Source organism: Melospiza melodia, chromosome 4 (assembly GCF_035770615.1).
Source record: "Melospiza melodia melodia isolate bMelMel2 chromosome 4, bMelMel2.pri, whole genome shotgun sequence".
Classification (NCBI taxonomy): Eukaryota; Metazoa; Chordata; class Aves; order Passeriformes; family Passerellidae; genus Melospiza; species Melospiza melodia.
In genome coordinates this window covers 47,118,722-48,261,653 of record NC_086197.1, presented here as the reverse complement: position 1 = coordinate 48,261,653, position 1,142,932 = coordinate 47,118,722, and positions in this window count along the sequence as shown.

Below are 1,142,932 nucleotides of genomic sequence, written 5' to 3'. Positions count from 1 at the left end.
TGGCACTGGTGCCACCTTGGGTCTGGATACCATGCTGCGTATCGTGGATTCTAAGGAGCCAGCCGGCCACTCCCAGCCACAGGCCCCCAAACACAAACAACGGCGCTTTTCCCTGGGAAACAAAACTCTCCTGCCAACTTTTTGATGGGAGATTGCAGGAGCCACTTGGTTTAATCAAATCAGACCAACTTGGCACTGGTGCCACCATGGGTCTGGTCACCATCCTGCCTATCGTAGCTTTTCAGGAGCCAGCCGGTCACTCCCAGCCATAGGCCCCCAGACACAAACCTCGGCCCGTTTCCCTGACAAACAAAAGTAAGTTATCCCGCTTCTGGATGGCAGATTGCCGGAGCCACTTGGTACTATCAAACCAGCCCAACTTGGCACTGGTGCCACCATGGGTCTGGTCACCATCCTGCCTATCGTGGATTCTAATTAGCCATCCGTCCAGTCCCAGCCACAGGCCCCCAAACAAAAACAACGGCGCTTTTCCCTGGAAAACAAAACTCGTCTGCCAACTTTTTGATGGCAGATTGCCAGAGCCACTTGGTACTATCAAACCAGCCCAACTTGGCACTGGTGCCACCTTGGGTCTGGGAACCATGCTGCGTATCGTGGATTATAACGAGCCAGCCGGCCACTCCCAGCCACAGGCCCCCAAACACAAACCACAGCGCTTTTCCCTGGAAAACAAAATTCGCCGGCCAACTTTTTGATGGCAGATTGCAGGAGCCACTTGGTACTATCAAATCAGCCCAACTTGGCACTGGTGCCACCATGGGTCTGGTCACCATCCTGCCTATCGTAGCTTTAGGAGCCAGCCGGTCACTCCCAGCCATAGGCGCCCAGACACAATGCTCTGCCCTTTTCCCTGGCAAACCAAAGTAAGCTGCCCCGCTTCTGGATGGCAGATTGCAGGAACCACTTGGTACTATAAAACCAGCCCGACTTGGCACTGGTGCCACCTCTGGTCTGGGAACCATGCTGCGTATCGTGGATTCTAAGGAGCCAGCCGGCCACTCCCAGCCACAGGCCCCCAAACAAAAACAACGGCGCTTTTCCCTGGAAAACAAAACTCGCCTGCCAAATTTTTGATGGCAGATTGCAGGAGCCACTTGGTACTATCAAACCAGCCCAACTTGACACTGGTGCCACCATGGGTCTGGTCACCATCCTGCCTATCGTAGCTTTTCAGGAGCCAGGCGGTCACTCCCAGCCATAGGCCCCCAGACACAAAGCTCGGCCCGTTTCCCTGGCAAACAAAAGTAAGCTGCCCCGCTTCTGGATGGCAGATTGCAGGAGCCACTTGGTACTATCAAACCAGCCCAACTTGGCACTGGTGCCACCTTGGGTCTGGGAACCATCCTGCGTATCGTGGATTCTAAGGAGCCAGCCGGTCACTCCCAGCCACAGGCCCCCAAACACAAACAACGGCGCTTTTCCCTGGAAAACAAACCCGCCTGCCGACATTTTGATGGCAGATTGCAGGAGCCACTTGCTGCTATCAAATCAGCCCAACTTGGCACTGGTGCCACCATGGGTCTGGTCACCATCCTGCCTATCGTAGCTTTTCAGGAGCCAGCCGGTCACTCCCAGTCATAGGCCCCCAGACACAAAGCTCGGCCCGTTTCCCTGGCAAACAAAAGTAAGCTGCCCCGCTTCTGGATGGCAGATTTTAGGACGCACTTGGTACTATCAAACCAGGCCGACTTGGCACTGGTGCCACCTCTGGTCTGGGAACTATGGTGCGTATCGTGGATTCTAAGGAGCCAGCCGGCCACTCCCAGCCATAGGCACCCAAACACAAACAACGGCACTTTTCCCTGGAAAACAAAACTCGCCTGCCAACTTTTTGATGGCAGATTGCAGGAGCCACTTGGTACTATCAAACCAGCTCAACTTGGCACTGGTGCCACCATGGGTCTGGTCACCATCCTGCCTATCGTAGCTTTTCAGGAGCCAGACGGTCACTCGCAGCCATAGGCCCCCAGACAAAAACCTCGGCCCGTTTCCCTGGCAAACAAAAGTAAGCTGCCCCGCTTCTGCATGGCATATTGCAGGAGCTATTTAGTACTATCAAACCAGCCCGACTTGGCACTGGTGCCACCTTGGGTCTGGATACCATGCTGCGTATCGTAGCTTTTCAGGAGCCAGCCGGCCACTCCCAGCCACAGGCCCCCAAACACAAACAACGGCGCTTTTCCCTGGAAAACAAAACTCTCCTGCCAATTTTTGATGGGAGATTGCAGGAGCCACTTGGTTTTATCAAATCAGACCAACTTGGCACTGGTGCCACCATGGGTCTGGTCACCATCCTGCCTATCGTAGCTTTTCAGGAGCCAGCCGGTCACTCCCAGCCATAGGCCCCCAGACACAAACCTCGGCCCGTTTCCCTGACAAACAAAAGTAAGTTATCCCGCTTCTGGATGGCAGATTCCAGGAGCCACTTGGTACTATCAAACCAGCCCGACTTGGCACTGGTGCCACCATGGGTCTGGTCACCATCCTGCGTATCGTGGATTCTAATTAGCCATCCGTCCACTCCATGCCACAGGCCCCCAAACAAAAACAACGGCGCTTTTCCCTGGAAAACAAAACTCGTCTGCCAACTTTTTGATGGCAGATTGCCAGAGCCACTTGGTACTATCAAACCAGCCCAACTTGGCACTGGTGCCACCTTGGGTCTGGGAACCATGCTGCGTATCGTGGATTATAAGGAGCCAGCCGGCCACTCCCAGCCACAGGCCCCCACACACAAACCACAGCGCTGTTCCCTGGAAAACAAAATTCGCCGGCCAACTTTTTGATGGCAGATTGCAGGAGCCACTTGGTACTATCAAACCAGCCCAACTTGACACTGGTGCCACCATGGGTCTGGTCACCATCCTGCCTATCTTAGCTTTTCAGGAGCCAGCCGGTCACTCCCAGCCATAGGCCCCCAGACACAAAGCTCGGCCCGTTTCCCTGGCAAACAAAAGTAAGCTGCCCCGCTTCTGGATGGCAGATTGCAGGAGCCACTTGGTACTATCAAACCAGCCCAACTTGGCACTGGTGCCACCTTGGGTCTGGGAACCATCCTGCGTATCGTGGATTCTAAGGAGCCAGCCGGTCACTCCCAGCCACAGGCCCCCAAACACAAACCACAGCGCTTTTCCCTGGAAAACAAACCCGCCTGCCGACATTTTGATGGCAGATTGCAGGAGCCACTTGCTGCTATCAAATCAGCCCAACTTGGCACTGGTGCCACCATGGGTCTGGTCACCATCCTGCCTATCGTAGCTTTTCAGGAGCCAGCCGGTCACTCCCAGTCATAGGCCCCCAGACACAAAGCTCGGCCCGTTTCCCTGGCAAACAAAAGTAAGCTGCCCCGCTTCTGGATGGCAGATTTTAGGACGCACTTGGTACTATCAAACCAGCCCGACTTGGCACTGGTGCCACCTCTGGTCTGGGAACTATGGTGCGTATCGTGGATTCTAAGGAGCCAGCCGGCCACTCCCAGCCATAGGCACCCAAACACAAACAACGGCGCTTTTCCCTGGAAAACAAAACTCGCCTGCCAACTTTTTGATGGCAGATTGCAGGAGCCACTTGGTACTATCAAACCAGCTCAACTTGGCACTGGTGCCACCATGGGTCTGCTCACCATCCTGCCTATCGTAGCTTTTCAGGAGCCAGCCGGTCACTCCCAGCCATAGACCCCCAGACAAAAACCTCGGCCCGTTTCCCTGGCAAACAAAAGTAAGCTGCCCCGCTTCTGCATGGCAGATTGCAGGAGCTATTTAGTACTATCAAACCAGCCCGACTTGGCACTGGTGCCACCTCTGGTCTGGGAACCATCCTGCGTATCGTGGATTCTAAGGAGCCAGCCGGCCACTCCCAGCCACAGGCCCCCAGACACAAACCACAGCGCTTTTCCCTGGAAAACAAAACTCGCCTGCCAACTTTTTGATGGCAGATTGCAGGAGCCACTTGGTACTATCAAATCAGCCCAACTTGGCACTGGTGCCACCATGGATCTGGTCACCATCCTGCCTATCGTACCTTTTCAGGACCTAGCCGGTCACTCCAAGCCATAGGCCCCCAGACACAAAACTCGGCCCGTTTCCCTGGCAAACAAAAGTAAGCTACCCCGCTTCTGGATGGCAGATTGCAGGAGCCACTTTGCACCATCAAACTGGCCCGACTTGGCACTGGTGCGACCTCTGGTCTGGGAACCATCCTGCGTATCGTGGATTCTAAGGAGCCAGCCGGTCACTCCCACCCACAGGCCCCCAAACACAAACAACGGCACTTTTCCCTGGAAAACAAAACTCGCCTGCCAACATTTTGATGGCAGATTGCAGGAGCCACTTGGTACTATCAAACCAGCCCAACTTGGCACTGGTGCCACCATGGGTCTGGTCACCATCCTGCCTATCGTAGCTTTTCAGGAGCCAGCCGGTCACTCCCAGCCATAGGCGCCCAGACAAAAACCTCGGCCCGTTTCCCTGGCAAACAAAAGTAAGTTATCCCGCTTCTGGATGGCAGATTGCAGGAGCCACTTTTCACCATCAAACCAGCCCGACTTGGCACTGGTGCCACCTCTGGTCTGGGAACCATCCTGCGTATCGTGGATTCTAAGCAGCCAGCCGGCCACTCCCAGCCACAGGCCCCCAAACACAAACAACGGCGCTTTTCCCTGGATAACAAACTCGCCTGCCAACATTTTGATGGCAGATTGCAGGAGCCACTTGGTACTATCAAACCAGCCCAACTTGGCACTGGTGCCACCATGGGTCTGGGAACCATCCTGCCTATCGTAGCTTTTCAGGAGCCAGGCGGTCACTCCCAGCCATAGGCCCCCAGACACAAACCTCGGCCCGTTTCCCTGGCAAACAAAAGTAAGCTGCCCCGCTTCTGGATGGCAGATTGCAGGACGCACTTGGTACTATCAAACCACCCCAACTTGGCACTGGTGCCACCTCTGGTCTGGGAACCATGCCGCGTATCGTGGATTCTAAGGAGCCAGCCGGCCACTCCCAGCCACAGGCCCCCAAACAGAAACAACGGCGCTTTACCCTGGAAAACAAAACTCGCCTGCCAACTTTTTCATGGCAGATTGCAGGAGCCACTTGGTACTATCAAATCAGCCCAACTTGGCACTGGTGCCACCATGGGTCTGGTCACCATCCTGCCTATCGTAGCTTTTCAGGAGCCAGCCGGTCACTCCCAGCCATAGGCCCCCAGACACAAACCTCGGCCCGTTTCCCTGGCAAACAAAAGTAAGCTACCCCGCTTCTGGATGGCAGATTGCAGGAACCACTTTGCACCATCAAACTAGCCCGACTTGGCACTGGTGCCACCTCTGGTCTGGGAACCATGCTGCGTATCGTGGATTCTAAGGAGCCATCCGTCCACTCCCAGCCACAGGCCCCCAAACACAAACAACGGCGCTTTTCCCTGGAAAACAAAACTCGCCTGCCAACTTTTTGATGGCAGATTGCAGGAGCCACTTGGTACTATCAAACCAGCCCAACTTGGCACTGGTGCCACCATGGATCTGGTCACCATCCTGCCTATCGTAGCTTTTCAGGACCTAGCCGGTCACTCCAAGCCAAAGGCGCCCAGACAAAATCTCGGCCCGTTTCCCTGGCAAACAAAGTAAGCTGCCCCGCTTCTGGATGGCAGATTGCAGGAACCACTTGGTACTATCAAACCAGCCCGACTTGGCACTGGTGCCACCTTGGGTCTGGGAACCATCCTGCGTATCGTGGATTCTAAGGAGCCAGCCGGTCACTCCCAGCCACAGGCCCCCAAACACAAACAACGGCGCTTTTCCCTGGAAAACAAAACTCGCCTGCCAATATTTTGATGGCAGATTGCAGGAGCCACTTGCTACTATCAAATCAGCCCAACTTGGCACTGGTGCCACCATGGGTCTGGTCACCATCCTGCCTATCGTAGCTTTTCAGGAGCCAGCCGGTCCCTCCCTGCCATAGGCCCCCAGAGAAAAACCTCGGCCCGTTTCCCTGGCAAACAAAAGTAAGCTACCCCGCTTCTGGATGGCAGATTGCAGGAGCCACTTTGCACCATCAAACTAGCCCGACTTGGCACTGGTGCCACCTCAGGTCTGGGAACCATCCTGCGTATCGTGGATTCTAAGCAGCCAGCCGGCCACTCCCAGCCACAGGCCCCCAAACACAAACAACGGCGCTTTTCCCTGGAAAACAAAACTCGCCTGCCAACATTTTGATGGCAGATTGCAGGAGCCACTTGGTACTATCAAACCAGCCCAACTTGGCACTGGTGCCACCATGGGTCTGGTCACCATCCTGCCTATCGTAGCTTTTCAGGAGCCAGCCGGTCACTCCCAGCCATAGGCCCCCAGACAAAAACCTCGGCCCGTTTCCCTGGCAAACAAAAGTAAGTTATCCCGCTTCTGGATGGCAGATTGCAGGAGCCACTTTTCACCATCAAACCAGCCCGACTTGGCACTGGTGCCACCTCTGGTCTGGGAACCATCCTGCGTATCGTGGATTCTAAGCAGCCAGCCGGCCACTCCCAGCCACAGGCCCCCAAACACAAACAACGGCGCTTTTCCCTGGATAACAAACTCGCCTGCCAACATTTTGATGGCAGATTGCAGGAGCCACTTGGTACTATCAAACCAGCCCAACTTGGCACTGGTGCCACCATGGGTCTGGGAACCATCCTGCCTATCGTAGCTTTTCAGGAGCCAGGCGGTCACTCCCAGCCATAGGCCCCCAGACACAAACCTCGGCCCGTTTCCCTGGCAAACAAAAGTAAGCTGCCCCGCTTCTGGATGGCAGATTGCAGGACGCACTTGGTACTATCAAACCACCCCAACTTGGCACTGGTGCCACCTCTGGTCTGGGAACCATGCCGCGTATCGTGGATTCTAAGGAGCCAGCCGGCCACTCCCAGCCACAGGCCCCCAAACAGAAACAACGGCGCTTTACCCTGGAAAACAAAACTCGCCTGCCAACTTTTTGATGGCAGATTGCAGGAGCCACTTGCTACTATCAAATCAGCCCAACTTGGCACTGGTGCCACCATGGGTCTGGTCACCATCCTGCCTATCGTAGCTTTTCAGGAGCCAGCCGGTCACTCCCAGCCATAGGCCCCCAGACACAAACCTCGGCCCGTTTCCCTGGCAAACAAAAGTAAGCTACCCCGCTTCTGGATGGCAGATTGCAGGAACCACTTTGCACCATCAAACTAGCCCGACTTGGCACTGGTGCCACCTCTGGTCTGGGAACCATGCTGCGTATCGTGGATTCTAAGGAGCCATCCGTCCACTCCCAGACACAGGCCCCCAAACACAAACAACGGCGCTTTTCCCTGGAAAACAAAACTCGCCTGCCAACTTTTTGATGGCAGATTGCAGGAGCCACTTGGTACTATCAAACCAGCCCAACTTGGCACTGGTGCCACCATGGATCTGGTCACCATCCTGCCTATCGTAGCTTTTCAGGACCTAGCCGGTCACTCCAAGCCAAAGGCGCCCAGACAAAATCTCGGCCCGTTTCCCTGGCAAACAAAGTAAGCTGCCCCGCTTCTGGATGGCAGATTGCAGGAACCACTTGGTACTATCAAACCAGCCGACTTGGCACTGGTGCCACCTTGGGTCTGGGAACCATCCTGCGTATCGTGGATTCTAAGGAGCCAGCCGGTCACTCCCAGCCACAGGCCCCCAAACACAAACAACGGCGCTTTTCCCTGGAAAACAAAACTCGCCTGCCAATATTTTGATGGCAGATTGCAGGAGCCACTTGCTACTATCAAATCAGCCCAACTTGGCACTGGTGCCACCATGGGTCTGGTCACCATCCTGCCTATCGTAGCTTTTCAGGAGCCAGCCGGTCCCTCCCTGCCATAGGCCCCCAGAGAAAAACCTCGGCCCGTTTCCCTGGCAAACAAAAGTAAGCTACCCCGCTTCTGGATGGCAGATTGCAGGAGCCACTTTGCACCATCAAACTAGCCCGACTTGGCACTGGTGCCACCTCAGGTCTGGGAACCATCCTGCGTATCGTGGATTCTAAGCAGCCAGCCGGCCACTCCCAGCCACAGGCCCCCAAACAGAAACAACGGCGCTTTACCCTGGAAAACAAAACTCGCCTGCCAACATTTTGATGGCAGATTGCAGGAGCCACTTGGTACTATCAAACCAGCCGAACTTGGCACTGGTGCCACCATGGGTCTGGTCACCATCCTGCCTATTGTAGCTTTTCAGGAGCCAGCCGGTCACTCCCAGCCATAGGCCCCCAGACAAAAACCTCGGCCCGTTTCCCTGGCAAAGAAAAATAAGCTGCCCCGCTTCTGGATGGCACATTGCAGGAGCCACTTTGCACCATCAAACCAGCCCGACTTGGCACTGGTGCCACCTCTGGTCTGGGAACCATCCTGCGTATCGTGGATTCTAATTAGCCATCCGTCCACTCCCAGACACAGGCCCCCAAACACAAACAACGGCGCTTTTCCCTGGAAAACAAAACTCGCCTGCCAAATTTTTGATGGCAGATTGCAGGAGCCACTTGGTACTATCAAACCAGCCCAACTTGGCACTGGTGCCACCATGGGTCTGGTCACCATCCTGCCTATCGTAGCTTTTCAGGAGCCAGCCGGTCACTCGCAGCCATAGGCCCCCAGACACAAAGCTCGGCCCGTTTCCCTGGCAAACAAAAGTAAGCTGCCCCGCTTCTGGATGGCAGATTGCAGGACGCACTTGGTAGTATCAAACCAGCCCGACTTGGCACAGGTGCCACCTCTGGTCTGGGAACCATCCTGCGTATCGTGGATTCTAAGCAGCCAGCCGGCCACTCCCAGCCACAGGCCCCCAAACACAAACAACGGCGCTTTTCCCTGGAAAACAAAACTCGCCTGCCAACATTTTGATGGCAGATTGCAGGAGCCACTTGGAACTATCAAATCAGCCCAACTTGGCACTGGTGCCACCATGCGTTTGGTCACCATCCTGCCTATCGTAGCTTTTCAGGAGCCAGACGGTCACTCCCAGCTATAGGCCCCCAGACAAAAACCTCGGCCCGTTTCCCTGGCATACAAAAGTAAGCTGCCCCGCTTCTGGATGGCAGATTGCAGGAACAACTTGGTACTATCAAACCAGCCCGACTTGGCACTGGTGCCACCTCTGGTCTGGGAACCATCCTGCGTATCGTGGTTCTAAGGAGCCATCCGTCCACTCCCAGCCACAGGCCCCCAAACACAAACAACGGCGCTTTTCCCTGGAAATAAAAAATCGCCTGCCAACATTTTGATGGCAGATTGCAGGAGCCACTTGGTACTATCAAACCAGCCCAACTTGGCACTGGTGCCACCATGGATCTGGTCACCATCCTGCCTATCGTAGCTTTTCAGGACCTAGCCGGTCACTCCAAGCCAAAGGCGCCCAGACAAAATCTCGGCCCGTTTCCCTGGCAAACAAAGTAAGCTGCCCCGCTTCTGGATGGCAGATTGCAGGAACCACTTGGTACTATCAAACCAGCCCGACTTGGCACTGGTGCCACCTTGGGTCTGGGAACCATCCTGCGTATCGTGGATTCTAAGGAGCCAGCCGGTCACTCCCAGCCACAGGCCCCCAAACACAAACAACGGCGCTTTTCCCTGGAAAACAAAACTCGCCTGCCAATATTTTGATGGCAGATTGCAGGAGCCACTTGCTACTATCAAATCAGCCCAACTTGGCACTGGTGCCACCATGGGTCTGGTCACCATCCTGCCTATCGTAGCTTTTCAGGAGCCAGCCGGTCCCTCCCTGCCATAGGCCCCCAGAGAAAAACCTCGGCCCGTTTCCCTGGCAAACAAAAGTAAGCTACCCCGCTTCTGGATGGCAGATTGCAGGAGCCACTTTGCACCATCAAACTAGCCCGACTTGGCACTGGTGCCACCTCAGGTCTGGGAACCATCCTGCGTATCGTGGATTCTAAGCAGCCAGCCGGCCACTCCCAGCCACAGGCCCCCAAACACAAACAACGGCGCTTTTCCCTGGAAAACAAAACTCGCCTGCCAACATTTTGATGGCAGATTGCAGGAGCCACTTGGTACTATCAAACCAGCCCAACTTGGCACTGGTGCCACCATGGGTCTGGTCACCATCCTGCCTATCGTAGCTTTTCAGGAGCCAGCCGGTCACTCCCAGCCATAGGCCCCCAGACAAAAACCTCGGCCCGTTTCCCTGGCAAACAAAAGTAAGTTATCCCGCTTCTGGATGGCAGATTGCAGGAGCCACTTTTCACCATCAAACCAGCCCGACTTGGCACTGGTGCCACCTCTGGTCTGGGAACCATCCTGCGTATCGTGGATTCTAAGAAGCCAGCCGGCCACTCCCAGCCACAGGCCCCCAAACACAAACAACGGCGCTTTTCCCTGGATAACAAACTCGCCTGCCAACATTTTGATGGCAGATTGCAGGAGCCACTTGGTACTATCAAACCAGCCCAACTTGGCACTGGTGCCACCATGGGTCTGGGAACCATCCTGCCTATCGTAGCTTTTCAGGAGCCAGCCGGTCACTCCCAGCCATAGGCCCCCAGACACAAACCTCGGCCCGTTTCCCTGGCAAACAAAAGTAAGCTGCCCCGCTTCTGGATGGCAGATTGCAGGACGCACTTGGTACTATCAAACCACCCCAACTTGGCACTGGTGCCACCTCTGGTCTGGGAACCATGCCGCGTATCGTGGATTCTAAGGAGCCAGCCGGCCACTCCCAGCCACAGGCCCCCAAACAGAAACAACGGCGCTTTACCCTGGAAAACAAAACTCGCCTGCCAACTTTTTGATGGCAGATTGCAGGAGCCACTTGCTACTATCAAATCAGCCCAACTTGGCACTGGTGCCACCATGGGTCTGGTCACCATCCTGCCTATCGTAGCTTTTCAGGAGCCAGCCGGTCACTCCCAGCCATAGGCCCCCAGACACAAACCTCGGCCCGTTTCCCTGGCAAACAAAAGTAAGCTACCCCGCTTCTGGATGGCAGATTGCAGGAACCACTTTGCACCATCAAACTAGCCCGACTTGGCACTGGTGCCACCTCTGGTCTGGGAACCATGCTGCGTATCGTGGATTCTAAGGAGCCATCCGTCCACTCCCAGACACAGGCCCCCAAACACAAACAACGGCGCTTTTCCCTGGAAAACAAAACTCGCCTGCCAACTTTTTGATGGCAGATTGCAGGAGCCACTTGGTACTATCAAACCAGCCCAACTTGGCACTGGTGCCACCATGGGTCTGGTCACCATCCTGCCTATCGTAGCTTTTCAGGAGCCAGCCGGTCACTCCCAGCCATAGGCCCCCAGACACAAAGCTCGGCCCGTTTCCCTGGCAAACAAAAGTAAGCTGCCCCGCTTCTGGATGGCAGATTGCAGGACGCACTTGGTAGTATCAAACCAGCCCGACTTGGCACTGGTGCCACCTCTGGTCTGGGAACCATCCTGCGTATCGTGGATTCTAAGCAGCCAGCCGGCCACTCCCAGCCACAGGCCCCCAAACACAAACAACGGCGCTTTTCCCTGGAAAACAAAACTCGCCTGCCAACATTTTGATGGCAGATTGCAGGAGCCACTTGGAACTATCAAATCAGCCCAACTTGGCACTGGTGCCACCATACGTTTGGTCACCATCCTGCCTATCGTAGCTTTTCAGGAGCCAGACGGTCACTCCCAGCTATAGGCCCCCAGACAAAAACCTCGGCCCGTTTCCCTGGCATACAAAAGTAAGCTGCCCCGCTTCTGGATGGCAGATTGCAGGAACAACTTGGTACTATCAAACCAGCCCGACTTGGCACTGGTGCCACCTCTGGTCTGGGAACCATCCTGCGTATCGTGGTTCTAAGGAGCCATCCGTCCACTCCCAGCCACAGGCCCCCAAACACAAACAACGGCGCTTTTCCCTGGAAATAAAAAATCGCCTGCCAACATTTTGATGGCAGATTGCAGGAGCCACTTGGTACTATCAAACCAGCCCAACTTGGCACTGGTGCCACCATGGATCTGGTCACCATCCTGCCTATCGTAGCTTTTCAGGACCTAGCCGGTCACTCCAAGCCAAAGGCGCCCAGACAAAATCTCGGCCCGTTTCCCTGGCAAACAAAGTAAGCTGCCCCGCTTCTGGATGGCAGATTGCAGGAACCACTTGGTACTATCAAACCAGCCGACTTGGCACTGGTGCCACCTTGGGTCTGGGAACCATCCTGCGTATCGTGGATTCTAAGGAGCCAGCCGGTCACTCCCAGCCACAGGCCCCCAAACACAAACAACGGCGCTTTTCCCTGGAAAACAAAACTCGCCTGCCAATATTTTGATGGCAGGTTGCAGGAGCCACTTGCTACTATCAAATCAGCCCAACTTGGCACTGGTGCCACCATGGGTCTGGTCACCATCCTGCCTATCGTAGCTTTTCAGGAGCCAGCCGGTCCCTCCCTGCCATAGGCCCCCAGAGAAAAACCTCGGCCCGTTTCCCTGGCAAACAAAAGTAAGCTACCCCGCTTCTGGATGGCAGATTGCAGGAGCCACTTTGCACCATCAAACTAGCCCGACTTGGCACTGGTGCCACCTCAGGTCTGGGAACCATCCTGCGTATCGTGGATTCTAAGCAGCCAGCCGGCCACTCCCAGCCACAGGCCCCCAAACACAAACAACGGCGCTTTTCCCTGGAAAACAAAACTCGCCTGCCAACATTTTGATGGCAGATTGCAGGAGCCACTTGGTACTATCAAACCAGCCGAACTTGGCACTGGTGCCACCATGGGTCTGGTCACCATCCTGCCTATTGTAGCTTTTCAGGAGCCAGCCGGTCACTCCCAGCCATAGGCCCCCAGACAAAAACCTCGGCCCGTTTCCCTGGCAAAGAAAAATAAGCTGCCCCGCTTCTGGATGGCACATTGCAGGAGCCACTTTGCACCATCAAACCAGCCCGACTTGGCACTGGTGCCACCTCTGGTCTGGGAACCATCCTGCGTATCGTGGATTCTAATTAGCCATCCGTCCACTCCCAGCCACAGGCCCCCAAACAACAACAACGACGCTTTTCCCTGGAAAACAAAACTCGCCTGCCAAATTTTGATGGCATATTGCCGGAGGCACTGGGTACTATCAAACCAGCCCAACTTGACACTGGTGCCACCATGGGTCTGGTCACCATCCTGCCTATCGTAGCATTTCAGGAGCCAGCCGGTCACTCCCAGCCATAGGCCCCCAGACAAAAACCTTGGCCCGTTTCCCTGGCAAACAAAAGTAAGTTATTCCGCTACTGGATGGCAGATTGCAGGAGCCACTTTTCACCATCAAACCAGCCCGACTTGGCACTGGTGCCACCTCTGGTCTGGGAACCATGCTGCGTATCGTGGATTCTAAGGAGCCAGCCGGCCACTCCCAGCCACAGGCCCCCAAACACAAACAACGGCGCATTTCCCTGGATAACAAACTCGCCTGCCAACTTTTTGATGGCAGATTGCAGGAGCCACTTGGTACTATCAAACCAGCCCAACTTGGCACTGGTGCCACCATGGGTCTGGTCACCATCCTGCCTATCGTAGCTTTTCAGGAGCCAGCCGGTCACTCCCAGCCATAGGCCCCGAGACACAAACCTCGGCCCGTTTCCCTGGCAAACAAAAGTAAGCTACCCCGCTTCTGGATGGCAGATTGCAGGACGCACTTGGTACTATCAAACCAGCCCAACTTGGCACTGGTGCCACCTCTGGTCTGGGAACCATGCTGCGTATCGTGGATTCTAAGGAGCCAGCCGGCCACTCCCAGCCACAGGCCCCCAAACACAAACAACGGCGCTTTTCCCTGGAAAACAAAACTCGCCTGCCAACATTTGGATGGCAGATTGCAGGAGCCACTTGGTACTATCAAACCAGCCTAACTTGACACTGGTGCCACCATGGGTCTGGTCACCATCCTGCCTATCTTAGCTTTTCAGGAGCCAGCCGGTCACTCCCAGCCATAGGCCCCCAGACACAAACCTCGGCCCGTTTCCCTGGCAAACAAAAGTAAGCTGCCCCGCTTCTGGATGGCAGATTGCAGGAGCCACTTGGTACTATCAAACCAGCCCAACTTGGCACTGGTGCCACCTTGGGTCTGGGAACCATCCTGCGTATCGTGGATTGTAAGGAGCCATCCGTCGACTCCCAGCCACTGGCCCCCAAACACAAACCACAGCGCTTTTCCCTGGAAAACAAAACCCGCCTGCCGACATTTTGATGGCAGATTGCAGGAGCCACTTGCTACTATCAAATCAGCCCAACTTGGCACTGGTGCCACCATGGGTCTGGTCACCATCCTGCCTATCGTAGCTTTTCAGGAGCCAGCCGGTCACTCCCAGCCATAGGCCCCCAGACACAAAGCTCGGCCCGTTTCCCTGGCAAACAAAAGTAAGCTGCCCCGCTTCTGGATGGCAGATTGTAGGACGCACTTGGTACTATCAAACCAGCCCGACTTGGCACTGGTGCCACCTCTGGTCTGGGAACCATGGTGCGTATCGTGGATTCTAAGGAGCCAGCCGGCCACTCCCAGCCATAGGCACCCAAACACAAACAACGGCGCTTTTCCCTGGAAAACAAAACTCGCCTGCCAACATTTTGATGGCAGATTGCAGGAGCCACTTGGTACTATCAAACCAGCTCAACTTGGCACTGGTGCCACCATGGGTCTGCTCACCATCCTGCCTATCGTAGCTTTTCAGGAGCCAGACGGTCACTCGCAGCCATAGGCCCCCAGACACAAACCTCGGCCCGTTTCCCTGGCAAACAAAAGTAAGCTGCCCCGCTTCTGCATGGCAGATTGCAGGAGCTATTTAGTACTATCAAACCAGCCCGACTTGGCACTGGTGCCACCTCAGGTCTGGGAACCATCCTGCGTATCGTGGATTCTAAGGAGCCAGCCGGCCACTCCCAGCCACAGGCCCCCAAACACAAACAACGGCGCTTTTCCCTGGAAAACAAAACTCGCCTGCCAAATTTTGACGGCAGATTGCAGGAGCCACTTGGTACTATCAAATCAGCCCAACTTGGGACTGGTGCCACCATGGGTCTGGTCACCATCCTGCCTATCGTAGCTTTTCAGGAGCCAGCCGGTCACTCCCAGCCATAGGCCCCCAGACAAAAACCTCGGCCCGTTTCCCTGGCAAACAAAAGTAAGCTGCCCCGCTTCTGGATGGCAGATTTTAGGACGCACTTGGTACTATCAAACCAGCCCAACTTGGCACTGGTGCCACCTTGGGTCTGGGAACCATGCTGCGTATCGTGGATTATAAGGAGCCAGCCGGCCACTCCCAGCCACAGGCCCCCAAACACAAACCACAGCGCTTTTCCCTGGAAAACAAAACTTGCCTGCCAAATTTTTGATGGCAGATTGCAGGAGCCACTTGGTACTATCAAACCAGCTCAACTTGGCACTGGTGCCACCATGGGTCTGGTCACCATCCTGCCTATCTTAGCTTTTCAGGAGCCAGCCGGTCACTCCCAGCCATAGGCCCCCAGACACAAACCTCGGCCCGTTTCCCTGGCAAACAAAAGTAAGCTGCCCCGCTTCTGGATGGCAGATTGCAGGAGCCACTTGGTACTATCAAACCAGCCCAACTTGGCACTGGTGCCACCTTGGGTCTGGGAACCATCCTGCGTATCGTGGATTCTAAGGAGCCAGCCGGTCACTCCCAGCCACAGGCCCCCAAACACAAACCACAGCGCTTTTCCCTGGAAAACAAACCCGCCTGCCGACATTTTGATGGCAGATTGCAGGAGCCACTTGCTGCTATCAAATCAGCCCAACTTGGCACTGGTGCCACCATGGGTCTGGTCACCATCCTGCCTATCGTAGCTTTTCAGGAGCCAGCCGGTCACTCCCAGTCATAGGCCCCCAGACACAAACCTCGGCCCGTTTCCCTGACAAACAAAAGTAAGTTATCCCGCTTCTGGATGGCAGATTCCAGGAGCCACTTGGTACTATCAAACCAGCCTGACTTGGCACTGGTGCCACCATGGGTCTGGTCACCATCCTGCGTATCGTGGATTCTAATTAGCCATCCGTCCACTCCCAGCCACAGGCCCCCAAACAAAAACAACGGCGCTTTTCCCTGGAAAACAAAACTCGTCTGCCAACTTTTTGATGGCAGATTGCCAGAGCCACTTGGTACTATCAAACCAGCCCAACTTGGCACTGGTGCCACCTTGGGTCTGGGAACCATGCTGCGTATCGTGGATTATAAGGAGCCAGCCGGCCACTCCCAGCCACAGGCCCCCACACACAAACCACAGCGCTTTTCCCTGGAAAACAAAATTCGCCGGCCAACTTTTTGATGGCAGATTGCATCAGCCACTTGGTACTATCAAATCAGCCCAACTTGGCACTGGTGCCACCATGGGTCTGGTCACCATCCTGCTTATCGTAGCTTTTCAGGAGCCAGCCGGTCACTCCCAGCCATAGGCGCCCAGACACAATGCTCTGCCCTTTTCCCTGGCAAACCAAAGTAAGCTGCCCCGCTTCTGGATGGCAGATTGCAGGAACCACTTTTCACCATCATATAGCCCGACTTGGAACTGGAGCCACCTCTGGTCTGGGAACCATGCTGCGTATCGTGGATTCTAAGGAGCCAGCCGGCCACTCCCAGCCAAAGGCCCCCAAACACAAACAACGGCGCTTTTCCCTGGAAAACAAAACTCGCCTGCCAACTTTTGATGGGAGATTGCAGGAGCCACTTGGTACTATCAAACCAGCCCAACTTGGCACTGGTGCCACCATGGGTCTGGTCACCATCCTGCCTACCTTAGCTTTTCAGGACCTAGCCGGTCACTCCCAGCCATAGGCCCCCAGACACAATACTCGGACCGTTTCCCTGGCAAACAAAAGTAAGCTGTCCCGCTTCTGAATGGCAGATTGTAGGACCCACTCGGTACTATCAAACCAGCCCGACTTGGCACTGGTGCCACCTCTGGTCTGGGAACCATGCTGCGTATCGTGGATTCTAAGGAGCCAGCCGGCCACTCCCAGCCACAGGCCCCCAAACACAAACAACGGCGCTTTTCCCTGGAAAACAAAACTCGCCTGCCAAATTTTTGATGGCAGATTGCCGGAGCCACTTGGTACTATCAAACCAGCCCAACTTGACACTGGTGCCACCATGGGTCTGGTCACCATCCTGCCTATCTTAGCTTTTCAGGAGCCAGCCGGTCACTCCCAGCCATAGGCCCCCAGACACAAAGCTCTACCCGTTTCCCTGGCAAACAAAAGTAAGCTGCCCCGCTTCTGGATGGCAGATTGCAGGAGCCACTTGGTACTATCAAACCAGCCCAACTTGGCACTGGTGCCACCTTGGGTCTGGGAACCATCCTGCGTATCGTGGATTCTAAGGAGCCAGCCGGTCACTCCCAGCCACAGGCCCCCAAACACAAACCACAGCGCTTTTCCCTGGAAAACAAACCCGCCTGCCGACATTTTGATGGCAGATTGCAGGAGCCACTTGCTGCTATCAAATCAGCCCAACTTGGCACTGGTGCCACCATGGGTCTGGTCACCATCCTGCCTATCGTAGCTTTTCAGGAGCCAGCCGGTCACTCCCAGTCATAGGCCCCCAGACACAAACCTCGGCCCGTTTCCCTGGCAAACAAAAGTAAGCTGCCCCGCTTCTGGATGGCAGATTGTAGGACGCACTTGGTACTATCAAACCAGCCCGACTTGGCACTGGTGCCACCTCTGGTCTGGGAACTATGGTGCGTATCGTGGATTCTAAGGAGCCAGCCGGCCACTCCCAGCCATAGGCACCCAAACACAAACAACGGCGCTTTTCCCTGGAAAACAAAACTCGCCTGCCAACTTTTTGATGGCAGATTGCAGGAGCCACTTGGTACTATCAAACCAGCTCAACTTGGCACTGGTGCCACCATGGGTCTGCTCACCATCCTGCCTATCGTAGCTTTTCAGGAGCCACACGGTCACTCGCAGCCATAGGCCCCCAGACAAAAACCTCGGCCCGTTTCCCTGGCAAACAAAAGTAAGCTGCCCCGCTTCTGCATGGCAGATTGCAGGAGCTATTTAGTACTATCAAACCAGCCCGACTTGGCACTGGTGCCACCTTGGGTCTGGATACCATGCTGCGTATCGTGGATTCTAAGGAGCCAGCCGGCCACTCCCAGCCACAAGCCCCCAAACACAAACAACGGCGCTTTTCCCTGGAAAACAAAACTCTCCTGCCAATTTTTGATGGGAGATTGCAGGAGCCACTTGGTTTTATCAAATCAGACCAACTTGGCACTGGTGCCACCATGGGTCTGGTCACCATCCTGCCTATCGTAGCTTTTCAGGAGCCAGCCGGTCACTCCCAGCCATAGGCCCCCAGACACAAACCTCGGCCCGTTTCCCTGACAAACAAAAGTAAGTTATCCCGCTTCTGGATGGCAGATTGCAGGAGCCACTTGGTACTATCAAACCAGCCCGACTTGGCACTGGTGCCACCATGGGTCTGGTCACCATCCTGCGTATCGTGGATTCTAATTAGCCATCCGTCCACTCCCAGCCACAGGCCCCCAAACACAAACAACGGCGCTTTTCCCTGGAAAACAAAACTCGTCTGCCAACTTTTTGATGGCAGATTGCCAGAGCCACTTGGTACTATCAAACCAGCCCAACTTGTCACTGGTGCCACCTTGGGTCTGGGAACCATGCTGCGTATCGTGGATTATAAGGAGCCAGCCGGCCACTCCAAGCCACAGGCCCCCAAACACAAACCACAGCGCTTTTCCCTGGAAAACAAAATTCGCCGGCCAACATTTTGATGGCAGATTGCAGGAGCCACTTGGTACTATCAAATCAGCCCAACTTGGCACTGGTGCCACCATGGGTCTGGTCACCATCCTGCTTATCATAGCTTTTCAGGAGCCAGCCGGTCACTCCCAGCCATAGGCGCCCAGACACAATGCTCTGCCCTTTTCCCTGGCAAACCAAAGTAAGCTGCCCCGCTTCTGGATGGCAGATTGCAGGAACCACTTTTCACCATCAAATAGCCCGACTTGGAAATGGAGCCACCTCTGGTCTGGGAACCATGCTGCGTATCGTGGATTCTAAGGAGCCAGCCGGCCACTCCCAGCCACAGGCCCCCAAACACAAACAACGGCGCTTTTCCCTGGAAAACAAAACTCGCCTGACAACTTTTTGATGGGAGATTGCAGGAGCCACTTGGTAGTATCAAACCAGCCCAACTTGGCACTGGTGCCACCATGGGTCTGGTCACCATCCTGCCTATCGTAGCTTTTCAGGAGCCAGCCGGTCACTCCCAGCCATAGGCTCCCAGACACAAAGCTCTACCCGTTTCCCTGGCAAACATAAGTAAGCTACCCCGCTTCTGGATGGCAGATTGCAGGAGTCACTTTGCACCATCAAACCAGCCCGACTTGGCACTGGTGCCACCTCTGGTCTGGGACCCATCCTGCGTATCGTGGATTCTAAGGAGACAGCTGGCCACTCCGAGCCACCGGCCCCCAAACACAAACAACGGCGCTTTTCCCTGGAAAACAAAACGCGCTTGCCAACTTTTTGATGGCAGATTGCAGGAGCCACTTGGTACTATCAAACCACCCCAACTTGGCAACAAGTGGTTCCTGCAATCTGACATCCAGAAGCGGGGCAGCTTACTTTTGTTTGCCAGGGAAATGGACCGTTGTTTGTGTTTGGAGGCGTATGGCTGGGAGTGGCCGACTGGCTCCTTAAAATCCACGATACGCAGCATGGTTCCCAGACCAGAGGTGGCACCAGTGCCAAGTCGGGCTGGTTTGATAGTACAAAGTGGCTCCTGCAATCTGCCATCCAGAAGCGGGGCAGCTTACTTTTGTTTGCCAGGGAAACGGGCCGGGCTTTCTGTCTCGGGGCCTATGGCAGGGAGTGACCGGCTGGCTCCTGAAAAGCTACGATAGGCAGGATGGTGACCAGACCCATGGTGGCACCAGTGCCAAGTTGGGCTGGTTTGATAGTACCAAGTGGCTCCTGCAATCTGCCATCAAAAAGTTGGCAGGCGAGTTTTGTTTTCCAGGGAAAAGCGCCATTGTTTGTGTTTGGGGACCTGTGGTTGGGAGTGCCCGGCTGGCTCCTTAGAAACCACGATACGCAGCATGGTTACCAGACAAGAGGTGCCACCAGTGCCAAGTTGTGCTGGTTTGATACTACCAAGTGGTTCCTGCAATCTGCCATCCAGAAGCGGGGCAGCTTACTTTTGTTTGCCACGGAAACGGGCCGTTGTTTGTGTTTGGGGGCCTGTGGCTGGGAGTGGCCGACTGGCTCCTTAGAATCCACGATACGCAGGATGGGTCCCAGACCAGAGGTGGCACCAGTGCCAAGTCGGGCTGGTTTGATAGTACCAAGTGGCTCCTGCAATCTGCCATCCAGAAGCGGGGCAGCTTACTTTTGTTTGCCAGGGAAACGGGCCGAGGTTTGTGACTGGGGGCCTATGGCTGGGAGTGACCGGCTGGCTCCTGAAAAGCTACGATAGGCAGGATGGTGACCAGACCCATGGTGGCACCAGTGCCAAGTTGGGCTGGTTTGATAGTACCAAGTGGCTCCTGTAATCTGCCATCAAATAGTTGGTAGGCGAGTTTTGTTTTCCAGGGAAAAGCGCCGTTGTTTGTGTTTGGGGGCCTGTGGTAGGGAGTGGCCGGCTGGCTAATTAGAATCCACGATACGCAGGATGGTTCCCAGACCAGAGGTGGCACCAGTACCAAGACGGGCTAGTTTGATGGTGCAAAGTGGCTCCTGCAATCTGCCATCCAGAAGCGGGGTAGCTTACTTTTGTTTGCCAGGGAAACGGGCCGAGCTTTTTGTCTGGGGGCCTATGGCGGGGAGTGACCGGCTGGCTCCTGAAAAGCTAAGATAGGCAGGATGGTGACCAGACCCATGGTGGCACCAGTGCCAAGTTGGGCTGATTTGATAAAACCAAGTGGCTCCTGCAATCTGCCATCAAAAAGTTGGCAGGAGAGTTTTGTTTTCCAGGGAAAAGCGCCGTTGTTTGTGTTTGGGGGCCTGTGGCAGGGAGTGGCCGGCTGGCTCCTTAGAATCCACGATACGCAGGATGGTTCCCAGACCTGACGTGGCACCAGTGCCAAGTCGGGCTGGTTTTATAGTACCAAGTGCGTCCTGCAATCTGCCATCCAGAAGCGGGGCAGCTTACTTTTGTTTGCCAGGGAAACGGGCCGAGCTTTGTGTCAGGGGGCCTATGGCTGGGAGTGACCGGCTGGCTCCTGAAAAGCTACGATAGGCAGGATGGTGACCAGACCCATGGTGGCACCAGTGCCATGTTCGGCTGATTTCATAGTACCAAGTGGCTCCTGCAATCTGCCATCAAAATGTCGGCAGGCGAGTTTTGTTTTCCAGGGAAAAGCGCCGTTGTTTGTGTCTGCGGGCCTGTGGCTGGCGTGACCGGCTGGCTCCTTAGAATCCACGATACGCAGCATGGTTCCCAGACCCAAGGTGGCACCAGTGCCAAGTCGGGCTGGTTTGATAGTACCAAGTGGTTCCTGCAATCTGCCATCAAAAAGTTGGCAGGCGAGTTTTGTTTTCCAGGGAAAAGCGTCGTTGTTTGTGTTTGGGGGCCTGTGGCTGGGAGTGGCCGGCTGGCTCCTTAGAATCCACGATACGCAGGATGGTTCCCAGACCCAAGGTGGCACCAGTCCCAAGTTGGGCTGGTTTGATAGTACCAAGTGGTTCCAGCAATCTGCCATCCAGAAGCGGGGCAGCTTACTTTTGTTTGCCATGGAAACTGGCCGAGGTTTGTGTCTGGGGGCCTATGGCTGGGAGTGACCGGCTGGCTCCTGAAAGGCTACGATAGGCAGGATGGTGACCAGACCCATGGTGGCACCAGTGCCAAGTTGGGCTGGTTTGATAGTACCAAGTGGCTCCTGCAATCTGCCATCAAAAAGTTGGCAGGCGAGTTTTGTTTCCCAGGGAAAAGCGCCGTTGTTTGTGTTTGGGGGCCTGTGGCTGGGAGTGGCCGGCTGGCTAATTAGAATCCACGACAGGCAGGATGGTTCCCAGACCAGAGGTGACACCAGTGCCAAGTCGGGCTAGTTTGATGGTGAAAAGTGGCTCCTGCAATCTGCCATCCAGAAGCGGGTTAACTTACTTTTGTTTGCCAGGGAAAAGGGCCGAGGTTTTTGTCTGGGGGCCTATGGCTGGGAGTGACCGGCTGTCTCCTGAAAAGCTACGATAGGCAGGATGGTGACCAGACCCATGGTGGCACCAGTGCCAAGTTGGGCTGGTTTGATAGTACCAAGTGGCTCCTGCAATCTGCCATCAAATAGTTGGCAGGCGAGTTTTTTATCCAGGGAAAAGCGCCGTTGTTTTTGTTTGGGGGCCTGTGGCTGGGAGTGGCCGGATGGCTAATTAGAATCCACGATACGCAGCATGGTTCCCAGACCTGAGGTGGCACCAGTGCCAAGTTGGGCTGGTTTGATACTACCACGTGCGTCCTGCAATCTGCCATCCAGAAGCGGGGCAGCTTACTTTTGTTTGCCAGGGAAACGGGCCGAGCTTTGTGTCTGGGGGCCTATGGCTGGGAGTGACCGGCTGGCTCCTGAAAAGCTACGATAGGCAGGATGGTGACCAGACCCATGGTGGCACCAGTGCCATGTTCGGCTGATTTCATAGTACCAAGTGGCTCCTGCAATCTGCCATCAAAATGTTGGCAGGCGAGTTTTGTTTTCCAGGGAAAAGCGCCGTTGTTTGTGTCTGCGGGCCTGTGGCTGGAGTGGCCGGCTGGCTCCTTAGAATCCACAATACGCAGCATGGTTCCCAGACCCAAGGTGGCACCAGTGCCAAGTTGGGCTGGTTTGATAGTACCAAGTGGTTCCTGCAATCTGCCATCAAAAAGTTGTCAGGCGAGTTTTGTTTTCCAGGGAAAAGCGCCGTTGTTTTTGTTTGGGGGCCTATGGCTGGGAGTGGCCGGCTGGCTCCTTAGGATCCACGATACCCAGGATGGTTCCCAGACCAGAGGTGGCACCAGTACCAAGTCGGGCTGGTTTGATAATAACAAGTGGATCCTGCAATCTGCCATCCAGAAGCGGGGCAGCTTACTTTTGTTTGCCAGGGAAACGGGCCGAGCTTTGTGTCTGGGGGCCTATGGCTGGGAGTGACCGGCTGGCTCCTGAAAAGCTACGATAGGCAGGATGGTGACCAGACCCATGGTGGCACCAGTGCCAAGTTGGGCTGGTTTGATAGTACCAAGTGGCTCCTGCAATCTGCCATCAAAAAGTTGGCAGGCGAGTTTTGTTTTCCAGGGAAAAGCGCCGTTGTGTGTGTTTTGGGGCCTGTGGCTGGGAGTGTCCAGCTGGCTCCTTAGAATCCACGATACGCAGGATGGTTCCCAGACCCAAGGTGGCACCAGTGCCAAGTCGGGCTGGTTTGTTAGTACCAAGTGGTTCCTGCAATCTGCCATCCAGAAGCGGGGCAGCTGAATTTTGTTTGCCAGAGAAAAAGGCTGTTGTTTGTTTTTCGGGGCCTGTGGCTGGCAGTGGACGGCTGGCTCCTGAAAATCCATGATACGCAGCATGGTTCCCAGACCCAAGGTGGCACCAGTGCCAAGTCGGGCTGGTTTCATAGTACCCAGTGGCTCCTGCAATCTGCCATCCAGAAGAGGGGCAGTTGAATTTTGTTTTCCAGAGAAAAGGGCCGTGGTTTGTGTTTGGGGCCTATGGCTGGGAGTGACCGGCTGGCTCCTGAAAAGCTACGATAGGCAGGATGGTGACCAGACCGATGGTGGCACCAGTGCCAAGTCGGGCTGGTTTGATAATACTAAATAGCTCCTGCAATCTGCCATCCAGACGCGGGGCAGCGGATTTTTGCTTGCTGGAGAAAAGTTCCGTGGGTTTTTTTTGGGGGTATATGGCTGGACGTTGCCGGCTGACTCCTTAAAAACATCGATACGCAGGATGGTTCCCTGACCCAAGGTGGCATCACTGCCAAGTCGGGCTGTTTTCGTAGTACCAAGTGGCTCCTGCAATTTGCCATCCAGAAGAGGGGCAGTTGAGTTTTGTTTACCAGAGAAAAGGGCCGTGGTTTGTGTTTCGGGGCATATGGCTGAGAGTGGCCGGCTGGCGCCTGAAAATCCACGATAGGCAGGATGGTTCCCAGAGCCAAGGTGGCACCAGTGCCATGTTGGCCTGGTTTGATAGTACCATGTGGCTCCTGCAATCTGCCATCCAGAAGCAAGGCAGCTTACTTTTGTTTGCCAGGGAAACGGGCCGAGGTATTTGTCTGGGGGCCTATGGCTGGGAGTGACCGGCTGGCTCCTGAAAAGCTACGATAGGCAGGATGGTGACCAGACCCATGGTGGCACCAGTGCCAAGTTGGGCTGGTTTGATAGTACCAAGTGGCTCCTGCAATCTGCCATCAAAAATTTGGCAGGCGAGTTTTGTTTTCCAGGGTAACGCGCCGTTGTTTTTGTTTAGAGGCCTGTGGCTGGGAGTGTCCGCCTGTCCTCTTAGAATCTACGTTACGCAGCATGGTTCCCAGAGCCAAGGTGGCACCAGTGCCAAGTTGGGCTGGTTTGATAGTAGCAAGTGGTTCCTGCAATCTGCCATCCAGAAGAGGGGCAGCTTACTTTTGTTTGCCAGGGAAACGGGCCGAGGTATTTCTCTGGGGGCCTATGGCAGGGAGTGACCGGCCGGCTCCTGAAAAGCTAAGATAGGCAGGATGTTTACCAGACCCATGGTGGCACCAGTGCCAAGTTGGGCTAATTTGATACTACCAAGTGGCTCCTGCAATCTGCCATCCAGAATCGAGGGTGCTTACTTTTGTTTTCCAGGGAAACGGGCCGAGGTTTGTGTCTGGGGGTTTATGGCTGGGAGTGACCGGCTGGCTCCTGAAAAGCTACGATAGGCAGGATGGTGACCAGACCCATAGTGGCACCAGTGCCAAGTTGGGCTGGTTTGATAGTACCAAGTGGCTCCTGCAATCTGCCATCAAAATGTTGGCAGGCGAGTTTTGTTTTCCAGGGAAAAGCGCCGTTGTTTGTGTTTGGGCGCCTGTGGCACGGAGTGGCCGGGTGGCTGCTTAGAATCCACGATACGCAGGATGGTTCCCAGACCCAAGGTGGCACCAGTGCCAAGTCGGGCTGTTTTGACACTACCAAGTGGCTCCTGCAATCTGCCATCCAGAATCGGGGCAGCTTAATTTTGTTTGCCAGGGAAAAGGTCCGAGGTTTGTGATGGGGGCCTATGGCTGGGAGTGACCGGCTGGCTCCTGAAATGGTACATTTGGCAGGATGGTTCCCAGACCCATAGTGGCACCAGTGCCAAGTTGGGATGATTTGATAGTACCAAGTGGCTCCTGCAATCTGCCATCAAAAAGCTGGCAGGCGAGTTTTGTTTTCCAGGGAAAAGCGCCGTTGTTTGTATTTGGGGGCCTGTGGCTGGGAGTGGCCGCCTGGCGCCTTAGAATCTACGTTACGCAGCATGGTTCCCAGACCCAAAGTGGCACCAGTGTCAAGTTGGGCTGGTTTGATAGTACCAAGTGGCTCCTGCAATCTGCCATCCAGAAGCGGGGTAGCTTACTTTTGTTTGCCAGGGAAACGGGCAGAGTTTTCTGTCTGGGGGCCTATGGTTGGGAGTAACCGGCTGTCTCCTGAAAAGCTACGATAGGCAGGATGGTTCCCAGATCCAAGATGGCACCAGTGCCAAGTCGGGGTGGTTTGATGGTGCAACGTGGCTCCTGTAATCTGCCATCCTGACGCGGGGCAGCGTATTTTTGTTTCCAAGAGAAATGGTCCGTGGTTTGTTTTTGGGGCTATATGGCTGGGCGTGGCCTGCTGGCTCCTTAAAAAGCTACGATAGGCAGGATGGTTCCCTGACCCAAGGTGGCACCAGTGCCAAGTCGGGCGGTTTTCGTAGTACAAAGTGCGTCCTAAAATTTGCCATCCAGAAGAGGGGCAGTTGAGTTTTGTTTACCAGAGAAAAGGGCCGTGGTTTGTTTTTGGGGGCATATGGCTGATAGTGGCCGTCTGGCGCCTGAAAATCCACGATAGGCAGGATGGTTCCCAGACCAGAGGTGGCACCAGTGCCAAGTCGGGCTGGTTTGATAGTACTAAATAGCACCTGCAATCTGCCATGCAGAAGCGGGGCAGCTTACTTTTGTTTGCCAGGGAAACGGGCCGAGGTTTGTGTCTGGGGGCCTATGGCTGGGAGTGACCGCCTGGCTCCTGAAAAGCTACGATAGGCAGGATGGTTACCAGACCCATGGTGGCACCAGTGCCAAGTTGGGCTGGTTTGATAGTACCAAGTGGCTCCTGCAATCTGCCATCAAAAAGTTGTCAGGCGAGTTTTGTTTTCCAGGGAAAAGCGCCGTTGTTTGTGTTTGGGGGACTGTTGGTGGGAGTGGCCGGCTGGCTCCTTAGAACACACGATACGCAGGATGGTTCCCAGACCCAAGGTGGCAGCAGTGCCACGTCGGGCTGGTTTGATGGTGAAAAGTGGCTCCTGCAATCTGCCATCCTGAAGCGGGGTAGCTTACTTTTGTGTGCCAGGGAAACGGGCCGAGGTTTATGACTGGGGGCCTAGGGCTAGGAGTGACCGGCTGGCTCCTGAAAAGCAACAATAGGCAGGATGGTTCCCAGACCCAAGGTGGCACCAGTGCCAAGTTGGGCTGGTTTGATGGTACCAACTGGCTCCTGCAATCTGCCATCTAAAAGTTGTCAGGCGAGTTTTGTTTTCCAGGGAAAAGCGCCTTGATTTTGTTTGGAGGCCTGTGGCTGGCAGTGGCTGCCTGTCGTCTTAGAATCCGGGTTACGCAGCATGGTTCCCAGACCCAAGGTGGCACCAGTGCCAAGTTGGGCTGGTTTGATGGTGCAAAGTGGCTCCTGCAATCTGCCATCCAGAAGTGCGGTAGCTTACTTTTGTGTGCCAGGGAAACAGGCCGAGCTTTGTGTCTGGGGGCCTATGGCTGGGAGTGACCGGCTGGCTCCTGAAAAGCTACGATAGGCAGGATGGTGACCAGACCCATGGTGGCACCAGTGCCAAGTTGGGCTGGTTTGATAGTACCAAGTGGCTCCTGCAATCTGCCATCAAAAAGTTGGCAGGCGAGTTTTGTTTTCCAGGGAAAAGCGCCGTTGTGTGTGTTTTGGGGCCTGTGGCTGGGAGTGGCCAGCTGGCTCCTTAGAATCCACGATACGCAGGATGGTTCCCAGACCCAAGGTGGCACCAGTGCCAAGTCGGGCTGGTTTGTTAGTACCAAGTGGTTCCTGCAATCTGCCATCCAGAAGCGGGGCAGCTGAATTTTGTTTGCCAGAGAAAAAGGCTGTTGTTTGTGTTTCGGGGCCTGTGGCTGGCAGTGGACGGCTGGCTCCTGAAAATCCATGATACGCAGCATGGTTCCCAGACCCAAGGTGGCACCAGTGCCAAGTAGGGCTGGTTTGATAGTACCCAGTGGCTCCTGCAATCTGCCATCCAGAAGAGGGGCAGTTGAGTTTTGTTTTCCAGAGAAAAGGGCCGTGGTTTGTGTTTGGGGCCTATGGCTGAGAGTGACCGTCTGGCTCCTGAAAAGCTACGATAGGCAGGATGGTGACCAGACCCATGGTGGCACCAGTGCCAAGTCGGGCTGGTTTGATAATACTAAATAGCTCCTGCAATCTGCCATCCAGACGCGGGGCAGCGGATTTTTGCTTGCTGGAGAAAAGTTCCGTGGGTTTTTTTTGGGGGTTTATGGCTGGACGTTGCCGGCTGACTCCTTAAAAACATCGATACGCAGGATGGTTCCCTGACCCAAGGTGGCATCACTGCCAAGTCGGGCTGTTTTCGTAGTACCAAGTGCGTCCTGCAATTTGCCATCCAGAAGAGGGGCAGTTGAGTTTTGTTTACCAGAGAAAAGGGCCGTGGTTTGTGTTTGGGGGCATATGGCTGAGAGTGGCCGGCTGGCGCCTGAAAATCCACGATAGGCAGGATGGTTCCCAGAGCCAAGGTGGCACCAGTGCCATGTTGGCCTGGTTTGATAGTACCATGTGGCTCCTGCAATCTGCCATCCAGGAGCGGGGCAGCTTACATTTGTTTGCCAGGGAAACGGGCCGAGGTATTTGTCTGGGGGCCTATGGCTGGGAGTGACCGCCTGGCTCCTGAAAAGCTACGATAGGCAGGATGGTGACCAGACCCATGGTGGCACCAGTGCCAAGTTGGGCTGGTTTGATAGTACCAAGTGGCTCCTGCAATCTGCCATCCAGAAGCGGGGTAGCTTACTTTTGTTTGCCAGGGAAACGGGCAGAGCTTTCTGTCTGGGGGCCTATGGTTGGGAGTAACCGGCTGGCTCCTGAAAAGCTACGATAGGCAGGATGGTTCCCAGATCCAAGATGGCACCAGTGCCAAGTCGGGGTGGTTTGATGGTGCAAAGTGGCTCCTGCAATCTGCCATCCTGACGCGGGGCAGCGGATTTTTGTTTCCAAGAGAAATGGTCAGTGGTTTGTTTTTGGGGCTATATGGCTGGGCTTGGCCTGCTGGCTCCTTAAAAAGCTACGATAGGCAGGATGGTTCCCTGACCCAAGGTGGCACCAGTGCCAAGTCGGGCAGTATTCGTAGTACAAAGTGCGTCCTAAAATTTGCCATCCAGAAGAGGGGCAGTTGAGTTTTGTTTACCAGAGAAAATGGCCGTGGTTTGTTTTTGGGGGCATATGGCTGATAGTGGCTGTCTGGCCCCTGAAAATCCACGATAGGCAGGATGGTTCCCAGACCTGAGGTGGCACCAGTGCCAAGTCGGGCTGGTTTGATAGTACTAAATAGCACCTGCAATCTGCCATGCAGAAGCGGGGCAGCTTACTTTTGTTTGCCAGGGAAACGGGCCGAGGTTTGTGTCTGGGGGCCTATGGCTGGGAGTGACCGCCTGGCTCCTGAAAAGCTACGATAGGCAGGATGGTGACCAGACCCATGGTGGCACCAGTGCCAAGTTGGGCTGGTTTGATAGTACCAAGTGGCTCCTGCAATCTGCCATCAAAAAGTTGGCAGGCCAGTTTTGTTTTCCAGGGAAAAGCACCGTTGTTTGTGTTTGGGGGACTGTGGCTGGGAGTGGCCGGCTGGCTCCTTAGAACACACGATACGCAGGATGGTTCCCAGACCCAAGGTGGCACCAGTGCCACGTAGGGCTGGTTTGATGGTGAAAAGTGGCTCCTGCAATCTGCCATCCTGAAGCGGGGTAGCTTACATTTGTGTGCCAGGGAAACGGGCCGAGGTTTATGACTGGGGGCCTAGGGCTAGAAGTGACCGGCTGGCTCCTGAAAAGCAACAATAGGCAGGATGGTTCCCAGACCCAAGGTGGCACCAGTGCCAAGTTGGGCTGGTTTGATGGTACCAACTGGCTCCTGCAATCTGCCATCTAAAAGTTGTCAGGCGAGTTTTGTTTTCCAGGGAAAAGCGCCGTTGATTTTGTTTGGAGGCCTGTGGCTGGCAGTGGCTGCCTGTCGTCTTAGAATCCGGGTTACACAGGATGGTTCCCAGAGCCAAGGTGGCACAAGTGTCAAGTTGGGCTGTTTTGATAGTACCAAGTGGCTCCTGCAATCTGCCATCCAGAAGCGGGGCAGCTTACTTTTGTTTGCCAGGGAAATGGGCCGAGGTATTTGTCTGGGGACCTAAGGCTGGGAGTGACCGGCTGGCTCCTGAAAAGCTACGATAGGCAGGATGGTTCCCTGACCCAAGGTGGCACCAGTGCCAAGTCGGGCGGTTTTCGTAGTACAAAGTGCGTCCTAAAATTTGCCATCCAGAAGAGGGGCAGTTGAGTTTTGTTTACCAGAGAAAAGGGCCGTGGTTTGTTTTTGGGGGCATATGGCTGATAGTGGCCGTCTGGCCCCTGAAAATCCACGATAGGCAGGATGGTTCCCAGACCAGAGGTGGCACCAGTGCCAAGTCGGGCTGGTTTGATAGTACTAAATAGCACCTGCAATCTGCCATGCAGAAGCGGGGCAGCTTACTTTTGTTTGCCAGGGAAACTGGCCGAGGTTTGTGTCTGGGGGCCTATGGCTGGGAGTGACCGCCTGGCTCCTGAAAAGCTACGATAGGCAGGATGGTGACCAGACCCATGGTGGCACCAGTGCCAAGTTGGGCTGGTTTGATAGTACCAAGTGGCTCCTGCAATCTGCCATCAAAAAGTTGGCAGGCCAGTTTTGTTTTCCAGGGAAAAGCGCTGTTGTTTTTGTTTGGGGGACTGTGGCTGGGAGTGGCCGGCTGGCTCCTTAGAACACACGATACGCAGGATGGTTCCCAGACCCAAGGTGGCACCAGTGCCAAGTCGGGCTGGTTTGATGGTGAAAAGTGGCTCCTGCAGTCTGCCATCCTGAAGCGGGGTAGCTTACATTTGTGTCCCAGGGAAACGGGCCGAGGTTTATGACTGGGGGCCTAGGGCTAGAAGTGACCGGCTGGCTCCTGAAAAGCAACAATAGGCAGGATGGTTCCCAGACCCAAGGTGGCACCAGTGCCAAGTTGGGCTGGTTTGATGGTACCAACTGGCTCCTGCAATCTGCCATCTAAAAGTTGTCAGGCGAGTTTTGTTTTCCAGGGAAAAGCGCCGTTGATTTTGTTTGGAGGCCTGTGGATGGCAGTGGCTGCCTGTCGTCTTAGAATCCGGGTTACGCAGCATGGTTCCCAGAGCCAAGGTGGCACCAGTGTCAAGTTGGGCTGGTTTGATTGTACCAAGTGGCTCCTGCAATCTGCCATCCAGAAGCGGGGCAGCTTACTTTTGTTTGCCAGGGAAACGGGCCGAGGTATTTGTCTGGGGGCCTATGGCTGGGAGTGACCGGCTGGCTCCTGAAAAGCTACGATAGGCAGGATGGTGACCAGACCCATGGTGGCACCAGTGCCAAGTTGGGCTGGTTTGATAGTACCAAGTGGCTCCTGCAATCTGCCATCAAAAAGTTGGCAGGTCAGTTTTGTTTTCCAGGGAAAAGCGCCGTTGTTTGTGTTTGGGGGACTGTGGCTGGGAGGGGCCGGCTGGCTCCTTAGAACACAGGATACGCAGGATGGTTCCCAGACCCAAGGTGGCACCAGTGCCAAGTCGGGCTGGTTTGATAGTACTAAATAGCACCTGCAATCTGCCATCCAGAAGCAGGGCAGCTTACTTTTGTTTGCCAGGGAAACGGACCGAGGTTTTTTTCTGGGGGCCTATGGCTGGGAGTGACCGGCTGGCTCCTGAAAAGCTACGATAGGCAGGATGGTTCCCAGACCCATGGTGGCACCAGTGCCAAGTTGGGCTGGTTTGATAGTACCAAGTGGCTCCTGCAATCTGCCATCAAAAAGTTGGCAGGCGAGTTTTGTTTTCCAGGGAAAAGCGCCGTTGTGTGTATTTTGGGGCCTGTGGCTGGGAGTGGCCAGCTGGCTCCTTAGAATCCACGATACGCAGGATGGTTCCCAGACCCAAGGTGGCACCAGTGCCAAGTCGGGCTGGTTTGTTAGTACCAAGTGGTTCCTGCAATCTGCCATCCAGAAGCGGGGCAGCTGAATTTTGTTTGCCAGAGAAAAAGGCTGTTGTTTGTGTTTCGGGGCCTGTGGCTGGCAGTGGACGGCTGGCTCCTGAAAATCCATGATACGCAGCATGGTTCCCAGACCCAAGGTGGCACCAGTGCCAAGTAGGGCTAGTTTCATAGTACCCAGTGGCTCCTGCAATCTGCCATCCAGAAGAGGGGCAGTTGAGTTTTGTTTTCCAGAGAAAAGGGCCGTGGTTTGTGTTTGGGGCCTATGGCTGAGAGTGACCGGCTGGCCCCTGAAAATCCACGATAGGAAGGATGGTTCCCAGATCCAAGGTGGCAGCAGTGCCATGTTGTGCTGGTGTGATAGTCCCAAGTGGCTCCTGCAATCTGCCATCCAGAAGTGGGGCAGCTGAATTTTGTTTGCCAGAGAAAAAGGCTGTGGTTTTTGTTTGGGGGCCTATGGCTGGGAGTGGCCGGCTGGCTCCTGAAAATCCATGATACGCAGCATGGTTCCCAGACCCAAGGTGGCACCAGTGCCAAGTGGGGCTGGTTTCACAGTGTCAAGTGCCTCCTGCAATCTCCCATCCAGAAGCGGGGCAGCTGAGTTTTGTTTGCCTGTGAAACGGGCCGTTGTTTTTGATTGGGGTCTGTGGCCGAGAATGTTCAGCTGGCTCCTGACAATCCACAATGCGCAGGATGGTTCCCAGACCCAAGGTGGCACCAGTGCCAAGTCTTGCTGGTTTGATAGTACCAAGTGGCTCCTGCAATCTGCCATCCAGAAGCGGTGCAGCTGAGTTTTGTTTGCCAGAGGAAAGGGCCGTGGGTTGTGTTTGGGGGCATATGGCTGGGAGTGGCCGGCTGTCTCATTAAAAAGATCGATACGCAGGATGGTTCCCAGACCCAAGGTGGCACCAGTGCCAAGTCGGGCTGTTTTTATAGTACCAAGTGCGTCCTGAAATTTGCCATCCAGAAGAGGGGCAGTTGAGTTTTGTTTGCCAGAGAAAAGCGCCGTTGTTTGTGTTTGGGGGCTTGTGGCTGGGAGTGGCCGACTGGCGCCTTAGAATCTGCGATACGCAGCATGCTTCCCAGACCCAAGGTGGCACCAGTTCCAAGTTGGGCTGGTTTGATAGTACCAAGTGGCTCCTGCAATCTGCCATCCAGAAGCGGGGCAGCTTACTTTTGTTTGCCAGGGAAACGGGCCGAGGTTTGTGTTTGGGGGCCTATGGCTGGGAGTGACCGGCTGGCTCCTGGAAAGCTACAATAGGCAGGATGGTGACCAGACCCATGGTGGCACCAGTGCCAAGTTGGGCTGGTTTGATAGTACCAAGTGGCTCCTGCAATCTGCCATCAAAAAGTTGGCAGGCGAGTTTTGTTTTCCAGGGAAAAGCGCCGTTGTTTGTGTTTGGGGGCCTGTGGGTGGGAGTGGCCGGCTGGCTCCTTAGAATCCACGATACGCAGGATGGTTCCCAGACCCAAGGTGGCACCAGTGCCAAGTCGGGCTGGTTTGATACTACCAAGTGCGTCCTGCAATCTGCCATCCAGAAGCAGGGGAGCTTACTTTTGTTTGCCAGGGAAACGGGCCGTGGGTTTTGTTTGGGGGCATATAGCTGAGAGTGGCCCGCTGGCCCCTGAAAATCCACGCTAGGCAGCATGGTTCCCAGATGCAAGGTGGCACCAGTGCCAAGTCGGGCTGGTTTGATGGTGCAAAGTGGCTCCTGCAATCTGCCATCCAGAAGCGGGGCAGCTGATTTTTGTTTGCCAGAGAAAAATTCCGTGGATTGTTTTTGGGGGCATATTGCTGGGAGTGGCCGGCTGGCTCCTTAAAATGCTCGATACGCATGATGGTTCCCAGGCCCAAGGTGTCACCACTACCAAGTCGGCCTGCGGTTTTAGTATCAAGTTCATCCTGCAATTTGCCATCCAGAAGAGGGGCAGTTGAGTTTTGTTTGCCAGAGAAACGGGCCGAGGTTTCTGTTTGGGGACATATGGCTGAGAGTGGCCGGCTGGCCCCTGAAAATCCACGATACACAACATGGTTCCCAGATCCAAGGTGGCACCAGTGCCAAGTTGGGCTGGTTTGATAGTCCCAAGTGTCTCCTGCAATCTGCCATCCAGAAGCGGGGCAGCTTACTTTTGTTTGCCAGAGAAATAGGCCTAGGTTTTTGTTTGGGGGCCTGTGGCTAGGAGTGGCCTGCTGGCTCCAAAGAATCCACGATACGCAGGATGTTTACCAGACCCATGGTGGCACCAGTGCCAAGTTGGGCTGGTTTGATAGTACCAAGTGGCTCCTGCAAACTCCATCAAAAAGTTGGCAGGCGTGTTTTGTTTTCCAGGGAACAGCGCCGTTGATTTTGTTTGGGGGCCTGTGGCTGGGAGTGGCCGGCTGGCTCCTTAGAATCCACGATACGCAGGATGGTTCCCAGACCCAAGGTGACACCAGTGCCAAGTCGGGCTGGTTTGATTACACCAAGTGGCTCCTGCAATCTGCCATCCATAAGTGAGGCAGCTAAGTTTTGTTTGCCAGAAAAAAGGGCCGTGGTTTTTGTTGGGGGCCTGTGGCTGGGAGTAGCCGGCTGGCTCCTTAAAATCCACGATAGGCAGGATGGTTCCCAGACCCAAGGTGGTACCAGTGCCAAGTCGGGCTGGTTTGATAGTACCAAGTGGCTCCTGCAATCTGCCATCCAGAAGCGGGGCAGCTTACTTTTGTTTGCCAGGGAAACGGGCCGAGGTTTTTGTCTGGGGGCCTATGGCTGCGAGTGACCGTCTGGCTCCTGAAAAGCTACGATAGGCAGGATGGTGACCAGACCCATGGTGGCGCCAGTGGCAAGTTTGGCTGGTTTGATAGTACCAAGTGGCTCCTGCAATCTGCCATCAAAAAGTTGGCAGGCGAGGTTGTTTTCCAGGGAAAAGCGCCGTTGTGTGTGTTTTGGGGCCTGTGGCTGGGAGTGGCCAGCTGGCTCCTTAGAATCCACGATACGCAGGATGGTTCCCAGACCCAAGGTGGCACCAGTGCCAAGTCGGGCTGGTTTGATAGCACCAAGTGGCTCCTGCAATCTGCCATCCAGAAGCGGGGCAGCTTACTTTTGTTTTCCAGGGAAACGGACCGAGGTTTTTTTCTGGGGGCCTATGGCTGGGAGTGACCGGCTGGCTCCTGAAAAGCTACGATAGGCAGGATGGTGACCAGACCCATGGTGGCACCAGTGCCAAGTTGGGCTGGTTTGATAGTACCAAGTGGCTCCTGCAATCTGCCATCAAAAAGTTGGCAGGCGAGTTTTGTTTTCCAGGGAAAAGCGCCGTTGTGTGTATTTTGGGGCCTGTGGCTGGGAGTGGCCAGCTGGCTCCTTAGAATCCACGATACGCAGGATGGTTCCCAGACCCAAGGTGGCACCAGTGCCAAGTTGGGCTGGTTTGTTAGTACCCAGTGGCTCCTGCAATCTGCCATCCAGAAGCGGGGCAGCTGAATTTTGTTTGCCAGAGAAAAAGGCTGTTGTTTGTGTTTCGGGGCCTGTGGCTGGCAGTGGACGGCTGGCTCCTGAAAATCCATGATACGCTGCATGGTTCCCAGACCCAAGGTGGCACCAGTGCCAAGTAGGGCTGGTTTCATAGTACCCAGTGGCTCCTGCAATCTGCCATCCAGAAGAGGGGCAGTTGAGTTTTGTTTTCCAGAGAAAAGGGCCGTGGTTTGTGTTTGGGGCCTATGGCTGAGAGTGACCGGCTGGCCCCTGAAAATCCACGATAGGAAGGATGATTCCCAGATCCAAGGTGGCACCAGTGCCATGTTGTGCTGGTGTGATAGTCCCAAGTGGCTCCTGCAATCTGCCATCCAGAAGCGGGGCAGCTGAATTTTGTTTGCCAGAGAAAAAGGCTGTGGTTTTTGTTTGGGGGCCTATGGCTGGGAGTGGCCGGCTGGCTCCTGAAAATCCATGATACGCAGCATGGTTCCCAGACCCAAGGTGGCACCAGTGCCAAGTGGGGCTGGTTTCACAGTGTCAAGTGCCTCCTGCAATCTCCCATCCAGAAGCGGGGCAGCTGAGTTTTGTTTGCCTGTGAAACGGGCCGTTGTTTTTGATTGGGGTCTGTGGCCGAGAGTGTCCAGCTGGCTCCTGACAATCCACAATACGCAGGATGGTTCCCAGACCCAAGGTGGCACCAGTGCCAAGTCGGGCTGGTTTGATAGTACCAAGTGGCTCCTGCAATCTGCCATCCAGAAGCGGGGCAGCTTACTTTTGTTTGCCAGGGAAACGGGCCGTGGGTTTTGTTTGGGGGCATATAGCTGAGAGTGGCCCGCTGGCCCCTGAAAATCCACGCTAGGCAGCATGGTTCCCAGATGCAAGGTGGCACCAGTGCCAAGTCGGGCTGGTTTGATGGTGCAAAGTGGCTCCTGCAATCTGCCATCCAGAAGCGGGGCAGCTGATTTTTGTTTGCCAGAGAAAAATTCCGTGGATTGTTTTTGGGGGCATATTGCTGGGAGTGGCCGGCTGGCTCCTTAAAATGCTCGATACGCATGATGGTTCCCAGGCCCAAGGTGTCACCACTACCAAGTCGGCCTGCGGTTTTAGTATCAAGTTCATCTTGCAATTTGCCATCCAGAAGAGGGGCAGTTGAGTTTTGTTTGCCAGAGAAACGGGCCGAGGTTTCTGTTTGGGGGCATATGGCTGAGAGTGGCCGGCTGGCCCCTGAAAATCCATGATACACAGCATGGTTCCCAGATCCAAGGTGGCACCAGTGCCAAGTTGGGCTGGTTTGATAGTCCCAAGTGTCTCCTGCAATCTGCCATCCAGAAGCGGGGCAGCTTACTTTTGTTTGCCAGAGAAATAGGCCTAGGTTTTTGTTTGGGGGCCTGTGGCTAGGAGTGGCCGGCTGGCTCCTAAGAATCCACGATACGCAGGATGTTTACCAGACCCATGGTGGCACCAGTGCCAAGTTGGGCTGGTTTGATAGTACCAAGTGGCTCCTGCAAACTCCATCAAAAAGTTGGCAGGCGTGTTTTGTTTTCCAGGGAACAGCGCCGTTGATTTTGTTTGGGGGCCTGTGGCTGGGAGTGGCCGGCTGGCTCCTTAGAATCCACGATACGCAGGATGGTTCCCAGACCCAAGGTGGCACCAGTGCCAAGTCGGGCTGGTTTGATTACACCAAGTGACTCCTGCAATCTGCCATCCAGAAGTGAGGCAGCTAAGTTTTGTTTGCGAGAAAAAAGGGCCGTGGTTTTTGTTGGGGGCCTGTGGCTGGGAGTAGCCGGCTGGCTCCTTAAAATCCACGATAGGCAGGATGGTTCCCAGACCCAAGGTGGCACCAGTGCCAAGTCGGGCTGGTTTGATAGTACCAAGTGGCTCCTGCAATCTGCCATCCAGAAGCGGGGCAGCTGAGTTTTGTTTGCCAGAGAAAAAGGCTGTGGTTTTTGTTTGAGGGCCTGTGGCTGGCAGTGGCCGGCTGGCTCCTGAAAATCCACGATACGCAGCATGGTTCCCAGACCCAAGGTGGCACCAGTACAAAGTGGGGCTCGTTTGACAGTGTCAAGTGCCTCCTGCAATCTCCCATCCAGAAGCGGGGCAGCTGAGTTTTTTTTGCCAGGGAAACGGACCTTTGTTTTTGATTGGGGTCTGTGGCCGAGAGTGGTCGGCTGTCTCCTGACAATCCACAATACGCAGGATGGTTCCCAGACCAAAGGTGGCACCAGTGCCAAGTCGGGCTGGTTTGATAGTACCAAGTGTCTCCTGCACTCTGCCATCCAGAAGCGGGGCAGCTGAGTTTTGTTTGCCAGAGAAAAGGGCCGTGGGTTGTGTTTGGGGGCATATGGCTGGGAGTGGCCACCTGGCTCCTTAAAATGCACGATACGCCGCATGGTAACCAGACGCAAGGTGGCACCAGTGCCAAGTCGGGCTGTTTTTGTAGTACCCAGTGGCTCCTGCAATTTGCCATCCAGAAGCGGGGCAGCTAAATTTTGTTTGCTAGAGAAAAGGGCTGTGGTTTGTGTTTGGGGGCCTATGGCCGAGAGTGGTAGGCTGGCCCCTGAAAATCAACGATAGGCAGGATGGTTCCCAGATACAAGGTGGCACCAGTGCCAAGTAAGGCTGGTTGTATGGTTCAAAGTGACTCCTGCAATCTGCCATCCAGAAGCGGGACAGCTGAGTTTTTTTTGCCAGAGAAAAGGTCCGTGGTTTCTTTTTGGGGCATACGGCTGGGAATTGCCGGCTGGCTCCTTAAAATGCTCGATACGCAGGATGGTTCCCAGAGCCAAGGTGGCACCACTGCCAAGTCGGGCTCTTTTTGTAGTACCAAGTGCGTCCTGCAATTTGCCATCCAGAAGAGGGGCAGTTGAGTTTTGTTTGCCAGAGAAAAGGGCCGAGGTTTGTGTTTGGGAGCATATGGCTGGGAATGACCGGCTGGCCCCTGAAAATCCACGATACGCCGGATGGTTCCCAGATCCAAGATGGTACCATTACCAAGTCGGGCTGCTTTGATAGTCCCAAGTGGCTCCTGCAAACTGCCATCCAGAAGCGGGGCAGCTGAGTTTTGTTTGCCAGGGAAATGGGCCGTTGTTTGTGTTTGGGGGCCTGTGGCTGGGAGTGTTCGGCTGGTTCCTGAATATGTACGATACGCAGGATTGTTCCCAGATCCAAGGTGGCACCTGTGCCAAGTCGGGCTGATTTGATAGTACTAAGTAGCTCCTGCAATCTGCCATCCAGAAGCGGGGCAGCTTACTTTTGTTTGCCAGGGAAACGGGCCGAGGTTTCTGTTTGGGGGCCTATGGCTGGGAGTGACCGGCTGGCTCCTGAAAAGCTACAATAGGCAGGATGGTTCCCAGAGCCAAGGTGGCACCAGTGCCAAGTTGGGCTGGTTTGATAGTACCAAGTGGCTCCTGCAATCTGCCATCCAGAGGCAGGGCAGCTGAGTTTTGTTTGCCAGAGAAAAGGGCTTGGTTTGTGTTTGGGGGCATATGGCTGTGTGTGGCCAGCTGGCTCCTTAAAATGCACGATATGCAACATGGCTCCCAGACCCATAGTGGCACCAGTGCCAAGTCGGGCTGGTTTGATAGTACCAAGTGGCTCCTGCAATCTTCCATGATCACGTGGAGAAATACTTTCTGGTTTCAGCCATATGCTCTTTCTTCTCTCCCTCAACTTCTCTATCACCTCTCATCTGGTTCACATGCGCTGTCTTCAAGGTCCACAGGCTACTTTTCACAGAATCTTCTGGCCTGATGAAGTAAGAATGATGAATAGAACAGAGCTGGGATCTATTTTCCAGTTTGGATAAAATGCATTCTGCACACAAATCCAAGGAGAACGGGCTGCCCCGATGCCCAGAAAATCTTTCACTCCTGCTAGTGTTCTACGTCAACCGCAACTTAGTCTGAAAGAAAAGCTTTTTCTCTGAGAGCATCTGAGAGGTTTGCATGAAGCACTGATATCTGACATATGCAATTTTGAATAGGAGAGGAAAAAGAAAATGGCAAGGAGTTTTTAATTGTAGTGGTTTCAATTTTAATTTCCGTGCACTTTTTCAAAACTTGTCAGCTCAAATGCCCATCAACATCTTTTAGTCATCTGTAAGTCAGTATTCATATAAAATGTGCTTCAAATCCAAAGAATTTCAAATTTGCACTCCAAGCTTCTATGCCTAGATTTATGATTTCCTACACATATTAGATGAAAGGAAGGCCTTTTTTACTGTGGGAGTGCTGGAACACTGGAACAGGTTGCCCAGAGAAGTTGTGGGTGTCCCATCCCTGAAAGTATTCAAGGTCACCTTGGACGGGGCTTGGAGCAGCAACAAAGGAGAAGCTTGATGGTAGAGAAACAAAGTTGGACTATAGAAGAAACTCGGATTGAAGTATAGGATCAAGTTTTCTCTCAGCTCTTGGGGTAAATTCAAAGTTGTACAAAATGACATTTATCTGTGCTATTCACTACTGTAACAGAAAGTTTCATGAAAACTGTACAGAAGATAGTAAATTTTAAAAGAGATAAGAATTACAGCATAAAATCCATGGGATAGGTTACAACATGAGACACTCTCTAAGAGAAAATCTCTGTGTTTCAGCACTTCATCGGGGTAAGATTTCATGAAGTGCCAAAGAAGGCGGCAAAATATCATTCGGGACATTATTTACTGGAATTCAGCCTGGCCATTAGTAGGAACTGCCTTTGAACATATCATGTAGATATACCACACACGCTTTCCCTTCACTGAAAAATTACTGTTTACAACAAATAAGCAATTGACGATCAAAATTGATTGAAAGCATCTTAAACATGTCAAGTATTTCATTGTAGATGATCTGTGATCCAAATGCTTCTTCCACCTTCGAGAGGGACAGAAGAATTCTTCCATATCATGATGGTTTAAAATTGTATCAACCAATGTTTTCTGCTGAAAAGATATCATCTATTTTTTTCTATTTTTGGAAGAAAATATTCCTAGACATACAACAGGTGAGAACTAAGTAATTTTAAAGAAACAAATGAAATGAAAATATTCTGTAAATAGAATGAAATGAAAAGCTGTGTTTTAAATAGGAGCTAAATATTAAACAGAATTTTTGTACCAGGCATTTGAATTACTGCACCAGCTCTTTTGCCCATCAAGAGAGGCATTTAGCATTTCAGTCTTTTCCAAGGTGTTCATGATCTGCTATGCTGATCTCTGTGTGTGCCTAGGTGTGTGTGGAGGGGGGGGCATATGAAGGGGAGTGTGTATGTTTGCTTTACAATTGTTGTAGCAGATTCATGCCTCAGCTCCACATTTTGTTTTAAAAAGGTCACACCGAGTGGATATGAAGTTTACTATCAACAAGAGATCGATTCCCAAATCATCCATTTGACTCTCCCTTATAAATCATGTGCTTTGTTGCATATTTTATCAAATACTTTCAAGCCAGATGGAGGAAGGAGGATGTGGGAATCCCTCCACCATCTTGCAACTTTTATGTAAGTAGGTTTTCAAGAAAATCATCATTTCTCTTTTAAATATGTCTGGAACAGGCATGATGGTAGTGTCAACCTGTTGGAGTTTTTGTTGCTGGAAGAAGTTGTACAAAAGGATTGGTTTTTACATTGACCAGTTACTGAATCAAGCGCAGGAATACATTGGAAATTTAGCTGGGGGTTCCTTTTCCCAGCAGACTACTTCTAGAACGAGCTTGTACACTGAAGCTGACTCTTTTGCTCTCTTTTTGTTTCTTTCCCATTTTCTTGGCTTCTTTGCCACTATCTAGACAATTTTGGAACTTTGTTCCCAACTAAAATGGTTTCAATAGTCTGATTGTGATCATACATTTTTACAAGGAATTTTTAAAATCTTTCCTCGAGTCCAGAAAGTCAAGGACTTAGATCTTTTTCTTCCCTTATCAATATTGCCATGAAATTGATAAATAAAGACCAACTCTTTATTTTTGTTTTTAACCCACGTAGATAATTCCCATCCATTAATCCATTTTGTGGACCAATAGCTGCCATTCTGATGGAAGCTGTCACTTCTTAACAATAGGCATTCTGTGACTATGTTGACTGCACTTTGGGTGAAGATCCTAACTGGTCTTAGATATACATAGGGAGAAATTTGCTCAGCCAGTGTCAGTCTTAAGCATGCGTATCAGAAGATCTTTCTAGAGCTGGGAATTTTCCCATGAAAGGGATTCAGTTAGGGAAGAGACACTTGTGCCAGAGTTTTACATTCTTCTTGAACACTGCTTAAGGAACTTAGATGCCATGTCCATTTGGATCTCTGTCTGCACAGAACTTTGTCATGCCAGTGCTTTGAAATGCATCTTGAAGAGAATTCACTAGCACAGAATGAAAGAGAGTGGAAGGGGTTGGTGGGGCTAACCAGGCCCAACTCCCCTGCCTAAACCAGGATACCTAGAGCCTCTTGCCCAGGATTCTATCTGGGTGTACTTTTAATGTCTTCAAAGATCCAGGCTCCACAATCTTTCTGGGCAGTCTGTGCCGTGGTTCAGTCACCCTGACAGTAAAGAAACATTTACTGATGTTCAAAGGCAATCTCCTGTATTTCAGTGTGTGCCCACTGCCTCTTGTCTTTTCCCTCAGCATCACTGAAAAGACACTGATTCCCTCCCCTTTGCACTATTGCTTCCATATGTATGTGTGATGCCATGTAGAGGTATGTCAAAAACCTCCCTGAAGCCCAGGCAGATAATATTCCCTTCATCTACCAGTCAAGTTGATTCATCAGAGGAGTTTAAAGTGATGTTCAGCATGAAATTCCCCTGAAAAATCATGCTAACTACATTATTTGGTCATCTGTCATGTGCCTGGCAAGGATTTCCAGGAAGAGCTGCTTCATCAACTTCCTGGGGATAAAAAAGAGGCTGGCTGGTTTGTACTATGGCGAGTCCTCTTAATTGCCTTTTTTGAAGATGGGTGTCATTTGCTAACATCCACTCTTTAGCCTCTGTTGTCGTCTACACCTCGGCAAAAAGCTTTTCCACTATGTCTGGCTAGGAAAAACTGTGCCAGCACAGAAAACATCTCCCATCGTGTTCTAGAAGTTGCACGGATGTCTGCCAAGTGTTTGGCAGGAAGAAAAGAAAAGTTGTCCAAAACAGCTTCCAATCGAATGTTCCTGTGATTGGAAAAGTCAGGAGAGTGCAAAGGTACTGTTTTCTATCAGTTGGCAAGGTGCGCACACAATCCCAGTGTTGTACAGCTTGCTTCTTCACCTTCCCGAAGCTGCCGCTCTCGCCGGCTGCCGGAGCCCAAGAAGCGGCTTCTTCGCGCAAAGACGATTGTGCCGCTCACAGGGCTCTCCTTAGCGCGGCTTCTGCCGAAAGACGCCCGGCAGCGGCTCTTACCTCCGGAGAGCATCCTACCTTCGTCTTTCGCGTCTTTTGTAGTCTACACCTCGGCAAAAAGCTTTTCCACTATGTCTGGCTAGGAAAAACTGTGCCAGCACAGAAAACATCTCCCATCGTGTTCTAGAAGTTGCACGGATGTCTGCCAAGTGTTTGGCAGGAAGAAAAGAAAAGTTGTCCAAAACAGCTTCCAATCGAATGTTCCTGTGATTGGAAAAGTCAGGAGAGTGCAAAGGTACTGTTTTCTATCAGTTGGCAAGGTGCGCACACAATCCCAGTGTTGTACAGCTTGCTTCTTCACCTTCCCGAAGCTGCCGCTCTCGCCGGCTGCCGGAGCCCAAGAAGCGGCTTCTTCGCGCAAAGACGATTGTGCCGCTCACAGTGCTCTCCTTAGCGCGGCTTCTGCCGAAAGACGCCCGGCAGCGGCTCTTACCTCCGGAGAGCATCCTACCTTCGTCTTTCGCGTCTTTTGTAGTCTACATCTTAGCAAAACGCTTTTCCACTATGTCTGGCTAGGAAAAACTGTGCCAGCACAGAAAACATCTCCCATCGTGTTCTAGAAGTTGCACGGATGTCTGCCAAGTGTTTGGCAGGAAGAAAAGAAAAGTTGTCCAAAACAGCTTCCAATCGAATGTTCCTGTGATTGGAAAAGTCAGGAGAGTGCAAAGGTACTGTTTTCTATCAGTTGGCAAGGTGCGCACACAATCCCAGTGTTGTACAGCTTGCTTCTTCACCTTCCCGAAGCTGCCGCTCTCGCCGGCTGCCGGAGCCCAAGAAGCGGCTTCTTCGCGCAAAGACGATTGTGCCGCTCACAGGGCTCTCCTTAGCGCGGCTTCTGCCGAAAGACGCCCGGCAGCGGCTCTTACCTCCGGAGAGCATCCTACCTTCGTCTTTAGCTCCTCTTCTCATCTACACCTCGGCAAAACGCTTTTCCACTATGTCTGGCTAGGAAAAACTGTGCCAGCACAGAAAACATCTCCCATCGTGTTCTAGAAGTTGCACGGATGTCTGCCAAGTGTTTGGCAGGAAGAAAAGAAAAGTTGTCCAAAACAGCTTCCAATCGAATGTTCCTGTGATTGGAAAAGTCAGGAGAGTGCAAAGGTACTGTTTTCTATCAGTTGGCAAGGTGCGCACACAATCCCAGTGTTGTACAGCTTGCTTCTTCACCTTCCCGAAGCTGCCGCTCTCGCCGGCTGCCGGAGCCCAAGAAGCGGCTTCTTCGCGCAAAGACGATTGTGCCGCTCACAGTGCTCTCCTTAGCGCGGCTTCTGCCGAAAGACGCCCGGCAGCGGCTCTTACCTCCGGAGAGCATCCTACCTTCGTCTTTCGCGTCTTTTGTAGTCTACATCTTAGCAAAACGCTTTTCCACTATGTCTGGCTAGGAAAAACTGTGCCAGCACAGAAAACATCTCCCATCGTGTTCTAGAAGTTGCACGGATGTCTGCCAAGTGTTTGGCAGGAAGAAAAGAAAAGTTGTCCAAAACAGCTTCCAATCGAATGTTCCTGTGATTGGAAAAGTCAGGAGAGTGCAAAGGTACTGTTTTCTATCAGTTGGCAAGGTGCGCACACAATCCCAGTGTTGTACAGCTTGCTTCTTCACCTTCCCGAAGCTGCCGCTCTCGCCGGCTGCCGGAGCCCAAGAAGCGGCTTCTTCGCGCAAAGACGATTGTGCCGCTCACAGTGCTCTCCTTAGCGCGGCTTCTGCCGAAAGACGCCCGGCAGCGGCTCTTACCTCCGGAGAGCATCCTACCTTCGTCTTTCGCGTCTTATGTAGTCTACACCTCGGCAAAAGGCTTTTCCACTATGTCTGGCTAGGAAAAACTGTGCCAGCACAGAAAACATCTCCCATCGTGTTCTAGAAGTTGCACGGATGTCTGCCAAGTGTTTGGCAGGAAGAAAAGAAAAGTTGTCCAAAACAGCTTCCAATCGAATGTTCCTGTGATTGGAAAAGTCAGGAGAGTGCAAAGGTACTGTTTTCTATCAGTTGGCAAGGTGCGCACACAATCCCAGTGTTGTACAGCTTGCTTCTTCACCTTCCCGAAGCTGCCGCTCTCGCCGGCTGCCGGAGCCCAAGAAGCGGCTTCTTCGCGCAAAGACGATTGTGCCGCTCACAGTGCTCTCCTTAGCGCGGCTTCTGCCGAAAGACGCCCGGCAGCGGCTCTTACCTCCGGAGAGCATCCTACCTTCGTCTTTCGCGTCTTTTGTAGTCTACACCTCGGCAAAACGCTTTTCCACTATGTCTGGCTAGGAAAAACTGTGCCAGCACAGAAAACATCTCCCATCGTGTTCTAGAAGTTGCACGGATGTCTGCCAAGTGTTTGGCAAGAAGAAAAGAAAAGTCGTTCAAAACAGCTTCCAATCGAATGTTCATGTGATTGGAAAAGTCAGGAGAGTGCAAAGGTACTGTTTTCTATCAGTTGGCAAGGTGCGCACACAATCCCAGTGTTGTACAGCATGCTTCTTCACCTTCCCGAAGCTGCCACTCTCAGGAGGTAAGAGCCGCTGCCGGGCGTCTTTCGGCAGAAGCCGCGCTAAGGGGAGCACTGTGAGCGGCACAATCGTCTTTGCGCGAAGAAGCCGCTTCTTGGGCTCCGGCAGCCGGCGAGAGCGGCAGCTTCGGGAAGGTGAAGAAGCAAGCTGTACAACACTGGGATTGTGTGCGCACCTTGCCAACTGATAGAAAACAGTACCTTTGCACTCTCCTGACTTTTCCAATCACAGGAACATTCGATTGGAAGCTGTTTTGGACAACTTTTCTTTTCTTCCTGCCAAACACTTGGCAGACATCCGTGCAACTTCTAGAACACGATGGGAGATGTTTTCTGTGCTGGCACAGTTTTTCCTAGCCAGACATAGTGGAAAAGCGTTTTGCCGAGGTGTAGACTACATAAGACGCGAAAGACGAAGGTAGGATGCTCTCCGGAGGTAAGAGCCGCTGCCGGGCGTCTTTCGGCAGAAGCCGCGCTAAGGAGAGCACTGTGAGCGGCACAATCGTCTTTGCGCGAAGAAGCCGCTTCTTGGGCTCCGGCAGCCGGCGAGAGCGGCAGCTTCGGGAAGGTGAAGAAGCAAGCTGTACAACACTGGGATTGTGTGCGCACCTTGCCAACTGATAGAAAACAGTACCTTTGCACTCTCCTGACTTTTCCAATCACAGGAACATTCGATTGGAATCTGTTTTGGACAACTTTTCTTTTCTTCCTGCCAAACACTTGGCAGACATCCGTGCAACTTCTAGAACACGATGGGAGATGTTTTCTGTGCTGGCACAGTTTTTCCTAGCCAGACATAGTGGAAAAGCGTTTTGCTAAGATGTAGACTACAAAAGACGCGAAAGACGAAGGTAGGATGCTCTCCGGAGGTAAGAGCCGCTGCCGGGCGTCTTTCGGCAGAAGCCGCGCTAAGGAGAGCCCTGTGAGCGGCACAATCGTCTTTGCGCGAAGAAGCCGCTTCTTGGGCTCCGGCAGCCGGCGAGAGCGGCAGCTTCGGGAAGGTGAAGAAGCAAGCTGTACAACACTGGGATTGTGTGCGCACCTTGCCAACTGATAGAAAACAGTACCTTTGCACTCTCCTGACTTTTCCAATCACAGGAACATTCGATTGGAAGCTGTTTTGGACAACTTTTCTTTTCTTCCTGCCAAACACTTGGCAGACATCCGTGCAACTTCTAGAACACGATGGGAGATGTTTTCTGTGCTGGCACAGTTTTTCCTAGCCAGACATAGTGGAAAAGCGTTTTGCTAAGATGTAGACTACAAAAGACGCGAAAGACGAAGGTAGGATGCTCTCCGGAGGTAAGAGCCGCTGCCGGGCGTCTTTCGGCAGAAGCCGCGCTAAGGAGAGCCCTGTGAGCGGCACAATCGTCTTTGCGCGAAGAAGCCGCTTCTTGGGCTCCGGCAGCCGGCGAGAGCGGCAGCTTCGGGAAGGTGAAGAAGCAAGCTGTACAACACTGGGATTGTGTGCGCACCTTGCCAACTGATAGAAAACAGTACCTTTGCACTCTCCTGACTTTTCCAATCACAGGAACATTCGATTGGAAGCTGTTTTGGACAACTTTTCTTTTCTTCCTGCCAAACACTTGGCAGACATCCGTGCAACTTCTAGAACACGATGGGAGATGTTTTCTGTGCTGGCACAGTTTTTCCTAGCCAGACATAGTGGAAAAGCGTTTTGCTAAGATGTAGACTACAAAAGACGCGAAAGACGAAGGTAGGATGCTCTCCGGAGGTAAGAGCCGCTGCCGGGCGTCTTTCGGCAGAAGCCGCGCTAAGGAGAGCACTGTGAGCGGCACAATCGTCTTTGCGCGAAGAAGCCGCTTCTTGGGCTCCGGCAGCCGGCGAGAGCGGCAGCTTCGGGAAGGTGAAGAAGCAAGCTGTACAACACTGGGATTGTGTGCGCACCTTGCCAACTGATAGAAAACAGTACCTTTGCACTCTCCTGACTTTTCCAATCACAGGAACATTCGATTGGAAGCTGTTTTGGACAACTTTTCTTTTCTTCCTGCCAAACACTTGGCAGACATCCGTGCAACTTCTAGAACACGATGGGAGATGTTTTCTGTGCTGGCACAGTTTTTCCTAGCCAGACATAGTGGAAAAGCGTTTTGCTAAGATGTAGACTACAAAAGACGCGAAAGACGAAGGTAGGATGCTCTCCGGAGGTAAGAGCCGCTGCCGGGCGTCTTTCGGCAGAAGCCGCGCTAAGGAGAGCACTGTGAGCGGCACAATCGTCTTTGCGCGAAGAAGCCGCTTCTTGGGCTCCGGCAGCCGGCGAGAGCGGCAGCTTCGGGAAGGTGAAGAAGCAAGCTGTACAACACTGGGATTGTGTGCGCACCTTGCCAACTGATAGAAAACAGTACCTTTGCACTCTCCTGACTTTTCCAATCACAGGAACATTCGATTGGAATCTGTTTTGGACAACTTTTCTTTTCTTCCTGCCAAACACTTGGCAGACATCCGTGCAACTTCTAGAACACGATGGGAGATGTTTTCTGTGCTGGCACAGTTTTTCCTAGCCAGACATAGTGGAAAAGCGTTTTGCTAAGATGTAGACTACAAAAGACGCGAAAGACGAAGGTAGGATGCTCTCCGGAGGTAAGAGCCGCTGCCGGGCGTCTTTCGGCAGAAGCCGCGCTAAGGAGAGCCCTGTGAGCGGCACAATCGTCTTTGCGCGAAGAAGCCGCTTCTTGGGCTCCGGCAGCCGGCGAGAGCGGCAGCTTCGGGAAGGTGAAGAAGCAAGCTGTACAACACTGGGATTGTGTGCGCACCTTGCCAACTGATAGAAAACAGTACCTTTGCACTCTCCTGACTTTTCCAATCACAGGAACATTCGATTGGAAGCTGTTTTGGACAACTTTTCTTTTCTTCCTGCCAAACACTTGGCAGACATCCGTGCAACTTCTAGAACACGATGGGAGATGTTTTCTGTGCTGGCACAGTTTTTCCTAGCCAGACATAGTGGAAAAGCGTTTTGCTAAGATGTAGACTACAAAAGACGCGAAAGACGAAGGTAGGATGCTCTCCGGAGGTAAGAGCCGCTGCCGGGCGTCTTTCGGCAGAAGCCGCGCTAAGGAGAGCACTGTGAGCGGCACAATCGTCTTTGCGCGAAGAAGCCGCTTCTTGGGCTCCGGCAGCCGGCGAGAGCGGCAGCTTCGGGAAGGTGAAGAAGCAAGCTGTACAACACTGGGATTGTGTGCGCACCTTGCCAACTGATAGAAAACAGTACCTTTGCACTCTCCTGACTTTTCCAATCACAGGAACATTCGATTGGAATCTGTTTTGGACAACTTTTCTTTTCTTCCTGCCAAACACTTGGCAGACATCCGTGCAACTTCTAGAACACGATGGGAGATGTTTTCTGTGCTGGCACAGTTTTTCCTAGCCAGACATAGTGGAAAAGCGTTTTGCTAAGATGTAGACTACAAAAGACGCGAAAGACGAAGGTAGGATGCTCTCCGGAGGTAAGAGCCGCTGCCGGGCGTCTTTCGGCAGAAGCCGCGCTAAGGAGAGCACTGTGAGCGGCACAATCGTCTTTGCGCGAAGAAGCCGCTTCTTGGGCTCCGGCAGCCGGCGAGAGCGGCAGCTTCGGGAAGGTGAAGAAGCAAGCTGTACAACACTGGGATTGTGTGCGCACCTTGCCAACTGATAGAAAACAGTACCTTTGCACTCTCCTGACTTTTCCAATCACAGGAACATTCGATTGGAAGCTGTTTTGGACAACTTTTCTTTTCTTCCTGCCAAACACTTGGCAGACATCCGTGCAACTTCTAGAACACGATGGGAGATGTTTTCTGTGCTGGCACAGTTTTTCCTAGCCAGACATAGTGGAGAACCGTTTTGCTAAGATGTAGACTACAAAAGACGCGAAAGACGAAGGTAGGATGCTCTCCGGAGGTAAGAGCCGCTGCCGGGCGTCTTTCGGCAGAAGCCGCGCTAAGGGGAGCACTGTGAGCGGCACAATCGTCTTTGCGCGAAGAAGCCGCTTCTTGGGCTCCGGCAGCCGGCGAGAGCGGCAGCTTCGGGAAGGTGAAGAAGCAAGCTGTACAACACTGGGATTGTGTGCGCACCTTGCCAACTGATAGAAAACAGTACCTTTGCACTCTCCTGACTCTTCCAATCACAGGAACATTCGATTGGAAGCTGTTTTGGACAACTTTTCTTTTCTTCCTGCCAAACACTTGGCAGACATCCGTGCAACTTCTAGAACACGATGGGAGATGTTTTCTGTGCTGGCACAGTTTTTCCTAGCCAGACATAGTGGAAAAGCTTTTTGCCGAGGTGTAGACTACATAAGACGCGAAAGACGAAGGTAGGATGCTCTCCGGAGGTAAGAGCCGCTGCCGGGCGTCTTTCGGCAGAAGCCGCGCTAAGGAGAGCACTGTGAGCGGCACAATCGTCTTTGCGCGAAGAAGCCGCTTCTTGGGCTCCGGCAGCCGGCGAGAGCGGCAGCTTCGGGAAGGTGAAGAAGCAAGCTGTACAACACTGGGATTGTGTGCGCACCTTGCCAACTGATAGAAAACAGTACCTTTGCACTCTCCTGACTTTTCCAATCACAGGAACATTCGATTGGAAGCTGTTTTGGACAACTTTTCTTTTCTTCCTGCCAAACACTTGGCAGACATCCGTGCAACTTCTAGAACACGATGGGAGATGTTTTCTGTGCTGGCACAGTTTTTCCTAGCCAGACATAGTGGAAAAGCGTTTTGCTAAGATGTAGACTACAAAAGACGCGAAAGACGAAGGTAGGATGCTCTCCGGAGGTAAGAGCCGCTGCCGGGCGTCTTTCGGCAGAAGCCGCGCTAAGGAGAGCCCTGTGAGCGGCACAATCGTCTTTGCGCGAAGAAGCCGCTTCTTGGGCTCCGGCAGCCGGCGAGAGCGGCAGCTTCGGGAAGGTGAAGAAGCAAGCTGTACAACACTGGGATTGTGTGCGCACCTTGCCAACTGATAGAAAACAGTACCTTTGCACTCTCCTGACTTTTCCAATCACAGGAACATTCGATTGGAAGCTGTTTTGGACAACTTTTCTTTTCTTCCTGCCAAACACTTGGCAGACATCCGTGCAACTTCTAGAACACGATGGGAGATGTTTTCTGTGCTGGCACAGTTTTTCCTAGCCAGACATAGTGGAAAAGCGTTTTGCTAAGATGTAGACTACAAAAGACGCGAAAGACGAAGGTAGGATGCTCTCCGGAGGTAAGAGCCGCTGCCGGGCGTCTTTCGGCAGAAGCCGCGCTAAGGAGAGCACTGTGAGCGGCACAATCGTCTTTGCGCGAAGAAGCCGCTTCTTGGGCTCCGGCAGCCGGCGAGAGCGGCAGCTTCGGGAAGGTGAAGAAGCAAGCTGTACAACACTGGGATTGTGTGCGCACCTTGCCAACTGATAGAAAACAGTACCTTTGCACTCTCCTGACTTTTCCAATCACAGGAACATTCGATTGGAAGCTGTTTTGGACAACTTTTCTTTTCTTCCTGCCAAACACTTGGCAGACATCCGTGCAACTTCTAGAACACGATGGGAGATGTTTTCTGTGCTGGCACAGTTTTTCCTAGCCAGACATAGTGGAAAAGCGTTTTGCTAAGATGTAGACTACAAAAGACGCGAAAGACGAAGGTAGGATGCTCTCCGGAGGTAAGAGCCGCTGCCGGGCGTCTTTCGGCAGAAGCCGCGCTAAGGAGAGCACTGTGAGCGGCACAATCGTCTTTGCGCGAAGAAGCCGCTTCTTGGGCTCCGGCAGCCGGCGAGAGCGGCAGCTTCGGGAAGGTGAAGAAGCAAGCTGTACAACACTGGGATTGTGTGCGCACCTTGCCAACTGATAGAAAACAGTACCTTTGCACTCTCCTGACTTTTCCAATCACAGGAACATTCGATTGGAAGCTGTTTTGGACAACTTTTCTTTTCTTCCTGCCAAACACTTGGCAGACATCCGTGCAACTTCTAGAACACGATGGGAGATGTTTTCTGTGCTGGCACAGTTTTTCCTAGCCAGACATAGTGGAAAAGCGTTTTGCTAAGATGTAGACTACAAAAGACGCGAAAGACGAAGGTAGGATGCTCTCCGGAGGTAAGAGCCGCTGCCGGGCGTCTTTCGGCAGAAGCCGCGCTAAGGAGAGCACTGTGAGCGGCACAATCGTCTTTGCGCGAAGAAGCCGCTTCTTGGGCTCCGGCAGCCGGCGAGAGCGGCAGCTTCGGGAAGGTGAAGAAGCAAGCTGTACAACACTGGGATTGTGTGCGCACCTTGCCAACTGATAGAAAACAGTACCTTTGCACTCTCCTGACTCTTCCAATCACAGGAACATTCGATTGGAAGCTGTTTTGGACAACTTTTCTTTTCTTCCTGCCAAACACTTGGCAGACATCCGTGCAACTTCTAGAACACGATGGGAGATGTTTTCTGTGCTGGCACAGTTTTTCCTAGCCAGACATAGTGGAAAAGCGTTTTGCTAAGATGTAGACTACAAAAGACGCGAAAGACGAAGGTAGGATGCTCTCCGGAGGTAAGAGCCGCTGCCGGGCGTCTTTCGGCAGAAGCCGCGCTAAGGAGAGCACTGTGAGCGGCACAATCGTCTTTGCGCGAAGAAGCCGCTTCTTGGGCTCCGGCAGCCGGCGAGAGCGGCAGCTTCGGGAAGGTGAAGAAGCAAGCTGTACAACACTGGGATTGTGTGCGCACCTTGCCAACTGATAGAAAACAGTACCTTTGCACTCTCCTGACTTTTCCAATCACAGGAACATTCGATTGGAAGCTGTTTTGGACAACTTTTCTTTTCTTCCTGCCAAACACTTGGCAGACATCCGTGCAACTTCTAGAACACGATGGGAGATGTTTTCTGTGCTGGCACAGTTTTTCCTAGCCAGACATAGTGGAAAAGCGTTTTGCTAAGATGTAGACTACAAAAGACGCGAAAGACGAAGGTAGGATGCTCTCCGGAGGTAAGAGCCGCTGCCGGGCGTCTTTCGGCAGAAGCCGCGCTAAGGAGAGCACTGTGAGCGGCACAATCGTCTTTGCGCGAAGAAGCCGCTTCTTGGGCTCCGGCAGCCGGCGAGAGCGGCAGCTTCGGGAAGGTGAAGAAGCAAGCTGTACAACACTGGGATTGTGTGCGCACCTTGCTAACTGATAGAAAACAGTACCTTTGCACTCTCCTGACTCTTCCAATCACAGGAACATTCGATTGGAAGCTGTTTTGGACAACTTTTCTTTTCTTCCTGCCAAACACTTGGCAGACATCCGTGCAACTTCTAGAACACGATGGGAGATGTTTTCTGTGCTGGCACAGTTTTTCCTAGCCAGACATAGTGGAAAAGCGTTTTGCTAAGATGTAGACTACAAAAGACGCGAAAGACGAAGGTAGGATGCTCTCCGGAGGTAAGAGCCGCTGCCGGGCGTCTTTCGGCAGAAGCCGCGCTAAGGGGAGCACTGTGAGCGGCACAATCGTCTTTGCGCGAAGAAGCCGCTTCTTGGGCTCCGGCAGCCGGCGAGAGCGGCAGCTTCGGGAAGGTGAAGAAGCAAGCTGTACAACACTGGGATTGTGTGCGCACCTTGCCAACTGATAGAAAACAGTACCTTTGCACTCTCCTGACTTTTCCAATCACAGGAACATTCGATTGGAAGCTGTTTTGGACAACTTTTCTTTTCTTCCTGCCAAACACTTGGCAGACATCCGTGCAACTTCTAGAACACGATGGGAGATGTTTTCTGTGCTGGCACAGTTTTTCCTAGCCAGACATAGTGGAAAAGCTTTTTGCCGAGGTGTAGACTACATAAGACGCGAAAGACGAAGGTAGGATGCTCTCCGGAGGTAAGAGCCGCTGCCGGGCGTCTTTCGGCAGAAGCCGCGCTAAGGAGAGCACTGTGAGCGGCACAATCGTCTTTGCGCGAAGAAGCCGCTTCTTGGGCTCCGGCAGCCGGCGAGAGCGGCAGCTTCGGGAAGGTGAAGAAGCAAGCTGTACAACACTGGGATTGTGTGCGCACCTTGCCAACTGATAGAAAACAGTACCTTTGCACTCTCCTGACTTTTCCAATCACAGGAACATTCGATTGGAAGCTGTTTTGGACAACTTTTCTTTTCTTCCTGCCAAACACTTGGCAGACATCCGTGCAACTTCTAGAACACGATGGGAGATGTTTTCTGTGCTGGCACAGTTTTTCCTAGCCAGACATAGTGGAAAAGCGTTTTGCTAAGATGTAGACTACAAAAGACGCGAAAGACGAAGGTAGGATGCTCTCCGGAGGTAAGAGCCGCTGCCGGGCGTCTTTCGGCAGAAGCCGCGCTAAGGAGAGCACTGTGAGCGGCACAATCGTCTTTGCGCGAAGAAGCCGCTTCTTGGGCTCCGGCAGCCGGCGAGAGCGGCAGCTTCGGGAAGGTGAAGAAGCAAGCTGTACAACACTGGGATTGTGTGCGCACCTTGCCAACTGATAGAAAACAGTACCTTTGCACTCTCCTGACTTTTCCAATCACAGGAACATTCGATTGGAAGCTGTTTTGGACAACTTTTCTTTTCTTCCTGCCAAACACTTGGCAGACATCCGTGCAACTTCTAGAACACGATGGGAGATGTTTTCTGTGCTGGCACAGTTTTTCCTAGCCAGACATAGTGGAAAAGCGTTTTGCTAAGATGTAGACTACAAAAGACGCGAAAGACGAAGGTAGGATGCTCTCCGGAGGTAAGAGCCGCTGCCGGGCGTCTTTCGGCAGAAGCCGCGCTAAGGAGAGCACTGTGAGCGGCACAATCGTCTTTGCGCGAAGAAGCCGCTTCTTGGGCTCCGGCAGCCGGCGAGAGCGGCAGCTTCGGGAAGGTGAAGAAGCAAGCTGTACAACACTGGGATTGTGTGCGCACCTTGCCAACTGATAGAAAACAGTACCTTTGCACTCTCCTGACTCTTCCAATCACAGGAACATTCGATTGGAAGCTGTTTTGGACAACTTTTCTTTTCTTCCTGCCAAACACTTGGCAGACATCCGTGCAACTTCTAGAACACGATGGGAGATGTTTTCTGTGCTGGCACAGTTTTTCCTAGCCAGACATAGTGGAAAAGCTTTTTGCCGAGGTGTAGACTACATAAGACGCGAAAGACGAAGGTAGGATGCTCTCCGGAGGTAAGAGCCGCTGCCGGGCGTCTTTCGGCAGAAGCCGCGCTAAGGAGGGCACTGTGAGCGGCACAATCGTCTTTGCGCGAAGAAGCCGCTTCTTGGGCTCCGGCAGCCGGCGAGAGCGGCAGCTTCGGGAAGGTGAAGAAGCAAGCTGTACAACACTGGGATTGTGTGCGCACCTTGCCAACTGATAGAAAACAGTACCTTTGCACTCTCCTGACTTTTCCAATCACAGGAACATTCGATTGGAAGCTGTTTTGGACAACTTTTCTTTTCTTCCTGCCAAACACTTGGCAGACATCCGTGCAACTTCTAGAACACGATGGGAGATGTTTTCTGTGCTGGCACAGTTTTTCCTAGCCAGACATAGTGGAAAAGCGTTTTGCTAAGATGTAGACTACAAAAGACGCGAAAGACGAAGGTAGGATGCTCTCCGGAGGTAAGAGCCGCTGCCGGGCGTCTTTCGGCAGAAGCCGCGCTAAGGAGAGCCCTGTGAGCGGCACAATCGTCTTTGCGCGAAGAAGCCGCTTCTTGGGCTCCGGCAGCCGGCGAGAGCGGCAGCTTCGGGAAGGTGAAGAAGCAAGCTGTACAACACTGGGATTGTGTGCGCACCTTGCTAACTGATAGAAAACAGTACCTTTGCACTCTCCTGACTCTTCCAATCACAGGAACATTCGATTGGAAGCTGTTTTGGACAACTTTTCTTTTCTTCCTGCCAAACACTTGGCAGACATCCGTGCAACTTCTAGAACACGATGGGAGATGTTTTCTGTGCTGGCACAGTTTTTCCTAGCCAGACATAGTGGAAAAGCGTTTTGCTAAGATGTAGACTACAAAAGACGCGAAAGACGAAGGTAGGATGCTCTCCGGAGGTAAGAGCCGCTGCCGGGCGTCTTTCGGCAGAAGCCGCGCTAAGGGGAGCACTGTGAGCGGCACAATCGTCTTTGCGCGAAGAAGCCGCTTCTTGGGCTCCGGCAGCCGGCGAGAGCGGCAGCTTCGGGAAGGTGAAGAAGCAAGCTGTACAACACTGGGATTGTGTGCGCACCTTGCCAACTGATAGAAAACAGTACCTTTGCACTCTCCTGACTTTTCCAATCACAGGAACATTCGATTGGAAGCTGTTTTGGACAACTTTTCTTTTCTTCCTGCCAAACACTTGGCAGACATCCGTGCAACTTCTAGAACACGATGGGAGATGTTTTCTGTGCTGGCACAGTTTTTCCTAGCCAGACATAGTGGAAAAGCTTTTTGCCGAGGTGTAGACTACATAAGACGCGAAAGACGAAGGTAGGATGCTCTCCGGAGGTAAGAGCCGCTGCCGGGCGTCTTTCGGCAGAAGCCGCGCTAAGGAGAGCACTGTGAGCGGCACAATCGTCTTTGCGCGAAGAAGCCGCTTCTTGGGCTCCGGCAGCCGGCGAGAGCGGCAGCTTCGGGAAGGTGAAGAAGCAAGCTGTACAACACTGGGATTGTGTGCGCACCTTGCCAACTGATAGAAAACAGTACCTTTGCACTCTCCTGACTTTTCCAATCACAGGAACATTCGATTGGAAGCTGTTTTGGACAACTTTTCTTTTCTTCCTGCCAAACACTTGGCAGACATCCGTGCAACTTCTAGAACACGATGGGAGATGTTTTCTGTGCTGGCACAGTTTTTCCTAGCCAGACATAGTGGAAAAGCTTTTTGCCGAGGTGTAGATGAGAAGAGGAGCTAAAGAGTGGATGTTAGCAAATGACACCCATCTTCAAAAAAGGCAATTAAGAGGACTCGCCATAGTACAAACCAGCCAGCCTCTTTTTTATCCCCAGGAAGTTGATGAAGCAGCTCTTCCTGGAAATCCTTGCCAGGCACATGACAGATGACCAAATAATGTAGTTAGCATGATTTTTCAGGGGAATTTCATGCTGAACATCACTTTAAACTCCTCTGATGAATCAACTTGACTGGTAGATGAAGGGAATATTATCTGCCTGGGCTTCAGGGAGGTTTTTGACATACCTCTACATGGCATCACACATACATATGGAAGCAATAGTGCAAAGGGGAGGGAATCAGTGTCTTTTCAGTGATGCTGAGGGAAAAGACAAGAGGCAGTGGGCACACACTGAAATACAGGAGATTGCCTTTGAACATCAGTAAATGTTTCTTTACTGTCAGGGTGACTGAACCACGGCACAGACTGCCCAGAAAGATTGTGGAGCCTGGATCTTTGAAGACATTAAAAGTACACCCAGATAGAATCCTGGGCAAGAGGCTCTAGGTATCCTGGTTTAGGCAGGGGGGTTGGGCCTGGTTAGCCCCACCAACCCCTTCCACTCTCTTTCATTCTGTGCTAGTGAATTCTCTTCAAGATGCATTTCAAAGCGCTGGCATGACAAAGTTCTGTGCAGACAGAGATCCAAATGGACATGGCATCTAAGTTCCTTAAGCAGTGTTCAAGAAGAATGTAAAACTCTGGCACAAGTGTCTCTTCCCTAACTGAATCCCTTTCATGGGAAAATTCCCAGCTCTAGAAAGATCTTCTGATACGCATGCTTAAGACTGACACTGGCTGAGCAAATTTCTCCCTATGTATATCTAAGACCAGTTAGGATCTTCACCCAAAGTGCAGTCAACATAGTCACAGAATGCCTATTGTTAAGAAGTGACAGCTTCCATCAGAATGGCAGCTATTGGTCCACAAAATGGATTAATGGATGGGAATTATCTACGTGGGTTAAAAACAAAAATAAAGAGTTGGTCTTTATTTATCAATTTCATGGCAATATTGATAAGGGAAGAAAAAGATCTAAGTCCTTGACTTTCTGGACTCGAGGAAAGATTTTAAAAATTCCTTGTAAAAATGTATGATCACAATCAGACTATTGAAACCATTTTAGTTGGGAACAAAGTTCCAAAATTGTCTAGATAGTGGCAAAGAAGCCAAGAAAATAGGAAAGAAACAAAAAGAGAGCAAAAGAGTCAGCTTCAGTGTACAAGCTCGTTCTAGAAGTAGTCTGCTGGGAAAAGGAACCCCCAGCTAAATTTCCAATGTATTCCTGCGCTTGATTCAGTAACTGGTCAATGTAAAAACCAATCCTTTTGTACAACTTCTTCCAGCAACAAAAACTCCAACAGGTTGACACTACCATCATGCCTGTTCCAGACATATTTAAAAGAGAAATGATGATTTTCTTGAAAACCTACTTACATAAAAGTTGCAAGATGGTGGAGGGATTCCCACATCCTCCTTCCTCCATCTGGCTTGAAAGTATATTTGATAAAATATGCAACAAAGCACATGATTTATAAGGGAGAGTCAAATGGATGATTTGGGAATCGATCTCTTGTTGATAGTAAACTTCATATCCACTCGGTGTGACCTTTTTAAAACAAAATGTGGAGCTGAGGCATGAATCTGCCACAACAATTGTAAAGCAAACATACACACTCCCCTTCATATGCCCCCCCCTCCACACACACCTAGGCACACACAGAGATCAGCATAGCAGATCATGAACACCTTGGAAAAGACTGAAATGCTAAATGCCTCTCTTGATGGGCAAAAGAGCTGGTGCAGTAATTCAAATGCCTGGTACAAAAATTCTGTTTAATATTTAGCTCCTATTTAAAACACAGCTTTTCATTTCATTCTATTTACAGAATATTTTCATTTCATTTGTTTCTTTAAAATTACTTAGTTCTCACCTGTTGTATGTCTAGGAATATTTTCTTCCAAAAATAGAAAAAAATAGATGATATCTTTTCAGCAGAAAACATTGGTTGATACAATTTTAAACCATCATGATATGGAAGAATTCTTCTGTCCCTCTCGAAGGTGGAAGAAGCATTTGGATCACAGATCATCTACAATGAAATACTTGACATGTTTAAGATGCTTTCAATCAATTTTGATCGTCAATTGCTTATTTGTTGTAAACAGTAATTTTTCAGTGAAGGGAAAGTGTGTGTGGTATATCTACATGATATGTTCAAAGGCAGTTCCTACTAATGGCCAGGCTGAATTCCAGTAAATAATGTCCCGAATGATATTTTGCCGCCTTCTTTGGCACTTCATGAAATCTTACCCCGATGAAGTGCTGAAACAAAGAGATTTTCTCTTAGAGAGTGTCTCATGTTGTAACCTATCCCATGGATTTTATGCTGTAATTCTTATCTCTTTTAAAATTTACTATCTTCTGTACAGTTTTCATGAAACTTTCTGTTACAGTAGTGAATAGCACAGATAAATGTCATTTTGTACAACTTTGAATTTACCCCAAGAGCTGAGAGAAAACTTGATCCTATACTTCAATCCGAGTTTCTTCTATAGTCCGACTTTGTTTCTCTACCATCAAGCTTCTCCTTTGTTGCTGCTCCAAGCCCCGTCCAAGGTGACCTTGAATACTTTCAGGGATGGGACACCCACAACTTCTCTGGGCAACCTGTTCCAGTGTTCCAGCACTCCCACAGTAAAAAAGGCCTTCCTTTCATCTAATATGTGTAGGAAATCATAAATCTAGGCATAGAAGCTTGGAGTGCAAATTTGAAATTCTTTGGATTTGAAGCACATTTTATATGAATACTGACTTACAGATGACTAAAAGATGTTGATGGGCATTTGAGCTGACAAGTTTTGAAAAAGTGCATGGAAATTAAAATTGAAACCACTAAAATTAAAAACTCCTTGCCATTTTCTTTTTCCTCTCCTATTCAAAATTGCATATGTCAGATATCAGTGCTTCATGCAAACCTCTCAGATGCTCTCAGAGAAAAAGCTTTTCTTTCAGACTAAGTTGCGGTTGACGTAGAACACTAGCAGGAGTGAAAGATTTTCTGGGCATCGGGGCAGCCCGTTCTCCTTGGATTTGTGTGCAGAATGCATTTTATCCAAACTGGAAAATAGATCCCAGCTCTGTTCTATTCATCATTCTTACTTCATCAGGCCAGAAGATTCTGTGAAAAGTAGCCTGTGGACCTTGAAGACAGCGCATGTGAACCAGATGAGAGGTGATAGAGAAGTTGAGGGAGAGAAGAAAGAGCATGAGGCTGAAACCAGAAAGTATTTCTCCACGTGATCATGGAAGATTGCAGGAGCCACTTGGTACTATCAAACCAGCCCAACTTGGCACTGGTGCCACCTTGGGTCTGGGAGCCATGTTGCATATCGTGCATTTTAAGGAGCCAGCTGGCCACACCCAGCCATATGCCCCCAAACACAAACCGAGGCCCTTTTCTCTGGCAAACAAAACTCAGCTGCCCTGCTTCTGGATGGCAGATTGCAGGAACCACTTGGTACTATCAAACCAGCCCAACTTGGCACTGGTGCCACCATGGGTCTGGTCACCATCCTGCCTATTGTAGCTTTTCAGGAGCCAGCCGGTCACTCTCAGCCATAGGCCCCCAAACACAAACCTCGGCCCGTTTCCCTGGCAAACAAAAGTAAGCTGCCCCGCTTCTGGATGGCAGATTGCAGGAGCTACTTAGTACTATCAAATCAGCCCGACTTGGCACAGGTGCCACCTTGGATCTGGGAACCATCCTGTGTATCGTGGATTTTCAGGGGCCAGACAGCCACTCTCAGCCATATGCCCCCAAAAACAAACCACGGACCTTTTCTCTGGCAAACAAAACTCAACTGCCCCTCTTCTGGATGGCAAATTTTAGGACGCACTTTGTACTACGAAAACCGCCCGACGTGGCACTGGTGCCACCTTGTGTCAGGGAACCATCCTGCATATCGAGCTTTTTAAGGAGCCAGCCGGCCAGGCCCAGCCATATACCCCCAAAAACAAACCACGGACCATTTCTCATGGAAACAAAAATCCGCTGCCCCGCGTCTGGATGGCAGATTGCAGGAGCCACTTTGCACCATCAAACCAGCCCGACTTGGCACTGGTGCCACCTTGGGTCTGGGAACAATCCTGCGTATCGTACATATTCAGGAACCAGCCGAACACTCCCAGCCACAGGCCCCCAAACACAAACAACGGCCCATTTCCCTGGCAAACAAAACTCAGCTGCCCCGCTTCTGGATGGCAGTTTGCAGGAGCCACTTGGGACTATCAAACCAGCCCGACTTGGCACTGGTGCCACCTTGGGTCTGGGAACCATCCTGCGTATGGTGGATTCTAAGGAGCCAGCCGGCCACTCCCAGCCACAGGCCCCCAACAAAAACCACGGCCCTTTTTCTGGCAAACAAAACTTAGCTGCCTCACTTCTGGATGGCAGATTGCAGGAGCCACTTGGTGTAATCAAACCAGCCCGACTTGGCACTGGTGCCACCTTGGGTCTGGGAACCATCCTGTGTATCGTGGATTCTAAGGAGCCAGCCGGCCACTCCCAGCCACAGGTCCCCAAACAAAATCAACGGCGCTTTTCCCTGGAAAACAAAACACGCCTGCCAACTTTTTGATGGAGTTTGCAGGAGCCACTTGGTACTATCAAACCAGCCCGACTTGGCACTGGTGCCACCTTGGGTCTGGGAAACATCCTGCGTATCGTGGATTCTTAGGAGCCAGCCGGCCACTCCTAGCCACAGGCCCCCAGACAAAAACCTAGGCCTATTTCTCTGGCAAACAAAAGTAAGCTGCCCCGCTTCTGGATGGCAGATTGCAGGAGACACTTGGTACTATCAAACCAGCCCAACTTGGCACTGGTGCCACCTTGGATCTGGGAACCATGCTGTGTATCGTGGATATTCAGGGGCCAGCCGGCCACTCTCAGCCATATGTCCCCAAACAGAAACCTCGGCCCGTTTCTCTGGCAAACAAAACTCAACTGCCCCTCTTCTGGATGGCAAATTGCAGGATGAACTTGATACTAAAACCGCAGGCCGACTTGGTAGTGGTGACACCTTGGACCTGGGAACCATCATGCGTATCGAGCATTTTAAGGAGCCAGCCGGCCACTCCCAGCAATATGCCCCCAAAAACAATCCACGGAATTTTTCTCTGGCAAACAAAAATCAGCTGCCCCGCTTCTGGATGGCAGATTGCAGGAGCCACTTTGCACCATCAAACCAGCCCGACTTGGCACTGGTGCCACCTTGCATCTGGGAACCATGCTGCCTAGCGTGGATTTTCAGGAGCCAGCCGGCCACTCTCAGCCATAGGCCCCCAAACAAAACCCACGGCCCGTTTCCCTGGCAAACAAAATTAAGCTGCCCCGCTTCTGGATGGCAGATTGCAGGACGCACTTGGTAGTATCAAACCAGCCCGACTTGGCACTGGTGCCACCTTGGGTCTGGGAACCATCCTGCGTATTGTGGGTTCAAAGGAGCCAGCCGGCCACTCCCAGCCACAGGCCCCCAAATACAAACAACGGCGCTTTTCCCTGGAAAACAAAACTCGCCTGACAACTTTTTGATGGCAGATTGCAGGAGCCACTTGGTACTATCAAACCAGCCCAACTTGGCACTGGTGCCACCATGGGTCTGGTCACCATCCTGCCTATCGTAGCTTTTCAGGAGCCAGCCGGTCACTCCCAGCCATAGGTCCCCAGTCACAAACCTCGGCCCGTTTCCCTGGCAAACAAAAGTAAGCTGCCCCGCTTCTGGATGGCAGATTGCAGGAGCCACTTGGTACTATCAAACCAGCCCAACTTGGCACTGGTGCCACCTCTGGTCTGGGAACCATGCTGCGTAACACAGATTCTACGGCGCCAGTCGGCCACTCCCAGCCACAAGCTCCCAAACACAAACAACGGCGCTATTCTCTGGCAAACAAAACTCCACTGCCCCTCTTCTGGATGGCAAATTGCAGGACGCACTTGGTACTATAAAAACAGCCCAACTTGGCACTGGTGCCACCTTGGGTCTGGGAACCATCCTGCGTATCGATCTTTTTAATGAGACAGCCGGCCACTCCCAGCCATATGCCCCCAAACACAACCCACGGCCCTTTTCTCTGGCAAACAAAACTCAACTGCACCGCTTCTGGATGGCAGATTGCAGGAGCCACTTGGTACTATCAAACCAGCCCGACTTGGCACTGGTGCCACCTTGGGTCTGGGAACCATCCTGCGTATGGTGGATTCTAAGGAGCCAGCCGGCCACTCCCAGCCACAGGCCCCCAACAAAAACCACGGCCCTTTTTTCTGGCAAACAAAACTTAGCTGCCTCACTTCTGGATGGCAGATTGCAGGAGCCACTTGGTGTAATCAAACCAGCCCGACTTGGCACTGGTGCCACCTTGGGTCTGGGAACCATCCTGCGTATCGTGGATTCTAAGGAGCCAGCCGGCCACTCCCAGCCACAGGCCCCCAAACAAAATAAACGGCGCTGTTCCCTGGAAAACAAAACACGCCTGCCAACTTTTTGATGGAGTTTGCAGGAGCCACTTGGTACTATCAAACCAGCCCGACTTGGCACTGGTGCCACCTTGGGTCTGGGAAACATCCTGCGTATCGTGGATTCTTAGGAGCCAGCCGGCCACTCCTAGCCACAGGCCCCCAGACAAAAACCTAGGCCTATTTCTCTGGCAAACAAAAGTAAGCTGCCCCGCTTCTGGATGGCAGATTGCAGGAGACACTTGGTACTATCAAACCAGCCCAACTTGGCACTGGTGCCACCTTGGATCTGGGAACCATGCTGTGTATCATGGATATTCAGGGGCCAGCCGGCCACTCTCAGCCATATGTCCCCAAACAGAAACCTCGGCCCGTTTCTCTGGCAAACAAAACTCAACTGCCCCTCTTCTGGATGGCAAATTGCAGGATGAACTTGATACTAAAACCGCAGGCCGACTTGGTAGTGGTGACACCTTGGGCCTGGGAACCATCATGCGTATCGAGCATTTTAAGGAGCCAGCCGGCCACTCCCAGCAATATGCCCCCAAAAACAATCCACGGAATTTTTCTCTGGCAAACAAAAATCAGCTGCCCCGCTTCTGGATGGCAGATTGCAGGAGCCACTTTGCACCATCAAACCAGCCCGACTTGGCACTGGTGCCACCTTGCATCTGGGAACCATGCTGCCTAGCGTGGATTTTCAGGAGCCAGCCGGCCACTCTCAGCCATAGGCCCCCATACAAAACCCACGGCCCGTTTCCCTGGCAAACAAAATTAAGCTGCCTCGCTTCTGGATGGGAGATTGCAGGACGCACTTGGTAGTATCAAACCAGCCCGACTTGGCACTGGTGCCACCTTGGGTCTGGGAACCATGCTGCGTATCATGGATTTTCAGGAGCCAGCCGTCCACTGCCAGCCACAGGCCCCGAAACACAAACAACAGCCTTTTTCTCTGGCAAACAAAATTCAGCGGCCCCGCTTCTGGATGGCAGATTGCAGGAACCACTTGGTACTAACAACCCAGCCCGACTTGGCACTGGTGCCACCTTGGGTCTGGGACCATCCTGCGTATCGTGGATTCTAAGGAGCCAGCTGGCCACTCCCAGCCACAGGCCCCAAAACACACACAACGGTGCTTTTCCCTGGAAAACAAAACTCGCCTGCCAAACATTTGATGGCAGATTGCAGGAGCCACTTGGTACTATCAAACCAGCAAAACTTGGCACTGGTGCCACCATGGGTCTGGTCACCATCCTGCCTATCGTAGCTTTTCAGGTTCCAGCCAGCCACCCCCAGCCAGAGGCCCCTAGACAAATATTTCGGCCCGTTTCCCTGGCAAACAAAAGTAAGCTACCCCGCTTCTGGATGGCAGATTGCAGGAGCCACTTTGCACCATCAAACCAGCCCAACTTGGCACTGGTGCCACCTCTGGTCTGGGAACCATCCTGCGTATCGTGGGTTCTAAGGAGCCAGCTCGCCACTCCCAGCCACAGGCCCCCAAACACAAACAACGGCGCTTTTCCCTGGAAAACAAAACTCGCCTGCCAACTTTTTGATGGCAGATTGCCGGAGCCACTTGGTACTATCAAACCAGCCCAACTTGGCACTGGTGCCACCATGGGTCTGGTCACCATCCTGCCTATCGTAGCTTTTCAGGAGCCAGCCGGTCACTCCCAGCCATAGGCCCCCAGACACAAACCTCGGCCCGTTTCCCTGGCAAACAAAAGTAAGCTGCCCCGCTTCGGCATGGCAGATTGCAGGAGCTATTTAGTACTATCAAACCAGCCCGACTTGGCACTGGTGACACCTCTGGTCTGGGAACCATCCTGCCTATCGTGGATTTTCAGGGGCCAGCCGGCCACTCTCAGCCATATGCCCCCAAAAACAAACCACGGCCCTTTTCTCTGGCAAACAAAACTCAACTGCCCCTCTTCTGGATGGCAAATTTTAGGACGCACTTTGTACTACGAAAACCGCCCGACGTGGCACTGGTGCCACCTTGTGTCAGGGAACCATCCTGCATATCGAGCTTTTTAAGGAGCCAGCCGGCCAGGCCCAGCCATATACCCCCAAAAACAAACCACGGACCATTTCTCATGGAAACAAAAATCCGCTGCCCCGCGTCTGGATGGCAGATTGCAGGAGCCACTTTGCACCATCAAACCAGCCCGACTTGGCACTGGTGCCACCTTGGGTCTGGGAACAATCCTGCGTATCGTACATATTCAGGAACCAGCCGAACACTCCCAGCCACAGGCCCCCAAACACAAACAACGGCCCATTTCCCTGGCAAACAAAACTCAGCTGCCCCGCTTCTGGATGGCAGTTTGCAGGAGCCACTTGGGACTATCAAACCAGCCCGACTTGGCACTGGTGCCACCTTGGGTCTGGGAACCATCCTGCGTATGGTGGATTCTAAGGAGCCAGCCGGCCACTCCCAGCCACAGGCCCCCAACAAAAACCACGGCCCTTTTTCTGGCAAACAAAACTTAGCTGCCTCACTTCTGGATGGCAGATTGCAGGAGCCACTTGGTGTAATCAAACCAGCCCGACTTGGCACTGGTGCCACCTTGGGTCTGGGAACCATCCTGCGTATCGTGGATTCTAAGGAGCCAGCCGGCCACTCCCAGCCACAGGTCCCCAAACAAAATCAACGGCGCTTTTCCCTGGAAAACAAAACACGCCTGCCAACTTTTTGATGGAGTTTGCAGGAGCCACTTGGTACTATCAAACCAGCCCGACTTGGCACTGGTGCCACCTTGGGTCTGGGAAACATCCTGCGTATCGTGGATTCTTAGGAGCCAGCCGGCCACTCCTAGCCACAGGCCCCCAGACAAAAACCTAGGCCTATTTCTCTGGCAAACAAAAGTAAGCTGCCCCGCTTCTGGATGGCAGATTGCAGGAGACACTTGGTACTATCAAACCAGCCCAACTTGGCACTGGTGCCACCTTGGATCTGGGAACCATGCTGTGTATCGTGGATATTCAGGGGCCAGCCGGCCACTCTCAGCCATATGTCCCCAAACAGAAACCTCGGCCCGTTTCTCTGGCAAACAAAACTCAACTGCCCCTCTTCTGGATGGCAAATTGCAGGATGAACTTGATACTAAAACCGCAGGCCGACTTGGTAGTGGTGACACCTTGGGCCTGGGAACCATCATGCGTATCGAGCATTTTAAGGAGCCAGCCGGCCACTCCCAGCAATATGCCCCCAAAAACAATCCACGGAATTTTTCTCTGGCAAACAAAAATCAGCTGCCCCGCTTCTGGATGGCAGATTGCAGGAGCCACTTTGCACCATCAAACCAGCCCGACTTGGCACTGGTGCCACCTTGCATCTGGGAACCATGCTGCCTAGCGTGGATTTTCAGGAGCCAGCCGGCCACTCTCAGCCATAGGCCCCCAAACAAAACCCACGGCCCGTTTCCCTGGCAAACAAAATTAAGCTGCCCCGCTTCTGGATGGCAGATTGCAGGACGCACTTGGTAGTATCAAACCAGCCTGACTTGGCACTGGTGCCACCTTGGGTCTGGGAACCATCCTGCGTATTGTGGGTTCAAAGGAGCCAGCCGGCCACTCCCAGCCACAGGCCCCCAAATACAAACAACGGCGCTTTTCCCTTGAAAACAAAACTCGCCTGACAACTTTTTGATGGCAGATTGCAGGAGCCACTTGGTACTATCAAACCAGCCCAACTTGGCACTGGTGCCACCATGGGTCTGGTCACCATCCTGCCTATCGTAGCTTTTCAGGAGCCAGCCGGTCACTCCCAGCCCTAGGTCCCCAGTCACAAACCTCGGCCCGTTTCCCTGGCAAACAAAAGTAAGCTGCCCCGCTTCTGGATGGCAGATTGCAGGAGCCACTTGGTGTAATCAAACCAGCCCGACTTGGCACTGGTGCCACCTTGGGTCTGGGAACCATCCTGCGTATCGTGGATTCTAAGGAGCCAGCCGGCCACTCCCAGCCACAGGTCCCCAAACAAAATCAACGGCGCTTTTCCCTGGAAAACAAAACACGCCTGCCAACTTTTTGATGGAGTTTGCAGGAGCCACTTGGTACTATCAAACCAGCCCGACTTGGCACTGGTGCCACCTTGGGTCTGGGAAACATCCTGCGTATCGTGGATTCTTAGGAGCCAGCCGGCCACTCCTAGCCACAGGCCCCCAGACAAAAACCTAGGCCTATTTCTCTGGCAAACAAAAGTAAGCTGCCCCGCTTCTGGATGGCAGATTGCAGGAGACACTTGGTACTATCAAACCAGCCCAACTTGGCACTGGTGCCACCTTGGATCTGGGAACCATGCTGTGTATCGTGGATATTCAGGGGCCAGCCGGCCACTCTCAGCCATATGTCCCCAAACAGAAACCTCGGCCCGTTTCTCTGGCAAACAAAACTCAACTGCCCCTCTTCTGGATGGCAAATTGCAGGATGAACTTGATACTAAAACCGCAGGCCGACTTGGTAGTGGTGACACCTTGGGCCTGGGAACCATCATGCGTATCGAGCATTTTAAGGAGCCAGCCGGCCACTCCCAGCAATATGCCCCCAAAAACAATCCACGGAATTTTTCTCTGGCAAACAAAAATCAGCTGCCCCGCTTCTGGATGGCAGATTGCAGGAGCCACTTTGCACCATCAAACCAGCCCGACTTGGCACTGGTGCCACCTTGCATCTGGGAACCATGCTGCCTAGCGTGGATTTTCAGGAGCCAGCCGGCCACTCTCAGCCATAGGCCCCCAAACAAAACCCACGGCCCGTTTCCCTGGCAAACAAAATTAAGCTGCCCCGCTTCTGGATGGCAGATTGCAGGACGCACTTGGTAGTATCAAACCAGCCTGACTTGGCACTGGTGCCACCTTGGGTCTGGGAACCATCCTGCGTATTGTGGGTTCAAAGGAGCCAGCCGGCCACTCCCAGCCACAGGCCCCCAAATACAAACAACGGCGCTTTTCCCTTGAAAACAAAACTCGCCTGACAACTTTTTGATGGCAGATTGCAGGAGCCACTTGGTACTATCAAACCAGCCCAACTTGGCACTGGTGCCACCATGGGTCTGGTCACCATCCTGCCTATCGTAGCTTTTCAGGAGCCAGCCGGTCACTCCCAGCCCTAGGTCCCCAGTCACAAACCTCGGCCCGTTTCCCTGGCAAACAAAAGTAAGCTGCCCCGCTTCTGGATGGCAGATTGCAGGAGCCACTTGGTACTATCAAACCAGCCCAACTTGGCACTGGTGCCACCTCTGGTCTGGGAACCATGCTGCGTAACACAGATTCTACGGCGCCAGTCGGCCACTCCCAGCCACAAGCTCCCAAACACAAACAACGGCGCTATTCTCTGGCAAACAAAACTCCACTGCCCCTCTTCTGGATGGCAAATTGCAGGACGCACTTGGTACTATAAAAACAGCCCGACTTGGCACTGGTGCCACCTTGGGTCTGGGAACCATCCTGCGTATCGATCTTTTTAATGAGACAGCCGGCCACTCCCAGCCATATGCCCCCAAACACAACCCACGGCCCTTTTCTCTGGCAAACAAAACTCAACTGCACCGCTTCTGGATGGCAGATTGCAGGAGCCACTTGGTACTATCAAACCAGCCCGACTTGGCACTGGTGCCACCTTGGGTCTGGGAACCATCCTGCGTATGGTGGATTCTAAGGAGCCAGCCGGCCACTCCCAGCCACAGGCCCCCAACAAAAACCACGGCCCTTTTTTCTGGCAAACAAAACTTAGCTGCCTCACTTCTGGATGGCAGATTGCAGGAGCCACTTGGTGTAATCAAACCAGCCCGACTTGGCACTGGTGCCACCTTGGGTCTGGGAACCATCCTGCGTATCGTGGATTCTAAGGAGCCAGCCGGCCACTCCCAGCCACAGGCCCCCAAACAAAATCAACGGCGCTGTTCCCTGGAAAACAAAACACGCCTGCCAACTTTTTGATGGAGTTTGCAGGAGCCACTTGGTACTATCAAACCAGCCCGACTTGGCACTGGTGCCACCTTGGGTCTGGGAAACATCCTGCGTATCGTGGATTCTTAGGAGCCAGCCGGCCACTCCTAGCCACAGGCCCCCAGACAAAAACCTAGGCCTATTTCTCTGGCAAACAAAAGTAAGCTGCCCCGCTTCTGGATGGCAGATTGCAGGAGACACTTGGTACTATCAAACCAGCCCAACTTGGCACTGGTGCCACCTTGGATCTGGGAACCATGCTGTGTATCGTGGATATTCAGGGGCCAGCCGGCCACTCTCAGCCATATGTCCCCAAAGAGAAACCTCGGCCCGTTTCTCTGGCAAACAAAACTCAACTGCCCCTCTTCTGGATGGCAAATTGCAGGATGAACTTGATACTAAAACCGCAGGCCGACTTGGTAGTGGTGACACCTTGGGCCTGGGAACCATCATGCGTATCGAGCATTTTAAGGAGCCAGCCGGCCACTCCCAGCAATATGCCCCCAAAAACAATCCACGGAATTTTTCTCTGGCAAACAAAAATCAGCTGCCCCGCTTCTGGATGGCAGATTGCAGGAGCCACTTTGCACCATCAAACCAGCCCGACTTGGCACTGGTGCCACCTTGCATCTGGGAACCATGCTGCCTAGCGTGGATTTTCAGGAGCCAGCCGGCCACTCTCAGCCACAGGCCCCCATACAAAACCCACGGCCCGTTTCCCTGGCAAACAAAATTAAGCTGCCTCGCTTCTGGATGGCAGATTGCAGGACGCACTTGGTAGTATCAAACCAGCCCGACTTGGCACTGGTGCCACCTTGGGTCTGGGAACCATGCTGCGTATCATGGATTTTCAGGAGCCAGCCGTCCACTGCCAGCCACAGGCCCCGAAACACAAACAACAGCCTTTTTCTCTGGCAAACAAAATTCAGCGGCCCCGCTTCTGGATGGCAGATTGCAGGAACCACTTGGTACTAACAACCCAGCCCGACTTGGCACTGGTGCCACCTTGGGTCTGGGAACCATCCTGCGTATCGTGGATTCTAAGGAGCCAGCTGGCCACTCCCAGCCACAGGCCCCAAAACACACACAACGGTGCTTTTCCCTGGAAAACAAAACTCGCCTGCCAAACATTTGATGGCAGATTGCAGGAGCCACTTGGTACTATCAAACCAGCAAAACTTGGCACTGGTGCCACCATGGGTCTGGTCACCATCCTGCCTATTGTAGCTTTTCAGGTGCCAGCCAGCCACCCCCAGCCAGAGGCCCCTAGACAAATATTTCGGCCCGTTTCCCTGGCAAACAAAAGTAAGCTACCCCGCTTCTGGATGGCAGATTGCAGGAGCCACTTTGCACCATCAAACCAGCCCAACTTGGCACTGGTGCCACCTCTGGTCTGGGAACCATCCTGCGTATCGTGGGTTCTAAGGAGCCAGCTCGCCACTCCCAGCCACAGGCCCCCAAACACAAACAACGGCGCTTTTCCCTGGAAAACAAAACTCGCCTGCCAACTTTTTGATGGCAGATTGCCGGAGACACTTGGTACTATCAAACCAGCCCAACTTGGCACTGGTGCCACCATGGGTCTGGTCACCATCCTGCCTATCGTAGCTTTTCAGGAGCCAGCCGGTCACTCCCAGCCATAGGCCCCCAGACACAAACCTCGGCCCGTTTCCCTGGCAAACAAAAGTAAGCTGCCCCGCTTCGGCATGGCAGATTGCAGGAGCTATTTAGTACTATCAAACCAGCCCGACTTGGCACTGGTGACACCTCTGGTCTGGGAACCATCCTGCCTATCGTGGATTTTCAGGGGCCAGCCGGCCACTCTCAGCCATATGCCCCCAAAAACAAACCACGGCCCTTTTCTCTGGCAAACAAAACTCAACTGCCCCTCTTCTGGATGGCAAATTTTAGGACGCACTTTGTACTACGAAAACCGCCCAACGTGGCACTGGTGCCACCTTGTGTCAGGGAACCATCCTGCATATCGAGCTTTTTAAGGAGCCAGCCGGCCACGCCGAGCCATATACCCCCAAAAACAAACCACGGATCATTTCTCATGGAAACAAAAATCCGCTGCCCCGCGTCTGGATGGCAGATTGCAGGAGCCACTTTGCACCATCAAAGCAGCCCGACTTGGCACTGGTGCCACCTTGGGTCTGGGAACAATCCTGCATATCGTGGATTCTAAGGAGCCAGCCGGCCACTCCCAGCCACAGGCCCCCAAACACAAACAACGGCGCTTTTCCCTGGAAAACAAAACTCGCCTGCCAGCTTTTTGATGGCAGATTGCAGGAGCCACTTGGTACTATCAAATCATCCCAACTTGGCACTGGTGCCACTATGGGTCTGGGAACCATCCTGCCTATTGTAGCATTTCAGGAGCCAGCCGGTCACTCCCAGCCATAGGCCCCCAGACACAAACCTCGGACCGTTTCCCTGGCAAACAAAATTAAGCTGCCCCGATTCTGGATGGCAGATTGCAGGAGCCACTTGGTAGTGTCAAACCAGCCCGACTTGGCACTGGTGCCACCTTGGGTCTGGGAACCATCCTGCGTATCGTGGATTCTAAGCAGCCACCCGGCCACTCTGAGCCACAGGCCCCCAAACACAAACAACGGCGCGTTACCCTGGAAAACAAAACTCGCCTGCCAACTTTTTGATGGCAGATTGCAGGAGCCACTTGGTACTATCAAACCAGCCCAACTTGGCACTGGTGCCACCATGGGTCTGGTCACCATCCTGCCTATCGTAGCTTTTCAGGAGCCAGCCGGTCACTCCCAGCCATAGGCCCCCAGACAAATACCTCGGCCCGTTTCCCTGGCAAACAAAAGTAAGCTGCCCCGCTTCTGGATGGCAGATTGCAGGAGCCACATGGTACTATCAAACCAGGCCAACATGGCACTGGTGCCACCTTGGCTCTGGGAACCATCCTGCCTATCGTGGATTTTCAGGCGCCAGCCGGCCACTCTCAGCCATATGCCCCAAAACACAAACCACGGCCCTTTTCTCTGGTAAACAAAACTCAACTGCCCCTCTTCTGGATGGCAAATTGCAGGAGCCACTTGGTACTACGAAAACAGCCCGACTTGGCAGTGATGCCACCTTGGGTCAGGGAACCATCCTGCGTATCGATGTTTTTAAGGAGTCAGCCGGCAACGTCCAGCCATATACCCCCAAAAAAAACCCACGGAACTTTTCTCCAGCAAGCAAAAATCCGCTGCCCCGCGTCTGGATGGCAGATTGCAGGAGCTATTTAGTATTATCAAACCAGCCCGACTTGGCACTGGTGCCACCATCGGTCTGGTCACCATCCTGCCTATCGTAGCTTTTCAGGAGCCAGCCGGTCACTCTCAGCCATAGGCCCCAAAACACAAACCACGGCCCTTTTCTCTGGAAAACAAAATTCAACTGCCCCTCTTCTGGATGGCAGATTGCAGGAGCCACTGGGTACTATGAAACCAGCCCGACTTGGCACTGGTGCCACCTTGGGTCTGGGAACCATGCTGCGTATCATGGATTTTCAGGAGCCAGCCATCCACTGCCAGCCACAGGCCCCGAAACACAAACAACAGCCTTTTTCTCTGGCAAACAAAATTCAGCTGCCCCGCTTCTGGATGGCAGATTGCAGGAACCACTTGGTACTAACAAACCAGCCCGACTTGGCACTGGTGCCACCTTGGGTCTGGGAACCATCCTGCGTATCGTGGATTCTAAGGAGCCAGCTGGCCACTCCCAGCCACAGGCCCCAAAAACACACACAACGGCGCTTTTCCCTGGAAAACAAAACTCGCCTGCCAACTTTTTGATGGCAGATTGCAGGAGCCACTTGGTACTATCAAACCAGCCCAACTTGGCACTGGTGCCACCATGGGTCTGGTCACCATCCTGCCTATCGTAGCTTTTCAGGAGCCAGCCGGTCACTCCCAGCCATAGGCCCCCAGACACAAAGCTCGGCCCGTTTCCCTGGCAAACAAAAGTAAGCTGCCCCGCTTCTGGATGGCAGATTGCAGGATCCACTTGTTATTATCAAACCAGCCCGACTTGGTACTGGTGCCACCTCTGGTCTGGGAACCATCCTGGGTATCGTGGATCCTAAGGAGCCAGCCGGCCACTCCCAGCCACAGGCCCCCAAACAAAAACAACGGCGATTTTCCCTGGAAAACAAAACTCGCCTGACAACTTTTTGATGGCAGATTGCAGGAACCACTTGGTACTATCAAACCAGCCCAACTTGGCACTGGTGCCACCTTGGGTCTGGGAACCATGCTGCGTATTGTGGATTCTAAGGAGCCAGCCGGCCACTCCAGCCACAGGCCCGCAGACAAAAACAACGGCGCTTTTCCCTGGAAAACAAAACTCGCCTGCCAACATTTTGATGGCAGATTGCAGGAGCCACTTGGTACTATGAAATCAGCCGAACATGGCACTGGTGCCACCATGGATATGGTCACCATCCTGCCTATCGTAGCTTTTCAGGAGCCAGCCGGTCACTCCCTGCCATAGGCCCCCAGACACAAAGCTCGGCCCGTTTCCCTGGCAAACAAAAGTAAGCTGCCCCGCTTCTGGATGGCAGATTGCAGGACGCACTTGGTAGTATCAAACCAGCCCAACTTGGCACTGGTGCCACCTCAGGTCTGGGAACCATGCTGCGTATCGTGGATTCTAATTAGCCATCCGGCCACTCCCAGCCACAGGCCCCCAAACAAAAACAACGGCGCTTTTCCCTGGATAACAAACTCGCCTGCCAAATTTTGATGGCAGATTGCAGGAGCCACTTGGTACTATCAAACCAGCCCAACTTGGCACTGGTGCCACCATGGGTCTGGTCACCATCCTGCCTATCGTAGCTTTTCAGGAGACAGCCGGTCACTCCCAGCCATAGGCCCCCAGACAAAAACCTCGGCCCTTTTCCCTGGCAAACAAAAGTAAGTTAACCCGCTTCTGGATGGCAGATTGCAGGAGCCACTTTTCACCATCAAACTAGCCCGACTTGGCACTGGTGCCACCTCTGGTCTGGGAACCATCCTGCCTGTCGTGGATTCTAATTAGCCAGCCGGCCACTCCCAGCCACAGGCCCCCAAACACAAACAACGGCGCTTTTCCCTGGGAAACAAAACTCGCCTGCCAAGTTTTTGATGGCAGATTGCAGGAGCCACTTGGTACTATCAAACCAGCCCAACTTGGCACTGGTGCCACCATGGGTCTGGTCACCATCCTGCCTATCGTAGCCTTTCAGGAGCCAGCCGGTCACTCCCAGCCATAGGCCCCCAGACACAAACCTCGGCCCGTTTCCCTGGCAAACAAAAGTAAGCTGCCCCGCTTCTGGATGGCAGATTGCAGGAACCACTTTGTACTATCAAACCAGCCCAACTTGGGACTGGTGCCACCTTGGGTCTGGGAACCATCCTGCGTATCGTGGATTCTAAGGAGCCAGCCGGCCACTCCCAGCCACAGGCCCCCAAACACAAACAACGACGCTTTTCCCTGGAAAACGAAACTCGCCTGCCATCTTTTTGATGGCAGATTGCAGGAACCACTTGGTACTATCAAACCAGCCCGACTTGGCACTGGTGCCACCTTGGGTCTGGGAACCATGCTGCGTATCGTGGATTCTAAGGAGCCAGCCGGTCACTCCAGCCACAGGCCCGCAGACACAAACAACGGCGCTTTTCCCTGGAAAACAAAACTCGCCTGCCGACTTTTTGATGGCAGATTGCAGGAGCCACTTGGTACTATGAAATCAGCCGAACATGGCACTGGTGCCACCATGGGTCTGGTCACCATCCTGCCTATCGTAGCTTTTCAGGAGCCAGCCGGTCACTCCCAGCCATAGGCCCCCTGACACAAAGCTCGGCCCGTTTCCCTGGCAAACAAAAGTAAGCTGCCCCGCTTCTGGATGGCAGATTGCAGGGCGCACTTGGTACTATAAAACCAGCCCGACTTGGCACTGGTGCCACCTCAGGTCTGGGAACCATCCTGCGTATCGTGGATTCTAAGGAGCCAGCCGGCCACTCCCAGCCACAGGCCCCCAAACACAAACAACGGCGCTTTTCCCTGGAAAACAAAACTCGCCTGCCAACTTTTTGATGGCAGATTGCAGGAGCCACTTGGTACTATCAAACCAGCCCAACTTGGCACTGGTGCCACCATGGGTCTGGTCACCATCCTGCCTATCGTAGCTTTTCAGGAGCCAGCCGGTCACTCCCAGCCATAGGCCCCGAGACACAAAGCTCGGACCGTTTCCCTGGCAAACAAAAGTAAGCTGCCCCGCTTCTGGATGGCAGATTGCAGGAGCCACTTTGCACCATCATACTAGCCCGACTTGGCACTGGTGCCACCTTGGGTCTGGGAACCATCCTGCGTATCGTGGATTCTAAGCAGCCAGCCGGCCACTCCCAGCCACAGGCCCCCAAACACAAACAACGGCGCTTTTCCCTGGAAAATAAAAACTCGCCTGCCAAATTTTGACGGCAGATTGCAGGAGCCACTTGGTACTATCAAATCAGCCCAACTTGGGACTGGTGCCACCATGGGTCTGGTCACCATCCTGCCTATCGTAGCTTTTCAGGAGCCAGCCGGTCACTCCCAGCCATAGGCCCCCAGACAAAAACCTCGGCCCGTTTCCCTGGCAAACAAAAGTAAGCTGCCCTGCTTCTGGATGGCAGATTGCAGGAACCACTTGGTACTATCAAACCAGCAAAACTTGGCACTGGTGCCGCCTTGGGTCTGGATACCATGCTGCGTATCGTGGATTCTAAGGAGCCAGCCGGCCACTCCCAGCCACAGGCCCCCAAACACAAACAACGGCGCTTTTCCCTGGAAAACAAAACTCGCCTGCCAACTTTTTGATGGCAGATTGCAGGAGCCACTTGGTACTATCAAATCAGCCCAACTTGGCACTGGTGCCACCATGGGTCTGGTCACCATCCTGCCTATCTTATCTTTTCAGGAGCCAGCCGGTCACTCCCAGCCATAGGCCCCCAGAGAAAAACCTCGGCCCGTTTCCCTGGCAAACAAAAGTAAGCTACCCCGCTTCTGGATGGCAGATTGCAGGAGCCACTTTGCACCATCAAACTAGCCCGTCTTGGCACTGGTGCCACCTCTGGTCTGGGAACCATCCTGCGTATCGTGGATTCTAATTAGCCAGCCGGCCACTCCCTACCACAGGCCCCCAAACACAAACAACGGCGCTTTTCCCTGGAAAACAAAACTCGCCTACCAACTATTTGATGGCAGATTACAGGAGCCACTTGGTACTATCAAACCAGCCCAACTTGGCACTGGTGCCACCATGGGTCTGGTCACAATCCTGCCTATCGTAACTTTTCAGGAGCCAGCCGGTCACTCCCAGCCATAGGTCCCCAGTCACAAACCTCGGCCCGTTTCCCTGGCAAACAAAACTCAGCTGCCCCGCTTCTGGATGGCAGATTGCAGGAGCCACTTGGTACTATCAAACCAGCCCGACTTGGCACTGGTGCCACCTCTGGTCTGGGACCCATCCTGCGTATCATGGATTCTAAGGAGCCAGTCGGCCACTCCCAGCCACAGGCCCCCAAACACAAACAACGGCCCGTTTCCGTGGCAAACAAAAGTAAGCTGCCCCGCTTCTGGATGGCAGATTGCAGGAACCACTTGGTAGTATCAAACCAGCACAACTTGGCACTGGTGGCACCTCTTGTCTGGTAACCATGCTGCGTATCGTGGTTTCTAAGGAGCCAGCCGGGCACTCCCAACCACAGGTCCCCAAACACAAACAATGGCGCTTTTCCCCGGAAAACAAAACTCGCCTGCCAACTTTTTGATGGCAGATTGCAGGAGCCACTTGGTACTATCAAACCAGCCCAACTTGGCACTGGTGCCACCATGGGTCTGGTCACCATCCTGCCTATCGTAGCTTTTCAGGAGCCAGCCGGTCACTCCCTGCCATAGGCCCCGAGACAGAAAGCCCGGCCCGTTTCCCTGGCAAACAAAAGTAAGCTGCCCCGCTTCTGGATGGCAGATTGCAGGAGCCACTTTGTACTATCAAACCAGCCCGACTTGGCACTGGTGCCACCTCTGGTCTGGGAACCATGCTGCGTATCGTGGATTTTAAGGAGCCAGTCGGCCACTCCCAGCCATACGCCTCCAAACACAAACAACGGTCCATTTCCCTGGCAAACAAAAGTAAGCTGCCCCGCTTCTGGATGTCAGATTGCAGGAACCACTTGTTGCCAAGTTGGGGTGGTTTGATAGTACCAAGTGGCTCCTGCAATCTGCCATCAAAAAGTTGGCAAGCGAGTTTTGTTTTCCAGGGAAAAGCGCCGTTGTTTGTGTTTGGGGGCCTGTGGCTGGGAGTGGCCAGCTGTCTCCTTAGAATCCACGATACGCAGGATGGGTCCCAGACCAGAGGTGGCACCAGTGCCAAGTCGGGCTGGTTTGATGGTGCAAAGTGACTCCTGCAATCTGCCATCCAGAAGCGGGGTAGCTTACTTTTGTTTGCCAGGGAAACGGGTAGAGCTTTGTGTCTGGGGGCCTATGGCTGGGAGTGACCGGCTGGCTCCTGAAAAGCTACGATAGGCAGGATGGTGACCAGACCCATGGTGGCACCAGTGCCAAGTTGGGCTGGTTTGATAGTACCAAGTGGCTCCTGCAATCTGCCATCAAAAAGTTGGCCGGTTAGTTTTGTTTTCCAGGGAAAAGCACCGTTGTTTTGTTTGGGGGCCTGTGGCTGGGAGTGGCCAGCTGGCTCCTTAGAATCCACGATACGCAGGATGGGTCCCAGACCAGAGGTGGCACCAGTGCCATGTTGGCCTGGTTTTATAGTACCATGTGGCTCCTGCAATCTGCCATCCAGAAGCGGGGCTGCTTACTTTTGTTTGCCAGGGAAACGGGCCGAGATATTTGTCTGGGGGCCTATGGCTGGGAGTGAGCGGCTGGCTCCTGAAAAGCTACGATAGGCAGGATGGTGACCAGACCCATGGTGGCACCAGTGCCAAGTTGGGCTGGTTTGATAGTACCAAGTGGCTCCTGCAATCTGCCATCAAAAAGTTGTCAGGCGACTTTTGTTTTCCAGGGAAAAGCGCCGTTGTTCTTGTTTAGAGGCCTGTGGCTGGGAGTGGCCGGCTGCCTCCTTTGAACCCAGGATACGCAGGATGGTTCCCAGAGCCAAGGTGGCACCAGTGCCAAGTTGGGCTGGTTTGATAGTACCAAGTGGCTCCTGCAATCTGCCATCCAGAAGCGGGTCAGCTTACTTTTGTTTCCCAGGGAAACGGGTCGAGCTTTGTGTCTGGGGGCCTATGGCTGGGAGTGACCGGCTGGCTACTGAAAAGCTACGATAGGCAGGATGGTTACCAGACTCATGGTGGCACCAGTGCCAAGTCGGGCTGGTTTGATAATACTAAATAGCTCCTGAAATCTGCCATTCAGACGCGGGGCAGCGGATTTTTGTTTGCTGGAGAAAAGTTCCGTGGTTTGTTTTTGGGGGTATATGGCTGGACGTGGCCGGCTGGCTCCTTAAAAAGATCGATACGCAGGATTGTTCCCTGACCCAAGGTGGCATCACTGCCAAGTCGGGCTGTTTTCGTAGTACCAAGTGCGTCCTGCAATTTGCCATCCAGAAGAGGGGCAGTTGAGTTTTGTTTGCCAGAGCAAAGGGCCGTGGTATGTGTTTGGGGGCATATGGCTGAGAGTGGCCGGCTGGCCCCTGAAAATCCACGATAGGCAGGATGGTTCCCAGAGCCAAGGTGGCACCAGTGCCATGTTGGCCTGGTTTGATAGTACCATGTGGCTGCTGTAATCTGCCATCCAGAAGCGGGGCAGCTTACTTTTGTTTGCCAGGGAAACGGGCCGAGATATTTGTCTGGGGGCCTATGGGTGGGAGTGACCGGCTGGCTCCTGAAAAGCTACGATAGGCAGGATGGTTACCAGACCCATGGTGGCACCAGTACCAAGTTGGGCTGGTTTGATAGTACCAAGTGGCTCCTGCAATCTGCCATCAAAAATTTGGCAGGCGAGTTTTGTTTTCCAGGGAAAAGCGCCGTTGTTTTTGTTTAGAGGCCTGTGGCTGGGAGTGGCCGCCTGTCCTCGTAGAATCTACGTTACGCAGCATGGTTCCCAGAGCCAAGGTTGCACGAGGGCCAAGTCGGGCAGGTTTGATAGTACCAAATGCATCCTGCAATCTGCCATCCAAAAGCGGGGCAGTTTACTTTTGTTTGCCAGGGAAACGGGCCGAGGTTTGTGTCTGGGGGCCTATGGCAGGGAGTGACCGGCTGGCTCCTGAAAAGCTACGATAGGCAGGATGTTTACCAGACCCATGGTGGCACCAGTGCCAAGTTGGGCTGATTTGATAGTACCAAGTGGCTCCTGCAATCTGCCATCCAGAATCGGGGCAGCTTACTTTTGTTTTCCAGGGAAACGGGCCGAGGTTTGTGTCTGGGGGTCTATGGCTGGGAGTGACCGGCTGGCTCCTGAAAAGCTACGATAGGCAGGATGGTGACCAGACCCATGGTGGCACCAGTGCCAAGTTGGGCTGGTTTGATAGCACCAAGTGGCTCCTGCAATCTGCCATCAAAATGTTGGCAAGCGAGTTTTGTTTTCCAGGGAAAAGCGCCGTTGTTTGTGTTTGGGCGCCTGTGGCTCAGAGTGGCCGGGTGGCTGCTTAGAATCCACGATACGCAGGATGGTTCCCAGACCCAAGGTGGCACCAGTGCCAAGTCGGGCTGGTTTGACACTACCATGTGGCTCCTGCAATCTGCCATCCAGAATCGGGGCAGCCAAATTTTGTTTGCCAGGGAAACGGTCCGAGGTTTGTGTCTGGGGGACTATGGCTGGGAGTGACCAGCTGGCTCCTGAAATGCTACAATAGGCAGGATGGTTCCCAGACCCATAGTGGCACCAGTGCCAAGTTGGGATGATTTGATAGTACCAAGTGGCTCCTGCAATCTGCCATCAAAAAGCTGGCAGGCGAGTTTTGTTTTCCAGGGAAAAGCGCCGTTGTTTGTGTTTGGGGGCCTGTGGCTGGGAGTGGCCGGCTGGCTCCTTAGAATCCACGATATGCAGGATTGTTCCCAGACCCAAGGTGGCACCAGTGCCAAGTCGGGCTGGTTTGATGGTGCAAAGTGGCTCCTGCAATCTGCCATCCAGACGCGGGGCAGCGGATTTTTGTTTCCATGAGAAATGGTCCGTGGTTTGTTTTTGGGGGTATATGGCTGGGCGTGGCCGGCTGGCCCCTTAAAAAGCTCGATATGCAGGATGGTTCCCTGACACAAGGTGGCACCAGTGCCACGTCGGGCGGTTTTCGTAGTATCAAGTTCATCCTGCAATTTGCCATCCAGAAGAGGGGCAGTTGAGTTTTGTTTGCCAGAGAAAAGGGCCGTGGTTTGTTTTTGGGGGCATATGGCTGAGAGTGGCCGGCTGGCTCCTGAAAATCCACGCTAGGCAGCATGGTTCCCAGATGCAAGGTGGCACCAGTGCCAAGTCGGGCTGGTTTGATGGTGCAAAGTGGCTCCTGCAATCTGCCATCCAGAAGCGGGGCAGCTGATTTTTGTTTGCCAGAGAAAAATTCCGTGGATTGTTTTTGGGGGCATATTGCTGGGAGTGGCCGGCTGGCTCCTTAAAATGCTCGATACGCATGATGGTTCCCAGGCCCAAGGTGTCACCACTACCAAGTCGGCCTGCGGTTTTAGTATCAAGTTCATCCTGCAATTTGCCATCCAGAAGAGGGGCAGTTGAGTTTTGTTTGCCAGAGAAACGGGCCGAGGTTTCTGTTTGGGGACATATGGCTGAGAGTGGCCGGGTAGCCCCTGAATATCCACGATACACAGCATGGTTCCCAGATCCAAGGTGGCACCAGTGCCAAGTTGGGCTGGTTTGATAGTCCCAAGTGTCTCCTGCAATCTGCCATCCAGAAGCGGGGCAGCTTACTTTTGTTTGCCAGAGAAATAGGCCTAGGTTTTTGTCTGGGGGCCTGTGGCTAGGAGTGGCCGGCTGGCTCCTTAGAATCCACGATACGCAGGATGTTTCCCAGACCCAAGGTGGCACCAGTGCCAAGTCGGGCTGGTTTGATAGTACCAAGTGGCTCCTGCAAACTCCATCAAAATGTTGGCAGACGTGTTTTGTTTTCCAGGGAACAGCGCCGTTGATTTTGTTTGGGGACCTGTGGCTGGGAGTGGCCGGCTGGCTCCTTAGAATCCACGATACGCAGGATGGTTCCCAGACCCAAGGTGGCACCAGTGCCAAGTCGGGCTGGTTTGATTACACCAAGTGGCTCCTGCAATCTGCCATCCAGAAGTGAGGCAGCTAAGTTTTGTTTGCCAGAAAAAAGGGCCGTGGTTTTTGTTGTGGGCCTGTGGCTGGGAGTAGCCGGCTGGCTCCTTAAAATCCACGATAGGCTGGATGGTTCCCAGACCCAAGGTGGCACCAGTGCCAAGTCGGGCTGGTTTGATAGTACCAAGTGGCTCCTGCAATCTGCCATCCAGAAGCGGTGCAGTTGAGTTTTGTTTGCCAGAGAAAAGGGCCGTGGGTTGTGTTTGGGGGCATATGGCTGGGAGTGGCCGGCTGTCTCATTAAAAAGATCGATACGCAGGATGGTTCCCAGACCCAAGGTGGCACCAGTGCCAAGTCGGGCTGTTTTTATAGTACCAAGTGCGTCCTGCAATTTGCCATCCAGAAGAGGGGCAGTGGAGTTTTGTTTGCCAGAGAATAGCGCCGTTGTTTGTGTTTGGGGGCTTGTGGCTGGGAGTGGCCGACTGGCGCCTTAGAATCTGTGTTACGCAGCATGGTTCCCAGACCAGAGGTGGCACCAGTGCCAAGTTGGGCTGGTTTGATAGTACCAAGTGGCTCCTGCAATCTGCCATCCAGAAGCGGGGCAGCTTACTTTTGTTTGCCAGAGAAATAGGCCTAGGTTTTTGTCTGGGGGCCTGTGGCTAGGAGTGGCCGGCTGGCTCCTAAGAATCCACGATACGCAGGATGTTTCCCAGACCCAAGGTGGCACCAGTGCCAAGTCGGGCTGGTTTGATAGTACCAAGTGGCTCCTGCAAACTCCATCAAAAAGTTGGCAGGCGTGTTTTGTTTTCCAGGGAACAGCGCCGTTGATTTTGTTTGGGGGCCTGTGGCTGGGAGTGGCCGGCTGGCTCCTTAGAATCCACGATACGCAGGATGGTTCCCAGACCCAAGGTGGCACCAGTGCCAAGTCGGGCTGGTTTGATTACACCAAGTGGCTCCTGCAATCTGCCATCCAGAAGTGAGGCAGCTAAGTTTTGTTTGCCAGAAAAAAGGGCCGTGGTTTTTGTTGGGGGCCTGTGGCTGGGAGTGGCCGGCTGGCTCCTTAGAATCCACCATACGCAGGATGGTTCCCAGACCCAAGGTGGCACCAGTGCCAAGTCGGGCTGGTTTGATAGTACCAAGTGGCTCCTGCAATCTGCCATCCAGAAGCGGTGCAGTTGAGTTTTGTTTGCCAGAGAAAAGGGCCGTGGGTTGTGTTTGGGGGCATATGGCTGGGAGTGGCCGGCTGTCTCATTAAAAAGATCGATACGCAGGATGGTTCCCAGACCCAAGGTGGCACCAGTGCCAAGTCGGGCTGTTTTTATAGTACCAAGTGCGTCCTGCAATTTGCCATCCAGAAGAGGGGCAGTGGAGTTTTGTTTGCCAGAGAATAGCGCCGTTGTTTGTGTTTGGGAGCTTGTGGCTGGGAGTGGCCGACTGGCGCCGTAGAATCTGTGTTACGCAGCATGGTTCCCAGACCAGAGGTGGCACCAGTGCCAAGTTGGGCTGGTTTGATAGTACCAAGTGGCTCCTGCAATCTGCCATCCAGAAGCGGGGCAGCTTACTTTTGTTTGCCAGGGAAACGGGCCGAGGTTTGTGACTGGGGACCTATGGCTGGGAGTGACCGGCTGGCTCCTGAAAAGCTACGATAGGCAGGATGGTGACCAGACCCATGGTGGCACCAGTGCCAAGTTGGGCTGGTTTGATAGTACCAAGTGGCTCCTGCAATCTGCCATCAAAAAGTTGTCAGGCGAGTTTTGTTTTCCAGGGAAAAGCGCCGTTGTTTGTATTTGGGGGCCTGTGGCTGGGAGTGGCCGGCTGGCTCCTTTGAACCCACAATACGCAGGATGGTTCCCAGACCCAAGGTGGCACCAGTGCCAAGTCGGGCTGGTTTGATACTCCCAAGTGCGTCCTGCAATCTGCCATCCAGAAGCGGGGCAGCTTAATTTTGTTTGCCAGGGAAACGGGCCGTGGGTTTTGTTTGGGGGCCTATGGCTGAGAGTGGCCGGCTGGCTCCTGAAAATCCACGCTAGGCAGCATGGTTCCCAGATGCAAGGTGGCACCAGTGCCAAGTCGGGCTGGTTTGATGGTGCAAAGTGGCTCCTGCAATCTGCCATCCAGAAGCGGGGCAGCTGATTTTTGTTTGCCAGAGAAAAATTCCGTGGATTGTTTTTGGGGGCATATTGCTGGGAGTGGCCGGCTGGCTCCTTAAAATGCTCGATACGCATGATGGTTCCCAGGTCCAAGGTGTCACCACTACCAAGTCGGCCTGCGGTTTTAGTATCAAGTTCATCCTGCAATTTGCCATCCAGAAGAGGGGCAGTTGAGTTTTGTTTGCCAGAGAAACGGGCCGAGGTTTCTGTTTGGGGACATATGGCTGAGAGTGGCCGGCTGGCCCCTGAATATCCACGATACACAGCATGGTTCCCAGATCCAAGGTGGCACCAGTGCCAAGTTGGGCTGGTTTGATAGTACCAAGTGTCTCCTGCAATCTGCCATCCAGAAGCGGGGCAGCTTACTTTTGTTTGCCAGAGAAATAGGCCTAGGTTTTTGTCTGGGGTCCTGTGGCTAGGAGTGGCCGGCTGGCTCCTAAGAATCCACGATACGCAGGATGTTTCCCAGACCCAAGGTGGCACCAGTGCCAAGTCGGGCTGGTTTGATAGTACCAAGTGGCTCCTGCAAACTCCATCAAAAAGTTGGCAGGCGTGTTTTGTTTTCCAGGGAACAGCGCCGTTGATTTTGTTTGGGGGCCTGTGGCTGGGAGTGGCCGGCTGGCTCCTTAGAATCCACGATACGCAGGATGGTTCCCAGACCCAAGGTGGCACCAGTGCCAAGTCGGGCTGGTTTGATTACACCAAGTGGCTCCTGCAATCTGCCATCCAGAAGTGAGGCAGCTAAGTTTTGTTTGCCAGAAAAAAGGGCCGTGGTTTTTGTTGGGGGCCTGTGGCTGGGAGTGGCCGGCTGGCTCCTTAGAATCCACCATACGCAGGATGGTTCCCAGACCCAAGGTGGCACCAGTGCCAAGTCGGGCTGGTTTGATAGTCCCAAGTGGCTCCTGCAAACTGCCATCCAGAAGCGGGGCAGCTGAGTTTTGTTTGCCAGGGAAATGGGCCGTTGTTTGTGTTTGGGGGCCTGTGGCTGGGAGTGTTCGGCTGGTTCCTGAATATGTACGATACGCAGGATTGTTCCCAGACCCAAGGTGGCACCAGTGCCAAGTCGGGCTGGTTTGATGGTGCAAAGTGGCTCCTGCAATCTGCCATCCAGACGCGGGGCAGCGGATTTTTGTTTCCATGAGAAATGGTCCGTGGTTTGTTTTTGGGGGTATATGGCTGGGCCTGGCCGGCTGGCTCCTTAAAAAGCTCGATATGCAGGATGGTTCCCTGACACAAGGTGGCACCAGTGCCACGTCGGGCGGTTTTCGTAGTACAAAGTGCGTCCTGCAATTTGCCATCCAGAAGAGGGGCAGTTGAGTTTTGTTTGCCAGAGAAAAGGTCCGTGGTTTGTTTTTGGGGGCATATGGCTGAGAGTGGCTGGGTGGCCCCTGAAAATCCACGATACACAGGATGGTTCCCAGATCCAAGGTGGCACCTGTGCCAAGTCGGGCTGATTTGATAGTACTAAGTAGCTCCTGCAATCTGCCATCCAGAAGCGGGGCAGCTTACTTTTGTTTGCCAGGGAAACGGGCCGAGGTTTGTGTTTGGGGGCCTATGGCTGAGAGTGACCGGCTGGCTCCTGAAAAGCTACAATAGGCAGGATGGTGACCAGACCCATGGTGGCACCAGTGCCAAGTTGGGCTGGTTTGATAGTACCAAGTGGTTCCTGCAATCTGCCATCCAGAAGCAGGGCAGCTGAGTTTTGTTTGCCAGAGAAAAGGGCCTTGGTTTGTGTTTGGGGGCATATGGCTGGGTGTGGCCAGCTGGCTCCTTAAAATGCACGATATGCAACATGGCTCCCAGACCCAAGGTGGCACCAGTGCCAAGTTGGGCTGGTTTGATAGTACCAAGTGGCTCCTGCAATCTTCCATGATCACGTGGAGAAATACTTTCTGGTTTCAGCCTCATGCTCTTTCTTCTCTCCCTCAACTTCTCTATCACCTCTCATCTGGTTCACATGCGCTGTCTTCAAGGTCCACAGGCTACTTTTCACAGAATCTTCTGGCCTGATGAAGTAAGAATGATGAATAGAACAGAGCTGGGATCTATTTTCCAGTTTGGATAAAATGCATTCTGCACACAAATCCAAGGAGAACGGGCTGCCCCGATGCCCAGAAAATCTTTCACTCCTGCTAGTGTTCTACGTCAACCGCAACTTAGTCTGAAAGAAAAGCTTTTTCTCTGAGAGCATCTGAGAGGTTTGCATGAAGCACTGATATCTGACATATGCAATTTTGAATAGGAGAGGAAAAAGAAAATGGCAAGGAGTTTTTAATTTTAGTGGTTTCAATTTTAATTTCCGTGCACTTTTTCAAAACTTGTCAGCTCAAATGCCCATCAACATCTTTTAGTCATCTGTAAGTCAGTATTCATATAAAATGTGCTTCAAATCCAAAGAATTTCAAATTTGCACTCCAAGCTTCTATGCCTAGATTTATGATTTCCTACACATATTAGATGAAAGGAAGGCCTTTTTTACTGTGGGAGTGCTGGAACACTGGAACAGGTTGCCCAGAGAAGTTGTGGGTGTCCCATCCCTGAAAGTATTCAAGGTCACCTTGGACGGGGCTTGGAGCAGCAACAAAGGAGAAGCTTGATGGTAGAGAAACAAAGTCGGACTATAGAAGAAACTCGGATTGAAGTATAGGATCAAGTTTTCTCTCAGCTCTTGGGGTAAATTCAAAGTTGTACAAAATGACATTTATCTGTGCTATTCACTACTGTAACAGAAAGTTTCATGAAAACTGTACAGAAGATAGTAAATTTTAAAAGAGATAAGAATTACAGCATAAAATCCATGGGATAGGTTACAACATGAGACACTCTCTAAGAGAAAATCTCTTTGTTTCAGCACTTCATCGGGGTAAGATTTCATGAAGTGCCAAAGAAGGCGGCAAAATATCATTCGGGACATTATTTACTGGAATTCAGCCTGGCCATTAGTAGGAACTGCCTTTGAACATATCATGTAGATATACCACACACACTTTCCCTTCACTGAAAAATTACTGTTTACAACAAATAAGCAATTGACGATCAAAATTGATTGAAAGCATCTTAAACATGTCAAGTATTTCATTGTAGATGATCTGTGATCCAAATGCTTCTTCCACCTTCGAGAGGGACAGAAGAATTCTTCCATATCATGATGGTTTAAAATTGTATCAACCAATGTTTTCTGCTGAAAAGATATCATCTATTTTTTTCTATTTTTGGAAGAAAATATTCCTAGACATACAACAGGTGAGAACTAAGTAATTTTAAAGAAACAAATGAAATGAAAATATTCTGTAAATAGAATGAAATGAAAAGCTGTGTTTTAAATAGGAGCTAAATATTAAACAGAATTTTTGTACCAGGCATTTGAATTACTGCACCAGCTCTTTTGCCCATCAAGAGAGGCATTTAGCATTTCAGTCTTTTCCAAGGTGTTCATGATCTGCTATGCTGATCTCTGTGTGTGCCTAGGTGTGTGTGGAGGGGGGGGCATATGAAGGGGAGTGTGTATGTTTGCTTTACAATTGTTGTGGCAGATTCATGCCTCAGCTCCACATTTTGTTTTAAAAAGGTCACACCGAGTGGATATGAAGTTTACTATCAACAAGAGATCGATTCCCAAATCATCCATTTGACTCTCCCTTATAAATCATGTGCTTTGTTGCATATTTTATCAAATATACTTTCAAGCCAGATGGAGGAAGGAGGATGTGGGAATCCCTCCACCATCTTGCAACTTTTATGTAAGTAGGTTTTCAAGAAAATCATCATTTCTCTTTTAAATATGTCTGGAACAGGCATGATGGTAGTGTCAACCTGTTGGAGTTTTTGTTGCTGGAAGAAGTTGTACAAAAGGATTGGTTTTTACATTGACCAGTTACTGAATCAAGCGCAGGAATACATTGGAAATTTAGCTGGGGGTTCCTTTTCCCAGCAGACTACTTCTAGAACGAGCTTGTACACTGAAGCTGACTCTTTTGCTCTCTTTTTGTTTCTTTCCTATTTTCTTGGCTTCTTTGCCACTATCTAGACAATTTTGGAACTTTGTTCCCAACTAAAATGGTTTCAATAGTCTGATTGTGATCATACATTTTTACAAGGAATTTTTAAAATCTTTCCTCGAGTCCAGAAAGTCAAGGACTTAGATCTTTTTCTTCCCTTATCAATATTGCCATGAAATTGATAAATAAAGACCAACTCTTTATTTTTGTTTTTAACCCACGTAGATAATTCCCATCCATTAATCCATTTTGTGGACCAATAGCTGCCATTCTGATGGAAGCTGTCACTTCTTAACAATAGGCATTCTGTGACTATGTTGACTGCACTTTGGGTGAAGATCCTAACTGGTCTTAGATATACATAGGGAGAAATTTGCTCAGCCAGTGTCAGTCTTAAGCATGCGTATCAGAAGATCTTTCTAGAGCTGGGAATTTTCCCATGAAAGGGATTCAGTTAGGGAAGAGACACTTGTGCCAGAGTTTTACATTCTTCTTGAACACTGCTTAAGGAACTTAGATGCCATGTCCATTTGGATCTCTGTCTGCACAGAACTTTGTCATGCCAGCGCTTTGAAATGCATCTTGAAGAGAATTCACTAGCACAGAATGAAAGAGAGTGGAAGGGGTTGGTGGGGCTAACCAGGCCCAACCCCCCTGCCTAAACCAGGATACCTAGAGCCTCTTGCCCAGGATTCTATCTGGGTGTACTTTTAATGTCTTCAAAGATCCAGGCTCCACAATCTTTCTGGGCAGTCTGTGCCGTGGTTCAGTCACCCTGACAGTAAAGAAACATTTACTGATGTTCAAAGGCAATCTCCTGTATTTCAGTGTGTGCCCACTGCCTCTTGTCTTTTCCCTCAGCATCACTGAAAAGACACTGATTCCCTCCCCTTTGCACTATTGCTTCCATATGTATGTGTGATGCCATGTAGAGGTATGTCAAAAACCTCCCTGAAGCCCAGGCAGATAATATTCCCTTCATCTACCAGTCAAGTTGATTCATCAGAGGAGTTTAAAGTGATGTTCAGCATGAAATTCCCCTGAAAAATCATGCTAACTACATTATTTGGTCATCTGTCATGTACCTGGCAAGGATTTCCAGGAAGAGCTGCTTCATCAACTTCCTGGGGATAAAAAAGAGGCTGGCTGGTTTGTACTATGGCGAGTCCTCTTAATTGCCTTTTTTGAAGATGGGTGTCATTTGCTAACATCCACTCTTTAGCTCCTCTTCTCATCTACACCTCGGCAAAAAGCTTTTCCACTATGTCTGGCTAGGAAAAACTGTGCCAGCACAGAAAACATCTCCCATCGTGTTCTCGAAGTTGCACGGATGTCTGCCAAGTGTTTGGCAGGAAGAAAAGAAAAGTTGTCCAAAACAGCTTCCAATCGAATGTTCCTGTGATTGGAAAAGTCAGGAGAGTGCAAAGGTACTGTTTTCTATCAGTTGGCAAGGTGCGCACACAATCCCAGTGTTGTACAGCTTGCTTCTTCACCTTCCCGAAGCTGCCGCTCTCGCCGGCTGCCGGAGCCCAAGAAGCGGCTTCTTCGCGCAAAGACGATTGTGCCGCTCACAGGGCTCTCCTTAGCGCGGCTTCTGCCGAAAGACGCCCGGCAGCGGCTCTTACCTCCGGAGAGCATCCTACCTTCGTCTTTAGCTCCTCTTCTCATCTACACCTCGGCAAAACGCTTTTCCACTATGTCTGGCTAGGAAAAACTGTGCCAGCACAGAAAACATCTCCCATCGTGTTCTAGAAGTTGCACGGATGTCTGCCAAGTGTTTGGCAGGAAGAAAAGAAAAGTTGTCCAAAACAGCTTCCAATCGAATGTTCATGTGATTGGAAAAGTCAGGAGAGTGCAAAGGTACTGTTTTCTATCAGTTGGCAAAGTGCGCACACAATCCCAGTGTTGTACAGCTTGCTTCTTCACCTTCCCGAAGCTGCCGCTCTCGCCGGCTGCCGGAGCCCAAGAAGCGGCTTCTTCGCGCAAAGACGATTGTGCCGCTCACAGGGCTCTCCTTAGCGCGGCTTCTGCCGAAAGACGCCCGGCAGCGGCTCTTACCTCCGGAGAGCATCCTACCTTCGTCTTTCGCGTCTTTTGTAGTCTACATCTTGGCAAAACGCTTTTCCACTATGTCTGGCTAGGAAAAACTGTGCCAGCACAGAAAACATCTCCCATCGTGTTCTAGAAGTTGCACGGATGTCTGCCAAGTGTTTGGCAGGAAGAAAAGAAAAGTTGTCCAAAACAGCTTCCAATCGAATGTTCCTGTGATTGGAAAAGTCAGGAGAGTGCAAAGGTACTGTTTTCTATCAGTTGGCAAGGTGCGCACACAATCCCAGTGTTGTACAGCTTGCTTCTTCACCTTCCCGAAGCTGCCGCTCTCGCCGGCTCCCGGAACCGAAGAAGCGGCTTCTTCGCGCAAAGACGATTGTGCCGCTCACAGTGCTCCCCTTAGCGCGGCTTCTGCCGAAAGACGCCCGGCAGCGGCTCTTACCTCCGGAGAGCATCCTACCTTCGTCTTTCGCGTCTTTTGTAGTCTACACCTCGGCAAAACGCTTTTCCACTATGTCTGGCTAGGAAAAACTGTGCCAGCACAGAAAACATCTCCCATCGTGTTCTAGAAGTTGCACGGATGTCTGCCAAGTGTTTGGCAGGAAGAAAAGAAAAGTTGTCCAAAACAGCTTCCAATCGAATGTTCCTGTGATTGGAAAAGTCAGGAGAGTGCAAAGGTACTGTTTTCTATCAGTTGGCAAGGTGCGCACACAATCCCAGTGTTGTACAGCTTGCTTCTTCACCTTCCCGAAGCTGCCGCTCTCGCCGGCTCCCGGAACCGAAGAAGCGGCTTCTTCGCGCAAAGACGATTGTGCCGCTCACAGTGCTCCCCTTAGCGCGGCTTCTGCCGAAAGACGCCCGGCAGCGGCTCTTAACTCCGGAGAGCATCCTACCTTCGTCTTTCGCGTCTTTTGTAGTCTACATCTTAGCAAAACGCTTTTCCACTATGTCTGGCTAGGAAAAACTGTGCCAGCACAGAAAACATCTCCCATCGTGTTCTAGAAGTTGCACGGATGTCTGCCAAGTGTTTGGCAGGAAGAAAAGAAAAGTTGTCCAAAACAGCTTCCAATCGAATGTTCCTGTGATTGGAAAAGTCAGGAGAGTGCAAAGGTACTGTTTTCTATCAGTTGGCAAGGTGCGCACACAATCCCAGTGTTGTACAGCTTGCTTCTTCACCTTCCCGAAGCTGCCGCTCTCGCCGGCTCCCGGAGCCCAAGAAGCGGCTTCTTCGCGCAAAGACGATTGTGCCGCTCACAGTGCTCTCCTTAGCGCGGCTTCTGCCGAAAGACGCCCGGCAGCGGCTCTTACCTCCGGAGAGCATCCTACCTTCGTCTTTCGCGTCTTATGTAGTCTACACCTCGGCAAAAAGCTTTTCCACTATGTCTGGCTAGGAAAAACTGTGCCAGCACAGAAAACATCTCCCATCGTGTTCTCGAAGTTGCACGGATGTCTGCCAAGTGTTTGGCAGGAAGAAAAGAAAAGTTGTCCAAAACAGCTTCCAATCGAATGTTCCTGTGATTGGAAAAGTCAGGAGAGTGCAAAGGTACTGTTTTCTATCAGTTGGCAAGGTGCGCACACAATCCCAGTGTTGTACAGCTTGCTTCTTCACCTTCCCGAAGCTGCCGCTCTCGCCGGCTGCCGGAGCCCAAGAAGCGGCTTCTTCGCGCAAAGACGATTGTGCCGCTCACAGGGCTCTCCTTAGCGCGGCTTCTGCCGAAAGACGCCCGGCAGCGGCTCTTACCTCCGGAGAGCATCCTACCTTCGTCTTTCGCGTCTTTTGTAGTCTACATCTTAGCAAAACGCTTTTCCACTATGTCTGGCTAGGAAAAACTGTGCCAGCACAGAAAACATCTCCCATCGTGTTCTAGAAGTTGCACGGATGTCTGCCAAGTGTTTGGCAGGAAGAAAAGAAAAGTTGTCCAAAACAGCTTCCAATCGAATGTTCCTGTGATTGGAAAAGTCAGGAGAGTGCAAAGGTACTGTTTTCTATCAGTTGGCAAGGTGCGCACACAATCCCAGTGTTGTACAGCTTGCTTCTTCACCTTCCCGAAGCTGCCGCTCTCGCCGGCTGCCGGAGCCCAAGAAGCGGCTTCTTCGCGCAAAGACGATTGTGCCGCTCACAGTGCCCTCCTTAGCGCGGCTTCTGCCGAAAGACGCCCGGCAGCGGCTCTTACCTCCGGAGAGCATCCTACCTTCGTCTTTCGCGTCTTATGTAGTCTACACCTCGGCAAAAAGCTTTTCCACTATGTCTGGCTAGGAAAAACTGTGCCAGCACAGAAAACATCTCCCATCGTGTTCTAGAAGTTGCACGGATGTCTGCCAAGTGTTTGGCAGGAAGAAAAGAAAAGTTGTCCAAAACAGCTTCCAATCGAATGTTCCTGTGATTGGAAAAGTCAGGAGAGTGCAAAGGTACTGTTTTCTATCAGTTGGCAAGGTGCGCACACAATCCCAGTGTTGTACAGCTTGCTTCTTCACCTTCCCGAAGCTGCCGCTCTCGCCGGCTGCCGGAGCCCAAGAAGCGGCTTCTTCGCGCAAAGACGATTGTGCCGCTCACAGTGCTCTCCTTAGCGCGGCTTCTGCCGAAAGACGCCCGGCAGCGGCTCTTACCTCCGGAGAGCATCCTACCTTCGTCTTTCGCGTCTTATGTAGTCTACACCTCGGCAAAACGCTTTTCCACTATGTCTGGCTAGGAAAAACTGTGCCAGCACAGAAAACATCTCCCATCGTGTTCTAGAAGTTGCACGGATGTCTGCCAAGTGTTTGGCAGGAAGAAAAGAAAAGTTGTCCAAAACAGCTTCCAATCGAATGTTCCTGTGATTGGAAAAGTCAGGAGAGTGCAAAGGTACTGTTTTCTATCAGTTGGCAAGGTGCGCACACAATCCCAGTGTTGTACAGCTTGCTTCTTCACCTTCCCGAAGCTGCCGCTCTCGCCGGCTGCCGGAGCCCAAGAAGCGGCTTCTTCGCGCAAAGACGATTGTGCCGCTCACAGTGCTCCCCTTAGCGCGGCTTCTGCCGAAAGACGCCCGGCAGCGGCTCTTACCTCCTGAGAGTGGCAGCTTCGGGAAGGTGAAGAAGCAAGCTGTACAACACTGGGATTGTGTGCGCACCTTGCCAACTGATAGAAAACAGTACCTTTGCACTCTCCTGACTCTTCCAATCACAGGAACATTCGATTGGAAGCTGTTTTGGACAACTTTTCTTTTCTTCCTCCCAAACACTTGGCAGACATATCTGCAACTTCTAGAAAACGATGGGAGATGTTTTCTGGGCTGGCACGGTTTTTCCTAGCCAGACATAGTGGAAAAGCGTTTTGCTAAGATGTAGACTACATAAGACGCGAAAGACGAAGGTAGGATGCTCTCCGGAGTTAAGAGCCGCTGCCGGGCGTCTTTCGGCAGAAGCCGCGCTAAGGAGAGCCCTGTGAGCGGCACAATCGTCTTTGCGCGAAGAAGCCGATTCTTCGGTTCCGGGAGCCGGCGAGAGCGGCAGCTTCGGGAAGGTGAAGAAGCAAGCTGTACAACACTGGGATTGTGTGCGCACCTTGCCAACTGATAGAAAACAGTACCTTTGCACTCTCCTGACTTTTCCAATCACAGGAACATTCGATTGGAAGCTGTTTTGGACAACTTTTCTTTTCTTCCTGCCAAACACTTGGCAGACATCCGTGCAACTTCTAGAACACGATGGGAGATGTTTTCTGTGCTGGCACAGTTTTTCCTAGCCAGACATAGTGGAAAAGCGTTTTGCTAAGATGTAGACTACAAAAGACGCGAAAGACGAAGGTAGGATGCTCTCCGGAGGTAAGAGCCGCTGCCGGGCGTCTTTCGGCAGAAGCCGCGCTAAGGAGAGCACTGTGAGCGGCACAATCGTCTTTGCGCGAAGAAGCCGCTTCTTGGGCTCCGGCAGCCGGCGAGAGCGGCAGCTTCGGGAAGGTGAAGAAGCAAGCTGTACAACACTGGGATTGTGTGCGCACCTTGCCAACTGATAGAAAACAGTACCTTTGCACTCTCCTGACTTTTCCAATCACAGGAACATTCGATTGGAAGCTGTTTTGGACAACTTTTCTTTTCTTCCTGCCAAACACTTGGCAGACATCCGTGCAACTTCGAGAACACGATGGGAGATGTTTTCTGTGCTGGCACAGTTTTTCCTAGCCAGACATAGTGGAAAAGCTTTTTGCCGAGGTGTAGACTACATAAGACGCGAAAGACGAAGGTAGGATGCTCTCCGGAGGTAAGAGCCGCTGCCGGGCGTCTTTCGGCAGAAGCCGCGCTAAGGAGAGCACTGTGAGCGGCACAATCGTCTTTGCGCGAAGAAGCCGCTTCTTGGGCTCCGGCAGCCGGCGAGAGCGGCAGCTTCGGGAAGGTGAAGAAGCAAGCTGTACAACACTGGGATTGTGTGCGCACCTTGCCAACTGATAGAAAACAGTACCTTTGCACTCTCCTGACTTTTCCAATCACAGGAACATTCGATTGGAAGCTGTTTTGGACAACTTTTCTTTTCTTCCTGCCAAACACTTGGCAGACATCCGTGCAACTTCTAGAACACGATGGGAGATGTTTTCTGTGCTGGCACAGTTTTTCCTAGCCAGACATAGTGGAAAAGCGTTTTGCTAAGATGTAGACTACAAAAGACGCGAAAGACGAAGGTAGGATGCTCTCCGGAGGTAAGAGCCGCTGCCGGGCGTCTTTCGGCAGAAGCCGCGCTAAGGAGAGCCCTGTGAGCGGCACAATCGTCTTTGCGCGAAGAAGCCGCTTCTTGGGCTCCGGCAGCCGGCGAGAGCGGCAGCTTCGGGAAGGTGAAGAAGCAAGCTGTACAACACTGGGATTGTGTGCGCACCTTGCCAACTGATAGAAAACAGTACCTTTGCACTCTCCTGACTTTTCCAATCACATGAACATTCGATTGGAAGCTGTTTTGGACAACTTTTCTTTTCTTCCTGCCAAACACTTGGCAGACATCCGTGCAACTTCGAGAACACGATGGGAGATGTTTTCTGTGCTGGCACAGTTTTTCCTAGCCAGACATAGTGGAAAAGCGTTTTGCCGAGGTGTAGATGAGAAGAGGAGCTAAAGACGAAGGTAGGATGCTCTCCGGAGGTAAGAGCCGCTGCCGGGCGTCTTTCGGCAGAAGCCGCGCTAAGGAGAGCACTGTGAGCGGCACAATCGTCTTTGCGCGAAGAAGCCGCTTCTTGGGCTCCGGCAGCCGGCGAGAGCGGCAGCTTCGGGAAGGTGAAGAAGCAAGCTGTACAACACTGGGATTGTGTGCGCACCTTGCCAACTGATAGAAAACAGTACCTTTGCACTCTCCTGACTTTTCCAATCACAGGAACATTCGATTGGAAGCTGTTTTGGACAACTTTTCTTTTCTTCCTGCCAAACACTTGGCAGACATCCGTGCAACTTCTAGAACACGATGGGAGATGTTTTCTGTGCTGGCACAGTTTTTCCTAGCCAGACATAGTGGAAAAGCTTTTTGCCGAGGTGTAGATGAGAAGAGGAGCTAAAGAGTGGATGTTAGCAAATGACACCCATCTTCAAAAAAGGCAATTAAGAGGACTCGCCATAGTACAAACCAGCCAGCCTCTTTTTTATCCCCAGGAAGTTGATGAAGCAGCTCTTCCTGGAAATCCTTGCCAGGCACATGACAGATGACCAAATAATGTAGTTAGCATGATTTTTCAGGGGAATTTCATGCTGAACATCACTTTAAACTCCTCTGATGAATCAACTTGACTGGTAGATGAAGGGAATATTATCTGCCTGGGCTTCAGGGAGGTTTTTGACATACCTCTACATGGCATCACACATACATATGGAAGCAATAGTGCAAAGGGGAGGGAATCAGTGTCTTTTCAGTGATGCTGAGGGAAAAGACAAGAGGCAGTGGGCACACACTGAAATACAGGAGATTGCCTTTGAACATCAGTAAATGTTTCTTTACTGTCAGGGTGACTGAACCACGGCACAGACTGCCCAGAAAGATTGTGGAGCCTGGATCTTTGAAGACATTAAAAGTACACCCAGATAGAATCCTGGGCAAGAGGCTCTAGGTATCCTGGTTTAGGCAGGGGGGTTGGGCCTGGTTAGCCCCACCAACCCCTTCCACTCTCTTTCATTCTGTGCTAGTGAATTCTCTTCAAGATGCATTTCAAAGCGCTGGCATGACAAAGTTCTGTGCAGACAGAGATCCAAATGGACATGGCATCTAAGTTCCTTAAGCAGTGTTCAAGAAGAATGTAAAACTCTGGCACAAGTGTCTCTTCCCTAACTGAATCCCTTTCATGGGAAAATTCCCAGCTCTAGAAAGATCTTCTGATACGCATGCTTAAGACTGACACTGGCTGAGCAAATTTCTCCCTATGTATATCTAAGACCAGTTAGGATCTTCACCCAAAGTGCAGTCAACATAGTCACAGAATGCCTATTGTTAAGAAGTGACAGCTTCCATCAGAATGGCAGCTATTGGTCCACAAAATGGATTAATGGATGGGAATTATCTACGTGGGTTAAAAACAAAAATAAAGAGTTGGTCTTTATTTATCAATTTCATGGCAATATTGATAAGGGAAGAAAAAGATCTAAGTCCTTGACTTTCTGGACTCGAGGAAAGATTTTAAAAATTCCTTGTAAAAATGTATGATCACAATCAGACTATTGAAACCATTTTAGTTGGGAACAAAGTTCCAAAATTGTCTAGATAGTGGCAAAGAAGCCAAGAAAATAGGAAAGAAACAAAAAGAGAGCAAAAGAGTCAGCTTCAGTGTACAAGCTCGTTCTAGAAGTAGTCTGCTGGGAAAAGGAACCCCCAGCTAAATTTCCAATGTATTCCTGCGCTTGATTCAGTAACTGGTCAATGTAAAAACCAATCCTTTTGTACAACTTCTTCCAGCAACAAAAACTCCAACAGGTTGACACTACCATCATGCCTGTTCCAGACATATTTAAAAGAGAAATGATGATTTTCTTGAAAACCTACTTACATAAAAGTTGCAAGATGGTGGAGGGATTCCCACATCCTCCTTCCTCCATCTGGCTTGAAAGTATATTTGATAAAATATGCAACAAAGCACATGATTTATAAGGGAGAGTCAAATGGATGATTTGGGAATCGATCTCTTGTTGATAGTAAACTTCATATCCACTCGGTGTGACCTTTTTAAAACAAAATGTGGAGCTGAGGCATGAATCTGCCACAACAATTGTAAAGCAAACATACACACTCCCCTTCATATGCCCCCCCCTCCACACACACCTAGGCACACACAGAGATCAGCATAGCAGATCATGAACACCTTGGAAAAGACTGAAATGCTAAATGCCTCTCTTGATGGGCAAAAGAGCTGGTGCAGTAATTCAAATGCCTGGTACAAAAATTCTGTTTAATATTTAGCTCCTATTTAAAACACAGCTTTTCATTTCATTCTATTTACAGAATATTTTCATTTCATTTGTTTCTTTAAAATTACTTAGTTCTCACCTGTTGTATGTCTAGGAATATTTTCTTCCAAAAATAGAAAAAAATAGATGATATCTTTTCAGCAGAAAACATTGGTTGATACAATTTTAAACCATCATGATATGGAAGAATTCTTCTGTCCCTCTCGAAGGTGGAAGAAGCATTTGGATCACAGATCATCTACAATGAAATACTTGACATGTTTAAGATGCTTTCAATCAATTTTGATCGTCAATTGCTTATTTGTTGTAAACAGTAATTTTTCAGTGAAGGGAAAGTGTGTGTGGTATATCTACATGATATGTTCAAAGGCAGTTCCTACTAATGGCCAGGCTGAATTCCAGTAAATAATGTCCCGAATGATATTTTGCCGCCTTCTTTGGCACTTCATGAAATCTTACCCCGATGAAGTGCTGAAACAAAGAGATTTTCTCTTAGAGAGTGTCTCATGTTGTAACCTATCCCATGGATTTTATGCTGTAATTCTTATCTCTTTTAAAATTTACTATCTTCTGTACAGTTTTCATGAAACTTTCTGTTACAGTAGTGAATAGCACAGATAAATGTCATTTTGTACAACTTTGAATTTACCCCAAGAGCTGAGAGAAAACTTGATCCTATACTTCAATCCGAGTTTCTTCTATAGTCCGACTTTGTTTCTCTACCATCAAGCTTCTCCTTTGTTGCTGCTCCAAGCCCCGTCCAAGGTGACCTTGAATACTTTCAGGGATGGGACACCCACAACTTCTCTGGGCAACCTGTTCCAGTGTTCCAGCACTCCCACAGTAAAAAAGGCCTTCCTTTCATCTAATATGTGTAGGAAATCATAAATCTAGGCATAGAAGCTTGGAGTGCAAATTTGAAATTCTTTGGATTTGAAGCACATTTTATATGAATACTGACTTACAGATGACTAAAAGATGTTGATGGGCATTTGAGCTGACAAGTTTTGAAAAAGTGCACGGAAATTAAAATTGAAACCACTAAAATTAAAAACTCCTTGCCATTTTCTTTTTCCTCTCCTATTCAAAATTGCATATGTCAGATATCAGTGCTTCATGCAAACCTCTCAGATGCTCTCAGAGAAAAAGCTTTTCTTTCAGACTAAGTTGCGGTTGACGTAGAACACTAGCAGGAGTGAAAGATTTTCTGGGCATCGGGGCAGCCCGTTCTCCTTGGATTTGTGTGCAGAATGCATTTTATCCAAACTGGAAAATAGATCCCAGCTCTGTTCTATTCATCATTCTTACTTCATCAGGCCAGAAGATTCTGTGAAAAGTAGCCTGTGGACCTTGAAGACAGCGCATGTGAACCAGATGAGAGGTGATAGAGAAGTTGAGGGAGAGAAGAAAGAGCATGAGGCTGAAACCAGAAAGTATTTCTCCACGTGATCATGGAAGATTGCAGGAGCCACTTGGTACTATCAAACCAGCCCAACTTGGCACTGGTGCCACCTTGGGTCTGGGAGCCATGTTGCATATCGTGCATTTTAAGGAGCCAGCTGGCCACACCCAGCCATATGCCCCCAAACACAAACCAAGGCCCTTTTCTCTGGCAAACAAAACTCAGCTGCCCTGCTTCTGGATGGCAGATTGCAGGAACCACTTGGTACTATCAAACCAGCCCAACTTGGCACTGGTGCCACCATGGGTCTGGTCACCATCCTGCCTATTGTAGCTTTTCAGGAGCCAGCCGGTCACTCTCAGCCATAGGCCCCCAAACACAAACCTCGGCCCGTTTCCCTGGCAAACAAAAGTAAGCTGCCCCGCTTCTGGATGGCAGATTGCAGGAGCTACTTAGTACTATCAAATCAGCCCGACTTGGCACAGGTGCCACCTTGGATCTGGGAACCATCCTGTGTATCGTGGATTTTCAGGGGCCACCCAGCCACTCTCAGCCATATGCCCCCAAAAACAAACCACGGACCTTTCCTCTGGCAAACAAAACTCAACTGCCCCTCTTCTGGATGGCAAATTTTAGGACGCACTTTGTACTACGAAAACCGCCCGACGTGGCACTGGTGCCACCTTGTGTCAGGGAACCATCCTGCATATCGAGCTTTTTAAGGAGCCAGCCGGCCAGGCCCAGCCATATACCCCCAAAAACAAACCACGGACCATTTCTCATGGAAACAAAAATCCGCTGCCCCGCGTCTGGATGGCAGATTGCAGGAGCCACTTTGCACCATCAAACCAGCCCGACTTGGCACTGGTGCCACCTTGGGTCTGGGAACAATCCTGCGTATCGTACATATTCAGGAACCAGCCGAACACTCCCAGCCACAGGCCCCCAAACACAAACAACGGCCCATTTCCCTGGCAAACAAAACTCAGCTGCCCCGCTTCTGGATGGCAGTTTGCAGGAGCCACTTGGGACTATCAAACCAGCCCGACTTGGCACTGGTGCCACCTTGGGTCTGGGAACCATCCTGCGTATGGTGGATTCTAAGGAGCCAGCCGGCCACTCCCAGCCACAGGCCCCCAACAAAAACCACGGCCCTTTTTTCTGGCAAACAAAACTTAGCTGCCTCACTTCTGGATGGCAGATTGCAGGAGCCACTTGGTGTAATCAAACCAGCCCGACTTGGCACTGGTGCCACCTTGGGTCTGGGAACCATCCTGCGTATCGTGGATTCTAAGGAGCCAGCCGGCCACTCCCAGCCACAGGCCCCCAAACAAAATCAACGGCGCTGTTCCCTGGAAAACAAAACACGCCTGCCAACATTTTGATGGAGTTTGCAGGAGCCACTTGGTACTATCAAACCAGCCCGACTTGGCACTGGTGCCACCTTGGGTCTGGGAAACATCCTGCGTATCGTGGATTCTTAGGAGCCAGCCGGCCACTCCTAGCCACAGGCCCCCAGACAAAAACCTAGGCCTATTTCTCTGGCAAACAAAAGTAAGCTGCCCCGCTTCTGGATGGCAGATTGCAGGAGACACTTGGTACTATCAAACCAGCCCAACTTGGCACTGGTGCCACCTTGGATCTGGGAACCATGCTGTGTATCGTGGATATTCAGGGGCCAGCCGGCCACTCTCAGCCATATGTCCCCAAACAGAAACCTCGGCCCGTTTCTCTGGCAAACAAAACTCAACTGCCCCTCTTCTGGATGGCAAATTGCAGGATGAACTTGATACTAAAACCGCAGGCCGACTTGGTAGTGGTGACACCTTGGACCTGGGAACCATCATGCGTATCGAGCATTTTAAGGAGCCAGCCGGCCACTCCCAGCAATATGCCCCCAAAAACAATCCACGGAATTTTTCTCTGGCAAACAAAAATCAGCTGCCCCGCTTCTGGATGGCAGATTGCAGGAGCCACTTTGCACCATCAAACCAGCCCGACTTGGCACTGGTGCCACCTTGCATCTGGGAACCATGCTGCCTAGCGTGGATTTTCAGGAGCCAGCCGGCCACTCTCAGCCATAGGCCCCCAAACAAAACCCACGGCCCGTTTCCCTGGCAAACAAAATTAAGCTGCCCCGCTTCTGGATGGCAGATTGCAGGACGCACTTGGGAGTATCAAACCAGCCCGACTTGGCACTGGTGCCACCTTGGGTCTGGGAACCATCCTGCGTATTGTGGGTTCAAAGGAGCCAGCCGGCCACTCCCAGCCACAGGCCCCCAAATACAAACAACGGCGCTTTTCCCTGGAAAACAAAACTCGCCTGACAACTTTTTGATGGCAGATTGCAGGAGCCACTTGGTACTATCAAACCAGCCCAACTTGGCACTGGTGCCACCATGGGTCTGGTCACCATCCTGCCTATCGTAGCTTTTCAGGAGCCAGCCGGTCACTCCCAGCCCTAGGTCCCCAGTCACAAACCTCGGCCCGTTTCCCTGGCAAACAAAAGTAAGCTGCCCCGCTTCTGGATGGCAGATTGCAGGAGCCACTTGGTACTATCAAACCAGCCCAACTTGGCACTGGTGCCACCTCTGGTCTGGGAACCATGCTGCGTAACACAGATTCTACGGCGCCAGTCGGCCACTCCCAGCCACAAGCTCCCAAACACAAACAACGGCGCTATTCTCTGGCAAACAAAACTCCACTGCCCCTCTTCTGGATGGCAAATTGCAGGACGCACTTGGTACTATAAAAACAGCCTGACTTGGCACTGGTGCCACCTTGGGTCTGGGAACCATCCTGCGTATCGATCTTTTTAATGAGACAGCCGGCCACTCCCAGCCATATGCCCCCAAACACAACCCACGGCCCTTTTCTCTGGCAAACAAAACTCAACTGCACCGCTTCTGGATGGCAGATTGCAGGAGCCACTTGGTACTATCAAACCAGCCCGACTTGGCACTGGTGCCACCTTGGGTCTGGGAACCATCCTGCGTATGGTGGATTCTAAGGAGCCAGCCGGCCACTCCCAGCCACAGGCCCCCAACAAAAACCACGGCCCTTTTTTCTGGCAAACAAAACTTAGCTGCCTCACTTCTGGATGGCAGATTGCAGGAGCCACTTGGTGTAATCAAACCAGCCCGACTTGGCACTGGTGCCACCTTGGGTCTGGGAACCATCCTGCGTATCGTGGATTCTAAGGAGCCAGCCGGCCACTCCCAGCCACAGGCCCCCAAACAAAATCAACGGCGCTGTTCCCTGGAAAACAAAACACGCCTGCCAACTTTTTGATGGAGTTTGCAGGAGCCACTTGGTACTATCAAACCAGCCCGACTTGGCACTGGTGCCACCTTGGGTCTGGGAAACATCCTGCGTATCGTGGATTCTTAGGAGCCAGCCGGCCACTCCTAGCCACAGGCCCCCAGACAAAAACCTAGGCCTATTTCTCTGGCAAACAAAAGTAAGCTGCCCCGCTTCTGGATGGCAGATTGCAGGAGACACTTGGGACTATCAAACCAGCCCAACTTGGCACTGGTGCCACCTTGGATCTGGGAACCATGCTGTGTATCGTGGATATTCAGGGGCCAGCCGGCCACTCTCAGCCATATGTCCCCAAACAGAAACCTCGGCCCATTTCTCTGGCAAACAAAACTCAACTGCCCCTCTTCTGGATGGCAAATTGCAGGATGAACTTGATACTAAAACCGCAGGCCGACTTGGTAGTGGTGACACCTTGGACCTGGGAACCATCATGCGTATCGAGCATTTTAAGGAGCCAGCCGGCCACTCCCAGCAATATGCCCCCAAAAACAATCCACGGAATTTTTCTCTGGCAAACAAAAATCAGCTGCCCCGCTTCTGGATGGCAGATTGCAGGAGCCACTTTGCACCATCAAACCAGCCCGACTTGGCACTGGTGCCACCTTGCATCTGGGAACCATGCTGCCTAGCGTGGATTTTCAGGAGCCAGCCGGCCACTCTCAGCCATAGGCCCCCAAACAAAACCCACGGCCCGTTTCCCTGGCAAACAAAATTAAGCTGCCCCGCTTCTGGATGGCAGATTGCAGGACGCACTTGGTAGTATCAAACCAGCCCGACTTGGCACTGGTGCCACCTTGGGTCTGGGAACCATCCTGCGTATCGTGGGTTCAAAGGAGCCAGCCGGCCACTCCCAGCCACAGGCCCCCAAATACAAACAACGGCGCTTTTCCCTGGAAAACAAAACTCGCCTGCCAACTTTTTGATGGCAGATTGCAGGAGCCACTTGGTACTATCAAACCAGCCCAACTTGGAACTGGTGCCACCTCTGGTCTGGGAACCATGCTGCGTAACACAGATTCTAAGGCGCCAGTCGGCCACTCCCAGCCACAAGCCCCCAGACACAAACAACGGCGCTATTCTCTGGCAAACAAAACTCCACTGCCCCTCTTCTGGATGGCAAATTGCAGGACGCACTTGGTACTATAAAAACAGCCCGACTTGGCACTGGTGCCACCTTGGGTCTGGGAACCATCCTGCGTATCGATCTTTTTAATGAGACAGCCGGCCACTCCCAGCCATATGCCCCCAAACACAACCCACGGCCCTTTTCTCTGGCAAACAAAACTCAACTGCACCGCTTCTGGATGGCAGATTGCAGGAGCCACTTGGTGCTATCAAACCAGCCCGACTTGGCACTGGTGCCACCTTGGGTCTGGGAACCATCCAGCCTATCGTGGATTTTAAGGAGCCAGCCGGCTACTCCCAGCCACAGGCCCCCAACAAAAACCACGGCCCTTTTTTCTGGCAAACAAAACTTAGCTGCCTCACTTCTGGATGGCAGATTGCAGGAGCCACTTGGTGTAATCAAACCAGCCCGACTTGGCACTGGTGCCACCTTGGGTCTGGGAACCATCCTGCGTATCGTGGATTCTAAGGAGCCAGCCGGCCACTCCCAGCCACAGGTCCCCAAACAAAATCAACGGCGCTGTTCCCTGGAAAACAAAACACGTCTGCCAACATTTTGATGGAGTTTGCAGGAGCCACTTGGTACTATCAAACCAGCCCGACTTGGCACTGGTGCCACCTTGGGTCTGGGAAACATCCTGCGTATCGTGGATTCTAAGGAGCCAGCCGGCCACTCCTAGCCACAGGCCCCCAGACAAAAACCTAGGCCTATTTCTCTGGCAAACAAAAGTAAGCTGCCCCGCTTCTGGATGGCAGATTGCAGGAGACACTTGGGACTATCAAACCAGCCCAACTTGGCACTGGTGCCATCTTGGATCTGGGAACCATGCTGTGTATCGTGGATATTCAGGGGCCAGCCGGCCACTCTCAGCCATATGTCCCCAAACAGAAACCTCGGCCCGTTTCTCTGGCAAACAAAACTCAACTGCCCCTCTTCTGGATGGCAAATTGCAGGATGAACTTGATACTAAAACCGCAGGCCGACTTGGTAGTGGTGACACCTTGGGCCTGGGAACCATCATGCGTATCGAGCATTTTAAGGAGCCAGCCGGCCACTCCCAGCAATATGCCCCCAAAAACAATCCACGGAATTTTTCTCTGGCAAACAAAAATCAGCTGCCCCGCTTCTGGATGGCAGATTGCAGGAGCCACTTTGCACCATCAAACCAGCCCGACTTGGCACTGGTGCCACCTTGCATCTGGGAACCATGCTGCCTAGCGTGGATTTTCAGGAGCCAGCCGGCCACTCTCAGCCATAGGCCCCCATACAAAACCCACGGCCCGTTTCCCTGGCAAACAAAATTAAGCTGCCCCGCTTCTGGATGGCAGATTGCAGGACGCACTTGGTAGTATCAAACCAGCCCGACTTGGCACTGGTGCCACCTTGGGTCTGGGAACCATGCTGCGTATCATGGATTTTCAGGAGCCAGCCGTCCACTGCCAGCCACAGGCCCCGAAACACAAACAACAGCCTTTTTCTCTGGCAAACAAAATTCAGCTGCCCCGCTTCTGGATGGCAGATTGCAGGAACCACTTGGTACTAACAAACCAGCCCGACTTGGCACTGGTGCCACCTTGGGTCTGGGAACCATCCTGCGTATCGTGGATTCTAAGGAGCCAGCTGGCCACTCCCAGCCACAGGCCCCAAAAGACACACAACGGTGCTTTTCCCTGGAAAACAAAACTCGCCTGCCAAACATTTGATGGCAGATTGCAGGAGCCACTTGGTACTATCAAACCAGCCCAACTTGGCACTGGTGCCACCATGGGTCTGGTCACCATCCTGCCTATCGTAGCTTTTCAGGTGCCAGCCAGCCACCCCCAGCCAGAGGCCCCTAGACAAATATTTCGGCCCGTTTCCCTGGCAAACAAAAGTAAGCTACCCCGCTTCTGGATGGCAGATTGCAGGAGCCACTTTGCACCATCAAACCAGCCCAACTTGGCACTGGTGCCACCTCTGGTCTGGGAACCATCCTGCGTATCGTGGGTTCTAAGGAGCCAGCTGGCCACTCCCAGCCACAGGCCCCCAAACACAAACAACTGCGCTTTTCCCTGGAAAACAAAACTCGCCTGCCAACTTTTTGATGGCAGATTGCCGGAGCCACTTGCTACTATCAAACCAGCCCAACTTGGCACTGGTGCCACCATGGGTCTGGTCACCATCCTGCCTATCGTAGCTTTTCAGGAGCCAGCCGGTCACTCCCAGCCATAGGCCCCCAGACACAAACCTCGGCCCGTTTCCCTGGCAAACAAAATAAGCCGCCCCGCTTCGGCATGGCAGATTGCAGGAGCTATTTAGTACTATCAAACCAGCCCGACTTGGCACTGGTGACACCTCTGGTCTGGGAACCATCCTGCCTATCGTGGATTTTCAGGGGCCAGCCGGCCACTCTCAGCCATATGCCCCCAAAAACAAACCACGGCCCTTTTCTCTGGCAAACAAAACTCAACTGCCCCTCTTCTGGATGGCAAATTTTAGGACGCACTTTGTACTACGAAAACCGCCCGACGTGGCACTGGTGCCACCTTGTGTCAGGGAACCATCCTGCATATCGAGCTTTTTAAGGAGCCAGCCGGCCAGGCCCAGCCATATACCCCCAAAAACAAACCACGGACCATTTCTCATGGAAACAAAAATCCGCTGCCCCGCGTCTGGATGGCAGATTGCAGGAGCCACTTTGCACCATCAAACCGGCCCGACTTGGCACTGGTGCCACCTTGGGTCTGGGAACAATCCTGCATATCGTGGATTCTAAGGAGCCAGCCGGGCACTCCCAGCCACAGGCCCCCAAACACCAACAACGGCGCTTTTCCCTGGAAAACAAAACTCGCCTGCCAGCTTTTTGATGGCAGATTGCAGGAGCCACTTGGTACTATCAAATCATCCCAACTTGGCACTGGTGCCACTATGGGTCTGGGAACCATCCTGCCTATTGTAGCATTTCAGGAGCCAGCCGGTCACTCCCAGCCATAGGCCCCCAGACACAAACCTCGGACCGTTTCTCTGGCAAACAAAATTAAGCTGCCCCAATTCTGGATGGCAGATTGCAGGAACCACTTGGTAGTGTCAAACCAGACCGACTTGGCACTGGTGCCACCTTGGGTCTGGGAACCATCCTGCGTATCGTGGATTCTAAGCAGCCACCCGGCCACTCTGAGCCACAGGCGCCCAAACACAAACAACGGCGCTTTTCCCTGGAAAACAAAACTCGCCTGCCAAATTTTTGATGGCAGATTGCAGGAGCCACTTGGTACTATCAAACCAGCCCAACTTGGTACTGGTGCCACCATGGGTCTGGTCACCATCCTGCCTATCGTAGCTTTTCAGGAGCCAGCCGGTCACTCCCAGCCATAGGCCCCCAGACAAATATCTCGGCCCGTTTCCCTGGCAAACAAAATAAGCTGCCCCGCTTCTGCATGGCAGATTACAGCAGCCACATGGTACTATCAAACCAGGCCAACATGGCACTGGTGCCACCTTGGCTCTGGGAACCATCCTGCCTATCGTGGATTTTCAGGGGCCAGCCGGCCACTCTCAGCCATATGCCCCCAAACACATACCACGGCCCTTTGCTCTGGCAAACAAAACTCAACTGCCCCTCTTCTGGATGGCAAATTGCAGGACGCACTTGGTACTACGAAAACAGCCCGACTTGGCAGTGATGCCACCTTGGGTCAGGGAACAATCCTGCGTATCGATCTTTTTAAGGAGCCAGCCGGCCACGTCCAGCCATATACCCCCAAAAAAAAACCACGGAACTTTTCTCCAGCAAACAAAAATCCGCTGCCCCGCGTCTGAATGGCAGATTTCAGGAGCTATTTAGTATTATCAAACCAGCCCGACTTGGCACTGGTGCCACCATGAGTCTGGTAACCATCCTGCCTATCGTAGCTTTTCAGTAGCCAGCCGGTCACTCCCAGCCATAGGCCCCCAGACACAAACCTCGGCCCGTTTCCCTGGGAAACAAAAGTAAGCTGACCCGCTTCTGGATGCCAGATTGCAGGAGCCACTTGGTACTATCAAACCAGCCCAACTTGGCACTGGTGCCACCTTGGCTCTGGGAACCATCCTGCGTATCCTGGGTTCAAAGGAGGCAGCCGGCCACTCCCAGCCACAGGCCTCTAAACAAGAACAACGGCGCTTTTCCCTGGAAAACAAAACTCGCCTACCAACTATTTGATGGCAGATTGCAGGAGCCACTTGGTACTATCAAACCAGCCCAACTTGGCACTGGTGCCACCATGGGTCTGGTCACCATCCTGCCTATCGTAGCTTTTCAGGAGCCAGCCGCTCACTCCCAGCCATAGGCCCCCAGACAAATATCTCGGCCCGTTTCCCTGGCAAACAAAAGTAAGCAGCCCCGCTTCTGGATGGCAGATTGCAGGAGCCACATGGTACTATCAAACCAGGCCAACATGGCACTGGTGCCACCTCTGGTCTGGGAACCATCCTGCGTATCGTGGATTCTAAGGAGCCAGCTGGCCACTCCCAGCCACAGGCCCCCAAACAGAAACAACGGTGCTTTTCCCTGGAAAACAAAAGTCACCTGCCAACTTTTTGATGGCAGATTGCAGGAGCCACTTGGTACTATCAAACCAGCCCAACTTGGCACTGGTGCCACCATGGGTCTGGTCACCATCCTGCCTATCGTAGCTTTTCAGGAGCCAGCCGGTCACTCCCAGCCATAGGCCCCCAGACACAAAGCTCTACCCGTTTCCCTGGCAAACAAAAGTAAGCTACCCCGCTTCTGGATGGCAGATTGCAGGACTCACTTTGCACCATCAAACCAGCCCGACTTGGCACTGGTGCCACCTCTGGTCTGGGACCCATCCTGCGTATCGTGGATTCTAAGGAGACAGCTGGCCACTCCCAGCCACAGGCCCCCAAACACAAACAACGGCGCTTTTCCCTGGAAAACAAAACTCGCTTGCCAACTATTTGATGGCAGATTGCAGGAGCCACTTGGTACTATCAAACCACCCCAACTTGGCAACAAGTGGTTCCTGCAATCTGACATCCAGAAGCGGGGCAGCTTACTTTTGTTTGCCAGGGAAATGGACCGTTGTTTGTGTTTGGAGGCGTATGGCTGGGAGTGGCCGACTGGCTCCTTAAAATCCACGATACGCAGCATGGTTCCCAGACAAGAGGTGGCACCAGTGCCAAGTCGGGCTGGTTTGATAGTACAAAGTGGCTCCTGCAATCTGCCATCCAGAAGCGGGGCAGCTTACTTTTGTTTGCCAGGGAAACGGGCCGGGCTTTCTGTCTCGGGGCCTATGGCTGGGAGTGACCGGCTGGCTCCTGAAAAGCTACGATAGGCAGGATGGTGACCAGACCCATGGTGGCACCAGTGCCAAGTTGGGCTGGTTTGATAGTACCAAGTGGCTCCTGCAATCTGCCATCAAATAGTTGGTAGGCGAGTTTTGTTTTCCAGGGAAAAGCGCCGTTGTTTGTGTTTGGGGGCCTGTGGTAGGGAGTGGCCGGCTGGCTAATTAGAATCCACGATACGCAGGATGGTTCCCAGACCAGAGGTGGCACCAGCGCCAAGACGGGCTAGTTTGATGGTGCAAAGTGGCTCCTGCAATCTGCCATCCAGAAGCGGGGTAGCTTACTTTTGTTTGCCAGGGAAACGGGCCGAGGTTTTTCTCTGGGGGCCTATGGCGGGGAGTGACCGGCTGGCTCCTGAAAAGCTAAGATAGGCAGGATGGTGACCAGACCCATGGTGGCACCAGTGCCAAGTTGGGCTGATTTGATAAAACCAAGTGGCTCCTGCAATCTGCCATCAAAAAGTTGGCAGGAGAGTTTTGTTTTCCAGGGAAAAGCGCCGTTGTTTGTGTTTGGGGGCCTGTGGCTGGGAGTGGCCAGCTGGCTCCTTAGAATCCACGATACGCAGCATGGTGTCCAGACCCAAGGTGGCACCAGTGCCAAGTTTTGCTGGTTTGATAGTACCAAGTGGTTCCTGCAATCTGCCATCCAGAAGCAGGGCAGCTTACTTTTGTTTGCCAGGGAAACGGGCCGAGGTTTTTGTCTGGGGGCCTATGGCTGGGAGTGACCGGCTGGCTCCTGAAAAGCTACGATAGGCAGGATGGTGACCAGACCCATGGTGGCACCAGTCCCAAGTTGGGCTGATTTGATAGTACCAAGTGGCTCCTGCAATCTGCCGTCAAAATTTGGCAGGCGAGTTTTTATTTTCCAGGGAAAAGCGCCGTTGTTTGTGTTTGGGGGCGTGTGGCTGGGAGTGGCCGGCTGGCTGCTTAGAATCCACGATACGCAGGATGGTTCCCAGACCCAAGGTGGCACCAGTGCCAAGTCGGGCTAGTATGATGGTGCAAAGTGGCTCCTGCAATCTGCCATCCAGAAGTGGGGCAGCTTACTTTTGTTTGCCAGGGAAACGGTCCGAGTTTGTGTCTCGGGGCCTATGGCTGGGAGTGACCGGCTGGCTCCTGAAAAGCTACGATAGGCAGGATGGTGTCCAGACCCAAGGTGGCACCAGTCCCAAGTTGGGCTGGTTTGATAGTACCAAGTGTTTCCTGCAATCTGCCATCCAGAAGCGGGGCAGCTTACTTTTGTTTGCCAGGGAAACGGGCCGAGGTATTTGTCTGGGGGCCTATGGCAGGGAGTGACCGGCTGGCTCCTGAAAGGCTACGATAGGCAGGATTGTGACCAGACCCATGGTGGCACCAGTGCCAAGTTGGGCTGGTTTGATAGTACCAAGTGGCTCCTGCAATCTGCCATCAAAAACTTGGCAGGTGAGTTTTGTTTCCCAGGGAAAAGCGCCGTTGTTTGTGTTTGGGGGCCTGTGGCTGGGAGTGGCCGGCTGGCTAATTAGAATCCACGACAGGCAGGATGGTTCCCAGACCAGAGGTGACACCAGTGCCAAGTCGGGCTAGTTTGATGGTGAAAAGTGGCTCCTGCAATCTGCCATCCAGAAGCGGGTTAACTTACTTTTGTTTGCCAGGGAAAAGGGCCGAGGTTTTTGTCTGGGGGCCTATGGCTGGGAGTGACCGGCTGTCTCCTGAAAAGCTACGATAGGCAGGATGGTGACCAGACCCATGGTGGCACCAGTGCCAAGTTGGGCTGGTTTGATAGTACCAAGTGGCTCCTGCAATCTGCCATCAAAAAGTTGGCAGGCGAGTTTTGTTTTCCAGGGAAAAGCGCCGTTGTTTTTGTTTGGGGGCCTGTGGCTGGGAGTGGCCGGATGGCTAATTAGAATCCACGATACGCAGCATGGTTCCCAGACCTGAGGTGGCACCAGTGCCAAGTCGGGCTGGTTTGATACTACCAAGTGCGTCCTGCAATCTGCCATCCAGAAGCGGGGCAGCTTACTTTTGTTTGCCAGGGAAACGGGCCGAGGTTTTGTCTGGGGGCCTATGGCAGGGAGTGACCGGCTGGCTCCTGAGAAACTACGATAGGCAGGATGGTGACCAGACCCATGGTGGCACCAGTGCCAAGTTGGGCTGGTTTGATAGTACCAAGTGGCTCCTGCAATCTGCCATCAAAATGTTGGCAGGCGAGTTTTGTTTTCCAGGGAAAAGCGCCGTTGTTTGTGTTTGGGGGCCTGTGGCTGGGAGTGGCCGGCTGGCTCCTTAGAATCCAAAATACGCAGGATGGTTCCCAGACCTGAGGTGGCACCAGTGCCAAGTTGGGCTGGTGTGATTGTAGCAAATGGTTCCTGCCATCTACCATCCAGAAGCGGGGCAGCTTACTTTTGTTTGCCAGGGAAACGGGCCGAGATTTGTGTCTGGGGGCCTATGGCTGGGAGTGACCGGCTGGCTCCTGAAAAGCTACGATAGGCAGGATGGTGACCAGACCCATGGTGGCACCAGTGCCATGTTCGGCTGATTTCATAGTACCAAGTGGCTCCTGCAATCTGCCATCAAAATGTTGGCAGGCGAGTTTTGTTTTCCAGGGAAAAGCGCCGTTGTTTGTGTCTGCGGGCCTGTGGCTGGAGTGGCCGGCTGGCTCCTTAGAATCCACAATACGCAGCATGGTTCCCAGACCCAAGGTGGCACCAGTGCCAAGTTGGGCTGGTTTGATAGTACCAAGTGGTTCCTGTAATCTGCCATCAAAAAGTTGTCAGGCGAGTTTTGTTTTCCAGGGAAAATCGCCGTTGTTTTTGTTTGGGGGCCTGTGGCTGGGAGTGGCCGGCTGGCTCCTTAGGATCCACGATACCCAGGATGGTACCCAGACCAGAGGTGGCACCAGTACCAAGTCGGGCTGGTTTGATAATAACAAGTGGATCCTGCAATCTGCCATCCAGAAGCGGGGCAGCTTACTTTTGTTTGCCAGGGAAACGGTCCGAGCTTTGTGTCTGGGGGCCTATGGCTGGGAGTGACCGGCTGGCTCCTGAAAAGCTACGATAGGCAGGATGGTGACCAGACCCATGGTGGCACCAGTGCCAAGTTGGGCTGGTTTGATAGTACCAAGTGGCTCCTGCAATCTGCCATCAAAAAGTTGGCAGGCGAGTTTTGTTTTCCAGTGAAAAGCGCCGTTGTGTGTGTTTTGGGGCCTGTGGCTGGGAGTGGCCAGCTGGCTCCTTAGAATCCACGATACGCAGGATGGTTCCCAGACCCAAGGTGGCACCAGTGCCAAGTCGGGCTGGTTTGTTAGTACCAAGTGGTTCCTGCAATCTGCCATCCAGAAGCGGGGCAGCTGAATTTTGTTTGCCAGAGAAAAAGGCTGTTGTTTGTGTTTCGGGGCCTGTGGCTGGCAGTGGACGGCTGGCTCCTGAAAATCCATGATACGCAGCATGGTTCCGAGACCCAAGGTGGCACCAGTGCCAAGTCGGGCTGGTTTCATAGTACCCAGTGGCTCCTGCAATCTGCCATCCAGAAGAGGGGCAGTTGAATTTTGTTTTCCAGAGAAAAGGGCCGTGGTTTGTGTTTGGGGCCTATGGCTGAGAGTGACCGGCTGGCTCCTGAAAAGCTACGATAGGCAGGATGGTGACCAGACCGATGGTGGCACCAGTGCCAAGTCGGGCTGGTTTGATAATACTAAATATCTCCTGCAATCTGCCATCCAGACGCGGGGCAGCGGATTTTTGCTTGCTGGAGAAAAGTTCCGTGGGTTTTTTTTGGGGGTATATGGCTGGACGTTGCCGGCTGACTCCTTAAAAACATCGATACGCAGGATGGTTCCCTGACCCAAGGTGGCATCACTGCCAAGTCGGGCTGTTTTCGTAGTACCAAGTGCGTCCTGCAATTTGCCATCCAGAAGAGGGGCAGTTGAGTTTTGTTTACCAGAGAAAAGGGCCGTGGTTTGTGTTTGGGGGCATATGGCTGAGAGTGGCCGGCTGGCGCCTGAAAATCCACGATAGGCAGGATGGTTCCCAGAGCCAAGGTGGCACCAGTGCCATGTTGGCCTGGTTTGATAGTACCATGTGGCTCCTGCAATCTGCCATCCAGAAGCGGGGCAGCTTACTTTTGTTTGCCAGGGAAACGGGCCGAGGTATTTGTCTGGGGGCCTATGGCTGGGAGTGACCGGCTGGCTCCTGAAAAGCTACGATAGGCAGGATGGTGACCAGACCCATGGTGGCACCAGTGCCAAGTTGGGCTGGTTTGATAGTACCAAGTGGCTCCTGCAATCTGCCATCCAGAAGCGGGGTAGCTTACTTTTGTTTGCCAGGGAAACGGGCAGAGCTTTCTGTCTGGGGGCCTATGGTTGGGAGTAACCGGCTGGCTCCTGAAAAGCTACGATAGGCAGGATGGTTCCCAGATCCAAGATGGCACCAGTGCCAAGTCGGGGTGGTTTGATGGTGCAAAGTGGCTCCTGCAATCTGCCATCCTGACGCGGGGCAGCGGATTTTTGTTTCCAAGAGAAATAATCCGTGGTTTGTTTTTGGGGCTATATGGCTGGGCGTGGCCTGCTGGCTCCTTAAAAAGCTACGATAGGCAGGATGGTTCCCTGACCCAAGGTGGCACCAGTGCCAAGTCGGGCGGTATTCGTAGTACAAAGTGCGTCCTAAAATTTGCCATCCAGAAGAGGGGCAGTTGAGTTTTGTTTACCAGAGAAAAGGGCCGTTGTTTGTTTTTGGGGGCATATGGCTGATAGTGGCCGTCTGGCGCCTGAAAATCCACGATAGGCAGGATGGTTCCCAGACCAGAGGTGGCACCAGTGCCAAGTCGGGCTGGTTTGATAGTACTAAATAGCACCTGCAATCTGCCATGCAGAAGCGGGGCAGCTTACTTTTGTTTGCCAGGGAAACAGGCCGAGGTTTGTGTCTGGGGGCCTATGGCTGGGAGTGACCGCCTGGCTCCTGAAAAGCTACGATAGGCAGGATGGTTACCAGACCCATGGTGGCACCAGTGCCAAGTTGGGCTGGTTTGATAGTACCAAGTGGCTCCTGCAATCTGCCATCAAAAAGTTGGCAGGCCAGTTTTGTTTTCCAGGGAAAAGCGCCGTTGTTTGTGTTTGGGGGACTGTGGCTGGGAGTGGCCGGCTGGCTCCTTAGAACACACGATACGCAGGATGGTTCCCAGACCCAAGGTGGCACCAGTGCCACGTCGGGCTGGTTTGATGGTGAAAAGTGGCTCCTGCAATCTGCCATCCTGAAGCGGGGTAGCTTACATTTGTGTGCCAGGGAAACGGGCCGAGGTTTATGACTGGGGGCCTAGGGCTAGAAGTGACCGGCTGGCTCCTGAAAAGCAACAATAGGCAGGATGGTTCCCAGACCCAAGGTGGCACCAGTGCCAAGTTGGGCTGGTTTGATGGTACCAACTGGCTCCTGCAATCTGCCATCTAAAAGTTGTCAGGCGAGTTTTGTTTTCCAGGGAAAAGCGCCGTTGATTTTGTTTGGAGGCCTGTGGCTGGCAGTGGCTGCCTGTCGTCTTAGAATCCGGGTTACGCAGCATGGTTCCCAGAGCCAAGGTGGCACCAGTGTCAAGTTGGGCTGGTTTGATAGTACCAAGTGGCTCCTGCAATCTGCCATCCAGAAGTGGGGCAGCTTACTTTTGTTTGCCAGGGAAACGGGCCGAGGTATTTGTCTGGGGACCTATGGCTGGGAGTGACCGGCTGGCTCCTGAAAAGCTACGATAGGCAGGATGGTTCCCTGACCCAAGGTGGCACCAGTGCCAAGTCGGGCGGTTTTCGTAGTACAAAGTGCGTCCTAAAATTTGCCATCCAGAAGAGGGGCAGTTGAGTTTTGTTTACCAGAGAAAAGGGCCGTGGTTTGTTTTTGGGGGCATATGGCTGATAGTGGCCGTCTGGCCCCTGAAAATCCACGATAGGCAGGATGGTTCCCAGACCAGAGGTGGCACCAGTGCCAAGTCGGGCTGGTTTGATAGTACTAAATAGCACCTGCAATCTGCCATGCAGAAGCGGGGCAGCTTATTTTGTTTGCCAGGGAAACGGGCCGAGGTTTGTGTCTGGGGGCCTATGGCTGGGAGTGACCGGCTGGCTCCTGAAAAGCTACGATAGGCAGGATGGTGACCAGACCCATGGTGGCACCAGTGCCAAGTTGGGCTGGTTTGATAGTACCAAGTGGCTCCTGCAATCTGCCATCAAAAAGTTGGCAGGCCAGTTTTGTTTTCCAGGGAAAAGCGCCGTTGTTTGTGTTTGGGGGACTGTGGCTGGGAGTGGCCGGCTGGCTCCTTAGAACACACGATACGCAGGATGGTTCCCAGACCCAAGGTGGCACCAGTGCCACGTCGGGCTGATTTGATGGTGCAAAGTGGCTCCTGCAATCTGCCATCCTGAAGCGGGGTAGCTTACATTTGTGTGCCAGGGAAACGGGCCGAGGTTTATGACTGGGGGCCTAGGGCTAGAAGTGACCGGCTGGCTCCTGAAAAGCAACAATAGGCAGGATGGTTCCCAGACCCAAGGTGGCACCAGTGCCAAGTTGGGCTGGTTTGATGGTACCAACTGGCTCCTGCAATCTGCCATCTAAAAGTTGTCAGGCGAGTTTTGTTTTCCAGGGAAAAGCGCCGTTGATTTTGTTTGGAGGCCTGTGGCTGGCAGTGGCTGCCTGTCGTCTTAGAATCCAGGTTACGCAGCATGGTTCCCAGAGCCAAGGTGGCACCAGTGTCAAGTTGGGCTGGTTTGATTGTACCAAGTGGCTCCTGCAATCTGCCATCCAGAAGCGGGGCAGCTTACTTTTGTTTTCCAGGGAAACGGGCCGAGGTATTTTTCTGGGGACCTATGGCTGGGAGTGACCGGCTGGCTCCTGAAAAGCTACGATAGGCAGGATGGTGACCAGACCCATGGTGGAACCAGTGCCAAGTTGGGCTGGTTTGATAGTACCAAGTGGCTCCTGCAATCTGCCATCAAAAAGTTGGCAGGTCAGTTTTGTTTTCCAGGGAAAAGCGCCGTTGTTTCTGTTTGGGGGACTGTGGCTGGGAGTGGCCGGCTGGCTCCTTAGAACACAGGATACGCAGGATGGTTCCCAGACCCAAGGTGGCACCAGTGCCAAGTCGGGCTGGTTTGATAGCACCAAGTGGCTCCTGCAATCTGCCATCCAGAAGCGGGGCAGCTTACTTTTGTTTTCCAGGGAAACGGACCGAGGTTTTTTTCTGGGGGCCTATGGCTGGGAGTGACCGGCTGGCTCCTGAAAAGCTACGATAGGCAGGATGGTGACCAGACCCATGGTGGCACCAGTGCCAAGTTGGGCTGGTTTGATAGTACCAAGTGGCTCCTGCAATCTGCCATCAAAAAGTTGGCAGGCGAGTTTTGTTTTCCAGGGAAAAGCGCCGTTGTGTGTATTTTGGGGCCTGTGGCTGGGAGTGGCCAGCTGGCTCCTTAGAATCCACGATACGCAGGATGGTTCCCAGACCTGAGGTGGCACCAGTGCCAAGTCGGGCTGGTTTGATGGTGCAAAGTGGCTCCTGCAATCTGCCATCCAGAAGCGGGGCAGCTTACTTTTGTTTGCCAGGGAAACGGGCCGAGCTTTGTGTCAGGGGGCCTATGGCTGGGAGTGACCGGCTGGCTCCTGAAAAGCTACGATAGGCAGGATGGTGACCAGACCCATGGTGGCACCAGTGCCATGTTCGGCTGATTTCATAGTACCAAGTGGCTCCTGCAATCTGCCATCAAAAAGTCGGCAGGCGAGTTTTGTTTTCCAGGGAAAAGCGCCGTTGTTTTTGTCTGCGGGCCTGTGGCTGGAGTGGCCAGCTGGCTCCTTAGAATCCACGATACGCAGCATGGTTCCCAGACCCAAGGTGGCACCAGTGCCAAGTTTTGCTGGTTTGATAGTACCAAGTGGTTCCTGCAATCTGCCATCAAAAAGTTGGCAGGCGAGTTTTGTTTTCCAGGGAAAAGCGTCGTTGTTTGTGTTTGGGGGCCTGTGGCTGGGAGTGGCCGGCTGGCTCCTTAGAATCCACGATACGCAGGATGGTTCCCAGACCCAAGGTGGCACCAGTCCCAAGTTGGGCTGGTTTGATAGTACCAAGTGTTTCCTGCAATCTGCCATCCAGAAGCGGGGCAGCTTACTTTTGTTTGCCAGGGAAACGGGCCGAGGTATTTGTCTGGGGGCCTATGGCTGGGAGTGACCGGCTGGCTCCTGAAAGGCTACGATAGGCAGGATTGTGACCAGACCCATGGTGGCACCAGTGCCAAGTTGGGCTGGTTTGATAGTACCAAGTGGCTCCTGCAATCTGCCATCAAAAACTTGGCAGGCGAGTTTTGTTTCCCAGGGAAAAGCGCCGTTGTTTGTGTTTGGGGGCCTGTGGCTGGGAGTGGCCGGCTGGCTAATTAGAATCCACGACAGGCAGGATGGTTCCCAGACCAGAGGTGACACCAGTGCCAAGTCGGGCTAGTTTGATGGTGAAAAGTGGCTCCTGCAATCTGCCATCCAGAAGCGGGTTAACTTACTTTTGTTTGCCAGGGAAAAGGGCCGAGGTTTTTGTCTGGGGGCCTATGGCTGGGAGTGACCGGCTGTCTCCTGAAAAGCTACGATAGGCAGGATGGTGACCAGACCCATGGTGGCACCAGTGCCAAGTTGGGCTGGTTTGATAGTACCAAGTGGCTCCTGCAATCTGCCATCAAAAAGTTGGCAGGCGAGTTTTGTTTTCCAGGGAAAACCGCCGTTGTTTTTGTTTGGGGGCCTGTGGCTGGGAGTGGCCGGATGGCTAATTAGAATCCACGATACGCAGCATGGTTCCCAGACCTGAGGTGGCACCAGTGCCAAGTTGGGCTGGTTTGATACTACCAAGTGCGTCCTGCAATCTGCCATCCAGAAGCGGGGCAGCTTACTTTTGTTTGCCAGGGAAACGGGCCGAGGTTTTGTCTGGGGGCCTATGGCAGGGAGTGACCGGCTGGCTCCTGAGAAACTACGATAGGCAGGATGGTGACCAGACCCATGGTGGCACCAGTGCCAAGTTGGGCTGGTTTGATAGTACCAAGTGGCTCCTGCAATCTGCCATCAAAATGTTGGCAGGCGAGTTTTGTTTTCCAGGGAAAAGCGCCGTTGTTTGTGTTTGGGGGCCTGTGGCTGGGAGTGGCCGGCTGGCTCCTTAGAATCCAAAATACGCAGGATGGTTCCCAGACCTGAGGTGGCACCAGTGCCAAGTCGAGCTGGTTTGATTGTAGCAAATGGTTCCTGCAATCTACCATCCAGAAGCGGGGCAGCTTACTTTTGTTTGCCAGGGAAACGGGCCGAGCTTTGTGTCTGGGGGCCTATGGCTGGGAGTGACCGGCTGGCTCCTGAAAAGCTACGATAGGCAGGATGGTGACCAGACCCATGGTGGCACCAGTGCCATGTTCGGCTAATTTCATAGTACCAAGTGGCTCCTGCAATCTGCCATCAAAATGTTGGCAGGCGAGTTTTGTTTTCCAGGGAAAAGCGCCGTTGTTTGTGTCTGCGGGCCTGTGGCTGGAGTGGCCGGCTGGCTCCTTAGAATCCACAATACGCAGCATGGTTCCCAGACCCAAGGTGGCACCAGTGCCAAGTTGGGCTGGTTTGATAGTACCAAGTGGTTCCTGCAATCTGCCATCAAAAAGTTGTCAGGCGAGTTTTGTTTTCCAGGGAAAATCGCCGTTGTTTTTGTTTGGGGGCCTGTGGCTGGGAGTGGCCGGCTGGCTCCTTAGGATCCACGATACCCAGGATGGTACCCAGACCAGAGGTGGCACCAGTACCAAGTCGGGCTGGTTTGATAATAACAAGTGGATCCTGCAATCTGCCATCCAGAAGCGGGGCAGCTTACTTTTGTTTGCCAGGGAAACGGTCCGAGCTTTGTGTCTGGGGGCCTATGGCTGGGAGTGACCGGCTGGCTCCTGAAAAGCTACGATAGGCAGGATGGTGACCAGACCCATGGTGGCACCAGTGCCAAGTTGGGCTGGTTTGATAGTACCAAGTGGCTCCTGCAATCTGCCATCAAAAAGTTGGCAGGCGAGTTTTGTTTTCCAGGGAAAAGCGCCGTTGTGTGTGTTTTGGGGCCTGTGGCTGGGAGTGGCCAGCTGGCTCCTTAGAATCCACGATACGCAGGATGGTTCCCAGACCCAAGGTGGCACCAGTGCCAAGTCGGGCTGGTTTGTTAGTACCAAGTGGTTCCTGCAATCTGCCATCCAGAAGCGGGGCAGCTGAATTTTGTTTGCCAGAGAAAAAGGCTGTTGTTTGTGTTTCGGGGCCTGTGGCTGGCAGTGGACGGCTGGCTCCTGAAAATCCATGATACGCAGCATGGTTCCGAGACCCAAGGTGGCACCAGTGCCAAGTCGGGCTGGTTTCATAGTACCCAGTGGCTCCTGCAATCTGCCATCCAGAAGAGGGGCAGTTGAATTTTGTTTTCCAGAGAAAAGGGCCGTGGTTTGTGTTTGGGGCCTATGGCTGAGAGTGACCGGCTGGCTCCTGAAAAGCTACGATAGGCAGGATGGTGACCAGACCGATGGTGGCACCAGTGCCAAGTCGGGCTGGTTTGATAATACGAAATAGCTCCTGCAATCTGCCATCCAGACGCGGGGCAGCGGATTTTTGCTTGCTGCAGAAAAGTTCCGTGGGTTTTTTTTGGGGGTATATGGCTGGACGTTGCCGGCTGACTCCTTAAAAACATCGATACGCAGGATGGTTCCCTGACCCAAGGTGGCATCACTGCCAAGTCGGGCTGTTTTCGTAGTACCAAGTGCGTCCTGCAATTTGCCATCCAGAAGAGGGGCAGTTGAGTTTTGTTTACCAGAGAAAAGGGCCGTGGTTTGTGTTTGGGGGCATATGGCTGAGAGTGGCCGGCTGGCGCCTGAAAATCCACGATAGGCAGGATGGTTCCCAGAGCCAAGGTGGCACCAGTGCCATGTTGGCCTGGTTTGATAGTACCATGTGGCTCCTGCAATCTGCCATCCAGAAGCGGGGCAGCTTACTTTTGTTTGCCAGGGAAACGGGCCGAGGTATTTGTCTGGGGGCCTATGGCTGGGAGTGACCGGCTGGCTCCTGAAAAGCTACGATAGGCAGGATGGTGACCAGACCCATGGTGGCACCAGTGCCAAGTTGGGCTGGTTTGATAGTACCAAGTGGCTCCTGCAATCTGCCATCCAGAAGCGGGGTAGCTTACTTTTGTTTGCCAGGGAAACGGGCAGAGCTTTCTGTCTGGGGGCCTATGGTTGGGAGTAACCGGCTGGCTCCTGAAAAGCTACGATAGGCAGGATGGTTCCCAGATCCAAGATGGCACCAGTGCCAAGTCGGGGTGGTTTGATGGTGCAAAGTGGCTCCTGCAATCTGCCATCCTGACGCGGGGCAGCGGATTTTTGTTTCCAAGAGAAATGGTCAGTGGTTTGTTTTTGGGGCTATATGGCTGGGCTTGGCCTGCTGGCTCCTTAAAAAGTTACGATAGGCAGGATGGTTCCCTGACCCAAGGTGGCACCAGTGCCAAGTCGGGCGGTATTCGTAGTACAAAGTGCGTCCTAAAATTTGCCATCCAGAAGAGGGGCAGTTGAGTTTTGTTTACCAGAGAAAAGGGCCGTGGTTTGTTTTTGGGGGCATATGGCTGATAGTGGCCGTCTGGCGCCTGAAAATCCACGATAGGCAGGATGGTTCCCAGACCAGAGGTGGCACCAGTGCCAAGTCGGGCTGGTTTGATAGTACTAAATAGCACCTGCAATCTGCCATGCAGAAGCGGGGCAGCTTACTTTTGTTTGCCAGGGAAACGGGCCGAGGTTTGTGTCTGGGGGCCTATGGCTGGGAGTGACCGCCTGGCTCCTGAAAAGCTACGATAGGCAGGATGGTTACCAGACCCATGGTGGCACCAGTGCCAAGTTGGGCTGGTTTGATAGTACCAAGTGGCTCCTGCAATCTGCCATCAAAAAGTTGGCAGGCCAGTTTTGTTTTCCAGGGAAAAGCGCCGTTGTTTGTGTTTGGGGGACTGTGGCTGGGAGTGGCCGGCTGGCTCCTTAGAACACACGATACGCAGGATGGTTCCCAGACCCAAGGTGGCACCAGTGCCACGTCGGGCTGGTTTGATGGTGAAAAGTGGCTCCTGCAATCTGCCATCCTGAAGCGGGGTAGCTTACATTTGTGTGCCAGGGAAACGGGCCGAGGTTTATGACTGGGGGCCTAGGGCTAGAAGTGACCGGCTGGCTCCTGAAAAGCAACAATAGGCAGGATGGTTCCCAGACCCAAGGTGGCACCAGTGCCAAGTTGGGCTGGTTTGATGGTACCAACTGGCTCCTGCAATCTGCCATCTAAAAGTTGTCAGGCGAGTTTTGTTTTCCAGGGAAAAGCGCCGTTGATTTTGTTTGGAGGCCTGTGGCTGGCAGTGGCTGCCTGTCGTCTTAGAATCCGGGTTACGCAGCATGGTTCCCAGAGCCAAGGTGGCACCAGTGTCAAGTTGGGCTGGTTTGATAGTACCAAGTGGCTCCTGCAATCTGCCATCCAGAAGTGGGGCAGCTTACTTTTGTTTGCCAGGGAAACGGGCCGAGGTATTTGTCTGGGGACCTATGGCTGGGAGTGACCGGCTGGCTCCTGAAAAGCTACGATAGGCAGGATGGTTCCCTGACCCAAGGTGGCACCAGTGCCAAGTCGGGCGGTTTTCGTAGTACAAAGTGCGTCCTAAAATTTGCCATCCAGAAGAGGGGCAGTTGAGTTTTGTTTACCAGAGAAAAGGGCCGTGGTTTGTTTTTGGGGGCATATGGCTGATAGTGGCCGTCTGGCCCCTGAAAATCCACGATAGGCAGGATGGTTCCCAGACCAGAGGTGGCACCAGTGCCAAGTCGGGCTGGTTTGATAGTACTAAATAGCACCTGCAATCTGCCATGCAGAAGCGGGGCGGCTTATTTTGTTTGCCAGGGAAACGGGCCGAGGTTTGTGTCTGGGGGCCTATGGCTGGGAGTGACCGCCTGGCTCCTGAAAAGCTACGATAGGCAGGATGGTGACCAGACCCATGGTGGCACCAGTGCCAAGTTGGGCTGGTTTGATAGTACCAAGTGGCTCCTGCAATCTGCCATCAAAAAGTTGGCAGGCCAGTTTTGTTTTCCAGGGAAAAGCGCCGTTGTTTGTGTTTGGGGGACTGTGGCTGGGAGTGGCCGGCTGGCTCCTTAGAACACACGATATGCAGGATGGTTCCCAGACCCAAGGTGGCACCAGTGCCACGTCGGGCTGATTTGATGGTGAAAAGTGGCTCCTGCAATCTGCCATCCTGAAGCGGGGTAGCTTACATTTGTGTGCCAGGGAAACGGGCCGAGGTTTATGACTGGGGGCCTAGGGCTAGAAGTGACCGGCTGGCTCCTGAAAAGCAACAATAGGCAGGATGGTTCCCAGACCCAAGGTGGCACCAGTGCCAAGTCGGGCGGTATTCGTAGTACAAAGTGCGTCCTAAAATTTGCCATCCAGAAGAGGGGCAGTTGAGTTTTGTTTACCAGAGAAATGGTCAGTGGTTTGTTTTTGGGGCTATATGGCTGGGCTTGGCCTGCTGGCTCCTTAAAAAGTTACGATAGGCAGGATGGTTCCCTGACCCAAGGTGGCACCAGTGCCAAGTCGGGCGGTATTCGTAGTACAAAGTGCGTCCTAAAATTTGCCATCCAGAAGAGGGGCAGTTGAGTTTTGTTTACCAGAGAAAAGGGCCGTGGTTTGTTTTTGGGGGCATATGGCTGATAGTGGCCGTCTGGCGCCTGAAAATCCACGATAGGCAGGATGGTTCCCAGACCAGAGGTGGCACCAGTGCCAAGTCGGGCTGGTTTGATAGTACTAAATAGCACCTGCAATCTGCCATGCAGAAGCGGGGCAGCTTACTTTTGTTTGCCAGGGAAACGGGCCGAGGTTTGTGTCTGGGGGCCTATGGCTGGGAGTGACCGCCTGGCTCCTGAAAAGCTACGATAGGCAGGATGGTTACCAGACCCATGGTGGCACCAGTGCCAAGTTGGGCTGGTTTGATAGTACCAAGTGGCTCCTGCAATCTGCCATCAAAAAGTTGGCAGGCCAGTTTTGTTTTCCAGGGAAAAGCGCCGTTGTTTGTGTTTGGGGGACTGTGGCTGGGAGTGGCCGGCTGGCTCCTTAGAACACACGATACGCAGGATGGTTCCCAGACCCAAGGTGGCACCAGTGCCACGTCGGGCTGGTTTGATGGTGAAAAGTGGCTCCTGCAATCTGCCATCCTGAAGCGGGGTAGCTTACATTTGTGTGCCAGGGAAACGGGCCGAGGTTTATGACTGGGGGCCTAGGGCTAGAAGTGACCGGCTGGCTCCTGAAAAGCAACAATAGGCAGGATGGTTCCCAGACCCAAGGTGGCACCAGTGCCAAGTTGGGCTGGTTTGATGGTACCAACTGGCTCCTGCAATCTGCCATCTAAAAGTTGTCAGGCGAGTTTTGTTTTCCAGGGAAAAGCGCCGTTGATTTTGTTTGGAGGCCTGTGGCTGGCAGTGGCTGCCTGTCGTCTTAGAATCCGGGTTACGCAGCATGGTTCCCAGAGCCAAGGTGGCACCAGTGTCAAGTTGGGCTGGTTTGATAGTACCAAGTGGCTCCTGCAATCTGCCATCCAGAAGTGGGGCAGCTTACTTTTGTTTGCCAGGGAAACGGGCCGAGGTATTTGTCTGGGGACCTATGGCTGGGAGTGACCGGCTGGCTCCTGAAAAGCTACGATAGGCAGGATGGTTCCCTGACCCAAGGTGGCACCAGTGCCAAGTCGGGCGGTTTTCGTATTACAAAGTGCGTCCTAAAATTTGCCATCCAGAAGAGGGGCAGTTGAGTTTTGTTTACCAGAGAAAAGGGCCGTTGTTTGTTTTTGGGGGCATATGGCTGATAGTGGCCGTCTGGCGCCTGAAAATCCACGATAGGCAGGATGGTTCCCAGACCAGAGGTGGCACCAGTGCCAAGTCGGGCTGGTTTGATAGTACTAAATAGCACCTGCAATCTGCCATGCAGAAGCGGGGCGGCTTATTTTGTTTGCCAGGGAAACGGGCCGAGGTTTGTGTCTGGGGGCCTATGGCTGGGAGTGACCGCCTGGCTCCTGAAAAGCTACGATAGGCAGGATGGTGACCAGACCCATGGTGGCACCAGTGCCAAGTTGGGCTGGTTTGATAGTACCAAGTGGCTCCTGCAATCTGCCATCAAAAAGTTGGCAGGCCAGTTTTGTTTTCCAGGGAAAAGCGCCGTTGTTTGTGTTTGGGGGACTGTGGCTGGGAGTGGCCGGCTGGCTCCTTAGAACACACGATACGCAGGATGGTTCCCAGACCCAAGGTGGCACCAGTGCCACGTCGGGCTGATTTGATGGTGCAAAGTGGCTCCTGCAATCTGCCATCCTGAAGCGGGGTAGCTTACATTTGTGTGCCAGGGAAACGGGCCGAGGTTTATGACTGGGGGCCTAGGGCTAGAAGTGACCGGCTGGCTCCTGAAAAGCAACAATAGGCAGGATGGTTCCCAGACCCAAGGTGGCACCAGTGCCAAGTTGGGCTGGTTTGATGGTACCAACTGGCTCCTGCAATCTGCCATCTAAAAGTTGTCAGGCGAGTTTTGTTTTCCAGGGAAAAGCGCCGTTGATTTTGTTTGGAGGCCTGTGGCTGGCAGTGGCTGCCTGTCGTCTTAGAATCCGGGTTACGCAGCATGGTTCCCAGAGCCAAGGTGGCACCAGTGTAGAGTTGGGCTGGTTGGATTGTACCAAGTGGCTCCTGCAATCTGCCATCCAGAAGCGGGGCAGCTTACTTTTGTTTGCCAGGGAAACGGGCCGAGGTATTTTTCTGGGGACCTATGGCTGGGAGTGACCGCCTGGCTCCTGAAAAGCTACGATAGGCAGGATGGTGACCAGACCCATGGTGGAACCAGTGCCAAGTTGGGCTGGTTTGATAGTACCAAGTGGCTCCTGCAATCTGCCATCAAAAAGTTGGCAGGTCAGTTTTGTTTTCCAGGGAAAAGCGCCGTTGTTTCTGTTTGGGGGACTGTGGCTGGGAGTGGCCGGCTGGCTCCTTAGAACACAGGATACGCAGGATGGTTCCCAGACCCAAGGTGGCACCAGTGCCAAGTCGGGCTGGTTTGATAGCACCAAGTGGCTCCTGCAATCTGCCATCCAGAAGCGGGGCAGCTTACTTTTGTTTTCCAGGGAAACAGACCGAGGTTTTTTTCTGGGGGCCTATGGCTGGGAGTGACCGGCTGGCTCCTGAAAAGCTACGATAGGCAGGATGGTGACCAGACCCATGGTGGCACCAGTGCCAAGTTGGGCTGGTTTGATAGTACCAAGTGGCTCCTGCAATCTGCCATCAAAAAGTTGGCAGGCGAGTTTTGTTTTCCAGGGAAAAGCGCCGTTGTGTGTATTTTGGGGCCTGTGGCTGGGAGTGGCCAGCTGGCTCCTTAGAATCCACGATACGCAGGATGGTTCCCAGACCCAAGGTGGCACCAGTGCCAAGTCGGGCTGGTTTGTTAGTACCAAGTGGTTCCTGCAATCTGCCATCCAGAAGCGGGGCAGCTGAATTTTGTTTGCCAGAGAAAAAGGCTGTTGTTTGTGTTTCGGGGCCTGTGGCTGGCAGTGGACGGCTGGCTCCTGAAAATCCATGATACGCAGCATGGTTCCCAGACCCAAGGTGGCACCAGTGCCAAGTAGGGCTGGTTTCATAGTACCCAGTGGCTCCTGCAATCTGCCATCCAGAAGAGGGGCAGTTGAGTTTTGTTTTCCAGAGAAAAGGGCCGTGGTTTGTGTTTGGGGCCTATGGCTGAGAGTGACCGGCTGGCCCCTGAAAATCCACGATAGGAAGGATGGTTCCCAGATCCAAGGTGGCAGCAGTGCCAAGTTGTGCTGGTGTGATAGTCCCAAGTGGCTCCTGCAATCTGCCATCCAGAAGTGGGGCAGCTGAATTTTGTTTGCCAGAGAAAAAGGCTGTGGTTTTTGTTTGGGGGCCTATGGCTGGGAGTGGCCGGCTGGCTCCTGAAAATCCATGATACGCAGCATGGTTCCCAGACCCAAGGTGGCACCAGTGCCAAGTGGGGCTGGTTTCACAGTGTCAAGTGCCTCCTGCAATCTCCCATCCAGAAGCGGGGCAGCTGAGTTTTGTTTGCCTGTGAAACGGGCCGTTGTTTTTGATTGGGGTCTGTGGCCGAGAATGTTCAGCTGGCTCCTGACAATCCACAATATGCAGGATGGTTCCCAGACCCAAGGTGGCACCAGTGCCAAGTCTTGCTGGTTTGATAGTACCAAGTGGCTCCTGCAATCTGCCATCCAGAAGCGGTGCAGCTGAGTTTTGTTTGCCAGAGGAAAGGGCCGTGGGTTGTGTTTGGGGGCATATGGCTGGGAGTGGCCGGCTGTCTCATTAAAAAGATCGATACGCAGGATGGTTCCCAGACCCAAGGTGGCACCAGTGCCAAGTCGGGCTGTTTTTATAGTACCAAGTGCGTCCTGCAATTTGCCATCCAGAAGAGGGGCAGTTGAGTTTTGTTTGCCAGAGAAAGCGCCGTTGTTTGTGTTTGGGGGCTTGTGGCTGTGAGTGGCCGACTGGCGCCTTAGAATCTGCGATACGCGGCATGGTTCCCAGACCCAAGGTGGCACCATTTCCAAGTTGGGCTGGTTTGATAGTACCAAGTGGCTCCTGCAATCTGCCATCCAGAAGCGGGGCAGCTTACTTTTGTTTGCCAGGGAAACGGGCCGAGGTTTTTGTTTGGGGCCCTATGGCTGGGAGTGACCGGCTGGCTCCTGGAAAGCTACAATAGGCAGGATGGTGACCAGACCCATGGTGGCACCAGTGCCAAGTTGGGCTGGTTTGATAGTACCAAGTTGCTCCTGCAATCTGCCATCAAAAAGTTGGCAGGCGAGTTTTGTTTTCCAGGGAAAAGCGCCGTTGTTTTTGTTTGGGGGCCTGTGGCTGGGAGTGGCCGGCTGGCTCCTTAGAATCCACGATACGCAGGATGGTTCCCAGACCCAAGGTGGCACCAGTGCCAAGTCGGGCTGGTTTGATACTACCAAGTGGTTCCTGCAATCTGCCATCCAGAAGCAGGGCAGCTTACTTTTGTTTGCCAGGGAAACGGGCCGTGGGTTTTGTTTGGGGGCATATAGCTGAGAGTGGCCCGCTGGCCCCTGAAAATCCACGCTAGGCAGCATGGTTCCCAGATGCAAGGTGGCACCAGTGCCAAGTCGGGCTGGTTTGATGGTGCAAAGTGGCTCCTGCAATCTGCCATCCAGAAGCGGGGCAGCTGATTTTTGTTTGCCAGAGAAAAATTCCGTGGATTGTTTTTGGGGGCATATTGCTGGGAGTGGCCGGCTGGCTCCTTAAAGTGCTCGATACGCATGATGGTTCCCAGGCCCAAGGTGTCACCACTACCAAGTCGGCCTGCGGTTTTAGTATCAAGTTCATCCTGCAATTTGCCATCCAGAAGAGGGGCAGTTGAGTTTTGTTTGCCAGAGAAACGGGCCGAGGTTTCTGTTTGGGGACATATGGCTGAGAGTGGCCGGCTGGCCCCTGAAAATCCACGATACACAACATGGTTCCCAGATCCAAGGTGGCACCAGTGCCAAGTTGGGCTGGTTTGATAGTCCCAAGTGTCTCCTGCAATCTGCCATCCAGAAGCGGGGCAGCTTACTTTTGTTTGCCAGAGAAATAGGCCTAGGTTTTTGTTTGGGGGCCTGTGGCTAGGAGTGGCCTGCTGGCGCCTAAGAATCCACGATACGCAGGATGTTTACCAGACCCAAGGTGGCACCAGTGCCAAGTTGGGCTGGTTTGATAGTCCCAAGTGGCTCCTGCAAACTGCCATCCAGAAGCGGGGCAGCTGAGTTTTGTTTGCCAGGGAAATGGGCCGTTGTTTGTGTTTGGGGGCCTGTGGCTGGGAGTGTTCGGCTGGTTCCTGAATATGTACGATACGCAGGATTGTTCCCAGACCCAAGGTGGCACCAGTGCCAAGTCGGGCTGGTTTGATGGTGCAAAGTGGCTCCTGCAATCTGCCATCCAGACGCGGGGAAGCGGATTTTTGTTTCCATGAGAAATGGTCCGTGGTTTGTTTTTGGGGGTATATGGCTGGGCCTGGCCGGCTGGCTCCTTAAAAAGCTCGATATGCAGGATGGTTCCCTGACACAAGGTGGCACCAGTGCCACGTCGGGCGGTTTTCGTAGTACAAAGTGCGTCCTAAAATTTGCCATCCAGAAGAGGGGCAGTTGAGTTTTGTTTGCCAGAGAAAAGGTCCGTGGTTTGTTTTTGGGGGCATATGGCTGAGAGTGGCTGGGTGGCCCCTGAAAATCCACGATACACAGGATGGTTCCCAGATCCAAGGTGGCACCTGTGCCAAGTCGGGCTGATTTGATAGTACTAAGTAGCTCCTGCAATCTGCCATCCAGAAGCGGGGCAGCTTACTTTTGTTTGCCAGGGAAACGGGCCGAGGTTTGTGTCTCGGGGCCTATGGCTGAGAGTGACCGGCTGGCTCCTGAAAAGCTACAATAGGCAGGATGGTGACCAGACCCATGGTGGCACCAGTGCCAAGTTGGGCTGGTTTGATAGTACCAAGTGGTTCCTGCAATCTGCCATCCAGAAGCAGGGCAGCTGAGTTTTGTTTGCCAGAGAAAAGGGCCTTGGTTTGTGTTTGGGGGCATATGGCTGGGTGTGGCCAGCTGGCTCCTTAAAATGCACGATATGCAACATGGCTCCCAGACCCAAGGTGGCACCAGTGCCAAGTTCGGCTGGTTTGATAGTACCAAGTGGCTCCTGCAATCTTCCATGATCACGTGGAGAAATACTTTCTGGTTTCAGCCTCATGCTCTTTCTTCTCTCCCTCAACTTCTCTATCACCTCTCATCTGGTTCACATGCGCTGTCTTCAAGGTCCACAGGCTACTTTTCACAGAATCTTCTGGCCTGATGAAGTAAGAATGATGAATAGAACAGAGCTGGGATCTATTTTCCAGTTTGGATAAAATGCATTCTGCACACAAATCCAAGGAGAACGGGCTGCCCCGATGCCCAGAAAATCTTTCACTCCTGCTAGTGTTCTACGTCAACCGCAACTTAGTCTGAAAGAAAAGCTTTTTCTCTGAGAGCATCTGAGAGGTTTGCATGAAGCACTGATATCTGACATATGCAATTTTGAATAGGAGAGGAAAAAGAAAATGGCAAGGAGTTTTTAATTTTAGTGGTTTCAATTTTAATTTCCGTGCACTTTTTCAAAACTTGTCAGCTCAAATGCCCATCAACATCTTTTAGTCATCTGTAAGTCAGTATTCATATAAAATGTGCTTCAAATCCAAAGAATTTCAAATTTGCACTCCAAGCTTCTATGCCTAGATTTATGATTTCCTACACATATTAGATGAAAGGAAGGCCTTTTTTACTGTGGGAGTGCTGGAACACTGGAACAGGTTGCCCAGAGAAGTTGTGGGTGTCCCATCCCTGAAAGTATTCAAGGTCACCTTGGACGGGGCTTGGAGCAGCAACAAAGGAGAAGCTTGATGGTAGAGAAACAAAGTCGGACTATAGAAGAAACTCGGATTGAAGTATAGGATCAAGTTTTCTCTCAGCTCTTGGGGTAAATTCAAAGTTGTACAAAATGACATTTATCTGTGCTATTCACTACTGTAACAGAAAGTTTCATGAAAACTGTACAGAAGATAGTAAATTTTAAAAGAGATAAGAATTACAGCATAAAATCCATGGGATAGGTTACAACATGAGACACTCTCTAAGAGAAAATCTCTTTGTTTCAGCACTTCATCGGGGTAAGATTTCATGAAGTGCCAAAGAAGGCGGCAAAATATCATTCGGGACATTATTTACTGGAATTCAGCCTGGCCATTAGTAGGAACTGCCTTTGAACATATCATGTAGATATACCACACACACTTTCCCTTCACTGAAAAATTACTGTTTACAACAAATAAGCAATTGACGATCAAAATTGATTGAAAGCATCTTAAACATGTCAAGTATTTCATTGTAGATGATCTGTGATCCAAATGCTTCTTCCACCTTCGAGAGGGACAGAAGAATTCTTCCATATCATGATGGTTTAAAATTGTATCAACCAATGTTTTCTGCTGAAAAGATATCATCTATTTTTTTCTATTTTTGGAAGAAAATATTCCTAGACATACAACAGGTGAGAACTAAGTAATTTTAAAGAAACAAATGAAATGAAAATATTCTGTAAATAGAATGAAATGAAAAGCTGTGTTTTAAATAGGAGCTAAATATTAAACAGAATTTTTGTACCAGGCATTTGAATTACTGCACCAGCTCTTTTGCCCATCAAGAGAGGCATTTAGCATTTCAGTCTTTTCCAAGGTGTTCATGATCTGCTATGCTGATCTCTGTGTGTGCCTAGGTGTGTGTGGAGGGGGGGGCATATGAAGGGGAGTGTGTATGTTTGCTTTACAATTGTTGTGGCAGATTCATGCCTCAGCTCCACATTTTGTTTTAAAAAGGTCACACCGAGTGGATATGAAGTTTACTATCAACAAGAGATCGATTCCCAAATCATCCATTTGACTCTCCCTTATAAATCATGTGCTTTGTTGCATATTTTATCAAATATACTTTCAAGCCAGATGGAGGAAGGAGGATGTGGGAATCCCTCCACCATCTTGCAACTTTTATGTAAGTAGGTTTTCAAGAAAATCATCATTTCTCTTTTAAATATGTCTGGAACAGGCATGATGGTAGTGTCAACCTGTTGGAGTTTTTGTTGCTGGAAGAAGTTGTACAAAAGGATTGGTTTTTACATTGACCAGTTACTGAATCAAGCGCAGGAATACATTGGAAATTTAGCTGGGGGTTCCTTTTCCCAGCAGACTACTTCTAGAACGAGCTTGTACACTGAAGCTGACTCTTTTGCTCTCTTTTTGTTTCTTTCCTATTTTCTTGGCTTCTTTGCCACTATCTAGACAATTTTGGAACTTTGTTCCCAACTAAAATGGTTTCAATAGTCTGATTGTGATCATACATTTTTACAAGGAATTTTTAAAATCTTTCCTCGAGTCCAGAAAGTCAAGGACTTAGATCTTTTTCTTCCCTTATCAATATTGCCATGAAATTGATAAATAAAGACCAACTCTTTATTTTTGTTTTTAACCCACGTAGATAATTCCCATCCATTAATCCATTTTGTGGACCAATAGCTGCCATTCTGATGGAAGCTGTCACTTCTTAACAATAGGCATTCTGTGACTATGTTGACTGCACTTTGGGTGAAGATCCTAACTGGTCTTAGATATACATAGGGAGAAATTTGCTCAGCCAGTGTCAGTCTTAAGCATGCGTATCAGAAGATCTTTCTAGAGCTGGGAATTTTCCCATGAAAGGGATTCAGTTAGGGAAGAGACACTTGTGCCAGAGTTTTACATTCTTCTTGAACACTGCTTAAGGAACTTAGATGCCATGTCCATTTGGATCTCTGTCTGCACAGAACTTTGTCATGCCAGCGCTTTGAAATGCATCTTGAAGAGAATTCACTAGCACAGAATGAAAGAGAGTGGAAGGGGTTGGTGGGGCTAACCAGGCCCAACCCCCCTGCCTAAACCAGGATACCTAGAGCCTCTTGCCCAGGATTCTATCTGGGTGTACTTTTAATGTCTTCAAAGATCCAGGCTCCACAATCTTTCTGGGCAGTCTGTGCCGTGGTTCAGTCACCCTGACAGTAAAGAAACATTTACTGATGTTCAAAGGCAATCTCCTGTATTTCAGTGTGTGCCCACTGCCTCTTGTCTTTTCCCTCAGCATCACTGAAAAGACACTGATTCCCTCCCCTTTGCACTATTGCTTCCATATGTATGTGTGATGCCATGTAGAGGTATGTCAAAAACCTCCCTGAAGCCCAGGCAGATAATATTCCCTTCATCTACCAGTCAAGTTGATTCATCAGAGGAGTTTAAAGTGATGTTCAGCATGAAATTCCCCTGAAAAATCATGCTAACTACATTATTTGGTCATCTGTCATGTGCCTGGCAAGGATTTCCAGGAAGAGCTGCTTCATCAACTTCCTGGGGATAAAAAAGAGGCTGGCTGGTTTGTACTATGGCGAGTCCTCTTAATTGCCTTTTTTGAAGATGGGTGTCATTTGCTAACATCCACTCTTTAGCCTCTGTTGTCATCTACATCTTAGCAAAACGCTTTTCCACTATGTCTGGCTAGGAAAAACTGTGCCAGCACAGAAAACATCTCCCATCGTGTTCTAGAAGTTGCACGGATGTCTGCCAAGTGTTTGGCAGGAAGAAAAGAAAAGTTGTCCAAAACAGCTTCCAATCGAATGTTCCTGTGATTGGAAAAGTCAGGAGAGTGCAAAGGTACTGTTTTCTATCAGTTGGCAAGGTGCGCACACAATCCCAGTGTTGTACAGCTTGCTTCTTCACCTTCCCGAAGCTGCCGCTCTCGCCGGCTGCCGGAGCCCAAGAAGCGGCTTCTTCGCGCAAAGACGATTGTGCCGCTCACAGGGCTCTCCTTAGCGCGGCTTCTGCCGAAAGACGCCCGGCAGCGGCTCTTACCTCCGGAGAGCATCCTACCTTCGTCTTTAGCTCCTCTTCTCATCTACACCTCGGCAAAACGCTTTTCCACTATGTCTGGCTAGGAAAAACTGTGCCAGCACAGAAAACATCTCCCATCGTGTTCTAGAAGTTGCACGGATGTCTGCCAAGTGTTTGGCAGGAAGAAAAGAAAAGTTGTCCAAAACAGCTTCCAATCGAATGTTCCTGTGATTGGAAAAGTCAGGAGAGTGCAAAGGTACTGTTTTCTATCAGTTGGCAAGGTGCGCACACAATCCCAGTGTTGTACAGCTTGCTTCTTCACCTTCCCGAAGCTGCCGCTCTCGCCGGCTCCCGGAGCCCAAGAAGCGGCTTCTTCGCGCAAAGACGATTGTGCCGCTCACAGTGCTCTCCTTAGCGCGGCTTCTGCCGAAAGACGCCCGGCAGCGGCTCTTACCTCCGGAGAGCATCCTACCTTCGTCTTTCGCGTCTTTTGTAGTCTACATCTTAGCAAAACGCTTTTCCACTATGTCTGGCTAGGAAAAACTGTGCCAGCACAGAAAACATCTCCCATCGTGTTCTAGAAGTTGCACGGATGTCTGCCAAGTGTTTGGCAGGAAGAAAAGAAAAGTTGTCCAAAACAGCTTCCAATCGAATGTTCCTGTGATTGGAAAAGTCAGGAGAGTGCAAAGGTACTGTTTTCTATCAGTTGGCAAGGTGCGCACACAATCCCAGTGTTGTACAGCTTGCTTCTTCACCTTCCCGAAGCTGCCGCTCTCGCCGGCTGCCGGAGCCCAAGAAGCGGCTTCTTCGCGCAAAGACGATTGTGCCGCTCACAGGGCTCTCCTTAGCGCGGCTTCTGCCGAAAGACGCCCGGCAGCGGCTCTTACCTCCGGAGAGCATCCTACCTTCGTCTTTAGCTCCTCTTCTCATCTACACCTCGGCAAAACGCTTTTCCACTATGTCTGGCTAGGAAAAACTGTGCCAGCACAGAAAACATCTCCCATCGTGTTCTAGAAGTTGCACGGATGTCTGCCAAGTGTTTGGCAGGAAGAAAAGAAAAGTTGTCCAAAACAGCTTCCAATCGAATGTTCCTGTGATTGGAAAAGTCAGGAGAGTGCAAAGGTACTGTTTTCTATCAGTTGGCAAGGTGCGCACACAATCCCAGTGTTGTACAGCTTGCTTCTTCACCTTCCCGAAGCTGCCGCTCTCGCCGGCTGCCGGAGCCCAAGAAGCGGCTTCTTCGCGCAAAGACGATTGTGCCGCTCACAGGGCTCTCCTTAGCGCGGCTTCTGCCGAAAGACGCCCGGCAGCGGCTCTTACCTCCGGAGAGCATCCTACCTTCGTCTTTCGCGTCTTTTGTAGTCTACATCTTAGCAAAACGCTTTTCCACTATGTCTGGCTAGGAAAAACTGTGCCAGCACAGAAAACATCTCCCATCGTGTTCTAGAAGTTGCACGGATGTCTGCCAAGTGTTTGGCAGGAAGAAAAGAAAAGTTGTCCAAAACAGCTTCCAATCGAATGTTCCTGTGATTGGAAAAGTCAGGAGAGTGCAAAGGTACTGTTTTCTATCAGTTGGCAAGGTGCGCACACAATCCCAGTGTTGTACAGCTTGCTTCTTCACCTTCCCGAAGCTGCCGCTCTCGCCGGCTCCCGGAACCGAAGAATCGGCTTGTTCGCGCAAAGACGATTGTGCCGCTCACAGGGCTCTCCTTAGCGCGGCTTCTGCCGAAAGACGCCCGGCAGCGGCTCTTAACTCCGGAGAGCATCCTACCTTCGTCTTTCGCGTCTTATGTAGTCTACATCTTAGCAAAACGCTTTTCCACTATGTCTGGCTAGGAAAAACCGTGCCAGCCCAGAAAACATCTCCCATCGTTTTCTAGAAGTTGCAGATATGTCTGCCAAGTGTTTGGCAGGAAGAAAAGAAAAGTTGTCCAAAACAGCTTCCAATCGAATGTTCCTGTGATTGGAAAAGTCAGGAGAGTGCAAAGGTACTGTTTTCTATCAGTTGGCAAGGTGCGCACACAATCCCAGTGTTGTACAGCTTGCTTCTTCACCTTCCCGAAGCTGCCACTCTCAGGAGGTAAGAGCCGCTGCCGGGCGTCTTTCGGCAGAAGCCGCGCTAAGGGGAGCACTGTGAGCGGCACAATCGTCTTTGCGCGAAGAACCCGCTTCTTGGGCTCCGGCAGCCGGCGAGAGCGGCAGCTTCGGGAAGGTGAAGAAGCAAGCTGTACAACACTGGGATTGTGTGCGCACCTTGCCAACTGATAGAAAACAGTACCTTTGCACTCTCCTGACTTTTCCAATCACAGGAACATTCGATTGGAAGCTGTTTTGGACAACTTTTCTTTTCTTCCTGCCAAACACTTGGCAGACATCCGTGCAACTTCTAGAACACGATGGGAGATGTTTTCTGTGCTGGCACAGTTTTTCCTAGCCAGACATAGTGGAAAAGCTTTTTGCCGAGGTGTAGACTACATAAGACGCGAAAGACGAAGGTAGGATGCTCTCCGGAGGTAAGAGCCGCTGCCGGGCGTCTTTCGGCAGAAGCCGCGCTAAGGAGGGCACTGTGAGCGGCACAATCGTCTTTGCGCGAAGAAGCCGCTTCTTGGGCTCCGGCAGCCGGCGAGAGCGGCAGCTTCGGGAAGGTGAAGAAGCAAGCTGTACAACACTGGGATTGTGTGCGCACCTTGCCAACTGATAGAAAACAGTACCTTTGCACTCTCCTGACTTTTCCAATCACAGGAACATTCGATTGGAAGCTGTTTTGGACAACTTTTCTTTTCTTCCTGCCAAACACTTGGCAGACATCCGTGCAACTTCTAGAACACGATGGGAGATGTTTTCTGTGCTGGCACAGTTTTTCCTAGCCAGACATAGTGGAAAAGCGTTTTGCTAAGATGTAGACTACAAAAGACGCGAAAGACGAAGGTAGGATGCTCTCCGGAGGTAAGAGCCGCTGCCGGGCGTCTTTCGGCAGAAGCCGCGCTAAGGAGAGCACTGTGAGCGGCACAATCGTCTTTGCGCGAAGAAGCCGCTTCTTGGGCTCCGGCAGCCGGCGAGAGCGGCAGCTTCGGGAAGGTGAAGAAGCAAGCTGTACAACACTGGGATTGTGTGCGCACCTTGCCAACTGATAGAAAACAGTACCTTTGCACTCTCCTGACTTTTCCAATCACAGGAACATTCGATTGGAAGCTGTTTTGGACAACTTTTCTTTTCTTCCTGCCAAACACTTGGCAGACATCCGTGCAACTTCTAGAACACGATGGGAGATGTTTTCTGTGCTGGCACAGTTTTTCCTAGCCAGACATAGTGGAAAAGCGTTTTGCCGAGGTGTAGACTACATAAGACGCGAAAGACGAAGGTAGGATGCTCTCCGGAGGTAAGAGCCGCTGCCGGGCGTCTTTCGGCAGAAGCCGCGCTAAGGAGAGCACTGTGAGCGGCACAATCGTCTTTGCGCGAAGAAGCCGCTTCTTCGGTTCCGGGAGCCGGCGAGAGCGGCAGCTTCGGGAAGGTGAAGAAGCAAGCTGTACAACACTGGGATTGTGTGCGCACCTTGCCAACTGATAGAAAACAGTACCTTTGCACTCTCCTGACTTTTCCAATCACAGGAACATTCGATTGGAAGCTGTTTTGGACAACTTTTCTTTTCTTCCTGCCAAACACTTGGCAGACATCCGTGCAACTTCTAGAACACGATGGGAGATGTTTTCTGTGCTGGCACAGTTTTTCCTAGCCAGACATAGTGGAAAAGCTTTTTGCCGAGGTGTAGACTACATAAGACGCGAAAGACGAAGGTAGGATGCTCTCCGGAGGTAAGAGCCGCTGCCGGGCGTCTTTCGGCAGAAGCCGCGCTAAGGAGAGCACTGTGAGCGGCACAATCGTCTTTGCGCGAAGAAGCCGCTTCTTGGGCTCCGGCAGCCGGCGAGAGCGGCAGCTTCGGGAAGGTGAAGAAGCAAGCTGTACAACACTGGGATTGTGTGCACACCTTGCCAACTGATAGAAAACAGTACCTTTGCACTCTCCTGACTTTTCCAATCACAGGAACATTCGATTGGAAGCTGTTTTGGACAACTTTTCTTTTCTTCCTGCCAAACACTTGGCAGACATCCGTGCAACTTCTAGAACACGATGGGAGATGTTTTCTGTGCTGGCACAGTTTTTCCTAGCCAGACATAGTGGAAAAGCGTTTTGCTAAGATGTAGACTACAAAAGACGCGAAAGACGAAGGTAGGATGCTCTCCGGAGGTAAGAGCCGCTGCCGGGCGTCTTTCGGCAGAAGCCGCGCTAAGGAGAGCCCTGTGAGCGGCACAATTGTCTTTGCGCGAAGAAGCCGCTTCTTGGGCTCCGGGAGCCGGCGAGAGCGGCAGCTTCGGGAAGGTGAAGAAGCAAGCTGTACAACACTGGGATTGTGTGCGCACCTTGCCAACTGATAGAAAACAGTACCTTTGCACTCTCCTGACTTTTCCAATCACAGGAACATTCGATTGGAAGCTGTTTTGGACAACTTTTCTTTTCTTCCTGCCAAACACTTGGCAGACATCCGTGCAACTTCTAGAACACGATGGGAGATGTTTTCTGTGCTGGCACAGTTTTTCCTAGCCAGACATAGTGGAAAAGCGTTTTGCTAAGATGTAGACTACAAAAGACGCGAAAGACGAAGGTAGGATGCTCTCCGGAGGTAAGAGCCGCTGCCGGGCGTCTTTCGGCAGAAGCCGCGCTAAGGAGAGCACTGTGAGCGGCACAATCGTCTTTGCGCGAAGAAGCCGCTTCTTCGGTTCCGGGAGCCGGCGAGAGCGGCAGCTTCGGGAAGGTGAAGAAGCAAGCTGTACAACACTGGGATTGTGTGCGCACCTTGCCAACTGATAGAAAACAGTACCTTTGCACTCTCCTGACTTTTCCAATCACATGAACATTCGATTGGAAGCTGTTTTGGACAACTTTTCTTTTCTTCCTGCCAAACACTTGGCAGACATCCGTGCAACTTCGAGAACACGATGGGAGATGTTTTCTGTGCTGGCACAGTTTTTCCTAGCCAGACATAGTGGAAAAGCGTTTTGCCGAGGTGTAGATGAGAAGAGGAGCTAAAGACGAAGGTAGGATGCTCTCCGGAGGTAAGAGCCGCTGCCGGGCGTCTTTCGGCAGAAGCCGCGCTAAGGAGAGCACTGTGAGCGGCACAATCGTCTTTGCGCGAAGAAGCCGCTTCTTGGGCTCCGGCAGCCGGCGAGAGCGGCAGCTTCGGGAAGGTGAAGAAGCAAGCTGTACAACACTGGGATTGTGTGCGCACCTTGCCAACTGATAGAAAACAGTACCTTTGCACTCTCCTGACTTTTCCAATCACAGGAACATTCGATTGGAAGCTGTTTTGGACAACTTTTCTTTTCTTCCTGCCAAACACTTGGCAGACATCCGTGCAACTTCTAGAACACGATGGGAGATGTTTTCTGTGCTGGCACAGTTTTTCCTAGCCAGACATAGTGGAAAAGCTTTTTGCCGAGGTGTAGATGAGAAGAGGAGCAAAAGAGTGGATGTTAGCAAATGACACCCATCTTCAAAAAAGGCAATTAAGAGGACTCGCCATAGTACAAACCAGCCAGCCTCTTTTTTATCCCCAGGAAGTTGATGAAGCAGCTCTTCCTGGAAATCCTTGCCAGGCACATGACAGATGACCAAATAATGTAGTTAGCATGATTTTTCAGGGGAATTTCATGCTGAACATCACTTTAAACTCCTCTGATGAATCAACTTGACTGGTAGATGAAGGGAATATTATCTGCCTGGGCTTCAGGGAGGTTTTTGACATACCTCTACATGGCATCACACATACATATGGAAGCAATAGTGCAAAGGGGAGGGAATCAGTGTCTTTTCAGTGATGCTGAGGGAAAAGACAAGAGGCAGTGGGCACACACTGAAATACAGGAGATTGCCTTTGAACATCAGTAAATGTTTCTTTACTGTCAGGGTGACTGAACCACGGCACAGACTGCCCAGAAAGATTGTGGAGCCTGGATCTTTGAAGACATTAAAAGTACACCCAGATAGAATCCTGGGCAAGAGGCTCTAGGTATCCTGGTTTAGGCAGGGGGGTTGGGCCTGGTTAGCCCCACCAACCCCTTCCACTCTCTTTCATTCTGTGCTAGTGAATTCTCTTCAAGATGCATTTCAAAGCGCTGGCATGACAAAGTTCTGTGCAGACAGAGATCCAAATGGACATGGCATCTAAGTTCCTTAAGCAGTGTTCAAGAAGAATGTAAAACTCTGGCACAAGTGTCTCTTCCCTAACTGAATCCCTTTCATGGGAAAATTCCCAGCTCTAGAAAGATCTTCTGATACGCATGCTTAAGACTGACACTGGCTGAGCAAATTTCTCCCTATGTATATCTAAGACCAGTTAGGATCTTCACCCAAAGTGCAGTCAACATAGTCACAGAATGCCTATTGTTAAGAAGTGACAGCTTCCATCAGAATGGCAGCTATTGGTCCACAAAATGGATTAATGGATGGGAATTATCTACGTGGGTTAAAAACAAAAATAAAGAGTTGGTCTTTATTTATCAATTTCATGGCAATATTGATAAGGGAAGAAAAAGATCTAAGTCCTTGACTTTCTGGACTCGAGGAAAGATTTTAAAAATTCCTTGTAAAAATGTATGATCACAATCAGACTATTGAAACCATTTTAGTTGGGAACAAAGTTCCAAAATTGTCTAGATAGTGGCAAAGAAGCCAAGAAAATAGGAAAGAAACAAAAAGAGAGCAAAAGAGTCAGCTTCAGTGTACAAGCTCGTTCTAGAAGTAGTCTGCTGGGAAAAGGAACCCCCAGCTAAATTTCCAATGTATTCCTGCGCTTGATTCAGTAACTGGTCAATGTAAAAACCAATCCTTTTGTACAACTTCTTCCAGCAACAAAAACTCCAACAGGTTGACACTACCATCATGCCTGTTCCAGACATATTTAAAAGAGAAATGATGATTTTCTTGAAAACCTACTTACATAAAAGTTGCAAGATGGTGGAGGGATTCCCACATCCTCCTTCCTCCATCTGGCTTGAAAGTATATTTGATAAAATATGCAACAAAGCACATGATTTATAAGGGAGAGTCAAATGGATGATTTGGGAATCGATCTCTTGTTGATAGTAAACTTCATATCCACTCGGTGTGACCTTTTTAAAACAAAATGTGGAGCTGAGGCATGAATCTGCCACAACAATTGTAAAGCAAACATACACACTCCCCTTCATATGCCCCCCCCTCCACACACACCTAGGCACACACAGAGATCAGCATAGCAGATCATGAACACCTTGGAAAAGACTGAAATGCTAAATGCCTCTCTTGATGGGCAAAAGAGCTGGTGCAGTAATTCAAATGCCTGGTACAAAAATTCTGTTTAATATTTAGCTCCTATTTAAAACACAGCTTTTCATTTCATTCTATTTACAGAATATTTTCATTTCATTTGTTTCTTTAAAATTACTTAGTTCTCACCTGTTGTATGTCTAGGAATATTTTCTTCCAAAAATAGAAAAAAATAGATGATATCTTTTCAGCAGAAAACATTGGTTGATACAATTTTAAACCATCATGATATGGAAGAATTCTTCTGTCCCTCTCGAAGGTGGAAGAAGCATTTGGATCACAGATCATCTACAATGAAATACTTGACATGTTTAAGATGCTTTCAATCAATTTTGATCGTCAATTGCTTATTTGTTGTAAACAGTAATTTTTCAGTGAAGGGAAAGTGTGTGTGGTATATCTACATGATATGTTCAAAGGCAGTTCCTACTAATGGCCAGGCTGAATTCCAGTAAATAATGTCCCGAATGATATTTTGCCGCCTTCTTTGGCACTTCATGAAATCTTACCCCGATGAAGTGCTGAAACAAAGAGATTTTCTCTTAGAGAGTGTCTCATGTTGTAACCTATCCCATGGATTTTATGCTGTAATTCTTATCTCTTTTAAAATTTACTATCTTCTGTACAGTTTTCATGAAACTTTCTGTTACAGTAGTGAATAGCACAGATAAATGTCATTTTGTACAACTTTGAATTTACCCCAAGAGCTGAGAGAAAACTTGATCCTATACTTCAATCCGAGTTTCTTCTATAGTCCGACTTTGTTTCTCTACCATCAAGCTTCTCCTTTGTTGCTGCTCCAAGCCCCGTCCAAGGTGACCTTGAATACTTTCAGGGATGGGACACCCACAACTTCTCTGGGCAACCTGTTCCAGTGTTCCAGCACTCCCACAGTAAAAAAGGCCTTCCTTTCATCTAATATGTGTAGGAAATCATAAATCTAGGCATAGAAGCTTGGAGTGCAAATTTGAAATTCTTTGGATTTGAAGCACATTTTATATGAATACTGACTTACAGATGACTAAAAGATGTTGATGGGCATTTGAGCTGACAAGTTTTGAAAAAGTGCACGGAAATTAAAATTGAAACCACTAAAATTAAAAACTCCTTGCCATTTTCTTTTTCCTCTCCTATTCAAAATTGCATATGTCAGATATCAGTGCTTCATGCAAACCTCTCAGATGCTCTCAGAGAAAAAGCTTTTCTTTCAGACTAAGTTGCGGTTGACGTAGAACACTAGCAGGAGTGAAAGATTTTCTGGGCATTGGGGCAGCACGTTCTCCTTGGATTTGTGTGCAGAATGCATTTTATCCAAACTGGAAAATAGATCCCAGCTCTGTTCTATTCATCATTCTTACTTCATCAGGCCAGAAGATTCTGTGAAAAGTAGCCTGTGGACCTTGAAGACAGCGCATGTGAACCAGATGAGAGGTGACAGAGAAGTTGAGGGAGAGAAGAAAGAGCATATGGCTGAAACCAGAAAGTATTTCTCCACGTGATCATGGAAGATTGCAGGAGCCACTTGGTACTATCAAACCAGCCCGACTTGGCACTGGTGCCACTATGGGTCTGGGAGCCATGTTGCATATCGTGCATTTTAAGGAGCCAGCTGGCCACACACAGCCATATGCCCCCAAACACAAACCAAGCCCTTTTCTCTGGCAAACAAAACTCAGCTGCCCTGCTTCTGGATGGCAGATTGCAGGAGCCACTTGGTACTATCAAACCAGCCCAACTTGGCACTGGTGCCACCTTGGCTCTGGGAACCATCCTGCCTATTGTAGCTTTTCAGGAGCCAGCCGGTCACTCCCAGCCATAGGCCCCCAAACAGAAACCTCGGCCCGTTTCCCTGGCAAACAAAAGTAAGCTGCCCCGCTTCTGGATGGCAGATTGCAGGAGCTACTTAGTACTATCAAATCAGCCCGACTTGGCACAGGTGCCACCTTGGATCTGGGAACCATCCTGTGTATCGTGGATTTTCAGGGGCCAGCCGGCCACTCTCAGCCATATGCCCCCAAACACAAACCACGGACCTTTTCTCTGGCAAACAAAAATCAGCTGCCCCACTTCTGGATGGCAGATTGCAGGAGCCACTTGGGACTATCACACCAGCACAACATGGCACTGCTGCCACCTTGGATCTGGGAACAATCCTGCGTATCGTACATATTCAGGAACCAGCCGAACACTCCCAGCCACAGGCCCCCAAACACAAACAACGGCCCATTTCCCTGGCAAACAAAACTCAGCTGCCCCGCTTCTGGATGGCAGTTTGCAGGAGCCACTTGGGACTATCAAAGCAGCCCGACTTGGTAATGGTACCATCTTGGATCTGGGAACCATCCGGCGTATCGTGGATTTTCAGGGGCCAGCCGGTCATTCCCAGCCATATGCTCCCAAACACAAACCTCGGCCCTTTTCTCTGGCAAACAAAACTCAACTGCCCCTCTTCTGGATGGCAAATTGCAGGACGCACTTGGTACTACAAAAAGAGCCCGACTTGGCAGTGGTGCCACCTTGGCTCTGGGAACCATCCTGCGTATCGAGCATTTTAAGGAGCCAGCCGGCAATTCCCAGCCGTATGCCCCAAAAAGAAACCACGGACCTTTTCTCTGGCAAAAAAAACTCAGCTGTCCCGCTTCTGGATGGCAGATTGCAGGAGTCACTTTGAACCATACAACCAGCCTTACTTGGCACTGGTGCCACCTTGTATCTGGGAACCATCCTGCCTATCGTTGATTTTCAGGGGCCAGCCTACCACTCTCGGCCATAGGCCCCCAAACACAAACCACAGCCCTTTTCTCTAGCAAACAAAATTTAGCTGCCCCGCTTCTGGATGGCAAATTGCAGGAGCCACTGGGTACTACAAAAACAGCCCGACTTGGCACTGGTGCCACCTTGCGTCTGGTTACCATGCGGCGTATCGTGCATTTTAAGGAGCCAGGTGGCCACTCCCAGCCATATGCCCCCAAACACAACCCACGGCCCTTTTCTCTGGCAAACAAAACTCAGCTGCCCCGCTTCTGGATGGCAGAGTGCAGGAGACACTTGGTACTATCAAACCAGCCCGACTTGGCACTGGTGCCACCTTTGGTCTGGGAACCATCCTGCGTATTGTGGATTGTCAGGAGACAGCCGACCACTCTCGGCCACAGACCCCAATCAAAAACAAAGGTCCGTTTCCCTGGCAAAAAAAACTCAGCTGCCCCGCTTCTGGATGGGAGATTGCAGGAGGCACTTGACACTGTCAAAAGAGCCCCACTTTGTACTGGTGCCACCTTGGGTCTGGGAACCATGCTGCGTATCGTGGATTTTCAGGAGCCAGCCGGCCACTGCCAGCCACAGGCCCCCAAACAAAAACCACAGCCTTTTTCTCTGGCAAACAAAACTCAGCTGCCCTGCTTCTGGATGGCAGATTGCAGGAGCCACTTGGTACTATCAAACCAGCCCGACTTGGCACTGGTGCCACCTTGGGTCTGGGAACCATCCTGCCTATCGTGGATTTTAAGGAGCCAGCCGGCTACTCCCAGCCACAGGCCCCCAACAAAAACCACGGCCCTTTTTTCTCGCAAACAAAACTTAGCTGCCTCACTTCTGGATGGCAGATTGCAGGAGCCACTTGGTGTAATCAAACCAGCCCGACTTGGCACTGGTGCCACCTTGGGTCTGGGAACCATCCTGCGTATCGTGGATTCTAAGGAGCCAGCCGGCCACTCCCAGCCACAGGCCCCCAAACAAAATCAACGGCGCTGTTCCCTGGAAAACAAAACACGCCTGCCAACTTTTTGATGGAGTTTGCAGGAGCCACTTGGTACTATCAAACCAGCCCAACTTGGCACTGGTGCCACCATGGGTCTGGTAAACATCCTGCGAATCGTGGATTCTTAGGAGCCAGCCGGCCACTCCTAGCCACAGGCCCCCAGACAAAAACCTAGGCCTATTTCTCTGGCAAACAAAAGTAAGCTGCCCCGCTTCTGGATGGCAGATTGCAGGAGACACTTGGGACTATCAAACCAGCCCAACTTGGCACTGGTGCCACCTTGGATCTGGGAACCATGCTGTGTATCGTGGCTTTTCAGGGGCCAGCCGGCCACTCTCAGCCATATGCCCCCAAACAGAAACCTCGGCCCGTTTCTCTGGCAAACAAAACTCAACTGCCCCTCTTCTGGATGGCAAATTGCAAGATGAACTTGATACTAAAACCGCAGGCCGACTTGGTAGTGGTGACACCTTGGGCCTGGGAACCATCATGCGTATCGAGCATTTTAAGGAGCCAGCCGGCCACTCCCAGCAATATGCCCCCAAAAACAATCCACGGAATTTTTCTCTGGCAAACAAAAATCAGCTGCCCCGCTTCTGGATGGCAGATTGCAGGAGCCACTTTGACCCATCAAACCAGCCCGACTTGGCACTGGTGCCACCTTGCATCCTGGAACCATGCTGCCTAGCGTGGATTTTCAGGGGCCAGCCGGCCACTCTCAGCTATATGCCCCCATACAAAACCCACGGCCCGTTTCCCTGGCAAACAAAAGTAAGCTGCCCCGCTTCTGGATGGCAGATTGCAGGAACCACTTGGTAGTACCAAACCAGCCCGACTTGGCACTGGTGCCACCTTGGGTCTGGGAACCATCCTGCGTATCGTGGATTCTAAGGAGCCAGCCGGCCACTCCCAGCCACAGGCCTCTAAACAAAAACAACGGCGCGTTACCCTGGAAAACAAAACTCGCCTGCCAACTTTTTGATGGCAGATTGCAGGAGCCACTTGGTACTATCAAATCAGCCCAACTTGGCACTGGTGCCACCATGGGTCTGGTCACCATCCTGCCTATCGTAGCTTTTCAGGAGCCAGCCGGTCACTCCCAGCCATAGGCCCCCAGACAAATACCTCGGCCCGTTTCCCTGGCAAACAAAAGTAAGCTGCCCCGCTTCTGGATGGCAGATTGCAGGAGCCACATGGTACTATCAAACCAGGCCAACATGGCACTGGTGCCACCTTGGCTCTGGGAACCATCCTGCCTATCGTGGATTTTCAGGCGCCAGCCGGCCACTCTCAGCCATATGCCCCAAAACACAAACCACGGCCCTTTTCTCTGGTAAACAAAACTCAACTGCCCCTCTTCTGGATGGCAAATTGCAGGAGCCACTTGGTACTACGAAAACAGCCCGACTTGGCAGTGATGCCACCTTGGGTCAGGGAACCATCCGGCGTATCGATGTTTTTAAGGAGTCAGCCGGCAACGTCCAGCCATATACCCCCAAAAAAAACCCACGGAACTTTTCTCCAGCAAGCAAAAATCCGCTGCCCCGCGTCTGGATGGCAGATTGCAGGAGATATTTAGTATTATCAAACCAGCCCGACTTGGCACTGGTGCCACCATCGGTCTGGTCACCATCCTGCCTATCGTAGCTTTTCAGGAGCCAGCCGGTCACTCTCAGCCATAGGCCCCAAACACAAACCACGGCCCTTTTCTCTGGAAAACAAAATTCAACTGCCCCTCTTCTGGATGGCAGATTGCAGGAGCCACTGGGTACTATGAAACCAGCCCGACTTGGCACTGGTGCCACCTTGGGTCTGGGAACCATGCTGCGTATCATGGATTTTCAGGAGCCAGCCATCCACTGCCAGCCACAGGCCCCGAAACACAAACAACAGCCTTTTTCTCTGGCAAACAAAATTCAGCTGCCCCGCTTCTGGATGGCAGATTGCAGGAACCACTTGGTACTAACAAACCAGCCCGACTTGGCACTGGTGCCACCTTGGGTCTGGGAACCATCCTGCGTATCGTGGATTCTAAGGAGCCAGCTGGCCACTCCCAGCCACAGGCCCCAAAACACACACAACGGCGCTTTTCCCTGGAAAACAAAACTCGCCTGCCAACTTTTTGATGGCAGATTGCAGGAGCCACTTGGTACTATCAAACCAGCCCAACTTGGCACTGGTGCCACCATGGGTCTGGTCACCATCCTGCCTATCGTAGCTTTTCAGGAGCCAGCCGGTCACTCCCAGCCATAGGCCCCCAGACACAAAGCTCGGCCCGTTTCCCTGGAAAACAAAAGTAAGCTGCCCCGCTTCTGGATGGCAGATTGCAGGATCCACTTGTTATTATCAAACCAGCCCGACTTGGTACTGGTGCCACCTCTGGTCTGGGAACCATCCTGGGTATCGTGGATCCTAAGGAGCCAGCCGGCCACTCCCAGCCACAGGCCCCCAAACAAAAACAACGGCGATTTTCCCTGGAAAACAAAACTCGCCTGACAACTTTTTGATGGCAGATTGCAGGAACCACTTGGTACTATCAAACCAGCCCAACTTGGCACTGGTGCCACCTTGGGTCTGGGAACCATGCTGCGTATTGTGGATTCTAAGGAGCCAGCCGGCCACTCCAGCCACAGGCCCGCAGACACAAACAACGGCGCTTTTCCCTGGAAAACAAAACTCGCCTGCCAACATTTTGATGGCAGATTGCAGGAGCCACTTGGTACTATGAAATTAGCCGAACATGGCACTGGTGCCACCATGGGTCTGGTCACCATCCTGCCTATCGCAGCTTTTCAGGAGCCAGCCGGTCACTCCCAGCCATAGGCCCCCAGACACAAAGCTCGGCCTGTTTCCCTGGCAAACAAAAGTAAGCTGCCCCGCTTCCGGATGGTAGATTGCAGGAACCATTTGCTACAATCAAACCAGCCCGACTTGGCACTGGTGCCACCTCAGGTCTGGGAACCATCCTGCGTATTTTGGATTCTAAGGAGCCAGCCGGCCACTCCCAGCCACAGGCCCCCAAACACAAACAACGGCGCTTTTCCATGGAAAACAAAACTCGCCTGCCAACATTTTGATGGCAGATTGCAGGAGCCACTTGGTACTATCAAACCAGCCCAACTTGGCACTGGTGCCACCATGGGTCTGGTCACCATCCTGCCTATCGTAGTTTTTCAGGAGCCAGGCGGTCACTCCCTGCCATAGGCCCCCAGACAAAACCTCGGCCCGTTTCCCTGGCAAACAAAAGTAAGCTGCCCCGCTTCTGGATGGCAGATTGCAGGACGCACTTGGTAGTATCAAACCAGCCCAACTTGGCACTGGTGCCACCTCAGGTCTGGGAACCATGCTGCGTATCGTGGATTCTAATTAGCCATCCGGCCACTCCCAGCCACAGGCCCCCAAACAAAAACAACGGCGCTTTTCCCTGGATAACAAACTCGCCTGCCAACTTTTTGATGGCAGATTGCAGGAGCCACTTGGTACTATCAAACCAGCCCAACTTGGCACTGGTGCCACCATGGGTCTGGTCACCATCCTGCCTATCGTAGCTTTTCAGGAGACAGACGGTCACTCCCAGCCATAGGCCCCCAGACAAAAACCTCGGCCCTTTTCCCTGGCAAACAAAAGTAAGTTAACCCGCTTCTGGATGGCAGATTGCAGGAGCCACTTTTCACCATCAAACTAGCCCGACTTGGCACTGGTGTCACCTCTGGTCTGGGAACCATCCTGCCTGTTGTGGATTCTAATTAGCCTGCCGGCCACTCCCAGCCACAGGCCCCCAAACACAAACAACGGCGCTTTTCCCTGGGAAACAAAACTCGCCTGCCAAGTTTTTGATGGCAGATTGCAGGAGCCACTTGGTACTATCAAACCAGCCCAACTTGGCACTGGTGCCACCATGGGTCTGGTCACCATCCTGCCTATCGTAGCCTTTCAGGAGCCAGCCGGTCACTCCCAGCCATAGGCCCCCAGACACAAACCTCGGCCCGTTTCCCTGGCAAACAAAAGTAAGCTGCCCCGCTTCTGGATGGCAGATTGCAGGAACCACTTGGTACTATCAAACCAGCCCAACTTGGTACTGGTGCCACCTTGGGTCTGGGAACCATCCTGCGTATCGTGGATTCTAAGGAGCCAGCCGGCCACTCCCAGCCACAGGCCCCAAAACACAAACAACGACGCTTTTCCCTGGAAAACAAAACTCGCCTGCCAACTTTTTGATGGCAGATTGCAGGAACCACTTGGTACTATCAAACCAGCCCGACTTGGCACTGGTGCCACCTTGGGTCTGGGAACCATGCTGCGTATCGTGGATTCTAAGGAGCCAGCCGGTCACTCCAGCCACAGGCCCGCAGACACAAACAACGGCGCTTTTCCCTGGAAAACAAAACTCGCCTGCCGACTTTTTGATGGCAGATTGCAGGAGCCACTTGGTACTATGAAATCAGCCGAACATGGCACTGGTGCCACCATGGGTCTGGTCACCATCCTGCCTATCGTAGCTTTTCAGGAGCCAGCCGGTCACTCCCAGCCATAGGCCCCCTGACACAAAGCTCGGCCCGTTTCCCTGGCAAACAAAAGTAAGCTGCCCCGCTTCTGGATGGCAGATTGCAGGAGCCACTTGGTACTATAAAACCAGCCCGACTTGGCACTGGTGCCACCTCAGGTCTGGGAACCATCCTGCGTATCGTGGATTCTAAGGAGCCAGCCGGCCACTCCCAGCCGCAGGCCCCCAAACACAAACAACGGCGCTTTTCCCTGGAAAACAAAACTCGCCTGCCGACATTTTGATGGCAGATTGCAGGAGCCACTTGGTACTATCAAACCAGCCCAACTTGGCACTGGTGCCACCATGGGTCTGGTCACCATCCTGCCTATCGTAGCTTTTCAGGAGCCAGCCGGTCACTCCCAGCCATAGGCCCCGAGACACAAAGCTCGGACCGTTTCCCTGGCAAACAAAAGTAAGCTGCCCCGCTTCTGGATGGCAGATTGCAGGAGCCACTTTGCACCATCATACTAGCCCGACTTGGCACTGGTGCCACCTTGGGTCTGGGAACCATCCTGCGTATCGTGGATTCTAAGCAGCCAGCCGGCCAATCCCAGCCACAGGCCCCCAAACACAAACAACGGCGCTTTTCCCTGGAAAATAAAAACTCGCCTGCCAAATTTTGACGGCAGATTGCAGGAGCCACTTGGTACTATCAAATCAGCCCAACTTGGGACTGGTGCCACCATGGGTCTGGTCACCATCCTGCCTATCGTAGCTTTTCAGGAGCCAGCCGGTCACTCCCAGCCATAGGCCCCCAGACAAAAACCTTGGCCCGTTTCCCTGGCAAACAAAAGTAAGCTGCCCTGCTTCTGGATGGCAGATTGCAGGAACCACTTGGTACTATCAAACCAGCAAAACTTGGCACTGGTGCCACCTTGGGTCTGGATACCATGCTGCGTATCGTGGATTCTAAGGAGCCAGCCGGCCACTCCCAGCCACAGGCCCCCAAACACAAACAACGGCGCTTTTCCCTGGAAAACAAAACTCTCCTGCCAACTTTTTGATGGCAGATTGCAGGAGCCACTTGGTTTTATCAAATCAGCCCAACTTGGCACTGGTGCCACCATGGGTCTGGTCACCATCCTGCCTATCTTATCTTTTCAGGAGCCAGCCGGTCACTCCCCGCCATAGGCCCCCAGACAAAAAGCTCGGCCCGTTTCCCTGGCAAACAAAAGTAAGCTACCCCGCTTCTGGATGGCAGATTGCAGGAGCCACTTTGCACCATCAAACTAGCCCGTCTTGGCACTGGTGCCACCTCTGGTCTGGGAACCATCCTGCGTATCGTGGATTCTAATTAGCCAGCCGGCCACTCCCTACCACAGGCCCCCAAACACAAACAACGGCGCTTTTCCCTGGAAAACAAAACTCGCCTACCAACTATTTGATGGCAGATTACAGGAGCCACTTGGTACTATCAAACCAGCCCAACTTGGCACTGGTGCCACCATGGGTCTGGTCACCATCCTGCCTATCGTAACTTTTCAGGAGCCAGCCGGTCACTCCCAGCCATAGGTCCCCAGTCACAAACCTCGGCCCGTTTCCCTGGCAAACAAAAGTAAGCTGCCCCGCTTCTGGATGGCAGATTGCAGGAGCCACTTGGTACTATCAAACCAGCCCGACTTGGCACTGGTGCCACCTCTGGTCTGGGACCCATCCTGCGTATCATGGATTCTAAGGAGCCAGTCGGCCACTCCCAGCCACAGGCCCCCAAACACAAACAACGGCCCGTTTCCGTGGCAAACAAAAGTAAGCTGCCCCGCTTCTGGATGGCAGATTGCAGGAACCACTTGGTAGTATCAAACCAGCACAACTTGGCACTGGTGGCACCTCTTGTCTGGTAACCATGCTGCGTATCGTGGTTTCTAAGGAGCCAGCCGGGCACTCCCAACCACAGGTCCCCAAACACAAACAATGGCGCTTTTCCCTGGAAAACAAAACTCGCCTGCCAACTTTTTGATGGCAGATTGCAGGAGCCACTTGGTACTATCAAACCAGCCCAACTTGGCACTGGTGCCACCATGGGTCTGGTCACCATCCTGCCTATCGTAGCTTTTCAGGAGCCAGCCGGTCACTCCCAGCCATAGGCCCCCAGACACAAACCTCGGCCCGTTTCCCTGGCAAACAAAAGTAAGCTGCCCCGCTTCTGGATGGCAGATTGCAGGAGCCACTTTGTACTATCAAACCAGCCCGACTTGGCACTGGTGCCACCTCTGGTCTGGGAACCATGCTGCGTATCGTGGATTTTAAGGAGCCAGTCGGCCACTCCCAGCCATACGCCTCCAAACACAAACAAAGGTCCATTTCCCTGGCAAACAAAAGTAAGCTACCCCGCTTCTGGATGTCAGATTGCAGGAACCACTTGTTGCCAAGTTGGGGTGGTTTGATAGTACCAAGTGGCTCCTGCAATCTGCCATCAAAAAGTTGGCAAGCGAGTTTTGTTTTCCAGGGAAAAGCGCCGTTGTTTGTGTTTGGGGGCCTGTGGCTGGGAGTGGCCAGCTGTCTCCTTAGAATCCACGATACGCAGGATGGGTCCCAGACCAGAGGTGGCACCAGTGCCAAGTCGGGCTGGTTTGATGGTGCAAAGTGACTCCTGCAATCTGCCATGCAGAAGCGGGGTAGCTTACTTTTGTTTGCCAGGGAAACGGGTAGAGCTTTGTGTCTGGGGGCCTATGGCTGGGAGTGACCGGCTGGCTCCTGAAAAGCTACGATAGGCAGGATGGTGACCAGACCCATGGTGGCACCAGTGCCAAGTTGGGCTGGTTTGATAGTACCAAGTGGCTCCTGCAATCTGCCATCAAAAAGTTGGCAGGTGAGTTTTGTTTTCCAGGGAAAAGCACCGTTGTTTGTGTTTGGGGGCCTGTGGCTGGGAGTGGCCAGCTGGCTCCTTAGAATCCACGATACGCAGGATGGTTCCCAGACCAGAGGTGGCACCAGTGCCATGTTGGCCTGGTTTGATAGTACCATGTGGCTCCTGCAATCTGCCATCCAGAAGCGGGGCTGCTTACTTTTGTTTGCCAGGGAAACGGGCCGAGATATTTGTCTGGGGGCCTATGGCTGGGAGTGAGTGGCTGGCTCCTGAAAAGCTACGATAGGCAGGATGGTGACCAGACCCATGGTGGCACCAGTGCCAAGTTGGGCTGGTTTGATAGTACCAAGTGGCTCCTGCAATCTGCCATCAAAAAGTTGTCAGGCGACTTTTGTTTTCCAGGGAAAAGCGCCGTTGTTCTTGTTTAGAGGCCTGTGGCTGGGAGTGGCCGGCTGCCTCCTTTGAACCCAGGATACGCAGGATGGTTCCCAGAGCCAAGGTGGCACCAGTGCCAAGTTGGGCTGGTTTGATAGTACCAATTGGCTCCTGCAATCTGGCATCCAGAAGCGGGTCAGCTTACTTTTGTTTCCCAGGGAAACGGGCCGAGGTTTGTGTCTGGGGGCCTATGGCTGGGAGTGACCGGCTGGCTACTGAAAAGCTACGATAGGCAGGATGGTTACCAGACTCATGGTGGCACCAGTGCCAAGTCGGGCTGGTTTGATAATACTAAATAGCTCCTGAAATCTGCCATTCAGACGCGGGGCAGCGGATTTTTGTTTGCTGGAGAAAAGTTCCGTGGTTTTTTTTTGGGGGTATATGGCTGGACGTGGCCGGCTGGCTCCTTAAAAAGATCGATACGCAGGATTGTTCCCTGACCCAAGGTGGCATCACTGCCAAGTCGGGCTGTTTTCGTAGTACCAAGTGCATCCTGCAATTTGCCATCCAGAAGAGGGGCAGTTGAGTTTTGTTTGCCAGAGCAAAGGGCCGTGGTATGTGTTTGGGGGCATATGGCTGAGAGTGGCCGGCTGGCCCCTGAAAATCCACGATAGGCAGGATGGTTCCCAGAGCCAAGGTGGCACCAGTGCCATGTTGGCCTGGTTTGATAGTACCATGTGGCTGCTGTAATCTGCCATCCAGAAGCGGGGCACCTTACTTTTGTTTGCCAGGGCAACGGGCCGAGATATTTGTCTGGGGGCCTATGGCTGGGAGTGACCGGCTGGCTCCTGAAAAGCTACGATAGGCAGGATGGTTACCAGACCCATGGTGGCACCAGTACCAAGTTGGGCTGGTTTGATAGTACCAAGTGGCTCCTGCAATCTGCCATCAAAAATTTGGCAGGCGAGTTTGGTTTTCCAGGGAAAAGCGCCGTTGTTTTTGTTTAGAGGCCTGTGGCTGGTAGTGGCCGCCTGTCCTCGTAGAATCTACGTTACGCAGCATGGTTCCCAGAGCCAAGGTGGCACGAGGGCCAAGTCGGGCAGGTTTGATAGTACCAAATGCATCCTGCAATCTGCCATCCAAAAGCGGGGCAGTTTACTTTTGTTTGCCAGAGAAACGGGCCGAGGTTTGTGTCTGGGGGCCTATGGCAGGGAGTGACCGGCTGGCTCCTGAAAAGCTACGATAGGCAGGATGTTTACCAGACCCATGGTGGCACCAGTGCCAAGTTGGGCTGATTTGATAGTACCAAGTGGCTCCTGCAATCTGCCATCCAGAATCGGGGCAGCTTACTTTTGTTTTCCAGGGAAACGGGCCGAGGTTTGTGTCTGGGGGTCTATGGCTGGGAGTGACCGGCTGGCTCCTGAAAAGCTACGATAGGCAGGATGGTGACCAGACCCATGGTGGCACCAGTGCCAAGTTGGGCTGGTTTGATAGTACCAAGTGGCTCCTGCAATCTGCCATCAAAATGTTGGCAGGCGAGTTTTGTTTTCCAGGGAAAAGCGCCGTTGTTTGTGTTTGGGCGCCTGTGGCTCAGAGTGGCCGGGTGGCTGCTTAGAATCCACGATACGCAGGATGGTTCCCAGACCCAAGGTGGCACCAGTGCCAAGTCGGGCTGGTTTGACACTACCAAGTGGCTCCTGCAATCTGCCATCCAGAATCGGGGTAGCCAAATTTTGTTTGCCAGGGAAACGGTCCGAGGTTTGTGTCTGGGGGACTATGGCTGGGAGTGACCGGCTGGCTCCTGAAATGCTACAATAGGCAGGATGGTTCCCAGACCCATAGTGGCACCAGTGCCAAGTTGGGATGATTTGATAGTACCAAGTGGCTCCTGCAATCTGCCATCAAAAAGCTGGCAGGCGAGTTTTGTTTTCCAGGGAAAAGCGCCGTTGTTTGTGTTTGGGGGCCTGTGGCTGGGAGTGGCCGGCTGGCTCCTTAGAATCCACGATATGCAGGATTGTTCCCAGACCCAAGGTGGCACCAGTGCCAAGTCGGGCTGGTTTGATGGTGCAAAGTGGCTCCTGCAATCTGCCATCCAGACGCGGGGCAGCGGATTTTTGTTTCCATGAGAAATGGTCCGTGGTTTGTTTTTGGGGGTATATGGCTGGGCGTGGCCGGCTGGCCCCTTAAAAAGCTCGATATGCAGGATGGTTCCCTGACACAAGGTGGCACCAGTGCCACGTCGGGCGGTTTTCGTAGTACAAAGTGCGTCCTAAAATTTGCCATCCAGAAGAGGGGCAGTTGAGTTTTGTTTGCCAGATAAAAGGGGCGTGGTTTGTTTTTGGGGGCATATGGCTGAGAGTGGCCGGCTGGCCCCTGAAAATCCACGATAGGCAGGATGGTTCCCAGACCAGAGGTGTCACCAGTGCCAAGTCGGGCTGGTTTGATAGTACTAAATAGCTCCTGCAATCTGCCATGCAGAAGCGGGGCAGCTTACTTTTGTTTGCCAGGGAAACGGGCCGAGGTTTGTGTCTGGGGGCCTATGGCTGGGAGTGACCGACTGGCTCCTGAAAAGCTACGATAGGCAGGATGGTGACCAGACCCATGGTGGCACCAGTGCCAAGTTGGGCTGGTTTGATAGTACCAAGTGGCTCCGGCAATCTGCCATCAAAAAGTTGGCAGGCGAGTTTTGTTTTCCAGGGAAAAGCGCCGTTGTTTGTGTTTGGGGGCCTGTGGCTGGGAGTGGCCAGCTGGCTCCTTAGAACCCACGATACGCAGGATGGTTCCCAGACCAGAGGTGGCACCAGTGCCAAGTTGGGCTGGTTTGATGGTGCAAAGTGGCTCCTGCAATCTGCCATCAAATGTTTGGCAGGCGAATTTTGTTTTCCAGGGAAAAGCACCGTTGTGTGTGTTTGGGGGCCTGTGGCTGGGAGTGGCCAGCTGGCTCCTTAGAATCCACGATACGCAGGATGGTTCCCAGATCCAAGGTGGCACCAGTGCCAAGTCGGGCTGGTTTGTTAGTACCAAGTGGTTCCTGCAATCTGCCATCCAGATGCGGGGCAGCTGAATTTTGTTTGCCAGAGAAAAAGGCTGTTGTTTGTGTTTCGGGGCCTGTGGCTGGCAGTGGACGGCTGGCTCCTGAAAATCCATGATACGCAGCATGGTTCCCAGACCCAAGGTGGCACCAGTGCCAAGTCGGGCTGGTTTGATACTACCAAGTGCGTCCTGCAATCTGCCATCCAGAAGCGGGGCAGCTTAATTTTGTTTGCCAGGGAAACGGGCCGTGGGTTTTGTTTGGGGGCCTATGGCTGAGAGTGGCCGGCTGGCTCCTGAAAATCCACGCTAGGCAGCATGGTTCCCAGATGCAAGGTGGCACCAGTGCCAAGTCGGGCTGGTTTGATGGTGCAAAGTGGCTCCTGCAATCTGCCATCCAGAAGCGGGGCAGCTGATTTTTGTTTGCCAGAGAAAAATTCCGTGGATTGTTTTTGGGGGCATATTGCTGGGAGTGGCCGGCTGGCTCCTTAAAATGCTCGATACGCATGATGGTTCCCAGGCCCAAGGTGTCACCACTACCAAGTCGGCCTGCGGTTTTAGTATCAAGTTCATCCTGCAATTTGCCATCCAGAAGAGGGGCAGTTGAGTTTTGTTTGCCAGAGAAACGGGCCGAGGTTTCTGTTTGGGGACATATGGCTGAGAGTGGCCGGCTGGCCCCTGAATATCCACGATACACAGCATGGTTCCCAGATCCAAGGTGGCACCAGTGCCAAGTTCGGCTGGTTTGATAGTCCCAAGTGTCTCCTGCAATCTGCCATCCAGAAGCGGGGCAGCTTACTTTTGTTTGCCAGAGAAATAGGCCTAGGTTTTTGTCTGGGGGCCTGTGGCTAGGAGTGGCCGGCTGGCTCCTTAGAATCCACGATACGCAGGATGTTTCCCAGACCCAAGGTGGCACCAGTGCCAAGTCGGGCTGGTTTGATAGTACCAAGTGGCTCCTGCAAACTCCATCAAAATGTTGGCAGACGTGTTTTGTTTTCCAGGGAACAGCGCCGTTGATTTTGTTTGGGGACCTGTGGCTGGGAGTGGCCGGCTGGCTCCTTAGAATCCACGATACGCAGGATGGTTCCCAGACCCAAGGTGGCACCAGTGCCAAGTCGGGCTGGTTTGATTACACCAAGTGGCTCCTGCAATCTGCCATCCAGAAGTGAGGCAGCTAAGTTTTGTTTGCCAGAAAAAAGGGCCGTGGTTTTTGTTGGGGGCCTGTGGCTGGGAGTAGCCGGCTGGCTCCTTAAAATCCACGATATGCTGGATGGTTCCCAGATCCAAGGTGGCACCAGTGCCAAGTCGGGCTGGTTTGATAGTACCAAGTGGCTCCTGCAATCTGCCATCCAGAAGCGGTGCAGTTGAGTTTTGTTTGCCAGAGAAAAGGGCCGTGGGTTGTGTTTGGGGGCATATGGCTGGGAGTGGCCGGCTGTCTCATTAAAAAGATCGATACGCAGGATGGTTCCCAGACCCAAGGTGGCACCAGTGCCAAGTCGGGCTGTTTTTATAGTACCAAGTGCGTCCTGCAATTTGCCATCCAGAAGAGGGGCAGTGGAGTTTTGTTTGCCAGAGAATAGCGCCGTTGTTTGTGTTTGGGGGCTTGTGGCTGGGAGTGGCCGACTGGCGCCTTAGAATCTGTGTTACGCAGCATGGTTCCCAGACCAGAGGTGGCACCAGTGCCAAGTTGGGCTGGTTTGATAGTACCAAGTGGCTCCTGCAATCTGCCATCCAGAAGTGGGGCAGCTTACTTTTGTTTGCCAGGGAAACGGGCCGAGGTTTGTGACTGGGGACCTATGGCTGGGAGTGACCGGCTGGCTCCTGAAAAGCTACGATAGGCAGGATGGTGACCAGACCCATGGTGGCACCAGTGCCAAGTTGGGCTGGTTTGATAGTACCAAGTGTCTCCTGCAATCTGCCATCCAGAAGCGGGGCAGCTTACTTTTGTTTGCCAGAGAAATAGGCCTAGGTTTTTGTCTGGGGGCCTGTGGCTAGGAGTGGCCGGCTGGCTCCTAAGAATCCACGATACGCAGGATGTTTCCCAGACCCAAGGTGGCACCAGTGCCAAGTCGGGCTGGTTTGATAGTACCAAGTGGCTCCTGCAAACTCCATCAAAAAGTTGGCAGGCGTGTTTTGTTTTCCAGGGAACAGCGCCGTTGATTTTGTTTGGGGGCCTGTGGCTGGGAGTGGCCGGCTGGCTCCTTAGAATCCACGATACGCAGGATGGTTCCCAGACCCAAGGTGGCACCAGTGCCAAGTCGGGCTGGTTTGATGGTACGAAGTGGCTCCTGCAATCTGCCATCCAGAAGCGGTGCAGTTGAGTTTTGTTTGCCAGAGAAAAGGGCCGTGGGTTGTGTTTGGGGGCATATGGCTGGGAGTGGCCGGCTGTCTCATTAAAAAGATCGATACGCAGGATGGTTCCCAGACCCAAGGTGGCACCAGTGCCAAGTCGGGCTGTTTTTATAGTACCAAGTGCGTCCTGCAATTTGCCATCCAGAAGAGGGGCAGTGGAGTTTTGTTTGCCAGAGAATAGCGCCGTTGTTTGTGTTTGGGGGCTTGTGGCTGGGAGTGGCCGACTGGCGCCTTAGAATCTGTGTTACGCAGCATGGTACCCAGACCTGAGGTGGCACCAGTGCCAAGTTGGGCTGGTTTGATAGTACCAAGTGGCTCCTGCAATCTGCCATCCAGAAGCGGGGCAGCTTACTTTTGTTTGCCAGGGAAACGGGCCGAGGTTTGTGACTGGGGACCTATGGCTGGGAGTGACCGGCTGGCTCCTGAAAAGCTACGATAGGCAGGATGGTGACCAGACCCATGGTGGCACCAGTGCCAAGTTGGGCTGATTTGATAGTGCCAAGTGGCTCCTGCAATCTGCCATCAAAAAGTTGTCAGGCGAGTTTTGTTTTCCAGGGAAAAGCGCCGTTGTTTGTATTTGGGGGCCTGTGGCTGGGAGTGGCCGGCTGGCTCCTTTGAACCCACAATACGCAGGATGGTTCCCAGACCCAAGGTGGCACCAGTGCCAAGTCGGGCTGGTTTGATACTACCAAGTGCGTCCTGCAATCTGCCATCCAGAAGCGGGGCAGCTTAATTTTGTTTGCCAGGGAAACGGGCCGTGGGTTTTGTTTGGGGGCCTATGGCTGAGAGTGGCCGGCTGGCTCCTGAAAATCCACGCTAGGCAGCATGGTTCCCAGATGCAAGGTGGCACCAGTGCCAAGTCGGGCTGGTTTGATGGTGCAAAGTGGCTCCTGCAATCTGCCATCCAGAAGCGGGGCAGCTGATTTTTGTTTGCCAGAGAAAAATTCCGTGGATTGTTTTTGGGGGCATATTGCTGGGAGTGGCCGGCTGGCTCCTTAAAATGCTCGATACGCATGATGGTTCCCAGGTCCAAGGTGTCACCACTACCAAGTCGGCCTGCGGTTTTAGTATCAAGTTCATCCTGCAATTTGCCATCCAGAAGAGGGTCAGTTGAGTTTTGTTTGCCAGAGAAACGGGCCGAGGTTTCTGTTTGGGGACATATGGCTGAGAGTGGCCGGCTGGCCCCTGAATATCCACGATACACAGCATGGTTCCCAGATCCAAGGTGGCACCAGTGCCAAGTTGGGCTGGTTTGATAGTACCAAGTGTCTCCTGCAATCTGCCATCCAGAAGCGGGGCAGCTTACTTTTGTTTGCCAGAGAAATAGGCCTAGGTTTTTGTCTGGGGGCCTGTGGCTAGGAGTGGCCGGCTGGCTCCTAAGAATCCACGATACGCAGGATGTTTCCCAGACCCAAGGTGGCACCAGTGCCAAGTCGGGCTGGTTTGATAGTACCAAGTGGCTCCTGCAAACTCCATCAAAAAGTTGGCAGGCGTGTTTTGTTTTCCAGGGAACAGCGCCGTTGATTTTGTTTGGGGGCCTGTGGCTGGGAGTGGCCGGCTGGCTCCTTAGAATCCACGATACGCAGGATGGTTCCCAGACCCAAGGTGGCACCAGTGCCAAGTCGGGCTGGTTTGATTACACCAAGTGGCTCCTGCAATCTGCCATCCAGAAGTGAGGCAGCTAAGTTTTGTTTTCCAGAAAAAAGGGCCGTGGTTTTTGTTGGGGGCCTGTGGCTGGGAGTGGCCGGCTGGTTCCTGAATATGTACGATACGCAGGATTGTTCCCAGACCCAAGGTGGCACCAGTGCCAAGTCGGGCTGGTTTGATGGTGCAAAGTGGCTCCTGCAATCTGCCATCCAGACGCGGGGCAGCGGATTTTTGTTTCCATGAGAAATGGTCCGTGGTTTGTTTTTGGGGGTATATGGCTGGGCCTGGCCGGCTGGCTCCTTAAAAAGCTCGATATGCAGGATGGTTCCCTGACACAAGGTGGCACCAGTGCCACGTCGGGCGGTTTTCGTAGTACAAAGTGCGTCCTAAAATTTGCCATCCAGAAGAGGGGCAGTTGAGTTTTGTTTGCCAGAGAAAAGGTCCGTGGTTTGTCTTTGGGGGCATATGGCTGAGAGTGGCTGGGTGGCCCCTGAAAATCCACGATACACAGGATGGTTCCCAGATCCAAGGTGGCACCTGTGCCAAGTCGGGCTGATTTGATAGTACTAAGTAGCTCCTGCAATCTGCCATCCAGAAGCGGGGCAGCTTACTTTTGTTTGCCAGGGAAACGGGCCGAGGTTTCTGTTTGGGGGCCTATGGCTGAGAGTGACCGGCTGGCTCCTGAAAAGCTACGATAGGCAGGATGGTGACCAGACCCATGGTGGCACCAGTGCCAAGTTGGGCTGATTTGATAGTACCAAGTGGCTCCTGCAATCTGCCATCAAAAAGTTGTCAGGCGAGTTTTGTTTTCCAGGGAAAAGCGCCGTTGTTTGTATTTGGGGGCCTGTGGCTGGGAGTGGCCGGCTGGCTCCTTTGAACCCACAATACGCAGGATGGTTCCCAGACCCAAGGTGGCACCAGTGCCATGTCGGGCTGGTTTGATACTACCAAGTGCGTCCTGCAATCTGCCATCCAGAAGCGGGGCAGCTTAATTTTGTTTGCCAGGGAAACGGGCCGTGGGTTTTGTTTGGGGGCCTATGGCTGAGAGTGGCCGGCTGGCTCCTGAAAATCCACGCTAGGCAGCATGGTTCCCAGATGCAAGGTGGCACCAGTGCCAAGTCGGGCTGGTTTGATGGTGCAAAGTGGCTCCTGCAATCTGCCATCCAGAAGCGGGGCAGCTGATTTTTGTTTGCCAGAGAAAAATTCCGTGGATTGTTTTTGGGGGCATATTGCTGGGAGTGGCCGGCTGGCTCCTTAAAATGCTCGATACGCATGATGGTTCCCAGGTCCAAGGTGTCACCACTACCAAGTCGGCCTGCGGTTTTAGTATCAAGTTCATCCTGCAATTTGCCATCCAGAAGAGGGGCAGTTGAGTTTTGTTTGCCAGAGAAACGGGCCGAGGTTTCTGTTTGGGGACATATGGCTGAGAGTGGCCGGCTGGCCCCTGAATATCCACGATACACAGCATGGTTCCCAGATCCAAGGTGGCACCAGTGCCAAGTTGGGCTGGTTTGATAGTACCAAGTGTCTCCTGCAATCTGCCATCCAGAAGCGGGGCAGCTTACTTTTGTTTGCCAGAGAAATAGGCCTAGGTTTTTGTCTGGGGGCCTGTGGCTAGGAGTGGCCGGCTGGCTCCTAAGAATCCACGATACGCAGGATGTTTCCCAGACCCAAGGTGGCACCAGTGCCAAGTCGGGCTGGTTTGATAGTACCAAGTGGCTCCTGCAAACTCCATCAAAAAGTTGGCAGGCGTGTTTTGTTTTCCAGGGAACAGCGCCGTTGATTTTGTTTGGGGGCCTGTGGCTGGGAGTGGCCGGCTGGCTCCTTAGAATCCACGATACGCAGGATGGTTCCCAGACCCAAGGTGGCACCAGTGCCAAGTCGGGCTGGTTTGATTACACCAAGTGACTCCTGCAATCTGCCATCCAGAAGTGAGGCAGCTAAGTTTTGTTTGCCAGAAAAAAGGGCCGTGGTTTTTGTTGGGGGCCTGTGGCTGGGAGTGGCCGGCTGGCTCCTTAGAATCCACCATACGCAGGATGGTTCCCAGACCCAAGGTGGCACCAGTGCCAAGTCGGGCTGGTTTGATAGTCCCAAGTGGCTCCTGCAAACTGCCATCCAGAAGCGGGGCAGCTGAGTTTTGTTTGCCAGGGAAATGGGCCGTTGTTTGTGTTTGGGGGCCTGTGGCTGGGAGTGTTCGGCTGGTTCCTGAATATGTACGATACGCAGGATTGTTCCCAGACCCAAGGTGGCACCAGTGCCAAGTCGGGCTGGTTTGATGGTGCAAAGTGGCTCCTGCAATCTGCCATCCAGACGCGGGGCAGCGGATTTTTGTTTCCATGAGAAATGGTCCGTGGTTTGTTTTTGGGGGTATATGGCTGGGCCTGGCCGGCTGGCTCCTTAAAAAGCTCGATATGCAGGATGGTTCCCTGACACAAGGTGGCACCAGTGCCACGTCGGGCGGTTTTCGTAGTACAAAGTGCGTCCTAAAATTTGCCATCCAGAAGAGGGGCAGTTGAGTTTTGTTTGCCAGAGAAAAGGTCCGTGGTTTGTTTTTGGGGGCATATGGCTGAGAGTGGCTGGGTGGCCCCTGAAAATCCACGATACACAGGATGGTTCCCAGATCCAAGGTGGCACCTGTGCCAAGTCGGGCTGATTTGATAGTACTAAGTAGCTCCTGCAATCTGCCATCCAGAAGCGGGGCAGCTTACTTTTGTTTGCCAGGGAAACGGGCCGAGGTTTGTGTTTGGGGGCCTATGGCTGAGAGTGACCGGCTGGCTCCTGAAAAGCTACAATAGGCAGGATGGTGACCAGACCCATGGTGGCACCAGTGCCAAGTTGGGCTGGTTTGATAGTACCAAGTGGTTCCTGCAATCTGCCATCCAGAAGCAGGGCAGCTGAGTTTTGTTTGCCAGAGAAAAGGGCCTTGGTTTGTGTTTGGGGGCATATGGCTGGGTGTGGCCAGCTGGCTCCTTAAAATGCACGATATGCAACATGACTCCCAGACCCAAGGTGGCACCAGTGCCAAGTTGGGCTGGTTTGATAGTACCAAGTGGCTCCTGCAATCTTCCATGATCACGTGGAGAAATACTTTCTGGTTTCAGCCTCATGCTCTTTCTTCTCTCCCTCAACTTCTCTATCACCTCTCATCTGGTTCACATGCGCTGTCTTCAAGGTCCACAGGCTACTTTTCACAGAATCTTCTGGCCTGATGAAGTAAGAATGATGAATAGAACAGAGCTGGGATCTATTTTCCAGTTTGGATAAAATGCATTCTGCACACAAATCCAAGGAGAACGGGCTGTCCCGATGCCCAGAAAATCTTTCACTCCTGCTAGTGTTCTACGTCAACCGCAACTTAGTCTGAAAGAAAAGCTTTTTCTCTGAGAGCATCTGAGAGGTTTGCATGAAGCACTGATATCTGACATATGCAATTTTGAATAGGAGAGGAAAAAGAAAATGGCAAGGAGTTTTTAATTTTAGTGGTTTCAATTTTAATTTCCGTGCACTTTTTCAAAACTTGTCAGCTCAAATGCCCATCAACATCTTTTAGTCATCTGTAAGTCAGTATTCATATAAAATGTGCTTCAAATCCAAAGAATTTCAAATTTGCACTCCAAGCTTCTATGCCTAGATTTATGATTTCCTACACATATTAGATGAAAGGAAGGCCTTTTTTACTGTGGGAGTGCTGGAACACTGGAACAGGTTGCCCAGAGAAGTTGTGGGTGTCCCATCCCTGAAAGTATTCAAGGTCACCTTGGACGGGGCTTGGAGCAGCAACAAAGGAGAAGCTTGATGGTAGAGAAACAAAGTCGGACTATAGAAGAAACTCGGATTGAAGTATAGGATCAAGTTTTCTCTCAGCTCTTGGGGTAAATTCAAAGTTGTACAAAATGACATTTATCTGTGCTATTCACTACTGTAACAGAAAGTTTCATGAAAACTGTACAGAAGATAGTAAATTTTAAAAGAGATAAGAATTACAGCATAAAATCCATGGGATAGGTTACAACATGAGACACTCTCTAAGAGAAAATCTCTTTGTTTCAGCACTTCATCGGGGTAAGATTTCATGAAGTGCCAAAGAAGGCGGCAAAATATCATTCGGGACATTATTTACTGGAATTCAGCCTGGCCATTAGTAGGAACTGCCTTTGAACATATCATGTAGATATACCACACACACTTTCCCTTCACTGAAAAATTACTGTTTACAACAAATAAGCAATTGACGATCAAAATTGATTGAAAGCATCTTAAACATGTCAAGTATTTCATTGTAGATGATCTGTGATCCAAATGCTTCTTCCACCTTCGAGAGGGACAGAAGAATTCTTCCATATCATGATGGTTTAAAATTGTATCAACCAATGTTTTCTGCTGAAAAGATATCATCTATTTTTTTCTATTTTTGGAAGAAAATATTCCTAGACATACAACAGGTGAGAACTAAGTAATTTTAAAGAAACAAATGAAATGAAAATATTCTGTAAATAGAATGAAATGAAAAGCTGTGTTTTAAATAGGAGCTAAATATTAAACAGAATTTTTGTACCAGGCATTTGAATTACTGCACCAGCTCTTTTGCCCATCAAGAGAGGCATTTAGCATTTCAGTCTTTTCCAAGGTGTTCATGATCTGCTATGCTGATCTCTGTGTGTGCCTAGGTGTGTGTGGAGGGGGGGGCATATGAAGGGGAGTGTGTATGTTTGCTTTACAATTGTTGTGGCAGATTCATGCCTCAGCTCCACATTTTGTTTTAAAAAGGTCACACCGAGTGGATATGAAGTTTACTATCAACAAGAGATCGATTCCCAAATCATCCATTTGACTCTCCCTTATAAATCATGTGCTTTGTTGCATATTTTATCAAATATACTTTCAAGCCAGATGGAGGAAGGAGGATGTGGGAATCCCTCCACCATCTTGCAACTTTTATGTAAGTAGGTTTTCAAGAAAATCATCATTTCTCTTTTAAATATGTCTGGAACAGGCATGATGGTAGTGTCAACCTGTTGGAGTTTTTGTTGCTGGAAGAAGTTGTACAAAAGGATTGGTTTTTACATTGACCAGTTACTGAATCAAGCGCAGGAATACATTGGAAATTTAGCTGGGGGTTCCTTTTCCCAGCAGACTACTTCTAGAACGAGCTTGTACACTGAAGCTGACTCTTTTGCTCTCTTTTTGTTTCTTTCCTATTTTCTTGGCTTCTTTGCCACTATCTAGACAATTTTGGAACTTTGTTCCCAACTAAAATGGTTTCAATAGTCTGATTGTGATCATACATTTTTACAAGGAATTTTTAAAATCTTTCCTCGAGTCCAGAAAGTCAAGGACTTAGATCTTTTTCTTCCCTTATCAATATTGCCATGAAATTGATAAATAAAGACCAACTCTTTATTTTTGTTTTTAACCCACGTAGATAATTCCCATCCATTAATCCATTTTGTGGACCAATAGCTGCCATTCTGATGGAAGCTGTCACTTCTTAACAATAGGCATTCTGTGACTATGTTGACTGCACTTTGGGTGAAGATCCTAACTGGTCTTAGATATACATAGGGAGAAATTTGCTCAGCCAGTGTCAGTCTTAAGCATGCGTATCAGAAGATCTTTCTAGAGCTGGGAATTTTCCCATGAAAGGGATTCAGTTAGGGAAGAGACACTTGTGCCAGAGTTTTACATTCTTCTTGAACACTGCTTAAGGAACTTAGATGCCATGTCCATTTGGATCTCTGTCTGCACAGAACTTTGTCATGCCAGCGCTTTGAAATGCATCTTGAAGAGAATTCACTAGCACAGAATGAAAGAGAGTGGAAGGGGTTGGTGGGGCTAACCAGGCCCAACCCCCCTGCCTAAACCAGGATACCTAGAGCCTCTTGCCCAGGATTCTATCTGGGTGTACTTTTAATGTCTTCAAAGATCCAGGCTCCACAATCTTTCTGGGCAGTCTGTGCCGTGGTTCAGTCACCCTGACAGTAAAGAAACATTTACTGATGTTCAAAGGCAATCTCCTGTATTTCAGTGTGTGCCCACTGCCTCTTGTCTTTTCCCTCAGCATCACTGAAAAGACACTGATTCCCTCCCCTTTGCACTATTGCTTCCATATGTATGTGTGATGCCATGTAGAGGTATGTCAAAAACCTCCCTGAAGCCCAGGCAGATAATATTCCCTTCATCTACCAGTCAAGTTGATTCATCAGAGGAGTTTAAAGTGATGTTCAGCATGAAATTCCCCTGAAAAATCATGCTAACTACATTATTTGGTCATCTGTCATGTGCCTGGCAAGGATTTCCAGGAAGAGCTGCTTCATCAACTTCCTGGGGATAAAAAAGAGGCTGGCTGGTTTGTACTATGGCGAGTCCTCTTAATTGCCTTTTTTGAAGATGGGTGTCATTTGCTAACATCCACACTTTAGCTCCTCTTCTCATCTACACCTCGGCAAAAAGCTTTTCCACTATGTCTGGCTAGGAAAAACTGTGCCAGCACAGAAAACATCTCCCATCGTGTTCTAGAAGTTGCACGGATGTCTGCCAAGTGTTTGGCAGGAAGAAAAGAAAAGTTGTCCAAAACAGCTTCCAATCGAATGTTCCTGTGATTGGAAAAGTCAGGAGAGTGCAAAGGTACTGTTTTCTATCAGTTGGCAAGGTGCGCACACAATCCCAGTGTTGTACAGCTTGCTTCTTCACCTTCCCGAAGCTGCCGCTCTCGCCGGCTGCCGGAGCCCAAGAAGCGGCTTCTTCGCGCAAAGACGATTGTGCCGCTCACAGTGCTCTCCTTAGCGCGGCTTCTGCCGAAAGACGCCCGGCAGCGGCTCTTACCTCCGGAGAGCATCCTACCTTCGTCTTTAGCTCCTCTTCTCATCTACACCTCGGCAAAACGCTTTTCCACTATGTCTGGCTAGGAAAAACTGTGCCAGCACAGAAAACATCTCCCATCGTGTTCTCGAAGTTGCACGGATGTCTGCCAAGTGTTTGGCAGGAAGAAAAGAAAAGTTGTCCAAAACAGCTTCCAATCGAATGTTCATGTGATTGGAAAAGTCAGGAGAGTGCAAAGGTACTGTTTTCTATCAGTTGGCAAGGTGCGCACACAATCCCAGTGTTGTACAGCTTGCTTCTTCACCTTCCCGAAGCTGCCGCTCTCGCCGGCTGCCGGAGCCCAAGAAGCGGCTTCTTCGCGCAAAGACGATTGTGCCGCTCACAGGGCTCTCCTTAGCGCGGCTTCTGCCGAAAGACGCCCGGCAGCGGCTCTTACCTCCGGAGAGCATCCTACCTTCGTCTTTCGCGTCTTTTGTAGTCTACATCTTAGCAAAACGCTTTTCCACTATGTCTGGCTAGGAAAAACTGTGCCAGCACAGAAAACATCTCCCATCGTGTTCTAGAAGTTGCACGGATGTCTGCCAAGTGTTTGGCAGGAAGAAAAGAAAAGTTGTCCAAAACAGCTTCCAATCGAATGTTCCTGTGATTGGAAAAGTCAGGAGAGTGCAAAGGTACTGTTTTCTATCAGTTGGCAAGGTGCGCACACAATCCCAGTGTTGTACAGCTTGCTTCTTCACCTTCCCGAAGCTGCCGCTCTCGCCGGCTCCCGGAACCGAAGAAGCGGCTTCTTCGCGCAAAGACGATTGTGCCGCTCACAGGGCTCTCCTTAGCGCGGCTTCTGCCGAAAGACGCCCGGCAGCGGCTCTTACCTCCGGAGAGCATCCTACCTTCGTCTTTCGCGTCTTTTGTAGTCTACATCTTAGCAAAACGCTTTTCCACTATGTCTGGCTAGGAAAAACTGTGCCAGCACAGAAAACATCTCCCATCGTGTTCTAGAAGTTGCACGGATGTCTGCCAAGTGTTTGGCAGGAAGAAAAGAAAAGTTGTCCAAAACAGCTTCCAATCGAATGTTCCTGTGATTGGAAAAGTCAGGAGAGTGCAAAGGTACTGTTTTCTATCAGTTGGCAAGGTGCGCACACAATCCCAGTGTTGTACAGCTTGCTTCTTCACCTTCCCGAAGCTGCCGCTCTCGCCGGCTCCCGGAACCGAAGAAGCGGCTTCTTCGCGCAAAGACGATTGTGCCGCTCACAGGGCTCTCCTTAGCGCGGCTTCTGCCGAAAGACGCCCGGCAGCGGCTCTTACCTCCGGAGAGCATCCTACCTTCGTCTTTCGCGTCTTATGTAGTCTACACCTCGGCAAAAAGCTTTTCCACTATGTCTGGCTAGGAAAAACTGTGCCAGCACAGAAAACATCTCCCATCGTGTTCTAGAAGTTGCACGGATGTCTGCCAAGTGTTTGGCAGGAAGAAAAGAAAAGTTGTCCAAAACAGCTTCCAATCGAATGTTCCTGTGATTGGAAAAGTCAGGAGAGTGCAAAGGTACTGTTTTCTATCAGTTGGCAAGGTGCGCACACAATCCCAGTGTTGTACAGCTTGCTTCTTCACCTTCCCGAAGCTGCCGCTCTCGCCGGCTGCCGGAGCCCAAGAAGCGGCTTCTTCGCGCAAAGACGATTGTGCCGCTCACAGGGCTCTCCTTAGCGCGGCTTCTGCCGAAAGACGCCCGGCAGCGGCTCTTACCTCCGGAGAGCATCCTACCTTCGTCTTTCGCGTCTTTTGTAGTCTACACCTCGGCAAAAAGCTTTTCCACTATGTCTGGCTAGGAAAAACTGTGCCAGCACAGAAAACATCTCCCATCGTGTTCTAGAAGTTGCACGGATGTCTGCCAAGTGTTTGGCAGGAAGAAAAGAAAAGTTGTCCAAAACAGCTTCCAATCGAATGTTCCTGTGATTGGAAAAGTCAGGAGAGTGCAAAGGTACTGTTTTCTATCAGTTGGCAAGGTGCGCACACAATCCCAGTGTTGTACAGCTTGCTTCTTCACCTTCCCGAAGCTGCCGCTCTCGCCGGCTCCCGGAACCGAAGAAGCGGCTTCTTCGCGCAAAGACGATTGTGCCGCTCACAGGGCTCTCCTTAGCGCGGCTTCTGCCGAAAGACGCCCGGCAGCGGCTCTTACCTCCGGAGAGCATCCTACCTTCGTCTTTCGCGTCTTTTGTAGTCTACATCTTAGCAAAACGCTTTTCCACTATGTCTGGCTAGGAAAAACTGTGCCAGCACAGAAAACATCTCCCATCGTGTTCTCGAAGTTGCACGGATGTCTGCCAAGTGTTTGGCAGGAAGAAAAGAAAAGTTGTCCAAAACAGCTTCCAATCGAATGTTCCTGTGATTGGAAAAGTCAGGAGAGTGCAAAGGTACTGTTTTCTATCAGTTGGCAAGGTGCGCACACAATCCCAGTGTTGTACAGCTTGCTTCTTCACCTTCCCGAAGCTGCCGCTCTCGCCGGCTCCCGGAACCGAAGAAGCGGCTTCTTCGCGCAAAGACGATTGTGCCGCTCACAGGGCTCTCCTTAGCGCGGCTTCTGCCGAAAGACGCCCGGCAGCGGCTCTTACCTCCGGAGAGCATCCTACCTTCGTCTTTCGCGTCTTATGTAGTCTACACCTCGGCAAAAAGCTTTTCCACTATGTCTGGCTAGGAAAAACTGTGCCAGCACAGAAAACATCTCCCATCGTGTTCTAGAAGTTGCACGGATGTCTGCCAAGTGTTTGGCAGGAAGAAAAGAAAAGTTGTCCAAAACAGCTTCCAATCGAATGTTCCTGTGATTGGAAAAGTCAGGAGAGTGCAAAGGTACTGTTTTCTATCAGTTGGCAAGGTGCGCACACAATCCCAGTGTTGTACAGCTTGCTTCTTCACCTTCCCGAAGCTGCCGCTCTCGCCGGCTGCCGGAGCCCAAGAAGCGGCTTCTTCGCGCAAAGACGATTGTGCCGCTCACAGTGCTCTCCTTAGCGCGGCTTCTGCCGAAAGACGCCCGGCAGCGGCTCTTACCTCCGGAGAGCATCCTACCTTCGTCTTTCGCGTCTTTTGTAGTCTACACCTCGGCAAAAAGCTTTTCCACTATGTCTGGCTAGGAAAAACTGTGCCAGCACAGAAAACATCTCCCATCGTGTTCTAGAAGTTGCACGGATGTCTGCCAAGTGTTTGGCAGGAAGAAAAGAAAAGTTGTCCAAAACAGCTTCCAATCGAATGTTCCTGTGATTGGAAAAGTCAGGAGAGTGCAAAGGTACTGTTTTCTATCAGTTGGCAAGGTGCGCACACAATCCCAGTGTTGTACAGCTTGCTTCTTCACCTTCCCGAAGCTGCCGCTCTCGCCGGCTGCCGGAGCCCAAGAAGCGGCTTCTTCGCGCAAAGACGATTGTGCCGCTCACAGGGCTCTCCTTAGCGCGGCTTCTGCCGAAAGACGCCCGGCAGCGGCTCTTACCTCCGGAGAGCATCCTACCTTCGTCTTTCGCGTCTTTTGTAGTCTACACCTCGGCAAAACGCTTTTCCACTATGTCTGGCTAGGAAAAACTGTGCCAGCACAGAAAACATCTCCCATCGTGTTCTAGAAGTTGCACGGATGTCTGCCAAGTGTTTGGCAGGAAGAAAAGAAAAGTTGTCCAAAACAGCTTCCAATCGAATGTTCCTGTGATTGGAAAAGTCAGGAGAGTGCAAAGGTACTGTTTTCTATCAGTTGGCAAGGTGCGCACACAATCCCAGTGTTGTACAGCTTGCTTCTTCACCTTCCCGAAGCTGCCGCTCTCGCCGGCTGCCGGAGCCCAAGAAGCGGCTTCTTCGCGCAAAGACGATTGTGCCGCTCACAGTGCTCTCCTTAGCGCGGCTTCTGCCGAAAGACGCCCGGCAGCGGCTCTTACCTCCGGAGAGCATCCTACCTTCGTCTTTCGCGTCTTTTGTAGTCTACACCTCGGCAAAACGCTTTTCCACTATGTCTGGCTAGGAAAAACTGTGCCAGCACAGAAAACATCTCCCATCGTGTTCTCGAAGTTGCACGGATGTCTGCCAAGTGTTTGGCAGGAAGAAAAGAAAAGTTGTCCAAAACAGCTTCCAATCGAATGTTCCTGTGATTGGAAAAGTCAGGAGAGTGCAAAGGTACTGTTTTCTATCAGTTGGCAAGGTGCGCACACAATCCCAGTGTTGTACAGCTTGCTTCTTCACCTTCCCGAAGCTGCCGCTCTCGCCGGCTCCCGGAACCGAAGAATCGGCTTCTTCGCGCAAAGACGATTGTGCCGCTCACAGGGCTCTCCTTAGCGCGGCTTCTGCCGAAAGACGCCCGGCAGCGGCTCTTAACTCCGGAGAGCATCCTACCTTCGTCTTTCGCGTCTTATGTAGTCTACATCTTAGCAAAACGCTTTTCCACTATGTCTGGCTAGGAAAAACCGTGCCAGCCCAGAAAACATCTCCCATCGTTTTCTAGAAGTTGCAGATATGTCTGCCAAGTGTTTGGGAGGAAGAAAAGAAAAGTTGTCCAAAACAGCTTCCAATCGAATGTTCCTGTGATTGGAAGAGTCAGGAGAGTGCAAAGGTACTGTTTTCTATCAGTTGGCAAGGTGCGCACACAATCCCAGTGTTGTACAGCTTGCTTCTTCACCTTCCCGAAGCTGCCACTCTCAGTAGGTAAGAGCCGCTGCCGGGCGTCTTTCGTCAGAAGCCTCGCTAAGGGGAGCACTGTGAGCGGCACAATCGTCTTTGCGCGAAGAAGCCGCTTCTTGGGCTCCGGCAGCCGGCGAGAGCGGCAGCTTCGGGAAGGTGAAGAAGCAAGCTGTACAACACTGGGATTGTGTGCGCACCTTGCCAACTGATAGAAAACAGTACCTTTGCACTCTCCTGACTTTTCCAATCACAGGAACATTCGATTGGAATCTGTTTTGGACAACTTTTCTTTTCTTCCTGCCAAACACTTGGCAGACATCCGTGCAACTTCTAGAACACGATGGGAGATGTTTTCTGTGCTGGCACAGTTTTTCCTAGCCAGACATAGTGGAAAAGCTTTTTGCCGAGGTGTAGACTACATAAGACGCGAAAGACGAAGGTAGGATGCTCTCCGGAGGTAAGAGCCGCTGCCGGGCGTCTTTCGGCAGAAGCCGCGCTAAGGAGAGCACTGTGAGCGGCACAATCGTCTTTGCGCGAAGAAGCCGCTTCTTGGGCTCCGGCAGCCGGCGAGAGCGGCAGCTTCGGGAAGGTGAAGAAGCAAGCTGTACAACACTGGGATTGTGTGCGCACCTTGCCAACTGATAGAAAACAGTACCTTTGCACTCTCCTGACTTTTCCAATCACAGGAACATTCGATTGGAAGCTGTTTTGGACAACTTTTCTTTTCTTCCTGCCAAACACTTGGCAGACATCCGTGCAACTTCGAGAACACGATGGGAGATGTTTTCTGTGCTGGCACAGTTTTTCCTAGCCAGACATAGTGGAAAAGCGTTTTGCTAAGATGTAGACTACAAAAGACGCGAAAGACGAAGGTAGGATGCTCTCCGGAGGTAAGAGCCGCTGCCGGGCGTCTTTCGGCAGAAGCCGCGCTAAGGAGAGCACTGTGAGCGGCACAATCGTCTTTGCGCGAAGAAGCCGCTTCTTCGGTTCCGGGAGCCGGCGAGAGCGGCAGCTTCGGGAAGGTGAAGAAGCAAGCTGTACAACACTGGGATTGTGTGCGCACCTTGCCAACTGATAGAAAACAGTACCTTTGCACTCTCCTGACTTTTCCAATCACAGGAACATTCGATTGGAAGCTGTTTTGGACAACTTTTCTTTTCTTCCTGCCAAACACTTGGCAGACATCCGTGCAACTTCTAGAACACGATGGGAGATGTTTTCTGTGCTGGCACAGTTTTTCCTAGCCAGACATAGTGGAGAAGCGTTTTGCTAAGATGTAGACTACAAAAGACGCGAAAGACGAAGGTAGGATGCTCTCCGGAGGTAAGAGCCGCTGCCGGGCGTCTTTCGGCAGAAGCCGCGCTAAGGAGAGCCCTGTGAGCGGCACAATCGTCTTTGCGCGAAGAAGCCGCTTCTTCGGTTCCGGGAGCCGGCGAGAGCGGCAGCTTCGGGAAGGTGAAGAAGCAAGCTGTACAACACTGGGATTGTGTGCGCACCTTGCCAACTGATAGAAAACAGTACCTTTGCACTCTCCTGACTTTTCCAATCACAGGAACATTCGATTGGAAGCTGTTTTGGACAACTTTTCTTTTCTTCCTGCCAAACACTTGGCAGACATCCGTGCAACTTCTAGAACACGATGGGAGATGTTTTCTGTGCTGGCACAGTTTTTCCTAGCCAGACATAGTGGAAAAGCTTTTTGCCGAGGTGTAGACTACATAAGACGCGAAAGACGAAGGTAGGATGCTCTCCGGAGGTAAGAGCCGCTGCCGGGCGTCTTTCGGCAGAAGCCGCGCTAAGGAGAGCACTGTGAGCGGCACAATCGTCTTTGCGCGAAGAAGCCGCTTCTTGGGCTCCGGCAGCCGGCGAGAGCGGCAGCTTCGGGAAGGTGAAGAAGCAAGCTGTACAACACTGGGATTGTGTGCGCACCTTGCCAACTGATAGAAAACAGTACCTTTGCACTCTCCTGACTTTTCCAATCACAGGAACATTCGATTGGAATCTGTTTTGGACAACTTTTCTTTTCTTCCTGCCAAACACTTGGCAGACATCCGTGCAACTTCTAGAACACGATGGGAGATGTTTTCTGTGCTGGCACAGTTTTTCCTAGCCAGACATAGTGGAAAAGCGTTTTGCTAAGATGTAGACTACAAAAGACGCGAAAGACGAAGGTAGGATGCTCTCCGGAGGTAAGAGCCGCTGCCGGGCGTCTTTCGGCAGAAGCCGCGCTAAGGAGAGCCCTGTGAGCGGCACAATCGTCTTTGCGCGAAGAAGCCGCTTCTTCGGTTCCGGGAGCCGGCGAGAGCGGCAGCTTCGGGAAGGTGAAGAAGCAAGCTGTACAACACTGGGATTGTGTGCGCACCTTGCCAACTGATAGAAAACAGTACCTTTGCACTCTCCTGACTTTTCCAATCACAGGAACATTCGATTGGAATCTGTTTTGGACAACTTTTCTTTTCTTCCTGCCAAACACTTGGCAGACATCCGTGCAACTTCTAGAACACGATGGGAGATGTTTTCTGTGCTGGCACAGTTTTTCCTAGCCAGACATAGTGGAAAAGCGTTTTGCTAAGATGTAGACTACAAAAGACGCGAAAGACGAAGGTAGGATGCTCTCCGGAGGTAAGAGCCGCTGCCGGGCGTCTTTCGGCAGAAGCCGCGCTAAGGAGAGCCCTGTGAGCGGCACAATCGTCTTTGCGCGAAGAAGCCGCTTCTTGGGCTCCGGCAGCCGGCGAGAGCGGCAGCTTCGGGAAGGTGAAGAAGCAAGCTGTACAACACTGGGATTGTGTGCGCACCTTGCCAACTGATAGAAAACAGTACCTTTGCACTCTCCTGACTTTTCCAATCACATGAACATTCGATTGGAAGCTGTTTTGGACAACTTTTCTTTTCTTCCTGCCAAACACTTGGCAGACATCCGTGCAACTTCGAGAACACGATGGGAGATGTTTTCTGTGCTGGCACAGTTTTTCCTAGCCAGACATAGTGGAAAAGCGTTTTGCCGAGGTGTAGATGAGAAGAGGAGCTAAAGACGAAGGTAGGATGCTCTCCGGAGGTAAGAGCCGCTGCCGGGCGTCTTTCGGCAGAAGCCGCGCTAAGGAGGGCACTGTGAGCGGCACAATCGTCTTTGCGCGAAGAAGCCGCTTCTTGGGCTCCGGCAGCCGGCGAGAGCGGCAGCTTCGGGAAGGTGAAGAAGCAAGCTGTACAACACTGGGATTGTGTGCGCACCTTGCCAACTGATAGAAAACAGTACCTTTGCACTCTCCTGACTTTTCCAATCACAGGAACATTCGATTGGAAGCTGTTTTGGACAACTTTTCTTTTCTTCCTGCCAAACACTTGGCAGACATCCGTGCAACTTCTAGAACACGATGGGAGATGTTTTCTGTGCTGGCACAGTTTTTCCTAGCCAGACATAGTGGAAAAGCTTTTTGCCGAGGTGTAGATGAGAAGAGGAGCTAAAGAGTGGATGTTAGCAAATGACACCCATCTTCAAAAAAGGCAATTAAGAGGACTCGCCATAGTACAAACCAGCCAGCCTCTTTTTTATCCCCAGGAAGTTGATGAAGCAGCTCTTCCTGGAAATCCTTGCCAGGCACATGACAGATGACCAAATAATGTAGTTAGCATGATTTTTCAGGGGAATTTCATGCTGAACATCACTTTAAACTCCTCTGATGAATCAACTTGACTGGTAGATGAAGGGAATATTATCTGCCTGGGCTTCAGGGAGGTTTTTGACATACCTCTACATGGCATCACACATACATATGGAAGCAATAGTGCAAAGGGGAGGGAATCAGTGTCTTTTCAGTGATGCTGAGGGAAAAGACAAGAGGCAGTGGGCACACACTGAAATACAGGAGATTGCCTTTGAACATCAGTAAATGTTTCTTTACTGTCAGGGTGACTGAACCACGGCACAGACTGCCCAGAAAGATTGTGGAGCCTGGATCTTTGAAGACATTAAAAGTACACCCAGATAGAATCCTGGGCAAGAGGCTCTAGGTATCCTGGTTTAGGCAGGGGGGTTGGGCCTGGTTAGCCCCACCAACCCCTTCCACTCTCTTTCATTCTGTGCTAGTGAATTCTCTTCAAGATGCATTTCAAAGCGCTGGCATGACAAAGTTCTGTGCAGACAGAGATCCAAATGGACATGGCATCTAAGTTCCTTAAGCAGTGTTCAAGAAGAATGTAAAACTCTGGCACAAGTGTCTCTTCCCTAACTGAATCCCTTTCATGGGAAAATTCCCAGCTCTAGAAAGATCTTCTGATACGCATGCTTAAGACTGACACTGGCTGAGCAAATTTCTCCCTATGTATATCTAAGACCAGTTAGGATCTTCACCCAAAGTGCAGTCAACATAGTCACAGAATGCCTATTGTTAAGAAGTGACAGCTTCCATCAGAATGGCAGCTATTGGTCCACAAAATGGATTAATGGATGGGAATTATCTACGTGGGTTAAAAACAAAAATAAAGAGTTGGTCTTTATTTATCAATTTCATGGCAATATTGATAAGGGAAGAAAAAGATCTAAGTCCTTGACTTTCTGGACTCGAGGAAAGATTTTAAAAATTCCTTGTAAAAATGTATGATCACAATCAGACTATTGAAACCATTTTAGTTGGGAACAAAGTTCCAAAATTGTCTAGATAGTGGCAAAGAAGCCAAGAAAATAGGAAAGAAACAAAAAGAGAGCAAAAGAGTCAGCTTCAGTGTACAAGCTCGTTCTAGAAGTAGTCTGCTGGGAAAAGGAACCCCCAGCTAAATTTCCAATGTATTCCTGCGCTTGATTCAGTAACTGGTCAATGTAAAAACCAATCCTTTTGTACAACTTCTTCCAGCAACAAAAACTCCAACAGGTTGACACTACCATCATGCCTGTTCCAGACATATTTAAAAGAGAAATGATGATTTTCTTGAAAACCTACTTACATAAAAGTTGCAAGATGGTGGAGGGATTCCCACATCCTCCTTCCTCCATCTGGCTTGAAAGTATATTTGATAAAATATGCAACAAAGCACATGATTTATAAGGGAGAGTCAAATGGATGATTTGGGAATCGATCTCTTGTTGATAGTAAACTTCATATCCACTCGGTGTGACCTTTTTAAAACAAAATGTGGAGCTGAGGCATGAATCTGCCACAACAATTGTAAAGCAAACATACACACTCCCCTTCATATGCCCCCCCCTCCACACACACCTAGGCACACACAGAGATCAGCATAGCAGATCATGAACACCTTGGAAAAGACTGAAATGCTAAATGCCTCTCTTGATGGGCAAAAGAGCTGGTGCAGTAATTCAAATGCCTGGTACAAAAATTCTGTTTAATATTTAGCTCCTATTTAAAACACAGCTTTTCATTTCATTCTATTTACAGAATATTTTCATTTCATTTGTTTCTTTAAAATTACTTAGTTCTCACCTGTTGTATGTCTAGGAATATTTTCTTCCAAAAATAGAAAAAAATAGATGATATCTTTTCAGCAGAAAACATTGGTTGATACAATTTTAAACCATCATGATATGGAAGAATTCTTCTGTCCCTCTCGAAGGTGGAAGAAGCATTTGGATCACAGATCATCTACAATGAAATACTTGACATGTTTAAGATGCTTTCAATCAATTTTGATCGTCAATTGCTTATTTGTTGTAAACAGTAATTTTTCAGTGAAGGGAAAGTGTGTGTGGTATATCTACATGATATGTTCAAAGGCAGTTCCTACTAATGGCCAGGCTGAATTCCAGTAAATAATGTCCCGAATGATATTTTGCCGCCTTCTTTGGCACTTCATGAAATCTTACCCCGATGAAGTGCTGAAACAAAGAGATTTTCTCTTAGAGAGTGTCTCATGTTGTAACCTATCCCATGGATTTTATGCTGTAATTCTTATCTCTTTTAAAATTTACTATCTTCTGTACAGTTTTCATGAAACTTTCTGTTACAGTAGTGAATAGCACAGATAAATGTCATTTTGTACAACTTTGAATTTACCCCAAGAGCTGAGAGAAAACTTGATCCTATACTTCAATCCGAGTTTCTTCTATAGTCCAACTTTGTTTCTCTACCATCAAGCTTCTCCTTTGTTGCTGCTCCAAGCCCCGTCCAAGGTGACCTTGAATACTTTCAGGGATGGGACACCCACAACTTCTCTGGGCAACCTGTTCCAGTGTTCCAGCACTCCCACAGTAAAAAAGGCCTTCCTTTCATCTAATATGTGTAGGAAATCATAAATCTAGGCATAGAAGCTTGGAGTGCAAATTTGAAATTCTTTGGATTTGAAGCACATTTTATATGAATACTGACTTACAGATGACTAAAAGATGTTGATGGGCATTTGAGCTGACAAGTTTTGAAAAAGTGCACGGAAATTAAAATTGAAACCACTAAAATTAAAAACTCCTTGCCATTTTCTTTTTCCTCTCCTATTCAAAATTGCATATGTCAGATATCAGTGCTTCATGCAAACCTCTCAGATGCTCTCAGAGAAAAAGCTTTTCTTTCAGACTAAGTTGCGGTTGACGTAGAACACTAGCAGGAGTGAAAGATTTTCTGGGCATCGGGGCAGCCCGTTCTCCTTGGATTTGTGTGCAGAATGCATTTTATCCAAACTGGAAAATAGATCCCAGCTCTGTTCTATTCATCATCCTTACTTCATCAGGCCAGAAGATTCTGTGAAAAGTAGCCTGTGGACCTTGAAGACAGCGCATGTGAACCAGATGAGAGGTGATAGAGAAGTTGAGGGAGAGAAGAAAGAGCATGAGGCTGAAACCAGAAAGTATTTCTCCACGTGATCATGGAAGATTGCAGGAGCCACTTGGTACTATCAAACCAGCCCAACTTGGCACTGGTGCCACCTTGGGTCTGGGAGCCATGTTGCATATCGTGCATTTTAAGGAGCCAGCTGGCCACACCCAGCCATATGCCCCCAAACACAAACCAAGGCCCTTTTCTCTGGCAAACAAAACTCAGCTGCCCTGCTTCTGGATGGCAGATTGCAGGAACCACTTGGTACTATCAAACCAGCCCAACTTGGCACTGGTGCCACCATGGGTCTGGTCACCATCCTGCCTATTGTAGCTTTTCAGGAGCCAGCCGGTCACTCTCAGCCATAGGCCCCCAAACACAAACCTCGGCCCGTTTCCCTGGCAAACAAAAGTAAGCTGCCCCGCTTCTGGATGGCAGATTGCAGGAGCTACTTAGTACTATCAAATCAGCCCGACTTGGCACAGGTGCCACCTTGGATCTGGGAACCATCCTGTGTATCGTGGATTTTCAGGGGCCACCCAGCCACTCTCAGCCATATGCCCCCAAAAACAAACCACGGACCTTTTCTCTGGCAAACAAAACTCAACTGCCCCTCTTCTGGATGGCAAATTTTAGGACGCACTTTGTACTACGAAAACCGCCCGACGTGGCACTGGTGCCACCTTGTGTCAGGGAACCATCCTGCATATCGAGCTTTTTAAGGAGCCAGCCGGCCAGGCCCAGCCATATACCCCCAAAAACAAACCACGGACCATTTCTCATGGAAACAAAAATCCGCTGCCCCGCGTCTGGATGGCAGATTGCAGGAGCCACTTTGCACCATCAAACCAGCCCGACTTGGCACTGGTGCCACCTTGGGTCTGGGAACAATCCTGCGTATCGTACATATTCAGGAACCAGCCGAACACTCCCAGCCACAGGCCCCCAAACACAAACAACGGCCCATTTCCCTGGCAAACAAAACTCAGCTGCCCCGCTTCTGGATGGCAGTTAGCAGGAGCCACTTTGCACCATCAAACCAGCCCGACTTGGCACTGGTGCCACCTTGGGTCTGGGAACCATCCTGCGTATGGTGGATTCTAAGGAGCCAGCCGGCCACTCCCAGCCACAGGCCCCCAACAAAAACCACGGCCCTTTTTTCTGGCAAACAAAACTTAGCTGCCTCACTTCTGGATGGCAGATTGTAGGAGCCACTTGGTGTAATCAAACCAGCCCGACTTGGCACTGGTGCCACCTTGGGTCTGGGAACCATCCTGCGTATCGTGGATTCTAAGGAGCCAGCCGGCCACTCCCAGCCACAGGCCCCCAAACAAAATCAACGGCGCTGTTCCCTGGAAAACAAAACACGCCTGCCAACTTTTTGATGGAGTTTGCAGGAGCCACTTGGTACTATCAAACCAGCCCGACTTGGCACTGGTGCCACCTTGGGTCTGGGAAACATCCTGCGTATCGTGGATTCTTAGGAGCCAGCCGGCCACTCCTAGCCACAGGCCCCCAGACAAAAACCTAGGCCTATTTCTCTGGCAAACAAAAGTAAGCTGCCCCGCTTCTGGATGGCAGATTGCAGGAGACACTTGGTACTATCAAACCAGCCCAACTTGGCACTGGTGCCACCTTGGATCTGGGAACCATGCTGTGTATCGTGGATATTCAGGGGCCAGCCGGCCACTCTCAGCCATATGTCCCCAAACAGAAACCTCGGCCCGTTTCTCTGGCAAACAAAACTCAACTGCCCCTCTTCTGGATGGCAAATTGCAGGATGAACTTGATACTAAAACCGCAGGCCGACTTGGTAGTGGTGACACCTTGGACCTGGGAACCATCATGCGTATCGAGCATTTTAAGGAGCCAGCCGGCCACTCCCAGCAATATGCCCCCAAAAACAATCCACGGAATTTTTCTCTGGCAAACAAAAATCAGCTGCCCCGCTTCTGGATGGCAGATTGCAGGAGCCACTTTGCACCATCAAACCAGCCCGACTTGGCACTGGTGCCACCTTGCATCTGGGAACCATGCTGCCTAGCGTGGATTTTCAGGAGCCAGCCGGCCACTCTCAGCCATAGGCCCCCAAACAAAACCCACGGCCCGTTTCCCTGGCAAACAAAATTAAGCTGCCCCGCTTCTGGATGGCAGATTGCAGGACGCACTTGGTAGTATCAAACCAGCCCGACTTGGCACTGGTGCCACCTTGGGTCTGGGAACCATCCTGCGTATTGTGGGTTCAAAGGAGCCAGCCGGCCACTCCCAGCCACAGGCCCCCAAATACAAACAACGGCGCTTTTCCCTGGAAAACAAAACTCGCCTGACAACTTTTTGATGGCAGATTGCAGGAGCCACTTGGTACTATCAAACCAGCCCAACTTGGCACTGGTGCCACCATGGGTCTGGTCACCATCCTGCCTATCGTAGCTTTTCAGGAGCCAGCCGGTCACTCCCAGCCATAGGTCCCCAGTAACAAACCTCGGCCCGTTTCCCTGGCAAACAAAAGTAAGCTGCCCCGCTTCTGGATGGCAGATTGCAGGAGCCACTTGGTACTATCAAACCAGCCCAACTTGGCACTGGTGCCACCTCTGGTCTGGGAACCATGCTGCGTAACACAGATTCTACGGCGCCAGTCGGCCACTCCCAGCCACAAGCTCCCAAACACAAACAACGGCGCTATTCTCTGGCAAACAAAACTCCACTGCCCCTCTTCTGGATGGCAAATTGCAGGACGCACTTGGTACTATAAAAACAGCCCGACTTGGCACTGGTGCCACCTTGGGTCTGGGAACCATCCTGCGTATCGATCTTTTTAATGAGACAGCCGGCCACTCCCAGCCATATGCCCCCAAACACAACCCACGGCCCTTTTCTCTGGCAAACAAAACTCAACTGCACCGCTTCTGGATGGCAGATTGCAGGAGCCACTTGGTACTATCAAACCAGCCCGACTTGGCACTGGTGCCACCTTGGGTCTGGGAACCATCCTGCGTATGGTGGATTCTAAGGAGCCAGCCGGCCACTCCCAGCCACAGGCCCCCAACAAAAACCACGGCCCTTTTTTCTGGCAAACAAAACTTAGCTGCCTCACTTCTGGATGGCAGATTGCAGGAGCCACTTGGTGTAATCAAACCAGCCCGACTTGGCACTGGTGCCACCTTGGGTCTGGGAACCATCCTGCGTATCGTGGATTCTAAGGAGCCAGCCGGCCACTCCCAGCCACAGGCCCCCAAACAAAATCAACGGCGCTGTTCCCTGGAAAACAAAACACGCCTGCCAACTTTTTGATGGAGTTTGCAGGAGCCACTTGGTACTATCAAACCAGCCCGACTTGGCACTGGTGCCACCATGGGTCTGGGAAACATCCTGCGTATCGTGGATTCTTAGGAGCCAGCCGGCCACTCCTAGCCACAGGCCCCCAGACAAAAACCTAGGCCTATTTCTCTGGCAAACAAAAGTAAGCTGCCCCGCTTCTGGATGGCAGATTGCAGGAGACACTTGGTACTATCAAACCAGCCCAACTTGGCACTGGTGCCACCTTGGATCTGGGAACCATGCTGTGTATCGTGGATATTCAGGGGCCAGCCGGCCACTCTCAGCCATATGTCCCCAAACAGAAACCTCGGCCCGTTTCTCTGGCAAACAAAACTCAACTGCCCCTCTTCTGGATGGCAAATTGCAGGATGAACTTGATACTAAAACCGCAGGCCGACTTGGTAGTGGTGACACCTTGGACCTGGGAACCATCATGCGTATCGAGCATTTTAAGGAGCCAGCCGGCCACTCCCAGCAATATGCCCCCAAAAACAATCCACGGAATTTTTCTCTGGCAAACAAAAATCAGCTGCCCCGCTTCTGGATGGCAGATTGCAGGAGCCACTTTGCACCATCAAACCAGCCCGACTTGGCACTGGTGCCACCTTGCATCTGGGAACCATGCTGCCTAGCGTGGATTTTCAGGAGCCAGCCGGCCACTCTCAGCCATAGGCCCCCAAACAAAACCCACGGCCCGTTTCCCTGGCAAACAAAATTAAGCTGCCCCGCTTCTGGATGGCAGATTGCAGGACGCACTTGGTAGTATCAAACCAGCCCGACTTGGCACTGGTGCCACCTTGGGTCTGGGAACCATCCTGCGTATTGTGGGTTCAAAGGAGCCAGCCGGCCACTCCCAGCCACAGGCCCCCAAATACAAACAACGGCGCTTTTCCCTGGAAAACAAAACTCGCCTGACAACTTTTTGATGGCAGATTGCAGGAGCCACTTGGTACTATCAAACCAGCCCAACTTGGCACTGGTGCCACCATGGGTCTGGTCACCATCCTGCCTATCGTAGCTTTTCAGGAGCCAGCCGGTCACTCCCAGCCATAGGTCCCCAGTCACAAACCTCGGCCCGTTTCCCTGGCAAACAAAAGTAAGCTGCCCCACTTCTGGATGGCAGATTGCAGGAGCCACTTGGTACTATCAAACCAGCCCAACTTGGCACTGGTGCCACCTCTGGTCTGGGAACCATGCTGCGTAACACAGATTCTAAGGCGCCAGTCGGCCACTCCCAGCCACAAGCTCCCAAACACAAACAACGGCGCTATTCTCTGGCAAACAAAACTCCACTGCCCCTCTTCTGGATGGCAAATTGCAGGACGCACTTGGTACTATAAAAACAGCCCGACTTGGCACTGGTGCCACCTTGGGTCTGGGAACCATCCTGCGTATCGATCTTTTTAATGAGACAGCCGGCCACTCCCAGCCATATGCCCCCAAACACAACCCACGGCCCTTTTCTCTGGCAAACAAAACTCAACTGCACCGCTTCTGGATGGCAGATTGCAGGAGCCACTTGGTACTATCAAACCAGCCCGACTTGGCACTGGTGCCACCTTGGGTCTGGGAACCATCCAGCCTATCGTGGATTTTAAGGAGCCAGCCGGCTACTCCCAGCAACAGGCCCCCAACAAAAACCACGGCCCTTTTTTCTGGCAAACAAAACTTAGCTGCCTCACTTCTGGATGGCAGATTGCAGGAGCCACTTGGTGTAATCAAACCAGCCCGACTTGGCACTGGTGCCACCTTGGGTCTGGGAACCATCCTGCGTATCGTGGATTCTAAGGAGCCAGCCGGCCACTCCCAGCCACAGGTCCCCAAACAAAATCAACGGCGCTGTTCCCTGGAAAACAAAACACGTCTGCCAACATTTTGATGGAGTTTGCAGGAGCCACTTGGTACTATCAAACCAGCCCGACTTGGCACTGGTGCCACCTTGGGTCTGGGAAACATCCTGCGTATCGTGGATTCTAAGGAGCCAGCCGGCCACTCCTAGCCACAGGCCCCCAGACAAAAACCTAGGCCTATTTCTCTGGCAAACAAAAGTAAGCTGCCCCGCTTCTGGATGGCAGATTGCAGGAGACACTTGGGACTATCAAACCAGCCCAACTTGGCACTGGTGCCACCTTGGATCTGGGAACCATGCTGTGTATCGTGGATATTCAGGGGCCAGCCGGCCACTCTCAGCCATATGTCCCCAAACAGAAACCTCGGCCCGTTTCTCTGGCAAACAAAACTCAACTGCCCCTCTTCTGGATGGCAAATTGCAGGATGAACTTGATACTAAAACCGCAGGCCGACTTGGTAGTGGTGACACCTTGGGCCTGGGAACCATCATGCGTATCGAGCATTTTAAGGAGCCAGCCGGCCACTCCCAGCAATATGCCCCCAAAAACAATCCACGGAATTTTTCTCTGGCAAACAAAAATCAGCTGCCCCGCTTCTGGATGGCAGATTGCAGGAGCCACTTTGCACCATCAAACCAGCCCGACTTGGCACTGGTGCCACCTTGCATCTGGGAACCATGCTGCCTAGCGTGGATTTTCAGGAGCCAGCCGGCCACTCTCAGCCATAGGCCCCCATACAAAACCCACGGCCCGTTTCCCTGGCAAACAAAATTAAGCTGCCCCGCTTCTGGATGGCAGATTGCAGGACGCACTTGGTAGTATCAAACCAGCCCGACTTGGCACTGGTGCCACCTTGGGTCTGGGAACCATGCTGCGTATCATGGATTTTCAGGAGCCAGCCGTCCACTCCCAGCCACAGGCCCCGAAACACAAACAACAGCCTTTTTCTCTGGCAAACAAAATTCAGCTGCCCCGCTTCTGGATGGCAGATTGCAGGAACCACTTGGTACTAACAAACCAGCCCGACTTGGCACTGGTGCCACCTTGGGTCTGGGAACCATCCTGCGTATCGTGGATTCTAAGGAGCCAGCTGGCCACTCCCAGCCACAGGCCCCCAAACACACACAACGGTGCTTTTCCCTGGAAAACAAAACTCGCCTGCCAAACATTTGATGGCAGATTGCAGGAGCCACTTGGTACTATCAAACCAGCCCAACTTGGCACTGGTGCCACCATGGGTCTGGTCACCATCCTGCCTATCGTAGCTTTTCAGGTGCCAGCCAGCCACCCCCAGCCAGAGGCCCCTAGACAAATATTTCGGCCCGTTTCCCTGGCAAACAAAAGTAAGCTACCCCGCTTCTGGATGGCAGATTGCAGGAGCCACTTTGCACCATCAAACCAGCCCAACTTGGCACTGGTGCCACCTCTGGTCTGGGAACCATCCTGCGTATCGTGGGTTCTAAGCAGCCAGCTGGCCACTCCCAGCCACAGGCCCCCAAACACAAACAACGGCGCTGTTCCGTGGAAAACAAAACTCGCCTGCCAACTTTTTGAGGGCAGATTGCCGGAGCCACTTGGTACTATCAAACCAGCCCAACTTGGCACTGGTGCCACCATGGGTCTGGTCACCATCCTGCCTATCGTAGCTTTTCAGGAGCCAGTCGGTCACTGCCAGCCATAGGCCCCCAGACACAAACCTCGGCCCGTTTCCCTGGCAAACAAAAGTAAGCTGCCCCGCGTCTGCATGGCAGATTGCAGGAGCTATTTAGTACTATCAAACCAGCCCGACTTGGCACTGGTGACACCTCTGGTCTGGGAACCATCCTGCCTATCGTGGATTTTCAGTGGCCAGCCGGCCACTCTCAGCCATATGCCCCCAAAAACAAACCACGGCCCTTTTCTCTGGCAAACAAAACTCAACTGCCCCTCTTCTGGATGGCAAATTTTAGGACGCACTTTGTACTACGAAAACCGCCCGACGTGGCACTGGTGCCACCTTGCGTCAGGGAACCATCCTGCATATCGAGCTTTTTAAGGGGCCAGCCAGCCACGCCCAGCCATATACTCCCAAAAACAAACCACGGACCATTTCTCATGGAAACAAAAATCCGCTGCCCCGCGTCTGGATGGCAGATTGCAGGAGCCACTTTGCACCATCAAACCAGCCCGACTTGGCACTGGTGCCACCTTGGGTCTGGGAACAATCCTGCATATCGTGGATTCTAAGGAGCCAGCCGGCCACTCCCAGCCACAGGCCCCCAAACACAAACAACGGCGCTTTTCCCTGGAAAACAAAACTCGCCTGCCGACATTTTGATGGCAGATTGCAGGAGCCACTTGGTACTATCAAATCATCCCAACTTGGCACTGGTGCCACTATGGGTCTGGGAACCATCCTGCCTATTGTAGCATTTCAGGAGCCAGCCGGTCACTCCCAGCCATAGTCCCCCAGACACAAACCTCGGACCGTTTCCCTGGCAAACAAAATTTGGCTGCCCCGCTTCTGGATGGCAGATTGCAGGAGCCACTTGGTAGTGTCAAACCAGCCCGACTTGGCACTGGTGCCACCTTGGGTCTGGGAACCATCCTGCGTATCGTGGATTCTAAGCAGCCACCCGGCCACTCTGAGCCACAGGCGCCCAAACACAAACAACGGCGCTTTTCCCTGGAAAACAAAACTCGCCTGCCAACATTTTGATGGCAGATTGCAGGAGCCACTTGGTGCTATCAAACCAGCCCAACTTGGCACTGGTGCCACCATGGGTCTGGTCACCATCCTGCCTATCGTAGCTTTTCAGGAGCCAGCCGGTCACTCCCAGCCATAGATCCCCAGACACAAACCTCGGCCCGTTTCCCTGGAAAACAAAAGTAAGCTGCCCCGATTCTGGATGGCAGATTGCAGGAGCCACTTGGTACTATCAAATCAGCCCAACTTGGCACTGGTGCCACCATGGGTCTGGTAAACATCCTGCCTATCGTAGCTTTTCAGGAGCCAGCCGGTCACTCCCTGCCATAGGCCCCCAGACACAAACCTCGGCCCGTTTCCCTGGCAAACAAAAGTAAACTGCCCCGCTTTTGGATGGCAGATTGCAGGATGCATTTGGTACTATCAAACCTGCCCGACTTGGCCCTCGTGCCACCTTGGCTCTGGGAACCATGCTGCGTAACGTAGATTCTACGAGGACAGGCGGCCACTCCCAGCCACAGGCCTCTAAACAAAAACAACGGCGCTTTTCCCTGGAAAACAAAACTCGCCTGCCAAATTTTTGATGGCAGATTGCAGGAGCCACTTGGTACTATCAAACCAGCCCAACTTGGCACTGGTGCCACCATGGGTCTGGTAACCATCCTGCCTATCGTAGCTTTTCAGGAGCCAGCCGGTCACTCCCAGCCATGGACCCCCAGACAAATATCTCGGCCCGTTTCCCTGGCAAACAAAAGTAAGCTGCCCCGCTTCTGGATGGCAGATTACAGCAGCCACATGGTACTATCAAACCAGGCCAACATGGCACTGGTGCCACCTTGGCTCTGGGAACCATCCTGCCTATCGTGGATTTTCAGGGGCCAGCCGGCCACTCTCAGCCATATGCCCCCAAACACATACCACGGCCCTTTGCTCTGGCAAACAAAACTCAACTGCCCCTCTTCTGGATGGCAAATTGCAGGACGCACTTGGTACTACGAAAACAGCCCGACTTGGCAGTGATGCCACCTTGGGTCAGGGAACAATCCTGCGTATCGATCTTTTTAAGGAGCCAGCCGGCCACGTCCAGCCATATACCCCCAAAAACAAACCACGGAACTTTTCTCCAGCAAACAAAAATCCGCTGCCCCGCGTCTGAATGGCAGATTTCAGGAGCTATTTAGTATTATCAAACCAGCCCGACTTGGCACTGGTGCCACCATGAGTCTGGTAACCATCCTGCCTATCGTAGCTTTTCAGTAGCCAGCCGGTCACTCTCAGCCATAGGCCCCCAGACACAAACCTCGGCCCGTTTCCCTGGGAAACAAAAGTAAGCTGACCCGCTTCTGGATGGCAGATTGCAGGAGCCACTTGGTACTATCAAACCAGCCCAACTTGGCACTGGTGCCACCTTGGCTCTGGGAACCATCCTGCGTATCCTGGGTTCAAAGGAGGCAGCCGGCCACTCCCAGCCACAGGCCTCTAAACAAGAACAACGGCGCTTTTCCCTGGAAAACAAAAGTCGCCTGACAACTTTTTGATGGCAGATTGCAGGAGCCACTTGGTACTATCAAACCAGCCCAACTTGGCACTGGTGCCACCATGGGTCTGGTCACCATCCTGCCTATCGTAGCTTTTCAGGAGCCAGCCGCTCACTCCCAGCCATAGGCCCCCAGACAAATATCTCGGCCCGTTTCCCTGCAAAGAAAAGTAAGCAGCCCCGCTTCTGGATGGCAGATTGCAGGAGCCACATGGTACTATCAAACCAGGCCAACATGGCACTGGTGCCACCTCTGGTCTGGGAACCATCCTGCGTATCGTGGATTCTAAGGAGCCAGCTGGCCACTCCCAGCCACAGGCCCCCAAACACACACAACGGCGCTTTTCCCTGGAAAACAAAACTCGCTTGCCAACTATTTGATGGCAGATTGCAGGAGCCACTTGGTACTATCAAACCACCCCAACTTGGCAACAAGTTGTTCCTGCAATCTGACATCCAGAAGCGGGGCAGCTTACTTTTGTTTGCCAGGGAAATGGACCGTTGTTTGTGTTTGGAGGCGTATGGCTGGGAGTGGCCGACTGGCTCCTTAAAATCCACGATACGCAGCAGGGTTCCCAGACCAGAGGTGGCACCAGTGCCAAGTCGGGCTGGTTTGATAGTACAAAGTGGCTCCTGCAATCTGCCATCCAGAAGCGGGGCAGCTTACTTTTGTTTGCCAGGGAAACGGGCCGGGCTTTCTGTCTCGGGGCCTATGGCAGGGAGTGACCGGCTGGCTCCTGAAAAGCTACGATAGGCAGGATGGTGACCAGACCCATGGTGGCACCAGTGCCAAGTTGGGCTGGTTTGATAGTACCAAGTGGCTCCTGCAATCTGCCATCAAAAAGTTGGCAGGCGAGTTTTGTTTTCCAGGGAAAAGCGCCATTGTTTGTGTTTGGGGACCTGTGGTTGGGAGTGCCCGGCTGGCTCCTTAGAAACCACGATACGCAGCATGGTTACCAGACAAGAGGTGCCACCAGTGCCAAGTGGTGCTGGTTTGATACTACCAAGTGGTTCCTGCAATCTGCCATCCAGAAGCGGGGCAGCTTACTTTTGTTTGCCACGGAAACGGGCCGTTGTTTGTGTTTGGGGGCCTGTGGCTGGGAGTGGCCGACTGGCTCCTTAGAATCCATTATACGCAGGATGGGTCCCAGACCAGAGGTGGCACCAGTGCCAAGTCGGGCTGGTTTGATAGTACCAAGTGGCTCCTGCAATCTGCCATCCAGAAGCGGGGCAGCTTACTTTTGTTTGCCAGGGAAACGGGCCGAGGTTTGTGACTGGGGACCTATGGCTGGGAGTGACCGGCTGGCTCCTGAAAAGTTACGATAGGCAGGATTGTGACCAGACCCATGGTGGCACCAGTGCCAAGTTGGGCTGGTTTGATAGTACCAAGTGGCTCCTGTAATCTGCCATCAAATAGTTGGTAGGCGAGTTTTGTTTTCCAGGGAAAAGCGCCGTTGTTTGTGTTTGGGGGCCTGTGGTAGGGAGTGGCCGGCTGGCTAATTAGAATCCACGATACGCAGGATGGTTCCCAGACCAGAGGTGGCACCAGTGCCAAGACGGGCTAGTTTGATGGTGCAAAGTGGCTCCTGCAATCTGCCATCCAGAAGCGGGGTAGCTTACTTTTGTTTGCCAGGGAAACGGGCCGAGGTTTTTCTCTGGGGGCCTATGGCGGGGAGTGACCGGCTGGCTCCTGAAAAGATAAGATAGGCAGGATGGTGACCAGACCCATGGTGGCACCAGTGCCAAGTTGGGCTGATTTGATAAAACCAAGTGGCTCCTGCAATCTGCCATCAAAAAGTTGGCAGGAGAGTTTTGTTTTCCAGGGAAAAGCGCCGTTGTTTGTGTTTGGGGTCCTGTGGCTGGGAGTGGCCGGCTGGCTCCTTAGAATCCACGATACGCAGCATGGTATCCAGACCCAAGGTGGCACCAGTGCCAAGTTTTGCTGGTTTGATAGTACCAAGTGGTTCCTGCAATCTGCCATCCAGAAGCAGGGCAGCTTACTTTTGTTTGCCAGGGAAACGGGCCGAGGTTTGTGTCTGGGGGCCTATGGCTGGGAGTGACCGGCTGGCTCCTGAAAAGCTACGATAGGCAGGATGGTGACCAGACCCATGGTGGCACCAGTCCCAAGTTGGGCTGATTTGATAGTACCAAGTGGCTCCTGCAATCTGCCGTCAAAATTTGGCAGGCGAGTTTTTATTTTCCAGGGAAAAGCGCCGTTGTTTGTGTTTGGGGGCCTGTGGCTGGGAGTGGCCGGCTGGCTGCTTAGAATCCACGATACGCAGGATGGTTCCCAGACCCAAGGTGGCACCAGTGCCAAGTCGGGCTAGTATGATGGTGCAAAGTGGCTCCTGCAATCTGCCATCCAGAAGCGGGGCAGCTTACTTTTGTTTGCCAGGGAAACGGTCCGAGCTTTGTGTCTCGGGGCCTATGGCTGGGAGTGACCGGCTGGCTCCTGAAAAGCTACGATAGGCAGGATGGTGACCAGACCCATGGTGGCACCAGTGCCAAGTTGGGCTGGTTTGATAGTACCAAGTGGCTCCTGCAATCTGCCATCAAAATGTCGGCAGGCGAGTTTTGTTTTCCAGGGAAAAGCGTCGTTGTTTGTGTTTGGGGGCCTGTGGCTGGGAGTGGCCGGCTGGCTCCTTAGAATCCACGATACGCAGGATGGTTCCCAGACCCATGGTGGCACCAGTCCCAAGTTGGGCTGGTTTGATAGTACCAAGTGGTTCCTGCAATCTGCCATCCAGAAGCGGGGCAGCTTACTTTTGTTTGCCAGGGAAACGGGCCGAGGTTTGTGTCTGGGGGCCTATGGCTGGGAGTGACCGGCTGGCTCCTGAAAGGCTACGATAGGCAGGATGGTGACCAGACCCATGGTGGCACCAGTGCCAAGTTGGGCTGGTTTGATAGTACCAAGTGGCTCCTGCAATCTGCCATCAAAAACTTGCAGGCGAGTTTTGTTTCCCAGGGAAAAGCGCCGTTGTTTGTGTTTGGGGGCCTGTGGCTGGGAGTGGCCGGCTGGCTAATTAGAATCCACGACAGGCAGGATGGTTCCCAGACCAGAGGTGACACCAGTGCCAAGTCGGGCTAGTTTGATGGTGAAAAGTGGCTCCTGCAATCTGCCATCCAGAAGCGGGTTAACTTACTTTTGTTTGCAAGGGAAAAGGGCCGAGGTTTTTGTCTGGGGGCCTATGGCTGGGAGTGACCGGCTGTCTCCTGAAAAGCTACGATAGGCAGGATGGTGACCAGACCCATGGTGGCACCAGTGCCAAGTTGGGCTGGTTTGATAGTACCAAGTGGCTCCTGCAATCTGCCATCAAAAAGTTGGCACGCGAGTTTGTTATCCAGGGAAAAGCGCCGTTGTTTTTGTTTGGGGGCCTGTGGCTGGGAGTGGCCGGCTGGCTCCTTAGAATCCACGATACGCAGCATGGTATCCAGACCCAAGGTGGCACCAGTGCCAAGTTTTGCTGGTTTGATAGTACCAAGTGGTTCCTGCAATCTGCCATCCAGAAGCAGGGCAGCTTACTTTTGTTTGCCAGGGAAACGGGCCGAGGTTTTTGTCTGGGGGCCTATGGCTGGGAGTGACCGGCTGGCTCCTGAAAAGCTACGATAGGCAGGATGGTGACCAGACCCATGGTGGCACCAGTCCCAAGTTGGGCTGATTTGATAGTACCAAGTGGCTCCTGCAATCTGCCGTCAAAATTTGGCAGGCGAGTTTTTATTTTCCAGGGAAAAGCGCCGTTGTTTGTGTTTGGGGGCCTGTGGCTGGGAGTGGCCGGCTGGCTGCTTAGAATCCACGATACGCAGGATGGTTCCCAGACCCAAGGTGGCACCAGTGCCAAGTCGGGCTAGTATGATGGTGCAAAGTGGCTCCTGCAATCTGCCATCCAGAAGCGGGGCAGCTTACTTTTGTTTGCCAGGGAAACGGTCCGAGCTTTGTGTCTGGGGGCCTATGGCTGGGAGTGACCGGCTGGCTCCTGAAAAGCTACGATAGGCAGGATGGTGACCAGACCCATGGTGGCACCAGTGCCAAGTTGGGCTGGTTTGATAGTACCAAGTGGCTCCTGCAATCTGCCATCAAAATGTCGGCAGGCGAGTTTTGTTTTCCAGGGAAAAGCGTCGTTGTTTGTGTTTGGGGGCCTGTGGCTGGGAGTGGCCGGCTGGCTCCTTAGAATCCACGATACGCAGGATGGTTCCCAGACCCATGGTGGCACCAGTCCCAAGTTGGGCTGGTTTGATAGTACCAAGTGGTTCCTGCAATCTGCCATCCAGAAGCGGGGCAGCTTACTTTTGTTTGCCAGGGAAACGGGCCGAGGTTTGTGTCTGGGGGCCTAAGGCTGGGAGTGACCGGCTGGCTCCTGAAAGGCTACGATAGGCAGGATGGTGACCAGACCCATGGTGGCACCAGTGCCAAGTTGGGCTGGTTTGATAGTACCAAGTGGCTCCTGCAATCTGCCATCAAAAACTTGCAGGCGAGTTTTGTTTCCCAGGGAAAAGCGCCGTTGTTTGTGTTTGGGGGCCTGTGGCTGGGAGTGGCCGGCTGGCTAATTAGAATCCACGACAGGCAGGATGGTTCCCAGACCAGAGGTGACACCAGTGCCAAGTCGGGCTAGTTTGATGGTGAAAAGTGGCTCCTGCAATCTGCCATCCAGAAGCGGGTTAACTTACTTTTGTTTGCAAGGGAAAAGGGCCGAGGTTTTTGTCTGGGGGCCTATGGCTGGGAGTGACCGGCTGTCTCCTGAAAAGCTACGATAGGCAGGATGGTGACCAGACCCATGGTGGCACCAGTGCCAAGTTGGGCTGGTTTGATAGTACCAAGTGGCTCCTGCAATCTGCCATCAAAAAGTTGGCACGCGAGTTTGTTATCCAGGGAAAAGCGCCGTTGTTTTTGTTTGGGGGCCTGTGGCTGGGAGTGGCCGGATGGCTAATTAGAATCCACGATACGCAGCATGGTTCCCAGACCTGAGGTGGCACCAGTGCCAAGTTGGGCTGGTTTGATACTACCAAGTGCGTCCTGCAATCTGCCATCCAGAAGCGGGGCAGCTTACTTTTGTTTGCCAGGGAAACGGGCCGAGGTTTTGTCTGGGGGCCTATGGCAGGGAGTGACCGGCTGGCTCCTGAAAAACTACGATAGGCAGGATGGTGACCAGACCCATGGTGGCACCAGTGCCAAGTTGGGCTGGTTTGATAGTACCAAGTGGCTCCTGCAATCTGCCATCAAAATGTTGGCAGGCGAGTTTTGTTTTCCATGGAAAAGCGCCGTTGTTTGTGTTTGGGGGCCTGTGGCTGGGAGTGGCCGGCTGGCTCCTTAGAATCCAAAATACGCAGGATGGTTCCCAGACCTGAGGTGGCACCAGTGCCAAGTTGGGCTGGTTTGATTGTAGCAAATGGTTCCTGCAATCTGCCATCCAGAAGCGGGGCAGCTTACTTTTGTTTGCCAGGGAAACGGGCCGAGCTTTGTGTCTGGGGGCCTATGGCTGGGAGTGACCGGCTGGCTCCTGAAAAGCTACGATAGGCAGGATGGTGACCAGACCCATGGTGGCACCAGTGCCATGTTCGGCTGATTTCATAGTACCAAGTGGCTCCTGCAATCTGCCATCAAAATGTTGGCAGGCGAGTTTTGTTTTCCAGGGAAAAGCGCCGTTGTTTGTGTCTGCGGGCCTGTGGCTGGAGTGGCCGGCTGGCTCCTTAGAATCCACAATACGCAGCATGGTTCCCAGACCCAAGGTGGCACCAGTGCCAAGTTGGGCTGGTTTGATAGTACCAAGTGGTTCCTGCAATCTGCCATCAAAAAGTTGTCAGGCGAGTTTTGTTTTCCAGGGAAAATCGCCGTTGTTTTTGTTTGGGGGCCTGTGGCTGGGAGTGGCCGGCTGGCTCCTTAGGATCCACGATACCCAGGATGGTTCCCAGACCAGAGGTGGCACCAGTACCAAGTTGGGCTGGTTTGATAATAACAAGTGGATCCTGCAATCTGCCATCCAGAAGCGGGGCAGCTTACTTTTGTTTGCCAGGGAAACGGGCCGAGCTTTGTGTCTGGGGGCCTATGGCTGGGAGTGACCGGCTGGCTCCTGAAAAGCTACGATAGGCAGGATGGTGACCAGACCCATGGTGGCACCAGTGCCAAGTTGGGCTGGTTTGATAGTACCAAGTGGCTCCTGCAATCTGCCATCAAAAAGTTGGCAGGCGAGTTTTGTTTTCCAGGGAAAAGCGCCGTTGTGTGTGTTTTGGGGCCTGTGGCTGGGAGTGGCCAGCTGGCTCCTTAGAATCCACGATACGCAGGATGGTTCCCAGACCCAAGGTGGCACCAGTGCCAAGTCGGGCTGGTTTGTTAGTACCAAGTGGTTCCTGCAATCTGCCATCCAGAAGCGGGGCAGCTGAATTTTGTTTGCCAGAGAAAAAGGCTGTTGTTTGTGTTTCGGGGCCTGTGGCTGGCAGTGGATGGCTGGCTCCTGAAAATCCATGATACGCAGCATGGTTCCCAGACCCAAGGTGGCACCAGTGCCAAGTCGGGCTGGTTTCATAGTACCCAGTGGCTCCTGCAATCTGCCATCCAGAAGAGGGGCAGTTGAATTTTTTTTTCCAGAGAAAAGGGCCGTGGTTTGTGTTTGGGGCCTATGGCTGAGAGTGACCGGCTGGCTCCTGAAAAGCTACGATAGGCAAGATGGTGACCAGACCGATGGTGGCACCAGTGCCAAGTCGGGCTGGTTTGATAATACTAAATAGCTCCTGCAATCTGCCATCCAGACGCGGGGCAGCGGATTTTTGCTTGCTGGAGAAAAGTTCCGTGGGTTTTTTTTGGGGGTATATGGCTGGACGTTGCCGGCTGACTCCTTAAAAACATCGATACGCAGGATGGTTCCCTGACCCAAGGTGGCATCACTGCCAAGTCGGGCTGTTTTCGTAGTACCAAGTGGCTCCTGCAATTTGCCATCCAGAAGAGGGGCAGTTGAGTTTTGTTTACCAGAGAAAAGGGCCGTGGTATGTGTTTGGGGGCATATGGTTGAGAGTGGCCGGCTGGCCCCTGAAAATCCACGATAGGCAGGATGGTTCCCAGAGCCAAGGTGGCACCAGTGCCATGTTGGCCTGGTTTGATAGTACCATGTGGCTCCTGCAATCTGCCATCCAGAAGCGGGGCAGCTTACTTTTGTTTGCCAGGGAAACGGGCCGAGGTATTTGTCTGGGGGCCTATGGCTGGGAGTGACCGGCTGGCTCCTGAAAAGCTACGATAGGCAGGATGGTGACCAGACCCATGGTGGCACCAGTGCCAAGTTGGGCTGGTTTGATAGTAGCAAGTGGCTCCTGCAATCTGCCATCAAAAAGTTGGCAGGCGAGTTTTGTTTTCCAGGGTAACGCGCCGTTGTTTTTGTTTAGAGGCCTGTGGCTGGGAGTGTCCGCCTGTCCTCTTAGAATCTACGTTACGCAGCATGGTTCCCAGAGCCAAGGTGGCACCAGTGCCAAGTTGGGCTGGTTTGATAGTAGCAAGTGGTTCCTGCAATCTGCCATCCAGAAGCGGGGCAGCTTACTTTTGTTTGCCAGGGAAACGGGCCGAGGTATTTCTCTGGGGGCCTATGGCAGGGAGTGACCGGCCGGCTCCTGAAAAGCTAAGATAGGCAGGATGGTTACCAGACCCATGATGGCACCAGTGCCAAGTTGGGCTAATTTGATACTACCAAGTGGCTCCTGCAATCTGCCATCCAGAATCGGGGGTGCTTACTTTTGTTTTCCAGGGAAACGGGCCGAGGTTTGTGTCTGGGGGTTTATGGCTGGGAGTGACCTGCTGGCTCCTGAAAAGCTACGATAGGCAGGATGGTGACCAGACCCATGGTGGCACCAGTGCCAAGTTGGGCTGGTTTGATAGTACCAAGTGGCTCCTGCAATCTGCCATCAAAATGTTGGCAGGCGAATTTTGTTTTCCAGGGAAAAGCGCCGTTGTTTGTGTTTGGGCGCCTGTGGCACGGAGTGGCCGGGTGGCTGCTTAGAATCCACGATACTCAGGATGGTTCCCAGACCCAAGGTGGCACCAGTGCCAAGTCGGGCTGTTTTGACACTACCAAGTGGCTCCTGCAATCTGCCATCCAGAATCGGGGCAGCTTAATTTTGTTTGCCAGGGAAACGGTCCGAGGTTTGTGATGGGGGCCTATGGCTGGGAGTGACCGGCTGGCTCCTGAAATGGTACAATTGGCAGGATGGTTCCCAGACCCATAGTGGCACCAGTGCCAAGTTGGGATGATTTGATAGTACCAAGTGGCTCCTGCAATCTGCCATCAAAAAGCTGGCAGGCGAGTTTTGTTTTCCAGGGAAAAGCGCCGTTGTTTGTATTTGGGGGCCTGTGGCTGGGAGTGGCCGCCTGGCGCCTTAGAATCTACGTTACGCAGCATGGTTCCCAGACTCAAAGTGGAACCAGTGTCAAGTTGGGCTGGTTTGATAGTACCAAGTGGCTCCTGCAATCTGCCATCCAGAAGCGGGGTAGCTTACTTTTGTTTGCCAGGGAAACGGGCAGAGCTTTCTGTCTGGGGGCCTATGGTTGGGAGTAACCGGCTGGCTCCTGAAAAGCTACGATAGGCAGGATGTTTCCCAGATCCAAGATGGCACCAGTGCCAAGTCGGGGTGGTTTGATTGTGCAACGTGGCTCCTGCAATCTGCCATCCTGACGCGGGGCAGCGGATTTTTGTTTCCAAGAGAAATGGTCCGTGGTTTGTTTTTGGGGCTATATGGCTGGGCGTGGCCTGCTGGCTCCTTAAAAAGCTACGATAGGCAGGATGGTTCCCTGACCCAAGGTGGCACCAGTGCCAAGTCGGGCGGTTTTCGTAGTACAAAGTGCGTCCTAAAATTTGCCATCCAGAAGAGGGGCAGTTGAGTTTTGTTTACCAGAGAAAAGGGCCGTGGTTTGTTTTTGGGGGCATATGGCTGATAGTGGCCGTCTGGCGCCTGAAAATCCACGATAGGCAGGATGGTTCCCAGACCAGAGGTGGCACCAGTGCCAAGTCGGGCTGGTTTGATAGTACTAAATAGCACCTGCAATCTGCCATGCAGAAGCGGGGCAGCTTACTTTTGTTTGCCAGGGAAACGGGCCGAGGTTTGTGTCTGGGGGCCTATGGCTGGGAGTGACCGCCTGGCTCCTGAAAAGCTACGATAGGCAGGATGGTGACCAGACCCATGGTGGCACCAGTGCCAAGTTGGGCTGGTTTGATAGTACCAAGTGGCTCCTGCAATCTGCCATCAAAAAGTTGTCAGGCGAGTTTTGTTTTCCAGGGAAAAGCGCCGTTGTTTGTGTTTGGGGGACTGTTGGTGGGAGTGGCCGGCTGGCTCCTTAGAACACACGATACGCAGGATGGTTCCCAGACCCAAGGTGGCACCAGTGCCAAGTCGGGCTGGTTTGATGGTGAAAAGTGGCTCCTGCAATCTGCCATCCTGAAGCGGGGTAGCTTACTTTTGTGTGCCAGGGAAACGGGCCGAGGTTTATGACTGGGGGCCTAGGGCTAGGAGTGACCGGCTGGCTCCTGAAAAGCAACAATAGGCAGGATGGTTCCCAGACCCAAGGTGGCACCAGTGCCAAGTTGGGCTGGTTTGATGGTACCAACTGGCTCCTGCAATCTGCCATCTAAAAGTTGTCAGGCGAGTTTTGTTTTCCAGGGAAAAGCGCCGTTGATTTTGTTTGGAGGCCTGTGGCTGGCAGTGGCTGCCTGTCGTCTTAGAATCCGGGTTACGCAGCATGGTTCCCAGAGCCAAGGTGGCACCAGTGCCAAGTTGGGCTGATTTGATGGTGCAAAGTGGCTCCTGCAATCTGCCATCCAGAAGTGCGGTAGCTTACTTTTCTGTGCCAGGGAAAGAGGCCGAGCTTTGTGTCTGGGGGCCTATGGCTGGGAGTGACCGGCTGGCTCCTGAAAAGCTACGATAGGCAGGATGGTGACCAGACCCATGGTGGCACCAGTGCCAAGTTGGGCTGGTTTGATAGTACCAAGTGGCTCCTGCAATCTGCCATCAAAAAGTTGGCAGGCGAGTTTTGTTTTCCAGGGAAAAGCGCCGTTGTGTGTGTTTTGGGGCCTGTGGCTGGGAGTGGCCAGCTGGCTCCTTAGAATCCACGATACGCAGGATGGTTCCCAGACCCAAGGTGGCACCAGTGCCAAGTCGGGCTGGTTTGTTAGTACCATGTGGTTCCTGCAATCTGCCATCCAGAAGCGGGGCAGCTGAATTTTGTTTGCCAGAGAAAAAGGCTGTTGTTTGTGTTTCGGGGCCTGTGGCTGGCAGTGGACGGCTGGCTCCTGAAAATCCATGATACGCAGCATGGTTCCCAGACCCAAGGTGGCACCAGTGCCAAGTAGGGCTGGTTTCATAGTACCCACTGGCTCCTGCAATCTGCCATCCAGAAGAGGGGCAGTTGAGTTTTGTTTTCCAGAGAAAAGGGCCGTGGTTTGTGTTTGGGGCCTATGGCTGAGAGTGACCGGCTGGCTCCTGAAAAGCTACGATAGGAAGGATGGTGACCAGACCCATGGTGGCACCAGTGCCAAGTCGGGCTGGTTTGATAATACTAAATAGCTCCTGCAATCTGCCATCCAGACGCGGGGCAGCGGATTTTTGCTTGCTGGAGAAAAGTTCCGTGGGTTTTTTTTGGGGGTATATGGCTGGACGTTGCCGGCTGACTCCTTAAAAACATCGATACGCAGGATGGTTCCCTGACCCAAGGTGGCATCACTGCCAAGTCGGGCTGTTTTCGTAGTACCAAGTGCGTCCTGCAATTTGCCATCCAGAAGAGGGGCAGTTGAGTTTTGTTTACCAGAGAAAAGGGCCGTGGTTTGTGTTTGGGGCATATGGCTGAGAGTGGCCGGCTGGCGCCTGAAAATCCACGATAGGCAGGATGGTTCCCAGAGCCAAGGTGGCACCAGTGCCATGTTGGCCTGGTTTGATAGTACCATGTGGCTCCTGCAATCTGCCATCCAGAAGCGGGGCAGCTTACTTTTGTTTGCCAGGGAAACGGGCCGAGGTATTTGTCTGGGGGCCTATGGCTGGGAGTGACCGCCTGGCTCCTGAAAAGCTACGATAGGCAGGATGGTGACCAGACCCATGGTGGCACCAGTGCCAAGTTGGGCTGGTTTGATAGTACCAAGTGGCTCCTGCAATCTGCCATCAAAAATTTGGCAGGCCAGTTTTGTTTTCCAGGGAAAAGCGCCGTTGTTTGTGTTTGGGGGACTGTGGCTGGGAGTGGCCGGCTGGCTCCTTAGAACACACGATACGCAGGATGGTTCCCAGACCCAAGGTGGCACCAGTGCCACGTCGGGCTGGTTTGATGGTGAAAAGTGGCTCCTGCAATCTGCCATCCTGAAGCGGGGTAGCTTACATTTGTGTGCCAGGGAAACGGGCCGAGGTTTATGACTGGGGGACTAGGGCTAGAAGTGACCGGCTGGCTCCTGAAAAGCAACAATAGGCAGGATGGTTCCCAGACCCAAGGTGGCACCAGTGCCAAGTTGGGCTGGTTTGATGGTACCAACTGGCTCCTGCAATCTGCCATCTAAAAGTTGTCAGGCGAGTTTTGTTTTCCAGGGAAAAGCGCCGTTGATTTTGTTTGGAGGCCTGTGGCTGGCAGTGGCTGCCTGTCGTCTTAGAATCCGGGTTACGCAGCATGGTTCCCAGAGCCAAGGTGGCACCAGTGTCAAGTTGGACTGGTTTGATTGTACAAAGTGGCTCCTGCAATCTGCCATCCAGAAGCGGGGCAGCTTACTTTTGTTTGCCAGGGAAACGGGCCGAGGAATTTGTCTGGGGGCCTATGGCTGGGAGTGACCGGCTGGCTCCTGAAAAGCTACGATAGGCAGGATGGTGACCAGACCCATGGTGGCACCAGTGCCAAGTTGGGCTGGTTTGATAGTACCAAGTGGCTCCTGCAATCTGCCATCAAAAAGTTGGCAGGTCAGTTTTGTTTTCCAGGGAAAAGCGCCGTTGTTTGTGTTTGGGGGACTGTGGCTGGGAGTGGCCGGCTGGCTCCTTAGAACACAGGATACGCAGGATGGTTCCCAGACCCAAGGTGGCACCAGTGCCAAGTCGGGCTGGTTTGATAGCACCAAGTGGCTCCTGCAATCTGCCATCCAGAAGCGGGGCAGCTTACTTTTGTTTTCCAGGGAAACGGACCGAGGTTTTTTTCTGGGGGCCTATGGCTGGGAGTGACCGGCTGGCTCCTGAAAAGCTACGATAGGCAGGATGGTGACCAGACCCATGGTGGCACCAGTGCCAAGTTGGGCTGGTTTGATAGTACCAAGTGGCTCCTGCAATCTGCCATCAAAAAGTTGGCAGGCGAGTTTTGTTTTCCAGGGAAAAGCGCCGTTGTGTGTATTTTGGGGCCTGTGGCTGGGAGTGGCCAGCTGGCTCCTTAGAATCCACGATACGCAGGATGGTTCCCAGACCCAAGGTGGCACCAGTGCCAAGTCGGGCTGGTTTGTTAGTACCAAGTGGTTCCTGCAATCTGCCATCCAGAAGCGGGGCAGCTGAATTTTGTTTGCCAGAGAAAAAGGCTGTTGTTTGTGTTTCGGGGCCTGTGGCTGGCAGTGGACGGCTGGCTCCTGAAAATCCATGATACGCAGCATGGTTCCCAGACCCAAGGTGGCACCAGTGCCAAGTAGGGCTAGTTTCATAGTACCCACTGGCTCCTGCAATCTGCCATCCAGAAGAGGGGCAGTTGAGTTTTGTTTTCCAGAGAAAAGGGCCGTGGTTTGTGTTTGGGGCCTATGGCTGAGAGTGACCGGCTGGCCCCTGAAAATCCACGATAGGAAGGATGGTTCCCAGATCCAAGGTGGCAGCAGTGCCATGTTGTGCTGGTGTGATAGTCCCAAGTGGCTCCTGCAATCTGCCATCCAGAAGTGGGGCAGCTGAATTTTGTTTGCCAGAGAAAAAGGCTGTGGTTTTTGTTTGGGGGCCTATGGCTGGGAGTGGCCGGCTGGCTCCTGAAAATCCATGATACGCAGCATGGTTCCCAGACCCAAGGTGGCACCAGTGCCAAGTGGGGCTGGTTTCACAGTGTCAAGTGCCTCCTGCAATCTCCCATCCAGAAGCGGGGCAGCTGAGTTTTGTTTGCCTGTGAAACGGGCCGTTGTTTTTGATTGGGGTCTGTGGCCGAGAATGTTCAGCTGGCTCCTGACAATCCACAATACGCAGGATGGTTCCCAGACCCAAGGTGGCACCAGTGCCAAGTCTTGCTGGTTTGATAGTACCAAGTGGCTCCTGCAATCTGCCATCCAGAAGCGGTGCAGCTGAGTTTTGTTTGCCAGAGGAAAGGGCCGTGGGTTGTGTTTGGGGGCATATGGCTGGGAGTGGCTGGCTGTCTCATTAAAAAGATCGATACGCAGGATGGTTCCCAGACCCAAGGTGGCACCAGTGCCAAGTCGGGCTGTTTTTATAGTACCAAGTGCGTCCTGCAATTTGCCATCCAGAAGAGGGGCAGTGGAGTTTTGTTTGCCAGAGAAAAGCGCCGTTGTTTGTGTTTGGGGGCTTGTGGCTGGGAGTGGCCGACTGGCGCCTTAGAATCTGCGATACGCAGCATGGTTCCCAGACCCAAGGTGGCACCAGTTCCAAGTTGGGCTGGTTTGATAGTACCAAGTGGCTCCTGCAATCTGCCATCCAGAAGCGGGGCAGCTTACTTTTGTTTGCCAGGGAAACGGGCCGAGGTTTGTGTTTGGGGGCCTATGGCTGGGAGTGACCGGCTGGCTCCTGGAAAGCTACAATAGGCAGGATGGTGACCAGACCCATGGTGGCACCAGTGCCAAGTTGGGCTGGTTTGATAGTACCAAGTTGCTCCTGCAATCTGCCATCAAAAAGTTGGCAGGCGAGTTTTGTTTTCCAGGGAAAAGCGCCGTTGTTTGTGTTTGGGGGCCTGTGGCTGGGAGTGGCCGGCTGGCTCCTTAGAATCCACGATACGCAGGATGGTTCCCAGACCCAAGGTGGCACCAGTGCCAAGTCGGGCTGGTTTGATACTACCAAGTGGTTCCTGCAATCTGCCATCCAGAAGCAGGGCAGCTTACTTTTGTTTGCCAGGGAAACGGGCCGTGGGTTTTGTTTGGGGGCATATAGCTGAGAGTGGCCCGCTGGCCCCTGAAAATCCACGCTAGGCAGCATGGTTCCCAGATGCAAGGTGGCACCAGTGCCAAGTCGGGCTGGTTTGATGGTGCAAAGTGGCTCCTGCAATCTGCCATCCAGAAGCGGGGCAGCTGATTTTTTTTTGCCAGAGAAAAATTCCGTGGATTGTTTTTGGGGGCATATTGCTGGGAGTGGCCGGCTGGCTCCTTAAAATGCTCGATACGCATGATGGTTCCCAGGCCCAAGGTGTCACCACTACCAAGTCGGCCTGCGGTTTTAGTATCAAGTTCATCCTGCAATTTGCCATCCAGAAGAGGGGCAGTTGAGTTTTGTTTGCCAGAGAAACGGGCCGAGGTTTCTGTTTGGGGACATATGGCTGAGAGTGGCCGGGTGGCCCCTGAAAATCCACGATACACAACATGGTTCCCAGATCCAAGGTGGCACCAGTGCCAAGTTGGGCTGGTTTGATAGTCCCAAGTGTCTCCTGCAATCTGCCATCCAGAAGCGGGGCAGCTTACTTTTGTTTGCCAGAGAAATAGGCCTAGGTTTTTGTTTGGGGGCCTGTGGCTAGGAGTGGCCTGCTGGCTCCTAAGAATCCACGATACGCAGGATGTTTACCAGAACCATGGTGGCACCAGTGCCAAGTTGGGCTGGTTTGATAGTACCAAGTGGCTCCTGCAAACTCCATCAAAAAGTTGGCAGGCGTGTTTTGTTTTCCAGGGAACAGCGCCGTTGATTTTGTTTGGGGGCCTGTGGCTGGGAGTGGCCGGCTGGCTCCTTAGAATCCACGATACGCAGGATGGTTCCCAGACCCAAGGTGACACCAGTGCCAAGTCGGGCTGGTTTGATTACACCAAGTGGCTCCTGCAATCTGCCATCCATAAGTGAGGCAGCTAAGTTTTGTTTGCCAGAAAAAAGGGCCGTGGTTTTTGTTGGGGGCCTGTGGCTGGGAGTAGCCGGCTGGCTCCTTAAAATCCACGATAGGCAGGATGGTTCCCAGACCCAAGGTGGTACCAGTGCCAAGTCGGGCTGGTTTGATAGTACCAAGTGGCTCCTGCAATCTGCCATCCAGAAGCGGGGCAGCTTACTTTTGTTTTCCAGGGAAACGGGCCGAGCTTTGTGTCTCGGGGCCTATGGCAGGGAGTGACCGGCTGGCTCCTGAAAAGCTACGATAGGCAGGATGGTGACCAGACCCATGGTGGCACCAGTGCCAAGTTGGGCTGGTTTGATAGTACCAAGTGGCTCCTGCAATCTGCCATCAAAAAGTTGGCAGGCGAGTTTTGTTTTCCAGGGAAAAGCGCCGTTGTGTGTATTTTGGGGCCTGTGGCTGGGAGTGGCCAGCTGGCTCCTTAGAATCCACGATACGCAGGATGGTTCCCAGACCCAAGGTGGCACCAGTGCCAAGTCGGGCTGGTTTGTTAGTACCAAGTGGTTCCTGCAATCTGCCATCCAGAAGCGGGGCAGCTGAATTTTGTTTGCCAGAGAAAAAGGCTGTTGTTTGTGTTTCGGGGCCTGTGGCTGGCAGTGGACGGCTGGCTCCTGAAAATCCATGATACGCAGCATGGTTCCCAGACCCAAGGTGGCACCAGTGCCAAGTAGGGCTGGTTTCATAGTACCCAGTGGCTCCTGCAATCTGCCATCCAGAAGAGGGGCAGTTGAGTTTTGTTTTCCAGAGAAAAGGGCCGTGGTTTGTGTTTGGGGCCTATGGCTGAGAGTGACCGGCTGGCCCCTGAAAATCCACGATAGGAAGGATGATTCCCAGATCCAAGGTGGCAGCAGTGCCATGTTGTGCTGGTGTGATAGTCCCAAGTGGCTCCTGCAATCTGCCATCCAGAAGCGGGGCAGCTGAATTTTGTTTGCCAGAGAAAAAGGCTGTGGTTTCTGTTTGGGGGCCTATGGCTGGGAGTGGCCGGCTGGCTCCTGACAATCCACAATACGCAGGATGGTTCCCAGACCCAAGGTGGCACCAGTGCCAAGTCGTGCTGGTTTGATAGTACCAAGTGCGTCCTGCAATTTGCCATCCAGAAGAGGGGCAGTTGAGTTTTGTTTGCCAGAGAAAAGCGCCGTTGTTTGTGTTTGGGGTCTTGTGGCTGGGAGTGGCCGACTGGCGCCTTAGAATCTGCGATACGCAGCATGGTTCCCAGACCCAAGGTGGCACCAGTGCCAAGTCGGGCTGGTTTGATAGTACCAAGTGGCTCCTGCAATCTGCCATCCAGAAGCGGGGCAGCTTACTTTTGTTTGCCAGGGAAACGGGCCGAGGTTTGTGACTGGGGGCCTATGGCTGGGAATGACCGGCTGGCTCCTGGAAAGCTACAATAGGCAGGATGCTTACCAGACCCATGGTGGCACCAGTGCCAAGTTGGGCTGGTTTGATAGTACCAAGTTGCTCCTGCAATCTGCCATCAAAATTTGACAGGCGAGTTTTGTTTTCCAGGGAAAAGCGCCGTTGTTTGTATTTGGGGGCCTGTGGCTGGGAGTGGCCGGCTGGCTCCTTAGAATCCACGATACGCAGGATGGTTCCCAGACCCAAGGTGGCACCAGTGCCAAGTCGGGCTGGTTTGATTACACCAAGTGACTCCTGCAATCTGCCATCCAGAAGTGAGGCAGCTAAGTTTTGTTTGCGAGAAAAAAGGGCCGTGGTTTTTGTTGGGGGCCTGTGGCTGGGAGTAGCCGGCTGGCTCCTTAAAATCCACGATAGGCAGGATGGTTCCCAGACCCAAGGTGGCACCAGTGCCAAGTCGGGCTGGTTTGATAGTACCAAGTGGCTCCTGCAATCTGCCATCCAGAAGCAGGGCAGCTGAGTTTTGTTTGCCAGAGAAAAAGGCTGTGGATTTTGTTTGGGGGCCCGTGGCTGGCTGTGGCCGGCTGGCTCCTGAAAATCCACGATACGCAGCATGGTTCCCAGACCCAAGGTGGCACCAGTACAAAGTGGGGCTCTTTTGACAGTGTCAAGTGCCTCCTGCAATCTCCCATCCAGAAGCGGGGCAGCTGAGTTTTTTTTGCCAGGGAAACGGACCTTTGTTTTTGATTGGGGTCTGTGGCCGAGTGTGGTCGGCTGTCTCCACACAATCCACAATACGCAGGATGGTTCCCAGACCAAAGGTGGCACCAGTGCCAAGTCGGGCTGGTTTGATAGTACCAAGTGTCTCCTGCACTCTGCCATCCAGAAGCGGGGCAGCTGAGTTTTGTTTGCCAGAGAAAAGGGCCGTGGGTTGTGTTTGGGGGCATATGGCTGGGAGTGGCCACCTGGCTCCTTAAAATGCACGATACGCCGCATGGTAACCAGACGCAAGGTGGCACCAGTGCCAAGTCGGGCTGTTTTTGTAGTACCCAGTGGCTCCTGCAATTTGCCATCCAGAAGCGGGGCAGCTAAATTTTGTTTGCTAGAGAAAAGGGCTGTGGTTTGTGTTTGGGGGCCTATGGCCGAGAGTGGTAGGCTGGCCCCTGAAAATCAACGATAGGCAGGATGGTTCCCAGATACAAGGTGGCACCAGTGCCAAGTAAGGCTGGTTGTATGGTTCAAAGTGACTCCTGCAATCTGCCATCCAGAAGCGGGACAGCTGAGTTTTTTTTGCCAGAGAAAAGGTCCGTGGTTTCTTTTTGGGGCATACGGCTGGGAATTGCCGGCTGGCTCCTTAAAATGCTCGATACGCAGGATGGTTCCCAGAGCCAAGGTGGCACCACTGCCAAGTCGGGCTCTTTTTGTAGTACCAAGTGCGTCCTGCAATTTGCCATCCAGAAGAGGGGCAGTTGAGTTTTGTTTGCCAGAGAAAAGGGCCGAGGTTTGTGTTTGGGAGCATATGGCTGGGAATGACCGGCTGGCCCCTGAAAATCCACGATACGCCGGATGGTTCCCAGATCCAAGATGGTACCATTACCAAGTCGGGCTGCTTTGATAGTCCCAAGTGGCTCCTGCAAACTGCCATCCAGAAGCGGGGCAGCTGAGTTTTGTTTGCCAGGGAAATGGGCCGTTGTTTGTGTTTGGGGGCCTGTGGCTGGGAGTGTTCGGCTGGTTCCTGAATATGTACGATACGCAGGATTGTTCCCAGATCCAAGGTGGCAGCAGTGCCATGTTGTGCTGGTGTGATAGTCCCAAGTGGCTCCTGCAATCTGCCATCCAGAAGTGGGGCAGCTGATTTTTGTTTGCCAGAGAAAAGGTCCGTGGTTTGTGTTTGGGGGCATATGGCTGAGAGTGGCCGGCTGGCCCCTGAAAATCCACGATACACAGGATGGTTCCCAGATCCAAGGTGGCACCTGTGCCAAGTCGGGCTGATTTGATAGTACTAAGTAGCTCCTGCAATCTGCCATCCAGAAGCGGGGCAGCTTACTTTTGTTTGCCAGGGAAACGGGCCGAGGTTTCTGTTTGGGGGCCTATGGCTGGGAGTGACCGGCTGGCTCCTGAAAAGCTACAATAGGCAGGATGGTTCCCAGAGCCAAGGTGGCACCAGTGCCAAGTTGGGCTGGTTTGATAGTACCAAGTGGCTCCTGCAATCTGCCATCCAGAAGCAGGGCAGCTGAGTTTTGTTTGCCAGAGAAAAGGGCTTGGTTTGTGTTTGGGGGCATATGGCTGTGTGTGGCCAGCTGGCTCCTTAAAATGCACGATATGCAACATGGCTCCCAGACCCATAGTGGCACCAGTGCCAAGTCGGGCTGGTTTGATAGTACCAAGTGGCTCCTGCAATCTTCCATGATCACGTGGAGAAATACTTTCTGGTTTCAGCCATATGCTCTTTCTTCTCTCCCTCAACTTCTCTATCACCTCTCATCTGGTTCACATGCGCTGTCTTCAAGGTCCACAGGCTACTTTTCACAGAATCTTCTGGCCTGATGAAGTAAGAATGATGAATAGAACAGAGCTGGGATCTATTTTCCAGTTTGGATAAAATGCATTCTGCACACAAATCCAAGGAGAACGTGCTGCCCCAATGCCCAGAAAATCTTTCACTCCTGCTAGTGTTCTACGTCAACCGCAACTTAGTCTGAAAGAAAAGCTTTTTCTCTGAGAGCATCTGAGAGGTTTGCATGAAGCACTGATATCTGACATATGCAATTTTGAATAGGAGAGGAAAAAGAAAATGGCAAGGAGTTTTTAATTTTAGTGGTTTCAATTTTAATTTCCGTGCACTTTTTCAAAACTTGTCAGCTCAAATGCCCATCAACATCTTTTAGTCATCTGTAAGTCAGTATTCATATAAAATGTGCTTCAAATCCAAAGAATTTCAAATTTGCACTCCAAGCTTCTATGCCTAGATTTATGATTTCCTACACATATTAGATGAAAGGAAGGCCTTTTTTACTGTGGGAGTGCTGGAACACTGGAACAGGTTGCCCAGAGAAGTTGTGGGTGTCCCATCCCTGAAAGTATTCAAGGTCACCTTGGACGGGGCTTGGAGCAGCAACAAAGGAGAAGCTTGATGGTAGAGAAACAAAGTCGGACTATAGAAGAAACTCGGATTGAAGTATAGGATCAAGTTTTCTCTCAGCTCTTGGGGTAAATTCAAAGTTGTACAAAATGACATTTATCTGTGCTATTCACTACTGTAACAGAAAGTTTCATGAAAACTGTACAGAAGATAGTAAATTTTAAAAGAGATAAGAATTACAGCATAAAATCCATGGGATAGGTTACAACATGAGACACTCTCTAAGAGAAAATCTCTTTGTTTCAGCACTTCATCGGGGTAAGATTTCATGAAGTGCCAAAGAAGGCGGCAAAATATCATTCGGGACATTATTTACTGGAATTCAGCCTGGCCATTAGTAGGAACTGCCTTTGAACATATCATGTAGATATACCACACACACTTTCCCTTCACTGAAAAATTACTGTTTACAACAAATAAGCAATTGACGATCAAAATTGATTGAAAGCATCTTAAACATGTCAAGTATTTCATTGTAGATGATCTGTGATCCAAATTCTTCTTCCACCTTCGAGAGGGACAGAAGAATTCTTCCATATCATGATGGTTTAAAATTGTATCAACCAATGTTTTCTGCTGAAAAGATATCATCTATTTTTTTCTATTTTTGGAAGAAAATATTCCTAGACATACAACAGGTGAGAACTAAGTAATTTTAAAGAAACAAATGAAATGAAAATATTCTGTAAATAGAATGAAATGAAAAGCTGTGTTTTAAATAGGAGCTAAATATTAAACAGAATTTTTGTACCAGGCATTTGAATTACTGCACCAGCTCTTTTGCCCATCAAGAGAGGCATTTAGCATTTCAGTCTTTTCCAAGGTGTTCATGATCTGCTATGCTGATCTCTGTGTGTGCCTAGGTGTGTGTGGAGGGGGGGGCATATGAAGGGGAGTGTGTATGTTTGCTTTACAATTGTTGTGGCAGATTCATGCCTCAGCTCCACATTTTGTTTTAAAAAGGTCACACCGAGTGGATATGAAGTTTACTATCAACAAGAGATCGATTCCCAAATCATCCATTTGACTCTCCCTTATAAATCATGTGCTTTGTTGCATATTTTATCAAATATACTTTCAAGCCAGATGGAGGAAGGAGGATGTGGGAATCCCTCCACCATCTTGCAACTTTTATGTAAGTAGGTTTTCAAGAAAATCATCATTTCTCTTTTAAATATGTCTGGAACAGGCATGATGGTAGTGTCAACCTGTTGGAGTTTTTGTTGCTGGAAGAAGTTGTACAAAAGGATTGGTTTTTACATTGACCAGTTACTGAATCAAGCGCAGGAATACATTGGAAATTTAGCTGGGGGTTCCTTTTCCCAGCAGACTACTTCTAGAACGAGCTTGTACACTGAAGCTGACTCTTTTGCTCTCTTTTTGTTTCTTTCCTATTTTCTTGGCTTCTTTGCCACTATCTAGACAATTTTGGAACTTTGTTCCCAACTAAAATGGTTTCAATAGTCTGATTGTGATCATACATTTTTACAAGGAATTTTTAAAATCTTTCCTCGAGTCCAGAAAGTCAAGGACTTAGATCTTTTTCTTCCCTTATCAATATTGCCATGAAATTGATAAATAAAGACCAACTCTTTATTTTTGTTTTTAACCCACGTAGATAATTCCCATCCATTAATCCATTTTGTGGACCAATAGCTGCCATTCTGATGGAAGCTGTCACTTCTTAACAATAGGCATTCTGTGACTATGTTGACTGCACTTTGGGTGAAGATCCTAACTGGTCTTAGATATACATAGGGAGAAATTTGCTCAGCCAGTGTCAGTCTTAAGCATGCGTATCAGAAGATCTTTCTAGAGCTGGGAATTTTCCCATGAAAGGGATTCAGTTAGGGAAGAGACACTTGTGCCAGAGTTTTACATTCTTCTTGAACACTGCTTAAGGAACTTAGATGCCATGTCCATTTGGATCTCTGTCTGCACAGAACTTTGTCATGCCAGCGCTTTGAAATGCATCTTGAAGAGAATTCACTAGCACAGAATGAAAGAGAGTGGAAGGGGTTGGTGGGGCTAACCAGGCCCAACCCCCCTGCCTAAACCAGGATACCTAGAGCCTCTTGCCCAGGATTCTATCTGGGTGTACTTTTAATGTCTTCAAAGATCCAGGCTCCACAATCTTTCTGGGCAGTCTGTGCCGTGGTTCAGTCACCCTGACAGTAAAGAAACATTTACTGATGTTCAAAGGCAATCTCCTGTATTTCAGTGTGTGCCCACTGCCTCTTGTCTTTTCCCTCAGCATCACTGAAAAGACACTGATTCCCTCCCCTTTGCACTATTGCTTCCATATGTATGTGTGATGCCATGTAGAGGTATGTCAAAAACCTCCCTGAAGCCCAGGCAGATAATATTCCCTTCATCTACCAGTCAAGTTGATTCATCAGAGGAGTTTAAAGTGATGTTCAGCATGAAATTCCCCTGAAAAATCATGCTAACTACATTATTTGGTCATCTGTCATGTGCCTGGCAAGGATTTCCAGGAAGAGCTGCTTCATCAACTTCCTGGGGATAAAAAAGAGGCTGGCTGGTTTGTACTATGGCGAGTCCTCTTAATTGCCTTTTTTGAAGATGGGTGTCATTTGCTAACATCCACTCTTTAGCTCCTCTTCTCATCTACACCTCGGCAAAAAGCTTTTCCACTATGTCTGGCTAGGAAAAACTGTGCCAGCACAGAAAACATCTCCCATCGTGTTCTAGAAGTTGCACGGATGTCTGCCAAGTGTTTGGCAGGAAGAAAAGAAAAGTTGTCCAAAACAGCTTCCAATCGAATGTTCCTGTGATTGGAAAAGTCAGGAGAGTGCAAAGGTACTGTTTTCTATCAGTTGGCAAGGTGCGCACACAATCCCAGTGTTGTACAGCTTGCTTCTTCACCTTCCCGAAGCTGCCGCTCTCGCCGGCTGCCGGAGCCCAAGAAGCGGCTTCTTCGCGCAAAGACGATTGTGCCGCTCACAGTGCTCTCCTTAGCGCGGCTTCTGCCGAAAGACGCCCGGCAGCGGCTCTTACCTCCGGAGAGCATCCTACCTTCGTCTTTAGCTCCTCTTCTCATCTACACCTCGGCAAAACGCTTTTCCACTATGTCTGGCTAGGAAAAACTGTGCCAGCACAGAAAACATCTCCCATCGTGTTCTCGAAGTTGCACGGATGTCTGCCAAGTGTTTGGCAGGAAGAAAAGAAAAGTTGTCCAAAACAGCTTCCAATCGAATGTTCATGTGATTGGAAAAGTCAGGAGAGTGCAAAGGTACTGTTTTCTATCAGTTGGCAAGGTGCGCACACAATCCCAGTGTTGTACAGCTTGCTTCTTCACCTTCCCGAAGCTGCCGCTCTCGCCGGCTCCCGGAACCGAAGAAGCGGCTTCTTCGCGCAAAGACGATTGTGCCGCTCACAGTGCTCTCCTTAGCGCGGCTTCTGCCGAAAGACGCCCGGCAGCGGCTCTTACCTCCGGAGAGCATCCTACCTTCGTCTTTCGCGTCTTTTGTAGTCTACATCTTAGCAAAACGCTTTTCCACTATGTCTGGCTAGGAAAAACTGTGCCAGCACAGAAAACATCTCCCATCGTGTTCTAGAAGTTGCACGGATGTCTGCCAAGTGTTTGGCAGGAAGAAAAGAAAAGTTGTCCAAAACAGCTTCCAATCGAATGTTCCTGTGATTGGAAAAGTCAGGAGAGTGCAAAGGTACTGTTTTCTATCAGTTGGCAAGGTGCGCACACAATCCCAGTGTTGTACAGCTTGCTTCTTCACCTTCCCGAAGCTGCCGCTCTCGCCGGCTCCCGGAACCGAAGAAGCGGCTTCTTCGCGCAAAGACGATTGTGCCGCTCACAGTGCTCTCCTTAGCGCGGCTTCTGCCGAAAGACGCCCGGCAGCGGCTCTTACCTCCGGAGAGCATCCTACCTTCGTCTTTCGCGTCTTATGTAGTCTACATCTTAGCAAAACGCTTCTCCACTATGTCTGGCTAGGAAAAACTGTGCCAGCACAGAAAACATCTCCCATCGGGTTCTAGAAGTTGCACGGATGTCTGCCAAGTGTTTGGCAGGAAGAAAAGAAAAGTTGTCCAAAACAGCTTCCAATCGAATGTTCCTGTGATTGGAAAAGTCAGGAGAGTGCAAAGGTACTGTTTTCTATCAGTTGGCAAGGTGCGCACACAATCCCAGTGTTGTACAGCTTGCTTCTTCACCTTCCCGAAGCTGCCGCTCTCGCCGGCTGCCGGAGCCCAAGAAGCGGCTTCTTCGCGCAAAGACGATTGTGCCGCTCACAGTGCTCTCCTTAGCGCGGCTTCTGCCGAAAGACGCCCGGCAGCGGCTCTTACCTCCGGAGAGCATCCTACCTTCGTCTTTCGCGTCTTTTGTAGTCTACATCTTAGCAAAACGCTTTTCCACTATGTCTGGCTAGGAAAAACTGTGCCAGCACAGAAAACATCTCCCATCGTGTTCTAGAAGTTGCAGATATGTCTGCCAAGTGTTTGGCAGGAAGAAAAGAAAAGTTGTCCAAAACAGCTTCCAATCGAATGTTCCTGTGATTGGAAAAGTCAGGAGAGTGCAAAGGTACTGTTTTCTATCAGTTGGCAAGGTGCGCACACAATCCCAGTGTTGTACAGCTTGCTTCTTCACCTTCCCGAAGCTGCCGCTCTCGCCGGCTGCCGGAGCCCAAGAAGCGGCTTCTTCGCGCAAAGACGATTGTGCCGCTCACAGGGCTCTCCTTAGCGCGGCTTCTGCCGAAAGACGCCCGGCAGCGGCTCTTACCTCCGGAGAGCATCCTACCTTTGTCTTTCGCGTCTTTTGTAGTCTACATCTTAGCAAAACGCTTTTCCACTATGTCTGGCTAGGAAAAACTGTGCCAGCACAGAAAACATCTCCCATCGTGTTCTAGAAGTTGCACGGATGTCTGCCAAGTGTTTGGCAGGAAGAAAAGAAAAGTTGTCCAAAACAGCTTCCAATCGAATGTTCCTGTGATTGGAAAAGTCAGGAGAGTGCAAAGGTACTGTTTTCTATCAGTTGGCAAGGTGCGCACACAATCCCAGTGTTGTACAGCTTGCTTCTTCACCTTCCCGAAGCTGCCGCTCTCGCCGGCTCCCGGAACCGAAGAAGCGGCTTCTTCGCGCAAAGACGATTGTGCCGCTCACAGTGCTCTCCTTAGCGCGGCTTCTGCCAAAAGACGCCCGGCAGCGGCTCTTACCTCCGGAGAGCATCCTACCTTCGTCTTTCGCGTCTTATGTAGTCTACACCTCGGCAAAACGCTTTTCCACTATGTCTGGCTAGGAAAAACTGTGCCAGCACAGAAAACATCTCCCATCGTTTTCTAGAAGTTGCACGGATGTCTGCCAAGTGTTTGGCAGGAAGAAAAGAAAAGTTGTCCAAAACAGCTTCCAATCGAATGTTCCTGTGATTGGAAAAGTCAGGAGAGTGCAAAGGTACTGTTTTCTATCAGTTGGCAAGGTGCGCACACAATCCCAGTGTTGTACAGCTTGCTTCTTCACCTTCCCGAAGCTGCCGCTCTCGCCGGCTGCCGGAGCCCAAGAAGCGGCTTCTTCGCGCAAAGACGATTGTGCCGCTCACAGTGCCCTCCTTAGCGCGGCTTCTGCCGAAAGACGCCCGGCAGCGGCTCTTACCTCCTGAGAGTGACAGCTTCGGGAAGGTGAAGAAGCAAGCTGTACAACACTGGGATTGTGTGCGCACCTTGCCAACTGATAGAAAACAGTACCTTTGCACTCTCCTGACTTTTCCAATCACAGGAACATTCGATTGGAAGCTGTTTTGGACAACTTTTCTTTTCTTCCTGCCAAACACTTGGCAGACATATCTGCAACTTCTAGAAAACGATGGGAGATGTTTTCTGGGCTGGCACGGTTTTTCCTAGCCAGACATAGTGGAAAAGCGTTTTGCTAAGATGTAGACTACATAAGACGCGAAAGACGAAGGTAGGATGCTCTCCGGAGTTAAGAGCCGCTGCCGGGCGTCTTTCGGTAGAAGCCGCGCTAAGGAGAGCCCTGTGAGCGGCACAATCGTCTTTGCGCGAACAAGCCGATTCTTCGGTTCCGGGAGCCGGCGAGAGCGGCAGCTTCGGGAAGGTGAAGAAGCAAGCTGTACAACACTGGGATTGTGTGCGCACCTTGCCAACTGATAGAAAACAGTACCTTTGCACTCTCCTGACTTTTCCAATCACAGGAACATTCGATTGGAAGCTGTTTTGGACAACTTTTCTTTTCTTCCTGCCAAACACTTGGCAGACATCCGTGCAACTTCTAGAACACGATGGGAGATGTTTTCTGTGCTGGCACAGTTTTTCCTAGCCAGACATAGTGGAAAAGTGTTTTGCTAAGATGTAGACTACAAAAGACGCGAAAGACGAAGGTAGGATGCTCTCCGGAGGTAAGAGCCGCTGCCGGGCGTCTTTCGGCAGAAGCCGCGCTAAGGAGAGCCCTGTGAGCGGCACAATCGTCTTTGCGCGAAGAAGCCGCTTCTTGGGCTCCGGCAGCCGGCGAGAGCGGCAGCTTCGGGAAGGTGAAGAAGCAAGCTGTACAACACTGGGATTGTGTGCGCACCTTGCCAACTGATAGAAAACAGTACCTTTGCACTCTCCTGACTTTTCCAATCACAGGAACATTCGATTGGAAGCTGTTTTGGACAACTTTTCTTTTCTTCCTGCCAAACACTTGGCAGACATCCGTGCAACTTCTAGAACACGATGGGAGATGTTTTCTGTGCTGGCACAGTTTTTCCTAGCCAGACATAGTGGAAAAGCGTTTTGCCGAGGTGTAGACTACAAAAGACGCGAAAGACGAAGGTAGGATGCTCTCCGGAGGTAAGAGCCGCTGCCGGGCGTCTTTCGGCAGAAGCCGCGCTAAGGAGAGCCCTGTGAGCGGCACAATCGTCTTTGCGCGAAGAAGCCGCTTCTTGGGCTCCGGCAGCCGGCGAGAGCGGCAGCTTCGGGAAGGTGAAGAAGCAAGCTGTACAACACTGGGATTGTGTGCGCACCTTGCCAACTGATAGAAAACAGTACCTTTGCACTCTCCTGACTTTTCCAATCACAGGAACATTCGATTGGAAGCTGTTTTGGACAACTTTTCTTTTCTTCCTGCCAAACACTTGGCAGACATCCGTGCAACTTCTAGAACACGATGGGAGATGTTTTCTGTGCTGGCACAGTTTTTCCTAGCCAGACATAGTGGAAAAGCGTTTTGCCGAGGTGTAGACTACATAAGACGCGAAAGACGAAGGTAGGATGCTCTCCGGAGGTAAGAGCCGCTGCCGGGCGTCTTTCGGCAGAAGCCGCGCTAAGGAGAGCACTGTGAGCGGCACAATCGTCTTTGCGCGAAGAAGCCGCTTCTTGGGCTCCGGCAGCCGGCGAGAGCGGCAGCTTCGGGAAGGTGAAGAAGCAAGCTGTACAACACTGGGATTGTGTGCGCACCTTGCCAACTGATAGAAAACAGTACCTTTGCACTCTCCTGACTTTTCCAATCACAGGAACATTCGATTGGAAGCTGTTTTGGACAACTTTTCTTTTCTTCCTGCCAAACACTTGGCAGACATCCGTGCAACTTCTAGAACACGATGGGAGATGTTTTCTGTGCTGGCACAGTTTTTCCTAGCCAGACATAGTGGAAAAGCTTTTTGCCGAGGTGTAGACTACAAAAGACGCGAAAGACGAAGGTAGGATGCTCTCCGGAGGTAAGAGCCGCTGCCGGGCGTCTTTCGGCAGAAGCCGCGCTAAGGAGAGCACTGTGAGCGGCACAATCGTCTTTGCGCGAAGAAGCCGCTTCTTGGGCTCCGGCAGCCGGCGAGAGCGGCAGCTTCGGGAAGGTGAAGAAGCAAGCTGTACAACACTGGGATTGTGTGCGCACCTTGCCAACTGATAGAAAACAGTACCTTTGCACTCTCCTGACTTTTCCAATCACAGGAACATTCGATTGGAAGCTGTTTTGGACAACTTTTCTTTTCTTCCTGCCAAACACTTGGCAGACATCCGTGCAACTTCTAGAACACGATGGGAGATGTTTTCTGTGCTGGCACAGTTTTTCCTAGCCAGACATAGTGGAAAAGCGTTTTGCTAAGATGTAGACTACAAAAGACGCGAAAGACGAAGGTAGGATGCTCTCCGGAGGTAAGAGCCGCTGCCGGGCGTCTTTCGGCAGAAGCCGCGCTAAGGAGAGCACTGTGAGCGGCACAATCGTCTTTGCGCGAAGAAGCCGCTTCTTGGGCTCCGGCAGCCGGCGAGAGCGGCAGCTTCGGGAAGGTGAAGAAGCAAGCTGTACAACACTGGGATTGTGTGCGCACCTTGCCAACTGATAGAAAACAGTACCTTTGCACTCTCCTGACTTTTCCAATCACAGGAACATTCGATTGGAAGCTGTTTTGGACAACTTTTCTTTTCTTCCTGCCAAACACTTGGCAGACATCCGTGCAACTTCTAGAACACGATGGGAGATGTTTTCTGTGCTGGCACAGTATTTCCTAGCCTGACATAGTGGAAAAGCGTTTTGCCGAGGTGTAGATGAGAAGAGGAGCTAAAGACGAAGGTAGGATGCTCTCCGGAGGTAAGAGCCGCTGCCGGGCGTCTTTCGGCAGAAGCCGCGCTAAGGAGAGCCCTGTGAGCGGCACAATCGTCTTTGCGCGAAGAAGCCGCTTCTTGGGCTCCGGCAGCCGGCGAGAGCGGCAGCTTCGGGAAGGTGAAGAAGCAAGCTGTACAACACTGGGATTGTGTGCGCACCTTGCCAACTGATAGAAAACAGTACCTTTGCACTCTCCTGACTTTTCCAATCACAGGAACATTCGATTGGAAGCTGTTTTGGACAACTTTTCTTTTCTTCCTGCCAAACACTTGGCAGACATCCGTGCAACTTCTAGAACAAGATGGGAGATGTTTTCTGTGCTGGCACAGTTTTTCCTAGCCAGACATAGTGGAAAAGCGTTTTGCTAAGATGTAGACGACAACAGAGGCTAAAGAGTGGATGTTAGCAAATGACACCCATCTTCAAAAAAGGCAATTAAGAGGACTCGCCATAGTACAAACCAGCCAGCCTCTTTTTTATCCCCAGGAAGTTGATGAAGCAGCTCTTCCTGGAAATCCTTGCCAGGCACATGACAGATGACCAAATAATGTAGTTAGCATGATTTTTCAGGGGAATTTCATGCTGAACATCACTTTAAACTCCTCTGATGAATCAACTTGACTGGTAGATGAAGGGAATATTATCTGCCTGGGCTTCAGGGAGGTTTTTGACATACCTCTACATGGCATCACACATACATATGGAAGCAATAGTGCAAAGGGGAGGGAATCAGTGTCTTTTCAGTGATGCTGAGGGAAAAGACAAGAGGCAGTGGGCACACACTGAAATACAGGAGATTGCCTTTGAACATCAGTAAATGTTTCTTTACTGTCAGGGTGACTGAACCACGGCACAGACTGCCCAGAAAGATTGTGGAGCCTGGATCTTTGAAGACATTAAAAGTACACCCAGATAGAATCCTGGGCAAGAGGCTCTAGGTATCCTGGTTTAGGCAGGGGGGTTGGGCCTGGTTAGCCCCACCAACCCCTTCCACTCTCTTTCATTCTGTGCTAGTGAATTCTCTTCAAGATGCATTTCAAAGCGCTGGCATGACAAAGTTCTGTGCAGACAGAGATCCAAATGGACATGGCATCTAAGTTCCTTAAGCAGTGTTCAAGAAGAATGTAAAACTCTGGCACAAGTGTCTCTTCCCTAACTGAATCCCTTTCATGGGAAAATTCCCAGCTCTAGAAAGATCTTCTGATACGCATGCTTAAGACTGACACTGGCTGAGCAAATTTCTCCCTATGTATATCTAAGACCAGTTAGGATCTTCACCCAAAGTGCAGTCAACATAGTCACAGAATGCCTATTGTTAAGAAGTGACAGCTTCCATCAGAATGGCAGCTATTGGTCCACAAAATGGATTAATGGATGGGAATTATCTACGTGGGTTAAAAACAAAAATAAAGAGTTGGTCTTTATTTATCAATTTCATGGCAATATTGATAAGGGAAGAAAAAGATCTAAGTCCTTGACTTTCTGGACTCGAGGAAAGATTTTAAAAATTCCTTGTAAAAATGTATGATCACAATCAGACTATTGAAACCATTTTAGTTGGGAACAAAGTTCCAAAATTGTCTAGATAGTGGCAAAGAAGCCAAGAAAATAGGAAAGAAACAAAAAGAGAGCAAAAGAGTCAGCTTCAGTGTACAAGCTCGTTCTAGAAGTAGTCTGCTGGGAAAAGGAACCCCCAGCTAAATTTCCAATGTATTCCTGCGCTTGATTCAGTAACTGGTCAATGTAAAAACCAATCCTTTTGTACAACTTCTTCCAGCAACAAAAACTCCAACAGGTTGACACTACCATCATGCCTGTTCCAGACATATTTAAAAGAGAAATGATGATTTTCTTGAAAACCTACTTACATAAAAGTTGCAAGATGGTGGAGGGATTCCCACATCCTCCTTCCTCCATCTGGCTTGAAAGTATATTTGATAAAATATGCAACAAAGCACATGATTTATAAGGGAGAGTCAAATGGATGATTTGGGAATCGATCTCTTGTTGATAGTAAACTTCATATCCACTCGGTGTGACCTTTTTAAAACAAAATGTGGAGCTGAGGCATGAATCTGCCACAACAATTGTAAAGCAAACATACACACTCCCCTTCATATGCCCCCCCCTCCACACACACCTAGGCACACACAGAGATCAGCATAGCAGATCATGAACACCTTGGAAAAGACTGAAATGCTAAATGCCTCTCTTGATGGGCAAAAGAGCTGGTGCAGTAATTCAAATGCCTGGTACAAAAATTCTGTTTAATATTTAGCTCCTATTTAAAACACAGCTTTTCATTTCATTCTATTTACAGAATATTTTCATTTCATTTGTTTCTTTAAAATTACTTAGTTCTCACCTGTTGTATGTCTAGGAATATTTTCTTCCAAAAATAGAAAAAAATAGATGATATCTTTTCAGCAGAAAACATTGGTTGATACAATTTTAAACCATCATGATATGGAAGAATTCTTCTGTCCCTCTCGAAGGTGGAAGAAGCATTTGGATCACAGATCATCTACAATGAAATACTTGACATGTTTAAGATGCTTTCAATCAATTTTGATCGTCAATTGCTTATTTGTTGTAAACAGTAATTTTTCAGTGAAGGGAAAGTGTGTGTGGTATATCTACATGATATGTTCAAAGGCAGTTCCTACTAATGGCCAGGCTGAATTCCAGTAAATAATGTCCCGAATGATATTTTGCCGCCTTCTTTGGCACTTCATGAAATCTTACCCCGATGAAGTGCTGAAACAAAGAGATTTTCTCTTAGAGAGTGTCTCATGTTGTAACCTATCCCATGGATTTTATGCTGTAATTCTTATCTCTTTTAAAATTTACTATCTTCTGTACAGTTTTCATGAAACTTTCTGTTACAGTAGTGAATAGCACAGATAAATGTCATTTTGTACAACTTTGAATTTACCCCAAGAGCTGAGAGAAAACTTGATCCTATACTTCAATCCGAGTTTCTTCTATAGTCCAACTTTGTTTCTCTACCATCAAGCTTCTCCTTTGTTGCTGCTCCAAGCCCCGTCCAAGGTGACCTTGAATACTTTCAGGGATGGGACACCCACAACTTCTCTGGGCAACCTGTTCCAGTGTTCCAGCACTCCCACAGTAAAAAAGGCCTTCCTTTCATCTAATATGTGTAGGAAATCATAAATCTAGGCATAGAAGCTTGGAGTGCAAATTTGAAATTCTTTGGATTTGAAGCACATTTTATATGAATACTGACTTACAGATGACTAAAAGATGTTGATGGGCATTTGAGCTGACAAGTTTTGAAAAAGTGCACGGAAATTAAAATTGAAACCACTAAAATTAAAAACTCCTTGCCATTTTCTTTTTCCTCTCCTATTCAAAATTGCATATGTCAGATATCAGTGCTTCATGCAAACCTCTCAGATGCTCTCAGAGAAAAAGCTTTTCTTTCAGACTAAGTTGCGGTTGACGTAGAACACTAGCAGGAGTGAAAGATTTTCTGGGCATCGGGGCAGCCCGTTCTCCTTGGATTTGTGTGCAGAATGCATTTTATCCAAACTGGAAAATAGATCCCAGCTCTGTTCTATTCATCATTCTTACTTCATCAGGCCAGAAGATTCTGTGAAAAGTAGCCTGTGGACCTTGAAGACAGCGCATGTGAACCAGATGAGAGGTGATAGAGAAGTTGAGGGAGAGAAGAAAGAGCATATGGCTGAAACCAGAAAGTATTTCTCCACGTGATCATGGAAGATTGCAGGAGCCACTTGGTACTATCAAACCAGCCCAACTTGGCACTGGTGCCACCATGGGTCTGGTCACCATCCTGCCTATTGTAGCTTTTCAGGAGCCAGCCGGTCACTCTCAGCCATAGGCCCCCAAACACAAACCTCGGCCCGTTTCCCTGGCAAACAAAACTCAGCTTCCCCGCTTCTGGATGGCAGATTGCAGGAGCTACTTAGTACTATCAAATCAGCCCGACTTGGCACAGGTGCCACCTTGGATCTGGGAACCATCCTGTGTATCGTGGATTTTCAGGGGCCAGCCAGCCACTCTCAGCCATATGCCCCCAAAAACAAACCACGGACCTTTTCTCTGGCAAACAAAACTCAACTGCCCCTCTTCTGGATGGCAAATTTTAGGACGCACTATGTACTACGAAAACCGCCCGACGTGGCACTGGTGCCACCTTGTGTCAGGGAACCATCCTGCATATCGAGCTTTTTAAGGAGCCAGCCGGCCAGGCCCAGCCATATACACCCAAAAACAAACCACGGACCATTTCTCATGGAAACAAAAATCCGCTGCCCCGCGTCTGGATGGCAGATTGCAGGAGCCACTTTGCACCATCAAACCAGCCCGACTTGGCACTGGTGCCACCTTGGGTCTGGGAACAATCCTGCGTATCGTACATATTCAGGAACCAGCCGGCCACTCCCAGCCACAGGCCCCCAACAAAAACCACGGCCCTTTTTTCTGGCAAACAAAACTTAGCTGCCTCACTTCTGGATGGCAGATTGCAGGAGCCACTTGGTGTAATCAAACCAGCCCGACTTGGCACTGGTGCCACCTTGGGTCTGGGAACCATCCTGCGTATCGTGGATTCTAAGGAGCCAGCCGGCCACTCCCAGCCACAGGCCCCCAAACAAAATCAACGGCGCTGTTCCCTGGAAAACAAAACACGCCTGCCAACTTTTTGATGGAGTTTGCAGGAGCCACTTGGTACTATCAAACCAGCCCGACTTGGCACTGGTGTCACCTTGGGTCTGGGAAACATCCTGCGTATCGTGGATTCTTAGGAGCCAGCCGGCCACTCCTAGCCACAGGCCCCCAGACAAAAACCTAGGCCTATTTCTCTGGCAAACAAAAGTAAGCTGCCCTGCTTCTGGATGGCAGATTGCAGGAGCCACTTGGTACTATCAAACCAGCCCAACTTGGCACTGGTGCCACCTTGGATCTGGGAACCATCCTGCCTATTGTAGCTTTTCAGGAGCCAGCCGGTCACTCCCAGCCATAGGCCCCCAAACAGAAACCTCGGCCCGTTTCCCTGGCAAACAAAACTCAGCTTCCCCGCTTCTGGATGGCAGATTGCAGGAGCTACTTAGTACTATCAAATCAGCCCGACTTGGCACAGGTGCCACCTTGGATCTGGGAACCATCCTGTGTATCGTGGATTTTCAGGGGCCAGCCAGCCACTCTCAGCCATATGCCCCCAAAAACAAACCACGGACCTTTTCTCTGGCAAACAAAACTCAACTGCCCCTGTTCTGGATGGCAAATTTTAGGACGCACTATGTACTACGAAAACCGCCCGACGTGGCACTGGTGCCACCTTGTGTCAGGGAACCATCCTGCATATCGAGCTTTTTAAGGAGCCAGCCGGCCAGGCCCAGCCATATACACCCAAAAACAAACCACGGACCATTTCTCATGGAAACAAAAATCCGCTGCCCCGCGTCTGGATGGCAGATTGCAGGAGCCACTTTGCACCATCAAACCAGCCCGACTTGGCACTGGTGCCACCTTGGGTCTGGGAACAATCCTGCGTATCGTACATATTCAGGAACCAGCCGGCCACTCCCAGCCACAGGCCCCCAACAAAAACCACGGCCCTTTTTTCTGGCAAACAAAACTTAGCTGCCTCACTTCTGGATGGCAGATTGCAGGAGCCACTTGGTGTAATCAAACCAGCCCGACTTGGCACTGGTGCCACCTTGGGTCTGGGAACCATCCTGCGTATCGTGGATTCTAAGGAGCCAGCCGGCCACTCCCAGCCACAGGCCCCCAAACAAAATCAACGGCGCTGTTCCCTGGAAAACAAAACACGCCTGCCAACTTTTTGATGGAGTTTGCAGGAGCCACTTGGTACTATCAAACCAGCCCGACTTGGCACTGGTGTCACCTTGGGTCTGGGAAACATCCTGCGTATCGTGGATTCTTAGGAGCCAGCCGGCCACTCCTAGCCACAGGCCCCCAGACAAAAACCTAGGCCTATTTCTCTGGCAAACAAAAGTAAGCTGCCCTGCTTCTGGATGGCAGATTGCAGGAGCCACTTGGTACTATCAAACCAGCCCAACTTGGCACTGGTGCCACCTTGGATCTGGGAACCATCCTGCCTATTGTAGCTTTTCAGGAGCCAGCCGGTCACTCCCAGCCATAGGCCCCCAAACAGAAACCTCGGCCCGTTTCCCTGGCAAACAAAAGTAAGCTGCCCCGCTTCTGCATGGCAGATTGCAGGAGCTACTTAGTACTATCAAATCAGCCCGACTTGGCACAGGTGCCACCTTGGATCTGGGAACCATCCTGTGTATCGTGGATTTTCAGGGGCCAGCCGGCCACTCTCAGCCATATGCCCCCAAACACAAACCACGGACCTTTTCTCTGGCAAACAAAAATCAGCTGCCCCACTTCTGGATGGCAGATTGCAGGAGCCACTTGGGACTATCACACCAGCACAACATGGCACTGCTGCCACCTTGGATCTGGGAACAATCCTGCGTATCGTACATATTCAGGAACCAGCCGAACACTCCCAGCCACAGGCCCCCAAACACAAACAACGGCCCATTTCCCTGGCAAACAAAACTCAGCTGCCCCGCTTCTGGTGTGGCAGTTTGCAGGAGCCACTTGGGACTATCAAAGCAGCCCGACTTGGTAATGGTACCATCTTGGATCTGGGAACCATCCGGCGTATCGTGGATTTTCAGGGGCCAGCCGGTCATTCCCAGCCATATGCTCCCAAACACAAACCTCGGCCCTTTTCTCTGGCAAACAAAACTCAACTGCCCCTCTTCTGGATGGCAAATTGCAGGACGCACTTGGTACTACAAAAAGAGCCCGACTTGGCAGTGGTGCCACCTTGGCTCTGGGAACCATCCTGCGTATCGTGCATTTTAAGGAGCCAGCCGGCAATTCCCAGCCGTATGCCCCAAAAAGAAACCACGGACCTTTTCTCTGGCAAAAAAAACTCAGCTGTCCCGCTTCTGGATGGCAGATTGCAGGAGTCACTTTGAACCATACAACCAGCCTTACTTGGCACTGGTGCCACCTTGTATCTGGGAACCATCCTGCCTATCGTTGATTTTCAGGGGCCAGCCTACCACTCTCGGCCATAGGCCCCCAAACACAAACCACAGCCCTTTTCTCTAGCAAACAAAATTTAGCTGCCCCGCTTCTGGATGGCAAATTGCAGGAGCCACTGGGTACTACAAAAACAGCCCGACTTGGCACTGGTGCCACCTTGCGTCTGGTTACCATGCGGCGTATCGTGCATTTTAAGGAGCCAGGTGGCCACTCCCAGCCATATGCCCCCAAACACAACCCACGGCCCTTTTCTCTGGCAAACAAAACTCAGCTGCCCCGCTTCTGGATGGCAGATTGCAGGAGACACTTGGTACTATCAAACCAGCCCAACTTGGCACTGGTGCCACCTTTGGTCTGGGAACCATCCTGCGTATTGTGGATTGTCAGGAGACAGCCGACCACTCTCGGCCACAGACCCCAATGAAAAACAAAGGTCCGTTTCCCTGGCAAAAAAAACTCAGCTGCCCCGCTTCTGGATGGGAGATTGCAGGAGGCACTTGACACTGTCAAACGAGCCCCACTTTGTACTGGTGCCACCTTGGGTCTGGGAACCATGCTGCGTATCGTGGATTTTCAGGAGCCAGCCGGCCACTGCCAGCCACAGGCCCCCAAACAAAAACCACAGCCTTTTTCTCTGGCAATAAAAACTCAGCTGCCCCGCTTCTGGATGGCAGATTGCAGGAGCCACTTGGTACTATCAAACCAGCCCAACTTGGCACTGGTGCCACCTTGGGTCTGGGAACCATCCTGCCTATCGTGGATTTTAAGGAGCCAGCCGGCTACTCCCAGCCACAGGCCCCCAACAAAAACCACGGCCCTTTTTTCTCGCAAACAAAACTTAGCTGCCTCACTTCTGGATGGCAGATTGCAGGAGTCACTTGGTGTAATCAAACCAGCCCGACTTGGCACTGGTGCCACCTTGGGTCTGGGAACCATCCTGCGTATCGTGGATTCTAAGGAGCCAGCCGGCCACTCCCAGCCACAGGCCCCCAAACAAAATCAACGGCGCTGTTCCCTGGAAAACAAAACACGCCTGCCAACTTTTTGATGGAGTTTGCAGGAGCCACTTGGTACTATCAAACCAGCCCAACTTGGCACTGGTGCCACCATGGGTCTGGTAAACATCCTGCGTATCGTGGATTCTTAGGAGCCAGCCGGCCACTCCTAGCCACAGGCCCCCAAACAAAAACCTAGGCCTATTTCTCTGGCAAACAAAAGTAAGCTGCCCCGCTTCTGGATGGCAGATTGCAGGAGACACTTGGGACTATCAAACCAGCCCAACTTGGCACTGGTGCCACCTTGGATCTGGGAACCATGCTGTGTATCGTGGATTTTCAGGGGCCAGCCGGCCACTCTCAGCCATATGCCCCCAAACAGAAACCTCGGCCCGTTTCTCTGGCAAACAAAACTCAACTGCCCCTCTTCTGGATGGCAAATTGCAAGATGAACTTGATACTAAAACCGCAGGCCGACTTGGTAGTGGTGACACCTTGGGCCTGGGAACCATCATGCGTATCGAGCATTTTAAGGAGCCAGCCGGCCACTCCCAGCAATATGCCCCCAAAAACAATCCACGGAATTTTTCTCTGGCAAACAAAAATCAGCTGCCCCGCTTCTGGATGGCAGATTGCAGGAGCCACTTTGACCCATCAAACCAGCCCGACTTGGCACTGGTGCCACCTTGCATCCTGGAACCATGCTGCCTAGCGTGGATTTTCAGGGGCCAGCCGGCCACTCTCAGCTATATGCCCCCAAACAAAACCCACGGCCCGTATCCCTGGCAAACAAAAGTAAGCTGCCCCGCTTCTGGATGGCAGATTGCAGGAACCACTTGGTAGTATCAAACCAGCCCGACTTGGCACTGGTGCCACCTTGGGTCTGGGAACCATCCTGCGTATCGTGGATTCTAAGGAGCCAGCTGGCCACTCCCAGCCACAGGCCCCCAAATACAAACAACGGCGCTTTTCCCTGGAAAACAAAACTCGCCTGCCAACTTTTTGATGGCAGATTGCAGGAGCAACTTGGTACTATCAAACCAGCCCAACTTGGCACTGGTGCCACCATGGGTCTGGTAACCATCCTGCCTATTGTAGCTTTCCAGGAGCCAGCCGGTCACTCCCAGCCATAGGCCCCCAGTCACAAACCTCGGCCCGTTTCCCTGGCAAACAAAAGTAAGCTGCCCCGCTTCTGGATGGCAGATTGCAGGAGCCACTTGGTACTATCAAACCAGCCCGACTTGGCACTGGTGCCACCTTGGGTCTGGGAACCATGCTGCGTATCGCAGATTCTAAGGCGCCAGTCGGCCACTCCCAGCCACAAGACCCCAAACACAAACAACGGCGCTTTTCTCTGGTAAACAAAACTCAACTGCCCCTGTTCTGGATGGCAAATTGCAGGACGCACTTGGTACTATCAAACCAGCACGACTTGGCACTGGTGCCACCTTGGGTCTGGGAACCATCCTGCGTATTGTGGATTGTCAGGAGCCAGCTGGACACTCTCGGCCACAGACCCCAATCAAAAACAACGGCCCGTTTCACAGGCAAACAAAACTCAGCTGCCCCGCTTCTGGATGGGAGATTGCAGGAGGCACTTGACACTGTGAAACCAGCCCCACTTGGCACTGGTGCCACCTTGGGTCTGGGAACCATGCTGCGTATCATGGATTTTCAGGAGCCAGCCGGCCACTCCCAGCCATAGGCCCCCAAACAAAAACCACAGCCTTTTTCTCTGGCAAACAAAATTCAGCTGCCCCACTTCTGGATGGCAGATTGCAGGAGCCACTTGGGACTATCACACCAGCACAACATGGCACTGCTGCCACCTTGGATCTGGGAATCATCCTTCCTATCGTGGATTTTCAGGGGCCAGCCGGTCACTCTCAGCCATAGGCCCCAAACACAAACCACGGCCCTTTTCTCTGGAAAACAAAACTCAACTGCCCCTCTTCTGGATGGCAGATTGCAGGAGCCACTGGGTACTATGAAACCAGCCCTACTTGGCACTGGTGCCACCTTGGGTCTGGGAACCATGCTGCGTATCATGGATTTTCAGGAGCCAGCCGTCCACTGCAAGCCACAGGCCCCGAAACACAAACAACAGCCTTTTTCTCTGGCAAACAAAATTCAGCTGCCCCGCTTCTGGATGGCAGATTGCAGGAACCACTTGGTACTAACAAACCAGCCCGACTTGGCACTGGTGCCACCTTGGGTCTGGGAACCATCCTGCGTGTCGTGGATTCTAAGGAGCCAGCTGGCCACTCCCAGCCACAGGCCCCAAAACACACACAACGGCGCTTTTCCCTGGAAAACAAAACTCGCCTGCCAACTTTTTGATGGCAGATTGCAGGAGCCACTTGGTACTATCAAACCAGCCCAACTTGGCACTGGTGCCACCATGGGTCTGGTCACCATCCTGCCTATCGTAGCTTTTCAGGAGCCAGCCGGTCACTCCCTGCCATAGGCCCCGAGACACAAACCACGGCCCTTTTCTCTGGAAAACAAAACTCAACTGCCCCTCTTCTGGATGGCAGATTGCAGGAGCCACTGGGTACTATCAAACCAGCCCGACTTGGCACTGGTACCACCTTGGGTCTGGGAACCATCCTGCCTATCGTGGATTTTAAGGAGCCAGCCGGCTACTCCCCGCCACAGGCCCCCAACAAAAACCACGGCCCTTTTTTCTGGCAAACAAAACTTAGCTGCCTCACTTATGGATGGCAGATTGCAGGAGCCACTTGGTGTAATCAAACCAGCCCGACTTGGCACTGGTGTCACCTTGGGTCTGGGAACCATCCTGCGTATCGTGGATTCTAAGGAGCCAGCCGGCCACTCCCAGCCACAGGCCCCCAAACAAAATCAACGGCGCTGTTCCCTGGAAAACAAAACACGCCTGCCAACTTTTTGATGGAGTTTGCAGGAGCCACTTGGTACTATCAAACCAGCCCAACTTGGCACTGGTGCCACCATGGGTCTGGTAAACATCCTGCGTATCGTGGATTCTTAGGAGCCAGCAGGCCACTCCTAGCCACAGGCCCCCAAACAAAAACCTAGGCCTATTTCTCTGGCAAACAAAAGTAAGCTGCCCCGCTTCTGGATGGCAGATTGCAGGAGACACTTGGGACTATCAAACCAGCCCAACTTGGCACTGGTGCCACCTTGGATCTGGGAACCATGTTGTGTATCGTGGATTTTCAGAGGCCAGCCGGCCACTCTCAGCCATATGTCCCCAAACAGAAACCTCGGCCCGTTTCTCTGGCAAACAAAACTCAACTGCCCCTCTTCTGGATGGCAAATTGCAGGATGAACTTGATACTAAAACCGCAGGCCGACTTGGTAGTGGTGACACCTTGGGCCTGGGAACCATCATGCGTATCGAGCATTTTAAGGAGCCAGCCGGCCACTCCCAGCAATATGCCCCCAAAAACAATCCACGGAATTTTTCTCTGGCAAACAAAAATCAGCTGCCCCGCTTCTGGATGGCAGATTGCAGGAGCCACTTTGCACCATCAAACCAGCCCGACTTGGCACTGGTGCCACCTTGCATCTGGGAACCATGCTGCCTAGCGTGGATTTTCAGGGGCCAGCGGGCCACTCTCAGCTATATGCCCCCAAACAAAACCCACGGCCCGTTTCCCTGGCAAACAAAAGTAAGCTGCCCTGCTTCTGGATGGCAGATTGCAGGAACCACTTGGTAGTATCAAACCAGCCCGACTTGGCACTGGTGCCACCTTGGGTCTGGGAACCATCCTGCGTATCGTGGATTCTAAGGAGTCAGCCGGCCACTCCCAGCCACAGGCCCCCAAACACAAACAACGGCGCTTTTCCCTGGAAAACAAAACTCGCCTGCCAACTTTTTGATGGCAGATTGCAGGAGCAACTTGGTACTATCAAACCAGCCCAACTTGGCACTGGTGCCACCATGGGTCTGGTCACCATCCTGCCTATTGTAGCTTTCCAGGAGCCAGCCGGTCACTCCCAGCCATAGGCCCCCAGTCACAAACCTCGGCCCGTTTCCCTGGCAAACAAAAGTAAGCTGCCCCGCTTCTGGATGGCAGATTGCAGGTGCTATTTAGTACTATCAAACCAGCCCAACTTGGCACTGGTGCCACCTTGGGTCTGGGAACCATGCTGCGTATCGCAGATTCTAAGGCGGCAGTCGGCCACTCCCAGCCACAAGCCCCCAAACACAAACAACGGCGCTTTTCTCTGGCAAACAAAACTCAACTGCCCCTCTTCTGGATGGCAAATATCAGGACGCACTTGGTACTATAAAAACAGCCCGACTTGGCACTGGTGCCACCTTGGGTCTGGGAACCATCCTGCGTATCGATCTTTTTAATGAGACAGCCGGCCACTCCCAGCCATATGCCCCCAAACACAATCCACGGCCCTTTCCTCTGGCAAACAAAACTCAGCTGCACCGCTTCTGGATGGCAGATTGCAGGAGCCACTTGGTACTATCAAACCAGCAAGACTTGGCACTGGTGCCACCTTGGGTCTGGGAACCATCCTGCATATTGTGGATTGTCAGGAGCCAGCTGAACATTCTCGGCCACAGACCCCAATCAAAAACAACGGCCCGTTTCACAGGCAAACAAAACTCAGCTGCCCCGCTTCTGGATGGGAGATTGCAGGAGGCACTTGACACTGTGAAACCAGCCCCACTTGGCACTGGTGCCACCTTGGGTCTGGGAACCATGCTGCGTATCATGGATTTTCAGGAGCCAGCCGGCCACTGCCAGCCATAGGCCCCGAAACACAAACAACAGCCTTTTTCTCTGGCAAACAAAATTCAGCTGCCCCGCTTCTGGATGGCAGATTGCAGGAGCCACTTGGGACTATCACACCAGCACAACATGGCACTGCTGCCACCTTGGATCTGGGAACCATCCTTCCTATCGTGGATTTTCAGGGGCCAGCCGGTCACTCTCAGCCATAGGCCCCAAACACAAACCACGGCCCTTTTCTCTGGAAAACAAAACTCAACTGCCCCTCTTCTGGATGGCAGATTGCAGGAGCCACTGGGTACTATGAAACTAGCCCTACTTGGCACTGGTGCCACCTTGGGTCTGGGAACCATGCTGCGTATCATGGATTTTCAGGAGCCAGCCGTCCACTGCCAGCCACAGGCCCCGAAACACAAACAACAGCCTTTTTCTCTGGCAAACAAAATTCAGCTGCCCCGCTTCTGGATGGCAGATTGCAGGAACCACTTGGTACTAACAAACCAGCCCAACTTGACACTGGTGCCACCTTGGCTCTGGGAACCATGCTGCGGAACCCGGATTCTAAGACGACAGGCAGCCACTGCCAGCCACAGGCCTCCAAACAATATCAACGGCGCTTTTCCCTGGAAAACAAAACTCACCTGACAACTTTTAGATGGCAGATTGCAGGAGCCAGTTGGTACCATCAAACCAGCCCAACTTGGCACTGGTGCCACCTTGGGTCTGGGAACCATCCTGCCTATTGTTGCTTTTCAGGAGCCAGCCGGTCACTTCTAGCCCTAGGCCCCCAGTCATAAACCTCGGCCCGTTTCCCTGGCACACAAATGTAAGCTACCCCGCTTCAGGATGGCAGATTGCAGGAGCCACTTTTCACCATCAAACCAGCCCGACGTGGCACTGGTGCCACCTTGGGTCTGGGAACCATCCTGCGTATCGTGTGTTCTAAGGAGCCAGCCGGCCACTCCCAGCCACAGTCCCCCAAACACAAACAACGGCGCTTTTCCCTGGAAAACAAAACTGGCCTGCCAACTTTTTGATGGCAGATTGCAGGAGCCACTTGGTACTATCAAACCAGCCCAACTTGGCACTGGTGCCACCATGGGTCTGGTCACCATCCTGCCTATCGTAGCTTTTCAGGAGCCAGGCGGTCACTCCCAGCCATAGGCCCCCAGACACAAACCTCGGCCCGTTTCCCTGGCAAACAAAAGTAAGCTGCCCCGCTTCTGCATGGCAGATTGCAGGTGCTATTTAGTACTATCAAACCAGCCCGACTTGGCACTGGTGCCACATCTGGTCTGGGAACCATCCTGCCTATCGTGGATTTTCAGGGGCCAGACGGCCACTATCAGCAATATGCCCCCAAAAACAAACCACGGCCCTTTTCTCTGGTAAACAAAACTCAACTGCCCCTCTTCTGGATGGCAAATTTTAGGACGCACTTTGTACTACGAAAACCGCCCGACTTGGCACTGGTGCCACCTTGGGTCAGGGAACCATCCTGCCTATCGTAGCTTTTCAGGAGCCAGCCGGTCACTCCCAGCCATAGGTCCCCAGACAAATACCTCGGCCCGTTTCCCTGGCAAACAAAAGTAAGCTGCCCCGCTTCTGGATGGCAGATTGCAGGAGCCACTTGGTACTATCAAACCAGCCCAACTTGGCACTGGTGCCACCTTGGCTCTGGGAACCATGCTGCGTAACCCGGATTCTAAGACGACAGGCAGCCACTGCCAGCCACAGGCCTCCAAACAAAATCAACGGCGCTTTTCCCTGGAAAACAAAACTCGCCTGACAACTTTTAGATGGCAGATTGCAGGAGCCAGTTGGTACCATCAAACCAGCCCAACTTGGCACTGGTGCCACCTTGGGTCTGGGAACCATCCTGCCTATTGTTGCTTTTCAGGAGCCAGCCGGTCACTTCTAGCCCTCGGCCCCCAGTCATAAACCTCGGCCCGTTTCCCTGGCACACAAATGTAAGCTACCCCGCTTCAGGATGGCAGATTGCAGGAGCCACTTTTCACCATCAAACCAGCCCGACGTGGCACTGGTGCCACCTTGGGTCTGGGAACCATCCTGCGTATCGTGTGTTCTAAGGAGCCATCCGTCCACTCCCAGCCACAGTCCCCCAAACACAAACAACGGCGCTTTTCCCTGGAAAACAAAACTGGCCTGCCAACTTTTTGATGGCAGATTGCAGGAGCCACTTGGTACTATCAAACCAGCCCAACTTGGCACTGGTGCCACCATGGGTCTGGTAACCATCCTGCCTATCGTAGCTTTTCAGGAGCCAGGCGGTCACTCCCAGCCATAGGCCCCCAGACACAAACCTCGGCCCGTTTCCCTGGCAAACAAAAGTAAGCTGCCCCGCTTCTGCATGGCAGATTGCAGGTGCTATTTAGTACTATCAAACCAGCCCGACTTGGCACTGGTGCCACCTCTGGTCTGGGAACCATCCTGCCTATCGTGGATTTTCAGGCGCCAGACGGCCACTATCAGCCATATGCCCCCAAAAACAAACCACGGCCCTTTTCTCTGGTAAACAAAACTCAACTGCCCCTCTTCTGGATGGCAAATTTTAGGACGCACTTTTTACTACGAATACCGCCCGACTTGGCACTGGTGCCACCTTGGGTCAGGGAACCATCCTGCCTATCGTAGCTTTTTAAGGAGCCAGCAGGCCACGCCCAGCCATATAGCCCCAAAAACAAACCACTGACCATATCTCTTGGAAAGAAAAATCCGCTGCCCCGCATCAGGATGTCAGATTGCAGGAGCCACTTTGCACCATCAAACCACCCCGACTTGGCAGTGGTGCCATCTTGGATCTGGGAACCATCCTGCCTATCGTAGCTTTTCAGGAGCCAGCCGGTTACTCCCAACCATAGGCCCCCAGACAGAAAGCTCTGCCCGTTTCCCTGGCAAACAAAAGTAAGCTACCCCGCTTCTGGATGGCAGATTGCAGGAGCCACTTGGTACTATCAAACCAGCCCAACTTGGCACTGGTGCCACCATGGGTCTGGTCACCATCCTGCCTATCGTAGCTTTTCAGGAGCCAGCCGGTCACTCCCAGCCATAGGCCCCCAGACAAATACCTCGGCCCGTTTCCCTGGCAAACAAATGTAAGCTGCCCCGCTTCTGGATGGCAGATTGCAGGAGCCACTTGGGACTATCAAACCAGGCCAACATGGCACTGGTGCCACCTTGGCTCTGGGAACCATCCTGCCTATCGTGGATTTTCAGGCGCCAGCCGGCCACTCTCAGCCATATGCCCCCAAACAAAAACCACGGCCCTTTTCTCTGGTAAACAAAACTCAACTGCCCCTCTTCTGGATGGCAAATTGCAGGAGCCACTTGGTACTACGAAAACAGCCCGACTTGGCAGTGATGCCACCTTGGGTCCGGGAACCATCCTGCGTATCGATGTTTTTAAGGAGTCAGCCGGCAACGTCCAGCCATATACCCCCAAAAAAAACCCACGGAACTTTTCTCCAGCAAGCAAAAATCCGCTGCCCCGCGTCTGGATGGCAGATTGCAGGAGCTATTTAGTATTATCAAACCAGCCCGACTTGGCACTGGTGCCACCATGGGTCTGGTCACCATCCTGCCTATCGTAGCTTTTCAGGAGCCAGCCGGTCACTCTCAGCCATAGGCCCCAAACACAAACCACGGCCCTTTTCTCTGGAAAACAAAACTCAACTGCCCCTCTTCTGGATGGCAGATTGCAGGAGCCACTGGGTACTATGAAACCAGCCCTACTTGGCACTGGTGCCACCTTGGGTCTGGGAACCATGCTGCGTATCATGGATTTTCAGGAGCCAGCCGTCCACTGCCAGCCACAGGCCCCGAAACACAAACAACAGCCTTTTTCTCTGGCAAACAAAATTCAGCTGCCCCGCTTCTGGATGGCAGATTGCAGGAACCACTTGGTACTAACAAACCAGCCCGACTTGGCACTGGTGCCACCTTGGGTCTGGGAACCATCCTGCGTGTCGTGGATTCTAAGGAGCCAGCTGGCCACTCCCAGCCACAGGCCCCAAAACACACACAACGGCGCTTTTCCCTGGAAAACAAAACTCGCCTGCCAACTTTTTGATGGCAGATTGCAGGAGCCACTTGGTACTATCAAACCAGCCCAACTTGGCACTGGTGCCACCATGGGTCTGGTCACCATCCTGCCTATCGTAGCTTTTCAGGAGCCAGCCGGTCACTCCCAGCCATAGGCCCCCAGACACAAACCTCGGCCTGTTTCCCTGGCACACAAAAGTAAGCTACCGCACTTCTGGATGGCAGATTGCAGGAGCCACTTTGCACCATCAAACCAGCCCAACTTGGCACTGGTGCCACCTTGGCTCTGGGAACCATGCTGCGTAACCCGGATTCTAAGACGACAGGCAGCCACTGCCAGCCACAGGCCTCCAAACAAAATCAACGGCGCTTTTCCCTGGAAAACAAAACTCGCCTGACAACTTTTAGATGGCAGATTGCAGGAGCCAGTTGGTACCATCAAACCAGCCCAACTTGGCACTGGTGCCACCTTGGGTCTGGGAACCATCCTGCCTATTGTTGCTTTTCAGGAGCCAGCCGGTCACTCCTAGCCCTAGGCCCCCAGTCATAAACCTCGGCCCGTTTCCCTGGCACACAAAAGTAAGCTGCCCCGCTTCAGGATGGCAGATTGCAGGAGCCACTTTTCACCATCAAACCAGCCCGACGTGGCACTGGTGCCACCTTGGGTCTGGGAACCATCCTGCGTATCGTGTGTTCTAAGGAGCCAGCCGGCCACTCCCACCAACAGTCCCCCAAACACAAACAACGGCGCTTTTCCCGGGGAAACAAAACTCGCCTGACAATTTTTGATGGCAGATTGCAGGAGCCACTTGGTACTATCAAACCAGCCCAACTTGGCACTGGTGCCACCATGGGTCTGGTCACCATCCTGCCTATCGTAGCTTTTCAGGAGCCAGCCGGTCACTCCCAGCCATAGGCCCCCAGACACAAACCTCGGCCCGTTTCCCTGGCAAACAAAAGTAAGCTGCCCCGCTTCTGCATGGCAGATTGCAGGTGCTATTTAGTACTATCAAACCAGCCCGACTTGGCACTGGTGCCACCTCTGGTCTGGGAACCATCCTGCCTATCGTGGATTTTCAGGCGCCAGACGGCCACTATCAGCCATATGCCCCCAAAAACAAACCACGGCCCTTTTCTCTGGTAAACAAAACTCAACTGCCCCTCTTCTGGATGGCAAATTTTAGGACGCACTTTGTACTACGAAAACCGCCCGACTTGGCACTGGTGCCACCTTGGGTCAGGGAACCATCCTGCCTATCGTAGCTTTTTAAGGAGCCAGCAGGCCACGCCCAGCCATATAGCCCCAAAAACAAACCACGGACCATTTCTCTTGGAAACAAAAATACGCTGCCCCGCGTCAGGATGGCAGATTGGAGGAGCCACGTTGCACCATCAAACCACCCCGACTTGGCACTGGTGCCATCTTGGATCTGGGAACCATCCTGCCTATCGTAGCTTTTCAGGAGACAGCCGGTTACTCCCAGCCATAGGCCCCCAGACAGAAAGCTCTGCCCGTTTCCCTGGCAAACAAAAGTAAGCTACCCCGCTTCTGGATGGCAGATTGCAGGAGCCACTTGGTACTATCAAACCAGCCCAACTTGACACTGGTGCCACTTTGGGTCTGGGAACCATGCTGCGTAACGTAGATTCTAAGGCGCCAGGCGGCCACTCCCAGCCACAGGCCCCCAAACACAAACAACGGCGCTTTTCCCTGGAAAACAAAACTCGCCTGCCAGCTTTTTGATGGCAGATTGCAGGAGCCACTTGGTACTATCAAATCATCCCAACTTGGCACTGGTGCCACTATGGGTCTGGGAACCATCCTGCCAATTGTACCATTTCAGGAGCCAGCCGGTCACTCCCAGCCATTGGCTCCCATCACAAACCTCGGACCGTTTCCCTGGCAAACAAAATTATGCTGCCCCGATTCTGGATGGCAGATTGCAGGAGCCACTTGGTAGTGTCAAAACAGCCCGACTTGGCACTGGTGCCACCTTGGGTCTGGGAACCATGCTGCGTATCGTGGATTCTAAGCAGCCACCCGGCCACTCCGTGCCACAGGCGCCCAAACACAAACAACGGCGCTTTTCCCTGGAAAACAAAACTCGCCTGCCAACATTTTGATGGCAGATTGCAGGAGCCACTTGGTACTATCAAACCAGCCCAACTTGGCACTGGTGCCACCATGGGTCTGGTCACCATCCTGCCTATCGTAGCTTTTCAGGAGCCAGCCGGTCACTCCCAGCCATAAACCCCCAGACACAAACCTCGGCCCGTTTCCCTGGAAAACAAAAGTAAGCACCCCCGATTCTGGATGGCAGATTGCAGGAGCCACTTGGTAGTATCAAATTAGCCCAACTTGGCACTGGTGCCATCATGGGTCTGGTAAACATCATGCCTATTTTAGCTTTTCAGGAGCCGGCCGGTCACTCCCTGCCATAGGCCCCCAGAGAAATACCTCGGCCCGTTTCCCTGGCAAACAAAAGTAAGCTGCCCCTCTTCTGGATGGCAGATTGCAGGAACCACTTGCTACTATCAAACCAGCCCAACTTGGCACTGGTGCCACCTTGGCTCTGGGAACCATGCTGCGTAACGTAGATTCTAAGAGGACAGGCGGACACTCCCAGCCACAGGCCTCTAAACAAAAACAACGGCGCGTTACCCTGGAAAACAAAACTCGCCTGCCAACTTTTTGATGGCAGATTGCAGGAGCCACTTGGTACTATCAAACCAGCCCAACTTGGCACTGGTGCCACCATGGGTCTGGTCACCATCCTGCCTATCGTAGCTTTTCAGGAGCCAGCCGGTCACTCCCAGCCATAGGCCCCCAGACAAATACCTCGGCCCGTTTCCCTGGCAAACAAATGTAAGCTGCCCCGCTTCTGGATGGCAGATTGCAGGAGCCACTTGGGACTATCAAACCAGGCCAACATGGCACTGGTGCCACCTTGGCTCTGGGAACCATCCTGCCTATCGTGGATTTTCAGGGGCCAGCCGGCCACTCTCAGCCATATGCCCCCAAACACAAACCACGGCCCTTTTCTCTGGTAAACAAAACTCAACTGCCCCTCTTCTGGATGGCAAATTGCAGGAGCCACTTGGTACTACGAAAACAGCCCGACTTGGCAGTGATGCCACCTTGGGTCAGGGAACCATCCTGCGTATCGATGTTTTTAAGGAGTCAGCCGGCAACGTCCAGCCATATACCCCCAAAAAAAACCCACGGAACTTTTCTCCAGCAAGCAAAAATCCGCTGCCCCGCGTCTGGATGGCAGATTGCAGGAGCTATTTAGTATTATCAAACCAGCCCGACTTGGCACTGGTGCCACCATCGGTCTGGTCACCATCCTGCCTATCGTAGCTTTTCAGGAGCCAGCCGGTCACTCTCAGCCATAGGCCCCAAACACAAACCACGGCCCTTTTCTCTGGAAAACAAAATTCAACTGCCCCTCTTCTGGATGGCAGATTGCAGGAGCCACTGGGTACTATGAAACCAGCCCGACTTGGCACTGGTGCCACCTTGGGTCTCGGAACCATGCTGCGTATCATGGATTTTCAGGAGCCAGCCGTCCACTGCCAGCCACAGGCCCCGAAACACAAACAACAGCCTTTTTCTCTGGCAAACAAAATTCAGCTGCCCCGCTTCTGGATGGCAGATTGCAGGAACCACTTGGTACTAACAAACCAGCCCGACTTGGCACTGGTGCCACCTTGGGTCTGGGAACCATCCTGCGTATCGTGGATTCTAAGGAGCCAGCTGGCCACTCCCAGCCACAGGCCCCAAAACACACACAACGGCGCTTTTCACTGGAAAACAAAACTCGCCTGCCAACTTTTTGATGGCAGATTGCAGGAGCCACTTGGTACTATCAAACCAGCCCAACTTGGCACTGGTGCCACCATGGGTCTGGTCAACATCCTGCCTATCGTAGCTTTTCAGGAGCCAGCCGGTCACTCCCAGCCATAGGCCCCCAGACACAAAGCTCGGACCGTTTCCCTGGCAAACAAAAGTAAGCTGCCCCGCTTCTGGATGGCAGATTGCAGGATCCACTTGTTATTATCAAACCAGCCCGACTTGGTACTGGTGCCACCTCTGGTCTGGGTACCATCCTGGGTATCGTGGATCCTAAGGAGCCAGCCGGCCACTCCCAGCCACAGGCCCCCAAACAAAAACAACGGCGATTTTCCCTGGAAAACAAAACTCGCCTGACAACTTTTTGATGGCAGATTGCAGGAACCACTTGGTACTATCAAACCAGCCCAACTTTGCACTGGTGCCACCTTGGGTCTGGGAACCATGCTGAGTATTGTGGATTCTAAGGAGCCAGCCGGCCACTCCAGCCACAGGCCCGCAGACACAAACAACGGCGCTTTTCCCTGGAAAACAAAACTCGCCTGCCAACATTTTGATGGCAGATTGCAGGAGCCACTTGGTACTATGAAATCAGCCGAACATGGCACTGGTGCCACCATGGGTCTGGTCACCATCCTGCCTATCGTAGCTTTTCAGGAGCCAGCCGGTCACTCCCAGCCATAGGCCCCCAGACACAAAGCTCGGCCCGTTTCCCTGGCAAACAAAAGTAAGCTGCCCCGCTTCTGGATGGTAGATTGCAGGAACCATTTGCTACAATCAAACCAGCCCAACTTGGCACTGGTGCCACCTCAGGTCTGGGAACCATCCTGCGTATTTTGGATTCTAAGGAGCCAGCCGGCCACTCCCAGCCACAGGCCCCCAAACACAAACAACGGCGCTTTTCCCTGGAAAACAAAACTCGCCTGCCAACATTTTGATGGCAGATTGCAGGAGCCACTTGGTACTATCAAACCAGCCCAACTTGGCACTGGTGCCACCATGGGTCTGGTCACCATCCTGCCTATCGTAGTTTCTCAGGAGCCAGCCGGTCACTCCCTGCCATAGGCCCCCAGACAAAACCTCGGCCCGTTTCCCTGGCAAACAAAAGTAAGCTGCCCCGCTTCTGGATGGCAGATTGCAGGACGCACTTGGTAGTATCAAACCAGCCCAACTTGGCACTGGTGCCACCTCAGGTCTGGGAACCATGCTGCGTATCGTGGATTCTAATTAGCCATCCGGCCACTCCCAGCCACAGGCCCCCAAAAAAAACAACGGCGCTTTTCCCTGGATAACAAACTCGCCTGCCAACTTTTTGATGGCAGATTGCAGGAGCCACTTGGTACTATCAAACCAGCCCAACTTGGCACTGGTGCCACCATGGGTCTGGTCACCATCCTGCCTATCGTAGCTTTTCAGGAGACAGCCGGTCACTCCCACCCATAGGCCCCCAGACAAAAACCTCGGCCCTTTTCCCTGGCAAACAAAAGTAAGTTAACCCGCTTCTGGATGGCAGATTGCAGGAGCCACTTTTCACCATCAAACTAGCCCGACTTGGCACTGGTGTCACCTCTAGTCTGGGAACCAATCTGCCTGTCGTGGATTCTAATTAGCCAGCCGGCCACTCCCAGCCACAGGCCCCCAAACACAAACAACGGCGCTTTTCCCTGGGAAACAAAACTCGCCTGCCAACTTTTTGATGGCAGATTGCAGGAGCCACTTGGTACTATCAAACCAGCCCAACTTGGCACTGGTGCCACCATGGGTCTGGTCACAATCCTGCCTATCGTAGCCTTTCAGGAGCCAGCCGGTCACTCCCAGCCATAGGCCCCCAGACACAAACCTCGGCCCGTTTCCCTGGCAAACAAAAGTAAGCTGCCCCGCTTCTGGATGGCAGATTGCAGGAAACACTTGGTACTATCAAACCAGCCCAACTTGGGACTGGTGCCACCTTGGGTCTGGGAACCATCCTGCGTATCGTGGATTCTAAGGAGCCAGCCGGCCACTCCCAGCCACAGGCCCCCAAACACAAACAACGACGCTTTTCCCTGGAAAACAAAACTCGCCTGCCAACTTTTTGATGGCAGATTGCAGGAACCACTTGGTACTATCAAACCAGCCCGACTTGGCACTGGTGCCACCTTGGGTCTGGGAACCATGCTGAGTATTGTGGATTCTAAGGAGCCAGCCGGCCACTCCAGCCACAGGCCCGCAGACACAAACAACGGCGCTTTTCCCTGGAAAACAAAACTCGCCTGCCAACATTTTGATGGCAGATTGCAGGAGCCACTTGGTACTATGAAATCAGCCGAACATGGCACTGGTGCCACCATGGGTCTGGTCACCATCCTGCCTATCGTAGCTTTTCAGGAGCCAGCCGGTCACTCCCAGCCATAGGCCCCCAGACACAAAGCTCGGCCCGTTTCCCTGGCAAACAAAAGTAAGCTGCCCCGCTTCTGGATGGTAGATTGCAGGAACCATTTGCTACAATCAAACCAGCCCAACTTGGCACTGGTGCCACCTCAGGTCTGGGAACCATCCTGCGTATTTTGGATTCTAAGGAGCCAGCCGGCCACTCCCAGCCACAGGCCCCCAAACACAAACAACGGCGCTTTTCCCTGGAAAACAAAACTCGCCTGCCAACATTTTGATGGCAGATTGCAGGAGCCACTTGGTACTATCAAACCAGCCCAACTTGGCACTGGTGCCACCATGGGTCTGGTCACCATCCTGCCTATCGTAGTTTCTCAGGAGCCAGCCGGTCACTCCCTGCCATAGGCCCCCAGACAAAACCTCGGCCCGTTTCCCTGGCAAACAAAAGTAAGCTGCCCCGCTTCTGGATGGCAGATTGCAGGACGCACTTGGTAGTATCAAACCAGCCCAACTTGGCACTGGTGCCACCTCAGGTCTGGGAACCATGCTGCGTATCGTGGATTCTAATTAGCCATCCGGCCACTCCCAGCCACAGGCCCCCAAAAAAAAACAACGGCGCTTTTCCCTGGATAACAAACTCGCCTGCCAACTTTTTGATGGCAGATTGCAGGAGCCACTTGGTACTATCAAACCAGCCCAACTTGGCACTGGTGCCACCATGGGTCTGGTCACCATCCTGCCTATCGTAGCTTTTCAGGAGACAGCCGGTCACTCCCACCCATAGGCCCCCAGACAAAAACCTCGGCCCTTTTCCCTGGCAAACAAAAGTAAGTTAACCCGCTTCTGGATGGCAGATTGCAGGAGCCACTTTTCACCATCAAACTAGCCCGACTTGGCACTGGTGTCACCTCTAGTCTGGGAACCATCCTGCCTGTCGTGGATTCTAATTAGCCAGCCGGCCACTCCCAGCCACAGGCCCCCAAACACAAACAACGGCGCTTTTCCCTGGGAAACAAAACTCGCCTGCCAACTTTTTGATGGCAGATTGCAGGAGCCACTTGGTACTATCAAACCAGCCCAACTTGGCACTGGTGCCACCATGGGTCTGGTCACAATCCTGCCTATCGTAGCCTTTCAGGAGCCAGCCGGTCACTCCCAGCCATAGGCCCCCAGACACAAACCTCGGCCCGTTTCCCTGGCAAACAAAAGTAAGCTGCCCCGCTTCTGGATGGCAGATTGCAGGAAACACTTGCTACTATCAAACCAGCCCAACTTGGGACTGGTGCCACCTTGGGTCTGGGAACCATCCTGCGTATCGTGGATTCTAAGGAGCCAGCCGGCCACTCCCAGCCACAGGCCCCCAAACACAAACAACGACGCTTTTCCCTGGAAAACAAAACTCGCCTGCCAACTTTTTGATGGCAGATTGCAGGAACCACTTGGTACTATCAAACCAGCCCGACTTGGCACTGGTGCCACCTTGGGTCTGGGAACCATGCTGCGTATCGTGGATTCTAAGGAGCCAGCCGGCCACTCCAGCCACAGGCCCGCAGACAAAAACAACGGCGCTTTTCCCTGGAAAACAAAACTCGCCTGCCGACTATTTGATGGCAGATTGCAGGAGCCACTTGGTACTATGAAATCAGCCGAACATGGCACTGGTGCCACCATGGGTCTGGTCACCATCCTGCCTATCGTAGCTTTTCAGGAGCCAGCCGGTCACTCCCAGCCATAGGCCCCCTGACACAAAGCTCGGCCCGTTTCCCTGGCAAACAAAAGTAAGCTGCCCCGCTTCTGGATGGAAGATTGCAGGACGCACTTGGTACTATAAAACCAGCCCGACTTGGCACTGGTGCCACCTCAGGTCTGGGAACCATCCTGCGTATCGTGGATTCTAAGGAGCCAGCCGGCCACTCCCAGCCACAGGCCCCCAAACACAAACAACGGCGCTTTTCCCTGGAAAACAAAACTCGCCTGCCGACATTTTGATGGCAGATTGCAGGAGCCACTTGGTACTATCAAACCAGCCCAACTTGGCACTGGTGCCACCATGGGTCTGGTCACCATCCTGCCTATCGTAGCTTTTCAGGAGCCAGCCGGTCACTCCCAGCCATAGGCCCCGAGACACAAAACTCGGACCGTTTCCCTTGCAAACAAAAGTAAGCTGCCCCGCTTCTGGATGGCAGATTGCAGGAGCCACTTTGCACCATCATACTAGCCCGACTTGGCATTGGTGCCACCTTGGGTCTGGGAACCATCCTGCGTATCGTGGATTCTAAGCAGCCAGCCGGCCACTCCCAGCCACAGGCCCCCAAACACAAACAACGGCGCTTTTCCCTGGAAAATAAAAACTCGCCTGCCAAATTTTGACGGCAGATTGCAGGAGCCACTTGGTACTATCAAATCAGCCCAACTTGGGACTGGTGCCACCTTGGGTCTGGGAACCATCCTGCGTATCGTGGATTCTAAGGAGCCAGCCGGCCACTCCCAGCCACAGGCCCCCAAACACAAACAACGACGCTTTTCCCTGGAAAACAAAACTCGCCTGCCAACTTTTTGATGGCAGATTGCAGGAACCACTTGGTACTATCAAACCAGCCCAACTTGGCACTGGTGCCACCTTGGGTCTGGGAACCATCCTGCGTATCGTGGATTCTAAGGAGCCAGCCGGCCACTCCAGCCACAGGCCCGCAGACAAAAACAACGGCGCTTTTCCCTGGAAAACAAAACTCGCCTGCCGACTTTTTGATGGCAGATTGCAGGAGCCACTTGGTACTATGAAATCAGCCGAACATGGCACTGGTGCCACCATGGGTCTGGTCACCATCCTGCCTATCGTAGCTTTTCAGGAGCCAGCCGGTCACTCCCAGCCATAGGCCCCCTGACACAAAGCTCGGCCCGTTTCCCTGGCAAACAAAAGTAAGCTGCCCCGCTTCTGGATGGCAGATTGCAGGACGCACTTGGTACTATAAAACCAGCCCGACTTGGCACTGGTGCCACCTCAGGTCTGGGAACCATCCTGCGTATCGTGGATTCTAAGGAGCCAGCCGGCCACTCCCAGCCACAGGCCCCCAAACACAAACAACGGCGCTTTTCCCTGGAAAACAAAACTCGCCTGCCGACATTTTGATGGCAGATTGCAGGAGCCACTTGGTACTATCAAACCAGCCCAACTTGGCACTGGTGCCACCATGGGTCTGGTCACCATCCTGCCTATCGTAGCTTTTCAGGAGCCAGCCGGTCACTCCCAGCCATAGGCCCCGAGACACAAAACTCGGACCGTTTCCCTTGCAAACAAAAGTAAGCTGCCCCGCTTCTGGATGGCAGATTGCAGGAGCCACTTTGCACCATCATACTAGCCCGACTTGGCATTGGTGCCACCTTGGGTCTGGGAACCATCCTGCGTATCGTGGATTCTAAGCAGCCAGCCGGCCACTCCCAGCCACAGGCCCCCAAACACAAACAACGGCGCTTTTCCCTGGAAAATAAAAACTCGCCTGCCAAATTTTGACGGCAGATTGCAGGAGCCACTTGGTACTATCAAATCAGCCCAACTTGGGACTGGTGCCACCTTGGGTCTGGGAACCATCCTGCGTATCGTGGATTCTAAGGAGCCAGCCGGCCACTCCCAGCCACAGGCCCCCAAACACAAACAACGACGCTTTTCCCTGGAAAACAAAACTCGCCTGCCAACTTTTTGATGGCAGATTGCAGGAACCACTTGGTACTATCAAACCAGCCCAACTTGGCACTGGTGCCACCTTGGGTCTGGGAACCATCCTGCGTATCGTAGCTTTTCAGGAGCCAGCCGGTCACTCCCAGCCATAGGCCCCGAGACACAAAACTCGGACCGTTTCCCTTGCAAACAAAAGTAAGCTGCCCCGCTTCTGGATGGCAGATTGCAGGAGCCACTTTGCACCATCATACTAGCCCGACTTGGCATTGGTGCCACCTTGGGTCTGGGAACCATCCTGCGTATCGTGGATTCTAAGCAGCCAGCCGGCCACTCCCAGCCACAGGCCCCCAAACACAAACAACGGCGCTTTTCCCTGGAAAATAAAAACTCGCCTGCCAAATTTTGACGGCAGATTGCAGGAGCCACTTGGTACTATCAAATCAGCCCAACCTGGGACTGGTGCCACCTTGGGTCTGGGAACCATCCTGCGTATCGTGGATTCTAAGGAGCCAGCCGGCCACTCCCAGCCACAGGCCCCCAAACACAAACAACGACGCTTTTCCCTGGAAAACAAAACTCGCCTGCCAACTTTTTGATGGCAGATTGCAGGAACCACTTGGTACTATCAAACCAGCCCAACTTGGCACTGGTGCCACCTTGGGTCTGGGAACCATCCTGCGTATCGTGGATTCTAAGGAGCCAGCCGGCCACTCCAGCCACAGGCCCGCAGACAAAAACAACGGCGCTTTTCCCTGGAAAACAAAACTCGCCTGCCGACTTTTTGATGGCAGATTGCAGGAGCCACTTGGTACTATGAAATCAGCCGAACATGGCACTGGTGCCACCATGGGTCTGGTCACCATCCTGCCTATCGTAGCTTTTCAGGAGCCAGCCGGTCACTCCCAGCCATAGGCCCCCTGACACAAAGCTCGGCCCGTTTCCCTGGCAAACAAAAGTAAGCTGCCCCGCTTCTGGATGGCAGATTGCAGGAGCCACTTTGCACCATCATACTAGCCCGACTTGGCATTGGTGCCACCTTGGGTCTGGGAACCATCCTGCGTATCGTGGATTCTAAGCAGCCAGCCGGCCACTCCCAGCCACAGGCCCCCAAACACAAACAACGGCGCTTTTCCCTGGAAAATAAAAACTCGCCTGCCAAATTTTGACGGCAGATTGCAGGAGCCACTTGGTACTATCAAATCAGCCCAACTTGGGACTGGTGCCACCTTGGGTCTGGGAACCATCCTGCGTATCGTGGATTCTAAGGAGCCAGCCGGCCACTCCCAGCCACAGGCCCCCAAACACAAACAACGACGCTTTTCCCTGGAAAACAAAACTCGCCTGCCAACTTTTTGATGGCAGATTGCAGGAACCACTTGGTACTATCAAACCAGCCCAACTTGGCACTGGTGCCACCTTGGGTCTGGGAACCATCCTGCGTATCGTGGATTCTAAGGAGCCAGCCGGCCACTCCAGCCACAGGCCCGCAGACAAAAACAACGGCGCTTTTCCCTGGAAAACAAAACTCGCCTGCCGACTTTTTGATGGCAGATTGCAGGAGCCACTTGGTACTATGAAATCAGCCGAACATGGCACTGGTGCCACCATGGGTCTGGTCACCATCCTGCCTATCGTAGCTTTTCAGGAGCCAGCCGGTCACTCCCAGCCATAGGCCCCCTGACACAAAGCTCGGCCCGTTTCCCTGGCAAACAAAAGTAAGCTGCCCCGCTTCTGGATGGCAGATTGCAGGACGCACTTGGTACTATAAAACCAGCCCGACTTGGCACTGGTGCCACCTCAGGTCTGGGAACCATCCTGCGTATCGTGGATTCTAAGGAGCCAGCCGGCCACTCCCAGCCACAGTCCCCCAAACACAAACAACGGCGCTTTTCCCTGGAAAACAAAACTCGCCTGCCGACATTTTGATGGCAGATTGCAGGAGCCACTTGGTACTATCAAACCAGCCCAACTTGGCACTGGTGCCACCATGGGTCTGGTCACCATCCTGCCTATCGTAGCTTTTCAGGAGCCAGCCGGTCACTCCCAGCCATAGGCCCCGAGACACAAAGCTCGGACCGTTTCCCTGGCAAACAAAAGTAAGCTGCCCCGCTTCTGGATGGCAGATTGCAGGAGCCACTTTGCACAATCATACTAGCCCGACTTGGCATTGGTGCCACCTTGGGTCTGGGAACCATCCTGCGTATCGTGGATTCTAAGCAGCCAGCCGGCCACTCCCAGCCACAGGCCCCCAAACACAAACAACGGCGCTTTTCCCTGGAAAATAAAAACTCGCCTGCCAAATTTTGACGGCAGATTGCAGGAGCCACTTGGTACTATCAAATCAGCCCAACTTGGGACTGGTGCCACCATGGGTCTGGTCACCATCCTGCCTATCGTAGCTTTTCAGGAGCCAGCCGGTCACTCCCAGCCATAGGCCCCCAGACAAAAACCTCGGCCCGTTTCCCTGGCAAACAAAAGTAAGCTGCCCTGCTTCTGGATGGCAGATTGCAGGAACCACTTGGTACTATCAAACCAGCAAAACTTGGCACTGGTGCCACCTTGGGTCTGGATACCATGCTGCGTATCGTGGATTCTAAGGAGCCAGCCGGCCACTCCCAGCCACAGGCCCCCAAACACAAACAACGGCGCTTTTCCCTGGAAAACAAAACTCTCCTGCCAACTTTTTGATGGCAGATTGCAGGAGCCACTTGGTTTTATCAAATCAGCCCAACTTGGCACTGGTGCCACCATGGGTCTGGTCACCATCCTGCCTATCTTAGCTTTTCAGGAGCCAGCCGGTCACTCCCAGCCATAGGCCCCCAGACAAAAAGCTCGGCCCGTTTCCCTGGCAAACAAAAGTAAGCTACCCCGCTTCTGGATGGCAGATTGCAGGAGCCACTTTGCACCATCAAACTAGCCCGTCTTGGCACTGGTGCCACCTCTGGTCTGGGAACCATCCTGCGTATCGTGGATTCTAATTAGCCAGCCGGCCACTCCCTACCACAGGCCCCCAAACACAAACAACGGCGCTTTTCCCTGGAAAACAAAACTCGCCTACCAAATATTTGATGGCAGATTACAGGAGCCACTTGGTACTATCAAACCAGCCCAACTTGGCACTTGTGCCACCATGGGTCTGGTCACAATCCTGCCTATCGTAACTTTTCAGGAGCCAGCCGGTCACTCCCAGCCATAGGTCCCCAGTCACAAACCTCGGCCCGTTTCCCTGGCAAACAAAAGTAAGCTGCCCCGCTTCTGGATGGCAGATTGCAGGAGCCACTTGGTACTATCAAACCAGCCCGACTTGGCACTGGTGCCACCTCTGGTCTGGGACCCATCCTGCGTATCGTAGATTCTAAGGAGCCAGTCGGCCACTCCCAGCCACAGGCCCCCAAACACAAACAACGGCCCGTTTCCGTGGCAAACAAAAGTAAGCTGCCCCGTTTCTGGATGGCAGATTGCAGGAACCACTTGGCAGTATCAAACCAGCACAACTTGGCACTGGTGGCACCTCTTGTCTGGTAACCATGCTGCGTATCGTGGTTTCTAAGGAGCCAGCCGGGCACTCCCAACCACAGGTCCCCAAACACAAACAATGGCGCTTTTCCCTGGAAAACAAAACTCGCCTGCCAACTTTTTGATGGCAGATTGCAGGAGCCACTTGGTACTATCAAACCAGCCCAACTTGGCACTGGTGCCACCATGGGTCTGGTCACCATCCTGCCTATCGTAGCTTTTCAGGAGCCAGCCGGTCACTCCCAGCCATAGGCCCCGAGACAGAAATCCCGGCCCGTTTCCCTGGCAAACAAAAGTAAGCTGCCCCGCTTCTGGATGGCAGATTGCAGGAGCCACTTTTCACCATCAAACTAGCCCGACTTGGCACTGGTGCCACCTTGGGTCTGGGAACCATCCTGCGTATCGTGGATTCTAAGGAGACAGCTGGCCACTCCCAGCCACAGGCCCCAAAACACACACAACGGTGCTTTTCCCTGGAAAACAAAACTCGCCTGCCAAATTTTTGATGGCAGATTGCCGGAGCCACTTGGTACTATCAAACCAGCCCAACTTGGCACTGGTGCCACCATGGGTCTGGTCACCATCCTGCCTATTGTAGCTTTCCAGGAGCCAGCCGGTCACTCCCAGCCATAGGCCCCCAAACACAAACCTCGGCCCGTTTCCCTGGCAAACAAAAGTAAGCTGCCCCGCTTCTGGATGGCAGATTGCAGGAGCCACTTGGTACTATCAAACCAGCCCAACTTGGAACTGGTGCCACCTCTGGTCTGGGACCCATCCTGCGTATCGTGGATTCTAAGGAGACAGCTGGCCACTCCCAGCCACAGGCCCCCAAACACAAACAACGGCGCTTTTCCCTGGAAAACAAAACTCGCTTGCCAACTTTTTGATGGAAGATTGCAGGAGCCACTTGGTACTATCAAACCACCCCAACTTGGCAACAAGTGGTTCCTGCAATCTGACATCCAGAAGCGGGGCAGCTTACTTTTCTTTGCCAGGGAAACGGACCGTTGTTTGTGTTTGGAGGCGTATGGCTGGGAGTGGCCGACTGGCTCCTTAAAATCCACGATACGCAGGATGGTTCCCAGACCAGAGGTGGCACCAGTGCCAAGACGGGCTAGTTTGATGGTGCAAAGTGGCTCCTGCAATCTGCCATCCAGAAGCGGGGTAGCTTACTTTTGTTTGCCAGGGAAACGGGTCGAGCTTTTTGTCTGGGGGCCTATGGCTGCGAGTGACCGGCTGGCTCCTGAAAAGCTACGATAGGCAGGATGGTGACCAGACCCATGGTGGCACCAGTGCCAAGTTGGGCTGATTTGATAAAACCAAGTGGCTCCTGCAATCTGCCATCAAAAATTGGCAGGAGAGTTTTGTTTTCCAGGGAAAAGCGCCGTTTTTTGTGTTTGGGGGCCTGTGGCTGGGAGTGGCCGGCTGGCTCCTTAGAATCCACGATACGCAGCATGGTATCCAGACCCAAGGTGGCACCAGTGCCAAGTTTTGCTGGTTTGATAGTACCAAGTGGTTCCTGCAATCTGCCATCCAGAAGCAGGGCAGCTTACTTTTGTTTGCCAGGGAAACGGGCCGAGGTTTTTGTCTGGGGGCCTATGGCTGGGAGTGACCGGCTAGGTCCTGAAAAGCTAAGGTAGGCAGGATGGTGACCAGACCCATGGTGGCACAAGTGCCAAGTTGGGCTGGTTTGATAGTACCAAGTGGCTCTGGCAATCTGCCATCAAAAATTTAGCAGACGAGTTTTGTTTTCCAGGGAAAAGCGCCGTTGTTTTTGTTTGGGGGCCTGTGGCTGGGAGTGGACGGATGGCTAATTAGAATCCACGATACGCAGGATGGTGACCAGACCCATGGTGGCACCAGTGCCAAGTCGGGCTGGTTTGATAGTACCAAGTGGCTCCTGGAATCTGCCATCCAGAAGCGGGATAACTTACTTTTGTTTGTCAGGGAAACGGGCCGAGGTTTGTGTCTGGGGGCCTATGGCTGGGAGTGACCGGCTGGCTCCTGAAAAGCTACGATAGGCAGGATGGTGACCAGACCCATGGTGGCACCAATGCCAAGTTGGTCTGATTTGATAAAACCAAGTGGCTCCTGCAATCTCCCATCAAAAAGTTGGCAGGAGAGTTTTGTTTTCCAGGGAAAAGCGCCGTTGTTTGTGTTTGGGGGCCTGTGGCTGGGAGTGGCCGGCTGGCTCCTTAGAATCCACGATACGCAGCATGGTATCCAGACCCAAGGTGGCACCAGTGCCAAGTTTTGCTGGTTTGATAGTACCAAGTGGTTCCTGCAATCTGCCATCCAGAAGCGGGGCAGCTTACTTTTGTTTGCCAGGGAAACGGGCCGAGGTTTTTGTCTGGGGGCCTATGGCTGGGAGTGACCGGCTGGCTCCTGAAAAGCTACGATAGGCAGGATGGTGACCAGACCCATGGTGGCACCAGTGCCAAGTTGGGCTGGTTTGATAGTACCAAGTGGCTCCTGCAATCTGCCGTCAAAATTTGGCAGGCGAGTTTTGTTTTCCAGGGAAAAGCGCCGTTGTTTGTGTTTGGGGGCCTGTGGCTGGGAATGGCCGGCTGGCTCCTTAGAATCCACGATACGCAGGATGGTTCCCAGACCTGAGGTGGCACCAGTGCCAAGTCGGGCTGGTTTGATACTACTAAATAGCTCCTGCAATCTGACATGCAGAAGCGGGGCAGCTTAATTTTGTTTGCCAGGGAAACGGGCCGAGGTTTTTGTCTGGGGGCCTATGGCTGCGAGTGACCGTCTGGCTCCTGAAAAGCTACGATAGGCAGGATGGTGAGCAGACCCATGGTGGCACCAGTGCCAAGTTGAGCTGGTTTGATAGTACCAAGTGGCTCCTGCAATCTGCCATCAAAAAGTTGGCAGGCGAGTTTTGTTTTCCAGGGAAAAGCGCCGTTGTTTGTGTTTGGGTGCCTATGGCTGGGAGTGGCCGGCTGGCTCCTTAGAATCCACGATACGCACCATAGTTCCCAGACCAGAGGTGGCACCAGTGCCAAGTCGGGCTGGTTTGATAGTACCAAGTGCGTCCTACAATCTGCCATCCAGAAGCCGGGCAGCTTACTTTTGTTTGCCAGGGAAACGGGCCGAGCTTTGTGTCTGGGGGCCTATGACTGGGAGTGACCGGCTGGCTCCTGAAAAGCTACGATAGGCAGGATGGTGACCAGACCCATGGTGGCACCAGTGCCAAGTTGGGCTGATTTGATAGCAGCAAGTGGCTCCTGCAATCTGCCATCAAAATGTCGGCAGGCGGGTTTTGTTTTCCAGGGAAAAGCGCTGTGGTTTGTGTTTGGGGGCCTGTGGCTGGGAGTGACCGGCTGGCTCCTTAGAATCCACGATACGCAGGATGGTTCCCAGACCCAAGGTGGCACCAGTGCCAAGTTGGGCTGGTTTGATAGTACCAAGTGGCTCCTGCAATCTGCCATCCAGAAGCGGGGCAGCTTACTTTTGTTTGCCAGGGAAACGGGCCGAGGTTTGTGTCTGGGGGCCTATGGCTGGGAGTGACCGGCTGGCTCCTGAAAAGCTACGATAGGCAGGATGGTGACCAGACCCATGGTGGCACCAGTGCCAAGTTGGTCTGATTTGATAAAACCAAGTGGCTCCTGCAATCTCCCATCAAAAAGTTGGCAGGAGAGTTTTGTTTCCCAGGGAAAAGCGCCGTTGTTTGTGTTTGGGGGCCTGTGGCTGGGAGTGGCCGGCTGGCTCCTTAGAATCCACGATACGCAGCATGGAATCCAGACCCAAGGTGGCACCAGTGCCAAGTTTTGCTGGTTTGATAGTACCAAGTGGTTCCTGCAATCTGCCATCCAGAAGCAGGGCAGCTTACTTTTGTTTGCCAGGGAAACGGGCCGAGGTTTTTGTCTGGGGGCCTATGGGTGGGAGTGACCGGCTGCCTCCTGAAAAGCTACGATAGGCAGGATGGTGACCAGACCCATGGTGGCACCAGTCCCAAGTTGGGCTGATTTGATAGTACCAAGTGGCTCCTGCAATCTGCCGTCAAAATTTGGCAGGCGAGTTTTGTTTTCCAGGGAAAAGCGCCGTTGTTTGTGTTTGGGGGCCTGTGGCTGGGAGTGGCCGGCTGGCTCCTTAGAATCCACGATACGCAGGATGGTTCCCAGACCTGAGGTGGCACCAGTGCCAAGTTGGGCTGGTTTGATAGTACTAAATAGCTCCTGCAATCTGCCATGCAGAAGCGGGGCAGCTTACTTTTGTTTGCCAGGGAAACGGGCCGAGGTTTGTGACTGGGGGCCTATGGCTGGGAGTGACCGTCTGGCTCCTGAAAAGCTACGATAGGCAGGATGGTGAGCAGACCCATGGTGGCACCAGTGCCAAGTTGAGTTGGTTTGATAGTACCAAGTGGCTCCTGCAATCTGCCATCAAAAAGTTGGCAGGCGAGTTTTGTTTTCCAGGGAAAAGCGCCGTTGTTTGTGTTTGGGTGCCTATGGCTGGGAGTGGCCGGCTGGCTCCTTAGAATCCACGATACGCACCATGGTTCCCAGACCAGAGGTGGCACCAGTGCCAAGTCGGGCTGGTTTGATAGTACCAAGTGCGTCCTAAAATCTGCCATCCAGAAGCGGGGCAGCTTACTTTTGTTTGCCAGGGAAACGGGCCGAGGTTTGTGTCTGGGGGCCTATGGCTGGGAGTGACCGGCTGGCTCCTGAAAAGCTACGATAGGCAGGATGGTGACCAGACCCATGGTGGCACCAGTGCCAAGTTGGGCTGGTTTGATAGTACCAAGTGGCTCCTGCAATCTGCCGTCAAAATTTGGCAGGCGAGTTTTGTTTTCCAGGGAAAAGCGCCGTTGTTTGTGTTTGGGGGCCTGTGGCTGGGAATGGCCGGCTGGCTCCTTAGAATCCACGATACGCAGGATGGTTCCCAGACCTGAGGTGGCACCAGTGCCAAGTCGGGCTGGTTTGATACTACTAAATAGCTCCTGCAATCTGACATGCAGAAGCGGGGCAGCTTAATTTTGTTTGCCAGGGAAACGGGCCGAGGTTTTTGTCTGGGGGCCTATGGCTGCGAGTGACCGTCTGGCTCCTGAAAAGCTACGATAGGCAGGATGGTGAGCAGACCCATGGTGGCACCAGTGCCAAGTTGAGCTGGTTTGATAGTACCAAGTGGCTCCTGCAATCTGCCATCAAAAAGTTGGCAGGCGAGTTTTGTTTTCCAGGGAAAAGCGCCGTTGTTTGTGTTTGGGTGCCTATGGCTGGGAGTGGCCGGCTGGCTCCTTAGAATCCACGATACGCACCATAGTTCCCAGACCAGAGGTGGCACCAGTGCCAAGTCGGGCTGGTTTGATAGTACCAAGTGCGTCCTACAATCTGCCATCCAGAAGCCGGGCAGCTTACTTTTGTTTGCCAGGGAAACGGGCCGAGCTTTGTGTCTGGGGGCCTATGACTGGGAGTGACCGGCTGGCTCCTGAAAAGCTACGATAGGCAGGATGGTGACCAGACCCATGGTGGCACCAGTGCCAAGTTGGGCTGATTTGATAGCAGCAAGTGGCTCCTGCAATCTGCCATCAAAATGTCGGCAGGCGGGTTTTGTTTTCCAGGGAAAAGCGCTGTGGTTTGTGTTTGGGGGCCTGTGGCTGGGAGTGACCGGCTGGCTCCTTAGAATCCACGATACGCAGGATGGTTCCCAGACCCAAGGTGGCACCAGTGCCAAGTTGGGCTGGTTTGATAGTACCAAGTGGCTCCTGCAATCTGCCATCCAGAAGCGGGGCAGCTTACTTTTGTTTGCCAGGGAAACGGGCCGAGGTTTGTGTCTGGGGGCCTATGGCTGGGAGTGACCGGCTGGCTCCTGAAAAGCTACGATAGGCAGGATGGTGACCAGACCCATGGTGGCACCAGTGCCAAGTTGGTCTGATTTGATAAAACCAAGTGGCTCCTGCAATCTCCCATCAAAAAGTTGGCAGGAGAGTTTTGTTTCCCAGGGAAAAGCGCCGTTGTTTGTGTTTGGGGGCCTGTGGCTGGGAGTGGCCGGCTGGCTCCTTAGAATCCACGATACGCAGCATGGAATCCAGACCCAAGGTGGCACCAGTGCCAAGTTTTGCTGGTTTGATAGTACCAAGTGGTTCCTGCAATCTGCCATCCAGAAGCAGGGCAGCTTACTTTTGTTTGCCAGGGAAACGGGCCGAGGTTTTTGTCTGGGGGCCTATGGGTGGGAGTGACCGGCTGCCTCCTGAAAAGCTACGATAGGCAGGATGGTGACCAGACCCATGGTGGCACCAGTCCCAAGTTGGGCTGATTTGATAGTACCAAGTGGCTCCTGCAATCTGCCGTCAAAATTTGGCAGGCGAGTTTTGTTTTCCAGGGAAAAGCGCCGTTGTTTGTGTTTGGGGGCCTGTGGCTGGGAGTGGCCGGCTGGCTCCTTAGAATCCACGATACGCAGGATGGTTCCCAGACCTGAGGTGGCACCAGTGCCAAGTTGGGCTGGTTTGATAGTACTAAATAGCTCCTGCAATCTGCCATGCAGAAGCGGGGCAGCTTACTTTTGTTTGCCAGGGAAACGGGCCGAGGTTTGTGACTGGGGGCCTATGGCTGCGAGTGACCGTCTGGCTCCTGAAAAGCTACGATAGGCAGGATGGTGAGCAGACCCATGGTGGCACCAGTGCCAAGTTGAGTTGGTTTGATAGTACCAAGTGGCTCCTGCAATCTGCCATCAAAAAGTTGGCAGGCGAGTTTTGTTTTCCAGGGAAAAGCGCCGTTGTTTGTGTTTGGGTGCCTATGGCTGGGAGTGGCCGGCTGGCTCCTTAGAATCCACGATACGCACCATGGTTCCCAGACCAGAGGTGGCACCAGTGCCAAGTCGGGCTGGTTTGATAGTACCAAGTGCGTCCTAAAATCTGCCATCCAGAAGCGGGGCAGCTTACTTTTGTTTGCCAGGGAAACGGGCCGAGCTTTGTGTCTGGGGGCCTATGGCTGGGAGTGACCGGCTGGCTCCTGAAAAGCTACGATAGGCAGGATGGTGACCAGACCCATGGTGGCACCAGTGCCAAGTTGGGCTGATTTGATAGTAGCAAGTGGCTCCTGCAATCTGCCATCAAAATGTCGGCAGGCGGGTTTTGTTTTCCAGGGAAAAGCGCTGTGGTTTGTGTTTGGGGGCCTGTGGCTGGGAGTGACCGGCTGGCTCCTTAGAATCCACGATACGCAGGATGGTTCCCAGACCCAAGGTGGCACCAGTGCCAAGTTGGGCTGGTTTGATAGTACCAAGTGCGTCCTGCAATCTGCCATCCAGAAGCGGGGTAGCTTACTTTTGTTTGCCAGGGAAACGGGCCGAGGTTTGTGTCTCTGGGCCTATGGCTGGGAGTGACCGGCTGGCTCCTGAAAAGCTACGATAGGCAGGATGGTGACCAGACCCATGGTGGCACCAGTGCCAAGTTGGGCTGGTTTGATAGTACCAAGTGGCTCCTGCAATCTGCCATCAAAAAGTTGGCAGGCGAGTTTGTTATCCAGGGAAATGCGCCGTTGTTTGTGTTTGGGGGCCTGTGGCTGGGAGTGGCCGGCTGGCTCCTTAGAATCCACGATACGCAGCATGGTTCCCAGACCTGAGGTGGCACCAGTGCCAAGTCGGGCTGGTTTGATGGTGAAAAGTGGCTCCTGCAATCTGCCATCCAGAAGCGGGGCAGCTTATTTTTATTTGCCAGGGAAACGGGCCAAGGTTTTGTCTGGGGGCCGATGGCTGGGAGTGACCGGCTGGCTCCTGAAATGCTACGATAGGCAGGATGGTGACCAGACCCATGGTGGCACCAGTGTCAAGTTGGGCTGGTTTGATAGTACCCAGTGGCTCCGGCAATCTGCCATCAAAATTTGGCAGGCGAGTTTTGTTTTCCAGGGAAAAGCGCCGTTGTTTTTGTTTGGGGGCCTGTGGCTGGGAGTGGCCGGCTGGCTAATTAGAATCCACGATACGCAGGATGGTTCCCAGACCAGAGGTGGCACCAGTGCCAAGTCGGGCTGGTTTGATGGTGCAAAGTGGCTCCTGCAATCTGCCATCCAGAAGCGGGGCAGCTTATTTTTATTTGCCAGGGAAACGGGCCGAGGTTTTTGTCTGGGGGCCTATGGCTTGGAGTGACCGGCTGGCTCCTGAAAAGCTACGATAGGCAGGATGGTGACCAGACCCATGGTGGCACCAGTCCCAAGTTGGGCTGGTTTGATAGTACCAAGTGGCTCCTGCAATCTGCCGTCAAAATTTGGCAGGCGAGTTTTGTTTTCCAGGGAAAAGCGCCGTTGTTTGTGTTTGGGGGCCTGTGGCTGGGAGTGGCCGGCTGGCTCCTTAGAATCCACGATACGCAGGATGGTTCCCAGACCTGAGGTGGCACCAGTGCCAAGTTGGGCTGGTTTGATAGTACTAAATAGCTCCTGCAATCTGCCATGCAGAAGCGGGGCAGCTTACTTTTGTTTGCCAGGGAAACGGGCCGAGGTTTGTGACTGGGGGCCTATGGCTGCGAGTGACCGTCTGTCTCCTGAAAAGCTACGATAGGCAGGATGGTGAGCAGACCCATGGTGGCACCAGTGCCAAGTTGAGTTGGTTTGATAGTACCAAGTGGCTCCTGCAATCTGCCATCAAAAAGTTGGCAGGCGAGTTTTGTTTTCCAGGGAAAAGCGCCGTTGTTTGTGTTTGGGTGCCTATGGCTGGGAGTGGCCGGCTGGCTCCTTAGAATCCACGATACGCACCATGGTTCCCAGACCAGAGGTGGCACCAGTGCCAAGTCGGGCTGGTTTGATAGTACCAAGTGCGTCCTAAAATCTGCCATCCAGAAGCGGGGCAGCTTACTTTTGTTTGCCAGGGAAACGGGCCGAGCTTTGTGTCTGGGGGCCTATGGCTGGGAGTGACCGGCTGGCTCCTGAAAAGCTACGATAGGCAGGATGGTGACCAGACCCATGGTGGCACCAGTGCCAAGTTGGGCTGGTTTGATAGTACCAAGTGGCTCCTGCAATCTGCCGTCAAAATTTGGCAGGCGAGTTTTGTTTTCCAGGGAAAAGCGCCGTTGTTTGTGTTTGGGGGCCTGTGGCTGGGAATGGCCGGCTGGCTCCTTAGAATCCACGATACGCAGGATGGTTCCCAGACCTGAGGTGGCACCAGTGCCAAGTCGGGCTGGTTTGATACTACTAAATAGCTCCTGCAATCTGACATGCAGAAGCGGGGCAGCTTAATTTTGTTTGCCAGGGAAACGGGCCGAGGTTTTTGTCTGGGGGCCTATGGCTGCGAGTGACCGTCTGGCTCCTGAAAAGCTACGATAGGCAGGATGGTGAGCAGACCCATGGTGGCACCAGTGCCAAGTTGAGCTGGTTTGATAGTACCAAGTGGCTCCTGCAATCTGCCATCAAAAAGTTGGCAGGCGAGTTTTGTTTTCCAGGGAAAAGCGCCGTTGTTTGTGTTTGGGTGCCTATGGCTGGGAGTGGCCGGCTGGCTCCTTAGAATCCACGATACGCACCATAGTTCCCAGACCAGAGGTGGCACCAGTGCCAAGTCGGGCTGGTTTGATAGTACCAAGTGCGTCCTACAATCTGCCATCCAGAAGCCGGGCAGCTTACTTTTGTTTGCCAGGGAAACGGGCCGAGCTTTGTGTCTGGGGGCCTATGACTGGGAGTGACCGGCTGGCTCCTGAAAAGCTACGATAGGCAGGATGGTGACCAGACCCATGGTGGCACCAGTGCCAAGTTGGGCTGATTTGATAGCAGCAAGTGGCTCCTGCAATCTGCCATCAAAATGTCGGCAGGCGGGTTTTGTTTTCCAGGGAAAAGCGCTGTGGTTTGTGTTTGGGGGCCTGTGGCTGGGAGTGACCGGCTGGCTCCTTAGAATCCACGATACGCAGGATGGTTCCCAGACCCAAGGTGGCACCAGTGCCAAGTTGGGCTGGTTTGATAGTACCAAGTGGCTCCTGCAATCTGCCATCCAGAAGCGGGGCAGCTTACTTTTGTTTGCCAGGGAAACGGGCCGAGGTTTGTGTCTGGGGGCCTATGGCTGGGAGTGACCGGCTGGCTCCTGAAAAGCTACGATAGGCAGGATGGTGACCAGACCCATGGTGGCACCAGTGCCAAGTTGGTCTGATTTGATAAAACCAAGTGGCTCCTGCAATCTCCCATCAAAAAGTTGGCAGGAGAGTTTTGTTTCCCAGGGAAAAGCGCCGTTGTTTGTGTTTGGGGGCCTGTGGCTGGGAGTGGCCGGCTGGCTCCTTAGAATCCACGATACGCAGCATGGAATCCAGACCCAAGGTGGCACCAGTGCCAAGTTTTGCTGGTTTGATAGTACCAAGTGGTTCCTGCAATCTGCCATCCAGAAGCAGGGCAGCTTACTTTTGTTTGCCAGGGAAACGGGCCGAGGTTTTTGTCTGGGGGCCTATGGGTGGGAGTGACCGGCTGCCTCCTGAAAAGCTACGATAGGCAGGATGGTGACCAGACCCATGGTGGCACCAGTCCCAAGTTGGGCTGATTTGATAGTACCAAGTGGCTCCTGCAATCTGCCGTCAAAATTTGGCAGGCGAGTTTTGTTTTCCAGGGAAAAGCGCCGTTGTTTGTGTTTGGGGGCCTGTGGCTGGGAGTGGCCGGCTGGCTCCTTAGAATCCACGATACGCAGGATGGTTCCCAGACCTGAGGTGGCACCAGTGCCAAGTTGGGCTGGTTTGATAGTACTAAATAGCTCCTGCAATCTGCCATGCAGAAGCGGGGCAGCTTACTTTTGTTTGCCAGGGAAACGGGCCGAGGTTTGTGACTGGGGGCCTATGGCTGCGAGTGACCGTCTGGCTCCTGAAAAGCTACGATAGGCAGGATGGTGAGCAGACCCATGGTGGCACCAGTGCCAAGTTGAGTTGGTTTGATAGTACCAAGTGGCTCCTGCAATCTGCCATCAAAAAGTTGGCAGGCGAGTTTTGTTTTCCAGGGAAAAGCGCCGTTGTTTGTGTTTGGGTGCCTATGGCTGGGAGTGGCCGGCTGGCTCCTTAGAATCCACGATACGCACCATGGTTCCCAGACCAGAGGTGGCACCAGTGCCAAGTCGGGCTGGTTTGATAGTACCAAGTGCGTCCTAAAATCTGCCATCCAGAAGCGGGGCAGCTTACTTTTGTTTGCCAGGGAAACGGGCCGAGCTTTGTGTCTGGGGGCCTATGGCTGGGAGTGACCGGCTGGCTCCTGAAAAGCTACGATAGGCAGGATGGTGACCAGACCCATGGTGGCACCAGTGCCAAGTTGGGCTGATTTGATAGTAGCAAGTGGCTCCTGCAATCTGCCATCAAAATGTCGGCAGGCGGGTTTTGTTTTCCAGGGAAAAGCGCTGTGGTTTGTGTTTGGGGGCCTGTGGCTGGGAGTGACCGGCTGGCTCCTTAGAATCCACGATACGCAGGATGGTTCCCAGACCCAAGGTGGCACCAGTGCCAAGTTGGGCTGGTTTGATAGTACCAAGTGCGTCCTGCAATCTGCCATCCAGAAGCGGGGTAGCTTACTTTTGTTTGCCAGGGAAACGGGCCGAGGTTTGTGTCTCTGGGCCTATGGCTGGGAGTGACCGGCTGGCTCCTGAAAAGCTACGATAGGCAGGATGGTGACCAGACCCATGGTGGCACCAGTGCCAAGTTGGGCTGGTTTGATAGTACCAAGTGGCTCCTGCAATCTGCCATCAAAAAGTTGGCAGGCGAGTTTGTTATCCAGGGAAATGCGCCGTTGTTTGTGTTTGGGGGCCTGTGGCTGGGAGTGGCCGGCTGGCTCCTTAGAATCCACGATACGCAGCATGGTTCCCAGACCTGAGGTGGCACCAGTGCCAAGTCGGGCTGGTTTGATGGTGAAAAGTGGCTCCTGCAATCTGCCATCCAGAAGCGGGGCAGCTTATTTTTATTTGCCAGGGAAACGGGCCAAGGTTTTGTCTGGGGGCCGATGGCTGGGAGTGACCGGCTGGCTCCTGAAATGCTACGATAGGCAGGATGGTGACCAGACCCATGGTGGCACCAGTGTCAAGTTGGGCTGGTTTGATAGTACCCAGTGGCTCCGGCAATCTGCCATCAAAATTTGGCAGGCGAGTTTTGTTTTCCAGGGAAAAGCGCCGTTGTTTTTGTTTGGGGGCCTGTGGCTGGGAGTGGCCGGCTGGCTAATTAGAATCCACGATACGCAGGATGGTTCCCAGACCAGAGGTGGCACCAGTGCCAAGTCGGGCTGGTTTGATGGTGCAAAGTGGCTCCTGCAATCTGCCATCCAGAAGCGGGGCAGCTTATTTTTATTTGCCAGGGAAACGGGCCGAGGTTTTTGTCTGGGGGCCTATGGCTTGGAGTGACCGGCTGGCTCCTGAAAAGCTACGATAGGCAGGATGGTGACCAGACCCATGGTGGCACCAGTGCCAAGTTGGGCTGGTTTGATAGTACCAAGTGGCTCCTGCAATCTGCCATCAAAATGTCGGCAGGCGAGTTTTGTTTTCCAGGGAAAAGCGCCGTTGTTTGTGTTTTGGGGCCTGTGGCTGGGAGTGGCCGGCTGGCTGCTTAGAATCCACGATACGCAGGATGGTTCCCAGACCAGAGGTGGCACCAGTGCCAAGTCGGGCTGGTTTGATACTACAAAGTGCGTCCTGCAATCTGCCATCCAGAAGCGGGACAGCTTACTTTTGTTTGCCAGGGAAACGGGCCGAGCTTTGTGTCACGGGGCCTATGGCTGGGAGTGACCGTCTAGGTCCTGAAAAGCTACGATAGGCAGGATGGTGACCAGACCCATGGTGGCACCAGTGCCAAGTTGGGCTGGTTTGATAGTACCAAGTGGCTCCTGCAATCTGCCATCAAAAAGTTGGCAGGCGAGTTTTGTTTTCCAGGGAAAAGCGCCGTTGTTTGTGTTTGGAGGCCTGTGGCTGGGAGTGGCCGGCTTGCTAATTGGAATCCACGATACGCAGCATGGTTCCCAGACCAGAGGTGGCACCAGTGCCAAGTTGGGCTGGTTTGATGGTGCAAAGTGGCTCCTGCAATCTGCCATCCAGAAGCGGGGCAGCTTACTTTTGTTTGCCAGGGAAACGGGCCGAGGTTTTACTCTGGGGGCCTATGGCTGGGAGTGACCGGCTGGCGCCTGAACAGCTACGATAGGCAGGATGGTGACCAGACCCATGGTGGCACCTGTGCCAAGATGGGCTGATTTGATAGTAGCAAGTGGCTCCTGCAATCTGCCATCAAAATGTTGGCAGGCGAGTTTTGTTTTCCAGGGAAAAGCGCCGTTGTTTGTGTTTGGGGGCCTGTGGCTGGGAGTGGCCGGCTGGCTCCTTAGAATCCACGATACGCAGCATGGTTCCCAGACCAGAGGTGGCACCAGTGCCAAGTCGGGCTGGTTTGATAGTACCAAGTGGCTCCGGAAATCTGCCATCCAGAAGCGGGACAGCTTACTTTTGTTTGCCAGGGAAACGGGCCGAGCTTTGTGTCTGGGCGCCTATGGCTGGGAGTGACCTGCTAGGTCCTGAAAAGCTACGATAGGCAGGATGGTGACCAGACCCATGGTGGCACCAGTGCCAAGTTGGGCTGATTTGATAGTACCAAGTGGCTCCTGCAATCTGCCATCAAAATGTTGGCAGGCGAGTTTTGTTTTCCAGGGAAAAGCGCCGTTGTTTTTGTTTGGGGGCCTGTGGCTGGGAGTGGCCGGCTGGCTCCTTAGAATCCACGATACGCAGGATGGTTCCCAGACCAGAGGTGGCACCAGTGCCAAGTTGGGCTGGTTTGATAGTACCAAGTGCGTCCTGCAATCTGCCATCCAGAAGCGGGGTAGCTTACTTTTGTTTGCCAGGGAAACGGGCCGAGGTTTGTGTCTCGGGGCCTATGGCTGGGAGTGACCGGCTGGCTCCTGAAAAGCTACGATAGGCAGGATGGTGACCAGACCCATGGTGGCACCAGTGCCAAATTGGGCTGGTTTGATAGTACCAAGTGGCTCCTGCAATCTGCCATCAAAAAGTTGGCAGGCGAGTTTGTTATCCAGGGAAATGCGCCGTTGTTTGTGTTTGGGGGCCTGTGGCTGGGAGTGGCCGGCTGGCTCCTTAGAATCCACGATACGCAGCATGGTTCCCAGACCTGAGGTGGCACCAGTGCCAAGTCGGGCTGGTTTGATGGTGAAAAGTGGCTCCTGCAATCTGCCATCCAGTAGCGGGATAACTTATTTTGTTTGCCAGGGAAACGGGCCAAGGTTTTTGTCTGGGGGCCGATGGCTGGGAGTGACCGGCTGGCTCCTGAAATGCTACGATAGGCAGGATGGTGACCAGACCCATGGTGGCACCAGTGTCAAGTTGGGCTGGTTTGATAGTACCCAGTGGCTCCGGCAATCTGCCATCAAAATTTGGCAGGCGAGTTTTGTTTTCCAGGGAAAAGCGCCGTTGTTTTTTTTGGGGGCCTGTGGCTGGGAGTGGACGGATGGCTAATTAGAATCCACGATACGCAGGATGGTTCCCAGACCAGAGGTGGCACCAGTGCCAAGTCGGGCTGGTTTGATGGTGCAAAGTGGCTCCTGCAATCTGCCATCCAGAAGCGGGGCAGCTTATTTTTATTTGCCAGGGAAACGGGCCGAGGTTTTTGTCTGGGGGCCTATGGCTTGGAGTGACCGGCTGGCTCCTGAAAAGCTACGATAGGCAGGATGGTGACCAGACCCATGGTGGCAGCAGTGCCAAGTTGGGCTGGTTTGATAGTACCAAGTGGCTCCTGCAATCTGCCATCAAAATGTTGGCAGGCGAGTTTTGTTTTCCAGGGAAAAGCGCCGTTGTTTGTGTTTTGGGGCCTGTGGCTGGGAGTGGCCGGCTGGCTGCTTAGAATCCACGATACGCAGGATGGTTCCCAGACCAGAGGTGGCACCAGCGCCAAGTCGGGCTGGTTTGATACTACCAAGTGCGTCCTGCAATCTGCCATCCAGAAGCGGGACAGCTTACTTTTGTTTGCCAGGGAAACGGGCCGAGCTTTGTGTCTGGGCGCCTATGGCTGGGAGTGACCGTCTAGGTCCTGAAAAGCTACGATAGGCAGGATGGTGACCAGACCCATGGTGGCACCAATGTCAAGTTGGGCTGGTTTGATAGTACCAAGTGGCTCCTGCAATCTGCCATCTAAAATTTGGCAGGCGAGTTTTGTTTTCCAGGGAAAAGCGCCGTTGTTTGTGTCTGGGGGCCTGTGGCAGGAGTGGCCGGCCGGCTCCTTAGAATGAACGATACGCAGGATGGTTCCCAGACCTGAGGTGGCACCAGTGCCAAGTCGGGCTAGTTTGATGGTGCAAAGTGGCTCCTGCAATCTGCCATCCAGAAGCGGGGTAGCTTACTTTTGTTTGCCAGGGAAACGGGCCGAGGTTTTTCTCTGGGGGCCTATGGCAGGGAGGGACCGGCTGGCTCCTGAAAAGCTACGATAGGCAGAATGGTGACCAGACCCATGGTGGCACCAGTGCCAAGTTGGGCTGATTTGATAGTAGCAAGTGGCTCCTGCAATCTGCCATCAAAATGTTGGCAGGCGAGTTTTGTTTTCCAGGGAAAAGCGCCGTTGTTTGTGTTTGGGGGCCTGTGGCTGGGAGTGACCGGCTGGCTCCTTAGAATCCACGATACGCAGGATGGTTCCCAGACCCAAGGTGGCACCAGTGCCAAGTCGGTCTGGTTTGATAGTACCAAGTGGTTCCTGCAATCTGCCATCCAGAAGCGGGGCAGCTTACTTTGTTTGCCAGGGAAACGGGCCGAGCTTTTTGTCTGGGCGCCTATGGTTTGGAGTGACCGGCTAGGTCCTGAAAAGCTACGATAGGCAGGATGGTGACCAGATCCATGGTGGCACCAGTGCCAAGTTGGGCTGGTTTGATAGTACCAAGTGGCTCCTGCAATCTGCCATCAAAATGTTGACAGGCGAGTTTTGTTTTCCAGGGAAAAGCGCCGTTGTTTGTGTTTGGGGGCCTGTGGCTGGGAGTGGACGGATGGCTCCTTAGAATCCACGATACGCAGGATGGTTCCCAGACCAGAGGTGGCACCAGGGCCAAGTCGGGTTGGTTTGATAGTACCAAGTTGTTCCTGCAATCTGCCATCCAGAAGCGGGGCAGCTTAGTTTGGTATGCCAGGGAAACGGGCCGAGGTTTTTGTCTGGGGGCCTATGGCTGGGAGTGACCGTCTGGCTCCTGAAAAGCTACGATAGGCAGGATGGTGACCAAACGCATGGTGGCACCAGTGCCAAGTTGGGCTGATTTGATAGTACCAAGTGGCTCCTGCAATCTGCCATCAAAATGTTGGCAGGCGAGTTTTGTTTTCCAGGGAAAAGCGCCGTTGTTTGTGTTTGGGGGCCTGTGGCTGGGAGTGGCCGGCTGGCTGCTTAGAATCCACGATACGCAGGATGGTTCCCAGACCAGAGGTGGCACCAGTGCCAAGTCGGGCTGGTTTGATACTACCAAGTGCGTCCTGCAATCTGCCATCCAGAAGCGGGGCAGCTTACTTTTGTTTGCCAGGGAAACGGGCCGAGGTTTGTGTCTGGGGGCCTATGGCTGGGAGTGACCGGCTGGCTCCTGAAAAGCTACGATAGGCAGGATGGTGACCAGACCCATGGTGGCACCAGTGTCAAGTTGGGCTGGTTTGATAGTACCAAGTCGCTCCTGCAATCTGCCATCAAAATGTTGGCAGGCGAGTTTTGTTTTCCAGGGAAAAGCGCCGTTGTTTGTGTTTGGGGGCCTGTGTCTGGGAGTGGACGGATGGCTCCTTAGAATCCACGATACGCAGCATGGTTCCCAGACCAGAGGTGGCACCAGTGCCAAGTCGGGCTAGTTTGATGGTGCAAAGTGGTTCCTGCAATCTGCCATCCAGAAGCGGGGTAGGTTACTTTTGTTTGCCAGGGAAACGGGCCGAGGTTTGTGTCTGGGGGCCTATGGCTGGGAGTGACCGGCTGGCTCCTGAAAAGCTACGATAGGCAGGATGGTGACCAGACCCATGGTGGCACCAGTGCCAAGTTGGGCTGATTTGATAGTACCAAGTGGCTCCTGCAATCTGCCATCAAAAAGTTGGCAGGCGAGTTTTGTTTTCCAGGGAAAAGCGCCGTTGTTTCTGTTTGGGGGCCTGTGGCTGGGAGTGGCCGGCTGGCTCCTTAGAATCCACGATACGCCGGATGGTTCCCAGACCAGAGGTGGCACCAGTGCCAAGTTGGGCTGGTTTGATAGTACCAAGTGCGTCCTGCAATCTGCCATCCACAAGCGGGGCAGCTTACTTTTGTTTGCCAGGGAAACGGGCCGAGGTTTGTGTCTCAGGGCCTATGGCTGGGAGTGACCGCCTGGCTCCTGAAAAGCTACGATAGGCAGGATGGTTCCCAGACCCATGGTGGCACCAGTGCCAAGTTGGGCTGGTTTGATAGTACCAAGTGGCTCCTGCAATCTGCCATCAAAAAGTTGGCAGGCGAGTTTGTTTTCCAGGGAAAAGCGCCGTTGTTTTTGTTTGGGGGCCTGTGGCTGGGAGTGGCCGGCTGGCTCCTTAGAATCCACGATACGCAGGATGGTTCCCAGACCAGAGGTGGCACCAGTGCCAAGTCGGGCTGGTTTGATGGTGAAAAGTGGCTCCTGCAATCTGCCATCCAGAAGCGGGATAACTTACTTTTGTTTGCCAGGGAAACGGGCCGAGGTTTTTGTCTGGGGGCCTATGGCTGGGAGTGACCGGCTGGCTCCTGAAAAGCTACGATAGGCAGGAGGGTGACCAGACCCATGGTGGCACCAGTGCCAAGTTGGGCTGGTTTGATAGTACCAAGTGGCTCCTGCAATCTGCCAACAAAATGTTGGCAGGCGAGTTTTGTTTTCCAGGGAAAAGTGCCGTTGTTTGTGTTTGGGGGCCTGTGGCTGGGAGTGACCGGCTGGCTCCTTAGAATCCACGATACGCAGGATGGTTCCCAGACCAGAGGTCGCACCAGTGCCAAGTCGGGCCAGTTTGATGGTGCAAAGTGGCTCCTGCAATCTGCCATCCAGAAGCGGGGCAGCTTACTTTTGTTTCCCAGGGAAACGCGCCGAGTTTTGTGTCTGGGGGCCTATGTCTGCGAGTGACCGGCTGGCTCCTGCAAAGCTACGATAGGCAGGATGGTGACCAGACCCATGGTGGCACCAGTGCCAAGTTGGGCTGATTTGATAGTACCAAGTGGCTCCTGCAATCTGCCATCAAAAAGTTGGCAGGCGAGTTTTGTTTTCCAGGGAAAAGCGCCGTTGTTTGTGTCTGGGGGCCTGTGGCTGGGAGTGGCCGGCTGGCTCCTTACAATGAACGATACGCAGGATGGTTCCCAGACCTGAGGTGGCACCAGTGCCAAGTCGGGCTAGTTTGATGGTGCAAAGTGGCTCCTGCAATCTGCCATCCAGAAGCGGGGTAGCTTACTTTTGTTTGCCAGGGAAACGGGCCGAGGTTTTTCTCTGGGGGCCTATGGCAGGGAGGGACCGGCTGGCTCCTGAAAAGCTACGATAGGCAGGATGGTGACCAGACCCATGGTGGCGCCAGTGCCAAGTTGGGCTGATTTGATAGTAGCAAGTGGCTCCTGCAATCTGCCATCAAAAAGTTGGCAGGCGAGTTTTGTTTTCCAGGGAAAAGCGCCGTTGTTTGTGTTTGGTGGCCTGTGGCTGGGAGTGACCGGCTGGCTCCTTAGAATCCACGATACGCAGGATGGTTCCCAGACCCAAGCTGGCACCAGTGCCAAGTTGGGCTGGTTTGATAGTACCAAGTGGTTCCTGCAATCTGCCATCCAGAAGCGGGACAGCTTACTTTAGTTTGCCAGGGAAACGGGCCGAGGTTTTTGTCTGGGGGCCTATGGCTTGGAGTGACCGGCTAGGTCCTGAAAAGCTACGATAGGCAGGATGGTGACCAGATCCATGGTGGCACCAGTGCCAAGTTGGGCTGGTTTGATAGTACCAAGTAGCTCCTGCAATCTGCCATCAAAAAGTTGGCAGGCGAGTTTTGTTTTCCAGGGAAAAGCGCTGTGGTTTGTGTTTGGGGGCCTGTGGCTGGGAGTGGCCGGCTGGCTCCTTAGAATCCACGATACGCAGGATGGTTCCCAGACCAGAGGTGGCACCAGTGCCAAGTCAGGCTGGTTTGATGGTGAAAAGTGGCTCCTGCAATCTGCCATCCAGAAGCGGGATAACTTACTTTTGTTTGCCAGGGAAACGGGCCAAGGTTTTTGTCTGGGGGCCTATGGCTGGGAGTGACCGGCTGGCTCCTGAAAAGCTACGATAGGCAGGATGGTGACCAGACCCATGGTGGCACCAGTGTCAAGTTGGGCTGGTTTGATAGTACCAAGTGGATCCTGCAATCTGCCATCAAAATGTTGACAGGCGAGTTTTGTTTTCCAGGGAAAAGCGCCGTTGTTTGTGTTTGGGGGCCTGTGGCTGGGAGTGGACGGATGGCTCCTTAGAATCCACGATACGCAGGATGGTTCCCAGACCAGAGGTGGCACCAGGGCCAAGTCGGGTTGGTTTGATAGTACCAAGTTGTTCCTGCAATCTGCCATCCAGAAGCGGGGCAGCTTAGTTTGGTATGCCAGGGAAACGGGCCGAGGTTTTTGTCTGGGGGCCTATGGCTGGGAGTGACCGTCTGGCTCCTGAAAAGCTACGATAGGCAGGATGGTGACCAAACGCATGGTGGCACCAGTGCCAAGTTGGGCTGATTTGATAGTACCAAGTGGCTCCTGCAATCTGCCATCAAAATGTTGGCAGGCGAGTTTTGTTTTCCAGGGAAAAGCGCCGTTGTTTGTGTTTGGGGGCCTGTGGCTGGGAGTGGCTGGCTGGCTGCTTAGAATCCACGATACGCAGGATGGTTCCCAGACCAGAGGTGGCACCAGTGCCAAGTCGGGCTGGTTTGATACTACCAAGTGCGTCCTGCAATCTGCCATCCAGAAGCGGGGCAGCTTACTTTTGTTTGCCAGGGAAACGGGCCGAGGTTTGTGTCTGGGGGCCTATGGCTGGGAGTGACCGGCTGGCTCCTTAGAATCCACGATACGCAGGATGGTTCCCAGACCCAAGGTGGCACCAGTGCCAAGTTGGGCTGGTTTGATAGTACCAAGTGGCTCCTGCAATCTGCCATCAAAAAGTTGGCAGGAGAGTTTTGTTTCCCAGGGAAAAGCGCCGTTGTTTGTGTTTGGGGGCCTGTGGCTGGGAGTGGCCGGCTGGCTCCTTAGAATCCACGATACGCAGCATGGAATCCAGACCCAAGGTGGCACCAGTGCCAAGTTTTGCTGGTTTGATAGTACCAAGTGGTTCCTGCAATCTGCCATCCAGAAGCAGGGCAGCTTACTTTTGTTTGCCAGGGAAACGGGCCGAGGTTTTTGTCTGGGGGCCTATGGGTGGGAGTGACCGGCTGCCTCCTGAAAAGCTACGATAGGCAGGATGGTGACCAGACCCATGGTGGCACCAGTCCCAAGTTGGGCTGATTTGATAGTACCAAGTGGCTCCTGCAATCTGCCGTCAAAATTTGGCAGGCGAGTTTTGTTTTCCAGGGAAAAGCGCCGTTGTTTGTGTTTGGGGGCCTGTGGCTGGGAGTGGCCGGCTGGCTCCTTAGAATCCACGATACGCAGGATGGTTCCCAGACCTGAGGTGGCACCAGTGCCAAGTTGGGCTGGTTTGATAGTACTAAATAGCTCCTGCAATCTGCCATGCAGAAGCGGGGCAGCTTACTTTTGTTTGCCAGGGAAACGGGCCGAGGTTTGTGACTGGGGGCCTATGGCTGCGAGTGACCGTCTGGCTCCTGAAAAGCTACGATAGGCAGGATGGTGAGCAGACCCATGGTGGCACCAGTGCCAAGTTGAGTTGGTTTGATAGTACCAAGTGGCTCCTGCAATCTGCCATCAAAAAGTTGGCAGGCGAGTTTTGTTTTCCAGGGAAAAGCGCCGTTGTTTGTGTTTGGGTGCCTATGGCTGGGAGTGGCCGGCTGGCTCCTTAGAATCCACGATACGCACCATGGTTCCCAGACCAGAGGTGGCACCAGTGCCAAGTCGGGCTGGTTTGATAGTACCAAGTGCGTCCTAAAATCTGCCATCCAGAAGCGGGGCAGCTTACTTTTGTTTGCCAGGGAAACGGGCCGAGCTTTGTGTCTGGGGGCCTATGGCTGGGAGTGACCGGCTGGCTCCTGAAAAGCTACGATAGGCAGGATGGTGACCAGACCCATGGTGGCACCAGTGCCAAGTTGGGCTGATTTGATAGTAGCAAGTGGCTCCTGCAATCTGCCATCAAAATGTCGGCAGGCGGGTTTTGTTTTCCAGGGAAAAGCGCTGTGGTTTGTGTTTGGGGGCCTGTGGCTGGGAGTGACCGGCTGGCTCCTTAGAATCCACGATACGCAGGATGGTTCCCAGACCCAAGGTGGCACCAGTGCCAAGTTGGGCTGGTTTGATAGTACCAAGTGCGTCCTGCAATCTGCCATCCAGAAGCGGGGTAGCTTACTTTTGTTTGCCAGGGAAACGGGCCGAGGTTTGTGTCTCGGGGCCTATGGCTGGGAGTGACCGGCTGGCTCCTGAAAAGCTACGATAGGCAGGATGGTGACCAGACCCATGGTGGCACCAGTGCCAAGTTGGGCTGGTTTGATAGTACCAAGTGGCTCCTGCAATCTGCCATCAAAAAGTTGGCAGGCGAGTTTGTTATCCAGGGAAATGCGCCGTTGTTTGTGTTTGGGGGCCTGTGGCTGGGAGTGGCCGGCTGGCTCCTTAGAATCCACGATACGCAGCATGGTTCCCAGACCTGAGGTGGCACCAGTGCCAAGTCGGGCTGGTTTGATGGTGAAAAGTGGCTCCTGCAATCTGCCATCCAGTAGCGGGATAACTTATTTTGTTTGCCAGGGAAACGGGCCAAGGTTTTGTCTGGGGGCCGATGGCTGGGAGTGACCGGCTGGCTCCTGAAATGCTACGATAGGCAGGATGGTGACCAGACCCATGGTGGCACCAGTGTCAAGTTGGGCTGGTTTGATAGTACCCAGTGGCTCCGGCAATCTGCCATCAAAATTTGGCAGGCGAGTTTTGTTTTCCAGGGAAAAGCGCCGTTGTTTTTGTTTGGGGGCCTGTGGCTGGGAGTGGCCGGCTGGCTAATTAGAATCCACGATACGCAGGATGGTTCCCAGACCAGAGGTGGCACCAGTGCCAAGTCGGGCTGGTTTGATGGTGCAAAGTGGCTCCTGCAATCTGCCATCCAGAAGCGGGGCAGCTTATTTTTATTTGCCAGGGAAACGGGCCGAGGTTTTTGTCTGGGGGCCTATGGCTTGGAGTGACCGGCTGGCTCCTGAAAAGCTACGATAGGCAGGATGGTGACCAGACCCATGGTGGCACCAGTGCCAAGTTGGGCTGGTTTGATAGTACCAAGTGGCTCCTGCAATCTGCCATCAAAATGTCGGCAGGCGAGTTTTGTTTTCCAGGGAAAAGCGCCGTTGTTTGTGTTTTGGGGCCTGTGGCTGGGAGTGGCCGGCTGGCTGCTTAGAATCCACGATACGCAGGATGGTTCCCAGACCAGAGGTGGCACCAGTGCCAAGTCGGGCTGGTTTGATACTACAAAGTGCGTCCTGCAATCTGCCATCCAGAAGCGGGACAGCTTACTTTTGTTTGCCAGGGAAACGGGCCGAGCTTTGTGTCACGGGGCCTATGGCTGGGAGTGACCGTCTAGGTCCTGAAAAGCTACGATAGGCAGGATGGTGACCAGACCCATGGTGGCACCAGTGCCAAGTTGGGCTGGTTTGATAGTACCAAGTGGCTCCTGCAATCTGCCATCAAAAAGTTGGCAGGCGAGTTTTGTTTTCCAGGGAAAAGCGCCGTTGTTTGTGTTTGGAGGCCTGTGGCTGGGAGTGGCCGGCTTGCTAATTGGAATCCACGATACGCAGCATGGTTCCCAGACCAGAGGTGGCACCAGTGCCAAGTTGGGCTGGTTTGATGGTGCAAAGTGGCTCCTGCAATCTGCCATCCAGAAGCGGGGCAGCTTACTTTTGTTTGCCAGGGAAACGGGCCGAGGTTTTACTCTGGGGGCCTATGGCTGGGAGTGACCGGCTGGCGCCTGAACAGCTACGATAGGCAGGATGGTGACCAGACCCATGGTGGCACCTGTGCCAAGATGGGCTGATTTGATAGTAGCAAGTGGCTCCTGCAATCTGCCATCAAAATGTTGGCAGGCGAGTTTTGTTTTCCAGGGAAAAGCGCCGTTGTTTGTGTTTGGGGGCCTGTGGCTGGGAGTGGCCGGCTGGCTCCTTAGAATCCACGATACGCAGCATGGTTCCCAGACCAGAGGTGGCACCAGTGCCAAGTCGGGCTGGTTTGATAGTACCAAGTGGCTCCGGAAATCTGCCATCCAGAAGCGGGACAGCTTACTTTTGTTTGCCAGGGAAACGGGCCGAGCTTTGTGTCTGGGCGCCTATGGCTGGGAGTGACCTGCTAGGTCCTGAAAAGCTACGATAGGCAGGATGGTGACCAGACCCATGGTGGCACCAGTGCCAAGTTGGGCTGATTTGATAGTACCAAGTGGCTCCTGCAATCTGCCATCAAAATGTTGGCAGGCGAGTTTTGTTTTCCAGGGAAAAGCGCCGTTGTTTTTGTTTGGGGGCCTGTGGCTGGGAGTGGCCGGCTGGCTCCTTAGAATCCACGATACGCAGGATGGTTCCCAGACCAGAGGTGGCACCAGTGCCAAGTTGGGCTGGTTTGATAGTACCAAGTGCGTCCTGCAATCTGCCATCCAGAAGCGGGGTAGCTTACTTTTGTTTGCCAGGGAAACGGGCCGAGGTTTGTGTCTCGGGGCCTATGGCTGGGAGTGACCGGCTGGCTCCTGAAAAGCTACGATAGGCAGGATGGTGACCAGACCCATGGTGGCACCAGTGCCAAATTGGGCTGGTTTGATAGTACCAAGTGGCTCCTGCAATCTGCCATCAAAAAGTTGGCAGGCGAGTTTGTTATCCAGGGAAATGCGCCGTTGTTTGTGTTTGGGGGCCTGTGGCTGGGAGTGGCCGGCTGGCTCCTTAGAATCCACGATACGCAGCATGGTTCCCAGACCTGAGGTGGCACCAGTGCCAAGTCGGGCTGGTTTGATGGTGAAAAGTGGCTCCTGCAATCTGCCATCCAGTAGCGGGATAACTTATTTTGTTTGCCAGGGAAACGGGCCAAGGTTTTTGTCTGGGGGCCGATGGCTGGGAGTGACCGGCTGGCTCCTGAAATGCTACGATAGGCAGGATGGTGACCAGACCCATGGTGGCACCAGTGTCAAGTTGGGCTGGTTTGATAGTACCCAGTGGCTCCGGCAATCTGCCATCAAAATTTGGCAGGCGAGTTTTGTTTTCCAGGGAAAAGCGCCGTTGTTTTTTTTGGGGGCCTGTGGCTGGGAGTGGACGGATGGCTAATTAGAATCCACGATACGCAGGATGGTTCCCAGACCAGAGGTGGCACCAGTGCCAAGTCGGGCTGGTTTGATGGTGCAAAGTGGCTCCTGCAATCTGCCATCCAGAAGCGGGGCAGCTTATTTTTATTTGCCAGGGAAACGGGCCGAGGTTTTTGTCTGGGGGCCTATGGCTTGGAGTGACCGGCTGGCTCCTGAAAAGCTACGATAGGCAGGATGGTGACCAGACCCATGGTGGCAGCAGTGCCAAGTTGGGCTGGTTTGATAGTACCAAGTGGCTCCTGCAATCTGCCATCAAAATGTTGGCAGGCGAGTTTTGTTTTCCAGGGAAAAGCGCCGTTGTTTGTGTTTTGGGGCCTGTGGGTGGGAGTGGCCGGCTGGCTGCTTAGAATCCACGATACGCAGGATGGTTCCCAGACCAGAGGTGGCACCAGCGCCAAGTCGGGCTGGTTTGATACTACCAAGTGCGTCCTGCAATCTGCCATCCAGAAGCGGGACAGCTTACTTTTGTTTGCCAGGGAAACGGGCCGAGCTTTGTGTCACGGGGCCTATGGCTGGGAGTGACCGTCTAGGTCCTGAAAAGCTACGATAGGCAGGATGGTGACCAGACCCATGGTGGCACCAATGTCAAGTTGGGCTGGTTTGATAGTACCAAGTGGCTCCTGCAATCTGCCATCTAAAATTTGGCAGGCGAGTTTTGTTTTCCAGGGAAAAGCGCCGTTGTTTGTGTCTGGGGGCCTGTGGCAGGAGTGGCCGGCCGGCTCCTTAGAATGAACGATACGCAGGATGGTTCCCAGACCTGAGGTGGCACCAGTGCCAAGTCGGGCTAGTTTGATGGTGCAAAGTGGCTCCTGCAATCTGCCATCCAGAAGCGGGGTAGCTTACTTTTGTTTGCCAGGGAAACGGGCCGAGGTTTTTCTCTGGGGGCCTATGGCAGGGAGGGACCGGCTGGCTCCTGAAAAGCTACGATAGGCAGAATGGTGACCAGACCCATGGTGGCACCAGTGCCAAGTTGGGCTGATTTGATAGTAGCAAGTGGCTCCTGCAATCTGCCATCAAAATGTTGGCAGGCGAGTTTTGTTTTCCAGGGAAAAGCGCCGTTGTTTGTGTTTGGGGGCCTGTGGCTGGGAGTGACCGGCTGGCTCCTTAGAATCCACGATACGCAGGATGGTTCCCAGACCCAAGGTGGCACCAGTGCCAAGTCGGTCTGGTTTGATAGTACCAAGTGGTTCCTGCAATCTGCCATCCAGAAGCGGGGCAGCTTACTTTGTTTGCCAGGGAAACGGGCCGAGCTTTTTGTCTGGGCGCCTATGGTTTGGAGTGACCGGCTAGGTCCTGAAAAGCTACGATAGGCAGGATGGTGACCAGATCCATGGTGGCACCAGTGCCAAGTTGGGCTGGTTTGATAGTACCAAGTGGCTCCTGCAATCTGCCATCAAAATGTTGACAGGCGAGTTTTGTTTTCCAGGGAAAAGCGCCGTTGTTTGTGTTTGGGGGCCTGTGGCTGGGAGTGGACGGATGGCTCCTTAGAATCCACGATACGCAGGATGGTTCCCAGACCAGAGGTGGCACCAGGGCCAAGTCGGGTTGGTTTGATAGTACCAAGTTGTTCCTGCAATCTGCCATCCAGAAGCGGGGCAGCTTAGTTTGGTATGCCAGGGAAACGGGCCGAGGTTTTTGTCTGGGGGCCTATGGCTGGGAGTGACCGTCTGGCTCCTGAAAAGCTACGATAGGCAGGATGGTGACCAAACGCATGGTGGCACCAGTGCCAAGTTGGGCTGATTTGATAGTACCAAGTGGCTCCTGCAATCTGCCATCAAAATGTTGGCAGGCGAGTTTTGTTTTCCAGGGAAAAGCGCCGTTGTTTGTGTTTGGGGGCCTGTGGCTGGGAGTGGCTGGCTGGCTGCTTAGAATCCACGATACGCAGGATGGTTCCCAGACCAGAGGTGGCACCAGTGCCAAGTCGGGCTGGTTTGATACTACCAAGTGCGTCCTGCAATCTGCCATCCAGAAGCGGGGCAGCTTACTTTTGTTTGCCAGGGAAACGGGCCGAGGTTTGTGTCTGGGGGCCTATGGCTGGGAGTGACCGGCTGGCTCCTGAAAAGCTACGATAGGCAGGATGGTGACCAGACCCATGGTGGCACCAGTGTCAAGTTGGGCTGGTTTGATAGTACCAAGTCGCTCCTGCAATCTGCCATCAAAATGTTGGCAGGCGAGTTTTGTTTTCCAGGGAAAAGCGCCGTTGTTTGTGTTTGGGGGCCTGTGTCTGGGAGTGGACGGATGGCTCCTTAGAATCCACGATACGCAGCATGGTTCCCAGACCAGAGGTGGCACCAGTGCCAAGTCGGGCTAGTTTGATGGTGCAAAGTGGTTCCTGCAATCTGCCATCCAGAAGCGGGGTAGGTTACTTTTGTTTGCCAGGGAAACGGGCCGAGGTTTGTGTCTGGGGGCCTATGGCTGGGAGTGACCGGCTGGCTCCTGAAAAGCTACGATAGGCAGGATGGTGACCAGACCCATGGTGGCACCAGTGCCAAGTTGGGCTGATTTGATAGTACCAAGTGGCTCCTGCAATCTGCCATCAAAAAGTTGGCAGGCGAGTTTTGTTTTCCAGGGAAAAGCGCCGTTGTTTCTGTTTGGGGGCCTGTGGCTGGGAGTGGCCGGCTGGCTCCTTAGAATCCACGATACGCCGGATGGTTCCCAGACCAGAGGTGGCACCAGTGCCAAGTTGGGCTGGTTTGATAGTACCAAGTGCGTCCTGCAATCTGCCATCCACAAGCGGGGCAGCTTACTTTTGTTTGCCAGGGAAACGGGCCGAGGTTTGTGTCTCAGGGCCTATGGCTGGGAGTGACCGCCTGGCTCCTGAAAAGCTACGATAGGCAGGATGGTTCCCAGACCCATGGTGGCACCAGTGCCAAGTTGGGCTGGTTTGATAGTACCAAGTGGCTCCTGCAATCTGCCATCAAAAAGTTGGCAGGCGAGTTTGTTTTCCAGGGAAAAGCGCCGTTGTTTTTGTTTGGGGGCCTGTGGCTGGGAGTGGCCGGCTGGCTCCTTAGAATCCACGATACGCAGGATGGTTCCCAGACCAGAGGTGGCACCAGTGCCAAGTCGGGCTGGTTTGATGGTGAAAAGTGGCTCCTGCAATCTGCCATCCAGAAGCGGGATAACTTACTTTTGTTTGCCAGGGAAACGGGCCGAGGTTTTTGTCTGGGGGCCTATGGCTGGGAGTGACCGGCTGGCTCCTGAAAAGCTACGATAGGCAGGAGGGTGACCAGACCCATGGTGGCACCAGTGCCAAGTTGGGCTGGTTTGATAGTACCAAGTGGCTCCTGCAATCTGCCAACAAAATGTTGGCAGGCGAGTTTTGTTTTCCAGGGAAAAGTGCCGTTGTTTGTGTTTGGGGGCCTGTGGCTGGGAGTGACCGGCTGGCTCCTTAGAATCCACGATACGCAGGATGGTTCCCAGACCAGAGGTCGCACCAGTGCCAAGTCGGGCCAGTTTGATGGTGCAAAGTGGCTCCTGCAATCTGCCATCCAGAAGCGGGGCAGCTTACTTTTGTTTCCCAGGGAAACGCGCCGAGTTTTGTGTCTGGGGGCCTATGTCTGCGAGTGACCGGCTGGCTCCTGCAAAGCTACGATAGGCAGGATGGTGACCAGACCCATGGTGGCACCAGTGCCAAGTTGGGCTGATTTGATAGTACCAAGTGGCTCCTGCAATCTGCCATCAAAAAGTTGGCAGGCGAGTTTTGTTTTCCAGGGAAAAGCGCCGTTGTTTGTGTCTGGGGGCCTGTGGCTGGGAGTGGCCGGCTGGCTCCTTACAATGAACGATACGCAGGATGGTTCCCAGAGCTGAGGTGGCACCAGTGCCAAGTCGGGCTAGTTTGATGGTGCAAAGTGGCTCCTGCAATCTGCCATCCAGAAGCGGGGTAGCTTACTTTTGTTTGCCAGGGAAACGGGCCGAGGTTTTTCTCTGGGGGCCTATGGCAGGGAGGGACCGGCTGGCTCCTGAAAAGCTACGATAGGCAGGATGGTGACCAGACCCATGGTGGCGCCAGTGCCAAGTTGGGCTGATTTGATAGTAGCAAGTGGCTCCTGCAATCTGCCATCAAAAAGTTGGCAGGCGAGTTTTGTTTTCCAGGGAAAAGCGCCGTTGTTTGTGTTTGGTGGCCTGTGGCTGGGAGTGACCGGCTGGCTCCTTAGAATCCACGATACGCAGGATGGTTCCCAGACCCAAGCTGGCACCAGTGCCAAGTTGGGCTGGTTTGATAGTACCAAGTGGTTCCTGCAATCTGCCATCCAGAAGCGGGACAGCTTACTTTAGTTTGCCAGGGAAACGGGCCGAGGTTTTTGTCTGGGGGCCTATGGCTTGGAGTGACCGGCTAGGTCCTGAAAAGCTACGATAGGCAGGATGGTGACCAGATCCATGGTGGCACCAGTGCCAAGTTGGGCTGGTTTGATAGTACCAAGTAGCTCCTGCAATCTGCCATCAAAAAGTTGGCAGGCGAGTTTTGTTTTCCAGGGAAAAGCGCTGTGGTTTGTGTTTGGGGGCCTGTGGCTGGGAGTGGCCGGCTGGCTCCTTAGAATCCACGATACGCAGGATGGTTCCCAGACCAGAGGTGGCACCAGTGCCAAGTCAGGCTGGTTTGATGGTGAAAAGTGGCTCCTGCAATCTGCCATCCAGAAGCGGGATAACTTACTTTTGTTTGCCAGGGAAACGGGCCAAGGTTTTTGTCTGGGGGCCTATGGCTGGGAGTGACCGGCTGGCTCCTGAAAAGCTACGATAGGCAGGATGGTGACCAGACCCATGGTGGCACCAGTGTCAAGTTGGGCTGGTTTGATAGTACCAAGTGGCTCCGGCAATCTGCCATCAAAATTTGGCAGGCGAGGTTTGTTTTCCAGGGAAAAGCGCCGTTGTTTTTGTTTGGGGGCCTGTGGGTGGGAGTGGCCAGATGGCTAATTAGAATCCACGATACGCAGCATGGTTCCCAGACCAGAGGTGGCACCAGTGCCAAGTCGGGCTGGTTTGATACTATCAAGTGCGTCCTGCAATCTGCCATCCAGAAGCGGGGTAGCTTACTTTTGTTTGCCAGGGAAACGGGCCGAGTTTTGTGTCTGGGGGCCTATGTCTGCGAGTGACCGGCTGGCTCCTGAAAAGCTACGATAGGCAGGATGGTGACCAGACCCATGGTGGCACCAGTGCCAAGTTGGGCTGATTTGATAGTACCAAGTGGCTCCTGCAATCTGCCATCAAAAAGATGGCAGGCGAGTTTTGTTTTCCAGGGAAAAGCGCCGTTGTTTGTGTCTGGGGGCCTGTGGCTGGGAGTGGCCGGCTGGCTCCTTACAATGAACGATACGCAGGATGGTTCCCAGAGCTGAGGTGGCACCAGTGCCAAGTCGGGCTAGTTTGATGGTGCAAAGTGGCTCCTGCAATCTGCCATCCAGAAGCGGGGTAGCTTACTTTTGTTTGCCAGGGAAACGGGCCGAGGTTTGTGTCTGGGGGCCTATGGCTGGGAGTGACCGGCTGGCTCCTGAAAAGCTACGATAGGCAGGATGGTGACCAGACCCATGGTGGCACCAGTGCCAAGTTGGGCTGATTTGATAGTACCAAGTGGCTCCTGCAATCTGCCATCAAAAAGTTGGCAGGCGAGTTTTGTTTTCCAGGGAAAAGCGCCGTTGTTTCTGTTTGGGGGCCTGTGGCTGGGAGTGGCCGGCTGGCTCCTTAGAATCCACGATACGCCGGATGGTTCCCAGACCAGAGGTGGCACCAGTGCCAAGTTGGGCTGGTTTGATAGTACCAAGTGCGTCCTGCAATCTGCCATCCACAAGCGGGGCAGCTTACTTTTGTTTGCCAGGGAAACGGGCCGAGGTTTGTGTCTCAGGGCCTATGGCTGGGAGTGACCGCCTGGCTCCTGAAAAGCTACGATAGGCAGGATGGTTCCCAGACCCATGGTGGCACCAGTGCCAAGTTGGGCTGGTTTGATAGTACCAAGTGGCTCCTGCAATCTGCCATCAAAAAGTTGGCAGGCGAGTTTGTTTTCCAGGGAAAAGCGCCGTTGTTTTTGTTTGGGGGCCTGTGGCTGGGAGTGGCCGGCTGGCTCCTTAGAATCCACGATACGCAGGATGGTTCCCAGACCAGAGGTGGCACCAGTGCCAAGTCGGGCTGGTTTGATGGTGAAAAGTGGCTCCTGCAATCTGCCATCCAGAAGCGGGATAACTTACTTTTGTTTGCCAGGGAAACGGGCCGAGGTTTTTGTCTGGGGGCCTATGGCTGGGAGTGACCGGCTGGCTCCTGAAAAGCTACGATAGGCAGGAGGGTGACCAGACCCATGGTGGCACCAGTGCCAAGTTGGGCTGGTTTGATAGTACCAAGTGGCTCCTGCAATCTGCCAACAAAATGTTGGCAGGCGAGTTTTGTTTTCCAGGGAAAAGTGCCGTTGTTTGTGTTTGGGGGCCTGTGGCTGGGAGTGACCGGCTGGCTCCTTAGAATCCACGATACGCAGGATGGTTCCCAGACCAGAGGTCGCACCAGTGCCAAGTCGGGCCAGTTTGATGGTGCAAAGTGGCTCCTGCAATCTGCCATCCAGAAGCGGGGCAGCTTACTTTTGTTTCCCAGGGAAACGCGCCGAGTTTTGTGTCTGGGGGCCTATGTCTGCGAGTGACCGGCTGGCTCCTGCAAAGCTACGATAGGCAGGATGGTGACCAGACCCATGGTGGCACCAGTGCCAAGTTGGGCTGATTTGATAGTACCAAGTGGCTCCTGCAATCTGCCATCAAAAAGTTGGCAGGCGAGTTTTGTTTTCCAGGGAAAAGCGCCGTTGTTTGTGTCTGGGGGCCTGTGGCTGGGAGTGGCCGGCTGGCTCCTTACAATGAACGATACGCAGGATGGTTCCCAGAGCTGAGGTGGCACCAGTGCCAAGTCGGGCTAGTTTGATGGTGCAAAGTGGCTCCTGCAATCTGCCATCCAGAAGCGGGGTAGCTTACTTTTGTTTGCCAGGGAAACGGGCCGAGGTTTTTCTCTGGGGGCCTATGGCAGGGAGGGACCGGCTGGCTCCTGAAAAGCTACGATAGGCAGGATGGTGACCAGACCCATGGTGGCGCCAGTGCCAAGTTGGGCTGATTTGATAGTAGCAAGTGGCTCCTGCAATCTGCCATCAAAAAGTTGGCAGGCGAGTTTTGTTTTCCAGGGAAAAGCGCCGTTGTTTGTGTTTGGTGGCCTGTGGCTGGGAGTGACCGGCTGGCTCCTTAGAATCCACGATACGCAGGATGGTTCCCAGACCCAAGCTGGCACCAGTGCCAAGTTGGGCTGGTTTGATAGTACCAAGTGGTTCCTGCAATCTGCCATCCAGAAGCGGGACAGCTTACTTTAGTTTGCCAGGGAAACGGGCCGAGGTTTTTGTCTGGGGGCCTATGGCTTGGAGTGACCGGCTAGGTCCTGAAAAGCTACGATAGGCAGGATGGTGACCAGATCCATGGTGGCACCAGTGCCAAGTTGGGCTGGTTTGATAGTACCAAGTAGCTCCTGCAATCTGCCATCAAAAAGTTGGCAGGCGAGTTTTGTTTTCCAGGGAAAAGCGCTGTGGTTTGTGTTTGGGGGCCTGTGGCTGGGAGTGGCCGGCTGGCTCCTTAGAATCCACGATACGCAGGATGGTTCCCAGACCAGAGGTGGCACCAGTGCCAAGTCAGGCTGGTTTGATGGTGAAAAGTGGCTCCTGCAATCTGCCATCCAGAAGCGGGATAACTTACTTTTGTTTGCCAGGGAAACGGGCCAAGGTTTTTGTCTGGGGGCCTATGGCTGGGAGTGACCGGCTGGCTCCTGAAAAGCTACGATAGGCAGGATGGTGACCAGACCCATGGTGGCACCAGTGTCAAGTTGGGCTGGTTTGATAGTACCAAGTGGCTCCGGCAATCTGCCATCAAAATTTGGCAGGCGAGGTTTGTTTTCCAGGGAAAAGCGCCGTTGTTTTTGTTTGGGGGCCTGTGGGTGGGAGTGGCCAGATGGCTAATTAGAATCCACGATACGCAGCATGGTTCCCAGACCAGAGGTGGCACCAGTGCCAAGTCGGGCTGGTTTGATACTATCAAGTGCGTCCTGCAATCTGCCATCCAGAAGCGGGGTAGCTTACTTTTGTTTGCCAGGGAAACGGGCCGAGTTTTGTGTCTGGGGGCCTATGTCTGCGAGTGACCGGCTGGCTCCTGAAAAGCTACGATAGGCAGGATGGTGACCAGACCCATGGTGGCACCAGTGCCAAGTTGGGCTGATTTGATAGTACCAAGTGGCTCCTGCAATCTGCCATCAAAAAGATGGCAGGCGAGTTTTGTTTTCCAGGGAAAAGCGCCGTTGTTTGTGTCTGGGGGCCTGTGGCTGGGAGTGGCCGGCTGGCTCCTTACAATGAACGATACGCAGGATGGTTCCCAGAGCTGAGGTGGCACCAGTGCCAAGTCGGGCTAGTTTGATGGTGCAAAGTGGCTCCTGCAATCTGCCATCCAGAAGCGGGGTAGCTTACTTTTGTTTGCCAGGGAAACGGGCCGAGGTTTTTCTCTGGGGGCCTATGGCAGGGAGGGACCGGCTGGCTCCTGAAAAGCTACGATAGGCAGGATGGTGACCAGACCCATGGTGGCACCAGTGCCAAGTTGGGCTGGTTTGATAGTACCAAGTGGCTCCTGCAATCTGCCATCAAAATGTTGGCAGGCGAGTTTTGTTTTCCAGGGAAAAGCGCCGTTGTTTGTGTTTGGTGGCCTGTGGCTGGGAGTGACCGGCTGGCTCCTTAGAATCCACGATACGCAGGATGGTTCCCAGACCCAAGGTGGCACCAGTGCCAAGTTGGGCTGGTTTGATACTACCAAGTGGTTCCTGCAATCTGCCATCCAGAAGCGGGGCAGCTTACTTTTGTTTGCCAGGGAAACGGGCCGAGGTTTTTGTCTGGGGGCCTATGGCTTGGAGTGACCGGCTAGGTCCTGAAAAGCTACGATAGGCAGGATGGTGACCAGATCCATGGTGGCACCAGTGCCAAGTTGGGCTGGTTTGATAGTACCAAGTGGCTCCTGCAATCTGCCATCAAAAAGTTGGCAGGCGAGTTTTGTTTTCCAGGGAAAAGCGCTGTGGTTTGTGTTTGGGGGCCTGTGGCTGGGAGTGGCCGGCTGGCTCCTTAGAATCCACGATACGCAGGATGGTTCCCAGACCAGAGGTGGCACCAGTGCCAAGTCGGGCTGGTTTGATGGTGAAAAGTGGCTCCTGCAATCTGCCATCCAGAAGCGGGATAACTAACTTTTGTTTGCCAGGGAAACGGGCCAAGGTTTTTGTCTGGGGGCCTATGGCTGGGAGTGACCGGCTGGCTCCTGAAAAGCTACGATAGGCAGGATGGTGACCAGACCCATGATGGCACCAGTGTCAAGTTGGGCTGGTTTGATAGTACCAAGTGGCTCCGGCAATCTGCCATCAAAATTTGGCAGGCGAGGTTTGTTTTCCAGGGAAAAGCGCCGTTGTTTTTGTTTGGGGGCCTGTGGGTGGGAGTGGCCAGATGGCTAATTAGAATCCACGATACGCAGCATGGTTCCCAGACCTGAGGTGGCACCAGTGCCAAGTCGGGCTGGTTTGATACTATCAAGTGCGTCCTGCAATCTGCTATCCAGAAGCGGGGTAGCTTACTTTTGTTTGCCAGGGAAACGGGCCGAGGTTTGTGTCTGGGGGCCTATGGCTGGGAGTGACCGGCCGGCTCCTGAAAAGCTACGATAGGCAGGATGGTGACCAGACCCATGGTGGCACCAGTGCCAAGTTGGGCTGGTTTGATAGTACCAAGTGGCTCCTACAATCTGCCATCAAAAAATTGGCAGGCGAGTTTTGTTTTCCAGGGAAAAGCGCCGTTGTTTTTGTTTGGGGGCCTGGGGGTGGGAGTGGCCGGCTGGCTCCTTAGAATCCACGATACGCAGGATGGTTCCCAGACCAGAGGTGGCACCAGTGCCAAGTCGGGCTAGTTTGATGGTGCAAAGTGGCTCCTGCAATCTGCCATCCAGAAGCGGGGCAGCTTACTTTTGTTTGCCAGGGAAACGGGCCGAGTATTGTTTCTGGGGGCCTATGGCTGCGAGTGACCGGCTGGCTCCTGAAAAGCTACGATAGGCAGGATGGTGACCAGACCCATGGTGGCACCAGTGCCAAGTTGGGCTGATTTGATAGTACCAAGTGGCTCCTGCAATCTGCCATCAAAAAGTTGTCAGGCGAGTTTTGTTTTCCAGGGAAAAGCGCCGTTGATTGTGTTTGGGGGCCTGTGGCTGGGAGTGGACGGATGGCTCCTTAGAACCACGATACGCAGGATGGTTCCCAGACCAGAGGTGGCACCAGTGCCAAGTCGGGCTGGTTTGATACTACCAAGTGGTTCCTGCAATCTGCCATCCAGAAGCGGGGCAGCTTACTTTTGTATGCCAGGGAAACGGGCCGAGGTTTTTGTCTGGGGGCCTATGGCTGGGAGTGACCGGCTGGCTCCTGAAAAGCTACGATAGGCAGGATGGTGACCAGACCCATGGTGGCACCAGTGCCAAGTTGGGCTGATTTGATAGTACCAAGTGGCTCCTGCAATCTGCCATCAAAAAGTTGGCAGGCGAGTTTTGTTTTCCAGGGAAAAGCGCCGTTGTTTCTGTTTGGGGGCCTGTGGCTGGGAGTGGCCGGCTGGCTCCTTAGAATCCACGATACGCAGGATGGTTCCCAGACCAGAGGTGGCACCAGTGAAAAGTTGGGCTGGTTTGATAGTACCAAGTGCGTCCTGCAATCTACCATCCAGAAGCGGGGCAGCTTACTTTTGTTTGCCAGGGAAACGGGCCGAGGTTTGTGTCTCAGGGCCTATGGCTGGGAGTGACCGGCTGGCTCCTGAAAAGCTACGATAGGCAGGATGGTGACCAGACCCATGGTGGCACCAGTGCCAAGTTGGGCTGGTTTGATAGTACCAAGTGGCTCCTGCAATCTGCCATCAAAAAGTTGGCAGGCGAGTTTGTTATCCAGGGAAAAGCGCCATTGTTTGTGTTTGGGGGCCTCTGGCTGGGAGTGGCCGGCTGGCTCCTTACAATGAACGATACGCAGGATGGTTCCCAGAGCTGAGGTGGCACCAGTGCCAAGTCAGGCTAGTTTGATGGTGCAAAGTGGCTCCTGCAATCTGCCATCCAGAAGCGGGGTAGCTTACTTTTGTTTGCCAGGGAAACGGGCCGAAATATTTGTCTAGGGGCCTCTGGCTGGGGGTGGCTGGCTGGCTCCTGAAAAGCTACCATAGGCAGGATGGTGACCAGACCCATGGTGGCACCAGTGCCAAGTTGGGCTGGTTTGATAGTGCCAAGTGGCTCCTGCAATCTGCCATCAAAAAGTTGGCAGGCGAGTTTTGTTTTCCAGGGAAAAGCGCCGTTGTTTGTATTTGGGGGCCTGTGGCTGGGAGTGGCCGGCTGGCTCCTTTGAACCCACGATACGCAGGATGGTTCCCAGACCCAAGGTGGCACCAGTGCCAAGTCGGGCTGGTTTGATACTACCAAGTGCGTCCTGCAATCTGCCATCCAGAAGCGGGGCAGCTTAATTTTGTTTGCCAGGGAAACGGGCCGTGGGTTTTGTTTGGGGGCCTATGGCTGAGAGTGGCCGGCTGGCTCCTGAAAATCCACGCTAGGCAGCATGGTTCCCAGATGCAAGGTGGCACCAGTGCCAAGTCGGGCTGGTTTGATGGTGCAAAGTGGCTCCTGCAATCTGCCATCCAGAAGCGGGGCAGCTGATTTTTGTTTGCCAGAGAAAAATTCCGTGGATTGTTTTTGGGGGCATATTGCTGGGAGTGGCCGGCTGGCTCCTTAAAATGCTCGATACGCATGATGGTTCCCAGGTCCAAGGTGTCACCACTACCAAGTCGGCCTGCGGTTTTAGTATCAAGTTCATCCTGCAATTTGCCATCCAGAAGAGGGGCAGTTGAGTTTTGTTTGCCAGAGAAACGGGCCGAGGTTTCTGTTTGGGGACATATGGCTGAGAGTGGCCGGCTGGCCCCTGAATATCCACGATACACAGCATGGTTCCCAGATCCAAGGTGGCACCAGTGCCAAGTTGGGCTGGTTTGATAGTACCAAGTGTCTCCTGCAATCTGCCATCCAGAAGCGGGGCAGCTTACTTTTGTTTGCCAGAGAAATAGGCCTAGGTTTTTGTCTGGGGGCCTGTGGCTAGGAGTGGCCGGCTGGCTCCTAAGAATCCACAATACGCAGGATGTTTCCCAGACCCAAGGTGGCACCAGTGCCAAGTCGGGCTGGTTTGATAGTGCCAAGTGGCTCCTGCAAACTCCATCAAAATGTTGGCAGGCGTGTTTTGTTTTCCAGGGAACAGCGCCGTTGATTTTGTTTGGGGGCCTGTGGCTGGGAGTGGCCGGCTGGCTCCTTAGAATCCACGATACGCAGGATGGTTCCCAGACCCAAGGTGGCACCAGTGCCAAGTCGGGCTGGTTTGATTACACCAAGTGGCTCCTGCAATCTGCCATCCAGAAGTGAGGCAGCTAAGTTTTGTTTGCCAGAAAAAAGGGCCGTGGTTTTTGTTGGGGGCCTGTGGCTGGGAGTGGCCGGCTGGCTCCTTAGAATCCACCATACGCAGGATGGTTCCCAGACCCAAGGTGGCACCAGTGCCAAGTCGGGCTGGTTATATAGTACCAAGTGGCTCCTGCAATCTGCCATCCAGAAGCGGTGCAGTTGAGTTTTGTTTGCCAGAGAAAAGGGCCGTGGGTTGTGTTTGGGGGCATATGGCTGGGAGTGGCCGGCTGTCTCATTAAAAAGATCGATACGCAGGATGGTTCCCAGACCCAAGGTGGCACCAGTGCCAAGTCGGGCTGTTTTTATAGTACCAAGTGCGTCCTGGAATTTGCCATCCAGAAGAGGGGCAGTGGAGTTTTGTTTGCCAGAGAATAGCGCCGTTGTTTGAGTTTGGGGGCCTGTGGCTGGGAGTGGCCGGCTGGCTCCTTAGAATCCACGATACGCGGCATGGTTCCCAGACCAGAGGTGGCACCAGTGCCAAGTTGGGCTGGTTTGATAGTACCAAGTGCGTCCTGCAATCTGCCATCCTGAAGCGGGGCAGCTTACTTTTGTTTGCCAGGGAAACGGGCCGAGGTTTGTGTCTCAGGGCCTATGGCTGGGAGTGACCGCCTGGCTCCTGAAAAGCTACGATAGGCAGGATGGTGACCAGACCCATGGTGGCACCAGTGCCAAGTTGGGCTGGTTTGATAGTACCAAGTGGCTCCTGCAATCTGCCATCAAAAAGTTGGCAGGCGAGTTTGTTATCCAGGGAAAAGCGCCGTTGTTTGTGTTTGGGGGCCTGTGGCACGGAGTGGCCGGGTGGCTGCTTAGAATCCACGATACGCAGGATGGTTCCCAGACCAGAGGTGGCACCAGCGCCAAGTCGGGCTGGTTTGATGGTGAAAAGTGGCTCCTGCAATCTGCCATCCAGAAGCGGGGTAGCTTACTTTTGTTTGCCAGGGAAACGGGCCGAGCTTTGTGTCTGGGGGCCTATGGCTGGGAGTGACCGGCTGGCTCCTGAAAAGCTACGATAGGCAGGATGGTGACCAGACCCATGGTGGCACCCGTGCCAAGTTGGGCTGGTTTGATAGTACCAAGTGGCTCCTGCAATCTGCCATCAAAATGTTGGCAGGCAAGTTTTGTTTTCCAGGGAAAAGTGCCGTTGTTTGTGTTTGGGGGCCTGTGGGTGGGAGTGACCGGCTGGCTCCTTAGAATCCACGATACGCAGGATGGTTCCCAGACCTGAGGTCGCACCAGTGCCAAGTCGGGCCAGTTTGATGGTGCAAAGTGGCTCCTGCAATCTGCCATCCAGAAGCGGGGTAGCTTACTTTTGTTTGCCAGGGAAACGGGCCGAGTTTTGTGTCTGGGGGCCTATGGCTGCGAGTGACCGGCTGGCTCCTGAAAAGCTACGATAGGCAGGATGGTGACCAGACCCATGGTGGCACCAGTGCCAAGTTGGGCTGATTTGATAGTACCAAGTGGCTCCTGCAATCTGCCATCAAAATGTTGGCAGGCGAGTTTTGTTTTCCAGGGAAAAGCGCCATTGTTTGTGTCTGGGGGCCTGTGGCTGGGAGTGGCCGGCTGGCTCCTTACAATGAACGATACGCAGGATGGTTCCCAGACCTGAGGTGGCACCAGTGCCAAGTCGGGCTAGTTTGATGGTGCAAAGTGGCTCCTGCAATCTGCCATCCAGAAGCGGGGTAGCTTACTTTTGTTTGCCAGGGAAACGGGCCGAGGTTTGTGTCTGGGCGCCTATGGCTGGGAGTGACCGGCGAGGTCCTGAAAAGCTACGATAGGTAGGATGGTTACCACATCCATTGTGGCACCAGTGACAAGTTGGGCTGCTTTGATAGTACCAAATGGCTCCTGCAATCCGCCATCAAAAAGTTGGCAGGCGAGTTTTGTTTTCCAGGGAAAAGCGCCGTTGTTTGTGTTTGGGGGCCTGTGGCTGGGAGTGGCCGGCTGGCTCCTTAGAATCCACGATACGCGGCATGGTTCCCAGACCAGAGGTGGCACCAGTGACAAGTCGGGCTGGTTTGATACTACAAAGTGCGTCCTGCAATCTGCCATCCAGAAGCGGGGCAGCTTACTTTTGTTTGCCAGGGAAACGGGCCGAGGTTTGTGTCTGGGGGCCTATGGCTGGGAGTGACCGGCTGGCTCGTGAAAAGCTACGATAGGCAGGATGGTGACCAGACCCATGGTGGCACCAGTGCCAAGTTGGGCTGGTTTGATAGTACCAAGTGGCTCCTGCAATCTGCCATCAAAAAGTTGGCAGGCGAGTTTTGTTTTCCAGGGAAAAGCGCCGTTGTTTGTGTTTGGGGGCGTTTGGGTGGGAGTGGCCGGCTGGCTCCTTAGAATCCACGATACGCAGGATGGTTCCCAGACCTGAGGTGGCACCAGTGCCAAGTCGGGCTAGTTTGATGGTGCAAAGTGGCTCCTGCAATCTGCCATCGAGAAGCGGGGTAGCTTACTTTTGTTTGCCAGGGAAACGGGCCGAGCTTTGTGTCTGGGGGCCTATGGCTGGGAGTGACCGGCTGGCTCCTGAAAAGCTACGATAGGCAGGATGGTGACCAGACCCATGGTGGCACCAGTGCCAAGTTGGGCTGATTTGATAGTACCAAGTGGCTCCTGCAATCTGCCATCAAAAAGTTGGCAGGCGAGTTTTGTTTTCCAGGGAAAAGCGCCATTGTTTGTGTCTGGGGGCCTGTGGCAGGGAGTGGCCGGCTGGCTCCTTACAATGAACGATACGCAGGATGGTTCCCAGACCTGAGGTGGCACCAGTGCCAAGTCGGGCTAGTTTGATGGTGCAAAGTGGCTCCTGCAATCTGCCATCCAGAAGCGGGGTAGCTTACTTTTGTTTGCCAGGGAAACGGGCCGAGGTTTGTGTCTGGGCGCCTATGGCTGGGAGTGACCGGCGAGGTCCTGAAAAGCTACGATAGGCAGGATGGTTACCACATCCATTGTGGCACCAGTGACAAGTTGGGCTGCTTTGATAGTACCAAGTGGCTCCTGCAATCCGCCATCAAAAAGTTGGCAGGCGAGTTTTGTTTTCCAGGGAAAAGCGCCGTTGTTTGTGTTTGGGGGCCTGTGGCTGGGAGTGGCCGGCTGGCTCCTTAGAATCCACGATACGCGGCATGGTTCCCAGACCAGAGGTGGCACCAGTGACAAGTCGGGCTGGTTTGATACTACAAAGTGCGTCCTGCAATCTGCCATCCAGAAGCGGGGCAGCTTACTTTTGTTTGCCAGGGAAACGGGCCGAGGTTTGTGTCTGGGGGCCTATGGCTGGGAGTGACCGGCTGGCTCCTGAAAAGCTACGATAGGCAGGATGGTGACCAGACCCATGGTGGCACCAGTGCCAAGTTGGGCTGGTTTGATAGTACCAAGTGGCTCCTGCAATCTGCCCTCAAAAAGTTGGCAGGCGAGTTTTGTTTTCCAGGGAAAAGCGCCGTTGTTTGTGTTTGGGTGCCTGTGGCAGGGAGTGGCCGGCTGGCTCCTTAGAATCCACGATACGCAGGATGTTTCCCAGACCCAAGGTGGCACCAGTGCCAAGTTGGGCTGGTTTGATACTACCAAGTGCGTCCTGCAATCTGCCATCCAGAAGCGGGGTAGCGTACTTTTTTTTGCCAGGGATAAGGGCCGAGGATTTTGTCTCGGGGCCTATGGCTGGGGGTGACCGGCTGGCTCCTGAAAAGCTACGATAGGCAGGATGGTGACCAGACCCATGGTGGCACCAGTGCCAAGTTGGGCTTATTTGATAGTACCAAGTGGCTCCTGCAATCTGCCATCAAAATGTTGGCAGGCGAGTTTTGTTTTCCAGGGAAAAGCGCCATTGTTTGTGTTTGGGGGCCTGTGGCTGGGAGTGGCCGGCTGGCTAATTAGAATCCAAGATACGCAGGATGGTTCCCAGACCAGAGGTGGCACCAGTGCCAATTCGGGCTGGTTTGATACTACCAAGTGCGTCCTGCAATCTGCCATCCAGAAGCGGGGCAGCTTACTTTTGTTTGCCAGGGAAACGGGCCGAGGTTTGTGTCTGGGGGCCTATGGCTGGGAGTGACCGGCTGGCTCCTGAAAAGCTACGATAGGCAGGATGGTGACCAGACCCATGGTGGCACCAGTGCCAAGTTGGGCTGATTTGATAGTACCAAGTGGCTCCTGCAATCTGCCATCAAAAAGTTGGCAGGCGAGTTTTGTTTTCCAGGGAAAAGCGCCGTTGTTTCTGTTTGGGGGCCTGTGGCTGGGAGTGGCCGGCTGGCTCCTTAGAATCCACGATACGCAGGATGGTTCCCAGACCAGAGGTGGCACCAGTGAAAAGTTGGGCTGGTTTGATAATACCAAGTGCGTCCTGCAATCTACCATCCAGAAGCGGGGCAGCTTACTTTTGTTTGCCAGGGAAACGGGCCGAGGTTTGTGTCTGGGGGCCTATGGCTGGGAGTGACCGGCTGGCTCCTGAAAAGCTACGATAGGCAGGATGGTGACCAGACCCATGGTGGCACCAGTGCCAAGTTGGGCTGGTTTGATAGTACCAAGTGGCTCCTGCAATCTGCCATCAAAAAGTTGGCAGGCGAGTTTGTTATCCAGGGAAAAGCGCCATTGTTTGTGTTTGGGGGCCTCTGGCTGGGAGTGGCCGGCTGGCTCCTTACAATGAACGATACGCAGGATGGTTCCCAGAGCTGAGGTGGCACCAGTGCCAAGTCAGGCTAGTTTGATGGTGCAAAGTGGCTCCTGCAATCTGCCATCCAGAAGCGGGGTAGCTTACTTTTGTTTGCCAGGGAAACGGGCCGAAATATTTGTCTAGGGGCCTCTGGCTGGGGGTGGCTGGCTGGCTCCTGAAAAGCTACCATAGGCAGGATGGTGACCAGACCCATGGTGGCACCAGTGCCAAGTTGGGCTGGTTTGATAGTGCCAAGTGGCTCCTGCAATCTGCCATCAAAAAGTTGGCAGGCGAGTTTTGTTTTCCAGGGAAAAGCGCCGTTGTTTGTATTTGGGGGCCTGTGGCTGGGAGTGGCCGGCTGGCTCCTTTGAACCCACGATACGCAGGATGGTTCCCAGACCCAAGGTGGCACCAGTGCCAAGTCGGGCTGGTTTGATACTACCAAGTGCGTCCTGCAATCTGCCATCCAGAAGCGGGGCAGCTTAATTTTGTTTGCCAGGGAAACGGGCCGTGGGTTTTGTTTGGGGGCCTATGGCTGAGAGTGGCCGGCTGGCTCCTGAAAATCCACGCTAGGCAGCATGGTTCCCAGATGCAAGGTGGCACCAGTGCCAAGTCGGGCTGGTTTGATGGTGCAAAGTGGCTCCTGCAATCTGCCATCCAGAAGCGGGGCAGCTGATTTTTGTTTGCCAGAGAAAAATTCCGTGGATTGTTTTTGGGGGCATATTGCTGGGAGTGGCCGGCTGGCTCCTTAAAATGCTCGATACGCATGATGGTTCCCAGGTCCAAGGTGTCACCACTACCAAGTCGGCCTGCGGTTTTAGTATCAAGTTCATCCTGCAATTTGCCATCCAGAAGAGGGGCAGTTGAGTTTTGTTTGCCAGAGAAACGGGCCGAGGTTTCTGTTTGGGGACATATGGCTGAGAGTGGCCGGCTGGCCCCTGAATATCCACGATACACAGCATGGTTCCCAGATCCAAGGTGGCACCAGTGCCAAGTTGGGCTGGTTTGATAGTACCAAGTGTCTCCTGCAATCTGCCATCCAGAAGCGGGGCAGCTTACTTTTGTTTGCCAGAGAAATAGGCCTAGGTTTTTGTCTGGGGGCCTGTGGCTAGGAGTGGCCGGCTGGCTCCTAAGAATCCACAATACGCAGGATGTTTCCCAGACCCAAGGTGGCACCAGTGCCAAGTCGGGCTGGTTTGATAGTGCCAAGTGGCTCCTGCAAACTCCATCAAAATGTTGGCAGGCGTGTTTTGTTTTCCAGGGAACAGCGCCGTTGATTTTGTTTGGGGGCCTGTGGCTGGGAGTGGCCGGCTGGCTCCTTAGAATCCACGATACGCAGGATGGTTCCCAGACCCAAGGTGGCACCAGTGCCAAGTCGGGCTGGTTTGATTACACCAAGTGGCTCCTGCAATCTGCCATCCAGAAGTGAGGCAGCTAAGTTTTGTTTGCCAGAAAAAAGGGCCGTGGTTTTTGTTGGGGGCCTGTGGCTGGGAGTGGCCGGCTGGCTCCTTAGAATCCACCATACGCAGGATGGTTCCCAGACCCAAGGTGGCACCAGTGCCAAGTCGGGCTGGTTATATAGTACCAAGTGGCTCCTGCAATCTGCCATCCAGAAGCGGTGCAGTTGAGTTTTGTTTGCCAGAGAAAAGGGCCGTGGGTTGTGTTTGGGGGCATATGGCTGGGAGTGGCCGGCTGTCTCATTAAAAAGATCGATACGCAGGATGGTTCCCAGACCCAAGGTGGCACCAGTGCCAAGTCGGGCTGTTTTTATAGTACCAAGTGCGTCCTGGAATTTGCCATCCAGAAGAGGGGCAGTGGAGTTTTGTTTGCCAGAGAATAGCGCCGTTGTTTGAGTTTGGGGGCCTGTGGCTGGGAGTGGCCGGCTGGCTCCTTAGAATCCACGATACGCGGCATGGTTCCCAGACCAGAGGTGGCACCAGTGCCAAGTTGGGCTGGTTTGATAGTACCAAGTGCGTCCTGCAATCTACCATCCTGAAGCGGGGCAGCTTACTTTTGTTTGCCAGGGAAACGGGCCGAGGTTTGTGTCTCAGGGCCTATGGCTGGGAGTGACCGCCTGGCTCCTGAAAAGCTACGATAGGCAGGATGGTGACCAGACCCATGGTGGCACCAGTGCCAAGTTGGGCTGGTTTGATAGTACCAAGTGGCTCCTGCAATCTGCCATCAAAAAGTTGGCAGGCGAGTTTGTTATCCAGGGAAAAGCGCCGTTGTTTGTGTTTGGGGGCCTGTGGCACGGAGTGGCCGGGTGGCTGCTTAGAATCCACGATACGCAGGATGGTTCCCAGACCAGAGGTGGCACCAGCGCCAAGTCGGGCTGGTTTGATGGTGAAAAGTGGCTCCTGCAATCTGCCATCCAGAAGCGGGGTAGCTTACTTTTGTTTGCCAGGGAAACGGGCCGAGCTTTGTGTCTGGGGGCCTATGGCTGGGAGTGACCGGCTGGCTCCTGAAAAGCTACGATAGGCAGGATGGTGACCAGACCCATGGTGGCACCCGTGCCAAGTTGGGCTGGTTTGATAGTACCAAGTGGCTCCTGCAATCTGCCATCAAAATGTTGGCAGGCAAGTTTTGTTTTCCAGGGAAAAGTGCCGTTGTTTGTGTTTGGGGGCCTGTGGGTGGGAGTGACCGGCTGGCTCCTTAGAATCCACGATACGCAGGATGGTTCCCAGACCTGAGGTCGCACCAGTGCCAAGTCGGGCCAGTTTGATGGTGCAAAGTGGCTCCTGCAATCTGCCATCCAGAAGCGGGGTAGCTTACTTTTGTTTGCCAGGGAAACGGGCCGAGTTTTGTGTCTGGGGGCCTATGGCTGCGAGTGACCGGCTGGCTCCTGAAAAGCTACGATAGGCAGGATGGTGACCAGACCCATGGTGGCACCAGTGCCAAGTTGGGCTGATTTGATAGTACCAAGTGGCTCCTGCAATCTGCCATCAAAAAGTTGGCAGGCGAGTTTTGTTTTCCAGGGAAAAGCGCCATTGTTTGTGTCTGGGGGCCTGTGGCTGGGAGTGGCCGGCTGGCTCCTTACAATGAACGATACGCAGGATGGTTCCCAGACCTGAGGTGGCACCAGTGCCAAGTCGGGCTAGTTTGATGGTGCAAAGTGGCTCCTGCAATCTGCCATCCAGAAGCGGGGTAGCTTACTTTTGTTTGCCAGGGAAACGGGCCGAGGTTTGTGTCTGGGCGCCTATGGCTGGGAGTGACCGGCGAGGTCCTGAAAAGCTACGATAGGCAGGATGGTTACCACATCCATTGTGGCACCAGTGACAAGTTGGGCTGCTTTGATAGTACCAAATGGCTCCTGCAATCCGCCATCAAAAAGTTGGCAGGCGAGTTTTGTTTTCCAGGGAAAAGCGCCGTTGTTTGTGTTTGGGGGCCTGTGGCTGGGAGTGGCCGGCTGGCTCCTTAGAATCCACGATACGCGGCATGGTTCCCAGACCAGAGGTGGCACCAGTGACAAGTCGGGCTGGTTTGATACTACAAAGTGCGTCCTGCAATCTGCCATCCAGAAGCGGGGCAGCTTACTTTTGTTTGCCAGGGAAACGGGCCGAGGTTTGTGTCTGGGGGCCTATGGCTGGGAGTGACCGGCTGGCTCGTGAAAAGCTACGATAGGCAGGATGGTGACCAGACCCATGGTGGCACCAGTGCCAAGTTGGGCTGGTTTGATAGTACCAAGTGGCTCCTGCAATCTGCCATCAAAAAGTTGGCAGGCGAGTTTTGTTTTCCAGGGAAAAGCGCCGTTGTTTGTGTTTGGGGGCGTTTGGGTGGGAGTGGCCGGCTGGCTCCTTAGAATCCACGATACGCAGGATGGTTCCCAGACCTGAGGTGGCACCAGTGCCAAGTCGGGCTAGTTTGATGGTGCAAAGTGGCTCCTGCAATCTGCCATCGAGAAGCGGGGTAGCTTACTTTTGTTTGCCAGGGAAACGGGCCGAGCTTTGTGTCTGGGGGCCTATGGCTGGGAGTGACCGGCTGGCTCCTGAAAAGCTACGATAGGCAGGATGGTGACCAGACCCATGGTGGCACCAGTGCCAAGTTGGGCTGATTTGATAGTACCAAGTGGCTCCTGCAATCTGCCATCAAAAAGTTGGCAGGCGAGTTTTGTTTTCCAGGGAAAAGCGCCATTGTTTGTGTCTGGGGGCCTGTGGCTGGGAGTGGCCGGCTGGCTCCTTACAATGAACGATACGCAGGATGGTTCCCAGACCTGAGGTGGCACCAGTGCCAAGTCGGGCTAGTTTGATGGTGCAAAGTGGCTCCTGCAATCTGCCATCCAGAAGCGGGGTAGCTTACTTTTGTTTGCCAGGGAAACGGGCCGAGGTTTGTGTCTGGGCGCCTATGGCTGGGAGTGACCGGCGAGGTCCTGAAAAGCTACGATAGGCAGGATGGTTACCACATCCATTGTGGCACCAGTGACAAGTTGGGCTGCTTTGATAGTACCAAGTGGCTCCTGCAATCCGCCATCAAAAAGTTGGCAGGCGAGTTTTGTTTTCCAGGGAAAAGCGCCGTTGTTTGTGTTTGGGGGCCTGTGGCTGGGAGTGGCCGGCTGGCTCCTTAGAATCCACGATACGCGGCATGGTTCCCAGACCAGAGGTGGCACCAGTGACAAGTCGGGCTGGTTTGATACTACAAAGTGCGTCCTGCAATCTGCCATCCAGAAGCGGGGCAGCTTACTTTTGTTTGCCAGGGAAACGGGCCGAGGTTTGTGTCTGGGGGCCTATGGCTGGGAGTGACCGGCTGGCTCCTGAAAAGCTACGATAGGCAGGATGGTGACCAGACCCATGGTGGCACCAGTGCCAAGTTGGGCTGGTTTGATAGTACCAAGTGGCTCCTGCAATCTGCCCTCAAAAAGTTGGCAGGCGAGTTTTGTTTTCCAGGGAAAAGCGCCGTTGTTTGTGTTTGGGTGCCTGTGGCAGGGAGTGGCCGGCTGGCTCCTTAGAATCCACGATACGCAGGATGTTTCCCAGACCCAAGGTGGCACCAGTGCCAAGTTGGGCTGGTTTGATACTACCAAGTGCGTCCTGCAATCTGCCATCCAGAAGCGGGGTAGCGTACTTTTTTTTGCCAGGGATAAGGGCCGAGGATTTTGTCTCGGGGCCTATGGCTGGGGGTGACCGGCTGGCTCCTGAAAAGCTACGATAGGCAGGATGGTGACCAGACCCATGGTGGCACCAGTGCCAAGTTGGGCTTATTTGATAGTACCAAGTGGCTCCTGCAATCTGCCATCAAAATGTTGGCAGGCGAGTTTTGTTTTCCAGGGAAAAGCGCCATTGTTTGTGTTTGGGGGCCTGTGGCTGGGAGTGGCCGGCTGGCTAATTAGAATCCAAGATACGCAGGATGGTTCCCAGACCAGAGGTGGCACCAGTGCCAATTCGGGCTGGTTTGATACTACCAAGTGCGTCCTGCAATCTGCCATCCAGAAGCGGGGCAGCTTACTTTTGTTTGCCAGGGAAACGGGCCGAGGTTTGTGTCTGGGGGCCTATGGCTGGGAGTGACCGGCTGGCTCCTGAAAAGCTACGATAGGCAGGATGGTGACCAGACCCATGGTGGCACCAGTGCCAAGTTGGGCTGGTTTGATAGTACCAAGTGGCTCCTGCAATCTGCCATCAAAAAGTTGGCAGGCGAGTTTTGTTTTCCAGGGAAAAGCGCCGTTGTTTGTGTTTGGGGGCGTTTGGGTGGGAGTGGCCGGCTGGCTCCTTAGAATCCACGATACGCAGGATGGTTCCCAGACCTGAGGTGGCACCAGTGCCAAGTCGGGCTAGTTTGATGGTGCAAAGTGGCTCCTGCAAGCTGCCATCGAGAAGCGGGGTAGCTTACTTTTGTTTGCCAGGGAAACGGGCCGAGCTTTGTGTCTGGGGGCCTATGGCTAGGAGTGACCGGCTGGCTCCTGAAAAGCTACGATAGGCAGGATGGTGACCAGACCCATGGTGGCACCAGTGCCAAGTTGGGCTGGTTTGATAGTACCAAGTGGCTCCTGCAATCTGCCATCAAAAAGTTGGCAGGCGAGTTTGTTATCCAGGGAAAAGCGCTGTTGTTTGTGTTTGGGGGCCTGTGGCTGGGAGTGGCCGGCTGGCTCCTTAGAATCCACGATACGCAGGATGGTTCCCAGACCAGTGGTGGCACCAGTGCCAAGTCGGGCTGGTTTGATGGTGAAAAGTGGCTCCTGCAATCTGCCATCCACATGCGGGATAACTTACTTTTGTTTGCCAGGGAAACGGGCGGAGGTTTTTGTCTGGGGGCCTATGGCTGGGAGTGACCGGCTGGCTCCTGAAAAGCTACGATAGGCAGGATGGTGACCAGACCCATGGTGGCACCACTGTCAAGTTGGGCTGGTTTGATAGTACCAAGTGGCTCCGGCAATCTGCCATCAAAATTTGGCAGGCGAGTTTTGTTTTCCAGTGAAAAGCGCCCTTGTTTGTGTTTGGGGGCCTATGGCAGCGAGTGACCGGCTGGCTAATTAGAATCCACGATACGCAGCATGGTTCCCAGACCTGAGGTGGCACCAGTGCCAAGTCGGGCTAGTTTGATGGTGCAAAGTGGCTCCTGCAATCTGCCATCCATAAGCGGGGCAGCTTACTTTTGGTTACCAGGGAAACGGGCCGAGGTTTGTGTCTGGGGGCCTATGGCTGGGAGTGACCGGCTGGCTCCTGAAAAGCTACGATAGGCAGGATGGTGACCAGACCCATGGTGGCACCAGTGCCAAGTTGGGCTGGTTTGATAGTACCAAGTGGCTCCTGCAATCTGCCATCAAAAAGTTGGCAGGCGAGTTTTGTTTTCCAGGGAAAAGCGCCGTTGTTTGTGTTTGGGGGCCTGTGGCTGGGAGAGGCCGGCTGGCTGCTTAGAATCCAGGATACGCAGGATGGTTCCCAGACCAGAGATGGCACCAGTGCCAAGTCGGGCTGGTTTGATACTACCAAGTGGTTCCTGCAATCTGCCATCCAGAAGCGGGGTAGCTTACTTTTGTTTGCCAGGGAAACGGGCCGAGGTTTGTGTCTGGGGGCCTATGGCTGGGAGTGACCGGCTAGGTCCTGAAAAGCTATGATAGGCAGGATGGTGACCAGACCCATGGTGGCACCAGTGCCAAGTTGGGCTGGTTCGATAGTACCAAGTGGCTCCTGCAATCTGCCATCAAATTGTTGGCAGACGAGTTTTGTTTTCCAGGGAAAAGCGCCATTGTTTGTGTTTGGGGGCCTGTGGCTGGGAGTGGCCGGCTGGCTCCTTAGAATCCACGATACGCAGGATGGTTCCCAGACCTGAGGTGGAACCAGTGCCATGTCGGGCTAGTTTGATGCTGCAAAGTGGCTCCTGCAATCTGCCATCCAGAAGCGGGGTAGCTTACTTTTGTTTGCCAGGGAAACGGGCCGAGGTTTGTGTCTGGGGGCCTATGGCTGGGAGTGACCGGCTGGCTCCTGAAAAGCTACGATAGGCAGGATGGTGACCAGACCCATGGTGGCACCAGTGCCAAGTTGGGCTGGTTTGATAGTACCAAGTGGCTCCTGCAATCTGCCATCAAAATGTTGGCAGGCGAGTTTTGTTTTCCAGGGATAAGCGCCGTTGTTTGTGTCTGGGGGCCTGTGGCTGGAGTGGCCATCTGGTTCCTTAGACTCCACGATACGCAGGATGGTTCCCAGACCTGAGGTGGCACCAGTGCCAAGTCGGGCTAGTTTGATGGTGCAAAGTGGCTCCTGCAATCTGCCATCCAGAAGCGGGGCAGCTTACTTTTGTTTGCCAGGGAAACGGGCCGAGGTTTTTCTCTGGGGGCCTATGGCAGGGAGGGACCGGCTGGCTCCTGAAAAGCTACGATAGGCATGATGGTGACCAGACCCATGGTGGCACCAGTGCCAAGTTTGGCTGATTTGATAGTAGCAAGTGGCTCCTGCAATCTGCCATCAAAATGTTGGCAGGCGAGTTTTGTTTTCCAGGGAAAAGCGCCGTTGTTTTTGTTTGGTGGCCTGTGGCTGGGAGTGACCGGCTGGCTCCTTAGAATCCACGATACGCAGGATGGTTCCCAGACCTGACGTGGCACCAGTGCCAAGTCGGGCTGGTTTTATAGTACCAAGTGGTTCCTGCAATCTGCCATCCAGAAGCGGGGCAGCTTACTTTTGTTTGCCAGGGAAACGGGCCGAGGTTTGTGTCTGGGCGCCTATGGCTGGGAGTGACCTGCTAGGTCCTGAAAAGCTACGATAGGCAGGATGGTGAGCATATCCATGGTGGCACCAGTGCCAAGTTGGGCTGGTTTGATAGTACCAAGTGGCTCCTGCAATCCGCCATCAAAAAGTTGGCAGGCGAGTTTTGTTTTCCAGGGAAAAGCGCCGTTGTTTGTGTTTGGGTGCCTGTGGCAGGGAGTGGCCGGCTGGCTCCTTAGAATCCACGATACGCAGGATGGTTCCCAGACCAGAGGTGGCACCAGCGCCAAGTCGGGCTGGTTTTATAGTACCAAGTGGTTCCTGCAATCTGCCATCCAGAAGCGGGGCAGCTTACTTTTGTGTGCCAGGGAAACGGGCCGAGCTTTGTGTCTGGGCGCCTATGGCTGGGAGTGACCGGCGAGGTCCTGAAAAGCTACGATAGGCAGGATGGTTACCACATCCATTGTGGCACCAGTGACAAGTTGGGCTGCTTTGATAGTACCAAGTGGCTCCTGCAATCCGCCATCAAAAAGTTGGCAGGCGAGTTTTGTTTTCCAGGGAAAAGCGCCGTTGTTTGTGTTTGGGGGCCTGTGGCTGGGAGTGGCCGGCTGGCTCCTTAGAATCCACGATACGCGGCATGGTTCCCAGACCAGAGGTGGCACCAGTGACAAGTCGGGCTGGTTTGATACTACAAAGTGCGTCCTGGAATCTGCCATCCAGAAGCGGGGCAGCTTACTTTTGTTTGCCAGGGAAACGGGCCGAGGTTTGTGTCTGGGGGCCTATGGCTGGGAGTGACCGGCTGGCTCCTGAAAAGCTACGATAGGCAGGATGGTGACCAGACCCATGGTGGCACCAGTGCCAAGTTGGGCTGGTTTGATAGTACCAAGTGGCTCCTGCAATCTGCCATCAAAAAGTTGTCAGGCGAGTTTTGTTTTCCAGGGAAAAGCGCCGTTGTTTTTGTTTAGAGGCCTGTGGCTGGGAGTGGCCGGCTGCCTCCTTTGAACCCAGGATACGTAGGATGGTTCCCAGAGCCAAGGTGGCACCAGTGCAAAATTGGGCTGGTTTGATAGTACCAAGTGGCTCCTGCAATCTGCCATCCAGAAGCGGGGCAGCTTACTTTTGTTTCCCCGGGGAAACGGGCCGAGGTATTTGTCTGGGGGCCTATGGCTGGGAGTGACCGGCTGGCTACTGAAAAGCTACGATAGGCAGGATGCTTACCAGACTCATGGTAGCACCAGTGCCAAGTCGGGCTGGTTTATAATACTAAATAGCTCCTGAAATCTGCCATTCAGACGCGGGGCAGTGGATTTTTGTTTGCTGGAGAAAAGTTCCGTGGTTGTTTTTTGGGGGTATATGGCTGGGCGGGGCCGGCTGGCTCCTTAAAAAGATCGATATGCAGGATTGTTCCCTGACCCAAGGTGGCATCAGTGCCAAGTCGGGCTGTTTTCGTAGTACCAAGTGGGTCCTGCAATTTGCCATCCAGAAGAGGGGCAGTTGAGTTTTGTTTGCCAGAGAAAAGGGCCGTGGTATGTGTTTGGGGGCATATGGCTGAGAGTGGCCGGCTGGCCCCTGAAAATCCAAGATAGGCAGGATGGTTCCCAGAACCAAGGTGGCACCAGTGCCATGTTGGCCTGGTTTGATAGTACCATGTGGCTCCTGCAATCTGCCATCCAGAAGCGGGGCAGCTTACTTTTGTTTGCCAGGGAAACGGGCCGAGGTATTTGTCTGGGGGCCTATGGCTGGGAGTGACCGGCTGGCTCCTGAAAAGCTACGATAGGCAGGATGGTGACCAGACCCATGGTGGCACCAGTGCCAAGTTGGGCTGGTTTGATAGTACCAAGTGGCTCCTGCAATCTGCCATCAAAAAGTTGGCAGGCGAGTTTTGTTTTCCAGGGAAAAGCGCCGTTGCTTTTGTTTAGAGGCCTGTGGCAGGGAGTGGCCGCCTGTCCTCGTAGAATCTACGTTACGCAGCATGGTTCCCAGAGCCAAGGTGGCACCAGGGCCAAGTCGGGCTGGTTTGATAGTACCAAGTGCATCCTGCAATCAGCCATCCAAAAGCGGGGCAGCTTACTTTTGTTTGCCAGGGAAACGGGCCGAGGTTTGTGTCTGGGGGCCTATGGCAGGGAGTGACCGGCTGGCTCCTGAAAAGCTACGATAGGCAGGATGTTTACCAGACCCATGGTGGCACCAGTGCCAAGTTGGGATGATTTCATAGTACCAAGTGGCTCCTGCAATCTGCCATCCAGAATCGGGGCAGCTTACTTTTGTTTTCCAGGGAAACGGGCCGAGGTTTGTGTCTGGGGGCCTATGGCTGGGAGTGACCGGCTGGCTCCTGAAAAGCTAAGATAGGCAGGATGGTGACCAGACCCATGGTGGCACCAGTGCCAAGTTGGGCTGGTTTGATAGTACCAAGTGGCTCCTGCAATCTGCCATCAAAATGTTGGCAGGCGAGTTTTGTTTTCCAGGGAAAAGCGCCGTTGTTTTTGTTTGGGGGCCTGTGGCTCAGAGTGGCCGGGTGGCTGCTTAGAATCCAAGATACGCAGGATGGTTCCCAGGCCCAAGGTGGCACCAGTGCCAAGTCGGGCTGGTTTGACACTACCAAGTGGCTCCTGCCTTCTGCCATCCAGAATCGGGGCAGCTTAATTTTGTTTGCCAGGGAAACGGTCCGAGGTTTGTGTCTGGGGGCCTATGGCTGGGAGTAACCGGCTGGCTCCTGAAAAGCTACGATAGGCAGGATGGTTCCCAGATCCAAGATGGCACCAGTGCCAAGTCGGGGTGGTTTGATGGTGCAAAGTGGCTCCTGCAATCTGCCATCCTGACGCGGGGCAGCGGATTTTTGTTTCCAAGAGAAATGGTCCGTGGTTTGTTTTTGGGGCTATATGGCTGGGCGTGGCCTGCTGGATCCTTAAAAAGCTACGATAGGCAGGATGGTTCCCTGACCCAAGGTGGCACCAGTGCCAAGTCGGACGGTTTTCGTAGTACAAAGTGCGTCCTAAAATTTGCCATCCAGAAGAGGGGCAGTTGAGTTTTGTTTACCAGAGAAAAGGGCCGTGGTTTGTTTTTGGGGGCATATGGCCGATAGTGGCCGTCTGGCCCCTGAAAATCCACGATAGGCAGGATGGTTCCCAGACCAGAGGTAGCACCAGTGCCAAGTCGGGCTGGTTTGATAGTACTAAATAGCACCTGCAATCTGCCATGCAGAAGCGGGGCAGCTTACTTTTGTTTGCCAGGGAAACGGGCCGAGGTTTGTGTCTGGGGGCCTATGGCTGGGAGTGACCGCCTGGCTCCTGAAAAGCTACGATAGGCAGGATGGTGACCAGACCCATGGTGGCACCAGTGCCAAGTTGGGCTGGTTTGATAGTACCAAGTGGCTCCTGCAATCTGCCATCAAAAAGTTGGCAGGCGAGTTTTGTTTTCCAGGGAAAAGCGCCGTTGTGTGTGTTTGGGGGCCTGTGGCTGGGAGTGGCTGGCTGCCTCCTTTGAACCCAGGATACGCAGGATGGTTCCCAGAGCCAAGGTGGCACCAGTGCCATGTTGGCCTGGTTTGATAGTACCATGTGGCTCCTGCAATCTGCCATCCAGAAGCGGGGCAGCTTACTTTTGTTTGCCAGGGAAACGGGCCGAGGTATTTGTCTGGGGGCCTATGGCTGGGAGTGACCGGCTGGCTCCTGAAAAGCTACGATAGGCAGGATGGTGACCAGACCCATGGTGGCACCAGTGCCAAGTTGGGCTGGTTTGATAGTACCAAGTGGCTCCTGCAATCTGCCATCAAAAAGTTGGCAGGCGAGTTTTGTTTTCCAGGGAAAAGCGCCGTTGCTTTTGTTTAGAGGCCTGTGGCAGGGAGTGGCCGCCTGTCCTCGTAGAATCTACGTTACGCAGCATGGTTCCCAGAGCCAAGGTGGCACCAGGGCCAAGTCGGGCTGGTTTGATAGTACCAAGTGCATCCTGCAATCAGCCATCCAAAAGCGGGGCAGCTTACTTTTGTTTGCCAGGGAAACGGGCCGAGGTTTGTGTCTGGGGGCCTATGGCAGGGAGTGACCGGCTGGCTCCTGAAAAGCTACGATAGGCAGGATGTTTACCAGACCCATGGTGGCACCAGTGCCAAGTTGGGCTGATTTCATAGTACCAAGTGGCTCCTGCAATCTGCCATCCAGAATCGGGGCAGCTTACTTTTGTTTTCCAGGGAAACGGGCCGAGGTTTGTGTCTGGGGGCCTATGGCTGGGAGTGACCGGCTGGCTCCTGAAAAGCTAAGATAGGCAGGATGGTGACCAGACCCATGGTGGCACCAGTGCCAAGTCGGGCTGGTTTGATAGTACCAAGTGGCTCCTGCAATCTGCCATCAAAATGTTGGCAGGCGAGTTTTGTTTTCCAGGGAAAAGCGCCGTTGTTTTTGTTTGGGGGCCTGTGGCTCAGAGTGGCCGGGTGGCTGCTTAGAATCCAAGATACGCAGGATGGTTCCCAGGCCCAAGGTGGCACCAGTGCCAAGTCGGGCTGGTTTGACACTACCAAGTGGCTCCTGCCTTCTGCCATCCAGAATCGGGGCAGCTTAATTTTGTTTGCCAGGGAAACGGTCCGAGGTTTGTGTCTGGGGGCCTATGGCTGGGAGTAACCGGCTGGCTCCTGAAAAGCTACGATAGGCAGGATGGTTCCCAGATCCAAGATGGCACCAGTGCCAAGTCGGGGTGGTTTGATGGTGCAAAGTGGCTCCTGCAATCTGCCATCCTGACGCGGGGCAGCGGATTTTTGTTTCCAAGAGAAATGGTCCGTGGTTTGTTTTTGGGGCTATATGGCTGGGCGTGGCCTGCTGGATCCTTAAAAAGCTACGATAGGCAGGATGGTTCCCTGACCCAAGGTGGCACCAGTGCCAAGTCGGACGGTTTTCGTAGTACAAAGTGCGTCCTAAAATTTGCCATCCAGAAGAGGGGCAGTTGAGTTTTGTTTACCAGAGAAAAGGGCCGTGGTTTGTTTTTGGGGGCATATGGCCGATAGTGGCCGTCTGGCCCCTGAAAATCCACGATAGGCAGGATGGTTCCCAGACCAGAGGTAGCACCAGTGCCAAGTCGGGCTGGTTTGATAGTACTAAATAGCACCTGCAATCTGCCATGCAGAAGCGGGGCAGCTTACTTTTGTTTGCCAGGGAAACGGGCCGAGGTTTGTGTCTGGGGGCCTATGGCTGGGAGTGACCGCCTGGCTCCTGAAAAGCTACGATAGGCAGGATGGTGACCAGACCCATGGTGGCACCAGTGCCAAGTTGGGCTGGTTTGATAGTACCAAGTGGCTCCTGCAATCTGCCATCAAAAAGTTGTCAGGCGAGTTTTGTTTTCCAGGGAAAAGCGCCGTTGTTTTTGTTTAGAGGCCTGTGGCTGGGAGTGGCCGGCTGCCTCCTTTGAACCCAGGATACGTAGGATGGTTCCCAGAGCCAAGGTGGCACCAGTGCAAAATTGGGCTGGTTTGATAGTACCAAGTGGCTCCTGCAATCTGCCATCCAGAAGCGGGGCAGCTTACTTTTGTTTCCCCGGGGAAACGGGCCGAGGTATTTGTCTGGGGGCCTATGGCTGGGAGTGACCGGCTGGCTACTGAAAAGCTACGATAGGCAGGATGCTTACCAGACTCATGGTAGCACCAGTGCCAAGTCGGGCTGGTTTATAATACTAAATAGCTCCTGAAATCTGCCATTCAGACGCGGGGCAGTGGATTTTTGTTTGCTGGAGAAAAGTTCCGTGGTTGTTTTTTGGGGGTATATGGCTGGGCGGGGCCGGCTGGCTCCTTAAAAAGATCGATATGCAGGATTGTTCCCTGACCCAAGGTGGCATCAGTGCCAAGTCGGGCTGTTTTCGTAGTACCAAGTGGGTCCTGCAATTTGCCATCCAGAAGAGGGGCAGTTGAGTTTTGTTTGCCAGAGAAAAGGGCCGTGGTATGTGTTTGGGGGCATATGGCTGAGAGTGGCCGGCTGGCCCCTGAAAATCCGAGATAGGCAGGATGGTTCCCAGAACCAAGGTGGCACCAGTGCCATGTGGGCCTGGTTTGATAGTACCATGTGGCTCCTGCAATCTGCCATCCAGAAGCGGGGCAGCTTACTTTTGTTTGCCAGGGAAACGGGCCGAGGTATTTGTCTGGGGGCCTATGGCTGGGAGTGACCGGCTGGCTCCTGAAAAGCTACGATAGGCAGGATGGTGACCAGACCCATGGTGGCACCAGTGCCAAGTTGGGCTGGTTTGATAGTACCAAGTGGCTCCTGCAATCTGCCATCAAAAAGTTGGCAGGCGAGTTTTGTTTTCCAGGGAAAAGCGCCGTTGCTTTTGTTTAGAGGCCTGTGGCAGGGAGTGGCCGCCTGTCCTCGTAGAATCTACGTTACGCAGCATGGTTCCCAGAGCCAAGGTGGCACCAGGGCCAAGTCGGTCTGGTTTGATAGTACCAAGTGCATCCTGCAATCAGCCATCCAAAAGCGGGGCAGCTTACTTTTGTTTGCCAGGGAAACGGGCCGAGGTTTGTGTCTGGGGGCCTATGGCAGGGAGTGACCGGCTGGCTCCTGAAAAGCTACGATAGGCAGGATGTTTACCAGACCCATGGTGGCACCAGTGCCAAGTTGGGCTGATTTCATAGTACCAAGTGGCTCCTGCAATCTGCCATCCAGAATCGGGGCAGCTTACTTTTGTTTTCCAGGGAAACGGGCCGAGGTTTGTGTCTGGGGGCCTATGGCTGGGAGTGACCGGCTGGCTCCTGAAAAGCTAAGATAGGCAGGATGGTGACCAGACCCATGGTGGCACCAGTGCCAAGTTGGGCTGGTTTGATAGTACCAAGTGGCTCCTGCAATCTGCCATCAAAATGTTGGCAGGCGAGTTTTGTTTTCCAGGGAAAAGCGCCGTTGTTTGTGTTTGGGGGCCTGTGGCTCAGAGTGGCCGGGTGGCTGCTTAGAATCCAAGATACGCAGGATGGTTCCCAGGCCCAAGGTGGCACCAGTGCCAAGTCGGGCTGGTTTGACACTACCAAGTGGCTCCTGCCTTCTGCCATCCAGAATCGGGGCAGCTTAATTTTGTTTGCCAGGGAAACGGTCCGAGGTTTGTGTCTGGGGGCCTATGGCTGGGAGTAACCGGCTGGCTCCTGAAAAGCTACGATAGGCAGGATGGTTCCCAGATCCAAGATGGCACCAGTGCCAAGTCGGGGTGGTTTGATGGTGCAAAGTGGCTCCTGCAATCTGCCATCCTGACGCGGGGCAGCGGATTTTTGTTTCCAAGAGAAATGGTCCGTGGTTTGTTTTTGGGGCTATATGGCTGGGCGTGGCCTGCTGGCTCCTTAAAAAGCTACGATAGGCAGGATGGTTCCCTGACCCAAGGTGGCACCAGTGCCAAGTCGGACGGTTTTCGTAGTACAAAGTGCGTCCTAAAATTTGCCATCCAGAAGAGGGGCAGTTGAGTTTTGTTTACCAGAGAAAAGGGCCGTGGTTTGTTTTTGGGGGCATATGGCCGATAGTGGCCGTCTGGCCCCTGAAAATCCACGATAGGCAGGATGGTTCCCAGACCAGAGGTAGCACCAGTGCCAAGTCGGGCTGGTTTGATAGTACTAAATAGCACCTGCAATCTGCCATGCAGAAGCGGGGCAGCTTACTTTTGTTTGCCAGGGAAACGGGCCGAGGTATTTGTCTGGGGGCCTATGGCTGGGAGTGACTGGCTGGCTACTGAAAAGCTACGATAGGCAGGATGGTTACCAGACTCATGGTGGCACCAGTGCCAAGTCGGGCTGGTTTGATGATACTAAATAGCTCCTGCAATCTGCCATCCAGACGCGGGGCAGCGGATTTTTGTTTGCTGGAGAAAAGTTCCGTGGTTTTTTTTTGGGGGTATATGGCTGGACGTGGCCGGCTGGCTCCTTAAAAAGCTCGATACGCAGGATTGTTCCCTGACCCAAGGTGGCATCAGTGCCAAGTCGGGCTGTTTTCGTAGTACCAAGTGCGTCCTGCAATTTGCCATCCAGAAGAGGGGCAGTTGAGTTTTGTTTGCCAGAGAAAAGGGCCGTGGTATGTGTTTGGGGGCATATGGTTGAGAGTGGCCGGCTGGCCCCTGAAAATCCACGATAGGCACGATGGTTCCCAGAACCAAGGTGGCACCAGTGCCATGTTGGCCTGGTTTGATAGTACCATGTGGCTCCTGCAATCTGCCATCCAGAAGCGGGGCTGCTTACTTTTGTTAGCCAGGGAAACGGGCCGAGGTATTTGTCTGGGGGCCTAAGGCTGGGAGTGACCGGCTGGCTCCTGAAAAGCTACGATAGGCAGGATGGTGACCAGACCCATGGTGGCACCAGTGCCAAGTTGGGCTGGTTTGATAGTACCAAGTGGCTCCTGCAATCTGCCATCAAAAAGTTGTCAGGCGAGTTTTGTTTTCCAGGGAAAAGCGCCGTTGTTTTTGTTTAGAGGCCTGTGGCTGGGAGTGGCCGGCTGCCTCCTTTGAACCCAGGATACGTAGGATGGTTCCCAGACCCAAGGTGGCACCAGTGCCAAGTTGGGCTGGTTTGATAGTACCAAGTGGCTCCTGCAATCTGCCATCAAAAAGTTGGCAGGCCAGTTTTGTTTTCCAGGGAAAAGCGCCGTTGTTTGTGTTTGGGGGACTGTGGCTGGGAGTGGCCGGCTGGCTCCTTAGAACACACGATACGCAGGATGGTTCCCAGACCCAAGGTGGCACCAGTGCCAAGTCGGGCTGGTTTGATAACACCAAGTGGCACCTGCAATCTGCCATCCAGAAGCAGGGCAGCTTACTTTTGTTTTCCAGGGAAACGGACCGAGGTTTTTTCTGGGGGCCTATGGCTGGGAGTGACCGGCTGGCTCCTGAAAAGCTACGATAGGCAGGATGGTGACCAGACCCATGGTGGCACCAGTGCCAAGTTGGGCTGGTTTGATAGTACCAAGTGGCTCCTGCACTCTGCCATCAAAATATTGGCAGGCGAGTTTTGTTTTCCAGGGAAAAGCGCCGTTGTTTGTGTTTGAGGGCCTGTGGCTGGGAGTGGCCGGCTGGCTCCTTAGAATCCACGATACGCAGCATGGTTCCCAGACCAGAGGTGGCGCCAGTGCCAAGTCGGGCTGGTTTGATGGTGCAAAGTGGCTCCTGCAATCTGCCATCCACAAGTGCGGTAGCTTACTTTTGTTTGCCAGGGAAACAGGCCGAGGTTTGTGTCTGGGGGCCTATGGCTGGGAGTGACCGGCTGGCTCCTGAAAAGCTACGATAGGCAGGATGGTGACCAGACCCATGGTGGCACCAGTGCCAAGTTGGGCTGGTTTGATAGTACCAAGTGGCTCCTGCAATCTGCCATCAAAATGTTGGCAGGCGAGTTTTGTTTTCCAGGGAAAAGCGCCGTTGTTTGTGTTTGGGGGCCTGTGGCTCAGAGTGGCCGGGTGGCTGCTTAGAATCCAAGATACGCAGGATGGTTCCCAGGCCCAAGGTGGCACCAGTGCCAAGTCGGGCTGGTTTGACACTACCAAGTGGCTCCTGCCTTCTGCCATCCAGAATCGGGGCAGCTTAATTTTGTTTGCCAGGGAAACGGTCCGAGGTTTGTGTCTGGGGGCCTATGGCTGGGAGTAACCGGCTGGCTCCTGAAAAGCTACGATAGGCAGGATGGTTCCCAGATCCAAGATGGCACCAGTGCCAAGTCGGGGTGGTTTGATGGTGCAAAGTGGCTCCTGCAATCTGCCATCCTGACGCGGGGCAGCGGATTTTTGTTTCCAAGAGAAATGGTCCGTGGTTTGTTTTTGGGGCTATATGGCTGGGCGTGGCCTGCTGGCTCCTTAAAAAGCTACGATAGGCAGGATGGTTCCCTGACCCAAGGTGGCACCAGTGCCAAGTCGGACGGTTTTCGTAGTACAAAGTGCGTCCTAAAATTTGCCATCCAGAAGAGGGGCAGTTGAGTTTTGTTTACCAGAGAAAAGGGCCGTGGTTTGTTTTTGGGGGCATATGGCCGATAGTGGCCGTCTGGCCCCTGAAAATCCACGATAGGCAGGATGGTTCCCAGACCAGAGGTAGCACCAGTGCCAAGTCGGGCTGGTTTGATAGTACTAAATAGCACCTGCAATCTGCCATGCAGAAGCGGGGCAGCTTACTTTTGTTTGCCAGGGAAACGGGCCGAGGTATTTGTCTGGGGGCCTATGGCTGGGAGTGACTGGCTGGCTACTGAAAAGCTACGATAGGCAGGATGGTTACCAGACTCATGGTGGCACCAGTGCCAAGTCGGGCTGGTTTGATGATACTAAATAGCTCCTGCAATCTGCCATCCAGACGCGGGGCAGCGGATTTTTGTTTGCTGGAGAAAAGTTCCGTGGTTTTTTTTTGGGGGTATATAGCTGGACGTGGCCGGCTGGCTCCTTAAAAAGCTCGATACGCAGGATTGTTCCCTGACCCAAGGTGGCATCAGTGCCAAGTCGGGCTGTTTTCGTAGTACCAAGTGCGTCCTGCAATTTGCCATCCAGAAGAGGGGCAGTTGAGTTTTGTTTGCCAGAGAAAAGGGCCGTGGTATGTGTTTGGGGGCATATGGTTGAGAGTGGCCGGCTGGCCCCTGAAAATCCACGATAGGCACGATGGTTCCCAGAACCAAGGTGGCACCAGTGCCATGTTGGCCTGGTTTGATAGTACCATGTGGCTCCTGCAATCTGCCATCCAGAAGCGGGGCTGCTTACTTTTGTTTGCCAGGGAAACGGGCCGAGGTATTTGTCTGGGGGCCTAAGGCTGGGAGTGACCGGCTGGCTCCTGAAAAGCTACGATAGGCAGGATGGTGACCAGACCCATGGTGGCACCAGTGCCAAGTTGGGCTGGTTTGATAGTACCAAGTGGCTCCTGCAATCTGCCATCAAAAAGTTGGCAGGCGAGTTTTGTTTTCCAGGGAAAAGCGCCGTTGTTTTTGTTTAGAGGCCTGTGGCTGGGAGTGGCCGGCTGCCTCCTTTGAACCCAGGATACGTAGGATGGTTCCCAGACCCAAGGTGGCACCAGTGCCAAGTTGGGCTGGTTTGATAGTACCAAGTGGCTCCTGCAATCTGCCATCAAAAAGTTGGCAGGCCAGTTTTGTTTTCCAGGGAAAAGCGCCGTTGTTTGTGTTTGGGGGACTGTGGCTGGGAGTGGCCGGCTGGCTCCTTAGAACACACGATACGCAGGATGGTTCCCAGACCCAAGGTGGCACCAGTGCCAAGTCGGGCTGGTTTGATAACACCAAGTGGCACCTGCAATCTGCCATCCAGAAGCAGGGCAGCTTACTTTTGTTTTCCAGGGAAACGGACCGAGGTTTTTTCTGGGGGCCTATGGCTGGGAGTGACCGGCTGGCTCCTGAAAAGCTACGATAGGCAGGATGGTGACCAGACCCATGGTGGCACCAGTGCCAAGTTGGGCTGGTTTGATAGTACCAAGTGGCTCCTGCACTCTGCCATCAAAATATTGGCAGGCGAGTTTTGTTTTCCAGGGAAAAGCGCCGTTGTTTGTGTTTGAGGGCCTGTGGCTGGGAGTGGCCGGCTGGCTCCTTAGAATCCACGATACGCAGCATGGTTCCCAGACCAGAGGTGGCGCCAGTGCCAAGTCGGGCTGGTTTGATGGTGCAAAGTGGCTCCTGCAATCTGCCATCCACAAGTGCGGTAGCTTACTTTTGTTTGCCAGGGAAACAGGCCGAGGTTTGTGTCTGGGGGCCTATGGCTGGGAGTGACCGGCTGGCTCCTGAAAAGCTACGATAGGCAGTGGCGCTGGTTTCACAGTGTCAAGTGCCTCCTGCAATCTCCCATCCAGAAGCGGGGCAGCTGAGTTTTGTTTGCCTGTGAAACGGGCCGTTGTTTTTGATTGGGGTCTGTGGCCGAGAGTGTTCAGCTGGCTCCTGACAATCCACAATACGCAGGATGGTTCCCAGACCCAAGGTGGCAACAGTGCCAAGTCGTGCTGGTTTGATAGTACCAAGTGGCTCCTGCAATCTGCCATCCTGAAGCGGTGCAGCTGAGTTTTGTTTGCCAGAGGAAAGGGCCGTGGGTTGTGTTCGGGGGCATATGGCTGGGAGTGGCCGGCTGTCTCATTAAAAAGACCGATACGCACGATGGTTCCCAGACCCAAGGTGGCACCAGTGCCAAGTCGGGCTGTTTTTATAGTACCAAGTGCGTCCTGCAATTTGCCATCCAGAAGAGGGGCAGTTGAGTTTTGTTTGCCAGAGAAAAGCGCCGTTGTTTGTGTTTGGGGGCTTGTGGCTGGGAGTGGCCGACTGGCGACTTAGAATCTGCGATACGCAGCATGGTTCCCAGACCAGAGGTGGCACCAGTTCCAAGTTGGGCTGGTTTGATAGTACCAAGTGGCTCCTGCAATCTGCCATCCAGAAGCGGGGTAGCTTACTTTTGTTTGCCAGGGAAAAGGGCCGAGGTTTGTGACTGGGGGCCTATGGCTGGGAGTGACCGGCTGGCTCCTGAAAAGCTACGATAGGCAGGATGGTGACCAGACCCATGGTGGCACCAGTGCCAAGTTGGGCTGGTTTGATAGTACCAAGTGGCTCCTGCAATCTGCCATCAAAAAGTTGGCAGGCGAGTTTTGTTTTCCAGGGAAAAGCGCCGTTGTTTGTGTCTGGGGGCCTGTGGCTGGAGTGACCGGCTGGCTCCTTAGAATCCACGATACGCAGGATGGTTCCCAGACCAGAGGTGGCACCAGCGCCAAGTCGGGCTGGTTTGTTAGTACCAAGTGGTTCCTGCAATCTGCCATCCAGAAGCGGGGCAGCTTACTTTTGTGTGCCAGGGAAACGGGCCGAGCTTTGTGTCTGGGCGCCTATGGCTGGGAGTGACCGGCGAGGTCCTGAAAAGCTACGATAGGCAGGATGGTTACCACATCCATTGTGGCACCAGTGACAAGTTGGGCTGCTTTGATAGTACCAAGTGGCTCCTGCAATCCGCCATCAAAAAGTTGGCAGGCGAGTTTTGTTTTCCAGGGAAAAGCGCCGTTGTTTTTGTTTGGGGGCCTGTGGCTGGGAGTGGCCGGCTGGCTCCTTAGAATCCACGATACGCGGCATGGTTCCCAGACCAGTGGTGGCACCAGTGACAAGTCGGGCTGGTTTGATACTACAAAGTGCGTCCTGCAATCTGCCATCCAGAAGCGGGGCAGCTTACTTTTGTTTGCCAGGGAAACGGGCCGAGGTTTGTGTCTGGGGGCCTATGGCTGGGAGTGACTGGCTGGCTCCTGAAAAGCTACGATAGGCAGGATGGTGACCAGACCCATGGTGGCACCAGTGCCAAGTTGGGCTGGTTTGATAGTACCAAGTGGCTCCTGCAATCTGCCCTCAAAAAGTTGGCAGGCGAGTTTTGTTTTCCAGGGAAAAGCGCCGTTGTTTGTGTTTGGGGGCCTGTGGGTGGGAGTGGCCGGCTGGCTTCTTAGAATCCACGATACGCAGGATGGTTCCCAGACCTGAAGTGGCACCAGTGCCAAGTCGGGCTGGTTTTATAGTACCAAGTGGTTCCTGCAATCTGCCATCCAGAAGCGGGGCAGCTTACTTTTGTTTGCCAGGGAAACGGGCCGAGGTTTGTGTCTGGGCGCCTATGGCTGGGAGTGACCTGCTAGGTCCTGAAAAGCTACGATAGGCAGGATGGTGAGCATATCCATGGTGGCACCAGTGCCAAGTTGGGCTGGTTTGATAGTACCAAGTGGCTCCTGCAATCCGCCATCAAAAAGTTGGCAGGCGAGTTTTGTTTTCCAGGGAAAAGCGCCGTTGTTTGTGTTTGGGTGCCTGTGGCAGGGAGTGGCCGGCTGGCTCCTTAGAATCCACGATACGCAGGATGGTTCCCAGACCAGAGGTGGCACCAGCGCCAAGTCGGGCTGGTTTTATAGTACCAAGTGGTTCCTGCAATCTGCCATCCAGAAGCGGGGCAGCTTACTTTTGTGTGCCAGGGAAACGGGCCGAGCTTTTTGTCTGGGCGCCTATGGCTGGGAGTGACCGGCGAGGTCCTGAAAAGCTACGATAGGCAGGATGGTTACCACATCCATTGTGGCACCAGTGACAAGTTGGGCTGCTTTGATAGTACCAAGTGGCTCCTGCAATCCGCCATCAAAAATTTGGCAGGCGAGTTTTGTTTTCCAGGGAAAAGCGCCGTTGTTTGTGTTTGGGGGCCTGTGGCTGGGAGTGGCCGGCTGGCTCCTTAGAATCCACGATACGCGGCATGGTTCCCAGACCAGAGGTGGCACCAGTGACAAGTCGGGCTGGTTTGATACTACAAAGTGCGTCCTGCAATCTGCCATCCAGAAGCGGGGCAGCTTACTTTTGTTTGCCAGGGAAACGGGCCGAGGTTTGTGTCTGGGGGCCTATGGCTGGGAGTGACCGGCTGGCTCCTGAAAAGCTACGATAGGCAGGATGGTGACCAGACCCATGGTGGCACCAGTGCCAAGTTGGGCTGGTTTGATAGTACCAAGTGGCTCCTGCAATCTGCCCTCAAAAAGTTGGCAGGCGAGTTTTGTTTTCCAGGGAAAAGCGCCGTTGTTTGTGTTTGGGGGCCTGTGGGTGGGAGTGGCCGGCTGGCTCCTTAGAATCCACGATACGCAGGATGGTTCCCAGACCTGACGTGGCACCAGTGCCAAGTCGGGCTGGTTTTATAGTACCAAGTGGTTCCTGCAATCTGCCATCCAGAAGCGGGGCAGCTTACTTTTGTTTGCCAGGGAAACGGGCCGAGGTTTGTGTCTGGGGGCCTATGGCTGGGAGTGACCTGCTAGGTCCTGAAAAGCTACGATAGGCAGGATGGTGAGCATATCCATGGTGGCACCAGTGCCAAGTTGGGCTGGTTTGATAGTACCAAGTGGCTCCTGCAATCCGCCATCAAAATGTTGGCAGGCGAGTTTTGTTTTCCAGGGAAAAGCGCCGTTGTTTGTGTTTGGGTGCCTGTGGCAGGGAGTGGCCGGCTGGCTCCTTAGAATCCACGATACGCAGGATGTTTCCCAGACCCAAGGTGGCACCAGTGCTAAGTTGGGCTGGTTTGATACTACCAAGTGCGTCCTGCAATCTGCCATCCAGAAGCGGGGTAGCGTACTTTTTTTTGCCAGGGATACGGGCCGAGGATTTTGTCTCGGGGCCTATGGCTGGGGGTGACCGGCTGGCTCCTGAAAAGCTACGATAGGCAGGATGGTGACCAGACCCATGGTGGCACCAGTGCCAATTTGGGCTTATTTGATAGTACCAAGTGGCTCCTGCAATCTGCCATCAAAATGTTGGCAGGCGAGTTTTGTTTTCCAGGGAAAAGCGCCATTGTTTGTGTTTGGGGGCCTGTGGCTGGGAGTGGCCGGCTGGCTAATTAGAATCCAAGATACGCAGGATGGTTCCCAGACCTGAGGTGGCACCAGTGCCAATTCGGGCTGGTTTGATACTACCAAGTGCGTCCTGCAATCTGCCATCCAGAAGCGGGACAGCTTACTTTTGTTTGCCAGGGAAACGGGCCGAGGTTTGTGTCTGGGGGCCTATGGCTGGGAGTGACCGGCTGGTCCTGAAAAGCTACGATAGGCAGGATGGTGACCAGACCCATGGTGGCACCAGTGCCAAGTTGGGCTGGTTTGATAGTACCAAGTGGCTCCTGCAATCTGCCATCAAAATGTTGGCAGGCGAGTTTTTTTTTCCAGGGAAAAGCGCCGTTGTTTGTGTTTGGGGGCGTTTGGGTGGGAGTGGCCGGCTGGCTCCTTAGAATCCACGATACGCAGCATGGTTCCCAGACCTGAGGTGGCACCAGTGCCAAGTCGGGCTAGTTTGATGGTGCAAAGTGGCTCCTGCAATCTGCCATCGAGAAGCGGGGTAGCTTACTTTTGTTTGCCAGGGAAACGGGCCGAGCTTTGTGTCTGGGGGCCTATGGCTGGGAGTGACCGGCTGGCTCCTGAAAAGCTACGATAGGCAGGATGGTGACCAGACCCATGGTGGCACCAGTGCCAAGTTGGGCTGGTTTGATAGTACCAAGTGGCTCCTGCAATCTGCCATCAAAAAGTTGGCAGGCGAGTTTGTTATCCAGGGAAAAGCGCTGTTGTTTGTGTTTGGGGGCCTGTGGCTGGGAGTGGCCGGCTGGCTAATTAGAATCCACGATACGCAGGATGGTTCCCAGACCAGTGGTGGCACCAGTGCCAAGTCGGGCTGGTTTGATGGTGAAAAGTGGCTCCTGCAATCTGCCATCCACATGCGGGATAACTTACTTTTGTTTGCCAGGGAAACGGGCGGAGGTTTTTGTCTGGGGGCCTATGGCTGGGAGTGACCGGCTGGCTCCTGAAAAGCTACGATAGGCAGGATGGTGACCAGACCCATGGTGGCACCACTGTCAAGTTGGGCTGGTTTGATAGTACCAAGTGGCTCCTGCAATCTGCCATCAAAATTTGGCAGGCGAGTTTTGTTTTCCAGTGAAAAGCGCCCTTGTTTGTGTTTGGGGGCCTATGGCAGGGAGTGACCGGCTGGCTAATTAGAATCCACGATACGCAGCATGGTTCCCAGACCTGAGGTGGCACCAGTGCCAAGTCGGGCTAGTTTGATGGTGCAAAGTGGCTCCTGCAATCTGCCATCCATAAGCGGGGCAGCTTACTTTTGGTTACCAGGGAAACGGGCCGAGGTTTGTGTCTGGGGGCCTATGGCTGGGAGTGACCGGCTGGCTCCTGAAAAGCTACGATAGGCAGGATGGTGACCAGACCCATGGTGGCACCAGTGCCAAGTTGGGCTGGTTTGATAGTACCAAGTGGCTCCTGCAATCTGCCATCAAAAAGTTGGCAGGCGAGTTTTGTTTTCCAGGGAAAAGCGCCGTTGTTTGTGTTTGGGGGCGTTTGGGTGGGAGTGGCCGGCTGGCTCCTTAGAATCCACGATACGCAGCATGGTTCCCAGACCTGAGGTGGCACCAGTGCCAAGTCGGGCTAGTTTGATGGTGCAAAGTGGCTCCTGCAATCTGCCATCGAGAAGCGGGGTAGCTTACTTTTGTTTGCCAGGGAAACGGGCCGAGCTTTGTGTCTGGGGGCCTATGGCTGGGAGTGACCGGCTGGCTCCTGAAAAGCTACGATAGGCAGGATGGTGACCAGACCCATGGTGGCACCACTGTCAAGTTGGGCTGGTTTGATAGTACCAAGTGGCTCCGGCAATCTGCCATCAAAATTTGGCAGGCGAGTTTTGTTTTCCAGTGAAAAGCGCCCTTGTTTGTGTTTGGGGGCCTATGGCAGGGAGTGACCGGCTGGCTAATTAGAATCCACGATACGCAGGATGGTTCCCAGACCTGAGGTGGCACCAGTGCCAAGTCGGGCTAGTTTGATGCTGCAAAGTGGCTCCTGCAATCTGCCATCCAGAAGCGGGGTAGCTTACTTTTGTTTGCCAGGGAAACGGGCCGAGGTTTGTGTCTGGGGGCCTATGGCTGGGAGTGACCGGCTGGCTCCTGAAAAGCTACGATAGGCAGGATGGTGACCAGACCCATGGTGGCACCAGTGCCAAGTTGGGCTGGTTTGATAGTACCAAGTGGCTCCTGCAATCTGCCATCAAAATGTTGGCAGGCGAGTTTTGTTTTCCAGGGATAAGCGCCGTTGTTTGTGTCTGGGGGCCTGTGGCTGGAGTGGCCATCTGGTTCCTTAGACTCCACGATACGCAGCATGGTTCCCAGACCAGAGGTGGCACCAGTGCCAAGTCGGGCTAGTTTGATGGTGCAAAGTGGCTCCTGCAATCTGCCATCCAGAAGCGGGGCAGCTTACTTTTGTTTGCCAGGGAAACGGGCCGAGGTTTTTCTCTGGGGGCCTATGGCAGGGAGGGACCGGCTGGCTCCTGAAAAGCTACGATAGGCATGATGGTGACCAGACCCATGGTGGCACCAGTGCCAAGTTTGGCTGATTTGATAGTAGCAAGTGGCTCCTGCAATCTGCCATCAAAATGTTGGCAGGCGAGTTTTGTTTTCCAGGGAAAAGCGCCGTTGTTTGTGTTTGGTGGCCTGTGGCTGGGAGTGACCGGCTGGCTCCTTAGAATCCACGATACGCAGGATGGTTCCCAGACCTGACGTGGCACCAGTGCCAAGTCGGGCTGGTTTTATAGTACCAAGTGGTTCCTGCAATCTGCCATCCAGAAGCGGGGCAGCTTACTTTTGTTTGCCAGGGAAACGGGCCGAGGTTTGTGTCTGGGCGCCTATGGCTGGGAGTGACCTGCTAGGTCCTGAAAAGCTACGATAGGCAGGATGGTGAGCATATCCATGGTGGCACCAGTGCCAAGTTGGGCTGGTTTGATAGTACCAAGTGGCTCCTGCAATCCGCCATCAAAAAGTTGGCAGGCGAGTTTTGTTTTCCAGGGAAAAGCGCCGTTGTTTGTGTTTGGGAGCCTGTGGCAGGGAGTGGCCGGCTGGCTCCTTAGAATCCACGATACGCAGGATGGTTCCCAGACCAGAGGTGGCACCAGCGCCAAGTCGGGCTGGTTTTATAGTACCAAGTGGTTCCTGCAATCTGCCATCCAGAAGCGGGGCAGCTTACTTTTGTGTGCCAGGGAAACGGGCCGAGCTTTGTGTCTGGGCGCCTATGGCTGGGAGTGACCGGCGAGGTCCTGAAAAGCTACGATAGGCAGGATGGTTACCACATCCATTGTGGCACCAGTGACAAGTTGGGCTGCTTTGATAGTACCAAGTGGCTCCTGCAATCCGCCATCAAAAAGTTGGCAGGCGAGTTTTGTTTTCCAGGGAAAAGCGCCGTTGTTTGTGTTTGGGGGCCTGTGGCTGGGAGTGGCCGGCTGGCTCCTTAGAATCCACGATACGCGGCATGGTTCCCAGACCAGAGGTGGCACCAGTGACAAGTCGGGCTGGTTTGATACTACAAAGTGCGTCCTGCAATCTGCCATCCAGAAGCGGGGCAGCTTACTTTTGTTTGCCAGGGAAACGGGCCGAGGTTTGTGTCTGGGGGCCTATGGCTGGGAGTGACCGGCTGGCTCCTGAAAAGCTACGATAGGCAGGATGGTGACCAGACCCATGGTGGCACCAGTGCCAAGTTGGGCTGGTTTGATAGTACCAAGTGGCTCCTGCAATCTGCCCTCAAAAAGTTGGCAGGCGAGTTTTGTTTTCCAGGGAAAAGCGCCGTTGTTTGTGTTTGGGGGCGTTTGGGTGGGAGTGGCCGGCTGGCTCCTTAGAATCCACGATACGCAGGATGGTTCCCAGACCTGACGTGGCACCAGTGCCAAGTCGGGCTGGTTTTATAGTACCAAGTGGTTCCTGCAATCTGCCATCCAGAAGCGGGGCAGCTTACTTTTGTTTGCCAGGGAAACGGGCCGAGGTTTGTGTCTGGGCGCCTATGGCTGGGAGTGACCTGCTAGGTCCTGAAAAGCTACGATAGGCAGGATGGTGAGCATATCCATGGTGGCACCAGTGCCAAGTTGGGCTGGTTTGATAGTACCAAGTGGCTCCTGCAATCCGCCATCAAAAAGTTGCCAGGCGAGTTTTGTTTTCCAGGGAAAAGCGCCGTTGTTTGTGTTTGGGTGCCTGTGGCAGGGAGTGGCCGGCTGGCTCCTTAGAATCCACGATACGCAGGATGTTTCCCAGACCCAAGGTGGCACCAGTGCCAAGTTGGGCTGGTTTGATACTACCAAGTGCGTCCTGCAATCTGCCATCCAGAAGCGGGGTAGCGTACTTTTTTTTGCCAGGGATACGGGCCGAGGATTTTGTCTCGGGGCCTATGGCTGGGGGTGACCGGCTGGCTCCTGAAAAGCTACGATAGGCAGGATGGTGACCAGACCCATGGTGGCACCAGTGCCAAGTTGGGCTTATTTGATAGTACCAAGTGGCTCCTGCAATCTGCCATCAAAATGTTGGCAGGCGAGTTTTGTTTTCCAGGGAAAAGCGCCATTGTTTGTGTTTGGGGGCCTGTGGCTGGGAGTGGCCAGCTGGCTAATTAGAATCCAAGATACGCAGGATGGTTCCCAGACCAGAGGTGGCACCAGTGCCAATTCGGGCTGGTTTGATACTACCAAGTGCGTCCTGCAATCTGCCATCCAGAAGCGGGACAGCTTACTTTTGTTTGCCAGGGAAACGGGCCGAGGTTTGTGTCTGGGGGCCTATGGCTGGGAGTGACCGGCTGGCTCCTGAAAAGCTACGATAGGCATGATGGTGACCAGACCCATGGTGGCACCAGTGCCAAGTTGGGCTGGTTTGATAGTACCAAGTGGGTCCTGCAATATGCCATCAAAAAGTTGGCAGGCGAGTTTTGTTTTCCAGGGAAAAGCGCCGTTGTTTGTGTTTGGGGGCGTTTGGGTGGGAGTGGCCGGCTGGCTCCTTAGAATCCACGATACGCAGGATGGTTCCCAGACCTGAGGTGGCACCAGTGCCAAGTCGGGCTAGTTTGATGGTGCAAAGTGGCTCCTGCAATCTGCCATCGAGAAGCGGGGTAGCTTACTTTTGTTTGCCAGGGAAAATGGCCGAGCTTTGTGTCTGGGGGCCTATGGCTGGGAGTGACCGGCTGGCTCCTGAAAAGCTACGATAGGCAGGATGGTGACCAGACCCATGGTGGCACCAGTGCCAAGTTGGGCTGGTTTGATAGTACCAAGTGGCTCCTGCAATCTGCCATCAAAAAGTTGGCAGGCGAGTTTGTTATCCAGGGAAAAGCGCTGTTGTTTGTGTTTGGGGGCGTTTGGCTGGGAGTGGCCGGCTGGCTCCTTAGAATCCACGATACGCAGGATGGTTCCCAGACCAGTGGTGGCACCAGTGCCAAGTCGGGCTGGTTTGATGGTGCAAAGTGGCTCCTGCAATCTGCCATCCACATGCGGGATAACTTACTTTTGTTTGCCAGGGAAACGGGCGGAGGTTTTTGTCTGGGGGCCTATGGCTGGGAGTGACCGGCTGGCTCCTGAAAAGCTACGATAGGCAGGATGGTGACCAGACCCATGGTGGCACCACTGTCAAGTTGGGCTGGTTTGATAGTACCAAGTGGCTCCGGCAATCTGCCATCAAAATTTGGCAGGCGAGTTTTGTTTTCCAGTGAAAAGCGCCCTTGTTTGTGTTTGGGGGCCTATGGCAGGGAGTGACCGGCTGGCTAATTAGAATCCACGATACGCAGCATGGTTCCCAGACCTGAGGTGGCACCAGTGCCAAGTCGGGCTAGTTTGATTGTGCAAAGTGGCTCCTGCAATCTGCCATCCATAAGCGGGGCAGCTTACTTTTGGTTACCAGGGAAACGGGCCGAGGATTGTGTCTGGGGGCCTATGGCTGGGAGTGACTGGCTGGCTCCTGAAAAGCTACGATAGGCAGGATGGTGACCAGACCCATGGTGGCACCAGTGCCAAGTTGGGCTGGTTTGATAGTACCAAGTGGCTCCTGCAATCTGCCATCAAAAAGTTGGCAGGCGAGTTTTGTTTTCCAGGGAAAAGCGCCGTTGTTTGTGTTTGGGGGCCTGTGGCTGGGAGAGGCCGGCTGGCTGCTTAGAATCCAGGATACGCAGGATGGTTCCCAGACCAGAGATGGCTCCAGTGCCAAGTCGGGCTGGTTTGATACTACCAAGTGGTTCCTGCAATCTGCCATCCAGAAGCGGGGTAGCTTACTTTTGTTTGCCAGGGAAACGGGCCGAGGTTTGTGTCTGGGGGCCTATGGCTGGGAGTGACCGGCTAGGTCCTGAAAAGCTATGATAGGCAGGATGGTGACCAGACCCATGGTGGCACCAGTGCCAAGTTGGGCTGGTTCGATAGTACCAAGTGGCTCCTGCAATCTGCCATCAAAAAGTTGGCAGGCGAGTTTGTTATCCAGGGAAAAGCGCTGTTGTTTGTGTTTGGGGGCGTTTGGCTGGGAGTGGCCGGCTGGCTCCTTAGAATCCACGATACGCAGGATGGTTCCCAGACCTGAGGTGGCACCAGTGCCAAGTCGGGCTAGTTTGATGCTGCAAAGTGGCTCCTGCAATCTGCCATCCAGAAGCGGGGCAGCTTACTTTTGTTTGCCAGGGAAACGGGCCGAGGATTTTCTCTGGGGGCCTATGGCAGGGAGGGACCGGCTGGCTCCTGAAAAGCTACGATAGGCATGATGGTGACCAGACCCATGGTGGCACCAGTGCCAAGTTTGGCTGATTTGATAGTAGCAAGTGGCTCCTGCAATCTGCAATCAAAATGTTGGCAGGCGAGTTTTGTTTTCCAGGGAAAAGCGCCGTTGTTTGTGTTTGATGGCCTGTGGCTGGGAGTGACCGGCTGGCTCCTTAGAATCCACGATACGCAGGATGGTTCCCAGACCCAAGGTGGAACCACTGCCAAGTTGGGCTGGTTTGATAGTACCAAGTGATTCCTGCAATCTGCCGTCCAGATGCGGGGCAGCTTACTTTTGTTTGCCAGGGAAACGGGCCGAGCTTTGTGTCTGGGGGCCTATGGCTGGGAGTGACCGGCTGGCTCCTGAAAAGCTACGATAGGCAGGATGGTGACCAGACCCATGGTGGCACCAGTGCCAAGTTGGGCTGGTTTGATAGTACCAAGTGGCTCCTGCAATCTGCCATCAAAAAGTTGGCAGGCGAGTTTTGTTTTCCAGGGAAAAGCGCCGTTGTTTGTGTTTGGGGGCCTGTGGCTGGGAGTGGCCGGCTGGCTCCTTAGAATCCACGATACGCAGCATGGTTCCCAGACCAGAGGTGGCACCAGTGCCAAGTTGGGCTGGTTTTATAGTACCAAGTGGTTCCTGCAATCTGCCATCCAGAAGCGGGGCAGCTTACTTTTGTTTGCCAGGGAAACGGGCCGAGCTTTGTGTCTGGGGGCCTATGGCTGGGAGTGACCGGCTGGCTCCTGAAAAGCTACGATAGGCAGGATGGTGACCAGACCCATGGTGGCACCAGTGCCAAGTTGGGCTGGTTTGATAGTACCAAGTGGCTCCTGCAATCTGCCATCAAAAAGTTGGCAGGCGAGTTTTGTTTTCCAGGGAAAAGCGCCGTTGTTTGTGTTTGGGGGCCTGTGGCTGGGAGTGGCCGGCTGGCTAATTAGAATCCACGATACGCAGGATGGTTCCCAGACCCAAGGTGGCACCAGTGCCAAGTCGGGCTGGTTTGATAATACCTAGTGGATCCTGCAATCTGCCATCCAGAAGCGGGACAGCTTACATTTGTTTGCCAGGGAAAAGGGCCGAGGTTTGTGTCTGGGTGCCTATGGCTGGGAGTGACCGTCTAGGTCCTGAAAAGCTACGAGAGGCAGGATGGTGACCAGACCCATGGTGGCACCAGTGCCAAGTTGGGCTGGTTTGATAGTACCAAGTGGCTCCTGCAATCTGCCATCAAAAAGTTGGCAGGCGAGTTTTGTTTTCCAGGGAAAAGCGCCGTTGTTTGTGTTTGGGGGCCTGTGGCTGGGAGTGGCCGGCTTGTTAATTGGAATCCACGATACGCAGTATGGTTCCCAGACCTGAGGAGGCACCAGTGACAAGTCGGGCCAGTTTGATGGTGCAAAGTGGCTCCAGCAATCTGCCATCCAGAAGCGGGGCAGCTTACTTATGTTTTCCAGGGAAAAGGGCCGAGGTTTTTCTCTGGGGGCCTATGGCTGGGAGTGACCGGCTGGCGCCTGAACAGCTACGATAGGCAGGATGGTTCCCAGACCCATGGTGGCACCAGTGCCATGTTGGGCTGATTTGATAGTACCAAGTGGCTCCTGCAATCTGCCATCAAAATGTTGGCAGGCGAGTTTTGTTTTCCAGGGAAAAGCGCTGTTGTTGTATTTGGGGGCCTGTGGCTGGGAGTGGCCGGCTGGCTCCTTAGAATCCACGATACGCAGGATGGTTCCCAGACCCAAGGTGGCACCAGTGCCAAGTTGGGCTGGTTTGATAGTACCAAGTGGTTCCTGCAATCTGCCATCCAGAAGCGGGGCAGCTTACTTTTGTTTGCCAGGGAAACGGGCCGAGGTTTGTGTCTGGGGGCCTATGGCTGGGAGTGACCGGCTGGCTCCTGAAAAGCTACGATAGGCAGGATGGTGAGCAGACCCATGGTGGCACCAGTGCCAAGTTGGGCTGGTTTGATAGTACCAAGTGGCTCCTGCAATCTGCCATCAAAAATTTGGCAGGCGAGTTTTGATTTCCAGGGAAAAGCGCCGTTGTTTGTGTTTGGGGGCCTGTGGCTGGGAGTGGCCGGCTTGCTAATTGGAATCCACGATACGCAGGGCGGTTCCCAGACCTGACGTGGCTCCAGTGCCAAGTCGGGCTAGTTTGATGCTGCAAAGTGGCTCCTGCAATCTGCCATGCAGAAGCGGGGTAGCTTACTTTTGTTTGCCAGGGAAAATGGCCGAGGTTTTTGTCTGTGGGCCTATGGCTGGGAGTGACCGGCTGGCTCCTGAAAAGCTACGATAGGCAGGATGGTGACCAGACCCATGGTGGCACCAGTGCCAAGTTGGGCTGGTTTGATAGTACCAAGTGGCTCCTGCAATCTGCCATCAAAAAGTTGGCAGGCGAGTTTGTTATCCAGGGAAAAGCGCTGTTGTTTGTGTTTGGGGGCGTTTGGCTGGGAGTGGCCGGCTGGCTCCTTAGAATCCACGATACGCAGGATGGTTCCCAGACCAGTGGTGGCACCAGTGCCAAGTCGGGCTGGTTTGATGGTGCAAAGTGGCTCCTGCAATCTGCCATCCACATGCGGGATAACTTACTTTTGTTTGCCAGGGAAACGGGCGGAGGTTTTTGTCTGGGGGCCTATGGCTGGCAGTGACCGGCTGGCTCCTGAAAAGCTACGATAGGCAGGATGGTGACCAGACCCATGGTGGCACCACTGTCAAGTTGGGCTGGTTTGATAGTACCAAGTGGCTCCTGCAATCTGCCATCAAAATTTGGCAGGCGAGTTTTGTTTTCCAGTGAAAAGCGCCCTTGTTTGTGTTTGGGGGCCTATGGCAGGGAGTGACCGGCTGGCTAATTAGAATCCACGATACGCAGCATGGTTCCCAGACCTGAGGTGGCACCAGTGCCAAGTCGGGCTAGTTTGATTGTGCAAAGTGGCTCCTGCAATCTGCCATCCATAAGCGGGGCAGCTTACTTTTGGTTACCAGGGAAACGGGCCGAGGTTTGTGTCTGGGGGCCTATGGCTGGGAGTGACCGGCTGGCTCCTGAAAAGCTACGATAGGCAGGATGGTGACCAGACCCATGGTGGCACCAGTGCCAAGTTGGGCTGGTTTGATAGTACCAAGTGGCTCCTGCAATCTGCCATCAAAAAGTTGGCAGGCGAGTTTTGTTTTCCAGGGAAAAGCGCCGTTGTTTGTGTTTGGGGGCCTGTGGCTGGGAGAGGCCGGCTGGCTGCTTAGAATCCAGGATACGCAGGATGGTTCCCAGACCAGAGATGGCACCAGTGCCAAGTCGGGCTGGTTTGATACTACCAAGTGGTTCCTGCAATCTGCCATCCAGAAGCGGGGTAGCTTACTTTTGTTTGCCAGGGAAACGGGCCGAGGTTTGTGTCTGGGGGCCTATGGCTGGGAGTGACCGGCTAGGTCCTGAAAAGCTATGATAGGCAGGATGGTGACCAGACCCATGGTGGCACCAGTGCCAAGTTGGGCTGGTTCGATAGTACCAAGTGGCTCCTGCAATCTGCCATCAAAAAGTTGGCAGACGAGTTTTGTTTTCCAGGGAAAAGCGCCATTGTTTGTGTTTGGGGGCCTGTGGCTGGGAGTGGCCGGCTGGCTAATTAGAATCCACGATACGCAGGATGGTTCCCAGACCCAAGGTGGCACCAGTGCCAAGTCGGGCTGGTTTGATAATACCTAGTGGATCCTGCAATCTGCCATCCAGAAGCGGGGCAGCTTACTTTTGTTTGCCAGGGAAACGGGCCGAGGATTTTCTCTGGGGGCCTATGGCAGGGAGGGACCGGCTGGCTCCTGAAAAGCTACGATAGGCATGATGGTGACCAGACCCATGGTGGCACCAGTGCCAAGTTTGGCTGATTTGATAGTAGCAAGTGGCTCCTGCAATCTGCCATCAAAATGTTGGCAGGCGAGTTTTGTTTTCCAGGGAAAAGCGCCGTTGTTTGTGTTTGATGGCCTGTGGCTGGGAGTGACCGGCTGGCTCCTTAGAATCCACGATACGCAGGATGGTTCCCAGACCCAAGGTGGAACCACTGCCAAGTTGGGCTGGTTTGATAGTACCAAGTGATTCCTGCAATCTGCCGTCCAGATGCGGGGCAGCTTACTTTTGTTTGCCAGGGAAACGGGCCGAGCTTTGTGTCTGGGGGCCTATGGCTGGGAGTGACCGGCTGGCTCCTGAAAAGCTACGATAGGCAGGATGGTGACCAGACCCATGGTGGCACCAGTGCCAAGTTGGGCTGGTTTGATAGTACCAAGTGGCTCCTGCAATCTGCCATCAAAAAGTTGGCAGGCGAGTTTTGTTTTCCAGGGAAAAGCGCCGTTGTTTGTGTTTGGGGGCCTGTGGCTGGGAGTGGCCGGCTGGCTCCTTAGAATCCACGATACGCAGCATGGTTCCCAGACCAGAGGTGGCACCAGTGCCAAGTTGGGCTGGTTTTATAGTACCAAGTGGTTCCTGCAATCTGCCATCCAGAAGCGGGGCAGCTTACTTTTGTTTGCCAGGGAAACGGGCCGAGCTTTGTGTCTGGGGGCCTATGGCTGGGAGTGACCGGCTGGCTCCTGAAAAGCTACGATAGGCAGGATGGTGACCAGACCCATGGTGGCACCAGTGCCAAGTTGGGCTGGTTTGATAGTACCAAGTGGCTCCTGCAATCTGCCATCAAAAAGTTGGCAGGCGAGTTTTGTTTTCCAGGGAAAAGCGCCGTTGTTTGTGTTTGGGGGCCTGTGGCTGGGAGTGGCCGGCTGGCTAATTAGAATCCACGATACGCAGGATGGTTCCCAGACCCAAGGTGGCACCAGTGCCAAGTCGGGCTGGTTTGATAATACCTAGTGGATCCTGCAATCTGCCATCCAGAAGCGGGACAGCTTACATTTGTTTGCCAGGGAAAAGGGCCGAGGTTTGTGTCTGGGTGCCTATGGCTGGGAGTGACCGTCTAGGTCCTGAAAAGCTACGAGAGGCAGGATGGTGACCAGACCCATGGTGGCACCAGTGCCAAGTTGGGCTGGTTTGATAGTACCAAGTGGCTCCTGCAATCTGCCATCAAAAAGTTGGCAGGCGAGTTTTGTTTTCCAGGGAAAAGCGCCGTTGTTTGTGTTTGGGGGCCTGTGGCTGGGAGTGGCCGGCTTGTTAATTGGAATCCACGATACGCAGTATGGTTCCCAGACCTGAGGAGGCACCAGTGACAAGTCGGGCCAGTTTGATGGTGCAAAGTGGCTCCTGCAATCTGCCATCCAGAAGCGGGGCAGCTTACTTTTGTTTTCCAGGGAAAAGGGCCGAGGTTTTTCTCTGGGGGCCTATGGCTGGGAGTGACCGGCTGGCGCCTGAACAGCTACGATAGGCAGGATGGTTCCCAGACCCATGGTGGCACCAGTGCCATGTTGGGCTGATTTGATAGTACCAAGTGGCTCCTGCAATCTGCCATCAAAATGTTGGCAGGCGAGTTTTGTTTTCCAGGGAAAAGCGCTGTTGTTGTATTTGGGGGCCTGTGGCTGGGAGTGGCCGGCTGGCTCCTTAGAATCCACGATACGCAGGATGGTTCCCAGACCCAAGGTGGCACCAGTGCCAAGTTGGGCTGGTTTGATAGTACCAAGTGGTTCCTGCAATCTGCCATCCAGAAGCGGGGCAGCTTACTTTTGTTTGCCAGGGAAACGGGCCGAGGTTTGTGTCTGGGGGCCTATGGCTGGGAGTGACCGGCTGGCTCCTGAAAAGCTACGATAGGCAGGATGGTGAGCAGACCCATGGTGGCACCAGTGCCAAGTTGGGCTGGTTTGATAGTACCAAGTGGCTCCTGCAATCTGCCATCAAAAATTTGGCAGGCGAGTTTTGATTTCCAGGGAAAAGCGCCGTTGTTTGTGTTTGGGGGCCTGTGGCTGGGAGTGGCCGGCTTGCTAATTGGAATCCACGATACGCAGGGCGGTTCCCAGACCTGACGTGTCTCCAGTGCCAAGTCGGGCTAGTTTGATGCTGCAAAGTGGCTCCTGCAATCTGCCATGCAGAAGCGGGGTAGCTTACTTTTGTTTGCCAGGGAAAATGGCCGAGGTTTTTGTCTGTGGGCCTATGGCTGGGAGTGACCGGCTGGCTCCTGAAAAGCTACGATAGGCAGGATGGTGACCAGACCCATGGTGGCACCAGTGCCAAGTTGGGCTGATTTGATAGTAGCAAGTGGCTCCTGCAATCTGCCATCAAAATGTTGGCAGGCGAGTTTTGTTTTCCAGGGAAAAGCGCCGTTGTTTGTGTTTGGGGGCCTGTGGGTGGGAGTGACCGGCTGGCTCCTTAGAATCCACGATACGCAGGATGGTTCCCAGACCAGAGGTGGCACCAGTGCCAGGTCGGGCTGGTTTGATAGTACCAAGTGGCTCCTGCAATCTGCCATCCAGAAGCGGGGTAGCTTACTTTTGTATGCCAGGGAAACGGGCCGAGGTTTTTTTCTGGGAGCCTATAGCTGGGAGTGACCGGCTGGCTCATGAAAAGCTACGATAGGCAGGATGGTGACCAGACCCATGGTGGCACCAGTGCCAAGTTGGGCTGATTTGATAGTAGCAAGTGGCTCCTGCAATCTGCCATCAAAATGTTGGCAGGCGAGTTTTGTTTTCCAGGGAAAAGCGCCGTTGATTTTGTTTGGGGGCCTGTGGCTGGGAGTGACCGGCTGGCTCCTTAGAATTCACGATACGCAGGATGGTTCCCAGACTCAAGGTGGCACCAGTGCCAAGTTGGGCTGGTTTGATAGTAACAAGTGCGTCCTGCAATCTGCCATCCAGAAGCGGTGTGGCTTACTTTTTTTTGCCAGTGAAACGGGCCGAGGTTTTTGTCTCGGGGCCTATGGCTGAGGGTGACCGGCTGGCTCCTTAAAAGCTACCTTAGGCAGGATGGCGACCAGACCCATGGTGACACCAGTGCCAAGTTGGGCTGGTTTGATAGTACCAAGTTGCTCCTGCTATCTGCCATCAAAAAGTTGGCAGGCGAGTTTTGTTTTCCAGGGAAAAGCGCCGTTGTTTGTGTTTGGGGGCCTGTGGGTGGGAGTGGCCGGCTGGCTCCTTAGAATCCACGATACGCAGGATGGTTCCCAGACCTGACGTGGCACCAGTGCCAAGTCGGGCTGGTTTTATAGTACCGAGTGGTTCCTGCAATCTGCCATCCAGAAGCGGGGCAGGTTACTTTTGTTTGCCAGGGAAACGGGCCGAGGTTTGTGTCTGGGCGCCTATGGCTGGGAGTGACCTGCTAGGTCCTGAAAAGCTACGATAGGCAGGATGGTGACCATATCCATGGTGGCACCAGTGCCAAGTTGGGCTGGTTTGATAGTACCAAGTGGCTCCTGCAATCCGCCATCAAAAAGTTGCCAGGCGAGTTTTGTTTTCCAGGGAAAAGCGCCGTTGTTTGTGTTTGGGTGCCTGTGGCAGGGAGTGGCCGGCTGGCTCCTTAGAATCCACGATACGCAGGATGGTTCCCAGACCCAAGGTGGCACCAGTGCCAAGTTGGGCTGGTTTGATACTACCAAGTGCGTCCTGCAATCTGCCATCCAGAAGCGGGGTAGCTTACTTTTTTTTGCCAGGGAAACGGGCCGATGTTTTTGTCTCGGGGCCTATGGCTGGGGGTGACCGGCTGGCTCCTGAAAAGCTACGATAGGCAGGATGGTGACCAGACCCATGGTGGCACCAGTGCCAAGTTGGGCTTATTTGATAGTACCAAGTGGCTCCTGCAATCTGCCATCAAAATGTTGGCAGGCGAGTTTTGTTTTCCAGGGAAAAGCGCCGTTGATTTTGTTTGGGGGCCTGTGGGTGGGAGTGGCCGGCTGGCTAATTAGAATCCACGATACGCAGGATGGTTCCCAGACCAGAGGTGGCACCAGTGCCAAGTCGGGCTGGTTTGATACTACCAAGTGCGTCCTGCAATCTGCCATCCAGAAGCGGGACAGCTTACTTTTGTTTGCCAGGGAAACGGGCCGAGGTTTGTGACTGGGGGCCTAGGGCTGGGAGTGACCGGCTGGCTCCTGAAAAGCTACGATAGGCAGGATGGTGACCAGACCCATGGTGGCACCAGTGCCAAGTTGGGCTGGTTTGATAGTACCAAGTGGCTCCTGCAATCTGCCATCAAAAAGTTGGCAGGCGAGTTTTGTTTTCCAGGGAAAAGCGCCGTTGTTTTTGTTTGGGGGCCTGTGGGTGGGAGTGGCCGGCTGGCTCCTTAGAATCCACGATACGCAGGATGGTTCCCAGACCTGAGGTGGCACCAGTGCCAAGTCGGGCTAGTTTGATGGTGCAAAGTGGCTCCTGCAATCTGCCATCCAGAAGCGGGGTAGCTTACTTTTGTTTGCCAGGGAAATGGGCCGAGCTTTGTGTCTGGGGGCCTATGGCTGGGAGTGATCGGCTGGCTCCTGAAAAGCTACGATAGGCAGGATGGTGACCAGACCCATGGTGGCACCACTGTCAAGTTGGGCTGGTTTGATAGTACCAAGTGGCTCCGGCAATCTGCCATCAAAATTTGGCAGGCGAGTTTTGTTTTCCAGTGAAAAGCGCCCTTGTTTTTGTTTGGGGGCCTATGGCAGGGAGTGACCGGCTGGCTAATTAGAATCCACGATACGCAGCATGGTTCCCAGACCTGAGGTGGCACCAGTGCCAAGTCGGGCTAGTTTGATGGCGCAAAGTGGCTCCTGCAATCTGCCATCCAGAAGCGGGGCAGCTTACTTTTGTTTACCAGGAAAACGGGCCGAGGTTTGTGTCTGGGGGCCTATGGCTGGGAGTGACCGGCTGGCTCCTGAAAAGCTACGATAGGCAGGATGGTGACCAGATCCATGGTGGCACCAGTGCCAAGTTGGGCTGGTTTGATAGTACCAAGTGGCTCCTGCAATCTGCCATCAAAAAGTTGGCAGGCGAGTTTTGTTTTCCAGGGAAAAGCGCCGTTGTTTGTGTTTGGGGGCCTGTGGCTGGGAGAGGCCGGCTGGCTGCTTAGAATCCACGATACGCAGGAGGGTTCCCAGACCAGAGATGGCACCAGTGCCAAGTTGGGCTGGTTTGATACTACCAAGTGGTTCCTGCAATCTGCCATCCAGAAGCGGGGCAGCTTACTTTTGTTTGCCAGGGAAACGGGCCGAGGTTTGTGTCTGGGGGCCTATGGCTGCGAGTGAGCGGCTGGCTCCTGAAAAGCTACGATAGGCATGATGGTGACCAGACCCATGGTGGCACCAGTGCCAAGTTGGGCTGGTTTGATAGTACCAAGTGGCTCCTGCAATCTGCCATCAAAATGTTGGCAGGCGAGTTTTGTTTTCCAGAGAAAAGCGCCATTGTTTGTGTTTGGGGGCCTGTGGGTGGGAGTGGCCGGCTGGCTCCTTAGAATCCACGACACGCAGGATGGTTCCCAGACCTGAGGTGGCACCAGTGCCAAGTCGGGCTAGTTTGATGCTGCAAAGTGGCTCCTGCAATCTGCCATCCAGAAGCGGGGTAGCTTACTTTTGTTTGCCAGGGAAACGGGCCGAGTTTGTGTCTGGGGGCCTATGGCTGGGAGTGACCGGCTGGCTCCTGAAAAGCTACGATAGGCAGGATGGTGACCAGACCCATGGTGGCACCAGTGCCAAGTTGGGCTGGTTTGATAGTACCAAGTGGCTCCTGCAATCTGCCATCAAAATGTTGGCAGGCGAGTTTTGTTTTCCAGGGAAAAGCGCCGTTGTTTGTGTTTGGGGGCCTGTGGCTGGGAGTGGCCGTCTGGTTCATTAGACTCCACGATACGCAGCATGGTTCCCAGACCTGAGGTGGCACCAGTGCCAAGTCGGGCTAGTTTGATGGTGCAAAGTGGCTCCTGCAATCTGCCATCCAGAAGCAGGGCAGCTTACTTTTGTTTGCCAGGGAAACGGGCCGAGGTTTTTCTCTGGGGGCCTATGGCAGGGAGGGACCGGCTGGCTCCTGAAAAGCTACGATAGGCAGGATGGTGACCAGACCCATGGTGGCACCAGTGCCAAGTTGGGCTGGTTTGATAGTACCAAGTGGCTCCTGCAATCTGCCATCAAAATGTTGGCAGGCGAGTTTTGTTTTCCAGGGAAAAGCGCCGTTGTTTGTGTTTGGGGGCCTGTGGCTGGGAGTGGCCGGCTGGCTCCTTAGAATCCACGATACGCAGGATGGTTCCCAGACCTGAGGTGGCACCAGTGCCAAGTCGGGCTGGTTTATAGTACCAAGTGGTTCCTGCAATCTGCCATCCAGAAGCGGGACAGCTTACTTTTGTTTGCCAGGGAAACGGGCCGAGCTTTGTGTCTGGGGGCCTATGGCTGGGAGTGATCGGCTGGCTCCTGAAAAGCTACGATAGGCAGGATGGTGACCAGACCCATGGTGGCACCAGTGCCAAGTTGGGCTGGTTTGATAGTACCAAGTGGCTCCTGCAATCTGCCATCAAAAAGTTGGCAGGCGAGTTTTGTTTTCCAGGGAAAAGCGCCGTTGTTTGTGTTTGGGGGCCTGTGGCTGGGAGTGGCCGGCTGGCTCCTTAGAATCCACGATACGCAGGATGGTTCCCAGACCAGAGGTGGCACCAGTGCCAAGTCGGGCTGGTTTTATAGTACCAAGTGTTTCCTGCAATCTGCCATCCAGAAGCGGGGCAGCTTACTTTTGTTTGCCAGGGAAACGGGCCGAGGTTTGTGTCTGGGGGCCTATGGCTGGGAGTGACCGGCTGGCTCCTGAAAAGCTACGATAGGCAGGATGGTGACCAGACCCATGGTGGCACCAGTGCCAAGTTGGGCTGATTTGATAGTAGCAAGTGGCGCCGGCAATCTGCCATCAAAAAGTTGGCAGGCGAGTTTTGTTTTCCAGAGAAAAGCGCCGTTGTTTGTGTTTGGGGGCCTGTGGGTGGGAGTGGCCGGCTGGCTAATTAGAATCCACGATACGCAGGATGGTTCCCAGACCAGAGGTGGCACCAGTGCCAAGTCGGGCTGGTTTGATAATACCTAGTGGATCCTGCAATCTGCCATCCAGAAGCGGGACAGCTTACTTTTGTTTTCCAGGGAAACGGGCCGAGCTTTGTGTCTGGGGGCCTATGGCTGGGAGTGACCGTCTAGGTCCTGAAAAGCTACGAGAGGCAGGATGGTGACCAGACCCATGGTGGCACCAGTGCCAAGTTGGGCTGGTTTGATAGTACCAAGTGGCTCCTGCAATCTGCCATCAAAAAGTTGGCAGGCGAGTTTTGTTTTCCAGGGAAAAGCGCCGTTGTTTGTGTTTGGGGGCCTGTGGCTGGGAGTGGCCGGCTTGCTAATTGGAATCCACGATACGCAGCATGGTTCCCAGACCTGAGGTGGCACCAGTGACAAATCGGGCCAGTTTGATGGTGCAAAGTGGCTCCTGCAATCTGCCATCCATAAGCGGGGCAGCTTACTTTTGTTTTCCAGGGAAAAGGGCCGAGGTTTTTCTCTGGGGGCCTATGGCTGGGAGTGACCGGCTGGCGCCTGAACAGCTACGATAGGCAGGATGGTTCCCAGACCCATGGTGGCACCAGTGCCATGTTGGGCTGATTTGATAGTACCAAGTGGCTCCTGCAATCTGCCATCAAAATGTTGGCAGGCGAGTTTTGTTTTCCAGGGAAAAGCGCTGTTGTTGTATTTGGGGGCCTGTGGCTGGGAGTGGCCGGCTGGCTGCTTAGAATCCACGATACGCAGCATGGTTCCCAGACCCAAGGTGGCACCAGTGCCAAGTTGGGCTGGTTTGATAGTACCAAGTGGTTCCTGCAATCTGCCATCCAGAAGCGGGGCAGCTTACTTTTGTTTGCCAGGGAAACGGGCCGAGCTTTGTGTCTCGGGGCCTATGGCTGCGAGTGACCGGCTGGCTCCTGAAAAGCTACAATAGGCAGGATGGTGAGCAGACCCATGGTGGCACCAGTGCCAAGTTGGGCTGGTTTGATAGTACCAAGTGGCTCCTGCAATCTGCCATCAAAAATTTGGCAGGCGAGTTTTGATTTCCAGGGAAAAGCGCCGTTGTTTGTGTTTGGGGGCCTGTGGCTGGGAGTGGCCGGCTGGCTAATTGGAATCCACGATACGCAGGATGGTTCCCAGACCTGACGTGGCACCAGTGCCAAGTCGGGCTAGTTTGATGCTGCAAAGTGGCTCCTGCAATCTGCCATGCAGAAGCGGGGTAGCTTACTTTTGTTTGCCAGGGAAAATGGCCGAGGTTTTTGTCTGGGGGCCTATGGCTGGGAGTGACCGGCTGGCTCCTGAAAAGCTACGATAGGCAGGATGGTGACCAGACCCATGGTGGCACCAGTGCCAAGTTGGGCTGGTTTGATAGTACCAAGTGGCTCCTGCAATCTGCCATCAAATTGTTGGCAGGCGAGTTTTGTTTTCCAGGGAAAAGCGCCGTTGTTTGTGTCTGGGGGCCTGTGGCTGGAGTGGCCGTCTGGTTCCTTAGACTCCAAGATACATAGCATGGTTCCCAGACCTGAGGTGGCACCAGTGCCAAGTCGGGCTAGTTTGATGGTGCAAAGTGGCTCCTGCAATCTGCCATCCAGAAGCGGGGCAGCTTACTTTTGTTTGCCAGGGAAACGGGCCGAGGTTTTTCTCTGGGGGCCTATGGCAGGGAGGGACCGGCTGGCTCCTGAAAAGCTACGATAGGCAGGATGGTGACCAGACCCATGGCGGCACCAGTGCCAAGTTGGGCTGATTTGATAGTAGCAAGTGGCTCCTGCAATCTGCCATCAAAATGTTGGCAGGCGAGTTTTGTTTTCCAGGGAAAAGCGCCGTTGTTTGTGTTTGGGGGCCTGTGGCTGGGAGTGACCGGCTGGCTCCTTAGAATCCACGATACGCAGGATGGTTCCCAGACCCAAGGTGGAACCACTGCCAAGTCGGGCTGGTTTGATATTACCAAGTGATTCCTGCAATCTGCCGTCCAGATGCGGGGCAGCTTACTTTTGTTTGCCAGGGAAACGGGCCGAGGTTTGTGTCTGGGGGCCTATGGCTGGGAGTGACCGGCTGGCTCCTGAAAAGCTACGATAGGCAGGATGGTGACCAGACCCATGGTGGCACCAGTGCCAAGTTGGGCTGATTTGATAGTAGCAAGTGGCTCCGGCAATCTGCCATCAAAAAGTTGGCAGGCGCGTTTTGTTTTCCAGGGAAAAGCGCCGTTGTTTGTGTTTGGGGGCCTGTGCCTGGGAGTGACCGGCTGGCTCCTTAGAATCCACGATAGGCCGGATGGTCCCCAGACCAGAGGTGGCACCAGTGCCAAGTCGGGCTGGTTTGATAGTACCAAGTGGCTCCTGCAATCTGCCATCCAGAAGCGGGGTAGCTTACTTTTGTATGCCAGGGAAACGGGCCGAGGTTTTTGTCTGGGGGCCTATAGCTGGGAGTGACCGGCTGGCTCCTTAGAATCCACGATACGCAGGATGGTGACCAGACCCATGGTGGCACCAGTGCCAAGTTGGGCTGATTTGATAGTACCAAGTGGCTCCTGCAATCTGCCATCAAAATGTTGGCAGGCGAGTTTTGTTTTCCAGGGAAAAGCGCCGTTGATTTTGTTTGGGGGCCTGTGGGTGGGAGTGGCCGGCTGGCTCCTTAGAATCCACTATACGCAGGATGGTTCCCAGACCCAAGGTGGCACCAGTGTCAAGTTGGGCTGGTTTGATAGTATCAAGTGCGTCCTGCAATCTGCCATCCAGAAGCGGGGTAGGTTACTTTTTTTTGCCAGGGAAACGGGCCGAGGTTTTTGTCTCGGGGCCTATGGCTGAGGGTGACCGGCTGGCTCCTTAAAAGCTACAATAGGCAGGATGGTGACCAGACCCATGGTGGCACCAGTGCCAAGTTGGGCTGGTTTGATAGTACCAAGTTGCTCCTGCAATCTGCCATCAAAAAGTTGGCAGGCGAGTTTTGTTTTCCAGGGAAAAGCGCCGTTGTTTGTATTTGGGGGCCTGTGGCTGGGAGTGGCCGGCTGGCTCCTTAGAATCCACGATACGCAGGATGGTTCCCAGACCTGAGGTGGCACCAGTGCCAAGTCGGGCTAGTTTGATGCTGCAAAGTGGCTCCTGCAATCTGCCATCCAGAAGCGGGGCAGCTTACTTTTGTTTGCCAGGGAAACGGGCCGAGGTTTTGTTTGGGGTCATATAGCTGAGAGTGGCCGGCTGGCCCCTGAAAATCCACGCTAGGCAGCATGGTTCCAGGATGCAAGGTGGCACCAGTGCCAAGTCGGGCTGGTTTGATGGGTCAAAGTGGCTCCTGCAATCTGCCATCCAGAAGCGGGGCAGCTGATTTTTGTTTGCCAGAGAAAAATTCCGTGGATTGTTTTTGGGGGCATATTGCTGGGAGTGGCCGGCTGGCTCCTTAAAATGCTCGATACGCATGATGGTTCCCAGGCCCAAGGTGTCACTACTACCAAGTCGGGCTGCGGTTTTAGTATCAAGTTCATCTTGCAATTTGCCATCCAGAAGAGGGGCAGTTGAGTTTTGTTTGCCAGAGAAACGGGCCGAGGTTTCTGTTTGGGGGCATATGGCTGAGAGTGGCCGGCTGGCCCCTGAAAATCCACGATACACAGCATGGTTCCCAGATCCAAGGTGGCACCAGTGCCAAGTTGGGCTGGTTTGATAGTCCCAAGTGTCTCCTGCAATCTGCCATCCAGAAGCAGGGCAGCTTACTTTTGTTTGCCAGAGAAATAGGCCTAGGTTTTTGTTTGGGGGCCTGTGGCTAGGAGTGGCCGGCTGGCTCCTAAGAATCCACGATACGCAGGATGTTTACCAGACCCATGGTGGCACCAGTGCCAAGTTGGGCTGGTTTGATAGTACCAAGTGGCTCCTGCAAACTCCATCAAAAAGTTGGCAGGCGTGTTTTGTTTTCCAGGGAACAGCGCCGTTGATTTTGTTTGGGGGCCTGTGGCTGGGAGTGGCCGGCTGGCTCCTTAGAATCCACGATACGCAGCATGGTTCCCAGACCCAAGGTGGCACCAGTGCCAAGTCGGGCTGGTTTGATTACACCAAGTGGCTCCTGCAATCTGCCATCCAGAAGTGAGGCAGCTAAGTTTTGTTTGCGAGAAAAAAGGGCCGTGGTTTTTGTTGGGGGCCTGTGGCTGGGAGTAGCCGGCTGGCTCCTTAAAATCCACGATAGGCAGGATGGTTCCCAGACCCAAGGTGGCACCAGTGCCAAGTCGGGCTGGTTTGATAGTACCAAGTGGCTCCTGCAATCTGCCATCCAGAAGCGGGGCAGCTGAGTTTTTATTGCCAGAGAAAAAGGCTGTGGTTTTTGTTTGGGGGCCTGTGGCTGGCAGTGGCCGGCTGGCTCCTGAAAATCCACGATACGCAGCATGGTTCCCAGACCCAAGGTGGCACCAGTACAAAGTGGGGCTCTTTTGACCGTGTCAAGTGCCTCCTGCAATCTCCCATCCAGAAGCGGGGCAGCTGAGTTTTTTTTTGCCAGGGAAACGGACCTTTGTTTTTGATTGGGGTCTGTGGCCGAGAGTGGTCGGCTGTCTCCTGACAATCCACAATACGCAGGATGGTTCCCAGACCAAAGGTGGCACCAGTGCCAAGTCGGGCTGGTTTGATAGTACCAAGTGTCTCCTGCACTCTGCCATCCAGAAGCGGGGCAGCTGAGTTTTGTTTGCCAGAGAAAAGGGCCGTGGGTTGTGTTTGGGGGCATATGGCTGGGAGTGGCCACCTGGCTCCTTAAAATGCACGATACGCCGCATGGTTACCAGACGCAAGGTGGCACCAGTGCCAAGTCGGGCTGTTTTTGTAGTACCCAGTGGCTCCTGCAATTTGCCATCCAGAAGCGGGGCAGCTAAATTTTGTTTGCTAGAGAAAAGGGCTGTGGTTTGTGTTTGGGGGCCTATGGCCGAGAGTGGTAGGCTGGCCCCTGAAAATCAACGATAGGCAGGATGGTTCCCAGATACAAGGTGGCACCAGTGCCAAGTAAGGCTGGTTGTATGGTTCAAAGTGACTCCTGCTATCTGCCATCCAGAAGCGGGACAGCTGAGTTTTTTTTGCCAGAGAAAAGGTCCGTGGTTTCTTTTTGGGGCATACGGCTGGGAATTGCCGGCTGGCTCCTTAAAATGTTCGATACGCAGGACGGTTCCCAGAGGCAAGGTGGCACCACTGCCAAGTCGGGCTCTTTTTGTAGTACCAAGTGCGTCCTGCAATTTGCCATCCAGAAGAGGGGCAGTTGAGTTTTGTTTGCCAGAGAAAAGGGCCGAGGTTTGTGTTTGGGAGCATATGGCTGGGAATGACCGGCTGGCCCCTGAAAATCCACGATACGCCGGATGGTTCCCAGATCCAAGATGGTACCATTACCAAGTCGGGCTGCTTTGATAGTCCCAAGTGGCTCCTGCAAACTGCCACACCAGAAGCGGGGCAGCTGAGTTTTGTTTGCCAGGGAAATGGGCCGATGTTTGTGTTTGGGGGCCTGTGGCTGGGAGTGTTCGGCTGGTTCCTGAATATGTACGATACGCAGGATTGTTCCCAGATCCAAGGTGGCAGCAGTGCCATGTTGTGCTGGTGTGATAGTCCCAAGTGGCTCCTGCAATCTGCCATCCAGAAGTGGGGCAGCTGATTTTTGTTTGCCAGAGAAAAGGTCCGTGGTTTGTGTTTGGGGGCATATGGCTGAGAGTGGCCGGCTGGCCCCTGAAAATCCACGATACACAGGATGGTTCCCAGATCCAAGGTGGCACCTGTGCCAAGTCGGGCTGATTTGATAGTACTAAGTAGCTCCTGCAATCTGCCATCCAGAAGCGGGGCAGCTTACTTTTGTTTGCCAGGGAAACGGGCCGAGGTTTCTGTTTGGGGGCCTATGGCTGGGAGTGACCGGCTGGCTCCTGAAAAGCTAAAATAGGCAGGATGGTTCCCAGAGCCAAGGTGGCACCAGTGCCAAGTTGGGCTGGTTTGATAGTACCAAGTGGCTCCTGCAATCTGCCATCCAGAAGCGGGGCAGCTTACTTTTGTTTGCCAGAGAAATAGGCCTAGGTTTTTGTCTGGGGGCCTGTGGCTAGGAGTGGCCGGCTGGCTCCTTAGAATCCACCATACGCAGGATGGTTCCCAGACCCATAGTGGCACCAGTGCCAAGTCGGGCTGGTTTGATAGTCCCAAGTGGCTCCTGCAAACTGCCATCCAGAAGCGGGGCAGCTGAGTTTTGTTTGCCAGGGAAATGGGCCGTTGTTTGTGTTTGGGGGCCTGTGGCTGGGAGTGTTCGGCTGGTTCCTGAATATGTACGATACGCAGGATTGTTCCCAGACCCAAGCTGGCACCAGTGCCAAGTCGGGCTGGTTTGATGGTGCAAAGTGGCTCCTGCAATCTGCCATCCAGACGCGGGGCAGCGGATTTTTGTTTCCATGAGAAATGGTCCGTGGTTTGTTTTTGGGGGTATATGGCTGGGCCTGGCCGGCTGGCTCCTTAAAAAGCTCGATATGCAGGATGGTTCCCTGACACAAGGTGGCACCAGTGCCACGTCGGGCGGTTTTCGTAGTACAAAGTGCGTCCTAAAATTTGCCATCCAGAAGAGGGGCAGTTGAGTTTTGTTTGCCAGAGAAAAGGTCCGTGGTTTGTTTTTGGGGGCATATGGCTGAGAGTGGCTGGCTGGCCCCTGAAAATCCACGATACACAGGATGGTTCCCAGATCCAAGGTGGCACCTGTGCCAAGTCGGGCTGATTTGATAGTACTAAGTAGCTCCTGCAATCTGCCATGCAGAAGCGGGGCAGCTTACTTTTGTTTGCCAGGGAAACGGGCCGAGGTTTGTGTTTGGGGGCCTATGGCTGGGAGTGACCGGCTGGCTCCTGAAAAGCTACAATAGGCAGGATGGTGACCAGACCCATGGTGGCACCAGTGCCAAGTTGGGCTGGTTTGATAGTACCAAGTGGTTCCTGCAATCTGCCATCCAGAAGCAGGGCAGCTGAGTTTTGTTTGCCAGAGAAAAGGGCCTTGGTTTGTGTTTGGGGGCATATGGCTGGGTGTGGCCAGCTGGCTCCTTAAAATGCACGATATGCAACATGGCTCCCAGACCCAAGGTGGCACCAGTGCCAAGTTGGGCTGGTTTGATAGTACCAAGTGGCTCCTGCAATCTTCCATGGTCACGTGGAGAAATACTTTCTGGCTTCAGCCTCATGCTCTTTCTTCTCTCCCTCAACTTCTCTATCACCTCTCATCTGGTTCACATGCGCTGTCTTCAAGGTCCACAGGCTACTTTTCACAGAATCTTCTGGCCTGATGAAGTAAGAATGATGAATAGAACAGAGCTGGGATCTATTTTCCAGTTTGGATAAAATGCATTCTGCACACAAATCCAAGGAGAACGGGCTGCCCCGATGCCCAGAAAATCTTTCACTCCTGCTAGTGTTCTACGTCAACCGCAACTTAGTCTGAAAGAAAAGCTTTTTCTCTGAGAGCATCTGAGAGGTTTGCATGAAGCACTGATATCTGACATATGCAATTTTGAATAGGAGAGGAAAAAGAAAATGGCAAGGAGTTTTTAATTTTAGTGGTTTCAATTTTAATTTCCGTGCACTTTTTCAAAACTTGTCAGCTCAAATGCCCATCAACATCTTTTAGTCATCTGTAAGTCAGTATTCATATAAAATGTGCTTCAAATCCAAAGAATTTCAAATTTGCACTCCAAGCTTCTATGCCTAGATTTATGATTTCCTACACATATTAGATGAAAGGAAGGCCTTTTTTACTGTGGGAGTGCTGGAACACTGGAACAGGTTGCCCAGAGAAGTTGTGGGTGTCCCATCCCTGAAAGTATTCAAGGTCACCTTGGACGGGGCTTGGAGCAGCAACAAAGGAGAAGCTTGATGGTAGAGAAACAAAGTTGGACTATAGAAGAAACTCGGATTGAAGTATAGGATCAAGTTTTCTCTCAGCTCTTGGGGTAAATTCAAAGTTGTACAAAATGACATTTATCTGTGCTATTCACTACTGTAACAGAAAGTTTCATGAAAACTGTACAGAAGATAGTAAATTTTAAAAGAGATAAGAATTACAGCATAAAATCCATGGGATAGGTTACAACATGAGACACTCTCTAAGAGAAAATCTCTTTGTTTCAGCACTTCATCGGGGTAAGATTTCATGAAGTGCCAAAGAAGGCGGCAAAATATCATTCGGGACATTATTTACTGGAATTCAGCCTGGCCATTAGTAGGAACTGCCTTTGAACATATCATGTAGATATACCACACACACTTTCCCTTCACTGAAAAATTACTGTTTACAACAAATAAGCAATTGACGATCAAAATTGATTGAAAGCATCTTAAACATGTCAAGTATTTCATTGTAGATGATCTGTGATCCAAATGCTTCTTCCACCTTCGAGAGGGACAGAAGAATTCTTCCATATCATGATGGTTTAAAATTGTATCAACCAATGTTTTCTGCTGAAAAGATATCATCTATTTTTTTCTATTTTTGGAAGAAAATATTCCTAGACATACAACAGGTGAGAACTAAGTAATTTTAAAGAAACAAATGAAATGAAAATATTCTGTAAATAGAATGAAATGAAAAGCTGTGTTTTAAATAGGAGCTAAATATTAAACAGAATTTTTGTACCAGGCATTTGAATTACTGCACCAGCTCTTTTGCCCATCAAGAGAGGCATTTAGCATTTCAGTCTTTTCCAAGGTGTTCATGATCTGCTATGCTGATCTCTGTGTGTGCCTAGGTGTGTGTGGAGGGGGGGGCATATGAAGGGGAGTGTGTATGTTTGCTTTACAATTGTTGTGGCAGATTCATGCCTCAGCTCCACATTTTGTTTTAAAAAGGTCACACCGAGTGGATATGAAGTTTACTATCAACAAGAGATCGATTCCCAAATCATCCATTTGACTCTCCCTTATAAATCATGTGCTTTGTTGCATATTTTATCAAATATACTTTCAAGCCAGATGGAGGAAGGAGGATGTGGGAATCCCTCCACCATCTTGCAACTTTTATGTAAGTAGGTTTTCAAGAAAATCATCATTTCTCTTTTAAATATGTCTGGAACAGGCATGATGGTAGTGTCAACCTGTTGGAGTTTTTGTTGCTGGAAGAAGTTGTACAAAAGGATTGGTTTTTACATTGACCAGTTACTGAATCAAGCGCAGGAATACATTGGAAATTTAGCTGGGGGTTCCTTTTCCCAGCAGACTACTTCTAGAACGAGCTTGTACACTGAAGCTGACTCTTTTGCTCTCTTTTTGTTTCTTTCCTATTTTCTTGGCTTCTTTGCCACTATCTAGACAATTTTGGAACTTTGTTCCCAACTAAAATGGTTTCAATAGTCTGATTGTGATCATACATTTTTACAAGGAATTTTTAAAATCTTTCCTCGAGTCCAGAAAGTCAAGGACTTAGATCTTTTTCTTCCCTTATCAATATTGCCATGAAATTGATAAATAAAGACCAACTCTTTATTTTTGTTTTTAACCCACGTAGATAATTCCCATCCATTAATCCATTTTGTGGACCAATAGCTGCCATTCTGATGGAAGCTGTCACTTCTTAACAATAGGCATTCTGTGACTATGTTGACTGCACTTTGGGTGAAGATCCTAACTGGTCTTAGATATACATAGGGAGAAATTTGCTCAGCCAGTGTCAGTCTTAAGCATGCGTATCAGAAGATCTTTCTAGAGCTGGGAATTTTCCCATGAAAGGGATTCAGTTAGGGAAGAGACACTTGTGCCAGAGTTTTACATTCTTCTTGAACACTGCTTAAGGAACTTAGATGCCATGTCCATTTGGATCTCTGTCTGCACAGAACTTTGTCATGCCAGCGCTTTGAAATGCATCTTGAAGAGAATTCACTAGCACAGAATGAAAGAGAGTGGAAGGGGTTGGTGGGGCTAACCAGGCCCAACCCCCCTGCCTAAACCAGGATACCTAGAGCCTCTTGCCCAGGATTCTATCTGGGTGTACTTTTAATGTCTTCAAAGATCCAGGCTCCACAATCTTTCTGGGCAGTCTGTGCCGTGGTTCAGTCACCCTGACAGTAAAGAAACATTTACTGATGTTCAAAGGCAATCTCCTGTATTTCAGTGTGTGCCCACTGCCTCTTGTCTTTTCCCTCAGCATCACTGAAAAGACACTGATTCCCTCCCCTTTGCACTATTGCTTCCATATGTATGTGTGATGCCATGTAGAGGTATGTCAAAAACCTCCCTGAAGCCCAGGCAGATAATATTCCCTTCATCTACCAGTCAAGTTGATTCATCAGAGGAGTTTAAAGTGATGTTCAGCATGAAATTCCCCTGAAAAATCATGCTAACTACATTATTTGGTCATCTGTCATGTGCCTGGCAAGGATTTCCAGGAAGAGCTGCTTCATCAACTTCCTGGGGATAAAAAAGAGGCTGGCTGGTTTGTACTATGGCGAGTCCTCTTAATTGCCTTTTTTGAAGATGGGTGTCATTTGCTAACATCCACTCTTTAGCCTCTGTTGTCGTCTACATCTTAGCAAAACGCTTTTCCACTATGTCTGGCTAGGAAAAACTGTGCCAGCACAGAAAACATCTCCCATCGTGTTCTAGAAGTTGCACGGATGTCTGCCAAGTGTTTGGCAGGAAGAAAAGAAAAGTTGTCCAAAACAGCTTCCAATCGAATGTTCCTGTGATTGGAAAAGTCAGGAGAGTGCAAAGGTACTGTTTTCTATCAGTTGGCAAGGTGCGCACACAATCCCAGTGTTGTACAGCTTGCTTCTTCACCTTCCCGAAGCTGCCGCTCTCGCCGGCTGCCGGAGCCCAAGAAGCGGCTTCTTCGCGCAAAGACGATTGTGCCGCTCACAGGGCTCTCCTTAGCGCGGCTTCTGCCGAAAGACGCCCGGCAGCGGCTCTTACCTCCGGAGAGCATCCTACCTTCGTCTTTAGCTCCTCTTCTCATCTACACCTCGGCAAAACGCTTTTCCACTATGTCTGGCTAGGAAAAACTGTGCCAGCACAGAAAACATCTCCCATCGTGTTCTAGAAGTTGCACGGATGTCTGCCAAGTGTTTGGCAGGAAGAAAAGAAAAGTTGTCCAAAACAGCTTCCAATCGAATGTTCCTGTGATTGGAAAAGTCAGGAGAGTGCAAAGGTACTGTTTTCTATCAGTTGGCAAGGTGCGCACACAATCCCAGTGTTGTACAGCTTGCTTCTTCACCTTCCCGAAGCTGCCGCTCTCGCCGGCTGCCGGAGCCCAAGAAGCGGCTTCTTCGCGCAAAGACGATTGTGCCGCTCACAGTGCTCTCCTTAGCGCGGCTTCTGCCGAAAGACGCCCGGCAGCGGCTCTTACCTCCGGAGAGCATCCTACCTTCGTCTTTCGCGTCTTTTGTAGTCTACATCTTAGCAAAACGCTTTTCCACTATGTCTGGCTAGGAAAAACTGTGCCAGCACAGAAAACATCTCCCATCGTGTTCTAGAAGTTGCACGGATGTCTGCCAAGTGTTTGGCAGGAAGAAAAGAAAAGTTGTCCAAAACAGCTTCCAATCGAATGTTCCTGTGATTGGAAAAGTCAGGAGAGTGCAAAGGTACTGTTTTCTATCAGTTGGCAAGGTGCGCACACAATCCCAGTGTTGTACAGCTTGCTTCTTCACCTTCCCGAAGCTGCCGCTCTCGCCGGCTGCCGGAGCCCAAGAAGCGGCTTCTTCGCGCAAAGACGATTGTGCCGCTCACAGTGCTCTCCTTAGCGCGGCTTCTGCCGAAAGACGCCCGGCAGCGGCTCTTACCTCCGGAGAGCATCCTACCTTCGTCTTTCGCGTCTTTTGTAGTCTACATCTTAGCAAAACGCTTTTCCACTATGTCTGGCTAGGAAAAACTGTGCCAGCACAGAAAACATCTCCCATCGTGTTCTAGAAGTTGCACGGATGTCTGCCAAGTGTTTGGCAGGAAGAAAAGAAAAGTTGTCCAAAACAGCTTCCAATCGAATGTTCCTGTGATTGGAAAAGTCAGGAGAGTGCAAAGGTACTGTTTTCTATCAGTTGGCAAGGTGCGCACACAATCCCAGTGTTGTACAGCTTGCTTCTTCACCTTCCCGAAGCTGCCGCTCTCGCCGGCTGCCGGAGCCCAAGAAGCGGCTTCTTCGCGCAAAGACGATTGTGCCGCTCACAGGGCTCTCCTTAGCGCGGCTTCTGCCGAAAGACGCCCGGCAGCGGCTCTTACCTCCGGAGAGCATCCTACCTTCGTCTTTCGCGTCTTTTGTAGTCTACACCTCGGCAAAACGCTTTTCCACTATGTCTGGCTAGGAAAAACTGTGCCAGCACAGAAAACATCTCCCATCGTGTTCTAGAAGTTGCACGGATGTCTGCCAAGTGTTTGGCAGGAAGAAAAGAAAAGTTGTTCAAAACAGCTTCCAATCGAATGTTCCTGTGATTGGAAAAGTCAGGAGAGTGCAAAGGTACTGTTTTCTATCAGTTGGCAAGGTGCGCACACAATCCCAGTGTTGTACAGCTTGCTTCTTCACCTTCCCGAAGCTGCCGCTCTCGCCGGCTGCCGGAGCCCAAGAAGCGGCTTCTTCGCGCAAAGACGATTGTGCCGCTCACAGTGCTCTCCTTAGCGCGGCTTCTGCCGAAAGACGCCCGGCAGCGGCTCTTACCTCCGGAGAGCATCCTACCTTCGTCTTTCGCGTCTTTTGTAGTCTACATCTTAGCAAAACGCTTTTCCACTATGTCTGGCTAGGAAAAACTGTGCCAGCACAGAAAACATCTCCCATCGTGTTCTAGAAGTTGCACGGATGTCTGCCAAGTGTTTGGCAGGAAGAAAAGAAAAGTTGTCCAAAACAGCTTCCAATCGAATGTTCCTGTGATTGGAAAAGTCAGGAGAGTGCAAAGGTACTGTTTTCTATCAGTTGGCAAGGTGCGCACACAATCCCAGTGTTGTACAGCTTGCTTCTTCACCTTCCCGAAGCTGCCGCTCTCGCCGGCTCCCGGAACCGAAGAAGCGGCTTGTTCGCGCAAAGACGATTGTGCCGCTCACAGTGCTCTCCTTAGCGCGGCTTCTGCCGAAAGACGCCCGGCAGCGGCTCTTAACTCCGGAGAGCATCCTACCTTCGTCTTTCGCGTCTTATGTAGTCTACATCTTAGCAAAACACTTTTCCACTATGTCTGGCTAGGAAAAACCGTGCCAGCCCAGAAAACATCTCCCATCGTTTTCTAGAAGTTGCACGGATGTCTGCCAAGTGTTTGGCAGGAAGAAAAGAAAAGTTGTCCAAAACAGCTTCCAATCGAATGTTCCTGTGATTGGAAAAGTCAGGAGAGTGCAAAGGTACTGTTTTCTATCAGTTGGCAAGGTGCGCACACAATCCCAGTGTTGTACAGCTTGCTTCTTCACCTTCCCGAAGCTGCCACTCTCAGGAGGTAAGAGCCGCTGCCGGGCGTCTTTCGGCAGAAGCCGCGCTAAGGGGAGCACTGTGAGCGGCACAATCGTCTTTGCGCGAAGAAGCCGCTTCTTGGGCTCCGGCAGCCGGCGAGAGCGGCAGCTTCGGGAAGGTGAAGAAGCAAGCTGTACAACACTGGGATTGTGTGTGCACCTTGCCAACTGATAGAAAACAGTACCTTTGCACTCTCCTGACTTTTCCAATCACAGGAACATTCGATTGGAAGCTGTTTTGGACAACTTTTCTTTTCTTCCTGCCAAACACTTGGCAGACATCCGTGCAACTTCGAGAACACGATGGGAGATGTTTTCTGTGCTGGCACAGTTTTTCCTAGCCAGACATAGTGGAAAAGCTTTTTGCCGAGGTGTAGACTACATAAGACGCGAAAGACGAAGGTAGGATGCTCTCCGGAGTTAAGAGCCGCTGCCGGGCGTCTTTCGGCAGAAGCCGCGCTAAGGAGGGCACTGTGAGCGGCACAATCGTCTTTGCGCGAAGAAGCCGCTTCTTCGGTTCCGGGAGCCGGCGAGAGCGGCAGCTTCGGGAAGGTGAAGAAGCAAGCTGTACAACACTGGGATTGTGTGCGCACCTTGCCAACTGATAGAAAACAGTACCTTTGCACTCTCCTGACTTTTCCAATCACAGGAACATTCGATTGGAAGCTGTTTTGGACAACTTTTCTTTTCTTCCTGCCAAACACTTGGCAGACATCCGTGCAACTTCTAGAACACGATGGGAGATGTTTTCTGTGCTGGCACAGTTTTTCCTAGCCAGACATAGTGGAAAAGCTTTTTGCCGAGGTGTAGACTACAAAAGACGCGAAAGACGAAGGTAGGATGCTCTCCGGAGGTAAGAGCCGCTGCCGGGCGTCTTTCGGCAGAAGCCGCGCTAAGGAGAGCACTGTGAGCGGCACAATCGTCTTTGCGCGAAGAAGCCGCTTCTTGGGCTCCGGCAGCCGGCGAGAGCGGCAGCTTCGGGAAGGTGAAGAAGCAAGCTGTACAACACTGGGATTGTGTGCGCACCTTGCCAACTGATAGAAAACAGTACCTTTGCACTCTCCTGACTTTTCCAATCACAGGAACATTCGATTGGAAGCTGTTTTGAACAACTTTTCTTTTCTTCCTGCCAAACACTTGGCAGACATCCGTGCAACTTCTAGAACACGATGGGAGATGTTTTCTGTGCTGGCACAGTTTTTCCTAGCCAGACATAGTGGAAAAGCGTTTTGCCGAGGTGTAGACTACAAAAGACGCGAAAGACGAAGGTAGGATGCTCTCCGGAGGTAAGAGCCGCTGCCGGGCGTCTTTCGGCAGAAGCCGCGCTAAGGAGAGCCCTGTGAGCGGCACAATCGTCTTTGCGCGAAGAAGCCGCTTCTTGGGCTCCGGCAGCCGGCGAGAGCGGCAGCTTCGGGAAGGTGAAGAAGCAAGCTGTACAACACTGGGATTGTGTGCGCACCTTGCCAACTGATAGAAAACAGTACCTTTGCACTCTCCTGACTTTTCCAATCACAGGAACATTCGATTGGAAGCTGTTTTGGACAACTTTTCTTTTCTTCCTGCCAAACACTTGGCAGACATCCGTGCAACTTCTAGAACACGATGGGAGATGTTTTCTGTGCTGGCACAGTTTTTCCTAGCCAGACATAGTGGAAAAGCGTTTTGCTAAGATGTAGACTACAAAAGACGCGAAAGACGAAGGTAGGATGCTCTCCGGAGGTAAGAGCCGCTGCCGGGCGTCTTTCGGCAGAAGCCGCGCTAAGGAGAGCCCTGTGAGCGGCACAATCGTCTTTGCGCGAAGAAGCCGCTTCTTGGGCTCCGGCAGCCGGCGAGAGCGGCAGCTTCGGGAAGGTGAAGAAGCAAGCTGTACAACACTGGGATTGTGTGCGCACCTTGCCAACTGATAGAAAACAGTACCTTTGCACTCTCCTGACTTTTCCAATCACAGGAACATTCGATTGGAAGCTGTTTTGGACAACTTTTCTTTTCTTCCTGCCAAACACTTGGCAGACATCCGTGCAACTTCTAGAACACGATGGGAGATGTTTTCTGTGCTGGCACAGTTTTTCCTAGCCAGACATAGTGGAAAAGCGTTTTGCTAAGATGTAGACTACAAAAGACGCGAAAGACGAAGGTAGGATGCTCTCCGGAGGTAAGAGCCGCTGCCGGGCGTCTTTCGGCAGAAGCCGCGCTAAGGAGAGCACTGTGAGCGGCACAATCGTCTTTGCGTGAAGAAGCCGCTTCTTCGGTTCCGGGAGCCGGCGAGAGCGGCAGCTTCGGGAAGGTGAAGAAGCAAGCTGTACAACACTGGGATTGTGTGCGCACCTTGCCAACTGATAGAAAACAGTACCTTTGCACTCTCCTGACTTTTCCAATCACAGGAACATTCGATTGGAAGCTGTTTTGGACAACTTTTCTTTTCTTCCTGCCAAACACTTGGCAGACATCCGTGCAACTTCTAGAACACGATGGGAGATGTTTTCTGTGCTGGCACAGTTTTTCCTAGCCAGACATAGTGGAAAAGCGTTTTGCTAAGATGTAGACTACAAAAGACGCGAAAGACGAAGGTAGGATGCTCTCCGGAGGTAAGAGCCGCTGCCGGGCGTCTTTCGGCAGAAGCCGCGCTAAGGAGAGCACTGTGAGCGGCACAATCGTCTTTGCGCGAAGAAGCTGCTTCTTCGGTTCCGGGAGCCGGCGAGAGCGGCAGCTTCGGGAAGGTGAAGAAGCAAGCTGTACAACACTGGGATTGTGTGCGCACCTTGCCAACTGATAGAAAACAGTACCTTTGCACTCTCCTGACTTTTCCAATCACATGAACATTCGATTGGAAGCTGTTTTGGACAACTTTTCTTTTCTTCCTGCCAAACACTTGGCAGACATCCGTGCAACTTCTAGAACACGATGGGAGATGTTTTCTGTGCTGGCACAGTTTTTCCTAGCCAGACATAGTGGAAAAGCGTTTTGCCGAGGTGTAGATGAGAAGAGGAGCTAAAGACGAAGGTAGGATGCTCTCCGGAGGTAAGAGCCGCTGCCGGGCGTCTTTCGGCAGAAGCCGCGCTAAGGAGAGCACTGTGAGCGGCACAATCGTCTTTGCGCGAAGAAGCCGCTTCTTGGGCTCCGGCAGCCGGCGAGAGCGGCAGCTTCGGGAAGGTGAAGAAGCAAGCTGTACAACACTGGGATTGTGTGCGCACCTTGCCAACTGATAGAAAACAGTACCTTTGCACTCTCCTGACTTTTCCAATCACAGGAACATTCGATTGGAAGCTGTTTTGGACAACTTTTCTTTTCTTCCTGCCAAACACTTGGCAGACATCCGTGCAACTTCTAGAACACGATGGGAGATGTTTTCTGTGCTGGCACAGTTTTTCCTAGCCAGACATAGTGGAAAAGCTTTTTGCCGAGGTGTAGATGAGAAGAGGAGCTAAAGAGTGGATGTTAGCAAATGACACCCATCTTCAAAAAAGGCAATTAAGAGGACTCGCCATAGTACAAACCAGCCAGCCTCTTTTTTATCCCCAGGAAGTTGATGAAGCAGCTCTTCCTGGAAATCCTTGCCAGGCACATGACAGATGACCAAATAATGTAGTTAGCATGATTTTTCAGGGGAATTTCATGCTGAACATCACTTTAAACTCCTCTGATGAATCAACTTGACTGGTAGATGAAGGGAATATTATCTGCCTGGGCTTCAGGGAGGTTTTTGACATACCTCTACATGGCATCACACATACATATGGAAGCAATAGTGCAAAGGGGAGGGAATCAGTGTCTTTTCAGTGATGGTGAGGGAAAAGACAAGAGGCAGTGGGCACACACTGAAATACAGGAGATTGCCTTTGAACATCAGTAAATGTTTCTTTACTGTCAGGGTGACTGAACCACGGCACAGACTGCCCAGAAAGATTGTGGAGCCTGGATCTTTGAAGACATTAAAAGTACACCCAGATAGAATCCTGGGCAAGAGGCTCTAGGTATCCTGGTTTAGGCAGGGGGGTTGGGCCTGGTTAGCCCCACCAACCCCTTCCACTCTCTTTCATTCTGTGCTAGTGAATTCTCTTCAAGATGCATTTCAAAGCGCTGGCATGACAAAGTTCTGTGCAGACAGAGATCCAAATGGACATGGCATCTAAGTTCCTTAAGCAGTGTTCAAGAAGAATGTAAAACTCTGGCACAAGTGTCTCTTCCCTAACTGAATCCCTTTCATGGGAAAATTCCCAGCTCTAGAAAGATCTTCTGATACGCATGCTTAAGACTGACACTGGCTGAGCAAATTTCTCCCTATGTATATCTAAGACCAGTTAGGATCTTCACCCAAAGTGCAGTCAACATAGTCACAGAATGCCTATTGTTAAGAAGTGACAGCTTCCATCAGAATGGCAGCTATTGGTCCACAAAATGGATTAATGGATGGGAATTATCTACGTGGGTTAAAAACAAAAATAAAGAGTTGGTCTTTATTTATCAATTTCATGGCAATATTGATAAGGGAAGAAAAAGATCTAAGTCCTTGACTTTCTGGACTCGAGGAAAGATTTTAAAAATTCCTTGTAAAAATGTATGATCACAATCAGACTATTGAAACCATTTTAGTTGGGAACAAAGTTCCAAAATTGTCTAGATAGTGGCAAAGAAGCCAAGAAAATAGGAAAGAAACAAAAAGAGAGCAAAAGAGTCAGCTTCAGTGTACAAGCTCGTTCTAGAAGTAGTCTGCTGGGAAAAGGAACCCCCAGCTAAATTTCCAATGTATTCCTGCGCTTGATTCAGTAACTGGTCAATGTAAAAACCAATCCTTTTGTACAACTTCTTCCAGCAACAAAAACTCCAACAGGTTGACACTACCATCATGCCTGTTCCAGACATATTTAAAAGAGAAATGATGATTTTCTTGAAAACCTACTTACATAAAAGTTGCAAGATGGTGGAGGGATTCCCACATCCTCCTTCCTCCATCTGGCTTGAAAGTATATTTGATAAAATATGCAACAAAGCACATGATTTATAAGGGAGAGTCAAATGGATGATTTGGGAATCGATCTCTTGTTGATAGTAAACTTCATATCCACTCGGTGTGACCTTTTTAAAACAAAATGTGGAGCTGAGGCATGAATCTGCCACAACAATTGTAAAGCAAACATACACACTCCCCTTCATATGCCCCCCCCTCCACACACACCTAGGCACACACAGAGATCAGCATAGCAGATCATGAACACCTTGGAAAAGACTGAAATGCTAAATGCCTCTCTTGATGGGCAAAAGAGCTGGTGCAGTAATTCAAATGCCTGGTACAAAAATTCTGTTTAATATTTAGCTCCTATTTAAAACACAGCTTTTCATTTCATTCTATTTACAGAATATTTTCATTTCATTTGTTTCTTTAAAATTACTTAGTTCTCACCTGTTGTATGTCTAGGAATATTTTCTTCCAAAAATAGAAAAAAATAGATGATATCTTTTCAGCAGAAAACATTGGTTGATACAATTTTAAACCATCATGATATGGAAGAATTCTTCTGTCCCTCTCGAAGGTGGAAGAAGCATTTGGATCACAGATCATCTACAATGAAATACTTGACATGTTTAAGATGCTTTCAATCAATTTTGATCGTCAATTGCTTATTTGTTGTAAACAGTAATTTTTCAGTGAAGGGAAAGTGTGTGTGGTATATCTACATGATATGTTCAAAGGCAGTTCCTACTAATGGCCAGGCTGAATTCCAGTAAATAATGTCCCGAATGATATTTTGCCGCCTTCTTTGGCACTTCATGAAATCTTACCCCGATGAAGTGCTGAAACAAAGAGATTTTCTCTTAGAGAGTGTCTCATGTTGTAACCTATCCCATGGATTTTATGCTGTAATTCTTATCTCTTTTAAAATTTACTATCTTCTGTACAGTTTTCATGAAACTTTCTGTTACAGTAGTGAATAGCACAGATAAATGTCATTTTGTACAACTTTGAATTTACCCCAAGAGCTGAGAGAAAACTTGATCCTATACTTCAATCCGAGTTTCTTCTATAGTCCAACTTTGTTTCTCTACCATCAAGCTTCTCCTTTGTTGCTGCTCCAAGCCCCGTCCAAGGTGACCTTGAATACTTTCAGGGATGGGACACCCACAACTTCTCTGGGCAACCTGTTCCAGTGTTCCAGCACTCCCACAGTAAAAAAGGCCTTCCTTTCATCTAATATGTGTAGGAAATCATAAATCTAGGCATAGAAGCTTGGAGTGCAAATTTGAAATTCTTTGGATTTGAAGCACATTTTATATGAATACTGACTTACAGATGACTAAAAGATGTTGATGGGCATTTGAGCTGACAAGTTTTGAAAAAGTGCACGGAAATTAAAATTGAAACCACTAAAATTAAAAACTCCTTGCCATTTTCTTTTTCCTCTCCTATTCAAAATTGCATATGTCAGATATCAGTGCTTCATGCAAACCTCTCAGATGCTCTCAGAGAAAAAGCTTTTCTTTCAGACTAAGTTGCGGTTGACGTAGAAGACTAGCAGGAGTGAAAGATTTTCTGGGCATTGGGGCAGCACGTTCTCCTTGGATTTGTGTGCAGAATGCATTTTATCCAAACTGGAAAATAGATCCCAGCTCTGTTCTATTCATCATTCTTACTTCATCAGGCCAGAAGATTCTGTGAAAAGTAGCCTGTGGACCTTGAAGACAGCGCATGTGAACCAGATGAGAGGTGATAGAGAAGTTGAGGGAGAGAAGAAAGAGCATATGGCTGAAACCAGAAAGTATTTCTCCACGTGATCATGGAAGATTGCAGGAGCCACTTGGTACTATCAAACCAGCCCGACTTGGCACTGGTGCCACCTTGGGTCTGGGAGCCATGTTGCATATCGTGCATTTTAAGGAGCCAGCTGGCCACACCCAGCCATATGCCCCCAAACACAAACAACGGCCCTTTTCTCTGGCAAACAAAACTCAGCTGCCCTGCTTCTGGATGGCAGATTGCAGGAGCCACTTGGTACTATCAAACCAGCCCAACTTGGCACTGGTGCCACCTTGGCTCTGGGAACCATCCTGCCTATTGTAGCTTTTCAGGAGCCAGCCGGTCACTCCCAGCCATAGGCCCCCAAACAGAAACCTCGGCCCGTTTCCCTGGCAAACAAAAGTAAGCTGCCCCGCTTCTGGATGGCAGATTGCAGGAGCTACTTAGTACTATCAAATCAGCCCGACTTGGCACAGGTGCCACCTTGGATCTGGGAACCATCCTGTGTATCGTGGATTTTCAGGGGCCAGCCGGCCACTCTCAGCCATATGCCCCCAAACACAAACCACGGACCTTTTCTCTGGCAAACAAAAATCAGCTGCCCCACTTCTGGATGGCAGATTGCAGGAGCCACTTGGGACTATCACACCAGCACAACATGGCACTGCTGCCACCTTGGATCTGGGAACAATCCTGCGTATCGTACATATTCAGGAACCAGCCGAACACTCCCAGCCACAGGCCCCCAAACACAAACAACGGCCCATTTCCCTGGCAAACAAAACTCAGCTGCCCCGCTTCTGGATGGCAGTTTGCAGGACCCACTTGGGACTATCAAAGCAGCCCGACTTGGTAATGGTACCATCTTGGATCTGGGAACCATCCGGCGTATCGTGGATTTTCAGGGGCCAGCCGGTCATTCCCAGCCATATGCTCCCAAACAAAAACCTCGGCCCTTTTCTCTGGCAAACAAAACTCAACTGCCCCTCTTCTGGATGGCAAATTGCAGGACGCACTTGGTACTACAAAAAGAGCCCGACTTGGCAGTGGTGCCACCTTGGCTCTGGGAACCATCCTGCGTATCGAGCATTTTAAGGAGCCAGCCGGCAATTCCCAGCCGTATGCCCCAAAAAGAAACCACGGACATTTTCTCTGGCAAAAAAAACTCAGCTGTCCCGCTTCTGGATGGCAGATAGCAGGAGTCACTTTGAACCATACAACCAGCCTTACTTGGCACTGGTGCCACCTTGTATCTGGGAACCATCCTGCCTATCGTTGATTTTCAGGGGCCAGCCTACCACTCTCGGCCATAGGCCCCCAAACACAAACCACAGCCCTTTTCTCTAGCAAACAAAATTTAGCTGCCCCGCTTCTGGATGGCAAATTGCAGGAGCCACTGGGTACTACAAAAACAGCCCGACTTGGCACTGGTGCCACCTTGCGTCTGGTTACCATGCGGCGTATCGTGCATTTTAAGGAGCCAGGTGGCCACTCCCGGCCATATGCCCCCAAACACAACCCACGGCCCTTTTCTCTGGCAAACAAAACTCAGCTGCCCCGCTTCTGGATGGCAGAGTGTAGGAGACACTTGGTACTATCAAACCAGCCCGACTTGGCACTGGTGCCACCTTTGGTCTGGGAACCATCCTGCGTATTGTGGATTGTCAGGAGACAGCCGACCACTCTCGGCCACAGACCCCAATCAAAAACAAAGGTCCGATTCCCTGGCAAAAAAAACTCAGCTGCCCCGCTTCTGGATGGGAGATTGCAGGAGGCACTTGACACTGTCAAAAGAGCCCCACTTTGTACTGGTGCCACCTTGGATCTGGGAACCATGCTGCGTATCGTGGATTTTCAGGAGCCAGCCGGCCACTGCCAGCCACAGGCCCCCAAACAAAAACCACAGCCTTTTTCTCTGGCAAACAAAACTCAGCTGCCCCGCTTCTGGATGGCAGATTGCAGGAGCCACTTGGTACTATCAAACCAGCCCGACTTGGCACTGGTGCCACCTTGGGTCTGGGAACCATCCTGCCTATCGTGGATTTTAAGGAGCCAGCCGGCTACTCCCAGCCACAGGCCCCCAACAAAAACCACGGCCCTTTTTTCTCGCAAACAAAACTTAGCTGCCTCACTTCTGGATGGCAGATTGCAGGAGTCACTTGGTGTAATCAAACCAGCCCGACTTGGCACTGGTGCCACCTTGGGTCTGGGAACCATCCTGCGTATCGTGGATTCTAAGGAGCCAGCCGGCCACTCCCAGCCACAGGCCCACAAACAAAATCAACGGCGCTGTTCCCTGGAAAACAAAACACGCCTGCCAACTTTTTGATGGAGTTTGCAGGAGCCACTTGGTACTATCAAACCAGCCCAACTTGGCACTGGTGCCACCATGGGTCTGGTAAACATCCTGCGTATCGTGGATTCTTAGGAGCCAGCCGGCCACTCCTAGCCACAGGCCCCCAAACAAAAACCTAGGCCTATTTCTCTGGCAAACAAAAGTAAGCTGCCCCGCTTCTGGATGGCAGATTGCAGGAGACACTTGGGACTATCAAACCAGCCCAACTTGGCACTGGTGCCACCTTGGATCGGGGAACCATGCTGTGTATCGTGGATTTTCAGGGGCCAGCCGGCCACTCTCAGCCATATGCGCCCAAACAGAAACCTCGGCCCGTTTCTCTGGCAAACAAAACTCAACTGCCCCTCTTCTGGATGGCAAATTGCAAGATGAACTTGATACTAAAACCGCAGGCCGACTTGGTAGTGGTGACACCTTGGGCCTGGGAACCATCATGCGTATCGAGCATTTTAAGGAGCCAGCCGGCCACTCCCAGCAATATGCCCCCAAAAACAATCCACGGAATTTTTCTCTGGCAAACAAAAACCAGCTGCCCCGCTTCTGGATGGCAGATTGCAGGAGCCACTTTGACCCATCAAACCAGCCCGACTTGGCACTGGTGCCACCTTGCATCCTGGAACCATGCTGCCTAGCGTGGATTTTCAGGGGCCAGCCGGCCACTCTCAGCTATATGCCCCCAAACAAAACCCACGGCCCGTTTCCCTGGCAAACAAAAGTAAGCTGCCCCGCTTCTGGATGGCAGATTGCAGGAACCACTTGGTAGTATCAAACCAGCCCGACTTGGCACTGGTGCCACCTTGGGTCTGGGAACCATCCTGCGTATCGTGGATTCTAAGGAGCCAGCCGGCCACTCCCAGCCACAGGCCCCCAAATACAAACAACGGCGCTTTTCCCTGGAAAACAAAACTCGCCTGCCAACTTTTTGATGGCAGATTGCAGGAGCAACTTGGTACTATCAAACCAGCCCAACTTGGCACTGGTGCCACCATGGGTCTGGTAAGCATCCTGCCTATTGTAGCTTTCCAGGAGCCAGCCGGTCACTCCCAGCCATAGGCCCCCAGTCACAAACCTCGGCCCGTTTCCCTGGCAAACAAAAGTAAGCTGCCCCGCTTCTGGATGGCAGATTGCAGGAGCCACTTGGTACTATCAAACCAGCCCGACTTGGCACTGGTGCCACCTTGGGTCTGGGAACCATGCTGCGTATCGCAGATTCTAAGGCGCCAGTCGGCCCCTCCCAGCCACAAGACCCCAAACACAAGCAACGGCGCTTTTCTCTGGCAAACAAAACTCAACTGCCCCTCTTCTGGATGGCAAATTGCAGGACGCACTGGGTACTATCAAACCAGCACGACTTGGCACTGGTGCCACCTTGGGTCTGGGAACCATCCTGCGTATTGTGGATTGTCAGGAGGCAGCTGGACACTCTCAGCCACAGACCCCAATCAAAAACAACGGCCCGTTTCACAGGCAAACAAAACTCAGCTGCCCCGCTTCTGGATGGGAGATTGCAGGAGGCACTTGACACTGTGAAACCAGCCCCACTTGGCACTGGTGCCACCTTGGGTCTGGGAACCATGCTGCGTATCATGGATTTTCAGGAGCCAGCCGGCCACTCCCAGCCATAGGCCCCCAAACAAAAACCACAGCCTTTTTCTCTGGCAAACAAAATTCAGCTGCCCCGCTTCTGGATGGCAGATTGCAGGAGCCACTTGGGACTATCACACCAGCACAACATGGCACTGGTGCCACCTTGGATCTGGGAATCATCCTTCCTATCGTGGATTTTCAGGGGCCAGCCGGTCACTCTCAGCCATAGGCCCCAAACACAAACCACGGCCCTTTTCTCTGGAAAACAAAACTCAACTGCCCCTCTTCTGGATGGCAGATTGCAGGAGCCACTGGGTACTATGAAACCAGCCCTACTTGGCACTGGTGCCACCTTGGGTCTGGGAACCATGCTGCGTATCATGGATTTTCAGGAGCCAGCCGTCCACTGCCAGCCACAGGCCCCGAAACACAAACAAGAGCCTTTTTCTCTGGCAAACAAAATTCAGCTGCCCCGCTTCTGGATGGCAGATTGCAGGAACCACTTGGTACTAACAAACCAGCCCGACTTGGCACTGGTGCCAACTTGGGTCTGGGAACCATCCTGCGTATCGTGGATTCTAAGGAGCCAGCTGGCCACTCCCAGCCACAGGCCCCAAAATACACACAACGGCGCTTTTCCCTGGAAAACAAAACTCGCCTGCCAACTTTTTGATGGCAGATTGCAGGAGCCACTTGGTACTATCAAACCAGCCCAACTTGGCACTGGTGCCACCATGGGTCTGGTCACCATCCTGCCTATCGTAGCTTTTCAGGAGCCAGCCGGTCACTCCCAGCCATAGGCCCCCAGAAAAAAACCTCGGTCCGTTTCCCTGGAAAACAAAAGTAGGCTGCCCCGCTTCTGGATGGCAGATTGCAGGACGCACTTGGTGCTAACAAACCAGCCCGACTTGGCACTGGTGCCACCTTGGGTCTGGGAACCATCCTGCGTATCGTGGATTCTAAGGAGCCAGCTGGCCACTCCCAGCCACAGGCCCCAAAACACACACAACGGCGCTTTTCCCTGGAAAACAAACTCGCCTACCAACTTTTTGATGGCAGATTGCAGGAGCCACTTGGTACTATCAAACCAGCCCAACTTGCCACTGGTGCCACCATGGGTCTGGTCACCATCCTGCCTATCGTAGCTTTTCAGGAGCCAGCCGGTCACTCCCTGCCATAGGCCCCGAGACACAAAGCTCGGCCCGTTTCCCTGGCAAACAAAAGTAAGCTGCCCCGCTTCTGGATGGCAGATTGCAGGAGCCACTTGGTACTATCAAACCAGCCCGACTTGGCACTGGTACCACCTTGGGTCTGGGAACCATCCTGCCTATCGTGGATTTTAAGGAGCCAGCCGGCTACTCCCAGCCACAGGCCCCCAACAAAAACCACGGCCCTTTTTTCTGGCAAACAAAACTTAGCTGCCTCACTTATGGATGGCAGATTGCAGGAGCCACTTGGTGTAATCAAACCAGCCCGACTTGGCACTGGTGTCACCTTGGGTCTGGGAACCATCCTGCGTATCGTGGATTCTAAGGAGCCAGCCGGCCACTCCCAGCCACAGGCCCCCAAACAAAATCAACGGCGCTGTTCCCTGGAAAACAAAACACGCCTGCCAACTTTTTGATGGAGTTTGCAGGAGCCACTTGGTACTATCAAACCAGCCCAACTTGGCACTGGTGCCACCATGGGTCTGGTAAACATCCTGCGTATCGAGGATTCTTAGGAGCCAGCAGGCCACTCCTAGCCACAGGCCCCCAAACAAAAACCTAGGCCTATTTCTCTGGCAAACAAAAGTAAGCTGCCCCGCTTCTGGATGGCAGATTGCAGGAGACACTTGGGACTATCAAACCAGCCCAACTTGGCACTGGTGCCACCTTGGATCTGGGAACCATGTTGTGTATCGTGGATTTTCAGGGGCCAGCCGGCCACTCTCAGCCATATGTCCCCAAACAGAAACCTCGGCCCGTTTGTCTGGCAAACAAAACTCAACTGCCCCTCTTCTGGATGGCAAATTGCAGGATGAACTTGATACTAAAACCGCAGGCCGACTTGGTAGTGGTGACACCTTGGGCCTGGGAACCATCATGCGTATCGAGCATTTTAAGGAGCCAGCCGGCCACTCCCAGCAATATGCCCCCAAAAACAATCCACGGAATTTTTCTCTGGCAAACAAAAATCAGCTGCCCCGCTTCTGGATGGCAGATTGCAGGAGCCACTTTGCACCATCAAACCAGCCCGACTTGGCACTGGTGCCACCTCTGGTCTGGGAACCATGCTGCCTAGCGTGGATTTTCAGGGGCCAGCCGGCCACTCTCAGGTATATGCCCCCAAACAAAACCCACGGCCCGTTTCCCTGGCAAACAAAAGTAAGCTGCCCTGCTTCTGGATGGCAGATTGCAGGAACCACTTGGTAGTATCAAACCAGCCCGACTTGGCACTGGTGCCACCTTGGGTCTGGGAACCATCCTGCGTATCGTGGATTCTAAGGAGCCAGCCGGCCACTCCCAGCCACAGGCCCCCAAACACAAACAACGGCGCTTTTCCCTGGAAAACAAAACTCGCCTGCCAACTTTATGATGGCAGATTGCAGGAGCAACTTGGTACTATCAAACCAGCCCAACTTGGCACTGGTGCCACCATGGGTCTGGTCACCATCCTGCCTATTGTAGCTTTCCAGGAGCCAGCCGGTCACTCCCAGCCATAGGCCCCCAAACACAAACCTCGGCCCGTTTCCCTGGCAAACAAAAGTAAGCTGCCCCGCTTCTGGATGGCAGATTGCAGGAGCCACTTGGTACTATCAAACCAGCCCAACTTGGAACTGGTGCCACCTTGGGTCTGGGAACCATGCTGCGTATCGCAGATTCTAAGGCGCCAGTCGGCCACTCCCAGCCACAAGCCCCCAAACACAAACAACGGCGCTTTTCTCTGGCAAACAAAACTCAACTGCCCCTCTTCTGGATGGCAAATTGCAGGACGCACTTGGTACTATAAAAACAGCCCGACTTGGCACTGGTGGCACCTTGGGTCTGGGAACCATCCTGCGTATCGATCTTTTTAATGAGACAGCCGGCCACTCCCAGCCATATGCCCCCAAACACAACCCACGGCCCTTTCCTCTGGCAAACAAAACTCAGCTGCACCGCTTCTGGATGGCACATTGCAGGAGCCACTTGGTACTATCAAACCAGCAAGACTTGGCACTGGTGCCACCTTGGGTCTGGGAACCATCCTGCGTATTGTGGATTGTCAGGAGCCAGCTGAACATTCTCGGCCACAGACCCCAATCAAAAACAACGGCCCGTTTCACAGGCAAACAAAACTCAGCTGCCCCGCTTCTGGATGGGAGATTGCAGGAGGCACTTGACACTGTGAAACCAGCCCCACTTGGCACTGGTGCCACCTTGGGTCTGGGAACCATGCTGCGTATCATGGATTTTCAGGAGCCAGCCGGCCACTCCCAGCCATAGGCCCCCAAACAAAAACCACAGCCTTTTTCTCTGGCAAACAAAATTCAGCTGCCCCACTTCTGGATGGCAGATTGCAGGAGCCACTTGGGATTATCACACCGGCACAACATGGCACTGCTGCCACCTTGGATCTGGGAACCATCCTTCCTATCGTGGATTTTCAGGGGCCAGCCGGTTACTCTCAGCCATAGGCCCCAAACACAAACCACGGCCCTTTTCTCTGGAAAACAAAACTCAACTGCCCCTCTTCTGGATGGCAGATTGCAGGAACCACTTGGTACTAACAAACCAGCCCGACTTGGCACTGGTGCCACCTTGGGTCTGGGAACCATCCTGCGTATCGTGGATTCTAAGGAGCCAGCTGGCCACTCCCAGCCACAGGCCCCAAAATACACACAACGGCGCTTTTCCCTGGAAAACAAAACTCGCCTGCCAACTTTTTGATGGCAGATTTCAGGAGCCACTTGGTACTATCAAACCAGCCCAACTTGGCACTGGTGCCACCATGGGTCTGGTCACCATCCTGCCTATCGTAGCTTTTCAGGAGCCAGCCGGTCACTCCCAGCCATAGGCCCCCAGAAAAAAACCTCGGTCCGTTTCCCTGGAAAACAAAAGTAAGCTGCCCCGCTTCTGGATGGCAGATTGCAGGAGCCACTTCTTGCTATCAAACCAGCCCGACTTGGCACTGGTGCCACCTTGGGTCTGGGAACCATCCTGCGTATCCTGTGTTCTAAGGAGCCAGCCGGCCACTCCCAGCCACAGTCCCCCAAACACAAACAACGGCCCTTTTCCCTGGAAAACAAAACTGACCTGCCAACTTTTTGATGGCAGATTGCAGGTGCTATTTAGTACTATCAAACCAGCCCGACTTGGCACTGGTGCCACCTCTGGTCTGGGAACCATCCTGCCTATCGTGGATTTTCAGGGGCCAGACGGCCACTATCAGCCATATGCCCCCAAAAACAAACCACCGGCTTTTCTCTGGTAAACAAAACTCAACTGCCCCTCTTCTGGATGGCAAATTTTAGGACGCACTTTGTACTACGAAAACCGCCCGACTTGGCACTGGTGCCACCTTGGGTCAGGGAACCATCCTGCCGATCGTAGCTTTTCAGGAGCCAGCCGGTCACTCCCAGCCATAGGTCCCCAGACAAATACCTCGGCCCGTTTCCCTGGCAAACAAAAGTAAGCTGCCCCGCTTCTGGATGGCGGATTGCAGGAGCCACTTGGTACTATCAAACCAGCCCAACTTGACACTGGTGCAACCTTGGCTCTGGGAACCATGCTGCGTAACCCGGATTCTAAGACGACAGGCAGCCACTGCCAGCCACAGGCCTCCAAACAAAATCAACGGCGCTTTTCCCTGGAAAACAAAACTCGCCTGACAACTTTTAGATGGCAGATTGCAGGAGCCAGTTGGTACCATCAAACCAGCCCAACTTGGCACTGGTGCCACCTTGGGTCTGGGAACCATCCTGCCTATTGTTGCTTTTCAGGAGCCAGCCGGTCACTTCTAGCCCTAGGCCCCCAGTCATAAACCTCGGCCCGTTTCCCTGGCACACAAATGTAAGCTACCCCGCTTCAGGATGGCAGATTGCAGGAGCCACTTTTCACCATCAAACCAGCCCGACGTGGCACTGGTGCCACCTCTGGTCTGGGAACCATCCTGCGTATCGTGTGTTCTAAGGAGCCAGCCGGCCACTCCCACCCACAGTCCCCCAAACACAAACAACGGCGCTTTTCCCTGGAAAACAAAACTCGCCTGCCAACTATTTGATGGCAGATTGCAGGAGCCACTTGGTACTATCAAACCAGCCCAACTTGGCACTGGTGCCACCATGGGTCTGGTAACCATCCTGCCTATCGTAGCTTTTCAGGAGCCAGCCGGTCACTCCCAGCCATAGGCCCCCAGACACAAACCTCGGCCCGTTTCCCTGGAAAACAAAAGTAAGCTGCCCCGCTTCTGCATGGCAGATTGCAGGTGCTATTTAGTACTATCAAACCAGCCCGACTTGGCACTGGTGCCACCTCTGGTCTGGGAACCATCCTGCCTATCGTGGATTTTCAGGGGCCAGACGGCCACTATCAGCCATATGCCCCCAAAAACAAACCACGGCCCTTTCCTCTGGTAAACAAAACTCAACTGCCCCTCTTCTGGATGGCAAATTTTAGGACGCACTTTGTACTACGAATACCGCCCGACTTGGCACTGGTGCCACCTTGGGTCAGGGAACAATCCTGCCTATCGTAGCTTTTTAAGGAGCCAGCAGGCCACGCCCAGCCATATAGCCCCAAAAACAAACCACGGACCATTTCTCTTGGAAACAAAAATCCGCTGCCCCGCGTCAGGATGGCAGATTGCAGGAGCCACTTTGCACCATCAAACCACCCCGACTTGGCACTGGTGCCATCTTGGATCTGGGAACCATCCTGCCTATCGTAGCTTTTCAGGAGCCAGCCGGTTACTCCCAACCATAGGCCCCCAGACAGAAAGCTCTGCCCGTTTCCCTGGCAAACAAAAGTAAGCTACCCCGCTTCTGGATGGCAGATTGCAGGAGCCACTTGGTACTATCAAACCAGACCAACTTGGCACTGGTGCCACCATGGGTCTGGTCACCATCCTGCCTATCGTAGCTTTTCAGGAGCCAGGCGGTCACTCCCAGCCATAGGCCCCCAGACAAATACCTCGGCCCGTTTCCCTGGCAAACAAATGTAAGCTGCCCCGTTTCTGGATGGCAGATTGCAGGAGCCACATGGTACTATCAAACCAGGCCAACATGGCACTGGTGCCACCTTGGCTCTGGGAACCATCCTGCCTATCGTGGATTTTCAGGCGACAGCCGGCCACTCTCAGCCATATGCCCCCAAACACAAACCACGGCCCTTTTCTCTGGTAAACAAAACTCAACTGCCCCTCTTCTGGATGGCAAATTGCAGGACGCACTTGGTACTACGAAAACAGCCCGACTTGGCAGTGATGCCACCTTTGGTCAGGGAACCATCCTGCGTATCGATGTTTTTAAGGAGTTAGCCGGCAACGTCCAGCCATATACCCCCAAAAAAAACCCACGGAACTTTTCTCCAGCAAGCAAAAATCCGCTGCCCCGCGTCTGGATGGCAGATTGCAGGAGCTATTTAGTATTATCAAACCAGCCCGACTTGGCACTGGTGCCACCATGGGTCTGGTCACCATCCTGCCTATCGTAGCTTTTCAGGAGCCAGCCGGTCACTCTCAGCCATAGGCCCCAAACACAAACCACGGCCCTTTTCTCTGGAAAACAAAACTCAACTGCCCCTCTTCTGGATGGCAGATTGCAGGAGCCACTGGGTACTATGAAACCAGCCCTACTTGGCACTGGTGCCACCTTGGGTCTGGGAACCATGCTGCGTATCATGGATTTTCAGGAGCCAGCCGTCCACTGCCAGCCACAGGCCCCGAAACACAAACAACAGCCTTTTTCTCTGGCAAACAAAATTCAGCTGCCCCGCTTCTGGATGGCAGATTGCAGGAACCACTTGGTACTAACAAACCAGCCCGACTTGGCACTGGTGCCACCTTGGGTCTGGGAACCATCCTGCGTATCGTGGATTCTAAGGAGCCAGCTGGCCACTCCCAGCCACAGGCCCCAAAACACACACAACGGCGCTTTTCCCTGGAAAACAAAACTCGCCTGCCAACTTTTTGATGGCAGATTGCAGGAGCCACTTGGTACTATCAAACCAGCCCAACTTGGCACTGGTGCCACCATGGGTCTGGTCACCATCCTGCCTATCGTAGCTTTTCAGGAGCCAGCCGGTCACTCCCAGCCATAGGCCCCCAGACACAAAGCTCGGCCTGTTTCCCTGGCACACAAAAGTAAGCTACCGCACTTCTGGATGGCAGATTGCAGGAGCCACTTTGCACCATCAAACCAGCCCAACTTGGCACTGGTGCCACCTTGGCTCTGGGAACCATGCTGCGTAACCCGGATTCTAAGACGACAGGCAGCCACTGCCAGCCACAGGCCTCCAAACAAAATCAACGGCGCTTTTCCCTGGAAAACAAAACTCGCCTGACAACTTTTAGATGGCAGATTGCAGGAGCCAGTTGGTACCATCAAACCAGTCCAACTTGGCACTGCTGCCACCTTGGGTCTGGGAACCATCCTGCCTAATGTTGCTTTTCAGGAGCCAGCCGGTCACTACTATCCCTAGGCCCCCAGTCATAAACCTCGGCCCGTTTCCCTAGCACACAAAAGTAAGCTACCCCGCTTCAGGATGGCAGATTGCAGGAGACACTTTTCACCATCAAACCAGCCCGACGTGGCACTGGTGCCACCTTGGGTCTGGGAACCATCCTGCGTATCGTGTGTTCTAAGGAGCCAGCCGGCCACTCCCACCAACAGTCCCCCAAACACAAACAACGGCGCTTTTCCCTGGAAAACAAAACTCGCCTGACAACTTTTTGATGGCAGATTGCAGGAGCCACTCTGTACTATCAAACCAGCCCAACTTGGCACTGGTGCCACCATGGGTCTGGTAACCATCCTGCCTATCGTAGCTTTTCAGGAGCCAGGCGGTCACTCCCAGCCATAGGCCCCCAGACACAAACCTCGGCCCGTTTCCCTGGAAAACAAAAGTAAGCTGCCCCGCTTCTGCATGGCAGATTGCAGGTGCTATTTAGTACTATCAAACCAGCCCGACTTGGCACTGGTGCCACCTCTGGTCTGGGAACCATCCTGCCTATCGTGGATTTTCAGGCGCCAGACGGCCACTATCAGCCATATGCCCCCAAAAACAAACCACGGCCCTTTTCTCTGGTAAACAAAACTCAACTGCCCCTCTTCTGGATGGCAAATTTTAGGACGCACTTTGTACTACGAAAACCGCCCGACTTGGCACTGGTGCCACCTTGGGTCAGGGAACCATCCTGCCTATCGTAGCTTTTTAAGGAGCCAGCAGGCCACGCCCAGCCATATAGCCCCAAAAACAAACCACGGACCATTTCTCTTGGAAACAAAAATCCGCTGCCCCGCGTCAGGATGGCAGATTGCAGGAGCCACGTTGCACCATCAAACCACCCCGACTTGGCACTGGTGCCATCTTGGATCTGGGAACCATCCTGCCTATCGTAGCTTTTCAGGAGCCAGCCGGTTACTCCCAACCATAGGCCCCCAGACAGAAAGCTCTGCCCGTTTCCCTGGCAAACAAAAGTAAGCTACCCCGCTTCTGGATGGCAGATTGCAGGAGCCACTTGGTACTATCAAACCAGCCCAACTTGACACTGGTGCCACCTCAGGTCTGGGAACCATGCTGCGTAACGTAGATTCTAAGGCGCCAGGCGGCCACTCCCAGCCACAGGCCCCCAAATACAAACAACGGCGCTTTTCCCTGGAAAACAAAACTCGCCTGCCAACTTTTTGATGGCAGATTGCAGTAGCCACTTGGTACTATCAAACCAGCCCAACTTGGCACTGGTGCCACCATGGGTCTGGTCACCATCCTGCCTATCGTGGATTTTCAGGCGCCAGCCGGCCACTCTCAGCCATATGCCCCAAAACACAAACCACGGCCCTTTTCTCTGGTAAACAAAACTCAACTGCCCCTCTTCTGGATGGCAAATTGCAGGAGCCACTTGGTACTACGAAAACAGCCCGACTTGGCAGTGATGCCACCTTGGGTCAGGGAACCATCCTGCGTATCGATGTTTTTAAGGAGTCAGCCGGCAACGTCCAGCCATATACCCCCAAAAAAAACCCACGGAACTTTTCTCCAGCAAGCAAAAATCCGCTGCCCCGCGTCTGGATGGCAGATTGCAGGAGCTATTTAGTATTATCAAACCAGCCCGACTTGGCACTGGTGCCACCATCGGTCTGGTCACCATCCTGCCTATCGAAGCTTTTCAGGAGCCAGCCGGTCACTCTCAGCCATAGGCCCCAAACACAAACCACGGCCCTTTTCTCTGGAAAAAAAAATTCAACTGCCCCTCTTCTGGATGGCAGATTGCAGGAGCCACTGGGTACTATGAAACCAGCCCGACTTGGCACTGGTGCCACCTTGGCTCTGGGAACCATGCTGCGTATCATGGATTTTCAGGAGCCAGCCATCCACTGCCAGCCACAGGCCCCGAAACACAAACAACAGCCTTTTTCTCTGGCAAACAAAATTCAGCTGCCCCGCTTCTGGATGGCAGATTGCAGGAACCACTTGGTACTAACAAACCAGCCCGACTTGGCACTGGTGCCACCTTGGGTCTGGGAACCATCCTGCGTATCGTGGATTCTAAGGAGCCAGCTGGCCACTCCCAGCCACAGGCCCCAAAACACACACAACGGCGCTTTTCCCTGGAAAACAAAACTCGCCTGCCAACATTTTGATGGCAGATTGCAGGAGCCACTTGGTACTATCAAACCAGCCCAACTTGGCACTGGTGCCACCATGGGTCTGGTCACCATCCTGCCTATCGTAGCTTTTCAGGAGCCAGCCGGTCACTCCCAGCCATAGGCCCCCAGACACAAAGCTCGGCCCGTTTCCCTGGCAAACAAAAGTAAGCTGCCCCGCTTCTGGATGGCAGATTGCAGGATCCACTTGTTATTATCAAACCAGCCCGACTTGGTACTGGTGCCACCTCTGGTCTGGGAACCATCCTGGGTATCGTGGATCCTAAGGAGACAGCCGGCCACTCCCAGCCACAGGCCCCCAAACAAAAACAACGGCGATTTTCCCTGGAAAACAAAACTCGCCTGACAACTTTTTGATGGCAGATTGCAGGAACCACTTGGTACTATCAAACCAGCCCAACTTGGCACTGGTGCCACCTTGGGTCTGGGAACCATGCTGCGTATTGTGGATTCTAAGGAGCCAGCCGGCCACTCCAGCCACAGGCCCGCAGACACAAACAACGGCGCTTTTCCCTGGAAAACAAAACTCGCCTGCCAACATTTTGATGGCAGATTGCAGGAGCCCCTTGGTACTATGAAATCAGCCGAACATGGCACTGGTGCCACCATGGGTCTGGTCACCATCCTGCCTATCGTAGCTTTTCAGGAGCCAGCCGGTCACTCCCTGCCATAGGCCCCGAGACACAAAGCTCGGCCCGTTTCCCTGGCAAACAAAAGTAAGCTGCCCCGCTTCTGGATGGTAGATTGCCGGAACCATTTGCTACAATCAAACCAGCCCAACTTGGCACTGGTGCCACCTCAGGTCTGGGAACCATCCTGCGTATTTTGGATTCTAAGAAGCCAGCCGGCCACTCCCAGCCACAGGCCCCCAAACACAAACAACGGCGCTTTTCCTTGGAAAACAAAACTCGCCTGCCAACTTTTTGATGGCAGATTGCAGGAGCCACTTGGTACTATCAAACCAGCCCAACTTGGCACTGGTGCCACCATGGGTCTGGTCACCATCCTGCCTATCGTAGTTTTTCAGGAGCCAGCCGGTCACTCCCTGCCATAGGCCCCCAGACAAAACCTCGGCCTGTTTCCCTGGCAAACAAAAGTAAGCTGCCCCGCTTCTGGATGGCAGATTGCAGGACGCACTTGGTAGTATCAAACCAGCCCAACTTGGCACTGGTGCCACCTCAGGTCTGGGAACCATGCTGCGTATCGTGGATTCTAATTAGCCATCCGGCCACTCCCAGCCACAGGCCCCCAAACAAAAACAACGGCGCTTTTCCCTGGATAACAAACTCGCCTGCCAACTTTTTGATGGCAGATTGCAGGAGCCACTTGGTACTATCAAACCAGCCCAACTTGGCACTGGTGCCACCATGGGTCTGGTCACCATCCTGCCTATCGTAGCTTTTCAGGAGACAGCCGGTCACTCCCAGCCATAGGCCCCCAGACAAAAACCTCGGCCATTTCCCTGGCAAACAAAAGTAAGTTAACCCGCCTCTGGATGGCAGATTGCAGGAGCCACTTTTCACCATCAAACTAGCCCGACTTGGCACTAGTGTCACCTCTGGTCTGGGAACCATCCTGCCTGTCGTGGATTCTAATTAGCCAGCCGGCCACTCCCAGCCACAGGCCCGCATACACAAACAACGGCGCTTTTCCCTGGAAAACAAAACTCGCCTGCCGACTTTTTGATGGCAGATTGCAGGAGCCACTTGGTACTATGAAATCAGCCGAACATGGCACTGGTGCCACCATGGGTCTGGTCACCATCCTGCCTATCGTAGCTTTTCACGAGCCAGCCGGTCACTTCCAGGCTTAGGCCCCCAGACACAATCCTCGGACCGTTTCCCTGGCAAACAAAAGTAAGCTGCCCCGCTTCTGGATGGCAGATTGCAGGAACCCCTTGGTACTATCAAACCAGCCCAACTTGGCACTGGTGTCACCATGGGTCTGGGAACCATCCTGTGTATCGTGGATTCTAATTAGCCATCCGTCCACTCCAGGCCATAGGGCCCCAGGCACAAACAACGGCGCTTTTCCCTGGATAACAAACTCGCCTGCCAACTTTTTGATGGCAGATTGCAGGAGCCACTTGGTACTATCAAACCAGCCCAACTTGGCACTGCTGCCACCATGGGTCTGGTCACCATCCTGCCTATCGTAGCTTTTCAGGAGCCAGCCGGTCACTCCCAGCCATATGCCCCGAGACACAAACCTCGGCCCGTTTCCCTGGCAAACAAAAGTAAGCTACCCCACTTCTGGATGGCAGATTGCAGGACGCACTTGGTACTATCAAACCAGCCCGACTTGGCACTGGTGCCACGTCAAGTCTAGGAACCATCCTGCGTATCGTGGATTCTAAGGAGCCAGCCGGCCACTCCCAGCCATAGGCCCCCAAACAAAAACAACGGCGCTTTTCCCTGGTAAAGAAAACTTGCCTGCCAACCTTTTGATGGCAGATTGCAGGAGCCACTTGGTACTATCAAACCAGCCCAACTTGGCACTGGTGCCACCATGGGTCTGGTCACCATCCTGCCTATCGTAGCTTTTCAGGAGCCAGCCGGTCACTCCCAGCCATAGGCCCCCAGACACAAAGCTCGGCCCGTTTCCCTGGCAAACAAAAGTAAGCTGCCCCGCTTCTGGATGGCAGATTGCAGGATCCACTTGGTACTATCAAACCAGCCCAACTTGGCACTGGTGCCACCTCTGGTCTGGGAACCATCCTGCGTATCGTGGATTCTAAGGAGCCAGCCGGCCACTCCCAGCCACAGGCCCCCAAACACAAACAACGGCGCTTTTCCCTGGAAAACAAAACTCGCCTGCCAAGTTTTTGATGGCAGATTGCAGGAGCCACTTGGTACTATCAAACCAGCCCAACTTGGCACTGGTGCCGCCATGGGTCTGGTCACCATCCTGCCTATCGTAGCTTTTCAGGAGCCAGCCGGTCACTCCCAGCCATAGGCCCCCAGACAAAAACCTCGGCCCGTTTCCCTGGAAAACAAAAGTAAGCTGCCCCGCTTCTGGATGGCAGATTGCAGGATCCACTTGGTACTATCAAACCAGCCCGACTTGGCACTGGTGCCACGACAAGTCTGGGAACCATCCTGCGTATCGTGGATTCTAATGAGCCAGCCGGCCACTCCCAGCCACAGGCCCCCAAACACAAACAACGGCGCTTTTCCCTGGAAAACAAAACTCGCCTGCCAACTTTTTGATGGCAGATTGCAGGAGCCACTTGGTACTATCAAACCAGCCCAACTTGGCACTGGTGCCACCTTGGGTCTGGTCACCATCCTGCCTATCGTAGCTTTTCAGGAGCCAGCCGGTCACTCCCAGCCATAGGCCCCGAGACACAAATCTCGGCCCTTTTCCCTGGCAAACAAAAGTAAGCTGCCCCGCTTCTGGATGGCAGATTGCAGGAGCCACTTTGCACCATCAAACTATCCCGACTAGGCACTGGTGCCACCTTGGGTCTGGGAACCATCCTGCGTATGGTGGATTCTAAGGAGCCAGCCGGCCACTCCCAGCCACAGGCCCCTAAACACAACAACGGCGCTTTTCCCTGGAAAACAAAACTCGCCTGCCAATTTTTGATGGCAGATTGCAGGAGCCACTTGGTACTATCAAACCAGCCCAACTTGGCACTGGTGCCACCATGGGTCTGGTCACCATCCTGCCTATCGTAGCTTTTCAGGAGCCAGCCGGTCACTCCCAGCCATAGGCCCCCAGACACAAACCTCGGCCCGTTTCCCTGGCAAGCAAAAGTAAGCTGTCCCGCTTCTGGATGGCAGATTGCAGGACGCACTTGGTAGTATCAAACCAGCCCGACTTGGCACTGGGCCACCTCACGTCTGGGAACCATCCTGCGTATCGTGGATTCTAAGCAGCCAGCCGGCCACTCCCAGCCACAGGCCCCCAAACACAAAAAACGGCGTTTTTCCCTGGAAAACAAAACTCGCCTGCCAACTTTTTGATGTCAGATTGCAGGAGCCACTTGGTACTATCAAACCAGCCCAACTTGGCACTGGTGCCACCATGGGTCTGGTCACCATCCTGCCTATCGTAGCTTTTCAGGAGCCAGCCGGTCACTCCCAGCCATAGGCCCCCAGACACAAACCTCGGCCCGTTTCCCTGGCAAACAAAAGCAAGCTGCCCCGCTTCTGGATGGCAGATTGCAGGAGCCACTTTGCACCATCAAACCAGCCCGACTTGGCACTGGTGCCACCTCAGGTCTGGGAACCATGCTGCGTATCATGGATTCTAAGGAGCCAGTCGGCCACTCCCAGCCACAGGCCCCCAAACACAAACAACGGCGCTTTTCCCTGGAAAACAAAACTCGCCTGCCAACTTTTTGATGTCAGATTGCAGGAGCCACTTGGTACTATCAAACGAGCCCGACTTGGCACTGGTGCCACCTCTGGTCTGGGAACCATCCTGCGTTTCGTGGATTTTATGGAGCCAGCCGGTCAGTCCCAGCCATAGGCCCCCAAACACAAACAACGGTCCGTTTCCCTGGCAAACAAAAGTAAGCTGCCCCGCTTCTGGATGGCTGATTGCAGGAACCACTTGGTAGTATCAAACCAGCCCAACTTGGCACTGGTGGCACCTCTTGTCTGGGAACCATGCTGCGTATCGTGGTTTCTAAGGAGCCAGCCGGCCACTCCCAACCATAGACCCCCAGACACAAACCTCGGCCCGTTTCCCTGGAAAACAAAAGTAAGCTACCCCGATTCTGGATGGCAGATTGCAGGAGCCACTTGGTACTATCAAATCAGCCCAACTTGGCACTGGTGCCACCATGGGTCTGGTAAACATCCTGCCTATCGTAGCTTTTCAGGAGCCAGCCGGCCACTCTCAGCCATATGCCCCCAAAAACAAACCACGGCCCTTTTCTCTGGCAAACAAAACTCAACTGTCCCTCTTCTGGATGGCAAATTTTAGGACGCACTTTGTACTACGAAAACCGCCCGACGTGGCACTGGTGCCACCTTGTGTCAGGGAACCATCCTGCATATCGAGCTTTTTAAGGAGCCAGCTGGCCACGCCCAGCCATAAACCCGCAAAAACAAACCACGGACCATTTCACTTGGAAACAAAAATCCGCTGCCCCGCGTCTGTATGGCAGATTGCAGGAGCCACTTTGCACCATCAAACCAGCCCGACTTGGCACTGGTGCCACCTTGGGTCTGGGAACAATCCTGCATATCGTGGATTCTAAGGAGCCAGCCGGCCACTCCTAGCCACAGGCCCCCAGACAAAAACCTAGGCCTATTTCTCTGGCAAACAAAAGTAAGCTGCCCCGCTTCTGGATGGCAGATTGCAGGAGACACTTGGGACTATCAAACCAGCCCAACTTGGCACTGGTGCCACCTTGGATCTGGGAACCATGCTGTGTATCGTGGATATTCAGGGGCCAGCCGGCCACTCTCAGCCATATGTCCCCAAACAGAAACCTCGGCCCGTTTCTCTGGCAAACAAAACTCAACTGCCCCTCTTCTGGATGGCAAATTGCAGGATGAACTTGATACTAAAACCGCAGGCCGACTTGGTAGTGGTGACACCTTGGGCCTGGGAACCATCATGCGTATCGAGCATTTTAAGGAGCCAGCCGGCCACTCCCAGCAATATGCCCCCAAAAACAATCCACGGAATTTTTCTCTGGCAAACAAAAATCAGCTGCCCCGCTTCTGGATGGCAGATTGCAGGAGCCACTTTGACCCATCAAACCAGCCCGACTTGGCACTGGTGCCACCTTGCATCCTGGAACCATGCTGCCTAGCGTGGATTTTCAGGGGCCAGCCGGCCACTCTCAGCTATATGCCCCCATACAAAACCCACGGCCCGTTTCCCTGGCAAACAAAAGTAAGCTGCCCCGCTTCTGGATGGCAGATTGCAGGAACCACTTGGTAGTACCAAACCAGCCCGACTTGGCACTGGTGCCACCTTGGGTCTGGGAACCATCCTGCGTATCGTGGATTCTAAGGAGCCAGCCGGCCACTCCCAGCCACAGGCCTCTAAACAAAAACAACGGCGCGTTACCCTGGAAAACAAAACTCGCCTGCCAACTTTTTGATGGCAGATTGCAGGAGCCACTTGGTACTATCAAACCAGCCCAACTTGGCACTGGTGCCACCATGGGTCTGGTCACCATCCTGCCTATCGTAGCTTTTCAGGAGCCAGCCGGTCACTCCCAGCCATAGGCCCCCAGACAAATACCTCGGCCCGTTTCCCTGGCAAACAAAAGTAAGCTGCCCCGCTTCTGGATGGCAGATTGCAGGAGCCACATGGTACTATCAAACCAGGCCAACATGGCACTGGTGCCACCTTGGCTCTGGGAACCATCCTGCCTATCGTGGATTTTCAGGCGCCAGCCGGCCACTCTCAGCCATATGCCCCAAAACACAAACCACGGCCCTTTTCTCTGGTAAACAAAACTCAACTGCCCCTCTTCTGGATGGCAAATTGCAGGAGCCACTTGGTACTACGAAAACAGCCCGACTTGGCAGTGATGCCACCTTGGGTCAGGGAACCATCCGGCGTATCGATGTTTTTAAGGAGTCAGCCGGCAACGTCCAGCCATATACCCCCAAAAAAAACCCACGGAACTTTTCTCCAGCAAGCAAAAATCCGCTGCCCCGCGTCTGGATGGCAGATTGCAGGAGATATTTAGTATTATCAAACCAGCCCGACTTGGCACTGGTGCCACCATCGGTCTGGTCACCATCCTGCCTATCGTAGCTTTTCAGGAGCCAGCCGGTCACTCTCAGCCATAGGCCCCAAACACAAACCACGGCCCTTTTCTCTGGAAAACAAAATTCAACTGCCCCTCTTCTGGATGGCAGATTGCAGGAGCCACTGGGTACTATGAAACCAGCCCGACTTGGCACTGGTGCCACCTTGGGTCTGGGAACCATGCTGCGTATCATGGATTTTCAGGAGCCAGCCATCCACTGCCAGCCACAGGCCCCGAAACACAAACAACAGCCTTTTTCTCTGGCAAACAAAATTCAGCTGCCCCGCTTCTGGATGGCAGATTGCAGGAACCACTTGGTACTAACAAACCAGCCCGACTTGGCACTGGTGCCACCTTGGGTCTGGGAACCATCCTGCGTATCGTGGATTCTAAGGAGCCAGCTGGCCACTCCCAGCCACAGGCCCCAAAACACACACAACGGCGCTTTTCCCTGGAAAACAAAACTCGCCTGCCAACTTTTTGATGGCAGATTGCAGGAGCCACTTGGTACTATCAAACCAGCCCAACTTGGCACTGGTGCCACCATGGGTCTGGTCACCATCCTGCCTATCGTAGCTTTTCAGGAGCCAGCCGGTCACTCCCAGCCATAGGCCCCCAGACACAAAGCTCGGCCCGTTTCCCTGGAAAACAAAAGTAAGCTGCCCCGCTTCTGGATGGCAGATTGCAGGATCCACTTGTTATTATCAAACCAGCCCGACTTGGTACTGGTGCCACCTCTGGTCTGGGAACCATCCTGGGTATCGTGGATCCTAAGGAGCCAGCCGGCCACTCCCAGCCACAGGCCCCCAAACAAAAACAACGGCGATTTTCCCTGGAAAACAAAACTCGCCTGACAACTTTTTGATGGCAGATTGCAGGAACCACTTGGTACTATCAAACCAGCCCAACTTGGCACTGGTGCCACCTTGGGTCTGGGAACCATGCTGCGTATTGTGGATTCTAAGGAGCCAGCCGGCCACTCCAGCCACAGGCCCGCAGACACAAACAACGGCGCTTTTCCCTGGAAAACAAAACTCGCCTGCCAACATTTTGATGGCAGATTGCAGGAGCCACTTGGTACTATGAAATTAGCCGAACATGGCACTGGTGCCACCATGGGTCTGGTCACCATCCTGCCTATCGCAGCTTTTCAGGAGCCAGCCGGTCACTCCCAGCCATAGGCCCCCAGACACAAAGCTCGGCCTGTTTCCCTGGCAAACAAAAGTAAGCTGCCCCGCTTCCGGATGGTAGATTGCAGGAACCATTTGCTACAATCAAACCAGCCCGACTTGGCACTGGTGCCACCTCAGGTCTGGGAACCATCCTGCGTATTTTGGATTCTAAGGAGCCAGCCGGCCACTCCCAGCCACAGGCCCCCAAACACAAACAACGGCGCTTTTCCATGGAAAACAAAACTCGCCTGCCAACATTTTGATGGCAGATTGCAGGAGCCACTTGGTACTATCAAACCAGCCCAACTTGGCACTGGTGCCACCATGGGTCTGGTCACCATCCTGCCTATCGTAGTTTTTCAGGAGCCAGGCGGTCACTCCCTGCCATAGGCCCCCAGACAAAACCTCGGCCCGTTTCCCTGGCAAACAAAAGTAAGCTGCCCCGCTTCTGGATGGCAGATTGCAGGACGCACTTGGTAGTATCAAACCAGCCCAACTTGGCACTGGTGCCACCTCAGGTCTGGGAACCATGCTGCGTATCGTGGATTCTAATTAGCCATCCGGCCACTCCCAGCCACAGGCCCCCAAACAAAAACAACGGCGCTTTTCCCTGGATAACAAACTCGCCTGCCAACTTTTTGATGGCAGATTGCAGGAGCCACTTGGTACTATCAAACCAGCCCAACTTGGCACTGGTGCCACCATGGGTCTGGTCACCATCCTGCCTATCGTAGCTTTTCAGGAGACAGACGGTCACTCCCAGCCATAGGCCCCCAGACAAAAACCTCGGCCCTTTTCCCTGGCAAACAAAAGTAAGTTAACCCGCTTCTGGATGGCAGATTGCAGGAGCCACTTTTCACCATCAAACTAGCCCGACTTGGCACTGGTGTCACCTCTGGTCTGGGAACCATCCTGCCTGTTGTGGATTCTAATTAGCCTGCCGGCCACTCCCAGCCACAGGCCCCCAAACACAAACAACGGCGCTTTTCCCTGGGAAACAAAACTCGCCTGCCAAGTTTTTGATGGCAGATTGCAGGAGCCACTTGGTACTATCAAACCAGCCCAACTTGGCACTGGTGCCACCATGGGTCTGGTCACCATCCTGCCTATCGTAGCCTTTCAGGAGCCAGCCGGTCACTCCCAGCCATAGGCCCCCAGACACAAACCTCGGCCCGTTTCCTGGCAAACAAAAGTAAGCTGCCCCGCTTCTGGATGGCAGATTGCAGGAACCACTTGGTACTATCAAACCAGCCCAACTTGGTACTGGTGCCACCTTGGGTCTGGGAACCATCCTGCGTATCGTGGATTCTAAGGAGCCAGCCGGCCACTCCCAGCCACAGGCCCCAAAACACAAACAACGACGCTTTTCCCTGGAAAACAAAACTCGCCTGCCAACTTTTTGATGGCAGATTGCAGGAACCACTTGGTACTATCAAACCAGCCCGACTTGGCACTGGTGCCACCTTGGGTCTGGGAACCATGCTGCGTATCGTGGATTCTAAGGAGCCAGCCGGTCACTCCAGCCACAGGCCCGCAGACACAAACAACGGCGCTTTTCCCTGGAAAACAAAACTCGCCTGCCGACTTTTTGATGGCAGATTGCAGGAGCCACTTGGTACTATGAAATCAGCCGAACATGGCACTGGTGCCACCATGGGTCTGGTCACCATCCTGCCTATCGTAGCTTTTCAGGAGCCAGCCGGTCACTCCCAGCCATAGGCCCCCTGACACAAAGCTCGGCCCGTTTCCCTGGCAAACAAAAGTAAGCTGCCCCGCTTCTGGATGGCAGATTGCAGGACGCACTTGGTACTATAAAACCAGCCCGACTTGGCACTGGTGCCACCTCAGGTCTGGGAACCATCCTGCGTATCGTGGATTCTAAGGAGCCAGCCGGCCACTCCCAGCCGCAGGCCCCCAAACACAAACAACGGCGCTTTTCCCTGGAAAACAAAACTCGCCTGCCGACATTTTGATGGCAGATTGCAGGAGCCACTTGGTACTATCAAACCAGCCCAACTTGGCACTGGTGCCACCATGGGTCTGGTCACCATCCTGCCTATCGTAGCTTTTCAGGAGCCAGCCGGTCACTCCCAGCCATAGGCCCCGAGACACAAAGCTCGGACCGTTTCCCTGGCAAACAAAAGTAAGCTGCCCCGCTTCTGGATGGCAGATTGCAGGAGCCACTTTGCACCATCATACTAGCCCGACTTGGCACTGGTGCCACCTTGGGTCTGGGAACCATCCTGCGTATCGTGGATTCTAAGCAGCCAGCCGGCCAATCCCAGCCACAGGCCCCCAAACACAAACAACGGCGCTTTTCCCTGGAAAATAAAAACTCGCCTGCCAAATTTTGACGGCACATTGCAGGAGCCACTTGGTACTATCAAATCAGCCCAACTTGGGACTGGTGCCACCATGGGTCTGGTCACCATCCTGCCTATCGTAGCTTTTCAGGAGCCAGCCGGTCACTCCCAGCCATAGGCCCCCAGACAAAAACCTTGGCCCGTTTCCCTGGCAAACAAAAGTAAGCTGCCCTGCTTCTGGATGGCAGATTGCAGGAACCACTTGGTACTATCAAACCAGCAAAACTTGGCACTGGTGCCACCTTGGGTCTGGATACCATGCTGCGTATCGTGGATTCTAAGGAGCCAGCCGGCCACTCCCAGCCACAGCCCCCAAACACAAACAACGGCGCTTTTCCCTGGAAAACAAAACTCTCCTGCCAACTTTTTGATGGCAGATTGCAGGAGCCACTTGGTTTTATCAAATCAGCCCAACTTGGCACTGGTGCCACCATGGTCTGGTCACCATCCTGCCTATCTTATCTTTTCAGGAGCCAGCCGGTCACTCCCCGCCATAGGCCCCCAGACAAAAAGCTCGGCCCGTTTCCCTGGCAAACAAAAGTAAGCTACCCCGCTTCTGGATGGCAGATTGCAGGAGCCACTTTGCACCATCAAACTAGCCCGTCTTGGCACTGGTGCCACCTCTGGTCTGGGAACCATCCTGCGTATCGTGGATTCTAATTAGCCAGCCGGCCACTCCCTACCACAGGCCCCCAAACACAAACAACGGCGCTTTTCCCTGGAAAACAAAACTCGCCTACCAACTATTTGATGGCAGATTACAGGAGCCACTTGGTACTATCAAACCAGCCCAACTTGGCACTGGTGCCACCATGGGTCTGGTCACCATCCTGCCTATCGTAACTTTTCAGGAGCCAGCCGGTCACTCCCAGCCATAGGTCCCCAGTCACAAACCTCGGCCCGTTTCCCTGGCAAACAAAAGTAAGCTGCCCCGCTTCTGGATGGCAGATTGCAGGAAGCCACTTGGTACTTATCAAACCAGCCCGACTTGGCACTGGTGCCACCTCTGGTCTGGGACCCATCCTGCGTATCATGGATTCTAAGGAGCCAGTCGGCCACTCCCAGCCACAGGCCCCCAAACACAAACAACGGCCCGTTTCCGTGGCAAACAAAAGTAAGCTGCCCCGCTTCTGGATGGCAGATTGCAGGAACCACTTGGTAGTATCAAACCAGCACAACTTGGCACTGGTGGCACCTCTTGTCTGGTAACCATGCTGCGTATCGTGGTTTCTAAGGAGCCAGCCGGGCACTCCCAACCACAGGTCCCCAAACACAAACAATGGCGCTTTTCCCTGGAAAACAAAACTCGCCTGCCAACTTTTTGATGGCAGATTGCAGGAGCCACTTGGTACTATCAAACCAGCCCAACTTGGCACTGGTGCCACCATGGGTCTGGTCACCATCCTGCCTATCGTAGCTTTTCAGGAGCCAGCCGGTCACTCCCAGCCATAGGCCCCCAGACACAAAGCTCGGCCCGTTTCCCTGGCAAACAAAAGTAAGCTGCCCCGCTTCTGGATGGCAGATTGCAGGAGCCACTTTGTACTATCAAACCAGCCCGACTTGGCACTGGTGCCACCTCTGGTCTGGGAACCATGCTGCGTATCGTGGATTTTAAGGAGCCAGTCGGCCACTCCCAGCCATACGCCTCCAAACACAAACAAAGGTCCATTTCCCTGGCAAACAAAAGTAAGCTACCCCGCTTCTGGATGTCAGATTGCAGGAACCACTTGTTGCCAAGTTGGGGTGGTTTGATAGTACCAAGTGGCTCCTGCAATCTGCCATCAAAAAGTTGGCAAGCGAGTTTTGTTTTCCAGGGAAAAGCGCCGTTGTTTGTGTTTGGGGGCCTGTGGCTGGGAGTGGCCAGCTGTCTCCTTAGAATCCACGATACGCAGGATGGGTCCCAGACCAGAGGTGGCACCAGTGCCAAGTCGGGCTGGTTTGATGGTGCAAAGTGACTCCTGCAATCTGCCATGCAGAAGCGGGGTAGCTTACTTTTGTTTGCCAGGGAAACGGGTAGAGCTTTGTGTCTGGGGGCCTATGGCTGGGAGTGACCGGCTGGCTCCTGAAAAGCTACGATAGGCAGGATGGTGACCAGACCCATGGTGGCACCAGTGCCAAGTTGGGCTGGTTTGATAGTACCAAGTGGCTCCTGCAATCTGCCATCAAAAAGTTGGCAGGTGAGTTTTGTTTTCCAGGGAAAAGCACCGTTGTTTGTGTTTGGGGGCCTGTGGCTGGGAGTGGCCAGCTGGCTCCTTAGAATCCACGATACGCAGGATGGTTCCCAGACCAGAGGTGGCACCAGTGCCATGTTGGCCTGGTTTGATAGTACCATGTGGCTCCTGCAATCTGCCATCCAGAAGCGGGGCTGCTTACTTTTGTTTGCCAGGGAAACGGGCCGAGATATTTGTCTGGGGGCCTATGGCTGGGAGTGAGCGGCTGGCTCCTGAAAAGCTACGATAGGCAGGATGGTGACCAGACCCATGGTGGCACCAGTGCCAAGTCGGGCTGGTTTGATAGTACCAAGTGGCTCCTGCAATCTGCCATCAAAAAGTTGTCAGGCGACTTTTGTTTTCCAGGAAAAGCGCCGTTGTTCTTGTTTAGAGGCCTGTGGCTGGGAGTGGCCGGCTGCCTCCTTTGAACCCAGGATACGCAGGATGGTTCCCAGAGCCAAGGTGGCACCAGTGCCAAGTTGGGCTGGTTTGATAGTACCAATTGGCTCCTGCAATCTGGCATCCAGAAGCGGGTCAGCTTACTTTTGTTTCCCAGGGAAACGGGCCGAGGTTTGTGTCTGGGGGCCTATGGCTGGGAGTGACCGGCTGCTACTGAAAAGCTACGATAGGCAGGATGGTTACCAGACTCATGGTGGCACCAGTGCCAAGTCGGGCTGGTTTGATAATACTAAATAGCTCCTGAAATCTGCCATTCAGACGCGGGGCAGCGGATTTTTGTTTGCTGGAGAAAAGTTCCGTGGTTTTTTTTTGGGGGTATATGGCTGGACGTGGCCGGCTGGCTCCTTAAAAAGATCGATACGCAGGATTGTTCCCTGACCCAAGGTGGCATCACTGCCAAGTCGGGCTGTTTTCGTAGTACCAAGTGCATCCTGCAATTTGCCATCCAGAAGAGGGGCAGTTGAGTTTTGTTTGCCAGAGCAAAGGGCCGTGGTATGTGTTTGGGGGCATATGGCTGAGAGTGGCCGGCTGGCCCCTGAAAATCCACGATAGGCAGGATGGTTCCCAGAGCCAAGGTGGCACCAGTGCCATGTTGGCCTGGTTTGATAGTACCATGTGGCTGCTGTAATCTGCCATCCAGAAGCGGGGCACCTTACTTTTGTTTGCCAGGGCAACGGGCCGAGATATTTGTCTGGGGGCCTATGGCTGGGAGTGACCGGCTGGCTCCTGAAAAGCTACGATAGGCAGGATGGTTACCAGACCCATGGTGGCACCAGTACCAAGTTGGGCTGGTTTGATAGTACCAAGTGGCTCCTGCAATCTGCCATCAAAAATTTGGCAGGCGAGTTTGGTTTTCCAGGGAAAAGCGCCGTTGTTTTTGTTTAGAGGCCTGTGGCTGGTAGTGGCCGCCTGTCCTCGTAGAATCTACGTTACGCAGCATGGTTCCCAGAGCCAAGGTGGCACGAGGGCCAAGTCGGGCAGGTTTGATAGTACCAAATGCATCCTGCAATCTGCCATCCAAAAGCGGGGCAGTTTACTTTTGTTTGCCAGAGAAACGGGCCGAGGTTTGTGTCTGGGGGCCTATGGCAGGGAGTGACCGGCTGGCTCCTGAAAAGCTACGATAGGCAGGATGTTTACCAGACCCATGGTGGCACCAGTGCCAAGTTGGGCTGATTTGATAGTACCAAGTGGCTCCTGCAATCTGCCATCCAGAATCGGGGCAGCTTACTTTTGTTTTCCAGGGAAACGGGCCGAGGTTTGTGTCTGGGGGTCTATGGCTGGGAGTGACCGGCTGGCTCCTGAAAAGCTACGATAGGCAGGATGGTGACCAGACCCATGGTGGCACCAGTGCCAAGTTGGGCTGGTTTGATAGTACCAAGTGGCTCCTGCAATCTGCCATCAAAATGTTGGCAGGCGAGTTTTGTTTTCCAGGGAAAAGCGCCGTTGTTTGTGTTTGGGCGCCTGTGGCTCAGAGTGGCCGGGTGGCTGCTTAGAATCCACGATACGCAGGATGGTTCCCAGACCCAAGGTGGCATCAGTGCCAAGTCGGGCTGGTTTGACACTACCAAGTGGCTCCTGCAATCTGCCATCCAGAATCGGGGTAGCCAAATTTTGTTTGCCAGGGAAACGGTCCGAGGTTTGTGTCTGGGGGACTATGGCTGGGAGTGACCGGCTGGCTCCTGAAATGCTACAATAGGCAGGATGGTTCCCAGACCCATAGTGGCACCAGTGCCAAGTTGGGATGATTTGATAGTACCAAGTGGCTCCTGCAATCTGCCATCAAAAAGCTGGCAGGCGAGTTTTGTTTTCCAGGGAAAAGCGCCGTTGTTTGTGTTTGGGGGCCTGTGGCTGGGAGTGGCCGGCTGGCTCCTTAGAATCCACGATATGCAGGATTGTTCCCAGACCCAAGGTGGCACCAGTGCCAAGTCGGGCTGGTTTGATGGTGCAAAGTGGCTCCTGCAATCTGCCATCCAGACGCGGGGCAGCGGATTTTTGTTTCCATGAGAAATGGTCCGTGGTTTGTTTTTGGGGGTATATGGCTGGGCGTGGCCGGCTGGCCCCTTAAAAAGCTCGATATGCAGGATGGTTCCCTGACACAAGGTGGCACCAGTGCCACGTCGGGCGGTTTTCGTAGTACAAAGTGCGTCCTAAAATTTGCCATCCAGAAGAGGGGCAGTTGAGTTTTGTTTGCCAGATAAAAGGGGCGTGGTTTGTTTTTGGGGGCATATGGCTGAGAGTGGCCGGCTGGCCCCTGAAAATCCACGATAGGCAGGATGGTTCCCAGACCAGAGGTGTCACCAGTGCCAAGTCGGGCTGGTTTGATAGTACTAAATAGCTCCTGCAATCTGCCATGCAGAAGCGGGGCAGCTTACTTTTGTTTGCCAGGGAAACGGGCCGAGGTTTGTGTCTGGGGGCCTATGGCTGGGAGTGACCGACTGGCTCCTGAAAAGCTACGATAGGCAGGATGGTGACCAGACCCATGGTGGCACCAGTGCCAAGTTGGGCTGGTTTGATAGTACCAAGTGGCTCCGGCAATCTGCCATCAAAAAGTTGGCAGGCGAGTTTTGTTTTCCAGGGAAAAGCGCCGTTGTTTGTGTTTGGGGGCCTGTGGCTGGGAGTGGCCAGCTGGCTCCTTAGAACCCACGATACGCAGGATGGTTCCCAGACCAGAGGTGGCACCAGTGCCAAGTTGGGCTGGTTTGATGGTGCAAAGTGGCTCCTGCAATCTGCCATCAAATGTTTGGCAGGCGAATTTTGTTTTCCAGGGAAAAGCACCGTTGTGTGTGTTTGGGGGCCTGTGGCTGGGAGTGGCCAGCTGGCTCCTTAGAATCCACGATACGCAGGATGGTTCCCAGATCCAAGGTGGCACCAGTGCCAAGTCGGGCTGGTTTGTTAGTACCAAGTGGTTCCTGCAATCTGCCATCCAGATGCGGGGCAGCTGAATTTTGTTTGCCAGAGAAAAAGGCTGTTGTTTGTGTTTCGGGGCCTGTGGCTGGCAGTGGACGGCTGGCTCCTGAAAATCCATGATACGCAGCATGGTTCCCAGACCCAAGGTGGCACCAGTGCCAAGTCGGGCTGGTTTGATACTACCAAGTGCGTCCTGCAATCTGCCATCCAGAAGCGGGGCAGCTTAATTTTGTTTGCCAGGGAAACGGGCCGTGGGTTTTGTTTGGGGGCCTATGGCTGAGAGTGGCCGGCTGGCTCCTGAAAATCCACGCTAGGCAGCATGGTTCCCAGATGCAAGGTGGCACCAGTGCCAAGTCGGGCTGGTTTGATGGTGCAAAGTGGCTCCTGCAATCTGCCATCCAGAAGCGGGGCAGCTGATTTTTGTTTGCCAGAGAAAAATTCCGTGGATTGTTTTTGGGGGCATATTGCTGGGAGTGGCCGGCTGGCTCCTTAAAATGCTCGATACGCATGATGGTTCCCAGGCCCAAGGTGTCACCACTACCAAGTCGGCCTGCGGTTTTAGTATCAAGTTCATCCTGCAATTTGCCATCCAGAAGAGGGGCAGTTGAGTTTTGTTTGCCAGAGAAACGGGCCGAGGTTTCTGTTTGGGGACATATGGCTGAGAGTGGCCGGCTGGCCCCTGAATATCCACGATACACAGCATGGTTCCCAGATCCAAGGTGGCACCAGTGCCAAGTTGGGCTGGTTTGATAGTCCCAAGTGTCTCCTGCAATCTGCCATCCAGAAGCGGGGCAGCTTACTTTTGTTTGCCAGAGAAATAGGCCTAGGTTTTTGTCTGGGGGCCTGTGGCTAGGAGTGGCCGGCTGGCTCCTTAGAATCCACGATACGCAGGATGTTTCCCAGACCCAAGGTGGCACCAGTGCCAAGTCGGGCTGGTTTGATAGTACCAAGTGGCTCCTGCAAACTCCATCAAAATGTTGGCAGACGTGTTTTGTTTTCCAGGGAACAGCGCCGTTGATTTTGTTTGGGGACCTGTGGCTGGGAGTGGCCGGCTGGCTCCTTAGAATCCACGATACGCAGGATGGTTCCCAGACCCAAGGTGGCACCAGTGCCAAGTCGGGCTGGTTTGATTACACCAAGTGGCTCCTGCAATCTGCCATCCAGAAGTGAGGCAGCTAAGTTTTGTTTGCCAGAAAAAAGGGCCGTGGTTTTTGTTGGGGGCCTGTGGCTGGGAGTAGCCGGCTGGCTCCTTAAAATCCACGATATGCTGGATGGTTCCCAGATCCAAGGTGGCACCAGTGCCAAGTCGGGCTGGTTTGATAGTACCAAGTGGCTCCTGCAATCTGCCATCCAGAAGCGGTGCAGTTGAGTTTTGTTTGCCAGAGAAAAGGGCCGTGGGTTGTGTTTGGGGGCATATGGCTGGGAGTGGCCGGCTGTCTCATTAAAAAGATCGATACGCAGGATGGTTCCCAGACCCAAGGTGGCACCAGTGCCAAGTCGGGCTGTTTTTATAGTACCAAGTGCGTCCTGCAATTTGCCATCCAGAAGAGGGGCAGTGGAGTTTTGTTTGCCAGAGAATAGCGCCGTTGTTTGTGTTTGGGGGCTTGTGGCTGGGAGTGGCCGACTGGCGCCTTAGAATCTGTGTTACGCAGCATGGTTCCCAGACCAGAGGTGGCACCAGTGCCAAGTTGGGCTGGTTTGATAGTACCAAGTGGCTCCTGCAATCTGCCATCCAGAAGTGGGGCAGCTTACTTTTGTTTGCCAGGGAAACGGGCCGAGGTTTGTGACTGGGGACCTATGGCTGGGAGTGACCGGCTGGCTCCTGAAAAGCTACGATAGGCAGGATGGTGACCAGACCCATGGTGGCACCAGTGCCAAGTTGGGCTGGTTTGATAGTACCAAGTGTCTCCTGCAATCTGCCATCCAGAAGCGGGGCAGCTTACTTTTGTTTGCCAGAGAAATAGGCCTAGGTTTTTGTCTGGGGGCCTGTGGCTAGGAGTGGCCGGCTGGCTCCTAAGAATCCACGATACGCAGGATGTTTCCCAGACCCAAGGTGGCACCAGTGCCAAGTCGGGCTGGTTTGATAGTACCAAGTGGCTCCTGCAAACTCCATCAAAAAGTTGGCAGGCGTGTTTTGTTTTCCAGGGAACAGCGCCGTTGATTTTGTTTGGGGGCCTGTGGCTGGGAGTGGCCGGCTGGCTCCTTAGAATCCACGATACGCAGGATGGTTCCCAGACCCAAGGTGGCACCAGTGCCAAGTCGGGCTGGTTTGATGGTACGAAGTGGCTCCTGCAATCTGCCATCCAGAAGCGGTGCAGTTGAGTTTTGTTTGCCAGAGAAAAGGGCCGTGGGTTGTGTTTGGGGGCATATGGCTGGGAGTGGCCGGCTGTCTCATTAAAAAGATCGATACGCAGGATGGTTCCCAGACCCAAGGTGGCACCAGTGCCAAGTCGGGCTGTTTTTATAGTACCAAGTGCGTCCTGCAATTTGCCATCCAGAAGAGGGGCAGTGGAGTTTTGTTTGCCAGAGAATAGCGCCGTTGTTTGTGTTTGGGGGCTTGTGGCTGGGAGTGGCCGACTGGCGCCTTAGAATCTGTGTTACGCAGCATGGTACCCAGACCTGAGGTGGCACCAGTGCCAAGTTGGGCTGGTTTGATAGTACCAAGTGGCTCCTGCAATCTGCCATCCAGAAGCGGGGCAGCTTACTTTTGTTTGCCAGGGAAACGGGCCGAGGTTTGTGACTGGGGACCTATGGCTGGGAGTGACCGGCTGGCTCCTGAAAAGCTACGATAGGCAGGATGGTGACCAGACCCATGGTGGCACCAGTGCCAAGTTGGGCTGATTTGATAGTACCAAGTGGCTCCTGCAATCTGCCATCAAAAAGTTGTCAGGCGAGTTTTGTTTTCCAGGGAAAAGCGCCGTTGTTTGTATTTGGGGGCCTGTGGCTGGGAGTGGCCGGCTGGCTCCTTTGAACCCACAATACGCAGGATGGTTCCCAGACCCAAGGTGGCACCAGTGCCAAGTCGGGCTGGTTTGATACTACCAAGTGCGTCCTGCAATCTGCCATCCAGAAGCGGGGCAGCTTAATTTTGTTTGCCAGGGAAACGGGCCGTGGGTTTTGTTTGGGGGCCTATGGCTGAGAGTGGCCGGCTGGCTCCTGAAAATCCACGCTAGGCAGCATGGTTCCCAGATGCAAGGTGGCACCAGTGCCAAGTCGGGCTGGTTTGATGGTGCAAAGTGGCTCCTGCAATCTGCCATCCAGAAGCGGGGCAGCTGATTTTTGTTTGCCAGAGAAAAATTCCGTGGATTGTTTTTGGGGGCATATTGCTGGGAGTGGCCGGCTGGCTCCTTAAAATGCTCGATACGCATGATGGTTCCCAGGTCCAAGGTGTCACCACTACCAAGTCGGCCTGCGGTTTTAGTATCAAGTTCATCCTGCAATTTGCCATCCAGAAGAGGGTCAGTTGAGTTTTGTTTGCCAGAGAAACGGGCCGAGGTTTCTGTTTGGGGACATATGGCTGAGAGTGGCCGGCTGGCCCCTGAATATCCACGATACACAGCATGGTTCCCAGATCCAAGGTGGCACCAGTGCCAAGTTGGGCTGGTTTGATAGTACCAAGTGTCTCCTGCAATCTGCCATCCAGAAGCGGGGCAGCTTACTTTTGTTTGCCAGAGAAATAGGCCTAGGTTTTTGTCTGGGGGCCTGTGGCTAGGAGTGGCCGGCTGGCTCCTAAGAATCCACGATACGCAGGATGTTTCCCAGACCCAAGGTGGCACCAGTGCCAAGTCGGGCTGGTTTGATAGTACCAAGTGGCTCCTGCAAACTCCATCAAAAAGTTGGCAGGCGTGTTTTGTTTTCCAGGGAACAGCGCCGTTGATTTTGTTTGGGGGCCTGTGGCTGGGAGTGGCCGGCTGGCTCCTTAGAATCCACGATACGCAGGATGGTTCCCAGACCCAAGGTGGCACCAGTGCCAAGTCGGGCTGGTTTGATTACACCAAGTGGCTCCTGCAATCTGCCATCCAGAAGTGAGGCAGCTAAGTTTTGTTTTCCAGAAAAAAGGGCCGTGGTTTTTGTTGGGGGCCTGTGGCTGGGAGTGGCCGGCTGGTTCCTGAATATGTACGATACGCAGGATTGTTCCCAGACCCAAGGTGGCACCAGTGCCAAGTCGGGCTGGTTTGATTGTGCAAAGTGGCTCCTGCAATCTGCCATCCAGACGCGGGGCAGCGGATTTTTGTTTCCATGAGAAATGGTCCGTGGTTTGTTTTTGGGGGTATATGGCTGGGCCTGGCCGGCTGGCTCCTTAAAAAGCTCGATATGCAGGATGGTTCCCTGACACAAGGTGGCACCAGTGCCACGTCGGGCGGTTTTCGTAGTACAAAGTGCGTCCTAAAATTTGCCATCCAGAAGAGGGGCAGTTGAGTTTTGTTTGCCAGAGAAAAGGTCCGTGGTTTGTCTTTGGGGGCATATGGCTGAGAGTGGCTGGGTGGCCCCTGAAAATCCACGATACACAGGATGGTTCCCAGATCCAAGGTGGCACCTGTGCCAAGTCGGGCTGATTTGATAGTACTAAGTAGCTCCTGCAATCTGCCATCCAGAAGCGGGGCAGCTTACTTTTGTTTGCCAGGGAAACGGGCCGAGGTTTCTGTTTGGGGGCCTATGGCTGAGAGTGACCGGCTGGCTCCTGAAAAGCTACGATAGGCAGGATGGTGACCAGACCCATGGTGGCACCAGTGCCAAGTTGGGCTGATTTGATAGTACCAAGTGGCTCCTGCAATCTGCCATCAAAAAGTTGTCAGGCGAGTTTTGTTTTCCAGGGAAAAGCGCCGTTGTTTGTATTTGGGGGCCTGTGGCTGGGAGTGGCCGGCTGGCTCCTTTGAACCCACAATACGCAGGATGGTTCCCAGACCCAAGGTGGCACCAGTGCCATGTCGGGCTGGTTTGATACTACCAAGTGCGTCCTGCAATCTGCCATCCAGAAGCGGGGCAGCTTAATTTTGTTTGCCAGGGAAACGGGCCGTGGGTTTTGTTTGGGGGCCTATGGCTGAGAGTGGCCGGCTGGCTCCTGAAAATCCACGCTAGGCAGCATGGTTCCCAGATGCAAGGTGGCACCAGTGCCAAGTCGGGCTGGTTTGATGGTGCAAAGTGGCTCCTGCAATCTGCCATCCAGAAGCGGGGCAGCTGATTTTTGTTTGCCAGAGAAAAATTCCGTGGATTGTTTTTGGGGGCATATTGCTGGGAGTGGCCGGCTGGCTCCTTAAAATGCTCGATACGCATGATGGTTCCCAGGTCCAAGGTGTCACCACTACCAAGTCGGCCTGCGGTTTTAGTATCAAGTTCATCCTGCAATTTGCCATCCAGAAGAGGGGCAGTTGAGTTTTGTTTGCCAGAGAAACGGGCCGAGGTTTCTGTTTGGGGACATATGGCTGAGAGTGGCCGGCTGGCCCCTGAATATCCACGATACACAGCATGGTTCCCAGATCCAAGGTGGCACCAGTGCCAAGTTGGGCTGGTTTGATAGTACCAAGTGTCTCCTGCAATCTGCCATCCAGAAGCGGGGCAGCTTACTTTTGTTTGCCAGAGAAATAGGCCTAGGTTTTTGTCTGGGGGCCTGTGGCTAGGAGTGGCCGGCTGGCTCCTAAGAATCCACGATACGCAGGATGTTTCCCAGACCCAAGGTGGCACCAGTGCCAAGTCGGGCTGGTTTGATAGTACCAAGTGGCTCCTGCAAACTCCATCAAAAAGTTGGCAGGCGTGTTTTGTTTTCCAGGGAACAGCGCCGTTGATTTTGTTTGGGGGCCTGTGGCTGGGAGTGGCCGGCTGGCTCCTTAGAATCCACGATACGCAGGATGGTTCCCAGACCCAAGGTGGCACCAGTGCCAAGTCGGGCTGGTTTGATTACACCAAGTGACTCCTGCAATCTGCCATCCAGAAGTGAGGCAGCTAAGTTTTGTTTGCCAGAAAAAAGGGCCGTGGTTTTTGTTGGGGGCCTGTGGCTGGGAGTGGCCGGCTGGCTCCTTAGAATCCACCATACGCAGGATGGTTCCCAGACCCAAGGTGGCACCAGTGCCAAGTCGGGCTGGTTTGATAGTCCCAAGTGGCTCCTGCAAACTGCCATCCAGAAGCGGGGCAGCTGAGTTTTGTTTGCCAGGGAAATGGGCCGTTGTTTGTGTTTGGGGGCCTGTGGCTGGGAGTGTTCGGCTGGTTCCTGAATATGTACGATACGCAGGATTGTTCCCAGACCCAAGGTGGCACCAGTGCCAAGTCGGGCTGGTTTGATGGTGCAAAGTGGCTCCTGCAATCTGCCATCCAGACGCGGGGCAGCGGATTTTTGTTTCCATGAGAAATGGTCCGTGGTTTGTTTTTGGGGGTATATGGCTGGGCCTGGCCGGCTGGCTCCTTAAAAAGCTCGATATGCAGGATGGTTCCCTGACACAAGGTGGCACCAGTGCCACGTCGGGCGGTTTTCGTAGTACAAAGTGCGTCCTAAAATTTGCCATCCAGAAGAGGGGCAGTTGAGTTTTGTTTGCCAGAGAAAAGGTCCGTGGTTTGTTTTTGGGGGCATATGGCTGAGAGTGGCTGGGTGGCCCCTGAAAATCCACGATACACAGGATGGTTCCCAGATCCAAGGTGGCACCTGTGCCAAGTCGGGCTGATTTGATAGTACTAAGTAGCTCCTGCAATCTGCCATCCAGAAGCGGGGCAGCTTACTTTTGTTTGCCAGGGAAACGGGCCGAGGTTTGTGTTTGGGGGCCTATGGCTGAGAGTGACCGGCTGGCTCCTGAAAAGCTACAATAGGCAGGATGGTGACCAGACCCATGGTGGCACCAGTGCCAAGTTGGGCTGGTTTGATAGTACCAAGTGGTTCCTGCAATCTGCCATCCAGAAGCAGGGCAGCTGAGTTTTGTTTGCCAGAGAAAAGGGCCTTGGTTTGTGTTTGGGGGCATATGGCTGGGTGTGGCCAGCTGGCTCCTTAAAATGCACGATATGCAACATGACTCCCAGACCCAAGGTGGCACCAGTGCCAAGTTGGGCTGGTTTGATAGTACCAAGTGGCTCCTGCAATCTTCCATGATCACGTGGAGAAATACTTTCTGGTTTCAGCCTCATGCTCTTTCTTCTCTCCCTCAACTTCTCTATCACCTCTCATCTGGTTCACATGCGCTGTCTTCAAGGTCCACAGGCTACTTTTCACAGAATCTTCTGGCCTGATGAAGTAAGAATGATGAATAGAACAGAGCTGGGATCTATTTTCCAGTTTGGATAAAATGCATTCTGCACACAAATCCAAGGAGAACGGGCTGCCCCGATGCCCAGAAAATCTTTCACTCCTGCTAGTGTTCTACGTCAACCGCAACTTAGTCTGAAAGAAAAGCTTTTTCTCTGAGAGCATCTGAGAGGTTTGCATGAAGCACTGATATCTGACATATGCAATTTTGAATAGGAGAGGAAAAAGAAAATGGCAAGGAGTTTTTAATTTTAGTGGTTTCAATTTTAATTTCCGTGCACTTTTTCAAAACTTGTCAGCTCAAATGCCCATCAACATCTTTTAGTCATCTGTAAGTCAGTATTCATATAAAATGTGCTTCAAATCCAAAGAATTTCAAATTTGCACTCCAAGCTTCTATGCCTAGATTTATGATTTCCTACACATATTAGATGAAAGGAAGGCCTTTTTTACTGTGGGAGTGCTGGAACACTGGAACAGGTTGCCCAGAGAAGTTGTGGGTGTCCCATCCCTGAAAGTATTCAAGGTCACCTTGGACGGGGCTTGGAGCAGCAACAAAGGAGAAGCTTGATGGTAGAGAAACAAAGTCGGACTATAGAAGAAACTCGGATTGAAGTATAGGATCAAGTTTTCTCTCAGCTCTTGGGGTAAATTCAAAGTTGTACAAAATGACATTTATCTGTGCTATTCACTACTGTAACAGAAAGTTTCATGAAAACTGTACAGAAGATAGTAAATTTTAAAAGAGATAAGAATTACAGCATAAAATCCATGGGATAGGTTACAACATGAGACACTCTCTAAGAGAAAATCTCTTTGTTTCAGCACTTCATCGGGGTAAGATTTCATGAAGTGCCAAAGAAGGCGGCAAAATATCATTCGGGACATTATTTACTGGAATTCAGCCTGGCCATTAGTAGGAACTGCCTTTGAACATATCATGTAGATATACCACACACACTTTCCCTTCACTGAAAAATTACTGTTTACAACAAATAAGCAATTGACGATCAAAATTGATTGAAAGCATCTTAAACATGTCAAGTATTTCATTGTAGATGATCTGTGATCCAAATGCTTCTTCCACCTTCGAGAGGGACAGAAGAATTCTTCCATATCATGATGGTTTAAAATTGTATCAACCAATGTTTTCTGCTGAAAAGATATCATCTATTTTTTTCTATTTTTGGAAGAAAATATTCCTAGACATACAACAGGTGAGAACTAAGTAATTTTAAAGAAACAAATGAAATGAAAATATTCTGTAAATAGAATGAAATGAAAAGCTGTGTTTTAAATAGGAGCTAAATATTAAACAGAATTTTTGTACCAGGCATTTGAATTACTGCACCAGCTCTTTTGCCCATCAAGAGAGGCATTTAGCATTTCAGTCTTTTCCAAGGTGTTCATGATCTGCTATGCTGATCTCTGTGTGTGCCTAGGTGTGTGTGGAGGGGGGGGCATATGAAGGGGAGTGTGTATGTTTGCTTTACAATTGTTGTGGCAGATTCATGCCTCAGCTCCACATTTTGTTTTAAAAAGGTCACACCGAGTGGATATGAAGTTTACTATCAACAAGAGATCGATTCCCAAATCATCCATTTGACTCTCCCTTATAAATCATGTGCTTTGTTGCATATTTTATCAAATATACTTTCAAGCCAGATGGAGGAAGGAGGATGTGGGAATCCCTCCACCATCTTGCAACTTTTATGTAAGTAGGTTTTCAAGAAAATCATCATTTCTCTTTTAAATATGTCTGGAACAGGCATGATGGTAGTGTCAACCTGTTGGAGTTTTTGTTGCTGGAAGAAGTTGTACAAAAGGATTGGTTTTTACATTGACCAGTTACTGAATCAAGCGCAGGAATACATTGGAAATTTAGCTGGGGGTTCCTTTTCCCAGCAGACTACTTCTAGAACGAGCTTGTACACTGAAGCTGACTCTTTTGCTCTCTTTTTGTTTCTTTCCTATTTTCTTGGCTTCTTTGCCACTATCTAGACAATTTTGGAACTTTGTTCCCAACTAAAATGGTTTCAATAGTCTGATTGTGATCATACATTTTTACAAGGAATTTTTAAAATCTTTCCTCGAGTCCAGAAAGTCAAGGACTTAGATCTTTTTCTTCCCTTATCAATATTGCCATGAAATTGATAAATAAAGACCAACTCTTTATTTTTGTTTTTAACCCACGTAGATAATTCCCATCCATTAATCCATTTTGTGGACCAATAGCTGCCATTCTGATGGAAGCTGTCACTTCTTAACAATAGGCATTCTGTGACTATGTTGACTGCACTTTGGGTGAAGATCCTAACTGGTCTTAGATATACATAGGGAGAAATTTGCTCAGCCAGTGTCAGTCTTAAGCATGCGTATCAGAAGATCTTTCTAGAGCTGGGAATTTTCCCATGAAAGGGATTCAGTTAGGGAAGAGACACTTGTGCCAGAGTTTTACATTCTTCTTGAACACTGCTTAAGGAACTTAGATGCCATGTCCATTTGGATCTCTGTCTGCACAGAACTTTGTCATGCCAGCGCTTTGAAATGCATCTTGAAGAGAATTCACTAGCACAGAATGAAAGAGAGTGGAAGGGGTTGGTGGGGCTAACCAGGCCCAACCCCCCTGCCTAAACCAGGATACCTAGAGCCTCTTGCCCAGGATTCTATCTGGGTGTACTTTTAATGTCTTCAAAGATCCAGGCTCCACAATCTTTCTGGGCAGTCTGTGCCGTGGTTCAGTCACCCTGACAGTAAAGAAACATTTACTGATGTTCAAAGGCAATCTCCTGTATTTCAGTGTGTGCCCACTGCCTCTTGTCTTTTCCCTCAGCATCACTGAAAAGACACTGATTCCCTCCCCTTTGCACTATTGCTTCCATATGTATGTGTGATGCCATGTAGAGGTATGTCAAAAACCTCCCTGAAGCCCAGGCAGATAATATTCCCTTCATCTACCAGTCAAGTTGATTCATCAGAGGAGTTTAAAGTGATGTTCAGCATGAAATTCCCCTGAAAAATCATGCTAACTACATTATTTGGTCATCTGTCATGTGCCTGGCAAGGATTTCCAGGAAGAGCTGCTTCATCAACTTCCTGGGGATAAAAAAGAGGCTGGCTGGTTTGTACTATGGCGAGTCCTCTTAATTGCCTTTTTTGAAGATGGGTGTCATTTGCTAACATCCACACTTTAGCTCCTCTTCTCATCTACACCTCGGCAAAAAGCTTTTCCACTATGTCTGGCTAGGAAAAACTGTGCCAGCACAGAAAACATCTCCCATCGTGTTCTAGAAGTTGCACGGATGTCTGCCAAGTGTTTGGCAGGAAGAAAAGAAAAGTTGTCCAAAACAGCTTCCAATCGAATGTTCCTGTGATTGGAAAAGTCAGGAGAGTGCAAAGGTACTGTTTTCTATCAGTTGGCAAGGTGCGCACACAATCCCAGTGTTGTACAGCTTGCTTCTTCACCTTCCCGAAGCTGCCGCTCTCGCCGGCTGCCGGAGCCCAAGAAGCGGCTTCTTCGCGCAAAGACGATTGTGCCGCTCACAGTGCTCTCCTTAGCGCGGCTTCTGCCGAAAGACGCCCGGCAGCGGCTCTTACCTCCGGAGAGCATCCTACCTTCGTCTTTAGCTCCTCTTCTCATCTACACCTCGGCAAAACGCTTTTCCACTATGTCTGGCTAGGAAAAACTGTGCCAGCACAGAAAACATCTCCCATCGTGTTCTCGAAGTTGCACGGATGTCTGCCAAGTGTTTGGCAGGAAGAAAAGAAAAGTTGTCCAAAACAGCTTCCAATCGAATGTTCATGTGATTGGAAAAGTCAGGAGAGTGCAAAGGTACTGTTTTCTATCAGTTGGCAAGGTGCGCACACAATCCCAGTGTTGTACAGCTTGCTTCTTCACCTTCCCGAAGCTGCCGCTCTCGCCGGCTGCCGGAGCCCAAGAAGCGGCTTCTTCGCGCAAAGACGATTGTGCCGCTCACAGGGCTCTCCTTAGCGCGGCTTCTGCCGAAAGACGCCCGGCAGCGGCTCTTACCTCCGGAGAGCATCCTACCTTCGTCTTTCGCGTCTTTTGTAGTCTACATCTTAGCAAAACGCTTTTCCACTATGTCTGGCTAGGAAAAACTGTGCCAGCACAGAAAACATCTCCCATCGTGTTCTAGAAGTTGCACGGATGTCTGCCAAGTGTTTGGCAGGAAGAAAAGAAAAGTTGTCCAAAACAGCTTCCAATCGAATGTTCCTGTGATTGGAAAAGTCAGGAGAGTGCAAAGGTACTGTTTTCTATCAGTTGGCAAGGTGCGCACACAATCCCAGTGTTGTACAGCTTGCTTCTTCACCTTCCCGAAGCTGCCGCTCTCGCCGGCTCCCGGAACCGAAGAAGCGGCTTCTTCGCGCAAAGACGATTGTGCCGCTCACAGGGCTCTCCTTAGCGCGGCTTCTGCCGAAAGACGCCCGGCAGCGGCTCTTACCTCCGGAGAGCATCCTACCTTCGTCTTTCGCGTCTTTTGTAGTCTACATCTTAGCAAAACGCTTTTCCACTATGTCTGGCTAGGAAAAACTGTGCCAGCACAGAAAACATCTCCCATCGTGTTCTAGAAGTTGCACGGATGTCTGCCAAGTGTTTGGCAGGAAGAAAAGAAAAGTTGTCCAAAACAGCTTCCAATCGAATGTTCCTGTGATTGGAAAAGTCAGGAGAGTGCAAAGGTACTGTTTTCTATCAGTTGGCAAGGTGCGCACACAATCCCAGTGTTGTACAGCTTGCTTCTTCACCTTCCCGAAGCTGCCGCTCTCGCCGGCTCCCGGAACCGAAGAAGCGGCTTCTTCGCGCAAAGACGATTGTGCCGCTCACAGGGCTCTCCTTAGCGCGGCTTCTGCCGAAAGACGCCCGGCAGCGGCTCTTACCTCCGGAGAGCATCCTACCTTCGTCTTTCGCGTCTTATGTAGTCTACACCTCGGCAAAAAGCTTTTCCACTATGTCTGGCTAGGAAAAACTGTGCCAGCACAGAAAACATCTCCCATCGTGTTCTAGAAGTTGCACGGATGTCTGCCAAGTGTTTGGCAGGAAGAAAAGAAAAGTTGTCCAAAACAGCTTCCAATCGAATGTTCCTGTGATTGGAAAAGTCAGGAGAGTGCAAAGGTACTGTTTTCTATCAGTTGGCAAGGTGCGCACACAATCCCAGTGTTGTACAGCTTGCTTCTTCACCTTCCCGAAGCTGCCGCTCTCGCCGGCTGCCGGAGCCCAAGAAGCGGCTTCTTCGCGCAAAGACGATTGTGCCGCTCACAGGGCTCTCCTTAGCGCGGCTTCTGCCGAAAGACGCCCGGCAGCGGCTCTTACCTCCGGAGAGCATCCTACCTTCGTCTTTCGCGTCTTTTGTAGTCTACACCTCGGCAAAAAGCTTTTCCACTATGTCTGGCTAGGAAAAACTGTGCCAGCACAGAAAACATCTCCCATCGTGTTCTAGAAGTTGCACGGATGTCTGCCAAGTGTTTGGCAGGAAGAAAAGAAAAGTTGTCCAAAACAGCTTCCAATCGAATGTTCCTGTGATTGGAAAAGTCAGGAGAGTGCAAAGGTACTGTTTTCTATCAGTTGGCAAGGTGCGCACACAATCCCAGTGTTGTACAGCTTGCTTCTTCACCTTCCCGAAGCTGCCGCTCTCGCCGGCTCCCGGAACCGAAGAAGCGGCTTCTTCGCGCAAAGACGATTGTGCCGCTCACAGGGCTCTCCTTAGCGCGGCTTCTGCCGAAAGACGCCCGGCAGCGGCTCTTACCTCCGGAGAGCATCCTACCTTCGTCTTTCGCGTCTTTTGTAGTCTACATCTTAGCAAAACGCTTTTCCACTATGTCTGGCTAGGAAAAACTGTGCCAGCACAGAAAACATCTCCCATCGTGTTCTCGAAGTTGCACGGATGTCTGCCAAGTGTTTGGCAGGAAGAAAAGAAAAGTTGTCCAAAACAGCTTCCAATCGAATGTTCCTGTGATTGGAAAAGTCAGGAGAGTGCAAAGGTACTGTTTTCTATCAGTTGGCAAGGTGCGCACACAATCCCAGTGTTGTACAGCTTGCTTCTTCACCTTCCCGAAGCTGCCGCTCTCGCCGGCTCCCGGAACCGAAGAAGCGGCTTCTTCGCGCAAAGACGATTGTGCCGCTCACAGGGCTCTCCTTAGCGCGGCTTCTGCCGAAAGACGCCCGGCAGCGGCTCTTACCTCCGGAGAGCATCCTACCTTCGTCTTTCGCGTCTTATGTAGTCTACACCTCGGCAAAAAGCTTTTCCACTATGTCTGGCTAGGAAAAACTGTGCCAGCACAGAAAACATCTCCCATCGTGTTCTAGAAGTTGCACGGATGTCTGCCAAGTGTTTGGCAGGAAGAAAAGAAAAGTTGTCCAAAACAGCTTCCAATCGAATGTTCCTGTGATTGGAAAAGTCAGGAGAGTGCAAAGGTACTGTTTTCTATCAGTTGGCAAGGTGCGCACACAATCCCAGTGTTGTACAGCTTGCTTCTTCACCTTCCCGAAGCTGCCGCTCTCGCCGGCTGCCGGAGCCCAAGAAGCGGCTTCTTCGCGCAAAGACGATTGTGCCGCTCACAGTGCTCTCCTTAGCGCGGCTTCTGCCGAAAGACGCCCGGCAGCGGCTCTTACCTCCGGAGAGCATCCTACCTTCGTCTTTCGCGTCTTTTGTAGTCTACACCTCGGCAAAAAGCTTTTCCACTATGTCTGGCTAGGAAAAACTGTGCCAGCACAGAAAACATCTCCCATCGTGTTCTAGAAGTTGCACGGATGTCTGCCAAGTGTTTGGCAGGAAGAAAAGAAAAGTTGTCCAAAACAGCTTCCAATCGAATGTTCCTGTGATTGGAAAAGTCAGGAGAGTGCAAAGGTACTGTTTTCTATCAGTTGGCAAGGTGCGCACACAATCCCAGTGTTGTACAGCTTGCTTCTTCACCTTCCCGAAGCTGCCGCTCTCGCCGGCTGCCGGAGCCCAAGAAGCGGCTTCTTCGCGCAAAGACGATTGTGCCGCTCACAGGGCTCTCCTTAGCGCGGCTTCTGCCGAAAGACGCCCGGCAGCGGCTCTTACCTCCGGAGAGCATCCTACCTTCGTCTTTCGCGTCTTTTGTAGTCTACACCTCGGCAAAACGCTTTTCCACTATGTCTGGCTAGGAAAAACTGTGCCAGCACAGAAAACATCTCCCATCGTGTTCTAGAAGTTGCACGGATGTCTGCCAAGTGTTTGGCAGGAAGAAAAGAAAAGTTGTCCAAAACAGCTTCCAATCGAATGTTCCTGTGATTGGAAAAGTCAGGAGAGTGCAAAGGTACTGTTTTCTATCAGTTGGCAAGGTGCGCACACAATCCCAGTGTTGTACAGCTTGCTTCTTCACCTTCCCGAAGCTGCCGCTCTCGCCGGCTGCCGGAGCCCAAGAAGCGGCTTCTTCGCGCAAAGACGATTGTGCCGCTCACAGTGCTCTCCTTAGCGCGGCTTCTGCCGAAAGACGCCCGGCAGCGGCTCTTACCTCCGGAGAGCATCCTACCTTCGTCTTTCGCGTCTTTTGTAGTCTACACCTCGGCAAAACGCTTTTCCACTATGTCTGGCTAGGAAAAACTGTGCCAGCACAGAAAACATCTACCATCGTGTTCTCGAAGTTGCACGGATGTCTGCCAAGTGTTTGGCAGGAAGAAAAGAAAAGTTGTCCAAAACAGCTTCCAATCGAATGTTCCTGTGATTGGAAAAGTCAGGAGAGTGCAAAGGTACTGTTTTCTATCAGTTGGCAAGGTGCGCACACAATCCCAGTGTTGTACAGCTTGCTTCTTCACCTTCCCGAAGCTGCCGCTCTCGCCGGCTCCCGGAACCGAAGAATCGGCTTCTTCGCGCAAAGACGATTGTGCCGCTCACAGGGCTCTCCTTAGCGCGGCTTCTGCCGAAAGACGCCCGGCAGCGGCTCTTAACTCCGGAGAGCATCCTACCTTCGTCTTTCGCGTCTTATGTAGTCTACATCTTAGCAAAACGCTTTTCCACTATGTCTGGCTAGGAAAAACCGTGCCAGCCCAGAAAACATCTCCCATCGTTTTCTAGAAGTTGCAGATATGTCTGCCAAGTGTTTGGGAGGAAGAAAAGAAAAGTTGTCCAAAACAGCTTCCAATCGAATGTTCCTGTGATTGGAAGAGTCAGGAGAGTGCAAAGGTACTGTTTTCTATCAGTTGGCAAGGTGCGCACACAATCCCAGTGTTGTACAGCTTGCTTCTTCACCTTCCCGAAGCTGCCACTCTCAGGAGGTAAGAGCCGCTGCCGGGCGTCTTTCGTCAGAAGCCTCGCTAAGGGGAGCACTGTGAGCGGCACAATCGTCTTTGCGCGAAGAAGCCGCTTCTTGGGCTCCGGCAGCCGGCGAGAGCGGCAGCTTCGGGAAGGTGAAGAAGCAAGCTGTACAACACTGGGATTGTGTGCGCACCTTGCCAACTGATAGAAAACAGTACCTTTGCACTCTCCTGACTTTTCCAATCACAGGAACATTCGATTGGAATCTGTTTTGGACAACTTTTCTTTTCTTCCTGCCAAACACTTGGCAGACATCCGTGCAACTTCTAGAACACGATGGGAGATGTTTTCTGTGCTGGCACAGTTTTTCCTAGCCAGACATAGTGGAAAAGCTTTTTGCCGAGGTGTAGACTACATAAGACGCGAAAGACGAAGGTAGGATGCTCTCCGGAGGTAAGAGCCGCTGCCGGGCGTCTTTCGGCAGAAGCCGCGCTAAGGAGAGCACTGTGAGCGGCACAATCGTCTTTGCGCGAAGAAGCCGCTTCTTGGGCTCCGGCAGCCGGCGAGAGCGGCAGCTTCGGGAAGGTGAAGAAGCAAGCTGTACAACACTGGGATTGTGTGCGCACCTTGCCAACTGATAGAAAACAGTACCTTTGCACTCTCCTGACTTTTCCAATCACAGGAACATTCGATTGGAAGCTGTTTTGGACAACTTTTCTTTTCTTCCTGCCAAACACTTGGCAGACATCCGTGCAACTTCGAGAACACGATGGGAGATGTTTTCTGTGCTGGCACAGTTTTTCCTAGCCAGACATAGTGGAAAAGCGTTTTGCTAAGATGTAGACTACAAAAGACGCGAAAGACGAAGGTAGGATGCTCTCCGGAGGTAAGAGCCGCTGCCGGGCGTCTTTCGGCAGAAGCCGCGCTAAGGAGAGCACTGTGAGCGGCACAATCGTCTTTGCGCGAAGAAGCCGCTTCTTCGGTTCCGGGAGCCGGCGAGAGCGGCAGCTTCGGGAAGGTGAAGAAGCAAGCTGTACAACACTGGGATTGTGTGCGCACCTTGCCAACTGATAGAAAACAGTACCTTTGCACTCTCCTGACTTTTCCAATCACAGGAACATTCGATTGGAAGCTGTTTTGGACAACTTTTCTTTTCTTCCTGCCAAACACTTGGCAGACATCCGTGCAACTTCTAGAACACGATGGGAGATGTTTTCTGTGCTGGCACAGTTTTTCCTAGCCAGACATAGTGGAGAAGCGTTTTGCTAAGATGTAGACTACAAAAGACGCGAAAGACGAAGGTAGGATGCTCTCCGGAGGTAAGAGCCGCTGCCGGGCGTCTTTCGGCAGAAGCCGCGCTAAGGAGAGCCCTGTGAGCGGCACAATCGTCTTTGCGCGAAGAAGCCGCTTCTTCGGTTCCGGGAGCCGGCGAGAGCGGCAGCTTCGGGAAGGTGAAGAAGCAAGCTGTACAACACTGGGATTGTGTGCGCACCTTGCCAACTGATAGAAAACAGTACCTTTGCACTCTCCTGACTTTTCCAATCACAGGAACATTCGATTGGAAGCTGTTTTGGACAACTTTTCTTTTCTTCCTGCCAAACACTTGGCAGACATCCGTGCAACTTCTAGAACACGATGGGAGATGTTTTCTGTGCTGGCACAGTTTTTCCTAGCCAGACATAGTGGAAAAGCTTTTTGCCGAGGTGTAGACTACATAAGACGCGAAAGACGAAGGTAGGATGCTCTCCGGAGGTAAGAGCCGCTGCCGGGCGTCTTTCGGCAGAAGCCGCGCTAAGGAGAGCACTGTGAGCGGCACAATCGTCTTTGCGCGAAGAAGCCGCTTCTTGGGCTCCGGCAGCCGGCGAGAGCGGCAGCTTCGGGAAGGTGAAGAAGCAAGCTGTACAACACTGGGATTGTGTGCGCACCTTGCCAACTGATAGAAAACAGTACCTTTGCACTCTCCTGACTTTTCCAATCACAGGAACATTCGATTGGAATCTGTTTTGGACAACTTTTCTTTTCTTCCTGCCAAACACTTGGCAGACATCCGTGCAACTTCTAGAACACGATGGGAGATGTTTTCTGTGCTGGCACAGTTTTTCCTAGCCAGACATAGTGGAAAAGCGTTTTGCTAAGATGTAGACTACAAAAGACGCGAAAGACGAAGGTAGGATGCTCTCCGGAGGTAAGAGCCGCTGCCGGGCGTCTTTCGGCAGAAGCCGCGCTAAGGAGAGCCCTGTGAGCGGCACAATCGTCTTTGCGCGAAGAAGCCGCTTCTTCGGTTCCGGGAGCCGGCGAGAGCGGCAGCTTCGGGAAGGTGAAGAAGCAAGCTGTACAACACTGGGATTGTGTGCGCACCTTGCCAACTGATAGAAAACAGTACCTTTGCACTCTCCTGACTTTTCCAATCACAGGAACATTCGATTGGAAGCTGTTTTGGACAACTTTTCTTTTCTTCCTGCCAAACACTTGGCAGACATCCGTGCAACTTCTAGAACACGATGGGAGATGTTTTCTGTGCTGGCACAGTTTTTCCTAGCCAGACATAGTGGAAAAGCGTTTTGCTAAGATGTAGACTACAAAAGACGCGAAAGACGAAGGTAGGATGCTCTCCGGAGGTAAGAGCCGCTGCCGGGCGTCTTTCGGCAGAAGCCGCGCTAAGGAGAGCCCTGTGAGCGGCACAATCGTCTTTGCGCGAAGAAGCCGCTTCTTGGGCTCCGGCAGCCGGCGAGAGCGGCAGCTTCGGGAAGGTGAAGAAGCAAGCTGTACAACACTGGGATTGTGTGCGCACCTTGCCAACTGATAGAAAACAGTACCTTTGCACTCTCCTGACTTTTCCAATCACATGAACATTCGATTGGAAGCTGTTTTGGACAACTTTTCTTTTCTTCCTGCCAAACACTTGGCAGACATCCGTGCAACTTCGAGAACACGATGGGAGATGTTTTCTGTGCTGGCACAGTTTTTCCTAGCCAGACATAGTGGAAAAGCGTTTTGCCGAGGTGTAGATGAGAAGAGGAGCTAAAGACGAAGGTAGGATGCTCTCCGGAGGTAAGAGCCGCTGCCGGGCGTCTTTCGGCAGAAGCCGCGCTAAGGAGGGCACTGTGAGCGGCACAATCGTCTTTGCGCGAAGAAGCCGCTTCTTGGGCTCCGGCAGCCGGCGAGAGCGGCAGCTTCGGGAAGGTGAAGAAGCAAGCTGTACAACACTGGGATTGTGTGCGCACCTTGCCAACTGATAGAAAACAGTACCTTTGCACTCTCCTGACTTTTCCAATCACAGGAACATTCGATTGGAAGCTGTTTTGGACAACTTTTCTTTTCTTCCTGCCAAACACTTGGCAGACATCCGTGCAACTTCTAGAACACGATGGGAGATGTTTTCTGTGCTGGCACAGTTTTTCCTAGCCAGACATAGTGGAAAAGCTTTTTGCCGAGGTGTAGATGAGAAGAGGAGCTAAAGAGTGGATGTTAGCAAATGACACCCATCTTCAAAAAAGGCAATTAAGAGGACTCGCCATAGTACAAACCAGCCAGCCTCTTTTTTATCCCCAGGAAGTTGATGAAGCAGCTCTTCCTGGAAATCCTTGCCAGGCACATGACAGATGACCAAATAATGTAGTTAGCATGATTTTTCAGGGGAATTTCATGCTGAACATCACTTTAAACTCCTCTGATGAATCAACTTGACTGGTAGATGAAGGGAATATTATCTGCCTGGGCTTCAGGGAGGTTTTTGACATACCTCTACATGGCATCACACATACATATGGAAGCAATAGTGCAAAGGGGAGGGAATCAGTGTCTTTTCAGTGATGCTGAGGGAAAAGACAAGAGGCAGTGGGCACACACTGAAATACAGGAGATTGCCTTTGAACATCAGTAAATGTTTCTTTACTGTCAGGGTGACTGAACCACGGCACAGACTGCCCAGAAAGATTGTGGAGCCTGGATCTTTGAAGACATTAAAAGTACACCCAGATAGAATCCTGGGCAAGAGGCTCTAGGTATCCTGGTTTAGGCAGGGGGGTTGGGCCTGGTTAGCCCCACCAACCCCTTCCACTCTCTTTCATTCTGTGCTAGTGAATTCTCTTCAAGATGCATTTCAAAGCGCTGGCATGACAAAGTTCTGTGCAGACAGAGATCCAAATGGACATGGCATCTAAGTTCCTTAAGCAGTGTTCAAGAAGAATGTAAAACTCTGGCACAAGTGTCTCTTCCCTAACTGAATCCCTTTCATGGGAAAATTCCCAGCTCTAGAAAGATCTTCTGATACGCATGCTTAAGACTGACACTGGCTGAGCAAATTTCTCCCTATGTATATCTAAGACCAGTTAGGATCTTCACCCAAAGTGCAGTCAACATAGTCACAGAATGCCTATTGTTAAGAAGTGACAGCTTCCATCAGAATGGCAGCTATTGGTCCACAAAATGGATTAATGGATGGGAATTATCTACGTGGGTTAAAAACAAAAATAAAGAGTTGGTCTTTATTTATCAATTTCATGGCAATATTGATAAGGGAAGAAAAAGATCTAAGTCCTTGACTTTCTGGACTCGAGGAAAGATTTTAAAAATTCCTTGTAAAAATGTATGATCACAATCAGACTATTGAAACCATTTTAGTTGGGAACAAAGTTCCAAAATTGTCTAGATAGTGGCAAAGAAGCCAAGAAAATAGGAAAGAAACAAAAAGAGAGCAAAAGAGTCAGCTTCAGTGTACAAGCTCGTTCTAGAAGTAGTCTGCTGGGAAAAGGAACCCCCAGCTAAATTTCCAATGTATTCCTGCGCTTGATTCAGTAACTGGTCAATGTAAAAACCAATCCTTTTGTACAACTTCTTCCAGCAACAAAAACTCCAACAGGTTGACACTACCATCATGCCTGTTCCAGACATATTTAAAAGAGAAATGATGATTTTCTTGAAAACCTACTTACATAAAAGTTGCAAGATGGTGGAGGGATTCCCACATCCTCCTTCCTCCATCTGGCTTGAAAGTATATTTGATAAAATATGCAACAAAGCACATGATTTATAAGGGAGAGTCAAATGGATGATTTGGGAATCGATCTCTTGTTGATAGTAAACTTCATATCCACTCGGTGTGACCTTTTTAAAACAAAATGTGGAGCTGAGGCATGAATCTGCCACAACAATTGTAAAGCAAACATACACACTCCCCTTCATATGCCCCCCCCTCCACACACACCTAGGCACACACAGAGATCAGCATAGCAGATCATGAACACCTTGGAAAAGACTGAAATGCTAAATGCCTCTCTTGATGGGCAAAAGAGCTGGTGCAGTAATTCAAATGCCTGGTACAAAAATTCTGTTTAATATTTAGCTCCTATTTAAAACACAGCTTTTCATTTCATTCTATTTACAGAATATTTTCATTTCATTTGTTTCTTTAAAATTACTTAGTTCTCACCTGTTGTATGTCTAGGAATATTTTCTTCCAAAAATAGAAAAAAATAGATGATATCTTTTCAGCAGAAAACATTGGTTGATACAATTTTAAACCATCATGATATGGAAGAATTCTTCTGTCCCTCTCGAAGGTGGAAGAAGCATTTGGATCACAGATCATCTACAATGAAATACTTGACATGTTTAAGATGCTTTCAATCAATTTTGATCGTCAATTGCTTATTTGTTGTAAACAGTAATTTTTCAGTGAAGGGAAAGTGTGTGTGGTATATCTACATGATATGTTCAAAGGCAGTTCCTACTAATGGCCAGGCTGAATTCCAGTAAATAATGTCCCGAATGATATTTTGCCGCCTTCTTTGGCACTTCATGAAATCTTACCCCGATGAAGTGCTGAAACAAAGAGATTTTCTCTTAGAGAGTGTCTCATGTTGTAACCTATCCCATGGATTTTATGCTGTAATTCTTATCTCTTTTAAAATTTACTATCTTCTGTACAGTTTTCATGAAACTTTCTGTTACAGTAGTGAATAGCACAGATAAATGTCATTTTGTACAACTTTGAATTTACCCCAAGAGCTGAGAGAAAACTTGATCCTATACTTCAATCCGAGTTTCTTCTATAGTCCGACTTTGTTTCTCTACCATCAAGCTTCTCCTTTGTTGCTGCTCCAAGCCCCGTCCAAGGTGACCTTGAATACTTTCAGGGATGGGACACCCACAACTTCTCTGGGCAACCTGTTCCAGTGTTCCAGCACTCCCACAGTAAAAAAGGCCTTCCTTTCATCTAATATGTGTAGGAAATCATAAATCTAGGCATAGAAGCTTGGAGTGCAAATTTGAAATTCTTTGGATTTGAAGCACATTTTATATGAATACTGACTTACAGATGACTAAAAGATGTTGATGGGCATTTGAGCTGACAAGTTTTGAAAAAGTGCACGGAAATTAAAATTGAAACCACTAAAATTAAAAACTCCTTGCCATTTTCTTTTTCCTCTCCTATTCAAAATTGCATATGTCAGATATCAGTGCTTCATGCAAACCTCTCAGATGCTCTCAGAGAAAAAGCTTTTCTTTCAGACTAAGTTGCGGTTGACGTAGAACACTAGCAGGAGTGAAAGATTTTCTGGGCATCGGGGCAGCCCGTTCTCCTTGGATTTGTGTGCAGAATGCATTTTATCCAAACTGGAAAATAGATCCCAGCTCTGTTCTATTCATCATCCTTACTTCATCAGGCCAGAAGATTCTGTGAAAAGTAGCCTGTGGACCTTGAAGACAGCGCATGTGAACCAGATGAGAGGTGATAGAGAAGTTGAGGGAGAGAAGAAAGAGCATGAGGCTGAAACCAGAAAGTATTTCTCCACGTGATCATGGAAGATTGCAGGAGCCACTTGGTACTATCAAACCAGCCCAACTTGGCACTGGTGCCACCTTGGGTCTGGGAGCCATGTTGCATATCGTGCATTTTAAGGAGCCAGCTGGCCACACCCAGCCATATGCCCCCAAACACAAACCAAGGCCCTTTTCTCTGGCAAACAAAACTCAGCTGCCCTGCTTCTGGATGGCAGATTGCAGGAACCACTTGGTACTATCAAACCAGCCCAACTTGGCACTGGTGCCACCATGGGTCTGGTCACCATCCTGCCTATTGTAGCTTTTCAGGAGCCAGCCGGTCACTCTCAGCCATAGGCCCCCAAACACAAACCTCGGCCCGTTTCCCTGGCAAACAAAAGTAAGCTGCCCCGCTTCTGGATGGCAGATTGCAGGAGCTACTTAGTACTATCAAATCAGCCCGACTTGGCACAGGTGCCACCTTGGATCTGGGAACCATCCTGTGTATCGTGGATTTTCAGGGGCCACCCAGCCACTCTCAGCCATATGCCCCCAAAAACAAACCACGGACCTTTTCTCTGGCAAACAAAACTCAACTGCCCCTCTTCTGGATGGCAAATTTTAGGACGCACTTTGTACTACGAAAACCGCCCGACGTGGCACTGGTGCCACCTTGTGTCAGGGAACCATCCTGCATATCGAGCTTTTTAAGGAGCCAGCCGGCCAGGCCCAGCCATATACCCCCAAAAACAAACCACGGACCATTTCTCATGGAAACAAAAATCCGCTGCCCCGCGTCTGGATGGCAGATTGCAGGAGCCACTTTGCACCATCAAACCAGCCCGACTTGGCACTGGTGCCACCTTGGGTCTGGGAACAATCCTGCGTATCGTACATATTCAGGAACCAGCCGAACACTCCCAGCCACAGGCCCCCAAACACAAACAACGGCCCATTTCCCTGGCAAACAAAACTCAGCTGCCCCGCTTCTGGATGGCAGTTAGCAGGAGCCACTTTGCACCATCAAACCAGCCCGACTTGGCACTGGTGCCACCTTGGGTCTGGGAACCATCCTGCGTATGGTGGATTCTAAGGAGCCAGCCGGCCACTCCCAGCCACAGGCCCCCAACAAAAACCACGGCCCTTTTTTCTGGCAAACAAAACTTAGCTGCCTCACTTCTGGATGGCAGATTGCAGGAGCCACTTGGTGTAATCAAACCAGCCCGACTTGGCACTGGTGCCACCTTGGGTCTGGGAACCATCCTGCGTATCGTGGATTCTAAGGAGCCAGCCGGCCACTCCCAGCCACAGGCCCCCAAACAAAATCAACGGCGCTGTTCCCTGGAAAACAAAACACGCCTGCCAACTTTTTGATGGAGTTTGCAGGAGCCACTTGGTACTATCAAACCAGCCCGACTTGGCACTGGTGCCACCTTGGGTCTGGGAAACATCCTGCGTATCGTGGATTCTTAGGAGCCAGCCGGCCACTCCTAGCCACAGGCCCCCAGACAAAAACCTAGGCCTATTTCTCTGGCAAACAAAAGTAAGCTGCCCCGCTTCTGGATGGCAGATTGCAGGAGACACTTGGTACTATCAAACCAGCCCAACTTGGCACTGGTGCCACCTTGGATCTGGGAACCATGCTGTGTATCGTGGATATTCAGGGGCCAGCCGGCCACTCTCAGCCATATGTCCCCAAACAGAAACCTCGGCCCGTTTCTCTGGCAAACAAAACTCAACTGCCCCTCTTCTGGATGGCAAATTGCAGGATGAACTTGATACTAAAACCGCAGGCCGACTTGGTAGTGGTGACACCTTGGACCTGGGAACCATCATGCGTATCGAGCATTTTAAGGAGCCAGCCGGCCACTCCCAGCAATATGCCCCCAAAAACAATCCACGGAATTTTTCTCTGGCAAACAAAAATCAGCTGCCCCGCTTCTGGATGGCAGATTGCAGGAGCCACTTTGCACCATCAAACCAGCCCGACTTGGCACTGGTGCCACCTTGCATCTGGGAACCATGCTGCCTAGCGTGGATTTTCAGGAGCCAGCCGGCCACTCTCAGCCATAGGCCCCCAAACAAAACCCACGGCCCGTTTCCCTGGCAAACAAAATTAAGCTGCCCCGCTTCTGGATGGCAGATTGCAGGACGCACTTGGTAGTATCAAACCAGCCCGACTTGGCACTGGTGCCACCTTGGGTCTGGGAACCATCCTGCGTATTGTGGGTTCAAAGGAGCCAGCCGGCCACTCCCAGCCACAGGCCCCCAAATACAAACAACGGCGCTTTTCCCTGGAAAACAAAACTCGCCTGACAACTTTTTGATGGCAGATTGCAGGAGCCACTTGGTACTATCAAACCAGCCCAACTTGGCACTGGTGCCACCATGGGTCTGGTCACCATCCTGCCTATCGTAGCTTTTCAGGAGCCAGCCGGTCACTCCCAGCCATAGGTCCCCAGTAACAAACCTCGGCCCGTTTCCCTGGCAAACAAAAGTAAGCTGCCCCGCTTCTGGATGGCAGATTGCAGGAGCCACTTGGTACTATCAAACCAGCCCAACTTGGCACTGGTGCCACCTCTGGTCTGGGAACCATGCTGCGTAACACAGATTCTACGGCGCCAGTCGGCCACTCCCAGCCACAAGCTCCCAAACACAAACAACGGCGCTATTCTCTGGCAAACAAAACTCCACTGCCCCTCTTCTGGATGGCAAATTGCAGGACGCACTTGGTACTATAAAAACAGCCCGACTTGGCACTGGTGCCACCTTGGGTCTGGGAACCATCCTGCGTATCGATCTTTTTAATGAGACAGCCGGCCACTCCCAGCCATATGCCCCCAAACACAACCCACGGCCCTTTTCTCTGGCAAACAAAACTCAACTGCACCGCTTCTGGATGGCAGATTGCAGGAGCCACTTGGTACTATCAAACCAGCCCGACTTGGCACTGGTGCCACCTTGGGTCTGGGAACCATCCTGCGTATGGTGGATTCTAAGGAGCCAGCCGGCCACTCCCAGCCACAGGCCCCCAACAAAAACCACGGCCCTTTTTTCTGGCAAACAAAACTTAGCTGCCTCACTTCTGGATGGCAGATTGCAGGAGCCACTTGGTGTAATCAAACCAGCCCGACTTGGCACTGGTGCCACCTTGGGTCTGGGAACCATCCTGCGTATCGTGGATTCTAAGGAGCCAGCCGGCCACTCCCAGCCACAGGCCCCCAAACAAAATCAACGGCGCTGTTCCCTGGAAAACAAAACACGCCTGCCAACTTTTTGATGGAGTTTGCAGGAGCCACTTGGTACTATCAAACCAGCCCGACTTGGCACTGGTGCCACCATGGGTCTGGGAAACATCCTGCGTATCGTGGATTCTTAGGAGCCAGCCGGCCACTCCTAGCCACAGGCCCCCAGACAAAAACCTAGGCCTATTTCTCTGGCAAACAAAAGTAAGCTGCCCCGCTTCTGGATGGCAGATTGCAGGAGACACTTGGTACTATCAAACCAGCCCAACTTGGCACTGGTGCCACCTTGGATCTGGGAACCATGCTGTGTATCGTGGATATTCAGGGGCCAGCCGGCCACTCTCAGCCATATGTCCCCAAACAGAAACCTCGGCCCGTTTCTCTGGCAAACAAAACTCAACTGCCCCTCTTCTGGATGGCAAATTGCAGGATGAACTTGATACTAAAACCGCAGGCCGACTTGGTAGTGGTGACACCTTGGACCTGGGAACCATCATGCGTATCGAGCATTTTAAGGAGCCAGCCGGCCACTCCCAGCAATATGCCCCCAAAAACAATCCACGGAATTTTTCTCTGGCAAACAAAAATCAGCTGCCCCGCTTCTGGATGGCAGATTGCAGGAGCCACTTTGCACCATCAAACCAGCCCGACTTGGCACTGGTGCCACCTTGCATCTGGGAACCATGCTGCCTAGCGTGGATTTTCAGGAGCCAGCCGGCCACTCTCAGCCATAGGCCCCCAAACAAAACCCACGGCCCGTTTCCCTGGCAAACAAAATTAAGCTAACCCGCTTCTGGATGGCAGATTGCAGGACGCACTTGGTAGTATCAAACCAGCCCGACTTGGCACTGGTGCCACCTTGGGTCTGGGAACCATCCTGCGTATTGTGGGTTCAAAGGAGCCAGCCGGCCACTCCCAGCCACAGGCCCCCAAATACAAACAACGGCGCTTTTCCCTGGAAAACAAAACTCGCCTGACAACTTTTTGATGGCAGATTGCAGGAGCCACTTGGTACTATCAAACCAGCCCAACTTGGCACTGGTGCCACCATGGGTCTGGTCACCATCCTGCCTATCGTAGCTTTTCAGGAGCCAGCCGGTCACTCCCAGCCATAGGTCCCCAGTCACAAACCTCGGCCCGTTTCCCTGGCAAACAAAAGTAAGCTGCCCCACTTCTGGATGGCAGATTGCAGGAGCCACTTGGTACTATCAAACCAGCCCAACTTGGCACTGGTGCCACCTCTGGTCTGGGAACCATGCTGCGTAACACAGATTCTAAGGCGCCAGTCGGCCACTCCCAGCCACAAGCTCCCAAACACAAACAACGGCGCTATTCTCTGGCAAACAAAACTCCACTGCCCCTCTTCTGGATGGCAAATTGCAGGACGCACTTGGTACTATAAAAACAGCCCGACTTGGCACTGGTGCCACCTTGGGTCTGGGAACCATCCTGCGTATCGATCTTTTTAATGAGACAGCCGGCCACTCCCAGCCATATGCCCCCAAACACAACCCACGGCCCTTTTCTCTGGCAAACAAAACTCAACTGCACCGCTTCTGGATGGCAGATTGCAGGAGCCACTTGGTACTATCAAACCAGCCCGACTTGGCACTGGTGCCACCTTGGGTCTGGGAACCATCCAGCCTATCGTGGATTTTAAGGAGCCAGCCGGCTACTCCCAGCAACAGGCCCCCAACAAAAACCACGGCCCTTTTTTCTGGCAAACAAAACTTAGCTGCCTCACTTCTGGATGGCAGATTGCAGGAGCCACTTGGTGTAATCAAACCAGCCCGACTTGGCACTGGTGCCACCTTGGGTCTGGGAACCATCCTGCGTATCGTGGATTCTAAGGAGCCAGCCGGCCACTCCCAGCCACAGGTCCCCAAACAAAATCAACGGCGCTGTTCCCTGGAAAACAAAACACGTCTGCCAACATTTTGATGGAGTTTGCAGGAGCCACTTGGTACTATCAAACCAGCCCGACTTGGCACTGGTGCCACCTTGGGTCTGGGAAACATCCTGCGTATCGTGGATTCTAAGGAGCCAGCCGGCCACTCCTAGCCACAGGCCCCCAGACAAAAACCTAGGCCTATTTCTCTGGCAAACAAAAGTAAGCTGCCCCGCTTCTGGATGGCAGATTGCAGGAGACACTTGGGACTATCAAACCAGCCCAACTTGGCACTGGTGCCACCTTGGATCTGGGAACCATGCTGTGTATCGTGGATATTCAGGGGCCAGCCGGCCACTCTCAGCCATATGTCCCCAAACAGAAACCTCGGCCCGTTTCTCTGGCAAACAAAACTCAACTGCCCCTCTTCTGGATGGCAAATTGCAGGATGAACTTGATACTAAAACCGCAGGCCGACTTGGTAGTGGTGACACCTTGGGCCTGGGAACCATCATGCGTATCGAGCATTTTAAGGAGCCAGCCGGCCACTCCCAGCAATATGCCCCCAAAAACAATCCACGGAATTTTTCTCTGGCAAACAAAAATCAGCTGCCCCGCTTCTGGATGGCAGATTGCAGGAGCCACTTTGCACCATCAAACCAGCCCGACTTGGCACTGGTGCCACCTTGCATCTGGGAACCATGCTGCCTAGCGTGGATTTTCAGGAGCCAGCCGGCCACTCTCAGCCATAGGCCCCCATACAAAACCCACGGCCCGTTTCCCTGGCAAACAAAATTAAGCTGCCCCGCTTCTGGATGGCAGATTGCAGGACGCACTTGGTAGTATCAAACCAGCCCGACTTGGCACTGGTGCCACCTTGGGTCTGGGAACCATGCTGCGTATCATGGATTTTCAGGAGCCAGCCGTCCACTCCCAGCCACAGGCCCCGAAACACAAACAACAGCCTTTTTCTCTGGCAAACAAAATTCAGCTGCCCCGCTTCTGGATGGCAGATTGCAGGAACCACTTGGTACTAACAAACCAGCCCGACTTGGCACTGGTGCCACCTTGGGTCTGGGAACCATCCTGCGTATCGTGGATTCTAAGGAGCCAGCTGGCCACTCCCAGCCACAGGCCCCCAAACACACACAACGGTGCTTTTCCCTGGAAAACAAAACTCGCCTGCCAAACATTTGATGGCAGATTGCAGGAGCCACTTGGTACTATCAAACCAGCCCAACTTGGCACTGGTGCCACCATGGGTCTGGTCACCATCCTGCCTATCGTAGCTTTTCAGGTGCCAGCCAGCCACCCCCAGCCAGAGGCCCCTAGACAAATATTTCGGCCCGTTTCCCTGGCAAACAAAAGTAAGCTACCCCGCTTCTGGATGGCAGATTGCAGGAGCCACTTTGCACCATCAAACCAGCCCAACTTGGCACTGGTGCCACCTCTGGTCTGGGAACCATCCTGCGTATCGTGGGTTCTAAGCAGCCAGCTGGCCACTCCCAGCCACAGGCCCCCAAACACAAACAACGGCGCTGTTCCCTGGAAAACAAAACTCGCCTGACAACTTTTTGAGGGCAGATTGCCGGAGCCACTTGGTACTATCAAACCAGCCCAACTTGGCACTGGTGCCACCATGGGTCTGGTCACCATCCTGCCTATCGTAGCTTTTCAGGAGCCAGTCGGTCACTGCCAGCCATAGGCCCCCAGACACAAACCTCGGCCCGTTTCCCTGGCAAACAAAAGTAAGCTGCCCCGCGTCTGCATGGCAGATTGCAGGAGCTATTTAGTACTATCAAACCAGCCCGACTTGGCACTGGTGACACCTCTGGTCTGGGAACCATCCTGCCTATCGTGGATTTTCAGTGGCCAGCCGGCCACTCTCAGCCATATGCCCCCAAAAACAAACCACGGCCCTTTTCTCTGGCAAACAAAACTCAACTGCCCCTCTTCTGGATGGCAAATTTTAGGACGCACTTTGTACTACGAAAACCGCCCGACGTGGCACTGGTGCCACCTTGCGTCAGGGAACCATCCTGCATATCGAGCTTTTTAAGGGGCCAGCCAGCCACGCCCAGCCATATACTCCCAAAAACAAACCACGGACCATTTCTCATGGAAACAAAAATCCGCTGCCCCGCGTCTGGATGGCAGATTGCAGGAGCCACTTTGCACCATCAAACCAGCCCGACTTGGCACTGGTGCCACCTTGGGTCTGGGAACAATCCTGCATATCGTGGATTCTAAGGAGCCAGCCGGCCACTCCCAGCCACAGGCCCCCAAACACAAACAACGGCGCTTTTCCCTGGAAAACAAAACTCGCCTGCCGACATTTTGATGGCAGATTGCAGGAGCCACTTGGTACTATCAAATCATCCCAACTTGGCACTGGTGCCACTATGGGTCTGGGAACCATCCTGCCTATTGTAGCATTTCAGGAGCCAGCCGGTCACTCCCAGCCATAGTCCCCCAGACACAAACCTCGGACCGTTTCCCTGGCAAACAAAATTTGGCTGCCCCGCTTCTGGATGGCAGATTGCAGGAGCCACTTGGTAGTGTCAAACCAGCCCGACTTGGCACTGGTGCCACCTTGGGTCTGGGAACCATCCTGCGTATCGTGGATTCTAAGCAGCCACCCGGCCACTCTGAGCCACAGGCGCCCAAACACAAACAACGGCGCTTTTCCCTGGAAAACAAAACTCGCCTGCCAACATTTTGATGGCAGATTGCAGGAGCCACTTGGTGCTATCAAACCAGCCCAACTTGGCACTGGTGCCACCATGGGTCTGGTCACCATCCTGCCTATCGTAGCTTTTCAGGAGCCAGCCGGTCACTCCCAGCCATAGATCCCCAGACACAAACCTCGGCCCGTTTCCCTGGAAAACAAAAGTAAGCTGCCCCGATTCTGGATGGCAGATTGCAGGAGCCACTTGGTACTATCAAATCAGCCCAACTTGGCACTGGTGCCACCATGGGTCTGGTAAACATCCTGCCTATCGTAGCTTTTCAGGAGCCAGCCGGTCACTCCCTGCCATAGGCCCCCAGACACAAACCTCGGCCCGTTTCCCTGGCAAACAAAAGTAAACTGCCCCGCTTTTGGATGGCAGATTGCAGGATGCATTTGGTACTATCAAACCTGCCCGACTTGGCCCTCGTGCCACCTTGGCTCTGGGAACCATGCTGCGTAACGTAGATTCTACGAGGACAGGCGGCCACTCCCAGCCACAGGCCTCTAAACAAAAACAACGGCGCTTTTCCCTGGAAAACAAAACTCGCCTGCCAAATTTTTGATGGCAGATTGCAGGAGCCACTTGGTACTATCAAACCAGCCCAACTTGGCACTGGTGCCACCATGGGTCTGGTAACCATCCTGCCTATCGTAGCTTTTCAGGAGCCAGCCGGTCACTCCCAGCCATGGACCCCCAGACAAATATCTCGGCCCGTTTCCCTGGCAAACAAAAGTAAGCTGCCCCGCTTCTGGATGGCAGATTACAGCAGCCACATGGTACTATCAAACCAGGCCAACATGGCACTGGTGCCACCTTGGCTCTGGGAACCATCCTGCCTATCGTGGATTTTCAGGGGCCAGCCGGCCACTCTCAGCCATATGCCCCCAAACACATACCACGGCCCTTTGCTCTGGCAAACAAAACTCAACTGCCCCTCTTCTGGATGGCAAATTGCAGGACGCACTTGGTACTACGAAAACAGCCCGACTTGGCAGTGATGCCACCTTGGGTCAGGGAACAATCCTGCGTATCGATCTTTTTAAGGAGCCAGCCGGCCACGTCCAGCCATATACCCCCAAAAACAAACCACGGAACTTTTCTCCAGCAAACAAAAATCCGCTGCCCCGCGTCTGAATGGCAGATTTCAGGAGCTATTTAGTATTATCAAACCAGCCCGACTTGGCACTGGTGCCACCATGAGTCTGGTAACCATCCTGCCTATCGTAGCTTTTCAGTAGCCAGCCGGTCACTCTCAGCCATAGGCCCCCAGACACAAACCTCGGCCCGTTTCCCTGGGAAACAAAAGTAAGCTGACCCGCTTCTGGATGGCAGATTGCAGGAGCCACTTGGTACTATCAAACCAGCCCAACTTGGCACTGGTGCCACCTTGGCTCTGGGAACCATCCTGCGTATCCTGGGTTCAAAGGAGGCAGCCGGCCACTCCCAGCCACAGGCCTCTAAACAAGAACAACGGCGCTTTTCCCTGGAAAACAAAAGTCGCCTGACAACTTTTTGATGGCAGATTGCAGGAGCCACTTGGTACTATCAAACCAGCCCAACTTGGCACTGGTGCCACCATGGGTCTGGTCACCATCCTGCCTATCGTAGCTTTTCAGGAGCCAGCCGCTCACTCCCAGCCATAGGCCCCCAGACAAATATCTCGGCCCGTTTCCCTGCAAAGAAAAGTAAGCAGCCCCGCTTCTGGATGGCAGATTGCAGGAGCCACATGGTACTATCAAACCAGGCCAACATGGCACTGGTGCCACCTCTGGTCTGGGAACCATCCTGCGTATCGTGGATTCTAAGGAGCCAGCTGGCCACTCCCAGCCACAGGCCCCCAAACACAAACAACGGTGCTTTTCCCTGGAAAACAAAACTCACCTGCCAACTTTTTGATGGCAGATTGCAGGAGCCACTTGGTACTATCAAACCAGCCCAACTTGGCACTGGTGCCACCATGGGTCTGGTCACCATCCTGCCTATCGTAGCTTTTCAGGAGCCAGCCGGTCACTCCCAGCCATAGGCCCCCAGACACAAAGCTCTACCCGTTTCCCTGGCAAACAAAAGTAAGCTACCCCGCTTCTGCATGGCAGATTGCAGGATTCACTTTGCACCATCAAACCAGCCCGACTTGGCACTGGTGCCACCTCTGGTCTGGGACCCATCCTGCGTATCGTGGATTCTAAGGAGACAGCTGGCCACTCCCAGCCACAGGCCCCCAAACACAAACAACGGCGCTTTTCCCTGGAAAACAAAACTCGCTTGCCAACTATTTGATGGCAGATTGCAGGAGCCACTTGGTACTATCAAACCACCCCAACTTGGCAACAAGTTGTTCCTGCAATCTGACATCCAGAAGCGGGGCAGCTTACTTTTGTTTGCCAGGGAAATGGACCGTTGTTTGTGTTTGGAGGCGTATGGCTGGGAGTGGCCGACTGGCTCCTTAAAATCCACGATACGCAGCAGGGTTCCCAGACCAGAGGTGGCACCAGTGCCAAGTCGGGCTGGTTTGATAGTACAAAGTGGCTCCTGCAATCTGCCATCCAGAAGCGGGGCAGCTTACTTTTGTTTGCCAGGGAAACGGGCCGGGCTTTCTGTCTCGGGGCCTATGGCAGGGAGTGACCGGCTGGCTCCTGAAAAGCTACGATAGGCAGGATGGTGACCAGACCCATGGTGGCACCAGTGCCAAGTTGGGCTGGTTTGATAGTACCAAGTGGCTCCTGCAATCTGCCATCAAAAAGTTGGCAGGCGAGTTTTGTTTTCCAGGGAAAAGCGCCATTGTTTGTGTTTGGGGACCTGTGGTTGGGAGTGCCCGGCTGGCTCCTTAGAAACCACGATACGCAGCATGGTTACCAGACAAGAGGTGCCACCAGTGCCAAGTGGTGCTGGTTTGATAGTACCAAGTGGCTCCTGCAATCTGCCATCCAGAAGCGGGGCAGCTTACTTTTGTTTGCCACGGAAACGGGCCGTTGTTTGTGTTTGGGGGCCTGTGGCTGGGAGTGGCCGACTGGCTCCTTAGAATCCATTATACGCAGGATGGGTCCCAGACCAGAGGTGGCACCAGTGCCAAGTCGGGCTGGTTTGATAGTACCAAGTGGCTCCTGCAATCTGCCATCCAGAAGCGGGGCAGCTTACTTTTGTTTGCCAGGGAAACGGGCCGAGGTTTGTGACTGGGGACCTATGGCTGGGAGTGACCGGCTGGCTCCTGAAAAGTTACGATAGGCAGGATTGTGACCAGACCCATGGTGGCACCAGTGCCAAGTTGGGCTGGTTTGATAGTACCAAGTGGCTCCTGTAATCTGCCATCAAATAGTTGGTAGGCGAGTTTTGTTTTCCAGGGAAAAGCGCCGTTGTTTGTGTTTGGGGGCCTGTGGTAGGGAGTGGCCGGCTGGCTAATTAGAATCCACGATACGCAGGATGGTTCCCAGACCAGAGGTGGCACCAGTGCCAAGACGGGCTAGTTTGATGGTGCAAAGTGGCTCCTGCAATCTGCCATCCAGAAGCGGGGTAGCTTACTTTTGTTTGCCAGGGAAACGGGCCGAGGTTTTTCTCTGGGGGCCTATGGCGGGGAGTGACCGGCTGGCTCCTGAAAAGATAAGATAGGCAGGATGGTGACCAGACCCATGGTGGCACCAGTGCCAAGTTGGGCTGATTTGATAAAACCAAGTGGCTCCTGCAATCTGCCATCAAAAAGTTGGCAGGAGAGTTTTGTTTTCCAGGGAAAAGCGCCGTTGTTTGTGTTTGGGGTCCTGTGGCTGGGAGTGGCCGGCTGGCTCCTTAGAATCCACGATACGCAGCATGGTATCCAGACCCAAGGTGGCACCAGTGCCAAGTTTTGCTGGTTTGATAGTACCAAGTGGTTCCTGCAATCTGCCATCCAGAAGCAGGGCAGCTTACTTTTGTTTGCCAGGGAAACGGGCCGAGGTTTGTGTCTGGGGGCCTATGGCTGGGAGTGACCGGCTGGCTCCTGAAAAGCTACGATAGGCAGGATGGTGACCAGACCCATGGTGGCACCAGTCCCAAGTTGGGCTGATTTGATAGTACCAAGTGGCTCCTGCAATCTGCCGTCAAAATTTGGCAGGCGAGTTTTTATTTTCCAGGGAAAAGCGCCGTTGTTTGTGTTTGGGGGCCTGTGGCTGGGAGTGGCCGGCTGGCTGCTTAGAATCCACGATACGCAGGATGGTTCCCAGACCCAAGGTGGCACCAGTGCCAAGTCGGGCTAGTATGATGGTGCAAAGTGGCTCCTGCAATCTGCCATCCAGAAGCGGGGCAGCTTACTTTTGTTTGCCAGGGAAACGGTCCGAGCTTTGTGTCTCGGGGCCTATGGCTGGGAGTGACCGGCTGGCTCCTGAAAAGCTACGATAGGCAGGATGGTGACCAGACCCATGGTGGCACCAGTGCCAAGTTGGGCTGGTTTGATAGTACCAAGTGGCTCCTGCAATCTGCCATCAAAATGTCGGCAGGCGAGTTTTGTTTTCCAGGGAAAAGCGTCGTTGTTTGTGTTTGGGGGCCTGTGGCTGGGAGTGGCCGGCTGGCTCCTTAGAATCCACGATACGCAGGATGGTTCCCAGACCCATGGTGGCACCAGTCCCAAGTTGGGCTGGTTTGATAGTACCAAGTGGTTCCTGCAATCTGCCATCCAGAAGCGGGGCAGCTTACTTTTGTTTGCCAGGGAAACGGGCCGAGGTTTGTGTCTGGGGGCCTATGGCTGGGAGTGACCGGCTGGCTCCTGAAAGGCTACGATAGGCAGGATGGTGACCAGACCCATGGTGGCACCAGTGCCAAGTTGGGCTGGTTTGATAGTACCAAGTGGCTCCTGCAATCTGCCATCAAAAACTTGCAGGCGAGTTTTGTTTCCCAGGGAAAAGCGCCGTTGTTTGTGTTTGGGGGCCTGTGGCTGGGAGTGGCCGGCTGGCTAATTAGAATCCACGACAGGCAGGATGGTTCCCAGACCAGAGGTGACACCAGTGCCAAGTCGGGCTAGTTTGATGGTGAAAAGTGGCTCCTGCAATCTGCCATCCAGAAGCGGGTTAACTTACTTTTGTTTGCAAGGGAAAAGGGCCGAGGTTTTTGTCTGGGGGCCTATGGCTGGGAGTGACCGGCTGTCTCCTGAAAAGCTACGATAGGCAGGATGGTGACCAGACCCATGGTGGCACCAGTGCCAAGTTGGGCTGGTTTGATAGTACCAAGTGGCTCCTGCAATCTGCCATCAAAAAGTTGGCACGCGAGTTTGTTATCCAGGGAAAAGCGCCGTTGTTTTTGTTTGGGGGCCTGTGGCTGGGAGTGGCCGGCTGGCTCCTTAGAATCCACGATACGCAGCATGGTATCCAGACCCAAGGTGGCACCAGTGCCAAGTTTTGCTGGTTTGATAGTACCAAGTGGTTCCTGCAATCTGCCATCCAGAAGCAGGGCAGCTTACTTTTGTTTGCCAGGGAAACGGGCCGAGGTTTTTGTCTGGGGGCCTATGGCTGGGAGTGACCGGCTGGCTCCTGAAAAGCTACGATAGGCAGGATGGTGACCAGACCCATGGTGGCACCAGTCCCAAGTTGGGCTGATTTGATAGTACCAAGTGGCTCCTGCAATCTGCCGTCAAAATTTGGCAGGCGAGTTTTTATTTTCCAGGGAAAAGCGCCGTTGTTTGTGTTTGGGGGCCTGTGGCTGGGAGTGGCCGGCTGGCTGCTTAGAATCCACGATACGCAGGATGGTTCCCAGACCCAAGGTGGCACCAGTGCCAAGTCGGGCTAGTATGATGGTGCAAAGTGGCTCCTGCAATCTGCCATCCAGAAGCGGGGCAGCTTACTTTTGTTTGCCAGGGAAACGGTCCGAGCTTTGTGTCTGGGGGCCTATGGCTGGGAGTGACCGGCTGGCTCCTGAAAAGCTACGATAGGCAGGATGGTGACCAGACCCATGGTGGCACCAGTGCCAAGTTGGGCTGGTTTGATAGTACCAAGTGGCTCCTGCAATCTGCCATCAAAATGTCGGCAGGCGAGTTTTGTTTTCCAGGGAAAAGCGTCGTTGTTTGTGTTTGGGGGCCTGTGGCTGGGAGTGGCCGGCTTGCTCCTTAGAATCCACGATACGCAGGATGGTTCCCAGACCCATGGTGGCACCAGTCCCAAGTTGGGCTGGTTTGATAGTACCAAGTGGTTCCTGCAATCTGCCATCCAGAAGCGGGGCAGCTTACTTTTGTTTGCCAGGGAAACGGGCCGAGGTTTGTGTCTGGGGGCCTAAGGCTGGGAGTGACCGGCTGGCTCCTGAAAGGCTACGATAGGCAGGATGGTGACCAGACCCATGGTGGCACCAGTGCCAAGTTGGGCTGGTTTGATAGTACCAAGTGGCTCCTGCAATCTGCCATCAAAAACTTGGCAGGCGAGTTTTGTTTCCCAGGGAAAAGCGCCGTTGTTTGTGTTTGGGGGCCTGTGGCTGGGAGTGGCCGGCTGGCTAATTAGAATCCACGACAGGCAGGATGGTTCCCAGACCAGAGGTGACACCAGTGCCAAGTCGGGCTAGTTTGATGGTGAAAAGTGGCTCCTGCAATCTGCCATCCAGAAGCGGGTTAACTTACTTTTGTTTGCAAGGGAAAAGGGCCGAGGTTTTTGTCTGGGGGCCTATGGCTGGGAGTGACCGGCTGTCTCCTGAAAAGCTACGATAGGCAGGATGGTGACCAGACCCATGGTGGCACCAGTGCCAAGTTGGGCTGGTTTGATAGTACCAAGTGGCTCCTGCAATCTGCCATCAAAAAGTTGGCACGCGAGTTTGTTATCCAGGGAAAAGCGCCGTTGTTTTTGTTTGGGGGCCTGTGGCTGGGAGTGGCCGGATGGCTAATTAGAATCCACGATACGCAGCATGGTTCCCAGACCTGAGGTGGCACCAGTGCCAAGTTGGGCTGGTTTGATACTACCAAGTGCGTCCTGCAATCTGCCATCCAGAAGCGGGGCAGCTTACTTTTGTTTGCCAGGGAAACGGGCCGAGGTTTTGTCTGGGGGCCTATGGCAGGGAGTGACCGGCTGGCTCCTGAAAAACTACGATAGGCAGGATGGTGACCAGACCCATGGTGGCACCAGTGCCAAGTTGGGCTGGTTTGATAGTACCAAGTGGCTCCTGCAATCTGCCATCAAAATGTTGGCAGGCGAGTTTTGTTTTCCATGGAAAAGCGCCGTTGTTTGTGTTTGGGGGCCTGTGGCTGGGAGTGGCCGGCTGGCTCCTTAGAATCCAAAATACGCAGGATGGTTCCCAGACCTGAGGTGGCACCAGTGCCAAGTTGGGCTGGTTTGATTGTAGCAAATGGTTCCTGCAATCTGCCATCCAGAAGCGGGGCAGCTTACTTTTGTTTGCCAGGGAAACGGGCCGAGCTTTGTGTCTGGGGGCCTATGGCTGGGAGTGACCGGCTGGCTCCTGAAAAGCTACGATAGGCAGGATGGTGACCAGACCCATGGTGGCACCAGTGCCATGTTCGGCTGATTTCATAGTACCAAGTGGCTCCTGCAATCTGCCATCAAAATGTTGGCAGGCGAGTTTTGTTTTCCAGGGAAAAGCGCCGTTGTTTGTGTCTGCGGGCCTGTGGCTGGAGTGGCCGGCTGGCTCCTTAGAATCCACAATACGCAGCATGGTTCCCAGACCCAAGGTGGCACCAGTGCCAAGTTGGGCTGGTTTGATAGTACCAAGTGGTTCCTGCAATCTGCCATCAAAAAGTTGTCAGGCGAGTTTTGTTTTCCAGGGAAAATCGCCGTTGTTTTTGTTTGGGGGCCTGTGGCTGGGAGTGGCCGGCTGGCTCCTTAGGATCCACGATACCCAGGATGGTTCCCAGACCAGAGGTGGCACCAGTACCAAGTCGGGCTGGTTTGATAATAACAAGTGGATCCTGCAATCTGCCATCCAGAAGCGGGGCAGCTTACTTTTGTTTGCCAGGGAAACGGGCCGAGCTTTGTGTCTGGGGGCCTATGGCTGGGAGTGACCGGCTGGCTCCTGAAAAGCTACGATAGGCAGGATGGTGACCAGACCCATGGTGGCACCAGTGCCAAGTTGGGCTGGTTTGATAGTACCAAGTGGCTCCTGCAATCTGCCATCAAAAAGTTGGCAGGCGAGTTTTGTTTTCCAGGGAAAAGCGCCGTTGTGTGTGTTTTGGGGCCTGTGGCTGGGAGTGGCCAGCTGGCTCCTTAGAATCCACGATACGCAGGATGGTTCCCAGACCCAAGGTGGCACCAGTGCCAAGTCGGGCTGGTTTGTTAGTACCAAGTGGTTCCTGCAATCTGCCATCCAGAAGCGGGGCAGCTGAATTTTGTTTGCCAGAGAAAAAGGCTGTTGTTTGTGTTTCGGGGCCTGTGGCTGGCAGTGGATGGCTGGCTCCTGAAAATCCATGATACGCAGCATGGTTCCCAGACCCAAGGTGGCACCAGTGCCAAGTCGGGCTGGTTTCATAGTACCCAGTGGCTCCTGCAATCTGCCATCCAGAAGAGGGGCAGTTGAATTTTTTTTTCCAGAGAAAAGGGCCGTGGTTTGTGTTTGGGGCCTATGGCTGAGAGTGACCGGCTGGCTCCTGAAAAGCTACGATAGGCAAGATGGTGACCAGACCGATGGTGGCACCAGTGCCAAGTCGGGCTGGTTTGATAATACTAAATAGCTCCTGCAATCTGCCATCCAGACGCGGGGCAGCGGATTTTTGCTTGCTGGAGAAAAGTTCCGTGGGTTTTTTTTGGGGGTATATGGCTGGACGTTGCCGGCTGACTCCTTAAAAACATCGATACGCAGGATGGTTCCCTGACCCAAGGTGGCATCACTGCCAAGTCGGGCTGTTTTCGTAGTACCAAGTGGCTCCTGCAATTTGCCATCCAGAAGAGGGGCAGTTGAGTTTTGTTTACCAGAGAAAAGGGCCGTGGTATGTGTTTGGGGGCATATGGTTGAGAGTGGCCGGCTGGCCCCTGAAAATCCACGATAGGCAGGATGGTTCCCAGAGCCAAGGTGGCACCAGTGCCATGTTGGCCTGGTTTGATAGTACCATGTGGCTCCTGCAATCTGCCATCCAGAAGCGGGGCAGCTTACTTTTGTTTGCCAGGGAAACGGGCCGAGGTATTTGTCTGGGGGCCTATGGCTGGGAGTGACCGGCTGGCTCCTGAAAAGCTACGATAGGCAGGATGGTGACCAGACCCATGGTGGCACCAGTGCCAAGTTGGGCTGGTTTGATAGTAGCAAGTGGCTCCTGCAATCTGCCATCAAAAAGTTGGCAGGCGAGTTTTGTTTTCCAGGGTAACGCGCCGTTGTTTTTGTTTAGAGGCCTGTGGCTGGGAGTGTCCGCCTGTCCTCTTAGAATCTACGTTACGCAGCATGGTTCCCAGAGCCAAGGTGGCACCAGTGCCAAGTTGGGCTGGTTTGATAGTAGCAAGTGGTTCCTGCAATCTGCCATCCAGAAGCGGGGCAGCTTACTTTTGTTTGCCAGGGAAACGGGCCGAGGTATTTCTCTGGGGGCCTATGGCAGGGAGTGACCGGCCGGCTCCTGAAAAGCTAAGATAGGCAGGATGGTTACCAGACCCATGATGGCACCAGTGCCAAGTTGGGCTAATTTGATACTACCAAGTGGCTCCTGCAATCTGCCATCCAGAAGCGGGGCAGCTTACTTTTGTTTGCCAGGGAAACGGGCCGAGGTTTGTGTCTGGGGGTTTATGGCTGGGAGTGACCGGCTGGCTCCTGAAAAGCTACGATAGGCAGGATGGTGACCAGACCCATGGTGGCACCAGTGCCAAGTTGGGCTGGTTTGATAGTACCAAGTGGCTCCTGCAATCTGCCATCAAAATGTTGGCAGGCGAATTTTGTTTTCCAGGGAAAAGCGCCGTTGTTTGTGTTTGGGCGCCTGTGGCACGGAGTGGCCGGGTGGCTGCTTAGAATCCACGATACTCAGGATGGTTCCCAGACCCAAGGTGGCACCAGTGCCAAGTCGGGCTGTTTTGACACTACCAAGTGGCTCCTGCAATCTGCCATCCAGAATCGGGGCAGCTTAATTTTGTTTGCCAGGGAAACGGTCCGAGGTTTGTGATGGGGGCCTATGGCTGGGAGTGACCGGCTGGCTCCTGAAATGGTACAATTGGCAGGATGGTTCCCAGACCCATAGTGGCACCAGTGCCAAGTTGGGATGATTTGATAGTACCAAGTGGCTCCTGCAATCTGCCATCAAAAAGCTGGCAGGCGAGTTTTGTTTTCCAGGGAAAAGCGCCGTTGTTTGTATTTGGGGGCCTGTGGCTGGGAGTGGCCGCCTGGCGCCTTAGAATCTACGTTACGCAGCATGGTTCCCAGACTCAAAGTGGAACCAGTGTCAAGTTGGGCTGGTTTGATAGTACCAAGTGGCTCCTGCAATCTGCCATCCAGAAGCGGGGTAGCTTACTTTTGTTTGCCAGGGAAACGGGCAGAGCTTTCTGTCTGGGGGCCTATGGTTGGGAGTAACCGGCTGGCTCCTGAAAAGCTACGATAGGCAGGATGTTTCCCAGATCCAAGATGGCACCAGTGCCAAGTCGGGGTGGTTTGATTGTGCAACGTGGCTCCTGCAATCTGCCATCCTGACGCGGGGCAGCGGATTTTTGTTTCCAAGAGAAATGGTCCGTGGTTTGTTTTTGGGGCTATATGGCTGGGCGTGGCCTGCTGGCTCCTTAAAAAGCTACGATAGGCAGGATGGTTCCCTGACCCAAGGTGGCACCAGTGCCAAGTCGGGCGGTTTTCGTAGTACAAAGTGCGTCCTAAAATTTGCCATCCAGAAGAGGGGCAGTTGAGTTTTGTTTACCAGAGAAAAGGGCCGTGGTTTGTTTTTGGGGGCATATGGCTGATAGTGGCCGTCTGGCGCCTGAAAATCCACGATAGGCAGGATGGTTCCCAGACCAGAGGTGGCACCAGTGCCAAGTCGGGCTGGTTTGATAGTACTAAATAGCACCTGCAATCTGCCATGCAGAAGCGGGGCAGCTTACTTTTGTTTGCCAGGGAAACGGGCCGAGGTTTGTGTCTGGGGGCCTATGGCTGGGAGTGACCGCCTGGCTCCTGAAAAGCTACGATAGGCAGGATGGTGACCAGACCCATGGTGGCACCAGTGCCAAGTTGGGCTGGTTTGATAGTACCAAGTGGCTCCTGCAATCTGCCATCAAAAAGTTGTCAGGCGAGTTTTGTTTTCCAGGGAAAAGCGCCGTTGTTTGTGTTTGGGGGACTGTTGGTGGGAGTGGCCGGCTGGCTCCTTAGAACACACGATACGCAGGATGGTTCCCAGACCCAAGGTGGCACCAGTGCCAAGTCGGGCTGGTTTGATGGTGAAAAGTGGCTCCTGCAATCTGCCATCCTGAAGCGGGGTAGCTTACTTTTGTGTGCCAGGGAAACGGGCCGAGGTTTATGACTGGGGGCCTAGGGCTAGGAGTGACCGGCTGGCTCCTGAAAAGCAACAATAGGCAGGATGGTTCCCAGACCCAAGGTGGCACCAGTGCCAAGTTGGGCTGGTTTGATGGTACCAACTGGCTCCTGCAATCTGCCATCTAAAAGTTGTCAGGCGAGTTTTGTTTTCCAGGGAAAAGCGCCGTTGATTTTGTTTGGAGGCCTGTGGCTGGCAGTGGCTGCCTGTCGTCTTAGAATCCGGGTTACGCAGCATGGTTCCCAGAGCCAAGGTGGCACCAGTGCCAAGTTGGGCTGATTTGATGGTGCAAAGTGGCTCCTGCAATCTGCCATCCAGAAGTGCGGTAGCTTACTTTTCTGTGCCAGGGAAAGAGGCCGAGCTTTGTGTCTGGGGGCCTATGGCTGGGAGTGACCGGCTGGCTCCTGAAAAGCTACGATAGGCAGGATGGTGACCAGACCCATGGTGGCACCAGTGCCAAGTTGGGCTGGTTTGATAGTACCAAGTGGCTCCTGCAATCTGCCATCAAAAAGTTGGCAGGCGAGTTTTGTTTTCCAGGGAAAAGCGCCGTTGTGTGTGTTTTGGGGCCTGTGGCTGGGAGTGGCCAGCTGGCTCCTTAGAATCCACGATACGCAGGATGGTTCCCAGACCCAAGGTGGCACCAGTGCCAAGTCGGGCTGGTTTGTTAGTACCATGTGGTTCCTGCAATCTGCCATCCAGAAGCGGGGCAGCTGAATTTTGTTTGCCAGAGAAAAAGGCTGTTGTTTGTGTTTCGGGGCCTGTGGCTGGCAGTGGACGGCTGGCTCCTGAAAATCCATGATACGCAGCATGGTTCCCAGACCCAAGGTGGCACCAGTGCCAAGTAGGGCTGGTTTCATAGTACCCACTGGCTCCTGCAATCTGCCATCCAGAAGAGGGGCAGTTGAGTTTTGTTTTCCAGAGAAAAGGGCCGTGGTTTGTGTTTGGGGCCTATGGCTGAGAGTGACCGGCTGGCTCCTGAAAAGCTACGATAGGAAGGATGGTGACCAGACCCATGGTGGCACCAGTGCCAAGTCGGGCTGGTTTGATAATACTAAATAGCTCCTGCAATCTGCCATCCAGACGCGGGGCAGCGGATTTTTGCTTGCTGGAGAAAAGTTCCGTGGGTTTTTTTTGGGGGTATATGGCTGGACGTTGCCGGCTGACTCCTTAAAAACATCGATACGCAGGATGGTTCCCTGACCCAAGGTGGCATCACTGCCAAGTCGGGCTGTTTTCGTAGTACCAAGTGCGTCCTGCAATTTGCCATCCAGAAGAGGGGCAGTTGAGTTTTGTTTACCAGAGAAAAGGGCCGTGGTTTGTGTTTGGGGGCATATGGCTGAGAGTGGCCGGCTGGCGCCTGAAAATCCACGATAGGCAGGATGGTTCCCAGAGCCAAGGTGGCACCAGTGCCATGTTGGCCTGGTTTGATAGTACCATGTGGCTCCTGCAATCTGCCATCCAGAAGCGGGGCAGCTTACTTTTGTTTGCCAGGGAAACGGGCCGAGGTATTTGTCTGGGGGCCTATGGCTGGGAGTGACCGCCTGGCTCCTGAAAAGCTACGATAGGCAGGATGGTGACCAGACCCATGGTGGCACCAGTGCCAAGTTGGGCTGGTTTGATAGTACCAAGTGGCTCCTGCAATCTGCCATCAAAAATTTGGCAGGCCAGTTTTGTTTTCCAGGGAAAAGCGCCGTTGTTTGTGTTTGGGGGCCTGTGGCTGGGAGTGGCCGGCTGGCTCCTTAGAACACACGATACGCAGGATGGTTCCCAGACCCAAGGTGGCACCAGTGCCACGTCGGGCTGGTTTGATGGTGAAAAGTGGCTCCTGCAATCTGCCATCCTGAAGCGGGGTAGCTTACATTTGTGTGCCAGGGAAACGGGCCGAGGTTTATGACTGGGGGACTAGGGCTAGAAGTGACCGGCTGGCTCCTGAAAAGCAACAATAGGCAGGATGGTTCCCAGACCCAAGGTGGCACCAGTGCCAAGTTGGGCTGGTTTGATGGTACCAACTGGCTCCTGCAATCTGCCATCTAAAAGTTGTCAGGCGAGTTTTGTTTTCCAGGGAAAAGCGCCGTTGATTTTGTTTGGAGGCCTGTGGCTGGCAGTGGCTGCCTGTCGTCTTAGAATCCGGGTTACGCAGCATGGTTCCCAGAGCCAAGGTGGCACCAGTGTCAAGTTGGACTGGTTTGATTGTACAAAGTGGCTCCTGCAATCTGCCATCCAGAAGCGGGGCAGCTTACTTTTGTTTGCCAGGGAAACGGGCCGAGGAATTTGTCTGGGGGCCTATGGCTGGGAGTGACCGGCTGGCTCCTGAAAAGCTACGATAGGCAGGATGGTGACCAGACCCATGGTGGCACCAGTGCCAAGTTGGGCTGGTTTGATAGTACCAAGTGGCTCCTGCAATCTGCCATCAAAAAGTTGGCAGGTCAGTTTTGTTTTCCAGGGAAAAGCGCCGTTGTTTGTGTTTGGGGGACTGTGGCTGGGAGTGGCCGGCTGGCTCCTTAGAACACAGGATACGCAGGATGGTTCCCAGACCCAAGGTGGCACCAGTGCCAAGTCGGGCTGGTTTGATAGCACCAAGTGGCTCCTGCAATCTGCCATCCAGAAGCGGGGCAGCTTACTTTTGTTTTCCAGGGAAACGGACCGAGGTTTTTTTCTGGGGGCCTATGGCTGGGAGTGACCGGCTGGCTCCTGAAAAGCTACGATAGGCAGGATGGTGACCAGACCCATGGTGGCACCAGTGCCAAGTTGGGCTGGTTTGATAGTACCAAGTGGCTCCTGCAATCTGCCATCAAAATGTTGGCAGGCGAGTTTTGTTTTCCATGGAAAAGCGCCGTTGTTTGTGTTTGGGGGCCTGTGGCTGGGAGTGGCCGGCTGGCTCCTTAGAATCCAAAATACGCAGGATGGTTCCCAGACCTGAGGTGGCACCAGTGCCAAGTTGGGCTGGTTTGATTGTAGCAAATGGTTCCTGCAATCTGCCATCCAGAAGCGGGGCAGCTTACTTTTGTTTGCCAGGGAAACGGGCCGAGCTTTGTGTCTGGGGGCCTATGGCTGGGAGTGACCGGCTGGCTCCTGAAAAGCTACGATAGGCAGGATGGTGACCAGACCCATGGTGGCACCAGTGCCATGTTCGGCTGATTTCATAGTACCAAGTGGCTCCTGCAATCTGCCATCAAAATGTTGGCAGGCGAGTTTTGTTTTCCAGGGAAAAGCGCCGTTGTTTGTGTCTGCGGGCCTGTGGCTGGAGTGGCCGGCTGGCTCCTTAGAATCCACAATACGCAGCATGGTTCCCAGACCCAAGGTGGCACCAGTGCCAAGTTGGGCTGGTTTGATAGTACCAAGTGGTTCCTGCAATCTGCCATCAAAAAGTTGTCAGGCGAGTTTTGTTTTCCAGGGAAAATCGCCGTTGTTTTTGTTTGGGGGCCTGTGGCTGGGAGTGGCCGGCTGGCTCCTTAGGATCCACGATACCCAGGATGGTTCCCAGACCAGAGGTGGCACCAGTACCAAGTCGGGCTGGTTTGATAATAACAAGTGGATCCTGCAATCTGCCATCCAGAAGCGGGGCAGCTTACTTTTGTTTGCCAGGGAAACGGGCCGAGCTTTGTGTCTGGGGGCCTATGGCTGGGAGTGACCGGCTGGCTCCTGAAAAGCTACGATAGGCAGGATGGTGACCAGACCCATGGTGGCACCAGTGCCAAGTTGGGCTGGTTTGATAGTACCAAGTGGCTCCTGCAATCTGCCATCAAAAAGTTGGCAGGCGAGTTTTGTTTTCCAGGGAAAAGCGCCGTTGTGTGTGTTTTGGGGCCTGTGGCTGGGAGTGGCCAGCTGGCTCCTTAGAATCCACGATACGCAGGATGGTTCCCAGACCCAAGGTGGCACCAGTGCCAAGTCGGGCTGGTTTGTTAGTACCAAGTGGTTCCTGCAATCTGCCATCCAGAAGCGGGGCAGCTGAATTTTGTTTGCCAGAGAAAAAGGCTGTTGTTTGTGTTTCGGGGCCTGTGGCTGGCAGTGGATGGCTGGCTCCTGAAAATCCATGATACGCAGCATGGTTCCCAGACCCAAGGTGGCACCAGTGCCAAGTCGGGCTGGTTTCATAGTACCCAGTGGCTCCTGCAATCTGCCATCCAGAAGAGGGGCAGTTGAATTTTTTTTTCCAGAGAAAAGGGCCGTGGTTTGTGTTTGGGGCCTATGGCTGAGAGTGACCGGCTGGCTCCTGAAAAGCTACGATAGGCAAGATGGTGACCAGACCGATGGTGGCACCAGTGCCAAGTCGGGCTGGTTTGATAATACTAAATAGCTCCTGCAATCTGCCATCCAGACGCGGGGCAGCGGATTTTTGCTTGCTGGAGAAAAGTTCCGTGGGTTTTTTTTGGGGGTATATGGCTGGACGTTGCCGGCTGACTCCTTAAAAACATCGATACGCAGGATGGTTCCCTGACCCAAGGTGGCATCACTGCCAAGTCGGGCTGTTTTCGTAGTACCAAGTGGCTCCTGCAATTTGCCATCCAGAAGAGGGGCAGTTGAGTTTTGTTTACCAGAGAAAAGGGCCGTGGTATGTGTTTGGGGGCATATGGTTGAGAGTGGCCGGCTGGCCCCTGAAAATCCACGATAGGCAGGATGGTTCCCAGAGCCAAGGTGGCACCAGTGCCATGTTGGCCTGGTTTGATAGTACCATGTGGCTCCTGCAATCTGCCATCCAGAAGCGGGGCAGCTTACTTTTGTTTGCCAGGGAAACGGGCCGAGGTATTTGTCTGGGGGCCTATGGCTGGGAGTGACCGGCTGGCTCCTGAAAAGCTACGATAGGCAGGATGGTGACCAGACCCATGGTGGCACCAGTGCCAAGTTGGGCTGGTTTGATAGTAGCAAGTGGCTCCTGCAATCTGCCATCAAAAAGTTGGCAGGCGAGTTTTGTTTTCCAGGGTAACGCGCCGTTGTTTTTGTTTAGAGGCCTGTGGCTGGGAGTGTCCGCCTGTCCTCTTAGAATCTACGTTACGCAGCATGGTTCCCAGAGCCAAGGTGGCACCAGTGCCAAGTTGGGCTGGTTTGATAGTAGCAAGTGGTTCCTGCAATCTGCCATCCAGAAGCGGGGCAGCTTACTTTTGTTTGCCAGGGAAACGGGCCGAGGTATTTCTCTGGGGGCCTATGGCAGGGAGTGACCGGCCGGCTCCTGAAAAGCTAAGATAGGCAGGATGGTTACCAGACCCATGATGGCACCAGTGCCAAGTTGGGCTAATTTGATACTACCAAGTGGCTCCTGCAATCTGCCATCCAGAATCGGGGGTGCTTACTTTTGTTTTCCAGGGAAACGGGCCGAGGTTTGTGTCTGGGGGTTTATGGCTGGGAGTGACCTGCTGGCTCCTGAAAAGCTACGATAGGCAGGATGGTGACCAGACCCATGGTGGCACCAGTGCCAAGTTGGGCTGGTTTGATAGTACCAAGTGGCTCCTGCAATCTGCCATCAAAATGTTGGCAGGCGAATTTTGTTTTCCAGGGAAAAGCGCCGTTGTTTGTGTTTGGGCGCCTGTGGCACGGAGTGGCCGGGTGGCTGCTTAGAATCCACGATACTCAGGATGGTTCCCAGACCCAAGGTGGCACCAGTGCCAAGTCGGGCTGTTTTGACACTACCAAGTGGCTCCTGCAATCTGCCATCCAGAATCGGGGCAGCTTAATTTTGTTTGCCAGGGAAACGGTCCGAGGTTTGTGATGGGGGCCTATGGCTGGGAGTGACCGGCTGGCTCCTGAAATGGTACAATTGGCAGGATGGTTCCCAGACCCATAGTGGCACCAGTGCCAAGTTGGGATGATTTGATAGTACCAAGTGGCTCCTGCAATCTGCCATCAAAAAGCTGGCAGGCGAGTTTTGTTTTCCAGGGAAAAGCGCCGTTGTTTGTATTTGGGGGCCTGTGGCTGGGAGTGGCCGCCTGGCGCCTTAGAATCTACGTTACGCAGCATGGTTCCCAGACTCAAAGTGGAACCAGTGTCAAGTTGGGCTGGTTTGATAGTACCAAGTGGCTCCTGCAATCTGCCATCCAGAAGCGGGGTAGCTTACTTTTGTTTGCCAGGGAAACGGGCAGAGCTTTCTGTCTGGGGGCCTATGGTTGGGAGTAACCGGCTGGCTCCTGAAAAGCTACGATAGGCAGGATGTTTCCCAGATCCAAGATGGCACCAGTGCCAAGTCGGGGTGGTTTGATTGTGCAACGTGGCTCCTGCAATCTGCCATCCTGACGCGGGGCAGCGGATTTTTGTTTCCAAGAGAAATGGTCCGTGGTTTGTTTTTGGGGCTATATGGCTGGGCGTGGCCTGCTGGCTCCTTAAAAAGCTACGATAGGCAGGATGGTTCCCTGACCCAAGGTGGCACCAGTGCCAAGTCGGGCGGTTTTCGTAGTACAAAGTGCGTCCTAAAATTTGCCATCCAGAAGAGGGGCAGTTGAGTTTTGTTTACCAGAGAAAAGGGCCGTGGTTTGTTTTTGGGGGCATATGGCTGATAGTGGCCGTCTGGCGCCTGAAAATCCACGATAGGCAGGATGGTTCCCAGACCAGAGGTGGCACCAGTGCCAAGTCGGGCTGGTTTGATAGTACTAAATAGCACCTGCAATCTGCCATGCAGAAGCGGGGCAGCTTACTTTTGTTTGCCAGGGAAACGGGCCGAGGTTTGTGTCTGGGGGCCTATGGCTGGGAGTGACCGGCTGGCTCCTGAAAAGCTACGATAGGCAGGATGGTGACCAGACCCATGGTGGCACCAGTGCCAAGTTGGGCTGGTTTGATAGTACCAAGTGGCTCCTGCAATCTGCCATCAAAAAGTTGTCAGGCGAGTTTTGTTTTCCAGGGAAAAGCGCCGTTGTTTGTGTTTGGGGGACTGTTGGTGGGAGTGGCCGGCTGGCTCCTTAGAACACACGATACGCAGGATGGTTCCCAGACCCAAGGTGGCACCAGTGCCAAGTCGGGCTGGTTTGATGGTGAAAAGTGGCTCCTGCAATCTGCCATCCTGAAGCGGGGTAGCTTACTTTTGTGTGCCAGGGAAACGGGCCGAGGTTTATGACTGGGGGCCTAGGGCTAGGAGTGACCGGCTGGCTCCTGAAAAGCAACAATAGGCAGGATGGTTCCCAGACCCAAGGTGGCACCAGTGCCAAGTTGGGCTGGTTTGATGGTACCAACTGGCTCCTGCAATCTGCCATCTAAAAGTTGTCAGGCGAGTTTTGTTTTCCAGGGAAAAGCGCCGTTGATTTTGTTTGGAGGCCTGTGGCTGGCAGTGGCTGCCTGTCGTCTTAGAATCCGGGTTACGCAGCATGGTTCCCAGAGCCAAGGTGGCACCAGTGCCAAGTTGGGCTGATTTGATGGTGCAAAGTGGCTCCTGCAATCTGCCATCCAGAAGTGCGGTAGCTTACTTTTCTGTGCCAGGGAAAGAGGCCGAGCTTTGTGTCTGGGGGCCTATGGCTGGGAGTGACCGGCTGGCTCCTGAAAAGCTACGATAGGCAGGATGGTGACCAGACCCATGGTGGCACCAGTGCCAAGTTGGGCTGGTTTGATAGTACCAAGTGGCTCCTGCAATCTGCCATCAAAAAGTTGGCAGGCGAGTTTTGTTTTCCAGGGAAAAGCGCCGTTGTGTGTGTTTTGGGGCCTGTGGCTGGGAGTGGCCAGCTGGCTCCTTAGAATCCACGATACGCAGGATGGTTCCCAGACCCAAGGTGGCACCAGTGCCAAGTCGGGCTGGTTTGTTAGTACCATGTGGTTCCTGCAATCTGCCATCCAGAAGCGGGGCAGCTGAATTTTGTTTGCCAGAGAAAAAGGCTGTTGTTTGTGTTTCGGGGCCTGTGGCTGGCAGTGGACGGCTGGCTCCTGAAAATCCATGATACGCAGCATGGTTCCCAGACCCAAGGTGGCACCAGTGCCAAGTAGGGCTGGTTTCATAGTACCCACTGGCTCCTGCAATCTGCCATCCAGAAGAGGGGCAGTTGAGTTTTGTTTTCCAGAGAAAAGGGCCGTGGTTTGTGTTTGGGGCCTATGGCTGAGAGTGACCGGCTGGCTCCTGAAAAGCTACGATAGGAAGGATGGTGACCAGACCCATGGTGGCACCAGTGCCAAGTCGGGCTGGTTTGATAATACTAAATAGCTCCTGCAATCTGCCATCCAGACGCGGGGCAGCGGATTTTTGCTTGCTGGAGAAAAGTTCCGTGGGTTTTTTTTGGGGGTATATGGCTGGACGTTGCCGGCTGACTCCTTAAAAACATCGATACGCAGGATGGTTCCCTGACCCAAGGTGGCATCACTGCCAAGTCGGGCTGTTTTCGTAGTACCAAGTGCGTCCTGCAATTTGCCATCCAGAAGAGGGGCAGTTGAGTTTTGTTTACCAGAGAAAAGGGCCGTGGTTTGTGTTTGGGGGCATATGGCTGAGAGTGGCCGGCTGGCGCCTGAAAATCCACGATAGGCAGGATGGTTCCCAGAGCCAAGGTGGCACCAGTGCCATGTTGGCCTGGTTTGATAGTACCATGTGGCTCCTGCAATCTGCCATCCAGAAGCGGGGCAGCTTACTTTTGTTTGCCAGGGAAACGGGCCGAGGTATTTGTCTGGGGGCCTATGGCTGGGAGTGACCGCCTGGCTCCTGAAAAGCTACGATAGGCAGGATGGTGACCAGACCCATGGTGGCACCAGTGCCAAGTTGGGCTGGTTTGATAGTACCAAGTGGCTCCTGCAATCTGCCATCAAAAATTTGGCAGGCCAGTTTTGTTTTCCAGGGAAAAGCGCCGTTGTTTGTGTTTGGGGGACTGTGGCTGGGAGTGGCCGGCTGGCTCCTTAGAACACACGATACGCAGGATGGTTCCCAGACCCAAGGTGGCACCAGTGCCACGTCGGGCTGGTTTGATGGTGAAAAGTGGCTCCTGCAATCTGCCATCCTGAAGCGGGGTAGCTTACATTTGTGTGCCAGGGAAACGGGCCGAGGTTTATGACTGGGGGACTAGGGCTAGAAGTGACCGGCTGGCTCCTGAAAAGCAACAATAGGCAGGATGGTTCCCAGACCCAAGGTGGCACCAGTGCCAAGTTGGGCTGGTTTGATGGTACCAACTGGCTCCTGCAATCTGCCATCTAAAAGTTGTCAGGCGAGTTTTGTTTTCCAGGGAAAAGCGCCGTTGATTTTGTTTGGAGGCCTGTGGCTGGCAGTGGCTGCCTGTCGTCTTAGAATCCGGGTTACGCAGCATGGTTCCCAGAGCCAAGGTGGCACCAGTGTCAAGTTGGACTGGTTTGATTGTACAAAGTGGCTCCTGCAATCTGCCATCCAGAAGCGGGGCAGCTTACTTTTGTTTCCCAGGGAAACGGGCCGAGGAATTTGTCTGGGGGCCTATGGCTGGGAGTGACCGGCTGGCTCCTGAAAAGCTACGATAGGCAGGATGGTGACCAGACCCATGGTGGCACCAGTGCCAAGTTGGGCTGGTTTGATAGTACCAAGTGGCTCCTGCAATCTGCCATCAAAAAGTTGGCAGGTCAGTTTTGTTTTCCAGGGAAAAGCGCCGTTGTTTGTGTTTGGGGGACTGTGGCTGGGAGTGGCCGGCTGGCTCCTTAGAACACAGGATACGCAGGATGGTTCCCAGACCCAAGGTGGCACCAGTGCCAAGTCGGGCTGGTTTGATAGCACCAAGTGGCTCCTGCAATCTGCCATCCAGAAGCGGGGCAGCTTACTTTTGTTTTCCAGGGAAACGGACCGAGGTTTTTTTCTGGGGGCCTATGGCTGGGAGTGACCGGCTGGCTCCTGAAAAGCTACGATAGGCAGGATGGTGACCAGACCCATGGTGGCACCAGTGCCAAGTTGGGCTGGTTTGATAGTACCAAGTGGCTCCTGCAATCTGCCATCAAAAAGTTGGCAGGCGAGTTTTGTTTTCCAGGGAAAAGCGCCGTTGTGTGTATTTTGGGGCCTGTGGCTGGGAGTGGCCAGCTGGCTCCTTAGAATCCACGATACGCAGGATGGTTCCCAGACCCAAGGTGGCACCAGTGCCAAGTCGGGCTGGTTTGTTAGTACCAAGTGGTTCCTGCAATCTGCCATCCAGAAGCGGGGCAGCTGAATTTTGTTTGCCAGAGAAAAAGGCTGTTGTTTGTGTTTCGGGGCCTGTGGCTGGCAGTGGACGGCTGGCTCCTGAAAATCCATGATACGCAGCATGGTTCCCAGACCCAAGGTGGCACCAGTGCCAAGTAGGGCTAGTTTCATAGTACCCACTGGCTCCTGCAATCTGCCATCCAGAAGAGGGGCAGTTGAGTTTTGTTTTCCAGAGAAAAGGGCCGTGGTTTGTGTTTGGGGCCTATGGCTGAGAGTGACCGGCTGGCCCCTGAAAATCCACGATAGGAAGGATGGTTCCCAGATCCAAGGTGGCAGCAGTGCCATGTTGTGCTGGTGTGATAGTCCCAAGTGGCTCCTGCAATCTGCCATCCAGAAGTGGGGCAGCTGAATTTTGTTTGCCAGAGAAAAAGGCTGTGGTTTTTGTTTGGGGGCCTATGGCTGGGAGTGGCCGGCTGGCTCCTGAAAATCCATGATACGCAGCATGGTTCCCAGACCCAAGGTGGCACCAGTGCCAAGTGGGGCTGGTTTCACAGTGTCAAGTGCCTCCTGCAATCTCCCATCCAGAAGCGGGGCAGCTGAGTTTTGTTTGCCTGTGAAACGGGCCGTTGTTTTTGATTGGGGTCTGTGGCCGAGAATGTTCAGCTGGCTCCTGACAATCCACAATACGCAGGATGGTTCCCAGACCCAAGGTGGCACCAGTGCCAAGTCTTGCTGGTTTGATAGTACCAAGTGGCTCCTGCAATCTGCCATCCAGAAGCGGTGCAGCTGAGTTTTGTTTGCCAGAGGAAAGGGCCGTGGGTTGTGTTTGGGGGCATATGGCTGGGAGTGGCTGGCTGTCTCATTAAAAAGATCGATACGCAGGATGGTTCCCAGACCCAAGGTGGCACCAGTGCCAAGTCGGGCTGTTTTTATAGTACCAAGTGCGTCCTGCAATTTGCCATCCAGAAGAGGGGCAGTGGAGTTTTGTTTGCCAGAGAAAAGCGCCGTTGTTTGTGTTTGGGGGCTTGTGGCTGGGAGTGGCCGACTGGCGCCTTAGAATCTGCGATACGCAGCATGGTTCCCAGACCCAAGGTGGCACCAGTTCCAAGTTGGGCTGGTTTGATAGTACCAAGTGGCTCCTGCAATCTGCCATCCAGAAGCGGGGCAGCTTACTTTTGTTTGCCAGGGAAACGGGCCGAGGTTTGTGTTTGGGGGCCTATGGCTGGGAGTGACCGGCTGGCTCCTGGAAAGCTACAATAGGCAGGATGGTGACCAGACCCATGGTGGCACCAGTGCCAAGTTGGGCTGGTTTGATAGTACCAAGTTGCTCCTGCAATCTGCCATCAAAAAGTTGGCAGGCGAGTTTTGTTTTCCAGGGAAAAGCGCCGTTGTTTGTGTTTGGGGGCCTGTGGCTGGGAGTGGCCGGCTGGCTCCTTAGAATCCACGATACGCAGGATGGTTCCCAGACCCAAGGTGGCACCAGTGCCAAGTCGGGCTGGTTTGATACTACCAAGTGGTTCCTGCAATCTGCCATCCAGAAGCAGGGCAGCTTACTTTTGTTTGCCAGGGAAACGGGCCGTGGGTTTTGTTTGGGGGCATATAGCTGAGAGTGGCCCGCTGGCCCCTGAAAATCCACGCTAGGCAGCATGGTTCCCAGATGCAAGGTGGCACCAGTGCCAAGTCGGGCTGGTTTGATGGTGCAAAGTGGCTCCTGCAATCTGCCATCCAGAAGCGGGGCAGCTGATTTTTTTTTGCCAGAGAAAAATTCCGTGGATTGTTTTTGGGGGCATATTGCTGGGAGTGGCCGGCTGGCTCCTTAAAATGCTCGATACGCATGATGGTTCCCAGGCCCAAGGTGTCACCACTACCAAGTCGGCCTGCGGTTTTAGTATCAAGTTCATCCTGCAATTTGCCATCCAGAAGAGGGGCAGTTGAGTTTTGTTTGCCAGAGAAACGGGCCGAGGTTTCTGTTTGGGGACATATGGCTGAGAGTGGCCGGGTGGCCCCTGAAAATCCACGATACACAACATGGTTCCCAGATCCAAGGTGGCACCAGTGCCAAGTTGGGCTGGTTTGATAGTCCCAAGTGTCTCCTGCAATCTGCCATCCAGAAGCGGGGCAGCTTACTTTTGTTTGCCAGAGAAATAGGCCTAGGTTTTTGTTTGGGGGCCTGTGGCTAGGAGTGGCCTGCTGGCTCCTAAGAATCCACGATACGCAGGATGTTTACCAGAACCATGGTGGCACCAGTGCCAAGTTGGGCTGGTTTGATAGTACCAAGTGGCTCCTGCAAACTCCATCAAAAAGTTGGCAGGCGTGTTTTGTTTTCCAGGGAACAGCGCCGTTGATTTTGTTTGGGGGCCTGTGGCTGGGAGTGGCCGGCTGGCTCCTTAGAATCCACGATACGCAGGATGGTTCCCAGACCCAAGGTGACACCAGTGCCAAGTCGGGCTGGTTTGATTACACCAAGTGGCTCCTGCAATCTGCCATCCATAAGTGAGGCAGCTAAGTTTTGTTTGCCAGAAAAAAGGGCCGTGGTTTTTGTTGGGGGCCTGTGGCTGGGAGTAGCCGGCTGGCTCCTTAAAATCCACGATAGGCAGGATGGTTCCCAGACCCAAGGTGGTACCAGTGCCAAGTCGGGCTGGTTTGATAGTACCAAGTGGCTCCTGCAATCTGCCATCCAGAAGCGGGGCAGCTTACTTTTGTTTTCCAGGGAAACGGGCCGAGCTTTGTGTCTCGGGGCCTATGGCAGGGAGTGACCGGCTGGCTCCTGAAAAGCTACGATAGGCAGGATGGTGACCAGACCCATGGTGGCACCAGTGCCAAGTTGGGCTGGTTTGATAGTACCAAGTGGCTCCTGCAATCTGCCATCAAAAAGTTGGCAGGCGAGTTTTGTTTTCCAGGGAAAAGCGCCGTTGTGTGTGTTTTGGGGCCTGTGGCTGGGAGTGGCCAGCTGGCTCCTTAGAATCCACGATACGCAGGATGGTTCCCAGACCCAAGGTGGCACCAGTGCCAAGTCGGGCTGGTTTGTTAGTACCAAGTGGTTCCTGCAATCTGCCATCCAGAAGCGGGGCAGCTGAATTTTGTTTGCCAGAGAAAAAGGCTGTTGTTTGTGTTTCGGGGCCTGTGGCTGGCAGTGGACGGCTGGCTCCTGAAAATCCATGATACGCAGCATGGTTCCCAGACCCAAGGTGGCACCAGTGCCAAGTAGGGCTGGTTTCATAGTACCCAGTGGCTCCTGCAATCTGCCATCCAGAAGAGGGGCAGTTGAGTTTTGTTTTCCAGAGAAAAGGGCCGTGGTTTGTGTTTGGGGCCTATGGCTGAGAGTGACCGGCTGGCCCCTGAAAATCCACGATAGGAAGGATGATTCCCAGATCCAAGGTGGCAGCAGTGCCATGTTGTGCTGGTGTGATAGTCCCAAGTGGCTCCTGCAATCTGCCATCCAGAAGCGGGGCAGCTGAATTTTGTTTGCCAGAGAAAAAGGCTGTGGTTTCTGTTTGGGGGCCTATGGCTGGGAGTGGCCGGCTGGCTCCTGACAATCCACAATACGCAGGATGGTTCCCAGACCCAAGGTGGCACCAGTGCCAAGTCGTGCTGGTTTGATAGTACCAAGTGCGTCCTGCAATTTGCCATCCAGAAGAGGGGCAGTTGAGTTTTGTTTGCCAGAGAAAAGCGCCGTTGTTTGTGTTTGGGGTCTTGTGGCTGGGAGTGGCCGACTGGCGCCTTAGAATCTGCGATACGCAGCATGGTTCCCAGACCCAAGGTGGCACCAGTGCCAAGTCGGGCTGGTTTGATAGTACCAAGTGGCTCCTGCAATCTGCCATCCAGAAGCGGGGCAGCTTACTTTTGTTTGCCAGGGAAACGGGCCGAGGTTTGTGACTGGGGGCCTATGGCTGGGAATGACCGGCTGGCTCCTGGAAAGCTACAATAGGCAGGATGCTTACCAGACCCATGGTGGCACCAGTGCCAAGTTGGGCTGGTTTGATAGTACCAAGTTGCTCCTGCAATCTGCCATCAAAATTTGACAGGCGAGTTTTGTTTTCCAGGGAAAAGCGCCGTTGTTTGTATTTGGGGGCCTGTGGCTGGGAGTGGCCGGCTGGCTCCTTAGAATCCACGATACGCAGGATGGTTCCCAGACCCAAGGTGGCACCAGTGCCAAGTCGGGCTGGTTTGATTACACCAAGTGACTCCTGCAATCTGCCATCCAGAAGTGAGGCAGCTAAGTTTTGTTTGCGAGAAAAAAGGGCCGTGGTTTTTGTTGGGGGCCTGTGGCTGGGAGTAGCCGGCTGGCTCCTTAAAATCCACGATAGGCAGGATGGTTCCCAGACCCAAGGTGGCACCAGTGCCAAGTCGGGCTGGTTTGATAGTACCAAGTGGCTCCTGCAATCTGCCATCCAGAAGCAGGGCAGCTGAGTTTTGTTTGCCAGAGAAAAAGGCTGTGGTTTTTGTTTGGGGGCCCGTGGCTGGCTGTGGCCGGCTGGCTCCTGAAAATCCACGATACGCAGCATGGTTCCCAGACCCAAGGTGGCACCAGTACAAAGTGGGGCTCTTTTGACAGTGTCAAGTGCCTCCTGCAATCTCCCATCCAGAAGCGGGGCAGCTGAGTTTTTTTTGCCAGGGAAACGGACCTTTGTTTTTGATTGGGGTCTGTGGCCGAGTGTGGTCGGCTGTCTCCACACAATCCACAATACGCAGGATGGTTCCCAGACCAAAGGTGGCACCAGTGCCAAGTCGGGCTGGTTTGATAGTACCAAGTGTCTCCTGCACTCTGCCATCCAGAAGCGGGGCAGCTGAGTTTTGTTTGCCAGAGAAAAGGGCTGTGGGTTGTGTTTGGGGGCATATGGCTGGGAGTGGCCACCTGGCTCCTTAAAATGCACGATACGCCGCATGGTAACCAGACGCAAGGTGGCACCAGTGCCAAGTCGGGCTGTTTTTGTAGTACCCAGTGGCTCCTGCAATTTGCCATCCAGAAGCGGGGCAGCTAAATTTTGTTTGCTAGAGAAAAGGGCTGTGGTTTGTGTTTGGGGGCCTATGGCCGAGAGTGGTAGGCTGGCCCCTGAAAATCAACGATAGGCAGGATGGTTCCCAGATACAAGGTGGCACCAGTGCCAAGTAAGGCTGGTTGTATGGTTCAAAGTGACTCCTGCAATCTGCCATCCAGAAGCGGGACAGCTGAGTTTTTTTTGCCAGAGAAAAGGTCCGTGGTTTCTTTTTGGGGCATACGGCTGGGAATTGCCGGCTGGCTCCTTAAAATGCTCGATACGCAGGATGGTTCCCAGAGCCAAGGTGGCACCACTGCCAAGTCGGGCTCTTTTTGTAGTACCAAGTGCGTCCTGCAATTTGCCATCCAGAAGAGGGGCAGTTGAGTTTTGTTTGCCAGAGAAAAGGGCCGAGGTTTGTGTTTGGGAGCATATGGCTGGGAATGACCGGCTGGCCCCTGAAAATCCACGATACGCCGGATGGTTCCCAGATCCAAGATGGTACCATTACCAAGTCGGGCTGCTTTGATAGTCCCAAGTGGCTCCTGCAAACTGCCATCCAGAAGCGGGGCAGCTGAGTTTTGTTTGCCAGGGAAATGGGCCGTTGTTTGTGTTTGGGGGCCTGTGGCTGGGAGTGTTCGGCTGGTTCCTGAATATGTACGATACGCAGGATTGTTCCCAGATCCAAGGTGGCAGCAGTGCCATGTTGTGCTGGTGTGATAGTCCCAAGTGGCTCCTGCAATCTGCCATCCAGAAGTGGGGCAGCTGATTTTTGTTTGCCAGAGAAAAGGTCCGTGGTTTGTGTTTGGGGGCATATGGCTGAGAGTGGCCGGCTGGCCCCTGAAAATCCACGATACACAGGATGGTTCCCAGATCCAAGGTGGCACCTGTGCCAAGTCGGGCTGATTTGATAGTACTAAGTAGCTCCTGCAATCTGCCATCCAGAAGCGGGGCAGCTTACTTTTGTTTGCCAGGGAAACGGGCCGAGGTTTCTGTTTGGGGGCCTATGGCTGGGAGTGACCGGCTGGCTCCTGAAAAGCTACAATAGGCAGGATGGTTCCCAGAGCCAAGGTGGCACCAGTGCCAAGTTGGGCTGGTTTGATAGTACCAAGTGGCTCCTGCAATCTGCCATCCAGAAGCAGGGCAGCTGAGTTTTGTTTGCCAGAGAAAAGGGCTTGGTTTGTGTTTGGGGGCATATGGCTGTGTGTGGCCAGCTGGCTCCTTAAAATGCACGATATGCAACATGGCTCCCAGACCCATAGTGGCACCAGTGCCAAGTCGGGCTGGTTTGATAGTACCAAGTGGCTCCTGCAATCTTCCATGATCACGTGGAGAAATACTTTCTGGTTTCAGCCATATGCTCTTTCTTCTCTCCCTCAACTTCTCTATCACCTCTCATCTGGTTCACATGCGCTGTCTTCAAGGTCCACAGGCTACTTTTCACAGAATCTTCTGGCCTGATGAAGTAAGAATGATGAATAGAACAGAGCTGGGATCTATTTTCCAGTTTGGATAAAATGCATTCTGCACACAAATCCAAGGAGAACGTGCTGCCCCAATGCCCAGAAAATCTTTCACTCCTGCTAGTGTTCTACGTCAACCGCAACTTAGTCTGAAAGAAAAGCTTTTTCTCTGAGAGCATCTGAGAGGTTTGCATGAAGCACTGATATCTGACATATGCAATTTTGAATAGGAGAGGAAAAAGAAAATGGCAAGGAGTTTTTAATTTTAGTGGTTTCAATTTTAATTTCCGTGCACTTTTTCAAAACTTGTCAGCTCAAATGCCCATCAACATCTTTTAGTCATCTGTAAGTCAGTATTCATATAAAATGTGCTTCAAATCCAAAGAATTTCAAATTTGCACTCCAAGCTTCTATGCCTAGATTTATGATTTCCTACACATATTAGATGAAAGGAAGGCCTTTTTTACTGTGGGAGTGCTGGAACACTGGAACAGGTTGCCCAGAGAAGTTGTGGGTGTCCCATCCCTGAAAGTATTCAAGGTCACCTTGGACGGGGCTTGGAGCAGCAACAAAGGAGAAGCTTGATGGTAGAGAAACAAAGTCGGACTATAGAAGAAACTCGGATTGAAGTATAGGATCAAGTTTTCTCTCAGCTCTTGGGGTAAATTCAAAGTTGTACAAAATGACATTTATCTGTGCTATTCACTACTGTAACAGAAAGTTTCATGAAAACTGTACAGAAGATAGTAAATTTTAAAAGAGATAAGAATTACAGCATAAAATCCATGGGATAGGTTACAACATGAGACACTCTCTAAGAGAAAATCTCTTTGTTTCAGCACTTCATCGGGGTAAGATTTCATGAAGTGCCAAAGAAGGCGGCAAAATATCATTCGGGACATTATTTACTGGAATTCAGCCTGGCCATTAGTAGGAACTGCCTTTGAACATATCATGTAGATATACCACACACACTTTCCCTTCACTGAAAAATTACTGTTTACAACAAATAAGCAATTGACGATCAAAATTGATTGAAAGCATCTTAAACATGTCAAGTATTTCATTGTAGATGATCTGTGATCCAAATTCTTCTTCCACCTTCGAGAGGGACAGAAGAATTCTTCCATATCATGATGGTTTAAAATTGTATCAACCAATGTTTTCTGCTGAAAAGATATCATCTATTTTTTTCTATTTTTGGAAGAAAATATTCCTAGACATACAACAGGTGAGAACTAAGTAATTTTAAAGAAACAAATGAAATGAAAATATTCTGTAAATAGAATGAAATGAAAAGCTGTGTTTTAAATAGGAGCTAAATATTAAACAGAATTTTTGTACCAGGCATTTGAATTACTGCACCAGCTCTTTTGCCCATCAAGAGAGGCATTTAGCATTTCAGTCTTTTCCAAGGTGTTCATGATCTGCTATGCTGATCTCTGTGTGTGCCTAGGTGTGTGTGGAGGGGGGGGCATATGAAGGGGAGTGTGTATGTTTGCTTTACAATTGTTGTGGCAGATTCATGCCTCAGCTCCACATTTTGTTTTAAAAAGGTCACACCGAGTGGATATGAAGTTTACTATCAACAAGAGATCGATTCCCAAATCATCCATTTGACTCTCCCTTATAAATCATGTGCTTTGTTGCATATTTTATCAAATATACTTTCAAGCCAGATGGAGGAAGGAGGATGTGGGAATCCCTCCACCATCTTGCAACTTTTATGTAAGTAGGTTTTCAAGAAAATCATCATTTCTCTTTTAAATATGTCTGGAACAGGCATGATGGTAGTGTCAACCTGTTGGAGTTTTTGTTGCTGGAAGAAGTTGTACAAAAGGATTGGTTTTTACATTGACCAGTTACTGAATCAAGCGCAGGAATACATTGGAAATTTAGCTGGGGGTTCCTTTTCCCAGCAGACTACTTCTAGAACGAGCTTGTACACTGAAGCTGACTCTTTTGCTCTCTTTTTGTTTCTTTCCTATTTTCTTGGCTTCTTTGCCACTATCTAGACAATTTTGGAACTTTGTTCCCAACTAAAATGGTTTCAATAGTCTGATTGTGATCATACATTTTTACAAGGAATTTTTAAAATCTTTCCTCGAGTCCAGAAAGTCAAGGACTTAGATCTTTTTCTTCCCTTATCAATATTGCCATGAAATTGATAAATAAAGACCAACTCTTTATTTTTGTTTTTAACCCACGTAGATAATTCCCATCCATTAATCCATTTTGTGGACCAATAGCTGCCATTCTGATGGAAGCTGTCACTTCTTAACAATAGGCATTCTGTGACTATGTTGACTGCACTTTGGGTGAAGATCCTAACTGGTCTTAGATATACATAGGGAGAAATTTGCTCAGCCAGTGTCAGTCTTAAGCATGCGTATCAGAAGATCTTTCTAGAGCTGGGAATTTTCCCATGAAAGGGATTCAGTTAGGGAAGAGACACTTGTGCCAGAGTTTTACATTCTTCTTGAACACTGCTTAAGGAACTTAGATGCCATGTCCATTTGGATCTCTGTCTGCACAGAACTTTGTCATGCCAGCGCTTTGAAATGCATCTTGAAGAGAATTCACTAGCACAGAATGAAAGAGAGTGGAAGGGGTTGGTGGGGCTAACCAGGCCCAACCCCCCTGCCTAAACCAGGATACCTAGAGCCTCTTGCCCAGGATTCTATCTGGGTGTACTTTTAATGTCTTCAAAGATCCAGGCTCCACAATCTTTCTGGGCAGTCTGTGCCGTGGTTCAGTCACCCTGACAGTAAAGAAACATTTACTGATGTTCAAAGGCAATCTCCTGTATTTCAGTGTGTGCCCACTGCCTCTTGTCTTTTCCCTCAGCATCACTGAAAAGACACTGATTCCCTCCCCTTTGCACTATTGCTTCCATATGTATGTGTGATGCCATGTAGAGGTATGTCAAAAACCTCCCTGAAGCCCAGGCAGATAATATTCCCTTCATCTACCAGTCAAGTTGATTCATCAGAGGAGTTTAAAGTGATGTTCAGCATGAAATTCCCCTGAAAAATCATGCTAACTACATTATTTGGTCATCTGTCATGTGCCTGGCAAGGATTTCCAGGAAGAGCTGCTTCATCAACTTCCTGGGGATAAAAAAGAGGCTGGCTGGTTTGTACTATGGCGAGTCCTCTTAATTGCCTTTTTTGAAGATGGGTGTCATTTGCTAACATCCACTCTTTAGCTCCTCTTCTCATCTACACCTCGGCAAAAAGCTTTTCCACTATGTCTGGCTAGGAAAAACTGTGCCAGCACAGAAAACATCTCCCATCGTGTTCTAGAAGTTGCACGGATGTCTGCCAAGTGTTTGGCAGGAAGAAAAGAAAAGTTGTCCAAAACAGCTTCCAATCGAATGTTCCTGTGATTGGAAAAGTCAGGAGAGTGCAAAGGTACTGTTTTCTATCAGTTGGCAAGGTGCGCACACAATCCCAGTGTTGTACAGCTTGCTTCTTCACCTTCCCGAAGCTGCCGCTCTCGCCGGCTGCCGGAGCCCAAGAAGCGGCTTCTTCGCGCAAAGACGATTGTGCCGCTCACAGTGCTCTCCTTAGCGCGGCTTCTGCCGAAAGACGCCCGGCAGCGGCTCTTACCTCCGGAGAGCATCCTACCTTCGTCTTTAGCTCCTCTTCTCATCTACACCTCGGCAAAACGCTTTTCCACTATGTCTGGCTAGGAAAAACTGTGCCAGCACAGAAAACATCTCCCATCGTGTTCTAGAAGTTGCACGGATGTCTGCCAAGTGTTTGGCAGGAAGAAAAGAAAAGTTGTCCAAAACAGCTTCCAATCGAATGTTCATGTGATTGGAAAAGTCAGGAGAGTGCAAAGGTACTGTTTTCTATCAGTTGGCAAGGTGCGCACACAATCCCAGTGTTGTACAGCTTGCTTCTTCACCTTCCCGAAGCTGCCGCTCTCGCCGGCTCCCGGAACCGAAGAAGCGGCTTCTTCGCGCAAAGACGATTGTGCCGCTCACAGTGCTCTCCTTAGCGCGGCTTCTGCCGAAAGACGCCCGGCAGCGGCTCTTACCTCCGGAGAGCATCCTACCTTCGTCTTTCGCGTCTTTTGTAGTCTACATCTTAGCAAAACGCTTTTCCACTATGTCTGGCTAGGAAAAACTGTGCCAGCACAGAAAACATCTCCCATCGTGTTCTAGAAGTTGCACGGATGTCTGCCAAGTGTTTGGCAGGAAGAAAAGAAAAGTTGTCCAAAACAGCTTCCAATCGAATGTTCCTGTGATTGGAAAAGTCAGGAGAGTGCAAAGGTACTGTTTTCTATCAGTTGGCAAGGTGCGCACACAATCCCAGTGTTGTACAGCTTGCTTCTTCACCTTCCCGAAGCTGCCGCTCTCGCCGGCTCCCGGAACCGAAGAAGCGGCTTCTTCGCGCAAAGACGATTGTGCCGCTCACAGTGCTCTCCTTAGCGCGGCTTCTGCCGAAAGACGCCCGGCAGCGGCTCTTACCTCCGGAGAGCATCCTACCTTCGTCTTTCGCGTCTTTTGTAGTCTACATCTTAGCAAAACGCTTCTCCACTATGTCTGGCTAGGAAAAACTGTGCCAGCACAGAAAACATCTCCCATCGGGTTCTAGAAGTTGCACGGATGTCTGCCAAGTGTTTGGCAGGAAGAAAAGAAAAGTTGTCCAAAACAGCTTCCAATCGAATGTTCCTGTGATTGGAAAAGTCAGGAGAGTGCAAAGGTACTGTTTTCTATCAGTTGGCAAGGTGCGCACACAATCCCAGTGTTGTACAGCTTGCTTCTTCACCTTCCCGAAGCTGCCGCTCTCGCCGGCTGCCGGAGCCCAAGAAGCGGCTTCTTCGCGCAAAGACGATTGTGCCGCTCACAGTGCTCTCCTTAGCGCGGCTTCTGCCGAAAGACGCCCGGCAGCGGCTCTTACCTCCGGAGAGCATCCTACCTTCGTCTTTCGCGTCTTTTGTAGTCTACATCTTAGCAAAACGCTTTTCCACTATGTCTGGCTAGGAAAAACTGTGCCAGCACAGAAAACATCTCCCATCGTGTTCTAGAAGTTGCAGATATGTCTGCCAAGTGTTTGGCAGGAAGAAAAGAAAAGTTGTCCAAAACAGCTTCCAATCGAATGTTCCTGTGATTGGAAAAGTCAGGAGAGTGCAAAGGTACTGTTTTCTATCAGTTGGCAAGGTGCGCACACAATCCCAGTGTTGTACAGCTTGCTTCTTCACCTTCCCGAAGCTGCCGCTCTCGCCGGCTGCCGGAGCCCAAGAAGCGGCTTCTTCGCGCAAAGACGATTGTGCCGCTCACAGGGCTCTCCTTAGCGCGGCTTCTGCCGAAAGACGCCCGGCAGCGGCTCTTACCTCCGGAGAGCATCCTACCTTTGTCTTTCGCGTCTTTTGTAGTCTACATCTTAGCAAAACGCTTTTCCACTATGTCTGGCTAGGAAAAACTGTGCCAGCACAGAAAACATCTCCCATCGTGTTCTAGAAGTTGCACGGATGTCTGCCAAGTGTTTGGCAGGAAGAAAAGAAAAGTTGTCCAAAACAGCTTCCAATCGAATGTTCCTGTGATTGGAAAAGTCAGGAGAGTGCAAAGGTACTGTTTTCTATCAGTTGGCAAGGTGCGCACACAATCCCAGTGTTGTACAGCTTGCTTCTTCACCTTCCCGAAGCTGCCGCTCTCGCCGGCTCCCGGAACCGAAGAAGCGGCTTCTTCGCGCAAAGACGATTGTGCCGCTCACAGTGCTCTCCTTAGCGCGGCTTCTGCCAAAAGACGCCCGGCAGCGGCTCTTACCTCCGGAGAGCATCCTACCTTCGTCTTTCGCGTCTTATGTAGTCTACACCTCGGCAAAACGCTTTTCCACTATGTCTGGCTAGGAAAAACTGTGCCAGCACAGAAAACATCTCCCATCGTGTTCTAGAAGTTGCACGGATGTCTGCCAAGTGTTTGGCAGGAAGAAAAGAAAAGTTGTCCAAAACAGCTTCCAATCGAATGTTCCTGTGATTGGAAAAGTCAGGAGAGTGCAAAGGTACTGTTTTCTATCAGTTGGCAAGGTGCGCACACAATCCCAGTGTTGTACAGCTTGCTTCTTCACCTTCCCGAAGCTGCCGCTCTCGCCGGCTGCCGGAGCCCAAGAAGCGGCTTCTTCGCGCAAAGACGATTGTGCCGCTCACAGTGCCCTCCTTAGCGCGGCTTCTGCCGAAAGACGCCCGGCAGCGGCTCTTACCTCCTGAGAGTGACAGCTTCGGGAAGGTGAAGAAGCAAGCTGTACAACACTGGGATTGTGTGCGCACCTTGCCAACTGATAGAAAACAGTACCTTTGCACTCTCCTGACTTTTCCAATCACAGGAACATTCGATTGGAAGCTGTTTTGGACAACTTTTCTTTTCTTCCTGCCAAACACTTGGCAGACATATCTGCAACTTCTAGAAAACGATGGGAGATGTTTTCTGGGCTGGCACGGTTTTTCCTAGCCAGACATAGTGGAAAAGCGTTTTGCTAAGATGTAGACTACATAAGACGCGAAAGACGAAGGTAGGATGCTCTCCGGAGTTAAGAGCCGCTGCCGGGCGTCTTTCGGTAGAAGCCGCGCTAAGGAGAGCCCTGTGAGCGGCACAATCGTCTTTGCGCGAACAAGCCGATTCTTCGGTTCCGGGAGCCGGCGAGAGCGGCAGCTTCGGGAAGGTGAAGAAGCAAGCTGTACAACACTGGGATTGTGTGCGCACCTTGCCAACTGATAGAAAACAGTACCTTTGCACTCTCCTGACTTTTCCAATCACAGGAACATTCGATTGGAAGCTGTTTTGGACAACTTTTCTTTTCTTCCTGCCAAACACTTGGCAGACATCCGTGCAACTTCTAGAACACGATGGGAGATGTTTTCTGTGCTGGCACAGTTTTTCCTAGCCAGACATAGTGGAAAAGTGTTTTGCTAAGATGTAGACTACAAAAGACGCGAAAGACGAAGGTAGGATGCTCTCCGGAGGTAAGAGCCGCTGCCGGGCGTCTTTCGGCAGAAGCCGCGCTAAGGAGAGCACTGTGAGCGGCACAATCGTCTTTGCGCGAAGAAGCCGCTTCTTGGGCTCCGGCAGCCGGCGAGAGCGGCAGCTTCGGGAAGGTGAAGAAGCAAGCTGTACAACACTGGGATTGTGTGCGCACCTTGCCAACTGATAGAAAACAGTACCTTTGCACTCTCCTGACTTTTCCAATCACAGGAACATTCGATTGGAAGCTGTTTTGGACAACTTTTCTTTTCTTCCTGCCAAACACTTGGCAGACATCCGTGCAACTTCTAGAACACGATGGGAGATGTTTTCTGTGCTGGCACAGTTTTTCCTAGCCAGACATAGTGGAAAAGCGTTTTGCCGAGGTGTAGACTACAAAAGACGCGAAAGACGAAGGTAGGATGCTCTCCGGAGGTAAGAGCCGCTGCCGGGCGTCTTTCGGCAGAAGCCGCGCTAAGGAGAGCCCTGTGAGCGGCACAATCGTCTTTGCGCGAAGAAGCCGCTTCTTGGGCTCCGGCAGCCGGCGAGAGCGGCAGCTTCGGGAAGGTGAAGAAGCAAGCTGTACAACACTGGGATTGTGTGCGCACCTTGCCAACTGATAGAAAACAGTACCTTTGCACTCTCCTGACTTTTCCAATCACAGGAACATTCGATTGGAAGCTGTTTTGGACAACTTTTCTTTTCTTCCTGCCAAACACTTGGCAGACATCCGTGCAACTTCTAGAACACGATGGGAGATGTTTTCTGTGCTGGCACAGTTTTTCCTAGCCAGACATAGTGGAAAAGCGTTTTGCCGAGGTGTAGACTACATAAGACGCGAAAGACGAAGGTAGGATGCTCTCCGGAGGTAAGAGCCGCTGCCGGGCGTCTTTCGGCAGAAGCCGCGCTAAGGAGAGCACTGTGAGCGGCACAATCGTCTTTGCGCGAAGAAGCCGCTTCTTGGGCTCCGGCAGCCGGCGAGAGCGGCAGCTTCGGGAAGGTGAAGAAGCAAGCTGTACAACACTGGGATTGTGTGCGCACCTTGCCAACTGATAGAAAACAGTACCTTTGCACTCTCCTGACTTTTCCAATCACAGGAACATTCGATTGGAAGCTGTTTTGGACAACTTTTCTTTTCTTCCTGCCAAACACTTGGCAGACATCCGTGCAACTTCTAGAACACGATGGGAGATGTTTTCTGTGCTGGCACAGTTTTTCCTAGCCAGACATAGTGGAAAAGCTTTTTGCCGAGGTGTAGACTACAAAAGACGCGAAAGACGAAGGTAGGATGCTCTCCGGAGGTAAGAGCCGCTGCCGGGCGTCTTTCGGCAGAAGCCGCGCTAAGGAGAGCACTGTGAGCGGCACAATCGTCTTTGCGCGAAGAAGCCGCTTCTTGGGCTCCGGCAGCCGGCGAGAGCGGCAGCTTCGGGAAGGTGAAGAAGCAAGCTGTACAACACTGGGATTGTGTGCGCACCTTGCCAACTGATAGAAAACAGTACCTTTGCACTCTCCTGACTTTTCCAATCACAGGAACATTCGATTGGAAGCTGTTTTGGACAACTTTTCTTTTCTTCCTGCCAAACACTTGGCAGACATCCGTGCAACTTCTAGAACACGATGGGAGATGTTTTCTGTGCTGGCACAGTTTTTCCTAGCCAGACATAGTGGAAAAGCGTTTTGCTAAGATGTAGACTACAAAAGACGCGAAAGACGAAGGTAGGATGCTCTCCGGAGGTAAGAGCCGCTGCCGGGCGTCTTTCGGCAGAAGCCGCGCTAAGGAGAGCACTGTGAGCGGCACAATCGTCTTTGCGCGAAGAAGCCGCTTCTTGGGCTCCGGCAGCCGGCGAGAGCGGCAGCTTCGGGAAGGTGAAGAAGCAAGCTGTACAACACTGGGATTGTGTGCGCACCTTGCCAACTGATAGAAAACAGTACCTTTGCACTCTCCTGACTTTTCCAATCACAGGAACATTCGATTGGAAGCTGTTTTGGACAACTTTTCTTTTCTTCCTGCCAAACACTTGGCAGACATCCGTGCAACTTCTAGAACACGATGGGAGATGTTTTCTGTGCTGGCACAGTATTTCCTAGCCTGACATAGTGGAAAAGCGTTTTGCCGAGGTGTAGATGAGAAGAGGAGCTAAAGACGAAGGTAGGATGCTCTCCGGAGGTAAGAGCCGCTGCCGGGCGTCTTTCGGCAGAAGCCGCGCTAAGGAGAGCCCTGTGAGCGGCACAATCGTCTTTGCGCGAAGAAGCCGCTTCTTGGGCTCCGGCAGCCGGCGAGAGCGGCAGCTTCGGGAAGGTGAAGAAGCAAGCTGTACAACACTGGGATTGTGTGCGCACCTTGCCAACTGATAGAAAACAGTACCTTTGCACTCTCCTGACTTTTCCAATCACAGGAACATTCGATTGGAAGCTGTTTTGGACAACTTTTCTTTTCTTCCTGCCAAACACTTGGCAGACATCCGTGCAACTTCTAGAACAAGATGGGAGATGTTTTCTGTGCTGGCACAGTTTTTCCTAGCCAGACATAGTGGAAAAGCGTTTTGCTAAGATGTAGACGACAACAGAGGCTAAAGAGTGGATGTTAGCAAATGACACCCATCTTCAAAAAAGGCAATTAAGAGGACTCGCCATAGTACAAACCAGCCAGCCTCTTTTTTATCCCCAGGAAGTTGATGAAGCAGCTCTTCCTGGAAATCCTTGCCAGGCACATGACAGATGACCAAATAATGTAGTTAGCATGATTTTTCAGGGGAATTTCATGCTGAACATCACTTTAAACTCCTCTGATGAATCAACTTGACTGGTAGATGAAGGGAATATTATCTGCCTGGGCTTCAGGGAGGTTTTTGACATACCTCTACATGGCATCACACATACATATGGAAGCAATAGTGCAAAGGGGAGGGAATCAGTGTCTTTTCAGTGATGCTGAGGGAAAAGACAAGAGGCAGTGGGCACACACTGAAATACAGGAGATTGCCTTTGAACATCAGTAAATGTTTCTTTACTGTCAGGGTGACTGAACCACGGCACAGACTGCCCAGAAAGATTGTGGAGCCTGGATCTTTGAAGACATTAAAAGTACACCCAGATAGAATCCTGGGCAAGAGGCTCTAGGTATCCTGGTTTAGGCAGGGGGGTTGGGCCTGGTTAGCCCCACCAACCCCTTCCACTCTCTTTCATTCTGTGCTAGTGAATTCTCTTCAAGATGCATTTCAAAGCGCTGGCATGACAAAGTTCTGTGCAGACAGAGATCCAAATGGACATGGCATCTAAGTTCCTTAAGCAGTGTTCAAGAAGAATGTAAAACTCTGGCACAAGTGTCTCTTCCCTAACTGAATCCCTTTCATGGGAAAATTCCCAGCTCTAGAAAGATCTTCTGATACGCATGCTTAAGACTGACACTGGCTGAGCAAATTTCTCCCTATGTATATCTAAGACCAGTTAGGATCTTCACCCAAAGTGCAGTCAACATAGTCACAGAATGCCTATTGTTAAGAAGTGACAGCTTCCATCAGAATGGCAGCTATTGGTCCACAAAATGGATTAATGGATGGGAATTATCTACGTGGGTTAAAAACAAAAATAAAGAGTTGGTCTTTATTTATCAATTTCATGGCAATATTGATAAGGGAAGAAAAAGATCTAAGTCCTTGACTTTCTGGACTCGAGGAAAGATTTTAAAAATTCCTTGTAAAAATGTATGATCACAATCAGACTATTGAAACCATTTTAGTTGGGAACAAAGTTCCAAAATTGTCTAGATAGTGGCAAAGAAGCCAAGAAAATAGGAAAGAAACAAAAAGAGAGCAAAAGAGTCAGCTTCAGTGTACAAGCTCGTTCTAGAAGTAGTCTGCTGGGAAAAGGAACCCCCAGCTAAATTTCCAATGTATTCCTGCGCTTGATTCAGTAACTGGTCAATGTAAAAACCAATCCTTTTGTACAACTTCTTCCAGCAACAAAAACTCCAACAGGTTGACACTACCATCATGCCTGTTCCAGACATATTTAAAAGAGAAATGATGATTTTCTTGAAAACCTACTTACATAAAAGTTGCAAGATGGTGGAGGGATTCCCACATCCTCCTTCCTCCATCTGGCTTGAAAGTATATTTGATAAAATATGCAACAAAGCACATGATTTATAAGGGAGAGTCAAATGGATGATTTGGGAATCGATCTCTTGTTGATAGTAAACTTCATATCCACTCGGTGTGACCTTTTTAAAACAAAATGTGGAGCTGAGGCATGAATCTGCCACAACAATTGTAAAGCAAACATACACACTCCCCTTCATATGCCCCCCCCTCCACACACACCTAGGCACACACAGAGATCAGCATAGCAGATCATGAACACCTTGGAAAAGACTGAAATGCTAAATGCCTCTCTTGATGGGCAAAAGAGCTGGTGCAGTAATTCAAATGCCTGGTACAAAAATTCTGTTTAATATTTAGCTCCTATTTAAAACACAGCTTTTCATTTCATTCTATTTACAGAATATTTTCATTTCATTTGTTTCTTTAAAATTACTTAGTTCTCACCTGTTGTATGTCTAGGAATATTTTCTTCCAAAAATAGAAAAAAATAGATGATATCTTTTCAGCAGAAAACATTGGTTGATACAATTTTAAACCATCATGATATGGAAGAATTCTTCTGTCCCTCTCGAAGGTGGAAGAAGCATTTGGATCACAGATCATCTACAATGAAATACTTGACATGTTTAAGATGCTTTCAATCAATTTTGATCGTCAATTGCTTATTTGTTGTAAACAGTAATTTTTCAGTGAAGGGAAAGTGTGTGTGGTATATCTACATGATATGTTCAAAGGCAGTTCCTACTAATGGCCAGGCTGAATTCCAGTAAATAATGTCCCGAATGATATTTTGCCGCCTTCTTTGGCACTTCATGAAATCTTACCCCGATGAAGTGCTGAAACAAAGAGATTTTCTCTTAGAGAGTGTCTCATGTTGTAACCTATCCCATGGATTTTATGCTGTAATTCTTATCTCTTTTAAAATTTACTATCTTCTGTACAGTTTTCATGAAACTTTCTGTTACAGTAGTGAATAGCACAGATAAATGTCATTTTGTACAACTTTGAATTTACCCCAAGAGCTGAGAGAAAACTTGATCCTATACTTCAATCCGAGTTTCTTCTATAGTCCAACTTTGTTTCTCTACCATCAAGCTTCTCCTTTGTTGCTGCTCCAAGCCCCGTCCAAGGTGACCTTGAATACTTTCAGGGATGGGACACCCACAACTTCTCTGGGCAACCTGTTCCAGTGTTCCAGCACTCCCACAGTAAAAAAGGCCTTCCTTTCATCTAATATGTGTAGGAAATCATAAATCTAGGCATAGAAGCTTGGAGTGCAAATTTGAAATTCTTTGGATTTGAAGCACATTTTATATGAATACTGACTTACAGATGACTAAAAGATGTTGATGGGCATTTGAGCTGACAAGTTTTGAAAAAGTGCACGGAAATTAAAATTGAAACCACTAAAATTAAAAACTCCTTGCCATTTTCTTTTTCCTCTCCTATTCAAAATTGCATATGTCAGATATCAGTGCTTCATGCAAACCTCTCAGATGCTCTCAGAGAAAAAGCTTTTCTTTCAGACTAAGTTGCGGTTGACGTAGAACACTAGCAGGAGTGAAAGATTTTCTGGGCATCGGGGCAGCCCGTTCTCCTTGGATTTGTGTGCAGAATGCATTTTATCCAAACTGGAAAATAGATCCCAGCTCTGTTCTATTCATCATTCTTACTTCATCAGGCCAGAAGATTCTGTGAAAAGTAGCCTGTGGACCTTGAAGACAGCGCATGTGAACCAGATGAGAGGTGATAGAGAAGTTGAGGGAGAGAAGAAAGAGCATATGGCTGAAACCAGAAAGTATTTCTCCACGTGATCATGGAAGATTGCAGGAGCCACTTGGTACTATCAAACCAGCCCAACTTGGCACTGGTGCCACCATGGGTCTGGTCACCATCCTGCCTATTGTAGCTTTTCAGGAGCCAGCCGGTCACTCTCAGCCATAGGCCCCCAAACACAAACCTCGGCCCGTTTCCCTGGCAAACAAAACTCAGCTTCCCCGCTTCTGGATGGCAGATTGCAGGAGCTACTTAGTACTATCAAATCAGCCCGACTTGGCACAGGTGCCACCTTGGATCTGGGAACCATCCTGTGTATCGTGGATTTTCAGGGGCCAGCCAGCCACTCTCAGCCATATGCCCCCAAAAACAAACCACGGACCTTTTCTCTGGCAAACAAAACTCAACTGCCCCTCTTCTGGATGGCAAATTTTAGGACGCACTATGTACTACGAAAACCGCCCGACGTGGCACTGGTGCCACCTTGTGTCAGGGAACCATCCTGCATATCGAGCTTTTTAAGGAGCCAGCCGGCCAGGCCCAGCCATATACACCCAAAAACAAACCACGGACCATTTCTCATGGAAACAAAAATCCGCTGCCCCGCGTCTGGATGGCAGATTGCAGGAGCCACTTTGCACCATCAAACCAGCCCGACTTGGCACTGGTGCCACCTTGGGTCTGGGAACAATCCTGCGTATCGTACATATTCAGGAACCAGCCGGCCACTCCCAGCCACAGGCCCCCAACAAAAACCACGGCCCTTTTTTCTGGCAAACAAAACTTAGCTGCCTCACTTCTGGATGGCAGATTGCAGGAGCCACTTGGTGTAATCAAACCAGCCCGACTTGGCACTGGTGCCACCTTGGGTCTGGGAACCATCCTGCGTATCGTGGATTCTAAGGAGCCAGCCGGCCACTCCCAGCCACAGGCCCCCAAACAAAATCAACGGCGCTGTTCCCTGGAAAACAAAACACGCCTGCCAACTTTTTGATGGAGTTTGCAGGAGCCACTTGGTACTATCAAACCAGCCCGACTTGGCACTGGTGTCACCTTGGGTCTGGGAAACATCCTGCGTATCGTGGATTCTTAGGAGCCAGCCGGCCACTCCTAGCCACAGGCCCCCAGACAAAAACCTAGGCCTATTTCTCTGGCAAACAAAAGTAAGCTGCCCTGCTTCTGGATGGCAGATTGCAGGAGCCACTTGGTACTATCAAACCAGCCCAACTTGGCACTGGTGCCACCTTGGATCTGGGAACCATCCTGCCTATTGTAGCTTTTCAGGAGCCAGCCGGTCACTCCCAGCCATAGGCCCCCAAACAGAAACCTCGGCCCGTTTCCCTGGCAAACAAAACTCAGCTTCCCCGCTTCTGGATGGCAGATTGCAGGAGCTACTTAGTACTATCAAATCAGCCCGACTTGGCACAGGTGCCACCTTGGATCTGGGAACCATCCTGTGTATCGTGGATTTTCAGGGGCCAGCCAGCCACTCTCAGCCATATGCCCCCAAAAACAAACCACGGACCTTTTCTCTGGCAAACAAAACTCAACTGCCCCTCTTCTGGATGGCAAATTTTAGGACGCACTATGTACTACGAAAACCGCCCGACGTGGCACTGGTGCCACCTTGTGTCAGGGAACCATCCTGCATATCGAGCTTTTTAAGGAGCCAGCCGGCCAGGCCCAGCCATATACACCCAAAAACAAACCACGGACCATTTCTCATGGAAACAAAAATCCGCTGCCCCGCGTCTGGATGGCAGATTGCAGGAGCCACTTTGCACCATCAAACCAGCCCGACTTGGCACTGGTGCCACCTTGGGTCTGGGAACAATCCTGCGTATCGTACATATTCAGGAACCAGCCGGCCACTCCCAGCCACAGGCCCCCAACAAAAACCACGGCCCTTTTTTCTGGCAAACAAAACTTAGCTGCCTCACTTCTGGATGGCAGATTGCAGGAGCCACTTGGTGTAATCAAACCAGCCCGACTTGGCACTGGTGCCACCTTGGGTCTGGGAACCATCCTGCGTATCGTGGATTCTAAGGAGCCAGCCGGCCACTCCCAGCCACAGGCCCCCAAACAAAATCAACGGCGCTGTTCCCTGGAAAACAAAACACGCCTGCCAACTTTTTGATGGAGTTTGCAGGAGCCACTTGGTACTATCAAACCAGCCCGACTTGGCACTGGTGTCACCTTGGGTCTGGGAAACATCCTGCGTATCGTGGATTCTTAGGAGCCAGCCGGCCACTCCTAGCCACAGGCCCCCAGACAAAAACCTAGGCCTATTTCTCTGGCAAACAAAAGTAAGCTGCCCTGCTTCTGGATGGCAGATTGCAGGAGCCACTTGGTACTATCAAACCAGCCCAACTTGGCACTGGTGCCACCTTGGATCTGGGAACCATCCTGCCTATTGTAGCTTTTCAGGAGCCAGCCGGTCACTCCCAGCCATAGGCCCCCAAACAGAAACCTCGGCCCGTTTCCCTGGCAAACAAAAGTAAGCTGCCCCGCTTCTGCATGGCAGATTGCAGGAGCTACTTAGTACTATCAAATCAGCCCGACTTGGCACAGGTGCCACCTTGGATCTGGGAACCATCCTGTGTATCGTGGATTTTCAGGGGCCAGCCGGCCACTCTCAGCCATATGCCCCCAAACACAAACCACGGACCTTTTCTCTGGCAAACAAAAATCAGCTGCCCCACTTCTGGATGGCAGATTGCAGGAGCCACTTGGGACTATCACACCAGCACAACATGGCACTGCTGCCACCTTGGATCTGGGAACAATCCTGCGTATCGTACATATTCAGGAACCAGCCGAACACTCCCAGCCACAGGCCCCCAAACACAAACAACGGCCCATTTCCCTGGCAAACAAAACTCAGCTGCCCCGCTTCTGGTGTGGCAGTTTGCAGGAGCCACTTGGGACTATCAAAGCAGCCCGACTTGGTAATGGTACCATCTTGGATCTGGGAACCATCCGGCGTATCGTGGATTTTCAGGGGCCAGCCGGTCATTCCCAGCCATATGCTCCCAAACACAAACCTCGGCCCTTTTCTCTGGCAAACAAAACTCAACTGCCCCTCTTCTGGATGGCAAATTGCAGGACGCACTTGGTACTACAAAAAGAGCCCGACTTGGCAGTGGTGCCACCTTGGCTCTGGGAACCATCCTGCGTATCGTGCATTTTAAGGAGCCAGCCGGCAATTCCCAGCCGTATGCCCCAAAAAGAAACCACGGACCTTTTCTCTGGCAAAAAAAACTCAGCTGTCCCGCTTCTGGATGGCAGATTGCAGGAGTCACTTTGAACCATACAACCAGCCTTACTTGGCACTGGTGCCACCTTGTATCTGGGAACCATCCTGCCTATCGTTGATTTTCAGGGGCCAGCCTACCACTCTCGGCCATAGGCCCCCAAACACAAACCACAGCCCTTTTCTCTAGCAAACAAAATTTAGCTGCCCCGCTTCTGGATGGCAAATTGCAGGAGCCACTGGGTACTACAAAAACAGCCCGACTTGGCACTGGTGCCACCTTGCGTCTGGTTACCATGCGGCGTATCGTGCATTTTAAGGAGCCAGGTGGCCACTCCCAGCCATATGCCCCCAAACACAACCCACGGCCCTTTTCTCTGGCAAACAAAACTCAGCTGCCCCGCTTCTGGATGGCAGATTGCAGGAGACACTTGGTACTATCAAACCAGCCCAACTTGGCACTGGTGCCACCTTTGGTCTGGGAACCATCCTGCGTATTGTGGATTGTCAGGAGACAGCCGACCACTCTCGGCCACAGACCCCAATGAAAAACAAAGGTCCGTTTCCCTGGCAAAAAAAACTCAGCTGCCCCGCTTCTGGATGGGAGATTGCAGGAGGCACTTGACACTGTCAAACGAGCCCCACTTTGTACTGGTGCCACCTTGGGTCTGGGAACCATGCTGCGTATCGTGGATTTTCAGGAGCCAGCCGGCCACTGCCAGCCACAGGCCCCCAAACAAAAACCACAGCCTTTTTCTCTGGCAATAAAAACTCAGCTGCCCCGCTTCTGGATGGCAGATTGCAGGAGCCACTTGGTACTATCAAACCAGCCCAACTTGGCACTGGTGCCACCTTGGGTCTGGGAACCATCCTGCCTATCGTGGATTTTAAGGAGCCAGCCGGCTACTCCCAGCCACAGGCCCCCAACAAAAACCACGGCCCTTTTTTCTCGCAAACAAAACTTAGCTGCCTCACTTCTGGATGGCAGATTGCAGGAGTCACTTGGTGTAATCAAACCAGCCCGACTTGGCACTGGTGCCACCTTGGGTCTGGGAACCATCCTGCGTATCGTGGATTCTAAGGAGCCAGCCGGCCACTCCCAGCCACAGGCCCCCAAACAAAATCAACGGCGCTGTTCCCTGGAAAACAAAACACGCCTGCCAACTTTTTGATGGAGTTTGCAGGAGCCACTTGGTACTATCAAACCAGCCCAACTTGGCACTGGTGCCACCATGGGTCTGGTAAACATCCTGCGTATCGTGGATTCTTAGGAGCCAGCCGGCCACTCCTAGCCACAGGCCCCCAAACAAAAACCTAGGCCTATTTCTCTGGCAAACAAAAGTAAGCTGCCCCGCTTCTGGATGGCAGATTGCAGGAGACACTTGGGACTATCAAACCAGCCCAACTTGGCACTGGTGCCACCTTGGATCTGGGAACCATGCTGTGTATCGTGGATTTTCAGGGGCCAGCCGGCCACTCTCAGCCATATGCCCCCAAACAGAAACCTCGGCCCGTTTCTCTGGCAAACAAAACTCAACTGCCCCTCTTCTGGATGGCAAATTGCAAGATGAACTTGATACTAAAACCGCAGGCCGACTTGGTAGTGGTGACACCTTGGGCCTGGGAACCATCATGCGTATCGAGCATTTTAAGGAGCCAGCCGGCCACTCCCAGCAATATGCCCCCAAAAACAATCCACGGAATTTTTCTCTGGCAAACAAAAATCAGCTGCCCCGCTTCTGGATGGCAGATTGCAGGAGCCACTTTGACCCATCAAACCAGCCCGACTTGGCACTGGTGCCACCTTGCATCCTGGAACCATGCTGCCTAGCGTGGATTTTCAGGGGCCAGCCGGCCACTCTCAGCTATATGCCCCCAAACAAAACCCACGGCCCGTTTCCCTGGCAAACAAAAGTAAGCTGCCCCGCTTCTGGATGGCAGATTGCAGGACGCACTTGGTAGTATCAAACCAGCCCGACTTGGCACTGGTGCCACCTTGGGTCTGGGAACCATCCTGCGTATCGTGGATTCTAAGGAGCCAGCTGGCCACTCCCAGCCACAGGCCCCCAAATACAAACAACGGCGCTTTTCCCTGGAAAACAAAACTCGCCTGCCAACTTTTTGATGGCAGATTGCAGGAGCAACTTGGTACTATCAAACCAGCCCAACTTGGCACTGGTGCCACCATGGGTCTGGTAACCATCCTGCCTATTGTAGCTTTCCAGGAGCCAGCCGGTCACTCCCAGCCATAGGCCCCCAGTCACAAACCTCGGCCCGTTTCCCTGGCAAACAAAAGTAAGCTGCCCCGCTTCTGGATGGCAGATTGCAGGAGCCACTTGGTACTATCAAACCAGCCCGACTTGGCACTGGTGCCACCTTGGGTCTGGGAACCATGCTGCGTATCGCAGATTCTAAGGCGCCAGTCGGCCACTCCCAGCCACAAGACCCCAAACACAAACAACGGCGCTTTTCTCTGGTAAACAAAACTCAACTGCCCCTGTTCTGGATGGCAAATTGCAGGACGCACTTGGTACTATCAAACCAGCACGACTTGGCACTGGTGCCACCTTGGGTCTGGGAACCATCCTGCGTATTGTGGATTGTCAGGAGCCAGCTGGACACTCTCGGCCACAGACCCCAATCAAAAACAACGGCCCGTTTCACAGGCAAACAAAACTCAGCTGCCCCGCTTCTGGATGGGAGATTGCAGGAGGCACTTGACACTGTGAAACCAGCCCCACTTGGCACTGGTGCCACCTTGGGTCTGGGAACCATGCTGCGTATCATGGATTTTCAGGAGCCAGCCGGCCACTCCCAGCCATAGGCCCCCAAACAAAAACCACAGCCTTTTTCTCTGGCAAACAAAATTCAGCTGCCCCGCTTCTGGATGGCAGATTGCAGGAACCACTTGGTACTAACAAACCAGCCCGACTTGGCACTGGTGCCACCTTGGGTCTGGGAACCATCCTGCGTGTCGTGGATTCTAAGGAGCCAGCTGGCCACTCCCAGCCACAGGCCCCAAAACACACACAACGGCGCTTTTCCCTGGAAAACAAAACTCGCCTGCCAACTTTTTGATGGCAGATTGCAGGAGCCACTTGGTACTATCAAACCAGCCCAACTTGGCACTGGTGCCACCATGGGTCTGGTCACCATCCTGCCTATCGTAGCTTTTCAGGAGCCAGCCGGTCACTCCCTGCCATAGGCCCCGAGACACAAACCACGGCCCTTTTCTCTGGAAAACAAAACTCAACTGCCCCTCTTCTGGATGGCAGATTGCAGGAGCCACTGGGTACTATCAAACCAGCCCGACTTGGCACTGGTACCACCTTGGGTCTGGGAACCATCCTGCCTATCGTGGATTTTAAGGAGCCAGCCGGCTACTCCCCGCCACAGGCCCCCAACAAAAACCACGGCCCTTTTTTCTGGCAAACAAAACTTAGCTGCCTCACTTATGGATGGCAGATTGCAGGAGCCACTTGGTGTAATCAAACCAGCCCGACTTGGCACTGGTGTCACCTTGGGTCTGGGAACCATCCTGCGTATCGTGGATTCTAAGGAGCCAGCCGGCCACTCCCAGCCACAGGCCCCCAAACAAAATCAACGGCGCTGTTCCCTGGAAAACAAAACACGCCTGCCAACTTTTTGATGGAGTTTGCAGGAGCCACTTGGTACTATCAAACCAGCCCAACTTGGCACTGGTGCCACCATGGGTCTGGTAAACATCCTGCGTATCGTGGATTCTTAGGAGCCAGCAGGCCACTCCTAGCCACAGGCCCCCAAACAAAAACCTAGGCCTATTTCTCTGGCAAACAAAAGTAAGCTGCCCCGCTTCTGGATGGCAGATTGCAGGAGACACTTGGGACTATCAAACCAGCCCAACTTGGCACTGGTGCCACCTTGGATCTGGGAACCATGTTGTGTATCGTGGATTTTCAGAGGCCAGCCGGCCACTCTCAGCCATATGTCCCCAAACAGAAACCTCGGCCCGTTTCTCTGGCAAACAAAACTCAACTGCCCCTCTTCTGGATGGCAAATTGCAGGATGAACTTGATACTAAAACCGCAGGCCGACTTGGTAGTGGTGACACCTTGGGCCTGGGAACCATCATGCGTATCGAGCATTTTAAGGAGCCAGCCGGCCACTCCCAGCAATATGCCCCCAAAAACAATCCACGGAATTTTTCTCTGGCAAACAAAAATCAGCTGCCCCGCTTCTGGATGGCAGATTGCAGGAGCCACTTTGCACCATCAAACCAGCCCGACTTGGCACTGGTGCCACCTTGCATCTGGGAACCATGCTGCCTAGCGTGGATTTTCAGGGGCCAGCGGGCCACTCTCAGCTATATGCCCCCAAACAAAACCCACGGCCCGTTTCCCTGGCAAACAAAAGTAAGCTGCCCTGCTTCTGGATGGCAGATTGCAGGAACCACTTGGTAGTATCAAACCAGCCCGACTTGGCACTGGTGCCACCTTGGGTCTGGGAACCATCCTGCGTATCGTGGATTCTAAGGAGCCAGCCGGCCACTCCCAGCCACAGGCCCCCAAACACAAACAACGGCGCTTTTCCCTGGAAAACAAAACTCGCCTGCCAACTTTTTGATGGCAGATTGCAGGAGCAACTTGGTACTATCAAACCAGCCCAACTTGGCACTGGTGCCACCATGGGTCTGGTCACCATCCTGCCTATTGTAGCTTTCCAGGAGCCAGCCGGTCACTCCCAGCCATAGGCCCCCAGTCACAAACCTCGGCCCGTTTCCCTGGCAAACAAAAGTAAGCTGCCCCGCTTCTGGATGGCAGATTGCAGGAGCCACTTGGTACTATCAAACCAGCCCAACTTGGCACTGGTGCCACCTTGGGTCTGGGAACCATGCTGCGTATCGCAGATTCTAAGGCGGCAGTCGGCCACTCCCAGCCACAAGCCCCCAAACACAAACAACGGCGCTTTTCTCTGGCAAACAAAACTCAACTGCCCCTCTTCTGGATGGCAAATATCAGGACGCACTTGGTACTATAAAAACAGCCCGACTTGGCACTGGTGCCACCTTGGGTCTGGGAACCATCCTGCGTATCGATCTTTTTAATGAGACAGCCGGCCACTCCCAGCCATATGCCCCCAAACACAATCCACGGCCCTTTCCTCTGGCAAACAAAACTCAGCTGCACCGCTTCTGGATGGCAGATTGCAGGAGCCACTTGGTACTATCAAACCAGCAAGACTTGGCACTGGTGCCACCTTGGGTCTGGGAACCATCCTGCATATTGTGGATTGTCAGGAGCCAGCTGAACATTCTCGGCCACAGACCCCAATCAAAAACAACGGCCCGTTTCACAGGCAAACAAAACTCAGCTGCCCCGCTTCTGGATGGGAGATTGCAGGAGGCACTTGACACTGTGAAACCAGCCCCACTTGGCACTGGTGCCACCTTGGGTCTGGGAACCATGCTGCGTATCATGGATTTTCAGGAGCCAGCCGGCCACTGCCAGCCATAGGCCCCGAAACACAAACAACAGCCTTTTTCTCTGGCAAACAAAATTCAGCTGCCCCGCTTCTGGATGGCAGATTGCAGGAGCCACTTGGGACTATCACACCAGCACAACATGGCACTGCTGCCACCTTGGATCTGGGAACAATCCTTCCTATCGTGGATTTTCAGGGGCCAGCCGGTCACTCTCAGCCATAGGCCCCAAACACAAACCACGGCCCTTTTCTCTGGAAAACAAAACTCAACTGCCCCTCTTCTGGATGGCAGATTGCAGGAGCCACTGGGTACTATGAAACTAGCCCTACTTGGCACTGGTGCCACCTTGGGTCTGGGAACCATGCTGCGTATCATGGATTTTCAGGAGCCAGCCGTCCACTGCCAGCCACAGGCCCCGAAACACAAACAACAGCCTTTTTCTCTGGCAAACAAAATTCAGCTGCCCCGCTTCTGGATGGCAGATTGCAGGAACCACTTGGTACTAACAAACCAGCCCAACTTGACACTGGTGCCACCTTGGCTCTGGGAACCATGCTGCGGAACCCGGATTCTAAGACGACAGGCAGCCACTGCCAGCCACAGGCCTCCAAACAATATCAACGGCGCTTTTCCCTGGAAAACAAAACTCACCTGACAACTTTTAGATGGCAGATTGCAGGAGCCAGTTGGTACCATCAAACCAGCCCAACTTGGCACTGGTGCCACCTTGGGTCTGGGAACCATCCTGCCTATTGTTGCTTTTCAGGAGCCAGCCGGTCACTTCTAGCCCTAGGCCCCCAGTCATAAACCTCGGCCCGTTTCCCTGGCACACAAATGTAAGCTACCCCGCTTCAGGATGGCAGATTGCAGGAGCCACTTTTCACCATCAAACCAGCCCGACGTGGCACTGGTGCCACCTTGGGTCTGGGAACCATCCTGCGTATCGTGTGTTCTAAGGAGCCAGCCGGCCACTCCCAGCCACAGTCCCCCAAACACAAACAACGGCGCTTTTCCCTGGAAAACAAAACTGGCCTGCCAACTTTTTGATGGCAGATTGCAGGAGCCACTTGGTACTATCAAACCAGCCCAACTTGGCACTGGTGCCACCATGGGTCTGGTCACCATCCTGCCTATCGTAGCTTTTCAGGAGCCAGGCGGTCACTCCCAGCCATAGGCCCCCAGACACAAACCTCGGCCCGTTTCCCTGGCAAACAAAAGTAAGCTGCCCCGCTTCTGCATGGCAGATTGCAGGTGCTATTTAGTACTATCAAACCAGCCCGACTTGGCACTGGTGCCACATCTGGTCTGGGAACCATCCTGCCTATCGTGGATTTTCAGGGGCCAGACGGCCACTATCAGCAATATGCCCCCAAAAACAAACCACGGCCCTTTTCTCTGGTAAACAAAACTCAACTGCCCCTCTTCTGGATGGCAAATTTTAGGACGCACTTTGTACTACGAAAACCGCCCGACTTGGCACTGGTGCCACCTTGGGTCAGGGAACCATCCTGCCTATCGTAGCTTTTCAGGAGCCAGCCGGTCACTCCCAGCCATAGGTCCCCAGACAAATACCTCGGCCCGTTTCCCTGGCAAACAAAAGTAAGCTGCCCCGCTTCTGGATGGCAGATTGCAGGAGCCACTTGGTACTATCAAACCAGCCCAACTTGGCACTGGTGCCACCTTGGCTCTGGGAACCATGCTGCGTAACCCGGATTCTAAGACGACAGGCAGCCACTGCCAGCCACAGGCCTCCAAACAAAATCAACGGCGCTTTTCCCTGGAAAACAAAACTCGCCTGACAACTTTTAGATGGCAGATTGCAGGAGCCAGTTGGTACCATCAAACCAGCCCAACTTGGCACTGGTGCCACCTTGGGTCTGGGAACCATCCTGCCTATTGTTGCTTTTCAGGAGCCAGCCGGTCACTTCTAGCCCTCGGCCCCCAGTCATAAACCTCGGCCCGTTTCCCTGGCACACAAATGTAAGCTACCCCGCTTCAGGATGGCAGATTGCAGGAGCCACTTTTCACCATCAAACCAGCCCGACGTGGCACTGGTGCCACCTTGGGTCTGGGAACCATCCTGCGTATCGTGTGTTCTAAGGAGCCATCCGTCCACTCCCAGCCACAGTCCCCCAAACACAAACAACGGCGCTTTTCCCTGGAAAACAAAACTGGCCTGCCAACTTTTTGATGGCAGATTGCAGGAGCCACTTGGTACTATCAAACCAGCCCAACTTGGCACTGGTGCCACCATGGGTCTGGTAACCATCCTGCCTATCGTAGCTTTTCAGGAGCCAGGCGGTCACTCCCAGCCATAGGCCCCCAGACACAAACCTCGGCCCGTTTCCCTGGCAAACAAAAGTAAGCTGCCCCGCTTCTGCATGGCAGATTGCAGGTGCTATTTAGTACTATCAAACCAGCCCGACTTGGCACTGGTGCCACCTCTGGTCTGGGAACCATCCTGCCTATCGTGGATTTTCAGGCGCCAGACGGCCACTATCAGCCATATGCCCCCAAAAACAAACCACGGCCCTTTTCTCTGGTAAACAAAACTCAACTGCCCCTCTTCTGGATGGCAAATTTTAGGACGCACTTTTTACTACGAATACCGCCCGACTTGGCACTGGTGCCACCTTGGGTCAGGGAACCATCCTGCCTATCGTAGCTTTTTAAGGAGCCAGCAGGCCACGCCCAGCCATATAGCCCCAAAAACAAACCACTGACCATATCTCTTGGAAAGAAAAATCCGCTGCCCCGCATCAGGATGTCAGATTGCAGGAGCCACTTTGCACCATCAAACCACCCCGACTTGGCAGTGGTGCCATCTTGGATCTGGGAACCATCCTGCCTATCGTAGCTTTTCAGGAGCCAGCCGGTTACTCCCAACCATAGGCCCCCAGACAGAAAGCTCTGCCCGTTTCCCTGGCAAACAAAAGTAAGCTACCCCGCTTCTGGATGGCAGATTGCAGGAGCCACTTGGTACTATCAAACCAGCCCAACTTGGCACTGGTGCCACCATGGGTCTGGTCACCATCCTGCCTATCGTAGCTTTTCAGGAGCCAGCCGGTCACTCCCAGCCATAGGCCCCCAGACAAATACCTCGGCCCGTTTCCCTGGCAAACAAATGTAAGCTGCCCCGCTTCTGGATGGCAGATTGCAGGAGCCACTTGGGACTATCAAACCAGGCCAACATGGCACTGGTGCCACCTTGGCTCTGGGAACCATCCTGCCTATCGTGGATTTTCAGGCGCCAGCCGGCCACTCTCAGCCATATGCCCCCAAACAAAAACCACGGCCCTTTTCTCTGGTAAACAAAACTCAACTGCCCCTCTTCTGGATGGCAAATTGCAGGAGCCACTTGGTACTACGAAAACAGCCCGACTTGGCAGTGATGCCACCTTGGGTCCGGGAACCATCCTGCGTATCGATGTTTTTAAGGAGTCAGCCGGCAACGTCCAGCCATATACCCCCAAAAAAAACCCACGGAACTTTTCTCCAGCAAGCAAAAATCCGCTGCCCCGCGTCTGGATGGCAGATTGCAGGAGCTATTTAGTATTATCAAACCAGCCCGACTTGGCACTGGTGCCACCATGGGTCTGGTCACCATCCTGCCTATCGTAGCTTTTCAGGAGCCAGCCGGTCACTCTCAGCCATAGGCCCCAAACACAAACCACGGCCCTTTTCTCTGGAAAACAAAACTCAACTGCCCCTCTTCTGGATGGCAGATTGCAGGAGCCACTGGGTACTATGAAACCAGCCCTACTTGGCACTGGTGCCACCTTGGGTCTGGGAACCATGCTGCGTATCATGGATTTTCAGGAGCCAGCCGTCCACTGCCAGCCACAGGCCCCGAAACACAAACAACAGCCTTTTTCTCTGGCAAACAAAATTCAGCTGCCCCGCTTCTGGATGGCAGATTGCAGGAACCACTTGGTACTAACAAACCAGCCCGACTTGGCACTGGTGCCACCTTGGGTCTGGGAACCATCCTGCGTGTCGTGGATTCTAAGGAGCCAGCTGGCCACTCCCAGCCACAGGCCCCAAAACACACACAACGGCGCTTTTCCCTGGAAAACAAAACTCGCCTGCCAACTTTTTGATGGCAGATTGCAGGAGCCACTTGGTACTATCAAACCAGCCCAACTTGGCACTGGTGCCACCATGGGTCTGGTCACCATCCTGCCTATCGTAGCTTTTCAGGAGCCAGCCGGTCACTCCCAGCCATAGGCCCCCAGACACAAACCTCGGCCTGTTTCCCTGGCACACAAAAGTAAGCTACCGCACTTCTGGATGGCAGATTGCAGGAGCCACTTTGCACCATCAAACCAGCCCAACTTGGCACTGGTGCCACCTTGGCTCTGGGAACCATGCTGCGTAACCCGGATTCTAAGACGACAGGCAGCCACTGCCAGCCACAGGCCTCCAAACAAAATCAACGGCGCTTTTCCCTGGAAAACAAAACTCGCCTGACAACTTTTAGATGGCAGATTGCAGGAGCCAGTTGGTACCATCAAACCAGCCCAACTTGGCACTGGTGCCACCTTGGGTCTGGGAACCATCCTGCCTATTGTTGCTTTTCAGGAGCCAGCCGGTCACTCCTAGCCCTAGGCCCCCAGTCATAAACCTCGGCCCGTTTCCCTGGCACACAAAAGTAAGCTGCCCCGCTTCAGGATGGCAGATTGCAGGAGCCACTTTTCACCATCAAACCAGCCCGACGTGGCACTGGTGCCACCTTGGGTCTGGGAACCATCCTGCGTATCGTGTGTTCTAAGGAGCCAGCCGGCCACTCCCACCAACAGTCCCCCAAACACAAACAACGGCGCTTTTCCCGGGGAAACAAAACTCGCCTGACAATTTTTGATGGCAGATTGCAGGAGCCACTTGGTACTATCAAACCAGCCCAACTTGGCACTGGTGCCACCATGGGTCTGGTCACCATCCTGCCTATCGTAGCTTTTCAGGAGCCAGCCGGTCACTCCCAGCCATAGGCCCCCAGACACAAACCTCGGCCCGTTTCCCTGGCAAACAAAAGTAAGCTGCCCCGCTTCTGCATGGCAGATTGCAGGTGCTATTTAGTACTATCAAACCAGCCCGACTTGGCACTGGTGCCACCTCTGGTCTGGGAACCATCCTGCCTATCGTGGATTTTCAGGCGCCAGACGGCCACTATCAGCCATATGCCCCCAAAAACAAACCACGGCCCTTTTCTCTGGTAAACAAAACTCAACTGCCCCTCTTCTGGATGGCAAATTTTAGGACGCACTTTGTACTACGAAAACCGCCCGACTTGGCACTGGTGCCACCTTGGGTCAGGGAACCATCCTGCCTATCGTAGCTTTTTAAGGAGCCAGCAGGCCACGCCCAGCCATATAGCCCCAAAAACAAACCACGGACCATTTCTCTTGGAAACAAAAATACGCTGCCCCGCGTCAGGATGGCAGATTGGAGGAGCCACGTTGCACCATCAAACCACCCCGACTTGGCACTGGTGCCATCTTGGATCTGGGAACCATCCTGCCTATCGTAGCTTTTCAGGAGACAGCCGGTTACTCCCAGCCATAGGCCCCCAGACAGAAAGCTCTGCCCGTTTCCCTGGCAAACAAAAGTAAGCTACCCCGCTTCTGGATGGCAGATTGCAGGAGCCACTTGGTACTATCAAACCAGCCCAACTTGACACTGGTGCCACTTTGGGTCTGGGAACCATGCTGCGTAACGTAGATTCTAAGGCGCCAGGCGGCCACTCCCAGCCACAGTCCCCCAAACACAAACAACGGCGCTTTTCCCTGGAAAACAAAACTCGCCTGCCAGCTTTTTGATGGCAGATTGCAGGAGCCACTTGGTACTATCAAATCATCCCAACTTGGCACTGGTGCCACTATGGGTCTGGGAACCATCCTGCCAATTGTACCATTTCAGGAGCCAGCCGGTCACTCCCAGCCATAGGCCCCCATCACAAACCTCGGACCGTTTCCCTGGCAAACAAAATTATGCTGCCCCGATTCTGGATGGCAGATTGCAGGAGCCACTTGGTAGTGTCAAAACAGCCCGACTTGGCACTGGTGCCACCTTGGGTCTGGGAACCATGCTGCGTATCGTGGATTCTAAGCAGCCACCCGGCCACTCCGTGCCACAGGCGCCCAAACACAAACAACGGCGCTTTTCCCTGGAAAACAAAACTCGCCTGCCAACATTTTGATGGCAGATTGCAGGAGCCACTTGGTACTATCAAACCAGCCCAACTTGGCACTGGTGCCACCATGGGTCTGGTCACCATCCTGCCTATCGTAGCTTTTCAGGAGCCAGCCGGTCACTCCCAGCCATAAACCCCCAGACACAAACCTCGGCCCGTTTCCCTGGAAAACAAAAGTAAGCACCCCCGATTCTGGATGGCAGATTGCAGGAGCCACTTGGTAGTATCAAATTAGCCCAACTTGGCACTGGTGCCATCATGGGTCTGGTAAACATCATGCCTATTTTAGCTTTTCAGGAGCCGGCCGGTCACTCCCTGCCATAGGCCCCCAGAGAAATACCTCGGCCCGTTTCCCTGGCAAACAAAAGTAAGCTGCCCCTCTTCTGGATGGCAGATTGCAGGAACCACTTGCTACTATCAAACCAGCCCAACTTGGCACTGGTGCCACCTTGGCTCTGGGAACCATGCTGCGTAACGTAGATTCTAAGAGGACAGGCGGACACTCCCAGCCACAGGCCTCTAAACAAAAACAACGGCGCGTTACCCTGGAAAACAAAACTCGCCTGCCAACTTTTTGATGGCAGATTGCAGGAGCCACTTGGTACTATCAAACCAGCCCAACTTGGCACTGGTGCCACCATGGGTCTGGTCACCATCCTGCCTATCGTAGCTTTTCAGGAGCCAGCCGGTCACTCCCAGCCATAGGCCCCCAGACAAATACCTCGGCCCGTTTCCCTGGCAAACAAATGTAAGCTGCCCCGCTTCTGGATGGCAGATTGCAGGAGCCACTTGGGACTATCAAACCAGGCCAACATGGCACTGGTGCCACCTTGGCTCTGGGAACCATCCTGCCTATCGTGGATTTTCAGGGGCCAGCCGGCCACTCTCAGCCATATGCCCCCAAACACAAACCACGGCCCTTTTCTCTGGTAAACAAAACTCAACTGCCCCTCTTCTGGATGGCAAATTGCAGGAGCCACTTGGTACTACGAAAACAGCCCGACTTGGCAGTGATGCCACCTTGGGTCAGGGAACCATCCTGCGTATCGATGTTTTTAAGGAGTCAGCCGGCAACGTCCAGCCATATACCCCCAAAAAAAACCCACGGAACTTTTCTCCAGCAAGCAAAAATCCGCTGCCCCGCGTCTGGATGGCAGATTGCAGGAGCTATTTAGTATTATCAAACCAGCCCGACTTGGCACTGGTGCCACCATCGGTCTGGTCACCATCCTGCCTATCGTAGCTTTTCAGGAGCCAGCCGGTCACTCTCAGCCATAGGCCCCAAACACAAACCACGGCCCTTTTCTCTGGAAAACAAAATTCAACTGCCCCTCTTCTGGATGGCAGATTGCAGGAGCCACTGGGTACTATGAAACCAGCCCGACTTGGCACTGGTGCCACCTTGGGTCTCGGAACCATGCTGCGTATCATGGATTTTCAGGAGCCAGCCGTCCACTGCCAGCCACAGGCCCCGAAACACAAACAACAGCCTTTTTCTCTGGCAAACAAAATTCAGCTGCCCCGCTTCTGGATGGCAGATTGCAGGAACCACTTGGTACTAACAAACCAGCCCGACTTGGCACTGGTGCCACCTTGGGTCTGGGAACCATCCTGCGTATCGTGGATTCTAAGGAGCCAGCTGGCCACTCCCAGCCACAGGCCCCAAAACACACACAACGGCGCTTTTCACTGGAAAACAAAACTCGCCTGCCAACTTTTTGATGGCAGATTGCAGGAGCCACTTGGTACTATCAAACCAGCCCAACTTGGCACTGGTGCCACCATGGGTCTGGTCAACATCCTGCCTATCGTAGCTTTTCAGGAGCCAGCCGGTCACTCCCAGCCATAGGCCCCCAGACACAAAGCTCGGACCGTTTCCCTGGCAAACAAAAGTAAGCTGCCCCGCTTCTGGATGGCAGATTGCAGGATCCACTTGTTATTATCAAACCAGCCCGACTTGGTACTGGTGCCACCTCTGGTCTGGGTACCATCCTGGGTATCGTGGATCCTAAGGAGCCAGCCGGCCACTCCCAGCCACAGGCCCCCAAACAAAAACAACGGCGATTTTCCCTGGAAAACAAAACTCGCCTGACAACTTTTTGATGGCAGATTGCAGGAACCACTTGGTACTATCAAACCAGCCCAACTTTGCACTGGTGCCACCTTGGGTCTGGGAACCATGCTGAGTATTGTGGATTCTAAGGAGCCAGCCGGCCACTCCAGCCACAGGCCCGCAGACACAAACAACGGCGCTTTTCCCTGGAAAACAAAACTCGCCTGCCAACATTTTGATGGCAGATTGCAGGAGCCACTTGGTACTATGAAATCAGCCGAACATGGCACTGGTGCCACCATGGGTCTGGTCACCATCCTGCCTATCGTAGCTTTTCAGGAGCCAGCCGGTCACTCCCAGCCATAGGCCCCCAGACACAAAGCTCGGCCCGTTTCCCTGGCAAACAAAAGTAAGCTGCCCCGCTTCTGGATGGTAGATTGCAGGAACCATTTGCTACAATCAAACCAGCCCAACTTGGCACTGGTGCCACCTCAGGTCTGGGAACCATCCTGCGTATTTTGGATTCTAAGGAGCCAGCCGGCCACTCCCAGCCACAGGCCCCCAAACACAAACAACGGCGCTTTTCCCTGGAAAACAAAACTCGCCTGCCAACATTTTGATGGCAGATTGCAGGAGCCACTTGGTACTATCAAACCAGCCCAACTTGGCACTGGTGCCACCATGGGTCTGGTCACCATCCTGCCTATCGTAGTTTCTCAGGAGCCAGCCGGTCACTCCCTGCCATAGGCCCCCAGACAAAACCTCGGCCCGTTTCCCTGGCAAACAAAAGTAAGCTGCCCCGCTTCTGGATGGCAGATTGCAGGACGCACTTGGTAGTATCAAACCAGCCCAACTTGGCACTGGTGCCACCTCAGGTCTGGGAACCATGCTGCGTATCGTGGATTCTAATTAGCCATCCGGCCACTCCCAGCCACAGGCCCCCAAAAAAAACAACGGCGCTTTTCCCTGGATAACAAACTCGCCTGCCAACTTTTTGATGGCAGATTGCAGGAGCCACTTGGTACTATCAAACCAGCCCAACTTGGCACTGGTGCCACCATGGGTCTGGTCACCATCCTGCCTATCGTAGCTTTTCAGGAGACAGCCGGTCACTCCCACCCATAGGCCCCCAGACAAAAACCTCGGCCCTTTTCCCTGGCAAACAAAAGTAAGTTAACCCGCTTCTGGATGGCAGATTGCAGGAGCCACTTTTCACCATCAAACTAGCCCGACTTGGCACTGGTGTCACCTCTAGTCTGGGAACCAATCTGCCTGTCGTGGATTCTAATTAGCCAGCCGGCCACTCCCAGCCACAGGCCCCCAAACACAAACAACGGCGCTTTTCCCTGGGAAACAAAACTCGCCTGCCAACTTTTTGATGGCAGATTGCAGGAGCCACTTGGTACTATCAAACCAGCCCAACTTGGCACTGGTGCCACCATGGGTCTGGTCACAATCCTGCCTATCGTAGCCTTTCAGGAGCCAGCCGGTCACTCCCAGCCATAGGCCCCCAGACACAAACTTCGGCCCGTTTCCCTGGCAAACAAAAGTAAGCTGCCCCGCTTCTGGATGGCAGATTGCAGGAAACACTTGGTACTATCAAACCAGCCCAACTTGGGACTGGTGCCACCTTGGGTCTGGGAACCATCCTGCGTATCGTGGATTCTAAGGAGCCAGCCGGCCACTCCCAGCCACAGGCCCCCAAACACAAACAACGACGCTTTTCCCTGGAAAACAAAACTCGCCTGCCAACTTTTTGATGGCAGATTGCAGGAACCACTTGGTACTATCAAACCAGCCCGACTTGGCACTGGTGCCACCTTGGGTCTGGGAACCATGCTGAGTATTGTGGATTCTAAGGAGCCAGCCGGCCACTCCAGCCACAGGCCCGCAGACACAAACAACGGCGCTTTTCCCTGGAAAACAAAACTCGCCTGCCAACATTTTGATGGCAGATTGCAGGAGCCACTTGGTACTATGAAATCAGCCGAACATGGCACTGGTGCCACCATGGGTCTGGTCACCATCCTGCCTATCGTAGCTTTTCAGGAGCCAGCCGGTCACTCCCAGCCATAGGCCCCCAGACACAAAGCTCGGCCCGTTTCCCTGGCAAACAAAAGTAAGCTGCCCCGCTTCTGGATGGTAGATTGCAGGAACCATTTGCTACAATCAAACCAGCCCAACTTGGCACTGGTGCCACCTCAGGTCTGGGAACCATCCTGCGTATTTTGGATTCTAAGGAGCCAGCCGGCCACTCCCAGCCACAGGCCCCCAAACACAAACAACGGCGCTTTTCCCTGGAAAACAAAACTCGCCTGCCAACATTTTGATGGCAGATTGCAGGAGCCACTTGGTACTATCAAACCAGCCCAACTTGGCACTGGTGCCACCATGGGTCTGGTCACCATCCTGCCTATCGTAGTTTCTCAGGAGCCAGCCGGTCACTCCCTGCCATAGGCCCCCAGACAAAACCTCGGCCCGTTTCCCTGGCAAACAAAAGTAAGCTGCCCCGCTTCTGGATGGCAGATTGCAGGACGCACTTGGTAGTATCAAACCAGCCCAACTTGGCACTGGTGCCACCTCAGGTCTGGGAACCATGCTGCGTATCGTGGATTCTAATTAGCCATCCGGCCACTCCCAGCCACAGGCCCCCAAAAAAAACAACGGCGCTTTTCCCTGGATAACAAACTCGCCTGCCAACTTTTTGATGGCAGATTGCAGGAGCCACTTGGTACTATCAAACCAGCCCAACTTGGCACTGGTGCCACCATGGGTCTGGTCACCATCCTGCCTATCGTAGCTTTTCAGGAGACAGCCGGTCACTCCCACCCATAGGCCCCCAGACAAAAACCTCGGCCCTTTTCCCTGGCAAACAAAAGTAAGTTAACCCGCTTCTGGATGGCAGATTGCAGGAGCCACTTTTCACCATCAAACTAGCCCGACTTGGCACTGGTGTCACCTCTAGTCTGGGAACCATCCTGCCTGTCGTGGATTCTAATTAGCCAGCCGGCCACTCCCAGCCACAGGCCCCCAAACACAAACAACGGCGCTTTTCCCTGGGAAACAAAACTCGCCTGCCAACTTTTTGATGGCAGATTGCAGGAGCCACTTGGTACTATCAAACCAGCCCAACTTGGCACTGGTGCCACCATGGGTCTGGTCACAATCCTGCCTATCGTAGCCTTTCAGGAGCCAGCCGGTCACTCCCAGCCATAGGCCCCCAGACACAAACCTCGGCCCGTTTCCCTGGCAAACAAAAGTAAGCTGCCCCGCTTCTGGATGGCAGATTGCAGGAAACACTTGGTACTATCAAACCAGCCCAACTTGGGACTGGTGCCACCTTGGGTCTGGGAACCATCCTGCGTATCGTGGATTCTAAGGAGCCAGCCGGCCACTCCCAGCCACAGGCCCCCAAACACAAACAACGACGCTTTTCCCTGGAAAACAAAACTCGCCTGCCAACTTTTTGATGGCAGATTGCAGGAACCACTTGGTACTATCAAACCAGCCCGACTTGGCACTGGTGCCACCTTGGGTCTGGGAACCATGCTGCGTATCGTGGATTCTAAGGAGCCAGCCGGCCACTCCAGCCACAGGCCCGCAGACAAAAACAACGGCGCTTTTCCCTGGAAAACAAAACTCGCCTGCCGACTATTTGATGGCAGATTGCAGGAGCCACTTGGTACTATGAAATCAGCCGAACATGGCACTGGTGCCACCATGGGTCTGGTCACCATCCTGCCTATCGTAGCTTTTCAGGAGCCAGCCGGTCACTCCCAGCCATAGGCCCCCTGACACAAAGCTCGGCCCGTTTCCCTGGCAAACAAAAGTAAGCTGCCCCGCTTCTGGATGGAAGATTGCAGGACGCACTTGGTACTATAAAACCAGCCCGACTTGGCACTGGTGCCACCTCAGGTCTGGGAACCATCCTGCGTATCGTGGATTCTAAGGAGCCAGCCGGCCACTCCCAGCCACAGGCCCCCAAACACAAACAACGGCGCTTTTCCCTGGAAAACAAAACTCGCCTGCCGACATTTTGATGGCAGATTGCAGGAGCCACTTGGTACTATCAAACCAGCCCAACTTGGCACTGGTGCCACCATGGGTCTGGTCACCATCCTGCCTATCGTAGCTTTTCAGGAGCCAGCCGGTCACTCCCAGCCATAGGCCCCGAGACACAAAACTCGGACCGTTTCCCTTGCAAACAAAAGTAAGCTGCCCCGCTTCTGGATGGCAGATTGCAGGAGCCACTTTGCACCATCATACTAGCCCGACTTGGCATTGGTGCCACCTTGGGTCTGGGAACCATCCTGCGTATCGTGGATTCTAAGCAGCCAGCCGGCCACTCCCAGCCACAGGCCCCCAAACACAAACAACGGCGCTTTTCCCTGGAAAATAAAAACTCGCCTGCCAAATTTTGACGGCAGATTGCAGGAGCCACTTGGTACTATCAAATCAGCCCAACTTGGGACTGGTGCCACCTTGGGTCTGGGAACCATCCTGCGTATCGTGGATTCTAAGGAGCCAGCCGGCCACTCCCAGCCACAGGCCCCCAAACACAAACAACGACGCTTTTCCCTGGAAAACAAAACTCGCCTGCCAACTTTTTGATGGCAGATTGCAGGAACCACTTGGTACTATCAAACCAGCCCAACTTGGCACTGGTGCCACCTTGGGTCTGGGAACCATCCTGCGTATCGTGGATTCTAAGGAGCCAGCCGGCCACTCCAGCCACAGGCCCGCAGACAAAAACAACGGCGCTTTTCCCTGGAAAACAAAACTCGCCTGCCGACTTTTTGATGGCAGATTGCAGGAGCCACTTGGTACTATGAAATCAGCCGAACATGGCACTGGTGCCACCATGGGTCTGGTCACCATCCTGCCTATCGTAGCTTTTCAGGAGCCAGCCGGTCACTCCCAGCCATAGGCCCCCTGACACAAAGCTCGGCCCGTTTCCCTGGCAAACAAAAGTAAGCTGCCCCGCTTCTGGATGGCAGATTGCAGGACGCACTTGGTACTATAAAACCAGCCCGACTTGGCACTGGTGCCACCTCAGGTCTGGGAACCATCCTGCGTATCGTGGATTCTAAGGAGCCAGCCGGCCACTCCCAGCCACAGGCCCCCAAACACAAACAACGGCGCTTTTCCCTGGAAAACAAAACTCGCCTGCCGACATTTTGATGGCAGATTGCAGGAGCCACTTGGTACTATCAAACCAGCCCAACTTGGCACTGGTGCCACCATGGGTCTGGTCACCATCCTGCCTATCGTAGCTTTTCAGGAGCCAGCCGGTCACTCCCAGCCATAGGCCCCGAGACACAAAACTCGGACCGTTTCCCTTGCAAACAAAAGTAAGCTGCCCCGCTTCTGGATGGCAGATTGCAGGAGCCACTTTGCACCATCATACTAGCCCGACTTGGCATTGGTGCCACCTTGGGTCTGGGAACCATCCTGCGTATCGTGGATTCTAAGCAGCCAGCCGGCCACTCCCAGCCACAGGCCCCCAAACACAAACAACGGCGCTTTTCCCTGGAAAATAAAAACTCGCCTGCCAAATTTTGACGGCAGATTGCAGGAGCCACTTGGTACTATCAAATCAGCCCAACTTGGGACTGGTGCCACCTTGGGTCTGGGAACCATCCTGCGTATCGTGGATTCTAAGGAGCCAGCCGGCCACTCCCAGCCACAGGCCCCCAAACACAAACAACGACGCTTTTCCCTGGAAAACAAAACTCGCCTGCCAACTTTTTGATGGCAGATTGCAGGAACCACTTGGTACTATCAAACCAGCCCAACTTGGCACTGGTGCCACCTTGGGTCTGGGAACCATCCTGCGTATCGTAGCTTTTCAGGAGCCAGCCGGTCACTCCCAGCCATAGGCCCCGAGACACAAAACTCGGACCGTTTCCCTTGCAAACAAAAGTAAGCTGCCCCGCTTCTGGATGGCAGATTGCAGGAGCCACTTTGCACCATCATACTAGCCCGACTTGGCATTGGTGCCACCTTGGGTCTGGGAACCATCCTGCGTATCGTGGATTCTAAGCAGCCAGCCGGCCACTCCCAGCCACAGGCCCCCAAACACAAACAACGGCGCTTTTCCCTGGAAAATAAAAACTCGCCTGCCAAATTTTGACGGCAGATTGCAGGAGCCACTTGGTACTATCAAATCAGCCCAACTTGGGTCTGGTGCCACCTTGGGTCTGGGAACCATCCTGCGTATCGTGGATTCTAAGGAGCCAGCCGGCCACTCCCAGCCACAGGCCCCCAAACACAAACAACGACGCTTTTCCCTGGAAAACAAAACTCGCCTGCCAACTTTTTGATGGCAGATTGCAGGAACCACTTGGTACTATCAAACCAGCCCAACTTGGCACTGGTGCCACCTTGGGTCTGGGAACCATCCTGCGTATCGTGGATTCTAAGGAGCCAGCCGGCCACTCCAGCCACAGGCCCGCAGACAAAAACAACGGCGCTTTTCCCTGGAAAACAAAACTCGCCTGCCGACTTTTTGATGGCAGATTGCAGGAGCCACTTGGTACTATGAAATCAGCCGAACATGGCACTGGTGCCACCATGGGTCTGGTCACCATCCTGCCTATCGTAGCTTTTCAGGAGCCAGCCGGTCACTCCCAGCCATAGGCCCCCTGACACAAAGCTCGGCCCGTTTCCCTGGCAAACAAAAGTAAGCTGCCCCGCTTCTGGATGGCAGATTGCAGGAGCCACTTTGCACCATCATACTAGCCCGACTTGGCATTGGTGCCACCTTGGGTCTGGGAACCATCCTGCGTATCGTGGATTCTAAGCAGCCAGCCGGCCACTCCCAGCCACAGGCCCCCAAACACAAACAACGGCGCTTTTCCCTGGAAAATAAAAACTCGCCTGCCAAATTTTGACGGCAGATTGCAGGAGCCACTTGGTACTATCAAATCAGCCCAACTTGGGACTGGTGCCACCTTGGGTCTGGGAACCATCCTGCGTATCGTGGATTCTAAGGAGCCAGCCGGCCACTCCCAGCCACAGGCCCCCAAACACAATCAACGACGCTTTTCCCTGGAAAACAAAACTCGCCTGCCAACTTTTTGATGGCAGATTGCAGGAACCACTTGGTACTATCAAACCAGCCCAACTTGGCACTGGTGCCACCTTGGGTCTGGGAACCATCCTGCGTATCGTGGATTCTAAGGAGCCAGCCGGCCACTCCAGCCACAGGCCCGCAGACAAAAACAACGGCGCTTTTCCCTGGAAAACAAAACTCGCCTGCCGACTTTTTGATGGCAGATTGCAGGAGCCACTTGGTACTATGAAATCAGCCGAACATGGCACTGGTGCCACCATGGGTCTGGTCACCATCCTGCCTATCGTAGCTTTTCAGGAGCCAGCCGGTCACTCCCAGCCATAGGCCCCCTGACACAAAGCTCGGCCCGTTTCCCTGGCAAACAAAAGTAAGCTGCCCCGCTTCTGGATGGCAGATTGCAGGACGCACTTGGTACTATAAAACCAGCCCGACTTGGCACTGGTGCCACCTCAGGTCTGGGAACCATCCTGCGTATCGTGGATTCTAAGGAGCCAGCCGGCCACTCCCAGCCACAGTCCCCCAAACACAAACAACGGCGCTTTTCCCTGGAAAACAAAACTCGCCTGCCGACATTTTGATGGCAGATTGCAGGAGCCACTTGGTACTATCAAACCAGCCCAACTTGGCACTGGTGCCACCATGGGTCTGGTCACCATCCTGCCTATCGTAGCTTTTCAGGAGCCAGCCGGTCACTCCCAGCCATAGGCCCCGAGACACAAAGCTCGGACCGTTTCCCTGGCAAACAAAAGTAAGCTGCCCCGCTTCTGGATGGCAGATTGCAGGAGCCACTTTGCACAATCATACTAGCCCGACTTGGCATTGGTGCCACCTTGGGTCTGGGAACCATCCTGCGTATCGTGGATTCTAAGCAGCCAGCCGGCCACTCCCAGCCACAGGCCCCCAAACACAAACAACGGCGCTTTTCCCTGGAAAATAAAAACTCGCCTGCCAAATTTTGACGGCAGATTGCAGGAGCCACTTGGTACTATCAAATCAGCCCAACTTGGGACTGGTGCCACCATGGGTCTGGTCACCATCCTGCCTATCGTAGCTTTTCAGGAGCCAGCCGGTCACTCCCAGCCATAGGCCCCCAGACAAAAACCTCGGCCCGTTTCCCTGGCAAACAAAAGTAAGCTGCCCTGCTTCTGGATGGCAGATTGCAGGAACCACTTGGTACTATCAAACCAGCAAAACTTGGCACTGGTGCCACCTTGGGTCTGGATACCATGCTGCGTATCGTGGATTCTAAGGAGCCAGCCGGCCACTCCCAGCCACAGGCCCCCAAACACAAACAACGGCGCTTTTCCCTGGAAAACAAAACTCTCCTGCCAACTTTTTGATGGCAGATTGCAGGAGCCACTTGGTTTTATCAAATCAGCCCAACTTGGCACTGGTGCCACCATGGGTCTGGTCACCATCCTGCCTATCTTAGCTTTTCAGGAGCCAGCCGGTCACTCCCAGCCATAGGCCCCCAGACAAAAAGCTCGGCCCGTTTCCCTGGCAAACAAAAGTAAGCTACCCCGCTTCTGGATGGCAGATTGCAGGAGCCACTTTGCACCATCAAACTAGCCCGTCTTGGCACTGGTGCCACCTCTGGTCTGGGAACCATCCTGCGTATCGTGGATTCTAATTAGCCAGCCGGCCACTCCCTACCACAGGCCCCCAAACACAAACAACGGCGCTTTTCCCTGGAAAACAAAACTCGCCTACCAAATATTTGATGGCAGATTACAGGAGCCACTTGGTACTATCAAACCAGCCCAACTTGGCACTTGTGCCACCATGGGTCTGGTCACAATCCTGCCTATCGTAACTTTTCAGGAGCCAGCCGGTCACTCCCAGCCATAGGTCCCCAGTCACAAACCTCGGCCCGTTTCCCTGGCAAACAAAAGTAAGCTGCCCCGCTTCTGGATGGCAGATTGCAGGAGCCACTTGGTACTATCAAACCAGCCCGACTTGGCACTGGTGCCACCTCTGGTCTGGGACCCATCCTGCGTATCGTAGATTCTAAGGAGCCAGTCGGCCACTCCCAGCCACAGGCCCCCAAACACAAACAACGGCCCGTTTCCGTGGCAAACAAAAGTAAGCTGCCCCGTTTCTGGATGGCAGATTGCAGGAACCACTTGGCAGTATCAAACCAGCACAACTTGGCACTGGTGGCACCTCTTGTCTGGTAACCATGCTGCGTATCGTGGTTTCTAAGGAGCCAGCCGGGCACTCCCAACCACAGGTCCCCAAACACAAACAATGGCGCTTTTCCCTGGAAAACAAAACTCGCCTGCCAACTTTTTGATGGCAGATTGCAGGAGCCACTTGGTACTATCAAACCAGCCCAACTTGGCACTGGTGCCACCATGGGTCTGGTCACCATCCTGCCTATCGTAGCTTTTCAGGAGCCAGCCGGTCACTCCCAGCCATAGGCCCCGAGACAGAAATCCCGGCCCGTTTCCCTGGCAAACAAAAGTAAGCTGCCCCGCTTCTGGATGGCAGATTGCAGGAGCCACTTTTCACCATCAAACTAGCCCGACTTGGCACTGGTGCCACCTTGGGTCTGGGAACCATCCTGCGTATCGTGGATTCTAAGGAGACAGCTGGCCACTCCCAGCCACAGGCCCCAAAACACACACAACGGTGCTTTTCCCTGGAAAACAAAACTCGCCTGCCAAATTTTTGATGGCAGATTGCCGGAGCCACTTGGTACTATCAAACCAGCCCAACTTGGCACTGGTGCCACCATGGGTCTGGTCACCATCCTGCCTATTGTAGCTTTCCAGGAGCCAGCCGGTCACTCCCAGCCATAGGCCCCCAAACACAAACCTCGGCCCGTTTCCCTGGCAAACAAAAGTAAGCTGCCCCGCTTCTGGATGGCAGATTGCAGGAGCCACTTGGTACTATCAAACCAGCCCAACTTGGAACTGGTGCCACCTCTGGTCTGGGACCCATCCTGCGTATCGTGGATTCTAAGGAGACAGCTGGCCACTCCCAGCCACAGGCCCCCAAACACAAACAACGGCGCTTTTCCCTGGAAAACAAAACTCGCTTGCCAACTTTTTGATGGAAGATTGCAGGAGCCACTTGGTACTATCAAACCACCCCAACTTGGCAACAAGTGGTTCCTGCAATCTGACATCCAGAAGCGGGGCAGCTTACTTTTCTTTGCCAGGGAAACGGACCGTTGTTTGTGTTTGGAGGCGTATGGCTGGGAGTGGCCGACTGGCTCCTTAAAATCCACGATACGCAGGATGGTTCCCAGACCAGAGGTGGCACCAGTGCCAAGACGGGCTAGTTTGATGGTGCAAAGTGGCTCCTGCAATCTGCCATCCAGAAGCGGGGTAGCTTACTTTTGTTTGCCAGGGAAACGGGTCGAGCTTTTTGTCTGGGGGCCTATGGCTGCGAGTGACCGGCTGGCTCCTGAAAAGCTACGATAGGCAGGATGGTGACCAGACCCATGGTGGCACCAGTGCCAAGTTGGGCTGATTTGATAAAACCAAGTGGCTCCTGCAATCTGCCATCAAAAATTGGCAGGAGAGTTTTGTTTTCCAGGGAAAAGCGCCGTTTTTTGTGTTTGGGGGCCTGTGGCTGGGAGTGGCCGGCTGGCTCCTTAGAATCCACGATACGCAGCATGGTATCCAGACCCAAGGTGGCACCAGTGCCAAGTTTTGCTGGTTTGATAGTACCAAGTGGTTCCTGCAATCTGCCATCCAGAAGCAGGGCAGCTTACTTTTGTTTGCCAGGGAAACGGGCCGAGGTTTTTGTCTGGGGGCCTATGGCTGGGAGTGACCGGCTAGGTCCTGAAAAGCTAAGGTAGGCAGGATGGTGACCAGACCCATGGTGGCACAAGTGCCAAGTTGGGCTGGTTTGATAGTACCAAGTGGCTCTGGCAATCTGCCATCAAAAATTTAGCAGACGAGTTTTGTTTTCCAGGGAAAAGCGCCGTTGTTTTTGTTTGGGGGCCTGTGGCTGGGAGTGGACGGATGGCTAATTAGAATCCACGATACGCAGGATGGTGACCAGACCTGAGGTGGCACCAGTGCCAAGTCGGGCTGGTTTGATAGTACCAAGTGGCTCCTGGAATCTGCCATCCAGAAGCGGGATAACTTACTTTTGTTTGTCAGGGAAACGGGCCGAGGTTTGTGTCTGGGGGCCTATGGCTGGGAGTGACCGGCTGGCTCCTGAAAAGCTACGATAGGCAGGATGGTGACCAGACCCATGGTGGCACCAGTGCCAAGTTGGTCTGATTTGATAAAACCAAGTGGCTCCTGCAATCTCCCATCAAAAAGTTGGCAGGAGAGTTTTGTTTTCCAGGGAAAAGCGCCGTTGTTTGTGTTTGGGGGCCTGTGGCTGGGAGTGGCCGGCTGGCTCCTTAGAATCCACGATACGCAGCATGGTATCCAGACCCAAGGTGGCACCAGTGCCAAGTTTTGCTGGTTTGATAGTACCAAGTGGTTCCTGCAATCTGCCATCCAGAAGCGGGGCAGCTTACTTTTGTTTGCCAGGGAAACGGGCCGAGGTTTTTGTCTGGGGGCCTATGGCTGGGAGTGACCGGCTGGCTCCTGAAAAGCTACGATAGGCAGGATGGTGACCAGACCCATGGTGGCACCAGTGCCAAGTTGGGCTGGTTTGATAGTACCAAGTGGCTCCTGCAATCTGCCGTCAAAATTTGGCAGGCGAGTTTTGTTTTCCAGGGAAAAGCGCCGTTGTTTGTGTTTGGGGGCCTGTGGCTGGGAATGGCCGGCTGGCTCCTTAGAATCCACGATACGCAGGATGGTTCCCAGACCTGAGGTGGCACCAGTGCCAAGTCGGGCTGGTTTGATACTACTAAATAGCTCCTGCAATCTGACATGCAGAAGCGGGGCAGCTTAATTTTGTTTGCCAGGGAAACGGGCCGAGGTTTTTGTCTGGGGGCCTATGGCTGCGAGTGACCGTCTGGCTCCTGAAAAGCTACGATAGGCAGGATGGTGAGCAGACCCATGGTGGCACCAGTGCCAAGTTGAGCTGGTTTGATAGTACCAAGTGGCTCCTGCAATCTGCCATCAAAAAGTTGGCAGGCGAGTTTTGTTTTCCAGGGAAAAGCGCCGTTGTTTGTGTTTGGGTGGCTATGGCTGGGAGTGGCCGGCTGGCTCCTTAGAATCCACGATACGCACCATAGTTCCCAGACCAGAGGTGGCACCAGTGCCAAGTCGGGCTGGTTTGATAGTACCAAGTGCGTCCTACAATCTGCCATCCAGAAGCCGGGCAGCTTACTTTTGTTTGCCAGGGAAACGGGCCGAGCTTTGTGTCTGGGGGCCTATGACTGGGAGTGACCGGCTGGCTCCTGAAAAGCTACGATAGGCAGGATGGTGACCAGACCCATGGTGGCACCAGTGCCAAGTTGGGCTGATTTGATAGCAGCAAGTGGCTCCTGCAATCTGCCATCAAAATGTCGGCAGGCGGGTTTTGTTTTCCAGGGAAAAGCGCTGTGGTTTGTGTTTGGGGGCCTGTGGCTGGGAGTGACCGGCTGGCTCCTTAGAATCCACGATACGCAGGATGGTTCCCAGACCCAAGGTGGCACCAGTGCCAAGTTGGGCTGGTTTGATAGTACCAAGTGGCTCCTGCAATCTGCCATCCAGAAGCGGGGCAGCTTACTTTTGTTTGCCAGGGAAACGGGCCGAGGTTTGTGTCTGGGGGCCTATGGCTGGGAGTGACCGGCTGGCTCCTGAAAAGCTACGATAGGCAGGATGGTGACCAGACCCATGGTGGCACCAGTGCCAAGTTGGTCTGATTTGATAAAACCAAGTGGCTCCTGCAATCTCCCATCAAAAAGTTGGCAGGAGAGTTTTGTTTCCCAGGGAAAAGCGCCGTTGTTTGTGTTTGGGGGCCTGTGGCTGGGAGTGGCCGGCTGGCTCCTTAGAATCCACGATACGCAGCATGGAATCCAGACCCAAGGTGGCACCAGTGCCAAGTTTTGCTGGTTTGATAGTACCAAGTGGTTCCTGCAATCTGCCATCCAGAAGCAGGGCAGCTTACTTTTGTTTGCCAGGGAAACGGGCCGAGGTTTTTGTCTGGGGGCCTATGGGTGGGAGTGACCGGCTGCCTCCTGAAAAGCTACGATAGGCAGGATGGTGACCAGACCCATGGTGGCACCAGTCCCAAGTTGGGCTGATTTGATAGTACCAAGTGGCTCCTGCAATCTGCCGTCAAAATTTGGCAGGCGAGTTTTGTTTTCCAGGGAAAAGCGCCGTTGTTTGTGTTTGGGGGCCTGTGGCTGGGAGTGGCCGGCTGGCTCCTTAGAATCCACGATACGCAGGATGGTTCCCAGACCTGAGGTGGCACCAGTGCCAAGTTGGGCTGGTTTGATAGTACTAAATAGCTCCTGCAATCTGCCATGCAGAAGCGGGGCAGCTTACTTTTGTTTGCCAGGGAAACGGGCCGAGGTTTGTGACTGGGGGCCTATGGCTGCGAGTGACCGTCTGGCTCCTGAAAAGCTACGATAGGCAGGATGGTGAGCAGACCCATGGTGGCACCAGTGCCAAGTTGAGTTGGTTTGATAGTACCAAGTGGCTCCTGCAATCTGCCATCAAAAAGTTGGCAGGCGAGTTTTGTTTTCCAGGGAAAAGCGCCGTTGTTTGTGTTTGGGTGCCTATGGCTGGGAGTGGCCGGCTGGCTCCTTAGAATCCACGATACGCACCATGGTTCCCAGACCAGAGGTGGCACCAGTGCCAAGTCGGGCTGGTTTGATAGTACCAAGTGCGTCCTAAAATCTGCCATCCAGAAGCGGGGCAGCTTACTTTTGTTTGCCAGGGAAACGGGCCGAGCTTTGTGTCTGGGGGCCTATGGCTGGGAGTGACCGGCTGGCTCCTGAAAAGCTACGATAGGCAGGATGGTGACCAGACCCATGGTGGCACCAGTGCCAAGTTGGGCTGGTTTGATAGTACCAAGTGGCTCCTGCAATCTGCCGTCAAAATTTGGCAGGCGAGTTTTGTTTTCCAGGGAAAAGCGCCGTTGTTTGTGTTTGGGGGCCTGTGGCTGGGAATGGCCGGCTGGCTCCTTAGAATCCACGATACGCAGGATGGTTCCCAGACCTGAGGTGGCACCAGTGCCAAGTCGGGCTGGTTTGATACTACTAAATAGCTCCTGCAATCTGACATGCAGAAGCGGGGCAGCTTAATTTTGTTTGCCAGGGAAACGGGCCGAGGTTTTTGTCTGGGGGCCTATGGCTGCGAGTGACCGTCTGGCTCCTGAAAAGCTACGATAGGCAGGATGGTGAGCAGACCCATGGTGGCACCAGTGCCAAGTTGAGCTGGTTTGATAGTACCAAGTGGCTCCTGCAATCTGCCATCAAAAAGTTGGCAGGCGAGTTTTGTTTTCCAGGGAAAAGCGCCGTTGTTTGTGTTTGGGTGCCTATGGCTGGGAGTGGCCGGCTGGCTCCTTAGAATCCACGATACGCACCATAGTTCCCAGACCAGAGGTGGCACCAGTGCCAAGTCGGGCTGGTTTGATAGTACCAAGTGCGTCCTACAATCTGCCATCCAGAAGCCGGGCAGCTTACTTTTGTTTGCCAGGGAAACGGGCCGAGCTTTGTGTCTGGGGGCCTATGACTGGGAGTGACCGGCTGGCTCCTGAAAAGCTACGATAGGCAGGATGGTGACCAGACCCATGGTGGCACCAGTGCCAAGTTGGGCTGATTTGATAGCAGCAAGTGGCTCCTGCAATCTGCCATCAAAATGTCGGCAGGCGGGTTTTGTTTTCCAGGGAAAAGCGCTGTGGTTTGTGTTTGGGGGCCTGTGGCTGGGAGTGACCGGCTGGCTCCTTAGAATCCACGATACGCAGGATGGTTCCCAGACCCAAGGTGGCACCAGTGCCAAGTTGGGCTGGTTTGATAGTACCAAGTGGCTCCTGCAATCTGCCATCCAGAAGCGGGGCAGCTTACTTTTGTTTGCCAGGGAAACGGGCCGAGGTTTGTGTCTGGGGGCCTATGGCTGGGAGTGACCGGCTGGCTCCTGAAAAGCTACGATAGGCAGGATGGTGACCAGACCCATGGTGGCACCAGTGCCAAGTTGGTCTGATTTGATAAAACCAAGTGGCTCCTGCAATCTCCCATCAAAAAGTTGGCAGGAGAGTTTTGTTTCCCAGGGAAAAGCGCCGTTGTTTGTGTTTGGGGGCCTGTGGCTGGGAGTGGCCGGCTGGCTCCTTAGAATCCACGATACGCAGCATGGAATCCAGACCCAAGGTGGCACCAGTGCCAAGTTTTGCTGGTTTGATAGTACCAAGTGGTTCCTGCAATCTGCCATCCAGAAGCAGGGCAGCTTACTTTTGTTTGCCAGGGAAACGGGCCGAGGTTTTTGTCTGGGGGCCTATGGGTGGGAGTGACCGGCTGCCTCCTGAAAAGCTACGATAGGCAGGATGGTGACCAGACCCATGGTGGCACCAGTCCCAAGTTGGGCTGATTTGATAGTACCAAGTGGCTCCTGCAATCTGCCGTCAAAATTTGGCAGGCGAGTTTTGTTTTCCAGGGAAAAGCGCCGTTGTTTGTGTTTGGGGGCCTGTGGCTGGGAGTGGCCGGCTGGCTCCTTAGAATCCACGATACGCAGGATGGTTCCCAGACCTGAGGTGGCACCAGTGCCAAGTTGGGCTGGTTTGATAGTACTAAATAGCTCCTGCAATCTGCCATGCAGAAGCGGGGCAGCTTACTTTTGTTTGCCAGGGAAACGGGCCGAGGTTTGTGACTGGGGGCCTATGGCTGCGAGTGACCGTCTGGCTCCTGAAAAGCTACGATAGGCAGGATGGTGAGCAGACCCATGGTGGCACCAGTGCCAAGTTGAGTTGGTTTGATAGTACCAAGTGGCTCCTGCAATCTGCCATCAAAAAGTTGGCAGGCGAGTTTTGTTTTCCAGGGAAAAGCGCCGTTGTTTGTGTTTGGGTGCCTATGGCTGGGAGTGGCCGGCTGGCTCCTTAGAATCCACGATACGCACCATGGTTCCCAGACCAGAGGTGGCACCAGTGCCAAGTCGGGCTGGTTTGATAGTACCAAGTGCGTCCTAAAATCTGCCATCCAGAAGCGGGGCAGCTTACTTTTGTTTGCCAGGGAAACGGGCCGAGCTTTGTGTCTGGGGGCCTATGGCTGGGAGTGACCGGCTGGCTCCTGAAAAGCTACGATAGGCAGGATGGTGACCAGACCCATGGTGGCACCAGTGCCAAGTTGGGCTGATTTGATAGTAGCAAGTGGCTCCTGCAATCTGCCATCAAAATGTCGGCAGGCGGGTTTTGTTTTCCAGGGAAAAGCGCTGTGGTTTGTGTTTGGGGGCCTGTGGCTGGGAGTGACCGGCTGGCTCCTTAGAATCCACGATACGCAGGATGGTTCCCAGACCCAAGGTGGCACCAGTGCCAAGTTGGGCTGGTTTGATAGTACCAAGTGCGTCCTGCAATCTGCCATCCAGAAGCGGGGTAGCTTACTTTTGTTTGCCAGGGAAACGGGCCGAGGTTTGTGTCTCTGGGCCTATGGCTGGGAGTGACCGGCTGGCTCCTGAAAAGCTACGATAGGCAGGATGGTGACCAGACCCATGGTGGCACCAGTGCCAAGTTGGGCTGGTTTGATAGTACCAAGTGGCTCCTGCAATCTGCCATCAAAAAGTTGGCAGGCGAGTTTGTTATCCAGGGAAATGCGCCGTTGTTTGTGTTTGGGGGCCTGTGGCTGGGAGTGGCCGGCTGGCTCCTTAGAATCCACGATACGCAGCATGGTTCCCAGACCTGAGGTGGCACCAGTGCCAAGTCGGGCTGGTTTGATGGTGAAAAGTGGCTCCTGCAATCTGCCATCCAGAAGCGGGGCAGCTTATTTTTATTTGCCAGGGAAACGGGCCAAGGTTTTGTCTGGGGGCCGATGGCTGGGAGTGACCGGCTGGCTCCTGAAATGCTACGATAGGCAGGATGGTGACCAGACCCATGGTGGCACCAGTGTCAAGTTGGGCTGGTTTGATAGTACCCAGTGGCTCCGGCAATCTGCCATCAAAATTTGGCAGGCGAGTTTTGTTTTCCAGGGAAAAGCGCCGTTGTTTTTGTTTGGGGGCCTGTGGCTGGGAGTGGCCGGCTGGCTAATTAGAATCCACGATACGCAGGATGGTTCCCAGACCAGAGGTGGCACCAGTGCCAAGTCGGGCTGGTTTGATGGTGCAAAGTGGCTCCTGCAATCTGCCATCCAGAAGCGGGGCAGCTTATTTTTATTTGCCAGGGAAACGGGCCGAGGTTTTTGTCTGGGGGCCTATGGCTTGGAGTGACCGGCTGGCTCCTGAAAAGCTACGATAGGCAGGATGGTGACCAGACCCATGGTGGCACCAGTGCCAAGTTGGGCTGGTTTGATAGTACCAAGTGGCTCCTGCAATCTGCCATCAAAATGTCGGCAGGCGAGTTTTGTTTTCCAGGGAAAAGCGCCGTTGTTTGTGTTTTGGGGCCTGTGGCTGGGAGTGGCCGGCTGGCTGCTTAGAATCCACGATACGCAGGATGGTTCCCAGACCAGAGGTGGCACCAGTGCCAAGTCGGGCTGGTTTGATACTACAAAGTGCGTCCTGCAATCTGCCATCCAGAAGCGGGACAGCTTACTTTTGTTTGCCAGGGAAACGGGCCGAGCTTTGTGTCACGGGGCCTATGGCTGGGAGTGACCGTCTAGGTCCTGAAAAGCTACGATAGGCAGGATGGTGACCAGACCCATGGTGGCACCAGTGCCAAGTTGGGCTGGTTTGATAGTACCAAGTGGCTCCTGCAATCTGCCATCAAAAAGTTGGCAGGCGAGTTTTGTTTTCCAGGGAAAAGCGCCGTTGTTTGTGTTTGGAGGCCTGTGGCTGGGAGTGGCCGGCTTGCTAATTGGAATCCACGATACGCAGCATGGTTCCCAGACCAGAGGTGGCACCAGTGCCAAGTTGGGCTGGTTTGATGGTGCAAAGTGGCTCCTGCAATCTGCCATCCAGAAGCGGGGCAGCTTACTTTTGTTTGCCAGGGAAACGGGCCGAGGTTTTACTCTGGGGGCCTATGGCTGGGAGTGACCGGCTGGCGCCTGAACAGCTACGATAGGCAGGATGGTGACCAGACCCATGGTGGCACCTGTGCCAAGATGGGCTGATTTGATAGTAGCAAGTGGCTCCTGCAATCTGCCATCAAAATGTTGGCAGGCGAGTTTTGTTTTCCAGGGAAAAGCGCCGTTGTTTGTGTTTGGGGGCCTGTGGCTGGGAGTGGCCGGCTGGCTCCTTAGAATCCACGATACGCAGCATGGTTCCCAGACCAGAGGTGGCACCAGTGCCAAGTCGGGCTGGTTTGATAGTACCAAGTGGCTCCGGAAATCTGCCATCCAGAAGCGGGACAGCTTACTTTTGTTTGCCAGGGAAACGGGCCGAGCTTGGTGTCTGGGCGCCTATGGCTGGGAGTGACCTGCTAGGTCCTGAAAAGCTACGATAGGCAGGATGGTGACCAGACCCATGGTGGCACCAGTGCCAAGTTGGGCTGATTTGATAGTACCAAGTGGCTCCTGCAATCTGCCATCAAAATGTTGGCAGGCGAGTTTTGTTTTCCAGGGAAAAGCGCCGTTGTTTTTGTTTGGGGGCCTGTGGCTGGGAGTGGCCGGCTGGCTCCTTAGAATCCACGATACGCAGGATGGTTCCCAGACCAGAGGTGGCACCAGTGCCAAGTTGGGCTGGTTTGATAGTACCAAGTGCGTCCTGCAATCTGCCATCCAGAAGCGGGGTAGCTTACTTTTGTTTGCCAGGGAAACGGGCCGAGGTTTGTGTCTCGGGGCCTATGGCTGGGAGTGACCGGCTGGCTCCTGAAAAGCTACGATAGGCAGGATGGTGACCAGACCCATGGTGGCACCAGTGCCAAATTGGGCTGGTTTGATAGTACCAAGTGGCTCCTGCAATCTGCCATCAAAAAGTTGGCAGGCGAGTTTGTTATCCAGGGAAATGCGCCGTTGTTTGTGTTTGGGGGGCCTGTGGCTGGGAGTGGCCGGCTGGCTCCTTAGAATCCACGATACGCAGCATGGTTCCCAGACCTGAGGTGGCACCAGTGCCAAGTCGGGCTGGTTTGATGGTGAAAAGTGGCTCCTGCAATCTGCCATCCAGTAGCGGGATAACTTATTTTGTTTGCCAGGGAAACGGGCCAAGGTTTTTGTCTGGGGGCCGATGGCTGGGAGTGACCGGCTGGCTCCTGAAATGCTACGATAGGCAGGATGGTGACCAGACCCATGGTGGCACCAGTGTCAAGTTGGGCTGGTTTGATAGTACCCAGTGGCTCCGGCAATCTGCCATCAAAATTTGGCAGGCGAGTTTTGTTTTCCAGGGAAAAGCGCCGTTGTTTTTTTTGGGGGCCTGTGGCTGGGAGTGGACGGATGGCTAATTAGAATCCACGATACGCAGGATGGTTCCCAGACCAGAGGTGGCACCAGTGCCAAGTCGGGCTGGTTTGATGGTGCAAAGTGGCTCCTGCAATCTGCCATCCAGAAGCGGGGCAGCTTATTTTTATTTGCCAGGGAAACGGGCCGAGGTTTTTGTCTGGGGGCCTATGGCTTGGAGTGACCGGCTGGCTCCTGAAAAGCTACGATAGGCAGGATGGTGACCAGACCCATGGTGGCAGCAGTGCCAAGTTGGGCTGGTTTGATAGTACCAAGTGGCTCCTGCAATCTGCCATCAAAATGTTGGCAGGCGAGTTTTGTTTTCCAGGGAAAAGCGCCGTTGTTTGTGTTTTGGGGCCTGTGGCTGGGAGTGGCCGGCTGGCTGCTTAGAATCCACGATACGCAGGATGGTTCCCAGACCAGAGGTGGCACCAGCGCCAAGTCGGGCTGGTTTGATACTACCAAGTGCGTCCTGCAATCTGCCATCCAGAAGCGGGACAGCTTACTTTTGTTTGCCAGGGAAACGGGCCGAGCTTTGTGTCACGGGGCCTATGGCTGGGAGTGACCGTCTAGGTCCTGAAAAGCTACGATAGGCAGGATGGTGACCAGACCCATGGTGGCACCAATGTCAAGTTGGGCTGGTTTGATAGTACCAAGTGGCTCCTGCAATCTGCCATCTAAAATTTGGCAGGCGAGTTTTGTTTTCCAGGGAAAAGCGCCGTTGTTTGTGTCTGGGGGCCTGTGGCAGGAGTGGCCGGCCGGCTCCTTAGAATGAACGATACGCAGGATGGTTCCCAGACCTGAGGTGGCACCAGTGCCAAGTCGGGCTAGTTTGATGGTGCAAAGTGGCTCCTGCAATCTGCCATCCAGAAGCGGGGTAGCTTACTTTTGTTTGCCAGGGAAACGGGCCGAGGTTTTTCTCTGGGGGCCTATGGCAGGGAGGGACCGGCTGGCTCCTGAAAAGCTACGATAGGCAGAATGGTGACCAGACCCATGGTGGCACCAGTGCCAAGTTGGGCTGATTTGATAGTATCAAGTGGCTCCTGCAATCTGCCATCAAAATGTTGGCAGGCGAGTTTTGTTTTCCAGGGAAAAGCGCCGTTGTTTGTGTTTGGGGGCCTGTGGCTGGGAGTGACCGGCTGGCTCCTTAGAATCCACGATACGCAGGATGGTTCCCAGACCAGAGGTGGCACCAGTGCCAAGTCGGTCTGGTTTGATAGTACCAAGTGGTTCCTGCAATCTGCCATCCAGAAGCGGGGCAGCTTACTTTGTTTGCCAGGGAAACGGGCCGAGCTTTTTGTCTGGGCGCCTATGGTTTGGAGTGACCGGCTAGGTCCTGAAAAGCTACGATAGGCAGGATGGTGACCAGATCCATGGTGGCACCAGTGCCAAGTTGGGCTGGTTTGATAGTACCAAGTGGCTCCTGCAATCTGCCATCAAAATGTTGACAGGCGAGTTTTGTTTTCCAGGGAAAAGCGCCGTTGTTTGTGTTTGGGGGCCTGTGGCTGGGAGTAGACGGATGGCTCCTTAGAATCCACGATACGCAGGATGGTTCCCAGACCAGAGGTGGCACCAGGGCCAAGTCGGGTTGGTTTGATAGTACCAAGTTGTTCCTGCAATCTGCCATCCAGAAGCGGGGCAGCTTAGTTTGGTATGCCAGGGAAACGGGCCGAGGTTTTTGTCTGGGGGCCTATGGCTGGGAGTGACCGTCTGGCTCCTGAAAAGCTACGATAGGCAGGATGGTGACCAAACGCATGGTGGCACCAGTGCCAAGTTGGGCTGATTTGATAGTACCAAGTGGCTCCTGCAATCTGCCATCAAAATGTTGGCAGGCGAGTTTTGTTTTCCAGGGAAAAGCGCCGTTGTTTGTGTTTGGGGGCCTGTGGCTGGGAGTGGCCGGCTGGCTGCTTAGAATCCACGATACGCAGGATGGTTCCCAGACCAGAGGTGGCACCAGTGCCAAGTCGGGCTGGTTTGATACTACCAAGTGCGTCCTGCAATCTGCCATCCAGAAGCGGGGCAGCTTACTTTTGTTTGCCAGGGAAACGGGCCGAGGTTTGTGTCTGGGGGCCTATGGCTGGGAGTGACCGGCTGGCTCCTGAAAAGCTACGATAGGCAGGATGGTGACCAGACCCATGGTGGCACCAGTGTCAAGTTGGGCTGGTTTGATAGTACCAAGTCGCTCCTGCAATCTGCCATCAAAATGTTGGCAGGCGAGTTTTGTTTTCCAGGGAAAAGCGCCGTTGTTTGTGTTTGGGGGCCTGTGTCTGGGAGTGGACGGATGGCTCCTTAGAATCCACGATACGCAGCATGGTTCCCAGACCAGAGGTGGCACCAGTGCCAAGTCGGGCTAGTTTGATGGTGCAAAGTGGTTCCTGCAATCTGCCATCCAGAAGCGGGGTAGGTTACTTTTGTTTGCCAGGGAAACGGGCCGAGGTTTGTGTCTGGGGGCCTATGGCTGGGAGTGACCGGCTGGCTCCTGAAAAGCTACGATAGGCAGGATGGTGACCAGACCCATGGTGGCACCAGTGCCAAGTTGGGCTGATTTGATAGTACCAAGTGGCTCCTGCAATCTGCCATCAAAAAGTTGGCAGGCGAGTTTTGTTTTCCAGGGAAAAGCGCCGTTGTTTCTGTTTGGGGGCCTGTGGCTGGGAGTGGCCGGCTGGCTCCTTAGAATCCACGATACGCCGGATGGTTCCCAGACCAGAGGTGGCACCAGTGCCAAGTTGGGCTGGTTTGATAGTACCAAGTGCGTCCTGCAATCTGCCATCCACAAGCGGGGCAGCTTACTTTTGTTTGCCAGGGAAACGGGCCGAGGTTTGTGTCTCAGGGCCTATGGCTGGGAGTGACCGCCTGGCTCCTGAAAAGCTACGATAGGCAGGATGGTTCCCAGACCCATGGTGGCACCAGTGCCAAGTTGGGCTGGTTTGATAGTACCAAGTGGCTCCTGCAATCTGCCATCAAAAAGTTGGCAGGCGAGTTTGTTTTCCAGGGAAAAGCGCCGTTGTTTTTGTTTGGGGGCCTGTGGCTGGGAGTGGCCGGCTGGCTCCTTAGAATCCACGATACGCAGGATGGTTCCCAGACCAGAGGTGGCACCAGTGCCAAGTCGGGCTGGTTTGATGGTGAAAAGTGGCTCCTGCAATCTGCCATCCAGAAGCGGGATAACTTACTTTTGTTTGCCAGGGAAACGGGCCGAGGTTTTTGTCTGGGGGCCTATGGCTGGGAGTGACCGGCTGGCTCCTGAAAAGCTACGATAGGCAGGAGGGTGACCAGACCCATGGTGGCACCAGTGCCAAGTTGGGCTGGTTTGATAGTACCAAGTGGCTCCTGCAATCTGCCAATAAAATGTTGGCAGGCGAGTTTTGTTTTCCAGGGAAAAGTGCCGTTGTTTGTGTTTGGGGGCCTGTGGCTGGGAGTGACCGGCTGGCTCCTTAGAATCCACGATACGCAGGATGGTTCCCAGACCAGAGGTCGCACCAGTGCCAAGTCGGGCCAGTTTGATGGTGCAAAGTGGCTCCTGCAATCTGCCATCCAGAAGCGGGGCAGCTTACTTTTGTTTCCCAGGGAAACGCGCCGAGTTTTGTGTCTGGGGGCCTATGTCTGCGAGTGACCGGCTGGCTCCTGCAAAGCTACGATAGGCAGGATGGTGACCAGACCCATGGTGGCACCAGTGCCAAGTTGGGCTGATTTGATAGTACCAAGTGGCTCCTGCAATCTGCCATCAAAAAGTTGGCAGGCGAGTTTTGTTTTCCAGGGAAAAGCGCCGTTGTTTGTGTCTGGGGGCCTGTGGCTGGGAGTGGCCGGCTGGCTCCTTACAATGAACGATACGCAGGATGGTTCCCAGAGCTGAGGTGGCACCAGTGCCAAGTCGGGCTAGTTTGATGGTGCAAAGTGGCTCCTGCAATCTGCCATCCAGAAGCGGGGTAGCTTACTTTTGTTTGCCAGGGAAACGGGCCGAGGTTTTTCTCTGGGGGCCTATGGCAGGGAGGGACCGGCTGGCTCCTGAAAAGCTACGATAGGCAGGATGGTGACCAGACCCATGGTGGCGCCAGTGCCAAGTTGGGCTGATTTGATAGTAGCAAGTGGCTCCTGCAATCTGCCATCAAAAAGTTGGCAGGCGAGTTTTGTTTTCCAGGGAAAAGCGCCGTTGTTTGTGTTTGGTGGCCTGTGGCTGGGAGTGACCGGCTGGCTCCTTAGAATCCACGATACGCAGGATGGTTCCCAGACCCAAGCTGGCACCAGTGCCAAGTTGGGCTGGTTTGATAGTACCAAGTGGTTCCTGCAATCTGCCATCCAGAAGCGGGACAGCTTACTTTAGTTTGCCAGGGAAACGGGCCGAGGTTTTTGTCTGGGGGCCTATGGCTTGGAGTGACCGGCTAGGTCCTGAAAAGCTACGATAGGCAGGATGGTGACCAGATCCATGGTGGCACCAGTGCCAAGTTGGGCTGGTTTGATAGTACCAAGTAGCTCCTGCAATCTGCCATCAAAAAGTTGGCAGGCGAGTTTTGTTTTCCAGGGAAAAGCGCTGTGGTTTGTGTTTGGGGGCCTGTGGCTGGGAGTGGCCGGCTGGCTCCTTAGAATCCACGATACGCAGGATGGTTCCCAGACCAGAGGTGGCACCAGTGCCAAGTCAGGCTGGTTTGATGGTGAAAAGTGGCTCCTGCAATCTGCCATCCAGAAGCGGGATAACTTACTTTTGTTTGCCAGGGAAACGGGCCAAGGTTTTTGTCTGGGGGCCTATGGCTGGGAGTGACCGGCTGGCTCCTGAAAAGCTACGATAGGCAGGATGGTGACCAGACCCATGGTGGCACCAGTGTCAAGTTGGGCTGGTTTGATAGTACCAAGTGGATCCTGCAATCTGCCATCAAAATGTTGACAGGCGAGTTTTGTTTTCCAGGGAAAAGCGCCGTTGTTTGTGTTTGGGGGCCTGTGGCTGGGAGTGGACGGATGGCTCCTTAGAATCCACGATACGCAGGATGGTTCCCAGACCAGAGGTGGCACCAGGGCCAAGTCGGGTTGGTTTGATAGTACCAAGTTGTTCCTGCAATCTGCCATCCAGAAGCGGGGCAGCTTAGTTTGGTATGCCAGGGAAACGGGCCGAGGTTTTTGTCTGGGGGCCTATGGCTGGGAGTGACCGTCTGGCTCCTGAAAAGCTACGATAGGCAGGATGGTGACCAAACGCATGGTGGCACCAGTGCCAAGTTGGGCTGATTTGATAGTACCAAGTGGCTCCTGCAATCTGCCATCAAAATGTTGGCAGGCGAGTTTTGTTTTCCAGGGAAAAGCGCCGTTGTTTGTGTTTGGGGGCCTGTGGCTGGGAGTGGCTGGCTGGCTGCTTAGAATCCACGATACGCAGGATGGTTCCCAGACCAGAGGTGGCACCAGTGCCAAGTCGGGCTGGTTTGATACTACCAAGTGCGTCCTGCAATCTGCCATCCAGAAGCGGGGCAGCTTACTTTTGTTTGCCAGGGAAACGGGCCGAGGTTTGTGTCTGGGGGCCTATGGCTGGGAGTGACCGGCTGGCTCCTTAGAATCCACGATACGCAGGATGGTTCCCAGACCCAAGGTGGCACCAGTGCCAAGTTGGGCTGGTTTGATAGTACCAAGTGGCTCCTGCAATCTGCCATCCAGAAGCGGGGCAGCTTACTTTTGTTTGCCAGGGAAACGGGCCGAGGTTTGTGTCTGGGGGCCTATGGCTGGGAGTTACCGGCTGGCTCCTGAAAAGCTACGATAGGCAGGATGGTGACCAGACCCATGGTGGCACCAGTGCCAAGTTGGTCTGATTTGATAAAACCAAGTGGCTCCTGCAATCTCCCATCAAAAAGTTGGCAGGAGAGTTTTGTTTCCCAGGGAAAAGCGCCGTTGTTTGTGTTTGGGGGCCTGTGGCTGGGAGTGGCCGGCTGGCTCCTTAGAATCCACGATACGCAGCATGGAATCCAGACCCAAGGTGGCACCAGTGCCAAGTTTTGCTGGTTTGATAGTACCAAGTGGTTCCTGCAATCTGCCATCCAGAAGCAGGGCAGCTTACTTTTGTTTGCCAGGGAAACGGGCCGAGGTTTTTGTCTGGGGGCCTATGGGTGGGAGTGACCGGCTGCCTCCTGAAAAGCTACGATAGGCAGGATGGTGACCAGACCCATGGTGGCACCAGTCCCAAGTTGGGCTGATTTGATAGTACCAAGTGGCTCCTGCAATCTGCCGTCAAAATTTGGCAGGCGAGTTTTGTTTTCCAGGGAAAAGCGCCGTTGTTTGTGTTTGGGGGCCTGTGGCTGGGAGTGGCCGGCTGGCTCCTTAGAATCCACGATACGCAGGATGGTTCCCAGACCTGAGGTGGCACCAGTGCCAAGTTGGGCTGGTTTGATAGTACTAAATAGCTCCTGCAATCTGCCATGCAGAAGCGGGGCAGCTTACTTTTGTTTGCCAGGGAAACGGGCCGAGGTTTGTGACTGGGGGCCTATGGCTGCGAGTGACCGTCTGGCTCCTGAAAAGCTACGATAGGCAGGATGGTGAGCAGACCCATGGTGGCACCAGTGCCAAGTTGAGTTGGTTTGATAGTACCAAGTGGCTCCTGCAATCTGCCATCAAAAAGTTGGCAGGCGAGTTTTGTTTTCCAGGGAAAAGCGCCGTTGTTTGTGTTTGGGTGCCTATGGCTGGGAGTGGCCGGCTGGCTCCTTAGAATCCACGATACGCACCATGGTTCCCAGACCAGAGGTGGCACCAGTGCCAAGTCGGGCTGGTTTGATAGTACCAAGTGCGTCCTAAAATCTGCCATCCAGAAGCGGGGCAGCTTACTTTTGTTTGCCAGGGAAACGGGCCGAGGTTTGTGTCTGGGGGCCTATGGCTGGGAGTGACCGGCTGGCTCCTGAAAAGCTACGATAGGCAGGATGGTGACCAGACCCATGGTGGCACCAGTGCCAAGTTGGGCTGATTTGATAGTAGCAAGTGGCTCCTGCAATCTGCCATCAAAATGTCGGCAGGCGGGTTTTGTTTTCCAGGGAAAAGCGCTGTGGTTTGTGTTTGGGGGCCTGTGGCTGGGAGTGACCGGCTGGCTCCTTAGAATCCACGATACGCAGGATGGTTCCCAGACCCAAGGTGGCACCAGTGCCAAGTTGGGCTGGTTTGATAGTACCAAGTGCGTCCTGCAATCTGCCATCCAGAAGCGGGGTAGCTTACTTTTGTTTGCCAGGGAAACGGGCCGAGGTTTGTGTCTCGGGGCCTATGGCTGGGAGTGACCGGCTGGCTCCTGAAAAGCTACGATAGGCAGGATGGTGACCAGACCCATGGTGGCACCAGTGCCAAGTTGGGCTGGTTTGATAGTACCAAGTGGCTCCTGCAATCTGCCATCAAAAAGTTGGCAGGCGAGTTTGTTATCCAGGGAAATGCGCCGTTGTTTGTGTTTGGGGGCCTGTGGCTGGGAGTGGCCGGCTGGCTCCTTAGAATCCACGATACGCAGCATGGTTCCCAGACCTGAGGTGGCACCAGTGCCAAGTCGGGCTGGTTTGATGGTGAAAAGTGGCTCCTGCAATCTGCCATCCAGTAGCGGGATAACTTATTTTGTTTGCCAGGGAAACGGGCCAAGGTTTTGTCTGGGGGCCGATGGCTGGGAGTGACCGGCTGGCTCCTGAAATGCTACGATAGGCAGGATGGTGACCAGACCCATGGTGGCACCAGTGTCAAGTTGGGCTGGTTTGATAGTACCCAGTGGCTCCGGCAATCTGCCATCAAAATTTGGCAGGCGAGTTTTGTTTTCCAGGGAAAAGCGCCGTTGTTTTTGTTTGGGGGCCTGTGGCTGGGAGTGGCCGGCTGGCTAATTAGAATCCACGATACGCAGGATGGTTCCCAGACCAGAGGTGGCACCAGTGCCAAGTCGGGCTGGTTTGATGGTGCAAAGTGGCTCCTGCAATCTGCCATCCAGAAGCGGGGCAGCTTATTTTTATTTGCCAGGGAAACGGGCCGAGGTTTTTGTCTGGGGGCCTATGGCTTGGAGTGACCGGCTGGCTCCTGAAAAGCTACGATAGGCAGGATGGTGACCAGACCCATGGTGGCACCAGTGCCAAGTTGGGCTGGTTTGATAGTACCAAGTGGCTCCTGCAATCTGCCATCAAAATGTCGGCAGGCGAGTTTTGTTTTCCAGGGAAAAGCGCCGTTGTTTGTGTTTTGGGGCCTGTGGCTGGGAGTGGCCGGCTGGCTGCTTAGAATCCACGATACGCAGGATGGTTCCCAGACCAGAGGTGGCACCAGTGCCAAGTCGGGCTGGTTTGATACTACAAAGTGCGTCCTGCAATCTGCCATCCAGAAGCGGGACAGCTTACTTTTGTTTGCCAGGGAAACGGGCCGAGCTTTGTGTCACGGGGCCTATGGCTGGGAGTGACCGTCTAGGTCCTGAAAAGCTACGATAGGCAGGATGGTGACCAGACCCATGGTGGCACCAGTGCCAAGTTGGGCTGGTTTGATAGTACCAAGTGGCTCCTGCAATCTGCCATCAAAAAGTTGGCAGGCGAGTTTTGTTTTCCAGGGAAAAGCGCCGTTGTTTGTGTTTGGAGGCCTGTGGCTGGGAGTGGCCGGCTTGCTAATTGGAATCCACGATACGCAGCATGGTTCCCAGACCAGAGGTGGCACCAGTGCCAAGTTGGGCTGGTTTGATGGTGCAAAGTGGCTCCTGCAATCTGCCATCCAGAAGCGGGGCAGCTTACTTTTGTTTGCCAGGGAAACGGGCCGAGGTTTTACTCTGGGGGCCTATGGCTGGGAGTGACCGGCTGGCGCCTGAACAGCTACGATAGGCAGGATGGTGACCAGACCCATGGTGGCACCTGTGCCAAGATGGGCTGATTTGATAGTAGCAAGTGGCTCCTGCAATCTGCCATCAAAATGTTGGCAGGCGAGTTTTGTTTTCCAGGGAAAAGCGCCGTTGTTTGTGTTTGGGGGCCTGTGGCTGGGAGTGGCCGGCTGGCTCCTTAGAATCCACGATACGCAGCATGGTTCCCAGACCAGAGGTGGCACCAGTGCCAAGTCGGGCTGGTTTGATAGTACCAAGTGGCTCCGGAAATCTGCCATCCAGAAGCGGGACAGCTTACTTTTGTTTGCCAGGGAAACGGGCCGAGCTTTGTGTCTGGGCGCCTATGGCTGGGAGTGACCTGCTAGGTCCTGAAAAGCTACGATAGGCAGGATGGTGACCAGACCCATGGTGGCACCAGTGCCAAGTTGGGCTGATTTGATAGTACCAAGTGGCTCCTGCAATCTGCCATCAAAATGTTGGCAGGCGAGTTTTGTTTTCCAGGGAAAAGCGCCGTTGTTTTTGTTTGGGGGCCTGTGGCTGGGAGTGGCCGGCTGGCTCCTTAGAATCCACGATACGCAGGATGGTTCCCAGACCAGAGGTGGCACCAGTGCCAAGTTGGGCTGGTTTGATAGTACCAAGTGCGTCCTGCAATCTGCCATCCAGAAGCGGGGTAGCTTACTTTTGTTTGCCAGGGAAACGGGCCGAGGTTTGTGTCTCGGGGCCTATGGCTGGGAGTGACCGGCTGGCTCCTGAAAAGCTACGATAGGCAGGATGGTGACCAGACCCATGGTGGCACCAGTGCCAAATTGGGCTGGTTTGATAGTACCAAGTGGCTCCTGCAATCTGCCATCAAAAAGTTGGCAGGCGAGTTTGTTATCCAGGGAAATGCGCCGTTGTTTGTGTTTGGGGGCCTGTGGCTGGGAGTGGCCGGCTGGCTCCTTAGAATCCACGATACGCAGCATGGTTCCCAGACCTGAGGTGGCACCAGTGCCAAGTCGGGCTGGTTTGATGGTGAAAAGTGGCTCCTGCAATCTGCCATCCAGTAGCGGGATAACTTATTTTGTTTGCCAGGGAAACGGGCCAAGGTTTTTGTCTGGGGGCCGATGGCTGGGAGTGACCGGCTGGCTCCTGAAATGCTACGATAGGCAGGATGGTGACCAGACCCATGGTGGCACCAGTGTCAAGTTGGGCTGGTTTGATAGTACCCAGTGGCTCCGGCAATCTGCCATCAAAATTTGGCAGGCGAGTTTTGTTTTCCAGGGAAAAGCGCCGTTGTTTTTTTTGGGGGCCTGTGGCTGGGAGTGGACGGATGGCTAATTAGAATCCACGATACGCAGGATGGTTCCCAGACCAGAGGTGGCACCAGTGCCAAGTCGGGCTGGTTTGATGGTGCAAAGTGGCTCCTGCAATCTGCCATCCAGAAGCGGGGCAGCTTATTTTTATTTGCCAGGGAAACGGGCCGAGGTTTTTGTCTGGGGGCCTATGGCTTGGAGTGACCGGCTGGCTCCTGAAAAGCTACGATAGGCAGGATGGTGACCAGACCCATGGTGGCAGCAGTGCCAAGTTGGGCTGGTTTGATAGTACCAAGTGGCTCCTGCAATCTGCCATCAAAATGTTGGCAGGCGAGTTTTGTTTTCCAGGGAAAAGCGCCGTTGTTTGTGTTTTGGGGCCTGTGGCTGGGAGTGGCCGGCTGGCTGCTTAGAATCCACGATACGCAGGATGGTTCCCAGACCAGAGGTGGCACCAGCGCCAAGTCGGGCTGGTTTGATACTACCAAGTGCGTCCTGCAATCTGCCATCCAGAAGCGGGACAGCTTACTTTTGTTTGCCAGGGAAACGGGCCGAGCTTTGTGTCACGGGGCCTATGGCTGGGAGTGACCGTCTAGGTCCTGAAAAGCTACGATAGGCAGGATGGTGACCAGACCCATGGTGGCACCAATGTCAAGTTGGGCTGGTTTGATAGTACCAAGTGGCTCCTGCAATCTGCCATCTAAAATTTGGCAGGCGAGTTTTGTTTTCCAGGGAAAAGCGCCGTTGTTTGTGTCTGGGGGCCTGTGGCAGGAGTGGCCGGCCGGCTCCTTAGAATGAACGATACGCAGGATGGTTCCCAGACCTGAGGTGGCACCAGTGCCAAGTCGGGCTAGTTTGATGGTGCAAAGTGGCTCCTGCAATCTGCCATCCAGAAGCGGGGTAGCTTACTTTTGTTTGCCAGGGAAACGGGCCGAGGTTTTTCTCTGGGGGCCTATGGCAGGGAGGGACCGGCTGGCTCCTGAAAAGCTACGATAGGCAGAATGGTGACCAGACCCATGGTGGCACCAGTGCCAAGTTGGGCTGATTTGATAGTAGCAAGTGGCTCCTGCAATCTGCCATCAAAATGTTGGCAGGCGAGTTTTGTTTTCCAGGGAAAAGCGCCGTTGTTTGTGTTTGGGGGCCTGTGGCTGGGAGTGACCGGCTGGCTCCTTAGAATCCACGATACGCAGGATGGTTCCCAGACCCAAGGTGGCACCAGTGCCAAGTCGGTCTGGTTTGATAGTACCAAGTGGTTCCTGCAATCTGCCATCCAGAAGCGGGGCAGCTTACTTTGTTTGCCAGGGAAACGGGCCGAGCTTTTTGTCTGGGCGCCTATGGTTTGGAGTGACCGGCTAGGTCCTGAAAAGCTACGATAGGCAGGATGGTGACCAGATCCATGGTGGCACCAGTGCCAAGTTGGGCTGGTTTGATAGTACCAAGTGGCTCCTGCAATCTGCCATCAAAATGTTGACAGGCGAGTTTTGTTTTCCAGGGAAAAGCGCCGTTGTTTGTGTTTGGGGGCCTGTGGCTGGGAGTGGACGGATGGCTCCTTAGAATCCACGATACGCAGGATGGTTCCCAGACCAGAGGTGGCACCAGGGCCAAGTCGGGTTGGTTTGATAGTACCAAGTTGTTCCTGCAATCTGCCATCCAGAAGCGGGGCAGCTTAGTTTGGTATGCCAGGGAAACGGGCCGAGGTTTTTGTCTGGGGGCCTATGGCTGGGAGTGACCGTCTGGCTCCTGAAAAGCTACGATAGGCAGGATGGTGACCAAACGCATGGTGGCACCAGTGCCAAGTTGGGCTGATTTGATAGTACCAAGTGGCTCCTGCAATCTGCCATCAAAATGTTGGCAGGCGAGTTTTGTTTTCCAGGGAAAAGCGCCGTTGTTTGTGTTTGGGGGCCTGTGGCTGGGAGTGGCTGGCTGGCTGCTTAGAATCCACGATACGCAGGATGGTTCCCAGACCAGAGGTGGCACCAGTGCTAAGTCGGGCTGGTTTGATACTACCAAGTGCGTCCTGCAATCTGCCATCCAGAAGCGGGGCAGCTTACTTTTGTTTGCCAGGGAAACGGGCCGAGGTTTGTGTCTGGGGGCCTATGGCTGGGAGTGACCGGCTGGCTCCTGAAAAGCTACGATAGGCAGGATGGTGACCAGACCCATGGTGGCACCAGTGTCAAGTTGGGCTGGTTTGATAGTACCAAGTCGCTCCTGCAATCTGCCATCAAAATGTTGGCAGGCGAGTTTTGTTTTCCAGGGAAAAGCGCCGTTGTTTGTGTTTGGGGGCCTGTGTCTGGGAGTGGACGGATGGCTCCTTAGAATCCACGATACGCAGCATGGTTCCCAGACCAGAGGTGGCACCAGTGCCAAGTCGGGCTAGTTTGATGGTGCAAAGTGGTTCCTGCAATCTGCCATCCAGAAGCGGGGTAGGTTACTTTTGTTTGCCAGGGAAACGGGCCGAGGTTTGTGTCTGGGGGCCTATGGCTGGGAGTGACCGGCTGGCTCCTGAAAAGCTACGATAGGCAGGATGGTGACCAGACCCATGGTGGCACCAGTGCCAAGTTGGGCTGATTTGATAGTACCAAGTGGCTCCTGCAATCTGCCATCAAAAAGTTGGCAGGCGAGTTTTGTTTTCCAGGGAAAAGCGCCGTTGTTTCTGTTTGGGGGCCTGTGGCTGGGAGTGGCCGGCTGGCTCCTTAGAATCCACGATACGCCGGATGGTTCCCAGACCAGAGGTGGCACCAGTGCCAAGTTGGGCTGGTTTGATAGTACCAAGTGCGTCCTGCAATCTGCCATCCACAAGCGGGGCAGCTTACTTTTGTTTGCCAGGGAAACGGGCCGAGGTTTGTGTCTCAGGGCCTATGGCTGGGAGTGACCGCCTGGCTCCTGAAAAGCTACGATAGGCAGGATGGTTCCCAGACCCATGGTGGCACCAGTGCCAAGTTGGGCTGGTTTGATAGTACCAAGTGGCTCCTGCAATCTGCCATCAAAAAGTTGGCAGGCGAGTTTGTTTTCCAGGGAAAAGCGCCGTTGTTTTTGTTTGGGGGCCTGTGGCTGGGAGTGGCCGGCTGGCTCCTTAGAATCCACGATACGCAGGATGGTTCCCAGACCAGAGGTGGCACCAGTGCCAAGTCGGGCTGGTTTGATGGTGAAAAGTGGCTCCTGCAATCTGCCATCCAGAAGCGGGATAACTTACTTTTGTTTGCCAGGGAAACGGGCCGAGGTTTTTGTCTGGGGGCCTATGGCTGGGAGTGACCGGCTGGCTCCTGAAAAGCTACGATAGGCAGGAGGGTGACCAGACCCATGGTGGCACCAGTGCCAAGTTGGGCTGGTTTGATAGTACCAAGTGGCTCCTGCAATCTGCCAACAAAATGTTGGCAGGCGAGTTTTGTTTTCCAGGGAAAAGTGCCGTTGTTTGTGTTTGGGGGCCTGTGGCTGGGAGTGACCGGCTGGCTCCTTAGAATCCACGATACGCAGGATGGTTCCCAGACCAGAGGTCGCACCAGTGCCAAGTCGGGCCAGTTTGATGGTGCAAAGTGGCTCCTGCAATCTGCCATCCAGAAGCGGGGCAGCTTACTTTTGTTTCCCAGGGAAACGCGCCGAGTTTTGTGTCTGGGGGCCTATGTCTGCGAGTGACCGGCTGGCTCCTGCAAAGCTACGATAGGCAGGATGGTGACCAGACCCATGGTGGCACCAGTGCCAAGTTGGGCTGATTTGATAGTACCAAGTGGCTCCTGCAATCTGCCATCAAAAAGTTGGCAGGCGAGTTTTGTTTTCCAGGGAAAAGCGCCGTTGTTTGTGTCTGGGGGCCTGTGGCTGGGAGTGGCCGGCTGGCTCCTTACAATGAACGATACGCAGGATGGTTCCCAGAGCTGAGGTGGCACCAGTGCCAAGTCGGGCTAGTTTGATGGTGCAAAGTGGCTCCTGCAATCTGCCATCCAGAAGCGGGGTAGCTTACTTTTGTTTGCCAGGGAAACGGGCCGAGGTTTTTCTCTGGGGGCCTATGGCAGGGAGGGACCGGCTGGCTCCTGAAAAGCTACGATAGGCAGGATGGTGACCAGACCCATGGTGGCGCCAGTGCCAAGTTGGGCTGATTTGATAGTAGCAAGTGGCTCCTGCAATCTGCCATCAAAAAGTTGGCAGGCGAGTTTTGTTTTCCAGGGAAAAGCGCCGTTGTTTGTGTTTGGTGGCCTGTGGCTGGGAGTGACCGGCTGGCTCCTTAGAATCCACGATACGCAGGATGGTTCCCAGACCCAAGCTGGCACCAGTGCCAAGTTGGGCTGGTTTGATAGTACCAAGTGGTTCCTGCAATCTGCCATCCAGAAGCGGGACAGCTTACTTTAGTTTGCCAGGGAAACGGGCCGAGGTTTTTGTCTGGGGGCCTATGGCTTGGAGTGACCGGCTAGGTCCTGAAAAGCTACGATAGGCAGGATGGTGACCAGATCCATGGTGGCACCAGTGCCAAGTTGGGCTGGTTTGATAGTACCAAGTAGCTCCTGCAATCTGCCATCAAAAAGTTGGCAGGCGAGTTTTGTTTTCCAGGGAAAAGCGCTGTGGTTTGTGTTTGGGGGCCTGTGGCTGGGAGTGGCCGGCTGGCTCCTTAGAATCCACGATACGCAGGATGGTTCCCAGACCAGAGGTGGCACCAGTGCCAAGTCAGGCTGGTTTGATGGTGAAAAGTGGCTCCTGCAATCTGCCATCCAGAAGCGGGATAACTTACTTTTGTTTGCCAGGGAAACGGGCCAAGGTTTTTGTCTGGGGGCCTATGGCTGGGAGTGACCGGCTGGCTCCTGAAAAGCTACGATAGGCAGGATGGTGACCAGACCCATGGTGGCACCAGTGTCAAGTTGGGCTGGTTTGATAGTACCAAGTGGCTCCGGCAATCTGCCATCAAAATTTGGCAGGCGAGGTTTGTTTTCCAGGGAAAAGCGCCGTTGTTTTTGTTTGGGGGCCTGTGGGTGGGAGTGGCCAGATGGCTAATTAGAATCCACGATACGCAGCATGGTTCCCAGACCAGAGGTGGCACCAGTGCCAAGTCGGGCTGGTTTGATACTATCAAGTGCGTCCTGCAATCTGCCATCCAGAAGCGGGGTAGCTTACTTTTGTTTGCCAGGGAAACGGGCCGAGTTTTGTGTCTGGGGGCCTATGTCTGCGAGTGACCGGCTGGCTCCTGAAAAGCTACGATAGGCAGGATGGTGACCAGACCCATGGTGGCACCAGTGCCAAGTTGGGCTGATTTGATAGTACCAAGTGGCTCCTGCAATCTGCCATCAAAAAGATGGCAGGCGAGTTTTGTTTTCCAGGGAAAAGCGCCGTTGTTTGTGTCTGGGGGCCTGTGGCTGGGAGTGGCCGGCTGGCTCCTTACAATGAACGATACGCAGGATGGTTCCCAGAGCTGAGGTGGCACCAGTGCCAAGTCGGGCTAGTTTGATGGTGCAAAGTGGCTCCTGCAATCTGCCATCCAGAAGCGGGGTAGCTTACTTTTGTTTGCCAGGGAAACGGGCCGAGGTTTTTCTCTGGGGCCTATGGCAGGGAGGGACCGGCTGGCTCCTGAAAAGCTACGATAGGCAGGATGGTGACCAGACCCATGGTGGCACCAGTGCCAAGTTGGGCTGGTTTGATAGTACCAAGTGGCTCCTGCAATCTGCCATCAAAATGTTGGCAGGCGAGTTTTGTTTTCCAGGGAAAAGCGCCGTTGTTTGTGTTTGGTGGCCTGTGGCTGGGAGTGACCGGCTGGCTCCTTAGAATCCACGATACGCAGGATGGTTCCCAGACCCAAGGTGGCACCAGTGCCAAGTTGGGCTGGTTTGATACTACCAAGTGGTTCCTGCAATCTGCCATCCAGAAGCGGGGCAGCTTACTTTTGTTTGCCAGGGAAACGGGCCGAGGTTTTTGTCTGGGGGCCTATGGCTTGGAGTGACCGGCTAGGTCCTGAAAAGCTACGATAGGCAGGATGGTGACCAGATCCATGGTGGCACCAGTGCCAAGTTGGGCTGGTTTGATAGTACCAAGTGGCTCCTGCAATCTGCCATCAAAAAGTTGGCAGGCGAGTTTTGTTTTCCAGGGAAAAGCGCTGTGGTTTGTGTTTGGGGGCCTGTGGCTGGGAGTGGCCGGCTGGCTCCTTAGAATCCACGATACGCAGGATGGTTCCCAGACCAGAGGTGGCACCAGTGCCAAGTCGGGCTGGTTTGATGGTGAAAAGTGGCTCCTGCAATCTGCCATCCAGAAGCGGGATAACTAACTTTTGTTTGCCAGGGAAACGGGCCAAGGTTTTTGTCTGGGGGCCTATGGCTGGGAGTGACCGGCTGGCTCCTGAAAAGCTACGATAGGCAGGATGGTGACCAGACCCATGATGGCACCAGTGTCAAGTTGGGCTGGTTTGATAGTACCAAGTGGCTCCGGCAATCTGCCATCAAAATTTGGCAGGCGAGGTTTGTTTTCCAGGGAAAAGCGCCGTTGTTTTTGTTTGGGGGCCTGTGGGTGGGAGTGGCCAGATGGCTAATTAGAATCCACGATACGCAGCATGGTTCCCAGACCTGAGGTGGCACCAGTGCCAAGTCGGGCTGGTTTGATACTATCAAGTGCGTCCTGCAATCTGCCATCCAGAAGCGGGGTAGCTTACTTTTGTTTGCCAGGGAAACGGGCCGAGGTTTGTGTCTGGGGGCCTATGGCTGGGAGTGACCGGCCGGCTCCTGAAAAGCTACGATAGGCAGGATGGTGACCAGACCCATGGTGGCACCAGTGCCAAGTTGGGCTGGTTTGATAGTACCAAGTGGCTCCTGCAATCTGCCATCAAAAAATTGGCAGGCGAGTTTTGTTTTCCAGGGAAAAGCGCCGTTGTTTTTGTTTGGGGGCCTGGGGGTGGGAGTGGCCGGCTGGCTCCTTAGAATCCACGATACGCAGGATGGTTCCCAGACCAGAGGTGGCACCAGTGCCAAGTCGGGCTAGTTTGATGGTGCAAAGTGGCTCCTGCAATCTGCCATCCAGAAGCGGGGCAGCTTACTTTTGTTTGCCAGGGAAACGGGCCGAGTATTGTTTCTGGGGGCCTATGGCTGCGAGTGACCGGCTGGCTCCTGAAAAGCTACGATAGGCAGGATGGTGACCAGACCCATGGTGGCACCAGTGCCAAGTTGGGCTGATTTGATAGTACCAAGTGGCTCCTGCAATCTGCCATCAAAAAGTTGTCAGGCGAGTTTTGTTTTCCAGGGAAAAGCGCCGTTGATTGTGTTTGGGGGCCTGTGGCTGGGAGTGGACGGATGGCTCCTTAGAACCACGATACGCAGGATGGTTCCCAGACCAGAGGTGGCACCAGTGCCAAGTCGGGCTGGTTTGATACTACCAAGTGGTTCCTGCAATCTGCCATCCAGAAGCGGGGCAGCTTACTTTTGTATGCCAGGGAAACGGGCCGAGGTTTTTGTCTGGGGGCCTATGGCTGGGAGTGACCGGCTGGCTCCTGAAAAGCTACGATAGGCAGGATGGTGACCAGACCCATGGTGGCACCAGTGCCAAGTTGGGCTGATTTGATAGTACCAAGTGGCTCCTGCAATCTGCCATCAAAAAGTTGGCAGGCGAGTTTTGTTTTCCAGGGAAAAGCGCCGTTGTTTCTGTTTGGGGGCCTGTGGCTGGGAGTGGCCGGCTGGCTCCTTAGAATCCACGATACGCAGGATGGTTCCCAGACCAGAGGTGGCACCAGTGAAAAGTTGGGCTGGTTTGATAGTACCAAGTGCGTCCTGCAATCTACCATCCAGAAGCGGGGCAGCTTACTTTTGTTTGCCAGGGAAACGGGCCGAGGTTTGTGTCTCAGGGCCTATGGCTGGGAGTGACCGGCTGGCTCCTGAAAAGCTACGATAGGCAGGATGGTGACCAGACCCATGGTGGCACCAGTGCCAAGTTGGGCTGGTTTGATAGTACCAAGTGGCTCCTGCAATCTGCCATCAAAAAGTTGGCAGGCGAGTTTGTTATCCAGGGAAAAGCGCCATTGTTTGTGTTTGGGGGCCTCTGGCTGGGAGTGGCCGGCTGGCTCCTTACAATGAACGATACGCAGGATGGTTCCCAGAGCTGAGGTGGCACCAGTGCCAAGTCAGGCTAGTTTGATGGTGCAAAGTGGCTCCTGCAATCTGCCATCCAGAAGCGGGGTAGCTTACTTTTGTTTGCCAGGGAAACGGGCCGAAATATTTGTCTAGGGGCCTCTGGCTGGGGGTGGCTGGCTGGCTCCTTTGAACCCACGATACGCAGGATGGTTCCCAGACCCAAGGTGGCACCAGTGCCAAGTCGGGCTGGTTTGATACTACCAAGTGCGTCCTGCAATCTGCCATCCAGAAGCGGGGCAGCTTAATTTTGTTTGCCAGGGAAACGGGCCGTGGGTTTTGTTTGGGGGCCTATGGCTGAGAGTGGCCGGCTGGCTCCTGAAAATCCACGCTAGGCAGCATGGTTCCCAGATGCAAGGTGGCACCAGTGCCAAGTCGGGCTGGTTTGATGGTGCAAAGTGGCTCCTGCAATCTGCCATCCAGAAGCGGGGCAGCTGATTTTTGTTTGCCAGAGAAAAATTCCGTGGATTGTTTTTGGGGGCATATTGCTGGGAGTGGCCGGCTGGCTCCTTAAAATGCTCGATACGCATGATGGTTCCCAGGTCCAAGGTGTCACCACTACCAAGTCGGCCTGCGGTTTTAGTATCAAGTTCATCCTGCAATTTGCCATCCAGAAGAGGGGCAGTTGAGTTTTGTTTGCCAGAGAAACGGGCCGAGGTTTCTGTTTGGGGACATATGGCTGAGAGTGGCCGGCTGGCCCCTGAATATCCACGATACACAGCATGGTTCCCAGATCCAAGGTGGCACCAGTGCCAAGTTGGGCTGGTTTGATAGTACCAAGTGTCTCCTGCAATCTGCCATCCAGAAGCGGGGCAGCTTACTTTTGTTTGCCAGAGAAATAGGCCTAGGTTTTTGTCTGGGGGCCTGTGGCTAGGAGTGGCCGGCTGGCTCCTAAGAATCCACAATACGCAGGATGTTTCCCAGACCCAAGGTGGCACCAGTGCCAAGTCGGGCTGGTTTGATAGTGCCAAGTGGCTCCTGCAAACTCCATCAAAATGTTGGCAGGCGTGTTTTGTTTTCCAGGGAACAGCGCCGTTGATTTTGTTTGGGGGCCTGTGGCTGGGAGTGGCCGGCTGGCTCCTTAGAATCCACGATACGCAGGATGGTTCCCAGACCCAAGGTGGCACCAGTGCCAAGTCGGGCTGGTTTGATTACACCAAGTGGCTCCTGCAATCTGCCATCCAGAAGTGAGGCAGCTAAGTTTTGTTTGCCAGAAAAAAGGGCCGTGGTTTTTGTTGGGGGCCTGTGGCTGGGAGTGGCCGGCTGGCTCCTTAGAATCCACCATACGCAGGATGGTTCCCAGACCCAAGGTGGCACCAGTGCCAAGTCGGGCTGGTTATATAGTACCAAGTGGCTCCTGCAATCTGCCATCCAGAAGCGGTGCAGTTGAGTTTTGTTTGCCAGAGAAAAGGGCCGTGGGTTGTGTTTGGGGGCATATGGCTGGGAGTGGCCGGCTGTCTCATTAAAAAGATCGATACGCAGGATGGTTCCCAGACCCAAGGTGGCACCAGTGCCAAGTCGGGCTGTTTTTATAGTACCAAGTGCGTCCTGGAATTTGCCATCCAGAAGAGGGGCAGTGGAGTTTTGTTTGCCAGAGAATAGCGCCGTTGTTTGAGTTTGGGGGCCTGTGGCTGGGAGTGGCCGGCTGGCTCCTTAGAATCCACGATACGCGGCATGGTTCCCAGACCAGAGGTGGCACCAGTGCCAAGTTGGGCTGGTTTGATAGTACCAAGTGCGTCCTGCAATCTGCCATCCTGAAGCGGGGCAGCTTACTTTTGTTTGCCAGGGAAACGGGCCGAGGTTTGTGTCTCAGGGCCTATGGCTGGGAGTGACCGCCTGGCTCCTGAAAAGCTACGATAGGCAGGATGGTGACCAGACCCATGGTGGCACCAGTGCCAAGTTGGGCTGGTTTGATAGTACCAAGTGGCTCCTGCAATCTGCCATCAAAAAGTTGGCAGGCGAGTTTGTTATCCAGGGAAAAGCGCCGTTGTTTGTGTTTGGGGGCCTGTGGCACGGAGTGGCCGGGTGGCTGCTTAGAATCCACGATACGCAGGATGGTTCCCAGACCAGAGGTGGCACCAGCGCCAAGTCGGGCTGGTTTGATGGTGAAAAGTGGCTCCTGCAATCTGCCATCCAGAAGCGGGGTAGCTTACTTTTGTTTGCCAGGGAAACGGGCCGAGCTTTGTGTCTGGGGGCCTATGGCTGGGAGTGACCGGCTGGCTCCTGAAAAGCTACGATAGGCAGGATGGTGACCAGACCCATGGTGGCACCCGTGCCAAGTTGGGCTGGTTTGATAGTACCAAGTGGCTCCTGCAATCTGCCATCAAAATGTTGGCAGGCAAGTTTTGTTTTCCAGGGAAAAGTGCCGTTGTTTGTGTTTGGGGGCCTGTGGGTGGGAGTGACCGGCTGGCTCCTTAGAATCCACGATACGCAGGATGGTTCCCAGACCTGAGGTCGCACCAGTGCCAAGTCGGGCCAGTTTGATGGTGCAAAGTGGCTCCTGCAATCTGCCATCCAGAAGCGGGGTAGCTTACTTTTGTTTGCCAGGGAAACGGGCCGAGTTTTGTGTCTGGGGGCCTATGGCTGCGAGTGACCGGCTGGCTCCTGAAAAGCTACGATAGGCAGGATGGTGACCAGACCCATGGTGGCACCAGTGCCAAGTTGGGCTGATTTGATAGTACCAAGTGGCTCCTGCAATCTGCCATCAAAATGTTGGCAGGCGAGTTTTGTTTTCCAGGGAAAAGCGCCATTGTTTGTGTCTGGGGGCCTGTGGCTGGGAGTGGCCGGCTGGCTCCTTACAATGAACGATACGCAGGATGGTTCCCAGACCTGAGGTGGCACCAGTGCCAAGTCGGGCTAGTTTGATGGTGCAAAGTGGCTCCTGCAATCTGCCATCCAGAAGCGGGGTAGCTTACTTTTGTTTGCCAGGGAAACGGGCCGAGGTTTGTGTCTGGGCGCCTATGGCTGGGAGTGACCGGCGAGGTCCTGAAAAGCTACGATAGGTAGGATGGTTACCACATCCATTGTGGCACCAGTGACAAGTTGGGCTGCTTTGATAGTACCAAATGGCTCCTGCAATCCGCCATCAAAAAGTTGGCAGGCGAGTTTTGTTTTCCAGGGAAAAGCGCCGTTGTTTGTGTTTGGGGGCCTGTGGCTGGGAGTGGCCGGCTGGCTCCTTAGAATCCACGATACGCGGCATGGTTCCCAGACCAGAGGTGGCACCAGTGACAAGTCGGGCTGGTTTGATACTACAAAGTGCGTCCTGCAATCTGCCATCCAGAAGCGGGGCAGCTTACTTTTGTTTGCCAGGGAAACGGGCCGAGGTTTGTGTCTGGGGGCCTATGGCTGGGAGTGACCGGCTGGCTCGTGAAAAGCTACGATAGGCAGGATGGTGACCAGACCCATGGTGGCACCAGTGCCAAGTTGGGCTGGTTTGATAGTACCAAGTGGCTCCTGCAATCTGCCATCAAAAAGTTGGCAGGCGAGTTTTGTTTTCCAGGGAAAAGCGCCGTTGTTTGTGTTTGGGGGCGTTTGGGTGGGAGTGGCCGGCTGGCTCCTTAGAATCCACGATACGCAGGATGGTTCCCAGACCTGAGGTGGCACCAGTGCCAAGTCGGGCTAGTTTGATGGTGCAAAGTGGCTCCTGCAATCTGCCATCGAGAAGCGGGGTAGCTTACTTTTGTTTGCCAGGGAAACGGGCCGAGCTTTGTGTCTGGGGGCCTATGGCTGGGAGTGACCGGCTGGCTCCTGAAAAGCTACGATAGGCAGGATGGTGACCAGACCCATGGTGGCACCAGTGCCAAGTTGGGCTGATTTGATAGTACCAAGTGGCTCCTGCAATCTGCCATCAAAAAGTTGGCAGGCGAGTTTTGTTTTCCAGGGAAAAGCGCCATTGTTTGTGTCTGGGGGCCTGTGGCAGGGAGTGGCCGGCTGGCTCCTTACAATGAACGATACGCAGGATGGTTCCCAGACCTGAGGTGGCACCAGTGCCAAGTCGGGCTAGTTTGATGGTGCAAAGTGGCTCCTGCAATCTGCCATCCAGAAGCGGGGTAGCTTACTTTTGTTTGCCAGGGAAACGGGCCGAGGTTTGTGTCTGGGCGCCTATGGCTGGGAGTGACCGGCGAGGTCCTGAAAAGCTACGATAGGCAGGATGGTTACCACATCCATTGTGGCACCAGTGACAAGTTGGGCTGCTTTGATAGTACCAAGTGGCTCCTGCAATCCGCCATCAAAAAGTTGGCAGGCGAGTTTTGTTTTCCAGGGAAAAGCGCCGTTGTTTGTGTTTGGGGGCCTGTGGCTGGGAGTGGCCGGCTGGCTCCTTAGAATCCACGATACGCGGCATGGTTCCCAGACCAGAGGTGGCACCAGTGACAAGTCGGGCTGGTTTGATACTACAAAGTGCGTCCTGCAATCTGCCATCCAGAAGCGGGGCAGCTTACTTTTGTTTGCCAGGGAAACGGGCCGAGGTTTGTGTCTGGGGGCCTATGGCTGGGAGTGACCGGCTGGCTCCTGAAAAGCTACGATAGGCAGGATGGTGACCAGACCCATGCTGGCACCAGTGCCAAGTTGGGCTGGTTTGATAGTACCAAGTGGCTCCTGCAATCTGCCCTCAAAAAGTTGGCAGGCGAGTTTTGTTTTCCAGGGAAAAGCGCCGTTGTTTGTGTTTGGGTGCCTGTGGCAGGGAGTGGCCGGCTGGCTCCTTAGAATCCACGATACGCAGGATGTTTCCCAGACCCAAGGTGGCACCAGTGTCAAGTTGGGCTGGTTTGATACTACCAAGTGCGTCCTGCAATCTGCCATCCAGAAGCGGGGTAGCGTACTTTTTTTTGCCAGGGATAAGGGCCGAGGATTTTGTCTCGGGGCCTATGGCTGGGGGTGACCGGCTGGCTCCTGAAAAGCTACGATAGGCAGGATGGTGACCAGACCCATGGTGGCACCAGTGCCAAGTTGGGCTTATTTGATAGTACCAAGTGGCTCCTGCAATCTGCCATCAAAATGTTGGCAGGCGAGTTTTGTTTTCCAGGGAAAAGCGCCATTGTTTGTGTTTGGGGGCCTGTGGCTGGGAGTGGCCGGCTGGCTAATTAGAATCCAAGATACGCAGGATGGTTCCCAGACCAGAGGTGGCACCAGTGCCAATTCGGGCTGGTTTGATACTACCAAGTGCGTCCTGCAATCTGCCATCCAGAAGCGGGGCAGCTTACTTTTGTTTGCCAGGGAAACGGGCCGAGGTTTGTGTCTGGGGGCCTATGGCTGGGAGTGACCGGCTGGCTCCTGAAAAGCTACGATAGGCAGGATGGTGACCAGACCCATGGTGGCACCAGTGCCAAGTTGGGCTGATTTGATAGTACCAAGTGGCTCCTGCAATCTGCCATCAAAAAGTTGGCAGGCGAGTTTTGTTTTCCAGGGAAAAGCGCCGTTGTTTCTGTTTGGGGGCCTGTGGCTGGGAGTGGCCGGCTGGCTCCTTAGAATCCACGATACGCAGGATGGTTCCCAGACCAGAGGTGGCACCAGTGAAAAGTTGGGCTGGTTTGATAGTACCAAGTGCGTCCTGCAATCTACCATCCAGAAGCGGGGCAGCTTACTTTTGTTTGCCAGGGAAACGGGCCGAGGTTTGTGTCTCAGGGCCTATGGCTGGGAGTGACCGGCTGGCTCCTGAAAAGCTACGATAGGCAGGATGGTGACCAGACCCATGGTGGCACCAGTGCCAAGTTGGGCTGGTTTGATAGTACCAAGTGGCTCCTGCAATCTGCCATCAAAAAGTTGGCAGGCGAGTTTGTTATCCAGGGAAAAGCGCCATTGTTTGTGTTTGGGGGCCTCTGGCTGGGAGTGGCCGGCTGGCTCCTTACAATGAACGATACGCAGGATGGTTCCCAGAGCTGAGGTGGCACCAGTGCCAAGTCAGGCTAGTTTGATGGTGCAAAGTGGCTCCTGCAATCTGCCATCCAGAAGCGGGGTAGCTTACTTTTGTTTGCCAGGGAAACGGGCCGAAATATTTGTCTAGGGGCCTCTGGCTGGGGGTGGCTGGCTGGCTCCTGAAAAGCTACCATAGGCAGGATGGTGACCAGACCCATGGTGGCACCAGTGCCAAGTTGGGCTGGTTTGATAGTGCCAAGTGGCTCCTGCAATCTGCCATCAAAAAGTTGGCAGGCGAGTTTTGTTTTCCAGGGAAAAGCGCCGTTGTTTGTATTTGGGGGCCTGTGGCTGGGAGTGGCCGGCTGGCTCCTTTGAACCCACGATACGCAGGATGGTTCCCAGACCCAAGGTGGCACCAGTGCCAAGTCGGGCTGGTTTGATACTACCAAGTGCGTCCTGCAATCTGCCATCCAGAAGCGGGGCAGCTTAATTTTGTTTGCCAGGGAAACGGGCCGTGGGTTTTGTTTGGGGGCCTATGGCTGAGAGTGGCCGGCTGGCTCCTGAAAATCCACGCTAGGCAGCATGGTTCCCAGATGCAAGGTGGCACCAGTGCCAAGTCGGGCTGGTTTGATGGTGCAAAGTGGCTCCTGCAATCTGCCATCCAGAAGCGGGGCAGCTGATTTTTGTTTGCCAGAGAAAAATTCCGTGGATTGTTTTTGGGGGCATATTGCTGGGAGTGGCCGGCTGGCTCCTTAAAATGCTCGATACGCATGATGGTTCCCAGGTCCAAGGTGTCACCACTACCAAGTCGGCCTGCGGTTTTAGTATCAAGTTCATCCTGCAATTTGCCATCCAGAAGAGGGGCAGTTGAGTTTTGTTTGCCAGAGAAACGGGCCGAGGTTTCTGTTTGGGGACATATGGCTGAGAGTGGCCGGCTGGCCCCTGAATATCCACGATACACAGCATGGTTCCCAGATCCAAGGTGGCACCAGTGCCAAGTTGGGCTGGTTTGATAGTACCAAGTGTCTCCTGCAATCTGCCATCCAGAAGCGGGGCAGCTTACTTTTGTTTGCCAGAGAAATAGGCCTAGGTTTTTGTCTGGGGGCCTGTGGCTAGGAGTGGCCGGCTGGCTCCTAAGAATCCACAATACGCAGGATGTTTCCCAGACCCAAGGTGGCACCAGTGCCAAGTCGGGCTGGTTTGATAGTGCCAAGTGGCTCCTGCAAACTCCATCAAAATGTTGGCAGGCGTGTTTTGTTTTCCAGGGAACAGCGCCGTTGATTTTGTTTGGGGGCCTGTGGCTGGGAGTGGCCGGCTGGCTCCTTAGAATCCACGATACGCAGGATGGTTCCCAGACCCAAGGTGGCACCAGTGCCAAGTCGGGCTGGTTTGATTACACCAAGTGGCTCCTGCAATCTGCCATCCAGAAGTGAGGCAGCTAAGTTTTGTTTGCCAGAAAAAAGGGCCGTGGTTTTTGTTGGGGGCCTGTGGCTGGGAGTGGCCGGCTGGCTCCTTAGAATCCACCATACGCAGGATGGTTCCCAGACCCAAGGTGGCACCAGTGCCAAGTCGGGCTGGTTATATAGTACCAAGTGGCTCCTGCAATCTGCCATCCAGAAGCGGTGCAGTTGAGTTTTGTTTGCCAGAGAAAAGGGCCGTGGGTTGTGTTTGGGGGCATATGGCTGGGAGTGGCCGGCTGTCTCATTAAAAAGATCGATACGCAGGATGGTTCCCAGACCCAAGGTGGCACCAGTGCCAAGTCGGGCTGTTTTTATAGTACCAAGTGCGTCCTGGAATTTGCCATCCAGAAGAGGGGCAGTGGAGTTTTGTTTGCCAGAGAATAGCGCCGTTGTTTGAGTTTGGGGGCCTGTGGCTGGGAGTGGCCGGCTGGCTCCTTAGAATCCACGATACGCGGCATGGTTCCCAGACCAGAGGTGGCACCAGTGCCAAGTTGGGCTGGTTTGATAGTACCAAGTGCGTCCTGCAATCTACCATCCTGAAGCGGGGCAGCTTACTTTTGTTTGCCAGGGAAACGGGCCGAGGTTTGTGTCTCAGGGCCTATGGCTGGGAGTGACCGCCTGGCTCCTGAAAAGCTACGATAGGCAGGATGGTGACCAGACCCATGGTGGCACCAGTGCCAAGTTGGGCTGGTTTGATAGTACCAAGTGGCTCCTGCAATCTGCCATCAAAAAGTTGGCAGGCGAGTTTGTTATCCAGGGAAAAGCGCCGTTGTTTGTGTTTGGGGGCCTGTGGCACGGAGTGGCCGGGTGGCTGCTTAGAATCCACGATACGCAGGATGGTTCCCAGACCAGAGGTGGCACCAGCGCCAAGTCGGGCTGGTTTGATGGTGAAAAGTGGCTCCTGCAATCTGCCATCCAGAAGCGGGGTAGCTTACTTTTGTTTGCCAGGGAAACGGGCCGAGCTTTGTGTCTGGGGGCCTATGGCTGGGAGTGACCGGCTGGCTCCTGAAAAGCTACGATAGGCAGGATGGTGACCAGACCCATGGTGGCACCCGTGCCAAGTTGGGCTGGTTTGATAGTACCAAGTGGCTCCTGCAATCTGCCATCAAAATGTTGGCAGGCAAGTTTTGTTTTCCAGGGAAAAGTGCCGTTGTTTGTGTTTGGGGGCCTGTGGGTGGGAGTGACCGGCTGGCTCCTTAGAATCCACGATACGCAGGATGGTTCCCAGACCTGAGGTCGCACCAGTGCCAAGTCGGGCCAGTTTGATGGTGCAAAGTGGCTCCTGCAATCTGCCATCCAGAAGCGGGGTAGCTTACTTTTGTTTGCCAGGGAAACGGGCCGAGTTTTGTGTCTGGGGGCCTATGGCTGCGAGTGACCGGCTGGCTCCTGAAAAGCTACGATAGGCAGGATGGTGACCAGACCCATGGTGGCACCAGTGCCAAGTTGGGCTGATTTGATAGTACCAAGTGGCTCCTGCAATCTGCCATCAAAAAGTTGGCAGGCGAGTTTTGTTTTCCAGGGAAAAGCGCCATTGTTTGTGTCTGGGGGCCTGTGGCTGGGAGTGGCCGGCTGGCTCCTTACAATGAACGATACGCAGGATGGTTCCCAGACCTGAGGTGGCACCAGTGCCAAGTCGGGCTAGTTTGATGGTGCAAAGTGGCTCCTGCAATCTGCCATCCAGAAGCGGGGTAGCTTACTTTTGTTTGCCAGGGAAACGGGCCGAGGTTTGTGTCTGGGCGCCTATGGCTGGGAGTGACCGGCGAGGTCCTGAAAAGCTACGATAGGCAGGATGGTTACCACATCCATTGTGGCACCAGTGACAAGTTGGGCTGCTTTGATAGTACCAAATGGCTCCTGCAATCCGCCATCAAAAAGTTGGCAGGCGAGTTTTGTTTTCCAGGGAAAAGCGCCGTTGTTTGTGTTTGGGGGCCTGTGGCTGGGAGTGGCCGGCTGGCTCCTTAGAATCCACGATACGCGGCATGGTTCCCAGACCAGAGGTGGCACCAGTGACAAGTCGGGCTGGTTTGATACTACAAAGTGCGTCCTGCAATCTGCCATCCAGAAGCGGGGCAGCTTACTTTTGTTTGCCAGGGAAACGGGCCGAGGTTTGTGTCTGGGGGCCTATGGCTGGGAGTGACCGGCTGGCTCGTGAAAAGCTACGATAGGCAGGATGGTGACCAGACCCATGGTGGCACCAGTGCCAAGTTGGGCTGGTTTGATAGTACCAAGTGGCTCCTGCAATCTGCCATCAAAAAGTTGGCAGGCGAGTTTTGTTTTCCAGGGAAAAGCGCCGTTGTTTGTGTTTGGGGGCGTTTGGGTGGGAGTGGCCGGCTGGCTCCTTAGAATCCACGATACGCAGGATGGTTCCCAGACCTGAGGTGGCACCAGTGCCAAGTCGGGCTAGTTTGATGGTGCAAAGTGGCTCCTGCAATCTGCCATCGAGAAGCGGGGTAGCTTACTTTTGTTTGCCAGGGAAACGGGCCGAGCTTTGTGTCTGGGGGCCTATGGCTGGGAGTGACCGGCTGGCTCCTGAAAAGCTACGATAGGCAGGATGGTGACCAGACCCATGGTGGCACCAGTGCCAAGTTGGGCTGATTTGATAGTACCAAGTGGCTCCTGCAATCTGCCATCAAAAAGTTGGCAGGCGAGTTTTGTTTTCCAGGGAAAAGCGCCATTGTTTGTGTCTGGGGGCCTGTGGCTGGGAGTGGCCGGCTGGCTCCTTACAATGAACGATACGCAGGATGGTTCCCAGACCTGAGGTGGCACCAGTGCCAAGTCGGGCTAGTTTGATGGTGCAAAGTGGCTCCTGCAATCTGCCATCCAGAAGCGGGGTAGCTTACTTTTGTTTGCCAGGGAAACGGGCCGAGGTTTGTGTCTGGGCGCCTATGGCTGGGAGTGACCGGCGAGGTCCTGAAAAGCTACGATAGGCAGGATGGTTACCACATCCATTGTGGCACCAGTGACAAGTTGGGCTGCTTTGATAGTACCAAGTGGCTCCTGCAATCCGCCATCAAAAAGTTGGCAGGCGAGTTTTGTTTTCCAGGGAAAAGCGCCGTTGTTTGTGTTTGGGGGCCTGTGGCTGGGAGTGGCCGGCTGGCTCCTTAGAATCCACGATACGCGGCATGGTTCCCAGACCAGAGGTGGCACCAGTGACAAGTCGGGCTGGTTTGATACTACAAAGTGCGTCCTGCAATCTGCCATCCAGAAGCGGGGCAGCTTACTTTTGTTTGCCAGGGAAACGGGCCGAGGTTTGTGTCTGGGGGCCTATGGCTGGGAGTGACCGGCTGGCTCCTGAAAAGCTACGATAGGCAGGATGGTGACCAGACCCATGGTGGCACCAGTGCCAAGTTGGGCTGGTTTGATAGTACCAAGTGGCTCCTGCAATCTGCCCTCAAAAAGTTGGCAGGCGAGTTTTGTTTTCCAGGGAAAAGCGCCGTTGTTTGTGTTTGGGTGCCTGTGGCAGGGAGTGGCCGGCTGGCTCCTTAGAATCCACGATACGCAGGATGTTTCCCAGACCCAAGGTGGCACCAGTGCCAAGTTGGGCTGGTTTGATACTACCAAGTGCGTCCTGCAATCTGCCATCCAGAAGCGGGGTAGCGTACTTTTTTTTGCCAGGGATAAGGGCCGAGGATTTTGTCTCGGGGCCTATGGCTGGGGGTGACCGGCTGGCTCCTGAAAAGCTACGATAGGCAGGATGGTGACCAGACCCATGGTGGCACCAGTGCCAAGTTGGGCTTATTTGATAGTACCAAGTGGCTCCTGCAATCTGCCATCAAAATGTTGGCAGGCGAGTTTTGTTTTCCAGGGAAAAGCGCCATTGTTTGTGTTTGGGGGCCTGTGGCTGGGAGTGGCCGGCTGGCTAATTAGAATCCAAGATACGCAGGATGGTTCCCAGACCAGAGGTGGCACCAGTGCCAATTCGGGCTGGTTTGATACTACCAAGTGCGTCCTGCAATCTGCCATCCAGAAGCGGGGCAGCTTACTTTTGTTTGCCAGGGAAACGGGCCGAGGTTTGTGTCTGGGGGCCTATGGCTGGGAGTGACCGGCTGGCTCCTGAAAAGCTACGATAGGCAGGATGGTGACCAGACCCATGGTGGCACCAGTGCCAAGTTGGGCTGGTTTGATAGTACCAAGTGGCTCCTGCAATCTGCCATCAAAAAGTTGGCAGGCGAGTTTTGTTTTCCAGGGAAAAGCGCCGTTGTTTGTGTTTGGGGGCGTTTGGGTGGGAGTGGCCGGCTGGCTCCTTAGAATCCACGATACGCAGGATGGTTCCCAGACCTGAGGTGGCACCAGTGCCAAGTCGGGCTAGTTTGATGGTGCAAAGTGGCTCCTGCAAGCTGCCATCGAGAAGCGGGGTAGCTTACTTTTGTTTGCCAGGGAAACGGGCCGAGCTTTGTGTCTGGGGGCCTATGGCTAGGAGTGACCGGCTGGCTCCTGAAAAGCTACGATAGGCAGGATGGTGACCAGACCCATGGTGGCACCAGTGCCAAGTTGGGCTGGTTTGATAGTACCAAGTGGCTCCTGCAATCTGCCATCAAAAAGTTGGCAGGCGAGTTTGTTATCCAGGGAAAAGCGCTGTTGTTTGTGTTTGGGGGCCTGTGGCTGGGAGTGGCCGGCTGGCTCCTTAGAATCCACGATACGCAGGATGGTTCCCAGACCAGTGGTGGCACCAGTGCCAAGTCGGGCTGGTTTGATGGTGAAAAGTGGCTCCTGCAATCTGCCATCCACATGCGGGATAACTTACTTTTGTTTGCCAGGGAAACGGGCCGAGGTTTTTGTCTGGGGGCCTATGGCTGGGAGTGACCGGCTGGCTCCTGAAAAGCTACGATAGGCAGGATGGTGACCAGACCCATGGTGGCACCACTGTCAAGTTGGGCTGGTTTGATAGTACCAAGTGGCTCCGGCAATCTGCCATCAAAATTTGGCAGGCGAGTTTTGTTTTCCAGTGAAAAGCGCCCTTGTTTGTGTTTGGGGGCCTATGGCAGCGAGTGACCGGCTGGCTAATTAGAATCCACGATACGCAGCATGGTTCCCAGACCTGAGGTGGCACCAGTGCCAAGTCGGGCTAGTTTGATGGTGCAAAGTGGCTCCTGCAATCTGCCATCCATAAGCGGGGCAGCTTACTTTTGGTTACCAGGGAAACGGGCCGAGGTTTGTGTCTGGGGGCCTATGGCTGGGAGTGACCGGCTGGCTCCTGAAAAGCTACGATAGGCAGGATGGTGACCAGACCCATGGTGGCACCAGTGCCAAGTTGGGCTGGTTTGATAGTACCAAGTGGCTCCTGCAATCTGCCATCAAAAAGTTGGCAGGCGAGTTTTGTTTTCCAGGGAAAAGCGCCGTTGTTTGTGTTTGGGGGCCTGTGGCTGGGAGAGGCCGGCTGGCTGCTTAGAATCCAGGATACGCAGGATGGTTCCCAGACCAGAGGTGGCACCAGTGCCAAGTCGGGCTGGTTTGATACTACCAAGTGGTTCCTGCAATCTGCCATCCAGAAGCGGGGTAGCTTACTTTTGTTTGCCAGGGAAACGGGCCGAGGTTTGTGTCTGGGGGCCTATGGCTGGGAGTGACCGGCTAGGTCCTGAAAAGCTATGATAGGCAGGATGGTGACCAGACCCATGGTGGCACCAGTGCCAAGTTGGGCTGGTTCGATAGTACCAAGTGGCTCCTGCAATCTGCCATCAAATTGTTGGCAGACGAGTTTTGTTTTCCAGGGAAAAGCGCCATTGTTTGTGTTTGGGGGCCTGTGGCTGGGAGTGGCCGGCTGGCTCCTTAGAATCCACGATACGCAGGATGGTTCCCAGACCTGAGGTGGAACCAGTGCCATGTCGGGCTAGTTTGATGCTGCAAAGTGGCTCCTGCAATCTGCCATCCAGAAGCGGGGTAGCTTACTTTTGTTTGCCAGGGAAACGGGCCGAGGTTTGTGTCTGGGGGCCTATGGCTGGGAGTGACCGGCTGGCTCCTGAAAAGCTACGATAGGCAGGATGGTGACCAGACCCATGGTGGCACCAGTGCCAAGTTGGGCTGGTTTGATAGTACCAAGTGGCTCCTGCAATCTGCCATCAAAATGTTGGCAGGCGAGTTTTGTTTTCCAGGGATAAGCGCCGTTGTTTGTGTCTGGGGGCCTGTGGCTGGAGTGGCCATCTGGTTCCTTAGACTCCACGATACGCAGGATGGTTCCCAGACCTGAGGTGGCACCAGTGCCAAGTCGGGCTAGTTTGATGGTGCAAAGTGGCTCCTGCAATCTGCCATCCAGAAGCGGGGCAGCTTACTTTTGTTTGCCAGGGAAACGGGCCGAGGTTTTTCTCTGGGGGCCTATGGCAGGGAGGGACCGGCTGGCTCCTGAAAAGCTACGATAGGCATGATGGTGACCAGACCCATGGTGGCACCAGTGCCAAGTTTGGCTGATTTGATAGTAGCAAGTGGCTCCTGCAATCTGCCATCAAAATGTTGGCAGGCGAGTTTTGTTTTCCAGGGAAAAGCGCCGTTGTTTTTGTTTGGTGGCCTGTGGCTGGGAGTGACCGGCTGGCTCCTTAGAATCCACGATACGCAGGATGGTTCCCAGACCTGACGTGGCACCAGTGCCAAGTCGGGCTGGTTTTATAGTACCAAGTGGTTCCTGCAATCTGCCATCCAGAAGCGGGGCAGCTTACTTTTGTTTGCCAGGGAAACGGGCCGAGGTTTGTGTCTGGGCGCCTATGGCTGGGAGTGACCTGCTAGGTCCTGAAAAGCTACGATAGGCAGGATGGTGAGCATATCCATGGTGGCACCAGTGCCAAGTTGGGCTGGTTTGATAGTACCAAGTGGCTCCTGCAATCCGCCATCAAAAAGTTGGCAGGCGAGTTTTGTTTTCCAGGGAAAAGCGCCGTTGTTTGTGTTTGGGTGCCTGTGGCAGGGAGTGGCCGGCTGGCTCCTTAGAATCCACGATACGCAGGATGGTTCCCAGACCAGAGGTGGCACCAGCGCCAAGTCGGGCTGGTTTTATAGTACCAAGTGGTTCCTGCAATCTGCCATCCAGAAGCGGGGCAGCTTACTTTTGTGTGCCAGGGAAACGGGCCGAGCTTTGTGTCTGGGCGCCTATGGCTGGGAGTGACCGGCGAGGTCCTGAAAAGCTACGATAGGCAGGATGGTTACCACATCCATTGTGGCACCAGTGACAAGTTGGGCTGCTTTGATAGTACCAAGTGGCTCCTGCAATCCGCCATCAAAAAGTTGGCAGGCGAGTTTTGTTTTCCAGGGAAAAGCGCCGTTGTTTGTGTTTGGGGGCCTGTGGCTGGGAGTGGCCGGCTGGCTCCTTAGAATCCACGATACGCGGCATGGTTCCCAGACCAGAGGTGGCACCAGTGACAAGTCGGGCTGGTTTGATACTACAAAGTGCGTCCTGGAATCTGCCATCCAGAAGCGGGGCAGCTTACTTTTGTTTGCCAGGGAAACGGGCCGAGGTTTGTGTCTGGGGGCCTATGGCTGGGAGTGACCGGCTGGCTCCTGAAAAGCTACGATAGGCAGGATGGTGACCAGACCCATGGTGGCACCAGTGCCAAGTTGGGCTGGTTTGATAGTACCAAGTGGCTCCTGCAATCTGCCATCAAAAAGTTGTCAGGCGAGTTTTGTTTTCCAGGGAAAAGCGCCGTTGTTTTTGTTTAGAGGCCTGTGGCTGGGAGTGGCCGGCTGCCTCCTTTGAACCCAGGATACGTAGGATGGTTCCCAGAGCCAAGGTGGCACCAGTGCAAAATTGGGCTGGTTTGATAGTACCAAGTGGCTCCTGCAATCTGCCATCCAGAAGCGGGGCAGCTTACTTTTGTTTCCCCGGGGAAACGGGCCGAGGTATTTGTCTGGGGGCCTATGGCTGGGAGTGACCGGCTGGCTACTGAAAAGCTACGATAGGCAGGATGCTTACCAGACTCATGGTAGCACCAGTGCCAAGTCGGGCTGGTTTATAATACTAAATAGCTCCTGAAATCTGCCATTCAGACGCGGGGCAGTGGATTTTTGTTTGCTGGAGAAAAGTTCCGTGGTTGTTTTTTGGGGGTATATGGCTGGGCGGGGCCGGCTGGCTCCTTAAAAAGATCGATATGCAGGATTGTTCCCTGACCCAAGGTGGCATCAGTGCCAAGTCGGGCTGTTTTCGTAGTACCAAGTGGGTCCTGCAATTTGCCATCCAGAAGAGGGGCAGTTGAGTTTTGTTTGCCAGAGAAAAGGGCCGTGGTATGTGTTTGGGGGCATATGGCTGAGAGTGGCCGGCTGGCCCCTGAAAATCCAAGATAGGCAGGATGGTTCCCAGAACCAAGGTGGCACCAGTGCCATGTTGGCCTGGTTTGATAGTACCATGTGGCTCCTGCAATCTGCCATCCAGAAGCGGGGCAGCTTACTTTTGTTTGCCAGGGAAACGGGCCGAGGTATTTGTCTGGGGGCCTATGGCTGGGAGTGACCGGCTGGCTCCTGAAAAGCTACGATAGGCAGGATGGTGACCAGACCCATGGTGGCACCAGTGCCAAGTTGGGCTGGTTTGATAGTACCAAGTGGCTCCTGCAATCTGCCATCAAAAAGTTGGCAGGCGAGTTTTGTTTTCCAGGGAAAAGCGCCGTTGCTTTTGTTTAGAGGCCTGTGGCAGGGAGTGGCCGCCTGTCCTCGTAGAATCTACGTTACGCAGCATGGTTCCCAGAGCCAAGGTGGCACCAGGGCCAAGTCGGGCTGGTTTGATAGTACCAAGTGCATCCTGCAATCAGCCATCCAAAAGCGGGGCAGCTTACTTTTGTTTGCCAGGGAAACGGGCCGAGGTTTGTGTCTGGGGGCCTATGGCAGGGAGTGACCGGCTGGCTCCTGAAAAGCTACGATAGGCAGGATGTTTACCAGACCCATGGTGGCACCAGTGCCAAGTTGGGATGATTTCATAGTACCAAGTGGCTCCTGCAATCTGCCATCCAGAATCGGGGCAGCTTACTTTTGTTTTCCAGGGAAACGGGCCGAGGTTTGTGTCTGGGGGCCTATGGCTGGGAGTGACCGGCTGGCTCCTGAAAAGCTAAGATAGGCAGGATGGTGACCAGACCCATGGTGGCACCAGTGCCAAGTTGGGCTGGTTTGATAGTACCAAGTGGCTCCTGCAATCTGCCATCAAAATGTTGGCAGGCGAGTTTTGTTTTCCAGGGAAAAGCGCCGTTGTTTTTGTTTGGGGGCCTGTGGCTCAGAGTGGCCGGGTGGCTGCTTAGAATCCAAGATACGCAGGATGGTTCCCAGGCCCAAGGTGGCACCAGTGCCAAGTCGGGCTGGTTTGACACTACCAAGTGGCTCCTGCCTTCTGCCATCCAGAATCGGGGCAGCTTAATTTTGTTTGCCAGGGAAACGGTCCGAGGTTTGTGTCTGGGGGCCTATGGCTGGGAGTAACCGGCTGGCTCCTGAAAAGCTACGATAGGCAGGATGGTTCCCAGATCCAAGATGGCACCAGTGCCAAGTCGGGGTGGTTTGATGGTGCAAAGTGGCTCCTGCAATCTGCCATCCTGACGCGGGGCAGCGGATTTTTGTTTCCAAGAGAAATGGTCCGTGGTTTGTTTTTGGGGCTATATGGCTGGGCGTGGCCTGCTGGATCCTTAAAAAGCTACGATAGGCAGGATGGTTCCCTGACCCAAGGTGGCACCAGTGCCAAGTCGGACGGTTTTCGTAGTACAAAGTGCGTCCTAAAATTTGCCATCCAGAAGAGGGGCAGTTGAGTTTTGTTTACCAGAGAAAAGGGCCGTGGTTTGTTTTTGGGGGCATATGGCCGATAGTGGCCGTCTGGCCCCTGAAAATCCACGATAGGCAGGATGGTTCCCAGACCAGAGGTAGCACCAGTGCCAAGTCGGGCTGGTTTGATAGTACTAAATAGCACCTGCAATCTGCCATGCAGAAGCGGGGCAGCTTACTTTTGTTTGCCAGGGAAACGGGCCGAGGTTTGTGTCTGGGGGCCTATGGCTGGGAGTGACCGCCTGGCTCCTGAAAAGCTACGATAGGCAGGATGGTGACCAGACCCATGGTGGCACCAGTGCCAAGTTGGGCTGGTTTGATAGTACCAAGTGGCTCCTGCAATCTGCCATCAAAAAGTTGGCAGGCGAGTTTTGTTTTCCAGGGAAAAGCGCCGTTGCTTTTGTTTAGAGGCCTGTGGCAGGGAGTGGCCGCCTGTCCTCGTAGAATCTACGTTACGCAGCATGGTTCCCAGAGCCAAGGTGGCACCAGGGCCAAGTCGGGCTGGTTTGATAGTACCAAGTGCATCCTGCAATCAGCCATCCAAAAGCGGGGCAGCTTACTTTTGTTTGCCAGGGAAACGGGCCGAGGTTTGTGTCTGGGGGCCTATGGCAGGGAGTGACCGGCTGGCTCCTGAAAAGCTACGATAGGCAGGATGTTTACCAGACCCATGGTGGCACCAGTGCCAAGTTGGGCTGATTTCATAGTACCAAGTGGCTCCTGCAATCTGCCATCCAGAATCGGGGCAGCTTACTTTTGTTTTCCAGGGAAACGGGCCGAGGTTTGTGTCTGGGGGCCTATGGCTGGGAGTGACCGGCTGGCTCCTGAAAAGCTAAGATAGGCAGGATGGTGACCAGACCCATGGTGGCACCAGTGCCAAGTCGGGCTGGTTTGATAGTACCAAGTGGCTCCTGCAATCTGCCATCAAAATGTTGGCAGGCGAGTTTTGTTTTCCAGGGAAAAGCGCCGTTGTTTTTGTTTGGGGGCCTGTGGCTCAGAGTGGCCGGGTGGCTGCTTAGAATCCAAGATACGCAGGATGGTTCCCAGGCCCAAGGTGGCACCAGTGCCAAGTCGGGCTGGTTTGACACTACCAAGTGGCTCCTGCCTTCTGCCATCCAGAATCGGGGCAGCTTAATTTTGTTTGCCAGGGAAACGGTCCGAGGTTTGTGTCTGGGGGCCTATGGCTGGGAGTAACCGGCTGGCTCCTGAAAAGCTACGATAGGCAGGATGGTTCCCAGATCCAAGATGGCACCAGTGCCAAGTCGGGGTGGTTTGATGGTGCAAAGTGGCTCCTGCAATCTGCCATCCTGACGCGGGGCAGCGGATTTTTGTTTCCAAGAGAAATGGTCCGTGGTTTGTTTTTGGGGCTATATGGCTGGGCGTGGCCTGCTGGATCCTTAAAAAGCTACGATAGGCAGGATGGTTCCCTGACCCAAGGTGGCACCAGTGCCAAGTCGGACGGTTTTCGTAGTACAAAGTGCGTCCTAAAATTTGCCATCCAGAAGAGGGGCAGTTGAGTTTTGTTTACCAGAGAAAAGGGCCGTGGTTTGTTTTTGGGGGCATATGGCCGATAGTGGCCGTCTGGCCCCTGAAAATCCACGATAGGCAGGATGGTTCCCAGACCAGAGGTAGCACCAGTGCCAAGTCGGGCTGGTTTGATAGTACTAAATAGCACCTGCAATCTGCCATGCAGAAGCGGGGCAGCTTACTTTTGTTTGCCAGGGAAACGGGCCGAGGTTTGTGTCTGGGGGCCTATGGCTGGGAGTGACCGCCTGGCTCCTGAAAAGCTACGATAGGCAGGATGGTGACCAGACCCATGGTGGCACCAGTGCCAAGTTGGGCTGGTTTGATAGTACCAAGTGGCTCCTGCAATCTGCCATCAAAAAGTTGTCAGGCGAGTTTTGTTTTCCAGGGAAAAGCGCCGTTGTTTTTGTTTAGAGGCCTGTGGCTGGGAGTGGCCGGCTGCCTCCTTTGAACCCAGGATACGTAGGATGGTTCCCAGAGCCAAGGTGGCACCAGTGCAAAATTGGGCTGGTTTGATAGTACCAAGTGGCTCCTGCAATCTGCCATCCAGAAGCGGGGCAGCTTACTTTTGTTTCCCCGGGGAAACGGGCCGAGGTATTTGTCTGGGGGCCTATGGCTGGGAGTGACCGGCTGGCTACTGAAAAGCTACGATAGGCAGGATGCTTACCAGACTCATGGTAGCACCAGTGCCAAGTCGGGCTGGTTTATAATACTAAATAGCTCCTGAAATCTGCCATTCAGACGCGGGGCAGTGGATTTTTGTTTGCTGGAGAAAAGTTCCGTGGTTGTTTTTTGGGGGTATATGGCTGGGCGGGGCCGGCTGGCTCCTTAAAAAGATCGATATGCAGGATTGTTCCCTGACCCAAGGTGGCATCAGTGCCAAGTCGGGCTGTTTTCGTAGTACCAAGTGGGTCCTGCAATTTGCCATCCAGAAGAGGGGCAGTTGAGTTTTGTTTGCCAGAGAAAAGGGCCGTGGTATGTGTTTGGGGGCATATGGCTGAGAGTGGCCGGCTGGCCCCTGAAAATCCGAGATAGGCAGGATGGTTCCCAGAACCAAGGTGGCACCAGTGCCATGTTGGCCTGGTTTGATAGTACCATGTGGCTCCTGCAATCTGCCATCCAGAAGCGGGGCAGCTTACTTTTGTTTGCCAGGGAAACGGGCCGAGGTATTTGTCTGGGGGCCTATGGCTGGGAGTGACCGGCTGGCTCCTGAAAAGCTACGATAGGCAGGATGGTGACCAGACCCATGGTGGCACCAGTGCCAAGTTGGGCTGGTTTGATAGTACCAAGTGGCTCCTGCAATCTGCCATCAAAAAGTTGGCAGGCGAGTTTTGTTTTCCAGGGAAAAGCGCCGTTGCTTTTGTTTAGAGGCCTGTGGCAGGGAGTGGCCGCCTGTCCTCGTAGAATCTACGTTACGCAGCATGGTTCCCAGAGCCAAGGTGGCACCAGGGCCAAGTCGGTCTGGTTTGATAGTACCAAGTGCATCCTGCAATCAGCCATCCAAAAGCGGGGCAGCTTACTTTTGTTTGCCAGGGAAACGGGCCGAGGTTTGTGTCTGGGGGCCTATGGCAGGGAGTGACCGGCTGGCTCCTGAAAAGCTACGATAGGCAGGATGTTTACCAGACCCATGGTGGCACCAGTGCCAAGTTGGGCTGATTTCATAGTACCAAGTGGCTCCTGCAATCTGCCATCCAGAATCGGGGCAGCTTACTTTTGTTTTCCAGAGAAAAGGGGCCGAGGTTTGTGTCTGGGGGCCTATGGCTGGGAGTGACCGGCTGGCTCCTGAAAAGCTAAGATAGGCAGGATGGTGACCAGACCCATGGTGGCACCAGTGCCAAGTTGGGCTGGTTTGATAGTACCAAGTGGCTCCTGCAATCTGCCATCAAAATGTTGGCAGGCGAGTTTTGTTTTCCAGGGAAAAGCGCCGTTGTTTGTGTTTGGGGGCCTGTTGCTCAGAGTGGCCGGGTGGCTGCTTAGAATCCAAGATACGCAGGATGGTTCCCAGGCCCAAGGTGGCACCAGTGCCAAGTCGGGCTGGTTTGACACTACCAAGTGGCTCCTGCCTTCTGCCATCCAGAATCGGGGCAGCTTAATTTTGTTTGCCAGGGAAACGGTCCGAGGTTTGTGTCTGGGGGCCTATGGCTGGGAGTAACCGGCTGGCTCCTGAAAAGCTACGATAGGCAGGATGGTTCCCAGATCCAAGATGGCACCAGTGCCAAGTCGGGGTGGTTTGATGGTGCAAAGTGGCTCCTGCAATCTGCCATCCTGACGCGGGGCAGCGGATTTTTGTTTCCAAGAGAAATGGTCCGTGGTTTGTTTTTGGGGCTATATGGCTGGGCGTGGCCTGCTGGCTCCTTAAAAAGCTACGATAGGCAGGATGGTTCCCTGACCCAAGGTGGCACCAGTGCCAAGTCGGACGGTTTTCGTAGTACAAAGTGCGTCCTAAAATTTGCCATCCAGAAGAGGGGCAGTTGAGTTTTGTTTACCAGAGAAAAGGGCCGTGGTTTGTTTTTGGGGGCATATGGCCGATAGTGGCCGTCTGGCCCCTGAAAATCCACGATAGGCAGGATGGTTCCCAGACCAGAGGTAGCACCAGTGCCAAGTCGGGCTGGTTTGATAGTACTAAATAGCACCTGCAATCTGCCATGCAGAAGCGGGGCAGCTTACTTTTGTTTGCCAGGGAAACGGGCCGAGGTATTTGTCTGGGGGCCTATGGCTGGGAGTGACTGGCTGGCTACTGAAAAGCTACGATAGGCAGGATGGTTACCAGACTCATGGTGGCACCAGTGCCAAGTCGGGCTGGTTTGATGATACTAAATAGCTCCTGCAATCTGCCATCCAGACGCGGGGCAGCGGATTTTTGTTTGCTGGAGAAAAGTTCCGTGGTTTTTTTTTGGGGGTATATGGCTGGACGTGGCCGGCTGGCTCCTTAAAAAGCTCGATACGCAGGATTGTTCCCTGACCCAAGGTGGCATCAGTGCCAAGTCGGGCTGTTTTCGTAGTACCAAGTGCGTCCTGCAATTTGCCATCCAGAAGAGGGGCAGTTGAGTTTTGTTTGCCAGAGAAAAGGGCCGTGGTATGTGTTTGGGGGCATATGGTTGAGAGTGGCCGGCTGGCCCCTGAAAATCCACGATAGGCACGATGGTTCCCAGAACCAAGGTGGCACCAGTGCCATGTTGGCCTGGTTTGATAGTACCATGTGGCTCCTGCAATCTGCCATCCAGAAGCGGGGCTGCTTACTTTTGTTTGCCAGGGAAACGGGCCGAGGTATTTGTCTGGGGGCCTAAGGCTGGGAGTGACCGGCTGGCTCCTGAAAAGCTACGATAGGCAGGATGGTGACCAGACCCATGGTGGCACCAGTGCCAAGTTGGGCTGGTTTGATAGTACCAAGTGGCTCCTGCAATCTGCCATCAAAAAGTTGTCAGGCGAGTTTTGTTTTCCAGGGAAAAGCGCCGTTGTTTTTGTTTAGAGGCCTGTGGCTGGGAGTGGCCGGCTGCCTCCTTTGAACCCAGGATACGTAGGATGGTTCCCAGACCCAAGGTGGCACCAGTGCCAAGTTGGGCTGGTTTGATAGTACCAAGTGGCTCCTGCAATCTGCCATCAAAAAGTTGGCAGGCCAGTTTTGTTTTCCAGGGAAAAGCGCCGTTGTTTGTGTTTGGGGGACTGTGGCTGGGAGTGGCCGGCTGGCTCCTTAGAACACACGATACGCAGGATGGTTCCCAGACCCAAGGTGGCACCAGTGCCAAGTCGGGCTGGTTTGATAACACCAAGTGGCACCTGCAATCTGCCATCCAGAAGCAGGGCAGCTTACTTTTGTTTTCCAGGGAAACGGACCGAGGTTTTTTCTGGGGGCCTATGGCTGGGAGTGACCGGCTGGCTCCTGAAAAGCTACGATAGGCAGGATGGTGACCAGACCCATGGTGGCACCAGTGCCAAGTTGGGCTGGTTTGATAGTACCAAGTGGCTCCTGCACTCTGCCATCAAAATATTGGCAGGCGAGTTTTGTTTTCCAGGGAAAAGCGCCGTTGTTTGTGTTTGAGGGCCTGTGGCTGGGAGTGGCCGGCTGGCTCCTTAGAATCCACGATACGCAGCATGGTTCCCAGACCAGAGGTGGCGCCAGTGCCAAGTCGGGCTGGTTTGATGGTGCAAAGTGGCTCCTGCAATCTGCCATCCACAAGTGCGGTAGCTTACTTTTGTTTGCCAGGGAAACAGGCCGAGGTTTGTGTCTGGGGGCCTATGGCTGGGAGTGACCGGCTGGCTCCTGAAAAGCTACGATAGGCAGGATGGTGACCAGACCCATGGTGGCACCAGTGCCAAGTTGGGCTGGTTTGATAGTACCAAGTGGCTCCTGCAATCTGCCATCAAAATGTTGGCAGGCGAGTTTTGTTTTCCAGGGAAAAGCGCCGTTGTTTGTGTTTGGGGGCCTGTGGCTCAGAGTGGCCGGGTGGCTGCTTAGAATCCAAGATACGCAGGATGGTTCCCAGGCCCAAGGTGGCACCAGTGCCAAGTCGGGCTGGTTTGACACTACCAAGTGGCTCCTGCCTTCTGCCATCCAGAATCGGGGCAGCTTAATTTTGTTTGCCAGGGAAACGGTCCGAGGTTTGTGTCTGGGGGCCTATGGCTGGGAGTAACCGGCTGGCTCCTGAAAAGCTACGATAGGCAGGATGGTTCCCAGATCCAAGATGGCACCAGTGCCAAGTCGGGGTGGTTTGATGGTGCAAAGTGGCTCCTGCAATCTGCCATCCTGACGCGGGGCAGCGGATTTTTGTTTCCAAGAGAAATGGTCCGTGGTTTGTTTTTGGGGCTATATGGCTGGGCGTGGCCTGCTGGCTCCTTAAAAAGCTACGATAGGCAGGATGGTTCCCTGACCCAAGGTGGCACCAGTGCCAAGTCGGACGGTTTTCGTAGTACAAAGTGCGTCCTAAAATTTGCCATCCAGAAGAGGGGCAGTTGAGTTTTGTTTACCAGAGAAAAGGGCCGTGGTTTGTTTTTGGGGGCATATGGCCGATAGTGGCCGTCTGGCCCCTGAAAATCCACGATAGGCAGGATGGTTCCCAGACCAGAGGTAGCACCAGTGCCAAGTCGGGCTGGTTTGATAGTACTAAATAGCACCTGCAATCTGCCATGCAGAAGCGGGGCAGCTTACTTTTGTTTGCCAGGGAAACGGGCCGAGGTATTTGTCTGGGGGCCTATGGCTGGGAGTGACTGGCTGGCTACTGAAAAGCTACGATAGGCAGGATGGTTACCAGACTCATGGTGGCACCAGTGCCAAGTCGGGCTGGTTTGATGATACTAAATAGCTCCTGCAATCTGCCATCCAGACGCGGGGCAGCGGATTTTTGTTTGCTGGAGAAAAGTTCCGTGGTTTTTTTTTGGGGGTATATAGCTGGACGTGGCCGGCTGGCTCCTTAAAAAGCTCGATACGCAGGATTGTTCCCTGACCCAAGGTGGCATCAGTGCCAAGTCGGGCTGTTTTCGTAGTACCAAGTGCGTCCTGCAATTTGCCATCCAGAAGAGGGGCAGTTGAGTTTTGTTTGCCAGAGAAAAGGGCCGTGGTATGTGTTTGGGGGCATATGGTTGAGAGTGGCCGGCTGGCCCCTGAAAATCCACGATAGGCACGATGGTTCCCAGAACCAAGGTGGCACCAGTGCCATGTTGGCCTGGTTTGATAGTACCATGTGGCTCCTGCAATCTGCCATCCAGAAGCGGGGCTGCTTACTTTTGTTTGCCAGGGAAACGGGCCGAGGTATTTGTCTGGGGGCCTAAGGCTGGGAGTGACCGGCTGGCTCCTGAAAAGCTACGATAGGCAGGATGGTGACCAGACCCATGGTGGCACCAGTGCCAAGTTGGGCTGGTTTGATAGTACCAAGTGGCTCCTGCAATCTGCCATCAAAAAGTTGTCAGGCGAGTTTTGTTTTCCAGGGAAAAGCGCCGTTGTTTTTGTTTAGAGGCCTGTGGCTGGGAGTGGCCGGCTGCCTCCTTTGAACCCAGGATACGTAGGATGGTTCCCAGACCCAAGGTGGCACCAGTGCCAAGTTGGGCTGGTTTGATAGTACCAAGTGGCTCCTGCAATCTGCCATCAAAAAGTTGGCAGGCCAGTTTTGTTTTCCAGGGAAAAGCGCCGTTGTTTGTGTTTGGGGGACTGTGGCTGGGAGTGGCCGGCTGGCTCCTTAGAACACACGATACGCAGGATGGTTCCCAGACCCAAGGTGGCACCAGTGCCAAGTCGGGCTGGTTTGATAACACCAAGTGGCACCTGCAATCTGCCATCCAGAAGCAGGGCAGCTTACTTTTGTTTTCCAGGGAAACGGACCGAGGTTTTTTCTGGGGGCCTATGGCTGGGAGTGACCGGCTGGCTCCTGAAAAGCTACGATAGGCAGGATGGTGACCAGACCCATGGTGGCACCAGTGCCAAGTTGGGCTGGTTTGATAGTACCAAGTGGCTCCTGCACTCTGCCATCAAAATATTGGCAGGCGAGTTTTGTTTTCCAGGGAAAAGCGCCGTTGTTTGTGTTTGAGGGCCTGTGGCTGGGAGTGGCCGGCTGGCTCCTTAGAATCCACGATACGCAGCATGGTTCCCAGACCAGAGGTGGCGCCAGTGCCAAGTCGGGCTGGTTTGATGGTGCAAAGTGGCTCCTGCAATCTGCCATCCACAAGTGCGGTAGCTTACTTTTGTTTGCCAGGGAAACAGGCCGAGGTTTGTGTCTGGGGGCCTATGGCTGGGAGTGACCGGCTGGCTCCTGAAAAGCTACGATAGGCAGTGGCGCTGGTTTCACAGTGTCAAGTGCCTCCTGCAATCTCCCATCCAGAAGCGGGGCAGCTGAGTTTTGTTTGCCTGTGAAACGGGCCGTTGTTTTTGATTGGGGTCTGTGGCCGAGAGTGTTCAGCTGGCTCCTGACAATCCACAATACGCAGGATGGTTCCCAGACCCAAGGTGGCACCAGTGCCAAGTCGTGCTGGTTTGATAGTACCAAGTGGCTCCTGCAATCTGCCATCCTGAAGCGGTGCAGCTGAGTTTTGTTTGCCAGAGGAAAGGGCCGTGGGTTGTGTTCGGGGGCATATGGCTGGGAGTGGCCGGCTGTCTCATTAAAAAGACCGATACGCACGATGGTTCCCAGACCCAAGGTGGCACCAGTGCCAAGTCGGGCTGTTTTTATAGTACCAAGTGCGTCCTGCAATTTGCCATCCAGAAGAGGGGCAGTTGAGTTTTGTTTGCCAGAGAAAAGCGCCGTTGTTTGTGTTTGGGGGCTTGTGGCTGGGAGTGGCCGACTGGCGACTTAGAATCTGCGATACGCAGCATGGTTCCCAGACCAGAGGTGGCACCAGTTCCAAGTTGGGCTGGTTTGATAGTACCAAGTGGCTCCTGCAATCTGCCATCCAGAAGCGGGGTAGCTTACTTTTGTTTGCCAGGGAAAAGGGCCGAGGTTTGTGACTGGGGGCCTATGGCTGGGAGTGACCGGCTGGCTCCTGAAAAGCTACGATAGGCAGGATGGTGACCAGACCCATGGTGGCACCAGTGCCAAGTTGGGCTGGTTTGATAGTACCAAGTGGCTCCTGCAATCTGCCATCAAAAAGTTGGCAGGCGAGTTTTGTTTTCCAGGGAAAAGCGCCGTTGTTTGTGTCTGGGGGCCTGTGGCTGGAGTGACCGGCTGGCTCCTTAGAATCCACGATACGCAGGATGGTTCCCAGACCAGAGGTGGCACCAGCGCCAAGTCGGGCTGGTTTGTTAGTACCAAGTGGTTCCTGCAATCTGCCATCCAGAAGCGGGGCAGCTTACTTTTGTGTGCCAGGGAAACGGGCCGAGCTTTGTGTCTGGGCGCCTATGGCTGGGAGTGACCGGCGAGGTCCTGAAAAGCTACGATAGGCAGGATGGTTACCACATCCATTGTGGCACCAGTGACAAGTTGGGCTGCTTTGATAGTACCAAGTGGCTCCTGCAATCCGCCATCAAAAAGTTGGCAGGCGAGTTTTGTTTTCCAGGGAAAAGCGCCGTTGTTTTTGTTTGGGGGCCTGTGGCTGGGAGTGGCCGGCTGGCTCCTTAGAATCCACGATACGCGGCATGGTTCCCAGACCAGTGGTGGCACCAGTGACAAGTCGGGCTGGTTTGATACTACAAAGTGCGTCCTGCAATCTGCCATCCAGAAGCGGGGCAGCTTACTTTTGTTTGCCAGGGAAACGGGCCGAGGTTTGTGTCTGGGGGCCTATGGCTGGGAGTGACTGGCTGGCTCCTGAAAAGCTACGATAGGCAGGATGGTGACCAGACCCATGGTGGCACCAGTGCCAAGTTGGGCTGGTTTGATAGTACCAAGTGGCTCCTGCAATCTGCCCTCAAAAAGTTGGCAGGCGAGTTTTGTTTTCCAGGGAAAAGCGCCGTTGTTTGTGTTTGGGGGCCTGTGGGTGGGAGTGGCCGGCTGGCTTCTTAGAATCCACGATACGCAGGATGGTTCCCAGACCTGAAGTGGCACCAGTGCCAAGTCGGGCTGGTTTTATAGTACCAAGTGGTTCCTGCAATCTGCCATCCAGAAGCGGGGCAGCTTACTTTTGTTTGCCAGGGAAACGGGCCGAGGTTTGTGTCTGGGCGCCTATGGCTGGGAGTGACCTGCTAGGTCCTGAAAAGCTACGATAGGCAGGATGGTGAGCATATCCATGGTGGCACCAGTGCCAAGTTGGGCTGGTTTGATAGTACCAAGTGGCTCCTGCAATCCGCCATCAAAAAGTTGGCAGGCGAGTTTTGTTTTCCAGGGAAAAGCGCCGTTGTTTGTGTTTGGGTGCCTGTGGCAGGGAGTGGCCGGCTGGCTCCTTAGAATCCACGATACGCAGGATGGTTCCCAGACCAGAGGTGGCACCAGCGCCAAGTCGGGCTGGTTTTATAGTACCAAGTGGTTCCTGCAATCTGCCATCCAGAAGCGGGGCAGCTTACTTTTGTGTGCCAGGGAAACGGGCCGAGCTTTTTGTCTGGGCGCCTATGGCTGGGAGTGACCGGCGAGGTCCTGAAAAGCTACGATAGGCAGGATGGTTACCACATCCATTGTGGCACCAGTGACAAGTTGGGCTGCTTTGATAGTACCAAGTGGCTCCTGCAATCCGCCATCAAAAATTTGGCAGGCGAGTTTTGTTTTCCAGGGAAAAGCGCCGTTGTTTGTGTTTGGGGGCCTGTGGCTGGGAGTGGCCGGCTGGCTCCTTAGAATCCACGATACGCGGCATGGTTCCCAGACCAGAGGTGGCACCAGTGACAAGTCGGGCTGGTTTGATACTACAAAGTGCGTCCTGCAATCTGCCATCCAGAAGCGGGGCAGCTTACTTTTGTTTGCCAGGGAAACGGGCCGAGGTTTGTGTCTGGGGGCCTATGGCTGGGAGTGACCGGCTGGCTCCTGAAAAGCTACGATAGGCAGGATGGTGACCAGACCCATGGTGGCACCAGTGCCAAGTTGGGCTGGTTTGATAGTACCAAGTGGCTCCTGCAATCTGCCCTCAAAAAGTTGGCAGGCGAGTTTTGTTTTCCAGGGAAAAGCGCCGTTGTTTGTGTTTGGGGGCCTGTGGGTGGGAGTGGCCGGCTGGCTCCTTAGAATCCACGATACGCAGGATGGTTCCCAGACCTGACGTGGCACCAGTGCCAAGTCGGGCTGGTTTTATAGTACCAAGTGGTTCCTGCAATCTGCCATCCAGAAGCGGGGCAGCTTACTTTTGTTTGCCAGGGAAACGGGCCGAGGTTTGTGTCTGGGGGCCTATGGCTGGGAGTGACCTGCTAGGTCCTGAAAAGCTACGATAGGCAGGATGGTGAGCATATCCATGGTGGCACCAGTGCCAAGTTGGGCTGGTTTGATAGTACCAAGTGGCTCCTGCAATCCGCCATCAAAATGTTGGCAGGCGAGTTTTGTTTTCCAGGGAAAAGCGCCGTTGTTTGTGTTTGGGTGCCTGTGGCAGGGAGTGGCCGGCTGGCTCCTTAGAATCCACGATACGCAGGATGTTTCCCAGACCCAAGGTGGCACCAGTGCTAAGTTGGGCTGGTTTGATACTACCAAGTGCGTCCTGCAATCTGCCATCCAGAAGCGGGGTAGCGTACTTTTTTTTGCCAGGGATACGGGCCGAGGATTTTGTCTCGGGGCCTATGGCTGGGGGTGACCGGCTGGCTCCTGAAAAGCTACGATAGGCAGGATGGTGACCAGACCCATGGTGGCACCAGTGCCAATTTGGGCTTATTTGATAGTACCAAGTGGCTCCTGCAATCTGCCATCAAAATGTTGGCAGGCGAGTTTTGTTTTCCAGGGAAAAGCGCCATTGTTTGTGTTTGGGGGCCTGTGGCTGGGAGTGGCCGGCTGGCTAATTAGAATCCAAGATACGCAGGATGGTTCCCAGACCTGAGGTGGCACCAGTGCCAATTCGGGCTGGTTTGATACTACCAAGTGCGTCCTGCAATCTGCCATCCAGAAGCGGGACAGCTTACTTTTGTTTGCCAGGGAAACGGGCCGAGGTTTGTGTCTGGGGGCCTATGGCTGGGAGTGACCGGCTGGTCCTGAAAAGCTACGATAGGCAGGATGGTGACCAGACCCATGGTGGCACCAGTGCCAAGTTGGGCTGGTTTGATAGTACCAAGTGGCTCCTGCAATCTGCCATCAAAATGTTGGCAGGCGAGTTTTTTTTTCCAGGGAAAAGCGCCGTTGTTTGTGTTTGGGGGCGTTTGGGTGGGAGTGGCCGGCTGGCTCCTTAGAATCCACGATACGCAGCATGGTTCCCAGACCTGAGGTGGCACCAGTGCCAAGTCGGGCTAGTTTGATGGTGCAAAGTGGCTCCTGCAATCTGCCATCGAGAAGCGGGGTAGCTTACTTTTGTTTGCCAGGGAAACGGGCCGAGCTTTGTGTCTGGGGGCCTATGGCTGGGAGTGACCGGCTGGCTCCTGAAAAGCTACGATAGGCAGGATGGTGACCAGACCCATGGTGGCACCAGTGCCAAGTTGGGCTGGTTTGATAGTACCAAGTGGCTCCTGCAATCTGCCATCAAAAAGTTGGCAGGCGAGTTTGTTATCCAGGGAAAAGCGCTGTTGTTTGTGTTTGGGGGCCTGTGGCTGGGAGTGGCCGGCTGGCTAATTAGAATCCACGATACGCAGGATGGTTCCCAGACCAGTGGTGGCACCAGTGCCAAGTCGGGCTGGTTTGATGGTGAAAAGTGGCTCCTGCAATCTGCCATCCACATGCGGGATAACTTACTTTTGTTTGCCAGGGAAACGGGCGGAGGTTTTTGTCTGGGGGCCTATGGCTGGGAGTGACCGGCTGGCTCCTGAAAAGCTACGATAGGCAGGATGGTGACCAGACCCATGGTGGCACCACTGTCAAGTTGGGCTGGTTTGATAGTACCAAGTGGCTCCGGCAATCTGCCATCAAAATTTGGCAGGCGAGTTTTGTTTTCCAGTGAAAAGCGCCCTTGTTTGTGTTTGGGGGCCTATGGCAGGGAGTGACCGGCTGGCTAATTAGAATCCACGATACGCAGCATGGTTCCCAGACCTGAGGTGGCACCAGTGCCAAGTCGGGCTAGTTTGATGGTGCAAAGTGGCTCCTGCAATCTGCCATCCATAAGCGGGGCAGCTTACTTTTGGTTACCAGGGAAACGGGCCGAGGTTTGTGTCTGGGGGCCTATGGCTGGGAGTGACCGGCTGGCTCCTGAAAAGCTACGATAGGCAGGATGGTGACCAGACCCATGGTGGCACCAGTGCCAAGTTGGGCTGGTTTGATAGTACCAAGTGGCTCCTGCAATCTGCCATCAAAAAGTTGGCAGGCGAGTTTTGTTTTCCAGGGAAAAGCGCCGTTGTTTGTGTTTGGGGGCGTTTGGGTGGGAGTGGCCGGCTGGCTCCTTAGAATCCACGATACGCAGCATGGTTCCCAGACCTGAGGTGGCACCAGTGCCAAGTCGGGCTAGTTTGATGGTGCAAAGTGGCTCCTGCAATCTGCCATCGAGAAGCGGGGTAGCTTACTTTTGTTTGCCAGGGAAACGGGCCGAGCTTTGTGTCTGGGGGCCTATGGCTGGGAGTGACCGGCTGGCTCCTGAAAAGCTACGATAGGCAGGATGGTGACCAGACCCATGGTGGCACCACTGTCAAGTTGGGCTGGTTTGATAGTACCAAGTGGCTCCGGCAATCTGCCATCAAAATTTGGCAGGCGAGTTTTGTTTTCCAGTGAAAAGCGCCCTTGTTTGTGTTTGGGGGCCTATGGCAGGGAGTGACCGGCTGGCTAATTAGAATCCACGATACGCAGGATGGTTCCCAGACCTGAGGTGGCACCAGTGCCAAGTCGGGCTAGTTTGATGCTGCAAAGTGGCTCCTGCAATCTGCCATCCAGAAGCGGGGTAGCTTACTTTTGTTTGCCAGGGAAACGGGCCGAGGTTTGTGTCTGGGGGCCTATGGCTGGGAGTGACCGGCTGGCTCCTGAAAAGCTACGATAGGCAGGATGGTGACCAGACCCATGGTGGCACCAGTGCCAAGTTGGGCTGGTTTGATAGTACCAAGTGGCTCCTGCAACCTGCCATCAAAATGTTGGCAGGCGAGTTTTGTTTTCCAGGGATAAGCGCCGTTGTTTGTGTCTGGGGGCCTGTGGCTGGAGTGGCCATCTGGTTCCTTAGACTCCACGATACGCAGCATGGTTCCCAGACCTGAGGTGGCACCAGTGCCAAGTCGGGCTAGTTTGATGGTGCAAAGTGGCTCCTGCAATCTGCCATCCAGAAGCGGGGCAGCTTACTTTTGTTTGCCAGGGAAACGGGCCGAGGTTTTTCTCTGGGGGCCTATGGCAGGGAGGGACCGGCTGGCTCCTGAAAAGCTACGATAGGCATGATGGTGACCAGACCCATGGTGGCACCAGTGCCAAGTTTGGCTGATTTGATAGTAGCAAGTGGCTCCTGCAATCTGCCATCAAAATGTTGGCAGGCGAGTTTTGTTTTCCAGGGAAAAGCGCCGTTGTTTGTGTTTGGTGGCCTGTGGCTGGGAGTGACCGGCTGGCTCCTTAGAATCCACGATACGCAGGATGGTTCCCAGACCTGACGTGGCACCAGTGCCAAGTCGGGCTGGTTTTATAGTACCAAGTGGTTCCTGCAATCTGCCATCCAGAAGCGGGGCAGCTTACATTTGTTTGCCAGGGAAACGGGCCGAGGTTTGTGTCTGGGCGCCTATGGCTGGGAGTGACCTGCTAGGTCCTGAAAAGCTACGATAGGCAGGATGGTGAGCATATCCATGGTGGCACCAGTGCCAAGTTGGGCTGGTTTGATAGTACCAAGTGGCTCCTGCAATCCGCCATCAAAAAGTTGGCAGGCGAGTTTTGTTTTCCAGGGAAAAGCGCCGTTGTTTGTGTTTGGGAGCCTGTGGCAGGGAGTGGCCGGCTGGCTCCTTAGAATCCACGATACGCAGGATGGTTCCCAGACCAGAGGTGGCACCAGTGCCAAGTCGGGCTGGTTTTATAGTACCAAGTGGTTCCTGCAATCTGCCATCCAGAAGCGGGGCAGCTTACTTTTGTGTGCCAGGGAAACGGGCCGAGCTTTGTGTCTGGGCGCCTATGGCTGGGAGTGACCGGCGAGGTCCTGAAAAGCTACGATAGGCAGGATGGTTACCACATCCATTGTGGCACCAGTGACAAGTTGGGCTGCTTTGATAGTACCAAGTGGCTCCTGCAATCCGCCATCAAAAATTTGGCAGGCGAGTTTTGTTTTCCAGGGAAAAGCGCCGTTGTTTGTGTTTGGGGGCCTGTGGCTGGGAGTGGCCGGCTGGCTCCTTAGAATCCACGATACGCGGCATGGTTCCCAGACCAGAGGTGGCACCAGTGACAAGTCGGGCTGGTTTGATACTACAAAGTGCGTCCTGCAATCTGCCATCCAGAAGCGGGGCAGCTTACTTTTGTTTGCCAGGGAAACGGGCCGAGGTTTGTGTCTGGGGGCCTATGGCTGGGAGTGACCGGCTGGCTCCTGAAAAGCTACGATAGGCAGGATGGTGACCAGACCCATGGTGGCACCAGTGCCAAGTTGGGCTGGTTTGATAGTACCAAGTGGCTCCTGCAATCTGCCCTCAAAAAGTTGGCAGGCGAGTTTTGTTTTCCAGGGAAAAGCGCCGTTGTTTGTGTTTGGGGGCGTTTGGGTGGGAGTGGCCGGCTGGCTCCTTAGAATCCACGATACGCAGGATGGTTCCCAGACCTGACGTGGCACCAGTGCCAAGTCGGGCTGGTTTTATAGTACCAAGTGGTTCCTGCAATCTGCCATCCAGAAGCGGGGCAGCTTACTTTTGTTTGCCAGGGAAACGGGCCGAGGTTTGTGTCTGGGCGCCTATGGCTGGGAGTGACCTGCTAGGTCCTGAAAAGCTACGATAGGCAGGATGGTGAGCATATCCATGGTGGCACCAGTGCCAAGTTGGGCTGGTTTGATAGTACCAAGTGGCTCCTGCAATCCGCCATCAAAAAGTTGCCAGGCGAGTTTTGTTTTCCAGGGAAAAGCGCCGTTGTTTGTGTTTGGGTGCCTGTGGCAGGGAGTGGCCGGCTGGCTCCTTAGAATCCACGATACGCAGGATGTTTCCCAGACCCAAGGTGGCACCAGTGCCAAGTTGGGCTGGTTTGATACTACCAAGTGCGTCCTGCAATCTGCCATCCAGAAGCGGGGTAGCGTACTTTTTTTTGCCAGGGATACGGGCCGAGGATTTTGTCTCGGGGCCTATGGCTGGGGGTGACCGGCTGGCTCCTGAAAAGCTACGATAGGCAGGATGGTGACCAGACCCATGGTGGCACCAGTGCCAAGTTGGGCTTATTTGATAGTACCAAGTGGCTCCTGCAATCTGCCATCAAAATGTTGGCAGGCGAGTTTTGTTTTCCAGGGAAAAGCGCCATTGTTTGTGTTTGGGGGCCTGTGGCTGGGAGTGGCCAGCTGGCTAATTAGAATCCAAGATACGCAGGATGGTTCCCAGACCAGAGGTGGCACCAGTGCCAATTCGGGCTGGTTTGATACTACCAAGTGCGTCCTGCAATCTGCCATCCAGAAGCGGGACAGCTTACTTTTGTTTGCCAGGGAAACGGGCCGAGGTTTGTGTCTGGGGGCCTATGGCTGGGAGTGACCGGCTGGCTCCTGAAAAGCTACGATAGGCATGATGGTGACCAGACCCATGGTGGCACCAGTGCCAAGTTGGGCTGGTTTGATAGTACCAAGTGGGTCCTGCAATATGCCATCAAAAAGTTGGCAGGCGAGTTTTGTTTTCCAGGGAAAAGCGCCGTTGTTTGTGTTTGGGGGCGTTTGGGTGGGAGTGGCCGGCTGGCTCCTTAGAATCCACGATACGCAGGATGGTTCCCAGACCTGAGGTGGCACCAGTGCCAAGTCGGGCTAGTTTGATGGTGCAAAGTGGCTCCTGCAATCTGCCATCGAGAAGCGGGGTAGCTTACTTTTGTTTGCCAGGGAAAATGGCCGAGCTTTGTGTCTGGGGGCCTATGGCTGGGAGTGACCGGCTGGCTCCTGAAAAGCTACGATAGGCAGGATGGTGACCAGACCCATGGTGGCACCAGTGCCAAGTTGGGCTGGTTTGATAGTACCAAGTGGCTCCTGCAATCTGCCATCAAAAAGTTGGCAGGCGAGTTTGTTATCCAGGGAAAAGCGCTGTTGTTTGTGTTTGGGGGCGTTTGGCTGGGAGTGGCCGGCTGGCTCCTTAGAATCCACGATACGCAGGATGGTTCCCAGACCAGTGGTGGCACCAGTGCCAAGTCGGGCTGGTTTGATGGTGCAAAGTGGCTCCTGCAATCTGCCATCCACATGCGGGATAACTTACTTTTGTTTGCCAGGGAAACGGGCGGAGGTTTTTGTCTGGGGGCCTATGGCTGGGAGTGACCGGCTGGCTCCTGAAAAGCTACGATAGGCAGGATGGTGACCAGACCCATGGTGGCACCACTGTCAAGTTGGGCTGGTTTGATAGTACCAAGTGGCTCCGGCAATCTGCCATCAAAATTTGGCAGGCGAGTTTTGTTTTCCAGTGAAAAGCGCCCTTGTTTGTGTTTGGGGGCCTATGGCAGGGAGTGACCGGCTGGCTAATTAGAATCCACGATACGCAGCATGGTTCCCAGACCTGAGGTGGCACCAGTGCCAAGTCGGGCTAGTTTGATTGTGCAAAGTGGCTCCTGCAATCTGCCATCCATAAGCGGGGCAGCTTACTTTTGGTTACCAGGGAAACGGGCCGAGGATTGTGTCTGGGGGCCTATGGCTGGGAGTGACTGGCTGGCTCCTGAAAAGCTACGATAGGCAGGATGGTGACCAGACCCATGGTGGCACCAGTGCCAAGTTGGGCTGGTTTGATAGTACCAAGTGGCTCCTGCAATCTGCCATCAAAAAGTTGGCAGGCGAGTTTTGTTTTCCAGGGAAAAGCGCCGTTGTTTGTGTTTGGGGGCCTGTGGCTGGGAGAGGCCGGCTGGCTGCTTAGAATCCAGGATACGCAGGATGGTTCCCAGACCAGAGATGGCTCCAGTGCCAAGTCGGGCTGGTTTGATACTACCAAGTGGTTCCTGCAATCTGCCATCCAGAAGCGGGGTAGCTTACTTTTGTTTGCCAGGGAAACGGGCCGAGGTTTGTGTCTGGGGGCCTATGGCTGGGAGTGACCGGCTAGGTCCTGAAAAGCTATGATAGGCAGGATGGTGACCAGACCCATGGTGGCACCAGTGCCAAGTTGGGCTGGTTCGATAGTACCAAGTGGCTCCTGCAATCTGCCATCAAAAAGTTGGCAGGCGAGTTTGTTATCCAGGGAAAAGCGCTGTTGTTTGTGTTTGGGGGCGTTTGGCTGGGAGTGGCCGGCTGGCTCCTTAGAATCCACGATACGCAGGATGGTTCCCAGACCTGAGGTGGCACCAGTGCCAAGTCGGGCTAGTTTGATGCTGCAAAGTGGCTCCTGCAATCTGCCATCCAGAAGCGGGGCAGCTTACTTTTGTTTGCCAGGGAAACGGGCCGAGGATTTTCTCTGGGGGCCTATGGCAGGGAGGGACCGGCTGGCTCCTGAAAAGCTACGATAGGCATGATGGTGACCAGACCCATGGTGGCACCAGTGCCAAGTTTGGCTGATTTGATAGTAGCAAGTGGCTCCTGCAATCTGCAATCAAAATGTTGGCAGGCGAGTTTTGTTTTCCAGGGAAAAGCGCCGTTGTTTGTGTTTGATGGCCTGTGGCTGGGAGTGACCGGCTGGCTCCTTAGAATCCACGATACGCAGGATGGTTCCCAGACCCAAGGTGGAACCACTGCCAAGTTGGGCTGGTTTGATAGTACCAAGTGATTCCTGCAATCTGCCGTCCAGATGCGGGGCAGCTTACTTTTGTTTGCCAGGGAAACGGGCCGAGCTTTGTGTCTGGGGGCCTATGGCTGGGAGTGACCGGCTGGCTCCTGAAAAGCTACGATAGGCAGGATGGTGACCAGACCCATGGTGGCACCAGTGCCAAGTTGGGCTGGTTTGATAGTACCAAGTGGCTCCTGCAATCTGCCATCAAAAAGTTGGCAGGCGAGTTTTGTTTTCCAGGGAAAAGCGCCGTTGTTTGTGTTTGGGGGCCTGTGGCTGGGAGTGGCCGGCTGGCTCCTTAGAATCCACGATACGCAGCATGGTTCCCAGACCAGAGGTGGCACCAGTGCCAAGTTGGGCTGGTTTTATAGTACCAAGTGGTTCCTGCAATCTGCCATCCAGAAGCGGGGCAGCTTACTTTTGTTTGCCAGGGAAACGGGCCGAGCTTTGTGTCTGGGGGCCTATGGCTGGGAGTGACCGGCTGGCTCCTGAAAAGCTACGATAGGCAGGATGGTGACCAGACCCATGGTGGCACCAGTGCCAAGTTGGGCTGGTTTGATAGTACCAAGTGGCTCCTGCAATCTGCCATCAAAAAGTTGGCAGGCGAGTTTTGTTTTCCAGGGAAAAGCGCCGTTGTTTGTGTTTGGGGGCCTGTGGCTGGGAGTGGCCGGCTGGCTAATTAGAATCCACGATACGCAGGATGGTTCCCAGACCCAAGGTGGCACCAGTGCCAAGTCGGGCTGGTTTGATAATACCTAGTGGATCCTGCAATCTGCCATCCAGAAGCGGGACAGCTTACATTTGTTTGCCAGGGAAAAGGGCCGAGGTTTGTGTCTGGGTGCCTATGGCTGGGAGTGACCGTCTAGGTCCTGAAAAGCTACGAGAGGCAGGATGGTGACCAGACCCATGGTGGCACCAGTGCCAAGTTGGGCTGGTTTGATAGTACCAAGTGGCTCCTGCAATCTGCCATCAAAAAGTTGGCAGGCGAGTTTTGTTTTCCAGGGAAAAGCGCCGTTGTTTGTGTTTGGGGGCCTGTGGCTGGGAGTGGCCGGCTTGTTAATTGGAATCCACGATACGCAGTATGGTTCCCAGACCTGAGGAGGCACCAGTGACAAGTCGGGCCAGTTTGATGGTGCAAAGTGGCTCCAGCAATCTGCCATCCAGAAGCGGGGCAGCTTACTTATGTTTTCCAGGGAAAAGGGCCGAGGTTTTTCTCTGGGGGCCTATGGCTGGGAGTGACCGGCTGGCGCCTGAACAGCTACGATAGGCAGGATGGTTCCCAGACCCATGGTGGCACCAGTGCCATGTTGGGCTGATTTGATAGTACCAAGTGGCTCCTGCAATCTGCCATCAAAATGTTGGCAGGCGAGTTTTGTTTTCCAGGGAAAAGCGCTGTTGTTGTATTTGGGGGCCTGTGGCTGGGAGTGGCCGGCTGGCTCCTTAGAATCCACGATACGCAGGATGGTTCCCAGACCCAAGGTGGCACCAGTGCCAAGTTGGGCTGGTTTGATAGTACCAAGTGGTTCCTGCAATCTGCCATCCAGAAGCGGGGCAGCTTACTTTTGTTTGCCAGGGAAACGGGCCGAGGTTTGTGTCTGGGGGCCTATGGCTGGGAGTGACCGGCTGGCTCCTGAAAAGCTACGATAGGCAGGATGGTGAGCAGACCCATGGTGGCACCAGTGCCAAGTTGGGCTGGTTTGATAGTACCAAGTGGCTCCTGCAATCTGCCATCAAAAATTTGGCAGGCGAGTTTTGATTTCCAGGGAAAAGCGCCGTTGTTTGTGTTTGGGGGCCTGTGGCTGGGAGTGGCCGGCTTGCTAATTGGAATCCACGATACGCAGGGCGGTTCCCAGACCTGACGTGGCTCCAGTGCCAAGTCGGGCTAGTTTGATGCTGCAAAGTGGCTCCTGCAATCTGCCATGCAGAAGCGGGGTAGCTTACTTTTGTTTGCCAGGGAAAATGGCCGAGGTTTTTGTCTGTGGGCCTATGGCTGGGAGTGACCGGCTGGCTCCTGAAAAGCTACGATAGGCAGGATGGTGACCAGACCCATGGTGGCACCAGTGCCAAGTTGGGCTGGTTTGATAGTACCAAGTGGCTCCTGCAATCTGCCATCAAAAAGTTGGCAGGCGAGTTTGTTATCCAGGGAAAAGCGCTGTTGTTTGTGTTTGGGGGCGTTTGGCTGGGAGTGGCCGGCTGGCTCCTTAGAATCCACGATACGCAGGATGGTTCCCAGACCAGTGGTGGCACCAGTGCCAAGTCGGGCTGGTTTGATGGTGCAAAGTGGCTCCTGCAATCTGCCATCCACATGCGGGATAACTTACTTTTGTTTGCCAGGGAAACGGGCGGAGGTTTTTGTCTGGGGGCCTATGGCTGGCAGTGACCGGCTGGCTCCTGAAAAGCTACGATAGGCAGGATGGTGACCAGACCCATGGTGGCACCACTGTCAAGTTGGGCTGGTTTGATAGTACCAAGTGGCTCCTGCAATCTGCCATCAAAATTTGGCAGGCGAGTTTTGTTTTCCAGTGAAAAGCGCCCTTGTTTGTGTTTGGGGGCCTATGGCAGGGAGTGACCGGCTGGCTAATTAGAATCCACGATACGCAGCATGGTTCCCAGACCTGAGGTGGCACCAGTGCCAAGTCGGGCTAGTTTGATTGTGCAAAGTGGCTCCTGCAATCTGCCATCCATAAGCGGGGCAGCTTACTTTTGGTTACCAGGGAAACGGGCCGAGGTTTGTGTCTGGGGGCCTATGGCTGGGAGTGACCGGCTGGCTCCTGAAAAGCTACGATAGGCAGGATGGTGACCAGACCCATGGTGGCACCAGTGCCAAGTTGGGCTGGTTTGATAGTACCAAGTGGCTCCTGCAATCTGCCATCAAAAAGTTGGCAGGCGAGTTTTGTTTTCCAGGGAAAAGCGCCGTTGTTTGTGTTTGGGGGCCTGTGGCTGGGAGAGGCCGGCTGGCTGCTTAGAATCCAGGATACGCAGGATGGTTCCCAGACCAGAGATGGCACCAGTGCCAAGTCGGGCTGGTTTGATACTACCAAGTGGTTCCTGCAATCTGCCATCCAGAAGCGGGGTAGCTTACTTTTGTTTGCCAGGGAAACGGGCCGAGGTTTGTGTCTGGGGGCCTATGGCTGGGAGTGACCGGCTAGGTCCTGAAAAGCTATGATAGGCAGGATGGTGACCAGACCCATGGTGGCACCAGTGCCAAGTTGGGCTGGTTCGATAGTACCAAGTGGCTCCTGCAATCTGCCATCAAAAAGTTGGCAGACGAGTTTTGTTTTCCAGGGAAAAGCGCCATTGTTTGTGTTTGGGGGCCTGTGGCTGGGAGTGGCCGGCTGGCTAATTAGAATCCACGATACGCAGGATGGTTCCCAGACCCAAGGTGGCACCAGTGCCAAGTCGGGCTGGTTTGATAATACCTAGTGGATCCTGCAATCTGCCATCCAGAAGCGGGGCAGCTTACTTTTGTTTGCCAGGGAAACGGGCCGAGGATTTTCTCTGGGGGCCTATGGCAGGGAGGGACCGGCTGGCTCCTGAAAAGCTACGATAGGCATGATGGTGACCAGACCCATGGTGGCACCAGTGCCAAGTTTGGCTGATTTGATAGTAGCAAGTGGCTCCTGCAATCTGCCATCAAAATGTTGGCAGGCGAGTTTTGTTTTCCAGGGAAAAGCGCCGTTGTTTGTGTTTGATGGCCTGTGGCTGGGAGTGACCGGCTGGCTCCTTAGAATCCACGATACGCAGGATGGTTCCCAGACCCAAGGTGGAACCACTGCCAAGTTGGGCTGGTTTGATAGTACCAAGTGATTCCTGCAATCTGCCGTCCAGATGCGGGGCAGCTTACTTTTGTTTGCCAGGGAAACGGGCCGAGCTTTGTGTCTGGGGGCCTATGGCTGGGAGTGACCGGCTGGCTCCTGAAAAGCTACGATAGGCAGGATGGTGACCAGACCCATGGTGGCACCAGTGCCAAGTTGGGCTGGTTTGATAGTACCAAGTGGCTCCTGCAATCTGCCATCAAAAAGTTGGCAGGCGAGTTTTGTTTTCCAGGGAAAAGCGCCGTTGTTTGTGTTTGGGGGCCTGTGGCTGGGAGTGGCCGGCTGGCTCCTTAGAATCCACGATACGCAGCATGGTTCCCAGACCAGAGGTGGCACCAGTGCCAAGTTGGGCTGGTTTTATAGTACCAAGTGGTTCCTGCAATCTGCCATCCAGAAGCGGGGCAGCTTACTTTTGTTTGCCAGGGAAACGGGCCGAGCTTTGTGTCTGGGGGCCTATGGCTGGGAGTGACCGGCTGGCTCCTGAAAAGCTACGATAGGCAGGATGGTGACCAGACCCATGGTGGCACCAGTGCCAAGTTGGGCTGGTTTGATAGTACCAAGTGGCTCCTGCAATCTGCCATCAAAAAGTTGGCAGGCGAGTTTTGTTTTCCAGGGAAAAGCGCCGTTGTTTGTGTTTGGGGGCCTGTGGCTGGGAGTGGCCGGCTGGCTAATTAGAATCCACGATACGCAGGATGGTTCCCAGACCCAAGGTGGCACCAGTGCCAAGTCGGGCTGGTTTGATAATACCTAGTGGATCCTGCAATCTGCCATCCAGAAGCGGGACAGCTTACATTTGTTTGCCAGGGAAAAGGGCCGAGGTTTGTGTCTGGGTGCCTATGGCTGGGAGTGACCGTCTAGGTCCTGAAAAGCTACGAGAGGCAGGATGGTGACCAGACCCATGGTGGCACCAGTGCCAAGTTGGGCTGGTTTGATAGTACCAAGTGGCTCCTGCAATCTGCCATCAAAAAGTTGGCAGGCGAGTTTTGTTTTCCAGGGAAAAGCGCCGTTGTTTGTGTTTGGGGGCCTGTGGCTGGGAGTGGCCGGCTTGTTAATTGGAATCCACGATACGCAGTATGGTTCCCAGACCTGAGGAGGCACCAGTGACAAGTCGGGCCAGTTTGATGGTGCAAAGTGGCTCCTGCAATCTGCCATCCAGAAGCGGGGCAGCTTACTTTTGTTTTCCAGGGAAAAGGGCCGAGGTTTTTCTCTGGGGGCCTATGGCTGGGAGTGACCGGCTGGCGCCTGAACAGCTACGATAGGCAGGATGGTTCCCAGACCCATGGTGGCACCAGTGCCATGTTGGGCTGATTTGATAGTACCAAGTGGCTCCTGCAATCTGCCATCAAAATGTTGGCAGGCGAGTTTTGTTTTCCAGGGAAAAGCGCTGTTGTTGTATTTGGGGGCCTGTGGCTGGGAGTGGCCGGCTGGCTCCTTAGAATCCACGATACGCAGGATGGTTCCCAGACCCAAGGTGGCACCAGTGCCAAGTTGGGCTGGTTTGATAGTACCAAGTGGTTCCTGCAATCTGCCATCCAGAAGCGGGGCAGCTTACTTTTGTTTGCCAGGGAAACGGGCCGAGGTTTGTGTCTGGGGGCCTATGGCTGGGAGTGACCGGCTGGCTCCTGAAAAGCTACGATAGGCAGGATGGTGAGCAGACCCATGGTGGCACCAGTGCCAAGTTGGGCTGGTTTGATAGTACCAAGTGGCTCCTGCAATCTGCCATCAAAAATTTGGCAGGCGAGTTTTGATTTCCAGGGAAAAGCGCCGTTGTTTGTGTTTGGGGGCCTGTGGCTGGGAGTGGCCGGCTTGCTAATTGGAATCCACGATACGCAGGGCGGTTCCCAGACCTGACGTGGCTCCAGTGCCAAGTCGGGCTAGTTTGATGCTGCAAAGTGGCTCCTGCAATCTGCCATGCAGAAGCGGGGTAGCTTACTTTTGTTTGCCAGGGAAAATGGCCGAGGTTTTTGTCTGTGGGCCTATGGCTGGGAGTGACCGGCTGGCTCCTGAAAAGCTACGATAGGCAGGATGGTGACCAGACCCATGGTGGCACCAGTGCCAAGTTGGGCTGATTTGATAGTAGCAAGTGGCTCCTGCAATCTGCCATCAAAATGTTGGCAGGCGAGTTTTGTTTTCCAGGGAAAAGCGCCGTTGTTTGTGTTTGGGGGCCTGTGGGTGGGAGTGACCGGCTGGCTCCTTAGAATCCACGATACGCAGGATGGTTCCCAGACCAGAGGTGGCACCAGTGCCAGGTCGGGCTGGTTTGATAGTACCAAGTGGCTCCTGCAATCTGCCATCCAGAAGCGGGGTAGCTTACTTTTGTATGCCAGGGAAACGGGCCGAGGTTTTTTTCTGGGAGCCTATAGCTGGGAGTGACCGGCTGGCTCATGAAAAGCTACGATAGGCAGGATGGTGACCAGACCCATGGTGGCACCAGTGCCAAGTTGGGCTGATTTGATAGTAGCAAGTGGCTCCTGCAATCTGCCATCAAAATGTTGGCAGGCGAGTTTTGTTTTCCAGGGAAAAGCGCCGTTGATTTTGTTTGGGGGCCTGTGGCTGGGAGTGACCGGCTGGCTCCTTAGAATTCACGATACGCAGGATGGTTCCCAGACTCAAGGTGGCACCAGTGCCAAGTTGGGCTGGTTTGATAGTAACAAGTGCGTCCTGCAATCTGCCATCCAGAAGCGGTGTGGCTTACTTTTTTTTGCCAGTGAAACGGGCCGAGGTTTTTGTCTCGGGGCCTATGGCTGAGGGTGACCGGCTGGCTCCTTAAAAGCTACCTTAGGCAGGATGGCGACCAGACCCATGGTGACACCAGTGCCAAGTTGGGCTGGTTTGATAGTACCAAGTTGCTCCTGCTATCTGCCATCAAAAAGTTGGCAGGCGAGTTTTGTTTTCCAGGGAAAAGCGCCGTTGTTTGTGTTTGGGGGCCTGTGGGTGGGAGTGGCCGGCTGGCTCCTTAGAATCCACGATACGCAGGATGGTTCCCAGACCTGACGTGGCACCAGTGCCAAGTCGGGCTGGTTTTATAGTACCGAGTGGTTCCTGCAATCTGCCATCCAGAAGCGGGGCAGGTTACTTTTGTTTGCCAGGGAAACGGGCCGAGGTTTGTGTCTGGGCGCCTATGGCTGGGAGTGACCTGCTAGGTCCTGAAAAGCTACGATAGGCAGGATGGTGACCATATCCATGGTGGCACCAGTGCCAAGTTGGGCTGGTTTGATAGTACCAAGTGGCTCCTGCAATCCGCCATCAAAAAGTTGCCAGGCGAGTTTTGTTTTCCAGGGAAAAGCGCCGTTGTTTGTGTTTGGGTGCCTGTGGCAGGGAGTGGCCGGCTGGCTCCTTAGAATCCACGATACGCAGGATGGTTCCCAGACCCAAGGTGGCACCAGTGCCAAGTTGGGCTGGTTTGATACTACCAAGTGCGTCCTGCAATCTGCCATCCAGAAGCGGGGTAGCTTACTTTTTTTTGCCAGGGAAACGGGCCGATGTTTTTGTCTCGGGGCCTATGGCTGGGGGTGACCGGCTGGCTCCTGAAAAGCTACGATAGGCAGGATGGTGACCAGACCCATGGTGGCACCAGTGCCAAGTTGGGCTTATTTGATAGTACCAAGTGGCTCCTGCAATCTGCCATCAAAATGTTGGCAGGCGAGTTTTGTTTTCCAGGGAAAAGCGCCGTTGATTTTGTTTGGGGGCCTGTGGGTGGGAGTGGCCGGCTGGCTAATTAGAATCCACGATACGCAGGATGGTTCCCAGACCAGAGGTGGCACCAGTGCCAAGTCGGGCTGGTTTGATACTACCAAGTGCGTCCTGCAATCTGCCATCCAGAAGCGGGACAGCTTACTTTTGTTTGCCAGGGAAACGGGCCGAGGTTTGTGACTGGGGGCCTAGGGCTGGGAGTGACCGGCTGGCTCCTGAAAAGCTACGATAGGCAGGATGGTGACCAGACCCATGGTGGCACCAGTGCCAAGTTGGGCTGGTTTGATAGTACCAAGTGGCTCCTGCAATCTGCCATCATAAAGTTGGCAGGCGAGTTTTGTTTTCCAGGGAAAAGCGCCGTTGTTTTTGTTTGGGGGCCTGTGGGTGGGAGTGGCCGGCTGGCTCCTTAGAATCCACGATACGCAGGATGGTTCCCAGACCTGAGGTGGCACCAGTGCCAAGTCGGGCTAGTTTGATGGTGCAAAGTGGCTCCTGCAATCTGCCATCCAGAAGCGGGGTAGCTTACTTTTGTTTGCCAGGGAAATGGGCCGAGCTTTGTGTCTGGGGGCCTATGGCTGGGAGTGATCGGCTGGCTCCTGAAAAGCTACGATAGGCAGGATGGTGACCAGACCCATGGTGGCACCACTGTCAAGTTGGGCTGGTTTGATAGTACCAAGTGGCTCCGGCAATCTGCCATCAAAATTTGGCAGGCGAGTTTTGTTTTCCAGTGAAAAGCGCCCTTGTTTTTGTTTGGGGGCCTATGGCAGGGAGTGACCGGCTGGCTAATTAGAATCCACGATACGCAGCATGGTTCCCAGACCTGAGGTGGCACCAGTGCCAAGTCGGGCTAGTTTGATGGCGCAAAGTGGCTCCTGCAATCTGCCATCCAGAAGCGGGGCAGCTTACTTTTGTTTACCAGGAAAACGGGCCGAGGTTTGTGTCTGGGGGCCTATGGCTGGGAGTGACCGGCTGGCTCCTGAAAAGCTACGATAGGCAGGATGGTGACCAGATCCATGGTGGCACCAGTGCCAAGTTGGGCTGGTTTGATAGTACCAAGTGGCTCCTGCAATCTGCCATCAAAAAGTTGGCAGGCGAGTTTTGTTTTCCAGGGAAAAGCGCCGTTGTTTGTGTTTGGGGGCCTGTGGCTGGGAGAGGCCGGCTGGCTGCTTAGAATCCACGATACGCAGGAGGGTTCCCAGACCAGAGATGGCACCAGTGCCAAGTTGGGCTGGTTTGATACTACCAAGTGGTTCCTGCAATCTGCCATCCAGAAGCGGGGCAGCTTACTTTTGTTTGCCAGGGAAACGGGCCGAGGTTTGTGTCTGGGGGCCTATGGCTGCGAGTGAGCGGCTGGCTCCTGAAAAGCTACGATAGGCATGATGGTGACCAGACCCATGGTGGCACCAGTGCCAAGTTGGGCTGGTTTGATAGTACCAAGTGGCTCCTGCAATCTGCCATCAAAATGTTGGCAGGCGAGTTTTGTTTTCCAGAGAAAAGCGCCATTGTTTGTGTTTGGGGGCCTGTGGGTGGGAGTGGCCGGCTGGCTCCTTAGAATCCACGACACGCAGGATGGTTCCCAGACCTGAGGTGGCACCAGTGCCAAGTCGGGCTAGTTTGATGCTGCAAAGTGGCTCCTGCAATCTGCCATCCAGAAGCGGGGTAGCTTACTTTTGTTTGCCAGGGAAACGGGCCGAGTTTGTGTCTGGGGGCCTATGGCTGGGAGTGACCGGCTGGCTCCTGAAAAGCTACGATAGGCAGGATGGTGACCAGACCCATGGTGGCACCAGTGCCAAGTTGGGCTGGTTTGATAGTACCAAGTGGCTCCTGCAATCTGCCATCAAAATGTTGGCAGGCGAGTTTTGTTTTCCAGGGAAAAGCGCCGTTGTTTGTGTTTGGGGGCCTGTGGCTGGGAGTGGCCGTCTGGTTCATTAGACTCCACGATACGCAGCATGGTTCCCAGACCTGAGGTGGCACCAGTGCCAAGTCGGGCTAGTTTGATGGTGCAAAGTGGCTCCTGCAATCTGCCATCCAGAAGCAGGGCAGCTTACTTTTGTTTGCCAGGGAAACGGGCCGAGGTTTTTCTCTGGGGGCCTATGGCAGGGAGGGACCGGCTGGCTCCTGAAAAGCTACGATAGGCAGGATGGTGACCAGACCCATGGTGGCACCAGTGCCAAGTTGGGCTGGTTTGATAGTACCAAGTGGCTCCTGCAATCTGCCATCAAAATGTTGGCAGGCGAGTTTTGTTTTCCAGGGAAAAGCGCCGTTGTTTGTGTTTGGGGGCCTGTGGCTGGGAGTGGCCGGCTGGCTCCTTAGAATCCACGATACGCAGGATGGTTCCCAGACCTGAGGTGGCACCAGTGCCAAGTCGGGCTGGTTTATAGTACCAAGTGGTTCCTGCAATCTGCCATCCAGAAGCGGGACAGCTTACTTTTGTTTGCCAGGGAAACGGGCCGAGCTTTGTGTCTGGGGGCCTATGGCTGGGAGTGACCGGCTGGCTCCTGAAAAGCTACGATAGGCAGGATGGTGACCAGACCCATGGTGGCACCAGTGCCAAGTTGGGCTGGTTTGATAGTACCAAGTGGCTCCTGCAATCTGCCATCAAAAAGTTGGCAGGCGAGCTTTGTTTTCCAGGGAAAAGCGCCGTTGTTTGTGTTTGGGGGCCTGTGGCTGGGAGTGGCCGGCTGGCTCCTTAGAATCCACGATACGCAGGATGGTTCCCAGACCAGAGGTGGCACCAGTGCCAAGTCGGGCTGGTTTTATAGTACCAAGTGTTTCCTGCAATCTGCCATCCAGAAGCGGGGCAGCTTACTTTTGTTTGCCAGGGAAACGGGCCGAGGTTTGTGTCTGGGGGCCTATGGCTGGGAGTGACCGGCTGGCTCCTGAAAAGCTACGATAGGCAGGATGGTGACCAGACCCATGGTGGCACCAGTGCCAAGTTGGGCTGATTTGATAGTAGCAAGTGGCGCCGGCAATCTGCCATCAAAAAGTTGGCAGGCGAGTTTTGTTTTCCAGAGAAAAGCGCCGTTGTTTGTGTTTGGGGGCCTGTGGGTGGGAGTGGCCGGCTGGCTAATTAGAATCCACGATACGCAGGATGGTTCCCAGACCAGAGGTGGCACCAGTGCCAAGTCGGGCTGGTTTGATAATACCTAGTGGATCCTGCAATCTGCCATCCAGAAGCGGGACAGCTTACTTTTGTTTTCCAGGGAAACGGGCCGAGCTTTGTGTCTGGGGGCCTATGGCTGGGAGTGACCGTCTAGGTCCTGAAAAGCTACGAGAGGCAGGATGGTGACCAGACCCATGGTGGCACCAGTGCCAAGTTGGGCTGGTTTGATAGTACCAAGTGGCTCCTGCAATCTGCCATCAAAAAGTTGGCAGGCGAGTTTTGTTTTCCAGGGAAAAGCGCCGTTGTTTGTGTTTGGGGGCCTGTGGCTGGGAGTGGCCGGCTTGCTAATTGGAATCCACGATACGCAGCATGGTTCCCAGACCTGAGGTGGCACCAGTGACAAATCGGGCCAGTTTGATGGTGCAAAGTGGCTCCTGCAATCTGCCATCCATAAGCGGGGCAGCTTACTTTTGTTTTCCAGGGAAAAGGGCCGAGGTTTTTCTCTGGGGGCCTATGGCTGGGAGTGACCGGCTGGCGCCTGAACAGCTACGATAGGCAGGATGGTTCCCAGACCCATGGTGGCACCAGTGCCATGTTGGGCTGATTTGATAGTACCAAGTGGCTCCTGCAATCTGCCATCAAAATGTTGGCAGGCGAGTTTTGTTTTCCAGGGAAAAGCGCTGTTGTTGTATTTGGGGGCCTGTGGCTGGGAGTGGCCGGCTGGCTGCTTAGAATCCACGATACGCAGGATGGTTCCCAGACCCAAGGTGGCACCAGTGCCAAGTTGGGCTGGTTTGATAGTACCAAGTGGTTCCTGCAATCTGCCATCCAGAAGCGGGGCAGCTTACTTTTGTTTGCCAGGGAAACGGGCCGAGCTTTGTGTCTCGGGGCCTATGGCTGCGAGTGACCGGCTGGCTCCTGAAAAGCTACAATAGGCAGGATGGTGAGCAGACCCATGGTGGCACCAGTGCCAAGTTGGGCTGGTTTGATAGTACCAAGTGGCTCCTGCAATCTGCCATCAAAAATTTGGCAGGCGAGTTTTGATTTCCAGGGAAAAGCGCCGTTGTTTGTGTTTGGGGGCCTGTGGCTGGGAGTGGCCGGCTGGCTAATTGGAATCCACGATACGCAGGATGGTTCCCAGACCTGACGTGGCACCAGTGCCAAGTCGGGCTAGTTTGATGCTGCAAAGTGGCTCCTGCAATCTGCCATGCAGAAGCGGGGTAGCTTACTTTTGTTTGCCAGGGAAAATGGCCGAGGTTTTTGTCTGGGGGCCTATGGCTGGGAGTGACCGGCTGGCTCCTGAAAAGCTACGATAGGCAGGATGGTGACCAGACCCATGGTGGCACCAGTGCCAAGTTGGGCTGGTTTGATAGTACCAAGTGGCTCCTGCAATCTGCCATCAAATTGTTGGCAGGCGAGTTTTGTTTTCCAGGGAAAAGCGCCGTTGTTTGTGTCTGGGGGCCTGTGGCTGGAGTGGCCGTCTGGTTCCTTAGACTCCAAGATACATAGCATGGTTCCCAGACCTGAGGTGGCACCAGTGCCAAGTCGGGCTAGTTTGATGGTGCAAAGTGGCTCCTGCAATCTGCCATCCAGAAGCGGGGCAGCTTACTTTTGTTTGCCAGGGAAACGGGCCGAGGTTTTTCTCTGGGGGCCTATGGCAGGGAGGGACCGGCTGGCTCCTGAAAAGCTACGATAGGCAGGATGGTGACCAGACCCATGGCGGCACCAGTGCCAAGTTGGGCTGATTTGATAGTAGCAAGTGGCTCCTGCAATCTGCCATCAAAATGTTGGCAGGCGAGTTTTGTTTTCCAGGGAAAAGCGCCGTTGTTTGTGTTTGGGGGCCTGTGGCTGGGAGTGACCGGCTGGCTCCTTAGAATCCACGATACGCAGGATGGTTCCCAGACCCAAGGTGGAACCACTGCCAAGTCGGGCTGGTTTGATATTACCAAGTGATTCCTGCAATCTGCCGTCCAGATGCGGGGCAGCTTACTTTTGTTTGCCAGGGAAACGGGCCGAGGTTTGTGTCTGGGGGCCTATGGCTGGGAGTGACCGGCTGGCTCCTGAAAAGCTACGATAGGCAGGATGGTGACCAGACCCATGGTGGCACCAGTGCCAAGTTGGGCTGATTTGATAGTAGCAAGTGGCTCCGGCAATCTGCCATCAAAAAGTTGGCAGGCGCGTTTTGTTTTCCAGGGAAAAGCGCCGTTGTTTGTGTTTGGGGGCCTGTGCCTGGGAGTGACCGGCTGGCTCCTTAGAATCCACGATAGGCCGGATGGTCCCCAGACCAGAGGTGGCACCAGTGCCAAGTCGGGCTGGTTTGATAGTACCAAGTGGCTCCTGCAATCTGCCATCCAGAAGCGGGGTAGCTTACTTTTGTATGCCAGGGAAACGGGCCGAGGTTTTTGTCTGGGGGCCTATAGCTGGGAGTGACCGGCTGGCTCCTTAGAATCCACGATACGCAGGATGGTGACCAGACCCATGGTGGCACCAGTGCCAAGTTGGGCTGATTTGATAGTACCAAGTGGCTCCTGCAATCTGCCATCAAAATGTTGGCAGGCGAGTTTTGTTTTCCAGGGAAAAGCGCCGTTGATTTTGTTTGGGGGCCTGTGGGTGGGAGTGGCCGGCTGGCTCCTTAGAATCCACTATACGCAGGATGGTTCCCAGACCCAAGGTGGCACCAGTGTCAAGTTGGGCTGGTTTGATAGTATCAAGTGCGTCCTGCAATCTGCCATCCAGAAGCGGGGTAGGTTACTTTTTTTTGCCAGGGAAACGGGCCGAGGTTTTTGTCTCGGGGCCTATGGCTGAGGGTGACCGGCTGGCTCCTTAAAAGCTACAATAGGCAGGATGGTGACCAGACCCATGGTGGCACCAGTGCCAAGTTGGGCTGGTTTGATAGTACCAAGTTGCTCCTGCAATCTGCCATCAAAAAGTTGGCAGGCGAGTTTTGTTTTCCAGGGAAAAGCGCCGTTGTTTGTATTTGGGGGCCTGTGGCTGGGAGTGGCCGGCTGGCTCCTTAGAATCCACGATACGCAGGATGGTTCCCAGACCTGAGGTGGCACCAGTGCCAAGTCGGGCTAGTTTGATGCTGCAAAGTGGCTCCTGCAATCTGCCATCCAGAAGCGGGGCAGCTTACTTTTGTTTGCCAGGGAAACGGGCCGAGGTTTTGTTTGGGGTCATATAGCTGAGAGTGGCCGGCTGGCCCCTGAAAATCCACGCTAGGCAGCATGGTTCCAGGATGCAAGGTGGCACCAGTGCCAAGTCGGGCTGGTTTGATGGGTCAAAGTGGCTCCTGCAATCTGCCATCCAGAAGCGGGGCAGCTGATTTTTGTTTGCCAGAGAAAAATTCCGTGGATTGTTTTTGGGGGCATATTGCTGGGAGTGGCCGGCTGGCTCCTTAAAATGCTCGATACGCATGATGGTTCCCAGGCCCAAGGTGTCACTACTACCAAGTCGGGCTGCGGTTTTAGTATCAAGTTCATCTTGCAATTTGCCATCCAGAAGAGGGGCAGTTGAGTTTTGTTTGCCAGAGAAACGGGCCGAGGTTTCTGTTTGGGGGCATATGGCTGAGAGTGGCCGGCTGGCCCCTGAAAATCCACGATACACAGCATGGTTCCCAGATCCAAGGTGGCACCAGTGCCAAGTTGGGCTGGTTTGATAGTCCCAAGTGTCTCCTGCAATCTGCCATCCAGAAGCAGGGCAGCTTACTTTTGTTTGCCAGAGAAATAGGCCTAGGTTTTTGTTTGGGGGCCTGTGGCTAGGAGTGGCCGGCTGGCTCCTAAGAATCCACGATACGCAGGATGTTTACCAGACCCATGGTGGCACCAGTGCCAAGTTGGGCTGGTTTGATAGTACCAAGTGGCTCCTGCAAACTCCATCAAAAAGTTGGCAGGCGTGTTTTGTTTTCCAGGGAACAGCGCCGTTGATTTTGTTTGGGGGCCTGTGGCTGGGAGTGGCCGGCTGGCTCCTTAGAATCCACGATACGCAGCATGGTTCCCAGACCCAAGGTGGCACCAGTGCCAAGTCGGGCTGGTTTGATTACACCAAGTGGCTCCTGCAATCTGCCATCCAGAAGTGAGGCAGCTAAGTTTTGTTTGCGAGAAAAAAGGGCCGTGGTTTTTGTTGGGGGCCTGTGGCTGGGAGTAGCCGGCTGGCTCCTTAAAATCCACGATAGGCAGGATGGTTCCCAGACCCAAGGTGGCACCAGTGCCAAGTCGGGCTGGTTTGATAGTACCAAGTGGCTCCTGCAATCTGCCATCCAGAAGCGGGGCAGCTGAGTTTTTATTGCCAGAGAAAAAGGCTGTGGTTTTTGTTTGGGGGCCTGTGGCTGGCAGTGGCCGGCTGGCTCCTGAAAATCCACGATACGCAGCATGGTTCCCAGACCCAAGGTGGCACCAGTACAAAGTGGGGCTCTTTTGACCGTGTCAAGTGCCTCCTGCAATCTCCCATCCAGAAGCGGGGCAGCTGAGTTTTTTTTTGCCAGGGAAACGGACCTTTGTTTTTGATTGGGGTCTGTGGCCGAGAGTGGTCGGCTGTCTCCTGACAATCCACAATACGCAGGATGGTTCCCAGACCAAAGGTGGCACCAGTGCCAAGTCGGGCTGGTTTGATAGTACCAAGTGTCTCCTGCACTCTGCCATCCAGAAGCGGGGCAGCTGAGTTTTGTTTGCCAGAGAAAAGGGCCGTGGGTTGTGTTTGGGGGCATATGGCTGGGAGTGGCCACCTGGCTCCTTAAAATGCACGATACGCCGCATGGTTACCAGACGCAAGGTGGCACCAGTGCCAAGTCGGGCTGTTTTTGTAGTACCCAGTGGCTCCTGCAATTTGCCATCCAGAAGCGGGGCAGCTAAATTTTGTTTGCTAGAGAAAAGGGCTGTGGTTTGTGTTTGGGGGCCTATGGCCGAGAGTGGTAGGCTGGCCCCTGAAAATCAACGATAGGCAGGATGGTTCCCAGATACAAGGTGGCACCAGTGCCAAGTAAGGCTGGTTGTATGGTTCAAAGTGACTCCTGCTATCTGCCATCCAGAAGCGGGACAGCTGAGTTTTTTTTGCCAGAGAAAAGGTCCGTGGTTTCTTTTTGGGGCATACGGCTGGGAATTGCCGGCTGGCTCCTTAAAATGTTCGATACGCAGGACGGTTCCCAGAGGCAAGGTGGCACCACTGCCAAGTCGGGCTCTTTTTGTAGTACCAAGTGCGTCCTGCAATTTGCCATCCAGAAGAGGGGCAGTTGAGTTTTGTTTGCCAGAGAAAAGGGCCGAGGTTTGTGTTTGGGAGCATATGGCTGGGAATGACCGGCTGGCCCCTGAAAATCCACGATACGCCGGATGGTTCCCAGATCCAAGATGGTACCATTACCAAGTCGGGCTGCTTTGATAGTCCCAAGTGGCTCCTGCAAACTGCCACACCAGAAGCGGGGCAGCTGAGTTTTGTTTGCCAGGGAAATGGGCCGATGTTTGTGTTTGGGGGCCTGTGGCTGGGAGTGTTCGGCTGGTTCCTGAATATGTACGATACGCAGGATTGTTCCCAGATCCAAGGTGGCAGCAGTGCCATGTTGTGCTGGTGTGATAGTCCCAAGTGGCTCCTGCAATCTGCCATCCAGAAGTGGGGCAGCTGATTTTTGTTTGCCAGAGAAAAGGTCCGTGGTTTGTGTTTGGGGGCATATGGCTGAGAGTGGCCGGCTGGCCCCTGAAAATCCACGATACACAGGATGGTTCCCAGATCCAAGGTGGCACCTGTGCCAAGTCGGGCTGATTTGATAGTACTAAGTAGCTCCTGCAATCTGCCATCCAGAAGCGGGGCAGCTTACTTTTGTTTGCCAGGGAAACGGGCCGAGGTTTCTGTTTGGGGGCCTATGGCTGGGAGTGACCGGCTGGCTCCTGAAAAGCTAAAATAGGCAGGATGGTTCCCAGAGCCAAGGTGGCACCAGTGCCAAGTTGGGCTGGTTTGATAGTACCAAGTGGCTCCTGCAATCTGCCATCCAGAAGCGGGGCAGCTTACTTTTGTTTGCCAGAGAAATAGGCCTAGGTTTTTGTCTGGGGGCCTGTGGCTAGGAGTGGCCGGCTGGCTCCTTAGAATCCACCATACGCAGGATGGTTCCCAGACCCATAGTGGCACCAGTGCCAAGTCGGGCTGGTTTGATAGTCCCAAGTGGCTCCTGCAAACTGCCATCCAGAAGCGGGGCAGCTGAGTTTTGTTTGCCAGGGAAATGGGCCGTTGTTTGTGTTTGGGGGCCTGTGGCTGGGAGTGTTCGGCTGGTTCCTGAATATGTACGATACGCAGGATTGTTCCCAGACCCAAGCTGGCACCAGTGCCAAGTCGGGCTGGTTTGATGGTGCAAAGTGGCTCCTGCAATCTGCCATCCAGACGCGGGGCAGCGGATTTTTGTTTCCATGAGAAATGGTCCGTGGTTTGTTTTTGGGGGTATATGGCTGGGCCTGGCCGGCTGGCTCCTTAAAAAGCTCGATATGCAGGATGGTTCCCTGACACAAGGTGGCACCAGTGCCACGTCGGGCGGTTTTCGTAGTACAAAGTGCGTCCTAAAATTTGCCATCCAGAAGAGGGGCAGTTGAGTTTTGTTTGCCAGAGAAAAGGTCCGTGGTTTGTTTTTGGGGGCATATGGCTGAGAGTGGCTGGCTGGCCCCTGAAAATCCACGATACACAGGATGGTTCCCAGATCCAAGGTGGCACCTGTGCCAAGTCGGGCTGATTTGATAGTACTAAGTAGCTCCTGCAATCTGCCATGCAGAAGCGGGGCAGCTTACTTTTGTTTGCCAGGGAAACGGGCCGAGGTTTGTGTTTGGGGGCCTATGGCTGGGAGTGACCGGCTGGCTCCTGAAAAGCTACAATAGGCAGGATGGTGACCAGACCCATGGTGGCACCAGTGCCAAGTTGGGCTGGTTTGATAGTACCAAGTGGTTCCTGCAATCTGCCATCCAGAAGCAGGGCAGCTGAGTTTTGTTTGCCAGAGAAAAGGGCCTTGGTTTGTGTTTGGGGGCATATGGCTGGGTGTGGCCAGCTGGCTCCTTAAAATGCACGATATGCAACATGGCTCCCAGACCCAAGGTGGCACCAGTGCCAAGTTGGGCTGGTTTGATAGTACCAAGTGGCTCCTGCAATCTTCCATGGTCACGTGGAGAAATACTTTCTGGCTTCAGCCTCATGCTCTTTCTTCTCTCCCTCAACTTCTCTATCACCTCTCATCTGGTTCACATGCGCTGTCTTCAAGGTCCACAGGCTACTTTTCACAGAATCTTCTGGCCTGATGAAGTAAGAATGATGAATAGAACAGAGCTGGGATCTATTTTCCAGTTTGGATAAAATGCATTCTGCACACAAATCCAAGGAGAACGGGCTGCCCCGATGCCCAGAAAATCTTTCACTCCTGCTAGTGTTCTACGTCAACCGCAACTTAGTCTGAAAGAAAAGCTTTTTCTCTGAGAGCATCTGAGAGGTTTGCATGAAGCACTGATATCTGACATATGCAATTTTGAATAGGAGAGGAAAAAGAAAATGGCAAGGAGTTTTTAATTTTAGTGGTTTCAATTTTAATTTCCGTGCACTTTTTCAAAACTTGTCAGCTCAAATGCCCATCAACATCTTTTAGTCATCTGTAAGTCAGTATTCATATAAAATGTGCTTCAAATCCAAAGAATTTCAAATTTGCACTCCAAGCTTCTATGCCTAGATTTATGATTTCCTACACATATTAGATGAAAGGAAGGCCTTTTTTACTGTGGGAGTGCTGGAACACTGGAACAGGTTGCCCAGAGAAGTTGTGGGTGTCCCATCCCTGAAAGTATTCAAGGTCACCTTGGACGGGGCTTGGAGCAGCAACAAAGGAGAAGCTTGATGGTAGAGAAACAAAGTTGGACTATAGAAGAAACTCGGATTGAAGTATAGGATCAAGTTTTCTCTCAGCTCTTGGGGTAAATTCAAAGTTGTACAAAATGACATTTATCTGTGCTATTCACTACTGTAACAGAAAGTTTCATGAAAACTGTACAGAAGATAGTAAATTTTAAAAGAGATAAGAATTACAGCATAAAATCCATGGGATAGGTTACAACATGAGACACTCTCTAAGAGAAAATCTCTTTGTTTCAGCACTTCATCGGGGTAAGATTTCATGAAGTGCCAAAGAAGGCGGCAAAATATCATTCGGGACATTATTTACTGGAATTCAGCCTGGCCATTAGTAGGAACTGCCTTTGAACATATCATGTAGATATACCACACACACTTTCCCTTCACTGAAAAATTACTGTTTACAACAAATAAGCAATTGACGATCAAAATTGATTGAAAGCATCTTAAACATGTCAAGTATTTCATTGTAGATGATCTGTGATCCAAATGCTTCTTCCACCTTCGAGAGGGACAGAAGAATTCTTCCATATCATGATGGTTTAAAATTGTATCAACCAATGTTTTCTGCTGAAAAGATATCATCTATTTTTTTCTATTTTTGGAAGAAAATATTCCTAGACATACAACAGGTGAGAACTAAGTAATTTTAAAGAAACAAATGAAATGAAAATATTCTGTAAATAGAATGAAATGAAAAGCTGTGTTTTAAATAGGAGCTAAATATTAAACAGAATTTTTGTACCAGGCATTTGAATTACTGCACCAGCTCTTTTGCCCATCAAGAGAGGCATTTAGCATTTCAGTCTTTTCCAAGGTGTTCATGATCTGCTATGCTGATCTCTGTGTGTGCCTAGGTGTGTGTGGAGGGGGGGGCATATGAAGGGGAGTGTGTATGTTTGCTTTACAATTGTTGTGGCAGATTCATGCCTCAGCTCCACATTTTGTTTTAAAAAGGTCACACCGAGTGGATATGAAGTTTACTATCAACAAGAGATCGATTCCCAAATCATCCATTTGACTCTCCCTTATAAATCATGTGCTTTGTTGCATATTTTATCAAATATACTTTCAAGCCAGATGGAGGAAGGAGGATGTGGGAATCCCTCCACCATCTTGCAACTTTTATGTAAGTAGGTTTTCAAGAAAATCATCATTTCTCTTTTAAATATGTCTGGAACAGGCATGATGGTAGTGTCAACCTGTTGGAGTTTTTGTTGCTGGAAGAAGTTGTACAAAAGGATTGGTTTTTACATTGACCAGTTACTGAATCAAGCGCAGGAATACATTGGAAATTTAGCTGGGGGTTCCTTTTCCCAGCAGACTACTTCTAGAACGAGCTTGTACACTGAAGCTGACTCTTTTGCTCTCTTTTTGTTTCTTTCCTATTTTCTTGGCTTCTTTGCCACTATCTAGACAATTTTGGAACTTTGTTCCCAACTAAAATGGTTTCAATAGTCTGATTGTGATCATACATTTTTACAAGGAATTTTTAAAATCTTTCCTCGAGTCCAGAAAGTCAAGGACTTAGATCTTTTTCTTCCCTTATCAATATTGCCATGAAATTGATAAATAAAGACCAACTCTTTATTTTTGTTTTTAACCCACGTAGATAATTCCCATCCATTAATCCATTTTGTGGACCAATAGCTGCCATTCTGATGGAAGCTGTCACTTCTTAACAATAGGCATTCTGTGACTATGTTGACTGCACTTTGGGTGAAGATCCTAACTGGTCTTAGATATACATAGGGAGAAATTTGCTCAGCCAGTGTCAGTCTTAAGCATGCGTATCAGAAGATCTTTCTAGAGCTGGGAATTTTCCCATGAAAGGGATTCAGTTAGGGAAGAGACACTTGTGCCAGAGTTTTACATTCTTCTTGAACACTGCTTAAGGAACTTAGATGCCATGTCCATTTGGATCTCTGTCTGCACAGAACTTTGTCATGCCAGCGCTTTGAAATGCATCTTGAAGAGAATTCACTAGCACAGAATGAAAGAGAGTGGAAGGGGTTGGTGGGGCTAACCAGGCCCAACCCCCCTGCCTAAACCAGGATACCTAGAGCCTCTTGCCCAGGATTCTATCTGGGTGTACTTTTAATGTCTTCAAAGATCCAGGCTCCACAATCTTTCTGGGCAGTCTGTGCCGTGGTTCAGTCACCCTGACAGTAAAGAAACATTTACTGATGTTCAAAGGCAATCTCCTGTATTTCAGTGTGTGCCCACTGCCTCTTGTCTTTTCCCTCAGCATCACTGAAAAGACACTGATTCCCTCCCCTTTGCACTATTGCTTCCATATGTATGTGTGATGCCATGTAGAGGTATGTCAAAAACCTCCCTGAAGCCCAGGCAGATAATATTCCCTTCATCTACCAGTCAAGTTGATTCATCAGAGGAGTTTAAAGTGATGTTCAGCATGAAATTCCCCTGAAAAATCATGCTAACTACATTATTTGGTCATCTGTCATGTGCCTGGCAAGGATTTCCAGGAAGAGCTGCTTCATCAACTTCCTGGGGATAAAAAAGAGGCTGGCTGGTTTGTACTATGGCGAGTCCTCTTAATTGCCTTTTTTGAAGATGGGTGTCATTTGCTAACATCCACTCTTTAGCCTCTGTTGTCGTCTACATCTTAGCAAAACGCTTTTCCACTATGTCTGGCTAGGAAAAACTGTGCCAGCACAGAAAACATCTCCCATCGTGTTCTAGAAGTTGCACGGATGTCTGCCAAGTGTTTGGCAGGAAGAAAAGAAAAGTTGTCCAAAACAGCTTCCAATCGAATGTTCCTGTGATTGGAAAAGTCAGGAGAGTGCAAAGGTACTGTTTTCTATCAGTTGGCAAGGTGCGCACACAATCCCAGTGTTGTACAGCTTGCTTCTTCACCTTCCCGAAGCTGCCGCTCTCGCCGGCTGCCGGAGCCCAAGAAGCGGCTTCTTCGCGCAAAGACGATTGTGCCGCTCACAGGGCTCTCCTTAGCGCGGCTTCTGCCGAAAGACGCCCGGCAGCGGCTCTTACCTCCGGAGAGCATCCTACCTTCGTCTTTAGCTCCTCTTCTCATCTACACCTCGGCAAAACGCTTTTCCACTATGTCTGGCTAGGAAAAACTGTGCCAGCACAGAAAACATCTCCCATCGTGTTCTAGAAGTTGCACGGATGTCTGCCAAGTGTTTGGCAGGAAGAAAAGAAAAGTTGTCCAAAACAGCTTCCAATCGAATGTTCCTGTGATTGGAAAAGTCAGGAGAGTGCAAAGGTACTGTTTTCTATCAGTTGGCAAGGTGCGCACACAATCCCAGTGTTGTACAGCTTGCTTCTTCACCTTCCCGAAGCTGCCGCTCTCGCCGGCTGCCGGAGCCCAAGAAGCGGCTTCTTCGCGCAAAGACGATTGTGCCGCTCACAGTGCTCTCCTTAGCGCGGCTTCTGCCGAAAGACGCCCGGCAGCGGCTCTTACCTCCGGAGAGCATCCTACCTTCGTCTTTCGCGTCTTTTGTAGTCTACATCTTAGCAAAACGCTTTTCCACTATGTCTGGCTAGGAAAAACTGTGCCAGCACAGAAAACATCTCCCATCGTGTTCTAGAAGTTGCACGGATGTCTGCCAAGTGTTTGGCAGGAAGAAAAGAAAAGTTGTCCAAAACAGCTTCCAATCGAATGTTCCTGTGATTGGAAAAGTCAGGAGAGTGCAAAGGTACTGTTTTCTATCAGTTGGCAAGGTGCGCACACAATCCCAGTGTTGTACAGCTTGCTTCTTCACCTTCCCGAAGCTGCCGCTCTCGCCGGCTGCCGGAGCCCAAGAAGCGGCTTCTTCGCGCAAAGACGATTGTGCCGCTCACAGTGCTCTCCTTAGCGCGGCTTCTGCCGAAAGACGCCCGGCAGCGGCTCTTACCTCCGGAGAGCATCCTACCTTCGTCTTTCGCGTCTTTTGTAGTCTACATCTTAGCAAAACGCTTTTCCACTATGTCTGGCTAGGAAAAACTGTGCCAGCACAGAAAACATCTCCCATCGTGTTCTAGAAGTTGCACGGATGTCTGCCAAGTGTTTGGCAGGAAGAAAAGAAAAGTTGTCCAAAACAGCTTCCAATCGAATGTTCCTGTGATTGGAAAAGTCAGGAGAGTGCAAAGGTACTGTTTTCTATCAGTTGGCAAGGTGCGCACACAATCCCAGTGTTGTACAGCTTGCTTCTTCACCTTCCCGAAGCTGCCGCTCTCGCCGGCTGCCGGAGCCCAAGAAGCGGCTTCTTCGCGCAAAGACGATTGTGCCGCTCACAGGGCTCTCCTTAGCGCGGCTTCTGCCGAAAGACGCCCGGCAGCGGCTCTTACCTCCGGAGAGCATCCTACCTTCGTCTTTCGCGTCTTTTGTAGTCTACACCTCGGCAAAACGCTTTTCCACTATGTCTGGCTAGGAAAAACTGTGCCAGCACAGAAAACATCTCCCATCGTGTTCTAGAAGTTGCACGGATGTCTGCCAAGTGTTTGGCAGGAAGAAAAGAAAAGTTGTCCAAAACAGCTTCCAATCGAATGTTCCTGTGATTGGAAAAGTCAGGAGAGTGCAAAGGTACTGTTTTCTATCAGTTGGCAAGGTGCGCACACAATCCCAGTGTTGTACAGCTTGCTTCTTCACCTTCCCGAAGCTGCCGCTCTCGCCGGCTCCCGGAACCGAAGAATCGGCTTGTTCGCGCAAAGACGATTGTGCCGCTCACAGGGCTCTCCTTAGCGCGGCTTCTGCCGAAAGACGCCCGGCAGCGGCTCTTACCTCCGGAGAGCATCCTACCTTCGTCTTTCGCGTCTTTTGTAGTCTACACCTCGGCAAAACGCTTTTCCACTATGTCTGGCTAGGAAAAACTGTGCCAGCACAGAAAACATCTCCCATCGTGTTCTAGAAGTTGCACGGATGTCTGCCAAGTGTTTGGCAGGAAGAAAAGAAAAGTTGTCCAAAACAGCTTCCAATCGAATGTTCCTGTGATTGGAAAAGTCAGGAGAGTGCAAAGGTACTGTTTTCTATCAGTTGGCAAGGTGCGCACACAATCCCAGTGTTGTACAGCTTGCTTCTTCACCTTCCCGAAGCTGCCGCTCTCGCCGGCTGCCGGAGCCCAAGAAGCGGCTTCTTCGCGCAAAGACGATTGTGCCGCTCACAGTGCTCTCCTTAGCGCGGCTTCTGCCGAAAGACGCCCGGCAGCGGCTCTTACCTCCGGAGAGCATCCTACCTTCGTCTTTCGCGTCTTTTGTAGTCTACATCTTAGCAAAACACTTTTCCACTATGTCTGGCTAGGAAAAACTGTGCCAGCACAGAAAACATCTCCCATCGTGTTCTAGAAGTTGCACGGATGTCTGCCAAGTGTTTGGCAGGAAGAAAAGAAAAGTTGTTCAAAACAGCTTCCAATCGAATGTTCCTGTGATTGGAAAAGTCAGGAGAGTGCAAAGGTACTGTTTTCTATCAGTTGGCAAGGTGCGCACACAATCCCAGTGTTGTACAGCTTGCTTCTTCACCTTCCCGAAGCTGCCGCTCTCGCCGGCTGCCGGAGCCCAAGAAGCGGCTTCTTCGCGCAAAGACGATTGTGCCGCTCACAGGGCTCTCCTTAGCGCGGCTTCTGCCGAAAGACGCCCGGCAGCGGCTCTTACCTCCGGAGAGCATCCTACCTTCGTCTTTCGCGTCTTTTGTAGTCTACATCTTAGCAAAACGCTTTTCCACTATGTCTGGCTAGGAAAAACTGTGCCAGCACAGAAAACATCTCCCATCGTGTTCTAGAAGTTGCACGGATGTCTGCCAAGTGTTTGGCAGGAAGAAAAGAAAAGTTGTCCAAAACAGCTTCCAATCGAATGTTCCTGTGATTGGAAAAGTCAGGAGAGTGCAAAGGTACTGTTTTCTATCAGTTGGCAAGGTGCGCACACAATCCCAGTGTTGTACAGCTTGCTTCTTCACCTTCCCGAAGCTGCCGCTCTCGCCGGCTCCCGGAACCGAAGAAGCGGCTTGTTCGCGCAAAGACGATTGTGCCGCTCACAGTGCTCTCCTTAGCGCGGCTTCTGCCGAAAGACGCCCGGCAGCGGCTCTTAACTCCGGAGAGCATCCTACCTTCGTCTTTCGCGTCTTATGTAGTCTACATCTTAGCAAAACACTTTTCCACTATGTCTGGCTAGGAAAAACCGTGCCAGCCCAGAAAACATCTCCCATCGTTTTCTAGAAGTTGCACGGATGTCTGCCAAGTGTTTGGCAGGAAGAAAAGAAAAGTTGTCCAAAACAGCTTCCAATCGAATGTTCCTGTGATTGGAAAAGTCAGGAGAGTGCAAAGGTACTGTTTTCTATCAGTTGGCAAGGTGCGCACACAATCCCAGTGTTGTACAGCTTGCTTCTTCACCTTCCCGAAGCTGCCACTCTCAGGAGGTAAGAGCCGCTGCCGGGCGTCTTTCGGCAGAAGCCGCGCTAAGGGGAGCACTGTGAGCGGCACAATCGTCTTTGCGCGAAGAAGCCGCTTCTTGGGCTCCGGCAGCCGGCGAGAGCGGCAGCTTCGGGAAGGTGAAGAAGCAAGCTGTACAACACTGGGATTGTGTGTGCACCTTGCCAACTGATAGAAAACAGTACCTTTGCACTCTCCTGACTTTTCCAATCACAGGAACATTCGATTGGAAGCTGTTTTGGACAACTTTTCTTTTCTTCCTGCCAAACACTTGGCAGACATCCGTGCAACTTCGAGAACACGATGGGAGATGTTTTCTGTGCTGGCACAGTTTTTCCTAGCCAGACATAGTGGAAAAGCTTTTTGCCGAGGTGTAGACTACATAAGACGCGAAAGACGAAGGTAGGATGCTCTCCGGAGTTAAGAGCCGCTGCCGGGCGTCTTTCGGCAGAAGCCGCGCTAAGGAGGGCACTGTGAGCGGCACAATCGTCTTTGCACGAAGAAGCCGCTTCTTCGGTTCCGGGAGCCGGCGAGAGCGGCAGCTTCGGGAAGGTGAAGAAGCAAGCTGTACAACACTGGGATTGTGTGCGCACCTTGCCAACTGATAGAAAACAGTACCTTTGCACTCTCCTGACTTTTCCAATCACAGGAACATTCGATTGGAAGCTGTTTTGGACAACTTTTCTTTTCTTCCTGCCAAACACTTGGCAGACATCCGTGCAACTTCTAGAACACGATGGGAGATGTTTTCTGTGCTGGCACAGTTTTTCCTAGCCAGACATAGTGGAAAAGCTTTTTGCCGAGGTGTAGACTACAAAAGACGCGAAAGACGAAGGTAGGATGCTCTCCGGAGGTAAGAGCCGCTGCCGGGCGTCTTTCGGCAGAAGCCGCGCTAAGGAGAGCACTGTGAGCGGCACAATCGTCTTTGCGCGAAGAAGCCGCTTCTTGGGCTCCGGCAGCCGGCGAGAGCGGCAGCTTCGGGAAGGTGAAGAAGCAAGCTGTACAACACTGGGATTGTGTGCGCACCTTGCCAACTGATAGAAAACAGTACCTTTGCACTCTCCTGACTTTTCCAATCACAGGAACATTCGATTGGAAGCTGTTTTGAACAACTTTTCTTTTCTTCCTGCCAAACACTTGGCAGACATCCGTGCAACTTCTAGAACACGATGGGAGATGTTTTCTGTGCTGGCACAGTTTTTCCTAGCCAGACATAGTGGAAAAGCGTTTTGCCGAGGTGTAGACTACAAAAGACGCGAAAGACGAAGGTAGGATGCTCTCCGGAGGTAAGAGCCGCTGCCGGGCGTCTTTCGGCAGAAGCCGCGCTAAGGAGAGCCCTGTGAGCGGCACAATCGTCTTTGCGCGAAGAAGCCGCTTCTTGGGCTCCGGCAGCCGGCGAGAGCGGCAGCTTCGGGAAGGTGAAGAAGCAAGCTGTACAACACTGGGATTGTGTGCGCACCTTGCCAACTGATAGAAAACAGTACCTTTGCACTCTCCTGACTTTTCCAATCACAGGAACATTCGATTGGAAGCTGTTTTGGACAACTTTTCTTTTCTTCCTGCCAAACACTTGGCAGACATCCGTGCAACTTCTAGAACACGATGGGAGATGTTTTCTGTGCTGGCACAGTTTTTCCTAGCCAGACATAGTGGAAAAGCGTTTTGCTAAGATGTAGACTACAAAAGACGCGAAAGACGAAGGTAGGATGCTCTCCGGAGGTAAGAGCCGCTGCCGGGCGTCTTTCGGCAGAAGCCGCGCTAAGGAGAGCCCTGTGAGCGGCACAATCGTCTTTGCGCGAAGAAGCCGCTTCTTGGGCTCCGGCAGCCGGCGAGAGCGGCAGCTTCGGGAAGGTGAAGAAGCAAGCTGTACAACACTGGGATTGTGTGCGCACCTTGCCAACTGATAGAAAACAGTACCTTTGCACTCTCCTGACTTTTCCAATCACAGGAACATTCGATTGGAAGCTGTTTTGGACAACTTTTCTTTTCTTCCTGCCAAACACTTGGCAGACATCCGTGCAACTTCTAGAACACGATGGGAGATGTTTTCTGTGCTGGCACAGTTTTTCCTAGCCAGACATAGTGGAAAAGCGTTTTGCTAAGATGTAGACTACAAAAGACGCGAAAGACGAAGGTAGGATGCTCTCCGGAGGTAAGAGCCGCTGCCGGGCGTCTTTCGGCAGAAGCCGCGCTAAGGAGAGCACTGTGAGCGGCACAATCGTCTTTGCGTGAAGAAGCCGCTTCTTCGGTTCCGGGAGCCGGCGAGAGCGGCAGCTTCGGGAAGGTGAAGAAGCAAGCTGTACAACACTGGGATTGTGTGCGCACCTTGCCAACTGATAGAAAACAGTACCTTTGCACTCTCCTGACTTTTCCAATCACAGGAACATTCGATTGGAAGCTGTTTTGGACAACTTTTCTTTTCTTCCTGCCAAACACTTGGCAGACATCCGTGCAACTTCTAGAACACGATGGGAGATGTTTTCTGTGCTGGCACAGTTTTTCCTAGCCAGACATAGTGGAAAAGCGTTTTGCTAAGATGTAGACTACAAAAGACGCGAAAGACGAAGGTAGGATGCTCTCCGGAGGTAAGAGCCGCTGCCGGGCGTCTTTCGGCAGAAGCCGCGCTAAGGAGAGCACTGTGAGCGGCACAATCGTCTTTGCGCGAAGAAGCTGCTTCTTCGGTTCCGGGAGCCGGCGAGAGCGGCAGCTTCGGGAAGGTGAAGAAGCAAGCTGTACAACACTGGGATTGTGTGCGCACCTTGCCAACTGATAGAAAACAGTACCTTTGCACTCTCCTGACTTTTCCAATCACATGAACATTCGATTGGAAGCTGTTTTGGACAACTTTTCTTTTCTTCCTGCCAAACACTTGGCAGACATCCGTGCAACTTCTAGAACACGATGGGAGATGTTTTCTGTGCTGGCACAGTTTTTCCTAGCCAGACATAGTGGAAAAGCGTTTTGCCGAGGTGTAGATGAGAAGAGGAGCTAAAGACGAAGGTAGGATGCTCTCCGGAGGTAAGAGCCGCTGCCGGGCGTCTTTCGGCAGAAGCCGCGCTAAGGAGAGCACTGTGAGCGGCACAATCGTCTTTGCGCGAAGAAGCCGCTTCTTGGGCTCCGGCAGCCGGCGAGAGCGGCAGCTTCGGGAAGGTGAAGAAGCAAGCTGTACAACACTGGGATTGTGTGCGCACCTTGCCAACTGATAGAAAACAGTACCTTTGCACTCTCCTGACTTTTCCAATCACAGGAACATTCGATTGGAAGCTGTTTTGGACAACTTTTCTTTTCTTCCTGCCAAACACTTGGCAGACATCCGTGCAACTTCTAGAACACGATGGGAGATGTTTTCTGTGCTGGCACAGTTTTTCCTAGCCAGACATAGTGGAAAAGCTTTTTGCCGAGGTGTAGATGAGAAGAGGAGCTAAAGAGTGGATGTTAGCAAATGACACCCATCTTCAAAAAAGGCAATTAAGAGGACTCGCCATAGTACAAACCAGCCAGCCTCTTTTTTATCCCCAGGAAGTTGATGAAGCAGCTCTTCCTGGAAATCCTTGCCAGGCACATGACAGATGACCAAATAATGTAGTTAGCATGATTTTTCAGGGGAATTTCATGCTGAACATCACTTTAAACTCCTCTGATGAATCAACTTGACTGGTAGATGAAGGGAATATTATCTGCCTGGGCTTCAGGGAGGTTTTTGACATACCTCTACATGGCATCACACATACATATGGAAGCAATAGTGCAAAGGGGAGGGAATCAGTGTCTTTTCAGTGATGGTGAGGGAAAAGACAAGAGGCAGTGGGCACACACTGAAATACAGGAGATTGCCTTTGAACATCAGTAAATGTTTCTTTACTGTCAGGGTGACTGAACCACGGCACAGACTGCCCAGAAAGATTGTGGAGCCTGGATCTTTGAAGACATTAAAAGTACACCCAGATAGAATCCTGGGCAAGAGGCTCTAGGTATCCTGGTTTAGGCAGGGGGGTTGGGCCTGGTTAGCCCCACCAACCCCTTCCACTCTCTTTCATTCTGTGCTAGTGAATTCTCTTCAAGATGCATTTCAAAGCGCTGGCATGACAAAGTTCTGTGCAGACAGAGATCCAAATGGACATGGCATCTAAGTTCCTTAAGCAGTGTTCAAGAAGAATGTAAAACTCTGGCACAAGTGTCTCTTCCCTAACTGAATCCCTTTCATGGGAAAATTCCCAGCTCTAGAAAGATCTTCTGATACGCATGCTTAAGACTGACACTGGCTGAGCAAATTTCTCCCTATGTATATCTAAGACCAGTTAGGATCTTCACCCAAAGTGCAGTCAACATAGTCACAGAATGCCTATTGTTAAGAAGTGACAGCTTCCATCAGAATGGCAGCTATTGGTCCACAAAATGGATTAATGGATGGGAATTATCTACGTGGGTTAAAAACAAAAATAAAGAGTTGGTCTTTATTTATCAATTTCATGGCAATATTGATAAGGGAAGAAAAAGATCTAAGTCCTTGACTTTCTGGACTCGAGGAAAGATTTTAAAAATTCCTTGTAAAAATGTATGATCACAATCAGACTATTGAAACCATTTTAGTTGGGAACAAAGTTCCAAAATTGTCTAGATAGTGGCAAAGAAGCCAAGAAAATAGGAAAGAAACAAAAAGAGAGCAAAAGAGTCAGCTTCAGTGTACAAGCTCGTTCTAGAAGTAGTCTGCTGGGAAAAGGAACCCCCAGCTAAATTTCCAATGTATTCCTGCGCTTGATTCAGTAACTGGTCAATGTAAAAACCAATCCTTTTGTACAACTTCTTCCAGCAACAAAAACTCCAACAGGTTGACACTACCATCATGCCTGTTCCAGACATATTTAAAAGAGAAATGATGATTTTCTTGAAAACCTACTTACATAAAAGTTGCAAGATGGTGGAGGGATTCCCACATCCTCCTTCCTCCATCTGGCTTGAAAGTATATTTGATAAAATATGCAACAAAGCACATGATTTATAAGGGAGAGTCAAATGGATGATTTGGGAATCGATCTCTTGTTGATAGTAAACTTCATATCCACTCGGTGTGACCTTTTTAAAACAAAATGTGGAGCTGAGGCATGAATCTGCCACAACAATTGTAAAGCAAACATACACACTCCCCTTCATATGCCCCCCCCTCCACACACACCTAGGCACACACAGAGATCAGCATAGCAGATCATGAACACCTTGGAAAAGACTGAAATGCTAAATGCCTCTCTTGATGGGCAAAAGAGCTGGTGCAGTAATTCAAATGCCTGGTACAAAAATTCTGTTTAATATTTAGCTCCTATTTAAAACACAGCTTTTCATTTCATTCTATTTACAGAATATTTTCATTTCATTTGTTTCTTTAAAATTACTTAGTTCTCACCTGTTGTATGTCTAGGAATATTTTCTTCCAAAAATAGAAAAAAATAGATGATATCTTTTCAGCAGAAAACATTGGTTGATACAATTTTAAACCATCATGATATGGAAGAATTCTTCTGTCCCTCTCGAAGGTGGAAGAAGCATTTGGATCACAGATCATCTACAATGAAATACTTGACATGTTTAAGATGCTTTCAATCAATTTTGATCGTCAATTGCTTATTTGTTGTAAACAGTAATTTTTCAGTGAAGGGAAAGTGTGTGTGGTATATCTACATGATATGTTCAAAGGCAGTTCCTACTAATGGCCAGGCTGAATTCCAGTAAATAATGTCCCGAATGATATTTTGCCGCCTTCTTTGGCACTTCATGAAATCTTACCCCGATGAAGTGCTGAAACAAAGAGATTTTCTCTTAGAGAGTGTCTCATGTTGTAACCTATCCCATGGATTTTATGCTGTAATTCTTATCTCTTTTAAAATTTACTATCTTCTGTACAGTTTTCATGAAACTTTCTGTTACAGTAGTGAATAGCACAGATAAATGTCATTTTGTACAACTTTGAATTTACCCCAAGAGCTGAGAGAAAACTTGATCCTATACTTCAATCCGAGTTTCTTCTATAGTCCAACTTTGTTTCTCTACCATCAAGCTTCTCCTTTGTTGCTGCTCCAAGCCCCGTCCAAGGTGACCTTGAATACTTTCAGGGATGGGACACCCACAACTTCTCTGGGCAACCTGTTCCAGTGTTCCAGCACTCCCACAGTAAAAAAGGCCTTCCTTTCATCTAATATGTGTAGGAAATCATAAATCTAGGCATAGAAGCTTGGAGTGCAAATTTGAAATTCTTTGGATTTGAAGCACATTTTATATGAATACTGACTTACAGATGACTAAAAGATGTTGATGGGCATTTGAGCTGACAAGTTTTGAAAAAGTGCACGGAAATTAAAATTGAAACCACTAAAATTAAAAACTCCTTGCCATTTTCTTTTTCCTCTCCTATTCAAAATTGCATATGTCAGATATCAGTGCTTCATGCAAACCTCTCAGATGCTCTCAGAGAAAAAGCTTTTCTTTCAGACTAAGTTGCGGTTGACGTAGAAGACTAGCAGGAGTGAAAGATTTTCTGGGCATTGGGGCAGCACGTTCTCCTTGGATTTGTGTGCAGAATGCATTTTATCCAAACTGGAAAATAGATCCCAGCTCTGTTCTATTCATCATTCTTACTTCATCAGGCCAGAAGATTCTGTGAAAAGTAGCCTGTGGACCTTGAAGACAGCGCATGTGAACCAGATGAGAGGTGATAGAGAAGTTGAGGGAGAGAAGAAAGAGCATATGGCTGAAACCAGAAAGTATTTCTCCACGTGATCATGGAAGATTGCAGGAGCCACTTGGTACTATCAAACCAGCCCGACTTGGCACTGGTGCCACCTTGGGTCTGGGAGCCATGTTGCATATCGTGCATTTTAAGGAGCCAGCTGGCCACACCCAGCCATATGCCCCCAAACACAAACAACGGCCCTTTTCTCTGGCAAACAAAACTCAGCTGCCCTGCTTCTGGATGGCAGATTGCAGGAGCCACTTGGTACTATCAAACCAGCCCAACTTGGCACTGGTGCCACCTTGGCTCTGGGAACCATCCTGCCTATTGTAGCTTTTCAGGAGCCAGCCGGTCACTCCCAGCCATAGGCCCCCAAACAGAAACCTCGGCCCGTTTCCCTGGCAAACAAAAGTAAGCTGCCCCGCTTCTGGATGGCAGATTGCAGGAGCTACTTAGTACTATCAAATCAGCCCGACTTGGCACAGGTGCCACCTTGGATCTGGGAACCATCCTGTGTATCGTGGATTTTCAGGGGCCAGCCGGCCACTCTCAGCCATATGCCCCCAAACACAAACCACGGACCTTTTCTCTGGCAAACAAAAATCAGCTGCCCCACTTCTGGATGGCAGATTGCAGGAGCCACTTGGGACTATCACACCAGCACAACATGGCACTGCTGCCACCTTGGATCTGGGAACAATCCTGCGTATCGTACATATTCAGGAACCAGCCGAACACTCCCAGCCACAGGCCCCCAAACACAAACAACGGCCCATTTCCCTGGCAAACAAAACTCAGCTGCCCCGCTTCTGGATGGCAGTTTGCAGGACCCACTTGGGACTATCAAAGCAGCCCGACTTGGTAATGGTACCATCTTGGATCTGGGAACCATCCGGCGTATCGTGGATTTTCAGGGGCCAGCCGGTCATTCCCAGCCATATGCTCCCAAACAAAAACCTCGGCCCTTTTCTCTGGCAAACAAAACTCAACTGCCCCTCTTCTGGATGGCAAATTGCAGGACGCACTTGGTACTACAAAAAGAGCCCGACTTGGCAGTGGTGCCACCTTGGCTCTGGGAACCATCCTGCGTATCGAGCATTTTAAGGAGCCAGCCGGCAATTCCCAGCCGTATGCCCCAAAAAGAAACCACGGACATTTTCTCTGGCAAAAAAAACTCAGCTGTCCCGCTTCTGGATGGCAGATAGCAGGAGTCACTTTGAACCATACAACCAGCCTTACTTGGCACTGGTGCCACCTTGTATCTGGGAACCATCCTGCCTATCGTTGATTTTCAGGGGCCAGCCTACCACTCTCGGCCATAGGCCCCCAAACACAAACCACAGCCCTTTTCTCTAGCAAACAAAATTTAGCTGCCCCGCTTCTGGATGGCAAATTGCAGGAGCCACTGGGTACTACAAAAACAGCCCGACTTGGCACTGGTGCCACCTTGCGTCTGGTTACCATGCGGCGTATCGTGCATTTTAAGGAGCCAGGTGGCCACTCCCAGCCATATGCCCCCAAACACAACCCACGGCCCTTTTCTCTGGCAAACAAAACTCAGCTGCCCCGCTTCTGGATGGCAGAGTGTAGGAGACACTTGGTACTATCAAACCAGCCCGACTTGGCACTGGTGCCACCTTTGGTCTGGGAACCATCCTGCGTATTGTGGATTGTCAGGAGACAGCCGACCACTCTCGGCCACAGACCCCAATCAAAAACAAAGGTCCGATTCCCTGGCAAAAAAAACTCAGCTGCCCCGCTTCTGGATGGGAGATTGCAGGAGGCACTTGACACTGTCAAAAGAGCCCCACTTTGTACTGGTGCCACCTTGGATCTGGGAACCATGCTGCGTATCGTGGATTTTCAGGAGCCAGCCGGCCACTGCCAGCCACAGGCCCCCAAACAAAAACCACAGCCTTTTTCTCTGGCAAACAAAACTCAGCTGCCCCGCTTCTGGATGGCAGATTGCAGGAGCCACTTGGTACTATCAAACCAGCCCGACTTGGCACTGGTGCCACCTTGGGTCTGGGAACCATCCTGCCTATCGTGGATTTTAAGGAGCCAGCCGGCTACTCCCAGCCACAGGCCCCCAACAAAAACCACGGCCCTTTTTTCTCGCAAACAAAACTTAGCTGCCTCACTTCTGGATGGCAGATTGCAGGAGTCACTTGGTGTAATCAAACCAGCCCGACTTGGCACTGGTGCCACCTTGGGTCTGGGAACCATCCTGCGTATCGTGGATTCTAAGGAGCCAGCCGGCCACTCCCAGCCACAGGCCCACAAACAAAATCAACGGCGCTGTTCCCTGGAAAACAAAACACGCCTGCCAACTTTTTGATGGAGTTTGCAGGAGCCACTTGGTACTATCAAACCAGCCCAACTTGGCACTGGTGCCACCATGGGTCTGGTAAACATCCTGCGTATCGTGGATTCTTAGGAGCCAGCCGGCCACTCCTAGCCACAGGCCCCCAAACAAAAACCTAGGCCTATTTCTCTGGCAAACAAAAGTAAGCTGCCCCGCTTCTGGATGGCAGATTGCAGGAGACACTTGGGACTATCAAACCAGCCCAACTTGGCACTGGTGCCACCTTGGATCGGGGAACCATGCTGTGTATCGTGGATTTTCAGGGGCCAGCCGGCCACTCTCAGCCATATGCGCCCAAACAGAAACCTCGGCCCGTTTCTCTGGCAAACAAAACTCAACTGCCCCTCTTCTGGATGGCAAATTGCAAGATGAACTTGATACTAAAACCGCAGGCCGACTTGGTAGTGGTGACACCTTGGGCCTGGGAACCATCATGCGTATCGAGCATTTTAAGGAGCCAGCCGGCCACTCCCAGTAATATGCACCCAAAAACAATCCACGGAATTTTTCTCTGGCAAACAAAAACCAGCTGCCCCGCTTCTGGATGGCAGATTGCAGGAGCCACTTTGACCCATCAAACCAGCCCGACTTGGCACTGGTGCCACCTTGCATCCTGGAACCATGCTGCCTAGCGTGGATTTTCAGGGGCCAGCCGGCCACTCTCAGCTATATGCCCCCAAACAAAACCCACGGCCCGTTTCCCTGGCAAACAAAAGTAAGCTGCCCCGCTTCTGGATGGCAGATTGCAGGAACCACTTGGTACTATCAAACCAGCCCGACTTGGCACTGGTGCCACCTTGGGTCTGGGAACCATCCTGCGTATCGTGGATTCTAAGGAGCCAGCCGGCCACTCCCAGCCACAGGCCCCCAAATACAAACAACGGCGCTTTTCCCTGGAAAACAAAACTCGCCTGCCAACTTTTTGATGGCAGATTGCAGGAGGAACTTGGTACTATCAAACCAGCCCAACTTGGCACTGGTGCCACCATGGGTCTGGTAAGCATCCTGCCTATTGTAGCTTTCCAGGAGCCAGCCGGTCACTCCCAGCCATAGGCCCCCAGTCACAAACCTCGGCCCGTTTCCCTGGCAAACAAAAGTAAGCTGCCCCGCTTCTGGATGGCAGATTGCAGGAGCCACTTGGTACTATCAAACCAGCCCGACTTGGCACTGGTGCCACCTTGGGTCTGGGAACCATGCTGCGTATCGCAGATTCTAAGGCGCCAGTCGGCCCCTCCCAGCCACAAGACCCCAAACACAAGCAACGGCGCTTTTCTCTGGCAAACAAAACTCAACTGCCCCTCTTCTGGATGGCAAATTGCAGGACGCACTGGGTACTATCAAACCAGCACGACTTGGCACTGGTGCCACCTTGGGTCTGGGAACCATCCTGCGTATTGTGGATTGTCAGGAGGCAGCTGGACACTCTCAGCCACAGACCCCAATCAAAAACAACGGCCCGTTTCACAGGCAAACAAAACTCAGCTGCCCCGCTTCTGGATGGGAGATTGCAGGAGGCACTTGACACTGTGAAACCAGCCCCACTTGGCACTGGTGCCACCTTGGGTCTGGGAACCATGCTGCGTATCATGGATTTTCAGGAGCCAGCCGGCCACTCCCAGCCATAGGCCCCCAAACAAAAACCACAGCCTTTTTCTCTGGCAAACAAAATTCAGCTGCCCCGCTTCTGGATGGCAGATTGCAGGAGCCACTTGGGACTATCACACCAGCACAACATGGCACTGGTGCCACCTTGGATCTGGGAATCATCCTTCCTATCGTGGATTTTCAGGGGCCAGCCGGTCACTCTCAGCCATAGGCCCCAAACACAAACCACGGCCCTTTTCTCTGGAAAACAAAACTCAACTGCCCCTCTTCTGGATGGCAGATTGCAGGAGCCACTGGGTACTATGAAACCAGCCCTACTTGGCACTGGTGCCACCTTGGGTCTGGGAACCATGCTGCGTATCATGGATTTTCAGGAGCCAGCCGTCCACTGCCAGCCACAGGCCCCGAAACACAAACAAGAGCCTTTTTCTCTGGCAAACAAAATTCAGCTGCCCCGCTTCTGGATGGCAGATTGCAGGAACCACTTGGTACTAACAAACCAGCCCGACTTGGCACTGGTGCCAACTTGGGTCTGGCAACCATCCTGCGTATCGTGGATTCTAAGGAGCCAGCTGGCCACTCCCAGCCACAGGCCCCAAAATACACACAACGGCGCTTTTCCCTGGAAAACAAAACTCGCCTGCCAACTTTTTGATGGCAGATTGCAGGAGCCACTTGGTACTATCAAACCAGCCCAACTTGGCACTGGTGCCACCATGGGTCTGGTCACCATCCTGCCTATCGTAGCTTTTCAGGAGCCAGCCGGTCACTCCCAGCCATAGGCCCCCAGAAAAAAACCTCGGTCCGTTTCCCTGGAAAACAAAAGTAGGCTACCCCGCTTCTGGATGGCAGATTGCAGGACGCACTTGGTGCTAACAAACCAGCCCGACTTGGCACTGGTGCCACCTTGGGTCTGGGAACCATCCTGCGTATCGTGGATTCTAAGGAGCCAGCTGGCCACTCCCAGCCACAGGCCCCAAAACACACACAACGGCGCTTTTCCCTGGAAAACAAACTCGCCTACCAACTTTTTGATGGCAGATTGCAGGAGCCACTTGGTACTATCAAACCAGCCCAACTTGCCACTGGTGCCACCATGGGTCTGGTCACCATCCTGCCTATCGTAGCTTTTCAGGAGCCAGCCGGTCACTCCCTGCCATAGGCCCCGAGACACAAAGCTCGGCCCGTTTCCCTGGCAAACAAAAGTAAGCTGCCCCGCTTCTGGATGGCAGATTGCAGGAGCCACTTGGTACTATCAAACCAGCCCGACTTGGCACTGGTACCACCTTGGGTCTGGGAACCATCCTGCCTATCGTGGATTTTAAGGAGCCAGCCGGCTACTCCCAGCCACAGGCCCCCAACAAAAACCACGGCCCTTTTTTCTGGCAAACAAAACTTAGCTGCCTCACTTATGGATGGCAGATTGCAGGAGCCACTTGGTGTAATCAAACCAGCCCGACTTGGCACTGGTGTCACCTTGGGTCTGGGAACCATCCTGCGTATCGTGGATTCTAAGGAGCCAGCCGGCCACTCCCAGCCACAGGCCCCCAAACAAAATCAACGGCGCTGTTCCCTGGAAAACAAAACACGCCTGCCAACTTTTTGATGGAGTTTGCAGGAGCCACTTGGTACTATCAAACCAGCCCAACTTGGCACTGGTGCCACCATGGGTCTGGTAAACATCCTGCGTATCGAGGATTCTTAGGAGCCAGCAGGCCACTCCTAGCCACAGGCCCCCAAACAAAAACCTAGGCCTATTTCTCTGGCAAACAAAAGTAAGCTGCCCCGCTTCTGGATGGCAGATTGCAGGAGACACTTGGGACTATCAAACCAGCCCAACTTGGCACTGGTGCCACCTTGGATCTGGGAACCATGTTGTGTATCGTGGATTTTCAGGGGCCAGCCGGCCACTCTCAGCCATATGTCCCCAAACAGAAACCTCGGCCCGTTTGTCTGGCAAACAAAACTCAACTGCCCCTCTTCTGGATGGCAAATTGCAGGATGAACTTGATACTAAAACCGCAGGCCGACTTGGTAGTGGTGACACCTTGGGCCTGGGAACCATCATGCGTATCGAGCATTTTAAGGAGCCAGCCGGCCACTCCCAGCAATATGCCCCCAAAAACAATCCACGGAATTTTTCTCTGGCAAACAAAAATCAGCTGCCCCGCTTCTGGATGGCAGATTGCAGGAGCCACTTTGCACCATCAAACCAGCCCGACTTGGCACTGGTGCCACCTCTGGTCTGGGAACCATGCTGCCTAGCGTGGATTTTCAGGGGCCAGCGGGCCACTCTCAGGTATATGCCCCCAAACAAAACCCACGGCCCGTTTCCCTGGCAAACAAAAGTAAGCTGCCCTGCTTCTGGATGGCAGATTGCAGGAACCACTTGGTAGTATCAAACCAGCCCGACTTGGCACTGGTGCCACCTTGGGTCTGGGAACCATCCTGCGTATCGTGGATTCTAAGGAGCCAGCCGGCCACTCCCAGCCACAGGCCCCCAAACACAAACAACGGCGCTTTTCCCTGGAAAACAAAACTCGCCTGCCAACTTTATGATGGCAGATTGCAGGAGCAACTTGGTACTATCAAACCAGCCCAACTTGGCACTGGTGCCACCATGGGTCTGGTCACCATCCTGCCTATTGTAGCTTTCCAGGAGCCAGCCGGTCACTCCCAGCCATAGGCCCCCAAACACAAACCTCGGCCCGTTTCCCTGGCAAACAAAAGTAAGCTGCCCCGCTTCTGGATGGCAGATTGCAGGAGCCACTTGGTACTATCAAACCAGCCCAACTTGGAACTGGTGCCACCTTGGGTCTGGGAACCATGCTGCGTATCGCAGATTCTAAGGCGCCAGTCGGCCACTCCCAGCCACAAGCCCCCAAACACAAACAACGGCGCTTTTCTCTGGCAAACAAAACTCAACTGCCCCTCTTCTGGATGGCAAATTGCAGGACGCACTTGGTACTATAAAAACAGCCCGACTTGGCACTGGTGGCACCTTGGGTCTGGGAACCATCCTGCGTATCGATCTTTTTAATGAGACAGCCGGCCACTCCCAGCCATATGCCCCCAAACACAACCCACGGCCCTTTCCTCTGGCAAACAAAACTCAGCTGCACCGCTTCTGGATGGCACATTGCAGGAGCCACTTGGTACTATCAAACCAGCAAGACTTGGCACTGGTGCCACCTTGGGTCTGGGAACCATCCTGCGTATTGTGGATTGTCAGGAGCCAGCTGAACATTCTCGGCCACAGACCCCAATCAAAAACAACGGCCCGTTTCACAGGCAAACAAAACTCAGCTGCCCCGCTTCTGGATGGGAGATTGCAGGAGGCACTTGACACTGTGAAACCAGCCCCACTTGGCACTGGTGCCACCTTGGGTCTGGGAACCATGCTGCGTATCATGGATTTTCAGGAGCCAGCCGGCCACTCCCAGCCATAGGCCCCCAAACAAAAACCACAGCCTTTTTCTCTGGCAAACAAAATTCAGCTGCCCCACTTCTGGATGGCAGATTGCAGGAGCCACTTGGGATTATCACACCGGCACAACATGGCACTGCTGCCACCTTGGATCTGGGAACCATCCTTCCTATCGTGGATTTTCAAGGGCCAGCCGGTTACTCTCAGCCATAGGCCCCAAACACAAACCACGGCCCTTTTCTCTGGAAAACAAAACTCAACTGCCCCTCTTCTGGATGGCAGATTGCAGGAACCACTTGGTACTAACAAACCAGCCCGACTTGGCACTGGTGCCACCTTGGGTCTGGGAACCATCCTGCGTATCGTGGATTCTAAGGAGCCAGCTGGCCACTCCCAGCCACAGGCCCCAAAATACACACAACGGCGCTTTTCCCTGGAAAACAAAACTCGCCTGCCAACTTTTTGATGGCAGATTTCAGGAGCCACTTGGTACTATCAAACCAGCCCAACTTGGCACTGGTGCCACCATGGGTCTGGTCACCATCCTGCCTATCGTAGCTTTTCAGGAGCCAGCCGGTCACTCCCAGCCATAGGCCCCCAGAAAAAAACCTCGGTCCGTTTCCCTGGAAAACAAAAGTAAGCTGCCCCGCTTCTGGATGGCAGATTGCAGGAGCCACTTCTTGCTATCAAACCAGCCCGACTTGGCACTGGTGCCACCTTGGGTCTGGGAACCATCCTGCGTATCCTGTGTTCTAAGGAGCCAGCCGGCCACTCCCAGCCACAGTCCCCCAAACACAAACAACGGCCCTTTTCCCTGGAAAACAAAACTGACCTGCCAACTTTTTGATGGCAGATTGCAGGTGCTATTTAGTACTATCAAACCAGCCCGACTTGGCACTGGTGCCACCTCTGGTCTGGGAACCATCCTGCCTATCGTGGATTTTCAGGGGCCAGACGGCCACTATCAGCCATATGCCCCCAAAAACAAACCACCGGCTTTTCTCTGGTAAACAAAACTCAACTGCCCCTCTTCTGGATGGCAAATTTTAGGACGCACTTTGTACTACGAAAACCGCCCGACTTGGCACTGGTGCCACCTTGGGTCAGGGAACCATCCTGCCGATCGTAGCTTTTCAGGAGCCAGCCGGTCACTCCCAGCCATAGGTCCCCAGACAAATACCTCGGCCCGTTTCCCTGGCAAACAAAAGTAAGCTGCCCCGCTTCTGGATGGCGGATTGCAGGAGCCACTTGGTACTATCAAACCAGCCCAACTTGACACTGGTGCAACCTTGGCTCTGGGAACCATGCTGCGTAACCCGGATTCTAAGACGACAGGCAGCCACTGCCAGCCACAGGCCTCCAAACAAAATCAACGGCGCTTTTCCCTGGAAAACAAAACTCGCCTGACAACTTTTAGATGGCAGATTGCAGGAGCCAGTTGGTACCATCAAACCAGCCCAACTTGGCACTGGTGCCACCTTGGGTCTGGGAACCATCCTGCCTATTGTTGCTTTTCAGGAGCCAGCCGGTCACTTCTAGCCCTAGGCCCCCAGTCATAAACCTCGGCCCGTTTCCCTGGCACACAAATGTAAGCTACCCCGCTTCAGGATGGCAGATTGCAGGAGCCACTTTTCACCATCAAACCAGCCCGACGTGGCACTGGTGCCACCTCTGGTCTGGGAACCATCCTGCGTATCGTGTGTTCTAAGGAGCCAGCCGGCCACTCCCACCCACAGTCCCCCAAACACAAACAACGGCGCTTTTCCCTGGAAAACAAAACTCGCCTGCCAACTATTTGATGGCAGATTGCAGGAGCCACTTGGTACTATCAAACCAGCCCAACTTGGCACTGGTGCCACCATGGGTCTGGTAACCATCCTGCCTATCGTAGCTTTTCAGGAGCCAGCCGGTCACTCCCAGCCATAGGCCCCCAGACACAAACCTCGGCCCGTTTCCCTGGAAAACAAAAGTAAGCTGCCCCGCTTCTGCATGGCAGATTGCAGGTGCTATTTAGTACTATCAAACCAGCCCGACTTGGCACTGGTGCCACCTCTGGTCTGGGAACCATCCTGCCTATCGTGGATTTTCAGGGGCCAGACGGCCACTATCAGCCATATGCCCCCAAAAACAAACCACGGCCCTTTCCTCTGGTAAACAAAACTCAACTGCCCCTCTTCTGGATGGCAAATTTTAGGACGCACTTTGTACTACGAATACCGCCCGACTTGGCACTGGTGCCACCTTGGGTCAGGGAACAATCCTGCCTATCGTAGCTTTTTAAGGAGCCAGCAGGCCACGCCCAGCCATATAGCCCCAAAAACAAACCACGGACCATTTCTCTTGGAAACAAAAATCCGCTGCCCCGCGTCAGGATGGCAGATTGCAGGAGCCACTTTGCACCATCAAACCACCCCGACTTGGCACTGGTGCCATCTTGGATCTGGGAACCATCCTGCCTATCGTAGCTTTTCAGGAGCCAGCCGGTTACTCCCAACCATAGGCCCCCAGACAGAAAGCTCTGCCCGTTTCCCTGGCAAACAAAAGTAAGCTACCCCGCTTCTGGATGGCAGATTGCAGGAGCCACTTGGTACTATCAAACCAGACCAACTTGGCACTGGTGCCACCATGGGTCTGGTCACCATCCTGCCTATCGTAGCTTTTCAGGAGCCAGGCGGTCACTCCCAGCCATAGGCCCCCAGACAAATACCTCGGCCCGTTTCCCTGGCAAACAAATGTAAGCTGCCCCGTTTCTGGATGGCAGATTGCAGGAGCCACATGGTACTATCAAACCAGGCCAACATGGCACTGGTGCCACCTTGGCTCTGGGAACCATCCTGCCTATCGTGGATTTTCAGGCGACAGCCGGCCACTCTCAGCCATATGCCCCCAAACACAAACCACGGCCCTTTTCTCTGGTAAACAAAACTCAACTGCCCCTCTTCTGGATGGCAAATTGCAGGACGCACTTGGTACTACGAAAACAGCCCGACTTGGCAGTGATGCCACCTTTGGTCAGGGAACCATCCTGCGTATCGATGTTTTTAAGGAGTTAGCCGGCAACGTCCAGCCATATACCCCCAAAAAAAACCCACGGAACTTTTCTCCAGCAAGCAAAAATCCGCTGCCCCGCGTCTGGATGGCAGATTGCAGGAGCTATTTAGTATTATCAAACCAGCCCGACTTGGCACTGGTGCCACCATGGGTCTGGTCACCATCCTGCCTATCGTAGCTTTTCAGGAGCCAGCCGGTCACTCTCAGCCATAGGCCCCAAACACAAACCACGGCCCTTTTCTCTGGAAAACAAAACTCAACTGCCCCTCTTCTGGATGGCAGATTGCAGGAGCCACTGGGTACTATGAAACCAGCCCTACTTGGCACTGGTGCCACCTTGGGTCTGGGAACCATGCTGCGTATCATGGATTTTCAGGAGCCAGCCGTCCACTGCCAGCCACAGGCCCCGAAACACAAACAACAGCCTTTTTCTCTGGCAAACAAAATTCAGCTGCCCCGCTTCTGGATGGCAGATTGCAGGAACCACTTGGTACTAACAAACCAGCCCGACTTGGCACTGGTGCCACCTTGGGTCTGGGAACCATCCTGCGTATCGTGGATTCTAAGGAGCCAGCTGGCCACTCCCAGCCACAGGCCCCAAAACACACACAACGGCGCTTTTCCCTGGAAAACAAAACTCGCCTGCCAACTTTTTGATGGCAGATTGCAGGAGCCACTTGGTACTATCAAACCAGCCCAACTTGGCACTGGTGCCACCATGGGTCTGGTCACCATCCTGCCTATCGTAGCTTTTCAGGAGCCAGCCGGTCACTCCCAGCCATAGGCCCCCAGACACAAAGCTCGGCCTGTTTCCCTGGCACACAAAAGTAAGCTACCGCACTTCTGGATGGCAGATTGCAGGAGCCACTTTGCACCATCAAACCAGCCCAACTTGGCACTGGTGCCACCTTGGCTCTGGGAACCATGCTGCGTAACCCGGATTCTAAGACGACAGGCAGCCACTGCCAGCCACAGGCCTCCAAACAAAATCAACGGCGCTTTTCCCTGGAAAACAAAACTCGCCTGACAACTTTTAGATGGCAGATTGCAGGAGCCAGTTGGTACCATCAAACCAGTCCAACTTGGCACTGCTGCCACCTTGGGTCTGGGAACCATCCTGCCTAATGTTGCTTTTCAGGAGCCAGCCGGTCACTACTATCCCTAGGCCCCCAGTCATAAACCTCGGCCCGTTTCCCTAGCACACAAAAGTAAGCTACCCCGCTTCAGGATGGCAGATTGCAGGAGCCACTTTTCACCATCAAACCAGCCCGACGTGGCACTGGTGCCACCTTGGGTCTGGGAACCATCCTGCGTATCGTGTGTTCTAAGGAGCCAGCCGGCCACTCCCACCAACAGTCCCCCAAACACAAACAACGGCGCTTTTCCCTGGAAAACAAAACTCGCCTGACAACTTTTTGATGGCAGATTGCAGGAGCCACTCTGTACTATCAAACCAGCCCAACTTGGCACTGGTGCCACCATGGGTCTGGTAACCATCCTGCCTATCGTAGCTTTTCAGGAGCCAGGCGGTCACTCCCAGCCATAGGCCCCCAGACACAAACCTCGGCCCGTTTCCCTGGAAAACAAAAGTAAGCTGCCCCGCTTCTGCATGGCAGATTGCAGGTGCTATTTAGTACTATCAAACCAGCCCGACTTGGCACTGGTGCCACCTCTGGTCTGGGAACCATCCTGCCTATCGTGGATTTTCAGGCGCCAGACGGCCACTATCAGCCATATGCCCCCAAAAACAAACCACGGCCCTTTTCTCTGGTAAACAAAACTCAACTGCCCCTCTTCTGGATGGCAAATTTTAGGACGCACTTTGTACTACGAAAACCGCCCGACTTGGCACTGGTGCCACCTTGGGTCAGGGAACCATCCTGCCTATCGTAGCTTTTTAAGGAGCCAGCAGGCCACGCCCAGCCATATAGCCCCAAAAACAAACCACGGACCATTTCTCTTGGAAACAAAAATCCGCTGCCCCGCGTCAGGATGGCAGATTGCAGGAGCCACGTTGCACCATCAAACCACCCCGACTTGGCACTGGTGCCATCTTGGATCTGGGAACCATCCTGCCTATCGTAGCTTTTCAGGAGCCAGCCGGTTACTCCCAACCATAGGCCCCCAGACAGAAAGCTCTGCCCGTTTCCCTGGCAAACAAAAGTAAGCTACCCCGCTTCTGGATGGCAGATTGCAGGAGCCACTTTGCAGCATCAAACTAGCCCGACTTGGCACTGGTGCCACCTCAGGTCTGGGAACCATCCTGCGTATCGTGGATTCTAAGGAGCCAGCCGGCCACTCCCAGCCACAGGCCCCCAAATACAAACAACGGCGCTTTTCCCTGGAAAACAAAACTCGCCTGCCAACTTTTTGATGGCAGATTGCAGTAGCCACTTGGTACTATCAAACCAGCCCAACTTGGCACTGGTGCCACCATGGGTCTGGTCACCATCCTGCCTATCGTGGATTTTCAGGCGCCAGCCGGCCACTCTCAGCCATATGCCCCAAAACACAAACCACGGCCCTTTTCTCTGGTAAACAAAACTCAACTGCCCCTCTTCTGGATGGCAAATTGCAGGAGCCACTTGGTACTACGAAAACAGCCCGACTTGGCAGTGATGCCACCTTGGGTCAGGGAACCATCCTGCGTATCGATGTTTTTAAGGAGTCAGCCGGCAACGTCCAGCCATATACCCCCAAAAAAAACCCACGGAACTTTTCTCCAGCAAGCAAAAATCCGCTGCCCCGCGTCTGGATGGCAGATTGCAGGAGCTATTTAGTATTATCAAACCAGCCCGACTTGGCACTGGTGCCACCATCGGTCTGGTCACCATCCTGCCTATCGAAGCTTTTCAGGAGCCAGCCGGTCACTCTCAGCCATAGGCCCCAAACACAAACCACGGCCCTTTTCTCTGGAAAAAAAAATTCAACTGCCCCTCTTCTGGATGGCAGATTGCAGGAGCCACTGGGTACTATGAAACCAGCCCGACTTGGCACTGGTGCCACCTTGGCTCTGGGAACCATGCTGCGTATCATGGATTTTCAGGAGCCAGCCATCCACTGCCAGCCACAGGCCCCGATACACAAACAACAGCCTTTTTCTCTGGCAAACAAAATTCAGCTGCCCCGCTTCTGGATGGCAGATTGCAGGAACCACTTGGTACTAACAAACCAGCCCGACTTGGCACTGGTGCCACCTTGGGTCTGGGAACCATCCTGCGTATCGTGGATTCTAAGGAGCCAGCTGGCCACTCCCAGCCACAGGCCCCAAAACACACACAACGGCGCTTTTCCCTGGAAAACAAAACTCGCCTGCCAACATTTTGATGGCAGATTGCAGGAGCCACTTGGTACTATCAAACCAGCCCAACTTGGCACTGGTGCCACCATGGGTCTGGTCACCATCCTGCCTATCGTAGCTTTTCAGGAGCCAGCCGGTCACTCCCAGCCATAGGCCCCCAGACACAAAGCTCGGCCCGTTTCCCTGGCAAACAAAAGTAAGCTGCCCCGCTTCTGGATGGCAGATTGCAGGATCCACTTGTTATTATCAAACCAGCCCGACTTGGTACTGGTGCCACCTCTGGTCTGGGAACCATCCTGGGTATCGTGGATCCTAAGGAGACAGCCGGCCACTCCCAGCCACAGGCCCCCAAACAAAAACAACGGCGATTTTCCCTGGAAAACAAAACTCGCCTGACAACTTTTTGATGGCAGATTGCAGGAACCACTTGGTACTATCAAACCAGCCCAACTTGGCACTGGTGCCACCTTGGGTCTGGGAACCATGCTGCGTATTGTGGATTCTAAGGAGCCAGCCGGCCACTCCAGCCACAGGCCCGCAGACACAAACAACGGCGCTTTTCCCTGGAAAACAAAACTCGCCTGCCAACATTTTGATGGCAGATTGCAGGAGCCCCTTGGTACTATGAAATCAGCCGAACATGGCACTGGTGCCACCATGGGTCTGGTCACCATCCTGCCTATCGTAGCTTTTCAGGAGCCAGCCGGTCACTCCCTGCCATAGGCCCCGAGACACAAAGCTCGGCCCGTTTCCCTGGCAAACAAAAGTAAGCTGCCCCGCTTCTGGATGGTAGATTGCCGGAACCATTTGCTACAATCAAACCAGCCCAACTTGGCACTGGTGCCACCTCAGGTCTGGGAACCATCCTGCGTATTTTGGATTCTAAGAAGCCAGCCGGCCACTCCCAGCCACAGGCCCCCAAACACAAACAACGGCGCTTTTCCTTGGAAAACAAAACTCGCCTGCCAACTTTTTGATGGCAGATTGCAGGAGCCACTTGGTACTATCAAACCAGCCCAACTTGGCACTGGTGCCACCATGGGTCTGGTCACCATCCTGCCTATCGTAGTTTTTCAGGAGCCAGCCGGTCACTCCCTGCCATAGGCCCCCAGACAAAACCTCGGCCTGTTTCCCTGGCAAACAAAAGTAAGCTGCCCCGCTTCTGGATGGCAGATTGCAGGACGCACTTGGTAGTATCAAACCAGCCCAACTTGGCACTGGTGCCACCTCAGGTCTGGGAACCATGCTGCGTATCGTGGATTCTAATTAGCCATCCGGCCACTCCCAGCCACAGGCCCCCAAACAAAAACAACGGCGCTTTTCCCTGGATAACAAACTCGCCTGCCAACTTTTTGATGGCAGATTGCAGGAGCCACTTGGTACTATCAAACCAGCCCAACTTGGCACTGGTGCCACCATGGGTCTGGTCACCATCCTGCCTATCGTAGCTTTTCAGGAGACAGCCGGTCACTCCCAGCCATAGGCCCCCAGACAAAAACCTCGGCCATTTCCCTGGCAAACAAAAGTAAGTTAACCCGCCTCTGGATGGCAGATTGCAGGAGCCACTTTTCACCATCAAACTAGCCCGACTTGGCACTAGTGTCACCTCTGGTCTGGGAACCATCCTGCCTGTCGTGGATTCTAATTAGCCAGCCGGCCACTCCCAGCCACAGGCCCGCATACACAAACAACGGCGCTTTTCCCTGGAAAACAAAACTCGCCTGCCGACTTTTTGATGGCAGATTGCAGGAGCCACTTGGTACTATGAAATCAGCCGAACATGGCACTGGTGCCACCATGGGTCTGGTCACCATCCTGCCTATCGTAGCTTTTCACGAGCCAGCCGGTCACTTCCAGGCTTAGGCCCCCAGACACAATCCTCGGACCGTTTCCCTGGCAAACAAAAGTAAGCTGCCCCGCTTCTGGATGGCAGATTGCAGGAACCACTTGGTACTATCAAACCAGCCCAACTTGGCACTGGTGTCACCATGGGTCTGGGAACCATCCTGTGTATCGTGGATTCTAATTAGCCATCCGTCCACTCCAGGCCATAGGGCCCCAGGCACAAACAACGGCGCTTTTCCCTGGATAACAAACTCGCCTGCCAACTTTTTGATGGCAGATTGCAGGAGCCACTTGGTACTATCAAACCAGCCCAACTTGGCACTGCTGCCACCATGGGTCTGGTCACCATCCTGCCTATCGTAGCTTTTCAGGAGCCAGCCGGTCACTCCCAGCCATATGCCCCGAGACACAAACCTCGGCCCGTTTCCCTGGCAAACAAAAGTAAGCTACCCCACTTCTGGATGGCAGATTGCAGGACGCACTTGGTACTATCAAACCAGCCCGACTTGGCACTGGTGCCACGTCAAGTCTAGGAACCATCCTGCGTATCGTGGATTCTAAGGAGCCAGCCGGCCACTCCCAGCCATAGGCCCCCAAACAAAAACAACGGCGCTTTTCCCTGGTAAAGAAAACTTGCCTGCCAACTTTTTGATGGCAGATTGCAGGAGCCACTTGGTACTATCAAACCAGCCCAACTTGGCACTGGTGCCACCATGGGTCTGGTCACCATCCTGCCTATCGTAGCTTTTCAGGAGCCAGCCGGTCACTCCCAGCCATAGGCCCCCAGACACAAAGCTCGGCCCGTTTCCCTGGCAAACAAAAGTAAGCTGCCCCGCTTCTGGATGGCAGATTGCAGGATCCACTTGGTACTATCAAACCAGCCCAACTTGGCACTGGTGCCACCTCTGGTCTGGGAACCATCCTGCGTATCGTGGATTCTAAGGAGCCAGCCGGCCACTCCCAGCCACAGGCCCCCAAACACAAACAACGGCGCTTTTCCCTGGAAAACAAAACTCGCCTGCCAAGTTTTTGATGGCAGATTGCAGGAGCCACATGGTACTATCAAACCAGCCCAACTTGGCACTGGTGCCGCCATGGGTCTGGTCACCATCCTGCCTATCGTAGCTTTTCAGGAGCCAGCCGGTCACTCCCAGCCATAGGCCCCCAGACAAAAACCTCGGCCCGTTTCCCTGGAAAACAAAAGTAAGCTGCCCCGCTTCTGGATGGCAGATTGCAGGATCCACTTGGTACTATCAAACCAGCCCGACTTGGCACTGGTGCCACGACAAGTCTGGGAACCATCCTGCGTATCGTGGATTCTAATGAGCCAGCCGGCCACTCCCAGCCACAGGCCCCCAAACACAAACAACGGCGCTTTTCCCTGGAAAACAAAACTCGCCTGCCAACTTTTTGATGGCAGATTGCAGGAGCCACTTGGTACTATCAAACCAGCCCAACTTGGCACTGGTGCCACCTTGGGTCTGGTCACCATCCTGCCTATCGTAGCTTTTCAGGAGCCAGCCGGTCACTCCCAGCCATAGGCCCCGAGACACAAATCTCGGCCCTTTTCCCTGGCAAACAAAAGTAAGCTGCCCCGCTTCTGGATGGCAGATTGCAGGAGCCACTTTGCACCATCAAACTATCCCGACTAGGCACTGGTGCCACCTTGGGTCTGGGAACCATCCTGCGTATGGTGGATTCTAAGGAGCCAGCCGGCCACTCCCAGCCACAGGCCCCTAAACACAACAACGGCGCTTTTCCCTGGAAAACAAAACTCGCCTGCCAATTTTTGATGGCAGATTGCAGGAGCCACTTGGTACTATCAAACCAGCCCAACTTGGCACTGGTGCCACCATGGGTCTGGTCACCATCCTGCCTATCGTAGCTTTTCAGGAGCCAGCCGGTCACTCCCAGCCATAGGCCCCCAGACACAAAGCTCGGCCCGTTTCCCTGGCAAGCAAAAGTAAGCTGTCCCGCTTCTGGATGGCAGATTGCAGGACGCACTTGGTAGTATCAAACCAGCCCGACTTGGCACTGGCGCCACCTCACGTCTGGGAACCATCCTGCGTATCGTGGATTCTAAGCAGCCAGCCGGCCACTCCCAGCCACAGGCCCCCAAACACAAAAAACGGCGTTTTTCCCTGGAAAACAAAACTCGCCTGCCAACTTTTTGATGTCAGATTGCAGGAGCCACTTGGTACTATCAAACCAGCCCAACTTGGCACTGGTGCCACCATGGGTCTGGTCACCATCCTGCCTATCGTAGCTTTTCAGGAGCCAGCCGGTCACTCCCAGCCATAGGCCCCCAGACACAAACCTCGGCCCGTTTCCCTGGCAAACAAAAGCAAGCTGCCCCGCTTCTGGATGGCAGATTGCAGGAGCCACTTTGCACCATCAAACCAGCCCGACTTGGCACTGGTGCCACCTCAGGTCTGGGAACCATGCTGCGTATCATGGATTCTAAGGAGCCAGCCGGCCACTCCCAGCCACAGGCCCCCAAACACAAACAACGGCGCTTTTCCCTGGAAAACAAAACTCGCCTGCCAAGTTTTTGATGGCAGATTGCAGGAGCCACTTGGTACTATCAAACCAGCCCAACTTGGCACTGGTGCCACCATGGGTCTGGTAACCATCCTGCCTATCGTAGCTTTTCAGGAGCCAGCCGGTCACTCCCAGCCATAGGCCCCGAGACACAAACCTCGGCCCGTTTCCCTGGCAAACAAAAGTAAGCTACCCCGCTTCTGGATGGCAGATTGCAGGACGCACTTGGTACTATCAAACCAGCCCAACTTGGCACTGGTGCCACCTCAGGTCTGGGAACCATCCTGCGTATCGTGGATTCTAAGGAGCCAGCCGGCCACTCCCAGCCATAGGCCCCCAAACAAAACAACGGCACTTTTGCCTGGAAAACAAAACTCGCCTGCCAACTTTTTGATGGCAGATTGCAGGAGCCACTTGGTACTATCAAACCAGCCCAACTTGGCACTGGTGCCACCATGGGTCTGGTCACCATCCTGCCTATCGTAGCTTTTCAGGAGCCAGCCAGCCACTCCCAGCCGTAGGCCCAGAGACACAAAGCTCGGCCCGTTTCCCTGACAAACAAAAGTAAGCTGTCCCGCTTCTGGATGGCAGATTGCAGGACGCACTTGGTACTATCAAACCAGCCCGTCTTGGCACTGGTGCCACCTCTGGTCTGGGAACCATCCTGCGTATGGTAGATACTAAGCAGCCAGCCGGCCACTCCCAGCCACAGGCCCCCAAACACAAACAACGGCGCTTTTCCCTGGAAAACAAAACTCGTCTTCCAACTTTTTGATGGCAGATTGCCGGAGCCACTTGGTACTATCAAACCAGCCCAACTTGGCACTGGTGCCACCATGGGTCTGGTCACCATCCTGCCTATCGTAGCTTTTCAGGAGCCAGCCGGCCACTCCCTGCCACAGGTCCCCAAACACAAACAACGGCGCTTTTCCCTGGAAAACAAAATTCGCCTGCCAACTTTTTGATGGCAGATTGCAGGAGCCACTTGGTACTATCAAATCAGCCCTACTTGGCACTGGTGCCACCATGGGTCTGGTCACCATCCTGCCTATCGTAGCTTTTCAGGAGCCAGCCGGTCACTCCCAGCCATAGGCCCCCAGACACAAAGCTCGGCCCGTTTCCCTGGCAAACAAAAGTAAGCTGCCCCGCTTCTGGATGGCAGATTGCAGGAGCCACTTGGTACTATCAAACCAGCCCGACTTGGCACTGGTGCCACCTCTGGTCCGGGAACCATGCTGCGTATCGTGGATTCTAAGGAGCCAGCCGGCCACTCCCAGCCACAGGCCCCCAAACACAAACAACGGCGCTTTTCCCTGGAAAACAAAACTCGCCTGCCAACTTTTTGATGGCAGATTGCAGGAGCCACTTGGTACTATCAAACCAGCCCAACTTGGCACTGGTGCCACCATGGGTCTGGTCACCATCCTGCCTATCATAGCTTTTCACGAGCCAGCCGGTCACTCCCAGCCATAGGCCCCCAGACAAAAACCTCGGCCCGTTTCCCTGGAAAACAAAAGTAAGCTGCCCCGCTTCTGGATGGCAGATTGCAGGATCCACTTGGTACTATCAAACCAGCCCGACTTGGCACTGGTGCCACGACAAGTCTGGGAACCATCCTGCGTATCGTGGATTCTAATGAGCCAGCCGGCCACTCCCAGCCACAGGCCCCCAAACACAAACAACGGCGCTTTTCCCAGGAAAAAAAAACCCCCCTGCCAAACTTTGATGGCAGATTGCAGGAGCCACTTGGTACTATCAAACCAGCCCAACTTGGGACTGGTGCCACCATGGGTCTGGTCACCATCCTGCCTATCGTAGCTTTTCAGGAGCCAGCCGGTCACTCGCAGCCATAGGCCCCCAGACAAAAACCTCGGCCCGTTTCCCTGGCAAACAAAAGTAAGCTGCCCCGCTTCTGGATGGCAGATTGCAGGAACCACTTGGTACTATCAAACCAGCCCGACTTGGCACTGGTGCCACCTCTGGTCTGGGACCCATCCTGCGTATCGTGGATTCTAAGGAGCCAGTCGGCCACTCCCAGCCACAGGCCCCCAAACACAAACAACGGCGCTTTTCCCTGGAAAACAAAACTCGCCTGCCAACTTTTTGATGTCAGATTGCAGGAGCCACTTGGTACTATCAAACGAGCCCGACTTGGCACTGGTGCCACCTCTGGTCTGGGAACCATCCTGCGTTTCGTGGATTTTATGGAGCCAGCCGGTCAGTCCCAGCCATAGGCCCCCAAACACAAACAACGGTCCGTTTCCCTGGCAAACAAAAGTAAGCTGCCCCGCTTCTGGATGGCTGATTGCAGGAACCACTTGGTAGTATCAAACCAGCCCAACTTGGCACTGGTGGCACCTCTTGTCTGGGAACCATGCTGCGTATCGTGGTTTCTAAGGAGCCAGCCGGCCACTCCCAACCATAGACCCCCAGACACAAACCTCGGCCCGTTTCCCTGGAAAACAAAAGTAAGCTACCCCGATTCTGGATGGCAGATTGCAGGAGCCACTTGGTACTATCAAATCAGCCCAACTTGGCACTGGTGCCACCATGGGTCTGGTAAACATCCTGCCTATCGTAGCTTTTCAGGAGCCAGCCGGCCACTCTCAGCCATATGCCCCCAAAAACAAACCACGGCCCTTTTCTCTGGCAAACAAAACTCAACTGTCCCTCTTCTGGATGGCAAATTTTAGGACGCACTTTGTACTACGAAAACCGCCCGACGTGGCACTGGTGCCACCTTGTGTCAGGGAACCATCCTGCATATCGAGCTTTTTAAGGAGCCAGCTGGCCACGCCCAGCCATAAACCCCCAAAAACAAACCACGGACCATTTCACTTGGAAACAAAAATCCGCTGCCCCGCGTCTGTATGGCAGATTGCAGGAGCCACTTTGCACCATCAAACCAGCCCGACTTGGCACTGGTGCCACCTTGGGTCTGGGAACAATCCTGCATATCGTGGATTCTAAGGAGCCAGCCGGCCACTCCCAGCCACAGGCCCCCAAACAAAATCAACGGCGCTTTTCCCTGGAAAACAAAATTCGCCTGCCAACTTTTTGATGGCAGATTGCAGGAGCCACTTGGTACTATCAAATCATCCCAACTTGGCACTGGTGCCACTATGGGTCTGGGAACCATCCTGCCTATTGTAGCATTTCAGGAGCCAGCCGGTCACTCCCAGCCATAGGCCCCCAGACACAAACCTCGGACCGTTTCCCTGGCAAACAAAATTAAGTTGCCCCGATTCTTGATGGCAGATTGCAGGAGCCACTTGGTAGTGTCAAACCAGCCCGACTTGGCACTGGTGCCACCTTGGGTCTGGGAACCATCCTGCGTATCGTGGATTCTAAGCAGCCACCCGGCCACTCTGAGCCACAGGCCGCCAAACAAAATCTACGGCGCTTTTCCCTGGAAAACAAAACTCGCCTGCCAACTTTTTGATGGCAGATTGCAGGAGCCACTTGGTACTATCAAACCAGCCCAACTTGGCACTGCTGCCACCATGGGTCTGGTCACCATCCTGCCTATCGTAGCTTTTCAGGAGCCAGCCGGTCACTCCCAGCCATATGCCCCGAGACACAAACCTCGGCCCGTTTCCCTGGCAAACAAAAGTAAGCTACCCCACTTCTGGATGGCAGATTGCAGGACGCACTTGGTACTATCAAACCAGCCCAACTTGGCACTGGTGCCACGTCAAGTCTAGGAACCATCCTGCGTATGGTGGATTCTAAGGAGCCAGCCGGCCACTCCCAGCCATAGGCCCCCAAACAAAAACAACGGCGCTTTTCCCTGGTAAAGAAAACTTGCCTGCCAACTTTTTGATGTCAGATTGCAGGAGCCACTTGGTACTATCAAACCAGCCCAACTTGGCACTGGTGCCACCATGGGTCTGGTCACCATCCTGCCTATCGTAGCTTTTCAGGAGCCAGCCGGTCACTCCCAGCCACAGGCCCCCAAACACAAACAACGGCGCTTTTCCCTGGCAAACAAAAGTAAGCTGCCCCGCTTCTGGATGGCAGATTGCAGGAACCACTTGGTACTATCAAACCAGCCGGACTTGGCACTGGTGCCACCTCTGGTCTGGGAACCATCCTGCGTATCGTGGATTCTAAGGAGCCAGCCGGCCACTCCCAGCCACAGGCCCCCAAACACAAACAACGGCGCTTTTCCCTGGAAAACAAAACTCGCCTGCCAACTTTTTGATGGCAGATTGCAGGAGCCACTTGGTACTATCAAACCAGCCCAACTTGGCACTGGTGCCGCCATGGGTCTGGTCACCATCCTGCCTATCGTAGCTTTTCACGAGCCAGCCGGTCACTCCCAGCCATAGGCCCCCAGACACAAACCTCGGCCCGTTTCCCTGGAAAACAAAAGTAAGCTGCCCCGCTTCTGGATGGCAGATTGTAGGACGCACTTGTTACTATCAAACCAGCCCGACTTGGCACTGGTGCCACCACTGGTCTGGGAACCATCCTGCGTATCGTGGATTCTAAAGAGCCAGCCGGCCACACCCAGCCACAGGCTCCCAAACACAAACAACGGCGCTTTTCCCTGGAAAACAAAACTCGCCTGCCAACTTTTTGATGGCAGATTGCAGGAGCCACTTGGTACTATCAAACCAGCCCAACTTGGCACTGCTGCCACCATGGGTCTGGTCACCATCCTGCCTATCGTAGCTTTTCAGGAGCCAGCCGGTCACTCCCAGCCATAGGCCCCCAAACAAATCCTCGGCCCGTTTCCCTGGCAAACAAAAGTAAGCTGCCCCGCTTCTGGATGGCAGATTGCAGGATCCACTTGGTACTATCAAACCAGCCCGACTTGGCACTGGTGCCACGACAAGTCTGGGAACCATCCTGCGTATCGTGGATTCTAAGGAGCCAGCCGGCCACTCCCAGCCACAGGCCCCCAAACACAAACAACGGCGCTTTTCCCTGGAAAACAAAACTCGCCTGCCAAGTTTTTGATGGCAGATTGCAGGAGCCACTTGGTACTATCAAACCAGCCCAACTTGGCACTGGTGCCACCTTGGGTCTGGTCACCATCCTGCCTATCGTGGCTTTTCAGGAGCCAGCCGGTCACTCCCAGCCATAGGCCCCGAGACACAAAGCTCGGCCCTTTTCCCTGGCAAACAAAAGTAAGCTGCCCCGCTTCTGGAGGGCAGATTGCAGGACGCACTTGGTAGTATCAAACCAGCCCGACTTGGCACTGGCGCCACCTCACGTCTGGGAACCATCCTGCGTATCGTGGATTCTAAGCAGCCAGCCGGCCACTCCCAGCCACAGGCCCCCAAACACAAACAACGGCGCTTTTCCCTGGAAAACAAAACGTGCCTGCCAACTTTTTGATGGCAGATTGCAGGAGCCACTTGGTACTATCAAACCAGCCCAACTTGGCACTGGTGCCACCATGGGTCTGGTCACCATCCTGCCTATCGTAGCTTTTCAGGAGCCAGCCGGTCACTCCCAGCCATAGGCCCCCAGACACAAACCTCGGCCCGTTTCCCTGGCAAACAAAAGCAAGCTGCCCCGCTTCTGGATGGCAGATTGCAGGAGCCACTTTGCACCATCAAACTAGCCCGACTTGGCACTGGTGCCACCTCAGGTCTGGGAACCATGCTGCGTATCGTGGATTCTAATTAGCCATCCGGCCACTCCCACCCACAGGCCCCCAAACAAAAACAACGGCGCTTTTCCCTGGAAAACAAAACTCGCCTGCCAAATTTTGATGGCAGATTGCCGGAGCCACTTGGTACTATCAAACCAGCCCACCTTGACACTGGTGCCACCATGGGTCTGGTCACCATCCTGCCTATCGTAGCTTTTCAGGAGCCAGCCGGTCACTCCCAGCCATAGGCCCCCAGACACAAAGCTCGGCCCGTTTCCCTGGCAAACAAAAGTAAGTTATCCCGCTTCTGGATGGCAGATTGCAGGAGCCACTTTTCACCATCAAACCAGCCCGACTTGGCACTGGTGCCACCTCTGGTCTGGGAACCATCCTGCGTATCATGGATTCTAAGGAGCCAGCCGGCCACTCCCAGCCACAGGCCCCCAAACACAAACAACGGCGCTTTTCCCTGGATAACAAACTCGCCTGCCAAGTTTTTGATGGCAGATTGCAGGAGCCACTTGGTACTATCAAACCAGCCCAACTTGGCACTGGTGCCACCATGGGTCTGGTCACCATCCTGCCTATCGTAGCTTTTCAGGAGCCAGCCGGTCACTCCCAGCCATAGGCCCCGAGACACAAACCTCGGCCCGTTTCCCTGGCAAACAAAAGTAAGCTACCCCGCTTCTGGATGGCAGATTGCAGGACGCACTTGGTACTATCAAACCAGCCCAACTTGGCACTGGTGCCACCTCAGGTCTGGGAACCATCCTGCGTATCGTGGATTCTAAGGAGCCAGCCGGCCACTCCCAGCCATAGGCCCCCAAACACAAACAACGGCACTTTTCCCTGGAAAACAAAACGTGCCTGCCAACTTTTTGATGGCAGATTGCAGGAGCCACTTGGTACTATCAAACCAGCCCGACTTGGCACTGGTGCCACCATGGGTCTGGTCACCATCCTGCCTATCGTAGCTTTTCAGGAGCCAGCCAGTCACTCCCAGCCGTAGGCCCAGAGACACAAAGCTCGGCCCGTTTCCCTGACAAACAAAAGTAAGCTGTCCCGCTTCTGGATGGCAGATTGCAGGACGCACTTGGTACTATCAAACCAGCCCGACTTGGCACTGGCGCCACCTCTGGTCTGGGAACCATCCTGCGTATGGTAGATTCTAAGCAGCCAGCCGGCCACTCCCAGCCACAGGCCCCCAAACACAAACAACGGCGCTTTTCCCTGGAAAACAAAACTCGTCTGCCAACTTTTTGATGGCAGATTGCCGGAGCCACTTGGTACTATCAAACCAGCCCAACTTGGCACTGGTGCCACCATGGGTCTGGTCACCATCCTGCCTATCGTAGCTTTTCAGGAGCCAGCCGGCCACTCCCTGCCACAGGCCCCCAAACACAAACAACGGCGCTTTTCCCTGGAAAACAAAATTCGCCTGCCAGCTTTTTGATGGCAGATTGCAGGAGCCACTTGGTACTATCAAATCAGCCCAACTTGGCACTGGTGCCACCATGGGTCTGGTCACCATCCTGCCTATCGTAGCTTTTCAGGAGCCAGCCGGTCACTCCCAGCCATAGGCCCCCAGACACAAACCTCGGCCCGTTTCCCTGGCAAACAAAAGCAAGCTGCCCCGCTTCTGGATGGCAGATTGCAGGAGCCACTTTGCACCATCAAACAAGCCCGACTTGGCACTGGTGCCACCTCTGGTATGGGAACCATCCTGCGTATCGTGGATTCTAATTAGCCATCCGGCCACTCCCACCCACAGGCCCCCAAACACAAACAACGGCGCTTTTCCCTGGAAAACAAAACTCGCCTGCCAAATTTTGATGGCAGATTGCCGGAGCCACTTGGTACTATCAAACCAGCCCACCTTGACACTGGTGCCACCATGGGTCTGGTCACCATCCTGCCTATCGTAGCTTTTCAGGAGCCAGCCGGTCACTCCCAGCCATAGGCCCCCAGACACAAATCTCGGCCCGTTTCCCTGGCAAACAAAAGTAAGTTATCCCGCTTCTGGATGGCAGATTGCAGGAGCCACTTTTCACCATCAAACCAGCCCGACTTGGCACTGGTGCCACCTCTGGTCTGGGAACCATCCTGCGTATCATGGATTCTAAGGAGCCAGCCGGCCACTCCCAGCCACAGGCCCCCAAACACAAACAACGGCGCTTTTCCCTGGAAAACAAACTCGCCTGCCAAGATTTTGATGGCAGATTGCAGGAGCCACTTGGTACTATCAAACCAGCCCAACTTGGCACTGGTGCCACCATGGGTCTGGTCACCATCCTGCCTATCGTAGCTTTTCAGGAGCCAGCCGGTCACTCCCAGCCATAGGCCCCCAGACACAAACCTCGGCCCGTTTCCCTGGCAAACAAAAGTAAGCTATCCCTCTTCTGGATGGCAGATTGCAGGACGCACTTGGTACTATCAAACCAGCCCAACTTGGCACTGGTGCCACCTCAGGTCTGGGAACCATCCTGCGTATCGTGGATTCTAAGGAGCCAGCCGGCCACTCCCAGCCATAGGCCCCCAAACAAAATCAACTGCACTTTTCCCTGGAAAACAAAACGTGCCTGCCAACTTTTTGATGGCAGATTGCAGGAGCCACTTGGTACTATCAAACCAGCCCAACTTGGCACTGGTGCCACCATGGGTCTGGTCACCATCCTGCCTATCGTAGCTTTTCAGGAGCCAGCCAGCCACTCCCAGCCGTAGGCCCAGAGACACAAAGCTCGGCCTGTTTCCTTGACAAACAAAAGTAAGCTGTCCCGCTTCTGGATGGCAGATTGCAGGACGCACTTGGTACTATCAAACCAGCCCGACTTGGCACTGGTGCCACCTCTGGTCTGGGAACCATCCTGCGTATGGTAGATTCTAAGCAGCCAGCCGGCCACTCCCAGCCACAGGCCCCCAAACACAAACAACGGCGCTTTTCCCTGGAAAACAAAACTCGTCTGCCAACTTTTTGATGTCAGATTGCCGGAGCCACTTGGTACTATCAAACCAGCCCAACTTGGCACTGGTGCCACCATGGGTCTGGTCACCATCCTACTTATCGTAGCTTTTCAGGAGCCAGCCGGCCACTCCCTGCCACAGGCCCCCAAACACAAACAACGGCGCTTTTCCCTGGAAAACAAAATTCGCCTGCCAACTTTTTGATGGCAGATTGCAGGAGCCACTTGGTACTATCAAATCAGCCCAACTTGGCACTGGTGCCACCATGGGTCTGGTCACCATCCTGCCTATCGTAGCTTTTCAGGAGCCAGCCGGTCACTCCCAGCCATAGGCCCCCAGACACAAACCTCGGCCCGTTTCCCTGGCAAACAAAAGTAAGCTGCCCCGCTTCTGGATGGCAGATTGCAGGAACCACTTGGTACTATCAAACCAGCCCAACTTGGCACTGGTGCCACCTCTGGTCTGGGAACCATGCTGAGTATCGTGGATTCTAATTAGCCAGCCGGCCACTCCCAGCCACAGGCCCCCAAACACAAACAACGGCGCTTTTCCCTGGAAAACAAAACTCGCCTGCCAAGTTTTTGATGGCAGATTGCAGGAGCCACTTGGTACTATCAAACCAGCCCAACTTGGCACTGGTGCCGTCATGGGTCTGGTCACCATCCTGCCTATCGTAGCTTTTCACGAGCCAGCCGGTCACTTCCAGGCTTAGGCCCCCAGACACAATCCTCGGACCGTTTCCCTGGCAAACAAAAGTAAGCTGCCCCGCTTCTGGATGGCAGATTGCAGGAACCACTTGGTACTATCAAACCAGCCCAACTTGGCACTGGTGTCACCATGGGTCTGGGAACCATCCTGTGTATCGTGGATTCTAGTTAGCCATCCGTCCACTCCAGGCCATAGGGCCCCAGGCACAAACAACGGCGCTTTTCCCTGGATAACAAACTCGCCTGCCAACTTTTTGATGGCAGATTGCAGGAGCCACTTGGTACTATCAAACCAGCCCAACTTGGCACTGCTGCCACCATGGGTCTGGTCACCATCCTGCCTATCGTAGCTTTTCAGGAGCCAGCCGGTCACTCCCAGCCATAGGCCCCGAGACACAAATCTCGGCCCGTTTCCCTGGCAAACAAAAGTAAGCTACCACACTTCTGGATGGCAGATTGCCGGACGCACTTGGTACTATCAAACCAGCCCAACTTGGCACTGGTGCCACGTCAAGTCTAGGAACCATCCTGCGTATGGTGGATTCTAAGGAGCCAGCCGGCCACTCCCAGCCATAGGCCCCCAAACAAAAACAACGGCGCTTTTCCCTGGTAAAGAAAACTTGCCTGTCAACTTTTTGATGGCAGATTGCAGGAGCCACTTGGTACTATCAAACCAGCCCAACTTGGCACTGGTGCCACCATGGGTCTGGTCACCATCCTGCCTAACGTAGCTTTTCAGGAGCCAGCCGGTCACTCCCAGCCATAGGCCCCCAGACACAAACCTCGGCCCGTTTCCCTGGCAAACAAAAGTAAGCTACCCCGCTTCTGGATGGCAGATTGCAGGACGCACTTGGTACTATCAAACCAGCTTGACTTGGCACTGGTGCCACCTCTGGTATGGGAACCATCCTGCGTATCGTGGATTCTAAGGAGCCAGCCGGCCACTCCCAGCCACAGGCCCCCAAACACAAACAACGGCGCTTTTCCCTGGAAAACAAACTCGCCTGCCAAGATTTTGATGGCAGATTGCAGGAGCCACTTGGTACTATCAAACCAGCCCAACTTGGCACTGGTGCCACCATGGGTCTGGTCACCATCCTGCCTATCGTAGCTTTTCAGGAGCCAGCCGGTCACTCCCAGCCATAGGCCCCGAGACACAAACCTCGGCCCGTTTCCCTGGCAAACAAAAGTAAGCTACCCCTCTTCTGGATGGCAGATTGCAGGACGCACTTGGTACTATCAAACCAGCCCAACTTGGCACTGGTGCCACCTCAGGTCTGGGAACCATCCTGCGTATCGTGGATTCTAAGGAGCCAGCCGGCCACTCCCAGCCATAGGCCCCCAAACAAAATCAACTGCACTTTTCCCTGGAAAACAAAACGTGCCTGCCAACTTTTTGATGGCAGATTGCAGGAGCCACTTGGTACTATCAAACCAGCCCAACTTGGCACTGGTGCCACCATGGGTCTGGTCACCATCCTGCCTATCGTAGCTTTTCAGAAGCCAGCCAGCCACTCCCAGCCGTAGGCCCAGAGACACAAAGCTCGGCCTGTTTCCCTGACAAACAAAAGTAAGCTGTCCCGCTTCTGGATGGCAGATTGCAGGACGCACTTGGTACTATCAAACCAGCCCGACTTGGCACTGGTGCCACCTCTGGTCTGGGAACCATCCTGCGTATGGTAGATTCTAAGCAGCCAGCCGGCCACTCCCAGCCACAGGCCCCCAAACACAAACAACGGCGCTTTTCCCTGGAAAACAAAACTCGTCTGCCAACTTTTTGATGTCAGATTGCCGGAGCCACTTGGTACTATCAAACCAGCCCAACTTGGCACTGGTGCCACCATGGGTCTGGTCACCATCCTGCCTATCGTAGCTTTTCAGGAGCCAGCCGGCCACTCCCTGCCACAGGCCCCCAAACACAAACAACGGCGCTTTTCCCTGGAAAACAAAATTCGCCTGCCAACTTTTTGATGGCAGATTGCAGGAGCCACTTGGTACTATCAAATCAGCCCAACTTGGCACTGGTGCCACCATGGGTCTGGTCACCATCCTGCCTATCGTGGCTTTTCAGGAGCCAGCCGGTCACTCCCAGCCATAGGCCCCCAGACACAAACCTCGGCCCGTTTCCCTGGCAAACAAAAGTAAGCTGCCCCGCTTCTGGATGGCAGATTGCAGGAACCACTTGGTACTATCAAACCAGCCCAACTTGGCACTGGTGCCACCTCTGGTCTGGGAACCATGCTGAGTATCGTGGATTCTAATTAGCCAGCCGGCCACTCCCAGCCACAGGCCCCCAAACACAAACAACGGCGCTTTTCCCTGGAAAACAAAACTCGCCTGCCAAGTTTTTGATGGCAGATTGCAGGAGCCACTTGGTACTATCAAACCAGCCCAACTTGGCACTGGTGCCGTCATGGGTCTGGTCACCATCCTGCCTATCGTAGCTTTTCACGAGCCAGCCGGTCACTTCCAGGCTTAGGCCCCCAGACACAATCCTCGGACCGTTTCCCTGGCAAACAAAAGTAAGCTGCCCCGCTTCTGGATGGCAGATTGCAGGAACCACTTGGTACTATCAAACCAGCCCAACTTGGCACTGGTGTCACCATGGGTCTGGGAACCATCCTGTGTATCGTGGATTCTAGTTAGCCATCCGTCCACTCCAGGCCATAGGGCCCCAGGCACAAACAACGGCGCTTTTCCCTGGATAACAAACTCGCCTGCCAACTTTTTGATGGCAGATTGCAGGAGCCACTTGGTACTATCAAACCAGCCCAACTTGGCACTGCTGCCACCATGGGTCTGGTCACCATCCTGCCTATCGTAGCTTTTCAGGAGCCAGCCGGTCACTCCCAGCCATAGGCCCCGAGACACAAACCTCGGCCCGTTTCCCTGGCAAACAAAAGTAAGCTACCACACTTCTGGATGGCAGATTGCAGGACGCACTTGGTACTATCAAACCAGCCCAACTTGGCACTGGTGCCACGTCAAGTCTAGGAACCATCCTGCGTATGGTGGATTCTAAGGAGCCAGCCGGCCACTCCCAGCCATAGGCCCCCAAACAAAAACAACGGCGCTTTTCCCTGGTAAAGAAAACTTGCCTGTCAACTTTTTGATGGCAGATTGCAGGAGCCACTTGGTACTATCAAACCAGCCCAACTTGGCACTGGTGCCACCATGGGTCTGGTCACCATCCTGCCTATCGTAGCTTTTCAGGAGCCAGCCGGTCACTCCCAGCCATAGGCCCCCAGACACAAACCTCGGCCCGTTTCCCTGGCAAACAAAAGTAAGCTACCCCGCTTCTGGATGGCAGATTGCAGGACGCACTTGGTACTATCAAACCAGCTTGACTTGGCACTGGTGCCACCTCTGGTATGGGAACCATCCTGCGTATCGTGGATTCTAAGGAGCCAGCCGGCCACTCCCAGCCACAGGCCCCCAAACACAAACAACGGCGCTTTTCCCTGGAAAACAAAACTCGCCTGCCAACTTTTTGATGGCAGATTGCAGGAGCCACTTGGTACTATCAAACCAGCCCAACTTGGCACTGGTGCCGCCATGGGTCTCGTCACCATCCTGCCTATCGTAGCTTTTCAGGAGCCAGCCGGTCACTCCCAGCCATAGGCCCCCAGACAAAAACCTCGGCCCGTTTCCCTGGAAAACAAAAGTAAGCTGCCCCGCTTCTGGATGGCAGATTGCAGGATCCACTTGGTACTATCAAACCAGCCCGACTTGGCACTGGTGCCACGACAAGTCTGGGAACCATCCTGCGTATCGTGGATTCTAATGAGCCAGCCGGCCACTCCCAGCCACAGGCCCCCAAACACAAACAACGGCGCTTTTCCCTGGAAAACAAAACTCGCCTGCCAACTTTTTGATGGCAGATTGCAGGAGCCACTTGGTACTATCAAACCAGCCCAACTTGGCACTGGTGCCACCTTGGGTCTGGTCACCATCCTGACTATCGTAGCTTTTCAGGAGCCAGCCGGTCACTCCCAGCCATAGTCCCCGAGACACAAAGCTCGGCCCTTTTCCCTGGCAAACAAAAGTAAGCTACCCCGCTTCTGGATGGCAGATTGCAGGAGCCACTTTGCACCATCAAACTATCCCGACTTGGCACTGGTGCCACGACAAGTCTGGGAACCATCCTGCGTATGGTGGATTCTAAGGAGCCAGCCGGCCACTCCCAGCCACAGGCCCCTAAACACAACAACGGCGCTTTTCCCTGGAAAAAAAAACTCGCCTGCCAAATTTTGATGGCAGATTGCAGGAGCCACTTGGTACTATCAAACCAGCCCAACTTGGGACTGGTGCCACCATGGGTCTGGTCACCATCCTGCCTATCGTAGCTTTTCAGGAGCCAGCCGGTCACTCCCAGCCATAGGCCCCCAGACAAAAACCTCGGCCCGTTTCCCTGGCAAACAAAAGTAAGCTGCCCTGCTTCTGGATGGCAGATTGCAGGAACCACTTGGTACTATCAAACCACCCCGACTTGGCACTGGTGCCACCTCTGGTCTGGGAACCATCCTGCGTATCGTGGATTCTAAGGAGCCAGTCGGCCACTCCCAGGTACAGGCCCCCAAACACAAACAACGGCCCGTTTCCGTGGGAAACAAAAGTAAGCTGCCCCGCTTCTGGATGGCAGATTACAGGAGCCACTTGGTACTATCAAACCAGCCCGACTTGGCACTGGTGCCACCTCTGGTCTGGGAACCATCCTGCGTATCGTGGTTTCTAAGGAGCCAGCCGGCCACTCCCAACCACAGGCCCCCAAACACAAACAACGGCGCTTTTCCCTGGAAAACAAAACTCGCCTGCCAACTTTTTGATGTCAGATTGCAGGAGCCACTTGGTATTATCAAACCAGCCCAACTTGGCACTGGTGCCACCATGGGTCTGGTCACCATCCTGCCTATCGTAGCTTTCAGGAGGCCGCCGGTCACTCCCTGTCATAGGCCCCGAGACACAAACCTCGGCCCGTTTCCCTGGCAAACAAAAGTAAGCTGCCCCGCTTCTGGATGGCAGATTGCAGGAGCCACTTGGTACTATCAAACCAGCCCGACTTGGCACTGGTGCCACCTCTGGTCTGGGAACCATCCTGCGTATCGTCGATTTTATGGAGCCAGCCGGTCAGTCCCAGCCATAGGCCCCCAAACACAAACAACGGTCCGTTTCCCTGGCAAACAAAAGTAAGCTGCCCCGCTTCTGGATGGCAGATTGCAGGAACCACTTGGTAGTATCAAACCAGCCCAACTTGGCACTGGTGGCACCTCTTGTCTGGCAACCATGCTGCGTATCGTGGTTTCTAAGGAGCCAGCCGGCCACTCCCAACCATAGACCCCCAGACACAAACCTCGGCCCGTTTCCCTGGAAAACAAATGTAAGCTACCCCGATTCTGGATGGCAGATTGCAGGAGCCACTTGGTACTATCAAATCAGCCCAACTTGGCACTGGTGCCACCATGGGTCTGGTAAACATCCTGCTTATCGTAGCTTTTCAGGAGCCAGCCGGCCACTCTCAGCCATATGCCCCCAAAAACAAACCACGTCCCTTTTCTCTGGCAAACAAAACTCAACTGCCCCTCTTCTGGATGGCAAATTTTAGGACGCACTTTGTACTACGAAAACCGCCCGACGTGGCACTGGTGCCACCTTGTGTCAGGGAACCATCCTGCATATCGAGCTTTTTAAGGAGCCAGCCGGCCACGCCCAGCCATAAACCCCCAAAAACAAACCACGGACCATTTCTCTTGGAAACAAAAATCCGCTGCCCCGCGTCTGTATGGCAGATTGCAGGAGCCACTTTGCACCATCAAACCAGCCCGACTTGGCACTGGTGCCACCTTGGGTCTGGGAACAATCCTGCATATCGTGGATTCTAAGGAGCCAGCCGGCCACTCCCAGCCACAGGCCCCCAAACACAAACAACGGCGCTTTTCCCTGGAAAACAAAATTCGCCTGCCAACTTTTTGATGGCAGATTGCAGGAGCCACTTGGTACTATCAAATGATCCCAACTTGGCACTGGTGCCACTATGGGTCTGGGAACCATCCTGCCTATTGTAGCATTTCAGGAGCCAGCCGGTCACTCCCAGCCATAGGCCCCCAGACACAAACCTCGGACCGTTTCCCTGGCAAACAAAATTAAGCTGCCCCGAATCTGGATGGCAGATTGCAGGAGCCACTTGGTTGTGTCAAACCAGCCCGACTTGGCACTGGTGCCACCTTGGGTCTGGGAACCATCCTGCGTATCGTGGATTCTAAGCAGCCACCCGGCCACTCTGAGCCACAGGCCCCCAAACAAAAACTACGGCGCTTTTCCCTGGAAAACAAAACTCGCCTGCCAACTTTTTGATGGCAGATTGCAGGAGCCACTTGGTACTATCAAACCAGACCAACTTGGCACTGGTGCCACCTCTGGTCTGGGAACCATCCTGCCTATCGTAGCTTTACAGGAGCCAGCCGGTCACTCCCAGCCATAGACCCCCAGACACAAACCTCGGCCCGTTTCCCTGGCAAACAAAAGTAAGCTGACCCGCTTTTGGATGGCAGATTGCAGGAGCCACGTTGCACCATCAAACCAGCCCCACTTGGCACTGGTGCCACCTTGGGTCTGGGAACATGTTGGGCTGGTTTGATAGTACCAAGTGGCTCCTGCAATCTGCCATCCAGAAGCGGGACAGCTTACTTTTGTTTCCCAGGGAAACAGGCCGAGGTATTTGTCTGGGGGCCTATGGCTGGGAGTGACCGTCTGACTACTAAGAAGCTACGATAGGCAGGATGGTTACCAGACTCATGGTGCCACCAGTGCCAAGTCGGCCTGGTTTGATAATACTAAATAGCTCCTGCAATCTGCCATCCAGACGCGGGGCAGCGGATTTTTGTTTGCTGGAGAAAAGTTCCGTGGTTTTTTTTTTGGGGGTATATGACTGGACGTGGCCGGCTGGCTCCTTAAAAAGCTCTATACGCAGGATTGTTCCCTGACCCAAGGTGGCATCAGTGCCAAGTCGGGCTGTTTTCGTAGTACCAAGTGCGTCCTGCAATTTGCCATCCAGAAGCGGGGCAGCCTACTTTTGTTTGCCAGGGAAACGTGCCGAGGAATTTGTCTGGGGGCCTATGGCTGGGAGTGAGCGGCTGGCTCCTGAAAAGCTACGATAGGCAGGATGGTGACCAGACCCATAGTGGCACCAGTGCCAAGTTGGGCTGGTTTGATAGTACCAAGTGGCTCCTGCAATCTGCCATCAAGAAGTTGGCAGGCGAGTTTTGTTTTCCAGGGAAAAGCGCCGTTGCTTTTGTTTAGAGGCCTGTGGCTGGGAGTGGCCGCCTGTCCTCGTAGAATCTACGTTACGCAGCATGGTTCCCAGAGCCAAGGTGGCACCAGGGCCAAGTCGGGCGGGTTTGTAAGTACCAAGTGCATCCTGCAATCTGCCATCCAAAAGCGGGGCAGCTTACTTTTGTTTGCCAGGGAAACGGGCCGAGGTTTTTGTCCGGGGGCCTATGGCAGGGAGTGACCGGCTGGCTCCTGAAAAGCTACGATAGGCAGGATGTTTACCAGACCCATGGTGGCACCAGTGCCAAGTTGGGCTGATTTGATAGTACCAAGTGGCTCCTGCAATCTGCCATCCAGAATCGGGGTAACTTACTTTTGTTTGCCAGGGAAACGGGCCGAGGTTTGTGTCTGGGGGTCTATGGCTGGGAGTGACCGGCTGGCTCCTGAAAAGCTACGATAGGCAGGATGGTTCCCAGACCAGAGGTGGCACCAGTGCCAAGTTGGGCTGGTTTGATAGTACCAAGTGGCTCCTGCAATCTGCCATCAAAAAGTTGGCAGGCGAGTTTTGTTTTCCAGGGAAAAGCGCCGTTGTTTGTGTTTGGGGGCCTGTGGCTCAGAGTGGCTGGGTGGCTGCTTAGAATCCACGTTACGCAGGATGGTTCCCAGACCCAAGGTGGCACCAGTGCCAAGTCGGGCTGGTTTGACACAACCAAGTGGCTCCTGCAATCTGCCATCCAGAATCGGGGCAGCTTAATTTTGTTTGCCAGGGAAACGGTCCGAGGTTTGTGTCTGGGGGCCTATGGCTGGGAGTGACCGGCTGGCTCCTGAAATGCTACAATAGGCAGGATGGTTCCCAGACCCATAGTGGCACCAGTGCCAAGTTGGGATGATTTGATAGTACCAAGTGGCTCCTGCAATCTGCCATCAAAAAGCTGGCAGGCGAATTTTGTTTTCCAGGGAAAAGCGCCGTTGTTTGTGTTTGGGGGCCTGTGGCAGGGAGTGACCGGCTGGCTCCTGAAAAGCTACGATAGGCAGGATGTTTACCAGACCCATGGTGGCACCAGTGCCAAGTTGGGCTGATTTGATAGTACCAAGTGTCTCCTGCAATCTGCCATCCAGAAGCGGGGCAGCTTACTTTTGTTTGCCAGGGAAACGGGCCGAGGTTTGTGTCCGGGGGCCTATGGCAGGGAGTGACCGGCTGGCTCCTGAAAAGCTACGATAGGCAGGATGTTTACCAGACCCATGGTGGCACCAGTGCCAAGTTGGGCTGATTTGATAGTACCAAGTGGCTCCTGCAATCTGCCATCCAGAATCGGGGTAACTTACTTTTGTTTTCCAGGGAAACGGGCCGAGGTTTGTGTCTGGGGGTCTATGGCTGGGAGTGACCGGCTGGCTCCTGAAAAGCTACGATAGGCAGGATGGTTCCCAGACCAGAGGTGGCACCTGTGCCAAGTTGGGCTGGTTTGATAGTACCAAGTGGCTCCTGCAATCTGCCATCAAAAAGTTGGCAGGCGAGTTTTGTTTTCCAGGGAAAAGCGCCGTTGTTTGTGTTTGGGGGCCTGTGGCTCAGAGTGGCCGGGTGGCTGCTTAGAATCCACGTTACGCAGGATGGTTCCCAGACCCAAGGTGGCACCAGTGCCAAGTCGGGCTGGTTTGACACAACCAAGTGGCTCCTGCAATCTGCCATCCAGAATCGGCGCAGCTTAATTTTGTTTGCCAGGGAAACGGTCCGAGGTTTGTGTCTGGGGGCCTATGGCTGGGAGTGACCGGCTGGCTCCTGAAATGCTACAATAGGCAGGATGGTTCCCAGACCCATAGTGGCACCAGTGCCAAGTTGGGATGATTTGATAGTACCAAGTGGCTCCTGCAATCTGCCATCAAAAACTTGGCAGGCGAATTTTGTTTTCCAGGGAAAAGCGCCGTTGTTTGTGTTTGGGGGCCTGTGGCAGGGAGTGGCCGGCTGGCTCCTTAGAATCCACGATATGCAGGATTGTTCCCAGACCCAAGGTGGCACCAGTGCCAAGTCGGGCTGGTGTGATGGTGCAAAGTGGCTCCTGCAATCTGCCATCCAGACGCGGGGCAGCGGATTTTTGTTTCCAAGAGAAATGGTCCGTGGTTTGTTTTTGGGGGTATATGGCTGGGCGTGGCCGGCTGGCTCCTTAAAAAGCTCGATATGCAGGATGGTTCCCTGACACAAGGTGGCACCAGTGCCACGTCGGGCGGTTTTCGTAGTACAAAGTGCGTCCTAAAATTTGCCATCCAGAAGAGGGGCAGTTGAGTTTTGTTTGCCAGAGAAAAGGGCCGTGGTTTGTTTTTGGGGCATATGGCTGAGAGTGGCCGGCTGGCCCCTGAAAATCCACGATAGGCAGGATGGTTCCCAGACCAGAGGTGTCACCAGTGCCAACTCGGGCTGGTTTGATAGTACTAAGTAGCTCCTGCAATCTGCCATGCAGAAGCGGGGCAGCTTACTTTTGTTTGCCAGGGAAACGGGCCGAGGTTTGTGTCTGGGGGCCTATGGCTGGGAGTGACCGGCTGGCTCCTGAAAAGCTGCGATAGGCAGGATGGTGACCAGACCCATGGTGGCACCAGTGCCAAGTTGGGCTGGTTTGATAGTACCAAGTGGCTCCTGCAATCTGCCATCAAAAACTTGGCAGGCGAGTTTTGTTTTCCAGGGAAAAGCGCCGTTGTTTGTGTTTGGGGGCCTGTGGCTGGGAGTGGCCAGCTGGCTCCTTATAACCCACGATACGCAGGATGGTTCCCAGACCTGAGGTGGCACCAGTGCCAAGTTGGGCTGGTTTGATGGTGCAAAGTGGCTCCTGCAATCTGCCATCCAGAAGCGGGGCAGCTTACTTTTGTTTGCCAGGGAAACGGGCCGAAATATTTGTCTGGGGGCCTCTGGCTGGGGGTGGCTGGCTGGCTCCTGAAAAGCTACGATAGGCAGGATGGTGACCAGACCCATGGTGGCACCAGTGCCAAGTTGGGCTGGTTTGATAATACCAAGTGGCTCCTGCAATCTGCCATCAAATGTTTGGCAGGCGAGTTTGTTTTCCAGGGAAAAGCACCGTTGTGTGTGTTTTGGGGCCTGTGGCTGGGAGTGGCCAGCTGGCTCCTTAGAATCCACGATACGCAGGATGGTTCCCAGACCGAAGGTGGCATCAGTGCCAAGTCGGGCTGGTTTGTTATTACCAAGTGGTTCCTGCAATCTGCCATCCAGAAGCGGGGCAGCTGAATTTTGTTTGCCAGAGAAAAAGGCTGTTGTTTGTGTTTCGGTGCCTGTGGCTGGCAGTGGCCGGCTGGCTCCTGAAAATCCATGATACGCAGCATGGTTCCCAGACCCAAGGTGGCATCAGTGCCAAGTAGGGCTGGTTTCATAGTACCCAGTGGCTCCTGCAATCTGCCATCCAGAAGAGGGGCAGTTGAGTTTTGTTTTCCAGAGAAAAGGGCCGTGGTTTGTGTTTGGGGCCTATGGCTGAGAGTGACCGGCTGGCCCCTGAAAATCCACGATAGGAAGGATGGTTCCCAGATCCAAGGTGGCAGCAGTGCCATGTTGTGCTGGTGTGATAGTCCCAAGTGGCTCCTGCAATCTGCCATCCAGAAGCGGGGCAGCTGAATTTTGTTTGCCAGACAAAAAGGCTGTGGTTTGTGTTTGGGGGCCTGTGGCTGGGAGTGGCCGGCTGGCTCCTGAAAATCCATGATACGCAGCATGGTTCCCAGACCCAAGGTGGCACCAGTGCCAAGTGGGGCTGGTTTCACAGTGTCAAGTGCCTCCTGCAATCTCCCATCCAGAAGCAGGGCAGCTGAGTTTTGTTTGCCTGTGAAACGGGCCGTTGTTTTTAATTGGGGTCTGGGGCCGAGAGTGTTCGGCTGGCTCCTGACAACCCACAATACGCAGGATGGTTCCCAGACCCAAGGTGGCACCAGTGCCAAGTCGGGCTGGTTTGATAGTACCAAGTGGCTCCTGCAATCTGCCATCCAGAAGCGGTGCAGTTGAGTTTTGTTTGCCAGAGAAAAGGGCCGTGGGTTGTGTTTGGGGGCATATGGCTGGGAGTGGCCGGCTGTCTCATTAAAAAGATCGATACGCAGGATGGTTCCCAGACCCAAGGGGGCACCAGTGCCAAGTCGGGCTGTTTTTATAGTACCAAGTGCGTCCTGCAATTTGCCATCCAGAAGAGGGGCAGTTGAGTTTTGTTTGCCAGAGAATAGCGCCGTTGTTTCTGTTTGGGGGCTTGTGGCTCGTAGTGGCCGACTGGCGCCTTAGAATCTGTGTTACGCAGCATGGTTCCCAGACCCAAGGTGGCACCAGTGCCAAGTTGGGCTGGTTTGATAGTACCAAGTGGCTCCTGCAATCTGCCATCCAGAAGCGGGGTAGCTTACTTTTGTTTGCCAGGGAAACGGGCCGAGGTTTGTGACTGGGGACCTATGGCTGGGAGTGACCGGCTGGCTCCTGGAAAGCTATAATAGGCAGGATGGTTACCAGACCCATGGTGGCACCAGTGCCAAGTTGGGCTGGTTTGATAGTACCAAGTGGCTCCGGCAATCTGCCATCAAAAAGTTGGCAGGCGAGTTTTGTTTTCCAGGGAAAAGCGACATTGTTTGTATTTGGGGGCCTGTGGCTGGGAGTGACCGGCTGGATCCTTTGAACCCACGATACGCAGGATGGTTCCCAGACCCAAGGTGGCACCAGTGCCAAGTTTTGCTGGTTTGATACTACCAAGTGCGTCCTGCAATCTGCCATCCAGAAGCGGGGCAGCTTAATTTTGTTTGCCAGGGAAACGGGCCGTGGGTTTTGTTTGGGGGCATATAGCTGAGAGTGGCCGGCTGGCTCCTGAAAATCCACGCTAGGCAGCATGGTTCCCAGATGCAATGTGGCACCAGTGCCAAGTCGGGCTGGTTTGATGGTGCAAAGTGGCTCCTGCAATCTGCCATCCAGAAGCGGGACAGCTGATTTTTGTTTGCCAGAGGAAAATTCCGTGGATTGTTTTTGGGGGCATATTGCTGGGAGTGGCCGGCTGGCTCCTTAAAATGCTCGATACGCATGATGGTTCCCAGGCCCAAGGTGTCACCACTACCAAGTCGGCCTGCGGTTTTAGTATCAAGTTCATCCTGCAATTTGCCATCCAGAAGAGGGGCAGTTGAGTTTTGTTTGCCAGAGAAACGGGCCGAGGTTTCTGTTTGGGGACATATGGCTGAGAGTGGCCGGCTGGCCCCTGAATATCCACGATACAGAGCATGGTTCCCAGATCCAAGGTGGCACCAGTGCCAAGTCGGGCTGGTTTGATAGTACCAAGTGTCTCCTGCAATCTGCCATCCAGAAGCGGGGCAGCTTACTTTTGTTTGCCAGCGAAATAGGCCTAGGTTTTTGTTTGGGGGCCTGTGGCTAGGAGTGGCCGGCTGGCTCCTAAGAATCCACGATACGCAGGATGTTTCCCAGACCCAAGGTGGCACCAGTGCCAAGTCGGGCTGGTTTGATAGTACCAAGTGGCTCCTGCAAACTCCATCAAAAAGTTGGCAGGCGTGTTTTGTTTTCCAGGGAACAGCGCCGTTGATTTTGTTTGGGGGCCTGTGGCTGGGAGTGGCCGGCTGGCTCCTTAGAATCCACGATACGCAGGATGGTTCCCAGACCCAAGGTGGCACCAGTGCCAAGTCGGGCTGGTTTGATTACACCAAGTGGCTCCTGCAATCTGCCATCCAGAAGTGAGGCAGCTAAGTTTTGTTTGCGAGAAAAAAGGGCCGTGGTTTTTGTTGGGGGCCTGTGGCTGGGAGTAGCCGGCTGGCTCCTTAAAATCCACGATAGGCAGGATGGTTCCCAGACCCAAGGTGGCACCAGTGCCAAGTCGGGCTGGTTTGATAGTACCAAGTGGCTCCTGCAATCTGCCATCCAGAAGCGGGGCAGCTGAGTTTTGTTTGCCAGAGAAAAAGGCTGTGGTTTGTGTTTGGGGGCCTGTGGCTGGCAGTGGCCGGCTGGCTCCTGAAAATCCACGATACGCAGCATGGTTCCCAGACCCAAGGTGGCACCAGTGCCAAGTGGGGCTCGTTTGACAGTGTCAAGTGCCTCCTGCAATCTCCCATCCAGAAGCGGGGCAGCTGAGTTTTTTTTGCCAGGGAAACGGACCTTTGTTTTTGATTGGGCTCTGTGGCCGAGAGTGGTCGGCTGTCTCCTGACAATCCACAATATGCAGAATGGTTCCCAGACCAAAGGTGGCACCAGTGCCAAGTCGGGCTGGTTTGATAGTACCAAGTGTCTCCTGCAATCTGCCATCCAGAAGCGGGGCAGCTGAGTTTTGTTTGCCAGAGAAAAGGGCCGTGGGTTGTGTTTGGGGGCATATGGCTGGGAGTGGCCACCTGGCTCCTTAAAATGCACGATACGCCGCATGGTAACCAGACGCAAGGTGGCACCAGTGCCAAGTCAGGCTGTTTTTGTAGTACCCAGTGGCTCCTGCAATTTGCCATCCAGAAGCGGGGCAGTTGAATTTTGTTTGCTAGAGAAAAGGGCTGTGGTTTGTGTTTGGGGGCCTATGGCTGAGAGTGGCCGGCTGGCCCCTGAAAATCAACGATAGGCAGGATGGTTCCCAGATCCAAGGTGGCACCAGTGCCAAGTAAGGCTGGTTGTATGGTTCAAAGTAACTCCTGCAATCTGCCATCCAGAAGCGGGACAGCTTTGTTTTTTTTGCCAGAGAAAAGGTCCATGGTTTCTTTTTGGGGCATACGGCTGGGAATTGCCGGCTGGCTCCTTAAAATGCTCGATACGCAGGATGGTTCCCAGAGCCAAGGTGGCACCACTGCCAAGTCGGGCTCTTTTTGTAGTACCAAGTGCGTCCTGCAATTTGCCATCCAGAAGAGGGGCAGTTGAGTTTTGTTTGCCAGAGAAAAGGGCCGTTGTTTGTGTTTGGGGGCCTGTGCCTGGGAGTGTTCGGCTGGTTCCTGAATATGTACGATACGCAGGATTGTTCCCAGATCCAAGGTGGCAGCAGTGCCATGTTGTGCTGGTGTGATAGTCCCAAGTGGCTCCTGCAATCTGCCATCCAGAAGTGGGGCAGCTGATTTTTGTTTGCCAGAGAAAAGGTCCGTGGTTTGTTTTTGGGGGCATATGGCTGAGAGTGGCCGGCTGGCCCCTGAAAATCCACGATACACAGGATGGTTCCCAGATCCAAGGTGGCACCTGTGCCAAGTCGGGCTGATTTGATAGTACTAAGTAGCTCCTGCAATCTGCCATGCAGAAGCGGGGCAGCTTACTTTTGTTTGCCAGGGAAACGGGCCGAGGTTTGTGTTTGGGGGCCTATGGCTGAGAGTGACCGGCTGGCTCCTGAAAAGCTACAATAGGCAGGATGGTGACCAGACCCATGGTGGCACCAGTGCCAAGTTGGTCTGGTTTGATAGTACCAAGTGGTTCCTGCAATCTGCCATCCAGAAGCAGGGCAGCTGAGTTTTGTTTGCCAGAGAAAAGGGCCTTGGTTTTTGTTTGGGGGCATATGGCTGGGTGTGGCCAGCTGGCTCCTTAAAATGCACGATATGCAACATGGCTCCCAGACCCAAGGTGGCACAAGTGCCAAGTCGGGCTGGTTTGATAGTACCAAGTGGCTCCTGCAATCTTCCATGATGACGTGGAGAAATACTTTCTGGTTTCAGCCTCATGCTCTTTCTTCTCTCCCTCAACTTCTCTATCACCTCTCATCTGGTTCACATGCGCTGTCTTCAAGGTCCACAGGCTACTTTTCACAGAATCTTCTGGCCTGATGAAGTAAGAATGATGAATAGAACAGAGCTGGGATCTATTTTCCAGTTTGGATAAAATGCATTCTGCAGACAAATCCAAGGAGAACGGGCTGCCCCGATGCCCAGAAAATCTTTCACTCCTGCTAGTGTTCTACGTCAACCGCAACTTAGTCTGAAAGAAAAGCTTTTTCTCTGAGAGCATCTGAGAGGTTTGCATGAAGCACTGATATCTGACATATGCAATTTTGAATAGGAGAGGAAAAAGAAAATGGCAAGGAGTTTTTAATTTTAGTGGTTTCAATTTTAATTTCCCTGCACTTTTTCAAAACTTGTCAGCTCAAATGCCCATCAACATCTTTTAGTCATCTGTAAGTCAGTATTCATATAAAATGTGCTTCAAATCCAAAGAATTTCAAATTTGCACTCCAAGCTTCTATGCCTAGATTTATGATTTCCTACACATATTAGATGAAAGGAAGGCCTTTTTTACTGTGGGAGTGCTGGAACACTGGAACAGGTTGCCCAGAGAAGTTGTGGGTGTCCCATCCCTGAAAGTATTCAAGGTCACCTTGGACGGGGCTTGGAGCAGCAACAAAGGAGAAGCTTGATGGTAGAGAAACAAAGTTGGACTATAGAAGAAACTCGGATTGAAGTATAGGATCAAGTTTTCTCTCAGCTCTTGGGGTAAATTCAAAGTTGTACAAAATGACATTTATCTGTGCTATTCACTACTGTAACAGAAAGTTTCATGAAAACTGTACAGAAGATAGTAAATTTTAAAAGAGATAAGAATTACAGCATAAAATCCATGGGATAGGTTACAACATGAGACACTCTCTAAGAGAAAATCTCTGTGTTTCAGCACTTCATTGGGGTAAGATTTCATGAAGTGCCAAAGAAGGCGGCAAAATATCATTCGGGACATTATTTACTGGAATTCAGCCTGGCCATTAGTAGGAACTGCCTTTGAACATATCATGTAGATATACCACACACGCTTTCCCTTCACTGAAAAATTACTGTTTACAACAAATAAGCAATTGACGATCAAAATTGATTGAAAGCATCTTAAACATGTCAAGTATTTCATTGTAGATGATCTGTGATCCAAATGCTTCTTCCACCTTCGAGAGGGACAGAAGAATTCTTCCATATCATGATGGTTTAAAATTGTATCAACCAATGTTTTCTGCTGAAAAGATATCATCTATTTTTTTCTATTTTTGGAAGAAAATATTCCTAGACATACAACAGGTGAGAACTAAGTAATTTTAAAGAAACAAATGAAATGAAAATATTCTGTAAATAGAATGAAATGAAAAGCTGTGTTTTAAATAGGAGCTAAATATTAAACAGAATTTTTGTACCAGGCATTTGAATTACTGCACCAGCTCTTTTGCCCATCAAGAGAGGCATTTAGCATTTCAGTCTTTTCCAAGGTGTTCATGATCTGCTATGCTGATCTCTGTGTGTGCCTAGGTGTGTGTGGAGGGGGGGGCATATGAAGGGGAGTGTGTATGTTTGCTTTACAATTGTTGTGGCAGATTCATGCCTCAGCTCCACATTTTGTTTTAAAAAGGTCACACCGAGTGGATATGAAGTTTACTATCAACAAGAGATCGATTCCCAAATCATCCATTTGACTCTCCCTTATAAATCATGTGCTTTGTTGCATATTTTATCAAATATACTTTCAAGCCAGATGGAGGAAGGAGGATGTGGGAATCCCTCCACCATCTTGCAACTTTTATGTAAGTAGGTTTTCAAGAAAATCATCATTTCTCTTTTAAATATGTCTGGAACAGGCATGATGGTAGTGTCAACCTGTTGGAGTTTTTGTTGCTGGAAGAAGTTGTACAAAAGGATTGGTTTTTACATTGACCAGTTACTGAATCAAGCGCAGGAATACATTGGAAATTTAGCTGGGGGTTCCTTTTCCCAGCAGACTACTTCTAGAACGAGCTTGTACACTGAAGCTGACTCTTTTGCTCTCTTTTTGTTTCTTTCCTATTTTCTTGGCTTCTTTGCCACTATCTAGACAATTTTGGAACTTTGTTCCCAACTAAAATGGTTTCAATAGTCTGATTGTGATCATACATTTTTACAAGGAATTTTTAAAATCTTTCCTCGAGTCCAGAAAGTCAAGGACTTAGATCTTTTTCTTCCCTTATCAATATTGCCATGAAATTGATAAATAAAGACCAACTCTTTATTTTTGTTTTTAACCCACGTAGATAATTCCCATCCATTAATCCATTTTGTGGACCAATAGCTGCCATTCTGATGGAAGCTGTCACTTCTTAACAATAGGCATTCTGTGACTATGTTGACAGCACTTTGGGTGAAGATCCTAACTGGTCTTAGATATACATAGGGAGAAATTTGCTCAGCCAGTGTCAGTCTTAAGCATGCGTATCAGAAGATCTTTCTAGAGCTGGGAATTTTCCCATGAAAGGGATTCAGTTAGGGAAGAGACACTTGTGCCAGAGTTTTACATTCTTCTTGAACACTGCTTAAGGAACTTAGATGCCATGTCCATTTGGATCTCTGTCTGCACAGAACTTTGTCATGCCAGTGCTTTGAAATGCATCTTGAAGAGAATTCACTAGCACAGAATGAAAGAGAGTGGAAGGGGTTGGTGGGGCTAACCAGGCCCAACCCCCCTGCCTAAACCAGGATACCTAGAGCCTCTTGCCCAGGATTCTATCTGGGTGTACTTTTAATGTCTTCAAAGATCCAGGCTCCACAATCTTTCTGGGCAGTCTGTGCCGTGGTTCAGTCACCCTGACAGTAAAGAAACATTTACTGATGTTCAAAGGCAATCTCCTGTATTTCAGTGTGTGCCCACTGCCTCTTGTCTTTTCCCTCAGCATCACTGAAAAGACACTGATTCCCTCCCCTTTGCACTATTGCTTCCATATGTATGTGTGATGCCATGTAGAGGTATGTCAAAAACCTCCCTGAAGCCCAGGCAGATAATATTCCCTTCATCTACCAGTCAAGTTGATTCATCAGAGGAGTTTAAAGTGATGTTCAGCATGAAATTCCCCTGAAAAATCATGCTAACTACATTATTTGGTCATCTGTCATGTGCCTGGCAAGGATTTCCAGGAAGAGCTGCTTCATCAACTTCCTGGGGATAAAAAAGAGGCTGGCTGGTTTGTACTATGGCGAGTCCTCTTAATTGCCTTTTTTGAAGATGGGTGTCATTTGCTAACATCCACTCTTTAGCCTCTCTTGTCGTCTACATCTTAGCAAAATGCTTTTCCACTATGTCTGGCTAGGAAAAACTGTGCCAGCACAGAAAACATCTCCCATCGTGTTCTAGAAGTTGCACGGATGTCTGCCAAGTGTTTGGCAGGAAGAAAAGTTGTCCAAAACAGCTTCCAATCGAATGTTCCTGTGATTGGAAAAGTCAGGAGAGTGCAAAGGTACTGTTTTCTATCAGTTGGCAAGGTGCGCACACAATCCCAGTGTTGTACAGCTTGCTTCTTCACCTTCCCGAAGCTGCCGCTCTCGCCGGCTGCCGGAGCCCAAGAAGCGGCTTCTTCGCGCAAAGACGATTGTGCCGCTCACAGTGCTCTCCTTAGCGCGGCTTCTGCCGAAAGACGCCCGGCAGCGGCTCTTACCTCCGGAGAGCATCCTACCTTCGTCTTTAGCTCCTCTTCTCATCTACACCTCGGCAAAAAGCTTTTCCACTATGTCTGGCTAGGAAAAACTGTGCCAGCACAGAAAACATCTCCCATCGTGTTCTAGAAGTTGCACGGATGTCTGCCAAGTGTTTGGCAGGAAGAAAAGAAAAGTTGTCCAAAACAGCTTCCAATCGAATGTTCCTGTGATTGGAAAAGTCAGGAGAGTGCAAAGGTACTGTTTTCTATCAGTTGGCAAGGTGCGCACACAATCCCAGTGTTGTACAGCTTGCTTCTTCACCTTCCCGAAGCTGCCGCTCTCGCCGGCTGCCGGAGCCCAAGAAGCGGCTTCTTCGCGCAAAGACGATTGTGCCGCTCACAGTGCTCTCCTTAGCGCGGCTTCTGCCGAAAGACGCCCGGCAGCGGCTCTTACCTCCGGAGAGCATCCTACCTGGGTCTTTCGCGTCTTTTGTAGTCTACATCTTAGCAAAACGCTTTTCCACTATGTCTGGCTAGGAAAAACTGTGCCAGCACAGAAAACATCTCCCATCGTGTTCTAGAAGTTGCACGGATGTCTGCCAAGTGTTTGGCAGGAAGAAAAGAAAAGTTGTCCAAAACAGCTTCCAATCGAATGTTCCTGTGATTGGAAAAGTCAGGAGAGTGCAAAGATACTGTTTTCTATCAGTTGGCAAGGTGCGCACACAATCCCAGTGTTGTACAGCTTGCTTCTTCACCTTCCCGAAGCTGCCGCTCTCGCCGGCTGCCGGAGCCCAAGAAGCGGCTTCTTCGCGCAAAGACGATTGTGCCGCTCACAGTGCTCTCCTTAGCGCGGCTTCTGCCGAAAGACGCCCGGCAGCGGCTCTTACCTCCGGAGAGCATCCTACCTTCGTCTTTCGCGTCTTTTGTAGTCTACATCTTAGCAAAACGCTTTTCCACTATGTCTGGCTAGGAAAAACTGTGCCAGCACAGAAAACATCTCCCATCGTGTTCTAGAAGTTGCACGGATGTCTGCCAAGTGTTTGGCAGGAAGAAAAGAAAAGTTGTCCAAAACAGCTTTCAATCGAATGTTCCTGTGATTGGAAAAGTCAGGAGAGTGCAAAGGTACTGTTTTCTATCAGTTGGCAAGGTGCGCACACAATCCCAGTGTTGTACAGCTTGCTTCTTCACCTTCCCGAAGCTGCCGCTCTCGCCGGCTGCCGGAGCCCAAGAAGCGGCTTCTTCGCGCAAAGACGATTGTGCCGCTCACAGTGCTCTCCTTAGCGCGGCTTCTGCCGAAAGACGCCCGGCAGCGGCTCTTACCTCCGGAGAGCATCCTACCTTCGTCTTTCGCGTCTTTTGTAGTCTACATCTTAGCAAAACGCTTTTCCACTATGTCTGGCTAGGAAAAACTGTGCCAGCACAGAAAACATCTCCCATCGTGTTCTAGAAGTTGCACGGATGTCTGCCAAGTGTTTGGCAGGAAGAAAAGAAAAGTTGTCCAAAACAGCTTCCAATCGAATGTTCCTGTGATTGGAAAAGTCAGGAGAGTGCAAAGGTACTGTTTTCTATCAGTTGGCAAGGTGCGCACACAATCCCAGTGTTGTACAGCTTGCTTCTTCACCTTCCCGAAGCTGCCACTCTCAGGAGGTAAGAGCCGCTGCCGGGCGTCTTTCGGCAGAAGCTGCGCTAAGGAGAGCACTGTGAGCGGCACAATCGTCTTTGCGCGAAGAAGCCGCTTCTTGGGCTCCGGCAGCCGGCGAGAGCGGCAGCTTCGGGAAGGTGAAGAAGCAAGCTGTACAACACTGGGATTGTGTGCGCACCTTGCCAACTGATAGAAAACAGTACCTTTGCACTCTCCTGACTTTTCCAACCACTGGAACATTCGATTGGAAGCTGTTTTGGACAACTTTTCTTTTCTTCCTGCCAAACACTTGGCAGACATCCGTGCAACTTCTAGAACACGATGGGAGATGTTTTCTGTGCTGGCACAGTTTTTCCTAGCCAGACATAGTGGAGAAGCTTTTTGCCGAGGTGTAGATGAGAAGAGGAGCTAAAGACGAAGGTAGGATGCTCTCCGGAGGTAAGAGCCGCTGCCGGGCGTCTTTCGGCAGAAGCCGCGCTAAGGAGAGCCCTGTGAGCGGCACAATCGTCTTTGCGCGAAGAAGCCGCTTCTTGGGCTCCGGCAGCCGGCGAGAGCGGCAGCTTCGGGAAGGTGAAGAAGCAAGCTGTACAACACTGGGATTGTGTGCGCACCTTGCCAACTGATAGAAAACAGTACCTTTGCACTCTCCTGACTTTTCCAATCACAGGAACATTCGATTGGAAGCTGTTTTGGACAACTTTTCTTTTCTTCCTGCCAAACACTTGGCAGACATCCGTGCAACTTCTAGAACACGATGGGAGATGTTTTCTGTGCTGGCACAGTTTTTCCTAGCCAGACATAGTGGAAAAGCGTTTTGCTAAGATGTAGACGACAAGAGAGGCTAAAGAGTGGATGTTAGCAAATGACACCCATCTTCAAAAAAGGCAATTAAGAGGACTCGCCATAGTACAAACCAGCCAGCCTCTTTTTTATCCCCAGGAAGTTGATGAAGCAGCTCTTCCTGGAAATCCTTGCCAGGCACATGACAGATGACCAAATAATGTAGTTAGCATGATTTTTCAGGGGAATTTCATGCTGAACATCACTTTAAACTCCTCTGATGAATCAACTTGACTGGTAGATGAAGGGAATATTATCTGCCTGGGCTTCAGGGAGGTTTTTGACGTACCTCTACATGGCATCACACATACATATGGAAGCAATAGTGCAAAGGGGAGGGAATCAGTGTCTTTTCAGTGATGCTGAGGGAAAAGACAAGAGGCAGTGGGCACACACTGAAATACAGGAGATTGCCTTTGAACATCAGTAAATGTTTCTTTACTGTCAGGGTGACTGAACCACGGCACAGACTGCCCAGAAAGATTGTGGAGCCTGGATCTTTGAAGACATTAAAAGTACACCCAGATAGAATCCTGGGCAAGAGGCTCTAGGTATCCTGGTTTAGGCAGGGGGGTTGGGCCTGGTTAGCCCCACCAACCCCTTCCACTCTCTTTCATTCTGTGCTAGTGAATTCTCTTCAAGATGCATTTCAAAGCGCTGGCATGACAAAGTTCTGTGCAGACAGAGATCCAAATGGACATGGCATCTAAGTTCCTTAAGCAGTGTTCAAGAAGAATGTAAAACTCTGGCACAAGTGTCTCTTCCCTAACTGAATCCCTTTCATGGGAAAATTCCCAGCTCTAGAAAGATCTTCTGATACGCATGCTTAAGACTGACACTGGCTGAGCAAATTTCTCCCTATGTATATCTAAGACCAGTTAGGATCTTCACCCAAAGTGCTGTCAACATAGTCACAGAATGCCTATTGTTAAGAAGTGACAGCTTCCATCAGAATGGCAGCTATTGGTCCACAAAATGGATTAATGGATGGGAATTATCTACGTGGGTTAAAAACAAAAATAAAGAGTTGGTCTTTATTTATCAATTTCATGGCAATATTGATAAGGGAAGAAAAAGATCTAAGTCCTTGACTTTCTGGACTCGAGGAAAGATTTTAAAAATTCCTTGTAAAAATGTATGATCACAATCAGACTATTGAAACCATTTTAGTTGGGAACAAAGTTCCAAAATTGTCTAGATAGTGGCAAAGAAGCCAAGAAAATAGGAAAGAAACAAAAAGAGAGCAAAAGAGTCAGCTTCAGTGTACAAGCTCGTTCTAGAAGTAGTCTGCTGGGAAAAGGAACCCCCAGCTAAATTTCCAATGTATTCCTGCGCTTGATTCAGTAACTGGTCAATGTAAAAACCAATCCTTTTGTACAACTTCTTCCAGCAACAAAAACTCCAACAGGTTGACACTACCATCATGCCTGTTCCAGACATATTTAAAAGAGAAATGATGATTTTCTTGAAAACCTACTTACATAAAAGTTGCAAGATGGTGGAGGGATTCCCACATCCTCCTTCCTCCATCTGGCTTGAAAGTATATTTGATAAAATATGCAACAAAGCACATGATTTATAAGGGAGAGTCAAATGGATGATTTGGGAATCGATCTCTTGTTGATAGTAAACTTCATATCCACTCGGTGTGACCTTTTTAAAACAAAATGTGGAGCTGAGGCATGAATCTGCCACAACAATTGTAAAGCAAACATACACACTCCCCTTCATATGCCCCCCCCTCCACACACACCTAGGCACACACAGAGATCAGCATAGCAGATCATGAACACCTTGGAAAAGACTGAAATGCTAAATGCCTCTCTTGATGGGCAAAAGAGCTGGTGCAGTAATTCAAATGCCTGGTACAAAAATTCTGTTTAATATTTAGCTCCTATTTAAAACACAGCTTTTCATTTCATTCTATTTACAGAATATTTTCATTTCATTTGTTTCTTTAAAATTACTTAGTTCTCACCTGTTGTATGTCTAGGAATATTTTCTTCCAAAAATAGAAAAAAATAGATGATATCTTTTCAGCAGAAAACATTGGTTGATACAATTTTAAACCATCATGATATGGAAGAATTCTTCTGTCCCTCTCGAAGGTGGAAGAAGCATTTGGATCACAGATCATCTACAATGAAATACTTGACATGTTTAAGATGCTTTCAATCAATTTTGATCGTCAATTGCTTATTTGTTGTAAACAGTAATTTTTCAGTGAAGGGAAAGTGTGTGTGGTATATCTACATGATATGTTCAAAGGCAGTTCCTACTAATGGCCAGGCTGAATTCCAGTAAATAATGTCCCGAATGATATTTTGCCGCCTTCTTTGGCACTTCATGAAATCTTACCCTGATGAAGTGCTGAAACACAGAGATTTTCTCTTAGAGAGTGTCTCATGTTGTAACCTATCCCATGGATTTTATGCTGTAATTCTTATCTCTTTTAAAATTTACTATCTTCTGTACAGTTTTCATGAAACTTTCTGTTACAGTAGTGAATAGCACAGATAAATGTCATTTTGTACAACTTTGAATTTACCCCAAGAGCTGAGAGAAAACTTGATCCTATACTTCAATCCGAGTTTCTTCTATAGTCCAACTTTGTTTCTCTACCATCAAGCTTCTCCTTTGTTGCTGCTCCAAGCCCCGTCCAAGGTGACCTTGAATACTTTCAGGGATGGGACACCCACAACTTCTCTGGGCAACCTGTTCCAGTGTTCCAGCACTCCCACAGTAAAAAAGGCCTTCCTTTCATCTAATATGTGTAGGAAATCATAAATCTAGGCATAGAAGCTTGGAGTGCAAATTTGAAATTCTTTGGATTTGAAGCACATTTTATATGAATACTGACTTACAGATGACTAAAAGATGTTGATGGGCATTTGAGCTGACAAGTTTTGAAAAAGTGCACGGAAATTAAAATTGAAACCACTAAAATTAAAAACTCCTTGCCATTTTCTTTTTCCTCTCCTATTCAAAATTGCATATGTCAGATATCAGTGCTTCATGCAAACCTCTCAGATGCTCTCAGAGAAAAAGCTTTTCTTTCAGACTAAGTTGCGGTTGACGTAGAACACTAGCAGGAGTGAAAGATTTTCTGGGCATCGGGGCAGCCCGTTCTCCTTGGATTTGTGTGCAGAATGCATTTTATCCAAACTGGAAAATAGATCCCAGCTCTGTTCTATTCATCATTCTTACTTCATCAGGCCAGAAGATTCTGTGAAAAGTAGCCTGTGGACCTTGAAGACAGCGCATGTGAACCAGATGAGAGGTGATAGAGAAGTTGAGGGAGAGAAGAAAGAGCATGAGGCTGAAACCAGAAAGTATTTCTCCACGTGATCATGGAAGATTGCAGGAGCCACTTGGTACTATCAAACCAGCCCAACTTGGCACTTGTGCCACCTTGGGTCTGGGAGCCATGTTGCATATCGTGCATTTTAAGGAGCCAGCTGGCCACACCCAGCCATATGCCCCCAAACAAAAACCAAGGCCCTTTTCTCTGGCAAACAAAACTCAGCTGCCCTGCTTCTGGATGGCAGATTGCAGGAACCACTTGGTACTATCAAACCAGCCCAACTTGGCACTGGTGCCACCATGGGTCTGGTCACCATCCTGCCTATTGTAGCTTTTCAGGAGCCAGCCGGTCACTCTCAGCCATAGGCCCCCAAACACAAACCTCGGCCCGTTTCCCTGGCAAACAAAAGTAAGCTGCCCCGCTTCTGGATGGCAGATTGCAGGAGCTACTTAGTACTATCAAATCAGCCCGACTTGGCACAGGTGCCACCTTGGATCTGGGAACCATCCTGTGTATCGTGGATTTTCAGGGGCCAGCCGGCCACTCTCAGCCATATGCCCCCAAAAACAAACCACGGACCTTTTCTCTGGCAAACAAAAATCAGCTGCCCCACTTCTGGATGGCAGATTGCAGGAGCCACTTGGGACTATCACACCAGCACAACATGGCACTGCTGCCACCTTGGATCTGGGAACAATCCTGCGTATCGTACATATTCAGGAACCAGCCGAACACTCCCAGCCACAGGCCCCCAAACACAAACAACGGCCCATTTCCCTGGCAAACAAAACTCAGCTGCCCCGCTTCTGGATGGCAGTTTGCAGGAGCCACTTGGGACTATCAAACCAGCCCGACTTGGTAATGGTACCACCTTGGATCTGGGAACCATCCGGCGTATCGTGGATTTTCAGGGGCCAGCCGGTCATTCCCAGCCATATGCACCCAAACACAAACCTCGGCCCTTTCCTCTGGCAAACAAAACTCAACTGCCCCTCTTCTGGATGGCAAATTGCAGGACGCACTTGGTACTACAAAAAGAGCCCGACTTGGCAGTGGTGCCACCTTGGCTCTGGGAACCATCCTGCGTATCGAGCATTTTAAGGAGCCAGCCGGCAATTCCCAGCCGTATGCCCCAAAAAGAAACCATGGACATTTTCTCTGGCAAAAAAAACTCAGCTGTCCCGCTTCTGGATGGCAGATTGCAGGAGTCACTTTGAACCATACAACCAGCCTTACTTGGCACTGGTGCCACCTTGGATCTGGGAACCATCCTGCCTATCGTTGATTTTCAGGGGCCAGCCAGCCACTCTCAGCCATAGGCCCCCAAACACAAACCACAGCCCTTTTCTCTAGCAAACAAAATTCAACTGCCCCGCTTCTGGATGGCAAATTGCAGGAGCCACTGGGTACTACAAAAACAGCCTGACTTGGCACTGGTGCCACCTTGCGTCTGGTTACCATGCGGCGTATCGTGCATTTTAAGGAGCCAGGTGGCCACTCCCAGCCATATGCCCCCAAACACAACCCACGGCCCTTTCCTCTGGCAAACAAAACTCAGCTGCCCCGCTTCTGGATGGCAGATTGCAGGAGACACTTGGTACTATCAAACCAGCCCGACTTGGCACTGGTGCCACCTTGGGTCTGGGAACCATCCTGCGTATTGTGGATTGTCCGGAGACAGCCGACCACTCTCGGCCACAGAGCCCAATCAAAAACAAAGGTCCGTTTCCCTGGCAAAAAAAACTCAGCTACCCCGCTTCTGGATGGGAGATTGCAGGAGGCACTTGACACTGTCAAACGAGCCCCACTTGGCACTGGTGCCACCTTGGGTCTGGGAACCATGCTGCGTATCGTGGATTTTCAGGAGCCAGCCGGCCACTGCCAGCCACAGGCCCCCAAACACAAACCACAGCCTTTTCCTCTGGCAAACAAAACTCAGCTGCCCCGCTTCTGGATGGCAGATTGCAGGAGCCACTTGGTACTATCAAACCAGCCCGACTTGGCACTGGTGCCACCTTGGGTCTGGGAACCATCCTGCCTATCGTGGATTTTAAGGAGCCAGCCGGCTACTCCCAGCCACAGGCCCCCAACAAAAACCACGGCCCTTTTTTCTCGCAAACAAAACTTAGCTGCCTCACTTCTGGATGGCAGATTGCAGGAGCCACTTGGTGTAATCAAACCAGCCCGACTTGGCACTGGTGCCACCTTGGGTCTGGGAACTATCCTGCGTATCGTGGATTCTAAGGAGCCAGCCGGCCACTCCCAGCCACAGGCCCCCAAACAAAATCAACGGCGCTGTTCCCTGGAAAACAAAACACGCCTGCCAACTTTTTGATGGAGTTTGCAGGAGCCACTTGGTACTATCAAACCAGCCCGACTTGGCACTGGTGCCACCTTGGGTCTGGGAAACATCCTGCGTATCGTGGATTCTTAGGAGCCAGCCGGCCACTCCTAGCCACAGGCCCCCAAACAAAAACCTAGGCCTATTTCTCTGGCAAACAAAAGTAAGCTGCACTGCTTCTGGATGGCAGATTGCAGGAGACACTTGGTACTATCAAACCAGCCCGACTTGGCACTGGTGCCACCTTGGATCTGGGAACCATGCTGTGTATCGTGGATATTCAGGGGCCAGCCGGCCACTCTCAGCCATATGTCCCCAAACAGAAACCTCGGCCCGTTTCTCTGGCAAACAAAACTCAACTGCCCCTCTTCTGGATGGAAAATTGCAGGATGAACTTGATACTAAAACCGCAGGCCGACTTGGTAGTGGTGACACCTTGGGCCTGGGAACCATCATGCGTATCGAGCATTTTAAGGAGCCAGCCGGCCACTCTCAGCTATATGCCCCCAAACAAAACCCACGGCCCGTTTCCCTGGCAAACAAAAGTAAGCTGCCCCGCTTCTGGATGGCAGATTGCAGGACGCACTTGGTAGTATCAAACCAGCCCGACTTGGCACTGGTGCCACCTTGGGTCTGGGAACCATCCTGCGTATCGTGGGTTCAAAGGAGCCAGCCGGCCACTCCCAGCCACAGGCCCCCAAATACAAACAATGGCGCTTTTCCCTGGAAAACAAAACTCGCCTGCCAACTTTTTGATGGCAGATTGCAGGAGCCACTTGGTACTATCAAATCAGCCCAACTTGGCACTGGTGCCACCATGGGTCTGGTAACCATCCTGCCTATTGTAGCTTTTCAGGAGCCAGCCGGTCACTCCCAGCCATAGGTCCCCAGTCACAAACCTCGGCCCGTTTCCCTGGCAAACAAAAGTAAGCTGGCCCGCTTCTGGATGGCAGATGGCAGAAGCCACTTGGTACTATCAAACCAGCCCAACTTGGCACTGGTGCCACCTTGGGTCTGGGAACCATGCTGCGTAGCACAGATTCTAAGGAGCCAGTCGGCCACTCCCAGCCACAAGCCCCCAAACACAAACAACGGCGCTATTCTCTGGCAAACAAAACTCAACTGCCCCTCTTCTGGATGGCAAATTGCAGGACGCACTTGGTACTATAAAAACAGCCCGACTTGGCACTGGTGCCACCTTGGGTCTGGGAACCATCCTGCGTATTGTGGGTTGTCAGGAGCCAGCCGAACACTCTCGGCCACAGACCCCAATTAAAAACAACGGCCCGTTTCACAGGCAAACAAAACTCAGCTGCCCCGCTTCTGGATGGGAGATTGCAGGAGGCACTTGACACTGTGAAACCAGCCCCACTTGGCACTGGTGCCACCTTGGGTCTGGGAACCATGCTGCGTATCATGGATTTTCAGGAGCCAGCCGGTCACTCTCAGCCATAGGCCCCCAAACACAAACCTCGGCCCGTTTCCCTGGCAAACAAAAGTAAGCTGCCCCGCTTCTGCATGGCAGATTGCAGGAGCTACTTAGTACTATCAAATCAGCCCGACTTGGCACAGGTGCCACCTTGGATCTGGGAACCATCCTGTGTATCGTGGATTTTCAGGGGCCAGCCGGCCACTCTCAGCCATATGCCCCCAAAAACAAACCACGGACCTTTTCTCTGGCAAACAAAAATCAGCTGCCCCACTTCTGGATGGCAGATTGCAGGAGCCACTTGGGACTATCACACCAGCACAACATGGCACTGCTGCCACCTTGGATCTGGGAACAATCCTGCGTATCGTACATATTCAGGAACCAGCCGAACACTCCCAGCCACAGGCCCCCAAACACAAACAACGGCCCATTTCCCTGGCAAACAAAAGTAAGCTGCCCCGCTTCTGGATGGCAGTTTGCAGGAGCCACTTGGGACTATCAAACCAGCCCGACTTGGTAATGGTACCACCTTGGATCTGGGAACCATCCGGCGTATCGTGGATTTTCAGGGGCCAGCCGGTCATTCCCAGCCATATGCCCCCAAACACAAACCTCGGCCCTTTTCTCTGGCAAACAAAACTCAACTGCCCCTCTTCTGGATGGCAAATTGCAGGACGCACTTGGTACTACAAAAAGAGCCCGACTTGGCAGTGGTGCCACCTTGGCTCTGGGAACCATCCTGCGTATCGAGCATTTTAAGGAGCCAGCCGGCAATTCCCAGCCGTATGCCCCAAAAAGAAACCGTGGACCTTTTCTCTGGCAAAAAAAACTCAGCTGTCCCGCTTCTGGATGGCAGATTGCAGGAGTCACTTTGAACCATACAACCAGCCTTACTTGGCACTGGTGCCACCTTGGATCTGGGAACCATCCTGCCTATCGTTGATTTTCAGGGGCCAGCCGGCCACTCTCAGCCATAGGCCCCCAAACACAAACCACAGCCCTTTTCTCTAGCAAACAAAATTCAACTGCCCCGCTTCTGGATGGCAAATTGCAGGAGCCACTGGGTACTACAAAAACAGCCTGACTTGGCACTGGTGCCACCTTGCGTCTGGTTACCATGCGGCGTATCGTGCATTTTAAGGAGCCAGGTGGCCACTCCCAGCCATATGCCCCCAAACACAACCCACGGCCCTTTTCTCTGGCAAACAAAACTCAGCTGCCCCGCTTCTGGATGGCAGATTGCAGGAGACACTTGGTACTATCAAACCAGCCCGACTTGGCACTGGTGCCACCTTGGGTCTGGGAACCATCCTGCGTATTGTGGATTGTCAGGAGACAGCCGACCACTCTCGGCCACAGAGCCCAATCAAAAACAAAGGTCCGTTTCCCTGGCAAAAAAAACTCAGCCGCCCCGCTTCTGGATGGGAGATTGCAGGAGGCACTTGACACTGTCAAACGAGCCCCACTTGGCACTGGTGCCACCTTGGGTCTGGGAACCATGCTGCGTATCGTGGATTTTCAGGAGCCAGCCGGCCACTGCCAGCCACAGGCCCCCAAACACAAACCACAGCCTTTTTCTCTGGCAAACAAAACTCAGCTGCCCCGCTTCTGGATGGCAGATTGCAGGAGCCACTTGGTACTATCAAACCAGCCCGACTTGGCACTGGTGCCACCTTGGGTCTGGGAACCATCCTGCCTATCGTGGATTTTAAGGAGCCAGCCGGCTACTCCCAGCCACAGGCCCCCAACAAAAACCACGGCCCTTTTTTCTCGCAAACAAAACTTAGCTGCCTCACTTCTGGATGGCAGATTGCAGGAGCCACTTGGTGTAATCAAACCAGCCCGACTTGGCACTGGTGCCACCTTGGGTCTGGGAACCATCCTGCGTATCGTGGATTCTAAGGAGCCAGCCGGCCACTCCCAGCCACAGGCCCCCAAACAAAATCAACGGCGCTGTTCCCTGGAAAACAAAACACGCCTGCCAACTTTTTGATGGAGTTTGCAGGAGCCACTTGGTACTATCAAACCAGCCCGACTTGGCACTGGTGCCACCTTGGGTCTGGGAAACATCCTGCGTATCGTGGATTCTTAGGAGCCAGCCGGCCACTCCTAGCCACAGGCCCCCAAACAAAAACCTAGGCCTATTTCTCTGGCAAACAAAAGTAAGCTGCCCTGCTTCTGGATGGCAGATTGCAGGAGACACTTGGTACTATCAAACCAGCCCGACTTGGCACTGGTGCCACCTTGGATCTGGGAACCATGCTCTGTATCGTGGATATTCAGGGGCCAGCCGGCCACTCTCAGCCATATGTCCCCAAACAGAAACCTCGGCCCGTTTCTCTGGCAAACAAAACTCAACTGCCCCTCTTCTGGATGGCAAATTGCAGGATGAACTTGATACTAAAACCGCAGGCCGACTTGGTAGTGGTGACACCTTGGGCCTGGGAACCATCATGCGTATCGAGCATTTTAAGGAGGCAGCCGGCCACTCCCAGCAATATGCCCCCAAAAACAATCCACGGAATTTTTCTCTGGCAAACAAAAATCAGCTGCCCCGCTTCTGGATGGCAGATTGCAGGAGCCACTTTGCACCATCAAACCAGCCCGACTTGGCACTCGTGCCACCTTGCATCTGGGAACCATGCTGCCTAGCGTGGATTTTCAGGAGCCAGCCGGCCACTCTCAGCTATATGCCCCCAATCAAAACCCACGGCCCGTTTCCCTGGCAAACAAAAGTAAGCTGCCCCGCTTCTGGATGGCAGATTGCAGGACGCACTTGGTAGTATCAAACCAGCCCAACTTGGCACTGGTGCCACCTTGGGTCTGGGAACCATCCTGCGTATCGTGGGTTCAAAGGAGCCAGCCGGCCACTCCCAGCCACAGGCCCCCAAATACAAACAATGGCGCTTTTCCCTGGAAAACAAAACTCGCCTGCCAAATTTTTGATGGCAGATTGCAGGAGCCACTTGGTACTATCAAACCAGCCCAACTTGGCACTGGTGCCACCATGGGTCTGGTAACCATCCTGCTTATTGTAGCTTTTCAGGAGCCAGCCGGTCACTCCCAGCCATAGGTCCCCAGTCACAAACCTCGGGCCGTTTCCCTGGCAAACAAAAGTAAGCTGCCCCGCTTCTGGATGGCAGATTGCAGGAATCACTTGGTACTATCAAACCAGCCCAACTTGGCACTGGTGCCACCTTGGGTCTGGGAACCATGCTGCGTAACACAGATTCTAAGGAGCCAGTCGGCCACTACCAGCCACAAGCTCCCAAACACAAACAACGGCACTATTCTCTGGCAAACAAAACTCAACTGCCCCTCTTCTGGATGGCAAATTGCAGGACGCACTTGGTACTATAAAAACAGCCCGACTTGGCACTGGTGCCACCTTGAGTCTGGGAACCATCCTGCGTATTGTGGGTTGTCAGGAGCCAGCCGAACACTCTCGGCTACAGACCCCAATTAAAAACAACGGCCCGTTTCACAGGCAAACAAAACTCAGCTGCCCCGCTTCTGGATGGGAGATTGCAGGAGGCACTTGACACTGTGAAACCAGCCCCACTTGGCACTGGTGCCACCTTGGGTCTGGGAACCATGCTGCGTATCATGGATTTTCAGGAGCCAGCCGGCCACTCCCAGCCACAGGCCCCCAAATACAAACCAAAGCCTTTTTCTCTGGCAAACAAAATTCAGCTGCCCCGCTTCTGGATGGCAGATTGCAGGAGCCACTTGGGACTATCACACCAGAACAACATGGCACTGCTGCCACCTTGGATCTGGGAACCATCCTTCGTATCGTGGATTTTCAGGGGCCAGCCGGTCACTCTCAGCCATAGGCCCCCAAACACAAACCACGGCCCTTTTCTCTGGAAAACAAAACTCAACTGCCCCTCTTCTGGATGGCAGATTGCAGGAGCCACTGGGTACTATGAAACCAGCCCTACTTGGCACTGATGCCACCTTGGGTCTGGGAACCATGCTGCGTATCATGGATTTTCAGGAGCCAGCCGGCCACTGCCAGCCACAGGCCCCGAAACACAAACAACAGCCTTTTTCTCTGGCAAACAAAATTCAGCTGCCCCGCTTCTGGATGGCAGATTGCAGGAACCACTTGGTATTAAAAAACCAGCCCGACTTGGCACTGGTGCCACCTTGGGTCTGGGAACCATCCTGCGTATCGTGGATTCTAAGGAGCCAGCTGGCCACTCCCAGCCACAGGCCCCAAAACACGCACAACGGTGCTTTTCCCTGGAAAACAAAACTCGCCTGCCAAACTTTTGATGGCAGATTGCAGGAGCCACTTGGTACTATCAAACCAGCCCAACTTGGCACTGGTGCCACCATGGGTCTGGTCACCATCCTGCCTATCGTAGCTTTTCAGGAGCCAGCCAGCCACCCCCAGCCAGAGGCCCCCAGACAAATATTTCGGCCCGTTTCCCTGGCAAACAAAAGTAAGCTGCCCCGCTTCTGCATGGCAGATTGCAGGAGCCACTTTGCACCATCAAATCAGCCCAACTTGGCACTGGTGCCACCTCAGGTCTGGGAACCATCCTGCGTATCGTGGGTTCTAAGGAGCCAGCTGGCCACTCCCACCCACAGGCCCCCAAACACAAACAACGGCGCTTTTCCCTGGAAAACAAAACTCGCCTGCCAACTTTTTGATGGCAGATTGCAGGAGCCACTTGGTACTATCAAACCAGCCCAACTTGGCACTGGTGCCACCATGGGTCTGGGAACCATCCTGCCTATCGTAGCTTTTCAGGAGCCAGCCGGTCACTCCCAGCCATAGGCCCCCAAACACAAACCTCGGCCCGTTTCCCTGGCAAACAAAAGTAAGCTGCCCCGCTTCTGCATGGCAGATTGCAGGAGCTGCTTAGTACTATCAAACCAGCCCGACTTGGCACTGGTGACACCTCTGGTCTGGGAACCATCCTGCCTATCGTGGATTTTCAGGGGCCAGCCGGCCACTCTCAGCCATATGCCCCCAAAAACAAACCACGGCCCTTTTCTCTGGCAAACAAAACTCAACTGCCCCTCTTCTGGATGGCAAATTTTAGGACGCCCTTTGTACTACGAACACCGCCCGACGTGGCCCTGGTGCCACCTTGTGTCAGGGAACCATCCTGCATATCGAGCTTTTTAAGGAGCCAGACGGCCACGCCCAGCCATAAATCCCCAAAAACAAACCACGGACTATTTCTCTTGGAAACAAAAATCCGCTGCCCCGCGTCTGGATGGCAGATTGCAGGAGCCACTTTGCACCATCAAACCAGCCCGACTTGGCACTGGTGCCACCTTGGGTCTGGGAACAATCCTGCATATCGTGGATTCTAAGGAGCCAGCCGGCCACTCCCAGCCACAGGCCCCCAAACACAAACAACGGCGCTTTTCCCTGGAAAACAAAACTCGCCTGCCAACTTTTTGATGGCAGATTGCAGGAGCCACTTGGTACTATCAAACCAGCCCAACTTGGCACTGGTGCCACATCTGGTCTGGGAACCATCCTGCCTATCGTAGCTTTTCAGGAGCCAGCCGGTCACTCCCAGCCATAGACCCCCAGACACAAACCTCGGCCCGTTTCCCTGGAAAACAAAAGTAAGCTACCCCGCTTCTGGATGGCAGATTGCAGGAGCCACTTGGTACTATCAAATCAGCCCAACTTGGCACTGGTGCCACCATGGGTCTGGTAAACATCCTGCCTATCGTAGCTTTTCAGGAGCCAGCCGGTCACTCCCTGCCATAGGCCCCTGGACACAAACCTCGGCCCGTTTCCCTGGCAAACAAAAGTAAGCTGCCCCGCTTTTGGATGGCAGATTGCAGGATGCACTTGGTACTTACAAACCAGCCCGACTTGGCCCTGGTGCCACCTTGGCTCTGGGAACCATGCTGCGTAACGTAGATTCTACGAGGACAGGCGGCCACTCCCAGCCACAGGCCTCTAAACAAAAACAACGGCGCTTTTCCCTGGAAAACAAAACTCGCCTGCCAACTTCTTGATGGCAGATTGCAGGAGCCACTTGGTACTATCAAACCAGCCCAACTTGGCACTGGTGCCACCATGGGTCTGGTCACCATCCTGCCTATCGTAGCTTTTTAGGAGCCAGCAGCTCACTCCCAGCCATAGGCCTCCAGACAAATACCTCGGCACGTTTCCCTGGCAAACAAAAGTAGGCTGCCCCGCTTCTGGATGGCAAATTGCAGGACGCACTTGGTACTACGAAAACAGCCCGACTTGGCACTGATGCCACCTTGGGTCAGGGAACAATCCTGCGTATCGAGCTTTTTAAGGAGCCAGCCGGCCACGTCCAGTCATATACCCCCAAAAAAAAACCACGGAACATTTCTCCAGCAAACAAAAATCCGCTGCCCCGCGTCTGGATGGCAGATTGCAGGAGCTATTTAGTATTATCAAACCAGCCCGACTTGGCACTGGTGGCACCATGAGTCTGGTAACCATCCTGCCTATCGTAGCTTTTCAGTAGCCAGCCGGTCACTCCCAGCCATAGGCCCCCAGACAAATACCTCGGCCTGTTTCCCTGGGAAACAAAAGTAAGCTGTCCCGCTTCTGGATGGCAGATTGCAGGAGCCACTTGGTACTCTCAAACCAGCCCAACTAGTTCCCAGACCCAAGGTGGCACCAGTGCCAAGTCGGGCTGGTTTGATGGTGCAACGTGGCTCCTGCAATCTGCCATCCAAAAGCGGGGCAGCTTACTTTTGTTTGCCAGGGAAACGGGCCGAGGTTTGTGTCTGGGGGCCTATGGCAGGGAGTGACCGGCTGGCTCCTGAAAAGCTACGATAGGCAGGATGTTTACCAGACCCATGGTGGCACCAGTGCCAAGTTGGGCTGATTTGATAGTACCAAGTGGCTCCTGCAATCTGCCATCCAGAATCGGGGTAGCTTACTTTTGTTTTCCAGGGAAACGGGCCGAGGTTTGTGTCTGGGGGTCTATGGCTGGGAGTGACCGGCTGGCTCCCGAAAAGCTACGATAGGCAGGATGGTTCCCAGACCAGAGGTGGCACCAGTGCCAAGTTGGGCTGGTTTGATAGTACCAAGTGGCTCCTGCAATCTGCCATCAAAAAGTTGGCAGGCGAGTTTTGTTTTCCAGGGAAAAGCGCCGTTGTTTGTGTTTGGGGGCCTATGGCTCAGAGTGGCCGGGTGGCTGCTTAGAATCCACGATACGCAGGATGGTTCCCAGACACAAGGTGGCACCAGTGCCAAGTCGGGCTGGTTTGACACTACCAAGTGGCTCCTGCAATCTGCCATCCAGAATCGGGGCAGCTTAATTTTGTTTGCCAGGGAAACGGTCCGAGGTTTGTGTCTGGGGGCCTATGGCTGGGAGTGACCGGCTGGCTCCTGAAATGCTACAATAGGCAGGATGGTTCCCAGACCCATAGTGGCACCAGTGCCAAGTTGGGATGATTTGATAGTACCAAGTGGCTCCTGCAATCTGCCATCAAAAAGTTGGCAGGCGAATTTTGTTTTCCAGGGAAAAGCGCCGTTGTTTGTGTTTGGGGGCTTGTGGCTGGGAGTGGCCGGCTGGCTCCTTAGAATCCACGATATGCAGGATTGTTCCCAGACCCAAGGTGGCACCAGTGCCAAGTCGGGCTGGTTTGATGGTGCAAAGTGGCTCCTGCAATCTGCCATACAGACGCGGGGCAGCGGATTTTTGTTTCCAAGAGAAATGGTCCGTGGTTTGTTTTTGGGGGTTTATTGCTGGGCGTGTCCGGCTGGCTCCTTAAAAAGCTCGATATGCAGGATGGTTCCCTGACACAAGGTGGCACCAGTGCCACGTCGGGCGGTTTTCGTAGTACAAAGTGCGTCCTAAAATTTGCCATGCAGAAGAGGGGCAGTTGAGTTTTGTTTGCCAGAGAAAAGGGCCGTGGTTTGTTTTTGGGGGCATATGGCTGAGAGTGGCCGGCTGGCTCCTGAAAAGCTACGATAGGCAGGATGTTTACCAGACCCATGGTGGCACCAGTGCCAAGTTGGGCTGATTTGATAGTACCAAGTGGCTCCTGCAATCTGCCATCCAGAATCGGGGTAGCTTACTTTTGTTTTCCAGGGAAACGGGCCGAGGTTTGTGTCTGGGGGTCTATGGTTGGGAGTGGCCGGCTGGCTCCTTAGAAACCACGATACGCAGCATGGTTCCCAGACAAGAGGTGCCACCAGTGCCAAGTTGGGCTGGTTTGATAGTACCAAGTGGTTCCTGCAATCTGCCATCCAGAAGCGGGGCAGCTTACTTTTGTTTGCCACGGAAACGGGCCGTTGTTTGTGTTTGGGGGCCTGTGGCTGGGAGTGGCCGACTGGCTCCTTAGAATCCACGATACGCAGGATGGTTCCCAGACCAGAGGTGGCACCAGTGCCAAGTCGGGCTGGTTTGATAATACCAAGTGGCTCCTGCAATCTGCCATCCAGAAGCGGGGCAGCTTAATTTTGTTTGCCAGGGAAACGGGCCGAAATTTGTGTCTGGGGGCCTATGGCTGGGAGTGACCGGCTGGCTCCTGAAAAGTTACGATAGGCAGGATGGTGACCAGACCCATGGTGGCTCCAGTGCCAAGTTGGGCTGGTTTGATAGTACCAAGTGGCTCCTGCAATCTGCCATCAAAAAGTTGGTAGGCGAGTTTTGTTTTCCAGGGAAAAGCGCCGTTGTTTGTGTTTGGGGGCCTATGGCTGGCAGTGGCCGGCTGGCTCCTTAGAATCCACGATACGCAGGATGGTTCCCAGACCAGAGGTGGCACCAGTGCCAAGTCGGGCTAGTTTGATGGTGCAAAGTTGCTCCTGAAATCTGCCATCCAGAAGCGGGGCAGCTTACTTTTGTTTGCCAGGGAAACGGGCCAAGGTTTGTGTCTGGGGGCCTATGGCTGTGAGTGACCGGCTAGGTCCTGAAAAGCTACGAGAGGCATGATGGTGACCAGACCCATGGTGGCACCAGTGCCAAGTTGGGCTGGTTTGATAGTACCAAGTGGCTCCTGCAATCTGCCATCAAAAAGTCGGCAAGCGAGTGTTGATTTCCAGGGAAAAGCGTCGTTGTTTGTGTTTGGGGGCCTGTGGCTGGGAGTGGCCGGCTGGCTCCTTAGAATCCACGATACGCAGCATGGTTCCCAGACCCAAGGTGGCACCAGTGCCAAGTCGGGCTGGCTTGATAATGCCAAGTGGTTCCTGCAATCGGCCATCAAAATGTTCGCAGGCGAGTTTTGTTTTCCAGGGAAAAGCGCCGTTGTTTGTGCCTGGGGCCCTATGGCCTGGAGTGGACGGATGGCTAATTAGAATCCACGATACACAGGATGGTTCCCAGACCCATGGTGGCACCAGTGCCAAGTTGGGCTGGTTTGATAGTACCAAGTGGTTCCTGCAATCTGCCATCCAGAATCGGGGCAGCTTACTTTTGTTTGCCAGGGAAACGGTCCGAGGTTTGTGTCTGGGGGCCTATGGCTGGGAGTGACCGGCTGGCTCCTGAAAAGCTACGATAGGCAGGATGGTGACCAGACCCATGGTGGCACCAGTGCCAAGTTGGGCTGGCTTGATAATACCAAGTGGTTCCTGCAATCGGCCATCAAAAAGTTGGCAGGCGAATTTTGTTTTCCAGGGAAAAGCGCCGTTGTTTGTGCCTGGGGCCTTATGGCCTGGAGTGGACGGATGGCTAATTAGAACCCACGATACGCAGGATGGTTCCCAGACCTGAGGTGGCACCAGTGCCAAGTTGGGCTGGTTTGACGGTGCAAAGTGGCTCCTGAAATCTGCCATGCAGAAGCGGGGCAGCTTACTTTTGTTTGCCAGGGAAACGGGCCGAAATATTTGTCTGGGGGCCTCTGGCTGGGGGTGGCTGGCTGGCTCCTGAAAAGCTACGATAGGCAGGATGGTGACCAGACCCATGGTGGCACCAGTGCCAAGTTGGGCTGGTTTGATAGTACCAAGTGGCTCCTGCAATCTGCAATCAAAAACTTGGCAGGCGAGTTTTGTTTTCCAGGGAAAAGCGCCGTTGTTTGTGTTTGGGGGCCTGTGGCAGGGAGTGACCGGCTGGCTCCTTAGAATCCACGATACGCAGCATGGTTCCCAGACCCAAGGTGGCACCAGTGCCAAGTCGGGCTGGCTTGATAATACCAAGTGGTTCCTGCAATCGGCCATCAAAAAGTTGGCAGGCGAGTTTTGTTTTCCATGGAAAAGCGCCGTTGTTTGTGCCTGGGGCCCTATGGCCTGGAGTGGACGGATGGCTAATTAGAATCCACGATACACAGGATGGTTCCCAGACCCATTGTGGCACCAGTGCCAAGTTGGGCTGGTTTGATAGTACCAAGTGGTTCCTGCAATCTGCCATCCAGAAGCGGGGCAGCTTACTTTTGTTTGCCAGGGAAACGGTCCGAGGTTTGTGTCTGGGGGCCTATGGCTGGGAGTGACCGGCTGGCTCCTGAAAAGCTACGATAGGCAGGATGGTGACCAGACCCATGGTGGCACCAGTGCCAAGTTGGGCTGGCTAGATAATACCAGGTGGTTCCTGCAATCGGCCATCAAAAAGTTGGCAGGCGAGTTTTGTTTTCCAGGGAAAAGCGCCGTTGTTTGTGTTTGGGGGCCTGTGGCTGGGAGTGGCCGGCTGGCTCCTTAGAATCCACGATACTCAGCATGGTTCCCAGATCAGAGGTGGCACCAATGCCAAGTTGGGCTGCTTTGATAGTACCAAGTGCGTCCGGGAATCTGCCATCCAGAAGCGGGGCAGCTTACTTTTGTTTGCCAGGGAAACGGGCCGAGGTTTTTGTCTGGGGGCCTATGGCTGGGAGTGACCGGCTGGCTCCTGAAAAGTTACGATAGGCAGTATGGTGACCAGACCCATGGTGGCACCAGTGCCAAGTTGGGCTGGTTTGATAGTACCAAGTGGCTCCTGCAATCTGCCATCAAAAAGTTGGCAGGCGAGTTTTGTTTTCCAGGGAAAAGCGCCGTTGTTTGTGTTTGGGGGCCTGTGGCAGGGAGTGGCCGGCTGGCTCCTTAGAATCCACGACAGGCAGGATGGTTCCCAGACTTGACGTGGCACCAGTGCCAAGTCGGGCTGGTTTGATAGTACCAAGTGCGTCCTGCAATCTGCCATCCAGAAGCGGGGCAGCTTACTTTTGTTTTCCAGGGAAACGGGCCGAGGTATTTGTCTGGGGGCCTATGGCTGGGAGTGACCGGCTGGCTCCTGAAAAGCTACGATAGGCAGGATGGTTCCCAGACCCAAGGTGGCACCAGTGCCAAGTTGGGCTGGTTTGATAGTACCAAGTGGCTCCTGCAATCTGCCATCAAAAAGTTGGCAGGCGAGTTTTGTTTTCCAGGGAAAAGCGCTGTTGTTTGTATTTGGGGGCCTGTGGCTGGGAGTGACCGGCTGGCTCCTTAGAATCCACGATAAGCAGGATGGTTCCCAGACCCAAGGTGGCACCATTTCCAAGTTGGGCTGGTTTGATAGTACCAAGTGCGTCCTGCAATCTGCCATCCAGAAGCGGGGTAGCTTACTTTTGTTTGCCAGGGAAACGGGCCGAGGTTTGTGTCTCGAGGCCTATGGCTGGGAGTGACCGGCTGGCTCCTGAAAAGCTACGATAGGCAGGATGGTGACCCGACCAGAGGTGGCACCAGTGCCAAGTTGGGCTGGTTTGATAGTACCAAGTAGCTCCTGCAATCTGCCATCAAAAAGTTGGCAGGCGAGTTTTGTTTTCCAGGGAAAAGCGCTGTGGTTTGTGTTTGGGGGCCTGTGGCTGGGAGTGGCCAGCTGGCTCCTTAGAATCCACGATACGCAGGATGGTTCCCAGACCCAAGGTGGCACCAGTGCCAAGTTGGGCTGGTTTGATTATACCAAGTGGTTCCTGCAATCTGCCATCCAGAAGCGGAGCAGCTTACTTTTGTTTGCCAGGGAAACGGGCCGAGCTTTGTGTCTGGGGGCCTATGGCTGGGAGTGACCTGCTAGGTCCTGAAAAGCTACGATAGGCAGGATGGTGACCAGACCCATGGTGGCACCAGTGCCAAGTTGGGCTGGTTTGATAGTACCAAGTGGCTCCTGCAATCTGCCATCAAAAAGTTGGCAGGCGAGTTTTGTTTTCCAGGAAAAAGCGCCGTTGTTTGTGTTTGGGGGCCTGTGGCTGGGAGTGGCCGGCTGGCTCCTTAGAATCCACGATACGCAGCATTGTTCCCAGACCAGAGGTGGCACCAGTGCCAAGTCGGGCTAGTTTGATGGTGCAAAGTGGCTCCTGCAATCTGCCATCCAGTAGCGGGGTAGCTTACTTATTTTTGCCAGGGAAACGGGCCGAGGTTTTTGTCTGGAGGCCTATGGCTGGGAGTGACCGGCTGGCTCCTGAAAAGCTACGATAGGCAGGATGGTGACCAGACCCATGGTGGCACCAGTGCCAAGTTGGGCTGATTTGATAGTACCAAGTGGCTCCTGCAATCGGCCATCAAAACGTTGGCAGGCGAGTTTTGTTTTCCAGGGAAAAGCGCCGTTGTTTGTGTTTGCGGGCCTGTGGCTGGGAGTGGCCGGCTGGCTCCTTAGAACCCACGATACGCAGGATGGTTCCCAGACCAGTGGTGGCACCAGTGCCAAGTCGGGCTGGTTTGATAGTAACAAGTGCGTCCTACTATCTGCCATCCAGAAGCGGGGCAGCTTACTTTTGTTTGCCAGGGAAACGGGCCGAGCTTTGTGTCTGGGGGCCTATGGCTGGGAGTGACCGGCTGGCTCCTGAAAAGCTACGATAGGCAGGATGGTGACCAGACCCATGGTGGCACCAGTGCCAAGTTGGGCTGGTTTGATAGTACCAAGTGGCTCCTGCAATCTGCCATCAAAAAGTTGTCAGGCGAGTTTTGTTTTCCAGGGAAAAGCGCCGTTGTTTGTGTTTGGGGGCCTGTGGCTGGGAGTGGCCGGCTGGCTAATTAGAATCCACGATACGCAGGATGGTTCCCAGACCAGAGGTGGCAACAGTGACAAGTCGGGCCAGTTTGATGGTGCAAAGTGGCTCCTGCAATCTGCCATCCAGAAGCAGGGCTGCTTACTTTTGTTTGCCAGGGAAAGGAGCCGAGGTTTTTGTCTGGGGGCCTATGGCTGGGAGTGACCAGCTGGCTCCTGAAAAGGTACGATAGGCAGGATGGTTACCAGACCCATGGTGGCACCAGTGCCAAGTTCGGCTGATTTCATAGTACCAAGTGGCTCCTGCAATCTGCCATCAAAATGTTGGTAGGCGAGTTTTGTTTTCCCGGGAAAAGCGCCGTTGTTTGTGTTTGGGGGCCTGTGGGTGGGAGTGGCCGGATGGCTAATTAGAATCCACGATACGCAGGATGGTTCCCAGACCTAAAGTGGCACCAGTGACAAGTCGGGCCAGTTTGATGGTGCAAAGTTGCTACTGAAATCTGCCATCCAGAAACGGGGCAGCTTACTTTTGTTTGCCAGGGAAACGGGCCAAGGTTTGTGTCTGGGGGCCTATGGCTGTGAGTGACCGGCTAGGTCCTGAAAAGCTACGAGAGGCATGATGGTGACCAGACCCATGGTGGCACCAGTGCCAAGTTGTGCTGGTTTGATAGTACCAAGTGGCTCCTGCAATCTGCCATCAAAAAGTCGGCAAGCGAGTGTTGATTTCCAGGGAAAAGCGCCGTTGTTTGTGTTTGGGGGCCTGTGGCAGGGAGTGGCCGGCTGGCTCCTTAGAATCCACGATACGCAGCATAGTTCCCAGACCCAAGGTGGCACCAGTGCCAAGTCGGGCTGGCTTGATAATACCAAGTGGTTCCTGCAATCGGCCATCAAAAAGTTGGCAGGCGAGTTTTGTTTTCCAGGGAAAAGCGCCGTTGTTTTTGTTTGGGGGCCTATGGGTGGGAGTGGCCGGCTGGCTCCTTAGAATCCACGAGACGCAGGATGGTTCCCAGACCTGAGGTGGCACCAGTGCCAAGTTGGGCTGGTTTGATAGTACCAAGTGGTTCCTGCAATCTGCCATCCAGAAGCGGGGTAGCTTACTTTTGTTTGCCAGGGAAACGGGCCGAGGTTTGTGTCTCGAGGCCTATGGCTGGGAGTGACCGGCTGGCTCCTGAAAAGCTACGATAGGCAGGATGGTGACCAGACCCATGGTGGCACCAGTGCCAAGTTGGGCTGGTTTGATAGTACCAAGTGGCTCCTGCAATCTGCCATCGAAAATTTGGCAGGCGAGTTTGTTATCCAGGGAAAAGCGCCGTTGTTTGTGCCTAGGGCCCTATGGCCTGGAGTGGACGGATGGCTAATTAGAATCCACGATACACAGGATGGTTCCCAGACCCATGGTGGCACCAGTGCCAACTTGGGCTGGTTTGATAGTACCAAGTGGTTCCTGCAATCTGCCATCCAGAAGCGGGGCAGCTTACTTTTGTTTGCCAGGGAAACGGTCCGAGGATTGTGTCTGGGGGCCTAAGCCTGGAAGTGACCGGCTGGCTCGTGAAAAGCTACGATAGGCAGGATGGTGACCAGACCCATGACGGCACCAGTGCCAAGTTGGGCTGGTTTGATAGTACCAAGTGGCTCCTGCAATCTGCCATCAAAAACTTGGCAGGCGAGTTTTGTTTTCCAGGGAAAAGCGCCGTTGTTTGTGTTTGGGGGCCTGTGGCTGGGAGTGGCCGGCTGGCTCCTTAGAATCCACGATACTCAGCATGGTTCCCAGTCCAGAGGTGGCACCAGTGCCAAGTTGGGCTGGTTTGATTGTAACAAGTGCGTCCGGGAATCTGCCATCCAGAAGCGGGGCAGCTTACTTTTGTTTGCCAGGGAAACGGGCCGAGGTTTTTGTCTGGGGGCCTATGGCTGGGAGTGGCCGGCTGGCTCCTGAAAAGCTACGATAGGCAGGATGGTTACCAGACCCATGGTGGCACCAGTGCCAAGTTGGGCTGGTTTGATAGTACCAAGTGGCTCCTGCAATCTGCCATCAAAAAGTTGGCAGGAGAGTTTTGTTTTCCAGGGAAAAGCGCCGTTGTTTGTGTTTGGGGGCCTGTGGCTGGGAGTGGCCGGCTGGCTCCTTAGAATCCACGATACGCAGGATGTTTCCCAGACCCAAGTTGGCACCAGTACCAAGTTGGGCTGCTTTGATACTACCAAGTGCCTCCTGCAATCTGCCATCCAGAAGCGGGGCAGCTTACTTTTGTTTGCCAGGGAAACGGGCCGAGGTTTGTGTCTGGGGGCCTATGGCTGGGAGTGACCGGCTGGCTCCTGAAAAGCTACGATAGGCAGGATGTTGACCAGACCCATGGTGACACCAGTGCCAAGTTGGTCTGATTTGATAGTACCAAGTGGCTCCTGCAATCTGCCATCAAAATGTTGGTAGGCGAGTTTTGTTTTCCAGGGAAAAGCGCCGTTGTTTGTGTTTGGGGGCCTGTGGCAGGGAGGGGCCGGCTGGCTCCTGAAAAGCTACGATAGGCAGGATGGTGACCAGACCCATGGTGGCACCAGTGCCAAGTTGGGCTGGTTTGATAGTACCAAGTGGCTCCGGCAATCTGCCATCAAAAAGATGGCAGACGAGTTTTGTTTTCCAGGGAAAAGCGCCCTTGTTTGTGTTTGGGGGCCTGTGCCTGGGAGTGGACGGATGGCTAATTAGAATCTTCGATACGCAGGATGGTTCCCAGACGAGAGGTGGCACCTGTGCCAAGTCGGGTGGTTTGATAGTAGCAAGTGGCTCCTGCAATCTTCCATCCAGAAGCGGGACAGCTTACTTTTGTTTGTCAGGGTAACGGGCCGAGTTTTGTGTCTGTGGGCCTACGGCTGGGAGTGACCGGCTGGCTCCTGAAAAGCTACGATAGGCAGGATGGTGACCAGACCCATGGTGGCACCAGTGCCAAGTTGGGCTGGTTTGATAGTACCAAGTGGCTCCTGCAATCTGCCATCAGAAAGTTGGCAGGCAAGTTTTGTTTTCCAGGGAAAAGCGCCGTTGTTTTTGTTTGGGGGCCTATGGGTGGGAGTGGCCGGCTGGCTCCTTAGAATCCACGAGACGCAGGATGGTTCCCAGACCTGAGGTGGCACCAGTGCCAAGTTGGGCTGGTTTGATAGTACCAAGTGCGTCCTGCAATCTGCCATCCAGAAGCGGGGTAGCTTACTTTTGTTTGCCAGGGAAACGGGCCGAGGTTTGTGTCTGGGGGCCTATGGCTGGGAGTGACCGGCTGGCTCCTGAAAAGCTACGATAGGCAGGATGGTTCCCAGACCCATGGTGGCACCAGTGCCAAGTTGGGGTGGTTTGATAGTACCAAATGGCTCCTGCAATCTGCCATCAAAAAGTTGTCAGGCGAGTTTTGTTTTCCAGGGAAAAGCGCCGTTGTTTGTGTTTGGGTGCCTGTGGCTGGGAGTGGCCGGCTGGCTCCTTAGAATCCACGATACGCAGGATGGTTCCCAGACCAGAGGTGGCACCAATGCCAAGTCGGGCTGGTTTGATGGTGAAAAGTGGCTCCTGCAATCTGCCATCCAGAAGCGGGAGAACTTACTTTTGTTTGCCAGGGAAACGGGCCGAGCTTTGTGTCTGGGGGCCTATGGCTGGGAGTGACCGGCTGGCTCCTGAAAAGCTACGATAGGCAGGATGGTGACCAGACCCATGGTGGCACCAGTGTCAAGTTGGGCTGGTTTGATAGTACCAAGTGGCTCCGGGAATCTGCCATCAAAATGTTGGCAGGCGAGTTTTGTTTTCCAGGGAAAAGCGCCGTTGTTTGTGTCTGGGGGCCTGTGGCTGGGAGTGACCGGCTGGCTCTTTAGAATCCACGATACGCAGGATTGTTCCCAGACCCAAGGTGGCACCAGTGCCTAGTTGGGCTGGTTTGATAGTACCAAGTGCGTCCTGGAATCTGCCATCCAGAAGCGGGGCAGCTTACTTTTGTTTGCCAGGGAAATGGGCCGAGGTTTTTCTCTGGGGGCCTATGGCAGGGAGGGACCGGCTGTCTCCTGAAAAGCTACGATAGGCAGGATGGTGACCAGACCCATGGTGGCACCAGTGCCATGTTGGGCTGATTTGATAGTAGCAAGTGGCTCCTGCAATCTGCCATCAAAAACTTGGCAGGCGAGTTTTGTTTTCCAGGGAAAAGCGCTGTGATTTGTGTTTGGGGGCCTGTGGCTGGGAGTGACCGGCTGGCTCCTTAGAATCCACGATACGCAGGATGGTTCCCAGACCAGAGGTGGCACCAGTGCCAAGTTGGGCTGGTTTGATAGTACCAAGTGGCTCCTGCAATCTGCCATCCAGAAGCGGGGCAGCTTGCTTTTGTTTGCCAGGGAAACGGGTCGAGCTTTGTGTCTGGGGGCCTATGGCTGGGAGTGACCGGCTGGCTCCTGATAAGCTACGATAGGCAGGATGGTGACCAGACACATGGTGGCACCAGTGCCAAGTAGGGCTGGTTTGATAGTACCAAGTGGCTCCTGCAATCTGCCATCAAAAAGTTGGCAGGCAAGTTTTGTTTTCCAGGGAAAAGCGCCGTTGTTTTTGTTTGGGGGCCTATGGCTGGGAGTGGCCGGCTGGCTCCTTAGAATCCACGATACGCAGGATGGTTCCCAGACCTGAGGTGGCACCAGTGCCAAGTTGGGCTGGTTTGATAGTACCAAGTGCGTCCTGCAATCTGCCATCCAGAAGCGGGGTAGCTTACTTTTGTTTGCCAGGGAAACGGGCCGAGGTTTGTGTCTGGGGGCCTATGGCTGGGAGTGACCGGCTGGCTCGTGAAAAGCTACGATAGGCAGGATGGTGACCAGACCCATGGCGGCACCAGTGCCAAGTTGGGCTGGTTTGATAGTACCAAGTGGCTCCTGCAATCTGCCATCAAAAAGTTGGCAGGCGAGTTTTGTTTTCCAGGGAAAAGCGCCGTTGTTTGTGTTTGGGGGCCTGTGGGTGGGAGTGGCCGGATGGCTAATTAGAATCCACGATACGCAGGATGGTTCCCAGACCTAAAGTTGCACCAGTGACAAGTCGGGCCAGTTTGATGGTGCAAATTTGCTACTGAAATCTGCCATCCAGAAACGGGGCAGCTTACTTTTGTTTGCCAGGGAAACGGGCCAAGTTTTGTGTCTGGGGGCCTATGGCTGTGAGTGACCGGCTAGGTCCTGAAAAGCTACGAGAGGCATGATGGTGACCAGACCCATGGTGGCACCAGTGCCAAGTTGGGCTGGTTTGATAGTACCAAGTGGCTCCTGCAATCTGCCATCAAAAAGTCGGCAAGCGAGTGTTGATTTCCAGGGAAAAGCGCCGTTGTTTGTGTTTGGGGGCCTGAGGCAGGGAGTGGCCGGCTGGCTCCTTAGAATCCACGATACGCAGCATGGTTCCCAGACCCAAGGTGGCACCAGTGCCAAGTCGGGCTGGCTTGATAATACGAAGTGGTTCCTGCAATCGGCCATCAAAAAGTTGGCAGGCGAGTTTTGTTTTCCAGGGAAAAGCGCCGTTGTTTGTGTCTGGGGGCCTGTGGCTGGGAGTGACCGGCTGACTCTTTAGAATCCACGATACGCAGGATTGTTCCCAGACCCAAGGTGGCACCAGTGCCTAGTTGGGCTGGTTTGATAGTACCAAGTGCGTCCTGGAATCTGCCATCCAGAAGCGGGGCAGCTTACTTTTGTTTGCCAGGGAAATGGGCCGAGGTTTTTCTCTGGGGGCCTATGGCAGGGAGGGACCGGCTGTCTCCTGAAAAGCTACGATAGGCAGGATGGTGACCAGACCCATGGTGGCACCAGTGCCATGTTGGGCTGATTTGATAGTAGCAAGTGGCTCCTGCAATCTGCCATCAAAATGTTGGCAGGCGAGTTTTGTTTTCCAGGGAAAAGCGCTGTGGTTTGTGTTTGGGGGCCTGTGGCTGGGAGTGACCGGCTGGCTCCTTAGAATCCACGATACGCAGGATGGTTCCCAGACCAGAGGTGGCACCAGTGCCAAGTTGGGCTGGTTTGATAGTACCAAGTGGCTCCTGCAATCTGCCATCCAGAAGCGGGGCAGCTTGCTTTTGTTTGCCAGGGAAACGGGTCGAGCTTTGTGTCTGGGGGCCTATGGCTGGGAGTGACCGGCTGGCTCCTGATAAGCTACGATAGGCAGGATGGTGACCAGACCCATGGTGGCACCAGTGCCAAGTTGGGCTGGTTTGATAGTACCAAGTGGCTCCTGCAATCTGCCATCAAAAAGTTGGCCGGCAAGTTTTGTTTTCCAGGGAAAAGCGCCGTTGTTTTTGTTTGGGGGCCTATGGCTGGGAGTGGCCGGCTGGCTCCTTAGAATCCACGATACGCAGGATGGTTCCCAGACCTGAGGTGGCACCAGTGCCAAGTTGGGCTGGTTTGATAGTACCAAGTGCGTCCTGCAATCTGCCATCCAGAAGCGGGGCAGCTTACTTTTGTTTGCCAGGGAAACGGGCCGAGGTTTGTGTCTGGGGGCCTATGGCTGGGAGTGACCGGCTGGCTCCTGAAAAGCTACGATAGGCAGGATGGTTCCCAGACCCATGGTGGCACCAGTGCCAAGTTGGGCTGGTTTGATAGTACCAAGTGGCTCCTGCAATCTGCCATCAAAAAGTTGTCAGGCGAGTTTTGTTTTCCAGGGAAAAGCGCCGTTGTTTGCGTTTGGGTGCCTGTGGCTGGGAGTGGCCGGCTGGCTCCTTAGAATCCACGATACGCAGGATGGTTCCCAGACCAGAGGTGGCAGCAATGCCAAGTCGGGCTGGTGTGATGGTGAAAAGTGGCTCCTGCAATCTGCCATCCAGAAGCGGGATAACTTACTTTTGTTTGCCAGGGAAACGGGCCGAGCTTTGTGTCTGGGGGCCTATGGCTGGGAGTGACCGGCTGGCTCCTGAAAAGCTACGATAGGCAGGATGGTGACCAGACCCATGGTGGCACCAGTGTCAAGTTGGGCTGGTTTGATTGTACCAAGTGGCTCCGGCAATCTGCCATCAAAATTTGGCAGGCGAGTTTTGTTTTCCAGGGAAAAGCGCCGTTGTTTGTGTCTGCGGGCCTGTGGCTGGGAGTGACCGGCTGGCTCTTTAGAATCCACGATACGCAGGATTGTTCCCAGACCCAAGGTGGCACCAGTGCCTAGTTGGGCTGGTTTGATAGTACAAAGTGCGTCCTGGAATCTGCCATCCAGAAGCGGGGCAGCTTACTTTTGTTTGCCAGGGAAATGGGCCGAGGTTTTTCTCTGGGGGCCTATGGCAGGGAGGGACCGGCTCTCTCCTGAAAAGCTACAATAGGCAGGATGGTGACCAGACCCATGGTGGCACCAGTGCCATGTTGGGCTGATTTGATAGTAGCAAGTGGCTCCTGCAATCTGCCATCAAAATGTTGGCAGGCGAGTTTTGTTTTCCAGGGAAAAGCACTGTGGTTTGTGTTTGGGGGCCTGTGGCTGGGAGTGACCGGCTGGCTCCTTAGAATCCACGATACGCAGGATGGTTCCCAGACCAGAGGTGGCACCAGTGCCAAGTTGGGCTGGTTTGATAGTACCAAGTGGTTCCTGCAATCTGCCATCCAGAAGCGGGGCAGCTTGCTTTTGTTTGCCAGGGAAACGGGTCGAGCTTTGTGTCTGGGGGCCTATGGCTGGGAGTGACCGGCTGGCTCCTGATAAGCTACGATAGGCAGGATGGTGACCAGACCCATGGTGGCACCAGTGCCAAGTAGGGCTGGTTTGATAGTACCAAGTGGCTCCTGCAATCTGCCATCAAAAAGTTAGCAGGCAAGTTTTGTTTTCCAGGGAAAAGCGCCGTTGTTTTTGTTTGGGGGCCTATGGCTGGGAGTGGCCAGCTGGCTCCTTAGAATCCACGATACGCAGGATGGTCCCAGACCTGAGGTGGCACCAGTGCCAAGTCGGGCTGGTTTGATAGTACCAAGTGGCTCCTGCAATCTGCCATCCAGAAGCGGGGTAGCTTACTTTTGTTTGCCAGGGAAACGGGCCGAGGTTTGTGTCTCGGGGCCTATGGCTGGGAGTGACCGGCTGGCTCCTGAAAAGCTACGATAGGCAGGATGGTGACCAGACCCATGGTGGCACCAGTGTCAAGTTGGGCTGGTTTGATTGTACCAAGTGGCTCCGGCAATCTGCCATCAAAATTTGGCAGGCGAGTTTTGTTTTCCAGGGAAAAGCGCCGTTGTTTGTGTCTGGGGGCCTGTGGCTGGGAGTGACCGGCTGGCTCTTTAGAATCCACGATACGCAGGATTGTTCCCAGACCCAAGGTGGCACCAGTGCCTAGTTGGGCTGGTTTGATAGTACCAAGTGCGTCCTGGAATCTGCCATCCAGAAGCGGGGCAGCTTACTTTTGTTTGCCAGGGAAATGGGCCGAGGTTTTTCTCTGGGGGCCTATGGCAGGGAGGGACCGGCTGTCTCCTGAAAAGCTACGATAGGCAGGATGGTGACCAGACCCATGGTGGCACCAGTGCCATGTTGGGCTGATTTGATAGTAGCAAGTGGCTCCTGCAATCTGCCATCAAAATGTTTTCAGGCGAGTTTTGTTTTCCAGGGAAAAGCGCTGTTGTTTGGGTTTGGGGGCCTGTGGCTGGGAGTGACCGGCTGGCTCCTTAGAATCCACGATACGCAGGATGGTTCCCAGACCAGAGGTGGCACCAGTGCCAAGTTGGGCTGGTTTGATAGTACCAAGTGGCTCCTGCAATCTGCCATCCAGAAGCGGGGCAGCTTGCTTTTGTTTGCCAGGGAAACGGGTCGAGCTTTGTGTCTGGGGGCCTATGGCTGGGAGTGACCGGCTGGCTCCTGATAAGCTACGATAGGCAGGATGGTGACCAGACCCATGGTGGCACCAGTGCCAAGTAGGGCTGGTTTGATAGTACCAAGTGGCTCCTGCAATCTGCCATCAAAAAGTTGGCCGGCAAGTTTTGTTTTCCAGGGAAAAGCGCCGTTGTTTTTGTTTGGGGGCCTATGGCTGGGAGTGGCCGGCTGGCTCCTTAGAATCCACGATACGCAGGATGGTTCCCAGACCTGAGGTGGCACCAGTGCCAAGTTGGGCTGGTTTGATAGTACCAAGTGCGTCCTGCAATCTGCCATCCAGAAGCGGGGCAGCTTACTTTTGTTTGCCAGGGAAACGGGCCGAGGTTTGTGTCTGGGGGCCTATGGCTGGGAGTGACCGGCTGGCTCCTGAAAAGCTACGATAGGCAGGATGGTTCCCAGACCCATGGTGGCACCAGTGCCAAGTTGGGCTGGTTTGATAGTACCAAGTGGCTCCTGCAATCTGCCATCAAAAAGTTGTCAGGCGAGTTTTGTTTTCCAGGGAAAAGCGCCGTTGTTTGTGTTTGGGTGCCTGTGGCTGGGAGTGGCCGGCTGGCTCCTTAGAATCCACGATACGCAGGATGGTTCCCAGACCAGAGGTGGCAGCAATGCCAAGTCGGGCTGGTGTGATGGTGAAAAGTGGCTCCTGCAATCTGCCATCCAGAAGCGGGATAACTTACTTTTGTTTGCCAGGGAAACGGGCCGAGCTTTGTGTCTGGGGGCCTATGGCTGGGAGTGACCGGCTGGCTCCTGAAAAGCTACGATAGGCAGGATGGTGACCAGACCCATGGTGGCACCAGTGTCAAGTTGGGCTGGTTTGATAGTACCAAGTGGCTCCGGGAATCTGCCATCAAAATTTGGCAGGCGAGTTTTGTTTTCCAGGGAAAAGCGCCGTTGTTTGTGTCTGGGGGCCTGTGGCTGGGAGTGACCGGCTGGCTCTTTAGAATCCACGATACGCAGGATTGTTCCCAGACCCAAGGTGGCACCAGTGCCTAGTTGGGCTGGTTTGATAGTACAAAGTGCGTCCTGGAATCTGCCATCCAGAAGCGGGGCAGCTTACTTTTGTTTGCCAGGGAAATGGGCCGAGGTTTTTCTCTGGGGGCCTATGGCAGGGAGGGACCGGCTGTCTCCTGAAAAGCTACGATAGGCAGGATGGTGACCAGACCCATGGTGGCACCAGTGCCATGTTGGGCTGATTTGATAGTAGCAAGTGGCTCCTGCAATCTGCCATCAAAATGTTGGCAGGCGAGTTTTGTTTTCCAGGGAAAAGCACTGTGGTTTGTGTTTGGGGGCCTGTGGCTGGGAGTGACCGGCTGGCTCCTTAGAATCCACGATACGCAGGATGGTTCCCAGACCAGAGGTGGCACCAGTGCCAAGTCGGGCTGGTTTGATAGTACCAAGTGGCTCCTGCAATCTGCCATCCAGAAGCGGGGTAGCTTACTTTTGTTTGCCAGGGAAACGGGCCGAGGTTTGTGTCTCGGGGCCTATGGCTGGGAGTGACCGGCTGGCTCCTGAAAAGCTACGATAGGCAGGATGGTGACCAGACCCATGGTGGCAACAGTGCCAAGTTGGGCTGGTTTGATAGTACCAAGTGGCTCCTGCAATCTGCCATCAAATAGTTGTCAGGCGAGTTTTGTTTTCCAGGGAAACGCGCCGTTGTTTTGTTTGGGGGCCTGTGGCAGGGAGTGGCCGGCTGGCTCCTGAAATGCTACGATAGGCAGGATGGTGACCAGACCCATGGTGGCACCAGTGCCAAGTTGGGCTGATTTGATAGTAGCAAGTGGCTCCTGCAATCTGCCATCAAAATGTTGGCAGGCGAGTTTTGTTTTCCAGGAAATAGCCCTGTGGTTTTGTTTGGGGGCCTGTGGCTGGGAGCGACCGGCTGGCTCCTTAGAATCCACGATACGCAGGATGGTTCCCAGACCCAAGGTGGCACCAGTGCCAAGTCGGGCTGGTTTTATATTACCAAGTGGTTCCTGCAATCTGCCATCCAGAAGCGGGGCAGCTTACTTTTGTTTGCCAGGGAAACGGGCCGAGATTTGTGTCTGGGCGCCTATGGCTGGGAGTGACCTGCTAGGTCCTGAAAAGCTACGATAGGCAGGATGGTGACCAGATCCATGGTGGCACCAGTGCCAAGTTGGGCTGGTTTGATAGTACCAAGTGGCTCCTGCAATCCGCAATCAAAAAGGTGGCAGGCGAGTTTTGTTTTCCAGGGAAAAGCGCCGTTGTTTGTGTTTGGGTGCCTGTGGCAGGGAGTGGCCGGCTGGCTCCTTAGAATCCACGATACGCAGGATGGTTCCCAGAGCCAAGGTGGCACCAGTGCCAACTTGGGCTGGTTTGATAGTACCAAGTGGTTCCTGCAATCTGCCATCCAGAAGCGGGGCAGCTTACTTTTGTTTGCCAGGGAAACGGGCCGAGGATTGTGTCTGGGGGCCTAAGCCTGGAAGTGACCGGCTGGCTCGTGAAAAGCTGCGATAGGCAGGATTGTGACCAGACCCATGACGGCACCAGTGCCAAGTTGGGCTGGTTTGATAGTACCAAGTGGCTCCTGCAATCTGCCATCAAAAACTTGGCAGGCGAGTTTTGTTTTCCAGGTAAAAGCGCCGTTGTTTTTTTTGGGGGGCCAATGGCTGGGAGTGGCCGGCTGGCTCCTTAGAATCTACGATACGCAGGATGGTTCCCAGACCTGAGGTGGCACCAGTGCCAAGTCGGGCTGGTTTGATAGTACCAAGTGCGTCCTGCAATCTGCCATCCAGAAGCGGGGTAGCTTACTTTTGTTTGCCAGGGAAACGGGCCGAGGTTTGTGTCTGGGGGCCTATGGCTGGGTATGACCGGCTGGCTCCTGAAAAGCTACGATAGGCAGGATGGTGACCAGACCCATGGTGGCACCAGTGCCAAGTTGGGCTGGTTTGATAGTACCAAGTGGCTCCTGCAATCTGCCATCAAAAAGTTGTCAGGCGAGTTTTGTTTTCCAGGGAAAAGCGCCGTTGTTTGTGTTTGGGTGCCTGTGGCTGGGAGTGGCCGGCTGGCTCCTTAGAATCCACGATACGCAGGATGGTTCCCAGACCAGAGGTGGCAGCAATTCCAAGTCGGGCTGGTTTGATGGTGAAAAGTGGCTCCTGCAATCTGCCATCCATGAGCGGGATAACTTACTTTTGTTTGCCAGGGAAACGGGCCGAGCTTTGTGTCTGGGGGCTTATGGCTGGGAGTGACCGGCTGGCTCCTGAAAAGCTACGATAGGCAGGATGGTGACCAGACCCATGGTGGCACCAGTGTCAAGTTGGGCTGGTTTGATTGTACCAAGTGGCTCCGGCAATCTGCCATCAAAATTTGGCAGGCGAGTTTTGTTTTCCAGGGAAAAGCGCCGTTGTTTGTGTCTGGGGGCCTGTGGCTGGGAGTGACCGGCTGGCTCTTTAGAATCCACGATACGCAGGATTGTTCCCAGACCCAAGGTGGCACCAGTGCCTAGTTGGGCTGGTTTGATAGTACCAAGTGCGTCCAGGAATCTGCCATCCAGAAGCGGGGCAGCTTACTTTTGTTTGCCAGGGTAATGGGCCGAGGTTTTTCTCTGGGGGCCTATGGCAGGGAGGGACCGGCTGTCTCCTGAAAAGCTACGATAGGCAGGATGGTGACCAGACCCATGGTGGCACCAGTGCCATGTTGGGCTGATTTGATAGTAGCAAGTGGCTCCTGCAATCTGCCATCAAAATGTTGGCAGGCGAGTTTTGTTTTCCAGGGAAAAGCGCTGTGGTTTGTGTTTGGGGGCCTGTGGCTGGGAGTGACCGGCTGGCTCCTTAGAATCCACGATACGCAGGATGGTTCCCAGACCAGAGGTGGCACCAGTGCCAAGTTGGGCTGGTTTGATAGTACCAAGTGGCTCCTGCAATCTGCCATCCAGAAGCGGGGCAGCTTGCTTTTGTTTGCCAGGGAAACGGGTCGAGCTTTGTGTCTGGGGGCCTATGGCTGGGAGTGACCGGCTGGCTCCTGATAAGCTACGATAGGCAGGATGGTGACCAGACCCATGGTGGCACCAGTGCCAAGTAGGGCTGGTTTGATAGTACCAAGTGGCTCCTGCAATCTGCCATCAAAAAGTTGGCCGGCAAGTTTTGTTTTCCAGGGAAAAGCGCCGTTGTTTTTGTTTGGGGGCCTATGGCTGGGAGTGGCCGGCTGGCTCCTTAGAATCCACGATACGCAGGATGGTTCCCAGACCTGAGGTGGCACCAGTGCCAAGTTGGGCTGGTTTGATAGTACCAAGTGCGTCCTGCAATCTGCCATCCAGAAGCGGGGCAGCTTGCTTTTGTTTGCCAGGGAAACGGGCCGAACTTTGTGTCTGGGGGCCTATGGCTGGGAGTGACCGGCTGGCTCCTGATAAGCTACGATAGGCAGGATGGTGACCAGACCCATGGTGGCACCAGTGCCAAGTAGGGCTGGTTTGATAGTACCAAGTGGCTCCTGCAATCTGCCATCAAAAAGTTGGCCGGCAAGTTTTGTTTTCCAGGGAAAAGCGCCGTTGTTTTTGTTTGGGGGCCTATGGCTGGGAGTGGCCGGCTGGCTGCTTAGAATCCACGATACGCAGGATGGTTCCCAGACCAGAGGTGGCAGCAATGCCAAGTCGGGCTGGTGTGATGGTGAAAAGTGGCTCCTGCAATCTGCCATCCAGAAGCGGGATAACTTACTTTTGTTTGCCAGGGAAACGGGCCGAGCTTTGTGTCTGGGGGCCTATGGCTGGGGGTGACCGGCTGGCTCCTGAAAAGCTACGATAGGCAGGATGGTGACCAGACCCATGGTGGCACCAGTGTCAAGTTGGGCTGGTTTGATAGTACCAAGTGGCTCCGGGAATCTGCCATCAAAATTTGGCAGGCGAGTTTTGTTTTCCAGGGAAAAGCGCCGTTGTTTGTGTCTGGGGGCCTGTGGCTGGGAGTGACCGGCTGGCTCTTTAGAATCCACGATACGCAGGATTGTTCCCAGACCCAAGGTGGCACCAGTGCCTAGTTGGGCTGGTTTGATAGTACAAAGTGCGTCCTGGAATCTGCCATCCAGAAGCGGGGCAGCTTACTTTTGTTTGCCAGGGAAATGGGCCGAGGTTTTTCTCTGGGGGCCTATGGCAGGGAGGGACCGGCTGTCTCCTGAAAAGCTACGATAGGCAGGATGGTGACCAGACCCATGGTGGCACCAGTGCCATGTTGGGCTGATTTGATAGTAGCAAGTGGCTCCTGCAATCTGCCATCAAAATGTTGGCAGGCGAGTTTTGTTTTCCAGGGAAAAGCACTGTGGTTTGTGTTTGGGGGCCTGTGGCTGGGAGTGACCGGCTGGCTCCTTAGAATCCACGATACGCAGGATGGTTCCCAGACCAGAGGTGGCACCAGTGCCAAGTTGGGCTGGTTTGATAGTACCAAGTGGCTCCTGCAATCTGCCATCCAGAAGCGGGGCAGCTTGCTTTTGTTTGCCAGGGAAACGGGTCGAGCTTTGTGTCTGGGGGCCTATGGCTGGGAGTGACCGGCTGGCTCCTGATAAGCTACGATAGGCAGGATGGTGACCAGACCCATGGTGGCACCAGTGCCAAGTAGGGCTGGTTTGATAGTACCAAGTGGCTCCTGCAATCTGCCATCAAAAAGTTAGCAGGCAAGTTTTGTTTTCCAGCGAAAAGCGCCGTTGTTTTTGTTTGGGGGCCTATGGCTGGGAGTGGCCGGCTGGCTCCTTAGAATCCACGATACGCAGGATGGTCCCAGACCTGAGGTGGCACCAGTGCCAAGTCGGGCTGGTTTGATAGTACCAAGTGGCTCCTGCAATCTGCCATCCAGAAGCGGGGTAGCTTACTTTTGTTTGCCAGGGAAACGGGCCGAGGTTTGTGTCTCGGGGCCTATGGCTGGGAGTGACCGGCTGGCTCCTGAAAAGCTACGATAGGCAGGATGGTGACCAGACCCATGGTGGCACCAGTGCCAAGTTGGGCTGGTTTGATAGTACCAAGTGGCTCCTGCAATCTGCCATCAAAAAGTTGTCAGGCGAGTTTTGTTTTCCAGGGAAAAGCGCCGTTGTTTTTGTTTGGGGGCCTGTGGCAGGGAGTGGCCGGCTGGCTCCTGAAAAGCTACGATAGGCAGGATGGTGACCAGACCCATGGTGGCACCAGTGCCAAGTTGGGCTGATTTGATAGTAGCAAGTGGCTCCTGCAATCTGCCATCAAAATGTTGGCAGGCGAGTTTTGTTTTCCAGGAAATAGCCCTGTGGTTTTGTTTGGGGGCCTGTGGCTGGGAGCGACCGGCTGGCTCCTTAGAATCCACGATACGCAGGATGGTTCCCAGACCCAAGGTGGCACCAGTGCCAAGTTGGGCTGGTTTGATAGTACCAAGCGGCTCCTGCAATATGCCATCCAGAAGCGGGGCAGCTTACTTTTGTGTGCCAGGGAAACGGGTCGAGCTTTATGTCTGGGGGCCTATGGCTGGGAGTGACCGGCTGGCTCCTGAAAAGCTAAGATAGGCAGGATGGTGACCAGACCCATGGTGGCACCAGTGCCAAGTTGGGCTGGTTTGATAGTACCAAGTGGTTCTTGCAATCTGCCATCAAAAATTTGGCAGGCGAGTTTTGTTTTCCAGGGAAAAGCGCCGTTGTTTTTGTTTGGGGGCCTGTGGCTGGGAGTGGCCGGCTGGCTGCTTAGAATCCATGATATGCACCATGGTTCCCAGACCAGAGGTGGCACCAGTGCCAAGTAGGGCTGGTTTGATAATAACTAGAGGATCCTGCAATCTGCCATCCAGAAGCGGGACAGCTTACTTTTGTTTGACAGGGAAACGGGCTGAGCTTTGTGTCACGGGGCCTATGGCTGGGAGTGACCGTCTAGGTCCTGAAAAGCTACGATAGGCAGGATGGTGACCAGACCCATGGTGGCACCAGTGCCAAGTTGGGCTGGTTTGATAGTACCAAGTGGCTCCTGCAATCTGCCATCAAAAAGTTGGCAGGCGAGTTTTGTTTTCCAGGGAAAAGCGCCGTTGTTTGTGTTTGGGGGCCTGTGGGTGGGAGTGGCCGGCTTGCTAATTGGAATCCACGATACGCAGGATGGTTCCCAGACTTGAGGTGGCACCAGTGACAAGTCGGGCCAGTTTTATGGTGCAAATTGGCTCCTGCAATCTGCCATCCAGAAGCGGGGTAGCTTACTTTTGTTTGCCAGGGAAACGGTCCGAGGTTTTTCTCTGGGGGCCTATGGCTGGGAGTGACCGGGTGGCGCCTGAACAGCTACGATAGGCAGGATGGTGACCAGACCCATGGTGGCACCAGTGCCAAGTTGGGCTGATTTGATAGTACCACGTGGCTCCTGCAATCTGCCATCAAAATGTTGGCAGGCGAGTTTTGTTTTCCAGGGAAAAGCGCTGTTGTTTGTGTTTGGGGGCCTGTGGCTGGGAGTGACCGGCTGGCTCCTTAGAATCCACGATACGCAGGATGGTTCCCAGACCCAAGGTGGCACCAGTGCCAAGTCGGGCTGGTTTTATAGTACCAAGTGGTTGCTGCAATCTGCCATCCAGAAGCGGGGCAGCTTACTTTTGTTTGCCAGGGAAACGGGCCGAGCTTTGTGTCTGGGCGCCTATGGCTGGGAGTGACCTGCTAGGTCCTGAAAAGCTACGATAGGCAGGATGGTGACCACATCCATGGTGGCACAAGTGCCAAGTTGGGCTGGTTTGATAGTACCAAGTGGCTCCTGCAATCCGCAATCAAAAAGTTGGCAGGCGAGTTTTGTTTTCCAGGAAGAAGCGCCGTTGTTTGTGTTTGGGGGCCTGTGGCAGGGAGTGGCCGGCTGGCTCCTTAGAATCCACGATACGCAGGATGGTTCCCAGACCCAAGGTGGCACCAGTGCCAAGTTGGGCTGGTTTGATACTACAAAGTGCGTCCTGCAATCTGCCATCCAGAAGCGGGGTAGGTTACATTTTTTGCCAGGGAAACGGGCCGAGGTTTTGTCTCGGGGCCTATGGCTGGGGGTGACCGGCTGGCTCCTGAAAAGCTACGATAGGCAGGATGGTGACCAGACCCATGGTGGCACCAGTGCCAAGTTGGGCTGGTTTGATAGTACCAAGTGGCTCCTGCAATCTGCCATCAAAAATTTGGCAGGCGAGTTTTGTTTTCCAGGGAAAAGCGCCGTTGTTTGTGTTTGGGGGCCTGTGGCTGGGAGTGGCCGTCTTGCTAATTAGAATCCACGATACGCAGGATGGTTCCCAGACCCAAGGTGGCACCAGTGACAAGTCGGGCTGGTTTGATACTACCAAGTGCGTCCTGCAATCTGCCATCCAGAAGCGGGGCAGCTTACTTTTGTTTGCCAAGGAAACGGGCCGAGGTTTTTGTCTGGGGGCCTGTGACTGGGAGTGGCCGGCTGGCTCCTTAGAATCCACGATACGCAGGATGGTTCCCAGACCAGTGGTGGCACCAGTGCCAAGTCGGGCTGGTTTGATGGTGAAAAGTGGCTCCTGCAATCTGCCATCCAGAAGAGGGATAACTTACTTTTATTTGCCAGGGAAACGGGCCGAGGTTTTTGTCTGGAGGCCTATGGCAGGGAGTGACCGGCTGGCTCCTGAAAAGCTGCGATAGGCAGGATGGTGACCAGACCCATGGTGGCACCACTGTCAAGTTGGGCTGGTTTGATAGTACCAAGTGGCTCCGGCAATCTCCCATGAAAATTTGGCAGGCGAGTTTTGTTTGCCAGTGAAAAGCGACGTTGTTTGTGTTTGGGGGCCTATGGCAGGGAGTGACCGGCTGGCTAATTAGAATCCACGATATGCAGCATGGTTCCCAGACCTGAGGTGGCACCAGTGCCAAGTCGGGCTAGTTTGATGGTGCAAAGTGGCTCCTGCAATCTGCCATCCAGAAGCGGGGCAGCTTACTTTTGTTTGCCAGGGAAACGGGCCGAGGTTTGTGTCTGGGGGCCTATGGCTGGGAGTGACCGGCTGGCTCCTGAAAAGCTACGATAGGCAGGATGGTGACCAGACCCAAGGTGGCACCAGTGCCAAGTTGGGCGGGTTTGATAGTACCAAGTGGCTCCGGCAATCTGCCATCAAAAAGTTGGCAGGCGAGTATTGTTTTCCAGGGAAAAACGCCGTTGTTTGTGTTTGGGGGCCTGTGGCTGGGAGTGGCCGGCTGGCTGCTTAGAATCCACGATACGCAGGATGGTTCCCAGACCAGAGGTGGCACCAGTGCCAAGTCGGGCTGGTTTGATACTACCAAGTGCGTCCTGCAATCTGCCATCCAGAAGCGGGGCAGCTTACTTTTGTTTGCCAGGGAAACGGGCCGAGGTTTCTGTCTGGGGGCCTATGGCTGGGAGTGACCGGCTGGCTCCTGAAAAGCTACGATAGGCAGGATGGTGACCAGACCCATGGTGGCACCACTGTCAAGTTGGGCTGGTTTGATAGTACCAAGTTGCTCCGGCAATCTGCCATCAAAATTTGGAAGGCGAGTTTTGTTTTCCAGTGAAAAGCGCCGTTGTTTGTGTTTGGGGGCCTATGGCAGGGAGTGACCGGCTGGCTAATTTGAATCCACCATATGCAGCATGGTTCCCAGACCTGAGGTGGCACCAGTGCCAAGTCGGGCTAGTTTGATGGTGCAAAGTGGCTCCTGCAATCTGCCATCCAGTAGCGGGGCAGCTTACTTTTGTTTGCCAGGGAAACGGGCCGAGGTTTGTGTCTGGGGGCCTATGGCTGGGAGTGACCGGCTGGCTCCTGAAAAGCTACGATAGGCAGGATGGTGACCAGACCCATGGTGGCACCAGTGCCAAGTTGGGCTGGTTTGATAGTACCAAGTGGCTCCTGCAATCTGCCATCAAAAATTTGGCAGGCGAGTTTTGTTTTCCAGGGAAAAGCGCTGTTGTTTGTGTTTGGGGGCCTGTGGCTGGGAGTGGCCGGCTGGCTCCTTAGAATCCACGATACGCAGGATGGTTCCCAGACCAGAGGTGGCACCAGTGCCAAGTCGGGCTGGTTTGATACTACCAAGTGCGTCCTGCAATCTGCCATCCACAAGCGGGGCAGCTTACTTTGTTTGCCAGGGAAACGGGCCGAGGTTTGTGTCTGGGGGCCTATGGCTGGGAGTGACCGGCTGGCTCGTGAAAAGCTACGATAGGCAGGATGGTGACCAGACCCATGGTGGCACCAGTGCCAAGTTGGGCTGGTTCGATAGTACCAAGTGGCTCCTGCAATCTGCCATCAAAAAGTTGGCAGGCGAGTTTTGTTTTCCAGGGAAAAGCGCCATTGTTTTTGTTTGGGGGCCTGTGGGTGGGAGTGGCCGGCTGGCTCCTTAGAATCCACGATACGCAGGATGGTTTCCAGACCTGAGGTGGCACCAGTGCCAAGTCGGGCTAGTTTGATGGTGCAAAGTGGCTCCTGCAACCTGCCATCCAGAAGCGGGGTAGCTTACTTTTTTTTGCCCGGGAAAAGGGCCGAGCTTTGTGTCTGGGGGCCTATGGCTGGGAGTGACCGGCTGGCTCCTGAAAAGCTACGATAGGCAGGATGGTGACCAGACCCATGGTGGCACCAGTGCCAAGTTGGGCTGGTTTGATAGTACCAAGTGGCTCCTGCAATCTGCCATCAAAAAGTTGGCAGGCGAGTTTTGTTTTCCAGGGAAAAGCGCCGTTGTTTGTGTTTGGGGGCCTGTGGCTGGAGTGGCCGTCTGGTTCCTTAGACTCCACGATACGCAGGATGGTTCCCAGACCAGAGGTGGCACCAGTGCCACGTCGGGCTGGTTTGATAGTACCAAGTGCGTCCTGCAATCTGCCATCCAGAAGCAGGGCAGCTTACTTTTTTTTGCCAGGGAAACGGGCCGAGGTTTGTGTCTGGGGGCCTATGGCAGGGAGGGACCGGCTAGCTCCTGAAAAGCTACGATAGGCAGGATGGTGACCAGACCTATGGTGGCACCAGTGCCAAGTTGGGCTGATTTGATAGTACCACGTGGCTCCTGCAATCTGCCATCAAAATGTTGGCAGGCGAGTTTTGTTTTCCAGGGAAAAGCGCCGTTGTTTGTGTTTGGGGGCCTGTGGCTGGGAGTGACCGGCTGGCTCCTTAGAATCCACGATACGCAGGATGGTTCCCAGACCAGAGGTGGCACCAGTGCCAAGTTGGGCTGGTTTGATAGTACCAAGTGATTCCTGCAATCTGCCGTCCAGAAGCGGGGCAGCTTACTTGTGTTTGCCAGGGAACGGGCCGAGCTTTGTGTCTGGGGGCCTATGGCTGGGAGTGACCGGCTGGCTCCTGAAAAGCTACGATAGGCAGGATGGTGACCAGACCCATGGTGGCACCAGTGCCAAGTTGGGCTGGTTTGATAGTACCAAGTGGCTCCTGCAATCTGCCATCAAAAAGATGGCAGGCGAGTTTTGTTTTCCAGGGAAAAGCGCCGTTGTTTGTGTTTGGGGGCCTGTGGCTGGGAGTGGCCGGCTGGCTCCTTAGAATCCACGATACGCAGCATGGTTCCCAGACCAGAGGTGGCACCAGTGCCAAGTAGGGCTGGTTTTATAGTACCAAGTGGTTCCTGCAATCTGCCATCCAGAAGCGGGGCAGCTTACTTTTGTTTGCCAGGGAAACGGGCCGAGGTTTTTGTCTGGGGGCCTATGGCTTGGAGTGACCGGCTGGCTCCTGAAAAGCTACGATAGGCAGGATGGTGACCAGACCCATGGTGGCACCAGTGCCAAGTTGGGCTGGTTTGATAGTACCAAGTGGCTCCTGCAATCTGCCATCAAAAAGTTGGCAGGCGAGTTTTGTTTTCCAGGGAAAAGCGCCGTTGTTTGTGTTTGGGGGCCTGTGGCTGGGAGTGGCCGTCTTGCTAATTAGAATCCACGACACGCAGCATGGTTCCCAGACCTGAGGTGGCACCAGTGACAAGTCGGGCCAGTTTGATGGTGCAAAGTGGCTCCTGCAATCTGCCATCCAGAAGCGGGGCAGCTTACTTTTGTTTTCCAGGGAAAAGGGCCGAGGTTTTTCTCTGGGGGCCTATGGCTGGGAGTGACCGACTGGCGCCTGAACAGCTACGATAGGCAGGATGGTGACCAGACCCATGGTGGCACCAGTGCCAAGTTGGGCTGATTTGATAGTAGCAAGTGGCTCCTGCAATCTGCCATCAAAAAGTTGGCAGGCGAGTTTTGTTTTCCAGGGAAAAGCGCCGTTGTTTGTGTTTGGGGGCCTGTGGGTGGGAGTGGCCGGCTGGCTCCTTTGAACCCAAGATACGCAGGATGGTTCCCAGACCAGAGGTGGCACCAGTGCCAAGTCGGGCTGGTTTGATAGTACCAAGTGGCTCCTGCAATCTGCCATCCAGAAGCGGGGCAGCTTACTTTTGTTTCCAAGGGAAAAGCGCCGTTGTTAGTGTTTGGGGGCCTGTGGGTGGAATGGCCGGATGGCTCCTTAGAATCCACGATACGCAGCATGGTATCCAGACCCAAGGTGGCACCAGTGCCAAGTTGGGCTGGTTTGATAATACCAAGTGGTTCCTGCAATCAGCCATCCAGAAGCGGGGCAGCTTACTTTTGTTTGCCAGGGAAACGGGCCGAGGTTTGTGTCTGGGGGCCTATGGCTGGGAGTGACCGGATGGCTCCTGAAAAGCTACCATAGGCAGGATGGTGACCAGACCCATGGTGGCACCAGTGCCAAGTTGGGCTGGTTTGATAGTACCAAGTGGCTCCTGCAATCTGCCATCAAAATTTGGCAGGCGAGATTTGTTTTCCAGGGAAAAGCGCCGTTGTTTGTGTTTGAGGGCCTGTGGCTGGGAGTGGCCGGCTGGCTCCTTAGAATCCACGATACGCAGGATGGTTCCCAGACCTGAGGTGGCACCAGTGCCAAGTCGGGCTAGTTTGATGGTGCAAAGTGGCTCCTGCAATCTGCCATCCAGAAGCGGGGCAGCTTACTTTTGTTTGCCAGGGAAACGGGCCGAGCTTTGTGTCTGGGGGCCTATGGCTGGGAGTGACCGGCTGGCTCCTGAAAAGCTACGATAGGCAGGATGGTGACCAGACCCATGGTGGCACCAGTGCCAAGTTGGGCTGGTTTGATAGTACCAAGTGGCTCCGGCAATCTGCCATCAAAATGTTGGCAGGCGAGTTTTGTTTTCCAGGGAAAAGCGCCGTTGTTTGTGTTTGGGTGCCTGTGGGTGGGAGTGGCCGGCTGGCTCCTTAGAATCCACGATACGCAGGATGGTTCCCAGACCTGAGGTGGCTCCAGTGCCAAGTCGGGCTGGTTTGATAGTACCAAGTGCGTCCTGCAATCTGCCATCCAGAAGCGGGGCAGCTTACTTTTGTTTGCCAGGGTAACGGGCCGAGGTTTGTGTCTCGGGGCCTATGGCTGGGAGTGACCGGCTGGCTCCTGAAAAGCTACGATAGGCAGGATGGTGACCAGACCCATGGTGGCACCAGTGCCAAGTTGGGCTGGTTTGATAGTACCAAGTGGCTCCTGCAATCTGCCATCAAAATTTGGCAGGCGAGTTTTGTTTTCCAGGGAAAAGCGCCGTTGTTTGTGTTTGGGGGCCTGTGGCTGGGAGTGGCCGGCTGGCTCCTTAGAATCCACGATACGCAGCATTGTTCCCAGACCAGAGGTGGCACCAGTGCCAAGTCGGGCTAGTTTGATGGTGCAAAGTGGCTCCTGCAATCTGCCATCCAGTAGCGGGGTAGCTTACTTTTTTTTGCCAGGGAAACGGGCCGAGGTTTTTGTCTGGAGGCCTATGGCTGGGAGTGACCGGCTGGCTCCTGAAAAGCTACGATAGGCAGGATGGTGACCAGACCCATGATGGCACCAGTGCCAAGTTGGGCTGGTTTGATAGTACCAAGTGGCTCCTGCAATCTGCCATCAAAATTTGGCAGGCGAGTTTTGTTTTCCAGGGAAAAGCGCCGTTGTTTGTGTTTGAGGGCCTGTGGCTGGGAGTGGCCGGCTTGCTCCTTAGAATCCACGATACGCAGGATGGTTCCCAGACCAGAGGTGGCACCAGTGCCAAGTCGGGCTGGTTTGATTATACCAAGTGCCTCCTGCAATCTGCCATCCAGAAGCGGGGAAGCTTACTTTTGTTTGCCACGGTAACGGGTCGAGCTTTGTGTCTGGGGGCCTATGGCTGGGAATGACCGGCTGGTTCCTGAAGAGCTACGATGTGCAGGATGATGACCAGACCCATGGTGGCACCAGTGCCAAGTTGGGCTGGTTTGATAACACCAAGTGGCTCCTGCAATCTGTCATCAAAATTTGGCAGTCGAGTTTTGTTTTCCAGGGAAAAGCGTCGTTGTTTGTGTTTGGGGGCCTGTGGCTGGGAGTGGCCGGATGTCTAATTAGAATCCACGATACGCAGGATGGTTCCCAGACCAGAGGTGGCACCAGTGCCAAGTTGGGCTGGTTTGATAGTCCCAAGTGCGTCCGGCAATCTGCCATCCAGAAGCGGGACAGCTTTCTTTTTTTTGCCATGGAAACGGGCCGAGCTTTGTCTCTCGGGGCCTATGGCTGGGAGTGACCGGCTGGCTCCTGAAAAGCTACGATAGGCAGGATGGTGACCAGACCCATGGTGGCACCAGTGTCAAGTTGGGCTGGTTTGATTGTACCAAGTGGCTCCGGCAATCTGCCATCAAAATTTGGCAGGCGAGTTTTGTTTTCCAGGGAAAAGCGCCGTTGTTTGTGTCTGGGGGCCTGTGGCTGGGAGTGACCGGCTGGCTCTTTAGAATCCACGATACGCAGGATTGTTCCCAGACCCAAGGTGGCACCAGTGCCTAGTTGGGCTGGTTTGATAGTACCAAGTGCGTCCTGGAATCTGCCATCCAGAAGCGGGGCAGCTTACTTTTGTTTGCCAGGGAAATGGGCCGAGGTTTTTCTCTGGGGGCCTATGGCAGGGAGGGACCGGCTGTCTCCTGAAAAGCTACGATAGGCAGGATGGTGAACAGACCCATGGTGGCACCAGTGCCATGTTGGGCTGATTTGATAGTACCAAGTGGCTCCTGCAATCTGCCATCAAAATGTTGGCCGGCGAGTTTTGTTTTCCAGGGAAAAGCGCTGTGGTTTTTGTTTGGGGGCCTGTGGCTGGGAGTGACCGGCTGGCTCCTTAGAATCCACGATACGCAGGATGGTTCCCAGACCTGAGGTGGCACCAGTGCCAAGTTGGGCTGGTTTGATAGTACCAAGTGCGTCCTGCAATCTGCCATCCAGAAGCGGGGCAGCTTGCTTTTGTTTGCCAGGGAAACGGGTCGAGCTTTGTGTCTGGGGGCCTATGGCTGGGAGTGACCGGCTGGCTCCTGATAAGCTACGATAGGCAGGATGGTGACCAGACCCATGGTGGCACCAGTGCCAAGTAGGGCTGGTTTGATAGTACCAAGTGGCTCCTGCAATCTGCCATCAAAAAGTTGGCCGGCAAGTTTTGTTTTCCAGGGAAAAGCGCCGTTGTTTTTGTTTGGGGGCCTATGGCTGGGAGTGGCCGGCTGGCTCCTTAGAATCCACGATACGCAGGATGGTTCCCAGACCTGAGGTGGCACCAGTGCCAAGTTGGGCTGGTTTGATAGTACCAAGTGCGTCCTGCAATCTGCCATCCAGAAGCGGGGCAGCTTGCTTTTGTTTGCCAGGGAAACGGGTCGAGCTTTGTGTCTGGGGGCCTATGGCTGGGAGTGACCGGCTGGCTCCTGATAAGCTACGATAGGCAGGATGGTGACCAGACCCATGGTGGCACCAGTGCCAAGTAGGGCTGGTTTGATAGTACCAAGTGGCTCCTGCAATCTGCCATCAAAAAGTTGGCCGGCAAGTTTTGTTTTCCAGGGAAAAGCGCCGTTGTTTTTGTTTGGGGGCCTATGGCTGGGAGTGGCCGGCTGGCTGCTTAGAATCCACGATACGCAGGATGGTTCCCAGACCAGAGGTGGCAGCAATGCCAAGTCGGGCTGGTGTGATGGTGAAAAGTGGCTCCTGCAATCTGCCATCCAGAAGCGGGATAACTTACTTTTTTTTGCCAGGGAAACGGGCCGAACTTTGTGTCTGGGGGCCTATGGCTGGGAGTGACCGGCTGGCTCCTGAAAAGCTACGATAGGCAGGATGGTGACCAGACCCATGGTGGCACCAGTGTCAAGTTGGGCTGGTTTGATAGTACCAAGTGGCTCCGGGAATCTGCCATCAAAATTTGGCAGGCGAGTTTTGTTTTCCAGGGAAAAGCGCCGTTGTTTGTGTCTGGGGGCCTGTGGCTGGGAGTGACCGGCTGGCTCTTTAGAATCCACGATACGCAGGATTGTTCCCAGACCCAAGGTGGCACCAGTGCCTAGTTGGGCTGGTTTGATAGTACAAAGTGCGTCCTGGAATCTGCCATCCAGAAGCGGGGCAGCTTACTTTTGTTTGCCAGGGAAATGGGCCGAGGTTTTTCTCTGGGGGCCTATGGCAGGGAGGGACCGGCTGTCTCCTGAAAAGCTACGATAGGCAGGATGGTGACCAGACCCATGGTGGCACCAGTGCCATGTTGGGCTGATTTGATAGTAGCAAGTGGCTCCTGCAATCTGCCATCAAAATGTTGGCAGGCGAGTTTTGTTTTCCAGGGAAAAGCACTGTGGTTTGTGTTTGGGGGCCTGTGGCTGGGAGTGACCGGCTGGCTCCTTAGAATCCACGATACGCAGGATGGTTCCCAGACCAGAGGTGGCACCAGTGCCAAGTTGGGCTGGTTTGATAGTACCAAGTGGCTCCTGCAATCTGCCATCCAGAAGCGGGGTAGCTTGCTTTTGTTTGCCAGGGAAACGGGTCGAGCTTTGTGTCTGGGGGCCTATGGCTGGGAGTGACCGGCTGGCTCCTGATAAGCTACGATAGGCAGGATGGTGACCAGACCCATGGTGGCACCAGTGCCAAGTAGGGCTGGTTTGATAGTACCAAGTGGCTCCTGCAATCTGCCATCAAAAAGTTAGCAGGCAAGTTTTGTTTTCCAGCGAAAAGCGCCGTTGTTTTTGTTTGGGGGCCTATGGCTGGGAGTGGCCGGCTGGCTCCTTAGAATCCACGATACGCAGGATGGTCCCAGACCTGAGGTGGCACCAGTGCCAAGTCGGGCTGGTTTGATAGTACCAAGTGGCTCCTGCAATCTGCCATCCAGAAGCGGGGTAGCTTACTTTTGTTTGCCAGGGAAACGGGCCGAGGTTTGTGTCTCGGGGCCTATGGCTGGGAGTGACCGGCTGGCTCCTGAAAAGCTACGATAGGCAGGATGGTGACCAGACCCATGGTGGCACCAGTGCCAAGTTGGGCTGGTTTGATAGTACCAAGTGGCTCCTGCAATCTGCCATCAAAAAGTTGTCAGGCGAGTTTTGTTTTCCAGGGAAATGCGTGGTTGTTTGTGTTTGGGGGCCTGTGGCAGGGAGTGGCCGGCTGGCTCCTGAAAAGCTACGATAGGCAGGATGGTGACCAGACCCATGGTGGCACCAGTGCCAAGTTGGGCTGATTTGATAGTAGCAAGTGGCTCCTGCAATCTGCCATCAAAATGTTGGCAGGCGAGTTTTGTTTTCCAGGAAATAGCCCTGTGGTTTTGTTTGGGGGCCTGTGGCTGGGAGCGACCGGCTGGCTCCTTAGAATCCACGATACGCAGGATGGTTCCCAGACCCAAGGTGGCACCAGTGCCAAGTTGGGCTGGTTTGATAGTACCAAGCGGCTCCTGCAATATGCCATCCAGAAGCGGGGCAGCTTACTTTTGTGTGCCAGGGAAACGGGTCGAGCTTTATGTCTGGGGGCCTATGGCTGGGAGTGACCGGCTGGCTCCTGAAAAGCTAAGATAGGCAGGATGGTGACCAGACCCATGGTGGCACCAGTGCCAAGTTGGGCTGGTTTGATAGTACCAAGTGGTTCTTGCAATCTGCCATCAAAAATTTGGCAGGCGAGTTTTGTTTTCCAGGGAAAAGCGCCGTTGTTTTTGTTTGGGGGCCTGTGGCTGGGAGTGGCCGGCTGGCTGCTTAGAATCCATGATATGCACCATGGTTCCCAGACCAGAGGTGGCACCAGTGCCAAGTAGGGCTGGTTTGATAATACCTAGAGGATCCTGCAATCTGCCATCCAGAAGCGGGACAGCTTACTTTTGTTTGACAGGGAAACGGGCTGAGCTTTGTGTCACGGGGCCTATGGCTGGGAGTGACCGTCTAGGTCCTGAAAAGCTACGATAGGCAGGATGGTGACCAGACCCATGGTGGCACCAGTGCCAAGTTGGGCTGGTTTGATAGTACCAAGTGGCTCCTGCAATCTGCCATCAAAAAGTTGGCAGGCGAGTTTTGTTTTCCAGGGAAAAGCGCCGTTGTTTGTGTTTGGGGGCCTGTGGGTGGGAGTGGCCGGCTTGCTAATTGGAATCCACGATACGCAGGATGGTTCCCAGACTTGAGGTGGCACCAGTGACAAGTCGGGCCAGTTTGATGGTGCAAAGTGGCTCCTGCAATCTGCCATCCAGAAGCGGGGTAGCTTACTTTTGTTTGCCAGGGAAACGGTCCGAGGTTTTTCTCTGGGGGCCTATGGCTGGGAGTGACCGGGTGGCGCCTGAACATCTACGATAGGCAGGATGGTGACCAGACCCATGGTGGCACCAGTGCCAAGTTGGGCTGATTTGATAGTACCACGTGGCTCCTGCAATCTGCCATCAAAATTTTGGCAGGCGAGTTTTGTTTTCCAGGGAAAAGCGCTGTTGTTTGTGTTTGGGGGCCTGTGGCTGGGAGTGACCGGCTGGCTCCTTAGAATCCACGATACGCAGGATGGTTCCCAGACCCAAGGTGGCACCAGTGCCAAGTCGGGCTGGTTTTATAGTACCAAGTGGTTCCTGCAATCTGCCATCCAGAAGCGGGGCAGCTTACTTTTGTTTGCCAGGGAAACGGGCCGAGCTTTGTGTCTGGGCGCCTATGGCTGGGAGTGACCTGCTAGGTCCTGAAAAGCTACGATAGGCAGGATGGTGACCACATCCATGGTGGCACCAGTGCCAAGTTGGGCTGGTTTGATAGTACCAAGTGGCTCCTGCAATCCGCAATCAAAAAGTTGGCAGGCGAGTTTTGTTTTCCAGGAAAAAGCGCCGTTGTTTGTGTTTGGGTGCCTGTGGCAGGGAGTGGCCGGCTGGCTCCTTAGAATCCACGATACGCAGGATGGTTCCCAGACCCAAGGTGGCACCAGCGCCAAGTTGGGCTGGTTTGATACTACAAAGTGCGTCCTGCAACCTGCCATCCAGAAGCGGGGTAGGTTACATTTTTTGCCAGGGAAACGGGCCGAGGTTTTTGTCTCGGGGCCTATGGCTGGGGGTGACCGGCTGGCTCCTGAAAAGCTACGATAGGCAGGATGGTGACCAGACCCATGGTGGCACCAGTGCCAAGTTGGGCTGGTTTGATAGTACCAAGTGGCTCCTGCAATCTGCCATCAAAAATTTGGCAGGCGAGTTTTGTTTTCCAGGGAAAAGCGCCGTTGTTTGTGTTTGGGGGCCTGTGGCTGGGAGTGGCCGTCTTGCTAATTAGAATCCACGATACGCAGGATGGTTCCCAGACCCAAGGTGGCACCAGTGACAAGTCGGGCTGGTTTGATACTACCAAGTGCGTCCTGCAATCTGCCATCCAGAAGCGGGGCAGCTTACTTTTGTTTGCCAAGGAAACGGGCCGAGGTTTTTGTCTGGGGGCCTGTGACTGGGAGTGGCCGGCTGGCTCCTTAGAATCCACGATACGCAGGATGGTTCCCAGACCAGTGGTGGCACCAGTGCCAAGTCGGGCTGGTTTGATGGTGAAAAGTGGCTCCTGCAATCTGCCATCCAGAAGAGGGATAACTTACTTTTATTTGCCAGGGAAACGGGCCGAGGTTTTTGTCTGGAGGCCTATGGCAGGGAGTGACCGGCTGGCTCCTGAAAAGCTGCGATAGGCAGGATGGTGACCAGACCCATGGTGGCACCACTGTCAAGTTGGGCTGGTTTGATAGTACCAAGTGGCTCCGGCAATCTCCCATGAAAATTTGGCAGGCGAGTTTTGTTTGCCAGTGAAAAGCGACGTTGTTTGTGTTTGGGGGCCTATGGCAGGGAGTGACCGGCTGGCTAATTAGAATCCACGATATGCAGCATGGTTCCCAGACCTGAGGTGGCACCAGTGCCAAGTCGGGCTAGTTTGATGGTGCAAAGTGGCTCCTGCAATCTGCCATCCAGAAGCGGGGCAGCTTACTTTTGTTTGCCAGGGAAACGGGCCGAGGTTTTTGTCTGGGGGCCTATGGCTGGGAGTGACCGGCTGGCTCCTGAAAAGCTACGATAGGCAGGATGGTGACCAGACCCAAGGTGGCACCAGTGCCAAGTTGGGCGGGTTTGATAGTACCAAGTGGCTCCGGCAATCTGCCATCAAAAAGTTGGCAGGCGAGTTTTGTTTTCCAGGGAAAAACGCCGTTGTTTGTGTTTGGGGGCCTGTGGCTGGGAGTGGCCGGCTGGCTGCTTAGAATCCACGATACGCAGGATGGTTCCCAGACCAGAGGTGGCACCAGTGCCAAGTCGGGCTGGTTTGATACTACCAAGTGCGTCCTGCAATCTGCCATCCAGAAGCGGGGCAGCTTACTTTTGTTTGCCAGGGAAACGGGCCGAGGTTTCTGTCTGGGGGCCTATGGCTGGGAGTGACCGGCTGGCTCCTGAAAAGCTACGATAGGCAGGATGGTGACCAGACCCATGGTGGCACCACTGTCAAGTTGGGCTGGTTTGATAGTACCAAGTGGCTCCGGCAATCTGCCATCAAAATTTGGAAGGCGAGTTTTGTTTTCCAGTGAAAAGCGCCGTTGTTTGTGTTTGGGGGCCTATGGCAGGGAGTGACCGGCTGGCTAATTTGAATCCACCATATGCAGCATGGTTCCCAGACCTGAGGTGGCACCAGTGCCAAGTCGGGCTAGTTTGATGGTGCAAAGTGGCTCCTGCAATCTGCCATCCAGAAGCGGGGCAGCTTACTTTTGTTTGCCAGGGAAACGGGCCGAGGTTTGTGTCTGGGGGCCTATGGCTGGGAGTGACCGGCTGGCTCCTGAAAAGCTACGATAGGCAGGATGGTGACCAGACCCATGGTGGCACCAGTGCCAAGTTGGGCTGGTTTGATAGTACCAAGTGGCTCCTGCAATCTGCCATCAAAAATTTGGCAGGCGAGTTTTGTTTTCCAGGGCAAAGCGCTGTTGTTTGTGTTTGGGGGCCTGTGGCTGGGAGTGGCCGGCTGGCTGCTTAGAATCCACGATACGCAGGATGGTTCCCAGACCAGAGGTGGCACCAGTGCCAAGTCGGGCTGGTTTGATACTACCAAGTGCGTCCTGCAATCTGCCATCCATAAGCGGGGCAGCTTACTTTGTTTGCCAGGGAAACGGGCCGAGGTTTGTGTCTGGGGCCTATGGCTGGGAGTGACCGGCTGGCTCGTGAAAAGCTACGATAGGCAGGATGGTGACCAGACCCATGGTGGCACCAGTGCCAAGTTGGGCTGGTTCGATAGTACCAAGTGGCTCCTGCAATCTGCCATCAAAAAGTTGGCAGGCGAGTTTTGTTTTCCAGGGAAAAGCGCCATTGTTTTTGTTTGGGGGCCTGTGGGTGGGAGTGGCCGGCTGGCTCCTTAGAATCCACGATACGCAGGATGGTTTCCAGACCTGAGGTGGCACCAGTGCCAAGTCGGGCTAGTTTGATGGTGCAAAGTGGCTCCTGCAACCTGCCATCCAGAAGCGGGGTAGCTTACTTTTTTTTGCCCGGGAAAAGGGCCGAGCTTTGTGTCTGGGGGCCTATGGCTGGGAGTGACCGGCTGGCTCCTGAAAAGCTACGATAGGCAGGATGGTGACCAGACCCATGGTGGCACCAGTGCCTAGTTGGGCTGGTTTGATAGTACCAAGTGGCTCCTGCAATCTGCCATCAAAACGTTGGCAGGCGAGTTTTGTTTTCCAGGGAAAAGCGCCGTTGTTTGTGTTTGGGGGCCTGTGGCTGGAGTGGCCGTCTGGTTCCTTAGACTCCACGATACGCAGGATGGTTCCCAGACCAGAGGTGGCACCAGTGCCAAGTCGGGCTGGTTTGATAGTACCAAGTGCGTCCTGCAATCTGCCATCCAGAAGCGGGGCAGCTTACTTTTGTTTGCCAGGGAAACGGGCCGAGGTTTGTGTCTGGGGGCCTATGGCAGGGAGGGACCGGCTGGCTCCTGAAAAGCTACGATAGGCAGGATGGTGACCAGACCTATGGTGGCACCAGTGCCAAGTTGGGCTGATTTGATAGTACCACGTGGCTCCTGCAATCTGCCATCAAAATGTTGGCAGGCGAGTTTTGTTTTCCAGGGAAAAGCGCCGTTGTTTGTGTTTGGGGGCCTGTGGCTGGGAGTGACCGGCTGGCTCCTTAGAATCCACGATACGCAGGATGGTTCCCAGACCAGAGGTGGCACCAGTGCCAAGTTGGGCTGGTTTGATAGTACCAAGTGATTCCTGCAATCTGCCGTCCAGAAGCGGGGCAGCTTACTTGTGTTTGCCAGGGAACGGGCCGAGCTTTGTGTCTGGGGGCCTATGGCTGGGAGTGACCGGCTGGCTCCTGAAAAGCTACGATAGGCAGGATGGTGACCAGACCCATGGTGGCACCAGTGCCAAGTTGGGCTGGTTTGATAGTACCAAGTGGCTCCTGCAATCTGCCATCAAAAAGATGGCAGGCGAGTTTTGTTTTCCAGGGAAAAGCGCCGTTGTTTGTGTTTGGGGGCCTGTGGCTGGGAGTGGCCGACTGGCTCCTTAGAATCCACGATACGCAGCATGGTTCCCAGACCAGAGGTGGCACCAGTGCCAAGTAGGGCTGGTTTTATAGTACCAAGTGGTTCCTGCAATCTGCCATCCAGAAGCGGGGCAGCTTACTTTTGTTTGCCAGGGAAACGGGCCGAGGTTTTTTTCTGGGGGCCTATGGCTTGGAGTGACCGGCTGGCTCCTGAAAAGCTACGATAGGCAGGATGGTGACCAGACCCATGGTGGCACCAGTGCCAAGTTGGGCTGGTTTGATAGTACCAAGTGGCTCCTGCAATCTGCCATCAAAAAGTTGGCAGGCGAGTTTTGTTTTCCAGGGAAAAGCGCCGTTGTTTGTGTTTGGGGGCCTGTGGCTGGGAGTGGCCGTCTTGCTAATTAGAATCCACGATACGCAGCATGGTTCCCAGACCTGAGGTGGCACCAGTGACAAGTCGGGCCAGTTTGATGGTGCAAAGTGGCTCCTGCAATCTGCCATCCAGAAGCGGGGCAGCTTACTTTTGTTTTCCAGGGAAAAGGGCCGAGGTTTTTCTCTGGGGGCCTATGGCTGGGAGTGACCGACTGGCGCCTGAACAGCTACGATAGGCAGGATGGTGACCAGACCCATGGTGGCACCAGTGCCAAGTTGGGCTGATTTGATAGTAGCAAGTGGCTCCTGCAATCTGCCATCAAAAAGTTGGCAGGCGAGTTTTGTTTTCCAGGGAAAAGCGCCGTTGTTTGTGTTTGGGGGCCTGTGGGTGGGAGTGGCCGGCTGGCTCCTTTGAACCCAAGGTACGCAGGATGGTTCCCAGACCAGAGGTGGCACCAGTGCCAAGTCGGGCTGGTTTGATAGTACCAAGTGGCTCCTGCAATCTGCCATCCAGAAGCGGGGCAGCTTACTTTTGTTTGCCAGGGAAAAGCGCCGTTGTTAGTGTTTGGGGGCCTGTGGGTGGAATGGCCGGATGGCTCCTTAGAATCCACGATACGCAGCATGGTTCCCAGACCAGAGGTGGCACCAGTGCCAAGTCGGGCTGGTTTGATAGTACCAAGTGGCTCCTGCAATCTGCCATCCAGAAGCGGGGCAGCTTACTTTTGTTTGCCAGGGAAACGGGCCGAGGTTTGTGTCTCAGAGCCTATGGCTGGGAGTGACCGGCTGGCTCCTGAAAAGTTACGATAGGCAGGATGGTGACCAGACCCATGGTGGCACCAGTGCCAAGTAGGGCTGGTTTGATAGTACCAAGTGGCTCCTGCAATCTGCCATGAAATATTTGGCAGGCGAGTTTTGTTTTCCAGGGAAAAGTGCCGTTGTTTGTGTTTGGGGGCCTGTGGCTGGGAGTGGCCGGCTGGCTCCTTAGAATCAACGATACGCAGCATGGTATCCAGACCCAAGGTGGCACCAGTGCCAAGTTGGGCTGGTTTGATAATACCAAGTGGTTCCTGCAATCTGCCATCCAGAAGCGGGGCAGCTTACTTTTGTTTGCCAGGGAAACGGGCCGAGGTTTGTGTCTGGGGGCCTATGGCTGGGAGTGACCGGATGGCTCCTGAAAAGCTACCATAGGCAGGATGGTGAGCAGACCCATGGTGGCACCAGTGCCAAGTTGGGCTGGTTTGATAGTACCAAGTGGCTCCGGCAATCTGCCATCAAAATTTGGCAGGCGAGATTTGTTTTCCAGGGAAAAGCGCCGTTGTTTGTGTTTGAGGGCCTGTGGCTGGGAGTGGCCGGCTGGCTCCTTAGAATCCACGATACGCAGGATGGTTCCCAGACCTGAGGTGGCACCAGTGCCAAGTCGGGCTAGTTTGATGGTGCAAAGTGGCTCCTGCAATCTGCCATCCAGAAGCGGGGCAGCTTACTTTTGTTTGCCAGGGAAACGGGCCGAGCTTTGTGTCTGGGGGCCTATGGCTGGGAGTGACCGGCTGGCTCCTGAAAAGCTACGATAGGCAGGATGGTGACCAGACCCATGGTGGCACCAGTGCCAAGTTGGGCTGGTTTGATAGTACCAAGTGGCTCCGGCAATCTGCCATCAAAATGTTGGCAGGCGAGTTTTGTTTTCCAGGGAAAAGCGCCGTTGTTTGTGTTTGAGGGCCTGTGGCTGGGAGTGGCCGGCTTGCTCCTTAGAATCCACGATACGCAGGATGGTTCCCAGACCAGAGGTGGCACCAGTGCCAAGTCGGGCTGGTTTGATTATACCAAGTGGCTCCTGCAATCTGCCATCCAGAAGCGGGGAAGCTTACTTTTGTTTGCCACGGTAACGGGTCGAGCTTTGTGTCTGGGGGCCTATGGCTGGGAATGACCGGCTGGTTCCTGAAGAGCTACGATGTGCAGGATGATGACCAGACCCATGGTGGCACCAGTGCCAAGTTGGGCTGGTTTGATAACACCAAGTGGCTCCTGCAATCTGTCATCAAAATTTGGCAGTCGAGTTTTGTTTTCCAGGGAAAAGCGTCGTTGTTTGTGTTTGGGGGCCTGTGGCTGGGAGTGGCCGGATGTCTAATTAGAATCCACGATACGCAGGATGGTTCCCAGAGCTGAGGTGGCACCAGTGCCAAGTTGGGCTGGTTTGATAGTACCAAGTGCGTCCTGCAATCTGCCATCCAGAAGCGGGGCAGCTTACTTTTGTTTGCCAGGGTAACGGGCCGAGGTTTGTGTCTGGGGGCCTATGGCTGGGAGTGACCTGCTAGGTCCTGAAAAGCTACGATAGGCAGGATGGTGACCAGACCCATGGTGGCACCAGTGCCAAGTTGGGCTGGTTTGATAGTACCAAGTGGCTCCTGCAATCTGCCATCAAAAAGTTGGCAGGCGAGTTTTGTTTTCCAGGAAAAAGCGCCGTTGTTTGTGTTTGGGGGCCTGTGGCTGGGAGTGGCCGGCTGGCTCCTTAGAATCCACGATACGCAGCATTGTTCCCAGACCAGAGGTGGCACCAGTGCCAAGTCGGGCTAGTTTTATAGTACCAAGTGGTTCCTGCAATCTGCCATCCAGAAGCGGGGTAGCTTACTTTTGTTTGCCAGGGAAACGGGCCGAGGTTTGTGTTTGCGGGCCTGTGGCTGGCAGTGGCCAGCTGGCTCCTGAAAATCCATGATACGCAGCATGGTTCCCAGACCCAAGATGGCACCAGTGCCAAGTGGGGCTGGTTTGACATGTCAAGTGCCTCATGCAATCTCCCATCCAGAAACGGGGCAGCTGAGTTCTTTTGCCTGTGAACCGGCCGTTGTTTTTGATTGGGGTCTGTGGCCGAGAATGGTCGACTGGCTACAGACAATCCACAATACGCAGGATGGTTCCCAGACTCAAGGTGGCACCAGGGCCAAGTCGGGCTCGTTTGATAGTACCAAGTGGCCCCTGCAATCTGCCATCCTGACGCGGGGCAGCGGATCTTTGTTTGCCAGAGTAAAGTTCCGTGGTTTGTTTTTGGGGGCATATGGCTGGGAGTGGCCGGCTGGCTCCTTAAGAAGCTCGATACGCAGGATGGTTCCCAGATCCATGGTGGCACCATTGCCTAGCTTGGCTGTTTTTGTAGTACCAAGTGCGTCCTGCAATTTTCCATTTAGAAGAAGGGCAGTTGAGTTTTGTTTTCCAGGGAAAAGCGCCGTTATTTTTGTTTGGAGGCCTGTGGCTGGGAGTGGCCGGCTGGCTCCTTTCAACACACGATACGCCGGATGGTTCCCAACCCAAGGTGGCACCAGTGCCAAGTTGGGCTGGTTTGATAGTACCAAGTGGCTCCTGCAATCTGCCATCCAGAAGCGGGGCAGTTTACTTTTGTTTGCCAGGGAAATGGGCCGAGGTTTTTCTCTGGGGGCCTATGGCAGGGAGGGACCGGCTGTCTCCTGAAAAGCTACGATAGGCAGGATGGTGACCAGACCCATGGTGGCACCAGTGCCATGTTGGGCTGATTTGATAGTAGCAAGTGGCTCCTGCAATCTGCCATCAAAATGTTGGCAGGCGAGTTTTGTTTTCCAGGGAAAAGCGCTGTTGTTTGTGTTTGGGGGCCTGTTGCTGGGAGTGACCGGCTGGCTCCTTAGAATCCACGATACGCAGGATGGTTCCCAGACCAGAGGTGGCACCAGTGCCAAGTTGGGCTGGTTTGATAGTACCAAGTGGCTCCTGTAATCTGCCATCCAGAAGCGGGGCAGCTTGCTTTTGTTTGCCAGGGAAACGGGTCGAGCTTTGTGTCTCGGGGCCTATGGCTGGGAGTGACCGGCTGGCTCCTGATAAGCTACGATAGGCAGGATGGTGACCAGACCTATGGTGGCACCAGTGCCAAGTTGGGCTGATTTGATAGTGCCACGTGGCTCCTGCAATCTGCCATCAAAATGTTGGCAGGCGAGTTTTGTTTTCCAGGGAAAAGCGCCGTTGTTTGTGTTTGGGGGCCTGTGGCTGGGAGTGACCGGCTGGCTCCTTAGAATCCACGATACGCAGGATGGTTCCCAGACCAGAGGTGGCACCAGTGCCAAGTTGGGCTGGTTTGATAGTACCAAGTGATTCCTGCAATCTGCCGTCCAGAAGCGGGGCAGCTTACTTGTGTTTGCCAGGGAAACGGGCCGAGCTTTGTGTCTGGGGGCCTATGGCTGGGAGTGACCGGCTGGCTCCTGAAAAGCTACGATAGGCAGGATGGTGACCAGACCCATGGTGGCACCAGTGCCAAGTTGGGCTGGTTTGATAGTACCAAGTGGCTCCTGCAATCTGCCATCAAAAAGATGGCAGGCGAGTTTTGTTTTCCAGGGAAAAGCGCCGTTGTTTGTGTTTGGGGGCCTGTGGCTGGGAGTGGCCGGCTGGCTCCTTAGAATCCACGATACGCAGCATGGTTCCCAGACCAGAGGTGGCACCAGTGCCAAGTAGGGCTGGTTTTATAGTACCAAGTGGTTCCTGCAATCTGCCATCCAGAAGCGGGGCAGCTTACTTTTGTTTGCCAGGGAAACGGGCCGAGGTTTTTGTCTGGGGGCCTATGGCTTGGAGTGACCGGCTGGCTCCTGAAAAGCTACGATAGGCAGGATGGTGACCAGACCCATGGTGGCACCAGTGCCAAGTTGGGCTGGTTTGATAGTACCAAGTGGCTCCTGCAATCTGCCATCAAAAAGTTGGCAGGCGAGTTTTGTTTTCCAGGGAAAAGCGCCGTTGTTTGTGTTTGGGGGCCTGTGGCTGGGAGTGGCCGTCTTGCTAATTAGAATCCACGATACGCAGCATGGTTCCCAGACCTGAGGTGGCACCAGTGACAAGTCGGGCCAGTTTGATGGTGCAAAGTGGCTCCTGCAATCTGCCATCCAGAAGCGGGGCAGCTTACTTTTGTTTTCCAGGGAAAAGGGCCGAGGTTTTTCTCTGGGGGCCTATGGCTGGGAGTGACCGACTGGCGCCTGAACAGCTACGATAGGCAGGATGGTGACCAGACCCATGGTGGCACCAGTGCCAAGTTGGGCTGATTTGATAGTAGCAAGTGGCTCCTGCAATCTGCCATCAAAAAGTTGGCAGGCGAGTTTTGTTTTCCAGGGAAAAGCGCCGTTGTTTGTGTTTGGGGGCCTGTGGGTGGGAGTGGCTGGCTGGCTCCTTTGAACCCAAGATACGCAGGATGGTTCCCAGACCAGAGGTGGCACCAGTGCCAAGTCGGGCTGGTTTGATAGTATCAAGTGGCTCCTGCAATCTGCCATCCAGAAGCGGGGCAGCTTACTTTTGTTTCCAAGGGAAAAGCGCCGTTGTTAGTGTTTGGGGGCCTGTGGGTGGAATGGCCGGATGGCTCCTTAGAATCCACGATACGCAGGATGGTTCCCAGACCAGAGGTGGCACCAGTGCCAAGTCGGGCTGGTTTGATAGTACCAAGTGGCTCCTGCAATCTGCCATCCAGAAGCGGGGCAGCTTACTTTTGTTTGCCAGGGAAACGGGCCGAGGTTTGTGTCTCAGAGCCTATGGCTGGGAGTGACCGGCTGGCTCCTGAAAAGTTACGATAGGCAGGATGGTGACCAGACCCATGGTGGCACCAGTGCCAAGTAGGGCTGGTTTGATAGTACCAAGTGGCTCCTGCAATCTGCCATGAAATATTTGGCAGGCGAGTTTTGTTTTCCAGGGAAAAGTGCCGTTGTTTGTGTTTGGGGGCCTGTGGCTGGGAGTGGCCGGCTGGCTCCTTAGAATCCACGATACGCAGCATGGTATCCAGACCCAAGGTGGCACCAGTGCCAAGTTGGGCTGGTTTGATAATACCAAGTGGTTCCTGCAATCTGCCATCCAGAAGCGGGGCAGCTTACTTTTGTTTGCCAGGGAAACGGGCCGAGGTTTGTGTCTGGGGGCCTATGGCTGGGAGTGACCGGATGGCTCCTGAAAAGCTACCATAGGCAGGATGGTGAGCAGACCCATGGTGGCACCAGTGCCAAGTTGGGCTGGTTTGATAGTACCAAGTGGCTCCGGCAATCTGCCATCAAAATTTGGCAGGCGAGATTTGTTTTCCAGGGAAAAGCGCCGTTGTTTGTGTTTGAGGGCCTGTGGCTGGGAGTGGCCGGCTGGCTCCTTAGAATCCACGATACGCAGGATGGTTCCCAGACCTGAGGTGGCACCAGTGCCAAGTCGGGCTAGTTTGATGGTGCAAAGTGGCTCCTGCAATCTGCCATCCAGAAGCGGGGCAGCTTACTTTTGTTTGCCAGGGAAACGGGCCGAGCTTTGTGTCTGGGGGCCTATGGCTGGGAGTGACCGGCTGGCTCCTGAAAAGCTACGATAGGCAGGATGGTGACCAGACCCATGGTGGCACCAGTGCCAAGTTGGGCTGGTTTGATAGTACCAAGTGGCTCCGGCAATCTGCCATCAAAATGTTGGCAGGCGAGTTTTGTTTTCCAGGGAAAAGCGCCGTTGTTTGTGTTTGGGTGCCTGTGGGTGGGAGTGGCCGGCTGGCTCCTTAGAATCCACGATACGCAGGATGGTTCCCAGACCTGAGGTGGCTCCAGTGCCAAGTCGGGCTGGTTTGATAGTACCAAGTGCGTCCTGCAATCTGCCATCCAGAAGCGGGGCAGCTTACTTTTGTTTGCCAGGGTAACGGGCCGAGGTTTGTGTCTCGGGGCCTATGGCTGGGAGTGACCGGCTGGCTCCTGAAAAGCTACGATAGGCAGGATGGTGACCAGACCCATGGTGGCACCAGTGCCAAGTTGGGCTGGTTTGATAGTACCAAGTGGCTCCTGCAATCTGCCATCAAAATTTGGCAGGCGAGTTTTGTTTTCCAGGGAAAAGCGCCGTTGTTTGTGTTTGAGGGCCTGTGGCTGGGAGTGGCCGGCTTGCTCCTTAGAATCCACGATACGCAGGATGGTTCCCAGACCAGAGGTGGCACCAGTGCCAAGTCGGGCTGGTTTGATTATACCAAGTGGCTCCTGCAATCTGCCATCCAGAAGCGGGGAAGCTTACTTTTGTTTGCCACGGTAACGGGTCGAGCTTTGTGTCTGGGGGCCTATGGCTGGGAATGACCGGCTGGTTCCTGAAGAGCTACGATGTGCAGGATGATGACCAGACCCATGGTGGCACCAGTGCCAAGTTGGGCTGGTTTGATAGTACCAAGTGGCTCCTGCAATCTGCCATCAAAAAGTTGGCAGGCGAGTTTTGTTTTCCAGGGAAAAGCGCCGTTGTTTGTGTTTGGGGGCCTGTGGCTGGGAGTGGCCGTCTTGCTAATTAGAATCCACGATACGCAGCATGGTTCCCAGACCTGAGGTGGCACCAGTGACAAGTCGGGCCAGTTTGATGGTGCAAAGTGGCTCCTGCAATCTGCCATCCAGAAGCGGGGCAGCTTACTTTTGTTTTCCAGGGAAAAGGGCCGAGGTTTTTCTCTGGGGGCCTATGGCTGGGAGTGACCGACTGGCGCCTGAACAGCTACGATAGGCAGGATGGTGACCAGACCCATGGTGGCACCAGTGCCAAGTTGGGCTGATTTGATAGTAGCAAGTGGCTCCTGCAATCTGCCATCAAAAAGTTGGCAGGCGAGTTTTGTTTTCCAGGGAAAAGCGCCGTTGTTTGTGTTTGGGGGCCTGTGGGTGGGAGTGGCTGGCTGGCTCCTTTGAACCCAAGATACGCAGGATGGTTCCCAGACCAGAGGTGGCACCAGTGCCAAGTCGGGCTGGTTTGATAGTATCAAGTGGCTCCTGCAATCTGCCATCCAGAAGCGGGGCAGCTTACTTTTGTTTCCAAGGGAAAAGCGCCGTTGTTAGTGTTTGGGGGCCTGTGGGTGGAATGGCCGGATGGCTCCTTAGAATCCACGATACGCAGGATGGTTCCCAGACCAGAGGTGGCACCAGTGCCAAGTCGGGCTGGTTTGATAGTACCAAGTGGCTCCTGCAATCTGCCATCCAGAAGCGGGGCAGCTTACTTTTGTTTGCCAGGGAAACGGGCCGAGGTTTGTGTCTCAGAGCCTATGGCTGGGAGTGACCGGCTGGCTCCTGAAAAGTTACGATAGGCAGGATGGTGACCAGACCCATGGTGGCACCAGTGCCAAGTAGGGCTGGTTTGATAGTACCAAGTGGCTCCTGCAATCTGCCATGAAATATTTGGCAGGCGAGTTTTGTTTTCCAGGGAAAAGTGCCGTTGTTTGTGTTTGGGGGCCTGTGGCTGGGAGTGGCCGGCTGGCTCCTTAGAATCCACGATACGCAGCATGGTATCCAGACCCAAGGTGGCACCAGTGCCAAGTTGGGCTGGTTTGATAATACCAAGTGGTTCCTGCAATCTGCCATCCAGAAGCGGGGCAGCTTACTTTTGTTTGCCAGGGAAACGGGCCGAGGTTTGTGTCTGGGGGCCTATGGCTGGGAGTGACCGGATGGCTCCTGAAAAGCTACCATAGGCAGGATGGTGAGCAGACCCATGGTGGCACCAGTGCCAAGTTGGGCTGGTTTGATAGTACCAAGTGGCTCCGGCAATCTGCCATCAAAATTTGGCAGGCGAGATTTGTTTTCCAGGGAAAAGCGCCGTTGTTTGTGTTTGAGGGCCTGTGGCTGGGAGTGGCCGGCTGGCTCCTTAGAATCCACGATACGCAGGATGGTTCCCAGACCTGAGGTGGCACCAGTGCCAAGTCGGGCTAGTTTGATGGTGCAAAGTGGCTCCTGCAATCTGCCATCCAGAAGCGGGGCAGCTTACTTTTGTTTGCCAGGGAAACGGGCCGAGCTTTGTGTCTGGGGGCCTATGGCTGGGAGTGACCGGCTGGCTCCTGAAAAGCTACGATAGGCAGGATGGTGACCAGACCCATGGTGGCACCAGTGCCAAGTTGGGCTGGTTTGATAGTACCAAGTGGCTCCGGCAATCTGCCATCAAAATGTTGGCAGGCGAGTTTTGTTTTCCAGGGAAAAGCGCCGTTGTTTGTGTTTGGGTGCCTGTGGGTGGGAGTGGCCGGCTGGCTCCTTAGAATCCACGATACGCAGGATGGTTCCCAGACCTGAGGTGGCTCCAGTGCCAAGTCGGGCTGGTTTGATAGTACCAAGTGGCTCCTGCAATCTGCCATCCAGAAGCGGGGCAGCTTACTTTTGTTTGCCAGGGTAACGGGCCGAGGTTTGTGTCTCGGGGCCTATGGCTGGGAGTGACCGGCTGGCTCCTGAAAAGCTACGATAGGCAGGATGGTGACCAGACCCATGGTGGCACCAGTGCCAAGTTGGGCTGGTTTGATAGTACCAAGTGGCTCCTGCAATCTGCCATCAAAATTTGGCAGGCGAGTTTTGTTTTCCAGGGAAAAGCGCCGTTGTTTGTGTTTGAGGGCCTGTGGCTGGGAGTGGCCGGCTTGCTCCTTAGAATCCACGATACGCAGGATGGTTCCCAGACCAGAGGTGGCACCAGTGCCAAGTCGGGCTGGTTTGATTATACCAAGTGGCTCCTGCAATCTGCCATCCAGAAGCGGGGAAGCTTACTTTTGTTTGCCACGGTAACGGGTCGAGCTTTGTGTCTGGGGGCCTATGGCTGGGAATGACCGGCTGGTTCCTGAAGAGCTACGATGTGCAGGATGATGACCAGACCCATGGTGGCACCAGTGCCAAGTTGGGCTGGTTTGATAACACCAAGTGGCTCCTGCAATCTGTCATCAAAATTTGGCAGTCGAGTTTTGTTTTCCAGGGAAAAGCGTCGTTGTTTGTGTTTGGGGGCCTGTGGCTGGGAGTGGCCGGATGTCTAATTAGAATCCACGATACGCAGGATGGTTCCCAGACCTGAGGTGGCACCAGTGCCAAGTTGGGCTGGTTTGATAGTACCAAGTGCGTCCTGCAATCTGCCATCCAGAAGCGGGGCAGCTTACTTTTGTTTGCCAGGGAAACGGGCCGAGGTTTGTGTCTGGGGGCCTATGGCTGGGAGTGACCTGCTAGGTCCTGAAAAGCTACGATAGGCAGGATGGTGACCAGACCCATGGTGGCACCAGTGCCAAGTTGGGCTGGTTTGATAGTACCAAGTGGCTCCTGCAATCTGCCATCAAAATGTTGGCAGGCGAGTTTTGTTTTCCAGGAAAAACCGCCGTTGTTTGTGTTTGGGGGCCTGTGGCTGGGAGTGGCCGGCTGGCTCCTTAGAATCCACGATACGCAGCATTGTTCCCAGACCAGAGGTGGCACCAGTGCCAAGTCGGGCTAGTTTGATAGTACCAAGTGGTTCCTGCAATCTGCCATCCAGAAGCGGGGTAGCTTACTTTTGTTTGCCAGGGAAACGGGCCGAGGTTTGTGTTTGCGGGCCTGTGGCTGGCAGTGGCCAGCTGGCTCCTGAAAATCCATGATACGCAGCATGGTTCCCAGACCCAAGATGGCACCAGTGCCAAGTGGGGCTGGTTTGACATGTCAAGTGCCTCATGCAATCTCCCATCCAGAAACGGGGCAGCTGAGTTCTTTTGCCTGTGAACCGGCCGTTTTTTTTTGATTGGGGTCTGTGGCCGAGAATGGTCGACTGGCTACAGACAATCCACAATACGCAGGATGGTTCCCAGACTCAAGGTGGCACCAGGGCCAAGTCGGGCTCGTTTGATAGTACCAAGTGGCCCCTGCAATCTGCCATCCTGACGCGGGGCAGCGGATCTTTGTTTGCCAGAGTAAAGTTCCGTGGTTTGTTTTTGGGGGCATATGGCTGGGAGTGGCCGGCTGGCTCCTTAAGAAGCTCGATACGCAGGATGGTTCCCAGATCCATGGTGGCACCATTGCCTAGCTTGGCTGTTTTTGTAGTACCAAGTGCGTCCTGCAATTTTCCATCCAGAAGAAGGGCAGTTGAGTTTTGTTTTCCAGGGAAAAGCGCCGTTATTTTTGTTTGGAGGCCTGTGGCTGGGAGTGGCCGGCTGGCTCCTTTCAACACACGATACGCCGGATGGTTCCCAACCCAAGGTGGCACCAGTGCCAAGTTGGGCTGGTTTGATAGTACCAAGTGGCTCCTGCAATCTGCCATCCAGAAGCGGGGCAGTTTACTTTTGTTTGCCAGAGAAATGGGCCGAGGTTTTTCTCTGGGGGCCTATGGCAGGGAGGGACCGGCTGTCTCCTGAAAAGCTACGATAGGCAGGATGGTGACCAGACCCATGGTGGCACCAGTGCCATGTTGGGCTGATTTGATAGTAGCAAGTGGCTCCTGCAATCTGCCATCAAAATGTTGGCAGGCGAGTTTTGTTTTCCAGGGAAAAGCGCTGTTGTTTGTGTTTGGGGGCCTGTTGCTGGGAGTGACCGGCTGGCTCCTTAGAATCCACGATACGCAGGATGGTTCCCATACCAGAGGTGGCACCAGTGCCAAGTTGGGCTGGTTTGATAGTACCAAGTGGCTCCTGTAATCTGCCATCCAGAAGCGGGGCAGCTTGCTTTTGTTTGCCAGGGAAACGGGTCGAGCTTTGTGTCTCGGGGCCTATGGCTGGGAGTGACCGGCTGGCTCCTGATAAGCTACGATAGGCAGGATGGTGACCAGACCCATGGTGGCACCAGTGCCAAGTAGGGCTGGTTTGATAGTACCAAGTGGCTCCTGCAATCTGCCATCAAAAAGTTAGCAGGCAAGTTTTGTTTTCCAGGGAAAAGCGCCGTTGTTTTTGTTTGGGGGCCTATGGCTGGGAGTGGCCGGCTGGCTCCTTAGAATCCACGATACGCAGGATGGTTCCCAGACCTGAGGTGGCACCAGTGCCAAGTCGGGCTGGTTTGATAGTACCAAGTGGCTCCTGCAATCTGCCATCCAGAAGCGGGGTAGCTTACTTTTGTTTGCCAGGGAAACGGGCCGAGGTTTGTGTCTGGGGGCCTATGGCTGGGAGTGACCGGCTGGCTCCTGAAAAGCTACGATAGGCAGGATGGTGACCAGACCCATGGTGGCATCAGTGCCAAGTCGGGCTGGTTTGATAGTACTAAATAGCTCCTGCAATCTGCCATCAAAAACTTGGCAGGCGAGTTTTGTTTTCCAGGGAAAAGCGCCGTTGTTTGTGTTTGGGGGCCTGTGGCAGGGAGTGGCCGGCTGGCTCCTGAAAAGCTACGATAGGCAGGATGGTGACCAGACCCATGGTGGCACCAGTGCCAAGTTGGGCTGGTTTGATAATACCTAGTGGATCCTGCAATCTGCCATCCAGAAGCGGGACAGCTTACTTGTGTTTGCCAGGGAACGGGCCGAGCTTTGTGTCTGGGGGCCTATGGCTGGGAGTGACCGGCTGGCTCCTGAAAAGCTACGATAGGCAGGATGGTGACCAGACCCATGGTGGCACCAGTGCCAAGTTGGGCTGGTTTGATAGTACCAAGTGGCTCCTGCAATCTGCCATCAAATTTTTGGAAGGCGAGTTTTGTTTTCCAGGGAAAAGCGCCGTTGTTTGTGTTTGGGGGCCTGTGGGTGGGAGTGGCCGGCTTGCTAATTGGAATCCACGATACGCAGGATGGTTCCCAGACTTGAGGTGGCACCAGTGACAAGTCGGGCCAGTTTGATGGTGCAAAGTGGCTCCTGCAATCTGCCATCCAGAAGCGGGGTAGCTTACTTTTGTTTGCCAGGGAAACGGTCCGAGGTTTTTCTCTGGGGGCCTATGGCTGGGAGTGACCGGGTGGCGCCTGAACAGCTACGATAGGCAGGATGGTGACCAGACCCATGGTGGCACCAGTGCCATGTTGGGCTGATTTGATAGTACCACGTGGCTCCTGCAATCTGCCATCAAAATGTTGGCAGGCGAGTTTTGTTTTCCAGGGAAAAGCGCTGTTGTTTGTGTTTGGGGGCCTGTGGCTGGGAGTGACCGGCTGGCTCCTTAGAATCCACGATACGCAGGATGGTTCCCAGACCAGAGGTGGCACCAATGCCAAGTCGGGCTGGTTTTATAGTACCAAGTGGTTCCTGCAATCTGCCATCCAGAAGCGGGGCAGCTTACTTTTGTTTGCCAGGGAAACGGGCCGAGCTTTGTGTCTGGGCGCCTATGGCTGGGAGTGACCTGCTAGGTCCTGAAAAGCTACGATAGGCAGGATGGTGACCACATCCATGGTGGCACCAGTGCCAAGTTGGGCTGGTTTGATAGTACCAAGTGGCTCCTGCAATCCGCAATCAAAAAGTTGGCAGGCGAGTTTTGGTTTCCAGGGAAAAGCGCCGTTGTTTGTGTTTGGGTGCCTGTGGCAGGGAGTGGCCGGCTGGCTCCTTAGAATCCACGATACGCAGGATGGTTCCCAGACCAGAGGTGGCACCAGTGCCAAGTCGGGCTGGTTTGATACTACCAAGTGCGTCCTGCAATCTGCCATCCAGAAGCGGGGCAGCTTACTTTTGTTTGCCAGGGAAACGGGCCGAGGTTTTTGTCTGGGGGCCTATGGCTGGGAGTGACCGGCTGGCTCCTGAAAAGCTACGATAGGCAGGATGGTGACCAGACCCATGGTTGCACCACTGTCAAGTTGGGCTGGTTTGATAGTACCAAGTGGCTCCGGCAATCTGCCATCAAAATTTGGAAGGCGAGTTTTGTTTTCCAGTGAAAAGCGCCGTTGTTTGTGTTTGGGGGCCTATGGCAGGGAGTGACCGGCTGGCTAATTTGAATCCACGATATGCAGCATGGTTCCCAGACCTGAGGTGGCACCAGTGCCAAGTCGGGCTAGTTTGATGGTGCAAAGTGGCTCCTGCAATCTGCCATCCAGAAGCGGGGCAGCTTACTTTTGTTTGCCAGGGAAACGGGCCGAGGTTTGTGTCTGGGGGCCTATGGCTGGGAGTGACTGGCTGGCTCCTGAAAAGCTACGATAGGCAGGATGGTGACCAGACCCATGGTGGCACCAGTGCCAAGTTGGGCTGGTTTGATAGTACCAAGTGGCTCCTGCAATCTGCCATCAAAAAGTTGGCAGGCGAGTTTTGTTTTCCAGGGAAAAGCGCCGTTGTTTGTGTTTGGGGGCCTGTGGCTGGGAGTGGCCGGCTGGCTGCTTAGAATGCACGATAAGCAGGATGGTTCCCAGACCAGAGGTGGCACCAGTGCCAAGTCGGGCTGGTTTGATACTACCAAGTGCGTCCTGCAATCTGCCATCCACAAGCGGGGCAGCTTACTTTGTTTGCCAGGGAAAGGGGCCGAGGTTTGTGTCTGGGGGCCTATGGCTGGGAGTGGCCACCTGGCTCCTGAAAAGCTACGATAGGCAGGATGGTGACCAGACCCATGGTGGCACCAGTGCCAAGTTGGGCTGATTTGATAGTAGCAAGTGGCTCCTGCAATCTGCCATCAAAAAGTTGGCAGGCGAGTTTTGTTTTCCAGGGAAAAGCGCCATTGTTTTTGTTTGGGGGCCTGTGGCTGGGAGTGACCGGCTGGCTCCTTAGAATCCACGATACGCAGGATGGTTCCCAGACCCAAGGTGGCACCAGTGCCAAGTTGGGCTGGTTTGATAGTACCAAGTGATTCCTGCAATCTGCCGTCCAGAAGCGGGGCAGCTTACTTGTGTTTGCCAGGGAACGGGCCGAGCTTTGTGTCTGGGGGCCTATGGCTGGGAGTGACCGGCTGGCTCCTGAAAAGCTACGATAGGCAGGATGGTGACCAGACCCATGGTGGCACCAGTGCCAAGTTGGGCTGGTTTGATAGTACCAAGTGGCTCCTGCAATCTGCCATCAAAAAGTTGGCAGGCGAGTTTTGTTTTCCAGGGAAAAGCGCCGTTGTTTGTGTTTGGGGGCCTGTGGCTGGGAGTGGCCGGCTGGCTCCTTAGAATCCACGATACGCAGCATGGTTCCCAGACCAGAGGTGGCACCAGTGCCAAGTAGGGCTGGTTTTATAGTACCAAGTGGTTCCTGCAATCTGCCATCCAGAAGCGGGGCAGCTTACTTTTGTTTGCCAGGGAAACGGGCCGAGGTTTTTGTCTGGGGGCCTATGGCTTGGAGTGACCGGCTGGCTCCTGAAAAGCTACGATAGGCAGGATGGTGACCAGACCCATGGTGGCACCAGTGCCAAGTTGGGCTGGTTTGATAGTACCAAGTGGCTCCTGCAATCTGCCATCCAGAAGCGGGGCAGCTTACTTTTGTTTCCAAGGAAAAAGCGCCGTTGTTTTTGTTTGGGGGCCTGTGGGTGGAATGGCCGGATGGCTCCTTAGAATCCACGATACGCAGGATGGTTCCCCGACCAGAGGTGGCACCAGTGCCAAGTCGGGCTGGTTTGATAGTACCAAGTGGCTCCTGCAATCTGCCATCCAGAAGCGGGGCAGCTTACTTTTGTTTGCCAGGGAAACGGGCCGAGGTTTGTGACTGGGGGCCTATGGCTGGGAGTGACCGGCTGGCTCCTGAAAAGCTACGATAGGCAGGATGGTGACAAGACCAGAGGTGGCACCAGTGCCAAGTAGGGCTGGTTTGATAGTAACAAGTGTCTCCTGCAATCTGCCATGAAATAGTTGGCAGGCGAGTTTTGTTTTCCAGGGAAAAGTGCCGTTGTTTGTGTTTGGGGGCCTGTGGCTCGAGTGGCCGGCTGGCTCCTTAGAATCCACGATACGCAGCATGGTATCCAGACCCAAGGTGGCACCAGTGCCAAGTTGGGCTGGTTTGATAATACCAAGTGGTTCCTGCAATTTGCCATCCAGAAGCGGGGCAGCTTACTTTTGTTTGCCAGGGAAACGGGCCGAGGTTTGTGTCTGGGGGCCTATGGCTGGGAGTGACCGGATGGCTCCTGAAAAGCTACCATAGGCAGGATGGTGACCAGACCCATGGTGGCACCAGTGCCAAGTTGGGCTGGTTTGATAGTACCAAGTGGCTCCTGCAATCTGCCATCAAAATTTGGCAGGCGAGTTTTGTTTTCCAGGGAAAAGCGCCGTTGTTTGTGTTTGAGGGCCTGTGGCTGGGAGTGGCCGGCTGGCTCCTTAGAATCCACGATACGCAGGATGGTTCCCAGACCAGAGGTGGCACCAGTGCCAAGTTGGGCTGATTTGATTATACCAAGTGGCTCCTGCAATCTGCCATCCCGAAGCGGGGCAGCTTACTTTTGTTTGCCACGGAAACGGGTCGAGCTTTGTGTCTGGGGGCCTATGGCTGGGAATGACCGGCTGGTTCCTCAAGAGCTACGATGTGCAGGATGGTGACCAGACCCATGGTGGCACCAGTGCCAAGTTGGGCTGGTTTGATAACACCAAGTGGCTCCTGCAATCTGTCATCAAAATTTGGGAGGCGAGTTTTTTTTTCCAGGGAAAAGCGTCGTTGTTTGTGTTTGGGGGCCTGTGGCTGGGAGTGGCCGGATGGCTAATTAGAATCCACGATACGCAGGATGGTTCCCAGACCAGAGGTGGCACCAGTGCCAAGTTGGGCTGGTTTGATAGTCCCAAGTGCGTCCGGCAATCTGCCATCCAGAAGCGGGGCAGCTTTCTTTTTTTTGCCATGGAAACGGGCCGAGCTTTGTGTCTCGGGGCCTATGGCTGGGAGTGACCGGCTGGCTCCTGAAAAGCTACGATAGGCAGGATGGTGACCAGACCCATGGTGGCACCAGTGCCAAGTTGGGCTGGTTTGATAGTACCAAGTGGCTCCTGCAATCTGCCATCAAAAAGTTGGCAGGCGACTTTTGTTTTCCAGGGAAAAGCGCCGTTGTTTGTGTTTGAGGGCCTGTGGCTGGGAGTGGCCGGCTGGCTCCTTAGAATCCACGATACGCAGGATGGTTCCCAGACCAGAGGTGGCACCAGTGCCAAGTTGGGCTGGTTTGATAGTACCAAGTGCGTCCTGCAATCTGCCATCCACAAGCGGCGCCGCTTAGTTTTGTTTGCCACGGAAACGGGCCGAGGTTTGTGTCTGGGGGCCTATGGCTGGGAGTGACCGGCTAGGTCCTGAAAATCTACGATAGGCAGGATGGTGACCAGACCCATGGTGGCACCAGTGCCATGTTGGGCTGGTTTGATAGTACCAAGTGGCTCCGGCAATCTGCCATCAAAATTTGGCAGGCGAGTTTTGTTTTCCAGGGAAAAGCGCCGTTGTTTGTGTTTGAGGGCCTGTGGCTGGGAGTGGCCGGCTGGCTCCTTAGAATCCACGATACGCAGGATGGTTCCCAGACCTGAGGTGGCACCAGTGCCAAGTCGGGCTAGTTTGATGGTGCAAAGTGGCTCCTGCAATCTGCCATCCAGAAGCGGGGCAGCTTACTTTTTTTTGCCAGGGAAACGGGCCGAGGTTTGTGTCTCGGGGGCTATGGCTGGGAGTGACTGGCTGGCTCCTGAAAAGCTACGATAGGCAGGATGGTGACCAGACCCATGGTGGCACCAGTGCCAATTTGGGCTGGTTTGATAGTACCAAGTGGCTCCGGCAATCTGCCATCAAAATGTTGGCAGGCGAGTTTTGTTTTCCAGGGAAAAGCGCCGTTGTTTGTGTTTGGGGGCCTGTGGGTGGGAGTGGCCGGCTGGCTCCTTAGAATCCACGATACGCAGGATGGTTCCCAGACCTGAGGTGGCTCCAGTGCCAAGTCGGGCTGGTTTGATAGTACCAAGTGCGTCCTGCAATCTGCCATCCAGAAGCGGGGCAGCTTACTTTTGTTTGCCAGGGTAACGGGCCGAGGTTTGTGTCTGGGGGCCTATGGCAGGGAGTGACCGGCTGGCTCCTGAAAAGCTACCATAGGCAGGATGGTGACCAGACCCATGGTGGCACCAGTGCCAAGTTGGGCTGGTTTGATAGTACCAAGTGGCTCCTGCAATCTGCCATCAAAATGTTGGCAGGCGAGTTTTGTTTTCCAGGAAAAAGCGCCGTTGTTTGTGTTTGGGGGCCTGTGGCTGGGAGTGGCCGGCTGGCTCCTTAGAATCCACGATACGCAGCATTGTTCCCAGACCAGAGGTGGCACCAGTTCCAAGTCGGGCTAGTTTGATGGTGCAAAGTGGCTCCTGCAATCTGCCATCCAGTAGCGGGGTAGCTTACTTTTTTTTGCCAGGGAAACGGGCCGAGGTTTTTGTCTGGAGGCCTATGGCTGGGAGTGACCGGCTGGCTCCTGAAAAGCTACGATAGGCAGGATGGTGACCAGACCCATGGTGGCACCAGTGCCAAGTTGGGCTGATTTGATAGTACCAAGTGGCTCCTGCAATCTGCCATCAAAACGTTGTCAGGCGAGTTTTGTTTTCCAGGGAAAAGCGCCGTTGTTTGTGTTTGCGGGCCTGTGGTTGGGAGTGGCCGGCTGGCTCCTTAGAATCCACGATACGCAGGATGGTTCCCAGACCCAAGATGGCACCAGTGCCAAGTCGGGCTGGTTTGATAGTACCAAGTGGTTCCTGCAATCTGCCATCCAGAAGCGGGGTAGATTACTTTTGTTTGCCAGGGAAACGGGCCGAGGTTTACGTTTGGGGGCCTGTGGCTGGCAGTGGCCAGCTGGCTCCTGAAAATCCATGATACGCAGCATGGTTCCCAGACCCAAGATGGCACCAGTGCCAAGTGGGGCTGGTTTGACAATGTCAAGTGCCTCATGCAATCTCCCATCCAGAAACGGGGCAGCTGAGTTCTTTTGCCTGTGAACCGGCCGTTGTTTTTGATTGGGGTCTGTGGCCGAGAATGGTCGACTGGCTACTGACAATCCACAATACGCAGGATGGTTCCCAGACTCAAGGTGGCACCAGGGCCAAGTCGGGCTCGTTTGATAGTACCAAGTGGCTCCTGCAATCTGCCATCCTGACGCGGGGCAGCGGATCTTTGTTTGCCAGAGTAAAGTTCCGTGGTTTGTTTTTGGGGGCATATGGCTGGGAGTGGCCGGCTGGCTCCTTAAGAAGCTCGATACGCAGGATGGTTCCCAGATCCATGGTGGCACCATTGCCTAGTTTGGCTGTTTTTGTAGTACCAAGTGCGTCCTGCAATTTTCCATCCAGAAGAAGGGCAGTTGAGTTTTGTTTTCCAGGGAAAAGCGCCGTTATTTTTGTTTGGAGGCCTGTGGCTGGGAGTGGCCGGCTGGCTCATTTCAACACACGATACGCCGGATGGTTCCCAACCCAAGGTGGCACCAGTGCCAAGTTGGGCTGATTTGATAGTACCAAGTGGCTCCTGCAATCTGCCATCCAGAAGCGGGGCAGCTTACTTTTGTTTGCCAGGGAAACGGGCCGAGGTTTGTGACTGGGGGCCTATGGCTGGGAGTGACCGGCTGGCTCCTGAAAAGCTACGATAGGCAGGATGGTGAACAGACCCATGGTGGCACCAGTGCCATGTTGGGCTGGTTTGATAGTACCAAGTGGCTCCTGCAATCTGCCATCAGAAACTTGGCAGGCGAGTTTTGTTTTCCATTGAAAAGCGCCGTTGTTTGTGTTTGGGGGCCTGTGGGTGGGAGTGGCCGGCTGGCTCCTTAGAATCCACGATATGCAGAATGGTTCCCAGACCCAAGGTGGCACCAGTGCCAAGTCGGACTGGTTTGATAGTACCAAGTGGCTCCTGCAATCTGCCATCCAGAAGCGGGGTAGCTTACTTTTGTTTGCCAGGGAAACGGGCAGAGCTTTGTGTCTGGGGGCCTATGGTTTGGAGTAACCGGCTGGCTGCTGAAAAGCTACGATAGGCAGGATGGTTCCCAGATCCAAGGTGGCACCAGTGCCAAGTCGGGCTGGTTTGATGGTGCAAAGTGGCTCCTGCAATCTGCCATCCAGACGCGGGGCAGCAGATTTTTGTTTCCAAGAGAAATGGTCCGTGGTTTGTTTTTGGGGGTATATGGCTGGGCGTGGCCTGCTGGCTCCTTAAAAAGCTACGATAGGCAGGATGGTTCCCTGACCCAAGGTGGCACCAGTGCCAAGTCGGGCGGTTTTCGTAGTACAAAGTGCGTCCTAAAATTTGCCATCCAGAAGAGGGGCAGTTGAGTTTTGTTTATCAGAGAAAAGGGCCGTGGTTTTTTTTTGGGGGCATATGGCTGAGAGTGTCCGTCTGGCCCCTGAAAATCTACGAATACGCAGGATGGTTCCCAGACCAGAGGTGGCACCAGTGCCAAGTCGGGCTGGTTTGATAGTACTAATTAGCACCTGCAATCTGCCATCAAAAAGTTGGCAGGCCAGTTTTGTTTTCCAAGGAAAAGCACCGTTGTTTTTGTTTGGGGGACTGTGGCTGGGAGTGGCCGGCTGGCTCCTTAGAACACACGATACGCAGGATGGTTCCCATACCCAAGGTGGCACCAGTGCCACGTCGGGCTGGTTTGATGGTGAAAAGTGGCTCCTGCAATCTGCCATCCTGAAGCGGGGTAGCTTACTTTTGTGTGCCAGGGAAACGGGCCGAGGTTTATGACTGGGGGCCTAGGGCTAGGAGTGACCGGCTGGCTCCTGAAAAGCTACAATAGGCAGGATGGTTCCCAGACCCAAGGTGGCACCAGTGCCAAGTTGGGCTGGTTTGATGGTACCAAGTGGCTCCTGCAATCTGCCATCAAAAAGTTGGCAGGCGAGTTTTGTTTTCCAGGGAAAAGCGCTGTTGTTTGTATTTGGGGGCCTGTGGCTGGGAGTGACCGGCTGGCTCCTTAGAATCCACGATACGCAGGATGGTTCCCAGACCCAAGGTGGCACCATTTCCAAGTTGGGCTGGTTTGATAGTACCAAGTGCGTCCTGCAATCTGCCATCCAGAAGCGGGGCAGCTTACTTTTGTTTGCCAGGGAAACGGGTCGAGGTTTTTGTCTGGGGGCCTATGGCTGGGAGTGACCGGCTGGCTCCTGAAAAGCTACGATAGGCAGGATGGTGACCCGACCAGAGGTGGCACCAGTGCCCAGTTGGGCTGATTTGATAGTACCAAGTAGCTCCTGCAATCTGCCATCAAAAAGTTGGCAGGCGAGTTTTGTTTTCCAGGGAAAAGCGCCGTTGTTTGTGTTTGGGGGCCTGTGGCTGGGAGTGGCCAGCTGGCTCCTTAGAATCCACGATACGCAGGATGGTTCCCAGACCCAAGGTGGCACCAGTGCCGAGTTGGGCTGGTTTGATTATACCAAGTGGTTCCTGCAATCTGCCATCCAGAAGCGGGGCAGCTTACTTTTGTTTGCCAGGGAAACGGGCCGAGCTTTGTGTCTGGGGGCCTATGGCTGGGAGTGACCTGCTAGGTCCTGAAAAGCTACGATAGGCAGGATGGTGACCAGACCCATGGTGGCACCAGTGCCAAGTTGGGCTGGTTTGATAGTACCAAGTGGCTCCTGCAATCTGCAATCAAACAGTTGGCAGGCGAGTTTTGTTTTCCAGGAAAAAGCGCCGTTGTTTGTGTTTGGGGGCCTGTGGCTGGGAGTGGCCGGCTGGCTCCTTAGAATCCACGATACGCAGCATTGTTCCCAGACCAGAGGTGGCACCAGTGCCAAGTCGGGCTAGTTTGATGGTGCAAAGTGGCTCCTGCAATCTGCCATCCAGTAGCGGGGTAGCTTACTTTTTTTTGCCTGGGAAACGGGCCGAGGTTTTTGTCTGGAGGCCTATGGCTGGGAGTGACCGGCTGGCTCCTGAAAAGCTACGATAGGCAGGATGGTGACCAGACCCATGGTGGCACCAGTGCCAAGTTGGGCTGATTTGATAGTACCAAGTGGCTCCTGCAATCTGCCATCAAAACGTTGGCAGGCGAGTTTTATTTTCCAGAGAAAAGCGCCGTTGTTTGTGTTTGCGGGCCTGTGGCTGGGAGTGGCCGGCTGGCTCCTTAGAATCCACGATACGCAGGATGGTTCCCAGACCCAAGATGGCACCAGTGCCAAGTCGGGCTGGTTTGATAGTACCAAGTGGTTCCTGCAATCTGCCATCCAGAAGCGGGGTAGCTTACTTTTGTTTGCCAGGGAAACGGGCCGAGGTTTGTGTTTGGGGGCCTGTGGCTGGCAGTGGACGGCTGGCTCCTGAAAATCCATGATACGCAGCATGGTTCCCAGACCCAAGATGGCACCAGTGCCAAGTGGGGCTGGTTTGACAGTGTCAAGTGCCTCATGCAATCTCCCATCCAGAAACGGGGCAGCTGAGTTCTTTTGCCTGTGAACCGGCCGTTGTTTTTGATTGGGGTCTGTGGCCGAGAATGGTCGACTGGCTACTGACAATCCACAATACGCAGGATGGTTCCCAGACTCAAGGTGGCACCAGGGCCAAGTCGGGCTCGTTTGATAGTACCAAGTGGCTCCTGCAATCTGCCATCCTGACGCGGGGCAGCGGATCTTTGTTTGCCAGAGTAAAGTTCCGTGGTTTGTTTTTGGGGGCATATGGCTGGGAGTGGCCGGCTGGCTCCTTAAGAAGCTCGATACGCAGGATGGTTCCCAGATCCATGGTGGCACCATTGCCTAGTTTGGCTGTTTTTGTAGTACCAAGTGCGTCCTGCAATTTTCCATCCAGAAGAAGGGGAGTTGAGTTTTGTTTTCCAGGGAAAAGCGCCGTTGTTTTTGTTTGGAGGCCTGTGGCTGGGAGTGGCCGGCTGGCTCCTTTCAACACACGATACGCCGGATGGTTCCCAACCCAAGGTGGCACCAGTGCCAAGTTGGGCTGGTTTGATAGTACCAAGTGGCTCCTGCAATCTGCCATCCAGAAGCGGGGCAGCTTACTTTTGTTTGCCAGGGAAACGGGCCGAGGTTTGTGTCTGGGGGCCTATGGCTGGGAGTGACCGGCTGGCTCCTGAAAAGCTACGATAGGCAGGATGGTGACCAGACCAGAGGTGGCACCAGTGCCAAGTTGGGCTGGTTTGATAGTACCAAGTGGCTCCTGCAATCTGCCATCAAAAACTTGGCAGGCGAGTTTTGTTTTCCAGGGAAAAGCGCCGTTGTTTGTGTTTGGGGGCCTGTGGCTGGGAGTGGCCGCCTGGCTCCTTAGAATCCACGATATGCAGGATGGTTCCCAGACCCAAGGTGGCACCAGTGCCAAGTCGGACTGGTTTGATAGTACCAAGTGGCTCCTGCAATCTCCCATCCAGAAGCGGGGTAGCTTACTTTTGTTTGCCAGGGAAACGGGCAGAGCTTTGTGTCTGGGGGCCTATGGTTGGGAGTAACCGGCTGGCTGCTGAAAAGCTATGATAGGCAGGATGGTTCCCAGATCCAAGGTGGCACCAGTGCCAAGTCGGGCTTGTTTGATGGTGCAAAGTGGCTCCTGCAATCTGCCATCCAGACGCGGGGCAGCAGATTTTTGTTTCCAAGAGAAATGGTCCGTGGTTTGTTTTTGGGGGTATATGGCTGGGCGTGGCCTGCTGGCTCCTTAAAAAGCTACGATAGGCAGGATGGTTCCCTGACCCAAGGTGGCACCAGTGCCAAGTCGGGCGGTTTTCGTAGTACAAAGTGCGTCCTAAAATTTGCCATCCAGAAGAGGGGCAGTTGAGTTTTGTTTATCAGAGAAAAGGGCCGTGGTTTTTTTTTGGGGGCATATGGCTGAGAGTGGCCGTCTGGCCCCTGAAAATCCACGATAGGCAGGATGGTTCCCAGACCAGAGGTGGCACCAGTGCCAAGTCGGGCTGGTTTGATAGTACTAAATAGCACCTGCAATCTGCCATCAAAAAGTTGGCAGGCCAGTTTTGTTTTCCAGGGAAAAGCACCGTTGTTTGTGTTTGGGGGACTGTGGCTGGGAGTGGCCGGCTGGCTCCTTAGAACACACGATACGCAGGATGGTTCCCAGACCCAAGGTGGCACCAGTGCCACGTCGGGCTGGTTTGATGGTGAAAAGTGGCTCCTGCAATCTGCCATCCTGAAGCGGGGTAGCTTACTTTTGTGTGCCAGGGAAACGGGCCGAGGTTTATGACTGGGGGCCTAGGGCTAGGAGTGACAGGCTGGCTCCTGAAAAGCTACAATAGGCAGGATGGTTCCCAGACCCAAGGTGGCACCAGTGCCAAGTTGGGCTGGTTTGATGGTACCAAGTGGCTCCTGCAATCTGCCATCAAAATGTTGGCAGGCCAGTTTTGTTTTCCAGGGAAAAGCGCCGTTGTTTGTGTTTGGGGGACTGTGGCTGGGAGTGGCCGGCTGGCTCCTTAGAACACAAGATGCGCAGGATGGTTCCCAGACCAGAGGTGGCACCAGTGCCAAGTTGGGCTGGTTTGATAGTCCCAAGTGTCTCCTGCAATCTGCCATCCAGAAGCGGGGCAGCTTACTTTTGTTTGCCAGAGAAATAGGCCTAGGTTTTTGTTTGGGGGCCTGTGGCTAGGAGTGGCCGGCTGGCTCCTAAGAATCCACGATACGCAGGATGTTTCCCAGACCCATGGTGGCACCAGTGCCAAGTTGGGCTGTTTTGATAGTACCAAGTGGCTCCTGCAAACTCCATCAAAAAGTTGGCAGGCGTGTTTTGTTTTCCAGGGAACAGCGCCGTTGATTTTGTTTGGGGGCCTGTGGCTGGGAGTGGCCGGCTGGCTCCTTAGAACACACGATACGCAGCATGGTTCCCAGACCCAAGGTGGCACCAGTGCCAAGTCGGGCTGGTTTGATAGTACCAAGTGGCTCCGGAATTCTGCCATCCAGAAGTGAGGCAGCTAAGTTTTGTTTGCCAGAAAAAAGGGCCGTGGTTTTTGTTGGGGGCCTGTGGCTGGGAGTAGCCGGCTGGCTCCTTAAAATCCACGATAGGCAGGATGGTTCCCAGACCCAAGGTGGCACCAGTGCCAAGTCGGGCTGGTTTGATAGTACCAAGTGGCTCCTGCAATCTGCCATCCAGAAGCGGGGCAGCTGAGTTTTGTTTGCCAGAGAAAAAGGCTGTGGTTTGTGTTTGGGGGCCTGTGGCTGGCAGTGGCCGGCTGGCTCCTGAAAATCCACGATACGCAGCATGGTTCCCAGACCCAAGGTGGCACCAGTGCCAAGTGGGTCTCGTTTGACAGTGTAAAGTGCCTCCTGCAATCTCCCATCCAGAAGCGGGGCAGCTGAGTTTTTTTTGCCAGGGAAACGGACCTTTGTTTTTGATTGGGGTCTGTGGCCGAGAGTGGTCGGCTGTCTCCTGACAATCCACAATACGCAGGATGGTTCCCAGACCAAAGGTGGCACCAATGCCAAGTCGGGCTGGTTTGATAGTACCAAGTGTCTCCTGCAATCTGCCATCCAGAAGCGGGGCAGCTGAGTTTTGTTTGCCAGAGAAAAGGGCCGTGGGTTGTGTTTGGGGGCATATGGCTGGGAGTGGCCACCTGGCTCCTTAAAATGCACGATACGTCGCATGGTAACCAGACGCAAGGTGGCACCAGTGCCAAGTCGGGCTGTTTTTGTAGTACCCAGTGGCTCCTGCAATTTGCCATCCAGAAGCGGGGCAGTTGAATTTTGTTTGCTAGAGAAAAGGGCTGTGGTTTGTGTTTGGGGGCCTATGGCTGAGAGTGGCCGGCTGGCCCCTGAAAATCAACGATAGGCAGGATGGTTCCCAGATCCAAGGTGGCACCAGTGCCAAGTAAGGCTGGTTGTATGGTTCAAAGTGACTCCTGCAATCTGCCATCCAGAAGCGGGACAGCTGAGTTTTTTTTGCCAGAGAAAAGGTCCGTGGTTTCTTTTTGGGGCATACGGCTGGGAATTGCCGGCTGGCTCCTTAAAATGCTCGATACGCAGGATGGTTCCCAGAGCCAAGGTGGCACCACTGCCAAGTCGGGCTCTTTTTGTAGTACGAAGTGCGTCCTGCAATTTGCCATCCAGAAGAGGGGCAGTTGAGTTTTGTTTGCCAGAGAAAAGGGCCGAGGCTTGTGTTTGGGGGCATATGGCTGGGAGTGTTCGGCTGGTTCCTGAATATGTACGATACGCAGGATTGTTCCCAGATCCAAGGTGGCAGCAGTGCCATGTTGTGCTGGTGTGATAGTCCCAAGTGGCTCCTGCAATCTGCCATCCAGAAGTGGGGCAGCTGATTTTTGTTTGCCAGAGAAAAGGTCCGTGGTTTGTGTTTGGGGGCATATGGCTGAGAGTGGCCGGCTGGCCCCTGAAAATCCACGATACACAGGATGGTTCCCAGATCCAAGGTGGCACCTGTGCCAAGTCGGGCTGATTTGATAGTACTAAGTAGCTCCTGCAATCTGCCATCCAGAAGCGGGGCAGCTTACTTTTGTTTGCCAGGGAAACGGGCCGAGGTTTGTGTTTGGGGGCCAATGGCTGAGAGTGACCGGCTGGCTCCTGAAAAGCTACAATAGGCAGGATGGTGACCAGACCCATGGTGGCACCAGTGCCAAGTTGGGCTGGTTTGATAGTACCAAGTGGCTCCTGCAATCTGCCATCCAGAAGCAGGGCAGCTGAGTTTTGTTTGCCAGAGAAAAGGGCTTGGTTTGTGTTTGGGGGCATATGGCTGGGTGTGGCCAGCTGGCTCCTTAAAATGCACGATATGCAACATGGCTCCCAGACCCATAGTGGCACCAGTGCCAAGTCGGGCTGGTTTGATAGTACCAAGTGGCTCCTGCAATCTTCCATGATCACGTGGAGAAATACTTTCTGGTTTCAGCCTCATGCTCTTTCTTCTCTCCCTCAACTTCTCTATCACCTCTCATCTGGTTCACATGCGCTGTCTTCAAGGTCCACAGGCTACTTTTCACAGAATCTTCTGGCCTGATGAAGTAAGAATGATGAATAGAACAGAGCTGGGATCTATTTTCCAGTTTGGATAAAATGCATTCTGCACACAAATCCAAGGAGAACGGGCTGCCCCAATGCCCAGAAAATCTTTCACTCCTGCTAGTGTTCTACGTCAACCGCAACTTAGTCTGAAAGAAAAGCTTTTTCTCTGAGAGCATCTGAGAGGTTTGCATGAAGCACTGATATCTGACATATGCAATTTTGAATAGGAGAGGAAAAAGAAAATGGCAAGGAGTTTTTAATTTTAGTGGTTTCAATTTTAATTTCCGTGCACTTTTTCAAAACTTGTCAGCTCAAATGCCCATCAACATCTTTTAGTCATCTGTAAGTCAGTATTCATATAAAATGTGCTTCAAATCCAAAGAATTTCAAATTTGCACTCCAAGCTTCTATGCCTAGATTTATGATTTCCTACACATATTAGATGAAAGGAAGGCCTTTTTTACTGTGGGAGTGCTGGAACACTGGAACAGGTTGCCCAGAGAAGTTGTGGGTGTCCCATCCCTGAAAGTATTCAAGGTCACCTTGGACGGGGCTTGGAGCAGCAACAAAGGAGAAGCTTGATGGTAGAGAAACAAAGTTGGACTATAGAAGAAACTCGGATTGAAGTATAGGATCAAGTTTTCTCTCAGCTCTTGGGGTAAATTCAAAGTTGTACAAAATGACATTTATCTGTGCTATTCACTACTGTAACAGAAAGTTTCATGAAAACTGTACAGAAGATAGTAAATTTTAAAAGAGATAAGAATTACAGCATAAAATCCATGGGATAGGTTACAACATGAGACACTCTCTAAGAGAAAATCTCTGTGTTTCAGCACTTCATCGGGGTAAGATTTCATGAAGTGCCAAAGAAGGCGGCAAAATATCATTCGGGACATTATTTACTGGAATTCAGCCTGGCCATTAGTAGGAACTGCCTTTGAACATATCATGTAGATATACCACACACGCTTTCCCTTCACTGAAAAATTACTGTTTACAACAAATAAGCAATTGACGATCAAAATTGATTGAAAGCATCTTAAACATGTCAAGTATTTCATTGTAGATGATCTGTGATCCAAATGCTTCTTCCACCTTCGAGAGGGACAGAAGAATTCTTCCATATCATGATGGTTTAAAATTGTATCAACCAATGTTTTCTGCTGAAAAGATATCATCTATTTTTTTCTATTTTTGGAAGAAAATATTCCTAGACATACAACAGGTGAGAACTAAGTAATTTTAAAGAAACAAATGAAATGAAAATATTCTGTAAATAGAATGAAATGAAAAGCTGTGTTTTAAATAGGAGCTAAATATTAAACAGAATTTTTGTACCAGGCATTTGAATTACTGCACCAGCTCTTTTGCCCATCAAGAGAGGCATTTAGCATTTCAGTCTTTTCCAAGGTGTTCATGATCTGCTATGCTGATCTCTGTGTGTGCCTAGGTGTGTGTGGAGGGGGGGGCATATGAAGGGGAGTGTGTATGTTTGCTTTACAATTGTTGTGGCAGATTCATGCCTCAGCTCCACATTTTGTTTTAAAAAGGTCACACCGAGTGGATATGAAGTTTACTATCAACAAGAGATCGATTCCCAAATCATCCATTTGACTCTCCCTTATAAATCATGTGCTTTGTTGCATATTTTATCAAATATACTTTCAAGCCAGATGGAGGAAGGAGGATGTGGGAATCCCTCCACCATCTTGCAACTTTTATGTAAGTAGGTTTTCAAGAAAATCATCATTTCTCTTTTAAATATGTCTGGAACAGGCATGATGGTAGTGTCAACCTGTTGGAGTTTTTGTTGCTGGAAGAAGTTGTACAAAAGGATTGGTTTTTACATTGACCAGTTACTGAATCAAGCGCAGGAATACATTGGAAATTTAGCTGGGGGTTCCTTTTCCCAGCAGACTACTTCTAGAACGAGCTTGTACACTGAAGCTGACTCTTTTGCTCTCTTTTTGTTTCTTTCCTATTTTCTTGGCTTCTTTGCCACTATCTAGACAATTTTGGAACTTTGTTCCCAACTAAAATGGTTTCAATAGTCTGATTGTGATCATACATTTTTACAAGGAATTTTTAAAATCTTTCCTCGAGTCCAGAAAGTCAAGGACTTAGATCTTTTTCTTCCCTTATCAATATTGCCATGAAATTGATAAATAAAGACCAACTCTTTATTTTTGTTTTTAACCCACGTAGATAATTCCCATCCATTAATCCATTTTGTGGACCAATAGCTGCCATTCTGATGGAAGCTGTCACTTCTTAACAATAGGCATTCTGTGACTATGTTGACAGCACTTTGGGTGAAGATCCTAACTGGTCTTAGATATACATAGGGAGAAATTTGCTCAGCCAGTGTCAGTCTTAAGCATGCGTATCAGAAGATCTTTCTAGAGCTGGGAATTTTCCCATGAAAGGGATTCAGTTAGGGAAGAGACACTTGTGCCAGAGTTTTACATTCTTCTTGAACACTGCTTAAGGAACTTAGATGCCATGTCCATTTGGATCTCTGTCTGCACAGAACTTTGTCATGCCAGTGCTTTGAAATGCATCTTGAAGAGAATTCACTAGCACAGAATGAAAGAGAGTGGAAGGGGTTGGTGGGGCTAACCAGGCCCAACCCCCCTGCCTAAACCAGGATACCTAGAGCCTCTTGCCCAGGATTCTATCTGGGTGTACTTTTAATGTCTTCAAAGATCCAGGCTCCACAATCTTTCTGGGCAGTCTGTGCCGTGGTTCAGTCACCCTGACAGTAAAGAAACATTTACTGATGTTCAAAGGCAATCTCCTGTATTTCAGTGTGTGCCCACTGCCTCTTGTCTTTTCCCTCAGCATCACTGAAAAGACACTGATTCCCTCCCCTTTGCACTATTGCTTCCATATGTATGTGTGATGCCATGTAGAGGTATGTCAAAAACCTCCCTGAAGCCCAGGCAGATAATATTCCCTTCATCTACCAGTCAAGTTGATTCATCAGAGGAGTTTAAAGTGATGTTCAGCATGAAATTCCCCTGAAAAATCATGCTAACTACATTATTTGGTCATCTTTCATGTGCCTGGCAAGGATTTCCAGGAAGAGCTGCTTCATCAACTTCCTGGGGATAAAAAAGAGGCTGGCTGGTTTGTACTATGGCGAGTCCTCTTAATTGCCTTTTTTGAAGATGGGTGTCATTTGCTAACATCCACTCTTTAGCCTCTCTTGTCGTCTACATCTTAGCAAAACGCTTTTCCACTATGTCTGGCTAGGAAAAACTGTGCCAGCACAGAAAACATCTCCCATCGTGTTCTAGAAGTTGCACGGATGTCTGCCAAGTGTTTGGCAGGAAGAAAAGAAAAGTTGTCCAAAACAGCTTCCAATCGAATGTTCCTGTGATTGGAAAAGTCAGGAGAGTGCAAAGGTACTGTTTTCTATCAGTTGGCAAGGTGCGCACACAATCCCAGTGTTGTACAGCTTGCTTCTTCACCTTCCCGAAGCTGCCGCTCTCGCCGGCTGCCGGAGCCGAAGAAGCGGCTTCTTCGCGCAAAGACGATTGTGCCGCTCACAGGGCTCTCCTTAGCGCGGCTTCTGCCGAAAGACGCCCGGCAGCGGCTCTTACCTCCGGAGAGCATCCTACCTTCGTCTTTCGCGTCTTTTGTAGTCTACACCTCGGCAAAAAGCTTTTCCACTATGTCTGGCTAGGAAAAACTGTGCCAGCACAGAAAACATCTCCCATCGTGTTCTAGAAGTTGCACGGATGTCTGCCAAGTGTTTGGCAGGAAGAAAAGAAAAGTTGTCCAAAACAGCTTCCAATCGAATGTTCCTGTGATTGGAAAAGTCAGGAGAGTGCAAAGGTACTGTTTTCTATCAGTTGGCAAGGTGCGCACACAATCCCAGTGTTGTACAGCTTGCTTCTTCACCTTCCCGAAGCTGCCGCTCTCGCCGGCTGCCGGAGCCCAAGAAGCGGCTTCTTCGCGCAAAGACGATTGTGCCGCTCACAGTGCTCTCCTTAGCGCGGCTTCTGCCGAAAGACGCCCGGCAGCGGCTCTTACCTCCGGAGAGCATCCTACCTTCGTCTTTCGCGTCTTATGTAGTCTACACCTCGGCAAAAAGCTTTTCCACTATGTCTGGCTAGGAAAAACTGTGCCAGCACAGAAAACATCTCCCATCGTGTTCTAGAAGTTGCACGGATGTCTGCCAAGTGTTTGGCAGGAAGAAAAGAAAAGTTGTCCAAAACAGCTTCCAATCGAATGTTCCTGTGATTGGAAAAGTCAGGAGAGTGCAAAGGTACTGTTTTCTATCAGTTGGCAAGGTGCGCACACAATCCCAGTGTTGTACAGCTTGCTTCTTCACCTTCCCAAAGCTGCCGCTCTCGCCGGCTGCCGGAGCCCAAGAAGCGGCTTCTTCGCGCAAAGACGATTGTGCCGCTCACAGTGCACTCCTAAGGGCGGCTTCTGCCGAAAGACGCCCGGCAGCGGCTCTTACCTCCTGAGAGTGGCAGCTTCGGGATGGTGAAAAAGCAAGCTGTACAACACTGGGATTGTGTGCGCACCTTGCCAACTGATAGAAAACAGTACCTTTGCACTCTCCTGACTTTTCCAATCACAGGAACATTCGATTGGAAGCTGTTTTGGACAACTTTTCTTTTCTTCCTGCCAAACACTTGGCAGAAATCTCTGCAACTTCTAGAAAACGATGGGAGATGTTTTCTGTGCTGGCACAGTTTTTCCTAGCCAGACATAGTGGAAAAGCGTTTTGCTAAGATGTAGACTACAAAAGACGCGAAAGACGAAGGTAGGATGCTCTCCGGAGGTAAGAGCCGCTGCCGGGCGTCTTTCGGCAGAAGCCGCGCTAAGGAGAGCACTGTGAGCGGCACAATCGTCTTTGCGCGAAGAAGCCGCTTCTTCGGTTCCGGGAGCCGGTGAGAGCGGCAGCTTCGGGAAGGTGAAGAAGCAAGCTGTACAACACTGGGATTGTGTGCGCACCTTGCCAACTGATAGAAAACAGTACCTTTGCACTCTCCTGACTTTTCCAATCACAGGAACATTCGATTGGAAGCTGTTTTGGACAACTTTTCTTTTCTTCCTGCCAAACACTTGGCAGACATCCGTGCAACTTCTAGAACACGATGGGAGATGTTTTCTGTGCTGGCACAGTATTTCCTAGCCTGACATAGTGGAAAAGCGTTTTGCTAAGATGTAGACTACAAAAGACTCGAAAGACGAAGGTAGGATGCTCTCCGGAGGTAAGAGCCGCTGCCGGGCGTCTTTCGGCAGAAGCCGCGCTAAGGAGAGCACTGTGAGCGGCACAATCGTCTTTGCGCGAAGAAGCCGCTTCTTGGGCTCCGGCAGCCGGCGAGAGCGGCAGCTTTGGGAAGGTGAAGAAGCAAGCTGTACAACACTGGGATTGTGTGCGCACCTTGCCAACTGATAGAAAACAGTACCTTTGCACTCTCCTGACTTTTCCAATCACAGGAACATTCGATTGGAAGCTGTTTTGGACAACTTTACTTTTCTTCCGTCCAAACACTTGGCAGACATCCGTGCAACTTCTAGAACACGATGGGAGATGTTTTCTGTGCTGGCACAGTTTTTCCTAGCCAGACATAGTGGAAAAGCTTTTTGCCGAGGTGTAGACTACATAAGACGCGAAAGACGAAGGTAGGATGCTCTCCGGAGGTAAGAGCCGCTGCCGGGCGTCTTTCGGCAGAAGCCGCGCTAAGGAGAGCCCTGTGAGCGGCACAATCGTCTTTGCGCGAAGAAGCCGCTTCTTGGGCTCCGGCAGCCGGCGAGAGCGGCAGGTTCGGGAAGGTGAAGAAGCAAGCTGTACAACACTGGGATTGTGTGCGCACCTTGCCAACTGATAGAAAACAGTACCTTTGCACTCTCCTGACTTTTCCAATCACAGGAACATTCGATTGGAAGCTGTTTTGGACAACTTTTCTTTTCTTCCTGCCAAACACTTGGCAGACATCCGTGCAACTTCTAGAACACGATGGGAGATGTTTTCTGTGCTGGCACAGTTTTTCCTAGCCAGACATAGTGGAAAAGCGTTTTGCTAAGATGTAGACTACAAAAGACGCGAAAGACGAAGGTAGGATGCTCTCCGGAGGTAAGAGCCGCTGCCGGGCGTCTTTCGGCAGAAGCCGCGCTAAGGAGAGCCCTGTGAGCGGCACAATCGTCTTTGCGCGAAGAAGCCGCTTCTTCGGTTCCGGGAGCCGGCGAGAGCGGCAGCTTCGGGAAGGTGAAGAAGCAAGCTGTACAACACTGGGATTGTGTGCGCACCTTGCCAACTGATAGAAAACAGTACCTTTGCACTCTCCTGACTTTTCCAATCACAGGAACATTCGATTGGAAGCTGTTTTGGACAACTTTTCTTTTCTTCCTGCCAAACACTTGGCAGACATCCGTGCAACTTCTAGAACACGATGGGAGATGTTTTCTGTGCTGGCACAGTTTTTCCTAGCCAGACATAGTGGAGAAGCATTTTGCTGAGATGTAGACTACAAAAGACGCGAAAGACGAAGGTAGGATGCTCTCCGGAGGTAAGAGCCGCTGCCGGGCATCTTTCGGCAGAAGCCGCGCTAAGGAGAGCACTGTGAGCGGCACAATCGTCTTTGCGCGAAGAAGCCGCTTCTTGGGCTCCGGCAGCCGGCGAGAGCGGCAGCTTCGGGAAGGTGAAGAAGCAAGCTGTACAACACTGGGATTGTGTGCGCACCTTGCCAACTGATAGAAAACAGTACCTTTGCACTCTCCTGACTTTTCCAATCACAGGAACATTCGATTGGAAGCTGTTTTGGACAACTTTTCTTTTCTTCCTGCCAAACACTTGGCAGACATCCGTGCAACTTCTAGAACACGATGGGAGATGTTTTCTGTGCTGGCACAGTTTTTCCTAGCCAGACATAGTGGAAAAGCTTTTTGCCGAGGTGTAGATGAGAAGAGGAGCTAAAGACGAAGGTAGGATGCTCTCCGGAGGTAAGAGCCGCTGCCGGGCGTCTTTCGGCAGAAGCCGCGCTAAGGAGAGCACTGTGAGCGGCACAATCGTCTTTGCGCGAAGAAGCCGCTTCTTCGGTTCCGGGAGGCGGCGAGAGCGGCAGCTTCGGGAAGGTGAAGAAGCAAGCTGTACAACACTGAGATTGTGTGCGCACCTTGCCAACTGATAGAAAACAGTACCTTTGCACTCTCCTGACTTTTCCAATCACATGAACATTCGATTGGAAGCTGTTTTGGACAACTTTTCTTTTCTTCCTGCCAAACACTTGGCAGACATCCGTGCAACTTCTAGAACACGATGGGAGATGTTTTCTGTGCTGGCACAGTTTTTCCTAGCCAGACATAGTGGAAAAGCGTTTTGCTAAGATGTAGACGACAAGAGAGGCTAAAGAGTGGATGTTAGCAAATGACACCCATCTTCAAAAAAGGCAATTAAGAGGACTCGCCATAGTACAAACCAGCCAGCCTCTTTTTTATCCCCAGGAAGTTGATGAAGCAGCTCTTCCTGGAAATCCTTGCCAGGCACATGACAGATGACCAAATAATGTAGTTAGCATGATTTTTCAGGGGAATTTCATGCTGAACATCACTTTAAACTCCTCTGATGAATCAACTTGACTGGTAGATGAAGGGAATATTATCTGCCTGGGCTTCAGGGAGGTTTTTGACATACCTCTACATGGCATCACACATACATATGGAAGCAATAGTGCAAAGGGGAGGGAATCAGTGTCTTTTCAGTGATGCTGAGGGAAAAGACAAGAGGCAGTGGGCACACACTGAAATACAGGAGATTGCCTTTGAACATCAGTAAATGTTTCTTTACTGTCAGGGTGACTGAACCACGGCACAGACTGCCCAGAAAGATTGTGGAGCCTGGATCTTTGAAGACATTAAAAGTACACCCAGATAGAATCCTGGGCAAGAGGCTCTAGGTATCCTGGTTTAGGCAGGGGGGTTGGGCCTGGTTAGCCCCACCAACCCCTTCCACTCTCTTTCATTCTGTGCTAGTGAATTCTCTTCAAGATGCATTTCAAAGCGCTGGCATGACAAAGTTCTGTGCAGACAGAGATCCAAATGGACATGGCATCTAAGTTCCTTAAGCAGTGTTCAAGAAGAATGTAAAACTCTGGCACAAGTGTCTCTTCCCTAACTGAATCCCTTTCATGGGAAAATTCCCAGCTCTAGAAAGATCTTCTGATACGCATGCTTAAGACTGACACTGGCTGAGCAAATTTCTCCCTATGTATATCTAAGACCAGTTAGGATCTTCACCCAAAGTGCTGTCAACATAGTCACAGAATGCCTATTGTTAAGAAGTGACAGCTTCCATCAGAATGGCAGCTATTGGTCCACAAAATGGATTAATGGATGGGAATTATCTACGTGGGTTAAAAACAAAAATAAAGAGTTGGTCTTTATTTATCAATTTCATGGCAATATTGATAAGGGAAGAAAAAGATCTAAGTCCTTGACTTTCTGGACTCGAGGAAAGATTTTAAAAATTCCTTGTAAAAATGTATGATCACAATCAGACTATTGAAACCATTTTAGTTGGGAACAAAGTTCCAAAATTGTCTAGATAGTGGCAAAGAAGCCAAGAAAATAGGAAAGAAACAAAAAGAGAGCAAAAGAGTCAGCTTCAGTGTACAAGCTCGTTCTAGAAGTGGTCTGCTGGGAAAAGGAACCCCCAGCTAAATTTCCAATGTATTCCTGCGCTTGATTCAGTAACTGGTCAATGTAAAAACCAATCCTTTTGTACAACTTCTTCCAGCAACAAAAACTCCAACAGGTTGACACTACCATCATGCCTGTTCCAGACATATTTAAAAGAGAAATGATGATTTTCTTGAAAACCTACTTACATAAAAGTTGCAAGATGGTGGAGGGATTCCCACATCCTCCTTCCTCCATCTGGCTTGAAAGTATATTTGATAAAATATGCAACAAAGCACATGATTTATAAGGGAGAGTCAAATGGATGATTTGGGAATCGATCTCTTGTTGATAGTAAACTTCATATCCACTCGGTGTGACCTTTTTAAAACAAAATGTGGAGCTGAGGCATGAATCTGCCACAACAATTGTAAAGCAAACATACACACTCCCCTTCATATGCCCCCCCCTCCACACACACCTAGGCACACACAGAGATCAGCATAGCAGATCATGAACACCTTGGAAAAGACTGAAATGCTAAATGCCTCTCTTGATGGGCAAAAGAGCTGGTGCAGTAATTCAAATGCCTGGTACAAAAATTCTGTTTAATATTTAGCTCCTATTTAAAACACAGCTTTTCATTTCATTCTATTTACAGAATATTTTCATTTCATTTGTTTCTTTAAAATTACTTAGTTCTCACCTGTTGTATGTCTAGGAATATTTTCTTCCAAAAATAGAAAAAAATAGATGATATCTTTTCAGCAGAAAACATTGGTTGATACAATTTTAAACCATCATGATATGGAAGAATTCTTCTGTCCCTCTCGAAGGTGGAAGAAGCATTTGGATCACAGATCATCTACAATGAAATACTTGACATGTTTAAGATGCTTTCAATCAATTTTGATCGTCAATTGCTTATTTGTTGTAAACAGTAATTTTTCAGTGAAGGGAAAGTGTGTGTGGTATATCTACATGATATGTTCAAAGGCAGTTCCTACTAATGGCCAGGCTGAATTCCAGTAAATAATGTCCCGAATGATATTTTGCCGCCTTCTTTGGCACTTCATGAAATCTTACCCCGATGAAGTGCTGAAACAAAGAGATTTTCTCTTAGAGAGTGTCTCATGTTGTAACCTATCCCATGGATTTTATGCTGTAATTCTTATCTCTTTTAAAATTTACTATCTTCTGTACAGTTTTCATGAAACTTTCTGTTACAGTAGTGAATAGCACAGATAAATGTCATTTTGTACAACTTTGAATTTACCCCAAGAGCTGAGAGAAAACTTGATCCTATACTTCAATCCGAGTTTCTTCTATAGTCCAACTTTGTTTCTCTACCATCAAGCTTCTCCTTTGTTGCTGCTCCAAGCCCCGTCCAAGGTGACCTTGAATACTTTCAGGGATGGGACACCCACAACTTCTCTGGGCAACCTGTTCCAGTGTTCCAGCACTCCCACAGTAAAAAAGGCCTTCCTTTCATCTAATATGTGTAGGAAATCATAAATCTAGGCATAGAAGCTTGGAGTGCAAATTTGAAATTCTTTGGATTTGAAGCACATTTTATATGAATACTGACTTACAGATGACTAAAAGATGTTGATGGGCATTTGAGCTGACAAGTTTTGAAAAAGTGCAGGGAAATTAAAATTGAAACCACTAAAATTAAAAACTCCTTGCCATTTTCTTTTTCCTCTCCTATTCAAAATTGCATATGTCAGATATCAGTGCTTCATGCAAACCTCTCAGATGCTCTCAGAGAAAAAGCTTTTCTTTCAGACTAAGTTGCGGTTGACGTAGAACACTAGCAGGAGTGAAAGATTTTCTGGGCATCGGGGCAGCCCGTTCTCCTTGGATTTGTCTGCAGAATGCATTTTATCCAAACTGGAAAATAGATCCCAGCTCTGTTCTATTCATCATTCTTACTTCATCAGGCCAGAAGATTCTGTGAAAAGTAGCCTGTGGACCTTGAAGACAGCGCATGTGAACCAGATGAGAGGTGATAGAGAAGTTGAGGGAGAGAAGAAAGAGCATATGGCTGAAACCAGAAAGTATTTCTCCACGTGATCATGGAAGATTGCAGGAGCCACTTGGTACTATCAAACCAGCCCAACTTGGCACTGGTGCCACCTTGGGTCTGGGAGCCATGTTGCATATCGTGCATTTTAAGGAGCCAGCTGGCCACACCCAGCCATATGCCCCCAAACACAAACCAAGGCCCTTTTCTCTGGCAAACAAAACTCAGCTGCCCTGCTTCTGGATGGCAGATTGCAGGAACCACTTGGTACTATCAAACCAGCCCAACTTGGCACTGGTGCCACCATGGGTCTGGTCACCATCCTGCCTATTGTAGCTTTTCAGGAGCCAGCCGGTCACTCTCAGCCATAGGCCCCGAGACACAAACCTCGGCCCGTTTCCCTGGCAAACAAAAGTAAGCTGCCCCGCTTCTGCATGGCAGATTGCAGGAGCTACTTAGTACTATCAAATCAGCCCGACTTGGCACAGGTGCCACCTTGGATCTGGGAACCATCCTGTGTATCGTGGATTTTCAGGGGCCAGCCAGCCACTCTCAGCCATATGCCCCCAAAAACAAACCACGGACCTTTTCTCTGGCAAACAAAAATCAACTGCCCCACTTCTGGATGGCAGATTGCAGGAGCCACTTGGGACTATCACACCAGCACAACATGGCACTGCTGCCAACTTGGATCTCGGAACAATCCTGCGTATCGTACATATTCAGGAACCAGCCGAACACTCCCAGCCACAGGCTCCCAAACACAATCAACGGCCCATTTCCCTGGCAAACAAAACTCAGCTGCCCCGCTTCTGGATGGCAGTTTGCAGGAGCCACTTGGTACTATCAAACCAGCCCAACTTGGCACTGGTGCCACCTTGGGTCTGGGAACCATCCTGCCTATCGTGGATTCTAAGGAGCCAGCCGGCTACTCCCAGCCACAGGCCCCTACAAAAACCACGGCCCTTTTTTCTGGCAAACAAAACTTAGCTGCCTCACTTCTGGATGGCAGATTGCAGGAGCCACTTGGTGTAATCAAACCAGCCCGACTTGGCACTGGTGCCACCTTGGGTCTGGGAACCATCCTGCGTATCGTGGATTCTAAGGAGCCAGCCGGCCACTGCCAGCCACAGGCCCCCAAACAAAATCAACGGCGCTGTTGCCTGGAAAACAAAACACGCCTGCCAACTTTTTGATGGAGTTGCAGGAGCCACTTGGTACTATCAAACCAGCCCGACTTGCAACTGGTGCCACCTTGGGTCTGGGAAACATCCTGCGTATCGTGGATTCTTAGGAGCCAGCCGGCCACTCCTAGCCACAGGCCCCCAAACAAAAACCTAGGCCTATTTCTCTGGCAAACAAAAGTAAGCTGCCCCGCTTCTGGATGGCAGATTGCAGGAGACACTTGGTACTATCAAACCAGCCCAACTTGGCACTGGTGCCACCTTGGATCTGGGAACCATGCTGTGTATCGTGGATATTCAGGGGCCAGCCGGCCACTCTCAGCCATATGTCCCCAAACAGAAACCTCGGCCCGTTTCTCTGGCAAACAAAACTCAACTGCCCCTCTTCTGGATGGCAAATTGCAGGATGAACTTGATACTAAAACCGCAGGCCGACTTGGTAGTGGTGACACCTTGGGCCTGGGAACCATCATGCGTATAGAGCATTTTAAGGAGCCAGCCGGCCACTCCAAGCAATATGCCCCCAAAAACAATCCACGGAATTTTTCTCTGGCAAACAAAATTCAGCTGCCCCGCTTCTGGATGGCAGATTGCAGGAGCCACTTTGCACCATCAAACCAGCCCGACTTGGCACTGGTGCCAACTTGCATCTGGGAACCATGCTGCCTAGCGTGGATTTTCAGGAGCCAGCCGGCCACTCTCAGCCATAGGCCCCCAAACAAAACCCACGGCCCGTTTCCCTGGCAAACAAAATTAAGCTGCCCCGCTTCTGGATGGCAGATTGCAGGACGCACTTGGTAGTATCAAACCAGCCCGACTTGGCACTGGTGCCACCTTGGGTCTGGGAACCATCCTGCGTATCGTGGGTTCAAAGGAGCCAGCCAGCCACTCCCAGCCACAGGCCCCCAAATACAAACAACGGCGCTTTTCCCTGGAAAACAAAACTCGCTTGCCGACTTTTTGATGGCAGATTGCAGGAGCCACTTGGTACTATCAAACCAGCCCAACTTGGCACTGGTGCCACCTTCGGTCTGGTCCCCATCCTGCCTATTGTAGCTTTCCAGGAGCCAGCCGGTCACTCCCAGCCATAGGTCCCCAGTCACAAACCTCGGCCCGTTACCCTGGCAAACAAAAGTAAGCTGCCCCGCTTCTGGATGGCAGATTGCAGGAGCCCCTTGGTACTATCAAACCAGCCCAACTTGGCACTGGTGCCACCTCTGGTCTGGGAACCATGCTGCGTAACACAGATTCTAAGGCGCCAGTCGGCCACTCCCAGCCACAAGCCCCCAAACACAAACAACGGCGCTATTCTCTGGCAAACAAAACTCCACTGCCCCTCTTCTGGATGGCAAATTGCAGGACGCACTTGGTACTATAAAAACAGCCCGACTTGGCACTGGTGCCACCTTGGGTCTGGGAACCATCCTGCGTATCGATCTTTTTAATGAGACAGCCGGCCACTCCCAGCCATATGCCCCCAAACACAACCCACGGCCCTTTTCTCTGGCAAACAAAACTCAACTGCACCGCTTCTGGATGGCAGATTGCAGGAGCCACTTGGTACTATCAAACCAGCCCGACTTGGCACTGGTGCCACCTTGGGTCTGGGAACCATCCTGCGTATTGTGGGTTGTCAGGAGCCAGCCGAACACTCTCGGCCACAGACCCCAATCAAAAACAACGGCCCGTTTCACAGGCAAACAAAACTCAGCTGCCCCACTTCTGGATGGGAGATTGCAGGAGGCACTTGACACTGTGAAACCAGCCCCACTTGGCACTGGTGCCACCTTGGGTCTGGGAACCATGCTGCGTATCATGGATTTTCAGGAGCCAGCCGGCCACTCCCAGCCACAGGCCCCCAAACACAAACCACAGCCTTTTTCTCTGGCAAACAAAATTCAGCTGCCCCGCTTCTGGATGGCAGATTGCAGGAGCCCCTTGCGACTATCACACCAGCACAACATGGCACTGCTGCCACCTTGGATCTGGGAACCATCCTTCCTATCGTGGATTTTCAGGGGCCAGCCGGTCACTCTCAGCCATAGGCCCCAAACAAAAACCACGGCCGTTTTCTCTGGAAAACAAAACTCAACAGCCCCTCTTCTGGATGGCAGATTGCAGGAGCCACTGGGTACTAAGAAACCAGCCCTACTTGGCACTGGTGCCACCTTGGATCTGGGAACCATGCTGCGTATCATGGATTTTCGGGAGCCAGCCGGCCACTGCCATCCACAGGCCCCGAAACACAAACAACAGCCTTTTTCTCTGGCAAACAAAATTCAGCTGCCCCGCTTCTGGATGGCAGATTGCAGGAACCACTTGGTACTAACAAACCAGCCCGACTTGGCACTGGTGCCACCTTGGGTCTGGGAACCATCCTGCGTATCGTGGATTCTAAGGAGCCAGCTGGCCACTCCCAGCCACAGGCCCCAAAACACACACAACGGTGCTTTTCCCTGGAAAACAAAACTCGCCTGCCAAACATTTGATGGCAGATTGCAGGAGCCACTTGGTACTATCAAACCAGCCCAACTTGGCACTGGTGCCACCATGGGTCTGGTCACCATCCTGCCTATCGTAGCTTTTCAGGTGCCAGCCAGCCACCCCCAGCCAGAGGCCCGTAGACAAATATTTCGGCCCGTTTCCCTGGCAAACACAAGTAAGCGACCCCGCTTCTGCATGGCAGATTGCAGGAGCCACTTTGCACCATCAAACCAGCCCAACTTGGCACTGGTGCCACCTCAGGTCTGGGAACCATCCTCCGTATCGTGGGGTCTAAGGAGCCAGCTGGCCACTCCCAGCCACAGGCCCCCAAACACAAACAACGGCGCTTTTCCCTGGAAAACAAAACTCGCCTGCCAACTTTTTGATGGCAGATTGCAGGAGCCACTTGGTACTATCAAACCAGCCCAACTTGGCACTGGTGCCACCATGGGTCTGGTCACCATCCTGCCTATCGTAGCTTTTCAGGAGCCAGCCGGTCACTCCCAGCCATAGGCCCCCAGACACAAACCTCGGCCCGTTTCCCTGGCAAACAAAAGTAAGCTGCCCCGTTTCTGCATGGCAGATTGCAGGAGCTATTTAGTACTATCAAACCAGCCCGACTTGGCACTGGTGACACCTCTGGTCTGGGAACCATCCTGCGTATCGTGGATTTTCAGGGGCCAGCCGGCCACTCTCAGCCATATGCCCGGAAAAACAAACCACGGCCCTTTACTCTGGTAAACAAAACTCAACTGCCCCTCTTCAGGATGGCAAATTTTAGGACGCACTTTGTACTACGAAAACCGCCCGACGTGGCACTGGTGCCACCTTGTGTCAGGGAACCATCCTGCATATCGAGCTTTTTAAGGAGCCAACCGGCCACGCCGAGCCATATACCCCCAAAAACAAACCACGGACCATTTCTCATGGAAACAAAAATCCGCTGCCCCGCGTCTGGATGGCAGATTGCAGGAGCCACTTTGCACCATCAAACCAGCCCGACTTGGCACTGGTGCCACCTTGGGTCTGGGAACCATCCTGCATATCGTGGATTCTAAGGAGCCAGCCGGCCACTCCCAGCCACAGGCCCCCAAACACAAACAACGGCGCTTTTCCCTGGAAAACAAAACTCGCCTGCCAGCTTTTTGATGGCAGATTGCAGGAGCCACTTGGTATTATCAAATCATCCCAACTTGGCACTGGTGCCACTATGGGTCTGGGAACCATCCTGCCTATTGTAGCATTTCAGGAGCCAGCCGGTCACTCCCAGCCATAGGCCCCCAGACAAAAACCTCGGCCCGTTTCCCTGGCAAACAAAATTAAGCTGCCCCGATTCTGGATGGCAGATTGCAGGAGCCACTTGGTAGTGTCAAACCAGCCCGACTTGGCACAGGTGCCACCTTGGGTCTGGGAACCATCCTGCGTATCGTGGATTCTAAGCAGCCACCCGGCCACTCTGAGCCACAGGCGCCCAAACACAAAAAACGGCGCTTTTCCCTGGAAAACAAAACTCGCCTGCCAACATTTTGATGGCAGATTGCAGGAGCCACATGGTACTATCAAACCAGGCCAACATGGCACTGGTGCCACCTTGGTTCTGGGAACCATCCTGCCTATCGTGGATTTTCAGGGGCCAGCCGGCCACTCTCAGCCATATGCCCCCAAACATATACCACGGTCCTTTTCTCTGGCAAACAAAACTCAACTGCCCCTCTTCTGGATGGCAAATTGCAGGACGCACTTGGTACTACGAAAACAGCCAGACTTGGCACTCATGCCACCTTGGGTCAGGGAACAATCCTGCGTATCGAGCTTTTTAAGGAGCCAGCCGGCCACGTCCAGCCATATACCCCCAAAAAAAAACCACGGAACTTTTCTCCAGCAAACAAAAATCCGCTGCCCCGCGTCTGGATGGCAGATTTCAGGAGTTATTTAGTATTATCAAACCAGCCCGACTTGGCAGTGGGGCCACCATGAGTCTGGTAACCATCCTGCCTATCGTAGCTTTTCAGTAGCCAGCCAGTCACTCCCAGCCATAGGCCCCCAGACAAATACCTCGGCCCGTTTCCCTGGGAAACAAAATTAAGCTGTCCCGCTTCTGGATGGCAGATTGCAGGAGCCACTTGGTACTATCAAACCAGCCCAACTTGGCACTGGCGTAACCTTGGCTCTGGGAACCATCCTGCGTATCCTGGGTTCAAAGGAGGCAGCCGGCCACTCCCAGCCACAGGCCCCCAAACAGAAACAACGGCGCTTTTCCCTGGAAAACAAAACTGGCCTGCCAAATTTTTGATGGCAGATTGCAGGAGCCACTTGGTACTATCAAACCAGCCCAACTTGGCACTGGTGCCACCATGGGTCTGGTCACCATCCTGCCTATCGTAGCTTTTCAGGCGCCAGCCGGTCACTCCCAGCCATAGGCACCCAGTCACAAACCTCGGCCCGTTTCCCTGGCAAACAAAAGTAAGCTACCCCGCTTCTGGATGGCAGATTGCAGGAGCCACTTTGCACCATCAAACCAGCCCGACTTGGCACTGCTGCGACCTCTGGTCTGGGAACCATCCTGCGTATCGTGGATTCTAAGGAGCCAGCTGGCCACTCCCAACCACAGGCCCCCAAACACAAACAACGGCGCTTTTCCCTGGAAAACAAAACTCACCTGCCAACTTTTTGATGGCAGATTGCAGGAGCCACTTGGTACTATCAAACCAGCCCTACTTGGCACTGGTGCCACCATGGGTCTGGTCACCATCCTGCCTATCGTAGCTTTTCAGGAGCCAGCCGGTCACTCCCAGCCATAGGCCCCGAGACACAAACCTCGGCCCGTTTCCCTGGCAAACAAAAGTAAGCTACCCCGCTTCTGGATGGCAGATTGCAGGACGCACTTGGTACTATCAAACCAGCCCAACTTGGCACTGGTGCCACCTCAGGTCTGGGAACCATCCTGCGTCTCGTGGATTCTAAGGAGCCAGCCGGCCACTCCCACCCATAGGCCCCCAAACAAAAACAACGGCGCTTTTCCCTGGAAAACAAAACTCGCCTGCCAACTTTTTGATGGCCGATTGCAGGAACCGCTTGGTATTATCAAGCCAGCCCGACTTGGCACTGGTGCCACCTTGGGTCTGGGAACCATGCTGCGTATCGTGGATTCTAAGGAGCCAGCCGGCCACTCCCTGCCACAGGCCCCCAAACACAAACAACGGCGCTTTTCCCTGGAAATCAACACTCGCTTGCCGACTTTTTGATGGCAGATTGCAGGAGCCACTTGGTACTATCAAACCAGCCCAACTTGGCACTGGTGCCACCATGGGTCTGGTCACCATCATGCCTCTCGTAGCTTTTCAGGACCTAGCCGGTCACTCACAGCCATAGGCCCCCAGACACAAACCTTGGCCCATTTCCCTGGCAAACAAAAGTAAGCTGCCCCGTTTCTGGATGGCAGATTTCAGTAGCAACTTTGCACCATCAAACTGGCCCGACTTGTCCCTGGTGCCACTTTAGGTCTGGGAACCATCCTGCGTATCGTGGATTCTAATTAGCCATCCGGCCACTCCCACCCACAGGCCCCCAAACACAAACAACGGCGCTTTTCCCTGGAAAACAAAACTCGCCTACCAACATTTTGATGGCAGATTGCAGGAGCCACTTGGTACTATCAAATCAGCCGAACTTGGCACTGGTGCCACCATGGGTCTGGTAACCATCCTGCCTATCGTACCTTTTCAGGAGCCAGCTGGTCACTCCCAGCCATAGGCCCCCAGACAAAAACCTCGGCTCCTTTCCCTGGCAAACAAAAGTAAGCAGCCCTGCTTCTGGATGGCAGATTGCAGGAGCCACTTTGCACCATCAAACTGGCCCGACTTCTCACTGTTGCCACCTCTGGTCTGGGAACCATCCTGCGTATCGTGGATTCTAATTAGCCAGCCGGCCACTCCCAGCCACAGGCCCCCAAACACAAACAACGGCGCTTTTCCCTGGAAAACAAAACTCGTCTGCCAACTTTTTGATGGCAGATTGCAGGAGCCACTTGGTACTATCAAACCAGCCCAACTTGGCACTGGTGCCACCATGGGTCTGGTCACCATCCTGCCTATCGTAGCTTTTCAGGAGCCAGCCGGTCACTCCCAGCCATAGGCCCCCAGACACAAAGCTCGGCCCGTTTCCCTGGCAAACAAAAGTAAGCTGCCCCGCTTCTGGATGGCAGATAGTAGGACGCACTTGTTACTATCAAACCAGCCCGACTTGGCACTGGTGCCACCACTGGTCTGGGAACCATCCTGCGTATCGTGGATTCTAAGGAGCCAGCCGGCCACTCCCAGCCACAGGCACCCAAACACAAACGACGGCGCTTTTCCCTGGAAAACAAAACTCGCCTGCCAACTTTTTGATGGCAGATTGCAGGAGCCACTTGGTACTATCAAACCAGCCCAACTTGGCACTGGTGCCACCATGGGTCTGGTCACCATCCTGCCTATCTTAGCTTTTCAGGAGCCAGCCGGTCACTCCCAGCCATAGGCCCCCAGACAAATACCTCGGCCCGTTTCCCTGGCAAACAAAAGTAAGCTGCCCCGCTTCTGGATGGCAGATTGCAGGACGCAATTGGTACTATCAAACCAGCCCGACTTGGCACTGGTGCCACGTCAAGTCTGGGAACCATCCTGCGTATCGTGGATTCTAAGGAGCCAGCCGGCCACTCCCTGCCACAGGCCCCCAAACACAAACAACGTCGCTTTTCCCTGGAAAACAAAACTCGCCTGCCAACTTTTTGATGGCAGATTGCAGGAGCCACTTGGTACTATCAAACCAGCCCAACTTGGCACTGGTGCCACCATGGGTCTGGTCACCATCCTGCCTATCGTAACTTTTCAGGAGCCAGCCGGTCACTCCCAGCCATAGGCCCCCAGACAAAAACCTCGGCCCGTTTCCCTGGCAAACCAAAGTAAGCTGCCCCGCTTCTGGATGGAAGATTCCCGGACGCACTTGGTACTATCAAACCAGCCCAACTTGGCACTGGTGCCACCTCTGGTCTGGGAACCATGCTGAGTATCGTGGATTCTAAGGAGCCAGCCGGCCACTCCCTGCCACAGGCCCCCAAACACAAAAAACGGCGCTTTTCCCTGGAAAACAAAACTCGCCTGCCAAGTTTTTGATGGCAGATTGCAGGAGCCACTTGGTACTATCAAACCAGCCCAACTTGGCACTGGTGCCACCATGGGTCTGGTCACCATCCTGCCTATCGTAGCTTTTCAGGAGCCAGCCAGCCACCCCCAGCCAGAGGCCCCCAGACAAATATTTCGGCCCGTTTCCCTGGCAAACAAAAGTAAGCTGCCCCGCTTCTGGATGGCAGATTGCAGGAGCCACTTTGCACCGTCAAACCAGCCCAACTTGGCACTGGTGCCACCTCAGGTCTGGGAACCATCCTGCGTATCGTGGGTTCTTATTAGCCATCCGTCCACTCCAGGCCATAGGGCCCCAGGCACAAACAACGGCGCTTTTCCCTGGAAAACAAAACTCGCCTGCCAACTTTTTGATGGCCGATTGCAGGAACCACTTGGTATTATCAAGCCAGCCCAACTTGGCACTGGTGCCACCATGGGTCTGGTCACCATCCTGCCTATCGTAGCTTTTCAGGAGCCAGCCGGTCACTCCCAGCCATAGGCCCCCAGACACAAACCTCGGACCGTTTCCCTGGCAAACAAAAGTAAGCTGCCCCGCTTCTGGATGGCAGATTGCAGGAACCACTTGGTACTATCAAACCAGCCCAACTTGGCACTGGTGCTACCATGGGTCTGGGAACCATCCTGTGTATCGTGGATTCTAATTAGCCTTCCGTCCACTCCAGGCCATAGGGCCCCAGGCACAAACAACGGCGCTTTTCCCTGGAAAACAAAACTCGCCTGCGAACATTTTGATGGCCGATTGCAGGAACCACTTGGTATTATCAAGCCAGCCCGACTTGGCACTGGTGCCACCTTGGGTCTGGGAACCATGCTGCGTATCGTGGATTCTAAGGAGCCAGCCGGCCACTCCCAGCCACAGGCCCCCAAACACAAACAACGACGCTTTTCCCTGGAAATCAACACTCGCTTGCCGACTTTTTGATGGCAGATTGCAGGAGCCACTTGGTACTATCAAACCAGCCCAACTTGGCACTGGTGCCACCATGGGTCTGGTCACCATCCTGCCTATCGTAGCTTTTCATGAGCCAGCCGGCCACTCCCAGCCATAGGCCCCCAGACACAAACCTCGGCCCGTTTCCCTGGCAAACAAAAGTAAGCTGCCCCGCTTCTGGATGGCAGATTACCGGACGCACTTGTTACAATCAAACCAGCCCAACTTGGCACTGGTGCCACCTCTGGTCTGGGAACCATGCTGAGTATCGTGGATTCTAAGGAGCCAGCCGGCCACTCCCAGCCACAGGCCCCCAAACACAAACAACGGCGCTTTTCCCTGGAAAACAAAACTCGCCTGCCAAGTTTTTGATGGCAGATTGCAGGAGCCACTTGGTACTATCAAACCAGCCCAACTTGGCACTGGTGCCGTCATGGGTCTGGTCACCATCCTGCCTATCGTAGCTTTTCACGAGCCAGCCGGTCACTTCCAGGCTTAGGCCCCCAGACACAATCCTCGGCCCGTTTCCCTGGCAAACAAAAGTAAGCTGCCCCGCTTCTGGATGGCAGATTGCAGGAACCACTTGGTACTATCAAACCAGCCCAAGTTGGCACTGGTGCCACCATGGGTCTGGGAACAATCCTGTGTATCGTGGATTCTAATTAGCCATCCGTCCACTCCAGGCCATAGGGCCCCAGGCACAAACAACGGCGCTTTTCCCTGGATAACAAACTCGCCTGCCAAATTTTTGATGGCAGATTACGGGAGCCACTTGGTACTATCAAACCAGCCCAACTTGGCACTGGTGCCACCATGGGTCTGGTCACCATCCTGCCTATCGTAGCTTTTCAGGAGCCAGCCGGTCACTCCCAGCCATAGGCCCCGAGACACAAACCTCGGCCCGTTTCCCTGGCAAACAAAAGTAAGCTACCCCGCTTCTGGATGGCAGATTGCAGGACGCACTTGGTACTATCAAACCAGGCCAACTTGGCACTGGTGCCACCTCAGGTCTGGGAACCATCCTGCGTCTCGTGGATTCTAAGGAGCCAGCCGGCCACTCCCACCCATAGGCCCCCAAACAAAAACAACGGCGCTTTTCCCTGGAAAACAAAACTCGCCTGCCAACTTTTTGATGGCCGATTGCAGGAACCACTTGGTATTATCAAGCCAGCCCGACTTGGCACTGGTGCCACCTTGGGTCTGGGAACCATGCTGCGTATCGTGGATTCTAAGGAGCCAGCCGGCCACTCCCTGCCACAGGCCCCCAAACACAAACAACGGCGCTTTTCCCTGGAAATCAACACTCGCTTGCCGACTTTTTGATGGCAGATTGCAGGAGCCACTTGGTACTATCAAACCAGCCCAACTTGGCACTGCTGCCACCATGGGTCTGGTCACCATCATGCCTCTCGTAGCTTTTCAGGACCTAGCCGGTCACTCACAGCCATAGGCCCCCAGACACAAACCTTGGCCCATTTCCCTGGCAAACAAAAGTAAGCTGCCCCGTTTCTGGATGGCAGATTTCAGTAGCAACTTTGTACCATCAAACTGGCCCGACTTGTCCCTGGTGCCACTTTAGGTCTGGGAACCATCCTGCGTATCGTGGATTCTAATTACCCATCCGGCCACTCCCACCCACAGGCCCCCAAACACAAACAACGGCGCTTTTCCCTGGAAAACAAAACTCGCCTACCAACATTTTGATGGCAGATTGCAGGAGCCACTTGGTACTATCAAATCAGCCGAACTTGGCACTGGTGCCACCATGGGTCTGGTAACCATCCTGCCTATCGTACCTTTTCAGGAGCCAGCTGGTCACTCCCAGCCATAGGCCCCGAGACACAAACCTCGGCTCCTTTCCCTGGCAAACAAAAGTAAGCAGCCCTGCTTCTGGATGGCAGATTGCAGGAGCCACTTTGCACCATCAAACTGGCCCGACTTGTCACTGTTGCCACCTCTGGTCTGGGAACCATCCTGCGTATCGTGGATTCTAATTAGCCAGCCGGCCACTCCCAGCCACAGGCCCCCAAACACAAACAACGGCGCTTTTCCCTGGAAAACAAAACTCGCCTGCCAACTTTTTGATGGCAGATTGCAGGAGCCACTTGGTACTATCAAACCAGCCCAACTTGGCACTGGTGCCACCATGGGTCTGGTCACCATCCTGCCTATCGTAGCTTTTCAGGAGCCAGCCGGTCACTCTCAGCCATAGGCCCCCAGACACAAAGCTCGGCCCGTTTCCCTGGCAAACAAAAGTAAGCTGCCCCGCTTCTGGATGGCAGATAGTAGGACGCACTTGTTACTATCAAACCAGCCCGACTTGGCACTGGTGCCACCACTGGTCTGGGAACCATCCTGCATATCGTGGATTCTAAGGAGCCAGCCGGCCACTCCCTGCCACAGGCCCCCAAACACAAACAACGTCGCTTTTCCCTGGAAAACAAAACTCGCCTGCCAACTTTTTGATGGCAGATTGCAGGAGCCACTTGGTACTATCAAACCAGCCCAACTTGGCACTGGTGCCACCATGGGTCTGGTCACCATCCTGCCTATCGTAACTTTTCAGGAGCCAGCCGGTCACTCCCAGCCATAGGCCCCCAGACAAAAACCTCGGCCCGTTTCCCTGGCAAACCAAAGTAAGCTGCCCCGCTTCTGGATGGCAGATTCCCGGACGCACTTGGTACTATCAAACCAGCCCAACTTGGCACTGGTGCCACCTCTGATTAGGGAACCATGCTGAGTATCGTGGATTCTAAGGAGCCAGCCGGCCACTCCCTGCCACAGGCCCCCAAACACAAACAACGGCGCTTTTCCCTGGAAAACAAAACTCGCCTGCCAAGTTTTTGATGGCAGATTGCAGGAACCACTTGGTACTATCAAACCAGCCCAACTTGGCACTGGTGCCACCATGGGTCTGGTCACCATCCTGCCTATCGTAGCTTTTCAGGAGCCAGCCAGCCACCCCCAGCCAGAGGCCCCCAGACAAATATTTCGGCCCGTTTCCCTGGCAAACAAAAGTAAGCTGCCCCGCTTCTGCATGGCAGATTGCAGGAGCCACTTTGCACCGTCAAACCAGCCCAACTTGGCACTGGTGCCACCTCAGGTCTGGGAACCATCCTGCGTATCGTGGGTTCTAATTAGCCATCCGTCCACTCCAGGCCATAGGGCCCCAGGCACAAACAACGGCGCTTTTCCCTGGAAAACAAAACTCGCCTGCCAACTTTTTGATGGCCGATTGCAGGAACCACTTGGTATTATCAAGCCAGCCCAACTTGGCACTGGTGCCACCATGGGTCTGGTCACCATCCTGCCTATCGTAGCTTTTCAGGAGCCAGCCGGTCACTCCCAGCCATAGGCCCCCAGACACAAACCTCGGACCGTTTCCCTGGCAAACAAAAGTAAGCTGCCCCGCTTCTGGATGGCAGATTGCAGGAACCACTTGGTACTATCAAACCAGCCCAACTTGGCACTGGTGCCACCATGGGTCTGGGAACCATCCTGTGTATCGTGGATTCTAATTAGCCTTCCGTCCACTCCAGGCCATAGGGCCCCAGGCACAAACAACGGCGCTTTTCCCTGGAAAACAAAACTCGCCTGCGAACATTTTGATGGCCGATTGCAGGAACCACTTGGTATTATCAAGCCAGCCCGACTTGGCACTGGTGCCACCTTGGGTCTGGGAACCATGCTGCGTATCGTGGATTCTAAGGAGCCAGCCGGCCACTCCCAGCCACAGGCCCCCAAACACAAACAACGACGCTTTTCCCTAGAAATCAACACTCGCTTGCCGACTTTTTGATGGCAGATTGCAGGAGCCACTTGGTACTATCAAACCAGCCCAACTTGGCACTGGTGCCACCATGGGTCTGGTCACCATCCTGCCTATCGTAGCTTTTCATGAGCCAGCCGGCCACTCCCAGCCATAGGCCCCCAGACACAAACCTCGGCCCGTTTCCCTGGCAAACAAAAGTAAGCTGCCCCGCTTCTGGATGGCAGATTCCCGGACGCACTTGTTACAATCAAACCAGCCCAACTTGGCACTGGTGCCACCTCTGGTCTGGGAACCATGCTGAGTATCGTGGATTCTAAGGAGCCAGCCGGCCACTCCCAGCCACAGGCCCCCAAACACAAACAACGGCGCTTTTCCCTGGAAAACAAAACTCGCCTGCCAAGTTTTTGATGGCAGATTGCAGGAGCCACTTGGTACTATCAAACCAGCCCAACTTGGCACTGGTGCCGTCATGGGTCTGGTCACCATCCTGCCTATCGTAGCTTTTCACGAGCCAGCCGGTCACTTCCAGGCTTAGGCCCCCAGACACAATCATCGGACCGTTTCCCTGGCAAACAAAAGTAAGCTGCCCCGCTTCTGGATGGCAGATTGCAGGAACCACTTGGTACTATCAAACCAGCCCAAGTTGGCACTGGTGCCACCATGGGTCTGGGAACCATCCTGTGTATCGTGGATTCTAATTAGCCATCCGTCCACTCCAGGCCATAGGGCCCCAGGCACAAACAACGGCGCTTTTCCCTGGATAACAAACTCGCCTGCCAAATTTTTGATGGCAGATTGCGGGAGCCACTTGGTACTATCAAACCAGCCCAACTTGGCACTGGTGCCACCATGGGTCTGGTCACCATCCTGCCTATCGTAGCTTTTCAGGAGCCAGCCGGTCACTCCCAGCCATAGGCCCCGAGACACAAACCTCGGCCCGTTTCCCTGGCAAACAAAAGTAAGCTACCTTGCTTCTGGATGGCAGATTGCAGGACGCACTTTGTACTATCAAACCAGCCCAACTTGGCACTGGTGCCACCTCAGGTCTGGGAACCATCCTGCGTCTCGTGGATTCTAAGGAGCCAGCCGGCCACTCCCACCCATAGGCCCCCAAACAAAAACAACGGCGCTTTTCCCTGGAAAACAAAACTCGCCTGCCAACTTTTTGATGGCCGATTACAGGAACCACTTGGTATTATCAAGCCAGCCCGACTTGGCACTGGTGCCACCTTGGGTCTGGGAACCATGCTGCGTATCGTGGATTCTAAGGAGCCAGCCGGCCACTCCCTGCCACAGGCCCCCAAGCACAAACAACGACGCTTTTCCCTGGAAATCAACACTCGCTTGCCGACTTTTTGATGGCAGATTGCAGGAGCCACTTGGTACTATCAAACCAGCCCAACTTGGCACTGGTGCCACCTCTGATCTGGGAACCATGCTGAGTATCGTGGATTCTAAGGAGCCAGCCGGCCACTCCCAGCCACAGGCCCCCAAACACAAACAACGGCGCTTTTCCCTGGAAAACAAAACTCGCCTGCCAACTTTTTGATGGCAGATTGCAGGAGCCACTTGGTACTATCAAACCAGCCCAACTTGGCACTGGTGCCATCATGGGTCTGGTCACCATCCTGCCTATCGTAGCTTTTCAGGAGCCAGCCGGTCACTCCCAGCCATAGGCCCCGAGACACAAACCTCGGCCCGTTTCCCTGGCAAACAAAAGTAAGCTGCCCCGCTTCTGGATGGCAGATTGCAGGAACCACTTGTTACTATCAAACCAGCCCAACTTGGCACTGGTGCCACCATGGGTCTGGTCACCATCCTGCCTATCGTAGCTTTTCAGGAGCCAGCCAGCCACCCCCAGCCAGAGGCCCCCAGACAAATATTTCGGCCCGTTTCCCTGGCAAACAAAAGTAAGCTGCCCCGCTTCTGCATGGCAGATTGCAGGAGCCACTTTGCACCGTCAAACCAGCCCAACTTGGCACTGGTGCCACCTCAGGTCTGGGAACCATCCTGCGTATCGTGGGTTGTAATTAGCCATCCGTCCACTCCAGGCCATAGGGCCCCAGGCACAAAAAACGGCGCTTTTCCCTGGAAAACAAAACTCGCCTGCCAAATTTTTGAGGGCCGATTGCAGGAACCACTTGGTATTATCAAGCCAGCCCAACTTGGCACTGGTGCCACCATGGGTCTGGTCACCATCCTGCCTATCGTAGCTTTTCAGGAGCCAGCCGCTCACTCCCAGCCATAGGCCCCCAGACACAAACCTCGGACCGTTTCCCTGGCAAACAAAAGTAAGCTGCCCCGCTTCTGGATGGCAGATTGCAGGAACCACTTGGTACTATCAAACTAGCCCAACTTGGCACTGGTGCCACCATGGGTCTGGGAACCATCCTGCGTATCGTGGATTCTAAGGAGCCAGCCGGCCACTCCCAGCCATAGGCCCCCAAACACAAACAACGGCGCTTTTCCCTGGAAAACAAAACTCGCCTACCAACTTTTTGATGGCAGATTGCAGGAGCCACTTGGTATTATCAAACCAGACCGACTTGGCACTGGTGCCACCTCTGGTCTGGTCACCATCCTGCGTATCGTGGATTCTAAGGAGCCAGTCCGCCACTCCCAGCCACAGGCCCCCAAACACAAACAACGTCCCGTTTCCGTGGCAAACAAAAGTAAGCTGCCCCGCTTCTGGATGGCAGATTGCAGGAACCACTTGGTACTATCAAACCAGCCCAACTTGGCACTGGTGGCACCTCTTGTCTGGGAACCATGCTGCGTATCGTGGTTTCTAAGGAGCCAGCCGGCCACTCCCAACCACAGGCCCCCAAACACAAACAACGACGCTTTTCCCTGGAAAACAAAACTCGCCTGACAACATTTTGATGGCAGATTGCAGGAGCCACTTGGTACTATCAAACCAGCCCAACTTGGCACTGGTGCCACCATGGGTCTGGTCACCATCCTGCCTATCGAAGCTTTTCAGGAGCCAGCCGGTCACTCCCTGCCATAGGCCCCGAGACACAAAGCTCGGCCCGTTTCCCTGGCAAACAAAAGTAAGCTGCCCCGCTTCTGGATGGCAGATTGCAGGAGACACTTGGTACTATCAAACCAGCCCAACTTGGCACTGGTGCCACCTCTGGTCTGGGAACCATCCTGCGTATCGTAGATTTTAAGGAGCCAGCCGGTTGTCCCAGCCATAGGCCCCCAAACACAAACAACGGTCCGTTTCCCTGGCAAACAAAAGTAAGCTGCCCCGCTTCTGGATGGCAGATTGCAGGACGCACTTGGTAGTATCAAACCAGCCCGACTTGGCACTGGTGGCACCTCTTGTCTGGGAACCATGCTGCGTATCGTGGTTTCTAATGAGCCAGCCGGCCACTCCCAACCATAGACCCCCAGACACAAAGCTCGGCCCGTTTCCCTGGAAAACAAAAGTAAGCTACCCCAATTCTGGATGGCAGATTGCAGGAGCCACTTGGTACTATCAAATCAGCCCAACTTGGCACTGGTGCCACCATGGGTCTGGTAAACATCCTGCCTATCGTAGCTTTTCAGGAGCCAGCCGGCCACTCTCAGCCATATGCCCCCAAAAACAAACCACGGCCCTTTTCTCTGGCAAACAAAACTCAACTGCCCCTCTTCTGGATGGCAAATTTTAGGACGCACTTTGTACTACGAAAACCGCCCGACGTGGCACTGGTGCTACCTTGTGTCAGGGAACCATCCTGCATATCGAGCTTTTTAAGGAGCCAGCCGGCCACGCCCAGCCATAAACCCCCAAAAACAAACCACGGACCATTTCTCTTGGAAACAAAAATCCGCTGCCCCGCGTCTGGATGGCAGATTGCAGGAGCCACTTTGCACCATCAAACCAGCCCGACTTGGCACTGGTGCCACCTTGGGTCTGGGAACAATCCTGCATATCGTGGATTCTAAGGAGCCAGCCGGCCACTCCCAGCCACAGGCACCCAAACAAAAACAACGGCGCTTTTCCCTGGAAAACAAAATTCGCCTGCCAACTTTTTGATGGCAGATTGCAGGAGCCACTTGGTACTATCAAATCATCCCAACTTGGCACTGGTGCCACTATGGGTCTGGGAACCATCCTGCCTATTGTAGCATTTCAGGAGCCAGCCGGTCACTCCCAGCCATAGGCCCCCAGACACAAACCTCGGACCGTTTCCCTGGCAAACAAAATTAAGCTGCCCCGATTCTGGATGGCAGATTGCAGGAGCCACTTGGTTGTGTCAAACCAGCCCGACTTGGCACTGGTGCCACCTTGGGTCTGGGAACCATCCTGCGTATCGTGGATTCTAAGCAGCCACCCGGCCACTCTGAGCCACAGGCCCCCAAACACAAACAACGGCGCTTTTCCCTGGAAAACAAAACTCGCCTGCCAACTTTTTGATGGCAGATTGCAGGAGCCACTTGGTACTATCAAACCAGCCCAACTTGGCACTGGTGCCACCTCTGGTCTGGGAACCATCCTGCCTATCGTAGCTTTTCAGGAGCCAGCCGGTCACTCCCAGCCATAGACCCCCAGACACAAACCTCGGCCCGTTTCCCTGGAAAACAAAAGTAAGCTACCCCGATTCTGGATGGCAGATTGCAGGAGCCACTTGGTACTATCAAATCAGCCCAACTTGGCACTGGTGCCACCATGGGTCTGGTAAACATCCTGCCTATCGTAGCTTTTCAGGAGCCAGCCGGTCACTCCCTGCCATAGGCCCCCAGACACAAACCTCGGCCCGTTTCCCTGGCAAACAAAAGTAAGCTGCCCCGCTTTTGGATGGCAGATTGCAGGAGCCACGTTGCACCATCAAACCAGCCCGACTTGGCACTGGTGCCACCTTGGGTCTGGGAACAAGTTGGGCTGGTTTGAGAGTACCAAGTGGCTCCTGCAATCTGCCATCCAGAAGCGGGACAGCTTACTTTTGTTTCCCAGGGAAACGGGCCGAGGTATTTGTCTGGGGGCCTATGGCTGGGAGTGACCGGCTGGCTACTGAAAAGCTACGATAGGCAGGATGGTTACCAGACTCATGGTGCCACCAGTGCCAAGTCGGGCTGGTTTGATAATACTAAATAGCTCCTGCAATCTGCCATCCAGACGCGGGGCAGCGGATTTTTTTTTGCTGGAGAAATGTTCCGTGGTTTTTTTTTGGGGGTATATGACTGGACGTGGCCGGCTGGCCCCTTAAAAAGCTCGATACGCAGGATTGTTCCCTGACCCAAGGTGGCATCAGTGCCAAGTCGGGCTGTTTTCGTAGTACCAAGTGCGTCCTGCAATTTGCCATCCAGAAGCGGGGCAGCCTACTTTTGTTTGCCAGGGAAACGTGCCGAGGTATTTGTCTGGAGGCCTATGGCTGGGAGTGAGCTGCTGGCTCCTAAAAAGCTACGATAGGCAGGATGGTGACCAGACCCATGGTGGCACCAGTGCCAAGTTGGGCTGGTTTGATAGTACCAAGTGGCTCCTGCAATCTGCCATCAAGAAGTTGGCAGGCGAGTTTTGTTTTCCAGGGAAAAGCGCTGTTGTTTTTGTTTAGAGGCCTGTGGCTGGGAGTGGCCGCCTGTCCTCGTAGAATCTACGTTACGCAGCATGGTTCCCAGAGCCAAGGTGGCACCAGGGCCAAGTCCGGCTGGTTTGTAAGTACCAAGTGCATCCTGCAATCTGCCATCAGAAAGCGGGGCAGCTTACTTTTGTTTGCCAGGGAAACGGGCCGAGGTTTGTGTCCAGGGGCCTATGGCAGGGAGTGACCGGCTGGCTCCTGAAAAGCTACGATAGGCAGGATGTTTACCAGACCCATGGTGGCACCAGTGCCAAGTTGGGCTGATTTGATAGTACCAAGTGGCTCCTGCAATCTGCCATCCAGAATTGGGGTAGCTTACTTTTGTTTTCCAGGGAAACGGGCCGAGGTTTGTGTCTGGGGGTCTATGGCTGGGAGTGACCGGCTGGCTCCTGAAAAGCTACGATAGGCAGGATGGTTCCCAGACCAGAGGTGGCACCAGTGCCAAGTTGGGCTGGTTTGATAGTACCAAGTGGCTCCTGCAATCTGCCATCAAAAAGTTGGCAGGCGAATTTTGTTTTCCAGGGAAAAGCGCCGTTGTTTGTGTTTGGGGGCCTGTGGCTGGGAGTGGCCGGCTGGCTCCTTAGAATCCACGATATGCAGGATTGTTCCCAGACCCAAGGTGGCACCAGTGCCAAGTCGGGCTGGTTTGATTGTGCAAAGTGGCTCCTGCAATCTGCCATCCAGACGCGGGGCAGCGGATTTTTGTTTCCAAGAGAAATAGTCCGTGGTTTGTTTTTGGGGGTTTATGGCTGGGCGTGGCCGTCTGGCTCCTTAAAAAGCTCGATATGCAGGATGGTTCCCTGACACAAGATGGCACCAGGACCACGTAGGGCGGTGTTCGTAGTACAAAGGGCGTCCTAAAATTTGCCATCCAGAAGAGGGGCAGTTGAGTTTTGTTTGCCAGAGAAAAGGGCCGTGGTTTGTTTTTGGGGGCATATGGCTGAGAGTGGCCGGCTGGCCCCTGAAAATCCACGATAGGCAGGATGGTTCCCAGACCCAAGGTGGCACCAGTGCCAAGTCGGGCTGGTTTGATAGTACTAAGTAGCTCCTGCAATCTGCCATGCAGAAGCGGGGCAGCTTACTTTTGTTTGCCAGGGAAACGGGCCGAGGTTTGTGTCTAGGGGCCTATGGCTGGGAGTGACCGGCTGGCTCCTGAAAAGCTACGATAGGCAGGATGGTGACCAGACCCATGGTGGCACCAGTGCCAAGTTGGGCTGGTTTGATAGTACCAAGTGGCTCCTGCAATCTGCCATCAAAAAGTTGGCAGGCGAGTTTTGTTTTCCAGGGAAAAGCACCGTTGTGCGTGTTTTGGGGCCTGTGGCTGGGAGTGGCCAGCTGGCTCCTTAGAATCCACGATACGCAGGATGGTTCCCAGACCCAAGGTGGCACCAGTGCCAAGTCGGGCTGGTTTGTTAGTACCCAGTGGCTCCTGCAATTTGCCATCCAGAAGAGGGGCAGTTGAGTTTTGTTTGCCAGAGAAAAGGGCCGTGGTTTGTGTTTGGGGCCTATGGCTGAGAGTGACCGGCTGGCCCCTGAAAATCCACGATAGGAAGGATGGTTCCCAGATCCAAGGTGGCAGCAGTGCCATGTTGTTCTGGTGTGATAGTCCCAAGTGGCTCCTGCAATCTGCCATCCAGAAGCGGGGCAGCTGAATTTTGTTTGCCAGAGAAAAAGGCTTTGGTTTGTATTTGGGGGCCTGTGGCTGGGAGTGGCCGGCTGGCTCCTGAAAATCCATGATACGCAGCATGGTTCCCAGACCCAAGGTGGCACCAGTGCCAAGTGGGGCTGGTTTCACAGTGTCAAGTGCCTCCTGCAATCTCCCATCCAGAAGCGGGGCAGCTGAGTTTTGTTTGCCTGTGAAACGGGCCGTTGTTTTTAATTGGGGTCTGTAGCCGAGAGTGTTCGGCTGGCTCCTGACAACCAACAATACGCAGGATGGTTCCCAGACCAAAGGTGGCACCAGTGCCAAGTCGGGCTGTTTTTATAGTACCAAGTGCGTCCTGCAATTTGCCATCCAGAAGAGGGGCAGTTGAGTTTTGTTTGCCAGAGAATAGCGCCGTTGTTTGTGTTTGGGGGCTTGTGGCTGGTAGTGGCCGACTGGCTCCTTAGAATCTGTGTTACGCAGCATGGTTCCCAGACCCAAGGTGGCACCAGTGCCAAGTTGGGCTGGTTTGATAGTACAAAGTGGCTCCTGCAATCTGCCATCCAGAAGCGGGGCAGCTTACTTTTGTTTGCCAGGGAAACGGGCCGAGGTTTGTGACTGGGGACCTATGGCTGGGAGTGACCGGCTGGCTCCTGAAAAGCTACAATAGGCAGGATGGTTACCAGACCCATGGTGGCACCAGTGCCAAGTTGGGCTGGTTTGATAGTACCAAGTGGCTCCTGCAATCTGCCATCAAAAAGTTGGCAGGCGAGTTTTGTTTTCCAGGGAAAAGCGCCATTGTTTGTATTTGGGGGCCTGTGGCTGGGAGTGGCCGGCTGGCTCCTTTGAACCCACGATACGCAGGATGGTTCCCAGACCCAAGGTGGCACCAGTGCCAAGTCGGGCTGGTTTGATACTACCAAGTGCGTCCTGCAATCTGCCATCCAGAAGCGGGGCAGCTTACTTTTGTTTGCCAGGGAAACGGGCCGTGGGTTTTGATTGGGGGCATATAGCTGAGAGTGGCCGGCTGGCTCCTGAAAATCCACGCTAGGCAGCATGGTTCCCAGATGCAAGGTGGCACCAGTGCCAAGTCGGGCTGGTTTGATGGTGCAAAGTGGCTCCTGCAATCTGCCATCCAGAAGCGGGGCAGCTGATTTTTGTTTGCCAGAGAAAAATTCCGTGGATTGTTTTTGGGGGCATATTGCTGGGAGTGGCCGGCTGGCTCCTTAAAATGCTCGATACGCATGATGGTTCCCAGGCCCAAGGTGTCACCACTACCAAGTCGGCCTGCGGTTTTAGTATCAAGTTCATCCTGCAATTTGCCATCCAGAAGAGGGGCAGTTGAGTTTTGTTTGCCAGAGAAACGGGCCGAGGTTTCTGTTTGGGGACATATGGCTGAGAGTGGCCGGCTGGCCCCTGAATATCCACGATACACAGCATGGTTCCCAGATCCAAGGTGGCACCAGTGCCAAGTCGGGCTGGTTTGATAGTACCAAGTGTCTCCTGCAATCTGCCATCCAGAAGCAGGGCAGCTTACTTTTGTTTGCCAGAGAAATAGGCCTAGGTTTTTGTTTGGGGGCCTGTGGCTAGGAGTGGCCGGCTGGCTCCTAAGAATCCACGATACGCAGGATGTTTCCCAGACCCATGGTGGCACCAGTGCCAAGTCGGGCTGGTTTGATAGTACCAAGTGGCTCCTGCAAACTCCATCAAAAAGTTGGCAGGCGTGTTTTGTTTTCCAGGGAACAGCGCCGTTGATTTTGTTTGGGGGCCTGTGGCTGGGAGTGGCCGGCTGGCTCCTTAGAATCCACGATACGCAGGATGGTTCCCAGACCCAAGGTGGCACCAGTGCCAAGTCGGGCTGGTTTGATTACACCAAGTGGCTCCTGCAATCTGCCATCCAGAAGTGAGGCAGCTAAGTTTTGTTTGCGAGAAAAAAGGGCCGTGGTTTTTGTTGGGGGCCTGTGGCTGGGAGTAGCCGGCTGGCTCCTTAAAATCCACGATAGGCAGGATGGTTCCCAGACCCAAGGTGGCACCAGTGCCAAGTCGGGCTGGTTTGATAGTACCAAGTGGCTCCTGCAATCTGCCATCCAGAAGCGGGGCAGCTGAGTTTTGTTTGCCAGAGAAAAAGGCTGTGGTTTGTGTTTGGGGCCTGTGGCTGGCAGTGGCCGGCTGGCTCCTGAAAATCCACGATACGCAGCATGGTTCCCAGACCCAAGGTGGCACCAGTGCCAAGTGGGGCTCGTTTGACAGTGTCAAGTGCCTCCTGCAATCTCCCATCCAGAAGCGGGGCAGCTGAGTTTTTTTTGCCAGGGAAACGGACCTTTGTTTTTGATTGGGCTCTGTGGCCGAGAGTGGTCGGCTGTCTCCTGACAATCCACAATACGCAGGATGGTTCCCAGACCCAAGGTGGCACCAGTGCCAAGTCGGGCTGGTTTGATAGTACCAAGTGTCTCCTGCAATCTGCCATCCAGAAGCGGGGCAGCTGAGTTTTGTTTGCCAGAGTAAAGGGCTGTGGGTTGTGTTTGGGGGCATATGGCTGGGAGTGGCCACCTGGCTCCTTAAAATGCACGATACGCCGCATGGTAACCAGACGCAAGGTGGCACCAGTGCCAAGTCAGGCTGTTTTTGTAGTACCCAGTGGCTCCTGCAATTTGCCATCCAGAAGCGGGGCAGTTGAATTTTGTTTGCTAGAGAAAAGGGCTGTGGTTTGTGTTTGGGGGCCTATGGCTGAGAGTGGCCGGCTGGCCCCTGAAAATCAACGATAGGCAGGATGGTTCCCAGATCCAAGGTGGCACCAGTGCCAAGTAAGGCTGGTTGTATGGTTCAAAGTGACTCCTGCAATCTGCCATCCAGAAGCGGGACAGCTGAGTTTTTTTTGCCAGAGAAAAGGTCCATGGTTTCTTTTTGGGGCATACGGCTGGGAATTGCCGGCTGGCTCCTTAAAATGCTCGATACGCAGGATGGTTCCCAGAGCCAAGGTGGCACCACTGCCAAGTCGGGCTCTTTTTGTAGTACCAAGTGCGTCCTGCAATTTGCCATCCAGAAGAGGGGCAGTTGAGTTTTGTTTGCCAGAGAAAAGGGCCGAGGTTTGTGTTTGGGGGCATATGGCTGGGAATGACCGGCTGGCCCCTGAAAATCCACGATACGCCGGATGGTTCCCAGATCCAAGGTGGTACCATTACCAAGTCGGGCTGGTTTGATAGTCCCAAGTGGCTCCTGCAAACTGCCATCCAGAAGCGGGGCAGCTTACTTTTGTTTGCCAGGGAAATGGGCCGTTGTTTATGTTTGGGGGCCTGTGGCTGGGAGTGTTCGGCTGGTTCCTGAATATGTACGATACGCAGGATTGTTCCCAGATCCAAGGTGGCAGCAGTGCCGTGTTGTGCTGGTGTGATAGTCCCAAGTGGCTCCTGCAATCTGCCATCCAGAAGTGGGGCAGCTGATTTTTGTTTCCCAGAGAAAAGGTCCGTGGTTTGTTTTTGGGGGCATATGGCTGAGAGTGGCCGGCTGGCCCCTGAAAATCCACGATACACAGGATGGTTCCCAGATCCAAGGTGGCACCTGTGCCAAGTCGGGCTGATTTGATAGTACTAAGTAGCTCCTGCAATCTGCCATGCAGAAGCGGGGCAGCTTACTTTTGTTTGCCAGGGAAACGGGCCGAGGTTTGTGTTTGGGGGCCTATGGCTGAGAGTGACCGGCTGGCTCCTGAAAATCCATGATACGCAGCATGGTTCCCAGACCCAAGGTGGCACCAGTGCCAAGTGGGGCTGGTTTCACAGTGTCAAGTGCCTCCTGCAATCTCCCATCCAGAAGCGGGGCAGCTGAGTTTTGTTTGCCTGTGAAACGGGCCGTTGTTTTTAATTGGGGTCTGTGGCCGAGAGTGTTCGGCTGGCTCCTGACAACCCACAATACGCAGGATGGTTCCCAGACCAAAGGTGGCACCAGTGCCAAGTCGGGCTGTTTTTATAGTACCAAGTGCGTCCTGCAATTTGCCATCCAGAAGAGGGGCAGTTGAGTTTTGTTTGCCAGAGAATAGCGCCGTTGTTTGTGTTTGGGGGCTTGTGGCTGGGAGTGGCCGACTGGCTCCTTAGAATCTGTGTTACGCAGCATGGTTCCCAGACCCAAGGTGGCACCAGTGCCAAGTTGGGCTGGTTTGATAGTACAAAGTGTGTCCTGCAATCTGCCATGCAGAAGCGGGGCAGCTTACTTTTGTTTGCCAGGGAAACGGGCCGAGGTTTGTGACTGGGGACCTATGGCTGGGAGTGACCGGCTGGCTCCTGAAAAGCTACAATAGGCAGGATGGTTACCACACCCATGGTGGCACCAGTGCCAAGTTGGGCTGATTTGATAGTACCAAGTGGCTCCTGCAATCTCCCATCAAAAAGTTGGCAGGCGAGTTTTGTTTTCCAGGGAAAAGCGCCATTGTTTGTATTTGGGGGCCTGTGGCTGGGAGTGGCCGGCTGGCTCCTTTGAACCCACGATACGCAGGATGGTTCCCAGACCCAAGGTGGCACCAGTGCCAAGTCGGGCTGGTTTGATACTACCAAGTGCGTCCTGCAATCTGCCATCCAGAAGCGGGGCAGCTTAATTTTGTTTGCCAGGGAAACGGGCCGTGGGTTTTGTTTGGGGGCATATAGCTGAGAGTGGCCGGCTGGCTCCTGAAAATCCACGCTAGGCAGCATGGTTCCCAGATGCAAGGTGGCACCAGTGCCAAGTCGGGCTGGTTTGATGGTGCAAAGTGGCTCCTGCAATCTGCCATCCAGAAGCGGGGCAGCTGATTTTTGTTTGCCAGAGAAAAATTCCGTGGATTGTTTTTGGGGGCATATTGCTGGGAGTGGCCGGCTGGCTCCTTAAAATGCTCGATACGCATGATGGTTCCCAGGCCCAAGGTGTCACCACTACCAAGTCGGCCTGCGGTTTTAGTATCAAGTTCATCCTGCAATTTGCCATCCAGAAGAGGGGCAGTTGAGTTTTGTTTGCCAGAGAAACGGGCCGAGGTTTCTGTTTGGGGACATATGGCTGAGAGTGGCCGGCTGGCCCCTGAATATCCACGATACACAGCATGGTTCCCAGATCCAAGGTGGCACCAGTGCCAAGTCGGGCTGGTTTGATAGTACCAAGTGTCTCCTGCAATCTGCCATCCAGAAGCAGGGCAGCTTACTTTTGTTTGCCAGAGAAATAGGCCTAGGTTTTTGTTTGGGGGCCTGTGGCTAGGAGTGGCCGGCTGGCTCCTAAGAATCCACGATACGCAGGATGTTTCCCAGACCCATGGTGGCACCAGTGCCAAGTCGGGCTGGTTTGATAGTACCAAGTGGCTCCTGCAAACTCCATCAAAAAGTTGGCAGGCGTGTTTTGTTTTCCAGGGAACAGCGCCGTTGATTTTGTTTGGGGGCCTGTGGGTGGGAGTGGCCGGCTGGCTCCTTAGAATCCACGATACGCAGCATGGTTCCCAGACCCAAGGTGGCACCAGTGCCAAGTCGGGCTGGTTTGATTACACCAAGTGGCTCCTGCAATCTGCCATCCAGAAGTGAGGCAGCTAAGTTTTGTTTGCGAGAAAAAAGGGCCGTGGTTTTTGTTGGGGGCCTGTGGCTGGGAGTAGCCGGCTGGCTCCTTAAAATCCACGATAGGCAGGATGGTTCCCAGACCCAAGGTGGCACCAGTGCCAAGTCGGGCTGGTTTGATAGTACCAAGTGGCTCCTGCAATCTGCCATCCAGAAGCGGGGCAGCTGAGTTTTGTTTGCCAGAGAAAAAGGCTGTGGTTTGTGTTTGGGGGCCTGTGGCTGGCAGTGGCCGGCTGGCTCCTGAAAATCCACGATACGCAGCATGGTTCCCAGACCCAAGGTGGCACCAGTGCCAAGTGGGGCTCGTTTGACAGTGTCAAGTGCCTCCTGCAATCTCCCATCCAGAAGCGGGGCAGCTGAGTTTTTTTTGCCAGGGAAACGGACCTTTGTTTTTGATTGGGCTCTGTGGCCGAGAGTGGTCGGCTGTCTCCGGACAATCCACAATACGCAGGATGGTTCCCAGACCCAAGGTGGCACCAGTGCCAAGTCGGGCTGGTTTGATAGTACCAAGTGTCTCCTGCAATCTGCCATCCAGAAGCGGGGCAGCTGAGTTTTGTTTGCCAGAGAAAAGGGCCGTGGGTTGTGTTTGGGGGCATATGGCTGGGAGTGGCCACCTGGCTCCTTAAAATGCACGATACGCCGCATGGTAACCAGACGCAAGGTGGCACCAGTGCCAAGTCAGGCTGTTTTTGTAGTACCCAGTGGCTCCTGCAATTTGCCATCCAGAAGCGGGGCAGTTGAATTTTGTTTGCTAGAGAAAAGGGCTGTGGTTTGTGTTTGGGGGCCTATGGCTGAGAGTGGCCGGCTGGCCCCTGAAAATCAACGATAGGCAGGATGGTTCCCAGATCCAAGGTGGCACCAGTGCCAAGTAAGGCTGGTTGTATGGTTCAAAGTGACTCCTGCAATCTGCCATCCAGAAGCGGGACAGCTGAGTTTTTTTTGCCAGAGAAAATGTCCATGGTTTCTTTTTGGGGCATACGGCTGGGAATTGCCGGCTGGCTCCTTAAAATGCTCGATACGCAGGATGGTTCCCAGAGCCAAGGTGGCACCACTGCCAAGTCGGGCTCTTTTTGTAGTACCAAGTGCGTCCTGCAATTTGCCATCCAGAAGAGGGGCAGTTGAGTTTTGTTTGCCGGAGGAAAGGGCCGAGGTTTGTGTTTGAGGGCATATGGCTGGGAATGACCGGCTGGCCCCTGAAAATCCACGATACGCGGGATGGTTCCCAGATCCAAGGTGGTACCATTACCAAGTCGGGCTGGTTTGATAGTCCCAAGTGGCTCCTGCAAACTGACATCCAGAAGCGGGGCAGCTGAGTTTTGTTTGCCAGGGAAATGGGCCGTTGTTTGTGTTTGGGGGCCTGTGGCTGGGAGTGTTCGGCTGGTTCCTGAATATGTACGATACGCAGGATTCTTCCCAGATCCAAGGTGGCAGCAGTGCCATGTTGTGCTGGTGTGATAGTCCCAAGTGGCTCCTGCAATCTGCCATCCAGAAGTGGGGCAGCTGATTTTTGTTTGCCAGAGAAAAGGTCCGTGGTTTGTTTTTGGGGGCATATGGCTAAGAGTGGCCGGCTGGCCCCTGAAAATCCACGATACACAGGATGGTTCCCAGATCCAAGGTGGCACCTGTGCCAAGTCGGGCTGATTTGATAGTACTAAGTAGCTCCTGCAATCTGCCATGCAGAAGCGGGGCAGCTTACTTTTGTTTGCCAGGGAAACGGGCCGAGGTTTGTGTTTGGGGGCCTATGGCTGAGAGTGACCGGCTGGCTCCTGAAAAGCTACAATAGGCAGGATGGTTACCAGACCCATGGTGGCACCAGTGCCAAGTTGGGCTGGTTTGATAGTACCAAGTGGTTCCTGCAATCTGCCATCCAGAAGCAGGGCAGCTGAGTTTTGTTTGCCAGAGAAAAGGGCCGTTGTTTGTGTTTGGGGGCATATGGCTGGGTGTGGCCAGCTGGCTCCTTAAAATGCACGATATGCAACATGGCTCCCAGACCCAAGGTGGCACAAGTGCCAAGTTGGGCTGGTTTGATAGTACCAAGTGGCTCCTGCAATCTTCCATGATCACGTGGAGAAATACTTTCTGGTTTCAGCCTCATGCTCTTTCTTCTCTCCCTCAACTTCTCTATCACCTCTCATCTGGTTCACATGCGCTGTCTTCAAGGTCCACAGGCTACTTTTCACAGAATCTTCTGGCCTGATGAAGTAAGAGTGATGAATAGAACAGAGCTGGGATCTATTTTCCAGTTTGGATAAAATGCATTCTGCAGACAAATCCAAGGAGAACGGGCTGCCCCGATGCCCAGAAAATCTTTCACTCCTGCTAGTGTTCTACGTCAACCGCAACTTAGTCTGAAAGAAAAGCTTTTTCTCTGAGAGCATCTGAGAGGTTTGCATGAAGCACTGATATCTGACATATGCAATTTTGAATAGGAGAGGAAAAAGAAAATGGCAAGGAGTTTTTAATTTTAGTGGTTTCAATTTTAATTTCCTTGCACTTTTTCAAAACTTGTCAGCTCAAATGCCCATCAACATCTTTTAGTCATCTGTAAGTCAGTATTCATATAAAATGTGCTTCAAATCCAAAGAATTTCAAATTTGCACTCCAAGCTTCTATGCCTAGATTTATGATTTCCTACACATATTAGATGAAAGGAAGGCCTTTTTTACTGTGGGAGTGCTGGAACACTGGAACAGGTTGCCCAGAGAAGTTGTGGGTGTCCCATCCCTGAAAGTATTCAAGGTCACCTTGGACGGGGCTTGGAGCAGCAACAAAGGAGAAGCTTGATGGTAGAGAAACAAAGTTGGACTATAGAAGAAACTCGGATTGAAGTATAGGATCAAGTTTTCTCTCAGCTCTTGGGGTAAATTCAAAGTTGTACAAAATGACATTTATCTGTGCTATTCACTACTGTAACAGAAAGTTTCATGAAAACTGTACAGAAGATAGTAAATTTTAAAAGAGATAAGAATTACAGCATAAAATCCATGGGATAGGTTACAACATGAGACACTCTCTAAGAGAAAATCTCTGTGTTTCAGCACTTCATCGGGGTAAGATTTCATGAAGTGCCAAAGAAGGCGGCAAAATATCATTCGGGACATTATTTACTGGAATTCAGCCTGGCCATTAGTAGGAACTGCCTTTGAACATATCATGTAGATATACCACACACACTTTCCCTTCACTGAAAAATTACTGTTTACAACAAATAAGCAATTGACGATCAAAATTGATTGAAAGCATCTTAAACATGTCAAGTATTTCATTGTAGATGATCTGTGATCCAAATGCTTCTTCCACCTTCGAGAGGGACAGAAGAATTCTTCCATATCATGATGGTTTAAAATTGTATCAACCAATGTTTTCTGCTGAAAAGATATCATCTACTTTTTTCTATTTTTGGAAGAAAATATTCCTAGACATACAACAGGTGAGAACTAAGTAATTTTAAAGAAACAAATGAAATGAAAATATTCTGTAAATAGAATGAAATGAAAAGCTGTGTTTTAAATAGGAGCTAAATATTAAACAGAATTTTTGTACCAGGCATTTGAATTACTGCACCAGCTCTTTTGCCCATCAAGAGAGGCATTTAGCATTTCAGTCTTTTCCAAGGTGTTCATGATCTGCTATGCTGATCTCTGTGTGTGCCTAGGTGTGTGTGGAGGGGGGGGCATATGAAGGGGAGTGTGTATGTTTGCTTTACAATTGTTGTGGCAGATTCATGCCTCAGCTCCACATTTTGTTTTAAAAAGGTCACACCGAGTGGATATGAAGTTTACTATCAACAAGAGATCGATTCCCAAATCATCCATTTGACTCTCCCTTATAAATCATGTGCTTTGTTGCATATTTTATCAAATATACTTTCAAGCCAGATGGAGGAAGGAGGATGTGGGAATCCCTCCACCATCTTGCAACTTTTATGTAAGTAGGTTTTCAAGAAAATCATCATTTCTCTTTTAAATATGTCTGGAACAGGCATGATGGTAGTGTCAACCTGTTGGAGTTTTTGTTGCTGGAAGAAGTTGTACAAAAGGATTGGTTTTTACATTGACCAGTTACTGAATCAAGCGCAGGAATACATTGGAAATTTAGCTGGGGGTTCCTTTTCCCAGCAGACTACTTCTAGAACGAGCTTGTACACTGAAGCTGACTCTTTTGCTCTCTTTTTGTTTCTTTCCTATTTTCTTGGCTTCTTTGCCACTATCTAGACAATTTTGGAACTTTGTTCCCAACTAAAATGGTTTCAATAGTCTGATTGTGATCATACATTTTTACAAGGAATTTTTAAAATCTTTCCTCGAGTCCAGAAAGTCAAGGACTTAGATCTTTTTCTTCCCTTATCAATATTGCCATGAAATTGATAAATAAAGACCAACTCTTTATTTTTGTTTTTAACCCACGTAGATAATTCCCATCCATTAATCCATTTTGTGGACCAATAGCTGCCATTCTGATGGAAGATGTCACTTCTTAACAATAGGCATTCTGTGACTATGTTGACAGCACTTTGGGTGAAGATCCTAACTGGTCTTAGATATACATAGGGAGAAATTTGCTCAGCCAGTGTCAGTCTTAAGCATGCGTATCAGATCTTTCTAGAGCTGGGAATTTTCCCATGAAAGGGATTCAGTTAGGGAAGAGACACTTGTGCCAGAGTTTTACATTCTTCTTGAACACTGCTTAAGGAACTTAGATGCCATGTCCATTTGGATCTCTGTCTGCACAGAACTTTGTCATGCCAGTGCTTTGAAATGCATCTTGAAGAGAATTCACTAGCACAGAATGAAAGAGAGTGGAAGGGGTTGGTGGGGCTAACCAGGCCCAACCCCCCTGCCTAAACCAGGATACCTAGAGCCTCTTGCCCAGGATTCTATCTGGGTGTACTTTTAATGTCTTCAAAGATCCAGGCTCCACAATCTTTCTGGGCAGTCTGTGCCGTGGTTCAGTCACCCTGACAGTAAAGAAACATTTACTGATGTTCAAAGGCAATCTCCTGTATTTCAGTGTGTGCCCACTGCCTCTTGTCTTTTCCCTCAGCATCACTGAAAAGACACTGATTCCCTCCCCTTTGCACTATTGCTTCCATATGTATGTGTGATGCCATGTAGAGGTATGTCAAAAACCTCCCTGAAGCCCAGGCAGATAATATTCCCTTCATCTACCAGTCAAGTTGATTCATCAGAGGAGTTTAAAGTGATGTTCAGCATGAAATTCCCCTGAAAAATCATGCTAACTACATTATTTGGTCATCTGTCATGTGCCTGGCAAGGATTTCCAGGAAGAGCTGCTTCATCAACTTCCTGGGGATAAAAAAGAGGCTGGCTGGTTTGTACTATGGCGAGTCCTCTTAATTGCCTTTTTTGAAGATGGGTGTCATTTGCTAACATCCACTCTTTAGCCTCTCTTGTCGTCTACATCTTAGCAAAACGCTTTTCCACTATGTCTGGCTAGGAAAAACTGTGCCAGCACAGAAAACATCTCCCATCGTGTTCTAGAAGTTGCACGGATGTCTGCCAAGTGTTTGGCAGGAAGAAAAGAAAAGTTGTCCAAAACAGCTTCCAATCGAATGTTCCTGTGATTGGAAAAGTCAGGAGAGTGCAAAGGTACTGTTTTCTATCAGTTGGCAAGGTGCGCACACAATCCCAGTGTTGTACAGCTTGCTTCTTCACCTTCCCGAAGCTGCCGCTCTCGCCGGCTGCCGGAGCCCAAGAAGCGGCTTCTTTGCGCAAAGACGATTGTGCCGCTCACAGGGCTCTCCTTAGCGCGGCTTCTGCCGAAAGACGCCCGGCAGCGGCTCTTACCTCCGGAGAGCATCCTACCTTCGTCTTTAGCTCCTCTTCTCATCTACACCTCGGCAAAAAGCTTCTCCACTATGTCTGGCTAGGAAAAACTGTGCCAGCACAGAAAACATCTCCCATCGTGTTCTAGAAGTTGCACGGATGTCTGCCAAGTGTTTGGCAGGAAGAAAAGAAAAGTTGTCCAAAACAGCTTCCAATCGAATGTTCCTGTGATTGGAAAAGTCAGGAGAGTGCAAAGGTACTGTTTTCTATCAGTTGGCAAGGTGCGCACACAATCCCAGTGTTGTACAGCTTGCTTCTTCACCTTCCCGAAGCTGCCGCTCTCGCCGGCTGCCGGAGCCCAAGAAGCGGCTTCTTCGCGCAAAGACGATTGTGCCGCTCACAGGGCTCTCCTTAGCGCGGCTTCTGCCGAAAGACGCCCGGCAGCGGCTCTTACCTCCGGAGAGCATCCTACCTTCGTCTTTAGCTCCTCTTCTCATCTACACCTCGGCAAAAAGCTTCTCCACTATGTCTGGCTAGGAAAAACTGTGCCAGCACAGAAAACATCTCCCATCGTGTTCTAGAAGTTGCACGGATGTCTGCCAAGTGTTTGGCAGGAAGAAAAGAAAAGTTGTCCAAAACAGCTTCCAATCGAATGTTCCTGTGATTGGAAAAGTCAGGAGAGTGCAAAGGTACTGTTTTCTATCAGTTGGCAAGGTGCGCACACAATCCCAGTGTTGTACAGCTTGCTTCTTCACCTTCCCGAAGCTGCCGCTCTCGCCGGCTGCCGGAGCCCAAGAAGCGGCTTCTTTGCGCAAAGACGATTGTGCCGCTCACAGTGCTCTCCTTAGCGCGGCTTCTGCCGAAAGACGCCCGGCAGCGGCTCTTACCTCCGGAGAGCATCCTACCTACGTCTTAAGCTCCTCTTCTCATCTACACCTCGGCAAAAAGCTTTTCCACTATGTCTGGCTAGGAAAAACTGTGCCAGCACAGAAAACATCTCCCATCGTGTTCTAGAAGTTGCACGGATGTCTGCCAAGTGTTTGGCAGGAAGAAAAGAAAAGTTGTCCAAAACAGCTTCCAATCGAATGTTCCTGTGTTTGGAAAAGTCAGGAGAGTGCAAAGATACTGTTTTCTATCAGTTGGCAAGGTGCGCACACAATCCCAGTGTTGTACAGCTTGCTTCTTCACCTTCCCGAAGCTGCCGCTCTCGCCGGCTGCCGGAGCCCAAGAAGCGGCTTCTTCGCGCAAAGACGATTGTGCCGCTCACAGTGCTCTCCTTAGCGCGGCTTCTGCCGAAAGACGCCCGGCAGCGGCTCTTACCTCCGGAGAGCATCCTACCTTGGTCTTTCGCGTCTTTTGTAGTCTACATCTTAGCAAAACGCTTTTCCACTATGTCTGGCTAGGAAAAACTGTGCCAGCACAGAAAACATCTTCCATCGTGTTCTAGAAGTTGCACGGATGTCTGCCAAGTGTTTGGCAGGAAGAAAAGAAAAGTTGTCCAAAACAGCTTCCAATCGAATGTTCCTGTGATTGGAAAAGTCAGGAGAGTGCAAAGGTACTGTTTTCTATCAGTTGGCAAGGTGCGCACACAATCCCAGTGTTGTACAGCTTGCTTCTTCACCTTCCCGAAGCTGCCGCTCTCGCCGGCTGCCGGAGCCCAAGAAGCGGCTTCTTCGCGCAAAGACGATTGTGCCGCTCACAGTGCTCTCCTTAGCGCGGCTTCTGCCGAAAGACGCCCGGCAGCGGCTCTTACCTCCGGAGAGCATCCTACCTTGGTCTTTCGCGTCTTTTGTAGTCTACATCTTAGCAAAACGCTTTTCCACTATGTCTGGCTAGGAAAAACTGTGCCAGCACAGAAAACATCTCCCATCGTGTTCTAGAAGTTGCACGGATGTCTGCCAAGTGTTTGGCAGGAAGAAAAGAAAAGTTGTCCAAAACAGCTTCCAATCGAATGTTCCTGTGATTGGAAAAGTCAGGAGAGTGCAAAGGTACTGTTTTCTATCAGTTGGCAAGGTGCGCACACAATCCCAGTGTTGTACAGCTTGCTTCTTCACCTTCCCGAAGCTGCCGCTCTCGCCGGCTGCCGGAGCCCAAGAAGCGGCTTCTTCGCGCAAAGACGATTGTGCCGCTCACAGTGCTCTCCTTAGCGCGGCTTCTGCCGAAAGACGCCCGGCAGCGGCTCTTACCTCCGGAGAGCATCCTACCTTCGTCTTTCGCGTCTTTTGTAGTCTACATCTTAGCAAAACGCTTTTCCACTATGTCTGGCTAGGAAAAACTGTGCCAGCACAGAAAACATCTCCCATCGTGTTCTAGAAGTTGCACGGATGTCTGCCAAGTGTTTGGCAGGAAGAAAAGAAAAGTTGTCCAAAACAGCTTCCAATCGAATGTTCCTGTGATTGGAAAAGTCAGGAGAGTGCAAAGGTACTGTTTTCTATCAGTTGGCAAGGTGCGCACACAATCCCAGTGTTGTACAGCTTGCTTCTTCACCTTCCCGAAGCTGCCGCTCTCGCCGGCTGCCGGAGCCCAAGAAGCGGCTTCTTCGCGCAAAGACGATTGTGCCGCTCACAGTGCTCTCCTTAGCGCAGCTTCTGCCGAAAGACGCCCGGCAGCGGCTCTTACCTCCTGAGAGGGGCAGCTTCGGGAAGGTGAAGAAGCAAGCTCTACAACACTGGGATTGTGTGCGCACCTTGCCAACTGATAGAAAACAGTACCTTTGCACTCTCCTGACTTTTCCAATCACAGGAACATTCGATTGGAAGCTGTTTTGGACAACTTTTCTTTTCTTCCTGCCAAACACTTGGCAGACATCCGTGCAACTTCTAGAACACGATGGGAGATGTTTTCTGTGCTGGCACAGTTTTTCCTAGCCAGACATAGTGGAGAACCGTTTTGCTAAGATGTAGACTACAAAAGACGCGAAAGACGAAGGTAGGATGCTCTCCGGAGGTAAGAGCCGCTGCCGGGCGTCTTTCGGCAGAAGCCGCGCTAAGGAGAGCACTGTGAGCGGCACAATCGTCTTTGCGCGAAGAAGCCGCTTCTTGGGCTCCGGCAGCCGGCGAGAGCGGCAGCTTCGGGAAGGTGAAGAAGCAAGCTGTACAACACTGGGATTGTGTGCGCACCTTGCCAACTGATAGAAAACAGTACCTTTGCACTCTCCTGACTTTTCCAATCACAGGAACATTCGATTGGAAGCTGTTTTGGACAACTTTTCTTTTCTTCCTGCCAAACACTTGGCAGACATCCGTGCAACTTCTAGAACACGATGGGAGATGTTTTCTGTGCTGGCACAGTTTTTCCTAGCCAGACATAGTGGAGAAGCTTTTTGCCGAGGTGTAGATGAGAAGAGGAGCTAAAGACGAAGGTAGGATGCTCTCCGGAGGTAAGAGCCGCTGCCGGGCGTCTTTCGGCAGAAGCCGCGCTAAGGAGAGCACTGTGAGCGGCACAATCGTCTTTGCGCGAAGAAGCCGCTTCTTGGGCTCCGGCAGCCGGCGAGAGCGGCAGCTTCGGGAAGGTGAAGAAGCAAGCTGTACAACACTGGGATTGTGTGCGCACCTTGCCAACTGATAGAAAACAGTACCTTTGCACTCTCCTGACTTTTCCAATCACAGGAACATTCGATTGGAAGCTGTTTTGGACAACTTTTCTTTTCTTCCTGCCAAACACTTGGCAGACATCCGTGCAACTTCTAGAACACGATGGGAGATGTTTTCTGTGCTGGCACAGTTTTTCCTAGCCAGACATAGTGGAAAAGCGTTTTGCTAAGATGTAGACGACAAGAGAGGCTAAAGAGTGGATGTTAGCAAATGACACCCATCTTCAAAAAAGGCAATTAAGAGGACTCGCCATAGTACAAACCAGCCAGCCTCTTTTTTATCCCCAGGAAGTTGATGAAGCAGCTCTTCCTGGAAATCCTTGCCAGGCACATGACAGATGACCAAATAATGTAGTTAGCATGATTTTTCAGGGGAATTTCATGCTGAACATCACTTTAAACTCCTCTGATGAATCAACTTGACTGGTAGATGAAGGGAATATTATCTGCCTGGGCTTCAGGGAGGTTTTTGACATACCTCTACATGGCATCACACATACATATGGAAGCAATAGTGCAAAGGGGAGGGAATCAGTGTCTTTTCAGTGATGCTGAGGGAAAAGACAAGAGGCAGTGGGCACACACTGAAATACAGGAGATTGCCTTTGAACATCAGTAAATGTTTCTTTACTGTCAGGGTGACTGAACCACGGCACAGACTGCCCAGAAAGATTGTGGAGCCTGGATCTTTGAAGACATTAAAAGTACACCCAGATAGAATCCTGGGCAAGAGGCTCTAGGTATCCTGGTTTAGGCAGGGGGGTTGGGCCTGGTTAGCCCCACCAACCCCTTCCACTCTCTTTCATTCTGTGCTAGTGAATTCTCTTCAAGATGCATTTCAAAGCACTGGCATGACAAAGTTCTGTGCAGACAGAGATCCAAATGGACATGGCATCTAAGTTCCTTAAGCAGTGTTCAAGAAGAATGTAAAACTCTGGCACAAGTGTCTCTTCCCTAACTGAATCCCTTTCATGGGAAAATTCCCAGCTCTAGAAAGATCTTCTGATACGCATGCTTAAGACTGACACTGGCTGAGCAAATTTCTCCCTATGTATATCTAAGACCAGTTAGGATCTTCACCCAAAGTGCTGTCAACATAGTCACAGAATGCCTATTGTTAAGAAGTGACAGCTTCCATCAGAATGGCAGCTATTGGTCCACAAAATGGATTAATGGATGGGAATTATCTACGTGGGTTAAAAACAAAAATAAAGAGTTGGTCTTTATTTATCAATTTCATGGCAATATTGATAAGGGAAGAAAAAGATCTAAGTCCTTGACTTTCTGGACTCGAGGAAAGATTTTAAAAATTCCTTGTAAAAATGTATGATCACAATCAGACTATTGAAACCATTTTAGTTGGGAACAAAGTTCCAAAATTGTCTAGATAGTGGCAAAGAAGCCAAGAAAATAGGAAAGAAACAAAAAGAGAGCAAAAGAGTCAGCTTCAGTGTACAAGCTCGTTCTAGAAGTAGTCTGCTGGGAAAAGGAACCCCCAGCTAAATTTCCAATGTATTCCTGCGCTTGATTCAGTAACTGGTCAATGTAAAAACCAATCCTTTTGTACAACTTCTTCCAGCAACAAAAACTCCAACAGGTTGACACTACCATCATGCCTGTTCCAGACATATTTAAAAGAGAAATGATGATTTTCTTGAAAACCTACTTACATAAAAGTTGCAAGATGGTGGAGGGATTCCCACATCCTCCTTCCTCCATCTGGCTTGAAAGTATATTTGATAAAATATGCAACAAAGCACATGATTTATAAGGGAGAGTCAAATGGATGATTTGGGAATCGATCTCTTGTTGATAGTAAACTTCATATCCACTCGGTGTGACCTTTTTAAAACAAAATGTGGAGCTGAGGCATGAATCTGCCACAACAATTGTAAAGCAAACATACACACTCCCCTTCATATGCCCCCCCCTCCACACACACCTAGGCACACACAGAGATCAGCATAGCAGATCATGAACACCTTGGAAAAGACTGAAATGCTAAATGCCTCTCTTGATGGGCAAAAGAGCTGGTGCAGTAATTCAAATGCCTGGTACAAAAATTCTGTTTAATATTTAGCTCCTATTTAAAACACAGCTTTTCATTTCATTCTATTTACAGAATATTTTCATTTCATTTGTTTCTTTAAAATTACTTAGTTCTCACCTGTTGTATGTCTAGGAATATTTTCTTCCAAAAATAGAAAAAAATAGATGATATCTTTTCAGCAGAAAACATTGGTTGATACAATTTTAAACCATCATGATATGGAAGAATTCTTCTGTCCCTCTCGAAGGTGGAAGAAGCATTTGGATCACAGATCATCTACAATGAAATACTTGACATGTTTAAGATGCTTTCAATCAATTTTGATCGTCAATTGCTTATTTGTTGTAAACAGTAATTTTTCAGTGAAGGGAAAGCGTGTGTGGTATATCTACATGATATGTTCAAAGGCAGTTCCTACTAATGGCCAGGCTGAATTCCAGTAAATAATGTCCCGAATGATATTTTGCCGCCTTCTTTGGCACTTCATGAAATCTTACCCCGATGAAGTGCTGAAACACAGAGATTTTCTCTTAGAGAGTGTCTCATGTTGTAACCTATCCCATGGATTTTATGCTGTAATTCTTATCTCTTTTAAAATTTACTATCTTCTGTACAGTTTTCATGAAACTTTCTGTTACAGTAGTGAATAGCACAGATAAATGTCATTTTGTACAACTTTGAATTTACCCCAAGAGCTGAGAGAAAACTTGATCCTATACTTCAATCCGAGTTTCTTCTATAGTCCAACTTTGTTTCTCTACCATCAAGCTTCTCCTTTGTTGCTGCTCCAAGCCCCGTCCAAGGTGACCTTGAATACTTTCAGGGATGGGACACCCACAACTTCTCTGGGCAACCTGTTCCAGTGTTCCAGCACTCCCACAGTAAAAAAGGCCTTCCTTTCATCTAATATGTGTAGGAAATCATAAATCTAGGCATAGAAGCTTGGAGTGCAAATTTGAAATTCTTTGGATTTGAAGCACATTTTATATGAATACTGACTTACAGATGACTAAAAGATGTTGATGGGCATTTGAGCTGACAAGTTTTGAAAAAGTGCACGGAAATTAAAATTGAAACCACTAAAATTAAAAACTCCTTGCCATTTTCTTTTTCCTCTCCTATTCAAAATTGCATATGTCAGATATCAGTGCTTCATGCAAACCTCTCAGATGCTCTCAGAGAAAAAGCTTTTCTTTCAGACTAAGTTGCGGTTGACGTAGAACACTAGCAGGAGTGAAAGATTTTCTGGGCATCGGGGCAGCCCGTTCTCCTTGGATTTGTCTGCAGAATGCATTTTATCCAAACTGGAAAATAGATCCCAGCTCTGTTCTATTCATCATTCTTACTTCATCAGGCCAGAAGATTCTGTGAAAAGTAGCCTGTGGACCTTGAAGACAGCGCATGTGAACCAGATGAGAGGTGATAGAGAAGTTGAGGGAGAGAAGAAAGAGCATGAGGCTGAAACCAGAAAGTATTTCTCCACGTGATCATGGAAGATTGCAGGAGCCACTTGGTACTATCAAACCAGCCCAACTTGGCACTTGTGCCACCTTGGGTCTGGGAGCCATGTTGCATATCGTGCATTTTAAGGAGCCAGCTGGCCACACCCAGCCATATGCCCCCAAACAAAAACCAAGGCCCTTTTCTCTGGCAAACAAAACTCAGCTGCCCTGCTTCTGGATGGCAGATTGCAGGAACCACTTGGTACTATCAAACCAGCCCAACTTGGCACTGGTGCCACCATGGGTCTGGTCACCATCCTGCCTATTGTAGCTTTTCAGGAGCCAGCCGGTCACTCTCAGCCATAGGAACCCAAACACAAACCGCGGCCCGTTTCCCTGGAAAACAAAAGTAAGCTGCCCCGCTTCTGCATGGCAGATTGCAGGAGCTACTTAGTACTATCAAATCAGCCCGACTTGGCACAGGTGCCACCTTGGATCTGGGAACCATCCTGTGTATCGTGGATTTTCAGGGGCCAGCCGGCCACTCTCAGCCATATGCCCCCAAAAACAAACCACGGACCTTTTCTCTGGCAAACAAAAATCAGCTGCCCCACTTCTGGATGGCAGATTGCAGGAGCCACTTGGGACTATCACACCAGCACAACATGGCACTGCTGCCACCTTGGATCTGGGAACAATCCTGCGTATCGTACATATTCAGGAACCAGCCGAACACTCCCAGCCACAGGCCCCCAAACACAAACAACGGCCCTTTTCTCTGGCAAACAAAACTCAACTGCCCCTCTTCTGGATGGCAAATTGCAGGACGCACTTGGTACTACAAAAAGAGCCCGACTTGGCAGTGGTGCCACCTTGGCTCTGGGAACCATCCTGCGTATCGAGCATTTTAAGGAGCCAGCCGGCAATTCCCAGCCGTATGCCCCAAAAAGAAACCATGGACCTTTTCTCTGGCAAAAAAAACTCAGCTGTCCCGCTTCTGGATGGCAGATTGCAGGAGCCACTTGGTGTAATCAAACCAGCCCGACTTGGCACTGGTGCCACCTTGGGTCTGGGAACCATCCTGCGTATCGTGGATTCTAAGGAGCCAGCCGGCCACTCCCAGCCACAGGCCCCCAAACAAAATCAACGGCGCTGTTCCCTGGAAAACAAAACACGCCTGCCAACTTTTTGATGGAGTTTGCAGGAGCCACTTGGTACTATCAAACCAGCCCGACTTGGCACTGGTGCCACCTTGGGTCTGGGAAACATCCTGCGTATCGTGGATTCTTAGGAGCCAGCCGGCCACTCCTAGCCACAGGCCCCCAAACAAAAACCTAGGCCTATTTCTCTGGCAAACAAAAGTAAGCTGCCCTGCTTCTGGATGGCAGATTGCAGGAGACACTTGGTACTATCAAACCAGCCCGACTTGGCACTGGTGCCACCTTGGATCTGGGAACCATGCTCTGTATCGTGGATATTCAGGGGCCAGCCGGCCACTCTCAGCCATATGTCCCCAAACAGAAACCTCGGCCCGTTTCTCTGGCAAACAAAACTCAACTGCCCCTCTTCTGGATGGCAAATTGCAGGATGAACTTGATACTAAAACCGCAGGCCGACTTGGTAGTGGTGACACCTTGGGCCTGGGAACCATCATGCGTATCGAGCATTTTAAGGAGCCAGCCGGCCACTCCCAGCAATATGCCCCCAAAAACAATCCACGGAATTTTCCTCTGGCAAACAAAAATCAGCTGCCCCGCTTCTGGATGGCAGATTGCAGGAGCCACTTTGCACCATCAAACCAGCCCGACTTGGCACTGGTGCCACATTGCATCTGGGAACCATGCTGCCTAGCGTGGATTTTCAGGAGCCAGCCGGCCACTATCAGCTATATCCCCCCAAACAAAACCCACGGCCCGTTTCCCTGGCAAACAAAATTAAGCTGCCCCGCTTCTGGATGGCAGATTGCAGGACGCACTTGGTAGTATCAAACCAGCAAAACTTGGCACTGGTGCCACCTTGGGTCTGGGAACCATCCTGCGTATCGTGGGTTCAAAGGAGCCAGCCGGTCACTCCCAGCCACAGGCCCCCAAATACAAACAATGTCGCTTTTCCCTGGAAAACAAAACACGCCTGCCAACTTTTTGATGGCAGATTGCCGGAGCCACATGGTACTATCAAACCAGCCCAACTTGGCACTGGTGCCACCATGGGTCTGGTAACCATCCTGCCTATTGTAGCTTTCCAGGAGCCAGCCGGTCACTCCCAGCCATAGGTCCCCAGTCACAAACCTCGGCCCGTTTCCCTGGCAAACAAAAGTAAGCTACCCTGCTTCTGGATGGCAGATTGCAGGAGCCACTTGGTACTATCAAACCAGCCCAACTTGGCACTGGTGCCACCTTGGGTCTGGGAACCATGCTGCGTAACACAGATTCTAAGGCGCCAGTCGGCCACTACGAGCCACAAGCCCCCAAACACAAACAACGGCGCTATTCTCTGGCAAACAAAACTCAACTGCCCCTCTTCTGGATGGCAAATTGCAGGACACACTTGGTACTATAAAAACAGCCCGACTTGGCACTGGTGCCCCCTTGGGTCTGGGAACCATCCTGCGTATCGATCTTTTTAATGAGACAGCCGGCAACTCCCAGCCATATGCCCCCAAACACAACCCACGGCCCTTTTCTCTGGCAAACAAAACTCAACTGCACCGCTTCTGGATGGCAGATTGCAGGAGCCACTTGGTACTATCAAACCAGCCCGACTTGGCACTCGTGCCACCTTGGGTCTGGGAACCATCCTGCGTATTGTGGGTTGTCAGGAGCCAGCCGAACACTCTCGGCCACAGACCCCAATTAAAAACAACGGCCCGTTTCACAGGCAAACAAATCTCAGCTGCCCCGCTTCTGGATGGGAGATTGCAGGAGGCACTTGACACTGTGAAACCAGCCCCACTTGGCACTGGTGCCACCTTGGGTCTGGGAACCATGCTGCGTATCATGGATTTTCAGGAGCCAGCCGGCCACTCCCAGCCACAGGCCCCCAAACACAAACCACAGCCTTTTTGTCTGGCAAACAAAATTCAGCTGCCCCGCTTCTGCATGGCAGATTGCAGGAGCCACTTGGGACTATCACACCAGCACAACATGGCACTGCTGCCACCTTGGATCTGGGAACCATCCTTCCTATCGTGGATTTTCAGGGGCCAGCCGGTCACTCTCAGCCATAGGCCCCAAACACAAACCACGGCCCTTTACTCTGGAAAACAAAACTCAACTGCCCCTCTTCTGGATGGCAGATTGCAGGAGCCACTGGGTACAATGAAACCAGCCCTACTTGGCACTGATGCCACCTTGGGTCTGGGAACCATGCTGCGTATCATGGATTTTCAGGAGCCAGCCGGCCACTGCCAGCCACAGGCACCGAAACACAAACAACAGCCTTTTTCTCTGGCAAACAAAATTCAGCTGCCCCGCTTCTGGATGGCCGATTGCAGGAACCACTTGGTACTAACAAACCAGCCGGACTTGGCACTGATGCCACCTTGGGTCTGGGAACCATCCTGCGTATCGTGGATTCTAAGGAGCCAGCTGGCCACTCCCAGCCACAGGCCCCAAAACACACACAACGGTGCTTTTCCCTGGAAAACAAAACTCGCCTGCCAAACATTTGATGGCAGATTGCAGGAGCCACTTGGTATTATCAAACCAGCCCAACTTGGCACTGGTGCCACCATGGGTCTGGTCACCATCCTGCCTATCGTAGCTTTTCAGGAGCCAGCCAGCCACCCCCAGCCAGAGGCCCCCAGACAAATATTTCGGCCCGTTTCACTGGCAAAGAAAAGTAAGCTGCCCCGCTTCTGGATGGCAGATTGCAGGAGCCACTTTGCACCATCAAACCAGCCCAACTTGGCACTGGTGCCAACTCAGGTCTGGGAACCATCCTGCGTATCGTGGGTTCTAAGGAGCCAGCTGGCCACTCCCAGCCACAGGCCCCCAAACACAAACAACGGCGCTTTTCCCTGGAAAACAAAACTCGCCTGCCAACTTTTTGATGGCAGATTGCAGGAGCCACTTGGTACTATCAAACCTGCCCGACTTGGCACTGGTGCCACCATGGGTCTGGTCACCATCCTGCCTATCGTAGCTTTTCAGGAGCCAGCCGGTCACTCCCAGCCATAGGCCCCCAGACACAAACCTCGGCCCGTTTCCCTGGCAAACAAAAGTAAGCTGCCCCGCTTCTGCATGGCAGATTGCAGGAGCTACTTAGTACTATCAAACCAGCCCGACTTGGCACTGGTGACACCTCTGGTCTGGGAACCATCCTGCCTATCGTGGATTTTCAGGGGCCAGCCGGCCACTCTCAGCCATATGCCCCAAAAACAAACCACGGCCCTTTTCTCTGGCAAACAAAACTCAACTGCCCCTCTTCTGGATGGCAAATTTTAGGATGCACTTTGTACTACGAAAACCGCCCGACGTGGCACTGGTGCCACCTTGTGTCAGGGAACCATCCTGCATATCGAGCTTTTTAAGGAGCCAGCCGGCCACGCCCAGCCATATACCCCCAAAAACAAACCACGGACCATTACTCTTGGAAACAAAAATCCGCTGCCCCGCGTCTGGATGGCAGATTGCAGGAGCCACTTTGCACCATCAAACCAGACCGACTTGGCACTGGTGCCACCTCAGGTCTGGGAACCATCCTGCATATCGTGGATTCTAAGGAGCCAGCCGGCCACTCCCTGCCACAGGCCCCCAAACACAAACAACGGCGCTTTTCCCTGGAAAACAAAACTCGCCTGCCAGCTTTTTGATGGCAGATTGCAGGAGCCACTTGGTACTATCAAATCATCCCAACTTGGCACTGGTGCCACTATGGGTCTGGTCACCATCCTGCCTATCGTAGCTTTTCAGGAGCCAGCCGGTCACTCCCAGCCATAGACCCCCAGACACAAACCTCGGCCCGTTTCCCTGGAAAACAAAAGTAAGTTACCCCGATTCTGGATGGCAGATTGCAGGAGCCACTTGGTACTATCAAATCAGCCCAACTTGGCACTGGTGCCACCATGGGTCTGGTAAACATCCTGCCTATCGTAGCTTTTCAGGAGCCAGCCGGTCACTCCCTGCCATAGGCCCCCGGACACAAACCTCGGCCCGTTTCCCTGGCAAACAAAAGTAAGCTGCCCCGCTTTTGGATGGCAGATTGCAGGATGCACTTGGTACTTACAAACCAGCCCGACTTGGCCCTGGTGCCACCTTGGCTCTGGGAACCATGCGTAACGTAGATTCTACGAGGACAGGCGGCCACTCCCAGCCACAGGCCTCTAAACAAAAACAACGGCGCTTTTCCCTGGAAAACAAAACTCGCCTGCCAACTTCTTGATGGCAGATTGCAGGACGCACTTGGTACTATCAAACCAGCCCAACTTGGCACTGGTGCCACCATGGGTCTGGTCACCATCCTGCCTATCGTAGCTTTTCAGGAGCCAGCCGCTCACTCCCAGCCATAGGCCCCCAGACAAATACCTCGGCACGTTTCCCTGGCAAACAAAAGTAGGCTGCCCCGCTTCTGGATGGCAAATTGCAGGACGCACTTGGTACTACGAAAACAGCCCGACTTGGCACTGATGCCACCTTGGGTCAGGGAACAATCCTGCGTATAGAGCTTTTTAAGGAGCCAGCCGGCCACGTCCAGTCATATACCCCCAAAAAAAAAACCACGGAACTTTTCTCCAGCAAACAAAAATCCGCTGCCCCGCGTCTGGATGGCAGATTGCAGGAGCTATTTAGTATTATCAAACCAGCCCGACTTGGCACTGGTGGCACCATGAGTCTGGTAACCATCCTGCCTATCGTAGCTTTTCAGTAGTCAGCCGGTCACTCCCAGCCATAGGCCCCCAGACAAATACCTCGGCCCGTTTCCCTGGGAAACAAAAGTAAGCTGTCCCGCTTCTGGATGGCAGATTGCAGGAGCCACTTGGTACTATCAAACCAGCCCAACTTGTTCCCAGACCCAAGGTGGCACCAGTGCCAAGTGGGGCTGGTTTGATGGTGCAACGTGGCTCCTGCAATCTGCCATCCAAAAGCGGGGCAGCTTACTTTTGTTTGCCAGGGAAACGGGCCGAGGTTTGTGTCTGGGGGTCTATGGCTGGGAGTGACCGGCTGGCTCCTGAAAAGCTACGATAGGCAGGATGGTTCCCAGACCAGAGGTGGCACCAGTGCCAAGTTGGGCTGGTTTGATAGTACCAAGTGGCTCCTGCAATCTGCCATCAAAAAGTTGGCAGGCGAGTTTTGTTTTCCAGGGAAAAGCGCCGTAGTTTTTGTTTGGGGGCCTGTGGCTCAGAGTGGCCGGGTGGCTGCTTAGAATCCATGATACGCAGGATGGTTCCCAGACCCAAGGTGGCACCAGCGCCAAGTCGGGCTGGTTTGACACAACCAAGTGGCTCCTGCAATCTGCCATCCAGAATCGGGGCAGCTTAATTTTGTTTGCCAGGGAAACGGTCCGAGGTTTGTGTCTGGGGGCCTATGGCTGGGAGTGACCGGCTGGCTCCTGAAATGCTACAATAGGCAGGATGGTTCCCAGACCCATAGTGGCACCAGTGCCAAGTTGGGATGATTTGATAGTACCAAGTGGCTCCTGCAATCTGCCATCAAATGTTGGCAGGCGAATTTTGTTTTCCAGGGAAAAGCGCCGTTGTTTGTGTTTGGGGGCCTGTGGCTGGGAGTGGCCGGCTGGCTCCTTAGAATCCACGATATGCAGGATTGTTCCCAGACCCAAGGTGGCACCAGTGCCAAGTCGGGCTGGTTTGATGGTGCAAAGTGGCTCCTGCAATCTGCCATACAGACGCGGGGCAGCGGATTTTTGTTTCCAAGAGAAATGGTCCGTGGTTTGTTTTTGGGGGTTTATGGCTGGGCGTGGCCGACTGGCTCCTTAAAAAGCTCGATATGCAGGATGGTTCCCTGACACAAGGTGGCACCAGTGCCACGTCGGGCGGTTTTCGTAGTACAAAGTGCGTCCTAAAATTTGCCTTCCAGAAGAGGGGCAGTTGAGTTTTGTTTGCCAGAGAAAAGGGCCGTGGTTTGTTTTTGGGGGCATATGGCTGAGAGTGGCCGGCTGGCTCCTGAAAAGCTACGATAGGCAGGATGTTTACCAGACCCATGGTGGCACCAGTGCCAAGTTGGGCTGATTTGATAGTACCAAGTGGCTCCTGAAATCTGCCATCCAGAATCGGGGTAGCTTACTTTTGTTTTCCAGGGAAAAGGGCCGAGGTTTGTGTCTGGGGGTCTATGGTTGGGAGTGGTTGGCTGGCTCCTTAGAAACCACGATACGCAGCATGGTTCCCAGACAAGAGGTGCCACCAGTGCCAAGTTGGGCTGGTTTGATACTACCAAGTGGTTCCTGCAATCTGCCATCCAGAAGCGGGGCAGCTTACTTTTTTTTGCCAGGGAAACGGACCGTTGTTTGTGTTTGGGGGCCTATGGCTGGGACTGACCGGCTGGATCCATAAAATCCACGATACGCAGGATGGTTCCCAGACCAGAGGTGGCACCAGTGCCAAGTCGGGCTGGTTTGATAGTACCAAGTGGCTCCTGCAATCTGCCATCCAGAAGCGGGGCAGCTTACTTTTGTTTGCCAGGGAAACGGGCCGAGGTTTGTGTCTCGGGGCCTATGGCAGGGAGTGACCGGCGGGCTCCTGAAAGCTACGATAGGCAGGATGGTGACCAGACCCATGGTGGCACCAGTGCCAAGTTGGGCTGGTTTGATTGTACCAAGTGGCTCCTGCAATCTGACAGCAAAAAGTTGGCAGGCGAGTTTTGTTTTCCAGGGAAAAGCGCCGTTGTTTGTGTTTGGGGGCCTGTGGCTGGGAGTGGCCGGCTGGCTCCTTAGAAACCACGATACGCAGGATGGTTCCCAGACCAGAGGTGGCACCAGTGCCAAGTCGGGCTGGTTTGATAGTACCAAGTGGCTCCTGCAATCTGCCATCCAGAAGCGGGGCAGCTTACTTTTGTTTGTCACGGAAACGGGCCGTTGTTTGTGTTTGGGGGCCTGTGGCTGGGAGTGGCCGACTGGCTCCTTAGAATCCACGATACGCAGGATGGTTCCCAGACCAGAGGTGGCACCAGTGCCAAGTCGGGCTGGTTTGATAGTACCAAGTGGCTCCTGCAATCTGCCATCCAGAAGCGGGGCAGCTTAATTTTCTTTGCCAGGGAAACGGGCCGAGGTTTGTGTCTGGGGGCCTATGGCTGGGAGTGACCGGCTGGCTCCTGAAAAGTTACGATAGGCAGGATGGTGACCAGACCCATGGTGGCACCAGTGCCAAGTTGGGCTGGTTTGATAGTACCAAGTGGCTCCTGCAATCTGCCATCAAATAGTTGGTAGGCGAGTTTTGTTTTCCAGGGAAAAGCGCCGTTGTTTGTGTTTGGGTGCCTGTGGCTGGGAGTGGCCGGCTGGCTCCTTAGAATCCACGATACGCACCATGGTATCCAGACCCAAGGTGGCACCAGTGCCAAGTTTTCTGGTTTGATAGTACCAAGTGGTTCCTGCAATCTGCCATCCAGAAGCAGGGCAGCTTACTTTTGTTTGCCAGGGAAACGGGCCGAGGTTTTTGTCTGGGGGCCTATGGCTGCGAGTGACCGGCTGGCTCCTGAAAATCTACGATAGGCAGGATGGTGACCAGACCCATGGTGGCACCAGTCCCAAGTTGGGCTGGTTTGATAGTACCAAGTGGCTCCTGCAATCTGCCATCAAAATTTGGCAGGCGAGTTTTTTTTTCCAGGGAAAAGCGCCGTTGTTGTGTTTAGGGGCCTGTGGCTGGGAGTGGCCGGCTGGCTCCTTAGAATCCACCATACGCAGGATGGTTCCCAGACCCAAGGTGGCACAAGTGCCTAGTCGGGATAGTTTGATGGTGCAAAGTGGCTCCTGCAATCTGCCATCCAGAAGCGGGGCAGCTTACTTTTGTTTGCCAGGGAAACGGGCCGAGGTTTGTGTCTGGGGGCCTATGGCTGGGAGTGACCGGCTGGCTCCTGAAAAGCTACGATAGGCAGGATGGTGACCAGACCCAAGGTGGCACCAGTGCCAAGTTGGGCTGGTTTGATAGTACCAAGTGGCTCCTGCAATCTGCCATCAAAAAGTTGGCAGGCGAGTTTTGTTTTCCAGGGAAAAGCGTCGTTGTTTGTGTTTGGGGGCCTGTGGCTGGGAGTGGCCGGCTGGCTCCTTAGAATCCACGATACGCAGGATGGTTCCCAGACTTGTCGTGGCACCAGTGCCAAGTCGGGCTGGTTTGATAGTACCAAGTGGATCCTGCAATCTGCCATCCAGAAGCGGGGCAGCTTACTTTTGTTTGCCAGGGAAACGGGCCGAGGATTTGTCTGGGGGCCTATGGCTGGGAGTGACCGGCTGGCTCCTGAAAAGCTACGATAGGCAGGATGGTGACCAGACCCATGGTGGCACCAGTGGCAAGTTGGGCTGGTTTGATAGTACCAAGTGGCTCCTGCAATCTGCCATCAAAAAGTTGGCAGGCGAGTTTTGTTTTCCAGGGAAAAGCGCCGTTGTTTGTGTTTGGGAGCCTGTGGCTGGGAGTGGCCGGCTGGCTCTTTAGAATCCACGATACGCAGGATGGTTCCCAGACCAGTGGTGGCACCAGTGCCAAGTCGGGCTGGTTTGATAGTAACAAGTGCGTCCTACAATCTGCCATCCAGAAGCGGGGCAGCTTACTTTTGTTTTCCAGGGAAACGGGCCGAGGATTTTGTCTGGGGGCCTATGGCTGGGAGTGACCGGCTGGCTCGTGAAAAGCTACGATAGGCAGGATGGTGACCAGACCCATGGCGGCACCAGTGCAAAGTTGGGCTGGTTTGATAGTACCAAGTGGCTCCTGCAATCTGCCATCAAAAAGTTGGCAGGCGAGTTTTGTTTTCCAGGGAAAAGCGCCGTTGTTTTTGTTTGGGGGCCTGTGGCTCAGAGTGGCCGGGTGGCTGCTTAGAATCCACGATACGCAGGATGGTTCCCAGACCCAAGGTGGCACCAGTGCCAAGTCGGGCTGGTTTGACACAACCAAGTGGCTCCTGCAATCTGCCATCCAGAATCGGGGCAGCTTAATTTTGTTTGCCAGGGAAACGGTCCGAGGTTTGTGTCTGGGGGCCTATGGCTGGGAGTGACCGGCTGGCTCCTGAAATGCTACAATAGGCAGGATGGTTCCCAGACCCATAGTGGCACCAGTGCCAAGTTGGGATGATTTGATAGTACCAAGTGGCTCCTGCAATCTGCCATCAAATGTTGGCAGGCGAATTTTGTTTTCCAGGGAAAAGCGCCGTTGTTTGTGTTTGGGGGCCTGTGGCTGGGAGTGGCCGGCTGGCTCCTTAGAATCCACGATATGCAGGATTGTTCCCAGACCCAAGGTGGCACCAGCGCCAAGTCGGGCTGGTTTGATGGTGCAAAGTGGCTCCTGCAATCTGCCATACAGACGCGGGGCAGCGGATTTTTGTTTCCAAGAGAAATGGTCCGTGGTTTGTTTTTGGGGGTTTATGGCTGGGCGTGGCCGACTGGCTCCTTAAAAAGCTCGATATGCAGGATGGTTCCCTGACACAAGGTGGCACCAGTGCCACGTCGGGCGGTTTTCGTAGTACAAAGTGCGTCCTAAAATTTGCCATCCAGAAGAGGGGCAGTTGAGTTTTGTTTGCCAGAGAAAAGGGCCGTGGTTTGTTTTTGGGGGCATATGGCTGAGAGTGGCCGGCTGGCTCCTGAAAAGCTACGATAGGCAGGATGTTTACCAGACCCATGGTGGCACCAGTGCCAAGTTGGGCTGATTTGATAGTACCAAGTGGCTCCTGAAATCTGCCATCCAGAATCGGGGTAGCTTACTTTTGTTTTCCAGGGAAAGGGGCCGAGGTTTGTGTCTGGGGGTCTATGGTTGGGAGTGGCCGGCTGGCTCCTTAGAAACCACGATACGCAGCATGGTTCCCAGACAAGAGGTGCCACCAGTGCCAAGTTGGGCTGGTTTGATACTACCAAGTGGTTCCTGCAATCTGCCATCCAGAAGCGGGGCAGCTTACTTTTTTTTGCCAGGGAAACGGACCGTTGTTTGTGTTTGGGGGCCTATGGCTGGGACTGACCGGCTGGCTCCATAAAATCCACGATACGCAGGATGGTTCCCAGACCAGAGGTGGCACCAGTGCCAAGTCGGGCTGGTTTGATAGTACCAAGTGGCTCCTGCAATCTGCCATCCAGAAGCGGGGCAGCTTACTTTTGTTTGCCAGGGAAACGGGCCGAGGTTTGTGTCTCGGGGCCTATGGCAGGGAGTGACCGGCGGGCTCCTGAAAGCTACGATGGGCAGGATGGTGACTAGACCCATGGTGGCACCAGTGCCAAGTTGGGCTGGTTTGATTGTACCAAGTGGCTCCTGCAATCTGACATCAAAAAGTTGGCAGGCGAGTTTTGTTTTCCAGGGAAAAGCGCCGTTGTTTGTGTTTGGGGGCCTGTGGCTGGGAGTGGCCGGCTGGCTCCTTAGAAACCACGATACGCAGGATGGTTCCCAGACCAGAGGTGGCACCAGTGCCAAGTCGGGCTGGTTTGATAGTACCAAGTGGCTCCTGCAATCTGCCATCCAGAAGCGGGGCAGCTTACTTTTGTTTGCCACGGAAACGGGCCGTTGTTTGTGTTTGGGGGCCTGTGGCTGGGAGTGGCCGACTGGCTCCTTAGAATCCACGATACGCAGGATGGTTCCCAGACCAGAGGTGGCACCAGTGCCAAGTCGGGCTGGTTTGATAGTACCAAGTGGCTCCTGCAATCTGCCATCCAGAAGCGGGGCAGCTTAATTTTCTTTGCCAGGGAAACGGGCCGAGCTTTGTGTCTGGGGGCCTATGGCTGGGAGTGACCGGCTGGCTCCTGAAAAGTTACGATAGGCAGGATGGTGACCAGACCCATGGTGGCACCAGTGCCAAGTTGGGCTGGTTTGATAGTACCAAGTGGCTCCTGCAATCTGCCATCAAATAGTTGGTAGGCGAGTTTTGTTTTCCAGGGAAAAGCGCCGTTGTTTTTGTTTGGGTGCCTGTGGCTGGGAGTGGCCGGCTGGCTCCTTAGAATCCACGATACGCACCATGGTATCCAGACCCAAGGTGGCACCAGTGCCAAGTTTTGTTGGTTTGATAGTACCAAGTGGTTCCTGCAATCTGCCATCCAGAAGCAGGGCAGCTTACTTTTGTTTGCCAGGGAAACGGGCCGAGGTTTTTGTCTGGGGGCCTATGGCTGCGAGTGACCGGCTGGCTCCTGAAAAGCTACGATAGGCAGGATGGTGACCAGACCCATGGTGGCACCAGTCCCAAGTTGGGCTGGTTTGATAGTACCAAGTGGCTCCTGCAATCTGCCATCAAAATTTGGCAGGCGAGTTTTTTTTTCCAGGGAAAAGCGCCGTTGTTGTGTTTAGGGGCCTGTGGCTGGGAGTGGCCGGCTGGCTCCTTAGAATCCACCATACGCAGGATGGTTCCCAGACCCAAGGTGGCACAAGTGCCTAGTCGGGATAGTTTGATGGTGCAAAGTGGCTCCTGCAATCTGCCATCCAGAAGCGGGGCAGCTTACTTTTGTTTGCCAGGGAAACGGGCCGAGGTTTGTGTCTGGGGGCCTATGGCTGGGAGTGACCGGCTGGCTCCTGAAAAGCTACGATAGGCAGGATGGTGACCAGACCCAAGGTGGCACCAGTGCCAAGTTGGGCTGGTTTGATAGTACCAAGTGGCTCCTGCAATCTGCCATCAAAAAGTTGGCAGGCGAGTTTTGTTTTCCAGGGAAAAGCGTCGTTGTTTGTGTTTGGGGGCCTGTGGCTGGGAGTGGCCGGCTGGCTCCTTAGAATCCACGATACGCAGGATGGTTCCCAGACTTGTCGTGGCACCAGTGCCAAGTCGGGCTGGTTTGATAGTACCAAGTGGATCCTGCAATCTGCCATCCAGAAGCGGGGCAGCTTACTTTTGTTTGCCAGGGAAACGGGCCGAGGATTTGTCTGGGGGCCTATGGCTGGGAGTGACCGGCTGGCTCCTGAAAAGCTACGATAGGCAGGATGGTGACCAGACCCATGGTGGCACCAGTGCCAAGTTGGGCTGGTTTGATAGTACCAAGTGGCTCCTGCAATCTGCCATCAAAAAGTTGGCAGGCGAGTTTTGTTTTCCAGGGAAAAGCGCCGTTGTTTGTGTTTGGGAGCCTGTGGCTGGGAGTGGCCGGCTGGCTCTTTAGAATCCACGATACGCAGGATGGTTCCCAGACCAGTGGTGGCACCAGTGCCAAGTTGGGCTGGTTTGATAGTAACAAGTGCGTCCTACAATCTGCCATCCAGAAGCGGGGCAGCTTACTTTTGTTTTCCAGGGAAACGGGCCGAGGATTTTGTCTGGGGGCCTCTGGCTGGGGGTGGCTGGCTGGCTCCTGAAAAGCTACGATAGGCAGGATGGTGACCAGACCCATGGTGGCACCAGTGGCAAGTTGGGCTGGTTTGATAGTACCAAGTGGCTCCTGCAATCTGCCATCAAAAAGTTGGCAGGCAAGATTTCTTTACCAGGGAAAAGCGCCGTTGTTTGTGTTTGGGGGCCTATGGCTGGGAGTGGCCGGCTGGCTCCTTAGAATCCACGATACGCAGGATGGTTCCTAGACTTGACGTGGCACCAGTGCCAAGTTGGGCTGGTTTGATAGTACCAAGTGCGTCCTGCAATCTGCCATCCAGAAGTGGGGTAGCTTACTTTTGTTTGCCAGGGAAACGGGCCGAGGTTTGTGTCTCGGGGCATATGGCTGGGAGTGACCGGCTGGCTCCTGAAAAGCTACGATAGGCAGGATGGTGACCAGACCCATGGTGGCAGCAGTGCCAAGTTGGGCTGGTTTGATAGTACCAAGTGGCTCCTGCAATCTGCCATCAAAAAGTTGGCAGGCGAGTTTGTTATCCAGGGAAAAGCGCCGTTGTTTGTGCCTGGGGCCCTATGGCCTGGAGTGGACGGATGGCTAATTAGAATCCACGATACACAGGATGGTTCCCAGACCCATGGTGACACCAGTGCCAAGTTGGTCTGGTTTGATAGTACCAAGTGGTTCCTGCAATCTGCCATCCAGAAGCGGGGCAGCTTACTTTTGTTTGCCAGGGAAACGGTCCGAGGATTGTGTCTGGGGGCCTAAGTCTGGAAGTGACCGGCTGGCTCGTGAAAAGCTACGATAGGCAGGATGGTGACCAGACCCATGACGGCACCAGTGCCAAGTTGGGCTGGTTTGATAGTACCAAGTGGCTCCTGCAATCTGCCATCAAAAACTTGGCAGGCGAGTTTTGTTTTCCAGGGAAAAGCGCCGTTGTTTGTGTTTGGGGGCCTGTGGCTGGGAGTGGCCGGCTGGCTCCTTAGAATCCACCATACGCAGCATGGTTCCCAGACCAGAGGTGGCACCAGTGCCAAGTTGGGCTGGTTTGATAGTACCAAGTGGTTCCTGCAATCTGCCATCCAGAAGCGGGGCAGCTTACTTTTGTTTGCCAGGGAAACGGGCCGAGCTTTGTGTCTGGGGGCCTATGGCTGGGAGTGACCGGCTGGCTCCTGAAAAGCTACGATAGGCAGGATGGTGACCAGACCCATGGTGGCACCAGTGCCAAGTTGGGCTGATTTGATAGTACCAAGTGGCTCCTGCAATCTGCCATCAAAAAGTTGGCAGGCGAGTTTTGTTTTCCAGGGAAAAGCGCCGTTGTTTGTGTTTGGGCGCCTGTGGCAGGGAGTGGCCGGCTGGCTCCTGAAAAGCTACGATAGGCAGGATGGTGACCAGACCCATGGTGGCACCAGTGCCAAGTTGGGCTGGTTTGATAGTACCAAGTGGCTCCGGCAATCTGCCATCAAAAAGTTGGCAGACGAGTTTTGTTTTCCAGGGAAAAGCGCCGTTGTTTGTGTTTGGGGGCCTGTGGCTGGGAGTGGCCGGCTGGCTGCTTGGAATCTACCATACGCAGGATGGTTCCCAGACCAGAGGTGGCACCAGTGCCAAGTCGGGCTGGTTTGATAGTACCAAGTGCGTCCTGCAATCTGCCATCCAGAAGCGGGACAGCTTACTTTTGTTTGCCAGGGAAACGGGCCGAGGATTTCTCTGGGGGCCTATGGCTGGGAGTGACCGGCTGGCTCCTGAAAAGCTACGATAGGCAGGATGGTGACCAGACCCATGGTGGCAGCAGTGCCAAGTTGGGCTGGTTTGATAGTACCAAGTGGCTCCTGCAATCTGCCATCAAAAAGTTGGCAGGCGAGTTTTGTTTTCCAGGGAAAAGCGCCGTTGTTTGTGTTTGGGAGCCTGTGGCTGGGAGTGGCCGGCTGGCTCTTTAGAATCCACGATACGCAGGATGGTTCCCAGACCAGTGGTGGCACCAGTGCCAAGTCGGGCTGGTTTGATAGTAACAAGTGCGTCCTACAATCTGCCATCCAGAAGCGGGGCAGCTTACTTTTGTTTTCCAGGGAAACGGGCCGAGGATTTTGTCTGAGGGCCTATGGCTGGGAGTGACCGGCTGGCTCGTGAAAAGCTACGATAGGCAGGATGGTGACCAGACCCATGGCGGCACCAGTGCCAAGTTGGGCTGGTTTGATAGTACCAAGTGGCTCCTGCAATCTGCCATCAAAAAGTTGGCAGGCGAGTTTTGTTTTCCAGGGAAAAGCGCCGTTGTTTGTGTTTGGGGGCCTGTGGCTGGGAGTGGCCGGCTGGCTCCTTAGAATCCACGATACGCAGGATGGTTCCCAGACCAGAGGTGGCACCAGTGCCAAGTCGGGCTGGTTTGATAGTACCAAGTGGCTCCTGCAATCTGCCATCCAGAAGCCGGGCAGCTTACTTTTGTTTGCCAGGGAAACGGGCCGAGCTTTGTGTCTGGGGGCCTATGGCTGGGAGTGACCGGCTGGCTCCTGAAAAGCTACGATAGGCAGGATGGTGACCAGACCCATGGTGGCACCAGTGCCAAGTTGGGCTGATTTGATAGTACCAAGTGGCTCCTGCAATCTGCCATCAAAAAGTTGGCAGGCAATTTTTCTTTACCAGGGAAAAGCGCCATTGTTTTTGTTTGGGGGCCTATGGCTGGGAGTGGCCGGCTGGCTCCTTAGAATCCACGATACGCAGGATGGTTCCTAGACTTGACGTGGCACCAGTGCCAAGTTGGGCTGGTTTGATAGTACCAAGTGCGTCCTGCAATCTGCCATCCAGAAGTGGGGTAGCTTACTTTTGTTTGCCAGGGAAACGGGCCGAGGTTTGTGTCTCGGGGCATATGGCTGGGAGTGACCGGCTGGCTCCTGTAAAGCTACGATAGGCAGGATGGTGACCAGACCCATGGTGGCACCAGTGCCAAGTTGGGCTGGTTTGATAGTACCAAGTGGCTCCTGCAATCTGCCATCAAAAACTTGGCAGGCGAGTTTTGTTTTCCAGGGAAAAGCGCCGTTGTTTGTGTTTGGGGGCCTGTGGCTGGGAGTGGCCGGCTGGCTCCTTAGAATCCACGATACTCAGCATGGTTCCCAGACCAGAGGTGGCACCAGTGCCAAGTTGGGCTGGTTTGATAGTACCAAGTGGTTCCTGCAATCTGCCATCCAGACGCGGGGCAGCTTACTTTTGTTTGCCAGGGAAACGGGCTGAGGTTTGTGTCTGGGGGCCTAAGGCTGGGAGTGACCGGCTGGCTCCTGAAAAGCTACGATAGGGAGGATGGTGACCAGACCCATGGTGGCACCAGTGCCAAGTTGGGCTGATTTGATAGTACCAAGTGGCTCCTGCAATCTGCCATCAAAAAGTTGGCAGGCGAATTTTGTTTTCCAGGGAAAAGCGCCGTTGTTTGTGTTTGGGGGCCTGTGGCAGGGAGTGGCCGGCTGGCTCCTGAAAAGCTACGATAGGCAGGATGGTGACCAGACCCATGGTGGCACCAGTGCCAAGTTGGGCTGGTTTGATAGTACCAAGTGGCTCTGGCAATCTGCCATCAAAAAGTTGGCAGACGAGTTTTGTTTTCCAGGGAAAAGCGCAGTTGTTTGTGTTTGGGGGCCTGTGGCTGGGAGTGGCCGGCTGGCTGCTTAGAATCTACCATACGCAGGATGGTTCCCAGACCAGAGGTGGCACCAGTGCCAAGTCGGGCTGGTTTGATAGTACCAAGTGCGTCCTGCAATCTGCCATCCAGAAGCGGGACAGCTTACTTTTGTTTGTCAGGGAAACGGGCCGAGCTTTGTGTCTGTGGGCCTACGGCTGGGAGTGACTGGCTGGCTCCTGAAAAGCTACGATAGGCAAGATGGTGACCAGACCCATGGTGGCACCAGTGCCAAGTTGGGCTGGTTTGATATTACCAAGTGGCTCCTGCAATCTGCCATCAAAAAGTTGGCAGGCAAGTTTTGTTTTCCAGGGAAAAGTGCCGTTGTTTTTGTTTGGGGGCCTGTGGCTGGGAGTGGCCGGCTGGCTCCTTAGAATCCACGATACGCAGGATGTTTCCCAGACCTGAGGTGGCACCAGTGCCAAGTTGGGCTGGTTTGATAGTACCAAGTGCGTCCTGCAATCTGCCATCCAGAAGCGGGGTAGCTTACTTTTGTTTGCCAGGGAAACGGGCCGAGGTTTGTGTCTCGGGGCCTATGGCTGGGAGTGACCGGCTGGCTCCTGAAAAGCTACGATAGGCAGGATGGTGACCAGACCCATGGTGGCACCAGTGCCAAGTTGGGCTGATTTGATAGTACCAAGTGGCTCCTGCAATCTGCCATCAAAAACTTGGCAGGCGAGTTTGTTATCCAGGGAAAAGCGCCGTTGTTTGTGTTTGGGGGCCTGTGGCTGGGAGTGGCCGGCTGGCTCCTTAGAATCCATGATACGCAGGATGGTTCCCAGACCAGAGGTGGCACCAGTGCCAAGTCGGGCTGGTTTGATGGTGAAATGTGGCTCCAGCAATCTGCCATCCAGAAGCGGGGCAGCTTACTTTTGTTTGCCAGGGAAACGGGTCGAGCTTTGTGTCTGGGGGCCTATGGCTGGGAGTGACCGGCTGGCTCCTGAAAAGCTACGATAGGCAGGATGGTGACCAGACCCATGGTGGCACCAGTGCCAAGTTGGGCTGGTTTGATAGTACCAGCTGGCTACGGCAATCTGCCATCAAAAAGTTGGCAGGCAAGTTTTGTTTTCGAGGGAAAAGCGCCGTTGTTTATTTTGGGGGGCCAATGCCTGGGAGTTGCCGCCTGGCTCCTTAGAATCTACGATACGCAGGATGGTTCCCAGACCTGAGGTGGCACCAGTGCCAAGTCGGGCTGGTTTGATAGTACCAAGTGCGTCCTGCAATCTGCCATCCAGAAGCGGGGTAGCTTACTTTTGTTTGCCAGGGACACGGGCCGAGGTTTTTGTCTCGGGGCCTATGGCTGGGAGTGACCGGCTGGCTCCTGAAAAGCTACGATAGGCAGGATGATGACCAGACCCATGGTGGCACCAGTGCCAAGTTCGGCTTGTTTGATAGTACCAAGTGGCTCCTGCAATCTGCCATCAAAAAGTTGGCAGGCGAATTTTGTTTTCCAGGGAAAAGCGCCGTTGTTTCTGTTTGGGTGCCTGTGGCAGGGAGTGGCCGGCTGGCTCCTGAAAAGCTACGATAGGCAGGATGTTGACCAGACCCATGGTGGCACCAGTGCCAAGTTCGGCTGGTTTGATAGTACCAAGTGGCTCCTGCAATCTGCCATCCAGAAGCGGGGCAGCTGAGTTTTGTTTGCCAGAGAAAAAGGCTGTGGTTTGTGTTTGGGGGCCTGTGGCTGGCAGTGGCCGGCTGGCTCCTGAAAATCCACGATACGCAGCATGGTTCCCAGACCCAAGGTGGCACCAGTGCCAAGTGGGGCTCGTTTGACAGTGTCAAGTGCCTCCTGCAATCTCCCATCCAGAAGCGGGGCAGCTGAGTTTTTTTTGCCAGGGAAACGGACCTTTGTTTTTTGATTGGGCTCTGTGGCCGAGAGTGGTCGGCTGTCTCCTGACAATCCACAATACGCAGGATGGTTCCCAGACCAGAGGTGGCACCAGTGCCAAGTCGGGCTGGTTTGATAGTACCAAGTGCGTCCTGCAATCTGCCATCCAGAAGCGGGACAGCTTACTTTTTTTTGTCAGGGAAACGGGCCGAGCTTTGTGTCTGTGGGCCTACGGCTGGGAGTGACTGGCTGGCTCCTGAAAAGCTACGATAGGCAGGATGGTGACCAGACCCATGGTGGCACCAGTGCCAAGTTGGGCTGGTTTGATAGTACCAAGTGGCTCCTGCAATCTGCCATCAAAAAGTTGGCAGGCAAGTTTTGTTTTCCAGGGAAAAGTGCCGTTGTTTTTGTTTGGGGGCCTATGGCTGGGAGTGGCCGGCTGGCTCCTTAGAATCCACGATACGCAGGATGGTTCCCAGACCCAAGGTGGCACCAGTGCCAAGTTGGGCTGGTTTGATAGTACCAAGTGCGTCCTGCAATCTGCCATCCAGAAGCGGGGTAGCTTACTTTTGTTTGCCAGGGAAACGGGCTGAGGTTTGTGTCTGGGGGCCTATGGCTGGGAGTGACCGGCTGGCTCCTGAAAAGCTACGATAGGCAGGATGGTGACCAGACCCATGGTGGCACCAGTGCCAAGTTGGGCTGGTTTGATAGTACCAAGTGGCTCCTGCAATCTGCCATCAAAAACTTGGCAGGCGAGTTTGTTATCCAGGGAAAAGCGCCGTTGTTTGTGTTTGGGGGCCTGTGGCTGGGAGTGGCTGGCTGGCTCCTTAGAATCCATGATACGCAGGATGGTTCCCAGACCAGAGGTGGCACCAGTGCCCAGTCGGGCTGGTTTGATGGTGAAAAGTGGCTCCTGCAATCTGCCATCCAGAAGCGGGATAACTTACTTTTGTTTGCCAGGGAAACGGGCCGAGGTTTGTGTCTGGGGGCCTATGGCTGGGAGTGACCGGCTGGCTCCTGAAAAGCTACGATAGGCAGGATGGTGACCAGACCCATGGTGGCACCAGTGTCAAGGTGGGCTGGTTTGATAGTACCAAGTGGCTCCGGCAATCTGCCATCAAAATTTGGCAGGCGAGTTTTGTTTTCCAGGGAAAAGCGCCGTTGTTTGTGTTTGGGGGCCTGTGGCTGGGAGTGGCCGGATGGCTAATTAGAATCCACGATACGCAGCATGGTTCCCAGACCTGAGGTGGCACCAGTGCCAAGTCGGGCTAGTTTGATGGTGCAAAGTGGCTCCTGCAATCTGCCATCCAGAAGCGGGGCAGCTTGCTTTTGTTTGCCAGGGAAACGGGCCGAGGTTTGTGTCTGGGGGCCTATGGCTGGGAGTGACCGGCTGGCTCCTGAAAAGCTACGATAGGCAGGATGGTGACCAGACCCATGGTGGCACCAGTGCCAAGTTGGGCTGGTTTGATAGTACCAAGTGGCTCCTGCAATCTGCCATCAAAAAGTTGGCAGGCGAGTTTTGTTTTCCAGGGAAAAGCGCCGTTGTTTGTGTTTGGGGGCCTGTGGTTGGGAGTGGCCGGCTGGCTGCTTAGAATCCACGATACGCAGGATGGTTCCCAGACCTGAGGTGGCGCCAGTGCCAAGTCGGGCTGGTTTGATACTACCAAGTGCGTCCTGCAATCTGCCATCCAGAAGCGGGACAGCTTACTTTTGCTTGCCAGGGAAACGTGCCGAGCTTTGTGTCTGGGGGCCTATGGCTGGGAGTGACCGGCTGGCTCCTGAAAAGCTACGATAGGCAGGATGGTGACCAGACCCATGGTGGCACCAGTGGCAAGTTGGGCTGGTTTGATAGTACCAAGTGGCTCCTGCAATCTGCCATCAAAAATTGGCAGGCGAGTTTTGTTTTCCAGGGAAAAGCGCCGTTGTTTGTGTTTGGGGGCCTGTGGGTGGGAGTGGCCGGATGGCTAATTAGAATCCACGATACGCAGCATGGTTCCCAGACCTGAGGTGGCACCAGTGCCAAGTCGGGCTAGTTGGATGGTGCAAAGTGGCTCCTGCAATCTGCCATCCAGAAGCGGGGCAGCTTACTTTTGTTTTCCAGGGAAACGGGCCGAGGTTTGTGTCTGGGGGCCTATGGCTGGGAGTGACCGGCTGGCTCCTGAAAAGCTACGATAGGCAGGATGGTTCCCAGACCCATGGTGGCACCAGTGCCAAGTTGGGCTGATTTGATAGTACCAAGTGGCTCCTGCAATCTGCCATCAAAAAGTCGGCAGGCGAGTTTTGTTTTCCAGGGAAAAGCGCCGTTGTTTTTGTCTGGGGGCCTGTGGCTGGGAGTGACCGGCTGGCTCCTTAGAATCCACGATACGCAGGATGGTTCCCAGACCAGAGGTGGCACCAGTGCCAAGTTGGGCTGGTTTGATAGTACCAAGTGCGTCCTGCAATCTGCCATCCAGAAGCGGGGCAGCTTACTTTTGTTTGCCAGGGAAACGGGTCGAGCTTTGTGTCTGGGGGCCTATGGCTGGGAGTGACCGGCTGGCTCCTGAAAAGCTACGATAGGCAGGATGGTGACCAGACCCATGGTGGCACCAGTGCCAAGTTGGGCTGGTTTGATAGTACCAAGTGGCTCCGGCAATCTGCCATCAAAAAGTTGGCAGGCAAGTTTTGTTTTCCAGGGAAAAGCGCCGTTGTTTTTTTTGGGGGGCCAATGGCTGGGATTGGGCGGCTGGCTCCTTAGAATCTACGATACGCAGGATGGTTCCCAGACCTGAGGTGGCACCAGTGCCAAGTCGGGCTGGTTTGATAGTACCAAGTGCGTCCTGCAATCTGCCATCCAGAAGCGGGGTAGCTTACTTTTGTTTGCCAGGGAAACGGGCCGAGGTTTTTGTCTCGGGGCCTATGGCTGGGAGTGACCGGCTGGCTCCTGAAAAGCTACGATAGGCAGGATGATGACCAGACCCATGGTGGCACCAGTGCCAAGTTCGGCTTGTTTGATAGTACCAAGTGGCTCCTGCAATCTGCCATCAAAATGTTGGCAGGCGAATTTTGTTTTCCAGGGAAAAGCGCCGTTGTTTGTGTTTGGGGGCCTGTGGCAGGGAGTGACCGGCTGGCTCCTGAAAAGCTACGATAGGCAGGATGGTGACCAGACCCATGGTGGCACCAGTGCCAAGTCGGGCTGGTTTGATAGTACCAAGTGGCTCCTGCAAACTCCATCAAAAAGTTGGCAGGCGTGTTTTGTTTTCCAGGGAACAGCGCCGTTGATTTTGTTTGGGGGCCTGTGGCTGGGAGTGGCCGGCTGGCTCCTTAGAATCCACGATACGCAGGATGGTTCCCAGACCCAAGGTGGCACCAGTGCCAAGTCGGGCTGGTTTGATTACACCAAGTGGCTCCTGCAATCTGCCATCCAGAAGTGAGGCAGCTAAGTTTTGTTTGCGAGAAAAAAGGGCCGTGGTTTTTGTTGGGGGCCTGTGGCTGGGAGTAGCCGGCTGGCTCCTTAAAATCCACGATAGGCAGGATGGTTCCCAGACCCAAGGTGGCACCAGTGCCAAGTCGGGCTGGTTTGATAGTCCCAAGTGGCTCCTGCAAACTGCCATCCAGAAGCGGGGCAGCTGAGTTTTGTTTGCCAGAGAAAAAGGCTGTGGTTTTTGTTTGGGGGCCTGTGGCTGGCAGTGGCCGGCTGGCTCCTGAAAATCCACGATACGCAGCATGGTTCCCAGACCCAAGGTGGCACCAGTACAAAGTGGGGCTCTTTTGACAGTGTCAAGTGCCTCCTGCAATCTCCCATCCAGAAGCGGGGCAGCTGAGTTTTTTTTGCCAGGGAAACGGACCTTTGTTTTTGATTGGGGTCTGTGGCCGAGAGTGGTCGGCTGTCTCCTGACAATCCACAATACGCAGGATGGTTCCCAGACCAAAGGTGGCACCAGTGCCAAGTCGGGCTGGTTTGATAGTACCAAGTGCGTCCTGCAATCTGCCATCCAGAAGCGGGGCAGCTGAGTTTTGTTTGCCAGAGAAAAGGGCCGTGGTTGTGTTTGGGGGCATATGGCTGGGAGTGGCCACCTGGCTCCTTAAAATGCACGATACGCCACATGGTAACCAGACGCAAGGTTGCACCAGTGCCAAGTCGGGCTGTTTTTGTAGTACCCAGTGGCTCCTGCAATTTGCCATCCAGAAGCGGGGCAGCTAAATTTTGTTTGCTAGAGAAAAGGGCTGTGGTTTGTGTTTGGGGGCCTATGGCCGAGAGTGGTAGGCTGGCCCCTGAAAATCAACGATAGGCAGGATGGTTCCCAGATACAAGGTGGCACCAGTGCCAAGTAAGGCTGGTTGTATGGTTCAAAGTGACTCCTGCAATCTGCCATCCAGAAGCGGGACAGCTGAGTTTTTTTTGCCAGAGAAAAGGTCCGTGGTTTCTTTTTGGGGCATACGGCTGGGAATTGCCGGCTGGCTCCTTAAAATGCTCGATACGCAGGATGGTTCCCAGAGCCAAGGTGGCACCACTGCCAAGTCGGGCTCTTTTTGTAGTACCAAGTGCGTCCTGCAATTTGCCATCCAGAAGAGGGGCAGTTGAGTTTTGTTTGCCAGAGAAAAGGGCCGAGGTTTGTGTTTGGGAGCATATGGCTGGGAATGACCGGCTGGCCCCTGAAAATCCACGATACGCCGGATGGTTCCCAGATCCAAGATGGTACCATTACCAAGTCGGGCTGCTTTGATAGTCCCAAGTGGCTCCTGCAAACTGCCATCCAGAAGCGGGGCAGCTGAGTTTTGTTTGCCAGGGAAATGGGCTGTTGTTTGTGTTTGGGGGCCTGTGGCTGGGAGTGTTCGGCTGGTTCCTGAATATGTACGATACGCAGGATTGTTCCCAGATCCAAGGTGGCAGCAGTGCCATGTTGTGCTGGTGTGATAGTCCCAAGTGGCTCCTGCAATCTGCCATCCAGAAGTGGGGCAGCTGATTTTTGTTTGCCAGAGAAAAGGTCCGTGGTTTGTGTTTGGGGGCATATGGCTGAGAGTGGCCGGCTGGCCCCTGAAAATCCACGATACACAGGATGGTTCCCAGATCCAAGGTGGCACCTGTGCCAAGTCGGGCTGATTTGATAGTACTAAGTAGCTCCTGCAATCTGCCATCCAGAAGCGGGGCAGCTTACTTTTGTTTGCCAGGGAAACGGGCCGAGGTTTCTGTTTGGGGGCCTATGGCTGGGAGTGACCGGCTGGCTCCTGAAAAGCTACAATAGGCAGGATGGTTCCCAGAGCCAAGGTGGCACCAGTGCCAAGTTGGGCTGGTTTGATAGTACCAAGTGGCTCCTGCAATCTGCCATCCAGAAGCAGGGCAGCTGAGTTTTGTTTGCCAGAGAAAAGGGCTTGGTTTGTGTTTGGGGGCATATGGCTGTGTGTGGCCAGCTGGCTCCTTAAAATGCACGATATGCAACATGGCTCCCAGACCCATAGTGGCACCAGTGCCAAGTCGGGCTGGTTTGATAGTACCAAGTGGCTCCTGCAATCTTCCATGATCACGTGGAGAAATACTTTCTGGTTTCAGCCATATGCTCTTTCTTCTCTCCCTCAACTTCTCTATCACCTCTCATCTGGTTCACATGCGCTGTCTTCAAGGTCCACAGGCTACTTTTCACAGAATCTTCTGGCCTGATGAAGTAAGAATGATGAATAGAACAGAGCTGGGATCTATTTTCCAGTTTGGATAAAATGCATTCTGCACACAAATCCAAGGAGAACGTGCTGCCCCGATGCCCAGAAAATCTTTCACTCCTGCTAGTGTTCTACGTCAACCGCAACTTAGTCTGAAAGAAAAGCTTTTTCTCTGAGAGCATCTGAGATGTTTGCATGAAGCACTGATATCTGACATATGCAATTTTGAATAGGAGAGGAAAAAGAAAATGGCAAGGAGTTTTTAATTTTAGTGGTTTCAATTTTAATTTCCGTGCACTTTTTCAAAACTTGTCAGCTCAAATGCCCATCAACATCTTTTAGTCATCTGTAAGTCAGTATTCATATAAAATGTGCTTCAAATCCAAAGAATTTCAAATTTGCACTCCAAGCTTCTATGCCTAGATTTATGATTTCCTACACATATTAGATGAAAGGAAGGCCTTTTTTACTGTGGGAGTGCTGGAACACTGGAACAGGTTGCCCAGAGAAGTTGTGGGTGTCCCATCCCTGAAAGTATTCAAGGTCACCTTGGACGGGGCTTGGAGCAGCAACAAAGGAGAAGCTTGATGGTAGAGAAACAAAGTTGGACTATAGAAGAAACTCGGATTGAAGTATAGGATCAAGTTTTCTCTCAGCTCTTGGGGTAAATTCAAAGTTGTACAAAATGACATTTATCTGTGCTATTCACTACTGTAACAGAAAGTTTCATGAAAACTGTACAGAAGATAGTAAATTTTAAAAGAGATAAGAATTACAGCATAAAATCCATGGGATAGGTTACAACATGAGACACTCTCTAAGAGAAAATCTCTTTGTTTCAGCACTTCATCGGGGTAAGATTTCATGAAGTGCCAAAGAAGGCGGCAAAATATCATTCGGGACATTATTTACTGGAATTCAGCCTGGCCATTAGTAGGAACTGCCTTTGAACATATCATGTAGATATACCACACACACTTTCCCTTCACTGAAAAATTACTGTTTACAACAAATAAGCAATTGACGATCAAAATTGATTGAAAGCATCTTAAACATGTCAAGTATTTCATTGTAGATGATCTGTGATCCAAATGCTTCTTCCACCTTCGAGAGGGACAGAAGAATTCTTCCATATCATGATGGTTTAAAATTGTATCAACCAATGTTTTCTGCTGAAAAGATATCATCTATTTTTTTCTATTTTTGGAAGAAAATATTCCTAGACATACAACAGGTGAGAACTAAGTAATTTTAAAGAAACAAATGAAATGAAAATATTCTGTAAATAGAATGAAATGAAAAGCTGTGTTTTAAATAGGAGCTAAATATTAAACAGAATTTTTGTACCAGGCATTTGAATTACTGCACCAGCTCTTTTGCCCATCAAGAGAGGCATTTAGCATTTCAGTCTTTTCCAAGGTGTTCATGATCTGCTATGCTGATCTCTGTGTGTGCCTAGGTGTGTGTGGAGGGGGGGGCATATGAAGGGGAGTGTGTATGTTTGCTTTACAATTGTTGTGGCAGATTCATGCCTCAGCTCCACATTTTGTTTTAAAAAGGTCACACCGAGTGGATATGAAGTTTACTATCAACAAGAGATCGATTCCCAAATCATCCATTTGACTCTCCCTTATAAATCATGTGCTTTGTTGCATATTTTATCAAATATACTTTCAAGCCAGATGGAGGAAGGAGGATGTGGGAATCCCTCCACCATCTTGCAACTTTTATGTAAGTAGGTTTTCAAGAAAATCATCATTTCTCTTTTAAATATGTCTGGAACAGGCATGATGGTAGTGTCAACCTGTTGGAGTTTTTGTTGCTGGAAGAAGTTGTACAAAAGGATTGGTTTTTACATTGACCAGTTACTGAATCAAGCGCAGGAATACATTGGAAATTTAGCTGGGGGTTCCTTTTCCCAGCAGACTACTTCTAGAACGAGCTTGTACACTGAAGCTGACTCTTTTGCTCTCTTTTTGTTTCTTTCCTATTTTCTTGGCTTCTTTGCCACTATCTAGACAATTTTGGAACTTTGTTCCCAACTAAAATGGTTTCAATAGTCTGATTGTGATCATACATTTTTACAAGGAATTTTTAAAATCTTTCCTCGAGTCCAGAAAGTCAAGGACTTAGATCTTTTTCTTCCCTTATCAATATTGCCATGAAATTGATAAATAAAGACCAACTCTTTATTTTTGTTTTTAACCTACGTAGATAATTCCCATCCATTAATCCATTTTGTGGACCAATAGCTGCCATTCTGATGGAAGCTGTCACTTCTTAACAATAGGCATTCTGTGACTATGTTGACTGCACTTTGGGTGAAGATCCTAACTGGTCTTAGATATACATAGGGAGAAATTTGCTCAGCCAGTGTCAGTCTTAAGCATGCGTATCAGAAGATCTTTCTAGAGCTGGGAATTTTCCCATGAAAGGGATTCAGTTAGGGAAGAGACACTTGTGCCAGAGTTTTACATTCTTCTTGAACACTGCTTAAGGAACTTAGATGCCATGTCCATTTGGATCTCTGTCTGCACAGAACTTTGTCATGCCAGCGCTTTGAAATGCATCTTGAAGAGAATTCACTAGCACAGAATGAAAGAGAGTGGAAGGGGTTGGTGGGGCTAACCAGGCCCAACCCCCCTGCCTAAACCAGGATACCTAGAGCCTCTTGCCCAGGATTCTATCTGGGTGTACTTTTAATGTCTTCAAAGATCCAGGCTCCACAATCTTTCTGGGCAGTCTGTGCCGTGGTTCAGTCACCCTGACAGTAAAGAAACATTTACTGATGTTCAAAGGCAATCTCCTGTATTTCAGTGTGTGCCCACTGCCTCTTGTCTTTTCCCTCAGCATCACTGAAAAGACACTGATTCCCTCCCCTTTGCACTATTGCTTCCATATGTATGTGTGATGCCATGTAGAGGTATGTCAAAAACCTCCCTGAAGCCCAGGCAGATAATATTCCCTTCATCTACCAGTCAAGTTGATTCATCAGAGGAATTTAAAGTGATGTTCAGCATGAAATTCCCCTGAAAAATCATGCTAACTACATTATTTGGTCATCTGTCATGTGCCTGGCAAGGATTTCCAGGAAGAGCTGCTTCATCAACTTCCTGGGGATAAAAAAGAGGCTGGCTGGTTTGTACTATGGCGAGTCCTCTTAATTGCCTTTTTTGAAGATGGGTGTCATTTGCTAACATCCACTCTTTAGCCTCTGTTGTCGTCTACATCTTAGCAAAACGCTTTTCCACTATGTCTGGCTAGGAAAAACTGTGCCAGCACAGAAAACATCTCCCATCGTGTTCTAGAAGTTGCACGGATGTCTGCCAAGTGTTTGGCAGGAAGAAAAGAAAAGTTGTCCAAAACAGCTTCCAATCGAATGTTCCTGTGATTGGAAAAGTCAGGAGAGTGCAAAGGTACTGTTTTCTATCAGTTGGCAAGGTGCGCACACAATCCCAGTGTTGTACAGCTTGCTTCTTCACCTTCCCGAAGCTGCCGCTCTCGCCGGCTGCCGGAGCCCAAGAAGCGGCTTCTTCGCGCAAAGACGATTGTGCCGCTCACAGGGCTCTCCTTAGCGCGGCTTCTGCCGAAAGACGCCCGGCAGCGGCTCTTACCTCCGGAGAGCATCCTACCTTCGTCTTTAGCTCCTCTTCTAATCTACACCTCGGCAAAACGCTTTTCCACTATGTCTGGCTAGGAAAAACTGTGCCAGCACAGAAAACATCTCCCATCGTGTTCTAGAAGTTGCACGGATGTCTGCCAAGTGTTTGGCAGGAAGAAAAGAAAAGTTGTCCAAAACAGCTTCCAATCGAATGTTCCTGTGATTGGAAAAGTCAGGAGAGTGCAAAGGTACTGTTTTCTATCAGTTGGCAAGGTGCGCACACAATCCCAGTGTTGTACAGCTTGCTTCTTCACCTTCCCGAAGCTGCCGCTCTCGCCGGCTGCCGGAGCCCAAGAAGCGGCTTCTTCGCGCAAAGACGATTGTGCCGCTCACAGTGCTCTCCTTAGCGCGGCTTCTGCCGAAAGACGCCCGGCAGCGGCTCTTACCTCCGGAGAGCATCCTACCTTCGTCTTTCGCGTCTTTTGTAGTCTACATCTTAGCAAAACGGTTCTCCACTATGTCTGGCTAGGAAAAACTGTGCCAGCACAGAAAACATCTCCCATCGTGTTCTAGAAGTTGCACGGATGTCTGCCAAGTGTTTGGCAGGAAGAAAAGAAAAGTTGTCCAAAACAGCTTCCAATCGAATGTTCCTGTGATTGGAAAAGTCAGGAGAGTGCAAAGGTACTGTTTTCTATCAGTTGGCAAGGTGCGCACACAATCCCAGTGTTGTACAGCTTGCTTCTTCACCTTCCCGAAGCTGCCGCTCTCGCCGGCTGCCGGAGCCCAAGAAGCGGCTTCATCGCGCAAAGACGATTGTGCCGCTCACAGTGCTCTCCTTAGCGCGGCTTCTGCCGAAAGACGCCCGGCAGCGGCTCTTACCTCCGGAGAGCATCCTACCTTCGTCTTTCGCGTCTTTTGTAGTCTACATCTTAGCAAAACGCTTTTCCACTATGTCTGGCTAGGAAAAACTGTGCCAGCACAGAAAACATCTCCCATCGTGTTCTAGAAGTTGCACGGATGTCTGCCAAGTGTTTGGCAGGAAGAAAAGAAAAGTTGTCCAAAACAGCTTCCAATCGAATGTTCCTGTGATTGGAAAAGTCAGGAGAGTGCAAAGGTACTGTTTTCTATCAGTTGGCAAGGTGCGCACACAATCCCAGTGTTGTACAGCTTGCTTCTTCACCTTCCCGAAGCTGCCGCTCTCGCCGGCTGCCGGAGCCCAAGAAGCGGCTTCTTCGCGCAAAGACGATTGTGCTGCTCACAGTGCTCTCCTTAGCGCGGCTTCTGCCGAAAGACGCCCGGCAGCGGCTCTTACCTCCGGAGAGCATCCTACCTTCGTCTTTCGCGTCTTTTGTAGTCTACATCTTAGCAAAACGCTTTTCCACTATGTCTGGCTAGGAAAAACTGTGCCAGCACAGAAAACATCTCCCATCGTGTTCTAGAAGTTGCACGGATGTCTGCCAAGTGTTTGGCAGGAAGAAAAGAAAAGTTGTCCAAAACAGCTTCCAATCGAATGTTCCTGTGATTGGAAAAGTCAGGAGAGTGCAAAGGTACTGTTTTCTATCAGTTGGCAAGGTGCGCACACAATCCCAGTGTTGTACAGCTTGCTTCTTCACCTTCCCGAAGCTGCCGCTCTCGCCGGCTGCCGGAGCCCAAGAAGCGGCTTCTTCGCGCAAAGACGATTGTGCCGCTCACAGGGCTCTCCTTAGCGCGGCTTCTGCCGAAAGACGCCCGGCAGCGGCTCTTACCTCCGGAGAGCATCCTACCTTCGTCTTTCGCGTCTTTTGTAGTCTACACCTCGGCAAAACGCTTTTCCACTATGTCTGGCTAGGAAAAACTGTGCCAGCACAGAAAACATCTCCCATCGTGTTCTAGAAGTTGCACGGATGTCTGCCAAGTGTTTGGCAGGAAGAAAAGAAAAGTTGTTCAAAACAGCTTCCAATCGAATGTTCATGTGATTGGAAAAGTCAGGAGAGTGCAAAGGTACTGTTTTCTATCAGTTGGCAAGGTGCGCACACAATCCCAGTGTTGTACAGCTTGCTTCTTCACCTTCCCGAAGCTGCCGCTCTCGCCGGCTGCCGGAGCCCAAGAAGCGGCTTCTTCGCGCAAAGACGATTGTGCCGCTCACAGGGCTCTCCTTAGCGCGGCTTCTGCCGAAAGACGCCCGGCAGCGGCTCTTACCTCCGGAGAGCATCCTACCTTCGTCTTTCGCGTCTTTTGTAGTCTACACCTCGGCAAAACGCTTTTCCACTATGTCTGGCTAGGAAAAACTGTGCCAGCACAGAAAACATCTCCCATCGTGTTCTAGAAGTTGCACGGATGTCTGCCAAGTGTTTGGCAGGAAGAAAAGAAAAGTTGTTCAAAACAGCTTCCAATCGAATGTTCATGTGATTGGAAAAGTCAGGAGAGTGCAAAGGTACTGTTTTCTATCAGTTGGCAAGGTGCGCACACAATCCCAGTGTTGTACAGCTTGCTTCTTCACCTTCCCGAAGCTGCCGCTCTCGCCGGCTGCCGGAGCCCAAGAAGCGGGTTCTTCGCGCAAAGACGATTGTGCCGCTCACAGTGCTCTCCTTAGCGCGGCTTCTGCCGAAAGACGCCCGGCAGCGGCTCTTACCTCCGGAGAGCATCCTACCTTCGTCTTTCGCGTCTTTTGTAGTCTACATCTTAGCAAAACGCTTTTCCACTATGTCTGGCTAGGAAAAACTGTGCCAGCACAGAAAACATCTCCCATCGTGTTCTAGAAGTTGCACGGATGTCTGCCAAGTGTTTGGCAGGAAGAAAAGAAAAGTTGTCCAAAACAGCTTCCAATCGAATGTTCCTGTGATTGGAAAAGTCAGGAGAGTGCAAAGGTACTGTTTTCTATCAGTTGGCAAAGTGCGCACACAATTCCAGTGTTGTACAGCTTGCTTCTTCACCTTCCCGAAGCTGCCACTCTCAGGAGGTAAGAGCCGCTGCCGGGCGTCTTTCGGCAGAAGCCGCGCTAAGGAGAGCACTGTGAGCGGCACAATCGTCTTTGCGCGAAGAAGCCGCTTCTTGGGCTCCGGCAGCCGGCGAGAGCGGCAGCTTCGGGAAGGTGAAGAAGCAAGCTGTACAACACTGGGATTGTGTGCGCACCTTGCCAACTGATAGAAAACAGTACCTTTGCACTCTCCTGACTTTTCCAATCACAGGAACATTCGATTGGAAGCTGTTTTGGACAACTTTTCTTTTCTTCCTGCCAAACACTTGGCAGACATCCGTGCAACTTCTAGAACACGATGGGAGATGTTTTCTGTGCTGGCACAGTTTTTCCTAGCCAGACATAGTGGAAAAGCGTTTTGCTAAGATGTAGACTACAAAAGACGCGAAAGACGAAGGTAGGATGCTCTCCGGAGGTAAGAGCCGCTGCCAGGCGTCTTTCGGCAGAAGCCGCGCTAAGGAGAGCACTGTGAGCGGCACAATCGTCTTTGCGCGAAGAAGCCGCTTCTTGGGCTCCGGCAGCCGGCGAGAGCGGCAGCTTCGGGAAGGTGAAGAAGCAAGCTGTACAACACTGGGATTGTGTGCGCACCTTGCCAACTGATAGAAAACAGTACCTTTGCACTCTCCTGACTTTTCCAATCACAGGAACATTCGATTGGAAGCTGTTTTGGACAACTTTTCTTTTCTTCCTGCCAAACACTTGGCAGACATCCGTGCAACTTCTAGAACACGATGGGAGATGTTTTCTGTGCTGGCACAGTTTTTCCTAGCCAGACATAGTGGAAAAGCGTTTTGCCGAGGTGTAGACTACATAAGACGCGAAAGACGAAGGTAGGATGCTCTCCGGAGGTAAGAGCCGCTGCCGGGCGTCTTTCGGCAGAAGCCGCGCTAAGGAGAGCACTGTGAGCGGCACAATCGTCTTTGCGCGAAGAAGCCGCTTCTTCGGTTCCGGGAGCCGGCGAGAGCGGCAGCTTCGGGAAGGTGAAGAAGCAAGCTGTACAACACTGGGATTGTGTGCGCACCTTGCCAACTGATAGAAAACAGTACCTTTGCACTCTCCTGACTTTTCCAATCACAGGAACATTCGATTGGAAGCTGTTTTGGACAACTTTTCTTTTCTTCCTGCCAAACACTTGGCAGACATCCGTGCAACTTCTAGAACACGATGGGAGATGTTTTCTGTGCTGGCACAGTTTTTCCTAGCCAGACATAGTGGAAAAGCTTTTTGCCGAGGTGTAGACTACATAAGACGCGAAAGACGAAGGTAGGATGCTCTCCGGAGGTAAGAGCCGCTGCCGGGCGTCTTTCGGCAGAAGCCGCGCTAAGGAGAGCACTGTGAGCGGCACAATCGTCTTTGCGCGAAGAAGCCGCTTCTTGGGCTCCGGCAGCCGGCGAGAGCGGCAGCTTCGGGAAGGTGAAGAAGCAAGCTGTACAACACTGGGATTGTGTGCGCACCTTGCCAACTGATAGAAAACAGTACCTTTGCACTCTCCTGACTTTTCCAATCACAGGAACATTCGATTGGAAGCTGTTTTGGACAACTTTTCTTTTCTTCCTGCCAAACACTTGGCAGACATCCGTGCAACTTCTAGAACACGATGGGAGATGTTTTCTGTGCTGGCACAGTTTTTCCTAGCCAGACATAGTGGAAAAGCGTTTTGCTAAGATGTAGACTACAAAAGACGCGAAAGACGAAGGTAGGATGCTCTCCGGAGGTAAGAGCCGCTGCCGGGCGTCTTTCGGCAGAAGCCGCGCTAAGGAGAGCCCTGTGAGCGGCACAATCATCTTTGCGCGAAGAAGCCGCTTCTTGGGCTCCGGCAGCCGGCGAGAGCGGCAGCTTCGGGAAGGTGAAGAAGCAAGCTGTACAACACTGGGATTGTGTGCGCACCTTGCCAACTGATAGAAAACAGTACCTTTGCACTCTCCTGACTTTTCCAATCACATGAACATTCGATTGGAAGCTGTTTTGGACAACTTTTCTTTTCTTCCTGCCAAACACTTGGCAGACATCCGTGCAACTTCTAGAACACGATGGGAGATGTTTTCTGTGCTGGCACAGTTTTTCCTAGCCAGACATAGTGGAAAAGCGTTTTGCTAAGATGTAGACTACAAAAGACGCGAAAGACGAAGGTAGGATGCTCTCCGGAGGTAAGAGCCGCTGCCGGGCGTCTTTCGGCAGAAGCCGCGCTAAGGAGAGCCCTGTGAGCGGCACAATTGTCTTTGCGCGAAGAAGCCGCTTCTTCGGTTCCGGGAGCCGGCGAGAGCGGCAGCTTCGGGAAGGTGAAGAAGCAAGCTGTACAACACTGGGATTGTGTGCGCACCTTGCCAACTGATAGAAAACAGTACCTTTGCACTCTCCTGACTTTTCCAATCACAGGAACATTCGATTGGAAGCTGTTTTGGACAACTTTTCTTTTCTTCCTGCCAAACACTTGGCAGACATCCGTGCAACTTCTAGAACACGATGGGAGATGTTTTCTGTGCTGGCACAGTTTTTCCTAGCCAGACATAGTGGAAAAGCGTTTTGCTAAGATGTAGACTACAAAAGACGCGAAAGACGAAGGTAGGATGCTCTCCGGAGGTAAGAGCCGCTGCCGGGCGTCTTTCGGCAGAAGCCGCGCTAAGGAGAGCACTGTGAGCGGCACAATCGTCTTTGCGCGAAGAAGCCGCTTCTTCGGTTCCGGGAGCCGGCGAGAGCGGCAGCTTCGGGAAGGTGAAGAAGCAAGCTGTACAACACTGGGATTGTGTGCGCACCTTGCCAACTGATAGAAAACAGTACCTTTGCACTCTCCTGACTTTTCCAATCACATGAACATTCGATTGGAAGCTGTTTTGGACAACTTTTCTTTTCTTCCTGCCAAACACTTGGCAGACATCCGTGCAACTTCTAGAACACGATGGGAGATGTTTTCTGTGCTGGCACAGTTTTTCCTAGCCAGACATAGTGGAAAAGCGTTTTGCTAAGATGTAGACTACAAAAGACGCGAAAGACGAAGGTAGGATGCTCTCCGGAGGTAAGAGCCGCTGCCGGGCGTCTTTCGGCAGAAGCCGCGCTAAGGAGAGCCCTGTGAGCGGCACAATCGTCTTTGCGCGAAGAAGCCGCTTCTTCGGTTCCGGGAGCCGGCGAGAGCGGCAGCTTTGGGAAGGTGAAGAAGCAAGCTGTACAACACTGGGATTGTGTGCGCACCTTGCCAACTGATAGAAAACAGTACCTTTGCACTCTCCTGACTTTTCCAATCACAGGAACATTCGATTGGAAGCTGTTTTGGACAACTTTTCTTTTCTTCCTGCCAAACACTTGGCAGACATCCGTGCAACTTCTAGAACACGATGGGAGATGTTTTCTGTGCTGGCACAGTTTTTCCTAGCCAGACATAGTGGAAAAGCGTTTTGCTAAGATGTAGACTACAAAAGACACGAAAGACGAAGGTAGGATGCTCTCCGGAGGTAAGAGCCGCTGCCGGGCGTCTTTCGGCAGAAGCCGCGCTAAGGAGAGCCCTGTGAGCGGCACAATTGTCTTTGCGCGAAGAAGCCGCTTCTTCGGTTCCGGGAGCCGGCGAGAGCGGCAGCTTCGGGAAGGTGAAGAAGCAAGCTGTACAACACTGGGATTGTGTGCGCACCTTGCCAACTGATAGAAAACAGTACCTTTGCACTCTCCTGACTTTTCCAATCACAGGAACATTCGATTGGAAGCTGTTTTGGACAACTTTTCTTTTCTTCCTGCCAAACACTTGGCAGACATCCGTGCAACTTCTAGAACACGATGGGAGATGTTTTCTGTGCTGGCACAGTTTTTCCTAGCCAGACATAGTGGAAAAGCGTTTTGCTAAGATGTAGACTACAAAAGACGCGAAAGACGAAGGTAGGATGCTCTCCGGAGGTAAGAGCCGCTGCCGGGCGTCTTTCGGCAGAAGCCGCGCTAAGGAGAGCACTGTGAGCGGCACAATCGTCTTTGCGCGAAGAAGCCGCTTCTTCGGTTCCGGGAGCCGGCGAGAGCGGCAGCTTCGGGAAGGTGAAGAAGCAAGCTGTACAACACTGGGATTGTGTGCGCACCTTGCCAACTGATAGAAAACAGTACCTTTGCACTCTCCTGACTTTTCCAATCACATGAACATTCGATTGGAAGCTGTTTTGGACAACTTTTCTTTTCTTCCTGCCAAACACTTGGCAGACATCCGTGCAACTTCTAGAACACGATGGGAGATGTTTTCTGTGCTGGCACAGTTTTTCCTAGCCAGACATAGTGGAAAAGCGTTTTGCTAAGATGTAGACTACAAAAGACGCGAAAGACGAAGGTAGGATGCTCTCCGGAGGTAAGAGCCGCTGCCGGGCGTCTTTCGGCAGAAGCCGCGCTAAGGAGAGCCCTGTGAGCGGCACAATCGTCTTTGCGCGAAGAAGCCGCTTCTTCGGTTCCGGGAGCCGGCGAGAGCGGCAGCTTCGGGAAGGTGAAGAAGCAAGCTGTACAACACTGGGATTGTGTGCGCACCTTGCCAACTGATAGAAAACAGTACCTTTGCACTCTCCTGACTTTTCCAATCACAGGAACATTCGATTGGAAGCTGTTTTGGACAACTTTTCTTTTCTTCCTGCCAAACACTTGGCAGACATCCGTGCAACTTCTAGAACACGATGGGAGATGTTTTCTGTGCTGGCACAGTTTTTCCTAGCCAGACATAGTGGAAAAGCGTTTTGCTAAGATGTAGACTACAAAAGACGCGAAAGACGAAGGTAGGATGCTCTCCGGAGGTAAGAGCCGCTGCCGGGCGTCTTTCGGCAGAAGCCGCGCTAAGGAGAGCCCTGTGAGCGGCACAATTGTCTTTGCGCGAAGAAGCCGCTTCTTCGGTTCCGGGAGCCGGCGAGAGCGGCAGCTTCGGGAAGGTGAAGAAGCAAGCTGTACAACACTGGGATTGTGTGCGCACCTTGCCAACTGATAGAAAACAGTACCTTTGCACTCTCCTGACTTTTCCAATCACAGGAACATTCGATTGGAAGCTGTTTTGGACAACTTTTCTTTTCTTCCTGCCAAACACTTGGCAGACATCCGTGCAACTTCTAGAACACGATGGGAGATGTTTTCTGTGCTGGCACAGTTTTTCCTAGCCAGACATAGTGGAAAAGCGTTTTGCTAAGATGTAGACTACAAAAGACGCGAAAGACGAAGGTAGGATGCTCTCCGGAGGTAAGAGCCGCTGCCGGGCGTCTTTCGGCAGAAGCCGCGCTAAGGAGAGCACTGTGAGCGGCACAATCGTCTTTGCGCGAAGAAGCCGCTTCTTCGGTTCCGGGAGCCGGCGAGAGCGGCAGCTTCGGGAAGGTGAAGAAGCAAGCTGTACAACACTGGGATTGTGTGCGCACCTTGCCAACTGATAGAAAACAGTACCTTTGCACTCTCCTGACTTTTCCAATCACATGAACATTCGATTGGAAGCTGTTTTGGACAACTTTTCTTTTCTTCCTGCCAAACACTTGGCAGACATCCGTGCAACTTCTAGAACACGATGGGAGATGTTTTCTGTGCTGGCACAGTTTTTCCTAGCCAGACATAGTGGAGAAGCTTTTTGCCGAGGTGTAGATGAGAAGAGGAGCTAAAGACGAAGGTAGGATGCTCTCCGGAGGTAAGAGCCGCTGCCGGGCGTCTTTCGGCAGAAGCCGCGCTAAGGAGAGCACTGTGAGCGGCACAATCGTCTTTGCGCGAAGAAGCCGCTTCTTGGGCTCCGGCAGCCGGCGAGAGCGGCAGCTTCGGGAAGGTGAAGAAGCAAGCTGTACAACACTGGGATTGTGTGCGCACCTTGCCAACTGATAGAAAACAGTACCTTTGCACTCTCTTGACTTTTCCAATCACAGGAACATTCGATTGGAAGCTGTTTTGGACAACTTTTCTTTTCTTCCTGCCAAACACTTGGCAGACATCCGTGCAACTTCTAGAACACGATGGGAGATGTTTTCTGTGCTGGCACAGTTTTTCCTAGCCAGACATAGTGGAAAAGCTTTTTGCCGAGGTGTAGATGAGAAGAGGAGCAAAAGAGTGGATGTTAGCAAATGACACCCATCTTCAAAAAAGGCAATTAAGAGGACTCGCCATAGTACAAACCAGCCAGCCTCTTTTTTATCCCCAGGAAGTTGATGAAGCAGCTCTTCCTGGAAATCCTTGCCAGGCACATGACAGATGACCAAATAATGTAGTTAGCATGATTTTTCAGGGGAATTTCATGCTGAACATCACTTTAAACTCCTCTGATGAATCAACTTGACTGGTAGATGAAGGGAATATTATCTGCCTGGGCTTCAGGGAGGTTTTTGACATACCTCTACATGGCATCACACATACATATGGAAGCAATAGTGCAAAGGGGAGGGAATCAGTGTCTTTTCAGTGATGCTGAGGGAAAAGACAAGAGGCAGTGGGCACACACTGAAATACAGGAGATTGCCTTTGAACATCAGTAAATGTTTCTTTACTGTCAGGGTGACTGAACCACGGCACAGACTGCCCAGAAAGATTGTGGAGCCTGGATCTTCGAAGACATTAAAAGTACACCCAGATAGAATCCTGGGCAAGAGGCTCTAGGTATCCTGGTTTAGGCAGGGGGGTTGGGCCTGGTTAGCCCCACCAACCCCTTCCACTCTCTTTCATTCTGTGCTAGTGAATTCTCTTCAAGATGCGTTTCAAAGCGCTGGCATGACAAAGTTCTGTGCAGACAGAGATCCAAATGGACATGGCATCTAAGTTCCTTAAGCAGTGTTCAAGAAGAATGTAAAACTCTGGCACAAGTGTCTCTTCCCTAACTGAATCCCTTTCATGGGAAAATTCCCAGCTCTAGAAAGATCTTCTGATACGCATGCTTAAGACTGACACTGGCTGAGCAAATTTCTCCCTATGTATATCTAAGACCAGTTAGGATCTTCACCCAAAGTGCAGTCAACATAGTCACAGAATGCCTATTGTTAAGAAGTGACAGCTTCCATCAGAATGGCAGCTATTGGTCCACAAAATGGATTAATGGATGGGAATTATCTACGTGGGTTAAAAACAAAAATAAAGAGTTGGTCTTTATTTATCAATTTCATGGCAATATTGATAAGGGAAGAAAAAGATCTAAGTCCTTGACTTTCTGGACTCGAGGAAAGATTTTAAAAATTCCTTGTAAAAATGTATGATCACAATCAGACTATTGAAACCATTTTAGTTGGGAACAAAGTTCCAAAATTGTCTAGATAGTGGCAAAGAAGCCAAGAAAATAGGAAAGAAACAAAAAGAGAGCAAAAGAGTCAGCTTCAGTGTACAAGCTCGTTCTAGAAGTAGTCTGCTGGGAAAAGGAACCCCCAGCTAAATTTCCAATGTATTCCTGCGCTTGATTCAGTAACTGGTCAATGTAAAAACCAATCCTTTTGTACAACTTCTTCCAGCAACAAAAACTCCAACAGGTTGACACTACCATCATGCCTGTTCCAGACATATTTAAAAGAGAAATGATGATTTTCTTGAAAACCTACTTACATAAAAGTTGCAAGATGGTGGAGGGATTCCCACATCCTCCTTCCTCCATCTGGCTTGAAAGTATATTTGATAAAATATGCAACAAAGCACATGATTTATAAGGGAGAGTCAAATGGATGATTTGGGAATCGATCTCTTGTTGATAGTAAACTTCATATCCACTCGGTGTGACCTTTTTAAAACAAAATGTGGAGCTGAGGCATGAATCTGCCACAACAATTGTAAAGCAAACATACACACTCCCCTTCATATGCCCCCCCCTCCACACACACCTAGGCACACACAGAGATCAGCATAGCAGATCATGAACACCTTGGAAAAGACTGAAATGCTAAATGCCTCTCTTGATGGGCAAAAGAGCTGGTGCAGTAATTCAAATGCCTGGTACAAAAATTCTGTTTAATATTTAGCTCCTATTTAAAACACAGCTTTTCATTTCATTCTATTTACAGAATATTTTCATTTCATTTGTTTCTTTAAAATTACTTAGTTCTCACCTGTTGTATGTCTAGGAATATTTTCTTCCAAAAATAGAAAAAAATAGATGATATCTTTTCAGCAGAAAACATTGGTTGATACAATTTTAAACCATCATGATATGGAAGAATTCTTCTGTCCCTCTCGAAGGTGGAAGAAGCATTTGGATCACAGATCATCTACAATGAAATACTTGACATGTTTAAGATGCTTTCAATCAATTTTGATCGTCAATTGCTTATTTGTTGTAAACAGTAATTTTTCAGTGAAGGGAAAGTGTGTGTGGTATATCTACATGATATGTTCAAAGGCAGTTCCTACTAATGGCCAGGCTGAATTCCAGTAAATAATGTCCCGAATGATATTTTGCCGCCTTCTTTGGCACTTCATGAAATCTTACCCCGATGAAGTGCTGAAACAAAGAGATTTTCTCTTAGAGAGTGTCTCATGTTGTAACCTATCCCATGGATTTTATGCTGTAATTCTTATCTCTTTTAAAATTTACTATCTTCTGTACAGTTTTCATGAAACTCTCTGTTACAGTAGTGAATAGCACAGATAAATGTCATTTTGTACAACTTTGAATTTACCCCAAGAGCTGAGAGAAAACTTGATCCTATACTTCAATCCGAGTTTCTTCTATAGTCCAACTTTGTTTCTCTACCATCAAGCTTCTCCTTTGTTGCTGCTCCAAGCCCCGTCCAAGGTGACCTTGAATACTTTCAGGGATGGGACACCCACAACTTCTCTGGGCAACCTGTTCCAGTGTTCCAGCACTCCCACAGTAAAAAAGGCCTTCCTTTCATCTAATATGTGTAGGAAATCATAAATCTAGGCATAGAAGCTTGGAGTGCAAATTTGAAATTCTTTGGATTTGAAGCACATTTTATATGAATACTGACTTACAGATGACTAAAAGATGTTGATGGGCATTTGAGCTGACAAGTTTTGAAAAAGTGCACGGAAATTAAAATTGAAACCACTAAAATTAAAAACTCCTTGCCATTTTCTTTTTCCTCTCCTATTCAAAATTGCATATGTCAGATATCAGTGCTTCATGCAAACATCTCAGATGCTCTCAGAGAAAAAGCTTTTCTTTCAGACTAAGTTGCGGTTGACGTAGAACACTAGCAGGAGTGAAAGATTTTCTGGGCATTGGGGCAGCACGTTCTCCTTGGATTTGTGTGCAGAATGCATTTTATCCAAACTGGAAAATAGATCCCAGCTCTGTTCTATTCATCATTCTTACTTCATCAGGCCAGAAGATTCTGTGAAAAGTAGCCTGTGGACCTTGAAGACAGCGCATGTGAACCAGATGAGAGGTGATAGAGAAGTTGAGGGAGAGAAGAAAGAGCATATGGCTGAAACCAGAAAGTATTTCTCCACGTGATCATGGAAGATTGCAGGAGCCACTTGGTACTATCAAACCAGCCCGACTTGGCACTGGTGCCACTATGGGTCTGGGAGCCATGTTGCATATCGTGCATTTTAAGGAGCCAGCTGGCCACACACAGCCATATGCCCCCAAACACAAACCAAGCCCTTTTCTCTGGCAAACAAAACTCAGCTGCCCTGCTTCTGGATGGCAGATTGCAGGAGCCACTTGGTACTATCAAACCAGCCCAACTTGGCACTGGTGCCACCTTGGCTCTGGGAACCATCCTGCCTATTGTAGCTTTTCAGGAGCCAGCTGGTCACTCCCAGCCATAGGCCCCCAAACAGAAACCTCGGCCCGTTTCCCTGGCAAACAAAAGTAAGCTGCCCCGCTTCTGGATGGCAGATTGCAGGAGCTACTTAGTACTATCAAATCAGCCCGACTTGGCACAGGTGCCACCTTGGATCTGGGAACCATCCTGTGTATCGTGGATTTTCAGGGGCCAGCCGGCCACTCTCAGCCATATGCCCCCAAACACAAACCACGGACCTTTTCTCTGGCAAACAAAAATCAGCTGCCCCACTTCTGGATGGCAGATTGCAGGAGCCACTTGGGACTATCACACCAGCACAACATGGCACTGCTGCCACCTTGGATCTGGGAACAATCCTGCGTATCGTACATATTCAGGAACCAGCCGAACACTCCCAGCCACAGGCCCCCAAACACAAACAACGGCCCATTTCCCTGGCAAACAAAACTCAGCTGCCCCGCTTCTGGATGGCAGTTTGCAGGAGCCACTTGGGACTATCAAACCAGCCCGACTTGGTAATGGTACCATCTTGGATCTGGGAACCATCCGGCGTATCGTGGATTTTCAGGGGCCAGCCGGTCATTCCCAGCCATATGCTCCCAAACACAAACCTCGGCCCTTTTCTCTGGCAAACAAAACTCAACTGCCCCTCTTCTGGATGGCAAATTGCAGGACGCAATTGGTACTACAAAAAGAGCCCGACTTGGCAGTGGTGCCACCTTGGCTCTGGGAACCATCCTGCGTATCGAGCATTTTAAGGAGCCAGCCGGCAATTCCCAGCCGTATGCCCCAAAAAGAAACCACGGACCTTTTCTCTGGCAAAAAAAACTCAGCTGTCCCGCTTCTGGATGGCAGATTGCAGGAGTCACTTTGAACCATACAACCAGCCTTACTTGGCACTGGTGCCACCTTGTATCTGGGAACCATCCTGCCTATCGTTGATTTTCAGGGGCCAGCCTACCACTCTCGGCCATAGGCCCCCAAACACAAACCACAGCCCTTTTCTCTAGCAAACAAAATTTAGCTGCCCCGCTTCTGGATGGCAAATTGCAGGAGCCACTGGGTACTACAAAAACAGCCCGACTTGGCACTGGTGCCAACTTGCGTCTGGTTACCATGCGGCGTATCGTGCATTTTAAGGAGCCAGGTGGCCACTCCCAGCCATATGCCCCCAAACACAACCCACGGCCCTTTTCTCTGGCAAACAAAACTCAGCTGCCCCGCTTCTGGATGGCAGAGTGCAGGAGACACTTGACACTGTCAAAAGAGCCCCACTTTGTACTGGTGCCACCTTGGGTCTGGGAACCATGCTGCGTATCGTGGATTTTCAGGAGCCAGCCGGCCACTGCCAGCCACAGGACCCCAAACAAAAACCACAGCCTTTTTCTCTGGCAAACAAAACTCAGCTGCCCTGCTTCTGGATGGCAGATTGCAGGAGCCACTTGGTACTATCAAACCAGCCCGACTTGGCACTGGTGCCACCTTGGGTCTGGGAACCATCCTGCCTATCGTGGATTTTAAGGAGCCAGCCGGCTACTCCCAGCCACAGGCCCCCAACAAAAACCACGGCCCTTTTTTCTGGCAAACAAAACTTAGCTGCCTCACTTCTGGATGGCAGATTGCAGGAGCCACTTGGTGTAATCAAACCAGCCCGACTTGGCACTGGTGCCACCTCTGGTCTGGGAACCATCCTGCGTATCGTGGATTCTAAGGAGCCAGCCGGCCACTCCCAGCCACAGGCCCCCAAACAAAATCAACGGCGCTGTTCCCTGGAAAACAAAACACGCCTGCCAACTTTTTGATGGAGTTTGCAGGAGCCACTTGGTACTATCAAACCAGCCCAACTTGGCACTGGTGCCACCATGGGTCTGGTAAACATCCTGCGAATCGTGGATTCTTAGGAGCCAGCCGGCCACTCCTAGCCACAGGCCCCCAGACAAAAACCTAGGCCTATTTCTCTGGCAAACAAAAGTAAGCTGCCCCGCTTCTGGATGGCAGATTGCAGGAGACACTTGGGACTATCAAACCAGCCCAACTTGGCACTGGTGCCACCTTGGATCTGGGAACCATGCTGTGTATCGTGGATTTTCAGGGGCCAGCCGGCCACTCTCAGCCATATGCCCCCAAACAGAAACCTCGGCCCGTTTCTCTGGCAAACAAAACTCAACTGCCCCTCTTCTGGATGGCAAATTGCAAGATGAACTTGATACTAAAACCGCAGGCCGACTTGGTAGTGGTGACACCTTGGGCCTGGGAACCATCATGCGTATCGAGCATTTTAAGGAGCCAGCCGGCCACTCCCAGCAATATGCCCCCAAAAACAATCCACGGAATTTTTCTCTGGCAAACAAAAATCAGCTGCCCCGCTTCTGGATGGCAGATTGCAGGAGCCACTTTGACCCATCAAACCAGCCCGACTTGGCACTGGTGCCACCTTGCATCCTGGAACCATGCTGCCTAGCGTGGATTTTCAGGGGCCAGCCGGCCACTCTCAGCTATATGCCCCCAAACAAAACCCACGGCCCGTTTCCCTGGCAAACAAAAGTAAGCTGCCCCGCTTCTGGATGGCAGATTGCAGGAACCACTTGGTAGTATCAAACCAGCCCGACTTGGCACTGGTGCCACCTTGGGTCTGGGAACCATCGTGCGTATCGTGGATTCTAAGGAGCCAGCCGGCCACTCCCAGCCACAGGCCCCCAAATACAAACAACGGCGCTTTTCCCTGGAAAACAAAACTCGCCTGTCAACTTTTTGATGGCAGATTGCAGGAGCCACTTGGGACTATCACACCAGCACAACATGGCACTGCTGCCACCTTGGATCTCGGAACCATCCTTCCTATCGTGGATTTTCAGGGGCCAGCCGGTCACTCTCGGCCATAGGCCCCAAACACAAACCACGGCCCTTTTCTCTGGAAAACAAAACTCAACTGCCCCTCTTCTGGATGGCAGATTGCAGGAGCCACTGGGTACTATGAAACTAGCCCTACTTGGCACTGGTGCCACCTTGGGTCTGGGAACCATGCTGCGTATCATGGATTTTCAGGAGCCAGCCGTCCACTGCCAGCCACAGGCCCCGAAACACAAACAACAGCCTTTTTCTCTGGCAAACAAAATTCAGCTGCCCCGCTTCTGGATGGCAGATTGCAGGAACCACTTGGTACTAACAAACCAGCCCGACTTGGCACTGGTGCCACCTTGGGTCTGGGAACCATCCTGCGTATCGTGGATTCTAAGGAGCCAGCTGGCCACTCCCAGCCACAGACCCCCAAACACAAACAACGGCGCTTTTCCCTGGAAAACAAAACTCGCCTGCCAACATTTTGATGGCAGATTGCAGGAGCCACTTGGTACTATCAAACCAGCCCAACTTAGCACTGGTGCCACCATGGGTCTGGTCACCATCCTGCCTATCGTAGCTTTTCAGGAGCCAGCCGGTCACTCCCAACCATAGGCCCCCAGAAAAAAACCTCGGTCCGTTTCCCTGGAAAACAAAAGTAAGCTGCCCCGCTTCTGGATGGCAGATTGCAGGAGCCACTTGGTGCTATCAAACCAGCCCGACTTGGCACTGGTGCCACCTTGGGTCTGGGAACCATCCTCCGTATCCTGTGTTCTAAGGAGCCAGCCGGCCACTCCCAGCCACAGTCCCCCAAACACAAACAACGGCGCTTTTCCCTGGAAAACAAAACTGACCTGCCAACTTTTTGATGGCAGATTGCAGGTGCTATTTAGTACTATCAAACCAGCCCGACTTGGCACTGGTGCCACCTCTGGTCTGGGAACCATCCTGCCTATCGTGGATTTTCAGGGGCCAGACGGCCACTATCCGCCATATGCCCCCAAAAACAAACCACGGGCTTTTCTCTGGTAAACAAAACTCAACTGCCCCTCTTCTGGATGGCAAATTTTAGGACGCACTTTGTACTACGAAAACCGCCCGACTTGGCACTGGTGCCACCTTGGGTCAGGGAAGCATCCTGCCTATCGTAGCTTTTCAGGAGCCAGCCGGTCACTCCCAGCCATAGGTCCCCAGACCAATACCTCGGCCCGTTTCCCTGGCAAACAAAAGTAAGCTGCCCCGCTTCTGGATGGCAGATTGCAGGAGCCACTTGGTACTATCAAACCAGCCCAACTTGACACTGGTGCCACCTTGGCTCTGGGAACCATGCTGCGTAACCCGGATTCTAAGACGACAGGCAGCCACTGCCAGCCACAGGCCTCCAAACAAAATCAACGGCGCTTTTCCCTGGAAAACAAAACTCGCCTGACAACTTTTAGATGGCAGATTGCAGGAGCCAGTTGGTACCATCAAACCAGCCCAACTTGGCACTGGTGCCACCTTGGGTCTGGGAACCATCCTGCCTATTGTTGCTTTTCAGGAGCCAGCCGGTCACTCCTAGCCCTAGGCCCCCAGTCATAAACCTCGGCCCGTTTCCCTGGCACACAAAAGTAAGCTACCCCGCTTCAGGATGGCAGATTGCAGGAGCCACTTTTCACCATCAAACCAGCCCGACGTGGCACTGGTGCCACCTTGGGTCTGGGACCATCCTGCGTATCGTGTGTTCTAAGGAGCCAGCCGGCCACTCCCACCAACAGTCCCCCAAACACAAACAACGGCGCTTTTCCCTGGAAAACAAAACTCGCCTGACAACTTTTTGATGGCAGATTGCAGGAGCCACTTGGTACTATCAAACCAGCCCAACTTGGCACTGGTGCCACCATGGGTCTGGTAACCATCCTGCCTATCGTAGCTTTTCAGGAGCCAGGCGGTCACTCCCAGCCATAGGCCCCCAGACACAAAGTTCGGCCCGTTTCCCTGGCAAACAAAAGTAAGCTGCCCCGCTTCTGCATGGCAGATTGCAGGTGCTATTTAGTACTATCAAACCAGCCCGACTTGGCACTGGTGCCACCTCTAGTCTGGGAACCATCCTGCCTATCGTCGATTTTCAGGCGCCAGACGGCCACTATCAGCCATATGCCCCCAAAAACAAACCACGGCCCTTTTCTCTGTTAAACAAAACTCAACTGCCCCTCTTCTGGGTGGCAAATTTTAGGACGCACTTTGTACTACGAAAACCGCCCGACTTGGCACTGGTGCCACCTTGGGTCAGGGAACCATCCTGCCTATCGTAGCTTTTTAAGGAGCCAGCAGGCCACGCCCAGCCATATAGCCCCAAAAACAAACCACGGACCATTTCTCTTGGAAACAAAAATCCGCTGCCCCGCGTCAGGATGACAGATTGCAGGAGCCACGTTGCACCATCAAACCACCCCGACTTGGCACTGGTGCCATCTTGGATCTGGGAACCATCCTGCCTATCGTAGCTTTTCAGGAGCCAGCCGGTTACTCCCAACCATAGGCCCCCAGACAGAAAGCTCTGCCCGTTTCCCTGGCAAACAAAAGTAAGCTACCCCGCTTCTGGATGGCAGATTGCAGGAGCCACTTGGTACTATCAAACCAGCCCAACTTGACACTGGTGCCACTTTGGGTCTGGGAACCATGCTGCGTAACGTAGATTCTAAGGCGCCAGGCGGCCACTCCCAGCCACAGGCCCCCAAATACAAACAACGGCGCTTTTCCCTGGAAAACAAAACTCGCCTGCCAGCTTTTTGATGGCAGATTGCAGGAGCCACTTGGTACTATCAAATCATCCCAACTTGGCACTGGTGCCACTATGGGTCTGGGAACCATCCTGCCAATTGTACCATTTCAGGAGCCAGCCGGTCACTCCCAGCCATAGGCCCCCATCACAAACCTCGGACCGTTTCCCTGGCAAACAAAATTAAGCTGCCCCGATTCTGGATGGCAGATTGCAGGAGCCACTTGGTAGTGTCAAAACAGCCCGACTTGGCACTGGTGCCACCATGGGTCTGGGAACCATCCTGCGTATCGTGGATTCTAAGCAGCCAGCCGGCCACTCCCAGCCACAGGCGCCCAAACACAAACAACGGCGCTTTTCCCTGGAAAACAAAACTCGCCTGCCAACATTTTGATGGCAGATTGCAGGAGCCACTTGGTACTATCAAACCAGCCCAACTTGGCACTGGTGCCACCATGGGTCTGGTCACCATCCTGCCTATCGTAGCTTTTCAGGAGCCAGCCGGTCACTCCCAGCCATAAACCCCCAGACACAAACCTCGGCCCGTTTCCCTGGAAAACAAAAGTAAGCACCCCCGATTCTGGATGGCAGATTGCAGGAGCCACTTGGTAGTATCAAATTAGCCCAACTTGGCACTGGTGCCATCATGGGTCTGGTAAACATCCTGCCTATCTTAGCTTTTCAGGAGCCGGCCGGTCACTCCCTGCCATAGGCCCCCAGAGAAATACCTCGGCCCGTTTCCCTGGCAAACAAAAGTAAGCTGCCCCTCTTCTGGATGGCAGATTGCAGGAACCACTTGCTACTATCAAACCAGCCCAACTTGGCACTGGTGCCACCTTGGCTCTGGGAACCATGCTGCGTAACGTAGATTCTAAGAGGACAGGCGGACACTCCCAGCCACAGGCCTCTAAACAAAAACAACGGCGCGTTACCCTGGAAAACAAAACTCGCCTGCCAACTTTTTGATGGCAGATTGCAGGAGCCACTTGGTACTATCAAACCAGCCCAACTTGGCACTGGTGCCACCATGGGTCTGGTCACCATCCTGCCTATCGTAGCTTTTCAGGAGCCAGCCGGTCACTCCCAGCCATAGGCCCCCAGACAAATACCTCGGCCCGTTTCCCTGGCAAACAAAAGTAAGCTGCCCCGCTTCTGGATGGCAGATTGCAGGAGCCACATGGTACTATCAAACCAGGCCAACATGGCACTGGTGCCACCTTGGCTCTGGGAACCATCCTGCCTATCGTGGATTTTCAGGCGCCAGCCGGCCACTCTCAGCCATATGCCCCAAAACACAAACCACGGCCCTTTTCTCTGGTAAACAAAACTCAACTGCCCCTCTTCTGGATGGCAAATTGCAGGAGCCACTTGGTACTACGAAAACAGCCCGACTTGGCAGTGAGGCCACCTTGGGTCAGGGAACCATCCTGCGTATCGATGTTTTTAAGGAGTCAGCCGGCAACGTCCAGCCATATACCCCCAAAAAAAACCCACGGAACTTTTCTCCAGCAAGCAAAAATCCGCTGCCCCGCGTCTGGATGGCAGATTGCAGGAGATATTTAGTATTATCAAACCAGCCCGACTTGGCACTGGTGCCACCATGGGTCTGGTCACCATCCTGCCTATCGTAGCTTTTCAGGAGCCAGCCGGTCACTCTCAGCCATAGGCCCCAAACACAAACCACGGCCCTTTTCTCTGGAAAACAAAATTCAACTGCCCCTCTTCTGGATGGCAGATTGCAGGAGCCACTGGGTACTATGAAACCAGCCTGACTTGGCACTGGTGCCACCTTGGGTCTGGGAACCATGCTGCGTATCATGGATTTTCAGGAGCCAGCCATCCACTGCCAGCCACAGGCCCCGAAACACAAACAACAGCCTTTTTCTCTGGCAAACAAAATTCAGCTGCCCCGCTTCTGGATGGCAGATTGCAGGAACCACTTGGTACTAACAAACCAGCCCGACTTGGCACTGGTGCCACCTTGGGTCTGGGAACCATCCTGCGTAACGTGGATTCTAAGCAGCCAGCTGGCCACTCCCAGCCACAGGCCCCAAAACACACACAACGGCGCTTTTCCCTGGAAAACAAAACTCGCCTGCCAACTTTTTGATGGCAGATTGCAGGAGCCACTTGGTACTATCAAACCAGCCCAACTTGGCACTGGTGCCACCATGGGTCTGGGAACCATCCTGCCTATCGTAGCTTTTCAGGAGCCAGCCGGTCACTCCCAGCCATAGGCCCCCAGACACAAAGCTCGGCCCGTTTCCCTGGCAAACAAAAGTAAGCTGCCCCTCTTCTGGATGGCAGATTGCAGGAACCACTTGCTACTATCAAACCAGCCCAACTTGGCACTGGTGCCACCTTGGCTCTGGGAACCATGCTGCGTAACGTAGATTCTAAGAGGACAGGCGGACACTCCCAGCCACAGGCCTCTAAACAAAAACAACGGCGCGTTACCCTGGAAAACAAAACTCGCCTGCCAACTTTTTGATGGCAGATTGCAGGAGCCACTTGGTACTATCAAACCAGCCCAACTTGGCACTGGTGCCACCATGGGTCTGGTCACCATCCTGCCTATCGTAGCTTTTCAGGAGCCAGCCGGTCACTCCCAGCCATAGGCCCCCAGACAAATACCTCGGCCCGTTTCCCTGGCAAACAAAAGTAAGCTGCCCCGCTTCTGGATGGCAGATTGCAGGAGCCACATGGTACTATCAAACCAGGCCAACATGGCACTGGTGCCACCTTGGCTCTGGGAACCATCCTGCCTATCGTGGATTTTCAGGCGCCAGCCGGCCACTCTCAGCCATATGCCCCAAAACACAAACCACGGCCCTTTTCTCTGGTAAACAAAACTCAACTTCCCCTCTTCTGGATGGCAAATTGCAGGAGCCACTTGGTACTACGAAAACAGCCCGACTTGGCAGTGAGGCCACCTTGGGTCAGGGAACCATCCTGCGTATCGATGTTTTTAAGGAGTCAGCCGGCAACGTCCAGCCATATACCCCCAAAAAAAACCCACGGAACTTTTCTCCAGCAAGCAAAAATCCGCTGCCCCGCGTCTGGATGGCAGATTGCAGGAGATATTTAGTATTATCAAACCAGCCCGACTTGGCACTGGTGCCACCATCGGTCTGGTCACCATCCTGCCTATCGTAGCTTTTCAGGAGCCAGCCGGTCACTCTCAGCCATAGGCCCCAAACACAAACCACGGCCCTTTTCTCTGGAAAACAAAATTCAACTGCCCCTCTTCTGGATGGCAGATTGCAGGAGCCACTGGGTACTATGAAACCAGCCCGACTTGGCACTGGTGCCACCTTGGGTCTGGGAACCATGCTGCGTATCATGGATTTTCAGGAGCCAGCCATCCACTGCCAGCCACAGGCCCCGAAACACAAACAACAGCCTTTTTCTCTGGCAAACAAAATTCAGCTGCCCCGCTTCTGGATGGCAGATTGCAGGAACCACTTGGTACTAACAAACCAGCCCGACTTGGCACTGGTGCCACCTTGGGTCTGGGAACCATCCTGCGTAACGTGGATTCTAAGCAGCCAGCTGGCCACTCCCAGCCACAGGCCCCAAAACACACACAACGGCGCTTTTCCCTGGAAAACAAAACTCGCCTGCCAACTTTTTGATGGCAGATTGCAGGAGCCACTTGGTACTATCAAACCAGCCCAACTTGACACTGGTGCCACCATGGGTCTGGGAACCATCCTGCCTATCGTAGCTTTTCAGGAGCCAGCCGGTCACTCCCAGCCATAGGCCCCCAGACACAAAGCTCGGCCCGTTTCCCTGGAAAACAAAAGTAAGCTGCCCCGCTTCTGGATGGCAGATTGCAGGATCCACTTGTTATTATCAAACCAGCCCGACTTGGTACTGGTGCCACCTCTGGTCTGGGAACCATCCTGGGTATCGTGGATCCTAAGGAGCCAGCCGGCCACTCCCAGCCACAGGCCCCCAAACAAAAACAACGGCGATTTTCCCTGGAAAACAAAACTCGCCTGACAACTTTTTGATGGCAGATTGCAGGAACCACTTGGTACTATCAAACCAGCCCAACTTGGCACTGGTGCCACCTTGGGTCTGGGAACCATGCTGCGTATTGTGGATTCTAAGGAGCCAGCCGGCCACTCCAGCCACAGGCCCGCAGACACAAACAACGGCGCTTTTCCCTGGAAAACAAAACTCGCCTGCCAACATTTTGATGGCAGATTGCAGGAGCCACTTGGTACTATGAAATTAGCCGAACATGGCACTGGTGCCACCATGGGTCTGGTCACCATCCTGCCTATCGTAGCTTTTCAGGAGCCAGCCGGTCACTCCCAGCCATAGGCCCCCAGACACAAAGCTCGGCCCGTTTCCCTGGCAAACAAAAGTAAGCTGCCCCACTTCTGGATGGTAGATTGCAGGAACCATTTGCTACAATCAAACCAGCCCGACTTGGCACTGGTGCCACCTCAGGTCTGGGAACCATCCTGCGTATTTTGGATTCTAAGGAGCCAGCCGGCCACTCCCAGCCACAGGCCCCCAAACACAAACAACGGCGCTTTTCCCTGGAAAACAAAACTCGCCTGCCAACATTTTGATGGCAGATTGCAGGAGCCACTTGGTACTATCAAACCAGCCCAACTTGGCACTGGTGCCACCATGGGTCTGGTCACCATCCTGCCTATCGTAGTTTTTCAGGAGCCAGCCGGTCACTCCCTGCCATAGGCCCCCAGACAAAACCTCGGCCCGTTTCCCTGGCAAACAAAAGTAAGCTGCCCCGCTTCTGGATGGCAGATTGCAGGACGCACTTGGTAGTATCAAACCAGCCCAACTTGGCACTGGTGCCACCTCAGGTCTGGGAACCATGCTGCGTATCGTGGATTCTAATTAGCCATCCGGCCACTCCCAGCCACAGGCCCCCAAACAAAAACAACGGCGCTTTTCCCTGGATAACAAACTCGCCTGCCAACTTTTTGATGGCAGATTGCAGGAGCCACTTGGTACTATCAAACCAGCCCAACTTGGCACTGGTGCCACCATGGGTCTGGTCACCATCCTGCCTATCGTAGCTTTTCAGGAGACAGACGGTCACTCCCAGCCATAGGCCCCCAGACAAAAACCTCGGCCCTTTTCCCTGGCAAACAAAAGTAAGTTAACCCGCTTCTGGATGGCAGATTGCAGGAGCCACTTTTCACCATCAAACTAGCCCGACTTGGCACTGGTGTCACCTCTGGTCTGGGAACCATCCTGCCTGTCGTGGATTCTAATTAGCCAGCCGGCCACTCCCAGCCACAGGCCCCCAAACACAAACAACGGCGCTTTTCCCTGGGAAACAAAACTCGCCTGCCAAGTTTTTGATGGCAGATTGCAGGAGCCACTTGGTACTATCAAACCAGCCCAACTTGCCACTGGTGCCACCATGGGTCTGGTCACCATCCTGCCTATCGTAGCCTTTCAGGAGCCAGCCGGTCACTCCCAGCCATAGGCCCCCAGACACAAACCTCGGCCCGTTTCCCTGGCAAACAAAAGTAAGCTGCCCCGCTTCTGGATGGCAGATTGCAGGAACCACTTGGTACTATCAAACCAGCCCAACTTGGGACTGGTGCCACCTTGGGTCTGGGAACCATCCTGCGTATCGTGGATTCTAAGGAGCCAGCCGGCCACTCCCAGCCACAGGCCCCCAAACACAAACAACGACGCTTTTCCCTGGAAAACAAAACTCGCCTGCCAACTTTTTGATGGCAGATTGCAGGAACCACTTGGTACTATCAAACCAGCCCGACTTGGCACTGGTGCCACCTTGGGTCTGGGAACCATGCTGCGTATCGTGGATTCTAAGGAGCCAGCCGGTCACTCCAGCCACAGGCCCACAGACACAAACAACGGCGCTTTTCCCTGGAAAACAAAACTCGCCTGCCGACTTTTTGATGGCAGATTGCAGGAGACACTTGGTACTATGAAATCAGCCGAACATGGCACTGGTGCCACCATGGGTCTGGTCACCATCCTGCCTATCGTAGCTTTTCAGGAGCCAGCCGGTCACTCCCAGCCATAGGCCCCCTGACACAAAGCTCGGCCCGTTTCCCTGGAAAACAAAAGTAAACTGCCCCGCTTCTGGATGGCAGATTGCAGGACGCACTTGGTACTATAAAACCAGCCCGACTTGGCACTGGTGCCACCTCAGGTCTGGGAACCATCCTGCGTATCGTGGATTCTAAGGAGCCAGCCGGCCACTCCCAGCCACAGGCCCCCAAACACAAACAACGGCGCTTTTCCCTGGAAAACAAAACTCGCCTGCCGACATTTTGATGGCAGATTGCAGGAGCCACTTGGTACTATCAAACCAGCCCAACTTGGCACTGGTGCCACCATGGGTCTGGTCACCATCCTGCCTATCGTAGCTTTTCAGGAGCCAGCCGGTCACTCCCAGCCATAGGCCCCGAGACACAAAGCTCGGACCGTTTCCCTGGCAAACAAAAGTAAGCTGCCCCGCTTCTGGATGGCAGATTGCAGGAGCCACTTTGCACCATCATACTAGCCCGACTTGGCACTGGTGCCACCTTGGGTCTGGGAACCATCCTGCGTATCGTGGATTCTAAGCAGCCAGCCGGCCACTCCCAGCCACAGGCCCCCAAACACAAACAACGGCGCTTTTCCCTGGAAAATAAAAACTCGCCTGCCAAATTTTGACGGCAGATTGCAGGAGCCACTTGGTACTATCAAATCAGCCCAACTTGGGACTGGTGCCACCATGGGTCTGGTCACCATCCTGCCTATCGTAGCTTTTCAGGAGCCAGCCGGTCACTCCCAGCCATAGGCCCCCAGACAAAAACCTCGGCCCGTTTCCCTGGCAAACAAAAGTAAGCTGCCCTGCTTCTGGATGGCAGATTGCAGGAACAACTTGGTACTATCAAACCAGCAAAACTTGGCACTGGTGCCACCTTGGGTCTGGATACCATGCTGCGTATCGTGGATTCTAAGGAGCCAGCCGGCCACTCCCAGCCACAGGCCCCCAAACACAAACAACGGCGCTTTTCCCTGGAAAACAAAACACGCCTGCCAACTTTTTGATGGCAGATTGCAGGAGCCACTTGGTTTTATCAAATCAGCCCAACTTGGCACTGGTGCCACCATGGGTCTGGTCACCATCCTGCCTATCTTATCTTTTCAGGAGCCAGCCGGTCACTCCCCGCCATAGGTCCCCAGTCACAAACCTCGGCCCGTTTCCCTGGCAAACAAAAGTAAGCTGCCCCGCTTCTGGAGGGCAGATTGCAGGAGCCACTTGGTACTATCAAACCAGCCCGACTTGGCACTGGTGCCACCTCTGGTCTGGGACCCATCCTGCGTATCATGGATTCTAAGGAGCCAGTCGGCCACTCCCAGCCACAGGCCCCCAAACACAAACAACGGCCCGTTTCCGTGGCAAACAAAAGTAAGCTGCCCCGCTTCTGGATGGCAGATTGCAGGAACCACTTGGTAGTATCAAACCAGCACAACTTGGCACTGGTGGCACCTCTTGTCTGGTAACCATGCTGCGTATCGTGGTTTCTAAGGAGCCAGCCGGGCACTCCCAACCACAGGTCCCCAAACACAAACAATGGCGCTTTTCCCTGGAAAACAAAACTCGCCTGCCAACTTTTTGATGGCAGATTGCAGGAGCCACTTGGTACTATCAAACCAGCCCAACTTGGCACTGGTGCCACCATGGGTCTGGTCACCATCCTGCCTATCGTAGCTTTTCAGGAGCCAGCCGGTCACTCCCAGCCATAGGCCCCCAGACACAAACCTCGGCCCGTTTCCCTGGCAAACAAAAGTAAGCTGCCCCGCTTCTGGATGGCAGATTGCAGGAGCCACTTTGTACTATCAAACCAGCCCGACTTGGCACTGGTGCCACCTCTGGTCTGGGAACCATCCTGCGTATCGTGGATTTTAAGGAGCCAGTCGGCCACTCCCAGCCATACGCCTCCAAACACAAACAACGGTCCATTTCCCTGGCAAACAAAAGTAAGCTACCCCGCTTCTGGATGTCAGATTGCAGGAACCACTTGTTGCCAAGTTGGGGTGGTTTGATAGTACCAAGTGGCTCCTGCAATCTGCCATCAAAAAGTTGGCAAGCGAGTTTTGTTTTCCAGGGAAAAGCGCCGTTGTTTGTGTTTGGGGGCCTGTGGCTGGGAGTGGCCAGCTGTCTCCTTAGAATCCACGATACGCAGGATGGGTCCCAGACCAGAGGTGGCACCAGTGCCAAGTCGGGCTGGTTTGATGGTGCAAAGTGACTCCTGCAATCTGCCATCCAGAAGCGGGGTAGCTTACTTTTGTTTGCCAGGGAAACGGGTAGAGCTTTGTGTCTGGGGGCCTATGGCTGGGAGTGACCGGCTGGCTCCTGAAAAGCTACGATAGGCAGGATGGTGACCAGACCCATGGTGGCACCAGTGCCAAGTTGGGCTGGTTTGATAGTACCAAGTGGCTCCTGCAATCTGCCATCAAAAAGTTGGCAGGTGAGTTTTGTTTTCCAGGGAAAAGCACCGTTGTTTGTGTTTGGGGGCCTGTGGCTGGGAGTGGCCAGCTGGCTCCTTAGAATCCACGATACGCAGGATGGTTCCCAGACCAGAGGTGGCACCAGTGCCATGTTGGCCTGGTTTGATAGTACCATGTGGCTCCTGCAATCTGCCATCCAGAAGCGGGGCTGCTTACTTTTGTTTGCCAGGGAAACGGGCCGAGATATTTGTCTGGGGGCCTATGGCTGGGAGTGAGCGGCTGGCTCCTGAAAAGCTACGATAGGCAGGATGGTGACCAGACCCATGGTGGCACCAGTGCCAAGTTGGGCTGGTTTGATAGTACCAAGTGGCTCCTGCAATCTGCCATCAAAAAGTTGTCAGGCGTCTTTTGTTTTCCAGGGAAAAGCGCCGTTGTTCTTGTTTAGAGGCCTGTGGCTGGGAGTGGCCGGCTGCCTCCTTTGAACCCAGGATACGCAGGATGGTTCCCAGAGCCAAGGTGGCACCAGTGCCAAGTTGGGCTGGTTTGATAGTACCAAGTGGCTCCTGCAATCTGCCATCCAGAAGCGGGTCAGCTTACTTTTGTTTCCCAGGGAAACGGGCCGAGGTTTGTGTCTGGGGGCCTATGGCTGGGAGTGACCGGCTGGCTTCTGAAAAGCTACGATAGGCAGGATGGTTACCAGACTCATGGTGGCACCAGTGCCAAGTCGGGCTGGTTTGATAATACTAAATAGCTCCTGAAATCTGCCATTCAGACGCGGGGCAGCGGATTTTTGTTTGCTGGAGAAAAGTTCCGTGGTTTTTTTTTGGGGGTATATGGCTGGACGTGGCCGGCTGGCTCCTTAAAAAGATCGATACGCAGGATTGTTCCCTGACCCAAGGTGGCATCACTGCCAAGTCGGGCTGTTTTCGTAGTACCAAGTGCGTCCTGCAATTTGCCATCCAGAAGAGGGGCAGTTGAGTTTTGTTTGCCAGAGCAAAGGGCCGTGGTATGTGTTTGGGGGCATATGGCTGAGAGTGGCCGGCTGGCCCCTGAAAATCCACGATAGGCAGGATGGTTCCCAGAGCCAAGGTGGCACCAGTGCCATGTTGGCCTGGTTTGATAGTACCATGTGGCTGCTGTAATCTTCCATCCAGAAGCGGGGCACCTTACTTTTGTTTGCCAGGGCAACGGGCCGAGATATTTGTCTGGGGGCCTATGGCTGGGAGTGACCGGCTGGCTCCTGAAAAGCTACGATAGGCAGGATGGTTACCAGACCCATGGTGGCACCAGTACCAAGTTGGGCTGGTTTGATAGTACCAAGTGGCTCCTGCAATCTGCCATCAAAAATTTGGCAGGCGAGTTTTGTTTTCCAGGGAAAAGCGCCGTTGTTTTTGTATAGAGGCCTGTGGCTGGTAGTGGCCGCCTGTCCTCGTAGAATCTACGTTACGCAGCATGGTTCCCAGAGCCAAGGTGGCACGAGGGCCAAGTCGGGCAGGTTTGATAGTACCAAATGCATCCTGCAATCTGCCATCCAAAAGCGGGGCAGTTTACTTTTGTTTGCCAGAGAAACGGGCCGAGGTTTGTGTCTGGGGGCCTATGGCAGGGAGTGACCGGCTGGCTCCTGAAAAGCTACGATAGGCAGGATGTTTACCAGACCCATGGTGGCACCAGTGCCAAGTTGGGCTGATTTGATAGTACCAAGTGGCTCCTGCAATCTGCCATCCAGAATCGGGGCAGCTTACTTTTGTTTTCCAGGGAAACGGGCCGAGGTTTGTGTCTGGGGGTCTATGGCTGGGAGTGACCGGCTGGCTCCTGAAAAGCTACGATAGGCAGGATGGTGACCAGACCCATGGTGGCACCAGTGCCAAGTTGGGCTGGTTTGATAGTACCAAGTGGCTCCTGCAATCTGCCATCAAAATGTTGGCAGGCGAGTTTTGTTTTCCAGGGAAAAGCGCCGTTGTTTGTGTTTGGGCGCCTGTGGCTCAGAGTGGCCGGGTGGCTGCTTAGAATCCACGATAGGCAGGATGGTTCCCAGACCCAAGGTGGCACCAGTGCCAAGTCGGGCTGGTTTGACACTACCAAGTGGCTCCTGCAATCTGCTATCCAGAATCGGGGCAGCCAAATTTTGTTTGCCAGGGAAACGGTCCGAGGTTTGTGTCTGGGGGACTATGGCTGGGAGTGACCGGCTGGCTCCTGAAATGCTACAATAGGCAGGATGGTTCCCAGACCCATAGTGGCACCAGTGCCAAGTTGGGATGATTTGATAGTACCAAGTGGCTCCTGCAATCTGCCATCAAAAAGCTGGCAGGCGAGTTTTGTTTTCCAGGGAAAAGCGCCGTTGTTTGTGTTTGGGGGCCTGTGGCTGGGAGTGGCCGGCTGGCTCCTTAGAATCCACGATATGCAGGATTGTTCCCAGACCCAAGGTGGCACCAGTGCCAAGTCGGGCTGGTTTGATGGTGCAAAGTGGCTCCTGCAATCTGCCATCCAGACGCGGGGCAGCGGATTTTTGTTTCCATGAGAAATGGTCCGTGGTTTGTTTTTGGGGGTATATGGCTGGGCGTGGCCGGCTGGCCCCTTAAAAAGCTCGATATGCAGGATGGTTCCCTGACACAAGGTGGCACCAGTGCCACGTCGGGCGGTTTTCGTAGTACAAAGTGCGTCCTAAAATTTGCCATCCAGAAGAGGGGCAGTTGAGTTTTGTTTGCCAGAGAAAAGGGCCGTGGTTTGTTTTTGGGGGCATATGGCTGAGAGTGGCCGGCTGGCCCCTGAAAATCCACGATAGGCAGGATGGTTCCCAGACCAGAGGTGTCACCAGTGCCAAGTCGGGCTGGTTTGATAGTACTAAATAGCTCCTGCAATCTGCCATGCAGAAGCGGGGCAGCTTACTTTTGTTTGCCAGGGAAACGGGCCGAGCTTTGTGTCTGGGGGCCTATGGCTGGGAGTGACCGACTGGCTCCTGAAAAGCTACGATAGGCAGGATGGTGACCAGACCCATGGTGGCACCAGTGCCAAGTTGGGCTGGTTTGATAGTACCAAGTGGCTCCGGCAATCTGCCATCAAAAAGTTGGCAGGCGAGTTTTGTTTTCCAGGGAAAAGCGCCGTTGTTTGTGTTTGGGGGCCTGTGGCTGGGAGTGGCCAGCTGGCTCCTTAGAACCCACGATACGCAGGATGGTTCCCAGACCAGAGGTGGCACCAGTGCCAAGTTGGGCTGGTTTGATGGTGCAAAGTGGTTCCTGCAATCTTCCATCAAATGTTTGGCAGGCGAGTTTTGTTTTCCAGGGAAAAGCACCGTTGTGTGTGTTTGGGGGCCTGTGGCTGGGAGTGGCCAGCTGGCTCCTTAGAATCCACGATACGCAGGATGGTTCCCAGACCCAAGGTGGCACCAGTGCCAAGTCGGGCTGGTTTGTTAGTACCAAGTGGTTCCTGCAATCTGCCATCCAGAAGCGGGGCAGCTGAATTTTGTTTGCCAGAGAAAAAGGCTGTTGTTTGTGTTTCGGGGCCTGTGGCTGGCAGTGGACGGCTGGCTCCTGAAAATCCATGATACGCAGCATGGTTCCCAGACCCAAGGTGGCACCAGTGCCAAGTCGGGCTGGTTTGATACTACCAAGTGCGTCCTGCAATCTGCCATCCAGAAGCGGGGCAGCTTAATTTTGTTTGCCAGGGAAACGGGCCGTGGGTTTTGTATGGGGGCCTATGGCTGAGAGTGGCCGGCTGGCTCCTGAAAATCCACGCTAGGCAGCATGGTTCCCAGATGCAAGGTGGCACCAGTGCCAAGTCGGGCTGGTTTGATGGTGCAAAGTGGCTCCTGCAATCTGCCATCCAGAAGCGGGGCAGCTGATTTTTGTTTGCCAGAGAAAAATTCCGTGGATTGTTTTTGGGGGCATATTGCTGGGAGTGGCCGGCTGGCTCCTTAAAATGCTCGATACGCATGATGGTTCCCAGGCCCAAGGTGTCACCACTACCAAGTCGGCCTGCGGTTTTAGTATCAAGTTCATCCTGCAATTTGCCATCCAGAAGAGGGGCAGTTGAGTTTTGTTTGCCAGAGAAACGGGCCGAGGTTTCTGTTTGGGGACATATGGCTGAGAGTGGCCGGGTGGCCCCTGAATATCCACGATACACAGCATGGTTCCCAGATCCAAGGTGGCACCAGTGCCAAGTTGGGCTGGTTTGATAGTCCCAAGTGTCTCCTGCAATCTGCCATCCAGAAGCGGGGCAGCTTACTTTTGTTTGCCAGAGAAATAGGCCTAGGTTTTTGTCTGGGGGCCTGTGGCTAGGAGTGGCCGGCTGGCTCCTTAGAATCCACGATACGCAGGATGTTTCCCAGACCCAAGGTGGCACCAGTGCCAAGTCGGGCTGGTTTGATAGTACCAAGTGGCTCCTGCAAACTCCATCAAAATGTTGGCAGACGTGTTTTGTTTTCCAGGGAACAGCGCCGTTGATTTTGTTTGGGGACCTGTGGCTGGGAGTGGCCGGCTGGCTCCTTAGAATCCACGATACGCAGGATGGTTCCCAGACCCAAGGTGGCACCAGTGCCAAGTCGGGCTGGTTTGATTACACCAAGTGGCTCCTGCAATCTGCCATCCAGAAGTGAGGCAGCTAAGTTTTGTTTGCCAGAAAAAAGGGCCGTGGTTTTTGTTGGGGGCCTGTGGCTGGGAGTAGCCGGCTGGCTCCTTAAAATCCACGATAGGCTGGATGGTTCCCAGATCCAAGGTGGCACCAGTGCCAAGTCGGGCTGGTTTGATAGTACCAAGTGGCTCCTGCAATCTGCCATCCAGAAGCGGTGCAGTTGAGTTTTGTTTGCCAGAGAAAAGGGCCGTGGGTTGTGTTTGGGGGCATATGGCTGGGAGTGGCCGGCTGTCTCATTAAAAAGATCGATACGCAGGATGGTTCCCAGACCCAAGGTGGCACCAGTGCCAAGTCGGGCTGTTTTTATAGTACCAAGTGCGTCCTGCAATTTGCCATCCAGAAGAGGGGCAGTGGAGTTTTGTTTGCCAGAGAATAGCGCCGTTGTTTGTGTTTGGGGGCTTGTGGCTGGGAGTGGCCGACTGGCGCCTTAGAATCTGTGTTACGCAGCATGGTTCCCAGACCAGAGGTGGCACCAGTGCCAAGTTGGGCTGGTTTGATAGTACCAAGTGGCTCCTGCAATCTGCCATCCAGACGTGGGGCAGCTTACTTTTGTTTGCCAGGGAAACGGGCCGAGGTTTGTGACTGGGGACCTATGGCTGGGAGTGACCGGCTGGCTCCTGAAAAGCTACGATAGGCAGGATGGTGACCAGACCCATGGTGGCACCAGTGCCAAGTTGGGCTGATTTGATAGTACCAAGTGGCTCCTGCAATCTGCCATCAAAAAGTTGTCAGGCGAGTTTTGTTTTCCAGGGAAAAGCGCCGTTGTTTGTATTTGGGGGCCTGTGGCTGGGAGTGGCCGGCTGGCTCCTTTGAACCCACAATACGCAGGATGGTTCCCAGACCCAAGGTGGCACCAGTGCCAAGTCGGGCTGGTTTGATACTACCAAGTGCGTCCTGCAATCTGCCATCCAGAAGCGGGGCAGCTTAATTTTGTTTGCCAGGGAAACGGGCCGTGGGTTTTGTTTGGGGGCCTATGGCTGAGAGTGGCCGGCTGGCTCCTGAAAATCCACGCTAGGCAGCATGGTTCCCAGATGCAAGGTGGCACCAGTGCCAAGTCGGGCTGGTTTGATGGTGCAAAGTGGCTCCTGCAATCTGCCATCCAGAAGCGGGGCAGCTGATTTTTGTTTGCCAGAGAAAAATTCCGTGGATTGTTTTTGGGGGCATATTGCTGGGAGTGGCCGGCTGGCTCCTTAAAATGCTCGATACGCATGATGGTTCCCAGGTCCAAGGTGTCACCACTACCAAGTCAGCCTGCGGTTTTAGTATCAAGTTCATCCTGCAATTTGCCATCCAGAAGAGGGGCAGTTGAGTTTTGTTTGCCAGAGAAACGGGCCGAGGTTTCTGTTTGGGGACATATGGCTGAGAGTGGCCGGCTGGCCCCTGAATATCCACGATACACAGCATGGTTCCCAGATCCAAGGTGGCACCAGTGCCAAGTTGGGCTGGTTTGATAGTACCAAGTGTCTCCTGCAATCTGCCATCCAGAAGCGGGGCAGCTTACTTTTGTTTGCCAGAGAAATAGGCCTAGGTTTTTGTCTGGGGGCCTGTGGCTAGGAGTGGCCGGCTGGCTCCTAAGAATCCACGATACGCAGGATGTTTCCCAGACCCAAGGTGGCACCAGTGCCAAGTCGGGCTGGTTTGATAGTACCAAGTGGCTCCTGCAAACTCCATCAAAAAGTTGGCAGGCGTGTTTTGTTTTCCAGGGAACAGCGCCGTTGATTTTGTTTGGGGGCCTGTGGCTGGGAGTGGCCGGCTGGCTCCTTAGAATCCACCATACGCAGGATGGTTCCCAGACCCAAGGTGGCACCAGTGCCAAGTCGGGCTGGTTTGATTACACCAAGTGGCTCCTGCAATCTGCCATCCAGAAGTGAGGCAGCTAAGTTTTGTTTGCCAGAAAAAAGGGCCGTGGTTTTTGTTGGGGGCCTGTGGCTGGGAGTGGCCGGCTGGTTCCTGAATATGTACGATACGCAGGATTGTTCCCAGACCCAAGGTGGCACCAGTGCCAAGTCGGGCTGGTTTGATGGTGCAAAGTGGCTCCTGCAATCTGCCATCCAGACGCGGGGCAGCGGATTTTTGTTTCCATGAGAAATGGTCCGTGGTTTGTTTTTGGGGGTATATGGCTGGGCCTGGCCGGCTGGCTCCTTAAAAAGCTCGATATGCAGGATGGTTCCCTGACACAAGGTGGCACCAGTGCCACGTCGGGCGGTTTTCGTAGTACAAAGTGCGTCCTAAAATTTGCCATCCAGAAGAGGGGCAGTTGAGTTTTGTTTGCCAGAGAAAAGGGCCGTGGTTTGTTTTTGGGGGCATATGGCTGAGAGTGGCTGGGTGGCCCCTGAAAATCCACGATACACAGGATGGTTCCCAGATCCAAGGTGGCACCTGTGCCAAGTCGGGCTGATTTGATAGTACTAAGTAGCTCCTGCAATCTGCCATCCAGAAGCGGGGCAGCTTACTTTTGTTTGCCAGGGAAACGGGCCGAGGTTTGTGTTTGGGGGCCTATGGCTGAGAGTGACCGGCTGGCTCCTGAAAAGCTACGATAGGCAGGATGGTGACCAGACCCATGGTGGCACCAGTGCCAAGTTGGGCTGATTTGATAGTACCAAGTGGCTCCTGCAATCTGCCATCAAAAAGTTGTCAGGCGAGTTTTGTTTTCCAGGGAAAAGCGCCGTTGTTTGTATTTGGGGGCCTGTGGCTGGGAGTGGCCGGCTGGCTCCTTTGAACCCACAATACGCAGGATGGTTCCCAGACCCAAGGTGGCACCAGTGCCAAGTCGGGCTGGTTTGATACTACCAAGTGCGTCCTGCAATCTGCCATCCAGAAGCGGGGCAGCTTAATTTTGTTTGCCAGGGAAACGGGCCGTGGGTTTTGTTTGGGGGCCTATGGCTGAGAGTGGCCGGCTGGCTCCTGAAAATCCACGCTAGGCAGCATGGTTCCCAGATGCAAGTTGGCACCAGTGCCAAGTCGGGCTGGTTTGATGGTGCAAAGTGGCTCCTGCAATCTGCCATCCAGAAGCGGGGCAGCTGATTTTTGTTTGCCAGAGAAAAATTCCGTGGATTGTTTTTGGGGGCATATTGCTGGGAGTGGCCGGCTGGCTCCTTAAAATGCTCGATACGCATGATGGTTCCCAGGTCCAAGGTGTCACCACTACCAAGTCGGCCTGCGGTTTTAGTATCAAGTTCATCCTGCAATTTGCCATCCAGAAGAGGGGCAGTTGAGTTTTGTTTGCCAGAGAAACGGGCCGAGGTTTCTGTTTGGGGACATATGGCTGAGAGTGGCCGGCTGGCCCCTGAATATCCACGATACACAGCATGGTTCCCAGATCCAAGGTGGCACCAGTGCCAAGTTGGGCTGGTTTGATAGTACCAAGTGTCTCCTGCAATCTGCCATCCAGAAGCGGGGCAGCTTACTTTTGTTTGCCAGAGAAATAGGCCTAGGTTTTTGTCTGGGGGCCTGTGGCTAGGAGTGGCCGGCTGGCTCCTAAGAATCCACGATACGCAGGATGTTTCCCAGACCCAAGGTGGCACCAGTGCCAAGTCGGGCTGGTTTGATAGTACCAAGTGGCTCCTGCAAACTCCATCAAAAACTTGGCAGGCGTGTTTTGTTTTCCAGGGAACAGCGCCGTTGATTTTGTTTGGGGGCCTGTGGCTGGGAGTGGCCGGCTGGCTCCTTAGAATCCACGATACGCAGGATGGTTCCCAGACCCAAGGTGGCACCAGTGCCAAGTCGGGCTGGTTTGATTACACCAAGTGGCTCCTGCAATCTGCCATCCAGAAGTGAGGCAGCTAAGTTTTGTTTGCCAGAAAAAAGGGCCGTGGTTTTTGTTGGGGGCCTGTGGCTGGGAGTGGCCGGCTGGCTCCTTAGAATCCACCATACGCAGGATGGTTCCCAGACCCAAGGTGGCACCAGTGCCAAGTCGGGCTGGTTTGATAGTCCCAAGTGGCTCCTGCAAACTGCCATCCAGAAGCGGGGCAGCTGAGTTTTGTTTGCCAGGGAAATGGGCCGTTGTTTGTGTTTGGGGGCCTGTGGCTGGGAGTGTTCGGCTGGTTCCTGAATATGTACGATACGCAGGATTGTTCCCAGACCCAAGGTGGCACCAGTGCCAAGTCGGGCTGGTTTGATGGTGCAAAGTGGCTCCTGCAATCTGCCATCCAGACGCGGGGAAGCGGATTTTTGTTTCCATGAGAAATGGTCCGTGGTTTGTTTTTGGGGGTATATGGCTGGGCCTGGCCGGCTGGCTCCTTAAAAAGCTCGATATGCAGGATGGTTCCCTGACACAAGGTGGCACCAGTGCCACGTCGGGCGGTTTTCGTAGTACAAAGTGCGTCCTAAAATTTGCCATCCAGAAGAGGGGCAGTTGAGTTTTGTTTGCCAGAGAAAAGGGCCGTGGTTTGTTTTTGGGGGCATATGGCTGAGAGTGGCTGGGTGGCCCCTGAAAATCCACGATACACAGGATGGTTCCCAGATCCAAGGTGGCACCTGTGCCAAGTCGGGCTGATTTGATAGTACTAAGTAGCTCCTGCAATCTGCCATCCAGAAGCGGGGCAGCTTACTTTTGTTTGCCAGGGAAACGGGCCGAGGTTTGTGTTTGGGGGCCTATGGCTGAGAGTGACCGGCTGGCTCCTGAAAAGCTACAATAGGCAGGATGGTGACCAGACCCATGGTGGCACCAGTGCCAAGTTGGGCTGGTTTGATAGTACCAAGTGGTTCCTGCAATCTGCCATCCAGAAGCAGGGCAGCTGAGTTTTGTTTGCCAGAGAAAAGGGCCTTGGTTTGTGTTTGGGGGCATATGGCTGGGTGTGGCCAGCTGGCTCCTTAAAATGCACGATATGCAACATGGCTCCCAGACCCAAGGTGGCACCAGTGCCAAGTTGGGCTGGTTTGATAGTACCAAGTGGCTCCTGCAATCTTCCATGATCACGTGGAGAAATACTTTCTGGTTTCAGCCTCATGCTCTTTCTTCTCTCCCTCAACTTCTCTATCACCTCTCATCTGGTTCACATGCGCTGTCTTCAAGGTCCACAGGCTACTTTTCACAGAATCTTCTGGCCTGATGAAGTAAGAATGATGAATAGAACAGAGCTGGGATCTATTTTCCAGTTTGGATAAAATGCATTCTGCACACAAATCCAAGGAGAACGGGCTGCCCCGATGCCCAGAAAATCTTTCACTCCTGCTAGTGTTCTACGTCAACCGCAACTTAGTCTGAAAGAAAAGCTTTTTCTCTGAGAGCATCTGAGAGGTTTGCATGAAGCACTGATATCTGACATATGCAATTTTGAATAGGAGAGGAAAAAGAAAATGGCAAGGAGTTTTTAATTTTAGTGGTTTCAATTTTAATTTCCGTGCACTTTTTCAAAACTTGTCAGCTCAAATGCCCATCAACATCTTTTAGTCATCTGTAAGTCAGTATTCATATAAAATGTGCTTCAAATCCAAAGAATTTCAAATTTGCACTCCAAGCTTCTATGCCTAGATTTATGATTTCCTACACATATTAGATGAAAGGAAGGCCTTTTTTACTGTGGGAGTGCTGGAACACTGGAACAGGTTGCCCAGAGAAGTTGTGGGTGTCCCATCCCTGAAAGTATTCAAGGTCACCTTGGACGGGGCTTGGAGCAGCAACAAAGGAGAAGCTTGATGGTAGAGAAACAAAGTTGGACTATAGAAGAAACTCGGATTGAAGTATAGGATCAAGTTTTCTCTCAGCTCTTGGGGTAAATTCAAAGTTGTACAAAATGACATTTATCTGTGCTATTCACTACTGTAACAGAAAGTTTCATGAAAACTGTACAGAAGATAGTAAATTTTAAAAGAGATAAGAATTACAGCATAAAATCCATGGGATAGGTTACAACATGAGACACTCTCTAAGAGAAAATCTCTTTGTTTCAGCACTTCATCGGGGTAAGATTTCATGAAGTGCCAAAGAAGGCGGCAAAATATCATTCGGGACATTATTTACTGGAATTCAGCCTGGCCATTAGTAGGAACTGCCTTTGAACATATCATGTAGATATACCACACACACTTTCCCTTCACTGAAAAATTACTGTTTACAACAAATAAGCAATTGACGATCAAAATTGATTGAAAGCATCTTAAACATGTCAAGTATTTCATTGTAGATGATCTGTGATCCAAATGCTTCTTCCACCTTCGAGAGGGACAGAAGAATTCTTCCATATCATGATGGTTTAAAATTGTATCAACCAATGTTTTCTGCTGAAAAGATATCATCTATTTTTTTCTATTTTTGGAAGAAAATATTCCTAGACATACAACAGGTGAGAACTAAGTAATTTTAAAGAAACAAATGAAATGAAAATATTCTGTAAATAGAATGAAATGAAAAGCTGTGTTTTAAATAGGAGCTAAATATTAAACAGAATTTTTGTACCAGGCATTTGAATTACTGCACCAGCTCTTTTGCCCATCAAGAGAGGCATTTAGCATTTCAGTCTTTTCCAAGGTGTTCATGATCTGCTATGCTGATCTCTGTGTGTGCCTAGGTGTGTGTGGAGGGGGGGGCATATGAAGGGGAGTGTGTATGTTTGCTTTACAATTGTTGTGGCAGATTCATGCCTCAGCTCCACATTTTGTTTTAAAAAGGTCACACCGAGTGGATATGAAGTTTACTATCAACAAGAGATCGATTCCCAAATCATCCATTTGACTCTCCCTTATAAATCATGTGCTTTGTTGCATATTTTATCAAATATACTTTCAAGCCAGATGGAGGAAGGAGGATGTGGGAATCCCTCCACCATCTTGCAACTTTTATGTAAGTAGGTTTTCAAGAAAATCATCATTTCTCTTTTAAATATGTCTGGAACAGGCATGATGGTAGTGTCAACCTGTTGGAGTTTTTGTTGCTGGAAGAAGTTGTACAAAAGGATTGGTTTTTACATTGACCAGTTACTGAATCAAGCGCAGGAATACATTGGAAATTTAGCTGGGGGTTCCTTTTCCCAGCAGACTACTTCTAGAACGAGCTTGTACACTGAAGCTGACTCTTTTGCTCTCTTTTTGTTTCTTTCCTATTTTCTTGGCTTCTTTGCCACTATCTAGACAATTTTGGAACTTTGTTCCCAACTAAAATGGTTTCAATAGTCTGATTGTGATCATACATTTTTACAAGGAATTTTTAAAATCTTTCCTCGAGTCCAGAAAGTCAAGGACTTAGATCTTTTTCTTCCCTTATCAATATTGCCATGAAATTGATAAATAAAGACCAACTCTTTATTTTTGTTTTTAACCCACGTAGATAATTCCCATCCATTAATCCATTTTGTGGACCAATAGCTGCCATTCTGATGGAAGCTGTCACTTCTTAACAATAGGCATTCTGTGACTATGTTGACTGCACTTTGGGTGAAGATCCTAACTGGTCTTAGATATACATAGGGAGAAATTTGCTCAGCCAGTGTCAGTCTTAAGCATGCGTATCAGAAGATCTTTCTAGAGCTGGGAATTTTCCCATGAAAGGGATTCAGTTAGGGAAGAGACACTTGTGCCAGAGTTTTACATTCTTCTTGAACACTGCTTAAGGAATTTAGATGCCATGTCCATTTGGATCTCTGTCTGCACAGAACTTTGTCATGCCAGCGCTTTGAAATGCATCTTGAAGAGAATTCACTAGCACAGAATGAAAGAGAGTGGAAGGGGTTGGTGGGGCTAACCAGGCCCAACCCCCCTGCCTAAACCAGGATACCTAGAGCCTCTTGCCCAGGATTCTATCTGGGTGTACTTTTAATGTCTTCGAAGATCCAGGCTCCACAATCTTTCTGGGCAGTCTGTGCCGTGGTTCAGTCACCCTGACAGTAAAGAAACATTTACTGATGTTCAAAGGCAATCTCCTGTATTTCAGTGTGTGCCCACTGCCTCTTGTCTTTTCCCTCAGCATCACTGAAAAGACACTGATTCCCTCCCCTTTGCACTATTGCTTCCATATGTATGTGTGATGCCATGTAGAGGTATGTCAAAAACCTCCCTGAAGCCCAGGCAGATAATATTCCCTTCATCTACCAGTCAAGTTGATTCATCAGAGGAGTTTAAAGTGATGTTCAGCATGAAATTCCCCTGAAAAATCATGCTAACTACATTATTTGGTCATCTGTCATGTGCCTGGCAAGGATTTCCAGGAAGAGCTGCTTCATCAACTTCCTGGGGATAAAAAAGAGGCTGGCTGGTTTGTACTATGGCGAGTCCTCTTAATTGCCTTTTTTGAAGATGGGTGTCATTTGCTAACATCCACTCTTTAGCTCCTCTTCTCATCTACACCTCGGCAAAAAGCTTTTCCACTATGTCTGGCTAGGAAAAACTGTGCCAGCACAGAAAACATCTCCCATCGTGTTCTAGAAGTTGCACGGATGTCTGCCAAGTGTTTGGCAGGAAGAAAAGAAAAGTTGTCCAAAACAGCTTCCAATCGAATGTTCCTGTGATTGGAAAAGTCAGGAGAGTGCAAAGGTACTGTTTTCTATCAGTTGGCAAGGTGCGCACACAATCCCAGTGTTGTACAGCTTGCTTCTTCACCTTCCCGAAGCTGCCGCTCTCGCCGGCTGCCGGAGCCCAAGAAGCGGCTTCTTCGCGCAAAGACGATTGTGCCGCTCACAGTGCTCTCCTTAGCGCGGCTTCTGCCGAAAGACGCCCGGCAGCGGCTCTTACCTCCGGAGAGCATCCTACCTTCGTCTTTAGCTCCTCTTCTCATCTACACCTCGGCAAAACGCTTTTCCACTATGTCTGGCTAGGAAAAACTGTGCCAGCACAGAAAACATCTCCCATCGTGTTCTCGAAGTTGCACGGATGTCTGCCAAGTGTTTGGCAGGAAGAAAAGAAAAGTTGTCCAAAACAGCTTCCAATCGAATGTTCATGTGATTGGAAAAGTCAGGAGAGTGCAAAGGTACTGTTTTCTATCAGTTGGCAAGGTGCGCACACAATCCCAGTGTTGTACAGCTTGCTTCTTCACCTTCCCGAAGCTGCCGCTCTCGCCGGCTGCCGGAGCCCAAGAAGCGGCTTCTTCGCGCAAAGACGATTGTGCCGCTCACAGTGCTCTCCTTAGCGCGGCTTCTGCCGAAAGACGCCCGGCAGCGGCTCTTACCTCCGGAGAGCATCCTACCTTCGTCTTTAGCTCCTCTTCTCATCTACACCTCGGCAAAACGCTTTTCCACTATGTCTGGCTAGGAAAAACTGTGCCAGCACAGAAAACATCTCCCATCGTGTTCTCGAAGTTCCACGGATGTCTGCCAAGTGTTTGGCAGGAAGAAAAGAAAAGTTGTCCAAAACAGCTTCCAATCGAATGTTCATGTGATTGGAAAAGTCAGGAGAGTGCAAAGGTACTGTTTTCTATCAGTTGGCAAGGTGCGCACACAATCCCAGTGTTGTACAGCTTGCTTCTTCACCTTCCCGAAGCTGCCGCTCTCGCCGGCTGCCGGAGCCCAAGAAGCGGCTTCTTCGCGCAAAGACGATTGTGCCGCTCACAGGGCTCTCCTTAGCGCGGCTTCTGCCGAAAGACGCCCGGCAGCGGCTCTTACCTCCGGAGAGCATCCTACCTTCGTCTTTCGCGTCTTTTGTAGTCTACATCTTAGCAAAACGCTTTTCCACTATGTCTGGCTAGGAAAAACTGTGCCAGCACAGAAAACATCTCCCATCGTGTTCTAGAAGTTGCACGGATGTCTGCCAAGTGTTTGGCAGGAAGAAAAGAAAAGTTGTCCAAAACAGCTTCCAATCGAATGTTCCTGTGATTGGAAAAGTCAGGAGAGTGCAAAGGTACTGTTTTCTATCAGTTGGCAAGGTGCGCACACAATCCCAGTGTTGTACAGCTTGCTTCTTCACCTTCCCGAAGCTGCCGCTCTCGCCGGCTCCCGGAACCGAAGAAGCGGCTTCTTCGCGCAAAGACGATTGTGCCGCTCACAGGGCTCTCCTTAGCGCGGCTTCTGCCGAAAGACGCCCGGCAGCGGCTCTTACCTCCGGAGAGCATCCTACCTTCGTCTTTCGCGTCTTATGTAGTCTACATCTTAGCAAAACGCTTTTCCACTATGTCTGGCTAGGAAAAACTGTGCCAGCACAGAAAACATCTCCCATCGTGTTCTAGAAGTTGCACGGATGTCTGCCAAGTGTTTGGCAGGAAGAAAAGAAAAGTTGTCCAAAACAGCTTCCAATCGAATGTTCCTGTGATTGGAAAAGTCAGGAGAGTGCAAAGGTACTGTTTTCTATCAGTTGGCAAGGTGCGCACACAATCCCAGTGTTGTACAGCTTGCTTCTTCACCTTCCCGAAGCTGCCGCTCTCGCCGGCTCCCGGAACCGAAGAAGCGGCTTCTTCGCGCAAAGACGATTGTGCCGCTCACAGTGCTCTCCTTAGCGCGGCTTCTGCCGAAAGACGCCCGGCAGCGGCTCTTACCTCCGGAGAGCATCCTACCTTCGTCTTTCGCGTCTTATGTAGTCTACACCTCGGCAAAAAGCTTTTCCACTATGTCTGGCTAGGAAAAACTGTGCCAGCACAGAAAACATCTCCCATCGTGTTCTAGAAGTTGCACGGATGTCTGCCAAGTGTTTGGCAGGAAGAAAAGAAAAGTTGTCCAAAACAGCTTCCAATCGAATGTTCCTGTGATTGGAAAAGTCAGGAGAGTGCAAAGGTACTGTTTTCTATCAGTTGGCAAGGTGCGCACACAATCCCAGTGTTGTACAGCTTGCTTCTTCACCTTCCCGAAGCTGCCGCTCTCGCCGGCTGCCGGAGCCCAAGAAGCGGCTTCTTCGCGCAAAGACGATTGTGCCGCTCACAGGGCTCTCCTTAGCGCGGCTTCTGCCGAAAGACGCCCGGCAGCGGCTCTTACCTCCGGAGAGCATCCTACCTTCGTCTTTCGCGTCTTTTGTAGTCTACATCTTAGCAAAACGCTTTTCCACTATGTCTGGCTAGGAAAAACTGTGCCAGCACAGAAAACATCTCCCATCGTGTTCTAGAAGTTGCACGGATGTCTGCCAAGTGTTTGGCAGGAAGAAAAGAAAAGTTGTCCAAAACAGCTTCCAATCGAATGTTCCTGTGATTGGAAAAGTCAGGAGAGTGCAAAGGTACTGTTTTCTATCAGTTGGCAAGGTGCGCACACAATCCCAGTGTTGTACAGCTTGCTTCTTCACCTTCCCGAAGCTGCCGCTCTCGCCGGCTGCCGGAGCCCAAGAAGCGGCTTCTTCGCGCAAAGACGATTGTGCCGCTCACAGTGCTCTCCTTAGCGCGGCTTCTGCCGAAAGACGCCCGGCAGCGGCTCTTACCTCCGGAGAGCATCCTACCTTCGTCTTTCGCGTCTTTTGTAGTCTACACCTCGGCAAAACGCTTTTCCACTATGTCTGGCTAGGAAAAACTGTGCCAGCACAGAAAACATCTCCCATCGTGTTCTAGAAGTTGCACGGATGTCTGCCAAGTGTTTGGCAGGAAGAAAAGAAAAGTTGTCCAAAACAGCTTCCAATCGAATGTTCCTGTGATTGGAAAAGTCAGGAGAGTGCAAAGGTACTGTTTTCTATCAGTTGGCAAGGTGCGCACACAATCCCAGTGTTGTACAACTTGCTTCTTCACCTTCCCGAAGCTGCCGCTCTCGCCGGCTCCCGGAACCGAAGAATCGGCTTCTTCGCGCATAGACGATTGTGCCGCTCACAGGGCTCTCCTTAGCGCGGCTTCTGCCGAAAGACGCCCGGCAGCGGCTCTTAACTCCGGAGAGCATCCTACCTTCGTCTTTCGCGTCTTATGTAGTCTACATCTTAGCAAAACGCTTTTCCACTATGTCTGGCTAGGAAAAACCGTGCCAGCCCAGAAAACATCTCCCATCGTTTTCTAGAAGTTGCAGATATGTCTGCCAAGTGTTTGGGAGGAAGAAAAGAAAAGTTGTCCAAAACAGCTTCCAATCGAATGTTCCTGTGATTGGAAGAGTCAGGAGAGTGCAAAGGTACTGTTTTCTATCAGTTGGCAAGGTGCGCACACAATCCCAGTGTTGTACAGCTTGCTTCTTCACCTTCCCGAAGCTGCCACTCTCAGGAGGTAAGAGCCGCTGCCGGGCGTCTTTCGGCAGAAGCCGCGCTAAGGGGAGCACTGTGAGCGGCACAATCGTCTTTGCGCGAAGAAGCCGCTTCTTGGGCTCCGGCAGCCGGCGAGAGCGGCAGCTTCGGGAAGGTGAAGAAGCAAGCTGTACAACACTGGGATTGTGTGCGCACCTTGCCAACTGATAGAAAACAGTACCTTTGCACTCTCCTGACTTTTCCAATCACAGGAACATTCGATTGGAATCTGTTTTGGACAACTTTTCTTTTCTTCCTGCCAAGCACTTGGCAGACATCCGTGCAACTTCTAGAACACGATGGGAGATGTTTTCTGTGCTGGCACAGTTTTTCCTAGCCAGACATAGTGGAAAAGCTTTTTGCCGAGGTGTAGACTACATAAGACGCGAAAGACGAAGGTAGGATGCTCTCCGGAGGTAAGAGCCGCTGCCGGGCGTCTTTCAGCAGAAGCCGCGCTAAGGAGAGCACTGTGAGCGGCACAATCGTCTTTGCGCGAAGAAGCCGCTTCTTGGGCTCCGGCAGCCGGCGAGAGCGGCAGCTTCGGGAAGGTGAAGAAGCAAGCTGTACAACACTGGGATTGTGTGCGCACCTTGCCAACTGATAGAAAACAGTACCTTTGCACTCTCCTGACTTTTCCAATCACAGGAACATTCGATTGGAAGCTGTTTTGGACAACTTTTCTTTTCTTCCTGCCAAACACTTGGCAGACATCCGTGCAACTTCTAGAACACGATGGGAGATGTTTTCTGTGCTGGCACAGTTTTTCCTAGCCAGACATAGTGGAAAAGCGTTTTGCTAAGATGTAGACTACAAAAGACGCGAAAGACGAAGGTAGGATGCTCTCCGGAGGTAAGAGCCGCTGCCGGGCGTCTTTCGGCAGAAGCCGCGCTAAGGAGAGCACTGTGAGCGGCACAATCGTCTTTGCGCGAAGAAGCCGCTTCTTGGGCTCCGGCAGCCGGCGAGAGCGGCAGCTTCGGGAAGGTGAAGAAGCAAGCTGTACAACACTGGGATTGTGTGCGCACCTTGCCAACTGATAGAAAACAGTACCTTTGCACTCTCCTGACTTTTCCAATCACAGGAACATTCGATTGGAAGCTGTTTTACAACTTTTCTTTTCTTCCTGCCAAACACTTGGCAGACATCCGTGCAACTTCTAGAACACGATGGGAGATGTTTTCTGTGCTGGCACAGTTTTTCCTAGCCAGACATAGTGGAAAAGCGTTTTGCTAAGATGTAGACTACAAAAGACGCGAAAGACGAAGGTAGGATGCTCTCCGGAGGTAAGAGCCGCTGCCGGGCGTCTTTCGGCAGAAGCCGCGCTAAGGAGAGCCCTGTGAGCGGCACAATCGTCTTTGCGCGAAGAAGCCGCTTCTTCGGTTCCGGGAGCCGGCGAGAGCGGCAGCTTCGGGAAGGTGAAGAAGCAAGCTGTACAACACTGGGATTGTGTGCGCACCTTGCCAACTGATAGAAAACAGTACCTTTGCACTCTCCTGACTTTTCCAATCACAGGAACATTCGATTGGAAGCTGTTTTGGACAACTTTTCTTTTCTTCCTGCCAAACACTTGGCAGACATCCGTGCAACTTCTAGAACACGATGGGAGATGTTTTCTGTGCTGGCACAGTTTTTCCTAGCCAGACATAGTGGAAAAGCTTTTTGCCGAGGTGTAGACTACATAAGACGCGAAAGACGAAGGTAGGATGCTCTCCGGAGGTAAGAGCCGCTGCCGGGCGTCTTTCGGCAGAAGCCGCGCTAAGGAGAGCACTGTGAGCGGCACAATCGTCTTTGCGCGAAGAAGCCGCTTCTTGGGCTCCGGCAGCCGGCGAGAGCGGCAGCTTCGGGAAGGTGAAGAAGCAAGCTGTACAACACTGGGATTGTGTGCGCACCTTGCCAACTGATAGAAAACAGTACCTTTGCACTCTCCTGACTTTTCCAATCACAGGAACATTCGATTGGAAGCTGTTTTGGACAACTTTTCTTTTCTTCCTGCCAAACACTTGGCAGACATCCGTGCAACTTCTAGAACACGATGGGAGATGTTTCTGTGCTGGCACAGTTTTTCCTAGCCAGACATAGTGGAAAAGCGTTTTGCTAAGATGTAGACTACAAAAGACGCGAAAGACGAAGGTAGGATGCTCTCCGGAGGTAAGAGCCGCTGCCGGGCGTCTTTCGGCAGAAGCCGCGCTAAGGAGAGCCCTGTGAGCGGCACAATCGTCTTTGCGCGAAGAAGCCGCTTCTTCGGTTCCGGGAGCCGGCGAGAGCGGCAGCTTCGGGAAGGTGAAGAAGCAAGCTGTACAACACTGGGATTGTGTGCGCACCTTGCCAACTGATAGAAAACAGTACCTTTGCACTCTCCTGACTTTTCCAATCACAGGAACATTCGATTGGAAGCTGTTTTGGACAACTTTTCTTTTCTTCCTGCCAAACACTTGGCAGACATCCGTGCAACTTCTAGAACACGATGGGAGATGTTTTCTGTGCTGGCACAGTTTTTCCTAGCCAGACATAGTGGAAAAGCGTTTTGCTAAGATGTAGACTACAAAAGACGCGAAAGACGAAGGTAGGATGCTCTCCGGAGGTAAGAGCCGCTGCCGGGCGTCTTTCGGCAGAAGCCGCGCTAAGGAGAGCCCTGTGAGCGGCACAATCGTCTTTGCGCGAAGAAGCCGCTTCTTGGGCTCCGGCAGCCGGCGAGAGCGGCAGCTTCGGGAAGGTGAAGAAGCAAGCTGTACAACACTGGGATTGTGTGCGCACCTTGCCAACTGATAGAAAACAGTACCTTTGCACTCTCCTGACTTTTCCAATCACAGGAACATTCGATTGGAAGCTGTTTTGGACAACTTTTCTTTTCTTCCTGCCAAACACTTGGCAGACATCCGTGCAACTTCTAGAACACGATGGGAGATGTTTTCTGTGCTGGCACAGTTTTTCCTAGCCAGACATAGTGGAAAAGCGTTTTGCTAAGATGTAGACTACAAAAGACGCGAAAGACGAAGGTAGGATGCTCTCCGGAGGTAAGAGCCGCTGCCGGGCGTCTTTCGGCAGAAGCCGCGCTAAGGAGAGCACTGTGAGCGGCACAATCGTCTTTGCGCGAAGAAGCCGCTTCTTGGGCTCCGGCAGCCGGCGAGAGCGGCAGCTTCGGGAAGGTGAAGAAGCAAGCTGTACAACACTGGGATTGTGTGCGCACCTTGCCAACTGATAGAAAACAGTACCTTTGCACTCTCCTGACTTTTCCAATCACAGGAACATTCGATTGGAAGCTGTTTTGGACAACTTTTCTTTTCTTCCTGCCAAACACTTGGCAGACATCCGTGCAACTTCTAGAACACGATGGGAGATGTTTTCTGTGCTGGCACAGTTTTTCCTAGCCAGACATAGTGGAAAAGCGTTTTGCTAAGATGTAGACTACAAAAGACGCGAAAGACGAAGGTAGGATGCTCTCCGGAGGTAAGAGCCGCTGCCGGGCGTCTTTCGGCAGAAGCCGCGCTAAGGAGAGCCCTGTGAGCGGCACAATCGTCTTTGCGCGAAGAAGCCGCTTCTTGGGCTCCGGCAGCCGGCGAGAGCGGCAGCTTCGGGAAGGTGAAGAAGCAAGCTGTACAACACTGGGATTGTGTGCGCACCTTGCCAACTGATAGAAAACAGTACCTTTGCACTCTCCTGACTTTTCCAATCACATGAACATTCGATTGGAAGCTGTTTTGGACAACTTTTCTTTTCTTCCTGCCAAACACTTGGCAGACATCCGTGCAACTTCGAGAACACGATGGGAGATGTTTTCTGTGCTGGCACAGTTTTTCCTAGCCAGACATAGTGGAAAAGCGTTTTGCCGAGGTGTAGATGAGAAGAGGAGCTAAAGACGAAGGTAGGATGCTCTCCGGAGGTAAGAGCCGCTGCCGGGCGTCTTTCGGCAGAAGCCGCGCTAAGGAGAGCCCTGTGAGCGGCACAATCGTCTTTGCGCGAAGAAGCCGCTTCTTGGGCTCCGGCAGCCGGCGAGAGCGGCAGCTTCGGGAAGGTGAAGAAGCAAGCTGTACAACACTGGGATTGTGTGCGCACCTTGCCAACTGATAGAAAACAGTACCTTTGCACTCTCCTGACTTTTCCAATCACAGGAACATTCGATTGGAAGCTGTTTTGGACAACTTTTCTTTTCTTCCTGCCAAACACTTGGCAGACATCCGTGCAACTTCTAGAACACGATGGGAGATGTTTTCTGTGCTGGCACAGTTTTTCCTAGCCAGACATAGTGGAAAAGCTTTTTGCCGAGGTGTAGATGAGAAGAGGAGCTAAAGAGTGGATGTTAGCAAATGACACCCATCTTCAAAAAAGGCAATTAAGAGGACTCGCCATAGTACAAACCAGCCAGCCTCTTTTTTATCCCCAGGAAGTTGATGAAGCAGCTCTTCCTGGAAATCCTTGCCAGGCACATGACAGATGACCAAATAATGTAGTTAGCATGATTTTTCAGGGGAATTTCATGCTGAACATCACTTTAAACTCCTCTGATGAATCAACTTGACTGGTAGATGAAGGGAATATTATCTGCCTGGGCTTCAGGGAGGTTTTTGACATACCTCTACATGGCATCACACATACATATGGAAGCAATAGTGCAAAGGGGAGGGAATCAGTGTCTTTTCAGTGATGCTGAGGGAAAAGACAAGAGGCAGTGGGCACACACTGAAATACAGGAGATTGCCTTTGAACATCAGTAAATGTTTCTTTACTGTCAGGGTGACTGAACCACGGCACAGACTGCCCAGAAAGATTGTGGAGCCTGGATCTTTGAAGACATTAAAAGTACACCCAGATAGAATCCTGGGCAAGAGGCTCTAGGTATCCTGGTTTAGGCAGGGGGGTTGGGCCTGGTTAGCCCCACCAACCCCTTCCACTCTCTTTCATTCTGTGCTAGTGAATTCTCTTCAAGATGCATTTCAAAGCGCTGGCATGACAAAGTTCTGTGCAGACAGAGATCCAAATGGACATGGCATCTAAGTTCCTTAAGCAGTGTTCAAGAAGAATGTAAAACTCTGGCACAAGTGTCTCTTCCCTAACTGAATCCCTTTCATGGGAAAATTCCCAGCTCTAGAAAGATCTTCTGATACGCATGCTTAAGACTGACACTGGCTGAGCAAATTTCTCCCTATGTATATCTAAGACCAGTTAGGATCTTCACCCAAAGTGCAGTCAACATAGTCACGGAATGCCTATTGTTAAGAAGTGACAGCTTCCATCAGAATGGCAGCTATTGGTCCACAAAATGGATTAATGGATGGGAATTATCTACGTGGGTTAAAAACAAAAATAAAGAGTTGGTCTTTATTTATCAATTTCATGGCAATATTGATAAGGGAAGAAAAAGATCTAAGTCCTTGACTTTCTGGACTCGAGGAAAGATTTTAAAAATTCCTTGTAAAAATGTATGATCACAATCAGACTATTGAAACCATTTTAGTTGGGAACAAAGTTCCAAAATTGTCTAGATAGTGGCAAAGAAGCCAAGAAAATAGGAAAGAAACAAAAAGAGAGCAAAAGAGTCAGCTTCAGTGTACAAGCTCGTTCTAGAAGTAGTCTGCTGGGAAAAGGAACCCCCAGCTAAATTTCCAATGTATTCCTGCGCTTGATTCAGTAACTGGTCAATGTAAAAACCAATCCTTTTGTACAACTTCTTCCAGCAACAAAAACTCCAACAGGTTGACACTACCATCATGCCTGTTCCAGACATATTTAAAAGAGAAATGATGATTTTCTTGAAAACCTACTTACATAAAAGTTGCAAGATGGTGGAGGGATTCCCACATCCTCCTTCCTCCATCTGGCTTGAAAGTATATTTGATAAAATATGCAACAAAGCACATGATTTATAAGGGAGAGTCAAATGGATGATTTGGGAATCGATCTCTTGTTGATAGTAAACTTCATATCCACTCGGTGTGACCTTTTTAAAACAAAATGTGGAGCTGAGGCATGAATCTGCCACAACAATTGTAAAGCAAACATACACACTCCCCTTCATATGCCCCCCCCTCCACACACACCTAGGCACACACAGAGATCAGCATAGCAGATCATGAACACCTTGGAAAAGACTGAAATGCTAAATGCCTCTCTTGATGGGCAAAAGAGCTGGTGCAGTAATTCAAATGCCTGGTACAAAAATTCTGTTTAATATTTAGCTCCTATTTAAAACACAGCTTTTCATTTCATTCTATTTACAGAATATTTTCATTTCATTTGTTTCTTTAAAATTACTTAGTTCTCACCTGTTGTATGTCTAGGAATATTTTCTTCCAAAAATAGAAAAAAATAGATGATATCTTTTCAGCAGAAAACATTGGTTGATACAATTTTAAACCATCATGATATGGAAGAATTCTTCTGTCCCTCTCGAAGGTGGAAGAAGCATTTGGATCACAGATCATCTACAATGAAATACTTGACATGTTTAAGATGCTTTCAATCAATTTTGATCGTCAATTGCTTATTTGTTGTAAACAGTAATTTTTCAGTGAAGGGAAAGTGTGTGTGGTATATCTACATGATATGTTCAAAGGCAGTTCCTACTAATGGCCAGGCTGAATTCCAGTAAATAATGTCCCGAATGATATTTTGCCGCCTTCTTTGGCACTTCATGAAATCTTACCCCGATGAAGTGCTGAAACAAAGAGATTTTCTCTTAGAGAGTGTCTCATGTTGTAACCTATCCCATGGATTTTATGCTGTAATTCTTATCTCTTTTAAAATTTACTATCTTCTGTACAGTTTTCATGAAACTTTCTGTTACAGTAGTGAATAGCACAGATAAATGTCATTTTGTACAACTTTGAATTTACCCCAAGAGCTGAGAGAAAACTTGATCCTATACTTCAATCCGAGTTTCTTCTATAGTCCGACTTTGTTTCTCTACCATCAAGCTTCTCCTTTGTTGCTGCTCCAAGCCCCGTCCAAGGTGACCTTGAATACTTTCAGGGATGGGACACCCACAACTTCTCTGGGCAACCTGTTCCAGTGTTCCAGCACTCCCACAGTAAAAAAGGCCTTCCTTTCATCTAATATGTGTAGGAAATCATAAATCTAGGCATAGAAGCTTGGAGTGCAAATTTGAAATTCTTTGGATTTGAAGCACATTTTATATGAATACTGACTTACAGATGACTAAAAGATGTTGATGGGCATTTGAGCTGACAAGTTTTGAAAAAGTGCACGGAAATTAAAATTGAAACCACTAAAATTAAAAACTCCTTGCCATTTTCTTTTTCCTCTCCTATTCAAAATTGCATATGTCAGATATCAGTGCTTCATGCAAACCTCTCAGATGCTCTCAGAGAAAAAGCTTTTCTTTCAGACTAAGTTGCGGTTGACGTAGAACACTAGCAGGAGTGAAAGATTTTCTGGGCATCGGGGCAGCCCGTTCTCCTTGGATTTGTGTGCAGAATGCATTTTATCCAAACTGGAAAATAGATCCCAGCTCTGTTCTATTCATCATTCTTACTTCATCAGGCCAGAAGATTCTGTGAAAAGTAGCCTGTGGACCTTGAAGACAGCGCATGTGAACCAGATGAGAGGTGATAGAGAAGTTGAGGGAGAGAAGAAAGAGCATGAGGCTGAAACCAGAAAGTATTTCTCCACGTGATCATGGAAGATTGCAGGAGCCACTTGGTACTATCAAACCAGCCCAACTTGGCACTGGTGCCACCTTGGGTCTGGGAGCCATGTTGCATATCGTGCATTTTAAGGAGCCAGCTGGCCACACCCAGCCATATGCCCCCAAACACAAACCAAGGCCCTTTTCTCTGGCAAACAAAAATCAGCTGCCCTGCTTCTGGATGGCAGATTGCAGGAACCACTTGGTACTATCAAACCAGCCCAACTTGGCACTGGTGCCACCATGGGTCTGGTCACCATCCTGCCTATTGTAGCTTTTCAGGAGCCAGCCGGTCACTCTCAGCCATAGGCCCCCAAACACAAACCTCGGCCCGTTTCCCTGGCAAACAAAAGTAAGCTGCCCCGCTTCTGGATGGCAGATTGCAGGAGCTACTTAGTACTATCAAATCAGCCCGACTTGGCACAGGTGCCACCTTGGATCTGGGAACCATCCTGTGTATCGTGGATTTTCAGGGGCCACCCAGCCACTCTCAGCCATATGCCCCCAAAAACAAACCACGGACCTTTTCTCTGGCAAACAAAACTCAACTGCCCCTCTTCTGGATGGCAAATTTTAGGACGCACTTTGTACTACGAAAACCGCCCGACGTGGCACTGGTGCCACCTTGTGTCAGGGAACCATCCTGCATATCGAGCTTTTTAAGGAGCCAGCCGGCCAGGCCCAGCCATATACCCCCAAAAACAAACCACGGACCATTTCTCATGGAAACAAAAATCCGCTTCCCCGCGTCTGGATGGCAGATTGCAGGAGCCACTTTGCACCATCAAACCAGCCCGACTTGGCACTGGTGCCACCTTGGGTCTGGGAACAATCCTGCGTATCGTACATATTCAGGAACCAGCCGAACACTCCCAGCCACAGGCCCCCAAACACAAACAACGGCCCATTTCCCTGGCAAACAAAACTCAGCTGCCCCGCTTCTGGATGGCAGTTTGCAGGAGCCACTTGGGACTATCAAACCAGCCCGACTTGGCACTGGTGCCACCTTGGGTCTGGGAACCATCCTGCGTATGGTGGATTCTAAGGAGCCAGCCGGCCACTCCCAGCCACAGGCCCCCAACAAAAACCACGGCCCTTTTTTCTGGCAAACAAAACTTAGCTGCCTCACTTCTGGATGGCAGATTGCAGGAGCCACTTGGTGTAATCAAACCAGCCCGACTTGGCACTGGTGCCACCTTGGGTCTGGGAACCATCCTGCGTATCGTGGATTCTAAGGAGCCAGCCGGCCACTCCCAGCCACAGGCCCCCAAACAAAATCAACGGCGCTGTTCCCTGGAAAACAAAACACGCCTGCCAACATTTTGATGGAGTTTCCAGGAGCCACTTGGTACTATCAAACCAGCCCGACTTGGCACTGGTGCCACCTTGGGTCTGGGAAACATCCTGCGTATCGTGGATTCTTAGGAGCCAGCCGGCCACTCCTAGCCACAGGCCCCCAGACAAAAACCTAGGCCTATTTCTCTGGCAAACAAAAGTAAGCTGCCCCGCTTCTGGATGGCAGATTGCAGGAGACACTTGGTACTATCAAACCAGCCCAACTTGGCACTGGTGCCACCTTGGATCTGGGAACCATGCTGTGTATCGTGGATATTCAGGGGCCAGCCGGCCACTCTCAGCCATATGTCCCCAAACAGAAACCTCGGCCCGTTTCTCTGGCAAACAAAACTCAACTGCCCCTCTTCTGGATGGCAAATTGCAGGATGAACTTGATACTAAAACCGCAGGCCGACTTGGTAGTGGTGACACCTTGGACCTGGGAACCATCATGCGTATCGAGCATTTTAAGGAGCCAGCCGGCCACTCCCAGCAATATGCCCCCAAAAACAATCCACGGAATTTTTCTCTGGCAAACAAAAATCAGCTGCCCCGCTTCTGGATGGCAGATTGCAGGAGCCACTTTGCACCATCAAACCAGCCCGACTTGGCACTGGTGCCACCTTGCATCTGGGAACCATGCTGCCTAGCGTGGATTTTCAGGAGCCAGCCGGCCACTCTCAGCCATAGGCCCCCAAACAAAACCCACGGCCCGTTTCCCTGGCAAACAAAATTAAGCTGCCCCGCTTCTGGATGGCAGATTGCAGGACGCACTTGGTAGTATCAAACCAGCCCGACTTGGCACTGGTGCCACCTTGGGTCTGGGAACCATCCTGCGTATTGTGGGTTCAAAGGAGCCAGCCGGCCACTCCCAGCCACAGGCCCCCAAATACAAACAACGGCGCTTTTCCCTGGAAAACAAAACTCGCCTGACAACTTTTTGATGGCAGATTGCAGGAGCCACTTGGTACTATCAAACCAGCCCAACTTGGCACTGGTGCCACCATGGGTCTGGTCACCATCCTGCCTATCGTAGCTTTTCAGGAGCCAGCCGGTCACTCCCAGCCATAGGTCCCCAGTCACAAACCTCGGCCCGTTTCCCTGGCAAACAAAAGTAAGCTGCCCCGCTTCTGGATGGCAGATTGCAGGAGCCACTTGGTACTATCAAACCAGCCCAACTTGGCACTGGTGCCACCTCTGGTCTGGGAACCACGCTGCGTAACACAGATTCTACGGCGCCAGTCGGCCACTCCCAGCCACAAGCTCCCAAACACAAACAACGGCGCTATTCTCTGGCAAACAAAACTCCACTGCCCCTCTTCTGGATGGCAAATTGCAGGACGCACTTGGTACTATAAAAACAGCCCGACTTGGCACTGGTGCCACCTTGGGTCTGGGAACCATCCTGCGTATCGATCTTTTTAATGAGACAGCCGGCCACTCCCAGCCATATGCCCCCAAACACAACCCACGGCCCTTTTCTCTGGCAAACAAAACTCAACTGCACCGCTTCTGGATGGCAGATTGCAGGAGCCACTTGGTACTATCAAACCAGCCCGACTTGGCACTGGTGCCACCTTGGGTCTGGGAACCATCCTGCGTATGGTGGATTCTAAGGAGCCAGCCGGCCACTCCCAGCCACAGGCCCCCAACAAAAACCACGGCCCTTTTTTCTGGCAAACAAAACTTAGCTGCCTCACTTCTGGATGGCAGATTGCAGGAGCCACTTGGTGTAATCAAACCAGCCCGACTTGGCACTGGTGCCACCTTGGGTCTGGGAACCATCCTGCGTATGGTGGATTCTAAGGAGCCAGCCGGCCACTCCCAGCCACAGGCCCCCAAACAAAATCAACGGCGCTGTTCCCTGGAAAACAAAACACGCCTGCCAACTTTTTGATGGAGTTTGCAGGAGCCACTTGGTACTATCAAACCAGCCCGACTTGGCACTGGTGCCACCTTGGGTCTGGGAAACATCCTGCGTATCGTGGATTCTTAGGAGCCAGCCGGCCACTCCTAGCCACAGGCCCCCAGACAAAAACCTAGGCCTATTTCTCTGGCAAACAAAAGTAAGCTGCCCCGCTTCTGGATGGCAGATTGCAGGAGACACTTGGTACTATCAAACCAGCCCAACTTGGCACTGGTGCCACCTTGGATCTGGGAACCATGCTGTGTATCGTGGATATTCAGGGGCCAGCCGGCCACTCTCAGCCATATGTCCCCAAACAGAAACCTCGGCCCGTTTCTCTGGCAAACAAAACTCAACTGCCCCTCTTCTGGATGGCAAATTGCAGGATGAACTTGATACTAAAACCGCAGGCCGACTTGGTAGTGGTGACACCTTGGACCTGGGAACCATCATGCGTATCGAGCATTTTAAGGAGCCAGCCGGCCACTCCCAGCAATATGCCCCCAAAAACAATCCACGGAATTTTTCTCTGGCAAACAAAAATCAGCTGCCCCGCTTCTGGATGGCAGATTGCAGGAGCCACTTTGCACCATCAAACCAGCCCGACTTGGCACTGGTGCCACCATGGGTCTGGTCACCATCCTGCCTATCGTAGCTTTTCAGGAGCCAGCCGGTCACTCCCAGCCATAGGTCCCCAGTCACAAACCTCGGCCCGTTTCCCTGGCAAACAAAAGTAAGCTGCCCCACTTCTGGATGGCAGATTGCAGGAGCCACTTGGTACTATCAAACCAGCCCAACTTGGCACTGGTGCCACCTCTGGTCTGGGAACCATGCTGCGTAACACAGATTCTAAGGCGCCAGTCGGCCACTCCCAGCCACAAGCTCCCAAACACAAACAACGGCGCTATTCTCTGGCAAACAAAACTCCACTGCCCCTCTTCTGGATGGCAAATTGCAGGACGCACTTGGTACTATAAAAACAGCCCGACTTGGCACTGGTGCCACCTTGGGTCTGGGAACCATCCTGCGTATCGATCTTTTTAATGAGACAGCCGGCCACTCCCAGCCATATGCCCCCAAACACAACCCAAGGCCCTTTTCTCTGGCAAACAAAACTCAACTGCACCGCTTCTGGATGGCAGATTGCAGGAGCCACTTGGTACTATCAAACCAGCCCGACTTGGCACTGGTGCCACCTTGGGTCTGGGAACCATCCAGCCTATCGTGGATTTTAAGGAGCCAGCCGGCTACTCCCAGCCACAGGCCCCCAACAAAAACCACGGCCCTTTTTTCTGGCAAACAAAACTTAGCTGCCTCACTTCTGGATGGCAGATTGCAGGAGCCACTTGGTGTAATTAAACCAGCCCGACTTGGCACTGGTGCCACCTTGGGTCTGGGAACCATCCTGCGTATCGTGGATTCTAAGGAGCCAGCCGGCCACTCCCAGCCACAGGTCCCCAAACAAAATCAACGGCGCTGTTCCCTGGAAAACAAAACACGTCTGCCAACATTTTGATGGAGTTTGCAGGAGCCACTTGGTACTATCAAACCAGCCCGACTTGGCACTGGTGCCACCTTGGGTCTGGGAAACATCCTGCGTATCGTGGATTCTAAGGAGCCAGCCGGCCACTCCTAGCCACAGGCCCCCAGACAAAAACCTAGGCCTATTTCTCTGGCAAACAAAAGTAAGCTGCCCCGCTTCTGGATGGCAGATTGCAGGAGACACTTGGGACTATCAAACCAGCCCAACTTGGCACTGGTGCCACCTTGGATCTGGGAACCATGCTGTGTATCGTGGATATTCAGGGGCCAGCCGGCCACTCTCAGCCATATGTCCCCAAACAGAAACCTCGGCCCGTTTCTCTGGCAAACAAAACTCAACTGCCCCTCTTCTGGATGGCAAATTGCAGGATGAACTTGATACTAAAACCGCAGGCCGACTTGGTAGTGGTGACACCTTGGGCCTGGGAACCATCATGCGTATCGAGCATTTTAAGGAGCCAGCCGGCCACTCCCAGCAATATGCCCCCAAAAACAATCCACGGAATTTTTCTCTGGCAAACAAAAATCAGCTGCCCCGCTTCTGGATGGCAGATTGCAGGAGCCACTTTGCACCATCAAACCAGCCCGACTTGGCACTGGTGCCACCTTGCATCTGGGAACCATGCTGCCTAGCGTGGATTTTCAGGAGCCAGCTGGCCACTCTCAGCCATAGGCCCCCAAACAAAACCCACGGCCCGTTTCGCTGGCAAACAAAATTAAGCTGCCCCGCTTCTGGATGGCAGATTGCAGGACGCACTTGGTAGTATCAAACCAGCCCGACTTGGCACTGGTGCCACCTTGGGTCTGGGAACCATCCTGCGTATTGTGGGTTCAAAGGAGCCAGCCGGCCACTCCCAGCCACAGGCCCCCAAATACAAACAACAGCGCTTTTCCCTGGAAAACAAAACTCGCCTGACAACTTTTTGATGGCAGATTGCAGGAGCCACTTGGTACTATCAAACCAGCCCAACTTGGCACTGGTGCCACCATGGGTCTGGTCACCATCCTGCCTATCGTAGCTTTTCAGGAGCCAGCCGGTCACTCCCAGCCATAGGTCCCCAGTCACAAACCTCGGCCCGTTTCCCTGGCAAACAAAAGTAAGCTGCCCCACTTCTGGATGGCAGATTGCAGGAGCCACTTGGTACTATCAAACCAGCCCAACTTGGCACTGGTGCCACCTCTGGTCTGGGAACCATGCTGCGTAACACAGATTCTAAGGCGCCAGTCGGCCACTCCCAGCCACAAGCTCCCAAACACAAACAACGGCGCTATTCTCTGGCAAACAAAACTCCACTGCCCCTCTTCTGGATGGCAAATTGCAGGACGCACTTGGTACTATAAAAACAGCCCGACTTGGCACTGGTGCCACCTTGGGTCTGGGAACCATCCTGCGTATCGATCTTTTTAATGAGACAGCCGGCCACTCCCAGCCATATGCCCCCAAACACAACCCAAGGCCCTTTTCTCTGGCAAACAAAACTCAACTGCACCGCTTCTGGATGGCAGATTGCAGGAGCCACTTGGTACTATCAAACCAGCCCGACTTGGCACTGGTGCCACCTTGGGTCTGGGAACCATCCTGCCTATCGTGGATTTTAAGGAGCCAGCCGGCTACTCCCAGCCACAGGCCCCCAACAAAAACCACGGCCCTTTTTTCTGGCAAACAAAACTTAGCTGCCTCACTTCTGGATGGCAGATTGCAGGAGCCACTTGGTGTAATTAAACCAGCCCGACTTGGCACTGGTGCCACCTTGGGTCTGGGAACCATCCTGCGTATCGTGGATTCTAAGGAGCCAGCCGGCCACTCCCAGCCACAGGTCCCCAAACAAAATCAACGGCGCTGTTCCCTGGAAAACAAAACACGTCTGCCAACATTTTGATGGAGTTTGCAGGAGCCACTTGGTACTATCAAACCAGCCCGACTTGGCACTGGTGCCACCTTGGGTCTGGGAAACATCCTGAGTATCGTGGATTCTAAGGAGCCAGCCGGCCACTCCTAGCCACAGGCCCCCAGACAAAAACCTAGGCCTATTTCTCTGGCAAACAAAAGTAAGCTGCCCCGCTTCTGGATGGCAGATTGCAGGAGACACTTGGGACTATCAAACCAGCCCAACTTGGCACTGGTGCCACCTTGGATCTGGGAACCATGCTGTGTATCGTGGATATTCAGGGGCCAGCCGGCCACTCTCAGCCATATGTCCCCAAACAGAAACCTCGGCCCGTTTCTCTGGCAAACAAAACTCAACTGCCCCTCTTCTGGATGGCAAATTGCAGGATGAACTTGATACTAAAACCGCAGGCCGACTTGGTAGTGGTGACACCTTGGGCCTGGGAACCATCATGCGTATCGAGCATTTTAAGGAGCCAGCCGGCCACTCCCAGCAATATGCCCCCAAAAACAATCCACGGAATTTTTCTCTGGCAAACAAAAATCAGCTGCCCCGCTTCTGGATGGCAGATTGCAGGAGCCACTTTGCACCATCAAACCAGCCCGACTTGGCACTGGTGCCACCTTGCATCTGGGAACCATGCTGCCTAGCGTGGATTTTCAGGAGCCAGCCGGCCACTCTCAGCCATAGGCCCCCATACAAAACCCACGGCCCGTTTCCCTGGCAAACAAAATTAAGCTGCCCCGCTTCTGGATGGCAGATTGCAGGACGCACTTGGTAGTATCAAACCAGCCCGACTTGGCACTGGTGCCACCTTGGGTCTGGGAACCATGCTGCGTATCATGGATTTTCAGGAGCCAGCCGTCCACTGCCAGCCACAGGCCCCGAAACACAAACAACAGCCTTTTTCTCTGGCAAACAAAATTCAGCTGCCCCGCTTCTGGATGGCAGATTGCAGGAACCACTTGGTACTAACAAACCAGCCCGACTTGGCACTGGTGCCACCTTGGGTCTGGGAACCATCCTGCGTATCGTGGATTCTAAGGAGCCAGCTGGCCACTCCCAGCCACAGGCCCCCAAACATACACAACGGTGCTTTTCCCTGGAAAACAAAACTCGCCTGCCAAACATTTGATGGCAGATTGCAGGAGCCACTTGGTACTATCAAACCAGCCCAACTTGGCACTGGTGCCACCATGGGTCTGGTCACCATCCTGCCTATCGTAGCTTTTCAGGTGCCAGCCAGCCACCCCCAGCCAGAGGCCCGTAGACAAATATTTCGGCCCGTTTCCCTGGCAAACCAAAGTAAGCTACCCCGCTTCTGGATGGCAGATTGCAGGAGCCACTTTGCACCATCAAACCAGCCCAACTTGGCACTGGTGCCACCTCTGGTCTGGGAACCATCCTGCGTATCGTGGGTTCTAAGGAGCCATCTGGCCACTCCTAGCCACAGGCCCCCAAACACAAACAACGGCGCTGTTCCCTGGAAAACAAAACTCGCCTGCCAACTTTTTGATGGCAGATTGCCGGAGCCACTTGGTACTATCAAACCAGCCCAACTTGGCACTGGTGCCACCATGGGTCTGGTCACCATCCTGCCTATCGTAGCTTTTCAGGAGCCAGTCGGTCACTGCCGGCCATAGGCCCCCAGACACAAACCTCGGCCCGTTTCCCTGGCAAACAAAAGTAAGCTGCCCCGCTTCTGCATGGCAGATTGCAGAAGCTATTTAGTACTATCAAACCAGCCCGACTTGGCACTGGTGACACCTCTGGTCTGGGAACCATCCTGCCTATCGTGGATTTTCAGTTGCCAGCCGGCCACTCTCAGCCATATGCCCCCAAAAACAAACCACGGCCCTTTTCTCTGGCAAACAAAACTCAACTGCCCCTCTTCTGGATGGCAAATTTTAGGACGCACTTTGTACTACGAAAACCGCCCGACGTGGCACTGGTGCCACCTTGCGTCAGGGAACCATCCTGCATATCGAGCTTTTTAAGGGGCCAGCCAGCCACGCCCAGCCATATACCCCCAAAAACAAACCACGGACCATTTCTCATGGAAACAAAAATCCGCTGCCCCGCGTCTGGATGGCAGATTGCAGGAGCCACTTTGCACCATCAAAGCAGCCCGACTTGGCACTGGTGCCACCTTGGGTCTGGGAACAATCCTGCATATCGTGGATTCTAAGGAGCCAGCCGGCCACTCCCAGCCACAGGCCCCCAAACACAAACAACGGCGCTTTTCCCTGGAAAACAAAACTCGCCTGCCAGCTTTTTGATGGCAGATTGCAGGAGCCACTTGGTACTATCAAATCATCCCAACTTGGCACTGGTGCCACTATGGGTCTGGGAACCATCCTGCCTATTGTAGCATTTCAGGAGCCAGCCGGTCACTCCCAGCCATAGTCCCCCAGACACAAACCTCGGACCGTTTCCCTGGCAAACAAAATTTGGCTGCCCCGCTTCTGGATGGCAGATTGCAGGAGCCACTTGGTAGTGTCAAACCAGCCCGACTTGGCACTGGTGCCACCTTGGGTCTGGGAACCATCCTGCGTATCGTGGATTCTAAGCAGCCACCCGGCCACTCTGAGCCACAGGCGCCCAAACACAAACAACGGCGCTTTTCCCTGGAATACAAAACTCGCCTGCCAACATTTTGATGGCAGATTGCAGGAGCCACTTTGTGCTATCAAACCAGCCCAACTTGGCACTGGTGCCACCATGGGTCTGGTCACCATCCTGCCTATCGTAGCTTTTCAGCAGCCAGCCGGTCACTCCCAGCCATAGACCCCCAGACACAAACCTCGGCCCGTTTCCCTGGAAAACAAAAGTAAGCACCCCCGATTCTGGATGGCAGATTGCAGGAGCCACTTGGTACTATCAAATCAGCCCAACTTGGCACTGGTGCCACCATGGGTCTGGTAAACATCCTGCCTATCGTAGCTTTTCAGGAGCCAGCCGGTCACTCCCTGCCATAGGCCCCCAGACACAAACCTCGGCCCGTTTCCCTGGCAAACAAAAGTAAACTGCCCCGCTTTTGGATGGCAGATTGCAGGATGCATTTGGTACTATCAAACCTGCCCGACTTGGCCCTCGTGCAACCTTGGCTCTGGGAACCATGCTGCGTAACGTAGATTCTACGAGGACAGGCGGCCACTCCCAGCCACAGGCCTCTAAACAAAAACAACGGCGCTTTTCCCTGGAAAACAAAACTCGCCTGCCAAATTTTTGATGGCAGATTGCAGGAGCCACTTGGTACTATCAAACCAGCCCAACTTGGTACTGGTGCCACCATGGGTCTGGTAACCATCCTGCCTATCGTAGCTTTTCAGGAGCCAGCCGGTCACTCCCAGCCATAGGCCCCCAGACAAATATCTCGGCCCGTTTCCCTGGCAAACAAAAGTAAGCTGCCCCGCTTCTGGATGGCAGATTACAGCAGCCACATGGTACTATCAAACCAGGCCAACATGGCACTGGTGCCACCTTGGCTCTGGGAACCATCCTGCCTATCGTGGATTTTCAGGGGCCAGCCGGCCACTCTCAGCCATATGCCCCCAAACCCATACCACGGCCCTTTGCTCTGGCAAACAAAACTCAACTGCCCCTCTTCTGGATGGCAAATTGCAGGACGCACTTGGTACTACGAAAACAGCCCGACTTGGCAGTGATGCCACCTTGGGTCAGGGAACAATCCTGCGTATCGATCTTTTTAAGGAGCCAGCCGGCCACGTCCAGCCATATACCCCCAAAAACAAACCACGGAACTTTTATCCAGCAAACAAAAATCCGCTGCCCCGCGTCTGAATGGCAGATTTCAGGAGCTATTTAGTATTATCAAACCAGCCCGACTTGGCACTGGTGCCACCATGAGTCTGGTAACCATCCTGACTATCGTAGCTTTTCAGTAGCCAGCCGGTCACTCCCAGCCATAAGCCCCCAGACACAAACCTCGGCCCGTTTCCCTGGGAAACAAAAGTAAGCTGACCCGCTTCTGGATGGCAGATTGCAGGAGCCACTTGGTACTATCAAACCAGCCCAACTTGGCACTGGTGCCACCTTGGCTCTGGGAACCATCCTGCGTATCCTGGGTTCAAAGGAGGCAGCCGGCCACTCCCAGCCACAGGCCTCTAAACAAGAACAACGGCGCTTTTCCCTGGAAAACAAAAGTCGCCTGACAACTTTTTGATGGCAGATTGCAGGAGCCACTTGGTACTATCAAACCAGCCCAACTTGGCACTGGTGCCACCATGGGTCTGGTCACCATCCTGCCTATCGTAGCTTTTCAGGAGCCAGCCGCTCACTCCCAGCCATAGGCCCCCAGACAAATATCTCGGCCCGTTTCCCTGGCAAAGAAAAGTAAGCAGCCCCGCTTCTGGATGGCAGATTGCAGGAGCCACATGGTACTATCAAACCAGGCCAACATGGCACTGGTGCCACCTCTGGTCTGGGAACCATCCTGCGTATCGTGGATTCTAAGGAGCCAGCTGGCCACTCCCAGCCACAGGCCCCCAAACACAAACAACGGTGCTTTTCCCTGGAAAACAAAACTCACCTGCCAACTTTTTGATGGCAGATTGCAGGAGCCACTTGGTACTATCAAACCAGCCCAACTTGGCACTGGTGCCACCATGGGTCTGGTCACCATCCTGCCTATCGTAGCTTTTCAGGAGCCAGCCGGTCACTCCCAGCCATAGGCCCCCAGACACAAAGCTCTACCCGTTTCCCTGGAAACAAAAGTAAGCTACCGCGCTTCTGGATGGCAGATTGCAGGAGTCACTTTGCACCATCAAACCAGCCCGACTTGGCACTGGTGCCACCTCTGGTCTGGGACCCATCCTGCGTATCGTGGATTCTAAGGAGACAGCTGGCCACTCCCAGCCACAGGCCCCCAAACACAAACAACGGCGCTTTTCCCTGGAAAACAAAACTCGCTTGCCAACTATTTGATGGCAGATTGCAGGAGCCACTTGGCACTATCAAACCACCCCAACTTGGCAACAAGTGGTTCCTGCAATCTGACATCCAGAAGCGGGGCAGCTTACTTTTGTTTGCCAGGGAAATGGACCGTTGTTTGTGTTTGGAGGCGTATGGCTGGGAGTGGCCGACTGGCTCCTTAAAATCCACGATACGCAGCATGGTTCCCAGACCAGAGGTGGCACCAGTGCCAAGTCGGGCTGGTTTGATAGTACAAAGTGGCTCCTGCAATCTGCCATCCAGAAGCGGGGCAGCTTACTTTTGTTTGCCAGGGAAACGGGCCGGGCTTTCTGTCTCGGGGCCTATGGCAGGGAGTGACCGGCTGGCTCCTGAAAAGCTACGATAGGCAGGATGGTGACCAGACCCATGGTGGCACCAGTGCCAAGTTGGGCTGGTTTGATAGTACCAAGTGGCTCCTGCAATCTGCCATCAAAAAGTTGGCAGGCGAGTTTTGTTTTCCAGGGAAAAGCGCCATTGTTTGTGTTTGGGGACCTGTGGTTGGGAGTGCCCGGCTGGCTCCTTAGAAACCACGATACGCAGCATGGTTACCAGACAAGAGGTGCCACCAGTTCCAAGTTGTGCTGGTTTGATACTACCAAGTGGTTCCTGCAATCTGCCATCCAGAAGCGGGGCAGCTTACCTTTGTTTGCCAAGGAAACGGGCCGTTGTTTGTGTTTGGGGGCCTGTGGCTGGGAGTGGCCGACTGGCTCCTTAGAATCCATTATACGCAGGATGGGTCCCAGACCAGAGGTGGCACCAGTGCCAAGTCGGGCTGGTTTGATAGTACCAAGTGGCTCCTGCAATCTGCCATCCAGAAGCGGGGCAGCTTACTTTTGTTTGCCAGGGAAACGGGCCGAGGTTTGTGACTGGGGACCTATGGCTGGGAGTGACCGGCTGGCTCCTGAAAAGTTACGATAGGCAGGATTGTGACCAGACCCATGGTGGCACCAGTGCCAAGTTGGGCTGATTTGATAGCACCAAGTGGCTCCTGTAATCTGCCATCAAATAGTTGGTAGGCGAGTTTTGTTTTCCAGGGAAAAGCGCCGTTGTTTGTGTTTGGGGGCCTGTGGTAGGGAGTGGCCGGCTGGCTAATTAGAATCCACGATACGCAGGATGGTTCCCAGACCAGAGGTGGCACCAGTGCCAAGACGGGCTAGTTTGATGGTGCAAAGTGGCTCCTGCAATCTGCCATCCAGAAGCGGGGTAGCTTACTTTTGTTTGCCAGGGAAACGGGCCGAGGTTTTTCTCTGGGGGCCTATGGCGGGGAGTGACCGGTTGGCTCCTGAAAAGATAAGATAGGCAGGATGGTGACCAGACCCATGGTGGCACCAGTGCCAAGTTGGGCTGATTTGATAAAACCAAGTGGCTCCTGCAATCTGCCATCAAAAAGTTGGCAGGCGAGTTTGTTATCCAGGGAAAAGCGCCGTTGTTTTTGTTTGGGGGCCTGTGGCTGGGAGTGGCCGACTGGCTCCTTAGAATCCATTATACGCAGGATGGGTCCCAGACCAGAGGTGGCACCAGTGCCAAGTCGGGCTAGTATGATGGTGCAAAGTGGCTCCTGCAATCTGCCATCCAGAAGCGGGGCAGCTTACTTTTGTTTGCCAGGGAAACGGTCCGAGATTTTTGTCTCGGGGCCTATGGCTGGGAGTGACCGGCTGGCTCCTGAAAAGCTACGATAGGCAGGATGGTGACCAGACCCATGGTGGCACCAGTGCCAAGTTGGGCTGGTTTGATAGTACCAAGTGGCTCCTGCAATCTGCCATCAAAATGTCGGCAGGCGAGTTTTGTTTTCCAGGGAAAAGCGCCGTTGTTTGTGTTTGGGGGCCTGTGGCTGGGAGTGGCCGGCTGGCTCCTTAGAATCCACGATACGCAGGATGGTTCCCAGACCTGAGGTGGCACCAGTGCCAAGTCGGGCTGGTTTTATAGTACCATGTGCGTCCTGCAATCTGCCATCCAGAAGCGGGGCAGCTTACTTTTGTTTGCCAGGGAAACGGGCCGAGCTTTGTGTCAGGGGGCCTATGGCTGGGAGTGACCGGCTGGCTCCTGAAAAGCTACGATAGGCAGGATGGTGACCAGACCCATGGTGGCACCAGTGCCATGTTCGGCTGATTTCATAGTACAAAGTGGCTCCTGCAATCTGCCATCAAAAAGTCGGCAGGCGAGTTTTGTTTTCCAGGGAAAAGCGCCGTTGTTTGTGTCTGCGGGCCAGTGGCTGGAGTGACCGGCTGGCTCCTTAGAATCCACGATACGCAGCATGGTTCCCAGACCCAAGGTGGCACCAGTGCCAAGTCGGGCTGGTTTGATAGTACCAAGTGGTTCCTGCAATCTGCCATCAAAAAGTTGGCAGGCGAGTTTTGTTTTCCAGGGAAAAGCGTCGTTGTTTGTGTTTGGGGGCCTGTGGCTGGGAGTGGCCGGCTGGCTCCTTAGAATCCACGATACGCAGGATGGTTCCCAGAACCATGGTGGCACCAGTCCCAAGTTGGGCTGGTTTGATAGTACCAAGTGGTTCCTGCAATCTGCCATCCAGAAGCGGGGCAGCTTACTTTTGTTTGCCAGGGAAACGGGCCGAGGTTTGTGTCTGGGGGCCTATGGCTGGGAGTGACCGGCTGGCTCCTGAAAGGCTACGATAGGCAGGATGGTGACCAGACCCATGGTGGCACCAGTGCCAAGTTGGGCTGGTTTGATTGTACCAAGTGGCTCCTGCAATCTGCCATCAAAAACTTGGCAGGCGAGTTTTGTTTCCCAGGGAAAAGCGCCGTTGTTTGTGTTTGGGGGCCTGTGGCTGGGAGTGGCCGGCTGGCTAATTAGAATCCACGACAGGCAGGATGGTTCCCAGACCAGAGGTGACACCAGTGCCAAGTCGGGCTAGTTTGATGGTGAAAAGTGGCTCCTGCAATCTGCCATCCAGAAGCGGGTTAACTTACTTTTGTTTGCAAGGGAAAAGGGCCGAGGTTTTTGTCTGGGGGCCCATGGCTGGGAGTGACCGGCTGTCTCCTGAAAAGCTACGATAGGCAGGATGGTGACCAGACCCATGGTGGCACCAGTGCCAAGTTGGGCTGGTTTGATAGTACCAAGTGGCTCCTGCAATCTGCCATCAAATAGTTGGCAGGCGAGTTTGTTATCCAGGGAAAAGCGCCGTTGTTTTTGTTTGGGGGCCTGTGGCTGGGAGTGGCCGGATGGCTAATTAGAATCCACGATACGCAGCATGGTTCCCTGACCTGAGGTGGCACCAGTGCCAAGTCGGGCTGGTTTTATAGTACCAAGTGCGTCCTGCAATCTGCCATCCAGAAGCGGGGCAGCTTACTTTTGTTTGCCAGGGAAACGGGCCGAGGTTTGTGTCTGGGGGCCTATGGCTGGGAGTGACCGGCTGGCTCCTGAAAAGCTACGATAGGCAGGATGGTGACCAGACCCATGGTAGCACCAGTGCCAAGTCGGGCAGGTTTGATAGTACCAAGTGGTTCCTGCAATCTGCCATCAAAAAGTTGGCAGGCGAGTTTTGTTTTCCAGGGAAAAGCGTCGTTGTTTGTGTTTGGGGGCCTGTGGCTGGGAGTGGCCGGCTGGCTCCTTAGAATCCACGATACGCAGGATCGTTCCCAGACCCATGGTGGCACCAGTCCCAAGTTGGGCTGGTTTGATAGTACCAAGTGGTTCCTGCAATCTGCCATCCAGAAGCGGGGCAGCTTACTTTTGTTTGCCAGGGAAACGGGCCGAGGTTTGTGTCTGGGGGCCTATGGCTGGGAGTGACCGGCTGGCTCCTGAAAGGCTACGATAGGCAGGATGGTGACCAGACCCATGGTGGCACCAGTGCCAAGTTGGGCTGGTTTGATAGTACCAAGTGGCTCCTGCAATCTGCCATCAAAAACTTGGCAGGCGAGTTTTGTTTCCCAGGGAAAAGCGCCGTTGTTTGTGTTTGGGGGCCTGTGGCTGGGAGTGGCCGGCTGGCTAATTAGAATCCACGACAGGCAGGATGGTTCCCAGACCAGAGGTGACACCAGTGCCAAGTTGGGCTAGTTTGATGGTGAAAAGTGGCTCCTGCAATCTGCCATCCAGAAGCGGGTTAACTTACTTTTGTTTGCAAGGGAAAAGGGCCGAGGTTTTTGTCTGGGGGCCTATGGCTGGGAGTGACCGGCTGTCTCCTGAAAAGCTACGATAGGCAGGATGGTGACCAGACCCATGGTGGCACCAGTGCCAAGTTGGGCTGGTTTGATAGTACCAAGTGGCTCCTGCAATCTGCCATCAAATAGTTGGCAGGCGAGTTTGTTATCCAGGGAAAAGCGCCGTTGTTTTTGTTTGGGGGCCTGTGGCTGGGAGTGGCCGGATGGCTAATTAGAATCCACGATACACAGCATGGTTCCCAGACCTGAGGTGGCACCAGTGCCAAGTTGGGCTGGTTTGATACTACCAAGTGCGTCCTGCAATCTGCCATCCAGAAGCGGGGCAGCTTACTTTTGTTTGCCAGGGAAACGGGCCGAGGTTTTGTCTGGGGGCCTATGGCAGGGAGTGACCGGCTGGCTCCTGAAAAACTACGATAGGCAGGATGGTGACCAGACCCATGGTGGCACCAGTGCCAAGTTGGGCTGGTTTGATAGTACCAAGTGGCTCCTGCAATCTGCCATCAAAATGTTGGCAGGCGAGTTTTGTTTTCCATGGAAAAGCGCCGTTGTTTGTGTTTGGGGGCCTGTGGCTGGGAGTGGCCGGCTGGCTCCTTAGAATCCAAAATACGCAGGAGGGTTCCCAGACCTGAGGTGGCACCAGTGCCAAGTTGGGCTGGTTTGATTGTAGCAAATGGTTCCTGCAATCTACCATCCAGAAGCGGGGCAGCTTACTTTTGTTTGCCAGGGAAACGGGCCGAGCTTTGTGTCTGGGGGCCTATGGCTGGGAGTGACCGGCTGGCTCCTGAAAAGCTACGATAGGCAGGATGGTGACCAGACCCATGGTGGCACCTATGCCATGTTCGGCTGATTTCATAGTACCAAGTGGCTCCTGCAATCTGCCATCAAAATGTTGGCAGGCGAGTTTTGTTTTCCAGGGAAAAGCGCCGTTGTTTGTGTCTGCGGGCCTATGGCTGGAGTGGCCGGCTGGCTCCTTAGAATCCACAATACGCAGCATGGTTCCCAGACCCAAGGTGGCACCAGTGCCAAGTTGGGCTGGTTTGATAGTACCAAGTGGTTCCTGCAATCTGCCATCAAAAAGTTGTCAGGCGAGTTTTGTTTTCCAGGGAAAATCGCCGTTGTTTTTGTTTGGGGGCCTGTGGCTGGGAGTGGCCGGCTGGCTCCTTAGGATCCACGATACCCAGGATGGTTCCCAGACCAGAGGTGGCACCAGTACCAAGTCGGGCTGGTTTGATAATAACAAGTGGATCCTGCAATCTGCCATCCAGAAGCGGGGCAGCTTACTTTTGTTTGCCAGGGAAACGGGCCGAGCTTTGTGTCTGGGGGCCTATGGCTGGGAGTGACCGGCTGGCTCCTGAAAAGCTACGATAGGCAGGATGGTGACCAGACCCATGGTGGCACCAGTGCCAAGTTGGGCTGGTTTGATAGTACCAAGTGGCTCCTGCAATCTGCCATCAGAAACTTGGCAGGCGAGTTTTGTTTTCCAGGGAAAAGCGCCGTTGTGTGTGTTTTGGGGCCTGTGGCTGGGAGTGGCCAGCTGGCTCCTTAGAATCCACGATACGCAGGATGGTTCCCAGACCCAAGGTGGCACCAGTGCCAAGTCGGGCTGGTTTGTTAGTACCAAGTGGTTCCTGCAATCTGCCATCCAGAAGCGGGGCAGCTGAATTTTGTTTGCCAGAGAAAAAGGCTGTTGTTTGTGTTTCGGGGCCTGTGGCTGGCAGTGGATGGCTGGCTCCTGAAAATCCATGATACGCAGCATGGTTCCCAGACCCAAGGTGGCACCAGTGCCAAGTCGGGCTGGTTTCATAGTACCCAGTGGCTCCTGCAATCTGCCATCCAGAAGAGGGGCAGTTGAATTTTGTTTTCCAGAGAAAAGGGCCGTGGTTTGTGTTTGGGGCCTATGGCTGAGAGTGACCGGCTGGCTCCTGAAAAGCTACGATAGGCAGGATGGTGACCAGACCGATGGTGGCACCAGTGCCAAGTCGGGCTGGTTTGATAATACTAAATAGCTCCTGCAATCTGCCATCCAGACGCGGGGCAGCGGATTTTTGCTTGCTGGAGAAAAGTTCCGTGGGTTTTTTTTGGGGGTATATGGCTGGACGTTGCCGGCTGACTCCTTAAAAACATCGATACGCAGGATGGTTCCCTGACCCAAGGTGGCATCACTGCCAAGTCGGGCTGTTTTCGTAGTACCAAGTGGCTCCTGCAATTTGCCATCCAGAAGAGGGGCAGTTGAGTTTTGTTTACCAGAGAAAAGGGCCGTGGTTTGTGTTTTGGGGCATATGGCTGAGAGTGGCCGGCTGGCGCCTGAAAATCCACGATAGGCAGGATGGTTCCCAGAGCCAAGGTGGCACCAGTGCCATGTTGGCCTGGTTTGATAGTACCATGTGGCTCCTGCAATCTGCCATCCAGAAGCGGGGCAGCTTACTTTTGTTTGCCAGGGAAACGGGCCGAGGTATTTGTCTGGGGGCCTATGGCTGGGAGTGACCGGCTGGCTCCTGAAAAGCTACGATAGGCAGGATGGTGACCAGACCCATGGTGGCACCAGTGCCAAGTTGGGCTGGTTTGATAGTAGCAAGTGGCTCCTGCAATCTGCCATCAAAAATGTGGCAGGCGAGTTTTGTTTTCCAGGGTAACGCGCCGTTGTTTTTGTTTAGAGGCCTGTGGCTGGGAGTGTCCGCCTGTCCTCTTAGAATCTACGTTACGCAGCATGGTTCCCAGAGCCAAGGTGGCACCAGTGCCAAGTTGGGCTGGTTTGATAGTAGCAAGTGGTTCCTGCAATCTGCCATCCAGAAGAGGGGCAGCTTACTTTTGTTTGCCAGGGAAACGGGCCGAGGTATTTCTCTGGGGGCCTATGGCAGGGAGTGACCGGCCGGCTCCTGAAAAGCTAAGATAGGCAGGATGGTGACCAGACCCATGATGGCACCAGTGCCAAGTTGGGCTAATTTGATACTACCAAGTGGCTCCTGCAATCTGCCATCCAGAATCGGGGGTGCTTACTTTTGTTTTCCAGGGAAACGGGCCGAGGTTTGTGTCTGGGGGTTTATGGCTGGGAGTGACCGGCTGGCTCCTGAAAAGCTACGATAGGCAGGATGGTGACCAGACCCATGGTGGCACCAGTGCCAAGTTGGGCTGGTTTGATAGTACCAAGTGGCTCCTGCAATCTGCCATCAAAATGTTGGCAGGCGAATTTTGTTTTCCAGGGAAAAGCGCCGTTGTTTGTGTTTGGGCGCCTGTGGCACGGAGTGGCCGGGTGGCTGCTTAGAATCCACGATACGCAGGATGGTTCCCAGACCCAAGGTGGCACCAGTGCCAAGTCGGGCTGGTTTTATAGTACCAAGTGCGTCCTGCAATCTGCCATCCAGAAGCGGGGCAGCTTACTTTTGTTTGCCAGGGAAACGGGCCGAGCTTTGTGTCTGGGGGCCTATGGCTGGGAGTGACCGGCTGGCTCCTGAAAAGCTACGATAGGCAGGATGGTGACCAGACCCATGGTGGCACCAGTGCCATGTTCGGCTGATTTCATAGTACCAAGTGGCTCCTGCAATCTGCCATCAAAAAGTCGGCAGGCGAGTTTTGTTTTCCAGGGAAAAGCGCCGTTGTTTGTGTCTGCGGGCCTGTGGCTGGAGTGACCGGCTGGCTCCTTAGAATCCACGATACGCAGCATGGTTCCCAGACCCAAGGTGGCACCAGTGCCAAGTCGGGCTGGTTTGATAGTACCAAGTGGTTCCTGCAATCTGCCATCAAAAAGTTGGCAGGCGAGTTTTGTTTTCCAGGGAAAAGCGCCGTTGTTTGTGTTTTGGGGCCTGTGGCTGGGAGTGGCCGGCTGGCTCCTTAGAATCCACGATACGCAGGATGGTTCCCAGACCCATGGTGGCACCAGTCCCAAGTTGGGCTGGTTTGATAGTACCATGTGGTTCCTGCAATCTGCCATCCAGAAGCGGGGCAGCTTACTTTTGTTTGCCAGGGAAACGGGCCGAGCTTTGTGTCTGGGGGCCTATGGCTGGGAGTGACCGGCTGGCTCCTGAAAGGCTACGATAGGCAGGATGGTGACCAGACCCATGGTGGCACCAGTGCCAAGTTGGGCTGGTTTGATAGTACCAAGTGGCTCCTGCAATCTGCCATCAAAAAGTTGGCAGGCGAGTTTTGTTTTCCAGGGAAAAGCGCCGTTGTGTGTGTTTTGGGGCCTGTGGCTGGGAGTGGCCAGCTGGCTCCTTAGAATCCACGATACGCAGGATGGTTCCCAGGCCCAAGGTGGCACCAGTGCCAAGTCGGGCTGGTTTGTTAGTACCAAGTGGTTCCTGCAATCTGCCATCCAGAAGCGGGGCAGCTGAATTTTGTTTGCCAGAGAAAAAGGCTGTTGTTTGTGTTTCGGGGCCTGTGGCTGGCAGTGGATGGCTGGCTCCTGAAAATCCATGATACGCAGCATGGTTCCCAGACCCAAGGTGGCACCAGTGCCAAGTCGGGCTGGTTTCATAGTACCCAGTGGCTCCTGCAATCTGCCATCCAGAAGAGGGGCAGTTGAATTTTGTTTTCCAGAGAAAAGGGCCGTGGTTTGTGTTTGGGGCCTATGGCTGAGAGTGACCGGCTGGCTCCTGAAAAGCTACGATAGGCAGGATGGTGACCAGACCGATGGTGGCACCAGTGCCAAGTCGGGCTGGTTTGATAATACTAAATAGCTCCTGCAATCTGCCATCCAGACGCGGGGCAGCGGATTTTTGCTTGCTGGAGAAAAGTTCCGTGGGTTTTTTTTGGGGGTATATGGCTGGACGTTGCCGGCTGACTCCTTAAAAACATCGATACGCAGGATGGTTCCCTGACCCAAGGTGGCATCACTGCCAAGTCGGGCTGTTTTCGTAGTACCAAGTGGCTCCTGCAATTTGCCATCCAGAAGAGGGGCAGTTGAGTTTTGTTTACCAGAGAAAAGGGCCGTGGTTTGTGTTTTGGGGCATATGGCTGAGAGTGGCCGGCTGGCGCCTGAAAATCCACGATAGGCAGGATGGTTCCCAGAGCCAAGGTGGCACCAGTGCCATGTTGGCCTGGTTTGATAGTACCATGTGGCTCCTGCAATCTGCCATCCAGAAGCGGGGCAGCTTACTTTTGTTTGCCAGGGAAACGGGCCGAGGTATTTGTCTGGGGGCCTATGGCTGGGAGTGACCGGCTGGCTCCTGAAAAGCTACGATAGGCAGGATGGTGACCAGACCCATGGTGGCACCAGTGCCAAGTTGGGCTGGTTTGATAGTAGCAAGTGGCTCCTGCAATCTGCCATCAAAAATGTGGCAGGCGAGTTTTGTTTTCCAGGGTAACGCGCCGTTGTTTTTGTTTAGAGGCCTGTGGCTGGGAGTGTCCGCCTGTCCTCTTAGAATCTACGTTACGCAGCATGGTTCCCAGAGCCAAGGTGGCACCAGTGCCAAGTTGGGCTGGTTTGATAGTAGCAAGTGGTTCCTGCAATCTGCCATCCAGAAGAGGGGCAGCTTACTTTTGTTTGCCAGGGAAACGGGCCGAGGTATTTCTCTGGGGGCCTATGGCAGGGAGTGACCGGCCGGCTCCTGAAAAGCTAAGATAGGCAGGATGGTGACCAGACCCATGATGGCACCAGTGCCAAGTTGGGCTAATTTGATACTACCAAGTGGCTCCTGCAATCTGCCATCCAGAATCGGGGGTGCTTACTTTTGTTTTCCAGGGAAACGGGCCGAGGTTTGTGTCTGGGGGTTTATGGCTGGGAGTGACCGGCTGGCTCCTGAAAAGCTACGATAGGCAGGATGGTGACCAGACCCATGGTGGCACCAGTGCCAAGTTGGGCTGGTTTGATAGTACCAAGTGGCTCCTGCAATCTGCCATCAAAATGTTGGCAGGCGAATTTTGTTATCCAGGGAAAAGCGCCGTTGTTTTTGTTTGGGGGCCTGTGGCTGGGAGTGGCCGGATGGCTAATTAGAATCCACGATACGCAGCATGGTTCCCAGACCTGAGGTGGCACCAGTGCCAAGTTGGGCTGGTTTGATACTACCAAGTGCGTCCTGCAATCTGCCATCCAGAAGCGGGGCAGCTTACTTTTGTTTGCCAGGGAAACGGGCCGAGGTTTTGTCTGGGGGCCTATGGCAGGGAGTGACCGGCTGGCTCCTGAAAAACTACGATAGGCAGGATGGTGACCAGACCCATGGTGGCACCAGTGCCAAGTTGGGCTGGTTTGATAGTACCAAGTGGCTCCTGCAATCTGCCATCAAAATGTTGGCAGGCGAGTTTTGTTTTCCATGGAAAAGCGCCGTTGTTTGTGTTTGGGGGCCTGTGGCTGGGAGTGGCCGGCTGGCTCCTTAGAATCCAAAATACGCAGGAGGGTTCCCAGACCTGAGGTGGCACCAGTGCCAAGTTGGGCTGGTTTGATTGTAGCAAATGGTTCCTGCAATCTACCATCCAGAAGCGGGGCAGCTTACTTTTGTTTGCCAGGGAAACGGGCCGAGCTTTGTGTCTGGGGGCCTATGGCTGGGAGTGACCGGCTGGCTCCTGAAAAGCTACGATAGGCAGGATGGTGACCAGACCCATGGTGGCACCTATGCCATGTTCGGCTGATTTCATAGTACCAAGTGGCTCCTGCAATCTGCCATCAAAATGTTGGCAGGCGAGTTTTGTTTTCCAGGGAAAAGCGCCGTTGTTTGTGTCTGCGGGCCTATGGCTGGAGTGGCCGGCTGGCTCCTTAGAATCCACAATACGCAGCATGGTTCCCAGACCCAAGGTGGCACCAGTGCCAAGTTGGGCTGGTTTGATAGTACCAAGTGGTTCCTGCAATCTGCCATCAAAAAGTTGTCAGGCGAGTTTTGTTTTCCAGGGAAAATCGCCGTTGTTTTTGTTTGGGGGCCTGTGGCTGGGAGTGGCCGGCTGGCTCCTTAGGATCCACGATACCCAGGATGGTTCCCAGACCAGAGGTGGCACCAGTACCAAGTCGGGCTGGTTTGATAATAACAAGTGGATCCTGCAATCTGCCATCCAGAAGCGGGGCAGCTTACTTTTGTTTGCCAGGGAAACGGGCCGAGCTTTGTGTCTGGGGGCCTATGGCTGGGAGTGACCGGCTGGCTCCTGAAAAGCTACGATAGGCAGGATGGTGACCAGACCCATGGTGGCACCAGTGCCAAGTTGGGCTGGTTTGATAGTACCAAGTGGCTCCTGCAATCTGCCATCAAAAAGTTGGCAGGCGAGTTTTGTTTTCCAGGGAAAAGCGCCGTTGTGTGTGTTTTGGGGCCTGTGGCTGGGAGTGGCCAGCTGGCTCCTTAGAATCCACGATACGCAGGATGGTTCCCAGACCCAAGGTGGCACCAGTGCCAAGTCGGGCTGGTTTGTTAGTACCAAGTGGTTCCTGCAATCTGCCATCCAGAAGCGGGGCAGCTGAATTTTGTTTGCCAGAGAAAAAGGCTGTTGTTTGTGTTTCGGGGCCTGTGGCTGGCAGTGGATGGCTGGCTCCTGAAAATCCATGATACGCAGCATGGTTCCCAGACCCAAGGTGGCACCAGTGCCAAGTCGGGCTGGTTTCATAGTACCCAGTGGCTCCTGCAATCTGCCATCCAGAAGAGGGGCAGTTGAATTTTGTTTTCCAGAGAAAAGGGCCGTGGTTTGTGTTTGGGGCCTATGGCTGAGAGTGACCGGCTGGCTCCTGAAAAGCTACGATAGGCAGGATGGTGACCAGACCGATGGTGGCACCAGTGCCAAGTCGGGCTGGTTTGATAATACTAAATAGCTCCTGCAATCTGCCATCCAGACGCGGGGCAGCGGATTTTTGCTTGCTGGAGAAAAGTTCCGTGGGTTTTTTTTGGGGGTATATGGCTGGACGTTGCCGGCTGACTCCTTAAAAACATCGATACGCAGGATGGTTCCCTGACCCAAGGTGGCATCACTGCCAAGTCGGGCTGTTTTCGTAGTACCAAGTGGCTCCTGCAATTTGCCATCCAGAAGAGGGGCAGTTGAGTTTTGTTTACCAGAGAAAAGGGCCGTGGTTTGTGTTTTGGGGCATATGGCTGAGAGTGGCCGGCTGGCGCCTGAAAATCCACGATAGGCAGGATGGTTCCCAGAGCCAAGGTGGCACCAGTGCCATGTTGGCCTGGTTTGATAGTACCATGTGGCTCCTGCAATCTGCCATCCAGAAGCGGGGCAGCTTACTTTTGTTTGCCAGGGAAACGGGCCGAGGTATTTGTCTGGGGGCCTATGGCTGGGAGTGACCGGCTGGCTCCTGAAAAGCTACGATAGGCAGGATGGTGACCAGACCCATGGTGGCACCAGTGCCAAGTTGGGCTGGTTTGATAGTAGCAAGTGGCTCCTGCAATCTGCCATCAAAAATGTGGCAGGCGAGTTTTGTTTTCCAGGGTAACGCGCCGTTGTTTTTGTTTAGAGGCCTGTGGCTGGGAGTGTCCGCCTGTCCTCTTAGAATCTACGTTACGCAGCATGGTTCCCAGAGCCAAGGTGGCACCAGTGCCAAGTTGGGCTGGTTTGATAGTAGCAAGTGGTTCCTGCAATCTGCCATCCAGAAGAGGGGCAGCTTACTTTTGTTTGCCAGGGAAACGGGCCGAGGTATTTCTCTGGGGGCCTATGGCAGGGAGTGACCGGCCGGCTCCTGAAAAGCTAAGATAGGCAGGATGGTGACCAGACCCATGATGGCACCAGTGCCAAGTTGGGCTAATTTGATACTACCAAGTGGCTCCTGCAATCTGCCATCCAGAATCGGGGGTGCTTACTTTTGTTTTCCAGGGAAACGGGCCGAGGTTTGTGTCTGGGGGTTTATGGCTGGGAGTGACCGGCTGGCTCCTGAAAAGCTACGATAGGCAGGATGGTGACCAGACCCATGGTGGCACCAGTGCCAAGTTGGGCTGGTTTGATAGTACCAAGTGGCTCCTGCAATCTGCCATCAAAATGTTGGCAGGCGAATTTTGTTTTCCAGGGAAAAGCGCCGTTGTTTGTGTTTGGGCGCCTGTGGCACGGAGTGGCCGGGTGGCTGCTTAGAATCCACGATACGCAGGATGGTTCCCAGACCCAAGGTGGCACCAGTGCCAAGTCGGGCTGGTTTTATAGTACCAAGTGCGTCCTGCAATCTGCCATCCAGAAGCGGGGCAGCTTACTTTTGTTTGCCAGGGAAACGGGCGGAGCTTTGTGTCAGGGGGCCTATGGCTGGGAGTGACCGGCTGGCTCCTGAAAAGCTACGATAGGCAGGATGGTGACCAGACCCATGGTGGCACCAGTGCCATGTTCGGCTGATTTCATAGTACCAAGTGGCTCCTGCAATCTGCCATCAAAAAGTCGGCAGGCGAGTTTTGTTTTCCAGGGAAAAGCGCCGTTGTTTGTGTCTGCGGGCCTGTGGCTGGAGTGACCGGCTGGCTCCTTAGAATCCACGATACGCAGCATGGTTCCCAGACCCAAGGTGGCACCAGTGCCAAGTCGGGCTGGTTTGATAGTACCAAGTGGTTCCTGCAATCTGCCATCAAAAAGTTGGCAGGCGAGTTTTGTTTTCCAGGGAAAAGCGCCGTTGTTTGTGTTTTGGGGCCTGTGGCTGGGAGTGGCCGGCTGGCTCCTTAGAATCCACGATACGCAGGATGGTTCCCAGACCCATGGTGGCACCAGTCCCAAGTTGGGCTGGTTTGATAGTACCAAGTGGTTCCTGCAATCTGCCATCCAGAAGCGGGGCAGCTTACTTTTGTTTGCCAGGGAAACGGGCCGAGCTTTGTGTCTGGGGGCCTATGGCTGGGAGTGACCGGCTGGCTCCTGAAAGGCTACGATAGGCAGGATGGTGACCAGACCCATGGTGGCACCAGTGCCAAGTTGGGCTGGTTTGATAGTACCAAGTGGCTCCTGCAATCTGCCATCAAAAAGTTGGCAGGCGAGTTTTGTTTTCCAGGGAAAAGCGCCGTTGTGTGTGTTTTGGGGCCTGTGGCTGGGAGTGGCCAGCTGGCTCCTTAGAATCCACGATACGCAGGATGGTTCCCAGACCCAAGGTGGCACCAGTGCCAAGTCGGGCTGGTTTGTTAGTACCAAGTGGTTCCTGCAATCTGCCATCCAGAAGCGGGGCAGCTGAATTTTGTTTGCCAGAGAAAAAGGCTGTTGTTTGTGTTTCGGGGCCTGTGGCTGGCAGTGGATGGCTGGCTCCTGAAAATCCATGATACGCAGCATGGTTCCCAGACCCAAGGTGGCACCAGTGCCAAGTCGGGCTGGTTTCATAGTACCCAGTGGCTCCTGCAATCTGCCATCCAGAAGAGGGGCAGTTGAATTTTGTTTTCCAGAGAAAAGGGCCGTGGTTTGTGTTTGGGGCCTATGGCTGAGAGTGACCGGCTGGCTCCTGAAAAGCTACGATAGGCAGGATGGTGACCAGACCGATGGTGGCACCAGTGCCAAGTCGGGCTGGTTTGATAATACTAAATAGCTCCTGCAATCTGCCATCCAGACGCGGGGCAGCGGATTTTTGCTTGCTGGAGAAAAGTTCCGTGGGTTTTTTTTGGGGGTATATGGCTGGACGTTGCCGGCTGACTCCTTAAAAACATCGATACGCAGGATGGTTCCCTGACCCAAGGTGGCATCACTGCCAAGTCGGGCTGTTTTCGTAGTACCAAGTGGCTCCTGCAATTTGCCATCCAGAAGAGGGGCAGTTGAGTTTTGTTTACCAGAGAAAAGGGCCGTGGTTTGTGTTTTGGGGCATATGGCTGAGAGTGGCCGGCTGGCGCCTGAAAATCCACGATAGGCAGGATGGTTCCCAGAGCCAAGGTGGCACCAGTGCCATGTTGGCCTGGTTTGATAGTACCATGTGGCTCCTGCAATCTGCCATCCAGAAGCGGGGCAGCTTACTTTTGTTTGCCAGGGAAACGGGCCGAGGTATTTGTCTGGGGGCCTATGGCTGGGAGTGACCGGCTGGCTCCTGAAAAGCTACGATAGGCAGGATGGTGACCAGACCCATGGTGGCACCAGTGCCAAGTTGGGCTGGTTTGATAGTAGCAAGTGGCTCCTGCAATCTGCCATCAAAAATGTGGCAGGCGAGTTTTGTTTTCCAGGGTAACGCGCCGTTGTTTTTGTTTAGAGGCCTGTGGCTGGGAGTGTCCGCCTGTCCTCTTAGAATCTACGTTACGCAGCATGGTTCCCAGAGCCAAGGTGGCACCAGTGCCAAGTTGGGCTGGTTTGATAGTAGCAAGTGGTTCCTGCAATCTGCCATCCAGAAGAGGGGCAGCTTACTTTTGTTTGCCAGGGAAACGGGCCGAGGTATTTCTCTGGGGGCCTATGGCAGGGAGTGACCGGCCGGCTCCTGAAAAGCTAAGATAGGCAGGATGGTGACCAGACCCATGATGGCACCAGTGCCAAGTTGGGCTAATTTGATACTACCAAGTGGCTCCTGCAATCTGCCATCCAGAATCGGGGGTGCTTACTTTTGTTTTCCAGGGAAACGGGCCGAGGTTTGTGTCTGGGGGTTTATGGCTGGGAGTGACCGGCTGGCTCCTGAAAAGCTACGATAGGCAGGATGGTGACCAGACCCATGGTGGCACCAGTGCCAAGTTGGGCTGGTTTGATAGTACCAAGTGGCTCCTGCAATCTGCCATCAAAATGTTGGCAGGCGAATTTTGTTTTCCAGGGAAAAGCGCCGTTGTTTGTGTTTGGGCGCCTGTGGCACGGAGTGGCCGGGTGGCTGCTTAGAATCCACGATACGCAGGATGGTTCCCAGACCCAAGGTGGCACCAGTGCCAAGTCGGGCTGGTTTTATAGTACCAAGTGCGTCCTGCAATCTGCCATCCAGAAGCGGGGCAGCTTACTTTTGTTTGCCAGGGAAACGGGCCGAGCTTTGTGTCAGGGGGCCTATGGCTGGGAGTGACCGGCTGGCTCCTGAAAAGCTACGATAGGCAGGATGGTGACCAGACCCATGGTGGCACCAGTGCCATGTTCGGCTGATTTCATAGTACCAAGTGGCTCCTGCAATCTGCCATCAAAAAGTCGGCAGGCGAGTTTTGTTTTCCAGGGAAAAGCGCCGTTGTTTGTGTCTGCGGGCCTGTGGCTGGAGTGACCGGCTGGCTCCTTAGAATCCACGATACGCAGCATGGTTCCCAGACCCAAGGTGGCACCAGTGCCAAGTCGGGCTGGTTTGATAGTACCAAGTGGTTCCTGCAATCTGCCATCAAAATGTTGGCAGGCGAGTTTTGTTTTCCAGGGAAAAGCGTCGTTGTTTGTGTTTGGGGGCCTGTGGCTGGGAGTGGCCGGCTGGCTCCTTAGAATCCACGATACGCAGGATGGTTCCCAGACCCATGGTGGCACCAGTCCCAAGTTGGGCTGGTTTGATAGTACCAAGTGGTTCCTGCAATCTGCCATCCAGAAGCGGGGCAGCTTACTTTTGTTTGCCAGGGAAACGGGCCGAGGTTTGTGTCTGGGGGCCTATGGCTGGGAGTGACCGGCTGGCTCCTGAAAGGCTACGATAGGCAGGATGGTGACCAGACCCATGGTGGCACCAGTGCCAAGTTGGGCTGGTTTGATAGTACCAAGTGGCTCCTGCAATCTGCCATCAAAAACTTGGCAGGCGAGTTTTGTTTCCCAGGGAAAAGCGCCGTTGTTTGTGTTTGGGGGCCTGTGGCTGGGAGTGGCCGGCTGGCTAATTAGAATCCACGACAGGCAGGATGGTTCCCAGACCAGAGGTGACACCAGTGCCAAGTCGGGCTAGTTTGATGGTGAAAAGTGGCTCCTGCAATCTGCCATCCAGAAGCGGGTTAACTTACTTTTGTTTGCAAGGGAAAAGGGCCGAGGTTTTTGTCTGGGGGCCCATGGCTGGGAGTGACCGGCTGTCTCCTGAAAAGCTACGATAGGCAGGATGGTGACCAGACCCATGGTGGCACCAGTGCCAAGTTGGGCTGGTTTGATAGTACCAAGTGGCTCCTGCAATCTGCCATCAAATAGTTGGCAGGCGAGTTTGTTATCCAGGGAAAAGCGCCGTTGTTTTTGTTTGGGGGCCTGTGGCTGGGAGTGGCCGGATGGCTAATTAGAATCCACGATACGCAGCATGGTTCCCAGACCTGAGGTGGCACCAGTGCCAAGTTGGGCTGGTTTGATACTACCAAGTGCGTCCTGCAATCTGCCATCCAGAAGCGGGGCAGCTTACTTTTGTTTGCCAGGGAAACGGGCCGAGGTTTTGTCTGGGGGCCTATGGCAGGGAGTGACCGGCTGGCTCCTGAAAAACTACGATAGGCAGGATGGTGACCAGACCCATGGTGGCACCAGTGCCAAGTTGGGCTGGTTTGATAGTACCAAGTGGCTCCTGCAATCTGCCATCAAAATGTCGGCAGGCGAGTTTTGTTTTCCAGGGAAAAGCGCCGTTGTTTGTGTTTGGGGGCCTGTGGCTGGGAGTGGCCGGCTGGCTCCTTAGAATCCACGATACGCAGGATGGTTCCCAGACCTGAGGTGGCACCAGTGCCAAGTCGGGCTGGTTTTATAGTACCAAGTGCGTCCTGCAATCTGCCATCCAGAAGCGGGGCAGCTTACTTTTGTTTGCCAGGGAAACGGGCCGAGGTTTGTGTCTGGGGGCCTATGGCTGGGAGTGACCGGCTGGCTCCTGAAAAGCTACGATAGGCAGGATGGTGACCAGACCCATGGTAGCACCAGTGCCAAGTCGGGCAGGTTTGATAGTACCAAGTGGTTCCTGCAATCTGCCATCAAAAAGTTGGCAGGCGAGTTTTGTTTTCTAGGGAAAAGCGTCGTTGTTTGTGTTTGGGGGCCTGTGGCTGGGAGTGGCCGGCTGGCTCCTTAGAATCCACGATACGCAGGATGGTTCCCAGACCCATGGTGGCACCAGTCCCAAGTTGGGCTGGTTTGATAGTACCAAGTGGTTCCTGCAATCTGCCATCCAGAAGCGGGGCAGCTTACTTTTGTTTGCCAGGGAAACGGGCCGATGTTTGTGTCTGGGGGCCTATGGCTGGGAGTGACCGGCTGGCTCCTGAAAGGCTACGATAGGCAGGATGGTGACCAGACCCATGGTGGCACCAGTGCCAAGTTGGGCTGGTTTGATAGTACCAAGTGGCTCCTGCAATCTGCCATCAAAAACTTGGCAGGCGAGTTTTGTTTCCCAGGGAAAAGCGCCGTTGTTTGTGTTTGGGGGCCTGTGGCTGGGAGTGGCCGGCTGGCTAATTAGAATCCACGACAGGCAGGATGGTTCCCAGACCAGAGGTGACACCAGTGCCAAGTCGGGCTAGTTTGATGGTGAAAAGTGGCTCCTGCAATCTGCCATCCAGAAGCGGGTTAACTTACTTTTGTTTGCAAGGGAAAAGGGCCGAGGTTTTTGTCTGGGGGCCTATGGCTGGGAGTGACCGGCTGTCTCCTGAAAAGCTACGATAGGCAGGATGGTGACCAGACCCATGGTGGCACCAGTGCCAAGTTGGGCTGGTTTGATAGTACCAAGTGGCTCCTGCAATCTGCCATCAAAAAGTTGGCAGGCGAGTTTGTTATCCAGGGAAAAGCGCCGTTGTTTTTGTTTGGGGGCCTGTGGCTGGGAGTGGCCGGATGGCTAATTAGAATCCACGATACGCAGGATGGTTCCCAGACCTGAGGTGGCACCAGTGCCAAGTTGGGCTGGTTTGATACTACCAAGTGCGTCCTGCAATCTGCCATCCAGAAGCGGGGCAGCTTACTTTTGTTTGCCAGGGAAACGGGCCGAGGTTTTGTCTGGGGGCCTATGGCAGGGAGTGACCGGCTGGCTCCTGAAAAACTACGATAGGCAGGATGGTGACGAGACCCATGGTGGCACCAGTGCCAAGTTGGGCTGGTTTGATAGTACCAAGTGGCTCCTGCAATCTGCCATCAAAATGTTGGCAGGCGAGTTTTGTTTTCCATGGAAAAGCGCCGTTGTTTGTGTTTGGGGGCCTGTGGCTGGGAGTGGCCGGCTGGCTCCTTAGAATCCAAAATACGCAGGAGGGTTCCCAGACCTGAGGTGGCACCAGTGCCAAGTTGGGCTGGTTTGATTGTAGCAAATGGTTCCTGCAATCTACCATCCAGAAGCGGGGCAGCTTACTTTTGTTTGCCAGGGAAACGGGCCGAGCTTTGTGTCTGGGGGCCTATGGCTGGGAGTGACCGGCTGGCTCCTGAAAAGCTACGATAGCCAGGATGGTGACCAGACCCATGGTGGCACCTATGCCATGTTCGGCTGATTTCATAGTACCAAGTGGCTCCTGCAATCTGCCATCAAAATGTTGGCAGGCGAGTTTTGTTTTCCAGGGAAAAGCGCCGTTGTTTGTGTCTGCGGGCCTATGGCTGGAGTGGCCGGCTGGCTCCTTAGAATCCACAATACGCAGCATGGTTCCCAGACCCAAGGTGGCACCAGTGCCAAGTTGGGCTGGTTTGATAGTACCAAGTGGTTCCTGCAATCTGCCATCAAAAAGTTGTCAGGCGAGTTTTGTTTTCCAGGGAAAATCGCCGTTGTTTTTTTTTGGGGGCCTGTGGCTGGGAGTGGCCGGCTGGCTCCTTAGGATCCACGATACCCAGGATGGTTCCCAGACCAGAGGTGGCACCAGTACCAAGTCGGGCTGGTTTGATAATAACAAGTGGATCCTGCAATCTGCCATCCAGAAGCGGGGCAGCTTACTTTTGTTTGCCAGGGAAACGGGCCGAGCTTTGTGTCTGGGGGCCTATGGCTGGGAGTGACCGGCTGGCTCCTGAAAAGCTACGATAGGCAGGATGGTGACCAGACCCATGGTGGCACCAGTGCCAAGTTGGGCTGGTTTGATAGTACCAAGTGGCTCCTGCAATCTGCCATCAAAAAGTTGGCAGGCGAGTTTTGTTTTCCAGGGAAAAGCGCCGTTGTGTGTGTTTTGGGGCCTGTGGCTGGGAGTGGCCAGCTGGCTCCTTAGAATCCACGATACGCAGGATGGTTCCCAGACCCAAGGTGGCACCAGTGCCAAGTCGGGCTGGTTTGTTAGTACCAAGTGGTTCCTGCAATCTGCCATCCAGAAGCGGGGCAGCTGAATTTTGTTTGCCAGAGAAAAAGGCTGTTGTTTGTGTTTCGGGGCCTGTGGCTGGCAGTGGATGGCTGGCTCCTGAAAATCCATGATACGCAGCATGGTTCCCAGACCCAAGGTGGCACCAGTGCCAAGTCGGGCTGGTTTCATAGTACCCAGTGGCTCCTGCAATCTGCCATCCAGAAGAGGGGCAGTTGAATTTTGTTTTCCAGAGAAAAGGGCCGTGGTTTGTGTTTGGGGCCTATGGCTGAGAGTGACCGGCTGGCTCCTGAAAAGCTACGATAGGCAGGATGGTGACCAGACCGATGGTGGCACCAGTGCCAAGTCGGGCTGGTTTGATAATACTAAATAGCTCCTGCAATCTGCCATCCAGACGCGGGGCAGCGGATTTTTGCTTGCTGGAGAAAAGTTCCGTGGGTTTTTTTTGGGGGTATATGGCTGGACGTTGCCGGCTGACTCCTTAAAAACATCGATACGCAGGATGGTTCCCTGACCCAAGGTGGCATCACTGCCAAGTCGGGCTGTTTTCGTAGTACCAAGTGGCTCCTGCAATTTGCCATCCAGAAGAGGGGCAGTTGAGTTTTGTTTACCAGAGAAAAGGGCCGTGGTTTGTGTTTTGGGGCATATGGCTGAGAGTGGCCGGCTGGCGCCTGAAAATCCACGATAGGCAGGATGGTTCCCAGAGCCAAGGTGGCACCAGTGCCATGTTGGCCTGGTTTGATAGTACCATGTGGCTCCTGCAATCTGCCATCCAGAAGCGGGGCAGCTTACTTTTGTTTGCCAGGGAAACGGGCCGAGGTATTTGTCTGGGGGCCTATGGCAGGGAGTGACCGGCCGGCTCCTGAAAAGCTAAGATAGGCAGGATGGTGACCAGACCCATGATGGCACCAGTGCCAAGTTGGGCTAATTTGATACTACCAAGTGGCTCCTGCAATCTGCCATCCAGAATTGGGGGTGCTTACTTTTGTTTTCCAGGGAAACGGGCCGAGGTTTGTGTCTGGGGGTTTATGGCTGGGAGTGACCGGCTGGCTCCTGAAAAGCTACGATAGGCAGGATGGTGACCAGACCCATGGTGGCACCAGTGCCAAGTTGGGCTGGTTTGATAGTACCAAGTGGCTCCTGCAATCTGCCATCAAAATGTTGGCAGGCGAATTTTGTTTTCCAGGGAAAAGCGCCGTTGTTTGTGTTTGGGCGCCTGTGGCACGGAGTGGCCGGGTGGCTGCTTAGAATCCACGATACGCAGGATGGTTCCCAGACCCAAGGTGGCACCAGTGCCAAGTCGGGCTGTTTTGACACTACCAAGTGGCTCCTGCAATCTGCCATCCAGAATCGGGGCAGCTTAATTTTGTTTGCCAGGGAAACGGTCCGAGGTTTGTGATGGGGGCCTATGGCTGGGAGTGACCGGCTGGCTCCTGAAATGGTACAATTGGCAGGATGGTTCCCAGACCCATAGTGGCACAAGTGCCAAGTTGGGATGATTTGATAGTACCAAGTGGCTCCTGCAATCTGCCATCAAAAAGCTGGCAGGCGAGTTTTGTTTTCCAGGGAAAAGCGCCGTTGTTTGTATTTGGGGGCCTGTGGCTGGGAGTGGCCGCCTGGCGCCTTAGAATCAACGTTACGCAGCATGGTTCCCAGACTCAAAGTGGCACCAGTGTCAAGTTGGGCTGGTTTGATAGTACCAAGTGGCTCCTGCAATCTGCCATCCAGAAGCGGGGTAGCTTACTTTTGTTTGCCAGGGAAACGGGCAGAGCTTTCTGTCTGGGGGCCTATGGTTGGGAGTAACCGGCTGGCTCCTGAAAAGCTACGATAGGCAGGATGGTTCCCAGATCCAAGATGGCACCAGTGCCAAGTCGGGGTGGTTTGATGGTGCAACGTGGCTCCTGCAATCTACCATCCTGACGCGGGGCAGCGGATTTTTGTTTCCAAGAGAAATGGTCCGTGGTTTGTTTTTGGGGCTATATGGCTGGGCGTGGCCTGCTGGCTCCTTAAAAAGCTACGATAGGCAGGATGGTTCCCTGACCCAAGGTGGCACCAGTGCCAAGTCGGGCGGTTTTCGTAGTACAAAGTGCGTCCTAAAATTTGCCATCCAGAAGAGGGGCAGTTGAGTTTTGTTTACCAGAGAAAAGGGCCGTGGTTTGTTTTTGGGGGCATATGGCTGATAGTGGCCGTCTGGCGCCTGAAAATCCACGATAGGCAGGATGGTTCCCAGACCAGAGGTGGCACCAGTGCCAAGTCGGGCTGGTTTGATAGTACTAAATAGCACCTGCAATCTGCCATGCAGAAGCGGGGCAGCTTACTTTTGTTTGCCAGGGAAACGGGCCGAGGTTTGTGTCTGGGGGCCTATGGCTGGGAGTGACCGCCTGGCTCCTGAAAAGCTACGATAGGCAGGATGGTTCCCAGACCCATGGTGGCACCAGTGCCAAGTTGGGCTGGTTTGATAGTACCAAGTGGCTCCTGCAATCTGCCATCTAAAAGTTGTCAGGCGAGTTTTGTTTTCCAGGGAAAAGCGCCGTTGATTTTGTTTGGAGGCCTGTGGCTGGGAGTGGCCGGCTGGCTCCTTAGAACACACGATACGCAGGATGGTTCCCAGACCCAAGGTGGCACCAGTGCCAAGTCGGGCTGGTTTGATGGTGAAAAGTGGCTCCTGCAATCTGCCATCCTGAAGCGGGGTAGCTTACTTTTGTGTGCCAGGGAAACGGGCCGAGGTTTATGACTGGGGGCCTAGGGCTAGGAGTGACCGGCTGGCTCCTGAAAAGCAACAATAGGCAGGATGGTTCCCAGACCCAAGGTGGCACCAGTGCCAAGTTGGGCTGGTTTGATGGTACCTACTGGCTCCTGCAATCTGCCATCTAAAAGTTGTCAGGCGAGTTTTGTTTTCCAGGGAAAAGCGCCGTTGATTTTGTTTGGAGGCCTGTGGCTGGCAGTGGCTGCCTGTCGTCTTAGAATCCGGGTTACGCAGCATGGTTCCCAGAGCCAAGGTGGCACCAGTGCCAAGTTGGGCTGATTTGATGGTGCAAAGTGGCTCCTGCAATCTGCCATCCAGAAGTGCGGTAGCTTACTTTTCTGTGCCAGGGAAACAGGCCGAGCTTTGTGTCTGGGGGCCTATGGCTGGGAGTGACCGGCTGGCTCCTGAAAAGCTACGATAGGCAGGATGGTGACCAGACCCATGGTGGCACCAGTGCCAAGTTGGGCTGGTTTGATAGTACCAAGTGGCTCCTGCAATCTGCCATCAAAAAGTTGGCAGGCGAGTTTTGTTTTCCAGGGAAAAGCGCCGTTGTGTGTGTTTTGGGGCCTGTGGCTGGGAGTGGCCAGCTGGCTCCTTAGAATCCACGATACGCAGGATGGTTCCCAGACCCAAGGTGGCACCAGTGCCAAGTCGGGCTGGTTTGTTAGTACCATGTGGTTCCTGCAATCTGCCATCCAGAAGCGGGGCAGCTGAATTTTGTTTGCCAGAGAAAAAGGCTGTTGTTTGTGTTTCGGGGCCTGTGGCTGGCAGTGGACGGCTGGCTCCTGAAAATCCATGATACGCAGCATGGTTCCCAGACCCAAGGTGGCACCAGTGCCAAGTAGGGCTGGTTTCATAGTACCCAGTGGCTCCTGCAATCTGCCATCCAGAAGAGGGGCAGTTGAGTTTTGTTTTCCAGAGAAAAGGGCCGTGGTTTGTGTTTGGGGCCTATGGCTGAGAGTGACCGGCTGGCTCCTGAAAAGCTACGATAGGAAGGATGGTGACCAGACCCATGGTGGCACCAGTGCCAAGTCGGGCTGGTTTGATAATACTAAATAGCTCCTGCAATCTGCCATCCAGACGCGGGGCAGCGGATTTTTGCTTGCTGGAGAAAAGTTCCGTGGGTTTTTTTTTGGGGGTATATGGCTGGACGTTGCCGGCTGACTCCTTAAAAACATCGATACGCAGGATGGTTCCCTGACCCAAGGTGGCATCACTGCCAAGTCGGGCTGTTTACGTAGTACCAAGTGCGTCCTGCAATTTGCCATCCAGAAGAGGGGCAGTTGAGTTTTGTTTACCAGAGAAAAGGGCCGTGGTTTGTGTTTGAGGGCATATGGCTGAGAGTGGCCGGCTGGCGCCTGAAAATCCACGATAGGCAGGATGGTTCCCAGAGCCAAGGTGGCACCAGTGCCATGTTGGCCTGGTTTGATAGTACCATGTGGCTCCTGCAATCTGCCATCCAGAAGCGGGGCAGCTTACTTTTGTTTGCCAGGGAAACGGGCCGAGGTATTTGTCTGGGGGCCTACGGCTGGGAGTGACCGCCTGGCTCCTGAAAAGCTACGATAGGCAGGATGGTGACCAGACCCATGGTGGCACCAGTGCCAAGTTGGGCTGGTTTGATGGTACCAAGTGGCTCCTGCAATCTGCCATCCAGAAGCGGGGTAGCTTACTTTTGTTTGCCAGGGAAACGGGCAGAGCTTTCTGTCTGGGGGCTATGGTTGGGAGTAACCGGCTGGCTCCTGAAAAGCTACGATAGGCAGGATGGTTCCCAGATCCAAGATGGCACCAGTGCCAAGTCGGGGTGGTTTGATGGTGCAAAGTGGCTCCTGCAATCTGCCATCCTGACGCGGGGCAGCGGATTTTTGTTTCCAAGAGAAATGGTCCGTGGTTTGTTTTTGGGGCTATATGGCTGGGCGTGGCCTGCTGGCTCCTTAAAAAGCTACGATAGGCAGGATGGTTCCCTGACCCAAGGTGGCACCAGTGCCAAGTCGGGCGGTTTTCGTAGTACAAAGTGCGTCCTAAAATTTGCCATCCAGAAGAGGGGCAGTTGAGTTTTGTTTACCAGAGAAAAGGGCCGTGGTTTGTTTTTGGGGGCATATGGCTGATAGTGGCCGTCTGGCGCCTGAAAATCCACGATAGGCAGGATGGTTCCCAGACCAGAGGTGGCACCAGTGCCAAGTCGGGCTGGTTTGATAGTACTAAATAGCACCTGCAATCTGCCATGCAGAAGCGGGGCAGCTTACTTTTGTTTGCCAGGGAAACGGGCCGAGGTTTGTGTCTGGGGGCCTATGGCTGGGAGTGACCGGCTGGCTCCTGAAAAGCTACGATAGGCAGGATGGTTACCAGACCCATGGTGGCACCAGTGCCAAGTTGGGCTGGTTTGATAGTACCAAGTGGCTCCTGCAATCTGCCATCAAAAAGTTGGCAGGCGAGTTTTGTTTTCCAGGGAAAAGCGCCGTTGTTTGTGTTTGGGGGCCTGTGGCTGGGAGTGGCCGGCTGGCTCCTTAGAACACACGATACGCAGGATGGTTCCCAGACCCAAGGTGGCACCAGTGCCACGTCGGGCTGGTTTGATGGTGAAAAGTGGCTCCTGCAATCTGCCATCCTGAAGCGGGGTAGCTTACATTTGTGTGCCAGGGAAACGGGCCGAGGTTTATGACTGGGGGCCTAGGGCTAGAAGTGACCGGCTGGCTCCTGAAAAGCAACAATAGGCAGGATGGTTCCCAGACCCAAGGTGGCACCAGTGCCAAGTTGGGCTGGTTTGATGGTACCAACTGGCTCCTGCAATCTGCCATCTAAAAGTTGTCAGGCGAGTTTTGTTTTCCAGGGAAAAGCGCCGATGATTTTGTTTGGAGGCCTGTGGCTGGCAGTGGCTGCCTGTCGTCTTAGAATCCGGGTTACGCAGCATGGTTCCCAGAGCCAAGGTGGCACCAGTGTCAAGTTGGGCTGGTTTGATAGTACCAAGTGGCTCCTGCAATCTGCAATCCAGAAGCGGGGCAGCTTACTTTTGTTTGCCAGGGAAACGGGCCGAGGTATTTGTCTGGGGACCTATGGCTGGGAGTGACCGGCTGGCTCCTGAAAAGCTACGATAGGCAGGATGGTTCCCTGACCCAAGGTGGCACCAGTGCCAAGTCGGGCGGTTTTCGTAGTACAAAGTGCGTCCTAAAATTTGCCATCCAGAAGAGGGGCAGTTGAGTTTTGTTTACCAGAGAAAAGCCCGTGGTTTCTTTTTGGGGGCATATGGCTGATAGTGGCCGTCTGGCCCCTGAAAATCCACGATAGGCAGGATGGTTCCCAGACCAGAGGTGGCACCAGTGCCAAGTCGGGCTGGTTTGATAGTACTAAATAGCACCTGCAATCTGCCATGCAGAAGCGGGGCAGCTTACTTTTGTTTGCCAGGGAAACGGGCCGAGGTTTGTGTCTGGGGGCCTATGGCTGGGAGTGACCGCCTGGCTCCTGAAAAGCTACGATAGGCAGGATGGTGACCAGACCCATGGTGGCACCAGTGCCAAGTTGGGCTGGTTTGATAGTACCAAGTGGCTCCTGCAATCTGCCATCAAAAAGTTGGCAGGCCAGATTTGTTTTCCAGGGAAAAGCGCCGTTGTTTGTGTTTGGGGGACTGTGGCTGGGAGTGGCCGGCTGGCTCCTTAGAACACAGGATACGCAGGATGGTTCCCAGACCCAAGGTGGCACCAGTGCCAAGTCGGGCTGGTTTGATAGCACCAAGTGGCTCCTGCAATCTGCCATCCAGAAGCGGGGCAGCTTACTTTTGTTTTCCAGGGAAACGGACCGAGGTTTTTTTCTGGGGGCCTATGGCTGGGAGTGACCGGCTGGCTCCTGAAAAGCTACGATAGGCAGGATGGTGACCAGACCCATGGTGGCACCAGTGCCAAGTTGGGCTGGTTTGATAGTACCAAGTGGCTCCTGCAATCTGCCATCAAAAAGTTGGCAGGCGAGTTTTGTTTTCCAGGGAAAAGCGCCGTTGTGTGTATTTTGGGGCCTGTGGCTGGGAGTGGCCAGCTGGCTCCTTAGAATCCACGATACGCAGGATGGTTCCCAGACCCAAGGTGGCACCAGTTCCAAGTCGGGCTGGTTTGTTAGTACCAAGTGGTTCCTGCAATCTGCCATCCAGAAGCGGGGCAGCTGAATTTTGTTTGCCAGAGAAAAAGGCTGTTGTTTGTGTTTCGGGGCCTGTGGCTGGCAGTGGACGGCTGGCTCCTGAAAATCCATGATACGCAGCATGGTTCCCAGACCCAAGGTGGCACCAGTGCCAAGTAGGGCTAGTTTCATAGTACCCACTGGCTCCTGCAATCTGCCATCCAGAAGAGGGGCAGTTGAGTTTTGTTTTCCAGAGAAAAGGGCCGTGGTTTGTGTTTGGGGCCTATGGCTGAGAGTGACCGGCTGGCCCCTGAAAATCCACGATAGGAAGGATGGTTCCCAGATCCAAGGTGGCAGCAGTGCCATGTTGTGCTGGTGTGATAGTCCCAAGTGGCTCCTGCAAACTGCCATCCAGAAGCGGGGCAGCTGAGTTTTGTTTGCCAGGGAAATGGGCCGTTGTTTGTGTTTGGGGGCCTGTGGCTGGGAGTGTTCGGCTGGTTCCTGAATATGTACGATACGCAGGATTGTTCCCAGACCCAAGGTGGCACCAGTGCCAAGTCGGGCTGGTTTGATGGTGCAAAGTGGCTCCTGCAATCTGCCATCCAGACGCGGGGAAGCGGATTTTTGTTTCCATGAGAAATGGTCCGTGGTTTGTTTTTGGGGGTATATGGCTGGGCCTGGCCGGCTGGCTCCTTAAAAAGCTCGATATGCAGGATGGTTCCCTGACACAAGGTGGCACCAGTGCCACGTCGGGCGGTTTTCGTAGTACAAAGTGCGTCCTAAAATTTGCCATCCAGAAGAGGGGCAGTTGAGTTTTGTTTGCCAGAGAAAAGGTCCGTGGTTTGTTTTTGGGGGCATATGGCTGAGAGTGGCTGGGTGGCCCCTGAAAATCCACGATACACAGGATGGTTCCCAGATCCAAGGTGGCACCTGTGCCAAGTCGGGCTGATTTGATAGTACTAAGTAGCTCCTGCAATCTGCCATCCAGAAGCGGGGCAGCTTACTTTTGTTTGCCAGGGAAACGGGCCGAGGTTTGTGTTTGGGGGCCTATGGCTGAGAGTGACCGGCTGGCTCCTGAAAAGCTACAATAGGCAGGATGGTGACCAGACCCATGGTGGCACCAGTGCCAAGTTGGGCTGGTTTGATAGTACCAAGTGGTTCCTGCAATCTGCCATCCAGAAGCAGGGCAGCTGAGTTTTGTTTGCCAGAGAAAAGGGCCTTGGTTTGTGTTTGGGGGCATATGGCTGGGTGTGGCCAGCTGGCTCCTTAAAATGCACGATATGCAACATGGCTCCCAGACCCAAGGTGGCACCAGTGCCAAGTTGGGCTGGTTTGATAGTACCAAGTGGCTCCTGCAATCTTCCATGATCACGTGGAGAAATACTTTCTGGTTTCAGCCTCATGCTCTTTCTTCTCTCCCTCAACTTCTCTATCACCTCTCATCTGGTTCACATGCGCTGTCTTCAAGGTCCACAGGCTACTTTTCACAGAATCTTCTGGCCTGATGAAGTAAGAATGATGAATAGAACAGAGCTGGGATCTATTTTCCAGTTTGGATAAAATGCATTCTGCACACAAATCCAAGGAGAACGTGCTGCCCCAATGCCCAGAAAATCTTTCACTCCTGCTAGTGTTCTACGTCAACCGCAACTTAGTCTGAAAGAAAAGCTTTTTCTCTGAGAGCATCTGAGAGGTTTGCATGAAGCACTGATATCTGACATATGCAATTTTGAATAGGAGAGGAAAAAGAAAATGGCAAGGAGTTTTTAATTTTAGTGGTTTCAATTTTAATTTCCGTGCACTTTTTCAAAACTTGTCAGCTCAAATGCCCATCAACATCTTTTAGTCATCTGTAAGTCAGTATTCATATAAAATGTGCTTCAAATCCAAAGAATTTCAAATTTGCACTCCAAGCTTCTATGCCTAGATTTATGATTTCCTACACATATTAGATGAAAGGAAGGCCTTTTTTACTGTGGGAGTGCTGGAACACTGGAACAGGTTGCCCAGAGAAGTTGTGGGTGTCCCATCCCTGAAAGTATTCAAGGTCACCTTGGACGGGGCTTGGAGCAGCAACAAAGGAGAAGCTTGATGGTAGAGAAACAAAGTCGGACTATAGAAGAAACTCGGATTGAAGTATAGGATCAAGTTTTCTCTCAGCTCTTGGGGTAAATTCAAAGTTGTACAAAATGACATTTATCTGTGCTATTCACTACTGTAACAGAAAGTTTCATGAAAACTGTACAGAAGATAGTAAATTTTAAAAGAGATAAGAATTACAGCATAAAATCCATGGGATAGGTTACAACATGAGACACTCTCTAAGAGAAAATCTCTTTGTTTCAGCACTTCATCGGGGTAAGATTTCATGAAGTGCCAAAGAAGGCGGCAAAATATCATTCGGGACATTATTTACTGGAATTCAGCCTGGCCATTAGTAGGAACTGCCTTTGAACATATCATGTAGATATACCACACACACTTTCCCTTCACTGAAAAATTACTGTTTACAACAAATAAGCAATTGACGATCAAAATTGATTGAAAGCATCTTAAACATGTCAAGTATTTCATTGTAGATGATCTGTGATCCAAATGCTTCTTCCACCTTCGAGAGGGACAGAAGAATTCTTCCATATCATGATGGTTTAAAATTGTATCAACCAATGTTTTCTGCTGAAAAGATATCATCTATTTTTTTCTATTTTTGGAAGAAAATATTCCTAGACATACAACAGGTGAGAACTAAGTAATTTTAAAGAAACAAATGAAATGAAAATATTCTGTAAATAGAATGAAATGAAAAGCTGTGTTTTAAATAGGAGCTAAATATTAAACAGAATTTTTGTACCAGGCATTTGAATTACTGCACCAGCTCTTTTGCCCATCAAGAGAGGCATTTAGCATTTCAGTCTTTTCCAAGGTGTTCATGATCTGCTATGCTGATCTCTGTGTGTGCCTAGGTGTGTGTGGAGGGGGGGGCATATGAAGGGGAGTGTGTATGTTTGCTTTACAATTGTTGTGGCAGATTCATGCCTCAGCTCCACATTTTGTTTTAAAAAGGTCACACCGAGTGGATATGAAGTTTACTATCAACAAGAGATCGATTCCCAAATCATCCATTTGACTCTCCCTTATAAATCATGTGCTTTGTTGCATATTTTATCAAATATACTTTCAAGCCAGATGGAGGAAGGAGGATGTGGGAATCCCTCCACCATCTTGCAACTTTTATGTAAGTAGGTTTTCAAGAAAATCATCATTTCTCTTTTAAATATGTCTGGAACAGGCATGATGGTAGTGTCAACCTGTTGGAGTTTTTGTTGCTGGAAGAAGTTGTACAAAAGGATTGGTTTTTACATTGACCAGTTACTGAATCAAGCGCAGGAATACATTGGAAATTTAGCTGGGGGTTCCTTTTCCCAGCAGACTACTTCTAGAACGAGCTTGTACACTGAAGCTGACTCTTTTGCTCTCTTTTTGTTTCTTTCCTATTTTCTTGGCTTCTTTGCCACTATCTAGACAATTTTGGAACTTTGTTCCCAACTAAAATGGTTTCAATAGTCTGATTGTGATCATACATTTTTACAAGGAATTTTTAAAATCTTTCCTCGAGTCCAGAAAGTCAAGGACTTAGATCTTTTTCTTCCCTTATCAATATTGCCATGAAATTGATAAATAAAGACCAACTCTTTATTTTTGTTTTTAACCCACGTAGATAATTCCCATCCATTAATCCATTTTGTGGACCAATAGCTGCCATTCTGATGGAAGCTGTCACTTCTTAACAATAGGCATTCCGTGACTATGTTGACTGCACTTTGGGTGAAGATCCTAACTGGTCTTAGATATACATAGGGAGAAATTTGCTCAGCCAGTGTCAGTCTTAAGCATGCGTATCAGAAGATCTTTCTAGAGCTGGGAATTTTCCCATGAAAGGGATTCAGTTAGGGAAGAGACACTTGTGCCAGAGTTTTACATTCTTCTTGAACACTGCTTAAGGAACTTAGATGCCATGTCCATTTGGATCTCTGTCTGCACAGAACTTTGTCATGCCAGCGCTTTGAAATGCATCTTGAAGAGAATTCACTAGCACAGAATGAAAGAGAGTGGAAGGGGTTGGTGGGGCTAACCAGGCCCAACCCCCCTGCCTAAACCAGGATACCTAGAGCCTCTTGCCCAGGATTCTATCTGGGTGTACTTTTAATGTCTTCGAAGATCCAGGCTCCACAATCTTTCTGGGCAGTCTGTGCCGTGGTTCAGTCACCCTGACAGTAAAGAAACATTTACTGATGTTCAAAGGCAATCTCCTGTATTTCAGTGTGTGCCCACTGCCTCTTGTCTTTTCCCTCAGCATCACTGAAAAGACACTGATTCCCTCCCCTTTGCACTATTGCTTCCATATGTATGTGTGATGCCATGTAGAGGTATGTCAAAAACCTCCCTGAAGCCCAGGCAGATAATATTCCCTTCATCTACCAGTCAAGTTGATTCATCAGAGGAGTTTAAAGTGATGTTCAGCATGAAATTCCCCTGAAAAATCATGCTAACTACATTATTTGGTCATCTGTCATGTGCCTGGCAAGGATTTCCAGGAAGAGCTGCTTCATCAACTTCCTGGGGATAAAAAAGAGGCTGGCTGGTTTGTACTATGGCGAGTCCTCTTAATTGCCTTTTTTGAAGATGGGTGTCATTTGCTAACATCCACTCTTTAGCTCCTCTTCTCATCTACACCTCGGCAAAAAGCTTTTCCACTATGTCTGGCTAGGAAAAACTGTGCCAGCACAGAAAACATCTCCCATCGTGTTCTAGAAGTTGCACGGATGTCTGCCAAGTGTTTGGCAGGAAGAAAAGAAAAGTTGTCCAAAACAGCTTCCAATCGAATGTTCCTGTGATTGGAAAAGTCAGGAGAGTGCAAAGGTACTGTTTTCTATCAGTTGGCAAGGTGCGCACACAATCCCAGTGTTGTACAGCTTGCTTCTTCACCTTCCCGAAGCTGCCGCTCTCGCCGGCTGCCGGAGCCCAAGAAGCGGCTTCTTCGCGCAAAGACGATTGTGCCGCTCACAGTGCTCTCCTTAGCGCGGCTTCTGCCGAAAGACGCCCGGCAGCGGCTCTTACCTCCGGAGAGCATCCTACCTTCGTCTTTAGCTCCTCTTCTCATCTACACCTCGGCAAAACGCTTTTCCACTATGTCTGGCTAGGAAAAACTGTGCCAGCACAGAAAACATCTCCCATCGTGTTCTAGAAGTTGCACGGATGTCTGCCAAGTGTTTGGCAGGAAGAAAAGAAAAGTTGTCCAAAACAGCTTCCAATCGAATGTTCCTGTGATTGGAAAAGTCAGGAGAGTGCAAAGGTACTGTTTTCTATCAGTTGGCAAGGTGCGCACACAATCCCAGTGTTGTACAGCTTGCTTCTTCACCTTCCCGAAGCTGCCGCTCTCGCCGGCTGCCGGAGCCCAAGAAGCGGCTTCTTCGCGCAAAGACGATTGTGCCGCTCACAGTGCTCTCCTTAGCGCGGCTTCTGCCGAAAGACGCCCGGCAGCGGCTCTTACCTCCGGAGAGCATCCTACCTTCGTCTTTAGCTCCTCTTCTCATCTACACCTCGGCAAAACGCTTTTCCACTATGTCTGGCTAGGAAAAACTGTGCCAGCACAGAAAACATCTCCCATCGTGTTCTAGAAGTTGCACGGATGTCTGCCAAGTGTTTGGCAGGAAGAAAAGAAAAGTTGTCCAAAACAGCTTCCAATCGAATGTTCCTGTGATTGGAAAAGTCAGGAGAGTGCAAAGGTACTGTTTTCTATCAGTTGGCAAGGTGCGCACACAATCCCAGTGTTGTACAGCTTGCTTCTTCACCTTCCCGAAGCTGCCGCTCTCGCCGGCTGCCGGAGCCCAAGAAGCGGCTTCTTCGCGCAAAGACGATTGTGCCGCTCACAGTGCTCTCCTTAGCGCGGCTTCTGCCGAAAGACGCCCGGCAGCGGCTCTTACCTCCGGAGAGCATCCTACCTTCGTCTTTCGCGTCTTTTGTAGTCTACATCTTAGCAAAACGCTTTTCCACTATGTCTGGCTAGGAAAAACTGTGCCAGCACAGAAAACATCTCCCATCGTGTTCTAGAAGTTGCACGGATGTCTGCCAAGTGTTTGGCAGGAAGAAAAGAAAAGTTGTCCAAAACAGCTTCCAATCGAATGTTCCTGTGATTGGAAAAGTCAGGAGAGTGCAAAGGTACTGTTTTCTATCAGTTGGCAAGGTGCGCACACAATCCCAGTGTTGTACAGCTTGCTTCTTCACCTTCCCGAAGCTGCCGCTCTCGCCGGCTGCCGGAGCCCAAGAAGCGGCTTCTTCGCGCAAAGACGATTGTGCCGCTCACAGTGCTCTCCTTAGCGCGGCTTCTGCCGAAAGACGCCCGGCAGCGGCTCTTACCTCCGGAGAGCATCCTACCTTCGTCTTTCGCGTCTTATGTAGTCTACACCTCGGCAAAACGCTTTTCCACTATGTCTGGCTAGGAAAAACTGTGCCAGCACAGAAAACATCTCCCATCGTGTTCTAGAAGTTGCACGGATGTCTGCCAAGTGTTTGGCAGGAAGAAAAGAAAAGTTGTCCAAAACAGCTTCCAATCGAATGTTCCTGTGATTGGAAAAGTCAGGAGAGTGCAAAGGTACTGTTTTCTATCAGTTGGCAAGGTGCGCACACAATCCCAGTGTTGTACAGCTTGCTTCTTCACCTTCCCGAAGCTGCCGCTCTCGCCGGCTGCCGGAGCCCAAGAAGCGGCTTCTTCGCGCAAAGACGATTGTGCCGCTCACAGTGCTCTCCTTAGCGCGGCTTCTGCCGAAAGACGCCCGGCAGCGGCTCTTACCTCCGGAGAGCATCCTACCTTCGTCTTTCGCGTCTTTTGTAGTCTACATCTTAGCAAAACGCTTTTCCACTATGTCTGGCTAGGAAAAACTGTGCCAGCACAGAAAACATCTCCCATCGTGTTCTAGAAGTTGCACGGATGTCTGCCAAGTGTTTGGCAGGAAGAAAAGAAAAGTTGTCCAAAACAGCTTCCAATCGAATGTTCCTGTGATTGGAAAAGTCAGGAGAGTGCAAAGGTACTGTTTTCTATCAGTTGGCAAGGTGCGCACACAATCCCAGTGTTGTACAGCTTGCTTCTTCACCTTCCCGAAGCTGCCGCTCTCGCCGGCTGCCGGAGCCCAAGAAGCGGCTTCTTCGCGCAAAGACGATTGTGCCGCTCACAGTGCTCTCCTTAGCGCGGCTTCTGCCGAAAGACGCCCGGCAGCGGCTCTTACCTCCGGAGAGCATCCTACCTTCGTCTTTCGCGTCTTATGTAGTCTACACCTCGGCAAAAAGCTTTTCCACTATGTCTGGCTAGGAAAAACTGTGCCAGCACAGAAAACATCTCCCATCGTGTTCTAGAAGTTGCACGGATGTCTGCCAAGTGTTTGGCAGGAAGAAAAGAAAAGTTGTCCAAAACAGCTTCCAATCGAATGTTCCTGTGATTGGAAAAGTCAGGAGAGTGCAAAGGTACTGTTTTCTATCAGTTGGCAAGGTGCGCACACAATCCCAGTGTTGTACAGCTTGCTTCTTCACCTTCCCGAAGCTGCCGCTCTCGCCGGCTCCCGGAACCGAAGAAGCGGCTTCTTCGCGCAAAGACGATTGTGCCGCTCACAGTGCTCTCCTTAGCGCGGCTTCTGCCGAAAGACGCCCGGCAGCTGCTCTTACCTCCGGAGAGCATCCTACCTTCGTCTTTCGCGTCTTATGTAGTCTACACCTCGGCAAAACGCTTTTCCACTATGTCTGGCTAGGAAAAACTGTGCCAGCACAGAAAACATCTCCCATCGTGTTCTAGAAGTTGCACGGATGTCTGCCAAGTGTTTGGCAGGAAGAAAAGAAAAGTTGTCCAAAACAGCTTCCAATCGAATGTTCCTGTGATTGGAAAAGTCAGGAGAGTGCAAAGGTACTGTTTTCTATCAGTTGGCAAGGTGCGCACACAATCCCAGTGTTGTACAGCTTGCTTCTTCACCTTCCCGAAGCTGCCGCTCTCGCCGGCTGCCGGAGCCCAAGAAGCGGCTTCTTCGCGCAAAGACGATTGTGCCGCTCACAGTGCCCTCCTTAGCGCGGCTTCTGCCGAAAGACGCCCGGCAGCGGCTCTTACCTCCGGAGAGCATCCTACCTTCGTCTTTCGCGTCTTATGTAGTCTACACCTCGGCAAAACGCTTTTCCACTATGTCTGGCTAGGAAAAACTGTGCCAGCACAGAAAACATCTCCCATCGTGTTCTAGAAGTTGCACGGATGTCTGCCAAGTGTTTGGCAGGAAGAAAAGAAAAGTTGTCCAAAACAGCTTCCAATCGAATGTTCCTGTGATTGGAAAAGTCAGGAGAGTGCAAAGGTACTGTTTTCTATCAGTTGGCAAGGTGCGCACACAATCCCAGTGTTGTACAGCTTGCTTCTTCACCTTCCCGAAGCTGCCGCTCTCGCCGGCTGCCGGAGCCCAAGAAGCGGCTTCTTCGCGCAAAGACGATTGTGCCGCTCACAGTGCTCCCCTTAGCGCGGCTTCTGCCGAAAGACGCCCGGCAGCGGCTCTTACCTCCTGAGAGTGGCAGCTTCGGGAAGGTGAAGAAGCAAGCTGTACAACACTGGGATTGTGTGCGCACCTTGCCAACTGATAGAAAACAGTACCTTTGCACTCTCCTGACTTTTCCAATCACAGGAACATTCGATTGGAAGCTGTTTTGGACAACTTTTCTGTTCTTCCTGCCAAACACTTGGCAGACATATCTGCAACTTCTAGAAAACGATGGGAGATGTTTTCTGGGCTGGCACGGTTTTTCCTAGCCAGACATAGTGGAAAAGCGTTTTGCTAAGATGTAGACTACATAAGACGCGAAAGACGAAGGTAGGATGCTCTCCGGAGTTAAGAGCCGCTGCCGGGCGTCTTTCGGCAGAAGCCGCGCTAAGGAGGGCCCTGTGAGCGGCACAATCGTCTTTGCGCGAACAAGCCGATTCTTCGGTTCCGGGAGCCGGCGAGAGCGGCAGCTTCGGGAAGGTGAAGAAGCAAGCTGTACAACACTGGGATTGTGTGCGCACCTTGCCAACTGATAGAAAACAGTACCTTTGCACTCTCCTGACTTTTCCAATCACAGGAACATTCGATTGGAAGCTGTTTTGGACAACTTTTCTTTTCTTCCTGCCAAACACTTGGCAGACATCCGTGCAACTTCTAGAACACGATGGGAGATGTTTTCTGTGCTGGCACAGTTTTTCCTAGCCAGACATAGTGGAAAAGCGTTTTGCTAAGATGTAGACTACAAAAGACGCAAAAGACGAAGGTAGGATGCTCTCCGGAGGTAAGAGCCGCTGCCGGGCGTCTTTCGGCAGAAGCCGCGCTAAGGAGAGCACTGTGAGCGGCACAATCGTCTTTGCGCGAAGAAGCCGCTTCTTGGGCTCCGGCAGCCGGCGAGAGCGGCAGCTTCGGGAAGGTGAAGAAGCAAGCTGTACAACACTGGGATTGTGTGCGCACCTTGCCAACTGATAGAAAACAGTACCTTTGCACTCTCCTGACTTTTCCAATCACATGAACATTCGATTGGAAGCTGCTTTGAACAACTTTTCTTTTCTTCCTGCCAAACACTTGGCAGACATCCGTGCAACTTCTAGAACACGATGGGAGATGTTTTCTGTGCTGGCACAGTTTTTCCTAGCCAGACATAGTGGAAAAGCGTTTTGCCGAGGTGTAGACTACAAAAGACGCGAAAGACGAAGGTAGGATGCTCTCCGGAGGTAAGAGCCGCTGCCGGGCGTCTTTCGGCAGAAGCCGCGCTAAGGAGAGCCCTGTGAGCGGCACAATCGTCTTTGCGCGAAGAAGCCGCTTCTTGGGCTCCGGCAGCCGGCGAGAGCGGCAGCTTCGGGAAGGTGAAGAAGCAAGCTGTACAACACTGGGATTGTGTGCGCACCTTGCCAACTGATAGAAAACAGTACCTTTGCACTCTCCTGACTTTTCCAATCACAGGAACATTCGATTGGAAGCTGTTTTGGACAACTTTTCTTTTCTTCCTGCCAAACACTTGGCAGACATCCGTGCAACTTCTAGAACACGATGGGAGATGTTTTCTGTGCTGGCACAGTTTTTCCTAGCCAGACATAGTGGAAAAGCGTTTTGCCGAGGTGTAGACTACATAAGACGCGAAAGACGAAGGTAGGATGCTCTCCGGAGGTAAGAGCCGCTGCCGGGCGTCTTTCGGCAGAAGCCGCGCTAAGGAGAGCACTGTGAGCGGCACAATCGTCTTTGCGCGAAGAAGCCGCTTCTTGGGCTCCGGCAGCCGGCGAGAGCGGCAGCTTCGGGAAGGTGAAGAAGCAAGCTGTACAACACTGGGATTGTGTGCGCACCTTGCCAACTGATAGAAAACAGTACCTTTGCACTCTCCTGACTTTTCCAATCACAGGAACATTCGATTGGAAGCTGTTTTGGACAACTTTTCTTTTCTTCCTGCCAAACACTTGGCAGACATCCGTGCAACTTCTAGAACACGATGGGAGATGTTTTCTGTGCTGGCACAGTTTTTCCTAGCCAGACATAGTGGAAAAGCGTTTTGCTAAGATGTAGACTACAAAAGACGCGAAAGACGAAGGTAGGATGCTCTCCGGAGGTAAGAGCCGCTGCCGGGCGTCTTTCGGCAGAAGCCGCGCTAAGGAGAGCACTGTGAGCGGCACAATCGTCTTTGCGCGAAGAAGCCGCTTCTTGGGCTCCGGCAGCCGGCGAGAGCGGCAGCTTCGGGAAGGTGAAGAAGCAAGCTGTACAACACTGGGATTGTGTGCGCACCTTGCCAACTGATAGAAAACAGTACCTTTGCACTCTCCTGACTTTTCCAATCACAGGAACATTCGATTGGAAGCTGTTTTGGACAACTTTTCTTTTCTTCCTGCCAAACACTTGGCAGACATCCGTGCAACTTCTAGAACACGATGGGAGATGTTTTCTGTGCTGGCACAGTTTTTCCTAGCCAGACATAGTGGAAAAGCGTTTTGCCGAGGTGTAGACTACATAAGACGCGAAAGACGAAGGTAGGATGCTCTCCGGAGGTAAGAGCCGCTGCCGGGCGTCTTTCGGCAGAAGCCGCGCTAAGGAGAGCACTGTGAGCGGCACAATCGTCTTTGCGCGAAGAAGCCGCTTCTTGGGCTCCGGCAGCCGGCGAGAGCGGCAGCTTCGGGAAGGTGAAGAAGCAAGCTGTACAACACTGGGATTGTGTGCGCACCTTGCCAACTGATAGAAAACAGTACCTTTGCACTCTCCTGACTTTTCCAATCACAGGAACATTCGATTGGAAGCTGTTTTGGACAACTTTTCTTTTCTTCCTGCCAAACACTTGGCAGACATCCGTGCAACTTCTAGAACACGATGGGAGATGTTTTCTGTGCTGGCACAGTTTTTCCTAGCCAGACATAGTGGAAAAGCGTTTTGCCGAGGTGTAGATGAGAAGAGGAGCTAAAGACGAAGGTAGGATGCTCTCCGGAGGTAAGAGCCGCTGCCGGGCGTCTTTCGGCAGAAGCCGCGCTAAGGAGAGCACTGTGAGCGGCACAATCGTCTTTGCGCGAAGAAGCCGCTTCTTGGGCTCCGGCAGCCGGCGAGAGCGGCAGCTTCGGGAAGGTGAAGAAGCAAGCTGTACAACACTGGGATTGTGTGCGCACCTTGCCAACTGATAGAAAACAGTACCTTTGCACTCTCCTGACTTTTCCAATCACAGGAACATTCGATTGGAAGCTGTTTTGGACAACTTTTCTTTTCTTCCTGCCAAACACTTGGCAGACATCCGTGCAACTTCTAGAACAAGATGGGAGATGTTTTCTGTGCTGGCACAGTTTTTCCTAGCCAGACATAGTGGAAAAGCGTTTTGCTAAGATGTAGACGACAACAGAGGCTAAAGAGTGGATGTTAGCAAATGACACCCATCTTCAAAAAAGGCAATTAAGAGGACTCGCCATAGTACAAACCAGCCAGCCTCTTTTTTATCCCCAGGAAGTTGATGAAGCAGCTCTTCCTGGAAATCCTTGCCAGGCACATGACAGATGACCAAATAATGTAGTTAGCATGATTTTTCAGGGGAATTTCATGCTGAACATCACTTTAAACTCCTCTGATGAATCAACTTGACTGGTAGATGAAGGGAATATTATCTGCCTGGGCTTCAGGGAGGTTTTTGACATACCTCTACATGGCATCACACATACATATGGAAGCAATAGTGCAAAGGGGAGGGAATCAGTGTCTTTTCAGTGATGCTGAGGGAAAAGACAAGAGGCAGTGGGCACACACTGAAATACAGGAGATTGCCTTTGAACATCAGTAAATGTTTCTTTACTGTCAGGGTGACTGAACCACGGCACAGACTGCCCAGAAAGATTGTGGAGCCTGGATCTTTGAAGACATTAAAAGTACACCCAGATAGAATCCTGGGCAAGAGGCTCTAGGTATCCTGGTTTAGGCAGGGGGGTTGGGCCTGGTTAGCCCCACCAACCCCTTCCACTCTCTTTCATTCTGTGCTAGTGAATTCTCTTCAAGATGCATTTCAAAGCGCTGGCATGACAAAGTTCTGTGCAGACAGAGATCCAAATGGACATGGCATCTAAGTTCCTTAAGCAGTGTTCAAGAAGAATGTAAAACTCTGGCACAAGTGTCTCTTCCCTAACTGAATCCCTTTCATGGGAAAATTCCCAGCTCTAGAAAGATCTTCTGATACGCATGCTTAAGACTGACACTGGCTGAGCAAATTTCTCCCTATGTATATCTAAGACCAGTTAGGATCTTCACCCAAAGTGCAGTCAACATAGTCACAGAATGCCTATTGTTAAGAAGTGACAGCTTCCATCAGAATGGCAGCTATTGGTCCACAAAATGGATTAATGGATGGGAATTATCTACGTGGGTTAAAAACAAAAATAAAGAGTTGGTCTTTATTTATCAATTTCATGGCAATATTGATAAGGGAAGAAAAAGATCTAAGTCCTTGACTTTCTGGACTCGAGGAAAGATTTTAAAAATTCCTTGTAAAAATGTATGATCACAATCAGACTATTGAAACCATTTTAGTTGGGAACAAAGTTCCAAAATTGTCTAGATAGTGGCAAAGAAGCCAAGAAAATAGGAAAGAAACAAAAAGAGAGCAAAAGAGTCAGCTTCAGTGTACAAGCTCGTTCTAGAAGTAGTCTGCTGGGAAAAGGAACCCCCAGCTAAATTTCCAATGTATTCCTGCGCTTGATTCAGTAACTGGTCAATGTAAAAACCAATCCTTTTGTACAACTTCTTCCAGCAACAAAAACTCCAACAGGTTGACACTACCATCATGCCTGTTCCAGACATATTTAAAAGAGAAATGATGATTTTCTTGAAAACCTACTTACATAAAAGTTGCAAGATGGTGGAGGGATTCCCACATCCTCCTTCCTCCATCTGGCTTGAAAGTATATTTGATAAAATATGCAACAAAGCACATGATTTATAAGGGAGAGTCAAATGGATGATTTGGGAATCGATCTCTTGTTGATAGTAAACTTCATATCCACTCGGTGTGACCTTTTTAAAACAAAATGTGGAGCTGAGGCATGAATCTGCCACAACAATTGTAAAGCAAACATACACACTCCCCTTCATATGCCCCCCCCTCCACACACACCTAGGCACACACAGAGATCAGCATAGCAGATCATGAACACCTTGGAAAAGACTGAAATGCTAAATGCCTCTCTTGATGGGCAAAAGAGCTGGTGCAGTAATTCAAATGCCTGGTACAAAAATTCTGTTTAATATTTAGCTCCTATTTAAAACACAGCTTTTCATTTCATTCTATTTACAGAATATTTTCATTTCATTTGTTTCTTTAAAATTACTTAGTTCTCACCTGTTGTATGTCTAGGAATATTTTCTTCCAAAAATAGAAAAAAATAGATGATATCTTTTCAGCAGAAAACATTGGTTGATACAATTTTAAACCATCATGATATGGAAGAATTCTTCTGTCCCTCTCGAAGGTGGAAGAAGCATTTGGATCACAGATCATCTACAATGAAATACTTGACATGTTTAAGATGCTTTCAATCAATTTTGATCGTCAATTGCTTATTTGTTGTAAACAGTAATTTTTCAGTGAAGGGAAAGCGTGTGTGGTATATCTACATGATATGTTCAAAGGCAGTTCCTACTAATGGCCAGGCTGAATTCCAGTAAATAATGTCCCGAATGATATTTTGCCGCCTTCTTTGGCACTTCATGAAATCTTACCCCGATGAAGTGCTGAAACAAAGAGATTTTCTCTTAGAGAGTGTCTCATGTTGTAACCTATCCCATGGATTTTATGCTGTAATTCTTATCTCTTTTAAAATTTACTATCTTCTGTACAGTTTTCATGAAACTTTCTGTTACAGTAGTGAATAGCACAGATAAATGTCATTTTGTACAACTTTGAATTTACCCCAAGAGCTGAGAGAAAACTTGATCCTATACTTCAATCCGAGTTTCTTCTATAGTCCGACTTTGTTTCTCTACCATCAAGCTTCTCCTTTGTTGCTGCTCCAAGCCCCGTCCAAGGTGACCTTGAATACTTTCAGGGATGGGACACCCACAACTTCTCTGGGCAACCTGTTCCAGTGTTCCAGCACTCCCACAGTAAAAAAGGCCTTCCTTTCATCTAATATGTGTAGGAAATCATAAATCTAGGCATAGAAGCTTGGAGTGCAAATTTGAAATTCTTTGGATTTGAAGCACATTTTATATGAATACTGACTTACAGATGACTAAAAGATGTTGATGGGCATTTGAGCTGACAAGTTTTGAAAAAGTGCACGGAAATTAAAATTGAAACCACTAAAATTAAAAACTCCTTGCCATTTTCTTTTTCCTCTCCTATTCAAAATTGCATATGTCAGATATCAGTGCTTCATGCAAACCTCTCAGATGCTCTCAGAGAAAAAGCTTTTCTTTCAGACTAAGTTGCGGTTGACGTAGAACACTAGCAGGAGTGAAAGATTTTCTGGGCATTGGGGCAGCACGTTCTCCTTGGATTTGTGTGCAGAATGCATTTTATCCAAACTGGAAAATAGATCCCAGCTCTGTTCTATTCATCATTCTTACTTCATCAGGCCAGAAGATTCTGTGAAAAGTAGCCTGTGGACCTTGAAGACAGCGCATGTGAACCAGATGAGAGGTGATAGAGAAGTTGAGGGAGAGAAGAAAGAGCATATGGCTGAAACCAGAAAGTATTTCTCCACGTGATCATGGAAGATTGCAGGAGCCACTTGGTACTATCAAACCAGCCCAACTTGGCACTGGTGCCACCTTGGGTCTGGGAGCCATGTTGCATATCGTGCATTTTAAGGAGCCAGCTGGCCACACCCAGCCATATGCCCCCAAACACAAACCAAGGCCCTTTTCTCTGGCAAACAAAACTCAGCTGCCCTGCTTCTGGATGGCAGATTGCAGGAACCACTTGGTACTATCAAACCAGCCCAACTTGGCACTGGTGCCACCATGGGTCTGGTCACCATCCTGCCTATTGTAGCTTTTCAGGAGCCAGCCGGTCACTCTCAGCCATAGGCCCCCAAACACAAACCTCGGCCCGTTTCCCTGGCAAACAAAAGTAAGCTGCCCCGCTTCTGGATGGCAGATTGCAGGAGCTACTTAGTACTATCAAATCAGCCCGACTTGGCACAGGTGCCACCTTGGATCTGGGAACCATCCTGTGTATCGTGGATTTTCAGGGGCCAGCCAGCCACTCTCAGCCATATGCCCCCAAAAACAAACCACGGACCTTTTCTCTGGCAAACAAAACTCAACTGCCCCTCTTCTGGATGGCAAATTTTAGGACGCACTTTGTACTACGAAAACCGCCCGACGTGGCACTGGTGCCACCTTGTGTCAGGGAACCATCCTGCATATCGAGCTTTTTAAGGAGCCAGCCGGCCAGGCCCAGCCATATACCCCCAAAAACAAACCACGGACCATTTCTCATGGAAACAAAAATCCGCTGCCCCGCGTCTGGATGGCAGATTGCAGGAGCCACTTTGCACCATCAAACCAGCCCGACTTGGCACTGGTGCCACCTTGGGTCTGGGAACAATCCTGCGTATCGTACATATTCAGGAACCAGCCGAACACTCCCAGCCACAGGCCCCCAAACACAAACAACGGCCCATTTCCCTGGCAAACAAAACTCAGCTGCCCCGCTTCTGGATGGCAGTTTGCAGGAGCCACTTGGGACTATCAAACCAGCCCGACTTGGCACTGGTACCACCTTGGGTCTGGGAACCATCCTGCGTATGGTGGATTCTAAGGAGCCAGCCGGCCACTCCCAGCCACAGGCCCCCAACAAAAACCACGGCCCTTTTTTCTGGCAAACAAAACTTAGCTGCCTCACTTCTGGATGGCAGATTGCAGGAGCCACTTGGTGTAATCAAACCAGCCCGACTTGGCACTGGTGCCACCTTGGGTCTGGGAACCATCCTGCGTATCGTGGATTCTAAGGAGCCAGCCGGCCACTCCCAGCCACAGGCCCCCAAACAAAATCAACGGCGCTGTTCCCTGGAAAACAAAACACGCCTGCCAACTTTTTGATGGAGTTTGCAGGAGCCACTTGGTACTATCAAACCAGCCCGACTTGGCACTGGTGTCACCTTGGGTCTGGGAAACATCCTGCGTATCGTGGATTCTTAGGAGCCAGCCGGCCACTCCTAGCCACAGGCCCCCAGACAAAAACCTAGGCCTATTTCTCTGGCAAACAAAAGTAAGCTGCCCCGCTTCTGGATGGCAGATTGCAGGAGCCACTTGGTACTATCAAACCAGCCCAACTTGGCACTGGTGCCACCTTGGCTCTGGGAACCATCCTGCCTATTGTAGCTTTTCAGGAGCCAGCCGGTCACTCCCAGCCATAGGCCCCCAAACAGAAACCTCGGCCCGTTTCCCTGGCAAACAAAAGTAAGCTGCCCCGCTTCTGGATGGCAGATTGCATGAGCTACTTAGTACTATCAAATCAGCCCGACTTGGCACTGGTGCCACCTTGGATCTGGGAACCATCCTGTGTATCGTGGATTTTCAGGGGCCAGCCGGCCACTCTCAGCCATATGCCCCCAAACACAAACCACGGACCTTTTCTCTGGCAAACAAAAATCAGCTGCCCCACTTCTGGATGGCAGATTGCAGGAGCCACTTGGGATAATCACACCAGCACAACATGGCACTGCTGCCACCTTGGATCTGGGAACAATCCTGCGTATCGTACATATTCAGGAACCAGCCGAACACTCCCAGCCACAGGCCCCCAAACACAAACAACGGCCCATTTCCCTGGCAAACAAAACTCAGCTGCCCCGCTTCTGGTGTGGCAGTTTGCAGGAGCCACTTGGGACTATCAAAGCAGCCCGACTTGGTAATGGTACCATCTTGGATCTGGGAACCATCCGGCGTATCGTGGATTTTCAGGGGCCAGCCGGTCATTCCCAGCCATATGCTCCCAAACACAAACCTCGGCCCTTTTCTCTGGCAAACAAAACTCAACTGCCCCTCTTCTGGTTGGCAAATTGCAGGACGCACTTGGTACTACAAAAAGAGCCCGACTTGGCAGTGGTGCCACCTTGGCTCTGGGAACCATCCTGCGTATCGAGCATTTTAAGGAGCCAGCCGGCAATTCCCAGCCGTATGCCCCAAAAAGAAACCACGGACCTTTTCTCTGGCAAAAAAAACTCAGCTGTCCCGCTTCTGGATGGCAGATTGCAGGAGTCACTTTGAACCATACAACCAGCCTTACTTGGCACTGGTGCCACCTTGGATCTGGGAACCATCCTGCCTATCGTTGATTTTCAGGGGCCAGCCTACCACTCTCGGCCATAGGCCCCCAAACATAAACCACAGCCCTTTTCTCTAGCAAACAAAATTTAGCTGCCCCGCTTCTGGATGGCAAATTGCAGGAGCCACTGGGTACTACAAAAACAGCCCGACTTGGCACTGGTGCCACCTTGCGTCTGGTTACCATGCGGCGTATCGTGCATTTTAAGGAGCCAGGTGGCCACTCCCAGCCATATGCCCCCAAACACAACCCACGGCCCTTTTCTCTGGCAAACAAAACTCAGCTGCCCCGCTTCTGGATGGCAGAGTGCAGGAGACACTTGGTACTATCAAACCAGCCCGACTTGGCACTGGTGCCACCTTTGGTCTGGGAACCATCCTGCGTATTGTGGATTGTCAGGAGACAGCCGACCACTCTCGGCCACAGACCCCAATCAAAAACAAAGGTCCGTTTCCCTGGCAAAAAAAACTCAGCTGCCCCGCTTCTGGATGGGAGATTGCAGGAGGCACTTGACACTGTCAAACGAGCCCCACTTTGTACTGGTGCCACCTTGGGTCTGGGAACCATGCTGCGTATCGTGGATTTTCAGGAGCCAGCCGGCCACTGCCAGCCACAGGCCCCCAAACAAAAACCACAGCCTTTTTCTCTGGCAATAAAAACTCAGCTGCCCCGCTTCTGGATGGCAGATTGCAGGAGCCACTTGGTACTATCAAACCAGCCCGACTTGGCACTGGTGCCACCATGGGTCTGGGAACCATCCTGCCTATCGTGGATTTTAAGGAGCCAGCCGGCTACTCCCAGCCACAGGCCCCCAACAAAAACCACGGCCCTTTTTCCTCGCAAACAAAACTTAGCTGCCTCACTTCTGGATGGCAGATTGCAGGAGTCACTTGGTGTAATCAAACCAGCCCGACTTGGCACTGGTGCCACCTTGGGTCTGGGAACCATCCTGCGTATCGTGGATTCTAAGGAGCCAGCCGGCCACTCCCAGCCACAGGCCCCCAAACAAAATCAACGGCGCTGTTCCCTGGAAAAAAAAACACGCCTGCCAACTTTTTGATGGAGTTTGCAGGAGCCACTTGGTACTATCAAACCAGCCCAACTTGGCACTGGTGCCACCTTGGGTCTGGTAAACATCCTGCGTATCGTGGATTCTTAGGAGCCAGCCGGCCACTCCTAGCCACAGGCCCCCAAACAAAAACCTAGGCCTATTTCTCTGGCAAACAAAAGTAAGCTGCCCCGCTTCTGGATGGCAGATTGCAGGAGACACTTGGGACTATCAAACCAGCCCAACTTGGCACTGGTGCCACCTTGGATCTGGGAACCATGTTGTGTATCGTGGATTTTCAGGGGCCAGCCGGCCACTCTCAGCCATATGCCCCCAAACAGAAACCTCGGCCCTTTTCTCTGGCAAACAAAACTCAACTGCCCCTCTTCTGGATGGCAAATTGCAAGATGAACTTGATACTAAAACCGCAGGCCGACTTGGTAGTGGTGACACCTTGGGCCTGGGAACCATCATGCGTATCGAGCATTTTAAGGAGCCAGCCGGCCACTCCCAGCAATATGCCCCCAAAAACAATCCACGGAATTTTTCTCTGGCAAACAAAAATCAGCTGCCCCGCTTCTGGATGGCAGATTGCAGGAGCCACTTTGACCCATCAAACCAGCCCGACTTGGCACTGGTGCCACCTTGCATCCTGGAACCATGCTGCCTAGCGTGGATTTTCAGGGGCCAGCCGGCCACTCTCAGCTATATGCCCCCAAACAAAACCCACGGCCCGTTTCCCTGGCAAACAAAAGTAAGCTGCCCCGCTTCTGGATGGCAGATTGCAGGAACCACTTGGTAGTATCAAACCAGCCCGACTTGGCACTGGTGCCACCTTGGGTCTGGGAACCATCCTGCGTATTGTGGATTCTAAGGAGCCAGCCGGCCACTCCCAGCCACAGGCCACCAAATACAAACAACGGCGCTTTTCCCTGGAAAACAAAACTCGCCTGCCAACTTTTTGATGGCAGATTGCAGGAGCAACTTGGTACTATCAAACCAGCCCAACTTGGCACTGGTGCCACCATGGGTCTGGTAACCATCCTGCCTATTGTAGCTTTCCAGGAGCCAGCCGGTCACTCCCAGCCATAGGCCCCCAGTCACAAACCTTGGCCCGTTTCCCTGGCAAACAAAAGTAAGCTGCCCCGCTTCTGGATGGCAGATTGCAGGAGCCACTTGGTACTATCAAACCAGCCCGACTTGGCACTGGTGCCACCTTGGGTCTGGGAACCATGCTGCGTATCGCAGATTCTAAGGCGCCAGTCGGCCACTCCCAGCCACAAGCCCCCAAACACAAACAACGGCGCTTTTCTCTGGCAAACAAAACTCAACTGCCCCTCTTCTGGATGGCAAATTGCAGGACGCACTTGGTACTATCAAACCAGCACGACTTGGCACTGGTGCCACCTTGGGTCTGGGAACCATCCTGCGTATTGTGGATTGTCAGGAGCCAGCTGGACACTCTCGGCCACAGACCCCAATCAAAAACAACGGCCCGTTTCACAGGCAAACAAAACTCAGCTGCCCCGCTTCTGGATGGGAGATTGCAGGAGGCACTTGACACTGTGAAACCAGCCCCACTTGGCACTGGTGCCACCTTGGGTCTGGGAACCATGCTGCGTATCATGGATTTTCAGGAGCCAGCCGGCCACTCCCAGCCATAGGCCCCCAAACAAAAACCACAGCCTTTTTCTCTGGCAAACAAAATTCAGCTGCCCCGCTTCTGGATGGCAGATTGCAGGAGCCACTTGGGACTATCACACCAGCACAACATGGCACTGGTGCCACCTTGGATCTGGGAACCATCCTTCCTATCGTGGATTTTCAGGGGCCAGCCGGTCACTCTCAGCCATAGGCCCCCAAACACAAACCACGGCCCTTTTCTCTGGAAAACAAAACTCAACTGCCCCTCTTCTGGATGGCAGATTGCAGGAGCCACTGGGTACTATGAAACCAGCCCTACTTGGCACTGGTGCCACCTTGGGTCTGGGGACCATGCTGCGTATCATGGATTTTCAGGAGCCAGCCGTCCACTGCCAGCCACAGGCCCAGAAACACAAACAACAGCCTTTTTCTCTGGCAAACAAAATTCAGCTGCCCCGCTTCTGGATGGCAGATTGCAGGAACCACTTGGTACTAACAAACCAGCCCGACTTGGCACTGGTGCCACCTTGGGTCTGGGAACCATCCTGCGTGTCGTGGATTCTAAGGAGCCAGCTGGCCACTCCTAGCCACAGGCCCCAAAACAAACACAACGGCGCTTTTCCCTGGAAAACAAAACTCGCCTGCCAACTTTTTGATGGCAGATTGCAGGAGCCACTTGGTACTATCAAACCAGCCCAACTTGCCACTGGTTCCACTATGGGTCTGGGAACCATCCTGCCTATCGTAGCTTTTCAGGAGCCAGCCGGTCACTCCCTGCCATAGGCCCCGAGACACAAACCTCGGCCCGTTTCCCTGGCAAACAAAAGTAAGCTGCCCCGCTTCTGGATGGCAGATTGCAGGAGCCACTTGGTACTATCAAACCAGCCCGACTTGGCACTGGTACCACCTTGGGTCTGGGAACCATCCTGCCTATCGTGGATTTTAAGGAGCCAGCCGGTTCTCCCCGCCACAGGCCCCCAACATAACCACGGCCCTTTTTTCTGGCAAACAAAACTTAGCTGCCTCACTTATGGATGGCAGATTGCAGGAGCCACTTGGTGTAATCAAACCAGCCCGACTTGGCACTGGTGTCACCTTGGGTCTGGGAACCATCCTGCGTATCGTGGATTCTAAGGAGCCAGCCGGCCACTCCCAGCCACAGGCCCCCAAACAAAATCAACGGCGCTGTTCCCTGGAAAACAAAACACGCCTGCCAACTTTTTGATGGAGTTTGCAGGAGCCACTTGGTACTATCAAACCAGCCCAACTTGGCACTGGTGCCACCATGGGTCTGGTAAACATCCTGCGTATCGTGGATTCTTAGGAGCCAGCAGGCCACTCCTAGCCACAGGCCCCCAAACAAAAACCTAGGCCTATTTCTCTGGCAAACAAAAGTAAGCTGCCCCGCTTCTGGATGGCAGATTGCAGGAGACACTTGGGACTATCAAACCAGCCCAACTTGGCACTGGTGCCACCTTGGATCTGGGAACCATGTTGTGTATCGTGGATTTTCAGAGGCCACCCGGCCACTCTCAGCCATATGTCCCCAAACAGAAACCTCGGCCCGTTTCTCTGGCAAACAAAACTCAACTGCCCCTCTTCTGGATGGCAAATTGCAGGATGAACTTGATACTAAAACCGCAGGCCGACTTGGTAGTGGTGACACCTTGGGCCTGGGAACCATCATGCGTATCGAGCATTTTAAGGAGCCAGCCGGCCACTCCCAGCAATATGCCCCCAAAAACAATCCACGGAATTTTTCTCTGGCAAACAAAAATCAGCTGCCCCGCTTCTGGATGGCAGATTGCAGGAGCCACTTTGCACCATCAAACCAGCCCGACTTGGCACTGGTGCCACCTTGCTTCTGGGAACCATGCTGCCTAGCGTGGATTTTCAGGGGCCAGCGGGCCACTCTCAGCTATATGCCCCCAAACAAAACCCACGGCCCGTTTCCCTGGCAAACAAAAGTAAGCTGCCCTGCTTCTGGATGGCAGATTGCAGGAACCACTTGGTAGTATCAAACCAGCCCGACTTGGCACTGGTGCCACCTTGGGTCTGGGAACCATCCTGCGTATGGTGGATTCTAAGGAGCCAGCCGGCCACTCCCAGCCACAGGCCCCCAAACACAAACAACGGCGCTTTTCCCTGGAAAACAAAACTCGCCTGCCAAATTTTGATGGCAGATTGCAGGAGCAACTTGGTACTATCAAACCAGCCCAACTTGGCACTGGTGCCACCATGGGTCTGGTCACCATCCTGCCTATTGTAGCTTTCCAGGAGCCAGCCGGTCACTCCCAGCCATAGGCCCCCAAACACAAACCTCGGCCCGTTTCCCTGGCAAACAAAAGTAAGCTGCCCCGCTTCTGGATGGCAGATTGCAGGAGCCACTTGGTACTATCAAACCAGCCCAACTTGGAACTGGTGCCACCTTGGGTCTGGGAACCATGCTGCGTATCGCAGATTCTAAGGCGCCAGTCGGCCACTCCCAGCCACAAGCCCCCAAACACAAACAACGGCGCTTTTCTCTGGCAAACAAAACTCAACTGCCCCTCTTCTGGATGGCAAATTGCAGGACGCACTTGGTACTATAAAAACAGCCCGACTTGGCACTGGTGCCACCTTGGGTCTGGGAACCATCCTGCGTATCGATCTTTTTAATGAGACAGCCGGCCACTCCCAGCCATATGCCCCCAAACACAACCCACGGCCCTTTCCTCTGGCAAACAAAACTCAGCTGCACCGCTTCTGGATGGCAGATTGCAGGAGCCACTTGGTACTATCAAACCAGCAAGACTTGGCACTGGTGCCACCTTGGGTCTGGGAACCATCCTGCATATTGTGGATTGTCAGGAGCCAGCTGAACATTCTCGGCCACAGACCCCAATCAAAAACAACGGCCCGTTTCACAGGCAAACAAAACTCAGCTGCCCCGCTTCTGGATGGGAGATTGCAGGAGGCACTTGACACTGTGAAACCAGCCCCACTTGGCACTGGTGCCACCTTGGGTCTGGGAACCATGCTGCGTATCATGGATTTTCAGGAGCCAGCCGGCCACTCCCAGCCATAGGCCCCCAAACAAAAACCACAGCCTTTATCTCTGGCAAACAAAATTCAGCTGCCCCACTTCTGGATGGCAGATTGCAGGAGCCACTTGGGACTATCACACTAGCACAACATGGCACTGCTGCCACCTTGGATCTGGGAACCATCCTTCCTATCGTGGATTTTCAGGGGCCAGCCGGTCACTCTCAGCCACAGGCCCAAAACACAAACCACGGCCCTTTTCTCTGGAAAACAAAACTCAACTGCCCCTCTTCTGGATGGCAGATTGCAGGAGCCACTGGGTACTATGAAACCAGCCCTACTTGGCACTGGTGCCACCTTGGGTCTGGGGACCATGCTGCGTATCATGGATTTTCAGGAGCCAGCCGTCCACTGCCAGCCACAGGCCCCGAAACACAAACAACAGCCTTTTTCTCTGGCAAACAAAATTCAGCTGCCCCGCTTCTGGATGGCAGATTGCAGGAACCACTTGGTACTAACAAACCAGCCCGACTTGGCACTGGTGCCACCTTGGGTCTGGGAACCATCCTGCGTGTCGTGGATTCTAAGGAGCCAGCTGGCCACTCCTAGCCACAGGCCCCAAAACAAACACAACGGCGCTTTTCCCTGGAAAACAAAACTCGCCTGCCAACTTTTTGATGGCAGATTGCAGGAGCCACTTGGTACTATCAAACCAGCCCAACTTGCCACTGGTGCCACTATGGGTCTGGGAACCATCCTGCCTATCGTAGCTTTTCAGGAGCCAGCCGGTCACTCCCTGCCATAGGCCCCGAGACACAAACCTCGGCCCGTTTCCCTGGCAAACAAAAGTAAGCTGCCCCGCTTCTGGATGGCAGATTGCAGGAGCCACTTGGTACTATCAAACCAGCCCGACTTGGCACTGGTACCACCTTGGGTCTGGGAATCATCCTGCCTATCGTGGATTTTAAGGAGCCAGCCGGTTCTCCCCGCCACAGGCCCCCAACATAACCACGGCCCTTTTTTCTGGCAAACAAAACTTAGCTGCCTCACTTATGGATGGCAGATTGCAGGAGCCACTTGGTGTAATCAAACCAGCCCGACTTGGCACTGGTGTCACCTTGGGTCTGGGAACCATCCTGCGTATTGTGGATTCTAAGGAGCCAGCCGGCCACTCCCAGCCACAGGCCCCCAAACAAAATCAACGGCGCTGTTCCCTGGAAAACAAAACACGCCTGCCAACTTTTTGATGGAGTTTGCAGGAGCCACTTGGTACTATCAAACCAGCCCAACTTGGCACTGGTGCCACCATGGGTCTGGTAAACATCCTGCGTATCGTGGATTCTTAGGAGCCAGCAGGCCACTCCTAGCCACAGGCCCCCAAACAAAAACCTAGGCCTATTTCTCTGGCAAACAAAAGTAAGCTGCCCCGCTTCTGGATGGCAGATTGCAGGAGACACTTGGGACTATCAAACCAGCCCAACTTGGCACTGGTGCCACCTTGGATCTGGGAACCATGTTGTGTATCGTGGATTTTCAGAGGCCACCCGGCCACTCTCAGCCATATGTCCCCAAACAGAAACCTCGGCCCGTTTCTCTGGCAAACAAAACTCAACTGCCCCTCTTCTGGATGGCAAATTGCAGGATGAACTTGATACTAAAACCGCAGGCCGACTTGGTAGTGGTGACACCTTGGGCCTGGGAACCATCATGCGTATCGAGCATTTTAAGGAGCCAGCCGGCCACTCCCAGCAATATGCCCCCAAAAACAATCCACGGAATTTTTCTCTGGCAAACAAAAATCAGCTGCCCCGCTTCTGGATGGCAGATTGCAGGAGCCACTTTGCACCATCAAACCAGCCCGACTTGGCACTGGTGCCACCTTGCTTCTGGGAACCATGCTGCCTAGCGTGGATTTTCAGGGGCCAGCGGGCCACTCTCAGCTATATGCCCCCAAACAAAACCCACGGCCCGTTTCCCTGGCAAACAAAAGTAAGCTGCCCTGCTTCTGGATGGCAGATTGCAGGAACCACTTGGTAGTATCAAACCAGCCCGACTTGGCACTGGTGCCACCTTGGGTCTGGGAACCATCCTGCGTATGGTGGATTCTAAGGAGCCAGCCGGCCACTCCCAGCCACAGGCCCCCAAACACAAACAACGGCGCTTTTCCCTGGAAAACAAAACTCGCCTGCCAAATTTTGATGGCAGATTGCAGGAGCAACTTGGTATTATCAAACCAGCCCAACTTGGCACTGGTGCCACCATGGGTCTGGTCACCATCCTGCCTATTGTAGCTTTCCAGGAGCCAGCCGGTCACTCCCAGCCATAGGCCCCCAAACACAAACCTCGGCCCGTTTCCCTGGCAAACAAAAGTAAGCTGCCCCGCTTCTGGATGGCAGATTGCAGGAGCCACTTGGTACTATCAAACCAGCCCAACTTGGAACTGGTGCCACCTTGGGTCTGGGAACCATGCTGCGTATCGCAGATTCTAAGGCGCCAGTCGGCCACTCCCAGCCACAAGCCCCCAAACACAAACAACGGCGCTTTTCTCTGGCAAACAAAACTCAACTGCCCCTCTTCTGGATGGCAAATTGCAGGACGCACTTGGTACTATAAAAACAGCCCGACTTGGCACTGGTGCCACCTTGGGTCTGGGAAACATCCTGCGTATCGATCTTTTTAATGAGACAGCCGGCCACTCCCAGCCATATGCCCCCAAACACAACCCACGGCCCTTTCCTCTGGCAAACAAAACTCAGCTGCACCGCTTCTGGATGGCAGATTGCAGGAGCCACTTGGTACTATCAAACCAGCAAGACTTGGCACTGGTGCCACCTTGGGTCTGGGAACCATCCTGCATATTGTGGATTGTCAGGAGCCAGCTGAACATTCTCGGCCACAGACCCCAATCAAAAACAACGGCCCGTTTCACAGGCAAACAAAACTCAGCTGCCCCGCTTCTGGATGGGAGATTGCAGGAGGCACTTGACACTGTGAAACCAGCCCCACTTGGCACTGGTGCCACCTTGGGTCTGGGAACCATGCTGCGTATCATGGATTTTCAGGAGCCAGCCGGCCACTCCCAGCCATAGGCCCCCAAACAAAAACCACAGCCTTTTTCTCTGGCAAACAAAATTCAGCTGCCCCACTTCTGGATGGCAGATTGCAGGAGCCACTTGGGACTATCACACTAGCACAACATGGCACTGCTGCCACCTTGGATCTGGGAACCATCCTTCCTATCGTGGATTTTCAGGGGCCAGCTGGTCACTCTCAGCCATAGGCCCCAAACACAAACCACGGCCCTTTTCTCTGGAAAACAAAACTCAACTGCCCCTCTTCTGGATGGCAGATTGCAGGAGCCACTGGGTACTATGAAACTAGCCCTACTTGGCACTGGTGCCACCTTGGGTCTGGGAACCATGCTGCGTATCATGGATTTTCAGGAGCCAGCCGTCCACTGCCAGCCACAGGCCCTGAAACACAAACAACAGCCTTTTTCTCTGGCAAAAAAAATTCAGCTGCCCCGCTTCTGGATGGCAGATTGCAGGAACCACTTGGTACTAACAAACCAGCCCGACTTGGCACTGGTGCCACCTTGGGTCTGGGAACCATCCTGCGTATCGTGGATTCTAAGGAGCCAGCTGGCCACTCCCAGCCACAGGCCCCAAAATACACACAACGGCGCTTTTCCCTGGAAAACAAAACTCGCCTGCCAACTTTTTGATGGCAGATTGCAGGAGCCACTTGGTACTATCAAACCAGCCCAACTTGGCACTGGTGCCACCATGGGTCTGGTCACCATCCTGCCTATCGTAGCTTTTCAGGAGCCAGCCGGTCACTCCCAGCCATAGGCCCCCAGAAAAAAACCTCGGTCCGTTTCCCTGGAAAACAAAAGTAAGCTGCCCCGCTTCTGGATGGCAGATTGCAGGAGCCACTTGGTGCTATCAAACCAGCCCGACTTGGCACTGGTGCCACCTTGGGTCTGGGAACCATCCTGCGTATCCTGTGTTCTAAGGAGCCAGCCGGCCGCTCCCAGCCACAGTCCCCCAAACAGAAACAACGGCGCTTTTCCCTGGAAAACAAAACTGACCTGCCAACTTTTTGATGGCAGATTGCAGGAGACACTTGGTACTATCAAACCAGCCCAACTTGGCACTGGTGCCACCATGGGTCTGGTCACCATCCTGCCTATCGTAGCTTTTCAGGAGCCAGCCAGTCACTCCCAGCCATAGGTCCCCAGACAAATACCTCGGCCCGTTTCCCTGGCAAACAAAAGTAAGCTGCCCCGCTTCTGGATGGCAGATTGCAGGAGCCACTTGGTACAATCAAACCAGCCCAGCTTGACACTGGTGCCACCTTGGCTCTGGGAACCATGCTGCGTAACCCGGATTCTAAGACGACAGGCAGCCACTGCCAGCCACAGGCCTCCAAACAAAATCAACGGCGCTTTTCCCTGGAAAACAAAACTCGCCTGACAACTTTTAGATGGCAGATTGCAGGAGCCAGTTGGTACCATCAAACCAGCCCAACTTGGCACTGGTGCCACCTTGGGTCTGGGAACCATCCTGCCTATTGTTGCTTTTCAGGAGCCAGCCGGTCACTTCTAGCCCTAGGCCCCCAGTCATAAACCTCGGCCCGTTACCCTGGCACACAAATGTAAGCTACCCCGCTTCAGGATGGCAGATTGCAGGAGCCACTTTTCACCATCAAACCAGCCCGACGTGGCACTGGTGCCACCTTGGGTCTGGGAACCATCCTGCGTATCGTGTGTTCTAAGGAGCCAGCTGGCCACTCCCAGCCACAGTCCCCCAAACACAAACAACGGCGCTTTTCCCTGGAAAACAAAACTGGCCTGCCAACTTTTTGATGGCAGATTGCAGGAGCCACTTGGTACTATCAAACCAGCCCAAGTTGGCACTGGTGCCACCATGGGTCTGGTCACCATCCTGCCTATCGTAGCTTTTCAGGAGCCAGGCGGTCACTCCCAGCCATAGGCCCCCAGACACAAACCTCGGCCCGTTTCCCTGGCAAACAAAAGTAAGCTGCCCCGCTTCTGGATGGCAGATTGCAGGTGCTATTTAGTACTATCAAACCAGCCCGACTTGGCACTGGTGCCACCTTGGGTCTGGGAACCATCCTGCCTATCGTGGATTTTCAGGGGCCAGACGGCCACTATCAGCCATATGCCCCCAAAAACAAACCACGGCCCTTTTCTCTGGTAAACAAAACTCAACTGCCCCTCTTCTGGATGGCAAATTTTAGGACGCACTTTGTACTACGAAAACCGCCCGACTTGGCACTGGTGCCACCTTGGGTCAGGGAACCATCCTGCCTATCGTAGCTTTTCAGGAGCCAGCCGGTCACTCCCAGCCATAGGTCCCCAGACAAATACCTCGGCCCGTTTCCCTGGCAAACAAAAGTAAGCTGCCCCGCTTCTGGATGGCAGATTGCAGGAGCCACTTGGTACTATCAAACCAGCCCAACTTGACACTGGTGCAACCTTGCCTCTGGGAACCATGCTGCGTAACCCGGATTCTAAGACGACAGGCAGCCACTGCCAGCCACAGGCCTCCAAACAAAATCAACGGCGCTTTTCCCTGGAAAACAAAACTCGCCTGACAACTTTTAGATGGCAGATTGCAGGAGCCAGTTGGTACCATCAAACCAGCCCAACTTGGCACTGGTGCCACCTTGGGTCTGGGAACCATCCTGCCTATTGTTGCTTTTCAGGAGCCAGCCGGTCACTTCTAGCCCTAGGCCCCCAGTCATAAACCTCGGCCCGTTTCCCTGGCACACAAATGTAAGCTACCCCGCTTCAGGATGGCAGATTGCAGGAGCCACTTTTCACCATCAAACCAGCCCGACGTGGCACTGGTGCCACCTTGGGTCTGGGAACCATCCTGCGTATCGTGTGTTCTAAGGAGCCAGCCGGCCACTCCCAGCCACAGTCCCCCAAACACAAACAACGGCGCTTTTCCCTGGAAAACAAAACTCGCCTGCCAACTTTTTGATGGCAGATTGCAGGAGCCACTTGGTACTATCAAACCAGCCCAACTTGGCACTGGTGCCACCATGGGTCTGGTAACCATCCTGCCTATCGTAGCTTTTCAGGAGCCAGGCGGTCACTCCCAGCCATAGGCCCCCAGACACAAACCTCGGCCCGTTTCCCTGGCAAACAAAAGTAAGCTGCCCCGCTTCTGCATGGCAGATTGCAGGTGCTATTTAGTACTATCAAACCAGCCCGACTTGGCACTGGTGCCACCTCTGGTCTGGGAACCATCCTGCCTATCGTGGATTTTCAGGCGCCAGACGGCCACTATCAGCCATATGACACCAAAAACAAACCACGGCCCTTTTCTCTGGTAAACAAAACTCAACTGCCCCTCTTCTGGATGGCAAATTTTAGGACGCACTTTGTACTACGAATACCGCCCGACTTGGCACTGGTGCCACCTTGGGTCAGGGAACCATCCTGCCTATCGTAGCTTTTCAGGAGCCAGGCGGTCACTCCCAGCCATAGGCCCCCAGACAAATACCTCGGCCCGTTTCCCTGGCAAACAAATGTAAGCTGCCCCGCTTCTGGATGGCAGATTGCAGGAGCCACATGGTACTATCAAACCAGGCCAACATGGCACTGGTGCCACCTTGGCTCTGGGAACCATCCTGCCTATCGTGGATTTTCAGGCGCCAGCCGGCCACTCTCAGCCATATGCCCCCAAACACAAACCACGGCCCTTTTCTCTGGTAAACAAAACTCAACTGCCCCTATTCTGGATTGCAAATTGCAGGACGCACTTGGTACTACGAAAACAGCCCGACTTGGCAGTGATGCCACCTTGGGTCAGGGAACCATCCTGCGTATCGATGTTTTTAAGGAGTCAGCCGGCAACGTCCAGCCATATACCCCCAAAAAAAACCCACGGAACTTTTCTCCAGCAAGCAAAAATCCGCTGCCCCGCGTCTGGATGGCAGATTGCAGGAGCTATTTAGTATTATCAAACCAGCCCGACTTGGCACTGGTGCCACCATGGGTCTGGTCACCATCCTGCCTATCGTAGCTTTTCAGGAGCCAGCCGGTCACTCTCAGCCATAGGCCCCAAACACAAACCACGGCCCTTTTCTCTGGAAAACAAAACTCAACTGCCCCTCTTCTGGATGGCAGATTGCAGGAGCCACTGGGTACTATGAAACCAGCCCTACTTGGCACTGGTGCCACCTTGGGTCTGGGAACCATGCTGCGTATCATGGATTTTCAGGAGCCAGCCGTCCACTGCCAGCCACAGGCCCCGAAACACAAACAACAGCCTTTTTCTCTGGCAAACAAAATTCAGCTGCCCCGCTTCTGGATGGCAGATTGCAGGAACCACTTGGTACTAACAAACCAGCCCGACTTGGCACTGGTGCCACCTTGGGTCTGGGAACCATCCTGCGTATCGTGGATTCTAAGGAGCCAGCTGGCCACTCCCAGCCACAGGCCCCCAAACACACACAACGGCGCTTTTCCCTGGAAAACAAAACTCGCCTGCCAACTTTTTGATGGCAGATTGCAGGAGCCACTTGGTACTATCAAACCAGCCCAACTTGGCACTGGTGCCACCATGGGTCTGGTCACCATCCTGCCTATCGTAGCTTTTCAGGAGCCAGCCGGTCACTCCCAGCCATAGGCCCCCAGACACAAACCTCGGCCTGTTTCCCTGGCACACAAAAGTAAGCTACCGCACTTCTGAATGGCAGATTGCAGGAGCCACTTTGCACCATCAAACCAGCCCAACTTGGCACTGGTGCCACCTTGGCTCTGGGAACCATGCTGCGTAACCCGGATTCTAAGACGACAGGCAGCCACTGCCAGCCACAGGCCTCCAAACAAAATCAACGGCGCTTTTCCCTGGAAAACAAAACTCGCCTGACAACTTTTAGATGGCAGATTGCAGGAGCCAGTTGGTACCATCAAACCAGCCCAACTTGGCACTGGTGCCACCTTGGGTCTGGGAACCATCCTGCCTATTGTTGCTTTTCAGGAGCCAGCCGGTCACTCCTAGCCCTAGGCCCCCAGTCATAAACCTCGGCCCGTTTCCCTGGCACACAAAAGTAAGCTGCCCCGCTTCTGGATGGCAGATTGCAGGTGCTATTTAGTACTATCAAACCAGCCCGACTTGGCACTGGTGCCACCTCTGGTCTGGGAACCATCCTGCCTATCGTGGATTTTCAGGCGCCAGACGGCCACTATCAGCCATATGCCCCCAAAAACAAACCACGGCCCTTTTCTCTGGTAAACAAAACTCAACTGCCCCTCTTCTGGATGGCAAATTTTAGGACGCACTTTGTACTAGGAAAACCGCCCGACTTGGCACTGGTGCCACCTTGGGTCAGGGAACCATCCTGCCTATCGTAGCTTTTTAAGGAGCCAGCAGGCCACGCCCAGCCATATAGCCCCAAAAACAAACCACGGACCATTTCTCTTGGAAACAGAAATCCGCTGCCCCGCGTCAGGATGGCAGATTGCAGGAGCCACGTTGCACCATCAAACCACCCCGACTTGGCACTGGTGCCATCTTGGATCTGGGAACCATCCTGCCTATCGTAGCTTTTCAGGAGCCAGCCGGTTACTCCCAACCATAGGCCCCCAGACAGAAAGCTCTGCCCGTTTCCCTGGCAAACAAAAGTAAGCTACCCCGCTTCTGGATGGCAGATTGCAGGAGCCACTTGGTACTATCAAACCAGCCCAACTTGACACTGGTGCCACTTTGGGTCTGGGAACCATGCTGCGTAACGTAGATTCTAAGGCGCCAGGCGGCCACTCCCAGCCACAGGCCCCCAAATACAAACAACGGCGCTTTTCCCTGGAAAACAAAACTCGCCTGCCAGCTTTTTGATGGCAGATTGCAGGAGCCACTTGGTACTATCAAATCATCCCAACTTGGCACTGGTGCCACTATGGGTCTGGGAACCATCCTGCCAATTGTACCATTTCAGGAGCCAGCCGGTCACTCCCAGCCATAGGCCCCCATCACAAACCTCGGACCGTTTCCCTGGCAAACAAAATTAAGCTGCCCCGATTCTGGATGGCAGATTGCAGGAGCCACTTGGTAGTGTCAAAACAGCCCGACTTGGCACTGGTGCCACCTTGGGTCTGGGAACCATCCTGCGTATCGTGGATTCTAAGCAGCCACCCGGCCACTCCGTGCCACAGGCGCCCAAACACAAACAACGGCGCTTTTCCCTGGAAAACAAAACTCGCCTGCCAACATTTTGATGGCAGATTGCAGGACGCACTTGGTACTATCAAATCAGCCCAACTTGGCACTGGTGCCACCATGGGTCTGGTCACCATCCTGCCTATCGTAGCTTTTCAGGAGCCAGCCGGTCACTCCCAGCCATAAAACCCCAGACACATACCTCGGCCCGTTTCCCTGGCAAACAAAAGTAAGCACCCCCGATTCTGGATGGCAGATTGCAGGAGCCACTTGGTAGTATCAAATTAGCCCAACTTGGCACTGGTGCCATCATGGGTCTGGTCACCATCCTGCCTATCTTAGCTTTTCAGGAGCCGGCCGGTCACTCCCTGCCATAGGCCCCCAGAGAAATACCTCGGCCCGTTTCCCTGGCAAACAAAAGTAAGCTGCCCCGCTTCTGGATGGCAGATTGCAGGAACCACTTGCTACTATCAAACCAGCCCAACTTGGCACTGGTGCCACCTTGGCTCTGGGAACCATGCTGCGTAACGTAGATTCTAAGAGGACAGGCGGACACTCCCAGCCACAGGCCTCTAAACAAAAACAACGGCGCGTTACCCTGGAAAACAAAACTCGCCTGCCAACTTTTTGATGGCAGATTGCAGGAGCCACTTGGTACTATCAAACCAGCCCAACTTGGCACTGGTGCCACCATGGGTCTGGTCACCATCCTGCCTATCGTAGCTTTTCAGGAGCCAGCCGGTCACTCCCAGCCATAGGCCCCCAGACAAATACCTCGGCCCGTTTCCCTGGCAAACAAAAGTAAGCTGCCCCGCTTCTGGATGGCAGATTGCAGGAGCCACATGGTACTATCAAACCAGGCCAACATGGCACTGGTGCCACCTTGGCTCTGGGAACCATCCTGCCTATCGTGGATTTTCAGGCGCCAGCCGGCCACTCTCAGCCATATGCCCCAAAACACAAACCACGGCCCTTTTCTCTGGTAAACAAAACTCAACTGCCCCTCTTCTGGATGGCAAATTGCAGGAGCCACTTGGTACTACGAAAACAGCCCGACTTGGCAGTGATGCCACCTTGGGTCAGGGAACCATCCTGCGTATCGATGTTTTTAAGGAGTCAGCCGGCAACGTCCAGCCATATACCCCCAAAAAAAACCACGGAACTTTTCTCCAGCAAGCAAAAATCCGCTGCCCCGCGTCTGGATGGCAGATTGCAGGAGCTATTTAGTATTATCAAACCAGCCCGACTTGGCACTGGTGCCACCATCGGTCTGGTCACCATCCTGCCTATCGTAGCTTTTCAGGAGCCAGCCGGTCACTCTCAGCCATAGGCCCCAAACACAAACCACGGCCCTTTTCTCTGGAAAACAAAATTCAACTGCCCCTCTTCTGGATGGCAGATTGCAGGAGCCACTGGGTACTATGAAACCAGCCCGAATTGGCACTGGTGCCACCTTGGGTCTGGGAACCATGCTGCGTATCATGGATTTTCAGGAGCCAGCCGTCCACTGCCAGCCACAGGCCCCGAAACACAAACAACAGCCTTTTTCTCTGGCAAACAAAATTCAGCTGCCCCGCTTCTGGATGGCAGATTGCAGGAACCACTTGGTACTAACAAACCAGCCCGACTTGGCACTGGTGCCACCTTGGGTCTGGGAACCATCCTGCGTATCGTGGATTCTAAGGAGCCAGCTGGCCACTCCCAGCCACAGGCCCCAAAACACACACAACGGCGCTTTTCACTGGAAAACAAAACTCGCCTGCCAACTTTTTGATGGCAGATTGCAGGAGCCACTTGGTACTATCAAACCAGCCCAACTTGGCACTGGTGCCACCATGGGTCTGGTCACCATCCTGCCTATCGTAGCTTTTCAGGAGCCAGCCGGTCACTCCCAGCCATAGGCCCCCAGACACAAAGCTCGGACCGTTTCCCTGGCAAACAAAAGTAAGCTGCCCCGCTTCTGGATGGCAGATTGCAGGATCCACTTGTTATTATCAAACCAGCCCGACTTGGTACTGGTGCCACCTCTGGTCTGGGTACCATCCTGGGTATCGTGGATCCTAAGGAGCCAGCCGGCCACTCCCAGCCACAGGCCCCCAAACAGAAACAACGGCGATTTTCCCTGGAAAACAAAACTCGCCTGACAACTTTTTGATGGCAGATTGCAGGAACCACTTGGTACTATCAAACCAGCCCAACTTGGCACTGGTCCCACCTTGGGTCTGGGAACCATCCTGCGTATTGTGGATTCTAAGGAGCCAGCCGGCCACTCCCAGCCACAGGCCCGCAGACACAAACAACGGCGCTTTTCCCTGGAAAACAAAACTCGCCTGCCAACATTTTGATGGCAGATTGCAGGAGCCACTTGGTACTATGAAATCAGCCGAACATGGCATAGGTGCCACCATGGGTCTGGTCACCATCCTGCCTATCGTAGCTTTTCAGGAGCCAGCCGGTCACTCCCAGCCATAGGCCCCCAGACACAAAGCTCGGCCCGTTTCCCTGGCAAACAAAAGTAAGCTGCCCCGCTTCTGGATGGTAGATTGCAGGAACCATTTGCTACAATCAAACCAGCCCAACTTGGCACTGGTGCCACCTCAGGTCTGGGAACCATCCTGCGTATTTTGGATTCTAAGGAGCCAGCCGGCCACTCCCAGCCACAGGCCCCCAAACAAAAACAACGGCTCTTTTCCCTGGAAAACAAAACTCGCCTGCCAACATTTTGATGGCAGATTGCAGGAGCCACTTGGTACTATCAAACCAGCCCAACTTGGCACTGGTGCCACCATGGGTCTGGTCACCATCCTGCCTATCGTAGTTTCTCAGGAGCCAGCCGGTCACTCCCTGCCATAGGCCCCCAGACAAAACCTCGGCCCTTTTCCCTGGCAAACAAAAGTAAGCTGCCCCGCTTCTGGATGGCAGATTGCAGGACGCACTTGGTAGTATCAAACCAGCCCAACTTGGCACTGGTGCCACCTCAGGTCTGGGAACCATGCTGCGTATCGTGGATTCTAATTAGCCATCCGGCCACTCCCAGCCACAGACCCCCAAACAAAAACAACGGCGCTTTTCCCTGGATAACAAACTCGCCTGCCAACTTTTTGATGGCAGATTGCAGGAGCCACTTGGTACTATCAAACCAGCCCAACTTGGCACTGGTGCCACCATGGGTCTGGTCACCATCCTGCCTATCGTAGCTTTTCAGGAGACAGCCGGTCACTCCCAGCCATAGGCCCCCAGACAAAAACCTCGGCCCTTTTCCCTGGCAAACAAAAGTAAGTTAACCCGCTTCTGGATGGCAGATTGCAGGAGCCACTTTTCACCATCAAACTAGCCCGACTTGGCACTGGTGCCACCTCTGGTCTGGGAACCATCCTGCCTGTCGTGGATTCTAATTAGCCAGCCGGCCACTCCCAGCCACAGGCCCCCAAACACAAACAACGGCGCTTTTCCCTGGGAAACAAAACTCGCCTGCCAAGTTTTTGATGGCAGATTGCAGGAGCCACTTGGTACTATCAAACCAGCCCAACTTGGCACTGGTGCCACCATGGGTCTGGTCACCATCCTGCCTATCGTAGCTTTTCAGGAGCCAGCCGGTCACTCCCAGCCATAGGCCCCCAGACACAAACCTCGGCCCGTTTCCCTGGCAAACAAAAGTAAGCTGCCCCGCTTCTGGATGGCAGATTGCAGGAAACACTTGGTACTATCAAACCAGCCCAACTTGGCACTGGTGCCACCTTGGGTCTGGGAACCATCCTGCGTATCGTGGATTCTAAGGAGCCAGCCGGCCACTCCCAGCCACAGGCCCCCAAACACAAACAACGACGCTTTTCCCTGGAAAACAAAACTCGCCTGCCAACTTTTTGATGGCAGATTGCAGGAACCACTAGGTACTATCAAACCAGCCCAACTTGGCACTGGTGCCACCTTGGGTCTGGGAACCATGCTGCGTATCGTGGATTCTAAGGAGCCAGCCGGCCACTCCAGCCACAGGCCCGCAGACAAAAACAACGGCGCTTTTCCCTGGAAAACAAAACTCGCCTGCCGACTTTTTGATGGCAGATTGCAGGAGCCACTTGCTACTATGAAATCAGCCGAACATGGCACTGGTGCCACCATGGGTCTGGTCACCATCCTGCCTATCGTAGCTTTTCAGGAGCCAGCCGGTCACTCCCAGCCATAGGACCCCTGACACAAAGCTCGGCCCGTTTCCCTGGCAAACAAAAGTAAGCTGCCCCGCTTCTGGATGGCAGATTGCAGGACGCACTTGGTACTATAAAACCAGCCCGACTTGGCACTGGTGCCACCTCAGGTCTGGGAACCATCCTGCGTATCGTGGATTCTAAGGAGCCAGCCGGCCACTCCCAGCCACAGGCCCCCAAACACAAACAACGGCGCTTTTCCCTGGAAAACAAAACTCGCCTGCCGACATTTTGATGGCAGATTGCAGGAGCCACTTGGTACTATCAAACCAGCCCAACTTGGCACTGGTGCCACCATGGGTCTGGTCACCATCCTGCCTATCGTAGCTTTTCAGGAGCCAGCCGGTCACTCCCAGCCATAGGCCCCGAGACACAAAGCTCGGACCGTTTCCCTGGCAAACAAAAGTAAGCTGCCCCGCTTCTGGATGGCAGATTGCAGGAGCCACTTTGCACCATCATACTAGCCCGACTTGGCATTGCTGCCACCTTGGGTCTGGGAACCATCCTGCGTATCGTGGATTCTAAGCAGCCAGCCGGCCACTCCCAGCCACAGGCCCCCAAACACAAACAACGGCGCTTTTCCCTGGAAAATAAAAACTCGCCTGCCAAATTTTGACGGCAGATTGCAGGAGCCACTTGGTACTATCAAATCAGCCCAACTTGGGACTGGTGCCACCATGGGTCTGGTCACCATCCTGCCTATCGTAGCTTTTCAGGAGCCAGCCGGTCACTCCCCGCCATAGGCCCCCAGACAAAAAGCTCGGCCCGTTTCCCTGGCAAACAAAAGTAAGCTACCCCGCTTCTGGATGGCAGATTGCAGGAGCCACTTTGCACCATCAAACTAGCCCGTCTTGGCACTGGTGCCACCTCTGGTCTGGGAACCATCCTGCGTATCGTGGATTCTAATTAGCCAGCCGGCCACTCCCTACCACAGGCCCCCAAACACAAACAACGGCGCTTTTCCCTGGAAAACAAAACTCGCCTACCAACTATTTGATGGCAGATTACAGGAGCCACTTGGTACTATCAAACCAGCCCAACTTGGCACTGGTGCCACCATGGGTCTGTTCACAATCCTGCCTATCGTAACTTTTCAGGAGCCAGCCGGTCACTCCCAGCCATAGGTCCCCAGTCACAAACCTCGGCCCGTTTCCCTGGCAAACAAAAGTAAGCTGCCCCGCTTCTGGATGGCAGATTGCAGGAGCCACTTGGTACTATCAAACCAGCCCGACTTGGCACTGGTGCCACCTCTGGTCTGGGACCCATCCTGCGTATCGTGGATTCTAAGGAGCCAGTCGGCCACTCCCAGCCACAGGCCCCCAAACACAAACAACGGCCCGTTTCCGTGGCAAACAAAAGTAAGCTGCCCCGTTTCGGGATGGCAGATTGCAGGAACCACTTGGCAGTATCAAACCAGCACAACTTGGCACTGGTGGCACCTCTTGTCTGGTAACCATGCTGCGTATCGTGGTTTCTAAGGAGCCAGCCGGGCACTCCCAACCACAGGTCCCCAAACACAAACAATGGAGCTTTTCCCTGGAAAACAAAACTCGCCTGCCCACTTTTTGATGGCAGATTGCAGGAGCCACTTGGTACTATCAAACCAGCCCAACTTGGCACTGGTGCCACCATGGGTCTGGTCACCATCCTGCCTATCGTAGCTTTCCAGGAGCCAGGCGGTCACTCCCAGCCATAGGCCCCCAGACAGAAAGCCCGGCCCGTTTCCCTGGCAAACAAAAGTAAGCTGCCCCGCTTCTGGATGGCAGATTGCAGGAGCCACTTTGCACCATCAAACTAGCCCGACTTGGCACTGGTGCCACCTTGGGTCTGGGAACCATCCTGCGTATCGTGGATTCTAAGGAGACAGCTGGCCACTCCCAGCCACAGGCCCCCAAACACAAACAACGGCGCTTTTCCCTGGAAAACAAAACTCGCTTGCCAACTTTTTGATGGAAGATTGCAGGAGCCACTTGGTACTATCAAACCACCCCAACTTGGCAACAAGTGGTTCCTGCAATCTGACATCCAGAAGCGGGGCAGCTTACTTTTCTTTGCCAGGGAAACGGACCGTTGTTTGTGTTTGGAGGCGTATGGCTGGGAGTGGCCGACTGGCTCCTTAAAATCCACGATACGCAGTATGGTTCCCAGACCAGAGGTGGCACCAGTGCCAAGACGGGCTAGTTTGATGGTGCAAAGTGGCTCCTGCAATCTGCCATCCAGAAGCGGGGTAGCTTACTTTTGTTTGCCAGGGAAACGGGTCGAGCTTTTTGTCTGGGGGCCTATGGCTGCGAGTGACCGGCTGGCTCCTGAAAAGCTACGATAGGCAGGATGGTGACCAGACCCATGGTGGCACCAGTGCCAAGTTGGGCTGGTTTGATAGTACCAAGTGGCTCCTGCAAACTCCATCAAAAAGTTGGCAGGCGTGTTTTGTTTTCCAGGGAAAAGCGCCGTTGTTTGTGTTTGGGGGCCTGTGGCTGGGAGTGGCCGGCTGGCTCCTTAGAATCCACGATACGCAGCATGGTATCCAGACCCAAGGTGGCACCAGTGCCAAGTTTTGCTGGTTTGATAGTACCAAGTGGTTCCTGCAATCTGCCATCCAGAAGCAGGGCAGCTTACTTTTGTTTGCCAGGGAAACGATCCGAGGTATTTGTCTGGGGGCCTATGGCTGGGAGTGACCGGCTGGCTCCTGAAAAGCTACGATAGGCAGGATGGTGACCAGACCCATGCTGGCACCAGTCCAAAGTTGGGCTGATTTGATAGTACCAAGTGGCTCCTGCAATCTGCCGTCAAAATTTGGCAGGCGAGTTTTGTTTTCCAGGGAAAAGCGCCGTTGTTTGTGTTTGGGGGCCTGTGGCTGGGAGTGGCCGGCTGGCTCCTTAGAATCCACGATACGCAGGATGGTTCCCAGACCCAAGGTGGCACCAGTGCCAAGTCGGGCTAGTATGATGGTGCAAAGTGGCTCCTGCAATCTGCCATCCAGAAGCGGGGCAGATTACTTTTGTTTGCCAGGGAAAAGGGCCGAGCTTTGTGTCTCGGGGCCTATGGCTGGGAGTGACCGGCTGGCTCCTGAAAAGCTACGATAGGCAGGATGGTGACCAGACCCATGGTGGCACCAGTGCCAAGTTGGGCTGGTTTGATAGTACCAAGTGGCTCCTGCAATCTGCCATCAAAATGTCGGCAGGCGAGTTTTGTTTTCCAGGGAAAAGCGCCGTTGTTTGTGTTTGGGGGCCTGTGGCTGGGAGTGGCCGGCTGGCTCCTTAGAATCCACGATACGCAGGATGGTTCCCAGACCTGAGGTGGCACCAGTGCCAAGTCGGGCTGGTTTGATAGTACCAAGTGCGTCCTGCAATCTGCCATCCAGAAGCGGGGCAGCTTACTTTCGTTTGCCAGGGAAACGGGCCGAGATTTTTGTCTGGGGGCCTATGGCTGGGAGTGACCGGCTGCCCCCTGAAAAGCTACGATAGTCAGAATGGTGAGCAGACCCATGGTGGCACAAGTGCCAAGTTGGGCTGGTTTGATAGTACCAAGTGGCTCCTGCAATCTGCCATCAAAAAGTTGGCAGGCGAGTTTTGTTTTCCAGGGAAAAGCGCCGTTGTTTGTGTTTGGGTGCCAATGTCTGGGAGTGGCCGGCTGGCTCCTTAGAATGAACGATACGCAGGATGGTTCCCAGACCAGAGGTGGCACCAGTGCCAAGTCGGGCTGGTTTGATAGTACCGAGTGCGTCCTACAATCTGCCATCCAGAAGCGGGACAGCTTGCTTTTGTTTGCCAGGGAAACGGGTCGAGCTTTGTGTCTGGGGGCCTATGGCTGGGAGTGACCGGCTAGGTCCTGAAAAGCTAAGGTAGGCAGGATGGTTACCAGACCCATGGTGGCACAAGTGCCAAGTTGGGCTGGTTTGATAGTACCAAGTGGCTTCTGCAATCTGCCATCAAAAAGTTGGCAGGCGAGTTTTGTTTTCCAGGGAAAAGCGCCGTTGTTTGTGTTTGGGGGCCTTTAACTGGGAGTGGCCGGCTGGCTCCTTAGAATCCACGATACGCAGCATGGTTCCCAGACCAGAGGTGGCACCAGTGCCAAGTCGGGCTGGTTTTATAGTACCAAGTGGTTCCTGCAATCTGCCATCCAGAAGCGGGGCAGCTTACTTTGGTTTGCCAGGGAAAAGGGCAGAGCATTGTGTCTGGGCGCCTATGGCTTGGAGTGACCGGCTGGCTCCTGAAAAGCTACGATAAGCAGGATGGTGACCAGACCCATGGTGGCACCAGTGCCAAGTTGGGCTGATTTGATAGTACCAAGTGGCTCCTGCAATCTGCCATAAAAAAGTTGGCCGGCGAATTTTGTTTTCCAGGGAAAAGCGCTGTGGTTTGTGTTTGGGGGCCTGTGGCTGGGAGTGGCCGGCTGGCTCCTTATAATCCACGATACGCAGCATGGTTCCCAGACCCAAGGTGGCACCAGTGCCAAGTTGGGCTGGTTTGATAGTACCAAGTGGCTCTGGCAATCTGCCATCAAAAAGTTAGCAGACGAGTTTTGTTTTCCAGGGAAAAGCGCCGTTGTTTTTGTTTGGGGGCCTGTGGCTGGGAGTGGACGGATGGCTAATTAGAATCCACGATACGCAGGATGGTGACCACATCCATGGTGGCACCAGTGCCAAGTCGGGCTGGTTTGATAGTACCAAGTGGCTCCTGGAATCTGCCATCCAGAAGCGGGATAACTTACTTTTGTTTGTCAGGGAAACGGGCCGAGGTTTGTGTCTGGGGGCCTATGGCTGGGAGTGACCGGCTGGCTCCTGAAAAGCTACGATAGGCAGGATGGTGACCAGACCCATGGTGGCACCAGTGCCAAGTTGGTCTGATTTGATAAAACCAAGTGGCTCCTGCAATCTCCCATCAAAAAGTTGGCAGGAGAGTTTTGTTTTCCAGGGAAAAGCGCCGTTGTTTGTGTTTGGGGGCCTGTGGCTGGGAGTGGCCGGCTGGCTCCTTAGAATCCACGATACGCAGCATGGTATCCAGACCCAAGGTGGCACCAGTGCCAAGTTTTGCTGGTTTGATAGTACCAAGTGGTTCCTGCAATCTGCCATCCAGAAGCGGGGCAGCTTACTTTTGTTTGCCAGGGAAACGGGCCGAGGTTTTTGTCTGGGGGCCTATGGCTGGGAGTGACCGGCTGGGTCCTGAAAAGCTACGATAGGCAGGATGGTGACCAGACCCATGGTGGCACCAGTCCCAAGTTGGGCTGATTTGATAGTACCAAGTGGCTCCTGCAATCTGCCGTCAAAATTTGGCAGGCGAGTTTTGTTTTCCAGGGAAAAGCGCCGTTGTTTGTGTTTGGGGGCCTGTGGCTGGGAGTGGCCGGCTGGCTCCTTAGAATCCACGATACGCAGGATGGTTCCCAGACCTGAGGTGGCACCAGTGCCAAGTCGGGCTGGTTTGATAGTACTAAATAGCTCCTGCAATCTGCCATGCAGAAGCGGGGCAGCTTACTTTTGTTTGCCAGGGAAACGGGCCGAGCTTTTTGTCTGGGGGCCTATGGCTGGGAGTGAGCGGCTGGCTCCTGAAAAGCTACGATAGGCAGAATGGTGAGCAGACCCATGGTGGCACAAGTGCCAAGTTGGGCTGGTTTGATAGCACCAAGTGGCTCCTGCAATCTGCCATCAAAAAGTTGGCAGGCGAGTTTTGTTTTCCAGGGAAAAGCGCCGTTTTTTGTGTTTGGGTGCCTATGTCTGGGAGTGGCCGGCTGGCTCCTTAGAATCCACGATACGCAGGATGGTTCCCAGACCAGAGGTGGCACCAGTGCCAAGTCGGGCTGGTTTGATAGCACCGAGTGCGTCCTACAATCTGCCATCCAGAAGCGGGACAGCTTGCTTTTGTTTGCCAGGGAAACGGGTCGAGCTTTGTGTCTGGGGGCCTATGGCTGGGAGTGACCGGCTAGGTCCTGAAAAGCTAAGGTAGGCAGGATGGTGACCAGACCCATGGTGGCACAAGTGCCAAGTTGGGCTGGTTTGATAGTACCAAGTGGCTCCTGCAATCTGCCATCAAAAAGTTGGCAGGCGAGTTTTGTTTTCCAGGGAAAAGCGCCGTTGTTTGTGTTTGGGGGCCTTTGGCTGGGAGTGGCCGGCTGGCTCCTTAGAATCCACGATACGCAGCATGGTTCCCAGACCAGAGGTGGCACCAGTGCCAAGTCGGGCTGGTTTTATAGTACCAAGTGGTTCCTGCAATCTGCCATCCAGAAGCGGGGCAGCTTACTTTGGTTTGCCAGGGAAAAGGGCAGAGCATTGTGTCTGGGCGCCTATGGCTTGGAGTGACCGGCTGGCTCCTGAAAAGCTACGATAAGCAGGATGGTGACCAGACCCATGGTGGCACCAGTGCCAAGTTGGGCTGATTTGATAGTACCAAGTGGCTCCTGCAATCTGCCATCAAAAAGTTGGCCGGCGAATTTTGTTTTCCAGGAAAAAAGCGCTGTGGTTTGTGTTTGGGGGCCTGTGGCTGGGAGTGGCCGGCTGGCTCCTTAGAATCCACGATACGCAGCATGGTTCCCAGACCCAAGGTGGCACCAGTGCCAAGTTGGGCTGGTTTGATAGTACCAAGTGGCTCTGGCAATCTGCCATCAAAAAGTTAGCAGACGAGTTTTGTTTTCCAGGGAAAAGCGCCGTTGTTTTTGTTTGGGGGCCTGTGGCTGGGAGTGGACGGATGGCTAATTAGAATCCACGATACGCAGGATGGTGACCAGACCCATGGTGGCACCAGTGCCAAGTCGGGCTGGTTTGATAGTACCAAGTGGCTCCTGGAATCTGCCATCCAGAAGCGGGATAACTTACTTTTGTTTGTCAGGGAAACGGGCCGAGGTTTTTGTCTGGGGGCCTATGGCTGCGAGTGACCGGCTGGCTCCTGAAAAGCTACGATAGGCAGGATGGTGACCAGACCCATGGTGGCACCAGTCCCAAGTTGGGATGATTTGATAGTACCAAGTGGCTCCTGCAATCTGCCGTCAAAATTTGGCAGGCGAGTTTTGTTTTCCAGGGAAAAGCGCCGTTGTTTGTGTTTGGGGGCCTGTGGCTGGGAGTGGCCGGCTGGCTCCTTAGAATCCACGATACGCAGGATGGTTCCCAGACCTGAGGTGGCACCAGTGCCAAGTCGGGCTGGTTTGATACTACTAAATAGCTCCTGCAATCTGCCATGCAGAAGCGGGGCAGCTTACTTTTGTTTGCCAGGGAAACGGGCCGAGGTTTTTGTCTGGGGGCCTATGGCTGGGAGTGACCGGCTGGCTCCTGAAAAGCTACGATAGGCAGGATGGTGAGCAGACCCATGGTGGCACCAGTGCCAAGTTGGGCTGGTTTGATAGTACCAAGTGGCTCCTGCAATCTGCCATCAAAAAGTTGGCAGGCGAGTTTTGTTTTCCAGGGAAAAGCGCCGTTGTTTGTGTTTGGGTGCCTATGGCGGGGAGTGGCCGGCTGGCTCCTTAGAATAAACGATACGCACCATAGTTCCCAGTCCAGAGGTGGCACCAGTGCCAAGTCGGACTGGTTTGATAGTACCAAGTGCGTCCTACAATCTGCCATCCAGAAGCGGGGCAGCTTACTTTTGTTTGCCAGGGAAACGGGCCGAGCTTTGTGTCTGGGGGCCTATGACTGGGAGTGACCGGCTGGCTCCTGAAAAGCTACGATAGGCAGGATGGTGACCAGACCCATGGTGGCACCAGTGCCAAGTTGGGCTGATTTGATAGCAGCAAGTGGCTCCTGCAATCTGCCATCAAAATGTCGGCAGGCGGGTTTTGTTTTCCAGGGAAAAGCGCTGTGGTTTGTGTTTGGGGGCCTGTGGCTGGGAGTGACCGGCTGGCTCCTTAGAATCCACGATACGCAGGATGGTTCCCAGACCCAAGGTGGCACCAGTGCCAAGTTGGGCTGGTTTGATAGTACCAAGTGGCTCCTGCAATCTGCCATCCAGAAGCGGGGCAGCTTACTTTTGTTTGCCAGGGAAACGGGCCGAGGTTTTTGTCTGGGGGCCTATGGCTGGGAGTGACCGGCTGCCTCCTGAAAAGCTACGATAGGCAGGATGGTGACCAGACCCATGGTGGCACCAGTCCCAAGTTGGGCTGATTTGATAGTACCAAGTGGCTCCTGCAATCTGCCGTCAAAATTTGGCAGGCGAGTTTTGTTTTCCAGGGAAAAGCGCCGTTGTTTGTGTTTGGGGGCCTGTGGCTGGGAGTGGCCGGCTGGCTCCTTAGAATCCACGATACGCAGGATGGTTCCCAGACCTGAGGTGGCACCAGTGCCAAGTCGGGCTGGTTTGATAGTACTAAATAGCTCCTGCAATCTGCCATGCAGAAGCGGGGCAGCTTACTTTTGTTTGCCAGGGAAACGGGCCGAGGTTTGTGACTGGGGGCCTATGGCTGCGAGTGACCGTCTGGCTCCTGAAAAGCAACGATAGGCAGGATGGTGAGCAGACCCATGGTGGCACCAGTGCCAAGTTGAGCTGGTTTGATAGTACCAAGTGGCTCCTGCAATCTGCCATCAAAAAGTTGGCAGGCGAGTTTGTTATCCAGGGAAATGCGCCGTTGTTTGTGTTTGGGGGCCTGTGGCTGGGAGTGGCCGGCTGGCTAATTAGAATCCACAATACGCAGCATGGTTCCCAGACCAGAGGTGGCACCAGTGCCAAGTTGGGCTGGTTTGATGGTGAAAAGTGGCTCCTGCAATCTGCCATCCAGTAGCGGGATAACTTATTTTGTTTGCCAGGGAAACGGGCCAAGGTTTTTGTCTGGGGGCCTATGGCTGGGAGTGACCGGCTGGCTCCTGAAATGCTACGATAGGCAGGATGGTGACCAGACCCATGGTGGCACCAGTGTCAAGTTGGGCTGGTTTGATAGTACCCAGTGGCTCCTGCAATCTACCATCAAATAGTTGGCAGGCGAGTTTTGTTTTCCAGGGAAAAGCGCCGTTGTTTGTGTTTGGAGGCCTGTGGCTGGGAGTGGCCGGCTTGCTAATTGGAATCCACGATACGCAGCATGGTTCCCAGACCAGAGGTGGCACCAGTGCCAAGTTGGGCTGCTTTGATGGTGCAAAGTGGCTCCTGCAATCTGCCATCCAGAAGCGGGGCAGCTTACTTTTGTTTGCCAGGGAAACGGGCCGAGGTTTTTCTCTGGGGGCCTATGGCTGGGAGTGACCGGCTGGCGCCTGAACAGCTACGATAGGCAGGATGGTGACCAGACCCATGGTGGCACCAGTGCCAAGATGGGCTGATTTGATAGTAGCAAGTGGCTCCTGCAATCTGCCATCAAAATGTTGGCAGGCGAGTTTTGTTTTCCAGGGAAAAGCGCCGTTGTTTGTGTTTGGGGGCCTGTGGCTGGGAGTGGCCGGCTGGCTCCTTAGAATCCACGATACGCAGCATGGTTCCCAGACCAGAGGTGGCACCAGTGCCAAGTCGGGCTGGTTTGATAGTACCAAGTGGCTCCGGAAATCTGCCATCCAGAAGCGGGGCAGCTTACTTTTGTTTGCCAGGGAAACGGGCCGAGCTTTGTGTCTGGGCGCCTATGGCTGGGAGTGACCTGCTAGGTCCTGAAAAGCTACGATAGGCAGGATGGTGACCAGACCCATGGTGGCACCAGTGCCAAGTTGGGCTGATTTGATAGTACCAAGTGGCTCCTGCAATCTGCCATCAAAAAGTTGGCAGGCGAGTTTTGTTTTCCAGGGAAAAGCGCCGTTGTTTGTGTCTGGGAACCTGTGGCTGGAGTGGCCGGCTGGCTCCTTAGAATGAACGATACGCAGGATGGTTCCCAGACCTGAGGTGGCACCAGTGCCAAGTCGGGCTAGTTTGATGGTGCAAAGTGGCTCCTGCAATCTGCCATCCAGAAGCGGGGTAGTTTACGTTTGTTTGCCAGGGAAACGGGCCGAGGTTTTTCTCTGGGGGCCTATGGCAGGGAGGGACCGGCTGGCTCCTGAAAAGCTACGATAGGCAGAATGGTGACCAGACCCATGGTGGCACCAGTGCCAAGTTGGGCTGATTTGATAGTACCAAGTGGCTCCTGCAATCTGCCATCAAAATGTTGGCAGGCGAGTTTTGTTTTCCAGGGAAAAGCGCCGTTGTTTGTGTTTGGGGGCCTGTGGCTGGGAGTGACCGGCTGGCTCCTTAGAATCCACGATACGCAGGATGGTTCCCAGACCCAAGGTGGCACCAGTGCCAAGTCGGGCTGGTTTGATAGTACCAAGTGGTTCCTGCAATCTGCCATCCAGAAGCGGGGCAGCTTACTTTGTTTGCCAGGGAAACGGGCCGAGCTTTTTCTCTGGGCGCCTATGGCTTGGAGTGACCGGCTAGGTCCTGAAAAGCTACGATAGGCAGGATGGTGACCAGATCCATGGTGGCACCAGTGCCAAGTTGGGCTGGTTTGATAGTACCAAGTGGCTCCTGCAATCTGCCATCAAAATGTTGGCAGGCGAGTTTTGTTTTCCAGGGAAAAGCGCCGTTGTTTGTGTTTGGGGGCCTGTGGCTGGGAGTGGACGGATGGCTCCTTAGAACCACGATACGCAGGATGGTTCCCAGACCAGAGGTGGCACCAGTGCCAAGTCGGGCTGGTTTGATAGTACCAAGTGCGTCCTGCAATCTGCCATCCAGAAGCGGGGCAGCTTACTTTTGTTTGCCAGGGAAACGGGCCGAGCTTTGTGTCTGGGGGCCTAAGGCTGGGAGTGACCGTCTGGCTCCTGAAAAGCTACGATAGGCAGGATGGTGACCAAACGCATGGTGGCACCAGTGCCAAGTTGGGCTGATTTGATAGTACCAAGTGGCTCCTGCAATCTGCCATCAAAATGTTGGCAGGCGAGTTTTGTTTTCCAGGGAAAAGCGCCGTTGTTTGTGTTTGGGGGCCTGTGGCTGGGAGTGGCCGGCTGGCTGCTTAGAATCCACGATACGCAGCATGGTTCCCAGACCAGAGGTGGCACCAGTGCCAAGTCGGGCTAGTTTGATGGTGCAAAGTGGTTCCTGCAATCTGCCATCCAGAAGCGGGGTAGGTTACTTTTGTTTGCCAGGGAAACGGGCCGAGGTTTGTGTCTGGGGGCCTATGGCTGGGAGTGACCGGCTGGCTCCTGAAAAGCTACGATAGGCAGGATGGTGACCAGACCCATGGTGGCACCAGTGCCAAGTAGGGCTGATTTGATAGTACCAAGTGGCTCCTGCAATCTGCCATGAAAAAGTTGGCAGGCGAGTTTTGTTTTCCAGGGAAAAGCGCCGTTGTTTCTGTTTGGGGGCCTGTGGCTGGGAGTGGCCGGCTGGCTCCTTAGAACCACGATACGCAGGATGGTTCCCAGACCAGAGGTGGCACCAGTGCCAAGTCGGGCTGGTTTGATGGTGAAAAGTGGCTCCTGCAATCTGCCATCCAGAAGCGGGATAACTTACTTTTGTTTGCCAGGGAAACGGGCCGAGGTTTTTGTCTGGGGGCCTATGGCTGGGAGTGACCGGCTGGCTCCTGAAAAGCTACGATAGGCAGGATGGTGACCAGACCCATGGTGGCACCAGTGCCAAGTTGGGCTGGTTTGATAGTACCAAGTGGCTCCTGCAATCTGCCATCAAAATGTTGGCAGGCGAGTTTTGTTTTCCAGGGAAAAGTGCCGTTGTTTGTGTTTGGGGGCGTGTGGGTGGGAGTGACCGGCTGGCTCCTTAGAATCCACGATACGCAGGATGGTTCCCAGACCAGAGGTCGCACCAGTGCCAAGTCGGGCCAGTTTGATGGTGCAAAGTGGCTCCTGCAATCTGCCATCCAGAAGCGGGGTAGCTTACTTTTGTTTGCCAGGGAAACGGGCCGAGTTTTGTGTCTGGGGGCCTATGTCTGCGAGTGACCGGCTGGCTCCTGAAAAGCTACGATAGGCAGGATGGTGACCAGACCCATGGTGGCACCAGTGCCAAGTTGGGCTGATTTGATAGTACCAAGTGGCTCCTAGAATCTGCCATCAAAAAGTTGTCAGGCGAGTTTTGTTTTCCAGGGAAAAGCGCCGTTGTTTGTGTCTGGGGGCCTGTGGCTGGGAGTGGCCGGCTGGCTCCTTACAATGAACGATACGCAGGATGGTTCCCAGACCTGAGGTGGCACCAGTGCCAAGTCGGGCTAGTTTGATGGTGCAAAGTGGCTCCTGCAATCTGCCATCCAGAACGGGGAGCTTACTTTTGTTTGCCAGGGAAACGGGCCGAGGTCTTTCTCTGGGGGCCTATGGCAGGGAGGGACCGGCTGGCTCCTGAAAAGCTACGATAGGCAGGATGGTGACCAGACCCATGGTGGCGCCAGTGCCAAGTTGGGCTGATTTGATAGTAGCAAGTGGCTCCTGCAATCTGCCATCAAAATGTTGGCAGGCGAGTTTTGTTTTCCAGGGAAAAGCGCCGTTGTTTGTGTTTGGGGGCCTGTGGCTGGGAGTGACCGGCTGGCTCCTTAGAATCCACGATACGCAGGATGGTTCCCAGACCCAAGGTGGCACCAGTGCCAAGTTGGGCTGGTTTGATAGTACCAAGTGGTTCCTGCAATCTGCCATCCAGAAGCGGGACAGCTTACTTTTGTTTGCCAGGGAAACGGGCCGAGGTTTTTCTCTGGGGGCCTATGGCTTGGAGTGACCGGCTAGGTCCTGAAAAGCTACGATAGGCAGGATGGTGACCAGATCCATGGTGGCACCAGTGCCAAGTTGGGCTGGTTTGATAGTACCAAGTGGCTCCTGCAATCTGCCATCAAAAAGTTGGCAGGCGAGTTTTGTTTTCCAGGGAAAAGCGCTGTGGTTTGTGTTTGGGGGCCTGTGGCTGGGAGTGGCCGGCTGGCTCCTTAGAATCCACGATACGCAGGATGGTTCCCAGACCAGAGGTGGCACCAGTGCCAAGTCGGGCTGGTTTGATGGTGAAAAGTGGCTCCTGCAATCTGCCATCCAGAAGCGGGATAACTTACTTTTGTTTGCCAGGGAAACGGGCCGTGGTTTTTGTCTGGGGGCCTATGGCTGGGAGTGACCGGCTGGCTCCTGAAAAGCTACGATAGGCAGGATGGTGACCAGACCCATGGTGGCACCAGTGTCAAGTTGGGCTGGTTTGATAGTACCAAGTGGCTCCGGCAATCTGCCATCAAAATTTGGCAGGCGAGGTTTGTTTTCCAGGGAAAAGCGCCGTTGTTTTTGTTTGGGGGCCTGTGGGTGGGAGTGGCCAGATGGCTAATTAGAATCCACGATACGCAGGATGGTTCCCAGACCTGAGGTGGCACCAGTGCCAAGTCGGGCTGGTTTCATACTATCAAGTGCGTCCTGCAATCTGCCATCCAGAAGCGGGGTAGCTTACTTTTGTTTGCCAGGGAAACGGGCCGAGGTTTGTGTCTGGGGGCCTATGGCTGGGAGTGACCGGCTGGCTCCTGAAAAGCTACGATAGGCAGGATGGTGACCAGACCCATGGTGGCACCAGTGCCAAGTTGGGCTGGTTTGATAGTACCAAGTGGCTCCTGCAATCTGCCATCAAAAAATTGGCAGGCGAGTTTTGTTTTCCAGGGAAAAGCGCCGTTGTTTTTGTTTGGGGGCCTGTGGGTGGGAGTGACCGGCTGGCTCCTTAGAATCCACGATACGCAGGATGGTTCCCAGACCAGAGGTGGCACCAGTGCCAAGTCGGGCTAGTTTGATGGTGCAAAGTGGCTCCTGCAATCTGCAATCCAGAAGCGGGGCAGCTTACTTTTGTTTGCCAGGGAAACGGGCCGAGTATTGTTTCTGGGGGCCTATGGCTGCGAGTGACCGGCTGGCTCCTGAAAAGCTACGATAGGCAGGATGGTGAGCAGACCCATGGTGGCACCAGTGCCAAGTTGGGCTGATTTGATAGTAGCAAGTGGCTCCTGCAATCTGCCATCAAAAAGTTGGCAGGCGAGTTTTGTTTTCCAGGGAAAAGCGCCGTTGTTTGTGTTTGGGGGCCTGTGGCTGGGAGTGGCCGGCTGGCTCCTTAGAACCACGATACGCAGGATGGTTCCCAGACCAGAGGTGGCACCAGTGCCAAGTCGGGCTGGTTTGATAATAACAAGTGGTTCCTGCAATCTGCCATCCAGCAGCGGGGCAGCTTACTTTTGTTTGCCAGGGAAACGGGCCGAGGTTTGTGTCTGGGGGCCTATGGCTGGGAGTGACCGGCTGGCTCCTGAAAAGCTACGATAGGCAGGATGGTGACCAGACCCATGGTGGCACCAGTGCCAAGTTGGGCTGGTTTGATAGTACCAAGTGGCTCCTGCAATCTGCCATCAAAAAGTTGGCAGGCGAGTTTGTTATCCAGGGAAAAGCGCCGTTGTTTGTGTTTGGGGGCCTGTGGCTGGGAGTGGCCAGCTGGCTCCTTAGAATCCACGATACGCAGGATGGTTCCCAGACCTGAGGTGGCACCAGTGCCAAGTCGGGCTGGTTTGATGGTGAAAAGTGGCTCCTGCAATCTGCCATCCAGAAGCGGGATAACTTACTTTTGTTTGCCAGGGAAACGGGCCGAGGTTTTTGTCTGGGGGCCTATGGCTGGGAGTGACCGGCTGGCTCCTGAAAAGCTACGATAGGCAGGATGGTGACCAGACCCATGGTGGCACCAGTGCCAAGTTGGGCTGGTTTGATAGTACCAAGTGGCTCCTGCAATCTGCCATCAAAATGTTGGCAGGCGAGTTCTGTTTTCCAGGGAAAAGTGCCGTTGTTTGTGTTTGGGGGCCTCTGGGTGGGAGTGACCGGCTGGCTCCTTAGAATCCACGATACGCAGGATGGTTCCCAGACCAGAGGTCGCACCAGTGCCAAGTCGGGCCAGTTTGATGGTGCAAAGTGGCTCCTGCAATCTGCCATCCAGAAGCGGGGTAGCTTACTTTTGTTTGCCAGGGAAACGGGCCGAGTTTTGTGTCTGGGGGCCTATGGCTGCGAGTGACCGGCTGGCTCCTGAAAAGCTACGATAGGCAGGATGGTGACCAGACCCATGGTGGCACCAGTGCCAAGTTGGGCTGATTTGATAGTACCAAGTGGCTCCTGCAATCTGCCATCAAAAAGTTGGCAGGCGAGTTTTGTTTTCCAGGGAAAAGCGCCGTTGTTTGTGTCTGGGGGCCTGTGGCTGGGAGTGGCCGGCTGGCTCCTTACAATGAACGATACGCAGGATGGTTCCCAGACCTGAGGTGGCACCAGTGCCAAGTCGGGCTAGTTTGATGGTGCAAAGTGGCTCCTGCAATCTGCCATCCAGAAGCGGGGTAGCTTACTTTTGTTTGCCAGGGAAACGGGCCGAGGTTTGTGTCTCAGGGCCTATGGCAGGGAGGGACCGGCTGGCTCCTGAAAAGCTACGATAGGCAGGATGGTGACCAGACCCATGGTGGCACCAGTGCCAAGTTGGGCTGGTTTGATAGTACCAAGTGGCTCCTGCAATCTGCCATCAAAATATTGGCAGGCGAGTTTTGTTTTCCAGGGAAAAGCGCCGTTGTTTGTGTTTGGTGGCCTGTGGCTGGGAGTGACCGGCTGGCTCCTTAGAATCCACGATACGCAGGATGGTTCCCAGACCCAAGGTGGCACCAGTGCCAAGTTGGGCTGGTTTGATAGTACCAAGTGGTTCCTGCAATCTGCCATCCAGAAGCGGGGCAGCTTACTTTTGTTTGCCAGGGAAACGGGCCGAGGTTTTTCTCTGGGGGCCTATGGCTTGGAGTGACCGGCTAGGTCCTGAAAAGCTACGATAGGCAGGATGGTGACCAGATCCATGGTGGCACCAGTGCCAAGTTGGGCTGGTTTGATAGTACCAAGTGGCTCCTGCAATCTGCCATCAAAAAGTTGGCAGGCGAGTTTTGTTTTCCAGGGAAAAGCGCTGTGGTTTGTGTTTGGGGGCCTGTGGCTGGGAGTGGCCGGCTGGCTCCTTAGAATCCACGATACGCAGGATGGTTCCCAGACCTGAGGTGGCACCAGTGCCAAGTCGGGCTGGTTTGATGGTGAAAAGTGGCTCCTGCAATCTGCCATCCAGAAGCGGGATAACTTACTTTTGTTTGCCAGGGAAACGGGCCGAGGTTTGTGTCTGGGGGCCTATGGCTGGGAGTGACCGGCTGGCTCCTGAAAAGCTACGATAGGCAGGATGGTGACCAGACCCATGGTGGCACCAGTGTCAAGTTGGGCTGGTTTGATAGTACCAAGTGGCTCCGGCAATCTGCCATCAAAATTTGGCAGGCGAGGTTTGTTTTCCAGGGAAAAGCGCCGTTGTTTTTGTTTGGGGGCCTGTGGGTGGGAGTGGCCAGATGGCTAATTAGAATCCACGATACGCAGCATGGTTCCCAGACCTGAGGTGGCACCAGTGCCAAGTCGGGCTGGTTTGATACTATCAAGTGCGTCCTGCAATCTGCCATCCAGAAGCGGGGTAGCTTACTTTTGTTTGCCAGGGAAACGGGCCGAGGTTTGTGTCTGGGGGCCTATGGCTGGGAGTGACCGGCTGGCTCCTGAAAAGCTACGATAGGCAGGATGGTGACCAGACCCATGGTGGCACCAGTGCCAAGTTGGGCTGGTTTGATAGTACCAAGTGGCTCCTGCAATCTGCCATCAAAAAGTTGGCAGGCGAGTTTTGTTTTCCAGGGAAAAGCGCCGTTGTTTGTGTTTGGGGGCCTGTGGCTGGGAGTGGCCGGCTGGCTCCTTAGAATCCACGATACGCAGGATGGTTCCCAGACCAGAGGTGGCACCAGTGCCAAGTCGGGCTAGTTTGATGGTGCAAAGTGGCTCCTGCAATCTGCCATCCAGAAGCGGGGCAGCTTACTTTTGTTTGCCAGGGAAACGGGCCGAGTATTGTTTCTGGGGGCCTATGGCAGGGAGTGACCGGCTGGCTCCTGAAAAGCTACGATAGGCAGGATGGTGACCAGACCCATGGTGGCACCAGTGCCAAGTTGGGCTGATTTGATAGTACCAAGTGGCTCCTGCAATCTGCCATCAAAAAGTTGGCAGGCGAGTTTTGTTTTCCAGGGAAAAGCGCCGTTGTTTGTGTTTGGGGGCCTGTGGCTGGGAGTGGCCGGCTGGCTCCTTAGAACCACGATACGCAGCATGGTTCCCAGACCTGAGGTGGCACCAGTGCCAAGTCGGGCTGGTTTGATACTATCAAGTGCGTCCTGCAATCTGCCATCCAGAAGCGGGGCAGCTTACTTTTGTTTGCCAGGGAAACGGGCCGAGGTTTGTGTCTGGGGGCCTATGTCTGCGAGTGACCGGCTGGCTCCTGAAAAGCTACGATAGGCAGGATGGTGACCAGACCCATGGTGGCACCAGTGCCAAGTTGGGCTGGTTTGATAGTACCAAGTGGCTCCTGCAATCTGCCATCAAAAAGTTGGCAGGCGAGTTTTGTTTTCCAGGGAAAAGCGCCGTTGTTTGTGTTTGGGGGCCTGTGGCTGGGAGTGGCCGGCTGGCTCCTTAGAATCCACGATACGCAGGATGGTTCCCAGACCAGAGGTGGCACCAGTGCCAAGTCGGGCTAGTTTGATGGTGCAAAGTGGCTCCTGCAATCTGCCATCCAGAAGCGGAGCAGCTTACTTTTGTTTGCCAGGGAAACGGGCCGAGGTTTGTGTCTGGGGGCCTATGGCTGGGAGTGACCGGCTGGCTCCTGAAAAGCTACGATAGGCAGGATGGTGACCAGACCCATGGTGGCACCAGTGCCAAGTTGGGCTGGTTTGATTGTACCAAGTGGCTCCTGCAATCTGCCATCAAAAAGTTGGCAGGCGAGTTTTGTTTTCCAGGGAAAAGCGCCGTTGTTTGTGTTTGGGGGCCTGTGGCTGGGAGTGGACGGATGGCTCCTTAGAATCCACGATACACAGCATGGTTCCCAGACCAGAGGTGGCACCAGTGCCAAGTCGGGCTAGTTTGATGGTGCAAAGTGGTTCCTGCAATCTGCCATCCAGAAGCGGGATAACTTACTTTTCTTTGCCAGGGAAACGGGCCGAGGTTTTTGTCTGGGGGCCTATGGCTGGGAGTGACCGGCTGGCTCCTGAAAAGCTACGATAGGCAGGATGGTGACCAGACCCATGGTGGCACCAGTGCCAAGTTGGGCTGGTTTGATAGTACCAAGTGGCTCCTGCAATCTGCCATCAAAATGTTGGCAGGCGAGTTTTGTTTTCCAGGGAAAAGTGCCGTTGTTTTTGTTTGGGGGCCTGTGGGTGGGAGTGACCGGCTGGCTCCTTAGAATCCACGATACGCAGGATGGTTCCCAGACCAGAGGTCGCACCTGTGCCAAGTCGGGCCAGTTTGATGGTGCAAAGTGGCTCCTGCAATCTGCCATCCAGAAGCGGGGTAGCTTACTTTTGTTTGCCAGGGAAACGGGCCGAGGTTTTTCTCTGGGGGCCTATGGCTTGGAGTGACCGGCTAGGTCCTGAAAAGCTACGATAGGCAGGATGGTGACCAGATCCATGGTGGCACCAGTGCCAAGTTGGGCTGGTTTGATAGTACCAAGTGGCTCCTGCAATCTGCCATCAAAAAGTTGGCAGGCGAGTTTTGTTTTCCAGGGAAAAGCGCTGTGGTTTGTGTTTGGGGGCCTGTGGCTGGGAGTGGCCGGCTGGCTCCTTAGAATCCACGATACGCAGGATGGTTCCCAGACCAGAGGTGGCACCAGTGCCAAGTCGGGCTGGTTTGATGGTGAAAAGTGGCTCCTGCAATCTGCCATCCAGAAGCGGGATGACTTACTTTTGTTTGCCAGGGAAACGGGCCGAGGTTTTTGTCTGGGGGCCTATGGCTGGGAGTGACCGGCTGGCTCCTGAAAAGCTACGATAGGCAGGATGGTGACCAGACCCATGGTGGCACCAGTGCCAAGTTGGGCTGGTTTGATAGTACCAAGTGGCTCCTGCAATCTGCCATCAAAAAGTTGGCAGGCGAGTTTTGTTTTCCAGGGAAAAGTGCCGTTGTTTTTGTTTGGGGGCCTGTGGGTGGGAGTGACCGGCTGGCTCCTTAGAATCCACGATACGCAGGATGGTTCCCAGACCAGAGGTGGCACCAGTGCCAAGTCGGGCTAGTTTGATGGTGCAAAGTGGCTCCTGCAATCTGCCATCCAGAAGCGGGGTAGCTTACTTTTGTTTGCCAGGGAAACGGGCCGAGTTTTGTGTCTGGGGGCCTATGGCTGGGAGTGACCGGCTGGCTCCTGAAAAGCTACGATAGGCAGGATGGTGACCAGACCCATGGTGGCACCAGTGCCAAGTTGGGCTGATTTGATAGTAGCAAGTGGCTCCTGCAATCTGCCATCAAAAAGTTGGCAGGCGAGTTTTGTTTTCCAGGGAAAAGCGCCGTTGTTTTTGTCTGGGGGCCTGTGGCTGGAGTGGCCGGCTGGCTCCTTACAATGAACGATACGCAGCATGGTTCCCAGAGCTGAGGTGGCACCAGTGCCAAGTCGGGCTAGTTTGATGGTGCAAAGTGGCTCCTGCAATCTGCCATCCAGAAGCGGGGTAGCTTACTTTTGTTTGCCAGGGAAACGGGCCGAAATATTTGTCTAGGGGCCTCTGGCTGGGGGTGGCTGGCTGGCTCCTGAAAAGCTACGATAGGCAGGATGGTGACCAGACCCATGGTGGCACCAGTGCCAAGTTGGGCTGGTTTGATAGTACCAAGTGGCTCCTGCAATCTGCCATCAAAAAGTTGTCAGGCGAGTTTTGTTTTCCAGGGAAAAGCGCCGTTGTTTGTATTTGGGGGCCTGTGGCTGGGAGTGGCCGGTTGGCTCCTTTGAACCCACGATACGCAGGATGGTTCCCAGACCTGAGGTGGCACCAGTGCCAAGTCGGGCTGGTTTGATACTACCAAGTGCATCCTGCAATCTGCCATCCAGAAGCGGGGCAGCTTAATTTTGTTTCCCAGGGAAACGGGCCGTGGGTTTTGTTTGGGGGCCTAAGGCTGAGAGTGGCCGGCTGGCTCCTGAAAATCCACGCTAGGCAGCATGGTTCCCAGATGCAAGTTGGCACCAGTGCCAAGTCGGGCTGGTTTGATGGTGCAAAGTGGCTCCTGCACTCTGCCATCCAGAAGCGGGGCAGCTTAATTTTGTTTGCCAGGGAAACGGGCCGTGGGTTTTGTTTGGGGGCCTATGGCTGAGAATGGCCGGCTGGCTCCTGAAAATCCACGCTAGGCAGCATGGTTCCCAGATGCAAGGTGGCACCAGTGCCAAGTCGGGCTGGTTTGATGGTGCAAAGTGGCTCCTGCAATCTGCCATCCAGAAGCGGGGCAGCTGATTTTTGTTTGCCAGAGAAAAATTCCGTGGATTGTTTTTGGGGGCATATTGCTGGGAGTGGCCGGCTGGCTCCTTAAAATGCTCGATACGCATGATGGTTCCCAGGTCCAAGGTGTCACCACTACCAAGTCGGCCTGCGGTTTTAGTATCAAGTTCATCCTGCAATTTGCCATCCAGAAGAGGGGCAGTTGAGTTTTGTTTGCCAGAGAAACGGGCCGAGGTTTCTGTTTGGGGACATATGGCTGAGAGTGGCCGGCTGGCCCCTGAATATCCACGATACACAGCATGGTTCCCAGATCCAAGGTGGCACCAGTGCCAAGTTGGGCTGGTTTGATAGTACCAAGTGTCTCCTGCAATCTGCCATCCAGAAGCGGGGCAGCTTACTTTTGTTTGCCAGAGAAATAGGCCTAGGTTTTTGTCTGGGGGCCTGTGGCTAGGAGTGGCCGGCTGGCTCCTAAGAATCCACGATACGCAGGATGTTTCCCAGACTCAAGGTGGCACCAGTGCCAAGTTGGGCTGGTTTGATAGTACCAAGTGGCTCCTGCAAACTCCATCAAAAAGTTGGCAGGCGTGTTTTGTTTTCCAGGGAACAGCGCCGTTGATTTTGTTTGGGGGCCTGTGGCTGGGAGTGGCCGGCTGGCTCCTTAGAATCCACGATACGCAGGATGGTTCCCAGACCCAAGGTGCCACCAGTGCCAAGTCGGGCTGGTTTGATTACACCAAGTGGCTCCTGCAATCTGCCATCCAGAAGTGAGGCAGCTAAGTTTTGTTTGCCAGAAAAAAGGGCCGTGGTTTTTGTTGGGGGCCTGTGGCTGGGAGTGGCCGGCTGGCTCCTTAGAATCCACCATACGCAGGATGGTTCCCAGACCCAAGGTGGCACCAGTGCCAAGTCGGGCTGGTTTGATAGTCCCAAGTGGCTCCTGCAATCTGCCATCCAGAAGCGGTGCAGTTGAGTTTTGTTTGCCAGAGAAAAGGGCCGTGGGTTGTGTTTGGGGGCATATGGCTGGGAGTGGCCGGCTGTCTCATTAAAAAGATCGATACGCAGGATGGTTCCCAGACCCAAGGTGGCACCAGTGCCAAGTCGGGCTGTTTTTATAGTACCAAGTGCGTCCTGCAATTTGCCATCCAGAAGAGGGGCAGTGGACTTTTGTTTGCCAGAGAATAGCGCCGTTGTTTGTGTTTGGGGGCTTGTGGCTGGGAGTGGCCGACTGGCGCCTTAGAATCTGTGTTACGCAGCATGGTTCCCAGACCAGAGGTGGCACCAGTGCCAAGTTGGGCTGGTTTGATAGTACCAAGTGGCTCCTGCAATCTGCCATCCAGAAGCGGGGCAGCTTACTTTTGTTTGCCAGGGAAACGGGCCGAGGTTTGTGTCTGGGGGCCTATGGCTGGGAGTGACCGGCTGGCTCCTGAAAAGCTACGATAGGCAGGATGGTGACCAGACCCATGGTGGCACCAGTGCCAAGTTGGGCTGGTTTGATAGTACCAAGTGGCTCCTGCAATCTGCCATCAAAAAGTTGGCAGGCGAGTTTGTTATCCAGGGAAAAGCGCCGTTGTTTGTGTTTGGGGGCCTGTGGCTGGGAGTGGCCGGCTGGCTCCTTAGAATCCACGATACGCAGGATGGTTCCCAGACCAGAGGTGGCACCAGTGCCAAGTCGGGCTGGTTTGATGGTGAAAAGTGGCTCCTGCAATCTGCCATCCAGAAGCGGGATAACTTACTTTTGTTTGCCAGGGAAACGGGCCGAGGTTTTTGTCTGGGGGCCTATGGCTGGGAGTGACCGGCTGGCTCCTGAAAAGCTACGATAGGCAGGATGGTGACCAGACCCATGGTGGCACCAGTGCCAAGTTGGGCTGGTTTGATAGTACCAAGTGGCTCCTGCAATCTGCCATCAAAATGTTGGCAGGCGAGTTTTGTTTTCCAGGGAAAAGTGCCGTTGTTTGTGTTTGGGGGCCTGTGGGTGGGAGTGACCGGCTGGCTCCTTAGAATCCACGATACGCAGGATGGTTCCCAGACCAGAGGTCGCACCAGTGCCAAGTCGGGCCAGTTTGATGGTGCAAAGTGGCTCCTGCAATTTGCCATCCAGAAGCGGGGTAGCTTACTTTTGTTTGCCAGGGAAACGGGCCGAGGTTTGTGTCTGGGGGCCTATGGCTGGGAGTGACCGGCTGGCTCCTGAAAAGCTACGATAGGCAGGATGGTGACCAGACCCATGGTGGCACCAGTGCCAAGTTGGGCTGGTTTGATAGTACCAAGTGGCTCCTGCAATCTGCCATCAAAAAATTGGCAGGCGAGTTTTGTTTTCCAGGGAAAAGCGCCGTTGTTTTTGTTTGGGGGCCTGTGGGTGGGAGTGGCCGGCTGGCTCCTTAGAATCCACGATACGCAGGATGGTTCCCAGACCAGAGGTGGCACCAGTGCCAAGTCGGGCTAGTTTGATGGTGCAAAGTGGCTCCTGCAATCTGCCATCCAGAAGCGGGGCAGCTTACTTTTGTTTGCCAGGGAAACGGGCCGAGGTCTTTCTCTGGGGGCCTATGGCAGGGAGGGACCGGCTGGCTCCTGAAAAGCTACGATAGGCAGGATGGTGACCAGACCCATGGTGGCGCCAGTGCCAAGTTGGGCTGATTTGATAGTAGCAAGTGGCTCCTGCAATCTGCCATCAAAATGTTGGCAGGCGAGTTTTGTTTTCCAGGGAAAAGCGCCGTTGTTTGTGTTTGGTGGCCTGTGGCTGGGAGTGACCGGCTGGCTCCTTAGAATCCACGATACGCAGGATGGTTCCCAGACCCAAGGTGGCACCAGTGCCAAGTTGGGCTGGTTTGATAGTACCAAGTGGTTCCTGCAATCTGCCATCCAGAAGCGGGACAGCTTACTTTTGTTTGCCAGGGAAACGGGCCGAGGTTTTTCTCTGGGGGCCTATGGCGGGGAGTGACCGGCTAGGTCCTGAAAAGCTACAATAGGCAGGATGGTGACCAGATCCATGGTGGCACCAGTGCCAAGTTGGGCTGGTTTGATAGTACCAAGTGGCTCCTGCAATCTGCCATCAAAAAGTTGGCAGGCGAGTTTTGTTTTCCAGGGAAAAGCGCCGTTTTTTGTGTTTGGGGGCCTGTGGCTGGGGGTGACCGGCTGGCTCCTTAGAATCCACGATACGCAGGATGGTTCCCAGACCAGAGGTGGCACCAGTGCCAAGTCGGGCTGGTTTGATGGTGAAAAGTGGCTCCTGCAATCTGCCATCCAGAAGCGGGATAACTTACTTTTGTTTGCCAGGGAAACGGGCCGTGGTTTTTGTCTGGGGGCCTATGGCTGGGAGTGACCGGCTGGCTCCTGAAAAGCTACGATAGGCAGGATGGTGACCAGACCCATGGTGGCACCAGTGTCAAGTTGGGCTGGTTTGATAGTACCAAGTGGCTCCGGCAATCTGCCATCAAAATTTGGCAGGCGAGGTTTGTTTTCCAGGGAAAAGCGCCGTTGTTTTTGTTTGGGGGCCTGTGGGTGGGAGTGGCCAGATGGCTAATTAGAATCCACGATACGCAGCATGGTTCCCAGACCTGAGGTGGCACCAGTGCCAAGTCGGGCTGGTTTGATACTATCAAGTGCGTCCTGCAATCTGCCATCCAGAAGCGGGGTAGCTTACTTTTGTTTGCCAGGGAAACGGGCCGAGGTTTGTGTCTGGGGGCCTATGGCTGGGAGTGACCGGCTGGCTCCTGAAAAGCTACGATAGGCAGGATGGTGACCAGACCCATGGTGGCACCAGTGCCAAGTTGGGCTGGTTTGATAGTACCAAGTGGCTCCTGCAATCTGCCATCAAAAAATTGGCAGGCGAGTTTTGTTTTCCAGGGAAAAGCGCCGTTGTTTTTGTTTGGGGGCCTGTGGGTGGGAGTGACCGGCTGGCTCCTTAGAATCCACGATACGCAGGATGGTTCCCAGACCAGAGGTGGCACCAGTGCCAAGTCGGGCTAGTTTGATGGTGCAAAGTGGCTCCTGCAATCTGCAATCCAGAAGCGGGGCAGCTTACTTTTGTTTGCCAGGGAAACGGGCCGAGTATTGTTTCTGGGGGCCTATGGCTGCGAGTGACCGGCTGGCTCCTGAAAAGCTACGATAGGCAGGATGGTGACCAGACCCATGGTGGCACCAGTGCCAAGTTGGGCTGATTTGATAGTAGCAAGTGGCTCCTGCAATCTGCCATCAAAAAGTTGGCAGGCGAGTTTTGTTTTCCAGGGAAAAGCGCCGTTGTTTGTGTTTGGGGGCCTGTGTCTGGGAGTGGACGGATGGCTCCTTAGAACCACGATACGCAGGATGGTTCCCAGACCAGAGGTGGCACCAGTGCCAAGTCGGGCTGGTTTGATACTACCAAGTGGTTCCTGCAATCTGCCATCCAGAAGCGGGGCAGCTTACTTTTGTTTGCCAGGGAAACGGGCCGAGGTTTGTGTCTGGGGGCCTATGGCTGGGAGTGACCGGCTGGCTCCTGAAAAGCTACGATAGGCAGGATGGTGACCAGACCCATGGTGGCACCAGTGCCAAGTTGGGCTGGTTTGATAGTACCAAGTGGCTCCTGCAATCTGCCATCAAAAAGTTGGCAGGCGAGTTTGTTATCCAGGGAAAAGCGCCGTTGTTTGTGTTTGGGGGCCTGTGGCTGGGAGTGGCCGGCTGGCTCCTTAGAATCCACGATACGCAGGATGGTTCCCAGACCTGAGGTGGCACCAGTGCCAAGTCGGGCTGGTTTGATGGAGAAAAGTGGCTCCTGCAATCTGCCATCCAGAAGCGGGATAACTTACTTTTGTTTGCCAGGGAAACGGGCCGAGGTTTTTGTCTGGGGGCCTATGGCTGGGAGTGACCGGCTGGCTCCTGAAAAGCTACGATAGGCAGGATGGTGACCAGACCCATGGTGGCACCAGTGCCAAGTTGGGCTGGTTTGATAGTACCAAGTGGCTCCTGCAATCTGCCATCAAAATGTTGGCAGGCGAGTTCTGTTTTCCAGGGAAAAGTGCCGTTGTTTGTGTTTGGGGGCCTCTGGGTGGGAGTGACCGGCTGGCTCCTTAGAATCCACGATACGCAGGATGGTTCCCAGACCAGAGGTCGCACCAGTGCCAAGTCGGGCCAGTTTGATGGTGCAAAGTGGCTCCTGCAATCTGCCATCCAGAAGCGGGGTAGCTTACTTTTGTTTGCCAGGGAAACGGGCCGAGTTTTGTGTCTGGGGGCCTATGGCTGCGAGTGACCGGCTGGCTCCTGAAAAGCTACGATAGGCAGGATGGTGACCAGACCCATGGTGGCACCAGTGCCAAGTTGGGCTGGTTTGATAGTACCAAGTGGCTCCTGCAATCTGCCATCAAAAAGTTGGCAGGCGAGTTTTGTTTTCCAGGGAAAAGCGCCGTTGTTTGTGTCTGGGGGCCTGTGGCTGGGAGTGGCCGGCTGGCTCCTTACAATGAACGATACGCAGGATGGTTCCCAGACCTGAGGTGGCACCAGTGCCAAGTCGGGCTAGTTTGATGGTGCAAAGTGGCTCCTGCAATCTGCCATCCAGAAGCGGGGTAGCTTACTTTTGTTTGCCAGGGAAACGGGCCGAGGTTTGTGTCTCAGGGCCTATGGCAGGGAGGGACCGGCTGGCTCCTGAAAAGCTACGATAGGCAGGATGGTGACCAGACCCATGGTGGCACCAGTGCCAAGTTGGGCTGGTTTGATAGTACCAAGTGGCTCCTGCAATCTGCCATCAAAATGTTGGCAGGCGAGTTTTGTTTTCCAGGGAAAAGCGCCGTTGTTTGTGTTTGGTGGCCTGTGGCTGGGAGTGACCGGCTGGCTCCTTAGAATCCACGATACACAGGATGGTTCCCAGACCCAAGGTGGCACCAGTGCCAAGTTGGGCTGGTTTGATAGTACCAAGTGGTTCCTGCAATCTGCCATCCAGAAGCGGGGCAGCTTACTTTTGTTTGCCAGGGAAACGGGCCGAGGTTTTTCTCTGGGGGCCTATGGCTTGGAGTGACCGGCTAGGTCCTGAAAAGCTACGATAGGCAGGATGGTGACCAGATCCATGGTGGCACCAGTGCCAAGTTGGGCTGGTTTGATAGTACCAAGTGGCTCCTGCAATCTGCCATCAAAAAGTTGGCAGGCGAGTTTTGTTTTCCAGGGAAAAGCGCTGTGGTTTGTGTTTGGGGGCGTGTGGGTGGGAGTGACCGGCTGGCTCCTTAGAATCCACGATACGCAGGATGGTTCCCAGACCAGAGGTGGCACCAGTGCCAAGTCGGGCTGGTTTGATGGTGAAAAGTGGCTCCTGCAATCTGCCATCCAGAAGCGGGATAACTTACTTTTGTTTGCCAGGGAAACGGGCCAAGGTTTTGTCTGGGGGCCTATGGCTGGGAGTGACCGGCTGGCTCCTGAAAAGCTACGATAGGCAGGATGGTGACCAGACCCATGGTGGCACCAGTGTCAAGTTGGGCTGGTTTGATAGTACCAAGTGGCTCCGGCAATCTGCCATCAAAATTTGGCAGGCGAGGTTTGTTTTCCAGGGAAAAGCGCCGTTGTTTTTGTTTGAGGGCCTGTGGGTGGGAGTGGCCAGATGGCTAATTAGAATCCACGATACGCAGCATGGTTCCCAGACCTGAGGTGGCACCAGTGCCAAGTCGGGCTGGTTTGATACTATCAAGTGCGTCCTGCAATCTGCCATCCAGAAGCGGGGCAGCTTACTTTTGTTTGCCAGGGAAACGGGCCGAGGTTTGTGTCTGGGGGCCTATGTCTGCGAGTGACCGGCTGGCTCCTGAAAAGCTACGATAGGCAGGATGGTGACCAGACCCATGGTGGCACCAGTGCCAAGTTGGGCTGGTTTGATAGTACCAAGTGGCTCCTGCAATCTGCCATCAAAAAGTTGGCAGGCGAGTTTTGTTTTCCAGGGAAAAGCGCCGTTGTTTGTGTTTGGGGGCCTGTGGCTGGGAGTGGCCGGCTGGCTCCTTAGAATCCACGATACGCAGGATGGTTCCCAGACCAGAGGTGGCACCAGTGCCAAGTCGGGCTAGTTTGATGGTGCAAAGTGGCTCCTGCAATCTGCCATCCAGAAGCGGAGCAGCTTACTTTTGTTTGCCAGGGAAACGGGCCGAGGTTTGTGTCTGGGGGCCTATGGCTGGGAGTGACCGGCTGGCTCCTGAAAAGCTACGATAGGCAGGATGGTGACCAGACCCATGGTGGCACCAGTGCCAAGTTGGGCTGGTTTGATTGTACCAAGTGGCTCCTGCAATCTGCCATCAAAAAGTTGGCAGGCGAGTTTTGTTTTCCAGGGAAAAGCGCCGTTGTTTGTGTTTGGGGGCCTGTGGCTGGGAGTGGACGGATGGCTCCTTAGAATCCACGATACACAGCATGGTTCCCAGACCAGAGGTGGCACCAGTGCCAAGTCGGGCTAGTTTGATGGTGCAAAGTGGTTCCTGCAATCTGCCATCCAGAAGCGGGATAACTTACTTTTGTTTGCCAGGGAAACGGGCCGAGGTTTTTGTCTGGGGGCCTATGGCTGGGAGTGACCGGCTGGCTCCTGAAAAGCTACGATAGGCAGGATGGTGACCAGACCCATGGTGGCACCAGTGCCAAGTTGGGCTGGTTTGATAGTACCAAGTGGCTCCTGCAATCTGCCATCAAAATGTTGGCAGGCGAGTTTTGTTTTCCAGGGAAAAGTGCCGTTGTTTTTGTTTGGGGGCCTGTGGGTGGGAGTGACCGGCTGGCTCCTTAGAATCCACGATACGCAGGATGGTTCCCAGACCAGAGGTCGCACCTGTGCCAAGTCGGGCCAGTTTGATGGTGCAAAGTGGCTCCTGCAATCTGCCATCCAGAAGCGGGGTAGCTTACTTTTGTTTGCCAGGGAAACGGGCCGAGGTTTTTCTCTGGGGGCCTATGGCTTGGAGTGACCGGCTAGGTCCTGAAAAGCTACGATAGGCAGGATGGTGACCAGATCCATGGTGGCACCAGTGCCAAGTTGGGCTGGTTTGATAGTACCAAGTGGCTCCTGCAATCTGCCATCAAAAAGTTGGCAGGCGAGTTTTGTTTTCCAGGGAAAAGCGCTGTGGTTTGTGTTTGGGGGCCTGTGGCTGGGAGTGGCCGGCTGGCTCCTTAGAATCCACGATACGCAGGATGGTTCCCAGACCAGAGGTGGCACCAGTGCCAAGTCGGGCTGGTTTGATGGTGAAAAGTGGCTCCTGCAATCTGCCATCCAGAAGCGGGATGACTTACTTTTGTTTGCCAGGGAAACGGGCCGAGGTTTTTGTCTGGGGGCCTATGGCTGGGAGTGACCGGCTGGCTCCTGAAAAGCTACGATAGGCAGGATGGTGACCAGACCCATGGTGGCACCAGTGCCAAGTTGGGCTGGTTTGATAGTACCAAGTGGCTCCTGCAATCTGCCATCAAAAAGTTGGCAGGCGAGTTTTGTTTTCCAGGGAAAAGTGCCGTTGTTTTTGTTTGGGGGCCTGTGGGTGGGAGTGACCGGCTGGCTCCTTAGAATCCACGATACGCAGGATGGTTCCCAGACCAGAGGTGGCACCAGTGCCAAGTCGGGCTAGTTTGATGGTGCAAAGTGGCTCCTGCAATCTGCCATCCAGAAGCGGGGTAGCTTACTTTTGTTTGCCAGGGAAACGGGCCGAGTTTTGTGTCTGGGGGCCTATGGCTGGGAGTGACCGGCTGGCTCCTGAAAAGCTACGATAGGCAGGATGGTGACCAGACCCATGGTGGCACCAGTGCCAAGTTGGGCTGATTTGATAGTAGCAAGTGGCTCCTGCAATCTGCCATCAAAAAGTTGGCAGGCGAGTTTTGTTTTCCAGGGAAAAGCGCCGTTGTTTTTGTCTGGGGGCCTGTGGCTGGAGTGGCCGGCTGGCTCCTTACAATGAACGATACGCAGCATGGTTCCCAGAGCTGAGGTGGCACCAGTGCCAAGTCGGGCTAGTTTGATGGTGCAAAGTGGCTCCTGCAATCTGCCATCCAGAAGCGGGGTAGCTTACTTTTGTTTGCCAGGGAAACGGGCCGAAATATTTGTCTAGGGGCCTCTGGCTGGGGGTGGCTGGCTGGCTCCTGAAAAGCTACGATAGGCAGGATGGTGACCAGACCCATGGTGGCACCAGTGCCAAGTTGGGCTGGTTTGATAGTACCAAGTGGCTCCTGCAATCTGCCATCAAAAAGTTGTCAGGCGAGTTTTGTTTTCCAGGGAAAAGCGCCGTTGTTTGTATTTGGGGGCCTGTGGCTGGGAGTGGCCGGTTGGCTCCTTTGAACCCACGATACGCAGGATGGTTCCCAGACCTGAGGTGGCACCAGTGCCAAGTCGGGCTGGTTTGATACTACCAAGTGCATCCTGCAATCTGCCATCCAGAAGCGGGGCAGCTTAATTTTGTTTCCCAGGGAAACGGGCCGTGGGTTTTGTTTGGGGGCCTAAGGCTGAGAGTGGCCGGCTGGCTCCTGAAAATCCACGCTAGGCAGCATGGTTCCCAGATGCAAGTTGGCACCAGTGCCAAGTCGGGCTGGTTTGATGGTGCAAAGTGGCTCCTGCACTCTGCCATCCAGAAGCGGGGCAGCTTAATTTTGTTTGCCAGGGAAACGGGCCGTGGGTTTTGTTTGGGGGCCTATGGCTGAGAATGGCCGGCTGGCTCCTGAAAATCCACGCTAGGCAGCATGGTTCCCAGATGCAAGGTGGCACCAGTGCCAAGTCGGGCTGGTTTGATGGTGCAAAGTGGCTCCTGCAATCTGCCATCCAGAAGCGGGGCAGCTGATTTTTGTTTGCCAGAGAAAAATTCCGTGGATTGTTTTTGGGGGCATATTGCTGGGAGTGGCCGGCTGGCTCCTTAAAATGCTCGATACGCATGATGGTTCCCAGGTCCAAGGTGTCACCACTACCAAGTCGGCCTGCGGTTTTAGTATCAAGTTCATCCTGCAATTTGCCATCCAGAAGAGGGGCAGTTGAGTTTTGTTTGCCAGAGAAACGGGCCGAGGTTTCTGTTTGGGGACATATGGCTGAGAGTGGCCGGCTGGCCCCTGAATATCCACGATACACAGCATGGTTCCCAGATCCAAGGTGGCACCAGTGCCAAGTTGGGCTGGTTTGATAGTACCAAGTGTCTCCTGCAATCTGCCATCCAGAAGCGGGGCAGCTTACTTTTGTTTGCCAGAGAAATAGGCCTAGGTTTTTGTCTGGGGGCCTGTGGCTAGGAGTGGCCGGCTGGCTCCTAAGAATCCACGATACGCAGGATGTTTCCCAGACTCAAGGTGGCACCAGTGCCAAGTTGGGCTGGTTTGATAGTACCAAGTGGCTCCTGCAAACTCCATCAAAAAGTTGGCAGGCGTGTTTTGTTTTCCAGGGAACAGCGCCGTTGATTTTGTTTGGGGGCCTGTGGCTGGGAGTGGCCGGCTGGCTCCTTAGAATCCACGATACGCAGGATGGTTCCCAGACCCAAGGTGCCACCAGTGCCAAGTCGGGCTGGTTTGATTACACCAAGTGGCTCCTGCAATCTGCCATCCAGAAGTGAGGCAGCTAAGTTTTGTTTGCCAGAAAAAAGGGCCGTGGTTTTTGTTGGGGGCCTGTGGCTGGGAGTGGCCGGCTGGCTCCTTAGAATCCACCATACGCAGGATGGTTCCCAGACCCAAGGTGGCACCAGTGCCAAGTCGGGCTGGTTTGATAGTCCCAAGTGGCTCCTGCAATCTGCCATCCAGAAGCGGTGCAGTTGAGTTTTGTTTGCCAGAGAAAAGGGCCGTGGGTTGTGTTTGGGGGCATATGGCTGGGAGTGGCCGGCTGTCTCATTAAAAAGATCGATACGCAGGATGGTTCCCAGACCCAAGGTGGCACCAGTGCCAAGTCGGGCTGTTTTTATAGTACCAAGTGCGTCCTGCAATTTGCCATCCAGAAGAGGGGCAGTGGACTTTTGTTTGCCAGAGAATAGCGCCGTTGTTTGTGTTTGGGGGCTTGTGGCTGGGAGTGGCCGACTGGCGCCTTAGAATCTGTGTTACGCAGCATGGTTCCCAGACCAGAGGTGGCACCAGTGCCAAGTTGGGCTGGTTTGATAGTACCAAGTGGCTCCTGCAATCTGCCATCCAGAAGCGGGGCAGCTTACTTTTGTTTGCCAGGGAAACGGGCCGAGGTTTGTGTCTGGGGGCCTATGGCTGGGAGTGACCGGCTGGCTCCTGAAAAGCTACGATAGGCAGGATGGTGACCAGACCCATGGTGGCACCAGTGCCAAGTTGGGCTGGTTTGATAGTACCAAGTGGCTCCTGCAATCTGCCATCAAAAAGTTGGCAGGCGAGTTTGTTATCCAGGGAAAAGCGCCGTTGTTTGTGTTTGGGGGCCTGTGGCTGGGAGTGGCCGGCTGGCTCCTTAGAATCCACGATACGCAGGATGGTTCCCAGACCAGAGGTGGCACCAGTGCCAAGTCGGGCTGGTTTGATGGTGAAAAGTGGCTCCTGCAATCTGCCATCCAGAAGCGGGATAACTTACTTTTGTTTGCCAGGGAAACGGGCCGAGGTTTTTGTCTGGGGGCCTATGGCTGGGAGTGACCGGCTGGCTCCTGAAAAGCTACGATAGGCAGGATGGTGACCAGACCCATGGTGGCACCAGTGCCAAGTTGGGCTGGTTTGATAGTACCAAGTGGCTCCTGCAATCTGCCATCAAAATGTTGGCAGGCGAGTTTTGTTTTCCAGGGAAAAGTGCCGTTGTTTGTGTTTGGGGGCCTGTGGGTGGGAGTGACCGGCTGGCTCCTTAGAATCCACGATACGCAGGATGGTTCCCAGACCAGAGGTCGCACCAGTGCCAAGTCGGGCCAGTTTGATGGTGCAAAGTGGCTCCTGCAATTTGCCATCCAGAAGCGGGGTAGCTTACTTTTGTTTGCCAGGGAAACGGGCCGAGGTTTGTGTCTGGGGGCCTATGGCTGGGAGTGACCGGCTGGCTCCTGAAAAGCTACGATAGGCAGGATGGTGACCAGACCCATGGTGGCACCAGTGCCAAGTTGGGCTGGTTTGATAGTACCAAGTGGCTCCTGCAATCTGCCATCAAAAAATTGGCAGGCGAGTTTTGTTTTCCAGGGAAAAGCGCCGTTGTTTTTGTTTGGGGGCCTGTGGGTGGGAGTGGCCGGCTGGCTCCTTAGAATCCACGATACGCAGGATGGTTCCCAGACCAGAGGTGGCACCAGTGCCAAGTCGGGCTAGTTTGATGGTGCAAAGTGGCTCCTGCAATCTGCCATCCAGAAGCGGGGCAGCTTACTTTTGTTTGCCAGGGAAACGGGCCGAGTATTGTTTCTGGGGGCCTATGGCTGCGAGTGACCGGCTGGCTCCTGAAAAGCTACGATAGGCAGGATGGTGACCAGACCCATGGTGGCACCAGTGCCAAGTTGGGCTGATTTGATAGTACCAAGTGGCTCCTGCAATCTGACATCAAAAAGTTGGCAGGCGAGTTTTGTTTTCCAGGGAAAAGCGCCGTTGTTTGTGTTTGGGGGCCTGTGGCTGGGAGTGGACGGATGGCTTCTTAGAACCACGATACGCAGGATGGTTCCCAGACCAGAGGTGGCACCAGTGCCAAGTCGGGCTTGTTTGATAGTACCAAGTGGTTCCTGCAATCTGCCATCCAGAAGCGGGGCAGCTTACTTTTGTATGCCAGGGAAACGGGCCGAGGTTTTTGTCTGGGGGCCTATAGCTGGGAGTGACCGTCTGGCTCCTGAAAAGCTACGATAGGCAGGATGGTGACCAAACGCATGGTGGCACCAGTGCCAAGTTGGGCTGATTTGATAGTACCAAGTGGCTCCTGCAATCTGCCATCAAAATGTTGGCAGGCGAGTTTTGTTTTCCAGGGAAAAGCGCCGTTGTTTGTGTTTGGGGGCCTGTGGCTGGGAGTGGCCGGCTGGCTCCTTAGAATCCACGATACGCAGGATGGTTCCCAGACCAGAGGTGGCACCAGTGCCAAGTCGGGCTGGTTTGATACTACCAAGTGGCTCCTGCAATCTGCCATCCAGAAGCGGGGCAGCTTACTTTTGTTTGCCAGGGAAACGGGCCGAGCTTTGTGTCTGGGGGCCTATGGCTGGGAGTGACCGGCTGGCTCCTGAAAAGCTACGATAGGCAGGATGGTGACCAGACCCATGGTGGCACCAGTGCCAAGTTGGGCTGGTTTGATAGTACCAAGTGGCTCCTGCAATCTGCCATCAAAAAGTTGGCAGGCGAGTTTTGTTTTCCAGGGAAAAGCGCCGTGGTTTGTGTTTGGGGGCCTGTGGCTGGGAGTGGACGGATGGCTCCTTAGAATCCACGATACACAGCATGGTTCCCAGACCAGAGGTGGCACCAGTGCCAAGTCGGGCTAGTTTGATGGTGCAAAGTGGCTCCTGCAATCTGCCATCCAGAAGCGGGGCAGCTTACTTTTGTTTGCCAGGGAAACGGGCCGAGGTTTGTGTCTGGGGGCCTATGGCTGGGAGTGACCGGCTGGCTCCTGAAAAGCTACGATAGGCAGGATGGTGACCAGACCCATGGTGGCACCAGTGCCAAGTTGGGCTGATTTGATAGTACCAAGTGGCTCCTGCAATCTGCCTTTAAAAAGTTGGCAGGCGAGTTTTGTTTTCCAGGGAAAAGCGCCGTTGTTTGTGTTTGGGGGCCTGTGGGTGGGAGTGACCGGCTGGCTCCTTAGAATCCACGATACGCAGGATGGTTCCCAGACCAGAGGTGGCACCAGTGCCAAGTCGGGCTAGTTTGATGGTGCAAAGTGGCTCCTGCAATCTGCCATCCAGAAGCGGGGTAGCTTACTTTTGTTTGCCAGGGAAACGGGCCGAAATATTTGTCTAGGGGCCTCTGGATGGGGGTGGCTGGCTGGCTCCTGAAAAGCTACGATAGGCAGGATGGTGACCAGACCCATGGTGGCACCAGTGCCAAGTTGGGCTGGTTTGATAGTACCAAGTGGCTCCTGCAATCTGCCATCAAAAAGTTGTCAGGCGAGTTTTGTTTTCCAGGGAAAAGCGCCGTTGTTTTTATTTGGGGGCCTGTGGCTGGGAGTGGCCGGCTGGCTCCTTTGAACCCACAATACGCAGGATGGTTCCCAGACCCAAGGTGGCACCAGTGCCAAGTCGGGCTGGTTTGATACTACCAAGTGCGTCCTGCAATCTGCCATCCAGAAGCGGGGCAGCTTAATTTTGTTTGCCAGGGAAACGGGCCGTGGGTTTTGTTTGGGGGCCTATGGCTGAGAGTGGCCGGCTGGCTCCTGAAAATCCACGCTAGGCAGCATGGTTCCCAGATGCAAGGTGGCACCAGTGCCAAGTCGGGCTGGTTTGATGGTGCAAAGTGGCTCCTGCAATCTGCCATCCAGAAGCGGGGCAGCTGATTTTTGTTTGCCAGAGAAAAATTCCGTGGATTGTTTTTGGGGGCATATTGCTGGGAGTGGCCGGCTGGCTCCTTAAAATGCTCGATACGCATGATGGTTCCCAGGCCCAAGGTGTCACCACTACCAAGTCGGCCTGCGGTTTTAGTATCAAGTTCATCCTGCAATTTGCCATCCAGAAGAGGGGCAGTTGAGTTTTGTTTGCCAGAGAAACGGGCCGAGGTTTCTGTTTGGGGACATATGGCTGAGAGTGGCCGGCTGGCCCCTGAATATCCACGATACACAGCATGGTTCCCAGATCCAAGGTGGCACCAGTGCCAAGTTGGGCTGGTTTGATAGTCCCAAGTGTCTCCTGCAATCTGCCATCCAGAAGCGGGGCAGCTTACTTTTGTTTGCCAGAGAAATAGGCCTAGGTTTTTGTCTGGGGGCCTGTGGCTAGGAGTGGCCGGCTGGCTCCTAAGAATCCACGATACGCAGGATGTTTCCCAGACCCAAGGTGGCACCAGTGCCAAGTTGGGCTGGTTTGATAGTACCAAGTGGCTCCTGCAAACTCCATCAAAAAGTTGGCAGGCGTGTTTTGTTTTCCAGGGAACAGCGCCGTTGATTTTGTTTGGGGGCCTGTGGCTGGGAGTGGCCGGCTGGCTCCTTAGAATCCACGATACGCAGGATGGTTCCCAGACCCAAGGTGGCACCAGTGCCAAGTCGGGCTGGTTTGATTACACCAAGTGGCTCCTGCAATCTGCCATCCAGAAGTGAGGCAGCAAAGTTTTGTTTGCCAGAAAAAAGGGCCGTGGTTTTTGTTGGGGGCCTGTGGCTGGGAGTGGCCGGCTGGCTCCTTAGAATCCACGATACGCAGGATGGTTCCCAGACCAGAGGTGGCACCAGTGCCAAGTTGGGCTGGTTTGATAGTACCAAGTGCGTCCTGCAATCTACCATCCAGAAGCGGAGCAGCTTACTTTTGTTTGCCAGGGAAACGGGCCGAGGTTTGTGTCTCAGGGCCTATGGCTGGGAGTGACCGGCTGGCTCCTGAAAAGCTACGATAGGCAGGATGGTGACCAGACCCATGGTGGCACCAGTGCCAAGTTGGGCTGGTTTGATAGTACCAAGTGGCTCCTGCAATCTGCCATCAAAAAGTTGGCAGGCGAGTTTTGTTTTCCAGGGAAAAGTGCCGTTGTTTTTGTTTGGGGGCCTGTGGGTGGGAGTGACCGGCTGGCTCCTTAGAATCCACGATACGCAGGATGGTTCCCAGACCAGAGGTGGCACCAGTGCCAAGTCGGGCTAGTTTGATGGTGCAAAGTGGCTCCTGCAATCTGCCATCCAGAAGCGGGGTAGCTTACTTTTGTTTGCCAGGGAAACGGGCCGAAATATTTGTCTAGTGGCCTCTGGCTGGGGGTGGCTGGCTGGCTCCTGAAAAGCTACGATAGGCAGGATGGTGACCAGACCCATGGTGGCACCAGTGCCAAGTTGGGCTGGTTTGATAGTACCAAGTGGCTCCTGCAATCTGCCATCAAAAAGTTGTCAGGCGAGTTTTGTTTTCCAGGGAAAAGCGCCGTTGTTTGTATTTGGGGGCCTGTGGCTGGGAGTGGCCGGCTGGCTCCTTTGAACCCACAATACGCAGGATGGTTCCCAGACCCAAGGTGGCACCAGTGCCAAGTCGGGCTGGTTTGATACTACCAAGTGCGTCCTGCAATCTGCCATCCAGAAGCGGGGCAGCTTAATTTTGTTTGCCAGGGAAACGGGCCGTGGGTTTTGTTTGGGGGCCTATGGCTGAGAGTGGCCGGCTGGCTCCTGAAAATCCACGCTAGGCAGCATGGTTCCCAGATGCAAGGTGGCACCAGTGCCAAGTCGGGCTGGTTTGATGGTGCAAAGTGGCTCCTGCAATCTGCCATCCAGAAGCGGGGCAGCTGATTTTTGTTTGCCAGAGAAAAATTCCGTGGATTGTTTTTGGGGGCATATTGCTGGGAGTGGCCGGCTGGCTCCTTAAAATGCTCGATACGCATGATGGTTCCCAGGTCCAAGGTGTCACCACTACCAAGTCGGCCTGCGGTTTTAGTATCAAGTTCATCCTGCAATTTGCCATCCAGAAGAGGGGCAGTTGAGTTTTGTTTGCCAGAGAAACGGGCCGAGGTTTCTGTTTGGGGACATATGGCTGAGAGTGGCCGGCTGGCCCCTGAATATCCACGATACACAGCATGGTTCCCAGATCCAAGGTGGCACCAGTGCCAAGTTGGGCTGGTTTGATAGTACCAAGTGTCTCCTGCAATCTGCCATCCAGAAGCGGGGCAGCTTACTTTTGTTTGCCAGAGAAATAGGCCTAGGTTTTTGTCTGGGGGCCTGTGGCTAGGAGTGGCCGGCTGGCTCCTAAGAATCCACGATACGCAGGATGTTTCCCAGACCCAAGGTGGCACCAGTGCCAAGTTGGGCTGGTTTGATAGTACCAAGTGGCTCCTGCAAACTCCATCAAAAAGTTGGCAGGCGTGTTTTGTTTTCCAGGGAACAGCGCCGTTGATTTTGTTTGGGGGCCTGTGGCTGGGAGTGGCCGGCTGGCTCCTTAGAATCCACGATACGCAGGATGGTTCCCAGACCCAAGGTGGCACCAGTGCCAAGTCGGGCTGGTTTGATTACACCAAGTGGCTCCTGCAATCTGCCATCCAGAAGTGAGGCAGCTAAGTTTTGTTTGCCAGAAAAAAGGGCCGTGGTTTTTGTTGGGGGCCTGTGGCTGGGAGTGGCCAGCTGGCTCCTTAGAATCCACCATACGCAGGATGGTTCCCAGACCCAAGGTGGCACCAGTGCCAAGTCGGGCTGGTTTGATAGTACCAAGTGGCTCCTGCAATCTGCCATCCAGAAGCGGTGCAGTTGAGTTTTGTTTGCCAGAGAAAAGGGCCGTGGGTTGTGTTTGGGGGCATATGGCTGGGAGTGGCCGGCTGTCTCATTAAAAAGATCGATACGCAGGATGGTTCCCAGACCCAAGGTGGCACCAGTGCCAAGTCGGGCTGTTTTTATAGTACCAAGTGCGTCCTGCAATTTGCCATCCAGAAGAGGGGCAGTGGAGTTTTGTTTGCCAGAAAAAAGGGCCGTGGTTTTTGTTGGGGGCCTGTGGCTGGGAGTGGCCGACTGGCTCCTTAGAATCTGTGTTACGCAGCATGGTTCCCAGACCAGAGGTGGCACCAGTGCCAAGTTGGGCTGGTTTGATAGTACCAAGTGGCTCCTGCAATCTGCCATCCAGAAGCGGGGCAGCTTACTTTTGTTTGCCAGGGAAACGGGCCGAGGTTTGTGACTGGGGACCTATGGCTGGGAGTGACCGGCTGGCTCCTGAAAAGCTACGATAGGCAGGATGGTGACCAGACCCATGGTGGCACCAGTGCCAAGTTGGGCTGGTTTGATAGTACCAAGTGGCTCCTGCAATCTGCCATCAAAATGTTGTCAGGCGAGTTTTGTTTTCCAGGGAAAAGCGCCGTTGTTTGTATTTGGGGGCCTGTGGCTGGGAGTGGCCGGCTGGCTCCTTTGAACCCACGATACGCAGGATGGTTCCCAGACCCAAGGTGGCACCAGTGCCAAGTCGGGCTGGTTTGATACTACCAAGTGCGTCCTGCAATCTGCCATCCAGAAGCGGGGCAGCTTAATTTTGTTTGCCAGGGAAACGGGCCGTGGGTTTTGTTTGGGGGCCTATGGCTGAGAGTGGCCGGCTGGCTCCTGAAAATCCACGCTAGGCAGCATGGTTCCCAGATGCAAGGTGGCACCAGTGCCAAGTCGGGCTGGTTTGATGGTGCAAAGTGGCTCCTGCAATCTGCCATCCAGAAGCGGGGCAGCTGATTTTTGTTTGCCAGAGAAAAATTCCGTGGATTGTTTTTGGGGGCATATTGCTGGGAGTGGCCGGCTGGCTCCTTAAAATGCTCGATACGCATGATGGTTCCCAGGTCCAAGGTGTCACCACTACCAAGTCGGCCTGCGGTTTTAGTATCAAGTTCATCCTGCAATTTGCCATCCAGAAGAGGGGCAGTTGAGTTTTGTTTGCCAGAGAAACGGGCCGAGGTTTCTGTTTGGGGACATATGGCTGAGAGTGGCCGGCTGGCCCCTGAATATCCACGATACACAGCATGGTTCCCAGATCCAAGGTGGCACCAGTGCCAAGTTGGGCTGGTTTGATAGTACCAAGTGTCTCCTGCAATCTGCCATCCAGAAGCGGGGCAGCTTACTTTTGTTTGCCAGAGAAATAGGCCTAGGTTTTTGTCTGGGGGCCTGTGGCTAGGAGTGGCCGGCTGGCTCCTAAGAATCCACGATACGCAGGATGTTTCCCAGACCCAAGGTGGCACCAGTGCCAAGTTGGGCTGGTTTGATAGTACCAAGTGGCTCCTGCAAACTCCATCAAAAAGTTGGCAGGCGTGTTTTGTTTTCCAGGGAACAGCGCCGTTGATTTTGTTTGGGGGCCTGTGGCTGGGAGTGGCCGGCTGGCTCCTTAGAATCCACGATACGCAGGATGGTTCCCAGACCCAAGGTGGCACCAGTGCCAAGTCGGGCTGGTTTGATTACAACAAGTGGCTCCTGCAATCTGCCATCCAGAAGTGAGGCAGCTAAGTTTTGTTTGCCAGAAAAAAGGGCCGTGGTTTTTGTTGGGGGCCTGTGGCTGGGAGTGGCCGGCTGGCTCCTTAGAATCCACCATACGCAGGATGGTTCCCAGACCCAAGGTGGCACCAGTGCCAAGTCGGGCTGGTTTGATAGTCCCAAGTGGCTCCTGCAAACTGCCATCCAGAAGCGGGGCAGCTGAGTTTTGTTTGCCAGGGAAATGGGCCGTTGTTTGTGTTTGGGGGCCTGTGGCTGGGAGTGTTCGGCTGGTTCCTGAATATGTACGATACGCAGGATTGTTCCCAGACCCAAGGTGGCACCAGTGCCAAGTCGGGCTGGTTTGATGGTGCAAAGTGGCTCCTGCAATCTGCCATCCAGACGCGGGGCAGCGGATTTTTGTTTCCATGAGAAATGGTCCGTGGTTTGTTTTTGGGGGTATATGGCTGTGCCTGGCCGGCTGGCTCCTTAAAAAGCTCGATATGCAGGATGGTTCCCTGACACAAGGTGGCACCAGTGCCACGTCGGGCGGTTTTCGAAGTACAAAGTGCGTCCTAAAATTTGCCATCCAGAAGAGGGGCAGTTGAGTTTTGTTTGCCAGAGAAAAGGTCCGTGGTTTGTTTTTGGGGGCATATGGCTGAGAGTGGCCGGCTGGCTCCTGAAAATCCACGCTAGGCAGCATGGTTCCCAGATGCAAGGTGGCACCAGTGCCAAGTCGGGCTGGTTTGATGGTGCAAAGTGGCTCCTGCAATCTGCCATCCAGAAGCGGGGCAGCTGATTTTTGTTTGCCAGAGAAAAATTCCGTGGATTGTTTTTGGGGGCATATTGCTGGGAGTGGCCGGCTGGCTCCTTAAAATGCTCGATACGCATGATGGTTCCCAGGTCCAAGGTGTCACCACTACCAAGTCGGCCTGCGGTTTTAGTATCAAGTTCATCCTGCAATTTGCCATCCAGAAGAGGGGCAGTTGAGTTTTGTTTGCCAGAGAAACGGGCCGAGGTTTCTGTTTGGGGACATATGGCTGAGAGTGGCCGGCTGGCCCCTGAATATCCACGATACACAGCATGGTTCCCAGATCCAAGGTGGCACCAGTGCCAAGTTGGGCTGGTTTGATTGTACCAAGTGTCTCCTGCAATCTGCCATCCAGAAGCGGGGCAGCTTACTTTTGTTTGCCAGAGAAATAGGCCTAGGTTTTTGTCTGGGGGCCTGTGGCTAGGAGTGGCCGGCTGGCTCCTAAGAATCCACGATACGCAGGATGTTTCCCAGACCCAAGGTGACACCAGGGCCAAGTCGGGCTGGTTTGATAGTACCAAGTGGCTCCTGCAAACTCCATCAAAAAGTTGGCAGGCGTGTTTTGTTTTCCAGGGAACAGCGCCGTTGATTTTGTTTGGGGGCCTGTGGCTGGGAGTGGCCGGCTGGCTCCTTAGAATCCACGATACGCAGGATGGTTCCCAGACCCAAGGTGGCACCAGTGCCAAGTCGGGCTGGTTTGATTACACCAAGTGGCTCCTGCAATCTGCCATCCAGAAGCGGTGCAGTTGAGTTTTGTTTGCCAGAGAAAAGGGCCGTGGGTTGTGTTTGGGGGCATATGGCTGGGAGTGGCCGGCTGTCTCATTAAAAAGATCGATACGCAGGATGGTTCCCAGACCCAAGGTGGCACCAGTGCCAAGTCGGGCTGTTTTTATAGTACCAAGTGCGTCCTGCAATTTGCCATCCAGAAGAGGGGCAGTGGAGTTTTGTTTGCCAGAAAAAAGGGCCGTGGTTTTTGTTGGGGGCCTGTGGCTGGGAGTGGCCGGCTGGCTCCTTAGAATCCACCATACGCCGGATGGTTCCCAGACCCAAGGTGGCACCAGTGCCAAGTCGGGCTGGTTTGATAGTACCAAGTGGCTCCTGCAATCTGCCATCCAGAAGCGGTGCAGTTGAGTTTTGTTTGCCAGAGAAAAGGGCCGTGGGTTGTGTTTGGGGGCATATGGCTGGGAGTGGCCGGCTGTCTCATTAAAAAGATCGATACGCAGGATGGTTCCCAGACCCAAGGTGGCACCAGTGCCAAGTCGGGCTGTTTTTATAGTACCAAGTGCGTCCTGCAATTTGCCATCCAGAAGAGGGGCAGTGGAGTTTTGTTTGCCAGAGAATAGCGCCGTTGTTTGTGTTTGGGGGCTTGTGGCTGGGAGTGGCCGACTGGCGCCTTAGAATCTGTGTTACGCAGCATGGTTCCCAGACCAGAGGTGGCACCAGTGCCAAGTTGGGCTGGTTTGATAGTACCAAGTGGCTCCTGCAATCTGCCATCCAGAAGCGGGGCAGCTTACTTTTGTTTGCCAGGGAAACGGGCCGAGGTTTGTGACTGGGGACCTATGGCTGGGAGTGACCGGCTGGCTCCTGAAAAGCTACGATAGGCAGGATGGTGACCAGACCCATGGTGGCACCAGTGCCAAGTTGGGCTGGTTTGATAGTACCAAGTGGCTCCTGGAATCTGCCATCAAAAAGTTGTCAGGCGAGTTTTGTTTTCCAGGGAAAAGCGCCGTTGTTTGTATTTGGGGGCCTGTGGCTGGGAGTGGCCGGCTGGCTCCTTTGAACCCACAATACGCAGGATGGTTCCCAGACCCAAGGTGGCACCAGTGCCAAGTCGGGCTGGTTTGATACTACCAAGTGCGTCCTGCAATCTGCCATCCAGAAGCGGGGCAGCTTAATTTTGTTTGCCAGGGAAACGGGCCGTGGGTTTTGTTTGGGGGCCTATGGCTGAGAGTGGCCGGCTGGCTCCTGAAAATCCACGCTAGGCAGCATGGTTCCCAGATGCAAGGTGGCACCAGTGCCAAGTCGGGCTGGTTTGATGGTGCAAAGTGGCTCCTGCAATCTGCCATCCAGAAGCGGGGCAGCTGATTTTTGTTTGCCAGAGAAAAATTCCGTGGATTGTTTTTGGGGGCATATTGCTGGGAGTGGCCGGATGGCTCCTTAAAATGCTCGATACGCATGATGGTTCCCAGGCCCAAGGTGTCACCACTACCAAGTTGGCCTGCGGTTTTAGTATCAAGTTCATCCTGCAATTTGCCATCCAGAAGAGGGGCAGTTGAGTTTTGTTTGCCAGAGAAACGGGCCGAGGTTTCTGTTTGGGGACATATGGCTGAGAGTGGCCGGCTGGCCCCTGAATATCCACGATACACAGCATGGTTCCCAGATCCAAGGTGGCACCAGTGCCAAGTTGGGCTGGTTTGATAGTACCAAGTGTCTCCTGCAATCTGCCATCCAGAAGCGGGGCAGCTTACTTTTGTTTGCCAGAGAAATAGGCCTAGGTTTTTGTCTGGGGGCCTGTGGCTAGGAGTGGCCGGCTGGCTCCTAAGAATCCACGATACGCAGGATGTTTCCCAGACCCAAGGTGGCACCAGTGCCAAGTCGGGCTGGTTTGATAGTACCAAGTGGCTCCTGCAAACTCCATCAAAAAGTTGGCAGGTGTGTTTTGTTTTCCAGGGAACAGCGCCGTTGATTTTGTTTGGGGGCCTGTGGCTGGGAGTGGCCGGCTGGCTCCTTAGAATCCACGATACGCAGGATGGTTCCCAGACCCAAGGTGGCACCAGTGCCAAGTCGGGCTGGTTTGATTACACCAAGTGGCTCCTGCAATCTGCCATCCATAAGTGAGGCAGCTAAGTTTTGTTTGCCAGAAAAAAGGGCCGTGGTTTTTGTTGGGGGCCTGTGGCTGGGAGTGGCCGGCTGGCTCCTTAGAATCCACCATACGCAGGATGGTTCCCAGACCCAAGGTGGCACCAGTGCCAAGTCGGGCTGGTTTGATAGTCCCAAGTGGCTCCTGCAAACTGCCATCCAGAAGCGGGGCAGCTGAGTTTTGTTTGCCAGGGAAATGGGCCGTTGTTTGTGTTTGGGGGCCTGTGGCTGGGAGTGTTCGGCTGGTTCCTGAATATGTACGATACGCAGGATTGTTCCCAGACCCAAGGTGGCACCAGTGCCAAGTCGGGCTGGTTTGATGGTGCAAAGTGGCTCCTGCAAACTGCCATCCAGACGCGGGGCAGCGGATTTTTGTTTCCATGAGAAATGGTCCGTGGTTTGTTTTTGGGGGTATATGGCTGGGCCTGGCCGGCTGGCTCCTTAAAAAGCTCGATATGCAGGATGGTTCCCTGACACAAGGTGGCACCAGTGCCACGTCGGGCGGTTTTCGTAGTACAAAGTGCGTCCTAAAATTTGCCATCCAGAAGAGGGGCAGTTGAGTTTTGTTTGCCAGAGAAAAGGTCCGTGGTTTGTTTTTGGGGGCATATGGCTGAGAGTGGCTGGCTGGCCCCTGAAAATCCACGATACACAGGATGGTTCCCAGATCCAAGGTGGCACCTGTGCCAAGTCGGGCTGATTTGATAGTACTAAGTAGCTCCTGCAATCTGCCATCCAGAAGCGGGACAGCTTACTTTTGTTTGCCAGGGAAACGGGCCGAGGTTTGTGTTTGGGGGCCTATGGCTGAGAGTGACCGGCTGGCTCCTGAAAAGCTACAATAGGCAGGATGGTGACCAGACCCATGGTGGCACCAGTGCCAAGTTGGGCTGGTTTGATAGTACCAAGTGGTTCCTGCAATCTGCCATCCAGAAGCAGGGCAGCTGAGTTTTGTTTGCCAGAGAAAAGGGCCTTGGTTTGTGTTTGGGGGCATATGGCTGGGAGTGGCCAGCTGGCTCCTTAAAATGCACGATATGCAACATGGCTCCCAGACCCAAGGTGGCACCAGTGCCAAGTTGGGCTGGTTTGATAGTACCAAGTGGCTCCTGCAATCTTCCATGATCACGTGGAGAAATACTTTCTGGTTTCAGCCTCATGCTCTTTCTTCTCTCCCTCAACTTCTCTATCACCTCTCATCTGGTTCACATGCGCTGTCTTCAAGGTCCACAGGCTACTTTTCACAGAATCTTCTGGCCTGATGAAGTAAGAATGATGAATAGAACAGAGCTGGGATCTATTTTCCAGTTTGGATAAAATGCATTCTGCACACAAATCCAAGGAGAACGGGCTGCCCCGATGCCCAGAAAATCTTTCACTCCTGCTAGTGTTCTACGTCAACCGCAACTTAGTCTGAAAGAAAAGCTTTTTCTCTGAGAGCATCTGAGAGGTTTGCATGAAGCACTGATATCTGACATATGCAATTTTGAATAGGAGAGGAAAAAGAAAATGGCAAGGAGTTTTTAATTTTAGTGGTTTCAATTTTAATTTCCGTGCACTTTTTCAAAACTTGTCAGCTCAAATGCCCATCAACATCTTTTAGTCATCTGTAAGTCAGTATTCATATAAAATGTGCTTCAAATCCAAAGAATTTCAAATTTGCACTCCAAGCTTCTATGCCTAGATTTATGATTTCCTACACATATTAGATGAAAGGAAGGCCTTTTTTACTGTGGGAGTGCTGGAACACTGGAACAGGTTGCCCAGAGAAGTTGTGGGTGTCCCATCCCTGAAAGTATTCAAGGTCACCTTGGACGGGGCTTGGAGCAGCAACAAAGGAGAAGCTTGATGGTAGAGAAACAAAGTTGGACTATAGAAGAAACTCGGATTGAAGTATAGGATCAAGTTTTCTCTCAGCTCTTGGGGTAAATTCAAAGTTGTACAAAATGACATTTATCTGTGCTATTCACTACTGTAACAGAAAGTTTCATGAAAACTGTACAGAAGATAGTAAATTTTAAAAGAGATAAGAATTACAGCATAAAATCCATGGGATAGGTTACAACATGAGACACTCTCTAAGAGAAAATCTCTTTGTTTCAGCACTTCATCGGGGTAAGATTTCATGAAGTGCCAAAGAAGGCGGCAAAATATCATTCGGGACATTATTTACTGGAATTCAGCCTGGCCATTAGTAGGAACTGCCTTTGAACATATCATGTAGATATACCACACACACTTTCCCTTCACTGAAAAATTACTGTTTACAACAAATAAGCAATTGACGATCAAAATTGATTGAAAGCATCTTAAACATGTCAAGTATTTCATTGTAGATGATCTGTGATCCAAATGCTTCTTCCACCTTCGAGAGGGACAGAAGAATTCTTCCATATCATGATGGTTTAAAATTGTATCAACCAATGTTTTCTGCTGAAAAGATATCATCTACTTTTTTCTATTTTTGGAAGAAAATATTCCTAGACATACAACAGGTGAGAACTAAGTAATTTTAAAGAAACAAATGAAATGAAAATATTCTGTAAATAGAATGAAATGAAAAGCTGTGTTTTAAATAGGAGCTAAATATTAAACAGAATTTTTGTACCAGGCATTTGAATTACTGCACCAGCTCTTTTGCCCATCAAGAGAGGCATTTAGCATTTCAGTCTTTTCCAAGGTGTTCATGATCTGCTATGCTGATCTCTGTGTGTGCCTAGGTGTGTGTGGAGGGGGGGGCATATGAAGGGGAGTGTGTATGTTTGCTTTACAATTGTTGTGGCAGATTCATGCCTCAGCTCCACATTTTGTTTTAAAAAGGTCACACCGAGTGGATATGAAGTTTACTATCAACAAGAGATCGATTCCCAAATCATCCATTTGACTCTCCCTTATAAATCATGTGCTTTGTTGCATATTTTATCAAATATACTTTCAAGCCAGATGGAGGAAGGAGGATGTGGGAATCCCTCCACCATCTTGCAACTTTTATGTAAGTAGGTTTTCAAGAAAATCATCATTTCTCTTTTAAATATGTCTGGAACAGGCATGATGGTAGTGTCAACCTGTTGGAGTTTTTGTTGCTGGAAGAAGTTGTACAAAAGGATTGGTTTTTACATTGACCAGTTACTGAATCAAGCGCAGGAATACATTGGAAATTTAGCTGGGGGTTCCTTTTCCCAGCAGACTACTTCTAGAACGAGCTTGTACACTGAAGCTGACTCTTTTGCTCTCTTTTTGTTTCTTTCCTATTTTCTTGGCTTCTTTGCCACTATCTAGACAATTTTGGAACTTTGTTCCCAACTAAAATGGTTTCAATAGTCTGATTGTGATCATACATTTTTACAAGGAATTTTTAAAATCTTTCCTCGAGTCCAGAAAGTCAAGGACTTAGATCTTTTTCTTCCCTTATCAATATTGCCATGAAATTGATAAATAAAGACCAACTCTTTATTTTTGTTTTTAACCCACGTAGATAATTCCCATCCATTAATCCATTTTGTGGACCAATAGCTGCCATTCTGATGGAAGCTGTCACTTCTTAACAATAGGCATTCTGTGACTATGTTGACTGCACTTTGGGTGAAGATCCTAACTGGTCTTAGATATACATAGGGAGAAATTTGCTCAGCCAGTGTCAGTCTTAAGCATGCGTATCAGATCTTTCTAGAGCTGGGAATTTTCCCATGAAAGGGATTCAGTTAGGGAAGAGACACTTGTGCCAGAGTTTTACATTCTTCTTGAACACTGCTTAAGGAACTTAGATGCCATGTCCATTTGGATCTCTGTCTGCACAGAACTTTGTCATGCCAGCGCTTTGAAATGCATCTTGAAGAGAATTCACTAGCACAGAATGAAAGAGAGTGGAAGGGGTTGGTGGGGCTAACCAGGCCCAACCCCCCTGCCTAAACCAGGATACCTAGAGCCTCTTGCCCAGGATTCTATCTGGGTGTACTTTTAATGTCTTCGAAGATCCAGGCTCCACAATCTTTCTGGGCAGTCTGTGCCGTGGTTCAGTCACCCTGACAGTAAAGAAACATTTACTGATGTTCAAAGGCAATCTCCTGTATTTCAGTGTGTGCCCACTGCCTCTTGTCTTTTCCCTCAGCATCACTGAAAAGACCTCCCCTTTGCATTATTGCTTCCATATGTATGTGTGATGCCATGTAGAGGTATGTCAAAAACCTCCCTGAAGCCCAGGCAGATAATATTCCCTTCATCTACCAGTCAAGTTGATTCATCAGAGGAGTTTAAAGTGATGTTCAGCATGAAATTCCCCTGAAAAATCATGCTAACTACATTATTTGGTCATCTGTCATGTGCCTGGCAAGGATTTCCAGGAAGAGCTGCTTCATCAACTTCCTGGGGATAAAAAAGAGGCTGGCTGGTTTGTACTATGGCGAGTCCTCTTAATTGCCTTTTTTGAAGATGGGTGTCATTTGCTAACATCCACTCTTTAGCTCCTCTTCTCATCTACACCTCGGCAAAAAGCTTTTCCACTATGTCTGGCTAGGAAAAACTGTGCCAGCACAGAAAACATCTCCCATCGTGTTCTAGAAGTTGCACGGATGTCTGCCAAGTGTTTGGCAGGAAGAAAAGAAAAGTTGTCCAAAACAGCTTCCAATCGAATGTTCCTGTGATTGGAAAAGTCAGGAGAGTGCAAAGGTACTGTTTTCTATCAGTTGGCAAGGTGCGCACACAATCCCAGTGTTGTACAGCTTGCTTCTTCACCTTCCCGAAGCTGCCGCTCGCGCCGGCTGCCGGAGCCCAAGAAGCGGCTTCTTCGCGCAAAGACGATTGTGCCGCTCACAGTGCTCTCCTTAGCGCGGCTTCTGCCGAAAGACGCCCGGCAGCGGCTCTTACCTCCGGAGAGCATCCTACCTTCGTCTTTAGCTCCTCTTCTCATCTACACCTCGGCAAAATGCTTTTCCACTATGTCTGGCTAGGAAAAACTGTGCCAGCACAGAAAACATCTCCCATCGTGTTCTAGAAGTTGCACGGATGTCTGCCAAGTGTTTGGCAGGAAGAAAAGAAAAGTTGTCCAAAACAGCTTCCAATCGAATGTTCATGTGATTGGAAAAGTCAGGAGAGTGCAAAGGTACTGTTTTCTATCAGTTGGCAAGGTGCGCACACAATCCCAGTGTTGTACAGCTTGCTTCTTCACCTTCCCGAAGCTGCCGCTCTCGCCGGCTCCCGGAACCGAAGAAGCGGCTTCTTCGCGCAAAGACGATTGTGCCGCTCACAGTGCTCTCCTTAGCGCGGCTTCTGCCGAAAGACGCCCGGCAGCGGCTCTTACCTCCGGAGAGCATCCTACCTTCGTCTTTCGCGTCTTTTGTAGTCTACATCTTAGCAAAACGCTTCTCCACTATGTCTGGCTAGGAAAAACTGTGCCAGCACAGAAAACATCTCCCATCGTGTTCTAGAAGTTGCACGGATGTCTGCCAAGTGTTTGGCAGGAAGAAAAGAAAAGTTGTCCAAAACAGCTTCCAATCGAATGTTCCTGTGATTGGAAAAGTCAGGAGAGTGCAAAGGTACTGTTTTCTATCAGTTGGCAAGGTGCGCACACAATCCCAGTGTTGTACAGCTTGCTTCTTCACCTTCCCGAAGCTGCCGCTCTCGCCGGCTGCCGGAGCCCAAGAAGCGGCTTCTTCGCGCAAAGACGATTGTGCCGCTCACAGTGCTCTCCTTAGCGCGGCTTCTGCCGAAAGACGCCCGGCAGCGGCTCTTACCTCCGGAGAGCATCCTACCTTCGTCTTTCGCGTCTTATGTAGTCTACACCTCGGCAAAAAGCTTTTCCACTATGTCTGGCTAGGAAAAACTGTGCCAGCACAGAAAACATCTCCCATCGTGTTCTAGAAGTTGCACGGATGTCTGCCAAGTGTTTGGCAGGAAGAAAAGAAAAGTTGTCCAAAACAGCTTCCAATCGAATGTTCCTGTGATTGGAAAAGTCAGGAGAGTGCAAAGGTACTGTTTTCTATCAGTTGGCAAGGTGCGCACACAATCCCAGTGTTGTACAGCTTGCTTCTTCACCTTCCCGAAGCTGCCGCTCTCGCCGGCTCCCGGAACCGAAGAAGCGGCTTCTTCGCGCAAAGACGATTGTGCCGCTCACAGTGCTCTCCTTAGCGCGGCTTCTGCCGAAAGACGCCCGGCAGCGGCTCTTACCTCCGGAGAGCATCCTACCTTCGTCTTTCGCGTCTTTTGTAGTCTACATCTTAGCAAAACGCTTCTCCACTATGTCTGGCTAGGAAAAACTGTGCCAGCACAGAAAACATCTCCCATCGTGTTCTAGAAGTTGCACGGATGTCTGCCAAGTGTTTGGCAGGAAGAAAAGAAAAGTTGTCCAAAACAGCTTCCAATCGAATGTTCCTGTGATTGGAAAAGTCAGGAGAGTGCAAAGGTACTGTTTTCTATCAGTTGGCAAGGTGCGCACACAATCCCAGTGTTGTACAGCTTGCTTCTTCACCTTCCCGAAGCTGCCGCTCTCGCCGGCTGCCGGAGCCCAAGAAGCGGCTTCTTCGCGCAAAGACGATTGTGCCGCTCACAGTGCTCTCCTTAGCGCGGCTTCTGCCGAAAGACGCCCGGCAGCGGCTCTTACCTCCGGAGAGCATCCTACCTTCGTCTTTCGCGTCTTATGTAGTCTACACCTCGGCAAAACGCTTTTCCACTATGTCTGGCTAGGAAAAACTGTGCCAGCACAGAAAACATCTCCCATCGTGTTCTAGAAGTTGCACGGATGTCTGCCAAGTGTTTGGCAGGAAGAAAAGAAAAGTTGTCCAAAACAGCTTCCAATCGAATGTTCCTGTGATTGGAAAAGTCAGGAGAGTGCAAAGGTACTGTTTTCTATCAGTTGGCAAGGTGCGCACACAATCCCAGTGTTGTACAGCTTGCTTCTTCACCTTCCCGAAGCTGCCGCTCTCGCCGGCTGCCGGAGCCCAAGAAGCGGCTTCTTCGCGCAAAGACGATTGTGCCGCTCACAGGGCTCTCCTTAGCGCGGCTTCTGCCGAAAGACGCCCGGCAGCGGCTCTTACCTCCGGAGAGCATCCTACCTTCGTCTTTCGCGTCTTATGTAGTCTACACCTCGGCAAAACGCTTTTCCACTATGTCTGGCTAGGAAAAACTGTGCCAGCACAGAAAACATCTCCCATCGTGTTCTAGAAGTTGCACGGATGTCTGCCAAGTGTTTGGCAGGAAGAAAAGAAAAGTTGTCCAAAACAGCTTCCAATCGAATATTCCTGTGATTGGAAAAGTCAGGAGAGTGCAAAGGTACTGTTTTCTATCAGTTGGCAAGGTGCGCACACAATCCCAGTGTTGTACAGCTTGCTTCTTCACCTTCCCGAAGCTGCCGCTCTCGCCGGCTCCCGGAACCGAAGAAGCGGCTTCTTCGCGCAAAGACGATTGTGCCGCTCACAGTGCTCTCCTTAGCGCGGCTTCTGCCGAAAGACGCCCGGCAGCGGCTCTTACCTCCGGAGAGCATCCTACCTTCGTCTTTCGCGTCTTTTGTAGTCTACATCTTAGCAAAACGCTTCTCCACTATGTCTGGCTAGGAAAAACTGTGCCAGCACAGAAAACATCTCCCATCGTGTTCTAGAAGTTGCACGGATGTCTGCCAAGTGTTTGGCAGGAAGAAAAGAAAAGTTGTCCAAAACAGCTTCCAATCGAATGTTCCTGTGATTGGAAAAGTCAGGAGAGTGCAAAGGTACTGTTTTCTATCAGTTGGCAAGGTGCGCACACAATCCCAGTGTTGTACAGCTTGCTTCTTCACCTTCCCGAAGCTGCCGCTCTCGCCGGCTGCCGGAGCCCAAGAAGCGGCTTCTTCGCGCAAAGACGATTGTGCCGCTCACAGTGCTCTCCTTAGCGCGGCTTCTGCCGAAAGACGCCCGGCAGCGGCTCTTACCTCCGGAGAGCATCCTACCTTCGTCTTTCGCGTCTTATGTAGTCTACACCTCGGCAAAAAGCTTTTCCACTATGTCTGGCTAGGAAAAACTGTGCCAGCACAGAAAACATCTCCCATCGTGTTCTAGAAGTTGCACGGATGTCTGCCAAGTGTTTGGCAGGAAGAAAAGAAAAGTTGTCCAAAACAGCTTCCAATCGAATGTTCCTGTGATTGGAAAAGTCAGGAGAGTGCAAAGGTACTGTTTTCTATCAGTTGGCAAGGTGCGCACACAATCCCAGTGTTGTACAGCTTGCTTCTTCACCTTCCCGAAGCTGCCGCTCTCGCCGGCTGCCGGAGCCCAAGAAGCGGCTTCTTCGCGCAAAGACGATTGTGCCGCTCACAGGGCTCTCCTTAGCGCGGCTTCTGCCGAAAGACGCCCGGCAGCGGCTCTTACCTCCGGAGAGCATCCTACCTTCGTCTTTCGCGTCTTATGTAGTCTACACCTCGGCCAAAAAGCTTTTCCACTATGTCTGGCTAGGAAAAACTGTGCCAGCACAGAAAACATCTCCCATCGTGTTCTAGAAGTTGCACGGATGTCTGCCAAGTGTTTGGCAGGAAGAAAAGAAAAGTTGTTCAAAACAGCTTCCAATCGAATGTTCCTGTGATTGGAAAAGTCAGGAGAGTGCAAAGGTACTGTTTTCTATCAGTTGGCAAGGTGCGCACACAATCCCAGTGTTGTACAGCTTGCTTCTTCACCTTCCCGAAGCTGCCACTCTCAGGAGGTAAGAGCCGCTGCCGGGCGTCTTTCGGCAGAAGCCGCGCTAAGGGGAGCACTGTGAGCGGCACAATCGTCTTTGCGCGAAGAAGCCGCTTCTTGGGCTCCGGCAGCCGGCGAGAGCGGCAGCTTCGGGAAGGTGAAGAAGCAAGCTGTACAACACTGGGATTGTGTGCGCACCTTGCCAACTGATAGAAAACAGTACCTTTGCACTCTCCTGACTTTTCCAATCACAGGAACATTCGATTGGAAGCTGTTTTGGACAACTTTTCTTTTCTTCCTGCCAAACACTTGGCAGACATCCGTGCAACTTCTAGAACACGATGGGAGATGTTTTCTGTGCTGGCACAGTTTTTCCTAGCCAGACATAGTGGAAAAGCGTTTTGCCGAGGTGTAGACTACATAAGACGCGAAAGACGAAGGTAGGATGCTCTCCGGAGGTAAGAGCCGCTGCCGGGCGTCTTTCGGCAGAAGCCGCGCTAAGGAGAGCACTGTGAGCGGCACAATCGTCTTTGCGCGAAGAAGCCGCTTCTTGGGCTCCGGCAGCCGGCGAGAGCGGCAGCTTCGGGAAGGTGAAGAAGCAAGCTGTACAACACTGGGATTGTGTGCGCACCTTGCCAACTGATAGAAAACAGTACCTTTGCACTCTCCTGACTTTTCCAATCACAGGAACATTCGATTGGAAGCTGTTTTGGACAACTTTTCTTTTCTTCCTGCCAAACACTTGGCAGACATCCGTGCAACTTCTAGAACACGATGGGAGATGTTTTCTGTGCTGGCACAGTTTTTCCTAGCCAGACATAGTGGAGAAGCGTTTTGCTAAGATGTAGACTACATAAGACGCGAAAGACGAAGGTAGGATGCTCTCCGGAGGTAAGAGCCGCTGCCGGGCGTCTTTCGGCAGAAGCCGCGCTAAGGAGAGCACTGTGAGCGGCACAATCGTCTTTGCGCGAAGAAGCCGCTTCTTGGGCTCCGGCAGCCGGCGAGAGCGGCAGCTTCGGGAAGGTGAAGAAGCAAGCTGTACAACACTGGGATTGTGTGCGCACCTTGCCAACTGATAGAAAACAGTACCTTTGCACTCTCCTGACTTTTCCAATCACAGGAACATTCGATTGGAAGCTGTTTTGGACAACTTTTCTTTTCTTCCTGCCAAACACTTGGCAGACATCCGTGCAACTTCTAGAACACGATGGGAGATGTTTTCTGTGCTGGCACAGTTTTTCCTAGCCAGACATAGTGGAAAAGCGTTTTGCTAAGATGTAGACTACAAAAGACGCGAAAGACGAAGGTAGGATGCTCTCCGGAGGTAAGAGCCGCTGCCGGGCGTCTTTCGGCAGAAGCCGCGCTAAGGAGAGCCCTGTGAGCGGCACAATCGTCTTTGCGCGAAGAAGCCGCTTCTTCGGTTCCGGGAGCCGGCGAGAGCGGCAGCTTCGGGAAGGTGAAGAAGCAAGCTGTACAACACTGGGATTGTGTGCGCACCTTGCCAACTGATAGAAAACAGTACCTTTGCACTCTCCTGACTTTTCCAATCACAGGAACATTCGATTGGAAGCTGTTTTGGACAACTTTTCTTTTCTTCCTGCCAAACACTTGGCAGACATCCGTGCAACTTCTAGAACACGATGGGAGATGTTTTCTGTGCTGGCACAGTTTTTCCTAGCCAGACATAGTGGAAAAGCTTTTTGCCGAGGTGTAGATGAGAAGAGGAGCTAAAGAGTGGATGTTAGCAAATGACACCCATCTTCAAAAAAGGCAATTAAGAGGACTCGCCATAGTACAAACCAGCCAGCCTCTTTTTTATCCCCAGGAAGTTGATGAAGCAGCTCTTCCTGGAAATCCTTGCCAGGCACATGACAGATGACCAAATAATGTAGTTAGCATGATTTTTCAGGGGAATTTCATGCTGAACATCACTTTAAACTCCTCTGATGAATCAACTTGACTGGTAGATGAAGGGAATATTATCTGCCTGGGCTTCAGGGAGGTTTTTGACATACCTCTACATGGCATCACACATACATATGGAAGCAATAGTGCAAAGGGGAGGGAATCAGTGTCTTTTCAGTGATGCTGAGGGAAAAGACAAGAGGCAGTGGGCACACACTGAAATACAGGAGATTGCCTTTGAACATCAGTAAATGTTTCTTTACTGTCAGGGTGACTGAACCACGGCACAGACTGCCCAGAAAGATTGTGGAGCCTGGATCTTCGAAGACATTAAAAGTACACCCAGATAGAATCCTGGGCAAGAGGCTCTAGGTATCCTGGTTTAGGCAGGGGGGTTGGGCCTGGTTAGCCCCACCAACCCCTTCCACTCTCTTTCATTCTGTGCTAGTGAATTCTCTTCAAGATGCATTTCAAAGCGCTGGCATGACAAAGTTCTGTGCAGACAGAGATCCAAATGGACATGGCATCTAAGTTCCTTAAGCAGTGTTCAAGAAGAATGTAAAACTCTGGCACAAGTGTCTCTTCCCTAACTGAATCCCTTTCATGGGAAAATTCCCAGCTCTAGAAAGATCTGATACGCATGCTTAAGACTGACACTGGCTGAGCAAATTTCTCCCTATGTATATCTAAGACCAGTTAGGATCTTCACCCAAAGTGCAGTCAACATAGTCACAGAATGCCTATTGTTAAGAAGTGACAGCTTCCATCAGAATGGCAGCTATTGGTCCACAAAATGGATTAATGGATGGGAATTATCTACGTGGGTTAAAAACAAAAATAAAGAGTTGGTCTTTATTTATCAATTTCATGGCAATATTGATAAGGGAAGAAAAAGATCTAAGTCCTTGACTTTCTGGACTCGAGGAAAGATTTTAAAAATTCCTTGTAAAAATGTATGATCACAATCAGACTATTGAAACCATTTTAGTTGGGAACAAAGTTCCAAAATTGTCTAGATAGTGGCAAAGAAGCCAAGAAAATAGGAAAGAAACAAAAAGAGAGCAAAAGAGTCAGCTTCAGTGTACAAGCTCGTTCTAGAAGTAGTCTGCTGGGAAAAGGAACCCCCAGCTAAATTTCCAATGTATTCCTGCGCTTGATTCAGTAACTGGTCAATGTAAAAACCAATCCTTTTGTACAACTTCTTCCAGCAACAAAAACTCCAACAGGTTGACACTACCATCATGCCTGTTCCAGACATATTTAAAAGAGAAATGATGATTTTCTTGAAAACCTACTTACATAAAAGTTGCAAGATGGTGGAGGGATTCCCACATCCTCCTTCCTCCATCTGGCTTGAAAGTATATTTGATAAAATATGCAACAAAGCACATGATTTATAAGGGAGAGTCAAATGGATGATTTGGGAATCGATCTCTTGTTGATAGTAAACTTCATATCCACTCGGTGTGACCTTTTTAAAACAAAATGTGGAGCTGAGGCATGAATCTGCCACAACAATTGTAAAGCAAACATACACACTCCCCTTCATATGCCCCCCCCTCCACACACACCTAGGCACACACAGAGATCAGCATAGCAGATCATGAACACCTTGGAAAAGACTGAAATGCTAAATGCCTCTCTTGATGGGCAAAAGAGCTGGTGCAGTAATTCAAATGCCTGGTACAAAAATTCTGTTTAATATTTAGCTCCTATTTAAAACACAGCTTTTCATTTCATTCTATTTACAGAATATTTTCATTTCATTTGTTTCTTTAAAATTACTTAGTTCTCACCTGTTGTATGTCTAGGAATATTTTCTTCCAAAAATAGAAAAAAATAGATGATATCTTTTCAGCAGAAAACATTGGTTGATACAATTTTAAACCATCATGATATGGAAGAATTCTTCTGTCCCTCTCGAAGGTGGAAGAAGCATTTGGATCACAGATCATCTACAATGAAATACTTGACATGTTTAAGATGCTTTCAATCAATTTTGATCGTCAATTGCTTATTTGTTGTAAACAGTAATTTTTCAGTGAAGGGAAAGTGTGTGTGGTATATCTACATGATATGTTCAAAGGCAGTTCCTACTAATGGCCAGGCTGAATTCCAGTAAATAATGTCCCGAATGATATTTTGCCGCCTTCTTTGGCACTTCATGAAATCTTACCCCGATGAAGTGCTGAAACAAAGAGATTTTCTCTTAGAGAGTGTCTCATGTTGTAACCTATCCCATGGATTTTATGCTGTAATTCTTATCTCTTTTAAAATTTACTATCTTCTGTACAGTTTTCATGAAACTTTCTGTTACAGTAGTGAATAGCACAGATAAATGTCATTTTGTACAACTTTGAATTTACCCCAAGAGCTGAGAGAAAACTTGATCCTATACTTCAATCCGAGTTTCTTCTATAGTCCAACTTTGTTTCTCTACCATCAAGCTTCTCCTTTGTTGCTGCTCCAAGCCCCGTCCAAGGTGACCTTGAATACTTTCAGGGATGGGACACCCACAACTTCTCTGGGCAACCTGTTCCAGTGTTCCAGCACTCCCACAGTAAAAAAGGCCTTCCTTTCATCTAATATGTGTAGGAAATCATAAATCTAGGCATAGAAGCTTGGAGTGCAAATTTGAAATTCTTTGGATTTGAAGCACATTTTATATGAATACTGACTTACAGATGACTAAAAGATGTTGATGGGCATTTGAGCTGACAAGTTTTGAAAAAGTGCACGGAAATTAAAATTGAAACCACTAAAATTAAAAACTCCTTGCCATTTTCTTTTTCCTCTCCTATTCAAAATTGCATATGTCAGATATCAGTGCTTCATGCAAACCTCTCAGATGCTCTCAGAGAAAAAGCTTTTCTTTCAGACTAAGTTGCGGTTGACGTAGAACACTAGCAGGAGTGAAAGATTTTCTGGGCATCGGGGCAGCCCGTTCTCCTTGGATTTGTGTGCAGAATGCATTTTATCCAAACTGGAAAATAGATCCCAGCTCTGTTCTATTCATCATTCTTACTTCATCAGGCCAGAAGATTCTGTGAAAAGTAGCCTGTGGACCTTGAAGACAGCGCATGTGAACCAGATGAGAGGTGATAGAGAAGTTGAGGGAGAGAAGAAAGAGCATGAGGCTGAAACCAGAAAGTATTTCTCCACGTGCTCATGGAAGATTGCAGGAGCCACTTGGTACTATCAAACCAGCCCAACTTGGCACTGGTGCCACCTTGGGTCTGGGAGCCATGTTGCATATCGTGCATTTTAAGGAGCCAGCTGGCCACACCCAGCCATATGCCCCCAAACACAAACCAAGGCCCTTTTCTCTGGCAAACAAAACTCAGCTGCCCTGCTTCTGGATGGCAGATTGCAGGAACCACTTGGTACTATCAAACCAGCCCAACTTGGCACTGGTGCCACCATGGGTCTGGTCACCATCCTGCCTATTGTAGCTTTTCAGGAGCCAGCCGGTCACTCTCAGCCATAGGCCCCCAAACACAAACCTCGGCCCGTTTCCCTGGCAAACAAAAGTAAGCTGTCCCGCTTCTGGATGGCAGATTGCAGGAGCTACTTAGTACTATCAAATCAGCCCGACTTGGCACAGGTGCCACCTTGGGTCTGGGAACCATCCTGTGTATCGTGGATTTTCAGGGGCCAGCCAGCCACTCTCAGCCATATGCCCCCAAAAACAAACCACGGACCTTTTCTCTGGCAAACAAAACTCAACTGCCCCTCTTCTGGATGGCAAATTTTAGGACGCACTTTGTACTACGAAAACCGCCCGACGTGGCACTGGTGCCACCTTGTGTCAGGGAACCATCCTGCATATCGAGCTTTTTAAGGAGCCAGCTGGCCAGGCCCAGCCATATACCCCCAAAAACAAACCACGGACCATTTCTCATGGAAACAAAAATCCGCTGCCCCGCGTCTGGATGGCAGATTGCAGGAGCCACTTTGCACCATCAAACCAGCCCGACTTGGCACTGGTGCCACCTTGGGTCTGGGAACAATCCTGCGTATCGTACATATTCAGGAACCAGCCGAACACTCCCAGCCACAGGCCCCCAAACACAAACAACGGTCCATTTCCCTGGCAAACAAAACTCAGCTGCCCCGCTTCTGGATGGCAGTTTGCAGGAGCCACTTGGGACTATCAAACCAGCCCGACTTGGCACTGGTGCCACCTTGGGTCTGGGAACCATCCTGCGTATGGTGGATTCTAAGGAGCCAGCCGGCCACTCCCAGCCACAGGCCCCCAACAAAAACCACGGCCCTTTTTTCTGGCAAACAAAACTTAGCTGCCTCACTTCTGGATGGCAGATTGCAGGAGCCACTTGGTGTAATCAAACCAGCCCGACTTGGCACTGGTGCCACCTTGGGTCTGGGAACCATCCTGCATATCGTGGATTCTAAGGAGCCAGCCGGCCACTCCCAGCCACAGGCCCCCAAACAAAATCAACGGCGCTGTTCCCTGGAAAACAAAACACGCCTGCCAACTTTTTGATGGAGTTTGCAGGAGCCACTTGGTACTATCAAACCAGCCCGACTTGGCACTGGTGCCACCTTGGGTCTGGGAAACATCCTGCGTATCGTGGATTCTTAGGAGCCAGCCGGCCACTCCTAGCCACAGGCCCCCAGACAAAAACCTAGGCCTATTTCTCTGGCAAACAAAAGTAAGCTGCCCCGCTTCTGGATGGCAGATTGCAGGAGACACTTGGTACTATCAAACCAGCCCAACTTGGCACTGGTGCCACCTTGGATCTGGGAACCATGCTGTGTATCGTGGATATTCAGGGGCCAGCCGGCCACTCTCAGCCATATGTCCCCAAACAGAAACCTCGGCCCGTTTCTCTGGCAAACAAAACTCAACTGCCCCTCTTCTGGATGGCAAATTGCAGGATGAACTTGATACTAAAACCGCAGGCCGACTTGGTAGTGGTGACACCTTGGACCTGGGAACCATCATGCGTATCGAGCATTTTAAGGAGCCAGCCGGCCACTCCCAGCAATATGCCCCCAAAAACAATCCACGGAATTTTTCTCTGGCAAACAAAAATCAGCTGCCCCGCTTCTGGATGGCAGATTGCAGGAGCCACTTTGCACCATCAAACCAGCCCGACTTGGCACTGGTGCCACCTTGCATCTGGGAACCATGCTGCCTAGCGTGGATTTTCAGGAGCCAGCCGGCCACTCTCAGCCATAGGCCCCCAAACAAAACCCACGGCCCGTTTCCCTGGCAAACAAAATTAAGCTGCCCCGCTTCTGGATGGCAGATTGCAGGACGCACTTGGTAGTATCAAACCAGCCCGACTTGGCACTGGTGCCACCTTGGGTCTGGGAACCATCCTGCGTATTGTGGGTTCAAAGGAGCCAGCCGGCCACTCCCAGCCACAGGCCCCCAAATACAAACAACGGCGCTTTTCCCTGGAAAACAAAACTCGCCTGCCAACTTTTTGATGGCAGATTGCAGGAGCCACTTGGTACTATCAAACCAGCCCAACTTGGCACTGGTGCCACCATGGGTCTGGTCACCATCCTGCCTATCGTAGCTTTTCAGGAGCCAGCCGGTCACTCCCAGCCATAGGCCCCCAGACAAAAACCTCGGCCCGTTTCCCTGGCAAACAAAATTAAGCTGCCCCGCTTCTGGATGGCAGATTGCAGGAACCACTTTGCACCATCAAACTAGCCCGACTTGGCACTGGTGCCACCTCTGGTCTGGGAACCATGCTGTGTATCGTGGACTCTAAGGAGCCATCCGTCCACTCCCAGCCACAGGCCCCCAAACACAAACAACGGCGCTTTTCCCTGGAAAACAAAACTCGCCTGCCAATTTTTTGATGGCAGATTGCAGGAGCCACTTGGTACTATCAAACCAGCCCAACTTGGCACTGGTGCCACCATGGGTCTGGTCACCATCCTGCCTATCGTAGCTTTTCAGGAGCCAGCCGGTCACTCCCAGCCATAGGCCCCCAGACACAAACCTCGGCCCGTTTCCCTGGCAAACAAAAGTAAGCTGCCCCGCTTCTGGATGGCAGATTGCAGGACGCACTTGGTAGTATCAAACCAGCCCGACTTGGCACTGGTGCCACCTCTGGTCTGGGAACCATCCTGCATATCGTGGATTCTAAGCAGCCAGCCGGCCACTCCCAGCCACAGGCCCCCAAACACAAACAACGGCGCTTTTCCCTGGAAAACAAAACTCGCCTGCCAACATTTTGATGGCAGATTGCAGGAGCCACTTGGTACTATCAAATCAGCCCAACTTGGCACTGGTGCCACCATGCGTTTGGTCACCATCCTGCCTATCGTAGCTTTTCAGGAGCCAGCCGGTCACTCGCAGCCATAGGCCCCCAGAAACAATACTCGGCCCGTTTCCCTGGCAAACAAAAGTAAGCTACCCCGCTTCTGGATGGCAGATTGCAGGAGCCACTTTGCACCATCAAACTAGCCCGACTTGGCACTGGTGCCACCTCTGGTCTGGGAACCATCCTGCGTATCGTGGATTCTAAGGAGCCAGCCGGCCACTCCCACCCACAGGCCCCCAAACAAAAACAACGGCGCTTTTCCCTGGAAAACAAAACTCGCCTGCCAATTTTTTGATGGCAGATTGCAGGAGCCACTTGGTACTATCAAACCAGCCCAACTTGGCACTGGTGCCACCATGGGTCTGGTCACCATCCTGCCTATCGTAGCTTTTCAGGAGCCAGCCGGTCACTCCCAGCCATAGGCCCCCAGACACAAACCTCGGCCCGTTTCCCTGGCAAACAAAAGTAAGCTACCCCGCTTCTGGATGGCAGATTGCAGGACGCACTTGATAGTATCAAACCAGCCCGACTTGGCACTGGTGCCACCTCAGGTCTGGGAACCATGCTGCGTATCGTGGATTCTAATTAGCCATCTGGCCACTCCCACCCACAGGCCCCCAAACAAAAACAACGGCGCTTTTCCCTGGAAAACAAACCTCGCCTGCCAAATTTTGATGGCAGATTGCCGGAGCCACTTGGTACTATCAAACCAGCCCAACTTGACACTGGTGCCACCATGATTCTGGTCACCATCCTGCCTATCGTAGCTTTTCAGGAGCCAGCCGGTCACTCCCAGCCATAGGCCCCCAGACACAAACCTCGGCCCGTTTCCCTGGCATACAAAAGTAAGCTGCCCCGCTTCTGGATGGCAGATTGCAGGAGCCACTTTGCACCATCAAACTAGCCCGACTTGGCACTGGTGCCACCTCAGGTCTGGGAACCATCCTGCGTATCATTCATTGTAAGGAGCCAGCCGGCCACTCCCAGCCACAGGCCCCCAGACACAAACAACGGCGCTTTTCCCTGGAAAACAAAACTCGCCTGCCAACTTTTTGATGGCAGATTGCAGGAGCCACTTGGTACTATCAAATCAGCCCAACTTGGCACTGGTGCCACCATGGGTCTGGTCACCATCCTGCCTATCGTAGCTTTTCAGGAGCCAGCCGGTCACTCGCAGACATAGGACCCCAGACACAAAACTCGGCCCGTTTCCCTGGCAAACAAAAGTAAGCTACCCCGCTTCTGGATGGCAGATTGCAGGAGCCACTTTGCACCATCAAACTGGCCCGACTTGGCACTGCTGCGACCTCTGGTCTGGGAACCATCCTGCGTATCGTGGATTCTAAGGAGCCAGCCGGTCACTCCCACCCACAGGCCCCCAAACACAAACAACGGCGCTTTTCCCTGGAAAACAAAACTCGCCTGCCAACATTTTGATGGCAGATTGCAGGAGCCACTTGGTACTATCAAACCAGCCCAACTTGGCACTGGTGCCACCATGGGTCTGGTCACCATCCTGCCTATCGTAGCTTTTCAGGAGCCAGCCGGTCACTCCCAGCCATAGGCCCCCAGACAAAAACCTCGGCCCGTTTCCCTGGCAAACAAAAGTAAGTTCTCCCGCTTCTGGATGGCAGATTGCAGGAGCCACTTTTCACCATCAAACCAGCCCGACTTGGCACTGGTGCCACCTCTGGTCTGGGAACCATGCTGCGTATCGTGGATTCTAAGGAGCCAGCCGGCCACTCCCAGCCAGAGGCCCCCAAACACAAACAACGGCGCTTTTCCCTGGATAACAAACTCGCCTGCCAACTTTTTGATGGCAGATTGCAGGAGCCACTTGGTACTATCAAACCAGCCCAACTTGGCACTGGTGCCACCATGGGTCTGGTCACCATCCTGCCTATCGTAGCTTTTCAGGAGCCAGGCGGTCACTCCCAGCCATAGGCCCCCAGACACAAACCTCGGCCCGTTTCCCTGGCAAACAAAAGTAAGCTGCCCCGCTTCTGGATGGCAGATTGCAGGAACCACTTGGTACTAACAAACCAGCCCGACTTGGCACTGGTGCCACCTCTGGTCTGGGAACCATCCTGCGTATCGTGGTTCTAAGGAGCCATCCGTCCACTCCCAGCCACAGGCCCCCAAACACAAACAACGGCACTTTTCCCTGGAAAACAAAACTCGCCTGCCAACTTTTTGATGGCAGATTGCAGGAGCCACTTGGTACTATCAAATCAGCCCAACTTGGCACTGGTGCCACCATGGGTCTGGTCACCATCCTGCCTATCGTAGCTTTTCAGGAGCCAGCCGGTCACTCGCAGCCATAGGCCCCCAGAAACAATACTCGGCCCGTTTCCCTGGCAAACAAAAGTAAGCTGCCCCGCTTCTGGATGGCAGATTGCAGGAGCCACTTTGCACCATCAAACTAGCCCGACTTGGCACTGGTGCCACCTCAGGTCTGGGAACCATCCTGTGTATCGTGGATTCTAAGGAGCCAGCCGGCCACTCCCACCCACAGGCCCCCAAACAAAAACAACGGCGCTTTTCCCTGGAAAACAAAACTCGCCTGCCAATTTTTTGATGGCAGATTGCAGGAGCCACTTGGTACTATCAAACCAGCCCAACTTGGCACTGGTGCCACCATGGGTCTGGTCACCATCCTGCCTATCGTAGCTTTTCAGGAGCCAGCCGGTCACTCCCAGCCATAGGCCCCCAGACACAAACCTCGGCCCGTTTCCCTGGCAAACAAAAGTAAGCTACCCCGCTTCTGGATGGCAGATTGCAGGACGCACTTGATAGTATCAAACCAGCCCGACTTGGCACTGGTGCCACCTCTGGTCTGGGAACCATGCTGCGTATCGTGGATTCTAATTAGCCATCTGGCCACTCCCACCCACAGGCCCCCAAACAAAATCAACGGCGCTTTTCCCTGGAAAACAAACCTCGCCTGCCAAATTTTGATGGCAGTTTGCCGGAGCCACTTGGTACTATCAAACCAGCCCAACTTGACACTGGTGCCACCATGGGTCTGGTCACCATCCTGCCTATCGTAGCTTTTCAGGAGCCAGCCGGTCACTCCCAGCCATAGGCCCCCAGACAAAAACCTCGGCCCGTTTCCCTGGCAAACAAAAGTAAGTTATCCCGCTTCTGGATGGCAGATTGCAGGAGCCACTTTTCACCATCAAACCAGCCCGACTTGGCACTGCTGCCACCTCTGGTCTGGGAACCATCCTGCGTATCGTGGATTCTAAGGAGCCAGCCGGCCACTCCCAGCCACAGGCCCCCAAACACAAACAACGGCGCTTTTCCCTCGAAAACAAAACTCGCCTGCCAACTTTTTGATGGCAGATTGCAGGAGCCACTTGGTACTATCAAACCAGCCCAACTTGGCACTGGTGCCACCATGGATCTGGTCACCATCCTGCCTATCGTAGCTTTTCAGGACCTAGCCGGTCACTCCAAGCCATAGGCCCCCAGACAAAAACCTCGGCCCGTTTCCCTGGCAAACAAAAGTAAGCTGCCCCGCTTCTGGATGGCAGATTGCAGGAACCACTTGGTACTATCCAACCAGCCCAACTTGGCACTGGTGCCACCTTGGGTCTGGGAACCATCCGGCGTATCGTGGATTCTAAGGAGCCAGCCGGTCACTCCCAGCCACAGGCCACCAAACACAAACAACGGCGCTTTTCCCTGGAAAACAAAACTCGCCTGCCAACATTTTGATGGCAGATTGCAGGAGCCACTTGCTACTATCAAATCAGCCCAACTTGGCACTGGTGCCACCATGGGTCTGGTCACCATCCTGCCTATCGTAGCTTTTCAGGAGCCAGCCGGTCCCTCCCTGCCATAGGCCCCCAGACAAAAACCTCGGCCCGTTTCCCTGGCAAACAAAAGTAAGCTAGCCCGCTTCTGGATGGCAGATTGCAGGAGCCACTTTGCACCATCAAACTAGCCCGACTTGGCACTGGTGCCACCTCAGGTCTGGGAAGCATCCTGCGTATCGTTCATTGTAAGGAGCCAGCCGGCCACTCCCAGCCACAGGCCCCCAGACACAAACAATGGCGCTTTTCCCTGGAAAACAAAACTCGCCTGCCAACTTTTTGATGGCAGATTGCAGGAGCCACTTGGTACTATCAAATCAGCCCAACTTGGCACTGGTGCCACCATGGGTCTGGTCACCATCCTGCCTATCGTAGCTTTTCAGGAGCCAGCCGGTCACTCGCAGACATAGGCCCCCAGACACAAACCTCGGCCCGTTTCCCTGGCAAACAAAAGTAAGCTACCCCGCTTCTGGATGGCAGATTGCAGGAGCCACTTTGCACCATCAAACTGGCCCGACTTGGCACTGGTGCGACCTCTGGTCTGGGAACCATCCTGCGTATCGTGGATTCTAAGGAGCCAGCCGGTCACTCCCACCCACAGGCCCCCAAACACAAACAACGGCACTTTTCCCTGGAAAACAAAACTCGCCTGCCAACATTTTGATGGCAGATTGCAGGAGCCACTTGGTACTATCAAACCAGCCCAACTTGGCACTGGTGCCACCATGGGTCTGGTCACCATCCTGCCTATCGTAGCTTTTCAGGAGCCAGCCGGTCACTCCCAGCCATAGGCCCCCAGACAAAAACCTCGGCCCGTTTCCCTGGCAAACAAAAGTAAGTTATCCCGCTTCTGGATGGCAGATTGCAGGAGCCACTTTTCACCATCAAACCAGTCTGACTTGGCACTGGTGCCACCTCTGGTCTGGGAACCATCCTCCGTATCGTGGATTCTAAGGAGCCAGCCGGCCACTCCCAGCCACAGGCCCCCAAACACAAACAACGGCGCTTTTCCCTGGATAACAAACTCGCCTGCCAACTTTTTGATGGCAGATTGCAGGAGCCACTTGGTACTATCAAACCAGCCCAACTTGGCACTGGTGCCACCATGGGTCTGGTCAGCATCCTGCCTATCGTAGCTTTTCAGGAGCCAGCCGGTCACTCCCAGCCATAGGCCCTGAGACACAAACCTCGGCCCGTTTCCCTGGCAAACAAAAGTAAGCTGCCCCGCTTCTGGATGGCAGATTGCAGGACGCACTTGGTACTATCAAACCAGCCCAACTTGGCACTGGTGCCACCTCTGGTCTGGGAACCATGCCGCGTATCGTGGATTCTAAGGAGCCAGCCGGCCACTCCCAGCCACAGGCCCCCAAACAGAAACAACGGCGCTTTTCCCTGGAAAACAAAACTCGCCTGCCAACTTTTTCATGGCAGATTGCAGGAGCCACTTGGTACTATCAAATCAGCCCAACTTGGCACTGGTGCCACCATGGGTCTGGTCACCATCCTGCCTATCGTAGCTTTTCAGGAGCCAGCCGGTCACTCCCAGCCATAGGCCCCCAGACACAAACCTCGGCCCGTTTCCCTGGCAAACAAAAGTAAGCTGCCCCGCTTCTGGATGGCAGATTGCAGGAGCCACTTGGTACTATCAAACCAGCCCGACTTGGCACTGGTGCCACCTCTGGTCTGGGAACCATGCTGCGTAACACAGATTCTAAGGCGCCAGTCGGCCACTCCCAGCCACAAGCCCCCAAACACAAACAACGGCGCTATTCTCTGGCAAACAAAACTCCACTGCCCCTCTTCTGGATGGCAAATTGCAGGACGCACTTGGTACTATAAAAACAGCCCGACTTGGCACTGGTGCCACCTTGGGTCTGGGAACCATCCTGCGTATCGATCTTTTTAATGAGACAGCCGGCCACTCCCAGCCATATGCCCCCAATCACAACCCACGGCCCTTTTCTCTGGCAAACAAAACTCAACTGCACCGCTTCTGGATGGCAGATTGCAGGAGCCACTTGGTACTATCAAACCAGCCCGACTTGGCACTGGTGCCACCTTGGGTCTGGGAACCATCCTGCGTATGGTGGATTCTAAGGAGCCAGCCGGCCACTCCCAGCCACAGGCCCCCAACAAAAACCACGGCCCTTTTTTCTGGCAAACAAAACTTAGCTGCCTCACTTCTGGATGGCAGATTGCAGGAGCCACTTGGTGTAATCAAACCAGCCCGACTTGGCACTGGTGCCACCTTGGGTCTGGGAACCATCCTGCGTATCGTGGATTCTAAGGAGCCAGCCGGCCACTCCCAGCCACAGGCCCCCAAACAAAATCAACGGCGCTGTTCCCTGGAAAACAAAACACGCCTGCCAACTTTTTGATGGAGTTTGCAGGAGCCACTTGGCACTATCAAACCAGCCCGACTTGGCACTGGTGCCACCTTGGGTCTGGGAAACATCCTGCGTATTGTGGATTCTTAGGAGCCAGCCGGCCACTCCTAGCCACAGGCCCCCAGACAAAAACCTAGGCCTATTTCTCTGGCAAACAAAAGTAAGCTGCCCCGCTTCTGGATGGCAGATTGCAGGAGACACTTGGTACTATCAAACCAGCCCAACTTGGCACTGGTGCCACCTTGGATCTGGGAACCATGCTGTGTATCGTGGATATTCAGGGGCCAGCCGGCCACTCTCAGCCATATGTCCCCAAACAGAAACCTCGGCCCGTTTCTCTGGCAAACAAAACTCAACTGCCCCTCTTCTGGATGGCAAATTGCAGGATGAACTTGATACTAAAACCGCAGGCCGACTTGGTAGTGGTGACACCTTGGACCTGGGAACCATCATGCGTATCGAGCATTTTAAGGAGCCAGCCGGCCACTCCCAGCAATATGCCCCCAAAAACAATCCACAGAATTTTTCTCGGGCAAACAAAAATCAGCTGCCCCGCTTCTGGATGGCAGATTGCAGGAGCCACTTTGCACCATCAAACCAGCCCGACTTGGCACTGGTGCCACCTTGCATCTGGGAACCATGCTGCCTAGCGTGGATTTTCAGGAGCCAGCCGGCCACTCTCAGCCACAGGCCCCCAAACAAAACCCACGGCCCGTTTCCCTGGCAAACAAAATTAAGCTGCCCCGCTTCTGGATGGCAGATTGCAGGACGCACTTGGTAGTATCAAACCAGCCCGACTTGGCACTGGTGCCACCTTGGGTCTGGGAACCATCCTGCGTATCGTGGGTTCAAAGGAGCCAGCCGGCCACTCCCAGCCACAGGCCCCCAAATACAAACAACGGCGCTTTTCCCTGGAAAACAAAACTCGCCTGACAACTTTTTGATGGCAGATTGCAGGAGCCACTTGGCACTATCAAACCAGCCCAACTTGGCACTGGTGCCACCATGGGTCTGGTCACCATCCTGCCTATCGTAGCTTTTCAGGAGCCAGCCAGCCACCCCCAGCCAGAGGCCCCTAGACAAATATTTCGGCCCGTTTCCCTGGCAAACAAAAGTAAGCTACCCCGCTTCTGGATGGCAGATTGCAGGAGCCACTTTGCACCATCAAACTAGCCCGACTTGGCACTGGTGCCACCTCAGCTCTGGGAACCATCCTGCGTATCGTTCATTGTAAGGAGCCAGCCGGTTACTCCAGCCACAGGCCCCCAGACACAAACAACGGCGCTTTTCCCTGGAAAACAAAACTCGCCTGCCAACTTTTTGATGGCAGATTGCAGGAGCCACTTGCTACTATCAAATCAGCCCAACTTGGCACTGGTGCCACCATGGGTCTGGTCACCATCCTGCCTATTGTAGCTTTTCAGGAGCCAGCCGGTCACTCGCAGCCATAGGCCCCCAGACACAAAACTCGGCCCGTTTCTCTGGCAAACAAAAGTAAGCTACCCCGCTTCTGGATGGCAGATTGCAGGAGCCACTTTGCACCATCAAACTAGCCCGACTTGGCACTGGTGCCACCTCTGGTCTGGGAACCATCCTGCGTATCGTGTGTTCTAAGGACCCAGCCGGTCACTCCCACCCACAGGCCCCCAAACACAAACAACGGCGCTTTTCCCTGGAAAACAAAACTCGCCTGCCAACTTTTTGATGGCAGATTGCAGGAGCCACTTGGTACTATCAAACCAGCCCAACTTGGCACTGGTGCCACCATGGGTCTGGTCACCATCCTGCCTATCGTAGCTTTTCAGGAGCCAGCCGGTCACTCCCAGCCATAGGCCCCCAGACAAAAACCTCGGCCCGTTTCCCTGGCAAACAAAAGTAAGTCATCCCGCTTCTGGATGGCAGATTGCAGGAGCCACTTTTCACAATCAAACCAGCCCGACTTGGCACTGGTGCCACCTCTGGTCTGGGAACCATCCTGCGTATCATGGATTCTAAGGAGCCAGCCGGCCACTCCCAGCCACAGGCCCCCAAACACAAACAACGGCGCTTTTCCCTGGATAACAAACTCGCCTGCCAACTTTTTGATGGCAGATTGCAGGAGCCACTTGGTACTATCAAACCAGCCCAACTTGGCACTGGTGCCACCATGGGTCTGGTCACCATCCTGCCTATCGTAGCTTTTCAGGAGCCAGCCGGTCACTCCCAGCCATAGGCCCCCAGACACAAACCTCGGCCCGTTTCCCTGGCAAACAAAAGTAAGCTGCCCCGCTTCTGGATGGCAGATTGCAGGACGCACTTGATAGTATCAAACCAGCCCGACTTGGCACTGGTGCCACCTCAGGTCTGGGAACCATGCTGCGTATCGTGGATTCTAATTAGCCATCTGGCCACTCCCACACACAGGCCCCCAAAAAAAAACAACGGCGCTTTTCCCTGGAAAACAAACCTCGCCTGCCAAATTTTGATGGCAGATTGCCGGAGCCACTTGGTACTATCAAACCAGCCCAACTTGACACTGGTGCCACCATGGGTCAGGTCACCATCCTGCCTATCGTAGCTTTTCAGGAGCCAGCCGGTCACTCCCAGCCATAGGCCCCCAGACACAAACCTCGGCCCGTTTCCCTGGCAAACAAAAGTAAGCTGCCCCGCTTCTGGATGGCATATTGCAGGACGCACTTGGTACTATCAAACCAGCCCAACTTGGCACTGGTGCCACCTCTGGTCTGGGAACCATGCTGCGTATCGTGGATTCTAAGGAGCCAGCCGGCCACTCCCAGCCACAGGCCCCCAAACACAAACAACGGCGCTTTTCCCTGGAAAACAAAACTCGCCTGTCAACATTTTGATGGCAGATTGCAGGAGCCACTTGGTACTATCAAATCAGCCCAACTTGGCACTGGTGCCACCATGCGTTTGGTCACCATCCTGCCTATCGTAGCTTTTCAGGAGCCAGACGGTCACTCCCAGCTATAGGCCCCCAGACAAAAACCTCGGCCCGTTTCCCTGGCATACAAAAGTAAGCTGCCCCGCTTCTGGATGGCAGATTGCAGGAACCACTTGGTAGTATCAAACCAGCCCGACTTGGCACTGGTGCCACCTCTGGTCTGGGAACCATCCTGCGTATCGTGGTTCTAAGGAGCCATCCGTCCACTCCCAGCCACAGGCCCCCAAACACAATCAACGGCGCTTTTCCCTGGAAAACAAAACTCGCCTGCCAACTTTTTGATGGCAGATTGCAGGAGCCACTTGGTACTATCAAACCAGCCCAACTTGGCACTGGTGCCACCATGGGTCTGGTCACCATCCTGCCTATCGTAGCTTTTCAGGAGCCAGCCGGTCACTCGCAGCCATAGGCCCCCAGAAACAATACTCGGCCCGTTTCCCTGGCAAACAAAAGTAAGCTGACCCGCTTCTGGATGGCAGATTGCAGGAGCCACTTTGCACCATCAAACTAGCCCGACTTGGCACTGGTGCCACCTCTGGTCTGGGAACCATCCTGCGTATCGTGGATTCTAAGGAGCCAGCCGGCCACTCCCACCCCCAGGCCCCCAAACAAAAACAACGGCGCTTTTCCCTGGAAAACAAAACTCGCCTGCCAATTTTTTGATGGCAGATTGCAGGAGCCACTTGGTACTATCAAACCAGCCCAACTTGGCACTGGTGCCACCATGGGTCTGGTCACCATCCTGCCTATCGTAGCTTTTCAGGAGCCAGCCGGTCACTCCCAGCCATAGGCCCCCAGACACAAACCTCGGCCCGTTTCCCTGGCAAACAAAAGTAAGCTACCCCGCTTCTGGATGGCAGATTGCAGGACGCACTTGATAGTATCAAACCAGCCCGACTTGGCACTGGTGCCACCTCAGGTCTGGGAACCATGCTGCGTATCGTGGATTCTAATTAGCCATCTGGCCACTCCCACCCACAGGCCCCCAAACAAAAACAACGGCGCTTTTCCCTGGAAAACAAACCTCGCCTGCCAAATTTTGATGGCAGATTGCCGGAGCCACTTGGTACTATCAAACCAGCCCAACTTGACACTGGTGCCACCATGGGTCTGGTCACCATCCTGCCTATCGTAGCTTTTCAGGAGCCAGCCGGTCACTCCCAGCCATAGGCCCCCAGACAAAAACCTTGGCCCGTTTCCCTGGCAAACAAAAGTAAGTTATCCCGCTTCTGGATGGCAGATTGCAGGAGCCACTTTTCACCATCAAACCAGCCCGACTTGGCACTGGTGCCACCTCTGGTCTGGGAACCATCCTGCGTATCGTGGATTCTAAGGAGCCAGCCGGTCACTCCCAGCCACAGGCCACCAAACACAAACAACGGCGCTTTTCCCTGGAAAACAAAACTCGCCTGCCAACATTTTGATGGCAGATTGCAGGAGCCACTTGCTACTATCAAATCAGCCCAACTTGGCACTGGCGCCACCATGGGTCTGGTCACCATCCTGCCTATCGTAGCTTTTCAGGAGCCAGCCGGTCCCTCCCTGCCATAGGCCCCCAGAGAAAAACCTCGGCCCGTTTCCCTGGCAAACAAAAGTAAGCTACCCCGCTTCTGGATGGCAGATTGCAGGAGCCACTTTGCACCATCAAACTAGCCCGACTTGGCACTGGTGCCACCTCAGCTCTGGGAACCATCCTGCGTATCGTTCATTGTAAGGAGCCAGCCGGCCACTCCCAGCCACAGGCCCCCAGACACAAACAACGGCGCTTTTCCCTGGAAAACAAAACTCGCCTGCCAACTTTTTGATGGCAGATTGCAGGAGCCACTTGGTACTATCAAATCAGCCCAACTTGGCACTGGTGCCACCATGGGTCTGGTCACCATCCTGCCTATCGTAGCTTTTCAGGAGCCAGCCGGTCACTCGCAGACATAGGCCCCCAGACACAAACCTCGGCCCGTTTCCCTGGCAAACAAAAGTAAGCTACCCCGCTTCTGGATGGCAGATTGCAGGACGCACTTGATAGTATCAAACCAGCCCGACTTGGCACTGGTGCCACCTCTGGTCTGGGAACCATGCTGCGTATCGTGGATTCTAATTAGCCATCTGGCCACTCCCACCCACAGGCCCCCAAACAAAAACAACGGCGCTTTTCCCTGGAAAACAAACCTCGCCTGCCAAATTTTGATGGCAGATTGCCGGAGCCACTTGGTACTATCAAACCAGCCCAACTTGACACTGGTGCCACCATGGGTCTGGTCACCATCCTGCCTATCGTAGCTTTTCAGGAGCCAGCCGGTCACTCCCAGCCATAGGCCCCCAGACACAAACCTCGGCCCGTTTCCCTGGCAAACAAAAGTAAGTTATCCCGCTTCTGGATGGCAGATTGCAGGAGCCACTTTTCACCATCAAACCAGCCCGACTTGGCACTGGTGCCACCTCTGGTCTGGGAACCATCCTGCGTATCGTGGATTCTAAGGAGCCAGCCGGCCACTCCCAGCCACAGGCCCCCATACACAAACCACAGCGCTTTTCCCTGGAAAACAAAACTCGCCTGCCAACTTTTTGATGGCAGATTGCAGGAGCCACTTGGTACTATCAAACCAGCCCAACTTGGCACTGGTGCCACCATGGATCTGGTCACCATCCTGCCTATCGTAGCTTTTCAGGACCTAGCCGGTCACTCCAAGCCATAGGCCCCCAGAGAAAAACCTCGGCCCGTTTCCCTGGCAAACTAAAGTAAGCTGTCCCGCTTCTGGATGGCAGATTGCAGGAACCACTTGGTACTATCAAACCAGCCCAACTTGGCACTGGTGCCACCTTGGGTCTGGGAACCATCCTGCGTATCGTGGATTCTAAGGAGCCAGCCGGTCACTCCCAGCCACAGGCCACCAAACACAAACAACGGCGCTTTTCCCTGGAAAACAAAACTCGCCTGCCAACTTTTTGATGGCAGATTGCAGGAGCCACTTGCTACTATCAAATCAGCCCAACTTGGCACTGGCGCCACCATGGGTCTGGTCACCATCCTGCCTATCGTAGCTTTTCAGGAGCCAGCCGGTCCCTCCCTGCCATAGGCCCCCAGAGAAAAACCTCGGCCCGTTTCCCTGGCAAACAAAAGTAAGCTAGCCCGCTTCTGGATGGCAGATTGCAGGAGCCACTTTGCACCATCAAACTAGCCCGACTTGGCACTGGTGCCACCTCAGCTCTGGGAACCATCCTGCGTATCGTTCATTGTAAGGAGCCAGCCGGCCACTCCCAGCCACAGGCCCCCAGACACAAACAACGGCGCTTTTCCCTGGAAAACAAAACTCGCCTGCCAACTTTTTGATGGCAGATTGCAGGAGCCACTTGGTACTATCAAATCAGCCCAACTTGGCACTGGTGCCACCATGGGTCTGGTCACCATCCTGCCTATCGTAGCTTTTCAGGAGCCAGCCGGTCACTCGCAGACATAGGCCCCCAGACACAAAACTCGGCCCGTTTCCCTGGCAAACAAAAGTAAGCTACCCCGCTTCTGGATGGCAGATTGCAGGAGCCACTTTGCACCATCAAACTGGCCCGACTTGTCACTGGTGCGACCTCTGGTCTGGGAACCATCCTGCGTATCGTGGATTCTAAGGAGCCAGCCGGTCACTCCCAGCCACAGGCCCCCAAACACAAACAACGGCACTTTTCCCTGGAAAACAAAACTCGCCTGCCAACATTTTGATGGCAGATTGCAGGAGCCACTTGGTACTATCAAACCAGCCCAACTTGGCACTGGTGCCACCATGGGTCTGGTCACCATCCTGCCTATCGTAGCTTTTCAGGAGCCAGCCGGTCACTCCCAGCCATAGGCCCCCAGACAAAAACCTCGGCCCGTTTCCCTGGCAAACAAAAGTAAGTTATCCCGCTTCTGGATGGCAGATTGCAGGAGCCACTTTTCACCATCAAACCAGCCCGACTTGGCACTGGTGCCACCTCTGGTCTGGGAACCATCCTGCGTATCGTGGATTCTAAGGAGCCAGCCGGCCACTCCCAGCCACAGGCCCCCAAACAAAAACAACGGCGCTTTTCCCTGGAAAACAAACTCGCCTGCCAACTTTTTGATGGCAGATTGCAGGAGCCACTTGGTACTATCAAACCAGCCCAACTTGGCACTGGTGCCACCATGGGTCTGGGAACCATCCTGCCTATCGTAGCTTTTCAGGAGCCAGGCGGTCACTCCCAGCCATAGGCCCTGAGACACAAACCTCGGCCCGTTTCCCTGGCAAACAAAAGTAAGCTGCCCCGCTTCTGGATGGCAGATTGCAGGACGCACTTGGTACTATCAAACCAGCCCAACTTGGCACTGGTGCCACCTCTGGTCTGGGAACCATCCGGCGTATCGTGGATTCTAAGGAGCCAGCCGGCCACTCCCAGCCACAGGCCCCCAAACACAAACAACGGCGCTTTTCCCTGGAAAACAAAACTCGCCTGCCAACTTTTTGATGGCAGATTGCAGGAGCCACTTGGTACTATCAAATCAGCCCAACTTGGCACTGGTGCCACCATGGGTCTGGTCACCATCCTGCCTATCGTAGCTTTTCAGGAGCCAGCCGGTCACTCCCAGCCATAGGCCCCCAGACACAAACCTCGGCCCGTTTCCCTGGCAAACAAAAGTAACCTACCCCGCTTCTGGATGGCAGATTGCAGGAACCACTTTGCACCATCAAACTAGCCCGACTTGGCACTGGTGCCACCTCTGGTCTGGGAACCATGCTGCGTATCGTGGATTCTAAGGAGCCATCCGTCCACTCCCAGACACAGGCCCCCAAACACAAACAACGGCGCTTTTCCCTGGAAAACAAAACTCGCCTGCCAACATTTTGATGGCAGATTGCAGGAGCCACTTGGTACTATCAAACCAGCCCAACTTGGCACTGGTGCCACCATGGGTCTGGTCACCATCCTGCCTATCGTAGCTTTTCAGGAGCCAGCCGGTCACTCCCAGCCATAGGCCCCCAGACACAAACCTCGGCCCGTTTCCCTGGCAAACAAAAGTAAGCTGCCCCGCTTCTGGATGGCAGATTGCAGGACGCACTTGGTAGTATCAAACCAGCCCGACTTGGCACTGGTGCCACCTCTGGTCTGGGAACCATCCTTCGTATCGTGGATTCTAAGCAGCCAGCCAGCCACTCCCAGCCACAGGCCCCCAAACACAAACAACGGCGCTTTTCCCTGGAAAACAAAACTCGCCTGCCAACATTTTGATGGCAGATTGCAGGAGCCACTTGGTACTATCAAATCAGCCCAACTTGGCACTGGTGCCACCATGGATCTGGTCACCATCCTGCCTATCGTAGCTTTTCAGGACCTAGCCGGTCACTCCAAGCCATAGGCGCCCAGACAAAAAGCTCGGCCCGTTTCCCTGGCAAACAAAGTAAGCTGCCCCGCTTCTGGATGGCAGATTGCAGGAACCACTTGGTACTATCAAACCAGACCGACTTGGCACTGGTGCCACCTTGGGTCTGGGAACCATCCTGCGTATCGTGGATTCTAAGGAGCCAGCCGGTCACTCCCAGCCACAGGCCCCCAAACACAAACAACGGCGCTTTTCCCTGGAAAACAAAACTCGCCTGCCAACATTTTGATGGCAGATTGCAGGAGCCACTTGCTACTATCAAATCAGCCCAACTTGGCACTGGTGCCACCATGGGTCTGGTCACCATTCTGCCTATCGTAGCTTTTCAGGAGCCAGCCGGTCCCTCCCTGCCATAGGCCCCCAGAGAAAAACCTCGGCCCGTTTCCCTGGCAAACAAAAGTAAGCTACCCCGCTTCTGGATGGCAGATTGCAGGAGCCACTTTGCACCATCAAACTAGCCCGACTTGGCACTGGTGCCACCTCAGGTCTGGGAACCATCCTGCGTATCGTTCATTCTAAGGAGCCGGCCGGCCACTCCTGCCACAGGCCCCCAGACACAAACAACGGCGCTTTTCCCTGGAAAACAAAACTCGCCTGCCAACTTTTAGATGGCAGATTGCAGGAGCCACTTGGTACTATCAAACCAGCCCAACTTGACACTGGTGCCACCATGGGTCTGGTCACCATCCTGCCTATCGTAGCTTTTCAGGACCTAGACGGTCACTCCCAGCCATAGGCCCCGTGACACAAAGCTCGGCCCGTTTCCCTGGCAAACAAAAGTAAGCTGTCCCGCTTCTGGATGGCAGATTGCAGGACGCACTTGGTAGTATCAAACCAGCCCGACTTGGCGCTGGTGCCACCTCTGGTCTGGGAACCATCCTGCGTATCGTGGATTCTAAGCAGCCAGCCGGCCACTCCCAGCCACAGGCCCCAAAACACAAACAACGGCGCTTTTCCCTGGAAAACAAAACTCGCCTGCCAACATTTTGATGGCAGATTGCAGGAGCCACTTGGTACTATCAAACCAGCCCAACTTGGCACTGGTGCCACCATGGGTCTGGTCACCATCCTGCCTATCGTAGCTTTTCAGGAGCCAGCCGGTCACTCCAAGCCATAGGCCCCCAGACAAAAACCTCGGCCCGTTTCCCTGGCAAATAAAAATAAGCTGCCCCGCTTCTGGATGGCAGATTGCAGGAGCCACTTTGCACCATCAAACCAGCCCGACTTGGCACTGGTGCCACCTCTGGTCTGGGAACCATCCTGCGTATCGTGGATTCTAATTAGCCAGCCGGCCACTCCCAGCCACAGGCCCCCAAACAAAAACAACGGCGCTTTTCCCTGGAAAACAAAACTCGCCTGCCAAATTTTGATGGCAGATTGCCGGAGCCACTGGGTACTATCAAACCAGCCCAACTTGACACTGGTGCCACCATGGGTCTGGTCACCATCCTGCCTATCGTAGCATTTCAGGACCCAGCCGGTCACTCCCAGCCATCGGCCCCCAGACAAAAACCTTGGCCCGTTTCCCTGGCAAACAAAATAAGTTATCCCGCTACTGGATGGCAGATTGCAGGAGCCACTTTTCACCATCAAACCAGCCCGACTTGGCACTGGTGCCACCTCAGGTCTGGGAACCATGCTGCGTATCGTGGATTCTAAGGAGCCAGCCGGCCACTCCCAGCCACAGGCCCCCAAACACAAACAACGGCGCATTTCCCTGGATAACAAACTCGCATGCCAACTTTTTGATGGCAGATTGCAGGAGCCACTTGGTACTATCAAACCAGCCCAATTTGGCACTGGTGCCACAATGGGTCTGGTCACCATCCTGCCTATCGTAGCTTTTCAGGAGCCAGCCGGTCACTCCCAGCCATAGGCCCCGAGACACAAACCTCGGCCCATTTCCCTGGCAAACAAAAGTAAGCTACCCCGCTTCTGGATGGCAGATTGCAGGACGCACTTGGTACTATCAAACCAGCCCAACTTGGCACTGGTGCCACCTCTGGTCTGGGAACCATCCTGCGTATCGTGGATTCTAAGGAGCCAGCCGGCCACTCCCAGCCACAGGCCCCCAAACAAAAACAACGGCGCTTTTCCCTGGAAAACAAAACTCGCCTGCCAACATTTTGATGGCAGATTGCAGGAGCCACTTGGTAATATCAAATCAGCCCAACTTGGCACTGGTGCCACCATGGGTCTGGTCACCATCCTGCCTATCGTAGCTTTTCAGGACCTAGCAGGTCACTCCCAGCCATAGGCGCCCAGACACAAAGCTCGGCCCGTTTCCCTGGCAAACAAAAGTAAGCTGCCCCGCTTCTGGATGGCAGATTTCCGGAGCCACTTGGTACTATCAAACCAGCCCGACTTGGCACTGGTGCCACCTCTGGTCTGGGAACCATGCTGCGTATCGTGGATTCTAAGGAGCCAGCCGGCCACTCCCAGCCACAGGCCCCCAAACACAAACAACGGCGCTTTTCCCTGGAAAACAAAACTCGCCTGCCAACATTTTGATGGCAGATTGCAGGAGCCACTTGCTACTATCAAATCAGCCCATCTTGGCACAGGTGCCACCATGGGTCTGGTCACCATCCTGCCTATCGTAGCTGTTCAGGCGCCAGCCGGTCACTCCCAGCCATAGGCCCCAGAGAAAAACCTCGGCCCGTTTCCCTGGCAAACAAAAGTAAGCTGCCCCGCTTCTGGATGGCAGATTGCAGGAGCCACTTTGCACCATCAAACCAGCCCAACTTGGCACTGGTGCCACCTCTGGTCTGGGAACCATGCTGCGTATCGTGGATTCCAATTAGCAAGCCGGCCACTCCCAGCCACAGGCCTCCAAACACAAACAACGGCGCTTTTCCCTGGAAAACAAAACTCGCCTGCCAACATTTTGATGGCAGATTGCAGGAGCCACTTGGTACTATCAAACCAGCCCAATTTGGCACTGCTGCCACCATGGGTCTGGTCACCATCCTGCCTATCGTAGCTTTTCAGGAGCCAGCCGGTCACTCCCAGCCATAGGCCCCGAGACACAAACCTCGGCCCGTTTCCCTGGCAAACAAAAGTAAGCTACCCCGCTTCTGGATGGCAGATTGCAGGACGCACTTGGTACTATCAAACCAGCCCAACTTGGCACTGGTGCCACCTCTGGTCTGGGAACCATCCTGCGTATCGTGGATTCTAAGGAGCCAGCCGGCCACTCCCAGCCACAGGCCCCCAAACAAAAACAACGGCGCTTTTCCCTGGAAAACAAAACTCGCCTGCCAACATTTTGATGGCAGATTGCAGGAGCCACTTGGTACTATCAAATCAGCCCAACTTGGCACTGGTGCCACCATGGGTCTGGTCACCATCCTGCCTATCGTAGCTTTTCAGGACCTAGCAGGTCACTCCCAGCCATAGGCGCCCAGACACAAAGCTCGGCCCGTTTCCCTGGCAAACAAAAGTAAGCTGCCCCGCTTCTGGATGGCAGATTTCCGGAGCCACTTGGTACTATCAAACCAGCCCGACTTGGCACTGGTGCCACCTCTGGTCTGGGAACCATGCTGCGTATCGTGGATTCTAAGGAGCCAGCCGGCCACTCCCAGCCACAGGACCCCAAACACAAACAACGGCGCTTTTCCCTGGAAAACAAAACTCGCCTGCCAACATTTTGATGGCAGATTGCAGGAGCCACTTGCTACTATCAAATCAGCCCATCTTGGCACAGGTGCCACCATGGGTCTGGTCACCATCCTGCCTATCGTAGCTGTTCAGGCGCCAGCCGGTCACTCCCAGCCATAGGCCCCCAGAGAAAAACCTCGGCCCGTTTCCCTGGCAAACAAAAGTAAGCTGTCCCGCTTCTGGATGGCAGATTGCAGGACGCACTTTGTAGTATCAAACCAGCCCGACTTGGCACTGGTGCCACCTCTGCTCTGGGAACCATCCTGCGTATCGTGGATTCTAATTAGCCAGCCGGCCACTCCCAGCCACAGGCCCCAAAACACAAACAACGGCGCTTTTCCCTGGAAAACAAAACTCGCCTGCCAACATTTTGATGGCAGATTGCAGGAGCCACTTGGTACTATCAAACCAGCCCAACTTGGCACTGGTGCCACCATGGGTCTGGTCACCATCCTGCCTATCGTAGCTTTTCAGGAGCCAGCCGGTCACTCCAAGCCATAGGCCCCCAGACAAAAAGCTCGGCCCTTTTCCCTGGCAAATAAAAATAAGCTGCCCCGCTTCTGGATGGCAGATTGCAGGAGCCACTTTGCACCATCAAACCAGCCCGACTTGGCACTGGTGCCACCTCTGGTCTGGGAACCATCCTGCGTATCGTGGATTCTAATTAGCCATCCGTCCACTCCCAGCCACAGGCTCCCAAACAAAAACAACGGCGCTTTTCCCTGGAAAACAAAACTCGCCTGCCAAATTTTGATGGCAGATTGCCGGAGCCACTGGGTACTATCAAACCAGCCCAACTTGACACTGGTGCCACCATGGGTCTGGTCACCATCCTGCCTATCGTAGCATTTCAGGAGCCAGCCGGTCACTCCCAGCCATCGGCCCCCAGACAAAAACCTTGGCCCGTTTCCCTGGCAAACAAAATAAGTTATCCCGCTACTGGATGGCAGATTGCAGGAGCCACTTTTCACCATCAAACCAGCCCGACTTGGCACTGGTGCCACCTCAGGTCTGGGAACCATGCTGCGTATCGTGGATTCTAAGGAGCCAGCCGGCCACTCCCAGCCACAGGCCCCCAAACACAAACAACGGCGCATTTCCCTGGATAACAAACTCGCCTGCCAACTTTTTGATGGCAGATTGCAGGAGCCACTTGGTACTATCAAACCAGCCCAACTTGGCACTGGTGCCACCATGGGTCTGGTCACCATCCTGCCTATCGTAGCTTTTCAGGAGCCAGCCGGTCACTCCCAGCCATAGGCCCCGAGACACAAACCTCGGCCCGTTTCCCTGGCAAACAAAAGTAAGCTACCCCGCTTCTGGATGGCAGATTTCCGGAGCCACTTGGTACTATCAAACCAGCCCAACTTGGCACTGGTGCCACCTTGGGTCTGGGAACCATCCTGCGTATCGTGGATTCTAAGGAGCCAGCCGGTCACTCCCAGCCACAGGCCCCCAAACACAAACCACAGCGCTTTTCCCTGGAAAACAAAACCCGCCTGCCGACATTTTGATGGCAGATTGCAGGAGCCACTTGCTACTATCAAATCAGCCCAACTTGGCACTGGTGCCACCATGGGTCTGGTCACCATCCTGCCTATCGTAGCTTTTCAGGAGCCAGCCGGTCACTCCCAGCCATAGGCCCCCAGACACAAAGCTCGGCCCGTTTCCCTGGCAAACAAAAGTAAGCTGCCCCGCTTCTGGATGGCAGATTTTAGGACGCACTTGGTACTATCAAACCAGCCCGATTTGGCACTGGTGCCACCTCTGGTCTGGGAACCATGGTGCGTATCGTGGATTCTAAGGAGCCAGCCGGCCACTCCCAGCCATAGGCACCCAAACACAAACAACGGCGCTTTTCCCTGGAAAACAAAACTCGCCTGCCAACATTTTGATGGCAGATTGCAGGAGCCACTTGGTACTATCAAACCAACTCAACTTGGCACTGGTGCCACCATGGGTCTGCTCACCATCCTGCCTATCGTAGCTTTTCAGGAGCCAGACGGTCACTCGCAGCCATAGGCCCCCAGTCACAAACCTCGGCCCGTTTCCCTGGCAAACAAAAGTAAGCTGCCCCGCTTCTGCATGGCAGATTGCAGGAGCTATTTAGTACTATCAAACCAGCCCAACTTGGCACTGGTGCCACCTCAGGTCTGGGAACCATCCTGCGTATCGTGGATTCTAAGGAGCCAGCCGGCCACTCCCAGCCACAGGCCCCCAAACACAAACAACGGCGCTTTTCCCTGGAAAACAAAACTCGCCTGCCAAATTTTGACGGCAGATTGCAGGAGCCACTTGGTACTATCAAATCAGCCCAACTTGGGACTGGTGCCACCATGGGTCTGGTCACCATCCTGCCTATCGTAGCTTTTCAGGAGGCAGCCGGTCACTCCCAGCCATAGGCCCCCAGACAAAAACCTCGGCCCGTTTCTCTGGCAAAAAAAAGTAAGCTGCCCTGCTTCTGGATGGCAGATTGCAGGAACCACTTGGTACTATCAAACCAGCAAAACTTGGCACTGGTGCCACCTTGGGTCTGGATTCCATGCTGCGTATCGTGGATTCTAAGGAGCCAGCCGGCCACTCCCAGCCACAGGCCCCCAAACACAAACAACGGCGCTTTTCCCTGGGAAACAAAACTCTCCTGCCAACTTTTTGATGGGAGATTGCAGGAGCCACTTGGTTTTATCAAATCAGACCAACTTGGCACTGGTGCCACCATGGGTCTGGTCACCATCCTGCCTATCGTAGCTTTTCAGGAGCCAGCCGGTCACTCCCAGCCATAGGCCCCCAGACACAAACCTCGGCCCGTTTCCCTGACAAACAAAAGTAAGTTATCCCGCTTCTGGATGGCAGATTGCCGGAGCCACTTGGTACTATCAAACCAGCCCGACTTGGCACTGGTGCCACCATGGGTCTGGTCACCATCCTGCCTATCGTGGATTCTAATTAGCCATCCGTCCACTCCCAGCCACAGGCCCCCAAACAAAAACAACGGCGCTTTTCCCTGGAAAACAAAACTCGTCTGCCAACTTTTTGATGGCAGATTGCCAGAGCCACTTGGTACTATCAAACCAGCCCAACTTGGCACTGGTGCCACCTTGGGTCTGGGAACCATGCTGCGTATCGTGGATTATAAGGAGCCAGCCGGTCACTCCTAGCCACAGGCCCCCAAACAAAAACAACGGCGCTTTTCCCTGGAAAACAAAACTCGCCTGCCAAATTTTTGATGGCAGATTGCAGGAGCCACTTGGTACTATCAAACCAGCCCAACTTGACACTGGTGCCACCATGGGTCTGGTCACCATCCTGCCTATCTTAGCTTTTCAGGAGCCAGCCGGTCACTCCCAGCCATAGGCCCCCAGACACAAAGCTCGGCCCGTTTCCCTGGCAAACAAAAGTAAGCTGCCCCGCTTCTGGATGGCAGATTGCAGGAGCCACTTGGTACTATCAAACCAGCCCAACTTGGCACTGGTGCCACCTTGGGTCTGGGAACCATCCTGCGTATCGTGGATTCTAAGGAGCCAGCCGGTCACTCCCAGCCACAGGCCCCCAAACACAAACCACAGCGCTTTTCCCTGGAAAACAAAACCCGCCTGCCGACATTTTGATGGCAGATTGCAGGAGCCACTTGCTGCTATCAAATCAGCCCAACTTGGCACTGGTGCCACCATGGGTCTGGTCACCATCCTGCCTATCGTAGCTTTTCAGGAGCCAGCCGGTCACTCCCAGTCATAGGCCCCCAGACACAAACCTCGGCCCGTTTCCCTGGCAAACAAAAGTAAGCTGCCCTGCTTCTGGATGGCAGATTGTAGGACGCACTTGGTACTACCAAACCAGCCCGACTTGGCACTGGTGCCACCTCTGGTCTGGGAACTATGGTGCGTATCGTGGATTCTAAGGAGCCAGCTGGCCACTCCCAGCCATAGGCACCCAAACACAAACAACGGCGCTTTTCCCTGGAAAACAAAACTCGCCTGCCAATTTTTTGATGGCAGATTGCAGGAGCCACTTGGTACTATCAAACCAGCTCAACTTGGCACTGGTGCCACCATGGGTCTGCTCACCATCCTGCCTATCGTAGCTTTTCAGGAGCCAGACGGTCACTCGCAGCCATAGGCCCCCAGACAAAAACCTCGGCCCGTTTCCCTGGCAAACAAAATTAAGCTGCCCCGCTTCTGCATGTCAGATTGCAGGAGCTATTTAGTAGTATCAAACCAGCCCGACTTGGCACTGGTGCCACCTCAGGTCTGGGAACCATCCTGCGTATCGTGGATTCTAAGGAGCCAGCCGGCCATTCCCAGCCACAGGCCCCCAAACACAAACAACGGCGCTTTTCCCTGGAAAACAAAACTCGCTTGCCAACTATTTGACGGCAGATTGCAGGAGCCACTTGGTACTATCAAATCAGCCCAACTTGGCACTGGTGCCACCATGGGTCTGGTCACCATCCTGCCTATCGTAGCTTTTCAGGAGCCAGCCGGTCACTCCCAGCCATAGGCCCCCAGACAAAAACCTCGGCCCGTTTCCCTGGCAAACAAAAGTAAGCTGCCCCGCTTCTGGATGGCAGATTGCAGGAACCACTTGGTACTATCAAACCAGCAAAACTTGGCACTGGTGCCACCTTGGTCTGGATACAATGCTGCGTATCGTGGATTCTAAGGAGCCAGCCGGCCACTCCCAGCCACAGGCCCCCAAACACAAACAACGGCGCTTTTCCCTGGAAAACAAAACTCTCCTGCCAACTTTTTGATGGGAGATTGCAGGAGCCACTTGGTTTTATCAAATCAGACCAACTTGGCACTGGTGCCACCATGGGTCTGGTCACCATCCTGCCTATCGTAGCTTTTCAGGAGCCAGCCGGTCACTCCCAGCCATAGGCCCCCAGACACAAACCTCGGCCCGTTTCCCTGACAAACAAAAGTAAGTTATCCCGCTTCTGGATGGCAGATTCCAGGAGCCACTTGGTACTATCAAACCAGCCCGACTTGGCACTGGTGCCACCATTGGTCTGGTCACCATCCTGCGTATCGTGGATTCTAATTAGCCATCCGTCCACTCCCAGCCACAGGCCCCCAAACAAAAACAACGGCGCTTTTCCCTGGAAAACAAAACTCGTCTGCTAAATTTTTGATGGCAGATTGCCAGAGCCACTTGGTACTATCAAACCAGCCCAACTTGGCACTTGTGCCACCATGGGTCTGGTCACCATCCTGCCTACCTTAGCTTTTCAGGACCTAGCCGGTCACTCCCAGCCATAGGCCCCCAGACAAAAACCTCGGACCGTTTCCCTGGCAAACAAAAGTAAGCTGCCCTGCTTCTGGTTGGCAGATTGCAGGAACCACTTGGTACTATCAAACCAGCAAAACTTGGCACTGGTGCCACCTTGGGTCTGGATACCATGCTGCGTATCGTGGATTCTAAGGAGCCAGCCGGCCACTCCCAGCCACAGGCCCCCAAACACAAAAAACGGCGCTTTTCCCTGGAAAACAAAACTCTCCTGCCAACTTTTTGATGGCAGATTGCAGGAGCCACTTGGTTTTATCAAATCAGCCCAACTTGGCACTGGTGCCACCATGGGTCTGGTCACCATCCTGCCTATCGTAGCTTTTCAGGAGCCAGCCGGTCACTCGCAGCCATACGCCTCCAAACACAAACAACGGTCCGTTTCCCTGGCAAAGAAAAGTAAGCTGCCCCGCTTCTGGATGGCAGATTGCAGGAGCCACTTTGCACCATCAAACTAGCCCGTCTTGGCACTGGTGCCACCTCTGGTCTGGGAACCATCCTGCGTATCGTGGATTTTAAGGAGCCAGTCGGCCACTCCCAGCCATACGCCTCCAAACACAAACAACGGTCCGTTTCCCTGGCAAAGAAAAGTAAGCTGCCCCGCTTCTGGATGTCAGATTGCAGGAACCACTTGTTGCCAAGTTGGGGTGGTTTGATAGTACCAAGTGGCTCCTGCAATCTTCCATCAAAAAGTTGGCAAGCGAGTTTTGTTTTCCAGGGAAAAGCGCCGTTGTTTGTGTTTGGGGGCCTGTGGCTGGGAGTGGCCGGCTGGCTCCTTAGAATCCACGATACGCAGGATGGGTCCCAGACCAGAGGTGGCACCAGTGCCAAGTCGGGCTGGTTTGATAGTACCAAGTGGCTCCTGCAATCTGCCATCCAGAAGCGGGGCAGCTTACTTTTGTTTGCCAGGGAAACGGGCCGAGGTTTGTGACAGGGGACCTATGGCTGGGAGTGACCGGCTGGCTCCTGAAAAGTTACGATAGGCAGGATTGTGACCAGACCCATGGTGGCACAAGTGCCAAGTTGGGCTGGTTTGATAGTACCAAGTGGCTCCTGTAATCTGCCATCAAATAGTTGGTAGGCGAGTTTTGTTTTCCAGGGAAAAGCGCCGTTGTTTGTGTTTGGGGGCCTGTGGTAGGGAGTGGCCGGCTGGCTAATTAGAATCCACGATACGCAGGATGGTTCCCAGACCAGAGGTGGCACCAGTGCCAAGACGGGCTAGTTTGATGGTGCAAAGTGGCTCCTGCAATCTGCCATCCAGAAGCGGGGTAGCTTACTTTTGTTTGCCAGGGAAACGGGCCGAGCTTTTTGTCTGGGGGCCTATGGCTGGGAGTGACCGGCTGGCTCCTGAAAAGCTAAGATAGGCAGGATGGTGACCAGACCCATGGTGGCACCAGTGCCAAGTTGGGCTGATTTGATAAAACCAAGTGGCTCCTGCAATCTGCCATCAAAAATTTGGCAGGAGAATTTTGTTTTCCAGGGAAAAGCGCCGTTGTTTGTGTTTGGGGGCCTGTGGCTGGGAGTGGCCGGCTGGCTCCTTAGAATCCACGATACGCAGCATGGTATCCAGACCCAAGGTGGCACCAGTGCCAAGTTTTGCTGGTTTGATAGTACCAAGTGGTTCCTGCAATCTGCCATCCAGAAGCAGGGCAGCTTACTTTTGTTTGCCAGGGAAACGGGCCGAGGTTTTTGTCTGGGGGCCTATGGCTGGGAGTGACCGGCTGGCTCCTGAAAAGCTACGATAGGCAGGATGGTGACCAGACCCATGGTGGCACCAGTCCCAAGTTGGGCTGATTTGATAGTACCAAGTGGCTCCTGCAATCTGCCGTCAAAATTTGGCAGGCGAGTTTTTATTTTCCAGGGAAAAGCGCCGTTGTTTGTGTTTGGGGGCCTGTGGCTGGGAGTGGCCGGCTGGCTCCTTAGAATCCACGATACGCAGGATGGTTCCCAGACCCAAGGTGGCACCAATGCCAAGTCGGGCTAGTATGATGGTGCAAAGTGGCTCCTGCAATCTGCCATCCAGAAGCGGGGCAGCTTACTTTTCTTTGCCAGGGAAACGGGCCGAGCTTTGTGTCAGGGGGCCTATGGCTGGGAGTGACCGGCTGGCTCCTGAAAAGCTACGATAGGCAGGATGGTGACCAGACCCATGGTGGCACCAGTGCCATGTTCGGCTGATTTCATAGTACCAAGTGGCTCCTGCAATCTGCCATCAAAAAGTCGGCAGGCGAGTTTTGTTTTCCAGGGAAAAGCGCCGTTGTTTTTGTCTGCGGGCCTGTGGCTGGAGTGGCCGGCTGGCTCCTTAGAATCCACGATACGCAGGATGGTTCCCAGACCCAAGGTGACACCAGTGCCAAGTTGGGCTGGTTTGATAGTACCAAGTGGTTCCTGCAATCTGCCATCAAAAAGTTGGCAGGCGAGTTTTGTTTTCCAGGGAAAAGCGTCGTTGTTTTTGTTTGGGGGCCTGTGGCTGGGAGTGGCCGGCTGGCTCCTTAGAATCCACGATACGCAGGATGGTTCCCAGACCCAAGGTGGCACCAGTCCCAAGTTGGGCGGGTTTGATAGTACCACTTGTTTCCTGCAATCTGCCATCCAGAAGCGGGGTGACTTACTTTTGTTTGCCAGGGAAACGGGCCGAGGTTTGTGTCTGGGGGCCTATGGCTGGGAGTGACCGGCTGGCTCCTGAAAGGCTACGATAGGCAGGATGGTGATCAGACCCATGGTGGCACCAGTGCCAAGTTGGGCTGGTTTGATAGTACCAAGTGGCTCCTGCAATCTGCCATCAAAAAGTTGGCAGGCGAGTTTTGTTTTCCAGGGAAAAGCGCCGTTGTTTGTGTTTGGGGGCCTGTGGCTGGGAGTGGCCGGCTGGCTAATTAGAATCCTCGACAGGCAGGATGGTTCCCAGACCAGAGGTGACACCAGTGCCAAGTCGGGCTAGTTTGATGGTGAAAAGTGGCTCCTGCAATCTGCCATCCAGAAGCGGGTTAACTTACTTTTGTTTGCCAGGGAAAAGGGCCGAGGTTTTTGTCTGGGGGCCTATGGCTGGGAGTGACCGGCTGTCTCCTGAAAAGCTACGATAGGCAGGATGGTGACCAGACCCATGGTGGCACCAGTGCCAAGTTGGGCTGGTTTGATAGTACCAAGTGGCTCCTGCAATCTGCCATCAAAAAGTTGGCAGGCGAGTTTGTTATCCAGGGAAAAGCGCCGTTGTTTTTGTTTGGGGGCCTGTGGCTGGGAGCGGCCAGATGGCTAATTAGAATCCACGATACGCAGCATGGTTCCCAGACCTGAGGTGGCACCAGTGCCAAGTTGGGCTGGTTTGATACCACCAAGTGCGTCCTGCAATCTGCCATCCAGAAGCGGGGCAGCTTACTTTTGTTTGCCAGGGAAACGGGCCGAGGTTTTGTCTGGGGGCCTATGGCAGGGAGTGACCGGCTGGCTCCTGAGAAAGTACGATAGGCAGGATGGTGACCAGACCCATGGTGGCACCAGTGCCAAGTTGGGCTGGTTTGATAGTACCAAGTGGCTCCTGCAATCTGCCGTCAAAATTTGGCAGGCGAGTTTTTATTTTCCAGGGAAAAGCGCCGTTGTTTGTGTTTGGGGGCCTGTGGCTGGGAGTGGCCGGCTGGCTCCTTAGAATCCAAAATACGCAGGATGGTTCCCAGACCTGAGGTGGCACCAGTGCCAAGTTGGGCTGGTTTGATTGTAGCAAATGGTTCCTGCAATCTACCATCCAGAAGCGGGGCAGCTTACTTTTGTTTGCCAGGGAAACGGGCCGAGCTTTGTGTCTGGGGTCCTATGGCTGGGAGTGACCGGCTGGCTCCTGAAAAGCTACGATAGGCAGGATGGTGACCAGACCCATGGTGGCACCAGTGCCATGTTCGGCTGATTTCATAGTACCAAGTGGCTCCTGCAATCTGCCATCAAAATGTTGGCAGGCGAGTTTTGTTTTCCAGGGAAAAGCGCCGTTGTTTGTGTCTGCGGGCCTGTGGCTGGAGTGGCTGGCTGGCTCCTTAGAATCCACAATACGCAGCATGGTTCCCAGACCCAAGGTGGCACCAGTGCAAAGTTGGGCTGGTTTGATAGTACCAAGTGGATCCTGCAATCTGCCATCCAGAAGCGGGGCAGCTTACTTTTGTTTGCCAGGGAAACGGTCCGAGCTTTGTGTCTGGGGGCCTATGGCTGGGAGTGACCGGCTGGCTCCTGAAAAGCTACGATAGGCAGGATGTTGACCAGACCCATGGTGGCACCAGTGCCAAGTTGGGCTGGTTTGATAGTACCAAGTGGCTCCTGCAATCTGCCATCAAAAAGTTGGCAGGCGAGTTTTGTTTTCCAGTGAAAAGCGCCGTTGTGTGTGTTTGGGGGCCTGTGGCTGGGAGTGGCCAGCTGGCTCCTTAGAATCCACGATACGCAGGATGGTTCCCAGACCCAAGGTGGCACCAGTGCCAAGTCGGGCTGGTTTGTTAGTACCAAGTGGTTCCTGCAATCTGCCATCCAGAAGCGGGGCAGCTGAATTTTGTTTGCCAGAGAAAAAGGCTGTTGTTTGTGTTTCGGGGCCTGTGGCTGGCAGTGGACGGCTGGCTCCTGAAAATCCATGATACGCAGCATGGTTCCCAGACCCAAGGTGGCACCAGTGCCAAGTCGGGCTGGTTTCATAGTACCCAGTGGCTCCTGCAATCTGCCATCCAGAAGAGGGGCAGTTGAATTTTGTTTTCCAGAGAAAAGGGCCGTGGTTTGTGTTTGGGGCCTATGGCTGAGAGTGACCGGCTGGCTCCTGAAAAGCTACGATAGGCAGGATGGTGACCAGACCGATGGTGGCACCAGTGCCAAGTCGGGCTGGTTTGATAATACTAAATAGCTCCTGCAATCTGCCATCCAGACGCGGGGCAGCGGATTTTTGCTTGCTGGAGAAAAGTTCCGTGGGTTTTTTTTGGGGGTATATGGCTGGACGTTGCCGGCTGACTCCTTAAAAACATCGATACGCAGGATGGTTCCCTGACCCAAGGTGGCATCACTGCCAAGTCGGGCTGTTTTCGTAGTACCAAGTGGCTCCTGCAATTTGCCATCCAGAAGAGGGGCAGTTGAGTTTTGTTTACCAGAGAAAAGGGCCGTGGTTTGTGTTTGGGGGCATATGGCTGAGAGTGGCCGGCTGGCGCCTGAAAATCCACGATAGGCAGGATGGTTCCCAGAGCCAAGGTGGCACCAGTGCCATGTTGGCCTGGTTTGATAGTCCCAAGTGGCTCCTGCAATCTGCCATCCAGAAGCGGGGCAGCTTACATTTGTTTGCCAGGGAAACGGGCCGAGGTATTTCTCTGGGGGCCTATGGCTGGGAGTGACCGGCTGGCTCCTGAAAAGCTACGATAGGCAGGATGGTGACCAGACCCATGGTGGCACCAGTGCCAAGTTGGGCTGGTTTGATAGTACCAAGTGGCTCCTGCAATCTGCCATCAAAAAGTTGGCAGGCGAGTTTTGTTTTCCAGGGTAACGCGCCGTTGTTTTTGTTTAGAGGCCTGTGGCTGGGAGTGTCCGCCTGTCCTCTTAGAATCTACGTTACGCAGCATGGTTCCCAGAGCCAAGGTGGCACCAGTGCCAAGTTGGGCTGGTTTGATAGTAGCAAGTGGTTCCTGCAATCTGCCATCCAGAAGAGGGGCAGCTTTCTTTTGTTTGCCAGGGAAACGGGCCGAGGTATTTCTCTGGGGGCCTATGGCAGGGAGTGACCGGCCGGCTCCTGAAAAGCTAAAATAGGCATGATGTTTACCAGACCCATGATGGCACCAGTGCCAAGTTGGGCTAATTTGATACTACCAAGTGGCTCCTGCAATCTGCCATCCAGAATCGGGGGTGCTTACTTTTGTTTTCCAGGGAAACGGGCCGAGGTTTGTGTCTGGGGGTTTATGGCTGGGAGTGACCGGCTGGCTCCTGAAAAGCTACGATAGGCAGGATGGTGACCAGACCCATGGTGGCACCAGTGCCAAGTTGGGCTGGTTTGATAGTACCAAGTGGCTCCTGCAATCTGCCATCAAAATGTTGGCAGGCGAGTTTTGTTTTCCAGGGAAAAGCGCCGTTGTTTGTGTTTGGGCGCCTGTGGCACGGAGTGGCCGGGTGGCTGCTTAGAATCCACGATACGCAGGATGGTTCCCAGACCCAAGGTGGCACCAGTGCCAAGTCGGGCTGTTTTGACACTACCAAGTGGCTCCTGCAATCTGCCATCCAGAATCGGGGCAGCTTAATTTTGTTTGCCAGGGAAACGGTCCGAGGTTTGTGATGGGGGCCTATGGCTGGGAGTGACCGGCTGGCTCCTGAAATGGTACAATTGGCAGGATGGTTCCCAGACCCATAGTGGCACCAGTGCCAAGTTGGGATGATTTGATAGTACCAAGTGGCTCCTGCAATCTGCCATCAAAAAGCTGGCAGGCGAGTTTTGTTTTCCAGGGAAAAGCGCCGTTGTTTGTGTTTGGGGGCCTGTGGCTGGGAGTGGCCGCCTGGCGCCTTAGAATCTACGTTACGCAGCATGGTTCCCAGACCCAAAGTGGCACCAGTGTCAAGTTGGGCTGGTTTGATAGTACCAAGTGGCTCCTGCAATCTGCCATCCAGAAGCGGGGTAGCTTACTTTTGTTTGCCAGGGAAACGGGCAGAGCTTTCTGTCTGGGGGCCTATGGCTGGGAGTAACCGGCTGGCTCCTGAAAAGCTACGATAGGCAGGATGGTTCCCAGATCCAAGATGGCACCAGTGCCAAGTCGGGGTGGTTTGATGGTGCAACGTGGCTCCTGCAATCTGCCATCCTGACGCGGGGCAGCGGATTTTTGTTTCCAAGAGAAATGGTCCGTGGTTTGTTTTTGGGGCTATATGGCTGGGCGTGGCCTGCTGGCTTCTTAAAAAGCTACGATAGGCAGGATGGTTCCCTGACCCAAGGTGGCACCAGTGCCAAGTAGGGCGGTTTTCGTAGTACAAAGTGCGTCCTAAAATTTGCCATCCAGAAGAGGGGCAGTTGAGTTTTGTTTACCAGAGAAAAGGGCCGTGGTTTGTTTTTGGGGGCATATGGCTGATAGTGGCCGTCTGGCGCCTGAAAATCCACGATAGGCAGGATGGTTCCCAGACCAGAGGTGGCACCAGTGCCAAGTCGGGCTGGTTTGATAGTACTCAATAGCACCTGCAATCTGCCATGCAGAAGCGGGGCAGCTTACTTTTGTTTGCCAGGGAAACGGGCCGAGGTTTGTGTCTGGGGGCCTATGGCCTGGAGTGACCGGCTGGCTCCTGAAAAGCTACGATAGGCAGGATGGTGACCAGACCCATGGTGGCACCAGTGCCAAGTTGGGCTGGTTTGATAGTACCAAGTGGCTCCTGCAATCTGCCATCAAAAATTGTCAGGCGAGTTTTGTTTCCCCGGGAAAAGCGCCGTTGTTTGTGTTTGGGGGACTGTTGGTGGGAGTGGCCGGCTGGCTCCTTAGAACACACGATACGCAGGATGGTTCCCAGACCCAAGGTGGCACCAGTGCCACGTCGGGCTGGTTTGATGGTGAAAAGTTGCTCCTGCAATCTGCCATCCTGAAGCGGGGCAGCTTACTTTTGTGTGCCAGGGAAACGGGCCGAGGTTTATGACTGGGGGCCTAGGGCTAGGAGTGACCGGCTGGCTCCTGAAAAGCAACAATAGGCAGGATGGTTCCCAGACCCAAGGTGGCACCAGTGCCAAGTTGGGCTGGTTTGATGGTACCAACTGGCTCCTGCAATCTGCCATCTAAAAGTTGTCAGGCGAGTTGTGTTTTCCAGGGAAAAGCGCCGTTGATTTTGTTTGGAGGCCTGTGGCTGGCAGTGGCTGCCTGTCGTCTTAGAATCCGGGTTACGCAGCATGGTTCCCAGACCCAAGGTGGCACCAGTGCCAAGTTGGGCTGGTTTGATGGTGCAAAGTGGCTCCTGCAATCTGCCATCCAGAAGTGCGGTAGCTTACTTTTGTGTGCCAGGGAAACGGTCCGAGGTTTGTGTCTGGGGGCCTATGGCTGGGAGTGACCGGCTGGCTCCTGAAAAGCTACGATAGGCAGGATGGTGACCAGACCCATGGTGGCACCAGTGCCAAGTTGGGCTGGTTTGATAGTACCAAGTGGCTCCTGCAATCTGCCATCAAAAAGTTGGCAGGCGAGTTTTGTTTTCCAGGGAAAAGCGCCGTTGTGTGTGTTTTGGGGCCTGTGGCTGGGAGTGGCCAGCTGGCTCCTTAGAATCCACGACACGCAGGATGGTTCCCAGACCCAAGGTGGCACCAGTGCCAAGTCGGGCTGGTTTGTTAGTACCAAGTGGTTCCTGCAATCTGCCATCCAGAAGCGGGGCAGCTGAATTTTGTTTGCCAGAGAAAAAGGCTGTTGTTTGTGTTTCGGGGCCTGTGGCTGGCAGTGGACGGCTGGCTCCTGAAAATCCATGATACGCAGCATGGTTCCCAGACCCAAGGTGGCACCAGTGCCAAGTAGGGCTGGTTTCATAGTACCCAGTGGCTCCTGCAATCTGCCATCCAGAAGAGGGGCAGTTGAGTTTTGTTTTCCAGAGAAAAGGGCCCTGGTTTGTGTTTGGGGCCTATGGCTGAGAGTGACCGGCTGGCTCCTGAAAAGCTACGATAGGCAGGATGGTGACCAGACCCATGGTGGCACCAGTGCCAAGTCGGGCTGGTTTGATAATACTAAATAGCTCCTGCAATCTGCCATCCAGACGCGGGGCAGCGGATTTTTGCTTGCTGGAGAAAAGTTCCGTGGGTTTTTTTTGGGGGTATATGGCTGGACGTTGCCGGCTGACTCCTTAAAAACATCGATACGCAGGATGGTTCCCTGACCCAAGGTGGCATCACTGCCAAGTCGGGCTGTTTTCGTAGTACCAAGTGCGTCCTGCAATTTGCCATCCAGAAGAGGGGCAGTTGAGTTTTGTTTAGCAGAGAAAAGGGCCGTGGTTTGTGTTTGGGGGCATATGGCTGAGAGTGGCCGGCTGGCGCCTGAAAATCCACGATAGGCAGGATGGTTCCCAGAGCCAAGGTGGCACCAGTGCCATGTTGGCCTGGTTTGATAGTACCATGTGGCTCCTGCAATCTGCCATCCAAATGTTGGCAGGCCAGTTTTGTTTTCCAGGGAAAAGCGCCGTTGTTTGTGTTTGGGGGCCTGTGGCTGGGAGTGGCCGGCTGGCTCCTTAGAACACACGATATGCAGGATGGTTCCCAGACCCAAGGTGGCACCAGTGCCACGTCGGGCTGGTTTGATGGTGAAAAGTGGCTCCTGCAATCTGCCATCCTGAAGCGGGGTAGCTTACATTTGTGTGCCAGGGAAACGGGCCGAGGTTTATGACTGGGGGCCTAGGGCTAGAAGTGACCGGCTGGCTCCTGAAAAGCAACAATAGGCAGGATGGTTCCCAGACCCAAGGTGGCACCAGTGCCAAGTTGGGCTGGTTTGATGGTACCAACTGGCTCCTGCAATCTGCCATCTAAAAGTTGTCAGGTGAGTTTTGTTTTCCAGGGAAAAGCGCCGTTGATTTTGTTTGGAGGCCTGTGGCTGGCAGTGGCTGCCTGTCGTCTTAGAATCCGGGTTACGAAGCATGGTTCCCAGAGCCAAGGTGGCACCAGTGTCAAGTTGGGCTGGTTTGATTGTACCAAGTGGCTCCTGCAATCTGCCATCCAGAAGCGGGGCAGCTTACTTTTGTTTGCCAGGGAAACGGGCCGAGGTATTTCTCTGGGGACCTATGGCTGGGAGTGACCGGCTGGCTCCTGAAAAGCTACGATAGGCAGGATGGTGACCAGACCCATGGTGGCACCAGTGCCAAGTTGGGCTGGTTTGATAGTACCAAGTGTCTCCTGCAATCTGCCATCAAAAAGTTGGCAGGTCAGTTTTGTTTTCCAGGGAAAAGCGCCGTTGTTTCTGTTTGGGGGACTGTGGCTGGGAGTGGCCGGCTGGCTCCTTAGAACACAGGATACGCAGGATGGTTCCCAGACCCAAGGTGGCACCAGTGCCAAGTCGGGCTGGTTTGATAGCACCAAGTGGCTCCTGCAATCTGCCATCCAGAAGCGGGGCAGCTTACTTTTGTTTTCCAGGGAAACGGGCCGAGGTTTTTTTCTGGGGGCCTATGGCTGGGAGTGCCTGGCTGGCTCCTGAAAAGCTACGATAGGCAGGATGGTGACCAGACCCATGGTGGCACCAGTGCCAAGTTGGGCTGGTTTGATAGTACCAAGTGGCTCCTGCAATCTGCCATCAAAAAGTTGGCAGGCGAGTTTTGTTTTCCAGGGAAAAGCGCCGTTGTGTGTATTTTGGGGCCTGTGGCTGGGAGTGGCCAGCTGGCTCCTTAGAATCCACGATACGCAGGATGGTTCCCAGACCCAAGGTGGCACCAGTGCCAAGTCGGGCTGGTTTGTTAGTACCAAGTGCGTCCTGCAATCTGCCATCCAGAAGCGGGGCAGCTGAATTTTGTTTGCCAGAGAAAAAGGCTGTTGTTTGTGTTTCAGGGCCTGTGGCTGGCAGTGGACGGCTGGCTCCTGAAAATCCATGATACGCAGCATGGTTCCCAGACCCAAGGTGGCACCAGTGCCAAGTAGGGCTAGTTTCATAGTACCCAGTGGCTCCTGCAATCTGCCATCCAGAAGAGGGGCAGTTGAGTTTTGTTTTCCAGAGAAAAGGGCCGTGGTTTGTGTTTGGGGCCTATGGCTGAGAGTGACCGGCTGGCCCCTGAAAATCCACGATAGGAAGGATGGTTCCCAGATCCAAGGTGGCAGCAGTGCCATGTTGTGCTGGTGTGATAGTCCCAAGTGGCTCCTGCAATCTGCCATCCAGAAGTGGGGCAGCTGAATTTTGTTTGCCAGAGAAAAAGGCTGTGGTTTTTGTTTGGGGGCCTATGGCTGGGAGTGGCCGGCTGGCTCCTGAAAATCCATGATACGCAGCATGGTTCCCAGACCCAAGGTGGCACCAGTGCCAAGTGGGGCTGGTTTCACAGTGTCAAGTGCCTCCTGCAATCTCCCATCCAGAAGCGGGGCAGCTGAGTTTTGTTTGCCTGTGAAACGGGCCGTTGTTTTTGATTGGGGTCTGTGGCCGAGAATGTTCAGCTGGCTCCTGACAATCCACAATATGCAGGATGGTTCCCAGACCCAAGGTGGCACCAGTGCCAAGTCTTGCTGGTTTGATAGTACCAAGTGGCTCCTGCAATCTGCCATCCAGAAGCGGTGCAGCTGAGTTTTGTTTGCCAGAGGAAAGGGCCGTGGGTTGTGTTTGGGGGCATATGGCTGGGAGTGGCCGGCTGTCTCATTAAAAAGATCGATACGCAGGATGGTTCCCAGACCCAAGGTGGCACCAGTGCCAAGTCGGGCTGTTTTTATAGTACCAAGTGCGTCCTGATATTTGCCATCCAGAAGAGGGGCAGTTGAGTTTTGTTTGCCAGAGAAAAGCGCCGTTGTTTGTGTTTGGGGGCTTGTGGCTGGGAGTGGCCGACTGGCGCCTTAGAATCTGCGATACGCAGCATGGTTCCCAGACCCAAGGTGGCACCAGTGCCAAGTTGGGCTGGTTTGATAGTACCAAGTGGCTCCTGCAATCTGCCATCCAGAAGCAGGGCAGCTTACTTTTGTTTGCCAGGGAAACGGGCCGAGGTTTGTGTTTGGGGGCCTATGGCTGGGAGTGACCGGCTGGCTCCTGGAAAGCTACAATAGGCAGGATGGTGACCAGACCCATGGTGGCACCAGTGCCAAGTTGGGCTGGTTTGATAGTACCAAGTTGCTCCTGCAATCTGCCATCAAAAAGTTGGCAGGCGAGTTTTGTTTTCCAGGGAAAAGCGCCGTTGTTTGTGTTTGTGGGCCTGTGGCTGGGAGTGGCCGGCTGGCTCCTTAGAATCCACGATACGCAGGATGGTTCCCAGACCCAAGGTGGCACCAGTGCCAAGTCGGGCTGGTTTGATACTACCAAGTGGTTCCTGCAATCTGCCATCCAGAAGCAGGGCAGCTTACTTTTGTTTGCCAGGGAAACGGGCCGTGGGTTTTGTTTGGGGGCATATAGCTGAGAGTGGCCCGCTGGCCCCTGAAAATCCACGCTAGGCAGCATGGTTCCCAGATGCAAGGTGGCACCAGTGCCAAGTCGGGCTGGTTTGATGGTGCAAAGTGGCTCCTGCAATCTGCCATCCAGAAGCGGGGCAGCTGATTTTTGTTTGCCAGAGAAAAATTCCGTGGATTGTTTTTGGGGGCATATTGCTGGGAGTGGCCGGCTGGCTCCTTAAAATGCTCGATACGCATGATGGTTCCCAGGCCCAAGGTGTCACCACTACCAAGTCGGCCTGCGGTTTTAGTATCAAGTTCATCCTGCAATTTGCCATCCAGAAGAGGGGCAGTTGAGTTTTGTTTGCCAGAGAAACGGGCCGAGGTTTCTGTTTGGGGACATATGGCTGAGAGTGGCCGGGTGGCCTCTGAAAATCCACGATACACAACATGGTTCCCAGATCCAAGGTGGCACCAGTGCCAAGTTGGGCTGGTTTGATAGTCCCAAGTGTCTCCTGCAATCTGCCATCCAGAAGCGGGGCAGCTTACTTTTGTTTGCCAGAGAAATAGGCCTAGGTTTTTGTTTGGGGGCCTGTGGCTAGGAGTGGCCTGCTGGCTCCTAAGAATCCACGATACGCAGGATGTTTACCAGACCCATGGTGGCACCAGTGCCAAGTTGGGCTGGTTTGATAGTACCAAGTGGCTCCTGCAAACTCCATCAAAAAGTTGGCAGGCGTGTTTTGTTTTCCAGGGAACAGCGCCGTTGATTTTTTTGGGGGCCTGTGGCTGGGAGTGGCCGGCTGGCTCCTTAGAATCCACGATACGCAGGATGGTTCCCAGACCCAAGGTGACACCAGTGCCAAGTCGGGCTGGTTTGATTACACCAAGTGGCTCCTGCAATCTGCCATCCATAAGTGAGGCAGCTAAGTTTTGTTTGCCAGAAAAAAGGGCCGTGGTTTTTGTTGGGGGCCTGTGGCGGGGAGTAGCCGGCTGGCTCCTTAAAATCCACGATAGGCAGGATGGTTCCCAGACCCAAGGTGGTACCAGTGCCAAGTCGGGCTGGTTTGATAGTACCAAGTGGCTCCTGCAATCTGCCATCCAGAAGCGGGGCAGCTTACTTTTGTTTGCCAGGGAAACGGGCCGAGCTTTGTGTCTCGGGGCCTATGGCAGGGAGTGACCGGCTGGCTCCTGAAAAGCTACGATAGGCAGGATGGTGACCAGACCCATGGTGGCACCAGTGGCAAGTTGGGCTGGTTTGATAGTACCAAGTGGCTCCTGCAATCTGCCATCAAAAAGTTGGCAGGCGAGTTTTGTTTTCCAGGGAAAAGCGCCGTTGTGTGTGTTTTGGGGCCTGTGGCTGGGAGTGGCCAGCTGGCTCCTTAGAATCCACGACACGCAGGATGGTTCCCAGATCCAAGGTGGCACCAGTGCCAAGTCGGGCTGGTTTGTTAGTACCAAGTGGTTCCTGCAATCTGCCATCCAGAAGCGGGGCAGCTGAATTTTGTTTGCCAGAGAAAAAGGCTGTTGTTTGTGTTTCGGGGCCTGTGGCTTGCAGTGGACGGCTGGCTCCTGAAAATCCATGATACGCAGCATGGTTCCCAGACCCAAGGTGGCACCAGTGCCAAGTAGGGCTGGTTTCATAGTACCCAGTGGCTCCTGCAATCTGCCATCCAGAAGAGGGGCAGTTGAGTTTTGTTTTCCAGAGAAAAGGGCCGTGGTTTGTGTTTGGGGCCTATGGCTGAGAGTGACCGGCTGGCCCCTGAAAATCCACGATAGGAAGGATGATTCCCAGATCCAAGGTGGCAGCAGTGCCATGTTGTGCTGGTGTGATAGTCCCAAGTGGCTCCTGCAATCGGCCATCCAGAAGTGGGGCAGCTGAATTTTGTTTGCCAGAGAAAAAGGCTGTGGTTTTTGTTTGGGGGCCTATGGCTGGGAGTGGCCGGCTGGCTCCTGAAAATCCATGATACGCAGCATGGTTCCCAGACCCAAGGTGGCACCAGTGCCAAGTCGGGCTGGTTTCACAGTGTCAAGTGCCTCCTGCAATCTCCCATCCAGAAGCGGGGCAGCTGAGTTTTGTTTGCCTGTGAAACGGGCCGTTGTTTTTGATTGGGGTCTGTGGCCGAGAGTGTCCAGCTGGCTCCTGACAATCCACAATACGCAGGATGGTTCCCAGACCCAAGGTGGCACCAGTGCCAAGTCGTGCTGGTTTGATAGTACCAAGTGCGTCCTGCAATTTGCCATCCAGAAGAGGGGCAGTTGAGTTTTGTTTGCCAGAGAAAAGCGCCGTTGTTTGTGTTTGGGGTCTTGTGGCTGGGAGTGGCCGACTGGCGCCTTAGAATCTGCGATACGCAGCATGGTTCCCAGACCCAAGGTGGCACCAGTGCCAAGTCGGGCTGGTTTGATAGTACCAAGTGGCTCCTGCAATCTGCCATCCAGAAGCGGGGCAGCTTACTTTTGTTTGCCAGGGAAACGGGCCGAGGTTTGTGACTGGGGGCCTATGGCTGGGAGTGACCGGCTGGCTCCTGGAAAGCTACAATAGGCAGGATGGTTACCAGACCCATGGTGGCACAAGTGCCAAGTTGGGCTGGTTTGATAGTACCAAGTTGCTCCTGCAATCTGCCATCAAAAAGTTGGCAGGCGAGTTTTGTTTTCCAGGGAAAAGCGCCGTTGTTTGTATTTGGGGGCCTGTGGCTGGGAGTGGCCGGCTGGCTCCTTAGAATCCACGATACGCAGGATGGTTCCCAGACCCAAGGTGGCACCAGTGCCAAGACGGGCTGGTTTGATACTACCAAGTGGTTCCTGCAATCTGCCATCCAGAAGCGGGGCAGCTTACTTTTGTTTGCCAGGGAAACGGGCCGTGGGTTTTGTTTGGGGGCATATAGCTGAGAGTGGCCGGCTGGCCCCTGAAAATCCACGCTAGGCAGCATGGTTCCAGGATGCAAGGTGGCACCAGTGCCAAGTCGGGCTGGTTTGATGGGTCAAAGTGGCTCCTGCAATCTGCCATCCAGAAGCGGGGCAGCTGATTTTTGTTTGCCAGAGAAAAATTCCGTGGATTGTTTTTGGGGGCATATTGCTGGGAGTGGCCGGCTGGCTCCTTAAAATGCTCGATACGCATGATGGTTCCCAGGCCCAAGGTGTCACCACTACCAAGTCGGCCTGCGGTTTTAGTATCAAGTTCATCTTGCAATTTGCCATCCAGAAGAGGGGCAGTTGAGTTTTGTTTGCCAGAGAAACGGGCCGAGGTTTCTGTTTGGGGGCATATGGCTTAGAGTGGCCGGCTGGCCCCTGAAAATCCACGATACACAGCATGGTTCCCAGATCCAAGGTGGCACCAGTGCCAAGTTGGGCTGGTTTGATAGTCCCAAGTGTCTCCTGCAATCTGCCATCCAGAAGCGGGGCAGCTTACTTTTGTTTGCCAGAGAAATAGGCCTAGGTTTTTGTTTGGGGGCCTGTGGCTAGGAGTGGCCGGCTGGCTCCTAAGAATCCACGATACGCAGGATGTTTACCAGACCCATGGTGGCACCAGTGCCAAGTTGGGCTGGTTTGATAGTACCAAGTGGCTCCTGCAAACTCCATCAAAAAGTTGGCAGGCGTGTTTTGTTTTCCAGGGAACAGCGCCGTTGATTTTGTTTGGGGGCCTGTGGCTGGGAGTGGCCGGCTGGCTCCTTAGAATCCACGATACGCAGGATGGTTCCCAGACCCAAGGTGGCACCAGTGCCAAGTCGGGCTGGTTTGATTACACCAAGTGACTCCTGCAATCTGCCATCCAGAAGTGAGGCAGCTAAGTTTTGTTTGCGAGAAAAAAGGGCCGTGGTTTTTGTTGGGGGCCTGTGGCTGGGAGTAGCCGGCTGGCTCCTTAAAATCCACGATAGGCAGGATGGTTCCCAGACCCAAGGTGGCACCAGTGCCAAGTCGGGCTGGTTTGATAGTACCAAGTGGCTCCTGCAATCTGCCATCCAGAAGCGGGGCAGCTGAGTTTTTATTGCCAGAGAAAAAGGCTGTGGTTTTTGTTTGGGGGCCTGTGGCTGGCAGTGGCCGGCTGGCTCCTGAAAATCCACGATACGCAGCATGGTTCCCAGACCCAAGGTGGCACCAGTACAAAGTGGGGCTCGTTTGACAGTGTCAAGTGCCTCCTGCAATCTCCCATCCAGAAGCGGGGCAGCTGAGTTTTTTTTGCCAGGGAAACGGACCTTTGTTTTTGATTGGGGTCTGTGGCCGAGAGTGGTCGGCTGTCTCCTGACAATCCACAATACGCAGGATGGTTCCCAGACCAAAGGTGGCACCAGTGCCAAGTCGGGCTGGTTTGATAGTACCAAGTGTCTCCTGCAATCTGCCATCCAGAAGCGGGGCAGCTGAGTTTTGTTTGCCAGAGAAAAGGGCCGTGGGTTGTGTTTGGGGGCATATGGCTGGGAGTGGCCACCTGGCTCCTTAAAATGCACGATACGCCGCATGCTAACCAGACGCAAGGTGGCACCAGTGCCAAGTCGGGCTGTTTTTGTAGTACCCAGTGGCTCCTGCAATTTGCCATCCAGAAGCGGGGCAGCTTACTTTTGTTTGCTAGAGAAAAGGGCTGTGGTTTGTGTTTGGGGGCCTATGGCCGAGAGTGGTAGGCTGGCCCCTGAAAATCAACGATAGGCAGGATGGTTCCCAGATACAAGGTGGCACCAGTGCCAAGTAAGGCTGGTTGTATGGTTCAAAGTGACTCCTGCAATCTGCCATCCAGAAGCGGGACAGCTGAGTTTTTTTTGCCAGAGAAAAGGTCCGTGGTTTCTTTTTGGGGCATACGGCTTGGAATTGCCGGCTGGCTCCTTAAAATGCTCGATACGCAGGATGGTTCCCAGAGCCAAGGTGGCACCACTGCCAAGTCGGGCTCTTTTTGTAGTACCAAGTGCGTCCTGCAATTTGCCATCCAGAAGAGGGGCAGTTGAGTTTTGTTTGCCAGAGAAAAGGGCCGAGGTTTGTGTTTGGGAGCATATGGCTGGGAATGACCGGCTGGCCCCTGAAAATCCACGATACGCCGGATGGTTCCCAGATCCAAGATGGTACCATTACCAAGTCGGGCTGCTTTGATAGTCCCAAGTGGCTCCTGCAAACTGCCACACCAGAAGCGGGGCAGCTGAGTTTTGTTTGCCAGGGAAATGGTCCGTTGTTTGTGTTTGGGGGCCTGTGGCTGGGAGTGTTCGGCTGGTTCCTGAATATGAACGATACGCAGGATTGTTCCCAGATCCAAGGTGGCAGCAGTGCCATGTTGTGCTGGTGTGATAGTCCCAAGTGGCTCGTGCAATCTGCCATCCAGAAGTGGGGCAGCTGATTTTTGTTTGCCAGAGAAAAGGTCCGTGGTTTGTGTTTGGGGGCATATGGCTGAGAGTGGCCGGCTGGCCCCTGAAAATCCACGATACACAGGATGGTTCCCAGATCCAAGGTGGCACCTGTGCCAAGTCGGGCTGATTTGATAGTACTAAGTAGCTCCTGCAATCTGCCATCCAGAAGCGGGGCAGCTTACTTTTGTTTGCCAGGGAAACGGGCCGAGGTTTCTGTTTGGGGGCCTATGGCTGGGAGTGACCGGCTGGCTCCTGAAAAGCTACAATAGGCAGGATGGTTCCCAGAGCCAAGGTGGCACCAGTGCCAAGTTGGGCTGGTTTGATAGTACCAAGTGGCTCCTGCAATCTGCCATCCAGAAGCAGGGCAGCTTACTTTTGTTTGCCAGAGAAATAGGCCTAGGTTTTTGTCTGGGGGCCTGTGGCTAGGAGTGGCCGGCTGGCTCCTAAGAATCCACGATACGCAGGATGTTTCCCAGACCCAAGGTGACACCAGTGCCAAGTCGGGCTGGTTTGATAGTACCAAGTGGCTCCTGCAAACTCCATCAAAAAGTTGGCAGGCGTGTTTTGTTTTCCAGGGAACAGCGCCGTTGATTTTGTTTGGGGGCCTGTGGCTGGGAGTGGCCGGCTGGCTCCTTAGAATCCACGATACGCAGGATGGTTCCCAGACCCAAGGTGGCACCAGTGCCAAGTCGGGCTGGTTTGATTACACCAAGTGGCTCCTGCAATCTGCCATCCAGAAGTGAGGCAGCTAAGTTTTGTTTGCCAGAAAAAAGGGCCGTGGTTTTTGTTGGGGGCCTGTGGCTGGGAGTGGCCGGCTGGCTCCTTAGAATCCACCATACGCAGGATGGTTCCCAGACCCAAGGTGGCACCAGTGCCAAGTCGGGCTGGTTTGATAGTCCCAAGTGGCTCCTGCAAACTGCCATCCAGAAGCGGGGAAGCTGAGTTTTGTTTGCCAGGGAAATGGGCCGTTGTTTGTGTTTGGGGGCCTGTGGCTGGGAGTGTTCGGCTGGTTCCTGAATATGTACGATACGCAGGATTGTTCCCAGACCCAAGGTGGCACCAGTGCCAAGTCGGGCTGGTTTGATGGTGCAAAGTGGCTCCTGCAATCTGCCATCCAGACGCGGGGCAGCGGATTTTTGTTTCCATGAGAAATGGTCCGTGGTTTGTTTTTGGGGGTATATGGCTGGGCCTGGCCGGCTGGCTCCTTAAAAAGCTCGATATGCAGGATGGTTCCCTGACACAAGGTGGCACCAGTGCCACGTCGGGCGGTTTTCGTAGTACAAAGTGCGTCCTAAAATTTGCCATCCAGAAGAGGGGCAGTTGAGTTTTATTTGCCAGAGAAAAGGTCCGTGGTTTGTTTTTGGGGGCATATGGCTGAGAGTGGCTGGCTGGCCCCTGAAAATCCACGATACACAGGATGGTTCCCAGATCCAAGGTGGCACCTGTGCCAAGTCGGGCTGATTTGATAGTACTAAGTAGCTCCTGCAATCTGCCATCCAGAAGCGGGGCAGCTTACTTTTGTTTGCCAGGGAAACGGGCCGAGGTTTGTGTTTGGGGGCCTATGGCTGAGAGTGACCGGCTGGCTCCTGAAAAGCTACAATAGGCAGGATGGTGACCAGACCCATGGTGGCACCAGTGCCAAGTTGGGCTGGTTTGATAGTACCAAGTGGCTCCTGCAATCTTCCATGATCACGTGGAGAAATACTTTCTGGTTTCAGCCATATGCTCTTTCTTCTCTCCCTCAACTTCTCTATCACCTCTCATCTGGTTCACATGCGCTGTCTTCAAGGTCCACAGGCTACTTTTCACAGAATCTTCTGGCCTGATGAAGTAAGAATGATGAATAGAACAGAGCTGGGATCTATTTTCCAGTTTGGATAAAATGCATTCTGCACACAAATCCAAGGAGAACGTGCTGCCCCAATGCCCAGAAAATCTTTCACTCCTGCTAGTGTTCTACGTCAACCGCAACTTAGTCTGAAAGAAAAGCTTTTTCTCTGAGAGCATCTGAGAGGTTTGCATGAAGCACTGATATCTGACATATGCAATTTTGAATAGGAGAGGAAAAAGAAAATGGCAAGGAGTTTTTAATTTTAGTGGTTTCAATTTTAATTTCCGTGCACTTTTTCAAAACTTGTCAGCTCAAATGCCCATCAACATCTTTTAGTCATCTGTAAGTCAGTATTCATATAAAATGTGCTTCAAATCCAAAGAATTTCAAATTTGCACTCCAAGCTTCTATGCCTAGATTTATGATTTCCTACACATATTAGATGAAAGGAAGGCCTTTTTTACTGTGGGAGTGCTGGAACACTGGAACAGGTTGCCCAGAGAAGTTGTGGGTGTCCCATCCCTGAAAGTATTCAAGGTCACCTTGGACGGGGCTTGGAGCAGCAACAAAGGAGAAGCTTGATGGTAGAGAAACAAAGTTGGACTATAGAAGAAACTCGGATTGAAGTATAGGATCAAGTTTTCTCTCAGCTCTTGGGGTAAATTCAAAGTTGTACAAAATGACATTTATCTGTGCTATTCACTACTGTAACAGAAAGTTTCATGAAAACTGTACAGAAGATAGTAAATTTTAAAAGAGATAAGAATTACAGCATAAAATCCATGGGATAGGTTACAACATGAGACACTCTCTAAGAGAAAATCTCTTTGTTTCAGCACTTCATCGGGGTAAGATTTCATGAAGTGCCAAAGAAGGCGGCAAAATATCATTCGGGACATTATTTACTGGAATTCAGCCTGGCCATTAGTAGGAACTGCCTTTGAACATATCATGTAGATATACCACACACGCTTTCCCTTCACTGAAAAATTACTGTTTACAACAAATAAGCAATTGACGATCAAAATTGATTGAAAGCATCTTAAACATGTCAAGTATTTCATTGTAGATGATCTGTGATCCAAATGCTTCTTCCACCTTCGAGAGGGACAGAAGAATTCTTCCATATCATGATGGTTTAAAATTGTATCAACCAATGTTTTCTGCTGAAAAGATATCATCTATTTTTTTCTATTTTTGGAAGAAAATATTCCTAGACATACAACAGGTGAGAACTAAGTAATTTTAAAGAAACAAATGAAATGAAAATATTCTGTAAATAGAATGAAATGAAAAGCTGTGTTTTAAATAGGAGCTAAATATTAAAGAGAATTTTTGTACCAGGCATTTGAATTACTGCACCAGCTCTTTTGCCCATCAAGAGAGGCATTTAGCATTTCAGTCTTTTCCAAGGTGTTCATGATCTGCTATGCTGATCTCTGTGTGTGCCTAGGTGTGTGTGGAGGGGGGGGCATATGAAGGGGAGTGTGTATGTTTGCTTTACAATTGTTGTGGCAGATTCATGCCTCAGCTCCACATTTTGTTTTAAAAAGGTCACACCGAGTGGATATGAAGTTTACTATCAACAAGAGATCGATTCCCAAATCATCCATTTGACTCTCCCTTATAAATCATGTGCTTTGTTGCATATTTTATCAAATATACTTTCAAGCCAGATGGAGGAAGGAGGATGTGGGAATCCCTCCACCATCTTGCAACTTTTATGTAAGTAGGTTTTCAAGAAAATCATCATTTCTCTTTTAAATATGTCTGGAACAGGCATGATGGTAGTGTCAACCTGTTGGAGTTTTTGTTGCTGGAAGAAGTTGTACAAAAGGATTGGTTTTTACATTGACCAGTTACTGAATCAAGCGCAGGAATACATTGGAAATTTAGCTGGGGGTTCCTTTTCCCAGCAGACTACTTCTAGAACGAGCTTGTACACTGAAGCTGACTCTTTTGCTCTCTTTTTGTTTCTTTCCTATTTTCTTGGCTTCTTTGCCACTATCTAGACAATTTTGGAACTTTGTTCCCAACTAAAATGGTTTCAATAGTCTGATTGTGATCATACATTTTTACAAGGAATTTTTAAAATCTTTCCTCGAGTCCAGAAAGTCAAGGACTTAGATCTTTTTCTTCCCTTATCAATATTGCCATGAAATTGATAAATAAAGACCAACTCTTTATTTTTGTTTTTAACCCACGTAGATAATTCCCATCCATTAATCCATTTTGTGGACCAATAGCTGCCATTCTGATGGAAGCTGTCACTTCTTAACAATAGGCATTCTGTGACTATGTTGACTGCACTTTGGGTGAAGATCCTAACTGGTCTTAGATATACATAGGGAGAAATTTGCTCAGCCAGTGTCAGTCTTAAGCATGCGTATCAGAAGATCTTTCTAGAGCTGGGAATTTTCCCATGAAAGGGATTCAGTTAGGGAAGAGACACTTGTGCCAGAGTTTTACATTCTTCTTGAACACTGCTTAAGGAACTTAGATGCCATGTCCATTTGGATCTCTGTCTGCACAGAACTTTGTCATGCCAGCGCTTTGAAATGCATCTTGAAGAGAATTCACTAGCACAGAATGAAAGAGAGTGGAAGGGGTTGGTGGGGCTAACCAGGCCCAACCCCCCTGCCTAAACCAGGATACCTAGAGCCTCTTGCCCAGGATTCTATCTGGGTGTACTTTTAATGTCTTCAAAGATCCAGGCTCCACAATCTTTCTGGGCAGTCTGTGCCGTGGTTCAGTCACCCTGACAGTAAAGAAACATTTACTGATGTTCAAAGGCAATCTCCTGTATTTCAGTGTGTGCCCACTGCCTCTTGTCTTTTCCCTCAGCATCACTGAAAAGACACTGATTCCCTCCCCTTTGCACTATTGCTTCCATATGTATGTGTGATGCCATGTAGAGGTATGTCAAAAACCTCCCTGAAGCCCAGGCAGATAATATTCCCTTCATCTACCAGTCAAGTTGATTCATCAGAGGAGTTTAAAGTGATGTTCAGCATGAAATTCCCCTGAAAAATCATGCTAACTACATTATTTGGTCATCTGTCATGTGCCTGGCAAGGATTTCCAGGAAGAGCTGCTTCATCAACTTCCTGGGGATAAAAAAGAGGCTGGCTGGTTTGTACTATGGCGAGTCCTCTTAATTGCCTTTTTTGAAGATGGGTGTCATTTGCTAACATCCACTCTTTAGCCTCTGTTGTCGTCTACATCTTAGCAAAACGCTTTTCCACTATGTCTGGCTAGGAAAAACTGTGCCAGCACAGAAAACATCTCCCATCTTGTTCTAGAAGTTGCACGGATGTCTGCCAAGTGTTTGGCAGGAAGAAAAGAAAAGTTGTCCAAAACAGCTTCCAATCGAATGTTCCTGTGATTGGAAAAGTCAGGAGAGTGCAAAGGTACTGTTTTCTATCAGTTGGCAAGGTGCGCACACAATCCCAGTGTTGTACAGCTTGCTTCTTCACCTTCCCGAAGCTGCCGCTCTCGCCGGCTGCCGGAGCCCAAGAAGCGGCTTCTTCGCGCAAAGACGATTGTGCCGCTCACAGGGCTCTCCTTAGCGCGGCTTCTGCCGAAAGACGCCCGGCAGCGGCTCTTACCTCCGGAGAGCATCCTACCTTCGTCTTTAGCTCCTCTTCTCATCTACACCTCGGCAAAACGCTTTTCCACTATGTCTGGCTAGGAAAAACTGTGCCAGCACAGAAAACATCTCCCATCGTGTTCTAGAAGTTGCACGGATGTCTGCCAAGTGTTTGGCAGGAAGAAAAGAAAAGTTGTCCAAAACAGCTTCCAATCGAATGTTCCTGTGATTGGAAAAGTCAGGAGAGTGCAAAGGTACTGTTTTCTATCAGTTGGCAAGGTGCGCACACAATCCCAGTGTTGTACAGCTTGCTTCTTCACCTTCCCGAAGCTGCCGCTCTCGCCGGCTGCCGGAGCCCAAGAAGCGGCTTCTTCGCGCAAAGACGATTGTGCCGCTCACAGTGCTCTCCTTAGCGCGGCTTCTGCCGAAAGACGCCCGGCAGCGGCTCTTACCTCCGGAGAGCATCCTACCTTCGTCTTTCGCGTCTTTTGTAGTCTACATCTTAGCAAAACGCTTTTCCACTATGTCTGGCTAGGAAAAACTGTGCCAGCACAGAAAACATCTCCCATCGTGTTCTAGAAGTTGCACGGATGTCTGCCAAGTGTTTGGCAGGAAGAAAAGAAAAGTTGTCCAAAACAGCTTCCAATCGAATGTTCCTGTGATTGGAAAAGTCAGGAGAGTGCAAAGGTACTGTTTTCTATCAGTTGGCAAGGTGCGCACACAATCCCAGTGTTGTACAGCTTGCTTCTTCACCTTCCCGAAGCTGCCGCTCTCGCCGGCTGCCGGAGCCCAAGAAGCGGCTTCTTCGCGCAAAGACGATTGTGCCGCTCACAGTGCTCTCCTTAGCGCGGCTTCTGCCGAAAGACGCCCGGCAGCGGCTCTTACCTCCGGAGAGCATCCTACCTTCGTCTTTCGCGTCTTTTGTAGTCTACATCTTAGCAAAACGCTTTTCCACTATGTCTGGCTAGGAAAAACTGTGCCAGCACAGAAAACATCTCCCATCGTGTTCTAGAAGTTGCACGGATGTCTGCCAAGTGTTTGGCAGGAAGAAAAGAAAAGTTGTCCAAAACAGCTTCCAATCGAATGTTCCTGTGATTGGAAAAGTCAGGAGAGTGCAAAGGTACTGTTTTCTATCAGTTGGCAAGGTGCGCACACAATCCCAGTGTTGTACAGCTTGCTTCTTCACCTTCCCGAAGCTGCCGCTCTCGCCGGCTGCCGGAGCCCAAGAAGCGGCTTCTTCGCGCAAAGACGATTGTGCCGCTCACAGGGCTCTCCTTAGCGCGGCTTCTGCCGAAAGACGCCCGGCAGCGGCTCTTACCTCCGGAGAGCATCCTACCTTCGTCTTTCGCGTCTTTTGTAGTCTACATCTTAGCAAAACGCTTTTCCACTATGTCTGGCTAGGAAAAACTGTGCCAGCACAGAAAACATCTCCCATCGTGTTCTAGAAGTTGCACGGATGTCTGCCAAGTGTTTGGCAGGAAGAAAAGAAAAGTTGTCCAAAACAGCTTCCAATCGAATGTTCCTGTGATTGGAAAAGTCAGGAGAGTGCAAAGGTACTGTTTTCTATCAGTTGGCAAGGTGCGCACACAATCCCAGTGTTGTACAGCTTGCTTCTTCACCTTCCCGAAGCTGCCGCTCTCGCCGGCTGCCGGAGCCCAAGAAGCGGCTTCTTCGCGCAAAGACGATTGTGCCGCTCACAGTGCTCTCCTTAGCGCGGCTTCTGCCGAAAGACGCCCGGCAGCGGCTCTTACCTCCGGAGAGCATCCTACCTTCGTCTTTCGCGTCTTTTGTAGTCTACATCTTAGCAAAACGCTTTTCCACTATGTCTGGCTAGGAAAAACCGTGCCAGCCCAGAAAACATCTCCCATCGTTTTCTAGAAGTTGCAGATATGTCTGCCAAGTGTTTGGCAGGAAGAAAAGAAAAGTTGTCCAAAACAGCTTCCAATCGAATGTTCCTGTGATTGGAAAAGTCAGGAGAGTGCAAAGGTACTGTTTTCTATCAGTTGGCAAGGTGCGCACACAATCCCAGTGTTGTACAGCTTGCTTCTTCACCTTCCCGAAGCTGCCACTCTCAGGAGGTAAGAGCCGCTGCCGGGCGTCTTTCGGCAGAAGCCGCGCTAAGGAGAGCCCTGTGAGCGGCACAATCGTCTTTGCGCGAAGAAGCCGCTTCTTGGGCTCCGGCAGCCGGCGAGAGCGGCAGCTTCGGGAAGGTGAAGAAGCAAGCTGTACAACACTGGGATTGTGTGCGCACCTTGCCAACTGATAGAAAACAGTACCTTTGCACTCTCCTGACTTTTCCAATCACAGGAACATTCGATTGGAAGCTGTTTTGGACAACTTTTCTTTTCTTCCTGCCAAACACTTGGCAGACATCCGTGCAACTTCTAGAACACGATGGGAGATGTTTTCTGTGCTGGCACAGTTTTTCCTAGCCAGACATAGTGGAGAAGCGTTTTGCTAAGATGTAGACTACAAAAGACGCGAAAGACGAAGGTAGGATGCTCTCCGGAGGTAAGAGCCGCTGCCGGGCGTCTTTCGGCAGAAGCCGCGCTAAGGAGAGCACTGTGAGCGGCACAATCGTCTTTGCGCGAAGAAGCCGCTTCTTCGGTTCCGGGAGCCGGCGAGAGCGGCAGCTTCGGGAAGGTGAAGAAGCAAGCTGTACAACACTGGGATTGTGTGCGCACCTTGCCAACTGATAGAAAACAGTACCTTTGCACTCTCCTGACTTTTCCAATCACAGGAACATTCGATTGGAAGCTGTTTTGGACAACTTTTCTTTTCTTCCTGCCAAACACTTGGCAGACATCCGTGCAACTTCTAGAACACGATGGGAGATGTTTTCTGTGCTGGCACAGTTTTTCCTAGCCAGACATAGTGGAAAAGCGTTTTGCTAAGATGTAGACTACAAAAGACGCGAAAGACGAAGGTAGGATGCTCTCCGGAGGTAAGAGCCGCTGCCGGGCGTCTTTCGGCAGAAGCCGCGCTAAGGAGAGCACTGTGAGCGGCACAATCGTCTTTGCGCGAAGAAGCCGCTTCTTGGGCTCCGGCAGCCGGCGAGAGCGGCAGCTTCGGGAAGGTGAAGAAGCAAGCTGTACAACACTGGGATTGTGTGCGCACCTTGCCAACTGATAGAAAACAGTACCTTTGCACTCTCCTGACTTTTCCAATCACAGGAACATTCGATTGGAAGCTGTTTTGGACAACTTTTCTTTTCTTCCTGCCAAACACTTGGCAGACATCCGTGCAACTTCTAGAACACGATGGGAGATGTTTTCTGTGCTGGCACAGTTTTTCCTAGCCAGACATAGTGGAAAAGCTTTTTGCCGAGGTGTAGATGAGAAGAGGAGCTAAAGAGTGGATGTTAGCAAATGACACCCATCTTCAAAAAAGGCAATTAAGAGGACTCGCCATAGTACAAACCAGCCAGCCTCTTTTTTATCCCCAGGAAGTTGATGAAGCAGCTCTTCCTGGAAATCCTTGCCAGGCACATGACAGATGACCAAATAATGTAGTTAGCATGATTTTTCAGGGGAATTTCATGCTGAACATCACTTTAAACTCCTCTGATGAATCAACTTGACTGGTAGATGAAGGGAATATTATCTGCCTGGGCTTCAGGGAGGTTTTTGACATACCTCTACATGGCATCACACATACATATGGAAGCAATAGTGCAAAGGGGAGGGAATCAGTGTCTTTTCAGTGATGCTGAGGGAAAAGACAAGAGGCAGTGGGCACACACTGAAATACAGGAGATTGCCTTTGAACATCAGTAAATGTTTCTTTACTGTCAGGGTGACTGAACCACGGCACAGACTGCCCAGAAAGATTGTGGAGCCTGGATCTTTGAAGACATTAAAAGTACACCCAGATAGAATCCTGGGCAAGAGGCTCTAGGTATCCTGGTTTAGGCAGGGGGGTTGGGCCTGGTTAGCCCCACCAACCCCTTCCACTCTCTTTCATTCTGTGCTAGTGAATTCTCTTCAAGATGCATTTCAAAGCGCTGGCATGACAAAGTTCTGTGCAGACAGAGATCCAAATGGACATGGCATCTAAGTTCCTTAAGCAGTGTTCAAGAAGAATGTAAAACTCTGGCACAAGTGTCTCTTCCCTAACTGAATCCCTTTCATGGGAAAATTCCCAGCTCTAGAAAGATCTTCTGATACGCATGCTTAAGACTGACACTGGCTGAGCAAATTTCTCCCTATGTATATCTAAGACCAGTTAGGATCTTCACCCAAAGTGCAGTCAACATAGTCACAGAATGCCTATTGTTAAGAAGTGACAGCTTCCATCAGAATGGCAGCTATTGGTCCACAAAATGGATTAATGGATGGGAATTATCTACGTGGGTTAAAAACAAAAATAAAGAGTTGGTCTTTATTTATCAATTTCATGGCAATATTGATAAGGGAAGAAAAAGATCTAAGTCCTTGACTTTCTGGACTCGAGGAAAGATTTTAAAAATTCCTTGTAAAAATGTATGATCACAATCAGACTATTGAAACCATTTTAGTTGGGAACAAAGTTCCAAAATTGTCTAGATAGTGGCAAAGAAGCCAAGAAAATAGGAAAGAAACAAAAAGAGAGCAAAAGAGTCAGCTTCAGTGTACAAGCTCGTTCTAGAAGTAGTCTGCTGGGAAAAGGAACCCCCAGCTAAATTTCCAATGTATTCCTGCGCTTGATTCAGTAACTGGTCAATGTAAAAACCAATCCTTTTGTACAACTTCTTCCAGCAACAAAAACTCCAAAAGGTTGACACTACCATCATGCCTGTTCCAGACATATTTAAAAGAGAAATGATGATTTTCTTGAAAACCTACTTACATAAAAGTTGCAAGATGGTGGAGGGATTCCCACATCCTCCTTCCTCCATCTGGCTTGAAAGTATATTTGATAAAATATGCAACAAAGCACATGATTTATAAGGGAGAGTCAAATGGATGATTTGGGAATCGATCTCTTGTTGATAGTAAACTTCATATCCACTCGGTGTGACCTTTTTAAAACAAAATGTGGAGCTGAGGCATGAATCTGCCACAACAATTGTAAAGCAAACATACACACTCCCCTTCATATGCCCCCCCCTCCACACACACCTAGGCACACACAGAGATCAGCATAGCAGATCATGAACACCTTGGAAAAGACTGAAATGCTAAATGCCTCTCTTGATGGGCAAAAGAGCTGGTGCAGTAATTCAAATGCCTGGTACAAAAATTCTGTTTAATATTTAGCTCCTATTTAAAACACAGCTTTTCATTTCATTCTATTTACAGAATATTTTCATTTCATTTGTTTCTTTAAAATTACTTAGTTCTCACCTGTTGTATGTCTAGGAATATTTTCTTCCAAAAATAGAAAAAAATAGATGATATCTTTTCAGCAGAAAACATTGGTTGATACAATTTTAAACCATCATGATATGGAAGAATTCTTCTGTCCCTCTCGAAGGTGGAAGAAGCATTTGGATCACAGATCATCTACAATGAAATACTTGACATGTTTAAGATGCTTTCAATCAATTTTGATCGTCAATTGCTTATTTGTTGTAAACAGTAATTTTTCAGTGAAGGGAAAGTGTGTGTGGTATATCTACATGATATGTTCAAAGGCAGTTCCTACTAATGGCCAGGCTGAATTCCAGTAAATAATGTCCCGAATGATATTTTGCCGCCTTCTTTGGCACTTCATGAAATCTTACCCCGATGAAGTGCTGAAACAAAGAGATTTTCTCTTAGAGAGTGTCTCATGTTGTAACCTATCCCATGGATTTTATGCTGTAATTCTTATCTCTTTTAAAATTTACTATCTTCTGTACAGTTTTCATGAAACTTTCTGTTACAGTAGTGAATAGCACAGATAAATGTCATTTTGTACAACTTTGAATTTACCCCAAGAGCTGAGAGAAAACTTGATCCTATACTTCAATCCGAGTTTCTTCTATAGTCCGACTTTGTTTCTCTACCATCAAGCTTCTCCTTTGTTGCTGCTCCAAGCCCCGTCCAAGGTGACCTTGAATACTTTCAGGGATGGGACACCCACAACTTCTCTGGGCAACCTGTTCCAGTGTTCCAGCACTCCCACAGTAAAAAAGGCCTTCCTTTCATCTAATATGTGTAGGAAATCATAAATCTAGGCATAGAAGCTTGGAGTGCAAATTTGAAATTCTTTGGATTTGAAGCACATTTTATATGAATACTGACTTACAGATGACTAAAAGATGTTGATGGGCATTTGAGCTGACAAGTTTTGAAAAAGTGCACGGAAATTAAAATTGAAACCACTAAAATTAAAAACTCCTTGCCATTTTCTTTTTCCTCTCCTATTCAAAATTGCATATGTCAGATATCAGTGCTTCATGCAAACCTCTCAGATGCTCTCAGAGAAAAAGCTTTTCTTTCAGACTAAGTTGCGGTTGACGTAGAACACTAGCAGGAGTGAAAGATTTTCTGGGCATTGGGGCAGCACGTTCTCCTTGGATTTGTGTGCAGAATGCATTTTATCCAAACTGGAAAATAGATCCCAGCTCTGTTCTATTCATCATTCTTACTTCATCAGGCCAGAAGATTCTGTGAAAAGTAGCCTGTGGACCTTGAAGACAGCGCATGTGAACCAGATGAGAGGTGATAGAGAAGTTGAGGGAGAGAAGAAAGAGCATATGGCTGAAACCAGAAAGTATTTCTCCACGTGATCATGGAAGATTGCAGGAGCCACTTGGTACTATCAAACCAGCCCGACTTGGCACTGGTGCCACTATGGGTCTGGGAGCCATGTTGCATATCGTGCATTTTAAGGAGCCAGCTGGCCACACACAGCCATATGCCCCCAAACACAAACCAAGCCCTTTTCTCTGGCAAACAAAACTCAGCTGCCCTGCTTCTGGATGGCAGATTGCAGGAGCCACTTGGTACTATCAAACCAGCCCAACTTGGCACTGGTGCCACCTTGGCTCTGGGAACCATCCTGCCTATTGTAGCTTTTCAGGAGCCAGCCGGTCACTCCCAGCCATAGGCCCCCAAACAGAAACCTCGGCCCGTTTCCCTGGCAAACAAAAGTAAGCTGCCCCGCTTCTGGATGGCAGATTGCAGGAGCTACTTAGTACTATCAAATCAGCCCGACTTGGCACAGGTGCCACCTTGGATCTGGGAACCATCCTGTGTATCGTGGATTTTCAGGGGCCAGCCGGCCACTCTCAGCCATATGCCCCCAAACACAAACCACGGACCTTTTCTCTGGCAAACAAAAATCAGCTGCCCCACTTCTGGATGGCAGATTGCAGGAGCCACTTGGGACTATCACACCAGCACAACATGGCACTGCTGCCACCTTGGATCTGGGAACAATCCTGCGTATCGTACATATTCAGGAACCAGCCGAACACTCCCAGCCACAGGCCCCCAAACACAAACAACGGCCCATTTCCCTGGCAAACAAAACTCAGCTGCCCCGCTTCTGGATGGCAGTTTGCAGGAGCCACTTGGGACTATCAAAGCAGCCCGACTTGGTAATGGTACCATCTTGGATCTGGGAACCATCCGGCGTATCGTGGATTTTCAGGGGCCAGCCGGTCATTCCCAGCCATATGCTCCCAAACACAAACCTCGGCCCTTTTCTCTGGCAAACAATACTCAACTGCCCCTCTTCTGGATGGCAAATTGCAGGACGCACTTGGTACTACAAAAAGAGCCCGACTTGGCAGTGGTGCCACCTTGGCTCTGGGAACCATCCTGCGTATCGAGCATTTTAAGGAGCCAGCCGGCAATTCCCAGCCGTATGCCCCAAAAAGAAACCACGGACCTTTTCTCTGGCAAAAAAAACTCAGCTGTCCCGCTTCTGGATGGCAGATTGCAGGAGTCACTTTGAACCATACAACCAGCCTTACTTGGCACTGGTGCCACCTTGTATCTGGGAACCATCCTGCCTATCGTTGATTTTCAGGGGCCAGCCTACCACTCTCGGCCATAGGCCCCCAAACACAAACCACAGCCCTTTTCTCTAGCAAACAAAAGTAAGCTGCCCCGCTTCTGGATGGCAAATTGCAGGAGCCACTGGGTACTACAAAAACAGCCCGACTTGGCACTGGTGCCACCTTGCGTCTGGTTACCATGCGGCGTATCGTGCATTTTAAGGAGCCAGGTGGCCACTCCCAGCCATATGCCCCCAAACACAACCCACGGCCCTTTTCTCTGGCAAACAAAACTCAGCTGCCCCGCTTCTGGATGGCAGAGTGCAGGAGACACTTGGTACTATCAAACCAGCCCGACTTGGCACTGGTGCCACCTTTGGTCTGGGAACCATCCTGCGTATTGTGGATTGTCAGGAGACAGCCGACCACTCTCGGCCACAGACCCCAATCAAAAACAAAGGTCCGTTTCCCTGGCAAAAAAAACTCAGCTGCCCCGCTTCTGGATGGGAGATTGCAGGAGGCACTTGACACTGTCAAAAGAGCCCCACTTTGTACTGGTGCCACCTTGGGTCTGGGAACCATGCTGCGTATCGTGGATTTTCAGGAGCCAGCCGGCCACAGCCAGCCACGGGCCCCCAAACAAAAACCACAGCCTTTTTCTCTGGCAAACAAAACTCAGCTGCCCTGCTTCTGGATGGCAGATTGCAGGAGCCACTTGGTACTATCAAACCAGCCCGACTTGGCACTGGTGCCACCTTGGGTCTGGGAACCATCCTGCCTATCGTGGATTTTAAGGAGCCAGCCGGCTACTCCCAGCCACAGGCCCCCAACAAAAACCACGGCCCTTTTTTCTCGCAAACAAAACTTAGCTGCCTCACTTCTGGATGGCAGATTGCAGGAGTCACTTGGTGTAATCAAACCAGCCCGACTTGGCACTGGTGCCACCTTGGGTCTGGGAACCATCCTGCGTATCGTGGATTCTAAGGAGCCAGCCGGCCACTCCCAGCCACAGGCCCCCAAACAAAATCAACGGCGCTGTTCCCTGGAAAACAAAACACGCCTGCCAACTTTTTGATGGAGTTTGCAGGAGCCACTTGGTACTATCAAACCAGCCCAACTTGGCACTGGTGCCACCATGGGTCTGGTAAACATCCTGCGAATCGTGGATTCTTAGGAGCCAGCCGGCCACTCCTAGCCACAGGCCCCCAAACAAAAACCTAGGCCTATTTCTCTGGCAAACAAAAGTAAGCTGCCCCGCTTCTGGATGGCAGATTGCAGGAGACACTTGGGACTATCAAACCAGCCCAACTTGGCACTGGTGCCACCTTGGATCTGGGAACCATGCTGTGTATCGTGGATTTTCAGGGGCCAGCCGGCCACTCTCAGCCATATGCCCCCAAACAGAAACCTCGGCCCGTTTCTCTGGCAAACAAAACTCAACTGCCCCTCTTCTGGATGGCAAATTGCAAGATGAACTTGATACTAAAACCGCAGGCCGACTTGGTAGTGGTGACACCTTGGGCCTGGGAACCATCATGCGTATCGAGCATTTTAAGGAGCCAGCCGGCCACTCCCAGCAATATGCCCCCAAAAACAATCCACGGAATTTTTCTCTGGCAAACAAAAATCAGCTGCCCCGCTTCTGGATGGCAGATTGCAGGAGCCACTTTGACCCATCAAACCAGCCCGACTTGGCACTGGTGCCACCTTGCATCCTGGAACCATGCTGCCTAGCGTGGATTTTCAGGGGCCAGCCGGCCACTCTCAGCTATATGCCCCCAAACAAAACCCACGGCCCGTTTCCCTGGCAAACAAAAGTAAGCTGCCCCGCTTCTGGATGGCAGATTGCAGGAACCACTTGGTAGTATCAAACCAGCCCGACTTGGCACTGGTGCCACCTTGGGTCTGGGAACCATCCTGCGTATCGTGGATTCTAAGGAGCCAGCCGGCCACTCCCAGCCACAGGCCCCCAAATACAAACAACGGCGCTTTTCCCTGGAAAACAAAACTCGCCTGTCAACTTTTTGATGGCAGATTGCAGGAGCAACTTGGTACTATCAAACCAGCCCAACTTGGCACTGGTGCCACCATGGGTCTGGTAAGCATCCTGCCTATTGTAGCTTTCCAGGAGCCAGCCGGTCACTCCCAGCCATAGGCCCCCAGTCACAAACCTCGGCCCGTTTCCCTGGCAAACAAAAGTAAGCTGCCCCGCTTCTGGATGGCAGATTGCAGGAGCCACTTGGTACTATCAAACCAGCCCGACTTGGCACTGGTGCCACCTTGGGTCTGGGAACCATGCTGCGTATCGCAGATTCTAAGGCGCCAGTCGGCCACTCCCAGCCACAAGAGCCCAAACACAAACAACGGCGCTTTTCTCTGGCAAACAAAACTCAACTGCCCCTCTTCTGGATGGCAAATTGCAGGACGCACTTGGTACTATCAAACCAGCACGACTTGGCACTGGTGCCACCTTGGGTCTGGGAACCATCCTGCGTATTGTGGATTGTCAGGAGCCAGCTGGACACTCTCGGCCACAGACCCCAATCAAAAACAACGGCCCGTTTCACAGGCAAACAAAACTCAGCTGCCCCGCTTCTGGATGGGAGATTGCAGGAGTCACTTGACACTGTGAAACCAGCCCCACTTGGCACTGGTGCCACCTTGGGTCTGGGAACCATGCTGCGTATCATGGATTTTCAGGAGCCAGCCGGCCACTCCCAGCCATAGGCCCCCAAACAGAAACCACAGCCTTTTTCTCTGGCAAACAAAATTCAGCTGCCCCGCTTCTGGATGGCAGATTGCCGGAGCCACTTGGGACTATCACACCAGCACAACATGGCACTGCTGCCACCTTGGATCTGGGAATCATCCTTCCTATCGTGGATTTTCAGGGGCCAGCCGGTCACTCTCAGCCATAGGCCCCAAACACAAACCACGGCCCTTTTCTCTGGAAAACAAAACTCAACTGCCCCTCTTCTGGATGGCAGATTGCAGGAGCCACTGGGTACTATGAAACCAGCCCTACTTGGCACTGGTGCCACCTTGGGTCTGGGAACCATGCTGCGTATCATGGATTTTCAGGAGCCAGCCGTCCACTGCCAGCCACAGGCCCCGAAACACAAACAACAGCCTTTTTCTCTGGCAAACAAAATTCAGCTGCCCCGCTTCTGGATGGCAGATTGCAGGAACCACTTGGTACTAACAAACCAGCCCGACTTGGCACTGGTGCCACCTTGGGTCTGGGAACCATCCTGCGTATCGTGGATTCTAAGGAGCCAGCTGGCCACTCCCAGCCACAGGCCCCAAAATACACACAACGGCGCTTTTCCCTGGAAAACAAAACTCGCCTGCCAACTTTTTGATGGCAGATTGCAGGAGCCACTTGGTACTATCAAACCAGCCCAACTTGGCACTGGTGCCACCATGGGTCTGGTCACCATCCTGCCTATCGTAGCTTTTCAGGAGCCAGCCGGTCACTCCCTGCCATAGGCCCCGAGACACAAAGCTCGGCCCGTTTCCCTGGAAAACAAAAGTAAGCTGCCCCGCTTCTGGATGGCAGATTGCAGGAGCCACTTGGTACTATCAAACCAGCCCGACTTGGCACTGGTACCACCTTGGGTCTGGGAACCATCCTGCCTATCGTGGATTTTAAGGAGCCAGCCGGCTACTCCCAGCCACAGGCCCCCAACAAAAACCACGGCCCTTTTTTCTGGCAAACAAAACTTAGCTGCCTCACTTATGGATGGCAGATTGCAGGAGCCACTTGGTGTAATCAAACCAGCCCGACTTGGCACTGGTGTCACCTTGGGTCTGGGAACCATCCTGCGTATCGTGGATTCTAAGGAGCCAGCCGGCCACTCCCAGCCACAGGCCCCCAAACAAAATCAACGGCGCTGTTCCCTGGAAAACAAAACACGCCTGCCAACTTTTTGATGGAGTTTGCAGGAGCCACTTGGTACTATCAAACCAGCCCAACTTGGCACTGGTGCCACCATGGGTCTGGTAAACATCCTGCGTATCGTGGATTCTTAGGAGCCAGCAGGCCACTCCTAGCCACAGGCCCCCAAACAAAAACCTAGGCCTATTTCTCTGGCAAACAAAAGTAAGCTGCCCCGCTTCTGGATGGCAGATTGCAGGAGACACTTGGGACTATCAAACCAGCCCAACTTGGCACTGGTGCCACCTTGGATCTGGGAACCATGTTGTGTATCGTGGATTTTCAGGGGCCACCCGGCCACTCTCAGCCATATGTCCCCAAACAGAAACCTCGGCCCGTTTCTCTGGCAAACAAAACTCAACTGCCCCTCTTCTGGATGGCAAATTGCAGGATGAACTTGATACTAAAACCGCAGGCCGACTTGGTAGTGGTGACACCTTGGGCCTGGGAACCATCATGCGTATCGAGCATTTTAAGGAGCCAGCCGGCCACTCCCAGCAATATGCCCCCAAAAACAATCCACGGAATTTGTCTCTGGCAAAAAAAAATCAGCTGCCCCGCTTCTGGATGGCAGATTGCAGGAGCCACTTTGCACCATCAAACCAGCCCGACTTGGCACTGGTGCCACCTTGCATCTGGGAACCATGCTGCCTAGCGTGGATTTTCAGGGGCCAGCGGGCCACTCTCAGCTATATGCCCCCAAACAAAACCCACGGCCCGTTTCCCTGGCAAACAAAAGTAAGCTGCCCTGCTTCTGGATGGCAGATTGCAGGAACCACTTGGTAGTATCAAACCAGCCCGACTTGGCACTGGTGCCACCTTGGGTCTGGGAACCATCCTGCGTATCGTGGATTCTAAGGAGCCAGCCGGCCACTCCCAGCCACAGGCCCCCAAACACAAACAACGGCGCTTTTCCCTGGAAAACAAAACTCGCCTGCCAACTTTTTGATGGCAGATTGCAGGAGCAACTTGGTACTATCAAACCAGCCCAACTTGGCACTGGTGCCACCATGGGTCTGGTCACCATCCTGCCTATTGTAGCTTTCCAGGAGCCAGCCGGTCACTCCCAGCCATAGGCCCCCAAACACAAACCTCGGCCCGTTTCCCTGGCAAACAAAAGTAAGCTGCCCCGCTTCTGGATGGCAGATTGCAGGAGCCACTTGGTACTATCAAACCAGCCCAACTTGGAACTGGTGCCACCTTGGGTCTGGGAACCATGCTGCGTATCACAGATTCTAAGGCGCCAGTCGGCCACTCCCAGCCACAAGCCCCCAAACACAAACAACGGCGCTTTTCTCTGGCAAACAAAACTCAACTGCCCCTCTTCTGGATGGCAAATTGCAGGACGCACTTGGTACTATAAAAACAGCCCGACTTGGCACTGGTGCCACCTTGGGTCTGGGAACCATCCTGCGTATCGATCTTTTTAATGAGACAGCCGGCCACTCCCAGCCATATGCCCCCAAACACAACCCACGGCCCTTTCCTCTGGCAAACAAAACTCAGCTGCACCGCTTCTGGATGGCAGATTGCAGGAGCCACTTGGTACTATCAAACCAGCAAGATTGGCACTGGTGCCACCTTGGGTCTGGGAACCATCCTGCGTATTGTGGATGGTCAGGAGCCAGCTGAACATTCTCGGCCACAGACCCCAATCAAAAACAACGGCCCGTTTCACAGGCAAACAAAACTCAGCTGCCCCGCTTCTGGATGGGAGATTGCAGGAGGCACTTGACACTGTGAAACCAGCCCCACTTGGCACTGGTGCCACCTTGGGTCTGGGAACCATGCTGCGTATCATGGATTTTCAGGAGCCAGCCGGCCACTCCCAGCCATAGGCCCCCAAACAAAAACCACAGCCTTTTTCTCTGGCAAACAAAATTCAGCTGCCCCACTTCTGGATGGCAGATTGCAGGAGCCACTTGGGACTATCACACCAGCACAACATGGCACTGCTGCCACCTTGGATCTGGGAACCATCCTTCCTATCGTGGATTTTCAGGGGCCAGCCGGTCACTCTCAGCCATAGGCCCCAAACACAAACCACGGCCCTTTTCTCTGGAAAACAAAACTCAACTGCCCCTCTTCTGGATGGCAGATTGCAGGAGCCACTGGGTACTATGAAACTAGCCCTACTTGGCACTGGTGCCACCTTGGGTCTGGGAACCATGCTGCGTATCATGGATTTTCAGGAGCCAGCCGTCCACTGCCAGCCACAGGCCCCGAAACACAAACAACAGCCTTTTTCTCTGGCAAACAAAATTCAGCTGCCCCGCTTCTGGATGGCAGATTGCAGGAACCACTTGGTACTAACAAACCAGCCCGACTTGGCACTGGTGCCACCTTGGGTCTGGGAACCATCCTGCGTATCGTGGATTCTAAGGAGCCAGCTGGCCACTCCCAGCCACAGGCCCCAAAATACACACAACGGCGCTTTTCCCTGGAAAACAAAACTCGCCTGCCAACTTTTTGATGGCAGATTGCAGGAGCCACTTGGTACTATCAAACCAGCCCAACTTGGCACTGGTGCCACCATGGGTCTGGTCACCATCCTGCCTATCGTAGCTTTTCAGGAGCCAGCCGGTCACTCCCAGCCATAGGCCCCCAGAAAAAAACCTCGGTCCGTTTCCCTGGAAAACAAAAGTAAGCTGCCCCGCTTCTGGATGGCAGATTGCAGGAGCCACTTGGTGCTATCAAACCAGCCCGACTTGGCACTGGTGCCACCTTGGGTCTGGGAACCATCCTGCGTATCCTGTGTTCTAAGGAGCCAGCCGGCCACTCCCAGCCACAGTCCCCCAAACACAAACAACGGCGCTTTTCCCTGGAAAACAAAACTGACCTGCCAACTTTTTGATGGCAGATTGCAGGAGCCACTTGGTACTATCAAACCAGCCCAACTTGGCACTGGTGCCACCATGGGTCTGGTCACCATCCTGCCTATCGTAGCTTTTCAGGAGCCAGCCGGTCACTCCCAGCCATAGGCCCCCAGACAAATTCCTCGGCCCGTTTCCCTGGCAAACAAAAGTAAGCTGCCCCGCTTCTGGATGGCAGATTGCAGGAGCCACTTGGTACAATCAAACCAGTCCAACTTGACACTGGTGCCACCTTGGCTCTGGGAATCATGCTGCGTAACCCGGATTCTAAGACGACAGGCAGCCACTGCCAGCCACAGGCCTCCAAACAAAATCAACGGCGCTTTTCCCTGGAAAACAAAACTCGCCTGACAACTTTTAGATGGCAGATTGCAGGAGCCAGTTGGTACCATCAAACCAGCCCAACTTGGCACTTGTGCCACCTTGGGTCTGGGAACCATCCTGCCTATTGTTGCTTTTCAGGAGCCAGCCGGTCACTTCTAGCCCTAGGCCCCCAGTCATAAACCTCGGCCCGTTTCCCTGGCACACAAATGTAAGCTACCCCGCTTCAGGATGGCAGATTGCAGGAGCCACTTTTCACCATCAAACCAGCCCGACGTGGCACTGGTGCCACCTTGGGTCTGGGAACCATCCTGCGTATCGTGTGTTCTAAGGAGCCAGCCGGCCACTCCCAGCCACAGTCCCCCAAACACAAACAACGGCGCTTTTCCCTGGAAAACAAAACTGGCCTGCCAACTTTTTGATGGCAGATTGCAGGAGCCACTTGGTACTATCAAACCAGCCCAACTTGGCACTGGTGCCACCATGGGTCTGGTCACCATCCTGCCTATCGTAGCTTTTCAGGAGCCAGGCGGTCACTCCCAGCCATAGGCCCCCAGACACAAACCTCGGCCCGTTTCCCTGGCAAACAAAAGTAAGCTGCCCCGCTTCTGCATGGCAGATTGCAGGTGCTATTTAGTACTATCAAACCAGCCCGACTTGGCACTGGTGCCACCTCTGGTCTGGGAACCATCCTGCCTATCGTGGATTTTCAGGGGCCAGACGGCCACTATCAGCCATATGCCCCCAAAAACAAACCACGGGCTTTTCTCTGGTAAACAAAACTCAACTGCCCCTCTTCTGGATGGCAAATTTTAGGACGCACGTTGTACTACGAAAACCGCCCGACTTGGCACTGGTGCCACCTTGGGTCAGGGAACCATCCTGCCTATCGTAGCTTTTCAGGAGCCAGCCGGTCACTCCCAGCCATAGGTCCCCAGACAAATACCTCGGCCCGTTTCCCTGGCAAACAAAAGTAAGCTGCCCCGCTTCTGGATGGCAGATTGCAGGAGCCACTTGGTACTATCAAACCAGCCCAACTTGACACTGGTGCCACCTTGGCTCTGGGAACCATGCTGCGTAACCCGGATTCTAAGACGACAGGCAGCCACTGCCAGCCACAGGCCTCCAAACAAAATCATCGGCGCTTTTCCCTGGAAAACAAAACTCGCCTGACAACTTTTAGATGGCAGATTGCAGGAGCCAGTTGGTACCATCAAACCAGCCCGACTTGGCACTGGTGCCACCTCTGGTCTGGGAACCATCCTGCCTATCGTCGATTTTCAGGCGCCAGACGGCCACTATCAGCCATATGCCCCCAAAAACAAACCACGGCCCTTTTCTCTGGTAAACAAAACTCAACTGCCCCTCTTCTGGATGGCAAATTTTAGGACGCACTTTGTACTACGAAAACCGCCCGACTTGGCACTGGTGTCACCTTGGGTCAGGGAACCATCCTGCCTATCGTAGCTTTTTAAGGAGCCAGCAGGCCACGCCCAGACATATAGCCCCAAAAACAAACCACGGACCATTTCTCTTGGAAACAAAAATCCGCTGCCCCGCGTCAGGATGGCAGATTGCAGGAGCCACTTTGCACCATCAAACCACCCCGACTTGGCACTGGTGCCATCTTGGATCTGGGAACCATCCTGCCTATCGTAGCTTTTCAGGAGCCAGCCGGTTACTCCCAACCATAGCCCCCAGACAGAAAGCTCTGCCCGTTTCCCTGGCAAACAAAAGTAAGCTACCCCGCTTCTGGATGGCAGATTGCAGGAGCCAGTTGGTACCATCAAACCAGCCCAACTTGGCACTGGTGCCACCATGCGTCTGGTCACCATCCTGCCTATCGTAGCTTTTCAGGAGCCAGCCGGTCACTCCCAGCCATAGGCCCCCAGACAAATACCTCGGCCCGTTTCCCTGGCAAACAAAAGTAAGCTGCCCCGCTTCTGGATGGCAGATTGCAGGAGCCACATGGTACTATCAAACCAGGCCAACATGGCACTGGTGCCACCTTGGCTCTGGGAACCATCCTGCCTATCGTGGATTTTCAGGCGCCAGCCGGCCACTCTCAGCCATATGCCCCCAAACACAAACCACGGCCCTTTTCTCTGGTAAACAAAACTCAACTGCCCCTCTTCTGGATGGCAAATTGCAGGACGCACTTGGTACTACGAAAACAGCCCGACTTGGCAATGATGCCACCTTGGGTCAGGGAACCATCCTGCGTATCGATGTTTTTAAGGAGTCAGCCGGCAACGTCCAGCCATATACCCCAAAAAAAAACCCACGGAACTTTTCTCCAGCAAGCAAAAATCCGCTGCCCCGCGTCTGGATGGCAGATTGCAGGAGCTATTTAGTATTATCAAACCAGCCCGACTTGGCACTGGTGCCACCATGGGTCTGGTCACCATCCTTCCTATCGTAGCTTTTCAGGAGCCAGCCGGTCACTCTCAGCCATAGGCCCCAAACACAAACCACGGCCCTTTTCTCTGGAAAACAAAACTCAACTGCCCCTCTTCTGGATGGCAGATTGCAGGAGCCACTGGGTACTATGAAACCAGCCCTACTTGGCACTGGTGCCACCTTGGGTCTGGGAACCATGCTGCGTATCATGGATTTTCAGGAGCCAGCCGTCCACTGCAAGCCACAGGCCCCGAAACACAAACAACAGCCTTTTTCTCTGGCAAACAAAATTCAGCTGCCCCGCTTCTGGATGGCAGATTGCAGGAACCACATGGTACTAACAAACCAGCCCGACTTGGCACTGGTGCCACCTTGGGTCTGGGAACCATCCTGCGTATCGTGGATTCTAAGGAGCCAGCTGGCCACTCCCAGCCACAGGCCCCAAAACACACACAACGGCGCTTTTCCCTGGAAAACAAAACTCGCCTGCCAACTTTTTGATGGCAGATTGCAGGAGCCACTTGGTACTATCAAACCAGCCCAACTTGGCACTGGTGCCACCATGGGTCTGGTCACCATCCTGCCTATCGTAGCTTTTCAGGAGCCAGCCGGTCACTCCCAGCCATAGGCCCCCAGACACAAAGCTCGGCCTGTTTCCCTGGCACAGAAAAGTAAGCTACCGCACTTCTGGATGGCAGATTGCAGGAGCCACTTTGCACCATCAAATCAGCCCAACTTGGCACTGGTGCCACCTTGGCTCTGGGAACCATGCTGCGTAACCCGGATTCTAAGACGACAGGCAGCCACTGCCAGCCACAGGCCTCCAAACAAAATCAACGGCGCTTTTCCCTGGAAAACAAAACTCGCCTGACAACTTTTAGATGGCAGATTGCAGGAGCCAGTTGGTACCATCAAACCAGCCCAACTTGGCACTGGTGCCACCTTGGGTCTGGGAACCATCCTGCCTATTGTTGCTTTTCAGGAGCCAGCCGGTCACTCCTAGCCCTAGGCCCCCAGTCATAAACCTCGGCCCGTTTCCCTGGCACACAAAAGTAAGCTACCCCGCTTCAGGATGGCAGATTGCAGGAGCCACTTTTCACCATCAAACCACCCCGACTTGGCACTGGTGCCACCTTGGGTCTGGGAACCATCCTGCGTATCGTGTGTTCTAAGGAGCCAGCCGGCCACTCCCACCAACAGTCCCCCAAACACAAACAACGGCGCTTTTCCCTGGAAAACAAAACTCGCCTGACAACTTTTTGATGGCAGATTGCAGGAGCCACTTGGTACTATCAAACCAGCCCAACTTGGCACTGGTGCCACCATGGGTCTGGTAACCATCCTGCCTATCGTAGCTTTTCAGGAGCCAGGCGGTCACTCCCAGCCATAGGCCCCCAGACACAAACCTCGGCCCGTTTCCCTGGCAAACAAAAGTAAGCTGCCCCGCTTCTGCATGGCAGATTGCAGGTGCTATTTAGTACTTTCAAACCAGCCCGACTTGGCACTGGTGCCACCTCTGGTCTGGGAACCATCCTGCCTATCGTGGATTTTCAGGCGCCAGACGGCCACTATCAGCCATATGCCCCCAAAAACAAACCACGGCCCTTTTCTCTGGTAAACAAAACTCAACTGCCCCTCTTCTGGATGGCAAATTTTAGGACGCACTTTGTACTACGAAAACCGCCCGACTTGGCACTGGTGCCACCTTGGGTCAGGGAACCATCCTGCCTATCGTAGCTTTTTAAGGAGCCAGCAGGCCACGCCCAGCCATATAGCCCCAAAAACAAACCACGGACCATTTCTCTTGGAAACAAAAATCCGCTGCCCCGCGTCAGGATGGCAGATTGCAGGAGCCACGTTGCACCATCAAACCACCCCGACTTGGCACTGGTGCCATCTTGGATCTGGGAACCATCCTGCCTATCGTAGCTTTTCAGGAGCCAGCCGGTTACTCCCAACCATAGGCCCCCAGACAGAAAGCTCTGCCCGTTTCCCTGGCAAACAAAAGTAAGCTACCCCGCTTCTGGATGGCAGATTGCAGGAGCCACTTGGTACTATCAAACCAGCCCAACTTGACACTGGTGCCACTTTGAGTCTGGGAACCATGCTGCGTAACGTAGATTCTAAGGCGCCAGGCGGCCACTCCCAGCCACAGGCCCCCAAATACAAACAACGGCGCTTTTCCCTGGAAAACAAAACTCGCCTGCCAGCTTTTTGATGGCAGATTGCAGGAGCCACTTGGTACTATCAAATCATCCCAACTTGGCACTGGTGCCACTATGGGTCTGGGAACCATCCTGCCAATTGTACCATTTCAGGAGCCAGCCGGTCACTCCCAGCCATAGGCCCCCATCACAAACCTCGGACCGTTTCCCTGGCAAACAAAATTAAGCTGCCCCGATTCTGGATGGCAGATTGCAGGAGCCACTTGGTAGTGTCAAAACAGCCCGACTTGGCACTGGTGCCACCTTGGGTCTGGGAACCATCCTGCGTATCGTAGATTCTAAGCAGCCACCCGGCCACTCCGTGCCACAGGCGCCCAAACACAAACAACGGCGCTTTTCCCTGGAAAACAAAATTCGCCTGCCAACATTTTGATGGCAGATTGCAGGAGCCACTTGGTACTATCAAACCAGCCCAACTTGGCACTGGTGCCACCATGGGTCTGGTCACCATCCTGCCTATCGTAGCTTTTCAGGAGCCAGCCGGTCACTCCCAGCCATAAACCCCCAGACACAAACCTCGGCCCGTTTCCCTGGAAAACAAAAGTAAGCACCCCCGATCCTGGATGGCAGATTGCAGGAGCCACTTGGTAGTATCAAATTAGCCCAACTTGGCACTGGTGCCATCATGGGTCTGGTCACCATCCTGCCTATCTTAGCTTTTCAGGAGCCGGCCGGTCACTCCCTGCCATAGGCCCCCAGAGAAATACCTCGGCCCGTTTCCCTGGCAAACAAAAGTAAGCTGCCCCTCTTCTGGATGGCAGATTGCAGGAACCACTTGCTACTATCAAACCAGCCCAACTTGGCACTGGTGCCACCTTGGCTCTGGGAACCATGCTGCGTAACGTAGATTCTAAGAGGACAGGCGGACACTCCCAGCCACAGGCCTCTAAACAAAAACAACGGCGCGTTACCCTGGAAAACAAAACTCGCCTGCCAACTTTTTGATGGCAGATTGCAGGAGCCACTTGCTACTATCAAACCAGCCCAACTTGGCACTGGTGCCACCATGGGTCTGGTCACCATCCTGCCTATCGTAGCTTTTCAGGAGCCAGCCGGTCACTCCCAGCCATAGGCCCCCAGACAAATACCTCGGCCCGTTTCCCTGGCAAACAAAAGTAAGCTGCCCCGCGTCTGCATGGCAGATTGCAGGAGCCACATGGTACTATCAAACCAGGCCAACATGGCACTGGTGCCACCTTGGCTCTGGGAACCATCCTGCCTATCGTGGATTTTCAGGCGCCAGCCGGCCACTCTCAGCCATATGCCCCAAAACACAAACCACGGCCCTTTTCTCTGGTAAACAAAACTCAACTGCCCCTCTTCTGGATGGCAAATTGCAGGAGCCACTTGGTACTACGAAAACAGCCCGACTTGGCAGTGATGCCACCTTGGGTCAGGGAACCATCCTGCGTATCGATGTTTTTAAGGAGTCAGCCGGCAACGTCCAGCCATATACCCCCAAAAAAAACCCACGGAACTTTTCTCCAGCAAGCAAAAATCCGCTGCCCCGCGTCTGGATGGCAGATTGCAGGAGCTATTTAGTATTATCAAACCAGCCCGACTTGGCACTGGTGCCACCATCGGTCTGGTCACCATCCTGCCTATCGTAGCTTTTCAGGAGCCAGCCGGTCACTCTCAGCCATAGGCCCCAAACACAAACCACGGCCCTTTTCTCTGGAAAACAAAATTCAACTGCCCCTCTTCTGGATGGCAGATTGCAGGAGCCACTGGGTACTATGAAACCAGCCTGACTTGGCACTGGTGCCACCTTGGGTCTGGGAACCATGCTGCGTATCATGGATTTTCAGGAGCCAGCCATCCACTGCCAGCCACAGGCCCCGAAACACAAACAACAGCCTTTTTCTCTGGCAAACAAAATTCAGCTGCCCCGCTTCTGGATGGCAGATTGCAGGAACCACTTGGTACTAACAAACCAGCCCGACTTGGCACTGGTGCCACCTTGGGTCTGGGAACCATCCTGCGTATCGTGGATTCTAAGGAGCCAGCTGGCCACTCCCAGCCACAGGCCCCAAAACACACACAACGGCGCTTTTCCCTGGAAAACAAAACTCGCCTGCCGACTTTTTGATGGCAGATTGCAGGAGCCACTTGGTACTATCAAACCAGCCCAACTTGGCACTGGTGCCACCATGGGTCTGGTCACCATCCTGCCTATCGTAGCTTTTCAGGAGCCAGCCGGTCACTCCCAGCCATAGGCCCCCAGACACAAAGCTCGGCCCGTTTCCCTGGCAAACAAAAGTAAGCTGCCCCGCTTCTGGATGGCAGATTGCAGGATCCACTTGTTATTATCAAACCAGCCCGACTTGGTACTGGTGCCACCTCTGGTCTGGGAACCATCCTGGGTATCGTGGATCCTAAGGAGCCAGCCGGCCACTCCCAGCCACAGGCCCCCAAACAAAAACAACGGCGATTTTCCCTGGAAAACAAAACTCGCCTGACAACTTTTTGATGGCAGATTGCAGGAACCACTTGGTACTATCAAACCAGCCCAACTTGGCACTGGTGCCACCTTGGGTCTGGGAACCATGCTGCGTATTGTGGATTCTAAGGAGCCAGCCGGCCACTCCAGCCACAGGCCCGCAGACACAAACAACGGCGCTTTTCCCTGGAAAACAAAACTCGCCTGCCAACATTTTGATGGCAGATTGCAGGAGCCACTTGGTACTATGAAATCAGCCGAACATGGCACTGGTGCCACCATGGGTCTGGTCACCATCCTGCCTATCGTAGCTTTTCAGGAGCCAGCCGGTCACTCCCAGCCATAGGCCCCCAGACACAAAGCTCGGCCTGTTTCCCTGGCAAACAAAAGTAAGCTGCCCCGCTTCTGGATGGTAGATTGCAGGAACCATTTGCTACAATCAAACCAGCCCAACTTGGCACTGGTGCCACCTCAGGTCTGGGAACCATCCTGCGTATTTTGGATTCTAAGGAGCCAGCCGGCCACTCCCAGCCACAGGCCCCCAAACAAAAACAACGGCGCTTTTCCATGGAAAACAAAACTCGCCTGCCAACATTTTGATGGCAGATTGCAGGAGCCACTTGGTACTATCAAACCAGCCCAACTTGGCACTGGTGCCACCATGGGTCTGGTCACCATCCTGCCTATCGTAGTTTTTCAGGAGCCAGCCGGTCACTCCCTGCCATAGGCCCCCAGACAAAACCTCGGCCCGTTTCCCTGGCAAACAAAAGTAAGCTGCCCCGCTTCTGGATGGCAGATTGCAGGACGCACTTGGTAGTATCAAACCAGCCCAACTTGGCACTGGTGCCACCTCAGGTCTGGGAACCATGCTGCGTATCGTGGATTCTAATTAGCCATCCGGCCACTCCCAGCCACAGGCCCCCAAACAAAAACAACGGCGCTTTTCCCTGGATAACAAACTCGCCTGCCAACTTTTTGATGGCAGATTGCAGGAGCCACTTGGTACTATCAAACCAGACCAACTTGGCACTGGTGCCACCATGGGTCTGGTCACCATCCTGCCTATCGTAGCTTTTCAGGAGACAGCCGGTCACTCCCAGCCATAGGCCCCCAGACAAAAACCTCGGCCCTTTTCCCTTGCAAACAAAAGTAAGTTAACCCGCTTCTGGATGGCAGATTGCAGGAGCCACTTTTCACCATCAAACTAGCCCGACTTGGCACTGGTGTCACCTCTGGTCTGGGAACCATCCTGCCTGTCGTGGATTCTAATTAGCCAGCCGGCCACTCCCAGCCACAGGCCCCCAAACACAAACAACGGCGCTTTTCCCTGGGAAACAAAACTCGCCTGCCAAGATTTTGATGGCAGATTGCAGGAGCCACTTGGTACTATCAATCCAGCCCAACTTGGCACTGGTGCCACCATGGGTCTGGTCACCATCCTGCCTATCGTAGCCTTTCAGGAGCCAGCCGGTCACTCCCAGCCATAGGCCCCCAGACACAAACCTCGGCCCGTTTCCCTGGCAAACAAAAGTAAGCTGCCCCGCTTCTGGATGGCAGATTGCAGGAACCACTTGGTACTATCAAACCAGCCCAACTTGGGACTGGTGCCACCATGGGTCTGGGAACCATCCTGCGTATCGTGGATTCTAAGGAGCCAGCCGGCCACTCCCAGCCACAGGCCCCCAAACACAAACAACGACGCTTTTCCCTGGAAAACAAAACTCGCCTGCCAACTTTTTGATGGCAGATTGCAGGAACCACTTGGTACTATCAAACCAGCCCGACTTGGCACTGGTGCCACCTTGGGTCTGGGAACCATGCTGCGTATCGTGGATTCTAAGGAGCCAGCCGGTCACTCCAGCCACAGGCCCGCAGACACAAACAACGGCGCTTTTCCCTGGAAAACAAAACTCGCCTGCCGACTTTTTGATGGCAGATTGCAGGAGCCACTTGGTACTATGAAATCAGCCGAACATGGCACTGGTGCCACCATGGGTCTGGTCACCATCCTGCCTATCGTAGCTTTTCAGGAGCCAGCCGGTCACTCCCAGCCATAGGCCCCCTGACACAAAGCTCGGCCCGTTTCCCTGGCAAACAAAAGTAAGCTGCCCCGCTTCTGGATGGCAGATTGCAGGACGCACTTGGTACTATAAAACCAGCCCGACTTGGCACTGGTGCCACCTCAGGTCTGGGAACCATCCTGCGTATCGTGGATTCTAAGGAGCCAGCCGGCCACTCCCAGCCACAGGCCCCCAAACACAAACAACGGCGCTTTTCCCTGGAAAACAAAACTCGCCTGCCGACATTTTGATGGCAGATTGCAGGAGCCACTTGGTACTATCAAACCAGCCCAACTTGGCACTGGTGCCACCATGGGTCTGGTCACCATCCTGCCTATCGTAGCTTTTCAGGAGCCAGCCGGTCACTCCCAGCCATAGGCCCCGAGACACAAAGCTCGGACCGTTTCCCTGGCAAACAAAAGTAAGCTGCCCCGCTTCTGGATGGCAGATTGCAGGAGCCACTTTGCACCATCATACTAGCCCGACTTGGCACTGGTGCCACCTTGGGTCTGGGAACCATCCTGCGTATCGTGGATTCTAAGCAGCCAGCCGGCCACTCCCAGCCACAGGCCCCCAAACACAAACAACGGCGCTTTTCCCTGGAAAATAAAAACTCGCCTGCCAAATTTTGACGGCAGATTGCAGGAGCCACTTGGTACTATCAAATCAGCCCAACTTGGGACTGGTGCCACCATGGGTCTGGTCACCATCCTGCCTATCGTAGCTTTTCAGGAGCCAGCCGGTCACTCCCAGCCATAGGCCCCCAGACAAAAACCTCGGCCCGTTTCCCTGGCAAACAAAAGTAAGCTGCCCTGCTTCTGGATGGCAGATTGCAGGAACCACTTGGTACTATCAAACCAGCAAAACTTGGCACTGGTGCCACCTTGGGTCTGGATACCATGCTGCGTATCGTGGATTCTAAGGAGCCAGCCGGCCACTCAGAGCCACAGGACCCCAAACACAAACAACGGCGCTTTTCCCTGGAAAACAAAACTCTCCTGCCAACTTTTTGATGGCAGATTGCAGGAGCCACTTGGTTTTATCAAATCAGCCCAACTTGGCACTGGTGCCACCATGGGTCTGGTCACCATCCTGCCTATCTTATCTTTTCAGGAGCCAGCCGGTCACTCCCCGCCATAGGCCCCCAGACACAAACCTCGGCCCGTTTCCCTGGCAAACAAAAGTAAGCTACCCCGCTTCTGGATGGCAGATTGCAGGAGCCACTTTGCACCATCAAACTAGCCCGTCTTGGCACTGGTGCCACCTCTGGTCTGGGAACCATCCTGCGTATCGTGGATTCTAATTAGCCAGCCGGCCACTCCCTACCACAGGCCCCCAAACACAAACAACGGCGCTTTTCCCTGGAAAACAAAACTCGCCTACCAACTATTTGATGGCAGATTACAGGAGCCACTTGGTACTATCAAACCAGCCCAACTTGGCACTGGTGCCACCATGGGTCTGGTCACAATCCTGCCTATCGTAACTTTTCAGGAGCCAGCCGGTCACTCCCAGCCATAGGTCCCCAGTCACAAACCTCGGCCCGTTTCCCTGGCAAACAAAAGTAAGCTGCCCCGCTTCTGGATGGCAGATTGCAGGAGCCACTTGGTACTATCAAACCAGCCCAACTTGGCACTGGTGCCACCTCTGGTCTGGGACCCATCCTGCGTATAATGGATTCTAAGGAGCCAGTCGGCCACTCCCAGCCACAGGCCCCCAAACACAAACAACGGCCCGTTTCCGTGGCAAACAAAAGTAAGCTGCCCCGCTTCTGGATGGCAGATTGCAGGAACCACTTGGTAGTATCAAACCAGCACAACTTGGCACTGGTGGCACCTCTTGTCTGGTAACCATGCTGCGTATCGTGGTTTCTAAGGAGCCAGCCGGGCACTCCCAACCACAGGTCCCCAAACACAAACAATGGCGCTTTTCCCTGGAAAACAAAACTCGCCTGCCAACTTTTTGATGGCAGATTGCAGGAGCCACTTGGTACTATCAAACCAGCCCAACTTGGCACTGGTGCCACCATGGGTCTGGTCACCATCCTGCCTATCGTAGCTTTTCAGGAGCCAGCCGGTCACTCCCTGCCATAGGCCCCGAGACAGAAAGCCCGGCCCGTTTCCCTGGCAAACAAAAGTAAGCTGCCCCGCTTCTGGATGGCAGATTGCAGGAGACACTTGGTACTATCAAACCAGCCCGACTTGGCACTGGTGCCACCTCTGGTCTGGGAACCATGCTGCGTATCGTGGATTTTAAGGAGCCAGTCGGCCACTCCCAGCCATACGCCTCCAAACACAAACAACGGTCCATTTCCCTGGCAAACAAAAGTAAGCTGCCCCGCTTCTGGATGTCAGATTGCAGGAACCACTTGTTGCCAAGTTGGGGTGGTTTGATAGTACCAAGTGGCTCCTGCAATCTGCCATCAAATAGTTGGCAAGCGAGTTTTGTTTTCCAGGGAAAAGCGCCGTTGTTTGTGTTTGGGGGCCTGTGGCTGGGAGTGGCCAACTGTCTCCTTAGAATCCACGATACGCAGGATGGGTCCCAGACCAGAGGTGGCACCAGTGCCAAGTCGGGCTGGTTTGATGGTGCAAAGTGACTCCTGCAATCTGCCATCCAGAAGCGGGGTAGCTTACTTTTGTTTGCCAGGGAAACGGGTAGAGCTTTGTGTCTGGGGGCCTATGGCTGGGAGTGACCGGCTGGCTCCTGAAAAGCTACGATAGGCAGGATGGTGACCAGACCCATGGTGGCACCAGTGCCAAGTTGGGCTGGTTTGATAGTACCAAGTGGCTCCTGCAATCTGCCATCAAAAAGTTGGCAGGTGAGTTTTGTTTTCCAGGGAAAAGCACCGTTGTTTGTGTTTGGGGGCCTGTGGCTGGGAGTGGCCAGCTGGCTCCTTAGAATCCACGATACGCAGGATGGTTCCCAGACCAGAGGTGGCACCAGTGCCATGTTGGCCTGGTTTGATAGTACCATGTGGCTCCTGCAATCTGCCATCCAGAAGCGGGGCTGCTTACTTTTCTTTGCCAGGGAAACGGGCCGAGATATTTGTCTGGGGGCCTATGGCTGGGAGTGAGCGGCTGGCTCCTGAAAAGCTACGATAGGCAGGATGGTGACCAGACCCATGGTGGCACCAGTGCCAAGTTGGGCTGGTTTGATAGTACCAAGTGGCTCCTGCAATCTGCCATCAAAAAGTTGTCAGGCGACTTTTGTTTTCCAGGGAAAAGCGCCGTTGTTCTTGTTTAGAGGCCTGTGGCTGGGAGTGGCCGGCTGCCTCCTTTGAACCCAGGATACGCAGGATGGTTCCCAGAGCCAAGGTGGCACCAGTGCCAAGTTGGGCTGGTTTGATAGTACCAAGTGGCTCCTGCAATCTGCCATCCAGAAGCGGGTCAGCTTACTTTTGTTTCCCAGGGAAACGGGCCGAGGTTTGTGTCTGGGGGCCTATGGCTGGGAGTGACCGGCTGGCTACTGAAAAGCTACGATAGGCAGGATGGTTACCAGACTCATGGTGGCACCAGTGCCAAGTCGGGCTGGTTTGATAATACTAAATAGCTCCTGAAATCTGCCATTCAGACGCGGGGCAGCGGATTTTTGTTTGCTGGAGAAAAGTTCCGTGGTTTGTTTTTGGGGGTATATGGCTGGACGTGGCCGGCTGGCTCCTTAAAAAGATCGATACGCAGGATTGTTCCCTGACCCAAGGTGGCATCACTGCCAAGTCGGGCTGTTTTCGTAGTACCAAGTGCGTCCTGCAATTTGCCATCCAGAAGAGGGGCAGTTGAGTTTTGTTTGCCAGAGCAAAGGGCCGTGGTATGTGTTTGGGGGCATATGGCTGAGAGTGGCCGGCTGGCCCCTGAAAATCCACGATAGGCAGGATGGTTCCCAGAGCCAAGGTGGCACCAGTGCCATGTTGGCCTGGTTTGATAGTACCATGTGGCTGCTGTAATCTGCCATCCAGAAGCGGGGCAGCTTACTTTTGTTTGCCAGGGAAACGGGCCGAGATATTTGTCTGGGGACCTATGGCTGGGAGTGAGCGGCTGGCTCCTGAAAAGCTACGATAGGCAGGATGGTTACCAGACCCATGGTGGCACCAGTACCAAGTTGGGCTGGTTTGATAGTACCAAGTGGCTCCTGCAATCTGCCATCAAAAATTTGGCAGGCGAGTTTTGTTTTCCAGGGAAAAGCGCCGTTGTTTTTGTTTAGAGGCCTGTGGCTGGGAGTGGCCGCCTGTCCTCGTAGAATCTACGTTACGCAGCATGGTTCCCAGAGCCAAGGTTGCACGAGGGCCAAGTCGGGCAGGTTTGATAGTACCAAATGCATCCTGCAATCTGCCATCCAAAATCGGGGCAGTTTACTTTTGTTTGCCAGGGAAACGGGCCGAGGTTTGTGTCTGGGGGCCTATGGCAGGGAGTGACCGGCTGGCTCCTGAAAAGCTACGATAGGCAGGATGTTTACCAGACCCATGGTGGCACCAGTGCCAAGTTGGGCTGATTTGATAGTACCAAGTGGCTCCTGCAATCTGCCATCCAGAATCGGGGCAGCTTACTTTTGTTTTCCAGGGAAACGGGCCGAGGTTTGTGTCTGGGGATCTATGGCTGGGAGTGACCGGCTGGCTCCTGAAAAGCTACGATAGGCAGGATGGTGACCAGACCCATGGTGGCACCAGTCCCAAGTTGGGCTGGTTTGATAGCACCAAGTGGCTCCTGCAATCTGCCATCAAAATGTTGGCAGGCGAGTTTTGTTTTCCAGGGAAAAGCGCAGTTGTTTGTGTTTGGGCGCCTGTGGCTCAGAGTGGCCGGGTGGCTGCTTAGAATCCACGATACGCCGGATGGTTCCCAGACCCAAGGTGGCACCAGTGCCAAGTCGGGCTGGTTTGACACTACCAAGTGGCTCCTGCAATCTGCCATCCAGAAGCGGGGCAGCCAAATTTTGTTTGCCAGGGAAACGGTCCGAGGTTTGTGTCTGGGGGACTATGGCTGGGAGTGACCGGCTGGCTCCTGAAATGCTACAATAGGCAGGATGGTTCCCAGACCCATAGTGGCACCAGTGCCAAGTTGGGATGATTTGATAGTACCAAGTGGCTCCTGCAATCTGCCATCAAAAAGCTGGCAGGCGAGTTTTGTTTTCCAGGGAAAAGCGCCGTTGTTTGTGTTTGGGGGCCTGTGGCTGGGAGTGGCCGGCTGGCTCCTTAGAATCCACGTTATGCAGGATTGTTCCCAGACCCAAGGTGGCACCAGTGCCAAGTCGGGCTGGTTTGATGGTGCAAAGTGGCTCCTGCAATCTGCCATCCAGACGCGGGGCAGCGGATTTTTGTTTCCATGAGAAATGGTCCGTGGTTTGTTTTTGGGGGTATATGGCTGGGCGTGGCTGGCTGGCCCCTTAAAAAGCTCGATATGCAGGATGGTTCCCTGACGCAAGGTGGCACCAGTGCCACGTCGGGCGGTTTTCGTAGTACAAAGTGCGTCCTAAAATTTGCCATCCAGAAGAGGGGCAGTTGAGTTTTGTTTGCCAGAGAAAAGGGCCGTGGTTTGTTTTTGGGGGCATATGGCTGAGAGTGGCCGGCTGGCCACTGAAAATCCACGATAGGCAGGATGGTTCCCAGACCAGAGGTGTCACCAGTGCCAAGTCGGGCTGGTTTGATAGTACTAAATAGCTTCTGCAATCTGCCATGCAGAAGCGGGGCAGCTTACTTTTGTTTGCCAGGGAAACGGGCCGAGCTTTGTGTCTGGGGGCCTATGGCTGGCAGTGACCGACTGGCTCCTGAAAAGCTACGATAGGCAGGATGGTGACCAGACCCATGGTGGCACCAGTGCCAAGTTGGGCTGGTTTGATAGTACCAAGTGGCTCCGGCAATCTGCCATCAAAAAGTTGGCAGGCGAGTTTTGTTTTCCAGGGAACAGCGCCGTTGTTTGTGTTTGGGGGCCTGTGGCTGGGAGTGGCCAGCTGGCTCCTTAGAACCAACGATACGCAGGATGGTTCCCAGACCAGAGGTGGCACCAGTGCCAAGTTGGGCTGGTTTGATGGTGCAAAGTGGCTCCTGCAATCTGCCATCCAGAAGCGGGGTAGCTTACTTTTGTTTGCCAGGGAAACGGGCCGAAATATTTGTCTAGGGGCCTCTGGCTGGGGGTGGCTGGCTGGCACCTGAAAAGCTACGATAGGCAGGATGGTGACCAGACCCATGGTGGCACCAGTGCCAAGTTGGGCTGGTTTGATAGTACCAAGTGGCTCCTGCAATCTGCCATCAAATGTTTGGCAGGCGAGTTTTGTTTTCCAGGGAAAAGCACCGTTGTGTGTGTTTGGGGGCCTGTGGCTGGGAGTGGCCAGCTGGCTCCTTAGAATCCACGATACGCAGGGTGGTTCCCAGACCCAAGGTGGCACCAGTGCCAAGTCGGGCTGGTTTGTTAGTACCAAGTGGTTCCTGCAATCTGCCATCCAGAAGCGGGGCAGCTGAATTTTGTTTGCCAGAGAAAAAGGCTGTTGTTTGTGTTTCGGGGCCTGTGGCTGGCAGTGGACGGCTGGCTCCTGAAAATCCATGATACGCAGCATGGTTCCCAGACCCAAGGTGGCACCAGTGCCAAGTCGGGCTGGTTTGATACTACCAAGTGCGTCCTGCAATCTGCCATCCAGAAGCGGGGCAGCTTAATTTTGTTTGCCAGGGAAACGGGCCGTGGGTTTTGTATGGGGGCCTATGGCTGAGAGTGGCCGGCTGGCTCCTGAAAATCCACGCTAGGCAGCATGGTTCCCAGATGCAAGGTGGCACCAGTGCCAAGTCGGGCTGATTTGATGGTGCAAAGTGGCTCCTGCAATCTGCCATCCAGAAGCGGGGCAGCTGATTTTTGTTTGCCAGAGAAAAATTCCGTGGATTGTTTTTGGGGGCATATTGCTGGGAGTGGCCGGCTGGCTCCTTAAAATGCTCGATACGCATGATGGTTCCCAGGTCCAAGGTGTCACCACTACCAAGTCGGCCTGCGGTTTTAGTATCAAGTTCATCCTGCAATTTGCCATCCAGAAGAGGGGCAGTTGAGTTTTGTTTGCCAGAGAAACGGGCCGAGGTTTCTGTTTGGGGACATATGGCTGAGAGTGGCCGGCTGGCCCCTGAATATCCACGATACACAGCATGGTTCCCAGATCCAAGGTGGCACCAGTGCCAAGTTGGGCTGGTTTGATAGTCCCAAGTGTCTCCTGCAATCTGCCATCCAGAAGCGGGGCAGCTTACTTTTGTTTGCCAGAGAAATAGGCCTAGGTTTTTGTCTGGGGGCCTGTGGCTAGGAGTGGCCGGCTGGCTCCTTAGAATCCACGATACGCAGGATGTTTCCCAGACCCAAGGTGGCACCAGTGCCAAGTCGGGCTGGTTTGATAGTACCAAGTGGCTCCTGCAAACTCCATCAAAATGTTGGCAGACGTGTTTTGTTTTCCAGGGAACAGCGCCGTTGATTTTGTTTGGGGACCTGTGGCTGGGAGTGGCCGGCTGGCTCCTTAGAATCCACGATACGCAGGATGGTTCCCAGACCCAAGGTGGCACCAGTTCCAAGTCGGGCTGGTTTGATTACACCAAGTGGCTCCTGCAATCTGCCATCCAGAAGTGAGGCAGCTAAGTTTTGTTTGCCAGAAAAAAGGGCCGTGGTTTTTGTTGGGGGCCTGTGGCTGGGAGTAGCCGGCTGGCTCCTTAAAATCCACGATAGGCTGGATGGTTCCCAGACCCAAGGTGGCACCAGTGCCAAGTCGGGCTGGTTTGATAGTACCAAGTGGCTCCTGCAATCTGCCATCCAGAAGCGGTGCAGTTGAGTTTTGTTTGCCAGAGAAAAGGGCCGTGGGTTGTGTTTGGGGGCATATGGCTGGGAGTGGCCGGCTGTCTCATTAAAAAGATCGATACGCAGGATGGTTCCCAGACCCAAGGTGGCACCAGTGCCAAGTCGGGCTGTTTTTATAGTACCAAGTGCGTCCTGCAATTTGCCATCCAGAAGAGGGGCAGTGGAGTTTTGTTTGCCAGAGAATAGCGCCGTTGTTTGTGTTTGGGAGCTTGTGGCTGGGAGTGGCCGACTGGCGCCTTAGAATCTGTGTTACGCAGCATGGTTCCCAGACCAGAGGTGGCACCAGTGCCAAGTTGGGCTGGTTTGATAGTACCAAGTGGCTCCTGCAATCTGCCATCCAGAAGTGGGGCAGCTTACTTTTGTTTGCCAGGGAAACGGGCCGAGGTTTGTGACTGGGGACCTATGGCTGGGAGTGACCGGCTGGCTCCTGAAAAGCTACGATAGGCAGGATGGTGACCAGACCCATGGTGGCACCAGTGCCAAGTCGGGCTGGTTTGATAGTACCAAGTGGCTCCTGCAATCTGCCATCAAAAAGTTGTCAGGCGAGTTTTGTTTTCCAGGGAAAAGCGCCGTTGTTTGTATTTGGGGGCCTGTGGCTGGGAGTGGCCGGCTGGCTCCTTTGAACCCACAATACGCAGGATGGTTCCCAGACCCAAGGTGGCACCAGTGCCAAGTCGGGCTGGTTTGATACTACCAAGTGCGTCCTGCAATCTGCCATCCAGAAGCGGGGCAGCTTAATTTTGTTTGCCAGGGAAACGGGCCGTGGGTTTTGTTTGGGGGCCTATGGCTGAGAGTGGCCGACTGGCTCCTGAAAATCCACGCTAGGCAGCATGGTTCCCAGATGCAAGGTGGCACCAGTGCCAAGTCGGGCTGGTTTGATGGTGCAAAGTGGCTCCTGCAATCTGCCATCCAGAAGCGGGGCAGCTGATTTTTGTTTGCCAGAGAAAAATTCCGTGGATTGTTTTTGGGGGCATATTGCTGGGAGTGGCCGGCTGGCTCCTTAAAATGCTCGATACGCATGATGGTTCCCAGGTCCAAGGTGTCACCACTACCAAGTCGGCCTGCGGTTTTAGTATCAAGTTCATCCTGCAATTTGCCATCCAGAAGAGGGGCAGTTGAGTTTTGTTTGCCAGAGAAACGGGCCGAGGTTTCTGTTTGGGGACATATGGCTGAGAGTGGCCGGCTGGCCCCTGAATATCCACGATACACAGCATGGTTCCCAGATCCAAGGTGGCACCAGTGCCAAGTTGGGCTGGTTTGATAGTACCAAGTGTCTCCTGCAATCTGCCATCCAGAAGCGGGGCAGCTTACTTTTGTTTGCCAGAGAAATAGGCCTAGGTTTTTGTCTGGGGGCCTGTGGCTAGGAGTGGCCGGCTGGCTCCTAAGAATCCACGATACGCAGGATGTTTCCCAGACCCAAGGTGGCACCAGTGCCAAGTCGGGCTGGTTTGATAGTACCAAGTGGCTCCTGCAAACTCCATCAAAAAGTTGGCAGGCGTGTTTTGTTTTCCAGGGAACAGCGCCGTTGATTTTGTTTGGGGGCCTGTGGCTGGGAGTGGCCGGCTGGCTCCTTAGAATCCACCATACGCAGGATGGTTCCCAGACCCAAGGTGGCACCAGTGCCAAGTCGGGCTGGTTTGATAGTACCAAGTGGCTCCTGCAATCTGCCATCCAGAAGCGGTGCAGTTGAGTTTTGTTTGCCAGAGAAAAGGGCCGTGGGTTGTGTTTGGGGGCATATGGCTGGGAGTGGCCGGCTGTCTCATTAAAAAGATCGATACGCAGGATGGTTCCCAGACCCAAGGTGGCACCAGTGCCAAGTCGGGCTGTTTTTATAGTACCAAGTGCGTCCTGCAATTTGCCATCCAGAAGAGGGGCAGTGGAGTTTTGTTTGCCAGAGAATAGCGCCGTTGTTTGTGTTTGGGAGCTTGTGGCTGGGAGTGGCCGACTGGCGCCGTAGAATCTGTGTTTACGCAGCATGGTTCCCAGACCAGAGGTGGCACCAGTGCCAAGTTGGGCTGGTTTGATAGTACCAAGTGGCTCCTGCAATCTGCCATCCAGAAGCGGGGCAGCTTACTTTTGTTTGCCAGGGAAACGGGCCGAGGTTTTTTACTGGGGACCTATGGCTGGGAGTGACCGGCTGGCTCCTGAAAAGCTACGATAGGCAGGATGGTGACCAGACCCATGGTGGCACCAGTGCCAAGTTGGGCTGGTTTGATAGTACCAAGTGGCTCCTGCAATCTGCCATCAAAATGTTGTCAGGCGAGTTTTGTTTTCCAGGGAAAAGCGCCGTTGTTTGTATTTGGGGGCCTGTGGCTGGGAGTGGCCGGCTGGCTCCTTTGAACCCACAATACGCAGGATGGTTCCCAGACCCAAGGTGGCACCAGTGCCAAGTCGGGCTGGTTTGATACTACCAAGTGCATCCTGCAATCTGCCATCCAGAAGCGGGGCAGCTTAATTTTGTTTGCCAGGGAAACGGGCCGTGGGTTTTGTTTGGGGGCATATAGCTGAGAGTGGCCGGCTGGCTCCTGAAAATCCACGCTAGGCAGCATGGTTCCCAGATGCAAGGTGGCACCAGTGCCAAGTCGGGCTGGTTTGATGGTGCAAAGTGGCTCCTGCAATCTGCCATCCAGAAGCGGGGCAGCTGATTTTTGTTTGCCAGAGAAAAATTCCGTGGATTGTTTTTGGGGGCATATTGCTGGGAGTGGCCGGCTGGCTCCTTAAAATGCTCGATACGCATGATGGTTCCCAGGTCCAAGGTGTCACCACTACCAAGTCGGCCTGCGGTTTTAGTATCAAGTTCATCCTGCAATTTGCCATCCAGAAGAGGGGCAGTTGAGTTTTGTTTGCCAGAGAAACGGGCCGAGGTTTCTGTTTGGGGACATATGGCTGAGAGTGGCCGGCTGGCCCCTGAATATCCACGATACACAGCATGGTTCCCAGATCCAAGGTGGCACCAGTGCCAAGTTGGGCTGGTTTGATAGTACCAAGTGTCTCCTGCAATCTGCCATCCAGAAGCGGGGCAGCTTACTTTTGTTTGCCAGAGAAATAGGCCTAGGTTTTTGTCTGGGGGCCTGTGGCTAGGAGTGGCCGGCTGGCTCCTAAGAATCCACGATACGCAGGATGTTTCCCAGACCCAAGGTGGCACCAGTGCCAAGTCGGGCTGGTTTGATAGTACCAAGTGGCTCCTGCAAACTCCATCAAAAAGTTGGCAGGCGTGTTTTGTTTTCCAGGGAACAGCGCCGTTGATTTTGTTTGGGGGCCTGTGGCTGGGAGTGGCCGGCTGGCTCCTTAGAATCCACGATACGCAGGATGGTTCCCAGACCCAAGGTGGCACCAGTGCCAAGTCGGGCTGGTTTGATTACACCAAGTGGCTCCTGCAATCTGCCATCCAGAAGTGAGGCAGCTAAGTTTTGTTTGCCAGAAAAAAGGGCCGTGGTTTTTGTTGGGGGCCTGTGGCTGGGAGTGGCCGGCTGGCTCCTTAGAATCCACCATACGCAGGATGGTTCCCAGACCCAAGGTGGCACCAGTGCCAAGTCGGGCTGGTTTGATAGTCCCAAGTGGCTCCTGCAAACTGCCATCCAGAAGCGGGGCAGCTGAGTTTTGTTTGCCAGGGAAATGGGTCGTTGTTTGTGTTTGGGGGCCTGTGGCTGGGAGTGTTCGGCTGGTTCCTGAATATGTACGATACGCAGGATTGTTCCCAGACCCAAGGTGGCACCAGTGCCAAGTCGGGCTGGTTTGATGGTGCAAAGTGGCTCCTGCAATCTGCCATCCAGACGCGGGGCAGCGGATTTTTGTTTCCATGAGAAATGGTCCGTGGTTTGTTTTTGGGGGTATATGGCTGGGCCTGGCCGGCTGGCTCCTTAAAAAGCTCGATATGCAGGATGGTTCCCTGACACAAGGTGGCACCAGTGCCACGTCGGGCGGTTTTCGTAGTACAAAGTGCGTCCTAAAATTTGCCATCCAGAAGAGGGGCAGTTGAGTTTTGTTTGCCAGAGAAAAGGTCCGTGGTTTGTTTTTGGGGGCATATGGCTGAGAGTGGCTGGGTGGCCCCTGAAAATCCACGATACACAGGATGGTTCCCAGATCCAAGGTGGCACCTGTGCCAAGTCGGGCTGATTTGATAGTACTAAGTAGCTCCTGCAATCTGCCATCCAGAAGCGGGGCAGCTTACTTTTGTTTGCCAGGGAAACGGGCCGAGGTTTGTGTTTGGGGGCCTATGGCTGAGAGTGACCGGCTGGCTCCTGAAAAGCTACAATAGGCAGGATGGTGACCAGACCCATGGTGGCACCAGTGCCAAGTTGGGCTGGTTTGATAGTACCAAGTGGTTCCTGCAATCTGCCATCCAGAAGCAGGGCAGCTGAGTTTTGTTTGCCAGAGAAAAGGGCCTTGGTTTGTGTTTGGAGGCATATGGCTGGGTGTGGCCAGCTGGCTCCTTAAAATGCACGATATGCAACATGGCTCCCAGACCCAAGGTGGCACCAGTGCCAAGTTGGGCTGGTTTGATAGTACCAAGTGGCTCCTGCAATCTTCCATGATCACGTGGAGAAATACTTTCTGGTTTCAGCCTCATGCTCTTTCTTCTCTCCCTCAACTTCTCTATCACCTCTCATCTGGTTCACATGCGCTGTCTTCAAGGTCCACAGGCTACTTTTCACAGAATCTTCTGGCCTGATGAAGTAAGAATGATGAATAGAACAGAGCTGGGATCTATTTTCCAGTTTGGATAAAATGCATTCTGCACACAAATCCAAGGAGAACGGGCTGCCCCGATGCCCAGAAAATCTTTCACTCCTGCTAGTGTTCTACGTCAACCGCAACTTAGTCTGAAAGAAAAGCTTTTTCTCTGAGAGCATCTGAGAGGTTTGCATGAAGCACTGATATCTGACATATGCAATTTTGAATAGGAGAGGAAAAAGAAAATGGCAAGGAGTTTTTAATTTTAGTGGTTTCAATTTTAATTTCCGTGCACTTTTTCAAAACTTGTCAGCTCAAATGCCCATCAACATCTTTTAGTCATCTGTAAGTCAGTATTCATATAAAATGTGCTTCAAATCCAAAGAATTTCAAATTTGCACTCCAAGCTTCTATGCCTAGATTTATGATTTCCTACACATATTAGATGAAAGGAAGGCCTTTTTTACTGTGGGAGTGCTGGAACACTGGAACAGGTTGCCCAGAGAAGTTGTGGGTGTCCCATCCCTGAAAGTATTCAAGGTCACCTTGGACGGGGCTTGGAGCAGCAACAAAGGAGAAGCTTGATGGTAGAGAAACAAAGTCGGACTATAGAAGAAACTCGGATTGAAGTATAGGATCAAGTTTTCTCTCAGCTCTTGGGGTAAATTCAAAGTTGTACAAAATGACATTTATCTGTGCTATTCACTACTGTAACAGAAAGTTTCATGAAAACTGTACAGAAGATAGTAAATTTTAAAAGAGATAAGAATTACAGCATAAAATCCATGGGATAGGTTACAACATGAGACACTCTCTAAGAGAAAATCTCTTTGTTTCAGCACTTCATCGGGGTAAGATTTCATGAAGTGCCAAAGAAGGCGGCAAAATATCATTCGGGACATTATTTACTGGAATTCAGCCTGGCCATTAGTAGGAACTGCCTTTGAACATATCATGTAGATATACCACACACACTTTCCCTTCACTGAAAAATTACTGTTTACAACAAATAAGCAATTGACGATCAAAATTGATTGAAAGCATCTTAAACATGTCAAGTATTTCATTGTAGATGATCTGTGATCCAAATGCTTCTTCCACCTTCGAGAGGGACAGAAGAATTCTTCCATATCATGATGGTTTAAAATTGTATCAACCAATGTTTTCTGCTGAAAAGATATCATCTATTTTTTTCTATTTTTGGAAGAAAATATTCCTAGACATACAACAGGTGAGAACTAAGTAATTTTAAAGAAACAAATGAAATGAAAATATTCTGTAAATAGAATGAAATGAAAAGCTGTGTTTTAAATAGGAGCTAAATATTAAACAGAATTTTTGTACCAGGCATTTGAATTACTGCACCAGCTCTTTTGCCCATCAAGAGAGGCATTTAGCATTTCAGTCTTTTCCAAGGTGTTCATGATCTGCTATGCTGATCTCTGTGTGTGCCTAGGTGTGTGTGGAGGGGGGGGCATATGAAGGGGAGTGTGTATGTTTGCTTTACAATTGTTGTGGCAGATTCATGCCTCAGCTCCACATTTTGTTTTAAAAAGGTCACACCGAGTGGATATGAAGTTTACTATCAACAAGAGATCGATTCCCAAATCATCCATTTGACTCTCCCTTATAAATCATGTGCTTTGTTGCATATTTTATCAAATATACTTTCAAGCCAGATGGAGGAAGGAGGATGTGGGAATCCCTCCACCATCTTGCAACTTTTATGTAAGTAGGTTTTCAAGAAAATCATCATTTCTCTTTTAAATATGTCTGGAACAGGCATGATGGTAGTGTCAACCTGTTGGAGTTTTTGTTGCTGGAAGAAGTTGTACAAAAGGATTGGTTTTTACATTGACCAGTTACTGAATCAAGCGCAGGAATACATTGGAAATTTAGCTGGGGGTTCCTTTTCCCAGCAGACTACTTCTAGAACGAGCTTGTACACTGAAGCTGACTCTTTTGCTCTCTTTTTGTTTCTTTCCTATTTTCTTGGCTTCTTTGCCACTATCTAGACAATTTTGGAACTTTGTTCCCAACTAAAATGGTTTCAATAGTCTGATTGTGATCATACATTTTTACAAGGAATTTTTAAAATCTTTCCTCGAGTCCAGAAAGTCAAGGACTTAGATCTTTTTCTTCCCTTATCAATATTGCCATGAAATTGATAAATAAAGACCAACTCTTTATTTTTGTTTTTAACCCACGTAGATAATTCCCATCCATTAATCCATTTTGTGGACCAATAGCTGCCATTCTGATGGAAGCTGTCACTTCTTAACAATAGGCATTCTGTGACTATGTTGACTGCACTTTGGGTGAAGATCCTAACTGGTCTTAGATATACATAGGGAGAAATTTGCTCAGCCAGTGTCAGTCTTAAGCATGCGTATCAGAAGATCTTTCTAGAGCTGGGAATTTTCCCATGAAAGGGATTCAGTTAGGGAAGAGACACTTGTGCCAGAGTTTTACATTCTTCTTGAACACTGCTTAAGGAACTTAGATGCCATGTCCATTTGGATCTCTGTCTGCACAGAACTTTGTCATGCCAGCGCTTTGAAATGCATCTTGAAGAGAATTCACTAGCACAGAATGAAAGAGAGTGGAAGGGGTTGGTGGGGCTAACCAGGCCCAACCCCCCTGCCTAAACCAGGATACCTAGAGCCTCTTGCCCAGGATTCTATCTGGGTGTACTTTTAATGTCTTCGAAGATCCAGGCTCCACAATCTTTCTGGGCAGTCTGTGCCGTGGTTCAGTCACCCTGACAGTAAAGAAACATTTACTGATGTTCAAAGGCAATCTCCTGTATTTCAGTGTGTGCCCACTGCCTCTTGTCTTTTCCCTCAGCATCACTGAAAAGACACTGATTCCCTCCCCTTTGCACTATTGCTTCCATATGTATGTGTGATGCCATGTAGAGGTATGTCAAAAACCTCCCTGAAGCCCAGGCAGATAATATTCCCTTCATCTACCAGTCAAGTTGATTCATCAGAGGAGTTTAAAGTGATGTTCAGCATGAAATTCCCCTGAAAAATCATGCTAACTACATTATTTGGTCATCTGTCATGTGCCTGGCAAGGATTTCCAGGAAGAGCTGCTTCATCAACTTCCTGGGGATAAAAAAGAGGCTGGCTGGTTTGTACTATGGCGAGTCCTCTTAATTGCCTTTTTTGAAGATGGGTGTCATTTGCTAACATCCACTCTTTAGCTCCTCTTCTCATCTACACCTCGGCAAAAAGCTTTTCCACTATGTCTGGCTAGGAAAAACTGTGCCAGCACAGAAAACATCTCCCATCGTGTTCTAGAAGTTGCACGGATGTCTGCCAAGTGTTTGGCAGGAAGAAAAGAAAAGTTGTCCAAAACAGCTTCCAATCGAATGTTCCTGTGATTGGAAAAGTCAGGAGAGTGCAAAGGTACTGTTTTCTATCAGTTGGCAAGGTGCGCACACAATCCCAGTGTTGTACAGCTTGCTTCTTCACCTTCCCGAAGCTGCCGCTCTCGCCGGCTGCCGGAGCCCAAGAAGCGGCTTCTTCGCGCAAAGACGATTGTGCCGCTCACAGTGCTCTCCTTAGCGCGGCTTCTGCCGAAAGACGCCCGGCAGCGGCTCTTACCTCCGGAGAGCATCCTACCTTCGTCTTTAGCTCCTCTTCTCATCTACACCTCGGCAAAACGCTTTTCCACTATGTCTGGCTAGGAAAAACTGTGCCAGCACAGAAAACATCTCCCATCGTGTTCTCGAAGTTGCACGGATGTCTGCCAAGTGTTTGGCAGGAAGAAAAGAAAAGTTGTCCAAAACAGCTTCCAATCGAATGTTCATGTGATTGGAAAAGTCAGGAGAGTGCAAAGGTACTGTTTTCTATCAGTTGGCAAGGTGCGCACACAATCCCAGTGTTGTACAGCTTGCTTCTTCACCTTCCCGAAGCTGCCGCTCTCGCCGGCTGCCGGAGCCCAAGAAGCGGCTTCTTCGCGCAAAGACGATTGTGCCGCTCACAGGGCTCTCCTTAGCGCGGCTTCTGCCGAAAGACGCCCGGCAGCGGCTCTTACCTCCGGAGAGCATCCTACCTTCGTCTTTCGCGTCTTTTGTAGTCTACATCTTAGCAAAACGCTTTTCCACTATGTCTGGCTAGGAAAAACTGTGCCAGCACAGAAAACATCTCCCATCGTGTTCTAGAAGTTGCACGGATGTCTGCCAAGTGTTTGGCAGGAAGAAAAGAAAAGTTGTCCAAAACAGCTTCCAATCGAATGTTCCTGTGATTGGAAAAGTCAGGAGAGTGCAAAGGTACTGTTTTCTATCAGTTGGCAAGGTGCGCACACAATCCCAGTGTTGTACAGCTTGCTTCTTCACCTTCCCGAAGCTGCCGCTCTCGCCGGCTCCCGGAACCGAAGAAGCGGCTTCTTCGCGCAAAGACGATTGTGCCGCTCACAGGGCTCTCCTTAGCGCGGCTTCTGCCGAAAGACGCCCGGCAGCGGCTCTTACCTCCGGAGAGCATCCTACCTTCGTCTTTCGCGTCTTTTGTAGTCTACATCTTAGCAAAACGCTTTTCCACTATGTCTGGCTAGGAAAAACTGTGCCAGCACAGAAAACATCTCCCATCGTGTTCTAGAAGTTGCACGGATGTCTGCCAAGTGTTTGGCAGGAAGAAAAGAAAAGTTGTCCAAAACAGCTTCCAATCGAATGTTCCTGTGATTGGAAAAGTCAGGAGAGTGCAAAGGTACTGTTTTCTATCAGTTGGCAAGGTGCGCACACAATCCCAGTGTTGTACAGCTTGCTTCTTCACCTTCCCGAAGCTGCCGCTCTCGCCGGCTGCCGGAGCCCAAGAAGCGGCTTCTTCGCGCAAAGACGATTGTGCCGCTCACAGTGCTCTCCTTAGCGCGGCTTCTGCCGAAAGACGCCCGGCAGCGGCTCTTACCTCCGGAGAGCATCCTACCTTCGTCTTTCGCGTCTTTTGTAGTCTACATCTTAGCAAAACGCTTTTCCACTATGTCTGGCTAGGAAAAACTGTGCCAGCACAGAAAACATCTCCCATCGTGTTCTAGAAGTTGCACGGATGTCTGCCAAGTGTTTGGCAGGAAGAAAAGAAAAGTTGTCCAAAACAGCTTCCAATCGAATGTTCCTGTGATTGGAAAAGTCAGGAGAGTGCAAAGGTACTGTTTTCTATCAGTTGGCAAGGTGCGCACACAATCCCAGTGTTGTACAGCTTGCTTCTTCACCTTCCCGAAGCTGCCGCTCTCGCCGGCTGCCGGAGCCCAAGAAGCGGCTTCTTCGCGCAAAGACGATTGTGCCGCTCACAGTGCTCTCCTTAGCGCGGCTTCTGCTGAAAGACGCCCGGCAGCGGCTCTTACCTCCGGAGAGCATCCTACCTTCGTCTTTCGCGTCTTATGTAGTCTACACCTCGGCAAAAAGCTTTTCCACTATGTCTGGCTAGGAAAAACTGTGCCAGCACAGAAAACATCTCCCATCGTGTTCTAGAAGTTGCACGGATGTCTGCCAAGTGTTTGGCAGGAAGAAAAGAAAAGTTGTCCAAAACAGCTTCCAATCGAATGTTCCTGTGATTGGAAAAGTCAGGAGAGTGCAAAGGTACTGTTTTCTATCAGTTGGCAAGGTGCGCACACAATCCCAGTGTTGTACAGCTTGCTTCTTCACCTTCCCGAAGCTGCCGCTCTCGCCGGCTGCCGGAGCCCAAGAAGCGGCTTCTTCGCGCAAAGACGATTGTGCCGCTCACAGTGCTCTCCTTAGCGCGGCTTCTGCCGAAAGACGCCCGGCAGCGGCTCTTACCTCCGGAGAGCATCCTACCTTCGTCTTTCGCGTCTTTTGTAGTCTACATCTTAGCAAAACGCTTTTCCACTATGTCTGGCTAGGAAAAACTGTGCCAGCACAGAAAACATCTCCCATCGTGTTCTAGAAGTTGCACGGATGTCTGCCAAGTGTTTGGCAGGAAGAAAAGAAAAGTTGTCCAAAACAGCTTCCAATCGAATGTTCCTGTGATTGGAAAAGTCAGGAGAGTGCAAAGGTACTGTTTTCTATCAGTTGGCAAGGTGCGCACACAATCCCAGTGTTGTACAGCTTGCTTCTTCACCTTCCCGAAGCTGCCGCTCTCGCCGGCTGCCGGAGCCCAAGAAGCGGCTTCTTCGCGCAAAGACGATTGTGCCGCTCACAGTGCTCCCCTTAGCGCGGCTTCTGCCGAAAGACGCCCGGCAGCGGCTCTTACCTCCTGAGAGTGGCAGCTTCGGGAAGGTGAAGAAGCAAGCTGTACAACACTGGGATTGTGTGCGCACCTTGCCAACTGATAGAAAACAGTACCTTTGCACTCTCCTGACTCTTCCAATCACAGGAACATTCGATTGGAAGCTGTTTTGGACAACTTTTCTTTTCTTCCTGCCAAACACTTGGCAGACATATCTGCAACTTCTAGAAAACGATGGGAGATGTTTTCTGGGCTGGCACGGTTTTTCCTAGCCAGACATAGTGGAAAAGCGTTTTGCTAAGATGTAGACTACATAAGACGCGAAAGACGAAGGTAGGATGCTCTCCGGAGTTAAGAGCCGCTGCCGGGCGTCTTTCGGCAGAAGCCGCGCTAAGGAGAGCCCTGTGAGCGGCACAATCGTCTTTGCGCGAAGAAGCCGCTTCTTCGGTTCCGGGAGCCGGCGAGAGCGGCAGCTTCGGGAAGGTGAAGAAGCAAGCTGTACAACACTGGGATTGTGTGCGCACCTTGCCAACTGATAGAAAACAGTACCTTTGCACTCTCCTGACTTTTCCAATCACAGGAACATTCGATTGGAAGCTGTTTTGGACAACTTTTCTTTTCTTCCTGCCAAACACTTGGCAGACATCCGTGCAACTTCGAGAACACGATGGGAGATGTTTTCTGTGCTGGCACAGTTTTTCCTAGCCAGACATAGTGGAAAAGCGTTTTGCCGAGGTGTAGACTACAAAAGACGCGAAAGACGAAGGTAGGATGCTCTCCGGAGGTAAGAGCCGCTGCCGGGCGTCTTTCGGCAGAAGCCGCGCTAAGGAGAGCACTGTGAGCGGCACAATCGTCTTTGCGCGAAGAAGCCGCTTCTTGGGCTCCGGCAGCCGGCGAGAGCGGCAGCTTCGGGAAGGTGAAGAAGCCAGCTGTACAACACTGGGATTGTGTGCGCACCTTGCCAACTGATAGAAAACAGTACCTTTGCACTCTCCTGACTTTTCCAATCACAGGAACATTCGATTGGAAGCTGTTTTGGACAACTTTTCTTTTCTTCCTGCCAAACACTTGGCAGACATCCGTGCAACTTCTAGAACACGATGGGAGATGTTTTCTGTGCTGGCACAGTTTTTCCTAGCCAGACATAGTGGAAAAGCGTTTTGCCGAGGTGTAGACTACAAAAGACGCGAAAGACGAAGGTAGGATGCTCTCCGGAGGTAAGAGCCGCTGCCGGGCGTCTTTCGGCAGAAGCCGCGCTAAGGAGAGCCCTGTGAGCGGCACAATCGTCTTTGCGCGAAGAAGCCGCTTCTTGGGCTCCGGCAGCCGGCGAGAGCGGCAGCTTCGGGAAGGTGAAGAAGCAAGCTGTACAACACTGGGATTGTGTGCGCACCTTGCCAACTGATAGAAAACAGTACCTTTGCACTCTCCTGACTTTTCCAATCACAGGAACATTCGATTGGAAGCTGTTTTGGACAACTTTTCTTTTCTTCCTGCCAAACACTTGGCAGACATCCGTGCAACTTCTAGAACACGATGGGAGATGTTTTCTGTGCTGGCACAGTTTTTCCTAGCCAGACATAGTGGAAAAGCTTTTTGCCGAGGTGTAGACTACATAAGACGCGAAAGACGAAGGTAGGATGCTCTCCGGAGGTAAGAGCCGCTGCCGGGCGTCTTTCGGCAGAAGCCGCGCTAAGGAGAGCACTGTGAGCGGCACAATCGTCTTTGCGCGAAGAAGCCGCTTCTTGGGCTCCGGCAGCCGGCGAGAGCGGCAGCTTCGGGAAGGTGAAGAAGCAAGCTGTACAACACTGGGATTGTGTGCGCACCTTGCCAACTGATAGAAAACAGTACCTTTGCACTCTCCTGACTTTTCCAATCACAGGAACATTCGATTGGAAGCTGTTTTGGACAACTTTTCTTTTCTTCCTGCCAAACACTTGGCAGACATCCGTGCAACTTCTAGAACACGATGGGAGATGTTTTCTGTGCTGGCACAGTTTTTCCTAGCCAGACATAGTGGAAAAGCGTTTTGCTAAGATGTAGACTACAAAAGACGCGAAAGACGAAGGTAGGATGCTCTCCGGAGGTAAGAGCCGCTGCCGGGCGTCTTTCGGCAGAAGCCGCGCTAAGGAGAGCACTGTGAGCGGCACAATCGTCTTTGCGCGAAGAAGCCGCTTCTTGGGCTCCGGCAGCCGGCGAGAGCGGCAGCTTCGGGAAGGTGAAGAAGCAAGCTGTACAACACTGGGATTGTGTGCGCACCTTGCCAACTGATAGAAAACAGTACCTTTGCACTCTCCTGACTTTTCCAATCACAGGAACATTCGATTGGAAGCTGTTTTGGACAACTTTTCTTTTCTTCCTGCCAAACACTTGGCAGACATCCGTGCAACTTCTAGAACACGATGGGAGATGTTTTCTGTGCTGGCACAGTTTTTCCTAGCCAGACATAGTGGAAAAGCGTTTTGCTAAGATGTAGACTACAAAAGACGCGAAAGACGAAGGTAGGATGCTCTCCGGAGGTAAGAGCCGCTGCCGGGCGTCTTTCGGCAGAAGCCGCGCTAAGGAGAGCCCTGTGAGCGGCACAATCGTCTTTGCGCGAAGAAGCCGCTTCTTCGGTTCCGGGAGCCGGCGAGAGCGGCAGCTTCGGGAAGGTGAAGAAGCAAGCTGTACAACACTGGGATTGTGTGCGCACCTTGCCAACTGATAGAAAACAGTACCTTTGCACTCTCCTGACTTTTCCAATCACAGGAACATTCGATTGGAAGCTGTTTTGGACAACTTTTCTTTTCTTCCTGCCAAACACTTGGCAGACATCCGTGCAACTTCTAGAACACGATGGGAGATGTTTTCTGTGCTGGCACAGTTTTTCCTAGCCAGACATAGTGGAAAAGCGTTTTGCTAAGATGTAGACTACAAAAGACGCGAAAGACGAAGGTAGGATGCTCTCCGGAGGTAAGAGCCGCTGCCGGGCGTCTTTCGGCAGAAGCCGCGCTAAGGAGAGCCCTGTGAGCGGCACAATCGTCTTTGCGCGAAGAAGCCGCTTCTTGGGCTCCGGCAGCCGGCGAGAGCGGCAGCTTCGGGAAGGTGAAGAAGCAAGCTGTACAACACTGGGATTGTGTGCGCACCTTGCCAACTGATAGAAAACAGTACCTTTGCACTCTCCTGACTTTTCCAATCACATGAACATTCGATTGGAAGCTGTTTTGGACAACTTTTCTTTTCTTCCTGCCAAACACTTGGCAGACATCCGTGCAACTTCGAGAACACGATGGGAGATGTTTTCTGTGCTGGCACAGTTTTTCCTAGCCAGACATAGTGGAAAAGCGTTTTGCCGAGGTGTAGATGAGAAGAGGAGCTAAAGACGAAGGTAGGATGCTCTCCGGAGGTAAGAGCCGCTGCCGGGCGTCTTTCGGCAGAAGCCGCGCTAAGGAGAGCACTGTGAGCGGCACAATCGTCTTTGCGCGAAGAAGCCGCTTCTTGGGCTCCGGCAGCCGGCGAGAGCGGCAGCTTCGGGAAGGTGAAGAAGCAAGCTGTACAACACTGGGATTGTGTGCGCACCTTGCCAACTGATAGAAAACAGTACCTTTGCACTCTCCTGACTTTTCCAATCACAGGAACATTCGATTGGAATCTGTTTTGGACAACTTTTCTTTTCTTCCTGCCAAACACTTGGCAGACATCCGTGCAACTTCTAGAACACGATGGGAGATGTTTTCTGTGCTGGCACAGTTTTTCCTAGCCAGACATAGTGGAAAAGCTTTTTGCCGAGGTGTAGATGAGAAGAGGAGCTAAAGAGTGGATGTTAGCAAATGACACCCATCTTCAAAAAAGGCAATTAAGAGGACTCGCCATAGTACAAACCAGCCAGCCTCTTTTTTATCCCCAGGAAGTTGATGAAGCAGCTCTTCCTGGAAATCCTTGCCAGGCACATGACAGATGACCAAATAATGTAGTTAGCATGATTTTTCAGGGGAATTTCATGCTGAACATCACTTTAAACTCCTCTGATGAATCAACTTGACTGGTAGATGAAGGGAATATTATCTGCCTGGGCTTCAGGGAGGTTTTTGACATACCTCTACATGGCATCACACATACATATGGAAGCAATAGTGCAAAGGGGAGGGAATCAGTGTCTTTTCAGTGATGCTGAGGGAAAAGACAAGAGGCAGTGGGCACACACTGAAATACAGGAGATTGCCTTTGAACATCAGTAAATGTTTCTTTACTGTCAGGGTGACTGAACCACGGCACAGACTGCCCAGAAAGATTGTGGAGCCTGGATCTTTGAAGACATTAAAAGTACACCCAGATAGAATCCTGGGCAAGAGGCTCTAGGTATCCTGGTTTAGGCAGGGGGGTTGGGCCTGGTTAGCCCCACCAACCCCTTCCACTCTCTTTCATTCTGTGCTAGTGAATTCTCTTCAAGATGCATTTCAAAGCGCTGGCATGACAAAGTTCTGTGCAGACAGAGATCCAAATGGACATGGCATCTAAGTTCCTTAAGCAGTGTTCAAGAAGAATGTAAAACTCTGGCACAAGTGTCTCTTCCCTAACTGAATCCCTTTCATGGGAAAATTCCCAGCTCTAGAAAGATCTTCTGATACGCATGCTTAAGACTGACACTGGCTGAGCAAATTTCTCCCTATGTATATCTAAGACCAGTTAGGATCTTCACCCAAAGTGCAGTCAACATAGTCACAGAATGCCTATTGTTAAGAAGTGACAGCTTCCATCAGAATGGCAGCTATTGGTCCACAAAATGGATTAATGGATGGGAATTATCTACGTGGGTTAAAAACAAAAATAAAGAGTTGGTCTTTATTTATCAATTTCATGGCAATATTGATAAGGGAAGAAAAAGATCTAAGTCCTTGACTTTCTGGACTCGAGGAAAGATTTTAAAAATTCCTTGTAAAAATGTATGATCACAATCAGACTATTGAAACCATTTTAGTTGGGAACAAAGTTCCAAAATTGTCTAGATAGTGGCAAAGAAGCCAAGAAAATAGGAAAGAAACAAAAAGAGAGCAAAAGAGTCAGCTTCAGTGTACAAGCTCGTTCTAGAAGTAGTCTGCTGGGAAAAGGAACCCCCAGCTAAATTTCCAATGTATTCCTGCGCTTGATTCAGTAACTGGTCAATGTAAAAACCAATCCTTTTGTACAACTTCTTCCAGCAACAAAAACTCCAACAGGTTGACACTACCATCATGCCTGTTCCAGACATATTTAAAAGAGAAATGATGATTTTCTTGAAAACCTACTTACATAAAAGTTGCAAGATGGTGGAGGGATTCCCACATCCTCCTTCCTCCATCTGGCTTGAAAGTATATTTGATAAAATATGCAACAAAGCACATGATTTATAAGGGAGAGTCAAATGGATGATTTGGGAATCGATCTCTTGTTGATAGTAAACTTCATATCCACTCGGTGTGACCTTTTTAAAACAAAATGTGGAGCTGAGGCATGAATCTGCCACAACAATTGTAAAGCAAACATACACACTCCCCTTCATATGCCCCCCCCTCCACACACACCTAGGCACACACAGAGATCAGCATAGCAGATCATGAACACCTTGGAAAAGACTGAAATGCTAAATGCCTCTCTTGATGGGCAAAAGAGCTGGTGCAGTAATTCAAATGCCTGGTACAAAAATTCTGTTTAATATTTAGCTCCTATTTAAAACACAGCTTTTCATTTCATTCTATTTACAGAATATTTTCATTTCATTTGTTTCTTTAAAATTACTTAGTTCTCACCTGTTGTATGTCTAGGAATATTTTCTTCCAAAAATAGAAAAAAATAGATGATATCTTTTCAGCAGAAAACATTGGTTGATACAATTTTAAACCATCATGATATGGAAGAATTCTTCTGTCCCTCTCGAAGGTGGAAGAAGCATTTGGATCACAGATCATCTACAATGAAATACTTGACATGTTTAAGATGCTTTCAATCAATTTTGATCGTCAATTGCTTATTTGTTGTAAACAGTAATTTTTCAGTGAAGGGAAAGTGTGTGTGGTATATCTACATGATATGTTCAAAGGCAGTTCCTACTAATGGCCAGGCTGAATTCCAGTAAATAATGTCCCGAATGATATTTTGCCGCCTTCTTTGGCACTTCATGAAATCTTACCCCGATGAAGTGCTGAAACAAAGAGATTTTCTCTTAGAGAGTGTCTCATGTTGTAACCTATCCCATGGATTTTATGCTGTAATTCTTATCTCTTTTAAAATTTACTATCTTCTGTACAGTTTTCATGAAACTTTCTGTTACAGTAGTGAATAGCACAGATAAATGTCATTTTGTACAACTTTGAATTTACCCCAAGAGCTGAGAGAAAACTTGATCCTATACTTCAATCCGAGTTTCTTCTATAGTCCGACTTTGTTTCTCTACCATCAAGCTTCTCCTTTGTTGCTGCTCCAAGCCCCGTCCAAGGTGACCTTGAATACTTTCAGGGATGGGACACCCACAACTTCTCTGGGCAACCTGTTCCAGTGTTCCAGCACTCCCACAGTAAAAAAGGCCTTCCTTTCATCTAATATGTGTAGGAAATCATAAATCTAGGCATAGAAGCTTGGAGTGCAAATTTGAAATTCTTTGGATTTGAAGCACATTTTATATGAATACTGACTTACAGATGACTAAAAGATGTTGATGGGCATTTGAGCTGACAAGTTTTGAAAAAGTGCACGGAAATTAAAATTGAAACCACTAAAATTAAAAACTCCTTGCCATTTTCTTTTTCCTCTCCTATTCAAAATTGCATATGTCAGATATCAGTGCTTCATGCAAACCTCTCAGATGCTCTCAGAGAAAAAGCTTTTCTTTCAGACTAAGTTGCGGTTGACGTAGAACACTAGCAGGAGTGAAAGATTTTCTGGGCATCGGGGCAGCCCGTTCTCCTTGGATTTGTGTGCAGAATGCATTTTATCCAAACTGGAAAATAGATCCCAGCTCTGTTCTATTCATCATTCTTACTTCATCAGGCCAGAAGATTCTGTGAAAAGTAGCCTGTGGACCTTGAAGACAGCGCATGTGAACCAGATGAGAGGTGATAGAGAAGTTGAGGGAGAGAAGAAAGAGCATGAGGCTGAAACCAGAAAGTATTTCTCCACGTGATCATGGAAGATTGCAGGAGCCACTTGGTACTATCAAACCAGCCCAACTTGGCACTGGTGCCACCTTGGGTCTGGGAGCCATGTTGCATATCGTGCATTTTAAGGAGCCAGCTGGCCACACCCAGCCATATGCCCCCAAACACAAACCAAGGCCCTTTTCTCTGGCAAACAAAACTCAGCTGCCCTGCTTCTGGATGGCAGATTGCAGGAACCACTTGGTACTATCAAACCAGCCCAACTTGGCACTGGTGCCACCATGGGTCTGGTCACCATCCTGCCTATTGTAGCTTTTCAGGAGCCAGCCGGTCACTCTCAGCCATAGGCCCCCAAACACAAACCTCGGCCCGTTTCCCTGGCAAACAAAAGTAAGCTGCCCCGCTTCTGGATGGCAGATTGCAGGAGCTACTTAGTACTATCAAATCAGCCCGACTTGGCACAGGTGCCACCTTGGATCTGGGAACCATCCTGTGTATCGTGGATTTTCAGGGGCCACCCAGCCACTCTCAGCCATATGCCCCCAAAAACAAACCACGGACCTTTTCTCTGGCAAACAAAACTCAACTGCCCCTCTTCTGGATGGCAAATTTTAGGACGCACTTTGTACTACGAAAACCGCCCGACGTGGCACTGGTGCCACCTTGTGTCAGGGAACCATCCTGCATATCGAGCTTTTTAAGGAGCCAGCCGGCCAGGCCCAGCCATATACCCCCAAAAACAAACCACGGACCATTTCTCATGGAAACAAAAATCCGCTGCCCCGCGTCTGGATGGCAGATTGCAGGAGCTATTTAGTATTATCAAACCAGCCCGACTTGGCACTGGTGCCACCATCGGTCTGGTCACCATCCTGCCTATCGTAGCTTTTCAGGAGCCAGCCGGTCACTCTCAGCCATAGGCCCCAAACACAAACCACGGCCCTTTTCTCTGGAAAACAAAATTCAACTGCCCCTCTTCTGGATGGCAGATTGCAGGAGCCACTGGGTACTATGAAACCAGCCCGACTTGGCACTGGTGCCACCTTGGGTCTCGGAACCATGCTGCGTATCATGGATTTTCAGGAGCCAGCCGTCCACTGCCAGCCACAGGCCCCGAAACACAAACAACAGCCTTTTTCTCTGGCAAACAAAATTCAGCTGCCCCGCTTCTGGATGGCAGATTGCAGGAACCACTTGGTACTAACAAACCAGCCCGACTTGGCACTGGTGCCACCTTGGGTCTGGGAACCATCCTGCCTGTCGTGGATTCTAATTAGCCAGCCGGCCACTCCCAGCCACAGGCCCCCAAACACAAACAACGGCGCTTTTCACTGGAAAACAAAACTCGCCTGCCAACTTTTTGATGGCAGATTGCAGGAGCCACTTGGTACTATCAAACCAGCCCAACTTGGCACTGGTGCCACCATGGGTCTGGTCACCATCCTGCCTATCGTAGCTTTTCAGGAGCCAGCCGGTCACTCCCAGCCATAGGCCCCCAGACACAAAGCTCGGACCGTTTCCCTGGCAAACAAAAGTAAGCTGCCCCGCTTCTGGATGGCAGATTGCAGGATCCACTTGTTATTATCAAACCAGCCCGACTTGGTACTGGTGCCACCTCTGGTCTGGGTACCATCCTGGGTATCGTGGATCCTAAGGAGCCAGCCGGCCACTCCCAGCCACAGGCCCCCAAACAAAAACAACGGCGATTTTCCCTGGAAAACAAAACTCGCCTGACAACTTTTTGATGGCAGATTGCAGGAACCACTTGGTACTATCAAACCAGCCCAACTTGGCACTGGTGCCACCTTGGGTCTGGGAACCATGCTGCGTATTGTGGATTCTAAGGAGCCAGCCGGCCACTCCAGCCACAGGCCCGCAGACACAAACAACGGCGCTTTTCCCTGGAAAACAAAACTCGCCTGCCAACATTTTGATGGCAGATTGCAGGAGCCACTTGGTACTATGAAATCAGCCGAACATGGCACTGGTGCCACCATGGGTCTGGTCACCATCCTGCCTATCGTAGCTTTTCAGGAGCCAGCCGGTCACTCCCAGCCATAGGCCCCCAGACACAAAGCTCGGCCCGTTTCCCTGGCAAACAAAAGTAAGCTGCCCCGCTTCTGGATGGTAGATTGCAGGAACCATTTGCTACAATCAAACCAGCCCAACTTGGCACTGGTGCCACCTTGGGTCTGGGAACCATCCTGCGTATTTTGGATTCTAAGGAGCCAGCCGGCCACTCCCAGCCACAGGCCCCCAAACACAAACAACGGCGCTTTTCCCTGGAAAACAAAACTCGCCTGCCAACATTTTGATGGCAGATTGCAGGAGCCACTTGGTACTATCAAACCAGCCCAACTTGGCACTGGTGCCACCATGGGTCTGGTCACCATCCTGCCTATCGTAGTTTCTCAGGAGCCAGCCGGTCACTCCCTGCCATAGGCCCCCAGACAAAACCTCGGCCCGTTTCCCTGGCAAACAAAAGTAAGCTGCCCCGCTTCTGGATGGCAGATTGCAGGACGCACTTGGTAGTATCAAACCAGCCCAACTTGGCACTGGTGCCACCTCAGGTCTGGGAACCATGCTGCGTATCGTGGATTCTAATTAGCCATCCGGCCACTCCCAGCCACAGGCCCCCAAACAAAAACAACGGCGCTTTTCCCTGGAAAACAAAACTCGCCTGCCAACTTTTTGATGGCAGATTGCAGGAGCCACTTGGTACTATCAAACCAGCCCAACTTGGCACTGGTGCCACCATGGGTCTGGTCACCATCCTGCCTATCGTAGCTTTTCAGGAGACAGCCGGTCACTCCCAGCCATAGGCCCCCAGACAAAAACCTCGGCCCTTTTCCCTGGCAAACAAAAGTAAGTTAACCCGCTTCTGGATGGCAGATTGCAGGAGCCACTTTTCACCATCAAACTAGCCCGACTTGGCACTGGTGTCACCTCTGGTCTGGGAACCATCCTGCCTGTCGTGGATTCTAATTAGCCAGCCGGCCACTCCCAGCCACAGGCCCCCAAACACAAACAACGGCGCTTTTCCCTGGGAAACAAAACTCGCCTGCCAAGTTTTTGATGGCAGATTGCATGAGCCACTTGGTACTATCAAACCAGCCCAACTTGGCACTGGTGCCACCATGGGTCTGGTCACCATCCTGCCTATCGTAGCTTTTCAGGAGCCAGCCGGTCACTCCCAGCCATAGGCCCCTAGACAAATACCTCGGCCCGTTTCCCTGGCAAACAAAAGTAAGCTGCCCCGCTTCTGGATGGCAGATTGCAGGAAACACTTGGTACTATCAAACCAGCCCAACTTGGGACTGGTGCCACCTTGGGTCTGGGAACCATCCTGCGTATCGTGGATTCTAAGGAGCCAGCCGGCCACTCCCAGCCACAGGCCCCCAAACACAAACAACGACGCTTTTCCCTGGAAAACAAAACTCGCCTGCCAACTTTTTGATGGCAGATTGCAGGAACCACTTGGTACTATCAAACCAGCCCAACTTGGCACTGGTGCCACCTTGGGTCTGGGAACCATGCTGCGTATCGTGGATTCTAAGGAGCCAGCTGGCCACTCCAGCCGCAGGCCCGCAGACAAAAACAACGGCGCTTTTCCCTGGAAAACAAAACTCGCCTGCCGACTTTTTGATGGCAGATTGCAGGAGCCACTTGGTACTATGAAATCAGCCGAACATGGCACTGGTGCCACCATGGGTCTGGTCACCATCCTGCCTATCGTAGCTTTTCAGGAGCCAGCCGGTCACTCCCAGCCATAGGCCCCCTGACACAAAGCTCGGCCCGTTTCCCTGGCAAACAAAAGTAAGCTGCCCCGCTTCTGGATGGCAGATTGCAGGAGCCACTTTGCACCATCAAACCAGCCCGACTTGGCACTGGTGCCACCTCAGGTCTGGGAACCATCCTGCGTATCGTGGATTCTAAGGAGCCAGCTGGCCACTCCCAGCCACAGGCCCCAAAATACACACAACGGCGCTTTTCCCTGGAAAACAAAACTCGCCTGCCAACTTTTTGATGGCAGATTGCAGGAGCCACTTGGTACTATCAAACCAGCCCAACTTGGCACTGGTGCCACCATGGGTCTGGTCACCATCCTGCCTATCGTAGCTTTTCAGGAGCCAGCCGGTCACTCCCAGCCATAGGCCCCCAGAAAAAAACCTCGGTCCGTTTCCCTGGAAAACAAAAGTAAGCTGCCCCGCTTCTGGATGGCAGATTGCAGGAGCCACTTGGTGCTATCAAACCAGCCCGACTTGGCACTGGTGCCACCTTGGGTCTGGGAACCATCCTGCGTATCCTGTGTTCTAAGGAGCCAGCCGGCCACTCCCAGCCACAGTCCCCCAAACAGAAACAACGGCGCTTTTCCCTGGAAAACAAAACTGACCTGCCAACTTTTTGATGGCAGATTGCAGGAGCCATTTGGTACTATCAAACCAGCCCAACTTGGCACTGGTTCCACCATGGGTCTGGTCACCATCCTGCCTATCGTAGCTTTTCAGGAGCCAGCCGGTCACTCCCAGCCATAGGTCCCCTGAAAAATACCTCGGCCCGTTTCCCTGGCAAACAAAAGTAAGCTGCCCCGCTTCTGGATGGCAGATTGCAGGAGCCACTTGGTACAATCAAACCAGCCCAACTTGACACTGGTGCCACCTTGGCTCTGGGAACCATGCTGCGTAACCCGGATTCTAAGACGACAGGCAGCCACTGCCAGCCACAGGCCTCAAAACAAAATCAACGGCGCTTTTCCCTGGAAAACAAAACTCGCCTGACAACTTTTAGATGGCAGATTGCAGGAACCAGTTGGTACCATCAAACCAGCCCAACTTGGCACTGGTGCCACCTTGGGTCTGGGAACCATCCTGCCTATTGTTGCTTTTCAGGAGCCAGCCGGTCACTTCTAGCCCTAGGCCCCCAGTCATAAACCTCGGCCCGTTTCCCTGGCACACAAATGTAAGCTACCCCGCTTCAGGATGGCAGATTGCAGGAGCCACTTTTCACCATCAAATCAGCCCGACGTGGCACTGGTGCCACCTTGGGTCTGGGAACCATCCTGCGTATCGTGTGTTCTAAGGAGCCAGCCGACCACTCCCAGCCACAGTCCCCCAAACACAAACAACGGCGCTTTTCCCTGGAAAACAAAACTGGCCTGCCAACTTTTTGATGGCAGATTGCAGGAGCCACTTGGTACTATCAAACCAGCCCAACTTGGCACTGGTGCCACCATGGGTCTGGTCACCATCCTGCCTATCGTAGCTTTTCAGGAGCCAGGCGGTCACTCCCAGCCATAGGCCCCCAGACACAAACCTCGGCCCGTTTCCCTGGCAAACAAAATAAGCTGCCCCGCTTCTGCATGGCAGATTGCAGGTGCTATTTAGTACTATCAAACCAGCCCGACTTGGCACTGGTGCCACCTCTGGTCTGGGAACCATCCTGCCTATCGTGGATTTTCAGGGGCCAGACGGCCACTATCAGCCATATGCCCCCAAAAACAAACCACGGCCCTTTTCTCTGGTAAACAAAACTCAACTGCCCCTCTTCTGGATGGCAAATTTTAGGACGCACTTTGTACTACGAAAACCGCCCGACTTGGCACTGGTGCCACCTTGGGTCAGGGAACCATCCTGCCTATCGTAGCTTTTCAGGAGCCAGCCGGTCACTCCCAGCCATAGGTCCCCAGACAAATACCTCGGCCCGTTTCCCTGGCAAACAAAAGTAAGCTGCCCCACTTCTGGATGGCAGATTGCAGGAGCCACTTGGTACTATCAAACCAGCCCAACTTGACACTGGTGCCACCTTGGCTCTGGGAACCATGCTGCGTAACCCGGATTCTAAGACGACAGGCAGCCACTGCCAGCCACAGGCCTCCAAACAAAATCAACGGCGCTTTTCCCTGGAAAACAAAACTCGCCTGACAACTTTTAGATGGCAGATTGCAGGAGCCAGTTGGTACCATCAAACCAGCCCAACTTGGCACTGGTGCCACCTTGGGTCTGGGAACCATCCTGCCTATTGTTGCTTTTCAGGAGCCAGCCGGTCACTTCTAGCCCTAGGCCCCCAGTCATAAACCTCGGCCCGTTTCCCTGGCACACAAATGTAAGCTACCCCGCTTCAGGATGGCAGATTGCAGGAGCCACTTTTCACCATCAAACCAGCCCGACGTGGCACTGGTGCCACCTTGGGTCTGGGAACCATCCTGCGTATCGTGTGTTCTAAGGAGCCAGCCGGCCACTCCCAGCCACAGTCCCCCAAACACAAACAACGGCGCTTTTCCCTGGAAAACAAAACTGGCCTGCCAACTTTTTGATGGCAGATTGCAGGAGCCACTTGGTACTATCAAACCAGCCCAACTTGGCACTGGTGCCACCATGGGTCTGGTAACCATCCTGCCTATCGTAGCTTTTCAGGAGCCAGGCGGTCACTCCCAGCCATAGGCCCCCAGACACAAACCTCGGCCCGTTTCCCTGGCAAACAAAAGTAAGCTGCCCCGCTTCTGCATGGCAGATTGCAGGTGCTATTTAGTACTATCAAACCAGCCCGACTTGGCACTGGTGCCACCTCTGGTCTGGGAACCATCCTGCCTATCGTGGATTTTCAGGCGCCAGACGGCCACTATCAGCCATATGCCCCCAAAAACAAACCACGGCCCTTTTCTCTGGTAAACAAAACTCAACTGCCCCTCTTCTGGATGGCAAATTTTAGGACGCACTTTGTACTACGAATACCGCCCGACTTGGCACTGGTGCCACCTTGGGTCAGGGAACCATCCTGCCTATCGTAGCTTTTTAAGGAGCCAGCAGGCCACGCCCAGCCATATAGCCCCAAAAACAAACCACGGACCATTTCTCTTGGAAACAAAAATCCGCTGCCCCGCGTCAGGATGGCAGATTGCAGGAGCCACTTTGCACCATCAAACCACCCCGACTTGGCACTGGTGCCATCTTGGATCTGGGAACCATCCTGCCTATCGTAGCTTTTCAGGAGCCAGCCGGTTACTCCCAACCATAGGCCCCCAGACAGAAAGCTCTGCCCGTTTCCCTGGCAAACAAAAGTAAGCTACCCCGCTTCTGGATGGCAGATTGCAGGAGCCACTTGGTACTATCAAACCAGCCCAACTTGGCACTGGTGCCACCATGGGTCTGGTCACCATCCTGCTTATCGTAGCTTTTCAGGAGCCAGCCGGTCACTCCCAGCCATAGGCCCCCAGACAAATACCTCGGCCCGTTTCCCTGGCAAACAAAAGTAAGCTGCCCTGCTTCTGGATGGCAGATTGCAGGAGCCACATGGTACTATCAAACCAGGCCAACATGGCACTGGTGCCACCTTGGCTCTGGGAACCATCCTGCCTATCGTGGATTTTCAGGCGCCAGCCGGCCACTCTCAGCCATATGCCCCCAAACACAAACCACGGCCCTTTTCTCTGGTAAACAAAACTCAACTGCCCCTCTTCTGGATGGCAAATTGCAGGACGCACTTGGTACTACGAAAACAGCCCGACTTGGCAGTGATGCCACCTTGGGTCAGGGAACCATCCTGCGTATCGATGTTTTTAAGGAGTCAGCCGGCAACGTCCAGCGATATACCCCCAAAAAAAACCCACGGAACTTTTCTCCAGCAAGCAAAAATCCGCTGCCCCGCGTCTGGATGGCAGATTGCAGGAGCTATTTAGTATTATCAAACCAGCCCGACTTGGCACTGGTGCCACCATCGGTCTGGTCACCATCCTGCCTATCGTAGCTTTTCAGGAGCCAGCCGGTCACTCTCAGCCATAGGCCCCAAACACAAACCACGGCCCTTTTCTCTGGAAAACAAAATTCAACTGCCCCTCTTCTGGATGGCAGATTGCAGGAGCCACTGGGTACTATGAAACCAGCCCGACTTGGCACTGGTGCCACCTTGGGTCTCGGAACCATGCTGCGTATCATGGATTTTCAGGAGCCAGCCGTCCACTGCCAGCCACAGGCCCCGAAACACAAACAACAGCCTTTTTCTCTGGCAAACAAAATTCAGCTGCCCCGCTTCTGGATGGCAGATTGCAGGAACCACTTGGTACTAACAAACCAGCCCGACTTGGCACTGGTGCCACCTTGGGTCTGGGAACCATCCTGCGTATCGTGGATTCTAAGGAGCCAGCTGGCCACTCCCAGCCACAGGCCCCAAAACACACACAACGGCGCTTTTCACTGGAAAACAAAACTCGCCTGCCAACTTTTTGATGGCAGATTGCAGGAGCCACTTGGTACTATCAAACCAGCCCAACTTGGCACTGGTGCCACCATGGGTCTGGTCACCATCCTGCCTATCGTAGCTTTTCAGGAGCCAGCCGGTCACTCCCAGCCATAGGCCCCCAGACACAAAGCTCGGACCGTTTCCCTGGCAAACAAAAGTAAGCTGCCCCGCTTCTGGATGGCAGATTGCAGGATCCACTTGTTATTATCAAACCAGCCCGACTTGGTACTGGTGCCACCTCTGGTCTGGGTACCATCCTGGGTATCGTGGATCCTAAGGAGCCAGCCGGCCACTCCCAGCCACAGGCCCCCAAACAAAAACAACGGCGATTTTCCCTGGAAAACAAAACTCGCCTGACAACTTTTTGATGGCAGATTGCAGGAACCACTTGGTACTATCAAACCAGCCCAACTTGGCACTGGTGCCACCTTGGGTCTGGGAACCATGCTGCGTATTGTGGATTCTAAGGAGCCAGCCGGCCACTCCAGCCACAGGCCCGCAGACACAAACAACGGCGCTTTTCCCTGGAAAACAAAACTCGCCTGCCAACATTTTGATGGCAGATTGCAGGAGCCACTTGGTACTATGAAATCAGCCGAACATGGCACTGGTGCCACCATGGGTCTGGTCACCATCCTGCCTATCGTAGCTTTTCAGGAGCCAGCCGGTCACTCCCAGCCATAGGCCCCCAGACACAAAGCTCGGCCCGTTTCCCTGGCAAACAAAAGTAAGCTGCCCCGCTTCTGGATGGCAGATTGCAGGAACCATTTGCTACAATCAAACCAGCCCAACTTGGCACTGGTGCCACCTCAGGTCTGGGAACCATCCTGCGTATTTTGGATTCTAAGGAGCCAGCTGGCCACTCCCAGCCACAGGCCCCCAAACACAAACAACGGCGCTTTTCCCTGGAAAACAAAACTCGCCTGCCAACATTTTGATGGCAGATTGCAGGAGCCACTTGGTACTATCAAACCAGCCCAACTTGGCACTGGTGCCACCATGGGTCTGGTCACCATCCTGCCTATCGTAGTTTCTCAGGAGCCAGCCGGTCACTCCCTGCCATAGGCCCCCAGACAAAACCTCGGCCCGTTTCCCTGGCAAACAAAAGTAAGCTGCCCCGCTTCTGGATGGCAGATTGCAGGACGCACTTGGTAGTATCAAACCAGCCCAACTTGGCACTGGTGCCACCTCAGGTCTGGGAACCATGCTGCGTATCGTGGATTCTAATTAGCCATCCGGCCACTCCCAGCCACAGGCCCCCAAAAAAAAACAACGGCGCTTTTCCCTGGAAAACAAAACTCGCCTGCCAACTTTTTGATGGCAGATTGCAGGAGCCACTTGGTACTATCAAACCAGCCCAACTTGGCACTGGTGCCACCATGGGTCTGGTCACCATCCTGCCTATCGTAGCTTTTCAGGAGACAGCCGGTCACTCCCAGCCATAGGCCCCCAGACAAAAACCTCGGCCCTTTTCCCTGGCAAACAAAAGTAAGTTAACCCGCTTCTGGATGGCAGATTGCAGGAGCCACTTTTCACCATCAAACTAGCCCGACTTGGCACTGGTGTCACCTCTGGTCTGGGAAACATCCTGCCTGTCGTGGATTCTAATTAGCCAGCCGGCCACTCCCAGCCACAGGCCCCCAAACACAAACAACGGCGCTTTTCCCTGGGAAACAAAACTCGCCTGCCAAGTTTTTGATGGCAGATTGCAGGAGCCACTTGGTACTATCAAACCAGCCCAACTTGGCACTGGTGCCACCATGGGTCTGGTCACAATCCTGCCTATCGTAGCCTTTCAGGAGCCAGCCGGTCACTCCCAGCCATAGGCCCCCAGACAAATACCTCGGCCCGTTTCCCTGGCAAACAAAAGTAAGCTGCCCCGCTTCTGGATGGCAGATTGCAGGAAACACTTGGTACTATCAAACCAGCCCAACTTGGGACTGGTGCCACCTTGGGTCTGGGAACCATCCTGCGTATCGTGGATTCTAAGGAGCCAGCCGGCCACTCCCAGCCACAGGCCCCCAAACACAAACAACGACGCTTTTCCCTGGAAAACAAAACTCGCCTGCCAACTTTTTGATGGCAGATTGCAGGAACCACTTGGTACTATCAAACCAGCCCAACTTGGCACTGGTGCCACCTTGGGTCTGGGAACCATGCTGCGTATCGTGGATTCTAAGGAGCCAGCTGGCCACTCCAGCCACAGGCCCGCAGACAAAAACAACGGCGCTTTTCCCTGGAAAACAAAACTCGCCTGCCGACTTTTTGATGGCAGATTGCAGGAGCCACTTGGTACTATGAAATCAGCCGAACATGGCACTGGTGCCACCATGGGTCTGGTCACCATCCTGCCTATCGTAGCTTTTCAGGAGCCAGCCGGTCACTCCCAGCCATAGGCCCCCTGACACAAAGCTCGGCCCGTTTCCCTGGCAAACAAAAGTAAGCTGCCCCGCTTCTGGATGGCAGATTGCAGGAGCCACTTTGCACCATCAAACCAGCCCGACTTGGCACTGGTGCCACCTCAGGTCTGGGAACCATCCTGCGTATCGTGGATTCTAAGGAGCCAGCCGGCCACTCCCAGCCACAGGCCCCCAAACACAAACAACGGCGCTTTTCCCTGGAAAACAAAACTCGCCTGCCGACATTTTGATGGCAGATTGCAGGAGCCACTTGGTACTATCAAACCAGCCCAACTTGGCACTGGTGCCACCATGGGTCTGGTCACCATCCTGCCTATCGTAGCTTTTCAGGAGCCAGCCGGTCACTCCCAGCCATAGGCCCCGAGACACAAAGCTCGGACCATTTCCCTGGCAAACAAAAGTAAGCTGCCCCGCTTCTGGATGGCAGATTGCAGGAGCCACTTTGCACCATCATACTAGCCCGACTTGGCACTGGTGCCACCTTGGGTCTGGGAACCATCCTGCGTATCGTGGATTCTAAGGAGCCAGCCGGCCACTCCCAGCCACAGGCCCCCAAACACAAACAACGGCGCTTTTCCCTGGAAAATAAAAACTCGCCTGCCAAATTTTGACGGCAGATTGCAGGAGCCACTTGGTACTATCAAATCAGCCCAACTTGGGACTGGTGCCACCATGGGTCTGGTCACCATCCTGCCTATCGTAGCTTTTCAGGAGCCAGCCGGTCACTCCCAGCCATAGGCCCCCAGACAAAAACCTCGGCCCGTTTCCCTGGCAAACAAAAGTAAGCTGCCCTGCTTCTGGATGGCAGATTGCAGGAACCACTTGGTACTATCAAACCAGCAAAACTTGGCACTGGTGCCACCTTGGGTCTGGATACCATGCTGCGTATCGTGGATTCTAAGGAGCCAGCCGGCCACTCCCAGCCACAGGCCCCCAAACACAAACAACGGCGCTTTTCCCTGGAAAACAAAACTCTCCTGCCAACTTTTTGATGGCAGATTGCAGGAGCCACTTGGTTTTATCAAATCAGCCCAACTTGGCACTGGTGCCACCATGGGTCTGGTCACCATCCTGCCTATCTTAGCTTTTCAGGAGCCAGCCGGTCACTCCCCGCCATAGGCCCCCAGAGAAAAACCTCGGCCCGTTTCCCTGGCAAACAAAAGTAAGCTACCCCGCTTCTGGATGGCAGATTGCAGGAGCCACTTTGCACCATCAAACTAGCCCGTCTTGGCGCTGGTGCCACCTCTGGTCTGGGAACCATCCTGCGTATCGTGGATTCTAATTAGCCAGCCGGCCACTCCCTACCACAGGCCCCCAAACACAAACAACGGCGCTTTTCCCTGGAAAACAAAACTCGCCTACCAACTATTTGATGGCAGATTGCAGGAGCCACTTGGTACTATCAAACCAGCCCAACTTGGCACTGGTGCCACCATGGGTCTGGTCACAATCCTGCCTATCGTAGCCTTTCAGGAGCCAGCCGGTCACTCCCAGCCATAGGCCCCCAGACAAATACCTCGGCCCGTTTCCCTGGCAAACAAAAGTAAGCTGCCCCGCTTCTGGATGGCAGATTGCAGGAAACACTTGGTACTATCAAACCAGCCCAACTTGGGACTGGTGCCACCTTGGGTCTGGGAACCATCCTGCGTATCGTGGATTCTAAGGAGCCAGCCGGCCACTCCCAGCCACAGGCCCCCAAACACAAACAACGACGCTTTTCCCTGGAAAACAAAACTCGCCTGCCAACTTTTTGATGGCAGATTGCAGGAACCACTTGGTACTATCAAACCAGCCCAACTTGGCACTGGTGCCACCTTGGGTCTGGGAACCATGCTGCGTATCGTGGATTCTAAGGAGCCAGCTGGCCACTCCAGCCACAGGCCCGCAGACAAAAACAACGGCGCTTTTCCCTGGAAAACAAAACTCGCCTGCCGACTTTTTGATGGCAGATTGCAGGAGCCACTTGGTACTATGAAATCAGCCGAACGTGGCACTGGTGCCACCATGGGTCTGGTCACCATCCTGCCTATCGTAGCTTTTCAGGAGCCAGCCGGTCACTCCCAGCCATAGGCCCCCTGACACAAAGCTCGGCCCGTTTCCCTGGCAAACAAAAGTAAGCTGCCCCGCTTCTGGATGGCAGATTGCAGGAGCCACTTTGCACCATCAAACCAGCCCGACTTGGCACTGGTGCCACCTCAGGTCTGGGAACCATCCTGCGTATCGTGGATTCTAAGGAGCCAGCCGGCCACTCCCAGCCACAGGCCCCCAAACACAAACAACGGCGCTTTTCCCTGGAAAACAAAACTCGCCTGCCGACATTTTGATGGCAGATTGCAGGAGCCACTTGGTACTATCAAACCAGCCCAACTTGGCACTGGTGCCACCATGGGTCTGGTCACCATCCTGCCTATCGTAGCTTTTCAGGAGCCAGCCGGTCACTCCCAGCCATAGGCCCCGAGACACAAAGCTCGGACCGTTTCCCTGGCAAACAAAAGTAAGCTGCCCCGCTTCTGGATGGCAGATTGCAGGAGCCACTTTGCACCATCATACTAGCCCGACTTGGCACTGGTGCCACCTTGGGTCTGGGAACCATCCTGCGTATCGTGGATTCTAAGCAGCCAGCCGGCCACTCCCAGCCACAGGCCCCCAAACACAAACAACGGCGCTTTTCCCTGGAAAATAAAAACTCGCCTGCCAAATTTTGACGGCAGATTGCAGGAGCCACTTGGTACTATCAAATCAGCCCAACTTGGGACTGGTGCCACCATGGGTCTGGTCACCATCCTGCCTATCGTAGCTTTTCAGGAGCCAGCCGGTCACTCCCAGCCATAGGCCCCCAGATAAAAACCTCGGCCCGTTTCCCTGGCAAACAAAAGTAAGCTGCCCTGCTTCTGGATGGCAGATTGCAGGAACCACTTGGTACTATCAAACCAGCAAAACTTGGCACTGGTGCCACCTTGGGTCTGGATACCATGCTGCGTATCGTGGATTCTAAGGAGCCAGCCGGCCACTCCCAGCCACAGGCCCCCAAACACAAACAACGGCGCTTTTCCCTGGAAAACAAAACTCTCCTGCCAACTTTTTGATGGCAGATTGCAGGAGCCACTTGGTTTTATCAAATCAGCCCAACTTGGCACTGGTGCCACCATGGGTCTGGTCACCATCCTGCCTATCTTAGCTTTTCAGGAGCCAGCCGGTCACTCCCCGCCATAGGCCCCCAGAGAAAAACCTCGGCCCGTTTCCCTGGCAAACAAAAGTAAGCTGCCCCGCTTCTGGATGGCAGATTGCAGGAGCCACTTGGTACTATCAAACCAGCCCGACTTGGCACTGGTGCCACCTCTCGTCTGGGACCCATCCTGCGTATCGTGGATTCTAAGGAGCCAGTCGGCCACTCCCAGCCACAGGCCCCCAAACACAAACAACGGCCCGTTTCCGTGGCAAACAAAAGTAAGCTGCCCCGTTTCTGGATGGCAGATTGCAGGAACCACTTGGCAGTATCAAACCAGCACAACTTGGCACTGGTGGCACCTCTTGTCTGGTAACCATGCTGCGTATCGTGGTTTCTAAGGAGCCAGCCGGGCACTCCCAACCACAGGTCCCCAAACACAAACAATGGCGCTTTTGCCTGGAAAACAAAACTCGCCTGCCAACTTTTTGATGGCAGATTGCAGGAGCCACTTGGTACTATCAAACCAGCCCAACTTGGCACTGGTGCCACCATGGGTCTGGTCACCACCCTGCCTATCGTAGCTTTTCAGGAGCCAGCCGGTCACTCCCAGCCATAGGCCCCGAGACAGAAAGCCCGGCCCGTTTCCCTGGCAAACAAAAGTAAGCTGCCCCGCTTCTGGATGGCAGATTGCAGGAGCCACTTTGTACTATCAAACCAGCCCGACTTGGCACTGGTGCCACCTCTTGTCTGGGAACCATGCTGCGTATCGTGGATTTTAAGGAGCCAGTCGGCCACTCCCAGCCATACGCCTCCAAACACAAACAACGGTCCATTTCCCTGGCAAACAAAAGTAAGCTGCCCCGCTTCTGGATGTCAGATTGCAGGAACCACTTGTTGCCAAGTTGGGGTGGTTTGATAGTACCAAGTGGCTCCTGCAATCTGCCATCAAATAGTTGGCAAGCGAGTTTTGTTTTCCAGGGAAAAGCGCCGTTGTTTGTGTTTGGGGGCCTGTGGCTGGGAGTGGCCAGCTGTCTCCTTAGAATCCACGATACGCAGGATGGGTGCCAGACCAGAGGTGGCACCAGTGCCAAGTCGGGCTGGTTTGATGGTGCAAAGTGACTCCTGCAATCTGCCATCCAGAAGCGGGGTAGCTTACTTTTGTTTGCCAGGGAAACGGGTAGAGCTTTGTGTCTCGGGGCCTATGGCTGGGAGTGAGCGGCTGGCTCCTGAAAAGCTACGATAGGCAGGATGGTGACCAGACCCATGGTGGCACCAGTGCCAAGTTGGGCTGGTTTGATAGTACCAAGTGGCTCCTGCAATCTGCCATCAAAAAGTTGTCAGGCGACTTTTGTTTTCCAGGGAAAAGCGCCGTTGTTCTTGTTTAGAGGCCTGTGGCTGGGAGTGGCCGGCTGCCTCCTTTGAACCCAGGATACGCAGGATGGTTCCCAGAGCCAAGGTGGCACCAGTGCCAAGTCGGGCTGGTTTGATAGTACCAAGTGGCTCCTGCAATCTGGCATCCAGAAGCGGGTCAGCTTACTTTTGTTTCCCAGGGAAACGGGCCGAGGTTTGTGTCTGGGGGCCTATGGCTGGGAGTGACCGGCTGGCTACTGAAAAGCTACGATAGGCAGGATGGTTACCAGACTCATGGTGGCACCAGTGCCAAGTCGGGCTGGTTTGATAATACTAAATAGCTCCTGAAATCTGCCATTCAGACGCGGGGCAGCGGATTTTTGTTTGCTGGAGAAAAGTTCCGTGGTTTGTTTTTGGGGGTATATGGCTGGACGTGGCCGGCTGGCTCCTTAAAAAGATCGATACGCAGGATTGTTCCCTGACCCAAGGTGGCATCACTGCCAAGTCGGGCTGTTTTCGTAGTACCAAGTGCGTCCTGCAATTTGCCATCCAGAAGAGGGGCAGTTGAGTTTTGTTTGCCAGAGCAAAGGGCCGTGGTATGTGTTTGGGGGCATATGGCTGAGAGTGGCCGGCTGGCCCCTGAAAATCCACGATAGGCAGGATGGTTCCCAGAGCCAAGGTGGCACCAGTGCCATGTTGGCCTGGTTTGATAGTACCATGTGGCTGCTGTAATCTGCCATCCAGAAGCGGGGCAGCTTACTTTTGTTTGCCAGGGAAACGGGCCGAGATATTTGTCTGGGGGCCTATGGCTGGGAGTGACCGGCTGGCTCCTGAAAAGCTACGATAGGCAGGATGGTGACCAGACCCATGGTGGCACCAGTACCAAGTTGGGCTGGTTTGATAGTACCAAGTGGCTCCTGCAATCTGCCATCAAAAATTTGGCAGGCGAGTTTTGTTTTCCAGGGAAAAGCGCCGTTGTTTGTGTTTGGGCGCCTGTGGCTCAGAGTGGCCGGGTGGCTGCTTAGAATCCACGATACGCAGGATGGTTCCCAGACCCAAGGTGGCACCAGTGCCAAGTCGGTCTGGTTTGACACTACCAAGTGGTTCCTGCAATCTGCCATCCAGAATTGGGGCAGCTTAATTTTGTTTGCCAGGGAAACGGTCCGAGGTTTGTGTCTGGGGGCCTATGGCTGGGAGTGACCGGCTGGCTCCTGAAATGCTACAATAGGCAGGATGGTTCCCAGACCCATAGTGGCACCAGTGCCAAGTTGGGATGATTTGATAGTACCAAGTGGCTCCTGCAATCTGCCATCAAAAAGCTGGCAGGCGAGTTTTGTTTTCCAGGGAAAAGCGCCGTTGTTGGTGTTTGGGGGCCTGTGGCTGGGAGTGCCCGGCTGGCTCCTTAGAATCCACGATATGCAGGATTGTTCCCAGACCCAAGGTGGCACCAGTGCCAAGTCGGGCCGGTTTGATGGTGCAAAGTGGCTCCTGCAATCTGCCATCCAGACGCGGGGCAGCGGATTTTTGTTTCCATGAGAAATGGTCCGTGGTTTGTTTTTGGGGGTATATGGCTGGGCCTGGCCGGCTGGCTCCTTAAAAAGATCGATATGCAGGATGGTTCCCTGACACAAGGTGGCACCAGTGCCACGTCGGGCGGTTTTCGTAGTACAAAGTGCGTCCTAAAATTTGCCATCCAGAAGAGGGGCAGTTGAGTTTTGTTTGCCAGAGAAAAGGGCCGTGGTTTGTTTTTGGGGGCATATGGCTGAGAGTGGCCGGCTGGCCCCTGAAAATCCACGATAGGCAGGATGGTTCCCAGACCAGAGGTGTCACCAGTGCCAAGTCGGGCTGGTTTGATAGTACTAAATAGCTCCTGCAATCTGCCATGCCGAAGCGGGGCAGCTTACTTTTGTTTGCCAGGGAAACGGGCCGAGGTTTGTGTCTGGGGGCCTATGGCTGGGAGTGACCGGCTGGCTCCTGAAAAGCTACGATAGGCAGGATGGTGACCAGACCCATGGTGGCACCAGTGCCAAGTTGGGCTGGTTTGATAGTACCAAGTGGCTCCTGCAATCTGCCATCAAATGTTTGGCAGGCGAGTTTTGTTTTCCAGGGAAAAGCACCGTTGTGTGTGTTTTGGGGCCTGTGGCTGGGAGTGGCCAGCTGGCTCCTTAGAATCCACGATACGCAGGATGGTTCCCAGACCCAAGGTGGCACCAGTGCCAAGTCGGGCTGGTTTGTTAGTACCAAGTGGTTCCTGCAATCTGCCATCCAGAAGCGGGGCAGCTGAATTTTGTTTGCCAGAGAAAAAGGCTGTTGTTTGTGTTTCGGGGCCTGTGGCTGGCAGTGGACGGCTGGCTCCTTAAAATCCATGATACGCCGCATGGTTCCCAGACCCAAGGTGGCACCAGTGCCAAGTCGGGCTGGTTTGATACTATCAAGTGCGTCCTGCAATCTGCCATCCAGAAGCGGGGCAGCTTAATTTTGTTTGCCAGGGAAACGGGCCGTGGGTTTTGTATGGGGGCCTATGGCTGAGAGTGGCCGGCTGGCTCCTGAAAATCCACGCTAGGCAGCATGGTTCCCAGATGCAAGGTGGCACCAGTGCCAAGTCGGGCTGGTTTGATGGTGCAAAGTGGCTCCTGCAATCTGCCATCCAGAAGCGGGGCAGCTGATTTTTGTTTGCCAGAGAAAAATTCCGTGGATTGTTTTTGGGGGCATATTGCTGGGAGTGGCCGGCTGGCTCCTTAAAATGCTCGATACGCATGATGGTTCCCAGGCCCAAGGTGTCACCACTACCAAGTCGGCCTGCGGTTTTAGTATCAAGTTCATCCTGCAATTTGCCATCCAGAAGAGGGGCAGTTGAGTTTTGTTTGCCAGAGAAACGGGCCGAGGTTTCTGTTTGGGGACATATGGCTGAGAGTGGCCGGCTGGCCCCTGAATATCCACGATACACAGCATGGTTCCCAGATCCAAGGTGGCACCAGTGCCAAGTTGGGCTGGTTTGATAGTCCCAAGTGTCTCCTGCAATCTGCCATCCAGAAGCGGGGCAGCTTACTTTTGTTTGCCAGAGAAATAGGCCTAGGTTTTTGTCTGGGGGCCTGTGGCTAGGAGTGGCCGGCTGGCTCCTTAGAATCCACGATACGCAGGATGTTTCCCAGACCCAAGGTGGCACCAGTGCCAAGTCGGGCTGGTTTGATAGTACCAAGTGGCTCCTGCAAACTCCATCAAAATGTTGGCAGACGTGTTTTGTTTTCCAGGGAACAGCGCCGTTGATTTTGTTTGGGGACCTGTGGCTGGGAGTGGCCGGCTGGCTCCTTAGAATCCACGATACGCAGGATGGTTCCCAGACCCAAGGTGGCACCAGTGCCAAGTCGGGCTGGTTTGATTACACCAAGTGGCTCCTGCAATCTGCCATCCAGAAGTGAGGCAGCTAAGTTTTGTTTGCCAGAAAAAAGGGCCGTGGTTTTTGTTGGGGGCCTGTGGCTGGGAGTAGCCGGCTGGCTCCTTAAAATCCACGATAGGCTGGATGGTTCCCAGACCCAAGGTGGCACCAGTGCCAAGTCGGGCTGGTTTGATAGCACCAAGTGGCTCCTGCAATCTGCCATCCAGAAGCGGTGCAGTTGAGTTTTGTTTGCCAGAGAAAAGGGCCGTGGGTTGTGTTTGGGGGCATATGGCTGGGAGTGGCCGGCTGTCTCATTAAAAAGATCGATACGCAGGATGGTTCCCAGACCCAAGGTGGCACCAGTGCCAAGTCGGGCTGTTTTTATAGTACCAAGTGCGTCCTGCAATTTGCCATCCAGAAGAGGGGCAGTGGAGTTTTGTTTGCCAGAGAATAGCGCCGTTGTTTGTGTTTGGGGGCTTGTGGCTGGGAGTGGCCGACTGGCGCCTTAGAATCTGTGTTACGCAGCATGGTTCCCAGACCAGAGGTGGCACCAGTGCCAAGTTGGGCTGGTTTGATAGTACCAAGTGGCTCCTGCAATCTGCCATCAAAAAGTTGGCAGGCGAGTTTTGTTTTCCAGGGAAAAGCGCCGTTGTTTGTATTTGGGGGCCTGTGGCTGGGAGTGGCCGGCTGGCTCCTTTGAACCCACGATACGCAGGATGGTTCCCAGACCCAAGGTGGCACCAGTGCCAAGTCGGGCTGGTTTGATACTACCAAGTGCGTCCTGCAATCTGCCATCCAGAAGCGGGGCAGCTTAATTTTGTTTGCCAGGGAAACGGGCCGTGGGTTTTGTTTGGGGGCCTATGGCTGAGAGTGGCCGGCTGGCTCCTGAAAATCCACGCTAGGCAGCATGGTTCCCAGATGCAAGGTGGCACCAGTGCCAAGTCGGGCTGGTTTGATGGTGCAAAGTGGCTCCTGCAATCTGCCATCCAGAAGCGGGGCAGCTGATTTTTGTTTGCCAGAGAAAAACTCCGTGGATTGTTTTTGGGGGCATATTGCTGGGAGTGGCCGGCTGGCTCCTTAAAATGCTCGATACGCATGATGGTTCCCAGGTCCAAGGTGTCACCACTACCAAGTCGGCCTGCGGTTTTAGTATCAAGTTCATCCTGCAATTTGCCATCCAGAAGAGGGGCAGTTGAGTTTTGTTTGCCAGAGAAACGGGCCGAGGTTTCTGTTTGGGGACATATGGCTGAGAGTGGCCGGCTGGCCCCTGAATATCCACGATACACAGCATGGTTCCCAGATCCAAGGTGGCACCAGTGCCAAGTTGGGCTGGTTTGATAGTACCAAGTGTCTCCTGCAATCTGCCATCCAGAAGCGGGCAGCTTACTTTTGTTTGCCAGAGAAATAGGCCTAGGTTTTTGTCAGGGGGCCTGTGGCTAGGAGTGGCCGGCTGGCTCCTAAGAATCCACGATACGCAGGATGTTTCCCAGACCCAAGGTGGCACCAGTGCCAAGTCGGGCTGGTTTGATAGTACCAAGTGGCTCCTGCAAACTCCATCAAAAAGTTGGCAGGCGTGTTTTGTTTTCCAGGGAACAGCGCCGTTGATTTTGTTTGGGGGCCTGTGGCTGGGAGTGGCCGGCTGGCTCCTTAGAATCCACGATACGCAGGATGGTTCCCAGACCCAAGGTGGCACCAGTGCCAAGTCGGGCTGGTTTGATTACACCAAGTGGCTCCTGCAATCTGCCATCCAGAAGTGAGGCAGCTAAGTTTTGTTTGCCAGAAAAAAGGGCCGTGGTTTTTGTTGGGGGCCTGTGGCTGGGAGTGGCCGGCTGGCTCCTTAGAATCCACCATACGCAGGATGGTTCCCAGACCCAAGGTGGCACCAGTGCCAAGTCGGGCTGGTTTGATAGTACCAAGTGGCTCCTGCAATCTGCCATCCAGAAGCGGTGCAGTTGAGTTTAGTTTGCCAGAGAAAAGGGCCGTGGGTTGTGTTTGGGGGCATATGGCTGGGAGTGGCCGGCTGTCTCATTAAAAAGATCGATACGCAGGATGGTTCCCAGACCCAAGGTGGCACCAGTGCCAAGTCGGGCTGTTTTTATAGTACCAAGTGCGTCCTGCAATTTGCCATCCAGAAGAGGGGCAGTGGAGTTTTGTTTGCCAGAGAATAGCGCCGTTGTTTGTGTTTGGGAGCTTGTGGCTGGGAGTGGCCGACTGGCGCCGTAGAATCTGTGTTACGCAGCATGGTTCCCAGACCAGAGGTGGCACCAGTGCCAAGTTGGGCTGGTTTGATAGTACCAAGTGGCTCCTGCAATCTGCCATCCAGAAGCGGGGCAGCTTACTTTTGTTTGCCAGGGAAACGGGCCGAGGTTTGTGACTGGGGACCTATGGCTGGGAGTGACCGGCTGGCTCCTGAAAAGCTACGATAGGCAGGATGGTGACCAGACCCATGGTGGCACCAGTGCCAAGTTGGGCTGGTTTGACAGTACCAAGTGTCTCCTGCAATCTGCCATCAAAAAGTTGTCAGGCGAGTTTTGTTTTCCAGGGAAAAGCGCCGTTGTTTGTATTTGGTTGCCTGTGGCTGGGAGTGGCCGGCTGGCTCCTTTGAACCCACAATACGCAGGATGGTTCCCAGACCCAAGGTGGCACCAGTGCCAAGTCGGGCTGGTTTGATACTACCAAGTGCGTCCTGCAATCTGCCATCCAGAAGCGGGGCAGCTTAATTTTGTTTGCCAGGGAAACGGGCCGTGGGTTTTGTTTGGGGGCCTATGGCTGAGAGTGGCCGGCTGGCTCCTGAAAATCCACGCTAGGCAGCATGGTTCCCAGATGCAAGGTGGCACCAGTGCCAAGTCGGGCTGGTTTGATGGTGCAAAGTGGCTCCTGCAATCTGCCATCCAGAAGCGGGGCAGCTGATTTTTGTTTGCCAGAGAAAAACTCCGTGGATTGTTTTTGGGGGCATATTGCTGGGAGTGGCCGGCTGGCTCCTTAAAATGCTCGATACGCATGATGGTTCCCAGGTCCAAGGTGTCACCACTACCAAGTCGGCCTGCGGTTTTAGTATCAAGTTCATCCTGCAATTTGCCATCCAGAAGAGGGGCAGTTGAGTTTTGTTTGCCAGAGAAACGGGCCGAGGTTTCTGTTTGGGGACATATGGCTGAGAGTGGCCGGCTGGCCCCTGAATATCCACGATACACAGCATGGTTCCCAGATCCAAGGTGGCACCAGTGCCAAGTTGGGCTGGTTTGATAGTACCAAGTGTCTCCTGCAATCTGCCATCCAGAAGCGGGGCAGCTTACTTTTGTTTGCCAGAGAAATAGGCCTAGGTTTTTGTCAGGGGGCCTGTGGCTAGGAGTGGCCGGCTGGCTCCTAAGAATCCACGATACGCAGGATGTTTCCCAGACCCAAGGTGGCACCAGTGCCAAGTCGGGCTGGTTTGATAGTACCAAGTGGCTCCTGCAAACTCCATCAAAAAGTTGGCAGGCGTGTTTTGTTTTCCAGGGAACAGCGCCGTTGATTTTGTTTGGGGGCCTGTGGCTGGGAGTGGCCGGCTGGCTCCTTAGAATCCACGATACGCAGGATGGTTCCCAGACCCAAGGTGGCACCAGTGCCAAGTCGGGCTGGTTTGATTACACCAAGTGGCTCCTGCAATCTGCCATCCAGAAGTGAGGCAGCTAAGTTTTGTTTGCCAGAAAAAAGGGCCGTGGTTTTTGTTGGGGGCCTGTGGCTGGGAGTGGCCGGCTGGCTCCTTAGAATCCACCATACGCAGGATGGTTCCCAGACCCAAGGTGGCACCAGTGCCAAGTCGGGCTGGTTTGATAGTACCAAGTGGCTCCTGCAATCTGCCATCCAGAAGCGGTGCAGTTGAGTTTTGTTTGCCAGGGAAATGGGCCGTTGTTTGTGTTTGGGGGCCTGTGGCTGGGTGTGTTCGGCTGGTTCCTGAATATGTACGATACGCAGGATTGTTCCCAGACCCAAGGTGGCACCAGTGCCAAGTCGGGCTGGTTTGATGGTGCAAAGTGGCTCCTGCAATCTGCCATCCAGACGCAGGGCAGCGGATTTTTGTTTCCATGAGAAATGGTCCGTGGTTTGTTTTTGGGTGTATATGGCTGGGCCTGGCCGGCTGGCTCCTTAAAAAGCTCGATATGCAGGATGGTTCCCTGACACAAGGTGGCACCAGTGCCACGTCGGGCGGTTTTCGTAGTACAAAGTGCGTCCTAAAATTTGCCATCCAGAAGAGGGGCAGTTGAGTTTTGTTTGCCAGAGAAACGGGCCGAGGTTTCTGTTTGGGGACATATGGCTGAGAGTTGCCGGCTGGCCCCTGAATATCCACGATACACAGCATGGTTCCCAGATCCAAGGTGGCACCAGTGCCAAGTTGGGCTGGTTTGATAGTACCAAGTGTCTCCTGCAATCTGCCATCCAGAAGCGGGGCAGCTTACTTTTGTTTGCCAGAGAAATAGGCCTAGGTTTTTGTCTGGGGGCCTGTGGCTAGGAGTGGCCGGCTGGCTCCTAAGAATCCACGATACGCAGGATGTTTCCCAGACCCAAGGTGGCACCAGTGCCAAGTCGGGCTGGTTTGATAGTACCAAGTGGCTCCTGCAAACTCCATCAAAATGTTGGCAGGCGTGTTTTGTTTTCCAGGGAACAGCGCCGTTGATTTTGTTTGGGGGCCTGTGGCTGGGAGTGGCCGGCTGGCTCCTTAGAATCCACGATACGCAGGATGGTTCCCAGACCCAAGGTGGCACCAGTGCCAAGTCGGGCTGGTTTGATTACACCAAGTGGCTCCTGCAATCTGCCATCCAGAAGTGAGGCAGCTAAGTTTTGTTTGCCAGAAAAAAGGGCCGTGGTTTTTGTTGGGGGCCTGTGGCTGGGAGTGGCCGGCTGGCTCCTTAGAATCCACCATACGCAGGATGGTTCCCAGACCCAAGGTGGCACCAGTGCCAAGTCGGGCTGGTTTGATAGTCCCAAGTGGCTCCTGCAAACTGCCATCCAGAAGCGGGGCAGCTGAGTTTTGTTTGCCAGGGAAATGGGCCGTTGTTTGTGTTTGGGGGCCTGTGGCTGGGAGTGTTCGGCTGGTTCCTGAATATGTACGATACGCAGGATTGTTCCCAGACCCAAGGTGGCACCAGTGCCAAGTCGGGCTGGTTTGATGGTGCAAAGTGGCTCCTGCAATCTGCCATCCAGACGCGGGGCAGCGGATTTTTGTTTCCATGAGAAATGGTCCGTGGTTTGTTTTTGGGGGTATATGGCTGGGCCTGGCCGGCTGGCTCCTTAAAAAGCTCGATATGCAGGATGGTTCCCTGACACAAGGTGGCACCAGTGCCACGTCGGGCGGTTTTCGTAGTACAAAGTGCGTCCTAAAATTTGCCATCCAGAAGAGGGGCAGTTGAGTTTTGTTTGCCAGAGAAAAGGTCCGTGGTTTGTTTTTGGGGGCATATGGCTGAGAGTGGCTGGGTGGCCCCTGAAAATCCACGATACACAGGATGGTTCCCAGATCCAAGGTGGCACCTGTGCCAAGTCGGGCTGATTTGATAGTACTAAGTAGCTCCTGCAATCTGCCATCCAGAAGCGGGGCAGCTTACTTTTGTTTGCCAGGGAAACGGGCCGAGGTTTGTGTTTGGGGGCCTATGGATGAGAGTGACCGGCTGGCTCCTGAAAAGCTACAATAGGCAGGATGGTGACCAGACCCATGGTGGCACCAGTGCCAAGTTGGGCTGGTTTGATAGTACCAAGTGGTTCCTGCAATCTGCCATCCAGAAGCAGGGCAGCTGAGTTTTGTTTGCCAGAGAAAAGGGCCTTGGTTTGTGTTTGGGGGCATATGGCTGGGTGTGGCCAGCTGGCTCCTTAAAATGCACGATATGCAACATGGCTCCCAGACCCAAGGTGGCACCAGTGCCAAGTTGGGCTGGTTTGATAGTACCAAGTGGCTCCTGCAATCTTCCATGATCACGTGGAGAAATACTTTCTGGTTTCAGCCTCATGCTCTTTCTTCTCTCCCTCAACTTCTCTATCACCTCTCATCTGGTTCACATGCGCTGTCTTCAAGGTCCACAGGCTACTTTTCACAGAATCTTCTGGCCTGATGAAGTAAGAATGATGAATAGAACAGAGCTGGGATCTATTTTCCAGTTTGGATAAAATGCATTCTGCACACAAATCCAAGGAGAACGTGCTGCCCCAATGCCCAGAAAATCTTTCACTCCTGCTAGTGTTCTACGTCAACCGCAACTTAGTCTGAAAGAAAAGCTTTTTCTCTGAGAGCATCTGAGAGGTTTGCATGAAGCACTGATATCTGACATATGCAATTTTGAATAGGAGAGGAAAAAGAAAATGGCAAGGAGTTTTTAATTTTAGTGGTTTCAATTTTAATTTCCGTGCACTTTTTCAAAACTTGTCAGCTCAAATGCCCATCAACATCTTTTAGTCATCTGTAAGTCAGTATTCATATAAAATGTGCTTCAAATCCAAAGAATTTCAAATTTGCACTCCAAGCTTCTATGCCTAGATTTATGATTTCCTACACATATTAGATGAAAGGAAGGCCTTTTTTACTGTGGGAGTGCTGGAACACTGGAACAGGTTGCCCAGAGAAGTTGTGGGTGTCCCATCCCTGAAAGTATTCAAGGTCACCTTGGACGGGGCTTGGAGCAGCAACAAAGGAGAAGCTTGATGGTAGAGAAACAAAGTCGGACTATAGAAGAAACTCGGATTGAAGTATAGGATCAAGTTTTCTCTCAGCTCTTGGGGTAAATTCAAAGTTGTACAAAATGACATTTATCTGTGCTATTCACTACTGTAACAGAAAGTTTCATGAAAACTGTACAGAAGATAGTAAATTTTAAAAGAGATAAGAATTACAGCATAAAATCCATGGGATAGGTTACAACATGAGACACTCTCTAAGAGAAAATCTCTTTGTTTCAGCACTTCATCGGGGTAAGATTTCATGAAGTGCCAAAGAAGGCGGCAAAATATCATTCGGGACATTATTTACTGGAATTCAGCCTGGCCATTAGTAGGAACTGCCTTTGAACATATCATGTAGATATACCACACACGCTTTCCCTTCACTGAAAAATTACTGTTTACAACAAATAAGCAATTGACGATCAAAATTGATTGAAAGCATCTTAAACATGTCAAGTATTTCATTGTAGATGATCTGTGATCCAAATGCTTCTTCCACCTTCGAGAGGGACAGAAGAATTCTTCCATATCATGATGGTTTAAAATTGTATCAACCAATGTTTTCTGCTGAAAAGATATCATCTATTTTTTTCTATTTTTGGAAGAAAATATTCCTAGACATACAACAGGTGAGAACTAAGTAATTTTAAAGAAACAAATGAAATGAAAATATTCTGTAAATAGAATGAAATGAAAAGCTGTGTTTTAAATAGGAGCTAAATATTAAACAGAATTTTTGTACCAGGCATTTGAATTACTGCACCAGCTCTTTTGCCCATCAAGAGAGGCATTTAGCATTTCAGTCTTTTCCAAGGTGTTCATGATCTGCTATGCTGATCTCTGTGTGTGCCTAGGTGTGTGTGGAGGGGGGGGCATATGAAGGGGAGTGTGTATGTTTGCTTTACAATTGTTGTGGCAGATTCATGCCTCAGCTCCACATTTTGTTTTAAAAAGGTCACACCGAGTGGATATGAAGTTTACTATCAACAAGAGATCGATTCCCAAATCATCCATTTGACTCTCCCTTATAAATCATGTGCTTTGTTGCATATTTTATCAAATATACTTTCAAGCCAGATGGAGGAAGGAGGATGTGGGAATCCCTCCACCATCTTGCAACTTTTATGTAAGTAGGTTTTCAAGAAAATCATCATTTCTCTTTTAAATATGTCTGGAACAGGCATGATGGTAGTGTCAACCTGTTGGAGTTTTTGTTGCTGGAAGAAGTTGTACAAAAGGATTGGTTTTTACATTGACCAGTTACTGAATCAAGCGCAGGAATACATTGGAAATTTAGCTGGGGGTTCCTTTTCCCAGCAGACTACTTCTAGAACGAGCTTGTACACTGAAGCTGACTCTTTTGCTCTCTTTTTGTTTCTTTCCTATTTTCTTGGCTTCTTTGCCACTATCTAGACAATTTTGGAACTTTGTTCCCAACTAAAATGGTTTCAATAGTCTGATTGTGATCATACATTTTTACAAGGAATTTTTAAAATCTTTCCTCGAGTCCAGAAAGTCAAGGACTTAGATCTTTTTCTTCCCTTATCAATATTGCCATGAAATTGATAAATAAAGACCAACTCTTTATTTTTGTTTTTAACCCACGTAGATAATTCCCATCCATTAATCCATTTTGTGGACCAATAGCTGCCATTCTGATGGAAGCTGTCACTTCTTAACAATAGGCATTCTGTGACTATGTTGACTGCACTTTGGGTGAAGATCCTAACTGGTCTTAGATATACATAGGGAGAAATTTGCTCAGCCAGTGTCAGTCTTAAGCATGCGTATCAGAAGATCTTTCTAGAGCTGGGAATTTTCCCATGAAAGGGATTCAGTTAGGGAAGAGACACTTGTGCCAGAGTTTTACATTCTTCTTGAACACTGCTTAAGGAACTTAGATGCCATGTCCATTTGGATCTCTGTCTGCACAGAACTTTGTCATGCCAGCGCTTTGAAATGCATCTTGAAGAGAATTCACTAGCACAGAATGAAAGAGAGTGGAAGGGGTTGGTGGGGCTAACCAGGCCCAACCCCCCTGCCTAAACCAGGATACCTAGAGCCTCTTGCCCAGGATTCTATCTGGGTGTACTTTTAATGTCTTCGAAGATCCAGGCTCCACAATCTTTCTGGGCAGTCTGTGCCGTGGTTCAGTCACCCTGACAGTAAAGAAACATTTACTGATGTTCAAAGGCAATCTCCTGTATTTCAGTGTGTGCCCACTGCCTCTTGTCTTTTCCCTCAGCATCACTGAAAAGACACTGATTCCCTCCCCTTTGCACTATTGCTTCCATATGTATGTGTGATGCCATGTAGAGGTATGTCAAAAACCTCCCTGAAGCCCAGGCAGATAATATTCCCTTCATCTACCAGTCAAGTTGATTCATCAGAGGAGTTTAAAGTGATGTTCAGCATGAAATTCCCCTGAAAAATCATGCTAACTACATTATTTGGTCATCTGTCATGTGCCTGGCAAGGATTTCCAGGAAGAGCTGCTTCATCAACTTCCTGGGGATAAAAAAGAGGCTGGCTGGTTTGTACTATGGCGAGTCCTCTTAATTGCCTTTTTTGAAGATGGGTGTCATTTGCTAACATCCACTCTTTAGCCTCTGTTGCCGTCTACATCTTAGCAAAACGCTTTTCCACTATGTCTGGCTAGGAAAAACTGTGCCAGCACAGAAAACATCTCCCATCTTGTTCTAGAAGTTGCACGGATGTCTGCCAAGTGTTTGGCAGGAAGAAAAGAAAAGTTGTCCAAAACAGCTTCCAATCGAATGTTCCTGTGATTGGAAAAGTCAGGAGAGTGCAAAGGTACTGTTTTCTATCAGTTGGCAAGGTGCGCACACAATCCCAGTGTTGTACAGCTTGCTTCTTCACCTTCCCGAAGCTGCCGCTCTCGCCGGCTGCCGGAGCCCAAGAAGCGGCTTCTTCGCGCAAAGACGATTGTGCCGCTCACAGTGCTCTCCTTAGCGCGGCTTCTGCCGAAAGACGCCCGGCAGCGGCTCTTACCTCCGGAGAGCATCCTACCTTCGTCTTTCGCGTCTTTTGTAGTCTACATCTTAGCAAAACGGTTCTCCACTATGTCTGGCTAGGAAAAACTGTGCCAGCACAGAAAACATCTCCCATCGTGTTCTAGAAGTTGCACGGATGTCTGCCAAGTGTTTGGCAGGAAGAAAAGAAAAGTTGTCCAAAACAGCTTCCAATCGAATGTTCCTGTGATTGGAAAAGTCAGGAGAGTGCAAAGGTACTGTTTTCTATCAGTTGGCAAGGTGCGCACACAATCCCAGTGTTGTACAGCTTGCTTCTTCACCTTCCCGAAGCTGCCGCTCTCGCCGGCTGCCGGAGCCCAAGAAGCGGCTTCTTCGCGCAAAGACGATTGTGCCGCTCACAGGGCTCTCCTTAGCGCGGCTTCTGCCGAAAGACGCCCGGCAGCGGCTCTTACCTCCGGAGAGCATCCTACCTTCGTCTTTCGCGTCTTTTGTAGTCTACATCTTAGCAAAACGCTTTTCCACTATGTCTGGCTAGGAAAAACTGTGCCAGCACAGAAAACATCTCCCATCGTGTTCTAGAAGTTGCACGGATGTCTGCCAAGTGTTTGGCAGGAAGAAAAGAAAAGTTGTCCAAAACAGCTTCCAATCGAATGTTCCTGTGATTGGAAAAGTCAGGAGAGTGCAAAGGTACTGTTTTCTATCAGTTGGCAAGGTGCGCACACAATCCCAGTGTTGTACAGCTTGCTTCTTCACCTTCCCGAAGCTGCCGCTCTCGCCGGCTGCCGGAGCCCAAGAAGCGGCTTCTTCGCGCAAAGACGATTGTGCCGCTCACAGTGCTCTCCTTAGCGCGGCTTCTGCCGAAAGACGCCCGGCAGCGGCTCTTACCTCCGGAGAGCATCCTACCTTCGTCTTTCGCGTCTTATGTAGTCTACACCTCGGCAAAAAGCTTTTCCACTATGTCTGGCTAGGAAAAACTGTGCCAGCACAGAAAACATCTCCCATCGTGTTCTCGAAGTTGCACGGATGTCTGCCAAGTGTTTGGCAGGAAGAAAAGAAAAGTTGTCCAAAACAGCTTCCAATCGAATGTTCCTGTGATTGGAAAAGTCAGGAGAGTGCAAAGGTACTGTTTTCTATCAGTTGGCAAGGTGCGCACACAATCCCAGTGTTGTACAGCTTGCTTCTTCACCTTCCCGAAGCTGCCGCTCTCGCCGGCTCCCGGAACCGAAGAAGCGGCTTCTTCGCGCAAAGACGATTGTGCCGCTCACAGTGCTCTCCTTAGCGCGGCTTCTGCCGAAAGACGCCCGGCAGCGGCTCTTAACTCCGGAGAGCATCCTACCTTCGTCTTTCGCGTCTTATGTAGTCTACACCTCGGCAAAAAGCTTTTCCACTATGTCTGGCTAGGAAAAACTGTGCCAGCACAGAAAACATCTCCCATCGTGTTCTCGAAGTTGCACGGATGTCTGCCAAGTGTTTGGCAGGAAGAAAAGAAAAGTTGTCCAAAACAGCTTCCAATCGAATGTTCCTGTGATTGGAAAAGTCAGGAGAGTGCAAAGGTACTGTTTTCTATCAGTTGGCAAGGTGCGCACACAATCCCAGTGTTGTACAGCTTGCTTCTTCACCTTCCCGAAGCTGCCGCTCTCGCCGGCTGCCGGAGCCCAAGAAGCGGCTTCTTCGCGCAAAGACGATTGTGCCGCTCACAGTGCTCTCCTTAGCGCGGCTTCTGCCGAAAGACGCCCGGCAGCGGCTCTTACCTCCGGAGAGCATCCTACCTTCGTCTTTCGCGTCTTATGTAGTCTACACCTCGGCAAAAAGCTTTTCCACTATGTCTGGCTAGGAAAAACTGTGCCAGCACAGAAAACATCTCCCATCGTGTTCTAGAAGTTGCACGGATGTCTGCCAAGTGTTTGGCAGGAAGAAAAGAAAAGTTGTCCAAAACAGCTTCCAATCGAATGTTCCTGTGATTGGAAAAGTCAGGAGAGTGCAAAGGTACTGTTTTCTATCAGTTGGCAAGGTGCGCACACAATCCCAGTGTTGTACAGCTTGCTTCTTCACCTTCCCGAAGCTGCCGCTCTCGCCGGCTGCCGGAGCCCAAGAAGCGGCTTCTTCGCGCAAAGACGATTGTGCCGCTCACAGGGCTCTCCTTAGCGCGGCTTCTGCCGAAAGACGCCCGGCAGCGGCTCTTACCTCCGGAGAGCATCCTACCTTCGTCTTTCGCGTCTTTTGTAGTCTACATCTTAGCAAAACGGTTCTCCACTATGTCTGGCTAGGAAAAACTGTGCCAGCACAGAAAACATCTCCCATCGTGTTCTAGAAGTTGCACGGATGTCTGCCAAGTGTTTGGCAGGAAGAAAAGAAAAGTTGTCCAAAACAGCTTCCAATCGAATGTTCCTGTGATTGGAAAAGTCAGGAGAGTGCAAAGGTACTGTTTTCTATCAGTTGGCAAGGTGCGCACACAATCCCAGTGTTGTACAGCTTGCTTCTTCACCTTCCCGAAGCTGCCGCTCTCGCCGGCTGCCGGAGCCCAAGAAGCGGCTTCTTCGCGCAAAGACGATTGTGCCGCTCACAGGGCTCTCCTTAGCGCGGCTTCTGCCGAAAGACGCCCGGCAGCGGCTCTTACCTCCGGAGAGCATCCTACCTTCGTCTTTCGCGTCTTATGTAGTCTACACCTCGGCAAAAAGCTTTTCCACTATGTCTGGCTAGGAAAAACTGTGCCAGCACAGAAAACATCTCCCATCGTGTTCTAGAAGTTGCACGGATGTCTGCCAAGTGTTTGGCAGGAAGAAAAGAAAAGTTGTCCAAAACAGCTTCCAATCGAATGTTCCTGTGATTGGAAAAGTCAGGAGAGTGCAAAGGTACTGTTTTCTATCAGTTGGCAAGGTGCGCACACAATCCCAGTGTTGTACAGCTTGCTTCTTCACCTTCCCGAAGCTGCCGCTCTCGCCGGCTGCCGGAGCCCAAGAAGCGGCTTCTTCGCGCAAAGACGATTGTGCCGCTCACAGTGCTCTCCTTAGCGCGGCTTCTGCTGAAAGACGCCCGGCAGCGGCTCTTACCTCCGGAGAGCATCCTACCTTCGTCTTTCGCGTCTTATGTAGTCTACACCTCGGCAAAAAGCTTTTCCACTATGTCTGGCTAGGAAAAACTGTGCCAGCACAGAAAACATCTCCCATCGTGTTCTAGAAGTTGCACGGATGTCTGCCAAGTGTTTGGCAGGAAGAAAAGAAAAGTTGTCCAAAACAGCTTCCAATCGAATGTTCCTGTGATTGGAAAAGTCAGGAGAGTGCAAAGGTACTGTTTTCTATCAGTTGGCAAGGTGCGCACACAATCCCAGTGTTGTACAGCTTGCTTCTTCACCTTCCCGAAGCTGCCGCTCTCGCCGGCTGCCGGAGCCCAAGAAGCGGCTTCTTCGCGCAAAGACGATTGTGCCGCTCACAGTGCTGCCCTTAGCGCGGCCTCTGCCGAAAGACGCCCGGCAGCGGCTCTTACCTCCTGAGAGTGGCAGCTTCGGGAAGGTGAAGAAGCAAGCTGTACAACACTGGGATTGTGTGCGCACCTTGCCAACTGATAGAAAACAGTACCTTTGCACTCTCCTGACTCTTCCAATCACAGGAACATTCGATTGGAAGCTGTTTTGGACAACTTTTCTTTTCTTCCTGCCAAACACTTGGCAGACATATCTGCAACTTCTAGAAAACGATGGGAGATGTTTTCTGGGCTGGCACGGTTTTTCCTAGCCAGACATAGTGGAAAAGCGTTTTGCTAAGATGTAGACTACATAAGACGCGAAAGACGAAGGTAGGATGCTCTCCGGAGTTAAGAGCCGCTGCCGGGCGTCTTTCGGCAGAAGCCGCGCTAAGGAGAGCCCTGTGAGCGGCACAATCGTCTTTGCGCGAAGAAGCCGATTCTTCGGTTCCGGGAGCCGGCGAGAGCGGCAGCTTCGGGAAGGTGAAGAAGCAAGCTGTACAACACTGGGATTGTGTGCGCACCTTGCCAACTGATAGAAAACAGTACCTTTGCACTCTCCTGACTTTTCCAATCACAGGAACATTCGATTGGAAGCTGTTTTGGACAACTTTTCTTTTCTTCCTGCCAAACACTTGGCAGACATCCGTGCAACTTCTAGAACACGATGGGAGATGTTTTCTGTGCTGGCACAGTTTTTCCTAGCCAGACATAGTGGAAAAGCGTTTTGCTAAGATGTAGACTACAAAAGACGCGAAAGACGAAGGTAGGATGCTCTCCGGAGGTAAGAGCCGCTGCCGGGCGTCTTTCGGCAGAAGCCGCGCTAAGGAGAGCCCTGTGAGCGGCACAATCGTCTTTGCGCGAAGAAGCCGCTTCTTGGGCTCCGGCAGCCGGCGAGAGCGGCAGCTTCGGGAAGGTGAAGAAGCAAGCTGTACAACACTGGGATTGTGTGCGCACCTTGCCAACTGATAGAAAACAGTACCTTTGCACTCTCCTGACTTTTCCAATCACAGGAACATTCGATTGGAAGCTGTTTTGGACAACTTTTCTTTTCTTCCTGCCAAACACTTGGCAGACATCCGTGCAACTTCTAGAACACGATGGGAGATGTTTTCTGTGCTGGCACAGTTTTTCCTAGCCAGACATAGTGGAAAAGCGTTTTGCCGAGGTGTAGACTACAAAAGACGCGAAAGACGAAGGTAGGATGCTCTCCGGAGGTAAGAGCCGCTGCCGGGCGTCTTTCGGCAGAAGCCGCGCTAAGGAGAGCCCTGTGAGCGACACAATCGTCTTTGCGCGAAGAAGCCGCTTCTTGGGCTCCGGCAGCCGGCGAGAGCGGCAGCTTCGGGAAGGTGAAGAAGCAAGCTGTACAACACTGGGATTGTGTGCGCACCTTGCCAACTGATAGAAAACAGTACCTTTGCACTCTCCTGACTTTTCCAATCACAGGAACATTCGATTGGAAGCTGTTTTGGACAACTTTTCTTTTCTTCCTGCCAAACACTTGGCAGACATCCGTGCAACTTCTAGAACACGATGGGAGATGTTTTCTGTGCTGGCACAGTTTTTCCTAGCCAGACATAGTGGAAAAGCGTTTTGCTAAGATGTAGACTACAAAAGACGCGAAAGACGAAGGTAGGATGCTCTCCGGAGGTAAGAGCCGCTGCCGGGCGTCTTTCGGCAGAAGCCGCGCTAAGGAGAGCACTGTGAGCGGCACAATCGTCTTTGCGCGAAGAAGCCGCTTCTTGGGCTCCGGCAGCCGGCGAGAGCGGCAGCTTCGGGAAGGTGAAGAAGCAAGCTGTACAACACTGGGATTGTGTGCGCACCTTGCCAACTGATAGAAAACAGTACCTTTGCACTCTCCTGACTTTTCCAATCACAGGAACATTCGATTGGAAGCTGTTTTGGACAACTTTTCTTTTCTTCCTGCCAAACACTTGGCAGACATCCGTGCAACTTCTAGAACACGATGGGAGATGTTTTCTGTGCTGGCACAGTTTTTCCTAGCCAGACATAGTGGAAAAGCGTTTTGCTAAGATGTAGACTACAAAAGACGCGAAAGACGAAGGTAGGATGCTCTCCGGAGTTAAGAGCCGCTGCCGGGCGTCTTTCGGCAGAAGCCGCGCTAAGGAGAGCCCTGTGAGCGGCACAATCGTCTTTGCGCGAAGAAGCCGCTTCTTGGGCTCCGGCAGCCGGCGAGAGCGGCAGCTTCGGGAAGGTGAAGAAGCAAGCTGTACAACACTGGGATTGTGTGCGCACCTTGCCAACTGATAGAAAACAGTACCTTTGCACTCTCCTGACTTTTCCAATCACATGAACATTCGATTGGAAGCTGTTTTGGACAACTTTTCTTTTCTTCCTGCCAAACACTTGGCAGACATCCGTGCAACTTCGAGAACACGATGGGAGATGTTTTCTGTGCTGGCACAGTTTTTCCTAGCCAGACATAGTGGAAAAGCGTTTTGCCGAGGTGTAGATGAGAAGAGGAGCTAAAGACGAAGGTAGGATGCTCTCCGGAGGTAAGAGCCGCTGCCGGGCGTCTTTCGGCAGAAGCCGCGCTAAGGAGAGCACTGTGAGCGGCACAATCGTCTTTGCGCGAAGAAGCCGCTTCTTGGGCTCCGGCAGCCGGCGAGAGCGGCAGCTTCGGGAAGGTGAAGAAGCAAGCTGTACAACACTGGGATTGTGTGCGCACCTTGCCAACTGATAGAAAACAGTACCTTTGCACTCTCCTGACTTTTCCAATCACAGGAACATTCGATTGGAAGCTGTTTTGGACAACTTTTCTTTTCTTCCTGCCAAACACTTGGCAGACATCCGTGCAACTTCTAGAACACGATGGGAGATGTTTTCTGTGCTGGCACAGTTTTTCCTAGCCAGACATAGTGGAAAAGCTTTTTGCCGAGGTGTAGATGAGAAGAGGAGCTAAAGAGTGGATGTTAGCAAATGACACCCATCTTCAAAAAAGGCAATTAAGAGGACTCGCCATAGTACAAACCAGCCAGCCTCTTTTTTATCCCCAGGAAGTTGATGAAGCAGCTCTTCCTGGAAATCCTTGCCAGGCACATGACAGATGACCAAATAATGTAGTTAGCATGATTTTTCAGGGGAATTTCATGCTGAACATCACTTTAAACTCCTCTGATGAATCAACTTGACTGGTAGATGAAGGGAATATTATCTGCCTGGGCTTCAGGGAGGTTTTTGACATACCTCTACATGGCATCACACATACATATGGAAGCAATAGTGCAAAGGGGAGGGAATCAGTGTCTTTTCAGTGATGCTGAGGGAAAAGACAAGAGGCAGTGGGCACACACTGAAATACAGGAGATTGCCTTTGAACATCAGTAAATGTTTCTTTACTGTCAGGGTGACTGAACCACGGCACAGACTGCCCAGAAAGATTGTGGAGCCTGGATCTTTGAAGACATTAAAAGTACACCCAGATAGAATCCTGGGCAAGAGGCTCTAGGTATCCTGGTTTAGGCAGGGGGGTTGGGCCTGGTTAGCCCCACCAACCCCTTCCACTCTCTTTCATTCTGTGCTAGTGAATTCTCTTCAAGATGCATTTCAAAGCGCTGGCATGACAAAGTTCTGTGCAGACAGAGATCCAAATGGACATGGCATCTAAGTTCCTTAAGCAGTGTTCAAGAAGAATGTAAAACTCTGGCACAAGTGTCTCTTCCCTAACTGAATCCCTTTCATGGGAAAATTCCCAGCTCTAGAAAGATCTTCTGATACGCATGCTTAAGACTGACACTGGCTGAGCAAATTTCTCCCTATGTATATCTAAGACCAGTTAGGATCTTCACCCAAAGTGCAGTCAACATAGTCACAGAATGCCTATTGTTAAGAAGTGACAGCTTCCATCAGAATGGCAGCTATTGGTCCACAAAATGGATTAATGGATGGGAATTATCTACGTGGGTTAAAAACAAAAATAAAGAGTTGGTCTTTATTTATCAATTTCATGGCAATATTGATAAGGGAAGAAAAAGATCTAAGTCCTTGACTTTCTGGACTCGAGGAAAGATTTTAAAAATTCCTTGTAAAAATGTATGATCACAATCAGACTATTGAAACCATTTTAGTTGGGAACAAAGTTCCAAAATTGTCTAGATAGTGGCAAAGAAGCCAAGAAAATAGGAAAGAAACAAAAAGAGAGCAAAAGAGTCAGCTTCAGTGTACAAGCTCGTTCTAGAAGTAGTCTGCTGGGAAAAGGAACCCCCAGCTAAATTTCCAATGTATTCCTGCGCTTGATTCAGTAACTGGTCAATGTAAAAACCAATCCTTTTGTACAACTTCTTCCAGCAACAAAAACTCCAACAGGTTGACACTACCATCATGCCTGTTCCAGACATATTTAAAAGAGAAATGATGATTTTCTTGAAAACCTACTTACATAAAAGTTGCAAGATGGTGGAGGGATTCCCACATCCTCCTTCCTCCATCTGGCTTGAAAGTATATTTGATAAAATATGCAACAAAGCACATGATTTATAAGGGAGAGTCAAATGGATGATTTGGGAATCGATCTCTTGTTGATAGTAAACTTCATATCCACTCGGTGTGACCTTTTTAAAACAAAATGTGGAGCTGAGGCATGAATCTGCCACAACAATTGTAAAGCAAACATACACACTCCCCTTCATATGCCCCCCCCTCCACACACACCTAGGCACACACAGAGATCAGCATAGCAGATCATGAACACCTTGGAAAAGACTGAAATGCTAAATGCCTCTCTTGATGGGCAAAAGAGCTGGTGCAGTAATTCAAATGCCTGGTACAAAAATTCTGTTTAATATTTAGCTCCTATTTAAAACACAGCTTTTCATTTCATTCTATTTACAGAATATTTTCATTTCATTTGTTTCTTTAAAATTACTTAGTTCTCACCTGTTGTATGTCTAGGAATATTTTCTTCCAAAAATAGAAAAAAATAGATGATATCTTTTCAGCAGAAAACATTGGTTGATACAATTTTAAACCATCATGATATGGAAGAATTCTTCTGTCCCTCTCGAAGGTGGAAGAAGCATTTGGATCACAGATCATCTACAATGAAATACTTGACATGTTTAAGATGCTTTCAATCAATTTTGATCGTCAATTGCTTATTTGTTGTAAACAGTAATTTTTCAGTGAAGGGAAAGTGTGTGTGGTATATCTACATGATATGTTCAAAGGCAGTTCCTACTAATGGCCAGGCTGAATTCCAGTAAATAATGTCCCGAATGATATTTTGCCGCCTTCTTTGGCACTTCATGAAATCTTACCCCGATGAAGTGCTGAAACAAAGAGATTTTCTCTTAGAGAGTGTCTCATGTTGTAACCTATCCCATGGATTTTATGCTGTAATTCTTATCTCTTTTAAAATTTACTATCTTCTGTACAGTTTTCATGAAACTTTCTGTTACAGTAGTGAATAGCACAGATAAATGTCATTTTGTACAACTTTGAATTTACCCCAAGAGCTGAGAGAAAACTTGATCCTATACTTCAATCCGAGTTTCTTCTATAGTCCGACTTTGTTTCTCTACCATCAAGCTTCTCCTTTGTTGCTGCTCCAAGCCCCGTCCAAGGTGACCTTGAATACTTTCAGGGATGGGACACCCACAACTTCTCTGGGCAACCTGTTCCAGTGTTCCAGCACTCCCACAGTAAAAAAGGCCTTCCTTTCATCTAATATGTGTAGGAAATCATAAATCTAGGCATAGAAGCTTGGAGTGCAAATTTGAAATTCTTTGGATTTGAAGCACATTTTATATGAATACTGACTTACAGATGACTAAAAGATGTTGATGGGCATTTGAGCTGACAAGTTTTGAAAAAGTGCACGGAAATTAAAATTGAAACCACTAAAATTAAAAACTCCTTGCCATTTTCTTTTTCCTCTCCTATTCAAAATTGCATATGTCAGATATCAGTGCTTCATGCAAACCTCTCAGATGCTCTCAGAGAAAAAGCTTTTCTTTCAGACTAAGTTGCGGTTGACGTAGAACACTAGCAGGAGTGAAAGATTTTCTGGGCATCGGGGCAGCCCGTTCTCCTTGGATTTGTGTGCAGAATGCATTTTATCCAAACTGGAAAATAGATCCCAGCTCTGTTCTATTCATCATTCTTACTTCATCAGGCCAGAAGATTCTGTGAAAAGTAGCCTGTGGACCTTGAAGACAGCGCATGTGAACCAGATGAGAGGTGATAGAGAAGTTGAGGGAGAGAAGAAAGAGCATGAGGCTGAAACCAGAAAGTATTTCTCCACGTGATCATGGAAGATTGCAGGAGCCACTTGGTACTATCAAACCAGCCCAACTTGGCACTGGTGCCACCTTGGGTCTGGGAGCCATGTTGCATATCGTGGATTCTAAGGAGCCAGCTGGCCACACCCAGCCATATGCCCCCAAACACAAACCAAGGCCCTTTTCTCTGGCAAACAAAACTCAGCTGCCCTGCTTCTGGATGGCAGATTGCAGGAACCACTTGGTACTATCAAACCAGCCAACTTGGCACTGGTGCCACCATGGGTCTGGTCACCATCCTGCCTATTGTAGCTTTTCAGGAGCCAGCCGGTCACTCTCAGCCATAGGCCCCCAAACACAAACCTCGGCCCGTTTCCCTGGCAAACAAAAGTAAGCTGCCCCGCTTCTGGATGGCAGATTGCAGGAGCTACTTAGTACTATCAAATCAGCCCGACTTGGCACAGGTGCCACCTTGGATCTGGGAACCATCCTGTGTATCGTGGATTTTCAGGGGCCACCCAGCCACTCTCAGCCATATGCCCCCAAAAACAAACCACGGACCTTTTCTCTGGCAAACAAAACTCAACTGCCCCTCTTCTGGATGGCAAATTTTAGGACGCACTTTGTACTACGAAAACCGCCCGACGTGGCACTGGTGCCACCTTGTGTCAGGGAACCATCCTGCATATCGAGCTTTTTAAGGAGCCAGCCGGCCAGGCCCAGCCATATACCCCCAAAAACAAACCACGGACCATTTCTCATGGAAACAAAAATCCGCTGCCCCGCGTCTGGATGGCAGATTGCAGGAGCCACTTTGCACCATCAAACCAGCCCGACTTGGCACTGGTGCCACCTTGGGTCTGGGAACAATCCTGCGTATCGTACATATTCAGGAACCAGCCGAACACTCCCAGCCACAGGCCCCCAAACACAAACAACGGCCCATTTCCCTGGCAAACAAAACTCAGCTGCCCCGCTTCTGGATGGCAGTTTGCAGGAGCCACTTGGGACTATCAAACCAGCCCGACTTGGCACTGGTGCCACCTTGGGTCTGGGAACCATCCTGCGTATGGTGGATTCTAAGGAGCCAGCCGGCCACTCCCAGCCACAGGCCCCCAACAAAAACCACGGCCCTTTTTTCTGGCAAACAAAACTTAGCTGCCTCACTTCTGGATGGCAGATTGCAGGAGCCACTTGGTGTAATCAAACCAGCCCGACTTGGCACTGGTGCCACCTTGGGTCTGGGAACCATCCTGCGTATCGTGGATTCTAAGGAGCCAGCCGGCCACTCCCAGCCACAGGCCCCCAAACAAAATCAACGGCGCTGTTCCCTGGAAAACAAAACACGCCTGCCAACTTTTTGATGGAGTTTGCAGGAGCCACTTGGTACTATCAAACCAGCCCGACTTGGCACTGGTGCCACCTTGGGTCTGGGAAACATCCTGCGTATCGTGGATTCTTAGGAGCCAGCCGGCCACTCCTAGCCACAGGCCCCCAGACAAAAACCTAGGCCTATTTCTCTGGCAAACAAAAGTAAGCTGCCCCGCTTCTGGATGGCAGATTGCAGGAGACACTTGGTACTATCAAACCAGCCCAACTTGGCACTGGTGCCACCTTGGATCTGGGAACCATGCTGTGTATCGTGGATATTCAGGGGCCAGCCGGCCACTCTCAGCCATATGTCCCCAAACAGAAACCTCGGCCCGTTTCTCTGGCAAACAAAACTCAACTGCCCCTCTTCTGGATGGCAAATTGCAGGATGAACTTGATACTAAAACCGCAGGCCGACTTGGTAGTGGTGACACCTTGGACCTGGGAACCATCATGCGTATCGAGCATTTTAAGGAGCCAGCCGGCCACTCCCAGCAATATGCCCCCAAAAACAATCCACGGAATTTTTCTCTGGCAAACAAAATTCAGCTGCCCCGCTTCTGGATGGCAGATTGCAGGAACCACTTGGTACTAACAAACCAGCCCGACTTGGCACTGGTGCCACCTTGCATCTGGGAACCATCCTGCGTATCGTGGATTCTAAGGAGCCAGCTGGCCACTCCCAGCCACAGGCCCCCAAACACAAACAACGGTGCTTTTCCCTGGAAAACAAAACTCGCCTGCCAAACATTTGATGGCAGATTGCAGGAGCCACTTGGTACTATCAAACCAGCCCAACTTGGCACTGGTGCCACCATGGGTCTGGTCACCATCCTGCCTATCGTAGCTTTTCAGGTGCCAGCCAGCCACCCCCAGCCAGAGGCCCCTAGACAAATATTTCAGCCCGTTTCCCTGGCAAACAAAAGTAAGCTACCCCGCTTCTGGATGGCAGATTGCAGGAGCCACTTTGCACCATCAAACCAGCCCAACTTGGCACTGGTGCCACCTCTGGTCTGGGAACCATCCTGCGTATCGTGGGTTCTAAGGAGCCAGCTGGCCACTCCCAGCCACAGGCCCCCAAACACAAACAACGGCGCTTTTCCCTGGAAAACAAAACTCGCCTGCCAACTTTTTGATGGCAGATTGCCGGAGCCACTTGGTACTATCAAACCAGCCCAACTTGGCACTGGTGCCACCATGGGTCTGGTCACCATCCTGCCTATCGTAGCTTTTCAGGAGCCAGTCGGTCACTCCCAGCCATAGGCCCCCAGACACAAACCTCGGCCCGTTTCCCTGGCAAACAAAAGTAAGCTGCCCCGCTTCTGCATGGCAGATTGAAGGAGCTATTTAGTACTATCAAACCAGCCCGACTTGGCACTGGTGACACCTCTGGTCTGGGAACCATCCTGCCTATCGTGGATTTTCAGGGGCCAGCCGGCCACTCTCAGCCATATGCCTCCAAAAACAAACCACGGCCCTTTTCTCTGGCAAACAAAACTCAACTGCCCCTCTTCTGGATGGCAAATTTTAGGACGCACTTTGTACTACGAAAACCGCCCGACGTGGCACTTGTGCCACCTTGTGTCAGGGAACCATCCTGCATATCGAGCTTTTTAAGGGGCCAGCCGGCCACGCCCAGCCATATACCCCCAAAAACAAACCACGGACCATTACTCATGGAAACAAAAATCCGCTGCCCCGCGTCTGGATGGCAGATTGCAGGAGCCACTTTGCACCATCAAACCAGCCCGACTTGGCACTGGTGCCACCTTGGGTCTGGGAACAATCCTGCATATCGTGGATTCTAAGGAGCCAGCCGGCCACTCCCAGCCACAGGCCCCCAAACACAAACAACGGCGCTTTTCCCTGGAAAACAAAACTCGCCTGCCAGCTTTTTGATGGCAGATTGCAGGAGCCACTTGGTACTATCAAATCATCCCAACTTGGCACTGGTGCCACTATGGGTCTGGGAACCATCCTGCCTATTGTAGCATTTCAGGAGCCAGCTGGTCACTCCCAGCCATAGTCCCCCAGACACAAACCTCGGACCGTTTCCCTGGCAAACAAAATTTGGCTGCCCCGATTCTGGATGGCAGATTGCAGGAGCCACATGGTAGTGTCAAACCAGCCCGACTTGGCACTGGTGCCACCTTGGGTCTGGGAACCATCCTGCGTATCGTGGATTCTAAGCAGCCACCCGGCCACTCTGAGCCACAGGCGCCCAAACACAAACAACGGCGCTTTTCCCTGGAAAACAAAACTCGCTTGCCAACATTTTGATGGCAGATTGCAGGAGCCACTTGGTGCTATCAAACCAGCCCAACTTGGCACTGGTGCCACCATGGGTCTGGTCACCATCCTGCCTATCGTAGCTTTTCAGGAGCCAGCCGGTCACTCCCAGCCATAGACCCCCAGACACAAACCTCGGCCCGTTTCCCTGGAAAACAAAAGTAAGCTGCCCCGATTCTGGATGGCAGATTGCAGGAGCCACTTGGTACTATCAAATCAGCCCAACTTGGCACTGGTGCCACCATGGGTCTGGTAAACATCCTGCCTATCGTAGCTTTTCAGGAGCCAGCCGGTCACTCCCTGCCATAGGCCCCCAGACACAAACCTCGGCCCGTTTCCCTGGCAAACAAAAGTAAACTGCCCCGCTTTTGGATGGCAGATTGCAGGATGCATTTGGTACTGTCAAACCTGCCCGACTTGGCCCTCGTGCAACCTTGGCTCTGGGAACCATGCTGCGTAACGTAGATTCTACGAGGACAGGCGGCCACTCCCAGCCACAGGCCTCTAAACAAAAACAACGGCGCTTTTCCCTGGAAAACAAAACTCGCCTGCCAAATTTTTGATGGCAGATTGCAGGAGCCACTTGGTACTATCAAACCAGCCCAACTTGGTGCTGGTGCCACCATGGGTCTGGTAACCATCCTGCCTATCGTAGCTTTTCAGGAGCCAGCCGGTCACTCCCACCCATAGGCCCCCAGACAAATATCTCGGCCCGTTTCCCTGGCAAACAAAAGTAAGCTGCCCCGCTTCTGGATGGCAGATTACAGCAGCCACATGGTACTATCAAACCAGGCCAACATGGCACTGGTGCCACCTTGGCTCTGGGAACCATCCTGCCTATCGTGGATTTTCAGGGGCCAGCCGGCCACTCTCAGCCATATGCCCCCAAACACATACCACGGCCCTTTGCTCTGGCAAACAAAACTCAACTGCCCCTCTTCTGGATGGCAAATTGCAGGACGCACTTGGTACTACGAAAACAGCCCGACTTGGCAGTGATGCCACCTTGGGTCAGGGAACAATCCTGCGTATCGATCTTTTTAAGGAGCCAGCCGGCCACGTCCAGCCATATACCCCCAAAAACAAACCACGGAACTTTTCTCCAGCAAACAAAAATCCGCTGCCCCGCGTCTGAATGGCAGATTTCAGGAGCTATTTAGTATTATCAAACCAGCCCGACTTGGCACTGGTGCCACCATGAGTCTGGTAACCATCCTGCCTATCGTAGCTTTTCAGGAGCCAGCCGGTCACTCCCAGCCATAGGCCCCCAGACACAAACCTCGGCCCGTTTCCCTGGGAAACAAAAGTAAGCTGACCCGCTTCTGGATGGCAGATTGCAGGAGCCACTTGGTACTATCAAACCAGCCCAACTTGGCACTGGTGCCACCTTGGCTCTGGGAACCATCCTGCGTATCCTGGGTTCAAAGGAGGCAGCCGGCCACTCCCAGCCACAGGCCTCTAAACAAGAACAACGGCGCTTTTCCCTGGAAAACAAAAGTCGCCTGACAACTTTTTGATGGCAGATTGCAGGAGCCACTTGGTACTATCAAACCAGCCCAACTTGGCACTGGTGCCACCATGGGTCTGGTCACCATCCTGCCTATCGTAGCTTTTCAGGAGCCAGCCGCTCACTCCCAGCCATAGGCCCCCAGACAAATATCTCGGCCCGTTTCCCTGGCAAACAAAAGTAAGCAGCCCCGCTTCTGGATGGCAGATTGCAGGAGCCACATGGTACTATCAAACCAGGCCAACATGGCACTGGTGCCACCTCTGGTCTGGGAACCATCCTGCGTATCGTGGATTCTAAGGAGCCAGCTGGCCACTCCCAGCCACAGGCCCCCAAACAAAAAAACGGTGCTTTTCCCTGGAAAACAAAACTCACCTGCCAACTTTTTGATGGCAGATTGCAGGAGCCACTTGGTACTATCAAACCAGCCCAACTTGGCACTGGTGCCACCATGGGTCTGGTCACCATCCTGCCTATCGTAGCTTTTCAGGAGCCAGCCGGTCACTCCCAGCCATAGGCCCCCAGACACAAAGCTCTACCCGTTTCCCTGGCAAACAAAAGTAAGCTACCCCGCTTCTGGATGGCAGATTGCAGGAGTCACTTTGCACCATCAAACCAGCCCGACTTGGCACTGGTGCCACCTCTGGTCTGGGACCCATCCTGCGTATCGTGGATTCTAAGGAGACAGCTGGCCACTCCCAGCCACAGGCCCCCAAACACAAACAACGGCGCTTTTCCCTGGAAAACAAAACTCGCTTGCCAACTTTTTGATGGCAGATTGCAGGAGCCACTTGGTACTATCAAACCACCCCAACTTGGCAACAAGTGGTTCCTGCAATCTGACATCCAGAAGCGGGGCAGCTTACTTTTGTTTGCCAGGGAAATGGACCATTGTTTGTGTTTGGAGGCGTATGGCTGGGAGTGGCCGACTGGCTCCTTAAAATCCACGATACGCAGCATGGTTCCCAGACCAGAGGTGGCACCAGTGCCAAGTCGGGCTGGTTTGATAGTACAAAGTGGATCCTGCAATCTGCCATCCAGAAGCGGGGCAGCTTACTTTTGTTTGCCAGGGAAACGGGCCGGGCTTTCTGTCTCGGGGCCCATGGCAGGGAGTGACCAGCTGGCTCCTGAAAAGCTACGATAGGCAGGATGGTGACCAGACCCATGGTGGCACCAGTGCCAATTTGGGCTGGTTTGATAGTACCAAGTGGCTCCTGCAATCTGCCATCAAAAATTTGGCAGGCGAGTTTTGTTTTCCAGGGAAAAGCGCCATTGTTTGTGTTTGGGGGCCTGTGGTTGGGAGTGCCCGGCTGGCTCCTTAGAAACCACGATACGCAGCATGGTTACCAGACAAGAGGTGCCACCAGTGCCAAGTTGTGCTGGTTTGATACTACCAAGTGGTTCCTGCAATCTGCCATCCAGAAGCGGGGCAGCTTACTTTTGTTTGCCACGGAAACGGGCCGTTGTTTGTGTTTGGGGGCCTGTGGCTGGGAGTGGCCGACTGGCTCCTTAGAATCCATGATACGCAGGATGGGTCCCAGACCAGAGGTGGCACCAGTGCCAAGTCGGGCTGGTTTGATAGTACCAAGTGGCTCCTGCAATCTGCCATCCAGAAGCGGGGCAGCTTACTTTTGTTTGCCAGGGAAACGGGCCGAGGTTTGTGACTGGGGACCTATGGCTGGGAGTGACCGGCTGGCTCCTGAAATGTTACGATAGGCAGGATTGTGACCAGACCCATGGTGGCACCAGTGCCAAGTTGGGCTGGTTTGATAGTACCAAGTGGCTCCTGTAATCTGCCATCAAATAGTTGGTAGGCGAGTTTTGTTTACCAGGGAAAAGCGCCGTTGTTTGTGTTTGGGGGCCTGTGGTAGGAAGTGGCCGGCTGGCTAATTAGAATCCACGATACGCAGGATGGTTCCCAGACCAGAGGTGGCACCAGTTCCAAGACGGGCTAGTTTGATGGTGCAAAGTGGCTCCTGCAATCTGCCATCCAGAAGCGGGGTAGCTTACTTTTGTTTGCCAGGGAAACGGGCCGAGGTTTTTCTCTGGGGGCCTATGGCGGGGAGTGACCGGCTGGCTCCTGAAAAGATAAAATAGGCAGGATGGTGACCAGACCCAAGGTGGCACCAGTGCCAAGTTGGGCTGGTTTGATAGTACCAAGTGGTTCCTGCAATCTGCCATCAAAAAGTTGTCAGGCGAGTTTTGTTTTCCAGGGAAAATCGCCGTTGTTTTTGTTTGGGGGCCTGTGGCTGGGAGTGGCCGGCTGGCTCCTGAAAAGCTACGATAGGCAGGATGGTGACCAGACCCATGGTGGCACCAGTGCCAAGTTTTGCTGGTTTGATAGTACCAAGTGGTTCCTGCAATCTGCCATCCAGAAGCAGGGCAGCTTACTTTTGTTTGCCAGGGAAACGGGCCGAGGTTTTTGTCTGGGGGCCTATGGCTGGGAGTGACCGGCTGGCTCCTGAAAAGCTACGATAGGCAGGATGGTGACCAGACCCATGGTGGCACCAGTCCCAAGTTGGGCTGATTTGATAGTACCAAGTGGCTCCTGCAATCTGCCGTCAAAATTTGGCAGGCGAGTTTTTATTTTCCAGGGAAAAGCGCCGTTGTTTGTGTTTGGGGGCCTGTGGCTGGGAGTGGCCGGCTGGCTGCTTAGAATCCACGATACGCAGGATGGTTCCCAGACCCAAGGTGGCACCAGTGCCAAGTCGGGCTAGTATGATGGTGCAAATTGGCTCCTGCAATCTGCCATCCAGAAGCGGGGCAGCTTACTTTTGTTTGCCAGGGAAACGGTCCGAGCTTTGTGTCTCGGGGCCTATGGCTGGGAGTGACCGGCTGGCTCCTGAAAAGCTACGATAGGCAGGATGGTGACCAGACCCATGGTGGCACCAGTGCCAAGTTGGGCTGGTTTGATAGTACCAAGTGGCTCCTGCAATCTGCCATCAAAAAGTTGGCAGGCGAGTTTTGTTTTCCAGGGAAAAGCGCCGTTGTTTGTGTTTGGGGGTCTGTGGTAGGGAGTGGCCGGCTGGCTCCTTAGAATCCACGATACGCAGGATGGTTCCCAGACCTGAGGTGGCACCAGTGCCAAGTCGGGCTGGTTTTATAGTACCAAGTGCGCCCTGCAATCTGCCATCCAGAAGCGGGGCAGCTTACTTTTGTTTGCCAGGGAAACGGGCCGAGCTTTGTGTCAGGGGGCCTATGGCTGGGAGTGACCGGCTGGCTCCTGAAAAGCTAAGATAGGCAGGATGGTGACCAGACCCATGGTGGCACCAGTGCCATGTTCGGCAGATTTCATAGTACCAAGTGGCTCCTGCAATCTGCCATCAAAAAGTCGGCAGGCGAGTTTTGTTTTCCAGGGAAAAGCGCCGTCGTTTGTGTCTGCGGGCCTGTGGCTGGAGTGACCGGCTGGCTCCTTAGAATCCACGATACGCAGGATGGTTCCCAGACCCAAGGTGGCACCAGTCCCAAGTTGGGCTGGTTTGATAGTACCAAGTGGTTCCTGCAATCTGCCATCCAGAAGCGGGGCAGCTTACTTTTGTTTGCCAGGGAAACGGGCCGAGGTTTGTGTCTGGGGGCCTATGGCTGGGAGTGACCGGCTGGCTCCTGAAAGGCTACGATAGGCAGGATGGTGACCAGACCCATGGTGGCACCAGTGCCAAGTTGGGCTGGTTTGATAGTACCAAGTGGCTCCTGCAATCTGCCATCAAAAACTTGGCAGGCGAGTTTTGTTTCCCAGGGAAAAGCGCCGTTGTTTGTGTTTGGGGGCCTTTGGCTGGGAGTGGCCGGCTGGCTAATTAGAATCCACGACAGGCAGGATGGTTCCCAGACCAGAGGTGGCACCAGTGCCAAGTCGGGCTAGTTTGATGGTGAAAAGTGGCTCCTGCAATCTGCCATCCAGAAGCGGGTTAACTTACTTTTGTTTGCCAGAGAAAAGGGCCGAGGTTTTTGTCTGGGGGCCTATGGCTGGGAGTGCCGGCTGGCTCCTGAAAAGCTACGATAGGCAGGATGGTGACCAGACCCATGGTGGCACCAGTGCCATGTTCGGCTGATTTCATAGTACCAAGTGGCTCCTGCAATCTGCCATCAAAATGTTGGCAGGCGAGTTTTGTTTTCCAGGGAAAAGCGCCGTTGTTTGTGTCTGCGGGCCTGTGGCTGGAGTGGCCGGCTGGCTCCTTAGAATCCACAATACGCAGCATGGTTCCCAGACCCATGGTGGCACCAGTGCCAAGTTGGGCTGGTTTGATAGTACCAAGTGGTTCCTGCAATCTGCCATCAAAAAGTTGTCAGGCGAGTTTTGTTTTCCAGGGAAAATCGCCGTTGTTTTTGTTTGGGGGCCTGTGGCTGGGAGTGGCCGGCTGGCTCCTTAGGATCCACGATACCCAGGATGGTTCCCAGACCAGAGGTGGCACCAGTACCAAGTCGGGCTGGTTTGATAATAACAAGTGGATCCTGCAATCTGCCATCCAGAAGCGGGGCAGCTTACTTTTGTTTGCCAGGGAAACGGGCCGAGCTTTGTGTCTGGGGGCCTATGGCTGGGAGTGACCGGCTGGCTCCTGAAAAGCTACGATAGGCAGGATGGTGACCAGACCCATGGTGGCACCAGTGCCAAGTTGGGCTGGTTTGATAGTACCAAGTGGCTCCTGCAATCTGCCATCAAAAAGTTGGCAGGCGAGTTTTGTTTTCCAGGGAAAAGCGCCGTTGTGTGTGTTTTGGGGCCTGTGGCTGGGAGTGGCCAGCTGGCTCCTTAGAATCCACGATACGCAGGATGGTTCCCAGACCCAAGGTGGCACCAGTGCCAAGTCGGGCTGGTTTGTTAGTACCAAGTGGTTCCTGCAATCTGCCATCCAGAAGCGGGGCAGCTGAATTTTGTTTGCCAGAGAAAAAGGCTGTTGTTTGTGTTTCGGGGCCTGTGGCTGGCAGTGGATGGCTGGCTCCTGAAAATCCATGATACGCAGCATGGTTCCCAGACCCAAGGTGGCACCAGTGCCAAGTCGGGCTGGTTTCATAGTACCCAGTGGCTCCTGCAATCTGCCATCCAGAAGAGGGGCAGTTGAATTTTGTTTTCCAGAGAAAAGGGCCGTGGTTTGTGTTTGGGGCCTATGGCTGAGAGTGACCGGCTGGCTCCTGAAAAGCTACGATAGGCAGGATGGTGACCAGACCGATGGTGGCACCAGTGCCAAGTCGGGCTGGTTTGATAATACTAAATAGCTCCTGCAATCTGCCATCCAGACGCGGGGCAGCGGATTTTTGCTTGCTGGAGAAAAGTTCCGTGGGTTTTTTTTGGGGGTATATGGCTGGACGTTGCCGGCTGACTCCTTAAAAACATCGATACGCAGGATGGTTCCCTGACCCAAGGTGGCATCACTGCCAAGTCGGGCTGTTTTCGTAGTACCAAGTGGCTCCTGCAATTTGCCATCCAGAAGAGGGGCAGTTGAGTTTTGTTTACCAGAGAAAAGGGCCGTGGTTTGTGTTTTGGGGCATATGGCTGAGAGTGGCCGGCTGGCGCCTGAAAATCCACGATAGGCAGGATGGTTCCCAGACCTGAGGTGGCACCAGTGCCATGTTGGCCTGGTTTGATAGTACCATGTGGCTCCTGCAATCTGCCATCCAGAAGCGGGGCAGCTTACTTTTGTTTGCCAGGGAAACGGGCCGAGGTATTTGTCTGGGGGCCTATGGCTGGGAGTGACCTGCTGGCTCCTGAAAAGCTACGATAGGCAGGATGGTGACCAGACCCATGGTGGCACCAGTGCCAAGTTGGGCTGGTTTGATAGTACCAAGTGGCTCCTGCAATCTGCCATCAAAAAGTTGGCAGGCGAGTTTTGTTTTCCAGGGTAACGCGCCGTTGTTTGTGTTTGGGGGCCTGTGGCTCAGAGTGGCCGGGTGGCTGCTTAGAATCCACGATACGCAGGATGGTTCCCAGACCCAAGGTGGCACCAGTGCCAAGTCGGGCTGGTTTGACACTACCAAGTGGCTCCTGCAATCTGCCATCCAGAATCGGGGTAGCTTACTTTTGTTTGCCAGGGAAACGGTCCGAGGTTTGTGTCTGGGGGCCTATGGCTGGGAGTGACCGGCTGGCTCCTGAAATGCTACAATAGGCAGGATGGTTCCCAGACCCATAGTGGCACCAGTGCCAAGTTGGGATGATTTGATAGTACCAAGTGGCTCCTGCAATCTGCCATCAAAAAGCTGGCAGGCGAGTTTTGTTTTCCAGGGAAAAGCGCCGTTGTTTGTGTTTGGGGGCCTGTGGCTGGGAGTGGCCGTCTGGCTCCTTAGAATCCACGATATGCAGGATTGTTCCCAGACCCAAGGTGGCACCAGTGCCAAGTCGGGCTGGTTTGATGGTGCAAAGTGGCTCCTGCAATCTGCCATCCAGACGCGGGGCAGCGGATTTTTGTTTCCATGAGAAATGGTCCGTGGTTTGTTTTTGGGGGTATATGGCTGGGCGTGGCCGGCTGGCTCCTTCAAAAGCTCGATATGCAGGATGGTTCCCTGACACAAGGTGGCACCAGTGCCACGTCGGGCGGTTTTCGTAGTACAAAGTGCGTCCTAAAATTTGCCATCCAGAAGAGGGGCAGTTGAGTTTTGTTTGCCAGAGAAAAGGGCCGTGGTTTGTTTTTGGGGGCATATGGCTGAGAGTGGCCGGCTGGCCCCTGAAAATCCACGATAGGCAGGATGGTTCCCAGACCAGAGGTGTCACCAGTGCCAAGTCGGGCTGGTTTGATAGTACTAAATAGCTCCTGCAATCTGCCATGCCGAAGCGGGGCAGCTTACTTTTGTTTGCCAGTGAAACGGGCCGAGGTTTGTGTCTGGGGGCCTATGGCTGGGAGTGACCGGCTGGCTCCTGAAAAGCTACGATAGGCAGGATGGTGACCAGACCCATGGTGGCACCAGTGCCAAGTTGGGCTGGTTTGATAGTACCAAGTGGCTCCGGCAATCTGCCATCAAAAAGTTGTCAGGCGAGTTTTGTTTTCCAGGGAAAAGCGCCGTTGTTTGTGTTTGGGGGCCTGTGGCTGGGAGTGGCGAGCTGGCTCCTTAGAACCCACGATACGCAGGATGGTTCCCAGACCAGAGGTGGCACCAGTGCCAAGTTGGGCTGGTTTGATGGTGCAAAGTGGCTCCTGCAATCTGCCATCCAGAAGCGGGGTAGCTTACTTTTGTTTGCCAGGGAAACGGGCCGAAATATTTGTCTAGGGGCCTCTGGCTGGGGGTGGCTGGCTGGCACCTGAAAAGCTACGATAGGCAGGATGGTGACCAGACCCATGGTGGCACCAGTGCCAAGTTGGGCTGGTTTGATAGTACCAAGTGGCTCCTGCAATCTGCCATCAAATGTTTGGCAGGCGAGTTTTGTTTTCCAGGGAAAAGCACCGTTGTGTGTGTTTTGGGGCCTGTGGCTGGGAGTGGCCAGCTGGCTCCTTAGAATCCACGATACGCAGGATGGTTCCCAGACCCAAGGTGGCACCAGTGCCAAGTCGGGCTGGGTTGTTAGTACCAAGTGGTTCCTGCAATCTGCCATCCAGAAGCGGGGCCGCTGAATTTTGTTTGCCAGAGAAAAAGGCTGTTGTTTGTGTTTCGGGGCCTGTGGCTGGCAGTGGACGGCTGGCTCCTGAAAATCCATGATACGCAGCATGGTTCCCAGACCCAAGGTGGCACCAGTGCCAAGTCGGGCTGGTTTCATAGTACCCAGTGGCTCCTGCAATCTGCCATCCAGAAGAGGGGCAGTTGAATTTTGTTTTCCAGAGAAAAGGGCCGTGGTTTGTGTTTGGGGCCTATGGCTGAGAGTGACCGGCTGGCTCCTGAAAAGCTACGATAGGCAGGATGGTGACCAGACCGATGGTGGCACCAGTGCCAAGTCGGGCTGGTTTGATAATACTAAATAGCTCCTGCAATCTGCCATCCAGACGCGGGGCAGCGGATTTTTGCTTGCTGGAGAAAAGTTCCGTGGGTTTTTTTTGGGGGTATATGGCTGGACGTTGCCGGCTGACTCCTTAAAAACATCGATACGCAGGATGGTTCCCTGACCCAAGGTGGCATCACTGCCAAGTCGGGCTGTTTTCGTAGTACCAAGTGGCTCCTGCAATTTGCCATCCAGAAGAGGGGCAGTTGAGTTTTGTTTACCAGAGAAAAGGGCCGTGGTTTGTGTTTTGGGGCATATGGCTGAGAGTGGCCGGCTGGCGCCTGAAAATCCACGATAGGCAGGATGGTTCCCAGACCTGAGGTGGCACCAGTGCCATGTTGGCCTGGTTTGATAGTACCATGTGGCTCCTGCAATCTGCCATCCAGAAGCGGGGCAGCTTACTTTTGTTTGCCAGGGAAACGGGCCGAGGTATTTGTCTGGGGGCCTATGGCTGGGAGTGACCGGCTGGCTCCTGAAAAGCTACGATAGGCAGGATGGTGACCAGACCCATGGTGGCACCAGTGCCAAGTTGGGCTGGTTTGATAGTACCAAGTGGCTCCTGCAATCTGCCATCAAAAAGTTGGCAGGCGAGTTTTGTTTTCCAGGGTAACGCGCCGTTGTTTGTGTTTGGGGGCCTGTGGCTCAGAGTGGCCGGGTGGCTGCTTAGAATCCACGATACGCAGGATGGTTCCCAGACCCAAGGTGGCACCAGTGCCAAGTCGGGCTGGTTTGACACTACCAAGTGGCTCCTGCAATCTGCCATCCAGAATCGGGGTAGCTTACTTTTGTTTGCCAGGGAAACGGTCCGAGGTTTGTGTCTGGGGGCCTATGGCTGGGAGTGACCGGCTGGCTCCTGAAATGCTACAATAGGCAGGATGGTTCCCAGACCCATAGTGGCACCAGTGCCAAGTTGGGATGATTTGATAGTACCAAGTGGCTCCTGCAATCTGCCATCAAAAAGCTGGCAGGCGAGTTTTGTTTTCCAGGGAAAAGCGCCGTTGTTTGTGTTTGGGGGCCTGTGGCTGGGAGTGGCCGTCTGGCTCCTTAGAATCCACGATATGCAGGATTGTTCCCAGACCCAAGGTGGCACCAGTGCCAAGTCGGGCTGGTTTGATGGTGCAAAGTGGCTCCTGCAATCTGCCATCCAGACGCGGGGCAGCGGATTTTTGTTTCCATGAGAAATGGTCCGTGGTTTGTTTTTGGGGGTATATGGCTGGGCGTGGCCGGCTGGCTCCTTCAAAAGCTCGATATGCAGGATGGTTCCCTGACACAAGGTGGCACCAGTGCCACGTCGGGCGGTTTTCGTAGTACAAAGTGCGTCCTAAAATTTGCCATCCAGAAGAGGGGCAGTTGAGTTTTGTTTGCCAGAGAAAAGGGCCGTGGTTTGTTTTTGGGGGCATATGGCTGAGAGTGGCCGGCTGGCCCCTGAAAATCCACGATAGGCAGGATGGTTCCCAGACCAGAGGTGTCACCAGTGCCAAGTCGGGCTGGTTTGATAGTACTAAATAGCTCCTGCAATCTGCCATGCCGAAGCGGGGCAGCTTACTTTTGTTTGCCAGGGAAACGGGCCGAGGTTTGTGTCTGGGGGCCTATGGCTGGGAGTGACCGGCTGGCTCCTGAAAAGCTACGATAGGCAGGATGGTGACCAGACCCATGGTGGCACCAGTGCCAAGTTGGGCTGGTTTGATAGTACCAAGTGGCTCCGGCAATCTGCCATCAAAAAGTTGGCAGGCGAGTTTTGTTTTCCAGGGAAAAGCGCCGTTGTTTGTGTTTGGGGGCCTGTGGCTGGGAGTGGCCAGCTGGCTCCTTAGAACCCACGATACGCAGGATGGTTCCCAGACCAGAGGTGGCACCAGTGCCAAGTTGGGCTGGTTTGATGGTGCAAAGTGGCTCCTGCAATCTGCCATCCAGAAGCGGGGTAGCTTACTTTTGTTTGCCAGGGAAACGGGCCGAAATATTTGTCTAGGGGCCTCTGGCTGGGGGTGGCTGGCTGGCACCTGAAAAGCTACGATAGGCAGGATGGTGACCAGACCCATGGTGGCACCAGTGCCAAGTTGGGCTGGTTTGATAGTACCAAGTGGCTCCTGCAATCTGCCATCAAATGTTTGGCAGGCGAGTTTTGTTTTCCAGGGAAAAGCACCGTTGTGTGTGTTTTGGGGCCTGTGGCTGGGAGTGGCCAGCTGGCTCCTTAGAATCCACGATACGCAGGATGGTTCCCAGACCCAAGGTGGCACCAGTGCCAAGTCGGGCTGGGTTGTTAGTACCAAGTGGTTCCTGCAATCTGCCATCCAGAAGCGGGGCCGCTGAATTTTGTTTGCCAGAGAAAAAGGCTGTTGTTTGTGTTTCGGGGCCTGTGGCTGGCAGTGGACGGCTGGCTCCTGAAAATCCATGATACGCAGCATGGTTCCCAGACCCAAGGTGGCACCAGTGCCAAGTCGGGCTGGTTTGATACTACCAAGTGCGTCCTGCAATCTGCCATCCAGAAGCGAGGCAGCTTAATTTTGTTTGCCAGGGAAACGGGCCGTGGGTTTTGTATGGGGGCCTATGGCTGAGAGTGGCCGGCTGGCTCCTGAAAATCCACGCTAGGCAGCATGGTTCCCAGATGCAAGGTGGCACCAGTGCCAAGTCGGGCTGGTTTGATGGTGCAAAGTGGCTCCTGCAATCTGCCATCCAGAAGCGGGGCAGCTGATTTTTGTTTGCCAGAGAAAAATTCCGTGGATTGTTTTTGGGGGCATATTGCTGGGAGTGGCCGGCTGGCTCCTTAAAATGCTCGATACGCATGATGGTTCCCAGGCCCAAGGTGTCACCACTACCAAGTCAGCCTGCGGTTTTAGTATCAAGTTCATCCTGCAATTTGCCATCCAGAAGAGGGGCAGTTGAGTTTTGTTTGCCAGAGAAACGGGCCGAGGTTTCTGTTTGGGGACATATGGCTGAGAGTGGCCGGCTGGCCCCTGAATATCCACGATACACAGCATGGTTCCCAGATCCAAGGTGGCACCAGTGCCAAGTTGGGCTGGTTTGATAGTACCAAGTGTCTCCTGCAATCTGCCATCCAGAAGCGGGGCAGCTTACTTTTGTTTGCCAGAGAAATAGGCCTAGGTTTTTGTCTGGGGGCCTGTGGCTAGGAGTGGCCGGCTGGCTCCTAAGAATCCACGATACGCAGGATGTTTCCCAGACCCAAGGTGGCACCAGTGCCAAGTCGGGCTGGTTTGATAGTACCAAGTGGCTCCTGCAAACTCCATCAAAAAGTTGGCAGGCGTGTTTTGTTTTCCAGGGAACAGCGCCGTTGATTTTGTTTGGGGGCCTGTGGCTGGGAGTGGCCGGCTGGCTCCTTAGAATCCACGATACGCAGGATGGTTCCCAGACCCAAGGTGGCACCAGTGCCAAGTCGGGCTGGTTTGATTACACCAAGTGGCTCCTGCAATCTGCCATCCAGAAGTGAGGCAGCTAAGTTTTGTTTGCCAGAAAAAAGGGCCGTGGTTTTTGTTGGGGGCCTGTGGCTGGGAGTGGCCGGCTGGCTCCTTAGAATCCACCATACGCAGGATGGTTCCCAGACCCAAGGTGGCACCAGTGCCAAGTCGGGCTGGTTTGATAGTACCAAGTGGCTCCTGCAATCTGCCATCCAGAAGCGGTGCAGTTGAGTTTTGTTTGCCAGAGAAAAGGGCCGTGGGTTGTGTTTGGGGGCATATGGCTGGGAGTGGCCGGCTGTCTCATTAAAAAGATCGATACGCAGGATGGTTCCCAGACCCAAGGTGGCACCAGTGCCAAGTCGGGCTGTTTTTATAGTACCAAGTGCGTCCTGCAATTTGCCATCCAGAAGAGGGGCAGTGGAGTTTTGTTTGCCAGAGAATAGCGCCGTTGTTTGTGTTTGGGAGCTTGTGGCTGGGAGTGGCCGACTGGCGCCGTAGAATCTGTGTTACGCAGCATGGTTCCCAGACCAGAGGTGGCACCAGTGCCAAGTTGGGCTGGTTTGATAGTACCAAGTGGCTCCTGCAATCTGCCATCCAGAAGCGGGGCAGCTTACTTTTGTTTGCCAGGGAAACGGGCCGAGGTTTGTGACTGGGGACCTATGGCTGGGAGTGACCGGCTGGCTCCTGAAAAGCTACGATAGGCAGGATGGTGACCAGACCCATGGTGGCACCAGTGCCAAGTTGGGCTGGTTTGATAGTACCAAGTGGCTCCTGCAATCTGCCATCAAAAAGTTGTCAGGCGAGTTTTGTTTTCCAGGGAAAAGCGCCGTTGTTTGTATTTGGGGGCCTGTGGCTGGGAGTGGCCGGCTGGCTCCTTTGAACCCACAATACGCAGGATGGTTCCCAGACCCAAGGGGGCACCAGTGCCAAGTCGGGCTGGTTTGATACTACCAAGTGCGTCCTGCAATCTGCCATCCAGAAGCGGGGCAGCTTAATTTTGTTTGCCAGGGAAACGGGCCGTGGGTTTTGTTTGGGGGCCTATGGCTGAGAGTGGCCGGCTGGCTCCTGAAAATCCACGCTAGGCAGCATGGTTCCCAGATGCAAGGTGGCACCAGTGCCAAGTCGGGCTGGTTTGATGGTGCAAAATGGCTCCTGCAATCTGCCATCCAGAAGCGGGGCAGCTGATTTTTGTTTGCCAGAGAAAAATTCCGTGGATTGTTTTTGGGGGCATATTGCTGGGAGTGGCCGGCTGGCTCCTTAAAATGCTCGATACGCATGATGGTTCCCAGGCCCAAGGTGTCACCACTACCAAGTCGGCCTGCGGTTTTAGTATCAAGTTCATCCTGCAATTTGCCATCCAGAAGAGGGGCAATTGAGTTTTGTTTGCCAGAGAAACGGGCCGAGGTTTCTGTTTGGGGACATATGGCTGAGAGTGGCCGGCTGGCCCCTGAATATCCAGGATACACAGCATGGTTCCCAGATCCAAGGTGGCACCAGTGCCAAGTTGGGCTGGTTTGATAGTAAAAAGTGTCTCCTGCAATCTGCCATCCAGAAGCGGGGCAGCTTACTTTTGTTTGCCAGAGAAATAGGCCTAGGTTTTTGTCTGGGGGCCTGTGGCTAGGAGTGGCCGGCTGGCTCCTAAGAATCCACGATACGCAGGATGTTTCCCAGACCCAAGGTGGCACCAGTGCCAAGTCGGGCTGGTTTGATAGTACCAAGTGGCTCCTGCAAACTCCATCAAAAAGTTGGCAGGCGTGTTTTGTTTTCCAGGGAAAAGCGCCGTTGATTTTGTTTGGGGACCTGTGGCTGGGAGTGGCCGGCTGGCTCCTTAGAATCCACGATACGCAGGATGGTTCCCAGACCCAAGGTGGCACCAGTGCCAAGTCGGGCTGGTTTGATTACACCAAGTGGCTCCTGCAATCTGCCATCCAGAAGTGAGGCAGCTAAGTTTTGTTTGCCAGAAAAAGGGCCGTGGTTTTTGTTGGGGGCCTGTGGCTGGGAGTGGCCGGCTGGCTCCTTAGAATCCACCATACGCAGGATGGTTCCCAGACCCAAGGTGGCACCAGTGCCAAGTCGGGCTGGTTTGATAGTCCCAAGTGGCTCCTGCAAACTGCCATCCAGAAGCGGGGCAGCTGAGTTTTGTTTGCCAGGGAAATGGGCCGTTGTTTGTGTTTGGGGGCCTGTGGCTGGGAGTGTTCGGCTGGTTCCTGAATATGTACGATACGCAGGATTGTTCCCAGACCCAAGGTGGCACCAGTGCCAAGTCGGGCTGGTTTGATGGTGCAAAGTGGCTCCTGCAATCTGCCATCCAGACGCGGGGCAGCGGATTTTTGTTTCCATGAGAAATGGTCCGTGGTTTGTTTTTGGGGGTATATGGCTGGGCCTGGCCGGCTGGCTCCTTAAAAAGCTCGATATGCAGGATGGTTCCCTGACACAAGGTGGCACCAGTGCCACGTCGGGCGGTTTTCGTAGTACAAAGTGCGTCCTAAAATTTGCCATCCAGAAGAGGGGCAGTTGAGTTTTGTTTGCCAGAGAAACGGGCTGAGGTTTCTGTTTGGGGACATATGGCTGAGAGTGGCCGGCTGGCCCCTGAATATCCACGATACACAGCATGGTTCCCAGATCCAAGGTGGCACCAGTGCCAAGTTGGGCTGGTTTGATAGTACCAAGTGTCTCCTGCAATCTGCCATCCAGAAGCGGGGCAGCTTACTTTTGTTTGCCAGAGAAATAGGCCTAGGTTTTTGTCTGGGGGCCTGTGGCTAGGAGTGGCCGGCTGGCTCCTAAGAATCCACGATACGCAGGATGTTTCCCAGACCCAAGGTGGCACGAGTGCCAAGTCGGGCTGGTTTGATAGTACCAAGTGGCTCCTGCAAACTCCATCAAAAAGTTGGCAGGCGTGTTTTGTTTTCCAGGGAAAAGCGCCGTTGATTTTGTTTGGGGACCTGTGGCTGGGAGTGGCCGGCTGGCTCCTTAGAATCCACGATACGCAGGATGGTTCCCAGACCCAAGGTGGCACCAGTGCCAAGTCGGGCTGGTTTGATTACACCAAGTGGCTCCTGCAATCTGCCATCCAGAAGTGAGGCAGCTAAGTTTTGTTTGCCAGAAAAAGGGCCGTGGTTTTTGTTGGGGGCCTGTGGCTGGGAGTGGCCGGCTGGCTCCTTAGAATCCACCATACGCAGGATGGTTCCCAGACCCAAGGTGGCACCAGTGCCAAGTCGGGCTGGTTTGATAGTCCCAAGTGGCTCCTGCAAACTGCCATCCAGAAGCGAGGCAGCTGAGTTTTGTTTGCCAGGGAAATGGGCCGTTGTTTGTGTTTGGGGGCCTGTGGCTGGGAGTGTTCGGCTGGTTCCTGAATATGTACGATACGCAGGATTGTTCCCAGACCCAAGGTGGCACCAGTGCCAAGTCGGGCTGGTTTGATGGTGCAAAGTGGCTCCTGCAATCTGCCATCCAGACGCGGGGCAGCGGATTTTTGTTTCCATGAGAAATGGTCCGTGGTTTGTTTTTGGGGGTATATGGCTGGGCCTGGCCGGCTGGCTCCTTAAAAAGCTCGATATGCAGGATGGTTCCCTGACACAAGGTGGCACCAGTGCCACGTCGGGCGGTTTTCGTAGTACAAAGTGCGTCCTAAAATTTGCCATCCAGAAGAGGGGCAGTTGAGTTTTGTTTGCCAGAGAAAAGGTCCGTGGTTTGTTTTTGGGGGCATATGGCTGAGAGTGGCTGGCTGGCCCCTGAAAATCCACGATAAGCAGGATGGTTCCCAGATCCAAGGTGGCACCTGTGCCAAGTCGGGCTGATTTGATAGTACTAAGTAGCTCCTGCAATCTGCCATCCAGAAGCGGGGCAGCTTACTTTTGTTTGCCAGGGAAACGGGCCGAGGTTTGTGTTTGGGGGCCTATGGCTGAGAGTGACCGGCTGGCTCCTGAAAAGCTACGATAGGCAGGATGGTGACCAGACCCATGGTGGCACCAGTGCCAAGTTGGGCTGGTTTGATAGTACCAAGTGGTTCCTGCAATCTGCCATCCAGAAGCAGGGCAGCTGAGTTTTGTTTGCCAGAGAAAAGGGCCTTGGTTTGTGTTTGGGGGCATATGGCTGGGTGTGGCCAGCTGGCTCCTTAAAATGCACGATATGCAACATGGCTCCCAGACCCAAGGTGGCACCAGTGCCAAGTTGGGCTGGTTTGATAGTACCAAGTGGCTCCTGCAATCTTCCATGATCACGTGGAGAAATACTTTCTGGTTTCAGCCTCATGCTCTTTCTTCTCTCCCTCAACTTCTCTATCACCTCTCATCTGGTTCACATGCGCTGTCTTCAAGGTCCACAGGCTACTTTTCACAGAATCTTCTGGCCTGATGAAGTAAGAATGATGAATAGAACAGAGCTGGGATCTATTTTCCAGTTTGGATAAAATGCATTCTGCAGACAAATCCAAGGAGAACGGGCTGCCCCGATGCCCAGAAAATCTTTCACTCCTGCTAGTGTTCTACGTCAACCGCAACTTAGTCTGAAAGAAAAGCTTTTTCTCTGAGAGCATCTGAGAGGTTTGCATGAAGCACTGATATCTGACATATGCAATTTTGAATAGGAGAGGAAAAAGAAAATGGCAAGGAGTTTTTAATTTTAGTGGTTTCAATTTTAATTTCCGTGCACTTTTTCAAAACTTGTCAGCTCAAATGCCCATCAACATCTTTTAGTCATCTGTAAGTCAGTATTCATATAAAATGTGCTTCAAATCCAAAGAATTTCAAATTTGCACTCCAAGCTTCTATGCCTAGATTTATGATTTCCTACACATATTAGATGAAAGGAAGGCCTTTTTTACTGTGGGAGTGCTGGAACACTGGAACAGGTTGCCCAGAGAAGTTGTGGGTGTCCCATCCCTGAAAGTATTCAAGGTCACCTTGGACGGGGCTTGGAGCAGCAACAAAGGAGAAGCTTGATGGTAGAGAAACAAAGTTGGACTATAGAAGAAACTCGGATTGAAGTATAGGATCAAGTTTTCTCTCAGCTCTTGGGGTAAATTCAAAGTTGTACAAAATGACATTTATCTGTGCTATTCACTACTGTAACAGAAAGTTTCATGAAAACTGTACAGAAGATAGTAAATTTTAAAAGAGATAAGAATTACAGCATAAAATCCATGGGATAGGTTACAACATGAGACACTCTCTAAGAGAAAATCTCTTTGTTTCAGCACTTCATCGGGGTAAGATTTCATGAAGTGCCAAAGAAGGCGGCAAAATATCATTCGGGACATTATTTACTGGAATTCAGCCTGGCCATTAGTAGGAACTGCCTTTGAACATATCATGTAGATATACCACACACGCTTTCCCTTCACTGAAAAATTACTGTTTACAACAAATAAGCAATTGACGATCAAAATTGATTGAAAGCATCTTAAACATGTCAAGTATTTCATTGTAGATGATCTGTGATCCAAATGCTTCTTCCACCTTCGAGAGGGACAGAAGAATTCTTCCATATCATGATGGTTTAAAATTGTATCAACCAATGTTTTCTGCTGAAAAGATATCATCTATTTTTTTCTATTTTTGGAAGAAAATATTCCTAGACATACAACAGGTGAGAACTAAGTAATTTTAAAGAAACAAATGAAATGAAAATATTCTGTAAATAGAATGAAATGAAAAGCTGTGTTTTAAATAGGAGCTAAATATTAAACAGAATTTTTGTACCAGGCATTTGAATTACTGCACCAGCTCTTTTGCCCATCAAGAGAGGCATTTAGCATTTCAGTCTTTTCCAAGGTGTTCATGATCTGCTATGCTGATCTCTGTGTGTGCCTAGGTGTGTGTGGAGGGGGGGGCATATGAAGGGGAGTGTGTATGTTTGCTTTACAATTGTTGTGGCAGATTCATGCCTCAGCTCCACATTTTGTTTTAAAAAGGTCACACCGAGTGGATATGAAGTTTACTATCAACAAGAGATCGATTCCCAAATCATCCATTTGACTCTCCCTTATAAATCATGTGCTTTGTTGCATATTTTATCAAATATACTTTCAAGCCAGATGGAGGAAGGAGGATGTGGGAATCCCTCCACCATCTTGCAACTTTTATGTAAGTAGGTTTTCAAGAAAATCATCATTTCTCTTTTAAATATGTCTGGAACAGGCATGATGGTAGTGTCAACCTGTTGGAGTTTTTGTTGCTGGAAGAAGTTGTACAAAAGGATTGGTTTTTACATTGACCAGTTACTGAATCAAGCGCAGGAATACATTGGAAATTTAGCTGGGGGTTCCTTTTCCCAGCAGACTACTTCTAGAACGAGCTTGTACACTGAAGCTGACTCTTTTGCTCTCTTTTTGTTTCTTTCCTATTTTCTTGGCTTCTTTGCCACTATCTAGACAATTTTGGAACTTTGTTCCCAACTAAAATGGTTTCAATAGTCTGATTGTGATCATACATTTTTACAAGGAATTTTTAAAATCTTTCCTCGAGTCCAGAAAGTCAAGGACTTAGATCTTTTTCTTCCCTTATCAATATTGCCATGAAATTGATAAATAAAGACCAACTCTTTATTTTTGTTTTTAACCCACGTAGATAATTCCCATCCATTAATCCATTTTGTGGACCAATAGCTGCCATTCTGATGGAAGCTGTCACTTCTTAACAATAGGCATTCTGTGATTATGTTGACTGCACTTTGGGTGAAGATCCTAACTGGTCTTAGATATACATAGGGAGAAATTTGCTCAGCCAGTGTCAGTCTTAAGCATGCGTATCAGAAGATCTTTCTAGAGCTGGGAATTTTCCCATGAAAGGGATTCAGTTAGGGAAGAGACACTTGTGCCAGAGTTTTACATTCTTCTTGAACACTGCTTAAGGAACTTAGATGCCATGTCCATTTGGATCTCTGTCTGCACAGAACTTTGTCATGCCAGCGCTTTGAAATGCATCTTGAAGAGAATTCACTAGCACAGAATGAAAGAGAGTGGAAGGGGTTGGTGGGGCTAACCAGGCCCAACCCCCCTGCCTAAACCAGGATACCTAGAGCCTCTTGCCCAGGATTCTATCTGGGTGTACTTTTAATGTCTTCAAAGATCCAGGCTCCACAATCTTTCTGGGCAGTCTGTGCCGTGGTTCAGTCACCCTGACAGTAAAGAAACATTTACTGATGTTCAAAGGCAATCTCCTGTATTTCAGTGTGTGCCCACTGCCTCTTGTCTTTTCCCTCAGCATCACTGAAAAGACACTGATTCCCTCCCCTTTGCACTATTGCTTCCATATGTATGTGTGATGCCATGTAGAGGTATGTCAAAAACCTCCCTGAAGCCCAGGCAGATAATATTCCCTTCATCTACCAGTCAAGTTGATTCATCAGAGGAGTTTAAAGTGATGTTCAGCATGAAATTCCCCTGAAAAATCATGCTAACTACATTATTTGGTCATCTGTCATGTGCCTGGCAAGGATTTCCAGGAAGAGCTGCTTCATCAACTTCCTGGGGATAAAAAAGAGGCTGGCTGGTTTGTACTATGGCGAGTCCTCTTAATTGCCTTTTTTGAAGATGGGTGTCATTTGCTAACATCCACTCTTTAGCTCCTCTTCTCATCTACACCTCGGCAAAAAGCTTTTCCACTATGTCTGGCTAGGAAAAACTGTGCCAGCACAGAAAACATCTCCCATCGTGTTCTAGAAGTTGCACGGATGTCTGCCAAGTGTTTGGCAGGAAGAAAAGAAAAGTTGTCCAAAACAGCTTCCAATCGAATGTTCCTGTGATTGGAAAAGTCAGGAGAGTGCAAAGGTACTGTTTTCTATCAGTTGGCAAGGTGCGCACACAATCCCAGTGTTGTACAGCTTGCTTCTTCACCTTCCCGAAGCTGCCGCTCTCGCCGGCTGCCGGAGCCCAAGAAGCGGCTTCTTCGCGCAAAGACGATTGTGCCGCTCACAGTGCTCTCCTTAGCGCGGCTTCTGCCGAAAGACGCCCGGCAGCGGCTCTTACCTCCGGAGAGCATCCTACCTTCGTCTTTAGCTCCTCTTCTCATCTACACGTCGGCAAAAAGCTTTTCCACTATGTCTGGCTAGGAAAAACTGTGCCAGCACAGAAAACATCTCCCATCGTGTTCTAGAAGTTGCACGGATGTCTGCCAAGTGTTTGGCAGGAAGAAAAGAAAAGTTGTCCAAAACAGCTTCCAATCGAATGTTCATGTGATTGGAAAAGTCAGGAGAGTGCAAAGGTACTGTTTTCTATCAGTTGGCAAGGTGCGCACACAATCCCAGTGTTGTACAGCTTGCTTCTTCACCTTCCCGAAGCTGCCGCTCTCGCCGGCTGCCGGAGCCCAAGAAGCGGCTTCTTCGCGCAAAGACGATTGTGCCGCTCACAGGGCTCTCCTTAGCGCGGCTTCTGCCGAAAGACGCCCGGCAGCGGCTCTTACCTCCGGAGAGCATCCTACCTTCGTCTTTCGCGTCTTTTGTAGTCTACATCTTAGCAAAACGCTTTTCCACTATGTCTGGCTAGGAAAAACTGTGCCAGCACAGAAAACATCTCCCATCGTGTTCTAGAAGTTGCACGGATGTCTGCCAAGTGTTTGGCAGGAAGAAAAGAAAAGTTGTCCAAAACAGCTTCCAATCGAATGTTCCTGTGATTGGAAAAGTCAGGAGAGTGCAAAGGTACTGTTTTCTATCAGTTGGCAAGGTGCGCACACAATCCCAGTGTTGTACAGCTTGCTTCTTCACCTTCCCGAAGCTGCCGCTCTCGCCGGCTCCCGGAACCGAAGAAGCGGCTTCTTCGCGCAAAGACGATTGTGCCGCTCACAGGGCTCTCCTTAGCGCGGCTTCTGCCGAAAGACGCCCGGCAGCGGCTCTTACCTCCGGAGAGCATCCTACCTTCGTCTTTCGCGTCTTATGTAGTCTACACCTCGGCAAAAAGCTTTTCCACTATGTCTGGCTAGGAAAAACTGTGCCAGCACAGAAAACATCTCCCATCGTGTTCTAGAAGTTGCACGGATGTCTGCCAAGTGTTTGGCAGGAAGAAAAGAAAAGTTGTCCAAAACAGCTTCCAATCGAATGTTCCTGTGATTGGAAAAGTCAGGAGAGTGCAAAGGTACTGTTTTCTATCAGTTGGCAAGGTGCGCACACAATCCCAGTGTTGTACAGCTTGCTTCTTCACCTTCCCGAAGCTGCCGCTCTCGCCGGCTGCCGGAGCCCAAGAAGCGGCTTCTTCGCGCAAAGACGATTGTGCCGCTCACAGTGCTCTCCTTAGCGCGGCTTCTGCCGAAAGACGCCCGGCAGCGGCTCTTACCTCCGGAGAGCATCCTACCTTCGTCTTTCGCGTCTTTTGTAGTCTACATCTTAGCAAAACGCTTCTCCACTATGTCTGGCTAGGAAAAACTGTGCCAGCACAGAAAACATCTCCCATCGTGTTCTAGAAGTTGCACGGATGTCTGCCAAGTGTTTGGCAGGAAGAAAAGAAAAGTTGTCCAAAACAGCTTCCAATCGAATGTTCCTGTGATTGGAAAAGTCAGGAGAGTGCAAAGGTACTGTTTTCTATCAGTTGGCAAGGTGCGCACACAATCCCAGTGTTGTACAGCTTGCTTCTTCACCTTCCCGAAGCTGCCGCTCTCGCCGGCTGCCGGAGCCCAAGAAGCGGCTTCTTCGCGCAAAGACGATTGTGCCGCTCACAGTGCTCTCCTTAGCGCGGCTTCTGCTGAAAGACGCCCGGCAGCGGCTCTTACCTCCGGAGAGCATCCTACCTTCGTCTTTCGCGTCTTTTGTAGTCTACATCTTAGCAAAACGCTTTTCCACTATGTCTGGCTAGGAAAAACTGTGCCAGCACAGAAAACATCTCCCATCGTGTTCTAGAAGTTGCAGATATGTCTGCCAAGTGTTTGGCAGGAAGAAAAGAAAAGTTGTCCAAAACAGCTTCCAATCGAATGTTCCTGTGATTGGAAAAGTCAGGAGAGTGCAAAGGTACTGTTTTCTATCAGTTGGCAAGGTGCGCACACAATCCCAGTGTTGTACAGCTTGCTTCTTCACCTTCCCGAAGCTGCCGCTCTCGCCGGCTGCCGGAGCCCAAGAAGCGGCTTCTTCGCGCAAAGACGATTGTGCCGCTCACAGTGCTCCCCTTAGCGCGGCTTCTGCCGAAAGACGCCCGGCAGCGGCTCTTACCTCCTGAGAGTGGCAGCTTCGGGAAGGTGAAGAAGCAAGCTGTACAACACTGGGATTGTGTGCGCACCTTGCCAACTGATAGAAAACAGTACCTTTGCACTCTCCTGACTCTTCCAATCACAGGAACATTCGATTGGAAGCTGTTTTGGACAACTTTCCTTTTCTTCCTGCCAAACACTTGGCAGACATATCTGCAACTTCTAGAAAACGATGGGAGATGTTTTCTGGGCTGGCACGGTTTTTCCTAGCCAGACATAGTGGAAAAGCGTTTTGCTAATATGTAGACTACATAAGACGCGAAAGACGAAGGTAGGATGCTCTCCGGAGTTAAGAGCCGCTGCCGGGCGTCTTTCGGCAGAAGCCGCGCTAAGGGGAGCCCTGTGAGCGGCACAATCGTCTTTGCGCGAAGAAGCCGCTTCTTGGGCTCCGGCAGCCGGCGAGAGCGGCAGCTTCGGGAAGGTGAAGAAGCAAGCTGTACAACACTGGGATTGTGTGCGCACCTTGCCAACTGATAGAAAACAGTACCTTTGCACTCTCCTGACTTTTCCAATCACAGGAACATTCGATTGGAAGCTGTTTTGGACAACTTTTCTTTTCTTCCTGCCAAACACTTGGCAGACATCCGTGCAACTTCTAGAACACGATGGGAGATGTTTTCTGTGCTGGCACAGTTTTTCCTAGCCAGACATAGTGGAAAAGCGTTTTGCTAAGATGTAGACTACAAAAGACGCGAAAGACGAAGGTAGGATGCTCTCCGGAGGTAAGAGCCGCTGCCGGGCGTCTTTCGGCAGAAGCCGCGCTAAGGAGAGCACTGTGAGCGGCACAATCGTCTTTGCGCGAAGAAGCCGCTTCTTGGGCTCCGGCAGCCGGCGAGAGCGGCAGCTTCGGGAAGGTGAAGAAGCAAGCTGTACAACACTGGGATTGTGTGCGCACCTTGCCAACTGATAGAAAACAGTACCTTTGCACTCTCCTGACTCTTCCAATCACAGGAACATTCGATTGGAAGCTGTTTTGGACAACTTTTCTTTTCTTCCTGCCAAACACTTGGCAGACATCCGTGCAACTTCTAGAACACGATGGGAGATGTTTTCTGTGCTGGCACAGTTTTTCCTAGCCAGACATAGTGGAAAAGCGTTTTGCTAAGATGTAGACTACAAAAGACGCGAAAGACGAAGGTAGGATGCTCTCCGGAGGTAAGAGCCGCTGCCGGGCGTCTTTCGGCAGAAGCCGCGCTAAGGAGAGCACTGTGAGCGGCACAATCGTCTTTGCGCGAAGAAGCCGCTTCTTGGGCTCCGGCAGCCGGCGAGAGCGGCAGCTTCGGGAAGGTGAAGAAGCAAGCTGTACAACACTGGGATTGTGTGCGCACCTTGCCAACTGATAGAAAACAGTACCTTTGCACTCTCCTGACTTTTCCAATCACAGGAACATTCGATTGGAAGCTGTTTTGGACAACTTTTCTTTTCTTCCTGCCAAACACTTGGCAGACATCCGTGCAACTTCTAGAACACGATGGGAGATGTTTTCTGTGCTGGCACAGTTTTTCCTAGCCAGACATAGTGGAAAAGCGTTTTGCTAAGATGTAGACTACAAAAGACGCGAAAGACGAAGGTAGGATGCTCTCCGGAGGTAAGAGCCGCTGCCGGGCGTCTTTCAGCAGAAGCCGCGCTAAGGAGAGCACTGTGAGCGGCACAATCGTCTTTGCGCGAAGAAGCCGCTTCTTGGGCTCCGGCAGCCGGCGAGAGCGGCAGCTTCGGGAAGGTGAAGAAGCAAGCTGTACAACACTGGGATTGTGTGCGCACCTTGCCAACTGATAGAAAACAGTACCTTTGCACTCTCCTGACTTTTCCAATCACAGGAACATTCGATTGGAAGCTGTTTTGGACAACTTTTCTTTTCTTCCTGCCAAACACTTGGCAGACATCCGTGCAACTTCTAGAACACGATGGGAGATGTTTTCTGTGCTGGCACAGTTTTTCCTAGCCAGACATAGTGGAAAAGCGTTTTGCTAAGATGTAGACTACAAAAGACGCGAAAGACGAAGGTAGGATGCTCTCCGGAGGTAAGAGCCGCTGCCGGGCGTCTTTCGGCAGAAGCCGCGCTAAGGAGAGCACTGTGAGCGGCACAATCGTCTTTGCGCGAAGAAGCCGCTTCTTGGGCTCCGGCAGCCGGCGAGAGCGGCAGCTTCGGGAAGGTGAAGAAGCAAGCTGTACAACACTGGGATTGTGTGCGCACCTTGCCAACTGATAGAAAACAGTACCTTTGCACTCTCCTGACTTTTCCAATCACAGGAACATTCGATTGGAAGCTGTTTTGGACAACTTTTCTTTTCTTCCTGCCAAACACTTGGCAGACATCCGTGCAACTTCTAGAACACGATGGGAGATGTTTTCTGTGCTGGCACAGTTTTTCCTAGCCAGACATAGTGGAGAAGCGTTTTGCTAAGATGTAGACTACAAAAGACGCGAAAGACGAAGGTAGGATGCTCTCCGGAGGTAAGAGCCGCTGCCGGGCGTCTTTCGGCAGAAGCCGCGCTAAGGAGAGCACTGTGAGCGGCACAATCGTCTTTGCGCGAAGAAGCCGCTTCTTGGGCTCCGGCAGCCGGCGAGAGCGGCAGCTTCGGGAAGGTGAAGAAGCAAGCTGTACAACACTGGGATTGTGTGCGCACCTTGCCAACTGATAGAAAACAGTACCTTTGCACTCTCCTGACTTTTCCAATCACAGGAACATTCGATTGGAAGCTGTTTTGGACAACTTTTCTTTTCTTCCTGCCAAACACTTGGCAGACATCCGTGCAACTTCTAGAACACGATGGGAGATGTTTTCTGTGCTGGCACAGTTTTTCCTAGCCAGACATAGTGGAAAAGCTTTTTGCCGAGGTGTAGATGAGAAGAGGAGCTAAAGAGTGGATGTTAGCAAATGACACCCATCTTCAAAAAAGGCAATTAAGAGGACTCGCCATAGTACAAACCAGCCAGCCTCTTTTTTATCCCCAGGAAGTTGATGAAGCAGCTCTTCCTGGAAATCCTTGCCAGGCACATGACAGATGACCAAATAATGTAGTTAGCATGATTTTTCAGGGGAATTTCATGCTGAACATCACTTTAAACTCCTCTGATGAATCAACTTGACTGGTAGATGAAGGGAATATTATCTGCCTGGGCTTCAGGGAGGTTTTTGACATACCTCTACATGGCATCACACATACATATGGAAGCAATAGTGCAAAGGGGAGGGAATCAGTGTCTTTTCAGTGATGCTGAGGGAAAAGACAAGAGGCAGTGGGCACACACTGAAATACAGGAGATTGCCTTTGAACATCAGTAAATGTTTCTTTACTGTCAGGGTGACTGAACCACGGCACAGACTGCCCAGAAAGATTGTGGAGCCTGGATCTTTGAAGACATTAAAAGTACACCCAGATAGAATCCTGGGCAAGAGGCTCTAGGTATCCTGGTTTAGGCAGGGGGGTTGGGCCTGGTTAGCCCCACCAACCCCTTCCACTCTCTTTCATTCTGTGCTAGTGAATTCTCTTCAAGATGCATTTCAAAGCGCTGGCATGACAAAGTTCTGTGCAGACAGAGATCCAAATGGACATGGCATCTAAGTTCCTTAAGCAGTGTTCAAGAAGAATGTAAAACTCTGGCACAAGTGTCTCTTCCCTAACTGAATCCCTTTCATGGGAAAATTCCCAGCTCTAGAAAGATCTTCTGATACGCATGCTTAAGACTGACACTGGCTGAGCAAATTTCTCCCTATGTATATCTAAGACCAGTTAGGATCTTCACCCAAAGTGCAGTCAACATAGTCACAGAATGCCTATTGTTAAGAAGTGACAGCTTCCATCAGAATGGCAGCTATTGGTCCACAAAATGGATTAATGGATGGGAATTATCTACGTGGGTTAAAAACAAAAATAAAGAGTTGGTCTTTATTTATCAATTTCATGGCAATATTGATAAGGGAAGAAAAAGATCTAAGTCCTTGACTTTCTGGACTCGAGGAAAGATTTTAAAAATTCCTTGTAAAAATGTATGATCACAATCAGACTATTGAAACCATTTTAGTTGGGAACAAAGTTCCAAAATTGTCTAGATAGTGGCAAAGAAGCCAAGAAAATAGGAAAGAAACAAAAAGAGAGCAAAAGAGTCAGCTTCAGTGTACAAGCTCGTTCTAGAAGTAGTCTGCTGGGAAAAGGAACCCCCAGCTAAATTTCCAATGTATTCCTGCGCTTGATTCAGTAACTGGTCAATGTAAAAACCAATCCTTTTGTACAACTTCTTCCAGCAACAAAAACTCCAACAGGTTGACACTACCATCATGCCTGTTCCAGACATATTTAAAAGAGAAATGATGATTTTCTTGAAAACCTACTTACATAAAAGTTGCAAGATGGTGGAGGGATTCCCACATCCTCCTTCCTCCATCTGGCTTGAAAGTATATTTGATAAAATATGCAACAAAGCACATGATTTATAAGGGAGAGTCAAATGGATGATTTGGGAATCGATCTCTTGTTGATAGTAAACTTCATATCCACTCGGTGTGACCTTTTTAAAACAAAATGTGGAGCTGAGGCATGAATCTGCCACAACAATTGTAAAGCAAACATACACACTCCCCTTCATATGCCCCCCCCTCCACACACACCTAGGCACACACAGAGATCAGCATAGCAGATCATGAACACCTTGGAAAAGACTGAAATGCTAAATGCCTCTCTTGATGGGCAAAAGAGCTGGTGCAGTAATTCAAATGCCTGGTACAAAAATTCTGTTTAATATTTAGCTCCTATTTAAAACACAGCTTTTCATTTCATTCTATTTACAGAATATTTTCATTTCATTTGTTTCTTTAAAATTACTTAGTTCTCACCTGTTGTATGTCTAGGAATATTTTCTTCCAAAAATAGAAAAAAATAGATGATATCTTTTCAGCAGAAAACATTGGTTGATACAATTTTAAACCATCATGATATGGAAGAATTCTTCTGTCCCTCTCGAAGGTGGAAGAAGCATTTGGATCACAGATCATCTACAATGAAATACTTGACATGTTTAAGATGCTTTCAATCAATTTTGATCGTCAATTGCTTATTTGTTGTAAACAGTAATTTTTCAGTGAAGGGAAAGTGTGTGTGGTATATCTACATGATATGTTCAAAGGCAGTTCCTACTAATGGCCAGGCTGAATTCCAGTAAATAATGTCCCGAATGATATTTTGCCGCCTTCTTTGGCACTTCATGAAATCTTACCCCGATGAAGTGCTGAAACAAAGAGATTTTCTCTTAGAGAGTGTCTCATGTTGTAACCTATCCCATGGATTTTATGCTGTAATTCTTATCTCTTTTAAAATTTACTATCTTCTGTACAGTTTTCATGAAACTTTCTGTTACAGTAGTGAATAGCACAGATAAATGTCATTTTGTACAACTTTGAATTTACCCCAAGAGCTGAGAGAAAACTTGATCCTATACTTCAATCCGAGTTTCTTCTATAGTCCGACTTTGTTTCTCTACCATCAAGCTTCTCCTTTGTTGCTGCTCCAAGCCCCGTCCAAGGTGACCTTGAATACTTTCAGGGATGGGACACCCACAACTTCTCTGGGCAACCTGTTCCAGTGTTCCAGCACTCCCACAGTAAAAAAGGCCTTCCTTTCATCTAATATGTGTAGGAAATCATAAATCTAGGCATAGAAGCTTGGAGTGCAAATTTGAAATTCTTTGGATTTGAAGCACATTTTATATGAATACTGACTTACAGATGACTAAAAGATGTTGATGGGCATTTGAGCTGACAAGTTTTGAAAAAGTGCACGGAAATTAAAATTGAAACCACTAAAATTAAAAACTCCTTGCCATTTTCTTTTTCCTCTCCTATTCAAAATTGCATATGTCAGATATCAGTGCTTCATGCAAACCTCTCAGATGCTCTCAGAGAAAAAGCTTTTCTTTCAGACTAAGTTGCGGTTGACGTAGAACACTAGCAGGAGTGAAAGATTTTCTGGGCATCGGGGCAGCCCGTTCTCCTTGGATTTGTCTGCAGAATGCATTTTATCCAAACTGGAAAATAGATCCCAGCTCTGTTCTATTCATCATTCTTACTTCATCAGGCCAGAAGATTCTGTGAAAAGTAGCCTGTGGACCTTGAAGACAGCGCATGTGAACCAGATGAGAGGTGATAGAGAAGTTGAGGGAGAGAAGAAAGAGCATGAGGCTGAAACCAGAAAGTATTTCTCCACGTGATCATGGAAGATTGCAGGAGCCACTTGGTACTATCAAACCAGCCCAACTTGGCACTGGTGCCACCTTGGGTCTGGGAGCCATGTTGCATATCGTGCATTTTAAGGAGCCAGCTGGCCACACCCAGCCATATGCCCCCAAACACAAACCAAGGCCCTTTTCTCTGGCAAACAAAACTCAGCTGCCCTGCTTCTGGATGGCAGATTGCAGGAACCACTTGGTACTATCAAACCAGCCCAACTTGGCACTGGTGCCACCATGGGTCTGGTCACCATCCTGCCTATTGTAGCTTTTCAGGAGCCAGCCGGTCACTCTCAGCCATAGGCCCCCAAACACAAACCTCGGCCCGTTTCCCTGGCAAACAAAAGTAAGCTGCCCCGCTTCTGGATGGCAGATTGCAGGAGCTACTTAGTACTATCAAATCAGCCCGACTTGGCACAGGTGCCACCTTGGATCTGGGAACCATCCTGTGTATCGTGGATTTTCAGGGGCCAGCCAGCAACTCTCAGCCATATGCCCCCAAAAACAAACCACGGACCTTTTCTCTGGCAAACAAAACTCAACTGCCCCTCTTCTGGATGGCAAATTTTAGGACGCACTTTGTACTACAAAAACCGCCCGACGTGGCACTGGTGCCACCTTGTGTCAGGGAACCATCCTGCATATCGAGCTTTTTAAGGAGCCAGCCGGCCAGGCCCAGCCATATACCCCCAAAAACAAACCACGGACCATTTCTCATGGAAACAAAAATCCGCTGCCCCGCGTCTGGATGGCAGATTGCAGGAGCCACTTTGCACCATCAAACCAGCCCGACTTGGCACTGGTGCCACCGTGGGTCTGGGAACAATCCTGCGTATCGTACATATTCAGGAACCAGCCGAACACTCCCAGCCACAGGCCCCCAAACACAAACAACGGCCCATTTCCCTGGCAAACAAAACTCAGCGGCCCCGCTTCTGGATGGCAGTTTGCAGGAGCCACTTGGTGCTATCAAACCAGCCCAACTTGGCACTGGTGCCACCTTGGGTCTGGGAACCATCCTGCGTATGGTGGATTTTAAGGAGCCAGCCGGCCACTCCCAGCCACAGGCCCCCAACAAAAACCACGGCCCTTTTTTCTGGCAAACAAAACTTAGCTGCCTCACTTCTGGATGGCAGATTGCAGGAGCCACTTGGTGTAATCAAACCAGCCCGACTTGGCACTGGTGCCACCTCGGGTCTGGGAACCATCCTGCGTATCGTGGATTCTAAGGAGCCAGCCGGCCACTCCCAGCCACAGGCCCCCAAACAAAATCAACGGCGCTGTTCCCTGGAAAACAAAACACGCCTGCCAACTTTTTGATGGAGTTTGCAGGAGCCACTTGGTACTATCAAACCAGCCCGACTTGGCACTGGTGCCACCTTGGGTCTGGGAAACATCCTGCGTATCGTGGATTCTTAGGAGCCAGCCGGCCACTCCTAGCCACAGGCCCCCAAACAAAAACCTAGGCCTATTTCTCTGGCAAACAAAAGTAAGCTGCCCCGCTTCTGGATGGCAGATTGCAGGAACCACTTGGTAGTATCAAACCAGCCCGACTTGGCACTGGTGCCACCTTGGGTCTGGGAACCATCCTGCGTATCGTGGGTTCAAAGGAGCCAGCCGGCCACTCCCAGCCACAGGCCCCCAAATACAAACAACGGCGCTTTTCCCTGGAAAACAAAACTCGCCTGCCAAGTTTTTGATGGCAGATTGCAGGAGCCACTTGGTACTATCAAACCAGCCCAACTTGGCACTGGTGCCACCATGGGTCTGGTCACCATCCTGCCTATTGTAGCTTTCCAGGAGCCAGCCGGTCACTCCCAGCCATACGTCCCCAGTCACAAACCTCGGCCCGTTTACCTGGCAAACAAAAGTAAGCTGCCCCGCTTCTGGATGGCAGATTGCAGGAGCCACTTGGTACTATCAAACCAGCCCAACTTGGCACTGGTGCCACCTCTGGTCTGGGAACCATGCTGCGTAACACAGATTCTAAGGCGCCAGTCGGCCACTCCCAGTCACAAGCCCCCAAACACAAACAACGGCGCTATTCTCTGGCAAACAAAACTCCACTGCCCCTCTTCTGGATGGCAAATTGCAGGACGCACTTGGTACTATAAAAACAGCCCTACTTGGCACTGGTGCCACCTTGGGTCTGGGAACCATCCTGCGTATCGATCTTTTTAATGAGACAGCCGGCCACTCCCAGCCATATGCCCCCAAACACAACCCACGGCCCTTTTCTCTGGCAAACAAAACTCAACTGCACCGCTTCTGGATGGCAGATTGCAGGAGCCACTTGGTACTATCAAACCAGCCCGACTTGGCACTGGTGCCACCATGGGTCTGGTCACCATCCTGCCTATCGTGGATTTTAAGGAGCCAGCCGGCTACTCCCAGCCACAGGCCCCCAACAAAAACCACGGCCCTTTTTTCTGGCAAACAAAACTTAGCTGCCTCACTTCTGGATGGCAGATTGCAGGAGCCACTTGGTGTAATCAAACCAGCCCGACTTGGCACTGGTGCCACCTTGGGTCTGGGAACCATCCTGCGTATCGTGAATTCTAAGGAGCCAGCCGGCCACTCCCAGCCACAGGCCCCCAAACAAAATCAACGGCGCTGTTCCCTGGAAAACAAAACACGCCTGCCAACATTTTGATGGAGTTTGCAGGAGCCACTTGTTACTATCAAACCAGCCCGACTTGGCACTGGTGCCACCTTGGGTCTGGGAAACATCCTGCGTATCGTGGATTCTTAGGAGCCAGCCGGCCACTCCTAGCCACAGGCCCCCAGACAAAAACCTAGGCCTATTTCTCTGGCAAACAAAAGTAAGCTGCCCCGCTTCTGGATGGCAGATTGCAGGAGACACTTGGTACTATCAAACCAGCCCAACTTGGCACTGGTGCCACCTTGGATCTGGGAACCATGCTGTGTATCGTGGATATTCAGGGGCCACCCGGCCACTCTCAGCCATATGTCCCCAAACAGAAACCTCGGCCCGTTTCTCTGGCAAACAAAACTCAACTGCCCCTCTTCTGGATGGCAAATTGCAGGATGAACTTGATACTAAAACCGCAGGCCGACTTGGTAGTGGTGACACCTTGGGCCTGGGAACCGTCATGCGTATCGAGCATTTTAAGGAGCCAGCCGGCCACTCCCAGCAATATGCCCCCAAAAACAATCCACGGAATTTTTCTCTGGCAAACAAAAATCAGCTGCCCCGCTTCTGGATGGCAGATTGCAGGAGCCACTTTGCACCATCAAACCAGCCCGACTTGGCACTGGTGCCAGCTTGCATCTGGGAACCATGCTGCCTAGCGTGGATTTTCAGGAGCCAGCCGGCCACTCTCAGCCATAGGCCCCCATACAAAACCCACGGCCCGATTCCCTGGCAAACAAAATTAAGCTGCCCCGCTTCTGGATGGCAGATTGCAGGACGCACTTGGTAGTATCAAACCAGCCCGACTTGGCACTGGTGCCACCTTGGGTCTGGGAACCATCCTGCGTATTGTGGGTTGTCAGGAGCCAGCCGAACACTCTCGGCCACAGACCCCAATCAAAAACAACGGCCCGTTTCACAGGCAAACAAAACTCAGCTGCCCCGCTTCTGGATGGGATATTGCAGGAGGCACTTGACACTGTGAAACCAGCCCCACTTGGCACTGGTGCCACCTTGGGTCTGGGAACCATGCTGCGTATCATGGATTTTCAGGAGCCAGCCGGCCACTCCCAGCCACAGGCCCCCAAACACAAACCACAGCATTTTTCTCTGGCAAACAAAATTCAGCTGCCCCGCTTCTGGATGGCAGATTGCAGGAGCCACTTGGGACTATCACACCAGCACAACATGGCACTGCTGCCACCTTGGATCTGGGAACCATCCTTCCTATCGTGGATTTTCAGGGGCCAGCCGGTCACTCTCAGCCATAGGCCCCAAACACAAACCACGGCCCTTTTCTCTGGAAAACAAAACTCAACTGCCCCTCTTCCTGATGGGAGATTGCAGGAGCCACTGGGTACTATGAAACCAGCCCTACTTGGCACTGGTGCCACCTTGGGTCTGGGAACCATGCTGCGTATCATGGATTTTCAGGAGCCAGCCGGCCACTGCCAGCCACAGGCCCCGAAACACAAACAACAGCCTTTTTCTCTGGCAAACAAAATTCAGCTGCCCCGCTTCTGGATGGCAGATTGCAGGAACCATTTGGTACTATCAAACCAGCCCGACTTGGCACTGGTGCCACCTTGGGTCTGGGAACCATCCTGCGTATCGTGGATTCTAAGGAGCCAGCTGGCCACTCCCAGCCACAGGCCCCAAAACACAAACAACGGTGCTTTTCCCTGGAAAACAAAACTCGCCTGCCAAACATTTGATGGCAGATTGCAGGAGCCACTTGGTTTTATCAAATCAGCCCAACTTGGCACTGGTGCCACCATGGGTCTGGTCACCATCCTGCCTATCGTAGCTTTTCAGGGGGCAGCCGGTCACTCCCAGCCATAGGCCCCCAGACAAAAACCTCGGCCCGTTTCCCTGGCAAACACAAGTAAGCTGCCCTGCTTCTGGATGGCACATTGCAGGAACCACTTGGTACTATCAAACCAGCAAAACTTGGCACTGGTGCCACCTTGGGTCTGGATACCATGCTGCGTATCGTGGATTCTAAGGAGCCAGCCGGCCACTCCCAGCCACAGGCCCCCAAACACAAACAACGGCGCTTTTCCCTGGAAAACAAAACTCGCCTGCCAACTTTTTGATGGCAGATTGCCGGAGCCACTTGGTACTATCAAACCAGCCCAACTTGGCACTGGTGCCACCATGGGTCTGGTCACCATCCTGCCTATCGTAGCTTTTCAGGAGCCAGCCGGTCACTCGCAGCCATAGGCCCCCAGACACAAACCTCGGCCCGTTTCCCTGGGAAACAAAAGTAAGCTGCCCCGCTTCTGCATGGCAGATTGCAGGAGCTACTTAGTACTATCAAATCAGCCCGACTTGGCACAGGTGCCACCTTGGATCTGGGAACCATCCTGTGTATCGTGGATTTTCAGGGGCCAGCCAGCCACTCTCAGCCATATGCCCCCAAAAACAAACCACGGACCTTTTCTCTGGCAAACAAAACTCAACTGCCCCTCTTCTGGATGGCAAATTTTAGGACGCACTTTGTACTACGAAAACCGCCCGACGTGGCACTGGTGCCACCTTGTGTCAGGGAACCATCCTGCATATCGAGCTTTTTAAGGAGCCAGCCGGCCAGGCCCAGCCATATACCCCCAAAAACAAACCACGGACCATTTCTCATGGAAACAAAAATCCGCTGCCCCGCGTCTGGATGGCAGATTGCAGGAGCCACTTTGCACCATCAAACCAGCCCGACTTGGCACTGGTGCCACCTTGGGTCTGGGAACAATCCTGCATATCGTGGATTCTAAGGAGCCAGCCGGCCACTCCCAGCCACAGGCCCCCAAACACAAACAACGGCGCTTTTCCCTGGAAAACAAAACTCGCCTGCCAGCTTTTTGATGGCAGATTGCAGGAGCCACTTGGTACTATCAAATCATCCCAACTTGGCACTGGTGCCACTATGGGTCTGGGAACCATCCTGCCTATTGTAGCATTTCAGGAGCCAGCCGGTCACTCCCAGCCATAGACCCCCAGACACAAACCTCGGCCCGTTTCCCTGGAAAACAAAAGTAAGCTGTCCCGATTCTGGATGGCAGATTGCAGGAGCCACTTGGTACTATCAAATCAGCCCAACTTGGCACTGGTGCCAGCATGGGTCTGGTAAACATCCTGCCTACCGTAGCTTTTCAGGAGCCAGACGGTCACTCCCTGCCATAGGCCCCCAGACACAAACCACGGCCCGTTTCCCTGGGAAACAAAAGTAAACTGCCCCGATTTTTGATGGCAGATTGCAGGATGCATTTGGTACTATCAAACCTGCCCGACTTGGCCCTGGTGCCACCTTGGCTCTGGGAACCATGCTGCGTAACGTAGATTCTACGAGGACAGGCGGCCACTCCCAGCCACAGGCCTCTAAACAACGGCGCTTTTCCCTGGAAAACAAAACTCGCCTGCCAAATTTTTGATGGCAGATTGCAGGAGCCACTTGGCACTATCAAACCAGCCCAACTTTGTACTGGTTCCACTTTGGGTCTGGTCACCATCCTGCCTATCGTAGCTTTTCAGGAGCCAGCCGGTCACTCCCAGCCATAGGCCCCCAGACAAATATCTCGGCCCGTTTCCCTGTGAAGCAAAAGTAAGCTGCCCCGCTTCTGGATGGCAGATTGCAGGAGCCACATGGTACTATCAAACCAGGCCAACATGGCACTGGTGCTACCTTGGCTCTGGGAACCATCCTGCCTATCGTGGATTTTCAGGGGCCAGCCGGCCACTCTCAGCCATATGCCCCCAAACACATACCACGGCCCTTTGCTCTGGCAAACAAAACTCAACTGCCCCTCTTCTGGATGGCAAATTGCAGGACGCACTTGGTACTACGAAAACAGCCCGACTTGGCAGTGATGCCACCTTGGGTCAGGGAACAATCCTGCGTATCGATCTTTTTAAGGAGCCAGCCGGCCACGTCCAGCCATATACCCCCAAAAACAAACCACGGAACTTTTCTCCAGCAAACAAAAATCCGCTGCCCCGCGTCTGAATGGCAGATTTCAGGAGCTATTTAGTATTATCAAACCAGCCCGACTTGGCACTGGTGCCACCATGAGTCTGGTAACCATCCTGCCTATCGGAGCTTTTCAGTAGCCAGCCGGTCACTCCCAGCCATAGGCCCCCAGACAAATACCTCGGCCCGTTTCCCTGGGAAACAAAGGTAAGCTGTCCCGCTTCTGGATGGCAGACTGCAGGAGCCACTTGGTACTATCAAACCAGCCCAACTTGGCACTGGTGCCACCTTGGGTCTGGGAACCATCCTGCGTATCCTGGGTTCAAAGGAGGCAGCCGGCCACTCCCAGCCACAGGCCTCTAAACAAGAACAACGGCGCTTTTCCCTGGAAAACAAAACTCGCCTGACAACTTTTTGATGGCAGATTGCAGGAGCCACTTGGTACTATCAAACCAGCCCAACTTGGCACTGGTGCCACCATGGGTCTGGTCACCATCCTGCCTATCGTAGCTTTTCAGGAGCCAGCCGCTCACTCCCAGCCATAGGCCCCCAGACAAATATCTCGGCCCGTTTCCCTGGCAAACAAAAGTAAGCAGCCCCGCTTCTGGATGGCAGATTGCAGGAGCCACATGGTACTATCAAACCAGGCCAACATGGCACTGGTGCCACCTTGGTTCTGGGAACCATCCTGCCTATCGTGGATTTTCAGGGGCCAGCCGGCCACTCTCAACCATATGCCCCCAAACATATACCACGGCCCTTTTCTCTGGCAAACAAAACTCAACTGCCCCTCTTCTGGATGGCAGATTGCAGGACGCACTTGGTACTACGAAAACAGCCCGACTTGGCAATGATGCCACCTTGGGTCAGGGAACAATCCTGCGTATCGATCTTTTAAGGAGCCAGCCGGCCACGTCCAGCCATATACCCCCAAAAAAAAACCACAGAACTTTTCTCCAGCAAACAAAAATCCGCTGCCCCTCGTCTGGATGGCAGATTGCAGGAGCTATTTAGTATTATCAAACCAGCCCGACTTGGCACTGGTGCCACCATGAGTTTGGTAACCATCCTGCCTATCGTAGCTTTTCAGTAGCCAGCCAGTCACTCCCAGCCATAGGCCCCCAGACAAATACCTCGGCCCGTTTCCCTGGGAAACAAAATTAAGCTGTCCCGCTTCTGGATGGCAGATTGCAGGAGCCGCTTGGTACTATCAAACCAGCCCAACTTGGCTCTGGCGCCACCTTGGCTCTGGGAACCATCCTGCGTATCCTGGGTTCAAAGGAGGCAGCCGGCCACTCCCAGCCACAGGCCTCCAAACACAAACAACGGCGCTTTTCCCTGGAAAACAAAACTGGCCTGCCAACTTTTTGATGGCAGATTGCAGGAGCCACTTGGTACTATCAAACCAGCCCAACTTGACACTGGTGCCACCATGGGTCTGGTCACCATCCTGCCTATAGTAGCTTTTCAGGCGCCAGCCGGTCACTCCCAGCCATAGGCCCCCAGTCAAAAACCTCGGCCCGTTTCCCTGGCAAACAAAAGTAAGCTACCCCGCTTCTGGATGGCAGATTGCAGGAGCCACTTTGTACCATCAAACCAGCCCGACTTGGCACTGGTGCCACCTCTGGTCTGGGAACCATCCTGCGTATCGTGGATTCTAAGGAGCCAGCTGGCCACTCCCAGCCACAGGCCCCCAAACACAAACAACGGCGCTTTTCCCTGGAAAACAAAACTCACCTGCCAACTTTTTGATGGCAGATTGCAGGAGCCACTTGGTACTATCAAACCAGCCCAACTTGGCACTGGTGCCACCATGGGTCTGGTAACCATCCTGCCTATCGTAGCTTTTCAGGAGGCAGCCGGTCACTCCCAGCCATAGGCCCCCAGACACAAAGCTCTGCCCGTTTCCCTGGCAAACAAAAGTAAGCTACCCCGCTTCTGGATGGCAGATTGCAGGAGTCACTTTGCACCATCAAACCGGCCCGACTTGGCACTGGTGCTACCTCAGGTCTGGGACCCATCCTGCGTATCGTGGATTCTAAGGAGACAGCTGGCCACTCCCAGTTAAAGGCCCCCAAACACAAACAACGGCGCTTTTCCCTGGAAAACAAAACTCGCTTGCCAACTTTTTGATGGAAGATTGCAGGAGCCACTTGGTACTATCAAACCACCCCAACTTGGCAACAAGTGGTTCCTGCAATCTGACATCCAGAAGCGGGGCAGCTTACTTTTCTTTGCCAGGGAAACGGACCGTTGTTTGTGTTTGGAGGCGTATGGCTGGGAGTGGCCGACTGGCTCCTTAAAATCCACGATACACAGGATGGTTCCCAGACCAGAGGTGGCACCAGTGCCAAGACGGGCTAGTTTGATGGTGCAAAGTGGCTCCTGCAATCTGCCATCCAGAAGCGGGGTAGCTTACTTTTGTTTGCCAGGGAAACGGGTCGAGCTTTTTGTCTGGGGGCCTATGGCTGCGAGTGACCGGCTGGCTCCTGAAAAGCTACGATAGGCAGGATGGTGACCAGACCCATGCTGGCACCAGTCCAAATTTGGGCTGATTTGATAGTACCAAGTGGCTCCTGCAATCTGCCGTCAAAATTTGGCAGGCGAGTTTTGTTTTCCAGGGAAAAGCGCCGTTGTTTGTGTTTGGGGGCCTGTGGCTGGGAGTGGTCGGCTGGCTCCTTAGAATCCACGATACGCAGGATGGTTCCCAGACCCAAGGTGGCACCAGTGCCAAGTCGGGCTAGTATGATGGTGCAAAGTGGCTCCTGCAATCTGCCATCCAGAAGCGGGGCAGATTACTTTTGTTTGCCAGGGAAAAGGGCCGAGCTTTGTGTCTCGGGGCCTATGGCTGGGAGTGACCGGCTGGCTCCTGAAAAGCTACGATAGGCAGGATGGTGACCAGACCCATGGTGGCACCAGTGCCAAGTTGGGCTGGTTTGATAGTACCAAGTGGCTCCTGCAATCTGCCATCAAAATGTCGGCAGGCGAGTTTTGTTTTCCAGGGAAAAGCGCCGTTGTTTGTGTTTGGGGGCCTGTGGCTGGGAGTGGCCGGCTGGCTCCTTAGAATCCACGATACGCAGGATGGTTCCCAGACCTGAGGTGGCACCAGTGCCAAGTTGGGCTGGTTTGATAGTACCAAGTGCGTCCTGCAATCTGCCATCCAGAAGCGGGGCAGCTTACTTTGGTTTGCCAGGGAAACGGGCCGAGCTTTTTGTCTGGGGGCCTATGGCTGGGAGTGACCGGCTGCCCCCTGAAAAGCTACGATAGGCAGAATGGTGAGCAGACCCATGGTGGCACAAGTGCCAAGTTGGGCTGGTTTGATAGTACCAAGTGGCTCCTGCAATCTGCCATCAAAAAGTTGGCAGGCGAGTTTTGTTTTCCAGGGAAAAGCGCCGTTGTTTGTGTTTGGGTGCCTATGTCTGGGAGTGGCCGGCTGGCTCCTTAGAATCCACGATACGCAGGATGGTTCCCAGACCAGAGGTGGCACCAGTGCCAAGTCGGGCTGGTTTGATAGTACCGAGTGCGTCCTACAATCTGCCATCCAGAAGCGGGACAGCTTGCTTTTGTTTGCCAGGGAAACGGGTCGAGCTTTGTGTCTGGGGGCCTATGGCTGGGAGTGACCGGCTAGGTCCTGAAAAGCTAAGGTAGGCAGGATGGTGACCAGACCCATGGTGGCACAAGTGCCAAGTTGGGCTGGTTTGATAGTACCAAGTGGCTCCTGCAATCTGCCATCAAAAAGTTGGCAGGCGAGTTTTGTTTTCCAGGGAAAAGCGCCGTTGTTTGTGTTTGGGGGCCTTTAACTGGGAGTGGCCGGCTGGCTCCTTAGAATCCACGATACGCAGCATGGTTCCCAGACCAGAGGTGGCACCAGTGCCAAGTCGGGCTGGTTTTATAGTACCAAGTGGTTCCTGCAATCTGCCATCCAGAAGCGGGGCAGCTTACTTTGGTTTGCCAGGGAAAAGGGCAGAGCATTGTGTCTGGGCGCCTATGGCTTGGAGTGACCGGCTGGCTCCTGAAAAGCTACGATAGGCAGGATGGTGACCAGACCCATGGTGGCACCAGTGCCAAGTTGGGCTGATTTGATAGTACCAAGTGGCTCCTGCAATCTGCCATCAAAAAGTTGGCCGGCGAATTTTGTTTTCCAGGGAAAAGCGCTGTGGTTTGTGTTTGGGGGCCTGTGGCTGGGAGTGGCCGGCTGGCTCCTTATAATCCATGATACGCAGGATGGTTCCCAGACCCAAGGTGGCACCAGTGCCAAGTTGGGCTGGTTTGATAGTACCAAGTGGCTCTGGCAATCTGCCATCAAAAAGTTAGCAGACGAGTTTTGTTTTCCAGGGAAAAGCGCCGTTGTTTTTGTTTGGGGGCCTGTGGCTGGGAGTGGACGGATGGCTAATTAGAATCCACGATACGCAGGATGGTGACCAGACCCATGGTGGCACCAGTGCCAAGTCGGGCTGGTTTGATAGTACCAAGTGGCTCCTGGAATCTGCCATCCAGGAGCGGGATAACTTACTTTTGTTTGTCAGGGAAACGGGCCGAGGTTTGTGTCTGGGGGCCTATGGCTGGGAGTGACCGGCTGGCTCCTGAAAAGCTACGATAGGCAGGATGGTGACCAGACCCATGGTGGCACCAGTGCCAAGTTGGTCTGATTTGATAAAACCAAGTGGCTCCTGCAATCTCCCATCAAAAAGGTTGCAGGAGAGTTTTGTTTTCCAGGGAAAAGCGCCGTTGTTTGTGTTTGGGGGCCTGTGGCTGGGAGTGGCCGGCTGGCTCCTTAGAATCCACGATACGCAGCATGGTATCCAGACCCAAGGTGGCACCAGTGCCAAGTTTTGCTGGTTTGATAGTACCAAGTGGTTCCTGCAATCTGCCATCCAGAAGCGGGGCAGCTTACTTTTGTTTGCCAGGGAAACGGGCCGAGGTTTTTGTCTGGGGGCCTATGGCTGGGAGTGACCGGCTGGCTCCTGAAAAGCTACGATAGGCAGGATGGTGACCAGACCCATGGTGGCACCAGTCCCAAGTTGGGCTGATTTGATAGTACCAAGTGGCTCCTGCAATCTGCCGTCAAAATTTGGCAGGCGAGTTTTGTTTTCCAGGGAAAAGCGCCGTTGTTTGTGTTTGGGGGCCTGTGGCTGGGAGTGGCCGGCTGGCTCCTTAGAATCCACGATACGCAGGATGGTTCCCAGACCTGAGGTGGCACCAGTGCCAAGTCGGGCTGGTTTGATAGTACTAAATAGCTCCTGCAATCTGCCATGCAGAAGCGGGGCAGCTTAATTTTGTTTGCCAGGGAAACGGGCCGAGGTTTTTGTTTGGGGGCCTATGGCTGCGAGTGACCGTCTGGCTCCTGAAAAGCTACGATAGGCAGGATGGTGAGCAGACCCATGGTGGCACCAGTGCCAAGTTGAGCTGGTTTGATAGTACCAAGTGGCTCCTGCAATCTGCCATCAAAAAGTTGGCAGGCGAGTTTTGTTTTCCAGGGAAAAGCGCCGTTGTTTGTGTTTGGGTGCCTATGGCTGGGAGTGGCCGGCTGGCTCCTTAGAATCCACGATACGCAGCATGGTTCCCAGACCTGAGGTGGCACCAGTGCCAAGTTGGGCTGGTTTGATAGTACCAAGTGCGTCCTACAATCTGCCATCCAGAAGCGGGGCAGCTTACTTTTGTTTGCCAGGGAAACGGGCCGAGGTATTTGTCTGGGGGCCTATGGCTGGGAGTGAGCGGCTGGCTCCTGAAAAGCTACGATAGGCAGAATGGTGAGCAGACCCATGGTGGCACAAGTGCCAAGTTGGGCTGGTTTGATAGTACCAAGTGGCTCCTGCAATCTGCCATCAAAAAGTTGGCAGGCGAGTTTTGTTTTCCAGGGAAAAGCGCCGTTGTTTGTGTTTGGGTGCCTATGTCTGGGAGTGGCCGGCTGGCTCCTTAGAATCCACGATACGCAGGATGGTTCCCAGACCAGAGGTGGCACCAGTGCCAAGTCGGGCTGGTTTGATAGTACCGAGTGCGTCCTACAATCTGCCATCCAGAAGCGGGACAGCTTGCTTTTGTTTGCCAGGGAAACGGGTCGAGCTTTGTGTCTGGGGGCCTATGGCTGGGAGTGACCGGCTAGGTCCTGAAAAGCTAAGGTAGGCAGGATGGTGACCAGACCCATGGTGGCACAAGTGCCAAGTTGGGCTGGTTTGATAGTACCAAGTGGCTCCTGCAATCTGCCATCAAAAAGTTGGCAGGCGAGTTTTGTTTTCCAGGGAAAAGCGCCGTTGTTTGTGTTTGGGGGCCTTTAACTGGGAGTGGCCGGCTGGCTCCTTAGAATCCACGATACGCAGCATGGTTCCCAGACCAGAGGTGGCACCAGTGCCAAGTCGGGCTGGTTTTATAGTACCAAGTGGTTCCTGCAATCTGCCATCCAGAAGCGGGGCAGCTTACTTTGGTTTGCCAGGGAAAAGGGCAGAGCATTGTGTCTGGGCGCCTATGGCTTGGAGTGACCGGCTGGCTCCTGAAAAGCTACGATAAGCAGGATGGTGACCAGACCCATGGTGGCACCAGTGCCAAGTTGGGCTGATTTGATAGTACCAAGTGGCTCCTGCAATCTGCCATCAAAAAGTTGGCCGGCGAATTTTGTTTTCCAGGGAAAAGCGCTGTGGTTTGTGTTTGGGGGCCTGTGGCTGGGAGTGGCCGGCTGGCTCCTTATAATCCACGATACGCAGCATGGTTCCCAGACCCAAGGTGGCACCAGTGCCAAGTTGGGCTGGTTTGATAGTACCAAGTGGCTCTGGCAATCTGCCATCAAAAAGTTAGCAGACGAGTTTTGTTTTCCAGGGAAAAGCGCCGTTGTTTTTGTTTGGGGGCCTGTGGCTGGGAGTGGACGGATGGCTAATTAGAATCCACGATACGCAGGATGGTGACCAGACCCATGGTGGCACCAGTGCCAAGTCGGGCTGGTTTGATAGTACCAAGTGGTTCCTGCCATCTGCCATCCAGAAGCAGGGCAGCTTACTTTTGTTTGTCAGGGAAACGGGCCGAGGTTTTTGTCTGGGGGCCTATGGCTGGGAGTGACCGGCTGGCTCCTGAAAAGCTACGATAGGCAGGATGGTGACCAGACCCATGGTGGCACCAGTCCCAAGTTGGGCTGATTTGATTGTACCAAGTGGCTCCTGCAATCTGCCGTCAAAATTTGGCAGGCGAGTTTTGTTTTCCAGGGAAAAGCGCCGTTGTTTGTGTTTGGGGGCCTGTGGCTGGGAGTGGCCGGCTGGCTCCTTAGAATCCACGATACGCAGGATGGTTCCCAGACCTGAGGTGGCACCAGTGCCAAGTCGGGCTGGTTTGATAGTACTAAATAGCTCCTGCAATCTGCCATGCAGAAGCGGGGCAGCTTACTTTTGTTTGGCAGGGAAACAGGCCGAGGTTTTTGTCTGGGGGCTATGGCTGCGAGTGACCGTCTGGCTCCTGAAAAGCTACGATAGGCAGGATGGTGACCAGACCCATGGTGGCACCAGTGCCAAGTTGAGCTGGTTTGATAGTACCAAGTGGCTCCTGCAATCTGCCATCAAAAATTTGGCAGGCGAGTTTTGTTTTCCAGGGAAAAGCGCCGTTGTTTGTGTTTGGGTGCCCATGGCTGGGAGTGGCCGGCTGGCTCCTTAGAATCCACGATACGCACCATAGTTCCCAGACCAGAGGTGGCACCTGTGCCAAGTCGGGCTGGTTTGATAGTACCAAGTGCGTCCTACAATCTGCCATCCAGAAGCGGGGCAGCTTACTTTTGTTTGCCAGGGAAACGGGCCGAGATTTGTGTCTGGGGGCCTATGACTGGGAGTGACCGGCTGGCTCCTGAAAAGCTACGATAGGCAGGATGGTGACCAGACCCATGGTGGCACCAGTGCCAAGTTGGGCTGATTTGATAGCAGCAAGTGGCTCCTGCAATCTCCCATCAAAATGTCGGCAGGCGGGTTTTGTTTTCCAGGGAAAAGCGCTGTGGTTTTTGTTTGGGGGCCTGTGGCTGGGAGTGACCGGCTGGCTCCTTAGAATCCACGATACGCAGGATGGTTCCCAGACCCAAGGTGGCACCAGTACCAAGTTGGGCTGGTTTGATAGTACCAAGTGGCTCCTGCAATCTGCCATCCAGAAGCGTGGCAGCTTACTTTTGTTTGCCAGGGAAACGGGCCGAGCTTTGTGTCTGGGGGCCTATGGCTGGGAGTGACCGGCTGCCTCCTGAAAAGCTAAGATAGGCAGGATGGTGACCAGACCCATGGTGGCACCAGTGTCAAGTTGGGCTGGTTTGATAGTACCAAGTGGCTCCTGCAATCTGCCATCAAATATTTGGCAGGCGAGTTTTGTTTTCCAGGGAAAAGCGCCGTTGTTTTTGTTTGGGGGCCTGTGGCTGGGAGTGGCCGGCTGGCTCCTTAGAATCCACGATACGCAGCATGGTTCCCAGACCAGAGGTGGCACCAGTGCCAAGTCGGGCTGGTTTTATAGTACCAAGTGGTTCCTGCAATCTGACATCCAGAAGCGGGGCAGCTTACTTTTCTTTGCCAGGGAAACGGACCGTTGTTTGTGTTTGGAGGCGTATGGCTGGGAGTGGCCGACTGGCTCCTTAAAATCCACGATACACAGGATGGTTCCCAGACCAGAGGTGGCACCAGTGCCAAGACGGGCTAGTTTGATGGTGCAAAGTGGCTCCTGCAATCTGCCATCCAGAAGCGGGGTAGCTTACTTTTGTTTGCCAGGGAAACGGGTCGAGCTTTTTGTCTGGGGGCCTATGGCTGCGAGTGACCGGCTGGCTCCTGAAAAGCTACGATAGGCAGGATGGTGACCAGACCCATGCTGGCACCAGTCCAAATTTGGGCTGATTTGATAGTACCAAGTGGCTCCTGCAATCTGCCGTCAAAATTTGGCAGGCGAGTTTTGTTTTCCAGGGAAAAGCGCCGTTGTTTGTGTTTGGGGGCCTGTGGCTGGGAGTGGTCGGCTGGCTCCTTAGAATCCACGATACGCAGGATGGTTCCCAGACCCAAGGTGGCACCAGTGCCAAGTCGGGCTAGTATGATGGTGCAAAGTGGCTCCTGCAATCTGCCATCCAGAAGCGGGGCAGATTACTTTTGTTTGCCAGGGAAAAGGGCCGAGCTTTGTGTCTCGGGGCCTATGGCTGGGAGTGACCGGCTGGCTCCTGAAAAGCTACGATAGGCAGGATGGTGACCAGACCCATGGTGGCACCAGTGCCAAGTTGGGCTGGTTTGATAGTACCAAGTGGCTCCTGCAATCTGCCATCAAAATGTCGGCAGGCGAGTTTTGTTTTCCAGGGAAAAGCGCCGTTGTTTGTGTTTGGGGGCCTGTGGCTGGGAGTGGCCGGCTGGCTCCTTAGAATCCACGATACGCAGGATGGTTCCCAGACCTGAGGTGGCACCAGTGCCAAGTTGGGCTGGTTTGATAGTACCAAGTGCGTCCTGCAATCTGCCATCCAGAAGCGGGGCAGCTTACTTTGGTTTGCCAGGGAAACGGGCCGAGCTTTTTGTCTGGGGGCCTATGGCTGGGAGTGACCGGCTGCCCCCTGAAAAGCTACGATAGGCAGAATGGTGAGCAGACCCATGGTGGCACAAGTGCCAAGTTGGGCTGGTTTGATAGTACCAAGTGGCTCCTGCAATCTGCCATCAAAAAGTTGGCAGGCGAGTTTTGTTTTCCAGGGAAAAGCGCCGTTGTTTGTGTTTGGGTGCCTATGTCTGGGAGTGGCCGGCTGGCTCCTTAGAATCCACGATACGCAGGATGGTTCCCAGACCAGAGGTGGCACCAGTGCCAAGTCGGGCTGGTTTGATAGTACCGAGTGCGTCCTACAATCTGCCATCCAGAAGCGGGACAGCTTGCTTTTGTTTGCCAGGGAAACGGGTCGAGCTTTGTGTCTGGGGGCCTATGGCTGGGAGTGACCGGCTAGGTCCTGAAAAGCTAAGGTAGGCAGGATGGTGACCAGACCCATGGTGGCACAAGTGCCAAGTTGGGCTGGTTTGATAGTACCAAGTGGCTCCTGCAATCTGCCATCAAAAAGTTGGCAGGCGAGTTTTGTTTTCCAGGGAAAAGCGCCGTTGTTTGTGTTTGGGGGCCTTTAACTGGGAGTGGCCGGCTGGCTCCTTAGAATCCACGATACGCAGCATGGTTCCCAGACCAGAGGTGGCACCAGTGCCAAGTCGGGCTGGTTTTATAGTACCAAGTGGTTCCTGCAATCTGCCATCCAGAAGCGGGGCAGCTTACTTTGGTTTGCCAGGGAAAAGGGCAGAGCATTGTGTCTGGGCGCCTATGGCTTGGAGTGACCGGCTGGCTCCTGAAAAGCTACGATAGGCAGGATGGTGACCAGACCCATGGTGGCACCAGTGCCAAGTTGGGCTGATTTGATAGTACCAAGTGGCTCCTGCAATCTGCCATCAAAAAGTTGGCCGGCGAATTTTGTTTTCCAGGGAAAAGCGCTGTGGTTTGTGTTTGGGGGCCTGTGGCTGGGAGTGGCCGGCTGGCTCCTTATAATCCATGATACGCAGGATGGTTCCCAGACCCAAGGTGGCACCAGTGCCAAGTTGGGCTGGTTTGATAGTACCAAGTGGCTCTGGCAATCTGCCATCAAAAAGTTAGCAGACGAGTTTTGTTTTCCAGGGAAAAGCGCCGTTGTTTTTGTTTGGGGGCCTGTGGCTGGGAGTGGACGGATGGCTAATTAGAATCCACGATACGCAGGATGGTGACCAGACCCATGGTGGCACCAGTGCCAAGTCGGGCTGGTTTGATAGTACCAAGTGGCTCCTGGAATCTGCCATCCAGGAGCGGGATAACTTACTTTTGTTTGTCAGGGAAACGGGCCGAGGTTTGTGTCTGGGGGCCTATGGCTGGGAGTGACCGGCTGGCTCCTGAAAAGCTACGATAGGCAGGATGGTGACCAGACCCATGGTGGCACCAGTGCCAAGTTGGTCTGATTTGATAAAACCAAGTGGCTCCTGCAATCTCCCATCAAAAAGGTTGCAGGAGAGTTTTGTTTTCCAGGGAAAAGCGCCGTTGTTTGTGTTTGGGGGCCTGTGGCTGGGAGTGGCCGGCTGGCTCCTTAGAATCCACGATACGCAGCATGGTATCCAGACCCAAGGTGGCACCAGTGCCAAGTTTTGCTGGTTTGATAGTACCAAGTGGTTCCTGCAATCTGCCATCCAGAAGCGGGGCAGCTTACTTTTGTTTGCCAGGGAAACGGGCCGAGGTTTTTGTCTGGGGGCCTATGGCTGGGAGTGACCGGCTGGCTCCTGAAAAGCTACGATAGGCAGGATGGTGACCAGACCCATGGTGGCACCAGTCCCAAGTTGGGCTGATTTGATAGTACCAAGTGGCTCCTGCAATCTGCCGTCAAAATTTGGCAGGCGAGTTTTGTTTTCCAGGGAAAAGCGCCGTTGTTTGTGTTTGGGGGCCTGTGGCTGGGAGTGGCCGGCTGGCTCCTTAGAATCCACGATACGCAGGATGGTTCCCAGACCTGAGGTGGCACCAGTGCCAAGTCGGGCTGGTTTGATAGTACTAAATAGCTCCTGCAATCTGCCATGCAGAAGCGGGGCAGCTTAATTTTGTTTGCCAGGGAAACGGGCCGAGGTTTTTGTTTGGGGGCCTATGGCTGCGAGTGACCGTCTGGCTCCTGAAAAGCTACGATAGGCAGGATGGTGAGCAGACCCATGGTGGCACCAGTGCCAAGTTGAGCTGGTTTGATAGTACCAAGTGGCTCCTGCAATCTGCCATCAAAAAGTTGGCAGGCGAGTTTTGTTTTCCAGGGAAAAGCGCCGTTGTTTGTGTTTGGGTGCCTATGGCTGGGAGTGGCCGGCTGGCTCCTTAGAATCCACGATACGCAGCATGGTTCCCAGACCTGAGGTGGCACCAGTGCCAAGTTGGGCTGGTTTGATAGTACCAAGTGCGTCCTACAATCTGCCATCCAGAAGCGGGGCAGCTTACTTTTGTTTGCCAGGGAAACGGGCCGAGGTATTTGTCTGGGGGCCTATGGCTGGGAGTGAGCGGCTGGCTCCTGAAAAGCTACGATAGGCAGAA